This window comes from Tetrao urogallus (genome assembly GCF_951394365.1).
Source record: "Tetrao urogallus genome assembly, chromosome: 2".
Lineage (NCBI taxonomy): Eukaryota > Metazoa > Chordata > Aves > Galliformes > Phasianidae > Tetrao > Tetrao urogallus.
The window spans coordinates 43548076-44655743 of NC_136814.1; the positions used below are offsets into that span (position 1 = coordinate 43548076).

Here is a 1107668-nt window from a genome sequence, read left to right on the forward strand (position 1 = left end):
AAAACTTGGATAAAGTTGTATGCTTCTAACAAAAAAACCCTGCATTTTGAGACCTTGCAATTACGCAGAAATGCTTGAAAGTGCAACCTCATTATATTTTAAGAGTTAGAAACCAGAATAAATACAAAATGAGTTCAAAGTCTGGACATTTTGAAATGCTATGCTTTTTAGACAAGGTTCATATCACTTGAGTTGTTTTGAGCTAAATTGATAATTTTAAATTATTTTCATGAACATTGTAAAGTTTGCTTTTTTTTTTTTTTGTAGGTTTATCCCATAGAAGTGCATCTAAAGAAATAAAGCCAGTCATAAAGCTATGGTCAATTCTGTGTTGTGGCTATACAGGAAGAAAGTAAGCAAGAAGGAAATGTAGAGGATTACTGTGACAATAGTTATATTGCTTATACATGTGTATACTACAATAATAACAGGAAAGCGATGGCAACCTTGCAGTTAAAATAAATATCCAGCATCCTATGAGATAGGTTTGTATTCTGTATTTACAGAGCTGAACAATGCCAGTAGGATCTGAAATATTCTGTACACTGTATATTCTGTCTGATTTATTTAAGTTCTGGTTTTTTGTCTTTTTCATTCAAAATTGTGGCCATGCCTGATGTTTACTGAAGGAACCCAAGCTCTAAACACCTGGAAGCTTAGACCATGAGTGTGTAAGGGACATTCATTAATTTTCTGTCAGTGCTTTATAATGGGCCATATAGCTTTTCCCACTATAACGGACATATACGTTCAACAGTTTTATTGTATGTTGGTGCATATTATTTGGCACAGCTGCTACAGAGACACTGCTGAACTGGTGTTTCTCTTCCATGACAAACACCTATTAAGCAGTCAGCATAAACTCTTCTTGTTACAGCATCTGACATCACCCTCAGGGCAAGCGGACACAGAACAGCGATTGCTGAATTGCGTATGAAAATTATAGTTTTATTGTCTACACAACTGAAGGTTTAACTCTGATTCCTGCTCAAGTCAGTTCTGCCATAAAGAAGCAATTCTTTCACGGAACAAACAAGCACAGTACACCATTGTAATCAAAGGAACAGGCACTATTTATGTGTTGGAAAGACTTGTTCACAATAGTACTAACACTCTAATGCCCCAGAAGCCACTATTTTAGCAGCTGTACAGAAAAAAAGCATGACTAACAAGATGCCACACAGAGTCAGACACAGGTTTTTGGTTATTTTTAAACACAAATGAAATCATCCCATTTGATACCACTCAGTTTAATATGCACGACTGGTAAGTAGGGATCATGTACTTAATGTTTATATAAGCAGTTTCTCCACCGTAGCGCTCAAAGGCTTCCAGTGTCTCTTGAATCAGATCTCCAATATTTTCACGCTTCTGCTGGCTGTAGTCTATCCCATCGCCTGAATTAACTGATCAATAAAAGAAAAAGGGGGTGGGGGAAAAAAGATTATATTAAATTTGCTGTTACACTTTGAAATAATTACATAGACAATTTCATGTCAGTCACTATGCCTCTATTAGAAACTTTTTCTCTTTAAGGCTCTGCTCAGGCTCCCACTTTGTACGCCTTCAAAAGCTGTTTATGTATGTGTTACTTCAGTATCCAAGTGAAAATCCAAATAAACACTAAAAAAACCACATTGTATTGTAAGATATGGGTGGACTCTGTTACACAGCGAATCTCTTAAAACCATTGCTACGTTATTTCATAACATTGCTTATTTGGGACTGAATTCTACTGCCAGATGCGTAAATGCTTATCTACAGAATGTGACTTCAGCTATAATTGCTGTGCTTTGAAATCTTAAATAGGCACTGTTTTGGGACTGTTCCATGTGTACATCCTATTCACAGGCAATGCTGTTTCTGGTTGAGGGGATGTCATTTGGTCTAGAAAAGATGTTTGGAGAACAGGACAGCACTCATTCAACTTCTGCTCCCTGAAAATTGTGTAAAATTAAGTCAATGTCAAGAAGACAAATTATTGCTGCCCCTACATGCCGCACCGTTTACTGTTTTTTTTCTCTAACATGGAGTAGCAAGGGTGGCACACATTTATAGACACAGAGTGTAATTATTCAAAAAATGTGCAGTGTAAATAACTGTCAGAACACAAAATACGTAAGTAAGAAATGATGCTGAGATTTTAAAGAGGAAAATACATTCTATTTCATTTTAAAACAGTACTCTGAAAAATTCCTTAATATAGATACACTCTCAGACATAAAAACTAGTTTGTTAAGAGTAATATACACTGAGCATGAGCAGTGTGGTGGCCAGGCTGTCACACTGCTGGGGGCAGTCCACACACAGTCAGCCAGCGGTCTTGCTCCAGGTGGTGGTGGCAATGTGCCCATGACACACATTTATCATTTCATGCACCTCCACTTACTTATTACAGTCTGAGCCAGCAAAGGATGTGTTAGTCAAGACAACACAGCCAACTTTTTCTGTAATGCCCGTCTTTCACATTAGAAACATGGTGAACACAAGTGTGAGGGAAGGTTTTGCTTCCAATGCTGGTTCCACATCACAAGTCCTATGGGGTGCAGATGCACCCCACTCTTACATCCCTTCCTTAACCCAAGCTCAAGGATCCGAATGTTACATTTGTGACTCTTTACCACCATGCTCATGAAGAAAAGCCAAAGAATACTGAGATAAAAATCACCCTTTTGCTGAATTTTCATGTAAAATATTTTATTACATTCCAAGTTAATAATGTATATATCAGTTTTTTGAACATTTACACAAAAACAGATGTGACATGCAAGGACTGAGCTTTGGATTAAAAAGGCATTAAATTATTCGTGAAGGTTACTCTTAAACACACAGACATATTCTTATAATTTAACAATATATTTCATGGATGTGAAAAGCCAGAGTTGTTGTATCAACATTTACTTTAATTAATTTTAGAAATAATAGATTCTGGGAGTGATAGAAAACAAGAAATATTAAAAAAAATGGGATTAACTTATACAAAATAAAAATAAAAATAAAAGCAAACCTCCCCCCCCCCAATTAGTAAAACAACAACAACAAAAACCATTAAAATGGAGTCTAGAATGGACATGGTTTGCTCTTGCAGAAAACACCTGAGATCAATTGTACCTCCTCCTTCACTTGTGTTGCATGTGCACTGCCAGCACTCCCTAAAACACCTGGAGCTGCTTCAGGTTTCACCAGACTGGGCAAAGGAACCCCTAAATCTCGATCTAAGTCTTGGCAAATATGCAAAGGAATTACTGACTTTCCAACCACTTGTCTATTATCTGTAATTTTAAGCCTACACACATGCTCTGTTAATGAGCTTACACAGCTTTCATCATTCTTTCAAAGATGTAGTAAAAAAAATCTACTCTGGAAGTAATGGTGATACACTGCATATGGAGAACTAAGCAAGTTTGGAAGAGGACAATAAGATGCAGGGATAGTTCTGGTAGCAAAAGCATTTTCCAGAATCCCATGTTATAGTCTTTCACATTAGAGCACTGTGTATGATAAATGATGTCTTAGGTCCTTGATCAAAAGGTGCCTAAGACAATGAGGCAATGGTAAAGGAAGCAATCTGCAATGGAAGACAAGGTGCGATGTGCAGACCTTCATTATCATTTTTTCCAGCAGACCATCTGTGCTGTGTGAAGGTTTGTATCCTCAAGACAGGCATAATTCACATCAAGGTCATGACACAAGTTACGACTAACAATACCAGAAAGGTTATGTCAGCACTGAGGTCACTTGGTAAGTAGTAAAATAGCTATCCTGTGCAGTTATAGGAATTAAAAAATCTTTCAGACAGAAAGATAACAATTAACCCAACAGGACAGCATCCACCAAGTGGATGAGTCAGAATGATCAGCTCAATGCACCTAAGGGTAAATATCTAGTCATAATAATGATGACTAGCTGGAAAAAAATAGCTACTGAAGTATAGCGGTCTCAGCATGCCCTTCTCTGATTTGACTTTAATTCCAAGTTAGTTTGCATGAGGAGCCAACTTTGTCAGCCACAAAAATGTTGCATATGTAAAGTGTGAACATGGATCTGATTCAAGTTCTTTATGAAGTTGTCCTTTGTGAGGGAGAATAAATCAACATGAAAATGCTAGAAAGAACATTTGTCAGATTGATCTCAAAGTAAAATGTCTGGCAAATTCATCATGCACCAAGAGCTCTTTTCAGAGCAAATGTTATTATTGCATTTAGAAGAAACTCATTGAAGCACTAGTAACAGATCTAGAGGATTAAAATCCGGAAAACATCTCATTTTCCCTTTCTGGATCAAAAACCCAGTTCCCAGTCTCCTAAGTCATGCACAAAGGGCTTTGTGGTCCTTGAAAGCGAAGTGAAAAGCTTGGCACCTGTCAAGACCTGCGCAGGCTGACAGAACCAGCCAGCTCCGTGCCAGCTGCTGTAGCTGAGGAAACCCTGCTCAGACCCGCAGGGACCAAACTCAGCACTTGGCAGGGAGTGGAAAAGAATTTGAATTGTGCTTTAAAATGTGGTTTGCATTTGAGTCTAGACATGTTTCTATTCATGATTCAGGATATTGAAGAAAATCTAGTGTTATTCGTATTCCATTTCATTTCATTTTGAATTTTTTCTATGGTAATACTACAAATATAAAATTGTATTGCATTAAAGAAGCAAGTTTCTCTCAAATCATTAAGTGCTTCACAGGGCAGTTTTTAAATCCCGGTGTGAGCAAGAAAGGTAAACCAACCCTTGAAGCTCGGGCAGATGTTGAAGTTCATGCCTCTGGATATTTGTTAGCATCTGAAAGCGGCCTTGGTATTCTTTCAGATTATTAGACATCACATTAAGGCAGGCAAGATTTCAGATAGGGCTTTATTAAAAAAAAATCTCTGGAATACGTCACAGCACCTCCTTGTAAGTCACAGATTGAATTGAATACCTCAGATAGGTGTAGGGATAGGAATGTCATAGACTCTATTAGAATTTTCCTAGATGCTAGATGTCCAAGGAATGCTTAGTGTTAGAGGACAGAACAATACTGAAATTCAGAAATTTCTGAAGACAACATGAAGGAAGACTCACATCCACAGCTTAAACGATTTTTGTAATTCAATTGTGATTCAAAGACCATTCCTATGTTCTTTACTGGTGAACTTACAAATACATACACACACACATCGATTTCAAATTGTCTTGGAACAAGAGGATCTTAGCAGGAATTTTTGAACTAATACTAGTTACTGGTAGAGTGATGCACATTGTGTTCATTGCTTTTTTATTTATTTTCCTTCCTTCCTTCCTTTTCCTTCCTTCCTTTTCCTTCCTTCCTTCCTTCCTTCCTTTTCCTTCCTTCCTTTTCCTTCCTTCCTTCCTTCCTTCCTTCCTTCCTTCCTTCCTTCCTTCCTTCCTTCCTTCCTTCCTTCCTTCCTTCCTTCCTTCCTTCCTTCCTTCCTTCCTTCCTTCCTTCCTTCCTTCCTTCCTTCCTTCCTTCCTTCCTTCCTTCCTTCCTTCCTTCCTTCCTTCCTTCCTTCCTTCCTTCCTTCCTTCCTTCCTTCCTTCCTTCCTTCCTTCCTTCCTTCCTTCCTTCCTTCCTTCCTTCCTTCCTTCCTTCCTTCCTTCCTTCCTTCCTTCCTTCCTTCCTTCCTTCCTTCCTTCATCATGCATTTTAATTTTTACTGTACATAATTAAAGTACTACTTACGGTGAAATTTAACTATGGTAAAAACTACTTTTGAACAGCTAACATAGTTTATTCTAGTCAAACCAACAGGCCTTCTCATCAATTAAAACTATTACAATAATCCAACAAGCTAACCACTGACTGCATAGATTTTTGCTTCAAAAGAAAAAAAGAAAAACAACAATGATGGCATTGTAGTGTGCAGATGTATTAGTACGGAATCATATTTATGCAGAAAAGCTTATCTCAGAGCAGTACACAGCTAAGCTGTACAAACTGGCATTAAAATATTTTGTGTCATATTTCAGGAGTTTATCCCTCCTAGAAGTCGACAACAAAACCAAAACATGCATGAAAGCTGATGGACACGGTATACAGATTGGTATGAATGTGTATTAGGATTCACTCCTCATAACTTATTGCTTAGGAAGAGAACAGAGCTTAAGAAGTTTCTCTATGTCCCCTAAGGATTAGTTTAATTGTCTTAGAAGATGTTGGGCTCCTGACTGCAGTGGAAAGCGAAAGCCCCCAGTGAGTCAGTGCAGCAGGATACAGGAGTCCTCTGCACTGCTCCCACTGCTCTGACTCACAATACTGCTTTGAAATTGCCAGCTCCAGGAAGGATAACGTGGCTTGGTCTCTTTTTTCATTTAACTGTAAGTCTGTGAAAAGTCAGAGGGTAAGGCTCTACAACCTCCTGACCACTAAGAAATGGAGAGACACTGCTGGTTCGTTTCACTTAGGTAGAGGAAAAGCTGCAAGAAGATTATGACTCTGAGTCACTACCAACCCAGACATAACATTCTGTCTTCCACTCAAGGCTCAGAGCAACATGATCACATGAAAACATGATCAGTTTTAAATGTTTCTTAGGATGTGTCTAGATCATGTGCATACAGAAGCATAAGCTGGCCTCACACAAGCTTGTTCCAAAGCTAGAACACTGGAAAGAAGAGCTCATAGAGTAATTTAGGTTGCAACAAACCTTCAGAGTCATCTGGTCCAGATGCCTTACTCAAAGCCAGCTCCATTTTCAAAGCTGGATCACGTTGCTCAGGATCAAATACCCAAAACTGCTCAGTGCAAGTAATCCCAGAACCAGAAATGGTGCAGGGATCTTCATGATGGCAGGGCTTTTCACCAGCCATTTCAAATGTGATAAAGGGAAGTGCTCTTTAAACATTAAAACCTGCATAGATAGTGGAGGTGGATTTGCTGAAGTTAATTCCTGGGGAGATTGTCTGTTTTGATACAAAACGGAACCAAACTTCTGGCACAGTAACAAAAGCTAACATGCATATACAATGTTGGCTTCGGAAACTTAATCATGTATGAAAAAAGGGGCACGTATCTGGCTGGAAAATAAATAAAATTTTGTTAACACTTAAAACTATGAGAATATAATTTGTTGAAAAAGTGCATCTTTCAAAGCACTTAAAACATTAAAGCTGGAAGTACCAGTAAATAAGCAGATCTTACCTTTGAATATGCATAAACCTGTTTTTTGACACTATCAACATTTAGAGTTCCTAGTCTCTTGCTTTTCTTGGCTCCTCATTCTATTTTTCATCACTCCTGTTGAATATTTATCACTTTACAATTCTACGGTTTTGCAGAGATTGCAGAAGAATAATTCAATTGAAGAAGAAAGCACATATACTTGGAATTTAGAATGAATACTAATACAGATAAATTTCTGCTCATCATATGTCCAGTAAAAAAACCTTTATACTTTTGCTATGAACTTGCTAGGTATTGTTTGCCTGCAGAAGCTGTGTACAAGAGTTCTTAGATTCTCACTGAAGGCATTTTGCTCTAACATAAAGTCTAGTTTCTTTCTACTGTTATCTTCCATATGCAGCTAGCTTTTAGTTTATTTCATAAATTATCATTTCTTTTAGAATGTAAGTGTAGTTACTATAAATACTATTCAGAAAGTAAATAGTTCAGTAAGTGGAGGAAGCACAGTGATTGGAAAGGAAACATCTGACTGACTGATGATGTTTTACTAATGACGCAAGCTGCTGGAGAGAGCTGTAACTATTCGTAAATTGCTGCAGTACAAAAAAAACCAACAAAACAATCCAACAAAACAAACTAAAAAATCCCAATAACTGAAAATGAGCCAAGCCAACAGCTGCTATCACAGTTTTCCATTTCCAGGAAATGTTAGCAACATCAGATGTAATCCATTCTAAGTCCAGACATTTTTTTTTTAAAGTTGAAATGAAACGCTGTAGAAATAGAAGGCTCTGAAACAAATGGTATTAAGAAATACATTTGACCATTGAGGTTATAAAAGAAGGAAACCTTATGGTATATTTTTCCTCTATAAGCATTTAATGAATTTAGACTTTGAAGTTTCCCTGTATTTGCGCTTGTAATGAGTATTGAACAAAGCAGTGTTAAATAATCTTAGATAAACAGCATGCACAACAGGGGAGCAGAAACTGAAATCTGAGAGCTCTGTGGCCTTGGTACACCATTTACTGTTGCAAAATTAGGTCACAAATCATGCTTGAAGTGCAACAAGAATTGCATCACTTATGTGAATCTGGTGCTCTTCCAATCATTTTGGACACATGTAAATACAGCTTTTTTTTTTTTTTTCTTTTCTTTTTTTTTTCATTTAAGATGAAAAACAAGTTTTTGGGTGCAGAATTTGCATAGCTTTACTGGTCTGATGTGAAATACATTTCCTTGTCACACTTTTTCTCATTCAGATATGGCACAATTAATGCAAAAAAGAATTTAAACTACGGCAAATAAATCTGTGTATGTGTGTGTGTGTAATAAATGTAATTCACTTTTCAAAGTAATTCAAAGTGACAAAGCTGAAAGTCCCAAGATGCTTTTAGGATTGCTGTTTTCAGTATAAAATGTAATGCTACAACAGCCAATTTTCAACACTGAGTTCATTCATAATTAAAATTGCAATGCTTGACAACCTGTCCTTCTTCCTCTCTTGGAATATTTGTATTTATGTAACCAAAATGATTTAGAGGGAAAGCAGTTTCTTTTCTTTGCAAGCAAAAAACTCAGTAATTCGTTACTTTAAGGAGCTAATGAACTTTAGTGTTATTAACTGTTGATGTTTTGGACATCTGTTACGTACAAATGAAATTTATTGTGTTGAAAATCACTATTCAAAACCATTATCATTTCAGGACCTTGTCTGGTATAACTTGCCCATAAAAAAGCGCACAGACAACTAAATGATCTCAATGACAGCTTTTGTAACTTTGTAACAGTGGGTTGAAATCAACCATACAAAAAATGGGGCAATATAATAAAAATTTCACATCAGAATTCTTGGAGCAAGGAGCTAGATTTGCCTGCATTTGTCTGAAGTTTCCTAGCTCGTCTGCACCCTAATTAAATGAAATAAACAAAAACACAAAGTCAACTGAGGGTGTTTTAGCAGTGATTTGAGAAGGGACAAGGAGATGTAAGATATGAATGACCATGTGGATTTGCCAAGATTTCTTTCACTGCCATGGGACAAGGGCAGAATTTATGCAGTTTAAAGGACAGATTGCACTGGGACTGGAATGTAATGATTTATCCTGAAGCCAGATAGAGAAAACAGTATTTCACTTCCAGAAATACCTGTACTAAAATGGCTAGGACTTTCTAGTGACTCTTAAGTATTTTATTTTTTTTAAGGCAGTTTATTGCTTCTTTCTGATTTTTTCCAATTGAATCAATGATAAATAAAAATTTAATGATAAATAAAAATAATGACTTTCCCAAGGCATGAATTTGCATTTCTTTTTAAATAAGGAACAGAAGGACATAAAATAAATTCTAATGAAAAGGCAGTTGGTTGACAGCTAACCCATTTTACATTGCAACAGAAAAAGAAAATTTTTTGCTAGAACTAGGATTTTGTATAGTCCCACACCTCCAAGAATGTAAAGCTGATAGAAGAGGGAAAATCATGTCCTGTAGGTGTGATAATTCTGCAGGTTCACAGCTTTTGAACTGTGAAAGCTGAAGCATTTTGAAAGCACATGCACATTGCATGCACATGCCACATGCAGACTGATTTTTTTCTGAAAGTTTTAGGAATTTTTCATAAATCTATGTCTTTTTTTTTATTATTTTAATTTTTCCTCTATTAAGTATGAAGAAAGATAAGTATGTAACGGTGACTTTTTCACTAATGACTCTAACTGGAAAGCATTTGCCCTTCTTATATTACCATTGCACCTTTTGCTGCTCAATATGTAATTCAAAAGGATGTAAGGTATGAAGAAAACAGGAGGTCCAGCAGCATCCAGCACAAGAAGTTATAAAGGTTGGGATGTTAAGTTACGTGCCAAAAAGCAAATAGCTTAGGTCATGGGGAAGTTGCATTTAACAGCAGTTCAGCCTTCTACAGCAATGCTTGAGGAGCAACGCTTTACCTTGATACGCCAACAAAGCACTCCTGCCTGATCCCCGCAGCACTCAGTTAGGGAAGGACATACTACAGCTATCACGAGCCTCCGGCCAAACAGAAAGAAAACTCAGTGGGCAGTTGTCTCAATCTTTGCACCTTGTGGCATTTTATCTGTAAAGTAGAAATCTGAAGGAAGGCTGACTTGAGGAACAAGAGTTATGCAATCTCTCCTATACAGCTTACTGAGTACTTCAAATCTGGTTCTGAGCTAAGCTTCTTTTTAAAATTTTTAAGTATTGGCATTTAAAGGACTCTGTAGCACTTCTTGCTGATGTTAAATGACATTATTATCATCCTATGAATCAGACATTTCTCTGAACACACTTCTCCTGAGATAAATCAATGAAAGGGAGGTTGGTTGCATGTTGTGGAACTACAAAACCTATCTTGATAATTGCTAGACATCAGCTATCACCAGTACAAGTGCTTCTTTGTCTGTCTTGATTTCAGAACTGCAAGGGCTCAAAGAGCAAAGCATGCTGATACTGTGAGCTCCTGAACTGCCTGATATTTTCATTCATCTGAGAACTGCTTTGCTGAATTTGAAAAAAACTGAAAGAAACTGAACTGGAGCAGCAGTTAGGAAAAAATGCTATTGATACTATCAGTGGGTCTGTAGAAAGACAGAAGTTACTTGTACATGTTTCCTTAGTAACCTGTACCACTACTAAATCACCTTCTGAGATGTGGTGGACAGATGCACTCCTAAAACAGACCAAAACAAAAGTTTTGTTTGGCCATTTGTGCAACTTTCATAGGATTACTCCCTTCACTACCCAATGCATAATTCATTACTAAAGAGTAATTAGTAAATTACTCTTTAAAGAGTAATTAATTAAATAAAGCCATTTATATGATAGGTCTCATAGCTTCTAGACTGTGCTTTTTAAAGTCTGTTCCTAACCTGCAGTGCAAATTCATTAAAATAAAAGCATTCTTATGATGTCTGAACTAAATTGTTCACAAGAAAGAAAAAACTAACAAACAGCATGTGTGTATAAAAAACAATATGGCCAGAAATGGCTAGCAGGTTTTGTTTGTTTGCTTGTTTTGAGATAAAATTATTATTTAAATATGTCAAAATATTTTAAGCGGAAAGTATTTTTAATATGTAAATATTTCTTTTGTAAAGTTTTATTATACTTGTTCATTATTTTAAGAAACTGGGGTTGTTTCAGTAACACTTTTTAATGCAGAATCATTTTCCCCATTCTACATACTGCTTTTCTGACAAAATAAAAAGCAATCATAAGTCTTACTTACAGAAGAAAGAACTAAAAATCTAGTTTTCTGATTTACAGTGTCTATGACACAGATTTACTACTGGCATATATAGGAAAAAAAAAATGCTGCTATTTCTTACATTGCTTACACCCGAATAATTATAATCACCCATAAGCACATAATCTCTTAAGCCTATACTAGATTTTCCACATTTACTGAAATAGACCTTTGAACTTATCTATTCTGAGAATAAGCATGGAAGCAAAAATGGTTTTTCTGTGTGCAAACAGGATGCATGTCATGCTCAGCAGGGCAAGTTCCACCCCCCTTCACACTACTAATACCTTCCTCATATCTGTATGGGTGCCTTCATGTAGAAAATATCCAGCTGCTAACTGTGCAGCATTTCCAGTTCAGTTTGTGATACCTTTTAAAATACATTTGCTTCATTACTAAAGCAATAAACCTGACCAACAACAAGGCTTGATAAAGAATCTCTGTTTCTCAAGTGGATTAATATTTTGCTTTCTTCGTCCTAAACTGCTGCAAATATAATGCATCTATAAGCTGATGGAAATGTATTAGTTACGGATAGGTCATCTCCACGCAGTGGTCATTTGAGTGCTTACCCTGACACGTTGCTTTGCAAAAGCCTTTAGGCCAAGGATGAGAATATTTGTAATTTGTTATTCCCCGGATAATCCTCGCATAAAACAAACATGACCACTTACATATCCTCCAATATCTAGGTAAAGCATGCTATGCTGCCTTTTGTAATTGTAATCTTAATTTTGTTTTGCATCATTCATTCATCATTCTAACCCTAATTCATCTTCCATCCCTGGTTGCAGACAAACCTACATCTGCTGAGATTCAAAAGGAAAACACTCATATACAGACACATACAGGTCAGGACAGGGAGGAACAGACAAAAGAAAAAGTAAGCAATATGGCTGAATGCTCTTGGTCAACTCAGGCTAGCCTAGAGGTTTCTAACAGCCAAGAAAACAGATAAATAGCACTGCAGAACACAATATGTTTGAGTATTTGTCAGCTTCCATTTTCATGTATTAAAATGAAGAACAAAAGCAAATCTTGTCAAGATAAATCTTCCCTGGTTACTTGAATATGCTGTTGTGCACTTGTATGATCTTACATTATACCTAGCCTTAATGAACTAGTCATTTCTATGAAAGACAGTCATAAGGTTTCTTATTTTGTTTTAAATAAATTTGGGACACATTGAAAAGATAACCTGGAAGGCAGCATGACTAAGTGGAAGATATTTCAAGAATAATATTCTCTTGCAGTTTTCCTGCAAGGCTTATTGCTCTGTAGGTCATCCTCCAGAGAAAAGGAGAGGTAATACTCACAAAATTCCTTTATCTCCATTCTCCAGCAGGTCACAGATGGCTGTTTTACCTTTTACATTGCCTAATGCTAATGGTTGCAGTGAGTTTAAAGGTCTCTGATGCAACTCTGCAGCTGCAGTGCTGAAACAGTACCCACTAGTACAGGAGTAACAGGAACACTGCTTCACAGAAGTACTACTGCACAGTTTTGAACAAGTGCAGCTAGTGCAGAATGACTTTTGAAGGAAACTATGGGATGCTATTGTAAGGTAGAAGAATAACATATACTACTCTATAAATTCCTGTGTGCAACATCCTTGATGAGTCATGAAGAAATTTCATCACAGAATAGTGATATTTGGAATGTGATTCCTGAATTACTTGTCCTGGCACAAAGTTTATTGGGCACTTGACTGATAAGTAAAATAGACAATTCTTGTTGCAAAGATAAGAATGTGAACATAGAATATGTAAAGACTAAGAAAAACAGAGGCTGAAAAAGGAAGAAAGAAAGCCAAGATTATACATTTAGTTAGTTAATTTTCTTAGGCATGCTACATTAAGAAACCAAATTATATTAATGCATAATGGATTAGCATAGTTATTCCATAGGGCAAGTTATTCCATAGTGCTATTCACCGCATCACACTGGTTACCAATTGGTATATTATATCTGAGCCTGTTGATTTTCCACTTCCACTTTGTACTAAGACAAAGTGTACATTTACATAGGCTTATCTGCATGTCTGTAGCAGAGATCCTATGTCTTTGCTTTACAATTTTGAGTAAGAATTTCAGATGCTTACAAGTTTACTTTGAGAAAAGATTAGAAGGCCAACTTTATTAATGTAAGTAAAGGGCTTCTACAGCAATGCCTGCTAACAGCACAAGTACTGACTTTTTCAGAGTAGTCTATGAGAGAAGAGGTTCCAGAACCTCCCAGTGCTTGAGGCTTCTCTTGTCTACTGTCTTCCTTACTTTCAACTATCCGGATCAAAAACACATTCATCCAAAGGTCTCTTGCTGGTTTGGTAATATCCTCGTTACAGAGAAGCATAAGCTTTCCTCTCTGCTTAATATCAAAAACCACTGAAGAGTCAGTAAGTCATGTTAGGCGTACTGGTTGTCAGATCTAGTGCCTCAGCCATCTGCCTCAACAGCTCCCAGAACTGCTGATAGTCGTCTGGCAGCGAGACTGTAACTACTGCCTGCAAATCCTCAGGTGTCGTGGAAAAAGTCGGGCTGATATCAGTTTATTTACACATGCTTGCTTTTGTAATGTATCTGTATCTAGCAGCTCAGGCTGGCATGAGCAGGGGTTATGATTCTAGCTCTGTAGGGGAAGTGGTAAAACAAGACAAGAGCTCATTTTTACAGGAGAGGAACAGCAATAATGCTCATAGTTTTCAGCAAACAGACTGACTCGACTTCACATGCCTGTGGAAGACAACTGTAAGAACAGACGGGCAGAATTCGAGATGCAGTGCAGGAGACAACACCGTGGTATAAATCTCTTACAATCAGAATGGAAATTTCAGACTCAGGTCTTTTGTAAAACTTCCTATATGTCACAGAGGCTCTGTAGGATAATCCGTAGATCTGTGTTAGACTTACAAAGCATGGGACTGCCTAAAGCAGGCGTTGTAGTTATAAGTGTCCAAGTGAGCGAAAGGCTGAGCAGTGAGTCTCCCAGAGGCAGCCAGTGGGGAAGAGCAAGCAGAAACAGATGTATAAAATGTTGCTTTCCTCTCAAGACTCAGATTTTTGCATCCAGCCTGGAGCTACAGCCCAAAACCTTTCCTGAAAACAGATTTGATTGCCTTTCCTTCTGGGTGAGACTGACTGTTTTCTTTTGAAAACAAGTTGTGCCTCAGGACAGCGATGATACCCGTTTCCCATGGATGTGTGTTCTTTCTGTGCTACACCTCTTTAGAATCATAAGGCAAGTTTTGTTCAAGTTCTACCAGCTGAAAGATAGTATAAGCTACTATGCAGTAACTGATCTGTCCCAACCTTTCTCTCTCAGCAAAGGTGTGTATTTTGATCTCTCTCCTCTACTCAGATGCTCATTTTGTGAGAAACTGCCATTTCTCCAGTTTGACTGAAATTGAACAATTAGTTTAGAATTTATGGGAGTTAGGGGGGCAAAGACTTACAGAAAAGTACTGTGACCCTATAAGCCTTGTATCCTTAGGAAGGCAGGGAAAAAAAAAAGGTGAGAGAGGACAGTAGTGGCTGCTGTAGGTTTTATTTTATGAAAATCTAGTGGTGAAGTACCTTTCCAGGAAGCAGGAAACAAACACAGCATTGTTCAGCCTACATGGTTTCAAATCTGATCTTTCATCATCTGGGAGATTTCACATAATTATCAAAGTTATTCATGGACTGAAAGAGGATCTTCAGACCTCCTTGTACATGAGTTAGCAATGAAGAATCTGTAAGGCAGACCTTTTGTTAGATGATGAACTCACGCCAACACTTTCAAACAGAAAGTTCAGCACCTAAATCCAATTTTAGGCTGCTACCTCAGTGGGCTGATCCTGAGCTCTTACCAGCTCCCAAATGAAGGCTGCAGTGAAACAGAACATCTGGACACGTGGCTAGTTACTTATATGGCTAAAATCAGATTTACATGAATACATCCTGCAGTGCCAAATTTTAAATGTTTTGACTTGAGCTAACTTCCTAACAGATGGTTATTCTGCATCTATCTTCATTTATTTATGACTGTTTATATTTGTACAGAAGCAATAACAGATCTAAATGATACTAGCTTGTATCCTTGTCTTTTTATTAATTTATATTGCAATAACAGTTAAAGATAAGAAGATACAGTGCAATCTATAGAAAATACATAAAGATAGTCTCTTTGTATCATACTCACAAAAGGGCTTTCCAAACATTTTTAAAAAATGCTGCGATCATAAGGTAAAAACACAAATTAGCATCAGGATCAGCATCGTTTGATCCGCTGCCACAGCCCTTACTGCTGAAATGCACCATACACTGCCTCAGTGTGCTCACATCCATTATTTGGTCCGCATGAACATTCACATAGAGTGAATGAATGCAAATGGGTGCCATGCTTTTCTGTATGGAAGAATTCAATTCTACATCTTTGCTTCATATGCACTTGCATGTCAGAAAACATTTTGTCAGACTGTCCCTCTGCTGCCATCTGTTGCACAGCAACATGTAACAGAATATGGTCAGGAACATTCAATCTCTATTGCCATACCACCACCATCTGCCTCTGACGTCATGGGTGAGCATCATAAAATAGGAGGCATTACTTCTGGAGCAGCCCTCATATTATTTTTAAAAATATTTGTAACATATTACTACAACATATTTAACAAAACACCAGACAACAACAATATTTGTTTAAAAAGGAGAAAATAAATGCAGATAAATAAAATACTGAAGTGTATACACCAGAAGTTTCAGTAAGTATAATAAAAAAATCATGCAAAATTTCTCAAAAACATAAATCTCATGCCACATAATATGCAGTTCTTGGTATCACGAGCAGACATGCATCTGATTCAGGAAATCAAGTACATATACAATTATGAAATCCGGACTAAGTTGTGCTTATTTATATAAAAATATTTCCTAACTAAAAAAGCAAGCCATCAAGGCAAGCACGTACAAAGTGTGTATTCAGAGATGAAAGGCCTGATACTGCTTTAAGCTATATTCAGGCCTTGCCAGATAAATTAATGAATAAGCATAAATGTTAGTTTTTGTGTGCTTACCTCACTGATCAACTATCTTACCTTCATTATGAAAAAAAATAACTGCATTGTTATCCCACAGTTTTTTTCACAGTACCAAAAAAAACAAAAACAAACCCACATTGGTAAGAAACATCAGGAGAAAGCCTTTCAGCTCTGAAGTTACAGTTATTGATGTGTAAATTGCAATATCCAAGGAAAACAAAATTTGTGGTGATCATTTCCTTATATTACTGTAACATGCATTTTGAATGCATGGCTTTAAGGACAACCATTTGGAGAAGGTAATTACAGTTGCCAATGTTTACTAAACAGTTGTATGGGCACTGAAACACCACTGCATTTGTGTTGAGAAAACAGATCTGGAAGGAAAGACAGGGAAATTTTCCCACTAAATGATATTTCATTTCCATAAGCCAAATACATTTCTCAGGAAACCTTAACTCAAAAAATTATTGATGCGGAACAATTTTCATCACATCAGCTGCAGAAATCCACGGGGAAAAACCAGAAAGGAGAAACCCTCAGGCCACATTTTGTGTGACCTAATTCTTTCAAGGGTGTGTTTCTGCAAAATTTTAGGAAGTGACAATGCAAATGAACTACAGTTCCCATCCAGCAGAAGAAATAGATACGTTCTATAAATTTCTGGTATTCTGGGACTGAGATTTTCAATCTCCAGTTTCAATCTATATACTACTGCCAGGTAACGATCAGTCTATTACTACTTTTTGGTAAGACTGCACTCCAGTCGAGGGAAATGAAATAAAAAGATGAGGAAAAAAGGAAACTAAGGTTGTTAAAGTCTAATTGGAGCAATGGGGACAGCGCCGGACTCAGCAGTGATGAGGTCATCTTTCTATTAAATTCAAAACACTGAATTCAGTAAAAGCAAGATCAAATCCTATGATTTGATTTTCATGGGTGAAGTGTTAACGAAAGTGAGGATTAACTTTTTCCTCACAAATCTGAAATTCTTTTTTTTTTTATATTAATGTAAAGCAGAATGTATATATAGAGTGTATTTCCAAGATTTGCCCATTTACTTTCAGTAGGATTAGTGCCATGCACTTTATTTCAAGGGAAATCACATTCCCTTTAACAAAAAAAAAACCCCACAAAACTAAAATAATTGTTCTGACTTCAGCATCATCAGCACAGCACTTCATTCTAATGTCTTCCAATGTCAGACAACCATTTCTTATTTATAGGGTTTTAACTTGCGCTAGCTTGTTTCCAAATGAGTACTTGTAGCCCAAATGAATATGCAACTTAAGATTTTCATTTAACAGCTGAAGACAACATAATAATTACTCAAAAAAAAAAAAAAAAATCTGCTTTAAGAATGTCACAGGATTTTATCTTAAATAATAACTGTGCATATCCCAATACCAAACTCTGTATTTCTCCCCCAGAAAATTTAAGTATCATTATATTATACTCTTCTGACTATCATTCCTGCCCTTCACATCCCTAAAAAAATATTAATGGACATTCACAATACCTTCAGAAGCTTATATATTTTGTTTTGTTTCTGAGTTAATGACAAACAAGCTCCACTTGGTACAAAAAATGTTGATAATAAAGCATGTCTGAGTGCCCATAAATGTGTACTGTAGAGATATATTATGAATTAATCTTTTTATCACTCAACTTACAATTACTTAATGCAGTAAGATCAAAAATGCGTAACTTAAATAAGGCAGAATAGCACTTTAAATGAAAAACAATACACATTTTTGGTATAAAACAGTGTACAAAGCTTACTTGACCTATGAAATGGATGGGAACCTTGTGTGTTTATTCAGCTGGAACTTTAAGTATTTCATATGTAACGCATATGTTCCCTTAAATAGTTTAACTGATTACTACAAACAAATAGTGGAATGTTTGTGCACATTGGAAATGTTCCATAAAACAGATTAAAAATATAATCTGGATATCAATTTTTTAATGCCCCACAGTGACTATTCAAAAGTAGGAAACACTGACAAAATTTTGTATTTGATTTTGTTAAGAGAACTTGTACAATCAATAGGTGTACAAGGGTTAGGCTTAGTAACATTATTGCAATGGAAAGATAATCAAAATAAATGGAAGCGTTCACCAGGGCCGTAGGCTCACAGCCAATTCCAGAAGGAGCAACCTCCAGAAAGCAATCCTTCCTCAGTGACAGTCAGCACTTAAACAGGATCTAGGAGAGGTGGAGCCAGGCTCCACCCCTTCCAGCAGCACAGGTGAATTGCTTTCACCTGTGTTCCCTTGACTGACTCATTGCTTGCCTTGGGTGGTCAATCAGAGGTTCAGGCCGTGATCAACAGTTCCCATACAGAACTATAATACCATAATCCTCCATTCTTTAATTAGTCCATGAATACAAGGAAATATCTAAGGAATACTGTCCACGTATAGTTTTCTGTTTTCCTTTTAATTCTGCTGTGTTGAGGACTTTCTCAAAAATCATTTTGATGAACATCTTCAGTATAAACCTCCATATTGACATGAATATCTTCACAGAGGAAAAACTGATAAAGTCCATAATCACAGCTGCCAATAGCTCCCTCATGCAGTTTCTTTATCTTTAATATGTTTAACGTTCTCAACTTATACCTTTCCAAATGCTTCAGAGAAATCAGCTCTTAGGATAGAGAAGTTGTGCAGATTTATTTTTCATCAAGACAGAAAATGATGTGAGAAGAAAAGAATATTCTGTTAAATTTTGCTAAAGCTATAATCTTCCAACCTCTCTCCTTACGCTGAGGGATTCTCGTGCTAACCAGACTGTCAAAGCAATCCATTTGGATTACCTGGCATTGTAGAGAGGTTGAATAGTTTAAAATTTTGAAAAAGGCCTTTTTCCGCTTGAGCGAGTTGAAAACTGTACCCTAGTCTTCTGTATAATGATCAGGCCCTGATTCATTCATTGAAAACTGCTGGAATGAATTACTGAAATTCCTATTACTTTCATATAAATACAACAGACTTTGATTATTCGTATCCTTTAATATTACCAGGCCAAAGACATGGTCTCCATCCTAAATGCCAAAGTCCTTTAAGAAATGTTTTTTCCACATACTTTAGAGTGCATTTCTTCATGAGGAGATTGTCATCCTCGGTTGCTCTTTTTTGCATTAATCATGAATCTATCAATCTGAAAAACAAAGCTCACGGGAGCAGAATATAGGCTAATTCAATAAACAGAACAAAAGATTTTAGATTTCCTGTCAGAAGATATTAGATTGACCAAAGCTCTCTTAGCTTTCAGAACAAAGCTTAAATTTCACTTCAAATTAGTATCCTCGTAGCCACTATACAAAGCAGCTAAGAAGAAGAAAATAGGACATGGATCAGGGTGGAAAAGGTGAGGTTAAGTGTAAATTAGATTGCTGAGCTATTGTGATTCAAATTAGCTTTTGGAAAATACTCAAACACTGTGATAGGTAATATTAAAATACCCTATTTAGATGAGTACGTGAGAAATACTTCACCCTGCAGAAATATTTTAGGCTGGGAAATGTTTTAATAGGAAACAAGATAGGATTTTGTTTTTAATTTATATTTAAACAATCACATTAAGTAATAAATGTTTTGTGGTTGATACCATAATCAAAAATGATTGCTTAGTTGCAATGCTTTCTAAAACAGAAAATGGTTTAAAAGTTAAGAAGATATGCTATTTAAAATACATGTGCATAGTACCTTGTTTTGTAATAAGATATGTATCATAACTGTGCAATTGATTGACATTCAATTAAAAAGCTTGAAATTAAGTAAAGATAGCTGTGTATTGAACTATTGCATTTCAGTGCAGTTCTGGCAAATCAACACATTTCGCTTGAACTGTGACATCAAGGGTGTAGAACTGTAAGTTGAGCAGAGTCTGTAATCAACATGCTTATCTGCCCTTCAGAGCTGTTATCTTGGGTGATGCACATTTTTTTTCCCATCATTTGAACTAAACAGAATTGTGGAAAATATTAGAACAATCTTTAGAATTTTTTTTCAAGAAAGTTAAATTACAACTAGATAAGAGAACTTCTTTGGTGCAATAAGCATTTACAGGAGCTGAAAACTTGTCCTAGTCTATTTCTGTTACATATAAAGGAGGAAGAGACTTTTTCAAGAGATTGTTTATAATTTTCTGAAACAACAACAAAAATCACGTCACCATCTCAAAAGCACCTAGCAAAATGCACTCGGAACATTCAGATTTATAATACCGACCCTAAAGAATAATTTATACAGTGGCATTAAAAGTCCAGCATTCACTCAAGGTTTATTGACCTAACAGGAAAGTAACATGATTTGCATTTTAAGATTGCTCTCACATAGTGTGCAGTAATAGCAATAGAGTGAGTGAAAAAAAACCAAACTCTTTAAACCTCTCAACAAGTGATGTGGGACAGAGCCCACCATTTGATATTATGAGCCTTCAGCCTTCATTCCCTGGAGCTATTTCATCAGGACTGACTCACCACAATCCATGTGAACAAGGCAATTGCAAGACTGAAGTCTTTAAGGATGGCTATAAGAAAAAAAACAAACTTGCTTTTGTTCAGGAAGCTGAACTGAATGACTAAGGAAGAGATGCTTCCTAGTCCAGTATCTAAGGTCAAATTCGCTTCATGAATGTATGTATGTCTCCTGTTGTAATTAATGGAGGTGCAAATAGTCTGAAAACAGTATCTAAGATAAGGCTACTACTATTCTGAACAACAATAACAAGAATACAATGTTTGCAATGTTAAATATGCAGTAAGTTGACCTCAGTGACATTTACAAATTTGGATGTAAGTGAAAAATGCAGCTATTTGAACATTAAATCTCCATTATTACTCATCCTTTTGCATAATTTCAATAGCCCTATTTGCTATATGTCGTATACATTACTGATTAGAATACAACAATAATCTTTATTTTCCAAAGATACAAATACTTTCTTATCAGAGAAAAAAAACATTCTAAATTATTCTAGAGTGCACAAAATGTTGTCAACTTTGGCATGTACTTTAAATGTGAAGAATGAGATGTATTTTTTTAGTATGGTTCCTGTCGAACAATTAAATTGCTTAAATGCTTTGTCTCTGCAAATGAAACAAAAAATACACTCCCAGCATGCTTATGAAATATAATTAAATTTAGCACGTATGCTAGAAATGAAATCTTATTTCTTTTTCTAAATCTGTAGATCATAAGTTACTTTAGTTAGAGTTGGTCACACAATGGATTTTTTAAGATTACATCCCAATATCCTCTATTTCTGATTTCAGGATTGTAGCACATCCTCCAATATTTTAAACATGCTTTTTTTTTTTTATTAATACGTCTGTTAAATGTACTCTTTCAGAGCTTCCACATTTTATTAATATGAAGACTAATAAGAATATTTACTTGACCAAACGAAATGTATACCTTTTGTTGGCCCCAACCAACTAGCCATTACAAACACAGAAAAGATGAAAACCAAAACATAAACCCAGTTATAATGCACCGTGAATATCACTGAACATTGGCTGCCTACCTGACTTCTAAAATGGGCTCCAGTAAAGCCCTGGATTCATCTGGGACTCTTTCTGATGAATACATTGACTAGCATTCAAGTGTATTACTTACTTACAACTAGGACAATAATTGTAGTGTAACAATCTTTCTTTGCTACTCTCTTCCAGATGTGTAATTGAAAGTATAGTTTGACACTTTTATTTTTTTTTAAACTTTATGGCTTGCTACTTATAGTATAGTATTGGAATCCTTTTCCATATATGTAGCTACTAGCATGTACATAAGCTGTTCAGTGAGCTATACAACATGAGAAATACAGTTCAAAATATGTTTTCAAATCACAAACTAGTGATAAACATTTAATATAAGAAAAGTGGGCATGGCTACAGGACATGGTGTGAGTCATTTAGACTTTTTTTTGGCATTACTATTTGGAATCTAATCAGTTGGGCCATAAATCTTGATCATTACATGTATTAACTCTTACAGTCCTTAGTAACATTAATATCAGGCTTATAGGAATATACAATGCTTCTACGATTGTTGGGAATGGCATACACAAAAAAAAAAAATCCAAGGTGCATGAAAAGAATATCCCAACCTTCAGACAAAAAGCAAAATAAGGCACAGAATCCTCTCTAAAATCAGTCATTCCAAGAAAAGAATAATCTTTAAGCATTTTTCTCTTTCTACACAAGCTCTTGAGGTTAATGAAGCACATAAAATTGAGTCAGTAGCAAGATTGCTCAACTAACCCTGAAGTTTTCCAAAAGACACAAGATAAAGATCATCTAAGCTTGTTCTGCAACCACAGTCACCCACATGATGAAATCAGTGGCCTGTACAAAAAGTTAAATCAGCTTCTGGGTGAAGGAAGAGCATGTTTCAACAATATTGTCAGGTAACATTTAGACCTAAATTGGGATGAAGAGAAAGAGAAAGGGAGAAATATAGGGAGAATGGCAAGCTGACACATTAACTGGCTTTTCACCCTGCAATAGATGAGTAGTTGGAAGTCAAAATCAAAGTTTAACTAAAAGACGTTATCCTAGTGACATTCAGTACACAAAGTCACAATTTAATTTTCCTATATTAATTGTGATTGGCAGCTATACTCTGGATATAGTATGGAGCTATACTAGAAGACTGTAAGGTAAGAAAGCCATGAAGTCTTTGTACAAAGCTAAGGTTTCATGATACTTTTACAACTATCCTTTTCCTGCGGTAAATAGTTTTTTATTTTTTCAAGAAATGAAATCACACACAAAACAGGGAATATAAATAACAAGGACAAATGGTTTCTCCTTTCCCTCAAATAACAATAAAAAAAAGCAGAAAGAGGATTGGAAGAAAATGGGAAGAAAATGCTGTTTGACAGGTCCAGAAGTTTTCAGAATGAGAGATAATGTACATTTACGAAAAAAAAATCAGATTTAATTTAAACAACACTGATCAACATTTCAACTACTTGAGATTATTATCATAATGACATTGTTTCCTGAAATCTCTTCTTTAGCTGCTGGGCGTACCCTTATGTCACTACTAAATTCACTCCCAATTTATTTCCTGCAGGAAACCAGGAGCCCAAGTTTATGGAAACAGACTCACAGAAGTGGGCAGATACAAATTACTTTTATGATTGCTAATTTGCAGATTGCCATTGGTCTCTGACAACAATGGTTCAGTTTCCAGAGTTAATCCTGTCCATAGGAAGAATCTGAATTGTACAAGGTACTCATCCTTTTGTAGTCTAGGAAAAAAAATTCACTGCCTGAGGCTTCTTCCCAAAAAAAGGCTAAACAAAGGTAAAACAATGAAAGTAAAACAAGCCATTAATTTCCAGGGACAGTGAATTCTGTGTTTTCTCAGTGTGGTATTTCCAGGTTTTTTAGTACTTCATTCCTACTGCCTTTTTTTTCCAGTACAGAAATAATGGAGCAAACTGCAAAGACTCTGGTCAGTACAAAATGGCAAAAGAAAGGCTCCTCTGCTGATTTTTCTAACTCATTCCTGATATGCTAATCTCTCTGAAATTTTATACGATTTCCTTCCTACTTCGCAAAATTTAGGCCAATTTCTCATTCTAAAAATTCTGGTAGTATTCAGGAAATATCCAAATTAATCCAGTGTCTTGAACTTCATTTAGAGTTCACAGACTACCAGCAGTCATTCCTGTCCACATCCTTTTGCAGTCTTTCATCTAATAAAATTAAGCAGTAAGCTTCACACCAAATAGTTTCATCAGACAATAGCTAAATCAATTAAACCTGAAATAATTCTAATAAGTTGCATCGTTTTGATTTTCCTATGTGAGGACGATCAGGATGACAAGACACTGACTCATGCACTAAATATGGAACAACATAATCTTGCCCTTTTGAATTCTTGAATTCAAATGGCCTAGGAACCAAAACAGAAAACAAGGAAAATACTTGATATTTTTTAAATGGTAGGCTCCTACTTCAAGAAATCAGTTAACATGTTTAAATTAATCCCAGTTTTGGAAACATTCTTGGCTGTGTGCTTAACCATAAATCAGTCCTCATGTTCTGTTTACTTCAAATGATTATAAGCATGTGGTTTCATTCTTTACCAGAAAAAAATACCTTCTTGAATCACTGCTGCAAAATCTGCCATGAAAACCTGCTACTGTGCCTTATTTAAATTCTTTCTGAAAATAGACTGTCCATTTCTTTGTCAGACAGCAGCAGTGAGCTCCGTTATCACACACAGGTAAGGTGCCATGCTCTTCTCATATTGCAGTTTTGCATTCCTTACTGCTCTGGATTGTAATCTGATTTGCAATCTGTCTAAATCACAGTAAACATTGTTTGAAGGAGTTCAGCAGTCAAGTGATACGATCCTCGAGGAACTTTTGGGAGATATCCTGTCAGAATAATTGATAAGTATCTTCTGGATCAACTATGTCACTTATCTCCTGGCAAACAGAAACGTAAGTATTAAAGGCTACTTATCATATACTTTTCCCCCATTTTCTGTGAGATGTTTGAAACAGTCATTTATTACCTGGAAACTACAAATAACATAAAAAACCCTTGGAAACTACTGTAACCCCAAATTTTGGATTCAATCCTGATTTAAGCAAGATAAATGCAAATCTAATCAGTCCTTCCATTTTTTTGAAGCAGTTCTACCTCAGATCTGCCTGTTGCACATGCTTGGAGTCCTTATGCAGAAAAATAATTAGAAAAGATTTTTGCATTGGTAGGATTTTACATTGCTCCTTGAATTGAAAATGAATTTTACATATGATTATAAAGCCAACACTTCAGAATAAAATAGACACTTGGTGCTCCTTTCTATCTGGTACTAGAAAGTATTTTGTTTCTTGGAAGATATTCTTTTAAACAGATTTATATTTTTACTAGTAAAAAGAGGCCCAAGCCTAACTCCACAATATTTTACAAAATAAGTCATTCTACTGAGGGATACCTGATTTGTAATTAAAATTGAGAAAGTCTCCACTATTCCATTACCCCATTATCTTCCCACTTTGTGGCTTCCTTAGGCTTTGAAAAAGTTAAAAAACTACAGCTTTTTATTATTATTATTATTATTTTTTATTTCATGCCATACGGAGAATGACATTTTTTTCTAGGAAAATATTGCATTTTTGGATATTTACCTGATACAGTGAAATGGTGCTAATGCAGCATCAATGGGACTATGTCAGCTGACCTAAGAATTGGCTCCTATTAAGAGAGAATCAATTATTCAGAAATCATTAAAAAAAAAAGTTTTGACTGAAATACTCTTCTAGGCTGAACAAGGTTGTGCTAAAACACAATTAGATGGAATTTTGAGTCTTTTTTTTCATACATTAAATAAAATTGAATGGAAATTTTCAAAACATTCATTGTTCAGGCCCTTTTTTTTCAGTGCAAACTTAAACTTGAAAGCTTTCAGTTACTTATCAGAATAACAGAATTTTATTTTTATATTTCAATTAAAAAAGGAAAATTAGAAAATATTAGAAAAGTTTCCCTATGAAATAGTCAGAAGATATTTCTAAAAAAAAAAAAATGCAACTTTTAAAATTTATTTAGAACCAATGATGAGTTTTGATTTCCAAACATTTTTAGATACACAAAATTTTAAACACCGATTCCAGCTGAAAGGTAGTGAACTACTCACAAGGGTGAAGTTAAGTATTTATGTGTTTGCAGACTGGAGGAGTCATTTAGAATACAGTCATACAGTGACTATAAAGAAATACACATATTGAAAGGTTAATCTTTTAATAAAGATTGGGGCAAGAACTAGAATAGATGTGCTATAACAGATGTGCTATAAATTCTGAAGGCAGATAAATCCCACCTGAATGAAAGTTTTCTTTCTTCTGAAAAAAAAAAAGATACTGTCTCTTCCTCATGATTAGGCTGTTATAAGAAAAATAGGGAAAGCTAAATCTGAGGTGACATACTACAAACAACAAACTTCAGACCCAGGGCATAACATATTACTGCCATTTTCTCTTATTTAGAAATCAACTGTGGAAAAGGAAAAAGACTTCAGTCTTACCTTCAAATATACTTTTAACATTTTGCTTTCTTCTTTCTGAATTGTCAGAAATGCTGGCATATTTCTCTCTCTTGTCTGCTAAACTCTCTTAAAAATATGTTTGTCAAATACTAATATATAAACCCACCCTGCAATTTTTGAAGAAAGGTTGACAGAAAGTTTTTCTAGAGTCCCAGCTTTAGAATTCAGTTTTAATTTTCTTAACTTTAACTATGTGTTGAAGTTGTTTGTTCCACCACAGTTAAAAAACACATTTACAGGTTAGAGAGCTCTAAATAATAATTAAAACATACAAATAAACAAGCAACAAAAACAAGGACAGAAACTGGAAAAGTAAAATCAGATGCTTTAAGCTAGTTGGTACTGATGTTTGGAACTATGAGACTGAGATATCTACATGTACAGAGTGAATACAGAGCCTGATATTTATTTTGAGCTAGATGGACCTGTACACTCACTTTTTGAAGAAGAAAGTTTAAAAGATCTGAATGCCATTTTGAAATCTCTCAGGAGTGGCCTGGAGAGTTTTTAAAATGTGCAGAGAAAGTTTAAGTTCGAGTTTTAAATTTCTTTTCAGCTTCAGGTAGCAGTTTGTATACATGCTGCTTAGTTTCTGATTGAGTTGCAACATGCTGAATTGTTACACAAACATTATCACAGACAGAAGATGTAATATAGCACAGGGATTTACTATTTAGTAATGCAAGCAAAGCTATTGTAAGTAAATCGAATTACAGTAAGATAAAAAAAAAAAAGAAAGAAAGACAAGTTATATTAGTGATCCACATACCCTCAATGTTAGAGTAGTAAGATTTTAGGAAATTAGAATACAAAATGAAAAAAAAGTCCTCCTGATTTCAGGATATTTCAGGTCAAATCCACTCCTAGAATAAACAAATGTAATTTCAACCATTTCAGTATCAACTGCCTGAAATTGCCTCTTGCATCTTCTACTAACTGGTAACTTTTTGCCTTATTAAAAACATTTCCAGATTGTCTTCTGGAGAAATGCATGCTTGTAAGTGTGTTGGGGCTGCAGAGCAATGAATGCCAACACATTCAACTTTCTTTTACCACATATTGTTTTTCTCTATGCTTCCCTCAGGTTTCTGAATCATTTCCTGAAATCTAAATTAATCTCTTCTCGAAGCTACCAAAGCTAAATTTTACATGGAATTAGAGTGTTAATATTTTCACTCAATGGAATTTAATTTGCACATTGCTAAAGCCAGTGGAATGAAACCACAAAGACTAACATTAACCTAGGGTTGGTCCCTTAGTTTCCTCAACCTGCTTTAGAGCACATGGAGAGATCAGCTTCTTCCTGAGGTGAACCAAAATACCTAATGCTTGGCTCTTGTTTGGGACTGACTTTCTAGAGAGGCTTTTTTTTCCTCACAGATAGTAGAGAGAAATTCTATTGAATGACTCTTCTTAGCCTGATTGCTATCCTTCTGATAAACTTCAATTCATCTTCTTCATCGCCCTGTCCCTGTTAATCATCTCCTGTCTGAGGTGCATTTTAATTTCATGTCAGGTGGTTCTTTTGTAAATGCGCTACACTAAAAAATAAAAGATTTTCTTGAATTTACTTGTTCTATATCGTGAGGACCTAGATTTGGCTGAACATGTGCTGTTTTTCTTCCAGATGCACTTCCTCCTGCCACCTCTTTACTCATCTCAAATGTCTGTAGGCTGACTCAGATCACAAAGCTAGCAGAAATATCAACCATTCATTTTTGTTGCTAGATTTGTTTTCTGCCAAAATGCTAAACTGAATCATCTCTCTTAGGGGTGAGCTGAATGAAGCAGCAGGACTCCATGGCCAAGGAGGAAGGAGAGGCAGTGATCACTTTTCTGAGTTGTGGCAAAATACTGCTAGTCATTTTGTGATTATAGTCAGACGATCTACAGTCATGTGATCCATTCCAGCTGCTGTGACTTTAAGTAGTTATCGCATAAAATTACCAGATCTACAGACTCTGTTGCTCCTTCTGCCCATTCAGATTTCCTTTGATCACTCAATGTAAAAGTTTGGTAAGAGGGGCAAGAATAAAGTGCAATGAGAATAATCTGTTTGAGAGAAGCTGTTAATTTGAAATTGTATTTTTGCCTTTATGCAAGTAATATTTATTTGCAGAAAGGTGGTAGTGATTCAGATAGAACATCACAAATTCTGTGACAGACAACATCTACAGTCTACAGCATCTACATACACAAGGAGGCATTTTAAAGCAAAATAGTGTATTACAGCATATGTGAAATGACTGGTAGCCCCAGCTTTAGCCTGTCATTTCTTTCTATCTCTCCATTATCTAGATCCTGGCACTGAGGTTGCCTTCAGCCCAATAAGAACAGGCCCTGACACAGGACGAGGCTCCTTCTGTTCATACCAAAAGCTAGCACATACAATTACTGGATCTATAAAAATCCAGATGTACAAAAAAATAAGTATATCTGCAATATGGATAAAATAATCATAATCACTGCTGTGTCCTGAGGACATTTACTGGCTCACATGTATAGTAATGTCAATGGTCTTTCTTGCTTTCCCCCAGAATCTGCATTTCCATAAATAGTCTGTTAATTAAACTTATGTAAGTGAGCAATGCATAGTATTCCTAACTACATATGCTTTACAGCCTTTCTTGTTTCACGACACCAGAACAGCAGTCTGTTGCTTATGGATTGGAAGGATGGAGTAGAAAACTGCAGCAAAAAAAAAAAAAAAAAAAAGTACTTTTAATTGCTGGTAGTAAAAATTACAGTAAAATGATAACTTATAGAAGAATAAACAGGTTTGCTTCTTAATCATTCTTGTCAACCATATTCTATTCTGGGTGATTTCATCAGTCTCTTGATTAGCCTGAGTTCCCTGCACTCCTGAGTTTCTATTGAGGAAACCCATGGGTCTCTTAAAACAGAATTGATACATAAATCTCATCTATAGTCAAAGAACAAATATATATTGCACTCTCATGTCTAATTGCATTTAAAAAAAAAATTCCTCTATGATTTCCAAAATCAATTGACATTCTATTGGAAATATCTAACCACTTTCCTCCCTCAAGTATGTAGTGAGAAGAAATAGAATTTCAGATTTTACACGTTGTTGACACATAAAAAAGATACAAGTAAGTCACAGAATATAGAAGTATTTATTAAATGTAAAGACATTAAGTAATGAGGCTGTCAACTGATAGCTAAAAAATATTATAATCTTCTTCCTTACAAAGCCAACACTATGCTCCCCAGACCCTTTTAAATAATTGAATATGAGCTAGTTTAAAAGCCAGTGCATTCAAGATATGTTTTGTAATGTCAATAGGGGGTATTCTGACTTGTTCTGTTGCTGTCTAATTCACCACAACAGAGCTTTTCTTCATTAGCTTCTATTTTATTATGTAAGGTGAAGACCACACATTAAATGCTGTGATTTCAACTTCCCACAATGAGCAAAATAATGATTAGAAAACATGTCTGCAGCCTTATGGCCAGTTGGAAAGATGCCATTAATGTTTCAAAAATAATAGCCTTGGGCAATATATTATTAGGAAGGGGGTGGGGTCAGTCATTTATTCCCTGTGGTAGAAATTACACAGGGGGGTGGAAAGAAAGTGTCGTATAGCACTTATAAGTCTAACTTGTTTCATATTAACCGATTTTATTTCTCTTTCAAGAGATAAAAAGAAGCAGAAAAAAGCCAGTAATTCTTTAGCCAAAGTGAATCTTGTTTATTTAAGCAAGAAGAACCCTGGACTCTGTCCTTTTTGTGACTCCATAAAGACCGAGATTGCCATAAAAAAGAGGGTGGATATAAGACCAAAAAAAAAAAATACTCTAACACTATTTCACTATCTGTTTTAATCTGCCTTTGAAAAGAAAAACATATCTAAGAATGTGATGAATAAAATACTGCACTTGTAGTTTTATTAATATGTCCAGCTTTATATCCAATCTTTGATGCTGACGCCACTCAAAATTGTATACTATTTTCTGAAGCACTAAAGACAGTCATGAATAAAAAATGTAAGTCGCATTGTCACAAAGATAGCAATAAAAATATTAGTGTAAAAGTTCTTATTGAGATTTCCACGTGAGAAATCTGCATAAGATCTTCTTACAGAATCTTTATTAAGTGTCACATTGGAATTCTACATGTGAAAGAACAGAAAATTGTCTGAGCCACCACTTATTCAAAACATCTGAAAGAATAAGTCTGTACAGTATTTTCACTGAATAAATAGCAAATTCAGCATACAAGTTAGTATTAGTCTTGAAGTTCATATTTCTCTGCAGTAAAGAGAAGAGGAGAATGAATCTTCTTTAAACATATAGCTCAGGGCTCACATCCATAAATTAAATGTGTGAGAGATGAACCAAAATAATAATAAAAAAAAAGCAGAAGAGTAAGAAGAGGAGAGTGATATAAAACATAAATGGTTTGAGCTGCAAAATAATAAAACAAGCATATTATTTTATGAAAGTATGTGTTCACTTACAGACGAAAATGAACTGAAGTGATTAGGGATGCTTAATCACAACACCAGACAAACAACACTCCACCTCACCTTCTCCCCTGATAACTCCCTATAATCACTTTACACTCTTTTACCATAGTAAGCATACATATGCTTAACAAGAGATCATGTATGATATCTTGTTTAAGAGCATTACAAAAACTAATTAATACCAGCAGTTGCACTGGATTTGAAATGGATTTAGATTTCATTAGAAATTTGCAGGTTAATGGATTAGAGAAAGCAGCAATCACAGTAGTAGGTCATTGTTCTCGTAACTTACTACATATATTTGGAAAATAAAAAAATGCATTGCTTCTAAACATGTAAGAAAATAGATTTATTACACCGTGGGTACTTTACTATATGCTAGAAATAACCACAAGACAGGAAATTATCAGTGAAAAACCTGTGGAAGAGACAAGTGGACTGTAAAGATGAAAATAGATGCAGCGTATAAAATAAAATTTAGAAAGAGAGAAAGCAAACCCAGCAAAACCACTCCCACTGTTCCCATACATATTAACATCGCGTGGTTTCCCTCTTATTGGCTAAGAGAAATGCAACATACTAACCTCATTTTAACCTTCCATCTTCAGAACTATCCTTTCAGCTCTGGTCTCACTGACAGAAATTGTCCTTTCTTGAAACCAATTGGAAACACATCTTCCTAGCCTGGAGCTCTGATGCAATGGCATACTGTGTGAACACTTTTCTGGCTTAATGGTTTCCATTGCATCACATTCAGAATTCTGGTTCCACGCCCCTCTTTTTCTCATCTCCTCACCACTCATCAGTCTACTCTAATTTCCATACTATTTACTCTTTCAGCCTTGAACATATCTTTGTACCTAATTGAACATACCATCAACATTCTTTAATAGAAAGAACAAACCAGAGGTGACAGAGAAGGAGTACTCAAAATCCTCTGGTATGAGCTGAAGAAAATGTCTTATCAACACATGTGCCAGTTCTGGCTTCTCAGCTTTACTATAGCAGCTGCTGAACTAACTAACTGTAAAAAGTACTGATGTGCATCAGCTGTCTTTAAATATCTGAGAAAATCTGGGCCAAGGAATTTTGACAAGATAATTCAATCTGAATGAGGTAAGGTGTTCTTGCAAGGAGCAGCAGTTAAAAATGTTCAAAATGACCTAGTGGGAGATATGCATCTTTATCCCTCCCAGTTTTTCTTCATATGGGATGACTTCTTTATCCATATGAGACAGAGAAGGAATTTTCTCACTTTTATCAAACCTGGAAGCAGGAGAGCTCATGAGAACCCAGAGCTGCATAGAGGAGTCATTAAGGAGCTCACCAATTTCTTCGGAAAGCTCTGTGATCACTGAAAACCAAATTGCTGTAATTTATATTGTTCCCTTCTGTAGAGATGGCTGTAACCATATAATCTCCAATGCTGTTAATGAATGTACTGCAGGAATGCTGAAGAAAATGAGTAGAGAGCAGCACAGAAGAAGATCTCAAATCCACAGAGAAAAGAAGGGTACCCCTGTTTCCCCATTTGCAGTCACTGCTCAAAAATCTCTGTGAATAGTTCTAGAATTGCATACAAACTCTGGGAGAGTTGTGCAATGCACTGAAAATTGCTCAAGTACATGACAGTCATGGGTTTGAGCATGAAAAGCCTTATGGCTTCCCACTTCCTTTGGGACCAAATGGAAAAACTATGGAGGAAAATGTAGACAGAGAAGCAATTTCTTTTCCAACATGGGTAAATGTTAACATCCTTAGTAAATAGTCACTAAAACATAAGTCAAATGGAGAAATCAGTTTAGTTTTTTTTTCTTAGATTCAGCAGTTTTTCATGGTTTTGAAAAAAAGTATGTCAACAATACTTCAGCATTTGAGCTTTTGTTAACTATTTTAATTTCTCACACAGTTATAATATGCTCTTTTGAAAAATGACATAAATTTTAGCTGCTCGGTTTCTCCTCAAATGATTGCATCAAAAAAGGGGATTAGCTTGGGTTCAACAGGGGAGCAATACAGAGGAAATTCTATGTATGTTAGCTACATAGCTTCCAAGAGGTACAAGAGGCTATTTTAAGCTATTTAACTATTAATTCTACTTACTCATCTTTGAATCCTGGTTCTTATGGTTTAGTTTATGCTGACAATGACCTTTATAGTCAGAGAAATCATATGACAATGGTTGTTAAATATGCAAGCATTTACACAATATCTGAATCACTGAAAATATTTTCAATAAAACATCAGAAAAACTGCAAACAGGACATATTAATCATAACATTTTCATCCAAGACTCTCAAAACACTTAAAGAGTAGTTATTCTAAATGCTAATAAATATCACAGGTAATGCAAAAATTTGTTTCTTCTGAATACTCATACAGTATGTTCGCTTATTTTAAGAGATGTCCTGACAGGAAATGTGTCACCAGTTCCATTTCATGGATGAGAAACCAGAGCACAGGAAGCTTTGGTAGAGCAAAGTTAAAAATTGTTTAGGATCCTGAGCAGACCCTGACTGCACTCATCTCAAAATCCCTTACACTGAATACGCTGACAGATATTTGAGGAAATACAGTATTCATCAAGACAACTGTTGGACCAATTGAGAGAGGCAGTTATCATGTCTAAAAAGAGAACATAGAGATGTTCAACAATGTACTACAAAGAAATTGGATGCTGACACAACAAAACTTTAAAAAGAAAGCAACATTTCCGCTGCAGACAGCGGTTAAATTTCTCCCAGCAAAACAACCATAAATTCAAGAAGATTGAAAATATGCAAACCAAGTCATTTCATCGCTTTAATAGTTCCATTTTAAGGGTAGCCTTTTCCCCTGTTAGATTATCTCTTTCCCTTTCCTATGGTAAACCAGTGCAAGCTGTCAGTTAGGTTCATAAATAACCCCATCCCAGAACTTCTGCTTTTCAGTTAGGCTAATGACTTGATTGCAGGCTGCCTAAACCTCAGGTGATTGTTGCCTTCCACAATCCTGGCAAAGATTTCAGGAGTTCCTGACTACATTAAATAAAAATGTAACACACTGTTTACCAGAGATCAATGGGGTTTCAAATGCCGCAGTATATATGACAATGTAGCAGATTACTACCATGTTTTCTGTTTTTTTTATTACTTTTTTTAAAGTACCCCTATTATTACTGCAAAACCCCGAATTGTCACTGAAAGACTCCCATGAACTAGCTTTTTTAGAACAAAAAATACAATTACAGAAACAGAAACATATGTTATTATAATACTGTATTTAACACAAATGGGTTGGTAGTTTGAATGACCCACAATTGATATACAAGATGGAATAAAGATCTTATTGCAGAAGAAGAAAGCATTTTGCTACTGCTTACAAGTTTTTCATTAATACTACTGAGCAGATATGTCTTTGTTTATGCAGAGAATGAAATAAATGAATTTCACGTATACAAACACATAAAAACATAAAATAAGTCCTCTAAACAGCAGGTAAGCAAAGGGTCTTTTAGCAGGTGTATATTTTTAAATGGGGAAAAAAAAAAAATTAGCTTTCTGGCTTTCATTATTAAATGTGAAAATCATTTTTACCAAAGCCATTATGAATACAGCTCACGCACAACGTCTTAATATCATGACACCTGTTCTAGTGATGCCATGTGTTTGCTGTAAACACAAGTTTATACCAAATTTGTATTGATTTCTGCTATTGATTCAATCACTTCCCAGTAGCTTGTACATATCATAGTTAACATCTTTGCTTTAGGTGCACTTACTCTGTTCAGTATTTCTCCTTTAAGAACTCATATTTTATATTTCTTCATTTATTAAATCAGCTGGAGTGTTTGAGTGGACACAGGCAATTGCTAAACAGAGGCCACAGTAAAAACTTAATTTGTACAAACATATTTTCTCATAACGATAAATTATATATATACTTCATTATGCTCAGTATCTATCCAAAAGAGAAAACATGTTTGAGTAAACCATTAGTTATACAGGCCTCACTTCAGTTACAATTTACAAGTCATGATCAAATTCCCTTTAAATGTTAGTTTGGGTCTGAACTCATTTGAATATCAAAAGACACAGTTTTGTGTAATATCTGGACAACTCATCTTTTTTGAGGAGCAAATGAAAAAATAATTTGTAAACCTGAAAAACTTGACATCTAATGACATTTTGGCAACAGATTATGAATTTTAAAAATGCCACAGTTTATACATATTTTTGAAGGTGCACTTTGTAAAAAAAAACTTTTGAGACTGAAGTCTATTTCATCAGTAATGATAATTTTCTTTGTTTATGATTTTTAGTAGTAGGAGAATGCAGCATAAAATAATACTGCAGTATGGGAGTAATGACAAAATGCAACCTTCACTGACATCTGCTCAAGAAACATTTCATGACCAAGGAGAGTTAAATTAGAATCTGGAGGTCATGAATAAATGCCACAGTGATTGTACCTTACTATTTCCCTCATAGCATTTTCCCTAATAAACCAGAAATACTTTCACTGAGGTGTTTACTGAGTTGCTAAGCATAATTCCAATTTGTAAACATTCGCATACAGTAATTTGCATTAGTTCCACATAATGTACATCAGCATTAATTGAGTGGATAGCATCTGTACATCTGTTATCTATTAGTCTTCACTCTAATTCATTAGATCTTTATCATTTACCTGAGCAGCCCAACAAGAACAGAAAAAAGGGACATTGGCTCATGTCATTTGCACGAAAGGACAGACTGGAATATTAAACTCTCTTATGTATGTCCAGCTAACTACATGAATGACAATATCACAAATTCTGTTGCATGACTTTGAAACTATTCAGCTTTTGTGAACTAAAAAAAAGAAAAATTAGGCATGATACGTGCAAATGCTGTGAAACTATGGTAAAAGCCTCTAGAGTCAGTTTAATTAAACATGCATTTAGGATCTGTCTGATATACCCAAATAATAGAATCAGAATCATTTGAGTGGGAAGAGACTTTTAAAAGTCATCTACTCTACTCCCTAGCAATGAACAGGGACACTTAGAGTTCAGTCAGGATGCTTAGAGCTTTGTCTAGCCTGATCTTGAGCGTCTCCAAGAATGGGGCAACCATCACTTCTCTGGACAACCTGTTCCAGTCCTAGTTGTAAAAAAATTTTTCCTTACATCCAATCTAAATCTTTTATCTTTTAGTCTGAAATTTCATTCCTTCAGATTGCCTGCAAGCTCTGGCAAAAATTTATATTAGAAAGATACACGATCCAGTTGAGTATCATATTTATTTTTCTCAGATTAGAATAACGTCATAACTTTAAATTTAATTGATATGGTTCTTTCTGCTTCAACATCACCCTTTATTATGCATCCATCTTTGAGGTAATGAAATTTAGATGGGATGTTGTTTCAAAAATAGTGCAACAAATTGCCCTGCGTATTGCATACATTAATTTCAAAATAACTCTCCATACTCCAAAGTTGATGGATAACTACCCTGGCAAATAATCTCACTGCCCACATCGAAAGTGAGGGAATCGCAGATACTTAAATCTATGTCAGTATTATTTTGGGATGAATTTTACTTATCCTCATGGAAAGATTCTGAGTCTTATTGGAATCTCTGAAAGGTATTCCTTTACCATGCTCTCTCACACTGGAGAAATTTCTGGATTGTCACTTTGTATCTTATTAGAGCAGGTAGTGATTTGGGGAAGATGCTTTCAACAGAGAAAATGGATTTGATTAATGGACCAGAAAGCTAACTATTAGTCATTCTTAGGGCTTCGTATCTTAGTTTATGCCTGTACCAATAAGTTCAGCATGGAGGCAAACATCTTTGGTATATCTCTTGACTGTAGACATGAAAACAGGTCTAGATGACATATACAGTATTCCGAAATAATAAAGAAATGGCTTATACCTAAAAATTAGCAACAGTACCTAAAAATAAAGGAAGATTAACTCCAGTCTCCTGAATTTTCATCCTGACAAAAGGATATAAAAAGCAGCATTTTTTCACATAGGCAAATATCACAGAGACCTATGTGAACATGGTTCTTCCATAAAATTAATGCTATCTATGGCTTATCTTCACAGGCAGTCTTTACTCCACAGCCACACAGTGCTAAGCAGTTGGTGGTAGCTAGAAGCTGCATACAAATGAGCACTGCATTTTAATTCACGATGAGTAATTTCTTGCAGGCACAGAGGAACTTCTTCAGAACTATATGTTCTCTATAAATAGGAATATACCTCATCATTCTATCACTGGTCCGTCTGGAAAGGATATTGTAGTTTACTATGGAAACTATGAAAATTAACTGAGAGTCACTGCAATTCCACATTACGGTTACAATTAAAAAAATGGAATGAAATGTCTCCCAGTTCAGCTTTCTATATCTGTTAAGGTACATGAACAAAGCATTAATCTATGCTACAAAGTTCATATAATCATAGAACATCATAGAACTAGAAGGGACCAAAAGGATCACTGAGTCCAACTCCTGGTTCCACTCAGGACCACCCAAATTACAAACCCTATGTCTGAGAGCTCTTTTTAAACAGTCCTTGAACTCCAGCAGCTTGGGACTGTGATCACTGCCCTAGGGACCTGTTCTAGGGCCCAACCTCTGGTGGTGAAGAACCTTTCCCTAAACATTGGGTCCTCACAATGCTTGAGGTGAGGCTGCACAGCACAAAGCAGAGTGGGACAACCTCTCCCCTTTTGTCTGGTGGCAGCACTGGGCCTGATGCATCCCATGATACAGTTGGCCCTTTGGCCTGGCAGGGCACACCAGGACTGGGAAGCAATGCACTGAACTTCAGAAGTTCACACGCCAGCTCATACTTCAGTCATCTTCCCTGTAGTGCAGTCTGAATGTGTTAGGGACTAAAGGCTAGCTGACAGTAAAAATGAGACACAGTCCACTTCAGACGGACCTTGGCTGATATTATTCACTGGATACTGTACACTGGCAAAAGCCTCTGACGAGTGAGTAAGTTTCCGTGCTTCTTTTAATCTCTGCAGTGGCTTTCAAAGGAAAGTGCTAGTTGATGTTTATGCCTTGTGGCAACATCCTATTCATTCCTTCATGGCTTAGGGGTCTGATCTTTGTTCTTGAACTTCCTGTGATTCATTTTCACATTTTGTTTGTAATGTAGTATTATAACTGCACTTCCAGTTACATTCAGGTTTAGTTATGCCTCTGCTGTGTCCAGAAAATGTCTCTGTTGTGATTTCTTAACTGCAGGACTTCTGGAATCTTTTACTCTTCTGAAAAGACAATTAAATATAGGACTTCTGTGTAGGTCCAGCTGAAAAGCATAATCAAAGCTTAACAGAGGACTAGAATAAAGTCCTAGCTACAATGATTTCAGGCACAAATACACCAAGCCTTGCAACCAGTTTTAAAAAGGGAGGGTGGCATTCTGTCAGCTTTATCCCCAGTAAATCCAGACCACTTAGAAAGACAGTAAGCACACCATAGCACCCTAATAAGGCTTCATGCTACTGATGAGAAATAGAATTGCAGAAAGAGTCAAAATTTGACAAATTTATAGGAAAGACTGGAATCCATAGCAAAGTGTATGTGGGGACTACAGCCTTTATAGTATAAGCGTTTACTTAACTTCAGTTATGAATCAGGAGCTCCACCGTATAACGTACTGTTGATCATTACTATGTCAAAGACTACAGTAAATGTAATGGTGGACAGAAAGTCCAACTTTTCAACACTGATTCACATCATTTAAATATTAAATAATTTCTGACATAAGAAATTATGCTGTTTCCTATCATCGTGTTACTTTAGGTTGAATTTTTATTAATCTTGATATAGTCACTGCCTGTCTTTAAAACTTCTCATCACTAAACAATTTATCTTAGCTTTAGATCTTAATTTCATTCTCCATCACAAATTTTATTGTAAAAAATAAAGTGTAAAATAGTAAAACTAAGTTTATTCCATATTACTGGAGTACCATCAAAAGCTTTCTCAGATTCTACTGGATCATTTGTGTTTTGTTCCATTCGGTATTATTTTTAATTGTCAGCATTACTGAGAGTCAGCTGCAGTATCAAAACTCTTTGGTGCTGAGAGGTGCTAAACTCCTACTGATGTCAGCAGGACATACTTGGGATCGGCGCTGCTCACATTTCACTGTACAGTCTTTAAAGTGCTGACAAACATAGCCAAAGGCTGTGGGAAGAGAAACCCTCTGCAAATCTCAGTGGTCTTAAGTGTTACAGAAACAATAGTCTTCAGAAATTTCAGCTCTAACTTCTCTAAAGATCAAAATGAAAATCATGGTTTTGTTATAAGCTGCATGAAATTCACTGAAATTCCATGGCAGTATAACACCTAATTGCTACTACTAGCTTAAAATGTTAACAGAAATTATTGGAATAGAATAGAATGGAACAGAACAATTCAGTTGCAAGGGACCTACTTTAGGGCTAACCAATAGTTAAACCATAGAAATGAAGGAATTGTCCAAACATCTCTTGAACAGTTACAGGTATGGAGCATCAATCACTTCTCCAGGAACCCAGTTCCCTCATAGTAAATCAATTTTTCCTAACATCTAGTCTGAAGCTCCCTGGTAAACTTCATGTCATTCCCATGTGTGCTGTCACTGGTGCTTTCCTCGAGGATTTTCTGGTAACATAAACAGTTCTTAGTTAAACATTTAATCTTTCCTTTAAAACATATTTTCTTCTAAGTTCCCCACTAGAAGATTTCAGAGAAATCCCAGAAATTGTGACATCAGATCCATACATCCGGGATTATGACTTTCTTAGCTCCTCAGAGGCTTTGTCTACACAACTCAAATCAGCATTTTTGTGCTCTGCAGTGGAAACTTTTCTATTGCTCACAGTCACTCCAGTTTGCTTCCCATCGTTACTGGGTTTTAGTCTATTCCCCTCTGTCACTGCTTCCAGAAAGGCAGCTGGGTAGAAATGAAAACATTTAAAACTGCAACAACTTTCATCAATTATCAAGTCTGAAGGTGCTGAAAACTCATTAGTATAAATCTGGGACAGTGTGTGAACAGGGTACCAAAAGATAGATTCATTCAGTGCACTTCCATAGCTACTTCTATTGGTCAGTGTGTGCTTACGTCTCAACTACAATTATTGATACCTTTCCCAAGATGCATGCAGAGATGTAGCAAATATGCCAACTACTCTTTCTGTGGAATTTCACCTTTTTACCAGTGCCATGGCACAGTGAATTCAGGCAGCAAAACAAAATTTACACACTGTGTGTTGGTTGGGGTAACTTAGCCTGATATGCACTGCAAACCTTAAGTGAAACTGAGTATCCTGAATTTTATGTTGTGTAGCATTTGATATTGAATAAGTGGTGTATTCAGAGTGACTGGCTGCAAAGGACTATTTTCATTACTAATGCCTACCAACATTAAAAAAAACAAAAACAAAACAAAAAAAACCACACACACACACAAAAAACATCGGGTGATTACACTTGTGTCAGGAGCAAAACATGTAAGGAACAAAATATGGAGGCAGAAATGAGTTACAGAATCCCATACACAGAGAACTAGCTTTGCATCTCATCATCCACGTGTTCTCCAGGACCGTGTAAAATATGGTATTAAGCTGGGGACAGAAACCAAATTGGACAATGTACTGTGCTTTTTGAGACACAGACTTCCTTCCAGCAAAACATGAAGATGTTTATTAAAGCGTGATACATCTTAGAAACAGCAATATAAGATAATCAGTGATACACACACTGAAGGGGGATATTTTCAGCAATAGGAGTTATTGCCAAGAAACTGTATGAGAAGCACAAATAAAAGGTAGGAAGAGAAATCAGGGCAGTTAAAAGGAAATCTTTAAAAATATTTTCAAAATAGTTGATAGATATGGAATTTTGGAAAAATGTAGTTTCTGACTGGACTCTTAGTAATAGAATAAAACTATTTCAAAGCCAGCCATTAGACTTTAAATACTAACTGCAACTTTCAATTCCTGACATTGTAATAACTTCATTACTGAACAAACTGATGAAGGCAGGCTAGTTTCTGCTTTTGACAGTACAATTGACTTAAAAGCCATTGTTTGGTGATTTGAAAAAAGCCACTTATTCGTACTGAATCCACTAAACAGAGTCAGATGAAACTTTTTGGTACAGCATAAAAGCATGATGAAAGTGATGTCTCCTTCCTTCCAACAGCTAGGGTATCTCTTTGTACGATATAGAAGAAATCTTTTTCTCAATGAATGGTCCTGAATCATCTGTAAATTTACACTGACTGCCTTTTGAGAGTTATTTGTGTGTAGGAAAAGCTCTGAATCTAACATTTAATTTATCCGCCCAAATCTGCTACAAACCACAACAGTGAAGAGATCGTGGAATAGATTGAGAGCACCACACTCTTCAAGTAACATTTAAGGTTTAATCACCTTTCTTTTTACGTAACATGCAGGCTCACAGTGTGAAAGAGTGAACTGAACCCGTTCTCACGGCATTAAGTGGTCACTGCTAGAAAACAGATTGGTAGTGATATCAGTTCTTTGCATCCTTGTCTGGCAAGGATCCTTAGGAAAAGTTCATAATTCCATTCCATTATTCCTATATAACTTCCATTATTACCTATATAACTTTGTTTTACCTATATAACTGTGCACTGAAATGAGACATGTTGAACTACTTAAGTCAGTCATATCTAATTCATACTCAAATAATCTTTCGTCCATTTTTTCAAAGTCAAAAGTAAACTTAGTACTTGTACATTCTATTAAAGTAAGTACTGATGTAATGCTGTAGCTGTGTTGGGTCTAAGCAATCATCAGATATTTGTCAACTAGTACAAAAATTCCTAATAAAATTAAATGCTAAACTCATTAGAAATGCAGCATATCTGTGAAAGAGAACTTTAATTATACTGAATTGTTCTTCAGAACAATAGTATTTCCTCTTTGAAAATCAGAAGCGATGGATAGTAGTGGATGGTACTTGAGCAGTAATAAACTATACCAAGACAAAGCAAGACAGACTATATCTGATGGTCTTGATACTGAAAGCTCTTTTTTTTTTTTGGTAAATGAATGGATCCTATGACTTCAACTTAACCTTGTATACAGATGTTTGGAACACACTCTTAAAAAAGCCACTTTCATGAGTTATTTATGATTGTTCATATGGAAATTTATTACTAGGATAACTTATCTTTTCAACCAATTTCTTCCCAAATTATAGAAGTCCTTTTTTTTCCCAAGAGAAAAAATAAACTATTTCCTTCTGCAGAGAAAGTTCCTGGTCTAGTATAGAAAACATCTGCAAAGATAGCTCTTGCAAATACAGCTCTCCAATTCAAATGGCTTCCATTTCTTCCTATACTGAGCAAAAAAAAACTTGGGAGACTGAATGGAAAAGAGTCTTTGCAGAAATATAACACACTTATGAAAAAATGATCATTCACACAGGGTAAAACTCCTGACATTCCCCTTCAGTATATGAAAATCAAACCAAGAGAACTATTAAGAGTTATATACCAAGAGATATACCAAGAGAACTATAAGAGAACTAGCTATAATCCCAGCATTTGCTTTAACCTGACTCCTCACACAGCCCCATGAACTGGCACCGACAAAGTGGCTGGAAGAGAGAAAGGATAGCTGATGTCTGGAATGCAGGGCAGGCAGTAAGTAGTAAAGGACTTCACATTTTGGAAGCAGCCCATGTCTATCTTAGACATCAACTACTGTGATACTGCAAGTCTATTTATAAAATATACAAATCTGGCCCATAAAATCCTTCTCGAGCCAACCTGATCATTCCTGCATACAGCACAGAGTTGTTGGCTGTGTACAAGAAGAAACACATGATTCTACAGGATTACTGCAGGAAGAAACAGAATGAAAGTTTGACTCTGTGAGCCAGATAAAAGGAAAACTGTAGTACTTTACAGAGACTTTAAAACAGCAAGTGACAGGGAAAAGCAATTCAAACACAGGTTGATGTTTTTCAAAGCTTTTTGGTGCTCTAACAGAAGATGTAATATCAGGTTATCCCACATCATTGAAACTCCTGAGAATAATAGCAGAAACTGTACTTTGAGAGTTATCTGCTTTACTGATGGAATAAAAGGGAAACATATTTGAGAAAAACTGTTTTTGCTATTAAAATATATTTTAGATTTGTTTTTTTTTTTTTTTTTAAATAAAAAAAACATAATTTCCTGACAAACACAATGGAAAGATGCCTGCAGTGCTTTCACTAACCTTCTGGATAAGGAAGACCTAGGCTGATCACATTTCAAAATATGAGAAAAAAGCCTTGAGAAAATAGGACAGAAAACATAACTTGCTGTTTTGTTTTCTTTTTCCCAGAAACAGGATGCTCTATTTTTACAGTAAAGTTTTACCTGAGGAACATAAATTCAAAATAAAAAGATATTATAAGGCAGGAGCTTTCAATGTTGCAGAGCTGATTTGGTAAAACCCTTTTTGTTTATTTTTGGTCAAGTTAGCCCCACATGTAGCCATGTAAGAGTGGAAACTTTAGAAGTTGCTAACTACATCTACAGCGGAAAAAAAAAGAAAAATAAAATCACTTAGTTACGTGTAGCTCAGTGGAGATCAACCAAGAGAGTGCCAGATTAGCACCCAGCAATCCAGCTATACTCACCCTTCAATCCAAATCACTGCTTCTGCTTCTCCCTGAGTTGTACTTCTCTTCCACCTTGCCAGCTTCCAAGTAAAGCACCTCAGTGTGCCTGCAGTGCAGACTCTTGCCCATTATTTGTCAGAAGAAAACGTACAACTCTGAGGTCAGCCACTCTAATGTAAGTATTGATTATAGAGGCCATGCCTGGCAAGCACGAATCTGTAGGTGCACAAGTTACTCTGTTTTTTGCATCTTCACACACATTCCTGTACACCTTATAGAAAAAGCAACTGATAACATTCTGCTGGGATTATATGAAGACAGACATTTCTGTTGAGTTAAATGTGGAGGGTCTATTTTATTCTCAATCTTAGCAATTTGTTACTAAATTGCTGAATTTGGTCTTATAAAACCTTTAGTTGTCTTTTGTTTAACTGAATTAAGACAAGCATGTTTATTTTATTTTTACGTCATTAAGCAGAAGACTATAATAAATGGCAGAATTTTATATTTATTTATTTGATGTCTCTAGCCCATTTGTTTTTCTTATAACTGAAAATAAAGGAAAAATAATGACAAATATGTCACAGTACATCAGTTATGTTCGCTTTAACCGTTGGCTATCTTGACAGCTTAAATTTTTTGGGCTACATTTCGGAATGAATAGAAACAATTCCCTTTGAAAGCAGTGGGTATTACAAGCTCCTTATTTAGGTATAAATTTACTCTTCTTATCAAAACATTTTTGTCAATGTGGAATACACCAGGTCCTCTACATATGACAAATAAACCTCACTTAAATAAAGTCAGCTTAAGTTACATGAGAAGTATGGAATCTGACACTAATACAGGAAAAGTAACATAAAAATGAGAAAGCCAATATACTGACACTCCCATGATCAAAAGCATAATAAGATATTCTGAGTGAATGAAGTTTAAGCGGGTGATTTTTGCAAACCTGTTCTGAACATTTTGTGCCATCAGTAAACAGAAGTTTTACTGTGCGTTAAAACACACACTGAAGCTTCACATCTAGCCCAGAACTACTAAGTATTGAAACAAAAATTCTTCCCCATTTCCTTGTAAACACTTGTATTTTATTTCAGTTAGTACCAAAAAGAAAACAATTTATAATAATAAAAATCAGCTGAGGAGTATGAATTTTTCCTCCAATGACCTACAGAACCAAATGCCTTGAGAAAGCGTTATTGGAAATGTCTTGCCTGCTAAGAAGAAAATGAAGTTAGTATGGAAACAAAAAGGAGATGGCAGTGAAAGGCAGAAGCTTGCTTTAGAGACATACTGTGGATTGGCTCCTGAAAGCTTGAATTAATATTTACTAACCCTAAGCACATTCAATAGCTTCAAATTTTCTTCTTTTAGTGGGGCCACTGCTCCTTTTGTTTGAAGACAGAGTAAAGCTGTGAATAATGCCTAAGAGCAAAACTAAACCAGAAATAAATGACTTTTTTAATGTGAGACCTTCAACCTCAATTCCAGTTCCCCAGAGGCCAGCTTTGACTCCTTCTCATGTAATGCTCTCACAGATTTCAACTGGGGATAAAGATGATTCTGCAAAGAAACTGATGAAGAAATTGCTACTGAGGGAGGCGAGCTTGCAAGTCTCTTTTGATAGCGGTGAAGAGAAGTTAGGGCAATGTCACTCAGAACAGCCAATTTAAATAAATGGACAGTAGGAGGTTAACAGCAACCAGAGATAGCAAGGGCAAACAACATAGCTCTTCAGTGAGTCAATGAAGGCTACTGTTCAGCTAAAGAAGTGCTCAAAAATTAATCAGTTTTGAGTGAGTTGCTAGACCAGCTGAACTGTTCAGAATGTATTTGTTAGTGCAGCAGCTAACTGGGCCCTTTTGAAGAATTGTTCAGACAGGATAAGAACAAAAAGGAAAATATAGAATTATCCACATAAAAAAAGATTTTAAAGCAGGCCCATTTAACATGGATAAATTATGGTTCCTCTCCACACTGTTAAGGGGCAAAAAAAAAAAATCACCACCAATAGCAACAAAAAAAAAAACAACAAAGAACAACAAAACAACTAGACTTTTTATTACCTTAGCAATTGATGCAAGCAGTGCAAGTGTTAAGGTTGCGAAGAGTTCAGAAGGAATGTTCGAGGAAAGGAATGAAATTAACCACTTCTCAGATATGGATTGAGTATTAACATTTCATTCCTCTTCTAGAGTAAATTCTAGAAGATTTCCACTTCTTCTTAATGATATATATATATATATACATATATATATATATATATATATATATATATATATATAAATGAAACTTGTTCAAAATCCATTGTGGTATCTCACAGTAACACAAAAGCCTTGTAGGATATTAATTTTTCTAGTATGTGGCTTAAATTTAACATCAAACTACTTTCTCACATGCCCAAACCATCTCAAAAGTTAGAGCTCGGTGTTTCTATTTCACAGATAAATATGAATTTGAAAACGTACGTGCATTGAAATGTTATGTATTTTATTAGTTTATTATCTCAGTTTGCATCTTTGTATCTATATGGCTCTTTGTTGAAGTGTACATTCATATGCTTGAGAGAACTTGTCACCTGTGACTTCTGAAATACAGTACCTTACCGTTTCCTCTCTGACTACTAACACTAGGTGATTTTGCCCTTAGTCATGAAACAGTCAACAAGGCTGAGATAGGTTTAGTTAATGACATATGAATTCAGCAAGTAAAAAAAGAGATAAAAAATGCTACAGATATCGTGTCCTATTAGAGCAGTTACTGCTGGCTCACCTTCCATTATGAAAGATAACTGAATGGTGCTTTCATAATTTATCAAAATGCAGAGTAACTTTTTTCTCAGATTAACACAAACATGTCTTTTGCACATCATTCATTTTTCAAAGCAAAAACTATATACAAATGAAATGCAAAACATTAAAGTGCAATTAAGTGTTTAACAGAAGATTTGTATTTTACAGCATTGCAGCGATCTTACATAAAATGTGTCACTTTTCCATGAAGGTTCCTTTTCTTTTACTGTTCAAAAATTTAACATTATTAACTAGTCAGTGAAATTTATTAGCTAGAATTAAACAGAAAATTCTTATCTAAAATAGTTAGTAACTGCAAATCTCCATATCAAGTGCTCTGTTAAGTGTTTCATATTTCCTTATTTACAACTTGCATTAAATTCCTCGTGAATATTTTTATAAGTGAAAGATATCAGAAGAATGTATACAATATTTATCTCACTGCATTATCAAGTAAATGAACTTGCAAAGCACTTGTGCATGGATAAGTTAGAGCACATGCTTCTAGTAGTAGCACAAAAATGAGCTTGACTTTTACATCTTTTACTGCTCAGTCCAAAAAGAAACCCCCAAAAGAGGCCTACATGAAATAATACAGATTGTTGGTATATATGTAAACCCTCTCACAAAAAAAAATACCTCCTTAAACAGGAAATGTAATATTTTTTTAATTCTCATCGTCTTTAGCACAAAACATTTACTGAAAGATATTATGATGATTTGAAATTACCACACTCACACACACACACACACACACACACACACACACACAAATGTATATATATAAAACAAATTAATCAGGATTTATTTTCTAATATTTTTAAAAATAATAATTGAAATATTGGATTTGTTCATCAAAACTCTAAGATTAGCTGCAAAATAAAGAACACTGTTATACAGAAATCATACAAAACTTTTTGGTTTTGTATGATTTTATTCCTGTACAGATTTATCTTAGTTCAGGAAGCACCTACACAGCCCAAGATGACATTAAATATAGCATAGCATGTAGGATTTTACTATGCTATTATTATGTATTTGTCATCATATTTATTTATTTGGCATACTAATAATTTATATGAAATAAAATTCAGTAGCTTCTTGCCTTCCTTTTGTATTACAATTTTCTTTCTTCCCTAAGCTACGCTGCAGAACGGAATCCAGAAAATCTTTCACTGATCACTGTGTGTATAAAAGTCTAAATTCATAGTGAGCTTTACTTGGAAAAATACATTCTAGACTAAAATATCAACCTCATAACTACAGAATAAGTAAAAGCTATATCCAGACCTTCAGAAACCAGTTGGTTTGAGACAATGCTAATTCCAGACAAAAGTTAGATTTCTAACACAAGTAAAAACAGTTTGTCAGAAATTTCCACTACCTTTTAAATTGTGCTCATATTTAAAGACACAATATCAGGAAAAAATGCAGCAGACAAATGGAAAATTGCAGTAAGAATGTTCATTAAAAAAAAAAAAAATTACTCCCATATGTCATTGCAATGCTAACAGCTGTGTTGATGAAATCACAATTCTTTTTGGTGATATCCATATGGAATGCAGAGCTTTGACATTCCCCTTCAATAAGAGCGATGGTCTGATTTTCTGCATGTAACTGCATCAGAGAAATTGTCAATTCTACTTGCTACTTTATTCCAAAACAAAAATATTGTGGTGTGTATATTTACAGCAGCTACTCCAAAAGTAACGTCTCCTGCTTTACTGTGTTGGCCCACAAGGAGGATGTTGATGATATGGTAGTAGAGGTTGAACTTTCCTAATGATACCCTGGAACATTTTGTCACTAGTTTTTATTTCTATTGCGCTCCCCATTTGTTCGTTTTCTGAGGGGAAAAGTCATGACAACTTTGGGAGTATCTAGTTTGCTTCAACCTACTCATGGATCTTGTGGTCTCTTAAGAGAGCGGTTAAGAACTGCGCTTGGTGATTCCTCAGGCCTGGAAATGGCCCTTTTGTGTTTCACAAGAAGAAATTTGGAATTATTAAGGTGCCCATTGCAAAGAAATAAATTATGATATAGTAAGATCTTATAATCAAGGCACAAATATAAAACACCACACAAGTCATGATAGACAGCCATAATAATTGTTACCGACTTCATATATTGACTAGTATTTATTCTAAAAAAAATTAGGCTAACAAAGGCAACTGGAAGTTCCTGACAGTAACAAGAAATAAAACGGCACCAACAGTAAAGGAAATAAGATTTTTAACAGTATACTATACTTCACGTTCTCTGTTTCATGCTATTTCTAAGCCATCTCAGCAGGGTCTGAGGATACCAGGGCTAATCAGCTGCAGTTGCCCTAAGCATCCTCACCTGGGCCTCCATCCAGACCCTGCCCAGGGTGCTCAAGGATCCATTTCAGCCAGGACTGTGCTGTGCATGATCTTGTCTCTGGCTGGGACTGTTGCATAGCCCCTAGGCAGGGTTTGCTGTAGTTGCTAGCAGACCTTGTTGCCAGCTTTGTCTGCTGTGTTTGGCCTCTCTGTGGGGCTACGCTCTATTGCTGTCTTGCCCCACTTATGAAGCTGTGCTGCTCCCTGGTAGAAGATTCAAACCTGTAAATTTCACTGGCAGATACTGCCAGGCTGCAGAGAGGCAGAGTGAAGAAGCCAGTGCTGTAGGAAAATACCCAGATAGGCTGGCATTTCCTCTCTTAACTAAAGCAGTGCTGTTGTTATAGGTATCATGCAGACAGGCAATGGCAGAATACCTGGACAGTTAAGTGTTTGCTATACCCTGACTTCACCTAGCTTGACTCAAACACCTAGCAAGGTTTGAATTCCCTGATAAGAGAACATTCAATCCTTGATTACGTAGTGCTTTCATAAGATCTGCCACTCTGCCAGAACACAGAGGTGGGAAGCTCAGTGCAGGGAGGTCACAAGATGTTTTGTCATCATCTCCTCCAGCTTCTCTCTCAGAAGCTGGAGCATCGGGAATGCCAAGAGCCAGGATATGCAAGCATTCCCATCATCGCTAACATTGTTGGAGCAGTGCTGTGTGATAGTAGTGAATGTTAAGAGACTACAAATATGTCAAGAATCCACAGAGCAGACAGACTTCTGAGGCTGCCACAAGCTTTGGACAATCATTTAAATTTTATCAAGAGGTTTTGAAAATTTAAGCAACAGCTGATTTTTGTAGAAGAAACAAACTACAGCAGCCAAATTTCATTTCACTTTGTAGCTCATTTCAGAGTACTTACTGACTGAATGGCAAAATACTTTCAAAAAAGCAGAAGCATACTGTTACTGTTTCAGTGTATTCATGTAAATAGAAATTTTCTGCATTGATATTCAGGCTTCCTGCCTTGTCAATAACCCCTTCCTCTTTAGAGTACTTAGTATACATGGTAGTAACTACATAGTACCCAAAAGTCCAGTGTGAAGATACCTGAGTTCTCCAAGATGGCATGGCACTTCATCTAAGATTGCCTCACTCGAGCAGAGTGAGTTTCCTGCAACAAGCTTATTTGGCTGTACTGCTCTTGCTACCTGAAAGTTGCTCAGAAATTGCCTGTCTTGTTGCTTTGCGTAACAAATACCCTTATTATCTGTCAGCTACCAGAAAGCCATATATTTGCCAGGTGCTTTAGAAAGTACATACCTCATCTAACCATTACGTAGGATGCCTATTACATGTTAAAATAATACACGTATCTAATGTACCTGTAATGTAGGTTCTTACCCATTTCTTTGTTCACAATATAAACACAATTGCAGGTTTTTTATTTTACAACATTTTATTTCTTCTTTTTCAATATGGTGCAAATTATTCCACTGAATGGATTTCATTCAGAGAACTGAATGGATTCCCTGATGACTGTGTTTTAGAAGCCTTTATTGACTCTTTTATATAGTAAAGAAAACAATGCCCATTCCGTGTTAAATCATGGTATAAAAGCACCTATAAAATTGATTGCTGTGTGTTTCAACACATGCTTAAATCCTGATTTATTTCCATGAATGAACCGCTTCTGGAAGTCAGATGGAGACAGGTATAAAGCTACGACTGAAGTTGTTTACAGAAATTTGCATCTATACTTGCCCAAGAAAGTTCCAGTTTCAAAGCTCAAATATTACTTGTCAGTCACAAAAAACTGACAGATTTTGCCACTCTTGTTGATATCAGGACTAACACAAGGAGATACCTGCAAATTTAAAAGTTAATACATATTCCCATGTAACCCTTTCATTCATGCTATGATGAAAAAAAAGCAAAACAGAACAAAAATGCTGACAAGCAAAATGAGAAATAATAGATACTATGGTAAAGTATAGTTTACAAACATATCAGCTGAAGACTTAGTCCTGATGCTCCAAATGAATGAAAAACCTTCCATTAACACTGATGGTAGCAGTAACACACACTCTGTTAAGGTCTTGTGAAAGAATGAATTTACAAACAGAAACTCTTTTTTTTTTTTTTTTTTTTTTTTTTTTTTTTTTTTTTTTTTACCACTGCCATAATTCTTGAAGTAATTGACTTAATTCCCAGGCAGGAAATGTGTATCAAGTGGAATTAAAGCTGAGAGTATACTCCTCTAATGTAAGCATCAAAAACATTTGGGGGATGTAGCAATTGTCTTAAGTACTAAAATAGCAGAAGGATATATTTCAAGAAAACTCCAATGCTTTGAGCAATAAAATGTTTAAGGGTGCTGATTACAGTAATTTTCTTCATAGTGATGTTATGTACTAAATACAGACCTGCTATTGGGGCATTATTATCAGATAAAAATGCATGTTGTAATTCTTAAGTAATCTAGATGGTAATCACCAATACTTCATAAATAGTATGTATTTTTACTAAACCTTTGTCATCAATTATTTGTGTTTTTGTAAACAATTTCATTTCAGATAGTCAAAACTGGCTGTCACGAAATGGGATGTATACGCCATTAAGAACTTTGCTCATGTTGGCGTGTTTAATACTATGAAATCTTTGAAGATGGTTTTGACCTCTGTTTATTCTGTCAATTGTAAAATAATCTGGCTTATAGTGAAGATTGCCTGCTCAGTATAAGCCACAGACTTCTGGTCAGTCATTAGTGCCTAGCAGATATGAGGATGATCACAGTGGCTTGACTTCATAATGATTGTTTACAATCCTAGGGAAACAAGGAAAAAAGGTAAAAATGAAGAGGACAAAGAAAAAGGAGGAAAAAAGGAGTGAACATTCATACTGAGAAGATGTAGCGTGTGCATACTTCGGTTTTTATAACATAATTTCACAAAAATTAGAAGTGCATCTTGTTCTTTCTTTTTTTTTCTTCTTTTCTTTCCTTGAGAAATCTACACTGATGATTGGCTCTTGTTGCTAACCGCTGTGCTTCTCATCAGTGGATCCTGAACAATACACATGGAATGCAATTCTTTGGTACCAGATAGTGACGTGCTGTTATGAAGGCATGCATGAGTTCACAAATTCTTGACATGTGAACACAATTTAGCTTGCGGTCTTGCCATCTGTACTTCAAGGTTAATACCTTTCTACTTTGAAGCTCATAATACATAATGGAACCGAGCATTAATACTCTGCTATGACATAGTATATATGACCTTCATGAGGGAAATAATTGCAAGCTGTATGGCTTTACTTAGATAGCGATTGTCTTCAAATCTGACCAATCCAATGTCTAGAAACCAAACTTTACTGTGGAGTAGTTTCACATAAAGTTATAATATGCCTGCCTTCTTTCATGCTCTGCTCTTTTTTCTGTCCCCCATTAGACCTCTGTACTCTTCTGAACTTCTGTACTTTATCTGTATTCTATGCAGCACACTCAGACCGGATCTTGCCCAAATTTTAATCAACAAAACACTACTTGAGGCTCAAGATGTTTCTCCTGTGGTAACATCTTTTAGGCTTTCTGGTAGTAAAATAATTAAAAGGTCTTTTAATGTAGCAAAATATTTTTTTAATGTGCTAATGAATGGACAGTCCTAGTTATAAATGTGAGAAATTCTGCAAGAGACCACACTTACCATACAACATACTTTCATAATAGAAAGCAGGCTCTGAGACTGTCTATGGTAAAGACAATTGATTTAAGCTCAGAGACCAGACATACTATTTAAAGCTTTTCTTCTTCAGTGTAACCAAGAGGAGCTACTTGAAAAGATGAGCTGAGTTCTGTTCTCACCTCTCCAGAGCTATTATGGCTAAAATCTTGGTTTATGGGCAACAAGCTGTAGTAGTACAGCATTAGTTTCTTGTTCTTTTGATGTCATTATGTGAAACTTCTTGAGTTGTGAAAGTTATTCAAGGTTCTAAGCAGCAATGCCCACAGATAGATGGATTAAAAAAATAAATAAATAAAAAACGCAGCTACATTTCTTCTCCCTTTCATAAAAATGAACACAAAGCATAGAGGCATACAGTTGAGGCTATTGGCAAGCACCTAGATTATCAGTTGTTAAGAAGATTTTTACCATACGCTCACTTTCCTGACAACATACAAGCAAAATTGCTTAGGTAACAATTTTCCAAAAATTTGACAAGAGCTCTTGTAGACAAGTTCAAAAAATGACATACTGTAGCAAACAGTAATCTGACCATAATCCTACAAATGGAGTCAGCAAAAGTGAAAATTGCTGCCACAGACCAATAAAAACATATTTTTTCCCAAGGCATTAATAAACTCAGAATGTAGTCATCAACTATGCAATAAAATGCTTTACAGCTTAAGGATATACCTCAAGAAACTTAAGAAGAGCTTTATCTGATAATCAGAAAATCCATGTATTGTTTCAGTGTGCTTCTGCATTACAATACTGATAGATATTGACACAAACAATCATTGCTATGTATAATGGCCATTAAGCAGAATATCAGGAGAGGAGAACATCAAAGTTGCATTGCATTTCACCTATGTGAGCTTCACCAAATGAATCAAAATGATTTCTTCAAAGGTACACCTCCAACCGCCTGCACAGCAGTATATTTTCAGAAGGAAGGAAAAAGTGCACCAATACAAGCCAAGTAAATACATATCTACGTTTGTATTCTTATCTTGGATTTTCATACACATGCTTGACCTAGAGAATAGCTGGTAGTCTAGCAAAGGCAGTATACTGAGATCCCAGGAGCTAACAGTGTTTGAGATTCCTTCACAAAAGTTAATCCTGTGACAGCCATGAGTTTTACAAAGTTGTAGAGGACTGCACTTGTACAGAACTTGACAAAGTGTTTTAACAACAACAAAACAAGCAAACAAGCAAAAACCAGATCCTGACAACACAGAGATTCTTAATGTCCACACACACACACACACACACAAAAAAAAAAAAAAGGTAGGAAAAATCTCACATGCATATAATGTATGAAAATACATTCCAAGTAATAGAAACAATGCACAAAAAGCCAGTTTAAGGGCAGAATTTGGTTAATAAATCACAAAGAAGCTTTAATAAACAAGGCAAACCAGAAGGAGAAACAGTCTATCCCTTAGTCCCACATTTTAAACTATGCATGCTATGATTACAGCCATAAACAACAGATCCTGTGTCTCTACATAGGACTGTTCTTTTTTTAGGAACTATCTGTAGGAAGAACATACAATTTAGTCAACAAGGGAGCTGGAATAACCTATTGTATTTTCCAGTGACTGTACTTAAGTATTTAGCAGAAGGAATGCTTTTGTTTCCTTTTGTGTGCTTTTTCTCTTTTATCTACTATTCTCCCTTTTTTTTTTTTAAATAAGTATTGAATGTTTCTGTTCTTGCACATGATAGTACAAACAGTACCAAACTATTTTTTTGTGCTCTAACCTGCAGAGAATTGTTTTTCAAGCAGCTGAAATTTCTGTGTGCTCTGGCCAAGAAGGCAAGCTTTTGAGCTATGCTACTAATACCAAAAGGTGATCAGACGGTGCAAGTAACAATTTATTTACCGTCTGTAATGAAAAACTGTACAGCATTCCCATCTTGAAATTCACCCATCAACCTGCTGACTTCATCACAAGTATGAGATAGTTACTGAATTACTATGGGAACACGTATTATGTTTTTATTTCTGAAAATCTCCACCCATTAGTAGAATAGGGAAAGATAATAAATAGCTTTGGAACATTTTTGGAATGTTTGCTGGTGAATTACAGAAAAGATCTCCTTAGAATGTGTTCCATCATCATCACAAATATTTCTGCTGCTGTACAGAAGATAAACATTTTCGTAGAAAGAAAATTTGGATTGAGTATCTTTGCATCTTGGGCCTGAATGCCTTTATGTATTCTAATAACTCCTATTAAGTTTACAGTCAGGTTCAGAGGAGAAAGCAATTGCTTAGGATGAAAAGGTAGCAACAAATAAATTTTCCAAGTTAAAGACAGTACTGTCCAAAACTTTATTTAACCTGTTTGTTTTTTGTTTTTTGTTTTTTTTTTTCCAGAAATTCTGCCATTTTGGGGGGGAAATTTTGTGAAATTTCTAACATACCACAGAAAAATCACATTCTTACAACATTTGACTCCTTTCTGGAGACTCTTTCAAAGAACTTGCTCACTATCATTGTCTTAATTTTGACAGTTCACATTTAAGAGAAGAAAGATTTACTTCTCAAAGCACTTAACATTGCAGTTACCAAGCTGCCAATCTACCTATGCTTAACATCTTAAAACAGCAATTAGTGTGCAACATTTTGTACTACCAGTTGTGTTTAACACTAGAAAGAATAGAGAGTCTATCAGATACTGATGGCATAAATACTAAGATGTGAGTTAGCCCTTCCATTCTGTTCCATTTAGTGTTCTTAATACGGCAGCAATAAAACAGAGGACAGAAAACACTTCCTTGCAAAAATCTTAACATACAGTGCAGTAATCAGCAAATATGAAACCAAAAGAGAGTGATGTTCTTAAAGAGAATTAAGAACTTAACCCAACTGAGAAGAAATACTGGTGCAGCACACGGTATTACAGCACAATGAATAATCGGCTCTTAAAATACTGGAGTGAGCTACTCTTGTTCCTCTGTTTTCAATTGAATATTCTTCTTTGTTATTTGTTCCTGTTCTCTACCAGACAACCTACTTTCTACATATTAAAAAAAATGCCTACTTATGGATCTACATCATATTAAGGAAAAGGAATTAATTATCTCCTTTGTTACATGCCCCATCAAAATGAGTCTGACAGTTCATTCAGTTGGCTGCAACTATATAACACTGTAGAAAAATAGGAAAGCAACTTAATTGCTAATGTGTGTGTTCTGATTAAAGAGAGGTAACATGCTGTAATTGAATCAATCAATTTGCTTTTTTTAAAAAAAAAAATAAAAATTCTATCTTTGTGGTTTCCATTTGTGAGATGTAGAGGTATAAATCGCTCAAGTAAAGAAAACCAAAATCAACTGTAATTCAGATTTCAGATAAAATAATTGAATGCATTCAGACTGAAAAGATAGATCTGCATATGCACTTTTACGATTTATCTTATATACTGTCATCCTGTTTGCGTTATGAGACATTCTATAGTGGGAAAAAAAACAGCAAGATTTTTAGACTTCTGGCACTACAGAAAAGATGTTTCTGGAGAAAACTGCAAAAACCACCTAAAGTCATAGGATGTACTATTTTAGACTACTATGAAACAAAATTACTCTGTATTGTACCCGTTGCATGTTAGGAGAAATTAAGGGTGGTAGGTGTAATAACAACAGAATAATTCAGTGTTGGATGAGATATATTCTTGGCACTGTCAATAGGTGGGTATGTTTATCTCAGAGATTCAATTTTTCTTTATACAAATCTTGAAGTAGGTCAGTATCACCTTTTAAAACCAGTTGCAGATCATCCAGCGGATACCATAATAACATCAGAGAATTCTATTACAATCATCACAAGATCACAGTAAAAGTGATAAAACAGCTCTGAAAATCATTATTGAGAAAATACAATATAGATTACAAATAATAAGTATTAACACTGTTGTCTTCAGAACTAAACTTTGGCCAGGCATTTGGGCTGAACAGTTTTTATTATGATATTTTAGATGTATGTAGAGCTGCTATTGAGTCTCATGAGATACTGAGTATATTTAGATGCACAGAGTGCCCTCCATACTACAGGAAAGTACTGTTTTGTAAGTGATTCATCGAAGAGGCTTTTTCTCCCCTTAATGAAAACTTTTCCAGTTTCTTGGCTTTTTTGTTGATCATACAGGCTGTGGTTGCTAGCAGAGGCTGCTAGAAAGTGCCACTTTACCATAATTGTGCCATCTTTTGCCTAACTTTATCTGTTCTTCCCAGCTCTCTATGTTCCCATCATCTTTATTTTCTCGGTTCTAGCTTTATTATCTTACATAGTGTTGGGCCAGTTCAGCATATTAGCCTGATAGTTATTTACAGTATTTTGGCTGGAGTGTATTTAGTGACAGCAAAAATATGTCACTACAGGGTGAGGCAATCACAGGACCTGGCCTAAGAATGGGCAGAAACTTACAACTACTGCTTGTAGTGAAAAAGTAGAACAGTAAGGACATAGATAAGTTTCACAGTTCAGTAGAATGCAGTAGCCCAAGAAAGTCCAAGCCCAATGCCAGTCTTCTAAGATGCTGCCAAGGTAACATTAAATTGAAAGTTATTCCAAGCTATGCATCATTTACAATTGATTCCTTAAATGTGGTAAATTGTAGATTTTAATACAAAGATACAAATATAGAACTATAATAAATAACAGCTGACATACAAATTAAGCCACATTGCAGGTTTTGTTTTAATTCCAAAGAGTTTAAGAAAAACCTTATAGTTCCATATTCAAAATAATATTTTGCATTCTTACTGAAGTGCGAATATCAGATTTGAACATGCGACTGTTAAAATAGCTTACTGATATGCAGATAGGCATCATCTACTTCTACTTGATAGTCCTCCTCTTATAAACACTGTATTATCCCATTTATCTGTAACACTGCACTGAGAATTCCTATTCAGGCAGATATCTTCAATGACATTATGCTTTTCCCCGAGCTCTATCAGGCAGTAAGTGCAAAGTATGTACTTTGTTTCCAGGCTCACTACTTTGCACCTAGCTATACTAAACAAATATATTTCTCTATGATCTGTTGATTAAGGTAACTTTGACTTGCTTTATTTATTTCATACATCACTAGACATTGCGATTTGCAAAGCCTTTTAAACTTGTATCATCAATCAAAACACTAACTAACAATGGAAATGGTTCCCTGAGAGATTTTTACTGCTTGTAGCTACTGATACCTTCCACAAATCTACCCTTTGACACAATAGTGAACCAGTCCTTAATGCACCTATGATATGTCTGGTTAATTCCATGTATTGTGCTTTTAACCCAAATGCTACATATCTCCAAAACAAATAAATTGAAAGTCCCACATACTATGTCAACATGTCTTGTTTAATAGCCTGTTTGGCTACTTAATGCTGTGGATATTTAACACCCATTATCATTTTGAAATTAATTGGGAAAGCTTCCCTTTCTCAGTTATTTCATTTTATATTTGTCAAAATAATCTCCCAGTGAAATTAATCATTAGTATTGTGGATATGCTAGCTGTAAATTCATACTTATAGTTGCAGTTTAAATGCACTTAAAATGAATTCTGTTGATTCTGAATAGGTTTTATATATTCTTCTCTAACTCAAATCCATTATTATTAGATTAAATACTTGAGAATGTTTACCCTGATTCAAATGAAAGATTCAAAGGAGGGAGCTTTTACATGACTGAATAAAATAACACAGAACAAAACACCGATGAAATATGCTTCTATGGCTCTAAGCTCTGGAAATTTTACAGATGCATTATTAACAATATATGCCATCTTCAAACATGACGTAACAAAGACTGACAGGTTTACAAGTCTTATGTTTGCAGCCAAACCCATGCTTACACCCTTACTTCCACTAGCTTCACACATTTCAATCACCTTTGCTACTTCTCTGGTATTTCCCTTACCCTCAGTCTAGTCGCCAATTCTCAAAAGTGCCATATGCTAGGAGACAGAGTCTGTGATACCTGTTCATACATGCATACATGTACATGCAATCACAATAAACATTCTTTAAATTTGGATTTCTTACTTGAACTTGCACATGCAAATGTGGGACAATCATTTGTGTGCTAAATGTTAATGACAGTTAAATGAGTGAACAAACTGTAGCTCATGATACACTTCTTTTTTTTAATGTTTCCATTTAGAAATTGATATCAGCAACCTCAGATACACATTAATACATCTCCTGTAGTGGTAGCAATCATAAAAGAAACTAGAATGCAAATCCAGTCATTGATTTTGACTTTACTTAATGTTTGTTGTTAGTTTCAAAGGACGGAGAGATAATTGTATTTTCTAGTAGCTGAAGTTCAATAAAACTGTAATAAAACATAGCAAACTTTTCACAATGAAATTTCTGGTTAAGTATCATTTCGTTCATTATGTTCTAACACAGCCAAAGCAATGCAGGAGGGAATGAATCTTCCAGAACAACGAAGGATTGCAAAAATGCATAGGATTTGTTACATTTTAACTTAAGACATCATTTTCTATTTTGTACTGACTTAAGCATACACATTTGAAATATATCATACCTAAATCAATAACAAACAGCACATGATTCCCTGCACTTGTACCTTGAGCAGTTCATATGTAAAGTGTGTGTGGAATAGAAATTAAGAGAATGTGCTGTGACATATTGTGCACTTTGACGGAATTATGTTTTTATTTGATATTGCAATCTTCTTTTTTGTGCAAGATTTTGGTAAATTTTCCTGATTGGCCAGAGCTCTGCATATATATCAGCTAACACTAAGTTTTTAACCTGTAACTCAGCAGGTAGAAGTGGTTTATAAGCTATGGATGCCAAATCAAAACATCTGTTTCCATACTAGCTTTTCAAAGTAGTTTCTTTATAGTATTAGAATTTTGATGCCTAAGTCTTGTTTTCAAATTCTTTTGCCACAGAACACAGCTCTGTAAAAGGCAAGCAAGTTTAAGCTGCAAAATATGTTTACAGTACTCTGTTATTTGTCATCCTTTTCACACATATATACTCTCCTGTTGCCTGTCTTGTTAACAAGCATTAAAAATTCCATTTAGAAGACATTAAATCCATTCTCCACCCACATTTTGTTCATGTGAAAATGTGAAATGTTTTTTCATCACACTATCTGGATAAATAAATAAATAAAGACAACACAATTGCAGAAGGCCAGATCCTAACAATAGCAAATGTCAACAGTCTGTGTCAAAAAGAAGATCTGGCAAAAAGGCACATAGAAAGAAAACTGAGTTAAACAGCAAAACTCCTCCTAAAGATTTTTTACCATATATTTAAAAGTCAAGTTAATAAGCATGCATATTTTAAATTGAAATGAGACAAGCTGATTTTTTGAGGATTTTTTTGCTCTCACAAACAGTAAAAGGAAGTGAGATTTTTTATTAATTTTCAGACACTGACAAGTGTAGTTTCCCATTTATCCCATCTATCAAACTGGTATCGGTTAAAAATCTCTGCATTAAGGGAAGCCTGAAGAGGACATGCTCAGAACCTTTCAAATGAGATGACTAATATGTATGAAACCATTGGATTCAGTATCCTGAGGCATGAGCAAACTGTCACCACTGACTGGTGACTCAGAAGTGCAAATGCTTTCTTCAATCTAGAAAACATTAATGTGGGAGAAACACAGATGTTACTAAAGAATACAGGACTCCGTAAGGCTGAAGATTAATTTCTCCTCCCAAGCCTGATTGATAGTAATCAGCTTCTGATTAAGTATATTTATGTGTTTGTTACTCCAATTGTGTATGATTTGTACTGCAGTAAATAATCTCTACGTTGTTACAGAGCAAAGAGCAGAACCAACTTATTATTCGCTGGCTGTCTGGATATGGACAGTACTTACCTAGAGACAAAATCAACAGAGTTCTTTTGAAACCAGAAACAACTAAAAGTAAATATATTTTCTTGCATCTAGTTTACAATACTTTAAACTGCCTAATCTGTTATCTATCATCAGTTTTACGAGTCACATTTCTCCTATTCAACATTAACAAAGCATGTTTGATCTTCTGAGGCCCTTATTACAAGCACTAAATAAAGTAATACAAGATAATTTTGTAATGTTATTCCAGATTTAAATGCTCTTTGGCCAATATTTCTCTTCCTTTGATATATGTTTTTTTTTCTATGCACATACACAAAACTTACTGTTTATTTGTATTGTTCAAAGAAAACTGCTGACTGAGATCTACCAGGATCTTGTTATCTCGTTGCTGCTGAATTTTTCTTCCGATTGCCTTTTCCCAATTAGTATTGCATATTTTAATACTAAATGTCTGGAATATGCTCTATTTTACTGAACAGTCTGCAATCAACAAAGAACAGTAAGATAGCACTGTCACCACTTGGAATGTGGTAGGCTGATAATTCTCCTAATAGCAGGACACAGAAGGGTGCAGAAGAAACACAAATTGTTTTCCTGAAATGAGATAAGTATAAAGGTTGAAAAGGTGGCTTTGAAGGCTACTGCTAAGGGCAGACTGACTACGCAAAAAGACTCTTTACACAGAAATTGTATTGCAAGACGGCATGCACAGAAGTGTTTCCTGGGAAGAAACACAGAGTGAGAGTGAAAACTTCTCTATAACTTGAAGCCAGATGTAATTTAGCAGATAGTAAAAGAACAAATATGTTTTCAAAAATTTCATAATATACTATAATCTGAAGTGAACTTGCAATTGAGTTTGAGTATCAGAAAACATCCCCTTTCTCAAATAGTACCAACTATTTAATAAGAGATTTCTCTACAAGCAATTCATTTCACAGTTTTTTACAATTTCAATCAACTCTAATAACAAGAAAATGTCATTTTCTCAACTCATCAGCTCATTCTACCAGATGGAACTGTTCATAATGCATTTTAAAATGTTCTTGAGAAATTAGCATACATATTATACATGGTGTACGATATATGTATATCCTGAAAGTCTATCACTGAGATTAAATAAAAGAGCTACTAAGGACCTGGAACTTTTTCTAGGCAGATTTAAATAAAAAAGAAAGAAAGCCATATTTTAATTATAAATTCAATTAGAGTAGAAATGAGCAATCATCAGTGCATCCTGTTTTTTCTTCTCAGGTGACTGAGTACTTCCTAATGTCCATGATTTTCTTTCCTAAGTATTTCAGTGTTGAATATCCTCTAAGGAGGCACCGGCATTGAAAATTATCATTGATAACTAGCATTTTGGAACAGGAGATAAGAGATTAATGCCACAGCAAGAAAACAGCATTTCTTAACAACCAAAATGTATACAATTCTCCTATGCTACACCGTAGCCTTCCGACCCTTTATTATGATTCTGTGGAAATGTTTGCATCGTTACTGTGACATCATACAGCATATGTTACACAAGTAAAGCATCAAGGCTAAAACAACTGTGCTTAATAAATATAAAGCAAAATAACATCTAATTAATGAAGGAAAATTATTTTGCAATTAATAGTTGAGGAAAGAATCCCCAGCATATGAGGGGATAGTGCTCCAGCTCATGCTAGGACTCTTTACAAGTGGGATGGCAAAATCAAATTCTGCTAAGGAGACATCCTCCATCCTCTGCAGCTTTAGCTTACACTGAGGATGAGTCTTTGTGAATTAGGGAGATTCAAATTACTTCTTAACAGGTCCTGTAGCACAACTGTCAAAGCTCTGCTTGGACACAGTAGAAAATCAAGATCATTTTGATATGCAGTTTTTGTTGTTGCTGTGAAAACATTTCTTAACTGCTAGCAAGTTAGGAAAAAAATGTAGACATTGTAAATTATTCCAATTTCATTGGTAATGGTTGCACGTAACAAGCCTCAAAAACACAACAGCCTTGTTTGAGAGTGACTTGAAAGATGCAATTTACTCAACATGTGCAGACTGAAACAGTATATTCTTTGATTCCACAGATCACTTATGGAGAACTGCTATGCAATGATTATATATAACCAGAAGCTAAGACTTCTCATAGCTACTAAATATTTTACTGTAATTTTTCCTGTGAAATTACACTATTTTCCCAATCTTCTGATTTCTTATGATTTTTAAAAATCAAACATTTTAAATATATAACAACAAATCTCTTTTAGGAATACTAATATTTCACTTAAGTACTCTTAATATATGTTGCTCAGAATTTTTTGCATAAAAAATCTAATTGCTACTGTATCTACATGGAGCTTTGAAATAACATTTCGTTTACATGAAACAGTGAATGGCAGCATGAAGGACAAGCTCTGTCTCCCAATGATAGAACAGCTCTCGAGGAGTGGATGAAAGCAAATCAGGTATTGATGTCTCTCTGTTTTTTAGATAACTCCATTTAGGTGCTTCTTGCTATAAGCAAGAAGCTTATAAGCAAGAAGTGTGTAACTCAAAAAGGAATATTCCACATTGAAATGCGTTGTAAATGTAACCCCAACCAGCACAGATGGCATAAAGTGCTTAGTGTTGCTTTCAGATGACATGTCATGCTGTGGGAAGATACGGCTGGAATAAATATATTTTATTCTGTCCTCTGACATTTTTCCATATGATATAATTACTCAGAAAACAGTCTGAAAAAGACCTTCACTATGAGAGGGATCTTTTATATGCTCATACGCAAATTCAGTACTTTGTCAAAAATGTTTTAGAACATAAATTTGCATGCCATGTAAATAATATAACATTTGGTTGCCCATGGTTCAGCTTATATACATTGCCCAAAGGTACAGTAGATATTGAGTTTACTTTCCCTTCACAGATACATTCTGAATAGTTTACCTGACTATTATTATGGTAATTATTCAGATATCACTGTACAAATTCACAAAATAGCTCTTTCATTTCCAGAAAAATAAGAGATTGGTCCTAATCTCTTTTCACAATATCTTGAAATGATAAGAGAAAGAAACTAACAAAAGAGAAATGCAGCAGAAAGAAAAAAAGGACAGATTCTGTGTCAGCTCTGTGCAGATGCAGAGGAATCAAGTACAATAACCTTTTACATGCATTAGTCAAGAAATGGCACTGCACAGATAGTTGGTTTTTTTTCCCCTATTGCAGAACAAAGAGACTGAGTTCTTGCATCAGTGAATGTGAGGCATCAGCTTCCCATCAGGGACTGGCTCTTGGGGAGCCCACAGGCAAAACAATGCAAACTGTAATTAGAATACTTTTCTCTCCCATTCTGGGAATAAACAATCTTTTCAGTGTTCATGTTTACACAAATAACAAAATGTTCAGCTGTGCTGTTGCAACTGTATACGATACAGTAGCAATGTTGTTATAAATAATATATATGCCAATGTAATTTATGTTTCCTAATAAATGCAGAAATCCTTTAAACATTTTCCACCTCATGAACTACTCAAGCATGCATTTTTTGCATAGTATATGACTCAAAATTCGCAACATCTTTTCTGCTTAAATATTTCCAATCAAACACTAAGTATTATCACATTGAAAAGTATTTAACTTTTCATATTATTTTTTTCAAAGCTTATAAACTTCACTTTTTTTTATTGCTACTATACTGAGGGAGTCATATAAAAAATAGATAAATCTCTCTGTATGCCCTCAAGTACAGATTTTTTTCTCAACTTTATTTGGTCTAATAAAAAATAGCAGCAGCATTTTTTATTCCCTGCAATTATAATTACTTTACAGTCATGAAAGTCTTTCCATTTTATGCTAGAGCTTTGCCATTGTTTTTCTTCCTTTAAAAGCCCTATCTACCTCTAAACTTATTATTTACTCTAAGAAACAAAACACATGGGAAAATTTAATATCTACTATCATTGCATAGCCTCTTTATAAACGGATGTATTATTTTAGAAGTGAAAAGCAAAGCTATTAATATTTTATTGCTACACTTGATTATGCCTCTAACATACTGTAGAGAGCATACCTACACTAGCAGAGAACAGGCTAGGAGATTTAACACACTTTTTGTGATTTTTATAATTACCTTTATATTATTGTGTTTAGGGCGCATGCTATCATAATATTAAAGAGTAACAGCACAATGACTAACACTATCTAACGTTATAAGACTAAAAAAAACCCAAAACTAATGGCAATTAAGTTATATGGTCAGAACAGTGTAAGAGAAATATGAATTTACTACTTGGATTTGGAGTGGGTAAGGAAAGTAACCCTTCCATTACAAAGCAAAGGAAGACAATAAAGAGCGGGCTAACCGTGATGAGGAAAGTTTAAGGCCTAGACAGAGGGCTTTTGTGTCAGTCTAGACCAAGTGACCATGTTTTACAGGTGCCATAGGGAAAAAGAGGTGAAATTGTGCACATAGCTTGATGAGGCATACCAGAAGAGAAACAGGAAAATGGTCATCTTGTAGATACGAGTAACATAGAGGATAGTGACTTGCTCAACCTGGATATTTACAAATATAAGCACAAAAGGTCTTACTCAGAAATCTTTTGAAGTGAAAGCAAACATGCTTTTTTTTTTTTCCAATGTATTCTTTCGTAGCTATGAAATATTTGGCAAGAGGATTACAATTGATCCAAAACATGTGATGTCAAAGCAAAACTAAGAAAAATGTATTAACGAGACTTGACATTTAAAATAAAAGTCATTTTTTTGTAAGCCACAATAAATTTAGTGTGAATGTGATCCTTCTTACCCTTATGAGGTCAATTCTGGAATGGAAATTCTTGCTAATGCTTACTTTTTTATCACTGTGGTCACTTAAGGAGCCACTAACTTTCCAACAACTCATTAAGACAAGATTGTGATTTGAGTTGTTTCTATCGCCACACTTGGAATGATGTTCAATGAACTTGTAAAAACTATAACATAATCAAGAATGTAAAACAATGGTAAAAGGCAAAGATATAAAATATTTTCTTTACCTGCAGCATAGGTACTTCTACATGAGAAGCCGTCCATCGTAGAATTGCTAGCAGTTCATTTTTTAATAAAATTATTAGCTTGAATTTAGGATACACCTGTCAAACTAGCTCACATTATGAAAAGGGCACAAGATGGTGTCACACTAGAACATAATGAATGAGCTTTAAAGAATTTTTACCACTTGATACTATACATCTTTACAAATTCTAAAATAACAAGGGTAGGGGCTTGCTAGAGCTTTCTGACAATTCTGACTTTTGTCAGAATTCTTGAAACTTTTGAACACATGAATCCCTTCTTTGTCTAAGTCAAAGAACATGAAAAAATTAAGAATTGGACCTTCTCAGCTGTAATATTTTACTTATTTCATTAAAAAAAAAAATAAAAAACTTAGATGTCATGAGGTTAAACTAGGATTACAAAATTTCACAAAAAACTCTGACATTCTGGCCATAATTGCTAGCCTTCAAAAAACTAAAATCAGTACCTATAAATGGAACTAGATCATCTAAAATTTGAAGTAATGCCATAGAAATGAGAGAAACTATATTTTAATACACAACAGGGAAATCCGTACAGAAACTGAGATAAGTTACGTGACTGTATGTAAATATGTTTATCTGTGCTCTAAAATAGCCCAAAGGAAGTTGAATATAAACCTGCCTTCAGTCATTCCTGATACACTACTCAAAGTCTTGACCGCACACGACAAGCAGAGTTACATAGTTTTTAACCTGTAGATTTTTAGCATAAAAGGGAAAAGAAAGCAGATATTTTCCGTAGCCATCCATCTAATAATACGTATATGAGTAAGGCTGTGCAATATTGAAAATTAAAACAAAATTTAGATGACGTAAAACTTGAAATTGCCTTAGAGCTGCATGAAAAAATGATCCTATAATTCTCCTTCTGGCCAAAAAATTAAAAATCACTTTTTCTTAAAAAACAAAAAAGACCACATCTAGCTGTTCCTAAAAATGTCTTTGAAATAAATATGTGAAAATGACCCTTTACATCTTAGACATTTTAAGAAAATATTGAAGGGAAAAAATGGAATGAAGGCCTAAACCACAAAACTGGAAAAAGATGTTGGAAGCTTCTCTTGTAACTAGCTAGTGTAAAGAAGCACCCAGGATAATGAAACATTCAGGTGTTCACTGACATAGATAAAATGCCTAAATACAGAGCAAATTGCATGCAGTTTAACTTCTTTTTCTAGGAAAAAGAGCGGACTCAATTTTTTCACTATTGAACCTGATATTCTTTGCAGTCTGGCAAAAATGATTCATTTTCTAAGTGATTTATTGATTTGGAAAGTGATTCAGATTAAACTCTGACAAAATTAATTAAATATGCACCTGTAGGCATTCAGTTAAGAGTACCTGAACCTCCAATTGTATGCCAACTCCCTTGATTTTGATGTGATGACTAACTTGGCCACACTAGGTAATTAAAAGGCAATACAAATTCTTCATTTATGGGCTGATCCATTCCTCATTAATGTTGATAGCAATCTTTCCTTACTGAGACCTGGATCAAACTAACACTTGTTCTTCAGTTGCTGTGTTTAGAAGGATATTAAGATTTAAGATTAAGAAAATATTAATGCTCTAAGATATGGGGAGTGAAGCTACGAGAACACAGATTGAAGAAATCTAGTAAAATAAAGTACTGAAGAGTATACAGTATATAATGTAGTCATTTTCTCTGCTTGTCAATATCTGAAGTAGCCCTGTTCCGTCTCTTTCGGATCTCCAGTAAATGAAGTCCGCAAAGCCCCTAACACTGCAGTTACAATCAGTCACCACAGAAAAGAATTTTCTGGACTGCAGTGCCACCCTGAGCAGGCACCAAGTGCAGGAATGGAAAAGAGGCAATTAATCAGTTTACTGGTAACAGAAAGGTGTGTTTCAAAGAATACACTGCTTTCTTAATTCAGGTGTGGGCTCTCAAGAGTTTTTTATGCAGTTAATTTTCTGGTTTGTGGAATCTATTAGAGCTCAGGTAAAAGATGTCAGGGTAACTAGGGGAGAAAAAGGAACAGTCCAGTTATTCCAAAGAAAAATAGAGACATTTTTCTACGATAATCCATAAATGTACTTTTCTACCCATAAATGTACTTCCTTCAGTAATCTATAAAAGTAAATGTTTGCAATAAAAGCGTGGTCATTTAAAAAGTTGAAGCTCTATCTAGTTATACTTCCTAGCTTATAAATGGAATTCAGTTATCCAAATTTAGGCAATATAAAATCATTACTTCTCTTTCTGAAGGATGTGCTTTCAGAGTACATATTCCACAAGTTGTAACAATGCACCCTGATAAGGAATAAAAGTGGTGTATACACATGCAGAGTTTACTAAAGAAATCCTTATTTTTTTTCCTTAGATTTCCATGGATTAGCTAAAGTAAAGTTCTAATTGCACTTAAGAGCAGCCTCTTTCTCAGATGGAAATAAGATTTCATTTTTAATTTTTGTTAAAATAAAAAATGTTGTAAATGATCCACCAGCTCTGGTCTGCATAATTGTCAGCAGTAGCATGCTTTCATGAAGTTCATGACTGTAGATTTCCTGTTGACTGTCTCATTTAAATCTTTCCTTTGCATTCTAATCAGATGGAAACAGGGTCCAATTCCCAATTTCAAAAATAAACACATTAAAGAAAATTAGTTTAGGCATCATTATAGTGTACATACATGAGTGTCTACATTTTTTTTAATGGACACTTTCTAAACAGCGTTTAAGTACAAACCATAATTTCTCTGTGTGGCTAATTTGACCACACATATTGCAAACTGTTTTCATTTTCCTTTATTGTCCTCTAATGATCTCATCAAGAGAATATAATTAGTGTAGTAAACTAAACAACACAAGCTCTGCCCTAAAGCAGCCAAGCATAGTTCTTGACTAGCCTTCTCTCCCAATGGAACCTGATACTGGTAATGGACCATGATCAGTAGGAAGTATATAAATTACATCATGCTCTTTTAAATAGCTTGTGATCTCTGTCTTGGAGCACCATTTGTTGGGATTTACCCAGCTGTATAAACACACACATGAAAGTTGTACTGTACCTCTTTAATGAAGCTACAAAAGTCAATTAATAATGGCTTTGGATGCCTGAAAACCAATGTACGACTGATCAGATGGATTTTGTGACAATTTCTTACTATATCTAACATTTGTTATTTTAGGCAATTCTAGAACTATCTGCTAAAATCCACATCTACTTGTAGAGATGAGTTTCTAAAAATACAGTTTATCACAGTAAGAAAACAATACAGACTATAAGAAATATACTAATACAGAAATATAAATATTGTAAAACCGTCAGCTAGACTTAAATCTAGGTGGGCTACGCAGGATCTTGGACTTGAAAAGTATAATTTTTTCTTTCCAATATGTAACATATACTGTCTATGATGATAACAATTACAACAATGAAATTGTAATTCACTTATAACAATCATATTATATGAGATTTATTCTTATTTTTTATATTATTTTACTGAAGGAGATGGCTATATGAACATAAGGAATCACACATCCACTTTTGTCCTAGTATTTTCATCCCCATCAACCCCCAAAACAATACTTAAAAGCCTGCAAGGTGAGGAAAATTATCTGTAATCCAGAAACAACACTGTACTACCAACTTTTCTACACCACAGGTGGCATCAACATACTCTTTTCAAAAAAGGTATGACACAGAGTTCAAATAAACAAGTTTTACAATAGCTTTCCTCTCATAAGGATGGAGAAAAATCCTACACTAATTAGAAACTTCAAACTTCAGGACATAGCTGTATGTCCCCAGGAGTTAAAGAGCGTAAATATAGACAAAAACAATGTGAAAGTGTAGAAAACCTTGAAGTTAAACTAAATTTATATACTTCTAGGTCACACATACACTTCTGTAACAAAAAAAAATATGTTTCTAGTTGTGTTTATCAGCATTAGATCTAACCGAAGAAAAAATGAAATGCCATTCTTTATTGCTACCTATGTTTGTTCTTTTCTTGAAAGCACAGTAACTTAGAACTGTTTAAAAAAATCTGAAAAGAGAGACATGAAATGAGACTTCTACTTTTGAAAGAGTACTTCTAGAATAGTTCTGATTTTCTTCACATTCAAAACACAGTCTTACTATGGAAAATACACAGTCCAGTAAAGTACAGTAGAAAAGGTACAGTTTGTCTGTGTCCTGGTCAGAGGTAGATGTTACATAACAATATAATTAATAAAAATGAAAAGAAGGTTGTTTACTCACAACCATGTCTGAATGCGAATATAATTTTATTTAAAAGGAAGCAATAGTGTGTAAGTAGTGTTCAGATAAATCAATCTATTGTATGGTGACTGTTACTGCATACAGAAATGAGGGCTTCCGCATTTAAACGTTCCTGCTTCTGTTAGCACCAAATTCTGCTCTTGCTAACATTTTGAATGGGCCTTTCTGAAATCCCCTAGCTCCCCCAGGCAATTTGTTTCCTTGGGATCAATAACTGTAAAAAGTACTGCCTCAATGTGAATGAGGGTATGAGAAACAGACCCACGGCCTCTAAATGGCTCCTTTACATAAACAGCATACCACATGCCATTCCAAGGACACAACATAATGCAACAAAAGGGACCTTTTTCTCATAATGTTGGTGAACAATTGCATTGTACAAAACATGCTAAATATTAATCATAGAAGAGTAAGCTTGTATAGAATTCTGCTCTTGAATGATGTATCACTATGTATCTCTAATGACAGAGAAGAATTCACATGACCAGAATAAATTTCACTCTCTAAGGTAATAAGAAAAAATTATGTTTAATCAAAACAAAAAGAACAAAATATATAAAAAGAAACAGAGCAAGCTGACCATCATTTTTCTAATGAATAAAAAAAGCTAATAAAAAAACACTTGATTTCAATTGCTTGAAATGCATATTGCATGACAATATCCAGGTTCTTGACTGAAATGCTGTTGTCTTTTCTACAAAACAGATCTGAAAGATTATTTCTACTATTTTATTTCTCAAGTGGGGAAGCAAAACCTGTACATCTTAGCCAGACTTTTAATCATATTTCTAATAAATGCAAACATAAATAGAACAAATCAGTGAAGAATCATCCACGTATTCCAGCCATCTAGCAAACATTTTTAATTGCAATTGAACAGGATGACATTTAAGACCACTGCTTGTTTAAACACTGAGACTGACAGAGAATCTTAATTTATCATCCTGTACCACTGTGGGATTCGAAAATTAATAGCAAAACTACCTGGTTACTGCGTGATTATGAGTGCCAGGAATCTCTACTAGTATAAAGATGGCAGAAATAACAGTAATCTTCTGTGCCAATTTTTATGTCTACTTCCACATTCTATCCTGCCTTCTTATTAAAGCCAGGTATGCTCTGGTATAACAGACATACACAGCCGATATGCAGATTAGGGTATTTCTATCCTGCCAGCTTTGCACATAAACTAACATGAACATTTAACAACAGCCGGAATGATGTCAGAAATGTAGATTTTTAGTTGTTAATTTATTTTCACTAAAAGTAATCTAAGTTGTATTAATCTAATCTTAATGTAATTTTGTATTAAAAGTGTCAATTGACAATAGTCTTAATGAGACTTAAACAAGTAATTTGTTTAAAATTAATATATTATTGATCACTTATGAAACTCAGTGTGTGCAGAATATATGAAATGCTTATGTAAACAGATGAAGCTAAAATATGTATTTAATAATGAAAAAATACATAAGCTGGTAATAATACTTGGGACCATTTAAGAATAGATACAGCTATAGAGGATAGGTGCAAAATAAATAACCTTTAGTCAAAAACAATAAATATCTTAAACTAATTTGTTAAGCGAACACTGATAACAATTTTGTAAATGGTAAAAAATATATTTTCAGGCCTAAGACAAAAAAAATCCACAGAAATTAGAATTTGCTGGGTGCACTTATAATTCAAAATCCACCATCGAGATGTATTTATGGGCTTATGAAATAAAATTAATGTGTAAATGGTCATGATTTTTGTTAAAATCTGACCAAGAAAGATATATCTCATCCCACTACATTAAAAGGGAAATATCACACATATGTACCATATTACTCCTCAAAGCTACCTTTATCAAAACAGAGGCTTGGGTACATATTTTATGGAATTTGGGACTGCATTTCTAAGCTATTGTTTTTGATAGTTTTGTGAATTACAGTTAAAAGAAATCTTTGCTCTCCCTACTAAGTAATACAAAGCACTAAGTAGAGACAGATAAGAAATATTCTGTTTAACTTGAAAGGAATATGATTTCAAAAAATAGAAAATATCCCCTTGTATTTAGGGATGCCAACATTTTACTTTAAGAGTTTAATACTCCTGAAGTTTCCCAGTACTCAATTCTGAGTAAGGTCTCCCAAGCTTGCTGTCTGAATAGTAGATTGTAGATTAGTAGTAGATTGTAGACTATAGATTGTAGCCCTTATAGCTCCAATAGTAGATTGGAGCCCTTAGACAGTATTATTCACCTTCAGTAATGCAATGGGCCATAGATTGGAATTATATGTCAGAGCTCTCAAAAATAACATAAATTCTGAAACAAGCTTCAGAGAGCAGAATATGAAATAAAATGAGAATGTTATATCTGACTTAGAACTAAGAATATTATCATGTATCTTCCATCAGAAGAGGGGTGGCCAGCAGGGACACAGAGGTGATTGACCCCCTCCGCTCTACTCTTGTGAGGCCCCACCTGGAGTACTGTGTCCAGCTCTGGAGCCCCCAGTACATGAAAGACAGAGAGCTGTTGGAGAGGGTCCAGAGGAGAGCCACGAAGATGATCAGGGGACTGGAGCATCTCCACTACAAAGGCAGGCTGAGGGAGCTGGGCTTGTTCAGCCTGGAGAGAAGAAGGCTGCAGGGTGACCTCATTGCAGCCTTTCAATACCTAAAGGGAGCCTACAAACAGGAGGGGAATCAACTCTTTGAAAGGGTAGATAACAGCAGGACAAGGGGAAATGGTTTTAAGTTGAGGGAGGGGAGATTTAGGTTGGATGTTAGGGGGAAGTTCTTTACAGAAAGCGGTAACGTGCTGAAACAGGCTGCCCAGAAAGGTTGTAGATGTCCACCCCCTGGAGGTGTTCAAGGCCAGGTTGATTGGGCCCTGGGCAGCCTGGTCTAGTATTAAATGGGGAGATTGATGGCCCTGCTTGTGGCAGGGGGTTGGAGATTCATGATCCTCAAAGTCCCTTCCAACCCTGGCCATTCTGTGATACTGTGATTCTGTTGTTTTTTTTTTGTTGTTGTTTGTTTGCTCGTTTTCATATAACTGTTTTCCTAACATAAAAAAGTCTTTGGGAGAAAAATTGAAATACTCTTCTTATCAAACACATACTATTATGAGACATACTTAAACCTGCAATATGCCTAAATTATAAGCTCTATACATTACGTATTATTTTAAAATCTACTTTAAAAAAGATTACTTTTTTTTTTTTTTTCTTTTTCACATATCAAATGATTATTCTCCACGTAGTTGTTCCTCCACAAACTGATCTGTGTTCCTATCTTGAGTTTTATGGGTTTCTTTGGGATCCCATACAGGAAATATTGATTCTTCATTATCTACTACTTTCAGAAAGTACAAGCAATTATACTTTCTATGCAGGAGTTAAGCAGTTCTGAAGAGGAGGTACAGTACAGTTTTAGATTTAGATTCTTTGCTCCTTACCTGTCTTACCTCCATAATTCAGTTATATTTGACTAAATATGTAGATTCTGTGAAAAGTCTATGTATCAATAAGCTAGTTTTCAAGAAGATAGGAAGTAATCTTTGCAATTCTACACCAGAAGTTTGAATTGCTGAAATCACAAGAGTGATGTGATAAAGATCTTCATTATAGATCTGCCTTCAATATAAAAGAAAATAAATCTGCTTTCTGATTCTATCCTTCCACATACAATGTTGCAGATGGAAGGTTCTGCTTTTTCTGCTCATAGAAATGTATGTGCCATTCACTTTATATCATTTAAGTTCAGCTGGATACATCTCCATTTCTTGTGGTGGCCTGGTGATCAATAGTCTCCCCACCACAAATATTTGTTTCCAAAAATTCAAGGAACATTAGAAAAACTATTTTGGAACAACAAAATCTGCATTCATATCTAACTTCATTGAATTGTTTAAATTATAAGCAAATGGTTAAATAAGGTGTGGTGGAGTTCATTTTACAGGAAAAGAATACAATCAATTTGAGATCTTCCAAGAACAGATTAGGGGGCCAACAAGGATGCCTCCTGTGCCTGATTTATTTATGTGCCTTTATTTAAATCTGATTTTTATTTAAATCTGATATTTATGAGAATTTCCCTCTTATGACCACTGAACTGTTTGGCCTTGATTTACAACTGACTGATGAATGGCTATACAGGAATCTGAGACAAGTCTGCCTGTCTCTGAAATCTAGCACACTGGCAGTTTATTCAACTTTTTATTCAAAGCCAACTTTGCTCCTAGTAGGCTAATCTCTTCAGGTTCTCTCTGCATTCAGTGGACAGATGACATATTAAGCACTGTCCAAAAACTAAAGAAACTTTTGTACCTTTCCAGCCAAGGAGAAATTTTTAACGTCATGTCCTCAATGTGGCCATTTTGCCTTTGAATACTCCTCCTTCATTTGGCTAGAATACATCCATCTTTTGTGGGGAGAATCAATCTTAAATTTATTCCAAATTATTTCCCATTTATATCTTTCCTAAATATGTTTCTTAAATATATTTCCTAAATATGTTCTGACCTTACAATTTCATAAGTACTTGGCCAACAATTTCCACTAAAAAAAAGTTGTTAAACAGCAAAATTATATTTAGACATATACTGCAGAGAGTAACAGTGACATCAGCTCAATGATGAAAAAGTAAAAAGAAATTTGGGCACTAACATTTATTCCAAATTGTGTAGAATAGTACAAAATATCTGTGCTAATTAGAAACAGTAAGTACATTTGGTTAGGAACTGTATTGTAGTACATAAAACCAAGCAAGAAGAGATGAGATTGAATGTTAACCTTGGCATTTCTTTTTCTAAATGCTTAATTTAGCTTTGAAAATAAAAATAATAGGGAATCTAATTTGGTGTATAAATGGAAAGTCCTATTATAAAAACAGTTCAGTTTTGTTTTTGTTTTCGTTTTTTTTTTTTTTTTAATGTAACTTCTATCTGAAGCAGGAACTTCTGGATGAGATGCAGACACCAGTATATAAATACTCTGATCATAAATATTGGATCTAGTCCACCTAATTTGCAAACCAGAGAAGTCAAAATGTACTGTTCAGCTACTACAGCCCTGCAAAAGAAACTGAGATTGTCATATGCTAATTGCACCACCATGTTGGATGGCCATAGGATATTATAACAAGAATACATGTTTTTATTGGTACACCTGAAAAGGAGAATGATGGATGTGTAAATTTGAAAAAGGAATCAATAGTTCACTGCTATGGGCCTCAGCTTTGTTGCCTAGAGTGTTCTTCAGTATCTAAGAAAAAAGCAATGTCTGAAATGAGATGAAATGATATAATAGAATAATAACTGAAGGACCTGAAGCACTTTAATCACCTGAGTGTTGTGGTGCTTTAATCACAGCGCAATATTTATACACCTCCTTGTATCATTCCATTACATGGGGCTTTAATCTATTTTCCTTGAGGGAAAGAGAAAGATGCCACAAGGAAAACTCTCCCTCAAAAATTCCTCTCTCCCCATTACCTGCTGTTTGGTTTGACATAAAAACAGAAAGCCAGGTACAGATCCAATTTCTGTGATTTTGGTAACTTCAAACTACTTTCACAGAAATACTCAGAGTAGAAATCCTAACTGAGCACAGAAATTGAAAATATCCACAATAAATAAACACAATGTACCTAGAATTAATAATTGAGCATACATTTCAGATGTATATTTTAAAATAAAAAATGCTACTTTAATAAATGTAACAAGTTGAAATCTCTTCAAACTTAAGCACATTTGTTTGCAAACATAATGGAAAAGAGAAGAATTATACAGAAAATAAATACTTTCTCAGTGTTATTTAATATGTATCTGAAAATAGTTTTAAGTGAAGTGGATAGTGACAGTTCAACTGACAAAATCATTTGTCAGTCTCACTATATGCATTCCAACTAGGTGAAAACTGTAGAAACACATTACCAAGAAGAAGGGAATAACTCCTAAATGGAAACACAGCAGTTAGATTTTTAACATTCTAGCTTACTCGTAGGAGGCAAATACAAAGAAAGCCTTAAGATCTAGAGAACAAATACAGGTGTCTCTAGTCCACACAAACCAAATCAGGAACCTCAGAAGGGTGTCAAAGAAGTCCACAAGGGAGCTGCTTATAGTAAATCAATTGAAAATAAGAAGTGCAGACACAAATCTGAAATTCTGCTCCTCTAAAGTTTAGAGGCTATAATCAGAACTGCAATATGGATGGTGCAGTTCTAATCTACCTGGAGCAGCCGGGGAACTGAGAACCTAGAGAGCTGCAGTCCTATTACATGGGCATGTGCAGAACTAGGTGATTCTGTGAAAAAAAGTTTGTGCATAAATTGATGCCAGTCTGCATCATCCTTCATGCCGTAACTTAGTTAGATTCAACAAGGAATTCAGGACTCCTTCATAAAGAAGAAACTATAGATAAGCAAGTATAAGCCTAGCCTTTAGGTAGAGAAACAGCAGGACAGAACTGTGGGCTCTAGTTCCAGGTTGTACATTATCTTTATCATTGAAAACAAACAACAACAAAAACCTTACATTTTGCATTAAAGTAATGCAAAATAAATGAAAATGACAGTGCCCACTCTGTTTTATGTAGAGTTTAATGTTGCAGGCATGCAACGTTGCTCAGAGAAAGCCAAAGATGGGTTTCTCTGGTAACTAAAGCATCTCCTTGTCTCATTTTGAGATCAGGTATTTACCTGCTCACATTAGAATCATAGAATGAATTGAGTTGGAAGAGGTATTAAAGATGATGTAGTTCCAATGTCCCTGCCACAAGTGAGAATACCTTCTGCTAGAGGACGAGTTGAGATTGCTCAAAGCCCCATCCAACCTGGACTAATTAAGAAAGGTATAAACACACAGAAAAGGCAGATTTACAAATGCCGTTATAATTCTGTACTAATCTGGTTCTGGATGTCCCAGTCTTCCTCTAACGTCTGATTTCCAAAGATTACTATTTTCCACAGGAGCATAAATTCCACAAAAGTATTAAAGCAAAACATACTAATTCTTAACTTGGTGAAAATACTGTTTCACTGCCCTGGAACTTTAAAAAGTTCTGAAAAGAAAACGTTGATTGAGTCATACGAGATCTTTGAGGCTATATCCATTTTACAGATGCATAGATCTGTAGCATTCTCACTATTGGATTTACCCACTAATTTGCTGTCGATTCAGAAATCCTAACTCTCATACCTGTGTTTCAGTCACTAGATAACTCTCCCTTCCTTTAGAGAATATACTAAAAAAATTAAAATTGGAAAAAGGAAAAAAAATTGGAAGAAATATTAATCCATGAACATGGTGAGCTTTCCATTTTTCTTTTATCAATAATTCAAGATGATGGAATAATTAGGCTATTAAAACATTAAAAGCAAGTGCGAAGTGTTATTAACACCAGCCTAATTACTGCTGAGTCAGTTTCACTTTACACAGACTGATGCTGTATTTTTCAGCTAAGAAATTAGATAGTAATTAGAAATTACCCAGCAATTATGATCTAAGCATAATTTTCTAAGTGTATTATAAAGTACCTGATAGGGCTTTGATTATACGTGAATAGTGTACAGTATCATCAGCTTAAAAAAAAAACATGCTTCGTATTGGAAGATATTAAAGGAAAAAATGCTCTGATATAGGTGGGTGTCAGTAACTTCTAATTTCAGTACTTCAGAATTTCATTAGATTTTCTGTAACTCACTATGTAATGCTGGTGACTGAAACAAGTAGGGACTAACTAGTGTATAATGACATACACGAGCAGCTGCTGTTAACTGTTAAAGATTACTCCTCTTCTACTCCATATTTAATTACTATTCAAAAACCTTTATTTTCACATTATTTTCTCTTACAAGACTAGCTATTTGGCAAAAAAAATGCATTTTGGAAAAAAAAAAATTAAAGACCATCAGCTGATCTCTTAGAAAAAAATTGTTCTGAGTTCTTAAAAACATTGAAAGGTATTAGTTAAATAAATATTCTTAACGCTTTAATTCATAGGAAGCCTGTCAGAATAATATTATTAATTTCAAGTAGTAATGACAAACGCATTTTGCTTCTCTCCATAATAGTATTAATTTTTGGAGTGCAAGCAATTCATCTTTATGTTTAACAAAGTGATTTACTGGCACAGCAAACTCCATTTTTGGGAAAATCACAGTATTTTTCAGTAAATGTTGATGAATCAGAACGTTCTGAATCCTCTTTTGCTGAGAGTATATTGTAAAAATCTACAAACATAAAAATAATTTGTTCACTCAGCTCTGTGTTGCCATGATGGTCCTATTCTTTTGAAGTGTGTATCTTTAAAGCTATTCCAGAATCTTTGCTCTTGTACTTCTGAAATCATGACAGCTGCTTAAGAATAACCTGAAACCTCAAAGTTCAGAAGACAAATGAAGAGAATGTGGAACGATTTCTGAACATGGAGTTGATAAACTGTGAAGAATTTTAGAATAAGATTGACATTGTTTACGAAAGCACTTTGGGACCTCATAGAGGAGGACTCAGACATATGAAATGTTTCCTTAAAACATATTCAATCACATTATAAGATGATGCAAGTTTCTCACTAATAACCACAAACCACTCTGAGGACCATCAATGCCTCAAACTCACAAGCACTTTTGAGAACACTCCAAATATATGGACACCGTAGTTGCTTCCTTCTGCAATTAAACACTTCTTCTTTCTCTAGAGTCTGTGAAGCACTACTCTACTTTGTAAAAACAGTTCTCCAAAACATGGGAAGTATCTCTCAGACACGGGAATGTTTTTTCCTAAGTGAAGTTCGGGCGCTGTAAAGCAGGCATTCTAGCTCTGTTTTGTAGCTTCACACTTCAATGAATGCTGCAATTCAGTTACACTGGGTATTCTCAGTCATATCTCTAAAATTTTATTTGAGATGACTGACTGGATACATAGAGGCAGAAAAAGTTCATTCTAGCTTTAACTTACTGTTAGTGTCAGAGCACCTTTATTGCAGCCAAGTGAAACTTGGTCTTCAGTCTGATCTGCTACTGCTGTTTGCCTTATGGTGACTGAAACAAGCCATAGATGAAATCACCACGCTACAAATTCCTTCAGAGCAATGCTACCCCCTACTTCAAGCAGTGCTACTGCCTGAGGTATCCAAATAATAACAATATTTTGTTTTCATCCATTGCTTTATCTGCAATTCTCTTAAAAGCTGCTCTTTATTATTAGTGAATAATTTAATTTGATTACATGAAAAAATACTTGTGTTCATGAATTGACATAATGTAGGATTTGGCAGAGTAAAAAACAGTTGCTAAACCAAACCAATGAAATTTTCATTCACAAGTTAGGTAAACTAAGCAAGAAATCTGCTGATCATAACTGTTAAGTCTTGATAGTAAATAAGCTTGTGTTTCAGGCAGTATTACGCTATATATACAACCTAACAGCAAACTTCAGGCAAGATTCCTTTTTTTTCCTTTTATTTTCTACCTGCTGTCAGAAAAGAGCAAACTTACTCAATGTGTTCTTAAATTTTTTACCTCAGACACCACACAGATTTCAAAAAGCTGGCTTATAAAATAAGAAACCCAAAAGCAAAAGCAGTTTTTGTGGGAAAAAAAAAAAAAAAAAAAAAAAAGCATTTCCATTTGATTCTACAGATATTTTTCTTCCCTCTTAACAAGATTAAAATTAGTTTCATTAGCGTACTCATAACTAATAAATTTAAATGAAAACTGAAGTGGCATTACAGGGTACATAATAGATATAGTAAGCATTATAATGACTTTTTTTTGTTTCTCATATTACATAGTAGCATTTTTTGCATAACAGTCCAAATGCTGGAGAGCTTGCTCAGAGGGTGCTAGGCACTCTCTCTTAGTCCACAGAGATCAGGCAAATAGCTCCTCTGTTTCAGTAGTATTCACTAATCACTGGGATCAAGACACAACCCCTTCTACTTGCTCTCCTGCCGATGTTATAACTTGGGCTAAGAGCTTTTACAGAAGGCTTCAATCCTTCTTCAGAATATGCTTACTCTTGGTGATGATGCTCTCCCTTTCTCCACAAATACTCAAAACACCAGCGTCTGCATCACTACCAGGAGAATTTTTCTTTCAGTCATATTGCTCTGCAACAGATTGTTTTGGGAATCCAAATGAAGAGAAATGTCTCATGTGAGTCTAGGGCTTAAAATCTGTAGAGGGCACAAATTCAGACATACCAAGCATGTTTTACACAACAAAAAGCCTCTTGCTCACTACACAGACTCTTCAAAAGCTCACTGAGATTTCTCATTCTGGCTTTCAAAAACGTCAGGTATCTGCCTTCCGAGACTTGGATCTTTCCATGGCATTTGTAATTTAGGTTCTAGTCACTTATTGTTTTCTTTATCTTATTACTCAAACACGTGAGCATGTTTCAGCTATTTTAAATAAATAAAACATTTAATTAATTTCTCAGTAATATATAAACTTTTAATAAAAAAAAAAATATCTCAGTGCTGAAGTTACCTATACACAAGAAGTAGGAATGAATAATTAATGGAAGAATATGCCCATACTGAACCAATACACTCCTCCACTTCTATCATTCTGAACGCATGCCTGACAATCCCCTACCCATGGCCCACAGACTCTAATAATATGTATTTGCCATGCTTCGATTTTCTGATTAACAGCAATTCGATTCATACTATGTTTTCACAGTTAGACATAACATTCCAGAGAATTCAGAAAACAAAATCAAAATAGTTTTTTGATATATGAAATTACAAGAAAAACACAGAATTGTAGTGCCTGGAAGGGACCTCTAGAGATCATCAAGTCCAACACCCCTGCAAAGCAGGCCCTCTACAGCAGGCTGCATAGGTAGGTGTCCAGACAGGTCTTGAATATCTCCAGAGAAGGAGAATCCACAACCTCCCTGGGCAGCCTATTCCAGTATTCCATCACCCTTACTGTGAAGAAGATCTTTCACATATTGGTGCTGAACTTTCTAAGCTCCAGTTTATGGCCTGTTCCCCTTGTCTTGGCACCACAGGCCACTGAAAAGACAGTGGCCATGTCTCTGACTCCTACACTTAAGATCTTTATAAACATGAATAAGATTCCTTCTCAGTCTCCTTTTCACAAAGCTGAACAGATCCAAGTTAACCAGCCTTTCCTTGTAGGAGAGATGCTCCAGTCATAGGGGAGATGCTCCACACTTCACTAAAATACATTACTAAGAAGAAATCAATAAACATTTTGTGGAGTGTTGACTAAAAATATTGTGATAAAGACTTCTAGTATGGGTGCTAAAAATTTGAAATGAAATACATATATTATCAGTCATCAAGACAACATAACTATTATGAAGACATTCATTTTTAGAGACAAGCATGTTTGAGATACATAGTAAGAAAGCAAGAGATCAAAATTAGAATGAGTTAATTCACAAAAAGTACTATGTGTATAAAACAATGGCAGGATGATTTGGAAGCAGTAGAGGGAAGAAGAAAAAGTGGAAATGTCAAAAGCACAATGAAAAAGAGAAGCAATATATATAAAATTCCATGCTTCCATGAATAATCAACATTTAGTGTATACTCTAAAAGAGTACACTAAATTAGTAACTCTGTATAAAGTAACATTTGACACTGTTTAAGATACAGGTGATCAGCAGGCTGAATAAGATACCATCCTTGTACACCAAAGGCTTCAGATCCCAGAAAACAGGACTTACAGAGTTCACAGACTCCCTAGCTAATCCGGTAAACATCTGCAGTAGGAATCACAGTCAGCTGTAGCAAATGGCTGCCTACAGGGAGAGTCAACAAACCTTACTTTTATTTATCAAAGAATGCCTCAGAAGGCAATGGCAAGTAAGTAGTACTGTTGCTGACTGTGAAACTGTAGCCTCAGTGTTGGGAAACAGATGGGAAGTCGGAAAAAATTGCTTGAAGTGGGACAGGATTGACAGTTTCTCAAACTAACATTGTATTTCAAGCTCAGGTAATATCAAACTAATTTATGAGTTTCAGTGACTGAAGAGCAATGCAAGAGATAAACATCTGTCAGGCTGAACCTAAGACTGAATTTTATATTTGTTTCATTAAATACTTTTTCATGATTTAAATTTTTTTCTGTTTTGTTTATAAGTTTGTTTAATACTTTGCGATGAATACAAATCAAATGAATTTACTGGAAAAAAATTTTCTGAAGCATCTATATTTAGAACATATCTAAAGTCAATGGGACTTGCATGTTTTTCCGCAAGTCTGCTAGGTACTAGTATGAGAAGACTGTAAGGATGGATGTTTGGGATAACAGCAGTTGTCCATCTAATCCAGAAGATAAAATCAATTAACTAGTCAAAATGAGATGACTAGATAATATGAATCACAGAATTGTACTGAGATCATCGAGTCCAACCCCTGAATACAGGATGAGCATATTCATTTAATGCTGACTAGATCTTATTAACACTATTTTTTTCCATGTTCTGTTGCCTTTAAGCCTATCTAGTGTGAGAATGGTGTTTGAATTTGGGAAAGATCTCCTTCCAGAAGAGACATTGATCTAGCAAAGTGGAAATGACAAGAACACGGCCCCTTCCAATTACCTTATTTCTGGACAAATTTCCACAGCGACAGTCTTACTAGATTTCAACGCACACAACTCCTAGAAAATGCAACACATTTCCTTTAAGTTAATACAAAAAAGTACTAAGAAGAGCATCCAGTCCTTCTCTCCATCTTCCACCCATATAAACAAGCAGTGAAGAAAATAGCTTGAATCACCTCTAAAGCTTACTTGGAACTGGGAGCAAAGACTTGTACCTCAATTGTCTATTAAGCATACAGGAGATAGAAATGAGATAGAAATAATAATACAATTTCTTTAAAGAGCTTGTGAAAGATGAAAGAAATGTAAGCTTTCTGAGGGAAATGAAAATAGAGAAGAATTTTCCTTAGTCACCAGTAGGCAAATATTCAGTAAGTGGGATATTTTCATGTGATATGCCTTGCAAATATTATCCATTGCCTTGCTGGTAATACTGAACTTTCAAATATCTTATTCCTGTGAAAGTAATGATTTAATAAAAAGTATCAATTTCTAATTATTAATTTTCCCTTATTTTTGGTTTTCAGTTCATGAATGCCAAATATGAAGACTTAGTGTAGTCTGATATGCATACAAATATATAGAGAATGGATGTCATGCAGATGTGTTGAAAATACATTTTATTTTGAACACAACAAAATCAAAGCTCAGGAAAAAAATTGAAAAAAAAAATGATTTGCTGAGCATTGACAGACCTCTTTGTGATAGATATTCAAATTTGATCTGTGAAGGGGAAGTATTCTAATACATAATGAGCCTTACTGAACATACTTAATCTCAGCATACTAAGTTTATTCATAATCTTTCCTCCCACAACTTCTTTAAAACCATGGTTGACAACTAAATCGCATTGTATTTATGGAATTCTACATGTTGTTGCAAGTTTCTCACTAACTTTAGTAGTTACAGACATTTATGTATTTAGAGAGAACTAGCATCTAAATTTCATTTGATTCTTCAAGCCAGTCTTTGGATGTGCATTTTTCAATCCAAGATACTACAAGAGTGAGTTTAAGATAGTACACTCAGTGGTAATGCAACCCGGAAGCAGTCTTGCAGATAACTATAAAAATGCCACGAATTTCAAGAAAAAATTGTCAGTACTGAGAGGAATTATATTCTTTCAACTTATAGGGCTGCATGTAAACAACATAAGCATGAAGTCAATACTTTGGTAAATAATTGTACAGATAGTATGTATAGTATGTACAGAAAAATACCCAAAAGAGTAATTTGGAGAAAGCAAGATACAGCATATTGATTTTACTTGGTGTTTACAGCGTAAATGCATTCACATTACATAGTATTCATGGGGCTCTCAGTATCACAGTTTTTAAAGACTGAGACCGGCAAGAGAGTGATTGATTGAGACAAAGAAACATTCTCAACTGTAGATGCAAAATAGTTCAAAATTTCTCCAAATAAAACCTGCTAAGTGAGAAATAGTAACTTCAAACTTCACTACTACGCTAAACATCATACGACTTGAATGTTTTATATGAGGAGTGAATGTTGACTAAAAAAATATGAATTTTTATATGAGGAGTTATCTTGACCCTCAAATTAAATAGTTTGATTACTCCTTTTATTTTTATTCCTTCCTAAGTCTGCAGGTAGTTGTGAATGTTGCTTGTGAAAAGCGTAGAACTGAACAAAACAAGTGGAATGAATTGAAGTATTTAAGGGAGTGAAAAACCTTTGTAATTTATTAATTTATTCAAGACTTTTACAAAACTTTACAATTTAATTATTGGAAGATTACAGAACTGCTTCAGTGCTTCCGTACTGAGTTAAATAAACTGTACGTGCAAGGAGTAATAAATGAAATTGTTAATTTCAGTGCATCCTTAGGGAATAGTAAAGGGGGAGGGTTTACATTATTTAGAGCTCCAAATGGATTTGAGTTTATATACAGCAATAAATCTTAACTACATTGTTAATTAACCCTGTCTCAAGCCCCTTTTTACCTTAGGGGTTGAAAGACAACACAGTGTCTGTTAGGATAACTCACCATTCATGTTCTTAAAGATGTTTAGGACTGGGAGGATTTGCCGATAATAGGGCACTAAGGCTTCTCCCACCATGTCTGCTGATACCACCAGGTGCTGGAGGACTTTCAGTGTGATGCAGATGACCTGTCGGTTTCGAAGGCTCAGTGCATCTGTGATGTATAAAGAACAACAGTCACAAAGCAGAATTAATTTTTAAAATGTAGAGTGAGGGGGAGGAGTACTTTAATGGACAAATTTAATTAAATTGTGTTCTGCTGGGGATTGTAAGTGAGCCTTTATTAGCCCAGCTTTGAAAGACCCCAAAGATGGATTGCAGTCCTGATGTTATAAAACACTGCCTTGTCTGATTGTTATTTGTTCCCACAATTTGTGCTGACTCTTCAGTAACCCAAAGAATGCAGCTCATTATTCCCTCATGCTGCCTGTGTAATACTGGCATGGTCCAAACAAATAAAAAATAAATGTTCAATAAGTACCATTTGGGGCCAATGAAACTGTACAACTGCAAGACAACCTGCAAAGGTTGACAACAGATACATTCTAGTGCCACAATTAGCCTGTTTGTATTATTGTACCCATTCATTTCATGATCGTTTTATTCATTCAACTAACAATTCCTACTATTCTAAGAATCAGTACAATGAAGTAAATGTTTACAGGAAGAAAACACAAAAAAAACTTGTAGGCTTTTTATGTGAAGACAAACATTACCAAAAAAAAAAAAAAAAAAAGAGAAAAATTTTGTCTTGCCTTGTTTTTTTCTCTTAGCTTTCAGTGTAGAGATTCTAATCTTATGATACTAAGACATTTCCTACATATGTTTTGTTTCTCTTCACTTTTGAGTTTGCTAAAAACAAATATCTTTCTGGTAATGAAAAATGCCTTCTGCTTGAGAAATATGCATACACATACACATATATACATATATATGCAAAACCCCTCAAGTTATAAGACCTTGTCTGAAATCATGCAGCTGGCTATATAAGTCGAATTTGCTGTACTATTACACATAGGTCTAATTTCTTAGTTTTCTGCTCACTTACATAGACATCTTCGTCACTGTACTGGGAAAAGCTAAACCATAAAAGATAAGCTCATATTCAACAATAGATGTTTTATAAACAAACAAAAAATATATAAATATATATAATATAATATAAATATAATATATATATATAAATATATATATAAATATGTGATTCAATGCAATGTAAGTATAAACAATTGGGAAAAAAATATGGGAAAGAATGCAATCAAAACTGTACGAGCATTAACTTACTAGCAGCTTATTCAAGAACTGCCTGCTCACAATCAAGCTATGGCATTCAGTACTTCTGGCAGTAAGTGTTGTCAGCATACAAGAATGTTGTTCCATAGGGAATGAGGTAGTATCCTCACTCAAGAACAGCATCACTTTTTTCATCTGTTAAAGGAAATATACTGTGCCACACTCTCTCCTGCTCCTTATGCCTGTTGAGTGTTAAAAAATCAGAGCTAGAGCTCTGAAGCAAGGGCAAAGCAGGCTGGTTGTAAAAATTTGTTTAAAAAACTCTTGAAAATCAGCTAGTAAATAATCTATTTTCATGACTCTTTCCATGCTTATGAAGAGCATGCTAAAACTACTGTTAAGCAACCAAGTTAGGGAGCCCAAGGTATAAATGTACTGTAATGCATCATTCTATGATTCTAAGATAAAGAAGTGCCATTAAATGAAATTACAGATTGGCTCCCATAATTTCTTATTTGCTGGTTCCTAGTGGACTCATCGGGCTACACATAATGTCATGATGTTCCTGGGCATATTCACAAGTGGACAAAAAGTCCATCAATTCAGCTTGCTTCCATTAAGTCCCAGCAAGGACATCAGTTATTCCAGTTATTATGTTCTAAGGCTGCTTTAGTGAAGAGAGACTCGCAGAAAGATTCTAAAGATTCAGTCCAAATACCAGACAAGAAAACATTCCCTTACAGAGTAACAGGCATTGTATGTTTTCTTAACAAAGTGATTGAAAGAGGAAGCATATCATTTGCAGCGTATGTTTATTCATAACTTAACTGTCATACCCAGAAATGCTAGCTAAATGAACTGATAGGGAAATAATCAGTAACACATATAATTTTCAGCACAATAATTATTGTAAAACTTAACCAATGGCAGAAATTACAAATTCTTAATTCTTAATTCTTAAGCAATAAACTGCACCTAATTCCAAGAATGGTTTTTCCTGACTGTAGAAGCTGGCCCAGAGGTTAAGGGCTCTTATTTTTAGGCACATAGAGAGTATCATGTACACAGAAACGGTTACCCAAGCACTTCAAGAAAAAGCTCTTTATCTGCAGGTGTTGGCTTCCAAAAGTTTTCACAGTTTCCCATGTTCAGACTTCTGTCCTGTGTGAAGATAACCCTCATTTGAGTGGAAGCTGGCATTATGCCAGTAAAATTCCTTAATAAAGTCAAAAATATGATTTGTATCTCCTGACTAAGGAGTCCCAGCTCTTACAGCAAACCAAATGCATACTGAATTTAGAAGTCTTCACAGAACCTATTGTGAAAGTTTCCTTAACTTAGAGTTGTACTACAGGTATATCTACAAGAACTTTAAATAGTAATATTGGCACTTTTTTCACCTTCATTCCAGAACATTTGTTGGATACTTGTTCCACCTCCCTCAACACAAGGTTCTCCCGTCCATCATGTAACATGCAAAACATATACGAAGAAACAGAATTTGGGTCAAGAGTTTGAGTGCCAAAATAGAGGATATAGTAGAATCAAACGGACTGCGGAATTTGAGCCTGAAGCCCTTCAGATTGCGTAAGACTGCAGTGTGTGTGTTAGGAAAACACTTGTAAATATCAAAAGTAAGATCAAATTGACTGCAGAACTGTTATTATTATTAAATATTTGGACCATGCCAAGCATAACAGTCAACCAGCTCCTGGCTTTATTATATTAGGCACTGTATAAACATTTAATTAGAAAATGTCCCTGCCCCTACATCACTTCCAAACATATGCTTATTTTTAAAAATCTAGTAATTATTTTCTGTGTGGTGCCATCACTGCAGACCATTCTCCCACATGAGTGAAATGAATAAAATCCTAATGTAGTCTAAGAAATAAGTACAATTCAACAGTTTGAGTAATGTCAATGATATCTGAAGGTTACCAGAAAGGAATGAAAGTACTAATATCCCTGAAGAAGAATATAGCAAATCATTTTAAAACTCTTGGTTAAGGAGAGCTACCTATCACTCAAGAAGGAAAAAATAAATTGTCTCTTTGGCTCAGTAGTTTCAGCTCAGTAGTTTCAGAGTCCAGCCCCACTGCTAAAGTATATATCCTACAGTTGGTCACACAGGTAGGCATCTAGATGGGTCTTGAATATCTCCACAGAAGGAGACTCCTCAACTTCTCTGGGCAAGCTGTTCCAGTGTTCCATCACTCTTATTGTAAAGAAGTTCTTCCAAATAAATCTACTTAGAATAACTGCTATTGACAGGTTCAGCTCTACTCATCTAAATATAACACCAGCCCTCATTTGATATTAAATGTGATTATTTACATCCTTGTCCAAGACATCAACCCACATTTTACACCTGATGTTGAATATAAGAAAACAAAAATAAGTTTAATTTAGAAACGTATTAGATGTTAGAAAGGACTCTGTAGGTCATGTTGAGGGAATACTGTTCTGTACATTTCTCTGGCCCACAAAAATATGTATTTCTTAATGATCATAGAAAAAAAAACAAACAAAAAAAGGAAAAGCTTCCGTGTTCCTTAGGATAGAGATTGCTCTTTTTCAATTTAGTCAGAAGTATTTGTCAGTCAGGTCTGCTATCCGTAGAAATGATACTTCCATCTAATTTACATTTAATGTGCAAACGTGAGCTTTATTTGGCTTTTAGGCCTAGATTCAGATTACCTATGTGTCTTTTTTAAGATTCACAACTCATAAAACAAAACATTCTGACAACTGGGCAATCCAAGCTGCTTAAGTATTTACTTTCACATTATCTTCATTAGCAAAGCTATAACAACATGTTTCTACTGATCATCTCTACTTACTTATTCCAACTTCTGCACTATCGCCTATTATTCTTTCACTTTTGACAGAGCTGCTACAAACTAGGCCATTGATATCATCTGAGTTTACAAGTAACTTCCCTCTGAAAATGTTTTTTTTTATTATTTTAGGTTTGGTAGGTTTTTTTTCTTCATTCGTTTGGATCTTTTTGAATACATCAGGAAGTGAGATTCACAAACAATTGCATTAACTAAAATCGACTGAAATGAGCTGGAGTGAAGGAGATGAAACATGTCTTGGAAGCTCTTACAATCATGCTGTTAGCAAAAAATAAAAAAAAAAAAAAAAAAAGGTAAATGCTTACACTTAATGAAGAGCAATAGGTGCCTTTGAAAGGAAAGCAGGTGCTTGCTTCCATACACTGTGTTTGATGCCCCTGATGTTGCTCATAGTAACACCAGATAAAAGGGTAATAACATCCTGCCTCCTCAGTGTGTGTTTTTGCCTGTGTATCTCATGTCAAATCCGGTGAATTTTGCAGGATTCTCAAAGTTTCAAAAAACCTAACAACAGCAAGTATAAGGAATTATGGCTTTTCCAATCTCATTATGGCAAACATAATATTAAACATAAGTTGCCTCAAAAAAAAAAAGTATGAAAAGGGATTTTACACTCACATAATGACCACGAAGAATTTAGAACAGGAGCATTCAATTAGCAACCAAACAGTATAACATTCCTCTCTCACCTCCTCTCTGCTTTTTCCTGGCTATTCTTAGCTGCCTATACATAAGATCAGGCCACATGTCAGTTTTAAAATAAATCAAGGCATTACTGAAAGACATGGGGTACAGACAGACCCTTTTGTGCCCTAAAAATAAAGGAATGCTCCAGTTTCTTATAGGCAGCTCTGCTTGCTACCCCAGAGATGTATATTTGGGTTCTATTCTGCGTCCTGCCAGAGATACAGTTTGTGATTAGCAGAATTAGCCTCCTTCCTGCCCTGTCTATAGTATGACAATAACAGTATGGAGCTTCCTGGCAAGGGAGAAGATATTCTTCTCTGCATTATACATCAGAACTTTTGTAGTACCTACACTACCCCTCTATGAGCGGTACATCTCAAATTATGGATCTCAGTTTTAGTTTAAATAAAACAGTGGGTTAGCCTATGCTATGTGTGAAATGGAATTAAAAGTCTTAACACCTTGAGATATTTGCATTTTCTGATTCTGCATTTTTTAATTTTTAGTTGGATTTATTACAGGCTTGACATTCCAGGTAATTTGTTTTTCCTATTCTTCTTACATCATTCAGTGACAATACTTGTAGACAATTTTATCACAGTTTGCCACTGCAAAATAAAATATGAATTCTTATTTTGAGAAACCAGAATATATTTTGAATACTTTTTGAAAAATCAGCATCCCCAATCTGAATTTTTTTTCTTCCTCACAATTTCTCAAAACAAAACATCCGTCAAGGTGGCAAATAAAAATAAGGAATTATTTCAGTTTTTTTTCAGGAAGGAAACTGTATTGGTTAATTTCAGCTATCTCCCTTTTCTTAGTCATTGCTTGTTTGCATAACTGGATGAAAATTTGTAGAGGTGATTAGGACTAAGAGTAAACCACACATTTATTAAGTAATTTCATTTTCATCTTTAAGATACAATATTCAAAAGGTGTGAACTTTAAACAAATCATTAGTCATGGGTAGGTTGACAGATTTCTCCTTAAATCTTTTAATTATACAAAAAAATTCTAATTTAATTTAAAATGTTTTTTTTTGAGAGCAGCCTTTTGCTAATATTTCCCTTCAACACAAACGCAGGAGTGAAATCTGCTTTTAAAAGCACTTCATTTGCAGAGTTATTTTTCTGTTTTTCTTTTATCCCTTTCCTCTCCATCATATATATATATTGCCTAACGATCAATTGATTTGCTCTTAGTTGCAGTAGAAATATAGTAGTGGTCTAAAAGAAGACTGGTTAATCAGATATAACACACCCAGAGGAACACTTTAGAGACAGTAATCTACATAAAACATAGCTGAGCTTATTGGGGATGGAGCTTAGTCACAGAAATATACAGCTCTGACTACACTGTTATATTACACGTGCACAGAGAATTTCAAAAACTCTTAGAGGTATACACTTCCAGGTTCCTTGAAATGGTGTGTGTCTTTTTAGCATACTATTACTGGTTTAGTCAGGAAGAAGTATTTGTCATATTTAGATGCTATTTGGTCTCTTCACACTTCACAAATAATGCAGAAGCTTTGAAAAAAAGACAGAAAAGCAACAAAAAAACACCAGCGAACCACTGTACAGTAAAATAAAACAGAGCCAACAAATAAATTTAGCCAGCACATTCTTGAATTGGTTTCAGTACCTTAAATACTGATTCAATTTAAAAGGCTATATATCAAACCCATATAAATATCCTTACCTAGCACTCTTTTTCTAATGCTAAAAGCTGTGCAACCAATAAGGCTTCTAAGTAATTATTTTTAAGCTAGATTCTACTCTCAGCTAGACTTTTAAATCCCAAATGGAGCTGCTGTTATAAACTTGCAGTTTTTTCTGAAGACACTATTTTAGCTTTCAAAAAAAAAAAAAAAACCACTATAAATTTATTTGGATGTTGTTGAAAATAAAGATTTAAAGAAATGACACGAATCCTGTCTTAGAGAGAAAAATGAGTGATGTTGTTTTCATAACCTTTCACAAACATCGCTTACAGAGTAACCATTCTTTAAAATTATATACTCCTTTTGACATTTTCAAAATCTACAGAAAGATATAGTGACATCACTAATTGATCTTTTAAAAGGAGAACAAAGCTAATGAATAAAACAAAACAATTCTGATCTTTCCAGTATTAACACATCAGTATTATCAAAAGCCAAACTATATTCCTTTTCCCCTTTTCTAAAATTCTGCTTGACAATTCATTCTGTAACACAAAGAGAATGGCTGTTTTATTCTGCATTAGCATGTATGCTGAATCATCTACAGAAATAGGGCAAAGGACAGCAATGATATCATTACTGATCAACCATAAAATAAAAATCAAGTATATCAACATGGCTTTTTAGTGCTAAGATTATATAGTTTACACTTGGAAAAATAAATGGAAGTCAGCTGGCACAGATTAACATTAGTTTACCTATTCAACTCTCATACTCTCTCAATTAAAAAAAAAAAAAAAAAAAGAAGAAAAGAAAAGAAACGAAAAAAAGTTGTTGCATCAAAACTGCCTAGTGGTAATGCTTCTGTATCCAAGAATTTTTCAGGATAGGGCAAATTAGCATGGGCTGAAACCCCATTTCTAATAAAACAATTCTGTCATGTTCCCGCACTGAGAAGACAGCATGACACTGTCTGGTTTACTAGCATATATATAACACATAGACTTGAGAATCATATTATCAAACTAGAGAAGGATATTGGTTCAAAATATAATCTAGTGAAGGTATAGATCTAAAGAACCAGGAAGGACAAAACAGTACATGTGAAAGAACAGATGTTTCAAAAAATTAAGTTTTATTCTTAGTGGTATTCCATCTCAGATTACATAATGTTTGTTTCTACAAAAAATGTTAGAGTAGATAATTCTGTAATTTTGATCAGATGATTTCTCCTGTCATTTCAGATGAACTGCTTTATACAGCAACAGACTTACATAATAAATGCATAAAAATCAGGTAAGAAAATGTCCCTTCATATTTCCAAAGACAATGAGTCATTCTGTAATAAGAAAAAGACTCAACAGACAGGCTATTTTTCTGGAGAACTGCATCTACCATGTGATTGAAGGCATAAACCTTCTGGCCTTACACCTTATGAATTACTCAAGTTTGCAGTAATCTACATGAAATTTACGGCCTGTCATGTTTTGTTGCTTAATTAGCAACTTGTCAAAAATCTATGCCATATAAATGCAATTTTAGTTTTTTTTAACTCCCACATCTTCACCTACTTTTTATTGGGATAATGAGCTGAGGAATGACAGGAAGAATCTTGTTTTCACCATGTTCCAGCATGTCATGGATTCCTTGACGAGCAAAAAACTCATATGGAAATGTCATTTCACAAAGTCCGTCAAAAAACAAAGGCAGATAATAATGATAGTCCAGCTTCTCAATTTCTACCTGAAAATATAAAATAAATAGTCAAATACAATTTTACAAAACAAATACAATATTATCAGGTTGACAGATAATTCATGCCATCTAATAAGTACATTTAGAAAATAATAATTGATTTTATATCACTGAAGAGTATCATTGAGTATCATTGAGTATCCAGCAAGATATATCACAAGATACTGAAATACCAAAAATATTTGATGTAAGGATCAGAAAGAAAATTAGTATGCTCACATATACTTTCTGAACAGCTGCCACTCAACTCAGTTGTTTAGATGAAACTAACATTTCAAGCATCTGAAATAGCATTTGAAAGCTTCCTGATTTTTCAGTACCAGATCCTTACATTTTTGCTTATATACCTTACTCTGTAAGTCACCCACAGGAATCAATGCTGTTATTTCAAGCATAACATTCGGTTTGCTTCAGAAAAATCTGATCACTATATGCTCACTTGGACATTCAAAAGAACAAATAAGAAAAAGAATCCTGTAACCAAAAACATATCCAGCATTGTACAAGTATCAGTATTTGTATAGAATACCCAACTTCCTAGAATATTGACCTAATTTTATTTGTTACTCATTTCAGGAACAGAATTCTAAGAAAATTTCATTGAAAAATCATAGTGAAACTAAGTACCTATTTCTAATAGGAATCTCCCTCCAATACTAAACTAGAAAGTGAGGGATTTTGCACCTACCTTTTCTTTTCTCTACTCATCATTATCCTGATGTTACATACATTCATGAAATGTATGTAAGCCAGTAAGAAAAAGAATTTGTTTGCTTTCAGTTTATTAGAGCTCTGAATATAGCTAAGAGGTTCTCAACAGCAAAGTATTTCCTCTGAAAAGCTTAAGATCATCAGAGCTCCTGAGAGAACAATCCATCTCTTTAGGTAACCTCTTCTTTAAAACACTGCCTAACTGCTACACTACTTTTCCAGTGAGATGGTATTTTGGAATTTGGTAAGCACTTCTTCCTTCACATCTAACAAAATTTATCACAGAGTATGCTGAAGCTCAAAACATCCTATGAAAAAATTTCTCAAGTTAAGCAAACCAATACCCATCCCTTGATTTAGGGCCAATAACATTCTCACTTGAATCATGGAAGTCAAGCAAATACCAGACATGCATTGGCCACTGTCATTCATTTTCCACCCAGCCTGACTCTAAGCAGACCTGACCTTGCACATCATAGCTACTGACTAGACCACTTCAGTCTTTCATGTTACAACTGATCTACTTATGATAAATGAAAATCAAAATGGAAAAAGTACTTGAAAGTAAGTCCTTTATATTTGCTGTGAATATCTCACTATTGGCAGATGTAGAGCCAATTACATACTTCAATACCCTCACATATGAGAATGTTGATCTCTAATGAGTCTAAAAAGAATTACTGCATTATAACTACCTACAAACAAACAAAATCAATTTCTAGTTGTGAGCCATACAGAGGAAGGAAAAAATAAAATCCACATTTCCTAGCAGTGAATCTATAACATTGTATATGATTGTTTCTTCTTTTTTTTTTTTTTTTTGTTGTTGTTGTTTTAATTTCAAAGCAACCAAAAAAATAAAATTCAGAAGATATTTACATTATCTGTATTTATAGTTTTTGACACTCAGCATGTTATGGATCAGGCTTGTGAGCTAGTAAAATAGCTACTGCAGACTTCTGTCTACAAGCCTAATTCAGAAGCCAAATTCCTAACTACAGAGACAAGTTTTCGTCAAGTGAGAAATGGCCAGCTAGTCAAAAAAATATTGATGAAAAAGGAAGAGCAAGAAGAAGACATTTTTTCTTGTCCTCTGTCCTTCAGTGTTTTTCTTTTTAACTTCTAATTTGTATTTTACACAATTATCTGATTACAATCTCATCTCAGAAAATTTAGAACAAAATCTACAAGTACGTGTACCTGGACAAAGCTTTAGATGTGAAAGTGAGATATATGTATTTTTTAATTTTTTTTTCTTTTTTTTTTTTTTCCCAAAAGAAAACCAACTTTGTCAGAATATAATCCCATTTCATTTGTTTTCTTTTTTAAAATGCATTCCGTACATGGACTTTAGACAACTCTTTCAAAATTACAAACAATTTCCAGGGAAATACACAACCTTGTCAGGTATAAGGATCTGCAACTATTCTGATCAAAACATACAAAATAGAATCCTTCATACTTTTTCTCCTTCTCTCTCTTAACATCTCATCTTCTCTGCATGTACCAGCAATCTTTTTTTCTCAAAGATTTTCTGATAGTCTGAGCAACTTCACTCAGCTATTCTTTGCCCTTAAAATCTGACTTTTATTATCCAGACATGAAGAAAGCTTACGTGCTCAAAAGCTTCTTCAATTTGTCTTCCCAGTGATGATATCTACTCATTAAACAATGTAACCTTAGCACTGACTTACAGTACATTACATAAACATAAAAGTGATACATCAACTTTGAGGACAATACGATTTCTGGTTAAAAAATATATATATATTTTTCCATTATACAAAACTTGCTGTTGAAACAATATCTCCACAATAGACTGGTATTACAAGCACTAGATAACAAAGCACTTGTGGGTACTCTTCTCAGTTAGTTTCCAAAGCCATCAGTGGACAGCTTTGGATCAGTGGCACGTCTCTGAAAAGAACTCTGATTTCTATCTCAATTCTTGAAGTGTAAGCTGTCCAAGCATACAGCATATTTTTACTTGCGTTTTGTGCTCTATAATAACTCCCACAATATGGATCCCGGAAATATTTTGTCTTACATTCCATGGTGTGAAACCCTTTTCTTCTGTGTTTACTGTTTAGCCTTTAAAAGTGGCTATTATACAACTGTTCAGAGAAAAATGCGATTTTTCTGCTTATGCCCACAAATCCTGTTGTTCAAATCCATACACAAAAAGTGCTGATGAAAAACTAAATTCTTGGCAAAACTTGTTCACATCTAACAATAATGCTGCAAATATGAACTTTTAAGAGATCTCAAAATAATTATTAATGAACTTTCATGTAGCAGTAAGTTGTTGAACCAAGAACCTGAATTTTCAGTAATTAGGTCAAATAAAAAAATCCATAAGTTACTATAAAATATGATCAGACAAAGAAGACCACTGTGTAAGCATCAGTAAAATCTTCTGCTTTGTGGCATTTCTGAGCTACCTATGTCAAAAATAAACAATATACAGTTTATACTTCTTTTATCAATATGTATAATTCACCGAAGCACAAGATGGAAGGAAAGTATCACTTTTGGAAGGAAAGTATCACTATGGAAAGGCAGTATCACTTTTACAGAATTATTTTTTTCTGCAAGAAAGCCATTCCTATGAAGTAGCTAAAAGTGAGAGGCAAGTCTGCTGGGATAACGAGAAGCCCAAGTTTAGTCTGTAAATAGTAAAAAAAAAAAACAAAACAAACAAGTTCCCTGGCTAATCTGCCTGATAAAGGGAGAAAGCAAGATAGCTGGGAAAACTTAAGGTATAGAAGTTTGACAACTAGCATATTACTGACCTTCCTTAAACAAACAAATTTAAAGCAATCTGAGTTTTAGGAGATAGCATTTAACATATAGAAACAGTGTATTTTCCATCTTATTATTATCCACATAATACTATATGTTTTTGATACAATTATCCAAAAACTGAATTTGATCTCCCAAAAACACTGTATCAGACTGCTTATAAATTCATTCAATTCCTTTATCTAAAACATTAAGTATATAAGAAGAAACTGCAATTTTTGGTTTGATAAGGAGAAAAAGGAACTTTTGTAAGCATAGTAAAGATTTTATATGGATTCTCTGATAAAATAATTGTTTCCTTTAAGATTTTTTTTCCATTCCATACCACCTTCAGTTGAAAAATTCTAACTACTTCATCTCCATTTCCTAGCTTGGTAGAAAGAGAAAAGCAGAAATATTCTTGAATATTCTGTTTTGAAGTTCTTTCTGATTTTAGGAAAAAAAACCTTCCTTCCACTTTAGTTCAAAGTTATTTTTTTTGTCTTCAAACATTCTCTACCTGTAATCAAGACAAAGCTTGTGCATTTTACCGTTTGTGGTTTATTCCCTTTAGTATGTTTGTTCCCTTTAGTATATCTTTCCTTTTAGTATATTTGTCATACATTGGTTAACATCTGTCATGTTAATCCATAATGGGAAGTCTGTAGTCTTCTCTATAGAACATCAAATGCTTATTAATATTTTCTAGACCTGATTAGATGGTGTTTTTTGTATGGTAACTTTACCTATGGTGCTTACATTTCAAAACTCAATCCTACTGTTGCATTTAGTCCTTAAAGGTTTACCAATAAAAAGATTCAGTTTGCCGAATTTCACCTTTCAGTATATACTGCATAGGATCGTAATATAAAAATTCTCTCTTGAAAGAACTTTAGCATAAATTATTACCTATATTCTACCTATAAAAATGAGAGACCTACAGTTTACATTCTCCAATACAATAAGGTATGTATCTTGGATGGAGATCGGTGTCCTCCAGGGCTTGGTGTTGGGAACGATACTCTTTAGTAACAGAGTTGGAACGCCTCTCCTGCAAGGACAGGCTGAAAGCTGGGGCTCTTTAGCCTGAGGAGAGGAGGCTATGAGGGGACCTGATAGCAGCTTTTCGTTACTTAAAAGGGCTGGATACCTGAGCTAAGGACAATAGGATGAAGTCCACCAAGACCAAGTGTCAGGTCCTGAACTGTAGGCTTGGGGCAGAGTAGCTGGAAGACTGCATGGAAGAAATGGACCTAAGGTGTTGGTCGATGCTAGGCTGAACGCCAGCAGCACATGGTTGTACTGAGTTCTAGTGAGGGACACAAAGAATAATGCATTCAGTTTTGGGGCCCACACTACAGAAAAAATATTGAGGCCCTGGAGCATGTCCATAGAAGGGCAACAAAGCTGGTGAAGCATTTGGAACACAATTCTGATGAGGAGCAGCTGAGGGAACCAGGATTGTTTTGTCTAGAGAAAAAGAGGCCCAGAGGAGATCTATTTTCTCTCTCTTTATTGAAAGGAGACTGTGGTGAGGTGGGGGTCAGCCTCCTCTCCTGCATAACTAGTGATAGGATAAGTGGGAATGGCTTCAAGTTGGGCCAGGGGAGCTTGAGGTTGGATCTTAGAAAAAAAAATAATTCCTAAAAGTGGTCAGGCCATGGAATGTGTTGCCCAGGGAGGTGGCTGAGTCACTGTCCCTAGAGATGTTCAATAAACATTTAGATATGATAATAAAGGATATGGGTTAGTGAAGAAATATTGGCGGTAGGTGATGATGATCTTGGAGGTGTTCTCCAACATTGGCGATTCTATGGTTCTACCTGAACATACACCTCAAAAGTGAAGTAATACAACTCTATCTCCACAGACTAATTTCTTGTTTGACTTTCTCCCTCAGTTTCCTCTCAACTGAGACCGCCATCTAATTCTTTGCAAATTCTGGAGAGACACTCAAAATAAAATTTATCTACTTTGGCTCAGGTTTGATAAATATAAAAGAGGAAAATAACTGAAACAGAAGTCATCCGATCACAAACATTTGGCAATATGGCAAAAGCAGTCTATTCGTAACCTTTTATAAGCAATATAAGCTAGAACTGGATATTATGATGACCTCTGTAACATTATAGAAAATAATCAAATTTATGACATTGTAGCAGACATATTCCACAGATACTATATTCAGGACAACTGCTGCATGGAAATGGTCATTTATTTGATAACCACAATATTTTACTTTTGGTTTCCACACTAGAAGATGACAACCTAATCATACCAGTGTTAGTGAGAAGGACAACTAACAGTTAAAAAAAAAAAAAAAAGATCATATTGTTCAATAAATAAATAGAGGATCATTGAGTGGGGGAGAAATAAGGGCAAGAAGAAGGAAGACATACATCTGTATAAAGGCCTTCCCATTTAGTGAGAGAGTAAAAATAATCATCCTGCAATCTCACCTATAAATGCAAGCTAGCAATTACATTTTATTTAAGAAATGTTTTGTTAGCTACGTCAGTGAATGTGAGCTGTGCCATACAGAAGCTAATCTAAATATATATATATATTATTATATCTAAATATATTATATTATATTTAGATATATATATATATCTAAATATATATATCATATATATATATCTCAATAGACTTCTAAAGAGTGTGGGTTCTATTCTTGAATCTACTTTTTTTTTTTTTTTTTTAAATTGTTCTGCCTGGATCTAGATTTTATAAGCATACATTTAAACAAAAGAAAAGGCATGATTTACCAATATCAGAGAGGGCAGTAGTATCCATACAGACAAATCAGGATGACCAAAAATACAAGTTTACGAGATACAGGTCTTACTTTCGTCACTTTTAACACTGCATGTCATGCTATAAGGATTACTGCTACCAGTGTAGGAGTTCATCAGTATGTTATAGTAATAAAAGAAAAACTCGAGCAACCTAATTAATTATAAGCCACCAACATGATGTAGATGTGAAAAGGGCATTTACCAGATAGTTACATAATAGATGGGAAAGCATTCCTATTACTATACGAGGCACTTGTAAGATTGTGTCTGTTATTATGACCAATTTGTCCTAATATAAAACAACCAGATTTTATTCACATGTTCTGTACTGGAAGTAACAGGAACAAACAGATAATATGAACACTGCAAACTGGAAGAAACACACACACACAAAAAAACAGGGAAAATAAATGCTTTTTAAATTTTTAATCTATTGGTTCTCTAATTGCTTTAGATTATCTGAGTCAATTGGTTTCTAGAAAAGTATGCAAAATATTCTATTTTAGCACAGCAAATAGCTATAGATTATGCTCACAGGATTGCTTTCTTTTAACTAATAAGAAGCACTATGAATAGAAGATGAATGCACCCTGAGAATAGTGCTCAGTAAGCACAACAGACAGAAGTAGAAGGTACTCAATAATTTTTTGTCTGAAGCAAATTATGGGCCACAGAATAACCTCAGTGGCTGACAAAAGTATTTCCACTACTTCAGAAAGAATGCTGTTCTATTTACATTCTTTTTACTGTTCAAAGACTTGCTGAAACCTTGTTAAACACACCCAATTGTTCCATTGTTTTCCTTACACGAATTATTAACATCCCCAAGCGCAGTAAATTTGAAACTTCAGACTAAGAAAGCCCTAATCACTTTTATCTGCAATTGCATAACATAAGCATTACATGATGTGAAAAGATAATTTGCATTTACAGCTATCAAACAATATTTTTTTGTACTATGTACACCTACTTTGAGGTGAATGCCAGGGAATGACTGTTCTGAGGTCCATAGCTCCCTAAAGAGATTAAGTTGCACCCTCATCAAGGACCACTGAAATCTGCCACAGCTGCACTCAGGAACCAGCAAGGAGCAGAGGAAAGATTCTGCCCCATCACTATAGAAAGTACTATTGTGAAGAAGAAACTTTCAGTTTTGTAGGTGCTTAATTAGACAACAATGTACAGATTTCTAAAAAGGAAAGCAAGGAAGATAACACTGTATGATTACTCCATTTTCAAGGCAGAAGTTGAAGGTAGAATAAGAAAGCATAAAGAATTCTGGCTACCCTTTGGAAGCAGACATATCGATCTTCACTGATTACTTTTGCAATACATAGTTCAGTTTAAACCATACTGAAGGAACCTGCTCAACAAAACATATACAGTGCAGCATGTCAGCAACAAACTTGTTTAAACTTTTGGAAAAAATACTGAAATAATTTTTGCTACTGTTTTAATGAGATGAAAGATAACGCTATTTGTAAAGAGTGAATTATGCAGTCAAATCAGGAAAGAATGTCAACTGATTTTATTATACGTTCAGAAAGACAGTGACCAAGCAGTTGTTTTTGTACTCGTTGGTACTAATCTTCTTTTTCTACCCCAATTATTAATGAAAAGCTATCTGTTAAATTAACTTGAAATTCTTCAGCTTTAATGTAAATAATACAAAATCAGGAAAAAAATTGAGAAAAGCAGGAACACTGGGATAATGGCACAGGGAAAAATAATGTCTGTGGCCAAAATTAAAAACAAATGTCTGAAGATTTATTTTGATTTAGTGATTAAGGCATACCATAAAATATCTGGAAATCTTCAAACAATATAATGCAGAATATATTCAATTTCATAATAAGTTTCAGACAAGTACACAGAAAAAAGTCAATAGTTGTATAGCTTTAGTGAAATAGTGAATACTTTTAATATCTGTTACTATGCATTATTATTTGAATATTTATACACAGTTTATATATTTTTAAATGTAATAAAAATGTGGAAAATGAAGGGCCCAAAAGGAAATTAGAATGACAATTTTTTTAAGTTAAGAGTTTTCAGTTAGACTGTTCCCATTGCCTTTTGACTCTTGACATTTATCTCGAGATGGGAAAGTTAGCAAAAAAGTTATAATAAATAGAATAAAATAGAATACTCTGTTCATTCTCCTAATTAGAAAAAGAAGAGATATTTCCTCGAATGCTTCAAGGTTAGTCTACATTAGTATCTTACTTCGGAACAGTTGTGCAATTTCAAAGTTAATCCTGAACAGAAATGGAACATTTTGTGTGCTGGAAACGTGCTTCTGTTTATAGTTGTGATTCACCTATTTTTTATTTAAGCCTTTTCCATTTTTCCTTTATTGTAAGCACAGTAAAGGGGTTACTGAAGTCTTTCTACAGGAGGAGAAAAGCTAGCCACTTGCTCATGAACTTCAAAGACACATTGTGATGGGGGGATTTCTGAGCACTGCCAGAAAAAAACAACTATACCTATCATACATTTGTTCCAATTTTTTTTTTTTTTTTTTTTTAAAGATTTTATTATACTATTAAGTTTGGAAGAATTCTCCCCTCGCTTTTTGCTAACCTCCAGAGATGTAACTAAATTTTTTTTCAGACATCATTATCAGTAAGTATGGAAAGTTATACAGAACAGGAAGGGAGTCCTCTCAGTAAATTCATAATATTCATAGTCTATTAAATCGTTTCTTATCATGCAAACTCACTAATTTTACATGACATTTGCAAAATTCTCTTAATGAGAACAACCTATTTTTCAGTTTTCTTTCTTTTTAAGGATCAATACCTCTAACAACTATAATCAGAATCCTAAATGTACGAGCACCCAGTGACTTAACTAGTTGTCTCATAAGTTTAGCAAGAACTGAGAAGCTGTTATATGACACTAAAGGAGAGGTTTTATATGTCTCCCACTCCAATAAAACAGGCTTGCTAGACAAAGAGCAGAAATCTGTAGACTGCACTCTGGAGATTCAGCTTATTAAAAGCAATCTAAGGGATAGTTTTAAGAGTAAAAATAGTAGATAAAGGATATCTGGCTCTGTAGATATTAAATTAGGATTTCAAAAAGCTTTCAATAGAGTCATTTTCAGGAGATTATTAAGTTAACTTAGTAGCCACAGGAGGCAAAATGAAGTCCTTTCATGAATTAAAAGCTGGTTACAATAGAAGAAGCAAAAATGTTAATGGAGGAGTGTCCAGGGGATTAGTAGAAATGATGCTGCTTAGTATATTATCAAAGACTACCACAATTTTAAAATAAAAGCATTACTTAGAATGATAGGAATAATGAAACATTGCAAATAGTTGAAACTGATGAAATGATATATCAGTGTACATAGTAAAGGTGGAATACATGACAAAAAAAAATAAAAATTGTAAGTTATTTTTACAACTTACAATGCTACAGTTTCTGCTAATTGTATTTCTCAATGTGAAGGCCCTATCACGTTGGTAACTAAAAACATATTTTTCTTTTTTTTTTTTTTTTCTTCAGGGGAAAAAAAATCATTAAGTTCATGCAGAAATTAGCTTTATCTGAAAGGATAGTGAGAACAGTGAAAACAATTATCTCCCTCTAGGTCCAGAGCTCCCCTTATGTGTCTTGCTCTTTGCACGCTCTACCAGCAAAATGAATCCTATCTTGCATGTTCTCCTCTGTGAGTATTTCAAGAGGAAGGTGTTAGCCAGAGAAGGTCAGGTCATCCTCTGGTAACTCTTTCTGGTTCTATTAATGCCACATTTGCATTGGAAAGTCATGTATAAGTTCTTGACTGGAACTGAATAAAGCACGGAATCATTTAAGTTGGAAGAGATGTTTAAGGGTCACCTAGTCCAACTCCCCAACAGGAACACCTATAGATAGATCAGATTGCTCAGAGCACTGTCCAGATTGATAGTGAATGTCTCCATTCACTATCATGAATTCACTCAGCAGGTCCCAGTGCCTCACTACTTTTATCATAAAAGATATTTTTCTTATATCTACTCTTGTCTCACTCCAATTTATAGGAGGGAGAGGAGGTTCTTCTATTAGCTATATACCTGGCGTGAGATTAAGAAGCAACGGTTCAAATGTTGGTCCGACCAGTTTATTACAAATCTTAATCAGGGAAATGGGGAAGGGGAGGACGGACGCTATTATGATTAGGGTAATGGGGAAGGGAAGGAGGGTGATAGAAAAGATAGAAGAAGCAAGGAGTCTTTATAGGCAGCAAGAGGGACTTAGTCACCACCATGGATCCAGCGAGGTTCGTAGTTCTGTCTTTGATCCTCAGTAGTGGTGGGTCATCGGGCAGAGTTGTTCTATTGATGACGACAATGGCGATGATGGCCCCTTTTCAATAGTTTCAAAGTGGTCGAGTCAGCTGTCTTTGGAGTGACAGCTCAAATCCAAAGTGGTTGAGTCAGCTCTCCTTTGAGTGACAGCTCAAACCCAAGGTGGTTGAGTCAGTTCTCCTTGTGGTGGCAGCTTCTGGCTCTGGGATCTCAGCAGGAACCTCCTTTGTTCCCATCTTCCAGGCCTTGCCAGCAGATAAGAGGGAGCAGGGATGCCTATCTGCATCCTGTTTTTCACAGAACACGATGGTATCGTTCCCTACTTTTCCCACACCTATCTGGAGCTGTTTAGTCACAGGCCAAATCTTCTGCCAGTAAACACTCCTGAGCACTCTCATCCACTCTTCTACAGAGCAAGCAGCTCTGGAGGAAGGGGCTTTCAAATGTTCCCAAAGCAATATCCATTGTCACACGGTTAGCACCCATTAGTTGCCTCCTCAACAAATCACTCAGAGTCTTATCACAAGAAACACCTCAGGAAGCAAGCTTTGAGCCAAAAAACAAAGAAGGATTCTCACAACTCTAAATCTCCCCTCTTTCAGGTTGAAGCCATTTCCCCCTGTCTTATCACAATGGTCCCTATTAAAGAGCATCTCCCCTTCTTCCTTAAAGCACCTCTTTAGATACTGACAGGCTGCTATCAGGTCTCCCTGGAGCATTCTCCAGTCTGAACAGCACCAACTTTACAAGCCTGTCCTTGTAAGAAAGGTGTTCCTTCCCTTGGATCATTTTTGTAATCCTCTTCAGGGTTTGCTCCAACACATCCAAATCTTTCCTTTATGAGGACTCCATATCAGGATGCAGTATTCCATGTAAGACCTTACCAGTGCAGAGTAGAGGAGCAGGATCATCTCCCTTGAGCTGCTGGCCATACTTCTTTTGATGCAGCCCAGGCTTTCTGGACTGTAAGGGCACATTGCTGCCTACGTCCAGCTTCCTATCCATCAGTACCACGCAGATCTTTTTTAGCAGAGCTGTTCTCAATCCTTTTGTCCTCCAGAATGTAGTGGTAGTGGGAGCTCGCCTCATCCCAGGTGCAAGATCTTGCATTTGGATTTACTGAACCTCATGAGGTTCACCTGGGCCCACTGCTCAAGCCTGTCTAGATCCCTCTGCATGGCAACCCATCCCTCTGCACCTCCCTCTGAGCTGCACCCCACAGCTTGGCATCATCAGCAAACTTGCTGATGTACTTGATCCTACTGCCACTGTCCCTGATAAAGGCATTAAGTGTTGGCCCCAGCATCGATCCCTTGGAGACACCACTCAAAACCAATCTCCATCCAGACACTGAGCCACTGACCACCACTCTCTGGACTTGATCCTGCAGCCAGTTCTTCATCCACTGAACAGTCCATTTCAACTAAGTTCAAGAAGCTGTTTCAATTTTCATCAGTATATGACCCGCTATTAAAATACAATTAAAAAGGCATCATAGTAATATTTAATACTAGTTAGAACACTATATATAGTGAAATGTATTTAAATACTTTTTCGTAAGAGTGATAAATTTTCTCCAGTAACTTGAGTATCTTATGATACCTGTACCTCTACAATATCTGGAATACTTCACTCACCAGCAATAGATTACAGGCTTTATAAAACCTAATTTTCAGTAATGTGAAGAAAAGGTTAGGTAAAAAAGAACTGATCAGTCCTATGGCTGCCCTATAGACAAAAAAACTACATTCAGTTCCATGCTGTTTAACATCTCTTAAGGATGGAAACTTCAGTTAAATCTTAGACAATGTTCAAGATCAAAGACTAACAAAGACCGAGGGTTTTCCAGAGTGTGAGAAGGTTCTCTGGTATATGCTGACAAAGTAATTGCATTGCTGATTGTTTTATGCTGAGAACTCCTGAAAACCAACCTCCAGATTTCCAAGATATTTTGCAGTACATACACTTGGGAATCTGTTCCACTGGCTCAATGGGTTCAGCTTCCAGTGTATAATTATGACTATCCTCCTCATGAAAAAGCAATGCCTGGACATATCCAGATAAACATCTAGTGTCCAGAAAGAAAGATAATAAAATGTTAATAATGGAAATAATGTAAAATGTTAATAATAAAGCTGTATACCTAGACCAGAAACTGCTGCACTTTACAAGCAAAAAAGTTCACTGATTAGAACTTCCTGAAACAAGCTGAAGTAAGCAGGGTCATAGTCTATGAATCTTCACTAACATCAAGAAGAATACTAAGAAAGGAAAACCAAAGTATTCTCATTGTCTGTGTGTCTAATATGGAGCACAGGCCAAGAGAAGCATTGGAACAGAGGACTGTCTAGGAAGGGGTAAACCACCAGAAATCCTTTGTTCCACAGACTCCAAGAATCCTGGAAGATAACTCTGAATTTATTTCATGCTTTTCAGTCATGGTCTGGTGGAATGAGACAATGAGTGACACTAGAAGGTCTTCAGAGATAAGAGAGATACCTACTTGCTGTAGATAGGCGAGTCAAATACTAAATGAAGAAATTTTAGACATTGATAAAACCTTAGAAATGGAAGGGAATACTGCACCATCTGCTGGTTGATACCAAACGATGTGATGGTGTTGTCCTCTTTCAATAGTGAAAGAGTTAAACAAAATAGGCAGAAGATGGTAAATATCAAGGCTTTATTTGGGAACAAACAGATCAGGCTGCCATAGAGAAGTTTAAAGACACTTCTTGTGAAAATCAATACAATTCCAATTAAGTCATAACTCAAATAGAAGTGAATGCTCTTCAGAATTTATAATCTACAGTGTGATCAAAATGTTTCCATGGTCTAGATCAACACATATAAACAGAACAAGGCAGGAGTAATTCTCCGACAATGACAAAACTATGCCAAGACTGTGCTAACTATTCACTGAACAGTGTCCATACTCAAGCCCCGTCACTTTACTAGAATAACTGTGGAGGTAGGCATGAAGTAAACAAATTGAGGTGACATGAAAAACACAAACTAATTTTAAAAAAACATAGAAGTTTGCTTCAGAAGCTTTTAAATACTGTAATAAATCAAAAATATGTGAACAAAATTTTTGTTGCAGGTATATCACACAGGAATTTTGAGTTGATTAGACTATATTACTGTCATGAAGTTAAAAATAAACTTTGCTTTAGAAGGAGATTATGGTCACTTGTGGCATCTGCCATGAATGTCTGTGAAATGAATCACTGAACACAACTCTTACGTTGATGGTGTCACCAAAGATAGCACTTCACAGGTGGGAAGAAGTCTTCAGATGACTTTTAGTCATTATATCTTCATGACCTCTATTAGTTGTTGTTTTTTTTCCCCTCTTGAGATCATATGTTGATTTAAAATTCAAAATAAAAATACAGAAATTGTTTGCTTCTTTGTGACATTGAATTTATTATCATTTTTTTTAGTAAATACCAGAGATAACATATGTAGCTATTCTCATTAGGATTAACTATGCAAAATGATATGCAAGCCCAAACAGTTTTGTTCAGCTAATGGAAACAGTAGGAGTGTTATCATGACTGAGAACACAAGCTAATTAGATAAAGCCCTTTCCGAATTTGGTGCCCATAACAAATCCAGAAAGGTATGAAAAAAATCGCCCTTCAGAGAAGCCAATTGTTGATCAAACAAACAAGACTTGAATTTACAAACTGTCCCTCATGTAGATTTTTAATTTATTAGATCTTCATCTGCTCTTTCAAGAACATACGTTTTACAAATGGTTCATTTCAGTAAGATATAAATCATGGAACCAGACTGGAACCATGACAAAAGTATCTGGAATGACAGATTATTTTGTATAAAACTTGGATGAAATATGTTACAATGCACTGTAAAACCTAGCGTTTTATTTTGTTGTATTATAAAAGTAATACTCAAATTGCCTTTAAAGTTTTTTTTTTTAAAAAAAACAATACATTTTACATTATTCAATTGCAATTGTTTTTTAATTCAATGCTATTTTATTATGAAAATGTATACTCAGAACATGATGTATATGTTTTGAAATGCTGATACTGTATAGCTCTAAAGGTTTAATATTTTTTGTTAATAAAAGTCTAAATAAATCTGATAAGGGAAAATAAGATATGCAGCTATATAATAATGAGCATATAAGTCATGCATGTATTTAGAAAGAACAAAATAAAAGGTATTCCATTTTACATTCTTATTTTTGTGTAACTAACAAGCACATCAGAATCGCCACTATGAAACATGATACCTTTTTTATATTATCAGTGCATTCTATTTCTGTATTTTGATATTTAAAGCAACAAAGAATGCAAAATATTTACAAGAGATTCCAGAATTTTTCACGTTGAACACATCCCTTTTTCTTCCTACAGCAGCGCACAAAAGAGGAAGGCAAGTAAATAATTATATATAAAAAATTCCATTAAAATGCATATTTTTAGAAGATAGGTATTATTGCATATTGCATTTTTTTTTGCAGCAGTTGCCAATATAAAAACACACAGATATTGACAGATGATAAATTGAAGGTAATGTTGTAATGTTCTAATATATCATAATTATAATGGTATTTTGAATTTTGATAGAACCATTTAAAAATTTATCCTAATCAATTGCTTGGCAAAACCATTAGGAAAACAGTTAAGTCAAAGATTAAACATGTATTCTTGCATTCTAAGCTCAAAATTAGACTTCTGCCCACAGAAAACTGGGATCTTCTTCACTAATTTTATTTAGTATGCTACTGTTCCTTCAGTCCTGTCCTTGAATCATGCACAATACTGACTAAAGAAGTTTTTATGAGGCTAGAGGAAGCTATTGGAAAGGAAAAACTAACATGGAGGTTCAGATAAATACCATCAGTAGACTATGGCAATGATTGATCTGTCTAATTTGTTATTTTCTTTGAAAGCAATAAAGCACATGAGCCAAAGACAAATTTGTGGGAAGTAAACTAGAGCAAAACAACTAATACTAAAATAGCTGCCAGTCCTATACTTTATTATCTCAGAAATATTACACGATACAAAATATAGTACCATAGAGCATGGTAAGTCAGCTCACTTCTTTGTCTTTTATATTCAATTTATCAGTGAAATATGAAGTATATCTTCCAGCCTCTTGCAAACAGAATTTGAAGCAAATAGGTTTTTACAACTTAATTTTTACTAGATAAAATGAGATCAGGTCATTGAATTTTTGAACAGTCCTTGAAACAAATACACCAAGGAAGTCAACACGTCATGTCTCTAGCTGTAAATTATATTATTGATACACATTCTATGTATGCATCTTAATATATTTTCTTAGTACAGTTTTTCGAAGATGCTTTCGAGAGTGTAGTGTAGTCTAGATTATTTAGGAATGTTCTTTGATCTTAACACTGACCAGACAAATAAATGGTAAGAAATTTAAGAAAGTTGAGAAATCGCACTTATTCCTCTGAGTTCTTCTTCTGTTCACTTTGTTAGCTATAGCTGTGTTTGTTCAGTTCAGTAGCATAGACAAACAAGCAATATTAGTAAGTCAGATGAAGAAATTAAATGGACTAAAACCAATGTCAAGTGTAGAAGTCAGAACATAAGGTAAAAATAAAACACCTACACGGCTCCCAGATCATATGAATTAGAACTATATAGTTAGAGGAGAAAAGAAATGCAAGAAATTCCTCATGCTTTTTCAGATTTATAAGTGATCACCGCCATGTGATGTTTGCCATGCAGCACAGGTAACCCTAACAGTCTTACTAGGAATTCTGCAATCTGTTTTGGAGAAAACAAAACAAAAGCAAAAAGGATACCATGGACTGAGTTTCAAAGCAATTGCACTACACCAGGCTTTAATCCACTTAAATTAACCCAATGTCTGTTTAGCCGACTAAACTGTACTATGCAATGTAGAAAAAAAATAATTACATTTTCCTTTTTCAAACACTTTCACAAATATTTTCAATATGGATGTCATGGTTCAGTCTGGTTTCCGTGACATCATGATGTAGAATAATAACAAAAACCATGAAACCATGACAATTGGTATATTTTTCCTTCTCTAGAAGGGACTACAAATTTCGTACAGCTGTTTCAAGTTTTATATTACTGTAATGTTACTTCTGTTTAAACTCACTGTCTAGAAGAAATAAGTTGTTGTATCAGTGGTAAGATTTTTGTATAAGATTTTTTTGAATCTCTCTTTAGACTAAGCTGAGGCATTTGTGCAGAGTACATCAGCATTGAGGTAGAATATTTGTTTTGCTGTGTAACTGAAATGTTACCATGCTCCAACAGGCTTCTAAACTACATTAAATTCAGTCTAATGTAGACTTTTTTTTTTTTAATGTTAAATAAATTCAAAAAGCAAAATAAGAACGAAAATGGAATCTCATGAAGATTTTATATATATATATATATTAGTCAAATGGACTGTTTAAACTAAACTTGAAAACAGGAAAATAGATACGGTTGGAACACTATACAGAACTTATGACAATATTCTTTCTTTGGCTACCATATCATCATTCTTAAGTATCAGTTATAGTTAATAACACCTCAATAGCCACACCATTATCCATTTCTGCAGGAATCCAACAAAGCTTTAAGCAGGTAATTACTCTAAATCCTCTTAATTTTTAAGAAGAGTAACAAATGTTTAAACATTTTCATTATTTAAATAATCCAAATTATATTTGATAGACCATTCAGTGACTGCTACAGTGCTCACAGCCTTGTTCTTATAATATGAAAATCAGTAAGATCAATTAAATCTTATAACAACTTCATGTAATCACACCAGACAAGCATTCAAGATGAATATACTAATACAATAATGAACACTAAAAATAATTAAACATATTGAGATTTAAGTGATCATAATCAAATTTCAGACTTAATATTCTGTTAAGATTGATGTTTCTATTTTTATCTCCCATGGTATTACCATTAGAACAAAAGATATATTCTTGACGATACCTAGAGAGACCAAAGTAAGATTTCTAATATTTAGATATTAGGAGTATGGCTGGCATTCTCAGAACTAGTCATTAAGTTGTGTCTAAGTTTTAAATATGAAGTTTAGGTTATCTTTTTAAATTTAATTCTGAATGGTTGAAACCACATTAGTAAACACCTCTACTCATTTGCAAAGGAAGAAAAAATTCTTGAACAACTAATGCTTCTGAAGATAATGCACGAGAACACTGAGAGTGGAGCTCTTTGTATTATTCCATATTCTCATCATTTACAGCTTTATTGACTTCCTTATCTGCTCTGCATTCTCAGAACAATTTTAAGTCTTTAAAAATAGCTCTTCCAATGTCACAGCATCTTCAGTTCCAGCAGTATTACTTTATTATGCCACTTCAACACAACTATCAAAAGTATCTTAACCATTCTATTTAGAAGGAAAAAAAAAAAAAAAGAGGGAAAGAAAAAAAAAATAGTATATCTGGAAGCAAAAATAACTCACTTTTTTGTTTCACTTCAGTGAAATACAGCCCAAACAACCTCTACCAAAAGAAACATAACTAACCGCTTCATTATATTACTAGCTCCATGTATATCACAGTGTCTTTCTTACAAAATGTATTAAGCACTTTGGGAAAAAAAAAAATATTTCTTCCTGACATTCCAAATGTATTCACTGCAATCACACTAACATGTCAGCTTTGAATCAGACTTCCTGTCATCTTCAGTGTGAAAAAACATCACTGTGAAGCTCTAACACATAGTAAGGAAGATACTACCAGAAAAAAAATTACACAAAGCAAAACAGAACAACAAATAACAACAACAACAAACGACAAAAAAAAAAAAAAAAAAAAAAAAAAAACAACAATCAACAACAGAAAAAAGAAAAAGGAAAATACTTACCTGGAGGTAATATAGATTTTCTGTTACAGACAAACAAAGTCATATGTAATTCATCATTTTGCAAACAAAAAATAGTCGTATCATCTATCAATGCTGAAGTGTAACTTACAAAAAAAAAAAAAAAGCTTCTCATTAGTTGTCAACTCAAAGTAACTTCAAAAGCAATCCCTGAGCATCCAATAGTATCTTTCTGACAACTTTCATATCTCTCACAAGCTGTTGTGAGAGCTGAATCAAGCAATCATGTCATGAAAACTGCTTTCTAATAGCATAAATCAAAAGAATCAAATCTGCCTGATCAGTTAAATACTCCTTTGCAGATCATCACAATAGGTTAAGCTTGTAATGTGGAAAAATATACTGACAAACTGCCTCTACCACCAGAGTCTGTTTTATCGAATATTACAAAACAGCATGGGAATAGAGGCAATCTAAATATAGAATTCAGAAATTAAAAACCTTCTAAGTGAAGGATGATTTTACATTTCCACAATGAAACATTACATTTTGAAAGCACTGTTAGGAAATTACCATGTACTAAGCTTTCTCTTTCCAATTCTTTCACATGATATAATGCAATTGTCTATGCTCACATCTGCTTTGTAAATATATTTGCATTGACAGGTTTCTGAACAACACAAATTCAGGCTGTGAAGTCTGAAATCGCTTATGTATTTGTGGCAGAACACTTCAGAACCCAAGATAAAAAGCCAAGTTTCGTTTTAACATTTTTTTAATAGCTTTTACATTTACCTGAACACATAAAACATTTTTTTTTTTTAAAACTTCATTCATACAGAGAGAAATAATAAAGGCATGTTACTGGATAAAATCTCTATGTAAGCTAAGAGCAATGTGATTTCTGCCTAATAAGTACACTAAATTCCATACTAGATATAAAAGATGACAATTACACAATAGAGGCCATAAAAGCCCTTGTGCCTAAGTATATAATTGTTTATATACATCTCTTTTTTTTTTTTTCCCCTCTCTTCTGAAAAGTGCACAAAAGAAGAGGACAAGGAAAGGATTTTTATCAAGCTTTCAAGGCATGGTATAATAATCATCCAATCACAGCTTCCTCCTCCCTCTGCCATTTGGAGTAAAAACACAGAAACCAAGTGTTTGCTTTTAATTAGTATTAACAAAACTTGGAACACACCTCCTTATTCACAGAAGAATCAATATTTTGTATTGAGGTTTTGTGACAGATAAAAATAAAATGCATATAATATGACTCCAAAAAACAGCATTATCTCATTGGAATTGTGTAGCTTCTTTTTGGAATTTCTTATTTTTAAGCCCTTATTTTGCACTTTTCTCTTCAGAATTTTACATCATGGCCTTCTCACTGACCTTAACCTCACTCATAAAAAAGAAAGAATGTTTCTGCTTTCACTTCACATACAATTTTCCTCAGCTTGTATTATATTCAGTAGAGCTTGATTTTTTTTTTTTCCCCCTCCAAAATTCACAGTGAAGTTTAAAATGATGTAACAGGTTGGACAAAATCTTAGCAAAATTTAGTTTAAAGCTACTTCTTTCTAAAAAGTAGTATGTAAAACCGTGAACGTAAGAGCATTTCTGAGCGCTGTTTTGGGCAGAATAGTTTCACATTTGTGGAGAAAACCAACATAGAAAATTAAAAAAATCCCATAAGACATACGCTCTAGGAAAAAGATTAAAACGAGACTTTTAGCGCAGAGCAAAGACTTAAAAAGCAAGTGCACAAAAGCTTTTCTAATTGTTGACTTCCTCTATATTCAAGAAATCAAGATTTAATATTTTCTTGTAAAATATCATTTTCTTGAAACAAAATATTAAAATAGACTACATTAAAAGGTCCACTTCCTATCTATAAAAATGGACAGAACCTTTAATTTCAGTTAATCAATTTAATCAAGTCAGAGGAGACAACAAACAAGAAATGTGGCTGACTAAACGTTATGTAGAATGCAATCATCTTTCAAATACAATTCAAGAAGAATACAATAAAAATATTCATAAACAAATAGTACAGTATCTATTTTACACGACAGAACAGTGTTATGTGAATATATTTATCAAAGGATTCCAGTAAATTCAAGCTGAATAAACACAACCTTTGAGTAAAAACAGCCAAAATGCTCTTTTAGATTTTGTACCATTCCTTAGTTTGTCAGCTTTGCTCTGTACAGAAAGTTTTTTCCCAAGTAACCCAATGAAGTCTTCCATTATTACTTAATATATATATTTGTATTTCTCAGACTTGTATAATGCTATACCAGGGACCTAAAGGTTCTGACTGAAGAATGATCCTGACTTAGAACAAAGGATTCTGGGAGAGAATAACCGAATGGCTACATGACTAGAACTATGGCCTGAATGACAGTTTTAAGCTAAGTGGTATTTGCAGCTATAGCTGTTTATCTTGTCTTGTAAGGAGCTTGATAGACATTCTTGCCAGTTTATCTTGTTTTGCAAGCAGCTAGGCTTACTTGCAGGCAAGTGTTCTACTTGGATGTTGTGCCTGTGTGGCCAGTGCATTATACTAGTCCCTCCAGACCCTGAGAGATAATATAGAAGGAGGAAGGATGCTGCAGAGTTTTTGCGCCGGCACTTTCTACCAAACCCACTGCCAACACATTACATCTCCCCCTCCTGCTCCATATTTCATTCATCTCTCAAGAGTTATTAAGTCAGATTGCGCTTGCTTAGGAAGCTTTTGCTTGCTGCTTGCTAGGAATAAAGTTTGTAACTCTCAGTGCTGCCCTGAGTGCATAGTTACTTGCTTTCTCACCTAAGACATCCTGTCCCTTGGATATAAACATACCCTGGAACAAACACAAAACCTTATTCATAGCTCAAAAGAAAACATCAGCTTAAGTTCATGTGATTCACCGCAGTAACAGAATAAATAACAATCGTGAGAAATTGATAGAAACATGAAGTTTCTTCTACTTAGTATGAGTGAACAAGTCTAGTCATTCTACAGAAATGATCCCCCAACAGACCAATCTAGATCTAAGGCTAACCTTTAGTCTGTGAGGTGTTTGTTTGTTTCTTTTGTGGCAAGACAGTAACCAGAGTAAATGAGAACATACTTGGAATCTTTATATGTGAGAAAAGATCTCGACTAGAAGAGGAGCAGTGGAGGTCTGTCTGTCTTCTGAATACAGCAACTATCAGCAAAAATTCCCCAAATATAAGGACGTTAGAATAGTTTAGTGACAGTGTGTGTGCTATTTTATTATCTATTTTACATGTGCAGGAAACAACACAAAATCAAGGTTTACATGTAGTCAAAAGATCAGCACGTAACAAAAACGAATGGCTAAAGAACAGACAAACTTGGTATTTGAACATACAAAAGAGCTGAATACTGCATTAACATTTTGACAGTATAATGGGGATCACTTTGTGTTAATCACAGCTGCTAACTGCAAGAAAATTCTATGAGACATTTTAGAGGAAACAAGCCTTAAGCTGATCAGTTTACAGAGGAGATATTAATGTCTATTGTTCTTCATACAAACTACCTTGTAACAAGTTTGATGGAAAATCTCATGCCATTATGTTTTTATCAGAATACTTAGAAAAGCAGTATATTTGGTTTGTAAAGAAAATTAACGATGGGGAGCAATGAGTAATATACCAGTGTCAAAAATCTCTTATCTTTTATGTTCTAGTCTAAAAAAAAAGCTATTTTTTTTCCTTCAACTAAAATAGATTTCATATACTTTCACCAATTTCAGTAGCTTTCTCTGTACTGGATCCAGTGAGAAATAATATCTTCTGGAAAGAGACTGAGAACAGGATAGGAAATACTGCCTTGTGCAGTGTTACTAATGATTCTCTCCTCATAAAAAGACTCCGCATATCTCAGAATTGCACTAGTACATTTAAAACATGCTGACAGTTTACAGACATCAGAAAATCTTGCAACATTCTTTAGTTCCCACTATTTTCCTCATTTCTTCAGATGAAGAGACTGTTGTTTGAAGTCTGAGATCTTTCTATTCAATATCACTTCAATTTAATTGTTTGAGTTTAAGTTCTACAAGTGCTACCATTGAAAGTTAAGGTAGTAGATAATAGCATTTTAAAATGTACATAGTTTTAATGTTTTAATTTTTTTTTCTACATGTAGATATATTAATTAATCAGTAAACAAATATTAGTGGCAGTTACAGATATGTACATTTAGCTATAGTTAGAGAGAGGATCATCTCAAGGATTTACTTGTGCTGTGCGATAACCATTCCCAAATTAGCTTCAAGAAGGCAGTTGCTACTGAGTTATATAAAGGGGGTATTAATTGATCTGTTGAGACACTTCTAAAAGACTGATTACTGAAACTCAGGTATTACAACTTTCCATAAATATATCTATGCAAGTACACCTTGTTTGGAAAATATATCTCTGATCTCTTACAAAAGTGATCACTGATGATCAGTGTAAGTGTTTCACGTTTTCCTTACCACTTGACAGAGAATGCTGTCTGACAGACATACAGAGACAGAAAACAACACTGAATATATTTAGCAAGGGAAATTGCTCACATTGGAAAAATACCTTTTCTTCGTGATGCAAAATTTAAAGTTTAGCAAAGCTACAAAATCACTAAATACGATCATATCTTTTCTCTTATTTGCAGTGTACAAACATATTTCAGTGGATTGCCAAATAAACTGAATATGTACTTTCAAAGCCTGGGCTAAAGCTGCTACCAAAGAATTAGGAGATACCAAGGAGGGTGTTGCGGAATAGAAAGTACAAAGACAAAATAAAGCTATATTAGACTTTCATCCTTCTTTGCATCACGCTGTTGAAGACATACAGGAGCAAGTCTTGATACAGATATTTAATATATTTATTTTTTTTTTTTTAAACAACTTGTTTTACTTTATTCCTTAAAAAAAAAAAAAAAAAAAAAAAAAAAAAACCAACACCACTGGGAATTCAATTTTGAAAACATAAAAACAATCTTCTTCTAGAAAAATCGTTAGATTGAAATGTCAACATCTCAAAAACATATTGGATTCAAATTTTCATACAATGTCAAACTCAAATTGTCTATCTGTCTGCATAATTGTTTTTTCCACTCTATTTTTAAGTATCTGAAGCCTGACTTATTTAGTGCCAAGAAAGTAGATGAAAATGATCAGAATTGAAGTTATTCAGGCAGCTGTGAACTGGTATTCCTGACTGCAAGTCCTTATTGCTATATCTAAAATAATGCTTTCCTAACATAGCTTTCTTATATAATAACAGTAAGTCTCGTGAGATGACATTACTAGAATTAGAATTTGTATTATCCATAATTCTATACTATAGCTAGTCATAAAGTTCTTTTATTATTTACATACTTAGAATGAACAGTATAGCAAAGAATAAAATATAGTTATCAGCTACGAGATATCACTGCCATAACTGTCATTAAAAAAATAGTGGTCATTATGACTAATGGGGTATTTCTTTATTTAAAACCTTAATGATTACAATAAAAATATAATATAAACTTTTCATCTTAAGCTAAAATGTACTGAGAAACCGTTACCCTTGAAAATTTGATATCTGGAGGAAAAATATAAAAGCAGGAAATTTTTGTGGATCTTTCATTTACAGGTTATGTAGTTCTTTATTAATCTTAGCTTTCAACAGTGCCAATATATCTCTGAAGTAATAAAAATTGAAAATAAATTCAATTCTACTCAGTGCTAAAAGCAGTCTGCAGCACAGAGTAATTTTAATGAACGTGAAGAACAGAGATTTTAAATGATTACTGTGTCAATCTTCTCATTAAAGTATTTTTGGGAAGGGACATTAATTCTTATACTGAAGTCAGCATATGAAACTCTTGTCTCTTCAGCATGAAGGAACACAGCATAAGAAGCAAATGCAGTAATTTTAGTTTACGGGCACATTTCTACCTTCGATAGCCTGAGCCGGACTAAAAAGTCTAATATGTAACAGATATTCACATTTCATCAAATACTGATTGTCTTAACTGATAGAAAGATGAAAAAGTGAAGCACTGATTCAAGGTTTGAAAATAGCAGAATGAAGAAAAAAATTCAACCTCTAAACAGTTTTGTTTTGTTTTTTTAAGAAAAAGTAGATGGAGTCAAAGAGGAGGGAAAAGAGGGTGATTTTATCTTACAGGTACTGCATAACAGTAGTAGGAAGAATTAAATATTTTCCATTATTCTCATAAAGTGAATTAAATTAGTACTAGAAAATTTCCTGAGGCTTTTTTTTTTCCCCACAATACTTTTTAAAATAAAATATAGCAATACTTCTGAACATTGGCATATACAAATGAATTCAAACCCATTTGCTTTTTTTATAAAATGAAGATTACTGCCTCTCTGTATCTCCTTATCTTTCAATCTTTTAACAGCTTACCTTACTGCCTAGTGAAACATCAAAGTTTAAAATAAAAATCAATTTTATACTCTTAAATAAAGAATGCTTACATCAGTTCAGATGATTCTTTCACATGAACCATTCTACAGAAAACCTGAAACTAAGGCCTTCAACTTATCTGCCTATAAGGTTGAAAACTCAAACATTTTTGTTTTTAACCAAGTCTCGTAACAAAATAATTATAAAAGTGACAAAAGAATAAATGCTAGCAGCAAATGTTTCTGAATGAAGATATTTTTCCTATTGCTATAGAAATCTTTATAAAATTCTGAAGGTAATTTTGACCTTGAACTTCTTTTTAGATTTTTTTCACTCTTCTGAAGAAGAATTTTTTTCCCTAGTATTCAATCTGAATCTCTGCTGGTGCAACTTTGCCCTCTAGCCCTATTACTAGTTACGCAGGAGAAAAGGCCCCCACCTTGTCACAGTCTCCTTTTAATAAGTAGAGAGAAAGCAATAAGGTCTCCCCTGCACCTCTTCCAGGAGAAACAATCCCAGTCCTCTCAGCCACTCCTTTTAATAAGACCACTCACCAGCTTTGTTTGCTTCTTCTCTGAAGAAGGGCCTCCGTGTCTATCTTGATGTGAGAGACTCTAAACTGAATACAGTACTCAAGGTGCAGCCTCACCAGGGCTCAGTACAAGGGGCAACTGCTTCCCTGCTCCTGCTGGCAACACTATTTCTGATGCAAGCCAGGATGCCATTGCCCCGAGTCTGTAATGCTGCCTGGGGTTGCTACGGCCAAAGTGCAGGACCTGACAGTTGGTCTTGCTGAACTTCATCCCACTGGCCTCAGCTCATCCAGCCTGTCCCAATCCCAAAGAAATTAAACAGGACAGGCCCCAATACAGACCCCTGGGGAGCACCACTTGTGACCAGTCACTATCTGGATTTAACTCCATTCACCACCACACTCTAGGCCCACCCCTCCAGCCAGTTCTTTACCCAGCAAAGAGTGTACCCATCCAAGCCATGGGTTGACAGCTTCTCCAGGAGATACTGATGTCTCAAATCAAGTAATATATTTATTTTGTATTGAATTTTCATGTTGGGATTTTATAATAATCCTTCTTTACAGCAAAGCATATTCTGACATTCTGGTGTCTGAGCAACACTGCCTACTAATTTCTTTCCTAAATTTCTGTCAATTTTTAAATACGTGCTCAGCTTTTTTCAGTAGTCTTTATTTAATTCATTTTATTTCATGTCTTTTGTTGTTTATTACTGTAATTTGATCTCTCAAAGAAAATCTAAAATATATTGGCATTACTGGTGCTTTTTCTTTTTTTTTTTTTTTCTTTTTAAACAGATAAGGTTAAGTTTAATATTTGGTATTATGAACATAAACACTAACTCTAAACATCTTAAGCAAAACTTCTAAACACAAAGCTATCAAAACTTCAACATCCTAACAGTTTATTAGGTAGATGCATATTTGAGTATTGAATGCAGATCACATTTTTAATAAAAAGTGTACTTCAGCCTAGATTGCTTTATCTCTTTTCCAAATTCAGTCTGCAACTATAAAAAAGAAAACAATTATTTGTGATTGTGCGATCATAGATCACAAAACAATTCAATCTATTTTGACTTAAAAATATTACTGAGAATTCTTCTCTGACAAGTCTGATTTAGATAGTAAGCAATAGTCTTCATTCACTCCTTCAGAAAAAAATGTCTATCAGATATAGGTTAAAAGCTATTAAATCATTTCCATTGCTTAGTGCAGCAATTCAGAATAATGAGTTTACAGACTTGTAGTTTTACTGCTGACACGTTTCAAGTCTCAGAAACAGAAGTCCAAAATCTACAAATCCATATAAGCTGTAATGTGCTGCTTTTTTTTTTTTTCCCTATAAGAACAAAGATTCCAGACATGCCTCGATGAAACAATGAACACAAGTTGCAAGATGGGAAGTGCTATGTTAATAAAAATTGTATATACCTAACAAATAATCTTAGAGCAAAATACAACTATGAAATTTCTCCATCACTTACTATAGAGTGCATCTCTCACTTAAGTAGAGGCTAGTAGCAGCAGAACAGAACATGACACTTAAACTGATAAAACAGATAATAAAGTTAATGATTACATATGTAAGTATGATGTATTTGGAAAGGTACAAAGAAATCTCAGAAGCTACGTAGCATCTAAGCCATAAAACAGCCATCAACACAAACGATGCTTACTCTGTTTTATATCAGTACATCAGGAAAACTTCAATAAAGTCTTGTGTTCACACCTGCATAAAGTTAGTGTAATGTCTCTAGTGTCCACTACTGATAATCAAAAGAAATAAGTTTTTTTTTTTTTCTAGGAATAATTCTTGACAGGTATTATTCATTCTGATGAAAGTCTATGTTAGTGCACTAGTTTTGAGGAATAATATGCATTTGAAGGGAAGCTTATCCTCACACCATGAAGTGAACTTAGAATGCTTGAATTAGATTCTTTTTAGATAAAATTAAATCAGAAGACCTGTTCCAATTACTGACAGGTATTCCATCCACAAAATCAAACCACAGATCTCAGGATAAAAAAAAAAAAACAAAACACCTCTAGAGTCACAATCAACATTATAATGCTATAAAGAGATAGAAAGTACCATGATGCTATCAGCTTGTACCATGATGATATCAGCTTGGCAAAGTCTTTGACTACAGCAAATAAGAAATGCAGCAGATACAGAAAAAGAAAAGAGCTGCTCACCTTTGGATGGCCGTAAGTACGCAGGGATCTCCAGCAAGATGCTCTTGCCTCCACTGCCAATCCTTAAATGAGGTCTGGGAAGGGGTGGATCCACCCTTTCCAGTGGCTCACATACATTGAATGCACCTGAGATCCCCTGGATTAGCCCTGCCTTCCCACCAGGTGCTCAATCACTTCCACTAGAAGCATGAATATGAAGTTATCAGCGCTGTTTCATATACCAATTAAATTGCACCACGATATCTGGTAATGTAGTTATAACTTGAATTTGTCCTTGGGAATACTACTTTCCTCACTATCTACAGAAGGGGCCTACAAATGTTTTTTAGCTAGGTGTCTGAAACTGCAGATGTACATAGAGTGCCAGATTCACACGAGAGAGAACAAATGGGCATAAAATAGCTAGGAAAATCATTTCATAAACAAGTACCATGTTGGATGATATATATGAGGAATAGAACAAATTCAGCCTCCAAAACATGGAGACATTGCAGGTGAGATTCCAAAGAGATATGTGGTGGCACATACTGTTCAGTATATTTAAAAGTTACATAGAGAATGGTGATAACACAATATAATATTAAATTCATTACTGGTAAATGCAGATGATGGAAAACAATCAATCCTAATTTTACACATGTGACATAGGCAAAAGATCCTGGGAGACCCTGCTGACATGGCACTGAAAACGCAGGCATATTGTTTGGTGACAGTCAATAAGGTCAATAAAATGGTTGCAGGTGTTACTAAATTTTAAGTTCTGGTCTTAAAATTTTATTATAGAAGATAATAAATTCACAGTGCTTAATCACTGCAAAAATTTCTAGTCATACAACTTTAAAGCATGTGTACTTCTTTTTCAATTGGAGAGATCCAAGTAGGCCAGAATTTTTCTGTTTAGAAAAAGTGATGACTGAGCAGGACACATCAGAAACCATAAACAATATAAGCAGGGTGAATAAATAACAATACTTCAACTTTCTTCATAATAAAAGAGAAAAATAAAGCAGGCATAAACATAAAATGAAAGAAAGTGTTTCATTTTCATACAGTGCATGATGAAATTGCAAAAGTTATTGACAAAGAATATCATGGAGATCAAATTAATAAGTTAAAGAAAATTGGGACAGTCTTCCTAAATTCAAAAATATTGAATTTAACATCCAGATTAGGAGGCTGCTAAACCACTTATTTCTAGGAAATGGAAGTACACACCAGGGAAATAAAGTAGAAATACATACCTGGTTAATGGTAATTCTCCTAACTATTTCAGCCTAATAACTGCTGGAAAGGAGACAAACAGCTCTTCAAATTAGTATGATAGTATCTAGTTCTTAGAAGTAATGTGTTATTCCATAGGGTCTTATAACATTTATAGGACTCCGAATAGAAAAAAACAAATTTTGAATTTTAAATCTACTTTGAGTAACAGAACAATGAAACTACACCATCAGAATTCTCTGAATTCAAGTGAAATCTGTTTTTTTTTTCTTATTCATTTTAGAAAGAGGAATCCTAGCCCTGAATAAGAGGCTTCCTATCAACTTCAGTAACCTTATAGCAAGCCTGAAATACAGTTTGAGGTGATATGTATAATTGTCAGTCAGACATTTTAACTAAATTAAAAAAAAAAAAAAAAAAAGAATGTCCATTCAAAGGGGGCCTACAAGAAGCCTGGAGAAGGATTCTATCAGGAAATGTACTGATAGGACATGGGTAATGGCTTTAACTGAAAAAGAGGGAAGATTCAGAATAGATATTAGGAAAAAACTCTTCACTGAGGGGTTGGCAAGATCGAAGTTGCATAGAGAAGTCTTGGATGCCACATCCTGGAAGGCCACATTGCTTTGCGCAACCTGATCTAGCAGAACATATCCCTACACATTGCATGGGGCTGGAGCTTTAAGGTCCCTTCCAACTGAAGCCACCGTATAATTCTATAATATTTCTTTCTTCATGTAATTTGGTAATAGAAATAAAACAGGCAGTACCCATGCAACTAGGTAAATAACACCTATCTACATGTCAAGAGCAGTTTCAAGATATAACTGAACAAAAAGCGGATACAGAGATGGACTAGCAAGGAAATTTTTAAAGTTCTCTAACAGAATACGCAAGAATTACTTTGTTACTATGCACAAAACTAAAATATTTAATTACAGGAAGGAAAATTATTATAAACAATGGACAGAATATGGGAGAAATGTTTGTTTTCTGTATTACTTACTACCTTTTTTTTTTTTTTTTCCAATCCTAGAATCAAGGTTCCCAAAAATATTTCTGAGATTGAACTATGTTTGGCAAATATTTCAACTAGTAAGAATACTCCTACTTTAAGATAAATAGAGCCTATTTTGTAAATATAAGACAACTATTCAAACTACAGTGTGACATGGCTGAAGGGAATAATTCAGGTATGCTACTAAGATCTCTCTCAATTTATATCGAGCATGGTATTCATTATGTTTTCATCCACTGCAGTATAAAATGTCTTGTTTTGCACAGCTACATTTATCACAGATAAATGATATGCCCTTATCACAGGCATTAAGAAGCATCCCTACAATTCATATTTTCAAGAAGTGTTTTGCATTCCTACTTTATAACTTTGCAAAGGATCTAAACTGATTTGTGGATTACAAATAGCAGGCAGTTCTGACTTACCCCAACTACTTATTTTCATGGGCTTCTTAGATAATTTCTCCTGTGAGATATTTATTTGTGACTGTTTTAAATCTCATTAAAAACATTCTGGCCTCCCAGGTTTTTATTAAATAGCATACATTTTAAAGCAAGTTATATACACTTTTTTTTTTTTTTTTGCAATGTCTCTATTTAGCAATTCTCTTAGAATCCTGTTCTCAACATTACGATCATAATTATTATGCAAATACATCTTATGCTATTTATGTCTGAATAGACCATTAGGCTTGTACTATAAACTCTACTTTTTCCAAGTTGCATAAAAAGTGTTTCACATGGAAAAAACAGACAAGAATTTTTTAACAACAATCAAACAAATAAAATTATCCTAATATAGTTTTCTTCTCTTTTTCTTGCTTGTTTGTCAACTAGAATGGCTTCCATTGAAAAGTTAATTCTAACAGCAAGATTTCCTGCCTTCCATAAGCTTCAGGAAGAAATTAAGAGACATAGACAAGAATAGAGAAAAAACAAACACCCAACAATATGAAATTGAAGAACTACAACACATGATTAATTAAAACATTCTGCATAAAGTCATAGAGTTCTGGGTTTGAATGTAATGCATCACTTTAAGCCCAGAACCATACAGTAGTATTTATTACTTTTGTATTGTATTGTTCTAGCTAAAGATAAATAAAAGCTATCAATAGTTAATGAAGCACTGCCTGTGTGTTTCAACATGGCAGTATTGTTTCCAGTAACAGATTTGGATTGATTTGTCTTAATTTACATTAATCAAACAGCATTATTATAACACAATTTTAATAAAGTCCAGGGAATTAAAAATATGCCCAGAAAAAACTTTCAGTAAAAATATTTTCCTTCATACTTGTGTTTCTATAGCTTTTCTTCTAATTTCTGACACAGTCCTAAATAACACTGCCCAGAAAAACACTTGTCATAAGATATTCTTTCTGGAGCATCTGCAGGTTACCCAGAAAGCAGTTTGTGTCAATTTCTATTAACTTGGCAACAAATGCTCTGTCAAGAGCAAGAAATCAGTTATTTTTCTGTCTTTCTTCTTATATCCAGTAAATACTGGATACTTCCTCTAACTGTTGTGCATTAAAAACAAATACGTCAACAGAATGACGACTTACAATAAGACCTTCCTGCCACACTATTATTTAAATTTATCTGAAGAATTTTGCTAAAGAACTTGTAATAACTGAAAATTAAGTTGGAGTAAAGATGTTTGCCAGCTGTTTTAGAGAACAATTAGCTTGAGATGATTAAAAAATTCTCATTCTCAATAAATGTACAGAATAAAACTATAGACATTATTTTAAGTAAGTATTAAGTATCTGTCTTATTTTAGCATTGTTGGACTTCTCTGATCTAGTTTCCTATCTTGGTTTTCACATCAGTGAGGAAGACAGGCTTCTTTTTTTAAAAGAAATACTCCTTTTTACTCTTTTTCTTATTTCAAAATAAGAAATGGTGATATGAAGATACACAGACATGGGAATGAAAGAAGGTAGTCACTAGTAGGTAGACTCACAAGTGAGATTACTTTATAAGCATCACATGAAGAATTTATTATAAGAATTTCAACTTAAGTACATGGCCATATTCAAGCAAGTTCCTAATTTATATTACGTCAAGTGAAAACTGCAGCCAGGCAAATGATTACTTCTGCCATTTGTTAGATCACAGTGTGTGTGACCTAGCTATGAACTGGATTACCTAATTAATTTCAGAATGTCCAAGTGGTTGGCATACAACTCTGATGATTTTAATTCACTGAGCTACTGAAAAAAATCAAACAAGATTACACAAAGGCTTTCTATACAAATGTACAGGTATTTAAGGTACACTAGAGGCAATTGGAGGAAAATATCTTTTTAAGGACACTTTCTGAGTGTCCTTTTGGAAGGAGCCCAAGATGATAAACACAACCTAGTGGGCAGGGCAACTAAAACAATCTAGCTGCTGATATATACAGAAAAAAAACAGTCTCACTTTCTTCACTCTCTCCCTACCTCCACACGCACTCTTTCTGTCCTACTTATTCTGGCACTGTTCTCAGCTCTTGCTGATCAATGCAGGTTACCAGATCCACGGAACACGATACCCCCTGGCAGTTTAGTGAGCAAAACTGTCTCTCTGAGGCTGAGTTGAACAGCTGAGCTTAACCAAGGGAAATGTTAGTAGCCTTCTTGAAGCACCATACTCCATGGCTTATCAAGACATTTCCATAAGCCTAAGTCTTGCCGATAGCAAAGGTTCCATTAATCCTTAATAAGAGATTTGTGTATATTTGGATAATCTAACATATGACAGAATAAAGGCCATCAAGACTTGCACATGGCTGAACCACACTATGAAAATTATGTATTTTGAGAGAACAAATAAAGGAAGCAGTATTGCATCTTGGGTAATACATCACAATTACATCATTATATAATGATTATATAATACATTATAAAATGTATTATATAATACATTGTTATTGCATACATGCATATAATTTTTATTTCTGAAGAATCATGGGTAAAAGTTTTTTTACCGAAATTGAAGCTTTATTAGCAAATCTGCAAGATCACATGAAACAAGCAGCTCCAGACTAATTTGTTAGAGTTACTTCAGCACTTCAAATCTAAGCTTTATCATTTTTAACATACACTTCAAAAAAATAGTAGTGATGAAAACTGTCTCTAGTCCAGTACTGAGGTACTCATTAAAAATTTTCAACCTCTTTATGTACCTCATCAACATTCTTGGCAACAAAAGAAGTATGTGGTGTACTTTAAAAGATTAAAACATGGCCTGTGGACGAAGCTCCAACATCTTTGAATGGGAGAAACAGACCCAATAGGGATTAGTGAGAACTGACTCACACAGATATCATGGAACAAAGTAAGTGCTTTTCATTTAATGGTTGTTGGATTTTAACATGGCAGTAAAATAAAAAGAAAATTATTCTACATATTTTGAGTATATACTACCTTAATATTTCATGAATATTTATAGAGACAGATGTTTAACTTTCTCAGGAAGGAGAAATGTGCTGAAAACTTCGATATGAAAAAACTATTATTTAATAAAAAATGTGAACAATGATCATATTTAAGTGTTCAAAATTTAAAGGGCTTCTCTTAAAAGATATGTCAAAGCAAGATTTCACTGAAGTCTTTTCATGCTAACTGATCCTACAATAGTTCCTGAAGTGTCCCCTAATGTACCAAAGTCATGTTATGGGTTACTCACATATTATTTATTCTCAGTGATTCCATATAGACAATCTAATTACGAGGATTTCTCATATACTGACTCAAGTAATAGAATGGTTAAAATAAAAACTGGAATTAGTATTAACATATCAACTGAAAAGCACCCAGCTCTCTGAATTTCATTGTCAAAAGTTCAGGTTACATTTCGTATAATTTGCTGTTAATATTTCCTTATCCATAAATAAAGAAAAAAACCTTGAAAACGTAAGTATTTAGTGATTTACTTTTAATTAGCCTGAATAGAAATATCTTTTAAGGTGGATTTAAAATCTTTGGAGGCAACATCAGAACTCCCATTAAATAAGCTTTGGAAATGAGTAATGCTATGACAGCTGAATTTAACTTCATCGTTTTTTCTCAAAGAAGATAATGACACTGCTAGCAAGGCAAATAACATCACGTTTATTTTTGTAACGTTCCATCTACTGGCCTGAAAAAACAGGTTGCAACATCGTTGTCACAAAGGGAAAGTCAGAGTATTTTGAAACACTTGCATTCTATTCAGTGAAAGTATAAGCAAAAAGGAAGCATTCTTGCTCCTTAGTCTAAGTCTATCAAAAGAATGCTAAATAGAACAGAGCATGCAGATCATCTGGAGAATTCAGAACTTAAAGTGATTAATTAGACCTTATTTTGTCTCGAGCAGATTTACTAAGCTTTTTTCAACTTAGCCCCATTGTTTGTAATTACCAAAATCATACCTCCATTGGCTAGTCTTAGTTGCTTCATGCATGAACAGCAATCTGATTGAGCACTCTTGTTAGGATTTCATTCGTCATTGTAATTAGCCATAATCATAGCCTTCCTGGGTGCATGAGAATGTGCAAACGACCGATTCACAACCCCAACTTATTTGAATATGAATCTTCTCAGTAAGTAGCAATAAAATAGTGGAAACAAAGCAGTTTCTCTAGGGAATTTTGTAAAGCATCCCTGTCTCTTAACTCTCCCCCCTTAAAAATGTTCCCTTTTTAGTATCGGAATTCTGTTTGCTAAAACAAGGCTTGCTTAATGAAGACAATGGCTTATTATTTCTTTAAGTGGCACAGCAGGGACCAAGTATTACAGGCCCAGTTCTTTCAGCCTCTGCCAAGGACACAAGGAACAAAGAGGCAGGCAGTAACTGGAGGCAAATAGACCTCTCCTTACACTGCAGTTTGTGAACACTTTCCTCAGAGCAAGCAAGACCCAGGTCTCAGCTATTCTGGAACTCAAAGACAGGGTCTTTTTCTCCTTATTCCTGTAAATGACTCACACATTGCAAAAAAGCTCATAGCAGCAGAGACAGCACCAGACATGGAGCAAGGCAAAGCGGAGGAGGGGTAACACAGCTAGTTCCAACACAAATACATTCATAGTGAGCCACCTAATGGTGGCAGAATGCTTTCTCCCTTTTCTATTAAGGAGTTCCTGTGGGAGACAGCCTTGCAAATAGGCACTGGATAACGCCCAAATTGTATTCTCTGCCAAAGGACAGAATTAGATGGGAAAAGAGGAATTTTGACAACCACAGCCCCAGCACTACGATCTACTTAATTTTTAAACATGTTTAGCAGTGTTTCAAGTAAGAATAAGTCTCAGAGGCACACAATGTCAAACAAAGAATAATTATTTCAATTGCCATACTCTGTCTTTCAATTTGTCCTTTGTTATTTTATATATATTTTATAATATGACATTTTTGACCTATAGGATGTGAAGCATGGATTTGCAGATAAGGATAATTTTCTGATCTCCTGAGATTATTTTGTCTGAATGGTTCACAATTAAGGCTTGGCTGAAGAGCCTGCAAATTTACTCCTCTCTTTATAAAATTAGCAGTGACTCGAAAAAACATTTCTTGATCAGAACACTATGAAATGTCAGCTTCAGTTTCTTGAAATAATACTAGGAGCTTACCCACTATTATCTATACACTAGATTAAATATTAAAAAAATTAGAAGATAGATTCTTCACTACTTTTGATGATCTTGCTAACAGGGAGTGAGGAGATTAAAAATTTTACTGTTTCTGAGGATGTAACTATTACCAGTTCTGAGCTATGCTTTCTGGAAGACTATTTGTGATATCTACAGCCATGTCATCCTTAAGAAAATCCAGCACAGAGATGTAAATTAAATCATACTAAACGTTGTCATTCCAAGCTACTTCAGAAAATAGTTCCATAGCAACTATTTCTCCATCAACCCTTATTGTCCGCACTGAAGAATCTTTCTTAGATGCTTTTCTGGTTAAAACAGTACTGTTTTTTTTAGCAAATACTTTTTAACTATCAGTGTTCAACAAGCTGCCACATAAAATAGCAGCTAGTAACGTAGAGGCTTTTGTCCTCATAGCCTTCTTCATTATCTTATCGTAAAGCAGAAATCAAGGAAACAAATAGGACAGATTTTTAAGTTTTGTGACAGTAGCTCTTGTAATTGCTCTCTTGTTTCAGCTCTTTGGATAAAACTCGAAGTATTGCTTGACAGTGCAACTCTGCATTTTAAAAGCTTCATTAGAAGTTCAAAATTGTAAGATCACCTCTGGCCCTTTAGAAAACAACCATGCTGACTAATCCATTTACCTTAATACGCAAAACAGTTAATATTAGACACAGACCACTCAAAGAAGAATCACTATTTTCTTTGAGTTCAGTTCTGCTGAAGAAAACAAAAGTTCCTGACAGTCCTTCAATGTGCTTTTTCACTAGCATTCATAAAAAGAATAGATGAAAGAAATCCTTCTGTTCAGTAACATTTATTTCACTCGTTACTATTCAATTTACATTTATGGTATCATATTACGATATGATCCCTTCACATTCGACTTATGCTTTAGGTAATCAGTAAAGAAAGAGAAGGGTACTTTCAAGTTCTTAATACCATTACAGAAATAATCCAAGGAAAATGAACTATGTGGAAGAATTTCTTTTAGCTCATTAAATAAAATATACGCGATTAAATTACAGCAACTTACTTGAAAAAAACCAATTTGTTGTATACGCTAACTTTTCTGAAATAAAGCACAAACTCTTAAGGAAACACAACTTTATCACAAAAGATTACAGTAATCATTAGAATTATGTTGGTTCATTTATGAACCCTTTGGAAAATAGTATGTTAATTTTGCCTTGTGCAGATATTAAAGGATTCTTCTTATGCTCCAGGCTTACCTTCACTAGGAACAATGAAATAGCTGTTGCGAGTAATATTTCACACCACCTTCTGCACCTATTGAGATCTTGCTGCACTGAATACCAACTTCTTAAGAAACAGCTTCCACTGTCTATCTTCCCATGACATCTAGGACAGATTTTCTTCTGCTGAATTACAGAAAGACAATCTCTTCCCTAGCCCTGCTGATACAAGTCAGGATGCCATTGGACTCCCTGACCACCTGAGCTCATGTTTAGCCAGCTGTCAACAAGAACTCCCACATCCTTTTCCTCCATGCAGGTTTCCAGCCACTCTGCCCCAAGCCCGTAGGTCTGCACAGGATTGTTAGGGTGCAGGATCTGACACTAGATTGTTGAAGCTTGTACAATTGGTCTCAACTCATCAATCCAGACTATCAAGATCTCTCCACAGAGCCTTCCAACCCTCAAGATCAGCACTTCCTCCCAACTCAGTGCCATCTGCCAATTTACTGCAGGTGCACTCAATCCTCTTGTCCAGATCAGGAATTAAGATATTAAACAGGACCCAGGAGCTGCCACAGTACTGATCCCTGGTGCATACGGTTTCATAGGAAAATTTAAGATATATCAACTACTGTTTTTATAGGGAGACAAAAACATTATGCTGTTTCTTTCTTAAGTATAGAAGGCATTCTTTTTTCTTAATAAGGTAACATTTACTCACCTATGCAGAAATATGCCTTTCAAAATATATCTAGCAAATTCATTGTTACAAATACATGCAATGTAGTAACAGAAAATGGTTTAAACCTTAAATCTGGAATACTTCCAATGTGCATCTACAGTGGGTAGTATAGGACTGATAAATATTATTTATTTTCAGGATAAGGATAGGATAAACACAGAAAGAATGATGATGAATGATGTAGTACTAAATAGCCCTGAAGCTGAAATAATGAACTCTGTAATCTTATGAAAAACAAACATTATAGCTGCTGTGCAATCCAAAATGTAACCTTTGCATTATATAATAATGTGAAAAATTTTTATTATAGAACCAAGCTTCATCTCTTTAACAGAATGAATTTATATATAGAAGAAACATGGTGCAACGTGCCCTTATTACATTAAAATTTCCCTGTGTTCTAGATTGTCTGCTTGAGTTTTTTCAGGCACTACACTTAGGACCCCTTGATCTGATCTGCAGAAATATCAGCTAGAAAATAAACAAATAAGCATGTTTTTTTTTTTTTACTTCGTTGTGTTGCTTTGCTTTAAGGAGAAGATGTCTCAGGTGTGGCTGGAATGTACACTTTCCAAGTCATCAACTGAAACATTTGTTTCACTTGACTGACGTAGAATAAGTTAATTCTAAGTAATATTAAAAATATTTAAAATTTTGAAGAATGGTTTCTAATGTCCTTTAGTTAAAGACTTAAAACCTTCATAAAAGTTGTATCAGTCAGCAGAAGATGCATTTCAAACAGAAAAAGTAAATAAAATTAAGTAATCTGGTTAGTCAAGTCTTCAAGTAAAATGGTTCGCTTTGTATTAATCGCTGAATTGCTAAAATAATCACCAGAGTTATGCTGAAATTAGAAATTACTGACGCAACATTCCCAAGGACTACTGATTCAGTATTTTATTTTTTTAAAGCTTATGTGTGTGTAAAACGGATTTAAGACTTCTTTCATCCTTCACTCTGCTGTTCTATCCTATTCTACTGCTTCGGTTTACTGTTCTTTAATTTCCATCAGTGAAACAATCTATGTGGCTGCACTATATCCCAAGTTACTGTACCAACCTGATAAAAAATAAACAGAAAAGTAAAAATACAAAGCCAAAGACATATCTTTAACTGGTTTTAAAATCTATCAGATTAGAAAAAAAGGCCAAAATAATATCAGAATAACTCTGCCCAAATGTCATTCTCAAAGAGCAGCTGATTATATATCAGCTTCAGACTAGCCTCAGCAAAACAAACAAACAAACAAACAAAAGCAAACTGTAGCCAGAGTAAAATCAGACCAAAGAGTTTGAAAGGATACTTGGATCCTGTGTGTTAGATGTTTATTACTTGTCCCAACACCACATCTGTTAGCTTTCCAGGCATTTCTGTATTCACCTAGTTTCTAGAGTTTGTGCTTGAAAACTCATTTTCACATTATTACTTCACATAATTTACTAAATTATCAGAATAAATCAAATGTTAATAGGAAGAAAGAAAACATATTTAAGCACGATGCATATTAGTTTAAACATACTGTTCATTAGTCACATATACAAGAATGTTGAAATGTGTAAAAAATAAGTATTTAGACAAACATTGGATATAGAGATAATACTGTTTACTAAGGAAGACAAGTTCAATAAAGTATTAAGCAACTAAGAAATATTTCATGATAGGTTGTATTTCAGTCACTGGATTTTTTTTTTAAATAAGGTTTTAAAATGGTTCTTTATAAAAACCGTAGCACATATCGGAGTACAGTTTAAACATTAAGCCAGTTCAACCAGTTAAAACATTTTCCTTGTAGCAAATTTTGATGTAAATAAGAGTAAAGAGTCAACTTCTAGGCGCAGGTAGTAGAAAACATTTGGCTCAAAAAAGCCATGATTCGGCCAGGTTGCATTCCACGGAATTTTCAAACATATAACCTTATGTAACGCTATAATGGGATGGAAAGTACCACAAAAATAGTGCGGTGACAAAGTCTTTGACTACAGCAAATGAGAACGAGCCCAAACGCAGCAGCCACAGGAATAAAGGAAAAGAGCCATTTACCTTTAGAAAGCCTCAAGTAGACAGGGATCTCCAGCAAAAGACACCCTCACCTCCACTGCCAATGCTTAAATGAGGTCTCAGAAGGGGTGGAGCCAGGATCCACCCCTTCTGGTCACTAAGGCACATTGCATCACCTGAGCACCCCTAGATTAGCCCTGCCTTCCCACCAGGTGCTCAATCACTGCTTCAGGCCATGACTCAGCATTTCTGCCACACTTTACTATTTAACAATATTACTAATTATTTCAAAGTATTCTGAAATGAACACTGATCAAACAAGACTCGCTCACTATATTTTGCTCAATGGCTGTAAAGAATTCAATACAGTTGTATGATATGCCCTGGTAGGTTTTAGACAGGCCATGGTAGCTTCTACTTGGGTTAGTGAAAATTGTTTTTTAGGTAGGATGTGAAAGATCTGAATCAAATCTCTTCCATATAAGGTCACTTATTTCAGATAAATCAGATCAGACTCAGCTACCTTTTAAATCCCTCTTAAAACAAAAAGCAGTAGGTTTTATATAAATATTATTTTAGAGATTTAGCATATTATACCACCATAGAGGTGAAGAAATTTCATAGGAAAATTAGATTAACCATTCTAATTGGCTCGTATTTTGCCCTGCGGGAATAGTTTTGACTTCTTTACAGAAGAGCAGTGTAAACAGCCACCTCTTTGTGAGGAAGTATGCAGAGGTATAGAATTAATAATTAAAGCAGAGAAAACAGTTTGCTGCTAGGCAGAACTCACTTCTACATTCTCAGGTATGCCTGTTTGATAAAAGAGGAACAGCACAATTCTGGGAATCGCAGTGTGCATTTGCTACGTTTCAACGTTAATCTGACAACCCAATAACAACTAGAAACTGGCAGTGTGAATCACCTTTGGTGTATACCTAAAAATTAAACCACCTTTTGGAGGATTATTTTAATCCAGCAGACATCATATTAGGTGATATTGCTGCATTAGGTAATGATACTTCTGAAAACTAGATGAATGATCTAGGATTTTCAGGGCATCAGTGAACAAATTACTTAGCAAAAAGGTGTGGGGCTGGTGCTCCTGCTGTTAGTGATCATCATTACTTCTTACCTGAAAGTTACCAGCTGCATTTAACTAATGCATTATGTAAGTATTCCAAATCAACTTTATGCAAAGTCATTCAGATAGTTTAAATCACCTTCTGAGGTGGTAAATCCATAAAAGTTTGTCTTTCTATGCCCTTGAGAGCAAACTGATTTATTGTCCTAATTAACTGCAACTCTTTACACAAGAAGCATGAATATTACATTGTTGTCTGCAGTCAGAAATGTCTGTAGACAAGAGATCTCTGACAGACTGATGGAAAGAGCTGTTTATTAAAATGCTGTGTGAGTAGGAAGTTACATTCACTTCATTCTTTCACATTTTTTGTTACATATAGTGTAGTGACACCTATTGTAACTAGACTGATAAAATTTTATTGCCTTTGATTATCTCACAGAAACGTATCAATCCAGCTAATGATAAATAAATTGTGAATATTTTGTTATATATTTCTAGTATCATTTGTAAATTAATGATTTGAATAAGTTCAAGTTTAAAAACGATTAAAAATCCATGCTTAAATTCAATAAGGACTGAATTTTTTCCTTATCAGATAATCTTTAACTACCAAAAATAATTCTTTTGGGAGGGAGTTATGATGACTGTAAGTTGTTTATAGTTTGTCAAGAAAGAATAGGACAATTTTAGTAATGCTATCAAATGGTTTTATTCCAGCTATTTTTCTCACCTCTTCAGATGAGCATCATAACATATAATGAAACATAACTCATCAGAAACAAAAAATAAATGCAGTTGTTTTTTAAAAAAGTATATAATGTGTTTAGCTTAAACTAGAAATCTTCATCTAAATCTCAAAATTGTGAAGTAGTACTTGAGCTCAGAGTGAATCAACTACTCAGAACTGTACGCGGGTAGGAATTTTACACAGACAAGTGTATTCTAATTTTCAAAGGTGTAAAATGCTCACAATATCTGTGACAGCCTAAATTCCAAACCTTTGTACACTATGACATTTTGTACCAAATGATGGCTGTTCATGTTTCCACACAAACTGCTGCATGAGAAGGTTGGACTTTGTCACAAACATAAAATACACTGCAGTTTTTATTGTTTTCACCTGGTTAATGTTTTTTTTTTTTTTCTTTTCCCTGCAAGTATATGAACTGTGAATATATTGAGCAAAAAAATCTTGCTAAGATCAACTAAAAATGCACATTGTCTTTCACATCTCAGAAGCACGTTGTGATAGCTCAAAGGAAATTGAAATTCATCTGAAATTTAACTAAATCCAAGCTGGTATCAAAGAATGTTTTTGTCACAGTCACAGGCTTTACACTGGGTCTCCAGCCCATCAGCCTTGGAATAAGAGCAGCAAGTCTCCAGAGCTGTTATTAAAGCACAAGGCAAAGCATGGTCTTTTTAAGGGTCCAAGGGCAAGATAAGAATCATGAAGTTGGACCATCATAGGTGATACAGGTTCTTACAGGTTTATAAGTATTCATGGGTTTATAAGCATTTATGATTCATTAAGTGTACAATCACCGTCTTCTGACCCTCAGAACACTTCTTCGGACAAAAACAGAATGTCAAAAGGCAACTGTCACAAAACAAAACACAGGAAGTTCTGTCTGAACATGAGGAAAAACTTTGACTGTGATAGTGACAGAGTACAGGAACAGGCTGTCCAGAGAGACTGCAGAATCTCCTTCCCTGGAGATCTCCAAAAGCAGTTTGAATAACGAGCAATAGCAGATTCTGCCTGAGCGTGGAGGTTGGACTGGATTATCTCTAGACATCCCTTCCAGCCTCAACCACTCTGTGTGACTCTGTGATACCAGCATAGGTTAGTAATTCAGGATCCTCGGAAAACAATGGATATGGCACAGTTTTAGCACCAAAATCAATTATTTCCCTAATTTTGAACTTCTATACTTTAGAAAAGAAAAAATATTAAAAAAAAAAAAGGGCAAATCCACAAAAAAATGCCAGAATTGGTAAAATTGCAACTACATTTTGGTGAACAAATGCAATAGATCCGAGCTTAAACTATTGGTCTTAGTTTCAGCTGGGATGGTATTGAATAGAGCTCGGTAGGCACGGGCCAGGCCCCAGCACTCTGAAGTGATTAGTGCCCCTCTAAAATTGCCAGGGCAACTGATCTTCTCCAAATATTCTACTAGTTTTTCAGGATTTTGCAGTTGAACAACTGCAAAAGTGAAATTCTAAACTACTGGGGGTGCCCACCACTCTCTGCATCATCTGCCCATATGATCCCACAGTCCCTGCCTCAGAGCAGATCTCTGGGTGATATTCTTAAATGATCTTAACCTGGAACACATTTGCGACACATACCAATAGGAGAATGTTGATTTGAACATCTCCTGGTACTCAAAATTCTCAAGAGCTACTGTAACTACTCTAGGAAAAGATGTAAATGTGGAAGAGAAAGGGAGGCTGACGAACTGCTGGAAAATATCCTTCCATGACTCCTCCATAGCCTGTCTCCCAGAGGAGACAAAGCAAAGAGTATAATTGCTAATGATATCAGCAATATGGTTTTCAAAACTTAGAGATAACTGCAATGCTGAATACACACATCACATCAGTTTCTATCTATTCTATCACATCAATTTTATCATAACATGAGCCAAAGCCACCTAGTTAACAAAATATGAACCTTAATCCAGTGCCTAGCAATGACAAACACAGCAAGGAAAATAAACAGCAAGCAAGGTACTGTACGACATAGTTCAACAAGAAGACTCTCAAAAAGCTCCATAGGGAAAACATTAGCAATCATTAGAGAACTAGCAATTATCAAATAGCCACAACATTGTGTTAACACGTTCCAGACAGATCTGCTATTATCTCAACTCTTTAGGGCCCACACTGGGCATCCAAAAGACTGTTGTGGTTTATCCTGGCTGGGGCTGAGTACCCTACAGTCATTTACTCAGCCCTTCTCTTTCCCAGTGGGATTTGGGTGAGAATTGGGGAAAAAAAAAACAACAATAGAACTCATGGGTTGATAGATAGAAGGATAATATTACGTGTGTGTGTGTGTATAAGAAGTGATGGAAAAGTAATTTCTGACCATCCCCCAAGCAATGTGCATCTAGCGCCCCATGCAGCAGTAGAGAGAGAAAGAGAGGGAGAGAGAGAGACAGAAACTCCCACCCCCTTCAAAACTCCTTCCACATGATGTCATATGGTATGGAATAATCCTTTGGCCAGTTTAAGTCACATGTCCTGATTCTGTCCCCTCCCAACCCTACTTTAGTATGAGATGAGAAACCGGAATGGCCTTGGCTCTGGACAACACTGCTGAGCAATGACTTCAAACATCAGTGTGTTATCAACATTGGTTTTTTCCTAAAACCAAAATGTAGCATCATACCAGACACTGTGAAGAAAACAATTCTGTTCCAGCTGACACAAAGACACTATCACTTTTCAAATCAACTGCTATTTATATTTATAAACAGATAAGAAAGCTGGAATTCTACCTAAAACTTTGAAAGTTATGTACATGCTTTCAAAAACAAGTATTTTAGAAAAACATGAAATGTAGAGATGTCAGCAAGAAGTTAAAAATGAAAATAGCAGCTGTAAATGTTTGTCATTTGACAGCTAGAACAACACTGAAAAGGGTTAAACTGAAAGAATCTCACTCTCATTCATACAACTTGACTACATATGTATGGCATGTAGATTGGTGGCAGCTTAGACATCATAGTGACCATGAAATCTTCTAACTCATGCATTTATACAGTTGACAGTGGAGCAGGAAGATATCAGATGTATTAAATAGGAAAAAACCCAATATTTTTGTTCAAAAAATATTTAACATCTGCATTTTACATGCTTTAATTTAAATTTGTCTTTAGATAAGCATATGAAGAGGAAGAAAAATTAATTGGGAAAGGTGAAAGATATAAAAGAGTATAATCTACCTAGAAGCCAATGAAAAGCAATAAAGACAAACCCTCAATTTTTTCTTTAACATGTCCCTTTTTAGAGCCGAACTATGACACAGCCCACATTCCTAAAGGAATAGGTATTTAGACAGAAGTTTAGATTAAGCTGTAAGCAATACTCTTTGTTTTGCTTCTTTGTAGCCTGAGGAAATTTTCATTCAATATTCTTATCTCTTTAAAGATCCTTACTTGTGATCTTCTAGGTATTACTTGTCCATCTTTTTGTAATGAGTCTTTAATTAAACACACATTTTCCTGAACATGTGAACATAATATTTATTTTAAAACACAGAAAATCAGTTCCAATATGAGATATAAATTATTTATTTTTGTTTGATGTGCCAGTTGGTTTTATTTGGGTTTTTATCTCTGATGAAACTTCTAGAATATCCTGCAGCACTTAAATTGTTTCATTTTACAGAGACAATTTAGCTATTAATTCCTTTAAAATCAAATTAAAACATATTATTTGGTCTGATATTGAAGCAAGTCATAGGGAAAACAAAAAACTAGTAAAACCCACAGATTCTGTCACTTAGTACTACAGCATTTATAATTCGCCAAATTACCTGTTTCCAGAGCATTAATGTGCAAAAGCTGAAAGCCAAGGGGAACCATCTAATTTAAATATTTAAAACTATTTTGGTTGTAACCTACCTCATGTTACAGCTACTGTTACACAGACATACTGCTAATTGAAATGTACATACAGGCTCTGACTTCAAAGGTAAAAGAAATTTCCATTAAATAAAAAAAGGGCAAATCAACTGCCTCAATAGAATATTTATCAGACACATTTAAATAGGTTGTGTTCCAAAGGTATTGGCAATTTATTTCTTATAGATGCAACAACACTAGGGCAGTTTTTATGAAAGTTACATAATTATAAGAGAACAAAAAAGTGTAAATAACTTTTTCTCATCTTAGATTTAAGTACACCATCTCACTAACACTACTGCTACACATTATCAGCCAAACCATGGCTTCAGACTAGGTTGATTACAAAGTATTACCTACATGCTTAAATCTTAGAAGGAAGAGAATTTTTTTCATGCAACATTGGATAGTTACTTTATTCAACAGAGTAGTTAAGAAGTTTCAAATTAAGAGGAAGTTTAAAACATTAAAATTTAGAGCTTACTAGTTAAGGAAGTTATTTGGAATCTTAATCTGAATGATTTCTATTCAAAGACACATATATAACAATTAAAAATATATTTTATTTAAATAGAAAGCTTAAGCCAATTCCTGTAGAGCTGTCCTCATGAGTAACTTCACTTACAGACAAATAAATACAATTTACTATTTAAAGACAAGTAAATACTACTAATGAGCAGAATTAAATGTGAGGATTTAGAGCAGTTTAGATCCCAAATAAGAATTCTGCAGAGTAGTAGATGTGAACATGAATTTGATGTGAAAGGATCACAGGAGGCTACTGAAAATGACAGTGAAATAACAATTAATTAGTTTATGCTTTGGAAACAGTATAGGACAACAAAAATGATGGAGACAGATATTTACTCCATGTACACAATATAATGGACAAAAAGGAAATAATTGAAAGGTAACAAAATATGATAACATTATCACAAAACTGTTGTGTGTAGGCATCAACTATAATACAATTCTAAAATAGAGCCATTGGTAAAGTATGTATTTAAAATATATTTCAGTTAACTTTTTCCTACTAATTTGTACAAGACATGTAGTGTGAAGTTTTCTTAAATATCACACATTTTACGGTGTAGCATTTCATAAAGCCATATTATAACTACATTTAACACATATTCAACACAGTGAAATGTTTATAAATTGTATTCAATTTAAACAGTTTAATAACCCCACATTTTCATCTTTAGTCAGTCAATAGCATACACATTATATGAATTTTACTTCCATTAAGCTGGATACTGACTGAAGTGTTAGAGGTTCATTTGTACAATAGACATAATTCGTAGCAGTGGTCTCATTAATCTGTCCTTCTTTGCTTTTCTCTATTGAGTTACGTAATGTTCAAAAAGTATACTTGCCTGTGTGAGTCAGGACATTCGTACCTACATAACAACAGACAATTGCGGGTAGCTACAGAGACTTTGTTATTTTTTCTTAGGGATGCTAAAGATGTCTCAACAAGCTCATGCCTGTAATGAATGATTCTTTACTGCATCTTACATGGACTTTATATAATAAGTCTCTATGTTTTACAAGGCAAAATCTGCCCTCAAATTTTAACATTAAAAGGCTCTGAATGCTCAATTTCTATATAATCTTCCTTATATTAAATATAAGATATATTCCAATTTTTATCTGAAAAATATAAAAAACAAAAAAACAAACAAAAAAAAAAACCAGACCCAATAAGAAAAAGTACTTAATGCTATTCAGACTATGAGCCTCAAAGTAGAAAAGTCACAGTATTTCAAGAGCATAAATGAAAACATCAAAAACATATTGATTTTTATTTTGTCAATTCAATTTGTTTTGTCACTCGCCACAGAACTCTAATATTTAGGTAAAAGGAGGAAGGCTGACAATGAATGGACAAAAAAAGATATCATCCATTAATTTGGACAGGGTTCCAAATTCACCTTCAGCGTAGACATACAAAATTCATCAAAGCTGTGTTTGTGGTACTGAACAGAACTTTCTGACAAATAACAACAAGCAGTTTTTAAGACACATGTTTCTGCTTGCAGTTTAAAGTGGAACAAGTTCTGTTACTTCCACATGGAAAACTTTGTAGTTAGGAAAATATTATTCAGTCTGAAACACATCATAACAAGATTTCATGGCTATATTACCTATCTACCTTCTAAAAAGTTGTGATCTTTTAGAACACAGAGATAGCTGTTTAACTCATGGAGGAGGAACAACTTGTTTTTGTCCAATGTGCCCATCTACCAATTTTTGAAGCTTACATCACTTGTGTCCTCTTGGGTCCACAGTAATGTGAATTGTCTTTATCCAAGTGCCTAGCAAATCATTGTCACATAGAAGAAGTCGACCTTTCTTTTCAATCTATGCACTTTTCAGAAGGTATAAATCAGTTGACTTTCAAGCTCGATGAGATGGCATATGCCCTGGTTTGAAGAACAGATGGAGGCTTGGGGGAAAATTGTTTCTGCAGGCTTGCAACAAGCAGCACTGCTCCATAAAAGCAAACCATTCGCACTAATTTCTCACATAAATTATACAGGCAGGGAGCACCAGCCCATTCAGCAGAAAAATCTTTCATCTAGCTTTCAGAGGTCATTTAGCAAATTTAAATTAAAGTTATTTCTGATACATGGCTGGGTTTTCATCCCATATACTTTCAAGAGACGGCAATTTACATCAAATAAAGGGTTGGCTTTAATTGTGTATGTGGGGGAAAAGGAACAGTAAATTAACTGCCACAGTATTACTGTTTTCTAAAATTCCACTATAAGATGCAACTACTAATTAGCCACAGAGGAATTAATAATTGAAATGTGGCAGCTCTCTACTACAAGAATCAGGTGAATTGTCACTGCTTTTTGCAAGTCCTGCTTTAGATTTCGGCTGAATGCTAGCATCCAAATTCAGCATTGATGTTCTTGAAACAAAGGAAATCTGATTCATATCTAAGAGAACGTTAATATTTTTTCCTTGAAAAGATTCTTCCGTTAAACAAATGAACATCTCATTTTTCCAGTAAATATGGATTTTATTTATCTTTATCTGAATATTGAGAAAATACTTTTCAATAGATTTTTCAAATATAATTAAGAAAGGAGTGGAAAAGACTAGAAAACAGTAAAAAAAAAAAACAACAAAAAAAAACAAATAAACCTCATAGTAATAATCAGAATTCTATGATCCACAACTGTTATGAGGAAAAGAAGGCACTGAGTAGCCTTTTACTAATACAGCATTTTACAGAAAATATTATCTTAAATGTATAAACTAAAAGCAAGCAATGAGAACATTGATAAGTACTGAAATAGCTACATTCACTTTTATGAGATTTCATAAAAACTGATTTGGTGGAGTCTTTTGAAACATTATTTTGATAAGATTCATTTTGCATCACTAATACCACTTCTTTTTCACCTATTAAATATAAACAAAGTAACACTATTACATATAAACATAATCGGATACTAAGTAAAACTTCTTAGATGCAAGATAAAGATTTAAGTTGATCCTACCAAAAGTACAACCAGAACTTTTCTGCAAAGCATTCAGCAATCAGATTGCTGTTCACAAATGGATTGCTCTGAGAATCATCAAGGTTGAAAAAACTAACAGATCAGTAAGAAAAGTTTTAGTATCGTAGGGAGAAAAATGGAAAAAAGAATGGATATTATTTAGCTATGGCAATAAGGACCCCATTTTAACAGATCAGTTGGAATATGTTTTAATCCATAGAAAAGAGATAGTATTTACTCTAGTGCTCTTTTGTATAATTTCAGGGCACAGAGGGGTATAATTTATAACTTACATGATATCGCTTAAGAGATTTAAAAGAATTTTCTTTTAAAGGAGAATCAGATCACGGATATTAGGACGTGTCAATTTTAGTATCATTTAGAGTTTTTTTTTAAAAAAGGAAACCAGAAGAATAGAACTGTGATTACAGTTTTTAACAATGTCTAAGAAAAAGTTGCATGCACATCAGTAAAGAAAACAGATAGTAATCAGTTGGGCACTAATAAAACAGTCACAAAGAATTAGGAATGAGATTTGTCTAAACACACACAATCACCTCATGATTGTAGTTGCTTCAGTAAATCATAGTGAGAGAGTACAAATAATTTCAGATTCAAGATGTGATGCAACACAGTGTTGCTGCATTTTGGGTTCTAAAGGAGTAATTCTTTCTTGTAACTATGTACACCTCAGACAATCAGGTTCTATACTACTTATTTTTTCTGATTATTTTCTAAACTATTTCTTCACTTTAAAGCTATTGCATCTTCCCTCCCCCCCCCCCCCCCCCCCCCCCAGAGTGGCATTTATAGAATTTGTTTCTCCAAGACCATTTATTTATATCAACTTACATTTCTAATCTAAATTATAGAATCATAGAATCATAGAATCACCAAGGTTGGAAAAGACCTAAGAGATCATCCAGTCCAACCGTTCACCTATTCCCAATAGCTCCCACTAAACCATGTCCCTCAGCACAACATCCAGCCTTTCCTTGAACACCCCCAGGCTCGGTGACTCCACCACCTCCCTGGGCAGTCCATTCCAGTGCCTGACCACCCTTTCTGAAAAGTAATACTTCCTCATGTCCAGCCTGAATCTCCCATGCCGTAGCTTGAAGCCATTCCCTCTGGTCCTATCACTAATGACACGAGAGAAGAGGCCGACCCCCAGCTCACTACAACCTCCCTTCAGGAAGTTATAGAGAGCAATGAGGTCTCCCCTGAGCCTCCTCTTCTCCAGGCTGAACATTCCCAGCTCCTTCAGCCTCTCCTCATATGGCCTGTGTTCCAGACCCCTCACCAGCTTTGTTGCCCTCCTTTGAACACGTTCCAGGGCCTCAATATCTTTCTTGCACTGAGGGGCCCAAAACTGGACACAGTACTCGAGGTGCGGCCTCACTAGTGCTGAGTATAAGGGAACAATCACCTCTCTGCTCCTGCTTGCAACACTGTTTCTGATGCAAGCCAGGATGCCATTGGCCTTCTTGGCCACCTGGGCACACTGTCGGCTCATGTTCAGCCGAGCATCAATCAATACCCCCAGGTCCGTTTCCTCTACGCAGTCCTCCAGCCACACCGCCCCAAGCCTGTAGCGTCGCCTGGGGTTGTTGTAGCCGAAGTGCAGGACCCGGCATTTGGCCTTGTTGAAACTCATCCCATTGGCTTCAGCCCAGCTCTCCAGCCTGTCCAGATCCCTCTGTAGGGCCTCGCTACCCCCAGGCAGATCCACACTTCCAGCCAATTTGGTGTCATCTGCGAATGTACTGAGGGTGCACTCGATGCCCTCATCGAGGTCATCAATAAAGATATTGAAGAGGACAGGCCCCAGCACCGACCCCTGGCGAACACCGCTCATGACCGGTCGCCAGCTGGATTTGACTCCATTCACCACCACTCTCTGTGCCTGGCCCTCCAGCCAGCTCCTCACCCAGCCAAGAGTGTACCCATCCAAGCCTCTGACTGCCAGCTTCTGCAGGAGAATGCTGTGGGAGACAGTGTCAAAGGCTTTGCTGAAGTCTAGGTAGACCACATCAACAGCCTTTCCCTCATCCACCAGATGGGTCACTAGATCATAGAAGGAGATCAGGTTGGTCAAACAGGACCTGCCCTTCATGAACCCATGCTGGCTAGGCCTGATCCCCCGGTCATCCCGCACATGCCGCATGATCTCCCTCAAGACAATCTGCTCCATAACCTTCCCTGGCACCGAGGTCAGGCTGACAGGCCTGTAGTTCCCCGGATCCTCCTTACGACCTTTCTTGTAAATGGGAGTCACATTGGCAAGCCTCCAGTCTTCTGGGACCTCACCAGTCAACAAGGAGCGCTGACAGATGGTGGAAAGCGGCTCGGCTATCACCTCCGCCAGTTCCCTCAGCACTCTTGGGTGGATCTCATCTGGCCCCATCGACTTGTGACAGTCCAGTTGGAGCAGTAGGTCTCTGACTGTTTCTTTCAGAATCACAGGGGGGTTAGTGTGCTCCCCAGCCGAGATTACCAGGTCAGAGAAAGGAGTATCCTGAGGATAACTGGTCTGACTTTTAAAGACAGACGTAAAGAAGGCATTCAGAACCTCTGCCTTTTCCTTATCCTCAGTGGTCACATTCCCAGCCTCATCCAGCAAAGAGTGGATATTCTCCTTTGTCCTCCTCTTACTGTTAATGTATTTATAAAAGAGTTTCTTATTCCTTTTCACCCCAGCGGCTAGGTTAAATTCAAGCTGGGCTTTTGCCTTTCTGATTTCACCTCTACACATCCTAACGACTTCCTTGTATTCGTTCTGAGTGGCCTGTCCCTCTTTCCACAGGTGGTAGATTCTCTTTTTCTCCCGGAGCCTCAAGAATAGCTCCCTATTCATCCACGCATAATATTACATATTATTTCTGGATTAAGAAATTCCTGCTTTGAATTGCTCTCACTTAAATTCACACTGTAATTTTCTGTTATATCAACACAATTGTATTGGGATAGACGTAAACAAGATCACTGAAATGATTAAAAAAAAAAAAAAGAGGAGTCCTCAGAGAATAAATAGAAGTATAGAAGAAAACACTGAACTATGTCCTACAACATTCGTGAAGACATGAAATATAATAGAATACTAGCATCAATCTGTGCTGTAATTGTGGCTAATTGCAACATATGGCTGTCCTTCTTTTGTATACAATCTGCAAAAACCTTTATTCTGCGTGACAACCTTTTTGATGGATTTAAATGTTTTCTTCAATATGACATTTGTTATTAACAAGGTATTAAAGAGTTTAGCAAAGAACAGAAGGCAATATATAAATATACATTTGAAAATAAATTCAAAAGGAAAACATTTGTCATAGCCATATAGTTCTCTTATCTGAGATATCTGAAGTACCACTTCCATATTGAAAGAAAAATAGTTTTAAGATGCTTCATCTCTCTTCCATTCTTACTGATGTTTTTCTCTCCTTCATCAACACGTGGCTTTAACATTATGGACTCTTTTGTACTGAAAGTTCACAGGACTGTGAAGACATTATTAATTGAAAAAAACATACCCAATTCTTCTGTGAGTTAGTGAGAAGAATTTACTCACAGAGATTTCAGATTAGTATCAGTGCCAGTATCATGCATGGTTTAGGAACGGAGAGAAGAAGAAATGCAGAAAAACTGGACCTCTCCTTTCTGATGGGAATAAGCTACTAAATCCTCTAACTCCTGGAATCATATCTCACTTCAATAAATGACAAAAATATTAATGGGATTACTCTGTAAGGTAAATGAAAACGCTAACTTTTATTAGATTTAAATTTTGGGAAGTCTTCCTAAGGCTACTTAAAGTCTATAAATGAAACAACATACATTAAGTGTTTTTTCATGTGCATTAATTGAAAATAAACACTACAGAAATAAAAAATACTGAGGAATATTGCTTAGGAACTGTGCACCTTATCTCTTTCAAATATAGTGGTTGCTGCAGTAAACTATATTACCTCTTGTTTAAAACTTACCCCTCAATCAAAAATGATTAAACTTCACAAAAACAAAACAAACACACAAACCCCATAGCAGCTATTTTACGGGTCGCTAGAAAGGAGAAGATTTTTCTAGTCACTGGGTACAGGTGCCAGTTTAATCACAGCAACTCAGAATTTTCTAGGCTAACATACAACAGACAGATGAAACCAAATTAGGGATGCGAGGTGCTAACAAAAATTACAGTTCTGTGGCACGTTTAGATTGCTTGTGGTCCCTTTTCCCAGAAACAACCTTCAGTAGTCTGCACAAGAAAAAAATCAGATGTCTCACGCAAATACACGACATTAATGGCAAGAGAACAGTCTTCTGTCCCTGTATCTAGTTTCTATCACCAAGAAGTCATTTCGGTGTCAAAGCTTACAAAAGTCTCTGAAAAACAAACTATGTACGAAAGAGGATGAAGAAAAATTATAATGATGAAATTCACATCCTCAATGAAAATAGCTACAGCTACACTGGAAAACAAAAACAAAAACAGGAACAAAACAAAAAAACAAAACCAGAAAGGAGACAAATAATATTCATTTTGACATTTTAGCTTCATGAAGAATTTTGTAGTTTTGAAATTGATTCTCTTTGAAATAGCTAAAATTATTTGGAAGGACAGTGGCTTTTTTCTTCCACAGAGAAATATCTTTCATGATTAGCTCTATTCCCAAAACAAGTGATTTTTCAAACATTCTGATGACTTTCTCAAAGATACAGAAAGACTGCATTTCAAACACATTCTGAAAAATTCAGAAATACTTTGTTGGATTATCAACTTCCTTAGTCTAAGGTTTAATTGCATTCTGACCTTCTTTAACTCATTATATTTTAAAATGGAAGTCCTTTCCAAGGACGGAGCAGTGAGCTTTTATAATTCATAGCTCAGTATGAAATTGTGCAAAAGAATATATTACTACATTTGTTTAAAGAAAATTGTGACATATATAAGTTAAAAGAGAACTTATGGATCCTAAAGAAGTAGTCAGAAGATTTATGAGATAAACATTCCAGCACATTCTTCGTTTAAAAAAAATACTTTACACTACCATCTAATTCTAAATTAACAGCGATTTATATTCTGAACTTTTATATTTGATCCACATCAGAGACACATTTTCAAACCATGCAATTATTATCCACTCTTTGTTACTGGACAAAATCAAATGCCTCAAATTTGGAAAGAATCTTGAACATAAGTTGAGTTGTTCAACTTAAGAAGTTTGTATATAGCTCTCAAAAGTTATTGCTTTATCCAAAAGTATGAGTACTACGTATTTGCATCAATTGTAAGATACTACAGATGTATGTAATGACCACATTGGGATCATGAAATCAAATAATTTAAATTAGATGTTCAAACATTTTACTGAGTGTGTGTGAATTTAGCAAAGAAATTCACTGACTGCCAGTAGACTTCCTGAGTGAGATGAATGTCTTGATTCATTTTCTATGAATTCTTTTATTTAAATTATATTAAAAATCAGAAAATATACTGGTGAATTATGAGATGGTGAATTTTCACCAACATAATTCACAAAACATTCTTCATATTCACCTTTTGATAAAGATGAAAAGACAATTTTTCTCCATTTCTGAAAATGAAGATTAAGAACACCAAAACAGTCATGTCTTCTTATGGAAATATACTCAATTACAGCTTTTAACAACAGATCATTTAAATTCAAAATTATCAGAATGTTTAAAATTCTTTTTCTTTCTTTCTTGAGGTGATATTCCCTAAAGACAGATTTAATTTCCTGAACTTGTTATCATAATTTACTGAGATTATGTTGTAATCATATTTTATCCATTCATCTTTTTCCTTCAATTGAGTCAAAACAGGCTTATTTGGACTTGTAATAATAATAAAAGAGCTGAATGTAGAAATTATGTAGTGTAATTTGGCAACTTATCAGCCAGGATGCCAGTATGAATTTCTAAGCCTGAACACTTAGGTTGAAAAGTCACATGGAAACCAGATCTTGCTACAATAACCTTGTAACTTGAATCTAATTTGCTTTGGTTCTTATTTTAAGAAAAGGATCTTATGTAAACACTGTAATGGCAGGCAAAGTTTAATCTTGTCAAAATTTACAATTAATTTGCAGTAAAAATGCTTCTTTCTAACTTTTGTCCATTTTGGAAATAAGAATTATTATTTCAGAATCAGAGAATCAACACATGTAGGTATTCTCAAATAGTTTAGAACTTAAAATTTATATCTTGTTCTCCCGAAAAATGACTCTTCTACAGAGTTACAATATAGCAAATATTGAAGAGTTTTCAAAAATTTATGTAATGTCTGATAATTATGGCCATTTTATTTTGTTTCAGTAACTACCAAAAGCCAATAAAAAAAACCAAACCACTGCATGTAATTAAGGAAGGAAAAACATCCTGTAGTATTTTCCTTTGTCAGAATAAATCATGTTTCTGAGACCCTCTTGCATTTTTTCTCATGCACCACTGGATATCCAAGCTAACAAGAGTCAAATGAACCATGATATAAATAGCATATAAATAAATAAAGAAAAAAAAACATAACAAAAAAACAACAAAAAACCCACATCAGAATAAAACAATAATACCATGCTGTGATTTCAGGATTAAAATAACAGTTACCATTTCTTTCTTTTATCCTTTCCCTAGAACAATTTAACTTACAAATATAATTTAGACAAGATATTTTAAAGCATTGTCCTAGACATATTAGTAAAATGGTTTTTTTCTTTATGAATTTAAGCAGTATAGAGTAAAATATATTTCTAAAATGATTTAATCAATTTTACAAATAAATATGATGAACGAGAGAAAATGAGCCATTAGATGTATGTTAGCTATTTTGATTATTTTCATATCCTTAAAGCAAGTAAAAAAATACAGACATTTACTTTATCTGCATCTTAAAATAGTAACTGATGATGAACAATATTCTCAGCCCCTAGCAGAAGCATGCAGGACTTCAAAAGCTATGCAACCTAAAGTTTGAGCTAGAAAACTCTTATTTGCCTTCTACATCTTCTTAAGATGCACAATAATCAATGATGGTTGTGTGCCAAATTAAACAACAGCCTCAAGTAATTCTACTTTCTCAGTATTGTTTTCTTGAGTGCCTGCCACAAAACTCAGTCTAGATTGATCCATGAATAAATCAAGTGGATTGGAATAAGGGAAATAAGTTTGGGTCCTGCCATGTTGATAATAAAAGAATGGAACAGTGCACTACTACACTGTCTTCTTGGATGTATACTGAAGGAGTGATAATGTGTTTTGACAGAGAGGATGAACAGCAATACCAAAGGTAACTGTTTCATGACATAAGAGTCCTAGGTCTCACTAGCTACATGACAGTGTATTACTATGGTAGGTGTGTATTAGGAAGAAACTGGAGTGATAAGATGACAAATTGCAATACGAAAAAATCCTGCTGGGTTGTCCACCAGAGATTCTATATTGTGATTGTCTTAAGGTAGTAAGTATATCTTCAAACAATTCAAACTGTCAGATACAGGGAACAAACAGTTATTTTAGATGTTCAGCTTTAGTAAAAGTAGAAAGTTAGTTAGCAAGAAGTCAATTAAGTAGCCAGTAGCATCATCAAGTGGAGTGTTAATCCTTATAATGGAAGTATGTACACCAAATAGCAGTTAAAATTAGGTTAAATGTATCTCTCCATCCAATTTTGAGAAATTAGAAATTATAATGTCTCATGAAAAAAAAACCACAACTGAATTCTACAGATTATTGCATATGTTTGCAAATAATCATTGACTCTTACTGGGTGATGAAAGATTGAAATGCAAACTTAAACTGTAAACCTGTGAATTTTAATCCAGAAAAGTCTGGATTAATGATGATGATTACAGTTGTCTAAAGAATCGTTGCAATGGAATCTCATTCTGACTAGGGATTAGTTGCAAGAACTATTAATGGATCCTTGTGCTAATTTAGCATTGTTACTGCTAACAGTACTTTCTCACAGTACAAATGCCTATTCTATACTTAAATGCACAAAAAAGCTTTCTTAAATCATAGTTACTAACAAATTATACAGTGACACTTACTACAGCATAGGTCAAATCCTATTGACATCATTAGCAGCAGAATCAGTTATGAGATTGCAAAATTTCTCCCATTTTGTTGAATTAACAAAGCCATGCAGGTAAATTCTATATCATTTTCTCTACATTAAAAACTTTAAATATTCTATAAATCTGTTTTATTATTTTCATGTGTACCATGTTATTTTCCGTAACTAACATTGCTTTCAGTGAAATCTTATTCTAGTACAATAAACACCACAAAAAAGAATAATTCATGATAACAAAAATAATTAAATAGTAGGAGCAGGTTAAAGATCAGCATTCATTTTTAAAATTAAATTTAAAAGTCTGCAGTGGTTACTTAGAAGATTGGCAAGTTTTACAAATAACATCACCAAGCCTTTTAGAGAGAAACACAGCCGCATTAGAATGGAGTCATTAGGCAATACATTTATTTTGAAGCCAATTAACCTTTTGTCAGAGAAATGTCGTAGCTGTAATGGTTTCAGCAGTGGAGGTCAGCCTCTAACAGGGGCACGTATGACAGCGATTACGCTGTCTGACATATGCTGTAGACTGAGAGTACAGCTGTGGAATGAGAATCTGCCTTCGTTTGTATTCTGCTCTGCATTTTCAGGGAGCAGGCAATCTTGACCTATCCATTTAGGTAATTAAAGCTTCTATTTGGAAGTGTCCTGCAGGAAGGTGAAATTTGGGGTAGATAAATGGCTGCTGCTCAGCGAAACCAACCACTTCCATCATTTGATGGACTGCCTGAAATAGGCTGCATTGCCAGGTCCTCATAAAAAGAGAGATGAATTGGGAAGGAGGCAATTCTCTAAGGCAAAGCAACTCTGTCATCTTGCTTTTTGCAGCATATAATTTAATTGTTAGCCAAGGTAGACAGCTGAATCAAGAGCCTTTTTTTAACAGCTTCCCCACCACTTTCCATTTTCTAAGAAACTACTTTGGTTTGTTTACTTCCAAGACAACCTTTTTTTGACAATTAGAGATGTCACTTCAACAAGCTCAGGTGGCTATCAAAGGCATGTTATGACTTACCTTCCATGCTATTCTGTTCCCTTTCGTATCATGCTCAACAGCAATGGGGAAGTCTCCTCGTTCATAAAACTTGCGAAATGCTGTAGGCTTTGTTGGTCTCTCTTTAAATGCTCCTGCAAGTGGGGGCCCCCGTACCTTAAAACAGAAAGAAACAAATTCTGCTATAATTCCATGATAATGGAATGAAATATATTCAGGAAAAGCTTATATGACTGAACACAGAAAGAAATAAAAAACCTCACTGATCTCCCAAACTAGCTTGCAATTGTCTCTACAAGTTTCACTATCTGTTCCTTTTTGTTTGTTTACCAATATTTCATTCTCATATTCAGTCTCATAAAAACTTTGTATTTCTTTGTGGCCACCTCAGTTCCTGCAGCATTTTTAAGACAAAACCATCAAAAATACATTTACATAATAAAGTGCAAGTTCTTGTAAAATCAAGCATTTGTCCTTGAGAAATTTTCTTTGAATTGTTTCTTTATAGAAGTCATTTGGCTTGGTTTCTATCTAATACAGCTGTCTTGTCTTACCATTGTCTTTCTTTGACCTACTTCACTAGATCCTTTCCTCAGTTCTTCTGCATATGGCTTTCGTATGATTTCCAGCCCCTTAGTATTGGCCTTTCAGTATCTAAAGGGGAGCTACAGGAAATAGAGACAGACTCTTTATCAGGGTCTGTGGTGATAGCACAAGTGAAAATGGTTTCAAGGTCAGAGGGGAGATTTAGGTTAGATATAAGGAAAAAATCTTTTACAGTGAGGATGGTGAGGCACTGGATCAAGTTACCTAGTGTTGTGGTTGATGCCTTGTCCCTGGGGATTTCAGGGATTTGATCTATCTGTGGATATCCCTGTTCATTGCAGAGGAGCTGGACTAGGTGGCCTTCAGAGGTCATTTTCAACTCTAAGGATTCTAGGATTCTATGATCAATGGTTGAAGCCTAGAAGAAGTGGAAGAGTCTACTCCTAAATCACTCCACTCTGCCTTTGTTGCTTTAGAAGAATATCTGATTCAGCTCCACTTGGTTCCTTAGCTATGTCTAGTCAGTGTATCATGTAGCCTGAGTACCTGAATGATAGTCCAATTCTAAAATGTTCACAAAGGAACTTTTTTCTCAGCCAAACTTAGTAGCAACAGTAACTGAAAACCAGCACAAAGATAACAGAATTTCAAATACTTAGAAGAAATCTACTGTTTAAACTAATTAACAAAGCTAATCTCAAAGAAACTAAGAGAGTTAAAGTAATCTCAAATGCCCTTGACAATTACTCCCTGAGAAATTCTTGTCCGTATATTTTTTTTTAAATATATTTTATAGCAATGTCTGAGATAAAGACTGCATACAATTCTCTCCATATCTCTTTCTTCAAAAATGCCACTGTGACTTGGTGCCTTTTATAATATAAAAAGTGTCATTTTCAAAAAAAGGCAAGAGCTTCAAGGATCATAACTCATATCCAGCATATTGTATTGTTCTAATTGTCTCATTATATGTTTCTCCATCTTCAATGACCTTGATATTAGTTTCTAGCAGTACAGTCAGTGTTTCAGTGAATAGAACACAAGCATGTAACATTCTTTGCTTCACTTGCGTTATTCTGTAATTTAACTGTGGCAACCAAGATCAAAACTTGACCTTGCAATTTTTTTCTTTCAACATATTTTACCATTTTTTACTACTCAGAAGACTGACACAGTGTGATCGACCAGTGATAGGCATATACTGTACTTTAGTGCAAACTGTTTAAACTAGGGCTTCTAAACTGTGACAGACTGCTGCATAGCGCTATCACTGATAGACCATGCCTAGTGAAAATAGATTTTACATGCATACTGTAATACTGCTTAGTAAACACACCTGCAACAGTAGAGCATAACACTCTGAGAAAAGCTCTTCAAACTGATGTGAATAAATCTACTCTTGTTGTTCTGTAGAGGCACAATTTGTACTGTGCCATCAGGATAGGTGCTTTCACTTTTCTTTAGATTTTTTTAATGCTCCTTCCATGTATTTTTCAATATTGGTGTGATCTTCACATGTTCTTTAAGACGTGTTTCCATAAAGTATTAGGAGTCACCGTTCTAATTAAAATTTAACTTATGTTATTGATAAAGAACACATTGTCTTGCTTACATGAGCTACAATCTTAATTATTTTTGGCAGACTATCATCATTATAGGTAGAAAAAGCAAGCCCAAACTACATCTTCTCTGAAGACAAAAATTATTCTTCCTAATTAATTTTAGTAGTTTTGGTATGAACTTTTATCTACTGCACTTCTGCAAATTTTCTGATCCAATTTCTTCATATTGTTCGTTTGGAAACAAAGAAACTAGAGGAATAAAAAGATCTTGGTAATCAAAAATTATATATTATATATTTATATATATTTATATATAATATAAATATATCCTTTATTATTCCTCTAATATTTCTGACCTATAAAATGTGTTTAAAAAATTGTCAAGACATTTTTACTGCTGAAATGCTATCATATGTTATCCTTATTTCAATAGTTAGAAATCACATTTTAAGTAGTATGCCTACTCTGATCTGCCAACTGAAAAAAGCCAAACCAACCAAACAAAAATATGTGGTACATTTAAAAGAGTTTCAGAGAAGAACAATGACTGAAGTTACAGAATGACTTTTACATAAATATAATGTCAGGGAAATGATTACTAAGGAGAAATAAAAGCAAATCACTGCTTCACAGAGAGAATGAATAGGGACTGATTTTCCATTGTTTCCCTCACTAAAAGTACAGAACATGAAAACAAGCCATTAAGTGAAAAATTTGGAACAAAGAAAACCGATTATGTATTCATGCAGCAACTCATGGATTTATGGAACTCCTTGCACAAATTCAGTGGTGAGACTTCTTGAAGTTTCTGTGCGTTCAAGATGTAACTGGAAAAGCTGATAAAAAAGAAATATATTCAAGCTTACCAAATCCACAGCATCAGTGATGAGAAACACAGTTGGTAGTACCTTTTCACACAACACAAATAGTTTTTCTGGTAGACCTCCTAGCATTATACTTAGTCTCTCACAGTCACAATAGGCTGGCAACTCATAGTTACCCTTTGATTAACAACAGCAACCATCTTTCACTGTAGATGAGCACTATGTTAATAACATAATTTATTATCATTACTTTTAAGTGCATTACCCTGTATTTTATACTATTATATTTAATTCTGATTCTGCCACACCAGTTCTGAAAGGTTTCTACTTCCATCTTTGTGACACTCTAACCTTAATCTATTTTAATAACTACTCCAAGTATAGAATCAACTGTAGATTTCATTATATAATCCTATTTTTTTTTTTAGATCGCTTATGAAAATATTTAATTAGGTTTGCTTGAGGAAAAATAAAGGCATATAATTTACTTTTTTATAATTCCCAATTTATCTGCATTTATTTCATATATTTATTTTTATTTATAGAATCTGGAGATGAGACTTCCTTTTCTTCTCTATTTGTAGATAATCACAGTACAGACATTTTGATCATGAATTTGGATCAGTAGCTCTAAGAAGAAATAAAAGAGAAACAATTAAAATCTGGATCACAGTAAACACAGGGAGAAACATTTGCATAACCTTCAGATCAGTCAATTTCTTCAACTCTATGTCTCTTTTGCTTTTCATAGAAAAGACACATTTATTGCAATAGATTATTGTTGAAAAATATTTTCCAACATGTATCTGACAATTCCTAACATCTCTTTTCCTCATGCAGATTTAACATTTTGTTATGTGTATCTCAATTAGGACCTTCCAAGCTGCAACAATTTCCCTATAAACTTAAGGAAAAATACAGAAATCAAAGGGATACATTTCTATTGATCCTGATGACAGACAAAAATAATCTTCTTACCATGCTGCTTGCATGTATCATGCTTTTCAAAATCTTACAGAAATGTTAAGCTTTTAACTTTCAGAAGATGACTTTTACTGGCTTATGAGCAGCTGGTCAAAAAAATGGATTTCCTATGGGTTGGGTGTTGAGTATAATCTGAATTTATTTATAAAGAATCTGAATGATAGGACTAAATGCTCACTTATCAACTTTGCAGATGCCATAAGACTGGGAGAAGAACTTATGTTTGAAGAGACATAAGACTGTACACCAGAAGAAATAGTAACCACAAAGAGAGAGACCCTCAATGACAAGGAATAAGAGTTGCAGAAATATATCTTGTATGAGATACATAATCCCAAACAGCAGTGCAAGCTGATTGGGTAGGAGGTCAGTTAGAGTGTAACTTTGCTGAGAAACACCTGGGAATTCACACTGAGTTAGTTGTACTTCCAGAGCAATGAAGGCAATCTAAACCCTTTACTGCATTTGTAGCAGTACCATCAGCAGATCAAGCACTTCCACTATCCTTAAGAATTGCTTACACAGTTAGAATGCTGGCTACAGTTTTGGTCCTCTCAGTTAACGACAAAAGCGTGTGTATCTTCCAACTGACCATGAACATGATTAGAGGTCTACAGGTTGTGACAGAAGGTTCAAAAAACTGAGTGTGTTCAGCCTAGCTAGATAAGGCTTAAGGTAGGTCTAATCACAGCCTTCCAATTCCTAAAAGGCAGTTAGTGAAATGACGGTATTCTCTTACACAGGAAAAGAGGCAACAGGTGCAAGTAGCTTTAAAGGTAATTCTGAGGAAAAAAATCATTGGAGTACATTGCCCAGATGTGGTGGAATACCTCTGAAAATCTAAAGAATTAGCTTGACAAGGAGTCTTAGCATTTAACAAAAAGTTGGACAAGATGCTCTTCAGAGGACCCTTCCAAATGTGGGTTCTATGCAATTTTATGTTTCTAAGTAAAATATACAAAAACATATTGTATACTTTTCATAATTAGCTTAACCTTCCATCAGTGAGTAAAAAAGCCCTAAAACATTCTGGAAGTATTCAGTTTATTGGAAAAAGCAGTAACAAATAGTACCTTCATCAACCTAATAAAAATATTTCATTGCAACGTAGTTAGAAAGACTAAGACTAGAGTTCCAGTTAATTAAAGGCATGATGGCAAAGTATATGAAGCAATAAACAGCTGCTGAGGTTCATTAAATGCCAAAGAGAAGTTAAACAATTTGATAATTGCAAAACTAATTTATTGTAGTGCTACTGAACTATACAACAAGATAAAAACTACAAGCCATTAAACAAAAAAAGTGAAAAATATCATTTTTTTCATTGACTCTTGGGCATTTTAAGCCATTTTGGTTGCATTCTTAGACATCAGTGATGGCACACTAAGAAACTGAGATGTCTTGCTGTAAATCAAGCACTTCATTGGATGCTATCTCAATCCACTGCTTCCATTAAAAACCACAAGATTTTGCTTGAGTATTCAGAGGGCCATCTCAGAAACAAAGACGTTTTTACATTTTTCTAAATTTTCTTCTGTTAGGTTGATTTGTTAAGTATTAGTTGTTTACTGGGAAGTTATGTGAAAAATTTGGATAGCACAAGGGAAGGAGGGAGCAGCATCAAGTATGACAGAAAGAAATGGTTGACTGCTTCTTCAAGGAATGGTGCTGAATTTATACTGACCATCAAAAATTAATTGGACACAGTTTCTCATCTGTCTACGCAGATGTAAGTCGTAGTACTCCAAGCAGTAGTTGATAATTGTTAAAGAGCTGTGTGAAAAATAAAAAGATGTACTTCTCAAAAGTAGAATAGATTGAGATCTTGCTGATTTTATATAATCATTCATATATTTAAAAAAAAAAAATATCATAATCAAATTTAATAGTTAAAACACCTTTGATTAATCCAGTTTAATGCATTTAGATGACAATGGGAAGAATGAAAAAAAATAATCCAGCTCTTAGTCAGTTGACTACGGGAGCCTTATGGGAAGGCTTGAATTGAATCTGATCTTCTTGTAGTTTTTATTCACACAAAATTAATTTATAATACTTATTTTTTGAAGCTACAGGGATCAGAATTCATGTGGCCACTCAACAAATCACAGAATCTACAGAATCATGGGCGTTGGAAAGATCATCTGGAGATCATCTAATCTGATTCCCCTGATAAAGCAGGTTCCCCTAACCTGTACTGATAAAGGCAGTTATTCCTCCCCACATACAGGACTCAACACTTGTCTTTACTGAACCTCAAAAAGTCCTTCTCTCAGCTCTCCAGTCTGTCCAGGTCTTGCTGAATAGCAGCACAACCTTCTGGTATGTCAGTCACTCTTCTCAGCTTTGTATCATCAGAAGACTTGCTGAGGATGCATTCTATCCCTTCATCCAGTTCACTGATGACGTTGAACAAGACCACATCCAGCTCAAAAACCTTCGCTCATCTATATCACACTTCCTAAATTTACCTATGAGGATGTTACTGAAAAGAGTCAAATCTTAATATAAACTTCAAGTGAAATGCGTGATACATTAAGTCAAATAAATTGCACGATGTAATGAAAAAATTCTCAGGTTGGGAAGAATAAAGATCAAATAACATACCTAGCATGATACAGTGCTTTGTTGGCATGCAAAGCTTTACTAGAATCCCCAGTGGGAGGGTCCTCATCCATATAGCATGACAAAGCTTTTTAACTTGTCCAACAAGACAGCTGCACAACACTGCTTAATAACAACTCACATTCAGGGAGAAAAAACTAGGTTGAAAAGTCATGAGCTGCAGAGTTTTCTTTTTCAGAGTCAGCAAGCACAACATGTACCTTCAATAGTTTGATACTTGTATCACACACAGAAACCTGTCATATTAACCAGCATACAGTTACCTACCAACACAGCAGAAAAATGTGTTATTGCAGTTGTTTTTGTGTGTGACATATCTACATCTCTCTCTAATAAATATAATACTAATTATTATTACTAACATTAGTAATTTTGAAGACTTGGAAACAAAAAACTTGGACAAAGTTAAAAATTACAATCTGCACAGGGCAACCCCAGCAGAGCATACTAGGGCTGACAATATGCCTGTTCAGCTATGTCTTCATTTATTGATCCTAGTTTGATTAGATACTATAGGCAGACAATACGTGCTACAATCCTGTTTTGATTTTGCTATACGCATACATCCAAAATCAGATAAGAAACTTCAAATGATAGTAGAGACATAGAAAGACATCCCAGTAGATACGGTGAGTTCCATATAAATTCCTTTTATTTAATATCAATATCACAAGCACTCAATATCAAAAGAGCACAGTCTATCAGTGTGTATCAGACAAAAGCTTTATATACACAAAAAGAAACTCGGGAGAGATTTCTTCACATGTGCCACTCTTGATGTGCTTTAAATGGTGCCACATCTAATGCTAGAAATCTTGCTTCTGGGGCTACTGCACAAATCTGGACAACAGATCAAAGCACATCTCATAGCTTCAAAAGTCAAAATGTGAGAAATCAATCTCAAGACCCCCAAATGAAACTTTTGATAGAGGTCAGCAAACATTACAAATACTTCTAAAGCACCAGAACTTGAAAGGAAAAACAGACGTGATTTTGTACAAAGATATTGTATCTCATTATTGCCTTGAGACATTACTGAAAGGAAGTCAAAAGCTGCATACAGAATTACTCTATTTCATCACCTCAGGAATGTTAGTTTTGATTGGGAAAAAGATAAGCTGTTTAGATAAACCAGAATTGGTTTATGTCACAAATATCTGTACATCACTCTGTCCTCAGAAGGTCCTCAACCTCTTCTCCACCTCCATTCTGCGGTGAGTAGAGTATTTGGTATCACTATTAGAGTAGAATATTTGGATCACTATTGTTGATTGGGGGATGGTTGGACTGGGTGATCCCATGGTTTTTTTCCAACCTTGGTAATTCCATGATTTTATGATTTTGTGTCCTTACAGTTTCTCTCCTTACATTTGCCAAGCAATCTCCCTTAACATAAAGGAAGAACACAGACAGCTGACAACTACTAATGTATTTCTTCCTCTCCTGTTAGCCTGCAGATGAATATAGGTTTTGCTGCTGTTTCATTTTCTTTGTCCCACAAAACTTTCCACTTAATCTGGGAGTCATATTTTTTTCTGGGTTGTGGAGATTTTTCCATTCACATTCTAATGTTTAGAAAAATATGCAAATGTTGACACAATTAATTTATAAGTGTTTCAGGTGGTATCACAAGTGTCCTTTTGAAGTGAACCTCATGATCATCCCCAATTATGGCACTCTGGTTCACATTATGAAGTTTCTAAAAAATAAACTGGAATCCTTCCAGACAGCAGTCAATCAAAATGAAGGAAATACTGTAACATGTAAAACATCACATCCTCAGCATCACCTCTTTTCCTTCCGTTATCCCTTCCCAGTGGCCTGCACTGCTCGCTGTCATCACATTCTTTATGGCTGCATATGTATTTTCGGATGCCAACTCAACCTGCTGAAGGGTCCATGTACTACAAGTTATAAGAATGCCCTTCACTAGGAAACAAAATTTCAAGTGGATTTTATTGTTTGCTTATATAATGTAGTTACAAGTTACCTTTTCCGATTTCTGCAATCTTTAGTTCTTTATAATTGTCGTAACACTATCATAATCCTGAACTATGCACAGATGTGCTAATATTAATTACAGGACAGAAAATTATATGTAAGTTATTGGCCTATTTTGCACTTCCATTACACACATATATGAAGGCTCACGCAAGAATACACCAAGCATGCTAATCTAACATTGTGATCCTAACAGAGGATATCTAGGAAAGTGAATAAAAACAAGACCGTAGTACAGAAATCTCACTTCTCATTCCTCTAAATGGTCAAAGATCTTGCCTCCCTTCCAAACTGACCTATATCATCAGCCCATTCAGAAACACTGATTTTGATGTTTGCCTGATCCAGCACTGATCCACTTCAATGCTCTGAACTATCAGAAAAGTATTCACATTATTTTGTTTAAACTGTTTTTGCTGGAGGAAGTATTGAAAAGGTTAATTAGACTTGGAATGCCACCACTGTTGCTGAAAGTGTCGGAGACAGAATGACAACTTTATGGTAACTAGAAATTAAATAATAGCTGAGTTGATTAGATAGAGCCTATGACAGCATCTTTCAAGACAATTAAAATAACACTACCATGTTTAACACCTATTAGAACTGTGTGAACAAACTAATCTCCATGTCAAAGAAAAATTAAAAACAGAGAAATTTGTCCTTGCTCCAGATGGGAACGCTGTCTAAAAACACTTGGGTTTTTTTGAAAAAGATAACAGAGCCAAGAAATTTGCCTTGGTCATCACAGAACATTCCAGCACATCTGAAGAATACTTTGTCTTCATTCTTAATATCACGGTCAAAAGAATGCACAATTCAGTATTTGTATTCTGCCTTTCTAAACTCTGTCTCATGCTTCAGTTGCCCGCTCCTGCTAACAATTTCATAGCCTAAAGTTTTACACAGTGGTGCACCATTAAATAGTTGCTATTTCAGTAATGGGTGAAATAATTCCTGATTATAAAGGCGTTACAACACTATTATTTAACACGTGCTACAAATATTCCCACTTCAGAACAATTCAGAACAAGGGCTATTAAAGAACACGCACTGAAATGTAACATTCATAGTTAGCTATACTTTGTGGATTTTCATCTTCAGATTAACTGTTAGCAGACACCAAAGTATGTCTGGCCTAGTTGTCCTGTTTACAAAAGAGGGAAAAAAAAAAAAAAAGGAAAAAAAAATAATCACTGGATTTCATAGAAGAGAAGGGATTTGAAGAGAATTCTGGTTGCCCCTTCCCTGGAGGTGTTCAAAGCCAAGTTGGAAGGGGCCCTAGGCAGCCCTCCCACAGCAGGGGGTTGGAACTAAATGATCTTTAACATGCCTTCTAACTCAAGTCATTCAAAGATTCCATGGTCTTTGACAACTGAATGCTCTGTATTAGTTGTTGCATCCCAGTGCCTGGAATTGTAAAGATTTCAGAAGTTAAACTATTTTGCTAGCTCCTTTCCTCTGCAAAACAGGCAATCAATATAGTCAACTGCTTAATGTGAACATCATGGCATAATTATTTTGAAAGAACCACAGGCCCAGATCCACAAACCTATGAAAGTGAGAATGATGAATTCTATTTTAAACACAAAACATTTTATTGCTACAACTTCACCTCTGTAACCTATAAATTCCATGTGAATATAACTCTTAATCCACAACTTTCAGCCATTTCTTTCAGCAGCAGCAGCAAACAAAGCAGCCTATGCTTTAACTTTTATAAAGAATTCGCTCCATCTTATTTATAGCTCCATATTAGGTCAGTCTTTCCTATGCAATTTTGTGTAGGGTTTTGCAAGCAAGAAACCATTCTAACTTGGAGATACTTTAAGCCTAAATGAGACATTTTACAACAAACCTAAAGTGATTCAAGAACTGAGGCTAGGCAGAAACAAATAGTAGGAAGAATACTTACACTGACTTCATTGCTAATGGAGTGTTTATGCATCTTTTCAACAAGGCTATGTTTGACATTAAGCTATCTACAATATTACTTAAGCAGATCTGCGAAATAATACTAGAGCTATGGACACAGTCTCCATACTTCAAGTACGTAACTGATCAGTTGTAGCCTTTCCCAATGAACTGGTCATCTACTAGCAGTAAATGCACATTGGAAACACTCATAGTACCTCCTGATTTAGTTTTATTTAAAAAAAAAACAACAACCCAGTAATGAAATAGGTATTTCTTTAGATGGTTCTGCTATGTGAAAAGTAAGTGACTGCACTTCTGATGCCAACTAAAGAGTTTGATATAGGTGTGCACTGTTAACTCTGACTGCACTAGAAGAATAGGAACCTTAAAAACAAAAGCAAAGGAGGCAGGAAGAGGAAAGAGGCATTATCATTCATCATTTACTCCATACTGAGTAAAAAGCACAGTTCTGTGCTTTCCAGAGCTCGACTGCCTTACAGCTCTGTCTTACAGCTATGTTTACCTACTGAAGAACCACATTAAAGAACAGAACACACACACACACACACAAAAAAAAAACATTTAAAAAAAGATTCTGTTTTTGAGAACCTTAATATCTTAGAACCTGCACTCTAACCCACACATGTATTTTCCACGCAGGACTTCTGCCACATATTTTTTTCTGATACTTGCAGTTAACTTTGAGATTTCTATCTAGTTAATTTAAAGCCAGTCTAGCACTTCATTACTTATTCCTTTGTTATCATTAGAGACAAACACAGAAAACCTATACATATAAATCCAACCATTCTGTATGTGAATGCATATATAAATTGCCAGGTTTGAGTGTAAAGTTTCATCTGTGTGAATATTTTTCTACTTATCTAATTTATTCAGTCCTTTCAGATTCAAATCTGTTACAAATGATTGTGTAAGATATTACTGGAAAAAATAGTAGCAAGATAAATACAAAAACACATTTCCATTTAACTTTCCAGAGAACTCATTCTGAAAACTAGGATTGATTATTTGAGATAGAGTAGTATTAAGATAGACTGGAGAAATGGCCTCAAGTTGCAGCAGGGGAGGTTTAGGCTGGATATCAGGAAAAACTTCTTTACAGAAAGGGTGGCTAAGCACTGGAATAGGCTCCCCAGGGAGGTGGTTGAGTCACCATCCCTGGATGTGTTTAAAAACCATTTGGATGCGGTGCTCAGGGACATGATTTAGCAGAGGGCTGTTAGAGTTAGGGTAGCATGGTTAGGTTGTAGTTGGACTCGATGATCTTTAAGGTCTTTTCCAGCCTGAGCAATTCTATGATTCCATGATTCTAAGAAAAGACTACTGGTTAGATGATTCAATACTTCTTCCTCTGTCAAGCACTTATTTTCTTTCTTTCATTGCTGACAATCTTATATATCAACCAGCTAAGATATTTGTCCTATTACAAGAAAAGTAAATCAATGATTTGATCCGAAATTCAAATCATTCCTTCACTGGAAGATGCTTGTTAGAAAAAGGAGTAGTTATTTAATTCCAATTGTATGCTGTTGAAAAGGTTTTAATAACTGTACTTAACTGCACTGTATATATGCAAAAATAATCCCTATAGTAGAGATAAAATTTTGCTTGGTGAAAGAGCAAATTCTGTCTCATATCAGGATGCAAAATAGTAGTATGCATATAATAAGAAGATCTCACAGAATATGTCTTCACAGATACTGACAGTGGCTTAGTGACGGTTGAAGTTTAGACTTGTTTTTCATAGGCTGTAATGCTATTAGTATCACATTTTTCTTGAAATGTTTTTCATATTTTCAAATGCAGGATTAATAAACAACTTTTTCTATAGTCATCTACATTTTCCAAATGTTTTGCTCCCATTTGCATAACCACCTCAACTTACTGCTCACCTGCACCTTTTTAGAAAAATAGACAAAATAAGCAAAAAACTTCAGCCTTTCAAATCTGTGGCTTCCTATTACCATTTCTATGAATTGAACATAGCTCTTTCTGATTCTGAAACTCACACGTAGTATCTTTATTCCATAAAATGTTGTTACAGTGTGCTAAATCAATGTGCACCATATTCGAGGTAGGTCTCTGAGACAAGGATCATACAGGGGACTTTAACTTACTAATTCAGCAACTGTATGTTGATTTCTGTTAATCTTCAGCGATGTCCAAAATCATGTCCTTTGCTTTCCTTTTTCTTCATATAATTGTGCTGTGACTTAAGAAATAGTTTTTAACCTATTTAATCACTCTTTACCTTAGACGTTCTCAGAAGCCTCTTCTTAGGTGAAACCGTTAAATTTTATTTTGAAGTGTTTAAGGTTAATGAACCATGAATTCTACTTTTCGTCTTCTGGAATATAATTTGGGTAGGAGTTGATAATAACTCTTTGACATCATGATGTAATAGGCAGGTAATGAAGTAGAGCTAGATTAACTCTTCTTAACATCAAAGACCTCTCTTATTCTAAAAATCTTGATTTTGTTTTTGATTCAGTGCTACTGTGATATTGAAAAAAAAAATCCTGAATATGTATTATATTCTCAGTTACTAGATTAGTTTTAGACTGGTGAGCATTGACTTCAAGCACTGTTTGTTTCAATTCTTTTCTTTATTTTTTTCCTATTTTGAACAGAGGACTGAGAGCCATATTCTCTTTAATGTAGTCATCATTCACTTAGATATACTGACCAACTGCTTCAGTTGTAATTTCCTCGGTTTCTTCCTGTATAAGATAATAAAGACTTAAACTGCCACTTCATCAGTTTGCTCACCTTGCTGCCCTATATACTTATGTGATTTTAGATTCCGATCAATTCTTTTTTTAGTTACTGCATACCTCTTTTATTCCAATCAGACCTGAAATAACACGTAAGACTGACATACTGGAGCATTAACACTTTAACTCCCAGTGCACTACATGATGTTATGATGTGGAATACTGAAAAACAAAAATCACAAAACCATGACAATACTGTATGTCTGTGGAAATCTTAAGCTTTCAAATTACATATCACTATCTTGAACTACAGGATACATCCATAAAATAGTATTTCCTGAAGAATGTATATCTGAAATTTATCAGTGAACTAAAAAACAGACAAGACAAAACTAAGCTGGACCAAAGAAGACAATGCTCTACACTGTATATTTTTAATGATTTTTTCTTTAAAGCTACTAAAAAAATTCCCAGATGGATAATTAGCTCAAAATCGTATAGGCAAATCAAAACGAAAGGTTACTTGTGCTTTATACTGTCCAGAATTAATTGATCCTAAACCAAACAAACTATCCACACTTACAAAACAAGGCCCCAGTAGATGGCATTTCCAAGGCTAAAAGACATATACTAGCTAATAATATACTATATAATATATACTATAATAAGCTAATATTATATATATATATATATATATATATATAAAAAATATATATAATATATATATTATATACTATAATAAGCTACTAAATACAAATAAATGATAGAATAACAATATACTACAGAAAACTGAGATGTCATACTTTAGATTTCAGTCAGTAAAAGAAGCTGAAAAGATGATACGCTGTATCTTGAAAAGAAATGGGATTAACTGGAAATGCATTGCCTGCTTACACTGTAAAGAAAACATGAGTACTATAAAACACACGCACTAAATAAAAAGCAACAGTGCTACAGCATACAACATGAATAACATTGAGGGGAAAACGCAGCTACAGTTAAGATCTAAATTGTATCTTTCTGTTATTCAGGCAGAGTTCCTGTTCATTTCCACATTCAGGACACCTACAATTCTGAAATTTCTTAACCAAAATCAAAACATGCCTTTCTATAAATAGTGAAAATTCACCACTTTTGAAAAAAATCTACTGATTCAAGATTATGCATTAAATAACAGTTGTAAAGTTACCTAGATTGGTAGTAAATTCCCTTTTCCCCCTAACATAAAACAATTCTATTTTTTTTAACCAGCTCTATTTAATTAACTAACAACATACACAAGGACTTGAGGTGTTGACATAGAATCTAGCTGTAAGGTTTGTAGATGGCCTTAATATACTAATTCTTCTAATAAAATATAACTGGAAAAATCAAAACACGAGCCCTTCCTCAGCTCTGAAATAGAAACAGTAGGTACAAAGTTAAACACAAATTGAGAACAACCACTCTCAAATGAATTTCATAGATATCAATTGCGCCATCTCTGAAAGATAGTTGGGTAATTGAGAAGTAAAGAAGACATGGAAGAAAGGTGATCTGTAGCTATTATTTAGGTATGAGACCTTCTAACATATGAAGGAATTCATTTTCAGTAATACAGTACTTGACAGTTTAACTGTCAACTCACAGCAAGTAATAGCACTGATGAATGACAGAATAAAATACGCGCTGCAGCTTATCAAAACCAGAAGGAGGAAATATGACTAAGTATATTTCATAATGCACTTTCTAGTTTACTTAAAGTTCTTGTAAAAATTAACGTGTTAGAGCCATATAAACCATTTTGTATAATATATACCCGTATAAACCATGTTAGAGCCATAAGCACAGTAGGACAGAAGCAAGCAAACAGAAGGTATCAGTTTGGAAAATTTGCTGACACAAGGTAATACAAAGCATTTTGTTATTAAAGAGCTTCAATATTTAGTAGCTTATCAAGCAGGTCGTAAGTGCGTCACCAATCTCACCAAAATTCACAGCTCTTTTAAGATTGACAAGATCACAAGTAAAACTCCTATGAGCCATATGTAAATGACTAATTCATCATCAATCATTTCTTCTGCTCTCAGGCAAATGCTAACACCAGATCACATATTTGTTTTCCTTTAGAATATACAGGATTTTTATGGTAACTATGTGTCTGTATTGATATTTGAATATAGCTGAAACAATTCAAAATGAATAACCTGCTTATTAAAACGTTATGTTACTTCAGGATCATCTGATGTGACTGTAGTTATATGATAGCTTCTATCCCAGCTGAGGCATTATTTCTTGAAAAGGAAAAAAGCAAAACGCTTTGTAACTCTTATTTCGCCAAACAGATTTCCTCAGAATTAGACTTGCAGAAAGAATGAAAACTTTGATAGGAGTTTTATGTCATAATGTTTTCAATACAATGAATTACTTTAACAATAAAAAGGTGACTATTTACCTGCTGCTTTTTTTTGTTTGTTTGTTTGTTTTTAATTTTACTGATTAAAATATTTATTGAGTAGAATCACAGAGTCGCTCAGGTTGGAAAAGACCTTAAAGATCATCGAGTCCAACTACAACCTAACCATGCTACCCTAACTCTAACAGCCCTCTGCTAAATCATGTCCCTGAGCACCGCATCCAAACAGCTTTTAAACACATCCAGGGACGGTGACTCAACCACCTCCCTGGGGAGCCTATTCCAGTGTTTAACAGCCCTTTCTGTAAAGAAGTTTTTCCTGATATCCAACCTAAACTTACCCTGCTGCAACTTGAGGCCATTTCCCCAGTCTATCTTACTACTCTATCTCAAATAATCAATCCTAGTTTTCAGAATGAGTTCTCTGGAAAGTTAAATGGAAATGTATTTTTGTATTTATCAATCAACAAAACTTCCAGCTAAAAATAACAGAAGGCAGAAAGTAATTGTGATGACTGGTAAGAACATATCTTTTAAAAATCTCAGCAAATGATACTTCAGAAGATTTGGTGTTGCCCCATGTAGAAGCCTTAAAGACACACAGGAAGTAAATACAACCAGTTAGAAAAACTGATTTCCCAAATGAATCCAGATTGTAATAGACATAATAAAAACACTAGCGTCAAAAACTAGATTATACAATAGTAAAAAGACTTAAAGAGGTTTAAAGAATATTTAAGATATTATTAGCCTAATCACAATCAACGTTCACAAAAATCAAAGACCATATTGCATAACATTTGGACACATTTCTTTAGAAATATCAAGTCCTAAACTGCCTCTATTAAAAAAGCAACCCAAAAACACAAGCAAAATTTATATTCATAATAATGAACAGCATTCTGAAATCCCAGTAATTTTCATAGATGCCTGTGCAGTATGTGAACCTACAACAATCTCCAAATATTTATCTTTCACATACAGAAACAAATTTTATATACTGCTACAGTAACAGGAATATCATTCAAATAGGAAACATTGCTTAGCAGGTTATATACATGAGAACAAATTCCCTATTATTTTTTGAAGATCAAATTTTTTTAAAAAAAAGAAAAAAAAAGTAAGAAAATACTACAGGAACCAAATGTGATGCAAGATGATGTACTTCACAGCACACCTTCTACAGAACATTGACGTAAGCCCTCCAATTAGCATTTAGCAATAAGTAACATAAAATCTTATTATGTAATAACCTGTAATTATCTGGCTTATCAATTTATAAACTGAATTAGACAAAGCAAAGTGGCAAATCAACAAAATACCATAATCTTACTTAACAATAAAGACTAAACACTATTTTCATTCAGAAAAAAAAACTTCAAATGAAACGCTAATGTTGTGGTGTAACCCAGGAGCAGCTTAGCATCACAAAGCTATTCACTCATCCCACTCCCTCCACTCCCAAGTGATAGAACTGGAAATAGAACTGATAGATTGAGATAACAACTATTTTCTAAGTCAGGAAAGGAATATATGAACAAAGATGTGTATTTAAAACATGCACATAAACTGCAAAGCAATTACTCACCACCCACAAACCCCCAAGCAGTGACTAACTCGTGTCCTCCACTCCACTCACTGCTGCTGTATCACCAAGGTGTGGGTGCTTCCTTGCTAAGTGACCTCATCTGGGTATGCTTCCATCAACAGCCAAAATATTTGCATGTTATTAACACCATCTTAGCTGAAACCAGGACTGTTAGTAATATTGGGGGAAAATGATATTTTGCTGATATAAAAATGGGAAAGAGATACAAAATAAATGAAAATGATGTCCACGTAGTATTTTTTCTTACTTCTGATTAATGACACTGAGAATATTGTGTAATCATAGAATCATTAAGGTTGCAAAAGACCATTAAGATCATCTAATTATGATGCCGTCCAACCTGGCTTTGGATGCCTCCTGAGATGGGGTATCCACAACTCCTCTGGGCAGGCTGTTCCAGAGCCTCACTACCCCCTGAGTAAAGGGTTTCTTCCTAACATCTAATCCACATCTCCCCTCTTTTAGCTTAAAGCCATTCCCCCTTTGTCATATTACTGTCAGATCATGTAAATACTGTAACAGTGTAACCTAAGCTTCTAACCTTAGGCTTCTAACCTCTGTTTCTAGAATTCCCTCTCCTTACCCTTTTACTACACAAATTCAACCCAAGCAACACAGAGGTCTACTAAATGTGATCACTTCCCCTTCCTAGCTTCCTGGTTGGGCTCTCCTCAGATTACTGACATCTCTGGCCACAGGAGATACTCAACAGAAAGAAAGTGAAAAGTCACTGCCTATTTTTACTGAGCAGCTATGTTATCACTTCTACACTACTTTATAAATCATATATTGAGAGGAAATATTTACAGTGGATGCATCTTAGCAAAGAAACTGTCTCTACTTTATCGTCAGACCTTTATAGAACCAAAATCAACTGAAATACTAAAATACAGATTGGATACTGAAATATCAGACAAGCACTATTATACCTTCCCATTACCTTCCTGCTACAAATGTAGTTTTAGATTAACACGTTATGTCATAAGGATAGAAACTTTCACATAAAAGCAAGAGTTAATTAGAACTAAAAATAAATATTAATGAGCAATTTAGAATTTAAAATACCATTACAAATGTTTTACTTATTCTTCTATTGATACAATGGTAGAAAAATCAAACTAATTAAAGTTTCTCAATATTTATCTTAATTAATTAAATCTCAATTAGCACATGACTTGTAACATTTTTCTTTGTATTCGTCTTCCATATGTTTAGCCATAATTCCAAACAAATAATTCTTGTCTATTAACTAAATGTTTATTCAGAGCACGCACAACAAATGTATAAACCTCATGATATCCACTAACTACAGTAAAGTGTTGTTTGGGGGACTTGTGTATTAAAATTATGTTCACTATCATTAGAGTGTGGTAATTAAAAAGAAAAGGCTAATTACATAGGTCTGCTTCCTATTAGAGAAATTCAGGTGCAAGTACAAGGCTCTCACTTTTCAGAGATGTTCCATGTATGTTGCCAAGAAGGCAGTTGTCTTTCAAAGAAAACAATGAATCTGCAGATGTGCATTTTGTAAAAAAGCCTATATGGTAGTTGCTTCAATGCCCATACGAAGACTGATGCACTTATATATACATACATATTATAAACTGAAGAATAATCCAGTGTATACATATAGACCACATAGCTTGGCGTATTTCTAACTCTATTTCAATAATAAATGTACTTTGTTGACACAAAATAAATTAAATTGGAAAGTATTTCACTGTTTTCAAGAAACAGGGAAACACTAAGTGCTTTACAGACTATAATATCAAACAAATGCCAAATTAAAAAAAAAAAAAAGATAAGTATTTTGAGTCAGTTGGCTGAAATTACAAACCTTTTGTGCCTTTATAAATTGCTCCATATGAAGACCTCCTGTACTTTAGAAATTAAAGTAATTAAATATATTTCAACTTTGAAAACTTGATTACTGCTACTAATCGTATCTCAAGTCTCAAGACAAAAGCAACATAACACACTGATCTGTGCAGAGATTACTTTCAAAATGTTTACTAGTAAAAATGAAAGTGAAACAGAACACAGAGAAGATTTAAATCCCTTCTGGAATTTACATGCCTACCAGTTTACATAAATGCATATTATTCGCACGCAGTCAGGACAAACTCATCAAAAATTAACAAAAACATATGAACAGTATGAAACTAGTAAAGCACTTTTCCTGGGTACTTCTTAATGTTAAAAACTGTACTTTACTTCATTAATGTTACACACAGTTCTGCAGAATTAAACATATAGTAAGTCCCTATCTCTTTAGCTATTTATCAATGAAAAACAAACAAACAAAATGCAACAAGATGGGAAAAGAGGTACGATCAAATCTGGGCACAAATTAAAACAGTAGTTTTAAATATTCCCAAGTAAGATGACAGTGGAATCTACTTCAAACAGTGAAAGCTGCTTTGATATTAGCAATCCTTAATCTAATTTCTCCATCAGCCTTGGTGGATATTTCAGTAATATAACCAGTGCTTTACTTCTACTATTTTAGTATATCCATTTAAATCCATTAAAGTCATCAAGTAAAAGGTTTTAATATCCTTTCCCTTTTTGCTGCCCGTTCAGTAATGCCTTGAATTTTCTATTTTCAAGGACTGAAAATGTATTAACAGTCTACAGATCCTCTTTAAACAGGGAAATGAAGAATTTTACTGTATTTCAAATTACCAATGGAAATGCAATTTAAAAATGATGATAGGAAAAGTAAAACTTGTTGATGTTTTTTGTTTTTTTTTAATATAAATTATGTTGAAAAAGACAGATTATTTTTCTCCAAAGTGAAACATCAGTTTGCCCCAAAATACCCATGCTTCCAAGATATCCTTCAACCCTCATAAAGAGTGATATTGGATAATGTATGGTTAACACAATTCAAAAATTAATACACGAAAAGTTCAACTGACGCAAACTCAACTTTCTGGAAGCAAAAAAGACTCCGATGGGTATTAACATTCACTGTAATTTTAATCAGTAATATGCAAAAAAGGTTGTGACTCTCTGATATGAAATAGTCCTTGACTTTCATAATTCTTAAGTACTTTCTTTTATCATTTTGCTGATGTATGTTCTATTTTAAAATCAGAAGGATAATGGATGTGCTTCTTAAACAGTAAATTGGGTTTTATATCAGAGACCTGTCAGCATGGTGACAGGTTGACCTGACAGTGGTCTTTCATTTGCAGCTGTCCTTCATGACTGCTTTTCAAGGTGATAGGTCAGTCTTAAGAAAAGTGTGGAAGATTGCTTGATCCCTCAGGAAACATTTTAGAGTCGTAACATTCATTGCTTTCATGTTCTTCATAACAGATTAACAGCAGATCTACCTCTGCTGTCATGTGCATTATAATTAATCAAGGACTGTTAAGATTTGAGTAAATGATGTAAATTAAATTAAATTTGATTTTTCTACTGTTTATAGGACAAACTTCAGGAGAAATGGGTTGTCTCTCAGTGTTATTTATAAATGGAACATAAAAAATTATACCACATTTATTTTTATCCAGTGATTTCTTTGTTTACATCCATTTTTAAATGAGGAGTGTGAGAAGACAGCATCTTAACATAAAGTTTAAGACATTCCTTTCATATTGGGCATGAAGCTTCAATCGAATAATGAAAATCAGTGCTCACAAAATAAACAGCTAATGGCAACATCAGATCCTACAAAGTACTGAACCACACGGAACTTCCATCTTTGTTCAAAAGTGCTGACATACCACAGTATTTCATAGTACATGCTCAGATTTCCATCATTCATTTATTTACTAAACTGATTACTCCAAGCCTAATGGTACTATTTTAAAACAAAATTATAATGGCTTTTAAATCTACTCAAATTATAGAAAGACCATTTTGTAGGTATTATTAAATGTCATACAATTGATCACATCCTTGAAGACTAATGGCATCAACTCAGTAATATAATATAGATAAGAGAAAATTCATCTTAAAAACCAAGAGCTAACTAAAATAGCTACATTTTGGTGCATTTTTCAGACTTCCTTTTCTTTCATTTTTTTTCTTATTAAGTTTTAGTACTATTAAAAATCTGCTATATATTGAGTATATTATTTTACATTGTTTTAAGCTCTTACATGAAATAATTTTCCATAAAAACTTTGTAAGTTTCTGACAAAAATACACAGATGCAAGCATCTAAAATTAACTTTTGAGTGATTACTGTATTTATTAACTAATTCTTATGTGTGGACTGAAAGTAAGTTCTTGTGACTATATGATTATTCAATAGTGCTACACTTACCAAATTTGTACTTAGATAAAAGAAATCTAAATTCACCTCTATTGAAAATTTAGAATACAAGAATCTCAGTAAAAGGCAAAGAAGGTGAACCAGTCTGTGCCTCATTTAAGAAAGGAAATTACAATTCTTTCAGCATCATGTCTACATGTTTCTACTGAAATAACATTCTGCAAGTAACTTCCAATACATACTGGAAAATCATAAAGTAAATGACATGGCTGTAAAGAAGACATAAACTGCATTAATACAGAAAAAAAAAAGTACAAATCCATGCAAAAAAATAAAAGATAACAAGTGTAGTTCAAATTTCAGATAGATTTCCTGCTATATTTTTCATCTATGCTAGAATTCAAGGAAAAAAAACAAAAATAAAAAAAATAAAAAACAGCCTGGAAATATTTTTCAGAATTGTATGAGCAAGTACAACTCACTCTATGTTCCCTATGTTTTCCTCCAAAGCAATTCCTAGTATCTGTTTATGAATAAGATCAAATGTTTTCATATCCGTGAAGCTGAACTGAAATTCTTAATTTTCAAATGAATCATATAATCATAGAATTGCTCAGGTTGGAGAAGAACTTAAAGATCGTCGAGTCCAACCATGACATATAGTCTGGTCATAGGGTCACCTGTAGGACACAGCCATGAAAGACAGAAGTACAACCTCTGTTATATCAGGCAATGTACTTAGAGCAGAGATCTGGTGGTCTCTAGAATACCATGAATGATTCTGGTCACCCTAAAAATGACAAATGAGAACAAATGCAGTGAAGAGCCACTAGGGAAACAAAGTATCTGACGAGGGAAAGCAGCTTAGCTTCCTGAAAGAAGGCTCCCAGTGCAAGATTCTCCTCTGTAATTGCACTTAGGCCAAGAGTTAACATGAAGGGCAGACAAACTATGCAGCACGAGGACAAGAAGAAATGGGTATGGGTTGCCCATAAATTTGATTGTTAGCCTGGAAACATCCTGGTATTCTTGGTTACCTTCAGGAAGAAGCTGAAAGGCAGCACACAGAAAGCAAACAGCATTCTCAGGTTTGCCTGCATCTGACAATTTCTTTACTTCCAAGACTTTCTTCCCATCTCTGGATTTTTTTAAAAAGATGTTTGTGTTTGTAGATTTTACTTTAATCTTAGAAAAACTCAATTATTGCTGAAAATGTAGATACAAAATAATGTTTGTTATAAAAGGGAACAGTGCAAAGATAGAGGTAAATACCTTTATGTATCTAAATAAAATGCGTTTCAATATGTTTCAAAGCTGCAGCACCAGAACTGCCTTATCCTCAGCAATCTTTCCTTTTCTTGTCTCGATGAGGCTATGCTAAGTTCTTTCAGCGCAATAAGAGCAGAAAACTGAATTCACTTTTAGCAATGAGTAGGGGTTGCTTTTCTGCCATTTCAGCATGCTAAAACAGCTCCTTCCAAATGCAAAATCTTTTTATTTGGAACACTTTCCCAGTCAACATGAAATAGGAAGGGCTAAAGAGATTGAAGATATATATATACACACACACATATACATCTGAAGTGTCTTGAAACTGACCTGAATCTCTTCAGTATAAGAGAATCAAACATAGACCTTTTGTTTGACAAAATCTCTCACATTAGTTTCTTATATATTATTATATAGAAAATAATAACATTAGCGGTGACACAGGGAGAAAGTCCTGACCTCGTGTATTCAAAGAATTCTAGTAGCTGTTTATTCTCTGTAAAATACTTCAATATTTTGATTAGAAATAATGAGGGTACCTCCCTACATCTTAAAGCCAGAGACAATAAACATAAGATGGTGTGATAACATATGAAACCATATGTTTCATATTCCCTACTGAATGGACACAGCAGGCATTACTTCATAACTGAAGTTTTGTGGACTGTCTTTCTGGGGCATTTCTAATGAATGTTGTAAAATCATCAGCATACGGAAAAACAGATTCAAGACAAGGACTTAACTATTGGCACAACGCCAACCAGTTATATTTCTCATGTGGCTGGATGAGGAAAAATAAATCCCAATAACACATTATTACAATGACATTTAATATTTGAGAATAAGTCAGTTATGTCATATCAAATTAATAGCAAATGTTATAGCGAACTGTGTGAGCTATGGCAGCTTCCCAAATACTAAAACATGTAGGAATCAGAATTAATCTTTTATAGGTTTTAATAAATCTCTACCACTTTTATGCCAGTTATGTTAATTATAGAATTTGAAAACAGAATGTTTACTACAGTAGGAAAACAAGCCTTTGCTTACTTTTCTAGCTCTATGAAACTTAATAACTGTTTTGCGCTTTACAATTTTTAGAGCATATCTCAGTGTAGGATAGAAAACCATCCTAAAGCTTTCATGAATAGGTTCGTCTGCATGACTAAAATTTGAAGTAGTATGAAATAGCAAGTTGAAGTTAGAACTATAGAGTAACTTAAGTTTATGCTTTTCCACACAAAGCAAAGCAAATAACTTATAAAGATTACTACATCAAAGTACTAAAAGTAGCAGAATTCACAATGGAATAATCCTTTTTTTTTTTTGCTTCACACCTAGGAATGTCCTATCAAAGAAAAAAATCTACTTAGTCACTTAGCACCTGGAAAACAGTAATACATTCACAAACATGAAAAATATTCATTTAACAATGTTTATAGGCAGGTTTGGAGACAATATAACAGCAGGAAACTATTCCAGTTTTTTAAAATTACTTTACATAGAATCACAGAATGGCTTGGGTTGGAAGAGACCTTAAAGACCACCTTGTTCCAAACCCCAGCCATTGGCAGTGTCCATACACTAGGTCAGGCTGCCCAGGGCCCCATCTAACCTGGCCTTGACCACCTCCAGCAATGTGGCATCCACAGAGGATTTTTTAAAATTCTTTTCTAAAAAAGCAATCGTATAAATAAGGCAGTGAAACAAAATCAGAGTCAGTCATCTGTCTCAATCCTTGAATACGCACTGTTTTTATTGCCTATTTTGTTAACTTCTGTAAAATTAGAAAATAAACGCAGTAGCATGTGTTCAAAGAATGAAGTTTGCATGCTTTCATTCTCTTGGGAAAATTAGGTATAGATAATTAACTGGTAATCTTACTGTAGAAACATCATCTTGAACTTGCAAACTATTGAAGTATAAACATCTACTCAGCTGGGTTATAATATTTCAAGATGACAATTTACATGGTAAAATGTTAATTTAAAGATATGACTAAAAATTTGGAATATGTGCAGTTATATAATACAGAATTTTAAAAAGTGAGTAGAAAATGAACACTTTTTATACAAAAAAAAAAAAAAAAAAAAAAAATCTTCCAGGAACATATGATCCATTTTATTGTTTTTTTTTTCACGTTACAACTGGTCTTGAAACTTACAACTCAGATCCATTCTATACAAGGGACATCAATTTAATATTGGGGTTGTTGTGAGATTAAGTGTATGAAAAATCCTCTCTGAATGCATTTATAAATGTATAAGTCACTCTGAAAGTAATGCCTCCTATTTATTTCCGTGGAAATGAGAACAATAAAAATATTTGATACAGAAAATTATTGGCTACAAAACACTCTTTTTCAACATAGTCATCACCATTAACTATGCATTTTCACCTGCAATGAACAAGAGTATGCATGCTGTGCTTGTAAAAATCTGCATCAGCAGAAGAGACCCATTGTCTCTGCACTGCAAAAATGCACCACTCACCACCTCACTGTGCTCTCATTCAGTGCCTGATCTTCATCTACATTAAGAAAATATCAAGGAATGCCAATGGGTACAATTTTTCTCAACATGGTGGAATTCAATTCACAGTTTTGCTTCATATGCCCTTCCAATATCAGAGTCCATTCTGTCATACTGCCCTTACGCTGCCATCTGTTGCATGGTAAAAAATGTAACAGAATATTGGTGAGAAGGTTCAGCCTCTACTGCCATACCACCACCATCTGTTTCTGACATTATGGGCCAACATAACAAAATAGGAGACATTACTTTCAGAGCAACCATCGTATCTATAAAGAGAAGGCTTGAGAACGTGACATATCAGGAGAGGCTGAAAAATTCTGGTCAGCCTTAAGAAGAGAGGCTTAAAATGAATCTTATTGCTGTCTTCAGTTATCCAGAATAAGAACACAGTAGAAATGAGTCAAGCTATTTCATGAAACGCACTACAAAAAACAAGAGGAACTGGTTCCAAATGTCAGTAAGGAAAATTTTAACCAGAGAGCAGAAAGTAAAATGTTTCATAATGAATAGAGCCACTGGAACAGGTTATCCAAACTTGATGTAGAATTTCCATGCTTGGGGACAATCAGAGCCCAGCTGGACAAAACCACAAGCAGCCAAACATACTTTCAAGTAGGCCTCATTCTGAGAATATGGCTGTAAAAGAGTTGGACCAAATGATCTCCAAAGTTCATTCCAAATTCTAGTTAGCTCAAATTGCCATACATAAGAACATTTTTTAAACTAACATGTAATATATAGTATTAATGCCTAGATGGAAAAAAAAATCTTCTACATGTTCTCTACAGCAACTATGCATTATGTTCTTTTATTCTTGGAAGAAATGATCATATAAAATAACAAAAAACAACCAACCAAAGAAACAAAAGAACAGAAAACAGACCACCACTGAAAGAAAAGAGCAACAACAAAGCAATACAAAAAGCCAAAATATTCTACAGAATTTGAATTCTCTGCCAATTACATAAGTCTCTGCAGTTGGGCTTTCAGATTTTGTAACAGCCTTCAGAGAGCATTAGTCTTGCTTATGAACTATTTCCTCCCTGGCACAGCTAAGAGGAACATATCCATGCTTACCTCATTAAACCTATCAGTAGCGTTTGACACTGAAGTTCAGAATGTGCTGCTGACTTGCCTGGAAGACTGGTAGAAATGAATCAGTCACCCTGAACTGCATAGGTCAATTCTTATCAGTCTGCTTGAAGACAATACAGATGGGTGGTTTCATTCTAGCCCTGAAAGCTGTTATTTGTGTAGCGATATGAGAATTAGTTCTATCTTTGTTTAACACAAAACTTTGAACAGAAATTTCAGATTCCTTATTTTGTTTCACTCCTGCAATTACAGATGGATTGCAGTCCTGATGTCTTTGTAACAAACCTGGATATATTGTTAAAAATGTTTGGAACTGAGAGAGAAAAAAAAAAAAAAAAAAAAAAGAAAGTGTGGTACTGGGAATAAAAGACAATTAGAAGAAGGACCAAACTCTTCTAAGAGAGTTGATGTGGTGGTACATGTATATCTCCTGTGTGGCTCTGCTGGAAAGGCGATCAGAAGACCAGCACATTCTGAATGCTATAAGCAAGACAATAGAGACCATCAAAATTAAGTTACTTAGACCCTCTTGGCTCTTCACTGAGCATCAATACATAAAAAGTGGCATCAGTAATGTAATTCAGTTATTATGTGCTCGGAGATTTTTGGTTCATCTTTAAGGAATGGCCTTTGATGGAAAGAATCTTTTTTCTTGCTTGTACAGTTCACTTTTGAGATTGCAATAGTTCAATTTTATTAAGTTATTTTGTTAGCTCATTTTATTCCTAGTGAATACATTCTAACACAGCACCATAAGGAAACAAGGCTTAAATATCCAGCACTGCTTTTACACTTGCCTGTACTCATTCTTAACAAAAGTATATCCACTGGTCACTTCTAAGTGAATTTGAGAAAAAAACATGACAAGCATAATTAGTTGCCTTCATGATTTATGACAATAATGAAAAACAGAGAAGAATGCTCCAATTGAGAGGCTATTCACTTATCTTAGGAGACACCAAACACGTACTAAATGTCAGAAGGAAAAGCTTACCTTTGAGATTAAGCAAGCAGAAAACAGAACAAAACAAACAAACAAAACAAAATAACAACAGCAACCACAAGAAAAGAAGGATATCAGGATTAGTTTTGATGCTTATTGCACAAAAATACATGGATGGAATGGTTTATTTTCAATCTGTAACAGGCAATAGCATAACCTTGCTGTGGTTTGAATGCAAACACTGCATCAGTTTTGAGTTCTTTCAAAAACACAATAACTATAGCAATACTTCTGAAAGTATCCCTTATTAACACATGTTACAGAACTTTTGTTCATATTATTCTAAACGTGTGATAAAGAATCTTCCATCACAAAAAATCGTTGAACAAGCTAGTGACTGTAGCTTTCTAGCTTTCATTTAGGTCACATGATACTATATTCACACCTCTTATCAAGCAGAAAAAAAATTGTATTAACTTTTGCTATCAGGATCTTTTTTTTTTACAAAAACATGAATGCAGAGTAAATTCACTTTTTTAAATAATAATCTTGTTTTCAGACAAACAAGCACGTGAACTTGTATGCACAGTAACAAATAGCATCACAATTATATGAAGATACATGTCCGTAATATGTGTGTGTACTGCCCGCAGGCAGCTTTTATTATCTAATATTTTGTTATCTAATCAAGGTAACACCCCACTGTCAGGTAAAAAGTCTGACTGAAGTTCTATTGAAGGTCTCTTCTGACTCTAACATTACATCGCTTTATAATGAAATTCTTCTACTCACACCTCTCTGAGACAAAAATTTGCAACTGTAATAGTTATGATATTTGTAAGGTACCCACAGTCGGAGTGTAACCATTAAACAAAAGGCTTCATACAGAAGTCTTCAGCACATCGTGGCCACATGCTGGACTTTTACAACTATGTACTTAATCTAATTGAAAATGTATTTTATTTCAGAAAATCAGTTATCAGAGTGCAATAACTTTTCTAGGAAAAATGATATAGCTATGCTATCAAAATGAAAAGCTATACCAATCTGTCTACATGAATGTCAAATATACCAAAGAATCGACTGCTGCTGGGAGGAACAACTCAGTCTTCCATAACTTACTTATATGACACGGTACAGAAATTTGATCAGCCTACTAATACAGCACTGGTGGTCACTATGTTTTGAATTTGTAGTAATTGCTATTTCAAAATACTCAAGAAAACTTCACACAAAAGAAAATGAAAGAAAACAAGAAGATATGCCTCCTTCAAAACCCTCTCACGTTATTTCAGTCAAACATAGACTATGCGTATATATAAAGAAGTATTAAAGAGGAAAAACAAGAAAACCTGCATTTTCTTGACAAGGGTTCCACTCCTCAGTATCTAAAACAACATAAAATTTGTTTTCTGCTCATCTCTGGAGAAATCTGCAGAGCAAAGTCATAGCAAAAATACTGTTGTATTAGTGACCATCCAAATCTCCACTTTGGAGAATCTTACTTACTGTTTCCACTATTTAGTGTTCTTCCACTATTTTCTCAAGAGTAAATGCCATTGTGGTATTTTTCTGTCTTCTTCACTAAGTTTCCAATGTCATTTAAGATACAACACTGAAAAGAGTAGACTGAGACAAGGGACAGCATCCAGACGTTGACAGCCACAGACACTGCCTGCTGACTCAAATCCCCATAGCATTAGATGCAGCATTACATTGGCAGCAGTACATGCTGCATAGTTAGATCAGATTGTGTAAGAATTAGCTGCAGCACACAGCTGATAAACGCCTGTTGCTGCTATCAAACACTGATGCAGCTTTACAGAGTCCATTCTGCCTATGCACTGCAAGCACTTCCTTTCAGTCCATCATTGTTAAATATATCTTTTGCACTGACCTTCCCCAAAAAGAGCTTTCTCTATAGCTTCCCTGTCCCATTCTTATCCCATCCTTGTGCTTTTGTCAGTAGTTCCCTTCCTTCAAGGGGCTTCATACCAGTACAGATTTTCAAGCATAAATTTCAGATCCTCTCTCCTTGCAAACAACACATCTTGGTCTGCTGACTGTTGTGTTGCACAATCCATAGGCCATTTTTCTATTTTATAATCAACTCAATATCATTACTGAATGGCATTTCCTTCTGACATGATGTTGTACGGTGCTGCCAAATACTGTGGTCTAATTCAGAAATTATGCACAGATTTTTCATTAGAGGTATTTTTGGCACTCATGACAAAAGAGCATATAAAAATGTAATATGTAACGTCAATTCAGGTGGCATTTAATCAAGTCTGAAGACTTCCTGTGTTGAAGTGCTGATTATTTAAGACTCTGCAACAACCTAAATGCAATGGATCTTTGAGGTAGGTGAAAATGAAGACATACATACATCGAATGGTTCTAAAAAAACTTATTTTTATAACTAACTGTGATACACATAATGGCTACATACACATCTAGTTTACCAGCTTAGCATCTTAGCATAAGCCCAATCAAGATCCAGACACCAGGGTTGAAACTACCGATTTCAAACCTGTATCCTATTATATTCACAATGTCATTCCTCTTAGCAGAGCATCAACAGCATACAAAGAAACTAAGATTCCCTGAGTAAGAGAAGAGAAACAAGCCTAGGTTGCTTTATGATTGCCCAGAGAATATAGCTGGAGAGAGGATGCAGCTTCTGCTTCTGTATTAACTTCTACATTTTAAAATGAACAGCGATTCAGTAGAAAGATAGAGACTTAAGATTTCTTACTTGCAGTCTGGCCAAGTTTTCTATTCCCTCAGGTATCCTCTATACAAGGTTTTTGCCCCACAAAACAATTTCAGAAAAGAGGTGGAGGTGCCATTATTCATCCATTTCTACCAATCTTGCTTACAGTGCAGGATTAAGACATCCTGCTTAGGCAGGAGTTTCACTTCCTTCAACAAAGCAGTTTTCTACACACAAGGAATTGGTCTAACTATCTTTTCGTTCATATAGGATGTTGCCTTTTTAAAAAAAGATTTTAAATTATCAGTTTTCTAAAAGAAAGGGTACATCTGTATGTTCTATGGGAACTTCTGGAGTGTGGGTCTGAAAGGTGCATAGCAGATGCTTTCTGAGGGGTGCCCCTCATTGCTGAGTTAGAAAGTAGTGTCTCCTATTTCATTCTGTTTGCCTACAATGTCAGAAGCAGATGTTGGTGGGATGGCAGTAGAGTGCGAATATTCTCATCAATATTCTGTCACACTCTGTTGGTGTGTGACAGATGGCAGCAGAGGGGCAGTCAGACAAAATGGCATCTAATGTGGAAGTGCAGATAAAGCAAAGATGTGTCAGTGAATTCCTCCACGTGGAGAAAATTGTACCCACTGACATCCATTGATGTTTGCTGAACGTTAATGGAGACCAGACTGGCTATGAGCCCAGCGAGGAGCTGGGCGGTGCATTTCAGCATGCAAGCTGGTGTAAATTCACTGCTAATGGTGGTGACTATGTTGAAAAAGAGTGTTTTGCAGTTGAGAATTTTCTCTATCAAATATTGTTATTGTGCTCCTCATCTTTCTTGTAGTTTCCGTGGAAATAAATAAGAGGCATTACCATCAGAGCGAACTTCATAAATTTAGAAAATATTGACTTTGGATAATTGCCCAATTGCTCCAATTGACTCAACATGGTGACAGCTTAGAAACTTTTCTGTGATCGTTGCCTATTTTCTAATTTTTTTTTTCTGATACTTGGAGTCAAGCACCTGAAAACCAGGTGTTTACCAAGACTAAGACACCCACGTACTCAAATCTCGGCAGGATTTTGACTTGTACGTAAACTGTAATATTGCAAGAGTTTTTCCGTCATGTACTTTCAAGAATTTTAAGTGACATTTACTCTTCCATATTAATTTAGATTACAAAGTTTAAAACACTCTGATTTCAGGGCCAGAATTGAAAGAATTTGACAACTGTCTTTGTAATTGTCTCCAGTTAGAATATTTTATTCATTAGTTCATAAAAATATGATTAGCAGAAGATTCTTGAAACATTATTGTCATCGTGTTTTAAAATCAATTTACATTTACCTCCTCTAGCTATGAAATTTAAAACTGTGCAAGGTCTTTTTATATGTAAAATATTATGAGTCAGATGAAGCGACTTAAGAAATGTCAATCAAAAATATGGAAGGGATTCTAACTCAATCTGTTTATTATCTACTTTAAGTCAGATGACTGAATTATAAAAAAAAGATCTACCGGAGATTCAAGTGTGTTAGAGATCTTCGTAAATGAAACAGTATGACTTCTTCGTATGCTTGAGGATATTAAACAAATCTTACAATCTTATCACTGTAGATACAAAAAATATCAACCTTCCCTCACATTTGCAAAAAATTAAGGGCTGATTTTAAAGTCCTGAAGTATGAAATACCAAAAGCAGTGTGATTAAGTCACATAAATTACAGCTGGAAAACATAATGCAAAATAAAGGTTCTCAGAAGGTATTATGACCTTAAGCATTAAGTGTTTTTCATGTGTTCTGCTTTTACGTTATGCTATCATGGTCACTCCACTACATTAAAGTGCTCATTATGGTAAAAGAAATAGGATCGGAAAGCAACACAGTTATTTTCCCTTTCTGAAGGGATATAAAAACACTGTGTTGAAGCCTTTCATGTTGGGATCTAATACAACCTAATGCAACTGAATCATTGACTCAGTTGCATAGCTATGAGTAGTGTTACAGAGGAGGCAGGAATGCAGCAGAAGCAGGAAGGGGTGTAGCAGCCTCAGATTTGTTACTTTACACCATTATGAGCTGTAAATTAAGTCTGCACTACAAAAAAAAAAAAAATTGTTGCTTTTAATCTACGTTTAACTACACCCTAGCCTAGTACACTGCATGGCCATATGTGTTTATATTGCATAAAGGAAGAACAGATGACCAGGGATGAAAAATCACAACTTTCAAATGTAATGCAAGTTTATGCTGCTTTAGGTGTTTTGTGAAATTACTCTGCTAAAACTTGGTTTCACAACTGTTTTTAAGTGAATTAAGATTGAGATGTTTCAGATAAGGGCTAATGCTTATGCTTACAGCACATTCCTGTGTCCCCTCCTTCTTGCAGTATTAATTTACCAGCTGTTAAGAGTCAATCCAGCCTCCTGTGTAGTTGTAAGAAACACCAACGCAAACAGAAAAGGAGTGACAGAAGCGTGCTTTCAGGACAGGTAGGAGGGCAGGAACGAGGAGCCTTGTGGCAGTAAGGATCGTTGTTTGCCTCAGCCCTGAAGACCACACATCTACACTTAGCTTAAACAAGACGGAGTACTGTTCAGCAGAATCAGTTCCCTGATCTTGTACAAATGTCCAAGTTGCTCTACTGTACAAATGTAGGCATAATATGTGACAGTAGTAATAAGCAGCCTGAAACATGAAGAAGATAGGACTGCCTCCCAGGGTAATAAGAGTTTAAATTCCATTACGGTTCACTAAAATAGATTGTACAAAACTGCTGAACTGGAGCAGTTCGCCAAAAACATACAGACTACTGTCCAGTACACGTCTAACAAAATATGCCTTTAGGCTGACATTGCATGCTCCAGAACTTACTATCTTTTTAATAAATTAACTACTACAGTAGAAATGTAAACTTTCTTCTTGCAAATAGTGATTTTCTATAGTCATAAAATCAGATTAGACACTGTTACTGCTACAACTTAAAATAAGTAGTTTTGGTTACACAGAGTGGGTGAATATGAAAAAAATACATAATCAGAAGCTTCAGAATTTAAATGAAATCATATTATCTCTGTGGTTAAAAAGAAATTCTTGCTCTGAATTATTATCAAAGGGTGAGAAAGTCCTGTACATACAGTGTTGATAATTGTTTGAAAGAGTTTAAATTTCTAAGACTAAGGGTTCATTCCAATACGGGCTCCTAAAGGAGAAACAGAGGAATGAAAATCCAGGATTGGAATCTAAATAACTTTCTTTTTTTTACTTATAAACAATTACATTCTTTTTGGAGATGGGAGCTGTGTTTCTGCGCATAGCAGAGACTCCAGTGTTGAATAGCTATGCTTCGTATTTTTTGTAATACATGTATTTTAGTACCACCTCCCTTCTAAGCACATTTAGTAAACATCCTCACTTTAAACACAGGATAGATGTCATCCCTTATTAACAGCAGGTACTGACTGCTTTCATGGAACACACAGATGGATGCACTAGTGATGTTTTCTATATAAAACCTATTGGTTTTCACACACAGCTAGGAAGGAGAATTCAGTATTCTAGTCAAAGGAGATAAGAATGATAGTTTGCAGATGGACACTCCAACATAATTCCCACTAGTGTCACTAAAGGAGGACCGGTAGAGAAAGGATAACTGTCTTTTCTGATTAAACTGGCATTTCAGTGTAAAGAATTCAAGGTTCTTTAGAAACAGCAAAATCAAGAACATTATTTCATAGCTTTGTTGGCTCAGCATTCATGAAGAGATGTCTTACGTTCCAATTCTACTAAAAAAATATCTGATCCATTATAGTTAATGATGAACACTAAATACACCCTCTCCTTTCAAGTATTTTACCACTAGTTTATAGAAGAAAAGTGGGCATTAATACTTTATTCCCTCAACTATGTACAGTTACAGAAAATAGAAAAAATAGACAATTGTCTGCAGAGGATCAGAAGCGAATAAAGGTATCTTCCTGCTGTCCATGTTCGTGTAGAGAGATTATTATACTTGATACCTTGCATATAAGTTTTTAATTTTAATCTTAACTTTACTCATGCCGTACAGGTGAACTGTGAGCACACAGTGTGGCACTCCTGACTCTACTTGGAAGACAGAACAATTAAAATGTAAATGTCATAGTATCTAGCTTGTTAGTATAGAAGGCCTTTATTGGATTTTGCTCCTAAATTCAACCACTATACAAATTTCTAATTTTAGAAGGAAAAAAATAACATACAACACATTTTTCAATTCTGAAACAATTTTCTTGGTGAATATTTATTAAGTTAATATTTATTTCAATTAGTAAATCTAAGATGTAATATGCTAGAGATTAGAAAAGTCCTGAATATTCTACGAAAGTCACCTGATGCCTACATTTCTGTACTTATCACAAGCTGTGAAAACAGACTTCAGAAAAGTCTATCCAGCAACTTCCATGAAAAAATGGCTTAGTAAGACATTCCCAGCATAACAAACTTCAAACAACTCTGGAACCTTTACGACTATATTCACAGTCATAGGTACATAATGGTAATTCACTAACCTACGTCCTTTCCAGTGCATGTTTGCACCAGAGGTTATTAATCTGTACCTCACAGTCTGACCTGGAGATGCTGAACAAGTCATTGATGACACCATGCCCTGTCATGCTGTTAAAAAGAATTGCCATGCTTTAACTATATTAGCTTGCTGTGCTTTTAACTCACCAATCAACTCCTAAGCCTTCCATGACAACTTCATCTATGATGTCAACCTCTGACAAGTGAGTACTTAATAAATCTTAAGCTCTGTTGTTGGAAAAGAGAAAAGAAACTCTCCTTTCTACAGAGGCTGAGTGGCAGTGAGATAATCCTTACTCTATTCTGACATTTCGCACATTGACCCCAGGGAAATAATTCCTGTCTGCCTGTCCTCACTCAGAACTTTTGGAAAAAAACAGCCTTGGACTTCATCAAACAGTCTCAATGCTTCCTAGGGAGCCAGGGAGTTAGGAAAAGAACCTGTGGAATGGGTCAGAACTCAGTTAAATCTGTCTCCAACAGTACCACAGCGGCACACAGGCAGGGCAGCAACATGACAGCTTCCCAGATAGACCAGAGAACCACTACTGTTGGAGATCTCCACAGCTTAGAGAAGGGTACTCATGTGCTAGCAACAGGCCCAGTTCCAAAGGGAAGCTGTATTAGGTGATGTCCAGAGGCCCATGCAAGCAACATGAAACACAATCCAAAGGCGGTAGATTTGCCTGTTTGCTATTGCTCAGTGATAGCAACACATGATTTAATATTCTGATGTTTAGAAAGTTAGAACTTGTGACCATAAAAGTTAAAATTGTATACATTCTAAGAAAACTTGAATTCCAATTAAAGTGATAGCTAGTTATGCTCCTAAGTAAAGTCTCTTTTTAAAAACAAAATACATATATTTCTCAAACCCTGTTGAAACCACAGACTAGACTAAATCAAGCATCTCTTACACATCAAGATATAAACAAACACATATAAGTACTAATGACTTGAATTTTGTACAGAGAAGAGGAAAAGTCCTCAAAAATTAATCCCTAAGCTCAGTCTATTCCATATCTACAGAATGAAATCCAAACTAAACAACCTATAAAACATTCCTTGGATTTTTTTAGTCCTGCGTTCTTCCCACTAAGGTGAAACAAGTTTTCATTTTACTAATATGAAGGAAGTTGTTTATGTACAGAACTTCTGTTCCATTTAAACTTCAAATGGAACAGAATATGCATTTTTTTTAACTTTTCTTAAGAGGGTGTTCTTACAGATTACGAATCAGTAGACCTCAAAAAGAAGAATGCTATAGCAAAACAAGGGAAATTATGTCTCACAAAAGAAATCAGAATGATATACATAATAACGATAATGGCTTAAAAAAAAAAAAAAAGTAAAAGAGAAAAAACATAAGTTAGTTAAAACATTGAATTGTGTCTAAATAAAGGGAAATCCAGATCCAATTCAGGAGTTTTGTATCAATTTCTTCACTCACATGGAGACCATTTGCATTCTGCACTAGCTGAAGCTTTTATATTTGTTCCTTAAGTACGTTAAATGTAGACAAATAGCATAAAGCAATTTGAATGGCCTTGATCCCATTATTTTCACTCATTTACCTCTAATTTCTTTAGAAAGTGGGTTATTAATGACGATTAAGTTTGCTGAATCCATTCCTCTTAGCCTAAGAAATATCAGATGGAGAATTAGTTCCTCCACAGGCTAGCATTCTAATTCTGTGCAAATTAGTTTAGTTTAGTTTAGTTTAGAAGAGTTTAGTTTAAAAATTACTGTATTTTCCAGACCTTTGCCATCCTCTGTGACACGCACATCAAACATATCCCACGCTGTGTCACTACGTGCAAGCAACTTACACGTAAAGTGCTACTGTATCGTCTGGCAGCACTGTGCACAGCGCGAGGCGGGGAGCCCCGCACACGGCTCTGCGGGCTGACTGCTAACGCAGGGCCCGCACCGCGCAACGCAGGACCTCGCAGAAAGAAAGGTGCCTGCATTCCCACAGGCACGGGCTGTTACCTGGTGAGAACGTGAAACCTGCAAGCAGCCGTAGCAACCAGCAAACTCCAGATGCAGTTCCAGCACCCGCACCCCTGCCTGCCAGGCATCGCTCACCCGCCCAGAGGACACGGTTGAGGACCGCTGCGCTAGTCGCAAACGTACCACAGTGTTTTTCATCATGGCTTTGACAGTGAAGCCGTCAGAGACCTGCTGCTTGCTTTTCTTCACGTGTCCCAGCGGCTCCTGCTTCTGGGGCCGCCTGTTCCCCGAGGGCTTGGCGGGGCCGCAGCCCGGTTCCTCCACTACCATCTCCCCGCAGCGGGCGAGAATCGGCACGCGGACTGCAAAAGCACAAACAAGAACGGCCGGGCCCGGTCAGCTACCAGAGCACCGAGCCGTCCCGCAGCCAGCGGCACCGCCGCGTTCGCCCTCTTCCCGCTCCTTCGAGCCGCCGCCCTCGCCCCCTGGCTCGTCCCACCGTCCCCGCAGTCCCCATTTCTCCGCCGGTCGCCCCGGGCGCTCCCCCTCACCCCTGTGCCACCGGCCGGGCCGCGCACCCGTCGCTAAGCAACGCGTCAACAACCGCCGCGCTGCCGGGCGGGGAGGAACCCCAAAGGCAGCGAAACGAACGGCGCGCGGGAAACCGGCGGGACACAGCAGTTAGCAGAAATCAGTTACACGTGCTCGTGCTCGTGCTTGTGCTCGCGAGCGTGTGCGTGTGTGTGTGCGTGCGTGTGTCCACACGGGGAAAGCCGGCACGCACGTGAGGCGATGTGAAAACCCGAGAACTACGTTACCCAGAGGGCCCCGCGGCGCACGCGCAGTTCGCTGCCGGCTGCACTTCCTCCCCCGACCGCTCGCGTCGGATGGCTGCTCGGATTCGGACTGCTCGAACAGCGGGTTTAGGAGCGTGCGCGCGCCCCCTCCTCTCCTCCTCTCTCGGCCGCCATGATAGGTGAGTGAGCGCGCTCCCCTGCCCAGAGCCCGGATGCTGATCCGCCCTTTCCTGCCCGCATCGCTGCTGCTGCGGCAGCCGTGTCGGCTCCACGGGGGTGACGTGGGTTGGCTTCTTACAGACGAGTCCGCTTTGGTGGGTGGGTGCCCGCTGTGAGCGGTGTGGGAGCGGTCAGGGCACGGGGTCACGGCGTCACGGCGCGGGCAGGCGGGCAGGCAGGCAGCGCTGTCCTCGTCCAGCCCTCTGCTGAGGCGAGCCAAGTGACAGCGCGTACAGGGCCTGCAGCCACAGTCGTTTTAAATTGTTACTTCTCTCCGCTATATATGATTCACGAACCTGCCTGGCCGTGACGCGTTTTTGGCCTGACATGGTGCTTGCTGGCAGCGATGTGCAAAAGAAGCGAGTTAGTCCTCGTGCAGGCTGGGTGTTTGGCCGTTTGGTCCTTAAGGGGCTCTGCAGCTGCCTGCTGCTGCTGCTGCACTTGGCGCTGCCGCGGATCTGTCCGCGTCCGGCCGCGCGGTGCCTTGCTGCGGTCCGCTTCCTCAGGCGCCTCAGCCTCCCTGTTCGCCCTTCTTGTTGTCTGCAAAGAATGACGTGACAACATGCTTTGCTTAAGGATAGCGCAGGAGATCACGTAATCCACGGTATCAGTGTTAATGTTATCTCTGCTGATTTGTTGCCTTGGTATAGTATATAAAATCTGTGCTTACAGTACTGCAGAATTTGATTTTTCAGAACTTTGAGGTAACCCTTATGGTTACGAAGTTCACGCCTTCAGCTTCACAGCGAAAGGTTGCTGTTTGTTTAGTGTATATACAGACACTCTTTACGTGTCTGAGGAGTTGTTACTTTTGCTGTGGCAGACAAATGTTTCTGACTATTGGTCGTGAACAGTATTCCCCAGCTAGCTGCAAATTTATAAATTCTGCCGTATGTGAGTTGCTGCTTTAAGTGATTTAAGCAGCAACTTTTTGTTTTATTGAAGAATGTAAAAACACGCTTCTGACACTCCCCAAAAAGCTTTGTAAATGCAAGAACTGCTTTCAAAGTATGTGGTGTAGTGGTGTACTCCAACATCCTGCCCTCTGAAAAGTTTCCTCAACACACTTAAGAGTTAGGAATACTATGGCAAATTTGGGACTAGGAAGGAAAGGGGGAAGCACTGTAATCTGTGCCAACACTTCTTTAATCTGAATGCTTAAAGGATTACATTATGAGATATATATTTTCCATATATTTTCCAAAACGTGTTATTCTTGTAACTCTGGGAATGCTCGATGTCCACAGTGAGTTCTTGTGGCAAGACAGGACAGTTGTGCAATACATGGCAGTTAATTCCTTTAATTGATTTTAAATTTCCTATCTCTTGCTTTCATTTAATGCCACTTTGCAGTTGTGCTATGACATGGAGAACAAGCCTGATTACCATGTTAGTCTTCCTATTTTAAATGTTCTATAATATTTTTTCATATCCAGTTGTTTCTTATTTTTATTTTAACTGGTGAAACAGGTGAACATTTAAATTTCTCCTACTCTTAGTCTCTCTCTTTCCTTTCTTTTTTTCCCCCTATGAAGTTTTTTCAAGGATTTTTGTCAAGGAAGGTTTTCTTGTTTTTGTTTTTCTATAACTTATATCATTCCAGAAGAGGCTAAACCATTGACTTACATCACTGACTCTTAATAGTGTCCATATGACTTCTCCTCCTGCTTGACATTGCATTCTCTTGTCGAGGTTTGCCCAGAAAGATTTGCTTACAGATGGATTTTTAAATGCTAGTAGCATCTTACTTGTAAAACAAATTCTAATCATATATTTAAATTAAATATATAATAATATAATTAAAATGTGCTTATTTTTAGTAGGAGATTATTCCTTGGGAGAGGCCTTCAAAATAAGCATATGTATTTATTTTCATCTATGTGACACCTGCATTTGGAATATCATATCAGCAAGTTGATGATGTAGCTGTCCACTTGTGCAGAATATCCTGGGTTGAATCTATTAGGGCTGTGGCATGCATGGCACTGCATTGAGCTCATGAGTGCTTCAGGAATTTTAGTTATTCAGTACATCTTTAGAAGATGGTGAAGATAAATGCCAAAGGCAGCTCTTGCTTTTATGACTGCTTTTAGAAGATTGTTTGTTTTGTAATGTTTTACCTTTTCAGTGAGGTTGCAAGAATAATTCAACCGTCATTTCACTTCTGCGTGTGTTGCTTTATAAATTACAATCAATTTATGCTCCTTGCTGATGGGTTATGCAGTTAAAAACTTCAGGAAACTTACTGATGCGTGTTTAATATTTTTTATTAATGAAAATGATCTAATTGTATAAATGAGAAACACTGGAATAAACAGTTACTCATTTTGAATAGAGAGTATTACATGTATGTTCTCTGACTGATGGAAGATGGCAATCTCCATGTGCTACTTACTGCTGCAGAGCCAAATGTGTGTTCCCTTTCTATATTTGCAGCAGTGGTTCAAGTTACATGAGCAGAATGTCTGCTACTTGAGAGGTGTTGTGCTTTGTTGTCTTCTGTCAGCCAGTTCTTAAGCTTGCTATAAATGAAAGTGTTTCTGTGGGCAGCTTTTCTCTTACCATTTACCTTAAGCTCAAGTGATTTCAAGTCCTATTTCAAAATTAGTGTCTTTTTTGTTTTTTTCACTTTGCTTCTTCCCCATTGATTTTTTTATTTTTACTTTTTTTTTATTTTTATTTTTTTGTCCTCTGTGTGCACATTTGCTCAATGGCTCTTTATGCTTCAGTGGAAACAGTGGAAATACCAATGTGTTGAAGAATTCAACATTTTAAAGCAGTGAAGCTAAGAACATTTAGAAATCATGAGTTTAATGTTAGATTGTGTCCAATGAGAAGAAAACTTATCAGCCTAGAATCCTGATGAATGCAAGCTGGAATTGCCACCACTGCTTTCCTCTCTTTTCTGTAGTGCCAGGCTGGCTAATGCTTTGAGAGGGCATTTTCATGGTTTACAGCTGATGTGGGGATAGAGTCTGCTGGTGATTTCTTGTACTGACTTTTTTCCTGGATGGAAAAAAGTGGATGAGAACAACTTTACTGAAAGACTGATTTGCAGCTATTGGGTGCCCTAGACAGCAGTAACCATTCTGATACATAGAGATTTCTCTGCTATGTGGTGGATATTCTTTTTTCTTGTTCTTTGAATGAGTGGATAAAGAGAACAGCAGAAATAAAAAATACACCTACCTTTTAACCACCATGTCTGTCAAAATGTGGCTGGTACTGTCACTTCAAAATTGTTGCCTAAGTAATCCCATTAAGCCTAATCCCAGGAAGAAGTCTTGGAGGACAATGTAAGTCAAAATCTCCTCCACAAAAATAAGAACCAACTGCGGGGTTTTTTTTGTTTTATTTTTGTTTTTAATTGTAAAAAAATAAAAATAAAATAAAATTGTAATTTGCTGCATACCATGATATACAGTGCTCTGTCAAAATGTTGGAGAGCTTTTGTGAGGACACAAATTGGACTTTGGATATTTTAGAAATTTATTCCACAGTGAGTTTGCAGCTGGCTTGCATACAAGTTATTCTTGTCTTGGAATGGTTGTTGAAAATAATTTTAAGGAAAATAATGTTAAGTAATAATGTAGTCATGATGTGGTGTGAATGTTGTATTTAAATATATTTCTAAAACAAGGACTGTGTTGTCATAAACCAGGAACTAATGGAATTGATCATATGCTTCGTGATTAAGATCATATGAAAGAACTTAGTTGACTGAAATCATTAGTTCTTCATTGGCTAGTTCTAGGTTTCTTAATAATTTTCTTCACTGCTGAAAAGAAGTCATTTCTTCTGGAAAGGAAATATAAGAAAGAAAGAAAATATATTTATTTGCTTGAAAAGATAAAATAAAAATGGTCACTTAAATATGAGGATCCTATCAACCCTCTGGGCCACTCTAAGTAAGCATTGAAGACTATGGGATTAATCAGAAGGAAAATACACTAGTGTTATTTTTGAAGATGATGGAAGAAATTTTGTGTGGATTGATAAGAACTAAACAAAGACTTCCTGACAATGTTCTGTTTTTTAAGTGCTCACAAAATAAGCGCTTATTATATTATTACAGTATTATCACATATATACATTATTACAGTAATGTAATATCTTACACATTAAAATATTACACATTAAGACTAGTAAAGCAGTGGCTATAGATGTTCCAATGCAGTTTTCTGAGTCTTTTAGCTGAGACCCTAAAGACACAATTTCAAGTTATAGTGATCAGGATCTCTACCCTTCTCTGCATTATCTGGTTGCTAGTAATATATATGAAAATAGAATTATGAGTGGGTAGATATGAATGTGTGTTAATTTAAGTTCTGCTTCTGTGTTGTGCTAAATATTAGTTGTAGTAGAGTCACGGGACTTCTCATCTAGTCAAATTAAAGGTCATTAAAGAAATGGTTCCCATTTCTTTTTCCTTTGCTCTTCTCTCGCAGGCTCTGCTGCTATCCGTGCATCCTGCCTCACTCCTCTCACTGACATAATGGTAACTTGACTCTTGAACTAATTAAACTTATTATTGTACCAAAAAGTGTCCATTTTTGCTGAATTTCATTCTTACAGAAGTGCCTGGTGACAACCAAAGTCAGCTCAAGATAAGTGAGATGTGCAGGAGATAGCAAAAATGGGACAAAACAGTTTGATCTATGTAGTTCTTGTGTATCTTCACCCTCAAATATTGTGAAGTATGCTCAGCTTCTAGTGTTGTCAGGAACATATCCAGAGCTGACCAAGGATTTTGCAGTCCTTTGCACGAAAGACAATATAAAAGAGAGGATTATATTTAAATCCCTCTCTTACCATTTATTTTTTTTTTCTTCAAAGTGACCAAGACAAACTGAAAACAACTTCTAGTGCAGGAAGGAGAAATCGTTACATACCAAATTACGTGTAGTATTTATTGCCAATATATTTGGTTCAAGCTATCCTAGATAAAAGAAGAACTAAGAAATCCAAGTTCCATTTCTAACCACAAATAATTAGAAAAAATTTTGCCCATTGTAGCAAAATATGGAAATAATACGCTATTTTGTAATGAATAACCACAAATGCTTGTGTTTAAGATTCCCTGCCAAAGTAATGTATTTGTATCTTTCAGATGCATTGTAATCCAAAGCCCTCACCAGATTTAATTTTGAATGCGTTTCCTCAAGAGCTGGAATAACTGTCCAAGTTAGAAACACTTTTACTCCTTTTACTGCAGCAAATTCATTGCACAAGGATACTCTGTATCTTAAGACTATCAGTTGTGTAAGAGATCAGGGGACAGAGGCAAACAATACTAGCAATGGTGCAGGTTTTTCTTTTATTTAGTAGAAGCCCAAGGGAAAGTACAACTATATCTGCAAATTCTGTTGCTATTTTGTCAAAGAGGCAGAAAGATATAATTTGTTCTCTTCAATCAATGTTATTATGTATTGGTTTTTAGTGTGTGTGTGTGATACACCTTATGTAATTATTATTGTACTGAAAATCAACATGTAATACAAAATGTAACCAGTGGTGTATGAAGTTTTCTACTAAAAGAAGAAAAAATGGAAATGTTGGAAATATAGAACTATATGCTCAGAATTCCACGAGTTCCATCTTAAAGCTTGGTCTTGGCAGGTTATTAGCAGGCAGTCTTTAATTATATTGTCAATTATTGAAGAGTGTGTTCCCATCTTCTGTACTTTGGTGTTGTATTTTGCAAGTATTTGTATTTCTGAGAGCTTATTTCCTAAGTAGATACATTTTAATATGATAAAGTATTATCTTTAAAATCTGTAACAACTTTTATGTTTCCAGATATTTTACCACAAAGCTCACGTAGCTCCCTTGTATATATTTTGATCAGTACAGAAGCAGTGGAAGAGTGGAACAGAACCCTCTCATCTGTTTTATTCCTCACATTAGACAAATCGGAGAAAATCAGAACGTTGCTGTGTACTTTTGGAGGCAGCATGAAGCCTGTCTGATTGTACTAAACCATCTCTGAGCTGTAACTTATTATATTGCATCCCTTTGCTCAATAAGCATTTTCATGCCTGTATGAGCCCTGTTAATGTTTGACCAGGAAAAAATGTAGCACAAACCTTCTTGCTTTTTTGTGTTCCATGACTTCGGGATGTCTCTTATGGTCAGTTTGTCTTTTGCCTCCATGCTCTAAGCCTAAACCCTTTGACTGAGAGCGTTTGTAAACCTGATTTGAGTATATGAAGGAAAAACATTTAGAAATTGATTTGATAAATTGTTTCAAAGGTGCAGAAAGTGGTAAAAATGAATGAAGATGCCGAATTGAGGAAGGAGTTTGTCATTCCATGGCAGTTTAAATGACATCAAGGTTATCCATATATTAATATGCAGGAAATGAAAGCACAGTTTCTTAGCCATTGGAAGATACTGGTTATGCCATGTTACTTGTGTAGGTGTATGAAGAGTGTATTTGTTATTGCAAGACTCAGGCATCATTACTTTTCTGCGTGAAGTCTTTTTTAAGTTATTATAAAATTCTTTAGTTTTATTGGTGTATTACATCAAAAGAAAAGGGTTGTTACAATGCTAAGTTTGCTTGTGGTGACATAGATGAGCACTGAAACAAATTTTTATTGGAAGGAGACCTTGTTTTTTCCACAAACAAGAAGACATGGTTGGCCTTACTTATCCCTGTTTTTCTCTCAAGTGTCAGGCTATTCTTAATGATGCCATCATTCCAGAAGTTCAATTCTTTATTTTTTTTGTAATCTTCTATTATCTGTATTTTCTGCATCTTCTGTTCAGCATTTCTAAATGTTTTGCTAAGTGGTCGGTTTACCCCCTCAGTTCATTTATTTATTTGTTTATTACTGGTAAATCTAGAAAATGGAACTGTCTTGTGCCCAATCTAACATATCAGATTAAATCACTTTCAGTGTGTTGAGCTGAGGATGCTTAGTTATGAATCACAAGGAACCTGGATATCTGGGCTCTTCACAACTACTGTGTGAGCTGTTTCTCTGAGACAGTCTTTCCATCAGTGGAAACTCATGAATTTTCCCTTCAAAATTCAAAGAACAGTGTGCAGTTGCTGTTTATCTTGCTCATTTTTTGTATCATTTTTCCTTATTTTAAAATATCTTTACATTACTGGCAATATCCTTTGAAGTCATGGAAAAAATGTTTTCTATTCGCTCATCGCTGTGAAATAAAGGAATTGTGAATGATGAAAATGGTTTTTATTGAACATCACATAATGTTTCTGACATATGGTCCTCCTTTCAATTTTTTTTTTTTTTTTTTTTTTTTTTTGCTGAGCTGTAATATTTTTGGTACATTTGTGTTTGCGTTTCTTCCCTTTTCTGATAGTGTCCTCTGTGGAATAATCTCAGTGGAAACATATGTTCAAAAGTTCAAAGTAATTGCACTATTACTAAAAGCTTCATAATCAGATTACTGAAACTAAATGTTCAAAAAAAAAATTGATTTTCTTTATCCAATCATATTGATTTCATTACGGTCTGCTCTGCAGCTGATTGAAGAAACGTGGTGGCACAAAGTCAAAGACAGTTTATAAAGAGCATCTCAATCTGTTGTAAAGCCAGTTCCTCGTGAACACAAGTGAGCTTAGAGCAGTTTTTAGGCTGAGAGAGCAAGATTAGAATATATAAACATTGCCCACTGCAAGAGCAAACTTTTTGTTGTACTTAGCTCTGCTTGCCATACTGCATGATCTGGCAATCTGCTATGACTGAAGTGTGAGCCTGTCTCCTTACGCTAAATGACCCACTTTCTTATAAGCATTAGGCTTAATATGTATCTGAACTACGTGGGAGATATTTGTTTCAGCAAAGCTATTTATTGCCAGGAGCAGTTTTTGATTGAAAAACAAAACAAACTTCAACAGAAAAACCAAACTTCATTTTTCTTTAGCACAGTCAGGTCGTAATTCTTAGGTTTACAAGAGTACGTCAAGAGCAGGAGCTGTGCATGATCTCATTTTTTCTTTAAGCGTTCAAAGCTCATCTGGAAACTGTAGGACTCTTTAGAACTTGGGATGTTGATGTGAACAAAAAGGCTGTCTATTATCACCAGGCCCTCACCAGGGTACCAATCCGTTGACATGCTCTGTATTGTTTTTTTCGAGCTGCATGATCATACAGGCTCACCTTTAAGTGGAGTATTTCAACTTACTGACTTTACATAATCTGCAAGTATTTTGCTGATATTAACTGCATTTCTGTTTTGTAGTATACCTGGCTGTAGGCTTGTGTATCCTTCATGTAAACACGTGAAACTGAGAGAAATTTTAAAGCAGGCTAATGAATAATGTTTAGAACTTGTTTAATTTTTTTTTCCCTATATCCTACTCATCGTACTGATTGCCCTCATTGTACACAATAAAATAGCAGATGAAGCCGAGAAGTTTCTTTTACAGTACTTTTAACAATTTCCATTAGAATTATCATGTCGGAAGCAATTGTCCCATCTGGTTTACTCTTTAACACAGCAAAACTACTTAGTGAGCTGTGTGGCAGAGCCTGGCTGAATTCCACACAGTGCAGCTCTTGGCCCTAAGCAAGATGAGCACAATCTGTTTCCCATATTTCTAATAAAGGAAAAGAAGGGTTTCTTCATTTGCTTCTTTATTTTATTATGTTTACATTTTATGCCTTTCTTTCTTAGAATAGCTGCTTTCCTGCTGTTCTCTATTCTTTTTTTTTCCATCCAGGTAAAATGAAAATGTATTACAGCTTATAAAAGTACTGAACACTGCTCTGAAAGAACATTAAAACTCGGTGTTAAAGCATAGTGTGGGGCTTTGGCCACATCAGTTCTACTAAAATATCTGAAGTTTAGCAAAGGCACTTTGGAAGCAATTTCTTGTGCCTTAGATGCTCTGTGGGTGAATACAGGACATGAGTAATCTGTATGAAAACAAAGGTGGGGTCACACAGCTCATCCCTGCCCTGCCCTGGGAGTTCACCTGTGCTGTCTGAATTTAGTGGACTGATGCTTCAGTCTGTAACTTTCTAATCCTGTTCATAGTTGAGAATTACTGAGAGTTACATGTACTTACCATGGGTTAATATGTGTGTATGTGTGTGTTTTGTGTGCAACTCTTCCTGGATGCTATAAAAGTGCATCTCTGAATGAATCTCTGGATAAAATTAATTTTTTACTTATTAATATGATGAGAAATACAAGCACTTAAAATAAACATCATATATATAATATTGTATTAAATACCTTATAGTTAATCAAACAGTGTGTCATATCAGAAAGCAGCTGCTGTGTTAACACAGTTACCTTTTACTGAGATTTTTTGTTGTTTTTTTTTCCAGCCAGACAGCATCCTGCCCAAACAGTAACTTACGTGGCAGCGAACAAGCTGCTGTGAATTTGGCTCTGTAAAGACATATCGCAAGCATGTTTAGGATGTGATTCCTTTCTTCTTGCATGTGTAGTGCTTTACATTACAAATGCCAAGTAAGCTTCAAACAGCACTACATAACTCTCATGTGTGATATACCTTAGATTTGATACAGGCTTGAAATGTCTCCCATAGAGCACTCTACTTTTGTAGGTGTGGCATTTCCTACTTTAATCACACACTGATAGTATTTGAAAAATATTTACCATTCCTGATTTGTCAATATTAAGAAATTAGCATTTCAATATTAGAAAAACTGAAAAATGTAAGGTATTCATGTGGGTAGTAGAACAACATTTGCTATAATTCCAGTTAGGAGCTGGGAAGTCTTTGTGTGCCACTGTGTGAAATAAGTATGCAGTGTTAACTACCATTTCTTTTTAAATGTGTTTTTTAGAACTGTTCAGGTAATCAGTCTCCTGAGCTAAGAGAAAGAAGACTGCCTGCTGTAAACCAATTTAAGATGCAATCACCGCACACAAAATTCAAACAGTTGATTTTATGTGAACATGGCTTGAAATCTTACTTCATTTCTAGACATGAATATGATTAGCCCTTTGAGGACAAAGGGCTGTGTATGGCTGTGTACACAGGTGGAATCTTTATTTATTTTGCCATTTGTGCAGATGGGGGGTGGGAGAAGGAAGGAGTTCAAATACAAAATCAAGAAATGTTTGTTTTCTTTGTTCATTTGATCAAAATCGAATTATTATATGTAGCTACTTGCTGTATCTCTGTATCTAAAAGAATGACACTTCTTGGTTTTTCCAATATAATCAGAAATGATTTGTCTAAATTTTGCCTTTATAGGTATGTGGATTATGTGTTCACTAGTGCTGATAAGGACAATGAAGATAGTCTCCTTTCTCCTTGTATGTCCAAAGCATAATAGTAGAACTCCTTACTCTCATGTGCCTCGAAGGCTTTGCCCTTTTAGCATTCACCTAGTGCTGGACATTAGGAACAATTTACAGCAAGCCACTCACTAATAACATTTCTTAACTGCAGATTTTTCAATCTTGTACCTAATTCTCCAAAACATCAGACCTAGCTATCTTGAAAATTACAATGAGGAAAGGTGAAACAATTGGTCAGAACAAAGCTTATTTAAGCCTAGATGTGGGGATGAATTGAAACTGCTTGCTGGAGGTTAAAAGTATGAGGGAAGATTTTTATTATTTTAGGTACAGCTACTAAAAATGCACTGTCCCTATTCATGGTTCTGTATGGTGAAATTCTTAGGATAAGGGTAGAACTCTCCTTCCCAAATCTGGAGGTGACCTGTTTTCCTTTCTGCTGCTTTCCAGGATTCCCTTTCCTCAAAACCATTCATACTGTTTTGATGGTGATGTTTTTTTTTGTTTTTTTTTGTTTTTTTTTTTACAGAAATAAGATTGTAATAAGAATAATAGAAGAAGAACATAAGATTACAGAGTAAGATTTTCCTCCTTCTTTCTAGTTCCAGCACTGTTCCGCAGGCTGCCATTGTTACAGTTCTTTCCTTTCATGTAAATAAGGTGATGGTCTGGATGAGTTCCACGTGAAGGTTTACAAGGATCTGGCATTTTACATAAAAACAGCACTGTTGAGCACTTACAGTGCTTAGAGGTCTTTACCAGATCTTTATTTAAATGATTAAGCTACTGTGGCAGGTTAGGACTATAATTTTTTATGAAAGTAGCTTCATATGAGGATATTAATCAGTGATATTTTTTGGATAGCAGACAGGTTCTGTTTTTCCTTTGAATTTAGTATCATTGGGTGTTCTACATTTTGCTACTGACAAAGTCCAACTTTTTTCTAAATATATTTTGTTATAAAGATTTCTGGAACGCAAATGGAATACTCAGAAATACAGACTCTTGTACTGGATGAAGGATGTAAAATATTAGTGATATTTTCTTGGGACTTTTGTCCATTCCTCAAACTCTTTCAGTTAAAATTTTCTAAACAAATGTTTCTTTAATGTGTACGGCAGTATTTTAAGTAATTGGTTACCTATTTCTTTTTTCTTTAACTTAAAGGTATTCTCCTTTTTATAATTCCTTGGAGAATTAAATTGTCCAAATATGTGTTTTATACTTTTGCTGATTGACAAGCGATACTGGTTTTTCTTCTCCTCAGTCCTTCAAGCAGAACTTTCTTTTTTCTTTCCCCCCCACCCCCAGTTCCAATCTATGGGTGTGAACAAGGTAGGATTGCATTGCCCATTTGGAGTTAGTTTAAAACAGCAGATTAAATATCAATGAAGAATATTTGTATTTCTACCACCTCCCTGCAAATAAAAGCAAATACAAATGGGGATGGTAATAAAGCTGAACGTATATAAACTGTTCTTATCATGCTTAAGATTAGTTTTTGTCCTAGCCAATTGAATTCAAACATATCTGTCTTCAGTTCCTTCTTAACACCGGTGTTAAAGGTGACATAAAGCATACATTCAGTAACAATTACTGCATACAGAAGTTGAACAGAATGTTAATATACTAGAAGATTTTTTTTTTTTAAGAAGAATTATCTAGGGCTGGAAGGCTGAACATTTGTTACTACTTTTCTATAAATTCTTGCAGAACTTATTCTACTCAGCAGACCAATATTTTGAAATGGACTTGATTTCCTTTAATTCTACGGTCTTTTTTCTTTCTTTTTTCTTACTCTTGTGCTCCCTCCCCACAGTGTTGTCCTGATACATCAAAGCAAAATTTGCTCATCTGGGTAAATTACACAAACATCATTTGTCTCCAGTCCCTTCTTAAATGTGCTTATGCAGAACACAGCTTTTTCTCGCTTTTTTCTTTCCTTCTCTTTACTGTCATATGCACTGTAGTCAAACTTGTAAGAAATATGTAACAATTCTGTATGAGCCATCTAGTCAGCAACCATGAAGAAAAAAGTCACTTGTTCTGTATTTATATGTAGTAATTGATGATTTTAACTGGTCTAGTCATAGGTATTTTTTAACTATATTAAAAGGTGTTGCAATTCCAAATCATGGTATTTTGCATCATAGTTATGTTTCATGAGTTAGACTTTGCTTAAGCCATAATTGAAGCAAAATACTATTGTAAAGAGGTATTTCAGAATAATGGAAGCATGAATACATTTGCAGTATAGCTGAATGTGTAGAAATTTGCAGAGAAGCCAAATCTTAGAAGGTAGAAATAATTTTTTATTTTTTATACTGATGCATCAAACTGTTTATATTAAGTTTTTAGGAAGGGGTGTAGAATGATGAATTTAGTCTGGGAATTGCCTTAAACATTTTTGTGGTAGAGTTCTCAGTTTTCTACGGTTCGTGGTAGGCTTATTCTCATTGTGATGGTAACACTGTTTATCTGACATTCACTGTTATTTCAGTAAGAATGATGCCCTAAGAGTGATGCCCCTGTAGTGATCTACAGAAGATGCAATGAATTATTAATAACAAGCAGAGTTTAATGTGGTTTTATAGCCCCTGAAGGAGTTGGAATAGTGTACTCTGTAAAACCATTCAGTTCACCTGATCTTGACAAATTGAGAGCATCAAAAACGCACTCCTTCTTGTTAACACCAAAGAAGGGAAAAGGTGACTTGGGAATGCATCAGTATTTAGCCTTCTGTAGAATTTGAAAAGGGTAATGGTGAGCAGCATTCTATAAATAACTGTCTCCTATCTTTCTTATCCTGCTCCTTAATGCAGCAGACTAATTCTTGTCTGCAAAGTTAACCTTTGTGGCTCTGTTTTTGTTTCACTGAAAAAGAAAACGACAAGTTTGTGATATTACAGTGATTATTTATACTGTTTATATGAGTAGAAATGTGCCATGTAGCCATCTAGAGGGAACAAAACAAATAAGGTTATCTTAAGAAACTGTGTTGTCTTAGTAGATCATTCTAATTAAAATTGGTTTTAAGTGAACTAAGAATACTAGAATTGGTGGAATATACAAAATTTGTTTTTGATGTTTTAAAGATCTAATAATACTTGTCCTTAGAGTGGTTGATATGGCTGTTCACAGTTTGATTCACCACATTTTTATTAATATTTGGCAACTTGCCCATCTTTCTCAATTATGTTTATTCATATCCATTTGTTACTTACAGAGTTAATATACAAATTTAACATTCTTAAATGTCACAACTGAATTTTGTCTGTTCTCCTTTGGTTGTGACAAAACGCAACTGGAGATTTGGTGCATGCAGAACCATCTTCCTTTTAGTATACATAGCATAACTTGTAGTGGAGGTAAAACCAGGCATTTGCTATATAGCAGTACAAGTTTGTACAAATTCTGTTAATTTTCCTCCAAGCACAATGTTTCAATTCACGTGTGTTAGTCAGTGCTACTTCTAATAGCTGTTGGCTGAAAATTCTTGCAGTTTTGCTGGGAATCAAATTGTGATTTTACTACTGCAGCAAGTCTTTTGCTAAACTACTGAAATTTTGATAATCACAGAATCACAGAATTGTAGGGGTTGGAAGGGACCTCCAGAGATCATTGAGTCCAACCCCCTGCCAAAGCAGGTTCCCTACAGCAGGTCGCACAGGTAGGCATCCAGGCAGGTCTTGAACATCTCCAGAGAAGGAGACTCCACCACTTCCCTGGGCAGCCTGTTCCAGTGCTCCGTCACCTCACTGTAAAGAAGTTCTTGCGCACATTTGTGTGGAACTTCCTATGCTGCAGTTTCCGGCCATTTCCCCTTGTCCTGTCTCCACTCACCACTAAAAAGAGTCCGGCCTCCGGCCTCTTGTAGATGTAGAATACATATAATGTATATATGTATAATGTAATGTATATAATGTAAGATGGAGTAGTTTATCCATCTTTTCACGGTGAGCATTTACTTCAACTGCCTTGCTGGGGCTTCTACTCAATCTGTAGCGCAGTTTCTGCTTCTCAAGCTATATTCTTTATCTAAGGACTCTGAAGTGCGCCTCTGTTTGCAAACAGATAGAACTTTTCTGACAGACATCAATGAGCAGAACAAATGGAGGAAAAGCACCCTTTAGAAAAAAAAAAAAAAGTTGATCATTGATAGAAACGCACCTTAGTGTTTCCATCTTGGGTAATTCTTAGGTGTTTCCTTTCCTTGCACTGTACTTCTTGTTCAGTGAAGTTTTACATGCAGTGTTTTCATACAACTCCAATTTGGTGTGGTTGACGTGTGCATTTGTTCTTTTTGCAAGCTGCTTTTCACTTCGTTTGATTTAGTTGTAAGTAAGTTATAATGTAATTAGTTATTACAAGGTGCTCACTTGCAAAATAACTGTGGAGCTTAAGACTCCCTTACTGCTTCCATATCTGTCAATTTGTCTAATAGTGAATAATTACATGCTAGGTCACTTCAGTGCAAAACAAAATAGGCTTGCATTTATGTCCAGCTGGGGTTTTAGATTTGTTTTCAGGCTCTGACAGATGAGATCTAGCCAGCCTTGCTGTAGCAGTTGTGACATTGCTGCCTGCAGTGTACTTCTGCCGGAGGCTGCTGCCCTCAAGCAGAGCAGCAGAACCAGCAGCATATTGAGAAATTCTTCCCAGCTGCTTGCTCCAAGCAGCAGTTGGGTGTCACCCAAGGGATTATCACCTCGAGTTCAAGAGCTTGTCCAATGTGCAGGAATTCAAACAAATCTGATTGGGGTTAACAGGGACCTTCTGATGAAAAAGGAAGAGATCTAGAATCAGGGACAGGTGACCCTGGAGGAACCCAATCCAAGTGTCCTAATGTGCAGGGAAGGGCATAAGTAAGCAAAAGTCTAGTTTTGCCAAGGATGAGAAGGGCAAAAGGAAGGGCTGGTGCAGATTTGTCAGCTGTGAAAGAAGCTCTAGGGAAAAAGAGGGAACATTGTGGGCTGATGACTTTCAACAAAGAGAGAATAACAAAACAGCTGTAGGAAAATAGTGTCTTAATCTGTATGTTGGTTCAATAAATGCAAATCATATCTAGTAGTGAGAGCAACTAAATTTATATTGCTCTCTACCTTAGGATTGCTTTTTTCTATCTATCATCTGCCCTTTCTTCCACACGCTGTCTCTATTGAGTGTAGTACAGGTATAGCGTTGTTTTGGAAACATTTATTTTTTCTTTTAAAAATGATTTCTGTAAAAACTATGATGAAAACCTCTAATCTGACAGCTTGGTGAACTTCAGAAAGTAGTGGCACATGTTGAAGGTTAGAAAATTTAACATCTTTTTTTTATGAAGGGTTGTGTTCTGCTGTTTGCTCTGGATAAGGGAGAACAGTTTTACAGCGGCTAATTAGTGCTTAAGGGTTTTTTTTTTTTAATGTTTTGTATTCTGTGGCCTATTATGTAAACATTTTTGCAAATAAAAATGCCTCTGGAGATGAATTGTTCTGCTGTACCCAGAGAGGTCATTGATAATTATAAAACTAAATAAAGAGTTATTGCATACATCTTTTTGTGGTATGAAAGGATATTTCAGGTTAATGCGCTGTTACTTATAAGCCTGATTGCCCGAAGTGAAACTTTTTACTCCGTTTTTGTTTGGTGGGAATATCCTACTAAAGGCCATTTTGATAATTTAAGCTCCATGTAACTAAATCCCATTCAGCAACTGGCAGCTAACTGGCAACAATAGGAGTTATTTTTTGTAGCACTAGTTAGTAGATGAGAGGAGAATGAAATCCAAAGAACCTGTTACATGAGAAGAATCATTTCCCTTTTGTAACAGACTGTTGTGCCTGCTTGGTACTCTTTAATAGTCCTGTTGATTTCAGTGAGGGGAAATGCTGGGACTATTCATATAAGAAATAATGTCAAAGGTTCAAAATCTGAGAAATATTGAAATCTCTCATTTAGTTGCAATAAAATTTTGAATAAACATATACCAAACAAAAATAATGTATAAAAATTAGCTATGATTATAGATTAATATTACTTTAACTGAACAAGTTAATTAATGAGGAGTGTTTAAAGGTACATTTTAAATGTACTATTCATTTTTCAGAAAAAAAAAACATTGCTCATATCAATTAATAGGCTTCTGCTAAAAAAAAAAAACACAACACCAGAAACAACTGCATGTCTTCATAAGTTCTGTCATTGTAAAGAAGGAATTATCTGCATGGTTTGATCAATTAGGTTCACTACATAAAGTGAATTAAATTATGTATTTATCTCCTTTCTGAAATAAACTCATTGTAATCTCAGTGTATTGTTCATGAGAGCAGAAAACAAACTACTGAGGTAAGGAAGATGCTGTTCTTCAGCAAACAAAACCAGTCGTATGTAAAATTCTTAATATGTCAATAAAAAACACCCTACTTATTTGTGGAGAAAAAGAAATTCTATTAATTGAGAATTGATTGAAGCACATTCAAGAAATAAGAGTAATCAAGAAAACTAAATGGATCAACAATGTAAAATATATCCAGATATGAACTACAGAACATGTTATAACAGGTGATACTTTTTCTTAAGGTAATATGGGGCACATAGATAAATCTCCTTAATTAGATTCGTTTAATTATGTTAGTTAAGTTGCATAGTAAGACTTTGTCTCTAGCTATGAAATAAATAGATATTCACCTTTTTAGTGTAGGTTTGGATTATCTAAAAAGTTAAACGCTTTTTTGTAAGTGTTTAATCTTACTGTAAATCTTGCTTCTAATGCAGCCACTGCTTATTCTCAGCTATAAGCTGTTAAATTACATCTGTTCTGAAAGCGTCCTCAGCTTTATTGCAAAGAGGTATGTGATGAGTTTTGTTGGAGAGTACCTTTTATTTTTAAAATTATAGCACTTTCGGTAGAAAAATATTTTTTCTCTGTGAATTCTGTCTGAGAACTTACTTAAGCTTTGATAGAGCTCTGTGGTTAAACTTCTGGAGAGAAATGATTTTAAAATATGAGGAGTGATTTGTGAAGTTGTAGAGAGAAGTACTGTTTAGAAGGATGCAAACTAACATCATCAAAGCTACAGGCAGAGACTTTTGGTTTGTCAGTATGTGTCTGCTACTCTCTGAGGGACCTCAATTTGAAGTGAGACTTATTTTTGTACTATCAGCTTTCCTTATATTACCAAACTAGTTACGCGTTTATAAAAACCTAGAGAATTACTTATCCAACACTAGCTTATCTAACACTAGTTGCCTTTTTGAGGTCTAACTGCAAGCCTAGATTTGTGATAAAAAATGTCTTCCCTTGATAACTTTCTGCAATATTTTCAAACATCCTTGTTACGTAATGTTATCTAATACACCTATTGTAGGATCATGTTTAGAAGTGAGTTCATATGCCAACACTGGAAGCAAGCATACTATCCTGTGCAATCAAATTCAGTTTACCTGTAGTGCAAATTAGTGTCATCTAATTTTTTTTCCTTTAGATTGCAAATGTCAATCAGACCTAAACTGATTAGGAGTCTAGTTATCTGAGAGATGTAAAGTAAGTTAATGATATTTATTTAGATCCTAAAGAAAAATGCCCACATTAGCATCCTAGCAGTAACCTTATTGGCAGTATTGGCAAAATGGTGATTAGAATGAATCACTCTCTTAATTCTGAGTTTGTTCAGGGTAGTTATTAGTAGTTGAAGTAATTAGTAGTGATTTGGTTAGAAGGATTTGATTCATTACAAGAATAGTGAATAATCTTGTTAACTCTCATTAGTTCCATATGAAGAGTAGACATTATGCTGGGGATCACTCAGTGCGATGATGACAGAAAGTCCTGATGGAATACATAGAATGAGGATACTTACATCAACAAGGCCCTCAAATGTGGCCAAGAAGGCCAGTGGTATCTTAGGGTGCATTAAAAAGAGCATGGCCAGGAGGTTGATGGAGGTTATCCTCCCCCTCTACTGTGCTTTGGTGGGGCCACATTAAAGTACTCTGTTCAGTTCTGGCCTCCCCAGTTCATAAAAGACAGGGATCTCCTAGGAGTCCCGAGGAAGGCCACAAAAGCGATTAAAGGGCCTTGAGCATCTCCCATGTGAAGAAAGGCTGAGTAACCTGGGTCTGTTTTGCCTGAGAAAAAAAAGACTAAGAGGGGATCTGATGTCTATAAATATCTAAAGGAAGGTGGGAGTGAATGGCTGAGGCCAGGCTCTTCTCAGTGGTGCGTAGCAATTGGCCTAAAACTTGAACATACAAAATTCCATACAAACATCAATAAGAGTTTATGGTAAGGGTGTCGGAACACTGGAACAGATTGGACAGAGAGGCTGTGGAGTCTCCTACTATGGAGATATTCAAGACATATTTGAACACCTGCCTGTGCTACCTAATGGTAGGGTATCTGCTTTAGCAGGGAGATTGGACTTGATGATCTCTTGAGGTCCTTTCCAACACCTGTAATTCTGTTATTCTGTGAAATTATCCTTTTTCTCAATTTTTGAGAGTGGATAATAGTTTAATAACTAGAAATATATACCTACAGTTGTTGGGGTAGACAGGGGCCTAAAAAGGATCAGAAGACAGACAAAAATGCCATGTAATCTTTATAGAAAATTAACTAACTAGGGGACATGATTTTGGAAGCTCTATTGATAGGTTCTAATATCTTGAAAATAGAACTACAGTGGTGAATATCTCTCGCCTTATTTGAATTGTCATTCTTCTGCTTTCTTCTTAAGAAAATATTTTCTGAAATGATGAATTTGTCATGCTGAATTACAAATAAAAGCAATCTTTTCTTTTTTCCCTCTTGTTTTTATTGACTTCTGCTTCCTCACTTGTTCTTCCATTTACTGTGGTTCTAAAGCAAGGAGAGGCAGGTAAAATAAATATGGCAAAATATTAAACCAATATTGCCTCAGTCACATTTATTCCAAACATCTAATTTCCCACATTCAAATTTATGATTAGATCAGGAAATGGTTAACTAAATTATTTATTATAACAAGTCTTTTACTGGTAAAGGTAGGTGAAATGAAATGTACTCAACGAGTTTAAGGCTATTGAATAAAGAGAAACTTTCATAAGATAGTAAAACTCATACAGTGTGTGCTTCTATATTTCTGGAAGAAGAAGTAGCACTTGGATTTGGGCATACTGAATTCAGTAACGTATATTTTAAAATCACCAAATTAAATAAATATCTATATATATGATTCTTAATTACAAAGAAAAAAAAAAAAACCTTTAAAAAAATTCATTTCTCAATTCAGGGGTCCCCTTAAAATGAACATAAATATATTTATTGCACACTTTGCTATGGGTAAGATAGAAATTAGCTAACAGTTTGTAACGTGTGTTACATTCACTGTGGTAGTTAGCATAATTTTTAATTATAAAGTTTTAGTTAAAAGTGTTACACATGCATTAGCCTTTTTTTAATGATAGAAACAAATGTACTTTCATGTAGAAGTGTCAGGCAGCTGATATATTAGGATGTCTTAGCCTTCATATAAGTTACTTTGGTATGATTTAGCTACTGGAACTGACTTCCAGTGAGATCAGATGAGTACCTGGGGTCAGGTAAGTGCAAGTGAAGCAACTGCAGAGGAAAGGTACGTACTCCTGAGAGGAGTTCTGAATCTCTGCCTGCTTTGTGCCAGTATGGGCTACAGTAGGACACATTATTCAGGCCTGTAGATGAATTTTTACTCTACAGATATTTGACCTCTGAATTTTAGGTGCCTCTGGACATAAAATCATTCTCTTTGAAACCTGAACATCTCGTTGAGTTGAGCTCAGCCTCTTTCAACAATGGAATACCATTTACTGCTGGTCCCTGACAGAGTACTGTGCTTAGGAGACTTCACATCTATCCTTAATGCAGATTGAGAGAAGTAAATAAAAACCATATCCTCTGCTTCCCAGGAGGTATCTCTGAGCGCAGAACCTTAACACATTTTGGTGGCTATAGTCTGCGTTCTGTTAAACTGGGCAGCCTTGCAGATAGCTATGCAAGACTAATGGGGTATAAGAAAACAAGAACTCTCTTGCAGAATTCTTTTGATTAAAGCCTGGATTTAAAGTTGTGATTCTAGTTTTGGCACTCAAGAACTTTCAGGATGAGGCAAGAAACAACTGATTTTACTTGACCTTATTAAGCTGGCTGCCACTGAGCTGTGTTTGGAGTGACTTTTTGAAGGTAGTTTCAGACTCTTTCATCTCCTCCTTCACTTACATAAGTACTTTGAATCTCAGCAAGTTTTAAAAGCCTTATATGTTATCACATCCCTGTTAAGCCATATTAGAGTATTCCTGTTTATGTGTGAATTAACCCATCTTGTCATCTGTGTGATCTGATGATGTCTACTGAAGTTGATGGCAAAGCACCAGCTGGCTTCCTGATAGTCTGAATGAGTCATCTATTCATAGCATGGAGATATCATTTCTGGACATCACTTCGATTAATGTATAAGCATATTTGAATTCCAGATGTTTTGTAAACTTTAGCTTGAAAAAAACTTGGTTTATAAATTCTTTATGAGTTATTGACTCAAGTTCTTAACATTTTGCAAGTACAGGACTAACAGGATTAGCCAGAAACTGCAGTGCTCATCGACCTGGTGTTCACTGCTTTATATCCTCCATACCTAAAGACCTATTGAATCTCTGAGCTCTGAAGCATTCCCACAGAGCTCTGTAAGCACAATAGAACTATTCTTGAAAGTGTTAAAGCTTATCTCGCTTGTCAGAACTTTACTGGGGGATACTTCAGAGCCACAGAAGAATTTCTGGAATGATTTAAGCCTGTCTCGTACATATCTGCTTTGTGTTCCTGGTACTAAATATAGTTAGCACTGCATTCACTGATACTAAAGAAAATAAGTGATATAAAATTATTTAATTCATAAATTAAATGAAACATATTTATTGGGGAAAACAATAGTAGAAGTTAGATTTTTCTCTTTTCTGTTTTCTTGCAAGATAGTTTTATAAGGGACTAGTGACAGTCTACATAGAATTGAATATGAGAGTTCAGTGTAGGTTCTGACCAGTCAAACACCAGCAGTCTGATTTCAGATGCTTACATGCTTCTTAAATCTGCACACGATTTTTAATGACTACTTTTTTTTTTCTTTTTTTTTAAAAGTAAAATAATTGAATAATAATCTATTATTTAGGCTTTTTTTGCTCTGTGATAGGTGGTGGTTCTCAGAATAGCTGACTTCCCATTCTTTGCAGCTATCTTTTTTATCTTAAGAGGAAACCCTGTGGCTTCATTTCCAGCTTTATTTCTGCCTTATTTCCAGGCATTTCTTATCCAAATCTCCTTGTGGATTATATGAATCACATACAAAAATAAAATCTCTATAACCTTCCTTCCCTTTCATTTAGTTTATGATTGGATACAAAACTCAGTTTTTGTGTTGCTTGTATTTAATGAATGGTTATTGGGTTTTACCCCCTTTTCCACTTAATTCTAAAATAAGAAATGCATTTGTATCGTAATGTTTTAACCAAATTTCTTAGTGACAGTCATTCAGAATGCCCTCTGATTAGGCAAATAATTACCTATGTGAAAAAACAGTCTTGGTATCTCATTATTCTCAAGCAGTTGTGAACAATTCATTCAGATTTTGCTCTTAAGATTGTAGCCTAAAATCCCCTAGAATTTCCACTTTTCGTTACTACTTATCCCTTATTTTAAGAAGTATATATTATCACAATTGTAACTTTCCTGACAATGAGAATTCTTATGAGATCCATTAAACTTATAGTTTTTATAGTGCTTTTAAGTTCTAGCAATTTATCATTTTAGAGTGAGAAATTACTTCATGGAGTTGCTAAGGAATAGAGAGTAAATTTTCTTCCCTCAAACATACAGTCCCTGCTTTGTATCCAGCTTGTGCCCTGTCCTTATGCTCATTGGTACAAAATGCCAGGGAAGAAACGGCATGGGGAAGTAGGGAGACAGGAGGCAGGGAAGAGAACTAATCTGCTGCTGTACCATAGCATCTTCTAGTAAAGACAAATATGTAAAAAATAGAAATACATATGCTATTCCCTAAAAAGAGTCCACTTTACACATGTATAGAAGGTCACCTGTTGTTAATTGAATGTATCTTCATCTCTACCAGTATGAATGTCTGAAGCATCGTAAATGTGTCTGTGCTTTTATTGTGCCTCATGCTATAAACAGTTGAAGTCTAGCTGGCATATGATAGATTTGCTTAAAATCATCATCATTTGCAATCAGTGTCAAGAAATTAATTTGTCTGAACATTTGGATTATTCTGAATATTCTGACATGTTCAATATGTGATTTACTAAAGAACATGAATTTTGAAGCCCTTGTTAATCGTTTTAAAGAAGTAATTTAAGAAATGCCTTTACGCGTTGCAGATTTGAAGTTGCAACTTCATTTTCAACTTCTTTCCTGTTTGTTTTTCTCTTTTATTGTGTAGGAATTTCTAACAATTTCTAATATTTCTTATTTTTGCTCAAATAAAATCAGCTAAGGCTTGGCATCTTCTGTTTTCCTTTTCCCTTAACTCATATTGAGCACTCCAGCTGGCTGGAACATGCAAGAACTTGACCCCTTTGTGTTGCTGTCTTATGCATTTGTCCCTTATGAAAGCCAATATAGGCAGCAAAGCCAGTGCAGATAAAGAACTGTGTAAAGCTGCAGTGTAGTAGCAAGACCACTTTGTGACCATGTTCTGAAGGCAGACTGGAGGTGACAGTATTATTTACTTTTGTTGCTTGGGGTCCAAAGAGAGAATAAATTGCTATTGATTTTTGAGACATTACAGTGAAGTGTCTGAATGCCTGCAGAATAGCTGGGTGGTAGGATGCTCAGACTCTGCATGAAGACAGACTGCTTTTAAAATGAAAATTCATTTTCTTGTTCTGTTAGGTTTTTCGGGTTTTTTTTCAGACTACTTTCTACAAAAGTTTGTTGTGTGTGCCATGTTTATTATAAATGTATCTTATCTTTCAATCTTTCCAAAGAGTACATTTCAACAGCCATTTTATAACAATTTGAAATAGGTAAATAGACTTTGGTATATGTCCGTCAGTGTACGTTGCTGTTATGAAGAGAATGCTGAGTCTTTGCTTTAAATTAACCACTTCATTAAAGACACTTCTTGAAGATGTGTAACAATTTCTAAGAGGAAAATCAGCTGTATGGAAATAGAAATGATGTACAACTAATTCAGTTTCTCCTTCACCCTCTGCACAAGGCTGATTCCTGCTGATTATTCAAGTCTGGCATAATTAGAGAACAGCTGTAGGGTTCTTGTTGTTGTTGTTTATTTTTTTAGCACTTGGAGGGGAAAAAATTCTTCTTCCATATTCATTATTTTAAGATTTTATGGCAATGCTACATAGTAGTGACACCTACTGGGAGAGATCTAAATGAAACATCAGAAGTTATGGCTGCTGCCTGTCAGTTCTTTTTCTTGAGTCAACAGTGTGTGCCCAGTGTGGCAGCCTGGTATGACTCATGTTTTCTATCTCCCCTGGAGGGCATCTGCTGTCATTCCTTTCTGAGGAGTCTGACTCCCATGCCAGATTTACTGAGCCTCAGAAACTCACTAGAATGTCATTATAAATTTGGATCTCCCAGCTGGGACTTGAATTCACAGCACCAAAGAGCCTAGGTGGATGCGTAAAATAACAACGGAAGCTATTCCTAACTGTGCATAGCAGGAATTAATCTTCTTCACTAAGGAGAGAAAAAGGGGGGTATATATAATACCAAAATTTTAATTAATCCATGCTTATGTTTTTTTCCACTCTACCATGAAGCAATCTGATAATTTCATACATATTTGGCTATTTACTATGGAAAGATTTTCTTGTACGCTGAAGCTTACAAGGACAAACTTCAAATGTAAACAAACAGAAGCTGATAGGCTCTGTAGTTGAATTAGTGTGAGGAAAGCTAAAGCTTCCTTCCACCCCCAGCCCGAACTGAATAAAATTTCAAAGACTGCTACCAAGCTGTAACTTGCAGTTTTCAAATTGCGTGGACGACTGTGAAAGTGACAAGTGGTTTCTGACAAAAGTGAGAAGCAGTGGCATCATCTGCTTTTTGTTGGGCTTCCATAGATCTTGCTTGCATCTAATATAGTTATCTGCTTTGTAGTTTTGATGTCTTTGTTTTGTATTGATTTGCCTCAAAACAAGCTCAATAATTAAACTTGATAATGAACTAAAAATACGATGGTTTCTACAGTGGATATATCCTCTTTCATAATCTATGAAGAATTATGTTCCCTGGACAAAGTCAGAAGTCTTGTGTCCTTATTAATAAGCTATATAAATGTTTTTGTGGGTTGTTTTTTTTTTTTTTTTTTTTTTCCCTCTACAAATTCTCTGCAATTGTTTCTCTGTTCATTAAGAAGGTCAGAGGTGTACTGAAGGTCGGTGTACTGATGAACAGTTGGCTGCATATGAGCCAGCAGTGTGACCTCTGGCCAAGAAGGCCAGTGACGTTCTGGCTTGTATCAGGAATGGTGTAGTGAGCAGGACTAGGCAAGTCATCCTGCCCCTGTACTCAGCATTGGTGAGGCCTCATCTCGAGTACTATGTTCAGTTTTGGGCACCTCAGTACAGAAGGGACATTGAGGTGCTGGAGCAGGTCCAAAGAAGGGCAACAAGGCCTATGAAGGCCTTGGAGAATACGTCTTATGAGACTGAAGGAACTGGGGCTGTTTAGTCTGGGGAAAAGGAGGCTGAGGGGAGACTTTATTGCTCTCTTCCAATACCTGAAAGGTGCTTACAGTGAGAGCGGAGTTAGTCTCTTCTCACTGATGACAGGTGACAGGATGAGGGGAAATGACCTCAAGTTGCACTGGCGTAAGTTTAGGTTGAATATCAGGAAAAACTTCCTTACAGAGAGGGTTGTTAAGCACTGGAATAGGCTCCCCAAGGAGGTGCTTGAATCACCATCCCTGGAGGTATCTAAAAACTGTTTGGATGTGGTGCTCAGGGACATGATTTAGCAGAGGGTTGTTAGAGTTAGGGCAGTATGGTTAAGTTGTGGTTGGACTTGGTGATTTTTAAGGTCTCTTCCAACCTGAGCAATTCTATGATTCTATGATTAAGGTCCTCAGAAGTGCCATCAAAGCTCAAAGGGCTTCAAGCAGTTATCTTTATTTTTTTTTTTCTATTCTCTTCTTCTTCTGAAGACTATGTGCTGATGTTGTGCAGAGTGGTGATTCAGGGTGCAGTAGTATTTCCAGTGATGTCACTATTGCTAGAATTTTATTCCCTGGATGTAGGTATGCATACTATCTGCCCATAAGAGCTATGTGATGTTCTCTATCTTAGCACTTTAGCAAAGGTTTTCTTAATTGCCGCAGACATAGAAAATACATTTGCTGACTTCTTAGCATTACAGCCCGGGAAAAGATGAAAAACCCTAAAATTACCTCCCTTTCTCTTTCCTAAGTAAGGTGTATTTAATTTCCCAAAGTGACAGACATTAAGCTAGCAGCAGCCTCTTGGTAACAGAGAAGCTGTGCAACAATGGGTCTATGCTAGCAAAGATCAATTACTGCCACCCTCCGTTTTCCTGAGTGCTCAAAAGTGAAATTGTCGGAGCTAGGCTAGCCTGTTCTTATGTCAACATTCAGTAGTGATCCTTACATTCTTCTGTTTTGGATAATCATCTTCTGTATGTGTGTAATAATGCTTCATTTTTATGCTTGTATTTATTTACCAAATGAACGTTTTACATTCAAATATTTGACCTTTAAAACATCACAACTGACTGTATTTACCTTTCTTTAATTATCATATTAACACTGTTCAGCTGTACAACTAATGCAGTCGCTCCTTTCAGAGTAAAATTTGGCATCCAATGAGTTAATGCTGTTGGTTTGCACAGAAACAGTTTTATGAGAAAAATAAAATTACTTTGGAAAATGTGCTTTAATTGAAATCCCATTTAAAGGGCAAAATTATGTTATTGATTATGATCAAAATGTCCCAGATGCTGATGAATTCATCAATTCCTGCTTTAGATGTGTTATAAATCTTTTAGTGGAGGCAGGGGAATGTGAATGAAATGCATATTTTCAAATCATACTTGGGCTGTACATTTTGTATAGAAGTTTTTTTGTTCAATGCAGTGTACCTGCAGCCTTTTTAGAGCTGCTTTAGGAAAATAACACAAAAATGAAACCTCCATTATAAATCAAGCTGAAATCAAACTTGTTTATGCCAATGCAATTTATGTTTAAAAAATAATGACAAACTGTTTTAAAGTTAGCTGAAAAATGATTTCAATGTTTATTCTGCCAAAGGAAAAACATGCAGTGAATAAATGTAAAAGATTTAGCTTTCAAGTATACTGAGCAATTAGAGCAACATTTTTAAGTACTGTAAGTTACAAAATCTTTCATTCAAGTGTCCGGGCCAAGATTCATCATAAATAGTTATTTCCTATGTTAGTTTGAAGATTATCTATTTTTTCTCTATCATAGACCTATAGCATGGTAGACTATTTACCAAGGTGTACACCACCTTACTGTATGTGGAAAATCTTCATTCTTCTATGCAAAGGAAATGGCACAAGCAGGCTTCTTAGGCAGGGTCTGGTTGAATTCATTTTGATAGCCTCTACTTGAATCCAAAACACATCTTGTGATACAAAACTTCTACAAAGAGGCTTGGGTAAAATAGCACTGAGGGAAACTTAGCCTGTACATGTACTCTGCTTCCATAAAAATATTCCAAGCTCCTAAGCAAGCTGGGACAGCGTGACTGTCCCCAAAAGTGAAGGTGGGAGCTTTGATAGCAATAAAAGATTGGTGAGACTACAGAAAAACTTCTGTAGGTACGTGGTGTGATTTGCAGGCTGTAATCCCATTGTGTGTGCTGTGTTCTTGCTCACTAAGGGAATGGAAGACTCCTCCCTTGCTCCTCTGTGCTTAGAATATTTTACTGGAAAGAAGTTGCGACTTTGGGCTGACAGATCAGCATTCCTACTTCCATGGTTGCTCTAATCACTAAGTTATTCCATAAAAGGACTCTTTTTCTAAGTGAAGTAAAATTCAGTGTGCTGGTTGAACCTTCCCACCATTTTGTTGCTGTGTGACAGATGGCAGCAGAGGGGCAGTCTGACAAAATGGCGACTGATGTGGAAGTGCAGATGAAGCAATGTCACTGAATTCCTCCATGTAGAAAAAATGTCACCCACTGACATTCTTTTATATCTGCTCAACGTTGATGGAGACCAAACAGTGTCTGTGAGCACAGTGAGGCAGTGGGCGGTGAGTTTCAGCACAGCTGTCATAGCAGCTGTGAAACTGCAGGTCACCTCTGCTGGTGCAAATTTTTACAAGCACAGTGTGCAGGCTGTCATTCATGGGTGGTGAAAAGGATAGTTGCTGGTGGTGACTATGTTATATATAAGTTATAATATAATATATAATATACTTATAATTATAATATAATATATAATAAATATAATTATAATATAATATATAATATACTTATTATATATATATATAATATATATATGTTATGTATACAAAACTAGTGTTTTGTAGCTGACGATTTGCTCTATCAAATAGTGTTATTGTGCTCTTTGTATCTATTGTAGTTTCCAGGGAAATAAATAGGAGGCATTACTTCAGAAGCAACGTATATACGATGTCGTGGACGAACAATGAACTGAAGGGTCTGGTTAAAAGGGTTATAGTAAATGGGGTTACATCAGGCTGGCAGCCAGTTACTATCATTAAAATGGGAGAATCCTACAGCTTCTTTACATGTGGAGCAGGGGGGCAGGTGCTCATTTCTGCTCTCTGGTGACAGCACCAGGGCCCAAGAAAAACAGCAGGAACCTGCATCAGAGAAATGTCAAGTTGGATGTTAGGAAAAGGTTCTTCACTATAGGGTGTGTGGGCTCTGGAAAAGGCTCCCCAGGGCAGTGGTCATGGCACTGAGCTGCTAGAGTTCAAGAAGCATTTGGACATTGTTCTCAGACTGAGAGTTTGAATTTTGGGTGGTGCTGTGTGGAGCTAGGGTAGTCTTTGCTTGACAGTCTTTGCAGGTCCTTCCAACCTGGGATACTCTATGATTCTTTGTATTTTTCATGATTACTTCTATAGTAGAGTTTAGTGACTCATGCTATTATTATTAATGTTATTTTAGATTTTATGCTATTCTATCTAACCATTATTGATCACTGTAATGGAAGTTAAGAATAACTACATATATAGTAGTGAAAAACCAGAGTTGTTGAAAAATCTTAATTGGCTCTACTCTCCCTGGGAAGACTAAAATCCTAAACGTCTAATTTTATTGCTCTCAGAGGAAGAAATTAACAGTAAAGGAAATATCACTTTAACACATAATAATTATAGAAATAGTATATAGATAGATATGTGCTTAACAGTTTCTTAATATTAAATTAAAATCTGAATATAATTAATGTTCTATAACCAGAGAACACTTTAGAAGTACAGTTCATATGTCTTTATTTCTGCCCGTCCTGAAAAGAGGTATATGTAATTATTATATTATATACTGTATATACATATACAGTTTTGCTCATGGTAAAATTATACCAGTTACAAGTCTGGATGCAACCAACTCTGTTAAAAGTAATTTTTTTGAATGCTGTTTTATCTTTAGAGTAACATAAATATGCAGCGTCTGCTCTCGATATTGTGGAGATTAAAACTGTGCATAGTATTCAAGGTGAGGCTGCGACACTAAATATACTGGGAGAATCAGCTCTTTTGATAGTGGCTGGCTGTGCTGTGTTTAATGCATCCTAAAATGCAGTTTGCCCTTTTGGTAGCCAGGACACATTGCTGTCTCGTGTCAACCAGCACCCCCAGGTCCCATTCTGCAGAGCTTCCTTGCAGCTACTCATCTTAGCTATACTTACTGTCCAACATCCCCTCCTCTCCCCCCCACCCTCCCAGACCAGAATCCAGCATTTTCTCTCTTTTAATTTCATGCTACTGGCATTGGCCCAGTTCACAAATCTAGATCCTTTTGCACGACCTCACTTCCCTCCATAGTGTCGATTATAGAGCACCACCCAGTTTAGTAGAATCAACAAATTTACTAGGGATTCCTTTAACTCCTGCATACGGATCACTACTAAAAATATTGAACAGAACTGGCCCCAAAACTGAGCTTTGTTAATTGAATGGCTGCCAGCCAGATGTAGTATCTCTCATTACAACCCTGTTTGAGTCCTTGAGTTGATAAACTTCTGGCGAAATCAGCCAGGTTTACTTAGCTCAACTGTTAAATAATCTAACGATTATGGGAATATTTACATCCAGCACAATACTAATAGAGGAAGTTCTCATCTGTAGTCTCCATCAGCCAAAACAGTGTCAATATTTATTTTGTGATAATAGTACATAATTCATAGGAGCATGCCTTTGTAAAATTTCTTGATCTACATAGTAGGAAGTAGTTGGACAGCACTGATTAATAAAGGAATGATAACTATTCACATTTCTTCTTCTTTCAACTCATGCTGTAATTCAGTCAGAGCGACTGCTCAAGCAAAGAACAAAGTAGCAAACAGTAATGCCTGGGTTAGCTTGGATGAAATTGAAGCCAAATGTAATCACTGATCAATGAAAAACTCCACTTACTACCAGTTAATGCTTTCAAAAAAGTTGAAATACTGCCTTTTGATTTTGGGGAATTGGGTTTTTTTTGTTGTTTGTTTGGTTGTTTTTTTTCTTCAGAGAAAATCAAAGGGAATCAAAGAAAATGCTCACAGTTTTCATATTTTTGAGTATTTATGTGCTCCACAGAAAAATAAACATATAGTTTAGGAGTTTTGATAAGTAGCTTACATTTTATTTACAGATAGTCATTTTTGAAACTATGTTTTCAGAAATAACTTGGCTGTTTGGATTTCTTAACCTATTGAAAAGATGAGAAGAGTATTTTCAAAATGGATTGACTGTAGACTGTAATCCCAGATGGCATAAAGGTCACATTAGAAGTATTGGAAACTTCATTCAGCTTAGTTCTGGGATTGGCACGAAAGAAAAAAAAAGTTCTGAGGTTACAGAGAAGTAAAGGTAGAGCTTAAAATCATTTTCTTTACTAACACAACCCTAACAACTCTCAGTCATCATTGACTTGAACAGTGTTTTGTGGCAGTGACCTAAAGGTGAAAGGCTCTGCATCTCATTTCCAACCCTCTGGGACACATAGACCTCCATAATTTAATTTGATGCAAGACAATTATGAGCCAATTGATTTTCATTGATTGTGCTTTAGGACAGAAAGATTCCTGTTGCAGTAGACAAGAATTTCTTCTGGGTCAGACTTCCACCATCATCCAGAATATGCAAAAAAATGTCTAAAGCTTTCAAACCATAGCTCTGAGTGACCTTACGCATCGATAGACAATATATGTTTTGCTTTACCTTTTGTATCAACATTTTGCTTCTGACCTTTCTTAAGCAGCTCTTTTACTTTTTGTATCTCTTTTTGTTTTGCATTCTTTTGGTTTATTTTAAAGCTTTCATTTTTTTTTTTTTTTTTCTCTCATCCTGTTCCTTGAATTTTTTCTTTCTTCCTCCCACAATACCCAATATTTTTAGTTGATAACTGTTTTCAGTCTTTTTCTTAAACACATCTTTCATCTCTTCTTTATTTGATTCTGTCTTATTGTATGACACTGTATCCATGTTTTCTAGTTTTGTTCTTATGCTCTTCTGTTTTCTTTCTTGCTTCTCTGCTTACAAGCATGCTTTCATTCACAACCCTGCACATTTTCAACTGTTACATGAGTTTGACCTGTTTGATCTGTTAATATGTGAATTTATCTTCTGACCAAAATCTCTCTGTTCTTTTTCTCTAGAATTCTGTTTTATTTTCATATGTGCGTGCATTGGAATACCTGTTACTTCTCTCATCACCTTCCAACATTATTTCCCTCTTCTTTTTTTCCATCTTTGAACTCAACAGAATCTCTTATTTCTCCTTGAAATTATGGTAATAGAATTCATTCCAGATTTGCTAATTTTCCTCCAAATCTTGGTACATGATTATGCAAGATTTGTTCAGTACTGCAGAGCTGGAGGTGTTATTGTTCAGCATAGGATCACTGAATGGCAGGTTTGCAAGCCACTAGATCAAGTACTAGAGCTATCTGCTTTTTTTTTTCTTTTTTCTTCTTTGTTCCTCAAATATGATTATAAAATAATTACAATCATTAATATATTTCAAATAGTCCAGAAATATAAAGGATAGAATACAGTAATGTAAATGACAAATTGTAATACTAGGTCCATTTTTTGTTTTATTTTAGATGAAATTAGAAATCCTGAAAATGTGAAGACAGTCAAGACAGCTCTTTTCTGAAGTGCCTGTTTCATACAATCGGAATAACTCAGCTTAGAAAGCACCACAGAAGATCATCTAGTTCAAACCCTTGGTCAGAATACTGCCAGTCAATTTAAAGTAGTTAGCTCAGGGCTTTACTCAATAATCTTCAAGAATGTGGATTTCATAGCTTCTTCGGGCATCCTCTTCTGTTGTTGTGCTGTCCTTGCTTATTAAGAAGCATGTGAATAGAGAAAGGATTGGATATGAAGTCAGTAAGTTCAGTGTACATATCATCTTCCTTGTTTGACTCTCTTAAAAAAGCTAATGGATGATATTTTGAGAACATAATACCACCAAAATTTGCCAGAGTTCTGAAATATTTGATAATACCTTCAGAAATCAACAAGGACATCAAGGGCATGCTTTCCATTCTAATCTCCTTTTTTTTTTTTTTAATCTCTTGATCATTTGCAGTTAAGTTGTCGGTTTCTTGCCTGTTTATAAGAGGATATTATGTTTTCAGGACAATCTGCAGCTAGTTTTATTGTGGAATTCAGCAAGAACATCAGTTAAAGACGATGTAAGAACAGCACGGATATCCAGTTTAGGATTTTCTTAGCCAGAGTTTGAAGCTGCAACTTTGTCTACTAGACAAAGATAGAGCTTTTTCCTTGTACTTTATCTAATTGTCTTTTGAACCCGTACGTAGGTAAAGAAAGAATTGATTGACTCAGGGAGACTATAGTAATCTGAAATTGAAGGAGTGTTTAGTACAACTAGTGGCAACAGAATAGAGGTAAGGAAAGCTTGAAGTAAAAGAAAAGAAATGAAAGCAGAGGTGATGAAATTATGGAGAGAGGTTTTATTTAAGCAGAGGTATAAAAATTTAAAATGGAAATGTTAAAATCCAAAAGTAATCACATTTAACAGTTTATTCCCAAGAAACTGAACATTGAGTAGAAATGGTAAGGGAGAAAAAGATACATTCTATAGTTTCTGACTCTATGCTTGTCTCACTCCAATTTATAGAAGGGAGAGGAGGTTCTTATATATGTATATGTACATGTACATAGTATATATATGTATATATATAATACATGTATACCCAGCGTGAGATTAAAAAACAATGGTTCAAATGTTCATCTGACCAGTTTATTATAAATCCTAATCAGGGAGATGGGGAAGGGAAGGAGAGCGATAGAAAAGATAGGAAAGATGCAAGAATTGCATAAAGCGGGGAGAGTCACCACCAGGATCCAGCAGCTTCCCATTGCACGTTTGAAGGTCCGAGGCAAAAGCAGCAAGGGGGGAGCAGCAGTAGCATGGCCGGCCTTGGGCAGCAAGCAGGTAGCAGGAGGCAGTCACAGAGCCAGTCTGGGAGGGAGCAGAAGGACTCACGTAGCAGGCCCAGGAGGGTCCGTCAGCATGCAGGAATTCCGTAGTGAGGAATCTGATGGCAGACACCTTCAGCAGCATGCTGGTAGAGCGCAGAGTAAGTCCAGGAGGGAGAGAGGCAGGTCATGAGGCTTCTCATGTCAGAAACCTCTTCTGCTGCATGAGGAATCTGTTGCCAGAAAACCTAACCTCATGGTTGTAGGTCCCCTTTTTATCCTCCTTCTTCTGCCAGTGTGGCATTCCTGGGTGCTTGGGTAAGAGTTGTGTGCAGCACCTCCTGAGATTGACATCTTCCTGGAGATAAGCCCACACAAAAGACTGCTTCCTGGCCATTAATCTGCAGCTTATCTCTCTCGTTCCCCTGGCCTTGTCCATCTGTGTCCCTCAGACAAAGGATTTTGCTATCCTTGTCCAGGACTTGTCCATCAGTGTTCTCCAGACAAAGGATTTCTCAGCCCTTGCCCAGGACTTGCTCAGACTTGTCCATCTGTGTCCCCAGCAAGCTTTGAGATGATGATGTAAAAGAATAATCTCTTACAGAGCTCCATACTGAAATTATGGGAAATTAGGCCATATTACATGTATTGATGAAAGTTAATGCAGAACTACCATGATTTTATTTTTCAACAGTTTCATTTTGCTTCAGCAACACAAGCAGCGATATGAAACGGCTTTTCAGCTGTTTGAGCATAGATATTCCTAACTGTTTTACTGTGAATCATATGTAATACTGGGAAGAGTGGGAATGACTGATTTACAGCCTAACAATCAAGATGATATATGTACTTTTAGAATATTTATATACTTAAAAAGGCAAAGGTGACAGCTGTTTTGTAAATTAAATAGGGAAATAGTAGAGACAGGTGAAACTCAATAAAATAGTAATAAAATTAAGCCTATTAGAATAATTATCTTGAAGTAAATAAATAATGTCTGATGAGTGACTGCTAGCAATTAGCACTGGGGACATTTATTTTATTTGCATCAGTTCATGAAAAAAACAGTGTGTGTCACTGCAATTTTTTCCCCCCATTTTCATTTAAAATCAACTTTCAAAACTTAAGCTTTCTTACTTCTGTAGATACCGAAAGATGCATTAATCTGCAACATCTGCTCTGAACACCCAGCCAGGCTATGCCACATGAAATACTCAATATCATCAGTTCCCATTGAATGCATGACTTCTGAGAATGCCGAGGAGCTCTAAGTAAGGTATAATTCCACAACAAGCATTACTGAGATCCCATTCAGTTGTCCTGATAGCTTGTATTAGGAGTTAAAAATATATATGTACTTCATATTCATTAAAATGGGTGATTTTGCCTGCTTGGTGATTTCAACAGAGCATAAAAAAACAGGATGTAGTGTTTGCTGCCCAGCGTGTTCTTACTACTGAGCTCCTGTAAGCAAAGTGAGGAATTACAGCCCTCTTGGTTAATGCAGCACGTAGAATTTCAAAACAATCAGTTGTTGACAAAGGCTACAATTTAAAAATAAACGTTCAACACTGTCAACAGAAGAAAAGAACATGATATGGCTTAAATGTTTTGCATCATATTTTATTTTTCTAGCTTATTAGCCTTCCCTTGCTAGAGGCTTATATCTAGGGAACCTAGATATAACTTTCAGTATGTTAGATATCTTAAAATTTAGGAGTCTTAAGCAGTGGTGTGTGCAATGAAGAAACTATTAGAATGCAGGGTGAACGGCCGAATCAGTTATGTATGTAAGAGATAAATCCCCCCGTGGGGGGAAGGGAACACCAAAAGACCCAAGCAGGTCACAAAAAAATCTTTGTCCTATCAAACTAACAAAGGCCAAATTCACTGTTTGTCATTCAGAAAAATTACTTGGATGGACAGAGATGTAAGTATGAAGTGATGTTTTAGATGCCACTGGAATTCTCTTTTTACTGCCGAAGTATGTTGCAGAAGAAAACCAGAGATAACCCTAATATTAGCATGTTCTCCATTTTTATTTTGGAATGTAACAGGATACATTTAACAACCATTTACCTGAGGTACTTGGTTGGAAACTTTGTTTCTTAACTGAACAAATGGGGTTGCCACAGTGTTAAAGATACTAAATCTTTGCAGTCCTCCAACATTGTGTCTCTAGTCCTAGCTGGCATAGTGGAAGTGAATTCTACAGTACAGTAAATTCTACAGCACTCAAAATGTACCGCACGCTGAAGTATAGGCTTATCTCACCTCCAAAACCATCAGGCACATATGTTTTAAGCACAATGTTGCTGAAAACCGTGGGAAGAGAGAGTGGTTTGTTGCCCTCATTTCGAAGTGAAATGTGCCTGTAACCTGCTTGTATACCAATTTTGTTCTATTTGAGGTGATTTTAAAGATGGTCATTGGGAGTTCTGAGGCTTTTCAAAAAGATAAACTGATTTGGATTGCAACATTGTTTGAATGTTCAACTATAAATCAAATGAAAGTTGATACTACAAGATTGTTTGCTAAGGTTTCTATTTCATTTTGTCACACTCTTATTGGTTTGCATGATTCCAGCAATTTACATAAATATTTGAAAGAAATGGTTGCCTGTTGATAATTCACTTTTACTTTTCATTCCTATGCTATGTATACATTTTGGAGGAATGTGCACATAAATAATGTAATATGTTTGCATAGTATCCATTAGGAATAACTGAAAAATTAATAGAGAGAGAGTAGCGCAAAATGGTTAGTCAGGTTAACTCCATGAAAATTTAGATAATGTTAAATATATTTTCATCAGAGTGTTTTACTATATATTTATTAACCTTTACTGAATTAAAATGTATTATAAGTAGCATTTGCACGTTTGCTCTTTTATAATATATTGCCATGGGGGATCTTATGTAAATAGACAGAAACTATAATTTTCCTGAAACTTCAGTTTTGTTACTGAGTATGGAGCAGACAATGAAAATATTACTATCATTAACAATTGCTTTACTTTGATTAATTAATAATTATGGGTGAACATACTTTCCTTAAGTACAGTTATGTTTTTAGTGGTTTGCAATACATTGTATTTCTGCATAAACAATATAAGCCAAAGAAAGGGTGCATTTTGGGATTATTGTTGATGGTGACCCCCAGTTTGGCTCGTTGTTTCCAATATTTCTGTCCTATGGCTCTAAAGATTTTTAGAGTAATTGAATCTTTCCTTCTTGTGACTGAACTCCTGAGGGGCTTCTTCAATTCCCCTATTTCCTATTATCATCGTAAAATTAATTTTTTTTATCCCAGGGATTCTATGTCAGTAAAATTTCCTTAGACACAAATTAAATATAAAAGCTTCCTAACTAAGAGAGAAGAGATTAAGCTTCTCTTTACTATTTGGGTCTGATTTAAAATCAAACAAAACAAACAAACAAACAAAAAACCCAAACAAACAACAAAACAACACAAAAAAACCCCAACTTTGAATACCCAAAGTATTTCAACTTTCCAGTTTACATGTATTTGGAGTTTTGTATTTTTCTCAGACTTTTAAATTTGTGTTGCAGAAAAGTACTATGTCAAGGTTAAACCTTAAATTACATGCTGAGCACCCATCTCTCCCCAAAGCTGCATTTATCTCAATGTTTTATATTTTTTTAAATATCACAGAAAAAAAAAAAAGCAAGGTCATCACAGAATGGCCAGGGTTGGAAGGGACGTCGAGGGTAAGGAATCTCCAACCCCCTTGCCACATGCAGGGCCACCAACCTCCACATTTAATACTACACCAGGCTGCCCAGGGCCCCAACCAATCTGGCCTTGAACACCTTTAGGGACGGGAATATCAAAATGAACACAGAATATATATTATAATTAAGAGATTAGGACTGATTCAGAGAGTAACTTGCGTAGTTGTCATCTTGTTTTTGCATATATGTGCTGTCTCTAATAAAAGCAAGATGAAGAGTGCATCTTCTGAATGACCTGACTTTATGATCAGTGGACTATTAGCACTGTCCAGGTGTCTACATAGGCAGTATTCTTTAGGATGATTGCTCTCAAACAGCACTTAGCCCATTCTCTGATTCCATGAGCTCAGCTGAGAAATCTGAATGGTGTGTCTGGTCTCACCTGTGCCAGGGTGGATCCGCCCCATTAAATGAAGCTGGTGTTGGGTCCAGCAGTTCAGCCAGGCATACACCTGTCATAGCTGATAGAGCACACTAGAGTGGCATTTCAGCCCTTGAGAGGATACAAGCTACTGAGCTGTGGCAGTATGCAACCCTGCATCAAAGCCAACAGGCTCTGAAGGCAAATGTAATGTGTTTCTAGACTCTTTGTTCTGCTGTTTGCTTTTGTGACACAAAAATCACCTGTTAATCTGACAAATGCTATCAGGAACAAACAGGATCTACAGGTGAAAGTTGTATCAATGTAGCTAAATAATTTCTGAAGTGCTTTCAGTTAATTCAGTTGAAGAACCTTGCATTAGTTTCTAAATTGCTTACATGGAAAAAATATGCTTTCTGTGTGTTGGTAAGCTGGGCATGGAGGAAGCATAAGACAAAGAAGCAGATCTTGCACCTTAAAAGCTCTAGTAATCACAACCTCAAAAGCAATTGGTGCTTATAAATAGTTTTTAAATATTTACCTACGGCAGTAAAACACTTGTCTCAGAGTATTTTGTCACATGAATTGAGCTGGGCAAAGAAAAACCAGATGAGGTTTAACAAAAGCAAGTGTAGAGTCTTGCATCTGGGGAGGAATAATTCCATGCACCAGTACAGGTTGGGGGATGACCTGCTGGAGGGAAGCTCTGCAGAGAGGGACCTGGGTGTCCTGGTGGACAACAGGTTGGCAATGAGCCAGCAGTGTGCCCTTGTGGCCAAAAAGGCCAATGGCATTCTGGGGTGCATTAAAAAGAGCGTGTCCAGCAGGTCGAGGGAGGTGATCCTCCCCCTCTACTCTGCCCTGGTGAGGCCTCATCTGGAGTACTGCGTCCAGTTCTGGGCTCCCCAGTACAAAAAAGACAGGGATCTCTTGGAAAGAGTCCAGCGGAGGGCCACGAAGATGGTGAAGGGCCTGGAGCATCTCTCCAATGAGGAAAGGCTGAGTGAACTGGGTCTGTTCAGCCTTGAGAAAAGAAAACTGAGAGGGGACCTGATCCAGGTCTATAAATATCTAAGGTGTGGGGGGCAGAATGGCGAGGCCGGACTCTTTTCAGCGGTGTGTGGAGACAGGACAAGGGGAAATGGTTGGAAACTGCAGCATAGGAAGTTCCGCACAAACATGCGCAAGAACTTCTTTACAGTGAGGGTGACGGAGCACTGGAACAGGCTGCCCAGGGAGGTGGTGGAGTCTCCTTCTCTGGAGATGTTCAAGACCTGCCTGGATGCCTACCTGTGCGACCTGCTGTAGGGAACCTGCTTTGGCAGGGGGGTTGGACTCGATGATTTCTGGAGGTCCCTTCCAACCCCTACAATTCTGTGATTCTGTGAATTTCTTTGAAGTCAAAAGTCTACTCATGCTATTGAGCACCATACTCTGTAGAGAACATTTGTAGGCTTATTGTTCTGTTTTTGTTTTTAATGAATTCCGTCTACACAAATACCAATTTCATAATATAAGTATATAAACTCTCTCAGAAAGGTGATGGCTTCGAACAGTAGCCACCGTATGTGAGCTGTGTGAGGGCGAAAGTAAAAACTCAGCCTGATTATAGCCTTCCAGCAGCAGCCGTTCAAATATTGTTTATTTGATTCCATCCTTACAGAGAATTTGGTTATATATATATATATATATATATATATATATATATATATAACCATATATATATATATATAACTATATATATATATATATATATATATATATAGTGAAATGTCTTCAAAAAGTCTTTATACACATATACACCATTGCGGTGTATATGTGGCTGCTGTACATGTAGGAACCAATTAACTGCAATAGTATTACATTATTCAAATGAAGTAAAACAAGCTGCAGAATAATGAAGTTAAGGTGCAAAGAAACCCTGGAAACAGCTTTGTCTTTAAATAACAAACAAAATGAATGTTCATGAGCCTGTAAAACATTCATTGCACATGATGAGGGCAAACAGAATTTTTATCACCTTTCAGGGAAATAATGACTAAAGAGTAGTTGAGTGACTGAGAAAAAACTATTAAAGACTTAAGAAGCAAGGTGAAATATACAGGACAAAAAGCCTCTTTGGTATTATATTCTTTATCTCTTTTACAAAGAGATTACACGGATTACAAAACCGTGATGTAGAAAGCATGGGAAAAATATGGACCAAAAAATTCTATATTCCAACAAAATATTTGTAGCTTTTTTAATATGTCTCTTGCTTGTGTTTTTGGCTATTTACTTGGAAAGTACTTTGGAACCTAATAGATCTAATAGATTAGAACCTAATTGTACTTAATAGATTGGTCAAAGTTTGTGAATATTAACTTACTGTTGCATACTTATTCTTTGAAAGAAGAATAAGAAAGACTTTGTCTTTCTTCCATCTCTTTGATTATGAGCCTTTGGAGCTTATCTGCTTCTTCATTTGGCAAAGCTGTTAAGTATTTGTGCATTTCTTATAAGTAACAATGTTTTCAATTTGTATCCAAATTTTGGTATCCAAAGAGGTAATGAAAAATCTCATTTCATTTCTGACAGTTCGTTGTCTGAAAATCTTTGTAAAACCTTCTTCCATGTGGTGTTTTTTTTATTATTATTCAGAGAAGAAGGAAGGTAAGCGGACTGTACTAGCCTAACTCTTTGCCCACAGTGTCTGCTGGATACATAAATCTCAAATGAATACACAGATATAGATAAGAGTTTGAAACTTTCCTGTACCTGCTCTTTTTCTTTGAGCAATTGGCGTTACCTCTTAATTCAAAGAAACAATGTCAGGAAATTTTTTAAGTGTACATTGACATCTTGTCTTCCTTAGAGATGTTCTTGCTAAACAGAATGTACAAAGCAGTGTAATTCAGTTAGATGTTTGTGAAATGCTTGGCTGTAGTGAGAAGTGCTCTATTTCTGAGGACAACAGTTATACTAACAAATGAGTTGAAATGAACTTCTAATACTTAGATCACTGGAGTGTATTAATTGGTAATTAAATTTGGTCAGTACGGAGGTGCACTGTGCTTGTTCTTCCATCAAAATCTGAAAAAACTCACAATTTTCATGCTCCAAGAAAAAAATGCAAATGAATACACAAAGTAAATAAAATCTAAGCCTTAAATCTAGCGTCCACTTTTAGATACACTTAATGTTTCTTGCCTGTTATTTAGATACCTGTTCTACTTCACTGGTTAATTTTCACTAGAAACTGCTTTGGTTTCAGGTGGGAGTGTAGCAAGCAAATTTAGAAGTGCAAAGATGATGAGCAGAAATTACATTTAAGTTTGAAGACATAAAGTAGGACTGCTGAGGTATTACTTTTCATTGCTAAAAGAAAATCACTTCTTAAAAGTCTTCATATTTTAATTATCTCAAAGAAATCAAGAAAACAAGCAATGAAAGGAATATTTTAGACATATTTGCTCATCAATACATGATTAAATTTTGCATTGAAAACGTTCAGAAATCAGATGTATCAGAGTTACAGATCTGACTTTAAAAGAAGGCTACTGCCCAGAATATATTATGCTTTTTAAAATATGGACACAAGTGTTATCAACAGATGATATACTGTGTGCTTTATTAGATACTCTGAAAAAACATATTTGCAATCATAATATAATGGTAGCACGCCTCAGTGTTTCAATGAATGAATGAACATTGAGTATTTTTAAGCTAGCTCTCAAGCTGTTATGTGAGGCACCTTTAAATTAAAAAAAAAAAAAAAAATCATATGTATATTTTTTTTCTTATGCTGTGGGTTTCCCTGAAGTTTTACTTTTATGCTTAGGAACCATTATTGTTCATTTCATCCCTTGAAATCTGGTTATAGGGCTCCAGGGCTGTGATGCAATGACAGTGCATTTTCTAACATATTATAATAAAGGCTAACTTATATATATCTTTTCATAAAACTGTATCCCAAGACCCTTTGTAGTATGATGAATTACAAGCTATAAGACAGTCTGTGCCATAAATCATGGGAAAGACTCATGCAAATTCACTGGATGGTGAAGAAATTAAAGCGCTCATTGCATATGGACAATAGTGTTTGCTTATATTAACCAGTTATGGTATTTATTTTGGTAGCAATTAAGGCTTGCCAGGATTGTGTTGCTTTCAACAATGAAGGGTGACAGCAAATCTACTTCTATGAAATAATTAGAACACTCATCGGGCATATTAAGCAATTCCAAATTATTTTTTCTTGTGGAGGATTTTATTTTCAGTAGTACAACTGAGAATCAGCAAACTCATAAATCACAAAGACAGCAGAAAGCAATGAGTGCCAGCCACATAGGAACTGAACATTTCCACAGGAAAGTGTAGAAAACAAATAGTATTTTGTTAAGTAAAATAGAGAAACATTAATAATAAAAGAAAAGCATGATAGAAAGCTGTATTGTCAGGATGTGTTTGAGACCTAATAGAAAAATGACACTGCTGCTGGCCAAGAATTGTCCATAAACGAAAAATGTTAGTCTTGTAGCTGTGTGTATGCCTCCTTCAAGGAATGCATTTGTAATTGTATTGATGGGTTTATCCCTAGAGGGCCAATATTGCTACACTTGATTTAAGTCTTATGAAGTCTAATTTTCCTCCTTGAAGAATAAGAGAAGAAAGGATGTGGTATGAGGGGGAAAAGACACTGGAAGCTATTAATGAAGGTTTTATTATATAGTAAAACTCTATGTTATCCAAGGAAACAAATATTAGCTTCTGTTTTAAATTTAAGCTTGATTTTCTCCTCAGAATAATTTAAATGGCAAGAGACCTTCAGAGACTATCAAGTCAACTCACTCCTCAAAACAGTTAGGTTCCTCAGAGCAGTACCCAGTCAGGTTTTGAATCTCTCCAATGGTGGAAGTTGCAGGCCCCTCTTGGCAACTTTTTTTCTGGTGGTTGACCACCCTTATAATGTAAATATTTTCCGTGTATCTAATTACAGCTTTCAAGCTTCCAGGTTGTTGCCTCTTTTCCCATCCGTGGACACTGATAAGAAAAGTCTGGCTGAACTGCATTCTTCTAACTGCATTCTTCCCAAAGGAAGATGAACAGAGTTGTAACATCTTTCTCAGCCAACTCTAAAGCAGGTCACAGCCAGTGTTCCCTGCTTCAGCTTGTATGTAGTGTCTTCTACTGGGCTTGCTCTTGCACACCAAGTCTTGGAGTATCGGGAAGTCCAGAACTGGCTGTGGAACTCCAGAAGCATTCTCACAAGTGCTGAAAATTGGGGAATAGTCATCTTTCCACCTGCTGGCTAGACTGTTGCTATTGCAGTCCACTAACCCAGCAGATTTCTGGGCTTGAAGACAATATTGCTGAATTGTGTGCAATTTACTGTGCAGTAGCATCTGCAGGTCCTTTCAAGCCAGTTTGCTCAGAGTGCATAGTGTAATTGTGGATTTTTTCCATCCCAAATGTTCATGTTCATGTCAGTCCATTTCTTGAGGTCCTGCAGCCTTGCCCTGCAGCATATTGACTGCTTGCCACAATTTGATCTCAACTGTTTAGTCACTTGCTGATGGCAACCCCACATCATTAAATTCCCAGCCTCTTTTCTGAAGAACCTGTAACCCATCCAGTTCAGCATTCCAGTCATACACGCTATTCCTCCACAACTCTAATGCCAATGGAATCATAAATGTATAACTGAGTACAGATTTCTCATCCTTCTTATCATCGAATCACAGAATGGTCTGGGTTGAAAAGGACCTCAATGATCGTCTAGTTTCAACCCCTGTGCTATGTGCAGGGTCACCAACCAGCAGACCAGGCTGCCCAGAGCCACATCCAGCCTGGCCTTGAATGCCTCCAGGGATGGGGCATCCACAACTTCCTTGGGCAACCTGTTCCAGTGCATCACCACCCTCTGTGAAAAACTTCCTTCTAATGTTTAACCCAAACCTCCCCTGTCTTAGTTTAAAACCATTTCCCCTTGTCCTATCCATCCTTGTAAACACCCTTGTAAACAGGTTCTTGTGTTTTCCCCATGCAACGTATATTCATATGAAGGCACTTGAGTTGGATGCTGCTTTCAAAAGCGGAAGTGCAAAGCCTCCCTCATCATGTTGTCTCCTGGTCTATTCCTCATTGCTGCTGTATGTGGGTTGATAAGCTTTCTCCAGCATATCACAGTTTAAAGCCCTTCTCATCTGGTCACTGAGGCTATTTGTACTAATTGAGGCAGATCCTCAAATAATATAATATGACACAGGCATACTGACTTGAAGGGGCTTCTGCTGTTTTACAGTACTTTTTTTTACAGTACAAGGAAATGACATTTTCATTTCTAGGACTAGTATTCACTACTTTATTAACTTAAGGTACAATTCAGCAATTGTATTCATTTCATTTTATTACAAATCTAAAATTTAGAGCTCAAGATTAGTGATGCTTTGAATAGGAATTCCAGTAGTGTTAGCAGAGATCAGAACACAATAGCTCCTTAGTGCTGCTAATACAATTTATCTGTGCAGTATGTCTTTGACTGACTGCTCTCTCCTGAGCTACGCTAACTCTAGAGGTGAAAATTCTAAAGGAAATTGCATTAAATAGCTGAAATGAAACTGCACGTTTGGTCTTTTTTAACCCACTCGTGCCATGTTTTCAGTTTCCCAGGTGAATGATAGATCCTTCTTTGCTTGTATTTTTAAAATAGCTTTTATCACACATAATAATATTAGGAAAATATAACCAAATTCTGTATTAATATATCTCTGTCTGCAAAAGCAAAAGTATAAATGTATTTGATCTACATTTCTGTTTTTTTTTTTAATTTATATGTATATTTGTTTACATATTTCATAGAAGAAGACTAATTCAAGTTTGCAGTTAATCCCAATAAAGTGATTTTATTTCCCTCAGCACACTGCTAATTAACCTAATTTTGTTCATGCTGTGTGAAAAAGAGTAAAATAGATAGGAAAAAGATAATGCTTTCTCATTAACTGTCTCGTGTCACGGAAGGCCCTGTTTCAATGAAGTCAGACTTGATTGTTTCAAACTGGCATTTCTGAATTTTACTGAGACACTGAAACGATCAGTTAAAAAGAGACTGTCTAAGAAGAGAGCTGTTTCTTAACTTGCAGCTGGGGTACTAGGAGTAGAAATCAGAGTCAGATCTCAATTACAGAATATGATTTTGGATTACATAACGTAAAAGTTTTTACCTCTACCATACACATTTACTTATTTTGATGGATTTTCCTGCCACCTTGACAACTGGTACTGAAAGTGATGGGGAAAAAAGTGCCTAACACTTGGTACCCCATATTTTAGCAATGAAAGCTATGCAAATACTTGAAATAAGATAGATGTCAGGAAGGTCTTCTAAGTTCACAAGCAAAATTTGTCAGGTTGCTCTGAAAAAACAGATGGAACAAATTCTCCCTTTTAAGGTGAGGTGTTAAGGCACACTGGGAAAAAAGAATCTGTATCTAAACAGGGCTCACTTACTGAAGAGGCTGTAATATGGGAGCAGCTGGTTGGGTATATTCTGAGTGAATGTACTTTTGTTGGAAATCATTTAGTTAAATTTCATTTAAAAAAAAGATTGGAAAATCCTAAGCTCTGTTGGAAATCGTGGTCAAAATATGAAGAGAAATTTTAGTCCTATCCTGAAAGAACAACTAGCCTAATGTTTTTGTTGTTGTTGTTTGTTTGTTCTTTTAATCTTTTACAGACTTCAATCTTATTTTTCAAATGAATCACATCAACTGTTAGGTGGTTACTTTTGTTTCTTTCCCCCATCTCCATTTATCCACTCTGAAAATCTGGAGCAGAACATTTTTGAAATCTCAGTGTTCTGTGAGATAGAAAATTTGGCTCCTGTTCAGTTCTGTTAAACAGTGGTTACTAGAGACAGAGCATAAAAAATAAGAATAATTAAAACAAAGGTGAGATCAAGCTATGTCTCCAAGAAGATTGTTAAGTACGAGAGCTTGTTATGAAAGGTGATGTGATGGTAGGGTAAGTATTAAGGTATGTGGAGGAGATATTTGGAGAACTGTGGCATTCAATTTTTTGTTGCAGTGGCTTAGCTATTGCAGACTCACAGACCAGCTGAAGTTGGAAAGTACCTCTGGAGGACATCTGGTCCAATCCCCTGCTCAAGCAGGGTGATCTGGAGCAGGTTTTCCAGGGCCATGTCCAGGCAGCTTTTGCAGATTTCCAAGCACTGAGGCTCCTCTGCCTCTTTGGGTAACACGTGCTACCTGCACAATAAGAAATCTTTGCTAAATTCTAGTGGAACGTCCTATTTCAAGTTATGTTTGTTGCCTGTTGTCCTGTTACAGGATGCCACTGAAAAAAGTCTCTCTGTCTTCTTTATGATTTCCTTTCAGCAGTTTCAAAGCCAACATAAGATATTGGTGATAATTTATTTGTGACTTTCCAGCTAGTATACCATAAGAAAATGAGGAAAAGTTAATTTAACTGATTATATATATTTCTGGAAGCCAAATATTTTCATGATAAAGATGCATTAGTTATACAGTTACATCTTATGTATGTTACATTCTAATATATGAACATATCTAAAGTAGAAGCATGATAGATTTATCTTTGTAGACATATACATTTAGTACAAATTATGGAAATTGTCTTCTAGTTAACACTTTTGGCAAGCTAAAACTGCAAGTCCAACAGACAAACATTTTTTTAAAAGGACATCAAAGCTGTTTTTATGCTTTTTAATTCCAGCAAACAGAAAAAGGATTTTATTATTCTTTTTCTGTTTTTCTTCTCTCACTGTGGTGATGCTTACAGGGCTGCTACTAGAGGAGTATCTGAATCATTATTGATCTTGGCAAATTGATTTCTTTCTTGAACAATATAAAGATATGAAGGAGAAAAATAAAGCATGTATGTGATCTAAATAAGCCAGGCAAAGTCATTTATTCTTAGCTATTAGAATTGTAGATCGGAATTTGCATAATTAGTTGTTAATCGAAGAGTGGAACTGAAAGAATATTCCGGGCTGCAGGGTGGTTTAAAAAGGATTTTACTTATTCTTTCAGTTTTGTTTGCTTGGCAGTAATGCCTCAGCTGTGTTCTGCAAAGTGATTGTAGTTTCCATAATTGATAGTTATGTTTGTGTTCTTATATTGCAAAAGCAATAATTAAGATTTAAACTTTAGTACGTGGATGGTGAAGTATTGTTAGAAACAGATGCCCTAAATTAGACATGGCTCCTACAGAATACATCATTAAAAAATGCTAATTACTTTCTATATCAAAAATCATTATTGCATCATTTTAATGCTTGTCAGAAATTATGCCCAGGGCTATGTTGTTTTTACAAAGCACAAGAAAATCCTGGTGCAAATATAACTGTTTTCAGTAATTTCAACTTCCAGTTTTAAGTCATCATGATGTATATATAACATTTTTCAATCCTCTTTTTCTTTGAGATGGATCTTCTGTACAAAATCTGACTGTAGAAGTTATAATTTGTAATGCAGTCCATTAAGCATCAGGAATGCTAAATGCATTTTCTCTGATAAAATTGAAAAGATGTGGAACATAGAAGCAATCCTCAGGAGGAAACATATACATATGCCAGTTAATACTAACCAGCAGCAGTAATAACTGCTACAGTGATTTACAGGTAGCTAGCCAACAGGATGAAAAGACAATGCTGCCAGACATTGTGAAGTACCTTTTTTTCTGGAAAAAAAAAAAAAAAAAAAAAAAAAAAACACAAAAAAAATTACCAACTAGTTCTTTCATATAATTAAGTTTGCATTATGGTATTATTTGTGGTCTGGACAATTGGGTAATGAGGTGGACTGTGAACTGGGCTGAAGGAAAGAAGCCAGAGACTTGTGGTCAGTGGGACAGAGTCTAGTAGGAGGCTTTTATCTAGTGGATATCAACGGTCAGTGCTGGGATTAGTACTGTTGCGTATATTTGTCAACAAGTTGGATGAGGGAATAGAGTGCACTGTCAGCAAGTTTGCTGATGACACAAAATTGGAAGGAGTGGCTGACACACCAGAAGGCTGTGGCTGTCATACAGGGAGACCTCGAGAATCTGAGGGGTTGGGCGGGGAAAAATTTAATGAAATATAGCAAGGGCAAGTGTAGAGTCTCGCACTGGGGCAAGAACAACTCAAGGTAACAGTATAGGTTGTGCACTGACCTGTTGGAGAGCAGCACAGGGGAAAGGCACCTGGAGGTCCTGGTGGACAGCAGGATGATCATGAGCCAGCACTGTGCCCTTGTGGCCAAGAAGGCCAATGGCGTGCTGGGGTGTATTAGAAAAGGTGTGGTTAGTAGGTCGTGCTCTGTTCTCCTCCCCCTTTACACTGCCCTGGTGAGACCACATCTGGAATATTGTATCCAGTTCTGGGCCCCTAAGTCTGAGAAGGTCTGGGAACTGCTTGAGAGAATCCAGCACAGAGCCACAAAAATGATTAAGGGAGGGGTGCATCTCCTTTACGAGTAAAGGCTGAGGGATCTGGGAATCTTTACCTTGGAGAAGAGGAGACTGAGGGGTAACCTCATTAATGTTTATAAATATGTAGAGAGTGAGTGTCATGAGGTTGGAGCCAAGCTCTTCTCAGTGTCATCCAGTGATAGGACAAGGGGCAATGGGTGCAAGCTTGAACATAGGAGGTTCCATATAGATACTAGAAAAAATTTCTTCGAGTTGAGGGTAACAGAATGCTGGAATGAGCTGCCCAGAGAGGTTGTGGGATCTCCTTATCTGGAGACACTCAAAACCTGCCTGGACACATTCCGGTGTGACCTGATGTAGGTGTTCCTGCTCCAGCAGGGGGATTAGACTGGGTGATCTTTTGAGGTCCCTTCCAATCCCTGATATTCTGTGATTCCTTGATTGTTTATGCAGTATATTTGGTCCTAAACAGAAAGGTGAATTATAAATTAATAAGTATATCAACATACTTTAGTTAAATTTTGGCTGTGTTTTCTCATCCACGTGGAAAAGTTAGTGTAATCCAGTTCTTGTGTCTGGTTTGAGATAGCAGTATAATTTTAGGCTTTTTTTCTAGTATATGGTTATTAACTAGAGATGTAAGTCTGCATGCTACATCATTTTAGTATTTGAGTTATATAATAACCTTTTCACAGTTTTAGAATCAAATTGTAAAATTTTAGGTGATTGCAATAGAATTGGATGATCATAACTGAAAGGAAATATAGAAGTGTAATATATATGTGTGTATATATATACTTGAGATAATAAATATACAAGCAGGGATCATTATCAGATAACTACTACAATAAGGGCAATAAGGAGATAATTTAATACTAAGGAAGTTATCTTCTGCTTTGAGAATTCATACTGATGCGGTAGTACTACTATAAGGCTGATTGAAAAGGAAGAATTTAAAACTTTTGTCATGACTAATGTAAAATATTATTATCGAGTTTTATGTCCCAATGGTATCCTGGGCTGCATGAAGAGGGGTGGGCAGCAGGGACAGGGAGATGTCCACTTCTTCTCTGCCCTTTTGAGGCCTCACCTGCTGAATTGTCTTTATATCGCTTTTCTGAATATCACAAATGTATTGAAATACATCTAACAGTTATTATCGTTCTCTAGGAAAGATAACTGATTTATAAGGTCCCACGTAATAAAATATGCAAATAATAGAATATTTTATATGTAGTAAAATTATTGTAAATGAAAAAAAGCAACATGCATAAAATAGCATTTCTTGGACATCAGGAAAAGTTTGTGCTTTACTTGATAAATGCTACTGTAAGGTTACTAATAGGAAAATCAGCTTTTTCCTATGCAAGAAAAATTCCTGAAAACATACAGAGACACACACAGAAACTAAATTGCAACCATGTTAATAGTACAATCCTGCAAAATTTCTAGTGAACAAATATGGAGACACTTGATATTGGTCCTAGCTATACATTTCATTTCATTTAAAATTTTATATTCTGGACATTTTCAGTTAAACTTCTTGATTATGAAAGATGCAAGAATCACATTTGTGTGTGCAATTTGTTCTGTGTGGAATGGAATAATTTCTATGACTTTCATATTAATAGCAGAGCACAGATGAAACTGATAAGAAGATTTAAGATCTAGAAAGTTTTCTTGCATCGCAACAGCTGCATGCCTGCAGTGTTTAACATGTATACGTGTATTTCTATATGTGTTGAATGAATAATGGATTATGAAGAGTGGCAAAGACAGAATTAAAGTCCTGTCCCAATAACATAAGAGGTACTCCAACAGAAAGTTAGATGTTCTTTATAATAATTATATTTATCTATCTAATTAAATAATTATATGTAGCTGTCTACAAAAAAAAAGCGTCTTGGAAAAAAGAATTATTTTTCCTTTACCAAGCCAAAATTCTTACTGGAGAAGGGAAGGAACCAAAAGTGAGTAACACGAGCATTTGTCTGTATTATTTCTTTCAGAGAAAAAGCTCTGAGAAGAGTTTTTTAATTTTGTTCTTCATACTTAAGATGTATTTGAAGAAGAGTTGGTTGTTGCTCTGATTTGTTTTGGTAAGAGCATTTTACTCTTGTGAGCAGGCTTCATGTGCACTGTACTTGCTTGCTCTACTATTACTGCTGTTACTGCTACTCCTGCTATTAACACATTTATTTGCATTAAAGAGAACATGGGAACCAAGACTGCAGTCAGAGAGAGACAAAGAGAGAGAGGGAGTGCAGGATAGGCCTTCAGTGCTGCCTTCCCCAAACCACTGTATTTTCTTCTCCCCTGTAAGGCAGAACATTATCACAGATCTTCAGCACAAGCCCTGACAGTAGCAGCAGCCCTTTGTGACGGAGGAGGTTTTGGCTAACGTTTAGTCTGCACTTCAGATTTAATCAGAGGTAGCTGGTGGCACTTGAACTCCATGTCTGGAAAAACTGTCCACTTCCATGACAGCAAGACAAGGACACAGCCATGTCTCTCCTAAGCAATGCTTGCTATTAAGCAGCTACAAGACAGGAAGTTTAGAGAGAGGTGGTTCCATCCATCTGTTTTGTGCTATTGACTCTTTTCCCAACAAACTATGAATTAGATTGAGTTCAGAATCAGACAGCTTATTAGCAAACACCTCATAGAATTTATGATTTTATTTTCCAAATAAATTATGAAAATTCAAATGATAAATATAAAATAGTGATTACAGCCTGAGATTTAGTTTCTATTCTTAGCCTAGAAATAGAAGATGACTAAATCTACTTGAGGTCAATTAGCATTATGCTGTTATCTTTTAAGTCTTCTAATGAGGAAATACAAGTTCTTTGTGATAAGTAAACCAATTGTAATTAAAATATAGTTATGACAATAGTTTTTACCATATATGATTTTTTACACATTTTTTTCCAGTTTTTTTTACCACATATGACAGATTTTTTTTATTTCTGAAAAGACCTCTTTTTTTATACTGTACTGGGAGTAAAGAGAACATGCCATTTTTCAAAGGGAGAATATTTGTAACTCTTCTTGCTGGTAGAAGCATGCTTGGTTTTTGTGGTTTCCTTTTGGCAGACAAAAAGGTAGCAGAGATTATACAGAATAGTACACCTGTCAGTTGCTATACAAAAGAGTTTACAGCCTAAAAGGCCTAGTTGTGAAGCACGTATATGCAGGTGATAGATCTGTTATAACCTTTGGCTATAGCTAGAACTGTCTTAACCTCCTCTCTGCTTGTAGTCACTGATATGATTTTAACATTGTAATTGAAAATATGAATTAAGGAAAACTCTGGACCAACAGAAGGTTTTCATTTATGACATTCAAACGAGATACACAATTCTGAGTCGTGCAGAGCAAGTATTGTTTTTGTGTGTCTTTATCCATGCATGGATCAATTTGTTTTATTTAAAACTCTTGTTAGCATGTGTTCACATGCCTATCAACTCTGATTACAAATAAACCTAATTCATCTAGATTTGGTGTGAGAAACAGAAATATTCTGAGCTACTGGATGTAGAGGTAGATGCCAAAATATTTTCAGTATAGTTTTAATCAAACAAACTGCAGCAGATTGGCCAAATGTTATCTAAAATCTCCGAATTCTGAAGATTAAACCCAACCAAGAATGATACATCATCAACAAAGAATGCAAATTATATGCTACAATGTAATGTTGTAACAAGTTGTTATAGAAGTAAATATTCAGTTCTTCTGAAAGATGAGCTTCCCAGTCATACAGAACAAAGAATGTGGATTACATTTAATTCATATATTTTATATAGTACGTGAATATTTCTTCAAGTTTGAGTCTGATCCATAAAGGAAACATTTTGCAATGCTGTCCTAGAGTGACTAATATTAAAAAGCACTATAGATACACTTTCTAATTAGCATGCTAACCTTCAAGAGAGAAAATGCTTCAAAATCTGAAGAAAAAGAATAAAAAAGTATTACAGAATTTAGAAAGTGTGCACTGTGTCATGAGCACAATGAAAAAAGGCAAATTTAGTATTTTGATTGGCTGTTGTGTATTGATTTTAAAGAAATATTGAAGATTTCTCATGAAAAAATATAATATTTTAGGAAATATGAAAAAATGATTAAAAGGAAAACTATAAATAAACATAATCTGAAGAAAGTTATGGCACAACTGCAGAATTGTTCTTCTAGTTCTCCAGAGACACTCTCTCCCTTCATTAATTAGAGATCACAAGAAAGGGTGGTAATTAATTACAATGTTTGCTTTTCTTAGATAATTTCAAAAATTGATGTAATTGATGTTTTACACCTACAAAAGAAAGTGAGTAGTTACAGTTCACATAGCAAATGTACTTTCTTGCACTGATAAAAACTAAGAATAATTTTATGATTATCTGAATCATACTGTATAAAATAAAGCAGAACAGTATAGAAATAGTAGCATAAATAACGTTGAAATTGAGACTTCCTTCTATAAAATGGCGTTAACTACATAAATATGTGTAGATAAAAGATGTGTGACTCTGAATTCTTTCAAAAGTATTAAATTGAATACTATGAGATCCTTGCATGAAAAAAGAAAATAAAAAGCTTGAGATTTCTTTTCATACTTGAAGCTAAATGAAGATTTCTTTCAGTAAATTTTGTACAGGAAGCAATGCACAAAAGGCATTATTTTACAACACAAGGGATGTGTTTTATTGATGTGACTCAGAAGATCAATTTGATGGTTTGACTTTGTGATCTTTTCTAACCTAGCTGATTCTATGATAATGATTTCAAAGTCCATATCAAATAGATTTGATTGTATGGATTTATCAAACATCTTGTGGAATGTAAATATTATGGACAGTATTACATAAGGAATACTTCCCACAGCTTGGCAGTAGAGAGAAATCAGTCAAACATAACAGCATTATGTTAGGATATTGAGAAGCATGACATTTTCATGTCTGAAATTATTCACTTCTTTCTTTCAGTCTTCAGTATAGAACTCATATTCTTAGCCTGAGATTTTGGAATTCTGGATACAAGAAACATTTAAACAATTAAACATGTAATAAGAGCTAATGAAATCAATTATGTTGAATGAAATTTGCTAGGTTATATTTTTAGATATACTACTTTATTTGTTCTTCAAAATCTTTTCCTGCTTTTGATGCTTGCAATACTTAGTACAAAGAAAATTGACTTGGAGTTAACAGTGGAGTTAAATTCAGCTAGTGACCAGTTACAAGTGGTGTTTCCCAGGGGTTCGTGCTGGGGCTTATTCTGTTCAGTATCTTTATTGATGACCTATGAAGGAATTCAGTGGACATCTGTAATTTTGCAAATAACACCAAGTTGGGAGGAAGTGTTGATGTGCTTGGGGGTAGGATAGCCCATCAGAAGGATCTGGACAAGCTGGATTGATGGGATGAGGTCAGTGAGATCAAAATCAACAAGACCAAGTGCCGGGTCCTGTATTTTGGCCATAACAACCCCAGAGAATGCTACAGGCTTGGGGCAGAGTAGTTGGAACACTGTGAAAGAAACGGACTTGAGGGTTATATAATCAACGAATATACAGATGTATAACGGACAAGTATACAGAGAAGTTAGGCTGGTCTTTACAGAGCATATAGTTAGAAAGATTATCACATTGGAGAAGGATAATTCGAAATGAATGAAAAAGCTTACCCATGTTCTGGACTCGCAAAAAAAGACTCCAAGAGGAGCAATCTCCAAAGAGAGATTCTTTCTCAGTGGCAGTCAGCCCTCAAATGGGGTCTAGGAGAGACTGGTCACACAGGTGAATTGCCTTCACCTGTGCTCCCGTGGCTGACTCATTGCTTGCCTCGGGTGATCAATTAGAGATTCAGGCTGTGATTCAGCAGTTCTCGTACAGGGGTGTTAGTCGACACTCAACTAATCATGAGCCAGCAATGTGCCCAGGTAGCCAAGAAAGCAAATGACGTCCTACGATGTATAAGGAATAGTGTTGCTCCTAGAAGCAGGGAAGTGATCATCGCACTACACTCAGCTCTAGTGAGACCACACCTCGAGTGATGTGTTCATTGACTCATTGAGGCCCTGGAGCGTGTCCAGAGAAGAGAAACAAAGCTGGTAGAGGATCTAGAGCTTAAGATTTATGAGAAGTGGCTGAGGGAATTGGGATTCTTTAGCCTCGAGAGGAGGAGGCTCAGGGGAGATCTTATCGCTCTCTACAAGTACCTAAAAAGAGGTGGTGGTGAGGTGGGTATTGGTTTCTTCTCCTGTGTAACTAGCAATTGAACTAGAGGAATGTCCTCAAGTTTTGCCAGGGAAGATTCAGGTTGCATACTTGGAAAAATTGCTTCTCCAAACAAGTGGTCAGGCACTAGAACAGGGCTACCCAGGGAGATGATGGAGTTACTATCCCTAGAGGTGTTCAAGAAACATTTAGGTATGGTACTGAGGGACATGGTTTAGTGGGGAAATACTGGTGGTGGGTGGACAGTTGGATTGGATGATTTTGGAGATCTTTTCCAACCTTGGTGATTCTGTGATTCTATGATTTGAATGTCAGACAATGTACTTGAAATGCCAAAACAGTGAATTGGCTATCTTTAGGGTTTGAAATATTTTAAAAGTGGTGTATTCCATTATTTTGATAGTATGAAGGAGTTTTTTTGTTTGTTTCTTTTAGTACATATTTCTACTTCAAATCTAATCAATTGCTTGAATTGCTCTGAAAGGAAGTAAAAGTAGAAACATTTTCTCAGAATACAAAAATTATTAGAAATGGGAAAGCACATTCTGACTTCATTAAAACTGTGAAATGCTGTCATTGAAACCTGGAGTATTGGCAAGCAAAATTGCATGTTGCATTTACAAAGGAAATTTTGTTCAGAGACAGATTTTCTTAACACTTAGTAGGTAACTGAAATAAGTGACAAGTTGGAAATGCCGCTATTTTGTTGGTACTCCCACTTTTACAGTATTATTCTCCAATTAAAATTTAGCAGCAGTTTATAAGTTGTCTCTTTCAGTATACTGATTCTAGTTTGGCTTAAATAGGAGTACATAAAATTGCAATCCACTGAACAAATCTCCAATCTAAGGACTTCATTCTGCTCATGACACTAATAGCAAAGCATCCATGGATTAAGTGGTACAGGCCCTTAATAAGAAATTTCTGTATAAAAGTGAAAAATCTTAGCTGCCATATTGGTAAGGCCAATAGAGTAGTAAAAGAATTCAAATGAAGATACAGAGATGCTTTCAAGATATAGAAGTATCTGTACAGGCTGTAGTATACAGATGGGAACTTGCTTCAGACTCACTTCAGCTCTAGAAGAATGAGCATCTAGAATGAACTAGATGAATAATCTAGAAGATGAATGAACAAATCACGACATGCTTGTACAGCCCTGAGCTGTAAGTGATTTAAGCTTTGCTTCCGAATTTGCTACAACAAATGCATTCAGATGTACTTTTTCTCATCATCTTTTCTATCAAGACTCAACATCAGTAGATGCTGCAATTGTGAGTCACCTTTGACTAGATCTTTTTAAAATGTTAAGCATATGTATAAGTCTGTGATGCAATCAAGTGCATTTACTCTGTGCGGTGCTCCTGAGTCTTATGCTTTATCTCCTGTCATATTTTTTTCCTCAACTTACTGCTTTTTGTCTTTTCAATGCTCTCAATTGTTTGCTTTTCTAGATTTTCAGTGCAGAATCTATGTCCTATGTAAAACTATACTTTTTGAGTAGTCTGGCCTAGTCTTTACTGGCTTCTATGTGCAACACATTTTGTGGATTTTCCCCCTTAGATTGCTTCTAGAACAGAAGCAATTATGTTTGTGAGCATAGTAGTGTGAGGAAATTTGATTTAAGAGTTCTGCGTTCCCAACTGGATGGATGACAGGAAAAGATTCTTCAACCATGGAGATGTGGATTTTCTTACGTGCTGGGTTTATAAACATACCCATGCTTAAAAGTGACACCAAGTTGTCTGGCAAGCATTCACTAAGTTAGGTCCTGAGTCAGGTTATATCACGGATGCTTGAGTGGCTTTAATTGAAGTTATGTTGATTGACTGCTTTTGAATGATGCGTTTAGTGACTGAAGATCGAGAAAGGAGTTGCACAGGAAAATGGTAATTATGCTTCTTGGAATGGATGGATGAAAGCAAGAGTAGTAATCCCTGTCATTTCTAAGTCAGTCCAGTCAGGCAATGGCCTGAAGTTTCATCCAAAAGTACTTGACATTTATTGTATCTGAGTAAAGCAGCTACTTTTAGGATTTCTGAACTAAAACAAACAAAGAAATAAAAAATCCCATCCTTTATAGTTAAAACTGTCAAATTGCATTATCTTGATGGCAGTCTGAATAGAAAGTAAAGAGACGTAAAGAAGGATGCAGTGTGAACTACTGTCACACTGAGTGAGCTGTTCTTCAGAACAGTGTCTGGCAGAAGTCTGTACTGCCAATTTTGAATCTGTTCAGAGACATTGAAGAGTCTCTTGATTTTTTAAATTTGATGTCTTCCCCATCCAAGTATAAGAAAGAAAAAACATAAACAACAACAAAAACAGCAAAAAGATAATCAGTAGATGATGTTTATTTTTACTTAGAAGACCATGGCCACAAAGATATTCTGACTACTATGGTTCAGGGAGCAACATATTATTATTTTCACAGCAAATTATGTTCCTCTCCAAAAAAGTAAAAATACTTCTGAATGACTTGAGACAACAGAGGAAGTATATAGAACAGCAACAACAACAGAAATAAAACACAGTTACTCTATCTATATATGATAGCATGGAGTGCTTTCTATCTTAGGCTGTTTTCCTTGTCGAGTTGTGATTCAGAATTCACAATTTACTCATTTTTATGACACATCTTTCTGAAAGTCTTAATACGAGGCAGATATAATCATCACTGCATTACTGTTTGCAGTTTGAAAGGTTGTTTGATATTAAAGTATCATAAGGACATGAGACATTTCAGTCATGAATGTATGCTTTGAAGTATGCTCCCAGTGACCATGCTGAAAATTAGTTTTATATGTATACTGAAAATGGTTAGTAATAAAATAATATTCATCACAATCCATTGTGATCAACTGATTTTTCAGACCTGTCCTTTCATTTTTATAGCAAATTTGATTTCACACTGTTTCCTTTGAGAGTAGATTGTCTAGCAAAAGAATGACCTTTCTTTTTTTTACTAATGAATGCTAACATTCATTCTATTTCAGATGATGGAATCATTTCATATTCCCTTATATTCTGGATACTTGGCTCATGTCAATATTTTTGTGAATTTATGGTAACAGCGTGAATCTTCAGTGATACTGTTTTTGTTTTAATTCAACTCATGGTTTCAAAATCATGCAATCACATTTTATGTATATACTTTAAAAGTAAGAGAATTTTTATCCTTCCCAAAAAGGAATCTTTAAAAAATTTTCATTTTATGAGGCCACTAACAGGTGTGCTAGCTGGTTTGCTCAGTGAAATGACAGTCTGCTAATGTCACACCATGCTTCTTCCACTTTTTTTAAGGAGAGAAGTTTGCTGTTCTTATTACTCTTCTTGTAAGCTCCGTCCTTCTTCCTACAAATAGAATCCATATTCTGTATCTCTCTTTGTTGCTGTATATTTCTATTCAGAACATTGCAATATTCCAGAATATTTCATCTTCATTCAGGTGGTAGAACAGAAAACCTGTTTATTTTATTTATAGTGTGCCTAACAGTTACTCGCAGAACAAGAGGTCTCTTGTTCTGCAAGTAAGACAGCTTTGATTATACTATAGATCAGTAAAAGATATCAAGAGCTATACTGTAATGAAAACAAATTCAGGTGTTTTTATCTTGCTCCATGTTGTGATTGTGTTGAGTCTGGTAAATGAAGGGCACCATCCAGATTTTGTGGTGAAACAGTGCTATGAAAATTTAACCAAACGTTTATTGAGTGCCAAAAAAAATGAAGTGGAACAGTAAAATGCTAAAAATGAAATAAAGTGGCACAGTAGCACTACACAGAGATTTAAAATTGCTACCACAATCTAAAAGCAGGCATATTCTGGATCTGTTTAGTTTTTTCTTCTCCTTTGTGGCCAAACCATGCATGGCTTATACTAAAAGCCATTGATGTAAGTTGGTCTGAGACCATGGTGCCAGTGAAAGTGATGGTATGGTATGCTTCTCTCTTTGTTGTTCATTAGTGATAGTCCTCACATTACTTCAGGGAGAATCAGGTGAGGTCATAGACTCCACTAAAACCTGACCTTGCAAAAGTGGCAAAAAGGGACTTTATTGTTCTGGATCAACTTATGCTACCTATTAAACCCATAGGAAACTTGAACTCTTTAGACTTCAGTGAAGCCACTTTTCTTTTAAAGTTAATAGCTTTAAATGTGAATTTAGAAAAGCTTTCATATTACTTTTTTATTATTATTATTATTATTCCACATTTACACTGCATGTAAGTTCTCTTGTTTAAATACAGCCGCAATCAGACTGTCTTGTTTACTATTGTTTGTGTCCTGAATCATAGTTAAAAGAAACTCAGCAGCTCTCTCTTTCCATTTATTTCTCTTATATTGTTTAAGTGTTAAATCACTTATCATTTTCAGTAATGTATCTAAAATTGTCACTGTCTTGGATATTCTTTGCATTTAGCAAAATAAAAAAATTGAGTAAGCAAAGCTGCCAGGTCATGTAAATAATTTTTATGGCTCTGAAATGCTTAGAATTAGCATTGCTGTTTAGGATTTAATACTAGCCAGTAGATTAACAGAAGGGAGCTGAGCAGAAAATAGTGTGTGTTTTATGATTAACTTGATCTATTAGGGAGGAAAGCACACATGGGTATGTCAGATTGTAGTCCTGATGAACACACTATAAGTAATAAATTACTGTAGCCTTTTAAAATAATAATAAAACAGCCCTTATTTCATTCTAATATGCTATATTTCTTTTAAGCCTGCCTTAACATTCATAATTTTACAAACTCAAAGAGAAATCTTATTTGTGGTCAAAAAGTTTCAGAGTATATGTTTTGTAAGGTCTATTACTGTGATGGCCCTGTTGCTAATACTAGCATTCATCATTATAGCTTTTAAGACATCAGAAGTACATTCTGGAAGAAAATAAATGAACCTCTACATAAACATAAAAGGAAGGGATTTCTTTGTGTGTGTGTTTTTGTGAACATTATGCATAAAAGATGTTTTTGTTATGCCTGTATAAGATTTTAAATGCTGAGAGGATTAATAACACTTTACTGATGAAGGAGATATCTTGACCAGAAACAGATGCTTCTCCACTGGTATGCATCAGGCAGTTTGTTGACTTTGGGAGAACTCTGGCATGTGACATCACCAAAGAGATTTTAGAAATTTTGTTTTATTCCCGAGTCTATATAGGTTTTCTTAAGTCAAGGGAAAAATAATAGCATTTTTCATGTCCTGCATATTCCGGATCTAGAAAAATTTCCATATATTTCTGTCCCTTTTAGAAGGATACGTTTGTTTGTCACCACCGGGGTGTCAGTGAGGCATGACAAAAGCATGACTCTTCAGGTGACTCCTCAAATTTCAAGTAGGCAAACCAGCAGTGGAGAAATCAAGTCAGTCTGTAAGGATGTGTTTCTAACATTGTTGGAGCTTTTCAAAAGTCCCAGTGGTGTATTTTGCACCTATGGACTTTCATCTGCTCTTGTCCCCATACCTGACGTGAGTTGTCACATGGCCGGTTTAACATCTGGTTAACAGAGTATCCAGAAGGTAGCGGTAAGAAAGTGGCACTAGATCAGCATATTGCAGTATTTGCATTTGTGTACAGACCTGCACGTCTTTGAACTTGAACTATGTTCTTGCCAGAATTCAGTATTCATTCAATACAGAATGTGCAGACTGTAATTATTTCACAGACCATGTATGTTCTTATTTATAAAATTCAGTGTCACGGGACTTTTCAGACTGACAGTATTCCTTCTTCTGCTGGAATTCTTTAGCTGAGATCAGGAGGGATTAGGACCTCAGGTCACATACTGTACCATGGCAAGCAACATTTTTCCTGAACTACTTTACTTGCTATCCAGATCTGAAATTCCTCACATCAACTACCTGTTATGTGTGCTGGTAAGCTTATCTGACTAATCAGCAAACACACATTTACAGGTCTTCTAAGCTTGTGCTATATTACATTCTAGACCAATAAAATAAACCCATTTCCTAAAAACAGTCTGTCTTAATCCTATTTTGGGTTCAACAATTGTGGAGATATTATGATTCTTTTGTTTCAAGTGAACATTGGATGTTCATAATTCTGTGGTTCTTTGCATTTTATAATATAGTAGTCAGATCATAAAAAACAAGGTATGTATCTTACTGATATGGAAGTAATTATTTTTTCTTTTTAAAATTATTTTAATTTTTTTTTAATTATATTTTCTTTGAAGGGTGAATAAGGTAAAGAGCAATAAAATGTGTATTTTAAGGAAATATGTATGTTTTAAACACTGGCAGGCAAACATTGTAGCCTTGCTTCTGTTACGCCAAAGATATGTTCATCAACACTTTCGTTAGAAAACTAAGGGGTATATAAATCTACTATAAAAATTATTTCAGAAATGACTTTTTTATTTAGTCTCCTAGCTCTAGGGGAACATCTATATAACACAGGAGAAAAAAAATATTTCCTTTTTCTTAAAATATTTCACATTTGTGTAGCACCTTTTAATTATCATCACTTATACAATTTTCAGTATGTGAACACAACTGTAGGAGTGTAATTTTGACTTGGCCACTGGATCCTTTTTAAATTTAGAGGATATGAATATCCAGTGTTTCTGTACAATAGTTGCTTCCCACTTTCCAAGACATTTTGAACATATTGACTGTGAAGGCTCCTGTTAAGTTTTGGGGAGAACTTCTTGTTACAGTACTGGATTGGCAAAACAGGGGTGCTGCCTAGTTGGATCCTACTGTTGACAAGATAAAAAAGAATGTAGTGACCATGAAAGAGAGTTCAAGATCCTGAGGGGAGCGTGAAAGGAGAGTAGCAGAGTGCAGATCCTGTCACACAGGCAAGCAGACGTCACCATCACAGAATCACAGAGTCACAGAATCACATTATGGTCAGGGTTGGAGGGGACCTCAAGGATCATCAAGCTCCAACCCCCTGCCACATGCAGGGCCACCAACCTCCCCATTTAATACTAGACCAGGCTGCCAGGGCCCCATCCAACCTGGCCTTGGACACCTCCAGGGACGGGGTATCCACAACCTCTCTGGGCAGCCTGTTCCAGCACCATTCTCATAGTAAAGAACTTCCCCCTGACATCCAACCTAAATCTTCCCTCCCTCAACTTAAAACCATTTCCTCATGACTCCTTGTTATCTACCCTTTCAAAGAGTTGATTCCCCTCCTGTTTGTAGGCTCCCTTTAGGTATTGAAAGTCTGCAGTGAGGTCACCCCGCAGCATTCTTTTCTCCAGGCTGAACAAGCCCAGCTCCCTCAGCCTGTCTTCATAGAGAAGACCATATAACCATGTTATGTAAACTGCAAATGGGGTGTCATGGGAAGTAACTTTGAAGAGAAATGTACTCAGGAAACTGGCAGGGCAGAATCCTTCAGGTATAAGAATGGAACTTTGGTGATATCCTTCAAGCTTCATATCTTTAGAAGCTGTCAGTGTACTCACTGGTTTCAGAACATACTTTGAAACTTCTGATATGCCTGTTACCAAGAAAAAAATATGCAAAATTTGAATTTCAGCATTACGTTTGTTATAGTGCTTCCTCTAAATGCTAGACATTATGAAGCGCAGATCAATAAAATATGTAACAATGCACCGTAAATGATAGCAAAACAACATCTGTAAATAGTTCTAAAATTAAGATTATCAGTATTTTAATGTGAAGAAGATGTGTATTCTAGATAATTTAAAGCTATATAATTGAACTTTGAAGATTTTATAGCTAGCCACAAATAAAGTATTAAATTAGTACATTAAATATTGCTGGTGTTGTCTTGAGTCCATTCTAATATTTTGCAACAACTGCACATTTTTGGTTTTTAATCACCTCATTAAGACATAATGATCCTTTTGCACCGTCATACCAGATAGCCTGTTAATGGGCTGGAATACAACAAAAAGCCATTAGGGACATATCTTAGGATTGATCAAGCACTGTGTTGCTTCATTTTGCTCTAGTGTTCCTCCACTGAAATCAGTTGAAAGACACTAACAGGTCTCTTAATACTGTGCTGAGCTGAATCTCTTAATTGTGTTTCACTTACAAAGAAGTGTCTGCACTATGGAAAGTGCCTCAGTGTGGTGGATTATATCTGTTCTGAGAATTTTCTATGTGGTTAACACTGTATCTGAAAAGACGTGATTTGAGAAATAAACAAGCTTAATAGAATTTCTTTCTCATTTGGTCTGTTTGACTCTCACAGATGAAATGCCTGTCATACATTGAACATTTAGGCTTTGAACATATGTGGATATTCTTTTTTTTTTAAAGTAAGCTGTGTAAGGGAGTGTTTCCAAAAGAGATGTATGAAAAGATGGAGGTCTTATTTAAAGAGCAGCAAAAAACATCAGGAGAATCAGAAAAAAAAAATCAGACAAAATATGATGGAGGTCTTCCTCCATCTTTCATTCAGCTTGTTCTTTACATCATGGAAATACTCTAAAGAAAAGCAATATCATGAAAGAAAATGAGTAGATTAAATACATACATATATGAAAGAGGAGATTGCACAGATGAGAGATTGTATGGGGTGATAATTCCAGAAAGCATATTTTCATCATGATGAGGACTGAATGTATATTCACTTGTTAAACACAGATACATTTACTGATTTTTTTTCTTTCTGATTCTTCTGATGGTAATGAAATCTCAGAATATGGGAGTCTGAGGGAAGGAGTAGTATTCAAGGCAAGATTTTTGTTTCCTAAGAACTGGAGTGGAATTAGTGGCTCTAAACACAGAAAGAGAAGGAGATTTTGCTATGAAAAGTGTATCACAGGGAAGTAAAGGAAGCTGGGATGAGGCTGAAAATCACCTGCTGTCAAAATCTTGTTTTCCTCCCTTCCCTCCCCCTTCCCCCTTTCCCATTTCTTCTTTTCTTTCTTCTTCTCTTTCTCAGTTCCTGCCTACCTGCCTACCTGCCTGCCTGCCTGCACTTTGCAGGACTATTCAGTTCAGGGGAACTGATATGCTGATACATCTTCTTTTGGTTTCAAGGCTGAATCATTATTTGGTACCTCTTGTGTTTATGTAGCACTGTGTCATTCAAGAACAACGTGATTGGGTGCTTTAGCATTAAACACAATGAGATTCTATGTCACCACATTTAGTGGGATCATGAATTGAAGTATTCGTGGAGAAGTGAAAGAAAATGAACAGGGAGAGACTAAACTTCCTCAGAAATCATGAAACAGAGCTGTGCTTAGATGTAGGATCCTGATACCCTAAAGGAAATCCAGGGTCTTGATCAGTAGATTGCATCATAATTTGAACATGTATCTGCCTGTAGGTTCAGATATAGCAAGTCTGTATGAACACTGAAAACAACTTTTTAGTTAACACGTAAGTTAGAAAGACTCAGTTTCATCCTTCAGCAATTCCTTAAAAACCTGAGGAAGGAATTCACCACTAATTCAAAATAAGCTATAAAGTTAAGAAGACACAGTGGGTTTCTGCTGATTACTTAACTGACCCATTTTCCTTGGCTAATGTGATTTGATTAAACATGATATGTAGCTGTAAGATCACATATATCTGTTTAATGTTTCTTTATATCTGTATTAGAAATTAGTAGAAAGACCAATGAGTCAAGAATTATAGTGGGAAATAATTGCCTAATGTGATAAAAAGTAACCAACAGTAGCCTATTATGTCCAAAGAAAAAAGCTAGCACACTAGTCAAAACTGTATAAATCAGCAGACCCATTTCCTCAGAGGTTTTATAATACTATATAATAGTATTAATACAATTTTATCCAATGCTTCCCCACTAATCAGGGCATTTCAGCAATACCTCTTTGCTGATATGATTTAGACAGAGTAAGACAGTTAAATGCAGTTTCTAAAGCAAACCCAACTGTACAAAATACAGATAATCTACATTTAACAGAAAAAGTAGTGCATCTTTAATGGTTTGATGAAATGATGTAAGCTACTTTCTAGATCATTATCTCAAAAATAAAATGCCAGAGTGTTTATTATGAATTTCCAATCACTTTTCATCTATGTATAATAAGACTTTATTATAAGACTAGTTTATTTCCTATTAGTTATAGATCAGATGTATAATTTTTCACTTCTACTAGGAAAAAATGTATATTATTTTGTTTTCATTGATATAAGTGAATTTATTTAAATTCTAAAAACATTTCTATTTCATTTCTCTTTGAAAAAGACAAAGTAATTCATGAGAAACACAAAATGTTATTAAGAATTTTGGTGTATATTGATCATGCTTAAAAACAAGTGCTTGTGCATTCAACACATATCATAAGAAATGGTGATCTTCTGTCGTGCTGAGTACTTTGCTGTTCTAAATATAAGTAAATGCTCCAGGCTGCATGTGCTGCACATGTCTCGAGTAGAAGAGAATTTTTTGAACAGTATGGCTCACATTTTGCTTCTGTTTTGAAATTAATAGTTAAAATTAAAAGCTTAAAGGGTCATTAATGTTTTTCCAAGTTTAATTTTCTGCATGCTTTGTTTTGGAGTTTAGAGTAACTTCAGTTGAAAAATAAAAATAAAAAAAAGTAAATAGAAGGTAGAATAAAAGAAAAATGGCATAATGTCAAGTAATTTATGGGGTTGGCTACTAGTAGGAAACTCCATCATGGGTATGCTCTTGAAGTGATTTGATTACTGAATAGCCCAAAATTTATGTTACGCAGTAGGTTTGCTGTTGTACCAAGCTCAGTATCAAAGTACATGCACATAGCTTATTTGTTTCTCTCATTAAATTTCTTCTAGAAATGCCAATAATTGATTTGGTTAAATGTGCCATTTTTTGTAGAAGAGGTACACTGTTTTTAACCAAAAAAAAAAAAAAAAAAAAGTGCAGAGGTGATATAAGCCACATGGTTCATCTCTAGCATTCTGTGCAGTCCTCCTTTAGAGGTACATCTTTAAAGTTATGTTTTCCAACTGGATTTAAGTTTAAGCAAGAAGATACGAGATTAAATATTCCAGGATAGTTTATGGAAGCCTTTTTTATCAAGGTACATCTATAATAATCTGCAGTGCTGTGTGAAAATAACAATTATTCTCTCAGCAAACAAAATCAAACTGTCTTTCTGTAGCAGGATTTCAGGTCTTGTTCTAAAACCTTGAAGGAGCTTGGCACTGATCTATTGATGCGTGCAATTCTTATAGGAGGAGGTGTGCTTCTCAACAAAACTGATGTCTGTTTCACTAAATTTTAGCCATATTCAAAAACCATTAAATATATTGGAAAAAAAAATCTTTCCATGTAAAAATTTTCAATTTTAAAGTGTCTTAACATGAATAATAATGCAAAGTTATTTTGAAATCTGTGCTGTGTGCCTGAAAAGGATTGATAAGCATAGAAAAAAGTGTGGGATTCTAAGACTAAAATGCAGGAGTGCCTGAGTTTTGGAGCCCTCTGAGACACACTTTATAACTTGAGTAAAACAATGAAACATTTTTATATCATTTCACTTGTAAAATTAATATTTAATTACTTCAATATTTTAAGGATTAGGAGTTATATTGAAATGAGTTTAACGATTAATTCTCTCACAAAAAAAATGCATATATTATATCTTGGATGATCATAATTTTATATTAGTTTATTTTCATTACTTCAACAAACTACTGAGGCAGGTCACAGATCTCAGAACAGAATTAGATACTAGCTTCCTAGAAAGCCCTCCTAAGTCTTTGCAGTAGATATTGGACTAGCCATCAGAAGTTGAGTCACACGAATTTAGTATCCATTTTAAACATAGCATAAATTACTTAATCTTGTTTCCTTTTCTTAAATCTTGCTGTAACCATTTTCAGCTTGCAGTTCTAGTGAAATTCAAAATGTTCAAATTCTATCTTTGAGGACTTCCCAGAGCTGATAAAACACAAATAGCTGTTCTCCTGCAATAAAAGAAGTGAGGAAAAAGCCAGTTGCCTAATTTAACTACTCATTATCATCTTTGTATTAACCAAATTAATTTCTGTTGACATTACTTTAGATTTCCCTACACTTTTTGTGCATTTGTTTTGCAAATTAATTGTAAGTTACACTATAGCCTTTATAACTGAATTAAATTAGGCTTTACCGGAAGCTCTGTGCTGTACTTTCAGGTCTGCATTTTAATACAAGTGAAGTCATGTCATAACAAGTCAACAGTGTTATTATAGTCTCAAATAAATAAAGGCCTAATATAGTTCCTTCAATAAGTGAAGACTTCCATTAACTTTCACCATTCATCAGGCTGTCCCTCATTATTCAATGTAAAGTTTGTTAATCACAGAATCAGGACAGAGTTTAACTGATTTGACCTTGTGTACCTAAATGACTGTTGTATTCTGCCTGGATAGTGTAGTGTAGTGTACTTCTCACGGTATTGTGTTATTTAAATAAGGAGGCCTTTTCTTAGCCTTTTTTTTTTTTTTTTTTTTTTTTTTTAATCCCCTTTAAGTTACTTTCAAGGAAAAACACCCTTAAGCATGGCTATAAATGAGATAATTAATAGATGTTTTTCGTATCACTGTGTCATAGATGAGATTCAGAAATGTCAAATGGCACTGTAAGGCTATAGTCTCAGTACCAACATCCATTCAGCAGTGGTGTAAAAATTAATTATGCTGTTGTGTTCTCACTCTACTTGTTTTTCAAGAGAACTTGATAATGCAATTAATTGCATTGTCTCTCTGATATTAATAGTCTGCATACACAAGGAATAGAACAACCATGTATTAATGGAGGCTGTAGTATTGTGATTTTCCAACAGCAGAATAAGAATGGATTTGGAGGAGAGTAAATATTTCCTGACTCCTAGTACTTTAGCTGCAGGCTGATAAATAGTGTGGTTTGGAATCAATTTCAGCATTGATCTGAAAGATAATCCTCTTCACAACAACCACGTCCTGAGGTTTTTACTGTCAGGTGTGAAAATGAATGGCAGGTTCCAAATAAATAAAAAAGAAGGAAACACAAAACAGAGTGCGGCCTACAGGGAGAAGGGTAGTTATTTGTCTGTCACACATGAGCTAATATGCTGCAGACATTTACTTAGAAAAAAAGCAAGCTATACGCAGAAAGGATATTTATTTTCCTAATTGCCAAAACGATGCTCTGAAATTGAAGAATCAATCATGTTTATTGTTATATGTGGAAAATTAAAAATATACAGTATACAGTAATTTAACTTGCAGTGCAAGGAATCTATAGCACACTTCTAATCGATATTCTGTACTTCATGCTAGCTTGGTCATGTAGGGCACCAGGAGGGGAAGGGAAAGCTATGGATGTACACTCAGCTGTTCAACTTGGAAAGCTTTTATTCTGTAAGTGTTCTGCAATAAATAAGAATTACGAGGGATGCCTGAGAGAATACATGTTAGCATTTGGAGATGGGACGTGTTTAATGTGGTGTTTAAGAACTGATGTGAATCAAAAAAAGAATAAGTTTAGATTTCCAACTAAAATGTGCAAGAGGAAGGAAAGAAAAATGAATAATTTACTGTCCTGTCAAAAGATGAGATGCCCTATCCTATAGGTTGTAGCTAACTGGAGTTAAGTCACTCCCTTCTGTCAAAGGCCCTATTGTCGTTAATTTGTCACATCAGCATCATCAGCATACTTGATTGAAATACAACAAGATTTTCTGGTATTGTTTTTTGTGAGTGAGACCCAAATGAATTACACTTCCAACAAGATGAAGAAATTTTGTCGTGTTTTACAGAGTGTGCCCACAGAGCAGCCTTCATCTTCTGCTTGAATGTCTGTTTATCAACATGTGTAGTTGAGGCGAGAAATTAGGAACATGTGACATGTTATTGAAGTTTCATTCCCTTTATCTACAGTTTCCCAAGTTTTTGAAATATTATTTTTCTTCATACAGACAATTTCATTTCTTTTTAACACAGCAGATATCATTAAAATATATCTGCTCAAGACAGATCAATCATTGCAATTGTATTTCATTATTGTGTATTATGACATCTTTTCTTTCATCATTTAAAGCAATGAAAAGGGAACAGTGCTGATATTTAAAATGTTTAAAAGTCACCTGTGTTTGTCCGTCACGTAAACAAATGTGGTTTCATGTCTGGGGTACTGGGGTATTGCATCAGCATTCTGCCAATATAGGTAGCCAGCATCATGGTGGTTCACACTGCTTTCTTTTTTCCCCACAGAGTTTTTGGAGTGGACCGTGCTTGTTTCTATGTTCTTTTCTTATCTCAGGTTTTCAGGAGCTTCTCAGGCATTCTTTTCTTATATTCTTTTCTCATGTTCCATTTTCTAAAACAATTATTTCTACATGATCCAGCAGTTCTCCAGTGCAGCAGAACCTTTCCCAGTGGGCAGAAACATGGCCTCAGTGAAATGAGTGAGAATTTTGCCATAGACAAAGGAAAGGCCATGAATACATCACTTTTCAAACATTGAGTGAGAATCCATTATAGCAGGGAGATAGGACAAAAGAACAGAAAACTGTCTGATCTCAGGGATTTATTCCAATTTTGAAGAGACAACAAAGGTCACAGCAGTTGAAGAAATTGAAACTGCTGTAATTCCTGAGAAACATTTCAGTAAAGCCAAGCATGGTGATTAAAAGCTGGCTAATAGCATATCGTTTTTTAGCCTGAAAAATATTTCTGGTCAATCATGCAAGAATTGTAAGACTGTTGTGAAATTAAAAAATAAAGGATCGAGTTTGTGAAAACACAGTCTAACAATGAACTTGGGTTTTTTGGAAGTAAAATTCAAATACAGTCATATTTTAAACTGCAGAATATGACAAATAAATAATCTAACCAAAACTGCTGAGGAATTTACAAGTAATAAGAGGAAGATGTCCTTACAAGCCATTATGAATTCTTCTGTGATCTGTAGTCCTCAGGACCTAATTTTCAGAATCTCCAGTGACAGCATAATTACTTTGGGAATATTAGCTTTAAGAAGTATCCAAATAATTTTGCTATTGCTTAACCTTAGAGCCTATGTGAGATCTGTTTGATACAAAAGATGTATCTGCTGTTGTGCAATTGTTGCATTTGTCTATATACAAGAAATATTCTTCAACTACATTCCATATATATCGAATGGGATAAAAAGTTGCTGCTTAATAGTGGCATCTGAAGCAAGCAGTTGCATTCTGTAAGCATGCATAATTACTGTTTATTAATTCTTACTTTTCATCCCTGTTGGAAAGTGCTGACTTTCATTGATGAATGGTGTAGTTCATAATTGCCAGATTTTACTAAACCTCACAAACTTCTCTGCAAATATCACTAAAACAAGATGTACATTGGCATAAATAAAATAATCTCACTTTCAAGGTGAATTGTATTGAAAACTATTTTATTGTTACAAATATTAATTGTTTGGAAGCTGTTGTGCATTTGATTTCAGTTTGCTTGACTATGAAAATGAAAAAGCACACAGAAGGAAAGTGGATGGAATGAATGGAATTGTAGTTCAGATAGTCTGCAGTAATACTGGCAAAATCATTTCATTGACTTCTTGACTTCAGTCTGGGTTTTGATGGTGACTTTGGCTTTTAGATACTGGTGCAAGTCTGAATATTTCTGTTTTTATTGATTTAATTAGTCACGTGAACTTGATTCCATTTTTGATTCCATTAATGTTTTTTATTGGCTCAATCAATACAGATTACATTTGTGCTTCAAAAAATGAATATCGTTTCTGGTAAGCTTTATATTAGCAATTGAATTTTAGGAATTAGGTAGAGGAAATTATTTGCACTTCACATTTTTAGAAACTTTGCTATGCTTCTGTGAAGAAAATTATTTCATTATACAATAATTCCTTTCTATAAAGGGAATAATTTCAGAGTGAAATACTCTCAGGCTAATATTTCAAATTAAAAAAAAAATCTAATTTTTTGGAAGAAGGAAGGGGAATTCATCTAATTAAGTTTGCATTTGCCATTTGCATTTTAATAATGTTTAGAAGTGCAAAAAAAAACCCAAAAAAAAAAAGAGTTCAGGAATGAAAATGAAAACATAAGTGAATAAAGAACAGATGCTTGTTACTTAATATATTTTCATGGACAATAATATTGCATTTTTGATCCATTTGGGTCTTTGCTGGTTGCTTGATAAAGATATGAGTGAGTGATTCTGAACTATGGAGGTAAAATTAAAACCAAATCTAAACATAAATATTTTATAAAGACATACTAATGTAAGGCTAGAAGAGTTCTAAAGAAGGCTAATGTATAATGAGCACAGCAAAGTTACTCTCCTAAGTAAAAGTTCCCAAACACCTTTGTGCTTTATTCAGTGTTCACAAGTTTGTTCATCATGCCCAGTTAGTTTGCGACAGGAATATGAGCACACTCTCCAGCACTTCCTCCTCTTTGCCATGAGGCTTTAATAAAACGTATTGGAGGCAGAATTGCTAAATAGAGTTTGCCTGTTTTATATAGTACTTGTGCACTTATTCATTGTATTTGTAATAGGTATAATTGTAATGCAAACCAAATGGGACTGTGTATTCTCTACTGCATAGGTATCCTATTATAAAGGTGATTTTAAATAGTAAATTTCTTGGGGTTAATTAAAATGATAAGGGTTCTTCCTCTTTGGTCCGTGAGCTGAGTGAATATTTTTAAGAGAGTTCCTTTTGCTGCAGTACTGAACACCTGTGAGACAATCAGTCTTTGACTCTCATTCTTTCTTTAGTAGTTTTCTTTGTTGTTGTTGTTGTTGTTTCAGAGTCTTGGGCAGAGCTGTGTTGTGCAACAATGAGAATTGCATGAATCTAATCCCAAGTGAAGCCTCATTTTGTAGGAATGTAAATATAAACTGAGAGACCAATCTAGTCAGCTGATAAAATTATTTCTTCTGAGTCAGCTCTGAAATCATTCCTTTGTTAGTTTTGCTTGTAGAAAATGTAATGTTTGGTAGTATTGCCTCAAAGGAGAGAAACAAAATCCAAACCACTAACCAATGTTAGCCATTAAATAACTCCTTACATTTCTTAACTGAAGTGAAGTGAAAGCTTTTAACTCTGGGATTTGAAATTCAAGCTGTATCTGTATTAGTTAAGAACTTTTATATTCAAGGATAAATTGTGACTCTGTTTACACAGGTCAGTAAAGTCTGTATGAACTTTTCTCTGTTGCGTATGTCAGTTTTTCTCTGAAGAGTGGCTTCAAGTCCATGGGTCTTTGTAGCTTATGGGAGGACGTAGCTGCATTCCCTCTAACATATCCTAACAGCCCCTAAGTAGCAGAGGGAGGTTATAATACATCCTGAGAAGGCTGTTTACATTAGGTCAGACTGGATGACTTCCAAGGCCTCTTCCAATCTTATTTATTTTATGGTTAAATTAATTGAGCTGTCATGGCAAGTCATTATGGTAATTTTAGCAGATGTATATCATCTTATGAGTACGGTAATAACTATGATTATCACAGCCTTGTCTCACAGTGATAACTCATTGTGGTTAAAAAGACAGTTTCTCAATTATAAAATTTTGAGAGGGAAGAGGAAACAAGTGGCTTAAATCTTAAAAACAAAAGAAAACAAGCAAATCCCCAGCAAACAATCAAACAAATCCCAAGAAGCTATTCTATTAGCTATACTTCAGTTTCTTAAGTCAGCAGAGTCCAAATGAGAGCTTGCTGGAACCAACTCACGGAGTTGTTACCTATCCTTACCTATGCCTTTGGTTCAGAGGAGATGCAAAATAATTACTTGGAAGTTCTGAAATAGCTGACCAGCTCATTCTATATGTTGTTGAATGAGAGTTGTAGCTGCAGCCATAACGTAAGTACAGCTGCTGCTGCTGCCCTGACCTGTGGGGACTTTGCACATTTAGACCCAGTCCACATGGCTGTCGGGTTAAAATGACTTGTAGGTTACTGTATTGTAACTTTTAGTTATATTGGAAAAAAATGTATACAGTAAGCATGGAAGATTTTTAAGATGCTTTCAATATATTGAGTAGATAATTACAGGATTCAAGATTGCTTTGGATTTACACATGAAAACTCTGGCTTCACAGTTTATAATTACTGTCAACTTCCCAGCTATCCTTGGTCTTGTTATTATAGCAATACATTCCGTAAAAGAGAAGCAAAAAAGCAACGTGCACTTGATACTACTTGGAAATATCACTGATTTTTCCCATATTGGCAGCTGGCCTCCTGGACAGGATTCACAGCTTATGAATATGCCAAGATTGATTTCACACTTCATATGGCTTACTATTTTGTTACAGCAGAGCAAATAACCTTAGATATTTCCGTACAAAATTAAAATGTTCCCCATAACTGATAAAACTGTTCAGTATCAACAGGTGGGAATGGGTTTTCCTTTAGACTTAATACACTTGAACACATTTTTGCAAGATCTAGCAACATATTGTACAACTTACAGTTTTGCCTCCTCCTGTTCCAGAACATCAAATTCATTTTTTAAAAAAATGCCCTTGACGTTGCTCTTATTCTTGCTGTTACATATAATATTTTTTTTAAAGTAGCCGTTTATGCAAAATAGGAGGCAGTAGGTGGAAAGAATAATTTTCATCTGATATGTATGAGAAGTTTTAATGGATTTTAATGCATCTTTAACAGTGATACTATCAATGTTCTAAAATCAGTTCCTTCTGAGTAACTACCATGGAATATTCAATAAATAAAGAATTTTATTTTTGGTCATAGAATTGACTCCAAAAGTGTGCTCCAAGTTAGTTTGGAGAAAGCTTTGTGGCTGGGTGACTTGTATATCCTATATGCTGCTTTTAGTTTCTCTGCTGTTTGTTTCAACAAGTATGCACTCTTAATTAATTGAACAGTGGCCTCGTTGTTGTATTTGTCAATTTGTCTGCCTATCAGTTTTTTTGTTTGTTTGTTTTGGTTTTTTTTTTGTGACTCTATTTTATTTTTTTTATCTACACAAATTATTTACCATCTGGGGCAAGAATTGCATACCTTGGTTGTTTGCTTTTGCTGCACCTAACACAATAGAGCTGGAACCACTAAGTAAGCATAAGGCACCACTGTAGTTTTAATAGCAATTGTTTTGTTAAAAGCAGCAATAAGTATTATTTACACTACAGTTGCTGAGCAGTGCTTGTGAAAAGCTGATTGTTCTTTGTCTGCATTTAGATGGTTCATTTCTTACCTGAACCCAGAAACTTGGTGCTTGTTTTCCTTGCTGCCAGAAGTGAAAGTGGTCACTGACAACAGAAATGCACAATTGAAGGACAAAACAGAATGAGGGCTGGAGTATCCAAGACACCCTATGAAGTAAATCCTTTCATCCTCTTTCTCTCTCTTACTTGAAATAGATTTTCCTTGTTTCCATGGCTGCACCAATAATGAGGTCATATCCATCTCCTGGTCTGATGGTACAGGTCAGCCTTGCATCTGACCTTAGATATCTGAAGGCTTATAAAAGTGATCTGACAGCGAAAATTCTATCTTCATTCAAGCTCAGGTGTTCATAGGGTTTGACCACTGTAATTGTAGAATCCAATTCCTATTTACCCACTTGAAGTATCTCATCCAATTAGCATTTGCAAGAGTTAGACATGAAAAGCTAGAACTGAGAGTAAGAAACAATTAGCAGAATTGCCAAGTTTATATCCCCTTGCCAGCTCAGTTTTTGTTATGGTCTGAATGTCAAAGCCTTTTTTCATTTACAGAGACATTTGTCAGAAATATAGTCTGAAACACCAACTAGATATTTTCAATAAGGCAGTCATCCCCTTTTGTCAGTTCTGATGAATGAACCTGAGCTTCTTCATTTCTGCAATTGCATTAAATGCAAAGGAGGAAGATAGCTTGTTTCCTCAAACTGACACCTTTAATTTTAGTGACTATAAATAGTAGCAAAGAATGTCGTATTCGTTTTTTTAAGTACTCTGATCTCATCGCAGGACCTTAATGTTTTCAGCATTTACGCCATACTGGGTAGCTTCTCTAAAAATTAATCACAGAATATAAATTTTGATTCACATTTATTTTCCTACCTATCGGGCTTTGAAAGGATAGAGTGTAGCAAAACAGAGAACACTGGGTAAACAGCTCTTAGAAATTATTTCTCACTGACAGAAAATTCTGATGTGTATTTGTAAGCAAGAACCATGTTATTCCTTTGACTTACGTAAGCATTTGCCTTACAGCTTGAAATGCCGAAAGGTTCATGACTACGTTATAACTTATCCATAGTGACCAACAAATATTTCATGGCACAGCTGAGGTATAACATCAGTTATTGTCATAGAAAGTCTGGTTTTCAAGGCTTTACTGACATTGCCTTATACTGTCTTGAGATTTCATGTTTTATTTTTCCATTTCTTTTTTTTTTTTTTTTTTTTTTTTGTGAACTTTCAAGATATTAGGTCATCTTAGTGCAAACCTGTAATTTTAATCTGTTTTCCAGAAGCATGGCATCTTTGCTTTATCCCAGTCAATTCAACTCCATGCTTATTTGCAAAAGATGTCAGAAACACATCTTTTCCCACATAGGGGATCTTACTAAGAAATCACGTAGCAATTTTTCGAGCTTTCTCCTTTCATGCAATTCTTATCTATTCCTTCCGTTCTCCAAATAGACTGTACACCAAGAGAAAGCTCTGTAGCGTGCTGGTTTCCTATACTCAAGGCTCTGTCCTTTAAAGCTGTTTATCTTCATTGGATCTCCTGGTCAAAACAGGGAGCTCATGAGACTGTAACTGCCTTTCACTATCCAGACAAGTCTACTCTGAACATAAAAGAAAATGAAAAAGCAGCATGTATTAGTATTATAGTCAGTATATCTACTCTGATTCTCAGATCAAAGGCACAAAGCTTTTCTTCTTACATTGTATGTGTTTTGTAATATCATGACAGTAAAGATAAAAAAAGTTCTATTCTCCCCAAGAGAAAATAAATCATGCCCCAGGATCTTCTCAAGTGAAAAATGCTAACTTGAGGAAAGATTAGGAAGGGAAAAATGGTATCGATTTTACTTTTTTAAAATCTAGTATTTAGAGTTTTGGAATCATGAAAGTCTAGTGATACACACATCAATCACTTTTTATTATTCATTTTTTTTCCTAAATTTATTTATTTATTTATTTATTACATTCAGTTTCTGGTTGTATGGAGTTATACTACCCAGGAATTTTTTTGTGGCGTTTGTTTATTGTCTTATTATTATTTTTTACTGAGAAGGCAGATTTTGGCCTGCTGTATTTTTCTTTCTTGGCTGCAATGCTCTCATGTACACAGCAGTGATCAGGCATTTGTAATGGCAACCTAGGAAAGCCAACACACGGATGTTTGAAAACTGAAATGGTCGAGATGAAATGAATTAGCAGCACTAACCAAAACCACATAGACACACATAAAGAAAACAAACAAACAAACTCTACACAGGAGAAAAGAATATTGTTACTATAAAAAATGAGGAATACTTTTCTGTCAACACACTCTTACCTGAAATTTTTCAGGAAGAGTGTCAGTCGAGATAGAAGTTAGTTCTAAATTGAAGGAAATGTTGGATCTTCTTTCCCAGTATTTGAGATAATGTTACTGAGCATGAGACAATTGCATTATTTCTATTTTTCATTATTTTAAGCATTTAGAAACAGGTAGATTTAAATATAAAACTTTTAAATGATAGAATTCTGTAATAAGTCATTAAGAACTCTGTCATAACTTACTATGAGCATACTTTTGAGTTTTGTGGACATTGTGAGTCAACTTTTTGTGTGTCTGGATTCTTTTCCATGACCAATAATTTCAGAAAACAATTAGAGGATATCTCCTGCTATACTGCATTTTCTGTCCTTTGGGTGTACCATTTTGTTCGGATTTTGTTTTATTTTATGTACTTCTGCGTTCTCTGAATATCAGTAGTTAGGTGATCTACAGAATATAAATTCAGAATATAAAACAGGACCTCATTAAACTAGCCTGGTTTAATTTGCTTAACTCAAATATGAGATTATTTTTTAAGAATACTTAGCATTACATATAGTTCCATATGTATTCAAAGTTTCTATTGAATTCAGTTGCACCTATTCATGTTTCTAAGCTTTTTACCCCCGTAAATCAGATTCTGTGCTTTAATTCAAGCACCAACAAATGAGGAAAACAGAACTGGAAATTACTTCATAAAGTGTTGTTGAAGTAGATTGCCAAGATATCCAGAACTCCAGAACAAATCACTTTTAAGCACGTATAAGAGATTTAATATGTACTCCTACATAATTTAAAAGTTTAGCAAAGACTTCGGGAGAGAATCAGGACAGTAGAAAAGAAAGTATTGAGCACCCCCTAGGTAACCAATTCTAGGGCTGATTTAACAGCTGAAGTTTGAATTCCCAACAGTCCCCACTGCACCCCTCTCATTCACTGTGACACCAGCATTTCCCATGTTATGTCAAACTTCCTACAGTTCAGTAAATTTGAAAGACTCAGGGTCATAGGTTCATTAATTGTGGTTTTCTCTTTGGAACCCACAGTGCAATTACAAGTCTATTTAATGTAATAGTAACTGTTAAAGTCAAGCCACTTGATCACTTCACTCTTGTTATAGAAGTGTTACAATTCTAAACTATGCATGCAGAACACTCAAAATTCCTATTAATTTAATTTAATCAAAGTTGAATTTATACTTGCAATGATTTCTAGAGCCTGAAAGCTAAAAGCACAGCTTATATTTAAAATAATTTGAAAGTAGAAGTGTTTCATTTTCATATTAGATAAAATAACCAATTATGTCTCATAAAATATGGTAATATTTTTAGGTAAGTTAGGAAATAGAAGAATGAAGGAGCAAAAATCATTTTTAAATGTTTATTTTTGAAGCAATAGTGAGAAGTATTTAAACACGATGTGCAAGCTTTGTGACCTTCTCTTGGAGAGGATGCTGACATTTTACTTTGTTTAATTTCCTTAATTCTCAGTTGATTTGCTTGTTTTTTAAAGACTTGCTTTGGTGTTGTTTTTTTTTTTTTATTATTATTTTTTTTTCTTCTTGAAATTGAAGGGATTTAATTTACTTCATTAACACAGTTTTATCTTTGCATTAAAAAAGATTATCTTTTACCTTGATACGTTCCATTGAGCTTTGAGATGACATTGCAAAGAACAGCCAGTATTCTGAAATCTTACGTTTCCATTGCCTTGCATTTCCATTTCAGTTTGAATAATCCTACAATTTACAAAGTTATAAAGTTATAGATAACTTTATAAGGTTATTTGATCTGCAAATCAAGCAATTGGTAAGTCTTGAGTTAAGGAGATTTCATTAAAAAATGTTCTGTACTTGCAAGGGAACTGGCAAAAAGAGTTTTGCATGAGATGACACTAATATTTAAAAAAAAAACCAACTCATTTTCTTTCTGGCAATGATTGTAATATAGAAGTCTTAAAATTACTATTGAAGAAAATCAATGTCTGATATAAAAGGCCATATTCCTTGTCATTTTTGGTGTTCAAAAATCTCTCAGTACCTTTTGAAAAAGAAATAGGCCTTGCTGGTGCTGCCATTATTTCAGTTATATCCATTTAACATTCTTTTGGAGTTTGGAAAGCAATAAGCTGCCTAAAAAGTGATACTTTAGATGATATTGACAGACATCTCAATTAAAATATATTGACTTTCCTGTATGGACTTCCCCAGTGCAAATTAATTTAAGCAGACTTTCTAGAAATTGGGTAGGAAAGTCTCTGCTTGACCTAAAATATTGTGTGGTGATGTTCCTTTTCGCTATTTAAGTGCTGTCTTTTTTTCTTTAAAGACAAAATTGGTACATTTCAGAATGAACAATAGAGTGGTTTTCATTCTGATTAACAAGGTGCAGTTCTTTCACCTAGGAAGAAATTTCATTATTACAAAACAGAGCATAAAAGACGAAGAGGAACGTAGGAACTCAGAAGGAGATATAAAACAGATAACAAACTGCGTATTAATTTCATTATATTGATTCTGTGGTATCTGCACTTACAAAGAAGAAAAGAAAATCAAAGGAGGCACCAAGGAAACAAAATTTATATAAGCTTTTTCAAGGAAGATACATGTGGGACCAGAAAAGATACATTAAAATAATCTAGCAGAGAGTAGAGCATATAAAGATCTAAAAAGATAATTATTCATTTTCTAAAGTCAAGCAGTAGCCTGGAGCTAAGCAATGATAGTTTAGGTAAGTTATTAAGAGTAGGGACTTAATGTCAGAGCAGTAGAATAGTCTACTGAGAGGAACACCTCTGCTATATAAATGCAGACATTTAATAACAAGCTAGGAAAAAATATCAAGTGACAGTGCTGATCCAGAACCTGATCCAGTGCTTACTGCAGTCATCATCTCTTCTGATGCTTTAAATCAGGTTCAATCAGTAGTCATCCATAATGTACATTGTTCCAGAGCACATAAGTATATCTTTCTACTGTGGGTAAATAATATATATATCAGATGATTATGATTTTATTTTTTTAATCTTCTTCAGATGTAAAGTAGAGATTCAGACAAATATTGGTCAGGTTGTCAAAGGCCTGAACTTAAATGCTTAATTTAGGTCTTATTTTTTCCCATTTTAAAATTCCATCAGTACAACGGTCTCTTCTAACTGTGAATCGTGAATGTGTGTATTATATCAATTGTATGGAAATATTTAGCCTACAGCATATATATATATATATTTAATATTTTGAAGGGATACCTAAAAAAAAAAAAAAAAGGATTCCTCTTAGTGTTAAGTGTTATCCAGAGACTATTTGGTATAAATGATACAAATCCATTGATGGTAGTGGAATTTCACTTGCCATGTTTAATATTTTGGAGTATTTGAACTGAACATAATGTTTCCGTATATTATAGCAGCCAAACACAGCTTTACAGACATGACAGAAGACAATGAAGACAATTCTCAATACCATTCACATTTAACTTTGTTAGAGAAGTTTTTTAGTTGTTTTTTTTTTTCTTTTTTTTTTTTCTCCTTCAAATCATCATTCTTTTTAAAGAAGGTAAATATTGTTTTGTATTCTGAGTGATAGCAAGAATATTAATTTTGGCACTAGTATAACTGAGTTAAATATCACGAGCTGGAATCGTGCACATAGTGTGCACTCATTATACCTGCAATAAGTTTTTCCCTGTATCTCCCTGAGGGCTTGTTGGTATAGGAATATTACTTCAGAAACTTTAATGCATTTAACTTGCATTACCTGGCAACCACTCACATTTTTTTAAAAAAGAGAGTTATTTTGTGTCTTAGTAAGTGATCTTTGGAAGAGCATGCCTCCTACAGTGAGTTTGTGTCCTTGTGTCTGCTGGTAGTCCCCCAGGTATCTTGCTTTGCACCAAGACTGGCATGTCTGCATATGTGTGTGTAGATATGTGAAGGTGTGTTTAATAGATATGTGTATTGAGTACAGCTTAACCAGACTTCATTCAAGTACCAGTATTCATATCAGCATTCATTTTTCAGTAATAGTGAATTCATATTCCTCTTATAAGAACTGGGCCTTCAGTGAAATCAACGGGTACATTTTGCCTCAAAAGGAATCATTAGAATGTGAACATACAGAATACAACCAAACACTCAAGGAAGAACAGCTGCTCCTAGAACTAGAATAAATCTTAACTCAAAGTGAAGTAATGCCATTACAAAGAATGCTGATTGATTTGTTCATTGGCTAGGGAATGAGCCTGGTGATGTTTTCCTGTAGATCTTCCAGGTGATGTGGTTAAGCATCCAGACCTGTAAAAATTTATACTACTCCAGTTCACTTTCTTTGGATGTCGAGCTCAACAGACTGGCTGTGTGACCAAGCAACATGTAACCTATGAAACTTCTCAAACATTGGTTTTGACGGAAAAGAGTAATGAAACACCCAGTCAGCAGTTGGCAGGGAGATCAGAGAGAGCAGCTGAGACATCCCCTCTAACAGGTGCAACCACAGAACTCCTGGGATGGATAGAGAAAAAACATTTCTTCAGTACATTCAGAAAAAGGAATAATCTCCTCTTCTGAGTCACACTATACCACGTGACAGCATAGAAACCAGTTATGTTATGTTAATGATAGAGGGGGAAAAAATGTAGTGTGAGTTTTACGGAACTGGAATATGTTTCTCACAGTGGCTCTGCAGTCTCCCTCCTTAGAGATTTTCAGAACCTAACTGGAAAAAGCCCTGAACAACTTGCTCTGACTTTGAAGTGGGATCTGCTTTGAGATGGGGGGTTTGCCACATGACCTCCAGAGCTCACTCCCAAATTAAATTATTCAGTGAGTCAGTGATTCTGTATTGCTTGGGTCAGTTAGTAAGTATCTAGAAGAAGACAAGTTTACTTCATGTAACTGATTGGAAGGCAAACTAAAGCAACACCAAGATTGAGTGGCCAAGGCTGGGAGTATTGGATTCTAGTTCATAGGTTAGCAATGGACAAGTAGAACACTGTTACTGAAGAGGAAATCTCTTCATGATACATTCTACTGACCTTAGTTCTCTCTAACCTCCTGAAGACTGAGCAGTCTCATACAGATGAGTAGACATTTGTGATTGTATAATTCATGGGACTTTTTTATTATGATAGTAAACCAACTAATTTTTCTGTATGTGGCATTCAGAGGAAGCTTCTTAGAGAAGCTACTGACTTCTCCTACACCCATTGAGTGTTGCGGCTAGACCCTGTGGTATTTTGATCTAAGATTTTTATATAGTTGTAGGGAATGTGAGACTTATCAAGGAAGGCGTTAATCTTTTTAATGTGGAAACATGGAGAAAAATATGCATATAGGTGAGAGTATGCCACTTTGTCCCGTATTTCAGTACAAATCAGGTTTGAAAAGACATTTGCAGAAATATGTATTTTTGGCTCTAAGAAAAGATTTGATTAGTTGGTATACTGCATTTTCCTTCATTTTTCTTAGTTACTTTTCTGACTATTGAAAAATGCCTCTTAATTCTAGCAAGGAACAACTCTGAGAGATAGAACTTGTCTGCATTATACAAAAGTAATGGGTAAAAATGCATTTTGCGGGAAGGAAAAAAAAAAGATCCTAGCAAATCAGTGCCTTAGTAGTCATTTGTACTTGGCAATTACATTAATTCTGTTGCAGTTAGACAGAAATCTTGCTGCTATTCACAGCAATATTTTTTTCGGGTATTGATATGGTGCCACATTACAACAGTTAAAGGCTAACCGACCGACTGAAGTGAGGCAGTAAGCAACTTAATGCTTACAGATTACATGGTGAAAAAACCTGAAGTAGCATTTTAGTAGGTGTCTGGGTATTTGAATTGCCAGATTAAGTACAAATCTAATTCTTGCATTAAAAAACATACTATTGCTCTAAGAATTTCTATTTAAACTGGAAGGTGGAACTGTTCACCACAGTGTATGAGAGATCTGATAAAATTTAATGAAAATTCAGTTCCTCATAAACTAAATTTCAGGATCTTAGGGAAGGAACATAAGAGTCATCATGAGTTGTTCAACTGGTATACAAACTACATTGTGATCAAAAGTAAAGATATTGAAGGGCTTGTCTAACCTTAGTTGACAGAGTTGAAAACATGTATGTGGCCTCAGTTACAGCATTTTCTGTGTGAATGTTTTATAATGTATCCTTGTATTGTGGGGACACCTGGCTTGTAGGTTCAGAAAGGGCTCTGCTGCCTTGGTTACCCACTGGGATCTGTGTGGTGGCTTGGAACCTGAGCGCTCACCAGATGGTTGAGCTGGAGTCAGAACCAGGAGGTCAGATCAGTAATATAGGAACTGCAGGCAGCTCCCTTAATTTTGCTTAGAAACCTGCTTTTCACAATCAAACTTCATTCTGCAGATGTCCATGAAGCAATTGCAGACAGATTTTGTGATTGTGTTTAGAGCCAGGTAAATCACCCCTGTGCTGAGAATAAAAAGTGGATGTTGCTCAGTGGAAGAGCACTTCTGACCAATACGGGCAGCAGCTGTGGGCCTTCTTAGGTGCTTCAGATGGATGCTCATTCTGTATAAAGCAGGTGGCTATCCTCAGTGTATGCACATGTATGTTCTACTGCTGGTTTGTCTTCTCTAAGCAGAAGTGGTTTTGGAAGTTGTTCTGGTAATCTGACTTAATTATTGGATCCGTATAAGTTGCATGCTACCAAAAAATAAATCTTACATTTTTTCGTGACAAAAGAAAGCTAAATTCTTGTAAATAAAAGAAATTGGTGATAACTGACAGTGATAAGGTAACCTTAAAAGAAGAGCCATCACTCTGAATCTTGAGAGGAATTAGAAAGAACAAGTGGTAATGTGGAGAACCATTTGAAAATGTGTGGTCTTAATACCAGTAAAGGACAGTCATCAGGTTTGACCTACAGAGCAGAGGGCAAAGAAAGCTGGTTTCTAGTTTCTACTTTATGCCCAGACCTTCAGTTTGGGCTGCAGCATATTGTTGAGAAAGTTGTGTTATCATAATTTAAGGGTTTGAAATAATGGAGTATTCTTTCTGTGCATGGGTGAATTATTTCAGTGGTTAGTTGTCCCCAGCAGGAAAAAACATACATGTTTATATGCCTTAATTCTGGTCTCCACGTATTGGCAGTTAAGTCAATTGCAACCTCTTTATGGATTACATAAATAGATTGCAGTTTGGTTCTCTAATTTTAATGTAGGTTATTTCTAATTTTTAATCATTCACACAGCTCTTTCTCTCCATCTTTTTCCAGTATCTCCTCTAAATCAATGACAGTAGAAATGATTACAGCATGCCAGCATTGATCTTTCTTATTTTATATACTGCCATTATAAAGTGAGAACAGGGGGAGTTATATACCCCTGCATATATGTTCAAGGTAGAAATATTAATTCTGCACATTGACAGGCTGGCTTGAAACTGAATGATTACTCTGAGCTATGGTTAGCTGCATGCCAGTTTCTTACGTAATATTAAATGGCCAGGGTATGCTGATTCCTGATTCTCAGTTATCAGTTAACCGGTTTTATATATATTACATAAAATCATAATTTTTTTTGGAATACTTTGTATTGTTAAGATAGATTTATGTAGGATAAATACATTTTCATAATGGGGCATTAAAAAATGGAAAATTGAGTACTGACTGATGCTCAGAATTAGAATCTCCTGTGCTTACTTTCAGACTTTTATAGCAATATTTGTCATTTTAAGTCTCTGTTCTTTTTTAGATGAACCATTCACCCTAATAAATCAAAAATGTTAAAGCTTCCACACTGTTATCTCTTCTTGTTGGATTTTTTTTTTTTTTTAATGAATCTTCTTTAAAGTCTATCAAAGGGTATCTTTAAAAGCCGATATATTGGGCATCCTCCTGTAATGTAGCAGGCTACAAAATAATGGATGTAATTTTACTTTTGCTCCAGTGCTAATTTCTTGAATTGTATGGTTTCCTATTTCTGTACATCTCTGGATTTTAGTTAATTGCAAAGTTTTGCAAAATAGAAATTTAAAACAGTTTAATGGTATAATCAGTATTGTGTAATTATTGCAGGATGAGAACCTGTATATTTCTTCTGTGCTTATTACTACTGAATTGTATCACTTTCTAAATTGTATGGGAACTGCTGAGTCACGGCCTGAACCTCTGATTGATCACCTGAGGCGAGCCATGAGTCAGCCAGGGGAGCACAGGTGAAGGCAATTCACCTGTGCTGCCGGAAGGGGTGGAGCCTGGCTCCATCTCTCCTAGACTTATTTAAGAGCTGGCTACCAGTGGGGAAGGATCTCGTCTGGAGATCCCTCTTTCTGGTGCTTTCTGTAGGTGAGCCTAGCATGCGGGTAAGCCTTCCATTTATTCTCCTTATTATCTTAGTTTACTTTGCCTAACTCTCTTGTTCTTTTGTTATTCTAACATAGAATCATAGAATCATAGAATCACTAAGGTTGGAAAAGACCTAAAAGATCACCCAGTCCAACCGTTCACCTATTCCCAATAGCTCCTACTAAACCATGTCCCTCAACGCAATATCCAGTCTTTCCTTGAACACCCCCAGGGTCGGTGATTCCACCACCTCCCTGGGCAGTCCATTCCAGTGCCTGACCACCCTTTCTGAAAAGTAATACTTCCTCATGTCCAGCCTGAATTTCCCCTGGCGTAGCTTGAAACCATTCCCCCTGGTCCTATCACTAATGACACGAGAGAAGAGGCCGACCCCCAGCTCACTACAACCTCCCTTCAGGAAGTTATAGAGAGCAATAAGGTCTCCCCTGAGCCTCCTCTTCTCCAGGCTGAACATTCCCAGCTCCTTCAGCCTCTCCTCATATGGCCTGTGCTCCAGACCCCTCACCAGCTTCGTTGCCCTTCTTTGAACACGCTCCAGGGCCTCAATATCTTTCTTGCAGTGAGGGGCCCAAAACTGGACACAGTACTCGAGGTGCGGCCTGACGAGTGCTGAATATAGGGGAACAATCACCTCTCTGCTCCTGCTTGCAACACTGTTTCTGATGCAAGCCAGGATGCCATTGGCCTTCTTGGCCACCTGGGCACGCTGTCGGCTCATGTTCAGCCGAGCATCAATCAATACCCCCAGGTCCGTTTCCTCTACGCAGTCCTCCAGCCACACCGCCCCAAGCCTGTAGCGTCGCCTGGGGTTGTTGTGGCCGAAGTGCAGGACCCGGCATTTGGCCTTGTTGAAACTCATCCCATTGGCTTCAGCCCAGCTCTCCAGCCTGTCCAGATCCCTCTGTAGGGCGTCGCTACCCCCAGGCAGATCCACGCTTCCAGCCAATTTGGTGTCATCTGCGAATGTACTGAGGGTGCACTCGATGCCCTCATCGAGGTCATCTATAAAGATATTGAAGAGGACAGGCCCCAGCACCGACCCCTGCGGAACACCACTCACGACCGGTCGCCAGCTGGATTTGACTCCATTCACCACCACTCTCTGCGCCCGGCCCTCCAGCCAGCTCCTTACCCAGCCAAGAGTGTACCCATCCAAGCCTCTGACTGCCAGCTTCTGCAGGAGAATGCTGTGGGAGACAGTGTCAAAGGCTTTGCTGAAGTCTAGGTAGACCACATCAACAGCCTTTCCTTCATCCACCAGATGGGTCACTAGATCATAGAAGGAGATCAGGTTGGTCAAACAGGACCTGCCCTTCATGAACCCATGCTGGCTAGGCCTGATCCCCCGGTCACCCTGCACATGCCGCATGATCTCCCTCAAGACGATCTGCTCCATAACCTTCCCTGGCACCGAGGTCCGGCTGACAGGCCTGTAGTTCCCCGGATCCTCCTTACGACCTTTCTTATAAATGGGAGTCACATTGGCAAGCCTCCAGTCATCTGGGACCTCACCAGTCAACAAGGAGTGCTGACAGATGATGGAAAGCGGCTCGGCTATCACCTCCGCCAGTTCCCTCAGCACTCTTGGGTGGATCTCATCTGGCCCCATCGACTTGTGACAGTCCAGCTGGAGCAGTAGGTCTCTGACTGTTTCTTTCAGAATCGCAGGGGGGTTAGTGTGCTCCCCGGCCGAGATTACCAGGTCAGAGAAAGGAGTATCCTGAGGATAACTGGTCTGACTTTTAAAGACAGACGTAAAGAAGGCATTCAGAACCTCCGCCTTTTCCTTATCCTCAGTGGTCACATTCCCAGCCTCATCCAGCAAAGAGTGGATATTCTCCTTTGTCCTCCTCTTACTGTTAATGTATTTATAAAAGAGTTTCTTATTCCTTTTCACACCAGCAGCTAGGTTAAATTCAAGCTGGGCTTTTGCCTTTCTGATTTCACCTCTACACATCCTAACAACTTCCCTGTATTCATTTTGAGTGGCCTGTCCCTCTTTCCACAGGCGGTAGATTCTCTTTTTCTCCCGGAGCCTCAGGAATAGCTCCCTATTCATCCACGCCGGTCTTCTTCCCCGCCGGCTCATTTTGCAGCTCAGGGGGACTGCCTGCTCCTGCGCCCTTAAGACTTCCTTTTTGAAGAGCAACCAGCTCTCTTGGACCCCTTTGCTTGCTAGGACTGAATGCCAGGGGACTCCCCCTATTAGTCCCCTGAACAATTCAAAGTCCGCCCTCCTGAAGTCCAAGGTAGCAGTATTACTATTCCCCCTCCAGGCTCCACCATGAATCACGAAGTCTATCATTTCATGATCACTCTGTCCAAGACAGCCTCCAACCTCCACATCTCCCACCAAACCTTCCCTGTTTGTGAACAGCAGGTCTAGTGGGGCAGTTCCTCTCGTGGGCTCTCTGACCAGCTGTATCAGGAAGTTGTCCTCTACGCATTCCAGAAACCTCCTAGACTGCTTCCTTTGTGCTGTGCTGTACTCCCAGCATACGTCAGGGAAGTTAAAGTCCCCCATGAGGACAAGGGCAGGCGACTGTGCAGCTTGTGCCAGCTGCTTATAGAATACCTCGTCTGTTTCTCTTAATATCTCCTGATTATACACTAAATGCTCAATTTTGATTTGGGGGATACTATATACACTGGTAAGGTCTGTAGTGTCCTAGGTATTTGTCCTATTCCAAACAGTGCCATTTTGTTTTTTGAAATAATGATTAAACAGTAATTTAGCATCACTTCTGCAGTATCACTCTTAATAACTTTTATCAGAATCTGCTTTCAGACTCCATTTGCTTAGTGATCAGATCATGCTATCCAATGCTGATGAATATACCCTCCAGGATACTAAGCTCCTGGTCTCCTTCATTGAAACTCATGTATACCAAGGGCTTCTAGTAACCTGTAATAGAGACCTGCAATTCAGAGGATTAAATCCCATTAGAAGATGAATTCAGAGGATGAATTCCCATTATTAACAAAAACCATAGCATGAGAACGCTTATAGAACACATTTATGTTTTTTCTTGTGTGTATGAGGTTTTTTTTTTTTTTCTTCCCCCTCTTTTTTTTTCCCCTTTCATTTCATGTTATATTACAAGAGTTATAACTGTAAACCTGTTTTAAGTGGCTTTAACCTACCAACTCCACTGCTATCCATTTTACTTCAGGACTTGGAAAAGTAGATTATCCGTAAAATAATGAGCACTAGGGAGGAAGCATAGCTATGAAGGGCAAGCTGGTTTTTTTTTGTTTTGTTTTGTTTTTTTTTTTTAATCTCTTTAAGAATTGCAGGTCAAAGAAGAAAAGTAGCAGTATATTATTGCGATAGTATCTGAAATTTTATTGCATGTCTTCTTGGTGTGTTCTCCTTTGTTATTCTTAGACACTTGCTGTAAAGTTGACATTCAGAAATATACATCTCAAAGGCATCAACATAAAGGTTATATCAGTGGAACTGCTGTGTTTTTAATTTGCACCTGATTTGTACAAATGCATGTTGATTTCCCTTTTTATATGCAATGTGGGAGGAAACCATATAAATGAAAACTGCACTTTAGGCCAAAGATACACTTTTAAGTAATTGGATGTTGCATTAAAATGTCCCCGGGTTTCTATTTTACTGATGCTTCTGTGTAGAATTGAGCCAATCTGTCTTCATATTTCCTCTTCTGTAGCATTATAATTGATCTGGCAGTTTGCCACACTTAGACCCAGACAGAAATCGCTTGGCATAGAGGATATTCTGCCTCTCTAATTTCACTGACAGAATAAATCCTGTTTTTAAATTGCTGTCATGTGGTTTTTATCAGTAAATAACACACATCTTACTATGGCACATGTACATTGAGATAGACAACTATTTCTTTTTAATGTGCCTACTGTGGAGCAAAGGAGGAGTATAAAAAAAAAAAAAATCAAGTTTTCATCTGATCTACTGTAAGGGTGCTAACCTTGAAAGTGAATCTTTGGGAAGAAAAACAAACAAAACAGACCTAAAATTTGAATATGTCTGTTTGTTCTCTTTTAGATACAGTCCATTGTGTGCTATGCAGACAAGCAAAGGAAAATGGGTATTACATATAAAGGATATTTTCCTTATAAAACCTCACAGGTTTTTTTAAAAATACATATTCTACACTGTAATGCGAAATTGCTGAAAATATTTTTGAGAAATATGTGCATATTTAAATAATTTATCTGATAGTAGTGGTAAAACCAATCAAAATATTGTGCTCTATTGAAGTTGCACTCAGTTGCAAGTTCACTTGGGAAGACCAACTATTTGAATGGCATGTGTACTGTTTTCAATTATATTCAAAAAGATAATGCATTTGACAGTGAATAAGCTACTGCCTATAAACAACGAAGTCCCCACTGCCAGCAACATCATGCAAAGTGTAATCTCTGTATGCAAAGATCTAGAAGCTCAGACTGAAACTCCTCAATACTGTTTGTGAATTAGTACTTCAAAAACTCAAAGGAAGAGAAAGCAGTTGTTACATCATTTCAGATGAAACCATCTCATCCGCGTCAATATTGCATAAAACAAACAAAAATAAGTCATCACAGTAGAAGAAAGAAAAAATGTTCTGGAAAACAGCAGATTACTGAGATGCATACATTTTCATTCAATATGAAATATTTGGGTTTGCCAAGAGTAAAACATGAAATCAATTCCATCCTTCAGGACATTTAAAGAGAGCCTTCGGAGCTTAATGTAGTCACAGGGAGCTACTGAATTTAAGGAATATCTTTTGATGTGCTTTACAGGTAGTCTTTACTCAGAGCTATGGTTTTTAACCTAGATGCCATGTTATTATTATGTTTTAAATTTGTAGTACATGTATCAGTGGAGACGGGCCCTAAATATCATTATGAATGTTTTCTTTATGTTGCGAACTTGCAGATTCATCGCTGTTTTGATTCTATCTCCTGTACACAAAAGTGAGCTTGTTGATACAGAGCATATGGTTCTGTTGAATGTGTCTGCCATGAGTCGTGACCCTAGTCAAAAGTATTTTAGACACCCAAGCAGATCACCATAGATATTCTGAATATCTGAGATGATATGCTATTTCTCTGTTGAACAAAGATCAGATATAGAAAGCTAGACTGTGGGGAATAAGAGGGGAAGGAAACGGGACAAATTCACAGTGATTACAGTGCGAAGTTTGAATCAGTTCGTATGAATTGGATTTTCTAGGAAGCATAGTGTTGTTATTGTCTTTTTTTTTTTCCTAATGAAAAGAGCAAAAATGGCAGTATCTGAGCTGGGAAATTATGAGCATTTGGACACTGTAAGCTGATTTGTGGGTGACAAGTGAGAAGGAGCACTTAAAGACTGATTGCAATGAAAAATGAATGCTTTTGATACTGGGTTTTCTGGGAAGAAGTCCTTTAATCTGAGGCAGGATGGATTTCAGCCTGGAAGGCAGCAGTAGCGTTCCAGAGGTTGATGCTTATAGTAGCTGGTGGAATATTACAAAGAAGAACATTATCTGAATTCTGGTAAATACTGATGACTAGATTTGCTGTCCTATGTGTTAATCTTACCTTCACTTAGTAATATTATGGGATGAAGCTGTAGAGAGAGGTTCTTGGGTTTTGAGACTTTCTAGAAAATCAGGCCATGTAGTTTTTACCATTTTTCCCAATAGCTTAATATAATTATTGAATAATATCCTATTGCTCTGATATTGGTCTGTGACACTGCAGAAGCCATGGTGCATGTTATTGGACTCATCCATGCATCTTGCTATCTGAAAATCTTTCTGAAATTATCTTTGAATAAAAGATGATTAAAAACAGGATTTCTGGTATGAGGTAGGGATCCTCTTCCTTAAGTCCCTAATAGGATTGTCATTTCAATAATCAAAAGCTATCAAACTGTTGAGCAAATATCATGCTTCCTTTTCCAGAGAAGAACAATAAACCACTGAATAGTTTTATTTGAAAGTTACACTACTTAGTCTGTGTACTAGTGGTGAGCATCTATATAATGCTTGCTTATAGTATAGTACATAGTAAGCAGACATGGATGAAATAATTTACTCAAAGAGAGAAGCTGTTAAATTATTATCTCAGTATGGAGAGATCAAACTAAAACTTTAGAAGTTATTTCTGTCTCCTGTTGAATAAGAGTATTTGTGTCTATTCCTCAGTTTTATGTAATTTTCTTTTAAGGCAAGTAACAGTGAGTAAGAGAAATTAATTTATTAATCAGTTAAAGGTTTGTTATCATTTATCAAATCTTTAATATTCAATCTGAAAAACTTTATTACTCTGAGAAAATAGCATTTTGAAAGTTTCAAGGTTAACTTTTCAGATATTCAGCTCAGATAATAACAGAGAGCATCATAATGTGAGATTTTTCCTGAATGCCTTCTGTGTAGATGATTGTATTTACTATCCTATGGAAAAATGATCGGATGTTACACACTATTGTGTGTCTTTCTATGCCTTGAAGAGACACATAATTTATAGCAAAAATTACAAAAAGATTTCAGAAGCTTTCTGGCTAGAGATATTCCTTTTGTATTACATCTAATGTGTTTTCTGCTGTGAATTATTGTAGCATGTCATATTTCCACTTTCCTTTTGCATTTGTGCTTAATATAAATAATGTATAAAGAAAGCTGCAAGAGATGTCTATGCATATAAGCATTTTAAAAACAGAGCAATTCATGGGAATTTTTTTTACCATCTCCAAGGTGATTTCCACAAATAATATTACCTTGATCAGAATAATCCCTAATTTTAAAAGCTGGATTTAAAACAAACAAACAAAAAAGTCTATTTTGTTTAATAGCGGTTTCCTCACATATTTTAGTTTCTTATATTGAGGTACAATTAGAACATAAAGATAGCTGATAGTCCTTTGGTATTGATAATAGAGCTACTTAGGACACAAAACATAAAGCACATTGACTTAAGCATATTAAATAATGATCTACTGCTGTTATACAGCAGTATATTTAGTAGCACTGAATGAGTAATATCTTAACATAAGAATATCTGAACCTGAGGGTGTTCCTGAATCTCCTTCATATTGTATTTTAGAAGAACGTCAATATTTCTGATGAATACCTTTTACTAGAAAATGTTATTTAGCTTCTGAAGGTTTGGGAACTGATATTTATAGTACAATATTTTTGCTATTGCCTTGTTTTGAGTAAGGTGAAAAGATAACCATACCTATATAAAGTACAGCATGCTGAAAATTGCTTTATCTTTTCACTCATGCCAGAAAGAAAATTTCATTTTCCAGCGAACTGTCCTAAATACCACAAACCAATTTATTCCTTAAAATCTAATTTTTGAAAGGGCTAATAATAACCTCCAAAAAGAATACATAATAATTTTTTACTTTAAAGTCATAGTTTTGTCATTATTGTTATATCCGTTAGGTATTAAACCCTAAATCACATTGTGACTAGAGGTGAATATGTTGGTTTTTTAGGAACTGCATATTCCTGAAAACATATGTGAGTATATTTTAAACTACTTTGTATTTAAAAATAACCACTCCCTGGATTGTGTCTATGACAGTGGGTTTTTAACTTAAACTTGAGCTGTCAGAAGTACATGTAACTGTATCACTTCTTCTATCTGTCCACTAATTGCTTTGTAGATGGATTAAGTGTAGACAAAACCTTGTGAGTGTCTGGAGATGCGTGAGTAGTCACTAGTACACGAGTACATGAGTCCTTACATCAGATAATGCCCTCCTCAGAGGGTGCAGTATGCTTTCCGCAATATCGGCTAGGCCTTCCCATTTTCACTTGAATTTCCCTGTATGTTCAAAGTTGCTGAGCTGGTAGTTTCTCAGTTTGGAGTAGTCAGCTTATGAAGCCATTGACACCAGAGAAGCAGATGGTTGGACTTCTGTCACAAAAGTTGGGTCAGTAATCCTAGCTGATTGTGCCATCTGGACAGTGGAGAGGGGAGGTTCAAGCAACTATTGATGCTGAATGTGTACTCCGTGCCATTAACAAAAAGTTCCAGTTTTAAAAAGGCTGGAGAACTTACTAGGAAAACCCCCATAGATAAGCTAATAAAATAAAAATATTTCAAAAATTGCTATGATGGTGCTAAGAAGACAGTTTGGACTGGGAAAGGCAGTGTCTACACAGGCATGGTCACAACAGAACTGAGGCAAAGCCAGGCCTAGCAATACTGCTCCCAGGCCAGTGGTCTCTGAAGGTAGGCAGGCAGTGGCCCCAGTGGACCTCTCGCGCTGCTCTCTCTTGCTGCTCTTAGCCTGGCAGTTTGTGTTCTGTGCTAACCTGGAGTTCCAGGTTTCCTTTCACTGATGCCTGCATCACGCAGAGCTGTACGCTACACATCTGCAATGTTGTTGGTGCGGTATGCCAGCAGATCTCACACTGCTGCTTTCTTTAGGGTGTGCTGCTGCGTTTGTACATGCTGCCACATACCCACTGGTACTACAGTGTGAATAAAGGTCTTTTGGGACACTAAGATTCACGGTATTCCTAGGATTCAAGTTTCCTTCTTTTCTCGTAGATGAAGAACTACCTGCAATTATTTACAGGTTATTATTTATGACTGTTTACAATTATTTATTTATTTGGGCTACTATAGTGCTGTGCTGTTAACCCACTGTTGATATTGATAGGAAATTTATCTTCAGCACCTACAATGTGTCTCACATGTCACTTCCCAAACATTTGAAGAACATTACTGGCCCTTTTACTGTGAAGTACTGACAGGATCCACGAGCTAGCTTGCTAAATTATTTTCTTTGGGAATATTGCATGGGCTTGAGATGGTTGGAGCACAGTAACTTCAACTGTACAGAATGATGCAGACTATGTCTGAGAGAGAAGATAAAAATATTAAGCTGTATTTGAAACAAAAAAGAAAGAAGAAAAAAATTCCAGACAGAGAATAACCCCCATTGCAGATCAAGGTATGATATGCCTTTTTAAGTAAAGCAGGTTACACATATTTCTGTTAAACCTTTTGGTGATGGTGGTGTTTTTCCTTATTTTTTAAACTCTGTTAACAGTTAAACAATAGTTTGCTTTTCATGTTATGTAAGTTCCCAAAGGAAGGAAATGCAGTTTCCAAGCCCTGGAAACTTGCATGCAGACTAACCCTTCAATCTGACTGTGTGATTCAGGAGGTGGGGCATGAATTACAAACAGCAGAAGGCTGACAACAGAAGATTGTCAACCCAAGAGCCAAGATATTGCTAGCAATGAATGGCAAGAAGTGCTAGCTATAACCAAGGCTTATGCATCCTTGCCTGCTTGGTAGCTCACTATGGACAGATAGCTTAAAAACTGAAAAATATTTGCCATCTTCTGCTTTGGCAATCATCAGTGTCAATAATCTAACACCTGATCATAAAGCTCATTTCTTTAAGCCTCAATGAGTTAATTTCATTCAGTTATCTGATAATCTTTAAAAGAACAATCAAATATAGATATCTGTATGCTATCTTTCACTACAATTTTAATGTACTCCAAGGCAGAAAGTGATAGTGTAGCTGATTGTTGCACACCATACCCTACAATGGAGTTCAGTGTCTGATGGAGTCAGTAAAATTAATGCAGTTTTCTTGACTGTCTGGGTATATAATGTCTGGGTATAAAATGAAGAAAAGCTTCAAATGCGCTCTATTTGATTTGTCTATTTTCTTATAACTTTATGCCAAGATTTCACATTTTGATTTAAAACTTGATTATTCTGTTTGTAGCATCTCTATTTGTTTATGCACTTTATGCATACCTTTGGTTTTAAAAAGGTAAAATAAGAAAATAGTGTGTTAATCTACTTTGGACAGCTCAAACTGTTTAGTAATTTCACTTGTTAAACATAATTGTTGACTGTTCAGAACAAATAGAATATGCTTTCATTTCACTGCATCATATGCTTGCATAAAACATCAGTCAATCTAGATTTTCAGGGAATGCAGATGGCCAAAAAAGGGGCTTAGGTACATTTGTCAGTAGTGGGTGCTTTTATATTCTTTTTATTGCTATGACAACATCTGAAAATGTAATTTTCTGTGAGTTTATCTCTTGGAGGGGAGTTTAATCCTTCCATCCAGTCTTTAGATCTGGTTTGATTGCTGACAAGTTTCTCTTAGTACCAGTAAGGGACTATAAAACTTTCCTCCTGGATATCATTATTTATTCTCACAGAGAACATGTGTTTCTGTGACATATTAATATTTTTATTAATATTCAGACATCCATCTGCATACTTGGATGCAATATCAACAAATTTCAATTCCCAGACCCTCTTTCTTTCCCCTGGATAGAATGATCCTTCATTACCTAACCTGCTCTAAAATAAGGATCATAAGATCATGAATCATAAAAAACAGGGATGAAAAAGACTTCAGCATGTAATTTCTTTCCCTTGCCTTTTGCTCTGTTTCTCTTCAGTTAACTCTACAAATGTGTTTCTTCACTGATGTTTCATTAATCTCCCTGTGGAGATTCTGTAATCACCTGAGATTATCTATTCCAGTGCTTTTCTACTCTATGTCTGCTAGTTTTCCTTACTGTTTAACCTGAATCTTTTGCACCTTTTCTTATACTCCATTTCACTTACTGCCAAAACCTGTACTGTGCTGTCTGATGAACAGAGGTCAAGAGTAGTCCTCTCTTCTGTTCATTTTCTTCTGTGAAGCAGATGTTTCCCGAGAGACAAAGATTTCTCAGAGGCAGGAGCATACTGTCTGGTTTACTGGTACAGAGGTATAATCCATTTCCTGCTGAAGAAGGAATAGCCTGTTGTTACTTTATTTTTCCAGTTTTACAGGTCAAGAGTTTATTGTTTCAGTGGGGGAGGCGTGCTGCGCCCTCTTAAAAGTTGTTTGGGGAAGTCTCTGCTGAAACTTCTGGCTCTTTCTTGAGGAGCTCCAAGGCAGCAGAGGCTTATCAAACTGCTCTCACTGATCAGACATCTGGCCTTGAGCATAGGGCTACACTTGGTGTTCGCAAGGATGGAAATTGGGTTTTAAAATCCTAATTTCTTCCTTCTTTCATAGAAGAATGACTTAACAGGTGTGAATGAAACTCTAGCTTGTCAAAGAGCATCCATATGTATCTGAGTTCAAATTCAAAATGACTTATTTACATCTGTGTGTAATGCTTTTGTGGAAAGTGTAGGACATAGTCTGAAGTAATAATAAGGAACTCTGTTATGTGACTATCCAATCTTTACTGAGTTGCCCTCACTTAGTTTTGTTCTCTGAGAGTGTAAATATTCATGCTGATCTACCACAGCTCAAATCACAACTGTAGCTGTGACAGTGAGCTTTGATAATGGTGTTGCATAGTGCTAAACAGCTCAAGGCTGATGATGTGAATGTGGTACTCAAATCCTGAAACTTTTTTTTTTTTAATATGGATCGGTGCATGACCTCTGGAAGTAGTGTTTCAGGGTATGAATCTGTCCTGAAGATTCTTATGTGAATCATAGAATCATAGAATGTCTTGGGTTGGAAGGGACCCCAAGGATCATCAAGCTCTAATCCCCCTGCTGCAGGCAGGGCTACCAACCTCTGTATCTGGTACTAGCCCAGGTTGCCCATGGCCCCATCCAACCTTGAACACCTCCAGGAATGGGGCATCCACAGCAAAACTGTGGCATGAAAGCCCTTTGTGGCTTTACAAATTGTGACCCATTAGCTACATTAATCACAGTACAATTGGCAAAAGTTCTAATGATATTAGTGATACACAAATATACTAAAAAGAACGTAGGGAATTAGAGATTGAAAGTGTATAACCATAATATTCAATTCTATCTGATTTATGCACAATGAATACACACTTTGCATCCTCTATTTATATGTAATCAATACCTATCTTAAACAACAGTCCAATGTGAGGAACTGTAATGCAGAGAATAAAGAAGCTTGAGATGAGGAAAGCATATTCAAACTTGGGTAAGTTTCTCCATAATGCTCTCTTTATGAATAACATCTTTGAGAATTGATACAAGGCAAGTGAACAGCATGCCCCAGATACAATTTTCCTAACCACCACCTGTGCAGCTAAGCAAAACTGGCAGTGACCCTGGCATTGTTACGTGGGCAGTATTTTCTGCAGGATGCATTGTTACTGGGCACAGACAGTGATTTATTCCTAACCTCAGGCATACAAGCTATAGAGGATTTTTTTTTTTTCACCTTCAGAAAACATCCTGCAGTACCTGACCCAGCTTCTCACTGATGTGCTGGGTAGATGGTGACGCATTACGCCATCTGGTCATGGTGCTTGTGTCCATTTCAGAAGGGAGTTTCATTTCAGAAGGAAGGGCTTGTGCTCAGCTTCCTTAGAACAGATTGTGCCTGCTTTCACAGTAATTATAGCAAAATGGAAAAACCTTTTTTTTTTTTTTTTCTTCTTTTCTTTCTTTTTTCCTTGAAACAACTGCTTATTACATGGCTTAAACAGAGTCAGGATTGAAGAGGTTTATAGATTTGTTAACAACATGTAATTAACTGGCACTCAGTAAACTGGATCAATGTCATCAATATAACAGATAAACCACCATCTGAGACTCTTTTGGGACTTAAGATACATTCTTACAAGTGATCTCACACACAAACTCTTCACACAGCAGGATGCCAGCACTCTGCTGGCCCAGACCTTACTGGTACAGACACCTGCTTTCTGTGAGTGCCAGTTCTGTGCACTTAGGCTGCTCCATACATGTACCACTCTGCACGCTGGTGAGGAACCAGCCCAGAAGGTCAGGCCCCCCATAGCCAAGGTGCAAGCAGCTGGCTATTACAGCCCCTGCTGTCAGTCTGCCTCCAGGTCGCATCTGACAGGGACGATGCTCATCATGTTTAGATGGATGTTGCAATGCCAGTGGAGCAGCTTCTGGGAATATCGATCTGTGTTTATGCTGATGATACCAAGGTCTTCCCTCAGTCATAAGTGTTTGTGCTTTCTTTCATGCTTCATTTCAAACTCATTTTCTCAAATGTCTCTTGCTAAATCTTGGCTTGTGCGCAATCCAGCTGATAGTCATCTTAAACCAAACTCCAGTGTTAATTTCTTTTTAGCATCACCAGTATAAGCATCCTGTCAGCACAAGCAGCTTTGGAAAATCTATTCACACACTGTGAATATAAAGAGCAGTGTTGAAATTTCTCCTTAGGCTTCCTTCATAGTATCAACTTAATTGAAATTACAAAGGACATTTAGAGCTTTTACTGGACTGTAACTAACTCATCATGGTAATGAACATAATTACCATAGTGGCTGTTGGGTTGTTGTTACTTTTCTTTAACCTGCAGCAAGCTGTGATCATTGAGCTTTGTCTCCTGTTATTCATCTGTATTAGTAGCATGTACAGTACTACATCTGCAAGACAGGAGAAAGAAAAATGTGCTTTTTTCAAATCCAGATGTAAGGACCTTTTGGATATTTAGTATCATTTTTTTGCATCATTTCTTAAATTTACAAGTAGTGTATTATGGTTTGATGCTATAGACTTTATTTTACTTAGAAAAATAATTTTGCTTTCTTCTAAATGTGACCTGGTGGCACGCACAGACTCTCTGGATTCCTCAGTTTTCCTATTTTATGTTCTGTTGAGTTTAGATTATGAACACTTTATAGCACAGACTGTCATTATTTCCTTCTATGTTTATACCGTGCTCCGTGTACTGGAAATCCAGTCCTAATTAGAGGCATCTCAGGAAGTACCATTCTTGAAGTGATATGTAATTTATGACATGCCTTTTTCCTGTCTTACAACAGTATGGTTTGAAATAAGCAGACTTAATACAACCTGCTTAATAAAGGAAAGATAATTTCATTTTGAAGGATATCTTACCTCACAACTTTGGATTTGAAAAACGAATAATAGATGTAATATAGGACCTTTTTATTGCCTACCTAATGCCTCTAACATAAAAATGTAATTGAGCATAAAAATATAAATTCTCATAGCACAAAACATTTCTTATTAAGATAAACCTGTCAGTATTATATACAGGTAATAACTTTGGATTACAAAATGTAAGCTAGAAATCTTTATAAGTAATCTCACAGAAGTCCTCTCTTATTGACTAACATTTTAAGAATCAATTGCTTCAGATTTTCATTGGGTTGAGAAAATGGTTGATGATGCCAGAATAAAATGTATATAAAATATTGGTATCCATATTTCTCCTTTTTCAGCACTCTAATTATTTACTCTTAGCACAGTTATGAGAACTGTGATTTGTTCTTTTTTTTTTTTTTTCCCCCTTCATAACATTAATGAGCATTCAAGCACACGTGAAATGAAACAGAAAATGGAGCTCAGCCAAATTGCAGGTTTATGTCTGAAATGCTATGCTTTTAAATAGAGTGTTCTTTTTTGGTCCCTTCACTGCTAGTTTATAATTCAGGATATTAACAATACACATTTAAAATGAAGTATCTCATGCCATCAACATTTATTTTTCTAGATGAAACCAGAATGTATTTATTATTTTTATATACTTTTTTTTTTTTTACAGAAGAACAAGGGGAATAATGTAACAGAAGTTCTATGTAAGAACATTCTTACATAACACAAGAGTAGATGCCCTCTGTTAGTTGTCCCATACTTTTGTGATGCTGTTACCAACACTTGTTGTGCACTGTTTACAAAGTAAAAATAGAAATGACTTTTTGCAAAATTATGAGAACTCCAGTAGTTACATCATGAAAACTGCAAAGAAATACTTGGAAGTTTTAAATTCTTACTGAACCATTATAATTAATCGCTGATTTCATGAAAGTTCAATTTTTAAGTACCTAAAAGTATAGCTTGATTTGATTTTGTCCCCGAGTAAAACGTTAAGTCATTAGTCAAAGTATGTAAGGCAATTAACATCAAAGAATGTTTGCTACAATTTTAATTGGAAAGATTAAATTTGTGTTATAGACAGTTTATGGATTTTTTTGTCATTTTTGTCGTGAGTTTGGTTGATTGAAAATATTTTAGCATGTATGTATATAATTAATGTAATCTAAAAGACAAAAAATACAAATTCAGATCAGTCAGACAATTCTACATTTCCTTTTGACTTAGAATATATACATACAGGTATTTTGGTGTAAATTCATATGTCTTTTTAATTGAAAGCATATTCTCTAAAGTTCAGTCATGTTGAGCCCTCTCTCTTCTGATATTTTTGACAGCAAATAAGATTCCTCAAGGATGTCTCTCAAACGAACTTCATCCTTGTTCTAACTTCCACCTCTCAACCTATGGAATTCTTCATTTCTCTGTAGTCTAATTTTTCACTAATACTGTATAGATCTGTTAGTATCAAAGTAAAAATATACAAGCTCTACTCTGAAAGCAATGCTTTCTATTTTATCATATTGGCTCATGACATCAGAAGTGGATCTTGGTGGTATGGCAGTAGAGGTTGAACCTTCCCACCAGTATTCCATTACATGTTGTTGCTGTGTGGCAGAGGGTAGCAGAGGGGCAGTTTGGCACAATGGAGTCTGATATGGAAGTACAGATGAAGTGAAGGTGTGGAATTGAAACAGTGACACCTATTGACATTTGTTGACACTTGCTGAATGTTTAGGGAGACCGACCAGTGGATGTGAGCACAGTGAGGTGGTGGGTGGTGCACTTCAGCAGAGGCAATTGCGACAGTGGTCACCTCTGGCACAGCTTGAAGACTCTTGTTCATCACTGGCAAAAATGCATAGTGGTGGTGACTACATTGAAAAATAGTGTTTTGGAGCTGGTAACTTGTTCTGTCAAATGAGTGTCATTGTGCTCTTCATGTCATTTGTATTTTCCATGGAAATAAGTAGGAGGCATTACTTCCAAAGCAACATGTATAGATGCTTGTTAAAAGTGCAATGTCATTTTGCGTATGTTGTCTCTTACATAGAGACAACACAAAGTAGTAGTACTCCATTTTATTAACTGAGATTCCACTGCAAGTAACAGAACTGTATGAAATTACATGCTCATTTTCCTTCTCTGCGTAAAACAGAAATACTTTAATAGCTGTGCATATATCTGCTTATACTCAGAATTGTACACACATTACATTTCCAAATGTAGTTATTTCGGTTTTGTACTGAAAACACATGGCACATTTAATTAAAAAATTAAAAACAACAGCAACAATTCAAAAAAAAAAATCTAAAAATAATAATGATTTTGCCTATGCAAGAAGTTTGAATTTCCCTCTTGTGTAAAAAAAAAAAAAAAAAAAAAAAAAAAAAATCAGTAAATAGAAAAGTATATTGCATACATACTTTTCAACAAAGTAAAGTGTAGAGCAAATAAATATGAAAACATCCTTCTTTTTTTTTTGTTTTGTTTAACCTGGCAGTGGCTGTGAGCAAATAAGCAATGTAAGAACTCTGCAATTCAGTTACAAAAGAATCATCATCATGTGGTGAGACTCTGAAACAAAGCAGAAGTGCATTATGGTACATCATATTCCACATGGCATTTTTCTTCCTAATAGGTGATAGTTTCTGTGTGACCTTGCCCCAAGGCAGTTACCTCTACTTTTTAATCTCTGAGTTCTCTGACTTTCAGTTATGTAGCCATGGCCATTATGTTCCAGTTCAGCTTTTACTGCTAGTCTCAATATATTGAATTTATACATACACAGTTAATTAGCATGAGGGTCCAATACTTTAATTCCCCATCCAGCAAGTCAGTGCTAGTAGCAGTTTAAATCTAGGAAAGAAAAAATTCTGTTAGTTTGTAGGGAAAGACTTGCAGTAGCTAAGTAATGGGTAATTTAATTGCAGATTTTTCTGGATAGCAACTGTTCCCTATATTTGTGTTTGTTAAGTGTAAAAGACAACTATGAAACAGGTCGCTAAAAATGGATGGAGTTCAACTAAAATGTCTGTGTATATGAAAGTGGGTGGTCATTTCCCAGCTGATGGCAGTTATGACAAGAATAAATTTACACTTGTATGGCACGAGCCACTAGTGCTATGAAAATTATATTAAAAATCTTCATTGTTTTCTTTAAAAAAATATATAGCTGAAAAGGGAACAAACAACCAAACTGAAGATGGAAGAAATTCTGACAGGAGAGGCAGTTATAAAGATGATCTTAACAAAGTTTCTCACAGTCTTAAGGCATAGAATCATTCAAATCACAGGATGGTTTGAATGGGAAGGAACCTCTACAATTTAGTTCCAAGCTCCCCTATCACAGGGTGCACAAAACCTTTCATTAGATCAGGCTGCCCAGGCCTTCTCCAGCCTGGCCTCAAACATCTCCAGAGATGGAGCATCTGTAGCTTCTCTGGGCAGCCTGTGCCAGTACATCACCACCCTCACAGTGAAGAATTTCTTCTGAATGTCTAATCTAAATCTACCCTCTTGCATTTCAAAACCTTTATCCAATTCCACTGTAAAAATTCTATCCCCAGTTTTTTTGTAGGCCCCCTTTACTGGAAGGCAGCTATAAGATCTCCCCAGAGTCTTCTCTTCTACAGGCTAAATCCAGCTTTCTCAACCTGTCTTTATAGGAGAGGTACTCCAGCCCTCTCCTTGTGTCCTTCTCTGGATCCACTCCAACAGGTCCTTGTGCTGGGCCCCCATAGCTGAATGCAGTACTATGAGGGGGCCCCAAAAGGGCAAATTAGAGAATGACAGACAGGTTGAGGGAAGTGATTGTCTAAGTCTTTTGATGCAGCTCAGGATACAGTTGGCTTTCTTGTGTGCAAGCACACATTGGCAACTCAAGCCAATGAGCTTTTCATCCAATGGTACCCTCAAGTCCGTCTCTGTAGGCCTGCTCTTAGTCCATTTCCTCCAGTCTGTACAGAAGTTTGGGATTGCCCTGACCCAGGTTTAGGACCTTGCACTTGACTTCATGCAGTCCATGTGTCTGGGTGGACATATGGACACTCCTGAGGGGACCCATTTGTCACTGATTTCCACCTGGATACTGAGTTGATGACAACAAATATGCAGCCATTCCAAATAAGCAGGTAATTCCTTATTAGCTAAATAGTGCACCCGTCAAGTCTCTCTCTCTCTAACTTAGAGGCATCACTGCTCGCATCCTTCTCCAACGAAAACGGCCTGTCCAAAACCAGTTAAGATTTGCCCTACATTTTTCTACCAGTGTGGCATTGAGTGTCTACATTCTAAAATGAAAATAGTTTGATAAGTAGTTGGAATTTAAGAGCAATTTAGATTAAACATTTTAATGCTCATTTGTGCAATGCCTCTGGTATTTTTGCAGTATAAAAAGATTTTCTTGGCTTCAAACCATTGGATCAGGGTGATTTTGACATCCTTAATCTCTCTTTAAGAGCATTATATTTTTTTTTACTTAAAAATCTGTGCAGTAAAAGGTAGAAAGAAGTAATTTTCTAGAAATAGTGCTTTTAAAAAGTTATGTCAGCAAACACCAGGGTTAAAAGAAATGATTGAATTTTAAAGTAAAGGTGCCAAAGATAGTACAGAAATACAGAGTTTGCAAGGTCTAAGTGTATGATTTTGAATAAAATGCATAGCCTTGTGCTAATTATTGTACATGTCTGCATAAATGCTAGGAACTCAGTCCCTAGCAAGAATCCTCATTTCAGGGAAAAGCAATTCCAGGAGCAGAAACAGTCTTTGGAAGTCAGCAGCATCTTAGCTCACAATTAAAAATGATCCACTCAGAAGTATTGCCTGTTCCTGGTGCACGAACAGTGTGAAAATTGTTCTTCGTATCTGTGGTGCTTTACACCAGTGACTTATATATTAGTGAGTTAGTTATTAGTATCTATGCCATTGAATAATAAATGAATGATGATTTGGGAGTTAAAGGTGCTCTCGGTTCTACCATAAAACTACTGTTAGGACTCAGAAGCTCACGAGTAGAGATTATGAGAGATAAAATCCCAATTTATAACACCTTTAAACACTGACATTGTTAAGGGGAAACAATACTAGTTACATGGCTAGTAGATCAGTTCTATAATGTGATCTGGGCTTCACATTAAAAGTCTCATCTGACCAGGATCTTTTTAAACAAAAATTAATTCAAGATCAGATCTAAACAAAGCAAATGACGTGGCACTTATACAGGGTGGTCATTTTAAAAACAGTAAAAGGACTTAGCATCATAAAAGAGAGTATAGAAATGATTTGGTAAAATTGTCTTATGTTACACAAAAGAAAACAAATTACTAATAACACACAAATAATAGCTCCATACCTTAAATATGTAAGTAAAATACTGACAGTGTGGAACACTGAGGCCAGGATTTTACCTATGAATCACTGAGTAAAAATTTTTGTGATAACCTAAGGGAAAATTAGACACTCTCCAAGAGTTTATTGGTCCTGCAACTGAAGATGCTTCATGAATATACCACAGAATCACAGAATGGCCAGGGTTGGAAGGCACCTCAAGGATCATGAATCTCCAGCCCCCCCTATGTAGGGCCACCAACCTCCCCATTTAATACTAGACCAGGCTGCCCAGGGCCCCATCCAATCTGGCCTGGAACACCTCTAAGGGCGGGACATCCACAACCTCTCTGGGCAGCCTGTTCCAGCACCTCACCGCTCTCTCTGTAAAGAACTTCCCCCGACATCCAAACTAAATCTCCCCTCCCTCAACTTAAAACCATTTTCCCTTGTCCTGCTGTTATCAATCCCTTCAAAGAGTTGATTCTTTCTGTTTGTAGGCTCTCTTTAGGTAGTGAAAGGCTGCACTGAGGTCATCCTGCAGCCTTCTTTTCTCCAGGCTGAACAAGCCCAGCTTCTTAGCCTGTCCTCGTATGGGAGGTGCTCCAGTCCCCTGATCATCTTTGTGGCTCTCCTCTGGACTCTCTCCAACAGCTCTCTGTCTTTCTTGTACTGGGGGCTCCAGACCTGGACACAGTACTCTAGATGGGGCCTCACAGGAGCAGAGTAGAGGGGGACAATCACCTCCCTGTCCCTGCTGGTCACCCCTCTTCTGATGGAACATATGTAACAATACATGAAGCATCCAAAGTAATACTGAATAGTTCATTGGATACATTATAGGATCATTTTGCCTTTCTGTGATTAATTGTTGCATGAATTTATGCAATACCTGAACAATAAGCCACCAGTTTATAGCAGAATCTTGTGGGTTTTATCTTGTTTTTGTTTTTATCTTGTCATACAGCTCCTCTTTAATCTTGTGTTGTACTGATGATGCCTCCCAACTTTGAAAAGTAAAATTTAACAGATTTCATTATCTATTAAGCCAAAAGTCAAAGAATCTAACAGTTATTAATTCCAGAGTCAATTCTTATGGAACTCTAAAAGTAAAATTATTCTAGCATAGCTCATTGTTTTCTCCCCTTTAATTTTTAATGTCTTACATTAGAGAGAGTAATACAAGTTTTGAACTTTTCATTGCCATGTGTCAGCTTCATTAAACTTCAGAACAATTAAATCTTAATTTTCCAGTCTTATAAGAAAACAACCAACAATAACAACAACAAAGAGTTTTCATAGAAAGAGACATATTTAGCTTAGCACAGGGCTTTACAACTTTGTAAGCTTATACAGCCTTTTATCTCATTTCTCATTTAAGAGTTTAATTATACATCTCTTCAACGTTTCTTTTGTAGCCTTTCAGCTATTAAGGTAAAATTAATGAGCCTGTAATTATCAAATCTCTTTTCTTGCTGTTATGTGCTGTTTTCCAATTTTTCTTAGATTTCTTAGCAATACTTGCTCTTAGGTTTATGTTTCGATGTTCTAATTTTCCAGAAAGTGGAAATAGTCCAGTCATACTGGGATACTAATTTTTTTTTTTTAATAGTTTCAAGCTGATGCATTTTTATTCTTCATATTTATTCCTGTTATATTTCTGCATTTGCTTGCATGTCTTCAGTAAGTATTTTTACTGATGTATCAGATAATACAATCTAGAATACCGAAAGAAATCTTGTCATTGTAATGATTGTTATGAGTATTGATAAATACTCATCTGGGATATAGACATACTTTTCATTCTTTTCCAAGAAAGGTTAATGGAAAATAATTCAAGAAATAAAAACATGTTTAGCATTTCTGGGCTGCTAACTCTAAGGAAAAGATTGAGGCAGATCCTGTTCAGCTTTCTGGTAATTTTGGGAAGATTCAAACACCTGAATTAAGATGTGTATATTTAAAATGCCTGCAGAAGTGCTTGCTGTCTGCCTCTCATTTCTATCAACATATATCCAGTCTTTCCAGACAGTACAGTAGCAAGGGGTGAGAGGTGCAAAGAGAAGAGAGTGACTTTTACCCTGAACATGAGCATTTAGGATGTGATTCAGTTTCCTGCACACAGGCATGTTGTGCTATTGAAGATCCTCTCCTGTTTTTTACCCAGCCTCCAGGTGCTACCACAAAAGTGAATGCTCTTCCATACATTTTGTGTTCCATCTGTTAGCTCAGTGTGCATGTTATATCTGTTGTAGCGCATATCAAATAACACAGGGATCCTACTGATCAGGCAGCTAAATGCTGTCCAGCTAAACTCTCTGGGCTCCACTGACTTCTACTGGGAATGTCTCTGATAGGTAACGGTGGAACCTGGCAGAACAGCAGAATTCTCAGTGTAGAACCCTACACTCACACATCTTAATATCAAACTACCTCCTGCCCTGATTCTCGTTAGGCTATAAGATTGACTGATCAGGAGAATGAAGAGATCTTCCTAGAGAAGGCATTTGAAATATGTCCTTACAGTTCTTTGGAAAATGTTACAGGGATTTGTGAATTAGTTCTGACATTAAAAGCCGTCATTTCAGCAGAGTCCTGTGACATAGCACAGTAGTTCTAGCAAAGATTCACTGGCATGGATCCAAGGTCCCACTTGTAGGTATACTGTTTTCAGATCAAAGTTAAAATCTCCACACATTTTTGTGATATCTGATGTTTTGAGATATCTGCATATTGTATAGTCAAGGTTGAGAGTTTTTCTGCAATTCTCTTGAGTGCCAGAAGAGAGAGATTCTATAGCAGGCTGTTTTTCTTTTCAGTCTAGTGAAAGTGTAGAATGTGATGGCTTACTAAATATATCAGAGATATAAATATGAGGAAAGAAAAGTTATTTAAGGTAATATATGAGAAGCAATACATGACAGATGTATTTCTGTCTCTGGCAGATATTACTAGTGGCTCAGATTTCATAATCTATGATAGCCCACAGATCTATCTAGTTGTGCCACTGATTATTCATAAGTGTAGGGATCTTTCATAATGTATGATCTGCATCAGTCTGTATGATCTGCAAAAATACATTTTTATGAGGTGATATTAAGAGATGTCTGTCTCTAACCTGGCTGCAGACTACAGACTTTACGACATGGGCATTTCCATTCTTCAAAATCTCCAAAAGTAATATATAGGTATTGAAATCAACTGTACATTTGCACAGCAGGTTAGGGCAGTTCTTAAGCTTCCCTAGCTGTTGTTGAGAACTGAATGTCTACTGTAGATATAACTAAGCTGTCTACAAAGCTTCATGCTAAGCTGTCTACAAAACAAAAATAATGGAAGGTCAGAGTTAAATTTTTGTTATGTTCGAAGTGAGTGTGAAAGGGAAGACCAGGCTAATATTTTCGGCATGCTTTTTTCAGCAGCTATATTCTTTATGTATTGGACACATTAATTAATTCTCACTACTTTTGTTTTCCCAATAATTCATTAATTCCATATGTACATATTGACATAAGTGGTTCACGCTATTACTGATCATCTATGTTATCGATTCATGTTAGTTTATTTTTCTCCATATTTACTTCATACAGTACTTGATTCTTCATATAATTGATTCTCAGCTTAATTGAATCTTTGCACTACTGAGCAATTCCACAGTAATTGCTTTCAAGTAATTGATTACTTGTCAATGTGACCAGTTATGTCTCACCTGTCATTCTTTTCAGTCCACTTTGTATTTATTCTTTCATCTGAAAACTGTCTTTTTGTCCTCTTTTTTCTGTGGTTCCCATTAATTCTGTATGTATGCCCTCCTCTTTACAGTACTCACGAATCAGTTCTCCATCTCTTTCCCATTTGATTGCTCATCTCCTTGAACATGTGCTTGATTTTGTATCTTGCCACTCCAGCTGTTGCCTTCAGTCTGATATTAGCTCTTTCCAGATCACCAATCATTGTATAATGGTAGAAAAAGGAATTGTCTTGGTCATTTCTCAGGGTTTCAACGATATTCTCCTTAACCTGCATCTGCTTTTGATTTTGTTGATTGTATTAGCCTGGTGGAAAGTGTTATCCTGCATTAACTTTAAGACATTTCTAACCACTTATTTGCTAGGTTGCTGTGTGTTCCTATTTCCATCTATCACCCATACAGAGTTCCCTCATTACCTCTTTCTTTCATTTAAAGTAGCCCAAATCAAAACTCTTCCAAGTGATAAGCTACAAGGCTGATGTTAAAAACATCAGCACTGATTATAGTGGATCTGTGGTCACTCTACACCAGAATCTTATTTCCAGTGGTAGCTTGAAGTAAATAATAAGGAAAAGAATATAAGGACTGTGCAGAACAATGTTTTTGCTGCATATGGGATTGCCCTGGCTTATCATAGCATTCCTTTGTTTACAGACTTGTAGGAGATGAAGGGTAGCCCCACATTACTGATACTGCATGATGAATGTTCCCTTGGCCAATTGCCTTTTGATTTTTTTTTTTTTATGATACAGTTTCTCTTATACCCAGAATTACAACTTGTTTATCTGAAAGAAATATTTTCTTTTAATATGGTGTTTGGATCTTTTTTTTTTCTTTTTTTTTTTCCCCCTTTCCTCATTTTTGCGTTATGATACATATCAAGCTTAATTTTTTCATTGTTTCTCTATTAAGGAGTGTTGTGAAAACTTTTGCTTATCCAGATTTTTGACTAGATTATTATTCCTCATTGTTATCTTTCTGCCAGAAAAGTATATCCTTGCAATTCTTTCTCCTTCCTAAGCTATTTAGACTCATTTATTGTAAGAGGAGACTATTATTCTGTTCCCTCGTTTTCTGCCACTGATAGAAATTAATGAACCAATTTCCTGCGTGTCCAGCAGGTTGAGGGAGGTGATCCTCCCCCTCTACTCTGCCCTGGTGAGGCCTCATCTGGAGTACTGCGTCCAGTTCTGGGTTCCCCAGTACAAAAAAGACAGGGATCTCTTGGAAAGAGTCCAGTGGAGGGCCACGAAGATGGTGAAGGGCCTGGAGCATCTCTCCTATGAGGAAAGGCTGAGTGAACTGGGTCTGTTCAGCCTTGGGAAGAGAAGACTGAGAGGGGACCTGATCCAGGTCTATAAATATCTAAGGTGTGGGGGGCAGAATGGCGAGGCCAGACTGTTTTCAGTGGTGAGTGGAGACAGGACAAGGGGAAACGGCTGGAAACTGCAGCATAGGAAGTTCCGCACAAACATGCGCGAGAGCTCCTTTACAGTGAGGGTGACGGAGCACTGGAACAGGCTGCCCAGGAAGGTGGTGGAGTCTCCTTCTCTGGAGATGTTCAAGACCTGCCTGGATGCCTACCTGTGCGACCTGGTGTAGGGAACCTGCTTTGGCAGGGGGGTTGGACTCGATGACCTCTGGAGGTCCCTTCCAACCCCTACAATTCTGTGATTCTGTAATTTGACATGAGCCTGACTTAAGTTTTGACTTCAATCTGGTTGTTGATAAGCAATTATATATTCAAGTTTCTTCAGAAGTTTTGGATGAGTGTTGTCAATTATGGGCATGTCTTAGTTAACATTTCTGACCATCTAAACTGTGATTAAAGTTTCTGTGAGAGCTTGTATGCATTTACTCTGACTTGTAATCCAGTCTTTAAACACTCCTCTGAGGATAGTGCTTCATTCTTTTAGCTACTCTGCAAACTTCATTTGAAAATAACTTCAATATCTTCAATATCTTCATTTTCCTATGGTCTTCAGGATTTTTTATGTTTAGTATTTCATAGTAAAAGGTTCTGGTTTGTGGGGTTTTGTTCTTGTTGTTGATGTTTATTTGTTTTAGTGCATTACTATCAGAGCTTACATTTTGAACCAGGATGAGTCCTGTGCAGTCAAGATTAGTCATGGTCACTAACGATCTCTAAAAATTTAGGCATTACAATCCTCCCTGATATGATACTATGTTGTCCAATAGAGAATTTTCCCATTAATGTGTGTTTTCTGTTCTTGCATACTGATGAGTGTTGTTGCAAATTCAGTCACCCTTGCTTTGTTAGATGACCAGTTGAGTAGGCCTCAAATTATATTCTTCCTTTCTTAGCCAAATTGTGTTGTGGATGTGCATCCAATTAACTTTATTAGTCTTCAGAAATTCTTGAGCATTCAGTAATGATTCTTCGTAGGTGCTTTTTGCAGTCAGATTTAATATAACTCATTTGGAGACATTACAAGATGCCTGCTGACTACCTTCTTTCAACTGTGCCAGACTTGTCTATTCAGTTAATACTGTCATTTAGAGCCAAGTAGTCCATTTTAGTTCTTTATCTTCTTGGTGCCTGAACAGAAACACGCTTATGTTTGATCTTGGTCTGCTCAGCTGCTCTGCTTGATTTAACCTATCTTGGATCAATAAATACATTTACATATCTATTAATTTGAAATGCTTTAGATTAAAGTTGGCCCTTTATAAAATTCATTGTTCTTCTAGTATTTGTTTAAAGATGGAAGAATGAGTAATGAGTACAGAAAGACAGAGTGTACAGCTGAGGAGTATACTTTAGTTGTGAATTGGGATGCTTTGCTTTTTCCCAGTTTAAAATTTTCTAATTTTTCTTCAGCAAACACCATAAAATAAATCTTCAAAGGATTTAATAAATTTACCAAGGGATGGAACTATCTGTATACAATTAAAACAAAGAAACAAATATTTCAGTTAGCATTGAATTTTAGGTACACATAAATGAAGTCTAAAACTAAACAAATAAAAAAAGTAATTTAAAAACATGATTTATGCACTGAAAGTCTTTGAGTTGAGCATTGAATTCTTTGAAAAATGTGCCAGAGAAAATCTTTATTTCCAAATTGAGTTGGTTTGGTGTATTTAACATCAATGTTGGAGAAGCCCCATAGCCCACTTTTTGAAGAAGACGATGTCCATTTTATATGCTGGGGTTGAATTTCTGTGCTCTGTTCTCCAGAAGCCAGTTTTGCACTCACACGAAGTCAAGCTGATATAGCACAGTAACTCTGAGGCTAAACAAGGTACTCACCTTCAAAGTAGCATCATCCTCAAAGTAACAGTTCAGGTTCATGGCTGAGTATGTGACAAACTTTAATTGGAAAAGTTATCTGATTTTATCACATTGTCACCATAAACACATATGTAGGATTTTTTTCTTCTTTGTAAAGATAATGATGGTCTAGTCACTGAAGCTGAAGTGAATTGGGACCCAGAAGTTGTGTGTTCAAAGGCAGGATTCCCAAAGGACCATTTATAACTCATTAACTTTGTTCCATGCCTCAGTTCTGTCTCTATAACATCAAGCTGGCATTTATTCTGTGAAAAAAATCATTATGGTTTGGGACATGCATACATTTGGTGTGAATAAAGATTACTGATACCTAAGAACTATGTTTAAAACAAAGGGTATGCTGGAATGAACAAATCAAAGAAGGGTATTATAAGGAAAAATATAACCATGCACATTTTTGTTGTTGTTTGAATACCATCTAGTTCATTCCATCTTTTGTTAAACATTTGTGTTAAGATGATTTCATGAGAAATGATGATCATTTTATGAACATCATGTAATGAGAAAATCTCTTGGAATTTCAACAAGTATCTTCCAATTATTTATTTACATGGTGATAAATGAGGCTTATTAGAGGATTATGTATATACTGAATGATAATTTATAAATATATTGTACATTGTGGTGAATTATACAAAAAAGTAGTATCAAATTCATTTTGACATTTTGTTTATTACAATCAGCTTTTAGACTGAGGACAGTATTACTCTAGGTAGACTAGAGAGTTTATATGAAGTCGATTCCAGCCTGTATCAGTTAGCATGTACATACACTGCACTCACTGAAGTGCCATGAACCTTTGCACTGTAGTTTATTCATTGAGGTATTAAAATGTACAAGACTATGTTCTTAAAGATAATTGCTGGAATGTGTCACACGATCTGAAGATGCTTTGGTTAGTAATTCCTATCCTCCAAATATTCCTTTTGTGTATGGAGGGAGTAAAAGATATTTCTGGTCAAGTGTAATGTGTTAATTGCCATTAATCAGATTGCAGAGCAGGTATATGATATTTCAGGACATGTTAACAAGGGCAGGATTCATCTAAAACCAGTTTTTTCAAGTTTCAAATTAAGTTACATTGAAAGTCATTATTTGACTACTAATGTAGCCTAGGTGAAAAGTGCTTTTGTGAAAGTAAAAGTTTAAATGAATCATACACTCTGATGAACAACTGTTTAAAGTTTTGTTTGGCTAAAGCTAACTGCATAGAACCTCATCAACTGTCCTTGTATCTATAACATTTCCACCGTATATACAATTTGCTGTAACATGCACCTATTTCTTTTAAGTAAGTGATCCAAGGTCATAAAAATAAGGTCATATTTATCAAGTTAAAGTTCAATGTAACTTTGAAGAATGATGGTTTTTTTCAGACCTGAGGAAGAGCTTTTGTGTCTGAAAGCTTGCCTCGTCCTTGCCTATCTTTAGCAGTCTATAGGCATACTGTCTCCCTCAAATACTGTGACAGTATTGTATCTTTAGACAGGATTTTTGTCTAGGTTCCTTCTGTAGCAAGGGGAACTGATGCGGTGCAGTAACTAAGCTCTCTGTTGATCTGAGAGAAAACCTAGAGAAATAATTTAAATTAGATGTTTCACTTTTGGATAGATAAAGTAAGTAAGAAATATAGTTTCAAAGTAATGTTTATTTAGTACTAAACTTTCTTTCTACACTATTCAAGGTTAGTAGTTTTCAAGACAGCGTGAGCATGCTTTTTGATTTTAGAGCACTCAAAAAATGTTTTGAGTTTTAAAATAGGAAACTCATCTCACTTTAATTGTGATGTAGCTCCACTCATTCAAACTCATAATATATGCAGTGTTTACCTGTAAGAGACATTTCACATTAAAAAAATTAAAGCTACAACCTTTATGTACACACTAGTCATCTCCAAGTACATATTATTTCTCTAGACAGATATTCCATTCTGGATATTTTTTTTTTTTTTTTTTTTTTTAAATATGCATTATTTATAAGGAAAAAAAAAAGGAGCATGTCAATTAGGCAAATTTATATTGCCACATGCATGATAATTTTTAAATCCTACATGATCTACTGAAGTCTACTAGACTTCTGCACTGAATAAACAAATCTTGGGACAGTCAACAATTTTGCAAGTGCATGTTGTTTACATAATACTTTACAGAGAAGTATGCACAATATTTTCAAGATCTGTTTGTGAATAGATTAATTAGAAAAGCAATTTATCTTCTAATTGACTGTAAGTTTATTATCTTATCCACTGTTTTTTCTTTGTTCAGAGATTGTGGCTGAAGAGAATTTTGGAAATATCTCTTTAGTCAACGTAGACATAGTATTAGAAGTCCATGCACGTTGTTGTCTAAGGGACTAAATCATGTTTTCCCCACATTAAAGGTCTATATTTATATTACTTTGAATATCAAAGTAATTTTTATTTGCTTATGTTGTGACTATTTTTGGAAGCAATACTCCTCCATTCTCACTATTTTTCTCTGAGTTATCTCAGTGATCATTGTGAATTAAAACTCATACCTCTGGAAAAGTTTAATCTTGAGTTATAGCTCCCAACATGCAGATTTATGTACTTGAAATACTGGTTAATGATAATTGTGACTATAGTCAGGTTCTTTGATGTTATGATTCAGATGAAATTCAACAATTGGCTTTATTTGGGTTTTATTTTTACTTCTTCACGAGGCATACTTTGTCCTGCTTCGCACCATGGTAATTAAATTCTACATAAATTAATCTACATAAATTACTTGAAAAACTACTTATTGTCCTTATTTAATGTAAAGAGCACACAGTCTATTTTAAAAGTTGGATATGTTTTATCTTCTACTGAGAAGAAAGAAATGAGAAGGATCGCATTAGCTCATGCCCCTCTTTCTGGATCTGGTTTCAGAAGGAGTAACTTGCTTTTGAGGTTCTAACTTTGCCTTGCTTTTGGAATGGCAGTTAGGCACACTCCCTAGACTCTGTAGATAATGAAAAGGGAAGCCTGGAAATGTGCATTTATGCAGATTGCCTAAGGAAAAATACGTAATGATTACTATCACCCTGTTATTGGAGAGAAAGATCATTCTGACATACACAATTGCTACCCCAAGATTTCTGTTAACATAAGGATTGATTTTGCCCTTAGGCATGATTTTGAGGTCTCAGTTGTACTTCTGAAGCTTTTTGTTTTCCTTATATATAATTGTTTTGCTTCTTTCATGCTTGGCATTACTAAATATGTTTCAAAAACATAGGAATTAAAACTGAAGAAAAAAGATGCTGCAAGAAGCTGTATTTCTTTGCATTTACCTCAACTGACATCATCTTTGTGGTCCTCCTCTGGACTCTCTCCAGAAGTTCTCTGTCTTTCTGGAACTGAGGAGCTCAGAACTGTACACAGTTCTGGCCTCACCAGGGCCGTGAATAGACAGTGAGGATCACCTTCCTCAACCTGCTGGCCACGTTCTTTTTAATGTACTCCAGGATACCACTGGCCTTTTGGCCACAAGGGCACAAACCTATTGTCAACCTATTGTCCACTGGGACACCCAGGTCTTTCTCTGCAGAGCTCCTTTCCAGCAGGTCATCTCCTAACTCATACTGATGCATGTAGATATTCCTCCCCAAGTGTAGGATTCTGCATTTGCCCTTGCTGAACCTCACCAGCTTCCTCCCTGCCCAGCTCTCCAGTCTGTCCAGGCAGCACAGCCTTCTGGTGTGTTCTTCTCTCAGTTTTAGATCATAAGGAAATTTGTCAAGTGTGCGCTCTATCCCTTCATCCAGATCATTAATGAAAATGTTGAACAAGACTAGGCCCAGTATCAGTCACTGGGGATCACTGCTAGGTACCAGGCCTCCAACTAGATCACTGTGGTGATCACAACCCTCCATGCTTTGCCAGTCAGCCAGTTCTCAATCTACCTCACTGTCCACTCATCTACCCCACACTTACTAAGTTTACCTACAAGGGTGTTATAGGAGAGGGTGTCGAAATATTTTTACATCTTTGTAGGTTATTATTAGTGTGATGACATGTATTTTTAGTTGGGAAGATTCTAGAACAGGATTATTTGACTACTTGGCTTGTATTTCATTATGTCATAAAGCTTCAATTTTATTTTCCTACGATACGCATTTGTCCTTAGAAATCAGATAGCTTGGAATGATTTGGTGTGATAGCTGAAGAAAACATCTGTAATCTCTTCTGATAATCTAAGTTATTTATTTTTGAAGTTAATTTGATATTTCTGATGATAATCAACTGCATAAATTCCTAGCACAAAACATATCTACTTTTGAAGAATTCTGTAGTAGCTTATTATGCATAATATGTAACTCCAGAGTAGGGGTTTATGTTTTCTTTAAAGAAGCTGGATATTAGTGCCATAGGTCAGCAGATAATGAGATAACTTACTCCACATCTCATAGGGACAATTAGAAATATTAATTTTCCAGGTGTCCAATATGCTGTGTATGCAGATAAAATTAACAAAAAGATAGCTGCATGTCACTTCCCCACAGTTAGTTTGGTATTGCTATGATTTATTTCTGCAAACAATAGTTGCCTGGAAACATCACAGTTACTCCCTCAGTTATGACAAGGATTGAGAGCTGGCTGATCATTCGCCTGCTTGAATAAGCCTGTTTTGTCACAGAATGCATGCTTTCATTATCTAGAAACAAAATGTAAAATTTTTTCAAGCAGGAAATTAAAATTTACTTCTTTGTGATTAGGATTCCCGACAAGCCATCATTTTAATGTATGCTTTGCCTTAGGAGAAAAAACTGACAGGACTTCAACTTACCCTGTTTTGTGATGTCTTGAACAAGGCAACACTACTTGGACAACAAGACCTGTTCCAATTACAACCACAGTAACCACAACTTGATCAATTCTTACGCTGATAATAATTCACTGAAAATGATTCATCCTATCATCACTTATTCAGTGACAGACAAGAGAATGAAATAAGTCTCCTGATACAACTAACGAACCAAAGGTCGCATTTCAATATTGAGCTTGTTTTCACTTCTGTTCTCTGTAGTTTATGAACTTGTGACTTTGTTATTTAGCATGTGTGATATATTGATGAGTAAAGTTGTTTGTTTGTTTGTTTGTTTAATTTATAGCACTGGAAAAGCAAGCAAGGCTAGAAACAAGCATTTCTTATATCTTATTTGCTGTGTTAGAAAACAATTATTTAGATACAATTTATCATTTGTCTTTCCCAGAAAGGAAGACTTCTAAACGTTCAACTTTATTAAGTATGGGTAAATAAATGAGCATTTTCCTTCAAGCACAGAAAGCTGTTCCTTGTTTGAATCCTGACCGGATTCTTTTTGATATTCCAGAAGTTGAAGGTTTAATATTTAATACCAAATTTATTTATTTAAAGTTTTAAGACATTATGTGGGTTCTGTGTTAGCAGAGCAATAAAACAATGCACTTAAATAAAAATACTTGGGGAAATTACACTTTGCAGAGTATGGTATTTTCAATATTTCAGCTGCATCACAACATGATTGTGATTCTCAGTACCTACTGGTATAATACACTCACTGTCATGACACTCGGCATCCCCCTGTAACCAGGAAGATACACATGCATTGAGAGTCAGCTGAAGACTACTGCTACCTTTGAAGCACTGTTCATTTACTGTATCATTTTTTTATTCTGTGTAGGTGCATGTCTACCCCTACCCATACTGGTATGGCACATACAGGAAGAGGTTTGCACTATTTCAATTTAGTCAGGGACGAATAGTAGCTAGCTGATCCACTCTGTCGAAAAACCATTTGATTCACTGAATTGGTGCTCCTGGCTTACCTACTGACCTGATAGAGCAATTCATATAGGCCAAATACTACCCTCTGGTCCTCTGTATTGAGCTAAGTTCAGCCTTCTTTGAGCTGTCGTTAGTCACTCCCAACATCCTTCCCTGAGCTTCAGGAGCACATTATCCTTAGCCACCTCCCCTGAGTGTTCATCCATCATAGGTATTCACTGATTCATCACAGTTGCTTTAAAGTTAATATCTATCTATCATTACCATTTTATGAAGGTCTTTGCAGGAAATCTTTCCTTCGACAAATCAAGCTGTAATCTTAGAGCAGTCAATTGAGTGCACACATGAACACAACAGGGTGTAACTGCAATGGATTGCAGTGATTGTTCACTACCTTACAAACTCCCTAGAGAAGCTGGTCCTAATTACCAGGGTGATTCAGTTTGAACACTGATGTGAGATGCATTGCAAATCGGACTAAAAATATATTGTGAATTGTTCTGAGTAAATATTATATTCAAGGATTATATATAATATATATATAATAAACAATATTATATAAAACAGATAAATAACATAATAATTGAATACAAAGTCACACTGTCATTCAGAAGCCATTCTTGAATTCACATTAGTCTGCCAAAGTGTTTTGTCAGAAGGTTTTACTTCATGATTCGTGAAATTGGGCAAAGAAGTTCTCATCTTCCTTTTATCTAAAAGCACAGGAAACGTAAGATACAGAATTGTCTTTCACACAGAGGACTCAAATACAGAAGTATATTTTGACTAAAAACATCTGTGTGAAGTAATGTGGGTTAATCTAGGTTTTCATCTTAATTTCATCATACTTCTGCTTGATAGTTAGGAAGTACCATTTCAGACTTTTTTTTATAGCATACTTGCATATATTTTGGAGTATAATTTGGAAAAGATTTTTTTTTTTATATCCCAAGTAAATGATAGTAGCATACAGACAACATTTGAACATGAATGTTCAACGACTGCCAATATTCACCAGTAAGATAAAATGTATCCCTTCCAGACTACTCAACAGAATGATGATGAATAGATATTCTTTATTCTTAATAGTCTATATCTTACATATATCTTATCTATCTGTATCTTTTCTTACCTATATCCAGGTCTATATCTTCTCATATCCCTGATATCTTACCTCAGCATTGACAAGCATGCTACTTCCTCTTTTTTTTTTTTTTAATAGTACCTAAATCTTTCATTTTACTCACATTCCTTTGCTTTTGTAAGTAGCAACAGGATTACATTACAACTGTATTACATTTCTTATGTAATACAAGATTGTATGTCTGTATCATATCTGTTCAGGAAATGTGTTCTCCAATCTGAGAATTTAAAAAAATACAATGCAGGTGGAAGGAATGAATCCTGAATTGGGATGAAGAGCCAATTTTTGAGTTCTTGTTTTAAATTTTGAAAGTCAAATTTACTTTGAAAGAAGAATAGAAAGTTATTGGGGAAAAAAAGAAAAGAGAATGTTACATATAGTGTTCCTCAAGTAGAATTCTTAATGCATGGAAGTTTTCTAAAATATGGGAAAATCCATCAGTTTATCAAAGTGCCAATTCATTTGGCAGTCCCATAACATGCTTTCACTTGTTATATTAATATATTATTCTATTACTATAATATAAAATATTATTCTAATACTTGGATCAAGTATTTATTATATTCCATTGGATATTCATGACTGAACCTGTAATATTCTAGTTCTTTATCAAGTACCCATTGATAGACACTTTAAAAAATATTTTTTTATCTAAGCCACAGACTAATACCAGATATTTTAATATGCTGAAAATCTCATAAATCCATATGAACCTCTCACAGACTTAAGAAAAATACAAGAAAATTATATTAAAAGTTCCTATAAGTGATTATTTTTAATATCTGAATGAACTAACAATGCTTTCTGAAAAAAAGTTATGATTTCATGTTTATAATTATTTATAATCCGTGAGCCAAATATTTATATGATATATTCTAAAACATCCAAAGTTCTGTACTCTCTACCAGATGGTAACAGTATAGCAAAATAATTTTATATTTTTAATCCTACATTAGTGGTATAATGTTAGTTAAATAAATTTTTATACTGAAGTCAAATATCTTCTGTTCTACTAACTAAGCTCTGATCCTTTTTTGGTTGATTAAGTATGAATAAGTACTCTTTTATTCCTTAAAAAAATAGGAATCATTTACAGCTTTGGACAGTTTGTGATCCGGTGAGAATTGAAGAGGCTGTCCATAACTATCTAGGGATCCATTTACACATCCTACTCTGTCCTTCAGTAGAGATGTGGGGATCACTGCCTCTGTAATGTCCTGCTTCTGGATGGTAGCGTCCATGGAGCAGCCACTGTATCAGTCCCCCCAGCATATGTGGAATGAACCTTGTGGCTCTTGATCATCAGGTATTTCTGCAGTGTGGTTCATGAGGTCAGGATATTTCATACTATATAAACAGTATTGCTTCTGGTTCCAGCTTTAAAATAATGATTTCTTGCATAATTATTCTCTGATGCTCTAGTTTTTAATTGTGTGCTTAAATAGAAAAAAAAAAAATTGATGGAAATCTCAAAATTATCAGAAGACTTTTCTTTTTATATTATTTTGTGACAAAGTACTTTTAGTACCATTCATTTAGTGAACTGAATATGGAGCTAGACTGATCTACTTCCTTTGCATACCACTCAAAAATATTCAGCCTCTATTATTTTGGAAGTTAGCATTGTGTTTTTCACCTTGCACTTCTTTTAGTGTAAGTGCTTATGTTTCTCACAAGAGCGCAAAGTGGTGCAGCATTCCTCCAACAATTAGGGCTAGCCTTTATGAGTAAGACCAAGTGATATTGAGTGTTAGTGCTTAGGCCTGCATCAGTACCATTAGTGTAGAATAGGAAGCTAATGCCCCTCCTTGGTTTGATGAGCTTTCCAGCTGAGTTGTACGCAGAAAGCTTTCTAAATCCAGAAAGATCTGTTTCAGTGTTTAACCTTTCTCATAATACAGACTCCTGAGATTTTCCTGTTCAGGCAAAACTCTTCCTCCAAAGCTGCAACATAAATAGTAACATATTACATTGGACCTACCTTCTTTTAATGGCATCTCCAAAGTAGTAAGGTGGAGAGCAATGTTATTGTCTGTTGAAGTATTATGCAAGCATTATTATTATTGTTATTATTATCATCATTAGCCATTAAATCAGTTGAACTCTAGGTTCATGGTTTGTTTAGGCAGTAAAAAGACCCAGAATTTCTTTACTATATTTTTCATGTTATCTTTTACGTGTTAGTCAGCAGTTATCTTGTGAGTGTTTTCTGGATGCAGGCCTCAGGCTTCTGAAGTCTCCTGGACCTTCTTGCTTTTTCAAGCAAAGATTTGCCACTTTGCTAAATCAGTATGTTTGCTCTTTTTTTTTACAAGGCATACATTCCTACTTGAGTCCTAACTATTTTTTAGATGAAAGGGTTTAACATTATTTCATGGATAAGCCAGAGCACCACTACTGAAGATTTAAGATATCCCAAATCCACCAGTTTCCTAGATTTAGCTCCAGGCTCCTATAACTTCCTGTGAAAATCAGAAACCTTTATAATTTTATAAATTCTTCCTACCTCTCAATAAGAACTGAGGCTTAGGAGTGAGAAGCACATAAAAATGCTAGCTTCAGAAAGGTAAAGTTCCCTTTTTAATCTGATTTAATACACTTTAGGTTCCTCTGCTTGTTGTAAGTAATATCCTCAGAGAAGTAATTTATCATGGCAATGAAACTGCTTCACTAACATAGTATAACTGTTTAATTGCTGCTGCTGTTTCAATTACATTAATCACAGGAAAGAAAAAAAAAAAGCCAGATAACTCTATTTTGGCAAATTTAAAGAAGTAACCCTCCTATTAAAGTGACTTATGTCAATTACCTAGAAATCATGAGACGTGCTGGGTCTTCTGGATTTTTTTTTTTTCAAGAAAGGAAATAAGGCTTTCATCTACTTGACAATAAATATTTGCAATTTTGCAATTACCACCATATGTGGTACCATAAACAAACAATGGCTCGAAGTATTTTGCATGTAATTTTGTTGCAAATGAAAATTCTTTTCTCCACTATGAGAAATATTATTTCTCATTTACAAAAATTCCAAAAGCTAAATAGTGTGGTTTGACATTTGACATTATTTTCTTTTTTACAACTCATTTTGGTTTCCCTTTTCTATCTGCTCCTCTCTCGCTCTGATTTCACTTTCCTAAAAACTGATTACTTAATTACAAATCTCGTGTAAATAATCATGGAATCATAAAAAGGTTTGGTTTGAAAGATAATTCAGTTCCAGTTACTTACTGTGGACAGAGTTGCCACCCACTAGTTCACGTTGCCCAAAGCCACATCCAGCCTGGCCTTTACCAGGGATGGGGCATGTCCAGCTTCTTTGGACAACTTGTTCCAATGCCTCGCACTGTATGTATATGTATCCAACACTCTCATTGTATGTTCCAACAGGTCCATGTCTAAATAGAGTGGAAGGGAACAGATCAGAACTTTGCTAATTTCCACTATATCTGAAAACACCACAGAGTTTGTAATGTCAATACACAGCAAAGGAACACTATATGTTAAAATCCTTCAATTTTATTTCTAGAAACTTCATTTACTATCTAGTAGATTCAGTATTTCTGATCTGCTGGTGTCATATTTCCACCATCTGCTTTTATGAAATTATGAAAGTATCACTGGCTGCCACTGAGTGGCCCTTTGCTGTGCAGTCAATCACAGACCAGAATAAAATTGCATAATAGACCGTAATTTCCTGCCTGATCATAAGCTGAGCCTTATGTGCTAGGAGATTTCCTTAGAGCTAATTGACAAATGCACAAGAATTTCTGGCACAAGAAGTGATTGGTTGCAGCTGTGAGCCTGTTTGTATCAGAAAGAAAGGAAATCTTGAGAAGTGTTGAGTTGTTTATGAAATTGAAATGGATCTTCTTATAGGAATATTCATAGTTAGAATGAAAAAACTGCTTTCAGCAAAAAGGGCTGCCTGTTATTTTAGACCTCAAAATGGGTTTATAAATGAGCAAATCCCATAGAAGACTAAACGAGCTCTTTCAGCATAATTTCTTCTGACAAAAGGAACAGTCCAAAAGCATAACTTAATATTGACTTACAATCTTTTCTTTTAGAGAGCTAAAAGACTTGATCAGTACCAAGTGAATCATAACACTTGGTCTATTTTTACAATTAAGATATATTCTCTTATTTTAAATTGCATTTTCTTCGGATACCTCAGTAATGATGGTGAATTTGTGTCTTCCACTTATGGAAATAAGGCGTACAAAACAAGATTTTTGCAAAAGAACATGCAGTACTGTGGTACACAGATATATCTTAGTAGCACTGTTACCTGTTGTCAAAGGTTAGATGATGCTGCACCTACTGCCTCCCACTGCTTTTCCAGTGTAAGGCAGAATATGCAACATCTACAGAAAATCACATGTAATCAAATGTAGATTTATTTTTTCCCTTGTTCAAAAATTTTAACTTCATATATTATTAATGAAAACTGTGAGTTTCCATTTATTTGGGGAAAATTTTATCTAAGAAAAAAGAAAGTGATAACTTAAAAATTGTTTTAAATAAGCTTTCACTTCAGTAAAGAAAAAGTGATTCATACCATCTTTGTAACTCAGCTGGTTTTTTGCATTTAATTTATGCAGATGTCAAAAGTATTTTAGATCATTTTCTTTAATGCTCATGAAATGAAACACACTTACAAAACTTTTGGCTTCAGTGCATTACATTTGCTAATGTAAATGTGCTTTTCCTGGAAAGTTACGGCTTAAACTAGGTTTAGTGGTTTAATGATCCTTGTATGGCAGAGAACATACCTTTAAGTTGTGTTACAACGTAGCTCTACATGATCTTCACTATTTGGTGTGCACATCTGTAATATATATGCACAGAAAATAGACTTTAGCTGTGCTTAGAGTTGAATTAAAAACAAACAAACAAACAAACTACGGAAACCCCACAACCAACCATGAAGCAAAGTCTTGTGCAGTATCTGCAATGTTTTTTATTCCGCTGTACTCAGCTGATGTTCTATACACATCACAATTTATTACTCTGAGGACTCCTACTGTATTTAGACATTTCTTATGATTTGGAGTTTTTCTTATTTGTAACAGTATGTGATTCCTGTGGCCAGTAAGCATTTGTTTGTTCACTGACTACTGGAATTCCAATTTACATCCTACTCAGCAAGTTCATATCTGCTTCTCAGTGAAGGATTTTACTCTGTACAAAAATTATAAAATTCAGAAATGGAGATTCTATACACACGTATATATATTAAATGTACATATGTATCTCTGCACACACCAGTTTGATACATTTAATATTATGAAGTGATTATGAATTACAGTACAGAGTGTATTTTGAATAGGTACAATAAAGGTCTTTGTTCAGCTAATATGCTGAGTTCATACAATTTTGATGCAACACTGGGGTATTTGAAATGTGTTTCTTTTTTCTAGCAAACCAGCAGTTTTACAGTAGGAATGACAGACTATTTTTGGCAGTCAATTCAGGTCATATGTTTATGCCTGACAATAGTGGTTGCCGTGTATTTTCTTGTGGCAGGGACTTAGAAGTATTTAATGTAAGATTATTTACTTGTGAGGTAGATAGCAAAAGTAGGTGTTAAAAAAGAGAGGAAGAGCTCTGAAAAACTCAGAAAGAAGAAAATTATCTTTGCAATGTGGCAAATCCTCAAGCTTAGCTATAGGAGCCATTTTGGTTTTTTTTTCTTCCTCTGTAAGTCAGAAGAAAAATGGGATGTGCATTTCTATCATATAATTGGAAGTTTCTTAGAAAACCCATTGATTTATACATCTCAACATAAAGGGTTAATTCTAATTGTCATAACAGCAAATATCTAAGACAGTTTTGCTAAAGCTAGAGTACTTGCTTGGGATTTTTATCTGACAATTAGGGGTATATTTTTGAGAATTAGAGAATTTGACTTAAACCTGTCAGACTAAAAGGACCATTAGGGTGAATTTCAAGCTATTAAAAGTGATGTACATTTTGGAATAAAACACGTTTTTCAAATGCTAAAAGGCAGGGACATATTAAAATGACTTAAAAGCCATCATTGCATTCAGCATTCTGCCAACTATGAAGTCTCAGCAAACTGCAGGGAGCTTTGAATTTAAGCTGCAGCCATTGTGCTCCATTCATACCAAGGAGGCAGGCAGTAGCATGAGAAGGTAAGAAGCCAAGTGCTGTAGAGGCACACAACAATGCAGTGTCCATACCCAGCACTTGGGCTTTGTAAGAGCTCTGGTGCTTGGCTGTACAGCAGAATGGTAGCTAAGGGCTGCTAGCCACAGTCAGTCCTGCTTCACAGAAGCACTGTCAGCCCAGGAGACAGCCTAGCATTTTCAGGTGGATCTTTAGCTGAGCAGATACCATTTTGCTGAGCTGTCTGCCAAATCCCCTGCATTCCACCCTCTTCCCAATAGTTCACATGCCAAGAGTTTTGGAAATGACACAAAAAAAATTTCAGATGAGAACAGAAGCTGACAACAAAGCCAGGCTGAATGTAACAGCTGCAGCCTTAGCAATCAAAAGGTACCTTTCTTTGTACCAAGGCCTTAGATTGCTCAGCTGTGCCAGGAGTAGCAAGGGTAGCTCCTTGTGCAAGCGTAGCCCTGCCCACATCCAGCTGGTCCCAATTACATCTTGATCAAGAAACACCTCCCACCTGTATCTCTTGCACCTTGGTTTAGAACTTGAGGCACCTCCCCTGGATCTGCTATGACTTAAGAGTTTTTGTCTTTCTTTTATTATTTTGTGGCTTATCCTAGGAGTAGCCAGAGTGGGGCTGCTCCATGGGGGTAATGCAGTGGAGAGCTTCAGGTGGAGGTGAGTGAGGCTGAGCATGTTGTGAGTGGCAGCCTAGGGATCCACGAGGGCAGGGTACCAGGTCAGGTCCTGTCTGTCTGTCTGTCTGAAAGCTGAGGTGGAATTAGCAATGACTTGGTCTGAGCAAGGACACTGCTACTGTTTCTGGGGTACAGGCTGACAGCTCAAGGGGGTGGGAGTGGGGGTTTGAACACGGTCAGCATAAGGAAGGGAGAAGTTGGGGTTAGCTGTGCACCCAGGGCCCAGATAAGTATTTCCTTGAGCTGTTTTGTAGAGTAATCGTGCTTGCAGGTCTGTTATTGCTGTTGTAGCAATTTTGAAGTCGGGAATATTGGTTTGGGGAAAATAAATAGAAAGGGGAGCAGGAATATGCCTATGGTTTGAAAGCAAAGAAGAAGTAGATTAGGTCACCACTTAAAGGTGAGGCTCTGTTAAAGAGTGGAGCATATTTATCTGCTGTAAAGGTGACTATTTTTCTTTGAAACAGGTTATTTGGGTAGGTGCTTGAGGAAGACAGACTACAGAATGCACTCTTGAAATGGAATGCTTTGTGATTGATCTATGATGTAATTTGGGCCTCTTCTAAAACAAATTTTAAAGTGATTGTGATGGTACTGGAATACGAAAAGAAAAGGAGTAAAATCCAAGAAAACTAAATATAAAAAACCCTAAGAAATTCCAATGCTAGACCTGTAAAAACTGCAGGGATTAACCCTCTTTAGCAGAGTACTAGAGGGAATGGCCTGAAGTTGTGCTATGGAGGTTCAGATTGGGTATTAAGAGAAACTTACTCTCTTTGAAATAGTGATCAGGCTCTGAAATGTGGTTCTCAGGGAGGTGGTGGAGTTACCATTCCTGGACGTGTTCAAGAAATTTTTAGTTGTTGTACGTGGTTTAACGTTGACATGGTTTAATGGGAAAATATTGGTGGAAGAAGAGAAGCCAAATTAAATGATCTTGGAGGTCTTTTCCAACACTGGTGATTCTGTAATTCTCTTATTTTTTCCTTTCTCTGGTGAAGCTGGCTTCGTTCCCTTTTTTACAGTAGTACAGGTGGCAGTATCACATATAATTGGGTTAACTGTGGCTGGTGCTGTGACAACTTTTATTTCCTTGAGGTTTTTGCCTGGTTTTATTTGTAGTAGCTCTTGGAAGTCTGTATTTTTGTTTAATTTTTACATGTAGCTGGATACGTATGCTTTCTTCTGGATTTCTGGTCGTCTTTTATATGTGGAACTAATCGTTTCTATCAGTTCCAATTGTAATATGGATAAAAATTTTACAGATATGTACAACAGCTGCAATTTAAATGTTGGTAATCCTCTGTCCTCTACTGGAAAAAAAAACAAAAAACATCCCAAAACTATGCTTAGAAAACTTCTTTCTTAGTCAAGTATAACAGCTGCCACATTTAGCATGTGCTCCTGTTAGTGACTCTTTAGCTGTCAGGTTCTGCTTCTAGTATCTAACAGAATGTAGAGGCATTAAGAAAAATGTGTTAAATTTCTTGGGGAGCTCAAATGAGAATAAATATCAAGAATGGAATCTCACTTTTGTGTTCCCCACCTTGCAGTCCCTCTTACAGTCTTAAAATGATTGCAGAAGTTTTATAAGCCCTACTTAGGTTTCTCTGACCCCCTTGCAAATGCCATTGAACTCCCTGCTTTGCAAAAACATAGGCCTATTCTTCCACAGGGTAGGCAATTTAAAAGCAGCAGGAGTATATGCTACGTTTTTTAACGTAATACTTTTACTGGAGCAGAAAGCTGTAACATAAGAAAGCTGTAGCTGGAAATATGTAGAGTTTGAATACTCTTACACATTCACAAGCACATTAAAGAACAGTGTGTGTGTATTTAAAATGAAACACGAATGTGGCTCAGTTCTGTATCAAGGAAGTTCATGGATGCTTTGTGCTGACACAAGCAGCCACTGAATCAGGACAAAAATAGCTAGGCAAATAGTGTTTTTGAGAGACTTTTAAAGGAAGTGCCAGCATAATTGCAGTGCTCGGTTAGTTAGCTATGCATTCCTTGAACTTAAAAAGAGTTTGGATGTAGTAGAACTGAGTGAATCATTCACAGGAAATAATTTACTGGACAAATTTAGCTTGTCTTTTGGATTAGGAGGCATGCTTCATAGAACAAAATTAGGTTACTGTGAGAATTGCTGAATTTAAACTTTTACACTGTGAAATACAGGGAAGTAACTACATGTGCACAAGTAGTTCTGGCAAAAAGAAGTGTGGTAGGTGGGTTCCTGTTTGGGTTTGGATTACTTGGTAGTGGGAAAGAGGTAGAGAATAGAGAAGACTTAATCTGTTTGCTTCCTAGATTTCACTCAGTACTGCTTTCTGTGAGCATTGTGTCTGTAAATGCAAATCCGTGACACCTACAGGAGAGTTGTCATACTATTTCAGAGTCTTTTTAATACAACATATTATTGTCTGCAACAGTGACCATAACCAGAAGCCTCAAAAAAGAGGATGCAGAAAGCTGATATTCTCACATCTCACGAATATTCCCCTAAAAGTGGGGAAGGGAGGCTTTTTCTGGTATCTGTTTATTTTACTGGCCTTGCAGTGGTACATTCCTCTTTGGCTTAGCATGTAACTTGAAGATGTAGGCCTCTAAGCTGAAAACCTATGTGCAAACTATTTTGTACTAGCATACGTTACGCTCTTCAGTAAAGAATTTCCTGAGCTGCCTATGCCATGTACCAATTTCTCCCATTGAGTCTAAGCTATGCATTTTGCATTTACCACTTCTCTGGCATGAGATGAGGAAATATCTTGTTTTGTCTGATTTGAATCTAGCTCCTACCAGCTCAGCTTTATGTCCTCTAAATCTTACAGCAGAAGTGAATGCCCAGTCCCCATTCATCCCTTCCATGCTATTCGTGATTTTGTACAAAACTGATAGCAGGTACAAATACAGTAATTATGAATACTCCCATATGGCTCTGTCATAAATGGCTGTCTGAATAAAGGCCAATCATGATTTTTATCTAAAGTGGATATGAAACAAATCAAATATAAAAATTTGAGTTACTAATCAAGGAACACTTTTAAACTCTTTATCATATTCATTTAGTGCTAACTAGAATTAAAGATGCTTCTGTGAGACACTTTATCCTTTGCTAAGGAGAGAAATAACCTCACTAAGGATGAGGTTTTATAGACGCTGTTTATGTTTGATTACTGTGTTGCTATCTGTGTGTGACTACATCATAAAATCATTTGTAAGGTGAAGGTAATTTACAAATTATCAGAGGCAACCAAAATAGCCTAGCTAAATGAGTTGCTCCTTACTACTTGTTCATGCTCTTTTTGCTGTGAAGCTGGCTTACATTGCTTTTACTTTACAATTGCAATGATAAAGGAGTCCTAATGCAGCCAGGTATCATGGTTCAGCAATGACTTAATTCACGAAGTCATGGTTAACTTTGTTGTATGTACATCTGTCAGTCTGCAACTGCTAGACCTGGTGCAAAACATACAGCAGAGCATTTTGCTGGGAAAATATGCTTGTATTAGAATTGTGAGATGAATGCTCTGCTTTCTTGTATGTGTTGGAAGGGGGGGAGACTGTTCCTCTTAGTGATGAATGAAGACATGCATGGGGAAAGGGTTTGGGTTGTGATCTGGCAATTCTGCTGCAGCATGCAATAAGTGTGTTGAATGTATCTGTCCTTGGAAAGAGAGTAGTACTTTAAAACTCATTTAAATTCTCCATCGCTTTTTTGCTACTTTATCATGTCCTTCCCTCTTACCAGCATGTTTCATTTGCAGAGCTAAGACATTGATTTTCATAAGACTAAGAAAAAGAGCATTATTTGCTAGATAGGACTAATTCCTTGGAAGTGCACGTAGATGCTAGGTGTGCATGTGAGTGTATCTGTTTATATATGTATATATATGTGCATGTGGATAGTCCCATCTTAGCAGATAAATGAATTATGTTCCCAATTGTTTTAACTACATATTTTGCTGTCAATATAATGTTACTCATAGTTGAGCATTTTGAGCGTTCCAGGGAATGTGGGAAGTGTTCAACAGTTGGAACTACATTTGTCTTCTATTTTGCCCTTTACTTTTCAAACTGCAATCAAAATAAAATTCAAAATCCACTCACTTTTCTGAAAAATCCAAATATAATTGTGCATTTCAGTTATTTCCAGAATGTCTTTATATAGAAATCAAGCCCAGTAACAAGATGTACTGCAAGAGACTGTGTAACACATTGCAGGGCATATGTACTGCACTCCTCCTTACACAGCATTATGCAATCCTATCCTGTATTTTAGTAAATTTAGAGAATACTTTCAAGTGCAAAACTCAAAATGTTGAGTAAAATATATATATATTGGTATATGCCCTTAATGGTTATCCAGAAACAGAAAAATCTATATTAAAGATGTGAAATTGCAAGTATTTACCACGTTCATTGCTCAGCAAAAAAATTGGCATCATTCTCAACTACATTCACATGCTCTTAGAGCATTTGCCTCCTTTACAGTAGTCAGGTAGACTTTGTGTTTGGACAATCACTGATCCTGTTGTCAGTTTAAAAATAGTTTTCCTCAAACTGTATGAGCACTTTTGAATTCATGCTTCTGTCAGTCATAAAAAATTCAAAGGAGTACATCTTCAGTTAAAACATTGCAGTGTGAATGGAAAATCTTTAACAGGGATGGTTATTGCAGTCAATACCTAAGCAGTTCGGATGTCAGGTATCCAGTGACAAATTGATACAAATGATTTTTATTGTTTTATATTACTTTTTCCTAATCCCTCTGCTTTCTGCCAGTGAAGCTATTTATTGGCTGAATCAGCCCACTGGGGTTGAGTGTACTGTTCATGCAGCTTCAGTGACTGTATGGAGGTGTCAAGCTTTTCCTGTTGCGTAGTTCTTGTAGTCGTTCCCCTGGTCATGGGCTCAATGAGCACATTCAGCACCCTTGTGAAAAACAACTCTGCCAGCTGAATGGCTGTAAGCTCATGAGTTTATTTGCCAGGTTTCTCAGGATATATAAACCACTCTCTGCAGCTCTAAAAATGATATGGCGAGTGTGGTAGTGATTTCCTGCACTGAAGGAACATGTCGGCAGGAATTATGTACTGCAGATGTTTTAGCGAACTCTGAAAAGACCACAGTGTAATACAAGACTTCCAAACATTTCTGCTAGCGTGTGATTTTTCTCTCCATCATTATCTTCCGTAGAATTATATCTGTGGGGAACCAATTCATGTGACCGTGATCTACTGTGTAGCAGTGAATTGTTTTTCCTAGTATTATTTAATATATCTTAGCTTTAAAACTCAATTTTCTGTATCTATTTGTTACATGCAGCAGGGAAGAGCACAAAGGGCACAGAAAGTGTATGTGCCCTGTGTCTGCTAAGGTTAGTTGTGGATCAAAAATCTGTTCCACAAATTATTGATTGCTTGGACTGCTGCCTGGATGTGGGTCCCTTTTGGTTCTGATCATTCTCTTCAATCTATAGCATTGCTGGGGGAAGCACATGGCTTTTGTTTATTGGTCACTAACTATTCTGTGATGGGAAATCCCATACGGTTCCTCTTTTCCAAATGATACACAGCAGTATTAGTAGCTTTTCTCTTAAAATAGTCAGTGCTCTCTGAAATTGACAAATAAGCCTCTCGTAGTCACTCTAGTACAGATAGGCAGTGAGAAATGTTTGCTTTAAAAGGTGTCTTCTCTTTTTCAGTGTTTGTCAGGTTCAACTCCAGCCATGGCTTCCCAGTGGAGCTTGGGTTGGATGCCAGCATCCTCCAGCTGAAGGAGGCAGTTGCGCAGCGACAGGGAGTTCCAGCTGACCAGCTGCGGGTGATTTTTGCAGGGAGAGAGCTCAGCAACGACTTAACGCTGCAGGTAAGCCTCTGTGGTAGCTTTGCTCCTGGACTGCTGCCAGCTCTGCTGCTTCTGCCTCTAATGCTGCCAATCTGACATTCATTCCTGAGATCTAATAGAATAAATAGTGCCTGGGGATTCCTTGAACTTTACTCCACACTGCTTCATTAATTCTGACCTTCTTAATTATGCATTAAAACAGCAAGCAGGAAGGATAGGGAAAGAGAGAGAATCTGAGAGAGAGAGTATGAGAGAGAGCTGTGCCTAGTGAATAAATGTTTACTGACTATAGAAGCAAGCCATGCACAATTTCTGTATCTGTTCAATTTTTATTATACTTATTCCATTTGAATCTTAATGAAGAAAGATGTGAATAAATTGCTTGAGATCAGGTTGCACGGTCAGCACATTCTGTAGAATTTGTAACCCAATTGTGACCCCTGGAGGATAGCTACAGGGCTGCTGCTGCTGTTGTGAATGCTGCCGCATGCCACACGCAAGTGAACGCAGTGCTGAAGTGATGGTTCTTGTTCTAAAAAGCCCACGGGAGTGTGCTCCAAACCACCAAGCCCATAAATGTGTGAAGCTAAGAGCAACAAGGAATGTGGAAGAATGGCTATAAGTGGGTATCTGAATTTCAGCTCCTCAAGGTTAGGTAGCTGTTCAGTTCAATAGGTGCAGAATTGTTCATCTGTGATGAGCTGTAGTAAGCATGGAAATTTGGGTTCAATTTTCTCTTCCTTGTTCTCTTTGCTACTCTTCTCAGCACTGCCACAGTTGCTTTATCAATGTTTTTTTATTTATTCTGTGAGTGGTGAATGTGAATTTCAGACTACATTCAGTAAGGAGTTAGCATAAGATCACACATCTAAGACATTTAGGAACATAGGGAAACCTAAAGGCCTTTGAATAGAGTGGACTTGAATTTACTGACTTAATGAAACTGCTATCCTTCTGCAGTTGTATCAAAAATAACAGACGATCTTTACTACTGCAGGTGATTATATAAAAGGTTCCTCACAGGCAAAATTAATTCATATTAATTGGCAGTCATGTTTCAGAAGTATTTCTGCAATTAAAATGGATGCTAAGTCTGGGTACAGAAGGTCACTACTGTGTTAATGACCCGTCCTGTTTCTCTGTGGTTAAGATACTTACTATTTTGCAAAAGGTGTTAGGGTATTTGGGGGGGGGGGGGGGGGGGAAGAAATATGAATTGTTGTCAGTCTGCAATGCATAACCTGTAGATAGTGTTCATGCATATATTCGTAGTGTAAACTGCAGTATGTTTCACTTATATTTTTGTTTATTTTTTCACCTATAAGAATAAAAAACAAATTGTAGAAGTTGTCAAATGCCAGTTCCTAGATCTAAGTGTCTGTGTTATTTTGTCCTAAGTTTCTGAACCACCTAGTGTTTCCTGAGCAGCTGTAGATATTGGTGCTACTGCTTTTTTATGTCACAGACATAAAAATCAAGTTTTTCACTTTTAAACAAATTTTCTGTCATTTCCAACATACGATGCTTTGCCATGCAAATTAAAACGTGCTTTCTGGATAGATGAGCCTGCTGACTATTTGCTTAATTTATTTAATAGGAATACCAGAATCATCAAGTGTTGCCAAGACTTATTTATAAACCGGATCTATGTTCATTGCTGTGACTTTCTGTTTCTAAAGCAGGATGTAAAATAGTGGTTTCAGGTGACATAATCCATACTTGTGTATTTAGGTGCCTTACATAATCCAGTGATTAATATCAACATCAGCACATCAAGATTTTTATTCTTGGTATTTAATTATTTTAGTTGTTTTTATCTATTCATTGTAGATATTGTCAACACAAGAAGAATGGTAGATGGTTTGATATATCTGAGTTTTCCTGCAGAAGGCAATTTGGGGCTTTTTGCAGAAGCAGCTAAGTGCTAGTAAAACTTGTGTGCTAGTGAAATACTAACTGCTGGTATTCATGTTGGAGCTGTAATTTCAGAGTTAACATCACGTATCAGAAAATTAATAGCAGTTGTTTTCTAGACCTAATGATTTGCAAGCAGGTTAAGAAAACTCAACATACACTTGTACACAGCTAAATCTTTTATTTTATGGTAGCTTAGAATTTCTAATTAGACCATTTTTTCCTTTCATGTTTTATAAATTACTTTTGCGCTTACTTACCCAGGATACTATGGGAGAATTTAGAGGTTTGGCATGAGAACTACTACTAGATGATAAGATCATAGAGGACAAGAGAAAAGCTGGGATAATCATAGGAGTGTGGGGCAGGGATATAAGAAATATTCCAGGGTAACAAAGTTTACTGGTTTCACAGCTTGCAGAACTGCTAGATTTGGCTTGACAGCTACTGTGGGATCTCAGGCAGGTGATACAGAACACAACTGAAAATGTGAAAGCTACATTTGTTTTCCTGTTTGGAGAGAGTGGAAAAATCTTTCATGGTAGCTGAATGCTGTAGAAGAGAAATGAAGGCTGACTGGACAAATATTAGAGAGAAATAAGTATAAGGAAGAAAATGCCAACTTAAGATCTTGATATAAATGAAAAATTTGATAACAACAATAGTACAAAATATCTAGGAATGATAGAAGTGAAATGTGTGAAGACATTTAATTTGGTAGCACAGATTGGTGTTTTGTCCTTGAAAAAAGAGAAAGATTAGACAATGATTCAACTGTACACAAGGGAGATCAGTATCTTTGCTAGTGACAAAGGGGCAAGTAGTGAAATTAGAGCTGTGCTAAGAAAAGATTGGTAATGACTGGGTGAAGAATGAGACTTGCGAAATTTGGATCTCATAAGAAGGAATTAGAGCAATAAGCTGCTTCATAAAAGCACAGCAAATGGTGTCACTTTAAGAGTGCTAAATATTCTGAAGAATGATGAAGAGCTCCCTGCTGATTACAGTTCACTTTGGAATGAATAGAAGTAATTAATTAATATATACTCAAAGTAGGAATTGTTTCAGAAGGCTATTATGGGTATACGAGAACACTGGTAAGAGTTTTTATGTCAATCATAAGGGCAAAAGAAGAACTCAATCACAGCTAATTCACCAAAGGAATAAACAGAAGATGGCTGGGTATCAGGGACTGAAATATTTTAATGAGAAATGACTGCTGCTTACTGAAATACTGCTGTTGCCTCCCAGAATAGCAAATCAATTGAGCTTTCTGGAAGCAATATATATATATATTGATGCTCAATATTACTCAGTGCACTTATTTGAAATTTACTAATGTTAATAATAGAAGTGGCATTACATTAATGTAGGATTGTGTTTTCTGGGAGAAATCAAAATCCACTTGTGTAGAAAAACTTTGCAAATGGCAAGTGAGAGAGGTTCCTTGCGTGGCATAATTTATACACAAATAGCTTGAGGAGAATTCATAGCTTGTTCAAATTCAGTAAAGTAGGGATAGAATTTAGTCTTCTGTTTCCCAATCTGGAGCCATTTCTTTTGAATGGTTTTTCTTCTGTCAGGTAAATATGGAAAATACATTTCTCTGAGACAGCGAAGGCTGAGGATATGATAGACTAGTTGGCTTTAGCACGTGCTTTACTGCGGAAGCTTCCAAGTCAGAGAGGACTTATATTTGGCAGGAGCATAGTCTCAAGCCATGGGTCATATGTTTCTTGTGAATTTGTCTTGAACTACAAACATTAGGAAAGCATCTGCATGGATGTTATTTATACATGTGTTCAAAACGAAAAATTTTGATGACTAGAAGTATTAATAACTTTTGGTGTGCAAGTTGGTGAGCATAACTGAAAATGAGTAAAAGGGAATGAAACATGGATGATAACCTCTACAGAAGATAGAAAAAGAGAAATGTTGGGGGGAAATACCCAGGCTATTCTATGATTCTATGGAAATGGCGCTATAAATAATTGTAGTGTGCTGAATTTTGACAGTGGTTTGGAAAGGATATGCTTTGTTGTAGAACAGCTTCTGAATGGTAGGCAGTAGAGGTCAATACAGAGAGCACCTGGCTCTACTGAAAGCCCTATCTAGTGCTGTTGTGTGAAAAGCTTGAAGCCAGGCAGAGCTCCTTGTGACAGTGGATATCAGTAGATATCCTTCAAAACAATTTGCTTAGCAGAGACGGGTATGTGAAAAATGGAGTGCTGCATATTTTGGAAAGGCCTTATGCAACTAGGCGTATGGCAACTTTCTTGCTGCAAAGCTCAACTCAGTGTAATAGAGCTTCCAGTACTTTTTAGATTTCTTGACTTCAGTTTACTGAAAGTATAAAGCAGAAACTTGGTGACATAAGTGCAAAATATGTCCCTAACCAACAAAAAACCTTGTGCTTGATGTTAGTTATAAACCCATGAACATTAGGAATTTAACTCACATCTTGAAATACAGAAGTAGCTGTGCACTTTTTTGCACCCTGCAGTTCTGTGTGTATAAGATGCCAAATCATTCAAAGAACATCCTCTATATTAGGCAGGTTGGAGGCTTATAGAATACAATGAAGCCAACATTTGTATATGTAAATGCTGGTTGGAGAGATTTGCTCTCAGCATTCTCCCTGAGTTAATCATCCTATCCTATCATCCACATTCCTATGTGGAATTCAGAGGAAATGATTTTGTGTGTGTGTATCTTCAGTCAATCTGATCAGCCTGCGGATCTTCTCTTGTAAAGCTGAAAGAGAGAACTTGTGCTACTTCAAACCAGAAAATGTAGTAGTAAAGGAAATCTTGACGTGCCATCCATGTTTCAGGATAATATGGACTTTGCTAAATGAGTAGATAACAGTACTGATCACTCCTGCATTCTTTTGACAGCTGCAGACCGTGACTTTTTGTGAGAACAGAGTCCAAAATTTGTGGTGGATCACACTGTTATTTATATGCCTTACTCTTGTCCATCAGGAATGTGGAAAATACCAATAGCCATCTGTGTTTTGAAATTGTCAGGTCCAGCTCAGATGTACAAATTTTCCATGCCTTTTCAAGAGGATACATGGCTTTTTAATTGTTTCAACAAAGCAACCTCTGAGTACATTAAAATTGACCTTTTAGCCTTGTAATGTATTTCCATTCTGCATTTAAATGCACTGCTTTTCTATTCTTTTGACAGGAAGCTTTTCCTGAAAATAGGGCAATATGGGATATATTCAGACTTACAGCCAAATAAGAGAGAAAATAATTTCAAATAGTTAGGTTAACTGTGGAAGGTAAATGGAACACATTTGAAAGACTCAAGGCATCTAGGATGGACTTGCTGGTATCTTCTGGAGTCTTCTGACACTGCTTTGGTTGTTCTGCTGATTATAGAGAAGGAAGTATGACATGTTTTTGAATGCATAGTATCACACAAAAGTGCTCTCTTCAGGAGCTTGTATTTAATGTCTAGAAGTATTAAGATTTGAATAACTAGATTAATTCTGTCTTGTTCATTAAATATGGTTCGTGGTTTGTGGAATAGCATTGCTGGTGACATTGTTTCGGTCAGTTTGAAATCTATGGGATTAATTTTCATAGTGTCCAGCCAGCCATCCTTGTTACTATTTTCATGTGAGAAAGATTGCAGATGGGAGGCTATTTTTTTTTTTTTTCAATTTTTCTTCATTTCTCTCAAGCAGTTAAAACTGGCTACATGAGGGTCATTACATGAATTTTATGAAATGTGTATCTGAAAGAGCAGTTGATTTTCGTGAGACTTAGACAAACTGCAATAGTAGTTGCCCTAAATACAATGTGTTGATAGGAAACTCCTCTGATAAACTACTGAAGCTTTTCAGAAGATATAGTTTTTAAGAATGAAATTATCTTAAAAGGATACTTTAATTATGATAATTTTGTTTTCTACCTTGATACTTGCATTAGTTGTGCAGTTTTAGAATCTTTCTATCTTGCTATGGGTATAATCTAATTCTTATGGTTACATTACTGTACACTTTCCATTCTGAACCTGCTGTGATTACTGGAGTGGAAATCTTTAAGAAATAAAACTTCAAAAAGCTGGAGTTATTGTGGTGGTGGCAGTGGGTAATAATTTGATTTTGTAAATCGTGACAGGAGAAGAAAGGTCAGCTCACTTAATTTCGTCACCATTCTAGATTACTTTCTTGAAAAAGTATTTAGTTTATTACACGTCATTACTAAAAACTACAGTTCAATTAGCAGAAGTTCAAGAGTAAGAAGGACGTGTCCTTTCTTCCTCTGTTTTCCTCAAAAGTGCCATTAATTATGCTGATAGACTACATTAACAGAAAAGATTCAAAGTAGCTCCATACTTCTTAATTCCTAACTAAAGTATGAAAAAGAATTGACAACTATTTTAATTCTCCTTAAAACAAAATGAAAATGGAATGTTTTGCTCTGAGGTTGCTCTGAAAGTAATGAAAGTAATGACTTGTATTTATTTCTATGGCAACTGCATGAAGAACCCGATAACAGCATTTGATAAGAGTAAGTTCTCAACTACAGAACGCTATTTTTTAACACAGTCACTACCATTAAGTACTATATGCTTTTAACAGTGTTGAACAAAAGCTTGCATGCTGCTTTCATAGAAATCTACATGGCAGTCTGGAACATGGCTTGTTTTACACATTGCTGTTTCCACTGCGAGGAAGAGAAGTAACTTTAATGTTGTAAATAATGTTGGTAAATAGCAGATAACATACCAATGGAAATATATTTCCTCAGTAGAAATAGGGGTTGTAGTCCCTTGCTCTTATATTATCTTTTCTTTAGTCTTAATCATCTGTAATACATTCATATTTCTAATTGTCAGGGTCACATAAATATTTAGAAAATGATACTGATTTCCTTCTATTTCTGTTTTTCAAGCTTTCTCATTTGTTAATTGAAAATGTAAAAGGGAAATTTGTGTCATAGCTGATTAGAGTTTTCATCATAAATTAATCTCTTTCTGCAAGGAGCTTTGATTTTTAAAAATAATTTATTTTAAAATGGCGAAAAAGTGTTGCTGCATAATGACTTCAAATGCCCTGTTAAAGGAAATAACATTGGTCATAACTGGAAAAAATAATGCTAAGACAGGTTTAAAGAGGAAAAATAGAGATTACTGTAGAAGTTACTGAAGTGAAGTTAGGTATGTAATTTTATACATATATATATATATTTCATTAGCATAACCCTGCATAAATTTACTCTTATGAACTATAAAAGCACGATGAAGAAATGAATTTGAACTGTTAGATAATAAATAGAAATCAGTAATGAGCAGACCAATAGAGCAATTTTCTCTCCTTATTTAGATTAAGTAAATGGAGTACCTATCCCAGAAATGAAATAATTACCATTTTCTTCATATCCAGAGCAGTTTTTTCTTTGTGTAAAACATTGGCTCTATTGGTTTGGTGAATGTTTTACTGTCTATTTTCCTGGAGCCTGCACATGGCTCTTTCCTTCTCCCCAACCAAAATACTTACTGTACAAGGAAGCTTCCTAGTTAGTAGTATTCCTGAATGAACTGATCAGTGTTTTCCTTGCTTCTATTTATTTTGTTAGTATTGGTTTCCCACAGTTCATGTTATTTTTCCTGCTTCTGTTTCTGTCATTCCCAATCAATTCCAGCTCTTTAAAACCTTGTTTCCATCCAATATTCTTTAAACCCACTTACAAAACTAATTGTTCTTTTTAATCTTTGTTTCCTGGTGCATGCAGTAAAAGAAGAAAAGTTGTCTTGTAGATCAGCTCCATCTGCTAATGAGCTGACATTTCTGAATTGTGACTCATATTGGATGACATGTTTCTGTACTAACTGTTGACCTCCTTGTTTTCTGATCTCGTATCTAAACAAGAAACTGCAAGAGCAAGAGGCTATAGAACTCCAAGGTTTCTGCAGATAGTGGGAGGGTCTTTTGGGATCATCTCATTTCAGACAGCTCTGTTCATGGCAGGAAAATAGCCAGGTAATCTTCTGACATACTGGACTTCATGCTGTCACAGAGTTGACTAAATCAATCTATGTCCATGACAGGGGCAACAGGCCCCCGCCCTCCCCACCCACCCCAGTCCCACAAAAATGGGAAGGAAGGAAGGGAGGAAAAGAACAGCGGCAACAATCTAAGGAGGAAAACTTATTTTACTATAATATTGGAATACAAGATAACAAAATATAATACAATTTAATTGAAATTGAGATTAATAAATCAGAGAGAGAGAGAAAGAGAGAGAGTGTGTTCCCGGGACCGAGTCAAACCTGAAAAGCTTGGAACGGCTAGGAAAGCACCCTCCAGCACCCACTGCCAGGCAGTGGGAGATGTGAGATAAATAAGTGATACCAATAATAAACATCTTTAAGCTTCAAAAAAATTTCTAACACAGTTTTCCCATATTAACTATTTGACATAAAACAGCATGATGGAAGCATATAAAAGTTTTATTGTTGTATATTAGGTATGCTTGATATACCAAAGCTCTGACTTTTGGATTTGTTTCTTATACAGCTCATTCCATATTATCCAATAAACATATTTTTACTGCATTACTTTTGCATATTTAACTTTGCAGTCTGTTTGTTTGTATCTTTCACAGTATGTAGCATATTGTCAGTACAAAACAGATAATTGTATGCAAGTATGTTTAAGTACAGGAAAAAATAACTACTTTATTTTTTAACCAACATTGTATAACTTTACTCCTGCATTATTTTCATTTCCTTAGACAGTGATTTTGGGTCTTTGTTTATCACTTATGTTATAGCAGTGTGCTTATTACTACAGCCTAAGCATGTGTTGTGTTTGAGCCCCGAGAGAGAAAAAATCAACCATTTTAAAAACATCCTAATGTTTCTATTATAAGAATTATATAATCTTAAACTTAATACAATACTTTATAATCTAAACTTAATACAGTAAAAATCTCTCAACGAGAATAAGGACAACTCGTAACCAATTGGCTGTTTTAATTTATTTGTTATTGGAAATCTTATTCTTTTTTAAAGTGTTCTGTTTTTCTTCATTAACGGTGAAAACTATGGTGCCTTTCTTCTGAATGTATTGAGGTTCTTGTGTTTTTAATAATGGAATTTTAATGTAATATTTCTGTAATTCTTGTTTCTGGGCAGGAAATAGTAATGCAAACTTTTTTTAGTTTTCTCAGTATAAATTTTTCATGTATTTAGAATACTGAACATTTGCTGGGAATATTAGGTATGAAAAAGAATGAGAAGAATTGATGCAACGAAGCAACAGAATAATGAAGAATGATGAAGAAACAATACATGTAAAAATGTATGCTGTGCTGATGTAAGCATTCCAGACTGAGTTTCAGAAGGGTAGAAAAGAACGGAATTTTAGATAAACAGTGTTTAGGTAGACCTGAAAGGTTTGACAGAGAGGGTTATGTTTTACTTTGATGGCATTCATTAACTGAGTGAGATTAGGTGATCAACTAAAGAAATTCTGATACAGCAGGATTCAGGATGCATCTGAGATCCTCCTACTGGGAAAGAAAGCCAGAGCAATGCAAATGTAAAGGAGAATGGAGGAGAATGTAAAGAATTATGTTCAAGGCATGGCACCTAAAATAAGAGCATGTGTTATTGCCTTCAAAAGTAGTACGATGGAAATCTATGTGTAGAAATCTACCTTTAATGAAAGACCTACTGAGTTATCTATGTGATTATTAATCATCGCATTGAATGAGAGTAAAGAATTATCATGTGCAAAATGAAGATCTCTTCAAAAAATTCAAAAGGCTAGTCCTTCATTTAGCACACTTTTTAAAGTATAGGGGGGAAAAAAAAAAACAAAAAACAAAAAAAAAAAAACCGAACAGCTCAAAATACTCAATGTTACCATTTACAATAAAGGCAGCTAATGGTAATTACTGTTTTATAATCCATCATGGCAACTGAAGAATTACAGAATGCACAATTGAATGTACTTTTCAACACCTTATAGAAGGCAAAATTTGAGGAAGTTGAACCAGCAAATGTTAATTGTTGGGAAAGATTAACAGCCAGAAGTGTAGGCTTTATAAGCCAGGTAAGCACTTATACTTATTAGGAATTAGAATTAAGAGTGCTAATTTGGATCTCAGGAGAGTGGAGAAGCTGGATGCAGTAACACATTACTGTATTAATACCTATACTATGTGCCTGCAATGATTTGTGAACTTCCTTTTCAGAGGACAATTCCGTAAATGCCACCCTTTATCACTGCAGAGGTAATAAAAACAGCATCCCCAGAAGTGTTTGTTTCTGATGGAATTCATTGCTGATCTCATCTATTTAAGTGAATGCAAATGGAAGTTCACTCTCCTGTTTCTCTGAAGGATTGATGCATTGCTGACTTTTAGCACTGCATGATGGGTTCATACCTCAAGTAGCCACAGGATTTAATCTCCATGTGTCTTTTAGTATATGTATGCCAGTTGTAAAGTAGTCTATGAATTACTTATCTCCTGACATAATTCAAATCTCTCAGAAAAGCTATTTTCCTATTAAAATGAAGTATTGACTTTGTAGATTCTTGTGGGCTATTAAAAAAAAAAAAAGAGAGAGAAAAAATTGCTACTGATAAATAAATGGAATATAGAACTTGAGAGAACTTTCGGATGGAATATAAAACTTAGTTCTCATTTATGGAAACTGTCATGTGTTCTATTGTTTCCATGCATTGGTAGATATGCTACCCCTACTGTAAGGTAGTTTATTGTGCTATATTGTGTTGTGTATTTATAGTTAAAGCTAATCTTTCTAGCAGCAGAAAGCAGTAACAGCCCTGCAGGATATACACTAGCTCACAGTAAGGCCAGAATCCACAGCTTTAAAGTTGTACTTTCCCGCATAACCTGCGGTAGGGAACCTGCTGCATCAAGGGTTCACACCTGATGATCCCCAGAGGTCTCTTCCAGCCTCTATGATCTGCAATTCTGTGATGCTGTATCAGGTACTATCAGTCAACACTAGGATATCTACATGAGAGAAGGCACACTGAGTTTAGAAAAGAGAGGATATGAGAGAGAGATAAACTTTCCTAGAATGAGAAGGCATACTACTTAGGTTTGTTAGTGTCACTGGACACTTTGTGGTAGCTTAACTCAGTTCTTTTTTTAAAAATGGCATTGGCATGCTGGCATTTCAAATGATGCTGTATGGTAACTCTTCAGTCACTGCCTGAACCACTGATTGAGCACCTGAGCAAAGGCCCCCGGTCAGCCCTGGGAGCACAGGTGAAGGCAATTCAGCTGTGTGACTGGAGGGGTGGAGCCTGGCTGCGCCTCTCTTAGACCTCATTTAAGGGCTGACTGCCACTGGGGAAGGATCTCTTTCTGGAGATCCCTCGTTGGTGAAGCTTACCCCTGCAAACCTGGAATCTTCTGATATGGGTGAGCAATCTTCTTCCCTTCCTTGATAACTCCTTTTATTGTGCTGGTCCTTCTGTCGTCACACCTTTGTTGTAATGATCTTACCATCATATTGATCTGTTCAATTGCTGCAGATGCCTAGTAAGAACAATGTATGAGGCCTTTGGGCTGAAGGATTGTCGCGTCCTGTCTTCAGTACATTATAGAGAAGTGGCTGAAGTGTGTATTTTGATGTACCTGTGACTCATTAATCCTCACTGGACTGTAACTTTGTTATTTTGAAGAAAACAACTTCTTTTTTATTGACTAAAGCATAGCTTAAAGGAATTATCTTTTTGGCTGTGCCAAGCTGATAAGTAGTCTGTGATATGTAGTTACATTTTGGTAGAAGTTTTTTATAGTAATTATGAACTCTTCACTGACATATTTACATTCATGTGATTTGATTTGAATACACTGTGTATTAATTCACTTCCAGCTTTTCATCCTGCTGCGTATGAGCTGCAAGAAACACTGCAAACTGCTATTATGAGTCTGCCAGTGAAGCTGCTTTCTTATGCTTGTCTGTTATTACGCCTTTATTACTATTGTCATTAAACTGGACTTATAGTAGTATTATTGTGTGGGTTCTTTATTGTGTAGTCAAGAAGTATTGATTGCATTAGAAAAAATGTACTCTTTCTGGTCACACTACTTATTTACTCCCTGTTTAGACATTTTATTTATTTATTTATTTTAGGTCAATCCTGAAAGTGTTTGCTGTCAGGATTCCACTCAGTACTGAGCTTAGGCTGGTGGTCTGAAGTCTCAGTGGCCAGCCTTTCAGGAACACCCAATCTGAGGTTGAGTTAATGTGAATGAATCTTGCATTCTTTTTTTGTCAAGCTTCTGTTTAGAACTGTGGGCTATAATATTTTGCTTTGTTCTATACTTTAACTCTTCTGCAATTAATTACACAATAATAAGGAGAAAAATAAGTGCTGCATGTATGCTTATATTTTAAACAGAATGTCCTGTGGAAGGAGTGCTGTGCTCTTCTCTCTTTTATCTAGTAGTTTTCATTTATGGTTGAGTGGGGAAAGTTGTATTTTACCATGCATTATCTTGGGGAGATAGTGACTAAAGCTTAATCTCAGTTTATTTTCAAGAATTTGTTTTGAGGAAAAAATAAAACAGGAAAGCAAATGCGTGTATTAGTGATGATGATATGCATTATGATGCTTATTTTAGACGGTAATATTGGTCAGATAATACGGCCAGAAGTTGACTCTTTCTATGGCCTTTACTTTCATACTTCTGTCAGAGGTAAGTGCCAGAGTCCTCCTATAACTCAGTTTTGATTCATTTGTATGACTAGGATGTTTTGAAGGTTGAAAATAAAGAAATTGCAAGGTTAATGGAATTTCATGAAGAATCATAGAATTGCAGGTGTTGGAAGGGACTTCAATAGATCAAATCCAACCCCTTGCTAAAGTAGATTTCTGGACTAGTTTGCACAAGTAGACACCCAGACAGATCTTGAATGTCTCCAGAGGAGACTTCACATTCTCTCTGGGCATCCTGTTCTAGTGTTCTGTCACCCTAAGTGTGTGGAAGTTCTTCCACATACATGTGTGGAACTTCTTATGTTTCAGGTTTTGGCCATTGCTTCTTATCCTATTACTATACACCATTGAAAAGAGTCTGGACTAATCCAATTGCCTCTTGCACTTTAGATATTTATAAACATTGAACAGATCCCTTCCCTGTCCTCTCCATACTGAACAGACACAGGTCTCTCAGCCTTACCTCATAAGTGAGATGCTCCTGGTGCTTTCTCTTTGTCACTCCCACTTCCTAAGCATCATTGCAAGGATCTGGGAGACAGTGCCAAATGCCTTGTTGAAATCAAGATACACAGCATCCACTGCTCTCCCTATGATCTACCCAGCCAGTGATGACATTGTGGAAGGCTACTTTACTCATTTTGGTGTAGATGTATCAGTTGCCAGACAAATGTTTTCATTTCTATCTCTAACATCATGCAGTAGAACCTGCTGATTTCATTCTGCAACTCAGGGCTGTCCTACTGATGCTGACTGTGGTATCTCAGGGTAGTTGTGTAAGAGAATATAGAGCTGATTTTTGCTCTGAATTTGCAAAATTTAACAATCCCCTAGATTAGCAGACGATATAAACCAGATACAAAGTGAGAGTGAATATAGAAATAAGGTTTCTTCTGAGTATCCAGCTGAAGACAGGTATGTAGGCCAGGACACAATAGGCAGATTGTTCTTGACAGTAGTATTTTAACCTGAATAAGGAATGCACTCATCTTCATTCACTGTGCTGTGCAGAGTTAGAATGCATGAAAATAGATTTCCTTTTTCGTTTGAAAAAGGAGATGCACCCTAACTGCTTGCTAGCACTGCGTCTATAGAATCTGACTGAGGCTAGTCAGAAAACCTTTCTAAAGTGCTGATTTTTATGGATGCTGTATTCCTCACAATCAGTAGTTTTGCTGTGTAGACTTGCTTGTGCTAGGCAGTGTTCTTTGCTGGCACAGACATAACCATTCCTTAGTGAAAACGGCTTTTGTGAAGAGGGACTGCTTTGTTTACCATCTTCAAAACTGTTTTTCTCAAAAATTTCCAGGCAAGTTCAAAGACAGATGATATTAATACAACATATTCTTACAGTAGAAGATACTCTTCAAGACAAGTTTGGCTCTTTGTAATTTTTTTCTGAAGTTTGTTCTTTCACTTGCTCATATGCATTCTTGAATCAACATTACTCAACTTCTAAAGAAATGAAACAATGTACTTATAGTAACATTAATCCATACTTATATTTTTTTTATTCCTCATATTGTAACTTGTTTGTGGTATGTGTTAAATTCTATTGATACTTCAGGAATTTAATATCCACTCTTTCCCCCAGATATTAAACTGTTGTGTTCTCAGCTCCCTCCAAATTGGTAATTTAGCCATTAATAAAGGGGATAGGTGTTTTTGTTTGATTACAGGATTTGTTTCAATGTCTTCTCACTCTTCTACCAGGAACATGTGAAGTAAATGATTTGTAAACAGTTTGATTTTTTCAATGGATATTCTGCGAACTTCATATCAGAAAATGAGGGGTGAAAAGAGGTCTAGAAAACATGTAAAGCTTAGTCTGATGTTACAGATAATGTTTATGATGAGGTGTGGTTATATCTCTGACTAAACGTTGAGTTGTTGGTTTTAGAAAGGATATCCCTAAATAAAATTTTTATCAACTACACGTGAAAGGATGCTAAAATTTAAGTGTGTGAGTTCAGAATGGCAGCTTATACTCTTAGCATTTGTTAAACCTAGCATAATTATGGAAGCTGAAATATCTAGAAATCTGTCCCTTAAAAAAGCCCAAGCATTTTTTCTTAAATTCATCCTTATTTGTGTTATGATTCAATGTTACATTTGGACTGACATATTCTATGGCCCGTTCTACTTAATTCAGTATTTCCAGTCTGCCCTAAGTCATGAGTAGCAGAAGTTTGCACTGAAGATTAACTGTTGGTCAGTTTCTTGTACAATAGTAAGGAAATACAGAAAGCATGTCATTGTAAAGTGTTGCAGAAAAAATATATTGACATATAATTGTACAATTGATTTATTTGCAGCTGCAGATGTGATTGTTTCAATTTCACATAATTATTATATTATAGGTGCCATTCTTTCAAAAAGATTTGTGTTTCCTGGACATTATATAGGAAATAATTTTCTGAGCATAGTAGTGTGTAGTTCATTTGGTTTTAAGTTTCAAGGCAATTTAATAAGCTGCATTGCCACGAGTATTTTCTACATACTGTAAAGCCTGTTGGTTGTGTAGTACTTAAAATATTGTCTAGTTTTTTCTATTTTCTCATAGAACATTAGCCCCAAAGAAACTGTTTTATTTGCCCTGTGGAAGGTATTTGGAAGATTTGAGCAGGGATCTTTGCAAGCTACTAATGTTTACTGGGGGTTATTATTTGCAGTGTTTATCTTAAGTACATCTCTTACATTTTTTTTCCAAATTTTGAACAATTTTGGAATCTGTATGAAGATTGTCAAAATGTTTTCCAAGATACTTGAATACGTTCTTATATTTTTGCTAGGGAGCTCCTGTAGAAGTGGAAGATAAGATGTAGTCTATTGGGAGGCAGCTGCATGATCTGTTAAACAGTTGGAATCCCAGTAACTATAGAAAAAGAAAAGGAACAAGTGAGAAATAAGTGAAATAGGCTTGATGCATACAATAATGACACAATGATAATGAGTATGTTTAAGCAAAAATATAAGAGTTTAATACTTAATTTTATTAGCAAGTGTGATATACAAGGCCCCTTTGCAAAATCTAGAAGGTATGAATTAGGAAAACTTTTTAGTCAGCGTTCTTTAGGGTAACTGTTCTTGTGTGGTTTTTATAGAAGTATTACCATAAGGAAAAAAAAAGTAGGGCATTTCATATTGTTATTCATAAAATGTACTGGTTTTGTTCTAATGCTTCCTGTTTAGCACGTCCAAATAAAATGAATGTTACTTGTTTCAATTTGGATTCTTTTCATGTTTCAGAAACTAATGGTGTTCAAATTCTTTGTGAACAGGACAAACAAAGCTTTTATGTAGGAGTTGCATTGTTTGAAATTGGAAGCAATCATTTCCTCTTCCTTCTCTTTTATGCTGATTTTCAATTACTAATGGTTTTCAGGAGATGATGATATGTAATCAAACTTCAGAATGTAATACCTTGTCTTATTCTAGGCTTTGTCAGATAGCAAAGGACGATGAAAAAAAAAAATCAGTATTCTCTAGATCTAGCTAATGTGAAATTATCTGTGAACAGTATTTTCCCAAATAGTTATTTGAAATGCATCTATAAGAAAACACGATTGTTCAGAATAAGTGTCCAGAATAATTTAGAAACATCTGGAATTCCACATTCTAAGTCAGGTATTTTATGATTTTGTGACAGTGGAACAGCAGCAGAAAGCTAGCATTGCACGGTAGTGTCCCAGTCCCATACCCTTTGAAGACTGAGAAGCTTTAAAAGTGGTACCTTCTGGAGTTGATTATTGCTAGGTGTGCACAGAGGGGGGGAGGAAAAAAACAACCAAAATCATGCTATGATTTTTCCCATTGTTGATGATAGAATGCATTGCCTTTGCAATGTGAAATGTGTAGTAGCTGATAATACATTTTGACTTCTAACTGCAAGCATAAAATTCAAAGTAAATTTTTATTTAATTAACTTTAAATAGCTTTAAATAGAATCAGGCAAAACTGTATATGTGTTTTGCTTGAAAGGTCATTTTTTTCCAAATAATACTGTATACATATGTACATATATGTGTATATATGTCTTTTAGCCTGTTTTAGAGTCCAACAGGCTGAAAATATTTTAGTGTTTTGCTGCGAATTTTTAATTCATAGGAATACAGGCTTAGTAAATGCTAGGAATAAAGACTAGGTTAGAAAATAGTGAAATTTCTGAATGTGAGATCTGTATGTTTCTGTTAGAAATGAACAAGATATTTGTTGCTGCATTTGCTGAGTCTTTCCTTTAATAGATGTCAGCTAAATTGCTTGCTCTGTAATCCAATTGCCCTCCACCTCAAGAAACTCTTAAACTGTTCTATATGCTATTTCCTGTCTTCATTTTCAGTGTGTGATATAATGGTTTTTCACTTAGTTACTAACAAGTTACATGAATTAAGCAACTATACTGTTTTACTATTCTTGAGTTGTTGTGTTCGGGTATTTTTTTTTTACCTCAATTCATTGACAAGCAAATATGAGGAGACTTCAGGAAGCTTTAAAGAACCTATAAAATTGTCTGATTAACTGAGAGCTATTTTTCAATATTGTGTTTTGATAATAAGTCTTAAAATATGCTCTTTGCTAATTACAAGCATCTAAAAGTATTTTATGTTGATATTCATTTACAGAACACATTATTACCTTTCTCTGACATATTAAAATCTTCTTACGTAACTTTGGTTCTTCTTCCCTTTTCAATCAATAGAAGAAGCAACAATTGAAGAGGAACAAAGTAATTTTTCTTGCCCTAAACACTGTAGGTGATTGCAAAGCAAACGTGGGCACTCAGGTTGTGCAAGGCAAAGTGTGAGTTAGGAATTTTTAGAAAGCTAACATCTACTTGTGTTCTTTTAAGTAAATAACTGAACGTAAGAGCTAAAAACCAATGAAGATGATTTTACTGAGGCTATCTGAGAGGCACTTTGGTCCAGTTTAGGGAAAGTAGCTCTTAAAAATTGCCCTGCTAATCTCCAGAGATGTATGTTCCCAAGGCATGTCTCCAGTGATGTTGATGTTGTCTCATGTTCCCCTTTTCCCTTTAGCTGGGCCAATCCTAAAACATTTACTTGTTTTCTTAGGCTCTCACTGTTTTCTTTGAACCTACAATGTGTGGATTTTTGGTACATATTTTGTCAGTTTGTCACAAGTGTGTTTATCTTCAGTAATTATGAAATTACATACTACTTAATTCAGCATAAGCTAGCTCTCGTTAGACAGTGATTGGAAAGTACACAGGAAAAAAAAATGCAGTTTTACTAAGTGCTAAATGTCTTTCTCTAATAATGTAGGTTGTTGTCTGTGTGGCATAATGCTTTTATTTATTCTATCGCTTCTGATAGGTAGGCATTAACACCGATTAGTATCAATTACTTAGTTATTCTTAGTTCTTTGCAAATGTCAGGGAATAGAAATTCTGTGGTGTTCCTCAGTACAGCAAATACAAAATGCAAAAATACTGTTACACAAAGATTTCTAATATCCAAATATATTTAAAGCAAAACTGTTTTGACAGTGTATCTGCTTATTTTCATAACGACTTTCCCTTTTCATTCAGTACTGTGGCATTACATACCAAATTCTACAGTTAGCAGACACTCAGTATCTGGTTGGACAGCACGCTCTTGTGTATCTTGCTGATTTTAAGGACTAGATTCCTTTTTTACAGTGTGACTCTGATTTGCAATATATTCTCCTGGCATCTTCACATTTTGAGAACAGAGCCACAGAATACTTCTTCCAGATCTGTTAGGACCACCTCAGCAGATAAAGCGCTAAGTGGACCTCTACAACAACCAGCTTGAGCGTTCGTTGTTAGGTGAGAGAATAAAGACAAACACGTCCCTACCCTAAGTACTGCTACATCTATGATCTGTGGAAAGGCTGCCAATCAATGAAACTGCAGTTTTAGAAACAGGAGATGAAGAAGCAACCCCTGGAAAATTGCAACAGTCTACTTTTCAGATTGTTGTAACTTAGCAGTCCTTCTTTGTTCTGTCTCTCTTACAGTACATATATTCTATCTAGAGTCTGCCTCTTTTTTTTTTCCTTGAAACGCAGTAAGTTGCACATGATCAAACATCTGAGTTGGAGAAGTTCCCACTGGGTATTAAGTGCAGGCATTATTAATATAGGCTTCTGTTTCTTCTTCCCCTATTATGTCACATGAATTTAAACTTGAAAAGGAAAATTCATTGCTTGCAAAACCTTCCTAAACCAATCCATTTTTTTTTGTGAATAATTATTTTAGGATGATACTTAGCCACTTCCCAAGCCACCTGTTTAACAGTATTATCTTAGTTGAATAAATTTCTCCTCAACTCCAAAATATTACATCATTTCTTTTGAAAGTATTATTTCCCTATTTTAGGATATTATTGTATGGTTTTATGAATAATGGAGGTGGTATTTTCTTTTGCTTCACTGAGAGCTTAAGTTCCCAATAGTTCACTTTTTCTGTTCTTTCATTAAGATAATCATACCGGTTTTAATATGCTTCTGAGCTGCTCTAGCACACAGCACAACTTCCAATTTTCTGTTATAGTATTAAAAATGTACTGTATTTTGATAGGCCTGTGATTACAGCTTTTTATTATTACAAAGGGGGCACAAATTTAATTCTCATTCTTGTCTTGTTCCCTGAAGTAGCAATTTTCAGGAGCCCTGCACAATTAGTTACCTCAACACTGGTGAGAAGAATAACAGAGAAACCCTTTTCCACATTCTCCATTGATTCTGTAGCCTCTCAGGAAGCAGTGTTAACTAATTCTTAAATACTGTTCAGTAGTCGTTTTACTGGAAGAAAGTTTACTTGGGATGTAGATTAATAGAAAAACTCTAAATGAAATATTCCTTCTTAATCCAGACCTTCCATATGAAAGTGTTTTATATGGCTAAACACTGCAGAGTGGTGGCAAGTTCCCTGGGACTGTAGTCCTCCTTTATTAATAAGGTCTCTCTTTATAGCCTATACAGCTATTCTTTTCTTTGCATATTAGCTGGACCCATCATCTGTGACACTTCAGACATACACTGACCTTGAAACTCTCTCATCACTAGCATTTTTGATGAAAATTGTACGCAGAACGCAAGCCTGGAAGCTGTTGTTAAAGGAGAAGTTCTGTAGAGTAAAAAAGCATGCATTCCAAATTTAAATACAAATATATGCAACACAAGTGAGGAAAAACAATTTTTCTTTATTCTTTTTCTGAGTTCAGGCATAGGTTCAAAGCCTAGAGTTCTTCACCATAACCCTAACCTACATCTTTTCTTGTTTGAAAGTCACATTAAGGTAGTTTTTATCTTTCTTTAATTTTGATGGATTTCTTTAGGAGAAGGAAACTGGAAGTTATGTGGTCTGTCACTCTCAAGGAGCAATTTTCAAATCAAATGAATGGTATCAAAATTTTTCTTATTCTGAGTGTTGTTTGTATTATTACAGCCTAAGTAGTTTCAGCATTTAAAGTGAATCAACTGTGATTTCCAAGGGAAGAGTAAATGGATTCAAAAGGACTCTAAACTAGAAAAAAAAAATAAGTCTCAACAGAATTTGAGCAGTTTCAGAAGAAATCAGTCTCCATCAGAAATTTAAAAAAAAAAAAAAAGATTCAGTACACCTTAGAGAGTTTAGAATAGATTTTTTTTGCAGAAAAAAGTGGAAATTTTTTTCTTAAGTGCAAATTTGCACAGCTGTAAACTGAGTGATGCTAAATGTAGTTGTTCAGGAAAAAAGTACTCAATTATGCAGTAATCTTATTTTCAGTCATAGTGTATTTTGTTAGGCATCTTGCCTCAATGAAAGCTGCTCAGTTGAGAAGTTGTTTTCAGTTGTGAAAATAAAATCATTTCTTCTGTTTGTAGTTGCATAATGCATACACACTGTGAGAAGAAAATTCAGCAATGCTTGCTTGCTCTTTTGTATCTGAATTGTATACATTCAATCCTTGATTTCACTTCAGATTAGTTTAGAAACATCTTCATAGTGTCAGTTGTAAATTTTGTTGTTTTAATTGGATTATTGAGTATTATTAGAGTAAGTTTTAGCAATACTGTGAGGTAGAAAACTTAAGATACTTAGGAGAACAGAAACAAATAGATTTGTCTGCTTTGAAATGATGTGTTACTGAATAACAGTAATTTGTATGTTAGTTTCTGTTCCAGTGCCCCATCACCCTCATAGAATTTCTTCCTTATCTATATCTACCATCTTCATTTTAAAACTTCTACACCTTGTACTATTTGTTACCCTGGTAAAGAGTTTCTCTTGAGCTTGTTTATATGCCCCTATATAGTATTTGAAGTATTTGCTGTGAGGTTACTTGACAGCATTCTCTTCTCTAGGCTTAATGAGCACAGATCTTTCAGTCCATTTTCATAGGAAAGGTGCTGTAGCCCTCTGGTTGTTTTCGTGGTCTCCTCTGGATCCACACCACTCCATATCTTTCTTGTGCTGTGTCCCTTACCTAGAGACAGTACTCCAGGCAGAGCAAAAGGGGACAATCACATCCCTTGCTCTGCTGGCATTGTTTCTTTTGATGCAGTCCAGGATGTGTTTGACTTACCTTGGTGTGTCTAAAGCAGTGTTTGAGTCATGTATCCTGTAAGGCTAAGGGAGATCTTGTATTGTGGATTCTTCATGGTCATCTGAAGTTGTTTTGATTTAAGTTTCAGACTGCTTTTAGAGGACTTCCATCTGAAAATAGTAAATTCCTGTAAATCAAATAGTGACTAAGAGAAAAATGAGTTATAATCTGGTCTTAGGAAGAATGTTTAGGAGTTGCTTTTCAATTCATACATGCATTTTTAGAGTTATATGTAAGACACAATTTTTTCTTATCTTTGATATTGCTAACATTTTATATTGGATGTTGGCTGAAAGTAATGCCTCCTATTTCATTGCATTGGCCCCTAATATCAGAGGTATGGCAGTAAAGACTGAACTTTACCAACAATATTCCATTATATTTTGTTGCCATGTGACAGATGGCAGCAGAGGGACAGTCTGACAGAATGAATGGCATATGAATACAATGAGATGGTGGGTGTTGTGTTTCAGCAGTATGAAAGTCAAGCCATGTTCTGGACAGACATGCAGTTGTTTATGAGCATATCATACAAGCTCTTGTTTGTTACTGGCAACAATGTGTAGCTGATATTCGTGATTTTATTGAAAAATAGTATTTTGTAGCAGAGAATTTGGTCTATCAAATGGTGTTATTATGCTTTTTGCATCTGTTGTTTCATGGAAATAAATAGGTTTCAACATAAATAACGCCTCTATGTAGCAATTTGTCTGTGGCCTGAAGGGCAGGGAGGTATTTTGTGGTCTAGATCTGTGGAAAAAGCTGAGGAGTCTGACAAATAGTTATTCTTGCTTTTCTGTGCTAAAAGCAGGTTCAGTCCATAACTGAAATGCTGACGGTAAGCAATATAATTTATTAAATGAACACTACCTGATTCCTCTTATAAAAAGGTTCCTTTAACTATGGATGCAATATGGCAGAGGTTCCTTGCTATTTCTGTGCTCTTTTTGGTCTCTACCTGCATTAGCAGTAGCACTTTGTTCTGTACTTCACCAGTGTTTTACATTTCTGAGGCTTGGTGAAAATTGTCATTCAGCTGGAGGTAGGTCCCACTCAGAAGGCCTGCACTGTTGCCCAATGGGGCATTGGCCACCTCTGCCTCACTGAAGTAGACCCATTAAATCAAATGGAAAACACTCTACACGTTTATTTTGAGATGTTAACGTATAGCCACCGTCAGCTGAAGCATCTGCTATAATGAACTTGACATTTGCACTAATGACAGCATCAGTTTACTTAATGTCCTGCTTTAAATTTGCTTCCCCAAAATGGTGTACTTCTTAAAAGCAGAGGATGAATTTGCTGTTTGCATTTTTGGTAACTAGAGAAGAACCAGGTTTTTGTACATGTTCTGACTGATAGCTGGTAGAGGGGCTGAATGTGCAGTTTGGAACAGGAAGCAGGAGGATTGGCTAAGGGCAAATGTTCTGGGTGTGGTGCTGACATGGGAAAACTTGTGAGTTCATGGAGAAGCAGTGTGTGGAAGTAATCAATGAAGGCCAAATGCAGCCTTCAGTGCTTGGACAGTGCTGCTATGAAACTTAAAAGATGGGGCAATTTATTAGGGGGAAAAAAAAAAGTAAAAACAAGAAGAATGGAAGTATTAGTGTGATGTAAGGCTTTTTGTATTATTTATTTTAGTTGAAAAGAAACTAAGAAACATCCCAAACCTATCTAATTTATTTAGAAATTACTTCTGGCTTTCTACGGAATGTATGAACTTCTTTCAGTATTGAGAGGTTACAGTTTTATGAGAGAAACAATGTAATTTTTATTTCATATGTTTAGTTAACTATTTGATTAACATTTACTCTTGATCAGTTTCATTTTTCTATATAATAGAATAAGAGAATAAAAGTGTCCTGGCAAGCAATTACAAAAAATACCATGATTACTGAAATTTGTTCTGTATCTGAAGGGAAATGTTTGGAGTGGAATTCAGCACAGTGTATTTAAAAACAAACAAACACAATAATAGTGAGAATTTGTTTCCAAATTAGAGCTTTTTCATTTACGTTTCCACAATGTTTTTTTGTACAACTATCACAGCATAATGCATCATAGCAAGAAGTGATATAACAAAAAGGTCTAAGCCTTTGGTGTGACATCAGTTTTATGGCTTCATACTTAGAAGAGATCTGTACAGTGGAATAAACATTAGACTCACTTTAGTTCATAAACAAGCAAATTCCATTTTAGGAACACACTTAACTTGAAATAACAGTTTTAGCCATAGTTGATTATTTTTTTTTCCTAATAAAAACATGTAAATGTAAACTAAATATAGCCTCAATTTTCTGGATGACTGAATGTGCTGCAGGGTTGGAGCTTTTGACATTACTGCCTTCCTGATGCCAGTTTCTGGTTCCACTTCAGTTAAATATTTTCCTAGCAGTTTACCCCTTGGCATCTTCAAAAGATATCCACTCTCCTGTTACAAAAGGATGGTTATTTTTTTCCTTTCAGAATATGCTAACTTTGAAGAATAAACAATAAATGTATTTTGGTGCTTCTCCAGTTTTCTTTTTTGGTCTTCATTATCTTTGTTATAATGCAGTTTCTTGGAAGGGCTAAAGTCGCAAGTAATAATGTTATGGGTTTGTGAAATGCTTTCAAATATCTTAATTATGATGATGACTTTGTGTTTGCAAAACACATTCAACCTTGTTGAACACCTCTTATTAATTGCATTGATGTCAGCCATATATAAATAATTCATCTCCCTTGTGCTCCATTATTCCCTCAAATCTATGTATGTTTATATAATTCAAATTTTATTCAGATTTGTGCCAAAAGAATGTAACTTTGGCTGCAAAGTCGAGCACTTTCAAATCAAAAATGGCATTTTTATAGCTGTCAGTACATTGATTCAGCCTCCTCCTGCATTCATCTGGTGGGCTGCATGATGTGCTAGGAAAAATAGTGTCCATTGGGGTAATTAAATTTTATATCACAATGCATAAATGTGAATGCAGTGAATGAGAATTAAATTTACAGGCAACTGGGTGAGTCTGGCATTTCCCAACTTGCAAGTGCTTGACTTTGCAACTGCTGTGTGCTTACAAAATAGGCTATTGCAAAGAAATCTTAAGTTCTTTCAAGAAACAAAAGAAGAAAAGCTGTGGTAGAGTATTCTACCGGAAGCTGCTTATCTCACAGCATCTTTAGTGATGTTGGAAATGTGAATTCTTTAGCTGGCCAGCTATCCTCCAAGCTACTATTCTCTCTGTATATTAGTTGCTGTTAATCCCAAAGGGCGTGAGAGTGTATTGTTACAGATTTCTCATTGACTAATCAGACTGCAGTCCTGTGTCCAGGGGTATAGATTTTGGCTGTGTTGGAAGTCTGGGCTGCTGGAGTTAAGCGCTGAGTTATAATCAAGTGGGAAAAAAAATGGGATCATCTGACTGGCAGGCTTAATTAGGTTGTATTTCCTCTTAGACAATACGTGGTAGGAATATTTTTAATGCAGAATGGCACTTCTCCAGCAAAAGAGAGGAAAAAAAAAAAAACAAAAAAAAAACAAACCAGAATCCACAACAGAGAAATGAGAGTCTGTCTTTCAGTATAAAAGGAGCTAAAAAGTAGTTTAAGACACAAAATGAAGAAATTCACTTTATCCAAGTGAAGTGAAAAAGGAGGATATTAAGAATGCATAGTGATGCTGGTGTTTGGATGTATATATATATATCAGCGCTTCCCAAAGTTCACGTGGAGCTTCATGTTTCCTTTAAATCTTGGCTCATCATTTGAAAAAGTCATTCACTTCTTGCATACTTTGAATTTTATGATACTTTCTCTTTTTATCAGCTTTGCTGTATGTAGAAGGGTTAGTTGCTGGCTGATGGGTAAGAGAAAGTAGGGAAGCACAGAAAGTTTCATCTGCTGAATAAGCAATATATATGCTACTGTTGCATGATGAGGTTATTTGTGGTTACTATTTTTTTTCTGAAAATAACAAAGAAAGTTGAAGCTATCAGGTTTTGTTTGTGCTTTTTTTTTTTCTGAGGGAAAGTTTGAGTTCTGTATCAGTGGCAACTGTTGGTACATTTATATTCACAGAGAAAATGGAAATATTTATTTCATTCTTAGAGAGAAAGAGAAGGTTGTATAATTCATGTAGGCCAGGAAGACATCTTGAAGTGGTGAGTGATGTGGATGTCTAATAAGGCTGATTGGCAGTGGTTTGAAAATCTTTTGCAATAGCTATCTCTGTTGTCATTTTCCCTTGCACATCTGCATACCACATTCGCTTGGCCTAGTATTTTCTTCTGATTTTTTTTTTTCTTCTTTTCCATTTTGTGTGCTTTTGAGACGTAAATAGTAAGCAGAATAGTTGTCCAATACACATGGAGGCTTACTCTGCATTTACAGAGTTGCAGGGCTATCTGTCAATTAAGATGTTGATAAGAGTATAAGAGAACAGGTGATGCAGTTGTGCTGATAAAGTCCTGATGCAGACAGAGGTCTTGTGGCTAAAGAATTAATCATTCTTTCACTGATCATCCATGCAAGGAGTTCTGCAATTGCTATATAGTCTGGAAATTTTTAAACAGCGTAAGACACTTAAAGGTATTTGCTTGAACTCTGTAATTACCTAAAATATTAACAAACACAAATTTGTCTCTTCCGTTCACTGGAGGTCCAAGCAATGAACTTTTGAGATAAAATTGGGACTTTTAGGAGCAACCATGTAAATTGAACTATTTCCATATTCAACATCCAGTTTTAATCTGAGTCATTTGCAGATTAGAAAGTAAGTGTATTGAGAGAGATTCAGAGTTTGTCAACATATGTTTAATGACTGTTCTTAAGCTTTAGATTACCAAAATTAAAAGGGACGTAGATATGGTGGCATAGTTGCATCACAAAACAGCATTGGACATTTGTCATGGCAGACAATGATTATAGGACCTGAGGATCAGGAAGAAAGGGAGGAGAATAGAGGATGACCAACCTGCCACTCCTTTTGTCCGTCCCACTACAGGAAATCCATGCTCAGTTATCCTCATTTTATATATGGGGAACAGGTAAAGAGAGATTTTTTTCTACTTCTGCATATGCTTACATTGTCACTCTATTGTTCCTCACACCCCATCTAGTGCCTGTGTCTATGTATTTTGCTGCTTTGTTTTTCTTCTTATTTTTCTTCACAGCCCACTGGTGGTGTCCCTCTGTATGTTTTCTGATTTGTCATCAGATAGAATCCAAGACCAAGGACTGGAAAAAAATAAAACATCAGTGTTTTCCATCTACACACACACACCCATAGCAATGAACACTTTTTCTTCCAACTTGTATGTGCTAATTCTACTTAGGGCTTCTCCAGATATAGTTTTATTTGAAAATTGCTGGAGTGTTTTCTTGTTTCCTCCTTCTTTTGGTAATTCAATTTAGGATAGATTTTCTTGGTATACTTAAATGGCAAAGGCACATCTTTGTAGCTGTCTGACCTGACACCTGATCTGCAGAAACCACCTCTAACTTTTAGGTTAAAACATCTAGTGCAGGGTGCCCAAGAGCAGCAGGGAACAGGTAGCTGCATACTGTGTACAGGCTCAGTTTCTGGCCATGAAGTACTGGGCCTACTGTGGCTCCTAATGTGGTCTGGGAATAGAACTCACTATGCTAGAAATTTCAGTCTTTACCAGGAAAAAACCTTTTCCTGAAAATAGTTAATTGAAACTAGTATATTTTTATAGTTTTAATTTTAATAATTTGATATCCTTTAATAAAAAACACAGCTGAAAAATGTCTGGGAAGCCCTGTGTAGAACCCTGTCTTTCTATTTTCACTGTCAGAAGTTACTTTGTATTATGTTCAGGTTTTGAAACTGCAAGTGGCTTACTCTATTGCTGAAAAATAAGCTGAATCTTACTATTAAAAGCTGGTTTACATATATTAAGAAAAGACAATAACATTTTATTCTATCTTTTAATAAATTAGTGATATATTTTTTTTTTTTTACATTAACATCAGAAGTCACAATGACTGTGAACACTGACATTTAAAACTGAGACTAAAAATATGCATACTTTGTTTACTGGTTGTTTTTTTTTTTTTTTTTTTTTTTTTGCAAATTTTCTTCCAGTGGTTTTCAGGGACTTTTTATTAGAGCGTGTAGCCTCAGGATGAGGAGAAATGCTTTTAAATTAGAAGAGGGTAGATTCAGACTAGATACTAGGAAGAAATTCTTTGCTGTGATTGTGGTAAGACACTGGAACAGGCTGCTCAGTGAGGCTGTGGATGCCCCCCTACCTGGAAATATTCAAGTCCAGACTGGATGGGGTTGTGAGCAACCTGGTCTAGTTGGAGGTGTCCCTGCCTATAGCAAGGGGGATGGAACTAGATCATCTTAAAGTGCCTTTCCAATCCAAGCCATTCTGTGATTATAGATGAATTTGTTGGTTTTTTTTAAGAGCTCGTTTGAAATTTAATTTTGCCAGCTGTCAAGTATTAGACAATTGATTAGCTTAAATGGAGGATTCTAGAAAAAAGCTTCACAAACAATTTTCAGCTTCAAATAAGATGTAATATAACAAAATAGATGTTAGATATCTCTTGTGCTGCATGGTGTTACCACATCACAAAAAAATACTTCCAATATATCTCCCCCTGAAATTACTATCCAGAACAATGTCTTACAAAATTCTGTTCTTCTTTCATCATTCACCAGTGCCAAATTTTATGTCCATAAGGATGTAAGCTTAACTAACCCAAATTTAAAACCATAGCGCATGTTGGATCTGTTACAAATATGGTAAATACAGCTACATGTAAGGCCAGGAAACGCAGTACATGGCTGCCTATAGGTAGCGCTGAAAGTTCTTCTAGGCAGAAGAACACTGAAGAGTGGAATATGAAAGCTCATCTTACCTCAAACCCTCCCAAAATCATCTGTTTTCAGAGGAGGAAAATGGCTTGGATTTTTATTGTTTTTTTTTGGACCATTTCCCAGTGAATCTAGTATCCTAGTGGGTTTAGAAACATGTTTCACCAATCAGAGACAGCTACACCAACATGCTGAACTAGGACAGGATGCTTTGGGTACATGTTGAGTCCATAGAGAAACTGCTGTCTGGCCAGGGCTCCTGAGACCGACTGTCTTCACTATTTTGGTAATGTCTGTTGAAAGCAAGACTGTCAAAATACAATTCTGGCTACAGTATGTGTTTTGAGGCATGATGAACTGGTAACAACTCAGGTAGATTTATTTTTGGGGAGGTAATTTCTCTGGAGTAAAATGGTAATATGGATCCATTCCTTGAAAGGTCCTTGTGTCGATGAAGGTCTGATATGTCTCCCTTCTCATACTCAAGTTCTACTGATATCCTGTCAGTAGAAAATCCATAGATTGTTAGCATGGTTATAAACATGTCTATTTGTTCAGCTACTCTGCTGGAAGGTATAAAGCAAGTTTCCTGTGGCTGCAGTTCTGAAGGGTGCACAGGTACTGTGATCATTTTGGAGATACCTTTGGATCTGTGTACTGTCAGCACTTTTTCCTTTTGGAATCTGTCCTCTAGGGCTTCTTCTCAAGCACTGACCACTGCAAAGGAGAATTAAAGCCTTGTGTATTCACTCCTTTTCACAAGTACAGCTAAATATCCTATAGGATCATGATTTTACAATAAACATACATGATACTATTTGTGGTTTAGGACTTTTTTTTTTAACTTTCAATTCAAGATGCACATTAATAGCTATATGAAAGAGCACATGCACACCTCAGTAGCTCCTTGCTGAATTTTGTAAGTGAATGTATTTAGTTGAATTATATCCTGCAGAAAAACAAAAGGGCAAAGCTGCAAATCTGCTACTTTGCTGGCTTTCCTATTAAACCTTGAAGGCGTGTTCTTGCTACACAGTGGTACTTTTACAGCAAGGTCCCAAGAGTTAGCTGCCTCTGGCACTTGTCACTGATGAGCAGAGCCATAGAAAGCTGGCTGTGTCAGCAACACGAAACATTGGCCAGAAGCCTACTAGTGTGACCCTTTGACTGGCTGAGAGAAATACTTGCACTGGAAGGATTTACTGATTGCTCACTTTAATTGGTTTGCAAAAAGACAGCAGTGGCAACATGCAAACAGGAGGCAGAAGTGAGCAGTTTCCCTTTGCTTGCTTGCTTTGAAACTCATACAGCTTTCTAACTCAGTGTAGGCTCCTGACAAAACTAGGCTTTTTAGATTGCATAACTTAATCAGCTAGAAGTAAAGCCTATTCCAGTAGAGTCACCTGTTTAAAAAAAAAAAAAAAAAGCCATTAGCAGTACATTCTGTATAGATATCTTATACATTATGTATAGATATCTTAAAGTTTTTTAATGAAAATTTCATTTGGATTTTCTACAAATATTTTTTATGACAGGTGAACCACAGTATTGAGTTTGTTTGTTTCTTGTTCTTCCCTGGGTCTTCCCAGGCACACTTTTTTCTAGGTTTTTTCTATCTGTCTTTTAATAAGATAATTTCAAGGTTAAAAAAAAAAAAAAAAAAAAAAGTTTCATTAACAAACATGAATATACTGCAAAGGTGATACCTTAATTTTACTCTGAAGCTGCAGAGCACAGGTGTAGTATAACAGGTTTTTTTTCAACAGTTTTATACAAGTTTTAGATAAAAGGGACATTTAGAAAGTAATTATTAAGCATGGCATTTTACTTTTTTTTTAAATGCAAATAGATATGGAGCATCTATTGATTGACATCTGTATGTAATCCTACTTATCGGATTTAACTAAATCTCTCTTTGAAGTGTTGTCAGATTGAACCCGAATGCTTTCATGAAATTTCACATTAGATAATAACGGATTTTTCTAGTTTGTCATTTATTGAATAAAATGTATAAACTTAAACTCTTTAACATGTAAATAGAAATGGCAAAAATCCCATTTTCGGAAACCTACTTTGTGATTAGATCATTCTGTGAATGTCTTGAGAGTTATTTCTTCATTTTAGTTCCTTGTAGTGTATACTTTCTAAAGGGCAGTGCATCAGAAGATTCTTGTGAGCAAATATTGACGAAATTAGAGTTTAATCAGTGTACTGGGTTGGGTTTATAGATTTTCGTCAGACTTTCTATCTCTTTTTTTGCTTGTGTTAACATTTTTTCCCATTTCATAGTGTTTTCCAGCATTGTGTGTTATTTTTTACTTTACTTTCTATTGATTAGTACATGAATAACTCGGTTGGCACCATTTTTCCAGTATTTTTAACCCGTGATCTGTTTATTTATCCTCTTTTGCATAAAATTTTGCCATCAGAGTGTTTGCATATTATCTATAACTGTAAATATGGATTTCAGTTGATAAGGCATTCAGTCATAATCACTGAATGTGCATTCTGTGTCACTTGAATTAATATCTGAAATCATCATTTAATCTAGCATAGTTGGCTTTTAGTTTTGTGCATTTATTTTGCTCACCTTTGATTCATTGTCATTTTTAGCCCTGCAGTTTTTAATCACCTAGTTGATAATTTAGTCAACAATAAGACTACAACTGCTGGATTATAAATGTGCTCAAAAGTACCTCCAAACTTTATAGATTTATTTCTCCCTTTTTGAAACATTTAATTGATCTGGCATTTAAAATTAGACATGTCAGCTTCTTCTACTGGCATGCTATTTGGATTATATATTGAGTTGGGACTGCAATACGTAAGCTAACTGCTTTATTATGGTAGGTTTTTTGAAGCTCCAGAATAAAGAAATAATGGGTATGTTCATACACTATTCAGTTTGTTTTCCTGATAGCATCTGAAGAGTTACTTTGCATCTGGTTAAAGTGGGTGATAGCTGCAACATCAATTTTACGTGGGCAAAGGCTGTTGAAGAACCTTGCATGAGCAACACACAGACTGCACTTAATTATGTATCTATTAATTTTTGTTGTGGTTGTTAACTGAGGTTAGTACAATTAAAATCAAAGGTATGCAAACGTGCATTACGCTTTTTTGACCATAAATCGAAAATTCCCAAAGGCACTGAAGTAGGTGAAGACTGAATACTATCAAATAGCTGGAGAAACAGAACCAAGAACTAAGCATCTTCAAAAAATGGGGTTGCTCACTTGGCAGAAGACTTTAAGAAGGGTTTAGACGTGGAAAACAGAACCTTCAAGAATGTGCTAAAGAGCATAGTGGGCATTGACAGAGCATATGTAATTGTACAAGAGGATAATGAGATGGCATGTATTGTTTCAGCAGCAGAGCAAACAGAGATGGCTTTTGTCCTTTGTGCTACATAAAGAACACCTAGCTGAGAAACAGTAAGAGCTAGGAGAAAAAAGGTAATGAAAATAAGATGCAAGGAACTAAAATGCAGTGAATCCTAAGAACAATGTATGGAGTAAAGACTGGGGCAGTAAAAGAATTGGAATGAACAAAGTCTCCTGACAATTACTTCAAATCAATTAAAATAACTTTTTTTTTTTTTTTGAAAAAAAAAAAAAAATTAAAATGAGAGGAAAATAAGCTCAGTGATTAAATGTGGAGAGGACTGGGGCTGGTGCCTGCTTCAGTTTGCTACCCGAGGGTCCCATCTCCCAGGAAGGGCAGGGGGAGACTTTGTTTTAAATGCTCTTTTATACAATTATCCTGCCTTCCTGTTTTTTTTCAGCAGAAGCAGATTCTTCATATGGTGATCTCCTTTATGAAGCAAAGGGAATACTTTCTTATTATTTCTAGTTAGTTATATTGGTACGGGTAGTTCCTAACAGTTACAGATCTGTCTCCCTTTTCCCACCTGTAAAGCTGAAGGCTAAACTGACTAAGTGTGAGTTTTTATCTTGGTGCTACTTGACCTGGCTTCAGTTATGAGACATCAGAGGCATCAGAAGGCAGGAACATCTTAGTTTTCCCAGGCTGGAAACTCACAGTCATAACCACAGTGCTCTGTGCCTGCTACCCATATCTGCATTCTGCTTGAACCACCATCTGCCTTATTGGTTCATTTAAAAGCACTGCAAATCTTGTCCAGTTTATAAATTTCAGTATTTCTAATCTGTGGAGGCTTTGGCCTGAGACTTCACAGGATGACTTTTGTACCTCTGATAGGAAAAGTTTAGCCTCTATTATATGAGGCTTGATTAATTCATTCTCTAAAGCTGTATGTCGATATCTTCTGTAACGTGTTTTTATTAGGTAGTTAATGCATGGCAGCTAACATGCCGATGAATTACGACCCAGTGCTGCAAGGTGGGCAGCATGCCAGGGCCAGGCATGGCAAGAGCCAGAGCCAGCGATGCTGGGCCTGTCCTGGTGGCAGGGCAGGTCAGGATGAAAGTGGAAAAGCAAATTGGGTCCCAGAGACACATAGCTGGGCATGGACAGGACCACAACCCTCAGGCATGCACCGAAGATGGGGCTACAGGACATTGCCTTCTTGGGGGCCTTTGCACTACTGGGGGATGTTCCAGCTGTGAGAAGCTATGGTTACTGTCCCAGGAAGAAGTTTGTTAGCAGGAGGGGATATACAATTCACTGTATCAGCTGTAATGGTTGAAGAGGCTGAGATGCTTTTGCTCCCCTTCCCCATGTGTGACTGTGCCGTCTCCACATCTTCAAGCTCTTATTGTTATAGACGAGTTGCAATATTTTCTGATCCTCGCTGCAAATTGGCCCTGAAGTGCCATGACATCCCAGGAGCTTTATTTATATCTCATTGGTCAAAAATAAATAAGCCTGATACATCTAGCTATTTTGAACGGAGATGAAATGCTGTAAATAAATGTCACCCTTGATGCTAGTAGAAGTAATGCAAGAGAATTTTATAGACATCTACTGTATATTCTGAAATGCTACCTAAATTTAAAATAGATGAAAATGCAAAATACCACGTAGGGATTTTTATGCTTAGCATGAGTGAAATAACTCCAAGAAGGAGAATATAAAATGTTGTATTGTTCAAGTGCTATTGCTGCTTGACTAACAATGTGCAGTATATCCTTGCTTACGAGTTTTTTGTATTAGGTTTGATTTAAGCCCAGATTCAGGAATATGTGTTTTCCTTCATCTTCTGTGTCTGTTATCTGCCTTAAGAATAATTGAGTAGTATATGAAGGGATTGGTAGGTCAAGCATTTTGTGCTGATGAACCACTATCCATAGTATGTCCAGGTCAGGAATTTTACTTTGGGCGGAATTTTGGTGGTCCATGTACCGAAGCAGGCTACTCCTTTTTTATATAGTTCAAAGCTTTCAGAGACTACTAATGGGCCTGTGAGGATTGAAGTGCGTTTTGAATACCAGGCTTATATTTTTCTTCACAAAGAAGCCAGCTAGCATGCAACAAAGCTGCCCTGAAAACTTGACCAGTGTGCTATAGGAGAGAGCAGTGAGATGATTCCTTTCAAAACTGCATTAGTACTCAGAATCAAAATGCTAATGAAACTACAGCTTGTGTGTTTTAAATGTTTGAAAACTAATAACACTTACCTTCTATAACATAATATGACCTGTGATTAATGACATCACTGCATCAGTGGTAGAAACTGTGAGACTGCTTTCAAATAACGTGTTATCCAAATGCAAGTCTAATTTTGTTCCTCAGGATATAATTGATGCATGTTTTAATGTTTATTTTTAGTTCTGTGCTCAGTATCCAGGAGGGACTGGAAGCAACTGGGCTAGCTGCTTGCTTTAATTAAAAGACATTAGAAGAAAAAGAAATTGTCTGGTTAGCATTATTCATACTTCTTCTCCTTCTTTTTTATTATTTTTTTTAAAGGAATTAATTATTTTGATTTTATGGCATTGCAGGTAGCTGTTCTGTGTTTGGAATGTGTGGCAATGTTGAATATAGTATCCCAGGACATGGTGATGAAACAGCAAAAAAGCAGAAATAAGAGGAGAAAGTGGGCTTTGGAAGTTGTCAACAGAAGTTGACACTGGGAGGGGGATAATGCATCTTTAATGTCCTTAAATAGAAGGTGTTTTTTCTTTTTCCCTTAATTCTCTAGAACAGTTCAAAATTTCCACAGCTGTTGAGGATTCAGTAAGAATGGTAATATATAAATGGTTGATACTAGATGTTTGCAGCATAAGAAATGTTTTAGTTTTGTAAAGATGCAGAGAAACTGGCCGACAGATCTACACAGTATTCCCCACCTGTGCTTGATAAATGGAAGATGACAGCAGTTACTGCTTTTAAATCTTATCTTTAAAATCTTTGCCTTTTTCTTTAAAATTATTTTTGTTGCCAGACAGGATATTTTGGGGAGGGAAATGAAAGAAGGTATTTGTAAGAATCTGCCTGTTTAAATTGGTAATGTGACCAAATTAATAGGAAAAAAATAAAATAGAGGCTGAAAGCTGCATTTTCTCCTGCTCCGGTTGATAGAAGAAGAGTGTTATGTTACATCCTGCACATTGTCTGTCTTTTATCATAGTTCTGGACTTTTAAAGTTAAATGGCTTTAAATCAGAGCTTCAGCTTATGCAGGGAAACATTTAAGCCTTTTTCTTCTCTCCCTCTTCTTTTTCCAACATAAATGTTACTCATGCAGCCATCTTCTATTACAAATTTGAGAACACTTCAGAGAGGGTCTGATTTCTCTCAGTGTTAAGGTAATCCTGTAAAGGTCACCGTCTAACCAATGTGAGCTTCCAAGATAAGGTACTGAGTATTTTTTATTATATGATCAGATATTTTAGAGCTTACTTTGAAGTTTGAAATTTCTTTGCCTGCTGGTCCCCCCTTCGCCAAAGCTGACTTGATAACATGTAGCTGGTAACTTATCGACATGTGCTAATTACAGAAGCACTGGAACAAACCTGCTTAGATTGCTGACTCTTGGTCAGACCTTAGTCTAAAATTTGAGAGGAAAGTTAATTGCTTTGAATGTTTGAGACCCAGCAGTTTGTCTGACAAGTGGGCTGCTATTCTTTATGTTTTCTAACAGGCCAGTGGAGTTGCACGGCTTTGTTGGGATTTACATTCTCCCATAGCACTTAAGACTGTAAGCCAATAATGGTGTGGATTTGGTTTTGTTACATTACTTTCATGAAATGAGTCAGGATAAAGGAAATGAATTATGTTGATTTCTCATTTTGTAAGTGGAAAAACAAGCTCCCCGTTGCTGCTTTTTACTTAAATTGCCACGGAGACTGTTAACTGCTCAAAGGTAGTTTGTTACCTTTAACTGACAGTATTAAGGGACAATTTTGACTTATTCAGCTGCAAGCAGTGTTGCCAAGATTTGTATTGCTTTATATTTCACAATATGCATTTTTTAATTTCTACAAATTTTATTCTGAATTAGCTTAAAAAAAAAAAAAAAAGAAAGGAAAAAAAAAGAAAAAACACTACTCTGATTACCCTTCGGAATGAACTGTTCTTTAAATTAAAAGCATTTGGAATATCCTTGGAGAAGGATCTCCAAGTTATCTGTATGCCTTTTTTGTTGCCTTTATCTGTTTGTTCTTAGGACATCTTCCAGAGGCAGGAAACCAACTTGATGTCACTGGTAGGCTGGCTGATAGGCTAATTTGAAGCACAAGGAACAGTTTCCATGAGAGCTAAGTGGACAGATGTGCTTTTTTTTCCTAGCTCCTCCCAATTAGATTACACACAAAGTACTCAGTAATACAGGATGGTAGTAACAGATGTTAGTCACTATCTGTACACTGTACTATGGGCTTCTGTCTGTCAGAAATACTCTTAAAGTTCTGACTCCCTGAGCTACCTCCCTCTCTCTCCTTCTCTCCCGCTAGAGCTCATCTCTTTGTAAGTCATGAAGAAAATCTTACGCCTTCTTTCTTCACTGCTAATAAGTAGTTCTGCAATAGAAGAGAAACTTCATTAAATCTGTAAGAGTTTGAGGAAGGAAATAGCAAAGAGCAATTAAGGAATTTCATAGAAATTCAGCATTACTATCATAGACTCCTAGAATGAAGGAAAGTAGGACTACTTAATGTGCCTGTTCCCCATGTGAAAATTAGTTTCAGTTTCCATTTGGAAATATCAAGCATTAAAAAGTTTTTCTCCAGGATTGTTGATAAATTCTTGTCTGGCCACCAGTGCTGTATTATTTATCTGTTTCAAAAAGAACTTTTTCAGACAGATAGGCCTACAAACAAAACTAAGTGAAACATACCATCTAACACCTTAACAGCAAACATATTACGTCGCCACTCCAAACTGTTTTTTATAGTTAAAGACTTCATACACATGGAAAGCGCTAATCAGAGTAAGATCCACCACCATTGTGCACAGCGGTAGGCAATTTTCCAGAGCCACACAGAGCTCAAAAAAGGAGGAAGAGAGTCCAATGATTTTATCAGCTGACAACAAAACCCTTCAGGCTCAGTGTCTGTGCACAGCTGCATTAACCTATGGCGGAACTTAACTGATTCCTTTTGTTTACCTGTAACTTATTTGAACAGATGGCATATTTTGTTGCTTTGTTTTCAATTTATGTACATAGGAGATTTAGAAGGAAAGGACTTTTAATGTTTTTAAGTGTATTTCTTCATGTTTCTTTTCCAATTTTAATTAATAGGCAAATGGCACTGTATCTGTTGATCCTTGAGAATGGCATTTTCTTAACTTTTTAATTAACACAATGTGCTTGAGAATGGCACATTGCTCTAGGTATTCTGCATGAGATCTCTTCCCATGTATTCTAGCTATTGCTTAATAGTGGAAGAAAGAAAAACTTTGCTTATCAAATTGATTTTGACATCAATTCCCTGGTCAAAAACCAGTCCAGAATAACTTTGAAGAGCTGTGGACAGCAAATCAACTGCCATAGAAACAGCAAAAAATGCTTTAGACAAGTCCACAACTCTGTGCATATATTTTGAAGGTGAATGGAATGATCTTTGTCTACCATTTCTATTGTATCCTGCAATCACTAAATACATATTCAAATATATATTTTTTTCCAATGGGTGTATGCAAAACTTTTTTTCTGTCTTTCAAAGCACCTGACACTGTAAATGTTCATGTAAAACTGATTGTTGGAATGTTTCTCATTGGCTCTGCTGCTGTCTCTGCTGAATATTATTTAAAAAAAAAAAAAAAAAAGGTTGTTAATGAAATTTCCCTTCCTGCATATTTTCTTGATCTGAGTGAGCAATTTTATTTACTGTTTTTTTGCTTAGTCAGAGGTCCAGGGAAAAGAAATAGAAACAAATAGGTAAATATTTGAGCTTCCAAAAATTTATAAATCAAGGCATTTCCTTTGAATTGAACTGATTCCAAGTTATTGAAAGGTCCCATTTACCATTAGTTTTGGTAACTTCATTAGTGTTGAAGTCCCTTACTAATAAATTCTGTTTTGCTAATTATAAATAGTTTAATTGGTACTGAACTAAAATTCATCCAGGTGATGCATCACAATCTTCTTCTAAGAAATTCATAAAAATGCAGAATGAAAACAGGTTTTCAGTGTAGTTTTAAAATGATTATAAAATATTGAAATAATATAAAATTTTTTTTGAACAGTTTTAAAAGATTGCTTGTGAAAATACAGGAGGCATTTGCTAGTAATGATAGTCTCATTCAGCAAACCATGCAGCTACTGATCGCTATTTAAGGCATAAAGTGGCAGGTGAGTATTTTAAGAAATAATAAATTATCTACAAAAGCTAATACATTAAAAATTACATTAAAATAAGTTTTTAATAATCTCCTCTGGAACACCATATGCTTTATTTTTAAAATTTTGTTTCAAGATATAATTTTTGTGGAATGCTGTAATATTAACTCTGATTGTGAACTCATAAATTCTATTAGTTTTCTGGATAAGAAGGTATTTCAGCTCTCATTTTGATGGGAATTCTCATTTTAACTCCTTTTTATGTGCTTAAATTCATTTTGCCTTAAAAGTGTGACTTTGATATTTAACTTCATCTACCAACTCACATAGATGTGAGCTACAGAAAAGTAGTTTTTTGGTGTAATAGCCTTGATCTATGTACATTCTGTCCTAGATGTAATGAGAGACGTTTGATTGATTACTTCTGAAACATTCTGTCTGTATTTGTCATCACTTCATCACAGCTTGCTGAAGGGTTATCTCTGGAATTAAAAAATGTTCTTTAATGTCTATAAACAAGCATACTTTTTTTATCTTAGATGTATATGTAGAAAGCCAACGTATATACTAAAAATGCAGATATTTCAAATTGACTGATGTTTATTAGCAATAGTTTCACTGCTATTTGAAGGGCATTCCTACTCAGCTAGTAAGATGAATTGTCTTGTTATACAGCCAACCTCAAAGGTACTGGGTGAGATGCCAAAGTTTGTGAGGAAAATATTTTGGTTCTGATGAAAGGCTCTTTTAAAATGTTGGTCTTCCTTTTCTCACTAAAGCTCAAAGCTGTCAACATATTTCATTCTAAAAGCCAGCATTTATCAACTTTCTCATGAACACCAACTTCCATTCATGAGAAAAAGTTTTTTGTTTTTGTTTTTTTTTTTTTTTAAATCAATGTGAGTAGGAAGAGGAAGGATGAAGGAACTATTAATGATTGGAGTTGGGGTATCTCTCCTACTGAGCTCATTTTCTAATTTGAGAGTTACATTTGACTATTCATTAGCAAAGGTTAAAAAGATGAAGTTGTACAGCAAAAAGGAAAAAGTTTCAGATTTCCATGGCTTTATTTATTTATTTCTTACATTGTGTTTGACTCTCGTGCATTCTGGGCTCACATGTAATTTTCGTGAAATCACAGCTTTCTCACTGATCTAAATGGATGTTGACATTTTGAAGTTTGTTGATTTTCAAAATGTCAGACAATTATGGGGGAAAATGAATTACATTCTTCTTTCCCCATATGTGTGTTCCTATCATGTAATAACCTGGGATTATGAAAAAATTAGCTATAACTAACGTAAAACAGTGTTTCTCTGTGCTCCTGTAAGTCTTTTAGAAAAAAGCTACAGTTTGATGTATTTTTCCTTTTGCTGTTGATATATAAGTATCAGCTCCTGGTTTTTTTTTTTTTTTTTTTTTTTTTTAGGAAACTTTCTCATAATGCCTCAGAATACTTAGCCTTGGAAAAGCTTATGGTACTCTTTCTAAAGAGCATTTATTAAATTCTAGGAAAATTAATGTGGTTGTGATGAATGACTTAAAATTATACAGAAGTGGAAGATAACGCTTTTGTCATCTTCTGTTTACGTGAATACTAAATATACTACTGCTAATAGCGACTTCTTCATTTTCAGATGTCATGAAACATTTTTTCTTGATGTACTTGGAATTGGGATGACAGGAAACTTTATTTTTTGAGCAGAAACTTTATTTTTTGAGCAAATTAAGGCAATTTAGCCTATGACATAGGAACTTTGTACAAAAGGACTGTGTAGCATCCACACTGCTCCCTCTGAAATGTTGATGAGTTACTACATTCTGATAGCAAACAGCAAAGTCAGTTAAAAATGCATTTCAGAAGGAAAAGCTCTAATTTTTTGTTTTCTCTTTTTTTTTTTTTTTATTAAGTATCAGAAAAGAGGTGCCACTTTTGATTATTGGTGTGTTGTTTTTTGGTTTTTTTGGGGAGAGGGGGAAGGGGTGGTGCCTAAAACACTATCTTTTGAAGCATCATTTCCAAAAGCTTTACCCTTTTTCAGAGAATGAAACTCAGAAGATGAATCTTTTGAAATGTGTGTTCATTTCTCTAGGCTGTCCTGGTAGGAAACATGCAGTGGCATAGCAATGAAGTGGCTTTTGACTAAAAAGAATTATATACTGTATTACTTGGTCAAGCAAAACCACAAGGTTTTTGTTCATCTAATTCTGGGGAATTTTGTGAAATGCTAAATGACAGCAGTATCTGAGTGTTTCATTATTGAATATGTTTACAGAACAGAACATTACCAAATAATCCGCTGATAGATGGAAGTACTGAGTGCTTTGGGAAAGCTTTGTTTCAGTCATGATTTCGTTCATTTACTGTATGCTATGTTAGTAATCACTCCTTAAAAACTTTAAAAAATACTTGAGTGATAAAATGTTGACCTGAAATTTATTTTCCATTTGTATGTAAGAACAGACTGGAAAAATAAAAACTTAAAAAGAAAAAAAATAAAAATTTAGAACACATTCAGAAAGTGTAAGTGTTTAAAAGTGGCAGCCAAACTGTGTTTTCTATATACCTGCCCAGAAATTGAGAAATATAAGATAAAATGAAGCATAAACAATCCTTTAAGAGCAATTTTGAAATACCATTTTTTTCATTTCATATAAATATATAGATTTAAGGCAAATTATTAATTAATTATTTTGTTGTAGTTGTTTATATGTAATGTAACTTGTTGATTAAAAAATACTACTCAGTAGATATCTTTGGCAATTATTCTATTGGCTCATTTAGCATTTAAAACAGATCATTACGCTACTGTATGCACAGATATATCTTTTTCTTCATATTTGTATTCCTTTCTGTATAAGATTTTTCATACTAGTTCATTGTGTTTGTTTACTACTTTGAAAAACTTTAGTGGAATTCTGTAGTATACTTGAAAAGACAGTGTTCCTCTTCATAGAGGACAGTGAAAAACGTGGAGAAATGAACCAGATAAAATATGATGCACCGTAATCATTAAATAAAACTTGTACATAGGAAGTTCCATACTAACATGCCAAAGACCTCCTTTACAGTAAGGGTGACAGAGCACTGGAACAGGGTGTCTAGAGAGGTTGTGGAGTCTCCTTCTATGGAGACATTTAAGACATGTCTGTATGCCTACCCGTGTGACCTACTGTGGGGAGCCTGCTTTAGCAGGGGGGTTGGACTCAATGATGTATTGATGTCCCTTCCAACCTCTGCTATTCTGTGATTCTGTGAAATACAAGAAAAATTGCAAAATAATTCAAAATGATTGTATCAAAGTGTATTATATGCTTTTTTGATGCTTCACCCAGAGATACTTCCCAAATTCTTCTGGTATTTGTTTTCATGCTGAAATTTGTACTAACAACAAAATAAAGTAAGAAAATTCTTTTCATGATTGAAATTCGTTTTCAATTCTCTTCATCAGAAGAAAATTCTGATTAAACTATTAAATTCCATTTCTGAGATTTGTTTCTTGTGTGTTTGTCTGTCTTTTCCTCTCCTATTATAACCAGGTATACAACTAGTTATTCTTCTAGTCCATTTGATATTGCTGAAGTAGTTGCTATTAGCATAGAGAGCTCGGAGGGCTTGTCCCTCAAAATTAGAGTGTTTGAAGATCTACGTTTTAGCTGGATGTATAAAAGAACAGTCTATAATTGAGCAGGAGAAGTGCATTGAGTGTTATAACTTTCCTAGAATAGCAAGCACATTCGATGTTGAATACAGAATTAAGTTTACTTTCAGTGCATGCGAGAAGGAACTGGTGATCTTTAAGGTTTTGGGTTTTTTTTTTATTTCTACAATAGGCAATTTCTAATCAGAGCATTTTGATGTCAACTCAATGTCTTCTGAATTAGATTTACTGTCATTTTGTAAAGTGTAGCATTTTTAATCAGGAAAAAATAATAGAATTTAATGCAAGGAGCAGTCTTCTGGGGTGATGACTTCAAGCCAATACACAGAGCTGTACCCTTCTTTTCTATGAAATCTAAGGTAAAGCTACACAGCAATCTGGCAGCAGTAAAATGACAGCGCGCTCATTCTATACTGGAGGAAAAGGAGTAAAATATCAAATGATTCTTGATGGCTTTCACTGTTACATTTACTGCAAGTAGCTCTGATAATTACAGTGAAGGGTTTGATTTTTTACTTTATGAACTCTAAATAAAACATCATGGTTTTCATGCTACTTTGTTTCCTTTTTCAGTTCTTATGGAAAAATGTGTAGAGGGAATGTGAGATATAAATACCAGAAATAAGTCTTTTTTTGCATTCTGTAGCCTTGGTAATTTGTTGTTGTTGTTATGAATTTAGTGATTGGCGTCATAGGCTATTCAAATACAATTCTAAGTCTTATTTTTGATACTGATTTTTTTCAGATTTGTCAAGTGATTCAATTTTCCTAGATTCAAATTCAGTAACTGTTTAACCCACTTATCTTTCTGATTTTAGAACAGTTTTTGAATCATTTCATGTTCTTGCAGTATGAGTCATAAAAAGAAAATGTCTTGTATTAGGATGGTATGGCTTATTAAATGGCTTGTGCAGAGAGGCTGGTTTTCTTACGTGTTAGAAACTATCTTTAGTAGAATTTGCACTTAATGGTACTTTTTAATGCTATTTTGATGTTTACAATCTTCCAATTCCAATCTAATGAAGTCAGATTTCTTATTCAAGTTTTAGTAACATCTCTTTTGGTAAATAATAGTACCCATTTTGCACCCAAAACTCTTAGGTCACATCGTGGTAAAGATTGTCCTGTACCTCACAGACCTGAGACAACAGGTCAAATGTTTTTGCTGTGAAGTGCTTTTGCTACTTTTTTTGTTTTGTCTGTCTAGACTTTTTCCATATCGGAGTAAAGATTAATTCAGCACTGACTGATGTGTATGGAGTGGGATTTTTTTCCCATAGGTATAAAAATGGAATTATATTTCTGCTCTTTTCTTCTCCAGGACAGTGCTGGAATATATATACTCACTGAAGAGAAAGTTTTCAGAAATGTTCAAACTATTTGCCTGCTTCCATTGCAGTTCAGAATAAAAGTTAGTAAGAACAATATTTAACTAAAAGCAGCAGTTCTAATAATTTAATGTATGGCCTAAACATTCATATTGTAGAAGATGATGTTAAGTTGCAGATTGCCAGCTCAATTGTTTTTAGCTACTTAATTAAGAGTCAGATTAGGACTATGTATTGTCAGGTTATCTTCAAGTTACCCTTCTCTAAACTGTGCTCACTATTTATGAAAGATTGAAAATAGCACAGCTTTTTATTGGACTTGTGAAATTTTAGAGAAGAAATCTTTTATTTAAAGAAAGCCCTTATTTAAATAAATAACTGCATTAATACTATTAATAATGTAGTTCAGTATTATGCTGGGAATTCAAATTCTTCTGAATGACAGAGTTCCTGGAAGAACTTCTGTCTTTTCCACTTAACATAATCAGCAGTATTCTACACATTTCTATGACAAGAAATCAATTAGTTAAGAGAATTGGACAATATAAAAATTAGAGTCACTTGAAAATAAACCCTGGCACATTTTCAATTCTGGCTTCACTCAGTCTGCATGCCTATACTGTAGATGATGCCTCTAGTTGGAGAGCTGTTTTCTGAAATTATTATTTTTTTTAAACTGTGGGAACAAATAGCCCAAAGACATTATTGAAAATATAAGTTCTAAATGACAATGACTTAATAATAGGTTAGAACTGAAATGTGGTCAGAAGTATTGTCATAAAATCCTTGTTAACTGCCTGTTAAGTCTGCACCTAATAGTAATTATCATGCTCACAGACAAGTTGATATTTGAAGAATGAAACCGAGGAGGATTATTTCATTTTCATTTTATTTAACTATTTTGCTACTCGCAAGTCTTAAAGATCAGTGACTTCTGAGTAGGTTAACACTGTGAGCTTTTGCCTTAATCTTTCAATGGCAATAACTGCCTGAAGTTACTAAATACATTCCTGGTTAAAAATTACATGTTCTTTTTGCTAAGAGATCACGCTGGAAAGAGTAAGGCAAGTAAACAGGCAAGAAGTTATGATATATTATATATAATGTGCACCTGAAAAGGGTGCACATTATGTGCTCAGTATCCATTAAAATTTTACTAGTTTTTTCCATCACTTTCATTCTTTTATTTTCATGCAAAGCTCCTGTTAAAATTATGCTTAACCATTTAAGAATTCCCACTGGCTTGTGATAAAAAACGGAGAAACATGAACAATAGATTACTCAAACAAAAGCCAAGAATATTAGTCACTACAGAACATTTCCAAAAGAAAAATGTAATAGAGCTTTGAATAAAAGTACTGAACATGGCAGAATTTTTCCTGATAGTAAAAGCGTTTTATTACTGTAACAGACTGAAATCAAACTGTTGCACCACCTATTGAAGAGGATACATGTATAGAAGTGATGAAAATAAATAGAGGAAATGATTCAAATTTTGATGTAACACATTCTACCATGTGATTTGAAACTTGGGATTTCAGTTGAGTAAGCTCACGTTGTTGAACATCCCTTCCAAATGAGATTATTTCAAAGAATTTCCACTGTTTAGTGAACAGAAGGATCATAAATTTTAACAGCTCTGGTTGCATCAGTGATGTAACTGAGACAAGCAGGACAGAACTATCTTTATGCAGCTGTGTCACTGTTTGAAGAAGGAAAAGTTCATCACTACAAAGCAGTCACCAGTGCTAGCAGCATGTACAGGAATCATGAAGCCTAGAAAACATTTAGAACATCAATCTCAACTATCTGTAGTAAAATCCTGGATTCTCTATGAAATCCTGGATTCTTCTATCGCCTGTGCTTCCATTATTTTTAATTTTTTTTCCTACTTGCCTGGGTACTCTTGTCAAGTTTGATCTTGCATCACTATTTCAGCTGAGTTCTAAAGACACTGAATGTCACAAATGTAATGTAAGAGAAACCCAGGCTAAAGTACTTTATACCGCATTTGGAAAACTGGATAGTGGAACTTGTGTTTTTTTTTTTTTTTTTTTTTTTTGCCAGCTCCTTGAATTATGTGGATTGATGGCAAGCTTAGGTGCACATCTTAAAGCAATGCATCTTCTCAGTCTATCTTTGTGACCTAATATCTACTGAGTCTTCACAGTCTTCCTAAGTTGTCTTCCTGAAAGCATAAAGGACTAAAAAAAAAAGTCTCTCTTTTTTTTAAAAAAGAGATGGGGCTATAGAAATATTCTTTTATTATATTTTATGTCTTTTATTATATTTTATAATGTTATATTATTAATGCATTTAGTTAGGAATGTTTCTCAAAGTTTGCATTCTTTTATAGAAGTTGCTCTTGGAACTTTACATACTTAGCTCTGAAGCTGTTGGATGAAAGTGATTTCTGTGATAGGAAGCTGCTGTATCGGTAAATTAAGGCTGTATAAGGAGCATAATGTGTTTAAATTGTACGCATCTAAAAGTGGTACCCATCTCAGTTATCTAACCCAAATTAATTGTATAAGTTCTCTTTCTATCAATGGAGAGTGCTAGATACCTCTAAAACAAAATCTAAATTGTCCATCTTAGAAGATTGTCTTGGTAGTTTTTCTTGCTCTTTACTACAGCAGAGTCTGGATTTTTAACATAGGAGGTTACTCTGACTTGGTGCTGCAAAGGCAACCACATTACGGTGTGTGAAGGATGGAGCAGAAAATGCTCACGTGCACGCACACAAGAACAGCTTTTTGCAATTTTGTGTATGTAACCAGTTATCTATTCCACCAGTTATCTGTTCTATAATAACAGTTTGGTGACAGATGAAGAAGCAAAGGACTTTTTCTATCAAAGGTGCAGAGAAGGAATTTACTTTGTTTCTATTTAAATGCCAACAGGAAAGAAACAATGTAGCAATTCTTCTCTTCCAATACTTTGTCGTTTTTGTTGAGGCTGTGACTGTCTTATATCACTTATGCCTTTTGTGACAAAATAAATATATTCTTTTTAACAAGATCTGAGGGGAAGGGTTTGTCTGACTCAAGAGGATACTGCTCAGACACTTATTTTGTGCAACTTGCTTTGTTCCAGTCTCCTTTCTTTATGCATTTTTCTTTTTCTTTTTTATTCACAAAAAGTTCCTCCCCTCTTCCCCCTCCCCTGCCCCGCCCCAGCTGGGTAGTCATTAATCTGTGCAGGGCAAGTACACTGCTTTGCATTGCCATCTCCCCTGAAAGACTGATCATTTTTTAAATGTATTTTGTAACATTTTGTTACCTAAGTGGGCAATATCTAATACTGGGAGGAGGATTTACACTAGATCAGATCCTTCATATGATAAAGTGTAAACCAAGAAAAACGTCTTTTCAAAATGAATCCTTTACGTCGCATGTTTGTAGGTTTAATACAAGGCATAAACAATTTTGCACTTATCGCTTCTGCCCTACCTTGAATTTGAACTCATAACCTAGAAATAAAGAACTGCTCAATGCCTTGGTGTGAAATTTAGTATGAATATGGTGCATATAAAACATTTATGTAGCACTTCACATCTTTTCACATATGCCCTGAGGAGTGTAAGAATAATCAACGGGTAATTACTTTTGCCTTAAACTACCAATAATAACAAAAACACAGTTATAATAGAAATTTTAATAATAACTTATAACTGTGATACTTAAAACTAAAATGACCAAAATCTCACTATAAAAAATATATTAAATTCAGAATATTTTAAAATATCTACTGCAATGCCAAGTGGTTAAAAAGAATATGCTATAGAATGTTCTCTCTTTTGCTACTCCTTAATGCCAAGGATTACGTATAAGAAAACCACGCAAATGCAATCCTGTATCACATCTGCACCTGCGTGTATCCTATTTTATGCTACTTTACTGACATTGGTTTAAGTACAGGAATTTGGCTTCATTCTTATTTTGACACTAAGATGTGTCACGTTGTGGAAGTGAGAAATATTTGGATGAGATTAATGAATTTGTCACTATTGTGAAACAGATTAAGATGAAATGGGAACATACTATAATGAGAATGGTGTCACTAGCTTCATTTGATCTCAGGTAGTTAAATTACAACATGCCTTTCTTTATGAGACAGTTTTACCAAGACAAATACTGTGAGTTTAGAATGAATTGCGCAGAAATTTAAATACATCCATCTTTATTTTGAAATGAAATTACTGCTGCTGGTAACAACAAAATAAGGTATGTCATGCTTTCTTGTTAAAAACAAAGTAGAGAGTAGGAGAACAATGCTAAAGGAAATTAATCATGTCTGGTGAGTAACTTTCCTTTGGAAAATGCCAATTTTATAAAATAGAAATTTTTCTTAAATATTTATCTTGCAGTTCAATCAAAATTGTCAATGAAAATCATGCAGTTAATAGTAATAACAGGAAAAGAGAAATTAAATTTTGCAAAAATTATGGATATCTGGGCATCGAATTCCATTCTACATCAATATATACTGATAGTATTCATATATTTTTGTGAATAAATAGCACAGTATTTGAGAGACGGGTTTGTATCTTTTCAGCACTTGATGTGGGGCCGGAAACAGTCTGACATATACTTAATTTGTGTTTAGTTAAAGACTCTTGGCTCATTTCAGTTGAAGAAAGTCAGGCTTACTCAGCATGCTTTTCCATCTTTTTCTATGATTTTGGAGAATTCAATTTGTATATATATATATATATATATACGTATATATAAACATTATTAGAGGACAATGTATATATTGTCCTCTAGTAACTGTTGAACTCAATATGTATGGTAAAAAACATTTAGGTTGATTGTCATGTTGTGATGATTACCAAAATGATCATATTCATTTCCCTGATACACTGCTTCTTGGTCTCGCCGTCGCCTATGCCAAGATTCAACATTTTCTCTCTTCTCTATAATGGACTGCAGGAATGCACTGAAATTTCAGTCTCTAGCTTGATATTCTGATCTAGTTCTTATTTAAAAAAAAAATAATAATAATTTCAGAAAAAGTTTTCTCTCTTACGCTTTTCTTATCCAAGGCAAAATTTTACTTTTTACACATGCACACTATAATAGCCACTACTCTGTCATAAGGAAAAATGTTCCCTCATATCTGACCCAAGGAAGAATTTCCAAGTAAAAGCACTTTTTATATTTTTTCCATTCTTCTTGAAAATCTCATCACATAAATATGATAACTTTTCTGAAAATTTCCTGGTTCTATCTGTTATTAACAAGTTTTGTTACCAGAAACCGTATCACAGAATCACAGAACTGTAGGGGTTGGAAGGGACCTCTAGAGATCATTGAGACCAACCCACTTGCCAAATGATTCAGTAATTATCACTATCCGTGTTGTGACTATGAGAATTACTGCTGTCTGGCTCTGTTCCAATTTATAAAATTTTTCTATATAGGAAATAAAATTGTTAGAGGTAGATGTGATAAATTTTGCTGGATAATGGGTTACATTGTATAAACCAAACTATGATTGTTTTTTGGTAGTTGTTAAGATGTTCTATAAGCTTGTCCCTAGTATAAAACTTAATTAATACTGAAATTGTCCATTCTTAATAAAAAAAAAAATCTTTTTTTTTTTCTTTTTTGATAGTGTACTGGAATTTTGGTGAACATACTCTAAAAATAATAACAGTATATGATAATATGAACTTATTTTAATGTTAATAATGTGGGATACTTTTCTGAAAGCATAGCTATGCTGAAAAGCTTGTTCATTTTAAGTGCCACAGAAAGGCTTTTCTTCTAAGAGTTTAGAATAAGCATTTTCTTATTCTAAGGAATGGTTATGGGAAATCTGTTTAATATAATTTCTTTTAAAGTGTTCATATTATCCATATTTATTGCTATATTTCTTCTTGGCATGTTTTGTTAGTTTCTTAGAAGGAATGTACTTCCTCTTTTGTCAGATGGTACTTGGAGGTCTTTGAGTAACAGTCATCAAATAATGCATTATCTCTAGATTTTTTCATCTATATCTTAAATTTCTTTCAAAGCTATTCATAGGGGTTTTTTTTGTCCTATTTTATAGCACTGTGATCTTAGTAGGTGAATAATGTGAATGTATTATATATAAGAGTACTAGAGGGGAGTAGCTGAAACTTAAGGCTCCTTCTGGCTTCTAGTGATGGGTATTAGATGAGTTCATGGGGTGAGAGTATGAATGCATATATAAAACATGTTCAGGTGTGGTCAGTTTTTGTCATAGAAACATTCATAGAAACCATATGAGTGGCAACATATGGAGCATGATGAGCTGCCAAAAACTTTCTGTGAGACATTTAATGTAGTTGCCTTGTTTAGGTCTTCTCACTTCTGAGCGCTGCCAAGGTAGTCTCTTCAGATACCCACTAATACAGTGGTACCAAAGCAGTGCTGGTGGCATCTTGGTAGATGTTCTGTTTATTCTGCAGGTGATGGCAATGCAGACGTTCTGTAGATGATAGCTCACATTATACAAAACCAGCATTTTAAAATCAGTTACAGAACAGACACTCCCAGATAAACATGGCTTCTATGCAGGTTTGGAGAACTCTGCACAGGTTGTTTTTTTCACTTGTTAGGAATTTTTATGCATCATTAAAACTATGTAAAAAGATCCTTTTTAATAATGTACAACTGAGACTGTCTCACTGATGTTTCAGGGACCTCAGCTTGGTTTCCCATCAGGACTTTCAGAACAAACTTCAGTTATACATTTTTCTTTACGTTGCAATTACCTTGAGAATGACAGAAGCTGTGATAAGACTCACATTCTCAGTTGCAAGCACTAATTATGTGGTCTCAGACTCGAGTGGCACAATAATCATCATCAAGCCCAGTAACTAATGATAATAGATGAAAACCTGCTGATCTTCCAGCTGCCAGTGAGGATGAGAGAGATTATGAAGGCAGAGTAGCAATCTCTTTGTTTAGGAGTGCATTGGACTATGAATATTATCATAATAGTTTTCTTCAGCTTTCATTATGAATAATAATAAAAGCAGTCTTATCTGAATTTAATTTAGGTACCCCAAATGCATGCTTTAAATATACATTATGAAAGTTGTTTAACTAGAAACTCCATTACCTTGAGAAATGTTCACATAATGTAAAATCAGAAAGCATTTAGAAAATTGTACTGTATTGTTTTGTGATTTTTCTATCTTTACTCAGTTTATATTTGACAACGTAAGCCCCCTTTTATTTGCTGTCATATTTAAGAAAAATGAGTTAGTTACTTAGTCATGTAAATTATGAAATTTGATGCTGAGACTCAATTAATTCCAGCAGAATTCAGTACCATTGTAGAATTTTAGTGACTTGTAAACTTGAAGTAGAAATTGGAGTTTTTGTGAGCAGAACTGCAGATCCTTGCTCAGGAGAGTTTTAGTAACATTTCTAGTCTGCACTTCAGAATTTTGAAAGTGCGTATTTAGTAATATGTCATCTCTTGAATTACATTAAGAAATAGTACTGATACTTAATGAAACCTTCTACTTTGGAATACTGACCTTGTGTCATTCTAAAATTGAATAGCGATATAAACAAATTTTTATCTCGAAATAAGCTGTTATTTTGAAAATTTACTGTTTTCCCATTCATAGTTGCACAATAGCAGAACCACCAATTTACTTAAACAGAAGCAGAAATTGCAGCATTACAAAGAGATGTGGAACTTTGAAAAATATATACATGTGAATGCATCTTCACAGAGTTGAACTGTGACTGCACTGATGAAGGTCCATCTAACCAACTACTAATTCTTGATGTTTGTAGTGTAGACTTTTTTTCTCCTCCCTTCTGTAATGGAATTCCTCACTACACTGTCAATTTGAGCAACTAAAAGAACTGAGGCTGTGTAGTCTGGGGAAGAGGAGGCTGAGGGGGAGACCTTATCAATATCTGAAAGGTGCTTACAGCGAGAGTGGGGTTGGTCTCTTGTCACTGGTGACAGGTGACAGAACAAGGGAAAATGGCCTCAAGTTGCACCACGGTAAGTTTAGGTTGGATGTCAGGAAAAACTTCTTTTCAGGAAGGGTGATTAAACTCTGGAATAGGCTCTCCAGGGAAGTGGCTGAGTTAACATCCCTGAATGTTTTTAAAAACCATTTGGATGTGGTGCTCAGGGAGATGATTTAGTGGAGGGTTGTTTGAGTTAGGGTAGTATGGTTAAGTTGAGGTTGGACTTGATGATCTTTAAGGTTCTTCACCAGTCTGAACAGTTCTATGATTCTGTGATTTTACTAGTTTCTATTCTGAGAGTTAAATTTTAATTATGCAATGAAAATTTTAGCATGAACAGGAGTATTTAAAAAACAAGCAAACAATTTCTTTCAATTTTCAACTTTCAAAACAATTTCACATTTTCTTAATAAAAAAGAGAAAAAAATATCATGTATAACTTGTACCAAATGGCAAATATATATATACACATTTTAAATGGACAAGAGGAGAGAACAATAACAGCAACAAATCTACCTTCTCAGGGCTTTCCAGGATGCTTAATGTCTTCTGAATGTGTTTTGGTCGAAGAGACTCGGTGTGCCTACAGGATGAACTGTAATACTGCAGGTCATTAAACACAGTTTTAATTAATAATAACTTACACTTGTGAAGAATTGTTTAAAACTGACAATCTCAAAACACATTACCAAGAGAATTTCTTCATTGCACGAAAACTTAGCTTTCTAGGCTCATTGTTAAATTACTGTTATACACTCACACACAGAGTGTTGTGCTGGGTTGACCAACCAGAGTACTCAGTTAAAAAAAAAAAGGACAGTAAGTAGAAGTGAGTAGTAGAATGGCTTGAGGCAGGGCTCCATCCACCCTGTCCCTGAATGCCTCCAGGGATGGGACATGCAGAGGTTCTCTGGGCATCTTCTTACAGTGTCTCACCACCCGAAGAATTTTGTTGTAACATCTAATCCAAATGTCCCCTCTTTTAGTTTATAATTGTTCCCCTTGTCCCATTAGCATCAGATGATGTAAAAAGTCATTCTGCCTCCTGTTCATAAGCTCCTTTTAAGGACTGGAAGGCCTCAGTGATGTCTCCCCAGGGCCATCTTTTCTATGAGCTGGAGAAGCCCGGTTCCCTTAACCTTTCCTTACAGGAGAGGTGTTCCAGCCCTCTGATCATCTTAGTGGCCCTCCTCTGGACCCGTTCCAGCATCTCTCCCTGTTTTTTGTTCTAGGGGCCCTCACAGTACTTCATGTGGGATCTTATGAGGGAGTAAGTGAAGTTTAAATATTCCTTTTAATTATTTTAGTGAATAAGGTAGGAGAAGAAACTGATGTGCTCAGGCTCACCAGGGACTGGGAGCAGTGAGGGCTGCCATGGGCTTTCTCCAGGCATGGCCTGTAGCCCATCCTGTCCTCCCACCCCACCAGGAGCAGTACACTGAAGGCACCAGAACAGACTCAATCCTGGCACCAGAAATCTCTCTGTGGATGGGGGTGAGCTGAGGCCAGGCTGAGAGGTGGGCCTGTGGTGTGGCAGGGCTGTGAGGAGATGGAGCCTAGCCCTGCTGTTGCCTCGCTGGGGCTGGGACTAGAAGACCCAGCAGACATGGGGACCTGAGCTGCAGGGAGCCCAGGAGTAGTGGCCAGGGACAGACAGAGCTAGCAGTGCCTCCAGGAATCAAGAGGAATATTTAGAGGATTAATTAATGAATTTAAAACTCTCATAAAGGCTCCTAAAATGTCTCTTAATTAATATCATAAGATTCTCTTCTTGAGATTCAAATAAGTATTTTTCCCTTTGCATTTGGTTGAACTTGCTACTAGTAATGCAGGAGTATATTATTTTTAATGCTGTCCAGATGTTATTTTGGAGAGCAGTCTTTGAAGGAGAGCCTGATTTGACTTTGTGGAACTACTCTTAAAACGAGTGGCAAAGCTGTTGTAGCTGCCAAATTCCTCACTCATTTTCAGAAAATGTTGGCTTGGCATAATTTGAATAATTGGAGTTAAGAGTAGGAGATGATATTTAGTAGGCACACATCAATCATTTGCACGTTTTAATAGACTCCATATTCATACTACTGTTCTCATGCAAAACATGAAGAAAATTAGCATTTGGTCATGAGCCTCTATCAGTTCAATGCTTAACAGTTGGCATTGAATTATGTGCCAGATGGGTGGTTTTAACTTTTAGTAAAGGAATGGCTATCTGGATAAACTGCCCTGCATTTCATAAATGTACCACTGAAACATCAAAGGACCTTTTCTGAGGAAGGGTTGAAATAGAGCAGGATAATAATACATTGAAAAATTGAAAACCACCAAAACCTTAGCTGAATGTTTGAGACTTTTTTACATGTGAAGACCATCCCTACAGCAGCAGTAGATTCTTCTAATTCCAAAGGTCTTTATAAAAGGAGAGATCATAAATTTCTTTCAAATGGAATTTCAGAATGGCCAATCTTTTTAGGTAGGTATTTTTTCTTTTTTTCTCCATATTTATATCTTTTGATCTTAGAGGTGTCTAAGCCACAAATGGCAAAATGCCTTTTGGGCTTAGTAAAACGGTAGTTTTGCTTACTCACACAGAGCTTTTAGAACATAATGAATACACCTACAAGGTAGAGTCTAAAGTAAAGTACTATAAAACCTTGATCTGAAGGCACAGCTGTTTATCTTGGAAAAATTTATGTATAGCCATCTTATTTTTATCTATTACTGCATGGCATAGAGGTTGCTTTATGTTGATTTTCAAATTTTATTATCTAGATATTTGTTATTAATGTAATAGCAAATGAAATTATAATTATAAACTCTTCATTCAATACAGTTGGAAGAGGGTTTTTTTGTGTGTGCACAATTGCTCAAATATTGAAAATCCACAAAGGAGAAACAGAATATGAAGGTTGCTCTGAAAGTAATGCTTCCTATTTATTTCCACAGAAACTACAACAGATACAAAGGGCACAATAACACTATTTGATAGAGCAAATGCTTGACTACAAAACTCTATTTTTCAGCAAAGTCACCAATATTAACTATGCATTGTTGCCAGTGATGAACAAGCATGTAAAAATGATGAGCACGTAAAAATTTGCGCTGCCTCACTGTGCTAACATCTACTGTTTAGTCTTCCTAAAATTCAGCAAGCATCAATGAATGTCAGTGGGTGCCATTTTTTTCTGTAGGAATCCTGTGACACCCCTTTGCTTCATACGCACTTCCATGTCAGATGCCATTTTGTCAGACTGCCCCTCTGCTTCCATGTGTCACACAGCAACAACATGTAACAGAATATTGGTGGGAAGGTTCATCCTGTACTGCTGTACCACCAATAACCGCTTCTCATATCATGCATCAACTTAATAAAATAGGAAGCACTGTTTTCAGAGCAGTCCTCATACTATCTCACAAATAATTACAGGGAGGATTTTTAAAAACAGTGACATCTAGAAAGCAGAGTTGTGTAGGCAAAGAAGAGAAGCTGTTTCATGATTAAACTTGAAGAACAAGTGGAAAAGCTGGTGTGATAGGATAGGTGCAGTTCTAAGATGAAAGATTGAATCATTAGATGTGCAGCTACAGCTGGTGAATTTATTGATACTCCTTAGAGGTAACTAGACAAAATATGAATCAGTGTTAATTGTGGTATTTTACTTTAATCATATTTAAATAATAATCTTTTTTTTTTTTTTTTTTTCTGGTTTAACTGCAGAGAATTTGAAAAAATATTTGTCATTTTTATGTGATGAATCTTTTGGCAGTTTTGCACTTTTTAAAGTGTAGGAGGATTATCCACAGCTGGAGATGGGATTCTGTTCAAGGGAGCCACAGGGGTTCTCTGAAACCTCGTGAGGAAGTGTTGTTTGTTTGGTGTATCTTGCTTAGGCACTTAAATACATGACTAAGATAAAGAAGGAATTTTCATCCATATTACCTTAGAATAGATTGAAGAAATTTTCTGTTCTTTGTTTCATAGTTTAGTTCTTATCATTGAATCACTCAGATTTCTCTGTCTAATAAGTTCTCTTCCAATGCACGTGTAGAACATATATTTTTTTCCATTATTTATTGGCACAGTTTTTCACAGAATCACCAAGGTTGGAAAAGACCTTCAAGATCATGCAGTCCAACCATCCACCTACCACCAATAATACTCACTAAACCGTTTTCCTAGTATATCCTTCTGGATAAATAAGTATTAAATGGTATTCTGTTATGGAGAAGGGTTGGATTTAATAATCAGGTAGTGCCAAATAGCAGAACTGAACTCAATAGGAAATCTTAAATCTCTTGAAACAATTTAGTTAGTGTAATCTAAGTGACACTGAATATATTGAAGTACTTCACCAATTTTGTTGATATATTTTTCAGTAGAGTGTTAACCACGCCTGAAGGAGTCTGGTAAAATATATTGAAATTACACAGCATAATCACATCTGTGAAATTCTTGACAAAATAAAACTTTCCAGAGAGCAGTTGTCAGCCATTTGCTATCCTCTGGCATATTTTGAAAAAGGCTTCAACCCGATAAATAATATTCACAGTACAAGTTGTACTTCTCTGCAACTTGTGAGCTTGTCATATTTGATTCTCATAAAAATGTGTTGGTTCTCCACTGAAAATATTCTCGCCGTCTTTTTCTGGTCACTGCTCACATAACAGTCCATAGTTTAAATTCCGTGGAGATGATGAGACTCATACGTGTAAAGCTCCTGGGAAAACTCTTCTGATTATTTTTTGTCATATCTAGTATTTCCACCCATCAACTTTAATATTTTTTTTCAGCAAAATTATATGTAAATGTGTTTTAGTAATGTGATCAATCGTCTCCATTCAGAAACTGTAACAGCATAACCTGTGGCAGTGTAAATTTTTTTCTTCCCTGTTACTTGAAGATCAAACAATAGGGTTTTTATTGTGATCCAACTAATTCTTCTCTTCTTGTAGAGAGTATGTATACTAGCTGTTAACAGAATTCTGAACAGAGTGGGAATACAGGGAGGAATTAGTGTATTTCTGGGATGTATTTTTTATTAGGGCATTATCCAAGTTATTAGTAAACTGGATCTATATTTAAAATGCTTCTTGTATGTATTGCATCCAGTATATTGTTGATATCTGAAGTATATGAGCCATATATAGATTATATGATCCATTATAATAAGTGTGTAGAAGAGGATAATTTTACATGCTGAATTTTTCAAATAAATAGTTATTTTTCCTTGAAATACTCAATAACCTGTGCTAAAGTATCCTAAAATAGTTATTCTCATGAAGGAGATAAGCAAATATAAATGAGCAATAGAAAAACTCAGCAACACAAGGAAGAGCTGTATAACTTCCCTGATTCCTTCTTAGCCTCCACAGGCCTCCAAATCACAGTCAAGTAATCAGAGATTGAGAAATTTATATAACATGTATTTGTATAATAGATAAAATTATGTATACAATATTTTCAACATTTTCTAAAATTTTCTAAAAATACTGTAGCTTATAGGGAAAACTATTGAATATGTCAAAATAAAATCATAGAAGAATCTACATATACAAAGCAAATCTGGAAAAAATATGCCACCCACCAAAAAAATACGCTTTTTTGCTGCATTTAAGCAATTTCATGAAATATTTTGAACTTTCTTTAGAGAAGCCTACTTACTTTCTTGAATGTAATTTGTGTCATATTGACTGATAGAATGGAAAATAGAATCACAGAATCACAGAATCGTAGGGGTTGGAAAGGACCTCCAGAGATCATTGAGTCCAAACCCCCTGCCAAAGCAGGTTCCCTGTGCAAGTAGGTGTCCAGGCAGGTCTTGAATATCTCCAGAGAAGGAGACTCCACCACCTCCCTGGGCAGCCTGTTCCAGTGCTCCGTCACCTCACCATAAAGAAGTTCTTGCGCACATTTGTGCAGAACTTCCTATATAGAATAGGTAATTCAGAATAGAATGTCTATAACGTGAATTTGGACATAAATCCTCTCAGTGCAGCTGTTTGAATTTACTCGTGTTGATAATGCCATTAATTTCATTCACTTCTTGATTAAACATATAGTCATCCAATGACAGTATTTCTACCACATGCAGCACTTTGTTATTGTTTGGTGCTTTTGAAAAGATGACTGATGAAAAGTAAGACTAAATGAATGGCCAATTATAATTTATAATTTATAATTATAAATAGGCGACAAGTATAATTCATAAATTCATAATTCTGTTACATTCTTTGAACAATTAGCAGAAATAAATTGGGTATGACTTTTTATGGCAATGGAAAGAATATGGGCAAAATGCAAACTGCAATTGTAGAGATTTTGGGTTTTGTTCAAAAAAGTATACGTAAAAGTAAATTCAGTAAAAACAATTAATTTGTTATAAAATGGAAACCCACTATGGGGCAAGCAGTTTTTCAGATTAATGAAGTCAATGATACTGTATCACAAAATGTTCTTTGTTCATCATTTTGACAAGTTCGTTTAGTTTTAATTATATTTACTTAACTGAATCACTGTAAATGCTCTCTTGGGTATCTTCAAGATACTGTACAGATTATTTAAGTATACTGATTTCCATGCTGGAATCTTTAAGAGCAGGAGTTGTTCCTAGTATTCTGATCGCACATAGAATTTCTACGTACTGCTTTGCAAATATTACTGTGTTTATTGCTGAAAAATGTGATGACTCCCCAGGCTGGCTAAAAGATGATTAAAATGGATTTACCTTCATCTCTTTCTGCAGTGAAGTGTCTGAAGAAGAAAATTTTTCAAACCCAATAACCCTCACCCATTTACCACTCGCTCAACACTCCAGGTTTATATTAGGTTATAATTCAGATTAATATTTTAAATTTAACATTAGGGAAAAAAGGAATAGAAATAAAAGCAGTTTTTAAACGTCTGTGCTCTTTTCACACTGTATCCTTCTATATGGATTATTGTTTTTGTTAGCTGTTAGCCAACTTAGTTGTTTTCTGAGTGGCAAGAGAGTTTTACTCCATCACCTCCAAAGCCTGGTGAATCCTTTTCTTTTTAGCAGTCTCTTTCCTTTGCTTGATGCTTCTTGTGTTTCTCTTAATTTTTCTTGTCCTTGACACATTTTAGATTGTACTCTCTTTAAACTTTCCTTGCTGAGCATATACCTAGCTCTTCTCAAAGCAGGAGCACTCTTCCTCTGTGTTTAATGGGTCTGACCAATCCCAGCCTAAGCTAAACTAAGTAGATACTTGAATGGATTAGAGTCTGTCATCTTGAGCTGTAGCATATATAGTTTCTGTAAGATGTGTTTGAGTAGTTTTGCTAACCTTCTGCTTAGCTGTACAATTGCTTCTGAAGCCATTTTGTGAATAGTATTAGCAGTATGATTGAAGTTTGTCATAATGCATGTTTTAATCTGGACCATATCAGTAATTCTGTCACAGTGGAGGTGCTGAGCAAACTGCCCGGCTATGACTGGGTGGCTACGTGCATGAGTGACAGAATGTCTGCTAAAAATGGTGATATACCCAAAACATAGAGACTGTTTAGAATAGTGGGCTTGGAAGACACTCAGCTGACTAAAAAAGCTTTAGGCCATAAACAGTTAATTTACTAGAAGAGCCTGAACAGAGAAGTACTTATTAGCCAACACCTTCAACCACTAGGCAGAGCTGCAAGAGCCGACTAATTTTCCTGCCTACAGATTAGTTTATAACAGATTTAAGCAAGAACATCTCCCATCAGCACCACGTGCTGTTTTGCAGGTTGTATGTGTAGAGAAATACATGCTACTTCACTCTCACTGCCTTGCCTGATTCAGTGAATATCTCTGTCTGCTGATCTTGGTTTCTTCCTCAGTGAGTTCAGACTCATTTCTTTATTGAGTTGTTTAACCTCTGAAGATGTTATTTCTGTAGTGTGAAATCCCACATGAGATCACAATTTCCTGAACTACTTCTCCTGTACTAACTCTCCTATCATATAATGACTGCTTGTGTCTTCTGACCCCACATGGGTTAGAAAATAATCAGCATATAGGCACGTTCCAGTAGAACATGAATTATTCCTGGCTATTTTTAATAAGATCTCCAGCATTTTTAATCCATTTATGACAAACATTTATTTATTTTTCAGTTCACCCTGAGCTGATCTGCATATGTTGTAAAACAGAATTTATGGTAAACAGAGTGTTCTTTTGGGGAAAAATACTGCAGGAATCATACTGTTTTCTCGAAGTTGCATTTACAGAATATCCTTCATTTTATGGTTTGACTTTTGGGTGGCCCTGGATGGAACCAGGAGTTGGACTCACTGATCCTTATGGGTCCCTTCCAACTCAGGATATTCTGTGATTTTCTGTTTTTATTTGCTGCATCTTTGGAGGAAATAATGTTTATTGAAAACTCACTTTGCTCAACCTCTCAACCACCTTTCCAAATAAGACTTTTCCTAGGCTTAATCTCTGTAGTAGCTAAAGGAAACTTCTTCCTATTTCATAATGGACTGCCAAAGTGTGAAGGATGTACTCATATGTTCTGTGTTATTCTGGACACAATTTGTGTAGTAAGGATAGTAAGGATCATAGACCAATCAGAAATAGCTGCTTAAAATAATTTGGCCTTTACTGTCTTTTTTTTTTCTTTTTTTTTTTTCTTTCTTTTTTTTTTTTTTTTTTTGTGAATTAGAGTGCTTTCTTTTCTATCTCTACAGACACGCTCATGTTTGCGCAAATCTGTCCTCACCTGACAAACTCTTATGCTTCAGCACAGCTCTACTGCCCCACAGTTTCTAAATCTAGTGTCACATTGTCACTGATGTCTGAAATTAGGACACTTTTTAAACAGAGGAACATCATTATTTTGCAAGTTCCTTATTGGCCCTTTTCCTTTAAATAGAGGCTGAGGAGGTTTTGTATCAATGAAGTTTTATAGTTGTAGAGCTATTTTAAATCTCTTGAAGTCTGAGTATTAGGGACCTCAGGCAAGAACAATTCTCACTGGTTAAGTAGGAGATTAGAGCCGAGGTCTAAGATTTGCATAATGTGAAAGTGTATACCTTTGTAAGTATCATTAATATTTTTGAGTCCTTAGGCAAATTATAAAAGGACAACTTTACATTTAGCCTTTGGGTAATATTTTTAACATGGCAATATATCAAAATATTATTTGCTTAATTATATTTGACTTATATTCCCTAATTGCATTAGTTTTTTTTTCTGTTTCTTGAATGAAATTATCTTAACATCTAAATAGATTTTAGTGGCAAGGCTGATGCTTCCATAAAGGACTTATTACAGTCCTAATACTTTTAATCTTCGATATCAAGAGTCACGTAATACTGTAAATCTTTATTGTTCTCTTGTGAAGTATATCATATCTAAAGCAACAGATTATTTCTAGCACTTGGCTGTGACCCTCAGTGTGACATTTAGTGTGACTCTTGGTGATAGGAATCCCTTATCTTTTTACATCTCAGGGAGCTCCAAATGGTGATTGCCTTGCGTCTTGCAGACCACAGTCCCCTACTTGTATTCAATGCTGTTTTAAATATAAAGAAACCTCGAGCTTCTTCATGCAAATAATGGATCAGTGGCTGTGACGTCACAGAAGATATGTAAATCTGTGCAAGTATTTGCCCAGGAAAATGTGAATTAATTTGCTTGGGTTTTTTTTTTTAGGGAAGGTAAGAGTGAAGTGGGATAACAAGGATGGAGCTGAGGGGTTAGTGAAGTGTTATTTCATCTACATCAGTTACTATAAGTCTCATGGTCTGCTGAGTCACTTTCATGCATAAACTGGAGTCTTTTTCAGGAGCATGATTGAAATCTTAAAGCATTATCACTGTCAAATTAAACAGATTTCTGAAGCATTCCTGCACTGCATAGATACAGTGTGAAATAATCTAATGTGTGTGGAATATGACATATTAAAGTCATAATATTTCATGCTGGTGCTAAGGAAATACAGTATTATGGAAAACAAGCCCAGTAATTTAAGGAACACTTCTGTACGTCCTAGAAATGAGAAGCTGAACATCTTCATTGCTATTCCATGTCTTGAGCAAAGATTGGACTGAACTTCTGACCCATTGGAAAGAGGGAGAGATTTACTTAACTGTAATGTACATATATTATTGTTTTTATTTATGTAGTTGTGTCTTTATTTATATAGTTGCCTTCAATCAACATCACCTTTTGATTCAAACTATTGTCACCTTTAGAGCAGACATAAAATGGGTGACCTGAAAATTACTATTTTTTAATGCTATTTTTTAGAATATGTTGCATTTATTCTGATCGGTCATGCCATTATGCCACAGGTATCCTGAAGTTCTCTGTGATTCTAGCTGGATTAGTTTATATCCTTTTTGTCCTGAACTGCCAAGTCTCTTACACTACTTGCCCAGACTGTGGCCTAAGTGTTACAGTATTATGGTGGTATAAGGAAGTGCTTTGTATATACGTATGTTTATATACATCTTTAGCTATCCAGGTGAATCTCCCTGTGAGAATATACAGACATATATGTATGTTTCTTATCAGTTTATGTCCCAGAATTGTGGTCTTTGAGTCCAAAGGATAGGACAGACAGACAAAGCAGTTCCTCTCAGACTGCTCTTTGGCTTTTTTCTTCTGTGCGATCTACTCTAAATTCATGGAGATGAACAGTTCTACAGTGTTTTCAGTATGTCAATAGCCATCTGTCTGTTAATGCATATGTATGTGTTACTAATAGGCACTGTTGAGGGTCCTGTTGTGATACATACACAGCAGCCTAGAAAAATATACGTAAGTCATTTTCCAACAGAATGTTTTTGAAAGGGAGAATAAAGGGTGTAGTTGAGTTTTAAAACCTGGGATGAGCTCATTTGTATGCCACCAGTGTTCTTTCAGATGTTACTTTCTCAGCTATCTTCAACCCTGCATAACTTGTGAGGAACTATATCAACCAAGTTGTAGCTCCTTGAAACTATACTGAACTCACAAACGAGAGGATTCTGCCATTCTAGAGAATGAGTGAAAAAGCATGGATTCCTAATAAAATTGTGTCCACAAGTATGGGCAGTTGGGGCAGTTTCACCAGAATGTACCTCAGCTAAGTCCAGGCTCTTTCAGACTAATTTATTTTGCTTCCAGGTCCATCAGTAAGAACTTGCACTGTAAATAAAACTATGATGTACAGTAAGAAACTTCTACTCTTTTCTAGGAGCTGCAGCTACAGAAAGCCCTTGAGATCATTTTCTCTTACAGTGTTAAATTGCTATGTGTTAATATAATTATGTACATGGGAAGCAAATTGAGGATAGATGTTGTCTCATGCTGCTGAATCACACTGAGTGCAAATGTCAAGGGATTATGCCAGGAACGTGGAAATTTTTACATGTACAAAGATATATTTATATGTTGCTCTTGCACAAAATATACAACTATTTTCATACCAAAAAGCAGTTAAAAACATTGGGGCAGAAAGATAGGTAATTCTAAATGATTCAAGAAGTAGGGAATAAGGGTATGGATGCATATGATCAGTTCGTTTTTTTTATATGGGGCACTGTGTGGGAACTGCTGAGTCATGGCCTGAGCCACTGATTGAGCCACCTGGAAGAAGAGACCTGGTCAGCCCTGGGAGGCAGCTGGAGGTAATTCACCTCTTGATCTTAGATCTCACTTAAGGGTTGCCTGCCGCTGGGGAAGGATCTCTTGCTGGAGATTCTCTCTTTGTGGAGTCTTTCTGTGAGCCTAGATCTTCAGAGATGGGTGAGCATTCTTTTTTTTTGTAACAATTTCCCATTGCAATTGTCCTGCTGCTGTTACAGGCAAAAATATTGCAATGATTTCTAATATAGGGAGTCAAATTACAAAAGTATCTTAGGTTGCAGAATTAATTCTTCTTTCTTTATTTTGATACCAACCACATGTTTTCCTTGTAACTTAATGTTGCCTGCAATCTGTAATCAGACTCTAGTTTATATCTTCAATTTAAGAATATTGCACATCATAGAATATTTAAAAATAAAGCATTTTTATTTCTGTGTTAGTCTTTTTGATTTATTTGATTTAGCTATAGAAAAGAAAAAAGAAAAAGCCTTCAAACACGCATACAGAAAACACTAGTTTCTGTCCTATTTCTTCTGTCTGTGAGTAATGGACAATATATGCAAGTCTAAAGAGGTTAGACAAACAGTAGTGTAACTACTGTTAAAGTTGTTCGCGTGTGTTTTATCTTCAGCTGGGACAGAATCCTCTACTTAAAAGGATCTGGTATGATGCTATGTTTTGGTTCTAGGAGAAAAACAATGTTGGTAACACACCGATGCTTATAGTTTCTGGTAAGCAGGGTTGTACAGAGCAGAGGCCGTTCTCTAGGGCTCAAGGGGCTGGGAGGGAACATGATTAGGATAGCTGGCTTAAACTGGCTAAAGGGATATTGCATACCATATGACATCGTGCAGAAGGCTTTTTGAAGGGAGTTGGAGTTCATCTCTCCCTCTTTCACTGCTTGGGGGGCTAGCTGGCCATGAGTCAGAGAAGGTAAGCAATTGCTTCTGCATCACTTCTTTTTATTTATGTATATATCATGATTATTATTCTTTTCTTTTTTTTCTATCTTAGTAAATAGTTTTATTTCAGTGCACAAGTTCTACTTTTTTTTTTCTTTTTTTCTTTTCCCCGATTCTCTCCGCCATCTCAATGGGAAGTGGGGGACTGTGAGCAAAAGACTGTGTGACTTTGTGCTGCTCAGCCACCTGATGGGTTAAACCACGACAGTCTGTTTGCTGCCCAAAGTGGGGCTCAAATGGTTGAGGTAAATAACAGCAGATGTGACCAGACTCTGTTAACACAGGGTATTGTGGTAGCTTAATTGCTGGTCACAATGTTAATTTTTTTTTGGCCAATATATGGACCTCTTTGAGAGTTTTCTCATGGAACTATGTTATGTAGCAACTTGCTTCCTACTTATTTTCATTTCTGTGTTGTTTGTCATCTCTGTGGGTTGGATTAAGGTTTTTATTTTGCTATGCTTTGTGACCTTGATTTATTAATATAAAAATAAAAATTGGCAGCAGAGAAACTGTTGTTTTGTGTGTATTCAGCATTACAGTTATCTTTAGGCCATGAAAACCATATTGTTGAAAGTATTAGTAATTTCGCCCTTTGCTTTGTATCTTTGGGAAAATGGGGGGGGGATGCTTTCCAGCAATCCCTCAGCCTCCCTTTCACTTTTCCTTCTTTTTGTGGAACTCAAGTGCTAATTACAGTAGCTCAAGAATTTTGAATATTCATGGAATGTTCAAACCATCATGCTGAGTGGCAGGGAGCGTGCGATGCTATGGGCAGGTGCCTAGACAAGAGGGCACCCCTAGTGATTTGTAACTTCACATCTGAACAGCTGCAGAATCCTGAAAAACTGGTAGAATACTTGGAGAAGGTCTGCTGTCACCCTGGCAGTCCTCAGGAGGCATAAATCAGTGCAGCAGTGCTGGGGCCTACCCTATGCCTACCGAACCCTGTTCAGCATCCTCAGAGGGAGGAGAATACTTCTGGATCTGATGACAACACAGTGATCCCTCTCACTATGGGTCCTGTTGTTGCTCCAACTCCTGTGACTTAATCATAACAGTTCGATTGAGAGATATGGACTGATGCAACTCTAGTTCTGTGCTAGGAATTGACAAGTGTTATCAAACGTTTTTCTGAATGTTACAAAGCTGTAACTCTAGTTAAAGGATATGCACATCCTAAGCACCATTATTTGGTTTAATGACTGAGCAGTCTTTTGATGATGACAGTGAAAGATTCCTCTGATGTGACCAGGCAAACAGAGCTGCCATGGCTAGAAGCTAAGCCAGATGGACCAAAGTGCTGTCTGCTCATGAACTTAAGAGTGGTTTCTTGGTAGATTACATGAGTAAGTGAAAGCAAAGAGCAAGCTGAGTATCATATCAGTAAGAAACTTAGTTGAGTGTCCTGGCTCTTTCAGTGTTGTAGCTTGTTTTGTCCATCTATGAGCTAGCCAGTACTTTTCATGCTATTTTCCTGCTGCTTTTCCTGCTCCTAGTCATGTGCTCACCTCTTGAGCAGGTGGAGCTCTTCTGTGACTTGGTGCAACACACAAATCCAGTGAAAATAGTTTCCATCAGGTTTGGTTTTGCCTGATTCCTTCATTAGGTGGCCAAAGAGGACTGTAACAGTGCAAAGGAAGTAGGGATGTTTGTTGTTAAGTGTTTTTCCTGCAGTGAGATTGGGCTGACTGCTCACAAGAGCAAGACTATGTCTCATGAGGTTTTTGTTTGTTAGTGTTACCAAAGTGAGTTGCGACACTTCGGTCATATTGAGAGATCATAAGAACGGTAACTGATGTCAGTCAGGAAGTTAGAAAAGCACAGATGTGCAGCACTGACTAAAGAGAAGTTAAAACCAACACTTTTATTGAGGTGTGCATCTATTTAATATTTTTCTGTAGTAAGTGCCAGCATTAGGGGGAATTACAAAACATCCTTGGACTTGCTAAGAGGGATATGTAATATTGAAAAAAGTTACGGATGCTTTTATTGCTCGTGTATTGTAACAGATGCCCTTAGATTGCTTCTAAATACGTAATATTTCTTTTAAAAGAAGTCCACACGCATACATTATATAGAAAAAAAAAATTATTCTTAGTTGTATTTTATCCTCTGCTAATTGTACCACCTTAATGGATCTGTTTAGCCTTGCCTCATAGCTTTGCATTAGGATTGCTGATGTTCATTGAGACCTTCAAATTCTCTCCAGAACCACTGTTGGATTGGGTTGAACTGAAGCGTGTTTAATCTGTGAGCCTTGACTGCCATGCAGTTGTGCTTATTCTATTAGGGTACCTTGCCTCTTGTAGTTAACCGTTCTTTTCACCTTTATGTCACATGGGCATGTCATCTGATGAGAGTGGGTATTTATTAACATACTGTTGATTAAAAGTAGCAAGGCATCAGTCCTAGTATTAGTGACTGTGGAAAGATTCTTTTTTTCTTTCTTTTTTGATGCTGTGAGTTAATTAGTTAAATGGAGGCTTTAGTGGCAATTTTAAGTCATAGGAATGTGCCTTTTCACCTTCTGTCTCACGTTCCCAGTTTTGTCCTGCAGCTGCATGCCTTCCGGTAAGGTTTATCTGACTGTTATTGAATCAGAGAAGGAACTGTGCAAGGGTTTAAAAACAAGATAAAGGTGTTGTTTCTGATTAGATTTCTCATTGTGATCCAAGGGCAGCTCTACAGGATGTGCTGGAACAGCTGCTGGAATGATGCACTGAAACATGCAGAGGAAGGAGGGGCAGCTCCTTAAGTTGGCATTGTTGGCGAAGGTGTTACTTTTCTCAGTCAAACTGTTCATTCCATGCTAAAAAAGAAATGTTTTGTTTAGCAAAACCTACTTTTCAATAAAGTCTTGTTGACCTACGTGAATAGTATGTCTGTTTTTAAGTCTTTAAATTAAACTACATTCTTTGTGATTGTTTGAATTTCTTTTTCTCTGGATTGATAACCGGTGACTTGTCTTATAATGGAGTAAGCAAATTATCTCGTGAGCTCATTTTCAGCATCACAGAATCTAAAGCTATTTTTCTCATGGTTTTGCACAAATTAGCATAAGGAAGTCAGAGATTTTTACTGTCTGTTTCATTAGAATCCTTGAAAATAGATTGTCCAAGGCTTTTGATATTTTAAACTGTTACAGATGTTTCAGCATCCTCCTTAGATGTTAATATGATGCAAATTGCTTCCTCATCCTTATATGATATAGTAACTTCTTCATTCTTCTCCATTTCAAATAGAGAAAAACGTGCATTTTTTTGCATCAAGATTTTCTTTTTCTGTCTTTGTAAGTGAGCTTATGCCACTTATTGAATTTCTTTAACGTTCCAAAATACTTGTAGAAGCCCTACCTATGGAATAAATTTCATTTTTATACATTTAGCATCATGTGCATGAATTATTTCATCAAATTCCATGACTTGTTTTATTATGGGCTAGAAAACACACAAACAGAAATTGTTTCCTCATTTCTTCCATCCTCTTTTTGATTAACTCAGATTTAGATTCTACTCCTGATGTATTTACCAATCCAATTTTTAATAAGACTTTATTAAAGAGAAATACATTCTGATCTAGTATCTTCATGTTGTATTCAGTTTTTTCTAGTCTGGTTGTAAATAAAAGCAATAATATATTAAAATTAAAAATACAGTACGTCACCCGTGTATTCCTGTAACAGCTGAGATATTCCTGTTAATTAGACCAGGAATTGAGAATTTCTCTGGTACTGTTGTAAATTTACTTGGTGTTTCTTCAGTGGTCATTTGAACATTTGATGTCTGTTTTACATTGATCATTTGAAAAGGTCTAGAGTATAGCCTATACCTCTACATACAATTATATGAAAAAGATAAGTATTTCATCTATTAATCCTATTAACTTGCATCGCCAATGCTGCAGTGATATTTGATAGATGGAAAGTTGCCATGACTTTCCAAAGTAGTGATTTTATAACACAATGCCTATGGACTTTCTAGGTTTAGTTGTTGCTTTTTGTCTCATCTACTCATTTTCTCATTTGGACTATGGCTCCTGAAAAGCCCTTCCTTGGATATTACTCTGGCTTTGTCCCTTTTTCTTCCTCTTGTATATCATATTATTTCTGAAAGCTGCTAATGCAATATTTGGATTGATGAAGATTATTTTTTTTTACTTCTGAAAGAATTAGCCACATCTTGAGCTAATAGCCCAGTATTACATTTTTAAATGTAAAAAAAAAATACTACTGAATTTGTTCTGAAAATAGGAGACAATAACTCTTGTCAAATGAGGTATGGGGAGGAAGAAATAAATATGACTAACTGCAAGAGTATAAATCAAGGTATGGAAAAATCAGATAAGTTCCCTTATATTGAAGTGCCTTGATTCTAGTTTTAAGTATTTCCAGCATTGAACAAGTAATAGGAAAAAAAAAGCTTGTATAGAAGAGGACTGGAACAGAAGGAAAGAGTGCTCACATACTTGAGTGAAACAGACCCAAAGTTCATGTCCGCAGATTGGATAATGCTACCAAGATGGTGATCAGAAGATACTGAGCAATATCTGTGCATATGGATAGTGTACATACGCTGGCTAAATCTGATCTGCTGCTTTGCCTTGATTCACTTTCCTGTATGGCGTAGAATCAGGACGCCCTAGGAAGTGCTCAGGTTTTGTTCTGAGACCACTTCAGACTCAGGAGATGCATGTGTGTAAGAAAGAACAACAAAGTCATCTGATGTTAGCATAAAAACAAGTGTAATTTATGGTGCTGTGCATCTGTGCAGTGACTGCTATTGCCCTTAGGTTGCCTTAGGATGTGTACATAGGCACACAGAATGCATCAGCTTACCCCTGGGCTAAAGCCACGTGTCCTCAACACAAGAATGTGGGAATGAGTTTGTTTGGGCTAAAAGAAGGACTTGTGCTCAGGTATGACATTCAGAGCAGTCTCTTACAGCTTCTGTGAGTGAAAGAATTAAAGCTGATGTTCCTATAGCAGAAATTCATAGTATTCTGTATGCTCTTTCCTATATCCCTTCTCCTTGCAGTCCCCTTCTCCACTGCACATGGCATTTGCATAAATCCCTTAAGCATAAAGCAGTGTCTAGTAGCTGAAGTGTTTATCAGACTTGGTTCTGCATTTTCTGAACTGCATATATTATGCCTGAGAACAAAGACTGATTGTTACCGTTTAAAATCCGGAAGCCTAACGTGCTTTAATCTTCTGTCTTGTTTGTTTACTATTCATTAACTGATTGTGGATTATCCCACAAGATGTCGTCTCAGCTGTGGGGAAAGTCACAGGGAGCATTGCAAAATGCAATTATATATTGTATGATATGAAAAATATGTAAGAGCATCATATTGTGGAACGTGACAAAATTAAAGAACTAACAAACACTTGACATAACAAATTAACACATCCACGTGTTAGAACACAAAGTGCAGTCAGTGAGAAAAACATAGCAGACCCTCTTTTTTTTCTCTAGCTACTGTGGAAGATATATTATGGATATATAGTCATAAAGGTAGCATCAATGGGTTGTGAAACCAAAATTTGTAGAAAATCAGCCGTGGTTCATTCTTCTCTCCATGTTTTCCTTGTATTTAGTGTATTGGAGAGGGAAGAAAAGGTTGAGTGGTTCTTCCATAACTAAAGTTCTTAAAAACATTTTGGACTCCAAAATAATAATTGACATATTAAGTGTTTAAGATATAGTTCACAACCATATACTGTTCTTCTAATATTAATAAAGGTTCACATAATAGATTGTGTTTAGCCCACTGAGTATTGTCTCATGTTTACTCTGAATATATTGGGTATGACCCTCTTTGCTGCTCATAAATGTGATGTACATCCTTTTCAATTTACGTGTGAGCAGCAAAAGACAAACAGTTTTTTCTTATATCTGACAAAGTATTTAAAATGATCTTTTTTTCTTTTCCTCAAGTCTTTTCAATATCCCGAGTAAAACAGATACGCTTGCAATTATTGCTGTTTCCATTGGTTTCCAGTGCAAACAGGAAACTCCATCAGAGTGCTTCCCTTGAATAACCTATTTCTTGCTCTTTCACAGAAGAACTAAGAACACTCTAGCCTTTGTTCTCAGTAAGGGACAGACAAGTACTACAGAAGGAAAAAGCAAAATTTCTGTCAAGCTGCGTTTGTCTTGAAGTAAAATAGGAACAGAACAGTGTGCTATAACCTGGAAAGAATGTGTTAATTATGTTGTTGATGTTGTTATGGTTGATTTATGAAATAGCGTTTAGTAACACAGCCATGCTGATGTCTTCTGCAAAATAGTGGTGATGGTGGCAGAGGGTTTGGGGATGGGAGATGTTTATGGTGGCTTTTCAGCCTTTTTTCAACTTGCTACAACAATGATTTTATTTCCAGAACTTGTTTATTTCATAGTATTTAAATCTCAAGGTAAACATACAGAAAATTTGGAATGACCAGGTAAGGAACACCTCTAAAAAAATTAAGCAACCAGCTTAGCATAGCACATATCTTTTTAAGGCAGCATTCTTTTTTAAGGCAGCATTCATTTGCCTTCCTGTTATGAGTGCTTAGGGAGTTTAAACCTAGTAGCTACGCTTTTAATTTGAGAAAGCTTTGTATGTTCTTGGTCCAGCCTCCTGTTAAAAATTTTTTCCTGTTTTCGTCAGGGTTAAATGGAACATGTATAGCTTGAGTGATTAAATTTGACATAGTTAAGTCTGTTCTACAAAGAAAAAATGATTGTTTTCTTCCTATATATTACGAACACCTCACCTAAGAAAAAGTCCTCATCAAATTTGCTGAGCTATCCTGTAGACATCCTGTCAGATATGTATGAAAAGTGTTTTAAAAACATGAGGGATAAATATAGATGATAGCATAACAGGAAAGAGTGATCGTATGGGGCTGTTTTTGAGAGAGAACTGTTCTACTTCCCTGTCTGCTGCTGACCCTCTAACCTCCCTTACCCCTACTTTAACCTACATACGCCTTGTGCAAAGCAGCTAAAAACTATGAAATATAAAATTTCTTATGAAAAATGTACAGCCTGTATAATCTCTTATACCTGGCATGTGCTTGCTTTTTCTGTTAACAGTGAATACTCATTTCTTCATCACTTTCTTTGTGCTTTTTGTTACTGCCTGTCTCTCTCTTCCTGTAATCCTTTGCCCTAGAACCAACCCCAAGAAACCATCATCCTTTCTCCATTGTTCTCCTGGTAAACACAAGTCTGCTGCCTTTGTGCTCAATAGGGCCAAATCAAAATATTCTTCGGTAGTGAGAAGTGTGGAGTTCTGAAATCTTCTCTCTACCCTGGAGAGGGCACACATCCATATACCAGCTTGCTCTTTAGGAGCTCCATTGCTGTGTGTTGTCATCAGCATACTGTGAATTTTGTGTTCCATGAGAAGGGCAGAAAAGTTTGGCAGGAAACAAATCCTTGTTTCATTCCAACTTGTTCTCAGATACCAGAGGGATTGGGGGTAGCTGAGTGATGGGCAATTCAACACTAGAAGTCCAGTTGCATTCAATACGTGAATATTGTGATCATGGATTCACAAATAGTGCACTGTCCAGTTCATCTCTCATGACTACTCTTAACAAATTTAGCTATGCCCATTGAGAACTCTAATGGCTAGACTAGTGAATAGTGCAGCTAGATAGAGCAACAGATTAAAGATTCTTTTGGATTACTGCTGATAGATGCACTGTCTGTAAAATGTGAGGTCAACCAAGAATGTGAAAAAGATGGCCAATGATACATGCATTAAATTATGGAGTAACTTTATAGAGATTTAAGTGTTACCTAGGGAAGCACTCAGTATAGCCAACTGTGTGAATCTTATCCAATAGGTGTTGCTGGGGGTGGGGGAAGAGGCTCAGCTTATTGACTGATCCCTGCTTTTCTGTGATGGCATCCTTCCACCTCAGAATTCCTTCTCTCTTAAGCCATTTTTATACCATTTTCTTATTTTCAAGTGGAACTTGAGTGACTCTAGTCACACATACATTTGTCTTGCAAAGTTTACCCAAAGACATGTTTTTGGCGAAAAGGTGGAGATTCCTATAGTATAATCAAATCTCCATCCTGCTGGATGATCACAGGGCTAGACCACAGGACTTCCACCCTGCTCCACAATCTGTGTTTTTTTCTTCTTAGAGTCAGCATACCAGGCTCCCTTGGTGTTTGTTCCAGCTAAGGTCACAGATCACACTGCTTAAGGATCTGGAATTAATTGTCCATTCCATCCTGGAGTTTTGCCTTCTCTCAGAAGGTGGACTTTTCAAGAAGTAACTTCCAGTAAATTTTCCATATTTTTGAATGGCATTTATTTGTACAAATTAAAGATATTATGCAGAAATTTTGAGACCCTGGTTGGTGTCCAGGTTTATCATGAGAGAGCATATGGTGTTTGCACAAAGCGTTTTCTTCCCTACAGTCTTAGATGAAATATGAAATGAGTTTTCAGACAGAATAGTGATCAACCCATTTCCCAAAAGAAGTCAAGTGAGTCTTGCAGGCGAAACAATCTGGATTCAGGGAATTTTTACTGAGTTCAGTTTATTAGTTAATATTTAATTATTTTTAAAAATTAATATTTATTGGTCACGTATATAATAATTTTTGCTTGACTTGCTGTTTGCTTGCTGCTTTTCCTTTGCCTCTTAATCACTCTTGGTGTCCTTGCCCTGGCAAGGGTTGCCTGTGGTTGGCAATTCTCAGAGCTGTCGATGGCCTGGCATGAGGTGCCTCTGGGCTGCTGAACCTCAGGAGTCTCTCTGCCCTGGCTTGGCTCAGAGTGGGCTGTAGTCCTTTATGCTATGAATAGCCTATCTTAGCATGGTGATTTTACATTGAAGAGTGCCTTTGGCCATCACAAGAGCACCTTCAGCCACGCAACTCCAGCTATCTCCTCAGTCATGTATCTCTAGCCATCTGTCTCCAGGAGCATCTTCCCCACACCAGTGACTGCAAGCTTTTGGTAAATATGTTGGAGCCATATTTGCTCTGGAGCTGCTGGAGTAATACAGCCAGTTTTGCCTGGCTGCAGTTCTGACATGCCATATGTTTCTGTCATCTGATCCATGGCTGGCTGGGTCCAGCTGTGACTGACACAGGAGAGCTTGTGGCTGCTTCTTGGATGGTTCCCCACCACAGGTTCCACTGTGGAAACTCTGCCAGGCATGCCTCACAAAAGAGAGGCTAAAAGCCCAAGCCATGTGTTCTGTTGATGTTTTGATAATGTGTATTGTCTTTCAAGGCTGACAGACATATCAGAAAGGTATGTAGAAAGAAGTCCCTTGTTAAATCTTCATTTTCTCTTCTAATAAATATTTGGCAATGAAAAAAGAGATGTGAACATGGTCACGTGAACATGGTCACATGCTTTCCTCCTTTTTAGCTATCATGTACAGAAGATTCATTACATATCTGCCTGTTATTTGGAGCACTGCAGGGTCATAATACATCCTTCAGATTTGTTTATTTCCCAACTGATGGAGATGCAGCCACATTCAAGTGTAAAATAATATTCATGTACCTTCTGTCAAGAAAGGAAAAAAAGAACAACAAAGGAGAGAGGGAAGCTTTTCTGATAAGATTGAAATCAGAACAAGATTGCTTCTGATAAAAGATTGATGAAGAGGCTTTCACTGCTTACATGAGAAAACATTTGTGAAAACAATTGATATTGAAAGGGTTTGATAAGACGTGTGGAAAAAAATCATTAATATTTATTACTTGTTGCAAAATTGATAGACAGCTTCTGGGTAATGAGGTCATGAAATATGAGATTGGTTCAGGCAAATTCTTTACTTCTGTATTCTTTCTGTTTTGATATTAGTCTGCCTCTCTCAAACTTAATATAATGTGTAAGAAGTGACAAAAACATTAGAATACTTGGGTTCCCATCTGGTATGAAAGTAGGCACTAAAAAAACTCGGAGTGAAGAGGGCGTAAGTTAACACACAGAGTCAGTATTTGTAAACCACGTTGGAGGTAAGCTCAGTAAGATCAATCCTCTTCTATGGATTTGTGTTAAATTACATTGATTGGTGCTGGGGCAATCTGTCCTATTTGAGTGGTATTTTAATCCATGAAATAGACCCCCAAAGGTTCAAATCAATAAAAGAAATTACTTATGTAGGTGTTTCTGCAATATTCTTGTAGAATTCTTGTGTCGTGGGATTTTATTATGTATCTAATTTAAAGAAGTGGGAAAATAAATACAAAATGCAAGTGTAGGGGAAGAAGTGGATTCTATGAAGCAGAGTTACGTCCTTTAATGTTACAACACATTGTGTATGCTTTCACACCTCTTTGCTGCTTTTTTGACTTTTCCTGATATTTATATGGGTATTACAGTAACAAGGTGCTTGAGGTCAGACTGGAGTATTGTCTGTAGTGGGAACTGATAGCCAAAAATGATCATTGGTGCCAGAGAAAGCTTTTCTGTAAGAGAAAAGACTTGAAGACTGTTTCTCTCTGTAAGAGAGAACATCAGGAAAGGGACATGATAAACATATGTGGAAAAATAGCTGTGAAGTAAATGTGTATAAGAAATTTTCATTCTGCTGTTCTGTGTGCATGATGTGGTGGGATTTCATAGTGTGAGTGTTGCAGTTTGAGGACAATTATAGCTACCATACTGACAGGCCCAGGGCAGTAGGATTCCTGGAGGCTTCCATTTGTATTATAAAAGTATGCATCTGTTTAAGAAGAGTGAAAATACTTGGAAATAGTGGGTAATGAAATATCCATGCAGTAATACTACAAGGGTAAGGGGGAATAGGTCTTTCATGGCCAAATTTTGCTGTAACTGCAGTAAGCAGACTTTATTTTCCCTTGAAATCTTTGACAGTGAGCTAGATAAACTTCTACGGGTCATCCATGGTGGCTGCACATCTCCTCATCAAGTTACTATTGCAGAACACACCAGTGCTTTTTTTGACTTTTGCACCGTAATCCTCCAATTCCTTACTGATCCAAAATTATTCCAGCCAAAGTATAATATTTTAGTCGTCTTCTTTAATTACAAAAACTACAATAAGCAGTAAGATAAAAACTAGAACTGACTTTTTCTTACAGTTAAAAGCATTGTACAGTGAAAATTGTTGCAGTTCATTTGGTAGGAAAAGTGTTGGAATATTACATTTTGCAGCTCTGAGGAAAAAGACATCTTGTAGGATGTTCGGCATTTATGAAAGTAATTAACAATGTTTCACTGAATACTAGATTAAATATTAGGGTGGAAAGCTATGTAAATGTCTTGAGTTCAAGGAGGGACTGCTCCTGGGCTTCCATCATTTGCATGTGTTCATTTAAAGAAACCTTCTAGTGTGACAAATATGTGTAACTTTGTTTATATCTCTATCACCATAGATTTCTGTAATTTGTAGAGATGGATTGAAATTAGCTTTTTTCTTTTTTAGTCTTGTGAGTCAGTTTTTAATACTGAATGACATTCTTTTGTCTTTGTGAGTATAGCAACACTTTTCGTGTAGCTGGTGCATCAGTGTTTGTACTGAGCCAAGCTACGCTGAGTCTATTTGATATGTATTTTAGTTCTGCATATATCCTAGGTGAGAGTGGATTCCTAATCCCAGCGTGTCTCTGTTGTGCCACAGCTCTTGAAGTGTTGATAGATTAAGACTAACACAAACATTGAACAGCAATTTTTTTAAGGATTTAGAACATAATTTCCAAAACAAAAAGCAAACAAACAAAAAAAAAACAACAAAAAAAAAAACAGCTTTGTTCATTTATCCTTTACTTTTTTTTTTTATTTTATTACCATATCCTCTTGTTTGTTTCTTTTTTTCTTGGTTACAGTGCAGGAATTGTCACTGGTCATTGCCATCAGAAAATGACAGCAGAGTTTTACAAATGTAATCGTCTCATCTTTAATAATATTGATACCCAGGAATGGAATTTGTACGATCTTTCAGGATTGATGGCAAATTTTTTAAATACAAAGATTTATGGAGCAAAATTGTGCAATTTTTATGAGTGCCCTCTGGCTGTATCCTTAAATGTGAACAATAACAACAGTTTTGTATTGAGGAAAGTCCCAACAGGAACATAAACAATTACTAATTAATAAAGAAAAGAAAGTGATGTACACTTTCTTTTGAAAGTGTGGTTGAACCTAATTAATACCTAGAATTTGCCACATAAGTTGTCATAATTTTGCAGTAAATTTTACAGAGCGTGGTAGTAATGTAAATGTATTGCATGTATGCTCAGATGATCAGAGATGTTGAATTTCCAAGGTCATGATGACAATTAGGTTTTGTTCACATCCCTTGTGAACACATCTTTGCTAACTGGCACTTGCCAGCTTCACTCTCTGTGATAATTTATGGCAGAGATGTCCCAGCTCTCAACTGGGTGCATAATTTTGTGTGGAGGGAAGCACATGCTGGCAGACTTGCTGCCTTCTGATTAGGTGCACAGTTGTGATCAAGTTGCAGTGAAAGGACTGCTGATGACATGAGAGGATCAGCAGCTTCTGTTCCTGAACTCCAGAATATGACTTGGCAAGGCAAGCAAGTGGAAGTGCATCTAGTATGGTGAAAAAGGACTCATCTGGTGGCTTCCTTGCCCCCAGAATAATTCAGGCTTTCTACTGACAATTGAGAGGCACTTGAAAAAAGAAGGGCGATGAGTCTGAATTTATCCTGCAGATACCCTGGAGCTTTGGCAGCTCCACCAATTGCAATCATAACCTATTACTGCTGAGGTTCTTTCTGCCAGAAGTAAGGGGAATCATAATAATGGTTTCTCTAACTGTTTTAAGCTTGCAAAATCAATTTGTTGTTGTATAGTGCAAAAGTTATTCCATTTCTAATAGTAAGCTACCTTATTTTGTCTCTGAAAATGAATGTTGGGTTTTGTTCACCACACGACAGCAAAGGCCTTTTATATTTCTCAAAGTCAAAAGAATTGGTATTCATGCTTATTCCCATTAGGTTGCTAATATGGTTTGAACTTCATTTCCATTGTTCATATCTGGGAATGACCGTGGTTTACCTTATGTCAATTAAATGCAGTTCTCTGTATTAAGATGGACCAAAATAAGAAAACAAACAAAAACAAACTAACAAAAAAAAACCAAACAAAAACAGTTAAGACTTTGGTTTGAAACTTTATATCATATCTGTCTTTATATCATATGTTATTACATAATAGCAATCTGACTACATGCTGTACTGTTTTGCTCATTTTTGCAGAGAAGCAATTCAGTATTCCTTCTGAGGGGACTCAAGAATTATGCCAGAATCATAGGCTTATGTTTCTCACTGCCTTCTGTGTCGTCATCTGCAAAAATCTGAGGTTATAAACATCCCAAGCCACCTCAAAACAGAATCTCACTTTAAATTCTTACCTGTGCAGTAGAACCCTTGTCAGCCAGTCAGTGGAGGAACTTGTCGTGATAGGGGGATATAGTAACAGCCTAGATGCAGGTGCTTTCTTGAGTTAGCATCTCCATTCAAGCAACAGGACCTCTTACCTGAGAAAACAAATTACAGTCTCAAGGATTCTTATGCTAAAAGCTCTATCATCATCTTCCAGTTTTCTAAATCTTTTCACTGTATGGCAGATGAAGTCAGCTTCTACAGTGGTTGAGCTGTTTTTCAGATGACCTGTACCTTGAGCCCTCTAGATCCTCTTATATCCATTATTAATGTCTACATACATGGCTTTAACTTGTTTCAGAATGTTCAAATGCCCAAAAGCAGCTTGCCTGCACAGGTCAAGCTTGCGCATCTTGTTAGAAGTTGAATGCACACATTGAGTGCTGTCTTTCCAGCAATACAGGACTAGAACAAAACCAGAGCCCTGGAACTCCACTACAGTGCTAAGTAGATCTAAGAAGAGATGAAACCACAGCCCAACAAAGGGCTTTCCAAAGAAGGAAAAGGGTGGTGAAGCACTGGAATAGATTGCATAGGTTTCTTCACTGAAATAATGGATGCCCCATCCCTGGAGACGTTTAACATTGGGCTGGACAGGGCTCTGAGCAACCTTATCTAGCTCTGGATGTCCTTATTAATTTCAGGGGTGTTGGACAAGATTACCTTTAAACATTCCTTCCAACTCAAATGATTCTGTTATTCTATGGTTCTTGTCTCTATTTTTTCTGTTTTTCCTGCATGTGATTTAATAATCTGGTTAGAATATTTAAGGTTTTTTTTTTTTTAGATGTTCAAAGTAAGAATTAAAACTCATTTGTGACATATCTATAAAAAGAATATGATATGTTGCAAACTGCATGTATACAGAAGAGAAACGGCCATGATATGGAATGTCTTCTGCTTAGTTTTCAAAATCCTTATTTCACAGAATCACAGAATCGTAGGGGTTGGAAGGGACCTCCAGAGATCATTGAGTCCAAACCTCCTGCCAAAGCAGGTTGCACAAGTAGGTATCCAGGTGGGTCTTGAATATCTCCAGAGAAGGAGACTCTACAACCTCCCTGGGCAGCCTGTTCCAGTGCTCCGTCACCCTCTCCATAAAGAAGTTCTTGCGCACATTTGTGCAGGACTTCCTATGCTGCAGTTTCTGGCCATTTCCCCTTGTCCTGTCTCCACACACTGCTGAAAAGAGTCTGGCCTCGCCATTCTCCCCCCACTCTTTAGATATTTATAGACCTGGATCAGGTCCCCTCTCAGTCTTCTTTTCCCAAGGCTAAACAGACCCAGTTCACTCAGCCTTTTTCTTTATAGGGGAGATGCTTCAGGCCCTTCCCCATCTTCGTGGCCCTCCGCTGGACTCTTTCCAAGAGATCCTTGTCTTTTTTGTACTGGGGAGCCCAGAACTGGACGCAGTACTCCAGATGAGGCCTCACCAGGGCAGAGTAGAGGGGGAGGATCACCTCCCTCGACCTGCTGGCCACGCTCTTTTTAATGCACCTCAGGATGCCATTGGCCTTTTTGGCCACAAGGGCACACTGCTGGCTCATGGCCAACCTGTCATCCACCAGGACGCCCAGGTCCCTCTCCGCAGAGCTCCTCTCCAGCAGCTCGTCCCCAACCTGTACTGGTGCATGAAATTATTTCTCCCTAGTTGCAGGACTCTACACTTGCTTTTGTTAAACCGCATCTGGTTTCTTACTGCCCAGCTCTCCAGCCTATCCAAGTCTCACTGAATGGCAGCACAGCCTTCAGGTGTCTTATTTGTCTTAATAATCTGAGTATTACACTTCCCTATGATAGTGGATGCTATTTCACTGAAGATTTCTATCTTAAAATTGAGTGGCTTCAAGGGGAAATAGAAGATTTTGTCAAGGTAAGGATAAAAGCACTCGCTTAAGGCAGGTGTCCTTTATCTTTTTCATGGGTCATTATTCTCTTGTTCTGATGTTCAAAAACGTCTTTCATCTATGACTCAACAAGGCTTTCCTAGCTCTCTGGTTATTTAGGAGAATGAGTCTGTATTTGTATGCGTTTCATATTTTCCATTTATGCTAGCCATTTCTTTGAAAAACTGAACCTTACTTAAAAGATATCTCTTTTGTTGCAATTTTTATTTCTTTTTATCTTATTAGTATTAATCTATGTTCCCTGTTGTTGTTTTGTCAGTGCTTTCTTTTTTTGACGTAGGGCATTCCATATGTGAGTGGAGAAAGAGTTGTCAGACTATGCCTGTGTGCTCTGGGTAGAGGGATCTTCTTGTTATATACAAGCGTTCTCCGATATGGCATGTTTCGTACAGCTGGGGATTGTGAAGACTCCATAAGATTACAATTTTTTAACATTAGATATCTAATTACTCCTCTATTCCCAGCCTCTTCTACACTAGAGTAAAATCCATTTAGCTATCTGGCTGTACTGCTGGACTTTTTGTGTAGCTTGTCCAGCAGTGCTCAGCAAGTTTGTTTATTATAGGCAGAGTATCTGCCAGAAATAAACTCTAGGACCGTTTTCACATGTGCTAGTAAGGCTAAAAGCAAGCCTTCAGGAAAAAAACAGGGAACGCTCAAGAAAATATTTGCTTCTTTTGTGCATGGTTTGACAAGCAGGTTACCAGATTACAAAGTCAATTTACGCAGGCTGTCCACTGGACTGCTCCCATCCCTACTGCTCAAATATGCATACACTGGGGTCAGTAGAAGACTGAAGCACTTTTTAGTTAGGATGCAAATCAGATACCGATCACAAAAATGATTGTGAGTGAATAGTTGAAGTAGCTGAAATACATTCGTTTTAGCTTTTAAACTTTGAATGGACTAGCCTTTAGGCTAGGCTTTAACGACAGTTTATGTTCCACAGTGCAGTCTTAACCATGTATGTGAACACTTCCAGCACTCTGTGGAGAAGGAATTTCCCAAACTCTTCTCTGTAGCCAGACAGCTGCTACCATAGTCCTCCCAGTTCAGCATAAGGGATAACTGAGCTTTGTGGGATATTTTCAGAGTTCTTCCTAAATGACTCCCTTTTTCAGAGACAGTTTATGCCTCATTTTTGTTCTAGATAATTTGGCCTCCCTCGATTAGGTTTTAGTGTGAGGCCACTTTGATGTCCCACGTATGCTGGTTGATACTTTCCTTGTTCACGAGCCAAATGGATACAGGGAGGCATAGCTAGATTGGCAACTACTGCCTTGAGAAAAATTCAGGGTTTTTCAAGGGAACAGGACAGAATTAAAAGAAAGAATTAAATTTTATATTGTTCAAACAGCATATATAGTTCACGGTCCTGAGTCCATTCAATATGCTGCAATTCACTACTGAAGACAGTGTCTAATAGTACATAACAAGGTGCAATTAAGGGCATTTATGAGGATAGCAAAGTCACAAAAATTAAGGGTATTCATTTTTAATTTAGTATCAAACTTGTCATTGGTGAGTTACTTTCTATATAGGTACTAGAACAAAATACATTTTTAGATGATCATTCTGTGAGGAGAAAAATTTTAGTTGAATTTTGTTTATTTTCATGGAATCATTGAAGTTGAAAGGGACCTTTAAAGGTCATCTGGTCTACCTCCTCTGCTACTGTGTATGGGATCACGTACTGCTCCATCAGGTTGCTCAGAGCAGGACTCTGTCAGAGTGTTTCTTCAAGAAAGCCATTTATGGGTGCTCTTGTAGAGGCCACAGCTCCCGCAGCAAATGGACACTCTTGGGGAGTCTGAATAGTCAGTGCCCCACTGGCAATGGGAGTCTCTTCAAGTGTCTGTGCAGTCTGCGTGGAATGCCGTTTCCCCAGATGGGATTTTTATGCTGGAGAAAGTGTGCCAGAGAAATTCCAGCTTTCTACAGAGTAATGTCTTCTCCATGTCCAGCATGCTCAGCTCTGTGGCAAGTATGGCATCAGTCCTCTTGTAGCCACCACAGGCTGAATTCCTGTGTGTGGGCCTGGAAATATGTCCTGTGCTGGCTTACGCAGGAGGATGGTGAGGAGGTGTGTGACAGATGTCTTTGAGGCATGTGTGGCAAAGCTGGTGCCTTCCAGGTTACAGATGTGGAGCTGCAGATGTTTGATGTGGAAACTCTTGTGCCAGATATGCTTCAAAGGATTGCGTCTCTGCTACAGCGTATCTCCATGGCCACCTCGTGCTGTTCCTAACAACAGGAGGGTAATCAACTCCTTGAAAGGGTAGATAATGGCAGGACAAGGGAAATGGTTTTAAGTTGAGGGAGGGGAGATTTAGGTTGCATGTCAGAGGGAAGTTCTTTACAGAGAGAGTGGTGAAGTGCTGGAGCAGGCTGCCCAGAGAGGTTGTGGATGCGCCATCCGTGGTGGTGTTCAAGGCCAGATTGGATGGGGCCCTGGGCAGCCTGGTCTAGTATTAAATGGGGAGGTTGGTGGCCCTGCATGTGGCAGGAGGTTGGAGATTCATGATCCTTGAGGTCCCTTCCAACCTGGGCCATTCTATGATTCTGAGAGGCCTGACCACTGCACAGCTGAAGTGCAGGGTCACCTCCCTCACCCTACTGGCCATGCTTCTTTTGATGTGGCCTGCTGGGCTGCGGGAGCACTGTGTTTGTTTTCTATTTTGTATCTATGTTATATGTTTTGAACATTGCTGTTGAGATACTCATAGCTTTCTAAACATAACATCAAAAATGTTTTCCACCTCCAACATCTTTTGCAGGTGATTATGGGGAATTTTAAATGAAGTAAAATTTGTAATGTTGCAAGTCATCTGAGTTGCTGCCCATAAAAAACTTAGTGTAAGGGTTCTTTTTTCTGTGCTATAAGGTCTGTGCTTGGGAAAAGTTAGAGCATTAATAAGGCCTTGGTATTTGTAATGCCCATTGGAAACGTCTACAGCATGGATAAGGTTCGTTGTTGTATATAAATTATAGTAATCCTGTAAAGTTGCTAACTAAGAGTTATGTCTTTGTTGTTTCCTTTGAGCTACAAAATGAACAGTGATGTTCTTTGAGAAAAATATAAATGAATTGTAAACTGATTCTTATGTCAAAGGAGAGAGGGAGTTTGGCTTTAGTCTAAATTTATTTTGAGGGAATTTAAAACCTATTAATTGAATATTTCTGGCAGGTGATAAGCTTGTTAAGGAACTAGTCAGTATAAAGTTATAAGTCCTGCACTTCATTCAGAGCAGAACCTTTGGAATATGTGACCTACTGCGTTATGCAGTCAAACAGACAATTGTATTTATCGTGAAATCTAATTAAGAGGGTCAGTTATCTGGAGGAGACCTGTTCAGTCAAACAACATATTCCTTTTTATTCTCTGGTCTCCAACTTCCATTGCTGTGTTTGCTGAAGAATAATGGAACTTATTTTGAACATGTGTGGGTTAACAATTTTCGTATAGCATTAGGTAGAAAAGTACCTGAGAGAAGCTAAGGAGCAGGCATTTCTAGAAGAGGGTATGTCTTTTATGATATCAGAATTCAAAACACTGTGAGTTATGATTGTAGCTTATTGTCTCAGGACATAGCAACAACCTCTCTCTTATAAAGTCTATGTGGAGTTCATTCTGTTCACCTGGCACTTTCACATGTGAGAAACAGTGTCTTTACTGTGGTTTGTAGGAAGTTCAGTCTCAAAGGAAGATAAAACTTGTACCAATATGTAGCAGTATTGTTCTTAATCATGATTACTTAGCACCAATTCTGAACTTCTATTTGGCAAGCACAATTAGGACTGTGAAAACTTTTCAGGAAGTGAATTTTTATTTAGGAGTGTTTATAGAATTACCATGATTTCTTATATAGGAGCGTTTTCCTGAATTTTACTAAACTTCATTTGGCTTTGTAAAAATAATTATTTTTCCTTCATCATGTATTTCCTTTCCTCTTAAGGAAAGCCATTTAATATATTCTGTATCATCTTTATATTCCAGTTGCCTGCCTCCAATCTACTGGTGTTTCCTTCTGTATGCATTTAAAAATGCAATGATTCTTTCATTTTCACCTTCCAGTGTCACTGTTAGCCTCTCAACCTAAAACACCCAGTGCCCCCCTTCCTTAATTTGTGGTAATGGCCTGTTTTTGGATCTCTGCTACTAGTCCTTAGAGTGGTACCAGGTTTTGGATTTAGAAAGCATTACATCCTTTTTCAGAGTATTATTTTCTATATGATATCTTTTATTGTTTTTCTTTGCTTTGTCAGTATTTAAATTAATCCAAGAATTGTATAGGAGGAGCTTATAAAAAATTAGGGTAAAAATGTTCTGCCAAGTGAAGAGTTTTCTGCCCTTTCATTACACTTATTTCATTATTTATTGCTTTCAGTACTTCGAGTCAACAATCTTTTTAATACTAAACAAGTAAAGTGTAACTCAAAACATTTCAAACATGAACTCAAGTCACTGAGTCAGAAACTCAATAGATTCATTCCATAGCATCATAAAATAGCAAGTAGTCTGAGTGCTGGAATTTGAATGCTAAGTGTTCCGTGTGATTTAGATCCTCAGTGTGCTAACTTTTTTCACTTGCCAGTGTGGTGCAAAACTTTGTTAATGCCACTTAGTAGAAAGACTTCACACAAATGGATGGCAATATCAGATTAGGGTGCTGATACGTTTCATTATTTTTATGAAGCGATTATTTTTCTCTTTCTATTTCCCCTTGACGTGATCTGCTGAGGAATCTGAAGACGAAAAGTTTATTTGATTTTATTTTTTTTTTTTTCCCTTCGAGTAGTTAACTGTGCCAAATCTTTTTTGAAAACCTTGTTTTTTCATGAATACTACGTCTATATTTTTTTATTTACTCTTTATTTTGAAGTTAATGAACTTTTCATCTTTTCTTCCCAAGTAATAAGCGTGCATTTTTATTTTCTGTTGCTTTCTTCTTATTTGAGTCTTGAGATTTGAGACTGAAGAATGAAAATAACACTGTAGTTCTTCCAATTGGTTTACTTTCTGCATCTGTTGCTTTGAAGACTTGGTGTCTGTCCTGGGTAGTGAGAGTTTTACAACTATACAACAGTGATGTTTGTTTGGGGTACTACTTCTGGGAATTTCATATGCATTTTTTCGTGTGTTTGTCTGGAAGGAAATCTTAAATGTCTCCTTACACTATCCATGGCAAAAGATTTTCCTATAAAGTTGGTTCATGCACTTTTACAGTAATCTACCGCTTTGAAGAGGTATGTTGTGCTATTGGCATTTTGCAGATCTTTTTCTATTATTATTTTATTAATTCTGCAGAAGAATGAGCATTTTATTCTTACCTGACTCTTACTCATTCTGAGGGTGCTAATTAAACTTTGTGAAATTCAACTTGAGAAGTCAGAATATGAAAGCAAAATGGTTTAGATGAAAAAAGTTTGTTTCATCTGTTGTGAATTCATTTCTCCAAGTTGGACAAAGACTGTGTTCTGTAAGGAAATAGTCCTCAGTACTGGGTTTCATCACTCTTGGATTTTCTCAGCTCCTCTTGCTCTCGCGAATGTAGAAGCTTCATAATCAGCTATATATATGCTTATAGTATTTCCCTTTGAAATATGGGTTGTAGGCATTAATTTGGATCAACAGATAAGGCAATATGTGTGTAATCATTAATAATAGGTGTTCTCAGAAGAAATGTTTCCTGAGGCATAAAACTAATAAGTGAAGAAAATGAAAGTGACATTGACATAAACAATTTTATCTTATGTTTTTGTTGCATTAGTAACTGAGAACAGAATCTAAAAATATAGAGAAATACTTGAATTCTACTGTTACGTTTTTTTTGTTCTCCCCCACCCCCCAGTGCTGTGGACCTAGTCCATCTGATGTCCATGCAACATAGTCTGCTATAAAGCATGAATAATCCTAAATGTGCAAACTGGTGATTTTCTTATCTAGGTTGCTTCAAAATTAAGATATCATCTCTTTTCTTGTAGTGTCTTCTTACTTGCAAAGGTTGAGAAATGTTTTCTTCCTGTAAACTCTAGCCAAATCAATTCAAATATAGTCAAAAACAACTTTACAAAACTGATGATTTGGGATTTCTGTGTTTGTTACTGCTTGGTTGCTTTCATATTAAGCATACTCGCTGTGCAAATCAAAGGATGTTGTTTGTCATTTCTAGCTGCTACCTTTGAAAACTTATCCTGGGATCTGCTAATTAAGCCTTCCTCTGTCTATAGCCTATGCTATTATCACAGTAGGAATGCTCAGTGTTCCAAAGTTTGCTCTTATTTTTTTCCAAAGAGCTGCCAGAATGTTGAAGTGCAACATGTTCACCTTATTTGTTCTTCACTGAACAAACAAACTTTTAAAATATAAAACTTCATTAAATGAAAGCCAGGAATAAGTTGTTGCCATGATCATAGAATCATCATAGAATCATAGAATGGCATGGGCTGAAAAGGACCTCAAAGATCATCCAGTTGCAACCCCCCTGCAATGTGCAGGGTCGCCAGCTAGCAGACCAGGCTGCCCAGAGCCACATCCAGCCTGGCCTTGAATGCCTCCAGGGATGGGGCATCCACAACTTCCTTGGGCAACCTGTTCCACTGTGTCACCACCCTCTGTGTGGAAAAAATTCCTCCCAGTATCCAACCTAAACCTCCCCTTTCTCAGTTTAAAACCATTCTGCCTTGTCCTATCACTATCCATCCTCGTTAACAGCTGCTTCTGTTGTAGAACAATAGTTCCCCCTCCTGTTTATATGCTCCCATCAAGTACTGGAAGGCCATAATGAGGTCTCCCCACAGCCTTCTCTTCTGAAAGCTAAACAAGCCCAGTTCACTAAGCCTTTCTTCACAGGAGAGGTGTTCCAGCCCTCTGATCATCTTAGTAGCCCTCTTCTGGGCTCGTTCCAAGAGCTCCATATCTTTCTTGTGCTGCGCCTGGAGGCAGTACTGCAGATGGGGCCTCACAAGAGCTGAGTACAGGGGGACAATCGCCTCCCGCTCCCTGCTGGCCACCCCTTTTTTAATGCAGCCCAGACACAGTTGGTCTTCTGTGCTGCAAGCGCACACTGCTGGCTCATGTCCAGTCTCTCATCCACCAGGACCTGCAAGTCCTTCTCCATAGGGCTGCTCTTTAGGAGTTCTTCTCCCAGTAGCAGTATATATCATGTGCATGTGTAACTAACCAAAATGCAATTTTTACATCTTTTTTGAACTATGTGATGCTAAACATTATAGGAGAGAGTAGTAGATAAGATAGACCTTTATTTTGTCAGTCCTTACTTAATTTCTAAACTAACCATGTATTGCCCAGACTTCAAGAACTGGAACAGAACCTATACTTTTTAGAGATCAATTGATTTTAAACCATGCATCTAGTATGGACAACAGTGAATACCACATGATTGATTGAAAAATATTGTGGTTTTGTTTTGTGGGGGTTTTTCCATTGATTTGAAGAGCCCCTGCCATCTCTCTCATTCTCACTGTTCCATCCCCACTTGAACTGTAGCACAGTGTCAAGCTTTGAAATGAATCAGGGAAACTTTAAAAAAAGAAACACTGAAAAGGGCAGTTAACAGTGAGGAAAAACTAGAGAAAGGCAGGACAAGAACTACTTAAGCAAGCTAAACTCCCAGAAGAGATGCTCATTAAAATATGATTTAACTGATTGTCCATTGATTAAAGGTTTTCAGTGTTGCAAGATTATATATATATATGTGTGTGTGTATATATATATATATATTTTGCATTGCAATTCTAGCTGTAACTGAGCAAATCACTTTGGAGCTCCTCATTCTCTTAGGTTATTAATTTAATTATTAATTTCTCATAGGTTATTAATTTCTTTAATATTCAAGATACTGACAAATTTCACAGTGACAATTGTGTTTGGGGTTTTCTGTTGATGAATAAAATTATTTTTCTATCTAAATGGATATTATTAAAATGTTATGGCCAACGAGGTGAACAGAAAGAGGATCTTTAATATTAAATGATGTTTTAAAGTTAAAAAGCTAATGACTGCTTTTTTTGAATATTAAGTCTACAGTCCTTGCTCTGAAAAAATCTTTAATTTCATTTTTTAAAAGAACAGTGATGACAGATTGAAACTGCATCTAAACCCAGATTTAGATTTAAAGTTACATTAGAAGAAATAGGTATCAGTGTTCTTCAGTACCACCATCATCCCTGTTTTGTTTTTTTAAAATAAAAAAATAAAAAAAACACTGAATGCAGTTTGGTTATGAGCTTTCCATGATTGTCAGTTTGACCCCAAACTGGTGTTAAAGAGGGTGTGTGAGCATTATCTGTACAAATGTATTTTATATTGAATATTCCTAGTACTTGATTTAATAATGCTCTCTCTGGAGTTCTTTCTTTGCGTCAATGAACCAGACTTATTTAGAGCTGTTTGCTCAGGTCCACCATTTCCTTGTTAAATGTTCCAAATTTGTAAGTGTTGTGACTCTTTTGCCAACGCAAGTAATCCTAATTCTAACAATGCACCCTTGTCAGTTTCCTTTAAACTCCATTACTGCCCTCTGAAATTCTACACAAAATGGTTTGGAGACCATTTAACAAATAACAAATTGGAGATAGAGGGATTTTGTCCCTTATGCCACAATTAATTATTTACTGGAATCTTGGTTTTTGTGTTGCAGAATTGTGACCTGGTACAGCAAAGCATCGTTCATATTGTTCAGAATCCACAGAAAAATAGTGATAAGGAAGAGACAGAAGACCGTGCTGGAGGCATTCTAAAAACATTGGGAAAAGTACCTGAAAGTCTAACTCGCATAGATCTCAGTTCCAGCATCCTTCCGTCACTGTCTGCAGGGTTGGCTGTTATTCTGGATACTGAAGAACCCAGCATTTCTCCTCCCTCTGAAAAATCAGGTAAATCAGTTGTTCGGTATGCAGAATCATAGAATCATTTGAATAGAAAGGGACTCTTAAAGGTCATCTAGTCGAACTCCCCTGCAATGGACAAGGACATATACAGCTAGATCAAGATGCTTAGAGCCTGGTCCAGTCTGAATTTGAGTGTCTCCAGAGGCAGGGCATTTCAATACTCAAACCAAAGATTTGTTTCTTTATTAGGGTGAGCAATTCTATACCACAGAGGAAAAGCACAATATATGGTTTCTTTCAGTTTTCAAACAAAAAATGCAGCTATATTAAGAGACGATAAATAGCTGACGCATCTTCTAGCAAAATAATTTTACTTAGTGGATGAAGTTGATGATTTCTTTTGTTATTCCTATCTCTAAGAAGTCATCATCAATGATAAAAGTACCAAAAATACACAAAAATCAGGAGTTTATTGGCAAGCAAAAAATAGTCCCTCTGTAATTTCCATAATTGAAGCTTCCTTTACTAGAATGTTTGGAAGCTTTTGCACTGAAGATGCGTTTAATTCTCAATCTGTTTTAATGTTTTCATGCCCATGCATTTTATTAAAAATATTTCTATACAATGGACTTCTTATTTATAGAAACATAGTTGGCAGAAAACATAATGATGATTCATCTGTGGATTTGAGTAGTTCTTCACCCACCAAATTATTGCAGGGGATACTTTTTTCTTCATCATGAGAAATTGTCTGAGGCACATATTACATCACTGTCAAGTGGATTGTGCTGTAATAATTAAAATGGTTCTGGAGAGATGTTTACAAAAGTCAGAAAGAAATACGAGAATGTTTTAGATACTACTTCTCAGAATAACCCTCTCTACAGACACAGTCTGGCTAATCCTCATTGAATGCTGTGTTTGTATCCATTGGAAAAAAAAAAATCATTTTGTGGAATACTGGACTCTAAGTGGTGATTTGTGGTAACATTCTAACCAAGATGTATTTTTAGAACGATTGGTATGGATGATAATAGCAAACACAGAGGTCCAGGGTACAGAAGGGAGTTTGTAAATGTGACAGGGATGCCTCTGTAACTAACTTGACCACAAAAATAATCATGCTTAACTGAACAGCTACTAAACTGTTAGAAGAACTTTATAGAAAATTTCTTAAGTAACTCATGCCAAAAAGAAATGGAAGGGTCAGAGAAGTGTTCCACAACTGACTTGATCAACCTCTCGCTGCCAGCTGATGATGGATGAGTGCAGTTTAGGAACAAATTAGTGCCCAGCTTAATGATCCACATCTCTCATTCTCCATGAATAATGAGATAAGTGGGGTGCATGCCAATTTGAATCTGTTAAGGTAGGGACAGAGTTTCAGGCTGGGCCTTCAGTCTAAGTCAAAGCAGTGGTGTTAGCTCCTTAATGCTTTTTCATGACTGTACATGATATTTACATGAAATTAATAGTAGTGTTTGACTTTACAGATTAGTTTATAATGTGTAAGGCATTTTAAAATGTGTTATGCAGTGCATTTTTCCATAGTCTGCAAATTCTGTGAAGCTATGTACAAACGGATAGGTATGTTCTGTTGCAGCAAATATTTCCACAGCAGAAGGACAACTGAGAAAAAAGATACTGAGAGTATGCGTGGTCTAGTTTTATCTGAGATTATGTTAAACAGATTTTTTTGTTGTTGTTGTAAGGAAAAAAACAGCTTCCTGTAATGACTGACAGTTCTGCCTGGAAGGATATTAGTAAGGTTTTTTTTAAAGGCCTTTTGTCCTCTCTTTTGCTTGTTATGACTCTCACAATGGATAATTGACCTTGCCTCTGCTCAGCTCTACTACTTCTGTTCAATATGGAAGATTTTTGTCTTTGTTATTACTGGAACTTGAGGTGGGTTAATTTGTAGTCCCACTGTTCATTGAGATGAGTATTAGTCTGGGTTAAAAATGATCCAGCAGGAACAACAACAACAAAAAAAGATTAACCCAGAGATCTTTTTTTTTTCAGTCAGGTCTACTGTATAGTAACATTTGCCTTGACACAGTTGCGATGAGTAACAATAGTGGGAACCAGTGGCTGAGGGTCACATATGCAACTGCTTCTGCTTTAGATACTTTTAAAGCTATTCTGTTAGAAGGTGGATGGTTTCCAAAAAAAGATTAACCAAAAAGAGAAACCTATCCAGTAAAACCAAGCATTATTATTTTCTGTTTGTGAGATCACACACAATAAACAGAGGGCAATTCCCTGTACCTCTTAACCAGCTTTTGCTTTATTTTGTCCACCTTTGAATTATAAAGAGAAGGGTTTGTGACTAACTTTTGCATGGCAAAAGATTCTCTTAGAAACTTCTCTTAGAAGCTTTTGCATCATTTGAATGGAAGAACGTTATTTTCAAAGTACTAAAGTGGAGATCAAGCTGTAAAATTTTACCACAAAATCCAGTTGAGAAAACTTGTTATTTTGTATTGTTATTATGTATGTACGCTTATGCAGCATGCCTTTATAGTATGAACTGGTGCATTTGATTAGACAGTTGCCTTTATGGCCTGGCATCCTGTCTCAACTAAGTGTCATTGTTTGCTCATTGCAGAAGAGCACAACAGGGCATCTTCTTCCCAGCTCAACCCCTTCCTTAGTGACAAGTAATGAAAGCAACTTTTAAGAACCATCTTACAAAAACTGTGTTTAGAATGTACAAACGTTTGTCCATGAGAAATTCAAAAGTTTGACAGTCATTAACAGGCTGAAAAAAAAGGGGAAAATAGATGTAAGTTATCCGTGCATCAAGAATTTCCATGCTTCCTCTCTTTTCAAACAAAGGTAATAGCAATGCGTTTTTCTGTCTGCTCAGTAACACCTTGTATGACTTTTAATGAATGTGAAACAAAAATCTGGCTTAGCTGGGCCAAGCTGTAAAGGGTAGCAGAAAAAATAACTGATTCTCTTCCACTTGCTTAGGAAGCTTTTTACCAAAACTTAACACCAGTTGAAACCTGCTGTCCTTGCATCCGAGAGAAATACAAGTTATGAGAGGGGTAAACTAGTCATTAGCAATATCTCCGTGCTGTCAGTGCTTAAAAGTAGGAGGCGATAATTATTTTGAACTTTAAATCAGAGTCTTTTTTGTGAAAGATTCAGGCGGAAACTTTTAGAAGAAAAATCCAGAATTTAGACTTTAGGTAGTAAAAACTGTGCATACTTCTAAGAAAAGCTCTGAAGAATAACAGAAGAATTTATCTAGGAATACTGTGAACAGTATATGAATACATCTTGAATAATATTTTATTAATTGTATGTTGAAATTTCTGTAATTTCCTCTGTAATTGATATTACATTTTATTAGAGTTCTTTTAATTAAAATGAGGATGTGATTTTTCGATCAGGTTTGTTTGAAATAAATGAGCAGTGTAAGCTCCAGGTGTACTTTAAAATTAGTGAAGTTTTCTAAAACTTATGCTTTCAAATTAGTTCTAGACCAGGGAACAGCGCGATGTATGTCTCCACTTCCCTGTTTTCATATGGCATTCAGTATCCCTAGACTGAAAAGTACATCTGCAGCTTTTTCTTACCTTCTTTTAGAGAGTGCCATCAAAATGTATGCATTGATCCATCCAAAATGGCCTCCAGCAATACAAGAGCATCTGTATTGATACTCTGGGACATGAAGCTTTGTAAGCATTTAGCAATTGAACCAGACAATACTCAGGCAAGTGCAACAATGAACACAAGACAAAATATCTAAGAATTCACTATTCCCTTAGAAAAGAAAGGGTTCCTTTCCTTTTTTTTTTTTTTTTTTTTGTCTGCTGGCATTTAGTTCTATTTTTAAATGAGAAATTAATCAGTGTAAAGAATTTTCCCATGGTATCATTGTAGCAATCATTTGTTGATTAATTATAAAAACAATTTAATGAATTAAATGTACCTTAGGTCTATGGTATTGTAAATCAGTAGTTGGAGGGTAGGAAATCAATATTCTCTTTAATTCACATTATTTAATTAGGGTCTTTTTTTTTTTTTTTTTTTTTTTTTTTTTTTTTTTTTCTCAAGGCTATCAAAATCTTGTTCTAAAAACAAATGTTCAGAGAACTTGCACTGACTTTTTTGAGATGTTAAACTACCATTTAATGGTGATGGTGATATGGTTCTTATGGTAGTTCTTTAGACAGACATACATTTGAATGAGATTCATAACTGCTGTTCAAGAAAAAATAATATTTTACATTATGGTGACCGATGTGTTGTTTCAGTAGAAACATTTAAGTAACTATTTAGATTACTGTGGTATTTTCAGATTTGGTGCACTGATAATTTACCTTTGTATGAGAATTAAAATGCTTTATGCCGTTGTGATTTATTCTACATTTGATTCAGAGTTTCTAAAATACACGGTTTTACAAACTTTTAAATATAAAATGGAAAATCAGTGTGAAGATCAATCTACATCCAGAAGAGGGAAGGAACTAATTTACTTATTTTAGAAAAGCAGAACAAAGTATCAATTCAGCAGTAATATAATAGCTCTGATTTTGACAAATACTTTCTGAGAAGTATGGGTGCATTTGTCTTCATTACACACTGGATGAGTACTCTATACGTGCAATTCAGTTGCAACTGAACAGAGCTCACTGTGATCGAGTATGTAGAGGCCTGATAAATAAGGCCAATTTCAAACTTTATAAGAAAACTTTACAAAATTCCTACATTAACAACTCACTTTCTGCTAATGGTTAGCTTTGGAACATTGTTAATCATTAGCACTATGCATTCATTACATACACCAAACTTTTCATAACATATATCTTGAATTTTCTGTCAGCGTACAATATTATGGAGCCAATGCCTATGTGCCTTGTAATCACACAAGTCAAAGTGAATGAGGCCTGAGAACTCTACCAAGAGAAATTAGGATAACAGCAGACTTTTGTTCCTTCTTCTCCAGATGTTCTCCACACGTTTGGTGTTTATGTATTACTTGCTCCCTTTCCAAAGACAATATGAACTGCACCTGTTACTGCTTATCCTTCCTGGGTGCTCCGTACCTCCAAGGTGTACTTCCCATTTTCAGGTTCTATGCTTATGTGTTTTGTTTGTCAACCTTTTGCCACTTGGATGCTTCCCGTGATCAACTATATACATCTTTGTCCCTCTGATGATCACACTGGTCGCATATACAATGTGAAATATTCAAACATTGCTCCTGTGTCATCACAGTGTTACAATATGTTTTTGAAAGGTAGCCATGCTTCATGTTCATCTAAAGTAGGAAAACCCAGGTGTGTAATAAGAGAAGAATATGACCATAATGTTTTTATATGGTGCAGTGAGATTACATTTAATTTTAAATCAATATCACAGAATATTTCTTGCATCAAATTAGAGTTTCTATGAAGTTTTAAATGTTTCCAGACTGGAAGATGTTGCATTGCAGAAGTTCTCAAACTGTAATTCATATTTGAAGCTCTGATATCCAGAAGGGTATTTATTGGTAATCCCCTGAAACAACAGTCACGGTGATCGAGCTTCATTTACTCATTTTCACCTGCTAAAGTGTATACTAACAAATTTTACACCTCTTGAATATTTGCTGGGTTATTATTGATGGATGCTGTATTGCTATGCTCGGAGATAATAAAGAACAAGTTTATAAGGAAGGCCTTTCAGTTAAAAGTAATTCACAGTATGGTGATTTTTCTGAAACAGTGCTCTATTTTTTGATGCATGGCATACGGAAGTTTTGTGGACACAAGTCACATCTCAGTCAGGAAAGAGCTATTATACAAGATCAAACCAATTGTTTGTCTAAACCTAGTGATCTTTCCCTTTTAATCCTTACCTGTCTTGTATCCAATTCATCAAAAGAAAGCAAGTGTTCCTATTATTTAATATTTAGAGAAGGAGCATTCCTTTTCGTAAGTAATCAAACTATCTAATTGTCTTTCAAGTTTACTCTCTGAGTAAGTTGATGTAAACGGTAATGGTGTTCTTTAATTTGACCTTCCTTGAAACAGCACTTCCTAAACAACCTCCAATGCCTGTTCATGGGTGAATTGCAGAACAGTGGGAGAGTTTTCAGCCAACTAAGTAACTGCTGCTGTTTATCATAGAATCATAGAATCTTTAGAGTTGGAAGGGACTATTAAAGATCACCTAGTTCAAATTCCCTGCAATGAACAGGAACACCTGAGCTAGAATCAGGTTGCCCAGGGCCTTATTCAGTCTTGCCTTGAAAGTCTGCATGGATAGGGCATCAACCACAACAGTAGGTAACTTGATCCGGTGCCTTATCACCCTCCCTGTGAAAGATTGTTTCCTTATATCTAACCTAAATCTATCCTCGTTGAGCTTTAAACCATTTCCTCTTGTTCCATCACCACAGACCCTGATAAGGAGTCTGTCTGTTTCCTGTAGCTCCTCTTTAGATACTGAAAGGCTTTATTAGATCACCTTGCAGCCTTCCCTTCTCCAGGCTGAACAGCCCCAGCTCTCTGGATCATCCCTCTGGATGACATCACATCCCTCTGGTGTGTGTAGATTGCACCCCCACAGCTTGCAGTCATCAGCAAACTTGCTGAGAGTGCACTCGACCCCACTGTCGATGTCATTGATGAAGATATTAAAAAGTGCCAGCCCCAGCACTGACCCCTGGGGGTGATCACTTGTCACTGATCTCCATCCTCTCTTTGGACCTAATCCTGCAGCCAGTTCTTTGTCCATCAAAAAGTCCACCTGTGAAATCCGTGTCTTCCCAATTTGGAGAGATTCTGTCGTATCTTTTTATTTTTAATAGCTAACTAAGCTTTAGAGAAATATTCTGGTTATTCTGTTTCCGGTAAGGTTATAAAAATTTGCCATTACAAAGTCCTTGGGAATTTGTTCTTATGTGTATTGCATCTTCTGTTAGTGTTATTAACCCTTGACAACTTACTGCTGCAATACTTCCAAGTTCTCTATATAAAAATTGATATTCCCTCTTCACCTTCCAGCAACAGCAAAAAGTGATTTTATGAGACATTAGCATAATGGAACCTTTTCAATAAAATGATAAATTGAGCCCATTTCAGAAAACAGAACACACACTTGATAATTTATTGCGGTCGGTGCCATGCTGGAGACCTCATTTGTATCATATGCTTTTAACACTGATGAGTATGGTGCCATTTTCCCACACCTTGCATGTCCATGAAATTCATTTGAGAGATGTTCTTTTTTACTGGAGCCAAAAGCTCTTCTGGGAATGCTCATCCTTACATGACATAATTATCTCCCTTGAATGTGTCTAATTACTTTATTGTTTTTAAAGGCCCTTTCATGTTAATTGAAGCCAGTAACATTTGCTAACTCCCCTGTGTCAGGGGGTAGGGTCAGAACACTGCTGTGTCCTTGGAATGTATTTTATCTGTTTATAGGTGACAGCATAGGTGGGCTTACTTCTGCAAATGCAGAACTTGCATCTTTATGCCACCGGCTGGAGGTGGCATTTGTAGATGGAAATGTTCTGTGTTTATTAAAAAGAAGTATGCATGTTATTTTTTTCCAAAATAATTGTTGACAGGAATTAGCTAGAGATACTACAGGGGGAAATAGGGGAAAATACAGGGAAAATAACACTTAAAAAGCACCTTTTGCGTGCGGAAAAACAACAGAGGCACAAATGGGAAGAATGCTTTGTTTAAATAACAGTGGTTGATTAAATAACAGTAGTTGTTGCTACCGTGAGGCTTCATGCTTGTGCTATGTATTTGTATGGCATGGTATCTTACTGCTCAAAAACATTTGAGGGACATATTCTCTGAAATCACGTCCGAGTTTTGTTAATGCTGTTTAGAGTTCTGTGTACACAGCAAGGGAACAGGGAGAGCAGCCCTATAGGAAGGACTTGATCTTCAACAAGTAATTGCATGCAACAGATAGTTTAACAAGTTCTGTTGATTCCAGAAGATTAAAAAATAAAATAGTCATGTGCTAAACATATGCTCTCTATATGAAGAAAAATTACTTCAGTGAGGCTTCTTTTATAAATAAAATAATACTAATGGCAGGAAACTGGGCAGTTAATTTAAAAGGTTTAATTCTTACTCACAGAAGAGCAGAATTCAAAAGTCAGCGAAGAGCCCTTGCACTGCTCTGCCAAAAAGCCTTTGCAGTCTTGCCATCAGCTTTGTTCAGTGAAGGTTTCACATTTCCACTGCTGTGACTATTTGGCTGGGTAACTATTATTAGCAATGCCAAGATAATGGACTGTGTGCCCATGCAGGCTTCTCTTCAGAGACTGCCAACAAGGATTTCAGCTATTTTCTTCATCTTTTGTTTTGTTGGATTTTTCTTTTTTTTTCTTTATTTCTTTGTCTTCCCCCCCAACCCCCCACCATTTATTTTGGAGAATAGCTGAGCATAAAACCTGAGATACTGTCAATTTTATGTGTATTTCCATGAATACCTCAGAGCAGATTTTCCTTACTCTGAGCAATTTTAAACTCTATGATTAACTTTGCTTGTGCTTATTCATTTTTCTTTATACTCACCAATTAAGATTATTACTCCCTTGAAAGAGTGTGATGATGCATCCTTGCAAACAACCATTTCCATATGTAGTTATTAAATATTTTGCAGAATCTACTGGGTGTTGATATTCTATGGGACTTTACTATCCTTGGGGAGACTTTCATTTTCAGAGAAAACTGGATTGAGGTGGCATTATAGAATTCATGATCAAGTTATCAAAATGACAGAAAATTAGTTATTAAAGAAAACATTGTCCTTCTTGATTTATCTTTCAGTTATTAGGCATAATGATACAGTAGATTGCAAGTGGAACTGCCTGGGATATTTCTGAGCTGGATTCTTTGTTCTGTGAGATCATTTCTTTGAGAATTACTACATAGGAATCATATTTTCTTTAGTGAGGTATCTGGGGTCTAGAATTCTCCATTTAATGGTTATCCTTAAAATTCAAAACTAGAATTTCTGAATACTATTAAAAAACAACAGCATGCATTTTTGTATACATTGATAGATCTTAAACTCTCTACGTTATAAGCTTGTATGTGCTGCTGGCATCTTCATGGGTATTCAGTCTGAAATCTTTGACCTTGAAAACATGTCAGGTTTTGATTTAGGAGTTATATCATACTGCTGCTGTATCTGGTGTTTGCAGCTGAACACTTTGGATTTAGCGTTGGCAGTCTCCCTAGCTGCAAACTGCTTTTTGCATTTCTGGAGTAGAATATCCATATCTAAACTTCCAGGTAACAATACAAGCCCATCTAGTTCACAAATTTCTCTATGTAAAATCACTCCAAAAGTAATGCCTATCCTAGTTTCCATGAAAACTGGGATAAAAAGCACAATAACACCATTTGGTAGGAACAGAACACTATTTTTCAACAATCGTCAGCTTTAGTTATAATTTTTTTTTTTTTTCTGTTGATGAATGTAATCCTGCATACTGTGCTTGTAAAAATCTGAACCAGTGTAGGTGACTCACTGTTTCACAACTGCTATGACAGTATATTACCCATGCAGTTCATCTTTCACTGACACAGACGGAAGTCAGAAGGTGCCAAATCTGGACAAGGGGAAAAGATCTCAAGTTGTGCCAGAGGAAAGTTAGGTTATATATCAAGAAAAACTTCTTTACAGAGAGGGTGGTTAAGCCCTGGAATAGGCTTCCCAGGGAGGGGGTTAAGTCACCATCCTTGGATGTGTTTAAAAACTGTTTGGATGTGGTGCTCAGGGACGTGAGTTAGCGGTAGTATGGTTAGGTTGTGGTTGGACTTGATAATCTTGAAGGTCTTTTCCAAAGCAATTCTGTGATTCCAAGACTGTATGATGGATGTGGTAGCACAGTCTGGCCCAGGATGGCAATGTTTTCCACAGTTTTCAAAATGGTATGGGGTCTGGTGTTAATGTGTTGCAGGAGAAAGGTTGTCTTCTTCTCTGGCCTGACTCTGGAAGTTTGAGCCTTAGGCTTATTCAGCGTCGTGATGTAGTGGTCAGAGTTGATGCTTTGTCAAAGTTCAGGAAAATCCAGACAGATTTCCTATCATAGAAAGCAGTGCATATCACTTTATCTGCTGAGGGCTGCATTGGACTTTCTCTTCAGTGGAGAATTCTTGTATCAGTACTTCTTGGACAGCCATTTTGACATTTCTGGATTGTAGTAGTGACACCACATCTCATCACCAGTAATGATGCGATTCAGGATAGTATATTTTATATGTTAATGGATAGCCAAAGTTGTAACAAAGATCAGATGTTTGCTTTATCACCAAAGGTACCTGGGGCTCTGATCCTCTTTTACTTCACCAGTGTTCTCTTTAGCCTCACCACACAATAAATACTCAGTACATATTACTGGAAGAAACCTTCAGCTGGCAACAATCAGTTGGCAACTGAATTTTTATCTATTGCAACTATTATCAGTCTTCACGAATTACTTTTGAAGTATCTGAAACATTGATAGTGTTTTCAATAAAATCTGAACTGCAGGTATGGGCAGGTGAAGACCCCGATTAACTTTTTCAGGACTTCCTAAGCATAATTTAGTTTTTTGAATAGAATGTTATGTTTATGCTAGAAGTTATGCAATGAATAGAAGAAATCTCCACTGTCTTCAGCTGTGCGAAAGCAAGACCTGAATTCAAGATTTCAGATTAATGACTATGGATATTGTACTTTTACTCTTTAAGTTACACTGTTTGCTGTAAATTACTGTATTTCTTATCCTGGCTTCTAAACCTCACTGTTAAATTGCTCACAGTGATTTTTGACTTGATAGGAACATAAAACTTCGTCCACGGCTGAGCTAATCCCTGGTACATATCAATATCACATGTATCAATAGCAATATCTTCTTTGTAACATCAACCTTTGTGAAATATTTGAGGTGGAGATGCAAAGGGTTTTTTCAAACAAAAGTTTTACCTGTCTTACACATAGTGTTTCTTAAACCTAGATAGGTTTAGATAGGAACTTCTCCAGTGGAGTTAATGTAGCACTATGAATGTGAGCAAATACATTTTACTTTTGTCATCCAGGCATAAAGCAGTTGAGTACCATTTGAGCAGGCAGCAGGAAGGTGATTATTTATCTCCCCATCTCTGTGTGTTTGACTATAAACTGTAGATGCATAAGATATCTTCATCAAGTACTGCCATCTGTACCAGTAGCTGTCATGCTGCCATTCTCCTTGATTTCTTCCTGTATTTCATTCTACTATCCCTATTCTCCACCAATCCCCTACAGTCTGAGTACTGAAATATCCTTTTTTTTTAGATGTGAATGTCTTTCTAGTTATTCTTGGAAAAATTTTCATTCACACTTTTTTGTTTCGAATATAGAAGAATTAGAATATATAAGATGATGACATCAAGAATGTATCTTCTTTCCAGAAAAGAAAATCTCAGCTGATGATGTGATTAGAATTTTTGAAACAGAATTACTTCTATTTCTGAGATGTTTATTGGTCTGATATGAGTCAGTTCGCTAGTATACAGGACGCTTCTCATCTGTTATGATATAACTGTTATAGAGGTGGTGGAACTACAGTGTTACTAGATCCTGTATGGGTAGATAGTACTTGAAAAATCTGAGTTATGGACTGGAGAAGTAGAGATAATAGCCTGACTGTTTCCCAGAGTGTTTGTGTCCTTCACAGAATAGCACAAGAGAATCCAATAGAAGTCAAATGGTTGTTGATGAAGGAAGTGAGGAGTTATCCAGATTAAATATTCTCTCTTCAGAGACTGCAGGAATGTTTTTTATATTATGGTGCAACTTGAGAAACTTTGGAATTCAGCACTAGAGAGGAGAGCCCCAGCACATACATTTGTGCAATTGTCAAATGGACAAAATGGAAAGAAAAAAAAGCTGTCATACGTTCTTGTGAGATGAGAGAAAGGGAACAGACTTTTGTAGAGATTAAGAGATATAAAGTACATCTCAAGCTGAATGTACAAAATAATCTTTAAGCATTTCTGTTTAACTTCAACAAAACCATTCTCCAAAATCAATTGGCTTAATTGATTGGTGTGGTGCTGCCAGAACAACTGAGAGCTAAGCTGGCAGCTGTTTCAGTGACATACTGATCAGGAGGGTAACAACTGCTTGGTAGAGCACTGTTTTATATGTATGTTGTGAGAAGTTTAGTCTCCAAAGTTCCTGGAGCAGAGGGTTTCCGAAACCGACAGGTTGAAGACAGATAATAGGAATTGGTTTAAATTAATCTTCTGGAGAAGAGAATTGCTGTGTATTTTAGTATCTAAAATGCAATGAATAATTAAAACTAATGTGAATATACTACAAATATAGTATCAAAAATATCTAACAACTGATGAACCGGAGAACAAGATACGGATGAATGAATGATATAGTAGATAGATAAATCCTGCAGGACCAATATATTACTGCTGTCTCATTTGGTCATATCTTTACACTTAGGGATTACTTGAGTAATTAAGAAGTTATAGTGTCAGTTACCTAGTTATATTCTTATAAACTTCTTATGAACTTCATGTGGAATTGCTTCAAATATTCAATCATTAGTTTTTATTTTTTCTGATAGAGAAGCATTGTTCCTTCTGAATAATAAGTTGTGTTTTTCTTACTGTTCATATGACCCAGTCAATGGGTATTCTGGTTGGAGACTTCCCAAAGTGTCTTCTTAAAGTGAGGTGAGGAACACTTAAAAGCTGAAGCTCAAAGCTATCATAGGCAGAATTGCATATATTGACAAAGCAGTAGAGCTCACTATACTGTAGATGCCATTACCTCACCGGGGGGATTTTCAGATGTGTTGAGCAATCCTGAGAGTTATAGGAATAGGATGGTCTGTATCATTCATTCAAAGACTGATAAAATAATTTCTGTGCTTTCTATGCTTCTATTCTTCAGTAGGAGGAAGTTGGCTTTAGTTATGTGAAACCTGCATATTATTTTAAATAGCTACACTTACTGTTTAAATATGTAGGCCTGGTTTTAATTACCTGAAAAGCCTAAATGGCTTCTTCCCAGCCCCTGTTGCTGAATGATTTAAAGAAATAAAGGAACCTTTGGAAGAGTTTGTTTTCAAAACTATTTTCTAAAAGCCAAAGAATGTTTTCACATATCCAGAATTTCTGTTTAGAGCATACATGAGCACACTTTATAAAATTCTGAATTGACTTTTGTTCCTAAAATCTGTTCCTACTTTTTATAGTGTTGTCCTGGTCCTGCATTATGTGTAAGTCATGCACTGATCACTCCATGATATTGTCACAGTACAGCAACAATACATGTGTAAACACACTGCCTTTAATCATTTTACATATCTTATTCCTGTGTTTTCTCAGTCTCTGAAGGAAGAGGCTGGTAAAGTAAAAAAAACAGAAGTTTTCTGAATTCTAGAATTTCTGAACTCTAGCTTGTTCTACAACCTCTAAACATACATAGAATTAATTCATTTCTTTTTACAGAAATGTTCATTTTATCTGTTTTATCAGTCATTATTACCCCGAATCCAGCCACTAATTTTTTGCTTGCAATTTTCATTGTACAGCTCTGCATTTGTAAATTCCACATACATACCATATACATTTTTTTTTCCATGAAAACCATCACATTCTTTACAAAGAACCTTGTCTGACCAACTTGTTTTCTTGCAAAATGTGAAGGTTGGGAGTTTGGATTATTTTTAGAATTTCAAGTTTAGAACAGGCAGCAAAAATGCTTTACACATGCTGAGGTATTAAAGTATAAGGGCGTTGGTGAGAAGTAATTTGGGATGAAGTTGATTTCTATTATCTTTACTGTAAACTTGAAGTACCTTGTTCCCAACATGAATTTACAGTAGGGCCTCTCCTGAGTAAGGCTCTTTAATTATGCTGAGATGTTCTAGGGCTTGGTACTGTGTATAATCTTGCTTTATCTTGTTTCCCTTATGGTAAAAACTTAATTTATATTTTGTGAAAGTAAGGTGATTGTGTTCAGACTTGGAGTTCCTTGGCAGTTCTGCAATTCAAACTCACATGCTTCTTATCTTTTCAACACTTTGTTACAAATAAAGTGTATCATCAGTCTCACTAAATATATTTGCACCTATGACTGTGATTGATGATAAAGATGAAGGTATTTCTTCCCCAGAGCACAAGTACCTTCAATTAATTCTTAGCTCATCAAAGGCAGGTAAATTGGTAAGATATTATTTATATTGATCTCTCTGGTCAAATCCTCATGTACTGACATCAAGTATATAACTGCCCTTATGAAATGAAAAACTTTCTTACTCTATTTAACCCCTATGGTGTGGCATTCTTGCTGAAAATTGCCAAGACTTCTGTTCTCTGTACATTCTGCTGGTCCAACTCTTCTGTTTTCATAGCTCATCTCTGATATAATACAGCAAATTAGCTTTACATATTCTGACAGGAAGGATATTTTTCCCCTTATATTTCATCCTTTATTGTGTGCCTTTTTTCAGAATTTAAATGTGATTTCTTAATTGCTAATTGTCTGTACTATTTTTATATCTCTTTGATCAAATCCTTGGCTCTCATCTCCAACACTCAACTTTACTGTATATGCAAAATGTCTCTTTGATACTATGTCTGTTACCCTATCATCTTGTTCAATACCAACAAAACACAGTGCTGCTGTCTGACTCTTCCTATATATTAGGCAAGGGTCTGTTTTGACTAGCAGTTTCCCATGCTTATAGTACTCCTACTACTACTTCCCAGAATATTTCAGACATTACATCTATGGCATTTTCTGCCCTTTGTTTTTCCTGTCAGTATCTTTTCACGTGGATTACTTCAGTACTTTTATAGAAGAGCTATAGGTTGTGTGTGTCAGAACTAAAGGTCGCAAGTATCCATAGTTCAGATAGATAAAACCAAGTACATAAATATATATACTTATTTTAAAAAGTTAATGATTTGAAAGTAATTTGGCAAAGATTGATTTGTCAGGGTTTATTCCTGAGCAGGAACACAAAATGCCTCCAGCAAAGCATGATCTGGGTTGCACAGAAAGTATCATCATTCTGATCAGGACTGTCCTAGGAGTTTCCTGTTGCAGCTGGTCGGTCAAAATTAGTTGGACAAATGAAACTAGCTACAGACCCAAGCTGCAGTCCTTCTGAAGGGACAGTGAAATACAGTAATAGATTATTTCCATCTCTTTCTCACAGGAAAGGTGACAACAACTATACTAGCTCAGATAAAAGACTCATTTAACATTGTGTTTTATTGGTAGTCCATAGATACTGCCGATAAGAAAATACCAGACTGGTGATATCTTCTAGGATGCTGTACCAGTTTAGGTAACCTTCTTATGATTTTGTATGCTGGTTTAACACTCTGCTCTAATTATCTCTTTTCTGGGTGGCCAGAAAGTCATAGTCTACTTACGTGTTTCTAGTATGGATACTATCAATTATTCATTCCTTCTTTTTTGTATCTTTTCAGTTCTGCCGTATTCTACTCTGAAATGGAAAGAGAAGGCTTTTAGAAATTGAACACTCAGTGGAATTTGTAATGGCATTTGTACAGCACTATATTCTACTTTTTCTCTATTCTTTTCCTAGCATTCAATTTACTTTTTTTGATTGCTACTGAACACTGAGCTGAAATTTTCTTAGAATTTTCTTATTATAACTTCAAGATCTTGTTTCTATGTGGTAATAACCCGTCAAGCCCATGACTATCTGTGTGAAATTATTTTTCCCATGCACATTACCTTACATTTACCTACAATGAATTTCATTTTTCATTTCATTACTAGTCACTCAGCATCCCACATTCTTCAATGTCTTTTTTTTCCCCGCTGGCCTTCATTTTTACTATCCTATGTAAATCCTATCAGCATGAAAGTTCATCATTTCATTGTTTGTTTCTCTTGTTTTTCTGATGATGATGACTCTACCACAATTTCCTTTGTGCTACTCTGAGAAAACCAACCATTTAATTCTGAGCTTTGTTTTCTGTGTTCTAACCGGTTATACAGACACAAGAGAGCATTGCTTTTTGATCAGTAACAGTGAAATTTAAATTTAAAAATTGCTAATGAAGCTGTTCTAGTGTTTTCATTCCTTGAATAACTGGAAACTTTGCCATGTCGCTATTTGTTCCTCGGGTGCTCTCTGACACATGAATATTTCCAAAATGTTTTGTAATACAGTAACTGACTCTATAATTCTTGTCTGCTTATTGTCACAGGGATTTCATAGTTACTGGTAATTTCTATTGATAAATTAGTTTTCCTATATGCTATCTCAGCAACATTAGTTGAGTAGATAAGGGTGGGGATTTTTTTGGGTTTTTTTTTGTTTGTTTGTTTTGTTTTTTGTTTTTTTGGAAACTGCAAATAAGTAGGGAACACAGAAGAACCCCACTGGCAATAGCCATTATTTTGATGGAGGGTATTCTGCTATTGGAATTTTTAGTCAAATGACACAAATCTAATTAGCTAGTGTTATTGCACAGTCTTATTTTTATAAATAAAGTGGTTTTCTAAATTGCATATGATCTCTTATGGAGATGTGCCTTTGTGAAATGTCTTATATTTGAAACTATAAATAAGCTGCTACAATCTTATCTTTGATTTGCAAACGTATGCATCCATTCTGTAATTTTAAATATTGATTCTCTTAATTCTTTTCTTAAGGTCTGCAGCGATTCTCAGTTAAGAAGCTGATAACATCTTGATATTTTATTCTTTCCACAGTCTTTCAGTACTTTGTTACTTGTTGGACATGACATAGCTATTTTCTATATATCATATGCTTGATGTGAAGGCCCTGCACGCACCAACAGGCTATGCAGATTTTCTTTCGCTTTTGTTTTCCTTATGTTTCAACCTCCCCTTCCCTTCCTTAGGAGTTTAACTGGCTATGACCAGCTCTAACATGGAGCAGCTGTGTAATCTTGGATCAGACCACTGTGAGAAGAGCTACGTGAGGAAGAGCAGCAAGAAGTGTTGCCATATGTTTCTGCTTTGTGCATCCTCAGCAAGGCTGTAGGCTGCATTTATCCTGCTGGCCTGTTCCAGTAACTTCCCCATATTAAATCCATCCTATGCCTTTGTCCTCTTCTTATGAATATACTTGTTGGAAAGTTGTGGTGGGTTGTTCCCCACTGGCAGCCATACTCTCACCCAGCCACTCCCTCATATTCTTACCTAGGGGACTGGGAAGAAAATAGGAAGAACGCAAGTGAGAAAGGCAGTGGGGTGACATGAAGACAGCAACACCCCTTGCCAATCACCATTGCAGGTCAAGTGGACACAGCTTGGGGAAATTAACTTTTACATACATTTATACATATATATATATATTATTCATTTTTATATATATATACATATATATATATATAATTACTTGTTCTGGTATTGGGGAAATGAGGAGAAACAGATGAGTCTTTTATGATAAAGATTGAAAAAGAAAGTCTAATGATTTTTGTCCCTACCCCATCCTGAATTACAGAAATTTGAAATAGGGTATTTTTCTTTGTATTTTTTTCATTTTTTAATTAATTGAGGGATCCTATTTTTTTATTCACACAAACTTTTGTTTGGGAGGGAGGGAGCTTAGAAGATAAATGCCACACCTCTCCCCCGTTTTGTCTTTGTTAAGTACTTTCAATATTTCATTTCTTACAGAGACATAGCATTAACACTTCTCAGCCAAATTCCAAATCTTATTTTCCTTTGTGGTCCTTGTTATAATAACAGATCCATTTCATATTTTCTTCTAAGCAGTTGTGTCTTACATATAGTTATCCAACAAAGACACACACATTCTTAAATTGCATTTGAATCTCAATAAAAGGACTATATTCAAAGTTCAGTCTATTTAATATTGTTATCTTTACAGCAAAAATACTGTAGCTATTTGTCACATTTGTGGCAAAAAAAAAAAAAAAGAAAAAGTGAAAAAAAGAAAAAGTTAAAGAAAAAAAAAAAGAAAAAGAAAAAAAAAAAGAAAAAGAAAAAGTTAAAGAAAAAAAAAAAGAAAAAGAAAAAAAAAAAGAAAAAGAAAAAGTTAAAGAAAAAAAAAGAAAAAGAAAAAGTGTTCTTGTGTATACAACATCACCAAGGGGGTTTCATCTGGGGAGGAATAATTCCATGCACCGGTACAGGTTGGGGGATGAGCTGCTGGAGGGGAGCTCTGCGGAAAGGGACCTGGGTGTCCTGGTGGATGACAGGTTGGCCATGAGCCAGCAGTGTGCCCTTGTAGCCAAAAAGGCCAATGGCTTACTGGGATGCATTAAAAAGAGCGTGGCCAGCAGGTCGAGGGAGGTGATCCTCCCCCTCTACTCTGCCCTGGTGAGGCCTCATCTGGAGTACTGCGTCCAGTTCTGGGCTCCCCAGTACAAAAAAGACAAGGATCTCTTGGAAAGAGTCCAGCGGAGGGCCACAAAGATGGTGAAGGGCCTGGAGCATCTCTCCTATGAGGAAAGGCTGAGTGAACTGGGTCTGTTCAGCCTTGAGAAGAGAAGACTGAGAGGGGACCTGATCCAGGTCTATAAATATCTAAGGTGTGGGGGGCAGAATGGCGAGGCCAGACTGTTTTCAGTGGTGAGTGGAGACAGGACAAGGGGAAACGGCTGGAAACTGCAGCATAGGAAGTTCCGCACAAACATGCGCAAGAACTTCTTTACAGTGAGGTGACGGAGCACTGGAACAGGCTGCCCAGGGAGGTGGTGGAGTCTCCTTCTGTGGAGATGTTCAAGACCTGCCTGGATGCCTACCTGTGCGACCTGCTGTAGGGAACCTGCTTTGGCAGGGGGGTTGGACTCGATGATCTCTGGAGGTCCCTTCCAACCCCTACAATTCTGTGATTCTGTGATTCTGTGTGATAATTTTAGAGGTTGACAATGTAGATACCTGTAACAGACCTAGGAGTCCTAAACCTCTACAGCAGAGAGAAGTAGATCTTTTAGGCACAATTTATCTGATATATTTATATCTTTTTTTATATCTATTTTAGGATGAATTGAATTGAACCATAAAAGTGCCTGTTTTTCTCAGTAGAATAGAATATGGCTAGCTTATATGAATCTAACTGTCAAATAAAAGCTATTTTCATGGTCTGAATTAGACAAGCATCATAAAGAATAAATATCATTATCAACAGGTAGAAATGTTTTATAAATGTATATGTCTGCTTATATGTGTCTTGGGGGGAAGTCCTGTTCTGTGAAATCTTTGCAGGTAAAGATGAACAGTTAAAAAGTAAAAGATTAAAGGTAGAACATGTAAGTTCTATTTTTGGAAAACAAATGGAAAATTCAAAGTAATTTCTTGTGTTTGTTTATTTATTTGATTTTTTATTCAGAAGTCCAACCTCCACACTTTGTTTGAATTTGGGTGTTTATGGATACTTTAATTATGAGACTATTAGATGGTGTACTGAAGATGTTATTCTCCCTATTGCGTTGAATTGAGCAAAGTCCTTAAAAGACTGTTGAAAAAAATACTTTTTTCACTTCTAACTCTTTTTCTTTATGTGGTACAAATTGCAAAAATGGACTGAGAGGTCTCTGACAACCAATCTGCATTTCACAAATTGCAGCTAGTCTAAATGTAAATATAATGGAATTGAAAATAATATTATGCAGTTTTAAATCTTTTGAGAAACTTTACTATAGCCATGTCCTCTTTTAAATAACTTTTATGGGAAAGAATCAGTAATCATCATCTACATGAAAATGCAGTTCAAAGGAAAACAGTAGATCAGCTTGTAATATCCCTGTTCAGATTTTATTCACTTTAACAGTAATATGGATGATAATGAGTGTTTTGACTTATTAGAGATTTCAGAATCAGATCTGTAGTCATTTTGAGTAATGTTTTCTGATTAACTAGTCAGGCATATCAAAATAATTGGTCTATGCTATCACTAACTTGTATAAAGCTCCCACAGCATGTTCATCATTAACTATAGAAAAAAGGAAAAAAAAAAAAAAAAAAGAGGTAATTCTGGTCCTAAAGAGCTTAAAAATCTAAATGGGCAGCCAGTACAAAACACTGGATACACACCAGAGAACGCTACTTTCTCTTTTGTATAAAAATAGTAAAGAGAGAGAACACAATTCTTTCTGTGAAGAATATTTTGTGAGAAAATTAGCTTTGAAGAGGTAAAAAAGACAGAGGGTATCTTACTGGGACAAAAAAACATGTCCATGCATGGATCATAAATGAGTAGTCTTTTGCATTCATATAATAGTAATTTTTTATTTTTATTTCTACCAGGAGCTTCATAAGTAAATTAACATCACAGAGAAAACAATCAAGAATTGTACAAAGACTGTAGCCTTTAATAAAGGGCTTCATCAGCTGGTATTCTGCTGTTATTAAGCAAAATCTATAAAATAGAGCTCTCTCAGCCTGTCCTCATAGTGCAGGTACTCCAGTGATCAGGTGCTCCAGGTGATCATCTTCATGGCCCTCCTCTGGACCTTCACCAATAGCTTAATGTCCTTTGTGTTGGGGGCTCCAGAACAGGACTCAGTACTCCAGGTGGGGTCTCACGAGAACAGAGTAGAGGGACAGAATAATCTTTCTTGATCTGCTGGTCACTCTTCCCCTGAAGAAACCTAGGATACTGTTGGCCTTCTGGGCTGCAAGCACGTGTTGTCAGCTCATGTTGAATCGTTCATCAAATGCCACTCCCATATCCTTCTCAGGGCTGCTCTCAAACCATTCTCCTCTCAACCTGTATCTGTGTGAGAGATTACTCCTACCCAGATGCAGGACCTTGCATTTGGCCTTACTGAACTTTGTGAGGTTGGTGTGGTCTCAACTCTCAAGCCTGTTGAGGTCACTTTGTTTAGCATCCCTTCCCTCTAGCTTGTCAAGTGCACTACCCAGCTTGGTGTTGTCTGCACACATTCTGAGGGTGCGCTCAACTGTCCCATGTCATTTAAAAAGATTAAATAACACCAGTCCTAGCACTGATCCCTGGGGCATGCCACTTGTCACCGGTCTGCATTTGGACATTGAGCTGTTGACTGCAACTCTGAGTACAACCATACAGCCAATTCCTTATCCAGTGATGATCCATCTGTCAAATCTATTTTTTTCCTGTTTGAAGACCAGGATGTCATGTTGGACAGTGTCAAACACTTTGCACAAGTCCAGGTAGATGACGTCAGTTGTTCTTCCTTTATCCACCGACACTATAACCATCATAAAAGGCCACAAAGTTTGTCAGGCATGACTTGCCTTTGATGAAGCCATGATGTTACCACCAATCACCTTATCTTTATTTTCCATGTGCCTTAGTAGGCCCTTCAGGAGGATCTGTTCCATGCCAGGCACAGAGATGACTACTCTGTAGTTCCTGGCCTGTAGTTCCCTGGATCTTCATTTTTTCCCGTCTTGAAAATACGGGTTATGTTTCCTCTTTTTCCAATCAGTGGGAACTTCAGCAGACTACCATGACCTTTCAGATATGATTGATATCCTCATTTTTGCCCAGGTGGAACACAATGGACTCCATTTTTCTGGCATTTTTCGCTGCCTGTCTTTTCTAAGGAGTTTATATCTACCCTGCTACTCTTCATTGGTTGTTCCCCAGACAACTCTGGTTTAAAGTCCTCCTCATTGAATTGGAAAGCTTGTTGCAAAAAATGATCTGCCCCTTCTCTGAGAGATGAATCCTGTCCTCCCCCAGAAAACCAGATTTCTCAAAACTAGTTCCATGACTTAAATACCCAAAGCCCTGTTCATGACACCACTCCCTTAACCAATTATGGATTTCTTTATTCTATTGTTGCACCATTTTTGAGGATAAGCACAATATATTATTAGAGATGCAGAGTAATTGATATCTCACACTCATACTGGTGTGAGAAAGCTGGAAATTGTATTCAGTCCAATGAGAGAATCATTGATGGTCAAAAGATATTTTAGGGACACTTGGATACAGATATTTGGAATATGGAAATAAAAATTGAAATTGCTGTCAGAAAAGAATAAGAGCAGATCCAACACATTCAATTGTCCTTCATCCATCGATGTACGTAAATGCAAATAGATCAGTAGTTAAAATTTGAATTTTGTTTATTTATTGTTAATGCACACCTTACATAGTAGAATTAGCACTTAATGGACTATCCATTTTTTTATACTTGTAATTTGCTGTGTTTGAACATTCTTGCTGAGTAACAGTGTTATAAAATATTAATGGAAAGCTTTATGAAAGCCTATAGACCATGATTGAATGAGGAAAAATGAGGTTGTAAGGTTGGTGCTGCAGCCATTTCAGTGATTACTGGCATGGTGCCATAATTGCAATTCCTATTACTACAGCTACATCAGAGCTGATTCCTTTTCTTTGCAGATTCCTTTGTCCTTTCTTTCAGTTCCCCTCTGAAAAACTGTTCAAGGGATACAGTCTCAGTGAAGGGCCTTGGTAAAATTCACAATGATAACAACAAGTCAGTAAAGACTTTAATTCTTGTCATCAGTATTGTGTACTATGACATCATTTAGCCTTTGTATATTTATTTCAGTCTTCCCTTCTCCTGGTGATGCTTCTTAGGACATTCACTTAATAAAGTAACTGCCCTTGGTGGTAATGAGATCAGCATGTCAGCATAGAATGCTGACTGGCTTGCTGAAAATATTCATTTCCTCCTTTCTCCCCAAATCACAACATTCCTCCTGCAGTGTTCAGCCTATCCAGCAACCATGCTGTAGGAGATGTTTCATAAGTTATTCTGGGTGTCTATGTTGCTTAACTGCTCAAGTTCATTATATTATAAATTTGTTTCTTGTTGTATTTCAAATTTCTGCATGAGTGATGTGTACAGGGAGCACTTTTTATGTTCATGAAAAAGCAAAATAATAAAAAAAAAACCCTAAGTAAAAGAAATATTGAGTTAATATTTTGCAGGGAGTAAATATCAAGCTAATACTCAGGATTTATCCTCTGCAGTAAATCATCACTGTGTCTCATTTTAGGCCTTTTCCATGACTGCTGTGTTTTACTGCAGTATTCAGTCATGATGACTTATGCTGTACTACGTCCTGAATATTTTGCAGAATATTATCAATAAGATAATTTTATCTTTGGGTGTAGATGGAATGAGCTTACAACACAACTAGACATAAAGCAGTCAAATTAGATTTCAAAGCCCATGCAGAACAGTAGAAGAGCAGCGGTGATACCAAAATCAGTAACAGGATCTGATCTCACTGTCTCTAGCTGAAATTGAATTGTGACCTCACCTCAAGGACTGTCTGCAGGTTTGTGCCCCACAATATCAGAAGGATGTAAAACAATAAGAGAGCATCCAGAGGAGGGTTACAAAGATGGTGAAGGTTCTAGAGGGCTATGAAAGTCCCTTCAGTTTCTGCATGATAGCAATAATCATCCTAAAATAGAGTTTGCTCGGAACAGTTATCAGGATTGCAGTTGAAATCAAAATAATTAGTACCACCTAAGGCTTACACAATTCTCTACGTATTCTGCAGTTACACAGAACAGAATGTACTTCAGTTTATTTTTTTGTAAAACTATACAAGGACTGGTCCCAAAATAATGCCTCCTATTTTATTTTATCAGCCCTCAACATCAGAAGTGAACGTTGGTAGTAAGGCAGTAGAGGTTGAACCTTCCCACCAGTATCCTGTTACATTCTGTTGCCTTGTGACAGATGATAGCAGAGGGGCAGTCTGACAGAATAGCATCTGATATGGATGTGCAGATGTAGCAAAGGGGTGTCATTAAATTCCGTCTTGTGGAAAAAATTGCACCCATTGACATTCATCAATGTTCATTGAGTGCTGATGGAGACCAAACAGTGGCTATGAGCACAATAAAGCAGTGGGTGCTGCGTTTCAGCAGTGGTGACAGTGAAATTGGCTCACCTGTACTGTTGCAGATTTTTATGAGTGCAGCATGCAGGCTCTCATTCATTTCTGGCTAAAGTGCACGACTAATGGTGGTGACCACGTTACAAAGTACTGCTCTGTAGCTGAGTATTGGTTCTATTAAATAGTGTTATTGTGTCCTTCTGTATCTGTTGTGACTTCCATGGAAATAATTAGGAGGCAATACTTTTGGAACAACCTGCATACTTGGCAGCAGTTTACAAACTTTGCTAGGTTATATTACTACTAGCAAGAATAAAGAAATTGTTTCCAGTCTTCCACAAATAAAACTAGATTTGCTAAGCTAAATATTTTTCTCATAACAACAAAATGAATCTTTTAAACTTCAATCAAGGGAATTTTCGTGCAATTTAAACTCACTAAACTTGCATCTAGACAAATTTAGATTAGAAGTAAAATGGAAATTATGGAGAGCCAGAGTAATTAATCTCATACATCATTTGCCAAAGATTACAGTCAGTTTTCATCAGTCATAAGCTCAAGCTCAAGATAGGATGCACTTTCAAGGAGTTGTAGTGAGTTCACCTTTACGTGTTGGTAAAGTAGCAGGAGTTACTGGAACAAAAACATTTAGTACATTACACCATGCTGTCTTCAGGCCTTAAAATCAATATTAAAAAAAATTAAAAAAAAAAAAAAATTATCACATACAAATGGAAACCTTTATTTTTGCTCAAATGGAGACCTTTCCTTAAACGCTGTTACTGATGCTCAGTATAAATGGTTTTGTTTGTTTGTTTTCCTTCCTGACAGGTGCAGCCAGTTACAACAGTTTTTATGTTTTTTGCAAAAATTTCTGCCAAGCTGTGAAACCTGGGAAACTGAGGGTCCGATGCAATGAATGTAAACAAGGAACACTCACTTTGGCAAGGGTAAGTATTTCAACTTTTCAGAGCATATAGAAATTATTTACATTGTTCTGTCTTAGCCATTTGCATATATGTGGTTATATAAATAGGCATTTTTACTTAAATCTTTCCTGCAGTTTATGCTTGAAAAGATTAATTCAAAGCTTTATGAAGATTTCATTCACTTATCTCCATTATTTATAGAACTCAGTAGTAAAACATTGCAGACTGTAACTGCAATCCTGTAAAGATTCTTAGCTTTATATTTTAAATCCTAATGGTTAACCTGGAAGTATTCATAATACATACAACTAAGGATGTGATTAAGGGTTGATACTACATGCGCTTATACAAAGCTGGGAATTGTGTTTAAGGCCACAGAAAGACCTGAATTCAGTGCTGCTGATTGTGAACGTTATGGAATGAGACAGGGGGGGATTAAGTGGCTGTGCAGCTGAGAATATTAATCTCTCCAGCTCAGTCACTGTATGTAAGGTCAGGGAAACATTATTATGCCAGTATAGAGAGTTAGTGGGAGAACTGTCAGGCTTGGTTTTCATTCTAAAACAGGACAGTGTTGTTTGACTTGAATTTACTGTAGTATGAAGTTTTAGAGATATGTTTGCTGAAAGTTCTGCTGAATTTCACTGGTTGTGCTACTTAGGAAAGAGTGTCTTTCCTCACTAATAAATCACAGTGTTTGTCAGTCAGCTTTGTTATGTGAGATGTTTCAGATTTTGCAGAAGAGTGAGCTTTACCATGCTATATATTTTGGGGAGCTTTCTGTGACATTTGATGCATTTAGATGTATTTTAAGGGGGTTAACTTCACTTATCACGTTCTTGATGTAGCCCAGTAATTCTGTGTCATTACACAAAATGTCATATTGAAACTCTTTAAAAACCCAACTCCTGTAATCTCATTGAAATAATAAATTGTATTAGTGCTTACACACATGTAAATCAAAACTCCACAACAAACCCCCATGTGCTATTTTGAACTGAGTATACCTCGGCTCACAAGTGCTGTATTTTGTGGTGTTTCAAGTGAACATGTGAAATGGCATTTGTTTTCTGCAAAATGTCATATTTAAATATTGGTGATTAGCATAGACTTAAATTACATTAAATCAAGATACAGGAGAAGTGGTCTTTAATGTACATTTCCAACAGTATAATATTCAGAATGAATATAAACACAGATAACAGTTTGTTCTGATCTGTGCTGCTGAAAGACATTATCAGTAGCTGGGCTTAGACTCAGTATTGCAAGAACAGCACAGAATGTGCATCCTTTCCTAGGCTCAATAGCTTCCCCAGGCATGCCTGCTGATGTGATCTTCCTATCTGTGTTAGGTTTGGAATGATTATGTGTCTTGTATTAAATATACTTAGTACACTTAGAAACTTTCACATTCTTACTGGAATGCCTGAATAGTATTTTTCATTTTCATTCTCCAAAGAATTTCTCATGACTCTGCTATAAAAATCCTACTATAAAAGCTACAGGATGACAAATTTCTAAATACATTTTTAATATCTGACTGTTTAGAATGTATGTGCGCCTACATTCTTTCAGCAAAGCTACACAGACAGAAAAATTAGCACTTCTGGTTCTTCTTACTTTCTCCCCCAAATAAAGAGTACCTGTTATTATTCTTTTGCTCTCAAGTTTCAGTGAAATGAAGTAGCTGACAACAGTTAGCATGCTTTTCCTATAATTTCAGTGGCAGTTTTCAATGCTTTCATAAATGAAATATTTGCAATAAGAGAACATTTACTGTAGTAAACGTACTAAGCAACAGTGAGTTTGTTTTATAAATACAAGTAATCTATTTCAATCCTTTAGTTATGAAGATTAGGTGCTGATTTAGTACGTGCCTCGTCCTTGCATCCTCTCTTCTTTTCACTTCCTGTTCGGTAATTGAAAATAATTCCAACTAGGAAACTTGAAATACGTACCAGGCGCCATCTATTTTTCTATACTATGCAGAAACGTCTCAGCACTAATACCAGGTGAAGATGTAATCTTGGAGATGGTGCTTTGTATTGGCCATGCTTTCTCCATTGCATCTCAGTCCATAGTAAGCAAGTTACGTAAGGCTGAAAATGTTGACCCGACTTAACTTGACTTTGTGAACATTAAAAAAAATTATCAAGTTAAATCATGTAAGTTAGAAATTAGTGTATTACCACAGACCATCCATTTTGCTAATCCAATTCCCCTGGTCTATGTCAGTTATTGCCAGTAGATCACAATAATAACCAAATATTATTTCCCTTTTGTAGAGAAATTAGTCAAGATAAAGTGGACTTAGAAAAGCTGGAAGTTTTCCTCAGTTCCAGCCTTGACTTATACCAGGCAATGCGTTGCAGTTTCTTAAGAGGCTCTCTTGAACCACAAGCAGCAAAGCACCACCTAAGCCTGCATTTCTTACAGTAATTCTTTTACTGAGATGAAAGTGAATACCTGTTTAAAACCCACACAAAGCTTTGGGCAGCTTTAGCTTACTATACATGCTAATTCCTTTCTCTATCTAAGCCACACATGACCAAGCTAATTAAATTGAGCTTTCTTTTTTCATAGTGTGTTCACTGACTGACATTTTAAAATATTACTTATTCATTTAAACAGTCTTATTCTAAAACCTTATTTAACTGTCATGCCTGTTAGCGTAGCATTATTTTAATATATGATGCTCAGAGTAAATTTATGGTACTATTTTTCTATGAAATTAAAGAGCCCACTATTTTTATTTTTACTGAAGACATCTATCTAAATATTACATTTGTAATTTTCCAGATGACACTTGGGGTGGCATTTTATGAATGTTTCATGACCTAATGCTTTATGGGAAATATATACCAGACTGATTTAATTATAAGAAAACATCAATCACTGCAAAAGTATCACTTCTCTCTAGTTTCACTAATTAGTCAAACACAAAAGCACACTGGAGTGCAGGAGTCTTATGTAGACCACCTGCTATCCAGCCAGCAGCTTTTTCCAAATGTCTTGAATTTTTTTTTTTTTCATTAGTTTCACATCGGTTCATATCTTTTGACACTTTCACACTTTACATTTATTTATTTAATTTATTTTCCATAAAGTGCTGCAGTTTGTATCAGTAGCCATCATTCAGATACTTAGGGTATCCCTTTTTTAGGGAAAAAAAGAAACCAAAAATAACCTGCTCAGGTTTATACTAGTCACAATTAGACTTATTTTTTCGAGCCACAGTGATGTCAACATTCATTATGTTAACTCTATAATGGAAAGGAAAATGCATATCTGCAAATAGGAGGCTCAGTTCAGCAAAGTGCTGTACACCAAGCTGTCCTTAAAGCGTACTTTTAAAATGTAACTGGCTGTGTCACACTCCTGGTATACAGGATGTTGGACTGTCTTTGTCACAATACAGAACTTATCCAGAGTAAGAATTGAGGCTGACATGGGTAATGGGCTTTGGGTCTTCATACTTTGCTGCTGGCTCCATAGTGAAGATATTTTCATTGCAGAGATGTGTAACTCATCACTATTTGGTAATTTTTCACTCTTTTTGTTTAATACTGTTTGAGTTTTCATTGACAGCTTTAGATATTGTCTTAGTAGTGGAAAATGTAGTATATTGAATTTGATACTTCTATATTTCTTAGGAAGATACAGGTCTTTAATGTAGTAATTTCCTTCAAGCTCTTACCTCCATCTGCTAATTGATTTCTAGTATTTATGTAAGTAGTTTGTTTTCTTTTTAATGAATAGAAACTTAGAAGAGATTTTCAGTTAACTTAAAGTAAAAAGGCAGTAACTTCATGTTCTTTTACATATCCCCATATTTGCCTTTCCAGAGTAATTTATAGGACAGTTCTGGCAAGAGTTTATTGCTTCTGCATATTACTTACTTTAAATCTCTTGCTCTCTTTTTTTAAATTATTTTTAATTTTTTAATATGTCATTGTAAAAATCCATTCCACAGTGGACTGCCTCCCGTCACTGCTTATTACAGATCACATACTTTTCCTGGAATTGGATGCGTGTCTTTCTGCATTGGACTGCGGCGGGCTGAAATGCAGATATGCATAGCAGTTCTGTATCTAACCAGGGCCTCTGCCTATTCACCGTGGCTGGGGTAGCTCTGCAAATAGCCTGCAGAGGAATTAACACTCCTTTCCTTATTAGTTATTCTCTTTCAAGACCGGTGCACATAGAACTAGAGATGTCTATTTTGCAAGTTTTTGTTGGAGAACTGCCAGTCATGGAGGGTCTTTAGCGTTAATAATCCATTTTCACTCATTTTCTTTTTGTTATGGAGTGACAGGTAATGGCCAAGCTCAGAAATAAAAATAAAACAAAATAAAAAAAATTCGGCCTTTGAACCTAAACTGCAAAATAAGCTCCACCCTGTGGAGTACAATGTGACAAAATATGATCTCATTCACAGATACTAAAATTGTGATTAAATTCCTAAGACTGAAAGAAGTATGCATTTGTCTCTTCAAAAAGGCATGCTTGAGGATAACAATGTTATTGATATTTCTTAGCTGTGTGGTAAATACAGTGCATTAATATACTTCTATTGAAATTCTGTGCATAGGAAAAGTTGTTATTGTGGTTTGTGCACTCCTTTGTCAAACTAATAAACATGAAGCAACTGTTTATTATTGAGTTCCTGCTAATAAACTTGTGATTATAAAGAAGCTTCATTTCCCCTGCATTTGGCCAAAAAAAAAGTCACTCACAGGAAATTATATATAATCCATATATGTATTTCTATCTAAATAATATAAATAGTGAACATAATAATTACAAATAAATACTGAATTTGTGAATAAGTAATAAAAAAATAATGAAAAGTGGGTATTTTTTCATTATAGCAAAATGGAATCTAGAATAAGTTGACCTGGCCTAGGATACCAATATTTTTAGTATTTTTGACTTGAAGGGACGTGAATGAATTCTGTGTCATCCATCATCCACTGTTCCTTATTGCTGACCTATTACTTTTGGTGACTTGGAGCTGGACATCTGCATTAAATAAATTTAAGTGCTGAGCTGAGGCAGTATGTAGGACTTCTGGTGGAAGCTTCCCAAGAATGAACACATGAGATCAGCAAGCCTGATTCAGTCATTGCTTTTAGTAATATAAATATCAGGAAAAAAAAGTAATTCTACCTGAAAAAAAATTGTGTTTTCTTTGTAATCTCTTTGAAAAAAGATGTTGTGATAGAGCTAGTGATACTGTATCACACTGGTCATATTAATTTGCATAAGGGACAGTGGAGGAAGCAGTTGTATTGCACCAATATTCAATATTCAGGGATTCTGCTTATGGTCCTGTTTTGGAATTGCTTTAATAAACAATGTGCTCAGTGCCTTAACCTATTCAGTAAGATTTTTCTTCTGGTTTAGCACAACCATTTGGTCCTTCAAAATTTTCACATTTTCCTTTGAAGTATTGTTGCAAATTTTGTCCTTGCGGTTGACTGGCTCTTTTTTCTTAAAGAAAATCATAAATAATACTATTACTATGTCCTGGTTTCAGTTGGAATACAGTTACTTTACTTTCTAGTAGTTGGTATGGTGATGTAGTTGTGCTGTAGATTTAGGATGAGAACTGTGTGGATAACACAGTGATGTCTTAATTGCTGTAGAGCAATTCTTACACTAAGTCAAGGACATTCCAGCTTCTCATAATGCACTGGCACCAAGGGGTGCCCACAGAACTGGAAGGGGACAGAACCAGCACAGCTGACCTAACCTGGCCAAAAGGATGTCTCCTAATATATGGCATCATGCTGAGCAATGGAACTGGGGGAGTTGGTTGGTGGGCAGCAGCTGCTTGGGGACTGACAGGGCATTGGTCAGTGCGTGGTGAGAAATTTCACCATGCATCACTTCTTTCAATTATTATTATTATTATTATTCCTTCCTTTTCTGTTCTCTTACATCTCAGCTCATGAGGAAATAACCACACTGATTATAGAAATAGGAAAGTTCAGCATTGGATGATTAAAAAATAACTTTAAAATGTTTTTATTTCTTTATTCTCTGTTTCTTCCTTTGGTTCCGACTCTCACTGCGCATAGAACACCTGGGAGAACAGCCTTGGACTTACACCTGCCTTAGCCAGTGACACTTCCATTAAGTTGGGCCTCCAAAGTGCTGAGCTCTGTGTGAAGAGAATAGTTGGTCTAGTCAGAAAGCTTGATACAGTTTTATTCAGGCTTTTGGCTACATCTTTCATTCACTTTCCCAATATCCTCCAAAACTGATTTCACTGGATTAGACATAAATTGTTTGATTTATATATACACAGTAAAAAAAAAAAAAGCAAAAGCATACTTAATTTATGAAGAAAATTATTCAATTCATTACAAAAGACAAGAACAACAACTCTTTGATGCAAAATAAATTTTGCAAAGGAAACAGTATTGCTTCTATTTAGGAAAAATAGCACATAGATTGTTCATTTTAATGGGATAAGAAAGAATGTTTTAACTTCTAATTCTGTTAAAGCAATGAGATATCTGTGCAGGATTTATAGTATGTTCCAACTTATTGTGGTATATCTTTTGGTGAGATTGCACGTTATAAAATGTCTTAAAAGATGGAAAAAATATACCAATTATAGGGAAGAGGGAAAATGACTTCAGTGTTACGTACCACCACTTTAAGCCTTTCTGTGAAATAAAACTGCCCTTTAATGTGAAGTCAAAAATGGGTTTCTCTGGCTCGGGTGATGACAGTCATAAATGAAAAAAAGAAAAAAAACCAAACAAAAAAAAACCAAAGAAAACAGTTATAAATTTACTTTCAGATTACATTTTTTTCCGTGAGTCTGAATCAAATATCTGTCTAATGTAGCCTGTGGAAGATACATGTGTGCCTAGAAATAGGCGGTGATCAGTTCAGTCTCTCTATCACATACTGGCAGTTCTCACAGAGCCACAGACTGGATGAGGCTGGCAGCAACCTCTTGGTCCACCTGCTCCAGCCCCTGCTCAAGCAGGTACACCCAGAGCACGGTAACCCCTGCCCATGTCCAGGCTGCTTTTGAAGATCTCCAAGGAGGAGACTCCCCCAGCCTCCTCAGACAACCTGTGCTCTGTCTTCTCCAAGGTTTTGCCAAGGCAGCATTTCCCGTGTTTCAGCTTGTACCCATTGTCTCTTGTCCCATCACTGGATTCCTCTGAATAGAGCCTCTCTGTGTCCTCTTCATACCCTGTCTTCAGATATGTATTTCAGTATGTCTCAAAAAACCTGTGATTAGAGCAAAACACCAGCCTTGGAGTAACATTTCTTCAGTCCAAAGTAATTGTTGTATTTGAATTTCTTGTGGGTAAAATTGTCCATTCTTATATTTGTAATTAGGAATCTTTTGATAATTTGATCTATATTTCGTAATCCCTACTGAAATCCTTAGAAAATCATCATACTTGCCAGGTGGCACACAATCACATGTACATGCAGATCCCTTTCGTTTTTGTATACACTTTGTGTTATTTCTGTATTTTCTTTATTTGTATGTTTTTGTTTAGATATATAGCTTTGGGGGAAAAAAGAAAAGAAAAAGGTATGTGGGCACTATCCAGAAACATAAGTAAGCCTCATTTGGCCTGTTCTTAGGGGCAGAAATGTAACTGGGAGAGGGACTGGTCTTTCCCTCTCCAGGCCTTTGTGCAGCCAATATGACCCCCTAATTCTTGCCCCTAATTCTATCTTGGCATATTGATTGGTAGCAGCTCTTCCATCATTCTCTTAGCAACTTGTAAAGACTATCTTCCTTCCACGCTGTAGTTCCTCCCTAACAAAGAGTTTCTCTCAAGTTTCTTCGCCTTTTATGTTGAAGGCGAAGCTGGTGAGCTGGTGGGTATATCTCAGATTTTCAAAATTTAAATCTATATCTGCTGACAACTTAAGCTATGAGTGTAGGTGAATCCGTCCTGGCTTTCCCCTAGTTCCCTTCTACTCAGTAAGATCATAAGGCACTGTGAAAGGTTTGCTGGAATTTATTATACTACAAAAGAACAGTACTTGGACAATGATGGTTGCATTTTGTGGTTGTTGGTATTTGTTTTATTTTTTTAATATGGCAGCTGCCACTGAGATTTAAATGTCCCAGAGCATAACTCATAATTTGCTTTCTTCATTAAAGTATAGCCAAACTTCTTTCTTCACACTATTATTCCTTAGTAGATATATGCACACAGAGGGTGTGCTTACGCTATAGATTATTTCAACATCTTTCTTAATTTAAAATATTAAACAAGTCTAAAGGGTCAGTGATACTATGATTCTGTGATTTTAATTTATCCTAATTTTTAAGATGATAGAACATCTGAATCACCAACTGGCTCACAAAGTAAAATAACTATATTTTCCTAAGAAACTGGAGTAACTGAAGTAGCAAATGCCAAAATGTTTTCTTAAATGTGTGCCTTCATCGCCTTTAAAAGCTGCTGTAATTTCTAAATTATGATGATTAATTATATTTGATATTAATTATTAATAATTAGGATGATTAATTAAGAACACATTAAAGTAATAGTTTACCTCTAAATGAACTATAAAAAAATCTCTATTCAACCTCAGTGTGGGAAAAAAAAACTTCAGAATGTTTATGTTTCTGCCTCATGTCAGAAGGTTTTTGTTTGTTTAGCTGTATTTTGAACTGAATTAGTTAATAAAAAAGTTTTAGGTTACTTGAATATACTAAGTAAAAACTTAGACTTGTGCAACTAATAAATAGCTAATTTGAAGTTGCAGTAATTATACTTGCTTGGATAGGGTCATGATTTTAAGTTACTCAACTTGTTAAGCCTTTCCTCAGAGCATTATTATTGTAAAACATCTTTAACAACTTTCAACCACGACTGTTAAAGTTATTTTGATTAAACTGTACTGACACGCAGTATAATTTTCCCCTTCTTTTCATGGAGATTTTCCTAACGTGTAAATGAATTCATAGGGACGTATGGTGTTGACCAGCCAGTAATCCACAGTCAAATTGTTAGAATTCATTTACATTTTTCCACTGTAACCATCTGGGCAAAACAGGACATGCCATATGCCTAAAGCTTGCTTTGTCACTGGGGGGGGGGAGTAGAGAAGGGGGGAAGTAAGGCCTTTTGAATTTTCTTTCTGTTTTTAACTAAACCTAAGATAATCTGTAACTTCTGGATTTTATTTAGAGAACCTGATCTCTCTTTCTGAACATGGGTTTATTGTTCCCTACATTTTAATGGCTTGATTGCTTTTGTTGAAAGCAGGAGGCCAAAACGTGTATTATGGAAATTGCTTGCAAAGAAATATTCTAGCACTCTAATGATACAATACTCTCGATTTAAATGAAATAGCATGCTTTTGTCATGGTACATCTAGACATTTCAGACAAGTCAAAATATCTCAGCTGAGAAGAAGGATTTTTGCCTTTTCACAGGCAAAGTGATATACTATCCAGAGTGCATGCAGCTACCTCCTGATTGTTCAAAATTTATCAGTTAAGCAAGAGAATTATCTGTCCTGGAATAAGCAATCTTTTTTCTTATGTAATAGGACTGCTGTTCTCAACATAGAACAAATTTTGTACATAGATACGAAGAGTGAATTCATGAAAATGTTTCAGGCAAAAAGTAGTGGACAGTATTGTTATTGACAGTAACCCCATGCAGCGTTACAGGCTTGGGAATGAGTGGTTGGATGACTGTGAAGAGGAAAGGGACCTGGGGGTGTTGGTTGATGCTCGGCTGAACATGAGCCGACAGTGTGCCCAGGTGGCCAAGAGGGCCAACGGCATCCTGGCCTGCATTAGAAATAGTGTGGCCAGCAGGAGCAGGGAGGTGATCATCCCCCTCTACTCAGCACTGGTGAGGCCGCACCTCGAGTACTGTGTCCGGTTTTGGGCCCCTCACTACAAGAAAGACATTGAGGACCTGGAACGTGTCCAGAGAAGGGCAACAAAACTGGTGAGGGGTCTGGAGCACAAATGTTATGAGGAGCGGCTGAGGGAGCTGGGGTTGTTCAGTCTGGAGAAGAGGAGGCTCAGGGGAGACCTCATTGCACTCTACAACTTCCTGAAGGGAGGTTGTGGTGCAAAAGGGTCTGGCCTCTTCTTCCAGGCAAATAGTAGGACCCAAGGAAACGGCCAGAAGTTGTACCAGAGGAGGTTTAGGTTGGATATTAGGAGAAAATTTTTCTCTCAAAGGGTGGTCAGGCACTGGAATGACCTGCCTAGGGAGGTGGTGGAGTCGCCGTCCCTGGTAGTGTTCAAGAGGCGCCTGGATGAGGAGCTACGAGAGATGGTTTAGTAGCTTGTGGCACTGATAGGAATGGGAGGGTGGTTGGACTAGATGATCTTGCAGGTCGTTTCCAACCTTGTGATTCTATGATTCTATGATTCTATTGAATTTGATAACAGATCTGATAGCATTCGTTTTGGGAAAAATAAGAAATGTGTATGTGGAAACACTTTCATTTAACTAAAATTTCAGGTTACATATAGTAAGATAATCAGAAAACTGTACTTTTTTTCTTTTTTTTTACACTGAAATCTATTTATCCAAGAGTGCTAAATAGCTGAATCTTAGCCTGATGTTGTTTGTATTCACTGACATTTAAACTAACTGCTTTGGGATGAAGATAAAGATGCTGACAGTCGGTGTGCTTTGCATGTCCATGTTTCCATGGACCTTGTGTTGTAAAAAAAAAAAGTCAGCTCAGCTTAACAGAAGTTATTTGCTTCAGAATAAGGCACTACATTTTCACTGATGCCTCACTTTCTTGTGAAGAGCATAAAGAGATTTTTGCAAGCTTTCTTCTATCTAACAGTGCATGTAGCCTGCCAGCTGAAAACACAACTCTGTGCAGGAGTGTTTCTGAGAGTTAGGTCCACAGTTTTGAAAATGAAAAATATACTAAGAAAAGGCAGTGTTATTTGTCTGTTACCAATATAGATGCCACAGACGTTAAGGTATGTTCCTGGAATTTCAAAAAATGCTTTCCTGAAGAATGTCATATTTCTGACAGTGAAGTATGTTGGTTTCTCTCTTGGACTGCAGTTTGGCTATCTGCTCCCATGCTACCACATGTGCAGCTACGAGGATGTGCAGTTTTGCCATGACTTCTGAAGAACACATTCATCCTAGGTGTTAATATTCTGTCTGTATATTTTTACTTGCATAGTTATAAAAGTTTAGTTTCAGTTGGAAGAAATTAATTCCCCTGAAGTTAGGCTTTTAATTTCAGTCATGTCTAATTGCTTGCTTTCTTTTCAACTAACAAATAGAAAAGAGTTTTTTTAACCCAAGCTTTGCCTGATGCTTTTAAATATAAAGTGCTAAGCAGTGGAAGAATAATTATATTTGAACATTCAGTCCTTTCTATATTTATACAAATATTTACTATAGATTGGATCAAAAACTTCCAAGCTCTTTCTAAATGCGATCAGAAAACCTTTTGTCATGGTTCTATGTTTTTTTTGTTTTTGTTTTTTGTTTTTGGGTTTCAGTATTCCACATCAAAACATCATGTAGTGTACGGGGCATTAAAGTGTCACTGCCCCAGTTCCAAGTACCTATCCCTGTCCATTACAGCAGTCACGGGATCTGGCCCTTCCGGGTGGGGGGGGCGCTCTCTTGCTGCCTTGCAGTGGGTGCTGGAGGGTGCTTTCCTAGCCGTTCCAAGCTTTTTCAGGTTTGAATCGGTCCCGGGAACTCTCTCTCTCTTATCTTGTCTGATTTATTAATCTCAATTTCAATTAAATTGTATATAGTGTGTTATTTTGTATTCCGATATTATAGTAAAATAAGTTTTCCTCCATAGATTGTTGCCGCTGTTCTTTTCCTCCCTTCCTTCCTTCCCATTTTTTGTGGGACTGGGGTGGGGGGGGGGAGGGCAGAGGCCTGTCGCCCCTGTCACGGACATAGATTGATCTGGTCAACTCCGTGACAGATTTTTGGCGCCCAACGTGGGGCACTGTTTTTTAGCTTTTTGAACGAATCTCTTTTTCTCTCTGCTCTTAGAGAGCTTCGTTAGGGAGCATTATCAGTAGTTCAGGTTTCTGTGCTGGAAAACCTGACCTTGAAAGATTAGGCGTACTGCCAGTGTTCTGGGATATTTGTAAACTTTGAGCACTACTTAGTCTGAGTAGTGCCTTTTTTCTTTTTTTTTTCCCTCATCTTGTTAGCTTCAATTCATTAACCCTTTTTTAGCAAGCACCAGCGATGAACCCACTCGTTATCGTGGGGGTGCTGGGTAAAGGATTAAAAGCAATGGTGTTAGTCACAACCTACTGGCCAATAATCCATCTCACACTTGTGTGTTTTGGAATTGCATCCGTATATAACTATCTAAGGGCACTGATGGAGACACCTATGTTTTACCTATTTGCAATGTGGTATGATTTGAACTTTGACATCTACATCCCAGAAGGAATGGCTAATTTCACAAACAACTACATCCCAAATGGAGTAGCTAATTTCACAAACAGCTACATCCCAAATGGAATAGCTAATTTTACAAACAACACGATGTTCAGACCAGTGTCCGGGTTTTCTTTTCGGTTTGTCAAACGCTTTTCGAATCTTGAATTAATACTCATGTTGGTGAGTGTGTCATCAATACTCATGTTGGTGTGCATGTCGTTAATGTTCCTGAATGTACTCCAACGCATCCGTAATAAGGAGTCTCCTCCAAAACTAGAGAAGGATGACTGGCAGGGAATATGGAGAGGTTTAGGAAAGGTCTTAGAAGCATGGGGACCTGCAGTGTCATGGGATTTTACTCTTGAACACCTGTGGGATCCTGAGAAACTAAGCCAGTATTTGAGTCAGGGACTATGCGGCTTGCATAAATCTAAGGAGGTACAACTTATTTGGGGTTTGGCTTGTGCTTACCGTGCCCTATATAATACCATTCTGGAGAGAGAGAGTTTCCGAGCTGAGGTTCAAGCCAAAGGGGAAAATCCCCAAGTCAAATCTAATCAATCACAGGAGACACCAGTAACAATACCAGTTGCTCCTGTGGAGGGCAAGAAATGGAAACGAGTGTCTTCGCGTCTTGAACGAAAAAGAGAAGAAGAGGAGGAGGAGGAGGAAGATCCAGGCGAGGGGCCCTCCTCAGAACCACCACCATCGCGAAAGGCAAAAGGGAAAACTAAGAGACATGCAGAAGAGAGTGATGAAGAGGAAGTCTCTATTACTACTCGCCGGCCTCTAAAGATGACTGAAATCCAAGGTTCAAGAAAGGAGTTTACACGGCGCCCGAATGAAACTCTTGTTTCCTGGTTGGTTCGCTGTTGGGACAGTGGGGCCCATAGCTTGTCTCTGGATGGTAATGAAGCTCGCCAACTAGGTGCCATTGCCAGAGATCCAGCTATTGATAGAGGAATTAGTCGATGTTCGGATGAGGCTGCCTCCCTCTGGGAACGAGTGTTAACAGCCGTGAAGGAAAAGTATCCCTTCAAAAATGGCTTGAAGATTGCGATGAAGAAATGGGATACAGTTGAAAAGGGTATCCAGTATTTGAGGGAAATAGGCGTGGTGGAAATGCTGTATGACCCTAACTTTGTTCCTAACCACCCACAACAAAACCGCGACCCTGAAAAAGTGAGGACAACGCCTGAGATATGGCAGAAAATCGTGACAACAGCACCGGACAAATATGCCGCTACACTAACATCAGCATGTGACAGATACCAAGAACAACAGAGAACGCCCTTAGTTTATGAATTAATTGTTACGCTCCAAAACTACGAACAATTGCTGTCCCCAATTCATGCTGCCGTTGCTGCTATATCAAAAATGACAGAGCAAGTGTCTCAACTGATTAACCGTGACAAACCTGTAGCAGTATCAGAGACGCTTGATGAAGATCAGGATAATCAAATGAGTCTAGCGAAGGAGGTGAAGGAGATGATGAAATTTTGGCGAGCCCACCTAACTAAAGACGATGAACCTTCCTTCTTACGTGCACCATCAAAAATCTCAGCTGTTAGAGGCAAACGCTCTCCGGCTCAAGTAAGGGATAATACACCACGAATTGCCTTATGGTATTACCTACGTGACCATGGAGAAGACATGAGGAAGTGGCACGGTCAACCTACTCCTGTACTACGAGCCCGGGTGAAAGAATTACAAGGCAGATCAACCACCAGTGCAGTTGCTCCAGTTACCACAGGTAATGAATAGGGGGGCCCTGCCCTCAGTCAGGGGGGGGAAAGGGATAATAGAGTATATTGGACTGTGTGGATTCGATGGCCTGGCACATCAGAACCACTGAAATATAAGGCCCTGGTGGACACTGGTGCACAGTGCACTCTGATGCCCTCAAGTCATGAAGGGACAGAATCAATCCATATTTCTGGAGTGACCGGGGGCTCTCAAGAATTGACTGTGTTGGAGGCTGAGATAAGCCTCACTGGTAAGGACTGGCAAAAACATCCTATTGTGACGGGCCCAGGGGCTCCATGTATACTAGGTATAGATTATCTCAGAAGGGGGCATTTCAAGGATCCTAAGGGGTATCGATGGGCCTTTGGAATAGCTGCTGTGGACACAGACAACATTAAGCAGCTGTCTGTTTTGCCTGGCCTGTCAGAAGATCCGTCTGTTGTGGGGCTGCTGCGAGTAAAAGAGCAACAGGTACCGATTGCCACAAAAACGGTGCACAGGTGGCAGTACCGCACCAACAGGGATTCTTTGCTCCCCATTCATAAGTTAATTCGTCAACTAGAGAGCCAGGGAGTGATCAGCAAAACTCACTCGCCTTTTAACAGCCCCATATGGCCAGTGCGTAAAGCCAGTGGAGAATGGAGGCTGACGGTGGACTACCGTGGCCTGAATGAAGTCACACCCCCACTGAGTGCTGCTGTGCCGGACATGTTAGAACTCCAGTATGAACTGGAGTCAAAAGCGGCCAAATGGTATGCCACCATTGACATTGCTAATGCCTTCTTTTCCATCCCTTTGGCCAAAGAATGTAAGCCACAGTTTGCTTTCACATGGAGGGGCGTTCAGTATACCTGGAACCGTTTGCCCCAGGGGTGGAAACACAGCCCGACCATTTGCCATGGGTTGATCCGAACTGTATTGGAACAGGGCAGTGCTCCTGAGCACCTGCAGTACATTGATGACATCATTGTGTGGGGCGATACAGCAGAAGAAGTCTTCACGAAAGGAGAGCAAATAATCCAAATTCTTCTGAGTGCTGGTTTTGCTATTAAGCGAAGCAAAGTGAAAGGACCTGCCCAGGAGATTCAATTCCTAGGTATAAAGTGGCAAGATGGCCGTCGTCACATCCCGACAGATGTGATCGACAAAATCACTGCTATGTCTCCACCCACTAGCAAAAGAGAGACACAATCTTTTCTGGGTGCAGTGGGCTTTTGGAGAATGCATGTTCCAAACTACAGCTTCATTGTAAGTCCCCTTTATTATGTGACGCGAATGAGAAATGAGTTTACATGGGGCCCTGAGCAGCAGCAGGCTTTTGAACAGATTAAACAGGAGATAGCCCGTGCCGTGGCCCTAGGGCCAGTACGGACGGGACAGGGTATAAAGAACATCCTCTATACCGCTGCTGGAGAGAACGGTCCCACTTGGAGTTTGTGGCAAAGAGCCTCAGGAGAGACCCGAGGCCGACCCCTGGGATTCTGGAGTCGAGCCTACAGGGGGTCGGAAGAGGGCTACACTCCAACTGAAAAGGAGATCTTAGCCGCGTATGAGGGGGTTCGGGCTGCTTCTGAAGTAGTCGGTACTGACACACAGCTCCTTCTGGCACCTCGACTGCCAGTGCTGAACTGGATGTTTAAAGGAAAGGTTCCCTCCACCCATCATGCTACTGATGCCACTTGGAGCAAGTGGATTGCACTGATTACACAACGAGCACGGATGGGGAACCTCAGCCGTCCAGGAATCCTAGAGGTCATCATGGACTGGCCTGAAGGTAAAAAGTTTGGAACACCACCAGGAGAAGAAGTAGCTCGTGCTAAAGAGGCCCCACCATACAATGAACTACCAGAGAACGAAAAGAAATATGCCCTGTTCACAGATGGATCGTGTCGTATTGTGGGAAAGCATCGCAGATGGAAATCTGCTGTGTGGAGCCCCACCCGACAAGTTGCAGAGGCCACTGAAGGGAAAGGCGAATCAAGCCAATTTGCAGAGGTAAAGGCTGTCCAACTGGCCTTAGATGTCGCTGAACGGGAGAGGTGGCCAATGCTCTATCTCTACACTGACTCATGGATGGTAGCAAATGCCTTATGGGGGTGGTTACAGCAGTGGGAGCAAAATAACTGGCAAAGAAGGGGTAAACCTATTTGGGCTGCTGAACTGTGGAAAGACATTGCTGCCCGAACAAAGACTATAGTTGTAAAGGTGCGCCATGTAGATGCTCATGTGCCCAAGAGTCGGGCTACTGAAGAACAGCAAAACAACCATCAGGTAGACCGAGCTGCCAGAATTGAGGTGGCTCAAATAGACCTGGACTGGCAGAACAAGGGTGAATTATTTCTAGCTCGATGGGCCCATGAGACCTCAGGTCATCAAGGGAGAGATGCAACATACAAATGGGCTAGAGACCGAGGGGTGGACTTAACTATGGATGCCATTGCACAGGTTATTCATAACTGTGAAACATGTGCCATCATCAAACAAGCCAAGAGGATGAAACCTCTCTGGGAGGAAGGGCGATGGCAAAAGTATAAATATGGGGAGGCATGGCAGGTTGATTATATCACCTTGCCACGATCTCGCAATGGTAAGCATTATGTGCTTACTATGGTGGAGGCAACCACTGGGTGGCTCGAAACATATGCAGTACCCCATGCTACCGCCCGAAACACCATACTGGGTCTCGAGAAACAAGTCCTGTGGCGACATGGCACCCCGGAAAGAATTGAGTCAGATAATGGGACTCATTTCAAAAATTCTCTTGTAAATACTTGGGCCAAAGATCATGGCATTGAGTGGATTTACCATATTCCCTACCATGCACCAGCCTCTGGTAAAATTGAACGATACAATGGATTGTTAAAAACTATGCTAAAAGCACTGGGTGGCGGAACATTTAAGCACTGGGAGAAGCATTTGGCAGAAGCTACCTGGTTAGTCAATACCAGAGGATCTATCAATCGTGATGGTCCTAACCAATCCAGTTCCCTACATACCGTAGAGGGAGATAAAGTCCCTGTTGTACATGTAAAAAACATGTTAGGAAAGGCAGTTTGGGTTCTTCCAGCTTCTGGAAAGGGCAAACCTCTCCGTGGTACAGTTTTTGCCCAGGGACCAGGATCCACTTGGTGGATAATGCAGAAGAATGGGGATGTCCAATGTGTACCACAAGGAAACTTGATGCCGGGGGAGTGCAGTCAGTAATTCTATGTGTATATATATATATATATAGCCATGTGTGACTAATGCATTTTAATCATTTTTTTGTTTGTTTGTATATATGTATATATATTTTAAGCATGATGTAACGATGTAGAATAAGGGGTGGAATGTCATGGTTCTATGTTTTTTTTGTTTTTGTTTTTTGTTTTTGGGTTTCAGTATTCCACATCAAAACATCATGTAGTGTACGGGGCATTAAAGTGTCACTGCCCCAGTTCCAAGTACCTATCCCTGTCCATTACAGCAGTCACGGGATCTGGCCCTTCCGAGTGGGGGGGGCGCTCTCTTGCTGCCTTGCAGTGGGTGCTGGAGGGTGCTTTCCTAGCCGTTCCAAGCTTTTTCAGGTTTGAATCGGTCCCGGGAACTCTCTCTCTCTTATCTTGTCTGATTTATTAATCTCAATTTCAATTAAATTGTATATAGTGTGTTATTTTGTATTCCGATATTATAGTAAAATAAGTTTTCCTCCATAGATTGTTGCCGCTGTTCTTTTCCTCCCTTCCTTCCTTCCCATTTTTTGTGGGACTGGGGTGGGGGGGGGGAGGGCAGAGGCCTGTCGCCCCTGTCACGGACATAGATTGATCTGGTCAACTCCGTGACACCTTTCATACAATCAGTGAGAAAATAAATATCAGTTCGTGATGGTGATTGCAGAGGATCATACAGTGAAGATGGCTTCAAAAATTAAGCAAAGGTTGCCTTGCTCATAGGCTGTTGCAATAGTGCCAAAAACACATTTTTCTATTTTTCTCTCAATTTGCCTGCAGATCTTGATCTCATGAGAACGATTCCCTAACATGAATTTGTAAATATTCAGCTGATGCTATAGTAAGTTAGACCTGTTCTCACCCTGTCCTTGTGGGTGGCTAACCTCATTATGAGGAAGGCAGGACCATGATTTTCAAATCCTAAGCTGTGATCAGAAAGAGGCCAACAGGTTGCATGCTTAGTTCTGCTGTCAGAATTTTTGCTAATGAAAAGCCGTGTCTTAAAATTCAGGCCCAGTGATGAAAGCTGAGATTGCTGACATTGACATTTTGGGAAAATAGTCTATGAAAAAGGAAATAAGAAATTTTAGCCTTTTTTTTTTTTTACTTAGAGTAGAATTAAACAGCTGGACTAAGGTTTCCTTACTACTTACTTGTTGTTTTTTTTTAAGTCTGCAAATTGTGAAATTTTATGTAAAATATTTTTAACCTGCTGAAACACTTTTCCTTCAGTTTAACACTCAGGTTTCTATTCTGCTTTTATTTCCTTCTAACATATTTCAATTTCTAAATTACTCTAGAAAGAATTGATATTTTTAATATCCTTCTTTGAAATGCATCTGTTATTTTTGTATCCCATAGTTTGTGTGGTGAGCAGAATCTTTCTGCAGACTTTAGAGATGTCGTGTAGTTAGTTATCTACCCCCTGTTTTTCCTGTATACTCTGGAAAAATGAAGTAAGGAGCCTGGGAGCATTTATCTGTCTTACATGAGAAGGGGAGGCAGAATAGGAAAGAGTAAAAAAGAAATTATTTAGTTTTTGCTAGTACATGTACTCATTTTGTGCTGGCTGCCTATGTTTCTGCATGAGCAATAATACATCACAAGAAAATGAAGGTAAAATATTGGGTATGGGTCCTGTGATGTTCTGATAAAATCATGACTGTTCTTTGCTAATGCTGAATTTGTTGAATGCCAGCTAGTCTATCACTATAATAAAACCAGCTAATGCTTAAATGAATTCTGGCAATTTTAAATAAAATTTTAGAACTTGATATGGCAGAACAGAATGCTAAGAGGTAACCAAGTGTGTAAACAGTAAATGAAGGATTATCCTTTTTTGTGAAAAACTCATTCCAGCGAGAAATTGAACTGGGGGCTTCTCTCTCTTTCAAAAAAAAAAAAGAGAGGGTTACTGAAACTAGTGAGCTAAATCAGTGCCTGTTTTTATTCCCTTTATAGTAATAAGTTTATTTGAAACCTATAAACAATTAACAAGTGAGTATAAATGTAACTGAGAACTGTATGCATCCTCCTTTTTAAAGATGCTCTTTCAAATAATAAATAACTGATTGCAGCAAACTTTTAAAACCAGCTGTGATTAGGCATATTAGGAGTGGCCCAATTCATTTGTTAGAGCATACTGTATGAATGTCCTCCTCTCGTTTGATATTTTCACTTCAAAGAAAGGATATTCTGCACAAAATCCATAGTTTTATAAACCATAAAGCAACTAACACCTAGGAAGAGGAAGGTAGAGCCTGTGCTTAATTAGTATATCAACTGAACAAAGGAGATTTTATCAATTAGTGAAACAGCAGCTCCTGGACCGGGTCTTTTTAGGATTTTAAGTGATGTAAGGGCAGAAATAAAGAGGAAAAAAACACAAATCTCCATGCTGAATTGTCATGGAGTTCAGCAGTGTGTAGCAATCAATTTCAGAAGCTAGTCCTTTAAAGAACTAGACTGGAATGATCTTGGCACTTGTTTACTGTAAATTCATGCATCTGCCTTACGAAGAACAATTTGTATTAGACCAACCCATCTCCATGTAGTTTGATCATACATAAATGTTCTCTAGTTATACTGTGTTCATGAAGTCAAAAGCTGCTGGCAAAGGTTAAAGCAGTAGATTAACTTCTGGGACAGGATCTTTTTAATAAGTAGAGTCTGAGCTTTTTGCCAGGAATTTCAACTGTCTCTGTATACAAAGTGCTCTTCCAAATGCTGTCTCTTACACAAAAAAGTCAAGCGTTACATCAACTGGTATATGGAAAAAAAAAAAAAAAAAAAAAAAAAAGGAGAAAAACATATGGATCTACTCCTTTTCTCCTTTTCAGATGCAGATTGTTGAGGCTGGAAGTCTATCACTTAGTCACTGTGTTCTCTGTTTGACCATATGGCTGCAAAATCTAGTGAAATTATATTTAAAAAAAAAAACAAACAAAAAACCTAGCTATCCTCAAAATATAATAGAATAACAGGCAAAAGAAAGGCATTTATTTCATTCGATCTTGTTATGTGATTTTTTTTATATGTGTTATTCTGAAAGGCTTTGGTGTTTTATTGAATTCGATCTCTGTTAGTATTTTGCTACTGTCTTTTGCATGGAAATAACTGGAATGAGCTCTTTTTCTCATACTGAAGTATGCCTCCAAAATTTAAGATGAAATTATAGGCATTTTTCTACCTAATTCCAGTTCCCTCATACCTATACACAGCTAAAACTGTGTGTAGAGGGCAACACTTACTAACAAGAAATCACTTATTTGTACCAAAAAAGAAGTGTAAAAATAAATTACTTGGTGGTCCACTAAAATTTTATGTAAACATTAGATATGCCACTAAAATGTTGATGCGTTTACTGGTAATAGGTCTTTGCATGAGAAGAAGATGTTCATGAATGCCAGTAGAAATGCTTCTGCACTAACTTCACAAACAAGACTTGAGAAGAGACGGACAGTGCAGGCACAGCTGCTTTTTTTCTGTGTATGTGTCAAGAAGGGAGTTTAATGTGCAAGTAAAATCCCATTTTTGTGCACGTCATGTCAAGATCTCTTGATCTTTATCACCAAGACCACCACATCTTAATCACAGTAAAATTTCAGCTTTGGTGTATTTGGAGAGACTCATTTCAGGGTGGTCTCTTTTGAACACATAGCATCAGATAAGCAAATCTGATTTAAGTGAGCACTACAGTTGAGTCTAAGTAAATCACAGAGGATTTTACAGTCACAGTCTGATTTTACTGAGATGCAAAATGATATAAACAACAAGATGCATACAGTATGACTTGAATCTGCAGGAAGTCCCTGTAACCAAGGGTCTTCCTCAGACATCAGTATCATTGTGTGATGCTGGGGAAAATAGATATGGAGAGAATCACAATCTGTTTAGAGGAATGCCGTTTAATAGACAAGAACATTGGTTTCTGTTTTTTATCAGATTATTTTATCTCAACTTGTAGCTTGAAAATCATAGTGTTTCTGTACACAGATTTTTTTCATGTACACACAAATATGCAGTATTCTGTCATAGTTAATTAACTATGTACTATAAAAATAGTACAGTAGTAGATTCACTCTATCCTTCAGTAATATTTTACAGTCCTTTCAGACCTGTAATAGTTAACTCAAGTGAAATTATATCTTATCCTCATCCATAAAACTGAAAGGAAAATTATTCCTCTGTGAAAAATTAATCTTCAGAAATTTTATTCTCATCACCTTCAGAAACTGTTCTGGATGAAGGAACTCTCCTATCATTGTGTTGTGGTAGAAACGTTTAACCATGATTATATATCTTTGTTTTAGGGTTTAAAAAATAGCACTATTTGCTGCAGCACTCACTCAGCACCAAACCAAAGCCACAAACTACGGCATACTACTTCTGTGACTGCTGTAGATGGAACTCTTATGTGGAACAGACGCTCTTGGTTAAATTGACCTGTTTGTTACACAAGTGTTTCCAGTTCAGAGGCCAGTAACAAGGATGGAGTTGAAAATTTCTCTTACAAGAAAAATAAATCTGGCATTAACTATGCCAAGAGATTTATGAAAATGGTAATTTAGCTTCCTAGATTTAGAGTTACCACCTGTCCATACTTGGACTTGGGAATTCATTTTAATTTTCTAGCCTGTTGTTTGCCAGTAAAATGTTCCTTGTGGATTAGAGAACACTGAGCTTCCTAACCTTGGTAACTCATGCCAGCATTGTCCTCACCCTTGGTGCTGAACAGTCAGCTGTAGAACACTTTATAAAGACATTATAAATCCCACTGCAATATATATCTGTTGAGGATATTGTAATTGTCATCTATCTTCCTACCCCTCCAGGACCAAGCATATCACTTTCAGAACATATGGTTTCCCTCAACAGATAAGTTACCAATTTAATGGCAGAGAGAAATGGAAAAAAATGTAAAACTCATGGTTGAGATTAAGGGCAGAAAAGGAAGGAAATAAGTAATATTAATACTAATTAAAACAAAACAAATCAAACAAAAAAAAAAAAAGACCAAGTGATGCATTATACAATTGCTCACTACCTGCTGACCAATGCTTAGCTCCTTCCTGAGCTGCAGCAGCCCCCTGGGTTAGTTCCCCAAGTTTTATTGTTTTTATTATTTATTTTATTATTTATTTTTTATTTTTTATGAAGAGCAGAATAGGATCTTCAGCATCTCATTACATGTGATGAGCAGACATTTATTTCCTCTTTAAAGTCTCATCCAAAAGTTAACAATTAATTGAAACACTTCATTGAATTTAGTTACATTGTCTCTGAGATGGAGACCGAGGAGAATTCTGATGTATAGAAAGTAGAGTTACAGAGAACGGTTCAGGCCTTTAAGCTTAGAATCTTCACCCATATCCTTCAATGAAAAGGCAAGGAACAGGTCCTTGGTTTCTCAGTGATACAACCTGTTTTCCTCCTGTGTTAGGCACTGAGGAATTGATCCCAGAACTGCAGTTTCTGTATTTAATGTCTTTACTTGTTGGCAAGGTATATAAGCAAGGAGACAATAGGCAATTGGTAATTGCAAGAAGTAAAGCGCTAGCTACTGATAGGACTAACCAAAAATGAAATTTCCTCTGTTCTTCTCTCTTTTTTCCCATTTTCTTATTAAAAATAATACTGTGGCTTCTGATGTCTCACATGCTTTTTCCTATTCAGTTCTCTATCAGCTGCCTGCATCTTATTTATGGGTAAAGTGAACCATCTCAAATTACTTGTTCTGATTTTGCTTTTGCTTTGTTGTCAGGTTATCACCTGGCAAACCTTGTCTGTGCACATACAAATACATAATTTATCCACACTTTAATGCTGGTCTCTGATGCTAATGGATATATGATAACTCTCAAAGAAGTTAATAATTTAAAGAGAACAGCCAAAATAATTATGTTTCATCACAAACAAACTGGTGATTAAGTCAGTAATCTGCTTTCAAAACCCTTATTTTTGTCAAAAATCAGCTCTCACATAGCCAGGTTTCTAAAAAAAAAAAAAAGTCAGAATATCTTAGCTATGACTCATTGTACAGGAGAGCAACAAGAGAGATTTATTTTCTGGGTTATACTAAAATTTTCTCTCTCCAATCTTTATATTGTCTTTGGTTTTAATGTGTAGTGGCAATCAGGGAGGAAAGGAGAAAAACTTGAGTGCATTGAGCACAGAAGGAAAGAAATAGAAGAAAACACTTCTCAAGTGATCTTATTGCTTTTTAATTAGTGCCTGTGGGAAGATACTTTGCTATATCACTGCCATTTATACTAGTACTATCTTGAAACAGTGGTGTGCAAAATCTCTCCCCATCTTCTGTAGCCCCAGAGCAGACATACATAAATATGTAATGGAAAAGATAGAAAACAGATTAAATCTTGCCTGTTGTGCTGATGCCTGATTAAGATAGAGAAAAATAAAAGTTGGGAAGTAGCAGTACAGAGGAAGATGAAGAGTATGTGCTAGATAAATTCATGCTAACAGCTGTTGTATGAAGCTCTGGGATTTGCTGTCCCATATAGCATATAATGAAAGCAAAATTTGCCGAAGTATATTTCTTTGTGTAATGAGGGAGGCAGTCAAGCAGTTAAATCATTTGCTTTCCATGGGACACTCTGCTGAGTTCTTTGCCATTGCATTTAACTACTCTCAGGTACTAGGGTGTCATTCTCACCTTCTTTATTATAATTTTTCTCCTTGTATTTTCCAGCAATTGGGAAATTTTACAGTGGAACAGCTGTTGGTAAAACTGTTGACCTAAAATGAAGCATTTACTAACTTATGAACAGTTGGTTGAAGTTGCTTAAATCTTCCGTTTGCAAGAAAACAGAAGCAGAAAACTATTTGCTCAGGAACTGTTTGGGAAATTATTAGGTTTGTGACTGACTACTGCCAATTTAATTTTCCTATTCAGCAAAATGGGTTTCCAAAGATAACTGTAACTATTTTATTGAAAACCAAGTAGAACGTTAAGAAAATAGAACATGCTTTTTGAATTAAAAGGCTTATATAAATAAAAATATACTTAAAATAGAGAGACTTGGAGTCTGATGGCCGAAATATGGAAACATGTAGTGTGAAATAACTGCACTGTGGGATATCAGAGCGCAATGAGATAATGCCAGTGCATCAAGCTGAGTGTGTAGACTAAGGTCTTTTAAAAAGTTTTAGGTGCAGTGTCACATTTGGTTTCTGAAACTACAAGATTCTAACAATATTTCTTTAACTGTAACCTTTGGCAATTAAATTTAGTTTCTGAGAACCTGAAGCCCCAAATAATCTATATTCTGTTGTGGTGGCTTGGACACAGCACTGCCAGCATTTTTTTTTCCACAAATTTTTTCAAGGAGAGGTGCTACACTGAGTTATTAAAATGTGCAGGTTAAAAAATCTGGCTGCTGTTGTGGTCCTCTTGACAGCAAGTGAGTTGATTTGATGTTTTCAGAGGTATTTAATGCAGAATGCAAGAAATAAGGTTATCCCGTCAGAAAATTTATAAATAATTATTTACTTAAAAGGCCATAGAATTGTTTGAGTTGACGACCACTCTCTGGGTACAATCTTGTAACCAGTTCCTCGTCCTTTGAACAGTCCATCCATCAAATCCATATCTTTCCAATTTGGAGAGAAGAGTGTTATGGGGGACTGTGTCAAATGCCTTACTGAAGTCCTGATAGATGACATCGGTGACTCTTCCCTTGTCCACTGACGCAGTTACACCATCATAAAAAGCAACAAAGCTGGTCAGGCAGGAGCTGCCTTCAGTGAAGCTGTGCTGGTTATCCCATATCACCTCCCTCTCTTCCATGTGCTTCAGCACAACTTCCAGGAGGATGTGCTCCATGATCTTCCCCAGCACTGATATAAGCTGACAAGTCACAGAATCACAGAATTGCAGAGGTTGAAGGGGACCTCAAGAGATCATCGAGGCCAACCCCCTTGCTAACTCAGGTTCCCTACAATATGTCACACAAATAGGTGTTCAGATGATCTTAAATATCTCTGTAGAAGGGAGGTCTAAGACCACTCTAGCAACCTGTTCCAGTGCTTTGTCATTCTTACTGTAAAGTTCTTTCACATGCTTGCATGGAACTTCCTATGTTCAAGTTTTAGGCCACTGCACCTTGTCCTATCCCTGATTAGTATTTCCCTGGGTCATCCTTTCTACCCTTCTTAAAAATGTGGGTGATACTGCCTTTTTTTCCAGTCAACAGGGACTTCACTTGACCACCGCGACTTTTTAAATATTATCAAGAGTGGTTTGGTAACTTTTTCAGCCAGTTCCCTCTGGACTCTGGGATGGATCTCATTGGAACCTATAGATTTATGGATGTTCAGGTTCCTCAGGCAGTCATGAACCTGATCTTCACTTACAGCAGGAGGGTCATCACTCCCCCAGTCCCCACCTTCTGAACCATCTGCTCAAAGGCAGTGTGTAGAGCAGTTGCTAGTGAAGACTGAGTCAGAAAAATTGTTGAGCTGATGAGTCTTCTCCTTGTCTGAAGTTACTAGCCTGCCTTTGTTGCTCACTAGGGGGGTACACCCTCCTGGACTTTCTTTTTTTCCTGTTGATATACCCATCGAAGACTTTCTTATCCTTCTTTGTGCCCCTTGCCAAGTCCAGTTCTGGTTAGGCCTTGGCCTTCATGACTTCGTTCCTAGACAGCAATCATCATTTCTGTAAATATGTACCTACAGAGCTTTATACATATATTAAAAATATCTATGGACCAAATCTGGCATGTTTTATCTCTTTTCCAATGTAAATTTTTTTTATGTTGATGCCAGTATGACTTTTGGATAATCATCACAGTTTTTGATTATTTGAATTGCTATAAGCATCTTGATTTCTGATCGTGTATTTTAGAAAATACATCTTTTCCCCAGGGTTTTTATTTTGCTATTGGATTCTTACAACTTTCAGTCAGCCAAAGAGCCTAAGGACGCTTTTAAAACTTGAAGTCAAGACTAAGGCATATTCATCAGCTAGCTGGGAGAAATGGTCTTAGACTTTGAAGTATTGCTGTACCATGTTTTTTATATATATTAAATGTTTTTAAATTCCCTTTCCTGTTTATTCTGGATGAAATATTTCCTCAAAGGAGAATAAAAAGGCATTTGTGACTTTAAAGGATCTTTAATTGCTATGAAGTATCTAGGTTTTTCTCTCTAAAGGCAGATGATTTAATAAAATTTTGACATCTGAGATGAGATGTCTAAGGCTCAGGAAAAGTGTGTTTTATATCACTGCTGAAAATACTGGTTTATAATGGAAATTCTGATTGATTAATAACTATAGTGTCCTTTTGGTATAGTACTGAGGGAGGTGAAATGATAGTGTTCATATTAGTTCCATGTTGCCAATCTATTAGTGGCTGAAATCCTTTTGCTGCTTTACTGTGATTCTATAAGCTTCTCAAATAGTGCTTCAGTATTTTAGGAAAACTGCCTGAGGAAAATGTATGAATCCTCTGGAATATATTTTGATTACTCTCATCAGCTCCTTAGGGTTTCTAAGCCATGACAGAATTTACTACACATCAAAAAAGATAAGAGAGTTAACTTTTTAGTGGCTCATCCACCCCAGTATACTTATATACACTTACCTTTTTTGAACAACCAAGCTTTCCATAGTTCAGATAAGTTATAATGAGCCATCTTTAGCACTCAAATGTTATTCAGTGGTTTCTCAAGAAAGATTTGCATGAGCTTTCTTTGAGGTCTCTATACAAATGGCTTGTCAAAGTGAGATAGCTAATATCTCATTCACAGAAGCACAGAATGGTTTTGATTTGAAGAGACCTCTGGAGGTCCAGTCCCCTGTTCAACAAGGGCCATGTACAACAGATTGCTTTAAACCATGCCTTTGAAGATCTATGGAGTCTCTCTTCTTGGAGAGTCTCTGAGCAACCTGTGCCTGTGCTCAGTCAGCTGCAAAGTTAAGTGATTCCTGGTGTTTAGATGGAATCTGTTGTTTTCTAGTTTCTGTTCTTTGCCTCTTGTTGTGTTGCTAGAGGTAACTGAAAAGAGTCTGGATGCATCCTCTTTGCACCATCCCTGCATCTATTTATAGATATCGACAAAATCTTCTGGATCCTTCTCTCTGGGCTGAGCAATCCCAGTTCTTTCAGTCTTTCCTCATAGGAGAGGTGCTTCATTATCTGCCTGGCTTTTTACTGGGCTCTCACAAGTATGCCTCAGTAGGCTCACTGGGAAACCTAGTACTCCAGATGTGACCTCACCAATGCTGCATTGAGGGGAAGGATCACCATCCTTGTCCTGCTGGTAATATTTTGCATAATTCAGCATGTTAATCTTCTTTGCAGCTGAGGAACATTCTTAGTGAACGTTGTACATTTTTGAGTAATACTAAAGAGTCTTTGCTTGCTGCCTGATGTTTGAGAACAGCTGAAAAAGTGTGAATGTCATCAGAAGAAAACATTGCCAAGTGTTTATACCAAAACACATGGAATGTGACCTTTTCATTGTAGATATGCACACAAAACTGAAACTCATGAAATGAGCATTTTGTAAATATAGTATGTTGTCAAAGAAGTAACAGACAAACTAGCTTCTTTCATGATTCAGTAGAACCAAAATACAAAATGCGTATGATATCGTTCAATAATGGGAAACTGAAAAATTTGTATTTATTTCATTATGTCAGCATCAAAATATTTGTACCACTTCTAGCCACTTAAGTTGGGAGGGGTTCCGTGAGTCATTTCCCCACTGCTGTATCTGAAGTCTCTTGTCTTCTCAGGTAGATGAACAAAGTTTGTGCACTGTGGAGGTCCTTCCAACAGGAAGAGCTCCACTCCAAATCCATTGAACAGATTCTTAATTTATTATTTAGCATTAAATACCCAAGAATGAAAGAAAATTAATGTTCTTGTGCTGTCTTGATCTACTCAGTGTACAAGAGACTGCTTGTATACTTAAGACCATTCGGAGCAGAAAATGATGCCATTCAGATTTCCAGCTGGGAAACGTGCTTATAAGAAGATACTAGATGAGCCTTCTTCTAGCAACTTCATAAAAATTGCACAAATCTGTCGCTGATTTGAAAGCCTTGCATTTTCTAACCACTCCTCAGAATCATCTCCTATATCTTGAATGCCAGATTTCTATGCAAAGCACTGAATATTAGAGTAGATATGAACAATTATCCAATTGAAGAAACACCTGCAGAGTAACACAGCTTTTCAATTTGTCTGGAGTGTGTACACATTGGGTCACAGTCCAAAGAGGACTGTGAAATGGAACTTGCTGTCCCTAGAAATTATTCAGAGCAAAGTCAGAAAATGAATGCATAAACCATAAAATATCTACTGTTTTAGTCCAAACTGAAATTAGACATGCCATCAGCACAGGCTCTTTCTGTGCAGTGTGTCATTGCAAATATGTTTTTGCCCTTTGACTGACGATTTCCTTTGTGCTTGTGCATTTCTGTTCACTTATGTGTGTTGTCTGCTTGTTTTATACACAATTAGCTTTGCAAGCATTTAAGCATGTGCCTGTGCGAATAATTAGAGAAATGCATTTGCTTTTAAGATTTTAGTAAGATTTATTCAGAATAGTAAGATCCACAGCTCACTGTGGGTAACAATTAGAAGTAGAAGCTACGTTGTTAAGTGATCTCTATCTCTCATTCACAAAGAGCTCAATGGTGACAGCCCTATAGGACTAAATGTGTTCTTTGGAAGCGTCACACTGTTTTATGCAGCTACTTAGGACTACAAGATATGCCATGTTCATTTTCTGGATTGTTGACTGGTTTTAAACCATTAACATTTTTCCTAGTCTATTTATGTAGTCAGCTGAAGCATAGTTTTAGGATTTTATCAGTCTTCAACTGCAAAAGCTACCTGTTTCCACCTCATTTCTATCAGCCTGGAGCTGTGTCATTTAAGTTGTGTGCCTATCTGCTAGTGATGATGGATTATAAGACAGTTATTTAGGGTATAGGAAAAAACGTGGGATTTATTTTCTCTAAAAGTGATAGGCATTAGGAAAATGCTCTAGGGACTGGTAGCAGTTTTAAATACTGAATTTGATCAATGAGAAAAACAGAGCAGGTTTTCAGCAATCTTTTTCTTTCTCTAAAGACAAAGGAAATATTTTTTAAAATTTGCAAGCATTCAAATAACTTTCATAGTTAAACATACCTAAACACAGGTTTCTTCACTATGTGTGTTTCTGTCCATGTACATTTCCTAGTTATCTCTCTGTGCCACTCTTGCTGCTCTTAATAGCTTTTTGGATCTTTACCTTTCTGTTCTCTTCCTACTAGCATGCAAGGTACGATTTTCTTCACTATCATTACCCACTAAACACAGCTTAACATTTGGGCCTCCTGGAGGTGGGAAATTACAGCTGCAGTTCACCCAGCTATGGAGCCACAGGCCTCTTTGAACACATCAAGAAGGTACTCTGCTTTTTTACATTTACTTTTCTCTGGATATACAGTCCTGTTTGAAGTCTCTAGTAGTACTAGTCTGAAGTCTCTAATAGCTAATTAAGGAATCTTTATCTAAGAAATTGTTGTGATTCCACTTTCATAACAAGAATGAGGTCTCGTATGTGTAAACATACCACACATATCTTGAGTTCAGTATTCGAAAATGCTTGAAATTTGCATGGTGAATCTCATGGCATAGTTTATTATGCCAACTCTTACACAGCAGCTTGTTTTCAGTTCACAATAATTCTGAATCTGTTTACCACATGCAGTCCTTTACCAGGCCTGGTACGTTTATCATTCCTTCCTCTCTGAAGAAACATGAGTGATCAGTTGTACTCTATTTAGTTTCCTAGAAATGTAGAAATTACTTTTCTGATGACTTTTTTAACTTTAAATAAAATGCTCCACTTATTTTACTATATTTAAGAGAACATTGGTGACTCACAGACATTTCACAGGATGCTACACTTCCAGTTAACACTTTCAGAAGTTTATTAGCGATTCCCTTGTTTTGTTTAGTCACCACGTGAGAAATTTTTGCATCCAGTGTCTTGTGGATGACCAAAATCCTGCTGTTTGTTTGAAGGATTCTATGTGCATATGACTGATAAGGTTTTGGAAGGATGAGGCTCAACTTTGATTTGCTACATTGGTTGAAAATATTTATTGATGAAGTTGAAAATAGGCAAGTCAAAAAACAAAAAGGAATGAAGCCATAGTCTTTATATTGGGCTCAACAAAGCAGTTTTGATGGAAGTGCTTTTGATTCACAAGACCACAGACATTACTTCAGCCTTGAGTGCTGATATCTTTTCCCTTTAGCAGTTCTTGGTGTGCCAGTGTTTTGTGTTTTATGAAGAATCTTTGCTCTGAAAAGATCAGAGATTGGCTCTCAAGTCCAAGTATTAAGTGATCAAAAGACTTATTTGTATGGATACAAAGTATGGCGCATCCCCTTTTAAAAACTCAATGTTTTTAAGATTTATAAACACAAATTTCTTAAATCAACTCTTCCAGTAAATTGCTTTCCATTTCTTTTTCTCACACTAATTCAAATGACTCTAGAAACTAAATGAACCATTTTCTCCTAATGCATGGAAAGAAGCAAGGGAAAGACAGCAAATAGAGACATTTGTGAAGAATTCAGTACAACAGAAATGGGGATTGAATAGTTAGGAAATAGTCAATTTGTTTTCCAACTAAAAAACTTCAGCAAAGTTGCAATGATTGATTTTTCATTGTACATTCAGCCGTCAGCAAAGAAGAATAAAAAATTATTTATAATTTCAATCTGAAACACAATTTAGATTTTAAGGAGGGAAATTCTGGCTCAGTATTAAGTATTCTTAACTAAAGATTATACCAATATCTTTTGGAAAATAAAGTGTTGATATGGATCCTTTGTTTTCACTAAAACAAAAGATTGAAAAGGAAACTCTGTAAAATAGGGAGTTAATTTCTCATTAGGATGTTCTAATTTCTAAAATGGTCTTAAAAAGAACTATTATATGTAACATCTCTAGCAATATGAATGTGATTTTTTCCTACTTTTATTAAAGTAGGTTCACTGAAAGTATTGTATTCGTTTATGTGACCAACCAGCCTAGTTTAATAGGCCTGTAACTAGCGGTGTTCCTCAGGGGTCTGTGCTGGGTCCGGTCTTGTTCAACATCTTCATCAATGACCTTGATGAGGGGATAATGGCCACCCTCAGCAAGTTTGCTGATGATATGAAGTTGGGAGGATCGGCTGACACGCCTGAAGGCTGTGTTGCCATTCAGCAAGACCTGGACAGGCTGGAGAGCTGGGCAGAAAAAAACCGGATGAGGTTTAACAAAAGCAAGTGTAGAGTCTTGCATCTGGGGAGGAATAATTGCATGCACCAGTACAGGTTGGGGGATGAGCTGCTGGAGGGGAGCTCTGCGGAAAGGGACCTGGGTGTCCTGGTGGATGACAGGTTGGCCATGAGCCAGCAGTGTGCCCTTGTAGCCAAAAGGGCCAATGGCTTACTGGGATGCATTAAAAAGAGCGTGTCCAGCAGGTCGAGGGAGGTGATCCTCCCCCTCTACTCTGCCCTGGTGAGGCCTCATCTGGAGTACTGCGTCCAGTTCTGGGCTCCCCAGTACAAAAAAGACAAGGATCTCTTGGAAAGAGTCCAGCGGAGGGCCACGAAGATGGTGAAGGGCCTGGAGCATCTCTGCTATGAGGAAAGGCTGAGTGAACTGGGTCTGTTCAGCCTTGGGAAGAGAAGACTGAGAGGGGACCTGATCCAGGTCTATAAATATCTAAGGTGTGGGGGGCAGAATGGCGAGGCCAGACTGTTTTCAGTGGTGAGTGGAGACAGGACAAGGGGAAACGGCTGGAAACTGCAGCACAGGAAGTTCCGCACAAACACGCGCAAGAACTTCTTTACAGTGAGGTGACGGAGCACTGGAACAGGCTGCCCAGGGAGGTGGTGGAGTCTCCTTCTGTGGAGATGTTCAAGACCTGCCTGGATGCCTACCTGTGCGACCTGGTGTAGGGAACCTGCTTTGGCAGGGGGGTTGGACTCGATGATCTCTGGAGGTCCCTTCCAACCCCTACAATTCTGTGATTCTGTGATTCTGTGAAAATAAAGAATACAAATGAGGAAAAAAATGATAAATTATATTTTGAATGCATTCTTTATAGATAACCAGGATTTCACAGTGCCTATTTAGAAATTGCAGAATAAAGGTTAGACTCAATGATCTCTACAGGTCTCTTCCAACTCCTACATTTCTGTGACTCTGAATAAATTTACACAACTTTCTTCCTGGGAGTAATTAAGCTAACCAACAGTGCAGAGTAAGCAGGAGCATGCTAGGCAGACTAAGGATCAGTCTACTTAAAGTATTTTCTGTGTCTTGTTACTCAGCAGTAAGGGACTGTCTGTTATTAGGGGGGAGACATCATCAAATCCTTTCCAAAGTGGCAAAGGACTTCCCAAGGAACCCAAAAGTGCAGCCATAAGAGAAAAGAACAATCACAAACATCATTAGAAAGTCCTTCATTTGGGGAACACTGTGGATTTAATTGAGTTTCTCTGTGAGGTTGAGTTTTAGCTTTAATACTCTTTTAACAATTTATTTTATTTTATATTAACAGTAACAGGAAATAAAACTGCTTTTAGTGTGGCTGCTATAGATTTAAATTTAGAAAGACTCAGAGCAGAACTACCCAAACAAATATACCTTTTAAAGAATTCCTTTAGAGGTCATTTGTTACATTTGCAGAAATAGTGGACTACCAAAATAGCCCATTATAATGCATTAAATGCACATTCACAAAATGCAAAATTCACTGAATTTTTCACTTTTCCCGCACCAGTCATTTACTTCAATGTGCTGAAGTCTTACAAGATCCCAGTCATACTAAAAAACAGTTTAAAGCAACAGAAGTGCTTTTGCTTTTATGAATGCATTAGCTCCGGGTCTCATATTTGTTTTTGTTGAGGCCTTCAGTTCCTTATTGTCTGTCTGTACACCCTCTTCCAGAGTATTCTGTTTTTCTGTTAACTCTTCATCAAACAAAACTTTCCTCCTTTATCTAGTATGCATTTTATGTGACTGCAATATTCCATTCTTCTACTGTGGTGCCACACTGCATACCTGAGAGAGACCAAATGCTGGGTAGGCCATAGATTGGAAATGCAATCCAGTATATTCTGGTAAAATCAAAGTTTCATGCTGCTCCACTAGAAACAATTCCTAAGAAAAGAATCTTATCACTAGCTTTATTTACTTCTGGTTGAACTGTTATGTAATTTTCCTGCATAACAGAAGAGACCTTTTGGGTGGAAGAAACAAAAAGAAAAGACAGTTGTGACCATTTGAATCCATCCTAAAGGACCTGAACATCAAACATCACATTATTTAACTCTTCTCTGTGCCACGATGTGAAAAAAGGAAACTGCTAATAATTATGATTGCATTGAAAATTAGATAATTATTACTTTTTAATTCATTTTTTCATGATCATGAATCAGTTTTTCCTAGCACAGCAATATGCTATGCATATTCCTCCACTGAACAGTATCTGGCAGGTGCTTGCTAAGATGCAGATAATTGTGGCAGATAGATTATTGTGCGTTAAGATTTCAGCATTCTTCTCTCATGTCCATTTCATATGCCAGAAAACAAATAAACAAAAAGAATCTCTGGATTCAGAGATTAGGGAAAAGTAGGTTCTCTAAGTCTTTCTTTCCACTTAAAAATAATGGCATTAACTACACTCTACTGGAATATACTGATTAGACTTACAGTGTTAAAGCTTAGATGGACACTTTGGCTTCTTTACCTGGTGATTGAGTTTGGCCTACCAATTCAGGTCATTCTTCTTTTCTGTTTATGAAGTTTACAAGTACAGGAATATAGCATAGGAAAAATAATTGTTTCACTACAGAGGTGAACCAAATCTGCAATGTGTCAGCTTACATCTGGAAGAGATAAAGTTTTGTTCACCTTTTACCTTAATTTACAAAAACTCCAGTGGTACAGTGAATTCATGCTCATGTTTCAGTGATTATATATTAGCACTTCCCAGAGACAGCCTGAAGGGACTAGCCTGGGTGTGCAGCCAAGGAGTACCTCCATGAATTGCTAGGGTTTTGCATTATAATCTAAAGTAAACTGCAACAGGGATTTTTTTTAATGAGGCGACTGAAAGGATGAAGGTGGTAGTTAGGCTGTATGACGCTGCCAGAATATTTCTAAGCTTTAGAGTGGAATAATTGCAATTGGCAACATCCTCATTAATCATAGCTAATGTTAATGATAGCTCCCCATTGTGTCTCATGAAGAGGTGATGGCCTTAATGAAAGCTGCCTTTAAGGCTAACAGATGGTGGTTGAATTCTGGTATTTTAAATATACAATTGTTCCATTCTTTTGAATATTTTTTTCTTTTTCTTTCTTCCCTTCTCTCTTTCTCTCTTACTTTCTTTCTACAGAATAATAATATGGAACACACTTTACTCATTTACTCAACACTAAGCGTGTTTTTTGATTTGCTGAGTACATAATAGGAAGGAACAAAAGGAAAACATTACATGCATTGTATATTCAGAGCCACGTATGCAGATCAAATTATGTTTTCTGATCTATTCTAAATACTATAGATATCATTGTGAATTCACTGAATAACAGAATAATGTTTACTGTAATATATTGTAAGAAATATTGGATCAGATGGGAGAAAAAGCATATTAGTCTGTAGCTTCATCATGCCGCTAATGCTTGATAGCTCAATATTTGGTGGTTATCAGTGTTGCTAATCTAGTTTTATTTATGAACACATTTGGCTTTTGCTGCCTTTTTTTTTTTTTTTTTTTTTGGTCCCTCTTAGGTAAGGCATCAGGATAGAACCTAAGACAGCTTCAAATTTTGTATATTCTGATATTTTACTATTGAGCCTGAGTATTCAGAGGCTCTAGTTTAAATCTCGAAGATATTTGTAGTTCTGTTTAAAAACTAGGATTAGTCAAGTGCCTGAAGTTATGCATATGCCTAACTGCTTTGCTGAATTGGAAGCTGATATCAATGTTCTGTTCTTCTAACAGAAAAGGAAAAACAATGCATCCCTATTTCACTGGGATATTTGAAAATTAGTAGATGACTGCTTGTTAAATGTGCAGATTTTATAATAACAAGAATTTTCAGAGAAATATTTCTTACATTTTGTGTTTTTCTTGCTTGTTAATGTTGTGCTTCCTTTTTCATATGTTATTCATTTATTCTTTCTCTTTCAAGATATGGGCTTAACATGTGTAAATATTTGTTACCTTGATGTGTATTTGCTAATAACAGTCCAGAAATGAGTTTCCTACAACTAAACAAAGGGGCAATCATGCAAGATCTACATAGGAAACTTTGTTTTTCCAGTTTGCCAGTAATGTAATATTTCTTATGCTTTTAGGTAAAATGCATATTGACTCTTCTCACTCCCATTGTGAGCTTGTTTGTGGTTATTACATGCTCATTCTCATTATCTGCTTGTTGTCCACTGCCATCAAATGTCTTTCAGCAATGGCTAACTTACAGATTTATCTTTTTGAAAGGCTGGGTCTCAGAATGTGTTCCCTAGAATTATCATTTTACCTTTACTTAAGATTCAAGTTTCATCATTTTAGTGTTTTGTTCCCAGATTTCTTTGTGTATTACTGTCTTTTTGAGTATTATCAAGTCCTTCTAGTTTAGTATGTACAGGTATTCCAATGTTAGAACACTTCAAATAGACCCCTAAAGAGGAATTCTCTGCTTTACCATGGCGATAGCTTATGCTTTGTAGAGCTAAGGCCTGCTTTAAGGTGGTTTACATTTTGTATGTACTGGCACCTTCTTAATGTACTTCTAAATTTTACTTGCTATCATCTCTAATTGTGATCTGACAACCATTTTCTAAACATGACAGTTAGAAACGGTGATACATATATATGTTTAACTGTTCATAACTTTTGTTATTTAGTGTCCTGCTAATTAAGAAATATTGAACAGAGTTCCTCAAACCTCTGAGCATTACCACCTTTGTTGAGTATTTGCATACTCTTTATGCTATTTATGCAATGAAGAATATGTTAAAATACTGTAAAGTAGCATTTGGCTATATTTTATATCCTTTACTTTTTTGTGCAATTACGCTATTAAGTTTCTTTTCCAGGCTACAATATTTTGGTGAAAGGACAAGGTATACTGTATACTGTATTCTAAGTTAATTCAGAGGAAAAACTGCAGGTTTTTTTTTCTTATGATGTGAGCAATCTTCATGGCAAGCTTTATCTGTTGCTGTATGGTTCTCTTGTGGACTGCCTCCTGATTTTCCTTCACATCAGGCTTTTAGGAAAGTAGAATACATTTCATTGTTCTATTCTGAGGGTTTTTAATATGAGAAAGAATCAGACATCTCAAACAGCTAGGGAGGCAGGGAGATGCAGAGAGGTCACTATTTTTTCCTCCAGACTAATTTTTTATTATTATTATCAGCTCTTGTGAGCACACTGATATGTGAAGTAAAAAAAAATCTGACCTTTCTCTATAGGCAGATACAGGAAAGTGGTTTAGGGGACAGGATGTCAAATATCGGAGGAGATGCAGAAAGTTGGTTTCCCTGGGGGAAAAATATATATATATATATATATATATTTGTGGAGGAAATACTAGCTGAACTGATGAGACAGAAAACTAGATTCATGATTTGAAAATAGAAAAGTAAAGAGCATCCATCATTCAGACAGATAGCAGCCTTAATTATATTCTCTTTTAATTTGAGTTGTTCAATAATGCATCATGTTAGTCATCTGAGTTGCACCTCTTTGTGTTACACTGTGTTGCAAGTAAGGAAGTAAGTTTATTACAACCAATCAAACAATTACAACACAATTCTAAAGCAGGCAGTTGATGAAGGATTGAAACAATGAATTATAACTTCCAAGAAGAAATTCCTGGCAAAGAAAGCCAAATGCAAAGAGAGGCTGTTGGCTAAAATTAGACCAGGCAGGATTCATTCAGAGAATCATATGTAGCATAACTTCTTCCACTGTGATATCTAAAAATTGTCATTCATGCCATAAGAGCTGTCAAGATACATGTTTTCAATTATATGAAGAACTGAGAAAAAATGGTCCACTTTAGAAATAATGTGGAATTATTTTGTTTCTCCCAAATTAACTAAATATTTGTGCTACTTTGTATCTTCACAACAGTACTTTCATATTGTAGAAAGACAACACGCTCGTGCCATGCAAGTAGGGAAGTGGGAATCAGAAGTTAAGTTACATGTTCAGCCCAGAGCAGAGAAGGCTGAAAGGACCTCATAGCAGCTTACAGCTTCTCACAAGGGGAGCAGAGGGGCAGTGCTGATCTCTCTCTGATGATCAGTGATATAATCTGAAGGAATAGCATGAAGTTGTGACAGAAGAGGGGCAGGTTAGATATCAGGAAAAGGTTATTCACCAAGAAGGTCAACAGGTACTGGAACAAGCTCCCCTGGGAAGTCGTCACAGCACTGAGCTCATGGGCATTTGAGAAGTGTCTGGACAGTGCTCTCAGTCAGATGGTCTGTTTTTTGGGTGGTCCTATGTAGAGCCAGGAGTTGAACTTGATGATCTTTATAAGTCCCTTCCAACTGGGGATGCTCTATGATTCTGCGCAAGAAATCAGATCACTCAGCATTTGGATAGCTTATGTGGCTGAAGTATGCTTTCTGTTGCACAGCAATGCCAGTTTTCCTGATATGCATGGAATGGTATTATGGGCTGATAGGATGTTGTAGGAGTCATGACATCAGGCACCTACTAGTTCCACACACAGAGTTCTCTTTAAGGAAATAGGCATTTGTTTCACTTGTGTAGTTATTGAACAAGTCACAGTTTTTATGTTAAACAGAAGGAAAATATACATGTATACATAGAAAGCTAAATACAAGAGGAATTGAATTTAAAACATTGTTTTAGTCTCATCACGTTGACTCAGGCTGCTTGGACAAACTGGAAATCCTAACTTAGGATGTCATATTTTTTTTTGAAGCATTCTGATTTTAAGGGTTTTGTATCACTGACTTTGTTAAGATCAGTAACATTTTCCAGTTCATTTTCCCTTGTAAATGCTGCGCAAAATAACAACATCAACAATAAAGGAAGGAACAGCTAAAGCTAATTTTGTCAAATCATCCCAAATAAAAACAAACAATCAAAACCAATGAGCCTTCTTAGACAAAGCGTCCATGAAATTAAAGGGAAATACAAATCATATGTTGCTTATTATGTGTGACTGCCACAGTTTGATGTCTGTCTGATGGTAAAAATCAGTAATCTATATTTCTACTCTGGCTTGTTCTTCCCTTTCCTCTCCCCTCTCAACACATTCATCTTCCTTATAGCATAGGGCTATGAACACTTCTTAGATATTCAGAACACCCAGGTATTATTCTTTCTTCTCTCCTTCTAGTCTAGTAGAGGAAGAGATTTTTACTTCTAAACAAAACAAAAATTGGATAATCATTTGTAGTTTTAGTCCTGTTGGAGACAGTTACGTTATTCTATGTTTTCAAAAAGAGTTGTTCCATGAAAAATGATTAAGAGTCTGTCAAAATACATTTTAATGATTTATTTTACTCTTTGATATGAATTGCCCTAAATATGATTTATACACAGATCTTACCTGTGACATAATTAAACTATATTAAGAATCTTAGCAGGCAACCATGTTTTGTTGTCATTAGAAAGATAATCTGTCACTTGAATTTATGCATTTATTTTTTTCTACACATTATTTGCTTTCTTATTTGCTCTCTAATTAAAAAGCCAACCAAAATAGGTTGGCAGTGTATTAATCTTCTGTTATTCTGCATGCACTTCCTATGGACTCAGTCTCCTATTGAGTCATGAGAGATTCCAAATTCCCCTGTAAACACAATTAATGAGGAATGTCAGAAGTGCATTGATGGCTTACTCTTCTAGGGAGAAAGCTATTTGGTAAGCACAGTTGAACCATGTTTTTTGCAACTAGGGTAAATATCCTACAAAAGCATTATGATTTTATTGGTGGACTGACTAGGGCTTGCTTTGGTTAGATGTTGCCATTGTAAAACATAAGATGCATTGCAGTGGCTGTTGTTGTATTTTCTAAAACCTTTAATTCTCAGTTTGCATTTTAACAAACAGCCACAGGACTTCCTTTGGCCTGTGACTAACTTAGTCTGCAGCTGTGAATCCAAAAGTTTCTACATGCTCGTAACCTCATAGCAAATAATCTGAAAAGTTACAAACAACTTTACAGTGTCTTTTTAAAGTCAAATATGTATATCAGTGTCATAGTTTTATGATTTTTTGCTATTGGTGTTCCACATCACAACATCATGTCTTGCACTGGGAGTTAAAGAGTTAATGCTCCAGATCCAGGTACCAGTCCCAGAAGAGAAGAGCTACGTATCCCAAAGGACTTTGTGTTATTTGTCTTTCCGTTTTTTGCTCAGAGGGAAAAAATAAAAACCATCCATAGATCACATCCCCTCCCCTTTTTCAACCTTCCAGCTTGTCTCTGCTCCTAGCCGTCTCACCTGCCTTAGCAATAGAGTAAAGCATTCAATTCTCAGAAACTCTCTCTCATTTTATTTGCTTTATTAGCTTCCATTCTAATTATATTGTATTATTGTATTATAGTGTGTTATCTTGCGTTCTGATATCTTATCTAGTAAATCAGTTTGTTTCTCCTCATCATTGCCGCTGTTGTGTTTTTAGGCCCATCTCTCTACCCTTTTCCCTTTTTCCCCCTTTTCCCTTTCCCAGGGCATGGGTCTATGGGTCCCCTCACCCTGCTAATCACAGAACTGTACCAAACCAGCCCATAACAGAGCCATTGCAACAGAGTTTATACACTTGAGTTATAACTCAGATGAGTAATTCCTTTTCTAACATTCTTGGGTTATTTTCTTAATATCCATTTTTCCATGTTCAATAATTTATACCTTACGTATTGGGAAGACTTCAGCTCATCAACTCAAGAATAGTGTCTGCAGTGTATTTCCTGGTCCACTCGTATCTTCCTTTTCTTGCTGACCCTTGCAAGCTAATTAATTGAACAGGCAGCTGAGCATGGATAAGGCTCTGTTTGAGGCTCTGCATCCATGGTGGCCTCCTGGAGCTCAGTCAGAACAACCATGGTGCTCTGTACTGTTTATAGAATTGATATGTCTGAGGCAAATGATCTATTGCTCAGAAACAGACTTTTTGAGCCACTTCATGTATCCAGCACTACCAGGGAGCTGCAGGATGCGTGCTTACTGTTTCAGAACAAAGTTTACATATTCTTCTGTAGATGAAAGAGGAAGTCAGCTGAATGAAGGTGGAAACTGCTTCCTTTAAACATAGATGCTGCTGGATTGCTCTTGGTCCTTGCAGATCCTTATAGGCAGGAAGTCCAATCAGAGATGCAAATTTGGTTGCAAGGTGTAGATTTTTCAAGATTGCTTCCTATTCCCTCAAGCACCTTGAGTTATATTAATAAACTTACTTTAATGGGAGAAAATTATTTTCATGGCAATTTTTCAACATAAATGGAAACAAATGTTCAGATTAACATATGAGTAAATGGAATATTGAATGAAAATATGTAGTTATTAAAAATAAAATTTCTAGTAAGATTTACAAATTAAGGTCTTTCATTATGTACATCTCATAAAATCTTCTGGAACATAAATTCACATTCAGATGTACCACTGAAAAGGCTGGATTTAAGCACAAACTAAAATACACTTTGTGCATGTACTTGAATATTAGTTATAGAAGTAGGGCTCCTGAATAAATGTCTAATTTTCCTTTTTTGTCATTAATACAAAATGAAAACATTGTCTGGCTTTTTTGGGGAGTTTTAGGAAATGTTTTTTGTATCTGCTTATAAAAGGAAATGAAGACAACACTTGTAATTATAGAGGGAAGTTGTAATGATGATGTAGTATTCCACACAAAGTTAACTTCTCTCCACCATGGTTCTTGTGTGAAGTTTGTGTTTTCCAAATGTAGCTTTTCTCAAGATATTTGTAGTATAGCTGTTCAGTGTCAAAAAAAGCCTAACTTCCTGTAAAAATAAATTTCTACTGACATAATTCATCTGCGTGTACTGGAATAAATTGCTTTCTTTTTGTGGGTAGTTTCAGGGGATTCTTTTGGAAATGCTGGAGGTTGTTTGGCACCTTTCTTATATGCAATAGTTCTCACTTTTCTTCCACCGGCGGAACTAAGTTGTGTTAAAATAGGAAAGCTAACATAACACTCTGTTTTTTCTTTCAAAGTAAAGCCCCCCCAAACTGAGTAGCTTTAGCATTTTCAGCTCCCCACACCCACACTGTGCATTATTTTTCGGTTGTCATGATTGTTTTTCTTTTCTGTGTGGCGCAGAGCACCTATGAAGCCAAGCACAATTTATATTGCCAAAACAGATGTTATAAAATGAAGCTGAATATGGCAGATGTTGAAAGAGCTGTATGCTTGCAAATGATTGCCTGTCATGATTAGTTTTTCTGTTGTTTTTTTTTTAATTTATTTTTTATTTTCTTTGGTTATTGCTTTCTGAAACACTGGACTGGGAGAGCAAAGTGACTTGGTCTTTCTGTGCTGGATTTTATGTCAAAAAAGGAAAAAGTTCATCTACTTTCACTTAGGATAGATGAAATATTTGAGGTAATCTAATTCAAAATAACATGTTGATGACAAATAGTTTGAAAAATATTTCACAGTGTCGAGTAAAGACTGTTTTCTGTTGCATTCTCCAAGAACTAAGTCTAACAAGCGGTGGATAGGGTTACTTTGAGTTTTGTATTAGTATGAAGCATTTAAAACTTCATTGAAAATAATTTGTAGGAAAAGGATTTGATTGAAATTGTTCAGCGATCCATTTTGTAGTTCCAATGAGTTATTTTCTTTTGAAATACCACGAGCAATTAAATGCTGAGGAACCTGTGCTTCACTGCATCTGATACTGTCTTGATGTCAAGTTCTTGATGGTGGAAAAAATATTATAACACCACCAGTCAACCTTAAACTCCACTTTTACTTTATTGTCAGATGATTCTCCTAAGAAGTAAGCCTTGTAGATGCTGGATTTTTGTAAAATCTGTGCAACTTCCAGGCCCTCCCTGTCAGTAAGGCATTTCTCCTGTCCAAACTTTTTCTGTGTTCTGGAAGTCACTGTCTCCTTGGTACAGGTGGATGCAATTTGCATCTGACTTTGCCAAATGTTGTGCAGGAAAGAAGCTGGAAAATCAATGTTATTACTGCAGGCTGCATTCTATTCACTATAACAAGGAATGTTTTTATATTCTCTATGAAATTGACGTAACACAAAATTAGATGAGAAATTTAATATTGCAGAAAGCCAAGAAACACTAGCATTAAGATAGCAATAGCAATATTGTGATTTTTTTTTGTTTGTTTGTTTGTTTTTCTTTTTCAGTATTCTTGGGTGTGATTTACAATACTATCATCAGGATATTGAACAACAAGATTTTATATACGGAGAAAACATCAAGGAATAATTTTGAAAAATACTTTATTTTTGGGGATTCCCTGTGGTGGCACATTTTATCTGCAAGGAAAATAAAATGCATTCAGTCATCCTAAATGTCTCTAAATCCAGCTGGCCTTTTGTAGTCTATGCTATTTGGGCTGATAACTGGTGTCTTTTCATAGCTGGCTAGTCACTGGAGCTTACTTAAATTCTCACTATGTTGTGCTGGGAGAAGATGAATGTATTGGTATGGAACATCACTTGAATTGCAGAGATTAAAATTAACCAAGAGGTAAATTTGAAGAAGAAACAGGTACCATTCAGCAGGAATAATAGTGCCAAGAATGGAAGGGATTTACATCAGGAAGGGATTAAAGGATAAACATGGGAAGAATAACAACTGAGGTTAAAGAAAAAAGAAGAAAAAAAAATAAAAAAAGCAGAGAACATAGAACAAAAATAAAGAAAAAGTGAAGTTCTGAGTAGTAATCAGAATATATTTCTAATTTGGCTTTCTAATAGTAGGAGAATGGATATGTTATAATACATGTATAAATGGTCTTGGTGTTACATCTTATAAATAAGAGTCACATAAAATATTTCTATTGTGTCCTTACAACATATTGCACAAAGATGGATTTGAACATGAAAGTAATAATACAGCCATTGCAGAATCACCAGCTTTTGTTTTTTTACCCTTCCTTGCCAAAACAGCCACTTTACAATCCAAATGCCCTTGTCTTGCTATGAAGCTCATCAAACACGATTTCTATCATCCCATTTCCTTTCATTTTCCAATCTTATTAGTTAAAATAATATCCATAATTCTTACTGCATCCTAACATTGGTGCAAAAGAACAGATATTTCAGAAATAGATCCATATTGAAATCTTATTATTTTAGAATCTTCTCTTGTATTTGTTATACTTAATAGTTTTAGAAATTATGAAACAAATTACTCCTCTATGTCATGCTATGTATAGTGAGAGGTAAGAAACATATAAAGAAACTTTGCAAAGCTGAGTTTATAATTGTGGGTGTGGTACACTGAGACAAGGAGTCTCCACACATAAATTATTTCCTTAAGAAAATAATGGTTTAGTGAAACAAACAAACAAACAAAGTAACCTTTTTTAATAGCTGATTTTAATTATTGAACCTGTCATGGGGCAGTCCCATACTGGCAGAAGCAGCTCCCTAAATTGCCTAGTCACCAGCCTTCCTACAGCTTCTGGGGGACCAGCTGTGGCCTTGAGACTGATGTATTGCCTACAGTTAGTGAAAAGTCTGGGAGATGTAGAGGTCAGGGCAGGTAGCCCCTAAGTGACTCACTGTTCTGTTTCCATTTTGCTCAGGACATTTAGGAACAGGTGGGTCTGCTCAAAGAAGAAGGGTTCTCAGTTTTTGTGTAACTGTTATGAGCACTACAGATTATGCCATTTAATACTCATGCTTTCTATGCAGTATAATCATGGTATATAGGACTTGTGAGGTCTGCAGATTATTATTTACCAATAGGACTTCAATTTTCAGAATTCTGCTTCATTTCTTTCATCTTGCTATTTGGTTTCTTTTATAATTTTTGCAAATGTTCAGGTCAGGTAATAGCTTTTCTTATTTTTCATGAAATGTAGAAATGTAGTATTAGTTCATTTAAAAGAAAGTGGCTGTATTTCAGATCAAAGGTAAAATAGCAGCTTTTCACTGAACAGGTATTCTTAACAACATGTAATGATACTCTTGAATTTGATAGTCCCTGCCCCAGCTTTTATGACTGCTGCACTAGTATACTGGGCCTTATTACAGCTGTAGTTGTCAAGAAATCTTTCCAGAATCAGTTATTTCTGCAGTTGCTTTTTGGAAAAGATGGATGTTGTGTCCCAAAACAGCTTACTGGAAACAAACTGTTGGTTAATTCAATAGCAGAAACAAGATATAACAAGAGAAGTTGATGTTAATACAAATAAGCATCTTTATTTGTCAGTGTTATTACAAATAATTTTCAAGTCAGCTTCCACTCAGTATCTGACCCTTTTTGTATGGGACAGATTTTTCTCGTCATTCTAAGATCACGAGCTTCTCTGGTTTGATTTTCACCCCCTGTAGTTTCCTACTAGGCTTCTCCCTGCCTCCCTGCATCTTGCACAACTGTGATATGGCCATGATCTGCATTGTTACTTCAGGTGAGGGAATGGGGCTTTCCAAAGTGTTTACTTACTTTCTCGTCTGCTAGGATTTAGTTCATGTTGGAATTAACTCCTTGCATTTGTGTATAAAATAATACCATGATAATCAAAGAAATGAGTGGATCATATAATATTAGTAAAGCATAGGCAAGTTCCAAATATTTCAGAATTGACTTACCAAACATGTTATCAGAAAGGTGGAAGTGAAAAGAATTGCATGTTTAATTATTTATCAAAGAAATGGTTGGTGATGCATTACTTAGTCTAAATGAAAAGGCAAAAAAAGAAAGGGCAAAGATCTCTCAGCCTTAGTCATCCATTAGGCTAGCATTCTTGGAGTTAACTATTTTACATAACTGATTACAAAAAAAATGCTGTTTTCATTTAGCATTGTATCTGCACACAGGTGACTTTCCATTCTAAATGTACAGGATCATGCTTACACCCAGCAGATTTCAGCGAAAGTCTGAAAGAAGCTCAGGGGCTGTGGTGAGAAACCTCATCTGCTCCACCAGCATGCTTTGTAACTGGCTCAGCAATGTTAAATTTGACTTGTCCGTAAAGTTCAGCTTGTCATAGATGTCACATTTCTTCAACATACGTTTAGTCTTACTTATGAGGTATGCTATGAACTACCCTATCAGTCTTAGCTGCCACTAAACACTTTTTTTACTCTGGTGTACAAATTTACCTATGTTTCTGTTAGCACTCATGGTAACAAAATCACACAGTGGCCTAGGTTAGAAGGCATCACTGGACATCATTGGATCCCGACCTCCTACTCAAACAGGGCTCCTTAGAGCCTTGTGTTACATAGTATAGAAACAAGTTATTGACAAGAGATAACTGTATGGTTAAAAAGATACAAATGGCAAATCAGTGATGGAGAACCACTTTGTGGCTTACCCTGACTTTTTAATGTTGTCAGGTATAGCAAGCTGTAATATTGGAATCTTCTATAGTCATAGCGCTTCATATTTTTAAGCAACGAAGATAACCCTTTGAAACATCAATTTCAAACTCTAAATGAGAAAGCTACTGATGTAGATCAGTAGAAACTGCCTTTTACTCTGTAGCAATGCAGAAGAGAGGAATAAGGTGAAACTGATGCCTGATGTCATAGTGAACTGAATGCACTTAAAAAGTTATTTGGATAAAGTTGCCAGGATCAGAGAGGAGCTGACTTAGCTGTGCTACAAAAAAAAAAAAAAAAAAAAAAGAGTGGGAGAATTAGTAAGTCTCCACTTCATTGACATTCCTTACTGTTCTCATTCACTGTCCTTTTTTCACATTTTTGACACCGAAAATCCCTTAAGAGAGGTAGATAATTTATTGTGTTGATTTGTTTGTTTTTGTAATTCACACTAGAATGTTTGCCATGTTATTTTTATTTAACTTTGAGAATGTGGCATTTCTAAGAGTATTTTTTCATGTATAAATATGGCTTGAGCAACTGGACATAACTGTATAGTATTTGACTTCCATCAAATATGTTTATGTTGCATTTCTAGAAAGAAGAAATTTCTGACAGGTACTTAAAGGCTGAGGATGAAACGTGTCCCTGTACTGTATCCCAGGGCTGAGAGAGATTCTGCAGGCAGAAGGTCCATGAATGCATGCCACAGCATCTGGAATTATGCCTGCAGTCCTTTGGCTGCAGTCTAAGAGAAATAAGAGATCATTTCTATTAGTTTCCTCATTGCTGCAGCATCTTTAAGGAGAAACAAGGGAGTATTTAGGGCCTGATCCATAGTCCATTAAAGGCAGTGGGAATATTTGCTGGAAAGCTGCATGGCAAGCATGATTGATTCACATACACCTGGTATGGACCCTAAGGCGTATATTCAGTACTGCTTATATATTCAGTGTGCATACTGTACTTCAATGTGGACAGTTCAGGTAATATCTGTGAGGAGAAGCTTCTGTTCAGAAGCACTGCAAGTTATACTTACGTGTGGGTAATGCAAGGGGGGAAGCTTTTTTGTCAGAGTAGCTGCTGAGGCACTTTCCTCCCTCCAGTGTCCCCAGGTGGAATATGCTTTTCTCCAGTGAAAGTTCTCTGCGTGAGCAGGTTTCTGAATATCTGTTTTGAGGGATTGCCGGTTTTTATGAGTGTGTAATATAAAGATGGGTTATGTGTGCAATATTACAGTGTTTCCCTTGCCTGAGAACTGGAGAAAGTAATCAAACTGAAGTCATTTCTTGGATATACTTTGCCCTCTCCTAACAAGAATACCAACAGATAAAGTAGAAAGATGTGAATTTTGATATATTAGGAGGAACTATTTCCACCAACTTTTGTTATTCCCATAAAGTTCTCAATGTCTGACTGTTTTGTTGACCCTGCTCATTAGAAAACTAAGAAAAGAGCCATGTAATTATCTCTGAAGGAAATCTTATTGCCAGGTCTACTTTAAAGTTGCCATTGGCATCACAGAAATGTTGGCTGGGAGGATCTCTGTGGGTTTAGTAGGTTGTCTCTCAAAATAGGATCATTAGATAATATCTGCTAAGGCTTTCTTGAGGTTTGTCTAAATATTACTGTAATGTTGGGTATATTAAACTTGTGCTTGTTTGCAGTGAAATCCACACTGCATTTTGTCCATTGGTCATTCCTTTAAAAACAAACAAACAAACAAACAAACAAAAAAAAACAAAATAAGAAGACTCTTCCAAAAGTATCTCCTCCTATTTCATTCTCTTGGCTCATGACATCAGAGGTGAATGTTGATGATATGGCAGTAGAGGTTGAACCTTCCCAATATTCCGTTACATGTTGTTTCTGTGTGACAGATGGCAGCAGAGGGGCAGTCTGACATGGAAGTGCATATGAAGCAAAAGGGTGTTGTTGAATTCCTCCATGTGGAAAAAATGGTACTAAATGATATTCTTGGATGCTTGCTGAGCATTTATGGAAACTAAGCAGTGGGTCTGAGCACAGTAAGGCAGTGGGGTCACCTCCACTGGTGCAGATTTTTGAGTGCTGCATGCAGGCTCTTGGTCACCACTGGCAAAAATGCATAGATACTGGTGATGACTATGTTGAAAACCAGTGTTTTGTAGCTGAGAATTTGCTCTATCAGATAGTGTTGTTGTGCTCTTTGTATCTGTTGTAGGTTCTATGGAAATCAATAGGAGGCATTTACTTCCAGAGGGTCTTACATAAGTTTATGTATCCTCTGAAAAATAGGGTTTCAGAGACACCTGAAGTTTAAAAAGAACATTGTGCAAAGGATCAAGATTTCAATTAATAACTCCTAATTAGTCTGAGTGGTCTATTACTTGAACTGACTTGAGATAATTACTTCTCACTTATTTAGATTAGCAGTTGTGGAGGATAGCATTGTTTGACAAAATTAGTTGTTGGCTGCAGGTGCACAGTTGATTCTTGATGACATCTCAACTACATGCCAAAGTCAGGCTATTTTAAAGACCAGATATTTGGAAAGAATTAATTTTAACCCATATATTCAGAAGCATTCTGTCTCATTTTTTTCTTCAAAGCCTTCTTTTATTACAACTTGATCAGCCTTTCTTTTCCTGTTACCAAGTGGTAAATCAGAATTCTTTGGTCACCAGGGAATTAATCTGGGGTGGAGTTGTGAGGCCTGTGGGGTAGAGTGTTTTAACAAGATTGAAAAGAAGATGGATAGCACAATTTTTAATCATGCTCAAATTCCAGTGGGATTTTTAATGAAACATTTAGTAATGATGAGCCATTGTACTTTATTAAATTGTTTATTAATGAATTCAGGAAATCATGTATTGTTTAAACAGTTCAGAATCCATTGAAAGAGCCTGTATTCTAAGAATATATGCAAAACTGAACAACAGATCTCACTTGAAAACACATCACTTTGGTACAAAAGAGACTATGAATTACAGTGTTAAATGAATCAGAATATTTTGTGAAAATGTTTTTATTTCCCGTCTGTTATTATTCAAGAATACTGCAGTATTGAAGTTGTTTAGGAAGTTGTTTTATCTTACTTTATCATGTCTAAACTGAGACTCTCCTTCTACAATATGCAAGTGAAAAACAGGATCTTGAAAAGTTCCTTAAAGATTCAGAGTAAACTCTTTCAAAGAAAATATGGTGTGTTCTCACACATTGACAACTTTTTAAAATAAACTATTAAACCATATTTTAGCTATTTGAGATTTTTAACTCACTAACTGAGCTTTTAACTGTATATTAAAAAATAATGTGTTTTGAAAATACTCATACAGAAATGATCGTGCTTTAAAACTAGCTCCTCTCCAAGAGAATTTATTGCAGATTTACGTAGTTAAAGGATGGTTCTTTGCTATGCAAAAGATACCATCAGAAGTATATTTTGAATCTGTGGACTAAAATGAGAACAGAAACACTGGAGTTACTCTTTTGCTCTCTTTATATTTGAAGCTATGTTGACCAGAAGTGAATGCAGAAATTGAATGTGATTTTTGACATACATATATTCTTCTTTCGTACATTTTACACTTTCTGGTGACATTTCTTTTGTATTTTTTACACCCTCTGGTGGCATTTACAAGTTTCTTTCAAATACGCCAAATAGCTTTCCAGATATGAAGATTTTTTTCTTTAATCATTTCTCAGTACTTAACTCAAATTGTGTACTCGTGTGATCATGCTGTGAAATAGAAATTGTTATCCTGTACTTTTTGCAGATGATTAAACTAAGCTTTAGAGAAATAAAGAGCCCTTGCTGTAGAGAACTGTCAGGTATGTCTTTTTCCATCATAGAGACGGCCTGATTCGTAGGTCACAAAGCTGCAAGCAGACAGAGAAATGATGCATGAAACTCATTTCTGCAGTAGAGACAGAAGAAGAATTATGCTGAAAAACTGACGCAACTACATCTTACTGCCTTCTTTTAGAAGTGTTAATTATAAAACTTAAGGCATGCTGAATGCTCCTAAGTGTCACGTTACTGAAACTCTTTATGAATCATAGAATCATAGAATCGCAAGGTTGGAAATGACCTGCAAGATCATCTAGTCCAACCACCCTCCCATTCCCAGTACCACAAGCTACTAAACCATCTCTCGTAGCTCCTCATCCAGGCGCCTCTTGAACATACAGGCATGAGGTAATAATAATGGATGTGCAAATTGTGCAGTGTTGTCTTGGTGTGTGCACTAACACAAAACTGGACTAGCTCATCTTTTTCAATGGTGCTGAGCAAGTACAATTCCTTTTAAGTCTATAAGAATTTCTGGTGCTTTGTGTTCTTGATCATTACTAGCTTCTAATATTTTATTTAAAGGTGCTTTCTGTAGCAAATTGCATAGAACACACTTTACCTTAAATGGTATTTAAGTAATGTAACGGGCTGAGATATTCCTGATGAAGTTTCAAGTATTAAAAAATGAATATGTGGTAAGGAATTTTTGATGTAAAGTGTTTCTAAGGAAGAAGTATTTGTAGCATTTTTCTGTTTAAAATGTTTTCCCTTGACTTTTTGTAGTATATACAGACAAACAAATCTGAGATCAAAAAGCTTGTCATTATGTAGTTTAAGAAATTATTTATAGGATTATTGCATCTTTTTGTTTCTGTAATTCTTATTATTTAGCTATGTTTTGTAATGGCTTCCCAAAAGGTTGTGTAGTCCTCTACCTGAGTCTTCTGGCTCTCCTTAAGCCTCTCCGTTCAGAACTCCTTAGGAAGCCCTAAGTCTAGATAAAAGCAGCTTTTGTGGTATGTAAAAAGAGCTACTCCTTGCATCAGACTATTTCTTCTCTTTAACTGAAGAAGCAGTAAAAAATATCTCTAGAAATGATCTAAATCCTGTTCCACAGTCTCCACCACATCTTCTGATAAAATGCAGAAAGGGAACTGAAAAACAGCCAAGCTCTTTGCAGTGTAATTAGCCAGACATTCACAGTGTTCTACTGGTACAATCAAGGAGCCCTGCAGACCCCTCACTGCTCACCTGCCAATAAACCTGTGTGTCCTCTTTTGAGGGGGAAGTCCTGTGTTTCTGTGGGAGGCGTATGTGATTATTTTATAGAGCTGTGTTCTCTAATCCTGAAATTAATTCTGAATTGTGACAGAGCTCATTATCACAGAATGGTGTCTGACATGGAGTTTCTGCTGCTGTTCTGTTCTCTGCCTGAAAGAGGCTGATGAGAGCTTGTGGAGCTGTGGAAAATTATAGTATCTGCTGAGGGGAGAAAAAAACAAAACAGTTAGTAAAATTTGGAAGGAGAGTATTGGCTCTCCCGGAAACTGATGCAGAAGAGGCAACTGAACTTGAGAGAGAATGTGAAGGTGATGAAGCCACAGAGACAGAGAATGATGTGGGGACCATGTGAGGCACAGACAGCAAAAGCAATGAGAGCTGGTGGGAGAAACTGACAGACTGAGGCATAAAAGCTGTAGTGTAGAGCAAGGAGGAGAATAGCCGGCAGTGAGGCTGCAGCCAGACATCATGGGGAAATGCAAATAATAAACAGAAAAGGAAGGCATTGTAAAAATTATGGCAAGGGAGTAAAATAATAGTTAGAAAAAAAAAACAAACACAAACATGTAAGAACAAAGATGAATATGAAAGTACTATAATAACAATCACAGTAGCTTTAGTATTTAGTATACATGCAATGCTTGTGGTAGGATTTCTTATTTAGGAAATACTTGCCTTTTTCTGTCATCTGAATTACATGTAAATTTTGTCCTATATCTCTGCCTTCTGAACAAGAGGTTTTATCATTCCTTCTGCCTTCAGAGTCTGTTGGTTTGTATCATGCCGGTCTATTTTTACACTGCTTTTACAGATCCATGAAAAGTTGTTTCAGGCTGCCAGAACCTGCCATGGTTAGAGAGAGTCACACAACAAAATCATATTCAGACAGAAGTGTATTTAATGCGGTTGTAAATTTAAGACTGATATCATGTGATTCCATGATTTATTTTTTAAAGTGGTTTAGGCAGTTCAAGCCTGTCAGCATATCCACAAAAGAAATCAGAAATAATTTTCAAAACAGTGTAAAGGGTTTGTGTAAAGGGGTGGGGGTGGGCTGCAGGGTTGGCTTCTGTCCTCCCTGTCAAATAGACACAGTTCCAGCCAGCCCGAAAAGGACTCACCAGTGGCAAAAGCAGAAGAATCCATCATCAGCACCGGTGGTGCCCTGTGCTAACACATCTACTAAAAGGTAAAAAGTGCTCTCAAGCAGCTGTGAGAGTGAAAAAATATGTGAGAGAAACAGCCCTGTGGGTCCCAAGGTCAGTGCAGCAGGAGGACAGGAGGTGCTCCAGGCACAGAGCAGCAGCTCAGAAGTACCCACGGTGGAGCAGCCTATGGGCACCATGCAGAGCAGATCTCCACATGCAGCCACAGAGGAGCCCGCAGTGCAGCAGTAGATAAGGCCTAAAGGAACTGCAGCCCATGGAGAGCCCCAGGTTGGAGCTTGGAAAGCTGTGCCTGTGGGAAGCTCACAGGGCCTGTTCAATAAAATGGTGTCCCACGCTGAAGAAGCACTCAAAGATGGAGGGATGAGGAGCTAGAATAATGAATTTGAGCCTGGAAAGAAGAAGTGACTGGGAAGAAGATGTCTGCAGTTTTGTCTCTGTTTCTCCCTGTCCTACTCCCTGTTTTGGTTGGCCATTAATTACATCAATTTCCCACAAGTTGAGTCTGTTTTGCCCATGATGGTAATTGGTAAGCAATCTTTCTGTCTTGATCAATTATAGATCTTTTTTTCCCAAGGAATGTGAAGTTAGACTACAGCAGGTACAGGCATAGTGCTATGATAGAAATAGATTATCTGTATTATGATGACTATTGAAAGCTCTTATCTTATTTAGTCTAAGCAAATGAAGGTTCCTATGAAGACTTTTATTAATACATTAATTGCATGCATATAAATACACATGCACTAGAATACTGAGTTAAAAAAAAGATCTTTTAAAAGATAATAGCAACACACAACTAGATAGTTCTAAATTAATCAGGAATAACTTTGTTAATGAAAAGAGAATTTCTAAACATCCCATCAATTCAGTTTGGAAAACATTCTAAGCAACATAGGTTAGAGCAATACAAGAAACCCAAGTTATCTTAGATAGAATTTAGTAATTCCAAATGGTTAATTGTATAGATGACCTGTATAGATATATTTCAGGAAAAGATCACAATAACAGACCTTGGATAGCTGCTATGTAATAGCAAAAGCATTGCCAGCAAGTCCTGGTAGGTGATCCTTCCCCTCTAGTCAGCACTGATGAGACAAGCCTGGAGTGCTGAATCCAGTTTTGGCATTCCAAGTTTAAGAAAAGTATGGAAGAAGATACTTTGGTCGCTAGGAACGTAATTTGGCTTGAGTTGTTGACGACGATTTTTTTCCTCTTCCGTAGCAGCAACAAAAAAGCCACAACAAAATGCAAAATATTGTAATAAAATCTCTCTCTTTGCCTCTGTCATTTGTCATGCTTGTTTGCTGGGGTTTTACCAGCCTTTGAGCGGTGGTATTGGAGCTTCTAAGTTTTTTCAGTTATTTTTCACTGTCCATCTGAAGTTGTTCTTGTGACATAAAAGATGTTTTGTTGTTGTGGTCTGATAGTGGGTAAAGTAGGTATTTTATAGACACTTCTGAATTTGACATCTTTTGTGTGGCCATCTGTAGTTAGAAACTATATGATTCATTTGGTATACCTGGTCTTACGATTTTATTTCAACAAGAAGATAATTCAGGGGAAGGTAGTAAAGAATCCTTGTGATTAGTGAGGACACAAGACAAATGCATGATCACATACAGACATACATTTGGAAACATTTCATCTGTGTAATAAGCAAATAACACAAAGTGGTGATATATCTCCTGTGGATTTCAAACTGTCTCTATTAAAATGTGTTTCTTACCCTCAGACCTCAGCAACGTTGATTACCAACATTGCCATTTTAATTAGTTGCTTAGTTTAAGACCTTCTTTGTTTTATTTTTGACATTGCTTACCACCGCATCTGAGAAGCTGCACAAATATTTTCACTAAAAACAGTGTTTAGATGGAAGTCCCTATGTTATAGAATACTTCAGTCTTAGTTTAATTACTCTCGCAGCCAAGTGGAAAGTTATTACAATGCAATTCAGATAAAACAAACATAAAACTGGAATTAATTTTGGATTAGCTTCTGCTATGATTCTTAGTTATTATCCTTCAAAAATATAAATATTAAAGGATTAATGAAAGTTTTCCTAACGATTTGTTATAAATAAAAGCAGTAGTATGTACTAGGAGAGGAAAATAGAAACAGTAAACCATATGGATGCAGAATGAATTTGTTGGAACAGATTTTGATCTGTGACAAAATATTCCAGCTTATTGCAGGGACAGAATTTGTTCATGTTGACACTGCTTTATAATGCATCATTTAGTATTGTTCTAATCCGTATCCTTTTTTCTTTGTTAAATATATCAGAAATTCATCTCGCAGTTATGCTACAAGCACTTCTCTTTACCTTTAGTGAGCTAGCATTCCTCATAGGTTCAAAAAAAAAAGCTTGAAAGATCAATGCTTTAAATGTTAGGATCCACAACATGGCTTACAGTGCATATTTCCTGATATTTGAAAGTTAACCTGGTGCTCGAGTGACTTAGTGAAGGCTTTTAAGAATACATTGCTTATAAAAAGAATAACTCATATTAGCTTTAGTATATTGGTTGGTAGAACAAAAGACTGTCAGTGATTTACGATTCATTCTGTGGTGTTACATATCTAAAATTAACTACCCTCTTGAAAAAAGAGGAAGAAATATGTGTTTGTTTTTGACACAATACCCTATAGCTCTGATTAAATAGCTCAGTAATATTAAGGATGATGTCTTTATGTTTCTACTCACTGTAGAATCTCCTGGATATGTCTTGATAAAAAAGGAGAGTTCCATATTCAGTGCTTGCAAAATCTTTCTTTATAACTGTTTACAAGTTGTTAACTAAGAACAGAGTTCTAGTCACACCTGTGCCTCTATACACTGTAATATTGCTAAACTCATTGCATTTAAAACATTAAGAGTAGTCCTTACTATAAGTAATAGATCCTTTTTCTTGAAGAGCAGACTGTCAGGAGTGCCCTGGGTGGGCTGTCAATACCTTTTGACCTATACATTTCCTGTGTCAGTGGTGAGAGATTGTGTGAAAAGCTGTGGGTATTTAAATGATTCTACATGAGTTTCATAGGTGTTGGATGGGACCCTGGACAGCCTGGTCTAGTATTAAATGTGAAGGTTGGTGGCCCTGCCTGTGGCGAGAGGGTTGGAGATTCACGATCCTTGAGGTGCGTTCCAACTCAGGTTATTTCTGTTATTCTGTGATTCTATTCTACTGTTTTGGTTTTACTTCCTAAAAAATTAAAATTATTATTATTATTGGGAATATTTTAAATATTAGAATTGCTCCTGCACCAAAACAGCAGCTTCTTTTAAAGAAAAGAAGGTTGGCAACACAGGAGAGGGAAGACTGAGTGGTTGTAATAAAAACTCAAGACTACACTTCATTTTTTTAATCTAACATGTTTGCTTCTTTCTTTATCTAATTACTTTCTCATTAGAGAAACTAGATAGATGCAGTTTTAACAGGTGAATTTTTGAAATGCATTGCTAAAAGCCTAATTGAATAATTGACATTTCAATCCAATGAAACATGAATTTATTAAATATTGTTTGCTTATTTCCAAAAACTACAATTCTGTACTACTTTTTTTTCATGTTAGACTTTTAGTCAGAAGTTAAACTAGAAGAAGTATGGGGAAAGAGCCACAAACTTTTTTTTTATTTACTTAAAACTGTTTAATAATATATTCAGTTTTCAGCAAACAATTGCCCCAGTCATTTGGGGCTCTATGTAGATCTTAAGTGTTCAGTTGCCTTACTGCAGCAGGGCCCTTTTCAGGACACAGGACTATGAAATGGCTTTATTACATCTCACAAGAGAGTTCTACTAGCAAAAATTCTTTGTAGGTAGAGTGTTTTTCTTCTTCTCAGGTACTTTAGAACTTTAGGGAAACTTGAACTAATAAAGTCCTTCCTACCTCTTGGCAATACCTAATAATATTTGCAGTCTCAAAGAATTTTAAGAGGGAAGCTGAAAACTGGCAGATTGCAACTGTGTTTCCAGGTACATAAGTAAGTGGAAAACTAGAATGGCTTTACAATCTACTCATCTGCTCATTAACCTTATGCATGTTTTGCCTCACAATCCTGTCCATCATTCTATAAAAGAACCAGCAAAATCCAGAAATATTCCATACGGGATTTTTACTACATTTATCTCACATTCTCCTCTATTATGATAATGTTTGACATAAATGTTTTTAGATCTGATTTGCTACTGTCATGCTTCCCTTCAGCCCCCAAACAATGTCAAAACTATCTACAGAAGGTCTTGAAATACTTTATTTTGCAATTTATAACCTATAGTTTGCTATCTCAAATGAGATTATTTGTGGAAATGACTTAATTGCACTTCTAAAAGTATATAGTTTAGATTTATGATACTCTTGAAGTAAATAATTAAGATCTATTTATATTACAACTTAAAGCTACCCCAAAATCATTTCATTCACTTACATTAATTTCATTCTCTAACACTACCTTCCTTTCTTGAAGGGCTTTTTAGTTTGAGAATTGTACACTAGTGATTCATCCACAATACTGTGCTCTCTACTGTTAACACTGGTATACCAGAGGGGGGGAAAAAAAAAAAAGGATTTTTTTTTTTAATTTTTTTTTTTTAAAGTTAATTAATTAATTACTTTTGTTTTGCTCTTTTAAATATCTTTCAAGCCAAAGCACACTCCCATTTGAATGCCCTGGGAAACATATTACTATCTGGTTGTCTGCTCCTAAATTGACAGAAAATGGCTGAGTACATTACCTGATTCCTTTTCATCTGAACAGAGGCATAAATGTGTAAAACCTAACATCCAGCCATCTTTAAGTGCCAAAACTCAGATCCAGAAGCTCATTGTGAGCTTAAGACTGCTTCTGGCACCAGATAGTGTAATGCCTGAGTACTGAAGCAAGAAGTAGTTGATAATTTGAGAATAGAGTTTTGCAGATGAGTTTCTAGGGGTATCAGCATGGAAGGGTTTTGGCTGTAGGCATGTATGGAGGAGAGAGTTACTGCAGAAAAGATAATATAATTTGTGTGATTATTTCCTACAAGGCAAACTTAAGCATTGCTTCCCCCCTTACTTAGCATATGCCCTTTTCTGGCTATGTATCAAAAGCTGTTAAAGACTGTTGATTCTCAAAAGAGTCTTTGAAGTGGCTATCTTCTAAAGAGCAGGCAAGGATGTTTTTCCATAACCTTTATGAAGCAAATGGGGATGTTGATCATGCATAGAGTGAAAAACATCGCTGCAAATTGGCAGAAAGCAATACTTAAGTTATAATTAATTGTATTTATTTTATGATAATCTTACCTTGACAAAGCAGCCTAGTACCAAATATTTTAGGTATTCTGGGAAACAGCTCTTCCAGTTAAATTTGTGATTGAGAGCTTGGAAGTAGCTGAGGGATGGACATTCTTTAACATTACCACTTTAATGTTAGACTGTATGCAGATACAAAAGGTACAAATAAAATCATCTGTCCTCCTGTTTAGTTTAATAGAAGGAGCTCCAATAAATAACAGTGTAGATCATAATGTTGACTTTACAGAAAAGAAGACATTACATTCTAATGAAAAACCTGCCATGAATCATTCATAATTTGCTCAACAGTAATTTACACATGGCTGCACTTTATTGTGTTGAACAAAATGTAATCAGGCTTGATGACCTTTAAGTCCTCTTTTAAGCCAGGTATCTAAAAATGTGATCTGCTCTCAGCAAGGTCTCTGAATTCTCCTTTGTACTGTGCTTTGAAATAAAAAGCACTGCAGAGATACAATTCATATCCAATCTGTGGACTGACAGTACATTTTAACATTTATTCTCAGCTTTGGTCGTAACTGATTTTTATTTAGTTCATGTTGAATTGTGATGTATTGTATTAGTGATTAAGGAAATGGTGCAGCCTGGAGCCAAAAAAGACAGAATATAAAAGGCATTTTCATGAAAAAAAAATATAATAATAATAATATAAAAATAATAGGAGGTGCATAAACCATATATGAGCTTTATCTTAGAATACACTAGCAATGTACTAGCTTCATTTCTGGAAAAGGGATACTTAGTGATAAAATATGATCTGCTGGTGAGAACCGTGTACTCTTTAGAAAGTGTAAAGCTATGTTCTTGTCTGTGCTGGCAAAGAGTGCAGAGGTCCTGGTAGGTAATTTTAAACAGCCAAGGATTCATAGTAAGCCATAAGAAAGGAGCGGAATTAAACTCACTGCACTTCTTTGAGGAGAACACAAACTTTGTGTAGTTAGAATCACTGTCAGCTTCAATAAAAGCAAAAAGCAGAAAATATCTCAAAATGTGTTTTTCTCGTTAAAAGCTTTCTCTTGGGGTGCATTAATTGTTCTGTTTCTCTACTCCCTCATTGACATAAAGTATAATGGGGCTGAAACAAAATTTCCACTCTGAAAGTTTAATTCTTTCCTTGCCATGTTACAGCATGGCATACCAGACTGGTTCTGTAGCTGGAATGTGGTGCTAATCCTGTGTGACACGTTACAGGAGTTCTCAAGCAGCTTCAGTTCTAAATCCTAATCTAAATCTAAAATCTAAGTTCTAATAATACTAAATTCATACACCTGCTCAAATAAATAGGTGTATTCACTGCATTCCAAATTATATTCAAGAAAAATAGTATGTGTACTTGTTTTGTTCATAGGAATTGTTTTTTAAAAATTTGACCATGGTCTCCAACTTTCTCCCATGAGGATCCATGCAGAAAGAAAAAAAAACTTTGCTCTGTACCATTCTTGTTTGTGAAGGCACAGTAGGCTCTTCTTGCTGCTTACTTCAATATGTTTTATGTGCGTTACACTAGTAACTAATGCAAGCATATTGGCCGTCTTCATAGACAATTATACTAACTTCGAATTTGGGGAGTTCATCAAGTGTTTTAAAATACATTTACATGCAAGAAGGCCCAAACGTTTCATGTCTTTTTCACAGAATCACAGAATCACAGAATGGCCAGGGTTGGAAGGGACCTCAAGGATCATGAATCTCCAACCCTCCTGCCACATGCAGGGCCACCAACCTCCACGTTTAATGCTAAACCAGGCTGCCCAGGGCCCCATCCAACCTGGCCTTGAACACCTCCAAGGACGGGGCATCCACAACCTCTCTGGGCAGCCTGTTCCAGTACCTTTTACTTTTAATTTTTAATTTAGTACTTTTTAATTTAGTTCAAACAGTTGTTGAGAGTTAAAAGGCTGGAGTTTTGTCAACTTTAATTAAATTAAAAGTGTCATCATTAAATACAAATATAAACTAGCTAACAAAGTAAAAAAGGAAGTCACTCATAGATAATAACAATTTCAGGGTTCTTCTTGAGATACATCTGAGGTGGTATGTTAATCCAGTTGTATTAATGTGATAAATCTGATTTCAGATTAGTATAATCACTATTTCCAGAAGGGAAAAAAAGCAGGAAAAAAACTTCTTAGCTTGCAGTTTTTCATATTCATCCTTGAGTTAAAAAAAAATAATAATACTAATTACTCTTTATTTTTTTCAAGCTGAACACTGGTTTACATGTTAACATTTATTTCTGAGCCACACAAATGTATTATTTCTTCAGTTTCAAAATGCATTGTATTTGGGGATTTCTTGCTTGATCCTATTTAAGTCTGCCATCATGCTAATCATTGTGAACCTAGACTGACCTCTCTGCTTTGCATAGTGGCCTGGGGAATTTGTACTATCTATGAACAGTAACTCTGCCATTCAGTCATGCATGTTGGCATTATCCTTGTGTGCCCACTATTCTTTTCATTATAACTCACCTGAAATGCCGTTATTATGATTCAAGTACTTACTCTGTGACTCATTGTCTCAAGACAATTATTTGCCAGCTTTAATGTAGGAAAAAAGCATTGCTTGGCTTACTACTTAAAAATTGGTGAACTTCAAAAGGGTAAATATGCAAAATACATAAATTGTGCTTTATTTGTATTTATCCAAAATGTTGGAACTAAAAAGTTGGCAGTTTGTATAAGTATTGAAGTCCAATAAACATGCATTCTTAGCTGAGCTAATGCACATCATTTACCTTGTTCAGACATTCAGAGCTTGCTTCAAGGAAAACAAAATGCATGGGATGCTATGGATGCAGAGAGTTTTCTTTTGATATACATCACATAAATTATAATATACAGGCTGCATCACTCTGAAGATTGCCACAGTATTCTTTGTTTTAGTATATGGTCACAATCTGACAACCAGTAAATTAATTGAGCTATGTTGGCTTCATGTCTTTTATTCAGATTAAAACCAAGTATGAGTCACCTGCCTCATTAACAGAGTCATTTCCCTTTTGCTGACTATCTCCACTGGTCTTCATTATGATTGCATTGGCACAATGACTTTTTCTACTTACAGGTCCCTAAATGAGCCATAAACAAAGTTTTGCCTTCCATGACTTTTTTAACTACTAACAGACAGTGCTTCCTCAGGCAACCACCTTAGCCAGTTTAGGTGGGAGTAACCTGGGGGTGGTTGAGAGCATAGAGTTGTCTGAACATGTTACATGAAGAAAACTTGCCTATGAATCATCTTAGCAATAGTGTTCTCCAGCATCTACATACGCAATATAAATACAACAGTATATTGCCTATGTTTCCTATTCTCTATCAGAAAGGATGTTACCTAAATACGGAAATTGGTATTTGAGGTGATTGGAAGCTCTGTTCACAACTCTGTATTGCATTAGTCTTTTTACAAGACTAGACTAGACTATCTACTATGCCCAGATTTTCCTACTCCATTCTGCTCAGCTCAGCGGCACCCTTTTACCACAGTTTGCAAGTCAGACCAGGTGCTGTTTCAGCAGTAGTGCCAACATAATGCCTGCAGCTGTGCTTTGACTTGGCCCTCAGCTGGAAGCCACTGCATGCCTTGGAACTGACCAAGTGCCCCCAGCTGCCAGTCATCCCACTGATTTGGGATTTCAGCTGCACATGTGCAATACAAACCTTTAGTGAGGTGTTGTATCTCTGCTTATGTGACATTCTCATGCCTTATTTACCCCAGTCTTGAAGGAAATCTTGTAATAGAAGCACTGAAGGAGGACTCTTAGCTTTGTGCAAGAAAAAGCATTGAAAGTAGAGATTCGCTGCTTCCAGAGGCTTTTAGAAAATAAACTGTTTCTTCTACTGGAAAGAAGAGGTCTGTTTTTTTTATTTCTGGTAGGTGTTTTTCTTTGTCTTACCTAAGGTGTACTAGATGGATAGAACTCTAGCAGGCTGGAATTATAAAATACTTATATGTTTTATGTGTAGATATATATGCCTATGTATTACTTGAAACTTTATAAATATGATGGAAAGGATTTCTTTTTAGTGCTGAAGATTGTGGGTACTCCTTCTGCTTGTTGGTGCTTTTTCTTCTTCCTTTCATCTTACTTCCTTATGAACTTTTCCCTTCTCTGTGATTTAAAAGGGGGAGGTGGGGAATCCTAAAAATATCTCTTTGTTTGATAGTCATTATATTTAAAAGTACTTCCCAACACAGCGCTGTATATTTGTTGGTTTGGACTTCAGTATGGACAGGAATTTCTCATAATTAGTCTACAGCATCTTGAGGGCATATTTCCTTTTCCTTCCACTTGTTCTCAAGGCTTATTTGGGAATTTAGTTCCTTAAACTACTTGCGTCCTGAAGAGTAGAATTGAGATACTCTCTTTCAGCCAACTTTTGCTTTCATCCAGATGAAGCTGTTTAACATGAAACATGCTGCGGAATTACCTGACTTGGGAGAGTTTAAGTACAGCTGGTGTCAAATATGCGTCTACTCTTCTCAGTATTTCTGTATTTATTTATATCTGTTTGCATTTTACCATAAGTAACAGCACTCAGGTTGATAGAGTATGATGGAGACCAGCTCAAGATGCCTGGGACAGAAGGGCTTAGGCTCTGGTGGCGCAAGAAGCAAAATTTATTGTTGTTACAGGGTTTTTATATCTTTTAGCTACAGGAGTATACAATACTTAAATCAGATAACATTCATGCAGCTGACAGCAATACGTCATTACTTAATTAGCTCTTTCGTATTATGATCAGTACAGTGATCAAAAGGCGTTCTCTTCACAGAACATGTTCTGCTCTTGGTCACGGAACGAAGAAGCTGTAGCTTATGCTTGCCAGTTTCACATGGCAGTCCTTCCCTTTCAGGAGGGACCGCATGTTCCCTGTTTGACCCTTTCGGGCCAGCCAGGTCTGTTTTGCTTAACAGTCTTCCTCAAGAGTACAACTATCCAGTAGCTGATTAGTGCAGTATTTAAAGAGAAAGTTCAGCTAGTAAATATCTGATGTTCTCAGCAGGAATCAGACAACTGAAATCACTGCTAGGAGTTAAGGGAAAAAGTGCAGTTAATAATTTGTAGATATTTACACCTTTGCTGGTTTCTTTCATGGTACAAAAGCATTAGTGAAAGTGACAGAAACGAGTTATGAGCCATTTACTTGGGCTATCTGGGGGGATTTAATCTCACTTGGGTCATGAAGTTGAATTCTCTGGGAATTGGTGTTACTGTGATAGGCTCTATCTGAAGGCCTGGAGCGCAGAGATAAGACTTTAAGTCCAGCTGAAATTAGAAGCAATAGAATTAACTGGATTGTAATGCTGTAAACCTTTTGGTTCAGATCCTGAAATGCCTCTGGATAGTAGTTCAAATCTCTCCCAGACTGAAGTTTAGCTTTGGGACCTATATGCAAGACAAACATTAGCAATGTCAAGGACTTCTCTGGAGCATGCACAGTGAAATAAACCTTACCTGATTCAGCACGCTTTTCACTGTTATGCAGTCTTATGTTTCTCTTAACACAGAGTGGAGGATGAACTGCTTGCTTCAAAAGGCTAATTTTCCATTTTGCTGGCACTTCAGTGTGATTATTTCTTTTAAAGGAAGACTAGGAAAGTTGTTTGAAAGGTCATTGCTTTTATAACAAATGAGGCAAGACTGAATGTGGCTGTCATATGCATATCAATTAAAGATAACAGGCATTGTTATCATGAAAAACATTAAACAGCTATAGATAAGCTGTTAAGGATTTAAGTGTGTTTTTGTTGTTGTTTTGCTTTGGTTTGCATTTTCTTCCCTTGCTCAGCTTGAACCCAATTCGTTTTTTTTAAGGCAATGTTTTACGAGACCATATCAGTGACAACCTACTGACACACGTATATTTTCCATTAAATGGAGGATTTTTCCCGTGATCGTACCATACCATTAGACAAAAGTGACAGTACATGAGTTGATAGATCATTTCTACCATTACATGAAAGCTGGGAAGTTAATTGCAAACTACAATTGTAAAAGACAAAAATTTGTTTCTTTGTGCTTAAAATCAAGTGATTTCCTCTAGAGTAATAGGAAATACAATCTTTAAGTATGCTAAGTAGAAATAAAATGTGGGTTTTGCTTGAAGTATGGAACTGGTGTGTTTTTTATGCTGTTTGTAGGATAGACAGTACTGGTTCAGAGATCTTGATTTTTTTTTTTTTTTTTTTTTTTAATTTATTTATTTTTTTTAATTATGATTATGTTTGTATTTTAAAATCTGAGTAGAGAAGAAAGCCTTGTTCTGATTTCAATGGAAAGCACACTTATAAAAGAAGCCAGTAGGACAACTTCAGTTTGTCACTTCTGTAAATATTTTGTGCTATTGTTAATAATATTTCTTATCTTGTATAAAATTGTAGAGTGTGCTAAATCTAAAAGTACATACGTCTTATCAGCTCTTAAGAAATAAGAAGGAAACAGATGTATTGTGGATTCAGAAACTGGACAAAAAAAGTATAATTCCCAAAGCTGCCCAGTAGGCAGGTGAGAGCTCTGAACAGAAGCCTGTTGTTTTGTTTTGTTTTTTCTTCATTATGTTTTGTTTTACTTTCCTGTGTTTTTGTTGTTGTTGTTGTTTAATTTGATTTTTCAAATCCCTGTCCAGATCGACTCCTGTTAGAATCTGATTGCAGTAAATTGATTACTACTAACTTGCCACTTTCTCTTTGATAATGGAATTGTGCTCAGGGCTCATGTGACTCTATCTCAAAGCGATGACACCCAGTAGGAATTTGATGTAGTATGTAGGCTTTTGCTCTAGATAATTAAACACATCATTATTGTGCTTAAGTATATATCTATAGTCTTTATAGTGGTAGAAACAAAGTTCTAGAGTATGTGACACCTCTCATAAGTTGAGAGAAGGTGAAGAAATTTATGAAGATGATTAATTGATTTCCTTATAATAAATGAAAGATTCAATGTAGTTGAACCTTGATTTTCATCAGGCACGCTCACTGTATAGCATCTATTATACATTTTCAGAAGGAGATACTTCCTTTCCCTGCCTGCTGTGTGCACTCAGTAGTGGTGAAGAGATTACACATGCTTTTTCTTTGCAGAGACAAGCCATCACCTCAGATTATAATCATCTTGTTTGCAGAGTTGCAGTTTTGAGCTATTGATTGCTCTGCAGGTGTAATATCTGTTCAGACCAGAAGAGACTGAATTGTGAAATAAAGACCATAAAATAACAGTGAAAAACAACTTATGCAGAACAACCTAATACAGAAACTGAAGATTAAAGAAATGTTTAAGAACTGGACTAGTGGAACACAACTATAAACAGCAGCAGAACAGAATTGAATATATTGCTGGCACTTGTGTTTGAGGAACTCCTGCAGTTTTAGTAATACATAATGTGCTGCACATCTATGTTCTGACTAAAATTAAAATAGTACTAGTTCTAGATCTGTTTCATTACTGCGTCTTAATATCTTATAGATAAGTCTGGTAATGGTGAATGAAAAGTAATTATTAAACTAGTTCATATGCACTAAAATGTGAATTAGTCATAATACTAGTTGTAGTGAATCACCTCAATTTCATTTGTTTTACATTTGGTTTACACTGAGTTGCAGGCAAGGAAAACAATATCGTAATGATAGATACTGACAATCTTGCATAATAAAATGCTAACATAATTTAGTAATTTGTTCCCTTTGTAACAAAAGGCAAAGATACTAGAAGAGATTGCAATAAGAGAAACTGTCTTCAGAATAAAATGTAATAAAGACTGTGGAAATGCAGACGAGTTTGCAATGCAAGGCAGAAATACTGAAGATTAAATTTGTTTCTGAGGGCTTGCTCATTTAAAAAAAACAAGGAGATAATTAGAATACTTAGTATATAAGCTGAATGCAAGTCCTAACCAGCATAGATAGAATATAGCTGTCATTTCTTCAAAAGTAAAATGTTTCTCACTTATATTGTTGAGAATTCAGTGAAAATCTCAAGTTTAACCTGAAATTAAATGATATCTTATGTGGTTTCTAGGTTATCTATCCTGAATTATGTATTTTCAGAATATCTTGGTAGCAGTTACATACTATTTACCTTCATTTTTTTATTATTATTATGTAATATTTACCTTCACATAAGGTAAACGTTGGCTGGAATGACTGGAATATTACTCATTTTATATTTAAGAATCTTAGAATAAGATTTGCAAGAAAACCAGAAATTAAATCTGGAAAAGCACAGATGAGCCTGAAACATGATGCCTTACTCATTTGCCTTTTAAAACTCACAGGTGTCTCTCTCCTCACAACACTGGAATGTGGGAGTCTGATAGTTATCACTGAGTCCTATTCAAGCAGGTCAGCTCCTAGAAATATATGAAGAATTCATACTGGATACAAAGAAATTAGACATTTCTTCAATTTAATGTTTTTCACAGAGACATTCACAGAGATCTCTTATGTACAAACAAGATTGAGTTCTTGCAAAATTCAAGGGTAGAGGCCCCCCTTTCATACTGAGGCCTCTTCAAGAGCTTCTTTTATCAGAGCAAAAGTTGGCTTCAAATGCTTCTTTAGCTTGAGTTTGTTCACCTCATCTGTGATTTAAGCGAACACACAGGGATGGACCTGAACACCTCCAGGGATGGGGCTAATGCCTCAAGGCCAGTCTTGATGGGTTCCTGGGCAGTTTGAACTAGTGGGTAGCAACCCTGCCCACAGCAGGGAAGTTGTAACAAGATGATCTTTGAGGGCCCTTCCAACTCAAGCCATTCTGTGATTTTTTTTTTTTTTTTTTTTTTTTTTTTTTTTTTCCCATCTGTTCTGGTTAAGCTGTGTCAGCATGTAGAATATAATTCAAGAAGAATTCCAGGATGGAAGAGAAGGAAAAAAGACTGCAGTCTTTAAAGCGTTAGCTTTAGGAGTAGCAGTTATCTGTTAATCTGATAACAGGTTACAGGAATGTACCTCAGCATTAGCTGGTGGTGTTATTCAGTGGCTATTTTGCATCAAATTGAAACCTCCCTGTATATTCAATACCGCGATATCAGTGACAGTGTCCTGAACTTCACTTGTGTGTTGGATTTCTAGAGGTTATGCATCTTAATTTGGTGGAGTTAGCAAAAGACGACTTAATGCCTGTTGGCTTCAAAGAGTTTAGCATAGCAGACCAGATACTGATAAAATGAAGGGAGAGTAATCTGAATTAGATTGTTAGATTTTGAATTTTCTGCTGTGAGAGGAGATCTTGTACAAGATCTCTTGTGACAGAATAATGGAACAGTTATACAGCAGTTTTACTGTAAAGAGGTGAATGTTTGTTTGCCTCTTTCTAATTCCTGCTTTTTGTTTTTGTTGTTTACTAGTTGGTCCTTTTGCTTGTTTTTTCTTTATTTCTTCTTAGACTGTTACACCTGTTGCTCACATGGGTGTAGGCTAAGACATCTGCCTGCCAGGTGAGGTTTATGTCTTAAAAGTGGAATCTTCAATGAAGTTTTTACTTTAATTCTTCAACACAAGTTAAGTGCACAAGCAGAGTGGTTAAATAAGCATGTTATTTTTTTGTGTGTTAGGATCATGCTTTTTTTGTTATTATTATTAAACAGTAACATTTTTGCACTGTAACCATAAATGAATCCTGAATAAAACTGAATAATCCATCAGATATAGGGTTTTCTGTATTTCTGAACACTGAAAGATACATTTGCTTGTAAATAGCTTAGTGGGTAGATGAAGTTTACAACTTTGTCATCAAGAAAAAACATAGCAAAGTTGGCAATATCAGGCTTTAACATAATCTGCATTTTGATTTTTTTAAATTTTTTTTTTATTTTAATGTTGATAACCTATCATCTTTATCAACATACTTGTTGGTAACAAATGTTGATAACTTATCATCCAAAGTGTGTGCAAGGATTTAGAAATACTGTTGTTGAAATTGGTACAGTTGTGTCTTTCAGAGTTTCTTATGATGTGTAAAATCAAAAATAGGCTGTATAGCAATCTATTTTCTAGAGGTACTGTAGTGTGTAATCTTGATTTTACAGTTTCATATAACTATAGTAACTGAAAAATTTGCTTGAGCATCTTAAGGAAGTTGTCTTGCTTGTGGCCCCTCTGTGTTAGACTTGTGTTGATTAATTGAGAAATTTATTCTTAGAATTCATTAGCATTTTTCTGTCTTTTTTCTTTCATGAAATTATCTGGCATACTTACTGCGTTGGCACTCCCACATGGAATGAGTGAATGGATGAGCTAAGGACTCCATTGGATGTTGTCTGTAGTGGGAATGCTCTAGCTTAGCTCTTTACTAAGAGGCTTTAAAATCCTTCTTGAGGAAAAATGTTTGAACTCAAATGATGTGACGTGCAATTATCAAATTTGAGTCAAATTAATATTGCAGTGTATTAATTAATCTCAGTTTTTTATTTATCTCTATGGTTTATTACTTTTGTTTAACTACAAATCAAGTTAATTTGTGTTGCAAGATGTCTAACCAGCTCTTGGTTTTTGTATGAACTTACTTCAGACTTACTGGGTATTTTTATTTTTCCTTGTGTTTTTGTGTACTAGTTTACTGAGTTTACGCATTTCCTATGTGAGCAGAGGTTATGGATCTTTGGATTGCAGTGCTGTCCATATAATCCTAAGTAAAACATATGAAGTTATTTAAATATTTCTGTAGAGTGATACATAAATTTGTGAGTTGAAATTGTATCATTCGATACAGAATTTTAGTTGTAACTCAAAAACGAAAAACTTTGACTAAGAAAATACATCTTCTGTCTACCCTGTTCTGAAATACTCTTGTGGTTTACACAGTCACCAATGCTTTTTCATACTGAATTTCAAATATCTTCTAGAGTTGCTAATGCATGAGTATCCAGCCTTTTGGACTGAATGAAGAGGAATTGTTGTCTGCATATTTATGTAGGTTGCACCAAAAGTGATGTCTATGATTTCCATGGAAACTACAAGTGAGCACAATGACGCCAATTAATAGAGCAGGTTCTCAGCTATAAAATTTTTATATATATTATATATATATATATATATAATATTATATATATATATAATATTTTATATATATATATATATAAACATTATATATTTATTTTCTGTAGTTTTAGCACTGTCACCACCATTAGCTATGTTTTATTGCCAGTGATGAAATATAGTCTGCATGCCAGACTTGTAAACATTTACACCAATGCAGGTAACTCACTGTCACTACTGCTGAAATGCACTGCCCACTTCCTCTCTGTGCTCACATCCACTGTTTGATCTCCATGTACATTCAGCAAGCATTGATCAGTGTCAGCAGGTGCCATTTTCTATGCGTGGAGGAATTCATTGACACCCCTTTGCTTCGTAGGCACTTGTCTGTCAGACTCCATTTTGTCAGACTGCCCCTCTGCTGCTGTGTCGCACCATAACAACATGTAAGAGAATATTAGTGGGAAGGTTTAGGTTCTACTGCCATACCACCAACATCTGCCTCTGGCATTGTGGATCAAATAGGAGGCACTATTTTCAGAGCAGGCCTCTTAAAATATGTATAGTTAATATATAACAATTACTTATTTTAATCTTTAGAGTTTGTATTAAAAAAAAAAAAAAAAAGACAGAAAACCATGAAACCAGTGGAATATTTGTTCCTGTTTTTGTGAAACTAACATGTCTTGTTCAGTGGCAGAGTTTGCAGTTCTTTAGAGAGCTCTCAGGGTGTTTGTCAGGTTTTTGATGAAATTTTGCTTCTGTACTTCATCCTTGAAAACAGTTCACAAATGTACATACTGCCTAAAAGCAGTGACATGAGTAAGGTGTGACTGTGAAGTGATGGCTATTTCTCTCTGCTAAGAAAGGGCTTATAAAGGTCTGGAGAAGACGTGATCAGATTTTTCGGCTGAGTATATTAATGGGTTTAAACCTTAACCACACAGTTTTGAAGAGGCAGAAAGACTTGGGACTACGAGACCCCAGATATGCTTTGCCTCCAATGGCTGACATTCCCTCAGAGCTCTGTGGCTCCTTGAGGCTATTCGAAGCCAGCTGAAGTGCTTCAGCTAGCAACTTGTGGGCAGGCTGCTGAGGTAACATGGGCTGAGATGGCACTGCCCACCCTTGACCTCGATTAGGATTCCAGCTTATAAGCAGTCTCAGCGAAGGCGGAAGCAAGCTTCTAAGTGACTGAAAGGAACTGGGGCTGTTTAGTCTGGGAAAGAGGAGGCTGAAGGGAGACCTTATTGCTCTCTTCCAATATCTGAAAGCTTACAGCAAGAGCGTCTTGTGTCTTACAACAAGAGAGTCTTGCTCCAATTTATAGGAGGGAGAGGAGGTTCTTTGATATGTGTTTACCCAGCGTGAGATTAAGAACCTGGTTGGTCTGACCAGTTTATTACAAATCCTAATCAGGGAGATAGGGAAGGGGAGGATGGACACTATTACCAATTAGGGTGATGAGGAAGGAAAGACAGGCAGTAGAAAATATAGGAAAGAAGCAAGAATTGCATAAAGCGGGGAGAGTCACCACCAGGATCCAGCAGTGGTCCCGTTGCACACCTTCCAACGGTCCGAGGCAAAAGCGCAGGGGGAGAGCAGCGGCAGCATGGCTGATCTTAGGCAGCTAGAAGGAACAGCGACAGAGTAGGACCAGGAAGAAGCCGCAGAATAACTCTGGGAGGAAGCAGCAGGAATCAGGTAGCAGGCCCAGGAGAGACTGTCAGCATGCAGACATCAGCTCGTGAGGCTTCTGATGTCAGACACCTCTTCTTCTTCATGAGGAATCTGTTGTCAGAAACCTTTCTGGGGAGAGCAGCAGCAGCATGGCTGGCCTTAGGCGGCAGGCAGGTAGAGCACAGAACAAGTCCAGGAGGGAGAGAGACAGGATGTGAGGCTTGTCATGTCTGAAATCTTAATGTCATTGTTGTATGTCCCCTTTTTATCCTCCTTCTTCTGCTAGCTTGGCATTCCTGGGTACTTGGGTAAGAGTCTGTGAGTGTGCACTACTCCTTGAGATGGCCATCTTCCCTGGGATAATAATACAATTCATGTCCTAGAACAAACTATGAAACAATAAAAAACAGAACTTTAAAAAAAAAATTCTTAATGGGATTTTTTTCAAGCAATGATACCTATAATTAGAAAGGGAAAGTAATGATCTATAAAATAATGATATAAATTATTTCACTGCAGTTACCTGCATTTTCACATAGGTATTTTATTCTGTGATCTTTGATTTGAAATGACTAGCATACAGGGAGTCTTCCTAATTACACATCTTCATGTGGCTCAGCAAATTGTCAGCTACATCATTTCCAGTGATTTATGACTATTGACATAAAACTGTCAATTGCTAAGTAAGTTGAGCACTCTGCAAGGAAAATTTCATCATTAAGATGACAGTATAAATCAAACTAGTAGATTCAATCTTGTGAGGACTTGAAATGTGATTAACTGTACTTTAGTATTATTTTTTCATATGAGTAAAGCTATGCATGTGCTTTATTGTTCTAATGACCAAAACCAATAATAAAACAGTATGGTTCTCAGCTGCTATGTCTGGAGGCCAGAATTTCCCCTCCTACTGGAACTGAAAGCAGTTAACAGCAGGGATATCTGTGCCAAGTTATGACTGTGGAATGACAAAAGCATTGTTTGTTTGTTTGTTTTTGTTTTTTTTTTTTCCAAGTAATCCTTGCATTTTGAGGAATCTTCTCATTTCCTCAAGCTGCTAAAGGAAGCTGAGAGGAGGGTCCATGCAAATGTTAACTCTTCATATGCTCTCATTTAGACAGGTTAATAGCCAGTATTTTGCAGTTGTGCTTGCATGCCTTACATTAGATTCAGCCCTTTTTTAGTGGCTACGCTGACTTTAAACCCTCTCAAGTACATAGAATTATTTCTTACATTGCTTTAAAAATCTTTTTGCATTAATGCTTGCTCCTTGGTTGGATCGTTTGCTCAACATTTTCATGATTTATATTTCTCATGTAGGTATTAGCAGGTACAAAGATGTGTTTTAATGATATTCTTCTGCATATTGTTCACTAGGGGAGAATATAAAGCAGGAAAAACACAAAGCATGAAGTACATGGATAGCTTTCAGTCTTTTAAATGATTCAAAGCCTTTGATGCATTACTGGATTCCATTGCTGACCTTTGTTTCTGACCTTTCCCCGACTTCACAGGTCGACAATTCTGTCAGCAACTTCACGTTGAATAATTTGTCATGTGAGATCTCTAAAAGTACTTCTGTTTGCAGAGATTTTCTTGTTTTTAAGTGTTTGGCTGAAATCCAAATGATTCTACAATAAGAAGTTAGTTACTGGCTATGGGATGGCAGGTATACTGGGATTACAGTGTACTGTCTGTTTTGCAGTCCACCAATAGTGTGTGGCAGAAAGCATATACGTTTCCAGTATTTCCCTCACACATGGAAAAAATACCTCCATCATCCCTATCCTTCTTATACTACGTAGGAGATTCAGTTCAAATCTGATGTGCCATTTGCTGATTTTTAATTTTTTTTCCCATGTCTTGCCACTCAAAAAAGTAAAGAACAGCTGCCATATTCCTGGAGTATGAAAGTTCCTGTGCCAATTTGTATGGGAAATATTCAACTGCATTTGACATCAGCTTTTCTAAATTCAGTGATATACTGGTGTTCTTCCTATAGATCTTTATCGTGTTGATTTCTTATGTTGTACACCAGAAAATGTCTGCTCTGGTATATTCTTGCATAGCTTTTCTTTGTGATTATGCTCAAGAGGGGCAGTCAGTTTAATCTTGCAATCAGAAGGCTTTGTCCTTCTCACAGCATGTTCTTGATTAATGTAAACTAATAATTACATGCACTAGAGCATGCAGAATTGTAACAACACAAGTGATTGACTGGCCTGCAGTTTGACAGACTTTTCTAAGACTTGAGAAAGAGCAACAAAAAAAATTGCATTTCAAAATGCTTACCTTACCAAAATTCCTAATTTTATTTTGGCTCAATTATAGCAATGAAGCTTAGTAGTGCTGTCATTGAAGAAATATTAAAGCTCATAGTTCAGTGTATTTCAAGGACACGTCTTTTTTTCTGGTTTCTGAAAGTGGAAAATTTGAAGTCTAATGACTGAATATTGTGTGAATCCTATTCTGATTTCTGTAACGATATTTTCTTGATTATATTTTGCAAATCAGCTGCTGCACTTGCAAATAGTAGGAGTCTGTGGCATAATCGCTTCTTAGTTTGTTGTTGTTGTTTTTTTTGTTTGTTTGTTTGTTTGTTTTTTCTGATTATTGACCTGGTCCTGCAAACTATTGAATACTTGGGAACCTTTCTATTGCAATTATTCTAGTGAAGTTAAAGGACTAAAAAAATGTAAAAAAAAAAAAAAATTGGGCTTGAAATAGTTTTTACTTATGGAATCAGCATAATCAGTGCCACAGCCAATAAAATTTGCAGAACTGCTTTTACTCATGAAACTCTTAAATTACCTTACTGTGTAGCAATTGTGGGAGTCTGATGTGTGTACTGGCATAACACTGCTGACTTCGGAAGTCTTAATATCATGCAGGTAAAAGCAGAAGTTATGATTAATAAGGGATGATGTAACAGGAAGGTTTACTATTGATATTACTAACAGGACTAGAAAATTGTGGGTGTTAGGATGTTTGTTTAAAAAATAATAATAATAATAATTATAAAGCACTTTTTCTTTTTACTACTTGCCCTTCTTTCATAGCACCCATCCAGAACATAAATTACATGAGGATTATCCAAAGATATGAAATGTAAATACTTGAATCATATTTTTCCAGTTTAGAGGAATTAATAAATGCATGCAAACAGATGGGAGAAGGAAGAAAGGTAGATTTTAAGGAATGTTACCTTGTTAGTCTTGCTTGTGTTTGACAAGTCCACAAGTAGCGCAGCATCTTTATGGAATAAAATTATGTCCTTGAAAAGGAAAAATATAAGACTCCCATTAGCAGCCACTTGACCAGATGATGGTAGTGGGTCTAACATGCTCGGTAAACCAAAAGCTTAGACACGTATGAAAAAAATGATAATGGAATGTTTAAATTGCTGCAATGTAAATTAGGTAAGCATCGAGTCAGTCTGTGATCCGAACATTAAGCTTTTAGGTGCTGTCAGAGTGTTTTACAGAAAAGGGGTTGAAATAACCTGCAAGGGAAGATCATACAGCATACCTCATTTGTAGTATTAAGAGCATGTGTCCTTTCACAATGATCATGATATATTTATGTTTGGCATCATTCAGCTGTATGAGAAAGCCATGTATATTGTGCTTAATTTCAAAAAAGAAAAGTGGCAGATAATTAAGGGTACTTCCTTAGGAAAAAGTCAGCTGAAAAGAGTTAAATTTTCCAGGAGATGTGGAAATTATAATAGATTCAAAAATGACGTGAACAGAAATTTAAGGAGGACTGAAAGGAAGCTACAAGGACTAAACTGTGGGGAGAGAGAAAGAAAAAGGAAGGAAGGTTATTAGAATCAAGGGACTATTTCTCAGAAAAGTATTAGAAATAATTGGGTTAAAAGAAGTCGTTCAGGTGATTTAAATATTTTTGTGCAGTTATGCAAGTAAATAAAAAGGCTATAACTGGAAAACAGCAGAAAAACTGTCAAGTTCTTTTAATGTATAACAAAAAGCAGATTTAGTTTGTTCATCTATTTATGGGAATATACAAGAGTGTATGCAATGGAGGAAGTATCCATTAGAAACCCCTCTGTGGGTTTGGCACAGGAGCTGTTGTTGGAAGGACAGTTACTGGGGCAAATGAAAGGAACAAACATAGTCAGGGTTAGACAGTGCTCAAAAGTTCCAAAAGACTCAATATGAAGTAGCAAAACTTGGAACAGAGTTTAAAGTCTCTTTCACAAAATCCTTCTGGTGTCGTAAGATCACTAAGTGCAGGATGTAGCTGATGCTTAAAAGAATGGAGAAAAGTTTTGGGACAAGTCCAGGAAGTTGGGCTAGTAAGTCTGAAACATGGATTGAATGACACAGAAGAAAATATTCTAATGTGGAGAATCTGTGAATATGTAAATGTGTGGCGTCAAGAATAACTTGGACCTTTTTTTAAGGTTTGGTCATGACTCTACAGCATTCCTCTTAAGAGTTCTCTGGGAGAGAACAACTGTGTGAATGAGACATAACAGTTACTACAAGATACTTGGATTTCCAAGATATTGATATAATTTCCTAATTAGTGGCTTTAAGGAGACTAAATTGTCATAGGAGACTTTTGCATGGACAGGCAATTTACTGAATGAAAAAAATGGAGGAGAGCGTCTTCGTAGGGGAGTTAGATGAATAATGGCATTCCTCAATACAAACAAATACACCTTTTCGTGCAAACCACACCATGAATCGTATAGAACAGTGATGAAGCTTTTCCACAATAAATACTTCAGTAGAATAAAAAATGATGTCTGATTGAAGGAATGAAGAATGAAGATCTTAGGATACTCAGTTACTAGTCGGTAAAGTAGCAGATAGTATTAAATGCTTGTTAATATTAAGTGATATGCACTGCTAAAATAAACACAGATTGTATATATACATGATGGATTTTGAGAACTTAAAAATCAGGAGTGATATCTAGGAGGTATGACAATTCCATCTAACTGCTACCTGAGTGCTTAGTACAGGCCAGCAAAGTCAATCACATTTTAGTAATTTTTAGGAAAGAAATAAAGAATGCATTCAGAAACTCCATCTTTCCGTTTGCCACTGGAGGACATAAGTAGATTTTGAATACTGCATAGCGTTTTGGTCCCAAACGCTCTTGAGATTAAAGAGTATTAAATATTTTATTGATATTTTATTAGTTGTTCTTTTCCATATGTGTAGGTATATTTATGCTTCATATCTACTTGCCTGGCTAATTTTTATTGTCTACAGATTAAATGTTAACTGATGTGAGATTTAATATTAAAATAAATGCTGTTAGTGTTAATTTTGGAAATCTCTTATATGCTGGTATTTTTATGAATGCCTCTATACATGTCTTTGTATATGCATTCCTATTTGATGTATCTGCATGTTAGCTGTAATATTTTGCGATGCTAATAGTAATCTTTAATTCTTTTTTTTTTTATTATTATTTTCTAGTGTACTTAGCAATAACAGTTACTTAAACAGGAAAATAGACAAAAGCTACTTAACCTGTTTTTTGTTATGCTCTGGTATTTCTAGCTGTGCTTTCCATATCCAACCTTTGTGTCCTTTTTTGCTTTCAGTAAACTATGGGCCAACCAGAAATCTTTGTAGCTTTTAAATAATGATTCGTTCACAGTTTTAAGCTGAGAAGGCACCTCCTGCTTTGACTCTGACCTTTGACTCCTGCTCGCAGTGTTGAATGCAGAATGGCGGGGCTGTGTATGATAATGGCTGAACTTTACTCATGAATATTGTCGCCTGATTGTATTATTCCAACATTAAATTAATAAAACTCTCTCTCTCTCAAAAAAAAACCCCCCAAAAAACAAAAACAAAACAAAACTCTTAAAAGGAATGGGGTCAGGGAAAGAGGCAACAAAACCAGTTTTTATATGTTTACTTATTAAGTGTATAAAAACCCTCATATGTTTTGTTTTTCTCTGAAGGGCCCATCTTGCTGGGATGATGTGCTGATTCCAAACAGAATAACAGGTGTTTGCCAGTCCCCAAAGTGCAATGGAACCATAGCGGTAAGATAGTCACGTTTTCCCCAACTACTTTGGCACTTATGAGAATGATAATTTGTAGTAGTTCTACGTTTATTAGAATTGTGGAAGTTAATGTAAATTGACATGTAGGGTGTGCTTTAGATGAGGTGTAGCATTGGATAACATCTTCAATTTTTAGCAAGAGGATGAACTTCATCAGTTGCTGCTTGGTATGAAGGAGGAAGTTGTTTTATGTGTTTATTGCTTTTGTGGGAGCTCTTAAATACTCCAAGTATGCTTACCTTAAATGCAGAATTTATTGCTCTTAAAGTATTTATGCTGATGCTTACTTCATTATTTTGGGAATATGTTATTGTTCTCAAAGCTTCTAGTTGGTGTCATCATATAAATCAGATTTTTCATATTAGAGATTTTTTAGTTTTAGCAGAAGTTGATTCTTCAAGCTACCTTTTCTGCCAGATCTTCATCTTTGCTTATTCAATTTGTTTCTTGGAGTGGCATCAATGAAAAGCCTGAGTAAGAAAGAGTGTAGGCATCTCAGATGCTTAAAATAGAAAAGGGGAAATAAAGTTTCCCTTTAATTACATATATTTGGATATTTTTGATTTTTAGATATGGTTCAACAGTATTTAATACCAAAGAGCTCTTAGAAGCACTTTGTTTTCAGGAAGAAACTTCACTTGATGTACAATTTCTGGATGCTGCTTTCAAAGACAAACACAACTTTGTACTTTTGAAAGGATTCTGTTCTTTGAAGCTTTTCCAGACTAGGAATCATGAATGCATCTCTCTGGAGGCACTCACTGTTTGTGATGTAGTCTTCTCTTTGTCTTCCCTTTCTCAAACCAGTAAATACATGAATGCTTTACTGATATGTGAGAGTTGAAATTTGTTAGCAAAAACCACTTATGAAGAAATTACATCATTTGAGCCCCGAGGTCATTCTTTTGCTGAACCTGAGAGTTATCAGGAAACTCGTTGGAAAATGGTGAAATCTTGTTTTGTAGGTGAACAGCCATTTTTTTCTGTCACACAGGAATGTAATTCTACCTTTTGGTGTCACAAAATGCTGTAAAGCTCTATTGGTGAAACCTGTATTGGTTTCACATGTCATTAGGGTCTTTTTTCTGAGCTGAGAAGCAGGGTCACCTCCCTCACCCTATTGGCCATGCTTCTTTTGATGTGGCCTGCTGGGCTGCAGGGGCACTGTGTTTCTTTTCTATTTTGTATCAGCATTATACATTTTGAACATTACTGTTTAGATTCTCATAGCCTTCTAAACATTTTGTTCACCTTCAACATCTGCATGTGATTATGGAGAATTTTAAAGGGAGTGAAATTCGTAATGTTGCAAACAGTCTGAGTTGCTGCCAGTAAAATATTTAGTGTAAGGGTTCCTTTTTTCTTTCTGGAATTTGTGCTAGAAAGACTGTGTCTGGGAAAGGTTAGAGCATTAATAAAGCCATAGTATTTTAATGCACGTGAGAAACATCTGTACAGCATGGGTGAGGTCTGGTGTTGTGTACCAATTACAATAATCTTGTAAAGTTGCTAAGTAGGAGTTACATCTTTGTTGGTAGGGCTGGCTGGGCTCATTGAGAGAGCTTTAAACTAGTTACGAAGGTGAATGTGGTTAAAACCAGCCCACTGGACTTGAGCCCAGAGGAATGATGACAAGAGTGGGGGTGACACCAGGGGCTTAGGTGTAGTGCATCTTCACCAATGCATGCCACACACATGATGTGCCACAATGAGTAGGAGCCAGAAGTGATGGTGTGGCAGGCAAACTGTGACTTAGTTGCCATTGTGGAAACACAGTGGGATTGCTCCCATAACTGGAGTGCTGCAGTGGATGGCTATAAGCTCTTCAGAAGGGATAATCTAGAAAAGAGGGATAGTGGCATGTCTTCTATGTTAGTGGTTTGATGTTGTTAAGCTCGGGGCTGGGAATGTTAAGGTTAAATCTCTGTGGATAAGGATCAGGGAAAGGACCAGAAAGGTGGACATCCTTGTGGAAGTATTTTATAGACCGCCTAAACCAGAAAGAAGAGACAGATGAGGCATTATATGAGCAGCTAGCAGAAGCTGCATGATCGCCAGTCCTTGTTCTTATCAGCTTTACTGATATATGCTGGAAATACAGTGCAGAAGAACGAGTCTAAGGGATTTCTGTAGCGTGTGGAAGATCACTTCCATTGAGGCAGTGATGCATAATGTCATTCATATATCATCAGTGCTAGCTAAGGAAGTGATACATTGTGCTTGGTTGTGTTGATACCTGTGAATTTATTAAAAGATTCAACAAGAATGTTTCCTGTACGTCTTCTGTTCCTCTAATTATTCTTTGAAAGCATCAGTCCTTTCTAATTTCTGCCACTCTGTACAGAATCCTGTAAGTATGGCTCTGGTTTCTTCTTGCTGTATGTATAGCTCTTGTTTCTTAAGCTGCAACTGTATTTTCGCCTGTTCTAAAAATGCATGTTATGTGATCTTTACTGAGCAAGCTTTTGGTGTAGGTTCTTCAGTGACTTGATCATTTTGTTATTTTTCTCTTCCCCAGGCTTTTTGCCTTCTTTAGAGATTATGAGCAATTACTTTTTATTCCAGAAAATTAATAACTACTTTGCATATCAAAGGGCTAAGTGATGATCACTGCAATACCAGTTTGGGAAGTACAATTTGATTAATCAGTGTGGAAAATAATATTTTGAAACATATCAGTTAAATCCATCTAACATCAATTTTAGTGTGTTAGTCTCTTAATCAAAATGTCAAATCTATATAAAATGTCACAGAGAAACCTGTGTAGATAATTTATTTCATTAAACTTGTAATCATGTAAAAATATCAGGTTATTCTGATGGTATGTAGTTACCATAAGTCATTTTTGGTTGACATTAATTGCACATTCTTCCTTTATTTATCAAGTACCATATATATCTAGGGCTGATGTCAAGCTTACATGCCTATAATTACCTCGTTTGTCTCATATAGTACTGCCCTAGATTATGACTTTATATGCTTTTCTAAAATTGTCTTGATAAAACAATCTCTAAAGGTTGTTCTGTTTTATTTCACCACCATTGCGTTTTGTAAGGCAGTGTGTGCATGAGGAGGAGGGGGAAGAGTTACAACAAAGAAAATAGCACAGACTTCAGAGTAATCTACTGAAGTATTGTAATTAAGTTACAGTATTTTTTTCTATGCATGTGAGTCCTAACAGCAATTGAAAGTGAAAGTACTCATTTTGGACAAGTGAATGGTGAAGAAACAAGACATTTGACGTTTTTATTTGAAGGTCCGTTATGTATTTTGGAGTTCTTTGCATTGTAGTTGCAAATTATTTTAAGTCTTTTTTTCTTAACTTTCCTGTTTCATATTTGGAAAACTATAATTAGACCGTTGTTTCATACATATTCTCAGAGTAACCTTATTCTGGAGTCAGTTGATTTTTGCTTATTAAAAGAAAAAAATCCATTACTTCACTTCTTACAGCAGAAAAATCAATGATTGTAAAAGGAAAAAAGTGAATTATAAGGTTCTATACCAAGACAGAAAAACTGAATTATTTATCTTGGAGAGAAAGCTTACGGTGATTTTTTACTATTAAGATCTATCCTTGTTGTTTTTGTTTTGGTTCTTCTTTTTTTTTTTTTTATAATAATATGCACTCTTTTCCAGTGTACAAATATAACATTTTCACAGTATATTTGGACATGTTTTATGGCCAAAAGCAAGTGTCAAAGCCCACCATTAGTAAATACACCAAACGTGGTTTAGATCACGTAGTTACATATTGCACAGGTTACTTTTTTGATAAAGTATTTTTTAAGATATATTTTTTGACCAATGCATAATTTTTGAGACTTTAAAAAATGTCAAACAAATCAAGCAGAGTCCTTGGATCTATTCTTCAGTTTTCTCATATCGCCAAGACAGTAATAAGAGTTCCTGATCATTTTTGTCAGTTGAAATTACATAGACATTTTGGAAAACACAGAGGAACTTGTACAGTTATATTCTCCATTGGATGGTTTTGGGAAGTTTACATCTCCTGCATTGCCACCACCACTTCTATTTACATGCAAGGAAACGTTACAGTTTTGTAAAAGATCAAATAAAATATTTTGAAGATTACAATGCCTTCTTCAAACAAATTCTCTGCCCTTTGATGTTCTTCTTAAGTGGTTAACGCTGCTTCTGAAAGAAAAAAGAAATCCTTTGTTGCTCATTATTTTTTGCATCTGTCTTTCAATTCCAGAAAGCCTGGTTTGAAAACATGGACATTAATCATGCTTTCAGAGCTCTTTTTTTTTTTTTTTTTTTTTTTTTTTTTTTTTCCTGGTGTCTTACTTTGTCTTCTGTGAACAATTACTTTGCATCATTCCCAACTACTAGGTTTTGCTTTGAAATTGCATTTACAAAGTAAGCAGTTCTTTTGAGCACAACTTCACAATTCCTTCAATGGTAGTTCTTCAGAACTTTTCAGATAGTGTCAGTGCCTCAGCATTTGAGGGGCATTTTCAGTTGAGCTGATGATCTGTCCTGTTAGAGGAATTATTAAAAGTTTTTTTATAAGACTCAGAGCTCTGATTAACAAGTTTTCAGCTTTTCTTTTGTGACGCTCCTAGATTTTGTGAAAGAGCACTTAAATGATCTTTTGTAAGATACTTATATATTCTGCAAGGTAGTCAATGTCCCAGGTGCAACATTAAGGAATATGAGCAGATCATGGTTAGTTTTGATGCAACAAAATCCTGTATCACTCACAGTCCATCTAGTTTCCTTGACTACTCTGAAAGAGATTGATGGTATCAGCAAGCCAAAGGAAAATGAAAGTTCACCTTTAAAGTTTCTGAGATTCTATTTCTTTTAGGACATCTGAGGAGCATGTTGATGATGCTTTGCAGTGAGGAACAACTTTGTATCCATTCTGTATTAGCTGTCATAAAGACTTAACAACATTGCACTGCTGTGCCAGGTTTATAATGTTCTGTACTTTGGTCTGATAAGGTTGTCTTCCAGTTGTTCTGATGTTCAGAACAACCAATACTGCACAGTTAGACTGTGGAACTCTATCACAATGCATTGTGTGTGCATTAAAAGTGTTTAAAAAGCGGGGAATTAATGGCTGAGAAATTCGTTGCTTACTAATAAATACAAAGATACCATTTCCATTATAGGAAGTCCGAGCTGCAAGTTGGAGGTTGGAACATATTCTAGGCAAATACTGTGTTAGGTTTGTCCTGTGCGTGTATTTATTTATTTATTTGGGGGGGGAGCGGGAGGTTATTTGGGAGCTGTTATATTTTGTTTACTGGTGAGTGTTTTCGTTTTTAACTTATGCACAGATTCTAGACACCTACTGCTAACTTGCTATTAGAGTCAAGACATGGGGTTAAATGGACTGGTGTATGATCTATATTCTTATACCTGAGAGGAATGTGGGAGGATATGTGACTCCCACTAGCACATGTTATTGCCATAACACAGTCCTGAGCCTGGTTGTGAGAACAGTGCTATTGTCATTCTATTTATGTTGTATGTTGCTCTACAAGTCATTTCTACAGATTACATGGAGGTGATTTTACTGTTCAAGTCTTTGGTCTATTACATTTTAGAAAACTTGCAAGCATTCAGGGACCCAAATGAATAGAAGAACAGTAATTGAAACTATGAATTAAGTGCTGTTAATTTGAAACTGGCAAACTCAAGAAGGTACAGCAAAAACGATTCCAAATCTTAGCATTGCACTTGTTCTGTTTCAGAAGATAAATCCAAATTTTAATTCAAATACGGAATGTTTGATACATATTTTTGCATGGGCACTATGACAGCATTTCTAGTGTGTTCAAGGATGGTCTTTTGCAATTCAGTAATGCTCACACAATGGTTTTTTTTTTTTGCTTGATCCACAAGACGTGAACAGTAGCATACTGTCTGCAGCGGTTGTGAATTCATTACTGATGACTGAAACCTTGGACTTCCACTCAAGCATGTGAGCTGTTCTTCCAGTCATCTATGAGTAAACTGGACGAAAGTGATTTTGTTAGGGCGCAGTACAGGCATCTAGGAGTCTCTCTCCTCAGAAACGTCAGACAGCGCTTATATGGAGGAGCGCACTCTTCATTCACATCTAGCGAGCACTGTGACTGAGTGGTTAATAACTGTCATTTTGCAGGTTAGCGTATTATGTGATACACTCTGTTAGATCTAAAACCTGCTGTGAGACTTACTTTGGCATGAAATCTGTTTCCCACCTATGGTTTGCATGCTCAGTGTTCTGGTCTGAGATTCTAAAATTTGAATGTAGTGGGTTTTGATTAACAATATCTACTTTTCTTTTAGTCTCCAAGGGACCGTGCCTGTAACTGGTTGAGGAACAGTTTGTGTGTTCTTTCATTTGCCTTCTGCTTCTATCCATACAGCTTATGAAATAAGCTCATTTTTACAAATCAGAATGAAATAGAAAATGAGCACACTCTGTTAGAATCCATAGTTGTGTGGAAATAACATAGCAGCATCATCTGACGGTTTTTCTCACTGGGGTAATTCATGCTGGGAACACTGCTATGAATTATGATCACTGTGTCTCATGGTTCACACCTGTGTGGATGCTTCTTGAATAACTACTGTCAGAAGTGCCTGATTTCTCAATGTTACATCTATACAGGACATGTCAAATATGGTTGTTTGCAGTATACAATGTGTATTTCTAGCTTAGAAAAGATGTGTGTAAACAGAATTTCTTTTGTTCCGAGCCTGCAAGCTTAAATTGTCATGACAGATGTCTTTCTGACTCTGTTTTCTGCCTTAATGGTTCAGCACAGGAAAATACTGAAACTTTACACTCAGCTTTAAATACACAATGCTGTAGTTAATACTGTTGTGTGTTTTAAGCAGCTTCCCCAATGGGATGTCAATTTGAATATTTATCAATTAACTGCATAAATACATTAAAATAGCTTACTGAAGTTCTTACAGTGATGTAAGAAATACTTAATGCTTCAACTGGATTGCTGCAAGGATGCTTGGAGTTCAAGTACTCCCTTTGCTTCAGCACAGTTAATGATTTAAAACATGTCCTAAGTTTGTCAAGAGTGCATTATCTGCTGGCTATGGTACCATGCAAGAAAACAGTTCTTGCAAGTCTTTTTGAGATCTTATGTGTCTGAGAAATATTTCTGCTGATCAGTTACACTGTACATCGTAGTAGCTCTTTAGGAGTCAGTAAATGTATTTTGAAATTGGGTATTTTGGTTTCTCCACTGTAATACTTGAAAGCATAGAAGCAAAGTAACTGCAGGTAGTGCTTGTTCTGAGAAGCCACACGTGCTTGCTCTGCTGCCAGGAAATGAGGGAAACCAGGTTTCAGTCTTTTGATGTGCAAAGCTCTGTCTCGCTGTGATGCTGCCTCACCATTGCAACATCACAATCAACACGGGAATATTCAAGTTGTATTGGTTGGTTTTGTTTTCCTTTTCTTTAAAGAGGAGCCACTCGCTTCTGCTGCCAGCATGATAACTACTAGGAAGCAACTGCTCACTAAGCACCACTGTTAGGATGCCTTACAAGGTGTAATTGTGTCAATCTGTTTGTGAACAAAAATATCAGCCCCCTGTAAATTTGCAGTTGCGAAGTTGAAGGAAAACAACAATAGTGACTGAATCAGATTGATTTCTGGAGGCTTTATCTTAAACACCACTAGACAATTGTGCCTTGCTTGCGGGATCACTAACCTGTCGATAAGGATTTGCTGTGATGGCTTAATTCTTGGTAAATCAGTTTTTGCTGTGGTGGAATTCTGTGAGAATTTCCTTTAACTGCTTTTTCTAGCTTAGAGAAATCTGACCTACCAGACCTGTACAGCTTAATTAAACTTTATATTCAAAATAATAGTAGAAGTCTCAATTATTCTTTGAGAATGTGTAGATTATATAAAAAGTATGTGAACCAAGAGATGAACCATACTGAAAAAGTCCATGTTAATAACAAAAATGCAACCAACAATCTAAAGTCAAAACTAAGCAGCAATGGTTAGAAGAACCTTAAACCCCACATATGCTAGCATAATATTCACTGCTACATTTAAAGTAAAGCTGTTTTCCATCATTCTATGCATTTTCTTTTTACTTTAAAGACTGTAGAGTGCTATGTGTTAGATACTGAATTCATTCTGGGTATATTTAACTAGTCTCAGAACATGCTGTTCAAGGGCCCAGTTCTCACTTTCATACTTATGGAGCTTCTCTAACTGGGAGAGGCTTAAAATAAAAATAAAATAAATAGGGTTTACTATACTATAAGAAAAAAGATTTTCTCAGAAAAAAATGCTCACTCTTCAGTCAAGTGACATCTCAAATTGCATTCCTGTCCTGGTTTCAGCCAACACATAAGTGATGAAATGCTCGGGGCCTCTCACTGGGAAAGAGCTGTTGCAATGGTGGTGTGGAACAGGGGGTGGGAATCTGAACCCATGTAGTTTAGAGGGACTATCTGCTTACCAGTAGTTACGTCCCATGGAGAACTGTCTTCTGCAACAAAGACAGTAGATGTTGCTTGTTTCCTCCAGTGTGTGGAGGACAGGGACTTGGCCTGCTTTTACTAAAGAAGGGCACTGCTGCCTCTCCTGGGCAGGACAGGTGGCAGGTTTGGCTTCTATGCTATTGTGGGTTACATTCACTGGTAAAGCCAGTCTGAGCAATACATAGAGGACCTTAGTTTGAGGAAGTGTGTGTGAATTGTGATGTGCTGCTTCTGTTTGTTTTGCACATGGCAATCTCAAGCATCATAAATAGTGTCTCTAAGCTGAATTTTTTGGGTCCAGGAATTTAGTCTGCCTTACACACCAATTCAGTATTTTGCATGACCGGCAAGATAAAACATGAAGCATGTCTACGCATAAGAATAGAGATGAGTCCCAAATGACTGTTAATCTGAGCCCAGACAACTCCCCAAGAGACAAGTAAGCCACATGAAGGAACCAGATATCCCTTTCCATAATTTGACTGCTGTCTCAGCCCTTCCTGGAAGAGCCCAGAACAATGCTTGCTCCTTTCATTTGACTGGTGTCCAGTGTTCCAACCTATCCTGGAATTGGAGCCAACTACAACTTTAAATAGGGGATGGTTCCTCCAGCTTTCTGCTTTTCTTGGTTACTATAAATAGGTGATGGGGGGGCCTGGCCTTTGTCATTATTCTACTTTATTCTATACCATACAGAACACCACCATTCATAGGCTGATCTTGCATCCAGGACTGGTGATCTCTTTCTCTTGAAGTGTTAAATAATGCAAGACTTGAATTTCCTATAAAACCACAGGGCTTTGCTGGATACAATTGTTGGAGGGCCAACACATAAAACACAACTGTTTTATAGAAATCTCCTGTTAAAGTTGATGTTTCTTCCCCTTACGTATGGACCTTTAGTGTCATTTCACCTTAATGTAACTGTGAGGAGATTTGCAAATCTGGTTGTTCCTCTCACTCTGCAATCAGAATGCGACAGCTATATACCCACTCTCCTAGGGGCTGAACTAGAAGCTTGCTCTGTGTGCTCAAGAATAACTCAAACTCAGGTTCTCTACTTTAGATATAAATGTGTTTTTTTTTTTTTCAGCGTGCTGCTCAGGAAAGTCCTATTATGATTCTGGAAAAAAGTAACTAGGAAGGTTATTGTACTATTAATTGCAGGATCCTTCACTCTCATAGACAGCATTTTGTAAGTGATGGATTTAGTTTCCTCTGGAGCAGGTCAACTCACTATAATAGGAGTTAAATGAGAAGTTCACACTGTAAATGTGTGAAAGGGGAAAAACAAAGCACAGCCACATCAGATAGTAAGGTGCAATTTCCATGTGAAATTTAAGGTTGCATCTTTATAGTGATACAGACCTGCACCTTTTGACGGTGTATGTTTTATGGACAAGTATATTTTCTGTTTTTACTCATTATCCTGAAGGAACTGTTTTATACAGTGTATTATCCAATGTCTACTATGCATACTGTTGTATGCAGAACATACAAACATAAGCTATAAGTTGGAAAATTAGTTTGTGAGTTGTATGAACTTTCCTAAGTTGTGTGAGCATTCCTGCTGTTCATCGAGGCAATGCCTGTGCTGAGAACAGAGCAATGGAAAAGAAGTGCATGGACAATAGTAACTGCACAGCAGCTTTTAGCAAGCACTTGGTTTTTAGTTACTTATGCTATCTATAGAGAATTATAAGGTCTGAAAAAAGACTTGTCATAACAAGTATGTTATTGCATTTAATGTTTGTGTAAATACAACACAATTGTGTATGAAGTCAAATTCATCTTGGTTGGCTCTGTTACCTCTGCAAGCTTTACATCCTGCACTGGGAACTCAATCCAAATAGAACAGCATTTCTGCATTTGGCTCTGTCTGCTCAAATCTTTGGTTACAAGTCAAACACAGGTTTAATGTCAATCAGTCATCCTGTTGATGCCAACTTCCCTGTTGGTGTGAATTGGAGCATCTTCCTGCAAAATGTGGCAAACCACTGTGGTGCATTCCATGTCACCCACCTGTTTATGGGATGTTCTTAGGACTTAGCACACTGTATCTGAATCTTTATGATGAAGACAGCGCATCTAGACAATCTATCTGATGTTGATGGTAACCTCTTGCCTTTCTTGCCTTTATAAGACACTGATTTTGGTCACTCACCTTTGTGAGGTGATAGTTTAGAAAATATACTTTTAAAATAGTTTAGAAATATATTTTTAATTTTTTCAGAAGTAAATTTTTGAGGTAATTTACAAGATAAATCTTTGACAGTTTAAAATTATTTATAAAATAGATCTTACAAAAATAACTTTTGAAGTGTCAAATGGAGAACTTAGTAATGTATGTTGTTTGTGAAAACATTTAATAGTGTTCATATTATTAGATTCATCTGTTATCTAAGTCCATTCTTAGTCACATTTTCAAAGACAAAATATGTTCTGATCCCACTGAGGAAATCAGTTGCTGTTTACTCAAGTTGGTTTTTTTTTTTTTAGCTAAATTAAGAATGAATGTTGTATGATGTTTCTACAGATAAAAGCCTACTTATCAGAAATGATTTTGCAGAGAAGTGCAGAAGAGTCCCGCCCATAGTCACCTACTTGGTCAGAAAAGCAGAGGAAACCAGATGAGGCAGTGGTGCCATTTGGGAAGAAAGTCTGCTTCCAGAAGCTGAGGGAGATGTATAATGTGCTGCACTCAATGTTAATGAGAGAACCACAAGCTTAAATGTTGTTGGTAAAATTCTTTACTCCCAAAGGCCAGATGGCATAGCATATCTGCAGCTACCACATTTCCTCAGTCTCTAAGGAACAAGGAGGGATGCAAAATCCCTGTTGGGAACTGTGCCCATGTGCACCTACACATATGCTGGGATTGGGGCTAGTGATGGGCACCTGTGGATACAGGTCAGATTTGCAACTGTATATATGTGCTCAATAACGTAGAAATACTCTTGGATAATGTATAATAGCCAGCTGTTTGCTGGTGGGACTATAGCCGTATTGTGCTCAGATACAGTTACTATTACTTTAAGTTAGGGATTTGTTCTTGTTTTTGCAATGAAGGCAGTCTAAATACATAGCTTTTGTTTTTCCCCTGTCCTGCCTCATTAGGATGAGATGAAAGTATCAGAAGTTCCAATTCTCTTGTTATGGTCACAGGTCACTCTGTTACCTGGTGACAACTGCTTGCTGTTGACTGCTGTCAGACGCTTAGTTTTATTCCATTCACTGCCTTAGTGAGTAGTGAGGGCCAACGAGAACCAAGTTTCCAGAGCAAAACAGTGAGAGCTGAGGATCCTTTCTCAATGCATTTTAAGGTGGATTTCCTTCGGTTGGCTGGAATCTGTCTCTCTGAACTGATTGCTTACCACTGGGAGAAATGAAAGGCCTTGTTCCTGAGCCATATAATTCATAAAACTGTTGCCAATTCCAGGAGTGCCAAACATTTGCTAGTACTCTTGAGTGAAGAGCCAAAGGCGAGCATATTTCTTACAGTGACAGAAAACATTTGTTCTACTTCTTTCCTTTCTTTTTCTCACCATTCCTGTTATAATCAATGTCTTGACTGTTGTGTCCACATTCCTGTCCTGATCCATAGATCAGGCATTAGGCATTGGAAAGATGGCAGAACAAAACATTCCATCTTTCAAAGCTGAAGTACTGAGATGAGGCAGAGAGCCACTCCTGTAGGGTTACAGCATAATTCTGTCTGCATGGTGTCCTTACAATAAACACTGGTGCTATCCCTGAGGCAGCCCTAGTGCTAAATGGAAAGTGTCTTAGGACTGCATTTTGTCTATATTACGATCATCTGTATGGTTAATGGATGGATGTGAGACTCTAGGACACCAGTGATACTAGCTGAAGGCTAAAAACCTAAAACCAAAAATAACATTTTGTTTGTTTTTCCTGTGGTTGTTGGGGTAACAATGCCTTTTAGTTAGGGATTTTTCAAAGCTTTTCATCAGCTTTGAACCTGACTAGCTCTTTGATATCCAGGGGTGGATGAAACTAAAATATTTTGGTTATAATTGGGATCAGAGGGATGGGAATCTGATGTATATACAGCAAAGCCATGACAATATTTGCAGACTGGACCATGAAACTGGCTGTGTTGTTTGCAGTACTGATGGAAAGTAACTAGTTACAAAAATTATTCATTTCCTTAGATATTTATGAGTTGTTACCTCTGCTGACATCTCTGAATCTCAAGATGAGATTTTTGGGGGTGATAGCACAACCTAATGTCACTTGTGAATTATTTACAATTCAAGCATGGGAGTTTTGTTTCTTATACATTTTAGATTTATGCTGTAATCTTCTAAAATTCATCACTGTCTTTTCCACAAGAGCTCGTTGGCATGGTTGAAAAAGAAAGAAATCGCTCGAAGCTGTAATTGCAGACAACTTTTTGTGCTGTAAGAAGCACAGGCTGAGGATCTGATGTCATGCAGTATTTGAGATTTCTCCCTCCTTGAGCCCTTTTTGTGGCTGGCGTTTCCATATAAAAAATCAAATCTGATTGCTGAGGAAATTAAGCTCAGAGTAAAGTGTTGATTCTCTACAGGAAACACTTAGTAAGAAATTTGAACAGTTGGATTCTACTTTAAAAGAGATTTAAGGGGAAGTTTAAATCCTAGAAATCAGTACTGATGTTCAGGATATGCTGATTATAATACATGCTAAACAGCTACTCTGAAACTGATACTCATGCTTCTTTTACTTTTTTATGCTGCTTTTGTCAATTGCCAAATTAAATATAAGTATATGCTTTTAACAGACATTAAAATTTAGTATCTCAACACTTAATTGTTCTTCTTTTCAAAAAATATTACAGTTTAGTTTTGAGGTCTGCGCGATTATGAGCTCTATTTTAACAAGGGGCCCTATACAATGCTGGATCTCTCCTAAGTGATGTTTTCTCACTGAGTTCCTTAAAGGCATTTATTTCAAACCTCACACTTCTGACAGCATCCATGAGCTGTTGTTCATCCATCTACTGTGTGTTCTATGTCAGAGATTCTGAGCATTTGCAGGTCTAAGGCTTGAGACTTTTCCTTTCATTCTTGCTGATTATTCTGATTCTATTTTGAATTATGTAAGTCTGAGATCAGGTACTGAGTTTTTTATGTGGTCTTTATTTTCAAATTGAAAAGCTGAACGTATGTTCTGTTTTTAGGGCAAACAAATGTTACCTGGATGCAGAGATCACTTCTTTTGAAAGAGTAGTATTGGGATGTGAATAGCTAATGTGACCAGCATCTGCAATCTTTGCATCACTGTATTTCTAAAATCTATTAATGATCATACACGTCTAAATCCACTGCCACTTAACCTCCATTATTGTTCTACTTAATCTTAATAGACAATGAATGCATACGTTATTCTACTTTTTATAGTGTTCAGACGGCACTTAAACAGTTATGTGCTGCAGCTTGAATGCTGTTTGAGTACTATGGATGAATCCTTTCCCTTGAAAGAAGTTTTGCTTTTACATAACTAAGGATGTCATCCATGTAAACCTTTTTATGAATGTATTTATCATTGATTGGCCTAGAAGGTGACCCAGCTAGCCATGCTGGAAAGTCAGCTAGCCAGCCAGGAAAGTCAGCTGAAAGTCTTTACACCTCTGATATTGTGAACAATCATTGAGGTTGTGAATTACAGAAAATCCATAGAAGGAAAGTTTGATTCTTACTGGAACTTTGAGTAAAAATAAATAAATAAATAAATAAAAATAAAATAAAATAAAAAAATAGTATTGAATGATTGAATGGAGATTACCTTAAAAAAGCTGGTGATAGTAGCAGTTAATTTATTAGCCACAGAAGTTGCAAGAGCAGTTCCAGATGAACTCTGGATATAACTGAAACAAATCTCAGATGAGATTTAGGTAAATATAGTAATGCTTATGTATTTCTTTATGTATCTTTTGATTCTAGATCTAACTATATTGCTAAAACTTGGATTATGGTTAATATATTTTTTTAATCTTAAAGTCTTTTCTTAGTAAAACTAAACCATGCAGAGTTGTAATCTATAAATAAATCCATAAGTCTGTGTACTACATGATGCGCACAATGCTCAGTAACTGGTTTGAGGCTCTTATCTCTGAAGCTGCATGAAGAAATGAGGAAACAGGTAATGAAGCCACTGTTTTGTGCAGGATGTCTCCCAGTAACAAAATCTTGTCAAAATTCTGTTGGCTCATAGAAGGAAGTGAAGCAGTCTAACATACACAACACCATCTTGAGTCAATAACAGATTAATGAAAGAACCGACTGCAGTAATCTCTAAGAATTGTCCTTTGGCTGCACAGCCTTTCTCATTATTTAAACAATGGAACTCAAACAGCTCTTCTGTCTGACACGTTTCTTTTTTGTTTAACTTTGAAAACTGCAGCTGGTCCATATATAGGTAATGTGTGACGTTTTCTGAATTTTTCACTAGAGTGAGATTCCTGTGCTCAGGAAAGCTACTGCCTCCAGTTCTGCTGGGATGTGGAACCTTAAAATGTTCTTCCCCAAACATCTCTGAAAACATGCTGGATTTGAAGGCTGTTCTGAAGTGGGTTTCTCCCAGTTTGTCATAAGATACATTGAATACTTGCTTAAGCTGTTAGTTGGAAAAGGCAGCAAAGCCTTTTCCAAAAAAACAACAACATAGAACACCACCATCTTAAAGCCTTATCTCAGACCATAATTTGTTAAGAAAAGGGAACAAGGAATTCAGTGTGAGCTTCCTTAGAATTTTGAAGCAGTTATCACAGCAGCGAGTTAAAAGTGTGTGTAGAAACTACTTCATGTGTCTAACTTGCACATCAGTTGAAATGGGGTTTAAATGCAGGCTATCTTGATACTTGTTAGCAAAGAGCAGTACTGTTTCAGACAGTACATTTTACTGGGGTGTGGAATGGCCATTGAAAGAATACTATTTGTCTGGAACTGTCTTGCATTATTCGCTGGCAGGTGTTAATTTCACTGTGAAGGTTTAAGCATCTCTTCGGTCACTTTAATTACTGTGTTAGCATGATCATCTGGAAGACAGTTCGCTTGTTGTCAGAAATTAGGGATATGCAAACTTCTCCTTTACCTGGCAAGATAGAATTTAGAGAGATGGGTTTTTGAGGTGGGTGGGTTGTTTTTCCTTCCCCTCCCTTCGAGATATAAGTAAGGTGTTTGTTTTTGAGAAATTGGAGTATATTTTCCTCATAGGGAAGAGTTTCTTGGAAAGCTGCATACAGTTGCCGTGCATTTTTGAACCTTTTCTTTTCTCCTCGCAATTTTTACAGTGTTGTGTGACACAAAAAATGGTAACAGGAATGAAGAAAATGACAAAGTATGTAACAGCAGTGCCTGCTCCTTTCTCTGAATAACAATCTATCTGATGCACTGCCAAGAGGATGACATTTGTAATGTTTAATAGAATGTTCACAATTTCATGGGAACTGTGCCTTTAGGCAAGAAAATGATCTAAAGGTATTCACTGCAATATAAGGTGATCATAAAAGTACTCACTTACAAAACTTAGAAATTTTTTCTAAGCTTTCTCAGCAATTCCTTCACATCCTTATTCACTGCAGATCAGGAATACTTAAGGAAAACAAACAAAAAAAAATCATTCATTAAATTTTCGTTTATTTATTCATTACTAACTGAGAAAAAATGTTGAATGGTGGTATAATGCAATTTTATTATTTTTAAGTATTTTAGAGGTGGTCAGATAGTAAAGCAGACTGCATAAAATTTTACCTATTGCTCTTATGTTGTACTGTGAACTTTGCTTATTGTGAGGTTAAAATTGTGAAAATAGTGTCTTGCACAGCAGCAGCATAAATTAAGTATGGAAAGATATGTTGGTGTTAATCTATGGAAGTGTAACTAGAGCTTATATAATATGAGTGTGCCAGTTGTTCAGATCTGGCAAAGCTGGTAGATAAATCTGGTAGATAGCTGCTGCCTGAATCTTCCAGGAACAGCAGAGATCCAGCCCAGGGAGCTCTCTGGGCCAACACACCGTAACCAGTGAAGAAGTTTACTAAAACTGAAGCTTCAGGCAGTGTGTATGTTTAGAATATGATCTTGTAAACATATACTATGTAACAAATATTTATGAATTATTCACACAATGCATAAACCCAAGCCTCTTAAGTTTTTAATTGCAACTGCAAACTAATCAAATTCATGCCTTTTAAAATCCCTTAAATAACTGGAATATGTATTAGGATGATTAAAAATAAATGTGGAAATGCCAGAACTGCCAGGTGCTCACACTGCATTTTCAGGGCCTGAACCTGCTATGTTTCAGAGCTCCCAGTGCAGTGCTGGTGTTTCAGGCCTGCAGAAGCACTGTCCTGCTGAGCTTTGTGCAGCTGGGCACTCTGCAGGCCAACATCATTTACAAGGGTTCACATTTCATACATGAATTATTTTTATTGCATTGTGAGTCTCAGTGCACTCGTAATGACTTTTTATAGTCTTTAATCTTGAAAATTTAGTTTACAAACTATTCAACATGGAATCTAAATTTCTTTCCTCTAGTTTTAACTAGCCCTCTATTCTTCTGGCATTTAATATTGAGATTTATTATTTTTTTAAATTGTAGTTTGCTCAAGCAGGCAATTTCTCAGCATGTAGTTTCTGAGGATGACAGTAATTTCTTTTGTTATCTCAAATAATATTTTTGCATTCTGTAATGTTCCCTGTTTCAGAAACACCAAAGTATTTTATAAATCTAATTAGCACAGGAATTTTCTTAAAGCAGTTTTAAGGCTGGTAAACAGAAGTAATTTTCCCAGGGTTGCTGAGAGAGCCATTTGGGAATGTAGTCTTTTTTGTTGTTGTTGTTGTTCTTGCTTTGGCTTTTTTCACATGAAAGTCTACAAGTATTAAATCTTCTAAAAAAATAATAATAATAATTAAAAAAAAAAAAAATACCAAAAACAAATGTTCATGTCTGAGGCTTTTTCACCTGGTTTAGGCTTAGTTCCTTTTTTTTTTGCTCAATTTTTCTTTTTTGCTTGTGAGCCAAAGAAAGTTTTATTAAAGGAGGTAAGGGGTTTATAAAATATATATATCTTTTCATTGTGTACTTCCTTGACCATAGTTTTATCTGTTCAAGAGTAGTGGATCTTCAGTGTTCTCTTAGTTTTATGTTCTGTGTGGAATATGTACTGAAGGAAGAAGGTATTTTCACGTCTTCTACTGCATTATAATAAATCCGTCTTACCATTTCATGCCTTAAGAAGGGGAGAAAGAAAGTAGAACTGCAGAGCAAAAAAACCCTAAGCTTCAAAACTATATGAAATGAAGATTATGGGTTTGTTTTTAAAAGCTGAAAATAAATTAGTTCCACATTGTTTAATGTTTAGTGTACTCCAGTTGAATATGTACTTCCATTGCTTCATACATGATTGCTGAACTTGAACTTAATTGCCCAACTTGAACTTACATGCTGTGTTAAATTGAGTCCTGAACAAGATGAGAAAAAAATATGGAAAAAGTCTGGTCTATTCTATTAGGATGACTTCAAACATATTTTCTTACCTGGGGCTGGCTTGCAGTGTTTTGAAACAGTACAGAAGGATGACTTGGTTGTTTAAAAAAAAAATATCTGAGTTTATGTAAAATAAGTAGAGATGATTATATTGAAAGTAGAATTATCTTTAAACTATCTTCTTACCCTTTAGCTGTCTTAATAAAATGCTGCTAGTACATCCTTAAGAAGTGAGTCCTTAACGTATGGCGGAATTTGATTATGTTATTGGTGTTCAGTCTCTTGCATATCAGTGTTTCTCAGAGATGAGGAATTTATCATCTTAGAAGGAAGGCTGTAATGGTACTGTTGATATTTTTTTATATCCTTCTTTTCTCTTTTTTTTTTTTTTTTTTTTCCTTTGTATGGATGTCTGAAGAGTCATATGTGATCTTGATGCCATCAGCACCTCTCATTCTTTCTTGACTTCTCACCGCTTCTTTTTTTGATCCTTTTGCATCTATACTTCCAAATGCACATTTCAGTTGCATCAGTCTTACTGTTTTCATTACAAACTTTCATATTTTATACTGGAAAAAAGGTCTTTGAGGGGAAGAAAAAAGCCAACAAGGTCTTCCCTGGGGAGAAAAGAAAAAGATTAAAAAAAAAAAAAAAAAAAAAAAAAAGAAAAAAAAAAAAAAAAGCACAGTTATGTGAAAAGTATTACGCTGAGAACAGCATTGTAAGTGGCTATGCAGAGCTGTATGAACTAAGGCAAGTTAATTCAAATGTGGTGTGATGTATACTGATCCAGGCTGAGTGGAGCTTTGAGCAACATGGTCTAGTGGGAGGTGTCCCTGTCTATAGCAAGGGTGTTGGAGCTAGATCGTCTTAAAGGCCCTTTCAATCCAAACCATTTTGTGATTCTATAATTGCAAATTTAACACGTGTCTTAAGAGAACTTTCTTTTAATATCACAGTAAAATCATATTCTGTAGATTTCCAACATCATAAAAACAGGGCCAGGCTTTACTAATTTAAAGCCAAGATTTTGTCCTCTGAAGTTCACAAAATGGTAACATCTGTGACAAAAACAACAAAAATTGGAAATATGTACAATTATAGTTCGTAATACTCTGCCTTTGATGCTTAGATGAAGTCAAGGGGTAGTCACTTCTATAAATTCAAAAATTCTAATAGTTTTTAACGCTGACATCAAATCAGTTCACAAGGAAATATCTTTTTCTGTGAAATGACTGAACAAATCATGCACCTAGACTGTTACTTTTTGCAAGGGATTCCTCCTAAACCTTTCCTAATGATTGTCCTCCTTTTCTGTTGGCAGTGGTGATTTGTCTGTTGTCTCAAATGTCAGTTAGCCTAAGATAAAGGGAAGACACGAGCTGCAGTTACATAATCTTTTCTTTATCTCTCCTTTCAATACTTCAGGAGTTTTACTTTAAATGTGGAGCACACCCAACAACTGACAGTGAAACATCTGTGGCTTTGAACCTCGTTACTACAAACAGTCGCGGTATCACATGTATAACATGCACAGATATTAGGTGAGTACAATGAACAGTGTCAGAGATTCACAGTCTCAGTGCTTCAGCGTACTTATCACTTTCAAAGAGCTTTTTTCTTTTTTTTTTCTGTGCACACTTACCTTTTAAAATGTGTGGGGTTTTTCTTTTTCTTTCTTTTTTTTTTCTTCTCCAGTATTGTGGTAGAAAAAGGGCCACTTTCGGATGTATTCATTGCCTTGCCAATATGAATACAGTTTGGTACCTTAGTTAAGTTACAGGTGGAAATCTGATTGCTTATGTTCTAGCGCCAGTCTTGAGTGCTTAAGGCGGTCATGTAGGTGTATAGATCTTTGCCTCTAGTTTGTGTTTGAGATACAGTGAATGAAATCGTGATTTTGAGGTTGACAAAATATTCCTTCAAGACAAAATATTCCAACAGGAACCTTTTGGTGTTTGTTTTATAAATCAAAGCAAAATTACTGATGGTTCATCTGTTCTCATATTCTTGTTTACTGCAGTTTTAAATACTGTAATCCATCTTACTGTATGGCAATTCAGCACATATGTTCAAGAATAACATTGCTCACAAATGCGTGATTAAAAATTAATTTCCAAGAAAGACATCTACCACTATTGTGAAGAATTATCTGAAACACATTCATCTGCTGATAGGAAATTTGAGGTGGATCCTCAAAACCAATAACAAAAATGTTATTCATTTTAAATATATTTTAAGTATTTCTGCTGATTCATCTGTATTATGAAAAAGGATAAACTATTTAGAAAAAAATACCTGTAATCTTATAAGATAGCAAGAAGTCTGGATAAATTTGTTAGGGGTATCTTGGGAAAATAAACTGTATTCCTGGACAAAATGTTCCTATTAGAAATATTAGGTTGTTATTTTGATTTTATTCCAGACCTTGTGTAATTATGTTGTTCTTATGTGCTACTGAATTGATAGTAGCTGTTTTGTTGCTGACAATATTTGGTTGACGAATGTGTCTCTTAGTTATAGACTAAACTGTATACTGAAAAGAAGAGCACAGTATCCATCTCATTACATATACATAGGCTTTGTGGAGCTGCTCTGCATCTCTTTAAGAGTCTTGCAAGCACAGTGTGCATTACTTTGTTTATCCTAATGGTTTGGTATGCACCAGTATTAACCTCTCAGTAATTAAAGGCAATATGGAGTTTCCATTCTGAGCCCAGCTTTCTTTTTTTCCAAAGGATCAGAGTGAAGAATTTCAGTCATAAATGTGTTTACTTAGGCTTGAGAGCTGGTTACAATTATTTCAATCAAATTTGAAATGGATATGTTGACATTCCTCTGAGTTGATGTATTCAGTACAGAACTATTCACTCATAATCATGAATTCGTAATTTCTTTCCCTGTTTTGTGACAAAACCCCAAAGGAAACTAAGAGTTTAGACTTAATTGTCTCAGTTTTCTTGGCTGAATTATTCCAAGGACTGTTTGGCTTCCTAAACTTTACTTGTTTATGTATTTATGTATTAGTTTATTTATTCAAAGCATGTTAATTCTCATTTATTTAAATAAAGGCATCAAATAACTATAGAAACCTCAGTTTCAGGATAGAATTCTAGCTCAGCACAAAATTATGGAGCATTCATTTACAGATAAGCTTGTGGGATTTATACACCAAACAGGGAAGGAAGAAGTTTTTCTATTGGTCTCATGCTGTGTTGTAAGGAAGAGATGGCAGATAGTGTAGGATACTACTAGTCTGTAGGATGCTTCTCATCAGTCTCCAAAAATTAACAGGAATGTGCTTCCATCCTAGTATATCTTGTAGGACATGGAATGAATTGTTGGCAGGTGACACTGAAATCTGTAATCCCAGGAATGAAGGAATGAGCAGAAGAGTCCTTCAACAGCCTTTTTTTTTTTTTTTTTTTTTTTTTCAGTTGTGAAGGTATTAATAAATTTATGTAAGCAGAATTCAACTCCTCACTTCCTGGAGCAGTAGGCATAGATTTCCTCTTTCATTTGTCAAGAGATGTAGTGAAATAATAATGAGGCTATTCTGTCTTCTTATATACTTAACAAGATTTTAAGGGCGTTCTCCTGCACACCTCCTCATCTCCTCTTGACTGCAAGCAGGTCTGTTGTACTGGCCAGTGGAACTGGAAAAAATGAAATCAACAGGCATTAGAGAATATTATTTCAGATCCTCCTCTCTTTTTTGGTTAATTGACTTGGTTGTACCTTGACTGCCTCAGTGCAGATAGCACCCTTACTTACAAGAGAATGTATACTGATGAAAACTGTAAAATGATGGCCAAAATAGAGAATTGATGGAAGGAACAGTTGAACTCTGTAGTGATTCATATGGTGTGTCTTCTGGAAAGAGTTATTCTGAACGCATCCTCTGTGGTGTATGTTGGTCACTAAAAAAGTACTATTTGATAGAACAAATTCTCATTTACCAAATACTATTTTTCAACATAGTCACCACCATTAGCTATGCATTTTCAACAGTGTTGAACATAAGCCTGCATGCCTTGCTCATAGAAAATCTGCATAACTGTCCAGAATGTGGCTCATTTTTCATGTCACTGTCACCACTGCTGAAATGAACCACCCACTGCTTCACTGTGGTCACATCCGCTGTTTGTTCTCCATAAATCTTCAGTAAATGTCAGTGAATGTTAATGGGTGTCATTTTTCTGCATGGAGGAATTCAGTGACACACTTTTGCTTCCTACACACTTCCATCTCAGATGCCATTTTGTTAGGCTACCCTTCTGCTGCCATCAGTCACACAGCAACAACATGTAACAGAATACTGTTGGGAAGGTTCAGCCTCTACCACCACCATCTCCCTCTGACATTGTAGGCCAATATAATAGCATAGGAGGCATTACTTTCAGAGCAGCCCCCTTAGTTACAGAACTGTCTCCAAACAGCAATTTGTCTTGAATTGCTAACTCAAAATTTCACTGCAAAGGTGCAAAATAACCTACTTAAAAGCAGTAATTTCACATGTCCATTTGAACAGTTCCCTTATTGCAAGCCAGAGCCCAAGTATGACTAATGCTAAACAAAAGAGAGCCTGATCCCAAGGCAAATGATTTTGAGATTTCCTATACGGTAATCTGATAAATGTCTTTGTCACAGGCACGTTGACAAAATCTTGATGCTGAAATCTGAGGTCTCATTGCTAAAACTAGATCATAGTATCATAGAATCACAGAGTGGCCTGGGTTGAAAAGGACCATAATGATCATCTAGTTTCAACCCCCCTGTTATGTGCAAGGTCACCAACCACTAGTTCAGGCACTAGATCTGCAATTAAAGTATACTTTTTATCGCAGTGGCAAGTCGGCATGGAAAAGGGTTATTCATGTCCGAGTATTCCCTATGTAGGGTTCAGGAAGCATCAAAAGACGTTACTGAACTTGTGAAAGTTTTATACTAAAACTTAAGCTTCACAGGGTAATTCCCATTGGGAATTCATTCCCATTGCCCCCATTGCATCCCATGGTGTTGTGACAGGGACACGTTCCCCATGGTCCCTATTGATCCCGTAGTGTTGGGATGGAGGCACATTCCCATTGCCCCCATTGCATCCCATGGTGTTGGGAGGTGGGATGGGGACTCATTCCTATTTCCAGGACTTGTGTGGTGGAGTGCTGTGCAAAGGTCATTCTGTGTGCTTGGGCTATGTATGAAATCTCTGCTCAGATTTTTTGAATTTCTAATTCTTTTCTCTAATCTTATGTTCTTCAGACACGTATGTAACTCAAAGATATATAAATACATATATCTTTTTCACTTTATGTAAGCGTATAGGTCTCTGTATTCTTGATGTTGATCTCTATAAAATACTTCTATGCAGCTGAAAAATGCCAACGCTGCTATACTAGTAAAATATACTTTCATCATTTTATAGCATTGAGCTGGAACATTAACAATTACTTTTTATTAGCTCTGCTACACACTCACAAAAAAAGGATTTTGTGGCTATTCTTCATAATACATTTTTCTTCCTTTTTCTGAAAAAAAAGTTGAAACAAGAAAAGATGATAACCATGTGTTATTTTTGTATTTCTTAAATATTACTGTTTCTAGCAAGATATTTCAAATATTGTGTTCAGTTTTGGGTCCTTCACAAGAAGGAGGATTTTGAGTTACTCAAGCATTTACAATGAAGAGCAGCACGGCTGATGAAAACTAGATTTATGAGGAATGACCAGTGGAATTAGAGTTATTTAGTCTGCAGAAGAGGAGGCTGATGGGAGACCTCATCACTGTCTATAAGTACTTCAAAGGAGGTTGCAGGAAGTTATTCTTTTCTCAGATGACAAGTGATAAGATATGAATATGCGGTTTCAAGTTGTGCCACAGGAGGTTTTGATTGGGTATTAGGAAGAGTTTCTTCATGAACAGGATGGTCATGCATTGGAATGGGCTGTCCATGGAAGTGGTGGAGTCCCACCCTTGGAGAGATGTGAACGTTGCACTGAGGAGAACAGTTTAGTGGTGGATTGCATGGCTCAGGTTGATGGTTGAATTTGATGATCTTGAAGGTCTTTTCCAAACTAGATGATTCTACAGTTCTCACTTTTTCTCTGGTGGCTTACATACGTTTATCATGGACATTCTACCACACATGGAACAGTTAAGCTCCAAGATGCTCAGTGCAGTATGTCTGATTGTAGTGAGGTCTGCAGAGCTCGTAAAAATCTTATTTAAGGAAGTACGGTATGGTATATAGAAAAATATACAGTTCAAAGTAATATTTAAGCCTATTACCAATTTTTACTCTCCAGCTTACATTAGGCACACACTGTGTTTGGCCTGGCTTTATATTTGTTATGAATATTTTCATGTAGCTCTGATGAACAGACTGAAATATTTCAGAGCCAAACACGTTTGTAGGTTTCTATTAAATCTGTAGACCATATAGTGTATTCCATATACTGTAATGTTTTCCAATGCTTTCTGCTTGTCTCCAACAGAGTTAGCATGAACTGGCAACATTTATGCGTTTCTTTCTACAGCATTCAAGGTGATACGTTGCTATTTTATTCTTTGAAGAAGCTCCTAATAAATTGAGCAAATGGCTGGAAGTTGAAACAAATGCTAAAACTGTTCAATACTCAAAGGGGGATTTGCTTTTCTCAACTGTTTCTAGAAGTAACATCAAAAGGGGTTAGGAGTACCCCCTGGGTACCCATAAATCAGGTTCAGGAATAACAGTGTTAAGCAGTGTAAAAATAAAACGTGCAGTACAGAAGTGCCTCACGTCATCTTTCACAAACTAGATACAGAATAATTCCTAAAGGCATCATTATTTTTAGCTTTCAAGAGATATAGATAAATATAAAAGATATGTAGGGCTTGCTGTCCTTTAGTAGCTAGAATCCTCCAGAAGGAAAAGTATTTGCTTTTGGGTTGATCAAAAGATTTTATCCAGTAAATTCCTGCTGTATAATCTCCAGAAGAAAAAAAAAAAAAAAAAAAGTTATTTTTATTTAGACAATAGAATCTTGTAATTTGTTTTTCTGCTATTCAGACTTAATGCTGCAGTTGAAGGAGGACCTTGATTTTGCCAATGGTAAGAATTAGAAGTGTATGTTCAAAATGTTATTTAAAGGTAACTGCAATTTAAGAGCTTTGTCATAATTATTTTCAGCCAAGTCAGTTCAGTCTCTGATAACACTAAACTCCATGGCAGGAGACTACTGGAGAAGGTCAGTATTTGGGGGGGAAACCTCAAAGGGGAAGTGCTACAGGAAGGGATGTTAGGAATTCAGTAGACTATTGGCTTTGTCTTGAGTCAGTAAAGAATGAATGACTCTCCATGTCTTTAGGGATAACTGTTAATCTTGTTCTGTTGGGACTGCTTTCATCCTTCAAAGCCTTTAACTAGCTCCTAATCAGCAATCTTTTTTTCTTTTTGATTATAATCTGTGGGTTTTTGTTTTGTTTTGTTTTTGTTTGTTTTTTAATGAATAAAAAATACAACTAAGGGGCTTTTTGTTTGTTTGTTTGTTTTTGTTTTTCCTCCCCTATCCTGCAGTTGATTAAGGGACTGGAATGCATCTCCAATAAGGAAAGAACGAATGAGCATCTTAGCTTAGTGATGTAAGGAATCAGGGATTTTGTCAATGTACATAAATGCCTGAAGGGAGTATACAATGAAGACATAGCCAGGCTCTTTTTAGTGGTGTCCAGTGATGGGACAAGAGGCAGTGGATATAAACTGGAACACAAGATGTTTCATCCTAACATCACAAAGCACTTTTTTACTGTGCAGGTGACCAAGTACCAGAACACATTGCCCAAAGAGGCTGTGGAGTCTCCTTAGAGATCTTCAAAAGCAGCCTGGACACTGTCCTGTAGAACTTGTGCTAGGTGAGCCAGCTCGAGGAGAGGGTTAGACCAGTTGGCCTTTGGAGGTCCTTTTCCTACCTCAGTCTATGGTTCTATGATGTAGAAAGTGTACCTAGTTAGCTATTAGCCATGACATTCTTTCCCATTTTGCCTAATAATGCTGTATGTTGCTTTGAGGTCAAACATTTCTTCTACTGCAGTTTAAACATTTTTTTAGAAACTCATGAAATTATTTGCCTTACCTTTCTTTCATTCTGGATGCCATCTAGATTTCAAAAGGAAAAAAAAAAAAGAGACTACTAGAAGAGAAATGTACTAGTGAATGTGACAGAAAAACAACGTGTAACTCAATATCCAAAAGCTTTAATATATAAATAATCCTACAAACCTTACTGTCAGGATTGAATCAGAAGTTGCAGTTGAAGAGCTTTGTTGGGGGTCAATTCTGATGCAATTTGAACAGATTTTTACAAGGGCCCTTCTGTTCCCCTTCAAGACTGCAGGCTGCGTCCATTAAAAGATATTTTCAATGAGATATTTTTTAGTAAACTAAATAACACCTTATTCTGGTCTTTCAGTTACTATTTTCTCTTTGTTTCTGGGGGATTGGAACCTAGAATTATCATTTAGCTATTATAATCCATGCAAGTTATTACGTCTCATTAAGTCTATATTTAGCTCATCCTTTTAAAAGTATGTTGTTTCTCTCTGTGACCTGTTTTGATAATGCAATCCCCCTCCAAATCTCTGCCTGCTATGTTCTGTTGTCATTATGTATTTTGAGTTGTTCCAAGAGAAGTGAGAAAAGATTATGTTAAGAATTAAATCTACTTTGTCTAAGTATTATGACCATCAGGGACAATGTCTACTGATTTCTCTTCTAAGAAATTAATGGGATTTCTAAAGAATCACTTAAAGTAAGTAATTAATCAAATAGCAAACTAAGAACTGTTACTAATTGGTTTAGGGCTTTTTTTTTTTTTTTTTTTTTCCCCAACAAAGCAGCCTGTAGAACACCAATTTTTACAGTTGTAATTTTTGAGTTCTGGCATAAGCAATGCCATGCAGAGAAAACATTTCACTGCCAGTTTTGTTGGTATTTTGAAACGTGAACAAAGTCTGTAAATGGCAGTAAGTAACCTTCATTTCACATACTGCAGGTTTTAGACTCAAACATTTGTATCATGGGCTTCTGGAACATGGACATTTTGCATGAAATTGAGCTGCCTTAACCCCTCTGTAGAATTGTAGCCACTATTACATAGCTACCCCTTATGGCACTGGCAGGACAGCTTACTGTTTTGCCTCCGGATCTGTTGTGATCTTCACTGCAACTTCATCTCAGTGAGACAGCTTCTAGCTTCTAAGGATTTCTGAAGTTGAGAATAGATTGGCAAAGCTATTGTACAGTTATATTATACTCATCCTTTACTGGCAGCAGATAAGTTAGTAGGATGTTATTCAACCTCTCATCTTTATCAAATAGCAAGCGTGTCCTTTTTTTCTGTCCATCCATGAGAACAAATGCTGCCTACTTTCTCCTATTTTTGGTGCAAAAGAACAGTGCAGTTTACAGGAAGGAGAGGAAGGGAGTTTCTTGACTAGTAGCTGATTTTTTACACTTATTCATCTATTTGTTAATAAAGATATATCCGACCTGTGGCATGCTTACATGATTTTAAGCAACTACTAAGAGTTGCTAAGAATTTTTGAGGTAGTTTGTAGTAGGAGGCAATGCAACAGTAGTTACAGGTGTATTTATTTCTAATGTAAATTGATTTCAGCAATGTGCATCTTTGTGTTTATATTAGATGCAATACATCTCATCGATTTTTAGTTTTCATTTTAAGTTTCACCTGGAACCTGCAGAATGTAGAATGAGTAGACTCTTGTATTGTTGCATCTTCTCTGCCATTCTTAGTTATGGCATGAATAATGCAGTGAGCTTTCTCTTCTGCTGATTTTTTTGTATTTGAATGCATTTTGCAGGACAGGCTTAATAGCTAAATTAAACTCAATAATTTTGATTAATTTGAGTTAATTTCCTTAATTGAAAGTGGCACATGTCAAGTATCCAGTTTCTCCACATGCAAAATTTGGTGGACCTTCCAAAATACTATGAGAAAGCAGGACTACTTAACATATTTCATTTATTGATCACGTCTAAGATGATGTCTATAATTTTTGTGCAAGAGCTGCATGTTTAAATATGAATGTTAGATTTTATTTGAAATATATAAGAAAAACATAGTAGCAGATTTTTGTAAAATGTTGTTTGAAGAGACATTTTGAGATTTGCAAGCCCACAGTGTATCTTTCCTCTCATAAACGTTAGCAAGTTCAGGTGTTTGTGAATTTCTTTTCCTTCTATTTAAAAACAATTCCTACACACAGAAAATAATTTTTTATTTTATTTTATTTGGCTCTGGTATGTTCTGCTCCGGGGCTGGGCTTTTGTGACAGCTGAGTATTATCACTGCCTGATAGCTGTACTATGGGAAACGTCATTGGAGGTCACAGTCCAGTTGCGTTTGGCCAGATATCCATATTTCAAAAGCTCACCATCACAGGGGATAATAATCTTGGCAGAAACCTGAGGGTCTGTATGAACAAGGTGAATAAATTGCAGAGGGTTCGTTCCCTTCAGGTTGGAACTTAAGAATTCTGGAAAGGCTTTGTGGAGTAAACTTAACTATTGTTGTCTCATGAGTGGCCCTTCCATTTGGCTAGTCTGAGAGCTGTTGAGACATCACCTTTTAATGATTCTGACTTTATTTTATGATATTTTTAAAATAAGCAACAATAAGGAATTAAATGTGAATATGTGACAGCTGAAGAAAATTGTACAAAATAAAGTGTAACAGTAAGAAATCTACCCTTTAAAAAAAAGTCACTGCTTTAATGTTTTTAATTAATTGACATTTAGTATCTAACATGGGATGTATCATTAATGAATCATTGATAGAAGATGGGGGATGTAATTTGGAAACAGTTAAATACGGAGAAGTGGAGAACTGACATGACTGCTGCATAAAAATTGTTTAAATCCACGTATACTGTGAGTGTGTATGTATATATATGTATATATATATGTACAAGTACATATATATATGCACCATTAATATGAATGGAACATTAAATCAGGCCTTTTATACTTGCATATATTAATTAATTTTAAAAACAAAACAACTTCATGAAGAATTTTGCTCTGCTTTCCCTTCTATTTACAAGTATATGTTGTCCACAATATATTGGGATAATATATATATATATATATATATATAAACATCTATAAAATATAAGATATGTAACCTCCTGTTAGATCCCTGAGAGACAGTCCACAGTATCAGGTGAGGAGTGTCTTTATTGATACATCTTTCCAACTTTTCCAGCTATGATGCTTTCTCAGGCAATCGTCACCTATTTGATAGTGGAATTACTCTGTACTGATTGACTCCACAGCAGCAAAAGAAGCAAAAGCAGAAAATTGCATTCATTTTCTGCTTAACTTAAATAATTTATCATGGATAAGAAAGAATTGTGGAATGAATGTCTTGAATACCAGCTGATTTTTTACACTTACGCATAAATTTGTATGTACAAGTCTATGTGACTAGTAAGTGCCTTCCATTAGGACAAATGAAGAGGAGATACTGACAGCTTGGTGAACTGAAAAAGAGGTGGTGTTTTGTAGACTGTTACTGAAGGAGAAGTAAATATATATATATATATATATATATATATATATATATATATACACACACACACACATATATATATATGCAAATTTCTTAGCAGTTCTACAAAGGTTATTTAAACATTATGAATGCTTAGTCTTTTGAAGTCTAGTGTTTAGAAGATGATTTTGACAATTATTTAACGTGGAAGAAACAGCTATAAATATAATTACGATAAATTCAAAAAGAGTTAAAAATTTGTTAGTGATTAGGCTGATAATTGAAAAAGCCTTTTAGGCTGTCTGCCTTGGATAAAATCTACAAGCATTAGATATATGCAATAATAAATATTCTGCTTATTCAGCTTTGTAGTGCTCTGTATAGGGGAAAAAAAAAAAGGTAACATGAACTTTTGCTATCTGATATAGTTCATTTTTATTTGGTTGTTTTTTTGTCATACAATTATAGGGAAATTACTGATTATTATTATAAATTGCAGTATTGTCAAAAACTTGTTATTGTAATGTGGCAAAAACCGGGCAAGAAGTGCTTGCAGAAGACATGGACAGCATTTAGAGATATGAGAAATAGAGAAATACGTGAAACCCAACAGCAAAAAATGAAATATTTACATGGCAGAGTAATTTGCAGAAATTTGCAGAAAGCAAAAAATGGAAGTAGCATTATCAAGCAAAAGTACCAGGATATAATTTATCTAATGAAAGACTGAAGGACTATTTATTAGGTAGAGGACTTGTTTTACTATGTAGTGAACTTTATTAAATGTCTTTTGACATCTCATAGATTCCCTTAATGATTTAGTATTGAACAGTAACTATTGTCCTAAGTAATGTCTTTAATATTCATTCAGTTCCGTAGTGTAAGAGCTCAGTAGATTGTTACCAGGTTCCATAAAAGCCTAGTTTGAATAAACATTACAGGATAAGTACATTGCATGAAAGTTGGTGGCAAGTGAATATATAATGCTTTCCAGACCTGTCTGGATTAACAAAATTTTGTCTGGGAGAACAAGGAGGGACTGAGAAATGTGTTGTGAAAAAAATATGTTCACTTATTTATATATAACAAGTGAGCAAACTTCTTGTTTTATTTCGCTATAAACATGCTGCCGTGTCAGACTGCCCCTCTGCTGCCATCTGCCACACAGCGACGACATGTAACAGAATGCTGGTGGGAAGGTTCAGCCTCTTCTGCTGTACCACCAGCATCTGCCTCTGACATCGTAGGCCAACATAATAAACTAATATAGGAGGCATTACTTTCAGAGCAGCCTTCATATTTCAGGCACATTACATTTTAAAACTTATACACTTTTTTTTCTGCTTATTATGCTATTCTTATTTCCCTTGGCAGAAGACAGATTTGGTACATATGGAAAAAAAAAGAATAGGAACTGGAGAGTATTCTCTTGGCATGAGAATACCATTTTTCCAAATTCAAATTACATTTCTTTTTCTTCTTGTTGTGATGATAGCAGCAATAAAACGAACAGTCTAACCTCTTCCCATAAAGTACATTCTCTGTGATCACATTAAACATTAGTCAACATTATACAACCAGCCAGCAAACCAAGGGCCAGCCTCTTCGGGTATAGTGTACAGAAAAGCTGACTGCACCTAGAGATGTTACCTCTGTGAATCTGGGCAGCTTGCTCTTGCAAACGTACAACAGTGATGCCGACATTGAGCTGTACTCTTCAGCAAATCAGTGCCTTTGCTCCAAAAAGAGCATCCAAAATCGCTGCATTGTATTTTCTAACAAAATAAGTTACTTATTTACTTTTGGTATATATTCCTCACAAGAAATCAAACTATGTCCTGATCAGAAAGCACATGGTGTTGAGAATGCTGAGTGTGATTCAGACTGGTTATGTTAAGGTAAAACTGCTTCAGAAAGTAATTAATTCAGTCCAATGCATTCTAATTTAATCTTGTGTTTAAAGTAAAATACCAGTGAAAGGGAACAGAAAAAATTTTTCAAAGACTTCACCAAGGTTTCAAAAAATGTTTTTGTCTTGCATTTCAAAAATATCCATGCATTTAGCTAAAATAGTTGTTATAGTTTTGTGTGGGTGTGTTTGTGCATGTATTCATTTTATCTCTTTCATCTCTTTTTAATGTATTTAAAATAATCATGTTTAAAAAGACTCATTTTAAAAATAATTAAAACCACTTCAGTAGGTATTAAATGATTTTTCTTAAAAACTTGTATTTCTTTACCGGCTTTGAAGCTGTAAATGTAATGTTGCCTAGGAACAGAAGAATTTTGTACTTCTGTGCATGCAGTCTAACTCCACATATTCATGGTCTAGAAGGGCTGTTACAGAATAGTCAGGATATTGCTGTTGGATGAACAGGTACCTGGCAGATTCTACAGGTGTGAGGATTGAAATTTTCAAGCTGCTGCTTAGGAAAACAGGTTATCTTCTTCTTATTATTATTATCTATATGATCTCAGTCATTCTAGCAGTCTTCTTGCATTGGGACCATGCATCTCTTTTTTTTTTTTTTTTTTTTTTTTTTTTCTCTGCTGAAACTTTTGGACTCCCTCCTCTGAAAATTCAATAATCAGTATTAGGAATTACAAATAAGGATGGTATTAACAGTCATTTAAAGCTCCATTCCAGCAGTGAAACTTACTTATTTGAGTCATTCTTGGGAGAGATCTGGTCCTTAAATAATATAAAACTATAATATAAATAATAAATAATTATATATAATGATAATATGTATAATAATAATAAAAATATAAAACTATGTATCTCTTCTATTCTTTCTTTAACTTTGTGATCTATTTTTATTTTCACTGTTTGCATTATTGTATTTATTTGTGAGGCATATCTCTTTAGGAAAAAGAAAGCCAGGAAAGCAGTTCCTTCATAATTTTTTTCTTGAATGGGATATTTTGTCCCCTCTTTTTATTAAGAGTATAAATATTCCATGGTTTTTCTAAAACCTTTCTTCTCTCATCAAAACTTTGCTTTTGAAAATTGAATTCAGTACTGTTTACCCGCATTCTGATTCCTCATAGTTCACTAAGGTTCACTTAAAGTGTAATTTCTTGGTCACCGGGATTCTAATGGGAAAAACTATTCCCAAGATAGGTGCACTTTCTCTTATCTCTTCAGCATTTTCTCCTTTCATGTAGAGACAGTGATGGGGGTTGTTTGCGCCTTAGGTACCTCTCCTTTGAGCCTCTAGACACATTCTGTAAACAGTTTTGTGAGCATCTTTTCGTGACGTCAATAGGATAAATGTTTGCAGGTTTGGATTTCTGTAATAGAGTTCAGCTTATTGTTTTCACATTAACAGAATTATTTGTCTTTCCAGAAGTAAATATCTTCTACATCTGCACAGTCTCTGTTGCTTTCAGCTGTGACCTTGAGAACTGATTAACAAGATTGTACTGTAAAGGACACAAGGCTTCACATAAAGCAGTGAAGCATATACAGGCCCTTGAGGGGTACTTAGAGTATCTCATAGACTCTAATGGTCATTCCTTTCTCTTTAATGCTATTAGGTGATTCTGGCTTATAGCAATCTGTAGCACTTTTCTCTTTATTTAATTTCTATGCTGGAGATTTTATGAATTATCCTATTACAGCTCATCTTCTATTTTTAAAGACAAAGTGCTCTACATGTCTGGTATGCTTAGCATCTTCTCCAGCACTTCAGATATTTGGGTATGTTTTATAGCTTTTATAATGTCATAAACTTTGACATAGTTAGAAGACGAAAGTTAAGGGGAGTTATTAAGAACTAAGCTTGGAAACTGATTAGTGCTTGTGAAAAGCATACAGAATGATCTAGGTACAGGATGCTAATGGCAGAGAAAGCACATATACATTGGCATATCTTCCATTGTGATGCAATAATTTTTAGATGCAGAATCTAATACTCATTGTTTTCCCCGTGACCAATCAAATCTCAGTAAGTATTTTTGGCATCATTTGCAGAGCTTTTGATGAAAATTAGAAAATTCCAAAGCCTGTTTTTTCACAAGTGCCAAAGAGAATTAAATTAAGTCTCTGGTGTGCTTGCTTGGTAATACAGGCACAGGGATTGTCTCTCAGTCCATGTGCTGCATACACATAAGTTGGGCAGTGCTTCAGTAGGCTTCCATTCAGTATGAGATGTTCAGATTGGATACATAAGCAACAGAAAAATGTGACCTGATGCTATCTGAAAGGCCTCAAAGAGTTCCTTAGTCAGAGGCAGAAAAATGCATTTGAGATTGGCAGGGATTGCTGGAGCTATCTGGCCAAGCCCCTGCTCAAGCAAGGCCACTCAGAGCAGGGCACCCAGACTCAAGTGCAGGCAGCTTTTGAAGAAGAAGGGACATTGCTACAGCCTCTTTAGGAAATCTTTGCCAGTGCTCCATCACCAGTGTAACAACACAACTGCGCACTACTGGCTAACATTCAACTTGTTGTACCCCAGGACCCCATGTCCTTTTCTGCAAAGCCATTTTCCAGCTGGGAAATTCCTCAGCACATACTGATTGGTGCCTTGGGTTATTCATTCTCAGGGGCAGGAATTCTCTGTGCTTGGGTTTCATGAGGTCCCTGTCAGCCCATTTCTCTAGACTGTCCCGGTCACTCTGAGTGGCAGCGTGATCCACTGGTATATATTATGTTCAAATATAAATACTTATTTAAAAATATATTGAGGTACAAGTTCAAAGTTATGCAAGAGCTTGATAATATCTAGTTAGCTGTATTCAGTTAGCTTTATTATCAGAAGAGTAGCTGTTTTAATGCTATTCCTTACTTTGGCTTTAGGATCTTGTTTCTTTCTCAAATTGAAGAGTACTGTTTTAAAATAATTTGCTACGTGCATAAAGTGGTACATTTACTGTTATTTATTGGCATTGGCAAGCTGTGAAAATCTTGTTCCAAAATTAACTTTCGTTATTTAGTGGCTTGTAAATTATTCTGCTTTGGACTTTCTAATTTTCTGCATTTGTGTTTGAATTATGTTTTGCTTAATGGAGCACCACCTCCTAGAAATCTGAGCAATTTAAAGTAATGATTTAAAGCATTCTACACATCCCTCTAAGTCTTGCTGTCAATTTTTTGTACTTGAACTCCTATTATGGAAGTAGGTAAGTAAGGAAGTAAGCTTTTTTTTTAGTTTAAGAAATTGGTAGAATTCTAAAAGACTATTGAAAAAGTAGTAAATAGGGCATAGGAAGTGTTATATGCTGGCTTCTTTCCCCACGCATCCATTTTGTACTCCTTGCAGTTAAGAAATCAGATATTTCTATAGATTTTCTGACTTAAGGTATTTAAATGTTGCTGGAGCTAGAAAGAATATGAGGAAAATACAGAAATGAGCTCAGTGTGTTAGAAGCGTTCTGCAACTATCAGAGATGTTTGCCTCATGTGCCACTGTGGCAATGTAGCCACTCCTCTATGTCTGCTCTGGTTGTAGTATGTTTTCCTGTCCTAGGAAAAAGAACAGAAATTGAATCCACTGAGAAATCATTTTTGTTTCTCTGGTTAACTAATGTGAGTGTTGATTGTAAGAGCAAAGAATATAAAGTTTCCTGGTAGAGTTGATGTTTTGCTGGCAGTGGCTTCTATGGTTGTTTGATGTCCCTCGGAACATCCAGGCATATGCTGTTGTAAATCATATCCGGTGTTTGATAAGGAGTTGAAACTGCTTTTAACGTACTGTATCTGAATAATCCCATTGAATCAATCAGATTTAAGTGTAGATATGTATGTTTTGCTCAATTAGCCTGAATTCATTCCATCTAATCTTTCTGCTTTTCCTGAATTCTGTTGTTATATCCAAAAAGCAGTAATGTAATGTCTTCCCACTAATTTGTTTGAGGTGAGATTTAGTTTTTTTAATCCCAGGAAGTAGAGTCAATAATGAATATTCAGATTTATTTATTTGTGTGTGAGAATAAGACTGAAAAGCTTTGAAGTCATGAGAACCAGAATATTGCTAAAAAGGGCTCTTTCCTTTACCACTTGCCATTTTTTTTTTTCATAGTCTGCTACTCTGCATACATACATTCTTCATTTGACCATTCATAAATGCTTTCTAACTTCATTTTCGGGGAGGTACTCACACTTTTTGTTTGTGCCTCATCAGTGCTGCTTAATTTCCAGAAAATGTATTATAAACTTTTGCAGTTCAAATGGTGTTTATCTAATTATTGAAGCATTGACATTAGCATGTGTTAAGAATATTTCTGATGAAACAATCTTTTCTCACAGCATGGTTGACCAATCAAAAGAGCCTACAAAATGTGTCACAGGGAAGTGAGCATTCCTCCCAGAAGTGACATACTGATACTGTGTTCACATTCCTTCCCTTTTAGTTGATTTGTTCTCTTCTAAATATAAAGAAGTTATTTCCTCCTGTTCTGCAAAGTTGATGAGATTTTATTAACCTCGTGGAGAAGCCAGAAGGGTATGTGGCAACCCTTTGAAGTCACTTCTTTCCCCATTCCTTTTCTCTTCCCAGCTGTGTCTGCCAGATTCTACAAAGAATTTTAAACCTATTTTTTAGACTGAAAAACCAAAGAAGAGGGAAAGAAAAATAGAGAGAAGGCTAAACATTTGATCAGTCAAGAATGTGCCAGACATTTTTAATGCCAGCAAGAATTTTTATTTCATTTTTCATTTTAAAACAAAAAAAAAAATCTTTGATTAGAAGAACTGAAGTAATGAATCATGTAGTGAAGATTTTCTTTTTTATTCCAGCATTATGTGGATTGGTCATTACTATATTGTTCAAAATTTTAAATTACCAGTGTTGAATTGATATTTGTCCTTTGGGCAAAGTATGCCATGAAAATTGTGATCTCAAAACAAAATTTTCCTCTTAGGATTTACTGACATCTGTCTTGTTGTTTCCCAATGTGCGAAAGTGAAAAGTATCACATAGTAAATATGACCTGTCATCAGTTATTTTTTTTAAGTTGCAGTTTTAATATTACATTTCACAGTTCCTTTAGCTGCTGGCTTTGGCTTTTTTTACCATACACATAATGAGATGTTGATGAAAGAGCGATTATGCAAAGCTCAGAGTATTCACTTTTAAACATGTTAATAGTGGCAAAATACTTCACCAGAAGAACAATTCACAGTGGGGTATTTTTCAGTTCTCCATTACTAATTGAAATTTTCAGCAATATTGGAGAACCCAGGTATGCCTGGAGATCTGCAGCTGCTTGCAATTTCTTTAGGGACTTTTCTGACTTCTCTTGTGACCTCCAAGTGACTCAGTCTTAACATAGTGCTGAATGATGCTGGATGCAGTCAGGAGTTTGAGCATTTTGTATGGGTTGCCAGACACTTTAATATCACACTCTAAATACCCTGATTGATGTTTTCATTTCTTCCTGTTTTTTTTTTTTTTTTTAATTGAGAAATGTGATGATCTTCAGTTTGGTTTACTGAAGCCAGATAATCCCTCCATGTGCTGAGAGAAATACAGGAAAGTTTGCTTGCTTGCCTTCTAGCAGTGGGACTTGCAATGAGAAAACTGAAACAGCCTGCCTGTTCTTAAATACAGGGCCTTGAAAATTGTTAATTTTCCATGTGCAAAGCTGGTTGGTGCTTTTAGAGAGCTTTGTAGGTGTAAGTGCAACTAGAGAAGTTGTATGGATGGTTGCAGTACCTTTACTATTTGTTTGTATTTTATTGAAACATCCTTGCTGTTTTGTTCAGTAGCATAAAATTGGCATGACTGCCCTGAATCAGCTAACAGAACTAGATTACTGCCTGCAGTTTGTTGGGAGCAGTAAGCAAACAGCAAGCAGCGCAGACAATGATATGGTGCTTACTCAAATTCTGAAAAAGTTGTGGCATTTTCATGTAGCAGTTGTCACAATTACTATTACTTCTCTGAGGACAGAAATCTTCAGTCACAAGTTATTAAATAAAGCATCTGTGGACCAGGGTGCAAATAAATGTGTTTTTCTTTCTGTCCTTAAAAGACCCAAGGATATTTTTCCCCAGTGCGACTGGGTATTAAACACCAATTTTTCAGGTGAGGATGTTAACTACTTCCCATATGTACAGTTTTGATTCTGGGGCTGAGATCTAATGCTGAGTTTTTCATTTTGTTCTTTCTGTAAAAAGAAATTGATCTAGTTGGCATTTTTATATATTTTACAGGGAATTAATTAGAAAATATTCGTCTTAGAAACTTGCAATGTTTGGTCAAAATCAATTGCAGTTCAGGGAAGCAGACAGAAGTTAAGCTGGTCCAGCATCCTTGTGTATGCCAAGACAAAGGATTTTAAAGCCAGTGGAAAGATTACATTTTCATATTTTATTTTTTATACACAATTTACAGTTCATGGATCCAGTGCTGAACAACCTGAAGAAAAATAAATCTGTTGTTCAGTTATTAAATTGTTTCTGAACATACATCAATAGTCAAAATCTATTATCTCTGGTAACAGAATGTTACAATGACAGTATCTAATGAATAAATTTATTTGATTTGTTGAGCAAATTTAAAAAAAAAAGATTGATTTTTTAATAAATAATTCATTTTTAGTTACTTTATAATGCAAAAGGGCAACTGTATTATGTGACCTCATTCTTTAGAGTGACACAGCTAATCCCGATGAGATGTTTGAAGCGGTGATTCATTTCTATATAAATGTGTGTCCATTTTGCCTCTGCAGATCTGTAAGATGTGCTACTGTACATGTGTTGTGGGTATGGAGTTAATGTGCTAGAGACTCAGCACAGGCTTCTACAGGTAGAACATTCTACCTGTAGCTTCTGTATCAATATTTTAGTGTGGGAAATGGAAAATCTGATTCCTAGTTCAAGACTCATTTAGATTTCATATTGCCTTTGAGTCTTAGAACTACAGCATTGCCTTCAAGTCAGTAGTGTCAAAGTATTTTATTAGGCTGTTATATTAATGCCACCTTTGAAAATGTGTTTAGTGACTGAAATTATTGCTGATAATCTGACAGCTGCTATTTGAACAGCATTAATTCCCACCTCTTCTCTGTTGTAGGAAATTTACAGTGGCTTCTGGATAGCAATGGTACAATTTTTACCCAAACTTTCTGATTTCTTTTTTTACTTTGACCAGTTATACAAGGTGGCAGACAAAATGTTTTTATCTTTTGCTGACCGCTGTTGTTCTCATGTGCTGTTTGATGGGGAGGCGGTCCTCCTTGTCACACCAGCAGATTTACTCAGGTCAGTCTGCCTCACTCAGCTGATGCAGAAACAAAGAGTTTAGCGTGGGCTGAGGTCTGTAGCACTTTCAGTAAGCCTGTTTGAGATTTTTATTGATTTAGAATCAAACCTTTATACTTTTTCCTGTGTATAAGCAACTATATATTCTGACCTTGGCCTTCAGTTTTGGAATCCGTGCAACATGCAAAAAACTGAATCATATCTATAAAACTGCCTTTGACACAGCAACTTCTAAAACAAGTCATGCCACCAGCTGCATTTTCTAAGACTCCTCTATAGAAGGGCTGGCAGAGACCACTCAGATCGGAATAAAATCGTAACTGAATGACTGCATTTCTCTTTTTAACTCATATATTTCCCCTGTTTCTACTGAATTATGTTAGAATGTACTCTTTCAGTGCTAAATTTCAGATCTCCATAACAGCTTTTATTCTAGACATGCTGTTTTCCTTAACTTGTTTCGCTCTTTTGAGATTTTTGGTGCTTTGTTCCATATGCCTGTTCGCTCTCTCTGTGCTATGTTCTCTCCAGCTCATTCTACCTTGAAACTCCTGACTTAATTTCTTTTGGGATTTGCATTTCTTTTTGTTTTGTTTTCCAGCGCCCCAGAGCTGCAGCATATTTGTTTTTGATTGGCAACTTTCAGTTTTGTTTGTTTGATTTAAATAATGCAATTAGAAAGAGTTGTGGAGTGAAATATTTTATGTGCTGATTTTATGAGCATAGCTTTATTACTGCCATGATTTTGAATGGCAACGACATGAATTTTCTGTGCTGGGTGAGTTATTAAAAACTTCTCAACTTTCATCTCCAGAATGATTTTTTTTTTTTTCTTATTCTATTTTACTAAATGTCTTTTATTGATGCCTTCTAGGTAAAGAGATAATTTCATGGGAGCTTCTGAAAAAACATTTTTGTGGCTGAAGCTTTGCTTACTTTGCGACCTACATATATATTTTGACAATCAAGAATGCTTCATGACTATTGAAATGCTTTTGCCTTTCAGGAGAATAAAATAAATAATTCACAAAGCATTCTTTAACCAAATACCAAGAGAAAGAGATATTGAAAATGGAGGGAATCAAATATAAAGCTGATATTCTCATAGCTCTTGGGTACTGCTTAGTAGAGTGGGTGATGCTTGACAAGGTATCACCAAAAGTAAAACTGAAGTAGATTGATCCTCCTGACCATAATTACAGCCAGATTGGTGCAAGTGACAGAATTGCACCTCTTAATATGTGGCCATTTTTATATCTCAAATTTGACCTTTCCATAATGCCACACACCCTAAGCTTAATTATATATTTCTCAGAAAATGAAGAGAACGGAACGGTTTAGGTTAACCAGGTTATGTTTTCACTGTGAGATTGCTTTGTGAGAAACCCTGTGAGATTTGTCTCGGTTAAATGATGTTTGTGAGCAGGGCTTGTAGAAAGTCCCATTGAAGATTAATTATATTCTATGTCTTTGTAGGTTTCATCTCTGAGGATTTTTTCCTTGTTTATTCAATATGTGAATGTATTCCATTTTACCTAATTATTTCTTAGTTATATGCTCTTTGAGCGTGTTGAATAATTTATTTTTTGTATGCTTTAAAACTCCGGTAATTTAAAAACACTGTTTTTTTTCTGCTCAATACTTAATGTTGAACCATCTTAGAATGTAGGGAACCAACGTTAAGCAGATTACTGAGTAAGGTATTTTCTAAAAGATGGGGTTTTTTTTCTACAATCAAACTGTTGGAAAAAGTGTTTGATGTTGGACTTCAGAGTGTTTTACAGCCTGTGTCTATCTGAAGTAGAAAATACTTTGTCTGAGAGAAGCAAAACAGTGTGTAATTTAAACATCTCCCAACATAATTTGCCTGGTGATAGTTGGTGATTCTCAGTGCCATTTTCTGAACAGTAGACATGTTTCCTTTTTAAACTAATGGTTTTCATCTTTTCCATCTCTCATTTAACTCTCTTTCTCTGGACTGGATTGACATATTTTTATTTATTATCATCCTAGACTTGTTTTCTCCATATATTTGACTCACTTGTTTCTCTCTATTTTGGGTAAAACTTAAATTGCTTGCAGTGATTGGAACTCTGAGAAGCAGAATGCTTTGACACTAGAATTAACCCCAGTTATGTTTTTTTTGCTGTATCCACCTCTGTTTACTGTGAGTGTGTGTAAATTATGTCCGCATGAATCGGCATCATTTAGAAACTCTACAGAAGCTAAAATCTGACTTCAAGGCTGCAGGGAAAATAAATTGACAAAAAAAGAATTGTTCGTGTTTCTTTTTTGAGGTCCACAGGAATGTTTTATTTCTCTCCAATACCTTCTAGGAAACTGTGGGCAATCTGGCTTCTATTCACTTTTTTTTTTTTTTTTTTTTTTTTTTAATGGATCTTTTTCTACCCAGTTTTCATTTGAAATTCATCGCAGAGACTGAGCATTCATTTGAAAAAAATTAATTTACTACCAAAATTAAAATCACCATGTGTTCTTTCCTGAACTGTGTTCTGTTCTTTACTGCTTCCAAGTTACTGCACTGTTTCTCTAAGTATTTCATAGTTGATACTTGTAAGTGCTAGATAATGACTCTGAAAGCTCAGTTCTGTGTTAATTTTACATGAGACATGCAACCAAAAGCTTTAGCTTTATGCTGAAGTAATGAATACCAAGAGCTTTAATCTATCTGTGAGTCTGTGGGAAAGTACTATGTGCAATGAGAGAAAGTAGGAAATAGAAAATGGAGGTTGAATCATGATGAATATAATTGAATTATCGGTGTCCTTTGGGAATGGGGTAGTTGCTTTGGATAGATTATCTGTCACATGGGAACATTCAAAGGAAAAGCAAATACAATAGCTTTGCTGTGGCCTGAACAAACCTTTTTTTCCGAGGTTATCCAATACATACAATGAACAAACAAAATAGATCTTTTTCAGTCTGTTTAGTTGTAGTGTTCCAAAATAAAAAGAAGTTGCAATTTTTAAGGTGTTTGAGCTGAATGTGTGTACTTTTATTTTAGTAGACAGCAGAGGTTTGAATGGACATGGAAACAAAGATATGTTATATCTCTCTATTTGTTTTTTTGTGTTTTTTTTCTTTTTTCATTTTTTTAATTACATGTCACAGCAATGCCTAATCCTTGCCCTTTCTACAAACCAGACACCTGGATTGTTCGTTGTGTTTTTTTTTTTAATACTTGATGTATATTTAGATATCAGCAGATTAATTCCAGTCTTACTCAAAGTCTTAGCATAAGAAATAGTATTATCCCACAGAAGTGTTACCTATCACCTGCATTTTAGAACTTTGTGCCCTTTGTGCCTTACTTCAGTTATTGGTTTCTTGCTAATGTATTGTGAGCCTTAAAAAAAAATAAAATTCATAGCTTATGATATCACTATATTTTTTTGTCCTTACTGCTCAAAAATACTGTCAGACAAGGGGGAGGTCGTGCTTGACCAACCTGGTAGCCTTCTATGATGTTGTCTCTGGCTGGGTGGACAGGGGGAGAGCAGTGAATGTAGTCTACCTTGATTTCAGCAAGGCATTTGATACTGTCCCCCACGACATCCTTATAACAAAGCTGAGGAAGTGTGGGATAGATGAGTGGACAGTGAGGTGGGTTGAGAACTGGCTGACTGGCAGAGCGCAGAGGGTTGTTGTTGGTGGTGCAGAGTCCGGTTGGAGGCCTGTAACCAGCGGTGTTCCTCAGGGGTCTGTGCTGGGTCCGGTCTTGTTCAACATCTTCATCAATGACCTTGATGAGGGGATAATGGCCACCCTCAGCAAGTTTGCTGATGATACGAAGTTGGGAGGATTGGCTGGCACACCTGAAGGCTGTGTTGCCATTCAGCAAGACCTGGATAGGCTGGAGAGCTGGGCAGAAAAAAACCGGATGAGGTTTAACAAAAGCAAGTGTAGAGTCTTGCATCTGGGGAGGAATAATTCCATGCACCAGTACAGGCTGGGGGATGACCTGCTGGAGGGGAGCTCTGTGGAAAGGGACCTGGCTGTCCTGGTGGATGACAGGTTGGCCATGAGCCAGCAGTGTGCCCTTGTAGCCAAAAAGGCCAATGGCTTACTGGGGTGCATTAAAAAGAGCGTGTCCAGCAGGTCAAGGGAGGTGATCCTCCCCCTCTACTCTGCCCTGGTGAGGCCTCATCTGGAGTACTGTGTCCAGTTCTGGGCTCCCCAGTACAAAAAAGACAAGGATCTCTTGGAAAGAGTCCAGCGGAGGGCCACGAAGATGGTGAAGGGCCTGGAGCATCTCTCCTATGAGGAAAGGCTGAGTGAAGTGGGTCTGTTCAGCCTTGAGAAGAGAAGACTGAGAGGGGACCTGATCCAGGTCTATAAATATCTAAGGTGTGGGGGGCAGAATGGCGAGGCCAGACTGTTTTCAGTGGTGAGTGGAGACAGGACAAGGGGAAACGGCTGGAAACTGCAGCATAGGAAGTTCCGCACAAACATGCACCAAGAACTTCTTTACAGTGAGGGTGACGGAGCACTGGAACAGGCTGCCCAGGGAGGTGGTGGAGTCTCCTTCTCTGGAGATGTTCAAGACCTGCCTGGATGCCTACCTGTGCGACCTGGTGTAGGGAACGTGCTTTGGCAGGGGGGTTGGACTCGATGATCTCTGGAGGTCCCTTCCAACCCCTACAATTCTGTGATTCTGTGATATGTGTTCTTCTGGATACTCACAGTCATACTGCAGTTCATGATCATTCTGTGATGTTATGTTCCCCTCCATAAGCATATTCTTTGTGCAGTGAGACAAGGTCACTGACTAAGGAACATTACTGATATCAACAGTGCCTGCATAATAAATAATAAACATCATTTCTGTGTTACTCTCTGGTGCCTTTGGGCATGGCATCCCATGCCCAAAGTTGTTGGGCATGGGCATCCCATTAACACAGCAATAAATGTAAGCATTTACCTTTCCTATATCAAGGAAAAATGTTTGAACTTTTTCTTAGGGAGCCTGATTTGGCTATGAAGAGAGATTCTCTGTACGCTATCCAGTATTCTTCAGTCCCTTCCTGTCAATATCTGCTCAGTCCTCAAATCCTGAATCCCTATAAATTGTGACTGGCATCATCCACGGCAAGAAGGAACACCCTATTTTGCAGAAACATTTCCAGACTTGTGTTAGAGTCCTGCTTGTTGCAATAGAATGGATCCATGCTGAAATTCTCAAAAAGGAAAAGTAAAATGGGGAGGCAGAAAGCCCTATCTACATGATGAAAAAAGAAATAGGAAAAGCACTAAATTGATTTAATTTAAAAGCTGATTAAATTCTTTTTCTCTGAGTCTATGCTTGCGTCTATTCAAAAGCCTGTAAGATGCTTCACCATGCTTAGTTTAAACTCTCTTTATTGCTTTTCGTGACAGGTAGGTTTGCTGACCAATGTAGAACGCCCCTGGGATGGAACAGATGTGTATCTTGTACATTTGGTTACACTTCCTCTGCCCCTTTCTTAAGCAATCATTTACTGTTATTTATGATGGAATAATATAATGTAATAACGCATTAACAAAACATAAGTAACTCAGATTAATCAGCTGCTTTGCAGTCAGACACTTCCTTCATTCCCTGGGGTTTCTATCAGCAAATTGTAGTAATGATGCTGATTTGCGCAGTGCTATTGTTTCAGCTGTAAATACCTGAATTGATTACCCAGGAGCCCCAGTCTCAGTGTAGCATTGTTTTGCTTTGTTCTGTATTATGTTAGGTATCCTGCGTAGCAGGGGGCCTGTAACCACAGCCAAGTCACCTTGGGACTTCGAGCATGGTAATCTAAATGAATTCTTTGTTGCTGTAAATTACAAACAGAACAACAGGAGCCTGCTTCCACTTCCATAAATATGTATACTTTCCCTGCCAATGAAATTATGGTGAGCGATAGATCAAAGTGAATTAGTACCTGTCAAACAAATTTGATAGGTCATTTTGTACTTTAATTTTATTCCTTTTTCTCAGTATTGTGACACAATAACAAAATCAACCGTTCTGCTCTCCTTATAGCAAAGTCTGTGGTCCACACTGAATTTTGCTTTCATAAAGTGATGTATTGACAAATGAAAGATGCCTCTACAAGGATCAGCCTGATATACCGCATCTGGTTTGGGTGGAAAGTGAGCCCAGCAGTGAAATGCACTGGTACATGTTGATGTATGAACTCTGGCTTCTGATGTGCATCTGTAACAGTTTCACCTGCATAACAGAAAGTGTCTGATCTCTGCTAGCCCTTGAGATAGGACTGCAGCTTTATTAATATTTTTTTTTCCATTTTTGCTTCCTGTCATACAAATTGTTAGATCTTCTGTGCCTGTACTCACTGTCACAATCATATTTTCTCAATATTTCCCTAAGCATACCCACACCCAGTGCATATACACATACGCACACATTCTCTAACCCCTCCTTTCTTCTGCCAGATCCGCAGATAGTTTCTAGGAGCTGCGTTAGTAATGGAGAACTCCTTCCACGGCAAGCAATGCCAGATAGTCAGACTGGAGAATTCAGAGGAGCTGGGGCAAAATAGCAGGAGTTTTCTGTCTCTTTTCTTCTTTTTCTTAGCATCTTTTGAGACTAGAAGTCGTTTATCTTTAAATAAAAGGAAAGCAAAAGGGAATATTTTTATTATTCCTTATTGCTGGTATGGCTTTGCAAAAGCATTTAAATAGTTCTATATATAATTCCTAAAAACAGCATTTCCTTGAAATTAATTTTAATAAAACATGAATGGCTCTATGATGGGTACATTACTCAACCCTGCAGCAATAAATTAAGAACATACACCCCAACGGGAAGTCCTGCCCAAGATAATCATATTCCCACAGAGTAGAAGCCTAAGATTGTGGAACAATGACGCTTTGATGCTTTTGTGTAGGAAATTAGATCCTGATTCTACAAGCATATGTTAGTGACACTCATGCAAGTAGTCCCCAGTGGCTTTAACTGGCAACTGCTTACTTCTACCATAGCTAGGGGCACAGTTGTGTCCTCTGCAGCTATTTACCAGTTCCAGTGTCTGATGTATTGTAGTTTGTTAAGAATAGCTGAACAGTCTTCCATCAGTGCCCCTCGTTTTCTGTGTGCTAAGGTGTGCTTATTTTTACCTACATGTAAAATATTGACAGTAGTTAATATTTAGTTATGTTTTGTTCAGCTTTATTAATTTTGTTTTTCTGATGCTTAGCAATAATTGATACAAAGCCAAGTTACCATGTTAGCTGGTATATTATGTGGCCATTTATCAGTAAGGTATCGTGAAATAGAGGAGACAGAAGCAACACATCCAAACCTATGGGCTTGTAAGAAAACACTTAAGTACTTAACAGCTTGTGTCTGTTAACATGCGGGTTAACAGAGTGGTCCTCAGGTACTCGAGTCCAAGACTAGAGTCTAGAAAACTGACACAGTGAATTGTACAATGTAGACAAAAGTCTCCTCCGCATGGCAGCTTCTGCTGGCAGCAGGATCCGGGACTGTTATGTCCAACAGTGCAGCGAGTGGCTTCCTGTGGTTTATGTGGTTCTTCAGCTTCTCAAGAGAAAAATTGTCTCTACCTCTGCGTTTGATTTTATCTACAATTGTGTACTTCCCTGTCTGAAGTATCTGGTTGCTGCAATACCATGAATAACCAAGAATATGAGACAGAACGTGTGGTGTGGTTGTTGTTCATATGCCACTTGTATCTGAACAAGGAGGAACATGAATTTTAGGAAAACAATATCCAAGACTGTTCAGTCCATCTGGATTTGCAGCTCTGTCTACAGCTAAATATCAAGCAATGGGAATGGAAAAGAAAAGTGCAACTGAAAATAACTGAAAATGAAGGTTTGCCTACTTCAGATATGCTTTCTGTTACTGAATCATCCTTTTTAATTGTTGATCCACATGAATCATAGGGACGCATTCTTCAGCTCCTTGCATTCCAGTATACTTGCATATGAATGGTGATGCTGTTTTCATAATTTTTACGGTCTTGTATGTAATCGAACTGGGAGTAGAGAAAGATTTTTGGTATTTAAGCTGAAGAGCAAAATATGCTAGATGACCATATTTGGGCATCTTCCTGTTAATGTATTTTAGACAAAAATGCTTAGTTCACATTCTTCCCTTGTGTAATTTTGCCAAGCTTCAGTGACCAGGCAAGATCTTAACTTGGCCCATTGAGTCTCTAAGAGCCTGAAGTCAGTTTTGTGACGAAAGAGAAGTTGTGCCACTTGAGAGGTTCTTTACTTTTAAATGGGAAAAGGGATTTCAATATGTTTTTAATTATGTATTTATTAATGATGATGATAAGACAGTTGTGTCTTTAAAAGCTTATATTTTTAAATGTTTTTTGTTTATTTTCTTTGAAAGAGTTGCACATCATTCTGAAATGAAGGTTACAGAGTTCACAATCCTAGCGAGAAAACAAACAGAATTATGAAGAGAAGTCTTGTTACAGCAGTTCATGGTCTGATTCATCAGTTAATGTGCTGCGTTAGGCTTGGTTGCCTACTATGTTATTATGGTTGTTCTTGTCTCTGCTGCTTCAGTGGAGCTGGGTTTTCTGATAGTACTCAGCTGAGGAGTAAACAGCAACACAAGGACAAGGAGAGTTCTCTTAGAGATGTTCATTTTCTGATTACTGTCAGGAAATACTCCAAACAATCAAATTTGCAGATGGACAATATTCCAATAATCAGTATATGTGAGATTCAGACAAGTCTTCTGGATATAATAAAGGTAACAGATAGCAAGTGAAGCAATTAGCATCTTAATCATTGTGAAGTCAAAAGCTCATTTGCTGAGGTGTGCAAGTTTGAGATACCTCGTAGCATGATGATGATGTATTTCTGTAGGAGCTGGAGTGGAGAATCTGATTGTGAGGCTTTATGCTGATGAGATTTTGCATGCTATAGAGGTTGTATACAATATTCTGCTGAGCTGGAGCTGCTATGCTTGGCATACAACATCCCCTACAGGTATAGGCTAATGTGTACCATGGCAGAATGGTACAAAAAGCCAATCATGTCTCATTTTATGATGGCTTTCGTCTTAATTGATTCTAGAGGTTTATATACCATAATTGCTTTTCATTCATGAACCACCAGAATTATTTTAACTCCACTTTCCAGTTTTGTACCTTATTAAGACAGGCTTTTTCGTAGTTCCTATTTTGCATATGTGAGAAACTTAGGGAGAAAGAGAAGCAATCTCACCTATATAAAAATCTTTGCAATAATGCTTAATAATGTACTCAGTGGGTGTTGAGATAACTGCATTTTCCTGACATTACAGGGGGAAGAAATCTGCTGTGATAGCAGATGTCAGGTTAAAATAGGGGAGAGAGACATTATTAGGATTAAAAAGATGCTAATTTTTTTCTCCTAGCATTTAATACAAAACACTACATAGGTTTATCTTCTGAGATTCCAAGGTGTATATTATTATTTTATACTTAAGTTTCTCAGGTTCAGTACTGTTTGATCTTACACATACCCATAACCATATCTGTGCTTTTATACTGAGTAGCTGAAAACTTTGTCTAAATTAGCAATTCTAGACCTTGAACAGTACTGTTTGATTCTTGGTTAATGAGGTTAATCTCTTCAGCTACCAATCTAAGCAGATGCTGAAGTGCCACTTTTGCCTTATTTCCAACACGCTAGTTCTTGAATCCTCACAAATAACTTCAAACTTCAATGTGAAAGTTGCATCTAAGTCTTGGCGGTTTTAATACTTTTGAGAAAAAGGACCACGTACTGAATTTATAAAATGTAAATTCTGTTTGTTTGATTCACACTTCCACTGGAAATTTTAAATAAAAAGCAAACATTTGTGTTTATTCAAAACTTATGCTTTCTCCAGCAAAACACAAAGAAACATGAAATGAAATTTTACGCTAACTTTGCTGCAATCCAAATATATGGACTACCTTACGCTGGAATTAATATGCTTGGCTAAGTACAATACTTCTTTACTTCAGTATTCTTTCCTTTGTGTATATCTCTGAAAATCTGAGATTTAGGAGAACAGAATTGGAATTATCCTACTGAGAAAAGCCACCTACATGACTGCTTCTAATATCATACCCTATACTGGTAAAATTCTTCAAATGTGTAGAGAAATCTTTGTGGTTCCAGATTTTCTTTAAAACAAAGCAGCAGGAAAGATCTATTGCAGTACTTAACTGAATGAAGCATAAATGTGTTCTACATCCAAAAACCTGAAACATTTGAGAATTTCAAGGCATATCTAATTTAAATATTTTACCATATTTTTCTTGTGTTAACTGCAAAGTCAGACATTTTTATTTCTATATGTTAAGACCATTTTTCTAGAACTTCTTAACAGATTCTTTGTTTCTCTCTCTATTTTTGCAGTTCAGTTCTGACTATTACATTTGCTCTAATATGATCCTCTAGTAAAGAAGAAATATAAGGTTAATGTTAGTGTTTTTGTTGAATTTTTCGATTGAAAATACAATCACAGTATTTGTATATGCCAACAAGTGTATAGGAATTTGCACATCTTTGGAGATGCCTGTATGCATAGATATGTATACAAACATACATTTTGGAAATTCTGTAACTGGGAGCTATTAATTTAAACTGGCTAGATTTGTTCATTTTTGCTTTTGTTTCTAAATACACACCAGAGGTAGTTGACCTGCAGATTCTTTTCAAACTTGGAATTAAATGGAATGTTAGATTCTTTGTTTTCTAATGCTGATCACAGTGACTTTGCCCTTTCCAACAAGAAGGTTAAGGTAATGTAAAAGAATACAACAAATATGATACATGATATAAGGTTACAGCAGCCAAGAGTAGATGAGGTGGCCATAGAACACTAAAAGATTAAAAGAGGGTAAAAGGCCAAGAAAGACCAGCTGGCTCAGTAACATATTGCTGTTCAGAGTGCATTGCTGCTAAATTGAAAAAGGGGCTCAGACTGCAGGTTTTCAGGTTGCTGTGGAGTGGAATGCATACGGAATGTGTTGATTTCATCCCCAGTTAAGTGTAAAGGGACATGAACTACTGAATGTTACTGGCACTGTTAGCAGCTGCTTACTCTTTCTCTAGGGCATAGGTTAAGGACAGGGACAAAGCACACACACTCAAAAAGAAAGGAAGTGGATAAAACCAAGTAGACTTTGGAGACATTTTAATCCCTTATTGATTGCAGAGTAGAAATGATTTATGTCTTTTTTATTTCCCCATTTATTTATTTTCTATGCCTCATACAAAAATTAATCTTCATGTCATTTACAGATTTTTTAAACATTTACTGAGAAAAAAATCATTTCATGCGGGATTAGAGATCTGTAACTTCAGCCCCTCTCTCCATCTCAAATCTCTGTGTAACGTAGAACCCACCTGTGACTTGCTGTGTCAGGTGTTATAAATGATGCCAGCAGGGAGAGGTAGGAACAAGATGGTGCCTAAATCACCAACCTAAATCTAGGAAAAACTGTATTTGTGTTCACTTTATGATACAGATTTTCTCTGTGACCTTCAAAAAGTTGCTTAGTCTCATCTGAGGCTGAGCCTCCTGTATGTAAAATGAACAGGATAGTCATTTCCATCTGTGAAAGTGTTGTGAAGGTGGAGATGCCCCACTGATTTTGAGAAAACACTTCTCAGATGTTAGGGCTGGGTAAGCAGGTGTTATCAATTTAGGAATTGGGAAAAAAAAAAAAAAAAAAAAAAAAGTGCTTAAAGGTCTGCTTCACAGCTGTAAAACGTTTGATAGAGGTTCAAACTAGAAGAAGCAAGAGATCATTCTTGAGAGGATTTTATCTTCAAATTGGCTGTTATATTTTTTTAATGAAGTCAAAATGGTAGACAAGGACCTGCAATAAAGAAAGTGGACTCAGAGGAAGATGTAAGCTTGTATCCTATTTTTTTTTTTTTTTTTAATGTTCACTGAGGAAATGTACTGCTTCTGGAGCAAGTGTAGCATTCTTTACTATGCATTGTTCTTTTTCGTCTTATGCTTTATTGCAAATTGGTTCTCAACTCTACTTGTAGTTAGATTAGGCTTTGCTGTAAAACTATTTTTATATGCTCTATAGCAGGTTTGAAGCCAGTTTCCCAAAAAGTATCTTTTGTTGAATCTGTACTTTGCATGCTTTGAGTTCCAGCAAGATACCTCTTCAAGTTCTTCAGCAGCAGTGTGTTAGCTAATTGAGTTCAATTATTTGCACCTTGTATCAAGTAGGTTCAGTTAGAAGTTTCTTTGTTTTGTTTCTAATAAAGATTCCAATTGTGTAGCTTAAGGAAAGTTTATATCACTTTGTTTGTATTGACCTGTTTATGTAGTGTGGTAATCCTTAGAAGCTTTTTCCCCAAAATGTTATCTAATTGTTAAAATGTTTTACGTGCAGGAAAATTTTAGAGCCTCTAATTGTAAAGAAATGTGGCATGTTTGTGATCAAGAGTATTACTTTGGGAGAAATATTGAAAGACAGTTTTATTAAAAACAGACCTTACGGCTGTGATAGTGTGTGGCAGAACATAAAATTACTGTACCTTTACTTCTGCATAGTGTAATGATTTGTAAGGCTGTTATGTAGTTTTCTAAAGCTAAATTTTTTAAAAAATAAGACTGCTGAGGGAGAAAAAGTATCTTCTCCCTCTTCCTTAAAAAAGTATCTTCTATCTCTTCCTTAGTATTAAAAATCAGATTTCAATGTAATGTTAATGTCTTAAGTGACTTCCAAAATAGGTATGGGAGACTCGAAGAAGAAAAATAATCTTGAAACATAAATTTCAAGAAGACAAAACCTTTTAAAATTAAACATAACATTTTATAATGGCCCTGTAATAATGGCTATTAAATAATAATTTAAGAGTTTTTAAAAATTGGATTATTGGTACTATCTATCAAGCCAAAAATTGTTCCATGTTGTTGATGCCAGTCCTGTGAATCCTTTAAAACTGAAGAGAAGTTGTAGCAGTCACTAATGAAATCTTAACAGTTCACAGAAATAATATGATATTAGGGTAAATAAACTGACACGAATGAGAAGTCATTATTGCGACCTAAATTAAAGAATAAAGACCTGGACTGTAGAATTTTTCTTCAAAAATATTATCATTTAAGCACTAGGAAACTCTATTTTTATATTAGTCTATATTGCAAAATGTGTATTTTTCTTCTCGTAGTTCTTATGATGATTGCATCACAGAACAGTCTGACACAGATCACGGATCTCTATTGTGGTTTTGTGATTTTTGTTGTTGGTATTCCACATCGTAGTGTCATGTAAAGCACTGGGTGTTAAAGAGTTAATGCTCCGGTTCCATGGACCGCCGTTTCTGGGAGCTTTGCTCCCTGAGGAGGGGCTGCACCCTGGAGGGGACTTTGTGTTCCTGAGGGAGAAGGTGCAGCTCCTCGCAGGTCAGGAGCCGCTGTCTTTGTACACTGCCGAGGAGCACGTGCTCCCCTGCGCTTTTGCCTGCAGGCTATAGAGTAAGGCCTCAGTTTTGGACGCTCTCATTTTCTTTGATTTGTTGGTTGCAATTCCAATTGTATGGCGTAATCTTGCATTCTGATACCATGTTTTGTAAATTAATGTTTATCCTCAGATTGTTGCCACTGCTCTGTTTTTAGACCTATCTACTATCTCCCTACCCCTTTTCCAGGGTGTAGTCTGTGAGTTCCCTGCCTCATTAGTAACAGGCTGGGCTGACCTGTAAACCATTGACATTCTTTTCCTCTCTCCTCTCTTCTTTTCTGGGCTGGTAGGTCTGTGGGCCTTCTATCCCCCTGTCATGAACACAGATAGATCTAGAGATAACTCTGTGACAGGCTTACATTTGAATGTACATGAAACTGTTCATTGCTGGCAGAAGATAAGGTTAGGATGCAAACAAAAAAGGGCCAGCTGAGACTTTCTGGACCTTTCTTTTACCGAGACTCTTCAGCATCTATTCCAGTCTGTGAGAAAAAAGTCTTTTCTGTCATGATGTCTGATCTTGTCCTTGCCACTTCTAAGATTGTCTTTATGGCTGTTTTTCAGACTGTATGCACTGAACGATGGGAGATAGGTGAGAGTTAAGAGTGTCTGGCAATGCACACTGATCCCTTTGAGCCTAGCTCTTTTAACACAAACAAAGTGTCTTGAAGTAAAATATATATTTAAAAAAGAAAGAAAGAAAAGAGTGACTTCTGTATTTTTCCTTTGAGCAGCTGAAGCAGCTCCTAGTAATCCCTTAGGGCTTCCTAAGGACTACAGTTGTGATGTTCTCAACAAAGGAAAAATGGCATAGCAAGGTGAATGCACTACTCTTGCTCAGCTGTGCCTGGATTGATGCACTGGAACAGCAGCTGCTGCCTTTTTCCAGCAGTTCTGTTTCTGAATGTGGGGTGGCCATGCAACTCCTCTATGATCCCTTAAAAGAGTAGCATTTAAAAAGAAACCTCTGGAGCTTTATTTGTTATTAGTATTAGACTAAAAGCTCTCCAGCACCCAAGTGAGTTTGGGTTGGGATGTACAGAGACTTCTCATCCAGAAAATGATTTCTGTTTCATTTCCAGGCACATGGAAATGAAACAAGATGACCTGCTGCTTGATATCTTGGCCAAGCCTTGCCGTAAAGTAATGAGGGGACTTAAGGCAGAAAGGTGTGGCAACAGAGAAGTAAGAGAGTAGTTTAAGTTGGGAGTAGAATGCATATTCAGATAATCAATTTTCCATATGCTGTGGGCTTCAGGAAAACAAAAGGATGGTTACAATAAAATTGGAAAAATATAAAAAGATATACAAAACTAGAGGATCTGAGTAGTTCTTCTCTTGAGTTCTTTGTATATACTCCTAGTGTAAAGTAGACCCCTGTGATCTTCACTGGCTGCAACTCTTCTTGAGCTTGGACAGAAGACTGTATTTTGTTGTGGCCTCTGTGATCGGCCCAGGGCATATTATAGTAGCACAGTCTTCCTGTGGGGTGGATTAGCCATGACTAATAGCTGAACATCCATCTGGGTGCTTGCTCATTTTCCTCCTTCAGGAAGAGAGGAAAAAAAATAGGAAGGGAAGAGGGCTAGAAAACTCTTGGGTCAGATAAAGAAAGGAAGATTCCTTACCAATTACTGTCATGGACAAAACAGATTTAACTCTGGGGGAAGCTGACTTGGTGTACTGCCAAATAAAATAGGTATTGATTGATTCAGATAGAGGGGAAAACCTGCTGCAGATACTTTTTCTTTGTTATGTAGCAAACGGTATAACTAAGTTCTGGTTCACCATACAGGGCAAATTTTCAGAAACAGTGTTTGGATTTGCATGAAGAATTAAAAATGTGCCTATGTACATTCAAAATTGAGGATGAATGGGCTGAAGCTGTTTCAAAAAACAAGGATGGGGAGAGGTGTTTTGTTAGTGTAGGCTGCAGAGGTTCAACATTACTTTCAGCGTGTCATTGATTTTATTTGTTGCCGAGTATGCCCATGCTTCTGAATAGTTTTTGCTTTCTCTGAGCTGTGCCAATGCAATGTGCTGCCCATTAGCTCCATTAGTTTCCCAGATTTGAGCCCAGCTGTAGAAGCTACCGTAGGCATTCTGGGTGACTGCTTTTGTAGGCAGAGATGCTTTTGTTGCTTGCTAATCTCTTCGTATTGTTGTGTGAGTACTGACCTTAGCAATTATTGTAATCTTCCAAATCTCTTACCTGCTGTGGATCTTGGAAACAGACTCATCTCAAATACCACTTCATCAGCTGCAGATTTCTGGATGTCTCAGTAATGATCAGCAGATTTTACTGTTAAAAGCAAAAGTTACTGTTAAATTCCACAAATTCTATAAGACAATGAATGCAAGCAGTAAGCATAAAGTCCTACCCAATAGCCCAATTAGGTATATAAATATTATGACAAATAATTAAGAAAGTGGATTGCTTGTTCATGTTAGTGTAAAAACTGCTATAATGCATGAAGAATATCGTGAGAGACCCAACATCTTTTAGAAAGTGTTGTGTAGACAGTATAATTTTGTTGTTGTCAAAATGCTATGAAGGTATTAAAGACAAACAGACCAAGACTGGGAAGCATTAAAACTTGGTAAGCTTTTTGTTTTTCTTCCTAAGTTTCTTTTATCACACCACTTTTTCAAAAGTAATTTCAGTTTTCAAAAAATTTAAGGTAACTTGTTATCTGTACATTTCTTATTCACATTAAACATCAATGATACAGAATATTTTTGTCTGATGAAAATAATACAAATTAAGAATTGCTGATATATTGCTCTATAGGAGAAGAAGCTTTTTGTAACAACTCCAATGTTCTCTAATGATGTAGACGTGTCTTTGACACCCGTTTCCTGTCATACTGTGATCTATCAGTACTATTTTGATGCCAATTATTTTCTGGAAAATAACAGTTGTGTATACTGTGTTAGTATTACGGTATGATCAAGCAGATGTCTTTGGCATATTTGTTCTGTATGAAAGTATTGGGCTTTACTTGTGTTTAATGGACACCAGGGCATCTCTTAAAACTCTGCTTTAAGTAGCTTTTTTGTTATTTCTGTTGTTTTACTTCTACAGGAGAGATCAGTGAAATTTTGCTAGGGTATGTCCTGAGCATAAGACCCACTACTGCTAATATCAGTATTAAGATTGGGAGTGTCTCTTTCTGAAGTAGTAAAAGCAAATGTGTTTATATTCTGAGTTGCATTTGCCTTATTTAAAAAAAATAATAGTTATTCAAGGAAAAAAAGAAAAAAAATGTTGTCCCCAAGAAAGGAACAATAAATAAACCTCTGTCCTGTGGGAACCCTTGCAATGGCAATGTGGTACTCCAGAAATCTAAATGATGTGGGAATAAAAATGTAATGGCTGTTTAGCTGATCTACGCAGTAGTGCTTTACTTTTGTTTTGATTGTTTGCTAACAGATGTGGAGTTATTACTGCAAGCTGGACACATTGTGCCTACCTTTGCAATTTGTAGTCTGAAGTTCAGACTGTAAAAAATGGAAATTGAAAATAAGTTGTATCTAAGAAAATTAGTTTCACAGAATCACAGAATTGTAGGGGTTGATGCCAGTCACAATTTATAGGGATTCAGGATTTGAGGACTGAGCAGATATTGACAGGAAGGGACTGAAGAATACTGGATAGCGTACAGAGAATCTCTCTTCATAGCCAAATCAGGCTCCCTAAGAAAAAGTTCAAACATTTTTCCTTGATATAGGAAAGGTAAATGCTTACATTTATTGCTGTGTTAATGGGATGCCCATGCCCAACAACTTTGGGCATGGGATGCCATGCCCAAAGGCACCAGAGAGTAACACAGAAATGATGTTTATTATTTATTATGCAGGCACTGTTGATATCAGTAATGTTCCTTAGTCAGTGACCTTGTCTCACTGCACAAAGAATATGCTTATGGAGGGGAACATAACATCACAGAATGATCATGAACTGCAGTATGACTGTGAGTATCCAGAAGAACACATATCACAGAATCACAGAATTGTAGGGGTTGGAAGGGACCTCCAGAGATCATCGAGTCCAACCCCCCTGCCAAAGCACGTTCCCTACACCAGGTCGCACAGGTAGGCATCCAGGCAGGTCTTGAACATCTCCAGAGAAGGAGACTCCACCACCTCCCTGGGCAGCCTGTTCCAGTGCTCCGTCACCCTCACTGTAAAGAAGTTCTTGGTGCATGTTTGTGCGGAACTTCCTATGCTGCAGTTTCCAGCCGTTTCCCCTTGTCCTGTCTCCACTCACCACTGAAAACAGTCTGGCCTCGCCATTCTGCCCCCCACACCTTAGATATTTATAGACCTGGATCAGGTCCCCTCTCAGTCTTCTCTTCTCAAGGCTGAACAGACCCACTTCACTCAGCCTTTCCTCATAGGAGAGATGCTCCAGGCCCTTCACCATCTTGTAAGAGTTTGTAAGATGAAGATTCACCTTGAAATCACGCACAAATACAATGTTAAAGTACAGAACAAAAACTTTTAGAGAGGCTTCCCTAGTTTTTTGCATACTTAATTTCAAATGCTTTAAAATATCTTCAAAGATTTTCCTTAATCTGAATTTAGTTTACTGACAGCAAGTTATCTGAGACAAGTACGCAATTTTTATCTATTCTCTTAATGTAATTATCTTGTACAAATTCATGGAGTAGTTTTTCTCAACAACAGTTGTACAGTACTTTAGTCAAGGGTATCATTCTTTTTAACAGTTTCCTAACCCTACTCAACTTTTACCTGTTCAATATATCTCACATCACCAAATCTTCCATCTGATTGATTTCTTCAATGTTAGGTTTATCAGATATAGCTTTCCATTGTGATTACTGCCTGCACTATGTTTTATTTTGAATGGTGTTCACCTAAAATCTGCCTTCTTGCAATAGATCTGTGTTAACCATCCACGTCCTCCCAGAATCCCTGTCTCAAAATCTAATCTTAACACCTACCAACACCAATTTCACTGTTGTTAATAAACGCCTTAACTATATGTCAGATATGGATGAAGTCTGTTTTATTTCAAAATAAGAAAAGCCAGTCATATTCTCATGTCCTTTGTAATAGATCATTTAACAGACAAATTAAAAGCCTGTAAGTACTGTCAGATTTGATTCAAACCCTTCTGGTCAATCACGAGCAATGCATACTTTGCATTGTAAAAATATCTTAAAATTCTCGAAGATGGAGATAGATTTGATAGAGTCCTAGAATCTTTAGAGTTGGAAGGGGCCTTTAGACATCATCCAGTCCAAACCCCCTGCAATGAAGAGGGACATGTACAGCTAGATCAGGTTGCCCAGGGCCTGATCCAGCCTCACCTTGAAAGTCTCCAGGAATGGGGTGTCAGCCACATCTGTAGGCAGCCTGTTCCAGTGCCTCACCACCCTCTCTGTAAAAGACTTTTCCTTATATCCAACATGTATCTACCCTCTCTAAGCTTGAAGCCATTTCCCTTTGTTCTGTCACAGACCCAGGGTGAGTCTGGGAATTTAATGTTGATGTAATGGTACCAACCATGCAAATTTAAAGTACATTTCTTATTTAAATTTACATGAAACATCACAATATATGCATCATTTCAAATATGTGTTTCTGATATTAGAATTGTATCTCAGTATTGGAAGTGAAGTACCTGTTGAGTTGTATTTCTTGTCATATCTTTTGGTCTTGTCTTTGTGTCTGATAGATACACAAACATTTTCTGAATTTAGTAATTGGTTTCTTTTTCATAATTGAATATGCTATTTTTTCTAGAGATTTCAGAGCATGTTATAAATGAGTAATGTCTAAAACTAATTGCATTCTTGCAGCCCTTGTGGTGACACTGTTACATGTGTCAGTGATCTGGTCTCCATAGTGAGCAAGGTGATTGAGAATGAATAAGTATAAATATCACCACCACTAAAACTATGATTTTTTGAATATACCTACATAAAAAGATACTGTTTCTCTTTAAGGTTGGAGACCTTGCAGCTGTCTTATTACTTTACTATAAATCCTAAAATACAATTAAACCCTCAATAATCAACAATCTAAAAAACAGCTTTCATGTAGGGTATACGACATCCCTAATGTGCTGGACCAGCATGTGTTAGAATATCTATATGTGTATCTATACGTATATGTATATATACATATTATTCTGGACAGAGATTGTAAGTTAAGATCAGGATACAAGAAAAGAAATAGTTTTTCCTTCTAAGCTCTCTAAAATGTCTACTCCAGCAACTTATAGTCTCTTTAACAAATGCCTTTAGCATTTTTCTCAGGTAACAGTGTAGAAGTGTGTTGAATCACTGTAAAGTATGCTGTTATGCTGTTCTGGAATTCTGAACTTTTTTTTTTTTTTTTTTACTTAATATGCATCTTATTAAATTTGAGAATCACTGAACAAGTTTTGACTTTCTGCTTTCAGTAAGGTAATGATTTCTAGTTATATAAATAGGAGAAATATATTATTACGGTATGTTGGTAGATGACATGTTTTTAAGGGACATATCTGTGAAAGGAAAATGAGAAATATCTGTGATGGTGGCTGGGCTGCAAAATCAGTCACTGTCTGATATAGTTCAGTAGATTTTCTTCCATTGATTGAAAAGAACAATTAATGGTAAAACATGGAATAAAATAGCCGGGTATTGAAAATAGAGATTAAAAGGTATCATTGACTTGTGTGATCAGATCCTGGATTGTGGAAAATGAGAGTTAATGATGAACAATTTGCCTTAATAGAGTATCTTATGAAAGCAGAATGTTCTTGAGGTAAAACTGACAAATTTGATCTTTAAGAGCTATTTTCAACCTTTATTCTTCTTGTGATTGCATGGCTTTCTTTACAAACAGCACATATGGGTAGCCAAGTGTAACAGAAATGCTAAGTCATGGCTTGAAGTAGTGATTGAGCAGCTGGTGGGAAGGCAGAGCTCAGGTGCATGCAATATACCTGAGTGACCAGAAAGGTTGGAGCCAGGATCCACCCCTTCCTAGACCTCATTTAAGGGTTGGCAGTGAAGGCAAGGACATCTTGCTGGAGGTCCCTGTGTACCTGAGGCTTTCTGAAGGTAAGCAGCTTCTTTATTTCTGCATCCGCAGCTGCTTCATTTGAACATATTCTCACCTGCTGTGGCCTAGGGCTTTGCTACTGTGCTGTTATTGCTATACTTTCCATTGCATTACACTGTTACATCCAGAGTTGTAATGTTTGTCAGGCTTTGTCCATTTAAAAATTCTACTTTTACATTTTAGTATTTTTTCACAGCAATATCAATAGTGTAGTTCAGTGATTTCTGGTCCTGACATTTTTGAATGAAACAGCCATTTTTTAGGAGTAGGCTGTGTTTGGGAATAATGCAGTAGTCAGTTTTATTCTTCCTTGTGAGTTTGTGGGAAGACAAAGATGATTATTTCATGTTCTTTCAGCAGCTTTGTTGCTTAATACTGTGCTGGAAGATTTCTGGTAATTTTTATTTTAAAGCAGTGATACTATCTATTCTTCATTGTGCTTTGAACTTAGAAAGAAATTGTAATTGACTCTGAAAATGTAGTAATGCGTTGACACACTATTTTATTCATCAAGTAATATGGATATGGAAATGATCTAGCATGTTCTGAACACCAAGGCAGAAATGTACATGAGAGTTCAGCCTAGTTTTTTTTTTCTAATTTTGAGGTGCTTGTTTACCTGATATTAGCTGAATCTAAAAGCAGGTAGGAAAAAACACCATCAAACAGTATGTTTCATAGTAAATGTGAAGTCTTGTGTTTCATCTGTGTGTTTGTGGGGGTTTTTTGTGTTTTTGTGGTTTTTTTTTTTTTTTTTTTTTTTTTTTTATGAAGTAATGGAAGATATTTGAAAGGAAGTTGTAAAAACCCAGAAGGTGCTTGGATGTGTAATATTGTACCATAGGGAAACATTCCTTTCTCGCTTGTAATTTTCATCCTCTTGAATATAACTGCAGATACTGCTTTTATTCATCTAAAGTGTCATAGCAGTGCCTCTTAGGAACAAGTATCGTACTATACAAACATTCACCTAAGAATACACTATTTAATGACTATTTCCTCAAAGACTAAAGACTAGGAGAAGTAGGCATCACCTCTTTGCCTAGAGCAGCAAGTAACCCTACATCTAGTGCTGATGAGTCCCACTGTAGATGAGGATTAGTACCAGTATATTATTTTTCCTGTGTATAACAGTTGTAAGTAATCTCCCCCTAAAAACTGGCTGAGAGCTAACAAAAGTAAAACTAAAACATCTGTATCAGCTAAGCACAGCAGTCTGCCTCTGTGAATATATCCACAGAGCATTCAGTATGATAGTTGCTCATCATTGTGTCCTGCTTAAGGTAATATAAATTAATAAGAGTCAACAGCACAATCAAAAATTGGAGAATCAATTACTGTTTTATTACATCCTTATTGTTACCAGAGATTTGTCTAGCTCTTGCAGCTTTCCATACTTTATTCATAACATAGTATTTTAAAGCAACTTTAGCAGTAAGCAAAACAGCAAAAGTGTCTGATGAGAGCAAGTTTGCTTGCTGGGAAGGCCCTTCTATCGCTCCTCTTTCAGTTTGTTACATTAATCAGAAATTACTTCTGCTGTCTCCTGTTCCGGCAAGCAGCTGAGTATGTTTAATAAGAGCACTGAGTATTTTCATTTTCTGTTGTCTTGCACTGTTTTCTGTCTACATCCAGGCACTCAGTGATCCCTTAATTAGGTGTAAACCTGGTCTGGGACACCTGATGTGAACTTGCACCAGATTTTAAATCCCAAGCTTGAATGGTTTACATTTGCTACTTTATCACCGTTTTTGAAGTGATGTTGAAATTCCCTTCACAAGTTCCTAGGGGACTTAGTGAGGATATTAAGTCCTAATATACCTGGAGTCATCATTACATCTGTGGACCAGTACAAGTCAGAAGTATTGGCATCATAATATAGTTTGAACAGGTGTCTCATTTTATATCCCTTTTTAAATTTCATTTTAAAGTCTTGATAACAGCATTTTTCCAGCTCAGATGCACATACGATATGTGCACATATCTTATGTGCATCTAACATTTCTCATTTTCTGATAGTATTAAGTAATGCCCAGTTAATATCCAGATAAATTCTTCACATTAATCCTTTCAACAGTCATGTTAATGTAGGATAACTATCATTTGTGCTACCCTTTGAACTACATTTGTGGCGGATTCTGATTGATGATGAAGGGGGGGGGAAGCACATTTTAACTTGGGACAGTCCTAGGAGTTGCTTTTATAGGCAGTGGTCTCTTCAATGTCCTTATTAGACCTTGTTACAAACACAAATAGAGTATTGTCCTTGTTAATAAATCCTTCCGTTAACCTGAGGTAGAAACTTCATAACTGTCCTACTGCATGTATTCGTGTGGGCTCTTAGATTACATATGTGCCCTTTTCAAATAATTTATGTCAGAACTGATCTTCACAATTTACCCTAGAGGTTGAAGCTTGGTTACTAGTGAGAGAATGGTTTGTTTTTACAGTAGGAGTTGGATTTTGACTGCCTTCTAAAGTGTTCCTGACTCTATAGAAAGCCTAGATGAATAAACTAGTTGCTCTTCAGAGTGGCCATGTGACTACAAGTTAGCTTTGCATTGATAAATCTCATTTTCACCACTTGGTTCATGCTTTTCTGAACAATGTGAGGTATTGATAAGTCCATGAACTTACAGTTCCAAAAGAAGAGTCCCTTGGTTTCTGCTGCGGTGAGAAGTGAACCTCCTGCTGCTTCTCCAACACAGATGAACTCAACCAAGAGTTTGTATAGCATCTGACAGTGAGGACAGCAGTAAAATATTTAGACTTCAGTATGCACAAGCACAATTCCAAAAGTACTTAAAGCATCAGTTTTCTAAAATCAACCCATTATGCTTCAGTTACTCCTTAAACTGATATTTATCAGACAGCTAGATGCACAGACCCACTGCAACTCAGTGTGGATGGACTGTGTTAAGACAGAGCACCACACCTCTTGAGAGACTGCAGAGAATAACTGCCTTCTAATTTTTTTAGGGTGGGTATTAGAGCATACTTTTAGTAGAAATGAATATGAAAGGGAGAAGAAAGGAGGAGTTCTTTGAGATTAGGAAAATATAAAGTAATGGTATAATAAAGATGGGCTGTAAATAAGGAGCATGTGAGTTGTGCTGCCCATTGTAACAAACTTGGAGAAGTTTTTACAGGAATCATACTGTCAAACTTGCTTATAGTTTTGGCTATATAATGGCACTTCTCAGTTCATAAGGATCATCAGTTCATAGAATGCATCTCTTTAATAATTCATATGAGTAACTGAGTTTAATGAAGTTGAATGTTTTTAGAGCCAATATAGCTGGGGAATGGAGTTTTGAGTCAGTTGTTTGAATGTGTCTGTACTCCTGTTAAAACTTAAAAATATTTAAAAATAATTTGAAATTATTTGACTGTTTAGTGTAATATGCATTTTTTTTGATGCTTATAACATTGAGCGGCATGTTTATTAATATTAATTTTGCTTTAGTATGCAGTATCATTTTTTAGTCCCCTGTGGATGTTAATATTTTTTTTATATTTTAAATCCTTGTCTCGTCTCCATTTTTATTATAAAATTGTCCCAAGCACAGATTTTTGTGTTGTAACAAACTGTTGACAATTTGCCGAAGCCTGAGCAAACAAAATCAAAATATCTTTGCAAACTTAATCTAAGCCAAAGCTATAGCTGAAAAAATAGAATGACTTCTGCTGCTAGCATTTCTCTTCAATTTTATTCCTCATGCATTTGCTTTGGTTTTAATTGTAAATGTTGTCACTATCTAATTTAATAAGAGGTACAAGGTACGCATGTGCTTTGTTTCAGGGAGACCAATTCTGATTCATAACAATTATCTGCTGCTGTATTTTTGATGTGTCTGCCAAGCACTGTGCATTAGTGAAATACATTTCATGTTCTTAATTATTGAGAGTGGAGCAAAAGATTGAGATTGATTTCGAAAAAGTAATTTTAATGCTTGTTGAAGTTTCCACTTCCAGTTGATGTTCTGCGCTGTTTATGGTACAGTATAGATTGTGATCATATAGTGAATACGTCTGAATGGCAGAAGAACAAAAGGAAGATGATAATGGAAGATTTTATATGAAGTACAGCTAGAACAATATCTCTGATATATGTAGAGCTTTTACCTCAATTTCTATTTAGTTAGTTTTCTATTGTTTACCTTCAAATTGCATCGATATTAATGGTTTTGCAAGTCCATGTGAAAAATTGGGTATGTTTCATGAAGTGAATGAAATAATATTCTACGTAATTAAGTAGCTGTAAGAAGGATTTCTTCACAGGTGACTTTATCTAATTTTTATTTTAAAAGTCTAATTTTTCAGGAGTTAGAATTTCAAGTTTTTGGAACATCAAGGTCAAATGGCATAAACTTGTTTCACCTTTGTTTTTCATCTTTCTTTTTGGTGAGTTACCATTTCACACTTATTAAGAGATGTCATTTGTGTATTCTGTGGGTTCATTTCTCATTTCCCATCAACTGTAGTATTTACTTCTTTATTCAGAGTGAATTAGTTTAATGCTCAAATTTCCTGAGAATACTGGAGATGCTTACCTTGTGTCATAAGCATGCAGTTGAAGTAAGCCTGGGAGCTTCTTCAGGTGTCATGTTAGAAAGAGGAATTCTCATTGGGTGTATTCTTGTGCAGGGTTATAAAGAGGAACCGAAAAACTTAAGATATCATTTAATTAAAAAATGTTGGAATGAAGGCTGTCATAGAAGTGTAGTAGAAGAAATACCTCATAAGACTACTTTATGAAACCTTTTACTTGTGGCAGATAAAATATGCTGGAGTTTGTCTATAGTGGTATCTGTCTAGCTTGCTCCTAAAAACCTCTTGTGGTGGAGATTCTATACTCTCTGTGTGGTGTGTTCCACGGAACATCCGTTCTTTATTCGGGGAAAGAATGTCCTATGTTTTTTTGCTCTGCTACACAAGCTTATTTTTTAAAATTCTTTAATTCTACATGGTTATTGAGAACAGAGGGTCTCTCTGTTCTGTATGTGTGTTTGGCTGTTTGAAGCCCTTTGTGATACTTATCTCTCGTACCACTTTTCTAATACAAACAAACCAGATTTCTTCAGTGCTTCTGTATAGCTGACACTGTGTTGATTTCCTTTGAAATAAATTATGTTTAGTTGTATTTTGCTTTAATTGTGGTGCTGGGCAGGGTATTACACCTGAGTATTCTTCAGCAGCAAACAGAGCGGAATAATTACCCTGCATGTATTATGTAAGTCATATGCATGCCCTGTTGAAGTATGCCTCAATATGATTATATTGGTTCTCTATATAACTCATGGTTAACTTGCATTTATTTAAGGACAGACCACATATTTTTCTATTGCACTTTTGTCCTGCCTAGGAACTTATTGTCCATTTTTTAGTCTCCATTTGATTTTTTTCAAGTTTCTCTTTTTCTTTTGTCTGCTCGATATTTGGGGGCCAGCTCTTAGTTCAGATCCTCTTTGAAATTTATAATTTTTCTGAGGCTACTGTTAGAATTGAAAAGTATGCCCTGTTCGGTAATACGGTACTGAAAGTTCTGGATAGATGAGGAATGAAGGGCTGATACAGGTAATTTCTCTGGGCACAGGAGTTAACTGATGTAAGCTCTATATGATATAAATTTTCTGTAGTTTGTATGTTTTCCCAGCATGCTTGTCGTACCTTTGTACAAGACAGTATCAAGAGAAGGCATTGTTTCTAAGCTACTCAGGGTAGACTGTGAATCCAACTGGAAAGATTTTCTGATGTTGCACAACTTCCATGAATTTTAAAAATCTATGGTCAATGCTAAAAGGCTACTGTGGTTAAGTCACATAGCAAGATGTGACTCTTGGGCTGGAAAAAAAAAAAAAAAAAAGCCCAAACAACTATGCAGTTTATACAAAAAGAAAATACATTGAAAATAAATTGTGGGTATAAGAGTTGAAAGAATGAATGTTGAGAGTCCATCATAGATGAGACAAAGAAAAAACTTAACTGTGTTGTTCAGATATCATCTTGATTGCTCCTGATCCCAACTGTGTCTTAGTATTCCTTATATAATGTGTCCTTGGAGATTCATATTTTAAACAAACCCACAGAGGATTCTAAGCTTCTTATGTAGTCTGACTGCTAAAGAAAAATATAAAGCAGAAGTAGTAAGCTTGTTTTCTTACTTAATGATGACATGTTAATTGTATATACTGAAAGATTCTGAGCTTTCTTATAAAATAATGTGTTCTTTTTTTAAACCAAATTCATTAAATACACACAGGGCTTTCTTTGACTTGTTCCTTGGGGTTTTGGCTTGTTCTTCATTTTTTTTCTTTAAAGAAGTTCTCATGTTAGGCTGATCGCAGTTGCTGTCAGCCATTAGACAGAACCTTGGCATTTTCTTCATGTAAATTGAGCCTGGCCTATCTGAGGACAAAGTACTAAAGGCTAATCCAGAACATCAGACTCTTATTCAGTAAGGTTCATTCGATGAATGTAACAGATCTGTGCTTAGAATTTTAGATACTTTAACATCAAAAACACTGTGCTCTGAGATTTTTGGTTCCTTTCTGTGATAGTGAGGAGCAAGCTCCATGCAACTGAATATTTTTTTCATTCTGTAATATGATGCTAGTGCTGGATAATTTATATCCTACTTTTATTCTCCATACTCCAATAGTTTCAAATTTTTTGTATCATAATCATATTCCACTAAGTATTGATGGAATACAAGATTTGTTCTTAAATACAGATTCTGTATGTTTTCAGTGAAGAATCACACTGCATCAATTACATTTCAGTCCCTGCTTATAAGATTTAGGGTAGTGTTTGTAAGTGGCTTATGCAAAATTAATCTTATACTGGAAGCTGCATGAGGGGAATTGTTCATGACGATGCAGCGTGAACCAGTGGGTAATGCATTGGTTTACAAGGCAAGAGAATGTGATGTAGAAAATTGCTTCTTGCCATTCCTCAGCTGGATGCTATTGTACAACCATGCACTGTGTTCCTAAGTTGCTCATTGTTATGACCATCACTTACTTTACATGTGTTTTGGAGTAGGTATTATGTCATAGAGTGTTTTTCTTCACTGCTTTGGAAAACTGAGCCTTGATTTTAGTGTAAACTGTTAGGTACAACTGTAATGCGAACAATAAGTCATAATTGCCATCCAATGTTCAGTAATGGAAGTTGTGTATCATTATTTGACACCTTAGATGCAGCTAACGCAAGTGTAATGTTTTTAGCTAAAGCACTATATAAAATTCAGAAGATGGGATAGCTCACTGGAAACAAAACAGAATTTAATGCAAATAAATAGAAGCAACAGGATGCAGTAATAGGAATATGTTAAAAAAGTGCTATATATTGGAGCAAAATCACCCAAAGAACTTCTAAAAGTTCCCAAAAGAGCAAAAGAACCCAAAGTACTTCTAAAATTCTATAAATGAGATTTGCCAAGGATCTCCTGTGTTTTTCTTCTGTACAAGGCAAGGTTACCATTTTTCTACTTTTTCTCCGTCTACTTATGTGTTAAGGTCACTAACATCTATTAATATGCAGAAGCAAGCAAAAAAGAGAATTTTTCTCTTTTTTGTTTCTCCTCAGTGAATAAAGGTGAATTTCCAGATACATACTTTCAGAAACGTTCAAATAGCACACCTTTTGTTTAGAACATTTGTTGTATGTCATGTGCCTTCATGTTATTGCAGGACAGAGTCTTAGATTCCTTTGGTAAGAAGTTCATGAGTTGCACAGAGGATACTACACTAGCAGATAAACTTTCTTTTCATACTACTGTATAAGCCTGTTTTGTATTTTTTCCTCTCTGGATTATTTTCAGTTTGCATCTTGTGCTGCATTCATTATTTTATAGCATTTTATTCTGAGGTGACACTGATAGCAGATTATTGTAGGAAGTACTGCAGCTGATGGAAATGGTTGCAGTCTTCCAGTCACGCAGCAGTGAAAAATCCTGTTTAAATCCATAGCAGTTTGTGCCCTTAATAGGAGCAGGAGATAGAGTATTCCCAAATTGAAAATTTGAGTAATAAGCAGGCGCAGGCGCAGGAAAAAAAAAAAAAAAAAAAAAAAAAAGCCATGTGTAATCTTAACATAAACTCTGATAGTTTCTGCCACTGTGTGGATATTGCATCCATTTTCCTGAGAATGAGTTTTACCAGTGAGTCTTTAGTTATATTATTGAGTCTTGATCAGATGCTTTGTAACCTATTTAGCAGCATTTTCTGGGTTAGATGGAACAAAAGGCTATGCAGCTGCTTTCCAGCAGCATGCAGCAAGCACAAGCTTTGCATCCTCCTTTGAGCTTTCAGCAGCCCAAATGTTCATTGATATCTATCAATAGTGAGGAAAAAGAAGAAACCTTATAACAATTCTGATCATAATGTTCTAAGAAGTGACTGATAGGTCTTTTAGGCAGTATAGAGTACACAAAGATCAGCTTCTTTTAGAGCAGCCCTACTTTACTCCCAGCATGCTGTTTACACTTAAAAATATTGGGGCTGAGGAAGAGGTTCTGTAATTAAGGGGTCTAAAGTGAGCATTTTCAGAATATACTAGAAACTCATCCTGTGCAAGAAATACCGTAAATTCAGCCTGAAAATCCATGGAAGGGATTTGTTTAGCTCCTGCAAATACTGAGGCATTCAAAAATCATGAACCGCTTTCTGAAAAAACTACTTGTTCATGATTGGCAGCAGTGAATACTGCAGATGGACTCTGTGTTAACACAGCCATCAATCTTCATCTGTAATATCTTCTCCTTGTCTAAAATACTGCAGAAGTGTTAAAGTAATCAGCATAACATGCAGCATTCATTAACTGCCAGTTCATTTCTTTACAATTCTTGGTATCACTGGGTGGGAGAAGACTGAGTCCAATTTCTTCTTATATAAAATTCATTTTCCCTCCTTAAAGACTCATCTACAAAGCATTACAGCATGGGTAACTTCTTTTATCGAATGTGATTAAAATCCTTCATGGGTGCCCATGTTTGTGCTGTTAGCTTTGGGCTGAAATAACTGAATTATGAAGATTATCTATTATCTGTTTCGCCAGAAATGAAATACACATATTTTGGTGAGCAAACTGGATGATTACATCCTCAGAATTGTGACAGTTACCTCATCTGCATATGCAGTTATACATTCTTAGTGAATGAATATGCACACATTGGACAAAACAATTTAAACAGTAATGTGAATGCTTGCCCATATTCATAAGAAAGATGAACAAACATTTTCAGGGATATGTCTCTAAGGTAAGAATAGATACAGAAATATTTTTGAATTTTTAGTGCAAGGAATTTTGTGGACTGCAAAAGAAAAGACCTGCACACTTAAGTAATAAAAGCTGAAGATAAATTAATTCTTAATACATTCCCCTTTCTTCCACTGGTAAATTGGTTTCTGGACTTTTTGTTTGCTCTTACTCAGGTTACTAATAGCTACAAGATTTATTTCAAATACCAGTGCCTTAGTCCTTCTGCTGTTTGATCATTCAGTAGGAGAGGTAACCAGGGAAATAAAGATTCGGTAGGTGTCATCTCTATCACAGAATTATTTTCTGTATTTTTAGTGTGTGTTTCCATTGCAAGAGAATTCCATATTCTCTGTATTATATTTCTGCTGTGAAAATTGAGTATCCTTTTGGGATACATGTGTCAACAGAAAGGCACATCACAAAAATAAATGGAATAATTGCAAGCAAACAATTTTCAGCTTGTGTTCTCAGGACTCTTTTATTTTGATTGATATTTCACTCACTCTGGGAATCCTTCCTGATAATGTGATCTTGAAAACAGTTCAGTTGTTCTCTGACCTTTGTGTTCAGAAACATTTGTTGAAGTTGTTTTGCATACAGGCTCTTGCAGAAAAGTCTGGTCAGGGACAGTTTCATTTAAGTGTAAAATGGCTCCACATGAGATTGTAAGCTTAAAGGAGGCAAACAGTCATAGTTCCTCTCTCATTTTCCATACAAATGCTTCAGTTCTGTCATTCCTGCACTTTTCATTTGTCTCCCTAGTAAATTAAGAAATCAAACAGCAATGAGGATGCATTGTCATCCAAGAAAGATCTGCATTGTTTCTCCTTCCAGTGTGGGGCCTGACTGAGCTGCCTTGCTGCCATATCTTTCCTGTTTGGCTCAGTGCATTTGTGCTCCAGACTTTCAAGCCCCGATTGTATTAAATCACAAGAAAATGTGTTTACTCATAAAAGTCACAAGGTGAGCTCTATGCTCTATAGAAATAGGTAGTAACAAACTCTGTTTGATGCCTCTGGATCCCTCAGGGGCCCCAGGAAGCTGTCTGCATGACTCTGGTTTGGTGATTTCTTTGCTCTGGCTGCAAACTGGGTCTGTAGCAGCTGGACACTGAGTGGAGCTGGGCTGTCCAGCTTGCAGCTCCACGGCACTTCAGGAACTGTGTCAACTATGTTTTGGTTTTTTTTTCCTCTTACCCTTGCTTTTCTGACAACCTGGTCTGAGCTATTTGCTAGCAATGCCAGCCTCAGGTATAAATCAACACTATCTGTTTCAGATCACTTCATCTGAAATGCCAAACACCAAAAAGAAGGGGGTATTGAGACTGATTGTAGCACTGATATATAAATAGGAAATCTTCATGTCAAGGTGACCCTGAGCTTTTCCCTCTATTCAAAAATATATAATAATTTTGTGACAGTTGCAGTGATTCCTCTCATAACATGAAGCATACTTTAATTAGAATTAGAATTTAATTAGAAAAAAGAAGCTATTCTAACAGATAAAACAAAAAGAGTGAGTTAACACTTTGGCTAGTAATCTTTAGCAAATGTTTCACTATATCCCACTTTGAGAGCAAACTGTCATATGTAAAAGGTTAAAAATCTACTAATAAGGATAATCAAGCTTTTTAATGACAGTCTTTGCAGAGTCACTGTGCAAAATCATGATTATGATTAATTTCCTTAGGGGATGCTTGACTGACAGCAAGTGAAGCTGACTATCACAGAGCTATAAATGGAGATTTGGTTGTGTTATTTGCCTACTGGGGCAAGAAGTACAGGCTTGTCGAACTGCGTAGGACATAATATGTTTGTAAAGGATCTTGTGTTGTAAAGCTCAACTGACTGGACAGGATTAAATCTTCAGTACTTTCGCCCCAAACTCTTTCTGACCTTTTGCTGTGCTCTCCAATGCATTTGACATTCTAGAGGAGGAAACAAGGCAGCATAGCAAATACATTTACAAGGGTTTCTATGAGGAAAATTATACAAGCTATTCTGAAGTTATGTTCCACCAACTGAATGCATTGTCTCAGTAACACATGACAATCAGCCAAGTGGGGTTCTGTTAGACTTTTCAGTTTCTTCTCTCATGTAAGGGCAATTAAGAGCTAACAATCTCTTTCAGCCTCCTTTTCCTAAGCTACAGCTGGAGCTATGGCCAGAGCACATGTGAAATTCCCAGCTGTCTTCTGAAGCACTCAACTTGCTGGTGTTATTCTGAAAAGCATTTAGGTTTCTTTAATCTATGCATATTTCAATAAATGTGGAAAATCCTGCATGTTTTCTTCACAGTTTTATTTCCTGTTATGTCTCGGGGTGGGATATCAAGCACTGGAATAGGCTCCCCAGGGAGGTGGGTGAGTCACCATGCCTGGATGTGTTTAAAAACCATTTGATGTGGGTTTCAGGGACATGATTTAGCAGAGGGCTGTTAGAGTTAGGGTAGTATGGTTAGGTTGTGGTTGGACTTGATGATCTTCAAGGTCTTTTCCAACCTGAGCAATTCTGTGATTCTATTCTAGAGAAGTATGTCCATTGTCAGATGTAATTCAAGTTTTCTGGATTTTGGAAGTAATTTCTAAGTCTTCATGTGAGTCCTGCTGAATAACAGCTATTCTTTTCACTGTTCAGTCTGCAACAAGGAGCCAAGTTGCCTGAAATAAAGACTTATTTTTGAAAAGGGTGGAAGAAATGAAAAATAGGAACTGGCATTTCATAGCTGCAAAATTTACTTCATCCTTTACTGTGCTCATCCTTAAGTTCATTATAAGCTAGAATAAGGATTATAGTGGTTTATTATTGTTGTTTATTGTAGACTTGCTTTGTGTTTAAAAGAATACACTTATGGAACCCAAGCTTCGTTTGATTTCAATTCATCTGTGATCATAAATCATTCAGGCCTTCTTGAAAATCCCATCCTTAGTCCTTGTGCCTGTATACTGTTGCTGCTAGTCCTCAGTTTGGTCATCACAACTTCAGGTGCCTTCCTGCAGAGGAAGCAGCCTGCTTGACCAAGAGGTGTCAAATCACGGCAGGATAGCTGGCTTGTTGTGGAATAGCAGCTGTCAGAAGAAGCGAAAAAGACTTTGAGTCTTTCTTTTCCTTATCGCAGGTGACAGCTGAGGGAAATAGAGATTTTAATGCTGGAAGCAGAATTTATTTTAGAAACCTGATTTTATTTATGCTAGAATATTAGGATATGCTGTGCCAAAAATATTGAAATTACTTTTTTTTTTCTTTCCAGAAGCCTTTTTGTTCCAGTGAGCTTACAACAACAAATATTACTGTAAAGCCTGGTGTGCTCACTGCTGATGTTTTTGTCTGGATTAAAATTCCTTCCTTCTAGGATGTAAATCCAGTAGGAAAAAGCGTTATACTGAAGTGGAATACTGTCCAGATATTTAACTGGTCTTGACCCAGGACAAGCAGAAAAAATGAAAAAGCTTCCTTCAATGAAGGGAAGTTGCATAAGTCTTCAATGTTGTTTCTTTGGTATATGCCGATTAGTATTTCTAGTTAGGAAAGTGGTTTCTTTGTAAGTAAAAAAGCTGGTGATTCTCAGATTTTAATCCTTTTTGCCTAAGTAAGGGTCATTATCAGTAGTAGCTTTCTATTCATACAGTAAAGTGAGGGCTGCTTGTGAGATTTCTCCCAGAAGTGAAACATTCAAACTGACTTGCATAGCTAATCGAGACAAAAAAACAAGCTTAAGCTTAGTTAACTGAAAGGCACAACTAAGCAATTACTCACGCCATATAATACCATATCCGTGCAGCCACCCACATGCTACTGATCCCAGAGACAATCACAGTGCTGTTCTGTCTCCTTTAGAAAGGAAAAAGGGAAGGAGTTTTAAAAGTAAGACTGCATGGTACCCACTCTATCAGGAAAAGATGTGTTGCTCAAGAAAACCTTATGTCAGGATCCTTGACCTATGAAACACATCTGAATCATGACAGGAAGGGATAATTATGTCTTATGTAGTAGGCAGAAGCCTTGAAGGAAACTCCTGTGGTTACTTCTAATTCTTTTCAGTCATTAAACATTCAGCTGATAGGCAGAAAATGGTCATTTTCAAAAGTGCTTTTTAATTCTTGTCACAGTTTAAGTGCCTTTATTCAGTAAGTGGTGTAGCTGTCTTTAATACTGGACTGTAGCTCTGCTGATACTTTCCTGTGTTAATGTGTTATTGGAGGTAAATTGAGACAGGGATTTTGTCTGGCCTTAGGAACAGATGAGAGGGAGAAAACTGCCTGACTTGGGAGCTTCCAGAAACCTGGTGGGTTGAGATGCCATTTAAAGAAATATTGTAAAGTCAGGAATTGCAGCACGAAGTAAAAGTACCAGCATTGTCATACTACTATTTGTTTTCCAGGGATCCAGGGTTTGAGGTACATTTAGCAGCAGTTCAGATCATCGTCCTAAGTTTAAACAAAATATTGGGAGAGGCATCTTGTTGCCCATTGGTTTAATGGGTGAGATGCAGCCCTGTTTATGTAATCAGACGGTGAAGATACCAGAAAGTTCAGAAGTCTAAGTTACTGTAACTTAAAATTAGCCATTTGTTGCACCCTGACTGTAAAGCTGCACATTGAAAACATTGAGAAAGTGCTCTTGCCTGTTGCTGTTATTTTCATTTAGATGGTAATGTTGACTAATTAATAAAACTTGTCAAAGCAGAATATATCTTCATATCAGTGAGAATAACAACTCTCCAGCCCAATGTAATGGTTATAATCTGTTTTTGAGATGCTGGAAGATGCATCATAGGTAGTAGGCAGTCAGCTTCTAAGTATACCTTCATAAATCTTACTGTGGCAATTTTAAAGAAATATAACCAGAGTGATTGAAATGTTTTTTGGTTTTTTTTCTTCCTTGTTCTGCAGTTCCAAAAGAAATATAAGTATAGCCGTCGTGACTTTGTTGAGCCTCCTCTAGTAATCCTCTGAGTTCTCAAGGCAAACAGTGCCTGCTTTAAATACCAGCCCAGACTGTGGGCTTATTTGATGTTAGATGGCCCAGTCTGCATGATATTGATAAGTGAAATCTTACCTTGCAGTGTCCGGTTTCTTGGTCTCAAGGTATATACATTGAAATACACTGGGATACCTCTCCTATAAAGAAAGGTTGAGGAAGCTGGGCTGCTTCAGCCTGGAGAAGGCTTTGGGGAGACCTTACTGTGGCCTTTCAGTAGTCGAGGGGAGCTTATAAACAGGAGGGAGCCTACTTTTTACATGATCAGATAGTGATAAACTTTTAAACAAAAAGAAGGGAATTTTAGAAGTTTTTTCTCATGTTCAGTGCCAGGTTGGAGGGGCCCTGAGCAGCCCAATCTGGTGGGTGGCTTCCCTACCTGTGGGAGCGAGTTGAAACTAGTTTGTCTTTAAGGTCCATTTCAACCTGACGCATTCTATAATTCTCTGAATTATTATTTAATACAGTCCAATGCACATGTTTGTTTTGTGAGTTTGAACAATTTGGGAGGAGTTGGCCACGATTCTGAAAATCTGATTCTGCTTAATTTTACAGAATTACAGAAAAACAAAATATAGAAACTAATGAAAGAAGTGAGAAGTTATATAAAGATCAACTGTTTGTAAATGAAACTGAAAAAAGCATTAGTGATTTGGTGGAAATGTTACCATTATAAAATGAGTCTGTAAAATGTTGCTTTTAACTGTAGGCAGCCCACCTGGACTTGGGAAAATTTACTAAAACTTGTGCCCTTCCAAGGACTGTGTCATGGTTCTACCTGCAAAGAATGCTGGGATCTCAGGGTAAATGGACTTTTATCCCAAGGAGAGTGATTTACAGTCTTGACAGAAGTCAGCAGGATGTGTATTAACCTAAATATCTGTTAATGACCTTCCTGTCTTGAAAAGGCCTGTTTTTAAGAGCTTCTTTAACTCTCAGTGGTTTTGCAGTACTGGATAGAATGATGGAAATTAGCACAACTGCCAGCAGATGTTAATCATGTAGTTTAATGCACTGCTGGAGGGCTTTTGCGTTATGGTAGTGAGCATAGCATAAGTACCTGTACAGAGCTGATTAGACCATGTTGTCCTGTGTGTTTTCAACAGATGCCACACTCTCCACACCAGAGAACTTGCTCTCAATGAAGCCATTAACTGCTTTTTTTCTCTGGCTTAGTGTCAATGTTTTAGTCTGGCCTACCTGCATGGAAACTTTTTGCTCACTTGTTGTTCTAGGCTGTTTCCCTTTCCTTTCCCTCTTCCTCTGCACTTTCATCCTCAGGCTGTCATGAGAGTCCTCTCATAGCTCTGCTGCCAGTCTACAGTTCCTTTATTGACTGTTTTTAAAGATTGTCCTATATAACCCTCTCTTTTATTTTCTTTAACTGTGTTTTAAGGTTTTGGTCTTGGTTGGTTTTTTTCCTTGTTTTATGTTTCAGTTATAGGGAGCTTTGCTAATGACTTCCAAGCCTACTTTAGTTATTGCGAATCTGTCTCCTATGGGAGTTTTGCTGACAATGTTTTGACTCCATCAGCTTGTGCCTGAGCTGTGGGATTTGCCCAAAGCTGAAGTTAAAATCAAAACTGTATGAAGTTTCACGAAGGAAACAGTTCAGAGAAGAATAATAGGATCATAAAATGGCTTGGGTTGGAAGAGACCCCAATGATCATTAGACTCCAACCCCCGTTCCACATGCAGGGCCACCAACCTTCAGAGGTTCACAATGGTCCTTTCACAAACAAAAAAAAACAACAAGCTAATTACTATGGAAAATGAAGCATGAAGCTTTTTCATAGGTGGCTGTATTTTTAAAAACAGTTTTGAGAAAACAGTCTCTCTGAATGTTGTCTACTTGGCTTCCGGTGCTCATGAAATACAGCCAGCTTTCTGTAAACCCAAATCTGCATTTCTTACAAGCACATTTTTTTTTTTTCATTCTATTGAAGATGAAATTTTTAATTTTGGTGGTATTTTGATTGGTTTTCGTTAAAAATGTGTAACTTATCATTGTTAAAACAAAATGTCTGTGCCACAGTAATCTAGATTCAGTTATGTCACTCATTCTTCCTCATCAGTGAAATCATCTGCCAGTTTCTTTCTGTGTTGCTGTCTAAATCTAAGAGACATGCTGAAAATATATCCAATGATAGAAACTGTAACCTCCTTCTTTTTGACTTTCTCGATTTTTAGTTTGTAGCAAATACTTCTAAAGTATTGCTCATGTGAATAGTCTTTCTCTCCTATGGTTCTGCTGTGCAGTGTGTTTAGGGTGTCAAACCAAAACCTGGGCTGTACAGCTGTCATAGGATCTGAAGTATTTTACAGCAACATATTGTTTGGGGATTAATGGAAATAGTTCATTCAGTTTCAGTTCACTGAATTTTCATTTCAGTTTTCCATATATTGACATAATTATGGGAATTGATTTTAGATGCTGCAGACTTGCCTTGCCCATATGTTTACAGACTCAAAGTATGGTAAGGGCAAATCTTAACGATTTTTCCCCCCACTTATACACTTTCCGTTTATACTTATTATGAATGTTCTTTCTGTAGTTTAAAGCACAACTGATTGTTTGGGTTGAGTCCTTCATGCTTGTAAATTACAGCCACTGAAAAGCAGCCATAGTTCCAGTGGACTACAAACCAGTCAACTTTATATCTAGAAGTTTCATAATTCAGATTCTATTTTCTTCCCAGCTGGTGCACCTTAGAATATCAGTAGAGGTGATGAGAGCAAGCAGGTATCTCTTTTCACTATTTAAATAAAATAAAACACATCTGTACCTACTATTTAATATTATTAAAGCACTGAAATATACTAGCATTATATTTTTTCTAGTGTCAGATTGAGTCTCAGGTGAATTGTTCCAGACTTTTTGCTAGGTATAGTGTGTCCATGCTCAAACTCCTTCCAAAACATCATGCATTCAGCTGTTATGGTGTCGAGAATCATGTGGCCAGATGAGAAATTTCTCATTTGCTTGGACTGGAAACATGTACAGTTTCTATCCAAGATGGTAACTAAATCACTCTGGGTCTTGCAGTTCTGTGGTGAGCTCCTTCATGTGTAGAGAGGCACAAGGGGAGTTCACTGTGCTGAAGCACTAAGAATGAGGTGCTATGTGTCTCCTCTAAGGACATGGTGGTGGAGGATTTCTCCATCCTATAAATACAGAGGGAACAGTTACTTGTGCAGGACTGTCATTTTAGCTCCTCATACCTGATCTGGGCAATTCTGGAGAGTCAGGATAGCTGTGCTGTGAAATCTGTCCTAAAACCTAACAAAGTTACTACTAAAATTTCTTCTGACAGCTATTTAATGCCTACCAAATGTTGATGCTATAAAAATGCATTTTGCAGCAGCATTTGGATAATAAATACTGCAAACAGTTTTAAGTTGTTGCTTCTCTTAACTGCTGTAACAGTGAAGTTTTTAAGTTAACCTTAAGCCAGTTCTTCTTGGATTTAAATACTTCCTGGTGTGATAGAGTGTATTTTGAAAAGCAACAGTAACAAAAACATCATACAGATATTCTGCAAATAATCAAGAGAAGATAGGTAAGATTAATTAGTTCTCTAGTTTGTAAAGAGTTTTTTTGGGGGGAGAAGAGAATTTGAACTCTACCTGAGTACTTTTTGCTATTAATGCAGTTATCAGCCTTCCCTTTCAGTTTTTTTTCAGTTCTATGTGAAAATGAATGTGTTGAAAAATTATAATTAATAATATATTTATGTTACAGAGGAATTAATTTGAACTTTTATTTCAAATGCAAACAAACAAAACCAATTCCATAAATAATAAAAGAGGGGGGGAAAAAAGAGAAAACTCTGTTCATTTGCCTTTTTAAATTGGCAGCTTATAATTCTTGGCTACCTGAACTGCAGCCACACATTACAGTTATAACTGTTGAAGTGGAATTTAATGCCATTTATAAAGTATTGAATTTAGAAAAGCAGTGGATAGGAGTGGAGGAATGTAAGAGGAAAGATGAAAGAAAGTAGGCAAATTTATATAATCTATTTCTTGTGGCTTAAATTAAAATTTTATAATATTGAAAAATAATTTGTTAGAAGTTTGTGTCTTATCTGGCACTCTTTCCTCTGCCGCCCTCCTGTCAGATTTGTGATGGAGCTGACAGTGCTGCTGGGTTGTTTATTGCTGCTATGGATATCACAGCCCCAGAAGTTTCTGTCTCTGAGCATAAAGCCATATTCAGTACAATGTTCTCTGATGAAGGATGCCAGTGCAAACAGAAAGACATCTTTGTCCTAATAAAAGAGTTTTTGACAAAGGAAGTTGTGAGGACATTCTTCTAGAGTTCATAATTACCTTTGTTTCACTACAGTAAACTAGGTTGGTGAATAATATTGTTTCCACCCTCCTTGGAGTACCTTTTAAAATACTGCACTGATACAGTGAAGTGTGCCTTATTTTGTGCAGTTCTAAGTAGTGCTTTATTTTTAGCAAATGAAGAACTTTTTTGTTGTTTTACCTTTCCATTGGCTCTAAGTAAACAGTATAAGTTATGCTTAAGACACATTTTACTTTGCTACTGATTTTATTACTCTAAATTCTATTGGATTAATTACTGCTAGAGTTAAAGCATTTATGAGTGGGGATTTTTCATTCTTTAATGTGTTCAGCCTTCATTGTGAGGTAGGAAAATATGGTTTATTATGTGGATAAGTGATGTTAAAAATTTGCTTGCAATAAGGGATTTCAATAGAAAAGCTGTTCTTTTAATAACTGTTGCATTATGCATCTTCTTGTATGTCTCAACAAGAACATATTCTGGAACAAGATGTCTATGCAGTAGAGTCGCTTCACTTACAATAGTCTTATCTCTATAGTTATTGTGGGTTAATTGTTCTTGAATACCTACTCCAGTTTGCTGCCTATGTAGAAAAGTCTTCTATCCATATGTGCTCAGTAATCCATGATAGAGGAAGTTCAGTACCCATCTTCTAAGCCTTGAGCAGTTGCCTAAGCACTGGAATATCCAATCTTCTGTAGAAACCCTTAGTACAAACTCTTCAGTTCTTACAGCTCTTTAATTTTTTTAAAAAAAGTTTTATATAACTTGTGTATAATCAATAAATATACAGATGTTATGATTATGAAATAAACAAGAGAGTTTGGCTAAGCAGGTTATTATACCAGAAAGAGGATAGAGTGCTTATCCTTGTCTTGGGCTTGCTGTAAAACTCCAAAGAGGGATCTCTAGAAGAGATCCTTTCCCACTGGTAGTCTGCTCTCAAATAGGTCTAGAAGAGGTGGAGCCAGGCTCCACCCCTTCCAGCAGCACAGGTGAATTGCTTTCAGCTGTGCTCCCATGGCTGACTCATTGCTTGCCTCAGGTGATCAATCAGAGGTTCAGGCTGTGATTCAGCAGTTCCCATACAAACTTGTAATTTGGTAACTATAGCATAGGTACCTTTAATTATTATACTGATAAATATATTAACTTTTCTATCTGAGGGACATGTAATAGCTATGAGGGTGCAAGTTACTACACTTGGTAGATAACTGTTGTGGTAGTTGTGCAAGCATCGTGGCTACTTATTTTTTGTTACTAGTGTTAACGTCGAAGACAGCGATGCTTGGATTTTTGAGTTCCCAAATGGCTTGAAGAACAAGACATTTAATAACATCTTCTCTTTGGCAGGTGATATGAACGTATTTGATAGGTAGTCATTAGAAAATAAAGCAAGGATTTAGCAATCTCATTTTATGGGCTCACTCTTCTATAGCATTATGCTCACAAAAATCCTAATGACATAATATGGGTATGTTGAAAATGAGTGACTGTGAGCCTAAAGAGAGAGAGAGCAGTTGCGGAATTCAGAAGTTGTCATCCACGTTCTGATAGGCTTTTTTTTCCTGTTCAGCTTCCCATCTATTAAAATCTATGTCTTCATTAGAAGGGGGTAGGGGCAAAACATAAGTCCTCTCATGAAAAGGAACTGTATTTTTTCACTCCAGGTCATAAGGGAGTAGGTGACACATTAATAAACTATTTCCATTAATACCCTAAGCTATGAGTATGAAAATACTCAAACATTTAAAAATCAATGATGCTGAACACTACAGCTTCAGTTCATTTTTTTTTTTTAACGTCTGCTAATAGTTGATTTTTTAAAAACATTGCTTTTTTAAATTTAACAGATAATAAATCTGTTTGTCTATTTACTGCATGGTACTTTTCTTACCGAGAGACTGGTACTCATTCTTTTATCATTTCTGAATTCAGTTTCCCTCTGGTCTGTGATATTCTACCCTTCTATTGCTGGTGCCAGGAACTGTTTAAAGGAAGCTGCTATGGGACTGCTTTACTCTAGCCACCATCACTACTGTGTATATGTAGGTGTATCTCCACAGATAAAGGCAGCTGCCTAATTACCTTTCCTTTTGCTTATCTTCCCAAGAAATGAGGAAAATTTTCATAGTTTGAATTTCACTGAGAAAGTAAGAAGGACTTTCCATTTCCTGAACCTGTAACTGAGGCAATCATAGTAATTGTAGGTTATGGGTTATTTCTTGTTTGAGTTAAATGCCTTGATTTAGATTGTTCATAAAGGATACTTATTCTGCTCCCACTATGATTCTGAAGCACAGACATTAGAAATTCATCCTGAGCGTGTTGCTTTTTTCTCTCCTGTACATTTGCTTAAGAAAAGCGTATATAGCTCTGGTCGAGTAACTTTATTTACTTTTTTTTTTTTTTTTTGAGTTTTCTGTTGTGACTGAAATGTAAATAACAGTAAACACCTTAATCTTTGAGCATCTTGTAAATCAGTGGTATTTTCATGAGCTGAGACTTCAGGAAAGCATCGTGAACATCTTCTGTTGCAATCAGAGTTTGATCTCTCTTACTTTAATGCTTAGCATTTGTACATTTAGGACTGAAGTATCCTGCAGTCTTGGGCCTCATACACTATCTTTGTTTGTGGTTCCTCAGTGGCCTTAACTCTGAAGAGACATTTCTGAAAATATCTTCCTCTGAAGACAGCCAACATATTAATTTACCGTACTTAACCAGAGAATATGATATGGTTCCATATACTCTTTCATGATTGTGGCAATTTATTGCTGATTCAATCCAAGTGAAAATACCCTGTATGAGGATAACTTTTCTCCTTTTTCCTCTTTGCAATTTGTTGTTTCTCTTGTATAGGACATTTCAAAAATTTGCATTAAAGTTGCAAAAGAGACATTAAGCAGAAAACATAAGAAAGAAAATAGGGAAAGGTGATCCTGACAAGATATAAATGGTGTATGGTGACTGTTGAGTCATGGTCTGAACCACTGATTGATCACCTGAGGAAAGGATCTGGTCAGCCATGGGAGCACAGGTGAAGGCAATTCAGCTGTGTGACTGAAAGGGGTGGAGCCTGGCTGCACCTCCTTAGACCTCGTTTAAGGGCTCATTGCCACTGCAGAGGGATCTCTTTCTGAAGATCTTTTCTTGGTGAAGCTTTCCCTTGTGAACCTGGAATCTTCTGATATGGGTGAGCAATCTTCCTTTAGAGCATCTCTATTGTGCCAGTCCATCGTCATACCTTTGTTTTGTTGCCTTTCTCACTGTATTGATCTGCTGCATTGCTACAAATGGTAATTCTAAGAATGCATTCTTTGAGTTCTTGGGCTTTCATGGAGGTTGTGTTTGTGTTGGGTTTGTTTGGTTTGGTTTTGCTTTTTTTTTTTTTTTTTTTAAAGAACTGAATTTAATTCCCCAAAAGTCTTTTACCCTGCTGATAAGAGTAGTACTATAATGGCATGTCACGTCCATGTAAGGGAGAAAAGGGACAAGGAACAACGTGAAGGAGAGCATATAATAATTTGGGATCCAAACTCCATTAAAATCCTATCCTGTCAAATGGGGCATTTCATTTCTAGGGAAAGTATGAAAGATATTCTGATGCTTGCAAACAACATTTTATTATATTTCCTCTATACACTTCCTTAAAACTTTCATAATTTACTTCAGTAGTCTAGATGTTTCTCAAAGAAATTTCCATGTACAGGCTGAATGGGAGCTCTGGAACTGAATACAGGGGACTTGGCAAGCTTTACATTTTCCAGTTCTTTTTATGCCTTCATCTGACGTGCAGTGTTTCAGAGTTAGTCCAAGAAACACTGAAACCTCTCCCAAGAAGTTTACCTAATCTAGCTGGAAACAAATAATACTCGGTACTCCCTTATTTTCCAAATTTCCCATGTGAAATTTATATTTTAATTAATTAAGGTTTATGTATGTCATGTGCACTTATATTTTGATGGAAAAAATACCTCTGGCTGTTTTCTGATTTAATTTACAAGCATTGTAGGCTATGTTCTACTCTTGATTTGGATTTTCTTGTTTTCTTATTTTTCTCTGCCACATAACTAAACATTATAGGGCAAAGGACAACACCTTGCCAATTGCAGTACACAGTATGCACAGTACTGCATGTGCATATCCTATCCAGTGTAATTTACCACAGTAAACACCTACCTGTACTTTTGTTCATGATGATCTTTCAAGATCTTTTTGTAGTTCTTTCTTTTCTTTTAATGTAAATGTGGACAAGCTGAAATAGATACTAAATAAGAAAGCAAGAACCAAAGAAGGCACTATGAATTATTCATAAATTGCCTTCTTTTCTCATGTATTTTATATTTTCTTTCTTCCTAAAGGATAAAAGGTGTTAGCAATAGGTATGTGTACCAAGTGTTAAGGTACATCAAGCCTGGTGTCGTGCGTTATTACAACAGGAAATCCTTCAGTGAGGGTAGAATGTGTGCACACAGATAAAGGCATTTTATATCACAGCAGCAGAGAAAGCCACTGGATCTTCTTACTGTCTTTTTGAAATCCTTTAATATTTTTTTCATGACATGGTGATATAAGAACCCTGGGGGTTGGTGGAACCATATTTATTTTCTTTTCAGAAAAAGTAACTAATAACACAATCAACTAATAACTTGGAGTGGTGGGAAGGCTCTGCAATTTACAAATGTGTTCTATAGTGGTTACAGTGGGACTTTTTACATGAAACAAGGAGTAGTGAAATAACTTCTAATGCAAGCAGTAAAAATCCATATTTAAAGAGATGGTTTGCAGTATCTTTTTTTTACCTTGTTGATATCTCTGTGGTTGATGTTTTGGTTAGTTTTGTTAGGATTTTAATGTGCAGATATGTTGAGATCCCAGGAAACCTGGCAAGTCATTTGAGGAGTATGAATGGCAAAACCGAAGAACAGACATTGAAGCAAAATCTAATTCTGGAGGTGAAACTGTGGAGTTTGTCTCTGATACCATATCTGCAGGAACTCTATGGTGTAACCTTGATTTTAAATTGAAAGAAAGAAGGTATATTATCGTTTAGTAAAATAATATATATTTTCACAAAATTGCTGTTTTAGAGTAAAGTTAGGGATTACCTTGGGATTGGTTTACAAAGGGTCTCTTACACATTTTACTTGATGGAAATATCAGTTCTTCCATCCATGAAGCACATTTCCTAAGGGCTGCATATCAGCAATGGGACTTTATTATACTGAAGATGATGTATTTTTATTTGAGGAGATAACTGACAAGATATCAAGCTTATTTTGGCAGACAATTTAACATTCGACTTGAGCACTTGCAATTGCAGGATAAGTTCTCAGATTCCAATAGTGAAAAGGAGAATAAAATTAAATCTTATTGTACACTCTTGGTTGTTAGTGTTATTTTTAGTAAAATAAATTTACACAGAGGGAGATGAGTGTAAGAAGCAGGTTGATTTTTCATCTGAACAGAGATGTAGAAACTTTAATGTCAATATATGGTGGTAGTAATTAATGCTTAAATGATACATTTTCTAAATGCCCAAGCTGTAGGCCAAAGAAACTGGGCTAAGACCTCTCTTCTAACAAATGACTGATAGATAGGGCTGTGGTAACTGCTTTTGAGCATGTCCTTGCTGTTATTAAGAAAAATAGATCCCTAAACCTGCCATACCAGTAAGCATCCAGACATTTTTCTTGGATTTGGCTGCTTCGTGTAGCCTGCTCCCCAGATAATCAGATAGACATGCTTCAGCTGCTGGTTTCCAGTTGTTGCAATAATGTGCTAACATGCTGGTCCCCTGAAACAGCCTGCTTATTAAGTGTGATGCCCAAAATGCCATCTGGAGTGTTATTCAGACATCTATAATTATTCTGTCTACTTCTATTTGACTGTCTGCTTTGTTCCACTATGTGTTCTTTATTCCTTTTTATTTTATACTTTCAATTTTTTGAACTGAGCATGGAATCATTTCATCTTTTCAGCAAGCATTGACAGCATCTATACAGTTCTTTTACGTGAAGGCAAACTTTCTAGAAGTAGCTCAGTGGAACAAGTGGCATCTCTCTGGTTCCAAGTTAGAGTGAAAAGAAATGGCGTTGTAGTCAGCTTGGTAGAGAGTACTAATCATAGAAAACTGAATTATTTGCTTCCTGTCTTTATCCATTTGTACATAGTGATAGAAAGTATTTCCAGCTCATGTGACAGTGAATTGCAGTCTCAGTGCAGGTGGGAATGTTGTTAAGAGATGAAGGGCACAATAGGAGAGGTTCCCAAAGCAAACCAGAGGAAAAGATCTGGAAATAGGGAGGGTTTTTTTATCTGTTTATATCATTAGTGTTGCTTCTACTGTGTGAGATCATACTAGACATCTTGCTAAAACTGCAAAGAATTAAGTATTTGGGTATTAAGTAGATTCTGTAGGGAATTGCTTTGGCTCTTCGTTATAGTGGTTGTTGGTTGCAACCAGTTAAGAAGAATGTGAAACTGGAAACAGGAAATGAAAACCAGTATAGCAATGAACCTGAAAGATATTTACATAAAGTATGAGTAGCCAGAAAAGTCATCCTTGATGTGTTTTTCATGTGGCTATATCTGGTTGAAGTAACTCAGTATAGGACCTCATGACAGAATTGTCCACTTGCTCGCTGATGCTCACCTAGCAAGAGCCATGGTTTACTCTGAGCAGCGTTCAGCTCATCCTATTTCTAACCACTTGTATGTGATTTGACAGTAGCTCGTATTGCTGAGTAGGAAAAGGATGAGAAAGAGTTAAAGGTTTAGATAATATCCCTGACATGTGCCAGCCAAATCCAGAGAAGTGTGCATGAAGGATGAGGGGAGTTAATAAATGGGCTGGATTTAATAAATAGTTAGTATTTAATTTCAGCTTCTGGCCCTCACAGAGCTGAATTCGTGTATTGATGCAGCGACTTGCGGACGGTGTCCCCATCTAGGGGCAGATCTGAGCATCTCGGCTGGCTGGAGCTCGCCTGGAGGGGGAAGGGAGGCTGTGGGAAATACCGAGATCCGACCTGAGATGCAGCCTGAGGCCTGAAACAAGAACGTGCAAAGAACGATGCCTTCCTTGGTAAAATGTGTGGAGGAAAAGAAGCTTCTGGTAAATGATACATTTCAAAAATCAAGATGAATTCTAGACTGGGTTAATCTTGTGATGCCGTAGTTCTCAGCACAGCCAGAAGTGATGAGCAACAGCTGAGTGCTGCCTTGCTGGCATCCAGCTCATGGTCTGCAGGAGAAGGGAAAGCAAGCAGCTCGCTCTTTGGGCTGTCAGCAAGGCAGGAGCAAGAAAGCAGACTAGCGTGTTTGCAGAAAGCCTATGGTGTCTCTGCAAAAGGCATGCAGGCATTTGCTGCTTTCTGAGACTGTTTCTTAGCATTAACTTTAAATTGTGTGGCTGTTATGCTTCAGCTGAGCTCAGATGGGGAGAGGCAGGGCTGCAGTTCTCACTCAGCACACATAACTCTGCTCCTCTTGGGGGAGGGTGTTGGTACAGATGTGGGCTGATGTTGCTGTGAGGATGGAGTGGGAAATTGAAATTCTATGCTGGGGTCATGCAAATTGTGCCTGACTTCATGAGCTGCCTTATTCATGGTTATGGGGTTTTTTCTGTTGGTGGTGGCTTTTCTTGCCTCTTCATATAAAAAAGCCTTATGTGCAAATGCATCACTGAACTTGAATATGTATAAATAATAAGGCATTCAGAAGAAAAGAAAATGTTATTGAAGCGACCTTGCTGCCTTCCTTTTCACTCTATTTTTTTTTTCTGAAATAAAATTATATCAACAAGACAACCTCTCTGCATCCTTATAGAAAATGTGACTGTCTTAGCCAGTTGCCCTTAGCAAGGGCAAGGAAATTTCCTCTAAGCCCAATAAGGCTTAGAGGAAATTAAAAGGAAAAATACCTGCACATAAGCCTAGACTTCAGCCATTCCAGCTGATGAATTTAGCAGGATTTATGTACAGCATTTTTCCCCATCCTCATTCTGATCTATTGATTCTAAGTAAAAGGAGTAACCAGATTATGGCTTCAGTGTGACTCTTTGCAACTGAGCTTGTACTGGAACAAGCAGCCTTTACCAGTAAAGCTCCAGAGACCCTAAATGAAAAACCAGAGGGAGAAAGAGACAGAGGGATGAATACTGTATTCAAACACAAGATATTGGGACAAATATTTGCACAGTTGTGTCACTGTGGGATACTTATGGTAAAACAATCCTGTTGAACTCTCAGCTTAATAACTATGCAAGTTATGGTGAAGCAAACACTTGGCTGATTATTACGATTTTTTAAAGATGCTATCTTGATACAGCACAAAATTATTACGCTGATTTGAAATAAGCATATTTGCCAGGTGATTGCTAAACAAAATGTAGACTTGCATAGCAAAGCCCAAGTCCGAGCAAGGCTTCTTTCACCCAAAGTGTATTGGCAATAAAACTTCTGAGCTTTGTTTCTTTCTGATGTGTGCTGTGCAGCAGCCCATTTATGCATTTTCTGCTGTGCTGGGGCTTACATCACTGTCGTATTAGTCTAAGCAGAACAGAGCAGATTGTTTATTTTGGTTTAGCTCTGCTTCAGGCTGTAACATCAGATGTAACTCCTAGAGTGACAAATTCCAATTGCAGTGTCACAGATTAAACAAGGGTACAGAGGAGCCCTGCAAGCAGTTTTGTTTCTCACGGGAAGGAAAGGATGTTTTGCTGGCTGGAGTTTATTTTTATATATATATATATATATATATATATATATATATATGTATATGTATATATATGTGTATATATATAATATATATGATAATAAATATATGGAGTTTATATATATATATATATATATATATATATATATAAAAATATGATGAACATACAATGAACAACAATAAAATTATCCTTTCCCATAACTTCTTTCTGTTTTAAAAGTACATTGCCCAGAACCTCTCACACATGTTTTTCAGTCAGTGGTTGCAATTTGCATTTAGTTAATGAGAGTCACCTTTTATAGACTGAATGATGCAGTTCTGAATTACGTTTATGAAATATGTTATTTTTTAGCTCTACTTGCTGGTTTGCATGTTCTCCTAAAGGCTAATATCTTACAGAGCCACAGTTGGCTGAGATTGGAGGGGACCTTTGGAGGTCATCTAGTCCAACCTACTCAAGCAGGGACATGCCTAGGCAGCTTCTGAATGGCTCCACAGAGCAGACACCACAGCCTCTCTGGGCAGTGTGTTCCAGTACTCTGTCACCTGCATAGTAAAAGAGTTTCTCTGTATGTTCAGAAGGAAGCTCCTGTGCTTCCTGTTGTGTCCATTATCCCCTTGTACTGTCACTGCTCGTCACTGAAGAAAGACTGTCTCAGTTTTTACACCACTTTTTTTTTTTTTTTTTAAAAGTATTTGATGATCTCTCCTAAGCCTTCTCTTCTCCAGGCTGAACAGTCTCAGCTTTCTCTTTTTCTATTTGTCATGGAAAAGTTACTTCAGTTCCTTTGCCTTGTTCCTTATATTTATATATATATATAAAAATATGATCTTGGCTTTCTTAAAAGTGTTAAATTAATATTCTTTGCATTATAATTTAGACACTTTCGCTGTGGTTATCTGGTTGTTCTTTGTGACTTCTCTGGGCATTGTGACCCATTGTTTGAGAAACATTTGCAAAAGAGTTTTGAGTATTGGTTTGCCTCAATGTATCGATCTCCTACCCATTCTACAGTTGACCAGTTTTACTGTTGTCAGTGTAGCCAGTTCTGATTAATACAGAACTAAGCAAGATTAAAATGAGGCCCATCCTCTGAGTACTGATAAGAATCTTGACAAGGTTGCTGAAGCTCCTCACCTTTCAAGGTATGTAACAAATGTCTTCCATGCAATTCGCTGCATGTGCAGTGTGTTGAAGGTCACGTGGCAGCATACAAGGCTTTTAACAAGCTACAGCCTTTTTTTTTAAACTCACTTGAGAATATATATTTCAGCTGTGACTAGCCCCATCATCTAATTATTAGATAAACTGAAGGCCTTATTTCATCATATAACTTTTCAAATATTAAATATTAAAAGGTCAAAAGTTTATTGGTAGTTAATTGAACATAAAATTAAGATATGAGTGAAGTGAAGGAGAAAGCTGTTGGCAGCATGCAGTTGTGTTATTTTTAGCACAGATGAATCTTTACCAATTTCCCCTGTGTTTCTAGAAACCACAGTCCATAAATACAGAATCCAGAATCAGAATAATAGGAAAAATGTAATGTAGCATTGGTTTCATGGGAGAATCATCTGGTCCACAGGAACTCAGAATGATCAAGCTGGTCTTAATTTGGCAGTGACATGCGAGGGCAGAGAGAGAGAGATGCTGAAGGAAGAATCTTAAGGACAGAGTCCCTAATGTAGTAGGGAATTAATTTTGGAGGAAAAAGTATTGCTGCAGGGAGTGCTCTATTTATTTAAATGATGGAAGAACTATCTGCTCGAAGCATTGTATCTGTCAAAGGAAGATGCAGGAAAATATCTTTCAAAAGAAAATAACCAAAAATACATGAAATAAACAACTAGCTAGCCTTATTTTTAGATCTCTGTGGGATGCCTCTATGAAATAGAATAGGTAGTTGTTATACTGATACAAGAGGAAAGAAGACTGGAAGTGCGTCTGGGGTCATGCAAACACTGTTCTTCAGGCTTTCTCTCTATATATTTAGTTGTGCAGTTCATGATTATGTATTTTTTTTTCCTTGTCTGTGTTACGAATAGTTGATGTTAGGAAAATCAGAACATCTCAGCAGAGGTCAGGGATTTTTTTTTTGCTATTGTCAGCTGACATGTCAAGGTGGTTTTTTTGAGCTGTTATGTTCACAGAGTGCAGGACACAGATATTTCTGCACTTCTGTCACTTCATGTTTAACTTTAAAAGGAATATGTGAAGCAGAATTGGAAGATATGTAAGCAGCTGACATGTCATGTGCACTTGGAAATGTGTCCTGAATACTAACAGTGCTGCTTCTAATCCGATAAACTTCATCCCTTCTAACAAGGCTGTCTGTAGTGAGGCCAGCCCTCAAATAAAAGGTCCTTTGCTCAAGTACACTGAAGCACTGTGTAGACACTATTTATAAAGCCTGCACTGCTTCAGTGCACAGAAAATCATGTATAGTCTGGTGATTAGGAGCAGTAGTAGGCTGCAGAGTTTCTGATGCCATGAGACAAGGAAATGTCATTGTTTTATCACACTTTAATAACACAGACTAGGTTCAAGGGCTGTCCTCTTCCATAGCTCTGTTTAGAAAGAGAAGGCAAACCTGATGAATCACACATGACTGAACAGATCACTTAGACTAGCTAATACAGGAGAGAATGGGAAATAAACTGGTGCATTTTATAATTAGGAACCAGTTTTGATAAGCGTTGGCCTGAACCACCTTCTGGGGATCAGTCATGCTCACAGTGCTTGACAGTTTCTGGAAGAGTTTAAATTCTTCATACTTGGGTTGCTTAGTGTTGCTGTTTTTCCTAGTAGCTGTCATTTCCAGGGTTGTAATTGCTTTGTTTTCTTTTTCCATTTTCTTTTCCTGTTTGCCAGGGGATTGTGAAGTTGCTGCAAAGGAGGAATGAGGCAAACTCAGCTTCAGTAGATGTGCAGCTGAAGGTGTAGCTGCTGGGAAGCTTGACAGAGTTTAGTAGCATAGCATCTTAAAAACAGCACTATGTTGCACATTCAGCATTAACTTTGCTGATGAACTTTTCCTCTCTGTGAATCTGTATTTTACATCAGGTCAGATGGAGCACAGCATGGAGATTCACTGGCCTTACAGTTCCTAAAACTCTTGAATTACTCCTCCTTACTCTTCATTTTTTTTCCAGTTAGTTAAACTGTAATCTAAACCCTTGCTTATATGCAGCTAGTATTGTATATTGAAGAATCTGTCAAAAGGAAATAAAGGACAGAGAAAAACTTAACTGCCTGTTAAAATTTCAGAATATTTTAAAATTAGTTTTAATCAAGATCGCTGATTACCTGTGTCAATGGGATACAGGTCAAGTTTTTACCTACAACCTATCTGCTATTTTGAGGCCAGGTTAATTCCTTTTACAGACATAGAGAGTACAACAGAAGAGTGAATATGAATAACCTCAGTGGGAAAGATCTATGTGTGCTGGGAAAGCTGCAGATAAATAGAAGAAGTCAAAACTGTTCATTAGTGTTGACAATTATAGCTATTATATCCCCACAGAGTAAACTGCAGACTCTGTTTGCTGCATCCTTTTCTTTGAGAAAATGCTTTGATAAGCACAAAGAAGGGGTAAAGCCAGAAATCTTTGTTTCTTTTCCTATATATCCATCCACATAGCTAGGTAAGTGTAAAGGGGGGGGAGGGGTGGTGAACAAGAAGAGAAAGATGAGCAAAGCTGAAGTACTAATGACTGTTCCTGAGGTATATCCTTCCATGGACACTCATTTTCCTTTAGAATCTCGAAATCATTAAGACTGGAAAAGATCTCTAAGATCATCTAGTCCAACTGTCTGCCTACCACCAGCATTGCCCACTAAACTGTGTCCTATGTGTTCCCTTTCCTTAAACACTTTCAGGGAGGGTCACTCCACCATCTCCCTAGGCAGTCTGTTCCAATGCCTGACTACTCTTTCAAAGATGAAGTTTTTTTGCAATATCCAACCTGAACCACTCTGCAACTTCAGGCCACTTCCTCTAGTCTTACTGCTGTTACCGAGGAGAAGGCACTGATCCCCACCTCACCACAACCTCTTTTCAGGTAGTTGTAGAGAGTGATAAGGTTTTCCTTGAGTCTCCTCTCCTTTAGGCTAAGCAATCCCAGCTCCCTCAGCTGTTCCTCATAAGACTTATGCTACAGGTCCCTCACCGGCTTCATTGCCCTTCTCTTAATGCACTCCAGGGCCTTGATGTCTTTCCTATAGTGAGAGACCCAAAACTGAACACACTTCAGGTGTGGCTTGAGCACAGAGGTATGAATGCTTCCCTGCTCCTGACGGCAACACTATTTTTGATACAAGCCAGGATACTGTTGGCCTTTCGGGTCGTCTGGGCACATCGCTGGCTCATGTTCAAGTGGGTGTTGACTAACACCCCCAGATTCTTTTCCCCCATACATCCTTCCAGCCACTCTGCTCCACCACATCTTATTTTCTTTCGGTATGTTTTCTTTTCTGAAGGTCATCTGTGCTAGCATCAGAAACAGCTCTTAAAGAATTTTCAGAGATGGTATTCTAAAACAGTTTTGTGAATACCCTTTTTTCCATTTCTGCAGTACTAGTAAATTTAGCAGAGGGATGCATCTCACTCTTGCCAATATTTTATTACCCTTGACTATTTACTGTGCGTCATTTGGGTATCGAGATCTAGAACTGAATTGTCAAATCACAGATGGTTTGGGTTGGAAAGGACCTTAAAGATAAGCTAGTTCTAACCCTATACTGTGCTCAAGAACACCTTTTACTAAATGAGGTTGTTGAGGGTCCCGTCCAACCTGGCCTTGAACTGCAACACAGACTGGTCAATTCCAGCTTCTCTAAGCAACAACCTGTTCCAGTGCTTCATAATCCTCTGAATAAAAGGTAGAAGAGGAGAAATGCATCTCTTGAACTCCATGCTTCCTTTGATGTAGCCCAGGATACGCTTGGTTCTGTAGAATGATAAGTCATTATATGGGATTATGTCTGTCTAAGTGTTACACAGACTATTGGATCCAATGGACGAATGGGAGAAGCTTATTCCTTAATTTTCAGGCACAAAAACCGGTAGGTTACCCAAGTCTTATTATATGCTGTAATTCCATTAAAAAAAAAAAAAAAAAAAAAAAGCAAGAGATCTAGCCAGCTTCCAAATCAGAATTATTAAATTAATGGAATTGTATTTGAGTTATTTGAAGAAATGCCACAATCCTCAATGGGGTAGGTTTAATCTCTGTAAATCTGCAAAATGTCCATGTACGTTGGCTCAGTTACCAGTGGAGAACTGATACCTTCCAAACTTCTAATAAGTTCCCTAGTTTTTACTGTATTTCTGTGTTTTTTGTTGTTGGTTGTTTTGGTGTGGTTTTTTTTGTGCATGTTTTTTCGTTCTTTATGTTGACTAGTTGAAGTTGACATGTAGGGAAATGATAGATATACAACTCTATTGAAATTCTAATGCAGAGCTGAGAAAATGAGAGAATGATATAAACAAGTCATTCTAACTGCTGGTACCATATTGTGATTGAGATTGCAAACTGTTTCCATCATATTTTTAACAGAAATTAACTGTTTTGCACCCTTACAATCTATCAAATCAAAGTGCATTCAGTGAGATTTCCTAGCCGAAGGCTCAGTTTCCTTCCCTCTAAATAGAAGTGCTGATGCAGGTAACTGCACCTTGATGCTTATGCAAAAGTATTTGCCTTGAGGAGGAAATGGTGAAATATCTGTAAATTATAATGACAGTAAGGAGTTGAAGAAAATAACTTTCTATGAAGGAATCACTTCATTATAGCAATAACTTCAGGGTGTTTTTGTTTATAAGATAATAATCATGTCTCTGGTTGAGACTGAAGGCTCATTTAATGGGAAGCACCCTCAAGTTATTGTTTAGATGAACATTTAAATTGAATATTCATATTTGAAAAGAAAGATGAGAAAAAGCATAAAACATTATGTTGAGGTGGTGAAAGACAATTCTCTAGGAGCAAACGCACTTAATTTAGATCCATCTCCTGCTTCCTTTCTCCCTTCTCTACCTTACTTTGCTTTCCACTTGTCTTCCATACATGCTAATGGGGTATAAAGTCAGAGCCAGCACACCACGGTTTATTTTCAAAGTTAACTGAAAAGGAACAGCTGAAGGATTCACAGTAGGCACATGCTGTATGCAACAGACTTATTCACTCTTGGAGTCACAGGGAATTAAAATGATTATGTGTGTGACAGCATATTTTTTTTTCCTCCTGTGTCTTTCCAGGGATTTCAGCATCCACAAGATGAGAAAATGTGGTTGCAATTCTGTCTTGTTTTGCCTTTTGGGAAAGTTTAATTCTATCTGATGTGTTTACAGAAAACATAATCTTCAAAGGTCATCTCCAAAGATTTGTTTTGGAAAATAGAGTTATGGGTCTTCAAATAAGAAAACAGAATAATTCAGTAAATTCTGGTGCTTAGAGTAGAGATCTAGAATAAACTTCTGCCAAAATTCTCTAGTATTAAACTCTTCACAAATTGCTGTTTCCTACTGGAGGCAGTACATACTAACTCTTGAAATATACCCAGAAACTTTTAAAGACATTGGTGTTTTGCAAGCCTAAAGCTGTGCCAGGCCCCCTTCTAAAAATTTAACATCACAGAAAATTGCCTTCCAGTGGCATAAGAGAAGTTGTTGACATTGTTTGTTGTACAGATATAGATAAAGAAGCTAAAACTAAATTAATTTAAATCATTGGAAGAAATCAATGGAATTCTCAAAAACTAGGCAGAGAAATAAGAGAGCATTAGTTAATTTATTCAACTTTAATCGGTGAAGGATTTTGAGGTGTTACTTGTGCAGACAGAGTTAAACCTTCTTCCTCTTATTGTGATATCCCAACCTCAAACCCTCTGTTTATTTCTTTGATTGCTTATTCTTCTGAAAACCAAACTAGGCTGATTTCTGACCATGTCTCTAGTTTGTCAGAGCTGGATATTTCAAGTCACAAAGTTGAAAGAGTGTGAAAGGGAGTCTGAGAAAAAGGGAGTGTGTACTGGCATGGATTGCCTGTTGTTCTGCCTATGCTGCTGGGTGCTGAGGGGCTGCCTCTGGGTTGAGGGAAAGTCTGCTGTGAGCCAGCTGAAATCCGGGGAGGGTATGTGCAGCATTTGCCTCCCTTTGACAGTTAGTGGTGAGTCTACATAGCGTGTAGGAGGTCAGTGGTGCAAAAGTGACTGTGGCAGAATCAGTTCAGTCAGTTCAAACTGCAGACCTTTTGAGTTAATGTTTACTGATGTTTACTTCTCTGCCATTCCTAATGTGTTCTTTTGGTTGTTTTTTTTTTTTCTTTCTGGTTTTCTACTGAGTGCAATTGCATACATGTGTACTACTGATCTCCTTTCAAAGCATGACTGATTTTCCACTGTGCACAGAGTGCTATAGACAACTAGTCTGACAGATTACAGGAAAAGTTTCTTCTCCATCCTAATCATTCTGTTCCTTTACACAGTACGACTCAGCTGTTAGTGGCTTGTATACTTGTATCTCAACACAGAGTTCAGACAAGGGTGTCTGAGCAAATGTAGTTCCATCGCAGGGCACCAACATACGAATGTAACCGCATGTAATAGTTCCCTTGCCTGTCCGTTATGGGGTGGATGCTGTTCCCAGCCACAGCAGTTACAGATTTTGCAGGCCACAATGTGTATCACAGCCACAGCGTGAGAAGAATTACGACAACAGGTTAACAGGAGCTCTGCTGAAAGGAGCACTTGCCATCATGTGCTCCAATTTGTAGAGAGCCTGTCCTCTCTTGTGTTCTAGTTTATTGCTATCAGTCTGTTCCTGTGTTCAGACTTTTCAGCTGCTTTCCAACAGAAATGAGCAACATGAAAGTACGTTTTGCAGAAAAATATATAGCATAAGAAAAGAGGCAGTAGGTCAGATTTCTTCTGCCAGTGCCCCCTTAAAGTTAACAGCTGTGGATCAGAATACATTTTTATAAAGCACAGCCAGAAAATCTGACCACATGCAGTGATGTCTCACGCTGTTCGTAACCTACACTGTATGACCTCTGTGTTGTGGCGAGCTATCGAAGACACAAAACCAGTATGTAACCAGTATGTTTTTGCTGTTTTAATGGATTTTATATATATATATATATATATATTTATATATATATATATAATACTATTCTTATATGTACTGTTTTATTTAATAGACATAGTCTATATTTAAAAAAAAAAACACCATTTTTACATCGATGAGGAAAGGAAAAGCAGGACTGTATTTTAGTGGTTCTAAGAAATCTATGGAAGATGGGTTTTTCTCTGCAGTGCTCTTTATTATTGTCTCTTTTCTCTTATAAGATCTTGATACCTGTTTCAAATGCCTTGTACTTGTCACAATATTTAGGGGTTGCATTGTTACTTGCAAGTTTGGTCTGCAGTTGCTGTGTCACTTCTTGTATTCACATATAATAGCATATTTCTCATTAAAAGGCAGAACTAGTTGCTGTTCTTTCTGCCAAACCACCTCAGTTTTAAAACAGAAATCACTGCACTAATTTTCTATTTTCCTGTATTTATACTTCTATATAAATAGTAGCGTGTTTCTAATGGGATTTAATGATCTACTCTAACTGGAAGTGCTTGAAAGTATTTTTCATAGTGGGAAAACCACACACAAAAAGCATGATAAACAGGAAGCGATTCTTTCAATAGTTTTGAATAGGACCGTGAACTGTGTGCAATAGAAGGGAAAACCAGATGTTCTACTAGCTTTGTATGATTTGGAGAACTGTACCCTTTCTACACATGTGATGGATGAATGAAGCAGCTTATTTAGGCATTGTAATTTTGTTCTGTTGAGTGCTACTCAAGGGTAGTATTTGTGTTTAATTATTTTGATTGTTTATGGAGTATGAGAGTGCCTGTAGTGTCTATGTAGTTTAAGTTTGCATTTCCCATATTTCCCCTTTTTACACATTTTATTCAGTGATTAATTTTTTTTTTTTTTTTAATGGTGCTTATTGATCTGACCTGTAAGTTAACAAAGATTCATTTTGGAATAGCACAGAGATCCATTTATAAATGAAAATGGTACTTATATAGAAAGCTTTCTGAAGTACAGGAAGATTGCCAACACAGAAAAATGTATTAGAAATGCGCGAGTGTGTTATGATAAATATAGCACTCAGAGGTGGGGTTAAAGGCTGAGATATAACAGTGTGCATTCAGATTTATTTACTGCACAGAAATGAATCCTATTTTTGTTTCATTCACTGTAATCCCACCAAGGCAGCCTTATAGACATCTCTAAGGTTTTTGATTATTTTTTGGTTAAGATTTTGAGATTGAGGTGAGAAAAATCCAGCTGTCACCTAGAAATGACCTCAAGGGGGTTTCACAGATTTGTCCAAAATGCATTTCACAGATTTATACAGACTGAAATATATTCCTCACTTCAGAGTGCTTCAGACCACAGCTACTCATATTTTCTAAAAAATAATAGACTGATGTATGTGGTACACTGTTTAACCTTCACCCAGCCACGCTTTTTTCAAAATCTGAAGGATAAAGACCAAGTGAGGGACAGATGCCTACCAGGTTGTTCTTAAATAGGCATTGAAGGATGCATCAATTAATGCACTGCTATACCTGCAAGCCATTCCTGATGGTAAGTAGTCCCTCATGTTTGTAGTCACCAGACTCATGCTCAGTACATTAACAACAGCTGTGAGATTTTGGGATATACCAGTGCAATTGATTTCCCAGTGGGATTCTTATCTAAACAAGATCAAGTCTTCATATCTTTATTTAGCCAGAGCACTGTTGTAGTGTATCTGAGAATTATCTGTGCCTTGCTGCTTCTCACTTAGGGGAAGGAGGAAAGAGCGTACAGACCAGACAGGGCTTCCGACTGTGCCGTAGTTGTGCCACAGTTATGTGACAGTAATAGCATGAAGCAGAAACATTTAGGTTCTCTCCTCTTTTTGATTTAAGCAAATTCATGCTGATAAAATTCTAATGAAAAGGTATCAGAGCACAGAGGAGTGAGTGACATATTATGGAGGATTTCTGTGATTCATTGTAATGGTGGATTTTCAATTTTTAAAAGTGGTTACTTTCCTAATTGGTGAACAAAAAGGGCCAATTTATCCCTTGCTGTGAGAAGCATTTTTCTTTTATATTACTCTCTAATAATATATGATAAGAACTCTCATTTAGCCCAACACATTATGTAAATGGAAGCTATGAAACATGTTTTAAAACATACATCAGAGGTACATTACTAGACTGTTATGTTAGATTGAGCAAAAGCTCTTGTTACACTGTATGGCAAATTTTTTTACTTTTACCATATTCCTTTCTAAGATAAACTGCGTTTAGTTCAAGTAAGGCTTCTATTAATAACTCTTGAGGCTATTCTAAGTGAGTATTTACTAGCTTTGCTCGGGTATTATGAATATAATCTCTACACTTAGTATTTACTGACCTCAAAACTTCTATATCTGTTTTAAACTAGACTTGCTTTCTTTTGGTACAAAATCTTCAAATGTTGTAGTGCAGTGACTCTTCTAATGCCAGACTAATTTGGATAAATCTACACAGCATGCAGATTTCTGAAAGTCTCATGACACAGATACCAAAAGCTGCAAAATTAACAGTCTTAGTTGTGCAAGCAAAGTTTTATGTTTCAGGATACGTGTAGCGCTCAGATTTGTATATAATTTCTATGCATTGTTTGTAAATCTGGCAGTGTTAAAAGATAGCACATTTAAACATTGGAGTTCTCCCTTAGGAGCTCAGCTCCTTGTGGAGAGTATTGTTTGATTTCAAACAATTGCAATTCATTAAGAAGCAAAATTGATATCACAAATTAATTATGTTAATTATGTTAGTAACTGATGGTAGTGGCTTATTTGCATAATGGAGTCCTATTAGTCTTGGTTTCCTACAAGTTTAGGTGAAAATATAAAAAACACCAGGTTCATTCCTGATCTGGCTTTTAATGATACTTAACTGTTGGTGAATTGCTCCTCACAAGAAAATTATTGTCTTCTGTCCTAAAAGAAAGGTCAGAGAGTAGCAACCTTAGATCCAGGGAGCTTCACATAAGTGTAAACAGATACTGCAGTAATAAAATTGAGAAATGAACCCTGAAAAAGAGAGAGCGTCTTTACAGCTGTAGGCAACTTGGACTGGTTCTGGAAGAAAGCTCTGAGGTGTTTTTCTTAAGATTACATTGACTGGTGAGCCATGGGGACTTTTGCACGGTAAGGATAAGATAACTGCTCCTCCAGTTCTCTCTTTAATGATTTTGGGACCATTCAGAGCTAAAATTATACAGATCAGCTTCTCATTTTGCCTTACAGCTGTCTTATTAAAATTGTTATTTGTTACATTCAGAACAGCAAGTGGGCAACTAATAAGGATTAGTGATGGGTAGGTTTTATTTAATTCCACTTCTAAGCTGCTTTATTCAACAAAATCCTTAGAACACAGGTTATATTTTTAGATACACCAACACACACTGCCATGAATTCTATACTCTAAAGCATGGATGAATAAATGTTTATATACAGTATCTAAAATTATTATTGATTATGCTTTCCTGTTGTATTCCCACATTGAGGGCTTGATTGTTTCCGGTTTCAATGGGTTTCCAAAGCATCATATAGCAGGATTTACAGAAGTTATACTAGTACTGTTAACAGCATCATATAGCAGGATTTACAGAAGTTATACTAGTACTGTTAACTCTTATAATTTTATCGTAAGTTCTGCTGTATTGATGCATTTTAATGACTTCCTCATGGAGTAAAGTGAATATGTGAGAAATCCTCACTCATTTCTGAGCAAACTCTTTAACATTTAACCTATTTTTATTCATTTTTGCCCACAGGCAAATAAAAGTAGTATAATATTTCATCATTTATGTGGGAATCTCACTGTACTTTTCATCTTAATGCATCTCTTATTCTGTTTTTTGATCATTGATGCTTGGGGTTGATAATTTTCTCAAGGAAGAGATAAGCAGTATTATACAATACTTACAGAACACATGACTTTATCAGAGGGGTCATAGTCATTACTTTGGGATTGACAGTTAAAGTGTGTCTATCAGAAGTTAATTGAGCTTAACTTATAGCAAACTGTGCCTGCAGTGGTGAAGCATTTCATGTGCATGTGATATTACTATCTTCTCTTTTTTTTTTTTTTTTCCCCACCTTCTATGGAAGTGGTTCTGAAAAAAATTTTTAGAGAGCTGTGGCCACTGCTGGGGTGTCGTAGCATACACTCAAGCTCACAAGTTAAGTTGTTTGTCCTCACTGTTCCCATGTGTTCGTCCTCTGCAGTCCCACAAGCACTATCCTGTCAAGCTTGAGATATGCATATTTAGGTATCTCTGCGTAGGTGTCTGCATGTGTGGAGGGTGTTGGAGCTCCTATCACTGTCAGTGGATTTTTCATCCATACGGACTGTGTGGCCCAGCAGTTGATTCAGCTTACCAGCTTACTTCAGAGACAGCTGAAGACTGACTCCAGGCATCACTGAGTATGTTCATTATAGTGGGAATTTCTTACTTAGCCTGCAGATAGTTGCTTGTATGTTGCACTGAAGTTTGAAAATGTTGTTCCCAGTTGAATCAAATCTCCCGAAGCTGAATGATTTTGCTTATTCTTGCTGCAGGAATTATCTCCCTGTAGAGTTCTAGTCTCTGATTTGAGAGACTGAAGAGGCATCGTGGTTATCATAAAGTTCTTTATGCCTTCCTTAGCTGGTCACATTTCTCTTGTAACAATTTCTATTGAGTTTTACCTTCCAAAGTTTGACATTTTACCGTATGTGATCTTACCTCACCTCATACAAAGGTTTTCAGTTTCTAAGGCACTTTCCTTGTTTCAGATTCCAGTTTTTGGTGAAGCTGCAAGTTTCTATAAAAATTTATCCTGTACTATATACCTCCTTCATGTTAGAAGCAATCTCTTTATAAAAATGTTGTAATGTGCCAAGCTAAATTCTGGATTTATGTCCTTGTTTGTCTTGTGTACCACTGCTGAAAAATTATTTTATATGTTAGAAATTTATTATGAAGCTTTTTGTGGATTTTGATCCATGTTATTTATATTTTAGAGTACTTGTTTATCATTTTTATTGTTCTGTTTTTAACAGGAGTCCTGTGCTTGTGTTCCAGTGCATGCATCGCCATGTCATTTGCCTAGATTGTTTCCATTTGTACTGTGTGACAATGTTGAATGATCGTCAGTTCATCTATGACCCAGATCTTGGTTACTCCCTCCCATGTGTAGGTAAGTTACAGTGGATTTTCTTTTTTTAAAGTAGTTTTTATTTCATGTTTCATTTCATATGATTTTGAGTATACTTACAGAAATTATATTGTTTAGGAGTTGTTTCATGTCATGGAGAAAGTATTTGAATATTGAAGTGGTTCTTGCTGGGCACATGAACTGGAGGATTAAATAGATTTTTTGTGTGTGTGTGTCAGTATTTTATAACCATAAAGTGCTAATTGAGGTTCAGCATTATTCTTCTAGTTAAAAATTTAAAAAAAAAATCCTTGACCTCCACATTTCCACTTTTGAATGAAATAAGTTGTTAAGTTTCTTTGCCTGTCTTCAAGAGCTGATAAAAAAAGGACTGCAGTAGGAATTTTAAGTAGCCTTCCTGTTGGTGAAGTCATTGCTGCTAATTGTTGCTACGCTGAATGAAATGTAGATCACCCTGAGAAAGTGGTAGATTTTCTGTTTTACCTGCATAGGAAACAAAAGTTGACATAAGTAGGAGACAAAGGCACTAAGTCTGGAAAATGTTTGGCTAATTGATTCCATTACACTGACTTGTGAACTTAAAAATTCTCAAAAAATTTGCTTTTAAGAAGAATACTTTTTTTTCATGTTGCTGTATCTGCGTATGTGCATATTTATTTGAAGTGCTGTGTAGTGGTATGAGAATCATTTTCCACTAATAATAATAAAGCTGAAAAGCCAGCTTTATTATTTCCACTAATAGAAACTGGCTTTACCTGGTTGCTTGATTCTTGTTGACAAGAAAGAGTCAAACTACTACTTCAAAGAAAAATGGTCAGCATTTCTGAAAAGTAGTGTTTGCTCACAGACGAGACATGCCTTAAGGACATTGGCAATGTAGTAATAAGAACCATTAAAATTATTTGTTATTAAGTACTTTGGATGCAGTCTTGCAGTGAGCATTGAATCGCATTTCACTAGAATTACTTTTACGAGCTGTTCACCTGACTTGTCTCACTGTACTTCTCCCTCATATGCTCCTTGCTCTGCTACTGTAATTACATATAAAATTATTAATGTTGTATAAAGAAGAACAAGAGAACTTAGCATTCTTTCCTTTACCATTACTGTAGTAAAGTGTAGTTAGTGTGTACTCTTAATCTCTTGTGCCTGCTTCTCCAAAACTTCATCAATTTTCTACACAAATTAACTATCTACCTCATTGCTTTAGTTGAATTGAATCCATCCTTTTTCCCCCATAACTCATCAGTTCTCTGTTCTTCAGTTCTCCTTAGATTAATCTCTCAATTGTGCAGCCCACAACCTATCTTTTTCCTCTCCTGTAGGCTTCTTTGCAACCACAGGTAGTGCCATTTCCTCCAGTTTGCATTTGCACCTGTTACTTTAAATTAATGGTCCTTCCCACCTCTTCTGTCCATAATCCATTTTTTTTAGTCATACTGCATAATAATTATAGTAGGAATTTTGCATGTATCATTCAACTCCAGTTGTTCAATTTGATTGTTTCGTCTGTCATTTTTCTTAGAGTGAAGACAAATTAGCAGAGATTTTTACCTTTTCTGCGCCTTACCTGTATTGAAATTGGGAACTATGGGAAATGAGCAGTAGATACAAAGTATGGGTTGAGTGGACAATGCAAAAAGAGAGTTGAAATGCTCAGGGATGTCATTTCAATATTAGTGGGATGAAGAAGGCATGGAAATGGACTATGAAAGGGAGACTCTAAAGAATGTACAGACTACTTCTGTTTGAGTGAGATAGGGCTCAGCTGTATATCTAGTCTCACATTTCTTATGCTTTGTATTAAAACAGCTGAAAATGGGAATACTGAAGTACTGCTAATCTTCGTGTTTCTGAACTTCTCAAGTCAAAATGCTGTTTTCCAAATACAATAAAGTAGTAGTACTAGTTCTAGTAGTAGCAGCTGTGATAGTAGGAATAAGAACAACAGAAATGCCATACGTTTTGTCTCTTTTCACATCTATAAAAATGTTTCTTTGAAAACTGCCTGCTCATGTATTTTGACCCTGCCCTGGGTCAATCAAGTGCATATCTTAGACGCCCCTGAGTGCAGCACAGTATGAAAATTGAGTCATATCAATTGTGATACTGAAGGAAAAGCAGTGTAGTTGTGTCAGTACAGCATGTTGGACAACATTTTTGACATTGCTGATAGGCTGATGTGGACTGACAAAGCAAATACTACTTCATGACCCTTGCTAGTGTTTCTGCATAGTGTTTTTGATACTGTCCAGGTGTGCCTCCTTGCTCTGAGTCAGCCTGATGATCTGTAAGAAGTACTGTTATTATATTGTGCTGACATGCTTTGTGTTGCAAAGGTTCTCAGTCACAATCTCTGAGCATTCCACAGTTTCAAATTATACATCATCTAAGCCAAAAATTCATTGTTACCTCTGTCAGTTCTCTTCAATGCATTATCAATTCTGTATTTAACAAAAACATTTCTAAGCATTATCTTTCCGACTGCACGGCAGGCTGAAGAGTCTGATTGGTGCTGTTATAACTCTACTGCTGTGTTTCTGCAGCCACCTTTAACCTGACTTTCTGGTATGCGAGATACTTAGTTGTTTCTAGAATTAGGTGGTAGTTGAGTTAAGAACTGATGACTAAGTTACCTTTTGTCATTCAAGAAAAACAAGGCTGAGCTGTATCACACCTGTGAAGAACAATTCACTGTTTAGCAATCCTTTTGCTCTTAACTGTTTGGTATAAAGAAGTTTAGCCTCCTCCATAGCTCTGCATTCAGCAGCTTTCATCAGCAGTGAATTCAATTAAAAAACATTTAGTACAGTATCCTGTGATTTTTCTTTTCTACTTACTGTAGCACTCATACTGAATAGTAGAAGATTGCATTTTTGCAATCTAGAGTTCACAATCTTCATTTTTGCAACTGCAATTTGCAGTTTATATTTACACATGAGGAAAATAAAGCAGTGTTTGACACAGCTTATTCTAATTACCTCAGTGGAGCCTAAAATTCATTCTTCTTGACAGGAATGAATACCATGGGGCATGCCAAGAAATGACTTATTTCTAGCAGTGGCAGTGTTGATTTAATACGTGTTACTTCTAACAGTGCTTAAAACAAAAAATATATTTTATCTGAGCTTTATTGAAAGGTTAGATGTTGATTTGAGCCTGCATATAAATACGAAACAAAGTCGTACTTACTATAGCAAAGCTTGAGTTGCAATTGGTGACCAGGTTGCACAGATGGATCAAAAGCTCTGTCTCTATTAATTTGTGTATTTTATATATTACAAGCTAGTGGTGGAGTGGTATTTATAGTGTCTTGAGCAGGAAATAATGGTACTTTAAATTTATGCTTTGTAAAAATGATTTCAGTTTTCATGTAAGAACTGATTTATTTTAAATTTAGCCCATTTCTGCAAGGCATATAGAACTGTAGAGGAGGTTTTGTAATTAAGTCTAAATCTTTTGCACTTCCAATTAGTTGTGTTTATTCTAGTATTTTTGAAATAGAGAGATAACATAATGAACATAGCCTGCAGTTTCCATTAACATTTGACTCACTGTTTTGATTTTTATCAAAGGAATGTATTATCAAAGTGAGATTTTTATATTCTGTTCATTCTGATCCATCTTCTGTTGGATCAATCTGGAGTCAAAAATGCTGCACGCACAACAGAATAAAAATAAATAGCAGCAACTATAATGGAGGGTCACTGTGACAGACAAGATCAGTGTTATGACGTGTATGGTAACTTGAACTGGTAAGGATCTAGGGAGTTCAGATAAATACTGCTTCTCAAGTAGGTTTAGTATCTTGCTTCCTGTCACATATAAGCCAGAAGGTGCATTTTGGCATTGTGTTCATTTATTTTGTCTGATTGCACCCTTCCTTTTATTTGTTTTCTCTTATTCTGCTTAATTAAGCAGACGGTAGTATGTGCTCAAAAGAAGGCTATCTCATCTGATGAGCTATGATTTATCAAACTTGATAATGCCATAGTTGTATGTCATTCCTGTACAAAACGTGTCATTGCTGAGACTTTTGGGAAGAACAAAATTAATTCCTTAGTGCTTAGCTGCTAATCTAGTGCCAGGCAGCACTCCTCCAGCTGAGAACAGCCAGCATGGAGGGTTGCAGCTCTGAGCACAGTAGCTCTGGTGCATTGATAGGATTAGCTGCTCAGAAAATTGTAGCAGCAACCCCATGGTTCAAGCTCAATGTATCTGCTCAGAGAAAGGACTTAGGGATACGAGCTGGCTGTATTTCATTGGTCATTAAAATAAAAAAGTAAACGTTACAGATAATACTCTCTCTGCCCTTGTTAAGTGGCAACAGAAATCTATCCCATCTCTCTGTGTGGTGTCTTGTATTAATGAGGCTTCATGCATAGAAATTATTCCATGAGTGGTGACCTCCAAGTATCTTTGAAATAATTAATAAGGTGCTTAGAGGGACAGATTTGCATATGCATGGAAGATCATTTGTGGTTATTTAGTTACTGTGCAGGGCAAAGAGTCTCAAAGCAGGAATTGTATACAAGCATACAGTGTGTCACCATATTTAAACATATAATTCTTATGATCACCATTTCAGTTTTAAAATAGCATTACGGCATTATGGGTCTTGGTCTTCACAGATCTTTGGCAGAAGAAAAGTTGGTGAGGCCAAGGAAAGGCAAGGCTTAATACTGCTGTAGGCACTTTGCAAAAATATCTCCCTTTATTTCTTATGAGTAATCATATGCATGATGTATTTTAAATGAATCTGGATAAAAGATTCAGATCTCTAGATGCCTGTAAAACGCTGTTGTATCTGGAAGAAATCTTGTTTTACCACATATATATAAATATATAAATTAAATTGCTATCTGCTAATAAAAATGACTAAAGCTTTAAAGCATAACAAACTGCTTAAGGAGCCATATTCCACTGAAATACAGTTGCTGGCAAATGTTTAAGGAGACATGTCTTAGGATTAAATTTTTTATCTCCATTGAATTCTATTTGTATAGTAATAGGATGTTTTTATTCCTGCGGAGGATGTGAAAGCAGTGGTGTATCTCTAGATCATATTTTAAAACCCTAGCAACCAAAATGAACAGGCAAGAATAAACAGGTAGCCTAAACAAAATTTGCAAGTAAAAGGAAAGAGGGGTAACTCATTTTGATTTGATCACTCCAATAGTGTTTGAGTCTTTTTTTATTAATAACAAAATCTCTAATGTGTTTAGGAAGTTTTATGTATGCATGGGGTTTTAAAGCGAAGGTCAGTGGTCTCTGAGAAGAGCCTTCTCAAGGATGTGCTGAGGAAGCAGACAGTGGTGCCTGAATGAGTGCAGCAGTTAGTGCAAGAAGCAAGGTGTACCTGGTATGGAGGCCTCAATATGTGAATCACTTCTGAAATATCTGTTCTCCAGTAATCCTGCTTAAAAGTATTTAAAGCAATGTAGGAAATGACAATTTATTATTATTACTATAGGAATGAAATACAAAGGATTGAAAGCAGACACATTTGCAGCTCTTGGAAATTCTTAAAACTGCTCCTTAAATTTAATTAAATTAAATCCCTTACAGCTTTGTAATTTCTTGTTTGTGTGAAATATCTGAGCATACAGAAGCAGGTGTAGGAGACCAGAGAAATGTATTTTTGTTTGTTTTTTTTTACAGTACATCTTGGGAGAGGTTTTCTTTCACTCCTAGAAATTAATAAACTAGCAGTTTTCAGTGCATTTGTGTAACAGCTCTAATTGTGTTTTTTCCAGCACTGTTCATGACAAGGAAAGTGCAGATATGCAATTGTGTGCTGTGTTTGTGCTCTTAAGGGGTTATACCCAAGCATGTCCTTTGGCAGGACATTTGGCAATAACTGACCTAGTTGGTTTTTTAACCTATTTTCTGGATGCTTTCTGTCATTAATTTCCCGTGGATTTGACTGAGCTCCACTTTCTAGTCTAAGGAGGGTATGCGTGCGCACTGTCCTTTTTGCATCCTCCTAAGGGGAAAGTTGCTTATTCCTTCTGTAGGGGAATAATTCTGAAGGTGAAAGGGAATCATCATAGAGGGGCTTTTCACAGAAGTGGTATTGCCTGGAAGTGATGTGCTGTTGCTTTAATCTAAGACAAATTCCTGAAATGACTCCATTGCACTTTTACAGAGAGGTTTCCCTTCTTCCGTTGGTATAATTTCAGTCACGTTATTGTTTGTGTTATGATAGTTTGAACATACTGCATTGACTTAAATGTTAGTCATATTTCTTAGTAAGAGGCAATGTCTGTCCCTTTGGGCTTACCACCTGTGTGACAAAAGGGGAAGAGAAGCAAGGGTGATGCAGCAGCTACAAAGTACACAAGAGATCATTTACTGAGTTTAAATTGGAACTGTGAGTTTTGTTACAGAGGTTTTCCTAGGAATGTATCGTTTTTCTTTCACCTCTAGTATGTAAATTCCTCTCGTTTCCTTTCTTTTAAGTCTCTCCAAACTCTTTCTTGAAGATGTTAGAATGAGAAATGATTTTTTTTCTCTAACGTTATGCGCAGAAAAAATGGCATAGATCTGTGCAGTACCCTGGTGGAGAGAGCCTTGCAAAGACAAGATCATTCACCTCCATGTATTATTGTATTATTTCTTAAAATTGCCAAAGTTTATAGGATGATACAGCTAGATTGCTTTCTACCCAGGTCTAGCGGGTAGAACTAACCTAGCCATATTCCAGTGCAAAGTTAGTTAGAGAAGGGAATAAAGAACTGTGGATAAACCAGATTTTTATTCTCAGATGGCAATTGAATTTGCAGTGGCTTCCTGAAGATCTTTTAATGGTCATCTGCATTAGCCTCTTGCCATGAGCATAAAAAGCCATGAACCTATAGTGTACCAAGCACTTTTTGGTGATTCTTTACTAGCAGAAGCATGAGAGCTACTATGTCTTTTGAGCTCAGAAAGTCACAGCAGCTCCTTCATTTCTATTTTCAGTACTGACTGAAGTTCAAGCAGCAATATTTGAGGTTTGTCCTCTTAAGTATTTGCCATGTTTCCATAGCTGCAGATTGCCAGCTCTGTATCAAAACAGTCTCAAAATTTTTAGAATGAGTGACGCTTAATATAGTTGATGCTAACATTAAATTCTTCTCTGGGAATAACTATAATGAAATCATACCACGTGATCCTTAGAAAATGTGAGTTGTTATAATTAAATTCAGTGTGAGATATCTTACTATCGGTGTTTTTCTCCCTTATCTCTTTACTATTTTTTGTTGTGATTTATTTAATTTTTAAATTACATGGAGATGACAGGGCATATGTCTGCTCTGATTAGTATGTCTTAAAAGCAAAACATAATTAAAAGAAGTCTTGCTTAGAAATTAATTGACTCTAAGGGCAACTGAGAATGATCTTTCAAAGCAGACTTTTTGTCCTGTAGAAAACTACATCCATTGTCGAAGTAAAATAGACAGTACTGAAACAGTGGCAGAATGTGTGTGTGTGTGGGGGGGGGGAAGTGATTACATGTCCAGCTGAAGTCTAAGTTCTTTTTTGCGTAAGCTGGAGTCCATGAGAGCTTTGACTTTGGAAACGAAGAATGCTTGTTCTGACTGGAAGTGCTTCTGCCTGTAGTGGTTGGCAAGTTACTTTTAAGCTTTCATCAAATTGAGGAAAAATTACCATCTATCAAGGGATAGTAGTATGTTGCTAGTCATCAACTTTACAACCTACTCCTTGAATTGGTTTTTAATTCAAACTGTTTTTTAATGCGTCTTCTGTAAATGCTGATTGGGATTTTAGAAAGTAAATGATTTTGACTGCATATTCTTGAAATCTATTTTCTGTGGAAAAACAATATTAGAAAAGAAGGATCGGCTTTTGAACAAAAACTTACTTCATGGCTGGGTCAAATTGAAGTCCTAAACGGCCTAGCAGTAGTGCTAACATTTGAGTCCACGGGCATTAATGCCACTGAGGAAGATACTCTGTGAAAAATGTGGGTAATGTGAGTAGAAAAAAGGGATGATATACAGGGAACAGCAAAAAGTGGAGTCTAAAGGGACGGAACTGAAAGACATTAAAAAAAGTGTTGTTAGCCATTCAAGGAATGAAAGAGTAGAGCTTTAAAGAGGGAGGATAAGTAATAATGCCTCCATCTTCTCTCACATTTTGGTATGGATGGGAATTTAGCTGTTAATCGCAGTACTTTAGTGGTTTTCATGTGGACTGTTCTTCCACAGACTGGAAACATCTTTTTTGCTCTAAAAATGTCCAACAGACTGTAGAAGTTGCTAATTTTTATAGCTGGAATATGATCGAGGATTTTAGCTTATGCTTTTAGAATAGCATGGGGAGAGTCTGACCTGTCATGCCTGGATAACTGCAGATTTCCTGAGAGATTGGTTTCTGTGTGAGCAGAGGACTTCTTTCAGTGTAGCACCATCTCTGAAGTGGACTCTGAAAGCAGCTGCATTTGTAAGGAATCATTGATGTCTTCTACATAATATACTCCATAAATAAGCTGCTGGGACTAACTGTAGCACATTCAGCATGTGTTTAGTCTCTGAAGCCTTGTGATTAATATTCCCCTAGTCACTTTGGTCTCCCACATGGCAGCATGTAGAGCTGCTGCCACATCACAGAACCAGCTAAGAACATTCCCCTTCAACAAGGAGTTGGCTTTAATTAAATTTCTGTGTCTGGAAAGTGAAAATCTAATTTTCTTTTTGACATTTTCTATATTACTACTTAGACAAAATTATGAAAATAATTAATCCCTCTGAAGCAGACATCAGCATTATAAGGGTACAAAAAAATATTGCATATAAATAATACCACTAATCACCAATCTGTTATAATTTATTGATGTAAGTCCTTATTAAAACTCTTAATCAGATTTGTTCTTGATAAAGCAGATGTGCCAAATGATTGCACAATGTAGGTGCAAGTGAGGGTTATAAAAAGTAACATGGTTCAAACTGCCTTTCAATATATTTTCTCTCTCCAGAGATATATTATAAGAAAAGAAAGAAATAGGGGGAAAGAGAATAAGGTTTATCATTTAGAGAGGAGGTTTTCATTCTATATTGAGTTCAACTACAGTCCACCATAGTGTTGGCTAAAACTGCTGACAGTTAAATGATCTTTATGCAATAACTTAGTGTTCTCATTCTGGTCCTTGGAGAATCTCTGTTCATGTTCCAAAAGCCATTATTTCAGCTGTTGTCAATGGGTAGTCTTGTTTCCTTCCCTAAGAAAGTGGAAAAGGATTGAGTAAGCACGGAGAGCAAGCCTCTTCCTCATAGCTGAAGTACTTTGTGTAAATTGGAATAGGATGGAACCACATAGTGTCACTTGCACTGATGAAATGCCACTGAGATGCAATCTGAAATGCTTTTATCACGCCCCTTCATACTAGCTAAAAAATAAAAAGTTAACGAAATCTGAGCACCTGCACATTTCACTGTGTCATTCTCCAAGCTGATATGATGTAACAAGCTGGGTATTGGGTATACAATAGTTCAGTAGCATCACTTAGAACCTTGTGCCGCAGGCCTATTTTAAGAACCGGTCTTCGCATATTGTAATTGCAATCCATCTGCTGGCCATTTGCTGTGGTTGGGTTTTTAGCTGGATGGTTTAGAGCTGCCATTATACAGAGTAGGTAAACAAAGCACTCGTGCTGAGCACAAGTAGTTTAGAGAAGACCGCAGAAACAGTGATCCAAATAAGTTTGGGTTGTAGATTCACAGGCTATTACAATAAGATACTAAATTATCAAGCTGTTGCTTATTCATATTTGCCAACTGTATGATGAGTCATGTATTTGAAAATAAGAATTTTTAAGACAAAAATGTATTTAAACAGGTAGTGAGTTTTAATAATGTATTTTATTATAAGGAATTATCCTGAGGCTTACAGGTAGCTTTTATTCCTTTGATACCTGTTAAGTTTGGTCTAGTTTAGGAACATTTATATTTCTATTCTAATTCTAAAAACAAAGTAGCCTCACTTTTTCAATAAAAGTAACAGAACAATAGCTTCTGCCAGAACATTTTAATACTGCTGAATTTACTGCAGTGCTGTATGATTTGCCCTTTTAGTAAGTGTAAGGACACCATTGCCATTTGCAGAGCTTAAGTGGATAGCGAGCTAGAGAGAATAAATGACACCTACTAAGGAACTTCTGTAGTATTTAATTCAATCCAATTCATAGAAAAGGTAAGTTATCAAAGGCAAAGATACATAGTTTGTTAAGAATCATAGTAGAATTTATATTTTATTTATATATTCTTTAAATGGCTTGAAAATGAAGGTGGAAGATGTTCTCATCACTTTGTTGTTACTGAAATGTTCAAGGAAATGAAACTTGCCAGGCCCTTACTAGTTGCCTCCTTCACTAACCGTTTTAGTTCAAACAGTGTTCAAACATTACCTGTCAGTTGCTTTTTCACACACAGTTTATTGCAAATGTTCATAGATAAATTTCAACACTAAATGATGAGCTCTAATACAGGGACATTCTTAAGGTTACATAATACGTGAACTATTATTGCGGTGCGTGCCATCAACATGTCTAAACTGAAACAACAAGGTGCAATCTATTTGTAATAGAAGTCAGATTGTTATGGGAGCAATGCTCTTTGAAGCTGAGAGAATCTAGTGGTATTCTGGTTCTGGTGTACTATCAAAATTGCCCCATCTGCATGTTTTTTTTCTCTGCCTCTCTTTGCCCTAGATATCTTTTTCTAATCCTCAGGGAAAAAAAAATAAAAAAATGGGGTGCTTTCTATAAAAGCAATGATCTGGCAAAGTGTGCACTTGTTGTTATTTGGTGCGCATCTCAGCTACTCCACCTTCAGCTTTGTGGCTCACAGTGCATGAAACACTTGACAGTGCTTCAGGAATACTTTTCATGTTACAATTTTTATTGGAATGGCCAAAGTACTTGTAGCAGAATTTTATTCTCCTACCATGAAGTTAGAATTCTGAAGAAATTATCACACTCACTGAGAGTTTTTGACTTGTGACTATGTGTTCATCTTACGTGTGACAAATACAAAACATTAGCTAAAGGTGTTAAAAACCTGGGTTTAGAAATGCATAAAACATCTTACTGGGAAAAAGGTATGCACAACAAATGTGCACTGCTTAGTTATTCCAATTTCCTTCCTTCCTCCCCTGATTGCTTCCTTACTTCCTTGCTTTTGTTCTTTCTCCTTTTTAATTCAAGAATAAGCCTATCATGACTCTACGTTATTTCTGTTAATATAATTTCTTTTTCCTTTTTTCCTTCTTTTTAGAGAATCAATCTTTTTTCTGTTCTTGCTCTGCCAATTCCCTTTTTGTCTGCCTGTCTTTGCCTCATTTGGTGATCACCAAATGCTGCTGTCTCACTCTCTAATTCTTTTCCATCTCTTTTTTTCTTGCTGCTCTTTTCTCCTTTTGTCTTTTTTTTTTTTTCTTTCTCACCTTGTCATGCCTTTCTGTATCCTCCTGCCCTCTTTTCTCTAATTGAAATTCCACTCACTCTTGATCTGTTCTGTAAGGACCACAAAGCAGTGAGGACTCTGGGCAGATAAAAAAGCATGGGAAATTGACTCTGGAGGTGGAGTAATGTAAAGAGGTCACTTTTGAGGATCAGTTTTACTGTCTGTGATCACTAAGAGAAGGGCAGTTGGGACATAGGTGAGACACTTAGGTCTATTGGCTGACCTTCTTTTTTTCCATGTCTCTCTGTGTTCTATGTAGAACAGTGAGTTGTGAGCAGGAATATTCTCGGTCACTTGTTGCATCTCTGCTGTGGACTGCATATCCAGTGGCCAGAGAGGTCATTGCGGCAGTTGCAGATTAAACTCAGTCCTCTGTGATGCTTTGGCCCAATGGAACTGCCTGGACAAAAAAATCCCGTGTCAGAAGGGATGTTTGGTTTTTTGGCATCTTTCATTATCTTCACCTGATATCTATTACAGATTTTTTTTATTCTTTTCTCCCATATCCATGCATGCACATAAACGCTCATAAGCACAGACTTCAGCAGGATTTCTGGCCAGCTAAAATAGAAACTGAAGTACCAGAAAGTTGAAAAGTTCTTTTGTTTTCTTCGTACTCCATTTGAAAGTTGAAAAAGTGCAATGCCAGGTACAAACAAAGCTCAGCTTGTCAGTTAAACAGGCAGCCTGGCACAGTCAGATTTTGTTTTTCATGATCCATTGCCCCAGGTAATATCCTCTGTTTATATCATTGCTGGAGGAAGGCTGAAATTATGGAGGCGTTTTTAGTAATAACTGCTAGCAGGGAGACAGTATTTACCAGAGAGTCTGCAGTGAGACTCTCAGGTAAATAATAAGCATTTTAGAAAAACTATCTAATTATGTATTTAATCGCTTGGAGCCGTTCCAGTCACTTGGGAAAATGATGAGCGTTTTGTAAATCTGCCTAATTATTTATTTTTGAAGGAAGTTGTTCTAGCCTCTGGGGTAAGTAGTGTGAATTTCATGACTTTCCATACAGAACTGTTTTGCTTGAGAATGTCAGAGGTTTTAAAAAATAATAATAATAATAATCAAGAGAATGGTAAAATATTAGCAAATTCAGAGTTTTGTCTACTTTGGTCTCTGGTGCTCCTGTATTTCTCTTAAGGGTTCAGTCTTGATTGTGCTTTAAAATAGCCATCTTTTTTCTCAATGCAAAGAAAATCAGGAAGTTCAAGCAGCCATATTTGTAGATACACTCTGAATGTGGAGTTTGGAGGCCACAAATAAATCAGAGTAGCTGTATTCAGTAGTTATTAAAAACCATATCACAGTTTAGGTTAGAGACTGCCTGGTGTCCTTGCAATGGACGTGACAGTTTTCTCTTTCAGTTGTATGAATAATTAATCACTTTCACCATAATTAGTTACTAGCAAGAGAACTGAATGTCTGATATATATCTGTCAGAATTAAAATTAGTTATTGTTTAATAGTGTATCTGTCAGTCCACAGGAGTTATTTTTTTTACTAGTGTATGTTCCTACCTCCATCAGTTTGTGCTCTTCCTTTTTTTTTCTCTCTCAATTTATTCAGGAATCTATAGAGTAATTTCCATCAACTATCATGAAAGCTAATCTGAATTTACTTGGTATGACTGTATTCACTATTTTTCTTAAGTGTTACACATGTTCCTCAATAAATAGTTTTTTTAGAAAGCTAAACTTAATTTTCATGAGAAAATAGTTCAGGAGTTTTTACAAATAGTTTGTTTTCCCTTTTTAAAGAGAAGTGGAATTATTTTCGTAATAAATGTAGTAAAAAAGAATTATGAAAAGAATCAATTTCTCAACATTGTGTATTTATCCACAAGGCAAATTAAGATTACTTCTGAACATACAAAACATTGCTAGCACTTTGAGTGCTTTCTTTATTAAAACAGATGTAGAATATTGCTTGAGAAAAAATCTCAACAGATTTATCTGGAGAAGTATCCACAACCACCTTACCACCTCCTGACTTACATAATTAACAGCACATGTTTAACCCAGTTGCTTATTACTCAAGTGCTTGTACTTACATTTGGACTTGCATCAATTGTCTAGATAGCATCAATGTCATCAAGCTGGACTAATTCACTAAACTGCTTTATTATATCTAAGTAAACCAATTTTCTCTGCATTTTTACAGCATGATTGGAAATACGTCCTATCCTGAAAAGCATGTCACTTCTGGTATTCAGAAGGAATCCCTCACAAACTGTATGGCTATCTAAATGTACAGAAAGCATAATAGTAGGATTATGTGTACTGGATGAAGCTCATGAAAGCATTTTCCCACCTTGTTTCATTCCTTTTAATTCTATGTCCCAGTTTAGCAGCATTCTGTAGTAGACTGCTGTTTAAATGCTGGATGTATAAATCCAGGTTGCTAATGATATTTGGAAAAAAAAAAAAAAAAAAAAGAGTCCTATTTCATTTGTATTATTCTAATTTTGCTTGCATAACAGTAGGCATTCACAGCGTGTGTAGATATGAAAGATTATATGATACCAGATAGATTTCATGCTCTGGAACTATGTACAAGACAGTGTGGTTTAGTTCAAATAGGAAGTTCCAAGTTTAAAATAAACCTCAAATGCTTTAACCTCTGCTTTCATTTTAGCTGTACTGATGAAGCATAGATGTTAAGTAAAATCTGTTGTGGGAACGGATTTTTTTTCTAGTATGGACAGGCTGTGTGCTGATTTTATTCCCCAGATGCTTTACGAAGTGTGGGTCTGTTCAACAGAATATGACCGTGAAATTCAGGACAGCCATTGCTCATCTTGCACCAGGAGAATTTCCTAAGTCTACCATGATCCTCCTATAGCTGCAGTGTGTGTGTGTGTGTGTGTGTGTTAAAGTCACTTTCTCTGCATCTCTCAAAGTTGCCATAAGGTGTTGATAAATACTTTGTGCAGACAGGAAAAGTAGGGTAACTCTAGTGATACTATATGCTACATAAGAAATCTTGTACTCATAATTTCATTACTCTAGAAAACAAGACTGACGTGTAACCAAGTTGTTTTCTCAAAGATGATTACTGCTTCAATTACGGTAATTAAAAGTATCATATAATCCATATAATCTCATAGGTTAAATATTTGAAAGCAACTGAAAGTCTCAACTTCTTTTTAGAGGAAATCCTTATAATACTTAGTGTCTCAATGTTCTAAAGCAATATTTATCATTCTACAATTAATAAAGTTACATATATTTAAAATGTGAAATTAGCTACCCTTCTCCTAGTGAAAATAATGGGAGCAGTTGACGGATGGATCTTGGTATTTGAGATTTTAAGATAAATTATTCAAAGTTTAAAATTCTTCTCCCCAAGCATTAGAAGATTAGGTACGCATTTGAATTTTGGAGTTGAAAAGCAACTGGAATGGAGAGAATGGTTTTAATCTTAACACTGGAATTCATTATAATGAACTCAGCCCAGTAACACAGTACTCCAGACTTTGAAAACTTGGGCTTTGGTGGACCCATGTGTATGTGAGGAGCTTCTTGACTAATTAAATAGAGACCAGGAAAGCAAAGACTTTTTCTTTAATAAATTGTCTCATCTTAAATCCACATGTTCCAATAGCATCTATGCCAGCAATAAAGAAAAAAATGAGATAAAATCTGATTCTTAGAATTGAGAAGCATGGAAGAGTCTTATGAATGACAATTCATTATTTTGAGAATGTTGTAAGCATAAAATGTTCTTTCGACCATATGTTGTGATATATCCAAGAAACCTGAAAATATGGTCTGCTATCTTCTCTAGTTTCTCACAGTTCTCATGGTATGAGATTCTTTTTTAGTTCACTCTTTGCTCTATTTTGGGAGGCAGTTTTACATCTGAAATTAAGGCATAGTACATACAATGTGACATATACAGTATGGTATTGTTTGCAGCCAGAAAGTGTATGCTAACGTACTGGAAAAATCTGAAAGAGGTAATACTGAAATCTTGGCTCATTTCAGCCACCTACTTGCAAACTGCTGATCTGACAGCCTGTAGGCAGAGACTTAAACCCAGAAATTTTGGGCAAACCCAAGCAGTATGTAATGATTTACACCTGCAAAAAGTAGTCCTGATTCAACTTGTTTTGCTGGCATGAGTATTTACAAAATGAACTGAATGTACTGAGATTATTCAAGATTGATGTTTCTGATCTGTGGCTGTCATGATTCATGTGTGTATGAATATCTGCATTTCCCTTTTACTTTACATCATTTAACTTTATCATGGAAAAATTTTATTATGGCAAACTAATGCAATTCAAGTGCACAAGTATATGTTAAGAAAATATTTAACTTAATGAGGTAAATTTAACATCATCTAAATTTTGCGCTGGCAATTGTTAAGATACAAATCAATTAAACTTTCATGAGTTTTTCAATCTGTTAGTAATGTCTTCTCACTGTAGTTTTAATCCAGTCACCCAACTGTGTATGTATATATAATGATGAAGTTGTTATAGCTGAAGTCAGGAAATGAATACAACCACAGTAATCGTTTTTAAGAATGGTATATTATTTATTTTTGTTTAAACACGTATTCTTGAGAGACAATTCTCTCAATCAGATTTTTTGCACTCTTTAATTGTGATTAGGATCTTCCCATACTTAGATTCCCCTCTCTCTTCCTTCCAAGTTGTGAGAGAAAAGTAGCTTTGCAATGCAAAAATATTGCTTTGCATATTGACCACAGAGGAGTTTTCATCTTGTCCTTGGGAGATGTAAGATCTTTCAGACTTCTTGAGAAAACAATCCTTTGCTATCTTGCTTTTCTTACAGCCTTATCTCACTTTGTTGAAACCAGAGTTGAAAGTTTTACTACCAGAACATTTGTTCTATTTCCGTGTGGATAAACAGAAACTTTAAACTTATGTTCATATAGAATTAAAGTTAACTATAATACATATTGTTAGCCTATAGATAAAAACTTTCATGTGTGACTTCTCCCAAATACCACCATTTGCAGGTTCATTTCTGCTCCTGCTCAGTTGGTTTGAATTCTTGAAAAAGGCAAATCAAATTGTGTGGTGCCACATGGATTAGATATTCAGATGTTCACTTGTAAACTGTATGGCTACTTGCTGCTGTAGCAACTTTGTCCAGTTCTCCTGTCTTTGTCCCACCACGATTTAACAGGAGCTCCCTTAGAATTCCTAACCTCTGGGCAGTATCAAATTGCACTCTTCAGTACAGATGGCAGGAGAAACATTTTTGCTTGCTCATATTAGGTCTTTCAGGAAATGCAGAAGCACTGCTAAAATTAAATTCTTTGTAGAGTTGGCCTGGGCAGTGTTCAGTGCTAGGGCTCTGCAGATTAGAGATATCTTGCAAATCTAAGGAATGAAAATGGAAATATACTCTTAGGCAGTAGTCCTTGATTTCCATTGGCACATAGTTTTAGCTCACAGCAGACTTTTAGATCATAACAGTTTTTATATGCTGGAAATCTGCTTTGCATAATTTGAGAGGTTTTTGAAAAAATTATCCTGTTCCTCTCCCTCAGGGCTCTCTACAATTTGAATCTCAGTACTAGGGGAGCGTGCCTTTACAAGCAGATGGATGTGAAAAATAATCCGAATAAAATCTGTAAAACTCTTTTTAACATTTTATAGAAATATATTTGTAATATATAGAATACAGGGTGAATGATGGGATTTTACTGCTTCTTCAATTTAGAAATTGAACTGAAATTCTTCAATTTAGGATGACTTTCATAGATTCCTCTTAGTTTTGCTGCTGTTTACTTTATCCATTACAATCTCCTGTTATGCTTTTTATGTAAACATAAATATTGGTGTATATGATGACTAATATGCATATACAAACAAATGTAACACATGTCTTTATATTCACACGGACATATAGGTGTATAGATAGGTATAACTTTAGGGTTTGAAATTTTAAAAATGCCTGAAAGAGCCATAATATTTTGGCTCTGTGTGACTTCAAATGAAGTGATTGAATATGATTTTTATGTTACATTATAAGAAATGAACCACTGGCTAGTAAGACACTAAAAGAATTTAACATCAAACATAAAGCATGCATACGCTGCCAGTGGATTGGTTACTGCAGGAATTTCTGCCTCTTTATTTCATGATTTCTTTAAATTGCATTTTTGTAGTTTTTTTTACTGTGGAAGCTAATGTTCTGGGGGAAAAAAAAATGTTTTTTATTGTAATGTAATGTAAAACTCATAGAGATAAGAAGATGAATAAAGGTAACGTTAGAGATTAAAAAAAAAGAAAGAAATTCTAAAGGAAATATGTACAGGGGACTCCAGACAATAGAAGAACCTGTAGCAGAAGTTGAGTCTCAGCTGAAGGAGAAAGGCATGAAGTTGGTGCTGTCTCCTTTTTTCATACTCCTTTTCCCATAACTGTGTGGAAGTGATGGTTTCCCCATTTTTGGGTAAGCTACCACATAGGTGATACCCGCTGTCCCTCCACTTTTAAACTCCAACTTAAGGTTAAAGCTACGGAGTTCTCTCAGGCCTCACTGTTCCCTCCTCCATAGCTCCTCTGCAGCTGCCCATTCAGTTATCTTGCTTAGACTTAAGTGTTCATTCACTTTTTCTTCTACCTTATTTGGCCATTCATTTTTGTTCCTTATTTTTATCGTATTTCTTCTTAATGACACTTTTCCGTGCTAACCTCATGTCTCATTATTTCTTTTCGTGCTTCCTGTACTTAAGAGCTATCTGGTTTACTTAAAGCAGGGATTTGTTTGCTAGCCTAGCTCAAAGATGGGTTTATTTGTCTTTACTGTAGTAAGCTTGAATCCTTACAAGAAGTGAAAAGGATAGTTAAAAAAATCAAGGCAGGAACCACAAAAAGATGCATTGTAGAAGGCTCTAAGAAAGATTTTAAAAGCCAGAAGTTCAGCAAATAAGATACAGGAAAAAAAAAAGTGTGAGGAGATGACTTAAGCAGTGCATAAGATTGCAAGACTTAGAAGATTTTCTTGATGTCTCATTAAATATAGCCGAAGAACAGAAGCAGAACTGCAATGCCATTAGGTAGTGTGAGAATTAGATTTGAGATAAATACAAGCACAAGGAAAAGCTGGTAGAAAATTATTTTGTCATCTAATTTTGCTGGCTAGTGAGAATCTATATGGCTATTAAACTCTGATGGTTAGCATCCTGGAAACCCTGCTGAAGGACACAAAGAGGTAACAGTTATTAGAAGTGAAATGGGACACAATAGCTCTATTAGAACCCTGTTTCTAATAGTCCTCTGCTCTGTGAAGCGGTCAGCACGGCATCTGTCTGTTTCTTCACTGTAAATGGCTGAGTATTCTCTGCAAATAGTGCAATCAGCTACATTACTGATAATGTTCATAAAATCCTTGGTGTCTGGGAAAGGTCTTTTGTTACTTCAGATGTCTGTTCTAAGAGCATATACTGTACAGTTGTAACAGATTCTGCCGCATGAGGCAGTGCAGTTTGACAAAGCAGGATGTCAACTGTTAATGTCATGACTATGAAGCTGAATTTCAAATGCAGTAAAACTGTTAGGAATCTGAATGTCTGAGTTATTCATAAGTGTTCTATTTTGTATTTTTACTTTGAAAAAGAATGCTAATGACAAATGGAAACATCAGTGAAATATGTGATCCTAATAGAATTAACTGCTGGGAATTCTTTTGATTTTTTTATTTTTTTTTTTTTAAAAAAAGGTGTTAAAAGTGGTTTCTGAGCATTTTGGTTTTGTGTGCCTGTATATGCAGAACATTATTCAAATGTATTTCAGGTTTCTTAGGAAATTGCTTCAAAACTTGCATTGTTGTTTGTGGGATCAGACCTTCAGACTGCTCTGAGCATAAACTGGAAATAGAACTATTTCTGTTACTTTACCACTCTTTTTTCCCTGAGAAATTGTATTGTGTCTGGTCACTGTACTGAATTTATGGAGGATTTTATATTGGCTTTTTAAATACTATTTTTTATTCAGAGGTTCTTAGTGGATATATAGTACCAAAACTTAAGTTTCTGGATTAAGCATACCATACAGGTTTGCAGAACTGGAAGTCTGAAGTGATGGCAACTTGCAGATAAAACTACAAAGCAGCAAACAGCTTAGTGCTCCAGAAGCAGTGATACTGCTGGTCACTGGACAAATGCACCTTGATCAAAAGTTACTACAACTCATAAGAGAGAATCTGCCTGCAGGACAAAAAAATAAGGTTAATAAAGCCATTCAGTCTCAAAGGAGTCTGTGCTGGTACATCTTGCTCTGACTAGAGTGTCATGTCAGCGTACACACACTGTGAAGTCCTTTGGTCTTGCTTCTTGGCATCAGTTTGTGTACTGAGATCTGGCCTGTTCAGCTTGCTGTCCCTATTGCAGCATTTCCTTGCAGGCTTATTGGAGTACTTGCTGGCAAATTTGGTTTCAATTATTTGGTTTTAAATTCTCATTTCTTCTCTGTTACCTCTTTCATACTTTAATGTGGTTTATCTTTTCACCCTTAGTCTGTTGAGATCTCCTGATATTGTCTGTGTAACGACACAGTCTTACCACTGTTTCCCTCTCATGTAATTGTCTTTATTTGTACTCTGCTTCTTTCATTTTCCCTGGACCCATCCTCCTTTCTTCCATTTGCCACTCATTTTATGGGGCTATTTCCCTTGCATTCCTGATTGAACCTCACCAGTTTTCTTTTCCAGACACTCGCTTACTCTTAGCAGTAAGAGGTATCTAATTTGCTTTCTGTCCTTAAAAAAAAATCTGTTGTCCAGTTTTACCTTTCATTCTGTTCCTGGGCCTTGTTATGCCCCTTCCTTGCTTTTACCACCTGTACTCTAGTTACGCACATTGCATAGGATTTTGGCAGTTGGCAGTCAGCCTTGTCTTTTGAATGATATCCTTTGAATGAGTCAGAACCCCCAGAGTGAATGAAACACAGCTCCGTTTGGTCAGGCTGTCTCAACAGTTGCTGATCACAACAACCTCATGCAAATTCTACAGACTTGGGACAGAATGTCTGGAAAGCTGCATGAAGGAAAATGATCTGTGGGGTTTTGGTCAGTGCTTGACTGAACATGAACCAGCAGTGTGCCCAGGTGGACAAGTGACCTGTGTCAGAAATAGTGTTGCCAGCGGAAGCAGAAAAGTGATCATCCTCCTATACTCTCTATTCCCTCTCTACAAGAAAGACATTGAGGCAGTGGAGCATGTCCTGAAGGGTAACAAAGCTTGTGAAAGGAAATGTTATAGTTCTCTGCAGTGCTCTGAAAGGAGGCTGTGGCAAGGTGGGAGTCAGTCTCTTCTCCCAGGTAACAGCAATAGGACTAGAGAGAATGGCTTCATGTTGCACTAGGGGAGGTTCAGGTTAGATATTGGGAAAAGCTTCTCTGAAAGAGTGGTCTGGTGCTGGAATGAGCCTCCCAGGGAGTTGGTGGAGTCACTGTCTCTGGTTATAGACATTTTACTAAGGGATGTGGTTGAATGAGGAAATACGGTAGGTGGATGGTTGGACTAGATGATCTTAGAGTCTTTTTCCAACTTTAATCATTCTGTAATTCTAGTGTTCTCTTATTTAGGAGAGTATAAGTCCCAGTCATAGAATTCCATTTCCAGTGGATAAACATGGCCCCGACACTGCTCCTTGGTAAAGGCGTTGCCATCTGTGTGTTTTCCTGGGTTTGGGGTGGCAACTTTGCAGGAGAATTGGGTGTTTTATCTCCTTTCTCTTTCCCCTCTCCAAAATTCATTATTCTCTTTCTGACGTCTATTATTTAATGTTACCTTCCCTTAATCATTGTTGCCACCTTTCCACTTGCTTGGTATGTGCCTGTTGTCAGAATGGGGCTTGGGGAATCCATCTGGGAACCCAGGCTGTTTTTTTGAGAGTACAGACAGTAAGCATGCCAGCACTAGCAAAAATCTCTGTCCTGTGTATATCTAAACTTGTCCAATGATAAACTGTTTTACAAGGCAAACTTTTGCAGATGGTTTCTGTTCTTGTAGCTATGGAAGGCGGCGGTCAGGTGTGGCACTTCTTCAGTTTTTACCATTAACTGTGAGAAACCACGAGGAGATTTCCCTTGGGTTTGTGATTCCTGGCCTATCAACTGGTATCTAAGAGTTAACCACTGCCTAAAATGTTTCTCACAACTGAGAGTTTAAGGGCTGCCCTTGGTGAGGATTCTTTACAATACATGAGAAGCTCTTGCATCCATCTTTCTCTTCAACAGAGTCCCTTGCTTGCGATAATTTAATTTGTACTCAGAAAAATCAGGTGGTATGTTAAGAAACTGGGTGGATAAGTGCTATATGAAAGTAAGTGAAGAGAATGTAGTAAGATCATTTTTAGAATGTCCCACTCCTAAGGCATAATGTCACTTGTGTCCTAAATGTCTTAGCTGTAGTTCAGCTTTTTCGTTTCTATACTGCCATTCTGCTGATGCAGGAAAAAGCAATTGCATTACCTTTCCCAGTGACTTACTGTGGTAGTAATTACATATGTGATATTATTAGATTCTAGATGTCCTGCGTTATGACAGTTATGATTGACTTATCGATGAATTCATTAATTCAGTCCAAGGACAGAAATTTAAATATTGACTTCTTTTTAAGTTTTTCACATACAGACTTGACCAGCTGAAAAGTGTCTTAATGCCTAATTTACAGGTTTTTTTTTTAATTCACTGGCTTTTCCAGACTTATTAGTTTCAACGATTATTAGGAAATAAAAGTCAATTAGCACTTCCAGTATACACAAAGAAAAGATATTTTCCCAAGGTGTAAAGGTGTTACTTGGTAAAATTGCTAGCCAGTCACATCCTGTCAGTATCTAGGATGTGAAAGATTTGAATACAGCTCTTGTCTGAAAAATAATGAGGAAATCAGTTCACACTTGACATACTGCTGTACATCAATAAGCAGAACTTCCCAGTATCCTCTGGAAAGCACTGAGATGTGCTGGGCTCAGTTTTGTGTTGTGACTTCATATGTTAGAGGCACACATACTTTCAGCCTGGTTCCTGCTTTTGTGCAATTTCATAATTGATTCTGGCTGTTTCCTCCTCTTGTCTGTGTCCCCTTCTTTTGTCCTTAGACATTATTTTTGTATCAACGGAGAAGAGAGAAGCTTTTCAGGATAAGTCCTTTGGCAAGGGAATACAACATGGCAGCTTCTGTCTTTGCTTGTAACTCAGTTTTATTGTTTGGAAAGATGTTTGCTTTTCTGAAAGGGAACTGTCATTCCAGGTGGATTTCCTCTTCTCTCTCTCCCTCTTTCTGGACTAGCTTTCCTTACTCCATTGAAAAATAGACACACAGTGATTTTCGTATCTTGGCAGCTTTTACTTCTGCATCAATCCCTATTCATGCTGGCTTCATTAGAGAAGACCTGCAGAAGGTAACTAGCTCTTAATTAATGTTGAGTTAAAAATTGGAAAGAAAAAAAAATAAACCAAACCCTTGCCTTAATTGGGCCAGGATCGTAAGAGCCAGCATTTAACTTCCACAGAAATGAGTCACCATCATGAACTAATGCAAATAGCAACTGTTATCTTGTCACAAATGAAAAGATATACAGAGGCAGACAAGATGATATGTTATAAGGTCATGCATTCAGAATGAGAATTAAAAAAAAAAAAAAAAAAAAAAATTTGCTGTGATTAAAAGGAGGAGCTGAAAAATATCAGGGAAAGTTTTAAATAGAGCACTCTTTTATGTTTTGTTTTGATTTTTTTTAATGAATTCATATGCATGTGTGCTAAAAGAAACTTATGATATTTTTACATCTCAGTGGTTATTTGCCTAAGTATAACAATAGCTATAAAATATACTTTTAAAACACATATACAAAGACTATTAGGGATCTGCTTTTTAAAATTAAAGACTTAGTTTTTCTGAGTTCTTCAGAATTATTATAAACTGCCTATCATTCAACCAAACACGCAAAGCTGAAGATGTGTTTTATTGACAAAAGGATAAGAAAGATAAGACGTTATTATTATCACTCTAATAATGAAGGAGCTCTAACCTTGTCACATGCTTAGCTATGAAAGGAGATTTTCACCTTGATATAGTCCTGTGGAAGACTCTTCCTATAGCATTGCCAAAGACTGTTTTTTCAGACTGAATGTTAGTCATTATGTACAGCTGAGTTTTATTAGCTGTAATGTAGAATGTAAAGAAGACATTAAGAGGTGGACTCTCCACTTTTGAACTTATCAAGTAATTTACATCTGTAGTGTTTTATATCCACTTCAGAGTTATAATGGGTTGCAGATTTAAAAAAAAACTGGAGCCTTGCATCAAGTCCTTCTACTCTCTTCCTTTCCCAGTGGAGGTACATCTGAATGGCTTGGCAATTGCAAAATCATGTTCAGTCCCAGCTGTGTGGAAGAGAAACACTAGGGACTGCATTTTGTTTTCCTGTTCATCAGTGTCAATTTGCAATAGTGCTACTTGATTCAATTTGAGATACTCAAAATTCACCCTTTATTTTGATGTAATTAAATAGCAATCTGCCCATGTATTCTGTGCCTACGTTTAGGTGAAGTTAAGAAAACAGTAATACTGAATTGCTACTACTGCATGCAATGTTGCAAAAAAATAATTCAGTGTCTTGCTGGAGAGTCGGAGGTACAAGCTGGAACCTTGTCCTGAGCTTTTCTTCTAATGCCACCCCTTAACTGGGAACCTTGCTATTTGAGCAAGGAGACTAAAGGCTTCGGGATGCAGCATGAAACATGTCACATTACTGTGTGTCGTTGGCTACAGGGATGGACCTAATTTTTGCTACCTCTCAGGCCAGTAGTCTAATCGACTTTTTGTTCCTATGGAACATTTTATTCAATAATTAAAAAGCATTTTAATTGAAATATTTGATAAAAAATTTTTAAAAGTCTACACAAATCTTAACACATTGACTGTTTTGTTCATGCAAAGATCACAGGTTTCCCCCAACTACTGAGTCTGTATTAAGATATTTCCTCTCCTTCTAACTACATTTGTCATTGGAGATTTCCACCAAATTCCATTAAATTCTGGTACTCTGCACAGTAAATAGCCATGAAAACACCATGCTTCTTAGCACAAATCCTCAATCCCCTGCTAACACCTTATATTACAACCGTCTAATTACCGTGTTCTGCAGTAACCTTGTGGGACTTCCATAGGTAATTAGAACTCCAGAGCGTTTCTGCAATAATCCGGTAAGGACCTCTTAACTAGAAAGGATTATGTGATGCTAATATTTTTGTACCCACGTGTTCTTCACATTTAATTGTTTCAATTAATATTTGGCAGCAATGAAGAAATTCATAAAGGCTCGTAAACACACAATTCTCAGGAAACTTTTGAAACAAGTGAGTTGTAGTTGTGGTTGTTTAAAGATACAGGGCTCTTCAGAAAAATAGAAATGTCCAGTATGTCAAGCTATAACAAAAGTAGTCTTTTATATTGCTTCTAGAGACATGCTTTAGCTGATCCATCCCTTCAGTAAGAATGTAGTATTTGGGTAAATTCTCATTCCTTTTTTTCCAAGTTTTATCAAATAGCTGCAGATGAAGAATACTAGAAGAATAAAAAGCATAGTGCGTGTGCTCTGATACTGCTTTACAGATAAGTCTTTGATGACAGAAAATAGTAGGTTAAGCTTTCAAGATGATTCCTTGATTCTGGGTGGCTTTTTCACTTTAACCTTACCTTTCCTCTTCTTTCCCTTTGAGCACTAAGGACTCCACATATTACACATTTGTACAGACCTTGCAGATTCTGTATATATTGCAGACACTGGCAATTATACAGATTTTTCAAACCTGTAATTTTCAAACTGGTGTAATTTACAAAATGCTTTCTGTTTTCAATATTAATCTTGATTCTTCACCCCATTACGGTCTCTGTCAGGGCAATGTCTTTCTCTGTAGAGTTGTAAGATGTGAAATCTGTGCAAGAAATAATTATTCTGTTATTTCTGAAGTAGATAGGGATGTACAAAGCAGCTGTGATTCCAGAGGGAAGTGTTCCTCCTCATTGTTTCTTTCTCCCTCAGCCTTTAGGCTGCTCTTATACTCCTTCCTCCCCTATGGAACCTCCCTATGTTGGAGCAACCGCAGATTCCTACTTGGTCCGAAACATGCATAGCAGCCACCCCAGGAAGTCTTAACGGAGAGAGTGGGCATACAAAGGGCATGGCAGGATTGGGCACATTTCTCCCCATTCAGCCTTGAGCCCAGGGCTGTTTTCCATTTCAAACTGTTCTTTCCACATTTTCAGGTGTATAATCTGTGTTGAACTGAAAGTCTTAACACTATTTAAGTATGTCTGTTTTATCATAGGTAATAATCTGTTGTGTTTCTTAGCTATTGGATGAGTATAGACTATATTTTATTATTTAGCCGTCAGTAAGGTAATGACTACATTTCATGGTTATCCAGTCACAGCCTTTTAGTCTTAAAATGCCTCCAATTTTTGTTCATCATTGTTTTCTGAAAATCTTTATTGCTTGGTTGCAATTATTGTTTAATTGTAGTATCCTATAAAATAGGAAGAGGTCTGGAAGGACCCACTGGATAGGTAGATTAGGAATCTGTTTCTTTTCCTTGTATTAAAAGGACATAACAAATGCCATACCAATTCATCATTATGCGAGATCTTTGATTAAACTTTTTTTTTTTTATTATATCAGTCTGAGTGGCTTTTGGCTTCAGGGTAGATTATTGAAATTAAGAACTTCAGCAAAAAATAAAGAGTCATTTGTTTAGATGATTATTCAATTAAAAAATCCAATCTGGAAGTCACATTAATTAAATGTAAAATAGTCTTCTGAACCTCTGTGCATTTTTAAATCAGTGCATGATACTTCCCTAAAATATCATAAATTGCCCCTATTCTGCCAGTTCTGCTTTTTTTTTTTTGCCAAGATTATATGTTAAACTTGATTAAAATAGCGTTCTGTCTAAATGTGAGGCATGAACACAAGTCAATACAGCCTTTCCTTAATGGCCTTCTATCTAATACCAGGTTATGAATTTCATTTAATTTATGTCGCAGAGCTTCCAGGGAGAATACATAAGTCTTAAAACCGTAACAATAATGGATTTATGCCTATGCTGCATCTCATTCTTCCTACAGCTTTGAGAATTTAGTGTATTTTACCTCTGATGTATCTTAGAGGGTAAAACAGCAAGTACAAGTGACTAACTGTGTATACAAAGATAACAACATGTAATTTTGCCATTAGAATGGGCAGCTACCACGTAAATTCCCAGTGCAGTCACGGGAAGATGGTACAAAATGTTCTCAGAGAGAAAATATATAACTAAAAGAATCCCTCTATGTGAGTATCCATACAAATCACTATTCTTAGTGAATGGCCTGTGGCTTCTGTTTCTTACTGAATAAAAGACAATTTACTGGCTGTTGTACAATGTTGTAAGAATCAGATATAGTGGTACCAGCAGCAAAGTCCAAAGAATTCACATTTCCACAAGATAGTGTTTTGACACAGCTTTTAATAACTGAAAGCAAGGACACAGTCATTGTCACTATAATGCTAAATAATTCTTCCGCATCAGGTAGTATTTTCATTTTTCTTCATTCGTTTTTCAGTTTGTTACTGCCTCTGTTATTATCTGCTTCAGTACGAAAATATGAAATTTTGTTTTTAGGTGTACATGTGATCTAAGAATTCTCTAAACCTGCAGCAAGACTTAGCTGCAGATCCATGTTATTTTTCTCTATGTGTAGGTTTATTCTCCGTTGACAGGGAATTTAAATCTCCACCACAAATAGCAAAGCTGAGCTTCTTGGCATGGCAAAAAGGAAATTGTGCAATATGCTCACAAAAGACTTTTGCCTTATTGTGTTTTCTCACTTCTCCAGCATTTAGCTTTTAAGTCTTCATTTCCTCTTTAAGTCAGAGCTCTTTTAGCAGAAAACAGAGGCTATGGGCACATCATTTCTTAAAATTGGTGGGAAGAGAGGGAAGTACTGGTGAATTGACAAACTCTAACAAACCCTTTAATGAATCCATACTAATTACAAGAGGCCAAAGCACTCCATGCGTATATCACATGCCAGCTTGGTCACAAGCCTAAACCACAGTCTTCATAAGACCATAAAATGTGTAGACAAATGCTTGTTTCTTCCCAGGAAAGGCAAACCTCACTGAATGAATTGACACTGTGCTCTGAAAAAGTCTGTAGAATCTCCATGTTGGAGGCAATCCAATGTTTTTGCAGTGGCTAAATGAATTACTCTTTAGACCCAGCTTTGTACAATTTGCTGAGCACAATGAACACTTTTCTTTTCTCCTTCCCTCTGCATACTTCTTTGTTACTTTTAACAATATCTAGTAGAAAAATGGGCATTTACTCAATGAAATCACTGTTAAGCATACACCGAAAGGAAGATTTTTTTGTGAATCTGTACTTCCAAGGGGATGTCATAGTTTTCAAATGAGATGGCGAGACTCTGAGTTAATGCTTTCTGAATAGCTTGAATAAAAGGCTGTCCCTGAGTCTATAAAACAGAGGCAGTGAGGCACAGAACCTCCTGGAGTTCCCTTTGGGCAGTTTGTCTTTGCATTGCCCTTGGTTTGGGTCTTCGTCAGCTGGGCACAATCTTGTGGAAAGTAGTTCTCAATACAGCTTAGAAATATAAATGGAGTGGAAGATCCAACTGATTTATTCTCCTTTCATTTCCTTTGCCTATATCAAAACAAAGTTGGCTCATTATTTCTTTGCTCTATCGTTACTTTTCTTCAAGGATTATTCACTTATGCCTTAGGAGGAAAATGTCACATTTACCTCCTTTTTCCTTTGCTATTACTGCTGTACATCACTACTGCTTGTAGCATTTTATTTCTGTTGTGATTGTATGTGGCCACCAGAACAAACCTGCTTGTTGGCTGCAATTTGAAAGAAAGCCTATACTAAGCATAATTAATGGAGTGAAGTAAAGTGAGCCACATGTGACATTTTTTTCTTCCAAAGATTAAATGAACATTGTAGAGAATCCAATGGGGATGTAAGAGAAAAAGGAAAGGGGAAAAAAAAAGTAAGTTTTTGCCAGTTTTTTGTGCTTAAAATGGAGCTATTCCACAATATACAGCAAGACCTTTGCCTTTATTCACATTTCCATGACCACACCCCTCTCTGTAAATTATGAATGGGTATATTTTGTTCTCTGGAATTAATAAAGAGCATGATGTCCAGTCATTATGTTTTCCATTAATTACAGAAACGTTTTTAGATAGAAATTCCACAGTTACCATGATATCAATTTTGTTACATCATTTATGTTGTAAATAAATTCATAATTCGGAAACCAAGCTGATGTTAACAAGAAGATATTTGTAGGGCACTGTTAATTTATAGATGATGCTGGTGATCCTTTTTTAGCAGAGCATTGACCATCAGAGATGAATTTAGGTTGACTTCTCAATCCATTTTAACTCCTGATATTGTGGAGTCAAAATATGACTTTTCCTAGATGGTGCTTTTTACAAGCTCACTTCGTTACTAATAAAAGCTAGGAACTGAAAAGAGTTTGCAGTAACAAGTGATTGTATCAGTGTACAACCTGGGGACGTTGTACCTGTTCCATAATAGAGAGATAACACTATTGGAAAAATAATTACAATTTTGCTTAAATGATGCTTTGCTTTATTAAGATCCTCAAAAGTATTGCTTTTTTTTTTTTTTTTTTTAATGGAGTTGCTATAACAACGAGATGGAGAGATTGAAGTATTTAAAAAAATACATTAGAAAGTTATTACCCAAACTGTTGTTGAAATTAACAGTCATACTTTCAAGATAAAATGATAATCTCTGCAGTTTTTGGAAGGAGTGAGGATCATTATGTTTTGTTACAATTAATCAAAAATAATGAATGCCAAAAGCAGGGAGTTGCTCTCAATGGTTTCCAAGTGACTAGGTTGTAATATCACTGAGGATATCAACATGCAACTAACTAGCCACGTTTTGCACATTAAAGCAGGTGGTCTGCAAGTGTAATGGGTATTGAAATGCCTTGAAGTATTCACTGTAAAGAGTTCAACATTGAAACATGGAGATCTCCACCTGAGCTCTTGCAGCTTTGTAAGTCATCCATTAAGTCTACTGGAAACAGGTGTCTATGATTAATCCTTAAGGATATAAGATCTAATGGCTTGGAACAGGTCTCAAGTTGCACCCGCAGGGATCAGCTTTTGTGGGTGAAGGGTAGATGCTTATTTCTGGTAAAAATGGGTCGGTACAGCCTATGTCTCCTTCCTCTTGCGACATAATCCCTAAATAAACTGTAGGATTTTAAAGTATTTCCTGACCAATGGCTATCGAAGAGTGGCCAATTTCAGCACATGAGAAATACCTGATGCTTTTGTTTTGTGTGATTTCATATATAAAAATTCGCACAGGGATCTGTATGCAATTGTATGCACACAAATTTGCATGTGTTGTCAACCATCTCTGTTGCGTCCACATATCTTTGTGTATCAGCTATGTGTAAGTTATAAAGAGTACTGTGACCTGCCGTCCTGGATACTGCAACACGTGGTATTTTTGGCACCTCTAGTTACAAATTAAGTTTTCCTTTGTTCTTGTGCAATATCTAAGGCTATGCATCATCCCTGTCTTTGAACAGTGACTTATTCTTGTTTGATAATAACGTTGTGATCCAACTTTATGTATATCCAATATTTCTGCAGGAAATGAAATCATAAGTCATAAATGAACTTCAAAGAAAATTAATGGTTAGACCACATCAGTTTTGTTAATCTGTATATCAACAATGAATTGGCTAATGTATTGTGTTGCATTTGAAAAGAGTAATGCTAATCGCTCTTGATACCAAATTATCACATGGGTATTTCATCAAATTGACTCAGGGAAGTAATAGGAGTTTATATCTTCTACACATTGTTATCTTTGAGGGGTTTTTAGTAACAGTAGAGAGCAAGTTTCTAGTGAATTTCTCCTTAACTCAAGTAACTCTGATTTTTTTTATCTAAAATATTTCTCCCCAGCTGAAAAATTATATTCCCAGGTTTTATCCTGGAGCTGCATTTTGTATTGCAAATGGCAAACTATTTATAAAAAAAAAAAAAGTCAGCAGAGATTTAGCAAAGTGCAAGGGAGCCTTGCATTATTCTATCACAAATTTATGATTTAATAATATTGGAAATCTCTGCTTTTGGAACTGAAGAGATTCTAGGCATCATGTGACTTCTTCACATTATCACCAATAGCTGTACAATGTCTGAAGTATCAATATTGTCCTGTTTGACTGAGTGCAAGATAATTGTTTTCGCTCTTACAACCAAAGGGAAATAATGAGGGTTTTTTTAATGTAAATGTAAACTTTTAATGAACGGATTAGCAGGCCAGCAGAACTCTGTAAAAGGAGAAAGATGATGAAAAATTTCATCAGCATTTAAAAATATAGAATATGAAAGCAACCAATGTTTGGCAAATTCGAAGTTCAGTGTGGATAGACATTCAATAAAATAGCGTAGTGAGCAGATCTGCCCTGGAGAAGGGATTTCAAAATTCTTTTTTATTGTCATTGTTGAATTGTGCTCACGTTTACTTGCTAAATTCTTGATTTTCCACTTCAGCTTAAGAGTAGGAAATCAAAGGAAGTTTGAAAGGAAAAATGAATAAATAATTTGCATTTGTTTTGTTTTCACTGGATGAGAATCTCAGTCATTCTTTAATTACTGCACAATTTGTTACTGGAAAACACATTTGTGCCTAAACATCTACCTTTTTTCTGGGGAGTAAATTCTCAGTAATAGCATGTTTAAGTGCTTCTTTCAAAATAAAAACTTTACTCTTTGGATGGTAAATGCAATTTTACAGATTAGGGGATAAAATCCAGTGTAATTTTGCTTATCTTATGAAGAGCCTGGCCTTACTAGAATGCAAGGCAGAAACATGCCTTGGCATGCACAGTTCTAAATCTGTACCATCATAACTCACAAATGCTGTCATTCAGGGCTTCCTGGCAGCAAGCTGTAATGAAAAATGTCTAAGAACTTACAGTGGAAGAGCTTCTTCCCAAAACTCTGCAGGAGGCTATAATGGATCATTTCCAAGAGAATTTAAGATTAATATGACTTCTCCTTTTACTTTTACACTGATGAGATGTCTCATTATGCTCAGTCTTTTCTAATACATGGGCCATACTACAAGATTTAATTTATTTATTCTGTAGGTGATTTCCACTTCCTTTCATTTAGCCCTCAGGCTTCGTAGCCTGCTACATAGCAGCCCCTGCTGTTTGAAAGAGGCATGAAGGGGGATGTCTGAAACAGTTTACTTGGAGTAAGAAACTGAGTCACTCAGTGAAGCTGCATCGTGACTTTCTGTGAGAGAAGGATGTGGCGATAAAATATTACTGTGTTTAAATAGGATTCATTTCACTGCTATTTTGAAGTAGTTCTTCTTTATCAGAATAAGATTTTGTGGGTGTTTTAGTACACCAGCTAAGGGAGAAGAGAATTGGAATTTCTACATTTGTATACTGTATCAAATATATTACATTTTAAGTATATTTTTAGCTATTATGCAATTAGAAAAAAGCATTTAAGGGTTGTGTAATTTGAGTAGAGTAGATTTCTTTATAAATGTAAGTTTTTCTTCATTAAAATATAAGAAAATATTTTAAGGGAAAAATAACTTTCACAAAAGTAATTTTATGTCTAATATTTGAAAAGAGACTCTTTTTGCTGAATCCTTTAAGAATCCTAATATCTTTCAGAAAATAGTCAGCGCTGTGTTTGCCGTATGTGTTACTATGGTCAAACTAAAACGCGCTTCAACAGGATGTTTTCTGAGAATGAAACAGTCCTAGGACATATATAGAACAAATCTTGTTGCATCAGGTTAGATTATACTGTGGGGTTTTATATTTAATTTGGGGGGATTGGGCACTGCCCCAGACAAGTCTAGTACAGCAGGTCTAATTCACTGTTTTTATATTCAAATTGCTTTTTAAATCCCTAGATAAACACTGAAATACTTTCTTTTTACTAAGCTCCTTGAAATTACTGTTTTATTCAAAAGAAACAACGTCAATAAGCTCCCTCAAGTTTCATTTATTTGTTATGATTTTTTGTCTGTGATTTATTCAACTCCTAATTCTATAGGTTAATGTCTGGAAGTGTCCAACATGCATGTATTGGTAGGCATGGTTACATGTTTTCCTAACATCATTTTCCACACTGTGGAGTCTAAGGGTTCAGTATATTATGCTTATTCACATTAGTTATTTGTTACTTCTTTGTAGTGCTCATGGTGATACTGATTCTTACGGGGAGTAGAGTACTGCTAAACACAGGCCTACTCATTTTTTTCCCATTCCTTTCTAAAGTTACTGAACTTTAAAATGCCTCAGTGCAATGTACTGACTTCAGAATATGAATGACTGTTTAATTAACTTGGAAAAACTTAGTAGCCTTTAACATCTTCCATTCCACTGATGCAATGTAATCATGTTGCAAATGTATCAAACTCTGCTCATTTTACACTGTACCTCTGTATGTGTTAGTCAAAACAGAAAGGAAGCAGCTCAATTTCTTTTTAATTCATTCATACACCATTTTGGTCTATGTCCATTATGGAACTTCTGTTCTCTGTTTATGGAAATTTCTCAAAGACTCTGTAAGCTTCTGCCTTGTCTAGTATAAAAAAGGATACTTTCCTTTGACAAAAATACATAATTATACATTGCCTAGGTTCATTATCTCTTTTAATGTTTCATTATGTTAGTAGCTTTCTTTTCCCTAGTGGCACGTTTGCCTCCTGATGATGCTAGTTATTCTGTATATAATTAACAAAGAGTTGTTCATCTAGTAAAAAAAAAAATAAATAAAAAAATAAAAAAAATATGCTATTCATATTCTCCTTAGTAAACTGCCCTAAATAATTAATGCAAATAGACTTCCAGGGCTCTGAATTTTGATGAGAAGATACTCTCAAAGATGAATTATTTGTTTTAGGATATTTTCCTTGCTAATCCACAGGTTTTTGTGTTGATTCATGTAAATCTGCTTTTGTCTTAGCTCATGGAATGGCGGGGATCAAGAAATTTAAGTTTTTAAGCAAATGAGGAATGAGTGCCATTGAAGCGGAAAAAAAAAAAAAGGAAAGCTAGTCTACATTAAAACTCCACTGAAAAGCTATATATTTTGGACAGAGTTTGCGTGTATAACAGCCCATAGAGTTGCAGCAAAGTTCTCCCAGCAAAAGCAGTTGATTTATGTTACTGCGTAGGTCATGCTGGAAGTAGTGCCTCTTATTTATTTCCATGGAAACTACAACTTATACAAAGAGCACAATAACAGTATTTAGTATTTCAGCCTCACCTCTGTCCCTGGAAAGGTGATGGAACAGCTTGTACTGGATGTCATCTCCAGACAACTGGAAGAAGAGGAGGTTATCAGGAGTAGTCAGCACGGGTTCACAAGGGGGAGGTCGTGCTTGACCAACCTGGTAGCCTTCTATGATGTTGTCTCTGGCTGGGTGGATGGGGGGAGAGCAGTGGATGTAGTCTACCTTGATTTCAGCAAGGCATTTGATACTGTCCCCCACGACATCCTTATAACAAAGCTGAGGAAGTGTGAGATAGATGAGTGGACAGTGAGGTGGGTTGAGAACTGGCTGACTGGCAGAGCGCAGAGGGTCATTGTTGGTGGTGCAGAGTCCGGTTGGAGGCCTGTAACCAGCGGTGTTCCTCAGGGGTCTGCGCTGGGTCCGGTCTTGTTCAACATCTTCATCAATGACCTTGATGAGGGGATAATGGCCACCCTCAGCAAGTTTGCTGATGATACGAAGTTGGGAGGATTGGCTGACACGCCTGAAGGCTGTGTTGCCATTCAGCAAGACCTGGATAGGCTGGAGAGCTGGGCAGAAAAAAACCGGATGAGGTTTAACAAAAGCAAGTGTAGAGTCTTGCATCTGGGGAGGAATAATTCCATGCACCAGTACAGGCTGGGGGATGACCTGCTGGAGGGGAGCTCTGCGGAAAGGGACCTGGGTGTCCTGGTGGAGGACAGGTTGGCCATGAGCCAGCAGTGTGCCCTTGTAGCCAAAAAGGCCAATGGCTTACTGGGGTGCATTAAAAAGAGCGTGTCCAGCAGGTCGAGGGAGGTGATCCTCCCCCTCTACTCTGCCCTGGTGAGGCCTCATCTGGAGTACTGCGTCCAGTTCTGGGCTCCCCAGTACAAAAAAGACAAGGATCTCTTGGAAAGAGTCCAGCGGAGGGCCACGAAGATGGTGAAGGGCCTGGAGCATCTCTCCTATGAGAAAAGGCTGAGTGAACTGGGTCTGTTCAGCCTTGAGAAAAGAAGACTGAGAGGGGACCTGATCCAGGTCTATAAATATCTGAGGTGTGGGGGGCAGAATGGCGAGGCCAGACTGTTTTCAGTGGTGAGTAGAGACAGGACAAGGGGAAACGGCTGGAAACTGCAGCATAGGAAGTTCCGCACAAACATGCGCAAGAACTTCTTTACAGTGAGGTGACGGAGCACTGGAACAGGCTGCCCAGGGAGGTGGTGGAGTCTCCTTCTGTGGAGATGTTCAAGACCTGCCTGGATGCCTACCTGTGCGACCTGGTGTAGGGAACCTGCTTTGGCAGGGGGGTTGGTCTCGATGATCTCTGGAGGTCCCTTCCAACCCCTACAATTCTACAATTCTGTGATTTGGTAGATGAATTTCTCAGCTACGAAACACTAGTTTTCAGCAGCCACTACTATTAGCTGTGCATTTTCTCCAGCCTTCATGGCACAATTGTAAAAATTGTATTGCAGGAGAAAGCCCTCGTCTGCATGGCTGTAATGGTCACAGTTGATAGTTTTCCAGGTTCCAGGAAATCTAGAAGTACCACCTTTTTCCTTTCCCATAAAACACAGTACATCACTTTGCCCGCTGAGGACTGTGTCTTCACAGAATCAGTCTTGAACTTTCTTCAGTGGGGAATTTGCATGTCGCCACTCCGTGGACTGCCATTTTGACTCCAGCTCCTAGTGGTGACACCATGTCACATCACTGGTAACTGCAATCCAGGAAACTTGTCTTTAGCCTCATATTTTTTAGTAACTCCTGACAAACTTGCATGTAGTGTTCTTTCTGTTCCTGAGCTTGCATCCACGGTTTAGTCTCCATAGTCATCCATTCAGCATGTGCTAATGAATATCAGTGGCTGCATGGTGTTTTGATTTTTTTGTTTTTTTGGTTTTTTTTCCTGCATGAAGGTATTAGATTACAGTCCTTTGTTTCATCTTCGCTTCCACATCAGATGCCATTCTGTCAGACTGCCCCTCTGCTTCCATCTGTCACAGGGATGTTGGTGGTAAGGTTCAGCCTCTGCTGCCATGTCACCAGCATCAGCCTCTGATGTGGGCCAGCATTATAAAACAAGAGGCATTGCTTTTGGAGCAGCCCTCATACAATGTTTGATTTCAAACATTGTTCTACTAATGAAACTCAGTGAAAACACACACACACACAAAATAAGACTCAGACAAAGGACGTAACATTTTTCTACTAGCAAGCAATATTTTGGGAGGAGAGGAATTAAAAAAGAGTGCATTTTTGTAGGATGATGAATTACATCTTTTCATATAGTTCATGGAAGTATTCCAACTTCCCTAGCATTGCACAAAAGCAGACAATAATACGCTTGTGTTGCTCTGGGGTTCAGAGAAGAAAAGGAGCCCTGCTAATGCCAACAGTCTATCAAGCAACGTATCCTGCAAGCTCAACATTACACATTCACTTCATTTCCTTCCTGGGCATTCAGGCATGAGTGAACTCAAAACAAATGCCATCAGTAGACTCCAAAGTGTTCTAAAAGGCTTAATATAAATTCCTTGCTTCTGATGCTGTGGTTCAATTGCAATCTCAAAAATTATATGCATAACTACTGCCATTTTATTTTTTTTTCTTAACCTGGAGATGAGGGCATGGGGTTATTTTCTATTATCTGTTCTTTCAGTCATCATCTCTTTTGTTGCTTGCAGGCAGGGATTTTCAGAGGAAGGTTATTTTTTGTGCTTTGAGTTTTCTTTTTAGTAAGCCAGCACACATCTCTTGTTGTCTTGTAATATCAGAGGCAGTGCTGGCAGAGTAGCTGATTTTACAAGACACCTGCCCTCGTATCTGAGGGCAGGATCAAGCCCTTCATTGATGACTGAGGACAGAAACTTGCTGCTTATTCATGATGTTGTGTCTTACTGTGAACCAGAGCTGGAAGTTCACTCTCTTTTATGCCACAGAGTATGTACTAAATGCTAATCCCATTCTGTCAAACTCCTTGAATCCATTTTTGAGTAAATTGATAATTATTGTTTTCAAAGTTCATTCTCAGATCTAATATTTACAAGTTACACATGCAAACACACAGGCGGTATCTTTTATCTAATGCAGTCTTGCTCTATAGGCCAGCTGTTTCTTGTGTCAGAGAAACTTGTGCCTTGGCCATGTAGGTTTCTGTGTGGTCAAAACAATAATTACGTAAACGTCTTTCCATAAGAAGGCTGAAGATATGTAGTGAAGAAAGGCTTTGCCTTGGGCAGGCTTTGCTTCTTAGTGTACGTGTGTTCTATCACTAACCATGTTAAGGGTAACTAAACTCATCTATAAATCAGTATGAATATCTCTCGCTCATTCAGTGTCCCCTACTGGTTTGTACAGGAACAGCTCAGAGAAGGAAGATTTGGATCAACATGCATTTTTCTAGCATAAATTAAGAAGTGGGAGCTAATAGCACATATTTGAAATTTTCACCTATTTGTGAGATAATTCCATGTAGTAAATTGTCATCCCAAAGGAAAATAGCAGTTTCTGGAAACCCTGGCTTGGAAGAAAAATTCCATGTGGTGAAATGCAAAAATACTTTAAACAGAGCCTACACACATCCTCTGTCACAAGGAGTCAATGCCTGCATATTTTCTTCCTTTTTACCCCCACCTCCTTTGAGAAATGTCATCTCCTAAAACAAAAGACAGTCAATTTTTTAGTTAGTGCTGTTATTTGAGATGCAAGAAATTCTGTTTTAGGACAGGAGTAAGTAAAAATAACTATATTTCATAACTTAAATAAGTGGTTAATAGCTATAATAAGAAAAGTCATAGAAAAACTCTTCCGTTAAAGAAAATGTGAATATTTGCCTTTCCTCACTCCATGTTGTAGAGTGTGAGCAAGGAAAGTTTTCAGACATGGGGGGAAGTTAGCAATTGCTTCAATTGTAGCATTGTGAACAGATTTGCGTAAGAATTGCAGGGACTATGTTTTGTTGGTGACTTCTTTGATAAGTAAATAAATAGAACTTCTTTCATTGACAGAAATGTTTAATATACTGACCATTATAACCACAGGAATGTAGTCTGTGTTGTTGTAGCTATGCAAGCGTTGCAAGTAATCAAAGCTCCCATACTGAAAATCCTTTATCATATCATGTTTACAGTACTACCGGCAGTGGTTTTGCCTGCTAGGAAATAGTAACTTTACAAACTGCTTTTAAGTCTTTAGACATGCAGAAAACGTGAGTTGTTCTTCATTTGTCTGTAAGCAAGTTCTGTGTCTTTTTTGGGCCAAACACCTCTTCATTTGGACACTTTCCCCACCTGTGACACCCATCCCCAGCCAGCCAGCACAGTGCGCAACAGGATAGGAGCAGTAGCTCCATACCTGTCATCAGCACTCCCTCTTCTGTCCTCCAAATGAGAGTGCAGACTTTGATGGAAGGGTGAGGGGTATACACATTGCCTTGGCAAGGACCAGGCAGCAAGGATGCGGGGCTTTTTTCTTTGCTCTCCCTCCCACTCCTTTCTTTGAGATGGGAAAAATAGGCCACCGAGTTAGTGAGAGCTGAAGCTGGCCAGGCAATGCTGTCAGCTTTGTGTATGCTGTGGCTGTATGCCATTTCCCAGACCATCAGCAGCCCTCCCTCACTGTTCTCCCTGGCTGCATAAAGAGAACATTGTGTCTCTTGGAAGTTCTGGCTCTCACCCTGCCCTCTGTGTGAGAAAGGGAAATGTTCCCTCTGTTCATGACTTAGCAATGGTTGGCATAAATGATGTCATATCCATGGTAGCAGCAAGACAAAAAGACGGAGAGAAATGGCTTTTTCAGAAGGATTTTACGCATTGCATTGCTCTGTGGAGAACTGAACAAAGACAAGGCATTGTGAAGCTTCATTTGGAGCAGAATACCAGGGTATTTCTTCATGTTGGAAAGAAATGGGTATTATTTACTACTTTGCTTAAGAGTCCCACTTAGTAATGCTATTGTATATGGGATTGTTTCTCTCTAATTTTCTATCACCATATTGTTTGCTACTGCCTTCTATTCCATGGTTGCGTGCTCCCCTTAATTCTCTATCGCTACTAAGTATATAATAATATCAAGTAAAATTATATTAGGAATTGTGCGTGAAACTATCCCACAACTACATTTTGTTTTTATGATCCCTCATTCTGTGACCACAGTGTGATCATAGCGTACTGTGGTATTGCTGAAGTATTTACATCGACTTCGATAAATTGAGGGTCAGTATGTGAGCTGTTCAGATACTAATATTAATGCTCCTGTATAATTCATGGTTTTTGGAATAAGTCTGTTCAGGAAGCGTGTGTCTCCACGTCTGTATATGTGTTTAAGACACTGAAGGATAAAGAGAAAGGGAAGCTGGAAATTTGATATTTCCTATTATTAAGTCAATGACTCTAACCTCCATAGAGTTAGTTGAGCAAACGCTAAAGCTGTTGTGAATCAAGTTAAGGCCCCTCCCCAGTTTTACTGCTGGTAATGCTGTAGGATCTAGCAGGCTAAATGACAAATCTTTGACAGATTTATAATGAAATCAAACATGTTTTATCTCCCACTCCACCTTCACTCTATAGGCCTTTCCTTGGAGAGCAACAGGTAATCTTTCTTGCTTATCAGCAAAATTTGGAAACTCATAAAAAGGCAAGTCCCTGGATATATGAAGTGCACTCATGCTGAGCATCCTTCGCTGACTTGAAATGCTAGGCGCCTTTTAGTGTAGACTGCATCCAGAGTGTGAACTAATGATCCCTCTATAAATCTCTGGAACTAAAAACTTTTTTTCCTTTCAAATAGCATCTGTTGGGTTCTACTGCTTTCTTTGCTGTGGTTTTTGCTGTGCTTGTTCTCTGTTTTTTTGTTCTCTATAACTTGTTAATATCGCTGTCACTGGGGTCTTACAACATTCCCAGATACAAATCATCCGGACTACTCAAGGATGACATAAGCTGTGGTTATTACTGTTGTGGTCACTACTTCCTTCATGACTTTGTCCAAAAATGAGGAATGCTGCAGTTGTTTTCTAGAGTCATGCTTTTGGGAATTGAACAAAATAGGATGCATAGCTTTAAAATCAAGTGAAAAGGCTTGCAATGGGCTTCTTTGAAGAATGTAACAGTGAGCTACGCTAACTATTCACCCAGTCTGATTTTCCCTTTTGCAGCAAGGTATGGCTTTTTCATGTGGGTGAATCAAATATTTCTACAGGCATCTTATTTCAGGTAGCAAAAAATTCTGTTGTATTCTGAAGTAGTGCCAGCCAATCTGGTATAGAGCTTCCTGGCTTCACAAGCTCCTATAGCATTTTGTTTATTCTTTCTGCAAAACTGCATAAACTCCTCGAGAATAGACATTTCTGGTCCTTCTAAAACGAGATTCAATATAATTTTTGCCACTGCTGCAAACTGATTCAGCTCCAAATTTTATTTCTATTTTCTGCCAAATTTTGGTGTCATTAATCTCTACTGACTGGAAGCACCATTTCAAGTAACAGGTCTGATAGGTGGAGGTAGGTGACCTCCCAAGTACACAAAGCACTAGGAATGGTTTCTGGAAACCTTCAGGCATCAGCTACAGATTAAGTAACACTACTTTTGTATTTGCTCTGCTTAAAAAGTACTTATCAATTTTTGGTTTGGAATGAGTTTAAACTGTAGCCTCTGTAGCAATCCTAATAGCATAGTTACTTCTGAAATATCAGAGAGAAATTGTGCAGCTACATCCACAGTAAGCATTTGAAACTTGGTAGGGGGTTGTACATGATTGTTATAGCTGTTTTAAGAATATTTTGCTTTTATGAACGGAAACACTTTTGTCTGGAAGTGGTGACTTCTTGGTATTTTTCCATTTTAAGTCAAATTGCTGCTGTCTTCATTAAAATTCTAATGTGGGTTTTTTTATGAATTTATGGTAGGAGCACAGATACATCAAGTTAAAATAAACAAAGGTTCTCAAAGTGCGTTCAGTTTATTAATTTGCTGTGTCAACAGCAGATGGACTTTTCTTGCTGTCCGCATGTCCTTAGGAACTGCAAAGGACTCCTTCATCTAGCTACAGATTTACTATCAGCCAGAAACCAAAGAAAGTACCCTGCTATTACAACATGAATCTTTTCTGAAGGATTCTCTGATGACAAAAGATGAGGTTATTTCTCTTAGCTGCCAGACAGACCTTGCGTGTTTGAGTAAGAAGCATGAGCTTTTTGCCTGTGTGTTTTCAACACACAGAAGTGTGGTATCCGCAGACATTCTGCATCAGATATTGCAAAAATGGGAATTTTTTAGTTTGAATTAAAGAAGCCTAGAAAAAAAAAAGGGGGGGCAATTGTAACATTTAAATACAAATGAATTGGCTGTTTTATATAGAGAGATTAACCTGTTTTTAAAACTGCAGAAAGGTACAGACTTCTAATTAATCTAACTTACAGAAAGAGTATGTTGTTCTCTTGAAGATTTAATTTGAAAAGTATTAGACAAATGCAACAAATAAATATAGTGGAGGTTGACCTGGATAGGGTCTTGGACATCCTACTTCTCCTAATGATCAGAGGTTAACTTTCTTGTGGAGGCCTCAAAGAGTGAATTGAAAAAAGGAGCACTTCTCATCTTATAGCATTCCCATTCTCATCTAATAGCATGAATTATTCCCTTACATAGACTGTGTTTGTGTGTCTGTCTTTTGTACATGAGCCTTTTAAGTTAAGCAACATCTATCTTCTCTACTGAAAGCTTGCTGCTATTTCTTTGAATCCAACCTCATGTGGAAAGACATTATCTGTTTTCCTCAACAAAACTGGGTCATGGAACTATTCTGGCCACAATGCCCTATATTTGCATCTGGGCCATGTGAATCAGCTGTTACAAGCAGGCCTTATTCTATCATCTGTAACTTCAGTGGACCTAGGTGCAATGACCCAATCTGCGTTGTGGCACAGTGTATTTATTCATTGATTTATTTATCCCCAAGGTTCTGCCTGTCCTAGACACCACACAATAATGAAAAAAAAAAAAAATCTGTAGTAAAAGAAATAAGTTTTTCATCAGATGAATATCATTAAAAAAGTAAGATACCCTCATATTTGGTAAAAGTGACCTTTACGCAACTGTTACTGCATACAGTGCTCCTATGTCCACAGGGCAGGATGTCTGAGCCAGCAAATACTCTATAAGGCAATTAAGATACGTTCACTGCCAGCATTGTTGCTTATTTTGACTCTACATAGCACAGGATAGTACCATTTAGATTTTACCTACATATGTGTAGGTGCAGTGAATCAATATCAGTCTGATGTCAATATGCTATTGTCCTGAGATATTTGATAGTGCTGTCTGACCTGTATAAGACTCCATAAGTCCATGCTCACTACAGCTGCATTCTCGATTTCTGCTTCATGTGAACTTTTGTGTCCTCTCACACAGACCTTAGTTTTTTTAATCTCTGTCTGTGTATAGCCCCCTACCTTCCTTTTTATGTTTACACTCCTCCCCATGGAATTCAACACCACATTTCATGCTTACTGTCTCACTCCTTCTGATCTTCTCTGCTATGATGCTCATTCCTTTTCTGATGCTGTAATAAATCCCTTCCTTATTAACATTCAAATGCTATGCTATGATACTTCAAAAATATTTGTTAGTAATCTGATGTGCTGGAGTCTGTGAGGGTACGTTGTGTATTTACTGAGGACATCGATGGTTTTTGCATTTCGCATTTGTTGCAGAAGTTCTCCACAGTGTAACAAAATACTAAGCTGCTAGCATGAATGTCAACAATTTGTACTTGGCTTGCTTTTCTTTATAGCTCTCACATAAGTCTTCTGAGCAACACTGCCAGTAGTTAACCAGCCATCTTACTTGGCAGGCATGTTGTTACCTTCACTAGAGGAGCCAAGAAAGACAATGTTAAGGAGAGTACACCACGTATGACTTGTGGTGGTTCCTAGAGTTTTAAATTCAAGATAAAGAAAGCCAAACAGTTTCATAGGGTTTTGTACTTACCTTGAGTAGGATCTTGCATTCAATGCTAGGTTAATTTTTTAAAAGGAGATCTCTGGCATTCTTCATGTTTATCTATCGTATCAATTATTGCTTCGCTGTTTAGTTTGGCTTCATAGTTGCTTAGCTTTAAATGCCTTTGGTAATTTTGTTTGTGTGACGAACAAAATTCATTATCAAGCTTTATCAAGTTGCCATCACGTATAGCTATGAGTTTAGTTAAAGTTGGTATTGAGTAATCTGTTCGCTTGTCATTTGCTTGCTGTGTACAAGACCTTCCAGTTGTTTTTCAGAAAGCTCACAAAATCAGCAGAATTCCTGCCTTTGCAGAGCAGGCTGTCACCCAATGCTTAATGCTTTCAAAGTCAGTATTGTTTGAAGTATTTATTTAAAACAATGTATTACCAACAGTTTTGGATTGCCCCGATAGCCATCCCCAAATCAAGCTAGCATTTCGGAAGAGAACTTGCCAGCATCTTTGGCATTCTGTTAGGCTGGCACTTGATGTCTATACCTCTAAGCACTTGATACCTTGGCTGCACTTTCAGTATCTATCAAATGTCTGTACCATGGCATCAAAGCAAATTAATGTTTTTTGGCAGTGACTTCAGGAAAAGCAAGAGTACCATTTCGTGAAATCACCAAATTACAAATATTGTTAAAATATTTGTGGTTCCTGCTGTTGGAATCAGGTACAGGACCTAGGTATAGCACAAAGACTCTCATAATTTATGAGAAATCATGTAAGCTTAAGTAAAAACCCATAAAACGTCTAATTTTTTGTGTGTGTGTTAGCCATCAATATACTATGACATTAAAATGAACAGATGTATAACTGCTTACAGGAGCTATATGCATTCCTGCCTTAATTCAGCTATTAGGTGGTTTCACATAGAAAAAGAAATTGCTCTGGGAGACAAAGGTTGCTATTTTTAAGAAGTAAACATTTCAGCCTCAATATTTAGTGACTCAGCTCTGTGGGAAGCAAATTCTGTAAATTTAATATTTGAAATAAGAGAAAAGCTCTAGTAGTGTTGCCAGGTGTGTTCAGCTGCCATGGCTCTGAAGTCCTTGAGTGAATTCAATACCAATGAGCACATGCTCTGTTGTTCCGCATCCAGAAATGAAAAACTATTGCAAGCATTGCCTAGATTACTGCTGAGTGCATCCAGCACCAGACAGCTGTCATTCTGGTTTTGTACCTATTAGCATTCTGTCCAAGTTATTCTGGAATAAGTAGTTAAAGTGTTAATATATATTTGTGTTGTTATAAGATGCATTTTAAGTGAAGTTCTTCCTGAGTGTTAAACTGGTGCTATTTAGTTTCAGTAAGAAAGATCTGTCTGAGCAAAATCATTTTAAATAAGGGTGAAAAGTCTGTTTTCTTGAACAGGTGGATTTGTTACACTTCAGGATCTATTTATTGGCTGCAATATTATTGCTGCTTCCATTTACACAGTTTAGAGGATCATTATTTGTTTCTCATCACAATTCCTTTGTGCTCATCATAGTTTTTCTGTCTTCACTTTACAAGTTACTGGTGAAGTTTATGCATACATATCATTTACCTTTGTGTTTGTACTCTTCATGAGTAGAGAAAGTAGCACTTGGCAGCAGTATGACTGCTGTTCAGCAGTGCACTGTACTGTTATCAATTTTAACATGTGTTGGTTTATATTGGATATTCTTGGTTGGGGTGAGTAGGGCAAAGAGTTCCTGCAGTTAATGTGAATACTTGCATGCACATCATCTGTATACTTTCAACAAACTGGAGTCATGCTTACATTAAGGATATGGGGTTACCTTTTTTGTCCTAGAAAGTTTTGATCCTTCTAATTTTCCTCCAGGGTTTCTTAATGTATTCTGTTATCTCTCTACTGCAATTTATGCAGAATTGCACATTTGAACATGCTTCTTGTGGCTCAGTTTGTTGGAGAAGAGCAAAAAGGATATTTTCATGGAATGAAAATGTTTGACTGCAAAAAGAGACTTTGCATTGTCTAATTTCAAGACATTATTTCTGTTTCTTAAAGCAATTCTGTCTGTAGGGCATGACAAATAAAAATATTCTTATTAAGAAGGTGTTGCTGTAGCTTTATATATAATCATAGAATCATTTGAATTGGAAGGGGTTCTTAAAGATCATCTAGTCCAAATCATCTGAAACGAACAGGGGCATAGTCAGTGGGTAACACTCGATTTACAAAGTGAAATAAGAGTAGGATTATGAAGTAGAGACTGAAAATATCTGGTGTTGTTTTGCTTTTGTTATTTGTGGTGGTTTTTTTTTTTTTTTTTTTTCTGTCAAAAAGCAAAGGATTGGAGAAACGAATGGATCAGAGCAGCAACTCCATATTTTTTTTTGTTAAATGTTTATATCACTCTCTGTTAGTAAACGTGTGCATGCAAAAGAGATTAGAAGCACATTGGCTGTCTTAGGTTCTTCACTTTATTTATGTGCTTATGAATAGCTGGGATTTGAAAAAGATGTAATTGTTACTGTTTTATTATGCTGCATAAGCTCAGTTGTTCAAACAAGTTAAGTCAAAAGCTAAACTCTCAGCTCCATTGCCATAATGATTTTAAAGCAATATTTTTAAAGGGTTTATTGATTTTGTTTGTTGTTGTTGTTATTTGTTTTGTTCTGTGTTAATTCTGTCTCTCCACATTGCAATCAGATAGAATTCTGCCCCAAATGTCAGATTTGGTGCAATTCATATTTGCATTGTGGCCAAACACAAATTGATGCTTTTTTTTTTTTTTTCTTAGCCACAGTTGCTGCATTCTGAAGTAGCAGTAGAGAAAATATCTACTTACTTGCCTCAAACTTTACTGAATCGTTGAATGTCTTGGGTTGGAAGGGACCCAAAGGATCATCAAGTTCCACCGCCGCCCCCCCCCCCCCCCCCCCCCCCCCGCCATAGGCAAGGCCACAGAAATAAAGATCTGTATTCCCTTATCCCACATAAATACTTGAATAGCAAGTAAGCTATTCAGGTGAGAAAAGTAAGCCACAGGTGCTGACTTATTTCTGCCTTTTAATAGCTAATAGGAAATATCTTTTCCAGGTGTAATTTTCCATCTGTGTATTTGTACGACTTTTCTATCACTACTCTCAAAATACACTTACAAAGAAGAGAATTATTAATAATCCTGCTTTACTGATGGGAAACTAAATGCTATGTCTTCGGTTTGTCCAAGGTGACGTAGCAAGCCTATGACTGGGGTGCTGTCACAGGGAGTATTTATGTAATTCCCAAATCTTGAAATCGTTCTTTTACGGTTCCTGAATTATTCATTTCCCATTGGAAATAATTACCACATCTAACTTATGCATTTCCAAGGATGTTGTTAGGTAGAATACAAACATATCATAGAAGAGTTTGTATCAGGCTTATATGTGTCTTTCTTCAAAACTGGCTAATCCTATTATATGTGTTAGATTTATGTGCACCTTATGAAATGGGCTTTTTTATTGCCATGTATTGAAGTACACGCATACGAAAAAGAAATAATACATATATCTCATCAAAAGGAAATAAAGCATAGGCTGATTAAAAAAAAAAAAAACCAAAAAAAACAGACTCAGTGGGAAATTATAATTTTTCAGCAAAAGTAGTCTAAATGAACAGAATTCCAAGATAAATTTATCCTATTTCTCTAACACTAACATTGCAAACTATTTTCATAAGTGTTTTCATAGTAACAGATGCAAATGTATCTCTGTTACTGAGTAAGCAACTGCTTGATCGCACAAACTGCTAGGGAATGGTTCTCTGATAAAGCGGGTTACAATGAGTGTGAAATATATGTGTCCCAAGTGTTCTGTTCTATTGATTTTTTTATTTTTTTTCTTGTAATTTACAGTACATTCCATGTGATTTTTAGGAAGTGTTTAAGGGTAGCAAAATTACTTACTAAGTGTAACACGTTCAGTGTCCTCTATTTCTGTCTCCTAATGAAAGTACGAGTGGGGAAGTCCTACATGGATAGCTTTTTATGTACATTTGGTGAGCTGTAAAGCAAGGATGTGTTGCATATCTGCACAACACAGAGTGCGACAAGAATAAAAGGAGAGTGTATTAATGATAGTGGAACCAAATATCTAAATTTCAGGATTGAAAATTGATGCCATAGCAAAGATAGTATCCAGAAGAGAATGTATGGACTTGCATTTATGAAAATCAGAAGATGGTTAAAAGATTAGTGGACAAAAATCTCTCTAGAAAGACAAAGCAAAGGTATGTCGTAGGTTTTTCTGGCCTTTGCTACTAAGGCTTCAGGAATGTTATATTGAACAATGAATTTGTTACGTTAATTAGATTATAATTATTCAAAGTGTGACATTTAGAAACACCTTGTTAATCTATTTGTTACAGAGAGTGTGTGAAAATAACTATTCTGATCTAGAGCATTTTTTAGCCTCCCATATGTCCATATGCCTCAATGAGATTGTAAATTTAGGAAAGTATGTAGCTCTGTTCCGACCTGTAGAAAAAGAGTGTCATGAACTCCTAGGGGATCACTTTATCTTCATATCACAGAATGGTAATACAAGTGCTGGCTTTTGTTTCAGTGTGCTATTCTGTACTTGTGGTTGTAACAGCAGCAAGCCATTCAAACCAGTTGTGATTGTGTGCCTGCTGACTGCTCTGGCTTCCTGAACTCTTAGTGTATTTAGATGAACAGTTGATGCTAAAGCTAGACAGTGGTGGCTGGTTGTTTCATTGGACATTTTTTCTGTGTGGCATAATTCAGTGGAAGTTAGCAATGGAGATAAAACATGGTATTATTGGCCAAAAAGGCCAATGGTGTTCTGGGGTGCATTAAAAAGAGTGTGGCCAGCAGGTCGAGGGAGGTGATCCTCCCCCTCTACTCTTCCCTGGTAAGGCTTCATCTGGAGTACTGTTTCCAGTTCTGGGCTCCCCAGTACAAAAAAAGACAGGGATCTCTTGGAAAGAGTCCAGCAGAGGGCCACAAAAATGGTAAAGGGCCTGGAGTATCTCCCCTATGAAGAAAGGCTGAGTGAATTGGTTCTGTTCAGCCTTGAGAAAAGAAGACTGAGGGGGGATCTAATCTAGGTTTATAAATATCTGAGGTGTGGGGGCCATAGTGGTGAGGCCAGTCTCTTTTCAGTGGTACATGGAGACAGGACAAGGGGAAACGGACATAAGCTGCAGCATAGGAAGTTCCGCACAAATGTGTGCAAGAACTTCTTTACTGTGAGGGTGACGGAGCAGTGGAACAGGCTGCCCAGGGAGGTTGTGGAGTCTCTTTCTCTGGAGATGTTCAAGATCTGCCTGGATGCCTACCTGTGTGACCTGGTGTAGGGAACCTGCTTTGGCAGGGGGGTTGGTCTCGATGATCTCTGGAGGTCCCTTCCAACCCTTATGATTCTGTGATTATTAAATAAATTTAATTTCTTTTATATATAATTTATTTAATAAATTATTAAATAATTATTAAATAAGAATTTCAGGCTTACGTTATGTTCTGTGAGTTGCAGTGCGTCACTTGAACTAAGATAAGTGCCCTTCATGTGCTCCTAGTCCAGAAGAAGACACTCGGCTTAATTTTGCTTAACATTTTTGAATGAGTGCTGAGATTGGGTGAGCGGGCAGTTACCACAGCTCAGGTGTCACAGATGACAGTAGTGTATCTAGATGTACTAATTTCATGATATGTTTGAAGCCTTGGACTGACTTCATTTCCTAAGATCTACTGTGCCCTAGAAGTCTAATTTTATACTTGGAAATTTAAACATTTTCAGTTGCTATATAGACAAATACACTCGTTTTCTTACATAAGTGTTCAAATGAGAAAAAAATATTCTGAAATCACTGCTTTAATACAACTATGCTATTTTATATTGTGGAGAATCAAACTGTTACATATATTTAGTTCATACTATAAAGTGACTAAATCAAAATTCTGCTTTCATTTACACTCATGTAACACCACTGAATTAGTAACTAAATAAGGTAATATTCAGAGTGATGCTCGAGGACCTTGTTGCATAAATTCCATTAACGTTAATTCATAAGCATAGTCCTGAAAATGTACCTTTAAGTGTGTGGAAGACCAGTGATTCTTATAAAAACTTATAAGGCAATTTCATTTTTAAGTAGAGGTCTATCAGTGCAAATATAAAGTTATTAAATATTAATGCTTTAAGAAATCAGTCTCATGATTTTCATTTATAAAATAATTGCTGCAAATACATCTTTCACTTTTTGCAACACTTACTACCTTCTGTGTTGGAGTGTGTCTTGTATCTATTATTTTATACCTACCCAAGCTGATCTTTTCTGGTGATTTAACATGTCTGTTATACTGCTTACTTCAGAATAGTTTTTCTCACTTCACAACTTTTGAAGATGTACAGAAAATATCTACAGAAATGCCACCTCTGATTTATTTGTACATCTTAAGCTGTATTAGTTAAACATATTTTTGAAAAGTGGACGGTGCTCAGAATTTAACCTTTTTTTTTTTTTTTTTGCTATCTTAGTGAAGCTGTAATTATTTACTGTACAACAGAACATGGTAACCCAACAGATATGTAGCAGTAAGATGATGCGAAGCTCAGCTAAGATGACCTGATAATTACTGTAGTCATTGTACTGAGCAACAAAGAGAAGTTCTAAATTCAGCCTGCAGCTGCAGGAGCATAATTAGGCTGATGTTAAGAAATAGCAGGTAAAAATATTTTTAAAAGAGAAACAGAATTGTAGGTTTTGTTCTGACAAGGTGAATATAGTGTTGCAGCTTATCCTAAATGAGCCTTTTCGTTACTAAGTCTGATTCAGCCCTAGCATGTGCCTCCTTAAAGAGGGAAAAATTCTGTTCGGTTGTGTCCAAAATTCAGTGAGCACTTTTGCACTATTTGGGAAACTAGGAATTTAGCAGTAGTTGAAATAATCTGCAACTGCTGGGTAGGATGGCTAGCTGCTGGCCTAAATCCCAACACACCCCAAGGGAGGCTGGTGGCCCCACAACAGGCCTCAGGCAGCTCCAGGGGGAGCTGCCACCCGCCTGCCCCATGGTATCCCTGCAGCACCTTCAGCGGTGCTCCCCTCCTGCTGCTGGGGAGAGCTTCATTGCAGAGGTGTGTTTTGAGAGGGTAGCTACTGCCTTCTCTTCTTCCCTGCCTTCAGCCAGTGCAATTTACATATTCAAGAAAAGCATGAGGGAAAGGAGGAAGATTTTCTCCATACCACTCTGTATCTTGAGGCTGACACAGCAACAGAAGTAGCTTGACAAGCCTGTAAATAAAAGATTTCCTGCCCATCTGGGTCTCCTGCCAATACTTCCCATCCAAGCATGTTGGATCTGTTTTTGAAGAGAGAGATTCCCAAGAAAATTAGCCAGATTGTGTCAGAGAGCTACTGTATGTATTTCTGCTACTGCTCTGCTTTATTTTCTAAAGCAAATTTATTTTACAGATCTTCTGATGTCCTCCATTTATTAAAACAGCATAAATGTTTTTCATTTTCTGTTTGGGATGTTGCAAAGGAATGATTTCAGCCTGAGCCTCTGGCTGCACACGTTTGCTTGAAAGGAGCTAGCTGGGAAGTTTTGCAGACTGTTGATGCTGACATATGCCAGTTCTTAGAAAACAATTTTGAAGAGATAGAAGGGAGCTAATGTGCTAAAATGATTCAGAAAGAAGACAGGAAAGTCAAGTAGCTGAAGGCCTGTTATTTTGCTCTCAGACTCAGATAATAAGTAGATAGCATTAAAAGCTTCTGAAAGTGAATTATGGAAAGTGTGTCTTCAAACTAGTCTTTATAATTGTTACAGTTTGGTTGGAAAAAAAAAAAGAATAATATTGAAATAGCAGGCTTCTAAAAGCCTTTTATCACTGTTTGGTAAGGCAAGACATCTTAATGTACTAGAAGAACACAAAATACATGTCATGACTTTTGGTTACGTAAAACTTGGATGCCATTGTAAATGAGCCGTCATGGTTAAACTGATAATAATAGAAACATGAAGTGTAGGAGAAATGCATTATTGACTGTATTTAACTTTATGAAGCAAACAGTTACAGAAAAAAATAAAGACTGAGTAAATGCAAATAATACAAAAAAAGCAACACCTCAGTAATAAAGAGCAATCTGACTAAGTTAATAAACTGAGTAAAAATAAGAAGTGAGCATTTAATTAGGTCAATATGTGTGAAAAAAGGAACATGAATCATATTTACTGAACAAAGTTTTGTGCGCTGAAAGCATGTAGTCTATAAAAGGCTCATGGAAAATAACTGTGGTAAATAACATGGTAAATAATCAATCCAACATTTGCCTCAGTGCAACAGCTATGGCGTATGGTACTAAAGTGATTGTGTCTGATCAGGTGAACATCATGTAATGAAAAAAAATGCCAGTACTCTCATTTTTGGCAGTGTTGTGAGAGTTTCTGCAGTTCTGAATTCCACGTTTAAAAGAGCTGAATATTTTAAAGAGTTAGCTAAAGAGTCCCATAAATCACAACAGAGGAGAAAATAGATGTCACAGGAAAATAGTTCCTTGGTGTACAATGAAATAAGTAACCAAGTCTTCTCAGTTTTACAATGAAGATCTTAAAGCATGACTTAATCAGAACTGTTGCGTCTCTGGGAGACAAGTTTGATAACAGTGGTTTTTCACTTTATCAGACTCAAATGTTAAAGACAAATAAATGCATTATTTTTAACAGCAAAGGTGGTTAAATATTGGATCAGGTTATCGAGGATTGTGAGGGGTTCTTCATCACAGGCATCTTTAAACTTAAAGCTGAATGCTTTGCTAAAAGAACAAAATTGTTTTTGGCTTGTAAAAGAGCTAGTTCAGGGAAGTTTTCTAGATGCATGACAAGTCATATGAGTATAGAGGTTCCTTCTTACTTTCAAACATAATCATCAACATAATAATCTCTGATTTAATTATTGCATATCATACACATAATGAGATATTTCATAGGCTTTCTCCAAGAAGTATATATATACTTGCCACATACAAATATTCAAAGTTTGGTGTTTATTAAAAATAGTAGGTGTTGTGTTTTTTTCTTTTTTTATCTCCTGCATGTTTTGTCTTCTGGAATATCCTAAGTTATCAGTAATAAAACAGTTACTGTCCATCAGAAAAAAAAAAAAATATCTTCCTGTGATCCACTAAAAAGCTCTTCTTAGCCTTTAGGTCTGAAACAAACTGTCCCTACTACTCTTTGTGGACATATTCTTGAATACTGCATATTGTGAGCAAAGTAGAATCTTCATTGTCGTTTGTTAAAATAGAATCATTCTCCAGACAATTTGTTACATGAGGCAGATGCCATGATATTGAAAGATTATACACAATGTTCTGAAATGCTTTTTCTGTTTATTATTATTATTTGGAGGGAAAAAAAAAAGTATACTTTTTTCTTACTTGCCAGTATAACACAGAGAGGTGAAATTACATGTCCCATACAGTAAAGCTTCCCTCATTCCTAGGACAGTTTCCTATCCACATGTCCCAGAACTGTGTCTTCAAAGGAAAAATATACATATTTATACAAGATACTTCAAGAAAGGTGTGTAATTGATGGATACTGGAGAAAGAAATGTTTCTGAATTTGTCAAGCATTCATCCCTTCATGCTTTCGAATTGTATATTGGTTTAACTCATGGGAATAAATCTTCTGTGTACGAGGAACATCACATGTTCATTGTATCTTATTTTAGCAATGCTATTAGACACAGTCACATTTATTTCTTGTTTGGTGAATTCTGCTCCTGTCCCTGTACTAGCAACTTCAGTTTCTTCATGTCATTTCCAAAATACTAGTCATAGACAAGACTGCTCATATAATTCTCCATCTTTCCATCTAGAACTGTTAGAAGATGCTAGCAATCCTTCTGTAAAGTAAACTGTACAACTTGTGGAAATGGTATTTACATGCCATGAACTCCCACTCAGTGCTTGCTACCTTTGACACAAGTTGTAATCATGCAAACTGAAATAGCATTTCTGAGGCACTTCCTCACTTTTTACAGCACCCTAAGTACTACTTGCACAAAAGCAATAACATAGCCTATTAATCTTTTTGCCTCTTAAGATATTTATCACTTGACAGGCATACATTTATCAAGATATCTCTGAACTTTCTTGGTTTCATTGAAATAGTAATTTAGTCTATCCAGATGCTAATTTATGAATAGTTTTGTTCTAAAGTGGGATTTAGATGTAGCCAACTTTGGTTACTAACGTCTCCGAAAAACTTAGAAACATTCCAAGGCAATAACATATTTATAGAAATTGGGAAGAAAAGCAAGCGGACTTTATTTTCTTGGACAGAAACACTGTATCATACTGTAGAACAGCTACCCTGTTACATTTTCACTGGACGCTTTGAATGAGGTATCTGGCAAAACAAAAAGCTGTTATTTTTTTTGAGAAACTCTTTGATTCATCTTTATTTATATATGAAATAGTGTGTGATAAAGGATTGAGGAAAATAATTAAAACAAAGCATTCTATAATCTTTAGCACCTGACGTCTGTGTTATAGTCTCAAGCTACTGCCAAAATTTAGCCTTTTTGATTGAACATTACTTTCCAAAACTGTTGTTCATAGAATTTTTCCCTTTTTGTAACCATGTCAAAGCTTAGGCCATGCTTGTGTTGTTACTGAAGTTCACCTTTCTTCATGTTTTTCCTTACCATTTCTCCTTTATATCACTGTAACTAGGACATGAGCACTATCCCTTCTCCAGTTCATATCTTTCAAATACAGCACACATTTTTTTCCACTGCGGATCCATTCGGCTCATTCCTCCATTTTCTGTCCTGAGAAATGTACTGTTTTCAAAGGAATGTTATGAACTGAATGGATATTGTAGCCCTTCCTAATTTGTCCATGAAAGTAAGTTTTAATGTTGAAGGCTCTGCTTGTTTACTCACCTCAGTGTGAAGCCTAGCAGTCATTTCTGGGAAAGGCATACTGTCCTGCTGATTACTGAACAGTTAGGAAAGATACTTAGCTGCTAAAGAAAACTGATATGATAAACTACAATGCAAGGCTTGTTCCAGACTGCATGAATTTACACTCCATAGTAAATTTAGTTTATATTTTTAAATACAGTTTTTATTTCTATATATTAAGCTGTGCGAGTCTAAGCGAAACAACCTTCATACTGATGAGAATGAGGTTCTAGTATGCTTGACTCCTAAACTTACTGTTTGGGGTATGAGACTGTCATGATGGTGCTGGCAATGGAACTATGTTTCTAACCAACGTGTTTTAGTGGATCCTGTTGGAGCTTTTGTAGTTATACATATCCTTGTAAATAACATTTTGCTTTAAACAATAACAAAATATTTTTGAAAGGAAAAAATATAAAACCAGAAGAGAAGAAACTTTGCAAGCACATAGCCCCTACAGTAGAAAACTGTTTTTCAGTTTGAAAATGATACAGTTATTATCTCTAGCTGATATTTAATTAAAATGCATACACAATTTAGTTTAAAATGGCTGCTCAATTTGAAGGTCATAGCAAATTGAGGGTTTTATAGATAATGGAGTACTGAAATGTGTTGTTTTTTTTTTAAGTAACTGTTACTGGTGTGACTCAGATTAGAGATAAAAATATGCATGCTGAATATACCATTCAGATACAAGTTTGGACCCCTTTATAGATTTCTTAGGGACATGGAATATAGGGATGCCTTAGAATGAATAGTGCCACATGTCACAAATGAATCTATTTCTGTAAAAAATAATGTTGGCATGTGGGCACCTAAAATTGTTCAGCAAACCCAAGTGAACTTTTAAAGCAAGCTTAAGGCCATTAGATTGCACAGCATAAGACCTCTGCTTTTCAGTGTTCTTGATAGCACAGTGTAAGTTCCTTGATATCCCTGTAGCTTGCTTGCACAAAAGCAACTATTTTTACTGAAATTGCAAATTCTACTCAAGTTTCTCTTCATAAGAGAAATGAGGCCTGCCGTCTATGGGGGGGATATTGTACACAGCAGAATGGTATTCTCTCTCTACTCATCGTATTTCCCATTCTTCACTGGAGAGTCAGGCCATGCTGCCTACTAGGTGAAACATTATCAGTGGAGTTGAGACTAATTATGAAGTTCTTCATACTCTGGTTTCTGAGAGATCCTTGCTTGCTTCCATTCTACCTTGTCAGGGAGGAAATGTCAAGCCTTTCTACAGGTATAAGATCTGTGGCTACGACTGACTCTTAGTAGGAATTGCATATCTGGGACTTAAAGACACTTTGTAAACTGATTCTCTAGATTGTTCTCAGCAGAGGCTTCTACCATCCCTCTGAGAACTAATGCAAATTTAAGTGTCTTCAGGAGGGAGGCTGAGAATTCTAGACCTAATTCAAATGGATTTTTAGTTCTGTAGTACTGATCATAGAATCATAGTTCTGTAATACCTAGCTAGTAGTGGAAAGGCGCAAAAAAGCTGGGAAAGAAATGAAAAATCAGGCTTATAGCTAGCTGCTTAAAATTATAAGAGCAAGTTAAAACTGTCAGTTGGTGGTTTCACGGACACGACTGCTTATCAAGGCTGGAGGCCAATGACAAGGGAGTATACTATGAAAATTTAGTTAATATAGTTACCTAAGTTTGATCTAAGACAAAACCCCTGTAATAAGTCTTCATAGAACTGCTTCTCAGTGCATTTGAAGTTGGATTTATAAGATATGTTCCAAAGGTAACTCAGAAATAGCTGCACTGAATATCAGTAAAAAATGTGTTGAAATTTGTGCACATTCTGCCTAAGACCTGAAGAGGTGATTCTAATTTTATTTTACGCACATTCAGACACACCTAATTCCCAAATATTTTTGTTAGTTTTACTTCTGTTCTAAAAGAGAATAATAAAATACACATGCTGTTCAGTCAAATATGGACATGTTGATTATTTTTCTGTTTCTGTGATTTTATATTTTATTTTTGAGCTGCAAATGTGTGTGTATATATATATTATTTTCTGCATTTTCTTTGAAAACTCATTAAATGGCCAAAGTTCTGTTGAAAAGTTTGCAAACAAGTTTACAAGACATATCATTGAACTTGATATCAGGTGTAAAGGATAAAATGCAGTGAAATTCTCTTTGCATTGAGGTTGCCTTGGCAACATTTCTTTAGTATTTTAGTACAGTGCATTTTCACAGATTTCTGTAGAGAAACAGAGATACTTAAGTCTTCGTCTAGAATTTCAAGTTTTCATTGCAGAAGCAGTGAAATTGATAGACTAGACTATAAGATGAAAAGAGGCTGAGTTTCGGTTTGTCAGGTTAGAAGAAAAATAAATGTTGAGTCCTGGAGGTTCAACTATGATCCCGAGAGCCAGTGAAAAAGAGAAAGGTGTGTGACATTTTTATTTTAGCTGAGTGCTGAAGAGGAACAATAGTTTTCAGAATTTAGTGAGAAGGTTTATAATGCAGCTGAAATTTCTTGGTTTCTTTGCACTGGCAGGTGTAGTGGAGTCTTTCAAAGGTCCTTTTCTATGCTAGGTGATATCCCAGATGTAGTCTTCAGAAAAGCAAATTGCTCCTTGTGCTTCTGCTTTCAGAAGCAAAAGGAATTTTAATATGTGCATTCTATGATGCTGCTGGCTCTCCATCTGCATAAGGAGCTGGAGAAGGCAGCTAACACAGCTATTAGTTCATCACTACATAATGAGGTATGCTTGCAAACCAAAAGCTGCCAGATCTCTCAGTATGCAGCTTGTGTGCTGTGCCAGGTGCATAATTACTGATAATGTTGCTTCATTCCAAAGTTTGTGTTACGATTCATTCATGTGGAGACATTAAGGAGTTTGTAGCCCATATGATACTGAACTATGCACCAAAAATTTGGAGTTTATGCTGCATCCCATGTACTATTATTGGACTATTATATGAAAAATAAATGAAACAGAGGCACTGCAGTACCACATTTGTTGTGTTTATGAGTATTACTCTGTATACTTTGTCTGCAGTTAAAAATAACATTTTCTTCATCAACAGTGAGTATTCAGTAGATAGCATAGAAAATAAAAACAAAGGTTCTCCAGATTCTCCTTGCTTATTGTTGCTTCCTTGCTTATAGATTTCTGAAGAGTCATTGGGGTCCAACCCTGCTTTCCTAGCCTGTCACAAGCCAGAAACTTTCTCCAGCCAATGCAAGGCATAGCAATGTAAGCTTTTCTCAAACATTTGTTTCTCCTACCCCTTAGCTTGGCCCAAGTGGCTTCAGCTAAAGCTTTAAAGCACATTCGATAAATGTAGGTAGATGTTTGAGAACCAGGAATTGTTGAAGTATCACTGGGTTAAGGTTTGAAAAATCTTTATGGCACTGGATACCTTGTTGTTTAACAGATTATGTAGTCATTAAAAAAGACATAAGGATTAAAGTAAAAACTAGAAAATAAAGATTTTTAATACTGGAATAAAATCTTGGAAAATTGCTGCAACAAAATCAAATAATTGCAGTTAGTATCAGTAGTGAAGAACTCTTCATCATCTTTACAATTTCAAGTCATTTCCTTTCTTCTTAAATCAAAAATTTGTCTCCTTGTCATAAATAAAGATTTATGCTGCATTTTTTCTATAATATAAACTCTGGCTTTTTCCCTAGTTCTCCAGGAGGAATGATGATTGGCAGAGTGCAAAGCAGAATTTCAGCCATTTTTTTCCATGTTGCCCAAGGGTTAAATAATTGCCTTGATGGTTTGTTTTTTTTTTTAAAGGCTGCTGTTCATTTTTTTTTTTTTTTCATTTTTGGCTAATGATCCCATTTACTTCCTTCACCTTTCTTAAGATTTCTATTGTAGAGTTTTCTGTGCTTAATCTTTCTGCGTATGAAAGTGTTCTGTCACAACATTTACACATCATACTGCAAGAGAAATTAAATTCTTAGTCTTCTAGGATTTATATGGTGTTTTTTCAATTTGGGGTTTGTGTGTAGGTGTTTTTCCTTTTTCTTTTTTTTTTTTTTTTTCTCATTACTGTTGTTTGAATACTAAATAGATATGAGGTGCAAACGTTGAATTACTGAGACTGGGAAAGAGGTGTTTATATTCAGTAGTATCTCCTACTTCTGCATTATATTTCTCTGGATTTGCAGAGATTTTTCTTTAAGATCTGTTCTTTTGACAGAAGTTGAGGCTGAGGCTGCCCAGAGAGGTTGTAGAGTTTCCTTCTTTGGAGATCTCCAAAACCTCCCTGGATGCTTTCCTATAGGATGTACTGTAGGGAACCTGTTTTATCAGGTGTTAGGACTAAATGATCTCCAGAGATCCCTTCCAACCCCTATGATTCTGTGATTCTGTTTTAATTACAGTTATGTTATTCTCTACAAAATTCTTTGCTTTTATGAGTGACCAACACACCTGTAGAGCTGTAGCAAGGTTTAATTCTGTATTTCTGGGGACAAAAAATGAAAGTAAGGTGGTTCAATCATCCCCTGACTGTGCTTCAGTAATGAGTTAAGAGCTAAAATCTAAAAGAATAGTAGGATCTGTATGAATTGGTTGTGGAACAATGTGAGTTTTGTTTGTAGTTACTTTTAGACTACAGAATTATACTTGGGAGGTTTTTTAAATCTCTTTAAATGCATCTTAGAATGGTGAATTCAATTTAATAAACACCTGGTAAAACTAGATTATTTGAATGCATAAACTGAATTTATGCAGTTTTATGGACAGAAGGAACTATTGCAATTAAAACAATGTGAGGTTTGCATGAGCAATTAGCTGTTAATTTCAGACATGCATTTGCTTTTGCAATGTATTTGAGAACCAACAGATGAGATCCTTTTGTACGTGTTAAATTGAGCATTCAAATATTTTTTCTTTTACAGAACAGTAACAAACAAATAGCACACTTACTCACGTAATGATAATTAGTTATGTTAACCACATTCATGAATGCACATTTTATCTTTGCTGCAAGTTTCTATAATTCCGTATAGTACTATAAAAATGTATCATACCTCGTCCTAGACAAATGATCTTATTGCTCTGCCTTACAATACAACAACAAGTAATCTTTGGACAAGTTTTAAAAATAACATCACAGTTCCAGAACTCCAAGTCTGGCATCTAATTTTTTTTTTTTTTTCCCAAAAGAATTCAGCATGCAGCCATTCTCATTGAATACAGTGAGACCTGATGAGTAATGAGCATTTTTGAAACACTATACACTTGTTCATATCAACTGAATTTACACTACGTTTGCCAAAAAAATTCTGTGGTTTATGTAATACACCTTCTCCTTGAGATGTAGTCTACCAAGCATTAGAGTTGCAGAACTGCTTTATTCTTTCTTGTTAGAAGAGGTAAGAAGGGTAAGTGATGGTGGGAAGAGAAGGTGAAGTAACTATTACGTACCTAGTCTGGAAAATGGAAGAAAACTGGAAAACAGTTTCAATTGAAGATGCTTCTTGTCCTTTTCTTTTGCGGAAGTATACTTGGTTTGTTCTTAAATTAAATTTTAACTGTGCAAATGTCCTTTATTCTGAGTCATTCTAATTCCTTTTTCTTTTTTTCGTTTTTTTTTTTTTTCCTCTCTTTTTTTAATAGATATACATAGTTTAGCCCAATCCATGTACGTCTGTTGCTTTGTAAAGCCTTGCAATTAATATCTGGGTTAGAAAGCTTAGATATTTTTTATGCAAATCTTGCATTAGAGGTTAGAAAATCTTCAGAATGAAGACATTCATCTGTTAACAGAAAAAAAAAAAAAAAGTAATGATCAAGGTTTTCCCAATAATTTCCCACACCATTCTGTAACTGCGTTTTCGCTCAGAACAAGAGGAACTGTCTTCTTCAGTAAAGAAATTAGATTATTCACAGTCAGTAGCTATTTCCTTCACTGAGTTGGCAACCATTGGCTTTGGAGGCAGTTTTTTGGCTAATGAAAGATGAGGAATGCCTTCAGAACACATAGTAAATTCAGTGCTCATAATGTAGCAGTGTATTCAGACTTAAAATGTCCTTCCATTTTACTTGGAAGTATGAAGAGAATACTCTGCCCAGAAGATTGTGGAGTCTACTTCTACAAAGATATTGACCTGCCTGGGCACTTTTCTGTGTGACCTGCTGTAGGAAACCTGCTTTAGCAGGTCCCTTCCAAATCCTACATTTCTGTAATTCTGAGAGTAGAAATTGGCAAAAACTGGAAGATCGGCATTTGTTGATTTTGTTTTCAACAAAATTACCAGAACTCCAATTTTGAGCTGAACCACCTTATTCTTTTCAAGACTGAGCTATAATAATGTGAAGAGCCTTTCTGACAATTATTATTTGTCTTGTGTCTTGCTGGGTTTAGCCTGGAAGCAAATGCATTGAGAAAGCTCTGAAAAAAATGCTAAAGAAAAGAAAGAAGTATCCTGAATTACTGACGGTGCCAGCAATTCCATTGTATGTGAAAGAAGAAAAAAAATTATGAAATAATTTATGAGCTTAAATTAAAAGATACACAGCTCTATACTTACATTGTGTAACTACCTTTCAAAAGTTACAAAATCTTTCTTTTCAAAACCACAATTGAGCTTATTTTATTTGACTCTCTTGCACTGTGTTTTCAAATAATTTCTCATTGTTGTTAATACTTTTCAATACAACCTATTTCCTATTGAAAAATTAGTATTGAATTTGTTGAGAGTTATTTCAGTCTCTGTAGAAAGTGCACTTTTCTTTATGAATAATTTTAACTGCAGTCAAAAATACAATTTCTTTTCAAGAAACTGGACATTGAGTAATTTGTAAAGTTTAATAGCTCTCCGTTTATCCACAGAAGGAAAGCAAACAGTGTGTCTGGATGTTTTATTTTAAATGAATTCATATCTTAGTGTTTTATGTGTTGATGGTCAGATGTGTGCCATACAACTAGGAAACACCAATTGGAGAGCCAAAATGAAGTGTTCAGAATGCTAAATTTTGTGGGACATAAAACATTTTGAATGCTCTAGTAGAAATAACAGTGACATGCATTCTAGCAATAGGACTAAGATTATTTTGAGAGATTCTAAGTTCTCTATTTTTTGTTTCCGTGTGTAAGAAAGTATTCAGCTGTGATAAATGGCAGGAGGAAGAACAATAACAAATTTAAATAGAAAAATAAAGTCTACAATTTGGAAAGTTTATATTCAACCTATGTGATATGTCTAAGCAATCAACTCCTATTCAGTACAGGAAATAAGAGTTTCATCAGTTGACCAAAACTAACTAAAGATTTAAAGATGCTTATTTACATGTGATATATTTGACAAGTGAAACTTAACCTCTTTGTAGTGAAAAGTGTTGTATAATTTTCTGCAAATTAATCCCTACATCACTGACTTCAGACCCTCAGAACACAAATTTTTGTGATTTTGTGTTTGTTTTTCAACTTAATTAGATGATAAAGAAAAAATAAAACAGCTAAAACAGCTCATTTTGAATATAGCATTACAGTTTCTGTAACATACAGACATTTTTCAACCTGCTTCTAAGTTTTCAGATTGAAAAGCACTAAAGTCTTTGATTGCTTTTATTAAAAGTTATTTTAATAAGATTTGCAATTGTATCTGATGCGTTCATTGTGTATCATGCAAAGTATGACCCCTAACTGCAGTGTAAACATTAGTGAATGAGATTTGTTTATTAACAGCCCACTCCAGAGTCACTAACTGGCATTTAGACTAAAAAATTCAGTAAACTAAAGGGATGAGAAGCTCTTTGTATACCCTACTGATTTTTCTGTTTAGAAAGGAGCATTTTGTGTCTCATGAAGCAAATATTCTGACATGGTTCTAATCCTAAGTACCTGGTTTTATAGGAGGCTCAAGGTAATGGAGCTTGTTTCTTCTTTTCTCCCTCTCTGTTGAAGATGTCCTTCACAAAATGCAAGGACTTTTAAAGTGGTTTCGAGGCTTTCAATCCTCCTTTATCAGCAGCTTAGTGCCTCAAGCTAATCTAACTATAATATATGGTAAATATTTTCTCTTGCAGGAAAAGTGCTTAAAGCTATTTCTATGCATTGATTGAGCACATTAGGCTAATATTTATCCATTTGAAACCTGGAAGTTTAGCAATACATCACTTAATAGCTATGTACCGATTATAAGAAGTAATTATACATATGAATATCAAAGAATATTAAGTCCCTTGTGGAGGAACCATAATAAACGGTTTAATGGTGTTTAAATCTGGAAAGCTGGAGTAGTTTGGAACACTTATTAATTTTAGGAGATGCATGGCTTTCTGAGTATTACAAATAAATAGGACTACAAACACTCATACATTTAATGGCATTTTGAGTTGTAGGAATATGGCCTTCAGGTTACTTGCTACAAAAGGCAGTATATGTTTGTTGCAGAGGCTACTTTCTCTATTAGATTCAGCATTTTTCAGAACCGTATCAGTGTGTCGTAGTTTTATATAGAGCAATTAAATGTATCCTTTTTTTTTTCTGCTTGATAGCGTTTCAGCCAGGACTTATGTGATTTTCTTTGAGTTCTTGAGACTCCTTCCTTTTCTTCTCACTGTTGTTAGCTCGAAACAATACCACTGTCTTGTATCTCCACTGTTACTGTGCCCTGTTTTCTCTCCTTTTTTTGTGTGAAAAAGAATTTTCTCTGCCTTTTTTCATACTAAAGACCTTTTACATAGCTAGTTTACGCCATTGCAATTTCTTCTCACCCAAGAAAAAAGAAAAAAAAAGTGAACAAACTGAGAAAGAAAGGAGCCCTGAGCTCTGCAGATTTCAGAGGAACGATCAGCCATATCAGCATGATGTCTGAATTACCTTTATTAAATGGGCATATGTTTATTACACATTCCGTTTTTGAAACTGTTTTCATGTTCTAAGTTCAACTTCAGTTGTTCTCTATGGAATCACTTTTTTTTAATTGTGAATCTTACTCAACTGTGGAAGACAGGTAATTTGGTTTCCCATATTAAAAAAATAAAATTAAAAAACCTTTTCATTCGCGAACTCAATTTTAGTTACTGTCATGGCATGTTGTGGAAGTGCCTAACAAAAACGTGCATTTTTTTTTTTGTTGAAATATTGTTAGGCTTTTGTTTTAGCTGGAGTTAGTACAACTTCCCTGGAAACAGTATTAAAACTATAAGCACTGTGGGAAGATGAAGATATAATGTAATCCCATTGAATTTTGATGTCTGCTTGCTAACTGACCTGTTTTCTTTGCCCTGTTTAACCAGATGACCCCTTGTGTAATTCTATAGCATTACATTAGAGATAAAATTGGCATGTGTATAATAAATGTATGCCCTTTTAATTCCCTTATAAAATGGAGGACACATTATTTATAATGTACAGTGATGTCAGACAATAACTTAATTTTTGCAATTTTATCTTGTTAGCCTTAGAAGTAGATGGAATGCTAACTTGCAATTACGGTCTTGGGACAGTGTATGATACAGTGATCTGTACTTCCACAGTTAATTTGAATACTCTTTCTGCTCTAGACCCTTTTTATGTTATTGTTTAAAATGCAGCTCAGTTTTCTAAAGCAAGTCTGTATAAACATTGATATGGAATACCAGGCTCTCCAAGAACCAGGGTTCTCAGATTCTTCAGGACAGAATTAAGAAAAAAATGAGTCATCACCATATAACTGTTTGCACTTCAGAAAAGGCATAGTGTTAGACCTTCCTGAGCTCAAATATCCTTTGGAAAAAGTATCTAATCTGTTTTAATCCTGTTTGTTCTCATCTTCCTTTTACAGTCTTAGGTACTGAATCCCAAACTGCTCTGGTAGTTTCTACCAATATTGGTAGAAACAGTTCTAACTTATGATTCACACTGGGGAAGATATAATCTCAAAATCTTGAGATATTTAATTGCATGTAGACAAAGAATTTACAAAACAAGGAAGCCAGTGGCCTAAACCATTTCCTAAATTAGAACTGTATAAATAACTTTAGTAGGTCAATAAAACAGAAATTAGTAAAAACAAAAAAATATATAGAGGTAGAATCATTACATGAGCAGTTCTATACAGAAAAGAGAGTTTGTCAGAGAACAAAGTATATGTTCATGATATACATGTGTAATCAAAGTTATTCAGTGTTAAAATCCCATAGTGCTGGTTTGTTTAGTTACAGAATATAATTTGCGAAACATTTGGAATTGATGTTGCTGCATGGAATTGACACTGGGAGCCTTGCACAGTTTTGGGTAAAAGAATGCTGGATGTGAAAATATGTAAGATCATTTATGTTGTCTTGTGTAATACTGTGTTTCTCTTGCAGAAATACTGAAAATATTTCCTGCATATTTGTTACTGGGAGAGGATTGAAGGATCTGACATTTTTCCTAGAAATACATTTTTTGCACTTAGGTGAAGTCATCTCAGTAGAAAGTCACTTCCAAAGGTTCTGACAGTTGTCAGTTAATATTAATAGGGAAGTTTAGAGACGGGGGCCACTTTTCTTTCAGATTGAACTCTGGACTGATTATCTTTCCTTTTCTAACCTGAAGTAATGACAAATCAAGACCTCCCTTCCTCAAACAGTAACTTAGGTACTTTTTTGGTATACCTCCACGTTCCTTGGCTACATAGCTTCTGTCTTACTGTCTGGTAAAAAGCAGTTCTAAAGCATCAAGTTTCTTAAAAGGTGTTAAACAGTACAGTAGACTGAGCAATATATTCATGATACACAATGGATTCAATGTGTGCATCTGTAGTTTTGTGTCATATTTTCTGGCATTATTGCCATCCATTAAGCTTGGATCCAGATATGAAATTTTTTAATCATTGGATTATTTAGTGCTAGAGGTCTGTTTCAGGTTATTTATGATTTTCTTAATGATATTAAGAATGATATTTGATAAGAATGATATAATGATATTTTTAAGTGCATAGTTTTTTGCACTCTGGTAACAGGGTAACTGCTTTTTTTTCCACTGCCTTGACTAATAATCACACTTTGTTAATTAATTAATTAATTTTACCTTTTTTTTTTCTTTTGGCATGTCTTCATATTTACCATTATTTAATACATTATTTAATCCCAGTGCAACTTCACTTTTTCTGCATTTTTTCGTTGAAGAAGTAGAAATACAGTTACTTGGAGGTACTTCCAACAATGCTTGTTCATTTCAGTCTAAAAAGTTTAAGCCAGTTATAGCAAAAGTTATTATTTTTGCTCCATCCTGAAGTCTGAAGATTCATAAAATAAAATGCAAAGTCTGTCTGAAACCAATGTTTTAATTACACTTGTCGTCTCACAACAAGAAAGCTGTCACCAGCTACAGGCTTGAAGAGGATATAATCTGACACTGGCAGGTAGTGATCCTACTGTAAGATCATATTGTAAAATTTCTAACCTCTACAATACTGATGTAGTGATCAGAAGAAAAGATTAATCTTTAAGCAATATGATAAACACGTAAAGAAAAGATTTTTTTTTCCAATGATTCATAAACAAATACTAAATCAGGATGGACACTTGTTGAAATAGCTCATCTCTTGCAGCTGTGTAGCTATTGCCACAGATGATATTACTTTTCAGGCAGATGGATGCCATCAAAAGGTGACTTAGAAATCCCTGTAGTAATTACTTGTATTTTCAAATACTTTTCTCAGTTTATTCATATTATAAATGATGTTTTAGATTTTACAACTTCTATTTTATAGTAACTGTTGTCTGTTTTTTCTTAATGAGTGAAACCAATGCTTACAGCTGTTAATTACAGAAAATGCAAGAACATATAAACATTTGTCATGCTAAAGTATAATCATCCTCCCATAGTATTATAAATTCATTAGTCTTAACTCTACGTTCAATGAAAATTAGAGCAAAAGTGAGTTCTTAGTCCATTGATCTATTTGAAAATATGTCTGTGCACACTATTTTCCTTGGCTTTTCTCTCAGGCTTCACTGAACCTGTGGCATCTCCTATGTATCTATTAGATAGAATGCTGTTCTTTTTGTAGTCTGACATTTTTGTACAATTGCAACAGTTACAATCACAGGAGAAACTGCCTTGCTTTGAGAGAGACAATTTCTGTATCCATTGCAGTTTTAGAGAAAACAAGTTTTGTTTTCACCAGACCACCTGATCATCTTTTCTCCTTTCCTCTTGAGGCAGAAATGGAGGCAAGAACCACTATTCTTATAAAGCAGGTACCAGAAGCAGTATGAACTACTGCTTCTTAGCTGACTAGGCAATACATGCTGTTTCTACAGCCAGGCAGTTGTTCCAAGGTCTGTGCTACTCTGAGTTTAGGGAACAGTGAATAATTCTAATCTTTAATTATACAAAAAAAACAAAAAGAAAGAATACCCAAATATATTCCAAGTCTGTGGATGAAAATGAAATTGAAACACCAGACAGTAAAAAAATATGTGCTGTATATACCCATGCCAGTCTCAAGTTGTTCATATTCCAACTCTGAGTTTATCATTTTTCTTCTCATTAAACCATTAACAGGATGCTATGATGTTTTCAGCAAGCAGTGTGAGACAGAGTAAGAATCTAAATTATGTACCATACTCAAGTAGAATGTGGCATAATATATGTATCAGAAAGTTGCATCAATAGGTAAATAATTTGTTAAAAATATTGGCATAGATACTTAGAACTAACTTATGTCCCCAAGTTGTGCCAGAGGAGATTTGGATTAGAAATAAGGAAAAAATTTTTCTCTCAGAGTGGTGAAGCACTGGAATGGCTGCCCAGGGAGCTGGTGGAGTCGCCATCCCTGACAGTGTTCAAGAGTTGCCTGGATGAGAAGCTGAGAGATATGGTTTAGTTCTTGTGGTCATAATTGTAATGGGAGAATGATTGGACTAGATGATCTTGTAGGTCCTTTCCAAACTTGTGATTCTGTGATTCTAACATCGTTATGCCTAATACTTAGCAAATATGCTAGTTTTTTCAACAAGAAAATGCACCAAATGCACGAAAACGCTAAGAAAAAATAAATTAAAATAAAAGTATTTATTTAGGAACCTGTTTTACAAATAACAGCAACTAATTGTGAATCTCTAAATCCAAATATTGTTCAGATTTGACATCTGCCCATCATTTAAAGTGCCTGAAAATTGATTGTATGTCTGGCAAATCGCAAAGTTTCAGAGTTTGGGAAACTGCTGTTCAAGTTAGGTTGTTTTTCTTTTTTATGTTTCCAGAATATCTATTGATTTAATTTGTAACTAGGGATGCTAAGAACACAGAATAAATCATGTCAAAGGATTTGTGTTTATCTGTTTTGATATCTGAGTTAATGACCATGTATCTTTAAATACACTTCCCTATGCTAAATTCTAGTGTGCACATTGACTGTCTGGGTTTTCCGGGAACTATGAGTTCTTTAAGTGCTTCCATTCCTATTCCAGACTGTTTGTTTCAGTACTTAGTAGCAGCAGATGTTTCTCTGGACTTCTGGAGAATTAGATTATTACTTGTAGATCCTATTTTCAGTAGCATTTATGAAATTATTTGACTTTTTTTTTTTCATTCATTATTTCCCCACAGTCAACAGAGTAAATAAATACATATAGATAAGTAAACATTTTCTAAATAAAAGAAGCAAAAATATGATGTTGATCCTTAGCACATAAGAGATTGATCTTGAATGTTTGTTGCACAAGGTCTTATATGGGAAAATTATTCTGTTGTATGAGTGAGCATAGAATAACCCCCCATGTCTACTAATCCTTCTGTTTTTCTTTTAAATAACTTGAGTTGTACATGGCTATTTAATACTGCTGTGTGGAATATTCATCATAATTCTTAAGCAAAAAGCAGAAGAAAAAAGGCTATAAACAAAATGTTCAATTTCTGATACCTAATATGTTTAGTTCCAGTTTAATTTTTCTGTTTGCCAGAAAATCAAGGTTTTCCCCCCACAGCTTTTGTTGTTTTGTCTGGTTTCCAAAGCTTCTGAGATTTAGTGTGTACGGGTACCACATGGGGATAGTTTTCTTTTTTTTTTTTTTTTTTTTTTTCCAGTGAGAAAGAAAGTACCATCCTTTAAATAAGCCTTGTAATGCTTGTCTCTGTTAGTTCTGCAAATCATAGTAATCCAGTCGTGATTTAACCCAGCAGGCAGCTCAGCACCACACAGTCATTTGCTGACTCCCCACCAGTGGGATGGGGAAGAGAATCAGAAAAAGAAAAGTAGAACTTGTGGGTTGAGATAATAACAGCTTAATGGGGCAGAAAATGAACGGAAAATAATAATAATAAATAGTACGCAAAGAAAGTGATGTACAATGCAATTGTTCACCGCTCACCAAGCAATGCCCAGCCAGTCCCCAAGCAGCGGCAACCCCCCTCCCCCGACCCCCCCCAGCCAGCTCCCCCAGTTTTATTGCTCTGCATGACATCATATAGTATGGAATGTCCCTTTGGCCAGCTTAAGTCATCTGTTCTGTTTCTGTCTCCTTTCAGCTCTTTTTGCAACCCCAGCTCCTCCACACTGGCATGGCAGCACAATAAGCAGAACAGTCCTTGATTCAGTATAAGCACAGCTCTGCAACCCCTAAAACATTAGTCTGTTGTCAACTCTGGTTTTCTCCTGAATCCAAAACACAACATCATACAGACACTATGAATAAAATTACCCCAGCCAAAGCCAGGTCATCCAGTTCATTGTAAACCTAAATATGTGTATTAAGCTATGACTTCTCTTTTTCTTCCCAAGGTGGAGTTCCCTTCAGAGAGGCAAAGCAGTTCACCTTTGTGTTCATGTCTGGTGATATCTGAGATTCTAAATTAGTGTTTGCCATTTTAGTACTCACCAGTGTATTCTGCAGCATATTCACTGTATTAATCATAATATTGCCTTATCTCTGAGCAAATGGGGTATACCGTCCCTTTGATGGGGCCAGAACATCCACATGGCAAAATTTATCAGCAATCTCAATGCTATACAACCATCTATTTATCCAGCATTTTCAGAAACTGGAGTAGTATTTTGGTGAGTTAATAGAGATCTGTCTGTTTATTAAGGTTTGCTAACATTTCCTTTAACTTGAAAATGGAAAAGGAGATCTATGTAGTGTTGCTTTCCAGTTTTCTGTAAATGATCACAAGTTGTAGTCCTTAGAATAAAACAGGAAGGCTGTATTCTACATCCTTAAAATAACCATGCAGTCATTCCGATGTTTTGGCAAGTCAGCAGATTACAAATAATTTCTACTATCTTCCCAGACACATGGTTAGAAAAGTATTTTTATGTCCCTGTGATTTCATTCCTTTTCTGGCTTTGGAAGATAGCTCGTGTCTCATAGGACAGAATAGAAGACAGCGAAGAGGGTACAAAATGAGGCAAGTGAAATTTAGGAGGGCATTTATGAATACAAGCATAGACAGCTTGGTTGAAAAGTATATAAAACCAATTAAATAATTAGTACTGTGCCCTAATGCTGTTACTCTTTGAGATTGCCAACTGTTCTACCATGAAATTCAGTAATAGGCATTGTACCTCTGGTGCTTTCAAGTTGCTACCTAACTCCAGAAGGCAAATAGTAACAAATATAATCTGAACAGCAGCTGATGAAGCATCACTGGTTCTAACCCTTTTCTTTTTGATGATTATGTCACCCTTCCTGTTGCTTGCTTACACAACTTCCTTAGTCTTCCTTCCTAAATGCCCATAATAACTATTCCCCAGTGATAGAGTTAATGTGATTATGACATTTTTCTTACATAGGACCACCTACACATAACTTCATTCTGCATTCATTCTGAATCTAAATCTGGCTTTGACATCATAAAAAAATAAAATAAAGCTATTACAGACATCTTTCAATTTGCATTCACTGTGTTTAGAAGCAGCTTAGGATTTTTTCAGTTCTGAAAGCACTTATTTTAAAATGAGGCTGTTTTTATATACATTAAAGTTGAGGACATAACATTGTCATATTGAGATATAAATAAATTCCTTTTATAATATTCCCTTAGACATGCTTATAGATTACTGACAATACTTTATTTATGAGAAGCTATTCAAATTATCTAATTTACAGGATTTAGACTGAATCATGCAACTTTTCAGTAATAGCTCTGTGTGTTCTTAAACCCTGATTTTTTCAGACGCTATTTTTCTCTCTACTGTTGGTGTAAGAAATCTCTTTTATATGTCCTCAGCAACTACTAATGACATTATTACAACAACAACAAAAAAAAAAAGTAGTTTATATTCTAGTATTCTGACAAAACATATAACGCCCAGCAGTTGGAATTTAATTGGTTTTCTTGAACCTCTGTTCTTTTTATGCATGTGAACCATTAGACAAAAGGAAAAGAGCAGAGGAGGTCTGGGGTCGAATTCATTCTGAATTTGCTTACTTCCTACAGAGAGATTTTAAGCTGCTTGATATCAAATGACTGTATGCTCATTATCAAGAGAAAAAAAAAAAAAAATCAACCACTTTAAACCACAGCACTTCTATGAAACAACTTAGAATAGAAAATATGTGGCAATGGAGTAGAAATGGCAGATGAAATCTAGACAGGCAGAATGTGAAAGCCTGTTAAATTTAGCTCCAAGATTTCTCTTTAATAAGCCCCTGTGTTTGACAGAATCTCTATGTATGACAAATCTGTATCACAACACTTCCAATTCATGATGTATCTCAAACGGAATAGAATTCTTAATACCTTTCATATTTTTATGAATTTACAGATCTATCTCTGCAGGTTTATTTTCATGCATGCTTCTCTAAGTTCTGCTTCATCCTTCCTCTTTTAAATGGACAGATGATGAGAAGGTCATCATCATAACCTATCAATGGAAAGGGAGAGAATTTACAGGGAAATATAAATGGGTCACACAAAAAGAAAAGAGAGGAATTAAAAGAGAAAAAAAAAAAAAACAACCCTAGAAAACACACAAAAAAAGAAGTATTTCAACGAGGATCCCAACTGCCAGATAAAAAACCAATACTTAATAGTTGGTAACACTGCCATAAACTACTCCTTTACCTATATCCACACGCTCACTGTCCTTCACATCTTCACATTTTTGTGCTCAGTTGTGCTGTTGTTTTCCAATGCAATCTCATGATATGCCATTTTACGAAACAACTGAAAAGCACCTAGATATCATTGAATCCCACATGGAATAATGTGGGGAACGTGCGCTATAGATAAATATTTAGTATTCCTTAGTAGTTAAAAACACATAATTAATTCTGATGTCCTTACTCTGAAATTTTGAAGTTTTATTTCTTGAATTCCCTTAGAACTTACACATTGCTGAAAAGGTGGCAATAGCAAAAAAGAGGAACTGTCATGCTGAACTAAAGTAAATCTGTAATCAAGGATCTGAGCTCCTGATCTGTCTTTATTCACTGGAGAAGAAGCCTCAGAAGATTTCATTCTGTACCTAAACTCACCTTTATAAATACTTTTTAAATTTGTATTTAATAATACGACACAGGTCAACTGATCTGCTAAGGCTATTTAATGCTACCTTATATCTGTGGCATTAATATTCATTCAATAAACTTTAAAAGCTGCTTTAGTTGGTTGCAAACAAAGATTCAGCTATTTACTGAGACTTGTGTTTTTAAATGGCATTGGAAATCTCTCTACAAAAAGCATTTGAGAAAAACCCATTAATTCTGCAGTTTGTAGGAGCATTTCTTACACGAAGAATGTTTAGCAACATTTGCAAACCTCAGTAAGGCTTCAGTTCCAAAAATGGAGAGGGGGTGGATCATAAATTTTTGTAAAAATGATGGAATAGAGGTTTTACTGTGTAAAAGATCTCATGGTAAGGCAGGACAAAAGAATGCTTTTATCTTATTTTTCAGACTTTTTTGCATGGCCACTCATAAATCAGAATGTTTTTCAAAAGATGCTTCCTTTCCAATGCATTCTGTATTAGTCCCCCAAAATTCATTTTGTTTCTCATCCTTTGATTTTTTTTTTTTTCTCTTAATTATAAAAATATTTTCTCGCAGAGATACCATGGGTCACTACCAAGGATAGTCTTGTTTTGTGAAGTCTGTGTATCTTCCTATATAATTAAAGATTGCAAGCCCTCCAGCAAGGATACAGAGCCCCCAAATCAGGCTTCTGCTTTGAGCTGTCCTCTGGAGGAGCCCCTCTCTCAACACTGTTCACAGAGAAAGACTAAAAAGGCTCATCTACCATATCTAAAGTTATGAATAGAGTAAATTAGAAAAGTATTTGTTAGCACTCTCACATTCAGTTAGTAAAAAAAGTGATCGTGAGGTTAACTTTAGAATCTATCTAGAATGATAGACAGGATCAGTTGGAGAAATCACAATGTTTCCGTCCGCATAACTGCAAGGGATACTTTTAGGCACTTGAATAATATCTCTCTTACTAGAGTTCTTACTCTGTCTAAATTAGTACCTTATTGGATATTAGAATTTCTTCACAGAGCAGATGGTCAGACACTGTTAATGCATTGTCTGTGGAAGTGGTTGAGTTCCCACCCTTGGAGGTAATTAAGAGTCATGGTTTGGTTGGATTTAGCTCAGACTGATGATTGGGTTTAATGATCTTGCAGTTCATTTTCAAGCTAGATGCTTCTACAATTCTACGTAGGTCACTCCAAAAGTAATGGGTCCTATTTATTCTCATGGAAATTAAAACAGACAAAAGGAGCACGATAACACTATTTGATAGAGCAAATTCTCAGCTATAAAACACTATTTTTCAGTATACACAGCACCATTAACTATGCATTTCTGCCAGCAGTGAGCAAGTCTGTGTGCTATGCTTGTAAAAAAAAATCTGCACCAGAGGAGGTGACCCACTGTAACCATTGCTGAAACTCACCACCTACCATCTCACTGTGCTCACAACTGCTGCTTGGTCTACATCACTGTTCAACTAGCACAGATGAATGTCAGTGTGTGCAATTATTTCTCCATGGAGGAATTCAATGACTTGTGATTTCCTTCATACGCTTTTCCACATCAGATGCCATTTGACAGCAATGTCCACCTCTGACATCGTAGGCTGACATAATAAAATAGGTGGCATTACTTTCAGAGCAGCTCTCATATATGTGACAGCAAACATATATTTTCATGTTGTAATTACAAGGAAGAATATCTTTTGATTGCAGTAAAAACTGCCAGAAACTGAAACTCATTTCTACTTGCCATCTCTCCTTAAATCTCTATGTAGTCTGAAGTAGATTTTTCATTAGAAATTGATTGATTTCTGCTAGGCTATCTGCCAGATAGTAATGCTTGGGGTTTGGCAGCTTCATTCTTCAGCTGTTTCTTGAGGTGCAGCACTTGTAGTTTAGTAACTTTAAATTTCCTAATAGCATTTTTATAAAGGGGAATGTAAATATCATGATTTTTTTGGAGGTTGTTCCCAAGGTCTTTAGACATACGTTGCCAAGCAAACTAGCAATGGTTGACACAAAATTTCATGATCAGCATCTGAGACAAAAGGTATCATGCATCCTCTATTGTCTGTTGAAAAATTACAGGTGTTTTGAAATGGGAAATAATGTTTCATTTAGTCTATGTTCCTCTTTATTATGATAATAGCTGTGCAGGGAAATGCAACATTAGAAGTTTTTACATTGTTTAACTCTGTGAGCCATTTCTATGGAGCAGTCCTTATACTTTATAAATAGGCATACAAAATATTTATGCTTGTTATGAAATGGGAGCAAAAGTAAATCACATGTTCATATAAGGCTATACAATGCGATGCAGAAAAATTATCTAAGTAAAATGACTTTGTGCTCTACCTTTGTAATTTGGTTTAGGATATTTTACTCCAAGTGTAACTGGTAGGTACGAGAATTTTTTTCCTCTAATAATTAAAAGATGATATTAGTTTTTTTCAGTCTATTTGTTGCCACCTTACATCCACTCTTTTTACAAGAAATTTTTTTTTTTTAAATATACAAACACCAGTCATTTCTGCTTAACAGTTAGGTGACCTGACTGGTTTTGTTAGGTGGAGTCTTAACATACTTCTTGTTACAAATACTTATTTCCAAAATTCATACACAAGTTATGTTATAGAATATTGTTTTCTTCAGAAACAGAAAGAGATTTCACCTTTAGAGGATGCTTGAAGTAACTTTTGCAATTCTGTTGAGGTACTTTAATGGTTTAGTACAGAAAGCAGGCCATGAAATTAATTTAAAAAAAATTAATAGAATGGCATACCTGATAACTATAATGCAGTATGAAAGGAGAAAGACAGAAAAGCATAATGCACAGCATAAGATCGTATAATTGAGTGCCCAGCAGATGAAGAAGATTCGGGGTTCCTGCTCTGCAGCATTGTCTGTAAACCTTGTTCACCAGCACAGTGCAACAAGTTTCAGTGATTTTATAAGACAATTTTTATTTTGATGTGAAGGCTGATGTTGAAGTAGATTCTTACTTTGTTTCCTTGGTGATAGTGCATGCTGTCTGATCGCATCATGAAACGCAGACTTGCAAGATGAGCAACTTCAGTGTAATATGTGAAACTCTTTATTATAAATGATCTGCTGATAAAGAGGAAGCAGTGATTTTGATAAATCCTAATTATAGGGACAGACTTTTCTAATTAACTCTGTGTTAGTTTGGAAACTTGTTAGGGATACAGATTACCAATTTGTGTTGAAAAAGTGCACAGAATGCCTTGTTTGATAAGACTATTGATAATCAGTTATTTGGGAATTTTCAAGGGAAGAATTACAAATCAAATCATATTAGGGCTCTTCATCTTAAGTCTCTTTCATTAGCAAGCAGATAAGAAGCATGCATTGTGATAACAAGGTGTATTAGTTCCATAACCCGATTAATCTCCGGTGATTATTTGGAAATGAATCCATAAACTGTTCTGATTATATCATCTCAGAGTTGTTTACATTTTATTTTTAATCTGTTTTGCTTATTTTATATTGTTAACATCTTTATTATGGTAAGATGAGTTGCTTTTTTTATTGTTTTCTTTTCGAGTAGAATGCCATATTGTCAAAGTAATGGATTTTTCTCTACCTCCTTCTATTTGCCCAACAACAGAGTGTAAAATGAGTCTTTCAGTTCTTAACAATCATGTAAAATTGCCTTTTTCTTACCAGACTCACACAGTGTCTGTGAACCACAAAGGAAACAAAAATGAAATCTTCCACATGATGTAAATTAGAAATGCTGATTGTTATTGAGAAAGTTTTGTGACATACATTTAGCAGGACGGGGAAGCATCTTCTACTGCAGTGGAATGTGTACTGGAAAATTGTGAATGTGAATTAAAGACAATAAACTGAATTTGATTTTGATTTAATTTGATGCCAGGAAAGTGCTAGTTATTTGAGGAAATGTGTAGCTGTCTAAACAAAAAATGTCCAAGTAGTAAAAATTGTGTTTCTTTGTTTAGTGATATCACCCTTTGCTTTACAGTGTCTCCACTTTTATTGTAGCTAGAGTTGCGGAGGAAAATGTTATCTTTTTATAGTGTAATATCAAAATTTTAATGCCTAATATATTTTGTGAAAGACTGTAGTATGTTTTACTACTTTGATCTTTTCAGTGTTCAGTATTTTGATTGGCCAGGCATTCTATTTCTTCCCCACGGGTTTTTCAGACTATAAACAGGGGAAAAATTAGAGTAGCCAGTCAGTCAAATTAGAGAATATTGAAAAGATCAAAGCCATACAGAGCTGTACTTATAGAATATATGAAACATTAACATTCTGATAGCTCATTCTTATGCTATGGGTTGCAACAAGAGCAAGAAATACTGCAGTATCGATTTGTACCTATGATTGTAACTGTAATGAAAATGGGAAATGGCACAAACATAGCTCGCTGTCACCATGACAGTCTTTAAAGTTTTAGCACAAAGACCTTTTTAAAACGTGTTCTGCTTGTAGATCTAGAAATATACTTGTATGTTTATTGGAACTGAGGTCTCATACAGGCCCAATCTAGCAGTCTTCATTATCATGCCCAAATTGAAAATAACTGTAAAAACAAAGTGACAGAACAAAAGGGTCAAACTGATATCTGTCATTCTGTAGAGCTTCTAAGAAACACACAAAATTGTGATCATGGTTATATAAATGAAATTCAGGAAAAAAAATGTCCAGTTCTAGTAATTTAATATAGTATCTTAGCAAAATTTTGTCTTCCCAGGGAAGATAAATTGTATCCACATTTTTGCAATGCAGATGTTTACCAAACACATGGCAAGGGAGATGCATGTTTATCTCTTAAGGGAGAACCACTTTATTTAAGAGTTAATTGTAAAATTTTATTTCAATTGTTTCTGAACCAAAAGAAAATGTTTTCCTATGTGAAATCTAACTAGACTCTCTTAAATTCCATCTTTACTACTATTCTTCTAATTCTTTTTTAAGTGTGGATAGTATGGTTCTCTAGCGTCTCCGTCTGTGCCTGAGTTGCAAGATGACGAGGCAAAGTTTTTTACCAAGCATGTTAGGCATTTTAAAAATACTTTTTTGACTTGCAAATTCAAGTGCCAGTGTAGGCAGATCAAGTACAATACTTCATAAAATCCTGATGCAATTAGATTATAATTTGCTTCCCAGTTATTAATTATACTGTCCTAAGCATTGTCCTAAGTGGATTTTACATCTTTATTCTCTCTTAAGAAATTGAAGTAATGTGGGAAAAGTAGAAAGGGATGAGAAATACAAGAAGTAAGGAAAAGGAGAAAGTATAAGGGGATTTCTAGCCATGTAAGTTATTATTTTCTACCAGTTCTTCTTGTGTTTAGATTTACTTTCTTGCATGGTAGCAAAAGCTAATGTTTCAACTTCGTAGTGATGTTTTTTATGGGGGGGTTAAGGGGGAGGAAGGGGAAGGATGTCGAAGTTTGGAGTTTGTTGTTGTTACAGCACAAATACTTCTGGAGTAAAGAGATTAATGATATATATATATATATTATTTTAATATTGTAATGTTACTTGGTGGATTGTGTAAGGATTGAACAGAAATAATTGATGTGTTCTGGTTCAGGTCTATTAAGTTGCAGACACTTCAAATTTTGCATGCCATTTTTCCACATTATTTTCTTCCCTACCCATTTCAATTATGCCCCTGACTGAGGTCTTTATATAAAGTGGTGGCATTAATGTTGGCTGACTAAATCTGTGCAATGTGGGAGTGTCAGGGACAGTATCTTTTGTTCATTAGAACTTTCAACACCTGATATAGCCATGGGTTGGAAAAAGACATGTCAACAGGCACTGTATATACGATGGTCTTTTGCATGGCCTGTCTTTTTATTAGAGATACACAGCAACATTATCTCAAATTAGGAAATAGGGTATATAGAAATATTTTCCTAGTGTCTGCCCACTTCAGCTGATAATTGATGTCTCTTCAGTAAAATATGAGAGTGTTGATGTCATATCATCATGTACTTGTTCTGTGAAAATACAAATTTGGGAGAATGGGCTTTTTTTTTTTTTTTTTTTAATTTCCATATGGTGCTTGTGAAAACCTACTTTCTCATGATGACTTTCCGAATCTGTCTGGTTGTGTTTCAATTTTAGTAATCTCTTTAAGCATTACCTCACTAAAGGAATATTCATAACAGTCTTCCCTTCCATTCTCTGTCTTCCCTCTCCCTTGTAGAATTAATGTAATTGTTTCAACTGTATTGTTCATACAGATCTAGCAAAATGGATCTTGCTCTTAGCTGACTGAAGGGCCCTTTATACATTATTGAAAACTCTTACCTTCCTTTTCTTCAGTCTTTTCATGTCTAGAAAGCAAAATCAAGCACAAACCAGATAAACGTGTAACCATTTGTTTTTGCGTCCACACTCATCATTTGTCTCTTACACTGCATTAGGCTAAACATGACATAGTTAGTTTGGGTCCATTTTAGCCAGGCCGGGTAGACTGGACAGAAGTTTTTTTCATGCTCTGAGCATGACAGTTCTCTTCACATAAACTTATTGCTTGTTGACTTTTTCAGCATGGCATCAGGTGTTGTAGAATTTGTCTTTGCAAATGCAGTGTTTGCAACTCCACAACTAAAATCAGCAAGCAGTGCATATACTCAAATATTCTGAATACTGGTTAATTTTATTTAAATTCTCAAGTGATGTAGAAAAAAATCATGCCGAAGAAGATGATAAGGCACTCAATAGACTGTTGGTAGAGATGTGGGATTAGCTGGAATGAAGGCAGATGAAATTCACAATGCCAAATGCAGGTTATGCTTACTGAAAGTAGTCTGAATCATACATGCAGCATGGTTCCAGATAGGATGTTTGTGCTTAATGTTGTTATAAACGTGCAGCAAGTATAGACATTTTAAGCCTAGGTATATCTGTGTCAGAAAAAATAATGTAGATAAACTTGTTTGCTAACCAGTAGTTCTTTTAGCTTTATAAGTTTCCTTCCCTGTTCAGTCTCTCAGAAAGATCAAATTCATTCGGTTTGGTATTTTAACTCAAATTTTAAATATAAAGGTATTTTCAGCAGCGTGCTAGGAACCACAGATAAAGATGTAATTTAATATTTTTCCTTCTCTGTAATATAGTGTTATGACAAATACCATTTTACTGAACTTAAATATTATTCTCAAGTGAAAGAGCAAGTTTTACAGTAGAGACATGATGACTGGATGTGTTGAGCTGATGGGTTATCTACACTGAAAGTATAAAAATATATAATATATGCCAGAGACATCCAAGGGTTTGAATTCTCTATAATTCTTCTTACAGCAGCAGACAAGCAATTTTCAGCAGTGGAAAAAAGTAGAAGCTTGCTGTCTTTAAAATTATGTGTGTCAGAGGGGAAAATGCAGTAGAAACTAACCAGTACTGTGAGAATTAGTAGTATTCAGACAAAGAACCTGAGAAGTCAAAAAACACTGGTAGTGTTCAAAAGCTACAATGTATTTCCAAATGATCCAAATGAAAGTATTTGGGGAAAAAAAAAGACATAAAGCAACTTATCTCTGAGATACTAATTACAGCGAGTTTCTATCTGTGGAACAAAAATGTTCACTAATCCAATATGAGTGTTGAAATCTAATACCTCTTTCCTCATACATTCCCAATTTTCTAATACTAAAATGAAATGCATAATTTACTAGCATATATCAGTGGTGGTGTTTGTAGAAGGTGGTCACATGTTGTTCAAATGTTAAAATAGTATATTCCCTCATTTCTTGAATGTGAAGCTACTGTTTTGGAAATCAAAAATTTAAATGAAGACAGACCTGCAGAAACTTAGAGAAAAATCTGCATTATGGAAATTTTAGAGAAGCCGAGTCTATTCCTGACAAAGTGTTTTGCCATTGCTGGAAAGTTGTATACAGGAACAAGTAAAACCTGTGGTCCTTCTGGGCCATTTTACTGTCCTATAAATGTGATTGGAGTAACTGAGAGATATAGTAAAACAGTGGAAGGAAACTGTTTGTCGCTGTAGTAGTTCAGCTTCAGTTGTAAAAGAGATGTTGAGTTCAAAAGTTCTGTTCCTGTGCACTGGTTTTGGCTGGACTATAGTTAATTTTCTTCATAATAATTCATACGATGCTATGTTTTGAACTTATGAGGAAAACAGTTTTGATAAAACCATGTAGTTGTTGCTGGGCAGTGCTTACACAGAGCCAAAGACTCTTGTTTCTTGTGCTACCCTGCCAATGAGGAGCTGGGGTGTACAAAAAAGCCTAGGAGGGGACACAGCCAAGTCTGGTGACCCAGGCTGACCAGAGAGATATCCCATGCTCAGCAGTAGAACTGAGGTAAAGGAGGAGAAAGAGGGATGTTTGGAGTGAAAGCATTTGTCTTCCCAAGCAGATGCTATAGGTGACGAGTCCTACTTTCCTAGGAGTGGTTGAACATCTGGCTGCTGATGGATAGTAGCAAATGAATGCCTTGTTTTGCTTTGCTCATGTGAACAGTTTTTGCTTTATCTAACAAACTATCTAAACCTTCACATTTTCTCACTTTTACCTTTCTGATTCTTTTCTCCATCCCACTAGGGAGGAATGAATAAGTGGCTGTGTGTGGATTGGCCACCTGCTGGATTAAACCACAATAGTCTGACTGCTCAGAATTATTAAAAAACACTTTTCAGTCAGGTGGCATGGTTATTAAAACCTAGGGTGTTGCTTTATTTCTTAAGCAATGGGTCCTGTAAACTGACACATTGAAAATACCATGCACGGAAGTTTTCTCTTGGTATTGCTGTGCATACAGATTGTGTTCTATGTGAGAAAAGACTTGTAAGATTATCCTCATTAGCCAGCACACTTCTGTTCTGAGCTGGAAAAAAAGCGGTTCCTACAATCTTGTAATCCCTTGCCTCCCTCTGGCACTGATGGAGATAACATGTGAGATACTTTGCAGGTAGAATTTTACCTGGTCTCATTTAATTTAGACTGAAAGCTCATCTGTATCCTGTAAATAAAGACTGTATTCAGACAAGTTTCAAGAGAAGGCTGTGGAGAGACCTCACTGTGGCCTTCCAATATTTGAAAGGAGCATATAAACAGGAAGGAGAATGACTGTTTAGAAGGATGGATAGTGATAGGACAAGCGGGAGTGGTTTTAAACTGAGACAGGGGAGGTTTTGGTTGGATATTAGGAGGAAGTTTTTCACTCAGAGGGTGATGACCCACTGGAACATGTTGCCCAAGGAGGTTGTGGATGCCCCATCCCTGAAGACATTCAAGGCCAGGCTGGATGTGGCTCTGGGCAGCCTGGTCTGGTGGTTGGCAACCCTGCACATAGCAGGGGGGTTGAAACTAGATGATCGTTGTGGTCCTTTTCAACCCAGGCCATTCTCTGATTCTATAATAAGTTACAGGGTAATAAAATGTATGAAACTGTCTCATCACTTAACCTTGAACCATCAAGTCTTTGTCAAAGCTGATTCTTTGTGTTTACGTATACTGGGGAAAACTTGCAGTAAGCATTTGTCTTTCGAGTAGATTTGGTATTTCTGAACCATTTTAGTATTTGTTTTAATCAAATATAGACCTGTGGTGGATAACCTTATGTAGACATCAGAAAGAACTGAGTAAATCTCGATGAGAACTGGAAGTGTTGTCCCCCTGTTCTCCATGCTGGTGAGACAGCCATCTCAAATACTGTTCAGTTTGGGGTCCTTCACTACAAGAACATTGAGTTGTGGAAAAGGGTCTAGAAAATATGGTATGTGCGGAGCGGCTGAGGGAACTAAAGCTGTTTAGTCTGGAGAAAAGGAGGCTGATGGGAAATGTTGTCATTGTCTACAAGTACTTGAAAGGAGGTTGCAGTGAGGTGGATGTCAGTCTTGTTTATCAGATGACAAATGATAGTGCACAAGGAAAGGGTCTCAATTTGCACTAAGGGAACTTCAGACTGGATACCTGGAAGAATTTCTTCATGATAGGGTTGGTTAGGCATTGGAACGGGCTGCCCAAGCGGGTGGTAGAGCCACCATCCCAGGTGATATTTCAGAGACGTGGACGGGCACTAAAAGGTGTAATTTAGTGATGGACTTGATGATCTTAAGGGTATTTTCCAACCTAAATAATTTGATGATTCTGTTTTCTTTTTGTCTGTCTACTTTGATTGCTGTTGGATGCACATTCACAAAAAGCTACATGAACAGGAATTGAAAGGAAGTTAACTAAAATGGTAGTAAATATGGTTTTAGTTATTGGATGTGGTTTCAAGACTGTATGTGAATTTTTCACTTGCTTTCTTCTGACATGAAGCCCTCAAAAAAGAGGTGGCTGTGGAAAGCAGTTATTTCGGGGATTCAACTTCTGCATAACCAGTTTTTCTGCTTCCCAACTTGTTATAGTTCAGTCACAAGAAGCTTCTTCTGTATTGAAAAGAAAGAACCGTGTGCCACTGCTTTCTACATTACTCCTTTTTGTTGTTTTGTTGAGGAGGGTGAGGTGAGGGAAGCAAAGGGAAAGGAACTAAATTGACAATGCAAAAGACAAATCTTTCCTCCTATGAACTCGAAAGCAATGAGATGTAAGTGATCATATGACAGCTGGAAAGGAAAGGCATTACCTTTTGGACATTCATGTAAAATACTTTTATGCATCAGACAAACTGTTCTTAAGCCATTTTACTAATAGTTGCCAGAATGCAATCCCTTAAGTCTCCAATTTGAGGAAAAGTCTTTCTGATGTTTTTTGTTTGTCTATCATCAACAAACTTTATTTTCTTTTCCAATTTAAAAAGCACAGCATTCATTTTTTATTTTGCTGATTGCTGTGCTTTATCCACTTAATCTTTTTATTATCACCAGGGGGCAGTTTCTCTGCTGCACGCTGCAACATTCATTAGGAACACTTTACTCCCAGAGGTACTTGACTTCTATAAGACACTGACTGCCCTCCAGCTGCTTCTTTCGAAGTTCTGCCTGTGTGATAGAAGATTGTAAAGCTTTAAATTTCATTCTCACAGTTGACACTAAGAGCACTCTGACTAAGTGATTAGTCTTTGAGGTATGTATTGCATGTCAGCTGGGTCACCTGATCCAATTTTAGTACCAAATATAAAAAATGTAGTAAGCTTAGAGGTCCAGAAGAACAAATAAAACAAACAAAATAGTTAATTATAATAAGTGGAATTTGTGATTTGTACACATTTACAACCACTATAATAAAAAATGTGACCTTTATCTAAATTCTTCTACATTGATGCTTAGAATTTCCTCTAAAGTGCAAGTTATCTGGCTGTTATTGCTATTAGGCGTAAGTGTACACAATTAATTTTGAAAGTATAATTTCTGTTTTATAATACTAACTTGGTCTCCCCACTGGAAGTCAATTGGTTGGAATTTGTGGTACTTGTACTTGAAGCAAAGATTTATAAAAAGCAAAACTGAAAGAGGTACAAAGGTGTAACGTAATATACAGTTACTGGCTGAAATTCCCAGTGAATATAATGGCCATCATTTTTATGTTTTTTAGTTAATTTCTTATTATAGCAGGGAGGATTATGTAAGAAATATAACTTTTACTGTCTGATATGTCTAAGCTCTGGATATACTTTTTTTTTCCTAGCAGAATGAATAAATCATTCTAAAAGGATAAAGAAACATTGCTGTATGATTCTATTTAAAATCAGATATGTGACCAATTAGAACATTTCTTAGGGCAGAAGTGAGTGTCGTGTCCCACCCGTGAAGGGAAGGCGGTGAGATTCACAAGTCTGAACTGGTTAGATTATACTAACTTGGCTAAGCTCGTATCTGTGGAAACTGAAGTCTAATTTATCTATTGTACAGACGTGTTAGTATTATAAGACAGAAATTATACTGACACTCAATGTCCAAATGAAGTCATCAGTTTTAATGAGAGTCTGTGTACTACAATTATGTTCAAAGAATTGGGACACTTACAGTAATATCTATCTAATATATGCAGCTAAACTATGTGACTTTGTAAGAAATTGAAATAAGCCTTAAGTTACTTATAAAAAGGTAAAGAGAGAGAGAGAGATGGAGGGGGACAGAAAGAAATGTATATAGACATCACCAGTCCAGGTTCCAGCACTGAAGTCCTTTTAGTCTGTGAGAGTGCTCGTCCAGAAGTATCAAAGTACCCCCACTCTTCTCTCAGGCATCCTTTTATTCCTGCTAGACTTCAACAAGTTCATCCAAAATTTTGCCATCAACAAGTTTGTTCATCAGAAAGTTAGTCAACAAACAAGGAAAGGCCAGCTATAGGGTTCCGTCCTTCAACCGCATCTTCAACCTTTAACCTGTTGTCATGGTGATGGTCTTTTATTGCAAGTGTTTGAGACAATTCCAGGCATACCTCAGATGAAGTGTTTTTCCTTGATCTGCTACAAGTAGTTCTGAAACTTTCTGCAGTGTTTGAGGTATTTCTCCTTGCTTAAATGTTTAGGTTGTTGGGGCTGTATGTCTTTAAACTCTTGTTACAATGGCTACTTAAAATTTTGGCCTTTAACCAGATATTCATGATGAAACATAGAAAATCTAATAGGATTAACTGTAATCAGAGACATTTATAGTTAACTTTATATTTAACTTTCATTTTTTCCATCTTATTAAACTTTTTATAAGTGAATGTAGTATTTACTACCAAGGCTAAGCTCATATTTGAGGAAACTGAAGTCTAATTTATCTATCATATAGATACGTTGCTGTTATCAATATACTTGTATCTGGAATGGTCATCTTCTAAAAGCTACTCAGCAAGCATCCGCTAATCTGTCCTTTAGGTCTGAAATGATGATTAGTTCACTTGGATTTGTCTAAATTTTGTTTCTGCAGATAAGAAATCCACCTTGTGCCAGTCACTGGTAGCATTTTCCAGATGATGTGATTATTTTTGGCAAAGAGCTCTAGAAAGACATCATAAATACATTTAACGTAGGATTTTCTGAAAATAACGTGAGAGGTAATCACATGAAACTATGGATTAATGTAAAAATGTAGAATATTTGGATCCTGGAACAAATATTAAAAATAATGTTAAATAGGAAAAAAAAATGTACTTACTGGAATCAATTGACTCTTGGAATTTGAGCCATAGTTTACTCTATCATTAATTCTTTCAGTTTTGTATTTTTTAGTGCTTGTACGTAAGTAGTAAACTACTGTATAATACCTACATATATTTACTATTGTTCTTCCAATAAGGTCAAATATTCTTCAACTGAAAAAAAAAAAAAAAAGAAACTATGACTCTGTAACTGCTCTCTCCTGAAGAAGCCAATGTCATAGGTTATCAGCATTATCCATTTCTCTTTTGTCGTGACCTTGAAGAAGAAACTGCACATCAATACAGTTTGACTCTAATTGCTCCAAATAGTCCACAGCTGCATCCAGAACAAAATTTGATACAGAAGAATTGTTTAGCTGATATTGCACTGCACATGATTAACCTGAATAGACCTGAACTTCGACTACTTGAATGAACAAAAAGCAAGTCCCTTTTTTCTGGGCATTAAAATACAAATGTTCACCTGTATTTCAAGACTGAATTATATTAACCTGTGTGTTGACATTTTAGTTGGGTCTAGAACTATTTTGCAGATGAGTTTAATTCCACTTTTATCTTGAGTAGTTTAACAAGGACAACAAGAGTGAAGGGAAATTCTAGGACACTTATCTAATGCAACCTTTCTACAGAGCCCCAGCTGATGAAGGATCATTTATATGAATATCAAAATGAACTGTAGTAATACTGAATATCTTCATTCTTACATTCTTATAAATATTCTTCATTCTTACATCGCCCATGGAACCAGCAAAAATTTATACCTGAAAAAATATTGCCCTGTAGAAAAACAAAAACAATGTATGAAGAAATAGATACATATTAGTTGAAAGGAAATGTTACAGTTCAGTGACCTTCTGTAAAGCCATTATTTTGTATTAATATATTTCTAGAAACACCAGTTAGCAGTAATTTATTAAATTGAGATTAAATAGGGGGTGAACTTAACCATTGTGAATTAAGCCAGAGCTCAGGGCCATGGAGTCTTGACAAAGAGAAGAAAGGGATGATGGATGCAGGCAGATACTATCTATTTTTAAATGGCTATTTCTCTGGTTTTGAGTTGTGAGCAGTTTTGTTCCTCAAGAGATCTGCGGAGAGCAGAATGATTTTTTTTTCCTTCAGTGCACCTTTCTCATTTGGAAGTATTGCTAACTATATTTGTCAATTCATTGTGCAGTAACAAAGATCTTAAAATAATTTCTTTAAGAAAGAAGTATTTGCTTTTGTTTTTGTTTTTAAATAAGTTTGCAGGCCCCATAGGATGCAGACATTTAAATAAAGTGTTCTGTTATTTGTTTTACTCTAGATAGTCAAAAGATTACATGTTGAACTCAACAGAGAAGGACTACTTAGGGTAATAGCTTGAAGGAAAATGAAAAGTTTATCAAACAAGTATGTTGATACAGGACTTACATCTTCTTCTCCATGCATGCATATGTCAGAATGTCATTCTGATGCCATTGCACTACAGAGTAGAAAAAGTCAGGGTTGCAAGAGCTTTCTGGGATGGACTCAGCAACCAGAGCACAGCAGAGGCACTTCTTCTGGCTTATAAACAGACTGGAGCACATTAAGTTTTCATGAGGAATTTCCTTTATATTTTGTTTTGTTATAGATATCTGCAGAGCGTTTCAGACACAGAATAAAAGGCATCACATAGTCACTTAGTTCACACTCAGGTGTGATGTCTCAGAAATGTCACAGAGAGGCAAGTTCAACAATTTCTGTGTAGGAAGGATCATTTGGGGGACTAAGAAGGAGAAGTTCATTATTCCTGCTATATGCATGTCCTTGTGCAACCTATTAATTTTTTGTGTATGTTAGTGATCAAACTTTGGCCTCTAGATTAACTTCCATATTAATGAGATCTGAAGATGTCAGTTGTATTTTTTCTGATAGGTTATAGAATTCAGTTCCTTCTTGAAGTTATGCAAATTCTCTCATGAACTCCCCTTTTTAATAAATGCATACAAATAAATACAGAAGGTTCCTCAGTATGACTCAATATAAGGTCCTTTTTACATGCAGCAAATAATACAGTGTACTTTATATTGTTCTTGCAATATAAAAGACTTCAGTATTTTTTGATGTAGAATCCTTAACAAGTTACGTGAAATAATGGCAAATGGGTTAGTTTTCTGAGCAGACAGAAATGAAAAGTAAAAGAGGGCAATTGTATCAACCATTACAAAAAAAAAATTGGCATTGAAGATGGCACTGGAGAAGGAACTTCTAGTGCTGTTTGGCTAGTCTATGTAAGTGTTTTATAAATAAGATAAGGTTATTGTCTGTCATGCTAACTAAGTTGTCTTGCTGACACTGTTTATTTCCTTGTTCTTTTATCATTGTTCATTTTTCTTCATTTTGTTGGGTTTGATTTTTTTTTTGCTTGAGTTTTTTTTTTTTTTCTGTGTGTTTTGTTTATTTTTGTTTTGTTTTTAAATAAGATTGCAGGCCCTACTTGATGAAGATTGCTGTTTTATTTGGTGCATGTAAAGTATGAGCTCCTAAATTTGTAGCTAGATATTAAGCTGATTGTAGAAGTAATAACCCAATAGCAGTAACACCATAAGAAATCGTTAATAATGATCAGTCATATTTTAGCACAGAAAGCAACTATTCAGGTTTTGTATTTTAAGGCATTAGTATGTGTTGTGGTTTAACTCCTTATCCCATGCTATTTACATCACACATAAGTCTCATAATTCACATTACGTGTAGGGGGGATCCTCACTTTGAATGCCCATCCCAGCACAGGCATTCAAAGTGCCAAGAGGGAGGTATACTTCAGTACCAACCACTTCCAGAGCAGCTCGAACCCCTTCATACGCTGTCAGTATATTTTTCAGTTGGAATGTAGTTTTTAACAATCTTGTTTTAACACATTTTGGTCAGGTCTGTCATTATCTCAACCATTTGAGTCCCACATTGACTGCAACAGGGACTGTTGTCATTTAACCTGGCAAGCAGCCAAACGTGTTATCAGCATTGTTTTTCTCCTAATGCTAAAACATAGAGTCATACCAGGATCTCTGGAGAAAAACTCTGTTCCAGCTGTAACCAGTGTGTATAGATTTTAAAGAGCCTTATAATTTCTGATTCCATCGATTTGCAATTAAGGATTTGGAATCCAAAGAAGTTAAAATCAAAGGTCATGCAACAAGTCAGAGCTTGGATGAGGAACAGTGCCTTTACTGTGAGATCTTTTGCCCCATATCTTACTGTAATTGCAAGGAGCCTGGCAGTTGCCTCATTATTCTATTCTAAGGAACTCAGCAGTGCAAGTAATACATTATTATACAGGAATAGGAAACATTTGTCCGTCTTGTCTCTTTAGATGATACCTTCACAAGGACTCATCACAAATGCACAAAAGTTTAAGCTTCATGTATATACTCATGTCAGATAAGATTTTGATTAGCAAAATATATACCAGATGACGTCTTAGTGTTCAACTTCTTACATATTTGCCTTTGTGCTGATGTAAAATCTAACAGTAAGTGAACTGAACATATGATATACTTCTTATGTCATATGCTCAGATAATGTATTCATTTGTCTTGAAATTTTATACCTCAGTTTATATTTATGTTCCACCCACCTTCATGTGTTACTGTTCAGGTTTTTGGAAGAAAAAATATGTATAGAAGTGCAGACACTCCCTGATTTCCAGTCAACTTTAAAGTATGGCATATGAGAGTGTTACCATAAATAATACTAGGAAATTTCAGCCTTTCTTGTTTGCCTATTTACCAGTGGCAAGACATGGCTCTCTCTGTTTCATGGCCAAGGTTGATCCTGGCCAGCAGCTAAGCACTCAATCAGCTGTTTAGTTGCTCCCTCAACTCCAGGAGCTCAAGAGAGAAAATAGGGAAGGGAAAAGTAAGAAAACTCAGAGGTTGAGATAAAGACAGATCAGCCAATAAAAATTCACTACTTCCTTTTGGCAGGCAGATGGTCAGCCACTTCCCAGAAAGCAGGAACTTGTTAACTGTTGTGGCTGATTTTCTTGATGAGCTGTATATTGTATGGCAGCTTTGATTTTTGTTTCAGGACATAATGTTGCACTGCAAACTGTGCTAAAAATGTCTGTGGCAGAGATTTGAAATTAAATATAAAGGATTATGGTTTGTAGCTAATGTAAACATCTTAATCAAGGCTAGATATGTAAATTATACCTTTCCAGACACAGATGTGCCAGACCAGTGTTTATTTATTTGTGTAGGCATTTAATATCTGTTTATGAAAATTTTCTTATCCATTGTTTCCCTGAAGATCTATTGGAAATATTGAGTCTTAGTACTTTTAAATACTGATTCAAAACCAGACTGCACAGGTTTTGAACCCCTTGTTCAAATCCTACTGAGTCTGAAGATTCATTGCTGACATGTTGGCACATTGGAGCCGTCATACACAGTTTGGCACAGTTGGAAGTCAACATGAGGGTAAAAAATTGAATGAACATGAAACCTGACTGGCCATTTTGCTTTAGAAGAGATAGCATCATCTGGTCAGATGTGAAGTGCATCTGCACCAGTGAAATAACTGTGTATTGTTTCCATTTGAACAATTCCTAGCTCGTGTGTATGTAGACAACACAAGCTTCTGTCCTGTCAGTTCTTCACCCATCATGAGCACCACACTGGTAATAAAAGCTTAAGTAAGCAACGAGAGGGAAAAAGCAAAACCTTATTGAATTGATTTTATTTCAGTGAGCTGCAGTGCCTATTAAATTTCTTGTATGCATGAAAATATTAGGATCTTTATTGCTCAATTAAATCATGATTATTCATGCTAACTGTGCTTTAAAAAAAAAAAAAAATTTGCAAGTGACATTTCCAAGAAAAAATGTTTAACACTCAAGTAAATAAACAAAAAGATTTGTTTGCTGAGGTTAAAAGATTAAAAGCATTAAACAGTTCTCTAATCTAAACGTGAATATCTGTTCCTGAAAACAAAATGCCAGCATCAACGTTTTCAACATTTAAAATCCTCCAGTATTTATACCGACCTAAAGAAAATACTATTTGCTATTGGTATTTGTTTTATCATCCCACTTACTATTCCTCCCACACCCATAATCAACATTATAAGCTGAAGTGATCAGTTCTTGGGGGAGGAGGGGAATTTAGTTGATTGTATTGTCTTGGCTCTCAGTGGCATCTCTGTTCAATTCCTTTTTCTTCCAAATACTCATTGATTTTGTTCACTGCTAACAGATGATTGGTAAAATTGTCAGGACTAATACAACAATGTTTATGATAACAAATAGAAAATGACAGCAGCTATTACTTACCTATCATTAACTGATTCGTGACCGTTAGTTATTTCTATTTTCACTCTACTTACAAACATTTTTCCTTTTACAAGGGTTTAGTGTTTGCAGTATTTGATGCTGCCATACTTAAGCATTGTTTTGTACTTTTCTGAGAATACTTTAATTCATTATTTAGTTGTGTCTCTGTATCTGCAACATTTCCACTAACAGTAGAATGTATTGTAGGACTTCAAGTTTTGAATGAATTTTGAACTTTTAATGCATGGAAGAAAGGCATTTACCAGCTGGGGTGTTAAAACACTGCAAATTTATTCATTTATCTGTTTGTTTATTTATTTATTTTTAATCAAAGTAACAAAATAATTAGCAAGGATAAGCTCTCCTCTCTACTTTGAATTGTGTTCTTAACTTCTTATTTCCAGGTAAAAATCCTATTCATTTCTTGACCTCTCTAAGGTGGTGCTTGAATCATGTTCCAGATTTCACGTGAACTCATGTTACACCACTTTCAGCTTTTGAACAAGGAGTGTATAGGTTATGTTATATATGTTATGATTAAGATTGTTTTAATGTGCATTGTTTGTCCAAATAATACAGATTTATTTGTGAAGAAGCATTTGCTATTTGCACACGGAATGCTATGGTGAAATGCTTTGCTTTTGTTTTGGCAAGCCATGTCTGCTTTCAATATACTCTCAGGCAGTAAAGGAAAATATCAAGTTCTGTGCTTTTCAGATGATGAATCTTAATAGGCTGCTTCAAGCTTATTTACATGCACTTAGTGGCTTTAGAAACACTGGTGGAAATACTCTTTTCAGACAAAGAAAGAATGCTATAGAATTTTTATGTTTTTCCATATGCATATTCACAATGCAGAGAGCAGGTGTGCAAGTGCTGTTAGCCATTATTGTTAGGATCTTCCTCTAATGTCCTTGCCTCTGCTTATTCTTCTGTAGTTCTAAGAGGAGTGAAGCATGCTGTTTCTGTTTCTTTCAGTATTCTGTTGAGTGGAAATAGTCCTTCTGTGTTTACCTAATACGGAGTGCCATCCACTTTTCGTTACTGTTGAAGACCTCTTACTGCTTCCTTGAGGACCTCACAATCATTAAAGTGGTCCGTCTTTGACAGTACCACAGACAAAGTTCTAAATTTACCTTTTTACTGTTTACTGTGGCCTCATTTTATTATCCTGTGGATTTTCATCCTGACAAAAGTCCATTTCTGTCACACTACAGCTCACTATGTGCCATTGCACCACCTCTCAGTGAAGCAATAAAAAAAAAAGGAATTGACTACTATATTGTAAGTGTTCACAAAGACCTCAGACTACTTTTTGTTTTTTTTTTTTTTTTTTTCCCCAAGAAAGCCTAATTAAATTACCAATAGAATGAGCACAAATTTGCATAGCGGCACATGATGCCTGTTAGTTGTTCTTGGAGCTTTTAAATATATCGACTTCATCTTTGACTATTCCACCAGAGTAGTCCTGTGAATAACATATGGTCTTGAGTCTCCATCATCACTTAGCTTCTAAATTTTTCTTGTCTGCTAGTGCAAGCCATTTGGATCAGTGTGATTAGTTTGATGTAATGCACTTTGGGAAGAAGGGGGAGAGGACTCAAGGTGAGTGCAATCCTTGATGAGATTTGCTGTAACTGCAACTCTCTGGGAACTTCCATACCTGCTGAGAACAAGAAACTTCAGACTTCAAATATTGATTCCTTTGTGGGGGAAAAAAAAAGAGTTTTCTGCAGCTCAGCTGCAGTTTCGAACTGCATGTCGTAAGGGGTTCTGAGGCTGTTATTCCATACAATTCTTGTTCACATACTGTCTTTTGGATTTAGTTTCCACTGTATTTAGGAATTCAGGAAAGTATTAGAATATTTTCCTTACAGACAGTCAGCTTGGAATTGCAGGTCCTTAAATATAATACCAAAGAAATTTTTTGCTTATATGTTGAGGCTTATGATCCTCCATTCACCTGGAGGACCATAGGCTATTTACCACTGAAAAGGGAAAAAATAAATATTGATATTCTGTTGTTTCAGATCCCAATATTCTGCCGTGTCTTCTTTCTTGCTGTTGAGGCACTGAGGGGCTGCAGAATCTGCAGGTTGTTTTAGATGTTGATGTTTTCTCTGAATGGATACAGCAGTTCTGCAGCCCTTTGAGATACACTTCTTGAACATGTGTGAAATAGAAGTGAAGTCCTCTTCTCTTCATCGATTCCCATGTAACTGAAAACTAATCTCTGGGAAGCAGGCTGACATATTTTTTAACTAAATTAGTTTATCTGTCACATGAAACAAATGTTCTTGGCAATTTCAGTACTGAAATTACAGATTGTTTGACTCTGCCACCTTCTAAACCTTCATTTCCTTCAGTGTCAGTTAGTCATAATTGAATCTCCAGTGTATTAGAACTGGTGTTAATTCATTTCTCAGAAAAGAAAACTCCACACAAAGTACTGATGGTTGCAGAAAGTAATGGGGGATGGAGGGTAGCACTAGGTATCAAAAATTTAAGTGCTTTAACTAGAAAACTCACAACCAGAAAGTGACCTCAGCAACAGTTATACAGTTGCTCAAGAAGAGAGATGGAATTACATCATTTGACCTGCAAGATACTATCAACTTGTTATTTTGGAGTATGTCTAATACTGGAAACAGTGGGATTATCAAATAAGAGTCCTTTCTCTAGATCTTTTCATGCCAGCCAGAATCTTCACAAAGACTTTGGCTATTATAGAACATTACGATTACTCTCTGTGCCTGACTCATGAAGTATGGCTCTTTTCATCATCTGATGAACACTGTCAACCTCGCTGTAGATGTTGTGGATTTACAGAATGTAGTTACTGTGAATATTATTCATTTGGTTCTCTCTCAGTACTCAGCATCTACAAGAGCAAAACTGACTTGAAATTAGCCTCTCTTTAGTAATTAGATCTTCTTTAGTAGAAGAAGCATTGTTACACTGTTTTTGCTCTTTATTAAATCTTTTCATATGATTGTACAAATGCCACTCTGTATATCTGACTTTCAATATGATGTTTTTAAGCATCATATTTTTTCGTAATTCATCCCTGAATGAATAAGCAGCATCAGTCAGACCACTGCTCACTTGATGCATACCACATATAACTACTGCAATTTGTATTCACAGTTCCACACATTGCTGAAAGATTCTATAGTATGTCTGCAGAAGCATAACTTTCGGTTCTCTCACTTTTTGCAAGATGATGACTAAAACCACTTGCCTTTGTTACTGAAGAGCCCATTTAACTGGACTGAGAGCTCAGGAACTATAAACTGAGCATGCTCATGGCAGTGTGATTGAAGATATTTTGGGGAGGATTTTTTATTGTGTATTACAGAATTGTAAATCCATAAAGTGATAGGCAGTACTGCTGTTATTCTGCTTCAACTAATTAGATCCCTTTAACTATGCATTAACTATGAATTTTGTCTCTGGAGGCCATCAAATTCATTTTTTAGTGTTTGACTATGCAAAGGTAAAAACTGCTGGGAAGAATTTAAATTTTTTGATGATGCTAGGTTATGTATAAAATGTGAAAATGATGGATTAGATTATTTTATTTTTATTAACAGCATTATTTTAGAGTTGGATCTGTTCTGAGGCTACTCTCTTTTTTTGCCTCAGGGATCATTAGAAAGACAAGAAAATTCTGAGCTAGAGCTATACTGTTTCTTGGTTGTCCAGGAGTTATTCTTAGTTTCATTGAAGGGAGAGATGGTGTACGTTTCCTTCAGTTCCCTTCCATTCCAAATTAGTTCTCATGGCAACACAAGAACAACAAACAAGAACAGATTACCAAATTATAAATGGCTCAACCTACAAGCCCAGAAAGTAACAGTTTTGAGACAGTTTGTGGCCCTTGATGCATTGACATAAAACCCTCAGTCTGTCAACAGATTTTTCCTTTAAGCCAATTTTCGGCAACTTAAACTCACCTCCACCTGAAAAGCTGAGCAGATGCTTTTCAGTACTGAAAAATCTCCTATTGGAAACATCCTTCTTAACATCAGGAAGTTTTCTAGAAAGTGTACCATGCAACTAGATGATACTTTCCTGTACTGAAAGCATTTCTAGAAATTCTTGCTTATTCGCTGGAGCTAAATAACTTTTATCTTTTACTGCTTTCCTTGAATTTAATTTAGGTTCCACATCTGCATCCTGAGATAAAACCCATACCCATTCATTTTTCTACTGGTACCTTTTAAGGTATTTTTTCAGTCTGATTTTACCTATCAGATCTATGTTATTCAATGAGATCTTGATCTTGAATTGTTTATTCTAACTAAACAGTCAGTTGATCTACTGATTATGTGCTCTTGTAGGGTGAGTCTTGGTTATGAGCACACTGGTGGCCAGAATGTCTGCCCTGTGCATGGACGCGTGTCCTCTGTATTTTTTCTTAAAATATTTTAATTAGGGATAAAGTAACTTTCACAATTCAATTTTTTTTGTGTTGGCTTTTTTTTTTTTTCCTTCAGGTGCTCTCAGAGATTTTTGTTTTGTTTTGTTTTGTTTTTTAAGGGGGTAATAAATTTTATATTGCTTTTTCAATCAAATGCCTTCACTGCTGTTTCAACTTTGTTTACGATGGTTATTAGATATAACCTTTAATGTCTAGCAGAGGATTTCTTATCTTCATAAACGTTTTTTTTCTTGCATCTGTGTTTTTGTCTATGGTCAGATACTATCAATTGCATATTGTCAGTCTTTTTGTTTCAGTTGGCCTGTTTGGTCACAGAGACTTCCTAGCAGGTAAACGATTGTTTAAAGATGTAACACAAGATACAAATTAATTCTCACAAAATTATCTACAGAAGTTGATGATTATTTATTTCAATCATCCCGGGAGTAGTAGTGTTTCTTGAAATCTCCAGTTATATATTTCTTTACGTTGACAAGGTTGATAAAGTACATGTTTCCATGATCCCTTTCCTCCTGTTTCTCTCCTGGGTGGTATTAACGAAGGACATTGTAAGGGCGAGTCCATTAAATGTGGAGGGTGAGCACTGAGATCTTTTACAGATGTATGGATCAGCTAATTGTAGTAGCTATTCAGCAAACAGGCTTTTCCTTTGAGTCCAATAATTGTGTTAATTTTCGTAGGTTGTCCACAACTCATTTTCACCTTTCAACTGAATCTTGTGACCGCCCTCTTTAAATCATTATAAAAAGGTTTGAGTTTTGTCTCACAACCAGGAAAGCTTTTTGAGCGGCAGTGATGTAAATGCCATGTTATGCTTAACATGAAGTATGATTTTGTCATCTGGAATCAGATCCTAAGTGGGCTGAATTCTCAATTCCTGCACCAAAACATAACAGATTTGCTAGGAATATCTCCAAAGGGAAAGATACTGTTCTCCATGAAATTTTGTCATGTATTTCTCAGCCTTGATGCTGTGCCTGACACATTTAGGAAGTCTCTCAGCTGTCAGAACTTTTAGCATAGGTTTCATATTGAACAGTTTTTATTGTTTGGAAGAGTCATGTCCAAAACAGGACAAGTATATTGTGTATGAGCTTCACAATTACATGCCTGTCTTGATGGCCGTAATGTTCTTATGGATGTGTCCCTCTAAAATAAATTTTACTTGAGCTCCTTAAATATTCTTCATAGTTAAACAGAATAGAAAAGAATACAAGAATCCGTATTATTTTATATGTTAAAAAAATAGACATATATTTGAAGAAAATATAGTCATGTACATAAGAAAGAAATTTGTGTCTAAAACACAATAACTTCCATAACTTCAGCTAACAGCAACGCTGTATGCGGCTTTACTTTGCTGTACACAATATCATATTCCAAAATCAAGAGTTTATGTATTGTTAATCATAAAGTACAGCTATCACTTTACACTGAATATTTGGCATGTCCTTTTATCCCCTCAGTACAGTGAGGGATCAGGAATCTGTATAATTTTAACAGCTGTTAAATCTATCCCAGGAAAGCTGCGCTATTGCTAAAAGGTCAGGTTTTCTAATAAGATTTAAAATGAGGGTCCTCAGAAGTACTCTTGTACATTCAATCTTAATTCATGTAGTTGTTTAAATCTGTAGTTTTTATTCAGCCACTGAAGAAGTGATGTCATTAACAAAGGCAGCACTCACTCTTTCATTTCAAACTAATACAGTCTAATTGGCTCTAATAATCACATCTGTTTTTTCAGCATTGCTGAGTATAAAATGACTGCTGCATCATTTGTTTTTGTCTCTATGGCCGTTCCAATATATTTTTTAGTGGTAATATGCAATTAGAATGCACCATAAAGTTCTCCAGACTTTTATCTCAATTTTTTCAATATATATATATTTTAATGGGGCTAAGGTTTAAATGCATTTTGTTCGAAGTACGTGTGTTTCTCTTACTGTCCTAGTTAACTGAGCAAGTAAAGTGTTCCACATGTTGAGTGTACGGAATGAGAAGCTTCAGAGTGCAGTAGAGAGATCTATGTATCTGTTCAGAGAGTTGAGGAAAGTCCTGTAGGATTTTCAAGCTCAGATTCAATGCCACACAGCGTGGCTATTAACTGTGGTGCCATAACTTCAGCTAACAGCAAATTCCCGCCCTGCTACTCACTCTCCTCCTGGTGGAAGAGAAAAAGAAAATAGGATGAGAAAGCTCATGGGTCAAAATATGGAGATATTGCTTATCAGTTATCATTGTAAAACAGACTCGACTAGAGGAAAATTAGACTGATTTGCAGCCAATTAAAATAGATGGTGATAGTGAGAAAGAAATACTGAAATACCTTTCCTCTCCCCTTATTAGTGCTCAACTTCACTCCTTCACTTTTGACCCTTTCACTCTCACCCTAACATTCAGGAGCAGCACAGGGAGTACTGAGGTGGTTACAATCATAGGAATAGTCACACTCATAAAGGTTGTTCAAAACTGAGTTAATGAGATAAACCAAGAGATGCCTAAGCCATAGTTTTCTCTCAATTGAAAGAAATTTGTTTTCTTTTCTCTTACATTATGCATTTAACTGTTCACTTACATCCTTTTTTTAAAGTATGATAACTGTGCTGTACTGTTACAGTGATTTTAGGCATTTCAGCTATCTACAGTAGGGCTGGAAGCTTTCTTTCCCCTTTCTTGTCCAATATTGTAGCCTAACATAGTAAGGACTTTGTTTTTCACTGCTGTTTGTTGTGTTGTGGAGGTTGCTGCTGGATACAGATACTGGGTTAGCAAGGTGATTGATTGTCTTCTATGTAGTCAGTTTTCTTTGCCACAGTTAAAAACTTGGAGTGCCCTACCTTGTACACAGTTGCAGGCAGAGGTGCCTGTGAACATCAGGGACTGAGCTCAACCTGCATAGTAAAACAGGAAGCAAAATAAAGACTGGAAACACAAACTGAGGAATGACCTAGAAGGCAAATCTGAAAGATCAGTACAGCCATATCATACTGTGCTAACTCAGAAGTAATTCAGTGCATGTATTAGCCTATTAACTAACACAAATCTACCTTCAGTTGTATTGATGTGCTTTAAACTTGGCCCAAATCAAAGTTTGTGCAAGAGTTGTAGACAGTGAATCTAACCTTTTGAAATTAGACAAAGGCACCTAAGTAATTAACTCAAGAAAATTAAGAAATTTCATGATCAGGGAGCTGCATAGCTGGGGCAGGAAGCATACCTGATCACAGACAGTACAACTGTAAAAACAGCCATTGGTGGTTTCTTCTTTAACAAATTAATCACTGTCTTTGGCAGGCTGCCTTGGGGCTGGGACACAGATGGGAGCTGCCACTCCTGTCATTCAGCAAACACATATTTTTCCACAGTATGGCATTGTACCTGAGCTGTCATTACTGTTCAAAGTGCTTTTTTTTTTTTTTTTTTTTTTTTCTTCGCAAAACAACGTGATTCAAGAGTTAGATCAGAGATGGTATTTGGGAAATAACCTCAATTAACTGCATTTATTGACTTAATGTAAATGTACTTTGCCAATTTTGATTATGAGAACAGGTGAGTTGGAGAGAGTTCCAGTTTGAAGGGCTTCATCTCCTTTAGTTAACCCTAAACTGTTATTTCCAATCCATTTACTTTTGACATTCTGTCAGTCCACTCCATCTTATACATAATGCATGACAAGAATATTTAAAGTATACTTGTGTTTTGACACTAATGACCAGTACTCATAATACTTGTATTTTCCACACAAGAATGAATAATGTTTGGGAATATATATACATACATGAACTGTATAAAAATATCTCATTCACAATTGTTAAATTGCTGCTAGAAATCATGTCTCTGAATTTCTATGCTGAATTTCAAAATGAATATTACCACTTAATCACATTCATATGCAGTTCTTTATGTAATACATGTAAAAGCACGCACCATGAAGGTGACTGCTTGAAATAATTTATTTTTTAATATTGTTCATTGCTATACCTGGTCATAAGAATGCAAAGGAAAATTGTCTTTTGTTTGAGACCTCAACCGATAACACCTCTCATTGACAATTGAGCATCTCACCTCAAACTCCATTATAGTCAAAAGTGAAATACAGATGTTTCTAGAGGACTCCCAGATTCTGGTGTAGGAATGATTTATAAACACCATTCCTGGAAGTACTTTCTCCACTTTCTCTATTTCCAGTGAATGAATTCTTTGAGTACACATAGTATGAAGATGTTGGTGTTTTGTGGATTTTAGTTGGGATACACTGGAAAATGAATACATGTATGTCTTTTTCTTAAACTGAGAGCAGAAAAAAAGTGGAAGGAAAAGGTTTGAAGATAGCACAGAGTGTTTCAAGTTGTGAGCACTAAGTATACCAGCCATTCAGATTTTTTTTTCCACAACTAGAATTATTTAGTCACTAATAATGGAGACAGTGAGGTCATCTTTTTGTCTCTGGAGTTTATCGATTCACTTTGATTTTATGCAAAGATCTCTCTTAAAATATTCACTTTTTCTTCACTCTTTTCCTCCCTTTCTTACTATAACAGGAATAAAATAAAGATTCACTCTTCCTGCATGTTCTTGTCCTTGACAGTTTAATCAGAGAAAATATATTTTAGCCATTTGACATTTATTTATGGTAATGAAATTGATTCAGACTTGTAACCTCCCAAAGCTCTTCAAGGTAATGTGCTTTCTGCTTTTATATATAGTAAATTTAAGTGAGTGAGTAGGGGGAGTAATATCAGCAAGATAAAAAGAATGTCTTGGATCCAGTTTACAAAAGTATAATCACAGTGTAGAAATGATCAACCAGCAAAACATGTCACAAAGTTGCAAGTTACTAAAACTCTTTCTTCTCTTTAAAAAGTTCAGTTTATTCAGAAATCCCATTTCAAATCTTGTTCTTGGTCATGCTCTATTAACTTCGAGGAGAAGCTGCATACTGAACCAGTTGCTGCTTGCTTCAGATGTTTGTGTGAGATGACATGGCACATTCAGTAAAGAGTGTTAATTCTGTATGCAATCTAATCTAAACATAGACATTTGTACTTTTAGCATACTGCATAAGTGTCTGTACGCTTTGCAGTTTTTCCTGTTTGCAGAGTTTTGCTTGAACATGTTGAATGTTACCTCTACAGAAAAAAATACTGTGGTGCGTTTCAGATTTTCAGAATCTGCAGTAGCTGTCAGGTACCACTGTGAGTTATAACATCACTAATGACAGCCTGACAGTCCAGTGTCAGGATTGCTTTCTACCATTCAAATGCATAAATACTTGATGCAGAGGTGCAATAGTTCTGTTGTATTTTGAACCTTATCCTCCTGACCTGATACATTCGGTTTTTCTGCTTTATATACTTTCCTGCTAAATATCAGAGGACATTTTGGACGAAACCTTGTTTGTGAAATGGCTGCCAGGAACTGTGATAGCTCTGACTTTCAAAAAATCCTTTCAACAGCCCTTCAGCAAAATATTCTCTCTTCTTTTTAAGCTTATCTGGACTTGAGTGCTCATGCAGCCCTTAGCCATGACTATCCAGTGCGCTCAGTGAGGGGTTAGCATTTATTTGTGTTGTGTAGAGTTCTAATCTCTAAAGTATTTTTATGGAAAGAAAACTCACCTTCCTTCCACCATTGTCATAAGCCATGTTTACTGCAATACCATGCAATAGCCAGTAAAAACTGGAATCAGCCACGGTAGTCTCTGTGCAAGAGTAACAAACAAATAGGCTCTTTGTGCTCTGATCAAAAAAAAAAAAAACACTCAACATGAGGGAGGAAAGAGGTGGGACCAAACTGTAGGCAGACAAAACTGTAGGTAGGTAGGTAGAGGATATCTCATATGTTAGAACTGCTTTTGGATGAAGATCGGTGAAGAAAGGAAACAAAAGCTAAATGAGAAACCTGGAAGGAGAAGGGATGATGGGAGAAGAATTGGGAGATGGGAGAACTTCCACTCAAGAAGAGTGGAAGTTACAATAGCAATTAAGGAGATAAGCATGTAACAAACAGTACATGGGATATAATGCATAACTTAGTGTAGTGAGAGATTAGGGTTTAAGAAATACGATATTGTAAGTATCTGGTCTTCCCTATAACACAACGGCATGGAACCTCCTTCAGTAGTTTTGTCCTCTGAAGAGAAATAGCAATGCAAACAGAAATATAATCTAGAGGGAAGATCATTGAACACATAACATTCAGTCTTCATTCAGCTTCATTCTTTTTTTTTCTTTTTTGCTCTTGTTGTTTCTTTGTTTTTATTTTATTTGAATCAGAAAACATTTTTAAAAGAAATTATCTTTGTGTCTCCTAGTTTTTATCTTTGATTTTCCTCATTGTGAAAAGAGCCAAAAATGAATGGAACTGCATGTGTGAGGTAAGAGAGCTAGAGGGGTACCTTCCTCATGGTACTTCTACCAATTATTAACGTGCAAGAACTGGAAATGTCTCAAGATCTTGCTTCAGTGTTTCAAATTTGGCATATATTTGCAGACAAAGGGGAATTTTGAATGCTTGATGACATTTTGAAATTTCTGGTTGCTGTTTGTCTGCTATCACTATTATCTACAAGCTTTGTCGCTTGAGAATTTGCACTACAAAGCAGTCATAGAGTGTAATTGTAACTTATTGATTTTTTTATTTTAAATCAAGAATGAATGTGTCAGGTAAATATTCACTACATCTGGATTTAATTAACATTGCCCTGCTGTTTTGTTCCATTGACTGAATACAGAAGCACATTACAGTATTATAGGATCAGTACAGCACTTAGTCATTATGGATGTCTGGGAACAGCATGTCTCAGTCATTTATCATTATGCAATTATGCGACATCCTCATTGACAGAGGAAGGTGCAGGAAGGGAGGAAATGCTGTTATTTTGACAGTTACTTTATTCAAAGCATATCTCATTTGATGGAATAGGACATTCCTGTGTCAGTTTATAAGCACATGGCAACTCTATGACCCTAAATGTGCTTTGCACTTGGAAGCCTGTCTGCTGCATACTCTGTGCTCCTGTACAGATATGCCTGTTACTTTAATGTGTGGTATTATAATCAGCTCTTCTCAGTCTCTGTTAAAAGTCCATAATGCTAATTTGTTTGATTAATTTCAAAAGAGTCCAGCCAGATTATTCCATTAAGTTATTAAGTTAATGCTACTGATTTTTAACAGATGTTTAAAATAGAAAATGCTAATAAGGGGAGTATTGCAGGAATTGTAATAGAACTTCAAAAGTCAAATTTTAGTTACACTAATCTAAATGATTGTAAAGCTTCATTATATAGGTGTTCTAGTGAAGAGCTAGTGAACTGTGGGCTTAGCTAAAATGATAACAGTTTGTCTTTAAATAATGTCTCATTTGTTTTGCAGTGTGAGTTAGATAAGCTTCTAAGCACCTTCAAATGAAGGTCTAAAAGACGTAGATCACTTACTGAATGTTTCAGCCTTGCAATGAGTGAGAATTCCAAAAAAACTCCAAATGGAAACTTTCCAAGGGCTGCCATGTGGGAAACCACTGGCACGTTCTGGAGAGGAAAGTGTGGGAATAGCATCAGAATTAGCAGATCACTTGGATAGATATTACTGTAAATGTTTCCTAAAAAGCAAAGTATTAAAATCATTCATGTTTAGTAGCATCACAATTCTAATTAGAGTGTAATGTAAAGATTAAATCTACCCAGAATTTGTATACATGCAGAATAAGAGTAATGTCTAAAAGGGACATCACAGTTTGAAAAGAAGCTAGTAAAATTAACCAGAGAAGGAAATTTGCACCACAGTAGTTATGGTAGTCAAATATAGACTGAATAGGATTTAGAGGAGCATGGGAGAGTTGGGTAAAACTGCATTATTTTGAGTAATTTGAGGACAGAAAGCAATACACTTTATGCGTAGAGGGTTTTCAAAGCTAATTTTTCTCTTCAAGGACTTTATTAAGATGAAAATATGTTTTACAGAGCCAGCTTTGAGTCAAGTCAGTTCTGTAAAGAAGAAAAATATCATACTTGCATATCTGTATGGAAGGAGGACCACACTGTAGTTGGGTGGTACTTTGTCATTTTTTGGAGCACAGTAAAGGAAAACAGCACTGAGATTAAGTCAGGTGCTTCAGATAACATGATAAGTCAACAAAAGGCCAGAAGTACAATATTGCAAACTTGTCCCCTAGGCGTTTCTGTCATGAAGTGGACTCTAAAACACATTTTAGTAAAATACATGTACACAAGCTCCTTCCGTTTTCATTTTGAAAAAGCAAGATAGAGCAAAGTTTGTGGTTTTCTTTACCATTAAGCTGAAATAGTAGTAGTTCAAGTGCAACAGTTGATAAGTGAAGGAGCTTTTCTCGCAGTCTGAGAATTCAGTTGTAACAGAAAATCTGTTCACTCAGGCAGCATACAAGGGCTGTGGCAGACACAGAAAAGTGATCATTATATATAACAACTCTTCTGATTATATAGACGTGTGTTTTTTGTAGTTCTCCATTTTTTTAATGACAAGGTTATTTACATGAAAATGATACTTTGCACTTTAAGTGTCAATATATTTTTTGGCAAATACAAGTTATAAAAACAATTGTTGTGGAAATATGTATGATGTCATAAGAGTATTGTTGCAATTCAAGTATTTACAAACAAGAGCAGTAGGAGAACTATCCCATTCACATGTGAGTATTCTTCAAAAAGCTATTGCAGTAATAGTAGAGAAAGAACATATACATTGTGTGTCTAGCATCAAAATAGTTATCTGTAAAAAGAATTTTGTTTTAAATATTTCAATTTTTACTAGTTTGTTAACTGTCAGACCTCTGCATGAAGAATGAAAAGTTCAGGCCAATTAATGAGCAGTGCTTCTAATCCAAACTTTAAAAATGTTAGCTTTAGCCTCGTATGAGAGGTTTGACTTACTCTATTAGAACAATAGTATGTTTGGCTAATTTAAGTTTTAGCACTAGGATTGAGGAAGAAAATTGGAAGATCCTTGGAGAAAATTGCAGAGGACATTCTGTCTTGCTAAAGCTCACGTCTGCCCCTACCCACGCCTCCAAAAAAAAAAGAAGTCCTGTGAAGGTTTGGATTAACCAGCTAACAAACTGTTCTGATAATTAGCAGCAGAGGGATTTTACATGACAAGACCTTACAGAATTTGGAAGTGCTCATATGAAAGTTAAAGAGCTGTTTTTATTTCTTCTAAAATGAAGTCTTTTCCAGGAGATATTGCCCAGACACAATTAAGTTTTACTTCTTCCACAGCTTTCATAACCTTAGGTCTCATCTATATTAATGAAAAGAGTGTGTTAAGGTGGAGAAAGGTTTTTAAACTGGATCTGTTGTGGGTTTTTCTGCTTGTATTCTTTTTCTTTTAGTAGTCTCTTCTCACTGTCAGCTTGTGAGTTTTGGGTTGTGGAGGTGCATATATTGGTTTTAATTGGTAAAGCAGTTCTCATGATTCTGTATACAGAACAAATACGGTCTGTTTTATTTCCACATTCATCAAATGTTTATGCCAGCAGCCTGTTGAGAATATTTTTCTTTCGAAAGGAAAAGATAAATATAAATACGAGATGAGCTGTTGGTTACAAGAACTGCCAGAATGTTACCTGAGAGTCTGGGTGTAGCTGAGGTAAACTGCTTGGAGTAGAGGTTGTCACTGCTACTTTGAATTCTGCTAGAAGTATGAGTTAATCCATACTCATAGAGCTCTGTAAAACAGAAATGAAAAACTTGTAACAGGAAAAAATAATATGAGTTTAATGATGCAAACTTAAACTTGTAAAGACCAGGAAACCTGATGTATGCCCTCCTCACTGTGTCATCCAAACTCTGTTGTCATATCTCCATGTTTCTTAATTATTACCAGATTAACTGGTGCAGACTGGTGTAAAGTTATAGCTCTCATGCAGTAAGTGGTGTATGTACCTCTTGAAGGACAAAGTATATCTAATTTCAGTGCTAAATCTAGGTATTGTTTCAGAACTGCTGAACAGATGGGATTTATCAGCAGTATGATGGCAAACATGACTGTCACTTATGGGCCCTTGTGAGGGATAAGTGAAGGTTGTGTCTTGAAATGAATTCTTAGGGCAAAGGGAAGCCAAATGATAGCTGCTACAGTGACTTTCTCATCTCCCCTTGTGATGAGATGAGATGATTTTCCTTTGCATTGGATTGGAAAATATTCATCACATTCACCATGCATTCAAATCCTTGTTTACTTATAAGAAAATATTAACTCTTTCTAATGTGAAAAACTAGATCATTTTTCCATTTGTAACAACCCAAATGCTTTATTTTATTTTAACTAGCATCCTTAACTTGAACTTAGGTGTCCTTTTAAGGAAGGGCAATATCAGCATGATGGATTTTTGTAAATTTCTTAATTAAACTCTTTATTATTGGGAATTTCTCAAACAACCTAGAAAGCAGTATTCTTGCTTACAAAAAAAAAAGTGAAGTTAGTGCTTTGCATCCTTGAATGTGCTCACTAGTCATCTTTATTAGAGAAGTGCAGATCATTTACCCATCAGTTCTCTTCCCTTTCAAGTGATTAGATGCATTAAATAGAGCATATTTAAGGAACAAAGATCTGGTTTTATAAGAATTTATAAGAATGGCAAACAGACATAGTATTAGATAGTGTCATGCACAATGTGTAACGATGCATAAATCATCTAAGAGAAAATAACAAATATCATATCATTAAATTTATGATTAAGAGAAAGTTCCAATGTACGCAGTTTAAGTTATCTATAAAATGGTGATCTGTATCCAGTGCCAGATTTGAAGCATGGCCAACCATTTGACTTTATGCTGCAGTGTAAACTTCCCAATACTAATATATGGACAAAATAATTTAGCAGTTGTACCTTAACCTTTGTGTAGCACAACAGTTTTGTTAGCAAGTAGTGAGATTCCACCATTTATAATAGCAAATGTTACACATGTATGCTGGGAAGGTCATGAGACGTCCTTTTTTCTTTAAACTGTAATGGTAAAAGAGCAAGGAAGACTAACACACCAAAAGCCTTTCATCTTTTCTCTAGTCCTATTCTTGATTGTCATCAAAGTTTCTTTTAGTTGCTTTGATTTCTGTCCTTATGACACCACCTGCTTCCAAATTTGGTAAAATATCCTGTTATTCTCTTCATCATGCATAATAATAGTCAGTCTTCCTCTCTCCACATCTCTTCCTCAACAGTTTCAATTTGTTTTAAAGCAGAAAAGTATCTGTTCTGTTTCTTGCTATTCCACACTAGAAGTAAGCGTGCAAAGCCAAGTAGATTTTGAAAAGCACACGTCAGTTGTGGAAAAGGAAGAGTAGATTAGATGTCTTGTGTTCTATCCCAAACTTGGGCCTGGAGTCTGCAGCACGAAAGGTGTCAAATAATATTTAGTGTCCTCTTCACTTTACCTCTATTATTTAATGCTATCATCTTCAATAGTAACAAAGCAACATCTGTGTCAATCTTTGAGCTGAAGAATTTATTTACTTAAATAAGCTCCAGCTTAAATTAGCTTGGCCTATTACACCCTGAGAGGCAGCAAATTTAGCTGAGTCAAGATTTTCAGACTTTTAGACAGATAGCAGCTCCCTTCAACTGCAGTAGTCAGTACTTTTTTGTAGTTCTGCTGAGATTCAGTTCTTTAAAACTGTGCAATGGCTTCTCGGTCCACTTAAATGGCACCATGTTTTGGTGACAGAAAGCTCAAAGAAAAGATTTCTACATTCTCCCAACCTGTATAGTGAAAACTATCAATTTACTGTGGTCTTTCTCTTTTCTTTTTTTTCTGTTTTTTCTTGAAGCGTACTGAGTCAAACCGCAACTCCTTTCCCTGATGATGTTCTATTACATTGAAGTGGCATAATTTTCAATCAGTGGACAGTCAGAGAAAGAACACGACAAAAGCATATTAGACTGTAAAAGGAATTCTGTAGCAGTCCTTTCTTCTGTGCAGCTTCCCCGTCGTAGCTGGGGCATGGCTTTCCAGCTATCTGCAGTATGGTACAGTTCCCTGATTAGAGAACCTGCTTTCACTTCATCTCACTACCACCCTTGTTATATCTAGCAAAATTAATTTCAAAATGCTCTGAATACCAGAGCTGGGTTTGTGGGCATGTCTGTGTTTGGTTTTGTTGCTGTTGTTTTGTTTATTTTATTTTCTAATCTTTCGTAAGGTGAATCATAGAATCATAGAATCACCAAGGTTGGAAAAGACCTAAGAGATCATCCAGTCCAACCGTTCACCTATTCCCAATAGCTCCCACTAAACCATGTCCCTCAACACAACATCCAGCATTAATCCATAAGTCAGCTACTGTGGAAGCTAGTCCCTGGCAATCTGAATATGAGCGTACATATGTAAATCCTCTTTAAGCATTATATCTGTGATCCAAATTTAATTGAGTCGAGATTTTCAGAGGGGGACTTTTAGACAAATAGCAGCTGATGTGGTATCATCATGTAGTACTTGATTAAAGCTGTAGACTATTTCATATTATTGACGACATTTGTGTTTCATTTGTTATTTTTTTCCACAGCAACTACTTTCATCATGAAACTGTGAGTTTTCTCTTGAAATATTTTTGACTTGAATATGTTTGAAATAAACTTAAAAGTTAGTGAATTCCCCCTTTTTCTTTGTCTGTGTCTTGCCATTATTGTGTAAAGGACAAATATCTCTATTTGAAGGGCAGAGCTGTAAATGATGAGATGTCTGAAGCTGGCAAACCTCACTCACTGTGATATGTGTTAAGGAATACTGTTTTTCTCTTAAGTGGTGTTGTCTTGTTCACAGCTTGCTCTTGGAGGAATTTCTATTCCTCTCCAAGCAACGAACTGACTCAAAGAGACAGTTTTGTACTGTGAAAGGAATAGAGAAGATGGGTATCAATTGTGACATCTCTTCAGTTTCTTCTTGGGTCATCAAAAGTTGAAAAGCTCATTATATGAGTCTTATTCATGTGGGTTCTCAGTGCTTCATTTACTACGTAGATGTAGGTCAATTTCCTGAGTCCTATTGGAAAATCTGTAATTATATTGCATGAAGAATATTCTGGATTTATGAAATTTTATAAATATTCATGGAAATGAAGAACTAAATGTACATATATACATGCATATTTATGTACCTGGGCTAGCATTTAAGACTATGTACTGTATAATTTTATATAATTTCCATTTTTATATACGTGTGTTCATTCATACAGAATTTTGTACTAATTTTATATAGACATCTGTGTTCATAGCTACTGTGCTACCACAGAGTAACAATTATTCTTGAACACCCATGGGTTCATAGTTCTGCTATTATGACTGAACTGTGCAAAAGTTTAGGTATTGCACAGGAATTGCACATTGCAACAGATTATAGAAATGCAAGAATTGAATACTGGGACAAAGTAGGACTCTGCCCTGTGTTCTGTCACTTTCAACTCTCTGCACCAGGTAATTTACAGAGGAGTGGATTTCTCCCCTGCTCTCCAAAAGTAAAATAGCCTGCACTGCATGGTGGGTGATAGTACATTTCTCTGAAAAATTTTGTTCTACACAAAATCAACTAGTGCTTTCTGCCAGACAAAATTCCTATGAAAGTTCCACCAAACCACACACAGCCTAAATTGTCTCCTACTGTCACATCTAAACATTCCCTTTTCCAGATTAAATTTAACCCCCAGCCCAAACTGTAGTACATGATAAAAAGTTCCATCTTGTAATTATGCAATCTAAAAAAGGGTTTTTTTTTCGTGTTTTATATCTGTCCTCTCAATTCAAAAGAGTGTTTTCTTTTTTCATTTTATCTATCACCTTCTGCTTTACGATACCATGTATGATTTTGGGGGCTCTATTATTGTGGATGCTATTAGCCAGCTTTTAAAATAAACATTCCTGATCTTAAAATCTCTGTTCATATCATAAGCTGCTCATGACCTTAATTATCTCTTTCCATGGGCAGAATTCACTTTTATGAGTTCAGTTGCCTTAACAGACATGGATCAGACAAAATTATAAGCTTGAATTAAAAAGTCTGTATTTTGTCATTGCAGTAATATCTTCAAACCAGTCCATAGCCAAATGAATGGGAATATCATATTCTGAAGAACAGAGAAATCAATCTTGTCACTAGTTTGTGTAGCCAGGAGCTAGGATTAGAATATAGATCAGGTTTATGTTTTCACCGAGGTTGGTTATTGTACCATAAAATACTATGGGAAATTATAGTCACTAGCTATACTGCATTTATTTTCCACATACAGGTAACCCAAGGTGTCTTTCCCCATAGGAAAATTAGGTCATTACCTTTACTCTAAGGTAAGAGCAAACAGGGTAGGTAATTACCTTCCTGACAGCTATTAGCCTATCCTTTCCTTGCCAGCTTTTGTTGTGGAAACTTGTTGGCTCTTACTCTAAATTCCATTTGCTACGGTGATTTTCAAATGGAGTAAACTATGGTGGCCAAAATAGACAAAGAGTGTTTACAGATCTGGTGCGGTTTCATGTCACAGCTTTCTGAACTGTATCTTCTTTGTGTAGATAAGACCTGAGACATTTTTAACTTTCTAACAACTAAGGTGAGAGAGAGAAATTTTTCTGCCTGTTATGGAGGCAAATACCTCTACCAGTGCCAGCTTCCTGTTATACCTAATTTTGATTTTATACTGCAGGTTCCATTCCCGTACAGCAATAAAATGATGCTGTTCTTTATTTTCCATAGGAAAGTAAATTCTACAGTGTACCCATCCACAGCCAGGAAGAAAAAAGACTAAGTGGCAAATTTGTGCAGTGAATGGTTTTGCTAATGGGCTTGGTTCCATTGGCTAAACACAATGTGTCATTGGAATGCTTTCTGTAACCCTTAGTGTCTTGAATCAATTCCAGATAATGTGTGAAATGCAAAGCCATGTATCTTATCACTAATGATAGGTATCTGATGTCCCTGAGTCCATTTTCCAGTCATCTCTCATGCTACCATTGCATGATATCTACTGGAAACAGTGTAGTATATTTCTTACCAGAGTCTAACAAATAGTTCAGCTTATAACACACTTTTATAAATCACATTTCTGCTTTAAATTGCTAAAACTCCCGATCTGTGGGCTGTCCTTCCCACCTCCTCTTAAATCTTCTTTCCTCATAATGATCTGCAGGGTCGATTTTTCTCATTGACTTCTTGAACATTGTTGAGGTTCGCTAGGAAGCTACGTCATTCAAAGTACCCAATTTCAGCAAAATTCAAAGATATTATGATGTTCAGAATCATGGCATATTAAGGTACAATACTATATGGGGAGACCAAATTTGAAAAAAAAAAAATGGTTCAAAAATCATGCAAATCAGCATGGAATGGCTTTTTTAGGATATGTCAATGGCTGTTCTGCCACTGAAAGGAAAAAAGATCTTGTAGCTGGATACAGACTCAGAATTTTTTTTCAGAACTATAGGAAAGTCCCATTTCAATATTTCTCAATTGGTTTATATGACATATTTAATTCATGTGAACAAAAATACATATTTCGAGTAAATAAATGTATGAAACCAAGGAGAATAAATTGAATTTGTGCATTGATCTACTTGTATATATTGTTAAATGTTTGAAAATGAAAAGTACTAGCTCAAGTATTGGATTAAGAATGTTGTTTCAGTTACTGTTAAGATCACTTTAAGTTTTCCTTTCTTTGTAGACATTTTAAAATTCCTTTTTATAAATTGCCTTTAGCCCTTTTTATTAGCTTTGGTTATAGCCATTGACTCTATTAATGGATTTTATTTGTTTCTGCTTGTGTTCCAAAACCAAATTACTGTAACTAATGTACCACTGTAACTTTTCGTAACTGTTTGCTGTTGAAAGCATAAAGCAAATTCATCAAGTCAAAATATAATGCCTTTATATCCTATTAAATATCAAGTCAAAGAAAATTGTGCTAGTGTCTATAGGACTCAGCATTAAACCTACAATATTTAATGTACTGTAGCAGATTGAGATTTGATGCAATTTCCAGCTGTGGAAATTGTCCTCACTATTAAAACACTTATACTAAGCAGCAGAGCTAGGACCAAGTACAAGAGAGATAAGCCCCCTTTGGAAAGGTGTATTACCCCCAGCAGATCAAGAAGTCTACTAACCAGTGTTTAAAATAATCTGGATTGTGCCTGGATAACTTTGAGGCTGTCTGTCTGGGTACAGTCATGGTGGCATTTCTTCAAATTTCATTTCTTCAAACCCTCTTCTGTATTTTTTTGCTCTTGAAGCTTTTTGGCTTTCTACATGAATAAACTCATTGAAGTATTAAGGAAATGATGGATGGATATACTATCCTTGTTGAGGGTGTATGCAGGTATTATCGTAATTGATGGGGAGAGAAAATGGCTTTCCAGCTCATGCAGCAGTGGCATAATGTAGGGTAATACACAGGAGCCTTGTAGAAATTAAACATAGGAAACGTTTGATTTAAATGTGATTTTCTCAAACTAAATTCATTATGCCCTATGACTGCTTTGTTTGGGTTTTTTTTGTTTTGTTTTGTTTTTCTCTTAGCAACTATTTCTCCAGCTCTGATTATGTTAGACAATAGCATTGAGAATAACTAGCCTGAAGGTATCTAGGATGAGCTAAAAACGTATTTCTCTGGTACCTTGTTTTTGAAACCACCTTGAGAAGTAATATTCTTGTAGGCTTGGCAGTATAAACTTGGTTCCCATCAGTTTCCCATTAATTTTTAACAAACCTTTTTAGAAACACATTGTTATTTATCACTGTAGTACAGACTGAAACATGTAAGAAGTCAGAAGGTTGGCATTTACCATAGGATACAAACAAGGGAGAAATTGCTGCAGATTTGAAGACAGTAAGAAGTAAACACATTCCCTGAATAACCAAGAGTGATATTGCTTATGCATGAAGGCTACTGTGGCTATTTCAAGCAAACTTGCAAGCAAGTATTTTTGATTAGAAACAGTTGTTTTGCATCTTTTCGTGCATTTTATCTTTCATTTGCATACTGACATTCACACTACAGCAAATATGGCCAGAAACAGTGCCTCTGTACAGGGTCCATTTTCTTTATTACAAACTCACTAAGAAGAAGAAATCCCAAATTTGACTGAAAAAGAGGTAAGGGGGCATTAAAAATTAGCTTAAAGTTTGAATTGGTTAAAAGAAAAAAAAAAATCAGTCCTTAATAAGCCAGACTAAAGCTGTCCCTTTGCAGTGTTTCAGAATATCTATATAAACAGTTTTGCACCATATTTTGTAGTTTAAACTCTAATTTTAAGCTTATGAATATGTCATTTTTCAATTTTGTCTGTTGTCTGTTAGTTGTCATACATACCTGCACATATGCACGTGTTTTATTTATATGTCAAATTTAAGAAATGCTCTGTGAGCAGTAGTGACAGGATTTTCCATATAGGCAGACGTGTTAGTATTCAGGAACATCACTGATTGTAAAGCTGATTTTCATACAGTTTGGATATTTGCAGAATAGACTGCTGACCATCAGATTGTCCCAAGAATGGTAGAATTTAATTCACACTTGGCACTTTGGTAAGGTTCAGCCTCTTGTAGGGATTTAACACAGAAAGTCACAAGCAAACTCAAAGAGGAAATTAGCAATTAGAGCTAACACTCTGTTTATAAAGCCAAGGAATCATTTTTATGAAGTTAGATCTTGCTAGTAATTTGTTAGCCGTTTCATGCTCACATCTTTTTGGCCTGGCAGAAGAAGGAGGCCAATAGCTGTTAAAAATAGAATTTTGCTAAGAGCTCGAGGGGGCTATTTTTTAAACATGCCCTTTCACAAACAGAACTGTCTAAATGAGAAATGTTTCAAAATACCTTTTGGGTGCTTTATTCTTTTGTTTAAAGAGCAACATATTTAAATTTTCTTCCCTTCTGTATCTGTACATCATTTAGTTCACAGTGACCTATTTAATTCAATATTTTATTGAAATCCTCTGTGATTACTTTAACTGTGCTTACATCTTATCAAAAATCTTTGGTGTAAGATCAGTCTAACCTCCAAATAGGTTGTTACAATATTTCTGCCACAATTTCAGAACCACTTCAGATGACTTTCAAACCAACAGATGAGCACATATGAGGGCACTACATTTTATCATTTTTAGCCAATTAAATATGCTTTCTGTTATGTGAAATGCAAACCTTTCCTATTTCTGTCACTCTAGACAACAAGATTTGCAGTCAGTAAGGTATGTCATCTTAGTATTCTTCTTAGACTGTAGTACAAAACCCACTCATTTACAATAGCAACATTCAATCAGTAGCTACCAGAGCAATCTAAGTGTAGAAGTATTTTTTTTTCCCCTTAGTTTTAAGGCTAAAAGATTCATGTTACTCAGCCTTATTCCTTACTGTCATCAAAAGTGAAAATGTCTTTGTTGCATTAACAAGTTTTGATACCCCAATTTTTGGCTGTAGCAATATCCTCCGTTCTGAGGCTGTAGATGCTGGAAGAATTGGCAAACCTTGATCAAGTTAGTAGCTCTTAATTGTTAAACTGGCAAGCAGTAGCCCAACTGGGTTATGGTCCTCAGGTGATCCACAGTGCTACGTTACATGCTTAACTGAAAGCAAAGTGTTAATTTTGCAGTTTTAAATATGAATGAATTTTGCAGTTTTAAATAAAATTGGTTCTGCTGGTCAACAAGAAGTTTGGACAATTGGTTAGTCTGTGGTCTAGGAAGTTTAGGAAGGACTGATTTTTAAGTTATTAAACTATAGAGTGTAGATTGAATAATTATGTTCCATAAAAACATTATGTTCCATCTAGTATTAATCTCATAACAGTACCTTTCCCAGTGTGATGAAGTAACTGTTATCAGCTCTAAGCAGTAAAAGCAGATCATCAGGTTCTTCTTGTCATAATTCTTTCTTTGGATAGGTATTTGGCCCTTCTTTCAACAACTGTATTTATGTGTTCTTTACTTTTGGCTTCCATTTCAAAAGTTCAGCAGATTATATTCTTCTCATTTAGATCCTCTGTCTGCCTCCCTGTTCTGTTTGATATCACTCATTTAAAATATAAATATTGAAGTAGATTTTAGGAACAGCAAAACAGCAAAGGAGGAAAATGTTCACTATTCACGTGAGTCTACCCTAAGGATTAATGGGGCCTTCAAGCACTTAATATTATCCATAACTTCTCAAAGTTTGTGAAGATACGTCATAGAGTACTTTCAGAAATGCCAGTTGAATGTTCACCTTGTTCCTTAGAGCAGTCTTTCGTGGACTCCTTGTATCATTTTGCCCTTTTATATAGCTGAGTCACAATGGTTTTACTGCCAGGAAATGTGATTTCCCCATGGGAGGTGAATAGAAGATAAATCTGCTTTTGAATCAAAATGTTGTTTGAACTGTAGCCACAAAGATCAGTAGATTTTTAAGTTCAAGGTGCATGATTAAATATAGTCTGCTCTCCGGTATGTCACAGAGCACTGTATTTTACGTAGTTGTATGCGTATTGTTCCTGAAACTGGCAAAGCAAAAGTATTTGGCAAAAGCACGCCCTTCAGAAAGGCATTGGATTTGTATTGGAAAGTCACAGTGGAAGTGCTTGTTTTCTTTCCAGTCGGCTCTATAAGGTTGTCAGACACCTTTTAAAAACAAATTGGGCTTTGCTGCTTCATCCTTGATTTGATTTCCCTGTCCTTATCTTCTACCAATAGTTATGTCATATTTCTCCAGTAGATTAAAGTATCATGTACTATCCAGTATTTTGGGTTTTTTTGTTGTTTCTTTTCTTCTTCTTATGAAGATACTTTGTAAGCAAGTCAGCTTTCAGTCTTCTTCTCAGTAAGTACAGCAGATCAAACTCTTCAGGCCATCACTGTAAGACATTCTCTCCACAAGAATTCATGTGTCAGCCATTCTTGTGAATCTTTACTTCACCCTCTCTAGCTTCTCAGCATCTCTGTAAGACCAGGTACACTTCATAGACATAGATTTTCAGTGTTAGTTTTGTAGCTGCTGTATACAAAACAAATCCCTACCCTCGCGCCTGTGAAATGAAATACCTAGAAAACCCCATATTGCTACAGCTTGTGTTTACATGGCTTTCCCTATCATATGGCTTTAGACGCAGATGATTGTTCAATGCTGAAATAAAAGTAAAAGCGATCTTCTTGTGATAGTTATCATTATATCACAGGACCGTAGGAGTTGGAAGGGAACTCCAGAGACCATCAAGTCTAACACTCCTGCTAAAGTGGGTCCCCTACAACAGGTTGCACAGGCAGGTATCCAGGCAAGTTTTGAATATCTCTAGAGAAGGAGACTCCACAACTTCTCTGAGCAGCGTATTCCAGTGCTCTGTCAATCTGACAGTAAAGTTCTTCTTTGCATTACTAAGAAACTTCCTGTGTTCCATGTGGCCCATGGAATTTATTATGATTCACGGAGGAGCCTCATAAGCAACAGGGGATCCATACAGCTATACCTTTGATTTTTTCCACTATGTTTAGATCAATGAGGTAATAGTCAAAACTCATAGTAAATAAAGAATCTTTAGGGGTTTCATGGTAATGCCAAATGAATGTAAGGCAGAATCTGGAGTAATCTTTGTAGTGGACAAGAAGGGATCGTCAAGTTCTGAATCCAAGCCAGCTATCAAACTCTTTATTGTCTTAACTTGAAAAGCCAGCAGAATTAAATAGCTGTTAATATTCAGCAGCAACTGAGACCATCTTCTGAAAATCTTTTATTTCATATGCTTTCTATTGGACTAGTGGTACAAATGAATGTTCACTTTTTATCAGCAGAAAACATGCAGATATTTTATTCATCTATTCATCTATGTATTTCACTGGTGCCTTTTGTTCTTTGTTTGTTTTACAATCACAATTTAATATGAAACATGTCCACACTTGTTTGAACTGGCAAAAGACTATACTTGTGTATGTATTTACATTTAGATTTTTAAACTTTAAACACTATTTAATCTGTTCTGAAATTTGGGGAGGGTCGTCTTTATTTGTGCAGTTATCAATCAATAGATTAAAAAAGTGAGAATCTGAAGAATTTTAATTAGTTTAATAGAAGTTGGAGAATAAGAACAGGGAGGAGACATTTTAAATGTCATTCTAATCCAGGCTAAAATTAACGATGTCAATAGCATTTCAACATCACATTAAAGTACATAAATAAATGCCTTTGTAATTCTCACATGCGCTTTTGTCCTTTTGATTTCAGAAAGATTTGGGCATATATTTAAAATTCAGAGCAAGTTCTTTGGGGGTGAAAAAGATGATTTCTTGGATGAGGGCCACAGCACTTTGTATCTTGGCATTCTTCCTGGAGTTATCATAGCCATTCCTGAAGATAATTATAATTTTTTGCACTGTTTATTATTGAAAAATTGATTCCTCTCTCCCTTTGAGTTCTAATACAAGTGGAATTAAATTTCCATCCTTTCATTTTTCTGTGTTTCTGAGACTTGTATTATGCAAGATGCTTCCTTACGTTTGTAAGAACTCCAAATTAGAGAGCCCAAAATGAAAGCTAGTAAATTGGAGTGCATTTCACATATATTCATGAAAAACTGCCTATATTGAACAAGTATTATCAGGTCGCCAGTTCTTATCCTTGATGTTGTCCCCTTTCACCAGTTAAGAGGACTGGCATGATGGGAGAGGCTCTAAAAACCGTTGTTACTCTGAGGAAGCCCATACATAAATTCTCTCCCAGGCAGTTTATGAAAATTCACAGGATCCTTCAGAGGGGTGCCAGGTTGAAGCAGTAGGCTCTTCCATTCCACATCCCACTTGATTGTGAGCCACTTTGACTTTTGCCCTTTTATCCCGTACTTTTCAGTATTTGTTTGTTTTTTTTTTTTTTTTTAATCTGCTCTTGTTTCTTGCTGATACAGTCTGTCTCATTCATTGTTTCAGCACTTTCCATCGTCGGTCACTGTTGTGTAGAGTGAATATAAACACTGCCTAATCACAATGCAACTGCTACAGTCATCAAAATGATTGTGCAGGTTGCAGGGCCATGAATATTCAGTACTTCTGCCTCCTTTATTGAAATAGGGACTTCTGCTGTTCCATAGTCCCTTTTCCACATTACCTTCATGTGTATAATAAATATGCCTTGCTCAGGAGGCGAGGGCAGAGTGGAGGAGAGAGAACAACAGAGAGCATATTGAATGAAACAATTTCTTCTAATATCTGTACTTAATAATTTAGGTTGACAGTGATATCAAGCTCTTTTTTGCATTACAATCATTCCTTCAAAACTAAATTTTTAAGTATCTTTAATTACACTTAGTGAAGGTAAGACATGAGTACTGGTTTAATCTTCTAGATGGCCTTGTGGATTAAAATTAGATTTATAGATTTGCATAGTAAAAGTAATGTTGTGAAAGAAAGCTGTTTGAGTATGTGAGAGATAATTGCATTAGTATGAGTTGCCTTGGGGCAGCCCTTATTGGATTGAGCTCAGCACCAGCCATTATATCACTGGAGCATTTTGCATTTTTATGTAGCAGTGCAATAGAATTTAAATTTTATGCACAATTAGTCTTGTATTGATGTACAGTTTGCAGGTAGGCTTAAGCAATAAGCTGCAAGTAAGTCTCTAATGTAGTTTTTTGTTTGATGAAGGGGAAGAGGGCAGAAAAAAAGTTTGTGAAGACAGTGAAAATTCTGAGTCCAGCAATATTAATGTATTTCTATTGGTTTCTGCGCAGTAGCCTGAATTACAGACCTTCTTCAGTGTCTTCACTGGTAAAGTATTTCATACAGAAGAATTTCAGTGTAAATATTGACAAATGTGGTGACAGCTTTAATGGCATCTCTTAAATTTGAATTTCTCCTATACCATTTGCCTTTATACACTTTGATATTTGTGCAAAGAGCTGAAGCTGAGGTATTTACTCATTCAGTTCATAAAATAAAATGCTGTTGCAGCACACTGTGTTCCAGTAAGCAAACAGTATTTAGCAGTTTGCTCAAATATGGACAACAATATTAGCAGTATTAATTTCAGAAATGATTATTAATAGATTTCCACTCAGCAAAGCAGAACACACAGATACAATGGTAGAAACAGAATGTTTTCTTTGCAACACTGATCTCTCTTTGTATTTTGCAATACCTATTCAAAGATGACCTGAGAACAAAATAACCTGATTATGTGTGACACAGTATTTTACACAGCATTCAGATTTGAAGGGAATTTTTGTTTCTTTCTTTGTTCTGATGGTCTTCAAGTAAACCACATACCTACTAAAGCATATATATTTACAGCAGCATGGGAATTCATAATGCGCTGAGACTTGAAAATACATTTTTTAGTCTATGCAGAAAAAGTGAGAAGGCTGATATATCTTCTACAAATTATGGTTTGTTCTTTATAATTTGTACTCATGACTCCAAAAGTCTTGTCTTTGTCAACTGCCCTGTTGATGTAACACCCATCAAATTGTTGGAGGATTCTAATGATGAGCTAAGAAACGACAGGCAGACAGAAGTCTCTCACGTGTGTCTGATCTTATGCTATTATGTTTTCTAAATTATCCTGTTGAAGCTAGTGCTGTTATTCTTCTGGACTTACTATCTCTGACATGCTTCATTGTCCTCTGCCCAGAGCAGAATATCTTCTCTAGAAATATTCAAGACCCACATGGACACTTTCTGTTGCCTTACTGTAGGGAACCTGCAGGGAGTTGAACTAGATGATCACAGAATCACAGAATCACCAAGGTTGGAAAAGATGTACAAGATAATCTAGTCCAACCATCCACCTATCACCAATAGTTCTCACTAAATCACTTCCCTCAACACAAAATCCAAACATTCCTTGAACACCTCCAGTGTCGGTGTTCTCGGGGAGGACTCCACCACCTCCCTGGGCAGCCCATTCCACTGCCTGACCACTCTTTCAGAGAAGTAGTAGTGATCTCCCAAGGTCCCTTCTAATTCCCACAGTTCTGTAAGATGCTAAGTCTTTTCACTTTTTTTTGCTCATCACCTCTTCCTTAAACTTAAATTTTAGCAATATGTGCAGAGCTTCTAAGGAATAATCTGTGATTAAATTTTGAATGCATGTGAAAACTCTTTTGGAGGATCAAGGGTGAAAGTAACATTTGTGGGAGGAAAAGTTGGTTTCCCTATCAGGGAAAAGTCATCTTTTCTAGATTTTGTGTATTGCCTGGCATAGTTTAAATGAAACACCTGTCACTCGCCTGCTCTCCTGCTGCGTTTATTTGCCCATAACTGTTACAAAGACCCTTCACTTAAGGCCATTGACTTCAAATTTGATGTCTTTTGTGTCCCCCATAGCGTAAGGGTGTACTTAGATGAAGTGACATTCAGTAGCGAAAACATCTTAAGGAATTCACATGCGTGCCCCTCCCTTCACATCAGCCACTTTTTACTCCTGCAGCTGTCTCTTGTGTTGATACAATTCCATTCGAGCCCAAGAATTAAACAAAATCACTGTTTTATTTAAAAATAAAAATAATAACTAAAAAAAAGATCTGAAAGCATTGCCATTTTCATGTATGCTTGTACTACCCGTCTCAGGATATCAATTCCCAGCTCCTTGCCATATCTGTCACTGGGCCAGTGCAGTGCTTTTGGGGCTGACCTAAGATGTTAATCAGTGAAAGTGGTTGAGCTAAAATCAATGTGGTTGTGATGAGAAGTTTGCAGTATTACTTTTAATATGCACAAGTCCATCATGTAGTTCCCAGTGTGGACTCAAAACAATTGTTCTTGCATGGCTTTGGGGCAGCAAGAGTGCTTAACCTGGCATTCAGAGATGGAACCCCACAAGTCTGTTTTGCCAATTAAAAGATGTTATTCAGTACAGGTTTTTTTCAGTCTTCCTCGTTTTCTATTCTATGCCCAAACCTTCACAGAGAAGAAAAAAGGAAAATTTTTCCAGTGACACGTTCTTTTGTAGCTGTCTTTTGTTTGGGTGGGAGACCTCTACTGGGTCATTTGCCCCTTCAGAAATTAATGTTAATTTTTATTGTGCTTCTCTTATTTTCTTCATAGTAGGAATAGCATAAAAAGGAGAAAGGGAGAAAGAATGGATCTCTTCTAGATCATTATAGACATGATAGAACCTAGTTGTCTTCCAAATTTTGGATGATCTTTAAAAATCTTCCTTTTGGAGAAATGCCCAGAGGGAAGGAAATTTAATTTCATTTTATTATGTATTTTGACAAGATAACAGCTAACTTAATGGTACCCCATCTTAATTTGGTTCTCCAAATCCTTACTGCATTATAAATTCATTATTATCTCCATTAAACTGAAATTTTCCAATGGCCAATTCAAAGAATACAGGTTATTGTAATGTTAACATTTAAAATAATGAGAGAAAGCATAGATTATTTTAAATGATGGTTGAAAATTTAATTTTTCTATTGAAATCATCTTTGAGAGTAAAACCAATTCAGTGTTGCATGCTTCCCCAAGCAAGCTTTATTCAGTTCTATACTTAAATAACAGGTTTGGAACTCTTTTGGAACTAATAGCAAAAATGTTTCCATTTTATGATATGAATTCTTTGTTTATGGGGTTGCAATATCATTCAGTATTTTATAAAATGAAAATTTAATGTACAAAGCATCATGGTTGCATATCCTATCCCACCAATAGGGTGGAGTAGATAAAGAGGGAGAATGGCTTTGGGGAAAATGTCAGCATCTTCAAAGTCTCACTCTGGGTTTTAATCTCAGGAGTTAACATATGGAGATTAAAACAAGGAATGTTTTTTTTGTTTTGGATATCTAAGAGAGAATTCAAGATCACAATTTTTGATGAGAACTTTCCTTTTAAAAATAACGTGCAAGTAGAGTCAAACGCTATCTTGAAATAATTGTCAAAATTTGGGAAAAATTTGGAACTATTTTTGAGGCATTCCAGCATTTGATGAACAGAACAGAAATGAGAATTGAATGTTCTTTGAAAACAGGTGTTGAAATATGTGGGTAGTTTTAGTGTAGTGCAGGGTTTTTTCTTATGTGAGCATCTTTATTAATACTTAGGAAAAAAAGTAAGTTAGTGAGGATTTTTAGCTTATTAAATATAGCTTTTCTCTGTGGTACTCTAAGAATAGGAATTCCATTTTCAATATCCTGGGTTTTGAGATTTTTTTTTTTTTAAATTTTACTGTTATGGTCAACGTATTTAACTTCTAATGCTGATTACGCAGTCACACATCCAGTGACATTTCTGAACTATCACAGCACAATAGTTGTTAGAGAACCAGCTATGATTTTATTAAAACTGCCCTTAAGACACAGCATAATCTGTTGCTTTTCTACTCTAGGCTAAGCTTCATCTTCTGAATTTAGATCTGTTCTTACTAACTGTGTTTTAGATTTCCCATTCCGCATGTATGAATTGTTTGCAAACTACAAAGACTCTGCTTTTTTAATTTTGGAGCATCTACTTTAAATAACTAATTCTTTGTATGGTTTATGATCAGTAGTAGGGAAATATTCATTACTACAAGTTTGAATTGTTTTGTTTGTTTGCAAAAAAATATGTTTTACTTAATTATATGTGTCTTTACAGTAGAATTTTGAATAGAGTTTCTTACTGGTGCAATTTCAAAACACACTTCTCGCTGTGTATCTGAAATTACTTTTTCACCACATCTAGTAAGCACACTTTCCAAAAAAGCTGTAAAATATTTGTCAACAATTGTTCACCAAATTTTGTGTTTCAGTAGAGTTCACAGTAAGATTACCATCATCATTTCATAGTAACCTGAATTATGGAAATCTTATGGTTTATTTAAAAATCAGGCACTGTAAACTGTAAGTTTGTATTTGGAGTAAAACATGATAAATACAGCTGAGGCATCTAGAAGCAACTTTTACACAGTAGCCATTCCATTCATAATTTTCAGATCATCTTTGAGAAAGTGCAGCTCTGGCTATGTACTAAAGAAATACATTACATATTCTAATCACCTTCCCCCACCCAACCCCCCCTCTCCATTCCCCCCCCCCCCCCCCCCAGAAAATCATACTTGAGTCCAGACTGTAAAAGGCAGTGTTAGTCTGGAAAGGTTGTCTCATTGTAAAAGCATGTAAACAGAATTTGTTAAAATACCAAAGTAGTATACTCAAAAAATCACCTACTCAAAAGCTTGCATCTCCAAGAAGCTGGCTTAAAACAGTGTTTTAAAAATATGCATTTTAAACAGTTTCATATACAGCCCCTTGACCTCTTGCTTTTCTGGGAAGGTAAGTAAGATCACCTGCTGGAAAAAATTGATATTTCACGTACATGTTGCTTGTTCTGTTAGCAAAGCAGCCAGATCTGCTGCCTTGCTTACAAATGCATCAGCATAAGCATCCGCAATGCTTACCTAACACTGAACAGTTCTGCAGTACCCTTTGCTAGTAGCACCTTCCTGCTTTCCAGTTATGTGTGTTGTCCTTTTCTTCACTTTAGTTCTCTGTGTTATTATTTATTTTTTTGAATCTTTTTTTCTTCTTCTTAGAAGAGCAACAGTAATGAATGCACTTCAGTGTATATAAAATTAATCTTTTTTAGTCGAGGGAGAGTTATTGGACTTTGTATTGGAGCTTCTACAGCCCTCAATTTCTCAAGTACTGGAGAAGTAGGCAAGTATAGAAGTATATATATATATAAGTATATATATATATACACACTTTTTTTTTTTTTTTAACATGCTACATTTCAATAAAACATACATTTAAGCTACTTTAGGAAATTAGCAGACATTTAAATGGTTTATATGGCTTGATTCTGCTGTGTATTTGCTGTACAGTGGAAATGAAGCCCTTACTAAGTCTAAACTAGTAAATTTCTCCTCTTTAATAAAAGCCTTGCTGTATAGACAACTTAATGTTAACAATTTGTAAGAGAAGATTTTAAGTCCTAACTGATTGTAAGTAATGATTTCCAAAGTATAGCTATACATCTACCACAGTTGAAGTTTATAAGGTCTCAAAGGAAAAGGAACTTATGGCCATTGAAATGAATAATCTGTAAACTGACAGTAATTCATACAGTTATTAAGACTAGTAATTTCTTTGATAGGAGTCTTTGAGCTAGAATATTAAAACAATTGAATGATAAGCTAATACAGCACCTCATACACATGAAGCTCTATTATATGAAATGATTTGTGTTCCTTCTTTTTCCTGCAGCCCTAGCAATTATTGTAAATCTTAGGTAGTACTTTAATCCTCGGGACATAATATAAATTAAAACCTGGATTTCAGAGACTCACAGCCAGCAAGTGAGTTTATATAGGATCTCGCCAATAGGTGTATACAGATAACAAATTCTATTCCCACTCTTAACTGAGGCTGAAATTTTCTTTGAAAGAAATTTACCATTTGCCAAAAGCACCATATCTATATTGATTTTTCTAAACCACTTCACTCTGGCCTAATTCTGCTTCCATTTTAAGACAAAGAGACCTTTGCTTACACTGAATTAAATTGCAAGTTAACTCTGATTTCAATTGAGAGAGGGAATAATTGATATTTTTTAGTCCAGGTTTTTAACCATGTTACAACACTACTGGTGAATAAAGGAGTAGATCTTTCAGGAGATTTTCATATGTATTGCTGTGCAGAAGCAGGAATATTTTGCTACAGATATGGTATTTAGAGAAGTGAAATAAAAGTGAAAACATAGGTACTGAAGCGCATAAAGGTTTTTTGATGTTAAAACAGCCTTTGTCTATGCTAGGGAATTCTAGACTCCAAACCAGGGCATGTGTATTCAGAAAGCCTTTGGGAAATGGCGCCTGAAATGTTACTGCTCTGAAAACATGCCCAGATATTTCTGAGGACACCAGAAGCCATTAACTCCACAAATGATTGCTGAATTTATCTGTGAGCATGGAAGGGGCCACTGAATTTGCTGTAGGAGGTCTTGAGCCAATTTCAAGCTGAAAAGCAGTTCGTATTTCTTAATCTCCTGGAATGTGACCTAAGTGTACTGATTCTGTACTGGTTTGTGGGTGGGTTTTTGAGATGTTGTTTTTTTTTTGGCTTAGCAAAAATATATGTATTAGTAGGCCTGATAATATTCCTTTAGCATAAACAGATTGCTCCAGCTCCCTTAGGTAGGCTTGTCCTTTGTCCAGTTGTAATGTTCAAGAAAAGCAAGGAAAATGTTGTGTCCTATTTCTTGCTCTCCCTGTATTCAAGCTTAGGTTCTGGCTAGGTATTTGACAGTATTTTGTAATATGAAGCCCAAATGAAATAGATTCTCTGTCTGCTCACAACAGTGCCTCTCTTCCATGGAGGCTGTTTCACCCTGTTTTATGTTACCTGCTGTCTTGGAAAGGCAGAGGTTGTCCAATGGCTTTTCAAGCACTTTTCAAGCACTTTCCAGCTGTATCAGCTCATTGCAGCCCTGCTCAGCACTGCAATGCATATCATAGATTTCATGCAGTAGGTAATCCTCACAGGATTACAGCAACTGTTTCCTCTGTTTTTGATCTTTCAGGATTTCAGTAAGGATCTGAGTAGGTTGGTGGATCTTCTCTTTAGTGTTTGATGTTGTGTTGTTTATTTCCTCTTGGTTTTACCATCGTCACTTACAGCAGGTACAATATAGACTGTGTGGTGAGTTCAGAAGACATTTGCGTGTAAAACAATGAAGTTACTCTGAAGCCCTAGCCAGAATTTGTCCCTAAAATGATTTCCAGCTTCCACTGAATCCCCCCATTTCACCTAAGAACTTCTGGAGATATTCTTCTATCTGGAAAAGGCAGAAAATCTGATCAGAAGGAGTTGACTTGCCATCTTACATCATCCTCTGTTATCTTGTAAATTCAGAAAGGTGCAGATGGAAATAATGTTTCTGATCTAGTTTTTAGGTGAAAGTATGGTTCCAATGACAGCTTTGTAGTCTGCTAAAGCTTTTTAAAAATTTCTCTGTTTATCCTGAACTTATCCAAGTTTGGGTTTGGAGGAATTTGTGGAGCAGTTTCCGCAATGTCCTAAAATAAAGAAAGTAGTTATGTTCAAGGGTGAGGTTTCCAGTCTCATGTCTTTCTGCTCATCTACATATCAGTACATAGGAAATTGTTCCAGTGCTCTTCATAGATATATTGTCAATAAGATAATAAAACAGTATTAAAATACTTTACACTTTCCTTCATATATGTCTTGTTTACAAATTATTCTTCCGGGTATTGTTGACAAGGTATCAAACGAAGGGTGAACTTTCAAAATTGTTTTGACTGCCTTCCTCAGAACTTTGCAGAAACACAGCATCCCTATAGAAATTCTAAATCTCCTCTGAGGATTGTGTCAGTATTCTGCCATACTCAGTCAATAATCTTGCCTCATCACTTTCAAGGCCTTTGTGCCCAGCTCAGCAAGGCCTTGATGTTACAAGGTCCTTTGAATTTCACCTAAGGGGAACTAAAGCCCTTTCACACTCCAGTCCTACTTTTTGTTTCATTTGACATTACTCAATAGCTTCTGCTGTGTCTAAATTAGAACAGTGTCTAATAGTTGTCTCATTGCATTCATCATTGCTACAGCCTGACAGGTCTGCAGCATGAAGGTCATATCAAATCCCAGTTCACATAAGGCAAAGTTCTGATTTATTTTCATCAAGAATTCTTGTGAGACAACCACAGCTACCAGAAATTCTTTATAAATATACACAGTGTATTATTACTCAGAATCAGACTTCAGAATAGAAGAGTTCAGGTTTATTTAGTCAAAAGCTTGGGATGCTCACTCTGCTACACATCAACAGTTGTCTTTATTACTTTGGGGAATTCATCTTCAATTTAATTTCTGCAGTATATTTTTTCATACCATAAATTTATTTTAAACCTGATTGATCTCTAAGTCAGTGATTTTCCCTTCCAAGAATCTTCTTTTTAGATGTTTATTAATTTGTCACCTTACACTGATACAAATGTAATTCTATTATCAATTATTTTTGCAAGGAAAGGTTTATTTGAGAATGACAGCATTGGCACAGGTTGCCCAGAGAGGTTCTGAAATCTCCTTCCCTGGAAATACTCAAAATTTGCCTGGACACTGTCCTATGTAATGTGATCTAGGGGACCCTGCTATTGCAGGAGGTTGAGCTGGATGATCTCCAGAGGTCCTTTCCAACCTCAAGCATCCTGTATGGCTGTGATTATACAGAGAAAAGCCTCTTGCAATTTTATTTCAACACACTACCTCTATATCTTCAATATGGCACTAAATAAGTTGTTCTTCCCACTCTATCTTGTTTGTCACACACATTTGGAAAAATTATTTTGAGTGTCTAAAAATTCCTAAGCTTCTTCCTATTCTGATGCATGGAGGACTGTCTCACTGCAGTGAAGTCATCTATGAAACACAGCAAAGAGAATTCAGACCTGCAAAATAATAAAGACTGTAGAGGAGGATTCCTCAGTGATGGGTAAACTCATATGCTTTGTATAGATAAGAAGTGGATACTATGTTACTCAGGTTTGTAGTAAGCAGCCTCCATTACCCTTGTCTATAATGACAGTGTTCTTTTCTTTTTAAATGTTGCTACACTGTCATGGAGCGTATCCATTGGTTCATCATGTTGAAAAGTTGAGGTGATAACAAATAGTCAACTGAAATTTCCTTTCCTGACTGCTGGCACAGAGCTGTGGTACTGCCATTAGGAACCAGAACCTACTGTAGGGAACCTACTTCAGCATTGTGTGATTGTGTAATTTAGATTGTGTGACTCTAGAGAAGTATAAGCAGAAAAGGTTTATCAGTTAAAGGCATTCTTAGAAATCTCGATGTCAAAACATGTTCAAAATACTGCAGTTGGCAAAAATTAAAATACTCCTTAGGCTGCTATGAATCATGTCATAAGCTGAATTACGTTCTGGCTTTAGAAGTAAAGGATGGACAGGGAAAAGGCTATACTTAAAACTTATTCCATGCTATGTCTATTTCCATTGAGGTTCCTCCTGAGTTATTATGGACCAAGTGATGCACAAATTTTAATAGATGACAATGTTGGAAAAAAATGTGTGTGAACTATGGAGAAATTGAAAACATTGAACAGAGACTGTGCAGCTATCACCATTAGCTGGATTTCACAGTGCATTGTGTGTGATAGATGGGCCAAAAATTCTTCTTAGGGGCAAGGATCTTGTCAACATTGAGCATATTCTCAATCCAGCTGTTATTATTTCATATAAGTCAAGGACTTGAAAACATTTTTCTCTGGTTTCATCAAGATGAACCTGTCCTCCCAGTGTTCTCAAAGGAATCTGTCAGAAGTTCTGAGTTTGCTTCACCCACTTCTTTAATTAACATAAGGTAAAGTTTGGGAAGTTGCGTTCATAGAACACCATTGCGTGGCTGAGAAAACTAATGATCTTTTTCATCAGTGCCTGTGCATCCATGTACTTACCTCTGGACCATAATCTGTCTTCACCTGACCTTTCACTCTCTCCCTTGAAGGGCAGAACCCTAGAAATCCTCTCTCCACAACTGCTCACAGAATCTCCAGCACCTTTTGATCTTTCCAAGATCATTTTTCAGATTAGCTGATGTCAACAGATGGGCAAGGATAGAGCATGCTTCTATGAGTCACAGGAATTTTTCATTCATGGTGTGTCTTCTTGCTTCTGAGAAGCAACAGATCACCTAGTGTGTTTAGCATATTTGGCAGGAGGAGTTTTCACTCTCAGGTTTGTCAGTGATTTTCGGCTCATTTTTAATTTGTTACTAGTTTCTTCAGTGCGTAAGTTCCTGCTAGGGAGTATAAGTCTCCACATACAGTGACCTGCCAAATTCTTCCCTGCAGAGAGGCAGTTTTTTTCCTGGGAGAAACTTTGTCTCAGTGAGGTCTCTCTTACCACAGATGTGTCTCAGCCCAGTTACCTCATCCTGCACCTCTCCTTGTGTTACTGAGATTATCTTGCCTTGTAGCTCCCTCAAGTGCTTTTCCTTGTGCTGGGAAAACTTGCAAATGTAGTTCAGTTGGGTTGACGCACCGTGGTCAGTGCACTAATGGGTTTGGCCCTGAGCTTTCAGATTAAAGATCTGACATGAAAAATAGTTTTGCTGGTGATGAGTGCCCTCAGTGTTCCATGCTTCTAAGCACCACTGTCCGTATCTCCTGCTGTACCCCACCTTCAGATTTCCTAGTGAAATTATCTCCACTGTGTCTTCTCTCTTTGCTAGCTATAGATGATTATTTAGGCAACTGTTTTCTTAGTCTGTTGTCCTGCCCACCTAATTCTTTCTTGCAAGACAGAGAGACTTTTTTTCTGAGCTCTGAACTCAGACTGGTTGAACTATCACTGAGAAAGGCGTAATAAGCTGCAGATTGCATCCTGACAATTAAACATTTTAGTAATAATATTTACTTAAAAGATAGAGCTACTGCAGGCCATAAAGATGGTTTATAAAATACTTGGGTTGCTATAGCATAAGAATCATAGAATCATGGAATCACCACAATTAGAAAAGATCTCCAAGGTCATCCAGTCCAACTGCCACCTACCACCATTTTTCACTAAACCATGTGCCTTAGTACAACATCTAAATGTTTCTCAAGCAATTTCAGGGTTGGTGACTCCACCACCTTTCTGTGCAGCCTGTCCAGCACCGGACTACTCTTGCAGAGAAGATTTCTAATGGCCAACCTGAATCTCCCCTCGTGCAATTTGAGGCCATTTTGTCTAGTCTAGGACCAAACACTTCTGGTCCTTTGAGCCGATAAGGAGCTTGTATTTTTTAAGAAGCAATACTAATTTTCAGTCTTGCTGAAGATCACTATATGTAGAAGGTTGAAATGGCTGTGAGGAGAAGACTTCAGCCTCTTGAATAAAAATTATATTAATACATAGGTAGCTCTGAAAGGAGTGCTCCTATTTTTTTTCTGTGGGAACTACAACAAAGTGTAAAATAACAATTTGATAGAGCAGATTCTCAACTACAAAGCAGTATTTTTCAACATAGTCACCAACATTATTATGCATTTTTGCAAGCAATGACTAGCCTGCATACTACACTAATAAACATCTTCACTACAGGAGTTGATTTGTTGTCACCAACGCTGAAGCACACCACCCACTGCCTCACTGTGCTCTTATCCACTGATGGGTCTCCATAAACATTCAGCAAGCATCAATGAATGTCACTGGGTGCCACGTTTCCGCATGGAGGAATTCATTTACGCACCTTTGCTTCATCCTCATTTCCATTTCAAATGCTATTCTATCAGACTACCCCTCTGTTGCCATCTGTCCCACACCAAAAAAATGTACTGGAATATTGATGGGAAGGGTCAGCCTCTTCTGCCATACCATCAATGTCCATCTCTGACATTGTGGGCAAATGTTATAAAATGAGAGGCGTTACTTTCTGAGCAGCCCTTGTATATATTCCATAAATATGTGGGATATGCATTTTTTAATCTTCATAATACGTGCATTAGTGTGCAGTGAGCCATATTTGAATACTGTTAAAATTTTGACAGGAAACGTAGAAAAGTCAGAAAATATGAAACTGACATTTTGTCATGCAGTTATAATTTTCTTTCTCCTCAAAGTCATAAACTGAGGTTTCAGAGACAGATGTTGTAACTTTCAATTGCCATTGCCTTTGGTAGAGATTCCCAAGGTAATTGCATGGCAGCGTTGCCTTGTCATTGTCAAACAAAGATTTGAGTCTGCTGTAGATTGTTGGTTTATATTCTGTAAATTCAAGACATGGGATTTATCATTTTCTGTTTGTGAAGTGTAGCTGAAGGATTACCTTTGGCAATGTAATATTTTTATATGTAAACTCACAAAGTGAGGCCATGCCCACAGCTGATGATGCTGAAAGACAACATTAAAATACCAGTTTGCTTAGGTTATTACATCCATTGCACAGAAGAATTCTCAGTTTTCAGCCCTCTCTCTTTTGGCATCTGCCAACAACTCTGTACCACCCTTTGCACATGACAGCCTCTGGTAAACTTACAGATGACCATAACATCTGTTCCATTTCATGCCCACTCTTAGACACGATGGGGCTAGGAGCACAGAGGAAGCTTTCAGCTCAGTGCTGATACGAATAAAAACAAAAATTGCCTTTGCACTTCTATATGCAGCATACTTTACGTAACCAGGATTTTCAATCACAAAAGAGCTTATCCTGACCGCTCCTAGAAATGAAAAAGAATACTTGGTAAATAAAAAATAAAAAATAAACAACAAACTGTGGCTAGATCTGCAAATGAAAGATTAAGCTACAAATGGAGATTTCATTTTCCATTTACTGTGGGTCAAATGGAATATAGGTTTGAGGTCCTACTATCACCTTCCACTGTCAGGACTCATAGGGTACCAGACAAATAGTCTCATCCTCAGGAGCTTTCTGCCTGAGTTCAGTCAATTCTACATAAGCAGCAAGTGCTCCGCAATGCAGGGTGCACTGGTCAGGCTGTGAGGAGCTTCTCTGTGAAACTCAGACAGAACTCATCACATTTTGAATTTTGAGAAATCTTTCTTCATAGTTTTTAGATTCAGATCTCTGAGGCAGATATGCAGCAGTATTTTCTTCTTCTATTTCTCTTAGCTTCGATGAACTGAAAAGAAGCTGAGAATATCTTACTCAATACATAGCAGAATGCAGTGCCTTTGCAAATATTGTGCAGGTAATAGTTACTTACACTAAACTTTTCCCACGTTACTCAACATGCTTTGGAGAAAGTTGGGAAGTTCAACTAAATATCAGTCATTGTCCAGCATAGAATTTTCTATTTTATGCCATTTCATCTGTCAGAAAATAAAATGTTTGTTCTTGTTAGTGCATGATCTTTGTAATGAAAATTGCAAAGCTGCTTATTACAGAGTAAATACAGTGCTCTTCAAGAAGTATTTATCTTTCAGAAGTTGAAAAGGAGGGGGATGATAGTGCTTTACTTTTTTCTCTCTATTTGTTTGCTATCCTGATCTTTTTTTCTTCTGTTTCGAATTTCAGATAAAAGCTTTTAGTTGTTCATTTTCATGTGTTAATTCCCAATTATAGGGTTTTTGACTATTTTGTTTTCTTCTCTCATATCTCACACAACACCTTAAGGAGTCTATAGCTCCTTGGTGATCCTTTAGGTGATTTTGCAGTGCAGTACAGTGACTGCTTACTGGCAGGATGTGTGAAGCACACTGCCCCTGGGGCAGCAATGGGGCTGACTGAGCCATGCCAGGATCAGAAGGGTAACCAGGGTCCCGTAGGGTCAGCAGTCACATTGTAATCACTGGGCAAGTCTCAGCACAAGGGCAAGTTGTGCTGGAGTCAGGAAAGTTAGATAGACCCTGGGAGTCCAAGTTGATGGAATGTACATCCATGGCCCGGACTTGGCTGCAGTGCTGCAGTGTAGCTTGAGTGCAAGAACAGAGTTAACAAACTGTTTCAGTGTACAGACCTGTCAGCATGATACTGCTAGCACTTTCCAGTAAGGCTTCTTAGGAAGGAGGGATGTCATAATCTGGAATATACCAGAGACAAAGCAAGCCAGGTGGTACTGGTCTCATCCGCTGCTTTTCATCTAGTTGTACTGCCTGAATAGTTTTCTGGAAATACTGTACCATCTGAGCACTTAGTGGAAGTCATAAACACAATTAAGACCTTAGGAACTATGAGGAAGAGCTAATGACAAAATGTTATTTCTCTGTGATAAAGCAAGAGCTCATCCTCCTTTGTACTGACCAAGTACAGTTTTAGTTATTGCTCCTCAGAACAAAAGTACTAGCCATTACTTAAAGCATAGAGCAACAAAGAAGACAAAAGGTATGGAATGGTTTCTGTACAACAAGGTACTTATTTTTTGTTCTGACAGGGGACATCTGAATGGAGAAGTGGTAGAGTTTTCTAAAATCATTAGGAGAATGGAGTAGATCAACAGAGATTTATTTGTTCTGGTTATGTAAGAACTAGAAATACCTACAAAATAAGGCAGCAGATATAAAACAAGCTAAAGAAACTCATCTGCTGCAAGTTAATATTATGGAATCTATTGCTTGAGGATACTGTAGATATTGAAAGTATTCAGGGTTCCCAAAGTGATTAAATAAATTAATGGAGGAGTCCGAAGTTGTATAGGTAAGATGATTTGGTGATATCCCGTATCTCAAGATGTCCATAAACTGCAGTCTGTAGATTAGTATAGCATACAGAGACATTTAATTCTTTTTCTGTTTCTCATATCTTCTCATGGTTTCACTTAACTTTTCTCATAGCTTCTGCTACTGGCCTGCACCAAACCCAGGATCCTGTAAGAGATAGATTTTTTGTAAAGTTCAGTGCATTTGTTTAGCTATAGTACTTAGTGCTTGCTCCAGTTTCTCCCAGACTAAAGATATCACTTCTTTCCCAGAATCAGTAAGAACTGGAAGAAAGAGGAGAAGGAAGCAGGGTGATTTCTACCTTTCATTCATTGTAGATCTCGGTGTTGTATCTGTGTCACAAATATGTATTATGTCCAGCCTGTATTGTGAAGGGCACAATTCAATCCAATCTTTTTTTGCTCTTGCTGACCTCTCAAAGATTGTTTTACAAGCATTTTCTAGCAAACAGTAGTGCTAAGGGCAACTGTTCTACAATATTGTCAAGCCTATTATTTTTGTGGCCAACACAGATGGATTACTGAGACCTAAGTTTGAACACAGTTAACTTTTCAACTATTTAGATGGAGGATTGGCTCAGCTGGAGAGAAAAATGCAGGCAATTATTTCTAACACTAGGTTTCTTCTTTATCTAATGTTCAATTTTCTCAAATACCGCTGTGTCTTTTATCAAGAAATAGAGGCTAACTGGCTTGGAAAATCTAAGATAAGGAGTCTTTGATGCAGGAATAATTGGTTGTGGTAGATTGGGCCAAATTAGAATGGTGCTCAGCAGAATTGTCTACTGTACTGTGTGCATATTACTTATTTCAGCCACTTCCATCATATTTTCCTTTGTCTCTACTTATTTATTTAACTATTTAATATTGATATAGTTGTTGACATTAGCTTACTTTCCTACATGAGACTCTCCTGAATAACAAAGACACAGAGTATTAGCCTGAAACATAAAAATGTCACGTCCTCTAAGATTATGCATAGGCTGTCTTTAAATGTTAGCATTATCCTTCAGTTCAGTGGTATCTGCAGACAGAAGATTGAAAAAAATGCAGACTGACACTGTGGTGTATTTTTTTTTCACTGTAAATATTTACGTTTGTCTTCAGATCATATTTTCCAGGTGCAGAAAGAAGTTAGGCAACTATTATTTGAGTTGCTGGAAATTCAGTTGATTAAGCACCTGTCATCGATTCAGTTTTATAACACAAATTTCTAATTCCATGGTGATAGTACAGAAAAAAATATTCTATTTTTCAGATGTTTGGTTAGTTGGTCTGTTATCATCCTAGTGAAGGCAGAGATGGTCCTAATGATCTCATGTGTGTTGTATTCCCACAACCCACTCTCTATCAAATTCCAAAAGTAACAAAAAATAAAACTAGATAATGCTCCATAACCTTCAAAAGGGAACAACAAATATATAGAATGAAAGGGGGAGAGAGAGAGAAAGAAGATGTGCACGCATACTAAAGAATTTGCTGTAACAAAGTTAACTTTCGCTCTGGATGATGCAGTCTGCTTGATGGCAACCACGCTATTGTCTCTTCTCTAACAACTGCTACAAGGGGGGAGAAGAATTAGAATGAGTAAAATGGACGAAAAACCTTGTTGAATGAATGTAGCATCATGTCACATGCTAGGTAAGGCATACTACTTGTAACCAGTAAAGCAGGGAAGAGCTCTCTAAATGGAAAGTCTCAGGTAGCTGTGGAAGTAAAGCTAGCAAAGTGATCGGTGATGGCAATCTGTACCCAAACATCAAAAATCCTGCTTTGCTCTTTTTTCTATCCTCCCCTGTTTCCCTCAATAGACATCCATCAAACTTCAGTAGGATTTCTGCTGGCCAGTTTGTGTCTTGTAAATTGACATGAGGCAGGAGAATCGCTTTGCTTGGAATCCCTGCTAAATTACAAGAAAACAGGATTTATGCTGCATGTAAACTGTGTAAATCCAGTCAGCTTTTAAGTGGAAACCAATTTTGTAGTGTGTAAGTATCATTGATTTGTTAATCTGACAGTTTTTTAAAACAAGCTGGTGCGGATTAGCCAGTTCTGATTATTTGTCTCCTGCAAGTCATTTTGGTGCTGGATAGCTCAGTGACAAAAGCACTAGAAATTAACCTTTGAGGCCTGCCTATAAATAAATTATTGATCCTTAAAAAAGGATCAGATAATCTTATTAAATATAGTTTTCTGTAGCTTGAGTCTAAATCCTGCCATAGAGTATCGTTTATCATAAGTGACAATCTTTCTTGCTGAAGCAGACAGGAGCTGAGCTACAATAGAAAGTAAATCCTACAGGAATTGTTACAGTATGAAGAATTTCCAGATGATTTAACAGTTAAGGGATGTTTTGTTTCCCCTCCAAATAATTCTAAGGGCTTTTAGCTTTTATGCATATTTTTATAGCTGTATGCCCAATCATTCTCAGTCAGAAAAAATGTCTCTCTCTAAAATTTCATGCATGATGGTATTCTGGAGCCCAGCATCTTTGAGAAGGAATGAATTTCTGATCCATGACATAACAGACACAAGTAGAAAATACATAGCAAGCAATATAATGTTGAAAGGCAGAAGTGATACAGAGTTCAGTACTTAACATATAAATGACTGCTCAGAAGTACTCTACAGAAAAAGTAGTTAACACAATGTCAAAAGGTAAGTATACAAGTGATGAGACCTAGCGTTGTTATTTTTTATAACTGCAGCTCAATGATATACTGAAATGCAGCAAAGTCAAGTGAGCATTTTAATGATCAGAGAAAAAAGTCTGAACCTTATGGGTAGTTTCAATAACCTGATTTTTCTGATTTGCAAAAGTGGAGTAAAACAGGATATTCACACCTGTGTCTTTCTGCTGCTAGTGGATGGGGAGGCAAGAGAAAAGGGGGATTCCTGGGGAGATCCAAGTTCTGACTTGATTCATCAGCCTGCTTCAGTGTCAGCGTCAAGGTCAGAGATGTCCCAGTGCTGATTTCTGGTGTCTATATCTGCATTCATAGCACCAAGCTATGTGACTCTAGAATCACACTAAATATATATTTCCAAAATAATTTGGTTCCTAATTAGGAATGAATGGTACGGTCTTACCTTTACTCAAGGGGAAGAAGAAGACATCCCCCAAAAAACAGTCTGCAGTTGCATTTCATATCTGCAATTGATGAAACTGGAAATCCTCCATTTGTCTATTCTGATTTTATGTTTATGGCTTAGAGATGCTGTGCCGTTGAAAGAATACAGGAGAAAAAAAAAAGATGTAGCAGAGGGAAAAAATGTGCATGCTCTAGATATGGGCTGAGTAATTCGTAGATTAGAAGAAATAGTACCTAATAGAGTGTCTAATTCAATAAGGATATATTGGACTTTTGTGATAAGGGAACTGTTGCAAGTTTAAGAAAAAGTCAGACAAGACCACCTAATTACAAGGCATAACATATCTCTCTCCGCTTAAGGTGGTAAAGATGAAAGATGTGTGCTGTTGCTCTGGATTAACTCAGAAGTTATTTGTGGCCATGTAAGTAAAGACTAGGAGTATCCTTCAGTGTGGAGCAGCAGCTGTTCTGTACTAAATTGCTAGCTTAATCTCATGAAATTGCTTGCGCTAATTCACTTCAGCGTACCAATGAGTCTGTGATGGCATAATGCTGAGCTATGGGGGTTTTCTGCTTCCCTGTGCACAGCACAGTGTCTGTCCTCCTCTGTGTTCCAAGCCCAGTGCCACTCTTGAGCTGGAGATGAATTTTAACAGCCTTGGGGACTAATGGCCATAGTGCAAGAGCAGCAGCCTTCCCTGAGCTGTTGCAAGATCATGAGGTGACCTAGCCATCATGGCAGCATCCAGGTGGCAGAAAGCACATAGCAAGGATTGTGTTTCCTCCTAACGAGAGGGATAAGATGAAGTCAATCCATACATCAGCACAATGACTAGGCAGAAGAGCATATTTCTCATTATTTTGCAGAAATTTGTGGATATTTAAAAATACAAGTTCTTCTACCAGGTGGAAATTGTTCTGTATTCCTTCACTGGTATTAGTGTACCAGTTTTATCCTTTTTATTAAAACATTTATCCCTCTTGATAAAGGAAGGGCACGGTTGACTGGACTTTTAGCTGTACAGTAAAAATGATTAGGATTTGTTTTGTTATTCTCAGTGTTATTTTTGAAGTGTTACAGAAAGAGTGCCGGGTGTTGAAGTGTTATGTTTATTTTCACCCTAATAAAGCGGTCCCAACAGCCGAGGTTGTGCTGCTTAATTTGTTTCCACGGGATGATACTGTAATTCTGACGTACTGAAAAATTGCCTTGCAGAGACTCATACAGCATTTGTAGCTGAGTGCATCTTTGATATAACATTTGTTATTGTAGTGCTTGGGGTGTCTTCAGAGGAGTAATATACTAAATGAACCTGGCTGAATTATCCCTTTAATGTAAAATAGAATTTTGCATTAAATTTTCAGCTTATTTCAAATGTGTTTTGCCAGCTATTGGTCTGTCCAGGAATAGAGCCAGTATATCAATATAAAATCAGGAAAAAACCTTAGCTCTGTATCTTTGGGGAAGCTCTCAGGTCGTTCCGATTCTTTTTTGTTAGACGAGCAGACAGCATGAACTCCTGTATTTATGCCTGCCTGTCAGGTTTTTTATAGCAGAAACACGAATGACTGTTTGTAATGCAGGATTAGCCTGTCTCACAAAATGTTATTGGAATTAGACCTGACTAGAGAATGACTTTTTTTCTGTATTTAACTTTAGATTGTATCCCACATCAGCTTTTGCACTCACAGGATCACTTTTCCTCTTATGTTAGAGTAAATATTGAAAAGTGTATGAATTTTTCTGTGTCTGCAGAGATAAAATGAGAGCTGTATACACCCGCCTGCCAGCAAAATGTTAAAAGATTGTACTATGATGTCCTATTAGACCTCAAGACTAGAAGGACAGTTTGTCTTGAACACAGGCATTTTTCATAATTATGTTGCCTGCAGGGTTACCACCTGCCCTAATTTGATCTGATTAAGGTAAATGCAAAACTGTCCTCATTTCAGAAGTGGAACTTTGCCATGTTCCATCACAGAGAACGATAGTGCATGCATATATTGCTAGTGCAAGGGAGAAAGAAAAATATTAGAATTAGGTAGCAATTAAAATTTCAGTTCCATTACTAGACTGCAGGTTACTCTTTGGCAATTAGCTCATTCTTAAATATTTTTGAAATGATTTTCTGTCATGAAAACACAATGAAAGAGAGAAAATCCTAGCCATTTGTCCAGAGATGTCTGTTCTATTCTGTGAGACATAATATATTCCGTGGCTGTTTTTAAATTATTTTTTGGTTGGATGGATTTATTGTCCATGAACATTTATTTTTAGAGTAGCCTAGGCTTGCCATGTAGTCTGAGTCATTTATGTAGCAATTTAAATAATTCTCTAAGCTCTCAGTGAAACAGTCTTACAAATGTTGCACAGACCAAAGGTATAGTATTTTTAATGTACTTTTTGTACAGAATGACATCATATCCCTGGAGAAAAAAAAAAAAGGATTCCAGAAGTAGCAAGAAAAAGCATTGTTTATGGGTCACTGAATATTGTTTTCCATTCTCTTTTCTCCGGTAGTAATTTTCTGCATGCTTATGCATGTATAGGAGTAAGAGAATGAGACCTGCACGTGTACATCTTTTTATTTTTTTCAGATATATTTTATACTTGGCATATTGATTTTCCTTTACTGTGGATGAAAAATGACCTTTAAAAAAATGCATTTTAGTATAATTTAGCACTATTTTGCAATTAAGGAGTGTGTTTGTTTTCTGGCATCTGACCACGTCTTTTTTGATTGTACAATGGGTATTCTGCATTACATAGCCTGCATAGTAACTCACTTGGTATTACATGAGTGAGAGAGAAATGTACTGCAGTGTGAATTGCTGATGCTGTTCTATTTCTGAATATCAAAATTAGAGGAAAAGAGTTTTCTTAATTCAAGTTTTAAGGGAGAAAAGAAAAAATATTATCTAAATTTGATTCTCAGCACTAGGGCTTTACAATATACTTCAATTTCAAGCTGTCATCTGCAAAATGCCAGTGTGAACTTTGGTTTAATTTCAACGTAGAAATCTTCTAGTGATTTCTACATTGCACCTTTTTAATTCTAGCATTCAGAAATAAGTCTCTTCAGAACTTGCCCATCAGTAGCTGATAAATGAAATTCTTCTACAGGTTGTGGGTTTAGGGTTTTTCTTGCCTCGTGTTGACTTTTAATCGGGAAAAGTTGGGTTTTCCCTGAGAAGACAATCTCCTCTTATGTAGTCTCTAACACATGCTGAAAGCTCCTGACCTCTCACTTGCCTTCTCAAAAGGACTGATCATCATCAAAGGCCAGTGCTAGTATGAAGGTGGGAATTTGAGAGAACAGAGTTTGCTTTGGAGATTTAAACTACTTTTTGAATAAAAGATGAGAAAGCCTTTCATGAATTGAGCTGATTGAGCTCAATTCAAAGAACGTACTATACTGAGAGTGAAGACTTCCTCTCAGCCCAGATCCCTGCAATAAGATTTCCATGACCAAGTTTCACATGGCAGAAGGTAATATGCCTTTCAGAGGAAGTTTAGAGCAAGTCTGCTGTATCTCAACTGAAAAAAATACCACCAGGGTTGTCTTAGAAGTCTCAGACTTGGTGATTTTCTGACTCTTTGATGTTATAGTAATTGTAGGATTAACTTTTGCTAATTAAGGAGCTTTAAAAAAAGAAATTATATTTCTGTAAAAGCTACTTAAATTTGACATGTCAGTATTTGTGCTGAAAGAAGGAAGTCTCCTTATTTCTGCTCTTCAAGCTGCTGCATTTGAGCAGTAACTGTCCTTGTTCAGTTCTCATTACTGGTAGACAGTATAGCATGGATTTCATTTTGTTGCAGTAGTTCAGTATTCACTGTCTTCACTGACAACTGCATGGGTGAATTTACACCTATAATTTAAATTGGAGTATTGAACAACCAGATGGTAGACTATTAGTCAAATAAGTTTGCACTATGGCATGGTTGCCATGAAGTCTTTGACTATTGGGCAACACTGAATTTCATTTTAGAAAATCCCCTTCCTGAGACAGATTCTTTTAACAGTTCATCTTATAGTGGTGCAGCATATAGAAAACTGGCAAAAATAACAGTGCTGGCATGCTGGCATTGTGCAGCTCTTTACAATTCAGGTTTGGAATGCTGTTATGAGCAAGCATGGCTTCTTCATGTATCATCTTATGCAAAAAGCAAGCAAGTAAACAAGTTCTAAACTGAAATGGCAGGTCAATATTCCTACTGATATTTTCTGTTGTAAAGATTTAAGGAAAGACTCTAGGAGGAAATTGCTAACATGGTTCATTACTTTGGATCATTTGGCTTTAAAGCGTCATTAAAAACCAGTAGATTCACAATGAAGGCCAGAGCTGTGTGCAATGTGAGACAGCCAGGCCAACAGATTTTTCTCTAAAGCATCTGAGATGCTCTATTTGCCACCAGTAGTCAAATTTATGTGATCCTGTCCCATCTCTGTTGCAGTCCTTTTGCAGATTTTTTGCACTAGTGCTTCAAAAGAGCAAAAATACTTTTTGTGTCGCTAGAGGATTTTGAAGTTAAGACACAGATAAAACAAACATGTTCAGCTGGGGAACTAAAATCTCTGGTAACTGTCAGAAATTCTGCCCTGGAAATCAAGCTTTTATGAAACTTTTCCTAATATTAGCTTTAGTAGCCTTTTTGGTGGCAAAATAATGTATAGGCTGTTTTTTGTTTGTTTGTTTGTTTGTTTTTGCTGAATTCAGCTATTGGAAGTCTGTCAAGACAAAAGAAAATGATAATACTGTTTGGCAGACCTATTAATAAGGGCAAAAGGCTATATAATTCTGAATTTTAACAGCACCTACATAAAGAAGCAAGCAGACTTCTTATTGTAGATTATGCTATGCAAAAAGGGCACTTGATCTTTATTGTGTCTTTATTGGCATACAGTCTTTTAAACAAAATATTACATTTCATATATAAACCCATCTTCTTGGTAGAGTGAACACATGCAAGCAACATTTACTTATTTGTACCTAAGCTAGTTTGCTTGAACTGAAGAACTCTGTATCTAGAGACTTCAGAAGAGCTATAGGAAAGACCTGAACCATGTTGACCTGTGGAGATGTAAGCCAGATGCCAGAATTTCATTTTTTTGATTGTTTTGCCCTCTGTTTTAACATCAAAAAGTGGCAGAGCTGAGCTTTGCAGACTATAATCATACCTGTTGACTTCGGAAGGACCAAAGTCCATACTCATTACTTCTGAAAATGTCTCCTTTTATATCTTCTTTTTTTTTTTTCCTTTAAGAATCTTTATTATTTAAACACTAATTCATTTCAGATTCACATTTCTTTTACTTTACTTTCTGCTTATCTGGAAAAGTATCATCTGGTAACAGATGTTGTCAAATGACTTGTACAATCAAAGAACCCAATGTGACTTTTTAGTTTCCAATTTTACTGAATATGTTATTTCCTACACCAACTGGTGGATAGTATCAGATATGTAGGTACCAAAAGGTTGTCTCCAGATTAAACTCTGTAGTCAGTACCATATTTACAAAAATAAAACAAACAAACAAAAAAATAATAATCAGGTGTTCTAGTATGCCCAACAGGCAAAATGCTTGCAAGAATCATAGAATTGCTCAGGTTGTAAAAGACCTTAAAGATCACCAGGTCTCTTTGACACATATCTATAGCTAAAGCAGATTCCTGAGAAAAGTTCTGTTACCTATAGATAAGTAGGAAACAACCCATGCATCCATTGAACTAAACATCATTTCCTTTTCTTTCTTGGTGAAATATTCTGCCTGAACTTCTCTCAATCATAATAGACCATCAAAATAGATATTGGAAGAAATGTGAGTTAACGGGTCTGAGAATTTAGTTTACTCAAACACATAATCACCACTGAGAATTCGGAAAGTAAACAAATAAGATATTTTATTAATAAATGAAATCAGTAAGTAAACCTAGTGTTTGCAAGCTGATTTCATGAGAGAGTTCTGAGTCAGACTTGCAGTTTTACCATTAATGGTGGTTAGCACCAATTCATCTTACAGATAAAGTTGTGTGCCCGCATGAAATTTGTGCATTTTAAGATCTGCATTTTTAAGGCTTGGGGCTTGACATGTAAAATTATTCACAGAACGGTTCTGTCACTTTTATTTCTTTAAAAATTAAACCTTTCTTATACAAAACATGGTACAAGGAAACTGTAAGTCTAGAAAGTAATGAAGCTTTAAGCTTGGTTACATTCAAAAATTATCTGGGTAACACTTCAAAGAGAAATAAAGTCAGTAACTTACTATTTACAAAGATATTGTTCATTAAGATTGTGAAGAAAATTTGGAAAAAATTTGAAAATAATGGTACAAATTTGAAGAATCAGTGGGAACACATTTCCATACTTTTCACAGTACATAAGTACAAACAATATTCCAAACATAAGGCTTATGTACTTATGTTCCGTAAACTACGTAATTGATATTCTGCACAATTTTCAGTAAAAAAAATTGTGCATTCCAGACAATCTCTTTGGCTTTGTGTTTCTTCATGTTCACATAACTTCAAAGATGAGAAAAGGTCACCTGCAACATCCAAACATTTAATTAATAAAAATGCAGTGAACAGACATCTTGCTTTGAAATTGTTGTCTGTTCCCATGAGAGTGACAGTACTGTCACCAGCATGGGATTGCTTTTCTCTGGAACAGACTCTGACAGTATAAAGGCTTATTTTTTACACCAATATTCCAATTAGTTGAACAGGTTGGAAGAAACTGAGAAAATGACAGATCAAACAAATGCATGCTAATTGTGGGATTTCAAACCTGCTGAGTCTTGTTCTGAGTTTAAGTCTCCTCTGACTCCCTCTTTGTGTTACTCAGTTACCATTCCTGTTACTATCACACAAAATGGGGAGCTGGGCTCTTTTTGTTGTTCTGCTGCCCTCTTATTGAGCAGAACTGGCTGTGCTGTACTGTGCCTAGCAGTGAAGTTTGTTTGCGGGCTCACATAGGAGCTGGCTGTGCCCTGGAAAGGGACCCTTTGTAACAGGCACCTCAGAGCTGCATACTTCCTTTGCTACTTTCCTACACACATAGTCAACTACAGGACTCATCACTACTATGGTGCAAGCACTGCCCTTCAAGTGCTGTTTTGCTGAATATTTAGAATGTATACTTTTTTGAATGTGAAATATTGTTCTTATTTGTGATCATCAAATATGATTCAGTGCAATCAGAAAAAAAAAAAAGGCACACATCCTTTAATTTTCTAAGCACATGGTTATTCTCATGTATTTGAAGCATTTTTCAGTTGCAAGCTTGGTTTAGCAATTAGTGCTGTGGAAAGACATCCTTCAAAGGACACTGATAGATGTGCTTACACAGTTACATTCAGAACTGAAAAAAGGCTATGCACTTTTCAGAATTAACAACTTTTGGCACAGATATAAAATTTAAATAGGAAGAATTGAGTTATGCTGTGTTCATAATACAAGTGCTCAGCTTAGTGCAGGGAGCTAACTATTGCGGAAAACTTACATGCCCAGTGCATGTGCAGAAATTATTTCGTTAGGGACTGTTGTGCAGAACCAACCCATCCAACCACAGAAATCCAAAAGTTAGTTGTATGAAACCTAATCATCTTAAGACTCCACAATCAATGGGGGGAAATGGACACCTCCATTGTGTCTATCTCATACAGAGAGAGTTACCCTTTGAAAGCGTATGCTTCCTTTTATTGAGTATAAAGGAAGTGTGCAATGAATAAATGGACCTTGGATAACTAGTATTTAAATGTTTAAATTCCAAGAATTGAATCTCACCCAACTGTGTGGTTTCAGGAAAGATGAAACTTCACAAGCAAAGAGGGAAATAGCGCTACAGATCTATGATTGAGGTTAAGACGTAGGGTGCAGTTGTAAAAGAGGAGTGTATCTGCCTGTGATCAACAGATACTGAAGACATTGGGTCTGAGGAGAATGTTCACCCCTAGAGATGAAAAGCAGTACATTTATCATCAACATTCTCTTCAGTTTTATGAAGATCACCTGTTTCTTTTCTTGGGAGTTTATAGTTTAGAACCTCTTGCTTCAAAGGCCAGTGAAGTGCTGAAGCTGTCCAGCAGTCCATCAGAGCAGGGCCAGCAGCTCATCCCCTACCCCCATCCTACTAGGGGCAGGGCACTAGGCATCCCACTGAGGCCAACACCTCGTCTCTTGGGGAACTGTAGCATTGCTCTGCTGTGGCCTCATGGGGGGGTTGGAGCTGGTGGCCCTGGGCTGACATGGGGACCTGGGCCTGGGGGTGGGTGGGACAAACAGGGCTGGTGGTATCCTGTGCCACTGGTGCATACGTTGGCTCTCCCAACTGTATATGAAACTGCTGTCATTTTATTGTTTTTATATTGCTAGTATATGACAGAATCATAGAATGGCTTGGGTTGGAAGGGACCCTAAGGATCATCAAGTTCCAACCCCACTGCCACAATCAGGGCTACCAACCTCCAGATCTGATACTAGACCAGGTTGCCCAGGGCCTCATCCAACCTGGTTTGAACACCTCCAGGGACAGAGCATCCACAGCCTCTCTGGGCAGCCTGTTCCAGCACCTTACCATTCTCTCTGTAAAGAACACTGATTTAAGTTTTCCGTTGCCTTCTCGACGGAGAACATAAACCATACAAAGTGATAATTTTAAGTAAAAACAAAGCCAGAAGCTAGTTCTGAGAGAAAATATATATATATATGTGAAGAATTGGGTAATTAAATTGGTGGTAGTTGGAATCACAGTTTAATTACAATTTGAAAATGTATGTTCAGAGCTATTCAAATCAAGGGATTTGTGCTGTTAGGAGGCATTAAACTGGCCTTCTTAAATTCTGCTTTTTTTTTTTTTTGTTTTACTTTTCTCACAAATGTACATTCCCTTATAGGAATGGATTAAAAATGTCTTTGTGTCCTTATGAAGAGAATACCACGATGTAAACTGTAAATGTACAGTTGTAAGCACCATTTGGAGTGAAATAATAATGCAGTGTGGGATTCAAGCAACAATAAAATGGTTAAAACAAATAATCTGGTATCTGATAGAACACTTAGAAAAAGTAATAATCTTTAAGCAATGAATAAAAGCTTAAATAAAAGGAAAGAATTTGCTTGCAATGGGTTTATAAAGCTACTAGGGCTTTGAACTGGGTATCACTTTTGTGACTTAGTTTCCTGCTTAGATTCAGGCTCATCCTTAAACCATAACATTAACATAATGAGCCTTATCCCTTTGAGGTCAGTTATGTCACAGGAAAAAGTGGTTATAAATAAAACCTAAAGATCTGCATCAGTATTATATTTCTTGTATCTTGTTCTGCCTCTGTAGCAGGCAAAAGCCTGTAACAGCCCTTGTAGCCAAGAACATATGAAACATAGAGGCTTGAATGTCACTTGAAAGAGGGAATTAATAAGCCCTTTAGCTGTCATTTTATCAGTCAGCAGATGTCCTCAATCCTGAGTTTTGGCTTCTGATTAAAGGCAATTGTTCATGCCTATGGATCATTTGCTTTTAACGCTCGTGTTTAATTGTTGCTGGTTTTTTTCTGTATTTTCTTCTTTCTGTTTTTGTCTATATTTTTGCTTGTATGTGTAGAGATTTCCTGTATATCTGTGTGTTTTTCAAGTAATAATTGGGAGAAGGGAAATGAAAGTTTTTGATTAATTGTTTAGAATATTGAATGTAAGGGTTTCTATCCTATGGAAGATGTATAATTTAATACTCAAAGCATCCTATACAAAACAGCAGAAACCTTTGAAGTACAGATTGTTTATTTCACATAGCAAGTACAGGTTACAAATCAGAAAGAGAAAATGCATTTTTCTTGTAAGCCTTCAAATGCAATTTGCCAGTGAGCCCAGTGGGTACGATGCTTAACTTGTAATAATTTTGAAGTTCCCATGTATGTTTGCATCTACATGTAAAAATCAACAAAGGTATGGTTGTTTCTGTGGGTGTGATGAAAAGTATTTCCTAATGGTCTTCATTAAAATAGGTATTTTTTAAATTCTTTTAATTTATGGAATGGTTATTTTCCTGTAGCCTTTCTCTCTAGTGCAGGAACTTAACATAACTCAAGACTTCTTCAAATCTCCCAGATCTTTGATGAAAATGGGTTATTTTACAAAGGTCTGCCTACAGAACAGAAAAAAGCTTAAGTAGAATCACCAAGATTGGAAAAGAAAAGATTACCCAGTCCAACCATCTGCCTATCACCAGTAGTTCTTAATAAACCATGTCCCTCAACACAGTGTTCTTGAACTCCTCCACAGTCGGTGACTCTACCACCTCTCTGGGCAGCCCATTCCAGCGTCTGACCACTCTTTCAGAAAAGTAATGTTTCCATGTATTTCCTAATGTCAAGCCTGAACTTCTCCTGGCACAACTTGGGGCCATTCCATCTACTCCTTTCACTAGTTACACGAGAGAAGAGGCTGACCCCCCAGCTCACCACAAACTCACTTCAGGTAGTTATAGAGAGCAGTAAGGTCTCCCCTGTGCCTTTTTTTCTCCAGACTGAACAATCCCAGTTCCCTCAGCCACTCCTTATAAGACCTGTCAGACCCCTCACCAGCTTCGCTGCCCTTCTCTGAACATGCTTCAGGACCTTGATGTCTTGCAGGGAGGGAGCCAAAACTGAACACAGTACTCGAGGTATGGCCTCACCAGTGCTGAGTACAGAGGGACAATTGCTTCCCCACTCCTGCTAGCAACACTGTTTCTGGTACAAACCAGGATGCCATTTGCCTTCTGGGCCACCTAGGCAAGAAATAGGAAATATCAGAAATATATCCAGAAATATCCAAAAGGAAAGATGTTTTTATCTTATTTCTTCTATTATTTTCCATGCGTCTTCATTATTTCCATTTTTTCCTCAAATTATTTTTTCTTCCAATTACTTCTGCAATGTGAGTTTCTAAAAAGACAGCAAACTTTTAATGTCTTTCAGTATAATTCAGCATCACACACATTTTGCATTTCTGAACTGATTGCTGCTGAAGTCCATCTTGCCAACTGTGACATGATTTTTAAGTCATTTCCCTTCTTTGCTAGTGACTTATGTAATCATCTTATGAGATCCAGTAGAAGTCTGGACTAAGAAAAGATTGGAAACTGGATTGGACAAATCTGAAAATTAGGCTATGGAAAGTATTCTGTTGGGAAGAGAATGTGTCAGTAGCCAACCAGTAACAATAATAAACATATGTATAGATGCTCACATACATTAACAATTTTTTTGTAAATGTCATTAGTTCCAAGTGTTTATAAGAGAGATAAATGGAGAAAAAGAGGATACAGGTAAACAGTTCATCTGTAGGCAGCTATATAAATCATGCATGAAGAGAGCAAAATGGAATGGACTTCTCGGAGAAGCAGGCATTTGCGAAATATGATTTCAAGGAGTAGATAAAAAATCTTTGCTAGGCAAGAAAAGGGGAACTTACCCATCTTAAGGGTGGGATTACAAATTGGGAAGGATAAGAGTGGAAGAAGATTTGTAGAAGAATCTGAGAAGGCTGAAAGAAGCAGAGACAACTATAAAGCAGTTCAGCTGTTGGAAGAAAGTTATCATCTGAAAAAGGTTATCATGCGGCATTATATAAAATCAGTTGTCTGCAACAGTTAGAAATTCCTATAGAAGTGTACAATCAATGCAGATATTTTCAGAAAAAAATATATATGAAAAAAAAAAAGCAATAATTACATAGGATCTTGAGGGTGAGAAAGAGGAACTTTATTTTAGGCAGTGATTTTTTGATCTGACCACACAGGGACTGTGGTCATAGAAAATGAGAATAAAAACCTACTAATAACAAATCACTCTGAGCTAAACTTGCACATTCAAATATATGCATATCCTTCTGTGAGGGGATGGAAATGGGTGGAAAGGATAAGGATATCTTGGGTTTCATTAAATGGGAAGAAAGTAATATTTAGTGAGAGATAAGCAAGTAACAGGAAATTCTTACAATATGCTTAACTCTTGACTGCCTTTTAAAGGGTTCAGTGGTGGAGTTATGTTGATGTTGCATTTTCCGTATGTGCCTTCTCTGAATGAAAGTAGAACCATTTCCAGCAAGAAGTGTTTAGAATATCATTTAAATCAGCTCCCTATGTAGAAGAAGTTAAACCACTGAAATACTCACACTGTTACAAATGTGTCCAAAATAGGGTTTTTGCTTTTTTTAATTATGCGCTTGCAAGTATAAAGGCAATACCCTTTGTATTCCTAGCACAGCCATGCCAGCAGGAATTGTGAGTGAAGGCCATGCCTCATTGCCTTTGAGTGAAGCCATGGTGCTGATGGAGATTTCCTGACAACTGTCTCCAAATTCATTTACATCTTTTTAATAGCAGTCATTAAGTGTGAGAGGTAGCTGTTCGCACTTGCATCAGCAGAAAAACAGGTTGATAAAAATTTTAGTTCCTCCCATATTCTGCTTTTAATTCCTTTTAAGGAATTTTCTCTGTTCACAAGCAGATGCTTCAATTTATAGTAAGCAGAATAAAGCCCAGATTGCTTTCACAGTCTGCATTTTTATCCCTTACCAAACTAGTAGTGCACAAGAGTGTTAAGCATACTTGAGTTTCATCACCAGGCAGGTAATGACGGTCTGAACAGATCAGTAAGGTGCATGTCATGCAGCAAGATGTATTGTTTCTTACTGGCTGATACAGATGTAAAAAATGTTTAAACTGATTACAGAATTCTGGCAAATCTCTCTCCTGCCTGTGTAGTTGATTTGCGTATCACACTTGTGGGTGACAAGTACATATATGCGTTCGTGTCTGGAACAGCCAAAACTGAAGTGATCTGTGGTACCTGCAGAGACTATCCTTCAGGGAATCAGGGAAAGCCTTTATAACACTCAGAGCTGAGTCCAAACATGGTACATGAATCAGAATGCAGCTTTGGGCATCAGTAAGAGCTGCTTTTAACCAACCTCTTGGGTTACACTAAGAGGCTGGTAGTATCTGGCAGATGGTGCTGCCCTTTTCATCTTGCTTTTTGTTTCTTGTCCTTTGGGGAAAGGGCTAAAATATACAGAATATAACCTTTCTACGTGTTCTTGGTAGCATGCTCTGAAATGTGGAGGGATTATTCAATAGACGGTTTTCAGCATTCTGTTGCCCACAGAACCATGGCTTATCTTTCTAATCTTCTAAATCCAACATAATCTGTATATTCTATCCTCTCTGTGTGTATGTATCTTATTGCTGAAACTGCACTGGCAGGGAGTTCTTAAGTGGCTGTATTTGTTTCTTTCTGACAGCTGGCTGTCCAGGCTCCTTGATTAAAGAGGTTCATCACTTCAGGATTCTGGGAGAAGAACAGGTGAGTAAGAATCTCAAAGTTAACATCTTAATGTCATGAAAGATAGACACTAATGAGACAGTTTTGCCTCTTTCCAGAGAAGCAGAGTGTGTCTCCTGACCCCCGAATGACCTGAAATATGGGGGAAAATCCACACAGGAGATATATGTGCAATTTTTTTTTTAATTCTGTCCATCAGCCTTGACAGGTTATTAATTGGTACATCTGCTATATGCCACAGCTTTTCAGCTTTAGACTACAGCAGTAAACAGGCTCTCTAAAACAGCAGATAGACAAACAATCTGACTAAGGGCCTGAGATTTACAACTGTTTTGTATTATCCATCTCTTATTTTTAGCCTACGGAGTCTTTTAGGAGAATGTTTCTTATTCATAATTATAGCTGCGTTTTGCACTGACAAAGCTGTTTCTATACGGAGACCTTACAAAAGCATGGGAGGTATGCTTTACCACAGTCACAAGATGGTCACAGTTAATGTTTTGTTAGCAATGAAATCGATGTATGGAGATATTGAGAAAATAGCCTTAAACATTGAGAGGCAAGTTGAATTGTCAGATAACTCAGTGCTTCTGAAATTCAAGTTGTCAGTGTCTCAAGTATCTTTCCTACTGTACTGTTATGAAGCCCAACTGCCTACCATAGAGTTGCTATATGTACTTAGGGACCAGTTGCCTGAAAGCTCAGCATTGGTGTGTTGTACCTCAGAATGTCTGCTTCCATTAAGGAACATAGCCCCAAGAGTTTTACAGGAGGTTATATGAAGTCTATGACAAAGGCAGAAACATGTCCCGAAATGTTAATTCAAAGTCTGATAACTTAGCTGTTAGATCAGACTATATTGACTAGAACACCCTGTTCTTTCACCTTTCCTTTTCACTATCCTACAGGCATATTTTTCTTACAGTTAGGACTGCTGGTACATTTTCCAGACTTTCAATTTTCTTCCACCAGTCCCTCACTTCAGATGTTATAGAAAATCAAGCATGTAAGTCCTCAGGGACTAAGTTTCTTCTTAGCAAGAAGAAAGCAGTAAGAGCAGTGTGCCAGGATTTGTCTAGCAAAAATGGAAAAAAAGACAGAAAACAGGGTAGGCCAGAAGAGAGACTAGAAACAAAAGTCTAGTGAGACTGAAAGTTCAGAAAGAAGAAATAGAAGAAATAAAGACTGGGATTGATGGGGCTGAGAGACTGCTGAGAACCAGCTGACAAATGGAGAGCAGAGCAAGATGAAGCTTGAGGTTACTGGAGGGATGTGGAGCTGGCTAGTCAAGAGTGGCAGGGATTAGGATCTGACAAGGAACTGGGACCAAGAACTGGAAGGGACCAAGTACAGAAACTTGCTGGAAGAGACTAGTAAGTGAAGGAAGTATATAAATCTGTATGTAATGAGCTGTCAAGTGATGAAAATAAGTGGGCTAGGAAGAAAGATAGAGATATGAATGCAAAGTAGGAAACAGCTAAATGAAAAGACTGTGAGTAGGAGTGAGAGGTCTCAAGCCAGACACAGATAGATAATTCCACTGGTAGTGGTCTGAGTAGTACATCCCAGCCTTGGTAGCAACCACTGACAGAGCAATAGAATTTAGTTGATGAACTTTCTGTTGTGGGTTTGTTGGGGTTTTTTTCCTGTTTGCTTTTTAGAAGCAGAAGTGGTAGGCATCAAGATGAAGGCTTAAAGAGTTAAGACTGTAAATCTGATGTTAGGAGATGTCAGACTGAAGACTTACCAATGTAGTCTTTCTTTCTTTATTCCACTCTCCTACCTTTACATCTTTTCAGTATTGAACTAGATGATGTTATACATGACTGTCAGAAGTGAGATGTTATGTAAACCATGAGGAACCTTAAAAGAAAATTATTTTTTACCAATGATAAGAAAATGCTTGAAGAGAGTGGTGAATTTTAATGAGTAAAGTTTTGCTAATCAAGCAAATACTATATTTTTGCCACTCAGAATATTTGAGGTATTTTTACTGATTTTCATAATGAAATTGCTCTTATTTTAGTGACTACACTTGATTGGATGAAAAACTGTTGTTAGCAAGCATTAGGAGTGTAAAAATACGCAGCTAGAAAGATCCATTACAAAATGGATCAGACCTGTGAAGATTTGTCTTTCTTTTAAACTGGCTGCACTAACAGGTTATTCAGGTACAATGATTATCGTTACAGTCTTAATAAGTGCTTTGTGAAGTAGTGAACATTGCTGTGCTACTTGAAATATTCCCTGAACCCACAAAGGCGTGAAGAATATTGCAATTATGTTGTGTATCTATAAAAGCTTTGTTGTCTTGAATCTAGTGATGACCACAGCAGCTCGTTTGAAATCAGCATGCTCTTTGATAGTTAAGGAAAAGTAGGTGCAAAAACAATGTTTAAAAAAAAAAAAAAAAAAAAAAAAAAAAGCCTAAAATGCATCTAAATGAAGAGAGGAAGAGAGGAAGGAATTTCAGGAGAAAAAGAAAATTCTAATGACCTCTCATATTTTTGTTTTGTATTTACTTTTTTAAAGGAGTTTTTTTTTTTCTGTTTTCATGCATACTAGATAGAAAATTCATAATTAATTATAACACTGTTTTACTTAGACTAATTAGAATTTCAGCATTATCAATCAACAAATCTTCAAATCCAAGCAACAGTCAAGGAATAACAGAGGCAGGTTACTGCTACATGTCGAAACATGATTTATTTTTAAAATGCTTATGTATTTAAGGCCAGATTATAAAAGCAGAATGGACTATTGTGATAATCTTTTCTGATCTCCTTTAGAATCCACATTACATGAATTTCTTGGATTAATTCTTGTTTAAATGGGAGTACATTGCTGAGAAAAACATCCATTATTTGTTTACAAATCTCTTAAAAACATTAAATCCTATTATACCTTTCAGCAATGGAAGATAAAAATTGCCAGTCTCTTTTCTCTCCACTACTCTACCAGCACCAGCACCTTTCCTACTTTGTGTAACTGCCATTTCTCAGTGTCCAAATATTTTATATTTTCAGTTCACTTTTTTCTATCAAAAGGCAATAAGTGATCATACAAAAAAAAAACAAAAAAACAAAAAAACACTCAAATGTATGAATGTGACTCAGAAAGAGTTATCATACCCCTAAAACAGATCTCAACAATTTGCTATCACAGCAAAAGGCAGCCAGACTGACAAATATTTCAGACAGAATGATGGAACTTTTTAGTTTTACACAGGCATTTCCAGTGTAGCTACTTGCTGGTTCCAGTTAAAGTAGTGGCTGCCCAATAAGGAACATAATTTCCCTTCTAGAGATTTCTAGAATGTGAGATTGTGCCCTATGCTGGTTCTCCATAGAAAAATAGCTGAAAAGCTGTTTGATTAAACTTACCTGACCAACAGCTCTGACAGCCCTGTAGCATGGATTCACTTGTTCATTACTCCTCTTCTGAAATTATTGCAAACTTTTTCACTGTGTTCTGTATTCCTTGGTTTTCTTCCAAGTCATTGATAAAAATTTTAGATGACATAAGTCCAGGAATCAATACCTTCAGAATCTTTTTGGAAATATATCTGCCTAATGATGATTACCTATTTACAATTATATTTCAGACCTGCCAGATAGCTAAATTTTAATCCTCTTAATATATGGCATATTAATTTTGCATTACTCTAGATACTTAATCAAAATGCCATGCAGCACTAGAACAAATGTCTTAGAGAAGCCTGCTTCATCAAGTCTCTTACTTTTATCAACAAAATTTCAGTCAAAATCAATAATCTGTTTCTAACAGAAAGCAATGATCTCTAACATTTCTTCACTGCATATTTTTTCCAGCAAATAGTGAGTTTATATATATTTTTATTCATGTCGGTGAGGGGTAAAGTTGTTGAGCCACTTTAATGATCAGTCCACTAGGAAATGTGCCTACCTACCCATCTGTCTATCCAAATAAACTGTTTCTTTATCTAAACATAAGCACTGAATGAAAATGCTCAGAAATAAATACTTTATATTTTACTTGAAGTGTGAGGAGTTACTGATAAATATTTGCTAAAAGTTCTATAATAATAAAATTATTTTCCAAATAGTCTAAATTCTCATTAGTCTCTTTGACATGTAAATCTCCCACATCTCCTGTTCCCTCAAGAAAATGTGTGGTATAGGAAATTCATTCTTGCTAGAAACTCTGTCTTTTAACATTTAATTGGAGACATCAAGGTCTCCAGTTTAAACTTCCAAACAGGGAATTGTTCATAGATTTTATGAAAAGAGTCTATATGGTGAAATAGAAGAGTATAATCTCCTCTGGTACATCATATGCATTGTGGATATCTAATTTACCAGATATAACTGGCTTCCAGAGTAATTGATTTAAAATGCAACATAAATACATTTAGCAACAAATTGCTACCCCATTCAGTAATGGACACTTTGAGAAGGTGCCAGAGACTATGACCTAGAAACGTCTCCAAAGATAAGCCTCTTCTAGACTGGGGAAAATAAAAAGGCTTATTCATGTTTTGGATCATTATTCTTTTTGTGGTTGCTGGTTTCCTGATACATTACATGAATGGAAGAGATGCAGGAAAAAGGTTCAGAAAGCAGCTTTGATTGAGTTGTTTTGGATCTCCTTTTCACAGACAGTCCCAGTGCACAAAAGCTCGCACAAGGCACAGAGAGTCTCCTGGATGTGCAGTCCCATGAAGGGTAAAACCTGAAGCCACCTAACTGGCCTTAGTTCTGTTGAGCATTTTCTTGCAGTTCAGTGTCGCTATCTGTAATCCATCATTTTCCCCTAGCATAGTGGATGCAGTCCAACCTGCTGTCTAACCGCTTCATTTCATAGGTACCTTGAGAGATATTCGGGAATGGGATGAAAGATTTATTAACTGGTGAGCTATTGAGAAAGAGCACAATATAAGAAAGTTACAGTTTCCTGCAGCAACCATTTGCCCTGTCAGGCTGGCTGTCTCCAAGTAAACATAAATGATTCTACAAGTCATGATCATACAAGCTGCTTGCAAATACATGTTAAAGATGCAGTAAATATGGGCTGTGTCCAAATACAGTGTATGGCCCTGGTAATTCAAAAAGCCAGTGCCAGAAACAGCAGAGAACACTTTAATTCATGCCTCAACACTATGATATACAAACATAGCAAGATGACTTGCAGTGAACGTTAGAGAGTCTCCCTAACGACTCTCTGAGAAATTTCCCTCTTCTCCCCAAAGTGATACAAAAATCTTGTTTAATTGTTTAAATGGAATATTGTGATTCATGAATAAAATAGCAGCTACATCTGAAGGCTGGAAGGGAAAACAAATAAGAGCAGTCTGCTGCTGTACCTGAGTGCCCCCAACAGGTCACAGAACAGATGAAGCCGATCACATCCTAGTGGCAGGAAAAGAAGCTGCAAAGTAATGTATAGCTACATTTCTCTACTATATCATCTGCTCTGACAACTTTGCAGAATGTATTGGCCAGTTTCTTGATATTTTGACAGGGGAATGATCAATTTTAACAGATCTCTTCTATCAGCTACTACTGCAGCTTGTAGCACTGCTCACTTTTTCTTTACAAATGTCGTGGGTGTTTATATCCCTGAAATCAGACACAGCCTGAATGGAGACACTCATTCCTTATGAGCTGGGGGAAGCTTTTGCAAAGAGTACTCTGTTTTGAAAATCAGCAGGTGCACATTCCCATGCTTTTCAAAGGTGATGTGGGGTTGTGCTCTTCTTCATATGAGATGTAACTTTAGAAGACATGGAAATCTAGTGTGAAAAGAGTACAATATGAACAGAAATCGTATAACATGAACTTGGATTTTGTAAGGATTGTGAAATACATATGTGTGGCAATGATTTTTTTTTTTTTTTTTTTTTTTTTTTGCTTGCAATATTTACTAGAGTTTGGGTTTTTTTAATATGTTACAGGACATTTGTATTTTTTTTGTCTTTTTGCATGTCTCCTAACACTCTTCTTCCTGAAGTAACTGACATCCATGTGAGTTCCTCAACTTTGTTGCTTCTGGATTAAAGAACTTTGTACTCTTTGTGTTCTTGTCACAGACAGAGCATTCCTTTCTTACTCTTTTTCTCCTAGTTGCCTGTGCACTAGAGTAGTGAGAGAAATAAAAAATGAGGGAGAAAGAAGGGAGAAAAGTACTTGTGATCAAAACTGTTATTTTCTTGTCTTATCAAAATCAAACAAAATTGTCATTTTGCATAGGAACCAAATTTCCATTGTTTATTGCTGTATAGAGCCTATCAATGAAAAAAATCCTTCTAAAAAAAAAAATTCTCTTCCACCCAAGCTTTTATTGAATGCAGAGGAAATATTTGAACTACAGTGTTCAGGGTCTCAGGCAGGTGTAACAAGTTAGAATTCTTATATCCCTTAGGTGAACTAGATCTACTCTCATGGAATATGCATACAGTGACTCTTGCAGCCTGAGAAGTGCAGTTCCTTTGAGCCATTCTCTACTTCAGTGAATCTCAGTTACGCAATTTATAAAAGCATAAGTTATGAGCCTTGAGGTTTGCCATTTGTAGGGAACAAAGGAATGCTGACAAGGGTCTGGAGGAATCAAATGTTGATTTCCAGCGTTCAGTCTATTCACACTGATTCCATAAATACCTGCTGTAAAATAATATAACTTTCACTAGTTTGTTAATATGGTGTCAAACCATACAATGTGCTTAGTCAGCTTTCTTCCCTGTATCGTATTGCGTCTCGTGTGTTCAGTTTGACTTCCAATACATGCTTCTCCAATGTTCTCTCTTCATAGTATTTTTTCTTAATTATTATTTTCATACTCCTCACCTTGTGCTCTTGTGCTTTCTCCCATCCTGTGCCCTCCAGTCTTTCAGAAATTTATTTCCCCTTTCTCTGTCCTAGTTTTATTTTGTACGTAAACTGTGTTGTATTGGTCTAGTCATGGGTTGGTTATGAAGTATTTTCTTGAGACTGTCTTACGCACTTTCCCAAAGTCATTCAAACTGCAGCCCTGTGTAAGATGATTCTCTTTCTGTTCTCCTCTATGGTGCTCAGTGATCCCGAGGGAGTAAAAAGCTGATGCTTTGAACTTGATCTTCCCATTCTATCCAGGCAGTGGAGCACAGTAACTCAGGAAAAATAAACTAAAGGTAGTCCAATGAGCCACAGAATGATGGACAACAATCACAATCAACCTTTTTAAATCTATTTTAAAGTCATTTATATGCTGCCTTTTTTATAAGTGCTTTTGCTGTTCCAATGTGTGGTAAGGGTTTTATACTTTAAGTTACATAATTGCATTATGTAACTAATTTTATTTTATTTTTGTATGTGTATAATACATATAAATAAAATGCTTAGTCTACATTATGGACTAATAGGCCCTACAATCTAATTTTGAAACACACAGATGGTTATTTGATTTATATGAGCAGTAAAAAGAAATTGACTCCAGAAAGTAGATTTTCTTTCCTCTGAGACCATTGCACGCAGATAAAAAAAAAGCAAGTAATTAAATTATCTTGTAGAGATTAGAAATTTTGGCTTTATATCTACCTGTTTAACTTTTGTCCTGAGTTCTCTGTGAAGCTGCTACTGAGAAGATCCTTTTAGGCTTAAGGGAGGAAAAAAAAAAAAAAAAAAAAAAAGGAAAATAAAGAGAAATTTTAAAAGTGAGTTAAAATACATAGCAAAAGGCATATTAAAGCATAGCTGGCAAGTTACATAACATAGCAAGAAAGCACTATATTCACAAAGTTTATTTCACAAGGGTTTTGTGCATCCAGGTGCATTGCAAGTTTGTCTTAATATCTAAATCTCAGTGAACCTTAAAGTAGAGCAATGTATAGTTGACCCTGTTTCATTCTTCTATCAGGCCAGTGATTTCAATTATATTATCACTGATTTACAATATTAAGTGATTGAATTTCCTCTGGTTGAAAACCTGGTGCTATTCAAACTCTCCAGGGATATCATCCCAATCTGCAAAGTGGGGAGCAGGGAATAAATGGTTACTGTTATCCAATTTCTGTGTCCATGTCATAATATAATTTATAATCATTTATGAAAATCATTTCTAAAGGTCCTGGCAACTCTTTTTGAGCAAAACGTGCGTGAAAGATCTTTATGATGTGGTTAAAATACCAGAAGTAGAGCTGGGAATTTTTTCTACTCAAAATTTTATTCAGTGGAAGGTATAGATTTGGGTTGGCTGGGACAATTAGCAAACCAAGGGGAAAGTCCATGGCAGAATGTTGTTTTCACAGAAAAATAAATAAATAAATAAGAAATTTAAATATATATATACATATATATATAATTATCTTATTTAAGTACCTTGTTTATGTACCTTTATCTGTCTTAGCACTAAATGTTTGGAGTAAATCATATTTTATAAACTTATTTTTCCAACTACATATTAAAATACATGATTCTGTGGTAAATCTGGCAATTATATACTTACCTATATTTTTAAGGCATATTTCTAATGCCTTGCATGCTTTGCTCAAAAGCTGATTTCTAGCAGCAGTAGACAACTGCTGATTTCTGTGTAATGCTATGCCTCTTATTACCATAGTATTTGATGTCCTCATAACTATTAATGGATTTTGCCTCTCAACACTACAGTGAAATCAGCAAGTATCACTCTACCTCCTTACAAATGGGGAACCAATGAGAAGCATAGATTAAGTGACTTACGTGAAAACCACAGGAAGGCTGTGCTGCTGACAGGAATTGAAATCAGGTGCTATGAATGGCAGTTCAGTCAAATTTTCCATATATTACATTTTTTCAGAAGTTTGTCCTAAAAATAATTTGCAATATTTTTCATACTTTTAATATGCAGAACACTTTTCACTTGGTGAGTGCATCACTAAGTAGGGTGCACACTCTAATAACTGAGTAATAGATAATGTGAAATATTTTGAATGAACAGAGGAATTAATCTTCCGGTGACAGCTCTGTAAGTGCTAGGTATCTAGCTTAAGTTAGTATTCTGAGCTTCAGCTAAAACATTTATTCAGGGTGATTTATCCCACCTATCTTAGACATCACACTTAAGTCAGGATAAATTCCCTTACTGGGATAATGGTCTCTTCACATTCTGTATATTTGGAGCCAATATGATTTGCTTAGGTTGAATGTTTAATTTTTGAAGAAAGAATGTTGTGTAGGTAATTCACATTCTAACTTATTTGGATATTTAATCCTTGAATTCAAAAACAGCTTGGCCCAGTGACTTAGGATCAGAATTACAGCTTCTGAAGCACCTATTATGGGAGTTACATAATGTCAGGTGTCAGAATCTGGCAAATTATTTGATTTCTCTTTATTGTTAATACAACAGGGTGCTCTAAGACTTGGTTCTTCTCATACTGAGGTATATATCTAAAAGAGAAAAGACAAATTGCATCCTCTCTCTCCCTGTCAAATGAGTTAAAGCAACTCATACAACCGTAGGTATCATCACTGTAGAAATTGAAATTAAATTAAGTGAATACTACTTTAAATCTCCAGACAAGTGATGAAAAACATAATCACATATTCCAAAGTCATTTACATGCTTTTGCAACTTTTTTTAAAACTTTTTTAAGCATATTGATTGTGTCAGGGCTGTGTGATATGTATGGCTGTGTTGTATCAAGAGGAAATATCTCTGATAGATGTAATCTGTCACTATATTAAAGTTGCTAATTAATAATTTACTAATGGTGTTTTGGTTCTTTACAAACCTTTTGTAAATGCTCCTTTACAAACCTTTTGTAAATGCTCCTTAATGTAAAGTGAGACATTTTATTTCAGATCACAGAATACAGGATATAAATCAGCAAATTATGTACAGTAGAAAATGTTTATATTCTGCTATTACATGTTTTAGTCAATTGCTGAGTTTAACTGAGCTACTATGCAAGCACAAGGAATAAGGAAAATGGCTTCTTATGACAGATCATTGGAACAGGTTGCCCAGAGAGGTTGTGGATGCCCCCTCCCTGGAGATGTTCAAGGCCAGGCTGGATGGAGCTTTGAGCAGCCTGGTCTAGAGAGAGTTATCCCTGCATATAGCAGAGGGATTGGAACTACATCATCTTAAATGTCTCTTCCAACCCAAACCGTTCTATGACTCTGTGATCTTGTAAATGTATCTGAGCTTTGAAAGTAGGAAACTGGCTGATAACTAGATATCAAGATGTGCAAATGCACTCTGTGTGGTCTTTCCAGCCATTGTATTGATCCACTCGTTTGGCTTTTATTGTGTGAAAATCACTGATAAGAGTGCTATAATTATGCAAGAATTCTGTGCTGATATCCTATAAAATATCAAACTTTTCAGGCAGAATAGAACTTCTTTGTCCATCTTGCCAAGAGGACCATTTCCTACCTGCGGCTTAAGAAGACTGATTGATTCCAATCTTACCTATCCTGTCGTTTTGTGAATCAAAAGAAAGGGAGAGGTGACCAGAGCAGTCTCTTCATGACCTCTATTTTAAGTTAGAAAATAGAAAGAATATATTTTTTTTTTCAGCTGAGAATTTATTATGGGAATGCTGACAAAATCGCAACCAGGTTTTTGTTTGTTATCCAAGAAAAAGGGAACAAGTGGATTTTCATGAGCGGTTATAAGAGAAAAAATTTATGAAGCACTAAATACTGTTGTGAGCACTGTAACATAAAGTTTGTTTTGTTCCTTCAGCTCACCATAAAGTCATTCTGCTCTAAAAGAAAATTCATGCTACTCCCTTTTTCTTTGGCCTTTTAGATTTTCCTGTTTTCATGGGTCTGTTTAAATGAAATTCTTTCATTTATTTCACTCTACAGTAGACCAGATTTATAGGTGAATCTGTAGCAGTGGTTTTATAGCCACTACGATGGAACTGAGCCAGCACAGAGCCCTAGAGTGGATGTGATTTACATGTTCGCAGCATGATTTGGACTTGTTCAGTTTATCTCAGTTTGAAAACACGATAAGTTAGACCAAGGAAAGTTACTGCTATGTCATCAGTCATCTTAGAGTGGGCGTTTTTTGTCTCAGAGGATAGAATGGGTGTGTTATTCAATATTCCTGTATGTCAGTGTGTCTACCATCAAATTGGAGACATTTCCAAAGCCCATACCAAGTTATTGGTATGGGACTAGATGAAAACTGCAGAAACTAAGAGAATTTCCTGGATAACCCTGGAAGTAAAACCACTTGCATCTGATATTAAATTAAGTGGATGTGAGACAACTATTTTATCAATGAGTATCATGAAATGTTTTTTGAAATGGAAATCGACTGACCGAATTTTTGCAACCGTTTGGCTCAAAAACATTATTCTGGGTCTTTCTGTGGATTCTTTTCAGTGTGTACACAGCATTTATCAGTGTTTGTTGGTGAACTACATTTATGATGTTTACAATCGTGTTTTTGGTATATCAATATAAGAGTTCTCAGCATTATCCACAGGAACAGTCTGCTAGTTTCTTGATTTTGGTGTCCCATACATTTTTCTAGTTGTTTAAAAGATAACTGAATGATGCATGCAAAATGAATTGGAGCAAAATGAGCAGTCTGGGCAGTCTGATCTAGTGGGTGGCAACCCTGCCAATGGCAGAGGAGTTGAAACTGGATGATCTTTGATGTACCTGCCAATCTAAGCTATTCCATTACTCTATGATTCTATGACACCTCTTTTAGTGATCTACACAGTTTGAACCGTTTGTCAAATAAGCTGAACTTAGCACATAAGCCCTTCGGACAGCTGACTCTATATGTGGGATAGATGCAAACTCTAAGCTTGTGGGGTTGTTTTTTTTCTTTGCAGTTGGAAGTTTAACATCTGTCTGTTGTGTTGCAGTACAACCGCTACCAGCGCTATGGTGCGGAGGAGTGCGTGCTGCAGATGGGCGGCCTGCTGTGTCCAAGCCCCAGCTGTGGGGCGGGTCTGCTACCCGAACCAGGAGTGAGGAAAATTGTATGTGAGCCAGGCAATGGAATAGGCTGTGGAGTAAGTACATACATTTTTCTATCAGCTCTGTGAAAAACAAATGCTTTTTTAGGATGTTAGAAAAATTGGAAAAAAGGGCTTTTTGTTTTTCCACTGGTGACTCTGAATCATCCTTTATAAAAGAATGGGATGCTGTATCTCTATAAACTATTGAAATACAGCACAGTGGCTTAAGAATGACTACTTCATTGTGCAGACCATGTCCATTCCAGAATGTGTTGCTTTAATTGGTTTTAGAAGCTGCTGAATATTTAAAGTAAGAAAATGAGTTGTACAAATAACAGTCCAAACACACTTTGGTTTTTTCTCCTTATACTCAGCAAAAATGAGCAGAATCTTGACTAAATCATTCATTATTATATTAACACCACCTTTCTTCATTCATAAATGAGAAAAAGAAGACAAAAAGAATAACCAGTTGGTGATACTTCAGTAGCATTTATTACATACTTTAAGATACACAATGAAAATAAACACACTTTTAAGTAGAGACTGTACACAGTTAATGGTGAAATTTTGGAAAACGGAAGCCAACAACACTTGGAAGTGTTTTTGCTAATAAGTCATATCATACAGGTCAGTGATTTTTTGACAGTAGAATTAACAGTAGTTTTCGAGAATTGGTCTGCAGCAAAAACAGAAATATGCAGAGAGAAATCTATATATAAAAGAAGCTGTTAAACATTATGTCAGTGTGACTGATATTTTATTAAGTGACTGTTTCTCTGTTCATGTTACTGAATTCCATGCAGGATGAGAGAAGAGAAAATATCTGTATTTATAAAATATTATCATGCTCCTGCTGTTGTCTTTCTTGTGGAAAATGTACTTTTTATTGCAGTTTTGATGTTGCTTAAACTGATAGCATGGAAGAATAATTGTTTGCCGAAGTAGAAAGTTGCAGTAACTTGTCTTCTCTGAGTGGGTTAGCATCTGTCGACCTTGGTAAAACTTTCTATATGTCCATGCAGTGGTGCATGTAGAAGAGAGGCTCCCCAGCCTCACTGAGCAGATATAGGGCAATAAAATAAAGCAGAAGGTGGGAGAGTAATAAGAAACAAGACTGAGTAAATGAGAAGAAATGCATCTAGATTAACCATTAGGGATTGTTTAAGAAAGATAAAATCACAAGTAATTTTTACTCTACTTTCTGCCATGAAATGATGGAAATCAAACTGTGTTTTGCAGCTTCATTCATCATCATTTTGAATCTGCAAAAGCCCTGTGAATAAATTTCACAAAGCATAAAGGATCGGTGTATTGCTTAGCTTAGCTAAGTGTTCTGTTTCCTTCAGTGGAATCTGTGTTGTATTTGCTAGTGACCAGATCTACAGTCTGGAGTTTAACCTCACCCTTTGTTTGGACAATGAGCTACATTTCACTGGGAAATGAGAAGCAAAAGCTTGGTCTGTAAGCAATTGTTATAAATATTAAGGCCCTTCCTCAGAATCTGTAATGGAATGTGGTGAAAAAAAACATGTCATTGAGTCTTTCGTTGCCCCCTGACAAATGATAACCTGAAAGAAGACTCGTGACAGAATATTGCCTGTTGTGAGAGTCTAAGTACTACATATATTATGTCCTGCTTCGTGGAACTCACGTTTGTCTGCATGCTATCCAACTAGAACTTGTGCACAGATTAGGCTTTTTTCTTCTTCTTCTTTTTTTTTTTTTTTAATGTTCTTTACAGTGTCTAATGCATAGAGTTGTGGTGAACAGGAACTGTTCTTAGAATTACAAGCAACTAGTTCTCCTTCATGAGAGAGATGAAGGGGATTGCTGCTTCTCTCAGGTGTTTCTGAGCTTGCTCGGGGTGACAGAGTCTCACTCACTGCCTTCCCAGAGGCTACAAGCCCAGAGCTGGGAATGGCAGCACATAGACAAAAGCAAGGGAGAAAAAGGAATGCCATGGCATCGGAGAGTGATGGCCAAGTCAGCTGCTGGTGAGAAACTCATTGTGCTGGTAAAAGGTAAGAATTTGCCTACAAGGACACCAAGACAATTAGGAAAGCTCTTTATTTCTACTCCATCTTCTGGAGTCTCTTTGGTTATTTCTACTCCATCTTCTGGAGTCTCTTTGGGTGTTTTTTATTTAGAAATTTAAGCTGTGATGATGCTTTTTTTCCAGACAAAGCCTGGTCATTTTATTGTGAAGGCCTTCCAGTCTTTGTGGAATAAGTGTCATAGAAATCCAGGCTCAGACACATCAGAGCTCTGGGTTCTTTCACAAGGAAACATAGTTCTTTACAGGCTCAAAGAAGGAACATCCTTTTTGTTCATCCAAATAAATTCAGCAAAAGATGTCTTGCAATATTTACCTCTGCAGCTAGGTTAGAGATAAGTTGCTTGTTGAAGCAGCTAAGGAAAGAAATAAGGCAACATGAATCTGGAGATCCTTTGTGAGTACGTGTGTCATCCTGTAAAGTACACTTTAGATGCATAGAGTCTCTTCTGGAGTATATGAATTTCTGCCTATTGGTAAAGTTCAAATAAGTGATGACATAGACTTAGCAGAAGAAAATAGACCTTACATGAGTCGTCACTCCTTCACCCCAAAGCTACCTTAGATAAATATGTGTCTGCTACACAGAACAAACAGATTTCTTTTGACATAGAAAATAACATGCTGAAATATTTTTAATGATCGTGAACAGTCATCAGCCATATCCATGTTGTGATACTATGGACTGACTTCACTCTTGCCTAGTTTTTTTGCATTTTTTATTATTAGCCATTAACATATTAACTGATTTATCAGAATGTTATCATTTTATACTGTTAAATTTGCCTTCATTAATATGCATCAGACCTACATTACTAACTTTTATTGCCAAGATATAAAAGTTTGACATATTTAATACAAGAAAGCAGCAACAAAACATAGAAGAAAGTACATATTGTGCCAGTTGGCCTTAGTACAGGAAAAGCTGTAGTAATCAAGGCATGCAAGAGCTCTATGAATAAAACATTTTTGAATTGTTTTATTTTATACTGTGATGTTATTTCCTACATATTTTATACCAAAAAAAAAAAGGAGTTAAAAATAGGTTAGAGTGGAGCTTCAAGGAGGACTTTACTGCTTGCTTATTAAAAAGTTTGCTTTGAGATATACATATGTATAGCTCATCTGTCCTAGGAAACTTTCACTGCTAATATCTTTCAGTGGGATGATAACTAAGTAATGTGTGATTGCATCCCAACCCTTTCTTCACAATAGCAAAAACATTTTGCAGCATGCGATATCAGTTAACTGATCCAAGCAGAGACTTCTGCTATAAATACAAGCTGGGAGATGGGAGGCTAGAGGACTTGGAGGTACTGGTGGATGGGAAGCTGGACATGAGCCAGCAGTGTGCCCTCGCAGTGTTGAAAGCCAACCATATCCTGGGTTGCATCTAAAGAAGAGTGGTCAAGAAGTTGAGGGAGGTGTTTGTGCCCCTCTACTCTGCAGCCTTTCAATACCAAAAGGAGGGCATTAAGAAAGAAAAGGTCAGACACTTTAGCGGGGTCTATTGTGATAGGACAAGGGGAAACGGTTTCAAACAGAAAAAGGGGACATTTAGGTTGGACATGAAGTTTTTTGCAAAAGGGTTGTTAGGCGCTGAAACATGATGCCTGGAGAAGTGGTGGATGTCCTCATCCTTGGAGACACTCAAGTTCAGGCGGGATTGGGTAACCTGATCAAGCTACAGATGTCACTGTTCATTTCAGGGGAGTTGGACTAGATGACTTTTAAAGGTCCCTTCCAACTTAAGCTATTCCATGATTCTATGATTCCCTTGAAATGGGAGAACTGAGATTATGGAGATAGAGCCTCTGACAGTCTTTCCCCTTTCAGTTTATTCATTCCTAGCTAGCATAGTGTATATAAACAAGAAGAATAATTTAGTTCCAGTTCCTCTGTGTTTTGTTGATCCTTTGTTCAGGGATCTGACTGCTAACATTACAGCTAAGTGATATAGTTCATGGAAGTCCTGAGACCACTCCAAATTATGCTAAGAACAAGCTATTATCACTGATTTTTGTGGTCTTTCATTTGACTTCCCTCAGCTGAAGCTCCAGTCCACAAGTGAGAAAATAACTGTAGTGGATTGCATTATACAGTGATAATGGAAGTTTTGTAACCTTGCAAAGGCAGCAAAAATATTGGGGTTACTTCAGCTCTTCTATACCGTACTTACTACATAATTTACACTATATGTGTAAAGATGGTGCCATTGAAAAATATGAAGATTTCACAAAAAAAATGTATTGTGTTCCAGAATGGGTGAAATTTTAAGGCTGCGGACTGCAAGAGTTCCTTGAAAAATCAATAGATGTAGATACCCTGTCTTCCTTATATATAGTGTTCCTAGGCCATTTTACCACATAGAACAAAATCTCAAAGGCAATTTCACTTTCCCAGCAATTTTTTCCTCTTGATTTCTTCTTGCATTCTTCTTTCATAGCTAAGAAATCATATGTTAATGCAATCAATTGCAGTATATTTGTGGATGATTGTCTGTCCTTTCAGAAAGCTTAACAAAATAGAAGACACTCTAAAGTAGTTGCAGGAGAAGTGCAGTGCACATTCCTATGGATTGCAAAGTTTTTTATTTTGGTTCATTATCTCTTGTTCATACATTTCTTAGCATACATACTTCATATCTGTGTTAAGCATAATAATATTTACATGGACAGACACTACCTAATTGGGAAGAATATTTTGTTCTGATGAAACAAACCCGAATTATAAAAATTCCAAGCAAAAAGTTCTCAGTCTTTAAATTTTGATAACCCAAATGAGTATTTTGTTAGTTTGGGGTGTTTTATCTTTCCAAGGCAGTGTTGTTTACCTTACAAGTTTATATCTTGCTTGGAGTAATGTGTGAAAATGCTTAAACTCTGAGGCATGAACTAGCTTGGAAATATTGTTTCAGAGCTAATTCATACATATGAGAGCATATAATAGTTTGTAAAATTCCTCGATCTTGAAGAGAAAATTTGTTTCAACATCTGGCAGTTTTAAGTCTGTTGTTGAAAAGCTTACCTCTAATGCAATATATTTTCATGATCAGCATGTACCTTCTTTGTGCAAATTCTCACTCTTGCATCTGTTTTTTGGCAAAAGATTCTATATATACTGCCTGATCAAAACATTTGAAAGTCTCACTAACCTAAAAGAGTTAATTTCTAAATAGAAGTGCAGATAGAAATGTTTGATTCTTCATTAGCAGCAGTGGGAAAATCTTGAATGTATGCAAAAAGAAAATAGATACCTCAAGATTTAAAGATAGCAAGATGAGTATTGGTAATTCAAGACAGTCTTTGAAGATATTTGGATTGAAAAAGTTTTACTTCTCTAATCAGATTAATAAAATGTTCTGAGTGAAGAAAGGCTGTCTGAAAAGCAATCTGAATTCTTGTCTCAGTTTTACGATTGGAGTGGCAATGAAGGCAGTAGCATAAATAGGAGATTCTGTAGTTTTGAAAAACAGAGTAATAACTCGAAAAAAGAGAAGACCTGAAGGCCGTTATGTCATTTGCAATATGCTAAAATGGAAATAGGAGATAGCCACTATCTAGTACTATCTGTAGTTAAATTGCTGGGTTACTCTTTGTTATTACATTTCAGGTATCTGTCCTGGTTCCATATGTCATTAAATTTTTGCTTCTAAGAAAATTCACTGGAACAGTATTACCATGGATAAGGTAATAGCTGAAAGTATTGCTGAGATTAAGAAACTAACTCACAGTAGGAATGTTTCATAATATACTAGAGGGAGCTTTTTCAAGGGGAATGAAAATGAGACAGACATTTTCTATTATGGCTAAATGCTGAGCTGCTAGCACTGCGCCACCGACTCTAGCCAATCATCATGTATTACTTTCTTCTATTGAGTGGGCACTCTGTAGTCTTCAGAAAGTGGAATTCCATCTTGTTGATGTGCTGTGTTTCAGTAGCTAAGCAAGTTGTTTCATTGCTAAAATATGACAGGCTTTCTCAGACTGAACAAAAATTCTTTTTGGATTTTCGATTTTTTCTTTCTGTTAATGTTTTATGTGATTTAAAATGAAGTCTAAGCGTGGAACTTTAAAAAATGCCAATGTTTTAATAAAAGCTTTTAACTAGAACAACACTGGGCAATTAACAAATTGTATGTATTGCTGTCAAGGTCCATTATTTCTATTGCCCATATCTTGCAGTGCTGCAATTCATTGATCTTGTGACTGATGGGAAGCTCAGCTGCCAATGACTGGATAAAAAACCCAGAGAATGGTTCCATTATTGGTATAATAGATCATGTTCATTCATATAACTAGCAAAAACAAAACAAATACTATCCATGAGTAGAATAAATCAATTACTTGTGCTTGGTTCAATAGTTGAAAGAATAAGTGCTGGGTTTTTTTTACCTCCCAAATCAGAGAACTAGCTCATAAAAACAGTGTTAGAAAACAACATGTGACTCTTCAACTCTAACTGAGCTGGACTCGAAACACCATCAGCTTTGTTTGCTAGATGTCTAGGACAATGTAAGATGTGCCATATTAGGTGATCACATTCTGTATCCCTTCATGTACGTAAGGTATAGCTTTTTCCGTATTTCTGCATCATGCAGACAACTGGAAAATGGCTATTCTACATGAACACTGAACATTTTGTATTAAATGTGCTATGTCTTCAATGCATGGACTTGATTTGTCATTTAGTGGCTTACCTAGTACTTCACTATTTAAAATCCGCCAGGTGGGGTCTGAGGAAGAAGGACCAAGGAGTTAGAGACACAAGGTAGTTACCTGATGAGGGAATGGAGGCTGCTGGCCTCTGTAATCTACCATGAGAACACAGTTAGCAGAAGTGCGTTACTTTTGAGTGAGGGAAATTGTATGAGAGAAAACTAGGATAAAATCACATTATCGCTTATAAAGCAGAGTCAAACCTGGACACACAGACCTATGACAAAAGGGGATAAACTTGATCTGTGTGAACCTAAACTGGGTCAAACTGTGATTTGTAGACCAATGTTTTGCTGAAAAAGAAATGGTCCTTGTTTTAGTGATTTAGCTGAAACTGCAAGTGTGTCAGACCTGTTTTAAACTGAAGGCCGAGATAAAATAAGAGTAAGATTTAAAACCACATTGTTGCTTTTATGATTTATCAACTGAATCATAGTTCCTTGTAAACTGTTGAATGGAAAAGTCACCTAGAAGGGTGTGGGAACTTCAGTTTTAGTGATGCCAATCAGTCAGCTTTGTCCCTTGCTCTGTGTTTAGATTCCAGAGCTGAAGCTGCCTTCAAATTTCTTCATCTTCAGAAAGGGTAAAATGGCATCTACAAGAAGAAACATGAGCATTTGCATGGCTTAGAATATTCACTGTTTGCTGTAATTGATATCAGCACACTGAGTTGGAGGAACAGCTTCACGAAAGTGCATTGTTAAGTGGACTGTGATTCCAGTCTTTTGATGATTGAAGTGCTCTTGTCTAATTAAAATAATTGGGCTCCATGTAGCAGTATCTGGGTGATAATTGATTGTTCGTGATGCTCAGATTATATGAGATGAACTCACAATTCCGTCACGTCTTATATATAGTGGAAATTTGTGACTTGGAACTATTTTTTTCTCATTATACGTGTCTTGTTCAACAGAGTGCCTGGAAATATCTCTGGCAGTCTGGGAACAATGCTTTATCATGTGGCCCATCAGAAAATACAAGGAGTGTAACATATGAAGTAAAGGAGAAATAAACTGATTACAGAAATATCCATTAAATTCTACACTTATGGGAAAGTAACTTTTGTCTTCTGGGTTCGTATTCCATTTATATATAGAGTAAGATTATTTTTGCTTTTATGACACAGGGGAAATGCTGATGGAGAAGTACAACCATCTTAAACTGACCTGTATTTCCTTCAGCTAATGGATTAAAACTCCTGGTTGTAACAGGCATGCTTATACAGTTTATGTACTGACTGCAGCTGTGTAATAGGTCAGATGAATACAAATAACTTGCAAATTAGCAGAACTAGGGGTTAATGGAAAATTTGGTATGGAGAAAAAAAAAACCCCAGCAGATCTATCACTGAGACACTGGAGAGGGAACAATAATGCAATCAGCAAAGACTGTACTTTTTGAGAGAGGCAGCAACCGAAAGCGGGATCCTCATTGTGTGAGAGGCTCATTTGAGCAATCTTCTTAAAACTTTCTGAATTTGAAGAGGAAGGAGAAACACAGGCTGAATGCAGAAAATTGCTTATAAATGAAAAGGAAAATAAATGTGAATCAAGGTAGGATTATTTATTGCCTTTCATATAAAGACCTCCTGAGGCACTTTGGATTCTATTACTGCATTAGTGTAAAATGCAAGAGCTACTTAATCAATGGGAAATGATAGAGTAAAAAAGATAGGAGCTAAACAGTAGGCTCTTAGATTAGAATGAACCTACTGACTGGTAATTGTAGCTTAACCATGGAAAAAAGTTCAAAGTTCTGAATGCTAAAGGAAAGATGTACTCTTTGGGTGGCACAATACACAGCTTTTGTAGCACCTGTAGCCTTTGTTTCATTGAATATCAGACTGAAAATCTGCACTAGAGCATTCGAGATGTAAGTCCATTCTGCATAAATTCTGGATGTGGCTCAGGGCAGCCTGGTCTAGTGCTCGGCAACCCTGCCTGCAGCAGGGGGTTGAAACTAGATGATCTTTAAGGTCCTTTTCAACTCAGGCCATTCTACGAATCTGATGTACAAATATGGAAACTAGCTGTGTTAGCATGGCACTCATGAGTAATTCCACTTCTTTTTTTTTAATAAACATTTACTAAAAGGAGTATCCCAATAAAAAATGTTAGCTTTATATATATATTTCTCCATTATCTGATTAAAGAAATGTCCGAAGGATTTCTTTCCGAGCCTTGCCTTGACTTTCTGAAATGGGTAAGTTCCCTATTGGTCAGCCAGGCTCTTGGCTCATTCTTCCAAGATAACAACAGCATTTTTCAAGTAATAGGGCATGAAATTATTATGTATTGAGACTGTGAGACTCTGTGATGAAAGGGTATTGCATAAAATCCACACTACAAGCAACCATGGAGAAGAGTCGTAGAAAAGGTGAGGGTAGTGTGCATTAACACTTCCTAGCTCAAAATCCTTTCTGTTGAAAGCATACAAGAACTTGTCTGCACCTTACCATTGCTTACCTTTGCTTAAGCTTGGGTTTACAGCTCTGTAGGATTTTGTGCTATATCTGCAGACAACATTTTGTAATTATAACAGTATGTCCATGGAATAAAGAGTGACTGTTTCTTCTTTTCACCAGTCTAAGAAAAATATTTACATTATTTCCAGATACTGTATTGAACCCAGATTGACTGGGCACTCTGTAACATATTTAGTTGCATACAATCCATAAAGAGTAAGGGAAAAAAGACAATAAAAGATTTAGAGATAAATAATTTGATTTATTTATAAAATATAAGTAAGCATAATTTCCTTATAGAAAATAAATAACCTTTACAATTTTTAGTTAGTGCTGTTATTTTGTGATCAACTTCCCTCACCACCACTGCTTCAGAGTTTTTTAATAATGAAGTCACGTATATAACTTTATTATTTCCAAACAATTTCAAAGAGCTAGCAAAGCCACCATTCCACAATCAAAGTTGATTTTGAAGTGCTGAAACAAAGCTGATTTTCAATTATCAGAGTCCAAAAAATAGCATCTGAAAGCTGTCTTGACTGCTGCAGAACTGCTGTCTTTTCATGTTGGCTAAATCAAAACAAATAGATGATGCTTACGAAGCTTCAAACAAAAAGCCACTTCTAACAAAGCATAAGTGTAAAAAAAAATTCAGTCTGAGAGAGATTATCTGGGGAAAGTTTTAAGCTTGTGCAAGTGAGTTTGAAATAGAAGTTGCATTTCAACTTTAACAATGATGTTAAGGTCACTAAGCTGTAATGGAATAAAGAGAACATTGTGAAGTCAAAGGCAAATTATGAAAATAAAGTGAAATGACCAAAAATAAATTGCCAAATTAAATAGAAGATATCCTTATGCTGTAAAGTAATAATATCCTTACTGAAAAGAAAACATATAGATTTGGAGAACAATGACTAACTGTAATTCAGTGGGAAATCGTAGAAAAACCAGATTCAGTATGTGCTTATAAAACTGGAAAAGGCAGAAGAAAAGGGAAAATTCTGAAAAGCTTCCATTCTGTGACTAAAGGCCTTGACTAAGGTCAGAAAATCGTGGGTGAATAACCAAGTCTCAGCTACCTCCACTTTATCCTTACAGTTCTCAAAAATTAGAATATTGGTACCGTTCTTTTTTTTTTTTCCAAAAGCTTTTATGTTAAATTGGGTGATAATCACTACCATGATAAAGTCTATTCTTCAGGCATTTGCAAGACATAAATGAAGAGATTAAGAGTAAGATTTTATGTACTGGTGGTTCACTTGTTCAGGCTGAGTCACCAGTAAAATAGACTGGTTAAGCTTGCAGCTGTTTCCATATCAAATAGTGATAGGATGTTTTGTATTTAATCTCTGTCATTTTCTATTTAATACTAGTGGAAATGCTCACATTCGTAATACCAAGTAACAACAGTGATAAGTCCCTTCTGCACACTTGGAATGGCTATATTAAAAAAAAAAAAAAAAAAAGATTGATTTTTAAGTCACTACTTTAAAGCCAATGGCTAACATTACATATGCTGTACAAAGAAAAAGTAGTAACGGATTGTCTTCTACAATAGTACCATAAGTAAAGAAACCTGACAAGACTTAGTTTTCTCCTTACTTTTCCTTTCCAACTAAACTGAATGTAAGTTTTATTGTCCTATTTTGTTTAAGAAACTTCGTGGCTGTTAAATATTCGCTTTGAAATTTCTTAGTCTTTATCATGAGGATGCTTATGTTGAAAGCTTATTAAACAGAGCTATTCTTTAAAAGTTTTAATTAGTTGAATATGCCTGTTGATAACATAGTCTTTCAGTGACATTTGACCTAAACAAAAAAGCCAAAATCTAAAAAAAAACAATAAAAGGCAGAAGATCAAAGCTGAAATCCTCAAGATCTCCTTTGGAAATAGAGAAGGAGTAAAAAAGGAAAATGAGAGCAATAAGGAAGCAGTCTCAGGGTGAGGGCTCAGAAGACCTCGCAGGATCTTAATGAGCATTGAAAATTCTCAGAGTAACACCAATATCTCCACTCTCTCCCTTGACCTGTAGAGTGAGAAATATCTCCTGCATTTTGTGAGAATAGCTGGGAGGTAGAGAGAAGGAGCTTTAACTTGCTTTCTCTGTTGGAACTCGTGACTCTGCATGAGGCACTACGACACCTCTGAATGCCTGCACTGTGCTCAGTGACCAAGCAGAGGTGGAGCCCAGGCAGAAGTAGGAATTTCTCTACAGATCCTTGACAAGGTCTGAAATTCTATATTTTATTGGAAAACGTTTAACTTATTAAATCCTTTGATAGGCAAGCCTGGTATAAATGAATAAAAGTGTTGGTTAAAATATGTGCCTTGGCTGTGTGTATTCAGCGCACATTGAGAAACTGCCTCCTAAATCTGTGTAGATACAAAGACAGAATTGGGATGGTTATATCATAAACTGTAACTAGGTGGAATGCTGTAGGGGTGTGAGAGGAGCAGTGGGAGTAGAGGGAGAGGACTATTAAGTGGATGAAAGCTTTAAATGTGCAAGAGCTGGATGTACAAGGAGCAGACCAACCACATGACCGTGCTGTTTTACATGCGCTCCTGTTTACCGCAGTGGATTTATGTAAACACAAATTGATTACAACCTTTCAGATGTTATGTTTTCAAGCATCTACAGATATCATATTGTAAAATTATTTACAGTGACAGGAGGTTTATCTAAGCATGAAGTACTTCCATAAAGTTATGTTGGAAAGCATGCCACATTGGGAGATGGGAAAAAAAATACAGCTTCCAACAAGTTGCTTTGCTCTAAGGAAGCATCTTATCAGATCCTTAAGTTTTATGAACAGAGTGAAAGCAACTGGTGGTTGGTGAGTTAAATAAATCAGACATCAAATAAAGCTAGCAGTAATTGTACAATACAATATTGGCTTTTATATGTTGCTGTGGTTCTCACCAGTGGTATTTTCATAATATGCATCGTAAGCTTTCACTGTTTGGGAAATACATTAGTGTTTTTGAATTGTTTTTGTTATAAACCATGCAAATAATTTTTCTCCCTGTGGGAGATTACATTAATTATTAGCAGAAGATCTGTTACATGATTTCAGTCAACAAAGAATGAACAGTTCAATCGCTATTTTCAAAATATGACATATAACTACTCAAAACTGTATAAAAAACATTTAACCCATGCTGAGTATTACTGCTGAAGAGATAACGCATGGCAGAAACAAATTGCCCTAATAACATTTGAAAATGTTTCATAGTCACAAAGAATTTTATCTGTATAATGCAAACATGCTCCCCTTCATTATTTTTCAGAAAAATTAAAAAATATTAAAATAATTTCATATGGATGACTAGTGGTCAACTCTTGAAATGAAGTTTGAATTTTTAATTTTCAGAATATGTCTCCTAGACAAATACAAAAAAAAAAAATAAATAAAAAATAAAAAAAAATCAAAACATAGTTCTGAAAATGATGCAAGAAGAAAACTAGACCTTCGAGAAATTTTAAAAATACAAATCCAAATATTTGAAAGGAAATGAGTGTAACCAGAAGGAAGTGAAGAGTTCAGTAAGTAAATTGCATTAAGGGCACTATGGTGAATTGTCTTAATGTAAAGGACTAGAAACAGTCAGGGAAGACCTACTTAGCTGAACAAAACCCTTTTTTATAATGTGAAATTAAGAAAGAATTGCATAAAAAAATTCAGCAGCTGTGATTAGATAGAACAATAAATAATACGTGGTAGAAAATCTCAGGAAATGTGGGACATGAAACAGAATACTTCTAATGCAATATGGAATCTATGAAAGAATATTAAGAAAGCTTTCCAAAAAGAAATAATATAAACTGTAGCATGCAAGATCAAGGAAGTTGTTAGCAGACTCCTAATGGAGGAGGAAAATGTTATCATCAAACAGTTCCAAGAAGGCAAAAGCGTTTCCTTGTTTTCTTTCAACCTTCATTCAAAATCTCAAACCTGCTCAGGTTAGCAGATCTATAAATAGTAAAATAGGTTAGCAGATCTATGAACAGTAAAACACAAATACAAGCTATAGTGGGAATAAGAGGCGCTAGAGACATACTTTCAAGTTAGTTGAGGCTGAGGAAGTTTGTCTGAGTGGAATGGCTGAATAAAAACAAGAACATGAATGGTCACTTCTAAGAATATGGGTAAGGAAGTTTTGGAAAAAAGATGAAAACATGATGTTTTAATTATTGGGACAAAAAACAGCTTCAGAAAATATGATTTTAACAAGACTTATCACATCAATCTAACCCTGCTATGTCAACTAACCCTGCTATGTCAATATAGTCTATAATTCTATTCTGTAACATGTGGGTAGGATGATATCATTCCCATATATTGATGCCAGTAAAAGTTGTGATATCGTTTCATATGAAATTCCTTCAGCCAGACATGGAAAATACAAAATTAGGTGATTATTTCATTAGGTATGTGTGATGAGTTGGAAAACTGTATAAACAATTTATCAGCATTTTGCAATTGAAGTGGAGGGATGCTTCAAATCATGTTCTGCAAGTGTCTGTCCTAAGGTTGGCAGTCTTTAATATTTTCTCTGATGCCTTGATGAATGATTACAGAGTAAGATTATTGCATTTGCATATAATATATAGCTAGGGGGCAGGAAACAATTTGAAACTTGTTAGCAATTCAGTCAGGACAAACATAAAGTTTCTTTACTTTACAAGTACAAATGACAACAGAGAGAACTGAGCAAATTTTTACAGAAAGACATTGCAGAAGATAATCTGAGAACCTGGAAATTGCAGTGAATTGCAGTCTGAACTCAAGTCAAGAATAGTGCTAAAAAGGAAAATGCTGAGACAAGTTTTATAAATCATATTAATTGTGTTCCCTACTTCAAAACTGCAAATTAAATATGCATCGAAGAAACCTGAACTACTGATTAATGAAAGAACAGCCATGCTTTTCTGTCTGATGTTATGATTCAGTTACAAAGGAAAGATGACCATTGCATTAATGCTTCTTGTCCAAGGAAAGTTTCCTTTTTTTTTCTTTTTTTTTTCTCAGTCCACTTGGTTCTGAAGAAAATAAAGTAATGACATGGACCAACGTATCTATTTCTCCATATCTGTTCAACTCTGTGGTAATTCTAATCTCTAGCAGGCTTTGCTTTAGAAATGGAGTCCCAAGAAAAGCCAGCTGAAATTGATTAAATCAATTAAGTGCAGTATTGCTGAATGCGTATATGCTTTGGCAAATAACATACATAAACCTAAAAAGGGTATATATCCCTAGAGACTTTATAAATACTGCTTTAAAGAAAGCCAGTCCTACCTCAGAATGCCATTACATCTTTTTTGTCTCTTGTGAGTTCCAACAGCCGGAATTGGATTAAAAAATTTTTTCCTTAGAATAGCCATCTGCTTATGAAATGACATTGTTGATTACTTCATGATAACACCAAATAAATCAGTCTCTGTGTCACAGAATCACTGCAGACATTTTATGAGGAAAGAAACATGCAATTTAACCTTAAAAAAAAGAAAACTCAGTCCCATAGTCCCCAGTTTCAGAGTTTCCAAACATAGAATCATAGAATCACAAGGTTGGAAACAACCTATAAGATCATCTAGTCCAACCGTCTCCTCATCACCATTGCCACCACCAGCACTAAACCGTATAACGCAGCACATCATTCAGACGGCTCTTGAACAATGCCAGGGACGGTGACTCCACCACCTCCCTGGGCAGCCTGACCACTCTGAGAGAAAAAGTTCTTCTTTACGTCTAATCTAAACCTCCTCTGATACAACATGTGGCCGTTACCCTGTGTCCTGCTGGTTGCCTGGGACAAGAGGCCAAATCAATCTTCACCACAGCCTCCCTTCAGGAAGTTGTAGAGTGCAATGGTGTCTCCTCTGAGCCTCCTCTTCTCCAGACTGAACAATCCCAGCTCCCTCAGCCGCTCCTCATAAGCCCTGTGCTCCAGACCCCAAGATATTCTGATAAAAAATATCTGAGCTATCACTCAGCTATTTGGTTTGGATATATATATAGGAAAGACAAAACTGTAATTAGGTTCATTCTACAACTTACTTGCTTCAAAATTTTCATTGAAATTTTACATAAATTAGAAAAGGATAAAAGGAAGGAAACCGTCTGGCTACCTCCATATGCAGCATTAATATTAGAACAAGTAAGTGAAAGTCAGGGAAAGTTTCAGTAACTAAATCCTTTTTCTTCTAATTCACATTTTCTGCCCCATAAATCTCCCAAATATTTTGTTGAATTTTCCCTTGAATGGGAAGGTAAGTCACCAGTTCGTTCATTCTCCTTCCTTCGTTTTTTACGGCAAATTTTTTTTCCTCAGTAGTGATTCATAGTATGTGGTTGTGTGTGTGCAGGTGTATCTTCATGTGTATATTTTTTCTATAACTAGTGGGATGAATTTACTATTTTCCACAGCTTCTTCAGTCCTCTCACCTCTTCCTTAGCAAGCTCTATGAAAACCACACTTGTGGTAAAGCCTCCATCAAGCTGTTGTCAAGCAACAGAAATATTTTTGTCTTATTTTTTTATCAGGCATTTTCAGATATTTTGTATTGATTGTAATAAGTTCAGTTTAGAGTTCAATTCACTCACTCTCCTTCTTATTTTATTTGTATTACATTGGTGATTGTTCCTTTCTACTCTACCCTTCCCCCATGAGGCCCCATCTGGAGTATAGGAAAGATGTGGAGCTCTAGGAATGGGTCCACTAAGATGATCAGAGGGCTGGAGCACCTCTCCTATGAAGAAATGTTGAGGGAACTGGGTTTGTTTAGGTTAGGTTAGAGAAGAGAAGGCTCTGGGGAGACCTCATTGTAACCTTCCAGTAATTCCTTTAAGAAGAAAAGAGAGTGATTTTTACACAAACTGATTGTGATAGGAGAAGGAGGGATGGTTTTAAACTAAAATAAGGGAGATTTAGGTTAGATGTTAGTAAGAAATTTTTCCCTTACAACCTTAGGTCCCTTACAACCTAAGCCATTGTGTGGTTCTATAATTCTATGATTATTTCTAGATAACTTAGCTATTCACTTACTATTTGAATTTTGTGTGTGCATATTTTTTTTATCTTTCTTTGTAAATAGATTATTTTCTCCGCATGTACTTCCCTCTTAACTGCAGCACTGATCTGGAGTATTATTATTACTGTTTTGAAATAGCACTGTTCCTGCTGCAAGAATTTACTGAAGATATTTTTCAGTTTCCCTATTTTATCTCTTTATAGAGGCTTTCCTGTCATTTTACATGGAGAACAATCTATGCATTTACACAATGCAGTAAATGATGGCTTTTAGAGCATTTGTAGACAGCACAGAAGTTGTGTTCATTGAAAAGGACTTTTTTAATACAACTGTGTTTTCTATTTCATTTTACTTTGTCATATTGTTATTTCATGAATAGTATAACATCCTTTTCACAGTCCTTCATTTTGTTTTAGCATTCATTACACAGTTTAAATGAGACTTTGTCATTACTTTTTCATGTATTCCTACTTTTCAGACTTCTGCAGCCAAACCTTTCCATTTGAATAAGCTGAGTAAGGAAAAGTATTAGGTTTCTAAGAGTAGAAATATGTTAAAAAAAGTCACCCAAAACATTGATTGGGAGACAAAAACTTCTTATTCTACAATAAGTTAAGATGTTCTTGCCTTGCTATGCATATACCGTACATATGAACAACTGATTTAAGTGACACAGAATATTAGAAACAACAAAAACCCTCTAAACTTACTTATATCAGTAATTAATCACATGTTACAAGCAAAAATTATACTTACGAATTGATTTAAAGCCTTAGTTTTTTTTATGGATGCATTTAATTATGTCTAAAAATGCGTACCAAATATGTATTTTTCTAAATAATCTGAAAATATTTTATTTTATGTTCCAAAGAAGAGTTGCAAATGGTATTCCTAGAAATATAAACCTAACTTCTGAGAAGTATGGTTTTAATATTTAACAAATATTGTGTCACATTATTTCTGATCGCGTTGTTGTGACTGGTATTTTAAGCCTTGGTCATCAGAAAGAAGGAAAAACATAATGGGAATCTTAATTGGAAATTTCCTTTTGCTGTAACATCACTTTTGGCATTGGCTACTCACTCATTTGGTAATCTGCTTTGATTGTCTGATATTCTAAGCAATTCACCGTGACACCAACAATGAATAAGATGAAGATCTTTATCGTGACAGAACCTCCTTGCGTGCTGTGCTAACTAGGCAGTAAAATCTTTTTCTAGAGAATTATTAGCTGCTCATATTTGGCCTTTATTAGATCTAATCTCTAGTGACCAGTTGTGGAAAACCTTTTTTCTTTGTTCTTTTTTTAACTTTAAAACATGGTATAATGAACAAAAATTAAAATAGACAATTTCTGGCTTGTGTTTTTGATTTAAAGCTTATAATTTTTTGAATGAAACCAAAGATACTCTTTCTGATCATGATAGGTACAATGAGATCAAGCAGGTACATTATCTGGCTCGGTATTATCTTCAAGTAGTACACTTTAACTGCAGCTGCCATGTCATTGGAACTTGTTCTGCATTGTTTAGTACTTGATTATGGATCAAGGAATTGAAAATAGCAACCAATAAAACAAGCTGTTTTATAAGATTAAAGAAAAAGGATGGAATAACTTTATATGCTAACAGTCTGTTTTGTGCACACAAGAGAGTTCTGTAAATAGCTGCAGAGATAAGTGCATGGGATCATTCCAGTAAAAGATTATCACTGAAATTTACTGTTCCTAATTTCCATTATTAGAAATATTTGAAAATGTTTCTGTTTGTATGCTTTCAAGCTGGGTTTGTCAGCAAAGAAATTTTTTTAAAATTGTTCTAAAGTATTTAGAATTAAAGTATTTAGGAATTAAAGTATTTAGGAATTAAAGTATTCCTGTACCACATAGCTAGAGTTTGTGAGTTGAGTACCACTTTGATTTGTTTTCTCAGATAGCCATTTCTGTGTATTTTGAAATATGACAAAAAAAGCCTGGTAATATCACCAGCATACTGATCTGTATCTTGCTTCCTGTAATGTAGTAGTTTCATTTGGAATATTCAGATCAGTTGAGATTGAGGAAAGTGTTGATTGCTGCCCATCCTAAAATGTTCTAAAAGGCAACTGATTCATTTTCTTACAAGGAAAGACGATTTCAAGAAGGGCTAAACAGAGTTTGGAGAAGATTAAGGAATCACCTGATGTCTAGACATTTCTTCCTCAAGAAGACTAATTGTTAAGAAAGTTCAATTTGAATTTATATAAGATTGAAGAGACTATCTGACTTCTCTCAAATATAAAGACTAATGCGTTTAACACACTGGAGACCAGAAACAGCAATAAGCAACAGAGCTTCTAGTAAAGTCAATTTTGTCATCACAGTCAAGAATTACCTACATCTTCTTTCTTCTCAGTCTGCCACATCTCCCTTGTACCATCAATTGGCTGTGCAATGGACTTGCAAAGAATTACACTGCCAGAGTATTTGACCTTCTATTTCCATGACATTTTGAATGAAAAAATAAAGGACAACAAAGAAATGCAGTCAAAAGTGCTCCCTCTGCTTAAATTCCTGAATACAGTCTATATCTCCAACTCCTACTCTACTTTGTCAGTCTTAATAATTACCCAGACATCATGAGATTGTTTCCTAGAGTGGCCACTTGTCAATCAGTCAATGCTGTTGTTTCTGTTCATACAATGTTTAGATGGTGTGCAGATGAGCTAGTCAGAGGAGGAACCTTTTGCAGGCCCCCTGAAGACAGAGGACTAGATACACTCTCAGCACTTCTGTGAAACAACACTAGCCTTGAAAATGTAAAATAGTGTATAAAGTGTTAGGAAGCATATTTCCCTGTAACAAAATGTCTTGTTGATACCAATTGCACATCTGGACACACGTTGTTGGGCCTGCTCTAATAATGGGAATATTTTCAGTAACAGTGTACTAGAACCATGCTTGGATCTGGATCTAGTAAGCTGGAGTTTGCCTCATATATGATCAGGAAATACTTTCCCTAAACTATCCTTGATCAAAATATCACAATAAGCAGTCATGGTTTTGATTTATTTTCTAGGTGGATCTTATCTTTGTGTACAGTGTTGAAGAAACACCTCTTTTCTGGTAGAGAGGTAGAGACCTTTGTTTACTCACTGCCTTTCTCTCGTATCCAAACCTGTGTGCCCTTTAATGTAAGTTTTCAACTTCTTTCTGAAACTGCCTTCCAAGTCAAATGATCTACAATGCCGCTTAATCCAGAAGCATCTTCCTCAGACTTGACAGATAAAGGAGGTTTTCTTCCCAAAAAGACAGATGCAAGAAGACTTGTAATTCCCTTTACCACATGATTTCACCATTCATCCATCTCCTCCCTTACCTCTTACAATCTTCAAATCCTTACCTTGCCAAGCTAGTTAAAACTTGCAGGAATGCAGATGGTGATACCTCAAGAAATCCCATCTTTTCTTTCCATATGGTCATGGAGACTTTGCCCTTCTACACCACTCAATGGGTTTAGAATAGACATCTACTTTATTTTCCTGTTTAAACTTAACTGGAGATTGCATATGTGACTAATAAAGAGTGGATTTGTGCAAAAACAAAAACACAGTTCCTGAAAACAACTAAAAATTTTAAAAGCATTCACCTCATTCACTATCAGAAAGGAAATATTGTTTCTGTGTTTTTCTGTTACTTAAAACTGTTATGCTACAAAGCTGCCTAAATTGGCTTTTTCTTTTGAAATTCACCTCCACCTGAAGATGAATTGCCTGCCACCTAGTGTTATTCCTACTCCTCAAGGCTTTTTGTCTTTTCTTTCCCTGCAAACTTTGCTGCAGTTCTCTACGGAAATGAAAGGCCTTCAAATTGAAACTGATGCTCCTAGACAGTACAATGCTGTTGTCATCTATGCATTTAGATTTTCCATTCTCCTTGGCTTGGCTATTTACTAGAAATACCAGCTTTCTATAGCCTTAAGACAGAAAGAATGTCTTACACTATGTACTTCCAGAAGCTGTTGCAGTGCCCTGTAGGGCATCCTAACTGTTGTCCTAAATTGAGATGACAGTGTTGCTCATATTAAATTGCCTTCTTGCTTGGCTTGGCATGCTGGGATCCATATCTATTAATGCAGGAGTGTCCAAATGTCCTGCTAGGAAAGCAATTTGTTCCTCAGTAGGGTGTCAGGGAAGCAGCTGGTCTAAGAAACTATCAGAGGTGATGTTAGGGGCAAGTTGTGTTTTTCTTGATTTAATGGAAATTTTTACTGATCCATCTCTTTGATTGTCCCCACCACTTGTCAACAGAGCAGCACATATCCATCTTCAGCCATTTCCTTTCCCTCCTGACAGGCCTGTCATATCTCTCTTGTGGAGAGACAGGCTTTCACACAGTCTGAGTCTCATAATAGACATTTCAACAGCGGCAAACACGTTATCAATGGATTTTTTTTAATGCCCTACAGAGACAGCACTTCAGAACATTTTTGCTAAGTATCAGTTTTTAAACCTCCACTTGGAGAGAGACTTTCAGAAGCTGAAGCTTATTTTTGTCCCTCTTCTCCCCTTTTGCATATTTACTGTGCAGTACTTTTAACTCTTTGATTAACTTCTATCAATTTGGTTGTTTTCCTTGTACATTCTAAATTTGCTTTTAAGTTATCTAAAGAAAGAGAAAGGTGGGTGTTCGGGAGTCAGTAATACATTAATATATGTTAGCCACTCTGAGAGAATTATTGTGGAAGAGCCTGCATTTATGAGGTTAGAATATGGCTATGGTGAAATCATTTTCTAGTGATCTTAAGAACAAGTAGTGTACAAGTAGGGTGTGACAGTCTTTATAGCCAGTATGACTGTCATTGTATCACAATAAAGATACAGACAGCATAAAGCTGTATAAGAAAACTTGCTAGCAGATAAGGAACATGCATATTAGAATATGCCTCTTAATTAGGTCTACTTGAAAATCTCTGAAGGTTCCACGTTTTTAATAATATTCTCTATGTAGGTTAAATTATCAAACTACTTTACTTAGAGACAGTAATGTTTACATCACAGGATGAATCAATGTGAAGTCCTGCCAATAAATTCTGGATTGAGGAGTATGCATGCTTTCACTTAGGACTGGACTCAATGTAAATTCACTAAAGGAATCAGCACTAACCTTAGCTTACTCAGTTGTTCCTCAGCATTTCCAGGTTGCTCTTAGAGCTTCAGACTCCATTTTTCCAAAAGAAGTTACTGAGAAATCATTTTTTAATTTAAAATCAATTGTCAGATTTTAATCTTTTCCTGATTTTAGTGACAAAGATTTGTTTGTTTTTACATCAACTGTAGCTGTATCTTAGTTTGGAAGTGTTGTAAGCCTTATGGTATTGTACAGCATGAGATGGGAAGGACCTTTATTTTGGCATGGAAAAATGGGAAGTGAAGCTTACAGTTTGTTCCAATTAGATGGATAAATGCTCTTTTAAAAGCATCACATGATCTCCTTTGTCCTCTAAGTACTCTATAATCATGTATTTTGGTCATTGGAATGGATTCATTGCATATGAAAAATGCCAAATGTTGCCAACCATAATATTTCATCTGCAAATAGCTTTTTTTTCTTTTTTCCAAATTACTTTGTTTGTGAGATTTGTCGGTACAAATATTAGGACATTGAAGTTTTGCCAGCATGAAATAGATTTACCTGTCGCCTCTTGAGGGACTTCTAGTATCTTTATGGTCTGGATCTAGGATTAATATCTTGGCAGGAATTGATTTTAGATTTGGCTGAGTTATGGATATCTAGAAATTATTATTTACACAAATGTTGTTGAAGGTTTTCTTCCAAAATCTGAAAGGCTGTGGGCTTTTTTCCCTTGTTTCTCCCTATGGAAATTGCAATGCAAAACTGTTAAATACATCATTTATTTCACAATGTCACAGTTTTCATCTGTACTCTCTGATCAGGACTTTTCTGTGTGTTCTTTATTCATAGAATACTTAGAAAAGCATGGTTTCTAATCCACAGAGTAGTCCTTAGTGAACTAAGAATTATACATATACATGAAAGTATAATTGAGTGCACATAACTATATAAATCATCTCTGCATGTATGATTTTCCAGTAGATCTGCTAATGGAAAAACAAACTGTACAGAAAACAACCATAAAAACAGTCGATTTAATCAAGGAATTTTGATCCTTCAGCTACCAGGGCAAGGATGCTCTTACTTATAATCCCAAGAAATGAAAATAACACACAGAAAGTAGTTTGGTGTAAATATTATGAGGATTTTTTTTTCCTTTGGTGAACCAAGATGTACACTGAATTGAAGATATATGTGCATATTTTTATATTATATATATTATTATATTATTATATTATAGCCACAAGTGAAGAAAAAAAAAAAAAGACTTCTCCTGCAGGTTTCTAGTTCCATTCCAGATGACTTTTACTGTATTACATTATTGATGTTACTGCGCAAACACTATATTTACATTCATTTTTATATTTTGCTTTGAAGATTACTCAGGAACTTAACGTGGAATCCTTTCTCCATTATTCAGATCTTGAATCTTATTGGAATATATCAGAAATGATTGGCTTGTGTGTCAAGAAATCCATGAGCCATAATTTCAAATATACTTTCTACTGTTTGCCTTTTGTCCTTTGTGAAATACATGGCTTTATAGATTTTCCATTAATACTGGAGAATGGCTTAGAACTGAAACTGTTGTGGAGAAACTCAATGAGATTGATGTAAAGGTTTCAAAGTGAGGAGATAACAGCTTGAGGAAATGGTGGGATGTCCAAGGTTGTAGATATTTACTATATACATGTATGCATATGCTTTTTTTTTTTTTTTTTTTTTTTTTTTATTTAGAAAAAATGTTAGATGTTGTATAAATATAAATAATCACTTTAAAAAGGAGCTGAACTCAGACACTGCATATGAATACTTTGAGTACTTTCATTGCTTTTAATGGAAATTACTCCTAACTTAATTTTATATTTGCATGTACAAATTAATGGAATATGAGAATCTGAAATATATGAAATTTACCAGGCCATCTTCTTAATGTGTCTGCTGAACTTTTTTTATTAATCCATCCATGTGCAGCAATAAAGATGAATTAATAGCGCTAAAGAAAGTAAATTTAAGATACAGTAGTCACACTGAAACTTTGGCATGTCTGAGATTGGCCTGAAGGTGACTGAGTCATGATTTGATGGAACATTAAGTTATCTTTTTCCCTCATCCTCATTTATATCTGCCCTGTTGTGGAAATTGATAAGAGTGAAAACAAATGTTTTCTGCTAAATTGCTTCTCCAATGGAGGTTGCTCTTCTCTTCTTTGGAAATCCTTAAAATGAATGCAATATGAAGCTGACCTCTACCTGTTAATTAATGTTGGCAGGAAAAGCTTTAAGTCACGTTGAAGGTGTTTTGTTTGTTTCTGAAGGGCAGTGAAGCAGGTGAGGAGTCTGGGCACAGGCCTTATGAGGAGCGGCTGAGAGAACTGGGATTGTTCAGTCTGGAGAATAGGAGGCTCATTGGAGACCTTATTGCTCTCTGCAACAACCTGAAGGAAGGTTGTGGTGAGGTGGAAGTCAATGTCTTCTCGCATGTAACAAGCAATAAGACTAGAGGGAATGCCTTCAAGTTGCACCAGGGGAGGTTCAGGTTGGACATCAGGAAATACTTCTCTGCAAGAATTGGGTGCTAGAATGGGCTTCCCGGGGAGGTGGTGGAGTCACCGACCTAAAGGTGCTCAAGAAACATTTAGATGTTGTACTGAAGGACACAGTTTAGTGGGAAATATTGGTGATAGGTGAATAGTGGGAGTGGATGATCTTAGAGGTCTTTTCCAACCCTGGTGCTTCTATAATTGTATGAAGTAATTAAAAAGTGAATAATGAGAGTAGGAAATCTTGTCTTATCTGAGTGCAACTGAGTTTCTGAACCAAAACTCTTTAAAAATGTACATGAGAAGGAAAAGTAGCGTACAGACATTTGTCATATGATTCTAATTTTGGAGTCTGAAAGTTAAAAAATAGATAAATAATTGAGGAATTCATCTGAATTGTGATAAATGGTCTGCACTTACGCTTGTGTGCAAAAAGCTGCCCTTCCACATACATATTTCTGGATATCACATTTTCAGTAGATCTGCTGATGGTGATAATTCTGCTAATTCTTACATTTTATTTTGTTCTTTTTTAAGGTGTTTCAATTTAGTCATTGATTTTTCAGAGTTTAAATGTTGCTCTTTTACAAACTGCCCATTCAGTATGAACATATTGTATGATATTAATACTCTCAGTGTTCTCAGATAAATCTCCCCCTCCTTCTTTCTTAGGCCTTCCTTACTGTTCTCTTCTTCCCAGTTTCCTATGTAGCAGTGAGTAGTGCAGGCCATGTCTAAACCACACGCCTGACATAAAGAGCTGTACAGCACAAGGTATTTCAGTTTCTGAGATGTGTGACACTTCCTTATGTAAGCCAATATTATTGCAAGCTAAAAATAATTTCCACAAGAAATGTAACAATGCATGTAAATTTTGTCCTTATTTATTCAATGATTTGTAAATTCTTGTTGAAATAATAGCACAATACTGTCTTGAAATTTTTGATTTGTAAAGAGTGAATTTCATTGCTGGCCAAACTTCTGACACTGCAGTTGTCCAAATCAGCAAAAGGTACCTGTGTGTTAAACCTTATTTGAGAGAGACCGTGAGTTGAAGCTTTGGTAACTGAAGATTGAATAAATTGAGCATATGTGAGCAAATTAATATTAATGTGGGATTTAATTTAGTTAATTATTGTGGTGACACTGAAGATGTGGGTTTGTGCATGAAAAAGAGTGAGGGAATGAAAAAAATTATTCTTCTATCTCGTCATAAAAATGAATGCCACTGCAGGAGCTGTCTCCACAAAACTGAGATATTGTTTTCTCACTCTAACATTTCTCCTGCCAGTTGGCAGATTTTTTTTTTTTCCGGAAAGCTGCCCATCTGCTACTTGAACCAGACAGTAACTGCAGCGCACTGCTTGCACTGTTGTTTCTCATCTTGACCTGTGATCACAAGATATTTGTGATTCAATGATGTCTCAACTAAGCAATCAAATCAGAGTATTTTAAGCAAACACCATCCAGGGAGTAATTGTATGTGTGTTTTTGGAGCAGGATGTATGACAACTGATGATGCTAGTAAACATCAGAGCTTACAGTGGCTCCAAGAAATTATTTTTCCCCCCAAAGTGTTAACACAGCTTGTCCTTTGTTCCTCTCTAAATGCAACTCTCAGAGCATTTCTGTGAGCTTTCTGGGAACAGTGACCAAAAAGGTTAATTAATTTTCCTTGAAAATTGGGAAAATGAAACTGAATAAAATGAAATAAGTGAGATTATTTTTGAGATTATTTCCATTTTTCTGGTAATATTTCTTATTGCGACACATGTAGCAGTGGATCATTTTTACTGTCCTTGTTGGAGAATTTATTTCATTGGTGTAAAGAAAAATTTGACCTCTTTACTTTAGACTTTGTTACAAACTGATGTACTTAAAAACTATACTGACATCATTCTGTTCCCTATAGACTATTGCTTTCTTTATCATTCAGAAAAAAATTGATGCTGTCTCCTTCAGACTGAGGCGTTCTCCTTACATGAGAGAAATTGGATCAATGGAACTTGATACTGGTACTACAGTGTCAGGGTTCACTTATCTTTATAAAGAGCGGTCAGCATCTGGATTAAATTGTTAAAGTGCTTCTCTCCTGCTGATCAGTAAAGGGACTGCAACATTGGCAAATCTTTTGGTTCAGCCATCTAATAAAAAAGAGACTTTGAGCCACCAAAGGGAAACAATATAGTATCATACAACAATGTTACATTTGGCCTTGGACAGTATGTTTCATCACTGTATCAAGAAACATTTATGTTATAAACACAGCTACAGAAATGCTAGGCTAAATTTAGTCTAAGAAGAGGAACTCCATCTTCCCTTCAGTAGATGGGAAACACTTGTCCAACACTGTTCATCTGATGGTCTTCAAAGTGCTTTTCAGGAGGTTTCTCTAAACATACAACAGTGCTTAGGGCATTCTGGGATAGATAGAGTTTATGGCTTTTCAAGAAGAAGAGAGAAACGTGTATTTTTTCCTTGCCCCCTTCAGTGCTTTCTTGATTTTGTGAGTATAGGTTGTAAAATTCTCCAAGCCTGACTAGCCCATGCCAAATCCAAAAATGGTATTAGCAGGGCTAAATCATATTTTCTAGTCGTCAAGGAGTTAACTAGTTCAATCTATGCCAGTGACAGGGGGGCAGTAGGCCCCTGCCCCTGTCCCCGGCCCCACAAAATGGGAAGGAAGGAAGGAAAAAGAAACAGTGGTAACGATCTATGGAGGAAAACTTATTTTGAATGCAAGATAAAACAGTACGATACAACCTAATTGAAATTGAGACTAATAAATAAGATAGGAGAGAGAGTTCCTGAGACCGAGTCAAACCTGAAAAGCTTGGAATGGCTAGGAAAGCACCCTCCAGCACCCACTGCAAGGCAGTAAGAGACCACCTCACCCAGAAGGGCCAGATCCCATGACTTCTGTGATGTACAGGGATAGGTACCTGGGATTGGAGCATTAACACTTTATCTCCCAGTGCACTACATGATGTTATGATGCAGAATACTGAAAACGAAAAAACATAAAACCATGACACTAGTAAATCAAAATCATACCTCATGTATTTTCTTCCCATTTGATGTGTAGAAAAGGATTTTGGCTTTTGTTATGTCATACAGTATAATTGAAAGGCAGAATTATTTCTTCCATAGTTCCAGCAGGCAGCAAAACAAACAAAACTTTCTGACAGCGGTGTCTGTCTAGTAAATATCCCAGAGGTGTCTAAGAAACATAAAAGAGGAGCAAATGAGAGAGACCGTGCTGAATTTTTTAAATACAGACAGATGGCATGAACGGGAAAATAGCTTATTCTCTCCCTCTACTATAATGTTCTCAGCAAGTGACTCTGTTGAAAGGATAAAGCATGAGAAGAGATAACAGGATCTTAAGAAAACTAGGAACATATCAACAAAGCCAGTCTGGTACAGAGTTATAAAGAAAAACTGTCTTGGTATTGTTTGATGGCCCTCTGCATACTATCCTGCTTTCTTGTCTGGAAAAGCTATTCCTCAGATTACTGGATAGAATCAGTCAGGAAATATAGCCTGTTTGATTCACACTAGGTTCTTGGATGGGATCTGTTCTAATATATTTGTGAGAAATTTTGAATGAGTGTTAAACACCCACTTTCGTGAAGAAAATAGCACTGCTAAATAGTTTATCTAACTGTTTTTTAAGAGATTGTTGGGTCAAAGAAATGATGTAATCAGTCTTTTTTTTTTTTTTTTTTTTAAATTCTAAATTCATTGAAAAACTACTGGAAGGAAAACAGAATCTCATGCAGAATACAGCAGCAGACCATTTAAAACTGTATCCCCTTAGGAAAGATTAAGTGGCACTTAGACATGAGGGACAGAGAAATCTAGTCATCTTTTAATCTATCTAGAAAATCATTAATTTTTTCTGAATCCCCCAAAAATGCAGGAAATTTCCGTGACACTCAATTAATAAGAAGGAAATGTTAAAAGTTTATATGATTTAATAAATCTATTGAATGAAATAAAATCAATATATAAATGAGTTAATAAAAATAATCTTAAAAGTAAATCCTAGGTTATGAGTATTTCTGAGCTGCTGGAGATCAGTTCAACAGAGTTGCACAAATAGTCTGAGGCACACAACTACAGGGACATGATTTAGTGGAGGGTTGTTAGAGTTAGGGTAGGATGATTAGGTCACGACTGGACTTGATGATTGTGAGGGTCTTTTCAACTGAGCAATTCTGTGATTCCAAGGATGTTGGCAGTTATCATAGGTGGTCTGCAGTCACCGCAAATGCCGTCTGAATTCTTGCTGCTAGAAGTTGAATCTGCTCTCCTGGAAAGTATCAAAGCTTCAATGATAAAAAAAAAAATAATCATGTCTGCGTTTTTAATCCATTGTTATAACTATTTAATTAGGAATTGGTATTGGTTAAGAAGTGGATGAGTACTCAAATGTTTTAGTAATAAAACATTTTTCTCATTAATAATTCCGAATGGTGAAGGTAACAGAATCTCACCATATCTAATGTTGTATGTACAACATTAAGACAGTTAACCTCAGTGCAGTGTAAAACAAGTGTTCGGCAATCTAGATGCATAAGGTTGTCTCTATGAGACATGAGCCATGAGGTTGTCCATATCTTTACAGGCAACAAATCAAACTCTGTGCATTTGGGAAAAAGAAAAAAAAAAAGAAAAAAAAAAAATTCGGGAATAAATTTCATAATATCCTGAGGTATTACTCGTATGGAATAACCTGTTGCTGAGTTAATACATCAGAGCCTTACGTTTTGTATCTGGTGGTCAAGGAAACAAAACCTATTGTGAGAGCTAAATAGTTAAGTATGTTTTTCTGAAGCCTATCTTTCTTCAGAAAGAGAAAAGGTATACTGCTATCACTTGTTAAGTCTCCCATATCATGGAACATTGCCTGTCTAATCAATCACCTGGCAATTTTACTTGTTATTTGAAGAATGTGTGTACTATCTCTTTGGGCAGTTTGTGCCAAACTGTTAACTGCTCGTGCTCCCTCTTCTTGCTCATTCTTTTTCTTACTCCAATCACTCCACTGCATTTGAAGAGAGGTCTGCATCAAACCTAGAAACAGCAGCACAGCTAGCAAAATTATACCGGAGCCATTACTTGCATCAACTATTCCCAGGTTATTTCCTTAGTATCTCATAAGAAGCGTTTTAACCATTTGAAACTGTAGGTTTACATTTGTTCACTTCAACTTCTAATTGATCTCACTTAGAAGTAGCTTCATTCACACTGTATGGTGAAAATTCAGAATGATGAAGGACACATTAGGCTCCATTGGGCTAATTTGTTGCTCAGTGAATGTTCACATCTAAGTAGAGATCTCGTATCAGAAGGAGCATAAGAGTGTCTGCTTTCATTTAAAAAAAAAAATCTAACATCAGTCAAAATATTTAAGAAAAAAAAGATAAAAAGCACAAGAGTTGAGGCGATAAATTATTGCTGAAGAGTTTACTATCTAATTTGGCCAACATTTACATGAGTACAAATGTATGTTTCACTGGTGAAATTTCACTTGCACTGTACATAAGTGAGCTGAGTTTATGGGTTGAAAATGTAGTGTGAATATATTTGAAGAGTATCAGGCCTCTGTCACTGGTCATAGCCAGGCCATAAACACACTGCAAAACTCTATACCTCCTTCATTGAGGTTGTCTTTATTTTAACTGCTGCCTCTACAATATTGTAGAATATTATATAATAGTGTATACTATTATGTTACTGTGTACTTTTTTATACTACATATGTAGCATAGTACTACATAAATGTACTGTATTTAAGTGGATAATAGTATGTCATGTGATAAATTACTACATTATATAATATTATAATCCTTGCCTTTGAGTTGAAACTTTGCCAGTGACATAATGAAAGGAACTGATGAATAGAAGAGAGGGAGTAAAGGGAGGAGAAAGAGAGCTTTTAAGTGATGCTGTACTCAATCCTTTTTTTCCCCAACTTGTACTGGTAGTGGGGGTTGCTGCTAACCTAGGTGCAAGACCTCGTGAGGTTGTCCTGGGCCCACTGCTCTAGCCTGTCTAGGTCTCTCTGGATGGCATCCCTTCCTTCAGGTGTGTTGACTGCAACCCAGTTTGATGTCATCCACAAACTTAACCAAGGGTGCACTTGGTTCCACTGTCAATGTAATTGATGTTAAAGAGCACTGCTCCCAGTACTGACCCCTGAGGGAAACCATATGTCACCAATCTCCACCTGCACTTTGAGCCACTGACCATCACTCCCTCTGAACAATCTCAGAACCAGTATCACATCCATTGAACGATCCAAACATCAAATCCATATCTTTCCAATTTAGAAAGAAGGCTGTTGTGGGAGATCATATCAAAGTCCTCTCTGTAGTCAGGTAGATGACATCAGTATCTCTTACCTTATCCATGGATGCAGTTGTGCTGTCATAGAAGGCCACTTCATTGGCCAGGTCATACTGGTTTTAATATCACCTCCTTCTCTTTCATGTGCCTTAGCACATGTTACACAATCTTCCTCAGCACAGAGGTGAGGCTGACAGGTTGGTAGTTCCTTGGAATGCCCTTTCTGCTCTTCTTAAAAATGAGTGTGACATTGGCTTTTTTTCCAGTCAGCAGGGACCTCACCTGACTGCCATGACTTTACAGGTATCATTGAGAGTGACTTGGCGACAACATCAGCAGATTCCCTCAGGAGTCACATTTTTTAATAGCTAAGACCCAGATCCTCAACTTTTCTCTGCTTTGCAGTATTTTGCAGTAAAGCAACTGGGAAATTTCCCAAGGAAGACCTCTGACATGCTTTTACATTTTGGTTGATTCTTGCTTATATAATGGTCACTAATAGATTATTATGGTTTAAGCCAAATCAACCCTGTTTATCATCTGAAGATACTCAGAAGATTCAGGACAGTGGTTTGCAAGTGTTTTCTTTATTCCAATATAGGAAATTAAATTAAAAGACCAACAAATGATTCACAGAAGCTGCTTTAATGAATAATTGGAGTGGAGAAGCAAGGACTCAAAGAGAGGAAAAGTAGCTGTCTTTATCTATCTATAAAGATAGATGCTATCTGTCCCCAAAGATAATAACTGATGCTATCTATAGAAAGCATCATCATCTGTAACCATCTTTCTCTCAAAATTTAATTTGGTGCTCATAATTGAATCTGCAGTTTACAGTACAAAATATACAGACCTGACAGTCTGAATGAACTAACAATGCTGTTGGATCCTTAGTTGGGAATTTCACAGATTTTGCTGTTTTAAGCATGCAAGCTTAACGCTGCATCACTGTGTTTGCAGCATATTTGTGCATGTGACAAAACCTGCTACATACTGAAAACTTTGCAATGTCACAGCTGCTGGTTTGTCAGAAGAAAAAAAAAAAAAGAAAATTTGCAGCAATATCAAGTCTCTGAGTATAAAAGAGAGAACATGAGCAATACAATATTAATAATTAGATAATACAGAAAAATGTCCATACTGCTGGTTCTCTCTTTCATTGGAGGGATAAAAATTTGGTGTAATATATGTTAGCTTTAATGTAGCATCATTCAGAAACAAATACAACTGTAAGGAATGGCTGTCACAGCCAGAATACTTTAAACCATGGTAAAATAGAAAATTGCTAATGTTACTCTATTCCCTGTGAGTTTCCTGTGGTTTCTAAGGTAAAAGGATCAATGAAACTCCAAATGTTAATGGCTAGGAGTAGGTATTTGACCTTAATGCGATCTGAGACAATGAGTAGCTTGGAGTGAGTATCCTCAGACTATTTTTCCTTTGTTAGATGACTTGTCTTTGTGTCCTAATAAGGCATTAGTCTTTCAGGCTGGCAACCTGCTACAGGAGTGCAGAGAACAACTGGTTTTAAGAAACCCTTTGTAAGTCTTTCATCGTAAGGGAAAAGCTTCTTAAATGTATGAACAACATGCAATGTCACAGATATTCTGGGCAGTGCGGTAGGTTATGAAATAGCCTACAGAATCCTCTATAATTTAGAAAGGTCCATATTTACATGTTAAATGCCCACTGCATGTGTTTTGTAGTTTGTCTTTAGAAAGGCATCTTTCTGCTGGGTCATATTGTATAACGAATAGCTAAACATATATCAAGATAATTACGTCACTAACTCACTGTAAACTTGCTTGGATTTGCCTGAATATTTGGTTCTTCGACTGTCATCCTCTTTAAGATAGGGGAAAAGTCAGTTATCAGCATGGGCACATAATAGCACACTGACAATAGTGTCCATAGAGCAGGGGAGCCACAGATGCCCAACCTGGATCTTCACAACCCTGTTCTATTTTTGCTATGAAGGAGATATTCTCTGCTCCTAAAAGAATAAATGAAAGGAAACTCCAGTGATGAGAAACTGTACTTCATGATGTTTTAATTATATATACCAGAAGAAAGTCTTTCACAAAGGTATCTTTCGAAGATATTTGTTTTGTTTTAAAAACTTAACCAGATTCTCATTTTCTGTAGTCAAGAAGGGAACAGGTTTATTGAATGCCCTTTAAGAAAGTAGAAGTTTTTTGGCTTATGGAAGGTCATCCAAGTAATTAACCTCAATCAACAAAAAAGTGCCAGAAGTCCAGGGGAAATTTTGTGGTAATTGTCTAAGGAGCTTCTAAAGATAACTGAAAGAACTTCTTGCCTGTTGAAAAAAACAGCTTTGTTATTCTGGATCTGACCTAAGACAGTGCTCAGTAGTTAATTTACTTTTAATTAGGAAGTTAGTGTTATGCTGATGTATAGTCTAAAAGAATATTGTCCACTTTGATGATGGCTTTTGATTAATGAGGCATCAGGTACCATTATTAACACCCTGATCTTTAAAGCATTAGCTTACATTGAAATCGTGTTTTCAAGCTTTTTAAAGAAATATTTCAGTCAAAACTAATCAGCCAGCCCCTGATGCTAGAGCCTAATGTTTAGAAAAACATTACTCTTTCTAGATTCCCAATTAATCACACATTTGTCAACCCTGAATAAACTCAGAGAAATTATTCAGATTGTGAAGCACCACCCCTTTTCAAATTTAAAAGTAAAACCCAAGTAGAACATTTTCTGCTTGTTACAAACACACTAGGCCTTATTCTGTTTTCTGCTGGAGATTTCCCCTTAAAAAACTGTCTGGGTTCATTTAAGCCTTATACTTGTGACTTAGTCAGTACTCTTTGAACATGGAGGGTTAATTACTTTGAGTGATCTTTTGTCTGCATCATGATTTTCACGCTTGTATGTAGCAAGTATGCATAGTGTCCTGCTCTTTTAAAAGGTTACTAAAAGTAATTAATTACTAAAAGTAATTAAAGTTAATACCAAAAGGTTATTAAAAGTAATACTGAAGTGTCTTGCAGTTTCTAGATACAATTTGAAACAGTTTGCTAAAGTGGCAGTGAGGGAGACCATGTTTGGCAGCACACTAATATTTTGGAAGTAAAGAAATGCCTTTACATTTCACATCTGAGAATGTTGCCTTGGAGGACACAACCCTGACTGCCCCCTGTAACTGCTCCTCCTACTGCCATACAATGGTATTCATTCAGGGAGCAAACACCTTGAACTGATGAATCTGTGTGCGTTGCTAACTCAACCTGGGTTCAGACATCCATGTGAATATCCTGCTCTTGGGCCATTTCTTTTCATTGGAAAGAGCAGGCAAAACATTTCCTCAAATGTAATTTATTGTAGTGAAGTGAGTGAACTATTTTATTTATGATGCACCAGGAAAAATTGAATTTATAGCTCTGATCTCTTGTAGTAGCCATTATTACCATTAGCTGTGTTGTCTCCTAAAATTCTGACAGCATTAAGCAATAGTTTTTTGTTGGTTTGTTGGTTTTTTTTCCACTGAAAGTAGATGACATCAGTAAATATCCACAGGGAATGATTCAGTTGAATGACTGTCTCAAAAAGTCAGTTTAAATAGTACAAGCAGAGGGTTAGAGTTATAGAATTTATTCATCCAGTCTACAAACCTGTAACATGTAGCATAATAGACAAAATATGTATAATCAAAGAGAATTATACGGAGAACCACTGCTGCAAGTTAGCACGGTATGCCACAATGAAATATTAAGAAGCTGACAGGAGTGAGTTTTACTTATTGGAGTTTTTATTATGTATTAAAATAGTAAAATTTAAAACCAATTGGATTAAATCTTAACTTGGAACAAAAAGGAGCAACTCTTCTTCTCCCCTCTTATGCCCAAGTCCAAGTCTACAGCAGACATCTTTCTGATGAACCTTGTGTTAAAACATAGAGAATCAAAAGTAAGTTGCCTAGGGAGTATTATTAATGGCATTTTAGATCCCACACTTTCAAAGAGTAAAGGTTAGTTAGATAGTTTTTTATTAGCAGTACAGAGAAGCTTTAAAAGCCCTTCTGTATTAAATGACTGTTAATTTCCTGGCACTCCCAATGAAAAATGCTTTGTCAGATGTTCACTTTTATATCCATGTTTCCCTGGTGGTTCTTTTTTGTTAGTACAATTACAGTAATTTTGTGAGTTGCTTATACTTTGTGTGTTTCTATGGGTGGAGGAATATTTATTTATATTCTTTTCTGGAAAATGTGTAGAGGTCTGGCACACACTAACTAGCAGAAGCTGATGCTAAAAATAAGTTCTGCCAGCTCAACCAACAAAGAAATGCAGAAGTATGCATATATATTAATTTGTTGAAAGTCTTGCTCCACAAGTACGTTCTATGGAAAGAATATCGAGATATGTTTAGGAAGAATTTCAAAGTTATGTGTCTGTGTGTGTGGAGATTAATACCATTATCAACATTAGCATATGAAAGAAAAGTTAGGTGAATAATAAAGAAATTGTATTTCATCAAATTTGTCTTTGTGTACAAAACAGAGAATCTGATCTTTGGTCTTTGAGCCCTAAAGAGAAGGACTGCTTCTTTTTATGGCTAAAAATAAGAAACTGCTCTTCTGTTAAAGGTAAACTAAAAAAAGGAAGAACAAATTCATTATTCTTATGATAATGATGCATCAAAAACAACAAAGTCATGGTAAAGCAATAAGTACAGATTTCAAGTGGCTTCTAAATATTCAGAAGAGAGCAAGTCAACAAGATAAAAAATAAAAAAAATGTAAAATATACATTAAAGAGTAAAATTGTAATTATTCTGTAGGAAGAAAACAGTAGTAGCTTCTAATTCTTGAAACAAGTATCCTTTATGTAACGCAGTTTTCTCACTGGAAGAGTGTAAGTAGATAATACCTATTGGTTTTCACTACCCTACCACTAAAGAGAAATGCTAAATTAAATCTTGTTCTAGAGAGAAATTTAGAGCATAACCGTTTCAATTAATAAATGTAATGAAACTGACTTTTACTCCTAAGATAAATATATACTCTTGACATCTATGATATTTACATTAGTCTTCTACATAATGGAAAGCAATATTCAGACTTTCTTATTATGAAATGATCTACTGATAGATTCTGTGATTTCAGTAGAGGAAATAATGAGGAGAAAAATAAAAGCTTCGAGTTACTCTGAGTTCCTCATCGCTAAGGTTTTAATTAGAAAATAGTATGCTTTGCTTTTCATGATGGTGCAGATGTTGATGAACAAAAGCAGTTCCTAGCATCTGGTCTATTTTGTGAACTTACATAAGTTATATAATAAATAACAGTCAATACACAGTACAATTTGAATCAAATTTGCTTTGTTCAGTAATGACATTTTTAATTGTTCTTCACTGTAGAACTATAATGACTCATCATTTGGACTTGTGTATCTTTAAAAAAAAAAAAAAAAAAAAAAAAAAAAGTTCCAAGTGGATCGTAGTTCCCTTTTAAATATCTTGTTTAAAGGTAATAATTTATTTTTTCTTAAATTTTGTTTCTGCCTAATAAGCTATTATGAATACTGTCAAATGACAGCTATGGAAAGCAGAAGTCATGCACAAAATCAGCTGCCCCAAAAGTCTAGCTTAGTCACAAAGTTCTTTTTTTCTCTTTCTAACCTCCAGGGATGAGGCAGCCTGTTCCAGCACCTCACCACTCTCTCTGTAAAGAACTTCCCGCTGATATTCAACCTAAGTCTTCCCTCCCTCAACGTAAAACCATTTCCCCTTGTCCTGCTGTTATCTACCCTGTAAAGAGTTGACTCCCTTCCTGTTTGTAGGCTCCCTTTAGGTTCTGGAAGTCTGCAATGAGTTCGCCCCACAGCTTTCTCTTCTCCAGGCTGAACAAGCCTAGCTCCGTCAGTAAGGTTGTAGTCTTGGGTTGTGCACACTGTAAAGCAGGTAGACTGTAATGGCAGTGGTGGGACTAAGCTTGAAGGAATGAAAGTTGAAGATCCGTGAGTGCAAAGTACACTTTTTTAACCTGAAAAGTTAGTCGCTCTAGTTAAAGCAGTAGATTTTAGCAGTCATACACAGTTAACAATTTCAAGACGATGGACTGAACTTGAGATGTTTCTTGGGTCTGTCAAGTAAACATAGTTCCTTCAGATTTGACATTCAAGTCATCCCATTCTGTTTACATTTAACAGTCACACACTTATTCAAGCTTCCGTTCTATTTCTGTGCTTTAATTTCCTTAAGAACCTACCCTTGTGCCCCAGAGGTTTTATGTAGTCTGACATTTTCTTCTATGCATGTACATCAATCTACAGAAAAATGCATTTTATCATTGTTTATCATGTAGTGGTTCAGGGGCAACAGGCAGTAATTTATTTTATTGGGTCTTTAAAGAACCAAAAAGATTCCTTGTTAGTCTTATTTTACTGGATGATTTATAAAGAGAGAGAGTTCAGTAATTTATTCAGGATATCTTCAAAGATTTGCTTTTGGTCCTCAGTCTATTCAATTTCATTTTAAAGTGTTTCTTTGTTTAAAAGGGTAGGGTTTGAACTTTCTGTTTTCAAAATAAGTGTTGAAAGCCATACTAATGAGAAAAAAGCTCCTGTCTTTGCACATATTCATATTTTATCTGCTTTGTTAATATTGTCTTTGTTCAGTGATTATTATTAATCACAGTCACGTGCACATGGCTAAATGTCAAAGACATGCTACAGGTGGCAAGATCACCTGAAAAAATGGTGACAAGCATGACCATGGCCCTGCTTCACCTTTCCCAAGAGCAGCAGAGCACAGTGCTGGCTCTGGGACAGGTTGCACTCTCACAGAGGGAGGTGGAACATCTACATCCTTCCAGCTTTGCTACTGCTTCTTCCCACAGTACTTTATAGTATGGGTTTTATAGTTTCCCTGATGTGTATAGATGTATCTGCATTGAACAGAATCCTCAGGAAACAATCAAGAGAGCGGGAGTTAACTTGCAGACTTGAAAAGAATTTTTCACATCTCACTAATTTTGCTTATGGTGAGTTTGCAAATCAGGAAAGAAAAGCCCCTATTTTTATTTCTGTTTTTTTATTTTAACATCATTTAGTTTTACTTACCATATAATTATGGGAAGGTCACTGTAATTTTTGACCTTATACAGGTACTAAACATTTCTTATTTTTTGTTCTCCTTCCTCCCTCACTTCCTTCCTCCCTCCTTTCCTTCCTCTCTTCTTCCCTCTCTTTCTCTCTTTTCTTTTTAGTGTGTGTGTCTGTGTGTATATGAGTATTTCTTAGCGCATCTTTCCCTGTTGCTGAAAGGATGGGAAAAGTCAGAGAAGGAGGAAAGGTGGTCAGATGTATAGGAGTTTTGTGGACAGAGGTAGGACAATAAGAAGGTACATTTCAGAGATTTTCCATCCAGACTGATTTTTTCTTCAGCATCAACAGTTTTATACCAGGGGAGACATTTATTTTCTTTCTACAGCTTTTCTCTGTAAATTCAGAGCAGTTTTCTATAACACCATTAGAGAGGCTATACTGTCCAGGGATCAGAGCTCCATATTATCATGAATTTATGTTTTAGGGCATCTTTGTGAAGTATTGGAATGCTGTTATCCCTGTCTTACAGGTACAGAAGTGTTGTGCAGGGTGTTTTGAGAAAAATAACTTGCTGCATATTTTGGTGCTCAGACATCTTTAAAAATTTGTTCTTAACTGATCTGTTCAGTGAAATATAGAAAATCTTCATCAGGGCAGTGTGAAGTTAGTGGTAATCTGCCTTCCTTCTGTCTGTCAATGCTATAAGCTATTTCGTCATCACATCCGGTAGCTCAGTACTTGATTAGGAATATGGCATGGATTATTTGTTTGGTATTTCTTTTTAAAACACTAAATTAAAAAATCAAACAAGAAATTGAACTATTTGTACTATGTCAGAGAAGTCATAATAGTTGAATAGCAGTTTCATAGAAATCCTGGTTTTATCATCAGTTAGATATTGGCAAGCTGAGAAACCCAGGAGTATGTGCACACCCCTGCAAATAATTGAGGACATTGCCTTATATCAGTAGAAGGTAGAGCTTGAAAGAAATATTACATTATTTTCTGTTCAATTTGCTCTCATACTAGTATCCAGCAGTATGGCAGTACTCCAGGGAGGATATTGCAAACAGTATTCAACTGAAGTGTACAGTAAGTTATTGCAGTTAAACAAAGATGAACTCTGCTTGATTTCAAGGATTTCTCCATTTTCTTTATATCCAACTTAATGTAGACTTCTCAGCATTATTATCATAAAAGTACTCTAAAGGGACTAGGAATGAAGCCTGGCAGATAGACTTAAAATGAAAGGAGACCCTTGATAGGATTTTGTGACTACAAAAGAATTTAATAAATAGTGAAATGATGATTCACTGATGTAGTGGAAGTTATTGAATTATAAAATTCACAAGAGTTCCTGGAGAAAGGCAGCAGCTTCTACTGATAGAATGATTGCCTGCTGTTATTTCCTCTCCCATTTCCCTGCTTAATTTGCACCTGAACAGAAAGCTTTTATTTTTTTCATTCCTTTTAAAAATTTGAGTCCTGGATTTTTTAAAACACTTGAGGTTTCAAAATATCTCCTATCCAGTCATCTATCTTCCTTAGGGCCTGGAGAATCTCCTCTACGAGGAAAGGCTAAGCAAATTGGGTCTGTTCAGCCTTGAGAAAAGAAGACTCAGAGGGGATCTGATTAATGTTTATAAGTATCTTAAGTGTGGGAGTCAAAGAGTCGTGGCCAACCTCTTCTCAACAGTCTGTGGGGACAGGACAAGGGGAAATGGCCATACATTGGAGCTTAGGAAGTTCCACACCAATAAGCAAAGCGTCTTTTTCTTGGTGAGGGTGACGGAGCACTGGAACAGGCTGCCCAGGTAGGTTGTGGAGTCTCCTTCTCTGGAGACGATCAAGATCTGTCTGGACGCCTATCTGTACAGGCTGGTGTAGGGAGCCTGCTTTGCAAGGAGGGTTGGACTCAATGATCTCTGGAGGTCCCTTCTAGCCACTACAATTCTGTGATTCTGTGATTCTGTGATCTTCAGGTTTGCTAAGAAGCCAGCAAAAGTTTATGAGTTATGGAGATACAGAGTTTCAACTTCTTCAAGCTCTGTGGGGTAATTGATTGAGAGGGTAATTTAGGCAATCTTCATACATCCAGTAGTAAGAAGGAGTTATTTGTCAAGTGTTTCAGGAACTGAAAAATAATTAAGCGCTTCATGATAGTGGCAATTTTATGTCATGGCTTTGACCCACACAATCTAAGAACAAATTAGACTTAAATCAGTCACTTTGGCAAGGTCCCCAGTTCTGACTGGAAATGTGTTGGCAACTTCAATACAGAAAAGAAAAAAAAAAAGGATTGAATATAAATGCTAAACTAAAGAATGTGGAAAACAACACACTAGCACATGGAGTTCCCTTTGGTGTTTAACACAAAAATCAGTAAATGTGTTTCATGGCAGTGGGGATTTTCCAGCGTGCTGAAGGTTTCAGTGCTGGCACACGGTAGGTATCAGTCAGCTTTGCTGTAGAATTTAACTCAGTATTGTTGTACAGTGCTCTACCTCCTTACCAATAGAAGGTTACTGCATTTACCATACAGCTTCTCCTGGCTCTGGAAGGTAAACACAAGTCTTCTACTCCTGTGATGTTGTCAGAAAAAAATATGCAGGAAATTATTTTCTATGCCAGAGGAAACAAGCTGTGATTACCACTCCAGAAGAAGAGCCAGTACAAATACCCAGCTCCTTGACAATAACTACTGAGCTAATGGGTTTCTTTAATGGATCAATCTTTTCACCTTTGTGATGCTTTGCATCTTAGGTTTCACTTTGTTTATGGTGCCTAAGTAGAAATCTGTCTCAGGGATATCAGACAGCGCTATGGTGTGGTAAAGCTAAAATGTGAAAGAGTCAAAAGCCAACACAGTGTGCCACATAATATATGAGGTGGGTTTTTTTGCCAAGGTGTAGGAGATAATGTGTGAGATCAAATATGTGAGTTGAGCATATCAAGAAACATCTGATGTGAGTTAAGAGACTTGTGAAAGCATTTCTCAATGGTGCCACCCAGCTATGACTCAGCATGAATATATGTAATGCTTAAGAGGCAAACATGAAATACACGTCCCTCAAAATTTTAAGAACAATTAGATCAAAATGGTAGAACTTGAAAGTAATAGCAAGATCAAATGTAAATTAATGTACTATTTTTATACCACAAAAACAGTACTTAGTTCAACCTACATTCTTAATATGTTGCATATTTGAATTACAGAAGGGCATCTGTGGTAGGCATTGTAAGCGCAAGCGTTGGTAAGAAACCTCATTTCTTTTCTTGGCTCAAGCATCAGACACCTGTCCCACAGTAGGAGGCAGCAAGCAGTCTCATTAATGTCTATTTGTTGCAGTACAGGAAAGTATTACCCCCAGTTTTTACAGATGGAAAGACTGGAATTACAAAATTAAGAAACTTGTTCACAGCTTCAGGGGTTCCATACTCCCATTTCTGATTTTGAGCACTTAAATTACAGGCTCTGCTTTGGAAAAAAGGAAGTACATCTGTCACGTAGAGATGAAGGGTATGATATTTCTTTCATGTACTCTGTTGTAATCCACAGATCATTCCATTCCAGTGAGTGGGATTGACTAGGTAACTCTGAGAGAATTAAACCAAAACGTCAGGAGATTTTTTGAAGTGTGTAAGAGCACAAATCCTTCTGAGCCTTATGTCTTACGTTCATAACTGAATTTGGTGCTTCAGAGCCTATCACTTCGTATTGCATTCTTGTATTTCTTTCTAGGTGAACAATTTTTCATTATGGTGATTATTATTTAGTTCCAATCAAAACAGACAGAGCCCAGACAGAATCAGAATGGTTTCTCTACTCACTTCTAAATTTTCCTTCCCAAAAATGATAATGAAAATATATAGTATTGACGTGATGAGCTAAAGATGTGTTCTCATCTTGGGAACTGATTGTACCATGCCTATTTCAAAGAGCAGTTTTTTCATACATACATAATATATTTCTGTGTGTTTGCGTGTATGTGCAGCTAAGGTATTTTTTCATTATTCACTTCTAAAAATCATGCTGTTCTGCTGCTCATTTTAGCAGAAATAAGCAGCTACCGCTCTGCTTATCATTCCTCCACACAGTCTCTGACCTTGTTTTCTCTGTCACATGTATGAATCTCTGTTAAGATAAACAGCAAAATGAAAATCTCTTCTGGAACAAGACCATATACTCTGTTCCCTGTGGGGATTCTGTATGAAAATAAATATGTACAAAACATTAGCTGCACTGTTCCTTCAACTTCTGAGAGGTACTCCAAATCTGTGGTGATTAGCACTATATAAAAACATGGCAAAATGGAAGGGAATTGCTTGAAACTGTATTGTTTTGCACTGAAAACATTATCTGTAATTGCAGTAATATTTAAATTCTGCAAATTAGAAGAATTTAAGGGTAGGTAATAACACCTGATGATCAGTCCTTTAATTGCCATTGTGTGTCTGTATGTAAGTAATGCTTTTTAAATCAGAAAGTATGATTTAAAATCTTCCCAAAGACAGAAATGCTTTTTTTCTTATTTTTTCCCTGTAGCTAAAAATTGTGCATGATGCTGTCTTCAAATAGAAAAATAGTACTTCTATCTGAAAATTAACTGCATTGGAATATTAAGTGCTTTTGTCTTGTGTGTGACAAACTGAAATACATAAATAGAAAGTGAGTACATTTTGTTGCTATTAGGGTACCTCCCAATAAGAGTCAGGAGGAAGCATACTGAAGTTACAGTAATTCTAGTTTGTCTCCAGCACTCTTAAAATGAATTACTGTGTGATGCCAATAGCATGGGTCTGTAAGTCATCAGCTCTTTCCTTCAGTACTGAAAACTGGGAAGGATTTTGCGTTAGCTAGTTCATTTTTTAAACACAAACATTGATTTAAAGTCACAGAGCTTTTCTGTTTTCCTGTTCTCCAACAGTTCTCCATTTCTAAGAAAAAGAAAAAATTCTCTTTTTTGGGAGGTTTATTTTACATTGTTTTTCATTGATGCAGACTTCTCTTCCTGAGGAAGTCCCTTTGAATTTCAGCTAGTTGATTGGTAATTATGGAATTTTTCTTCCAGATCCAAGAAGAACTAACTCAGAGGCGCCATTTTATTTACAACTTATTTGAGTGAGTTTGTAAACTGTCCAAAGGTGGATGTATCTGTGTCTTTGATGGGAAGGTAAACAATTTCTAGCAGCACAGATCTTTTCTGTATTGTAAGATTAGGCACTCCTTTGACAGCAATGATTATAATGTTTAACCTATTCCTATATCACACACACTTAGGTGCAAGTAACTTCCTGCATCTACATCTGCATCTACATACAGACCTGTCAGATACAAAATAGGTGACTAAGTGATAGGAACCACAGTAATTAACTTTTCTGAGTTCTCACTGAATGCTAGGAAATGGTATTTGGTTGCCTTCCACTGAGTGACTTAATAAGTTAATCACTTTGTAAAGGAAAAAAAAAAACCAACAATAATAATCCCAGAAATGTGCATAAATAATTTGGCCAAAATTTCTTCCTATCTGTAGTCAAACATTTTCTGAATCATTGACAATGTTGTATCTCTTCTGGGCACTTCTTCTACCAATGAAGCGTAATCTGGGCTGTCCAAGTTTTACCAGGAAATAAGCACAGGTGGACAGCATGAAAGTTGTGGCTAGCTAAATGCTCTGTTGATATCATACTACAGTGTTTTGAAAAAACTGCTTATCTTAATTGGACTTGTCACAATGAGGTCAGAAGTACTGCAAGAGTCTTGTTGATTGTACTGAGTTCCTAGAGACCTTTTTCTTTTGAAGAGACCTACTTATTTCTAATAATAATAATAATAATATATTATTATATTAATAATATTAATATTATTAATAATATTAATAATAATTAATATATTATTATTATTATATTAATATAATAATAATAATAATATCTAAGTAGAAGTTTAGTGTTTTTTAATTTAGTTGGTGTATGAGGACCTGTCTTGCCTCACACCATTTGACTGGTCGTTTATTGCTTTGAGGATCTGGCTGGGGGAAAGAGGGTTTCTGTAGACACCATCAGGTGCATTCAATGTTGGATTGCAAGTAAAGTCATTTTTTTAGCATTGTCAGAGAGGATAGGATTTTTTACAGAAGAGCCAGCATTTACGATATTATGTATGCTGCCTGTCTAAACCTGCAGTCGCTTGGCACTGAACCTCTGATGGTACTGGCCAAGTAATTTAGATGGCACATGTGTTCAGATGGCACAGCTCCACCTAGGTTCAGAGTCAGCCAAGAGATCATCCATCCAGGAGAATCAAGTAATGCTGCAAAAACTAGGATTTCAAGCCAAAAAATGCTTCTAAACAGCTGCCTGGCCTTATATCATATACCTACCTATAGCTGAGATGGTATGTGATTGATAATCTAGTCATTGCTGATTATTCTTCAAAGTATAGCTCTCTATAGTTGTAGATACCTTAACCCTGCAGTGCAGAGCTGATACTGGGTGGTTAAGGAGAATCAATTATAGTCCCTGCTGATTTCATATTTTTAGATAGCTAAGGAAGTAAAATAATTCCTGTACCTTTTCTAGAAAAAAAGACAGAGTATTTCTGCTTAAGACTTCCCCATTGCTATCTGTTAGAAGAAACTTGGAAGACTGTGAAACTTTTAAAGTAGTTTAGGGGTTTGAACAAAGCTTTTTGCAAGCCTTGAAAATCCAAAGGTGTTTCAGTCATCTCTGGTAAACAGTGAGGGGTCAGTATAGCAGCAGCAGTCATGCCCATGAGATCAACACTCATCCTTGAGAAATAAAAGTTGCTAAATACATCCCTTGAGAGCTGCCTTTGCTGTGCAACCCAAAGTTCCAGCTTTTTGTCTCGAATTCAAGGACTTAAGTGCTTGATTTTGAGAAGGTCAAAATCAGCGGAGCTGCATGGACTTCAGCAAAATTGTATAGTCCAGGCAACACCCTGATGCCTTAACAGTGAGAGACAAAAGAAAGTGATGAGTGAACAGATACATATGAAGAGATATTCACAAGCCCCTTTGAATAATTCATCTGCCCCTGTAACCAAAAGGATTGAACATTCTCTATAAAGAAAAATGCTAGCATCAGGAAAGTTCTCTCTGTGGTTACTTTCAAAAATTTCTAGAAAGATTAATTGATGGTATCAGAGGCCCAAGCACAAAATATACCAGGCAGAACATCAACTGGCCACAACCACAGAGAAGTGAATTATGGGAAGTTTCTTCTTTCTTCTGAAGCAAGTGACATGGCCCATTGCTGGACACCTCTGCAGAGTGCAATGTGCAAGCCATTTCACACAAGGTCTGCATATGTGTTCCGTTACAGCCTTCTCCTTTTAGCAGAGCACTAGAAATACCAGTTTCCCATATAAAAACTGTATATAAAAACAGAAAGTCAACAATGAATTGATTGCAACTGATAGGAATTAAGCTAAAGGCCCTAATCCTTAAATCTAGGTGAAATCAATGAACATAGACTTAGAAGTTAGCTCTACATTCCGAAGCTTTAAACATAGGAGCTGGGTACAATTTAGGTAGTTAGGTGATCATGCTTTGAATCTCATCAGACTATGGCATTTGGTGCCTGTTTTATCAGTGATCACCATGCAATAAGGGGAACATATGTTTGTGAATGTGTTCATTTACTAAATTTGAGCTGGTTTCTGTAGTACCAGATAGCCCTTCATAACTGTCCAGGTGTTCTGGGCAGCACTGAGTGGACCAAAGACAAGCTGAATCATGCCACCATAATTTAGATCCCTTAGCTCATGTAGATGAAGGGCTATTTGAAAACTCAGAACCATGAATCAGAAAGTACCAATTAAGATATTTTCCTTTCATATTTCAGGATGCTCCAGGCAAACATAGTTTTTCCATTTCTTTATCTGTTCGTTTTTTTTTTTCATATCAGAAAGATTTTAAAAATTAAATGTTTAAAATACCTCACTGGTATAAAAATATACCTTTTCTTTCATTTAGTTAAATGGTTGGCCAATTCAAAACTTTTTGCAAAGTAGCAGCGTGCTAAGAGTGTGAAGGAATAGAAGGAAGATAATTCTTATTTGCATTAAATAATTACAACCTTCAGATTGGAAATGAAGTTGTTAAATATTCACAATATCACAGAATACCAGAATGTGTGTTGGCCTTTGAGTTTTCATCTCAGAAGAGCCCTTTTGAAGCAAATTTCTCAATTATTTCAGCTCACTGCACTTGGATTCACATTGTAGCATGATCTCAGGGCACATCAACTGGCCTTTTTTCCTCAAGAAATTAAACTGAACAGCGAGGTCCAAGAGTTCATATAATGCATTTCTGCTTCCAGTGAGTATTCAGTCCAAAGACAGACTAAAACTGGTCTTAAATAATCCCTTTGGAACATGACTGTTGTGGATGTTGTACCTCTTGAACCAATGCTGGACTTTTCTAATCTTTTTATATCACATTGCACTACCAAAGAATGCTTCTCCAGAGGAGAAAAATTGAAGGGAAATATAGTTATGAGCTTTTTCTGTTGAACAAGAATGTTGGAGGGGTTTTTTGGTACTTTTGTTTCTTTGTTTGTTTCGAGGTTGTTGTGCTTGCTTGTTGTGATGGGTTTTTTTTTGTTTATTTTGTTTTGTGGGAGGTTTGTTTTAGTTCTACAGAAAATATTACTATCTTTTCTTTTGTATATTTTTACTGCAAGCGTCACAACAGCAGTACTTAAGAGTGTAGTTCAGATTTCAGGATGTTTTTAATGTTTGCAACAAGGTAAAAGAGGATTTCCCACCTCCTTGTCAGAATTTTATAGAAAAGTAATTTATTAGATGAAAACTTTGGGGTAGCAGTTGGATAGACTGCTAATGTAAAACCAGACAACCATTTGGCTAAGATGTTTTTCTTTCCACTGAGAGACACTTTAATGACTGGTCAAATGTACTAACCATCCAGTCCTTGCCTTAGGCCTTCAGACTAATTTAGAAAGTCATTAGCCATTCAGTAATAGGAAAGCATATGCTACATTATCCAATGCATGCAAAGCAGATAAGAATTTTTACTCTATGATGAGGACTAGAAAATAAATAAATGTCTAAATCAGCTCACAGTCTTAAAATAAGTCTGTGTTTGGTTAATGTGTAGCTGCAGCATCTGTGATAAAGTAAAAAATGCATGTATCTCCCATTTGGTTCATATATGTAATTAATTGTGAGAGAAGTTCAGCCTTGCTTATGATTTTATTAATTCAGCAAGAATGCACTTTTCACAGTACTTTACACATTGCCATCTCACAGAGATTGCCCCTTTTTTTTCTTTCAATTCTGTGAATTAAGAGATGTGTACTTTTGCATCTTGTTCCTGATTTTAAAACCAGTATTCCCATTCTTCTAGAGACAGCAAACCTGTTCAGGTCTGGTGCTCTGCATTTTATTTGTACTTACCAGGCAGCTTGGGTTTTCCCGTGAACTGAATGAGAAAGTGGTATCACGTGGTCATTCTATTGAATTGCATAAAGCAGCACTCACCCTGACCTTGCCGTGTCTCATGGAAAATGTCAGCAACCATACAATCCATACAATAGAGAAGTACACATGAGCAGAAAGAGAACAAATTATATTAAAAAGTATCTGCCATTTAAAGCTTTAATTTCCTCTCCTAGATCCTGTTTATCAGAGCATCTTAAAATGATTTTTCGAAGAGACTTAGCAAATACTAATTAAGATGTTTATTCAAGGAGAAATATGTTTTGTTTCAAACCAGTTGTATATTAAGTGTAGAACTGAAAACAGTTTTCCTCCACAGATGAAGCATTAATAAATGTTTCAGTTATTAATTATCTAGAGAAACTACTTACTGAATGAATATCATTATATATTAATTATGTATCAAAGATCCAAAAATGCTTTACCAGCTGTATTTACAATTCCCAGTGGATGTAAATTGGCTTTGCTTCTTGAAAAAAAAACATCTATATCAGTTTACACCAGCTCACTCACATCTTACAAATATCTTACAAGATCTCTATAAGTGGAGGTTGATGTTGAAATCTCAGACCTGCTAAGCAACATGCAACTTTCCATATTAAAATATCTGAAATATTTATCATTTTTCCAGAAACGCCAGAAGGAACTTGGGTTTCTTTAAAAAGCTCAAAAGCAATGTCCTTTTAAGAAGTCCATACCAGCTGAACACTGAACCATTCAGATATCTGAACAGGAGAGGAGAGTGTTTACAGTGAAGCCTGCCCTGTGCTGCAGTGTCCCAAACTCTTCCTTGCTCTCAGCATTTTCCTTTCACTCCCTGAAAAGCAACCTACTGTTTCCTGAAGAAGGAAGTGATACATTAGGTTACCTAAATTTAAACTGATAGCAGTTTGTGAAAATGAGAATCAGAAGTGGTTAGCCAACTCCAGCATGGATACCACTCTCTTATCCTTTTTATTTTTTTTTTTTAACATCTTATTATTACAAGTAAAAGGTCTACCAAAATAGGAAGTTCTTTAAGACCCTAAATTTGTAAGTTTGTCTGTGACTCATCACTTATGTAATTTAGCTTTCTTCACAGAAAGAGGCTGGCATTCTACCTTCTCAGTAGCTTCTGCCCTAGAGGTAAAAGAGAAAGCTGGACTGTAAATAATTTTCGAAAGGTTATGTGATGTAAACAAATAAGGTGTAGTCTTATACCACAAAAAAGAAAAAAGAGTTTGCAGAACTCTAACAGGTCTGATGTCTTGTTCTTCCCCCTTTCTATTTCTGGTATTTGTTCAGTCTTTGTGGCTCCAAAACATGGGGCAGTACTGAAATGGCAGTATGGCTTGTCACAGTGCTTTGTGAGAACAACTCACTGAGAAACTGCAACTTGAATTAGAAAGGGGCAAAGCCCTCACTTAAACCAAAACAGTCCTATTCTATATGTTTCCTGTCATAAAATCTTGTCTACATGATTTAAGTCAAATACAGGAGAAGAATACATGGTAACATTCCAGGATCTGAAATGCAATAGGAAGTGTGACTAGGTAATATCTCACTAACTAGTGCTTTAGTACTGAAAAGTTGTTTTCCATCTCTTTTTACTTATTTATTAATGTTTCAGCCTTCCTTTCTCAAAAAGATGATGAAAATGAAAGGGCATTTCGAAATTCTAAAGATACTGTTAGAAGTTCCTTACAGTCAGTCTGCCTCACAGGACTCCCTGGGGATGGGTGATGGTGTTTATCACCTGGGCATTGCAGTGTCTGGCTCACCGTGGAGCTAAGTGCTGCATTTACTAGTACAATGATACTGCACATACAAAAATTTTTTGAAAGCTTAGAATAAGGAAAAAGTGTTTCTCATTCTTCTATAAAGCTTTCCAAGCAGTAAAGGTAATACTGAAGGTAGTCATTTTCCATATGATAGTTCTCCCTGTGTCAGATAATGATTTTGCAGTCTTTGAAATCCTGTCTCAAAATTGCTCTATATGTTTTTATTATTATTATTTTTTCTAGAAAGCTTTACTAAGGAAACGCAACATGAGCACACAGCTTTTATTGTGTGGGCGTGTGGTTGCCTCTGTATAATAGACTCCCTAATGTTCTTGGTTATAATGTGTAGCACTGACAATGTAGAGATGTGGATTTCCAAACTCCACTTTCCGTCTCCATAACAGCCTTTCATTCGGCCAAAGGATTTAGACCTAATTATAGAGCTGTGTGCTTTCTGTTCTGTTGTTTGATCAGAAAGTATCCTAGGCATCTTGTCACTGTCATTTTGGGCAAAGAACCAGAGTATGTCAATGTGCTTTGGAAAGCTTTTGATTTTTCTAAGTATACAGCTATAGATTTTAAACAGTGATTCCTATAGGCTTCCTAATGATAGTGACAGGCAATTGCCAAGGCAGTACTGCTGGAATAAATCCCTATTGAATAGCTGCTAATATTCACTTTCTATCTTCAGCAGGATGGGGAAGAGAGTGGTATGTTTTGGTTGGTTTGTTGGGTTTTTTATTTATGCTTTTTAATAGTTCAATATTTCTGGAACAGTTACAGTTTTAAGTTATTTTGAAATTAGTTTTAAATGTGAAACAGCAATAGTACAAATATAAGTACATATACGAGTTTGAAACTGTTAACTTCATTAATCTATTTCTGCTCTCCCTCTGATCATATGTACACCAACTGTACAACCAACCTGTATTCAGACACATCAGTTGTTTTCTGCCGTCCAATTCATATGTGTTAGCCAAAGAACAAATGCCACTTCAAGAATGAGAAAGATTGTAACAAAGCAAAAGAAATAAAAAGAATAAGACACAAGACAACAGCTTGAGAAGAAGTATGGATAGATGGGAAAAGCTATGAGAGGACAAGAAGAACGAGTCTCAGTAGATGAGTGTCCTAATTATTCTCAACTATTTTCGCTAAGCAGACACTAAAGAAAGCTGATGCTTTACTGTCAATGATTTGAAACTGGAGAAAGAAATTCCTTGTGGCTATTTATAGGGAGCTTTTGTGAGCTGGAAGGGCACTAAGATAGAAAGCAATAAGATGATTGGATAATTGAGGCTGACATTATCACAAAGCACAGGTTGGAATCAGAAACAGAGATCTGCATTGGTGAAGGACAACTGGTATGTAAAGAAAGAATAGTCTGTGAAAGGTTTTGAAGGAGATGACAAGAAGCTTTTGCTGAGTAAAAAATAAAGAGGTAAAGGAGGATGCAGAGGCAGAGTGACACACTTAAAGGTGCTGGTTAGGTGAATGATCGCTGAAGCAGCAATCTGAATAGAATCAAGGGGAAAAAAAGGATATTTTAATTTATAAGAATACATGCCAACACAGCTCTCCTCAAACATCTCCAAATATGTATATGGATAAGAAAAGCACTTCAAAGCATCATGTAGAAATGAAAGATGTAAAAATGAATGGTATCAAGTTACGCATCTCAGGATGGTTCTCTTGCCCACATTAGTGAAAAGATACGGTAAGACAAAAATAACATGTTCTAATTTAAATATACATTGTATTTAATTTATATTTAATAAATATAATAATTTAATAAAAATTATATTTAATGACAAGACTACAAATCTATAAGCAAACATCAGAATTGTATCAGAAGTGTAGTATGGTTGGCAGAGACAGGTATGCAGCAGAGAAGATCTATGAATTAACACACTAAATATATGTCTATAGATTTGATCACTGAAAAAACGTATTATAAAAAAGAAAATGGGGTTAAAGAGAAAGTCCTTACAACTATTACCAAAAAAGTTTAAAAAGGTGAGGAGGTTTGCTCCAGAGATTGCACGGGCTAAAGGTGTAAGTGGAGATTTTCCAGAGAGCAAAGGAAGGACTTGAGGAGAAGAGTCAGCAAAATCTGAGGTCCCAGCAGGAAAAGGGAGCCAGAAGTGGAAATTCAGTTTTCAACACAAGCTATAAAAAGAGACAAGAAGGAGGTTCTGGAGGAAAATGGGAAACATGGCAGCAGGAAGGAGAAAGATTATGATAAGGATTTAATGAAGGCTCAGAAGAAGGCAAGCTGAGAAATAGCTGGGGGAAAAGATTTGTATGATGGTGAAAGTGAGGGGAAGTTTATATTACATTTTGTACAATGCAAGAACATTGAGTGAATGCCTTTTCTATGGGAGAGAATCTTAAATAAGCAGTATGGTATTAACACTGAGTGCAATCCACCAAATGTGGAATAATTAGAATAGAAGCACTAATAAGTCAGAACATATTGCACCACAAAGAAAGCAGGGTTAAGATCTGATTTTCTTGTGATTATATAAAGAGATACAGTGCATTAATTTTCTTTATTACTTAGGATAATAAAACAGTGTCATGCTTTATACACTGCCATGCCAAAATGAATGCCAACCACAGATGTCAATATATTCAGGTCTAGTTTTACATACATCTGTAATAGTTACTTCATTTTATGTTATTAATGGTTGTCTAAGAGAATTAAAGAAAAAAAAAACTGTTTAATTCAGGAATCATCAAAATAAGGCAGTTCAATATGCAATAGTGGTGGTAATATTAGTATGAATCAAGTACCAGTAGAAATAGGAAAAATATCTAATATAGAAAAAAGATGAATAGGAATATTTAGTTGCCATATTAAGCCATAAATGATTATTAAGGGGCTGATCAATAAAAAGATTTTGCTTTCATGTGTTCTGTCTCTCAAAAGAAATGATTCAGAGCAGTCAATTGGCTTCTGTGCACAATAGTTGGCTTGGGAGGGGTGATGTGGGGTATAAGTGATGTATATTAACCTGGAAAGTGGATCAAGAGTCTGTGCCACGGAAAAGTGAAAGGTTATAAAAGTGTGAAGATAGTTCTACATCTCTAGCCATTTTCCTCTCTGGAAATAGAAATTGTTTGCTTTGGGACTTACTGAGGCTGGGGGAGTCCTGACAATTCCATCAAAACTTTTAAAGAGGATGCAACAGTAAGCATCATTACACAAGAAGTGTTTATTCCAATCAAGTATCTGTAGGGTTTTTTTTCCATTTCATGTATTCTATAAAAAGTAACTGAGTCGAAACCTTCTATGTAGTTTCTGTTCATTTGATACAGAGATACACATTTGGTACAGAGTTGTAAACCAGGATCCTCAATCTTTAATACGATACTGAGGAGTTTGCACTGTAGGTATGGACGTGTGCATCTGAACACAGGAGCAGAACAATTGAGACAGCAAGCCAAGGCCATGCTGATCCCTGCACAGCAGCTCAGTAATTTCCATTGAAGGAAGCTGCACCCAGCCTTTGTTTAAGTACACAAAGATTAAGTCCATTTATGCTTACGCTACGCTATTGTGATTGATAAAGAAATACGTTTCAGATTATCTGTTTCTCTCTTCCAAACTAAAGAATTGCTTTCTCATGGTTTTGCTAGGATGTTCGTTCAGTTCACTCTGAACAGTGAATTGGCATGAAGATTTCAGTAAGACTTAAATGGTAGCATAGATACAGCAGACTTCTATCTTTTTTTTTTCTTTGTTTTTAATTTGTTTTGTTTCATGATAAACTTTTTTGCCTTGCTTGGCAAATTGGTTTGCCCCTAAAATTATGCTACTTCCCATGTAGATAAAGTTGAACCAGCCAAACTAAGGAAGGAATTAGATTTTGCTTTAACATGCCCAGACAAATGAGAATGCTGCCAAGATGTATCTGGATGGGAAAAGTTTAATACTCCAATGCTAAGGCTTACCAATAGCCAGCACCCTCTTTCAGGTTTAAACAGTACACACATTGTCACTCTTTGATGTGATAGACCTCAGTGTTTTCTGAGCACACACTGCTGTGTGACCTTGCTGTTTCAAGAACACTTTTCTCTGGGGCTTCTGGGAATCTGTTTTCTTTTTCACTGCCGACCTCTAGTAATAGATGTATCGGAGCTTACGTGACAAGTATTTTCAAGTCTTGCATAAGTTTGTAAACTGTTTTTGCTGGGTTTTCTATTACTTCCTTTCCAGATCAAAAAAAAATGAGTTTAGTATAAATAGGTAGTTTTTTGTGGTAGCATTTCTTTGATACTTATTACCATACGTAATTTCTTTTTCATTTTGCAGTTAGAGCTGCCTGGGGATAATATGAATATAGTTATATATTTTTGTCCATTTTGACAACTTCACCAAAAGAAGAATAAAATTGCATACCTATCATATTCTTTCCGAATACATGAATACCAATCTGTACTATCTAACGTATTGTTTGTTTTTTGTTATTACTGTAATTGAATAATTTATTATTTTAAAATCAGGAACGCATATTTATCCTTCTCTTCTGTGTTTCTGTAAATTTGCAAATCTTGAACTTGTAGCTTGAGAGTAATAGTATTGAAAAGTAAATGTAGAGCTAAGGCCTGGTGTAAAGGTTGTGGACTGTGCTATTACAGTCAATGTATAAACATGACAAACATCTAAGTGACATATTTTCATTTGAGTATCTAAAACAGTCACTAAAATCCAAATGTTGACATGAAAAATAATAGACTATTATTCACTGTTATGATAAGTAGATAGTTCTCGGTAGCTTCTTGGTAGCATTTGTTACCTTGGCATAGAGAAACATTCCTCACAATAATACCATTGTGAGACAAAGTCTGTGAGAAAAATAGAAACAAAAAGCAGATGTTCAGTGTTCTGAACAGACTTGATTGCAGGAACATCCTCTCCTAGATAATACTAATTCACATAGCCCTGAAATACAAATGTGGAGACCAATGTTCATTAGTTTCAGGTGCTCCTATTTAAAAATCAAGTCTTAGATATCCTGTGCCTCATTTAATCTGTCTTAAAGTGGAGATTAAAATGTATGTAAAGCCCACTGAGTTTGTGAAGGTTCTTTTTCTTTTATCTTTATATATTTCTCTTTTAATTGCATGTACAAGGGCTGCTCAATCAGTGCCTCCTGTTTTATTCTGTTGGCCTACAACATCAGAGATGGACGTTGGTGGTATGGCAGTAGAGGTTGAATCTTCCTGCCACTATTCCATTATATGTTGTTGCTGTGTGACAGATGGTAACAGAGGGGCAGTCTGACAAAATGGATCTGATGTGGGAGTGTGGATGAAGCAAAGGTGTGGCACCGAATTCCTCAGTGCAGAAAAAATGGCACCCATAGATGCCTGCTGAATGTTTATGGAGACCAAATAGTGGATGTGAGCACAGGGAGGCACTGGGTGATGCATTTCAGCAGTGGCAACAGTGGGTCACCTCCACTGGTGCAGATTTTTATGCGTGTGACGTGCAGGCTGTTGTTCATCACTGGTAAAAATGCATAGCTATAGGTAGTGAATGTATTGAAAAATGCCATTTAGTAACTGAGGATTTGCTTTGTCCAATAGTGTTACTGTGCTCTTTGTATCTGTTGTAGTTTCCATGGAAATAAGCAGGAGACATAACTTTTGGAGCAAACTACACAGAAGACAGAAACTGTTGCTGCTGTTATTAACTCAGATGGGAATGCTGGAGTTGTCATTGCTGTCTGCGAGTGTGCAGTCAAGATCAGGCAGCCCCTCAGCATGGGTCAGGGTTGTCAGTGTGAGAAAGGACACACTCTCTGGTTGGTCCCTGCAGGCTTAAGTGTTTGCCTTTCACTCCTAGAGCATCTTCTCCCACATTTCATATTCAGACTTTGGTTTGGTTTTATTTTGTTTCTGATTATCTTGCTTGCATTTACTTGAAACCTTAATTCCTGAATGCTTGGGATTTTTCCTGCAACTGTGAATTTATCCTTAGATCTGAAAATATAAAGCTCTCTCAGTCTATTTTGCAAGCCAGCCCTAGTGAAACAAAAGAGAAAAGTATACATACTTCAGACTATTTACAAAATCCAACAGGTAATATTTTGAAATACATGTTTTAATATGTATTTAAAACTAAGAACTAGGAAAAAAAATGAAGCAGACATGATTCTGGTTTCCCAGAATTTCCTCCCTTTCTGTGCCTCCCTTCTTATGCTTTTCTGGAAACACAGCTTGGCCAAGAGTTCCTTTCCAAGTCCTAGTGTTTTTTAATGTATGGGTTTTTCAAGGAACAGGTTAGATGAGGGTTAAACCATGTAGCCATCTTTAACACAACTCAGCACCTTTTCAAAATTACTATTTGAGCTGATCACAATATGGGTTTTCAAAGAAAATTATATGCTAGAAGCCAAACTTAGTTAAAAAAGAAACTGCTTTCCCTGAAGGAGTTGATTGCACAGTAAAGAAAAAGGACAGTTAGAGAGATGACATATATCAGAAAAATACAAAACTGCAGTCTTTGCTGCCCATTAATTATTAGCACACAAAATAAATGTTGCCTTGTTGCTTGTTATCCACAAAACACTCTCACAGTGAAATAATGTTTCTTTTTCCTTTCTATAACTTTATCAGGATTACACCACTTTATCTCTGTAATAGGCTGTTGTACAATACAATGTTTTATTTCTATCTGTAATACCTAGACAACCTAGATCACATCTGTTTAGATTCCAGCAGGAGAAAAAGTTTAATTTCTCAGTTGTAATGCGGTGGGCACAATAGGTTATTCTAGATAGGATAACATTGTTCCTATCAAAAAGGTAGGATTGTATCTAGAGGAGGCATTAGCTGGAAATAACAATTGAGTCCCTGCTACCCCCACCAAGTACTTCTTTTGCTAAGCTATATAGACATGTCATAATTTTTTCAAGATGTTGTTGTGATAAAGAGACAAAGAAAACAGCTTCCTACTTAGGCATTCTGAACAACTCAGGAGACACTGAGAGTGTTTTATGTTGAGCTTGCAGTGCCACAGAGAGGTTAGATTAAAAAATGGAATGTAAATAAAATAGCTCCCTGACTCAAATATACTTTGAAAAAAGTTTTGTACAATTATATATATATATATATATCTTAAGTAGGTACATTTAATTAGGTCAAATTAAGCTTAAAGTGCCTTTTTAACAACCTTACTGTATAATTGAACTCCATTAATTCTCAGTTAATCCATCAACAATGCCAGTGACTGATCTCCCAAACACATTTCGAAGCCCATAGAGTTTTCCTGTGGACTTCACCAATAAAGAAGCCCTAAAAAGGGAGCTGCAGAAACTGAGATGTCTTCTTGTTTAGGAAATTCTTTCTTCTCCTTACAGATTTCAGCTCTGTATATGTATGACTTAAAGATACATTTCTGAAACTCTATAGGCTCTATTCTGAAGTGAGGGAAGTTGTCTCTTCAGGGTAAACTGCAAATTCTGCTAGTAGCAGTTGCAGCAATTAAATGTCTATTCAATACTTAATAAGAAAAAACAGATGATGATTTAATGAGTAGGTCTTTTAACATACAAGGGTTTTTGTGAAACCCTTTCCATCAACTTTTCTAGGAGAAAAGTTTATGTATTGGATGAAATCTGTCTTACCACTTTGAAAGAGAAGATGGTAGGAATAGTAATGTCCTTGTGCCACCAGCTGCACCTCAGAAAAAGAATACAGTCAGGAGGGTTGACTCTGGTGGGAAGAAATGAGAAGCTCAGTTTATTGTCCTGCTGATGGCTTATTTTAACAACCACTTCAAAGCTATTCTGCATAATGTTTGTGAAGACCAAGAAGGAAAATATTTTTAGCATGAAGTGAGTAGTCCGGGATTGCTGAGGCTCTCAAAAGCATGAAAAAGAGCTGGGATATACTCAGCAACTATAAAGAGAACGGTGCTCAGGGAGGAGTTTGAGCCGAAGAATGTATTCATCTCTAGCTGGTGCCCTTCAGATCAACAGATACCTACAACCCTGCAATCATCACTTTATATTCCGAGGGGGAACAAGAGCATAATATCTTTAAGGGATATATGAAGAATGCCAGAACCACAGAATGACTCCCTTCTGTTTTTCACCTTTTGAGGGCACTAGTTGTGGTAGAAGGCTTTGATGACTAAATGTAGCATGAGAGGTTATTTCATAGTGTTTTTCAGTTTTTGAAAGAGAAGTATGTGTTGAGGTGGATCTTCAGAGTATTATTATTATTATTATTATTATTATTATTATTATTATCATTATCATTATTATCATTATTATTATTATTATTATTATTATTTTGGCACGTTTTGAGCTTCTGGCTAGAAAAGCAGCTGTTAGAAATGAAAAGACAGCCCTTCAGAACTGCAAAAGTATATGTATACAAGCAAAGGCATCAATAGTTGAACACACTTAAAAACTCACAGTAACTTAAAGGCCTTCAAGACTGCAGTAAGAAGCAGGCTCTTTCAGAACCATTGCTGAACATCAGAAGCATCTAGTGATATGGAGCCCCATCTGTTAGATCAGCTAGTGTCACGCTGGGTCTGTCTGCTCCACCCAACATCTTCATTTAGTTGTCAGCAATTTTTCCAAGCTAATCTTAATAGTCTCCCAGATCCTCTATCTTAGTTGATTGTCCTGTCTTCCTCACGTTTATCTTACAGAAAAAAATAATCAAAATCAGGTCTTCACTGATAGGTGCCATTGTATTAGTGAGTCCTAAGGTGTGGACTTAGTAGGAAGAAAATCACTTGGTAAAAGCTTTCCCTGTAGCCATATCTATTAAATTCCCTCTTTCTAGTTTTTAAAATAAATTTGTTTTCTAATCTCTAAAAAAAAAATATTGTTACTATGCTGAAAATTCTGGAAATTGGATCTTCCTCTCATTAAACAATTACACAGTGATATCAGTAGTAGTGTAAGGTCACCTTGCTAAAACATCTTACATCTGAAAAAAACAAACCTCCGGATTGAAACACCTGTCTGTTTTAGCCCGTTTGCCACTAGGATAATGTTTGTAACAGTGATGTTCTTATTCATTTCCACTAATCAATATTAGGCAAGCTAGATAACTAGTTCATGTGGCCCAACATCCTGGAGGTGTCAGGTTTGCATAGCTATGAGCACTGGCCATATGTAGTTAAACTTTTTCAAAGAATATAATATAGCAATCTGGTAGGTATAAACATTGTGTAAAATGTAAACGTAAGTAATTCAAGAGTTTAGCCTTCATTTCTTTACTCCAGCATTACCAGACAAGTGCTCCTACCATACTCTACATAGTTATAGTTTTGTATGTACCTCATAAGAAAGGGCCCACTATGTAAGTTATAAATAAATCACTTTAAACTGTGTTCCAAATGGAAAGAGGTCTTTATTAAATCATGGTCCAGCCAAGAGAAAAATGTGGCATCAGTGTTGAATTCATTCTTGTCTACCCATACACACTTTTGAACTGGTTTAAGAGGATGAGGAAAATTTTACTTTTCAAGCAATGAAAGCCAACATAAAGGCAGGAAGAGATCTCAAACTAGGGTACAATTTTTTTTTGTAAAGAAAGTAGCCTGAAGTGACTCTGGAAACTGAGGAAACTGCATAAAAAACAACTTTTATATCTCTTGCATTAAGAAAGAAACATGAGATTGAAGATTAAACTGAGGAAAAGCATATCTTTTAGGCAACTTGAAAGGCATTCTTGTCATGTCACTCAGATTTAGAGCACTGTAATTATTTTAAGAATACCAAAAATTAAATATTAATTTTCAGTGCCATATCTCTTCCCGAAGTTGCTTTTAAGGCTATGTACATCTGCAGCAATAGATCAACTTTAAAGAATACATCTTGAACTTAACTTGGATTTCTGTGAAGCAGAAATTTGTACATTCTTCTTGATGGAAACATAGCCCTACCTTTACTGCATGAATAAGCAGAAGCTTTCATAGCATATGATATCAATTTATCATGGACATTTTAGTACATAGGACAGCACAGCAGACTATGGTAATACTCTTAGACAACTGTTCAGTTGTCTTAAGAAAATCTGAGCTTGACACTGAATTCAGAAAACTGATTTTAATGGAACAAGACTGCAATTTTGTGGGCATCTTTTCTCAGCTGAGGGCATTAAAACCACATGAAACCTATGAAGGTGACTCTAAATTAAAGGTTTTCATCAAGAGCAAGGACATTAGGGCTGTCAACCCTTTTCTTCTTATGCCACTATTTCTGATGTATCAAGGAGAGCTGTCTTTGTCTATTGGAGACTTAATTTAATAAGATACTAAATTTAGATGGCATCATATGCAAAAATCCAGTGGTTTAAGCAACTAGGGGAGCATTAATCCGTTTTATACCTTTCAAAATTTGATTTCTACCTAGAGAACAAACTGATAGTGCACAAAAGTCTAGTCACATTCATGTGGTGACCTAATGCTTATGCATTGGATAATGGCTGTGTAAGAAAGTTTCTTATCAAGGGATGTAGTCAAAACCTGTAAGTGCCTGCTTTGTTTTCTCTAATGCAGTGACAAAAGTGAGTGTTCATTTTAACTGGGAATATGATCCCGGCCAAACAAGCCTGAAATCTGGGAATTTTGAAACTTGGATACTAGACATGAGAATAGTTCCCCAGTAATTCTTATTTGGAGGAGCCTTCCAAGTAGCTCAAAGTTGTTCAAAACTAAAACAACGTGCAAAAACTTCTAATTTTGGTATTCTTTGTTTTGCTTTTAAATTTTTTACAATTTTTGATATTGGTCAGATTTCATTGGTTTCAGATGTATTTTCCAGCCTTCAGGCAGATCAATTGCTAAGAGCTCATATACTGCTACTTAAATATCAAAAGGATAACACTGAAAATAAAAATGTTTGGCCTGAAAAATCTGCTCCTCTGCTTGGGAGATACGGGGAATTGTTAAGAAGACTGTAATTATAAAACATAGGCAAACTGAGAGAGCACATTTTATGCAGGCAATTTCAGTTGCAGCTGTTTTAACCTTTAGTTCTTTTCAAACTGAAGGAAGATTCTTTCTTCATCTTGCTTGAATATAACGGTGGGTAATTATAATTCTTGAAATTTAGTTGATAAGTGCATATATTTTTTTATCCTTCAGAAAGCTTTAATTTCCTCTAAACTAAGTGTGTAGAAGGATTACTGTCCGTCCTGCATGTCTGTGCAATTGATTAAAAGCAAAACAAGCTGCCCTGCTTAATTCTCACTGCTTGCTGTGTAGACCTTACATAGCAACAGGGGAAGGAAATTCAAGTTTGTGGATCACTTTCAGTTTTGTTTTTAAAGCAGCATTTCTAGAGAGCAACATAAATTAGCATGGATTGTAGAAAGTAATCAGTGGCAGGGCTTAGTTCAGTCTGGATTAAGATGTGGGACAGGTTAATGAAGTGCAGCGACACAGTCTCAGACTCGCTATCTTCTCTCATGCATGAGACTATATTAGAACTATGCCAAGTGCTCTTTGTTCTAATTATTGAAGTGCATTTTATAGCATGCTGTCCCATTCCAGACTCATAACAGTTTTGGCACTTCATTAAAGCAGGCTGTCATGAGCTGCTCTTACTCTATACCTTAAGCAGCAAAAATGTTCTGAAGCTACTTTGGATCTGAGATGCATGGCTAATGATCATGGGTAAATATGACTGTAAACCTTGTACATCAAAATGCCTTACAAAATCAGGAAAAATGTTTCATCTTTATGAGTAGTGGTGATGAGGCATTAGCACAGGCTGCCTAGGGCAGCTGTGGCTGCCCCATCCATTGAGGTGTTCTGGGTCCACTTGAATTGGGCCATGGGCAGCCTGCCCATGAGGGAGGTTCAAAGTGGTCGGGCTTTAAGGTTCCTTTCAATCTAAGCCGTTCTATGATCCTATGATGTGTAGGCACTCACATTGATTCTCACAATCACTGCCTGTATTAGCCACTGATATGCAGACTTCAGAGCTTCTGAAGTATAAGAGCTGGGAAATGCTACCCAGTTCACTTCTCTACCAGCACACATTTCATGCACACTCATTTTAAATTTCTTTGAAGGCTGCTCTTGCAGTTACGTTATTTTGTAGTTCTCTGTGGTCTGTCCATGGAGGTTCTCAAAAAAATGTCTACGGGCGCTTGTGAGAATTTTGGTTGAGTTGCAGTCCTATTGCTGATTTCTGTGTGGTTGTGGACAGCTTGGAAAGACAAATACTTCCAAGGACCATTCATCTCCAGAAATGGATAATGCTTGAATATGTAGCTCTACTCACCCACAAGCTTCAGAGCAGTATTTTACCAGAATTCATATTTGGTAGCTGTATGGTAACTGCTGAGTCATGGCCTGAACCACTGATTGAGCACCTGGGGAAAGGACCTGGTCAGCTCTGGGAGCACAGGTGAAGGCAATTCAGGTGGAGTCTGGCTGCACCTCTCTTGGATCTATTTAAGGGCTGACTGCCACTAGGAAGGATCTTTACTTGGAGATCCTTACCTTGTGGTGTTTTCCCTGTGAGCCTTGATCTACAGAGATGGGTGAGCACTTTTCTTTTTCCTTTGTAACACCTTTTTCATTTGTGTAAGTCCCTTTGTCATTACATCTGCATTGCTATTCCACTGCTTTGATCTTTCTGATTGCTACAGTAGCCATGTAAACATATGTAATAATCAGTTATATGTAGAAGGAAATACACAGTTCCACTCATCCACTTCACTAGAATGCTTAACACAAGGTGTTGTGACTGCTGCATTTTCCCATACAGATGCTTCAAGCTCAGTTTGGAGGTACCAAATTGTATACATATATGCAGCTGTAATTTTATTTAATCTCAGGAAGCCCAACATCAATGTTACTGTTTTCTTGGTTCAAACCCAGTTGTTGGTCCTTCTCAAATCCTGACCAGCTCCGTATCTCACTGCCAAATCTGTGCAAATTTTGCTATGCCCATGAATTTGTCTTTAGGTTCGTGGAAAACAAATTCTTTCTCTACTATAATCAATTTTCCATCATTGTTTTTAAAAAAAAAAAAAAAAAAAAAAAAAAAAAAAAAAAAAAAAAAAAAATTAAGAGAGAGAAAAGTCCCAATGAGACTAATAAGAAGAAATGGCAATATGAAAAGCAATGCTACCATCTTCAGGTGATGATGTAGATAAGGAAAATGCTAATTGATTCCTTCTGAGATTTTGCGAGATGTACCCAAAGTATTTACCCTTATTGTCAACATAGACATATCTTAAGAAAGGAGGAAAAAGAGCTGGGACTTTGAACAAAGTCCATTGAGAAATTAAATAGAAGAAAGAGCGATAGAGGTATAAATGAAGGAAAAAAAAGTTAAAAAATTGTGGTTTCGGAGGAAAAAAAGCAGGAGGCAAGGATGAACTGATGAACTTTTTTTTCCCTTCTCTACAACTCAAGTAGTAAGTAAGATCAGGCAATAAGAGTCTCTGAAAGAACTGGGTGGTCAAAGGTTAGTGAGGGCTTTTACTCTGATTTTAATTAAGTGAATGTTGAGTTTAAACATAATCAAGAAGAGAAATAGCTCATGATGGTGGCAACTAGAAGCCACAGAAAACTAATCAAACCCATTAAAATGCTGTATTTTTATATACTGTCTGAGAAAACTTCGTTATCATTCACAAAGAAACAATGTAGTTAAATTTCTTTATAAATAATTTTGTCTCTATGCCCTGCATTTATATTAATTTTTAATGAACTAGTTTCATTTTTAATGAAATACTATTGTTAATTGGGAATAAGGTATTAACTAGATTTCTCAACCTGTCATCCTGACAATAACCAGTGTAGTTAAATTCTTCATGGAACTTACAACAAGGCTGAATTAGGAAGACACAAAAGAAAACCATTTTAATTAAATTGTAAAAGACTTTAGTAAGGAAGCTGGCTTACGAACAGCTTGAAAATTATAGTAGGCACTTATAATTAACGATAAGGAAATGCACATGCCTACACGGGCCAAAATCACAAGGGTTGTCCCTGTTTTCCTAGATATTATTCTGCAGGGTTTTGTAAGTATGATTGCTTATGTAAACGTGAAATGATACAAAATGTACCATGTGTTCGTTTGAGCACAATGGAAAAGGGATATCTTTACAAAATAAAGTAGCTAAATTTACGATGCTGTTGTTATATGTTTGGAAATATAAATATTACATAAATACTGTTCTTGGAATGAAAAATAAATCCTTGAGAGGTGGGTTAATGGTACTTGTGATTGTTCAGGAAACATAATTCATTATTGACCATAGGAGATTCTGTGTAGAAGAGAGCTTTGTATAGTTCATCTGCAGAGATTTAAAAAAAAACAAAACAAAAAAAAAAAAAAAAAAAAAAAACAGAATGAAGCAATAGGACAAAGGAAAAATAGATAGTAATTAATATCAATTAGAAGTTGTCAAATACAGAAAATCAATAAAAGGAATTAAAGATTGAGGTAAATAAAAAATTCATGGCTTTTAGAGACATTAAAAATGGAAGAGAATAACAGATTAGTATGTCTGCTATTAAAGAAATCCCAAGTTTAGTGCAATCTCATCTTAAGATCCAGTCAGCAAAGTTATTGATAGTGCATGAAATGGTAGAAAATGTTCTAAAATTGTTCTGGGTCTATATTTGGAAGTTTAAAGCTTTTTTTTTTTTTTTTTTTTTTCACAAGGAGAATTTATAGGCTTTAAATAACTTGAAAAGACTGCAGAACTCTGTATTTGGCGTAAATATTTTAGAGTAAGTAGATTCGGTAACATGTATTCAGAAGTCCTGAAAGAGACAGATAAGGATATATATATATATAGTGTATTGATGCTCTTTCTAATAAATCTCAGAACAGAGGAAATTCTGGTAAAATGGAGTAACAGCAATGATGAAGTAGTAGTTGTTGTTACAGTACTTAGTATATTCTCTCTATTAAAAATGTTAAGCAGGATGTTTCAGATGACTATGTACTGGTTACCCTGACATCTGTCCCTGACAAAAATGAGAATGCCAATGACATTAAATTAATAGTAACCTTGTTCTTTAAGGGCAAGAAGATAATCAATTTCAAAAAGCACAACTTTTTTATAAAGAGACCATGTCAACACATTTGATTTAAATCTCAGATCTAATGACACGTCTCATTGATGAAATATAACAGGATAGAAATGATGTGCTATGATGTATTGTAGGGATTTGACTTAGTAACTTAAAACAATCTAATGTACTGAAGAGATGTCAAAAAGCTTCTGCCAATGAGGAATTATCATGGATGGGGTGATTTCATCTGATTTTAGCAGGCGTTGATACAAAGCCACATCTTAGCCAGTGTTATGGAAGTGAATGGAAATGACCTATGACAGAACTTACAGATGATGCAAAAACTGATGGGAACTGTAAACAAAGATGCAGTCATCTTGAGCAATTGAGATCACAAACAAAAGGCACTTATTATGTAGATACCTGCACAGTTATGCAGCTGCCTTCCAAATGAAGGAAGAGGTCTACATTTAACAAAGTGGCAACCTTGACAAAGATTTGCAGGTCATTGCGGTTGCACAACTACCCATGCATTCACAGTATAATGCAACAGGAAAAGGTGATCCTAAAGTGAGAACAGGGATGTCATGACCAAGAACATTTGAAAATTTGAGAGGAGTCAGATAAGAGCCAAAGAATTTATTCTAGAACTGGAGGAATTTTCTTAAAATGTGAGGCAGCTCATTTCCGTTACGTTAACAGAAAGGAGACTGAGGGGTGATAGATCATTCTGGGGAATGGATATTATAATCCATCAGAGAACTGCAAAACCTGGAAATGTAAGAATTTAACAAGAAAAAATGTCTGAAATTTGAAGCTGGACAAAACTAAATTGGACTAAGACTGGAAGTACTTGTGCAGCATATAGATTTTTTTGAAACCACAGTAGCTATATTTTCATAGTTACTGAGTCAAATATTCCCACCAATGGTAATACCAATACTGTAGTCAGACAATATACTGAGGTTGGAAAGCAGTGAATTTTACAATGTTATTGCTTGTCCCTTCTACATTATTCTCTGTGAATTAATGCTGACTTACATAAGAACATTAAAAATATTGCCGTACTACCCAGCTGAGTTCTCAAATTATTGCCCAGTTTGAAAAGAGGACTTTCATGGTAGGGATGGTATTTCATATTGGAACTACAGTACCATTGAAAGCTTTTTCCTCAAGAAATGACTCAGTTTTAAAGTGAATATGGCTTGATCTTAAATGCATTTTGGGCTTGCTCACTTTCCCATTCAAAACGCATAGTGCTGTCAAGTTTTATTTGTGCTGATGTTCACAAAAACAAATTCTGTAATATTTCACATAAAAACTTGCAGGAAACATTAAAATCTTCAGCAGTAAAGATTTTCAAATAGCAGTTTCCATTCCATTCTGAATGGAAGTGACCTCTAGTACAAAGTCAGAATTTAGAGATTTGTCTTTAGTTTACTTCTGGAGAACATTTTTGCTGAGATGCAACAACTAAATGTTTGCTTTCTCTCTCTTCCACTGTTTGGAAGAACCAAACAACTCTACTAGTAAAGGCTATAACTGAGTTCAGTCTTTATGACTGAACAGCACTGTAATTTTTAATGCCTAATTACAAATGGAAACAAGTGATGTCTTACTTGGCAAAGGTAGTGTACAGAAAAATGACATTGTGGCCATGAAAAAAGATCTATGAAAAGAAAGCCCAGATAAGTCAAATTATATGAAAAAAAAAAAAAAAAAAGGGGGAAAAGTACATTTTGCTTGTCAAAACGATTGCGGTTTTCATCTATAAAAAGATGCTTCTGGGTGGTGACTCAAAACCTCTACATTTGCTATTTCAGATGTAATTTCCCTCATTCTGTTCTCCTCTGGTGTCAAGAACATAAAAAGAGACACGGATTGCACGCTGCCTCAGCAGGCATTCTGAGAGCAAACAACCTTTTCAGAACTACTTTCTTTACTTTCTTTACTTTCATTGTATTTTGGGTTGGCATGAGCACAGGATTGTTGTGTTTATAAAGGTAAAGATGTGCTACTGAGTAGGGAAGGACATCCCTCTTGGCCCTTCCTAAGGCAATTCCTGCCAGCCTAAGCTACATAAACTTGGGTTTGGGTAGAGGTAGGTTGGTGCTGCTAGCCAGCTGGGGAAGTCCCCTTCCCCTTCTTTTTTTTTTTTTTTTTTCAATCCCTTGGCACAGGGAGGATGTTTTTTATTTTTCTGGTGTCACTGGTAATTCAAAGGCCTTCCCTCTGGGTCCAGAGTTCCTCCAGGGTAAACTGAAGTGCTTCTGTTTCAGATTTGTGATCTAGGTGTATGCTCAGCTACTTGTCTGTTTCCTAGCTGTGCCCAGGGCTGTGGTCATCTTCTGGGAAGATCATTCTTAAGCTCTGCCTTTCTATGAGGACTTTCTAGCAGCTGGTACCCTTGTAAATTCAAAAGCTGCCCTGGGCATGGAAATGCTTGAGGCAAAAAGACAAATTCTTGTTATCTGCTTTCACACTTATTAAATGTCTTCATAGGAGCTTGACCAGATCTTGTAGGGAAGACAGCAAATGCCTCACTGCTGCCCTACAGCCTTGTCTAGACAAAGTCACCTTGCTCTGTCTGCTAGGCATGGCATGTATAGGAAGGGCTGCAGAGTCAGTCCAGCATGTGGGCAAATGCATCTCTCAGAATGGAGACAAAAACTGATAAGTAGAAATAAAAATGTGTCATGAAGGAGAGACTTTTCTTCTTCAGATAAGCTGCTTATATGTATGTATTTTTTTCCAGTTTGTGGTTAGCATGTTCTGAAATTTAAGAAATGAGAATGGTTTCCCTATGAACATTGACCCTACTTTAAAGCAATGGACAGTGAGGACTGTAAATAAGTCAGATTTTGCTTCTAACTTGCATGCAGTTTGAAGTATCCCTTATAACATTGAATTTTACAAAGCAAAAAAGGAAGTTTCTACTTTATTAATTAAGATACTTCTTTCCTATATGGGTGCCTAGCAGCAGTGTTTTCTTTTGAGAAGGAAAATGATCTCAGTCCATATCAGGAATGGGCATTTTGAGAGTGATTGTATTTATACTGTATTTCTTTAAAGCCTTTGGTCAAACTATAAGTGAATAACAAAGGTAGCCAGTGTATGGCTTTGACATTTGAATAAAGCCTCACATATGCTGTGGTCTGTAGCATAAAATCTGTGAGTCAGGTCCGCAATCGCAGACAGCTTGATAAACTAAACAATACAGTTGTATGCTTTGATTGTACAAAGAAATCTTTTCAAAGATTATTCCTTCATGTTATCTTATCTGTAGTCATAGACACTTACAGCTAAGCTCTCTTAATACTGTACAGCCTCAGTGGAGTAAGAAATCATAATTAAGACTGTTAAATTATCCCTGAAATGACAATTCTGCTATAGAAAAATAAGGTCCTTTTAAAAAGTCTGTTACAAAAATATTATGGATGAAGAGCTAGGAAGTCAAAAGTTAAGAAAATGTCATATTAGCATACCCAGCCTTGACTCAAATGCACAGACATAGCTAATATGTACTCGTTTTACTCACAGCCATCGGCAATGTATCATAAGTGAACAGGAAACAAGCTTTTGCGTATGCGGATGTTGTTTCCATTAAAGGTCAGTCCAACCATATGGCTTTATTAGTTGTGTGAACAATACATTAGAAATCTTCAGGTGACATGGCTGCTGTTGTTTCACAGTCTTTCTGAGGAATGACAGACTGTCAGATAATTTTAGAAAGAAAGTGAATACTCAGTATTTCTCCTTTTTGGAATCCGTTCAATTTTCTGTGAATGGGAAGAGTGTCTGTATTTAGAAGCAAGATCCATTAATTTACAGCCCATGTACAATGTAGTCTTTGACAACTAAAGAATTTTACCACAGTTCTCTGATATTCCAATCTGCAGAGGCCATCCTCTGTTGGGTGAGAGAATGATTTGCCTTTCATACATAATCAGCCTTGAGCATTGTTTGAAGAAAAATTACCTTGATGCTACATACAGATGCATGTATGTGTATATGTACAATTGAATAATCCTTATTCAAATAACTCCCTTTTCTCTTGTATTAGAGTAAGAATGCTGTTTAAGGAAATACTCTTTAACAACTCTTTTTGCACGGTGTCTGATCTCTGTTTTCCTACCACAGTACTAAAAGTTCAACATCTACTGTAATTCAGTGCACTGTGTATCGCAGAGCTGACATTTCCAACAATATTCAGCACTGAGATGGGGCTTGGGAGCAAATTTCCCCATGTATTAGATTACTAAGTATTACAACCTAGGAGCTCTTGTTATAAGCCTACAGCAGAAGTTCAAATCCGGATCCAAACTTTGTTACAATTTCTATTGTTTTGCTTACAATCTTTGAGAAGTCTTTGCTTCATTCGATTGTAGGAAATCTTTGATATCTGGTTTTATGTTCGAAGATATAACTCCAAGTTCTTGTTTCTTATATTTCAGATAAATGTGAACGTGGTTAGGACGCTAATATTTTTCCACTTCAGGGTGAAGGAAAAAAAAGACTGAGAAAAGTATGAGAGGAATATCTTTTCAAATGAAAATAGAGATTCTGGTACTCTACTGTATTATTTTGTGATAGACAATCATAGGATCTGTTCCTGGTGGTTGAATTGAAGAAATAATCACATTCATGAGTATCTTACTTCAAAAGTGACACCATTGAAGGCAAAGAGAATATTTGCAGTCAAGGGTGTTGTTCTGGATAAGTGAAATTGCCTGAACTGTGTTTGCAAAAGACAGAGACAAAAGAAAGTTTTGCTGATAGGAAATGTCTTAGTTGAATAAAGATTAGCTGAGAGTGAAGGATGTATGTGGCTAAAGGGTATTTAAAGTCAGAATTATTTGATGACACTGAAGCAGGTTTCTTGATCTTCAGCTTTGGGTCTTAAAGATATTGGGTAATGCTTTCTAATTTTTTAATGTTTCTGTTCAGGTTAATAAGCTTTCTCTGATGAGTAAATTTGGGTGCCTCTCACACCCAGAAATCTGTAGAGGGTGAGGAGAGTAGGGTTAACAGTGAACATACTGATGCTTTGAAATTCAGAATTGCTTTTCATAAAAATAAAACCAGACATCAGCAAAAAAAGGCCACCGTATCCCTCTCAGAGTAAGGAAATCTATTTAAATACATCCAAACTATGTACACTTTCTTTGCATGCAGTCTGCACATACCATTCTTTCTTTTACAGCTCTTCTGTTCAGTGTGTTCTTTGTGGGTCGGGGGCTTTTTCTAAGGTTTTGTTTCATGTGTAGCTTGTAATACCATTTTTGAATAAGTGCTAGTGAACTTCACTGGGAAGTTGAAAATGTGCCATTTAGAACAGAACTGAATTCCATGTTTCCATTGGAACCCCACTCCCAGAATATACTGGAGCCCCAGATTTCTGCTCTACAAAGAGTACTTCCTGTCCACTGAGCAGCCATAGGCTAAACCACTGCTTGTGTTTTTTATTCCATTTAAAAGTGCATTAGTGAGAAGGCACAGGTTTTCATAGTCTGAAGCGGAATTTCTAGATGTTGATGTCTATTGCAGATGTAACTTTCACCATGGTTGTGTTCACTTACTCTGTGGTTATTTCACAGTGGTTTCCTTGGTTACAGTTGGCTTCATTTTGTTGCCAGTTATAGCATTCTTTGAAAAGCTGAAAAGTAATCACATCCTCAGCATCACCTCAGCAAGGAGGTGTCTTTTTGTGTGTCCATTTCCTGTATGCCTTAGAGAGCCCCAATGCAGCCAAGCTGTGAAATGTGAAGGAAGGTTCTGCTCTATCCATTCTCAGCAGGGTGCAGATGTTCATTTACACATCCCAAAATCTGCACTACGGAGCTCCATCTCACAGGTGTTAGGAAGTACTTAGATACACGGATCCCTTGCTGGAATTCTGAAGTTTTGATGGGCAGAGCAGTAGAAATGATTGGAACAAGGGGCATGAGTGCCATTTCCATAGGCAGAATTGAAAGGGATCCATGTTCTGACCAGACATGGGGATTTCAGTTTGCAAGTTTAGGAATTTTCTGAATTACTTCCCACAAAAACACGTTCAGTAATCAGGGATATGGTTCAGAAGTTTCAAATTGCTGACAATTCCACAGTGAGTCAGAGGCAGAATCAGAAGTTGCTTCAGTCTCCTCTTCTTCAATCGCGAAGATGTGTGTTTGGGACTACTGTTGGCTACCTTGGAGATTATTTTCAATACACTATGTCACCAAATAATGTTAGAGCATAATTTTGTTAGCAGAGCCTATGATAATCAACGGCTGCAGCCATGGATGTGTTACTTCTGTAAGCAAACCCTTACCTCCAAGATGGACAAAACAGTCATAATGGCTTCCCCGCAAATAGGGAGCCTTAATAGTAAGCTAGCTTTACTAGCAGATCTGACTGCTTCAATGTCTTGTGGAAAACTCCTCTGTTGTCAGTGGAAAGATAACCTGTTTCATTTTTAATGCTCCTAAAGAAAGGAATATTGTGAATTTTTTTTTTCTCATCATTTATTTACAATCAATTTACATTCAAGATGTAAATTATCCTGTATTTCTAGTTAACTGTTATATTCATCTTGCCTTTGTCTGTATTTCTTGTTAATTATGTACATGACTTTATGTCCATGCTTTTTGTTTAAATTGTCATTGTATAAACATGATAAAGATCCTTCAGAAGCCTTAGAAACATGCAGGAGCATTCAGGTTTGTTGATGTTGTATTCAAGTTGCTGGTGTTGTAAAATTGATTTTAAGACATGGTCAGTGAAAAGTTTGTTTTCTTTAATTTCCATGGTAGTCCTTTCAGCACAGAATGAACAGCTATCTACTGCTATGTTGGTATAAAAGATCTTGAATACAACAATTAAAATTTATGGAGAAAAGCAGATTCAGGTACCCTCTTTAATTATCCATGCTCTTTCTAAAAGTAAACATTTTTAACCATTGCGAAATGTAGAAACAGTGTCAGTTTTGTAGACTAAAAGGCTTTAATTTTTTAATAGATTAAGAAATGTGGGTATCTTTTTACCTGGTCAATTCGCATTACAGAACCTCCAGAGCTGTGAAAAAGCAATGTAAGAAAGGAGTGTGGGGGGAAATAGTAAATAATTTTAATCTCAGGAATTTCAAGGGGGAAAAAAATGTGCCAAGGTATGTAACATTTATTTTGGGGTTTTGTTCATGGTATAACTAAGAGGGAATTTGATCTCCCATTTCAAATATCCATTAAAAATACTATTTGATTCAGCTTTTTAGCAGAAAAGAAAAATAGGGTCAACTTTATGAGAATGGATGTGCTACTCAGATTTATAAAGATACAAAGGAGCATTATTGATCTGGAGCAGCTGCCAGAGCTCCAGTAATGAAAAAAGAGGCTAACTGATGTCAAGAACTGCTGTTTCTTTAAGATGATACTGAAGGCTGTGTAATTTGCAACAGACTGGGGAGGAAAGTTGTTTTTGAAGCCCTTGGTTAAATTTTGGTTTTAAATTCTTGTTCCATATGTAGTTTGTTATTGCTTAATGTTATGCCAGGTCTGTTTTCACTTTGTCAGCATCTTGTATATAAAAAGTGAGTTTCAGTGCTGCCTTTCCAGCATGGGCATCCCAGAAGATGCAGTTGAGTGCAAATGAAGCTGCAGACTAGTGAGCAGAGCTTTCCACTTTAGGTTGTTTCTGGCATAATGACATGGCATAGCTTCAAAAGCCATGGGACAGATGAGCTCCTGTTAACTCCATGCAGTCAGCAAACAGAGCTGACATGTGCTTAGACCTCATTGTTGTCTCTGCTGCCTGATGAGTTCCCACTGCCGGGGTTTGCGGGCAGTCCTGATGGCTGGTACCAGCATTGTGATAACTTCTGACACTGACATAAAGCAAGTATTGCTGTGTTTCTGCCTGCTTCACCCTGGACAGCAATCATGTGGCCTCACCATGCCATGTCTGTCCCTGCTGTGCCCCCAGCCCTTGGCCCAGGATGAGGACCAGAACACTCCTGCACCCTGCACTGAAGCAGAGGTGGGACAGGCTCCTCAGAGGGCGAGGGCCATGCTGTGCCAGGCCTGGGGCCTTCCAAACCCACCTGCTATCACCAAGCAGTCACACACAAGAGTTCAGGAGAAAGTTGGATCAGAGCAGTAGATTCTTTTATTCCTGACTCCAGTTTTTCACTGAAGAAGTTCCCTGAGGTGTATGTACTTGTAATTGTTAGCTTTCTTTTCCATGTATGCAACCAGTTTGTGTTGAGATGTAGATTTTTTTTTTTAGCATGCTTGACATCCATTGGCAATCAAATTCACAACGTATTGCCCCCAGCATTGAGGACTGCTTACTTCTTAGTCAACTGCCTTGAGCTGCATTCCTACTGTCTTCATTTGATGGCTCCTAGATCTTGTATTAGATGAAGGTGAAAAGCCACGATATACACGGAATATAACTTTCCATTTTATCATCTGATCATGAAGTTTTGTATGGCTCTTCAGTTCTTCATGGTCACCTTTTGTCCTCACCTCTCTGAACAGCGCAGTGTCATTTACAAATTTTCTCATCCTGTTGCAGATTTCCATCTAGGATGATGAGTGGTGGCTCCCTGTATGCATATCAGTGGAATTCCATTCATGCCTTACCTGCACTGCAAAAAAGAGAAGGAAAAAAAAAAAAAGCTGTTCACTCTGTTTTATGTCTACCTCTGAAATTCCACCAATTCACTTCAGTGGAGGTCTAAGCTCCAGTTAGTCTACCTGGTAGACCTCTCTGGGCTCTTTATAGGCCCTGACAGCTAACAACACCTCTCTCTGTCAGCAGCTCTGTGCTGCTCTGAAACACCTAAATCAAATTGCTGTGGATGCACAAGATCCTAAACTTCATTCCAGAACATTAAGTACTATACTATTTAACTTTTGTGCGCATAGATCCTTTATTGGATCTAGCATAAAGTACACACCAGCACCATGTTCTTTTCTACAGAAACAGAAGGACAGAAGAGCATTTAAAGGTACTTCCTTTTCCCAGTCCTTTGCTTGTCTGGGAAATCCAGATACGTTTCTGAAAGAGTGACAAACATTGGGCTAAAGATGTCAGCACAGTAAGGAGGCTGAAGTCTTTTTTTCCAGCTTTTCTCTCGTGTATTTTTCATCAGTAAATCTTCAGATCTGTGAAGATGGCTATCACTGAAATGAGGAGGGTTATGTGGGAGGCAGAATTAAGACACTATTTAGAACTGAGATGGTGCCTATCTGCAGGCATCTGGTGCTTGAGGTTTTGTAGGTGGGTCTTGGCTGTGCCCACTGCACTTGAAGCTTCAGGATCCAGCTCATGGGGCCCCTTCCCAAAAACACACCAGAGGTGTGTCCTCTGCATAGATGCATAGTCCTGAATGTTGTGTTTTAATAAATGATTCCTCTTTATGCCAAGGATGTGATACATCTCTTCAGTAATTAGATTTGGTTCCAATACATTTCATTTATTTACTTAAATATGGTTCTCATAAGAATGGTGGAAGACAAACACTGTGGAGATTAGTTATTTCAAAATGGTAATTACAAAAAAAAATCCCGAAAATCCCAATTGACAAAGTCTTTTGAACTCAACAGGCATTTTTCCTAACCATATAGCGATGCACTCTTACTGTACGTTATGGTTGGACCTATAGAAGCCACAGAGCTAAACTGCCCCACTTTTTCTTGCAAATAAGCATCATGCTTATTTATTATAGAACAGGAAAGTGTTTTCCATCTGTATAGGTATATTTCTATCCTTACATATTTATTACGCATTTTTAATGCGTGGTAAATGAACTGTTTGCCTTTCTACTGTATATATTTTCCAATGCCCTCATCTGCATTCAGTGTTGTACTATATCAAATCATAGCCTGATCAATAAATAAACCATAAAATGTATATTTTTAAAATGTTAATGTTTTGTCATCTCTTGCTGACACTCTTCATATGTTAAAACACAGACACAGCTGATTCATGGCTTACCACTGTTAATGGCATGAATAAAAGCTTTTTTTTTTTTTTGTTTTGATTTTTATAACCACGTATTTCTTGACAGCTTGTGTCTGCAAGCTCACTTTTTTTTTTTTTTTGGGACATCAAAATTCTCTTGGAAACAGCTGTGGTGTTGTGAACACTTTGTTGTTGTCTTTCCACAAGTGTATCAGCAGGGAGATTGAAAGGAAACAGCAAAGGAAGCAACATTCAGTTACCTTGTAAGTAAGCACTCACCAAAAAATAAATAAATAAAATTAAAAAAAAAAAATCCAGTACAGAATGGTGATTATACAAGTATGCATAAAAGCAGGGAGAAATTTGGGAGTATTTTTATAGAAAAGTCCCTACAGCTAAAATACAGCTGCAGTGCTGAAAGCAAATCAGATGCTAGATTATTTTGTGAGGGTAAACAACGTGAAGCAAAGCCTGAGAGGAGATGTTGCTATTACATAAGCCACCAGTTCAACTGTATAAAAGTGTTGTAACCCCTGTCCTGTGCCTTGGGGTATAATTACTCTTGAAAAAAGAAGCAAGGCAGAACAACCAAAATGATAACAAGTTTCCAATATTTAAGGGCTAAAATGTTGAAAAGTACAGCTTTCTTTCCATGAAAGAAAGAAAACCGTCTTTATAGTACTCAATTGAAAGTGTTTGGGATTACAATACAAGAAGCTAACCTAGGTGTAGGTGAATCTTTCTTCATGTTCAGAGAGAAAGAAAAAAAAAAAAGAAACTAAGTAATGTGAAAATCAAAGGATGAAAGCATAATGAAGAACTTTTAAGAATAATATGGAGGCTAATGATCTCGTAAAATAGGTTACCAAAAACCTATTGAGGGACTTTAAGAGATATCTCTCTGCCTTTCAGAACATACAGCAGAAAAAGGATAGAGAGTTACAGGAGCATGAAAGAAAGTGATATAGAGAGTACAGAATGGAGCAGATTTAACAATGGGAGATGTTGCTCCGTTTTTTATTATGTAAGTCCTTACCCTGTGCTCATCACTGAACACCTGCTCCACCTTCATGTTCCCTTTATCAGCAGACTCACTCTGTCAGAAAGCATGAAGCAAGCTCACTTTTTTTTTAATCCTGATTCTGCATGGAAACAAGTAAGCCTAATGCAGTAGTGCAATTGACATGGGTCTTTGTTGATCTTTCATACCCAGTTAGTAACTTTTGAACATACAGGCCAATTTTAACTGTAAATTACCGCATTTCCAATTTTGTGAACAGGTAGAATCACAGAACCATAGAATATCCCATGTTGGAAGATGCCCATACAGTTCACTGAACCCAACAGCTGAGTAGTGGGTTAGAAATAACAGAAAGGTCTTTCAAAATTCCTAAGCTCTATTATGAGCTCAAGCCTGATTAAACCCCACAAAATCCATATGATCTCTCAAACTCATTATACAAATATCTGCAAAGCTATCTTCTCCATTGCTAATGCTTGTAGAAAAGCTTTCCCGATTTCTTTCAATCCTGGGAATGTTTTGTTGTTGGATGGAACTGAGGAATGTTTATAACACGAGACTCTGTGTGGTATTCCAACTGTATTGACCAGCCCAGTAAAACATATTACCAGTCTGCAGAGATCTTGGCCCTTGAGCAAAGTACTGGTTTTCACCAAATTTACTATTCAGTAAGTTATATGACATGAAATAACAAGATAAATATTAGGGATGGGTTTATCCCTACAGCTAAAGGAAGATTATAAGGGACTGTACAGTCCGTCTGTTGCGCACTTTTTATGTTGAGGTATTTGTTCATTCGTGTGCCCTTGTATCAAAGCTGTATTTTCATCATCTTGCTTATGAATTTTAAAAGACAGTTACTCAACTGAATTGCAAGAGGAAGTCTATCTTGAATGTGAAGTGTATTGCAAATATGGAGGTTACTGCTTCACGAAAACATTAAGACAAGAAGTCTGGCAAGACACTTTCAAAAGTGGAGTTGCAATCCATTCTTTCATAATGGTGGCAACAAACATTTTATTTTAATCGATTGCCCATCCAAATAATGAAAGCTTTTTTTTTTTTTTTCCTGAGAAAACTTGTTGACTGTATTTTTGAAAGATTGATGCAAGAGAGACCTTACTCTGGAACTTACTATCTTAATATACCTTAATATCTATATCCAAAATAGCTGAACAGGTTGCATGGTTTGGTTGATATTTAACACAAATACAAAAGGCAAAACCCCATAAATTGTCCCTTGTACTTGCTGAAAATTATGCTGGACTGCGGTATTTCAGGGCAAAGTGGTAAATTGCTTATCATTGTTTAAAAAGTAGGCTTGTTGAAAATAATGTTGAGTGTTGGGATGTTATTTAGAAAAGGATTCTATGCTAGAAAGTGCGAACCCACTAAATTTTGTATGATGTAAGTATTATTGGAAATACTGGATTATTTTAGTTATAGATATCTACAGAAATAAACTTAAAGGCTGCAAAATTTGATTCTAGATGGAGCTCTAGCATGGTCCAGTAAAGTAACTGTGGCATTCCAAATGCCAATCAGAACGATAGAAGTATGTGTTGGGAAATATTAACGTACTTGAAAAATATTTCCAAAATATCTCTTCCATTATTTCATGTTGTGTTTTAATGAAGAACCTTTTGGGGAAATTGCTATGCTTGAATAGCATGAAGAATGTACATGACATTTTATTTCATTCACCTGTGACCTTGCCTATTATTCTCCTCAGCAGTTCAGAAATGAAACATTTCATAAGCTATTTGCTCTTTACTGGCCAATTAATTATTATGTACCTCATTTCTTTTGTTTAGAGGTTAAATTAAAATAACATATTTAGTTTTCTGTGAGTTTGGGGCTACTCTATAATTTTCTAGGCTATTCCAAGGTGTGCATGTTAGTGTAAGATAACGCTGGCAGGTCACTAAAAGCATTTGCTTCTGCCTCTTACTTCACAACACCCCCAAGGCATGCGTTATCTCGCAGTACCACACATCTTGTTAAGCCTTATATTTTCTGCAGTTGATGGACAAGCTTACTGTCAGGGTCTTAGCAGAAATGCTACTTTTATATGTTTATAGCTTTCCCATTGTCTACAGTTCAGTGCTACGACGCACATCCATTGTATATCGAATGTGTATAATAGAAAGGCACTTAGACCGAAGTCAAGAAAAGGATCAGGTTAGTAATAGTTTTCTTTGAAAAACCATACAATTGCAGATAGATTTTAAGTGCAGAACTGCTAGTGCTGTGATGGCCCAAAAGCAACACCAAGACCACCACCAATATTTCAAATTATTTTCTCACTTAAGAAATAATTTCAGTATAGAAGACACAAGTAAAACACAATTTACAAAGACTTGGCTGTAGGTTGACTTCTCAATTATCATGTGCAGAAATACCCCAACTATTGGGAAGGCCTCACAGAAGAAACCAGGTGTTTCAATTAATTGGCATTTTATATTTCTAATATAAGATCTTAGATAAGTTGAATTAAATAAAAAGATCTTTTCAGTGTGGTTATCCAAATGGCTTAACTGAAGGTCATTCTTAACATGGTGATTCTGTGATTCTGTAACATGGACCTAATGCCTGACTTGTTGCTCTGAGGCGTTAGATACTGCTCTCCAAGAATTATACATCTTAAATCTCTATATGCTGCTATGTGTACACATCCTTAGCCATCATTATGTAAGAATAAAACCTTTAAGTGGATCCCATAGAAACAATTATATCAAAAATCAGGGAAACACATTTTCTTTAAATGAAGGTTTCTCAAAAAATACCAAACGTGTGCATTCATTCCTTCATTACATCTGTTGTAATAACACTAGTCCAGGTGGTCTGTATTATAAATACATAAAATCATGTTTTTGTATTATGTAATATTATTTCCTTTTGGAAGGTTGTCTGTTTTCATCAGGAAAAGGTGTTGTGTAATTCTTCTGGTATGTGTGTATTGAGCAGATGGCTAGATAGTTAATTCAAGAATCCAGGATGCTGGACAAGCTAGTGGAAATAGTTGTTAATTTTGACTTTCTGATCTTACCTTAAGAAGGAACAGGCACAAACAATATTCATGGAACTAGACACTGACTCCTTGAGTGCCAGAATCCCTGAGCAGTGGCTCTATAAAATGAGGTAAACATAAGCATGGATTTAGTTTCTAAATTGTTCCTGAAGCATGAGATTAAACAAAATGTTGCTGGTTGAACTATAGCTTTGAAGTTCTGGACCATTTTGAATTTGAAAAAAAATAACATTTTGTTAATGGAAAATACAGATAATTTGAATTGCAAATCAGTTTCCTTTTCCTTTAATATCTATCAAGTTTTCATGAAATACAATTTTCTCATATTGCAGCTGAGAATCATGATGTGCACTTGATTCTCCAGTGAAATCCTCCAGCACTTTACAACATACGGAAACACATTAAAGTCTTTCTCCATTTGGCAAACATGATTTTTCCACTTTAGTACAAGCAATCAAGCACTACTTCTTTTTATTTTGCTGCTTATAGAAAAATTCTGACCTTTTGTGTATCCAGTAATCTGATGGAAGTCAGAAGGAGCTTGTGGAGCATTGTTGTGGCACATAGCTGCAGTAAACATACTCCATAAATGTAGCACAACATAAGAATCAAAACGAGGTTTACTAATGATCCTTATTTAATAAAAAGCTACAGTAATAGCCCCCAAATACTGCAGTAAGACAATCGGGAGCTGTAGTGGTTTGGGGCCATCCATTATTGTTGAGTGCTTTTAATACAGTTTGCAATAGTAACCTTTCTTTGTTTTCTGTGTGAGCTGGCAGGTTGCCTTTGAAGCAGAAGAACAAAAGTACAGTGGAGTCATACACTAACAGTGCCTATTTCCATTTTTCTTTCTGCATTAAATTCCCAGAAGCAAAGAAAGTCAAATTTTTAGAGGAAAGGAGAAAAAAAAAAAGACATTTTACACCAGATTATAATTATTTCAAGGTAAATGGTATATTGCTATTTAACTGTAATCCATTGGTATATTTTTTCTTTGGTTTATTGAAAAACTCAAAAGGCCAAAATATCATAATTAATGACAGAATTGAACCACAGGCACGTGTGTTCAAGTAGAGGAAATAGACACAGACTAATAATTTCCTCAGGCTGAGTTTTATATAGAAAAAAAGCAAAGATTCTCTCTCTCTCCCTTCCCCCTCCCCTCAATTAATTATCTTCTTTTTAGGATGCTACTATCTGATTTGCATATAAGTGCCTTCAGGATACCTCCTGAGGTGGAAAAGGTGAATGTCTTCAAACACATACATTTTTGTTCCTACCCCATGAGCACTCCGAAGTCATGTGATTTCATAGCTGGAAGGCTTCCAGGTGTGAATGCTTTAGAGCTCTTTGAGATTAGGGAAGCAGATCAGAGGAAGAAATGGGACACCATGTATTAGACAGTATTATTATTCTTGTCAATGTTGGTATAATAACATTGTTATTGTTGTTACAAGCATATTATTACATTCATGAAGTGATTATGAGGTTGTTTTTATGGTCAGGAGCAATGTGAGAGGCTGCTTTCTGGTACGAATAAAAGGAAAGTGAAGATATTTGGAGAAAGGGAGCAAAAATGAAGAGAAATTTCAATAACTCGCTTTGTGACAGTGAGGCTTTAAAGGCATGGAAGAAAAGATTTAAAAAAAAAAAAAAAAAAAAAGAGAAGAGAAGAGAAGAAAAAGAGAAAAGCTTGAATTTTGTTTCCAGAGTGCTGTGAAGAGAGTCAAGATGTAATTGTAGCCAGAGAAATGAGGGAAAAAGAATATAGATGGAATGCATTCGAAAAGTAATGAAAGAGGGTGGCCCAGAAGGAGGTGAATTACTGCAGTGGAATGTCTCAAATGAAAAATACTGAGATGTGCGCTCTGCTTGTCTAGTGACACTTGATGACATAGAGCTGTATGAATTCACATAGTAGATGTCAGAAACCTGCAGGTAGGCCCTGATTCTGAGCAGCTGTAAATTAATATATCTCTGCTGGAGAAAATGGAGCCATACCCCTTTCCATGATCTGGCCATGTTAGCAAGCAATTTCACATATAATCAGATTATCAGAATGCAACATAACTATTACAGAAGATGAATTTTTCAATTTACTTGTTAAAAGCAAACAATAAGCCCAATAAGATCTGTTTCTTAGAATAGTAAATAAATGCTGTGCATGTTTATTCTAAAGAAATACATCATTTGCACTGCAGTCATTAATTCCGTCATTAAACTATGCCAGTTCAGAGTTCTTAAAAGCAGACATGTCAGAAGGCTTCAGGTAGTGGTACCTGGAGGGACTGAGTCAAGCTATCCTGACATGTCAAGAAACCTTGCTCCTTCCAACAGTCGTACTCAGACACACTGTGATTTGTCTTCTTGCAGAGGTTCTTTTGAGTCAAGACTGAGTTATGGATGTGTTGTAATCAAGCATAAAATATTTTTGTGCTGAGGTTTGTTCTACTTCCATGTTGTGCAAGAGTTACAGCTTGGAGTGGTCCTTCTGAACTAGAGCATGTGCAGATTTTTTTTTTTTCCCTGGGTCCTAAGTCTTACATCTGTTTTGCTGACTGTGCCAAGAAAAAGGGTGAACAGCAAGGGCTTCAGCTTAGTGCCGTCTGGTGTTTTGCTCAAGTTGTAGTCTTCTATTATGTATCTATTAGCAGTGGGGTTTACGACAGTTTTGTGTCCTAGGAGCGCACTGTACATCTATACCTGTCTGTGTCAAGACTTCTGTACAACTATCCAAGATTTTATGGTCTTTACTGGTAAATCATGTAGATGTTCAGAGAGCAAAAAGCTGGAGAACCTTGCATCTATACTGAAAGTAACATGCATTTCATGGTGCCTTGTTACATGATTTCATGCTTGTTTAAACCAGACAGAAGATGATTCATATGTATAGAACCTATACTCCATATTCTGAATATGGAATTTCTGTTGCTAAAGTGTTTATTGTGTAGTTCATCAGAATGATGCAGAGGTGGGTGCCAAACTAGGTTTGTTTCCCTATAAACCAGCTAACATCCTGAGCTCACATTTCAAGGGTCGTTTTTGGTAGTTTGGATAATCAATCAAAAAAAGTCTGTGATCAACAAACCAGAAAAGGATCCGTTTGAAAGGTCAGGCAAGAAGTCACAGTATCGACTAGATGTATACTCCATGAACACCATTAGCACAAACTGTGTAGCTATTAAAAAACTTTCTTTTTTTCAGAAGAAAAGAACTTGAAACCACATAGCTAGCCTTTGCACTAAAAACAAGGCATATAAATTGAAGGATCCTTAACGGGTGCTCTGGGTTGTAACAAGGGACTCGTGGCATGAACCAGCCCAGCTATCATTGATTTTTGATCAGCAAGCCATGTTTCTTGAGAAGCTATCTGCTTTTCTTCCTTGACAGGTGAAGCGTGATGTTTTCATCATTATTCCAATGCTTTCTTCAGCAGTGTTTACAGAACATTTTGCACAGATGATGCCCCATTCAGGAGAACCAGAACTGAAGGTTTTCAATATTTGCTTCAATTTCTTTCTTGCTTCTTTTCTGAACAATTTTTTAATTTTAATTTATACATTTTTCAGACAACTCTGCATTGCAAAGCTGGATTCTAAACCTATCCTTCAGGGCTTGGAGATGATGATGGTGTAATTTTGCTACATCTAACATTAGGCTGAGGCTTATCACCAGGTTTTCACTTGGTTTTGCAGTTTGCGCAAAGTTTCTCTGTATCATTTGGTGTCATTATTCCAGCTTAGAAATATCTCTAATTAGAATAATCTAATGCAGATTTTTATTATTATTATTATTATTTTATTTTTGTAGCCTTCATGTTCTGTATTTGAACAGCAGTGTGCAATCCATGGTCAGTTCTTGAACTCAGTCCTGAAAGGAGCATGGGTTGAATTTGCTGACTGCAGTTTCAGTTACTCTCAGATTTTTTCGCTGGAAGCAGGACAGACATTTAAGGTCACTCTCCTTCCTCCCCTCCACCCACCCCCTAAAACAATAATTTCTCTCAGAGACAGATCCTCATACTATGCTTAATCCAGTTACGATGAGGAAACGCACTCTCACTGGCGCCTTGTGCAGAAGCGAGGCGTTCCCTTACAAGATAGATTTATTCATTATTTTCTGTTCTGCCTGGCACGTATGCTGTGTGACTACATACAGTTGTAAAAAGGAACTGATATACATAGGAGATAATGTGAAGCCAATAAAATGCTTAAAGCAACACCGTAGTTGTCTGAGATATATTATTTATGCTATTTTACTTCCTAGATTGTCGTATTTATGTTCTTTTTATGGAGCTTCAGCTGTTGCCAAATTCAAGAGAAATAAGGTGCAATGTCCTTGAAGCAAAGAATGCCCCTTGCTCCTTTTTATGAGTTTCAGTGCAGCTGAATACCATTTCTTCTTTATGAGACTGTCATGTCAGGACTAGTTTTGCATGTATCAGCTGTTACTAACCTGGACTGGATCTTAGCTGTTGACTGATATTTTCAGAATCTTTTTCAATCTCATAAGCTTAGCAAAGTGTCTGCATTGATTCCTGTTTCACTGCTGCCATCTTCTGGAAAATTTTTAGTATTGTTAGGTGATTTTTTTTTTAATTATTTTTCTATTTTATTGTTATTACTATTTAGATTAAACCTGACAATCAGGAGGCGAACGAATACATGCTTCTTCTGGGTGGCTTCTGGAACACAGTAGCATGGAGTAAAGTTCATGTATGTAGTGCTGAAGTTATACAAAGATTTTAAAAAAGAATACAGGGAAAGGTGGGGCCTAATTTCTGTTGTAATTTGGTGTGAATTAGGCACTAAGTAATTGCTTAACTCTCATCAGCTTCCCAACCTTCATGTTCAGTAGTTCATTCCAAGAGCCATGTTAATGAATCCATCAGAATTCCAGGTCTTTCTGCGTATATCAGTGTGCAGATGGATGCTCAAATTTGCAGGGCATGTATGCATAGCAGCAATATTATCAAAGGGAAATAGGTTTGTCTTACTGTGTGAGGGTGTATTAATTGAGCTCCAAAGCTTCAACAGGCAGAGCTAAAGCCACAAGCAATAAAATTCCTTCTTTGTGACATTTGTTATGAACGGATACATGCATTCAGCAATAACATCTTTTCCAGACTTGAAATTATTTTAATGTGGTTTCCAACCACCTTTTTTTTTTTCCAAAAAAGTCAATTTTTGACATCATGCATGTAGTGTGCTACATCTTCTGTAGTATAAAAATATTTTGAAAAGATGTGCTGTTCTACACATTATAGAATGCTTTGTCTCACACTTTATAAAAGCTTCTCAGAATAAGTATAATTTTCCCCATTGTTGTCCCTGTGGTATGACAAACTGGAAGCCCAGTTCTCTCTTCAGCTCTTCAGAGCTCTCACACAGGTGAGGTGAATATTAGGGACAGGAGCATCTTGCTGTGTTTATCAGCCTGCTGCTGCAGCCATCTGCCAGCTTTTAAATTTATTTGGCTTCCTTTTTTAAAGGTAGCTTGGTCAGCATCAGTCTGGGCTTCTCTTCCCAGTGCTCCAGGGGGCAGGATTGTTCTCCTCATAGTAAAAGCTGTGCATTTCTTCTGAGGGAAGTACCTGGGCTTCTCTCAGCTTCCTACTTCTGTTCTGTCCTTTGCAGCCCACAGAGCACAGGGCATTTCAAGCAGGAGCTGGATGAAGGTTGCCAATCCACATAAATCAGCAAACAGGAAATCCAGGGAGGTCTGAGAGGGGTTGTCTGCCTGTTTCACCAGATTATCCCTAGGTTAATGCAGCCTGATGCAAGGCAAGCTCCAGGAAGCTCTGTCTGTCTACAGACACCAACTCACCATCACTCACTGCAGAGGCTCTGCGTGTGCCTGCTGCCATTTAGACCTGAGGCAGTGAGCCCGTGGGTTGTTTTGGAGAAGTCAGGAGAGGGGCTTTCACTTTTATATTCAAAAGAAAGGTATTGAAATCTCAAAGACATTTTGATGCAGACCTACTCTTAAAGCTTTTAATGTTTATAGAAAATTGCTTCTTATAATATTGATGGTAAATTGCTTTTAGATTGCAAAAGCTACACAAAATCTGCAGCTACGTGTCTGATACCATGTTTTGACAGATTGTCATGCACCTCACAAAGGTTTAATTTTAGATGAAATATGAATAGTAAGAGAATGTACTTCATTGTAAGGAAAAAGACCAAAATTACTCTGTGAGCACTACCGTGCTTTTCAGTTGCATTATATCTGTTAAAACAGGTGTCATTAAAAATGGATGCTTTTTCTACTGTGGCATTTATCTTCATTGTTGTATTTGCTGGTTTTCTGTAACTGACAGTTGGCAAAGCCACAAATCCTAAGTGCATGTAGCTGCTGCAGATGGTAAATATTCCGATTTAAAAGGTTATTGCTTGTAAGCACAAAACATATGAAAAGATAGGGCACGTGGCTGGTGGTCACACTCTCAGTGCTGGATAGAGAAGTGCCAGAGGCAAAGTCAGCCCAGTATTTAAAATGTGTGGTTCACAGCGGTGGCACAGCAAGGAGTGTGACATTTGGTTGTGTGGTTTTTGTTCAGTTGGTGTTTGTAGTTGTTTTTTAAGGATTGACTGACTTTAGATGAAAATAAGTAATAAAGTACACTGTTTCAAAGTAAAAAATGCTTTGTAGTTGTTTCTGGAGATTTGAACTCCAGCCAAGAGTCAGATTGCTTACTTACTCAAAATGAGAGTATATACAAGGCTGCTCTGAAAGTAACACCTCCTATTTTATTATGTTGGCCTGCAACATCAGAGGCAGATGTTTGTGGTATGACAGTAGAGGTAGAATCTTCCCACCGATACGCCACTACATGTTGTTGCTGTGTGAGAGACAGCAGCAGAGGGGCAGTCTGACAAAATGGCATCTGACACAGAGGTGCAGATGAAGCAAAGGTGTGAAGCTGAATTTCTCCATGTGGAAAAAATGGCGCTTACTGACATTAATCAACACTTGTTGAATGTTGATGGAAACCAACCAGTGGATGTGAGCAGTGGGTGGTGCATTTCAGCAGTGGCGAAAGCGACAGCAGATCACCTCCTCTGGTGCAGATTTTTGCAAGTGTGGAATGCAGGCTCTTGTTCATTGCTGGTGAAATGTATAGCTAATGGTGGTGACTGTGTTGAAAAGTGTTTTGTAGCTGAGAATTTGCTCTATCAAATGGTGTTGTTGTGCCTTTTTGTATCTCTTTGTAGTTTCCATGGAAATAAACAGGAGGCATTTCCTTTGGAGCAACCCATGTATGTGTGGTAAAACCTTTTCCAGTCAAACATGATGTCAGGATTGTTTTTTTTTTTACAGAATCACAGAACCACAGGCTGACAGGAAACTGTGGGTCCACCTCCTCCAACCCCAGCTCAAGCAGGGACACCTGGAGGAGGGTGCCCAAGCCTGTGTCCAGGCTGCTTTTGAAGATCTCTGAGGAGGAGACACCTCAGCCTCTGGGCAGCATGTTCCAGCACTGAGTTACCTGCACAGTATGGAAGTGTTTCCCAGTGTTCAGAATATCTTGTGTTTCAATTTGTGCCATTGCCTCTTGTCCTGGCATTAGGCACCACTGACAAGAGCCTGGCTCCATCCTCTTTGTCCATAAATACCTTCAGGAATTTGTAGATATTTATGAGATCTCCTGAAGCCTACTCAGTCCCAGCTCTCTCAGCCTTTCCTCAGAGCAGAAATGCTCTGTCACCTTCACTGGGCCTTCACTGGACTTTTTCCAGTAGCTCCACATCTCTTGTTTTGGAGATCCCAGAACTGGACTCACCGGCCCTTGGTAGAGAAGGTCACCTCCCTCACCCTACCAGAAATACTTGCTTAAGGCAGCCTGGGATACCGTTAGTCTTAATTGCAGCTAGGGCATGCTTTTTCACCAGGAAGAATTCTTCTCTAGCTATGTATCACTTAGTATTGGGATTATAACTCATCCTTTGTAAAGTGTAATTGAAAGCTATATTTTTTTTAAACAGAAATACACTATAAAGAGAGATGACATCGAGTATTATTGGCAGAGCCAATCTATATTGAGACTTTTTTATAGCTTTGATTTCCTTTAAAGCATACTCATATTTTTTTCTATGAATCATTTCTCCAATCAGCAGCCTATAGTTTGACTGCAGAAGTTTATTTAGAATTGAACCTTGTGCCTTGTATGCTTCTACATTTTTAAAGGCTTTTTTTGGCCAGTTGATCATGTTGTCTGGTGAAAAAAAAAAGGAATTCATTGCCGTTTCATTGTTTTATTTCTGTTACTATTCAATAAATCATTCTCAAGGCAAAATATACATATATTTGCAGTATGCATATATACAGTTTAAAAAAAAAAAAAAAACTGCTACTATGATGTGAAAAAATAAACAGCCATACATTTGCTCTGTACAATTTTAGAAATTGCTAGCTGGAACTTGCAGGAGCTTCTGAGTTGTCAGTGTCTACTTATTTGCTCTCCCCTGTATTATTTTCATTTACTAAAAAAACAAATCATGGACATACTTTACTTCTACTAGGCTGAGTTTTGACTGTATGAAACAGGGTGTGGTTCTTTTGAGTAGTGATCTGAGATTACTTGCAGGGTGTCCAATGTTTAAACGTCGGAAATTTTCTCCCTTACAGTGCTGCTTTGTGATCTCAAACTGGTCTTTTTGAAATCTGTCCTCAATGACATTCAGGTTTTCACATCAGTTTAATTGACATCATTGTATTTTAAGGTTTTGTGACTGAGGGGTATTATGAATTAGGCTCCAGTCAATAAGGTAGAAATAGTAGAGCTTTGTTGCTTCATGGGAGTAGGGTAAGGTTCACTTGCAGTTCCAACGTGCTCCAATGCCCTGAAGTTCAAAGCTTTACAAGTATCATAGAATGAGGAAATTTTTTGTTTTGGTGTATAATATATAACCAAAAATGTGCTAAAATACATAAAAATGAGTCTACTTAGTTCCATGTATGTCTTAGTTTATGCATTGCTTGCTGTGTATTCCTTTTTAAATTACTTCAGAGTTCTATTACAGTAGCATTGCACATGCATTTTCTGACAGCTCTTTAAATAATGAAGTTAGCTGCTGTCACCTGTGGTTTATTTCACCTTTAGGTTGAATTGTGGTTGTAACGTAGTGCTCCTCTGTTTTGTTTAGAGGTCTGGGGGGACTTGATTTTAGAGAAAGGAGTGGGTGGGGGTTTTGAAGATTGATTTCCTGAAATACATGTTTTCCTGGAAAAGCAAAATAAAAGTAGTAATCCCTGCATTTTAAATGTAAGGTGATGGATCTGTAATTTTTCTTTGTTCATACGGTCATAGTTTTGAGAGACCTTTGCCTCTCTTGCCTTCTAGTTTTATGCTACGGTCAGGGTGTTGATCCTGCCTTCGTTCAGTAGCTTTAATTTTCCTGATTGTCATCTGTAGTGATTGGCCGAGACAGCCAGCACTGAATGAGTAAAGGAAGATCAAGAAAAAATGCAGAACAGAGAAGCAAAAACAATTTTGATAAGGCTGGTTGTCAGTATATTTGCTATGACAATAGGTCATATCAGATTTCATTCTATGACGAGATTACAAGTTTGATTAAAAGAAAAATTAATTACACAAAAACTTCAAACTACAGAATGTTCTGATAAGGAAATCACCACCATAATATATCCATAAATATATCCACGGGGGGACTGATTTGTAGCTGAAATGTTTAGGATGTGTGCAGCAGCATTGTCTCATTGCTGTCAGCTGGCAGAGTATGCATGCATCACTGGGCAGTGGTCCTGAGGTTTAAAAACTGTCAGATCACAGAAAGTAGTCCATGATCAGCAGAGTATTGCTAGCAGAATTCAATAAGGACTGATAGGAAACCTGTCACAATTCAACACTTGACAGTGACCCAGAATAAATACAAAGACTCCACTGATACAGCACTGCAACAATACAAAGATTAGCCAAATATAATTAATGACAAAAGCCACTCCCCAGAAAAGTGCCATGAATATTATTTGGGGATGGGGAGAGAGAAGGGGAAACTCAGAGTTTCTCTGCTCTGTTGAAGAAAATTATATATATAATGATTATAATACGTAAGTACTTTCACAAGAAGAATATAGGAAATACTGAAAGACTGTTTTACTCAAGAAATGTGGGCAGAAAGTAGTAGTTGGAAGCTGAATGCATAAAGAGTCAAAGTAGAAATTAGATGCAATTCTTAAAAGTGATTTTGAAGGGCCATTAGAACACTGTACAAGAAGTATTAGTCGGTCTTCCCTGGATTTGAATGTTTGTTTTGGCCAAACTGTATGTCACACACAGTCTGTACTCTGTCTAGCTAATAGCAGTGGATGTCGGAGGGAAAACTGAGCATCCCAAAGGTAAATATAGACTGCACAAGTCCGGTAAGAAATCTGGGGTGCATACCTGAGTTCAGTACACTGAAGCCCCTAACAGTGCACCCATAGTGCTGCAGCTTAAACCTCAGCTATGACTATGTCAGTAAATTTGCCTTTGTTTTGTAGACTCAAGAGGAGGTGAAAGTGTGAAAGAAAAGGAGCCTTCAGTTGAGGAGTAACCTAAAAGTAACAGTAGGGAGCCAAAACTTGAAGCTTTGTGTAGGGATAAGAATGGAAGTATTGAATTGAAGTTGGAAGAAATCTTATTTTAGCAGGAATACTTCACAAGCGTTATAGGGAGATATTATCAGTGCTAGAAAAGAAAAATGAGACATATGCAGTAGGCAAGAAAATGAGAGTTATGGTGTGTAATACAAAAGAAAGCAAATCTTTGAAAAAGAAAAAGACAAAATCCTGTTTCCAAAAAAACAAACAAAACAACAACAACAACAACAAAACAATGAACAGCTCAGCATATCAATGACAAACTCCTTTTCCTCTAAAATAAGAGCTACAGTCTGCTCTCTCTTCCAGACTTGAAACTTTATAAAAGGCTTGATCAGGAATAACTCTGTCTATAGCTCAGCTTCATCATCCAGTGTTTCTTTCAGCACCAGTTGTGGCACTTTGCACAGGTCACGTCTGGAGTGCAAATTCCCTTCAACTGAACAGAGTTTGGACTGATTTTACCTTTTGTTTGAGTGATCATAGAGATGGGAGAATTTTAAAAGCAGGATCTGGATCCCTGTTGAGATTTTTAAAACCTCCTGTTTTGAGGTCATTTGGATTCAGGGTTTCTGCTTGGACCTATCCATACATTTTTGCAGATATTCCAAAGCCTGTAATAGCATGCACACAGGTTATATTAATTTCCAGTGTCCAAATCCCTTAAGTGCTGCAGGAATTTTCCTGCTAATCCTCATTTTAATGCATAAACCTAAAGGGTAGGTTTAGGACCTTTGGGATTTATTCTTTGTGCTAGCTGTTTTACAACTGAAGAATCTTTCAAGGGTAACAATAGTAAGTGCTAAATACACTGTTCTTGAACAGTTTGTGTTATCATAGTAATCTGCCAGTTTTTCAGTAAATAAAGGAAAAGAAAGTGTGACTGTTGTTAGTAATTGCACTACTTACAGTAATTTTTAAACACATTGTAATATTAAACATATGCAAAAGTGTTAATCCTGGGTGAACAACTTAGATCTTTTTATTTCCAAGGGCAAAATAACAGAGTTAGTGTTAATCAGCCACAAAATACAAGTTAAATGACAGCATTTTTGTGGTTGCTGTATTTCATTACTGAAAGTTTATTATATTTTTCATGTTTGAATGTAAAAACTGAATGGAGCTACCACAAACTGCTCTTTGTTGTAAATGATGTGCATTTTCTTTATGATGCATGCTTTGCCATATAAAAGGCAGTGCTTAATGTGTTTCTGTTGGGAGATGCCTATTTATTCTGACAAACCGATCAGCCTCCAGGGTGTTCTTTTGCCACAGAACTGATTTTACATCTCATCCATTATCTAATCAGATGTGAAAAAAGTATCCTGGCTCAACAAAAAAAATCAAGCTTTGTCTCATCACAAGCATGTGACAGGGTCACTCATGGGCTTACTTGCAAGATACAGAGTGGTTAGTGGAGAGTTCAGTTTACACACTTATGCACACTTGCACTAGAGCAGGCCTCTGAGGAAAATGCTAGTAAACACATTGATCCTGCTCGTGAAGGGTTTTTGTTTAAATGTAAGAATAGAAAGTGGCCTCTTTAGTGAGAAAATGCATTTCACATCCTTAAATAACGCAGAATGAGATTATGGATTTTATTGTTGTAATAAATAGCAACACTTTCTAAACTACATTGTGAAGCAGCTGAAATATCTTTGCAATATGTATGTCCTGGTTTGGTTTGGTTTTTTTTTCAATCTTTCTTCAATACATCCTCCTTTTTAATATTTATGAAATGTTTAAAACTGCAATTTTAGGAGATTGGAGAGAATAAAGGAAGTGAGGCATTCTGTGATCATGCAGTGATACTGCGACTGTATACAAAGCCCTTTCAGACAAATGTTTTCAGTCTGACGTATTCATAAGAAATAAATTCTGGAAGGAAAAAGAGAATAGGACTTATCCAAAGAGGTACAGTTAAGCCAGCCATAGCTTCAGTTGCTACAAGATAACAAATCTTGGAGATATTAGATATTCAGAGAGAGTACATCTCTACATGCTTGAACAATGTTCAACAAAAAAGAAAAACTTTTAAGTGCAAATAGTTGTAATTGCATGATACTGGATTATAATAGTGCAACCTTCATATAGCATACCTCGCAGAAGTGTCTTCCTTGTTACTGTTTGCTAAGAAGCACATAGGAATTAAGAGATCAATGTCAGCTGGAGTAAAGGAAAACATTTTAAATCACTGACAAAATAGTGAGAGAAGTGGCAGGAGAGCAAGTGATTTGATTCGATACTTTTGGAAGGTAGAGCATTCACTCCATTTCTTCACTCCTAATTTCCCTGGCTTTTTGAATAATAGACTCAACCCTTTTGGAATTGCACAATGCTGCTTTTTGTAAAAGCATCATTTCGTTAGCATGACAATGAAATACAACTTTCAGTCGTTCTTAGAAAAGTGACAATAAGGCTTGAAAGACTTCAAAATGAAATTGGAAAAGATGGAATTTTTGTCAGACAAATGTCTCAGTGTCATGTTCTCCTGATATCCTTTATTCATTACAAGCGAATGCAGCTCTGTATCTAAAAATCAAAGCTGTTTTATCAGTCTTGCTTATAATACAGGTCAGAACAGCTTACTGCTGAGAGATCTTTCAGAGTCTAGACTGGCATCAAGACAGCGTGGCTTTAAAACAGCAAAAGAGAGACTCATTTTACATTATTGACTTTCCCTCTTACCTGCAAGGACACAGAATTTAATGCAGCAGTGATGAGTCAAAGATTTTGACACATGTCAAGACAGATATCTTCATTTCAGAGTTTAAAAAAAGGCATTGAATGTGATATGTATGAAGCAGTTTGGATAGGAGAGGCAGCTCAAACTGGTAGAGGAACAATTGTTTTATGCATCTGCAAAAGAATGAACTCTTATGTAAAAAAAAATGTTACTGAAGGTAGATGAAATCAAAACAGTTGCTAGAAATCTAACAAGGGTCTCATGGGAGTCCCTTAAAACCCACGCTAAGTAACCTATCATTGCACTCTGACTGTGGACTTCTTAAACCAATTTATAGAAGTCCATATCAAGGGTATAATTCTCTAGAAATCAGTGCTTTTATATAACTTCTATAAAGTGATGATCTCCTAGTAAATTCAGTAATGGTTTTCCATAGAGAATGCATTTGACTCAGAAGTACCAATAGGCTGCTTCCTTTAGCAAACACTATAAAGCAGAGCTGCCTGTTTTAGCCACCACCCTTCTTGTATAGATTTTGTTACAGCAGAAACACACGGAGAGGTATGAGTATGATTTTGTCCTGAAACTGCCGGTGTAGCAAAATCTCATTTTTAATAATGGCATTTATTTTATTTCACTGAAGAAGTGTATGATAATAACTGCAAAATTGCCATGTTAATGATCAGATTGTATAAAGAGACGCACAATTTGGAGGATTATGGGAAATTAATGGGATGAGGAGGCCAAGAGATCGTCTGCTGTATAACTCTTCACGGCTGTAATCTGCTGTCTGCATCCCTAATGTGTTTTTATCACTTCTGTGTTTTGGCTTGTTTTCCAGTTTGTGTTCTGCCGTGAATGTAAAGAAGAATACCATGAAGAGGAATGCAGCTCTTTCCTCAGCACACAGGGAGCTGTGACCCAGAAGGTAGAGATACCCACAACTCATTGCATCTTGATCATTCTCCTTTGCCCAGCAAGAGTGACATTTGTTAAGTTGATCCTAATTATAATCCTAAGCCAAAACAATTTTGTTCATGATGAATTATTCTGGCCATTGGGGTTGATTTTGTGGTAGATTTCAATTGCTTTGATTGACAGAGTTGTCAGGAGCACACAGAGGTCTGCCATCAGTTGATAAGGAGAAGCTCTTCCCAATGGGCTTCTGGGGCTGTCTCTATTTAATGTGAACACCTCTGAAAGGCTTTCTTTAGTCTTGCTGCCTCGCAGCTTATATTCAGTGCACCAGCCAGGAAATCACGTGGGTTTGGACTGAATAACAAGGTTTTTGTAGAGCCTGTGGGAGAAAGTGCTGTTGATAATTTATGTTTTAGCTTAGAGAAATAAAAAATGGATTGCCTAGGCTAGAAGCTGTTAGCTGATAATTACTCTAGGCAGTTCTGTAATGTTGTGACTATTGTAGCTGTAGCCCTGGACAGGAAATTGTTTTTCTTTCCTGGCATTTCTGTTTGAGATTGAAGTGACTGAAGTTTCCCTGCTCTCCATGACTAATCAATCACAGTCAATTAAAACAAAACAAACAACTACAACAGCAACAAGAAACAGGAGAGGTTCCCCCTAAGTATCTAAATATCTCACAGCTTGATGGCCAGGCTGATCTTCTAGGAAATAAAACACTATAATTCAGATGTCTGGAATGCTTGATGTTAAGAGGTAAAGCTAACCCAGGCCCCAGGCAGTTCAACACAGTAGATGCAGGATTGTAAGCAGGTGCTGACAGGGTGTGCAGCCAGCTCTCAGCTATGCATGCACAGCTCCTGTCAGCACCTACTGGCAGGCTCTGTCTTAAGCTGGCATTTGGGCCTCACTCTTTGAATGCAGAGACTGAGATGGAGCTAGGAACCTGAAGGGAACCTTTCCCATCAGTTACTATGAGGTGGTTCTTTTACTATACTTTGGAGACAACGCAGGAGGCTGCGACCGATGTAGAGATGTTTCTCTTTAACTTTTCTTAGTGAAGCTCCTCTACTTTATAAAAAAGAACCAATGCTCATCAAGACAGAATTAAACAGATGGTATCCTAACACGCAGGACATCTGTCTCCAGTGCCCTGCAAGTGGTGTATAGTAGGAGGCTCAAAATCCATCTAGCCCAGAGCCCTGTCTCTGACAGCTCTCAGTTACTGATGTCTAGAGAAAAGTGCATGACTGTAATCATGCTTCATTCTCTGAATGTTTTCCCAGCTTCTCGAGACTTATGATTCAGGTATAGAATTTTGTATTTAGCAGCGAACAGCGAATTTTTATTCCTTAAATTTGTGCAACCTCCTTTTGAAGCCATATGTATACTTCTGTCATTCACATTACTTTGTGATAGGGAGCAGCTTGCCTGTCCTCTGTGAAGAATAAGCTTGCTTGTTTGCAGCAACCTTAGAAAAGTGTTCCAGCTCCCATTCACATCTATGTAAAAACAAACAGCTTCAACAAAGACATTGGAAGATTCTTAAGTTAAAGTATCCAATAACTTGGTGAAGTAAATCTCAAAATCTTACCCAAATTATACAGAGCTAGAAATTGAACATGAATAGTGTACCTCTTATCCACCAAGCTATTTATGTCACTGTACAAAGTACTTCAACAATTTTGAGTCATTGAAAATTAGAGCGTGTATAATTTCATGCTGCATAAAGTTAGAAGACCATAGGAAAAAGTGGTTTATTTTAAAGACTTGCATATTGCTCTAGCTTCTCCTAATATTAGTTTGAGTGCTACATCCATCTAATCCCAAGTCTCGCCCAGTTAGATCTGTTAGCTTAGGGAAGTTGATTACTATTGATGTTCCAGTGTAAAGTGAACATTTTAGCTGCTCATGAAAAACTTCCATTTTCACTGGTCTTGAAAAAGCTGTTCCAAGAATAGTTAAATGGTGTCAGGATATCTCTTTTAGCTGTGCAAGTCTGTTCCCCAGTACACAGAAGATTAGAGACTACTCAAAATTCATTCCGACGCTAACTTGTGTGGAACACAATTGACTTACATCAGCCTTCTTGTTCTTAGAAATGCACTGATCAAATTCCTCCACAAGATGGTGATGTGCTACTAGAGAAATGTTTTTACTCGCTTCTAGCAAACACTTGAGCAAACTGGGATCTAGCTAAAGCAGTACCAGCCGAAGTGCTGGTGAGATGCTCTTTTCATCTGAATTGCACCAGTAAAAAATTGTCTTGCATACATCACAAGTGTATAATGCATACAAAACATTCACAAAGCTTATGTGGAAAGAGGTGCATGTGGGACTGTTTCATCTGTTTCACTGACATTGATTTAAATATTTATCCACCTGTATTTTCTGCTTTTGTCCTTTTTGTCCTCTTTCTGTGTGTGAGAGCTTTTGAGAATTTGCTATTATTGTACTATTTTTCAGACTATTATAACTTTGACCATGTCTGTCTAGTTAGGAATAATACATTTCCAGGGTTGCCTTTTAGGGCTTAAGTTCCTCCAGTTTGACTCTTACCTTTTCCCCTAGTCAGGATCCTTTCCATTTCATTTATGTTACAAACAGATCTTACTGCCACAATAGCTAGTAGTCAGATTTAAGAGTCAACCACACATGCAGTCACCAAACCATTCTGCTCCAGAACTGATGGATCACAAGATCACAGGATGTGTAGTTTTGGGAAAATATCTTCTATCAGAAAAATACAGTTTTTATTTTATCTCCTGGCAGCTATAATAGTAAAAGGAATCTTCCCTTTCCTTAGTGTTTCTACACTCACTTGTATGTCTTGACATTTCAAGTGTAAGAGGAAACACTGTGGATAGGTTTAGGCCTAAGTCAGTATGGTGGCTATGAATGTAGGGGATCATGAGGAGTGGAAAAGAACTTGAAGCAAAGCCAAAAAGTGCTATTGTGGAAAAAAATGGATGGGCAAGGATTGATGGCGACATTGAGAGTGAGAAGAGCTATGCTGCTACCAAAGCATGCTCTTGTGGTCCCGATATCAGAGCACCAAGAGAGCCATCTGCTGCCTAGGCACTGCCCATGCCATTCCCCTGCTTCACCAGGAACAGGGAAGCATGAGACCTGGCACTGCACACCTCCCTCCTTGCTGTTTAGGTTAGAAAAAGAGAAATCCAGCAATGGGAATGCAGAGAATAAGCTAGCATTAAATACTGGCATATTAAGCTCTTACATATTTGTGTGCAGATATTGTGTGGTCTATTGGGATGGATAAAATGTCCTCTTTTCTACAAACGTTTCCATTTTTAGCCCTGATCTCCTGTTGAAAACTCATCCTAAGAATGTACTGATTATTTCTCATCTTAATGCATAGGTTACATAATTCTAGGGGAAAAAATATATATCTGAGCCAACTTCGATTGACAAGCTTTCTTTTAAGAACATTGCAGTTTCTTAGGGCTATTTGAAGATTAGAATGTGAGAAGTAATCATGTTTGATGGATTAAAAGGCACAGTGTGTATGATGGAATCAGTGATACAATAAAGTGACTCCAGCCAGATTTAGATTTAGAAATAACTGCTTAGCACCTGCTACCTACACCACAAAACCTGGATCCTTTTAACCTCGCTCATAAATAGACGGAATCCAGCTGTAAACCAGCTTCCTCTCTTAATCCACAATTTAAAATTAGACTAGCTAAACTGGCACAAAACCGTTCTGAACAGTTTGGTTTTTAGCACTAACACTAGCACAACAACTGCTGTAAACCTAAGCCTGCATGCAACATCCTTGGTGGCTAATGTCTTAAAACTTGCCAAGTTGTCCCTTCTGCTCCAAGCTTAGCTATTAAAATGGTATCAAGTCATATGTACTCTTAGTCCCAGCCTGAATTGCTGCTTTGCTAGTTCTAGCAGCCCCAGCCCTGCAAAGTGTGTGATTCAGGAAAATCTAGCACTAAACATGAAAGTTTAGGTGTTGGTGCAGCTACAAATTAACAGTTTCCATTACATAAGTTACAGAATAGGTTGTGTGAATGTCTGCCATTTTCTTAAACTGAAAAAATCTTGCTCCCCACTGAAGGTGCTCATTTTAGACTAGGTTCACTATGTGTGCAAAGTCAAGATTTTATTGTCTGTCTTATCAAAATATTAACAAGCAAATCAAAGAACTATTTTTAGTCCATTTACAATAACAGCAGGACTTACCATTCAAATTTAGTCTACCTGGACTTATGCAAGGGTTTTGACATGGTCTCCTACAACATCCTTATCTCTAAATTAGAGAGATATGGATTTGAAGGCTAGGCTATTATGTGGATAAAGAATCAGTTGGATGATCTTAGCCAGAGGGTTGTAGTCAACAATTCTGTCACAAGTATCCACCAAGGGTCCATCACTATGGCCTTCCAATACTTAAAGGAAGATTATGAACAGGAGGGAAATCAACTTTTTACACATGTAAACAGTGATAGTACAAGGGGGAATGGTTTTAAACTAAAAAGGAGGAAATCTAGGTTAGACATTAAGAAGAAATTTTTTTCTCAGAGGATAGTGAGATGCTGGAATAGGTTGCCCCGAGAGGTTGTGGATGCCCCATCACTGGAGGCATTCAGGGCCATATTGGGAGGGGCCCTGGACAGCCTGATCTGGTGGGTGGCAGCCCTGCCTGCAATAGAGGGGCTGGAAATGGATAATCTTTATGGTCACCTTCAACACAAGCCATTCTATGATTCTATGATAGTTAAAATTATGGATATGCAAAGTTTCTGATGTTTTTCTGGCATTATGTAGGACTTATTCAACAACTTTTTTTGCCTCATTCTTCACTGACAACTGCTCTTCATAGCAGCTTTCCTTAAGCACATGGGTCGGAAGGTGAGGACTAGGGAAGCAATGTCCATCCCACTGTAAGCAAAGATCAAGTTCATCTACAGAACCTGAACATTCATAAGTGTATGGGTCTGGATGACAATCTTTCCAGACTGCTGAGCAGATTAGCTGATGTAGTCACCAGTCCACTCTCAATGATATTTAAAAAGTCATGGCAGTTGGATGAGGTCCCTGGTGACTGGAAAAAAGGTAACGGAGCACCTGTTTTTAAGAAGGGTAGAAAGAACAACCCAGATTCTGACCTGTCAGCCTCACCTCCATGCAGGAAAAGATCATGGAGCTATGCTAAGGTACATAGAAGGGAGATGGATGATACAAGCCAACCAGCATGGCTTCACCAAGAGTAGGTCCTGCCTGACCGACCTACTAGCCTTCTAGTCCCCAAACCTGCCCTTTTCAAATCAAACCTCAGTTGCTTGTTGCTTGGGTCCCAGTTTTTACTATGCCCCAATAGTTGTTGCAGGATCCAGTTGTCAACTGTTTTTTTTCTACTGGCAGTATATGACTTACCTAGAGCTCCTGCCAGCCCAGGAGTCTCTCAGGACAAACCGCAATTAGTCCAGCTCTTCAACTGAGATGCAGCAAAGCCTGGAAGTACATTTTTTTCCAGATCTGATTCAGTTCATCAGTACATGCTGCCTGGATCCTGACTACAGATGCAGGATTCAGACCTTAGTCATACACCTTCAAGCAAGTGATAAGCTCTGAAGCAGAGCCATCTGATAACTTCTCAGAAGTGCTCTTAGAGGCTCTGTGCTTGCAGAGGTGTAACATGAAAACATACCCAGGCACATTAACATCCAGGAAAGCCTGTAACATCATCTGGCACTTTGCTGAAGTCTTTTATGTTGTTGTTCCTGGAAAGGCTCCCATCTTACCTGGGTTGGAAGTGAACCATCCTTTATTTCCTCCCATTGCCTCATGTATGCAGATCTTTAAATTGCCAGTAGGTGGTATAAAATACTCAGCTGTGTCTTGCTAGATTTCCCTTCCCAATCACTGAACATCTGTCTCATCTCTTATGAACTTTTTGCTGTAGATTTCCAGCAAGCACAAAGAATTGTGAAGGCTGGTCTCTGTATAGGTGGCAGCTTTCTGTAGTTATGCAGGAAAACATATTGGCTCACTGTGAACAGGAGCTATTTCAGAATTTAATTCTAATGTGGAATTCCCAAACAAAGGCACTCACATAAAATTCTTAGCTGAATTACTGAAATGGTAAAATCCTAAATATTAAGCTAATGCTTCACGAAAATCAGGTTTGATGCAATGTATTTCTTACAGCATTGTAAGTGGATGTGAGCATAGTGAGGCAATGCATGGTGCATTTCAGTAGTGACAGTAGTGACAGTAGCTACAGTGGGTCACTTGTGCATTGAGTATGGCATTCTGGCTCTTGTTCATTGCTGGTGAAAAAATGCATAGTTAACAGTGACTATGTTGAAGAGTAGTTTTTGTAGCTGAGAATTTGCTCTAGCAAATAGAGTTGATGTGCTTTTTGTATCTGTTGTAATTTTGATGGAAATAAATAGGAGGCATTACTTGCATAGCAACCTGCATATTATTTTAAAGAAGTAGTAAAATTTTTTCTTTGAAAATTCAGCGAATGGTGAATTAGTAGGGAAAAACATATGTATCACATTGGTCTCCACTGGTATCTGAATCAGCTCTTGGTTATGGATATTTTGTGTTTATGCTGTAGAATACTACAATTATCACTTACACAATTGTTTATTCACTATTGCAACAAACCTTCCATAGTGCTTTTAGAATAGTGGAAGACAAAAGATGTGGTATTTGAAATGGTATGTGATGACCAAGAGTTAAAATGAAAAGCATGCAGTATCATAGAATCCTAGAATGGCTTGGGTTGGAAGGGACCTCGAAACATCATCAGGTTCCAAACCCCCTGTCATGGGCAGGGCTGTCAATTGCTAGATTAAGTACTAGATCAGAGCACCAACCAACCTGACCAAGAACACCTCCTGGGATGGGGCATCCACAACCTTTGTGGGCAGCTTGTTCTAGTGCCTCACCGCCTACTTAGTGAAAAACTTCCCTAACATTTAATCATCTGATCTAAATCTCCTTTCCTTTAGTTTAAAATCATTCCCACTTTTCCTATCACTATTTACTTGTGTAAAAAGTTGATTTCCCTCCTGTTTATAATTTCTCATTAAATATTGGATGAGTCTTCTCAAAGCTAAACAATCCCTACTCCCTCAACCTTTCATTGTAGAAGAAGTGCTCCAGCTCTCTGATTATCTTCATGGCCCTCCTCTGAACCCACTCCAACAGTTCCACATCCTTCCTGTGCAGAGGTGGGGGCAGGCCTGGACACAGTACTCCAGCTGGGACCTCTGGGGCAGAGCAGAGGGGGACAGTCACCTCCCTCTCCCGGCTTGCCACCCATCTGCTGATGCCCAGGATACTGTTGGCCTTCTGGGCTGCAAAAGCACACTGATGGCTCAGCAGATTTTTCCAGCAGGGCTACTGTCAAGGAGTTCTTCTCCCAGCCTGTACACAAACCTGAGATTTCCTTGACACAAGTGCAAAACCTTGTTGTTAGCTTTGTTGAATCTCATTAGGTTCACATGGGCCCATCTGTGTAGGCTCTTTTTTCTACTGGAAAAAAAGGGGAAAGTTAATTGCAATGCTAAATGGTAAATACCGACCTCAAAAATATGAATTATTTCACTGCATTTTAGTGAAAGAAAAGGCTACTCAAGAAGTGCTTCGTACAAAATATCTTTCAACGAGTCTCGAGTCACAGTATGAAATCTGGAACATCTATTATTAGACTATTGATTTTTTTTCCCATCAGATAAATTTAAAAAGTTAAATAAAACATGGCTGTACAAAAATGGTACATGTAGCTCAATTTCTTAAGTATCTTACACAATGGAAAAAGAAACTGAGGCTTGGATTCAGTAAGTGGTGTATTCCCAGTGTCAGGCACAGGACTCTTCAACTCACAGATGACTAATTAAAGGAACAAGAAAAATAACTATAACCTGGAAATGCCCTGTAAAATGAATCCTTATGTTAAAAATAAAGGTGCACTGGAAGAAATCTGAGAGTAGGTCTTGACTTCCTGTCTAGTGAGGAATAGATGGGAACTATACAGACAGAATTTAGCTTTCATATTTTGGGCCAGAGTAAAATAAAAAGATGTGACACTCTGCTTTTGTTTAAGAGGTTAAACTGACCGTCCGTTGCAGCTGTGTTGTCACTTACAGGAAAAAGCATATTCTTCCTTCCATTGGTCCAAAACAGTTACATGGAAATGACCTGTAAAGCAGACTAGATGTCTGCTTTAGAATGGTAATCATTCAGTATCTACTAGCTGCTTGAGTTTTGTATTAAACAAATCTTCTGATATGAACGGGACGTTCACACACAGGATGCAGAGTGAGAATCTTGATGTGCATTGTCACCAAACTGGAACTCTCTAGTTTTATTTAGTAAAAATTTTTTTTATATCAGATACAATACCCCATGTATAACATGGAACTTGGATTTTAGCTACTTGCTGCCATCACAGACCAGCTCTTTTTTGCAGTAGAGTTCCCTAGGCACATCAGGCCAGTTGACTCACATAAAGCTGCTTGGTGTGAGTGTAGCTGGACCTGAGTGGTACTGATACTATTTTTCCTGTGAGTGAAACATAATTGCATTGATGGATATCTTTCCAGTTACCATTTTAGTGTTTTGATTAGTTGAAGTCTTTCTCTAGATAAGAGCACTAGTCCCATAGATGAGTACACCTCTCTTTACAAGATTTTTGTCTCTTAATTTACTCAATTTTTTTTCAAAGCTCCTCTAGCCTATCTGATATCCTCTGTGCATGCTATTTTACCCCAGAACTTAAATAAAAAACATCAGTAAACATGACAGGAGATTACTCATGCAAAGATGTTCATAAGACAGCCCAGTAGAAGCTGAGAAAACAAAAGAAATTGAAGTTAGGCTGTCACCGACCCCTGCAGATCAGATTTCAAAAGATGAATCTGCTTTTGCTTGGTGCTCTAACCCAAAATAGTTATAGGCAGTGTTAATATAAATATTATGGAAGGAACAGAAGGAACAGTATTTCTAATGAAAAGGAAACTGCTTTGGACACATTTTTAAAATACTGCAAGACCAGCTCTTTTGCTTATCAGAGTCGAAATAAACAGCAACAACAAACAAGCAGGAGTCCAGCTACTACATTTACCGAAGCTGAGCACAACATGGTGTTTACAGCTTCATATTTATTTTGAACCACAGGCTTTCAGTTTTCAGATGTTGTTTATGCTATGCGAATTAAGTATGGTTGTAAAAGAGGAGTGCTTATATGAGACAATTTAATATGATGGCATCTGAATTTAACGTTATGTATCTAAAGCTTCTGATGCTTTTGAACAAGTTGTTCCATACATGTTTTTACTCTGGATGGTACTATTCAATTGCTGACTGAACACATACTTCAATTCCTTTACATAATTCTACTGACAAGGTGGCATGTGCCCCATTACCTGTATGAGCTGCTACATTAAAACAGGATGCTTTGCTTCTGTTTGAGCATGCTTTCTGTTTGATGTTTGATCATCATGCTTGATGTTGGTTAACTGTATGAAGAACTTTACCTGTACATGTTTTGTTGTAATGTTGTGTGGAGCTCAGCAGTCTCTGTGGTCTTTTTATCCCTCTTAGTTTTTCCAAAAGACTCAGTGTAGGAACAGAACAGAAGTAAATCTTCATCCTTCAGTGTGACCCAGAGATAGCAAGGTGAATTCTCTCACCGTCTCACTAAAAGGTATTGAAGAAGGGAGGCTGAAAAATGCTTGCAACAGCTCATCTGGAGCTTCCTGTTATTTATGAGTATTCTCTCCTTGTCATCATATGCGGAACGATTTGTAATCGAAAAAAAATCGTGAAGTGGAATGGATGGAATCTAGTAGCTTTTCAGTAATTATTTGACAAATACCCTATAATAACTGGGGAACTGGAGCATACTGCATCACAAGTGTAGCAAAGTCTGCCATCCATGTGGTGCATACCTGGAGTACTGGCAAAGCTTCCAATCCAAGCCCAGGCATATGCAAACCACCTCTGGCTGAAAGCTGTGGACTATTACCTATCCCATTGTCAAGGAGAGGTCTGCTAGCTTAGGGTGAACGAAGGTGATACAAGTAGACATTGCTAACGGAGAACTGCCATATAATTTTTCCTTTATTATTTGAGGAGAAAATGAAGATAAGTACATGTGCTTGCAGTCACTGTATGTGGAGCACTATATAGAGCACATGAACACTACAGTCTCGTAAATCTGGGAGGTATGATTTTTTTAATGAATTAGAGAGACTCTTATCAGTGTACCATTTTTCTGCATTTGCTTCCTGCAGCAGGAAGTTTTTAAACTCAGCATTCAGCAATACTAGGCATAAGAGGGATGTTTCAGCTCTAATGGGCTGGAAATAACATGCTGCTGAATCTATTTCATTCCAGAGGTTTTGCAAAGGAAAACATTAGTACAATAATTCACTCTGCTGTTGTCATTAATTTGTTCTTTCTCAGTGAATTGTGTATATGCAGTTTGCACTTGTTTATTTTAATTATTTCTGAGTGTTCCAAAGTTTGTCTTTGCTTTTAGAACTAAGGTCAAATGTCTTTATACAAATCCAATTAGCAATTTGGTGCGTGAAATTTTGCCTCAATGTCATCTGCTATTATGGCACAATAAAGTCATTTTCCACAATAAAGATGTGGAAAAAATACATCTCCAAGTCCTGAATCACATCATTTGGATTTTGACTATTTGGGAAAAAAATGGAGCCACTGTGGAGCTCTTCTGAGTTGAATACAAAAATTAAAATTGCATCTGGTCTTCTCTTATAGCCATTGTTTTGAAAATAATAGCAACATTTTTTTGCTGCGATAGCAATTTTCATCTTGTATTTATGGATGCTAAATAATTAATCGCTGTTGCAACAGAAGACATTAATATCCTCTTCCTTCTGTCACTGTGCAAACCGAAGTCCCACTGCTGTTCCTACCTTCCACATCTTCTGTTCAGGCCCCTCTGTGCTAGCTCAGATCTCTTGCTAAAATCACCCTTCTTTAAAGATCAAGGTGCTGTGAGATCAGTATAGATTATATTCTTTGCTATTAGCCTGAGTAGCATTTTCTATTTCCCAGAAGTTCCTAATGCACCATTCAATGAATGTCACCATTTGCTATGCTGCTCAATAACCCAGCAGTGTGCAGAACCTAACTCCACACTCAGAAGCAGAGAGGTAAAAGTAAAGATCACTTTTAGGATAGAGCTGAGACAAATTTGTTCATTTTCATTGCCTCTGCATCAGAAATACTGGCAAATGGGAGAAAAGTGAAGATCAGTAGAAGTATTTAAAGGCTCAGGTGACTGATACAATTAATAAAATAAAGGAAATGAGAGCGTAAAAGCATTTTCAAGGTTTTCTGATTAGAAGAGGCTGATTGTTTTAGATGCATGATGGAGCGACCACTAGATGAGTGTTCTTGAGATGTTGCTCTTTGTTACTCAATCTGAACTTGGGTGACTCCAGCCAAGAAGTAACCAACTGCATGTTGCTCACTGACACTGGAAAAAGTCATGTGTTTTATCCATAGCAGCTCAGTAGAAATCAGAGTTAAACTCATATCACATATTTCAAAGTTGGACCAACTTCTTTTTCCTGACTTGTTATAAATAAATATCTTAGAAATTCACCTAAGTGGGTACAAGTTGATTCACAGAGTGATCTGTAGTTATCCAGAAGGCAGAAACACAAAGAAACTGTAACAATTTTTACAAAGGATATAATTTAGTGTAAGGTCATTGTTTTTCCACATACTTGAAAAGCAAGAAACACAGTATGAGCAGATAGAGCAGCTTTTCAAGGCTGGAACCAAAACACAATGTTTACTTTGAACATCATTTCCAATCCTCTATGATAGAAATTACCCAGGGCACTGCCATCTCTTTTGTCCTTGTATTATCGTTCTAGGTAGGAGATTGCCAAGTAGGACACTTGTGTAGATTATGTAATTTTGTCCCACTCATAAATAGGACAAACACAGGAGTCCGTTTTACAGCCCTATTCATGATGACTTTTGCTGTCTGTGTTGTTCTAGCTGGGAAGATGCTTGCTTTCATTATTCACTAGGACTTTGTTACTTTTCCTCCAAAACCTTTGTGTTTCTTCTCTGTAGTTTATGAAGCCTTACACATGTGCACAAGATTATATTTGAATGAAATCTCTATCACAGAAACAAAGGAATATGCTTTCATCATTTTTTGTGATGAAAAAAACAGCTTTCTTCTAGGAACCTTGCTTGGAGGTATTGCATTGCCTCCAATTTGTTTTGCATTTCTTGCAACAAGAGATTTAACCCCTGAAGCAAATATCTCAAACCTGTATAAAATGTCAGTTCTCAACGGGATTCGTCTGATTCCAAGCTTCGCCTTTTGCTTTACTTGCCTGGGCGCCTCCGCAGCACGTCCCAGTGCCCACTGTGCCCTCCTGTGGGACTGCTTGGGCAGGGATTTGGAGGATGCCATTGATCTCTACCTGGCTGCAGAATCTCCGTCAGGTGGCACACACTCCTGCAGCCTGAGCAGGGAGGGCAGCCTGTGCCACAACCCAATGCATGTGCTGTGCCCACCACAGGTAAACAATCTGTGAGAGCTGCATAATTTTTGCTTCAAAATACAAAATGCAGCTTGCACTCATGTGTAAATTTTTTCTCTTTGCAGGGATATATAGTTGATGAAAATGCAGCCCTGCAAGCCCGATGGGAAGAGGCATCTAAAGAAACAATCAAGAAAACAACCAAGCCATGCCCCAATTGCCATATTCCAGTGGAGAAAAATGGTAAATTTATTAAACAACTGGTACTTAACTGTCATGTAGAATTAATGTTACAACATGTATATATGTATGAATGAGCATGTGCGCGTATGCATGCTATTAGGACAAGAGAGGAAAGGAACAAAGCTTGAATGTTCCCTTTGCCACTTTATCTAGGTTACCTTGAAAGCAGTCACTTAGTTCTGAAGCCACTGACTAAGTCTCACAAAACACTCGTGTATGTGATAGACAAGGAAAATGCTGCACTGGCTGTAGCATTAATATGTCTGAATGCCCAGCTAGTTGTATACATTTTGGAATGGAAAAAAATAGACATTTACAGGGCAAAACTCATCTCACACTGAAGCAAAGCACGAGTCTGATGAGGTCCAGAAGATTCACATCTGAAAGTGGAATTTAGGAGAATTACATGTGGTCTAGATGTCTAGATAGTATACAGCTGAGTTGAAATGAAATGAATCTCGACCTATTGAAATGCCCGCAGTAGAAGATCGAGTCTGAGGACGAAATGTGAGTGCTGACAAACTGCTTACACTGATCAGTGTCTTCCCTGTAGGGTGAAAAGTAATCTATTAGTAGTGGATTGGTTAAAGCAGGGAACAGGAACAGCAAATAGGCTACACTTTTTAGAATGTGCTGTTCTGAGATTTAGTTGTTTTAAAGTGAATTAATCCAAATACCTTAAAATCAAAATACCTAAGTATTGTATGAATACTGAGTATAGAGATTTCTTCTCCATTTTCCAGCATCAGTTATACAAATGAGACTTTGAAAATGCTAAGTGAGATACTGCAAACAGTAAGGAATGTTTGAAGCAGTGATACTGTGGAAATATTACTGAGGAAGAAATAGGACAAAATCCTGAGATCTGGGGTATGAGGAAAGAAAAGAAGGTAGCTGGCAGATGGAAAGTGGGAGATTTCAAGCACAAGGAGCAGAAGGATTGAAAGCATGAATTCAGGAGTGGGAAGGGGAGATAAGATTTGGCAAAGTATAGTGAGCAAGGTAGGCAGCAAAAGAGAGAGAACAGAGGAGTAGGTCAGAAAAGTTATTTACAGGCTTATAAAATGAGCTGGAAAGCCAGAAGGTTGAACTGGGTTACAAATAGACAGAAATTGTGGCTGCTCATACTTATGGCATGTGAATGCACAAATAAAAAATCTTCTGGTTAGGCTGGAAGCAGTGCTAGGAGCTTTACTTTCTCCTACACTGTGTAACTTCATTGTTAATTTGTAGGCAGTTGTTGTAACACATCATAAATAGAATATCCCTATTTGACACTATGATATAATTTATATCATTCCAACTAGGGAAATTGCTTATAAAAACTACCAGTGTATCAAAAAATAAAAAATAAAGGCCATTATATTTTTTTTCCCCTGGAAGAAAATAATTATTTAAAACATTGTAAGAAGGAACAGACCTTTCCTTGACAGACCCATGACAGAACAGTGCCTCATAATGCAAAATGCCGAAGACACAGAAGCAAGGTAGGAATATTTCAGTGTACTGGAACCAGTTGGTAATGCTGCCATTCAGAAGGACCTTGACAGGCTGGGAAATGTGCTGAGTAGAACCCCATGAATTTCAACAAAGGTAACTGCAAAGGTCCTGAGCCTGGGGAGAAATAACTCCATACACCAGTACAAGCTGGGGACCAACTGGCTGGAAAGCTTTACAGAAAAGGACCTGAATGTCCTGGTATACAAGCTGAGCATGAGCCAGCAGTACCCTTGCAGCAAAGAAAGTCAGCCATCTCCTGGACTACATGAGGAGGAGCATAGCCACCAAGTCACGGGAGGTGATCCTTCTACTCTATGCAACTCTGATGAGACATGTCTGGAGTAGCAGGTCCAGTTCTGAGCTCCCCATTTAACAAGTGGATATAGCAGAGCAAGGCCAGTGAAGGGGCTACAGAGGCAATTAATTTAGAGGAAGGAGCATCTCATGAGCAGCTGTGAGAGTTGGCTCTGTTCATCCTGAAGGCTGAGGGGAATTTTACCAGTGTGCATAAGTACCTGATGAGAGTGGTAAAGAACACAGTCAGATTCCTCTCAGTAGTGTGGAGTGGAAGGACAAGAGGCAATGAGCCCAAATCCAAATGCAGTGATAAAATGTATATGAAAACACTTTTCACTGTGACGATGGTTGAAGACTAGGACAGGCTACCCAGACTGGTTGTGGTCTCCATTCTAAGAAACATTCAAAGCCTGACTGGACATAAACCTGAGCAGCCTGCTTTAGTTGACCCTTCTGTGAGCAGAAGGAGGTTGAGTTGGATCATTTCCCAAGGTCTTTTCCCACCCCAGTGATTCTTTGAATTAAGGCATGAAGGTTGAAAGATGCAGTGCTTGTTGTCTTCTCTGATAATGGGTACTGCGTGTTCCAGCTTCCAGACTGACATTTGTAAACTGCTGGCAGCCCATTGTTTCCCATGTAACAATACTGTGGTGATGGTATTGATGTGTTTCATTGAGTCAGAAGATTAAAAGGCACCTAATGACTTCTAAAAAAATGCCTTTGTTAATTGCATTCTCTCAAAATATATACCAATTTTAAATAACAGATTTTCAAAACAGAACGGTATCTTAGCATTTAATTTAGTTGTACTCCCCAAAAAGTTGTAGTCATGCACAAATGACAGATTTTCAAACCACCACTTACAAACCAAACTTGTGCCTGCTTGTTAGTGAAAACTAACTTGTTAACAACTGTGAACAAAAATGATTAATGTCCTTGAGAAGACAAACTGACAAGACTTCCTGGGAACTGCAGTAATTTCCTTGCTTCTCTGAACAGAACAGAAAGCCAGGAGGTCCTCAGTGGGCCTGGCTGCTGTGAGGCCATGGTTCCATTGGCAGTCTAGAACTGGTTGGGAAAGGTGTACAAGTGTTCTGGTAAAATCATGCTTGCAGAAGGCATTCTGCAACAGAGGATTGGCTCTAAACTTTAAGTAAAATGTATTGTGGAGGCTGGCCACCAGTACACTTACGTTTAAATAATATAGAAAAGTCCAGTGAATTGCATCTTTTACATAAATACAAAATGTTTGATGTGTTGAATAGACCTTGCCATCACAGCTAGTTTTCTCCCTCTGACAAGTGAAGCCGAATGGCCTATTTTAACAGATCAGTTCTGGTGTCTGTTTTTACCTTCTGGAGTGGCATTTATGGGAAAAGTTTTGTAAGGGTAGCAGGTCGTACAGTAGGAAACACACACTGCTTGTACATCCTATCACCATCTGGAGTCAAACTGAGATGACATTTCAGCATTTCTTACTGCATGGTTTTTGTTCTGTTTGAATTATACAAGAGATTTCTTTGTGTGGTGAGCAACACAGTTTCCATTTGAAGTACATTTTTTTTAATGACCTTTGACAATGTTAATGTTTTATATATTACAAACTAAACATATCATCAAGGCTGTGAGCAGAGAGATTAAAGCTGCTCTCACAGTATGGGCAAGTTAGAAACCTAACACAAAGGAAACATTGATATGATCAAAAGACTGCTTCAAATATTAAGAAGGTCAAGTCGACTTAAATTACTAATGCCATTTTTGTATAATCGGCAGTCAGTCACTAAAATCTGTCTTCTGATTTACTCTTTGCAAATGCCTCCAACGTTGAATCGAAATTTTAAAAAATATAAACTTTAGTTCAACTTCTAGCTCATGATTCCACTAGCATACATTACTCTGAAGCAGACACCTCCATGAGTGTTTTTTTAGAGCCTGCCGTTCTGTCCTGTGTCCCTTCCACAGTCTCTCCAAATGTCAGACAGTACTACAGTTCCTACTTCTGCAGTCCCTCAAACATCACCAGCATGTTGCATCCTAATAGGACAGGGAGTAATGGGATTTAGAAAGCTGAGGAGAAGCAGTCTTCAGATTTTCATTTCTCTCTTACTAAGTGTTTTCCTTGGTTAGCAATTGAATGCCAACAAAAGTTGATTCTAAAACTGTTAATAGCTGATTAATATCAGTAAGTGTTTTCCAAGTACCAAAGCCATTATTTTGCTGTTTTGCAGGTGGCTGCATGCACATGAAGTGTCCTCGACCTCAGTGCAGGTTTGAGTGGTGCTGGAACTGTGGCGTGGAATGGAACAGAACCTGCATGGGCAATCACTGGTTTGACTGATAGCACAGTGGCCCAGGGGCTAGCTGGTATTGCTGCTGCAACTGGCTGTCATCAGGGTCACATTCTGAATTCCTTGCTTAAACAAAACTCCCAGTGGTTTCAGAGATGTTCAGAAGTTAGCTCAGTTTGTTGTTTTTTTTTTTTCTTGCTTGCCTATGAAATCATACTAAACTTATATTGAAGGTATGCCAAGGGTTTTAAATCCACTAAAAGAAAAATTGTTTTAATGGACAGGCTTGGTCACTGTGGTAAAAGGGGAATAACTTTCACCTTTCTGAATATCTGCAGCCTGTCAGCACAGAGAGAGACAGGTTTACCATGAGGCGCTCACTTGATATTTCTAGTCATAAATCCCTAACTCCTGCAAGAGAGCAGCAGGTGCTTGTGTGTATCAGGGGCTATGGTGGAGAGTCTCAGAACCAACTCCTTTGGTCAGTTGGTACAATTTTTGATTTTAAGACTGAATTTCTTAACAGCTTAATAGCTTCTTAGCAAATGAAAGACACTGGCTGTTCAGTGTTTACTCAGGGTTCTTCTGAACTTACTGTGGGGTTCTTGCTGTCAAACCAAATTCTCATAGAAATAGTGAGCTTTATGCCAGTTTTGTGCTTGTGTATTTGTAACACACAGCATGAAATCTGCCTATATCACACAGACTATATTACCTCTCATAGATTAGTTGAGGATGTATGCAGTTTGAGCTCTAACCACGAGTGCTGCAGTGATGATTGGGTATGATTAAGTGGTGCAGAATCTAGACTAGGTTTCATTTTTCTTGTGCTTACAGCTATACTTTGGATGTAGCAAGGGGAAGCAGGAGGAGCCTTCTCGGGGATTCCCTTCATTATCAATCTAAATTGATTCAGAATATGGTTATACTTCTGAAAATGTATTCACAGCTCAAACAATGAGAAACTTCTTTCATTTTACAATGTTTACACAATAAGTAAAGCCTTATAGCATTTCCAAACCTGAACAATCTCACTGTTTCATGTTCTTTACATTGCTGTCCTAATCTAAAATGAAATTGGGTACTGCTCATTTCAACATGTCAGGTAAGGATTTCTTACAATACATTTGAGAAAAAGCACACAGTAAATAAAAGTGTCAAAATTGACTTAATTTCTCATGTATTTATTTATTTTTATACAATGTGAGTACAAAGATGCTGGGTGTAATGGATAATGCATTTTCTTGACAGATTAAACTCAGCTGATTCCCAGCTGGGAGACTAGCCCTTTGATTAAAGCATACTCTTAGAAGAAAATGAATTCCAGGGCCATGAACTTTTTGTGTCAAGTCTGAATTAACAATTTGTGTGGTGAGACTGTAGACTTCTGAAAATATGGGTGTGCCTTGTATTAGTCAGTGCAGAGCAAAAATCTTGAGGTACAAAGAAATCCCAGACTCTACAAGAATGCCCAACTGCTAAAAGCAGTGGACTGCTCATCTGTCTCAGCTGGAAATCACCTTAAAAGTCTGAGGAGGAAAAAATAACGGTGAAGGGGTAAGGTACCAAAAATGAGACTGAAATGATGGAATTAAGAAAATGCTGTGAGAGAGAGAAAGAAAGTGGCAAAGAGAGCACAGTGGCCACCTGGTAAAAGCCATTTTCCTTTTTAGTACCAGTGAACTAAAATGTGTGCAGAAATGGTTTCATTAGAGCACAGGAGTGCAATAGAATGATGTGATGTAGTTCATTTAAGTACATTATCTTAATGAGGATATTTTACTGTTAGCTCTGATGATTTCCTTATTTGATTTCCTTCACCTGGGTCTATTTTATCATTTTATGGCTTTTTACCAACCGGCTTGGGAAAAATCTCCATGAATAATTTTACTTTTATACTAAGTTACATGGGAGAAGTCTGGATCTCTTTCCCATTTTTGCTTAGTGCCTTTCTTACAGAGAAAGAAAAACTTGTCTACTGGAAGACATTTTCACTGAGACAGAGCTATCCATAACAAGTTAATATTTTAATGTAGATACCTATAACACAAGCTCCTGGATCAAGGTCCATTGAAGTCAAGGGACCATATAGATCAGCTCCTGTATTTCTGGTCTGAGCAGGGCACAACTGAGCATGAGTCATAAGGCTACAACAGAAAGATCTCTTTCTTGGGAAGAATTCATCAGAAGATGGGAGTATGAACATTTATCAAAGCCATAAGCAAGGGCAAGAAAGAAGAATAAAGGAGTTCAGAATAAAGGCACTGACTCAGTATTATTCACTTTTAGAGTGTGACTTTATAGCCCCTTGCCACGTAAGACTTCTTCACACAGTCCAGATTCTCAGTTTGCAACCATATGACACCCACTTGCCAAAAAAAAAGTGTGGCTTCTGCAGATTTTGGTAGAACACATCCTGATCTTCTCTGTATTAATATATATATCTGTATCTGTATACACACAGTTTGAGATGGTACAGCCATCTGTACCTCACTTCTGTTTACAGTAAGATTAATTTTTATGGTTTTTACAAGGTAGAGGGCATGAAAAAATAAGATTAATGCTCTGCTGACACAGTAAGAATGCTAGGATGCCTACAGAAATGTGTGAAGGGGACCTAAAATTTCCTATGCTGCTTTTTTCTTTTTTATTCTGCATGGAAAAATACCTTTAAAGAATGTAAAATGTTTGATTTAAAACTTACTGAAACTGTGATTTAAACCAAAGTGAAACAGAACAAACCAAGTCTTGGGTGTCTCTGCAGTCTGTTACTCTAATTTCAGCGTTGGGCAGAAAGGGTGGGATTACTCCCCCCCAGCTTTAGCTGTCAGTTGGTTTGATAGCCTCAGAGGTTTAGATATAGACCTGCTGTGCATGTGGATGGGAACATAGTAAGTTTCAAGCACATTTGGTCATGGCAGAAGTCTGATGGAAAAGTTCCTGCCAAGGACTGGGTGCAGCTCCAGATGTATAAACAGGACTGTGGGTATCCTCCTTGTTCTGTCATTATTACAGAGGAGTGGGGAGGTGGAGGGGCCCTTTTCTTAAAACTTACAAACTCTTTTTTTTTTTTGCCAGCATTCATTTGCCTGGTAAATGCTCCCTTTGACTGGGTATTCATGCCTCTGGAAGTACTCCTGTCAGCCGCAGGGTGAAGAAGGGAAACAGGACTCAAGCACAAAGCAAGAGGCAGACTGAGGGCATAAGCAGATGCAGAAGTTTCAAGAGCTTGTAGGTTTGTGTTCACTACTGGCAATGCACTCTGGAAATACTAAAACTTAATGTTGAAAGAACATGATTCATTACAGTGATATAAAGCAAAAAAAAAAAGTCTGCATCTTTTTATGTTTAAGTTTGCCATTGCTAATTGAAGTTGCTTCACCTCGAACTTTCTTCATCTTTTGGATTAATACAATTAGAGACTTGCTCCTGATTCTGCAACCTGAGCTCCATTTAATGTGTGTTAAATGGATTAAGTACGGAATATATGCTGAAATATTCAATTATAATTATCTCTAATAATTCAGCTCTATAACAATACAGAAAATGTCTAGTATTCAGTTCCAGCTGGCAGTGAAATCTGAAGACTGAGTAGATTAAGAAGAAAATATGTAACATCTTGGCTCCCTAAGGACAAAGCATATCTCAAAGCTTAGCATTAATAATATTTTAGGAGCCGTGATGACTAAAATATGTTTTGTATGTCTGCCCTTACCTTTTTGCCAACTACAATCCAACTAATTTCGTTTTAAAATGTAAACTTTAAAAAGAAATCAGTAAGTGGCACTTCGGAAGAAAAATTATACCACTATTGTAAAAGTCACACTTTCAAAGGACAGTTAAGAATTGAGTTTTGCCTTTTGCATATGAATAACCTACAAAGCAATGGAGAGCTGTGGTCTGATTCTTTAAAACGAGATTTTGCTCCCAAGCAGCAACATTCACATGCTTCTTTCAGTTCCTCCTCAAGCAACAGCAAAGCCTGAAAAAGAAAGCTCTGGACCAAGGCAGCCAACAGAAGGAAGCCTTGTGTCTGCTTATCCTGGCAGTACTTCAGCAATTTCACCCATTTTTAAATTGCTCCCATTTTTAAGAAGAATAGAAACAATGACCCAGGGAACTACCAACCTGTCATTCTCAACTCTGTGCTGGGGAAGGTCATGGAACTGATCCTTCTGGAAGCCGTGCTAAGGCACATGAAAAAGTGGGAGGTGATACTTGGCAACCAACATGGCTTCACCATGGGCAAGTCCTTCCTGGAAAACCTAGTGGATCTTAACACCCTGGCAGTATATTGTTTTGATGGGTGCACTGTTCAGTAGATGAAGAACTGGTTGCAAGATTGTACCCAGAGAGTGATGGTCAATGGCTCAGTGTCCAGATGAAGATGGTGACAAGTAGTGACCCTCAAGGGTCAGTACTAGTCTTGTGCTCTTTAATATCTTCACCAATGAGATTGACACTCTGGTCAGGTGCACCCTTGGCAAGTTTGCAGATGACATCAAACTGTGATGTGCTTGACTCACCTGAAGGATGGGATGCCATCCTGAGAGACCTAGACAGGCTTGAGCAGTGGGCAATCTTGAAACCCCTAGCTGTAGGGTGTGCTCATCACTCCCAATGGACATCATCCAAAGAGACCTAGGCAAACTGAGCATTGGGTGCAGGAGAACGTCATGAGATTCAACAAATCGAAGTGCAAGGTCTAGTGCCTGGTTCAAGGCAACTCCCACTGTCAGCACAAGCTGGGGGATGAAAGAATTGAGCACAGCTCTTCCAGAAAGGACTTGGGAGGTATGGGTGGATGGGAAATTGGACATGAGCCAGCAATGTGCCATCACAGCCCTGAAAGCCAACCAGATTCTAGGCTGTGTCAAAAGAAGTGTGACTAGCAGAGTGAGGAAGGTGATCCTCTACTCTGCGCTGGTGATGCCTCACCTGGAGTAATGCATCCAGATGTGGAGACCTCAGTACAGGAGAGGTGTGGACCTGCTGGAGCATGTCTAGAGGAGTGCCACAAAAATCACCCAAGGGATGGAACATCTCTGCTACAAGGACAGGTTGAAAAAGCTGGGGCTGTTCAGCCTGGAGATGAGAAGGCTCCATGGGGGTACCTAATAGTGGCCTTTCAGTATCTAAAGAAGGGCTGTAAGAAAGAACGGGAGAGACTTTTCAGCAGGGTCTGTGGTGATAGGACAAGGGGAAATGGTTCCAAACTTTAAGAGAATAGCTTTAGGCTGGATAGAAGGAAGAAGGCTTTTAGAGTGAGGGTAGTGAGGCACTGGGACAGGTTGCCCAAAGAAGTGGTGAAAGCCCTTTCCCTGGAGACACTCAAGGTCAGGCTGGACCACACTCTGAGCAACCTGATCGAGCTGTGCATGTCCCTGTTCATTGCAGGGGAGTTGGATTAGATGATCTGTAAAGTCCCTTCCAACTCTAAGGATTCTATGATTCTATTTTCAAATTCTTTTATCAAACAGAAAACACAGCTGCATATTCTTTGCTGTTCAGAGCCCTGTGTTTAGGCAGTGTGTCAAAATGCATACAGTTATGTGCCATCACTTGAGCCAGCACTGCACTGCACTGTACTGCCTTCCCCATGCCCTGCTTTCAGTCGACACAGAGTTAATAGCGCACTGACAGTTTGCCTATTGCTGAGCAATGACACCACGTTTACAGCTCAGGGTGTTATTGCCAGCCAGGCCAGGCTGCATGTGGGCCACAGGCCACAGGTTGGATATGCCTGGTCTAGGAGTTACAAAAGTACATGCAATGAGTAGCCCCCTCTCATATTTTGGGCAATTGCACCAGAAAAATGTTAATGGCTTTAAGCAAGCTGTGAGAAGCTTGTTTATTATATGGAGGATCAAATTTAACGTAGTGGCCTTTGTATGTGCAGGAATTACTTTGCAGAACTCAGGTCATACACCATTTTATTTTTCTTCCTTATTATTAATAGGGCTTTTTTCTTTGCTTTTAATTCATTTTTTTTCTTATCTGTGTCATCTTTTTCTGAATAATGGAACAGTGGTTCTATGCCAGTAGATAAAATATGAAGCAAGACGTCACATGTTACATTACTTGTTTGGCTTTTATCCCTTGAAAGCTTGAGGAATCCACAAAATCCATGTCAGCAGGGAAGTGCCATTATTTGCATTTTACAGTCAGGGAGTTCAGCTCAGACATAACAACCAGACCACATGTAGACAAGAGGCCAGGCATGTGCCAGTCCTCTCCCCATGGCTGCATTCCCACACAGGGGAAAGCTGTGGCCACACCACAGTGGGTGGCAACCTTATGCCAACATAACGATGATGTTAGCCCAGGGAAGCAAGAAGCACACAAAGAAAGTAAAATAAAATTTTAAAAGGTTAGGTTTTTCAATGGCCTAAACTGTGACCTAAAATGACATCCTGTGTAACCACTGGGATTTTCAACTACTGGCTTCACTGGGAGAAGGGTAATTTAGAGGCTTTGAAAGCACAATTTAGTTTGACTCTTTAGCAGCACATAAGAGATCTCTGGGAGAACTTAATGTCCCAGCTTTCTCCTTGTTCATTTAATATTTCATCTTTAAAACATATTTGTGCCCCCACTCTCCACCTCGCTTTAGTGCTAACTAAAATCCATTAAGTACCGATGTCAGAGTTCTTTTAAAAAGCTTTAGTTAAGTACAGCTGAAGCAATACACTGTATACTCATTCTTAGTTGGTTCATGACTGTATTGTCTGCCTCATAAACAATAATCTCTGTAGTCTGACAACTTTATTTTCTGTACACCAGCCTTGAAACTAATTGGATGAGGATTTCAAGCAATGATTAAAAGGCACTGCTAAAATAGAAAGCAGCAATCAAAAAAACGAAATAGTATTCAGACACTACATCTACTGGGGCCAATGTAATGTGGGTATTTTTTTCTTGTAATGAACTGTAAATGCTCCTGGATAAGATTAGACAGCTGAGTTTGTTTATCCCTGGAAGTTAATACTGGAAAACTCTGCACTGCTCTTTTCCAAAGTACAGAGATCACAATATGGTAAAAAAATTTACATTTTTTTTAATTAGTAGCCTAAGTCTGTGTGTTCCAGAGGTAATGGAGTTAAAACAGAAAAAACCAAACCACGTCAGTAAGCCACATTGACATTTCAAACACTCACTGCTGCAATAAATGGCAGGTTTGCTTGTCTTTTTTTTTTTTTTTTAATTTGCTTCTCGAAGGCAAAAATGGCTGTGATATTTAAATTAAAATTAGTTAATGAAGCTTAAATCAAATCTGATTCAAGATCATGAGTTTTAGCAGTGATGTAACTGATTATAAGGCCATACCAAAATATTATTCAGGCTGTGCTTAGTGAATATTAAAGTACTTCTTGGCTAACCTGCAATCATTCAGGTATTTAGTTTATTTCAGAAGTACAACAACATAGGATATTTTTATTGACACAGTTTGTTAGATTTTAAAGAAAGCAAACATAGGCTTCTAAACAGCATTAGCAGCAAGGTAGCATGGTAGGATGTCTCCTCCTGACATTAATGGTCTCTTTTCATGCAACACTTGCTATGTACAAGTTAAAAACAATCAGTGGCATTTCATTTTTAGTCCTCCTTTTTGTATAGCTTTGGGCAGGATTGAATAAATAAAAATACAAAGCAAACTGAAACTTTTTTCTGATTCCTGATGCTGAGCTTTCTGAAAAAATGTGGTCTGAGAAACTTGAAATCAGTGTTGGCTTCTTCAGAAAACACAAAATATCCATAATTTAGAGCCTGCTCTAATGAATACATCCAGTGTCTCTTGTTACATTTCCAGCAAGCAGTACATACATCACATTATTATTTTGCCATTTGTAAATATTATTTACTTACTTATTTACACTGAATTATAAAAGGTCTTAGCAGAGCTTTACCAAGTCTCAAATAAGTTATTTCTATTTACTGTTATGCATCACTGCTTCATCTGAAGAAAAATAGGTTTTGCTGTTGCCTCACTCCACTATGGAAAAGAGCATGAAGAGACACATGGGTCTTGATGTTCCAGGGGCATCTTATGAGGTCCCTCCATATATGTTCTCCCAACTTTGTTCTCCAGGCTTTACTTGGCCTACTCTCAAATGAAGTTTCAAACTTTGAGGACTGTATGATCAATTATTTAACTGCTTGCAGAGAGAAATCCCGAAGTCTTTCTTATTAATGCAGCCATTGTCTCTGATTCAACAACTCCTCCAGTTTGTCAGCTATCTACACTTTCTGACTATTATTTCTCTCTCTCTCTTTTTTTTTTTTTTTTTTTTTTTTTGCATTTATACAGTGCTAGTTATTTACTGCTGTGTGTCACAGGATACAGGCAAGTTACTGCAAATTGAGCAAATATAGGTAATCATCCTTTTGGTAATCATCCTTGAATGTGTTTGTGAGTGTTGTAAATGTTTTCTTCAAGTGCTACAAAAGCTTTTTTTTTTTTTTTAAACTACTTTGCAGTACTGTAAAGCTTCTATTTTCAGTGAATTTGATAGCTTGATGGGCTTGAATAACTCCAGATTGATGACTTATTTGTTTACTAAACTTGTTTCAGTCCTTGAGGTTTGCCTATAGTGCTACTGTAGATGTAGATCTCATGTAGATGTAGATGAATACAGTGGATTGATTCTGGGCAGCAACTAAGTACCTACCTCAGTGATCACACCCACTCCCACACTGAGTGGGATAGGGAAGAAAATAGGAAGAGCAAAAGCAAGTAAAAAAATACACGTGGTCTGAGGTAAAGATAGTTTAGTAACTGAAGAAAAGCAATCAGCACTAGAAACGATCAAACTGATGCCCAGTCAGTCTCCAAACAACAGTTACTTTAAAAAGAAAGCCACCCAGTTTTTGTTGCTGCAAATGACATTATTCACCATGGAGTAACCCTTTGGTCAGTTCAGGTCTGTACCTTCCAAACCCCTTGCCTGTCCCTGGCCCACTCACCAGGGTACAGAGAAGCAGAGAGCGCTTCAGTGCATCAGCAACAGCCAAAGTACTTGTGTGTTAGCAACACTGATTAAATCACAAATGCAAAACAAATCACCATACAGGCTGCTGTGGAGGAAATTAACTCCCTCCCAGCACACTCCATACAACAAACTTGGTCTGAACTAGGTGGCTCAGATACTGCTGAACATGTGATGATGGCAGCATAAATTACCTTATCCCTTGGCCTGCACAAGTGCTCCAAGGGCTAAGAAGGGTTGTACTCATGGTGAAGAATTTTCCTCAACAGGCATACTAGCAGTTTTTCTGCTTGACTAGCAGTCTGTTTTTATAGATGCAGTATCTTCTGGATCTTTTTGCCTTGGCCAAACTTTGTTGAAATTGGCTAACATTGAAAAGCTTCTGTAGGAGGGTTGATAGACAGCTCCACAGACAAACAGGGTCAGACAGATAAGAAACTAGGAATAAACAAATAAACACATATATGTACATTAAATTCTCACCATGCTATCGGGGAGTAGAGCGAAGTCAGAGAGGTGAAGCTAAGGAAGCTGAACAGCCTAATTTTATCATTAAATCATGTCTACATGAATCATTGAGCATCCAATCTTTGATTTTAATTCCCACATTGAATTGAAACCACAAGTTCTCTATTAACCTAAGGGAAGAGTTGCATACATAGTTGGATAGACAGTAATAAATTGATTCATTTCTGTGCATTCTCTTTTTGAATGTTGGAAAGGAGCTACAAGATCATCTAGTCCAACCGTTGGGCTATATAGGAAGCATGAAGTTTGTTAGATTTCAAGGCAAAACCTGGGCCTTATCCTGTAGTGTTAACAGATGTTGTTTCTACCAAGTTGTGGGGAAAAGGAAGCTGGCATTAATTAAAATATTAGTCACATCAGTGATGAAAATTGCAGAAATCATCTAATTCATTTTCACCAAATGTTCCCTGTGTGTCTCTTGACTTCTGATGAAGTTTGGAGCAATCCAACTCTTATCTCAGGTATCTCAGTTAAATATCTTGCACTGATGGGATTACACCAGCTGTAGACATCTTGCCTTTTGCTATGATTTAAAGATCACTCAAGCATAGGCAACCCAACTCCCTCATCACTAGGGAGGACATTTGTCACAGGTGATTGCAGTCAAACTTATTTCTGTTGCAGCAGCTTGGTTATAAATGGATCATTGGACCAGCCTTCTTACCTGGTGCAGCTTCTGAGCATGTCATGCTCCAGGGGGGAAAGATGAGAGGAGGAAAGACACAAAGGGAATTTCAATAGTCTTGATTTTTGCTCTGCTAGATTCCAGCTCAGACCCTATTTATTGTTAAGAGAAGAATAGAGAGAGTTTTTCCAGAGGGGGTTCTAATGGCTGTTTATCAGTAGGTGACAGTGTTTGAAAGAATGCAACACATTTATAATCACAACCTTACATTTTCCTATTTAGTTTATCTCGTGGGGATTCTTAAACCTTTTTTCTAATTGAGGTTATATACTATGATGTCTGATAGAATATAAGCTGTATTGCTAAATAATAATTTTAATATATATAAATGAGGCACATTTTAAAAGAACTATTTTCACTCTCTACTGCAGGATCTAAAAATGCTGAAGTTTAAATAAGATGTTGTCTTCTTTGCCATTTATGCATTTTCTAACTTTTTTTTCCCAGTGTTACCACCTAGCAGCAACTAAATAAATAGCATTCTAGAAAAATTGAGTAGAATATTAAGAAGGTATTTCGCATTTAGGAGATAAAAGACATACGTGCCATATACTTCTTGGAACACATACTAATCTGTAACATTTATAGAGTTTTCATTTCTGTCTGTAGGAATAATAATAATAAAAAAATCTCTCCAACTCTTTAACAGTTGTTTTTTTTTTTAGTAAGGAAACAAAAATGAAATTCTTTGTGGTTGTAGTGGTTCTAATAATAAAGCCTATGTAATGTGGGTTTCAAAAACACACGTAACATTTTAGCAAACTGCTTAATGGAAAACCCAGCAGCAAATGTTAGCACCACCAAGTAAGTGCCCTTAGGGCATCCTTTGTGTAAAAAGCAGTGCCTTGTCAGACACCATTTCTCCAAAATATGTTTTAATGTTTCTGGAAACCCTAAGAATTTTGTGTTTGCTGAGAAAACATAATAATATTAAATCTTCCCATATAGCTATAAAGCCTTTGCAGTTCACTCATGTCCTACCCCAGTAAGAAGGGGAAGAAGCATTTTGGTTTTATTTTGAATGTAAAGCTTTATGCCATCTTCACTTCTTAATTACAGACATTGTGAATTTTTGTTTCGCAGCTGCTCAAGGTAACAGTAGTACCATAAAAGCCTACTGATCTACCACTAACATTCTGATCAGGACTCATTCAGAAGTAGTCTTTGCATCGATAAAAGGTAGGAAAATTAAATTTGAAAGCTAAAAGTTCATATGCAATTGAAAGAGTTTTGCTGTGAAGGGAATTGCTAGGGATGCTTTTCCCTTTAGGGGTTACTCTCTCGTACATGTTGACTCTACAGCTTTTGTTAACAGTGATCGTAGCTATTACATCTAATTGACAGTTGTCACCCTGTACACAAACAGCTGCATTATCAAATGTCCTGCTCTGTAGCACAGAGGAAGTTGTTAAGCAGGATAAAATCACAATTTCATCCTCCTCCTTCTGTCCATTTTTAGGTTACTTCTGCACAGGTTATTCTCTGACAGCAAAGAGTGCCACACGTTATCACTGAGAGAGGCGATGTATGAGGATATATGGGACTAAAAGTTGTACATAAGGTAATGGCAGAACTACATATCCAAAATCTGGATTTAATGAGACATCCTTCTCTAGCTGACAATCCAGATTCCTTGGTTTGAATTTCTTACTAAGTTCAATTACATTTCTGTGATGAGAATCTACCTCACCTCAGATGAGGAACGTCACTCTTCCAAATACCTTTTTGGTGCGAGGATAGCATTTAAAGGAAGCACAAACAGAACAACCATAAAAGGGCCCTGATTTTTCTTCCCTTTTTTGGAAGTGCAACGCCAGTAATTATGAAGGAATCTGCTTACTGACTTCAGCAAGGATGACAGAATCAGACTCATTCTCCTAACCTCACTTTGCAGGTAAGTTGTGAAAATAAACTTGGACACTAGAAGAGTCAGTACCATTAAAAATGCACATGAGGGTTTAAACATGCAGTTGGTGTTAAAAAAAAAGCCAGTTTTGAATAACTTCTCAGTAAGTGAGGCCTGCTTCTTCTGTGCTTTGAAAAAGGGAAGGGGCAAGCCATAGAAACTAAAACCAATGGAACACACAGGTAACATGTGAGTAACCTGAGTAACATATGAGAAAGCAATCAGTTTGCACAGGCTTCTTTCATTCTGTCATTTTCACCTTTGACCTTGTAGCATACTTTTTGCTGTTAGTATGTGTAGCATACAAATGCAAACGGAAGCAGTGCATCAAAGCACTTGCCAGCTCTGGGAAGTGCGTCATCTCATGCTGTATCAACAGTTCGCTACTCAGAATCATTTCAAGATCTGTCACATGCCTCTGTACTGCCACCTCCTTAGGAGGGCTAAGTGTTGCGAGGAAAAGCAGTCACAGTGCCTCTATTACCTCTCTGCACAGATCTGGTTGCAGTGAAGACCTTGGAAAACATCCTCTAAAGAACTTTGCTGATGTGGCTGAAGACATAGCCATGGCTGTCCTTGTGCCTTGCCCTTCTTCTGTGACTTGCCTCATCCCCACAGGCAGTAAGCAGTGAACAGTTAGCCTTTGGAAGTGTCTTTGTTGAAAGTTTGGGCTGGGCCTTGGCACAGGTAAGACATAGGCATATATTGCTCCTGCCTCTCCTATAGGAACCATAACCCCAAGAAGACAGAAGGGACAGCCAGGAGAGACCAATAATACCTGAAAATGCCCCTGCAAGATTTGCTGGAGTCTGACTGATAAGAAGTCCCTTAATTATCTTGGTATACATTTGAAGGGCCACAGTCTCCTGTAGTGTAAATCAGTACCCAGTGCTGTGGAAATCTATGAATCTATGCCAGGTTTACATCAATTAACTCACTCCAAAATTGTTCATAGTTTATCCCCTGGTGAATATTTAGAGAGCAGAAGGCAAGGTTCCCCATACTCTGCACTGACCAGATGCACTTTAGGACAGGGTGTATATTTCCCTCTATGGAGCTGCAGGTCCACCCCTGCCTGCCCTCACATTACCTCCAAAAAGAGCACCCACAACCTTCTCCAGTGTGACTTGCAGTCCCTCAGTGGGCTGAACGCAATGTTAGGGGAATTCAACTCTTGCCTAATTAAGATGATGCAATCAACTGGTCCACAAACACTTAACGATCTTCTTAATAACTCTATTTTTATCAGCTTGAGTGCCAGACACTGTAGCATGAGGTGATCATTAATGCAGATATTTGAAGTGTCAGGGAAGTTTTTCTGTTGCTGTATTTTCTTCCCTTGTGAGTATTTGCTCTGTTAACCCACTCTGCCTTTAGTGTGCCAGCTCCCATTTGCTGCTAACATCCAATATAAAGTAATTTGCTCTAAATTACTTTAAAAGTATAGATGGCCATGCTTCCAAAAATACATTCTAAATAGGCAGGTGTGATTTTAAGAAAAATGAAAGAAAAAAAAATTAGGACTGCTTTAAGTGGAAAAAAAAAAAGGAAAGAAGTTTCTTAGGAGATAATTTTTTATTTTTTTTTTTTTTTGTGGGAAAATGTATCTGTTTGCTTTCGTTTCTTAATTCATATGTCTTTTAGATTCCTAAACACACCTATAATAAAATAATGCTTACAAAATTAAACAGCTTCGGTTACCCAAGCCTATCAATGGTTGCCTCTTTTTAGCTGTGGAGTATTATTAGTAATATTTTAGCAGGTCCTACAAAGTCTCATTGTGCTTCACATCAGTCAGAGTTATGAAAAAGAATACTGTTCATGCCCAGTGCCTCAACACAGATGGTTGGCCTTTCCTTCCTTTGCTCCCTGTAGTGTAGTGAGAGCAATAGTCTGGAGCAAGTTGCTCTTGTTGATGTATCAGATTCTATGAGGTTCTGTTCCACCAAGAGAACTGGAACTCAATGGCAAAATGCTATGAAGGACATCGAACTCCTCCAGCTCAGATATACAGTGATTCAGTGCATAGCCTAGAATCTTGTTTGGCTGCTGGATAAGCATTCCACTCAAGGCAGAAGCCTTACAGAGGGTTTGTGCAAACCTTACTTGTATTCCCATGTGATGGAGGGCCCTGCAAAAGCAAGTTACTGCTATTTGAAACTCAGTATATCTTGGCAAATGGAGCTAGCTATAAGTTGTCTTCATAGAAGCTGTATGGGAACTGCTGAATCATGGCCTGAACCTCTGATTGATCACCTGAGGCGAGCAATGAGTCAGCCAGAGGAGCACAGGTGAAGGCAATTCACTTGTGCTGCCGGAAGGGGTGGAGCCTGGCTCCATCTCTCCTAAGACCCATGTAAGAGCTGGCTACCAGTGGGGAAGGATCTCGTCTGAAGATCTCTCCTCTGGAGTTTCATAGTGAGTCCCGGATATGGGTAAGCATTCTATCTGTTTTCTTTTGGTATAATAACTGCTTAGCCAAACTCTCTGGTATGTTTCATAATTATTACACCTGTACATTCATTGATTATACAGAAACTTTCTTAATTTCAAGTGGACTTTAGAAAGGTGCCTTTGGCACAACTCGTTGCAGGAGGCAGGGTTCAGCTGGGGTTGTTTAATCAGTGACAATGTAGGTTTATTTTCTGAGTTCATTTCTTTGCCTACAAATGGTATTTGAATTAAGATGGGGGTAAAAAAAAGTTTTTTTTTTTTTAAAAAAAAAAAAAGCAGTTTCTACCTAGAACATAAAATGATTTTCCTCCAAAATGGGCTTTTAAAATCATTTTTTGTTATGGTAACACAGTAGGTCATTTAATGGTGCTTCTGTAAGATGTAGATTTTTCAGCCTTGAATTTTGGAACTCCTTTATATGTCCTGAAATGAAGGCTTTTTTTTTTTTTTTTTTTTTTTTTCTTGATATTCCCCTCATTAAGAAAAAGAGATGGCAAAAGAAGGTTAGAGGACATAAGAGGACACTTTCAGTGTATAAACAAGCTCAGACTACTCTGTCACTGTTGTCTTAAATGCTTCAACCCATTGTGGGTGGCAAGAGAAAGCAAAGGCTTTGGAGTCAGCTGCGGCCATCTGTCTCGAAGGAGCAGCTGGTGGTGAGATGCTGATGTTAATGAATTGGGATTGCTCAGTGCTGTTGATTTACTGCAGTTAGTGTAGCTAATTCTGACTCATGCTACCATTATGGCTACCATGCCTTGAAGGCAGCAGGCGGTGCTCATAGTGACTTTTGATAGTGATGATAAGACTTATGACACCAGCGGTTCAAAAAAGGTGTGAAAAGCAGTGAAGTCAGTGTGTTTATGTCGACTGTTTTGTGCTTGAATTGCCAAGTGACAGACCCCAGAGCTCAGACTCGTGATTCTTAGTCATCCAGTTGTTGGTGAGCAGGAAATGACATTAGCTGTTACTCAGATTGGGAAAAAAAAAAATGACACAGTGGGGTTTCTAGGATTAATAACATTGCTAGCATGAAATTGAGAATATGAATAAGCCTGTGTCAAATTGCTCTGAAAACTGCTGTGTTAAACCTGTTGCTGTGTCAAAGGGCTAGGATTGAGCTGGCACTTCTAGGGTGTAGGTTTATCAGGCTGTATGTGTACGAGACTTTTGCTAACATTTGGTGCCATGAGCTCACAAATACCTGAACTTGTATGATAAATGACACTGACAGTAGGACTACATTGAAGATTCTCTGCAGAGCAAGAGGTGTCTTTTAGTAACAGTTGAATTCCTTTAGCCCAATCAATTTTGAATACATGAAGCAGAAAAATACCCGACGTACTCAGCTTTGGTACTTCTGTATTTCCTTCTGCATTTCTATAAAAACTTCACTGTTGATGTTTCTAATGACATTTTTATGTCTTCTGACATAAGCTTGTGTCTTGTCAATGTAATTCTGATTCTGGGTTATTCTGGGTCAGTATTTCCCAGAAAACAATCCATTCTGTGTACCATATATAGTAGTTTCCAGGAGGGATTATCTAAGCTTGCGATCGTGACATCTATCTGACATAAGGCCCTGGGTACTTGAGTCCCATCTGTGAAGCAGACAGTCTTATCATGAGATGTGGCTTTGCAACTGTTCGAAGGTACAGCCTTAGTACTGGTGTTTAGGTGGTAATCTTCAGGACACTCACCCGTCTAAGGCTGACTGGGAGAATTTTCCAGCTTCTGACTGAGCCTTTCAGGCATTTAGCCATCGGGTCACTTAGCATAGTTTCCTACTGGACAGGTATTTGGAGCCAGGCCTTTGTCTCAGGCCTGAGGAATGTATCAAATGGTGAGAGGGAGCCAGCTGCCTCAGGCAATGCAGTGCTCTGAAAATGTGAGGATTGGTTTCAGGACAGCCCGCCAATAGTTTTTAAGAGATTGCTAATTACTACCAATTGCAGTATTTTTCCAGAGGAAGTGGATTGCAATTTCAAATTCACAATTGCAATTTCATGTAAGCCACAAAGGAATCATCAGAATAAGCAGTCATTAATTCATCACTCTCCTGTGCTGGATTCAGCCTGCTGACCAGCTCCAGTTGTCGTACCCCAAGCCTTTCAAAGGATCACAGAACAGAGGGGATGAGGATCCAGCACAGCAGCTTGTGCTGTGAAGCAAAGGCAGAACGCATGTGGAGGATAGTGGCCCTTATCCCGTAGCACTGTGGAGCTGTTGCTGTGGTTTGTGCTGAAGGCTGTGCTGAGCACTAAGAGACAAAAATTCAGCAGCTGGAAGCCAAAGCAAGCTCTTGTGCAAATAACCTGACCTTCTATGTCCTGCAGTGGTTGTGGCTGTGCCACTGCACCTTGACTGGTGGTGTTTTGGACAAGGTATGCAATTGTTGCTTGGTCTGCACCTACGCAAAGACATCCCTGCACTACATGGCCTTCATACATCCCTAGCAAGTCGTTTTCAGCTTTGCCCTGTACACAGGCTGCAGGCCAGCAGAATATAGTATGGAGTTGAAACCAAATGCATAAAATTTTACAGTTAAGTGCTCAAAGGTAAATTGTAGATGCCAGCAAAACAATCAGAATCTTCCAGATCAAGCCAATTACACTTCAGGAAGTATAACATCACACTTCCAACAATGTTTCCTTTACAGCCTCTCTTAAGAGCATTGAGGAGTCTTAAATACTCCTACTGCTTCAAGGCTGGTGCTCCTGGAAACTACTCTGTCATTTTTCTTGCATGTGTTCAGCCTGATTGTCCTTTCAGGATCTTATTTAGTCACAGTACCTTGCTCCCTCTTGCCAATAAATGACCTGACGTCTTACTATGATTTCCAGTTATGTAAAACCATTCCTTTTTCAAATAAGGTTTCCGTTCTCACCCGAGTGTTTTATATTCAGGAGCTATTTCCCCTTTTCTCTATAACTCAGCATTTTTCTGGATACAGCATTCTTATGCAAAAGGCAGGAGCTGTGTCCACGTTCACTGAAATCAATGAAATGCCACCAAGAGCAAGATAAGGACAGATCATGAAAAAACAAAGGACTGAGGGTGTCTAGGCAGGAGACCTGTCTCCTGCTGTGACAGTGCAAATGTATAGGTTCCCCAGACTGCGGTTTTAGAGGAGTAGAATGATTAGCTGGGGGAAAATAGAGGAAAAGTAATGCCCCGTATGTTTTCCGTACAGAACGCACAGATTCTCTGTATTTGGGAGAATAAGGCTGTCTAATTATATAGTGTACTGTATTTTATTCAAAGATACCACAGGCAGACTGAAGCAAAATCAATACATAACCTTCTCTGAATCTTTCATCCCCTTTTCTCTGACCCTGGGCTTCTAATGCTGTTTGTCTCTGCATTCCTTGTTACTACTTCTTATACAATCTGCTTCTGCAGTTTGGTATCAAAGATCTTGTCCCCACTTTATTTAATTCCTTAATGTGCATAGTAGACACTAACAAGAACTGTAAGCTTTCACCCAATTAGCTTTTAGCTAATGCCTTTTTTAATATAAAAAAAAATTATATTTTCCTTAACCACTGCCTCAATTTTAGAAAGTGATCAACAATACTGAATGTCAGTCCATTTTTGAGGAGTCAACTTCTCTCTCACTGAGTACCTTGCTTTATAAGGTGCACCACTGAAATGTAACCCTGAAGCCCTCAATAACCATACTTCCCAGAATCCTAAAGCATGAGGGTTTTGTGAATAATTATTGAGTTTCATTGAAATATACAGAATAAAATCTGACAGATCAATTCTTCAAATACATCAGACTGCACAAAAGTACATTATATCTACTCCCAATAAATTATATCCATGTCTTCACTGTGTGAAGTGTTGCACAGTGGATATTTCCTGCCACCTAGCCAGGGTTTAACCCACTGTTTTCTTTGGGAAGCAGACAACTTCTTGATGGCCCTTAAGATTTGGCAATCTTTACAGAAGAAGCACATAAGGGAACACTGGATAGAGACTGCAACAGCTGAGGCAAGGGTTGTATCCTGCCTTCTATCTCCAGCGCAGAAAATGTGGTGCATAATTGGTGAGAGGTGCATGTGGGCAACACATAAGGATGAGTGTTTTGCCTGCCACTTGTTAAAAGATTGTTTTTTAATGACCTCTCAACTTCTGTGTAGTTGAATGACAATGAGATAATCAAATGCTAGCTTCAGTGTAAATTTGGCAAGGGATCTAGAGTTGCTCCCTGGCAGAATAAAGATGAATGCTTTAAGCATGGCTTACAGCTGTTGTCTTTTATGGGCAGAGTGAGCATGAAGCCATCCACAGGAGAGGATGCTTCTACAGAATTCATTACAAAACAGATCAGGCAGTATATGCTTATTGCAGCGATTGTCCTTTCTAGTAAGTTTGCAAAAGTTCCAAGTAGCAGGCTTACCAAGCCCATCTCTACTCACTACTAAAACATAAAGCAGCCTTGCCCCTGAAATAATACTGAAATTTCATTTTCTAGCTGAGGAAATGTACAAGCCAAAAAAGGATGGCTGCGTGGATTTGTTCCTGACTGCTAAAGTCTGCATAGCTATATATTCAGATCAGGTACTGCCCTTGAAAACCTGGAGAGCAGCCAGCATATCTCTTCCCTGGTAAACTCAATGTAAACAGAGTTGGGCATAAGCAGCATTTGTTTCTACAGAGTCAGAGCTTCTCTGACTTCCAAGTTGTTCAGACAAAATTTTTTTTTTTTCTATGCTGTTTCTTCTCTGTGCTTCTGGAAGAGCAATGTTTTCCCAAGTACCGGCTAAACAGCACTTAATTTGCAGCTGCAAAGTGATCTTTCCTCTACGGTCTTTGAGGAATTTCACCCCCAGACACATACCCATGACCATGACAGATATTGGCATCTTTCTGTTTTCAAGGTCCCATTGAGTCCTCACATTTTTGGTTGCTTAGCCTCTCCTGTGCATGTAGTTTTGTAGACCATGTCTGAATAATGGCAGCACAGCCACCTGCACATGCAGATACTCTAAAGCTAGTCACCTGAGCCAACAACTGTGGGCCCAAGGTGGTATGCAATGATGTCTTCATTGCTTTCAGGAAAGAGTGAAAATAATCTGTGATACACCGTATTACATTTGTGTTTAGAAGGAAACAACCCCTCCTTTCCTTATAGGTAGGTTCATACTGAACTTTTAAAACAGACATGGAAATTCTTGCACTTGTGTAAGGAATGCTTATTTTGTGGATGTCGGTAGTTGGGGAAAAAATTGAGTCCAGTTCTGCAAAGAGTAATTTTTTAAACTTTTTAATGATACAATCCTTGGAATTTCTTAGAGGGATGGTATTCAAAATAAATGATTGAGTCCTTTTTTTCCCCACAACTTTGCATGGCGTTAATTTCTATATGTACTAGACTTTGTAAAGGGTTGGGTTAGGCAGTCAGGAGCTGAAATGCCTCTACTGCACTTCACACAGCTTTCTTTCTTGCTAATGCATATTCAATTACAGAATGAATCTTTTAAAACTAACTGTGGACTCAAGGCTTAGTTTTAACAGGATATTTCCATTTATGGGTACTGTATAGTTTCTCTATAAGGAAGTGGTTATTTTTTTCTGTGAAGAAGGTGGAATCGCTACATAACTGAGGTAGAAAAACTTACCCAGTAAAGCTAGTTCCTTGGGCCAAAAAAGAGTGTTTTTGTTTTTGTTTTTTTTTTTTTTTTTTTTTTTTTTTTCCCACTGCCATTCCAGACTAGCATATTTAAATTGATACACCTGCATGTATGTTAGCTTTCATTTTTGTTCTCCAACAGTTAACATTTATTGGCTGGTGTAAACTTATTTTCATCTGGTTTCACAAGTTTTTAAAAAAAAAAAAAAAAAAAAAACTGTGCTGTATTTATTAATCATCACCAAGACACTTGTACATGTTTGTTGATTTTAATGAAGCCCCAAAAAAGAAGCTGAGATCTCAGATACAATTACTTTCCCACAGATTTCATAAAGACACATAAGTCAAGTACAGGAAAGACTTCTTGTTATTGCCCACACAGAGGGATAGCTGGCAGTAGTCTTTATTACATTTAGCCTACACAGAAGAGGAACATTATGAATGCTTTAAATGAGGAAAATGTGTTGTTTATAATATCTTATTAGACATCAGAGAATCTAACCATAAGACACACAGCAGTAGCAAACTGGGCTTCCTGAGCCTAGCTGCTCACAGCAGTGCATCATCATATATTCCTATACAGTATATACTCCATCAATCTAGCAGCATCAATGCTACGTGTGCTGCTTCTATCACTAGGCTGCCATAGCTGGAACTGCAGAGCTTCCAAGAATAGATAAGCACTTCACTAAATCAAATTTCTGAAATCAGATTCTTAAAGCACTTAAAAGTGTCAGTAGGACTGGGGTCTGTCTGTTAGAACAAGCAAGCAATTTCACTTCTATCATGTGAGATACCTGGATCCCTTCTTGATCTGAGTGCACATGTAGCTCAGCGGAAGGTTTTGGTTTTTAATTTGCATGTTTGCTTGCTGTTTCTTGCAGAAAGATTCACTGAAAGTTACCCATTTTAAGCAGTGAGAAATGGTCCTGGCATTGCAGCAGTCATCACCTGGTATGAGTTCCTGACTCAACTCCTGAGTCTTGCCCAATGCAAATAAGCTATTTATGTGCCCACAAGCAAGAAGGAAAAAAAACTGCATTGAAAGTGCAAATTCAAGCACTCAAAAGGAAATGCCAGAACTGAGACCTGAAGATACTCAATTTAGCTGTCCTTGTCTGTATGGGGGGATTTCTTAACTGTACATATCTTAATCCACTCTATTCTCTGTTCTGGAGGTTAGAGCTTAAGGAAAGTTCATCTGATTCGTTTCTATCATCAGTGTTGATAGCACTTTAAAAAAAAAAAAATACACAGTGAGGACCTGACAAACCTTGCTCTTAATTATAGAAGCACTGCTTGCTATAGGCTTTTCAGTTTCAGTCATTACCATGGAATCTAACAGCTTTCTAAGATTGGCATACTTTTCTTCAATTACAAAATATATACAAAAAAAACAAAACTTCAATTTAAATAAAAGGGTTACATTATTCCCATTTTCCTGGTTAGATTTTTTTTTTTTTAAAAGGCACATTCTGTCAAATTGAGGATTTCTTTCCCCACTGTAGATTTTTCTTAAGTGTAAAGCATTCACGAATTGTTAAGCTGCAGCTTAATAATAATGAAAACAAGAAGCCAGATTTTTATTATAATTTCTCAGAAAAGGAGGAATGTAAAAATAGTCAGCTGCAGAGATTTTGTTCTCAAAGCCAGATCAGAAAAGATATATGGGCACAACAACATTTAGTATGAGATGCCTGATTTCTGAATACTTGGCTCATTAAAAACAAAATACCTAGATCCTGAAGGAGATGCCTTCAACTGAAACCCAGAAAAATCTGTATGTGTAGCACACAAAACTGCTTAAAATAGCTAATAGGGGAAGCTTAGCTGAATTACACACTACCTCACTTTGGGATTACAATCTCATCTCCCTACCTAGAAGTGCCCCGTCCTAGGATGTGTACACAGTATCAGCCTTTCACAGCCTTTGTGGATGTGCAAATACCCTTTACTAATCCTCAGTAGTTAGACCACTACTAGCCTGAGTATGTTAGTGAGCTGGATTCAACGCTTCCATGTCTGAATGGTGCAAGCGTGCTAAATCTTGGCCTCCTTCAAGAGTACATGTATTCACCAAGAAGAATCTTACAAAGCCCTCAGGTCACTGTCAGGTCTTAACAGCCCAGACCAGCCTCATGTGAGACCTCCACTCACATGCTCTGCCCTCAGAAATTGGGCCCATTTAAGTTCAGGTCTGGACATTAAGCTTCTGCATGAGCTACGTAGGAGGTGGATGCACTGTCAGTTCCGTCTCTGGCCTTGTTTCCTGACTGAACCCATGTTGCAACCTTGACCCTCTGACCTCATCTCCTAGTTAGACTGCCTGAACAAACTGCACCACTTATTGCTTCTTCAGGAGGTCATCAGCAGAACCTGCTCCCTGCACTGTGCTCTGGCTGACAAAGTTACTGCTAGTGCTGTGGTCAGCTCTCTGATCTGGACTTGTCCTCCTTTGTGCAGCTGCCTTGCCCTTTCTGCTCTCTGATAGATACAGCATCTTGCCCTTCCCATGTGTAGCCTTCTTAGATGGGATGCTTCCCTGTAACTTGGTACTCAGTGTGCTCCTGGAACAAGCTAGAAGTCTTGCTTATATCCTTCTTTTGCCTCTCCATAAACAACTTTGAATCACAGAATCCTTAGAGTTGGAAGGGACCCTTAAAGGCCACCTTGTCCAAAACCCTGCTGTGAACAGGGATGCCTACAGCTAGATCAGATTGCTCAGAGCCCTGTCCAGCCTGACATTGGATGTCTTCAGGTATCCTCCACCTCTCCAGGCTGCAGCGTCTGATGCATGGACTCAGATGTGAATGATCCAAATCATTTATTACAAGTTCTCACATAACTTATATTCCTTCACAAGTTTTCTAGCTTTCCAATCCACCTTTACATGTCAACAGAGCATTCTACAAAACATTCTTCAACTGCTCATGCAGGCACTTGTCCAATCAGAGCCATGAGATGTTCTTTCTTCTTCTAGAGATGTCCTTGGTTCTCATGCTGTTTATCTTGCTCCACAGCTGTTGCTCTGAGCAGTTTTTCCTGTATTCCCACACCAGGCAGCCTGTCCCAGTGCCTCACCACCCCTATTGTAAAAAAAAAAAAAGAACTTCTTATCTCCAGTCTAAACTTCTGTGCTTTAGCAATGGCTTGAAGTATTTAAAAAATACTTTTCTACATTCAGGATGAATAGGGATGCTGTATGGTTGCTATGGACCAGGATGTCATAGATCATGACGGAGCACTCCAGCCCCAGCGTAAATGCACGACCTGCGGAGCTGACAACGCCACCCGAGATGACGCGTCATCCCCAGCATGATTGATCGCCTTCTGATACTCTGGGTATTTAACAGACGCGGTTCTTGCTGCTCCCTATTCAGGAAGCCACTTGCGACTCCACAGCCAAAGCCGAGCAGCAAACGTTTGTGCTCCCACAGGCGGCGATCACAGCGCGTCAGGATACCCGCTGCTCGTTTGCATGGCTACCACCTGCATCTCATGGTGTCCAGGCGGATCAGCCGCTATTCTATTCCCCAATTTCTCTCTCAAGCGGTAGATGCACACAGGTGCCCTTCATTTCGCAGCCCGTCCCCAGACGGCCCGCATGCCGCCACAGCCCAGCCCGCCCCATCTCTGCCCCATTGCCAAGGCTCAGCCCGGCGTTCCGTCTCAGAGCCATCCCAAAGCAGACAACCCGAGGCGGGGGGAGAAGTCTCCCCCCGGGTCGGGGAGGAAGTGACATGGCGGCGGAGAGGGAAGGCGAGGGGGCCAGGGAGCCGCCCGGCGGGTGGAGCCAGGCAGCCCCGCCCGAGCCCGCCGCCTCCCGGCGCGTGCAAACTAGTGGCAGTTGGCGAGCCGCGGCTCGGCGCGGTGCCGCCCGCTCCCGGCGCCTCAGCGCGCGCCCATGCCCAGGCTCGGCGGCGCCAGGTACGTGCTCTTTCCCTGGCGGCCGGAGGGCTCCTCAGGTGCGGGGCTGCGCCTCTCGAGCCGGCTGGCGCCCGGTTTGGAAACAAACAACAAAGAGCCGTCTTCCCCAACCCATCAGCGCCGGCGGCCGGGCGGGGTGTGGGAGTGTGTGCGCGGGGCGAGCCGCGGCGGGAAGCGGGCTGCGGCCACGAGTTCCTCGGTTCATCCCCCATCCGCTGCCGCCGCCGGCCGCGCCGTGTCTGCCGCCCAGAATCTTCCGGCGCCTCGCGCCGCCCCGGGGTTTCCGTGGAAACGGGAGGAGAGCGGCGGCCTCACCCCGGCGGGACGCTGCAGCCCGGCCGGGTGGGGGGTTGGGGGAGCGTCCTCTTTCCTCCATCCGTCCTGTCGTCCCGTGTCGGCGTGGCGGGGTTGTTAGGGAAACGGGCGGGGGTGGTGGTGGTAGTGGGCGCACAGCCCGGCTCGGCCGCAGGCACAGGTAGCGGGGCTGGTTGATGTGAGCTGAGGCGTGGCGAGCGCCGGGGGACGGAGGACGTGAGCCCCTGCCTGGCAGCGCGCTCGCCTGTAGAGCTCTGCTGCCTTCCTGAGGAGGCTTCGGTTGAGGGAAACAATGGCTACGACCGAACCGAGTGTTGTGGCTAATAGCAGGCGTGGGGGGAGCTCCGAGGAAAGGTTGTGAAGCTAAGGTGCAAGCCCCTGTACAATTTTCTCACTAAGTGTGTGCGTTTAGGGCTGAAAAGAGGACAGAATAAAGAGTCTGCTTAAACGATGTCATGTAGAAGGTTTGGGTCATTATCATACGTTCCTAAGTTATAACTATTTCAGTGCTACGTATAGAGCTCTAGGAGCGATGTGCCTTACGCAGGTGTTTGTGTGGGACAGCGTAACCTTGTTGCTGCATGGAAACCGAAATTCTTTGCAAATGGGAGGATACAAGAAGGTCCTTCTCATCCCCACCCTCTCCCAAAAAATCCCATGAGTGCTTCAGTACAAACAGCCGTGCACCCAGCCCGGGGAGCTGTATGGACACTCATAGCCTCAGCTGCTGATAACCACTTCTCCCTGAGAGTGAGTTGCAAGGAACTAAAAGCTGGCGCAGTGGGGAAGCGGTAGGTGTGCGGAGCAATGTAAGCTCAAGGCTACAGCCTTCTTTCTTCACTAACTTCTCACATGGATATTAACAGCACTTTAAACACACACTAATTGGCTTGTAAGATGCTAGGGCTGCCTTTGCATAAATGCTGACTGCAGTGAGTTGATGTGCTGTAAATGTTTGCTGTCATTTACTGCCCAGCAACTTTCTCTAGCCGTTTGTGACAGATACAATGCTGCGTTTTTCCAAATACATTCTGCTGTACTATGGATTTATGTTCATTTTAGGAATTTTTTATAAATTTATGCATAGCTTTGCTTTTTCCTTTTAATGTTCTACATAACAATGCCTGAATAAGCTGTATCTAAAAATGAAATGGTAGCAGTGTGTTATAGAAGAAAGAGGGCCAGAATTCACGTGAAAAAATATATCTGAAAATATGCCTGCAACGAACAGAGGAGGCATTGTAAGCTGTTGGTGGGTAAAAGTTGCTCTTAAGCAAAGTTTGGTTGTATTGTTGGTAAGCATTTAAATAACAGATATTAGTACGTCCTTCCCAAGAAGCTGTAAGCATTGTATTTTCTGACTGGAGAAACTGCACAGAGGGGACAGTGCTGGCCCGGAGGCACAGAACAGGGGATAGGTCCAGGAGCAGCACCTCGTCATGCAGTTCTTGAGACCCAGTAAGTGTTGGTTTGGGGGACAAACCTTGCTCTGTGCAGCCAAAATTGGGAGGCAGTGAAACTGAGTTCAGCTTCTCAGGAAGGAGCCGTGCTTTCTTGAGGTGATGGTTGTGCATCATTTACAGCTTAACATAAATATTGCAACATAAAGAAGAAAGGCTGCCTTGGGAATCCAATGGCTGTACTCTGTCCTGCTGAAAAGACGTGGTTTATTGTCTTGCTTTGTAAACCTTGATTTTGTATATTGCTGAAAGGTGAAGGCTGGGAAGAGTGCCCTGGAAATCTCCTCAACCTAGGCAGTTACTGTTATGACTCTGCTAGGGCTAGCAAATGTCATTCTCGCACGTGTGTCTGCAGCCCTTAGGACTTGTATTAGTAATGTTGGTCTTTAAGAAGTCAAATGTGTGCTGCTTGATGTAGACGAATACTTCCCTAACCAGCTGCATCACTACTGTGTTTGCTTGTATATTCTGAGAAGGGTGAAGAGGAACAAGAGAGCAGCAATGCATTTTAGTGCGCTGTGCATATCCTTTAGTCAGGGAAAGCTTTTGCAGCTGTGGATCTCCTTAATTGGAGAGAACTTTATGCAGGGCAGCTGTCTCCCCAGGTGTGTTTCTTTAGCTCGGTGGGATGCATTGGGTTTGTCTGTAAGAAAGGAATGTGACTGAAGAGCAGTACCTGTATGCTCACTTGGTTTCAGCACTGGTGCTGGGCAGCTGATAGTGTCTTTTTCTTGACTGCTTCTGGTGAGGGCTGGCTTTCTGTAGCTATTCGGTTTCAGGGGTTTGGGGAAGTGTTTCCAGCAGTCTGTTGTTCAGTCGCCATTCACATCTCGCTGTTGCTATTACCCTTATCACCTCTGACTAATGCTCCTGTGCTTCCCAGAAACTGCTGAATCATTTCATTTTCTTGCCTTTTTTTTTTTTTTTTTTTTCTTTTTATTCCCCTTTCCTCCTCCAGTGCCTCAGAGTGGAGATGTGGTAGGGTCAAGGTGAGGTCAGAAAAAGAGGAAATGGAAATGAGTGAGAATAACTGTGTTCTGGTGCAAGGACAATGATGCTGTAAAGTCTGCTCTTAGATAATGCCAGGAAAAGATAATGGCCGTAGTGGTTTTCCTGAAAGGGAGCACGGGGAGTATTAGGGGCTGGATGGGGAGGGCCAACAGCTGTAGTGAACCCACACTGGGAGATGTTGGGTTGTGCCCTGATAACAGTTGTCTGCTCTTTGTTTTGAACTTAATCTTCTTATTTCTACAACTCCGCTTTCGCCTTCAGCTCTTTTGTGTGCTTTGTTAAGCTCATAGTGGCACGGTGTAACACAGAAGTCATTTTCTGTTGCTTGCAAATGAGCTGACCTGGCTTGGGGTTTTTGCTGTAGCATAGATAACAGGAACAGGGAAAGGCAATTAACTAGTTCTAGGCTGGAAGGAAGTCAGAGATCACCGAGAGAAGGTTTACTTGCCAGAAGTTCAAGAGCTGCAGGCAGAGACTCGCGTTGTGCTCTCATGTACATGTGTGATTCTTTACTGTATCTCCAAATTTTTGGATAAATATGTCAGAATATGACATTAATTGCTTTTTTTTCTGATCAACAAAACCAAATTTCAGTTGTATATCTCCAGCAGGGTCTAGGTGAATGGGAAGGCTTGCCTGTACAGATTCAGTTGGCAGACCGTGCAATCTTTTTTGTCTCTCAGAGAACAGAGGGACACCTAACTGAAAGCTCGTTTTTAGAGGCAGGAAAAAAAAAATCTTTGGGGGAAATCCATACATAGAAATTGCATGTGATTACACAAAAGGACTACTGTGTGAAAGTCAATCATGTCCCACTTCTGCTTCTTTCTCTGGGCTCTTTCTTCATGTATCATTGTTTTTCTCAAAGTGCTGAAAAGCATGGTAATACTGTTATTGCAGATGCTACTTTGCACTTCTGGAAGCTCTCTGTGTAGCAGCTGACTCTTGAAATAAAATTGAGATTTTCCCACTTTGCCACGGGTGGTTTGTCAAGGGTTAACAGTGCTTTAGTTGATTTTATGGTTCTGTGGATATGTTTAGACAGTGCTGAAGCTTGCACAGAAATTTAGTTTCTTTTCTTTGATCTAATACTAGTGAAAACTACATTGAAAACAATTCAGTAACATCAGTGTCACCAAATCAACAGGCACTAGGCAGCAGGGATACCACTGTCTTCCCACAACCAGCAAATGTAAAACAAGCATCTAGAGGAGAAAAGTAATTGAAAGAGACTGTCCTGTCTTGTCACCTAATGGTGGCAGGCACAATAAGGTTATAAATAAGCAGAAGGATAACGAGGAGTGTATGGATCCCAAATTCATTGAGCCTTTGTAGTGTTGCTGCTTAGTTTTCACATGGATATGCATAATCCTCTGAGTGCGTGCATAAGTACTGCATTTCTTCTGACCTGTGACAAAAGAGCTTCATTCCGAAATGAAGCCTTGTGAAACTGTCCTATGTTCATTTGAAATTACCAGGACAAAGACTCAAAGCCAGGCATTTAAAAGGGTTTAGGCACCTGAAGTTGTGCAGAGAAAATCCAGGTTAGCTGTTGATGTACTTTATTTCCTTCCTAGAAAGTTTGTAAAAATGCTACTGGATTCTTACCAGAACGTTTAGGAACTGTAACATCTTGGCACACCTGCAAGTCAGTGCAGGTCAAGTAAATGCACCATTGCCAAATAAATCATTTTGTTGGAAGTCTACGGTGGCTTTGACTAGCTGTAACTTTAAGTGCTGAGAATACATTGATTAATTATATGACACTTGGCAGTTTCTGGGGGATAATGTTTTCCAAATAACAAGAACGAGCAAAGCTTGTCGAGAGATTTCTTTTGGCTTCAGCAGGATTTGAATGAGGACCAAAATGAAACTTCCCTTTATTATTGGACTCGATAAAGCCCATGTCTGTGATAAAGGCTTTTATTCTCTGAAGTTCTCTGATTATATCAGTCTTCTAGGGGACTGATGACAGGGGGAGGATGAGGAGTCTGGTTAAGTTCTGAGTTCACTGTGTAGCAAAACAGTTATGAAGCATATGTCTTTGAGGCAGAGATAAGTGAAAATTGATGTAGAGCATGACCACTGAAGCATGCATAAAAAGCAGTCACCATTATTTATTTGTTGTTTTGTTGTGTTGGTCTTTTTTTTTTTTTAATCTGGGATCTGAATGTCTGATTGCTTGGTGTGTAGGTGCAGCTGAGCCTTTTGCTGATGCTAGAATATTTTTTTCTTGGGAGGGGAACATGCAAAAAAAAAAAAAAAGAAAATCTCAGCTGTAAGACCCAAGTGTTTCTAAGTATTGGGTGTTACCTCTGTGAGGTAGAAGTTGCTTTTCTTGGAACAGTGCATCTGGATGCTTCCCTGCTGCATGCATGGAAAATACAATAAAGAAGTATTTTCCTGTGCTTGCTATGGGTTACATCTTGTGCATGCATTGCCATTTCAGTTGTAGTATGTGATTTTCATAAAGGAGAAATTCATATTCTTCAGTGTCATGTGCTAGCATACAGCCACATTTAATTAATACTTGGAGGTGAACAAAGATAAGTCCTCTTAAACAGAAGATTTCCTTTTTTTTTTTTAGCGTTTCTTCAGTATTCAAAGAGCATATTAATGAATACTTTCTCATATTAATTAAAAACATGCAAATGGATTAGTTGAAAGATCCAGTTCTTCAAAATCACTATCAGAAAAAGAAAAAAATCCAGCCAACCTAACAGCTCACTGAAGTTGTAATCAGGTGGATGGCACTTTCCATTTCCAGCACTCCTAATTGCATCTTGTGATTTGTCCTGGATGTTTTTGGATCCCCTCACAAAAGAGGTCTGAGCTATTCCCTCATAGCCCTGCGAGGAGGAAGCACAGTGGGTGCTGCGAGAGGGGGAGAAGGTGGTGCTCTCTTGTTTTAATTTCTTCTTGGATACAAACAGTGACAGAGATTTGTGTTTGTTGTGTGCATATGTGCACAATGCTATCAATTTGGTATGAAAGATGTACCTTCTAGTTTATGGTACAGCTCCATCTAAATTGCTATATACTTGATTCCTATTTCTTGAGGAACAGAAAAATGGAGGGAAAATAGAGGCCATTAGGTGAGTACACACATCCTAGTTTGAGCAGTCTGCATTTATACTTTTTACAGTACCTTTTGCTCTGAAGATGCCAGGCATGTTGGGTGCATTCTTTTCCTCTCTGTCATGCATACCTGGCCTGCCAGAAACTGTTGAAGGGAAGCTGGAGCTCGGGCAAGAAGGCAATTAAAGGAGGATGGACCCTGGAAACCTGGCAGGTCATGGTTCTGAAGTTGGTTCTGCGATGTGACTGTCAGGCTTTGCAATAGCCTTGTAAGCTCCCAGTATCTAAGATGAGAGTAGCAAGGTAGATCTTGTCAGGCCTGCTGAATAACTGGAATTATTCCTGGACCCATCCGCTCCTTCCACCTGAAATGAGTAACAAAAATCTGCAGTATTTTCTAATCCTATTAGTAAGGAATTTGATCTTCAGTATGTACAAATGGAGTTGCTCCAAGTCCATTGTGAGTGGACGCAGAACTTCTCTGCCTGCATAAAACAGTGTGTTAGTGGTGTCTGCTGCTGACCTGAAGTTAAAGGTAATAATTTTGTATAATAATTCTTAATTACCTAACTAGGGGTAAGAACTGGAATATTAAAGCTTTAAACTAATGGTGTGAACTGTGTTTCATTGGTGCCTTGCACCTAAAGCTGGTTTGGATGCAGGGCAAGGATTTCGTCTCTCAAGAGCATAGGCAGTTCCTGTACCTCGCACTAGCCCTTGTGGTGTTGTGAATGTGATTTACAGTCTTTTGAAAAGACAGCAGTGATCAGTGTTAGGCAAGGAAAAAAATGGTGAGTCTTCATAGAAGAGGTTTCCCATGAAGAGTGGTCCCAGCACTTTTTTTTTAAGTTAACCCTGGTTTAATGCAAGCTACTGAATGCGCCTTTGTCTGTTGTCTCCAGCCCCCACCATCCCACTTCTTCTAGCTCTTTTAAAAAACTTTTTTATAATAAGCATTGTAGAACTTGCTAGCTACTCTTGTGCTGGATCTATTCCTGAAACACAGAGCTTGTGAAGTGTGCCCTTGATGCTGGGTAAGTGCCACGATGCAAGTGGCAACATTCTGTTCTCCTGGCTCTCCCATTTTCTTAATTTTTAATTTGTTAGTTTTCTATGCATGTAAGCAGTGTTATGGGTCTGACCACTGAGATATTTCCCACAGGCTGTGTGCTGTCCCTCAGATAGGGAATTGCTTCATGTGCCTCATACAGCACCTTGAGTGTTCTGTGCAAGTTCATTAATTAGGGCAAAAGTATATGTACATGCATATTTATATATATAAAATATATTAATAGATACACTATGTCTATATACATAGAATCACACAGAATCACAGAATTGTAGGGGTTGGAAGGGACCTCCAGAGATCATCGAGTCCAACCCCCCTGCCAAAGCAGGTTCCCTACAGCAGGTCGCACAGGTAGGCATCCAGGCAGGTCTTGAACATCTCCAGAGAAGGAGACTCCACCACCTCCCTGGGCAGCCTGTTCCAGTGCTCCGTCACCCTCACTGTAAAGAAGTTCTTGCGCATGTTTGTGCGGAACTTCCTATGCTGCAGTTTCCAGCCGTTTCCCCTTGTCCTGTCTCCACTCACCACTGAAAACAGTCTGGCCTCGCCATTCTGCCCCCCACACCTTAGATATTTATAGACCTGGATCAGGTCCCCTCTCAGTCTTCTCTTCCCAAGGCTGAACAGACCCAGTTCACTCAGCCTTTCCTCACAGGAGAGAATAGTATATATGAGAGAAGGATGGGTTTGCTGCAGACATTCAGATCCTCTTGTTTGAGCCTCTGGTACTTTGGCAGGAAGCTGATCACTCACCAAAGTGTGTTAGTAGAAGTGTGTTTTGAGGGTTTTGCATATTTATTTGTTTTTGCAGGAGGAGAGTGCCAGATAACAGTAATACACGGTCCTAGTTACCTTTGACTAAGCACTTAATGTTGCCTATGGTGACTCACGATTGAGTATGGTGTTGGCCGCAAGCACATGATACAGATACTTGTTCTGGACTCTGTGTGTTGTTCACCTCAGTTACATCTGAAGAACTGTCCAGGTCACTTACATCTGTCACACAGTCTAGTTCACCCCCTGCCTAGATTCTTACGTATTTTCTTGTAAGATTGTGTTTATTGTTTAGTTCTGCTCTCTTGCTCAATTCCTAAATTTGGCCAGTGTTTACATTGCCTTGTTGTCGGGACACGTAACTTGTTGGATTGGTGGATGTAGAGAAAGTAAGAGGAATCAGGGGAACTCTGTGGTATACAGAACTGAACTCTGATAGAGTCCTTCAGCTCTTAAGTATCTTCATGCAGCTCTTTCTTTTAGTTTTTCCCGAGGAAACAGCAGATAGTTGTGATTTTGAGAAATATGTATTTTGTAAAGTATTAAAATCCAGGAGCTTGGGTGGGAAACTGCTGAAGAGCAACTCTTGGCATACAGGAAAGGAAGCAGCTTGCCTTCTACTGCCGTTTTTGTGGATGTCCTATCCTGCACCCCAGATGACTGCTGTGCTTCACCCAGCCACATTTTTTTGAGAATTTCTTTAGAGGCTTGGAGAAGAAGTGCTTAACTTCAAGGAGTTTACCCTTATCAAATAAATGCTTCCCTCAACATCAAGCTCTGCTGACCCTACGTTCCCTAATCTCAGCACCCCCAGGAGTTCTAGATTGCCTAACTTTAGATTTAAGCCCAGGTCCCTTTGGTGCCCTCTTTCAGCTTCCTCCTCCCTGAATATTTAATTCTCCTGGAAGAAGAAGCAGGATTGAGCTGCTGTTCACCTAAACTTGGCAGTAGCTCTCTGTCTTGCCCTCCCTTTTCTGCACTGTGCATGCCTCTCCCAAATAGCCAGCGTCCCCTTGTATGATTCCTTTCCATGCAGTAAGGGGGCAAGCCCTGAGGCTGTCAAGGCAAACTGCAGTGTTTTACAAGCAGACAATATGCAAGCAGGGATAAAGAACTCATATTCTGGCAGGCTTGAAGGGCTGGCATGGCTGTCTTGCCCTGACATTAGTTGACAGCAGGAAGAAAATAGAAAGGGGGGAAAAGCCTGGGTTACTTTTGTTTCTTTAGTTTGGACTCTGTTATGCTAATTGTCTCTGTGCTTAATAGAAGATAAATTAAAAATTCAGTTTTATAGTATGTTGACTTCACAGTGATGGCTAAAGTCCACCACACTGCTCATTCACTCCCCCTTCTCAAAGCAGTGAGGGAGAAAATAGGATGCAAAGAGGTTCAAGGGTTAAGATGAGGGCAAGGAGATCATTCAGCTGTTACTGTCATGGAGTAAACAGACTCAGTATAGGGTGATTAATATAATTTATTACCTAAGTGACTAGAGCAGTGTGAACTGAAAGTGAATTAAAGACTTCTCCCTCCCTGCCCTCCATCTGTCTCCCCCCATTCACCCTCTTCTACCTCTTCCCTCTGAGCAGTACAGGGGAACAGGGATTGGGGGCTGTGGTCAATCAGTAAAGTTCTGTCTCTGCCACTCCCACAGGCTGTAGCTTTCCAAGCGCAGCCTCAACGCAGCTCTATACCGCAGGGCATATCCTTCAGGACTGCAGTGGTCTCCACGGGCTTCAACCTGGGGCTCTCCGTGGGCTGCAGTTCCTTTAGGCCTTATCTACTGCTGCACTGTGGGCTCCTCTGTGGCTGCATGTGGAGATCTGCTCTGCATGGTGACCATAGGCTGCTCCACCGTGGGTACTTCTGGGCTCTGCTCACAGAGGCCTCCCCACCACTGCCAAAATCTTGCTGCATGAAGCCAATACATATGTCAAATCTCTAAGCTGGAAATTCTGAAACTTGCTGGTAGATAATATTCATTCTTCAGCCTTTAAAACAGCTAAATGGAGTGATTTCTCCTTTGCAGCTGTGCAGGTTACAAAACAAGCAGTTTAGGAACATGTGACCTCTAAGGAAAGCTGAAAAGCTTTCTGGAGTTCCTGTAAGTGTAGGGAAAAGGTGTTAGATATGCTGAAATGTTTCCCCACTCTGAGACTTTTGGAAGAGGTGATACTTTGGTAGTTGCCTTTGGGGGAGAGGGAGAAGCGATTCAAACCTTGATTAAGCATGAGGCACATAGGTAACTCTTCAGACTTTTTTTTTGCCATGGCATGTATAGATGCATACCCTTTGAACGCAAATACACCTGTGGACACAGCCTTGCTGTTTGCTGACTTTTGATGCTCACTGACAGGAGGAGCACAAGGGCTTCCTGTGGCTGCCTTGCCTATACTTTCCATATACAGAAACAGTGTTTAGATGAACTCTGATATGAAATACAATGCCACTATCTCTGCTGTTCTGATGGCAATTGAAAGGCACTTAGAGGCCGTTCAGAAACTGCTGTAATTTGACCTGTGCTTACTCTTCTCTATCCGAGAATCTGATTTAGACAAGAAAATACAAGAATAGGCGTCATCATTGTATGCTTGTTTTTCCTTAACTTGCAGCAGAGCATTAAGTTTTAAGTGTTAGCACTTTATCAAACAGTAGACATGGGCAAAAACCTTTGTGTGGGCTTGAAATATGCTTTTCTGAAAAGAACCATTTCCAATGCTGTCCTGCCGATAGTTGTAAGTATATACAGTATTAGCTTAGCCCAGATGCCAGTGTGAATAAATTTTGAACAAGGTGGGTGATAGTTCTCAGCTTGTTCTCATGCTTTCTGTGAAAGTGCAAACAGTTTCGTTCTTTAAGATGAGCCCTAGTTGTAGTCTGAAATCTCTTGCAGACTTTGAAGCACTACGCGGTGTTCTTAATTGGCAGCAGCCTCTGCCAGAAGAGAGATGTTCACCTTGTTTATCACTAGTGTAATGTTTTTGTCTTTTCTGTTTCCTTCTGACCATTTTTTTTCCAAGCCAAAGGGAATGGAGAGACTAGTTGAAGTAGAAAACATAGTGGACCTTGCTGAAGAATGGAACTAGGGGAAGAATTGGAGAGAATGAGTGATCATGGAATCTTCTTTTAAACCTAATTTATGACCTTTTAATCACATGAATAGATGCTTGTTGACTTGTTCCCAAGACAGACATTTGAGGTTTGAGTCTTTTGTTTTGTATCCAACTGAAAACTGTTGTTAAAGAACATTCCTATCTGTTTTTGATGCACTGGCTGGCCATTTTCTTCTAACTTATTTTAAGGGGTGTCTGATAGAAGAGAGCTTCTTGGCAGCAATCTGATCTTAATAGCTTCTGAGAAAATGCATCAATTGCCCCTTTTGTTTTATAGAAGATTGATGTAATTTTCAGCTATTATCTATAAGGAAATCAGTGTAGTTCATTAAGCTAGCATCATGGATTAAGAATTAAAGAGCTCATCCTTTTATCACTTAGACCAGCGTGACACTGATGTTACCCATGAGGAACTTGAGTAAGGCTGAGCACATGGGAACTCTGTGAACTCTTTCTCTGAACTCTTAGAAAGCAAGCTTTTAGATCTCTGTCAAGATCAGGCTTGATTCTTGAAAATTAATTTTCAGCTACTATATAGCCTGTGCAAAGAATGAGCTGCTTTTCTTGGAGTATGAGTAATGGAAATAGTCCTGTCATATTGAAACAAATCTTATAAAGAATAAGTTTATGTGAGCAAATAAAACACTGAGCTAGCGCTAGGTAGGAAAAATAAATTTCATTTAATCAGAGGAGAAAACTAATCTCTAGTCACATTTGCTTCTCAGAAAACTAAAATACCAGCAATGTCTCTAGTGTCGTCTTCTTTTCTGGCAAGTTAGATTACGTTCATTTCAGTGGTGCTGCTTAAGTAGTTTTAGTTTGCTAAAACATTTCATGGAAGCTTTACAGAATTGAAATGTCATGTCTGAAGTATGAAAATGAGGAAGAAATGAGTTTTAAATATTCCACCGTGGCTTCATCAAACAATAAGGCAGAAAATACATTTTATCACAGTCAGCTCATCAATGTCTCTTTTAATTCTGTGAAGCTTTCTTTATAGACTTAACATGAAGTAAATGATGCACATAAAATATAAGATTTTAATGTAGTTTAACCACTGTTGCAGGGATAAAAGCAAACTGATGTACTAGCGTTCTGGTGAGTTCTTCCTCCTCACTGACTCTGTCAGTCAACTGCTTTTCCTCTTCTAAATACTGTCAATCAACTGCTTACTACTGAAGAATTTTGTTGATCTTATCAAATAGTGAGTTTCCAGGTCTCCACTGTAAGTAGGCCATGCTTTCATGGGTGGTTCTTTGGATACATTCTCTTCTGATCTTTGTGAATTAAACAGGCTAACTAGCACAAAAAGCTTTTGATCAGTTTTAACCAAGGACAGTAGGGTAAAACAAATCATTGTAGTTTCAGGCATTTTGCAGTCTTTTAAACCATTCATTTGTAAGCCACTGTTTTCTTTAAATCTAACAGTTTTATTTAAATGATCTAATCCTGATACTCAATAAAGTAATATAGTCTGAACTAGAGATTTTTTTAAATTTATTTTTCACTGTATACTTATTCAAAACATTGTTCTACTACTGTTAATTTTTTCCCTCTATTAGGTATTTGATTCTATCCTGATAGTGTGAGACAAAGGGCTCCAGGATGAATCATTAGAATGATTCCTACTAGACAACGTTTCTCATTCTATTTAACTTTCAGCAAAAGCAAGGTGTTCAGGCAAAGCCATGCTAATAAATTGCCTGCCATCCGAAGAAGCATATCTGTAGCACACAGTTGATCAAAGCTTGAAAAGTTTTTTACAAGTATAATGACAGTGCTTACTACTACAATGAACACAGGCCTGCTCTGCAGTTCTGAGCTACAGATGGTGTCTGCTTTGATATTGAATAGTATGGCAAGATAAAGGGAACGGTGTCTGTAATACACAAAGGACACATTTTAACTACTAATAATAGGCTTGGGACTGCCATAAACACTTCATATAAATTGTCCTACAGCACAGATTCTCTTTCTTAATTTTTGCTTCATCTTCCTTGCGGTTGAAAACCTGGCTGAATATCTTCCTGTTGCTTTGTAGCAGTTCTTGTGTGTAAGCATATTCTTGTAGTAAGCATAGTCAGCAAGGACAGTAAAACAAATGTTTCAGGACACTGATTTAGACTCACTGCTTCACATAATGCAGTCTTCTATAAACTAGAAGGATGGGCATTAAGATTTTTTTATCAGTTAATTCCCTGGGCTGCTGACAGCTGCTGTTTTGTTATTGCCTGTGATTGGCATATTCGGAAATACTGTCTCAGGGCTTCCTTCCTGAGCAAACTCCCCTGTGCCTCACAAGGAGAAATGGTTTAGGAAGGGAGCAGCGTGGCAGCACCTCCTCCTTAACCACATTCGAAAGACTAGGGTATTGATTACTGAGAGATCATGTCTTAGTGTTTTTTCTCCTAGCAAGCGAGCCAAGAGTTGGTGGTAGCGATGGCTGCAGAGGTTCAGTACAGTTTTTGACAGGCTGGTATGCTTGGAAAGAAGACATTTCCTCTGGATTCTCAGCTGCTAAGGTTGGATCGTTCATTTCCAAAATTGTACAGACCTTTTGAAATAACCTAAGAGCCGGTTTTCTGGAAACACTGCTGGGTCAGGGGTTAGTGCTGCTGTTGATGTTTCCTTTCTGGGTTTATGGAGAACAACTGTTAGAATTACAGTGTCAAGGAATAATTGAACAAACTGTATATATTGTGCATAGTCAAGCTTTTGTTCTTCTGCCAAAATCAACTGGTATTTGGATGGAACGAGGGAACAAGCTAGTAAAGCCGGAAACTGCTGCTACCTCTTGGTTTGGGAGCATGGTTGGAACAGCACAGAAGAAAGCAAAAATTCTAACATAAAGCTGCCAACCTTGTATTTATTTTCAATAGACAAGAATGAAGTGGGTGTGCACAGAAGCTTTTGTTTGTTTGTAACAACTTTATGTGAATGAAATGAGTCATTCTCTTCTGCCGTGGGGCAGAAAACTTCTGGATTTTTATCCTCTTCTGATAACACTAGAGTCTTAGGCTGTGTGCATACTGAGGAATACTGCTCCAAATCAATAGAGTTACTCCTGTGCCTATCATTAGTGTACGTCTCTGTTTTCTGGAGTGGAAACACACACACAGTGGTGTATGTGTGTGTGCATTTAAAGACCCTTTCTTTATTATGCATGGGATATAACTAAGAAAAGCGACACCATGAAGTATATTTCAATTTTTATTTATATATGTTTAGTTTAAAACCGTGCATGTGATAAAGAATTACTCTGGGTTGCGCTGAAGTCATGGGACCTCTGATACATTGGATGTTTTTCCTAAATCAAGTAAAAGAAGAAAACTTTGTTCTTCCCCCTGCTAGTACTGTACACTTGTAGTTAAGCTTCCTGGTTTGCTAGTTTCCTTTAAATAAGGTTGGACAGAAATCTCACAGTATCAATCATTAGACAAACGTGGCTTAAAAAAATAAAAGCCAGCAGTGTTTTGGACTTCCGTATGTATACACAAGTGAAGCAAACCTTTCATTAAAGTTATCTGAAAGTAAATAGTCCCAAATAGAGTGAAAGTTGGAAACACCTTTTTAGAGTGTTGCATTGAATAGCCATGTGAGGTTACCTAGACTCACACACACACAAAATCGTTTATAAAAACGCGGAAGGTAATGTGGGCCCCCCTTGTTTGTGTGAAATGTATGGAATAGTTCTGAAAGGGAAGTAAATTTCATGTTAAAAAAATAGCAAATGTTGAAGAGAGGCCATGGGTCCATAATAAAGAAGTATCCTGTGGGTGTGATAAAAGTCCCAGCAGTTCTTTGGGTAAAGTATCATTAACACTAGCAAGCTTTTGTTGAAACGGCACGCTTTGAGACTTGCAAATTTTGGAGCTGCTCTTAAATATAGCAGAGGCCACAGCATGTGTCTTATAAAGTACTGGCAATTCAAAATGTAAGTGGATGTTTTGCTCATTTTTTAGCAGTGAAGGCCTGAAAGTGGAGCATTACACTGCATGGAATAGAGGCGCATGCTTTGTGTCTTGTAGAATTAGAATTGAAATGTGAAAATTTGTTTCCAAAGCCAAATGTAAATTGATACAGTAATATGATGTTCTCTTTCCATGCTTACTCTTGGAAGTATTTTAATCAGGCCTTATTCTAAATAAAGACATTAAGTTTCATTCAGATATTTAAATGTACAGTATGACATCTGTATTAATCTGTTTGTGGAAACAAATGCACTCTGTAACTGCTGATACTATTTGATTTTGCAGGTTGTCTTCTGAATTTTGGGTCTGAAGGTACCCTCTTGCTTTCTCAGCAAATCATGGACATCGTTGGCTTTCTGAAGTCTCAGTTCATTTGCCACCTGCTGATCTGCTACATATTTATAGTGTCAGGACTGATCATTAACTTCATTCAACTCTTTACACTTATACTTTGGCCAATCAACAAGCAACTGTTCAGGAGGATCAACTGCAGGCTGGCTTACTGCATTTCAAGCCGTAAGATTTTGTTTTTGTTTTGTTTTAAGCTATTTTCATATTTTGTCTTGAGGGAATTGTTTAAAAAAAAAATCTGAAATGGTTGTCAAAGTAACATATATAAAGATCATTACTGCTTCCTACAGCGCTTGCGTTTGTGTGGAGAGGTGTTTGCATTGTTGGAATGTACTGTTCTGCTGAAATGTTTTGTTCTTTGATATTGGGATACTTGCTTGACTCAGGATAATGAAGAAACACTGCCTCTCATTTGACTATCCATCATGTTGCATTAAGCCAAATGAGAAATATTGAGCAAATAAGAGCATAACTCAGCAACATGTACTGTTTGTAGGTTTGCATTGCTAACAAGTCATTTCCGATAGCACTTTCAATCTCTTTATATTTTGTTTTTGATCTTTGTAAAACTTACATATGTGAATGCTATTCAGAAATAGGAAATAATTTAAAAAAAAAAACAGTGATTCAATGTTGATTTCTTAAGCCACTTGTAAACTGTTTGCTTGAATGAGCGTTTCAGGCCTTAAGCTGCATCTCAGTGTACTCAGTATAAGCATGTAGTTCACAACGTATGGTACAACAGGTAGCCTCTAAGTTTTGAAAGAAATGGGAGTCTCTAGAGGAGTAGATAGTATATGCTCAGGATATAAACTGAGAGTCGTGACAACTCACTGACTGTTGACTAATCGTTCCAGTACAAAGACTGAGATCTATATCCTTTTATATTCTCTTCTTATATTAACTTCTCTGTTAAGAAGTGGGTAGAATCTCCACCCATCAGCAGTGGATTATCAGAGCATCTCAGTGATATCACTAAGCTTATAGACTTGTTTCTGAAAAGCTATGGCTCCAGCAATGATTTATTGCAACGTCTGTCTTCAACATAATAACTATCAACTTACAGCAGAGTGCAATCTCACCAGAAGCTGTTAACAAATACAGAAGTGTCCCTTGTCTAGTAGTTATGTATGCTGTTAAATGTGTCCGTGTTCCAGAGTAACTGATCCAGGCCTTTCTGAAACTTGAAAGTGGATTCTAAAACAAACTGTTAAAAATTGCATGCTTTATGAGGCTCCCTAAAGATGATCTGAATATAATGTTACTGTCAATGGGAGTAAGTTATGGGTGGTTTCATATGAAGAAAACAGCTATCCAAGACAACGATTAAGAGCTGTGTTGCAGGAGTATAGCAAAATGGTTTCCTCCACGCTACTTAGTCACTACTTGGAACCTGAGAAGGAGGAAGCATTGTTAATGATCGTAATTAACCACTTAAGGGAGAAATCTGCCACATATCTCGAGCTGGAGGCTGTTGGAGATTGTTTGTCTCTCATCAGTGAGTCTGCCATGAAACTCATCAAGGCATTACTTTTCAAACAGACTTTTGATTCAGATTTCAAAGCTGCATCAGGACCTATGAGCCCAAATAAATTGCAGGTACTGTTTTAGTATTTCTATGATAAAGAGACAATTGTCATAAAGGAATTTCACATTTGTTGTCCATGTGTGTGTCCCTGAAGTAGTGAGTTTGCAAGTAGTATTTGTTCTGATGTATAAACAGTGCCATGAATGTGGCCAAATTTTTACTTTTTTTCTGGTGGCACAGAATATGTTTGAAGCCATGGAATATAGGAAACAGCATGTGTAAATTTTCCTTTAGGGCAAAGGCAGGTTTTTGTATCTATATTATTTTTAATGCAATACCTTCTGCCCCATTCAGCCATTTGGCTACCTGATGGAGAGACATCAGACTTGCGAGTCTTCAGGCTGAAGCCTTTAGCTGCCCTCAGCATAGTCTCATCTGTATCTGAGGCCGGTCACTATGTAAATACGAGCATGTAATACTGCATGCTTGCCCTTGTTTGGGAGGATGGCTTTTTATTCAGGGTTGTTAATCTAGTCTTCAGTCTCCACTGAAACAGGTTGTGTTGTGAGATTTTTGCCTCATCATGCTCAGAATAGACTAGCTTAAGGATAAAGACAGCTATTTGAGCTGTACAGAACAGCTTTGCAAACTGGCAAATGATTCACCTTTATCTGAGTGATGTTTGAAAAGGGGAATGTGACACATCATTAAAATAGGTATTTGAAAGAGCTGCAGTAGATCAGTTAGTCAAAACTGATGTGTTTTTGTAGTAGTCTATGTGTAATATAATGACTTTTGTGGGGCATTGGTGTGCTGATGAACACGTAACATAAGCGAAAAGTATTTGAGATTCTGAAACTTAGCCATGGAGAGCATACAGACTCCTATGCATTGCACTGGGGGTATGCATCACATTGCCTTCAGTGGCTGTTAAATCCTGAATCAGTAAGTTAACCCAACTGTTGGAGCTGGAAGAGAGCATTTCACCCTTGACACCATGCCCTTGGGAAAGTATTCTTGTATTTTGAACAGTGGCGAAGTTTTCTTCTATCCCTTTTCTTCCTTTCTCATTTCTACTATGGGAATGTAGTAAACTCATTTGTGCAAGTGCAATGTCTGCTCTCATACTGTATACAGGAAATTAGTCTATTCTTCTGGTGAATGCCTTTTCCTCACTACGGTAGTTCAGCCTGAGTTGGAGATGCTTGCATATCTGCTTATCTGAATTAAGTCAGACTAGCTCAAATAAATGTATTCATGCTGTAAGAAGGCCACATGGAATAACTGTGGTTTGATAGTTGGAGACATAGCTGTGTGAGCGGCTGCTTCTCCACTGTGAATATGACCATATCATACTGACTGACAACCCAGCAGGCTAATGTGATATAGTATAAACTACTGCTTATTGATTAAAGTTAGAAAAGAAGTAAAAACTTGGTATCCAGTTTGAATTTATAGTATTTATTACTTGGTAATTTATTACTTGGTATCCAGTTTGAATTTATTGTATGTATAGAAAGGATTTACTAGAGCAGCAACTTGGTTTTAATGGAAGGGAACAGAACTGCACACAGTTGACTCCATTACTGAAGGTGTCTTCAAAACAATTGTGAATTGTGACTTGGTCAGACAAGGAGAGTTTAGCTTCTGTTCTGACCTAATTTATTATGTTTTAGAGATGGGGATACTTTCTGACACCATTATTATTGGCATCAATATACTGAAAAATAATGGTTCTGTTAAATAGGCTGTGGTTTTTTGGTGGGGTTGGTTGGTTTGTTTTGAAGTGGCATTTTATGAAATTGGAACTGGTGAAAAGTTCTTAATTGCACATTGGAAGCTTTGTTCGGTCTTCTTGCTCTTCAGATAGTGACTGTTCATCAGACTGTAATTTAGGTTGCTTTTAGAAGTCCAAGTTACTTTATGTGTTTTACTGCAAATAAACTCTCTTTTTTTATCCATTAACTCCTTTGACAGCTATCTGCAAGGGAGTGGTTAGCTGTAGTTTTCTTTACCCTGTATGCCTCAGTGCATACAGGGGAATGTTAGTTGTGGAGAGTAGATAAATTCAGCTAGCCAAGAGGAAAACTTATTTATTTTTTTGTCAGTGTTGCACTTGAGAAGTGCCAAGAGTTGCACAACTTCTGTTATATTTCAAATGTTAGAAAAAAGAAGACCTTTAGGCTTAGAACTTTCAGTCAGTGTTTTCTAGCTCCCAGTGTGTATTCACTGACTGATTCAATTATCTGTTAACCCGCTTTTGTAAAGTGTCAGCCCTGATAACTTCTTCCTGATACTGAACTCTGCAAAGTGCAGCGCTAGTGGGGAAATTGAACACTGCAAACCTGTGCAAGATGGTAATAAGTTTTAAAAATAAGTGCATTTGGAAAATGGTGTTGGAATGCAGGTTAGGCAAGCAATCAGTATTATTTTCTGTTTTTAAATAATTTAGGGGCACTTTGTCCTCAGTCTCTTCTTCCAAAAAATGGAGAGCTAAGGACTATGCTGAGGAAGAAAGTGCGGAACGCATCACAGTTCTTGCTGATGCTTGTACTTAAATTGGAAGAGATGAGAATACTTTTGCCTCCTTGTTATCTGGGGAAAGCAAACCATGCACAGCTCTTCTGCACTAGCAGAAGAGAACTGTGAAGTTGGCCAAGCCTGTTGAGAGAGCAGGTTATCTTGGCTATAGTGCTACGTGTGCACATGGCTGTGTGGCTTGTGGAGGCAGTGGGAGAATGACTTGTATATCCAGTACTAGTTTGTGTTTCGTAGGCTGATGCAGTGCTACTGCCAGGTGAGCAGAGTATGCTGGGCACCTGTTGGCTGCATGGGACATAACTGCTGAGTGCTGAGACTGAGACATACACATTGGATGAATGGCTTCTTTAATGGTGTTGGATGTGCTTATTCAGGAACGTATTTGGCTATGAGTGAAGCAGCGGTTGATAACTTGTCCTCTTGCTGCCTCTGTCTTGGTGGAAAATTAGCTTCTCCTTCTATTGAGAAGCAGCCTGTGCTCCTCACTTGAGTGGCTAACTGGCCTTCCACTGACTCTCAGCCCAAGACGAACTTTGCACTGCATAAACAGAAGATCTGCCAATGAGAGTATGACTGTGTGGAAGGATGCATAAGGGTTTTAAAAACAATTGTCTTTGCTTCTAATTTGCCTTTATAAATTAATTATAGTAGTACTAATAGCTTTCTTGTGCTTTGAAAGGGATGTTATTACACCTCTGGGTAAAGTTACAGTGTGTTGGCTGCAGTTTGTAAATCCCTCTGAGGGGAAGGCCCTTCTTTGCATGCAAATGGGCACCCCCTGATGCCTGCTTACAGACTGCAGAGAAAACGAGATGGAAATTGATTCTTCTTATAACTGAGCTTTCTAGAAACAAAATCAGGTGAAACCAAGAACTGCTTCAGGCTCATCATCTTAGCTGATTGTTATGAAACAGTGAAATTAATTCCTCCCACATACAGCTGTAAGCATCACAGTACAAGAAATGGGCATCCAGATGAGCATGTGTGATAGTACTGAGGCCATGTTAATCCTCAATTTTTTATTTGATGGCATGCGTTCCCAGTGCCCACATAAAGTCCTGGATGCAGTACTCCAGATGGGGCCTCACAAGAGCGGAGTAGAGGGGGACAATCACCTCCCTCTCCTTGCTGGCCACCCCTTTTTTAATCCAGAGCACAGATGGCTTTCCGGGCTACAAGCACACACTGCTGGCTCATGTCCAGCTTCTCGTTTACCAGGACCCCCAAGTCCTTCTCTGCAGGGATGCTCTCAAGAAGAACTTCCCCCAGTTTGTATAAACACCTGGGATTGCCCTGACCCAAGTGTAGCACCCTGCACTTGGCCTTATTGAACCTCATTAGGAGGATGGGTGGGCTGGATGATCTTAGAGGTCTATTCCAACCTTCGTAGTTCTATGATCCAAGTCACAGCACAGAATGAGGCATTAATGTTTACAAGTTGCTTGAGTTGTTGCCTTACTAAGGGTGAATATTACACATGTGTTGTCTTGGGGTTTGCTGTCAGTTGGCTGCATCTCTTACTTTTCTGCTCCCTTTTGAGCAGTGTGCAGCACTAGAAGCACATACCACGGTGTTTCTCCCTCTCTCAAAAGCATTAAAATCACATAGGAACATATTTCGGAGTAGATTTTTAGGCTCTTTGTACATCAAGGATTTCAGCAGCTGGTGCAGTGATGTCTTACTCATTTTGTGCAGGAATCTTTTGAAACTAGTGGGAAGCAATATTTCCTTTCAGCAGTTGTTTGAGGTCTTTCATTATGATTCTTGAGTGGAAAGAGCTTCTGATTGCACATGCTTGGTGCTCCTCCATGACAAGATAGTTTGTGACTTGTTTGCAAACATGTTAAATCTTCTTACTTGTGGATTATGTTGTTTTCTCGCTTCGGAGACTGTTGTTAAGGTAGCAAGGTCTTGTTGGGCATTATAAATGTGTGTTGCTGTGTTGCTAAATATCCTACATCCATCTTGTAGAAATTTTTTCTTAAACATGTTTTTTTCAACATAATATTCAGAATTCTGAACATTTTAATGCTGGATAAAGAGGGAAATGAAAGTGTATGCAAGACAGTTCTTTAGTCTGCTTGGGCTTGGGAGAGGCAGTTATTATTTTGCCAGACCCATTTTGGTCCTTGCTGAAACAATGTTCAAAGCAAAATGAGAAACCACAAAGAGAGAGATAATAAAGATTACTGTCTAATTGTTTGTGGGTAGGTTGTTTTATTCTTCTGTTAGCCCACTTTTATTGATACTCTTAAGTTGTATGCTCTTTCTGTACTCAGACTACATTAGGGTGCCAAAAGCAAACATTTGTGTTATCTCATGGTGTTGAAGGGGAAATTGCACTTCAGTATGATTATTCTTCAGTTCTTTTATTTGAAATTTGATTTAGAAATGCTATATTGCACCTATGAGTGTAGAGTTTTCACTGAAGGTTAAAACACAGGTGAGTATTCTAATACGTGAGTTTTTTTCCCCATTCTACACAGATTTCTCACTACTTATTGGTACTTATGACCAAAAATCCAGGAATCAGTATGTACTTCTAATGAACAATTTGGATGAATGAATCTGCCGCTTGAGATAGGTAAGATAATAGAGTGATTGTATGGGCTTAATTTTTGCCTGTCACTTCTAAAACAACTTACCCTGGTTTTTTGGAAAATGTGGGAGATCTGCAGCTGTGAGGCTTTTGACAGTAGCTCTTCTTGATATTGCTTTGCTACTTTATAGTAGCACCTTTCCTGTACCATCCTTAAATGCTGTGGAAAATCTCTTATTGGATTTTTTTTTCTTAAAGCAAACAAACTCATAGTGTTCTCTGACATTTTCCAGACCTTTTCCCTAGCTCAAATAGGGTCTTAACCAAAGATGTGCAAGGTACTAATGCTGTACAGTTTGCTGGAGGTTCTATATAGGCAATCTAGCTATAGAAAACAAAACCCTTCAAATTTGAGCCATTTTAATGGGGTTCATCTGACCTTGCTTTTTTGCAGTGCTGTTTTTCATATGAATGACAGGATATATTAACCCTTCAGTATTCAGAGTTCTTTTACTGATTGAATTTGGTTATTTTTCCAGAAACTGAATGCAAACTGATTTTCTCTGTTGAATTTTTATGAAGAAGTTTTCCTAACCACAAAAATATATCAGTGTTTTATTAATTGTACACGTATTGCCTTTTTGTTCTTATAAAGAAGGAAGGAGTTACACAGGCAAAATAACTGTGATATTTCTTTAGTTTTCATATGTTCCTTGCTTAACTAAAGTTTAAAATTGAGACCATGGTACATTTTTCTTTTATTAGGAGACTACTTGTTCAATATATTTCTAAATGCTAAGAGTTCGGAATTTTTCTGGATGAATTTAAGCTTTCTATGGAGTTTGTCTTCCTTGTGTATTCGTAGGCTCTGACTCAGTGTTAGAATCTCCATTAATTCATGCCTAAAATTTATGGTTTCCTAATTGGTGATTTCCTTGCAAGTGATGTCTTGGGAGTGTCCCAAACCTTGTGGGTAATACTGTAGGACTTAGTGACTTAGACCTAATGTTTGGTGCTACGGGATGTGAAAGCCATATAAAGAAGTAACTGAAAAGTTCTTTGTTGGAAAGATGTAAATTGAATCTTCTTTAAGAGTAGTGGTATGCTAGGTTCTTCCGTTTTGTAGGATATTGGAGTGCCATGATAATCTTTAGAGCTGTTTTTCAAATGTTGCTCCTCTGAACACTGTGAGAAGGCTGAAAGTACTGTTGAATATTTTGACATAGATTGAATAGAATGTAATGTCATTGCTGACCTTCATAAATCATTAAAAGTCAGGATACATGACTCTGTGCTTTGTTTCTAGCTCATGTCCTTGACTTGTTGATATGGGAAAGTCCAGTAGTCATAATCCCATTTTTAAATGAAGAAGTCTAAAAGGGGGATAGGAAGCTTGTCTGCCATCATATATGCACAGTCTATTGTACACGGATGCTTTTGGTGTAGGACAGCTTTCTTGAAATATGAAAAGTAAACTTCAGTAGGAAAAAAAAATAGAATGGGATCAGCTTGGACAGTTTGCTGAACTGCAGTGCTGCAATTGGAAGGTCATTCCTACTTCCCTCTTTGATGCCTTATTAAGTTAACAGCAAGGAATTGCATGCCGGCCATTGGGGGCAGCTCTGGTGATTGTCTGCTTGATTGTTATCTGCGCTGACTGGTCCTGTTGCCACGAGGAACTGCTGGTTTGTTGAAACATAGGAGTACTGCTAAATTCCTCGGGGAGGAAGGATAAGAGGAGTCCTCAAATGTGAGACAAATCTCTTTGACACGTGGCTGTTAAATAATTAATTTCCCCAGAGGGTTTGAAAAGAGCATTTCAAAGCAGTGACTACTGAAGTTCTGCCTATGTGTTAGAGCCATTGTACTTGCCAGGCTGGCTTTGTTCCACACGCACAGAACTTGGAGAGAAGAAGCTGTTTTGTGGGCAGCTTGTCTGGGGATAAAAGATAGGAAAAAGCTGTGAAATGAGATGTGTGAAGTGTGCAGCTGTTTTTTCCGTAGGAGAGGATTGTTTTTAACTTTCAACATGGAGATGGTTTAAAAGGAATAGTTACTAAAGAAGTTGTTGCTGCATTAGTTTCTGTATTTCTCCATCTCTCTAGCTCTGGGTTATGCTAGAACAGGCAGCACAAGTTGAAACCTCCTGTTTCAAGAACCCATATGCAGACTTAATGTTTCTTCTTCATGTGAAGGAAAAATGTAGTTTATGTTTTGTGGGCCAGAGAAGAGAATCCATTTGATCAAACCTGAATGATGCACATTTTGAATGGGAGGGAAATACAGGAGTGAGAGATGGGGAAGCTGGCGTGAAGTAGTGATGAGTCAGCACACAGTGGTTTGGGCCAGGGGTCAGGACGGGGTCTGGGCCAGGGCTGGCTTGTGGCCGCAGCAGAGCTGTTAGCTCAAGTACGAGAGGTGTGCCTTGAGGTACAAAGGTTCTGTCCTCTTAATCACTAAGTTCTCACTGCCTGTTGTATGCAGTACCCCTGTGAAGATCTGAAATACTCTGTAACTTCCAGGATTCTTTGAAAGCTTGTGCACTTAAGGCCTTTCATTAAATGTGGTTCTGATTTGGGTTCCCAAAGCAATTATAGCCTGGCTGCATTTCAGCAGTGCAGGTGTGGCCGTAATAAATCATCTGTAGATTTGGACCTAGTTCAGTATGTTTCATCTGAGAAAATGTTGATGCTCCTACAAAGAGCATGAAACACTTTTATCAATAAAATGCTTCTCTTCATTCTGTAAGAACATGAAATGCATCACATTCAGGGAGCTGAGGCAAAGAAAGCACCAGAACTGCAGTTTGTAATGTCTACCATCAAAATTTCAGCCAGGATGTTTCAGTGATGTCAAGTATTTTTCACTTATTACGTTAGCCAATTCCTGCATATGTATGTGTAGTAGGTTTTAATTCAGTGACTAATCAAGCATTGAGATCAAATTGCCAAGAAGAACAAACCACAGATAAAGCTCTAGCTTTGTAATAAGTGCAAAGAGCCTTTCCCTTATTTAGGGTTACTCAATTTGCTGTAGCAGTGACTAAACCAAAGTTGAAGATTATTTTTATACCAATTTAAGAAAGTGTCGTTGTATATTAAATTAAAAAAAAAAAAAAAAGTGGGGGAGGAGAGTGTATCATCAGTCTTGAGGAAAAAGTATTTAGTTAAGACTAATGCAAAATTCACATTTGGGCTTACATTGCACTTGTAATTTGTGAACTACAAATTACAAAACTAGATGTGGGTAGGATTGGGTTTATTTATTTTTCAATTTGATTTTTAACTTCACATCTAATGCATCATCCTGTCTCCAAATCTATAATCTTAATCTTAAAAGTTAGATTGGCAAATTACTGAGCGTGTTGGCAGAAGGGGGGTCGTTATTGTTTTAAACTGGTGGTTTGGTTTGTACATGTTCCAAAATATGCATTTATGAACTGTTCCTTTTAGTGTATTACTCTTTGCCAGTCACTGGCTATCTCAGCACAGAGCAGGCCTTTGAGCAGCTATCGTTGTGCTCTGCTTACAGCAGCCTGTGTGTGAAATACCTTCCCACCTGCTCTCCTGAAGACTCCTTCTTTGCAGCACATACAGTGTGCTGCCTTTGCTCTATTCCCTCCTGTGTATCTTCCTGTGAGAGAAGGTGTATGTCTTGCATAAAGTTCATAAAAGTAGTCTTCATTTAAGAACTTCAAGATCTGTTTTTGTTTTATTTATGCACTGTGTCAAGGAGTGATTTGATGTGCTGCAAAACCTGGATTTTCAGAATTTTAGGATGACTTCATTCTTGTGGAAACTTCCAAGTGGGCATCATCTAACAGGACCAAGCTTCTGGAGGAGGCTTTGTATGCTATCTGACTCGAGTGTTGTATTCTGTCCCTGTTCTGTGTTTTCACAAGCTTCCTGGGCACACCCTTAGCAGTCAGAAAGAAATAAGGAATGATAATCACAGCAACTCAACTTATGAGTGATTTCTGTCCTTCAAATGAACTTGCTGAGGTTGCTTCTTCCAGTGCTATCAGCCTATGCTGCAACTGGAAAAGGATCTGAACCGGTGAAAGTTGCAGTTTTCAAAAAGCAGGCCCGTAATGAGAGAGGACTGGAGCACCCCTACGTGCTTCCTCTCCTTGATTCTGTTGTGGTGCAAGCTATTTTAAGTACATTGAAGAAGCGGTGTAGGTACCAGTCTTATTTGCCGAAGCTTTCAAATAAGATCATTAAATTCATATGGTAAACAGTGTTTATTTGCACTGACTTTCCAGCTTTGTAGAAGCTTCAATAGTATTTTGCAGACTTTAGAGAAGGTCTAAATGGCTTGTATGGAACCTTGGAGACCTCAGGCGCAGTGCCAGCTTGCAACCTAACATCTGCAGCCTGCCATTTGTGGATCCGATGCAGCAGCCAACTGCTACTACTAGGGGGCTTCTACTATGTCTCTTGTAGCTTCAAGTGGCTTACCACCTGTGAGAATCTAAAGGTATTTTATATTGTTTCTTTGATCTTGTTTTGCTAGAAATAATTGTGATAAAGTCTAAGAGAAATGCTGCAGGGTGTGCGCATCCAATTTGATGATACTCCTCTGCTCCCAACATGTGCACACCATGTTTGCATGATAGGTCTTAATTTTACTACTTCTGTGAAAAGTGAGACCTTCCTCCTGTATCTACTTGAAATTGCATGTCTGGCTGCTACTTTTCATTTGCAAAGCATTTAGTAAGAAAATGCCTTGGTTGCCAGAGAGGAACAACTCTGCTTTTTGTAACTGATGAAGCCTATTTTTCTGGTAATGGAATAGAAGAGCATGAGCCTTGAGCCTATTGATTATGTTGACCACATCAGCTAAATCATGTGTTGCAAGGAATGCTATTCTGTGCAAATAATTCCAAGAATATGGCAGTAGTCATTCAAAAGAAAGAAGCTAGTGTGCTTAGAAATAGCACATCTGTGTGTCACAATTGTACTAGTTGGACTATAGAGCAGAAAGCTAGTAAAGCTTCTTTTGCAGGCACCCTTTCAATTTGAGCAGATGACAAATTGGTGGAACCTTCACATCCTCTCCTGCTGGAGCAAATAAGCTGCCAGCTTTCTGAGCAGGCCTGAATGCACGTAGATTCTTCTAACTTTCTTCCTGCACTTAAGCTTGAGGAGATGTTAGAGTAAGCACAATCAAACTGTGAATGTTATCTGAGAGGCACAGGTGATCCTTACCTATGGTGTTATATTACTGAGTTTTTGGGAGCACATCTGTCTTAACTGAATGTAGTATTTCTGATATGTACTGCATTATTTCTTTCTTTGTTTTAAGAAGTATTTCTTATGTATTTATCTCTTTGGATAACTTCAGCTTGAAGAGTTAAACTCTACGCTCCATGCAAGTGTCACAGCTTTATGAGTATTTGATGGGTATATTTGATCTGTTGTGCTTTATTTTTAATTCATGAAAGCCATTTGTTTGACTTGTAGTTTGTGACCTTATTGTCCCTTTGAGGCACACTTGGTGAAAGTCACTGTTAAGAATTCAGAAACTAAAATAAGCATCAGGAGACATAGCTCTTTTCTCTCAACACGTGATGAGATGCTGCAAGATTACAGGCAGAGACAGGGAATTCAGGGAATGCAAGTGAAAAATGAGTAATGGTTTTGTTCTGAACAATGTTCTCAAAGTGATAGAGGTTCAGTGGCTATTTGCCATTAAATTAATGCTGAAGTAACTGCAGTGGTACAATATAGGTACTAAGTCAACTTGTTTCCAGTTCTGAAATTCAGACAGATTTGTTTTTCATAGGAAGACTTATGTACAAGTTATCTGCCTTAACTCCTAAAAATATGTTGTTTTAGCATATTACTTCTGGTAATAAGTGGCTATTTCTTCAGAAGCACACTCATTATCTGAAATCAAAAGTAAGTGGAAATATGAATGGAACCTTGGCTGTCATTACCATGGTTTTCTTGTTCTGCTGTTTTGTGCAGACTTTAATTCTTTCAGTTCTTACAGCTCTAGGAAATGTAGCTATTCCTAACTAGAGGGTTTAAATTACTTTTTGCTCAGTTTCCTAATTGAATTCTCTGATTCTCCTAATTTGTGCTAAAGATTACTTTCTATTGCAACTGATAGTGTCTTTTATCATCAATCATTCTTCTCAGAGATTAATTCCCATCCCTTTTTATCAGGAGCTGGAAGTGAAGGTTAAACATGTTGAAGATGCGAATCTAGAGTAATGAGAGCAATAGGATTTTCTCTCTTGATGTGCTTTCTTGTTCTGAACTAAGTTTTTATTTGATTTGAAACTTGGTCTGTGTAGAAATGAAGACTTTTGTTACAACAGATGCTAGAAGGAGAGATTTGTGAAAATAGCTTCCACTCCTACATGCATTAAACACACAAAATTCACTTGAGTCACATAAGTTTTCTAATTGTTATATGATTTAATTAGTACTTCCAAACAATGCATATAGCAAAAAAAAAAAAAAAAAGTCACAGGAATGTGTGAGCTGTTCTGGGTCCTAAGAATGAACACTGATCATAGCCCTCTAATTAAGGAAATGCTAATGATTCATTATGTCAAAGAATTCAGCTGTGATTGAGTAAATAATAGGGAAGATTAAGACATCCACTAAATAATTCATGTTTACTTTTTTTGCATGCTCAGATTTTGAGATCTTTATCCTGGAAGGTGATTCTTGACTGAGAACTCTCTTAGGCTGACACCTCCCTCCTTAAGCCAGAAGGCTTTGCCTGAGAGATGCTGGCTTCCTCCTCATCTGTGGTGGCATAGCTTTGCAGTGATGGAAGACAGGAGGTATTGGTGTATAGTGCAGTCTGTTTGGAAAATACTGCACTTCTTTTCTACTGTTAGGAAATAGGAATATCAGTTAAAGGAACTAGAGTAAGCTTGAGAATATACATATATCTGTGCTTCCAGTCATTTTACACAGCTGTTCTTGTGACAGTGGTATTTAGCTTAAATTTCTTTCTTTCCCCACTGCTAGCCTCCCAACATCCTTAAGTGATATTTGTGAGGGCTACCCAATCCTCTTCCTGCATGTTTTTTGATAGCTTAAGTGAGCCAAGCTGTTCTGGTTTCCTGTCATCGTGGTAGCCCTGGTCTACATCTGCTTTGTTTCAAGTTTTATTTCCTGAGCATGAATGTCTGTTACTGATGTGCGGGCCCAGAGATGATCTGACTATTGCAAGGAGCCATTCCTTTTCTCTCCAGGAAAGAACATCATAATGACATCTTTTTTTTCCTTCTTAGAGCTGCATAATAAGAGTAGACCAGAACATAAGCTAATGTTCCCAGACCCTTCTGTCTTGCATCATTTCTGTTTTATTAGTTCTGCAAGGCTTGTTCTATCAAAATTAATGCAGTTTCTGTTACCTTGCCTCTCAAAGTTATCTGATTTGTAAAGTGTGTTCTGATTTTATGTCACTGATAAAACTTATTAATTTGTATTGAATACTTTAGTATCCCATGTCAGAAATGTTTCATGGAGATCCTTCTTTACCTAGGTTGAGTAAAAGGCAACAACAGATAGTTCACAGAATCACCAAGATTGGAAAAGACCTTCAAGATCATCCTGTCCAACCATCCACCTATCACCAATAATACTCACTAAACCATGCTCCTCAACACAAAATCCAAATGTTCCTTGAACACCTCCAGAGTCGGTGACTCCACCACCTCCCTGGGCAGCCCATTCCATTGCCTGACCACACTTTCAGAGAAGAAATATTTCCTAACATCCAGCCTGAATCTCCCCTGGCGCAGCTTGAAGCTGTTCCCTCTAGTTCTACTGCTAGTTACACGAGAGAAGAGGCTGACCCCCAGCTCACTACAGCCTCCCTTCAGGTAGTTATAGAGAGTAATAAGGTCTCCCCTGAGCCTCCTCTTCTCCAGACTGAACAATCCCAGCTCCTTCAGCCACTCCTCGTAAGGTCTGTGCTCAAGACTTCTCACCAGCTTTGTTGCCCTTCTTTGTACCTGCTCCAGGTCCTCAATACCTTGCTTGCAGTGAGGGGAAACTCACAGGGGATTTGCACGTTTTGGCATGGTTCTCCTTTACAGCATTGTACTAATCTTCAACATCTCTTTGATTTTATGGCAGTTTCTTTTACCATACCATATGAATGGCTCAGTGTAGCCTGGATGTGTTGGGCTCGGTGTATCTCTTTTGTTTGTAGAACGAGAATTATCAGGTAATGTCATATAAACCTGCTTCTGATTATGGTGAGTGGTCAAAGCAAGTCCTGGGGATTTGATGATCAGAAGGCTGGAGCACCTCTCCTATGAAGAAAAGTTGAGGGAACTGGGCTTATTTAGCTTAGAGAAGGCTCTGGGGGAACCTCGTTGTGGCCTTACAATACTTGAAGGGAGTGTATAAACAGGAGAGGGAACAGCTGTTTACAAGGGTGGATAGTAATAGGACAAAGGGGAATGGTTTTAAACTGAGACAGGGGAGTTTTAGGTTAGATATTAGGAGGAAGTTTTTCACTCAGAGGATGGTGATGCACTGAAACAGGTAGCCCAAGGAGGTTGTGGATGCCCCATTCCTGGAGGCATTCAAGGCCAAGCTGGATGTGGCTCCGGGTGACCCTGTCCATGGAAGGGGGGTTGAAAGTAGATGGTCTTTATAGTTCTTTTCAACCCAGGCCGTTTTATGATTCTATGATTTAGCACAATGAAATTTTGAAGTCTTGCTCCCTTATGTAGGAGTTGTTAGCCCTACAGAGAACCTAAGGAAATGATCTGAGGAAGAGGAGATGCTTTGACATCTTATGTTGTCTTTGCATGGTTAACAGTAGGCCAGACTTCTTCCCAATGAACTGCTTGGGGTTACTTGTGAGCTAGATTTAGTAGCCTTTGGGCTGTCACCTCCCTCCTGGTGTTAACTAATTCCAGTGAAGAGCTGAGCAGTGACGTAATTGTTTTAAATGTGATGGTCATGTTGTACAAGTCTTAACAGTGAAAATATTTACTAAAAACAGCTAAGTGGAAACGTGTAGCTTAAATTTAAGATACGCTGGCTTAAAGATTGTAAGGCCTAGGAAAAAGAAAAAAAATATATTTTCAATGTGTTTATTCAAACAGGAAGTCGCTTTAAAGAAAATGTTGAAATAAGGCTGGTGTTCATTTTGCACAGAAACTTGCAGTGAGTGGCTTGCTACCATTTCTGATTTACTAAGCAGTTCTCCTACGGTGGTGTTCCTATATGCAATATTAGAGAGGCAGTGGTGTTTTGGACAATAGGAAACCATATCCATAAGAGATGCGACTGCCTGGTTTCATGTCTATACAAAGCATATGTTGGTGTCATGGAAACTTGCCAAGCTGCATGTTGTTTTTCACTGTTGGTTGGTACTAACTCCTTTGATCATCACATACTTTGTTGACCTCAGTTACTTGTGGCAAAAAAAAAAAAAGCACAGTCTTTGCTGAAATATAAGATTGGTGAAGAAAACTGCATTAAAGGAACTTCCTGCAAGCAAATGCTGAAATAAATGAGTCTCTCTGCTTGAATATATGAAAGGACTGGACTGCATTTATCTTTTGCCTTGAAAGCACATCCAGTAATTTACTGTGGTGGGTGGGGAATTAAATCATCATTTCTGGATTCCTCTGTTGGTGATTTCTAGCCCTAAAAGCACAGCCATGCAAGTCTTTGAAATGTTATTCAAGGGAGTTGCTGACAGGATCTCCCACAGGGAGTGGGGCAGAAATCTTCAAGAGCGGACCTGCAGCCAATAGAGAAAGGGTTTTTTGTTGTTGTTGTTGCTTTAAATTTGTGTGCATGATTCTCTGCCATCTCATTCCATCCTTTTGCTAAAAACAAGTCCAAGGGTAAAAATGATTACATCACCTGATAGGCTAATTGGGGGAGGGCAAGGGGCTCAGGCAAGAGAAGTGTGAATTTTGCTTTCCTCTTCTATTTAAATGTTCTTAAACATTTTTGTACTGATTGAAAACCAGAACCTCTGTCTTGGAGTGGTCCAGATTTCTCCATTGTATATCACTGTTGCTCCCATACTCACCTGAAGAGAATGAGAATCTGCTTGGAGCAGAATGGGGAAGGCAATGCTAGACAGAAAATGTGTGTATGCTTTTTATAATACATCATCTCCTGGACATTCAGTAATGTTCCAGCTCTGAGCTCCAGTTATTCCTGTACCTAATCGTTGCAAGCTTATAGCAGAATGCTGAACTTCAATTCTTTCTTTATAATTACTTGCTGCAGGAAATGAAGTAGACAACCAGAATAAATGAGTAGTGAGGCTAGATGATGTAGTGAAGCACTGGAATAGCCTGTGCCAGGAGCTGTGGAGTTGTCAGTACTTGAAGTTTTTTGAAAACCTCCTAGGTGTCTTTGCAGTTGAGATGGTAGGTAATAACATCCAAGGTTTCAAACCTCAAGTCCAGCTAAAGAAATTTACTAATGAAAGTCATACGAGGTTAGAAGAATAGTGATAGCTGTTTTAATGACTCATTCTCTCAAAACTTTGACATGGAAAATAACGTCTGGGTAAATTCTTTGTGTGTTTCCCTTAAATGTTTTTCGAGTAACCAGTTAGCATCCATGATGGTCTCTTGTCAGTTGTTTGTTCTTTAAGTGCAGGTAGTGAGGCAAATCAGATTATGGTACTGATGGGGCAGGAAGCAGTCTAACCTCACAAAGGGTAGATGCCAGTTATCTGTAGCAGGGTGTAGTTGTTTTTTTGTTTTTTGTTTTTTTCTTTCGGAGTAGAAAACCTAGACATTCTCAGGGAAACAAAGAATCAGTAATAGAGATTTGAAAGCATGTTTTCTCCCTCGTCAGCCCCTCCTGAAGCTGGTTGTAGCTTACTGCAGGAATGTTCCCTTCCAAGCAGACTGAGAGATTTCAATTTTTTTTTTTTTTCTTTTCCCCTATGCATGAATTGTGTGGAAGTGTCAGTGGAAGAGTTGTTTGTAAGCTGAGAACTCCCATGATGTGGGTGAATGTGAATTGACCAGTCTAGTTGTGAAATTCAGCCTCTCAAACTTCTTCAAAAAGGGGTAGGAAAAAGACTTACTCTAGAAATTTTGGACCAGCCCTGGTTGGGAGCAAGAATTGTATTTTAAGTTTTTTCCTATGTAAACTGATGTTTAGTTACGTAGCCTGGCTGGTGTACAATGAAGAGGTGGCTTTCACTGGCTGTCTGCTCTGTGGAGTTGGCAGGAGTGCATATATGAGTGAGCTTGTGCTGTTGAGCTACCACAGGGAGTTTCTGGGTAATAAATTTCTGTGTCAGATTCTGGGTGTACGCTGGTAGCATAATGCAAGGGTACTGTAAAGAGACATTACTAGTCACTGCTGAGAGCCATGAAGAGAAGGGATGTGGCGAGAAGGGAAAAGAAAGAGCAGAAAGATTAAAGAAAAGCAAGTGTTAAAAACTGAGAGGCTGTAAGATGTTATTTACAAAAGCATTCAGTTTCTGCTTCGTGTCCCTGCAGCAACTGCAGGATTGCACCAGCGAGAAATAGGCATGTGAGGTGAGGAGTAGGGACATACTTCTGCAGTACTTAATTCAAACACAGATCCTGGTCACGTGAAGCCTGCAGAATCAGAAGTATGTACAGAATTATTTTTGTCTGTGCTTCTTTGAAATGTACTTGAGACTAAAAATATGAAGAGCTCTATGCATGTGGCATACCTGTATAGTGAGATGCCTGATACATTATTCATTTTGTTCAAATTGTTGGGAAAAACTAAAAAAATAGACACTTGAAAGGGAATGACTTTGAGGATATATTTTTCCCCCTCAGGTAAAGTTGGCTTTTTCTTCAAGAGCCTCATAGCCATCATCTCTGTATTTATTTATTTATTTGTTTGTTTGTTTGTTTGTTTGTTTGTTTATTTTAGGCAATAGAATTAATGGCAGTAAAGATGAAAGAAGAGAAAATCCTGTCTGGGAGTCACTTGTTCTTTCATTAGCTAATGTTGTTAGCAAAGTAACAGACAAATAAGAGGTTGTTTCGAAGTTCCTTCTCAGTGTTCTGTCCTAAAATGTGATTGTAAATTCTGTAAATGTTTGCAAATGTTTTTTTTTAATTACTCAGTTTCCCTGTGTTTGGGGAAGTTCTGGGCAACTGGTGAAGGATTTCTCTGGCTATGAAGCATCCTAGGTCCAAGAGATGCTCTCCTGTTAGTCAGGCTCTTACACAACTCCAGAGTGGCTCCACTCTGTGTCCATCCCTTCTGGTCACAGGGAGGGTGCAGGTGCAAACAGTGTGCGTGTGCTCCTTAGGCTAGCCACATCCCTCACCAGATGCTGAGTTACCAGTTCAAGCCATGACCACATAGTTCCCTTATACCTGCTCTGATCAGAAATAAACAGGGGGCTGATGAGTCAGTCACTTGTCTGTACCTTGAATGTGTTTATATTGTGTTAAGGTAATGTTATTTGAATAGAGATTGTCTGTTAGCCTGTTTTAACACTGTTAGATAAAATTCATTCATGTCACTAGTGTTCTTCAGTGTACAGCAAAATGTCATATAAAAGCTTTTTAATTGAGCTAATAATGACTGAACATGTAGAAAACTTGTTCCTGACTGTTCTCTGTTTTCATTCACTAGTTGAAGCCAGTGGGGAATCTAAACAGAAAGGATTTCAGAAGTTGTTCAAAGACTGGCCTGCTTTTGATCTTCTCTGAGGTGAATGAGGATGTGTGGTGCCCTGGGATTTACCTGAAGCCAGGAGAGCACCTCAGATGTCTCACCCTTCCAGCAGAGACATATGCTCTGAGAAAAGGTTGCTTTTCTCTGAGCATAGAGCAGTGCCTCACATGAGACCTTTGTTTGGTGGAGAAGTATTATGATAGCTTTGACAGAAAGCAAACATGTCTTTTATCACCCTTTAGATCTTCCAACGACATGGGTTCCTCAAGGACAGCCACTGCTTTTTTATTTCCCTCGCTATTGAGATAAAGCTTCTTGCCCGAAACAAGAGAAATTTTCTTAAATAAAGGTTAAATTCACAAGTCCAGTAGTCAGGCTTGTAGTTACAAGCAAAACAAATATGAAGGCTGTGCTTGGTGATAGGATAAGCAAATAGGAAGGCAAAACCTGTGTGATTGTCACTAGGAGATTGCTGAGGAATGACTCTCCAGCTGTTAAGTACAACTTTTTTTTAAAATGCTCTTACTGTCTTATCTCTCCTAGTATTTGTTTCTTAAAGTTTTAGGAATAAATCTGAATGCTAATCCAGAGCAGTTTTGAGGCATTTAACACTGATTTTCTTGGTGCAGGCTTTTTCCACACCTCTATCCACTCCCTTTGCTTAACTATTTTATCAGGGAAAGTTGTACAGATGTATTTCATATTAATAATTCCCCTTGGCTGTGCGCATTTTGCCAGCCAACCCCTTATCTTTGCCCTAGGGATGGTAGTTCTGTATCCTGTCTGAGCTATTGACTTTGCTATGAATGATTGATACACTCGTGCCAAACGCAGAGCACATCTGCTGTAGCGGAACATACAACCGCTACTTCTGACAAGTTAAAAGGATGATGCATAAGGTGTACATGCAGCAGACCTCATTGCAGATGTCCAAGCTACTTTCTAGTCTATAATTGTACTGTCTTCAGAAGTTCTTCTGTTTATGGTTTCTTACAATCGATTCACAATTGCTTCTTTTTCACCTGCTTGCCACTTAATTCATGATTTTAGGTACCGCTTCTTTTTATTATTTGTTTGACAAACACCATAGTGAGTGGCAGCGTAATTCTCAACAGAAAATCAAGAGTTTTGCCATATGATATATAATTCGATCTCTGTTTAATGATGGGACATTGACAGTGTAGTATAGAATTAGGAGAATGTTCATGTCAGAAGTTCTTCTGCTGGACAACCCCAGCTGGCAGAAGCATGTCTATAAAGAAGACGTGAATAGAATTAAAGAAATACAGTAAAACAAAATTTTAAATTGATCCTCTCAACATGCAACTTTTGAACACTGCTCCAGTTCTCTGGCTTGTTCCTCAAAGCCTGTTTCTGGGCTTGGGAGAGAACTTCTCTAAATGCTGAAGGGCCATTTTCAAAGTGTCTTGGGTACTTAAATGTGACTGAACAATGGTGACATTTGGACACCAGTCTCACTTTAGGCCAAATCAAAATTGTATTACACAGAATACGTAAAAAGCAGAAGGATGAAGCAGTCTGGAGGGGTACTCATGTTACACTTACATGAACAAAGTTAAATGACTTTTGAAGGTTAAGTGGAAGTGAGAAGATTGACCCTGTGCCTCACTGCCTGCTGGAGGCTGGTGTTCTGGGTTCTGCTGGCTGGCTTTGGGCAGCCCAGCCCATCACAGGCTTTATGTTGGGACAGACATTTGTATGGCAGAGGAGACTGGGGGGCAAAGTGCGCTAGCTTCAGTGTGAACGTTAACCTGTATCTGTTCCTAGAGCTGACTCTGGGTGGCTTTAGGAAGGCTCTGATGTGTCTGGGCTGCTTCTTTTGCCAGAGTTTGTTAACGCCAGTTTCATGTAAGCTCTGGGCATTTTAAAGAGACTTGAAAAGTATTAGAGCAGAGGAGGGAAAACAAAATAGAAACACCATCAGCTGAATAAAATAAAGCAGTGACATATCAAAACCTTACAACCAGGAAATCCCACTGAACTAGGTGCTTACAGGTACCATTCATGGATTCATGTCCATGTTGTCGATTCCAGCTGTCAAATTAAAATGTAGCCTTTCAATTTACTGTGGCCACATTTGAATCCACGCCCTAATTCATGTCACCTTGAACAATACAGACGTTTTCAGGATGGAGGATTTAGTCCTGACACAGTGTAGCAAAAGCTGATATCAATGTTTTCTCCCAGTTGTCTGGGATGGGCACACTGCTTTGGAAGGAACTTTCCCAGGCTGTAGCTCTTCTGTTGCGTAGGTGCTGAAGTCTGCTATGGGCGCAGGGCACCTCAGACACCAGTCCCCTTTGGAATGGATGAGTTTTTCTGGGTGAATTTGAGGACCAGTACCTTCTCTGGGTATGCCTTGAAGGGGAGAATGCTGTAGGTTTGCCAACTCTGGCTCTTTGCTTGGAACTGTCATTGAGCTACCAGCATGAGCAGTCAGACTGAATACAAAATGCAGTCACTGGCTGTACTATCACCTATGCTACAAGTAAGACTTTCTGAAAGCACTGCAGTTTGAGCCTACCTTGCCTGAAGCCAATTGAATCTGACATGGTTTGGGGTCCTGTTTGCTGTCAGTGCTTTACAGAAGTTTTGTGTGCAGAACTCCTAGGAGTACAGGAACCTGTGTACAGGGGAAATAGGCCTGTTTATTCCTCCTGCAAGCTTGTTTTGATCTTCATGTGATTTTTTTGTAGTACTGTAAACCATAAATGCTAATTTTACACGTATTTTGATGATACCACTGTATTACCACTTTAATATTAAATTTGTAATTTTCAAATGAAACTCCTTTTCTCAGAGTCGCTGTGGAAAATTCCTTCTCCTGCCGTGCTACCTCCTTATTTCCTTTTTCTCTCCTGCTCCCTGCTGTATCCTCTCCTCCCCCCCTTTTTTTTTTAACCGTGTGTTGTTGAGGCAACTGGTGTTTTTTCAGTACATTACTAATCTGTGACTTTGCATATAGTTTGTAATTTCATTTATTTTTTGTTCTTTATTTTAGAGATGGTAATGCTACTGGAATGGTGGTCAGGCACCGATTGCACCCTCTACACTGATCCGGAGAGTTACCACAAGTATGGGAAGGAGAATGCCATTGTAATTCTAAATCACAACTTTGAAATTGACTTTCTCTGTGGCTGGAATTTCTGTGAAAGATTTGGAGTCCTGGGGGTAAGTTTTGATTAGCATTTTAAATAAGCTTCCTCTTCTTGGATGTGGGAAAAAAACACACAAGTAAAATGTTTGGTTTGTTTGTAATTGTTGTGGCTTAACCCCAGCAGGCAATGCAGTACCACACAGCTGCTCACTCACCTCGCACACTGGGACGGGGTGAGAATTGGAAAGATAAAATTGCAAGAACTCGTGGGTGGAGGTGAATACAAATTACTAGGTAAAGCAGAAGATATATACACAAGTAAAGCAAACGAAGGGATTTATTCACTACTTTCTGTTAGCAGGTGGATGTTCAGCTGCTTCCATGAAAACAGGTCTTATTACATGTAATAGTTTATTGGGAAGATAACCGCCATTCCTCTGAATCACTACATGTTCCCACTCTCCTTTTTATTTCATCCAGCTTATATTGCTGAACACAGCACCTTCTGATCACTTTTGGTCAGTCCTAATTGTCCACTCCGAGCTTCTTTTGCATACCTAGGCTCCTCACTGGCAGGGCAGCATGAGGAGCTGGAAAGCCCTTGACACAGTGTAAGCACTGCTCTGCAAGAATTGAAACATCTTAAATCCAAAGCACAGCACCATACCAGCTGCAATGAAGAAAACTAATTTTATCCCAGCCCAAACTGGGACAAGAAGGTAATATATCTGTTCAAATGTCATTCAGTTCTTGTGCACACTAACCAAGATGAACTTAAATCAGTGCAGCAGGAGTACGTGAAGACCAAGATTTCTTGAATGTTCATAGAAATTTTTATAAGTATTGCAGTTAAAACTGATGAAGATTTTTAACCTGTGGAGGTTTTACTTTTGTTTCTTTCTGTGCACTTGCTAGGTACCTATTGGTTGATGGTGTTGCAGAAAGGTGAGCTGCTCTGTGATTCTTTCCCAGTGAACTGTAGAATTTATTTCCCTTTAGAATCATCTTGCAAATCTAGCAAACATGCAACTAGACTCATGCACACTCTTTTGTCTCTAGAATGAAAGAGATCTGGTGTGAAAGCAGTAACCAAGTGATAACTAATAAAGAGTGGATGAATTAATTATCAACAACTGAATATACTATTATGTAAGGCTAGGACTACGTGTGCCTTTGTTTTCAGTTTTTCTTGTTTCACCTGTCAGGTCATGGAGATGATTCTAGCACCTCTCTTTAGTTAGTTTAACTTAATTCTGTGATGGTAATGATAATCTGGATTCAGAAAACTGTTTTACTCTCCTAAGAAAGCAGACTAATGCCTCCTTTTGGCAGTCTTCTATAGCATCTTCTTCCAATTTTGCTACTGGCTGTTGTCAAAACTCCTGAACTTGGTTTGTTTGAATATGACTTCTTTGAGCTGTTCTTCTCTGAGCTTTTCCTTTTAGCACTTTGCTTTTTCTGTATGTTTAGTCACCACTTTGGCCCCTTTAAATTATAATCATGAGGTCTGCCTTAAAGCAAACAAACCAAAAACATAAAAAAAACCCACCACAGAACACACACATTTTAAGGTCTTGCTTATTGCTGAGGTGGCTGTTGACTTCAGGTTACTGTGGAACAATTCTACCTACTATCATGTCTGGGGCCAAGCTCAGAGCCTGAGAATATCATCAAAGGTAGCAGTAAATGTAGGGAGATCTGTTCACGGCAGACGTGTATGCTAAAAGCGTTCTCCCACATTATTCAGTAGTGCTTGTTATACAGTGGTGCTTTAGACCTACAAAATTAAACAGGCAACCCCAGTGACTGCAATTTTGTAGATAAAGCAATTTTGTAAATGGTTAGGACCTTCTTCACAAAGTGCCATTGTAGGAAATTAAAGGATTGTTTCTGTACAAACCAGCAAAGGCCTGCAAGGTCAAAGTTCTTTTGTTTTATGTTGGTGCTGTCTGGTTGGATTGAATTTCATTAATTTTAATGATATTTTTAAGTAATTTTCCCAAGGTAATCAGGATTATGTTTTAATTCTGTGTATTGCTGCCTACACATAGGAAAACCACCACATAAACTATTGTACAATTACTATACTGTATTAACTGAAAATAGTTCTTCCTGTCTTTAAATGTTGAGTTATTATTCAATTTGTATCTTTGCTAATCTTAGAATTTCTTTTAGGAATTGATATATCTTTATTATAATTATTTTTAAAACTATTTCAGTCTTGATTAATATACCGTGGTTTTACTTCCCAGAAAATGTTCTAGGAAGAAATTATTCCCATGTGCTCTTACTTGCGTAGATGTCTTGACACAGGAAAGCAGTACATTTCCCTGTAGGGGTAACCAGTCAAGGTTCATCACAAGCTAGGTTCACACCAAACAGATGCTAAAAACCAGCACCTCCCAACCCCAGTTTTCATCCTAGGTTAGTTTCCTAACTGGATTTACTGCATTGGTTTCCCAGTACTTGGTTTGGTGCAGCACAGGAGTGGGTGGATGCTTAGGGATGAGGGGCATATCTTGGTGTGACTTCATGCTGCCTTACACCAGCTTGCAGGGTACAAAACTGCAGGATTTGTTGTGGCAGCACAATTAAGGATGTAAGAGCCATTATGCTGAGGGCTAGTCTTGCCCTGTCTTCTAACAGAAGCAAGGAGCAGATGTGTGGGAAAGAGTTGCAAGAACAACGGGAGCATAGAGAGAGATTTCTAAGGGTTGTCCTAGCCTTTAGCAACATGTGGCTCAGGGGCTTTGTGAGTCAGTGAGGCTTTCTATTTAACGTGGTTTATCTTTATACTCTGCAAAGTGTCTGTGCAGACTCTAGGTGTCTACCAACATCTCACTAAGCCAATGTTGTGTCCCCTGCTGCTGAAAGTTTGTGCATTGCACCTCCAGTATCAGTTTCGGTACTTGTCTGCCTGGTACATCATAAGGAGAGATGGCTGGGGAGGATGAAGAGGAAGAAGATGAAGACCAAAGGAGTGGAACTGTTTGTACTTAGCTCCAGAAAGCAGAGAGAATGGTGGTATTGTAGTGCACTGCTGTATGTTGTTACATCTGCGGTACACAGTGACCGTGCTGTTACCAATATTGCAAGTGTGCGTTTAAATTCTGTTTTATGCCTTGAACTTGTGTTAAATGAAACCAATCAATTCTCATTGTTTTTTGTTTTTTGTTGTTGTTGTTGTTTGGGTTTTCTTTGTGTTAGTGGTGGTTTTGCTCACATCAAAAGAAAATTAAACTCCTTAAAACTTTCTAGTCTTTCCTGACACACAAAAAATATTTACCTTTTCTTGTACTTATTTATTTATTTAAATGGAATATGACAGCTATCCCTGCTGGTATTTTTTGCAACAGACGTTCAATTTGCTCATTGGTCTTCTCCTTTCATCTCTCTTCTTCATACTGGCTTTCTCTTCTGTCTTTATGTTCCCTGCTGTCTTTATGGCTAAATTGATACAGTCCCAACAGGTTTATAATATTCAGTTACTGTGATTTTGATTGTTTGGGTTTTTTTTTCCACTTTTTCAGGGAGATGGGGAGAGGGGAAATTTTTGATGGAGGGAGCTTAGTCTATGTATACCGGTGTCAGGTTTGTGATACAGTGTCTTGTCATTATTTGATCCTTATGCCTAGATGGCACAAGGTTCTCTACTTTCTTGAAAATTTCTTTGTCTACAGAAGAAAACTTGGCAAAAAGACCCAAAGGAGTTGCTAAGAACACATGTACATATGTATGTTTGGGATGGGATGGAACAGGGTAAAAAAAAAAAAAAAAAAAAAAAAAGAAACAAAAATCATTTATTTTACTTTTTAATTACTTTCTTTAATATGATACTCTTGAAGTTCCCATTCAAAGTGCTAGGAGATACTGGCTTGACAGTGCTGAGTGAGAGCCAGAAACCTATTCATTTAGAATGGTGAAGGCAAAAACCACATCAAGAAGCATCTCTGTGCTTGCTTTTTCTCTTGCAAGTTAATTTTAAGCCACAGATTATCTTGCTGCTTACAGTTAGGCTCTGTGCTGCTGAATCTACTAGCACGTGTTAGTAGCACCAAACTGTGGAAGACTTGTGGTGGTTGTGAGAAATTAGGAGGAGAACACAAACTTCATAAAGCCTAGAGGTAATTAAGACAAAGTCACGTTCTGTGTAAGATGTTATTCAGGACTTGCACTGAAAACATACTGGTATACTCCCTGCCAGGGTACGCCGGGCTCCTCTGATTCATTGCTTGATATAAACAAGCAGCGACAAATTACCTTTTTAGTCATTTTAGTCGTTATCATCTCTTTTCCTGAGATGATATTTATACCAGCAAAAATTACCTTCAGTTTAAAGCTAACTTTGTTTTATTTTCCTCTGAACACAGGTATTGCTCAGCCTGTGTCATCATTTCTAACCCTAGTTATCTGTTCCATATGCCAGGAAAACCAAATTTTAAATAAAAGCTATTTATATTGAAGCTTGCTGTTGGAGAAACTGAGCATGACTGATAGGTGTTTTTCCCTAGGTTGCTGTAAGGGAATGATAGATGTGTGAATATTGATTACTTTTTAGCACTCATTTGTTTGTACATTTCAATATATTAATAGAAGTTACATGATTGATCATGCAGTTAGACAAGAACACATTGTTTGCATTTAATACAGCATCTTAGCATATACTTGGGCTTAGATCCACTAGAATATTGCTGTTACCTTTCTTACATGGAAAAAGTGTGGGTCTTCCCTTCCCCCTAGAGAAATATATCTTCCCATCTTACTGACCTAATACTGTAATTTGAAAGAGTGCTGTATTTCAAAAATAGAGCAAACAATTATCAAAAGTATGTCAGCAGTGAGGGCAGCCGATAGAGAAAATAATTTACGACATAAATTGCCTGCTGCTACTGGCTTGCAGCTACAATAAATTTGTTTTGAAATTGCAGAACAAATTTTGTTAGACATTCTCAGCTTGCAAGTAGATTTCAGACTGCTTGTTGCACTCTGTGATGAAAAGATGCTGAATAACTGAGGCTGGAAACATAAATCAGCAAAGCTGTATGAACGTATTTAAAATGACCTTTTAAAATTAAATTTTGTATGTGGCACTGGCACACAAGGAGAATTTCACGGCTTTCCAAAGTAACTTGGTAAAAGAAATTTATCTGTGTTAAAATGCTGTGACCATAGATAAGCTGTCCCTGTCCAGCAGTGATTTCATAAGATGTCTGTTGGAATTACACTGCTCCGAGCAGTGGAAATGTTTAAATTCCTTCAGGAAGGCCATGTACTTTTCATAAAAAGTGAAGATTTGCTCTATTTATTCTGTTTAGTGAGCTGAATTTAAGGGTTAGAGGTGACTGTCACATATTTTCCAAAGCTCTTTGGAAAATTGGTAGCAGAAGTGAGCCACATCCATGTTCTTCCTGTTGTATTTACATGGGAGCTGTGTACACGTAGACAGCTGAAACATAGCAGACTGTAGCTGTCGTTGTTGTAAGAGAGACGAGAGCTCCTGAGGGCCAGGCCTAATATGTTCCTCCCACTACCAGTGTAGTGGCTGCAGAGCTTCCTTTTGCCAAATACTTCTGTGCCATCAGCCTAAATTTTATTTCTGGGGTAGGTGAGGTGCACGAAGAAGCATTAGGTGATGTAATTCCTTTTTATGTGCATATAAGGAGATGTGCATTCGCATTTGTCTAAAGTGCACTTCTAGACTTCAGAAATGCTTTGGCACAGAAAATGCAGAGGAGTGTGACCTGTGGAAGAATTCAAACATCTGCTCTGCTGTTGTGGTCATGCTGCACCCTGTGGCACTGCAGCTCACATCAGGCCTGTCTCTGTTTCACTTTGTTTTTGAGGGTGAATTAGGTGTCACTGCTGCTTTTTGCCTGATGAACTGGATTCTGCCAGGATTCCAGTTGAGCTGCTGGCTAATGGCTGACCTGGTTGTGACTGGGGTGTGGGAACACTTGGCATCTTTTGGGCTTTTAACAGGGCAAAGCTTTGGCTCAGATATCTTCCTCAGTCTTGCACAGGAGAGGGGAATGTAGGAGTTTCTGTACTGGTGTGTGTATTTTCATTGGGTGTTCTACATGATGGCCTATAACAAAAACTGCTCCATGGAGATTTTTAAAAGTGTATACTGAAACTGTTTAGCTTTATTCTGGAAATAAGAGGATGACTCATATTAGAAGTAACTGAGAGAAGAAAAAGCAGTACTGTGGCAAAAAAAGTTTGAGAGCTAAGGAAGGTGGTGGGAGGAGAGCCTTTCCCTGTGGCTGGTCTGGGGAGCTGGAAGAGGAGGCTGGGCTCAGTGTTGCTGCTGCTGTGCAGCGTGGATTAACGTCCAGGAAAAACTGAAATTGCAGAAAGGCTGCCTCAGCTTCAGCTACTGAGTCTTCCAGCTGCTCCTTGTGGGAGAGCAGGCCTTAGGGATACAGTCTGGGCCCATCACTCAGTCTCCAAATGACTGAGAGAGATAATTTTATTATAAAGTATTCAATTATTTGAAGTGTAAGTTCTTGCATTCTTAGGAATTGAATTCTCATGTCTTTTTTTCCACTTCTTCTGTGTAACAGTCGCTTGGAAGCTATTTATGTGCATTTGCCTTCCACTCTTATAAGCCTTTAGATAGCTTAATTATTTAAGGTATTTTCCTTCCTCAAGGAAAGAGAGTAGATGAAAGAAGTGAACTGAGATAAAGAATTAGGTCAAATCTCTTCTCCTAGTAACCAAATGAACAACAGCAACTAAAAAAGGAAATAAAAGCAAATAGTAGTTGCTCATAATTTCTACCAGTAAATAACATCTTCTAGTCAGATGCCATGTCCTGGAACCCATCTGCCGAGAGCAAGCATGGTACTGCTTATAATGATATCACAGATAGAAACTGGATTGTGTAATTGCTCCTGCTGTCCTCTAGGAAAATACAACTATCTCAGGGATTGCTGAAATAATTTTTGTGTACACACGCACTCACAGTGGCATACTTTTTTGTTCACTGAATGGGAAAGTGAGACAGCTCACCAGTGCAGAGTGACTTGAAAAGTAGAAAATGAGCAATTGGAGTCAAATGTGCCTAAAGCAGAATTGTTCTGAGGTAATCACAGGACTGAAATCTAGAGTAGGATTTGAGATTTGAAATGAGTTGAACCCTTGATAAGCAATAGACTTGTTATGCATTGTGTGGATAAATCACTTCAGTGTCAAACCTGTGAGGCAGGAATGGTGCTTATTTTATTCCAGAAGAATGCTCTGAAGAGAAATTCGCTAGTGTAAGTATTTCTGCCTTTCCATTAAAACAAATCTGAACACGCAGGAAGTATTTGTATTACTGCTGATATTTCTAGTACTTAAGATTTCCTACATTGGGAAAGCATTTGCGATAGAGATGTATGCCTCAATATGCTACTGTACTATGCAGGCTTTATGAGTGTTTAGTAGATTTGGCTGTTGTGTCATGCAAGGAAAATTCTTCTTTGTTTTGTTTTCATACTGATTTTGAAGCTGGAACAGATCCATATATGATTCCATATTACTATCTAGCTATGCATGTGCCACGTCCCAACAGAACTCAGTAAATGGTGTGATTCTGTCTTACTTCCTTTCATTCTATCTTGCAGAGTTCCAAAGTGCTGGCAAAGAAGGAGCTCTCCTACATGCCTATCATTGGCTGGATGTGGTATTTCCTGGAGATAGTCTTCTGCAAGCGTAAGTGGGAGGAAGATCGGAAAACAGTTATGCAGAAGTTGCTGAATCTCCGGGACTACCCTGAAAACTTTTGGGTGAGTGATGACTAATGGGAGGAGTGGGAGGTGCTGCAATGCCTGGAAGAATGGAAGCGTAGGTAGTGTCTATTGGTAACCACGTTGCTTCTGAGAACTTTGATTTGTGAACTTCCTAGCAGTATCCAGAGAATACTATGAGAGAGCTGAATTCTGTTTTGAATTTCTGGTACGATAGTCTAACCTGTCTGTTTTCTACCTCTATGGAGCCCTACAGGTGTTATTTGAAAAATGTCCCCGCTGTGATCAATAATAATCTTTCACAGTATCACAGAATTGTAGGGCTTAGAAGGGATCTCTAGAGATCATCAAGTCCAACCCCTCTTCTCAGGCAGATTCCAGTTCTCTAAATATAGGAGCTGGAGGAGGGGTGTGTATGCTCTTTCACTTGCAAAAGGTGTTGAATGCATTTTTGCAGAAGTAGGCAGTTCAATGCTAATTGGTAAACTCAAATTACCACCATCTTTTATATGCTGCTGTGAAAGGATTTCTAAGAGGAGGCTATGCCTGTAATAGAAAATATTTAGTTGCTGTTGTACAGTTGGATTTATTCTGGTGTGGAATGATATAATGTCAAAAGGCATAGTGGTAGCACCTTGTACATAGGAAGGCAGAGTGTGCTAGATGTGTTAGAAGCGTTTTCTCAGCAGTTTCTGTATGTTTCATCTGACTATTTAACATGATGCACATTATAAGTGAGTAAAAGTGCTCCTAGATAGGCTGGATCTAAAGTTGGAAACTTGGACAGGTTTCTTCAGGTTTCTGTGTCTAGTGGGCTAAATTTTTGCTGTGGGTTACTGAAACTTTACTGATGCAATATGCACTGCTCTCTGATGCATTAATTTGGATTCAGGCTTGGCAGAAAGCACATGAGCATGTGCTAAATCTCTGAATATCCCTATGGTCTCCCTTTCCTGACACCGAAAAAAATTGTAATTCATATCTGAGCAGTTAAACTGTGTGGTTCACAAGGGATTGAGACTTAGAGTTCTCTTGCATCTACTGCCCTACCTATGTTATCAGCACCATCCTTGTCATCAAAGCTAGTATCTGCTGTTGCTTATGCTCCATGTGCTCTAGTGCAAGCAAGTGGGCTAATGAGGCATTTCCTAGAATTGCATTTGGTTCAAACACTTCACGAGTTTTAGATACTGGAGCACCTCTGCATCACTAGGAGACGTGCAATAGAAAATGCATTTTGACTGCTTCCTAACATCTCTTTAGAGAAGGAGCGACCCATTAGAGAAATCAAGTCATTTAGTCATGAGCAGCAAAGCAGATGTTAAAAACCACAGGGTGGTAAGTTACATGGGTGGAGGCAATTAAGAGAGTTTTTGGTTTTTTTTTTTAGTAGTTCCAGGGCAATTACGTTGTAGTGTATTTGTCTACGTGTGTCCCTGCTAGCAGTGTTTGTTTGGGCCATATTGGTGGGAATCAGTGAGGGCTCTGGTCAAGCATGTGTAGAAAACCTGAGCTGTTTTCTGACTGCTGTTCTTTCTTGCTTTTTAGTTCCTGATTCATTGTGAGGGCACAAGGTTCACAGAACAGAAGCACCAGGCTAGCATGCAGGTCGCTGAAGCCAAAGGCTTGCCCAAGCTCAAATATCACCTACTGCCACGAACAAAAGGATTTGCTGTCACCGTGCAGTGTTTGAGAAATGTAGGTAAGGAAAGTCACAAGGAACATGCTAAATGGTTATTTCATGTACCTGCTCTCACTTTGCTGTGCTCTTCTTTTCCCCATAGTGCATGTTTTATCAGAAGAATGCTGGAATCTTTTCTGAGCTTTCTTCCACTAGTCTGTGAAAATTAGAATCAGGTTTGACTAGCAAAAGCTGGGGGCAGCTTCATTAGTTTCTTGTTTTTGCTTTCTGCTCTGTCATTGTATTGAGGAATCCTCAGCTCTGGATTTTCTATATATTCACAAAGGATAATGATTCTTAGTTTTTGCTATACTATTAAGAATTCCTATTCCAAATGAAGCCAATAAGTCAGGGAATCTAAGAATGCATCCTAAATGTTTTCTTATGGCAAATATAAGTATCATTTTTTATCAACAGAATGTTACACTTTAAAATGTCTGCCTAAATATACTCCGGGGAGTTTTGGTAACCTTTGTGGAGCAGAGATGTGGGAAGTCAACCTTTTCTGAAGATATGTGTAGGAGAAGTTTAGAAACAAATTACAAAGTATGAATAAATATTTCATTGTTAATGTTGTTTGATACCCCCTACTTCCCTCCTTCTGGTTACCTGAATTTACCAATTTAGAGTGCCATCAGTAAGAATACGGCACAAATGCCTTTGAAGTGATCTTGTTTGACTAAGAAAATCCAGCTAAGTCTTCCGCTGTGTACTTCAAGGACAAGGGAAAAATAGTGCTAAATTGCACCCATTGCTAAATTGGGCTTTGGTGGATTTATGTGCTGTTAGAAGGCTGATATGTAAGGAAGACAAAGTAGTTGGTGGTTTAGAAGAAAATGTTCTGGCATGACTGAAGTTAATGTCAAAGCTTCTTTTGTCTTTGAAGACGTGTTTTCATCTGGCATATCTGGGATAGCTGATGTAAAGAAAAAAAAACAACACAACAACTTTGCAGTCAGCTGTCTTGCTGTCTGTCATGTCTCTTCTTCATATCCTCTCTCAAGTCAGGTAGATTATATCACTGTTGTAGCTTGTCAGGCATCAGTGATTTCCCACCCCCAAAATGGATGGCATTGCTTGGATCTTTTCTGATACATGAAGTAGATGGAGGTAATGTGCAACTTCCTGAAGGGCACAGTTTAACCTTCCCTTTTAAGTAGACTGTTTTGCTGAGGAGGAGGGGAGAAAGACGTGAGGCACTGAAGAAGATCTGAGTCAGAACTCTCTGACCTCCAGTATCTTGAGCTGGGGAGTCAAGGGCAGGTGATTTTAGTGGTGATTTGTTTTTCTTGTCGCTATTCAGTATGAAGAAAACAAAACGTAGCGTGGCTGTGGACAAGCAGCTGATTTATGGGAAAATATTCCAAAAGGAGATAATTTCAGGGTACTCGGGTTATAGGTTTATAGGAAGTTTGAGGTATTCATGAGATAAGCCACGGTAGTACTTCTAGAATCCTAAATATTCGATATACTTTCAGGACAACAAAGACTTATACTGTTCCCTAAATAAGTATTCTAGGGAATCTGTTACTACCTCAATCCTTGCTGGATTTATCAGGGTAAAGGCTGAGGAGGTAAGATTTCCTTTGTGAGGGTTCATAGGTAGTTGAAACTATGTAACTTATAAACAGCCAACAAACAGAGGAAAAAGCCTGATGATCCCTGATAAGTGTTGCAGTTCTGGTGGGTATGTTGCCTTACTTGCACTGTCACTTTCTGGAGTGAGAGAGAGGTAATTAGATCTGGGTTACTATTTGTTTCTCTGTTACAGAGTCAAGGGGTACATTTGACCGTCATTTTAAAGGCCATGTAGGCCGTGTCTCCCTTGCTATAAACAAGGACACCTGCAGCTAGATCAGGTTGCTCAGAGCCTGACCTTGAATGTTGCCAGGCACGGCGCACATACCATGTTACAAGTGGTGGGGTGCACCCATGTTATAAGGAAAAAAAGTGTTGCTGTAGGTGTCAACATATGCAGAGGATTTATGATGTAGTAATTTGGACATTTTTTCTTTTGAATATTTACATTAGTTAGTAGTATTTCTTCGCTTGTTAACTTGTTCACTGTTCCTTATGTGGCACAGTAACTGACTGTATCCCTCATATTGCAACCAGATTACTTGTTCCAAAGAGCATTGTTGTGGCCACTGTACTGATGCTTCTGTGTGAAAAAGCCCATTTTGGGATCTGCCACTTAGGCTAGTGCACTTTCTGCTCTTCCAGAAGGGGTGGTGGGCCTAGCTGGAGTATTTTGCTAAGGGAGTTAACTGCAGCTTGTTATAGCAATGAAGGAAAACTAAATGCCTGTTCCAAGCTGGCTGTGACCAAGGTCAGCTTTTCATTTTCCTCTTTTCTTAGCTCCTCTTTCTGAAAATTATAAGATTCCAGCTCTCTGAAGCTGAAATACTGTAGGATGAGTGGAAGGTGGTTGCTGTGGTAGTAGAAATATAATTCAGACACAAAAGCAGCGATCACAGGTTGATGCATTCCAAAACTTTGTTTCAACCTCTGATGCTACTTTCTGCGGTAGTTTTTTGTCTGTTGGAAACAGATGCAGATGAAATCAGTCTAGTAAAGTCATGTTTTGAAAAATTTAGCCTCAGATGGGGTTTATTGTGTATTATTGGTATTTCATGTGTATGTATGAGAAATTGTCTCTGCACCAGTAGACACCACATCTGTCAATATAAGCAGATACATAGTTTGGCAAAAATATCTTTCACACAGATAACAAAGAAACTTATCTCCTAATTAATTTATTCCCCCTCCTCCCACTAAAAATTAAATAGAGATAACTTTATACGCCTGTGTGAGTGAATGCATTTGTATTGTCAGAACCTCTGGTGTAGAGGTTTGTTTTCCATCTCTAAGGAATCACAGTGACCTTTTTTATAACAGGAAGAGTATCTTTGCCCATGGTGCCTCTGTAGAATACCATAACTTCAAGAGGTTGATACTACTGTAATGGCTGCAAATGTCATTCAGAAAGTCTTATTCTAAAATGGTCATTTAATGAAATAATCCCCTCCTAAAATATTTCACATATAATATAACATAAAATAACCAGGATTATTTAGTCTCTTTCCTTCATAAGAAATAATGGAATTCACTTCCCTTTAGTGACTTTCACAAGTTCAGGTGTCCTTAAATAAGGCTTGCTTCCAGTATTTTCAAATTAGTTCTGATATTTTAATGAGTGATTGTCTCTACCAGCTCACAAGTAACAGACAAAGTTACCAGCTGTGTCATTTCTAGAGGTTGTGTGGTGTCCTAATAAATTGTTGTTAGATTATAATGTAGAATTTGCTGCCTGTACAGCTCAGCTGGAAGCAAATGAAAACACGGATCTGTTTCTAAAGTACCTAGTCATTACTCACAGTAAAGATAAATGTCATAAATACTGTAAAATATGTATTTAATGGTTATTTGTGTTGTCTTGTCTATACATCAGGTAGTTCGTTACAGCTGTTCATGTTTAGGTAAGGCTACCTCATAAATGTACCTCAAGATGGATTGCAGATAATTCCAAGTTGTCAACTTATTACTGTTGTGCATGCTGGAAACTGCTGTCCTAGAGGCAGTGCACAAGAACAAATTCCACAGTGATGTTCTCATGGAGTTCATTATGGCAATGCTGACGAATTTCCATGAGCAGCTCTTCAGTCCTGGAATTCTTCAGTGCTTAGATCTGAGCAAGTTAGCAAGTTTGAGCAGGTAGATTATTTTAAGTAAGATAACCAGAGCTATTAAATGCTAACGGATTGTGCCAAAATGTACAGTGAATTCCACCTTCTTTTCCCCACTCTGCTCTGTAATCTTCACTTCAGATTGTTATTTGCTAGAATGAGGTTATGTTGCAGGCAGGTTGATTTGTTGGACATTCATTCAGCCATAGTTCTCAATGTCCACAAAATAATGTGTGAAATCCAAGAGGCCAATTAAAAAAAATTCTTTTTTAAAGTGTATGAGAAGAAAAGTAAAAAAAATTCTCTAAATACACAATTCAAAGATTTCTTAAACCCCAGGTCATTATTAATCCTAATTCCTTAATTATATAGTTCTTTGTCAGAATTCTGTATAGAGAACCAAAGTAGATTTAGATTAGAAAACAAAAATGAGATTTACATCTTTATCTAATGTCAGAAAATAGCAACTGAAATGGGGGAAAATGTTGTTCTCTCAAGAGGCTCCACAGTAATGAGTTATCTTTCTTTGTTAATGAAAAAAAATGTTTTAAGGTAATTTCTTTGAGAGATATATCATTTCATAGTTAAAGCAAAGCTTGTGAAGAACTGGTCTGAGACTGAGACAGATGGAATATTTTGAAGGTGCTGTGAAAGGTATTTTTTACTTGATTTAAAACATGAAATTTCTTAAGCTTTTGGATGTGAAAGTCATGAGATTTCCAGTTCTACTATATACAAAAATGTGTATAATTGTATATGTGTTTATATATATATATAAATACATATGGAATAATACATGCAAAGTACTTGTTTAGTGGAAAACAATTTCAGTATGTCATAAAGTGTACTAGTATGCTGCTTTGGCAAATGCTTTCTGGCAAATTTTAATCCTATGAAATCTTTTTCTTTGACGCCTCCACAATACGTCTTTTCCTGCACTTTCATAATGGAAAAGCTTAGCTCTTCAGTTACTTTATATCCAGATATAATAGGGGCCTATTTACTCCTGCATATGTTGTTGTTATATTGGATTTGATACTGCTTTGCCAGCAAAAGATTTCTGCATGATATGAAAAAGAGCTGGAAAGAATATCATAATACAGGCTGGATGCATCATGCTTTCCTTTATTGTTTTCAATTTGTTGTTTTTCTTCAGTAGTTTGAGATTATTCTAAACTAATGAGTCTACCTTGTACAAACCAGATTAAGGTTTTTTATTTTCAGTTACACTGGATTAGTAAATTAGAGTGGATTAGTAAAATCTTCTGCACTTCAGAGATTTAAAGTGGAGGTAGATTACTTTTTCTTTTCTTTTCAAAATAATTGCCTATTTTTATTGTACATTGAAAATAGTGTACTTGAAGCAGATTTTGGCTTACAATTTGTAGTTTTGAGCTGAAGCCAAAAACCCAACTGTAGTACAAAAAATAGACTTAAGTCTGAGGGATACAGTCTTCATGCAGTGACAAAGTTTAAGTCTCTATTTCCAGGATTCCCTTGCAGCACTAAATTGGATTCTGTTCCAGGATATGAATTTTGCTTTGTGGGGGAATTTCTGCTGGACTGAATGTTATGACTAAGCCGTAACTGTCTCGCATAAATAAATTTCAAAAATAAACCCAAATCTATTCTATGTAACAGAACACTTCCTTAGGAGGGGTCAACACCTTTCACAACAAAAGTCCACCATAGTGTTCCTTACTGCAAAACTCTAGAGCAGAAGATATTAAACAAAGCACATGTTAGTCAGTTTGGTTTTTATTGATGCAATTGATCTTGGAATTCCTAAAGTGATGCACAACCAGTTTCAGTTGTTTTCTGACATATTAAAAAAAAAAAAGTTTAGGATATTTAGGGATATTTTAGAATCATAGAATGGTTTGAGTGGGAAGGGACTTTAAAAATCATCCAGTTCCAACTAACTCCCTTGCCTTAGGCATGTTGGTACCATGAATTCGTCAAAAGTTTTTGTCTCCTGTGTTCAAAGAATCTCTTCTGAAACGCTTTTTCTGAGTTAAAACAGAAAACTCTTTCTCTGTAGAAACTATTTTTTGGCACTGTCTTAGTTCAGCTAAGAAAAAACCTCACTTGCCAAGTGCTTTTACTGTTTCTATGCAGTCCTGAAATGCAGAAAGCGTTCTCTTTGGGCTACAAGCTTCATTGCAGTTCAGTTCTTTGGAACTCAGATACTATATTCATCATATCTGCAGCCTTAGCAGTAGTCCAGCTCTCATAGGTCAAGTTCTGTTAATCTGTCCCTGCCTGTGCCCTTTAGCAAATGCCATTGTTATCCATGAATGGATGTGAAAGGGAGATTGTTTTGAACCCTAAGCAGGAGTTGTATCCAGCCCTCTGGCTGCAGGATTTATCTCAGGTGAACTTTACCCATTCTTAGACAAACTGTATATATTGTTCACTGTTTGTGTGTTTTTCTGCCTGGTTATTTGCCCTGTTTCCTGTAGGAGAATGGGGAGAGGAGTGTCTAATCCAGAGAGAGTTAAGAAGGCTGATAGTTTTCCAACCACAGGGCTTCTAGGATGCCCTGTGATGTATAAACAGTCGTTATGTTCCCCACACTGTGTTTGATGTCTGCTGGGGGAAGGAGACAAGCATGGAGACCAAACTCATCCGTTCTACTGGTATAATTCCCGAGAGGTTTACTGGATATTTGGCTTCTGATAACTTGCAGGTTGAATATTCAATCGTTAACTTTACTTTGGTGGTAGCTCAAACTATTGTGCTCATGACTTTGTGTGTAAGTATTCTCTTTGTCTGAGAGTGGATGACTGATTTTTCCATTCTGTTACTTCTCTGGTCACATAACCTGTTTTTCTTCTTGTAGTTTCAGCCGTCTATGATTCTACCCTCAATTTTAGAAATAATGAGAATCCAACATTGCTGGGCGTTCTAAATGGAAAGAAGTACCATGCAGATTTATATGTAAGGCAAGTAATCTACATTTCAATTCTTTTATTTTTTTGGCGTGTGAGAGCGTATACTTGCACAAATAAGGAAATATTTTCAAGCAGGTAATGGATGTAGCAAATCTCTACCAACCTGGTGTCAGAGTGCTCCAGATAGAAAAACTCATATGGATTCACTCAGGGTTTTGTGTAATGTTCTGCAACTGTAAGGACATGAGGACCCTTTTGGAGCTGTACAGGATTTTATTATTATTTTTTTTAATTGAGGCCTGCACCAGAGGCAGGAGTCAAGAAACCTCGTCTGCACACTTCCCTTCTGGCACAGTGGTTTGTTTCTAGATGGAAGCCAAGCTCAGAACTGTTCTCTTATCTGGTGTAGCTGTTTACCAACAACTGACTGCCTCTGCCTCCCTGCCTAGGACAAGCTGTGTAATGATTATTACACAGTATTCTCTCTTTTGCTAAAAGAAGTTAATTCAATGTTGTTCTCAACTGAGATGAATTAAAGTATATATAATACTGAAAAATATAAAATCTATTAAACATTGTTATTGGCATTTCTAAGTGGAGATGACAAAGGGATTTTTTTCTATCACAGAATTGTTGACCAAAGTTCACATAATTTGTTGAATTATTTTTTTCTAAGTGGGATTTTTCTGTGAAAGAAGCCATTTTGCTAGAAATTATCTAAAGCTGCATGCACATTAGAAAAATTTTAATGAATCAGGAAAGTTACCTGAAAAATATTAGATCTGCTTTACTCTAGTTATGAGAACAGTGTGTTCTCTCTGGTGCCTAGCTTGTTAAACACAGCCTTGAGCTACTTAAGTGAGATGGGAAATCAACTCATTCAGTACCTTTCTTTAGAAACAGAAAATTGCAAACCTTTGGCTAGAAGGTGAGCTCAGATGGAATGCATTACTATTTCAGAAATCAATATTTGAGTTTCAGATACATATGAGAATTCAAGGTAGCTCTAGAAGCAAAACTATGCTTTTCTGATCTGGAGCTGTTACCACAAATTATTTAATAAATGAAATAGTGGTGGGATGAGTATAGTGAGTCCCCTGTCAGGTGAGTGATCTCCCTCTGCAGTGTATGTGCTATTTGTCACAGCAGAACTATTTAATATTCTTCAATTTCTCTTGTTTACTATTGGCAGGAGGATTCCATTAGAAGAAATCCCAGAAGATGAGCAGGAGTGTTCTAATTGGCTCCACAGACTATATCAAGAAAAGGTTGGTGTTTTGTCCAGAGGGTGGCTCATGAGCCACTGGTGCTCGGTTCTTTATAGTGTTAGTAGATGTTTACAGTGTTCATATGTAGTGGTTGTGCTCTGGGGGTTTGTGGGTTTGTTGTTTGTTTTTCACAGACAAGTGTTCTGCTTCTTCAGATGCAAAGAGGTCTTGCACTGCTAAGTTGCCTTCTTTTTTTTTCTTTTTTTTCTTAAGAGCAAGAGGAAGGAAACTTATGCAAACCTCAGTGAAGGAGCAGTTTTAAGGCTCTATTATAGAGGAAGTATACAGAATAGTGACTGCCTCCTCTTCTACAGAAGAGGCACCTCCTTAATCAAGAAGAAATTAGTGGGCTAAATGATGTATATTTTGCTTTAGTGTATTAAAATGTTCGTCCCTTTTTGTAGCCTATCTCTTTTACAGGGCAAATATCCAACATTAACCAGGCAAGTTGATAAATTGCTCTCTTATTTGCACATAGCAATGGGAGCGTGCATTTCAGATTCTTAATCATAGGACAGTTGCAGAATAATAATGACTGTGTGCTTGTAGATGCCCGTTGGTTTTTTCTAATGCTTTTGTATCCATCCTTCAGATTTTCAGAATCTGTTTGTCGTGGGTTTTGTTTTTATGAGCATAAGAAATAATGGTTGGGTACGCGCTCTTTGAATACACACAGCGCTCCCGTTTCAGTCAGTGGGAATCATAGGTACACAAAGCACAATATGGTCTCAGTCATCTAGACTGGAATACAGGAATGCTTAGGATTTAGAAATTTTAAACTGTAGCTAAGTTCTGTTTTCCACTCATTGCCATGCAGCTGGTTGTACTCAACCCAGAACACCACGCTAGCATTTCTATATTGACTATGCCATAGTCTTTCTCCACTTCAAATCATGACTACTCCTACTTTAATCAGTGTTACCTCCAAGCAGCTTGTATACAGGAATATGCAAAGTAAATGTGTATTGAATTTCCAGTTATAGACCTAACTGCTTCTGGTGCTCCCTTTCTGTAAGTTGTGCCTTCCACAGCTGATTCAGTCACTGCCTCTTAATGCATTTCTGCAGAATGGCAGCATGTTACCTATGGGCCTGTGTGCTCTCTCTACAGGAATATTAATGAAAAAGGTCATTTTGTTGGACATTGCAAAAGTCAGTTTCCTGTTACTACACCTTTATTTCTAACCATGTTTCACGTTGCTAAGATAATATTGAGAGATTTGCAGGAAGGAACATAAATTAAATGGGAATGTGGGAATTGTTTTCTTGAATTCTCTATGACATCCTTTGCAGTAATTCACTTTGTTGTATTCTGTTATTCTCTCTTTGGCATTTATTTCTAGTGCAAACAGAGTGTACATCTATCCTATTTTTTTCCTAACAGCTTGGTTTGCTGGTTGGTTGAATCCATAGTTTCCCATCGAAGCATAGGAGGAATGAGCTTATGTTCAGTTTTTCTTTTCCTGAGAAGCTTTTAGTTAGTGTGGATGTCTTGGGATTTGTTTTGTTATTTTTGTTGGTTGGTTGGCTCTGGATTGGAAGATGGCATTGTTCCTCTTCAGCTGTTTTTTGTTATTTCATTGCAATCATTCATCTCTGTGAAATCAGTCTGTTCAGGATACAGAGCAGGGATAACTTGTTAAAGAGTTCTGAGATAATGAAGGCCATTGTGCAGAGTCTGCTTCACCTTTCTGCCATATTTCTTTTAGACAACGTTTGGCTCTTAAGTGAGATGATATGTGGCATTCATACAGAGTGTTGCTTCCAAAACTGTGTTAGGCTTATATCTCAAGATAAATATTAATATATATATAAATATATCAATAGTAAATATTAATTATAAAAATTAATGAAATTTTGTTCAAAGGACACTAATTTATCGCAAGATATGCACTCACCAGCTGCTTTGTCTATTTTGGTTGTAGCACTCCACTTACTGTTTTAAAATAAGACAAGGTATGCACACTACTGAAAATCAGATTCCCCGTTTTATCTTGCATTCCAGTTGCATGTGCTGTTGCTTGTTCTCAGTGACATTTGTAATTTTGCAATACTCCCTCAAGCCTTATGGGGGGAAAAGAGCATGCAGCACGGTTGGTTCACGGCAATCTGAGCTTTTTCTGCACTGTGCACTGGCTGCCAGCTCTGGCACACCTTCACAGATGAATTATGTGCTCTTTGCAGAGTTGCCCCACAATGTGCCTCTCGTTATGCAGGTGCACTCAGAGGCATTAATCAGCTGTGAAGCTCCAAGAGCTACCAAAAATTGCTGCCCTGTCTTTTTTGCAAGGCCATGGTAATAAAAGGGGTGAGCAGAAGCAGGGTCATTCTGCAAGCTGTGATTCAAACTGCTCTAGCTTATATGTGAAAAAATCACTCCTGAAGAGTCCTGCTCTCCCCAAAGCATGGAAAGATACATTTTGCTTCTAGTATCTGAGTGTGGGATTAAGTTAATGGTAAGCTCCTCTATCCTTCCCTTCCCTACTGACCAGAGCTGGACTGTACTCTAGTAGTGTACACTACTCTAATAGTGTAGTGTAGCAGCTGTGGCATGGAGTAACGGGCACTTGTTATCATCAAGGACACAAAGCTGTTTGAATGAGGGAAGACATATGATGTTAGTGGGCATCAAGGGACATGACCCTTTTTAATCATTAATAAAGGAGCTGGTCTTTGAGAAAAGCTTGTATTTTTTACCTCGCTGCCTGGTCTCAGTTACACGCTCCTCAATCAGAGATACTGCTCTCTGGGAATCTGCCTTATGTTCTTTCTGCTTCAGACTCCTGTTTGCTGATGTAGCCATGCTGCAAATGTGCCAAACAGGTCCTCTACGGATGAACAGTGGCACCCCCTATTACAAACCAAGCGCTGTTCTCCTTCCTATGCTTCCAGGCATACACAGATGCCATGCCCTTGTGCTTCTTCCTCTGCTGAGGGTGATTTTTGTCCTTCCACAGACAGGCAGCACTGTTTCAGCTAATGCTGGCTCATGACAAAGGTGCGACTTGGGATTGCAAATTGGCTTTTTCTCTTTTTTTTTATTTTTCTTTTATTAAACTGTTCCCACTAGAAAGGCTCCCTTTGACTTTAATAAGAAATAGATTGAGCATGTTAATGCATGTTAGTGCCCAGTCTGAAGAGGTATTGTATAATTGTCACAGCTCTGCTAGCCCTGCTAGCCTTTGCATGTTTTGTTTCTTTGTACCTCTTTACAGCTTCAGCTCCTGAAATAAAGTTCTGCTTGAGAATCTTAATTTCCATTAAAAAGAAAGTGAGTTTTTGATTCTTCTCATTTGTAAGAGAAAACAGGGCATGAAAATATATGCCAAAATGCCTCAGGGAATTAGTAAAGGGTAAGCGAAGAGGGAAGGAGTACAGAACTCAAGTGTTTGGGAACTAAGGGTGTATTTTTGGATACTTGTTCTTTGAGGATTTCTTTGTGGAAGAGCAGTGGCATCGTTTTGTAGCTAGACCTCCCTGGTGGGAGCAGGGAGCAAAAATCCAGTTAGATTCTTGCAAGATGATGGATTTTCCCTGCCTTTTTTGCTACTGCATTATTCACCTTGGTGTCTGAAGAAACTCAAGTTTGGTGGAATCATTAGGATCAGCATTCTTCCACATCTGAAAATGATTCTTGAGTGGGTGGAACTTATTACAAATGGAAAACAATCTCTGCATGCAGGTGAATGAGAGGAGATGATTGTGGGGGAGATGGTTGTGGGGATTATTGGTGTGTATAATGGATTTAAATACTGTCCTGAGCTGTACGTGGGTACCATGGGCACCCTCTAAGTCTCAGAAAACAGATCAACACATGAATCTGTTCTGTGAGGAACAGGAATGTTTTTAAGGGCAAGGAATCCTAACTGAATTAAGGAGCTGATCTGCACAGTGGTGTGTAATATGTTAGTGTAGGTGAAGACAGTGACATCCATTTGTCCATTATGTATTTCTTATATCTCTCTCAAACATCTGGGTGAGATAGGGTCAGTGGTTTTGCTGACTCCAATGCTGTGCAGAGCCAACAAGGGGGAAAATATGCTGCTGCTTTTCAGTGTCTGTATTGCAGTCTGTAGTAATAGGCCCTCTAATGGTGTTACCAATAACAGTCAGAAATTGTTCATATTTTTGTAGGTAATGCTGATATTTAGAAGGCCCAGTGTATATAGTAGAATTCAATTTGCCAATGATAAATAACTGTGTTAAACCAGTCATAAGCTGAAATCCTCAAAGCACTGTAAAGAAGACTTCATACATTGTATAATTTATTGAAGGCAACTAATTAATTGGTCATAATGATCCTAGTACAATCTAGTTCACTTGAGCAAAGCAATCATAATTTTTCTAATCTCAGTAAAGAGAGAGCAATGCTTTAATTACTGTGTAATCTCTTAGAAGCTAAATGCTCCCTTTGAATTAGAGAAAATGGTAGCAGCCTGTAATTGCTCAGATTGCCGTTAAATAATTAAAGAATTGTCCATGTCAGCTGGAGCATAAGTAAATGTAAAATCATAGCATAGTAGACGATAGGACGATATTGGCTTTGCCAGCATTTTTTGAAACCATCATGAAGCATTCCTTTCTTTGAAGAAATTTGGCTCTTCGTTCTGACTTAATTGGGGTTCCTTATGTTAGTCTAATTCTGTCTCAATTAACTAGTCTTGTGTTAATCAGGTTAATAATCTTTGCTTTGTAACCAGAAGGAAGATGTTTGTTTTTTTCCCACCAGCTTTGATACGTTATAGTGATCACACTTGTTGAAGGCAATGCTGTTCACCCACGTTAGAGAAAAGTACTGAATTCTAAACCTTCTATGCTTCAAAAAACAAAGCAAAGCACAACAGCACATGTGCCCCAAAACCACAGAACAAACCAAACCCTACCCTACTATCTCTCTGTTAAACAAGACCATCAAAAACAGTGAAAGACACTTTAAACTATTTGTATGCTCAACTGTCTATAGACAGACCTTTCTTCCATTGACTGTATGGGAACAAGATAAGTAAGACTATCTCCATGGGACAGAGTGATCAGGAGTGGGAGGTGTCTTTGCCGGATGATACAAGATGGTGTCTGCTCATCTTTTCTGACTGGGCTGTTTTAGAGCAGTGGATGGAAGAACATTAGGGAGCAGAGCTGCTGCAGATGTAGCCCAAATACTTCTATGGTTTACCTCTACTATTTATCCAGTGGCTGCAGCTCTTGCAAGAAGTGCAAAACAGTAGCTGCAAGAGTGTTCATCTCCTCACCCATTTTTCCTTACTGGATTTGTTGTACTCTCTAGGCATGCTATTTTTCAGGCTTCTGTGTGTAAGAGAAAGGGAGGATGCATATGCATCCTTGTAAGCTCTTTTTTTCTGATTATATGCTCATGACTTCAAAGTGCATGTTTTCCAACCATGACTTGGTCTTTGATCTCTCCCCATGGTTACAAATGCAGACAAAATATCAAAGTCAGGAATGTATAGTTTTGTTGGCAGATAGGGATTTAATTGTTGCCCTCCTTTGTTCTACCAGGATGCATTCCAGGAAGAGTACTACCGAACAGGAACCTACCCAGCAGTCCCTATAGTACCACCCCGACGACCGTGGACGCTTTTGAATTGGCTTTTCTGGGCCTCATTGCTGCTATATCCCTTATTCAAGCTGCTCGTCAATATGATCAACAGTGGATCATCACTAACATTGGCTAGTTTTGGATTTGTCATTGTAATGGGTGAGTTTTCTCAAGCAAGAAGTTTTTTTTACAGAATAATTGGCTTGACTTACTGGTCCTTACTAAAGCTTTGTGACTAAACATATGACTAGTGAATTTAACAGACCATGTGAAACTATACCCACTTTTGCCAGAGCAGGTTAGGTAGATCCTTGTCTTATCTGTCTTTGTACAGTTGTATTTTGCTATGGGTTTTTTTTTGAGAGCTACATACAGATTTTTCTATTTCTGTAGAAATCAGTGTGTTTCCAGTGGGTTGCCTATGAGAGGCTTTCTTCCTCTCTGTAGTGTGGTGCTGGATTTCACTTTGAATGTCTACAAGTACTGAAAGCTTATTTACTCTGAGAATTCTCTAGTGTGACTGTAGTCTGTTACATAATCCATTTTAGGTCCATAAACTTGTGATTTAGGGCAGGGGTAACCTGTTGTGGCCATCTAGTCTGATTTATGCAGCATAAGGCATAGTCTGCCATAGGTGATTCCTACAGTACCTGTGGCAGTTCTGGGCTGTCTTGGTTTGCGGTTATGGTGACTGTGTTACCTAAAAAGAGGAAGGGAAACAACACAAGGAGCTGACCCACAGAAAAGGAGGGAAATCTTTCATGATGTTCTTCGTGGAAGGAGGAACCAGACCAGTTGGGCAGACAAAATTGCATTTGTGTGTCTGTACTTTTTGAGGTATTGAGTACGTGTTGGATGAACAAGTTCCTATCCAGAAAGAGACATAGATTTATAAAGCAGGTATCTCAGATGGCTGCTGTCCCATGTACTTTTGGCTTCCTCACCTTAACATCTGAGCATATTACAAATATGCTTTAAAAAAGAAACAGAATTTCAGAACAGTGAATGGGACGAGGTATGACACCACTGCAAGTGCTACTTCTCTGGCAATAGCACTTGATATTCTGCCTTTGGAGGAAATGCTGGAGTAATCTGTTTGGTTCTGGGCAGTGGAACTGTGGTGTAATGAAGCACTGAAGTTCAGCTACTAAATTTGTTTAATTGCTCATCATTTTTTCAGCATTCTCCTCTTAATTCAGCTTCTCCACTCCGGCGGGATTGTCATTCCACTGCAATTCCAAGGTGCCTTATGCCCTGTAGACCCTCTACAGGGAGCCTCACTGCATAATTCAGGGGGTTGGATTTCAACTTCAAGGCCAAATGCTTTAATGTGTTGTCATATGTGATGTTTCCAGATTTAGCCCTTAATAACAGCATCCAGCCTGCCACCAACAAATCTAGCACCATCTTAACCATTTAGTGTCTCTTGATAGTAAATGTAGGTTGTCCTTACAGTCTAATCACATCTGCTTCTTTATCAGGAAGGGAGGGATAGACCCTATAAAAAGAAGGTATAGCGCTACTAAGAAAAAGCAGGAAAACAAACTTTTTTGGGGGGATATCTTATGCCCCACTTACCTCATTCTTCTGCTTCTGGCCACAAGGCAAGATTAATAAATAGACTGCTGTGAGTTCTCTGAATCCAAAAGACTTTTTCACATTGTTTGTGATGCTGGAGCTAAGAGTGAACTATAGCAGGATTTGGCTTCCAAATTAATTGCATTAGCATCCAGACTGCAAAAGCACAGCTGAAGAGCACATTAGGAATGCTGAGATTAACAGTCCACTGTATGATTTGCATTGATGCACCATACATTATCAGCAACATTTGTGGGATGCTGCAGGTTGCAGTTCCTCTATAGGGATTTGAAAGACCCCTGTGCTTAGCAACAGCTCTGTTTTCTCTCTGAATACATGGTGTGATCATAATCAAAGTGCCTGTAATTGGCCAGGATTTGCAGCGTGGCAGAAGGCACTGAATTGCCTGTAGCAGAGGGCATCATTTGATTAGATTCAGCCAGCCACCTCTTGCTGATGAGCTGGCAAAACAGAAAGGTGATGTCACTTATTAGCTGATCGTCTCGGAAAAACTGTGGAGGGCAAACAGTCTGTGGGAGAGGAAGAAAGCTCAGCCTTCAATAAAAATAAAGAGCAGAGCTGGTAACCCTGTACACTTGAACATGGATGTGCCATTACTCACTAAAAGGACAGTAGTTCCCTTCGTACATTAGTCTCTTTTTTTTTTTTTTTTTTTTTTTAACTTATACCCCTTTGAAAACATCAGCTTTGCCAGTTGGAAATTTTTGGTCTCATTCTGTGGAAGCATCAGAACTTCAGTCCAAGGAGTTACACTGCCTTTTGTAGCCAATAGCTGAGTCTTTGCAGCCGGGCCGTTCTCCCCAAACCGTGCTTTTTATCTTCAGGGCTCTGTCTGTCACAAAGGTTGTGGATGTGATGCAGCCATGCTGTCTGTGCTAGTCTGACAGCTCACCTGCATCAGGAAGCTTACTGTGGTTCCTCATTGCCCATTATAGATAGACTTCACTGTTTCAAAGGGCAGGCTTCAATACGTGATAACATTACCTTTATTACTGTGCTGTCTGTTCCTATGCTGAGTATTCTGCGATAGGAAAGGGAGGAGGGACTGGGAGGTTCTACAACCTGATCCTCTACTTTTCGGTTTTCGGAGTACTGTTTGTCTTTCCAGCAGCCCCTGCAAATTGTGTTCTCCAGTAAAATGCCTACTGGCTTGTTAGTGGCTGTTCAGGTCAAACAATCTGTAAGAGAAATGCCCCATGGCAGTCAAGCTGGAGTGGAAACACAGTAGTACCTCAGAACTTAACTTTCAGGTCTGAGAAATGAATAACCATGGTATATATAGCTCTGCTGGTTCAGCTCAAACCCTTTCAGCCCTAAATAAAATGTCTCCTCTTTATACTGAGAATGCTGAGCCATCCTCTCTTGCCTTGCTTTGCAGCAGTTTGGCTATTTATACTCATAATAATCATTGCATTGTGCTAATTTCTAACTACTGGTCTAGGACCAGGAGTCCTTTGTGATGCTACTTGAACTGACACAAGGCAGTCCCTGCTCCAGAGGATAAATGCTCAAGCAGCTCAAAAGACAGAAGTCTCTTTTGATTCATAGCATCACAGAATGGCTTGGGTGGGAATGGGTGCTAAAGATCACCTTGTTCCAAGCCCCTGCAATAGGCAGGGCTGCCACTCACCAGATCAGGCTGCCCAGAGCCCATCCAGCCTGGCCCAGAACACCTCCAGGAATGAGGAATCCACAGCTTCCCTGGGTGGTTTGTTCCAGTGCCTCACCTTCCACTGAGTAAATAATTTCTTCCTAGCATCTACTCTAAATCTTCCATCTTTTAGTTTAAATCTTATCCCCCCGTCCTATCAGATGGTGTATAAAATCAGTCTCCCTCTTGTTTATAAGATCCCTTTAAGTATTGGAGGGCCATGATGAGGTCTCCCCAGAAGTCAAGTGTTTGTATTTGTATCTGACAGTAGCTCTTACATGTCTAATGCTAAAAGCATAATGACATCTGAGCTTATGGCATGGCTCCAGCAGTTAAGTATCAGTTGTAGACAGCAGTATTTCATTTGAAACAAACATAAGTAGTAGTGAGCCAGCTTTGATTCTGCAGGAGCTGTTGTGTATCTGCTACACAGTGCGTGGACAGTGCTATCAGAAAACCTGCTTCCATAGATCACAAACAGGGATGAGTCTTGATCTGACAGTGATGTGACAGGGTCCAAATGCAAAAAGCAGACCAAGGGGTCAGAGGACGATGTGATCTGGGCGGCAAGGCTGAGATGAGTGGATAGTGAGTAGAAGGTGAGCCAGCAGTGTTGCAGGAGGCTTTACAACACCAGGAGGATGCAAACTGTGTGCAGGTTTCTGCCTGTTGGTGGAGCTGCCAGACAGTCTGGCCTTTGAGCCTGGTGCCTAAAGCTGCAGGGTTTGATGTTTGTTGTTGTCTGTACTTCTTTCTTTTCTGTTATAGAAAATAAGATAGACACTAAATAAAAAAATTCTTCAGTTATTATAAGCTTTAATTGTACAGATTCATTTCAGTGTATGGCCTATACAACACATCTGTACAGCAGACTATATATGGGACATTTCTGTACCCCTCCTGCAGTTGCTGTGTGGTGCAAAACACAGGAAGCAGATAAAAGCAGTTTTGAGATGTGACAGAAAAGGAGAAGTCTCTGTTCTGAGCGAAGGTTTAAGATGAGCGATGTGGCACTGTGATGTGGGTGCATGGTGGTTTTCTTGGAGCTAAAAAATGTTCAAGAAACAGATTCCATGTTCAGAGCTATGTTGATCTGTGTTAACTCAGCCCTTGTTCAGCCCCTGGTGTTCTGGCAGGCAGAGCAGGTCTGTAGTAACATCTGTGACAGTTGATGAGGTAGGCAGTGATGGGCAGAAAGATGGCAGGAGCTCTGCTACCTCCTGCAGCTTGCCACGGAGCATCATGGGGATGACCCAGCTGACAGCTTCTTCCTCCTGCTGTTCAGGTGGGGGCTTGTAAGTCTCATAGCTGATGGTTAGCAACAATTTCTCTTTGGTTTCTTTGTCTTCTTCCCCATAACATATTCAATGGAAGAGAAGTCCTTAAACATGACGGTGTTACTGGGGCATACGATAAGGTAAGAATTGTTTCTAGGCCTGAGGTACTGTACTGACATACTATTTGGCAGCTTCCCTTTAGCACCCTGCAACAGTAAAGAAGAAATCTGTAGCTTTCCCTCTTAATAAACCAAATAGAAAGTGATTCCCTTTTATCCTTTTCCTTCATTTGCAGTTCTGATTTGGCTGACCGAGGCCTGTTTGCTTCAGGAAGTTGTCTTCATATATGCTGCAGCAACATTCCGTAAGGGGAATGTAGTTAGTCTGTCAGTTGCCATGCTGCAGAAGAGGTTTTGCCCTAAATCTGTGGTCTTTTTTCTTTTTTTTGTTTTGAGTTCTGCTATGTGGTACTCTTTGTAGTCACAAAACCACTTTGGGACTATAGTATCTAGAAAAGTTTGGTAGATGTTGATGAGAGCATTCTATCTGCGAGTAGTAATGTGATCATCCTGTGATGTTTGATGAGGTTTTTGAAAACAGTGTAGAAAAGCTTTTGTTTCCAAAGTTGGACTTCTATTTAGTGTGGAATGCCAAGGCTTTGTCTAGTGCAGCGCTAGAACTGAACTTTGTGTATTGAAGAGACCCCCAGCACAGCTATCCCACACCTGAAGAGCAGTTCCTGTGCTGTTTCTCTCATCCCCAGTGGCTCAGTGATGCTCACCTTTATTATCTAATGCTTGGAATTGGGTATTCCTCAGCCATAATTGTGTTTTCATCCTCTTTTTAAAGTGTAGCCCTCTCACCCGGCTTTGAGCCCATCAATTTTCTTCTCACCTTCCCCATCATCAGGTGAGCAGCACCCTACCATGATGGGGATATATTTTTGGGGAAGAACATTGAAATGCTGCCCAGCAGCTGCTGGGGTTAAGGAGAGTATGGGGGGAGTTCAGCTGTTAGAAAGGAGAAGAGGCAAGTCAGCATGCATGGATAAGCACCTGCAGCACCCTAGCACTTGTCCCTGCTGTGCTGCCACAGGCTTGGCAAATATGAGCAGTCTTTTCTTGCACCCAGCCTTCCCCAGGGTGCCAAGGACGGTGGGGTGAATTAAGATTGAAGGGCAGTGGCAGTTTCCATCAGACAGCAGAGAAGGAAAAAATCTCAATTGCTGACTTCAGTATTTTTTGGTGTCCAGGCAGCAGCATTCCTGGAACTTTATGAAATCCCCACTGTGCTGTGTGGTTGCTATAACAGTCACTCTTATTTACACTCCATGTCACTCTCTAGATGTGGTTTTTACCCCTCTGGTAAAACTTTAGTCTTAATGATTTCATGCTTACTGTTACATTACCATACCAAACTGCAGGCTCTGTGTTAGATCCTGCCCTGTCTTCTAGCTCATGTCAAATGTCAAAGACTTCTTTTTTTCTGTTTTTGTGAGTGAAATCTTTCACTTGTTGCAGTTGTTTGTTTCAATTCATGGACTAACAGTGAGCAACAGTGAACTTGCTCAAAGCCATCTCTCTTTCTGCATTGTGTGCTGTACGATGCCTCCAGACAGTCTTGGTGCACAGGCTTATTCCAGTCAAGGTATTTCTCTTTGAACTTCTGGATTATCCACTCAATCTCTTTCTCCAGCCTGCTGAGGTCCCTCTGACTGGCAGGGCAGCCATCTGGCCTAAGTCAAGACATAGACCAGAAAAACAAATGTAGGTTTTTCCAAAATGAATTAACTGTGGGTAAGTTATCTGACAAATAGGGGTATGGGTGTAGTACTTCAGTGGTGTTAATGCTGTAACCCTGTACTACACGGTGCTTTACAGCCACGCTGTAGAGCAGAGAGTACTGATTGTCTCTTTAAAATGCTGTGTATGTGCAGACTTTCAGTCTCTGCCTCCAGGAAGGCTTTTAACTTTATCCTCTTTCTATTTTGCAGCTTCCGTTGGTGTCAGATGGATGATAGGTGTTACAGAAATTAACAAAGGCTCCACCTATGGCAACAATGACAACAAGCAGAAACAGAATTAATATCTTCAGAGACTGCTTCAGCCCAAAGGGAACAAATGCAACCTCTGAAAACTCTTAAGTGCATATCATGGTCCTTCAAGTGAAGTCAAAGGAAGGGTAGGATGAGCAATTGCCATGCATATCTGAATTTGCACTCCTGTTATTTTTCTTGTGGGGTTTGGGCTGGATTACGCTCTTGAACGAGGCACTCCTTCGTACACTCTTCGCAACAGGTTTGCATTTGTTTGGTTGGTTTGTTTTCGTATAAAGTGTCTTAAGATTTGAAGAGAAAAAATTCAGTGTGCTGGTATGATGCGACTCTACTCGGAAACTAATTGATGGTTGCTGAGGTACGGGCTTTATCTTGACTTGCTCTAAGGAAGGGATTAATGTCAGAAAACTGTTACAAGATGATTAAAACTGATAGCTGTCTAGCTCACGTTAGCAGTTTAAAAAACAGTAATTTGCCAGTGTTCAAATACAGTCCGATGCGCTGCTTGGTGATACCACTATTGCAACTCTACTAAACTGACAGGAGTGCAGTAGAATTTTTTTTTACATCTAGAATTTATCCTCACAGTGAGCACCACATCAGCCCCGGTCAGACTGGCTAGGGGCCCATTTTGTTGGCTCAGAGCCTTGCAGTGGCATAACCTGGAGAAGAACTTGGGCCTGTGGCCTGAGCAGAGAGCTAAGCTACCCACTGTCACAGCCTAGGCAATACTTAGTGGTAGAGCTGAAACATCTTATCCTTCTGAGAATAAATGCCATTCATAGTTTGGAAAATGAAAAATAGATAACAAATTACTTTCAGCTTTAAACACAAATTCAAATTCTAGGCCTTTCTAACAGCGATGGAAACAGAAAACAGCTGGGTGTGCTGTAACAAAGTAATACAAAGCGTGCATTAAAAGTTATTGCCCTGCACCCATACTGTTGTGAACCTAATTAATCTGTTGTCTGTCTTTTTTGAAAATTACTTTATGTAGTGCCTCTTAACAGTGTCTGAGGTAATATTTAAATTACCTTCTGCTTTTCTTTTGGGAAAAAAAGAAGGGAGTGGGAGAGGGACCTAGGACAGACGTATGGTGTGCAGTTTTTTATGCCTGGGTGGAGTTTATTGACACCCTTCTGAATTTAATAAAAGTAGGATCAAGTCCCCTGGGAAAACCATGTTTCTCTCACATCCCCCTTGTACTGATTGCTATAGACGTCCTCCTCTTGGTTTGTTCTTGTTTTGCTCTTTAAAGTAAGAGAGGAGCCTTCCAACTGCCCTCAGTTAAGGGAACAAAACAACATCTAAATTTAAACCCCAAAGTTACTGATACGGAGCAGTGGGAAGTATTCTTGGCATGTTCAGTGACGTTACGTTTTCTTCAAGTTATATGTCTAGCAGCTCATAAAAACCATTTATCTTTTGTTACAATAAAAATGAAGCCAGAAGCAACAAAGGCTAATACAAAAGCGTATGAATCATTCAATGAAATATGCATTTGCTGTTCTGTACCATCAGATCATCTAGAAAGTAATCCTTTAAATGTGCAGTACCTAAAGAGCAGCTATGGTGCATTTAGCATGCGGCAGCAATAGTTGTTGAGAGTGAATGCAGTTAGTAAGAAGTACGATATGAAGGAAGAAATAGGCCTTGCATCTTTGTGAGGGTCTGGTTTTGTAGGCTTTTGTCTCTTGTGCACATGCATTCCCTGTGCTCTGAAGCATACTGGAGTAAGTTGTGTAATGTGTCATAAGAATAATCATGGGCTTCGGTTTATTTCTTTAACACACAAAATATAGCCAGAGCCCAGAGGATACTGTCATGCATATAAAGCAAAGCTGTCTCTTAATAAAGCATGTGCCCTTCTGTGCTGAAATGCAACCACGCACCTGGATTGGCTAAAACTATCTTAGCAATGGACAGCACCATTATAGAGTGTGTACATCTGAGAGACTACAGTATTGCATTAGGAGTGGAAGCTAGCCAGCCCTGAAGACACTGTATACAGTTCTTTGCAAATGGGTGGGAAAGGAAGATGGAAAACATCTCTTCCAGCTAGCATTTCGTTATGGTAGAATGAACCCATAAATAGGTAGAAGTTCTGAGCAGCAAATACATACTCATGTGATAAAAAACAGCTCTTTTTTTCCCCCTCTGTAAAGAACAGTTGACTTAATGTGCTACTAGAGACCTCTAAGATCCCTTACCAATCTTAGTCCATTTTTCTGTTATTGCACACAGTACTACTTCTCCAAGAGGAAAATACCAAACACAGTATCTCAACAAACTATCTCAACATTTAGGATATTTCACACAGGTTTCTCTTGGAGCAGCCCTTGTAACAGGGCCAAAGATGCCAGTCCTGGATCTAAGTCCCAGCAGACAAGGGCTGCAACCCAATACCCTTCCAGTGTTCACTGGCCAACAGAGAAGGTTTAATGGTACTTGCCAAAGGTAAACTAGCCCTGGTCACTGTATTAAAAGAATGACCTATGTCTGTAGGAATCAGTGATTGCCCTTCTTCACCACAAACAACTGTATGGTCTACAACTGCCTTAACAAAAGTAGTCTTACATTTGTTTATACAAAAAAATAAAAATATAAAAAGCTGAAGTGCATTGAATGAGTTTTCTTTTGGTCTGCAGTAACAGCCTCCTCACAGTTGTCATTTTTCTCCTGACTCCTGAAAACCGTTCTCGATTCCTGTTTGTGTTCAAGGACACCTGAGACAAAGGAGGAGACAAACTACCAAAAAGCGAAGAGCACAGCAGGCCAGGGCTGCACCTCAACCTCAGGTATGTTCCTACTCAATTGCCTAGGACGATGATGGCAATTCTGCTCCTGCCATAAATGAAGGTAGAGAAGACAGGAATAGTTCTTTGCTTAAATTGAACTGTATTTTTTGAAAGCCTACATATCCAGCACTGGTGACCCACACAGAAGAGGATGGTGCATCTCTGGATTTAAATTTTCTTTCTCAGCAGCTCATCCAGCTGTGTCTCACCTATAATAAACCAGGGATTTCTACAGTAAGAGGAGAGAGACAGAATATCAAAAGGGAGTTCCATGCTTAACAACTTACCCAAGCATGCACTAGAACAAGTAACAGCTGTAACTATTTGAAACAGCAAGCCAAACAAAATAATCATACCATCATCTCTTCTAACTGCCAACCTCTTTTACTGTCTCCATTTTTTGAGATTGAGGACTATTAAAAAAAAAAAAAATACAGGGAAATTGAAGTCTAGGATCAGAAATTGATTTTTAAAATTCTTAAAAGCAAGTTCTTGTTTTAGCCAAATGCTATACAGGAATAATCTTCACCGATTCTCCTTTTAGTCAGCACGACACACTGTGGCCACTTTCTGTAGTTCAGGTGTCCAAGAAGAAAATGAATGTAGCCCTGGCATCTATCCCTAACATAACAGGTAACATAAGGAAGTGCACATCATCTTATTTCCTCAGGAGAGAGTGAAGGGAGACCCTTAATTCTATTATCCCTTGTGCAGTGCGGAATGCTTCCTACATTTGTCAAGGTACTGACTACACCAATGAAAGAGATGCTGATTCCTGGCAGCTCTGCAGCCTTAGGAGTTGAAAATTCAACTTGACAGTTCCCCCCCATCTATTGTTCCACAGTCACTTTCAGAACAAAAACCCATCACCACCAACTCCTAAAATAAACCATTTATTGAGAAAAAAACTTTTTTTTTTTTTTAAATTTCATTAATCAGCCTTGTGCATAACAAATCCGAAGCTTGCCAAAAACAAATAAACAAAAAAACCAGTAAAAGTTCACAGTCAGTGCACTCAACAAACATTTAAAAAACAAGGTCCATAGCGCCTGATAACACTACAGCATTGTTCTGAACCTAAAGAGTTCAAAAATACTACATATTAACATTACGGTTCTCAATCAAATGAGAAACAGGAGAAAGAACAAAAAAAGGTATGGTCCATATACAGTAGTAATGGCACTTTCACTGAAACATGCAGCTTCTTTCAACTTGCAGACACCGTCACGTGAGCAACATGTGCCAAGTAAAACATACAGGAGCAGCAGAGAAAAGTGACGCTTGTCACTTGTGCAGTCTTCTTGAGTCAACTTTTATACTGTTTCTCAGCACAGTCTTTATGTAAATATTACATACAGTAGTGTTCAAAAGGTATTTTTTGCCAGAATAAAAAAGGCCATCGATTGAATAACTTCATTCTTCATCTGTGCAAACCTGTGAAGGGGACATGAGGCAATGAATTCGGTTGTGTCTGTACTGCAGCAAGAACATAGCAGTGGTTCAATCTCTTCAGCAACTTCCACTGAACAGAAGGAATAAGCAAGTTTTATTTCTCCTTTGTTATAGTGATATAATGCATTACAACTGTTCCTCTCTGACAACTGTTTCCACTGTCACCACAACAATTCATTCTGCCTCTGTTGCAGATGGGGTTTAGCTACAATTACTACTACACCCAAATGCATTGCTTAAGAATAGGCAAAAAACATTCTCAGCTAAAAATCAAACCAAATCATGCAATGACTGCAGCTTGTTAAAGTAGTGCCAATTGCCAGGAAAATGGTCAGTAACAGTGTGAAATTAAAGGCTGACCCTTTTACTGAAGGAAAGCAGCTGTCCCAAGCATTTCTCATTCTACTTTTTATGAGAGGGACTCACTTCATTTCATATGTCTCTGCATGCATACTTACTGAAGCTCTAGACACATATGTAGCCCTCCAAATCCAATTAACTGCCATGAAGTTTGACAAGTCTTTAACATAAGGGCTATGCACCTCAGGAGCAGCAAAGCATACTGCATGGTGCCAGGTTCTTGTAGCTAGATGTCTGTGAGCAACAACACAGGTGCCACCTCAGTTTTCCACACCTTGCTTTCTTTCTGTTGGGCATTAACTTAGTATCAGCCTCCTGCCATGATACAAAGCCCTGTGGCATAGCTGCACATTACACAGCCAACTAAAGGTGGTCTGATTCCCATCTGCAGTCTTTGCAGCCAAAGCTGTGAGACAAACCTTGACAAAAGGATGGTCGAGGAGCTGGCTGGCTGTCCACCTCATCTTTGGGTCACTTTCCAGGCAGTGGCAAAGGAAGTCTTTCCCTTCTGGACTCACTTTGTCAGGAATAGGAGGTTTATGACCCATCCCCACTCTATACATGATCTGGAAGTTGTGCTCATATTCATGCCAAGGCCTCTGCAACAGGGAACAGAATGTGCGAAGTTTAGTGAGTAACTCAGTATGGAACAAAGGATATACTTCTGTGCCCTGGGAAATTAAAAACCAACCTGATACTTGCGGACTCACAGCTGGGAATGAAGTCAGATTTTAGAGAAACTGCTAAGGACATTTTGTGTTATGTCAGTAGATGACACACCTACCTTGCCAGTGACCATCTCTATGACAACGCAGCCCAGGCTCCAGATGTCCGCTGCACGCCCATGCCCTTCTCCTTTTGCTCTGGTAATTACTTCTGGAGCCATGTATGCTTTGAAACAAGACACACCGTGTCATCATTTTATACAGCAGAAGGAACTGAAGTGATTAAGTACGTAAACAAATGCTTTTCAATACATCTGAAATGAATTACCAGTTGTTAGCTTTTCTTGATAAGTTTTGTCATGTGCTGGCTTTACCTTCTTGTTGTTTGACACATTAGTAGCATAACTGTCTTTCAATGTGAAAAGCAATAGTGAAAGTACTGGTATAGTTATCTGTTATTTTTGTTTTTTAAAACACAGAGATTAAGCAGCTGTCCCCTAAGAACACTACTGTTTCAGAAAGGCCGTAGAGAAAGACAAAATCCCAGAAAACAGATCTTCAGAACCTTTATAGTTAACCAGACAAATAACATTTTATCTTTCCAGTTACATTTACCGACTTTTTTTGGCTAAAGCACATTAAAGCACATCTAACTAGCAAAGCTTAAACCAATTTTCCCTGAGCCATACTGTTTTATTTTTGACAGAGGTATTATCTTCTTTTATGGTAACTAGCCAAGTTTCTGCCTCACACATGCTTCCTTACCTGCAGTACCCAATGTACTGTTCACTTCTCCAGGCATTGTCTGAGTGTTGTTCTTCAGTTTTACTGAGCAGCCAAAGTCACCCAGTTTAATCAGTCCAGATGAGGTAAGAAAGATGTTGGCTCCTAGGAAACACAAAGAGAAACAGTGACAATTGTTAAAACAGCACTGAACTGAGGCAGGAGGACTTCCCAACATGATGTACTACTGGAAGAAGTTACACTGTAGACAATAGCTGAATTCACGCTTTGAGAATTGTACCAGTGGATTAAGTGTGGAATTTGATAGCATTAGAGATGTTCCCCAAAGCGTATCCTACATCAGTCAGGTGGCTGGATTTCCAGTGAGTTTCAGTTAAAACTAAACATCCTGGAAGCTGACAACAAGAAATGTTCAAAGTACAAAACTACAGCACACTCCCCTCACGTATGTTTCATTATGAGAAAACACTCCTCCAGAAATTCATGAATGTCAGTGCTTATCCTTGTGAGTGTTGCATCACAAAAAAACAGCTCAGTGGCAGAGACCATTGATGCATTCCTCCCAGTGTCCAACTTTTCAGTTCTGCTGAGTCAAGACCGATGATACATCTGTGTCATCATGACAAATGTACAAATATTGAGCTCATAGCGTTTATTCCACGTAGCACCAAATGCCCGCTCCTTTTTCACTCTGTTTACAGACTGATTTCTGGAGGAGGGCTACCATTACAATCTCTGGCTACAATCCTAGCTTACACAACAAAATTTCCCCTAGCATAGTTGAAATTCTCTAAGAGAAACCTGCAGTTGGCTTGAGGTCACTTGCTCTACATGACACTGCAAAAATAAGCCGAGCGCTTTTAAGGAACAGGTTTTTCTTTCATCCAACATCCTGCCAAAACACATGCTGACAGGCAAGAGAAAACAGAGCTGAAGGAGCTCCCTGTACAGGTCAGGCCAATCCTGCAAGTATCACAATGAAAGCACAAGTAGGTTGCAAGTCACCTGGCAGAAGTGCAGCTCAAGCTGCGAGTTCTCTTCAGGAAAGATTAATGGTATGCACAGAACACAACTGCCCGCGGGGCTTCGTTACACAGAGCCTTTTCCCATGTCACACAGAAGATTCTTTTAAAAAGGGCTCTTCTGAATATAATCGCTCAAAAGAAGTTTCTCACTTCTGTTCCACCTTGAGCAAGGGTCAGTGCAGGAATTGTGGGTTGCTCCTCCTTTTTATTATGTGCGTTCTCTTAGTTATTGACTTACTGAATGCCCAGCTAGTATGACTGTGCACCTCCAAGATCTGAATGGAAAATAAAGAGTCCTTACACAGCTCAAGTGAAAAAAAGGCAGAGTAGATCTATGATGCCCCAACCTCCCCATTTCCCAAAGGATTCTCCTTACAGTTCTGAGAATGCTCGATAACTAAAGCAAAATGTATTCAGTCCAAGAGGCGTTAGGCATTACAAGGAGGAGAAACAACAGAATTTGCTAACAGAAATAAATCCTAACCTTTGATTACCGTAAGAGAATTAACTTTCAGTAAGTACTACTTTTCCAGTCCCAGCATTCAGGTGCCTGCACATAGTCAAGATCAGAATTCTTTCTGCTGGCAAACTGCAAAACTCAGCCAGGCACCCACAAGGGTCCCTCCCAACCCAACCCATTCTATGATTCTATGTCACTGTGGGCCCTGCAGTCAGGAACACACACAAAACACAGAGCAGCCATCAGCTCCTTGAATAAAACAGGAACCTACAACAGCATTACAAGAAGGCGGCTCAATAGGACTCTAAGTATAAGCACTGCAACAGGTGAGTGACCATTAGGAGTACCAGCAGGTTTTTCCCTCAAACAACTGCCCACTGCTTTTCAAATGATTTGTCACATAGGCAGTGGGTACAGTAAGCCCACACAGAGCACAGGAATATTGGCCACTAGCAAATACTTTACAAAAACATTTTTGAAACAACACTGGTTCCTCAAGAAAGTAGAATGCAAATAGCACAAAAGGCTACAAAGAAGGTTCTGAAGCTACTCAAGTGGGTGCAAAGGGCCTGAGCTGAAGTCCAACATCTCCCTTCTGACTGGATATGAAGTTATTGTGATAACTTGCGTTAATGCAGTCTAGAAACTACAAATAAAAGTCTTTCAGAACCTTGAAAAAACAAGAAAAATGGCACTTTTCTAGCATAAATGTTACTGCAAAAGCTCCTATCAGCTGTCCTGAAAACATCCAGAACTGTCAAATGCAACAAACCTAAATTTCAAAATTTCACCAGGAAGAAAGAGGGAGAACTTGAAGACTCGCATTGCTGACATTTTCTGGGTGCGAATGAGTCCTGCACTGATGCACTGTGTCCTGGAGCCTCAAAGTTCTGGTCTGTGCTTTGAAGAACAAGACAAAGCTCTAGGGGTTTTAAAAAAGGATCTCATTAGAGAGCAGACACATGCACAGAACCCAGCAGGGCCTGGGTAAGAGAGCAGGGGATGGAAGAGCAGTATTTTGAGGATGAATGATCCTTTTTAACCTTTACAGTCAATGTGATTGGAAATGTAACAAAATTCCATATCTGTGCAGTTAATGAGCAAAGTAAATTAAAACCAGAGACCCTGGCTAAAACAATACAAAGGGTCAAGACTCCTACCGTTCCCTCTCTCCTACATATGTACTATCAAAAAGTAGCTCCATTGTACTTAGTGAAGGGAAGGAAGCAGCACAGCTCTGCAAAATACCACTGCCATTTACACCACAAGACCTGCCTGGCAAACTGCAAGCAGAGCAAACACCAAAAGTGGTACTTTTGCTAGTGCAAACAGCTGTGACCCAAAGCATTTAAACTCAAGGTTAGAGGATCAGTCCCAGATTAAGCACAGTGAAAACTGACACTAGTGTGATATTCCAGAGGTGCTGGTCTCATACTGAGAGCCCAAACAGCGGCACTGAAATCCCCATGACTAATGTGGCATAATTTCACCAACAGGGCAGCTCATAGCCACTCCTCACAGTACTTTAGCAGCAAAACAGTCACATTCATTTAAGAAACAACTTGCTTCAGGCCAAATGCTACCCTTTGATGAGAAAATCAGCTTTATCATCCTCTTTTTCACACACAGAAAGCATGAAATGCTCACAGTCTCTTGTTGAATAACCTTCTGCCTCTTGTTGAATGACCTTCCTTCCCTCTGCTCATCACAAAGAGATGAAGGCAGGGATAACAGAAATTCTGAGAGAGCTAACAGAAGTAACTAACAAGAGTACAATAACACTTTGATGAAGACTTCATGGCCTGGAGCATCTCATTCACAAGTTTCTGATTTACTGAAGTATCAAATACAATGCCTTCATTTTCTGTATTCAGGTCTAAATGCAATCTGAGCACTCTAAGTAATATGCCCTGGTCTCCCAAAGTTGAGGGCACCAGGCATGACCTTACAATTAACTTTTCTCAATTCAGTACTTGGGAGACCACACTTGGAGTTCTGCGGCTGCTCAATATAAGGCAGATGTCAACAGACTGCATCAAGCCCAGCCCAGGGTCATCAAGATGGTCAGAGGGCTGCTACACATGATGAGGAAAGGCTGAGAGATGGGTTTGTTTAGCGTGAGGAAAAGAAGGCTGGGGAGTGCGTAGAGAGAGGGAAATTATTGCTGTTTTCAACTTCAGCAGCATCAGAATGTTACAACAATAATAAAATTTTCCTCCCTCAAGGACACAGAGTGGAATGGTACAGGGCAACGGACACCAACAAAGCATCTGCAAATTCCAGGGAGGTATTAGGAAATGGTGTTTTAGAATGGGGATGGTCGGTCACTGGGATGGGACCCAGGAAAGAGGGAGTCCCCATCCCTGGAGATACTCATCACTTAATGAGATCAGATTGCTCAGGACCCTGTCTAACTTGCTATTGGATCTGATACTGAGGCAGGCCCTGCTTTGAGCAGAAGGCTCAGCCCGAGATGTCCAGAGATTCTCTTCAGCATTAAACATTCCATTATAATCATGCTGAGGCACAGCTTCGTCACAAAAAGAGAAGTAATTATAACTGAGGAAATCTGGACTTAGCCAAAGAGTTTAAAATCTGGTAGGCAGGATAAAGTATAAGCATCCAAAAAGACCAACTCACCTACCACATACAGGCACCAGCTACTTTGTGCATAGATGCAGACTAACAAAAAGCAGCGGCCAGTCTGCAACCAATGCTAACCTCAGCATCTCTCACAACCACAGTTTGAAAAAGAATTCGCCATAGCTGTGTCTTGCTGCATCTTTTACACTCACAGAATCGGATGCCATAACAACATCTGAAGGGCAGTGGTGGCACCAATGGACACTACTAAGCTAATGAATGAATTTCTGAGCACCAGGCGCTTGCCAATGCCAACTGCAGGATGTGATGAAACAGTTTTTAAGAGTAATTATTTATCTGATGCTGAAAGAAACAGATCCACAGTGATATTTGACAAACTGGCCATGAGAGATCTACTGTGACCTGTCAGCGAGATTCCCATAGAAAAGCAGTTTTAACACAGACTGAATAACAAATCATTCTTCCCTACAAGAAAAATAAGAGTAATGAACTGTAAGTAAGTGTAAATTTTCTGGCATTATGCTAAAAATAAAAACAGAGTTTTCTTTACTGCTGTTGTCTGAGAACTTGAGGATGTAATTTTAGCATAAAAAGAGATGGAGCAAGAGGTTTGCAATGCAACCATAAGGCAGCCTTTATAGAAAAACCCTCTCTGCAGTCTGCCTTCAAATTCTGCCACTAAGATTAGAGAAAGTCTGTACACAGTTCTACAGAGGGTCACTTCTGACAGCTGTTACTGTTCTCAAGGAATACCCCAAGGTTTGCTATGAGGAACCTGTTGCAACAGTAACGCCTTGGATAATGTAGCCTTACAGTTCTGTTAAACAGCTCTTCTCTCTTCAGTGTGTTTCTCTGATGAGAGGAAGACCTAATTGAAAACATATCCAGAAATCAGCAACAACACAGAGGAGCACAAAAGAAATCCCTATCAGTTAGCCTTGAATTTGGATCGCAAGCTTCCAGGAGAGTGCGATCCAGCTAAGAATAACACGGATATGGGACGGTCAAGTAAAGGATAAGGAAGGCACTGTGAAAAGCACAGAGGGAAATTCACAATTGCAGATAAATCTTTGGTCAGGAAGGAAAAGGCAAGACTGCTGGGGAATGGGTGTGAAGGAAAGTTCTTTTCTAGGGGAAAAAAGCCGAAACTGACTCAAGAGTGGCCTACCTGGATGGGAGGCCTCTGGATCGTAGATAGTTCTTTTCCCAAATGAGAAGCACGAGGCCAAAGGACCAAGAGCAACTGGGAACCTCCTACACTGCTGCGATGGTTCAAAACCCTGTGAGCAAGAGGGACATAGAAACCCAGCATCGTTGGGTTGCACTGCCTTGTCATAAAAATGAACATTCACGGGGCACATTGTGTGCACTGTTCCCCTAATTTCTGTTAAGTTGCTGCCAGAGGTGAGCAAAATATGTCAAGCTAACAAAAACAAGAGAACTAAACACATGAAGGATGTTCTCAGAAGGTTCAGGAAAAGAAAAACAAATGTGAAATGCAGACTGACACCGGTACCTTAAGCAAATACCAAAACCATCTCCCCTTCAAGTTACTGTAGTTCCATTCTGCTTACTTTGTAAGCAAAACCTGAGAGCCAGGCATGAGTACATACATGTATGGAAAAAAAAAAAGAAAAAAGCCATGATACATAGTTTTACCATATCCATTAAACTTCTTTTAACAAAGCTTTCAGTATTGTGCTTAATCAACCATTTGTCTGAAAGACTAAAACTCTTCTGCAGTATGACAATTGCTAGGAAAAGTTCTGCTGGACCACTTTAGCATAGTACATTACTTGTCAGCTCCCAGAAAATGCCACAGTTTCTTACACAGCTGAGAAGAAAAATAGCATTACATAACTCAGTAATGATAGAAATACAAGGACCAGAACTTGAGTTTGGAAGAATCCTCAACAATCCTCACCACCTCTACAAAAACAAAACAGATGATGGGCAGAAGTTATGAGTTCACAATGCCATTGGTGAATGCTTGTTGTTTTTTTGTTTTTTTAATGCTCTGTGCTTAAAAAGGAACATTTAACTAGACAATTTGTAAACTGAAAACCACATGAAAGACTTTTTACTCAACTCTTGTATAGATTAATGTGTGCTATATCTGAAAAAGGCCTTGTCCCATCCTCCTCTCCCCCCACTTTCTTCTACAACACCAAAACAACATTACCTTTTTGGTTCACATTACCTTTAATGTCTCGATGAACAATACCATGTTCATGTAGCACATTGATAGCAATCGTGATCTGCTTTGTGTAGAGCCTAATGACATGCTCCTGAAGGCCCAGTTTTGACACCTCCTCCAGAGTGCCCTCATCACAGTACTCCATGAAGATGTACATCTCTTCCTGTGGTGGGAATCAAACCAAATGTCATTGATTTTAATTTTCTTTAACTGCTGAATTAGAACTAAGTTTTTCTTCTGTCTTTAACTGCCTACCAAAGGGCAAGTCTTAGTAGAAGTACCTCTGACCACAGAATATCTAACAAATCATCTCTTCAAAACTCTATTTTCTTGGGCATGCTTCATCCTAACATTCATTTGCACAGCTCTGGAAAATCTCTTTCCATATCTATCTGTGTCGTTTGTATGCAACTGATGCTATGTGGTGGTATGACATGGACATCTTGCAGTGGAAATCTTGCAGGCACATTAAGCAGAAATACAAAAAGGCCCCCTGCATATTTAGCAAGAAGTTAGAGATACTTATTCCCCAGTTCTGCACTAGCACGTGTTCATGTCTGAGAAAGGCAAGGTTTTTGTTGCTCTTTCTTCTTCAAATAAGCACGCCAATTCAAACTCACTTTAAAGAAAATTTTGGTACTTGCTCCCTTTGTCTCTCTCTCCAAGCCCATTTTGGAACCTTCAGCCAAACGCAGCCAGATTTAAAACAAAAAGATGGCAAAGATGCTGAACTCTTAGTACTTGCCTGAGAAACTAACGACCCAGTGGCACAGACACCCAAAGTTGTGTCCCAAAGTAAAGAAATGCAACGAGAAAGCAGCCTTTGCCCCTTTCCAAAACAGCAAAGAGCAGGCAATCAATACATCTATTTTGATCAAGCTTGTCAAACACGCAGTTTTCCAGCTTGACACTCAGTATCCTGCTCCCTAGCAGGGAACAGGTGGAGATACAGGAAAGGCATACAGAAATCAGAGAGTAAGAAAAAGTCAGGTATCTGAACACGCAGCTGTGGGCTGCAACTCTTTAGGACAACCAGATTTTCGCTGCTCAGATAAGAAAACATTGCTGCTAACAGTGACAAGTTTTAGACTGAATCTCTAGTCTTAACCCACAAAAGTTACCAAAAAGTACATAACACAGTTTGCACTTAGAGCAGTCACACAGAGCTGCAGCATCACTCACTCTACTCACTGTGAATTCTCTGTTTACGTATCAGTTTCAGCACATTTCTGCAAACTACTATTTTACTACTACTATTATTAACTAAACTACTATTATTACTACACTACTGCAAACCACTATTTTAGAGAGATCTTAATATTCATGGGCAGATAGACACTGCAACGCAATCCACAGAGGCATCCAGACAATTAAGTTAAACAAGAATGATCTGAAGTAAAACCTCCAATGAACCAAAGCTTTTTAAAATTTTCTCAGCCCTATATGCAACCCTCCTCCTCTCTCCCAACATAATTGATATTTTCTTACCCTGTGGAGCTCCACACCAAAATACCGAACAAGATTAGGATGTTTGATGCCTTCAAAAATCTTCAGTTCATCAGCTGTTTCTTTGATGGTTTTGTGATCATTAGGTTGAAATCTTATCTGCAACAAACATTTTTCATTATTTCACTGCTATTAAGTTTCAAACTGTTAAAGAACAAGAGAAAATATAAAAATCAAGAAAGCTGCTAAAAGTTGGATTTTTTTCTCCAACACAGTACAATCACAGAAGTTCCAGAATTCCATCTCCATTTACAAGTAAAAAAGCTGAAACTTAAACGTCACACATGTATGCACATGTGTGTATGTCTGCAGAGCTCGCCTTCTAATGTAAATGTGGTGGTACAAGAGGATCAGAGAAAAGCAGTGACAGCTATCTTTCAAGAAAGAATAACTGCCAGGTATTTCATCAAGAGTGATTTAGGGATTTGCTTTGAGGTTTCTTTACTGAGAATGAAGCAGCTGCAAAGAAAAGGTGGGACATGAAACAAAAACAATTAGGAAGCTTTGATTAAAGGCACAGTTTTCATTAGTTCTCCTACAATGTGCTGAGATGCACATTCTTGGAGGGAAAAAATAAAATAAAATCAGCAACCATCTGCAACTAATTTAAGGCTCCCATCCACACATAAATAAGCAAAATCCTCAGGAAGTTATGGGAAATGCTATTTTTACTGTTCTGGTAGAACGCAGAAATTTCATTAATTGTGTACAAGACAATATATATATATTTTTTTAAACAAGGACATTACAACTGTTTTGTTCTCTACAACAATTCCTATTACAGTTTGTGGAAATGGCATTCAAGTATTTCATGTACTCCAACTCTCCAAAGTCACAATGCTGTGCATTTGCAATAAACCTTTTTCATTATTATTTTTGTAGAGATGTTATCTCTGTAGAGATGTTGATGATTCTGTGGCTAAAACAACTGTATGCTGTATTTCAAGAAGAAGCGGAGCACTACTATCTGATAGCAGGAAATGTCACTTCAAATCTTTAAAGCTGGTCATTGTGTGACTACAGCACAAAAGTAGTCAAGCACAAGCCCACCTTTTCTTTTCCATGCTTTTGTGAGCTCAAATACATATCATATGTGGAAGAACTGGCACATTAAAATGTAACTGCACCAAACGGCTGCCATGGTAACCGCTGTGAACACTTGATGGTTGTCACTGTACAAGGATATGGAAATGCAGTAAAACCAAACAGTATACATACTTTTAAAAACAAAATGTTGGAGGGGAGAAGGATCTCTACACCTACACAGCTTTACTTGCTTCTGTAATGAAAATCAGGTTTTCTGTAACTAACAGGTTAATCAACAGCTTTGTGGCTCACCCTAGCTCACCTAATATACAGGAGAAGCTGAAAAACATCTGAAGTGATACTTCCTATCTTTTTATCTACGAAATGAAGAAAGAGTAAATCAAATGTCAAATACTGTAAAGTAAGAAAAATTTCTTTCAAAAATAATATAAGATCTCTTCATGAAGGTTCACACATATTAAGGAAGTACTCATTCAATATTCATTCTGGAATTATCCATATTCTTTAATTTAAGTTCATTTAAGTTCAAACTTGTACACTGAAAGAAAAGACTTATGGAACATAAGCAAAAACAAGCAACAAAAAGCAATTGTGGCCACATGAAGAAACAATTTGTCTTCCAATCTTTTTTGAGCTAGCTAACAACGATGTTCAGAAGACCTTACTGCCCTACAACACGTGTATATTTGGTTTGGAAAAAAGGCAAGAGCAGCAGCGATTCTCACATACTGAATACTCACTTCTTTCATAGCCATCAGCTCTCCAGTGTCAACACTAATACAGGTGTATACCTTCCCATACTGGCCTTCACCTGCAGTTAAAATAAGACAAATGAATTACACTACAGTGAATAATACATCAACTGATCTCACCTTGCCAAAGTCATTCAGCTGTATTTTCATTTAAAATTTCAAGTAGCTTTTAACCTGTAGCACCTAATCAAATACCCATAGTCCTGAATTCAATGCAGTGATAAGAAGTGAAAGCAACTGAACAGGCTGATCTGAAAGAAAACCACTCAAGTGTGAGGATTTTCCTACAAATCCTGAACCAAAGAGGAAATAATAGTCATACGTGGGAAGAAACAACAATGTTGGTGAATGAAACAAACCCTAAAGATTGTGGTAATTTCTACTCATTTTTGTGTTTCTTCCAAAAGCAGAACTCAACAAATCAAAGTAGATTTGAACATGTGCAGGAACTGAAGGATCATATATAAGTAATCATCCTGACCAAATCCTTTTACTCCTTTGCTTCTTATTTGGGCAGGGAAAACTTCACTGAACTTCCACAAAGTTCAGCTGCAACTGTATTTTGTATTTCAAGATCCTGATTTCAGTGATGCTGGTATTACCTACGCAAAGATGAAATATCTCAGAAGACAGTCTCAGACTGCCTTCAAAAAATTTACGTTTTCTTTCCCAGTCTGACAAATGAACAAACAAATTTAACAAACTTACCAATTTTGTTTCCTCTTTGCCACTTGAAAGTCACTTTTCTCAAACCTACATGCATGACATTATCATAAGATTTTGGTGTGTCACAAACTTGGCCAATGATATTCTTCCTCCTCATCTCTCTGTATCTCCTTTCTTCAAACAACTGAACAGACTTTTGAACAGCTTCAATTGGTGCTTGTTTGGAAACAGTGTCTAAAAGGAAGAGTGATGAACAATTTATATGACTAAAAATGCTCTCTGTTCTTATATTTTATTTTGTTACCTTTGGATATCTGTACAATCAATGAATGTACAGATGTTATAGTTATAAGATATACCAGAGAGCTTGGCTACGCAGTTATTACACCAAGACAGAATAGATAGGATGCCTACCCGTGTATCCTGGGCTCGCTATGAAAATCCAATTGAGGGAATCTCCAGATGAGATCCTTCCCCACTGGTAGCCAGCTCTTAAATAGGTCTAGGAGAGATGGAGCCAGGCTCCACCCCTTCCAGCAGCACAAGTGAATTGCCTTCACCTGTGCTCCCATGGCTGACTCATGGCTCACCTCAGGTGATCAATCAGAGGTTCAGGCCGTGATTCAGCAGTTCCCATAGAGATATCATACCAAGGGACTTGACCTACAGGATAACTTTTGTGCACCAAATTTCAGAAGTAGCAAAAGGATAAAGCATTTTAGAAATCACGTATGAATCAAATATGAAACTAAAGGAAAAATAATTTATTGTAATAAGTTTTTTTCTACTCATCTTTTAATTGATTAAAGGAAGTTAAATGTTTGAAATGCAAAGATCTATTTTTTTGGGGTTTTTTATTTGTTATATCTCCCCTGTAATTAACCACAGGTAGATAATGGAAATGTGTTAGGGTTATTAAGGACAGAATGGCAGTTAAGTTTTTTACTCTACTGAATTGTAAGAGAGTTCTGTTATTACAGATACTTTGAGGTATTATGTAACTCCAGATTTGAAGTCTCATCATGAAACTGAATCCTAGCCAGTGAAGCTAAAAAAACATTTCAATAAAGCAGTCATTTATACACTCCTTGTTAAGAAGAAAAATTACACGTCTGTCTAGTTTAACCTTTTTCAAACAGCTTCCAAAAGATGGAGATACTGAAATATCCCCGTATTCTTCTGCCTATGATTACTACCAGTTTTTAATCCTTTTGTTATCTACAGTAGATAGTAAGAACAGTTCCGTTGCAGCATTCTTTTAGAAACTTTGTTTGCTCCTCACTCTTCTTTTCCTTCCAGGTTAAACCAATTCCATTTATTCACTGTTTATGTTCCAAATGAAAAAAAAGCCTTCTAGATTTCTGGGAAAAAAAAAAAAAAATCCCCTTTCCAGGAACAAAACTGTGAAAACCTTTTCAAATGAGCATTAAAATTGAGCATTAAAACATAGCAATAGCTTAGGATGTGCCACACTACGGGTGACTCCTAGACTCCTACCTTTGGTCTGGTTGATTAAGGTTCTGAGCTCCCAGCTCCGCCGGGATGAGCAACTTGAATCTCCTTTTGGATATGATGGTTCTAGAGAAATAATACTGTCAGCATAAAAGTGGCTTTATCTCATATTAAGGATTATGCAGTCATATGCAGCAGAAACTGAGATCTTACATATCAATACCCTACAAGTATATAAAGCAGTGTAAGCTCCCAAATTAAAAAATGATTTGTTTTTAAAAAACAAGTTATGAGAGACACGGTTTAGCACAAACAATACTGGTGGTATGTGGGTGGTTGGATTAGATTATATCTTAGAGGTCTTCTCCAATCTTAATCTTAATGAATCTGTGATTCTATGACAGCTATTCTGAAATGAGATATAATTTACATAGGAAAAGAGCTCTCCTTCAGCAACTGAGGTAGCATTTCAAATCAGGAGAATCATATGTGGGATATAACTCAGCAGGAAAGCAAACTTTAAACTTCCTCAGAAAAAAAGACTAGCTTCTTTCCAATATAAGTCAATCTTCCATTCAAACATATATATTGAAAAGAGAATAAGCCTGTAATAAACAATAATTTCACTGTCTTCTTAAAGCAAAATAAAACACACCACTTGGGATAAATTTCCACTATATTTGTTTTGCTTCGCTTTGCAAAACGACCGCAATACCAGCTCTGCTTTGTTTGTGATTTCATACTTCATTCCCATTTGCACAGAACACATCACCTTACAAGAGGAGGCTTAGGGGGAGATCTTCATTAACATGTAGGAATATCTGAAAGGAGGATGCAAAAAAGACACAGCCAGGCTCCTTTCAGTTGTGCCCAGTGCCAGGACAAGAAGCAGTGGGCATAAATTGGAACAACAGATGTTCCATCTGATCACCAGGAAGAGCTTCTACCTGCTGTGCAGGTAGCTGAGCACTGGCACAAGTTGTGGAGTCTCCTCCTTGGAGATCTTGAGAACTCACCTGGACATGGGCTGAGGCATCCTGCTCTGAGTGCCTCTACTGGAGCTAGGCTGCAGCAGTGGACCCAGAGGGCTCTTATAAACTCAGCCACACTGTGATTCTGCTTTTATTACCAAAAAATACCACACAAGTGGGGGCCGGGTACACCTAGAGGAACCCTGATTGAGACAAAGTCACCCACACTGTTTTGCATTCAAGTAACAGCAAGTGTCTGTAACATGAATGCTGCAGTGGTAGTTAAAGAATTTGACTGGAAGCTCTTCACTGCCCCAGTGGGTCCAGTTTATTTTATGTTTACTTAGTTAACAGCACTTAGAAATTCACTATCTGATGGGGTATAATTCAGCAACCATGGTACTCAGTTCATTTAGCATAATGTAACTTCGTGAGACACCAAGAAATTCTTTTAGGTATAATTCGGAAACAATATGGAAAGCAAGAGAACAGTTATATCTGAAAACAGAAGAACTTAAAGTATAACCCTGGAAGTTAAAAATGTAAGTCTGAATGGGAAAGGTGAAAAAAAAAAATTGAGAGGGTTAAGGACTGGGAACTGATAAAAATATGTTAATGGCATAAATCATCAGCACATTCAGGTCACAACCTAATATTGTGACAATCACCTTCTCGCTCCTCAGTGGGACTGGAGTGACGGCTAAGGGATCTGAACTGCAACTCGGCCGCTATTGAAGCCAGTCGATCATTTTCAGGGACACTGGAACCCCTGTTAAATAGAGCCATCGTACCAATTAACATTGCACTAAATAGCTACTAGTGACAATTTAACTGCAGTTTAGAAGAGAAAAAAAAAGCTATGAAGCCTAGGATATGAACCACGAAAGAAAAACTGATGCTGAGATGCAAATGGAAAAACTCTCAGTTATTTTTTCCCCAAAATGAAGACTTTTTATATAATTTTCACTATGCCACTATCTATGATAAAAACCTCCAGCTTTTAAATCATTAACTATGTGAAACCGTTGTTGGTCATAACAGACTCTTCTACTGATACGTAACACACTAACAAAGCAGTTGCTGCAGGACATGGCTGGTGCCAGGTATGGATATGCAGTCAGAAGTGATTCAGCTTGGTGATAACCTGAGCCACATTATCAGATGAAGAACAGTGACTTAATTCATATGCTTCCAGAGCACGACAAGTACAAAGTCAAGGCCCATAACCGCTAAATAAGAACCAGCAGGTAGAAGCACAATTCAGCAGACAAGACACAAAGTGTTAAATTATCCGTAGTCCAGGCCCTACCTCCTTCAAAAAGCAGAGTGCAATTAGATACCTCAGAATAAGACCCAAATGAATAAGCATGTTGAACAGAAAAAGAAACAGTACTGAGAGAAATGAGTTTTAAGACCTTAAGTCTTCAGACACCTTTTTCCAGCTACCAAGATATTGACGAAATCACCCAGGTTTTACACTAAAAACTGCAAAATTTTCTATGGTAGATCTCTTTTGCACAAGGTTCTCCTCTCATTTTTTAAGAGGTGGAAGAGCTGTGATTGATACTTCCTAATATTTTAGAGTATGGGCTAAACGTTACTGAAAATGAGGAACACTATTAAACCCTTCACTGACAGTTGATACAAGAGCTGTATGAGAAGTCCTTCCTATCCTACCATATGTTTTCCTAATTAAATATTTTTTTAAAAAAAAAGCAGCACACACAACCTTGAAAAAAGAAGCCGAAGACCAGGACACTCTTTCCCATATGATGTTTTCAGTATGTTTGTTCTATAGTGCCTGCAACTTCAAAAAGCCTGTTGAAATTTGAGGAGTAACTGAGCAAGTGAAAATCCTCAATGCTCTTTGGGAAGTTGAGCTTTTAACCAGTAATACTAAGGAGATAAAGAACAGGATTTCTAATAGTACAGAGCTCAAAAACTCCTGATGTCACTAAAATACAGCAGTAACCAAATAGAAAAGTCTAAGTATCGTAACTTTGAACGCGAATGTTTAAAATCCACATTGGTCCTATCCTATCCACCCAAATTCCTTATTGCCTGTGACCATAAAGACTGCCTGCATGTTCTCAGGCACAGAAATAAAGTAAATGAGAGGTACTTGCTAAATTTTTTCCCTGATCCTGGATAAATATAAAATGAGGATTAATATCATCAGCTAGCTCAGAAATTAAACATTTATATACGTCATTAGCACAAATGCAGGACAAATTTATACCTATCATTAAGCTCAATGTGAATAACTAAATATTACTACTCCAGATTTCATTTTCCAGCTATACTGAACAGCTGTTATTTGTGTTTTTTTTTTTAAAGCAAAACTTCAACAGAACTACGGCAGCATTTACGCACTATGCACTGCCCAATTCAATTGATGTATCTAGTTTCTACATTCAGCCCTTTATGGTTATGTAATGCTTATAATCATGCCATAAATGTCCAATGAGATTCTGGAAAGTGCACAAAGTTTGTGCACTTAAGTTAGTGCTTCTGCACTATTTCAGCATCTGGACCTCACACCCCTTGCATACAGAGCCAAATGCCACTTACTTGACCCAACAGATTCCACTTTTCTACTGAAGCACAAATAAACAAAATCTGTACTTAAGACTGCAACGTATTACAAGTTCTTCCGACTACATTAACAGCAGAAACTTGCTTTAAATGTATTACATTGTAATATTTGGCCATCCTTTTAACAAAACCAACTGAATAACAATCAGCAGATACCCTGTGTAATAAAAAAAAAAACAATCAAACAAGTTCTGCATTTGATTTTCAAAATCATAAAAACAAATTAATCTTTACCCTGTATGCATATAAAGGTGCCAGAATCTCCCAGAGTGAAAAGCTCTAGAATTTTACTTACTTGAAAGGGGCTTTTCAAGTGCATAGCACTGCAGATTACTGCCTGCTTTGTCTTTTTTTCAAGAGTGGGCTTAAAATGGAAGCATGAAGGATAAAAGCAGATAGTATGAATGACAAAAATTCAGGCCTTTTGTCAACAAAAAAGACTTGCAGGAAGGATACTGTATACAAAGCTGCAATTTAATACCCTCTTAAGACCTTAGTATGTGCTTTTGTTGTCCAGTTGGTATGGGTAGCAAATGAAAATCATTTTTATTGAATGAAACATTTTACTTGTCTAATCTTGTTTGCCACCATCTAATGTTTCAAAATAATGATGGCAGATAATCACAATGCCAAAATTGTTATCTAACAAAACAAAAACAAGGATAAAAACAAAACAAACAAATATCACACCTTGGGTTGATTTGTATTAAGAATCAACTTAGTGCCAAGTGTTAGTTATCAATACAACTTAGTAAAGTTATACCAAACTGACTAGATTGTGTTAATCTCATGGAAGTTTTCAACTAAATGAGTTTGTTATCTACTGACTCCAAATGTCAGAAGCACATGCTTAAACTACAAATTTGGTTGAGAGATTTTAATTCTGAGAAGGGGTTTATCATCAGTATCTACAATATAAGATCCTACTCAAGTCAAACAGGAATGAAGAAGTCAGTGGAACATACGATGGGGTGGAAAAGCACGGTGCAAATGATCTACTGGAATGCAAGTAGGTGGAAACAGTTATATGGATGATGTAAGTAGAATGAGACTGCTACGTCATGGAGCTGGGCTACCTGGTATCATTTGTACTGCTGACAGATTTGGGTTGAGCTGAGTCGCTACCGATGGGAGCGGGGCGACTGACAGTAACGTTGCAAGGGTTCCGTGCATCACAAGGGACATTCCGTGTGCTGTGGCAAGAAGAAAAACTTCAGGAAAGAGTTCAAAAAAATAATAAAGATGGAGCTGAAAGTTTACTTGAAAAAATGAAATTCTGAAGCGTGCACATTGAGGCATGACTTTAAATGTCATCCAAATACCTACAGACTTTCCTGTGAAGCAATCTTGGGTCTGAGAAGCCTCAGGAAATGTCAGTATGTGCAAGAAAAATCATCCTTAAAGTAATGACCTCCAAGTCTTTAGATTAATGCCAGCATCAGCCAGCAGCTAAGCAATTCTGAAAAAAGACAAGTGTGTAATTTGACTGTGCTGCTGTCCTTGAAAAATAAGACCTTCTGTATAAAAAGATGCATGATGAGGTCTATATGAAAACTTTCACGTCAACTCTTTCAAAGGGAAGCAAACTCATTCGTTGTTTTTAGGTTGTCAAAGATTGATAATGACGCAAAAATTCCACCAAATTCCAGAATACTACATTTTTTTTAAATCTTACCTAAAGCTAAACTACAGAAACCACTGTCACAGTCATGTAGACAGAGATTCTAAGTAGGGAAAGAAAAAAAAAAGGAAGTCTTGCTATCAAATAGTTTTCACTGAACTGAAACTTATTCCACTTCTACAGGGTTTTCAGGAAAGACAAAAAGGATGAGTGACTTCACAGTGGGGAAGCATGCACCAATAAAAACTGCAAAATAAAGGGGCAGAAGGAGAGGAAAAGAAAGTAGTTTTATTGTCTTTAAAAGCACTTCTATAGAAATTGAGATCACTAACACACCAGTTCTGTCCAACAGTTTTGTCTTCAAGAAGAAAGATATGATGTTCCACTCATTGTGTTTCAAGAGTCAGCACAGCCACAAGATGATTGAACAGTTTAGAAACATAAACTAATGCTAAATACCTGAAGCCTTCAGGAGTGGGGATGATAAGATGAGGATTTGGTGGATCACTATGGCATCGAGGTACTTTCACAGGACGGGGACTGTTTCGATGAATAGCTGCAAACATCAAAAAAACAAAAGTTAAGATCTTAACTCAAATGGCAGAAAAATTCTGTTATGAACATTTCAAGACACAAAAGTAACATTAACTGCAATTTCACAGAATTATGTGCAAACCAGCACGTATTTTCTTATCCTTTAAGAAAATATCCTAATCACTCAGATTTTAAATAAAGCCATTATAAAGCTATGAATAATAAACATTATTCACACTATATCGTGTAACACTTCATTAGAAAATAATTAAAATTCCCAAGAAAATGAAAAACCAGCAATTTGAAGATGTATACTTACTCGAATAAAAGTAAATCCTCATTATTTCAATTTCATAGTTGAAAGAATGTTTTATTATCTTACTTCAAAGTAAATACTAGCGAATTGAATAATAATTAAAAAGCAAACAACACTACTATGTCCATTTTGCATAAAAATTAGCTTTCTCAGACAACAGGAAGCAAAATGAACTAGGGAAAAAACACATGCGACAGTTTTACCAATGCTAATGCTCTTCCCTTGGCAGTCTGCAAATAAATGGTGAACAGGGAAAGGGTCACACCTAAATCAGCCACACTGACCTTCATTCATCATCATCAGCTCTTTCAGTGCCCAGAAAAGTAGTTAACAGTGTTTCCCCATTCCCCAATATCTCCCTAAGTAGTCAGACAATTATGGTGACACAAGATAGCTGATTGCTCATCAAAACCTAGACAGTTCCCTTTCTGCAAGGCCGGATTAATCATGGCAAGTTTGTTTTCTGCCTTATTTGCACTACCATGCTTGTCAGGACCAGTGCTGGTTTTCCTGCTATAATTTGCGAGGACAGTAGCAGAAGGTAGAATCCAGTCCACAAAGGTGGATACATGCTGCTTCACAAAGGAAAAAGACAAGATGAAACACCAGGAGACTCCCTGTTGTGTATCTATAGGCAACAGCATGAATGCAACTGAATTCTAAGCTTTAGGAAAGAGGGCAAAGATCACAGTGGGTTTAAGTCACTCCATACCGAATACAAACAGAACTAGGAATTCTTATTTTCTTCCTGATCACGAGACAGAAAGGAGTATCTTCAATAACTGCAGCTAGGATATAGTTTACATTCAGTTATGTTTATTTACAACACAGTGTAAAAAGTGAAAGTGCAGGTTTTGCATCACAGTACAGAATTTGACTAATATATATTTTAGGCAATACTCCTATCCAAGGAATTCTGCTGACTTAGATTGTGAAAGGTTTCTCAGTTACAAGAATTCTTCATAAAAAGTAAAACTTTCCTAAAATAACTGAAAAACTTCCTCTTGGCCAAATTACCTTCCCTTCATGCTACTGACCATCAACCCTATCCAGGAAGTGGGCATCAGGAGAAAGACAGGAAGATGTGGTATTTTGAAAGTTAAACCACTCAGTGGACTTGGGAAGAAGAAGAAAGAAACAGTGCTGAGAGAGAGGCGTGTAAAAGAGAAACACAGCTGAGGAAACATCCTTCTTCTCATGATAAACAATAAAATATCTTGATCTTTTTCTTATGCCAAACAAAGGTATTTTTTAAGCCATGACAAACTTTGATTTTGGAGAACTGATTCCCACAGCTCTATCTCATGCCTCTAAATGTAACTACTCTATACTTCAACACTTATATAAAAGTCTGTCAGAAGTGTGAACACCTGCAGCACCACAAAGAAAATTTGGGAGAGGGAGCTGTGAATGTCTGTCTGAAGTGAAAACTGCTTCTTTAACCAACCTTTAGAAAACACAATCCTCCAGAAGATCTGCAAAACTTCACAGGGATCCAAGGGCAAAATCAGACAAAAGCATCTGTAAAGCTTCTAAATTTCTTGAGTAAAACCACCATTTATCTACATTTCCCTCAGACAATCACGATTTCCCATCAAGGATCACAAAAGCTTTGAAATAAAATCTTTATTTCTCTTTCTAGCTTTTAAAAACTAATTTACAATCAAAATTATATAGCAATAGCAGCAAAACTGAAGAACCAACACCAGTAACTTCTGCCTTACCAAGGTACAGACCTGTAACAGGACTGTGAGGCTTTCCAATAACATGGCCAATGCACTCATTCATCAGAGCTTGTAAACTCTAGAAATGCAAACAGAAAATGTTGTGATATCTTACATTTCTAGAGAGTTCATAACAATACGGTAAATCTTATAGTAATAAAATTATACTGATTAAATATGTAATATCTCAAAAACTACACACTTCATTCTCCAGTCTACCAACGATATTAAACTTTAGGATGCATATAAGGTTTTGACTGTTTTTTTGGTTTTGGTTTTTTTTTTTTACATAGAAAGTCTTAATTTTGCTGTCTGCTGACCTTGGCAAAACTCAGTAACCATGAGAACTGAACAATGATTCACCATAAAAAATATTTCACAATATAAAGCCAGTGAAACTTACAATTATCCATCACTAATAAAAATGTACAATCAAGCATGCTGGAACAAAGAGAATGTTGCAACAACCTCTGCTACCTTCCCTCCATACCCTGACCCCACTCCTCAACAAGAAACAGTGAAAGAATATGGGTGAGAGTATGACAGCCTGAATCATAAGATGAAAGTCTGTAAAACAATGAATATGATGCACTGCACAGTAAAAGACATCCACCTTCCTAACCTTCCCAAGAAGTAAGTAAAACTTTTGGGAAAGAATGTTTATTAGTCAAATCATTGAACTTAGGCTCAGGCAATCTGAGCTTGATTATGAGTTGTACTCATAATTGTCCATGTAAGCTCACACAAACTATTAAATCTGACTCTGATTCAATTTACTTGTCAGAACACCAGGGATAAAATTTATCTTTGCAATAATGGAATAAAATCATGTTCTTTGGTACAGTTGCTATGAAAGCCACTTCTAACTACCAGCCACTCACACTGGTCAACATTTCTTCTAGAAATTAAAAAATGTACTGAAGACTGGAACTTGAAGCCAGATGCTACACTAACTGAAAGAACAGTGATTACATTTTAAAAAAAGTGTTTAGTCTCTGATTGGCTTATCAACTTAGACTGAGCTTAAATCTATCTCAAACTTAAATCTAGAGCTTCAAATCCAGACCTCTTTTTAACGCCATCAGGTATATATATCAGGTATATATACATATATATATATATGTATGTATGTATGTATATCTATTATATATATATGTATATATATATATATATATGTATGTATATCTATTATATATATATATATGTATTATATATATATGTATGTATGTATTATATATCAATATATGTAAATATATAGATATATATATGTATACATACATATATATACACATACATATATATATGTAAGTATATACATATATAAAATAATAATAACAATATAAATTACATATATATACAAAATAATTTCAGTAAGAGATTAAGATTGACATAGGCATTTCTAGGTAAAATTCTGTAAATTGGTGTTATACAGCAGTCAAACTAAATTATCATAAGGAGCTTCAAGCACTGCTCTCCAAAACTGAAATCCAGCTCTAACAAAGCAAAACTTCAGAAACGCAGTGAAGGTTTTGTTTTTTTTCCTCTTTCTCTCGTACTTGTTCCATGTCCAAACTTAATCTATATTACATAATATTGGCTTTGAATTTTTTTTGTATATGTGAAACATCTGTCATAAAAACCCGTTTGAGGAAATGTCAAGGTATATTAGATAATTACCAGTCAACAAACTAACTCATGCATGATTGCTTGTTAGCACAAGCATGGTCACAAGAAAGTATCAGTTCCACTTACAGACAAAATTACCAGTTTTTAATGTCATGGGCCACATTATTTCCTCCTTAGAAGCTTCCTCATAAATAACAACCTCTAGCAAGATAGTAATACCAAAATACACACACATTACTCTTCAGAATAGCAGGTACCTCTGAAACTGCATCAAATCAGATAAGTAAAGCTGAGGGGCTACTTACTAAAACTACAGTATTACTGTATTACCATCGTAAGCTTAACCTTCTCATTCAGGCAGACAACTCTTTTACGGCAACATAGACACAGAAGAACAAAAACATACCTTAGTTGAGAGCTGTTGGCAAAAATATAAGTAGAAACTATAAACTACATAGTTTCTGTATTAAGCAAGACTAAAGTGGCTAGCATAACAGATCTTGAAACTAAAAATAAAAAATAAAAAAATCAGAGAGACTTTGTGGCAACTGTACTTTTACTTCTGTGTAGTACTGTATCAAGATCAGAAATAAATCCTCAGGATTTTATTTCCACAGAAGAAAAGGGAAGGCAAAGCAATGAAAAAAAAACCAACAGTATTGGTTGCAGTCCAGTTAGTTACATAATAGTTACAGTCTATTGGTATTTTCACAGTAAAAACAAAAGAGACATTCCTTAAAATCAATTTGATATCATCATAATTTGAAGAAATACACTTAAGCGATTGTGCTTTTGTATTCATAAGGTCAGTGAACTTCGGGTGCTAAGACTCAGAAGCTTGTATTCAGAAATGTATTAGGATATTCACTTTTTTTTTTATTAACTCTGCAGTAAAGGCCCTATCAAATTCTCCCTCCCCTCCAGAGACAGGCCTCCCAGGACAGCACAGGCAAACCGTCAGCAATTTGAAAATATTAATGCCAGTGGTCATAACCATACACTGTTCATAACTTTATGAACTAAAGAGATGTCATCATCATCATCATCAGTTATACACAACAGCAATTTCCAGAGCATCTGTAGTCAGATACAGCTTCATAAAAAACCACCCCTGATAACAGACAGTGATTGAAACACTTCCCAAATGCTTAGAAATAAATAACAATCAGAATAACTTATTCCATACCAAGAAATCATCTTCTGGGAGAGCCGAAATAAATGCTGGTTCAATGGCTTGAAGAAAATCAAAACCTTGAGTTGCCCACCTATCTCAGAGATAGACAACAGGAATTAGACAACATGAAAGCCATCACAAGAGTTTCAACAACATCAAAGAAAAGCAAATGGTAGCTATACAGATTTTTTTTCATACTTTTAAGAGGAAAAATAAGAAAACAATTTAATATATTAAAGGTAACATATTTAACTCATACTAATATTTGCTGAGTTACATGCAGATAAAGCCTGATTTTAACAAGGACACTGTCAAATAAAGCAAGCAGATGGCTGAATATTGATAAATGTACTATATCAACCCATTGAATGCTCATATATGTACTATCTTCAGGTATGGTACAATCAATTCACTCACAATGTTTTAGAGTAACAAGCCAAACCACAATGTCCCCATCCTAAATTATCATTTTGAAACAAGATAAAAAGACTACCAATGATTTTTTAAGAACCTGATCAGTACGAATTGGGCATCACTGGTTTCAGAGCCAGAGATTGGTAACAAATAATTAACTTGGCTTGAGTGACTTGTGCCTTTAGCTATTCCCTGATACTGCTAGCTAAAACTGGCAGCTGCAATCCACGAGGTACAAGTAAATTATAGCAGCTACCTAACTAGGCTATTCAGACATGCTTCAGACTATTCAATCTTTCTTCCTCTTCTGCCTGCAAGTAAAACAGACCACCTCTAGGAAAGACTGATCAGCCCTATTCTTCAACAGAAAAATAAAAATAAAAAATAAATAAAATAAATTTAAAAATAAAAACATTGGCAAGCACAGATCAATATAAAGCATCTACTATAAAGCAACAGAATTCTACAAAATTCTGATCTGTCAGCTGCAAAACACTGCAAAACCACGTAAATAAATCAAGCTACAGTATCATTCTTGTTCAGTCATCCCAGCCTCTAGTTTACATCCTCAAGATAATGAAGATAACGCAGATCCTCTTTTTCTTCTTTTTTTTTCTTTTTTTTTCTTTTTTTTTTTCTTATGTTAGCATCCTGCAATAGAGTTTCACAGTACTAACTCTAACTCTAAGCAGAGTTTGAGAGATCACTAGGCCCAACAGTACTCTCAACAGACTGAGGAAACATGCATTCTGATATCTGTAATGTAGTTCTAGATATAGTCAGTTTAACTATTGCTTCATATAAATCTGAAGAATTTTCACCAGTGTGGAAACACTTCTTCCTCATCTGTGGGCCATACATTCAGAAAAGACTGACAGAAAGGACTTGTACAGGAGGCAAAAGCTCTTACGTGGACATCATTTCTGCAACCACACAAAACAACAGTTCTTTCTCTGTACAATACTCTGAGAACAACTGTTGCATACACAGCAGTCTTTATAGACGCCTGGTCGCATACTACTTTCGTCCAGAGCTAATAGCCCACACCCAGTTTCTGAACTGTTTGAGTCCAATGATCTCCACTTTTTCTTCCTATCAACTAATAGGAGGCAAGATGTTCAGCAGAAGACTATGCGAAGCAACTGAGGGCTTCATTTGGCTTTATGTATTTACAGTTCAATTTACTTTCAAAACTCAAGTACCAGAAGCATTAATACTTCAAAAGAATTGCTTCTAAACAATTAATCAGTGTTCACAGCATGAAGAATCCTCCATATTATTTAAAAGTAACACAAATTACTGTGACATTAACAAGTTTGCTGTTACCTGGGTCGAGTGCCTCGGCCACTCTCACATTTTGTTAGCACGTAGTTCATCCATTTTCTGGCAAAGCTGATATACTTGTCTCCAATTTTCTGCCTGAATTCTCCAGACATCAGACGAACAACTTCTTTATGGTACTGTAAGAAATCAAAGATTATTTTTCAAATAATAATAGTAATATCAGAAGTATTATTTGCAATATTCACCAGAGTATTTTCAGGCTAAGAAAACTTTGTGCAGGGTAACAATCACATCCTATTATCAGACAAAATGATTTCATGCAAGCAGTTGCATAATTATAGAAAGAAATGTAAACGTATATGACACAAAATGTATTATAGTGAGGGGCAGCACTTAAGCCATAATGTATTATTGTGTACATATGGGCATATGCTGATGTTTAGTAGTGTACACATTTAAGTAATATCCTACGTATATGCACAGATCCATAATCAGAGACTGAACTTCAAAGTAATGTTTATTTCCAGTAGCATTGCAGATAATCCAGAGAAAAAAAATGAGTTGTATATAAACATTAAAAAAAAATCAGAAGTACCACATGTTTTTTAGAAGACTATCCTTAGAAGTATGTCAGCATAAAAAAATATATATATATCTAGAAACTTAAAAGGTCACAGGAATCAAATAAGGAAACATTATACACTGTATAAACATGACATTTTCTCATCAGCACTGTAGGGAAAACACTCAAAAGCCATATTCAGTACATCAAAGAACCACCATAAACTTCGAAAGGAAGCTCTAATGTCTTTTTATGCTACTCCTGGTTGAAAAACAGTGAGAAGCCAAGTTACACAATGACACTCAATACCAAAGATTTCTGATTTCATCTAGAACATAACTAGGTAGCAGAGCTTGCAAGACTACATTTGAATTTAGCAAGTTCTTAACACTTTTTAAGTTTCAGACATTACTAATTGGAGTCTGTAATATCTCTCTGTTCTTTTTCAATCTTTTTCATTCATAGTTTTTAAGTGTTCTGATAGTTTCACATCAATTATGCAAATCATATTATTATTCTTGTCATTAACTCTTTGTTTTCCTTACCTCAAACCCAAAATTGTAAGCCTGAATCATGGCTTCCCGGTAGTACTGCTGCAAAGTCACAGATTCAGATTCATCAACTTCAGCATCGAACTCAGATGTGAACATATGATCAACTCTGTCAATGGCACTGCTTATCTTATTGCATAGCTGCAATGCATCATTCTAAACAACAACAACAAAACAGGATCACATTATTTATATTTGACTGCTGAGTAGTTTATGGCAAGCACAAATCTGATGATTACATTATTTTAAATGCAGATGTACTTTAACGTCACCACAGTTCATTCAGATTCACAATAACGAGTACTAGTCAGAATTTGCACTAAGCAAGTCTTATAATTAAATGCGGTATTGCAAATTCATTTTGTTTGCTTGTATGAGATCAACTTTAAAAACAAAGAAAGCAAAGGAAGAAAGAAAGAAAATAAGCTTTACTATCTACAATATGACCGAGTCATTGGTGATACTTTAGCAATGTTGTGTACATAGCTTCTACTGAATTCAAGAGGAAATACAGGGCCCTGATACTGAAAATTCAACACAGAAATATCTTGGTATTTCTGGATCTTTAAAAAAAAAAAAAGAAAAAAAGAAAAAAAGAAAAAAACAAAATAAAAATCAAATACTTTCCTTCCATTCACAAATCCTCTCAAACACAGACATTATTTTTTCTGTTACTATATTTCTACTGCGTTACAGACTTGTTACCCACATAGCTAATATAACAATGATTATACTAACATTGCTCAAAATTACATTCACACATCCTTAGCAAAAACAGAATGAAAACTGTAATGAAAATAAATTCCAATGGTCTTGTACAAATTACAGCTGCAGAACGTCATTAGCCTTGCAGTCAACTCTCCTTACACATCTCTACTTACCAGTGATCAAAGTAAAATCATTTTTACTGAGATAATCTGGAATACTGCTTACCTTTAGTTGCTGCAGAGCTTTGGCAATGACTGGTTGGCTCGATGTCTGTTCCTGGTGGAGAGATATGAGCCCTTCTATAGATTGTTGGAAAGCTTTTCGCTGACTCACAAGGTGGGCAGACTGAATGACTACGAGAAGGAGGTTGTCAACCTAGGAATATGAGATACCACTAGTCCTTATCAACAAAACCTTCCCTCTACAAGCACGTCCTGCATTGGCAAATTCCAACTGGAAATTTTTGGAATTTTAACATATTATATGGTTTCTCTCTTTGCTACTCATCAGAATTCTTAATTCACACTGAAAAGCTTGATGCTGGCAATAGAGCTTGATAAACACTCATCTTTCAAGCACAGGTCTATAAGGTTAAATGCCACAAGAAGTTTTCAAGGGGAATATACTACTATTCGTTTCTGGAAAGATGATTAACTTGTTGAAAATTGGGAAACATCATGTTAAAAAATTATCTTAAAAATATTTATACAACGGCAATATCTAAGTGTAAAAATTATACTTCCTCCAAGCAGACAGAGGTAACAATCAACATAAACAAATTTTATCCAAGTGAGGCAATATATTTGAGAGGAACTGCAAAAAACATTGACTTAACCCACAGTGTTTGCTCAGATTTTGAAAATTACTAAAATATAAGAGTATGTTTGGAAAATCAGAGCTCTGATATTACAGGCTTTTATAAAAGTACATAGAATAGCAAGTGGTGCTATCTTTGCTGTGCCGCTGTCAATTTCAAAATACAGAAAAGGGAGTTGAAAAATGTTACAAAACAATATGTATTTCATCTGCATTTTTTAAATCTCCCCAGTAAACAATATTTTCAAACTCAAATTTCTTTAAATTTTGATGGCACTCTTCTACTTTAAAAAAAAAAAACCACCTTTTCTCAAGTTTAAATATTTTCTCTAGCTTGCAATTAAAGCAGTGTGCAATTCAGAAGAGATTATTAAATGTTACGTAGACACAAACATAAATGCATCCATATTATATTATCTAAGTCAGATGTGATGCCATTTGCAAACTGAATTCTATCTTCTGCTGTTTTCATTTACTGAATGAAATGTTACCTTCACTATAAGTCCAATGAAATTCTAAAAACTTAATTAAAAGCCTTTTTGTTTGTTTTTTACTGTTTAGTCTTGCCTACAGATAAACAGTGTTACATACAGAAGTGGTATTTTCTATTTTCAACTGCCTGTAGCTGCTGGAGGCCCTCAGAACATCTGACGCCACACCCAGTGATACGGAAAGTCAGTCTGTCAGTAGACAGGAGAGCCCATTTATGGTAGGGATCCAAGGAACTGCATGACATACTAAAAGGAAAATTCACTTAGCTTACCATAAGGGCATGCAAACAGGATGGGCAGGGAGTTGCAGTTGGCTCAGATACTATAGCACAGCAGAACTACTGGCAGGAACCCCCAGTGGCTTGGAATGAAGGGAAGTATGACTGGAAATATTTCTTCCTGAAGAGCCACTGAACATCCAGTAACTCCACAGATATTTTACTTCAAATGTCACAATTCTCTCAAGACTGAAACTAATTTGTTTCAGTGTGTGGAAAACATGCAACTGACCTACGTTACTGAAGATTGGTGAGTTCTTAATAAAACATGAAAGTCAACCCATCTGAACACCAAATAAGACTTTAAAACGTCTTACTACAAAAATCTATCCCTGAAAAACGTACACGGTAGAGATTAATACTTTCAAGGAACATAAAAATTCAGTGGAGTCTACTAACACAGCTAAGAATCAATCTTGTGCTCTAATTTAAAGCACTACACGTAAAATGAAACATGCCTCAATTAAATCATTTTGGAAGGGGAAGACTTCAAAAAAGGGTGGAGATCACACAAACAGGCAAAACCAAAAGAAGCAACCCACCTGCATGCTTCGTAGCGTATCAACAGTTTCCACTTGTGGCACTACTTTGACGGGTTGGCCCTCCCATGCACTCCACATGTCACCCACATCATGGTCTTTGTCACTGTGTTTGGTCATTATTAAATAGGCCTCATACGCAACCTCATCTGAATCTTTTGAGCAATCTTTTCCAGCAGCCGCATTTAGGAGCTGCAATATCACAGACTTTTCACCTGCAATACTATTTGGAACAAATACTTGTAAATTCTCGAGTCCAGAGATTTGTACCTGTAGAAGGAAATAAAATGAGATTGAATGAATGAACTTCAGTTTCTCTGAGATAAATAAAATAGGGACATGTCATCTAATTTAAACAACTTATCTCAAGTAGCTGTACAATATGCATGCTAAAGCAATATTTTTAACCAAATCAGGAGTCAGAATCGGACTCTGAAAACAGCAAAACAGTTGATTTCTGTGATCCATCATAAGGTAACTGATGTAGAGCTTAAGTTTAGTTCTTTCTTTTAGAGTTGGATACCATCAAGCTAAGACAAAACACTGCACTCAACATTTTTAACATAAGGCAGGTACATTTCTCAATTAAAATCACTATTATCCATAGGTCAAAATGAAAACTGCTAACATTGTTAATGAAATCTAAAACAGTTTCCCAAAACACTACTGTGCATCTGACTGAATAGGTTTTTAAAAATTTCAACTCCCTACACAGTGATAGAAGGCAGCATATGAAGTGTTCATCACCAAAATATGTCTTACTGAGAAACTTAAAAAAGGGGAGAGTTAACACATAAAAGCAGATAAATCTTAAAGACTTCACAATGGATTATTTAACCCACATGCTCAAACAAACTTTTCAAAGTCAAGATCCAACCTTTTCTTCAACAATGTGCAAAGGAACAATGATACTGCCTTTAACAAAATTCAAAACTATGTCTTAGAGCAGCAGTGTAAGAAACAGTACTTTTTAAAATTAAACATAAATTGAAAATTTCCCGACTACTCTCTCTTTTAAACAGTTCACAGACTAGTGTCCTGCTAAACCAGATGTTTTGGATTTTTTTTTTTATTTTTTTTTTCCTTTTTCTTTTCTTTTTTTTTTTTTTTTTTTAAACAGATTATAGCTTAGGCTGGAAAGGAGTTATAAAGATCATTTGATCCCTAATGGTTTTATCCATATATTTAACAACACCTGATGTGCTTCTCTCTTACGAATTTGTCTGTCTTCCCTTGAACCAATGTCCTCTTTTAGCAATCACTCATTCAAATACAACAGGAAATTTCTCACGTAAAACTCAGTCAATTGTTACCCAATTGGAAATTATGTACTTTAAACACATATAAGGAAAAAAAAATAGTGCAGCAGATCCAAATAAATATAACTCACGGAAACAGTTGATTTATTTAAATTTGAATTAGAATAAAGACTAGACCAAGGAATAAAGCATGAAACCATTTGTGTGGGAGTTTTATAATGCAGTCAGTATTGGGCACCTGTGCCAAATGGAATTAATTTAATTTTGCTATTAAACTGTGCAACAGTTTTCTAGAAATAGTTAATAGAATCATAGAATCATTAAGGTTGGAAAGGATCACTAGTGTCATCTATTCCAACCACCAACCCATCACCATATGCCCATTCCTTACTAAGTGTTATTGTTCCTCTCTCACAAGATGGGGAAACACTACTGCAGCATTGTTGCACTTCCTAAACATAAATATATAACATATAACATAAATATGCTTCGGTGCTTTGCTTAGCATCCCCACACTAATTTCATGCATTTGAACTCAATTTACCTTCACATACTCTTTTGTTTTCAGAGCATTCAGAAGATCTCCAACAGGGGCTGACAATGCAAACTCTGCTGCTATTTCAAGGTCCTAAAAGCAACATCAAAACATCAAAAAAAAAAAAAAAAAAATCAAAAGAATATACTTTCAAACTAAATTTATTTAAAGCATATAAATAATAGTGAACATCAGTAAATCACGTGAAACTCTACTGTGAACTTACCTTCCTTAGCATTTTAGCAAATCCAAGAGCCTTAGAGGCCCTTTCTCTAGCTTCATGAAACAGTTCTTTGAGTGCTCGGCTGGTCTCTATGACAGACCTCCTGAAACATTGGTAGGAATGAAGTGACAGTGTTTTAATAAAGCATGTTAACATTTAAACAGCTATTAGAAGATTTTTTAATTTGTCTATCAATAGAAAGATCGTAGAAAAAAATATTTACAAGCAGATGATTAATATCAATTGAATTTGTCCAAGCACGTTTTTGTTAAGGATATAAAAACAGAATTTAAAGATCATTAGATAACAATTTCTGACATCCTGAATTAAAAGAAGGTTATTAGGTTTTAAAAGAATGATTCAATATTACTACATGCAGAAACATCAACAAAAAAGTCTATGGAATGTCACATTCACTAAGTTTTCATTCTAAGAATTAAAATGTAGTATGTACCTGTCAGGGGTAAAGAAACACAAGTGTGCTTATTATTATTAAGCCAAAGGGCTTAATACCTTATTTCATCTGATGCAGTACTGTCATCGGCACTGGCCCAAAATTCATCACAACTGTCTTGTAGTCCAGAATCTAAAAATATTCCTGTAGATTTCAGCAGCATTCCTGCAATATCACTGTAGCAACAGAAATGGTGGAATTTCAGTCTTATTCAGTGTAGCACGGCACCTTAAACTTCTTCCAACTCTATCCAACGCAAGAGAGCTATGTTGCCAAGTTCAACTGAAGAAGCAAGCAGCATCTTGGGCGACCTCTGTTGTTCTACATGTGCAGGCTAGCAGGAACAGGGACCTTCCATTTTAGTAGTCATTCCAGTTATAGCTAGAGTAAGCGCACTCTGCACTTACTGGATCCTGTAGCTACACTTATTGCAACAATCTAATAGCTCACAGAAAGACTATTATCTGCTTACTGAAGCCTCAATAAGTCCAGTCTGGGAACCCTGAACAAGTACTAACTTGCATAAAAACCTGGTACAAATTGGCGTCATAAACAGACTAATTAAAACCTACCAGAATAGTTTTCCAGCTTGAGCTTCTCCTCCTCTTATATAAGGAGTTATTTCTTTGGTGAAATTCCATTCTTCCTCTAGGAGATTTTTTAAACTATGAGATGCTTGAGGTAACTGCTGTAGCATTTGGATCCAGCTTCGCATGTAATCAAAGTAAACCTGCACGTGGAAAGAGATCATTTAAGCAGAAATTGTTACACAGCCTGAAACTAAGGACTACAACTTCCCAAATCAACAAGCAAACCTAGTATTATACAATTTGTAGAAAATATTTCTACATGTTTTGTTTGCTAGGAATTAAAATGAGTTATGTTTTTCCACAAAGATGGTGAAACTTATGACTCAGGAAATAAAAAAGTGGAGCTGAAATACACTCTCTACAATACTTTTCTGAAAATACTTGTAGAGTCATCACCTTACTTGCTGTGCTGCTGTCCACCCCCATACTGCTGAATACATACTGTAGTTAGAGCTAGTTAAAGCAAAACTACTGAAAAAAAAAAAAAATAAATAAATAAAAAACATTCCTAAATCTTTTATTAACTGGATTATTCAAAAATATTTGGATCCATACTCCTGGATATGGATAAGCGCAGAGAACAAGCCTCTCAGATTCTGTTATACCTTATATCCCTTTATGCCAACCCTTACTGCTCTTTTTTTTTTTTCATTACTACAGTTTTAATCTAACCAAAAAATCCAGGTAAGTACAGTTCTTCAAACACTGCCCTTAACCATATGTTTTGTTGGATCATCCATAAAATCAACAAATGGCCCTCATTAGAAATGGATAAAATTTCCTATCGTTTTCAGGTATTTTCAGATCATGATGTTGTAATACCAAGTTATGGAAAATCTTAAAACTCTACTTGACGGTGGGCAGACACTGTGGTGCTTTTCTAAATTCGGATAAGACTATTTCAGCTTGCACAGTCCTGTCACCATCCCTTTCATGACTTACAAAATGCAAGGTCCTCATACAATTGAAACTGCTGTCAAAGTTTGAGCTCTTGCCTCACAGCACAAAACATGAGAGCTACGTAACAAAATAAGTAAGGAATTTCAGAACAGACAAGATGAATCATTTTCCTTTCACCTAGACAGGTCACTTCTGCTGGAAGTTTCTTGAAATCTCAGATGGCAATAAAAGCAGACATTCTGCATAAGAAAATTCAGGTGTAACAGCATATTTTCCCCATTACAGGCAACAAAAAGCTGGTAACAAGAAAAAACTATGTATCCTCAACAACTGATAGTACCAGCAGCTCTGCTGATAAAACACTATTTAAGGAACTGAAGTAGACCTTATTGTTCTTGCTTTTATTTGTTTTCTTTGTTTGTTTTGTTTTTTTTTTCCCAGAACTGCCAAGACTAAACTCATACAACTCAAAAATAATAAAAAATAAGTCACATCCAAAGGAACAGCAATTTAATTTACTTGATTTAAATATTACTTTTAGGATTATTCAGAAATAAAGCACTTACCTTTAAGATACTTTTGTGCTTCGCTTATTACAACAATGAACAGATTAAAATTAAGGCAACTTTCATGGATGAACATAAGGTATTAAAGTATTAAGACACAATGTTGATCAAACAATTATATTTTTTTATTCACTACTAAAAGATCATTAAACATTTTAAAAAGTGTATGCAATTGACAGGTCTATTTACGAAGCATTTTCTTTTAAGTACCTGCTATTTACAGATCTACTGTTCCACAGTCCAGTAAACAAGAATTAGTATTATCTTTAAGAGTCCTTTAGAAGAATAACACTACGTTAATGCAGCAGAATAACAACAGGTTAGCAATATCTATACCTAATAGGAACAAAACACATCTGTGAGTATTATTCAGATCAGTACTCTTAGTAGATCTCCAAATGCCTTCCCTGGTTTTGAAGCTTACCATTAACATTTTATGCAGGTCCTCTTCAAAAGCATCAATGTTGCAATCAATCTTTTGCAGGTCATCTAACACCTCACGCAACATAAATTGGTAATATTGCTTCATTAACAGGCCACCCTTTAGAACCTCCTTACACTCTCTCACTAGCTGCAAAAGAAAAACCCAAAAACCAGAGTCAGTCAAGACACTACTCGGAAATTGTCTCCAAGATATGAAAACTTAATTTTGTCAGATGTTTGTCTTAGTTTATCACTGAGCAATTTCTAAACGCTTTTAGAAATGCATGCAGGTCATTCTGTATGTCTCCAGGAGAGATCTGTGCTAGTTTGCCCGGATTACCTAACTGCCATCGCATCATTTGCCACATCACTGTAAACGCAGATTGGAGCTGACATTTCATATTCTGTTTTCCACCCAGGGCCACAGTAAGCACCTCACTGGATAAATATTTGGAAGTGGGCAAGAGGTCTCATGATAACCAAAAACAACTTTAAACAGAAGCAAGTCATGAATAATATGCAGCGTATTTGACAGACACTTGGAGACTTAGAAGAAACATGTTACTACACAGATTTGATTTTCAATCTATTGGTCAGGTGTCCACAACTCCAAAATCTGTACCTGAAAAGCAGTTGATACTCATTCTGCTGTTTCACTGGAAATGGCTAATCTTAGGCAAAAGATCTTCTGACCATTACACATGTTTGGTTTTGGTCAAACAGTGGTCATTCTTAACCTGAAAGCTTACAACTTTTGTCTAAAGAAACATGCACAAGCACAAACACAGGAGTATATAACACAATAGATTTCAAGAGTCCACTAGCAAACGTCTCTCTCAAAATCTCTTCCAGAGCAAAGTGTGTATCTTTTTGAAATTATCATCAGTCTCCAGGTCTGGCATCCCGACCTTTTTTGAGCACCAAATTCATTAAATTAAGAGTCTGAGATCAAAAGAGGAAAGAGAAGGGTACATTTGGGTGGTCAGAGGGGATGGAGTTGTTGGTTGGTTAATCTTTTTGAATTCCTTTGTAATGGCTGTCCTGGCAAAAGAAAATATCACTTTCTCAATATATGAAAAAGTACAATGGCATGAAAGCAAAACACCCACAGCCACAATATGGCAAGAATACTTCTGAATCTTTTACAGCCCAGAACACAATACACAATGTCCTCTCAGCATGCAGGAGAAAAAACAATGGTAGCTTTCTAAACTCAAGTCTTAGATCTGTTAGCAGTTAAAGGAAAAAAAGGGGAAAAAAAAACCCACAGTAATTTACTATAATGTGGAAATCTAAAAATCAGACATTTATATCCCTAGTGTCTTATTTAAAAATGAAAGTGTCCCACTCTCCACTCATTCACATACACTGTACACAATGCTAATCTATCAATATTTCATTTTGCCACTGGACCCACAAAGGAAAGCATCATTTGTTCTAAGAACTTAAAATTGGTATCTAATAATCAATCTGTTATTCATAGAGACAGGTGGGACTCAGCACTATCACTTGTCCCTAACACTTTACTTTGTATTACAGTACACTTCACAGATACTTGAAATGTATTTCTAATCTTCACAGAGCATCCCTTGTCTATTCCAAGATGAAATACTATTAAAACACCATTAAAAAAAAAATTCTTATTTAAATAGTACTGCCCATACAGTAAGGTACAGTGTTATTCAATAACAGAGCATAGGATTTACAAAAAGAGCAAACTACAAATACATAATGCTAATTTTAAATGCCAGCTTTAGGAATAGAAACTTACAAGGCAGTAAACAAATCAAAAACCTTGTCTATAAACTGAAAATATTATCACAATTATTGGTTTGTTTGACAAGCCATTTTTTTGTTTATGGTGCTTGCAGAAGAATTTCTTTTCTGCAGAGGAGGTGGGATGGGTCAGAACCTCTGGAGTAACGTAGTTTAGAGCAAGCTATTTTATAAGATTTTTCTTTTCCCCTAATGAATTTGTAGGTCAAGGAAATACTTATCTGTTCCCAAACATTTAAATTTATCCACTACGAATTTTCAAAACTTACATCAACGTCTACTCCAAATGACCTATAATTATACATAACACAAAATCCAATCAAGCAGAACCAGTCAACTAGTCAGTACATTGTGCCTCCTCTCCAGACAGAATCAGTCACTTAGCAGACAAACAGGTAGCTGCAACGTTTTCTTTTCCAGCCAGGTCAGGCTACCTACAAGTAATGTGTACTACATGACAGCTAACAGTCAATACCTAAAATGTTGTCAGCTAACTTCGAGGGACTGCTGACCCAAAAATTTCAAGAAGCAACATGCTGGCACAGGCTGCCCAGAGAGGCTATGGATGCTCCATCCCTGAAGGTGTTCAAGGCCAGGCTGGATGGAGCCCTGGGGAGCTTGGTCTAGTATTAAATATGGAGGTTGGTGGCCCTTCATGCAGCAGGAGAGGTAGGAGCTTCATGATCCTTGAGGTCCCTTCTAACCCAAGCCATTCTATGATTCTATGTGCTGTTAAGGCTATCCAGAGAGAGTGCTGATAGATGCTGTTTTTACACCTAAACACAAATCCTTTGACTGCTTTCTTCTTCAATTTTTAACATGTATTCAAACACTGCCTGGTTAATAAGTGTGTGGATAACAGAATTCCTAAGAAATAAGCACCTGCATCAACTTACAGTATGCTTTAGTGCTTCTGGTTACAGATCTAAGGGATCTCGAAGAAGAAGGTGTGTAAATTGCACTCTTCTAATACAATATCCTATAATCTGGAAATAAAAGTCTTCAGGTGTACTGATCTAATTTCTCCGCTGAATTTCATAAGGAAAAAGCTTTTATGACAGTAAATCCACTCTCAGGACAAACTCAAGACAGGTAAGAACCATCTTGAACTACTGAATATTGTGTGGGATAGTAAGCATTTACTCAGTTAAATTCATTTTTTTAATGTAATTAGTGAGACAGTAAATACAATCAAAACAGTTTGTAACAAATATTTTGTTTTCCAGGAAGAAATAGGCATTTTTGCACAACTCAAGTTTCATAAATATAACATCAGGGCAAAAAAATATAATGTCGCTGGGAAAGAAGGATGTTGCACTTTATAACACAGTATACTATTCTATAAATATGACTATTAAGATTGAAATTGTAAGTCCCTCGCTAAAAGAGTTGCCAGAAATTTATGTGGCTGGGACGATAAGGTGCCCTGGCAATTGATTTTTGAGTTCTGAATAACTAGAATGTGAAATCATACTGTCAGAAAGTGTATTTAAATGTTTACCCTGAAAGACCACCTGACAAAGCCAAATTCTGGTTATATTCACCGGGGAGCAGGGACATGAGTTTAGATCAACATTTCTCAAAGCCCAGTCCAAGATATACTGATACTATCTGAACAGCCTTTCTCGTATGAGGTAACTATCAGAAGAGAAATCCTCATGGAAAATTCTCAACCTGTGACAGGACTCACAATCTGGGGTAAGTACACTTAAAAAGATCAGATACTTACATAAAAAATATTGCACAGTAAGAGCATTTTTTCCCCATTTAGTTTTTGTTTTTAGTCAGCTTACACTGTGAATCCATACAATATTGGTAGAAGTCTTTCATGCACAAGGAAAAAAGGATCAAATGAAATGTATAACAAATATACAAAGCCTTACATCTGTTCCCATAAAGCTGGTTACTCTGCCTAGATTGTAGCATATATTATTTGTAACATACAAATAAGTGTGCTGAACAAGATTACATAGCTTGTAATGCAAATGGAACAAACACTATTTACCTTCGCTGGCTGATAATTCTTTAATCACCAATTTTGATTCCTGGATGTCTAGATCAGAGAGGTATACATAACCAGTTGTTTACCATGCAAAAACCACATCTCCACACGAAATAAAGACAATTTACAGAAATTATTACATAATTATGTACTCTCATTTCTTAAACAAATCCTCTTTAAATAGATGAAAGAAACAAAGTAATTTCAAATAGAAAAAAATTAAAAACACTTGAAGCAAACCTGTTTAATACTCAAAAGAGATGGTTCCCCAGCAGGCCTTTGTTCCAACCTTAGCTTGAGACATTCATGGATAACATTGAGCAGGACTCGGCAAAGGACCAAGAATGCAGGTTCAAAAGACGGCAAATCCATGGATTTCAGCTCTTCCCATGATACAGTGCTGCATTTTTGCTCACAGCAAGGTGGGGAATTTAATAACTGCACATAATCTGAACACAACATGGGATCTGGACATTCTGAAAACTGTAACAAGAAATAGGTATCATAAAAAGGATCCCCAAACTCTTTAAGATTTAGGGTCTAATCAAAGCAGCATACAAAAAAGACTATTTTAAAAAGGTAAGGTTCTACTACAGCTGCCTATTAATTAATTGGCAAATCAACCACTGAAATTTCAATTCTATTTTCGTTTTTTGTTTAGGTGGTTTTTTTGTCATCTTGTTATTTTTACAGCTAACACTATTTTTTATTTTGTTTAATTTGAGGATCACCATACTGAGGTTAACACTAATGTACCCTTGGGAGTGAACAACACAATTTTTTACTTTATGTTATTGATTGAAAATAATTAAATCACTGATTAAACATCCAAAATCACTACAGAGGAGGAAACTGATATTTGAGGTTATCACAAACACAGCAATTAAGCCTAATATAATATAGGAATATATATACTTAAATCCTCATAAGGTACAGTACTTGAAATTTTCACAATACATTAAAAATAATAAGAAATAAAAAGGCTTTACACTAATGACTACAAATTAGGAAATAAGTTTGCATTTGTTTAGGTCAGGCAAGTAACATCGTTCCTTTTCAAATACACAGAACATCTACAATTTTTATTTTCCAACTGTCTTATCTAAAACTACACATTATAAAGTAATGCAGTTTTCATAGAACAGTCACTAGCTAAGCTGAACAAAACTTATAAAATAATATGCTCTGAATTTTGGTAGAGATAAGAAATTGAAAATGAAATTTAAAGAGGAAAGTAAAAAAAGAGATCAAGCTGTTTTTTCCCATTATTAAGCTTACTTTTCATTTAAATGAAATGACATTTCTTATTAGTGATAATAATTGAAAAAATCTGAACTGTACACTCTAGATATCTAAACTACAGGTCTTTTGATAATACTCTATGAAAAACTGCACATGTAGTCACAGTGGGTTTTAATCTAGGAAGAAAATCCATATCTCAACACGTATGCAGATCTTACTAATAACAACACATAGTACACAATATAAGATTTGTATAAGATTGAGTCCATTTTATTCCAATTCTTATTTCATAGCTTCTATGTATCAATATCTTTTATTGGTATATTAAATATAATTAGCATTTTCTATGGTTTTTTTCAATGTTAAATTGAACATCACTTCAAAGGAAAGGAAAACACGGGAAATAAGATTGGAATCTTACAATGAGGCCTACAAGGATTAAAAAAATTTAATTCATTTCTAAGCCCCTTATCTAGGAGAAATTTTTTTTTTAAGTTTCTTATTTTATGTTCCCACATTTTTTACATTTATGCCTGCATAAGCTCTGCTTTCTCGGAAGAGCCACACAGCATTACAGGCACAGTCTGTTTTTTAGTGTATTTATTTTTTCAATTTAATTTAGTCTCTCAATTGGCAAAGGGATGGGATAGCATATTCATTACAGTCTAATGTTAGAACAAAATGTTATGAGCTGCAGATTCTCATGTGGTTTATAAACCACTAGCTCATTATGCAGACAGCAAACGTGCATGAGTGGGATTTCCTCTACATCTAGCTTAGCTGAAGTCTAATCGCTAGTTGATCAGCTGCTTAAGAGGTATATTAATGTCTTTTTGGTATTAAAGATCTTTTGCATAAATCCAGCTTCTGCAGAATAGCACAAGTGCTAAAGGCCTTTATACAAGAGGCTTTCATTAATAATAAATTATGAAGATGCTTCACCTCTACAGAATTATAAAATATTTCAGAAATACAATCCTCATAGCGATGCAAGCGTAGTGTTGAAAAAATCTAGCTTTTATGAAAATATTAAAGAACTAAGATATGAATAAAAGTAATGAAACAAAACTGAATAAATGTGCTATTTCATTTGCTAGCATTAGGACACCAGCACATGACATTAGGACATTTAACCTTCTGTTGTTAAGCTTAATCTAATCTTAATCTTCAACAGGTCCAATATCAGCTTCTCTCAAGAGTCTACACTTCTTTAAAACAAACAAAAAAGAGAAAACAAAAAACCCAAGCCATTTATTAAGATCCTGCACAAAATTAGAAACCAAAAAAGTTCAAAGTGTAACTATGATGAAAGAAACTTGTACCTTAAAACTTCTAAAAACATCCATCTGTGTTATGGGTGTTATAAATATGGGTTATAAATAAGCATTTGTGTATATTTAAGATGAAATTACCATTAAGCTACTCATTTCTACTTTCAAAATACTGCCAGTTGCAAAGACCAATTCAAAACTACGAGAAACCACTCTTCTACTTCAGTGTGGCATCACCTTTTGTGACAGTAGGTACCACACTTCTGACAAGCACCATTTTCTGTTTTTCACTGCCTTCATTTAACTTTGGAGCAGGAAAGTTTATGACTTAGTAATGTTCAACTTCAGTCACAATATCATTCCTTAAATGAGGACAATACTCCAAAGAAAATGGAATAATTACAGAAAATGAATGCTCAAAGTCATTAAAATAGAAAAGGAGAGGAAAAAAAGATCATCCTTACATCTTACATAAATCAACCATTGTTAAATTACTAAGTGGTTTATTTCTGTGACTCTTCAATAAAGACTCCAGTTACTGGTGTTTCATTAACTTGCTTTAAGAACACTCCAGTCAAGATATTTAAGATATTTAGCAATTTCAAAAATATGCTCAAAATAATTCTCAATCCCTCCAAATTATATTTTATTCCCTGTCTTTTTTAAAGATAGTTCAGCCTACACATTAAGCTAAACTTTCCATCTAAGTATTACAAGGGTTTTATTTTGGTTACTGTAGCAGGCACCTTCAAGTTCTGCTTATGGACATTAACTCTCCAAAGGTGCCAATCTGTTTTAATGCAAAACTTCCTAAAGTGCTCATAGAGTTGAAACCCATTAGAGAACAAAAATTGAATAGCTCTGTTTTTTACTGTAATCAGCAAAAGCATAAATAAAAACATTTTCAAAATCCAGTCAATTTATATTTATAAATTCAGTTATCCTCAAAAATAACTTCCAAGAAAGTTAAGGATCCCTGTTTCTTTTGCAAATGTGACAGTCACACTTAGAGATCAGTGATGTGTTTCACACCACATACAATATCCGTATTAGAATGGGAATGTTAACTAAGAAAACCTTAATCCAGAATCCCTTGTTAGACCCCAGACTTTTCCACATCACCAAGGAGGGCAAATAATCCGAATTACTAGTTGTTCCTAACACAGAATTGCCCAGAAGTTAGATAACAGTTTAAGAAACTGCATTTTGCCACAAGTTACCACATTAAACCTAGGCTATTAACTTTCATTTACTGCTTATCTCATAATTTTATTAACTCTCAATTATTCTTTATTAAGAATGTAGCATCATACAAAGAAAAAAAAATAAAAAAATCAAAGAGGTAGTTGAAAAAGGCAGTATGCTAACATGACTTGCTTTGGTAAATTTGAAGAGTCCATTTACTTATCCAGTATGGCCTTACGCATAATGCACCACCACAGTGTTTCATTCATTTAGGTAATTAAAAAAAAAAACCAAAACAGTAATTATGTTTTGATAAAGGATGTCTCGCGGAGAGACAGTCGAGACTGAAGAGAAGTAAAAAGTATCACTTCCATAGCTACCTTGTTCTGACTCGCAGCTTTGGCTGTTAGGAAATTTTATGAGCTTCACACATTCTAATTCAGGTCAAATAACAGATTTGTTTCAACAGAAGTAGAATAGGGCTTTTAATCATAATATACATTATCTTCTAAAACCAGAAAAGCAATCAATACTTCTGTATGGCTCTAATTCCTCCAGTTTCAGTTCAAAACAAAACTGTAGATGGAGGCCCCCATTTACACAATAACAACCTACCTCCAGTGGGCAATCACTCCTTACCAATGCCATACGAGCCCTTTGCAATGACCCATGCATTAGCTTGTGCAGTCTTAAAATTAGCTTCCTCAACCCCATTTGCTTCAGTGCTTTGTCTACAAACGGCCTGTAAATAGAAGTCAAACAGTGTTTGCTGCAGCCTGCCTCAGCACTGCATTCTGGAATAATCCAAGAGGCAGAGTCATCCCCAGATTGAAGCCTATCAAGCTTCCTTGAAAAATGGTCCTGAAAGTCAAAATTTGGCTGATTAGTAAAACTGTTCTGGATGGCTTGTCTAAGTTCCTCAACATTCTCCTCAGAGATTTGTTCTTCGCCATCACTCTCCTCTGAGCATGTTCCTGAGGATTCCTTTACGTCAGTTTCCCTATCTTCATCCTCTGGATCATCGTCCTTAGACGGTCGAGGAGAAGGAATTTCAAACACTGGCCAGCCAATGTCAGAGAGATTTTTAATACCCAAAACAGTACCCATAATCCTTAGTTTTTGATTTAAGTCTTTCGTAATGTTCAACCACAGACAGAGTGCCTGCACCCTGTCTTGGAAGTCCTTTGCAGCATATTTTTCATAGTCCTTTTGAAGAGCCTGCAGAGATGGATAAAGTGCTTCTATATACTCTAGCAGCTCCATTATTCGCTTTACTTGCTCAAACGAGATCCGCTGGCGATGGAGGTGTTCGTGGTAACTTGAGTAACCCAAAGCACTAGTTCCATGTGTAGCTTTGCAAACTCCTTCTCCTGGCGTACCATTGAGACTGGCTCCATTTTTTACATAGGAGAAGCTTCCATAGTTCACTTTGAACGTAAGGATTTCATTGATAATATCAGGGATAGCTTGACGGGCTGCATAGAGATAGAGGTCTTGGTCATTAATGCTCCGGCCAGCATGCCAAGCTTGCAGCTCCAGCCAGATCAGTTCATTGGATCGGTTCAGCCAGACGGAAGAGGTGCTTTCCTGTCCTCTTTGCTCCCTGTCCTTTTTTTTTGAGACTGAGGTAAGTTTTAACAAAAGCCGCAAGGTTTCAAAGAATTTTAAGCGGTCTGCTGGGCAATCAGTCCTAGAAGTCTGGCGTGCAGTTCTGGAGATTGGCATGGGCACAGAGACTGGAAGCTTAGCATTGCTACAGCCAAGGCTGAGGTAAGGCTTATTGAGATCAACATCTGGAATTGTTTTTTTTGGCAGGGACCCACCAACAGAGTCTAACATAAATGAGCACTGCACATTTTTCTTGTGATCTCGTTCTGTTGTCCTTAGGGCGTCACGAATTTTTTTCCCTTGTTTATAGCTGTGCTCCTCCACATTCTCAACAGTTTTCCCATTGTCTTTATGCACAGATTGAGGTGGTATACTCATCTTTTCTGTAATAAAAGAAAAAAGACAGAAAGAATCTGACTCAACCAACACGAAAATGCATCATTCAATCAGCTTCCAACCATATTTCTTGGGCGTGCACATAACATTTCCTAATACCAGTGAAACAAAAAAGGCAGGGGTAGAAGTAAAATGAAGTCTTCTAAATTACTACTAGTATAGCAGAATCAATAGTAACACCAAAGGTTTTTTTCCCCTCTTATTTTACCTCTTACGTGGAAAGGACCTCAAGAGAATTTTCATCATCCTGAGTACGTCATCTATAGAGAACTGAGTACAATCAAGAAGGAAAGAATGTTTCCAAAATTAAAAATAAGTCTGGATCATCATTCCTCTAACCAAGATATACTGGAAGAAGCATACCACACAGCTGATGACTAACAGCATGAGTCTCTAGGTTCAGCATCTGGACTACAGGACAGGTGGTGGGGGAAAAAAAAAAAATGCCTCTAGCCACCTGCAATTTAGAATTTTGCTTTAAGCATTATTTAATCTTTCTAATTTAGTCTGCAATCTGAGTTTAAAAACCAGAAAGCAATCCTTGCTGAAAAAGCTTTCAAGTTCAACTCTAACATCGGAGGCTCGGAGGACATGGGTAAGGCAAACAAGTACACAGACACTCCCATGAAGTGTGCATTTTCCTCCTCTCTTTCAAGTTTTCTGGGAACCCCTGAAAAGTATGCCCTCTCAGTTTCCAAGCAAAGCATGTCTGGAAGCTCTGGTTGGAGGAGGAGTTCTCATCAGGCAGTACAGAAAACCCTTCAAGCAAGTGCAGGAAAATCCATGCAGAACAAATTCTGACATTTGTTAACATCTTTCTTTGGAGACTTACAGAGATCTGCCAACAAAATCCACATTTGAGCACAGGTTAAAGGAAAAACCCTAAATAAAACAGACATTCTGCCAAAGGATCACATTCAAGATAAGGTTTGCTGCTGAAGACAGTAACTTCTATTAATGCAACAGGTAATTTGGAAACTCAGACAAGTTTGTGGATTACTAACCATTTCTGAGGTCTAAAATAAAAGAAAGAATCTTCAAATAAATTTGAAAATAAATCATTACAGACTTCTTCCAAGATGCCGTCTATTTCATTCTTCTCATCTCTCAGCTATTACAGTAACCCCATTAGGCAACTCATTGACAAAAACAAGGGATTACTAAAAATAGAGCATTAAAAACACAACAGATCACTCCTTATCTGATCTTCTGTTCAGTTATCTTCCCCTCCAGATTCCATTCTCCATCTTCCTAATCCCCAACCAACTCCTGCTCTACCTATCCACCTGTTTCTTCCACACCTCAACCTATTCAAACTCCTTTCACTGGCAATTAACCTTTCATCCCATTCTGCAGGATCCTTGTACATACTTTTCACTGTTCTGGCTCATGTGCCTCTTACACGTTGACAGCTTCATTCTCTAAATCCCCTACACCCAACAGTTAAGAGCACACAAAAGTTTCTCGATTTCCTAGTCCAGGACATGAACAAAGCCCAGAATGTTGCAGAGATGATGTTCAAATTTCTGGAAAGTTTCTGCTTGAAGATCAAAGCTTGCTTAGGTCTGCCAAACTCCTATGGCACACATGAATGGATTTTTTAATTTGTATTTTAATCACACACTCACGGGAGTTAATATATATTACAACTAACCTATTGCTTAGAAATAGCATTTCACTAGACCTTTTCCTTCGAAGAATTAGTTCAGAAAGGTATCTTGATAAGGAATATTGCCAAACCTTAATCTTACAATCTTAAAATCATTACAAACCACATTTTCAGCTGTTAATGAGCTGTAAGTAAGTTAATAATGGTGCGACTTGCCACATTGTTTCCTTCCACTCTTCATATAAAAAAAAAAAAAAAAAAAAAAAAATAAATTAATCCTTGCCAGAGATGTACCATACCCCCCACAGGATTGTGGTAGGCCACAATGTGTATAACAGCACTTCATTTTGAAAAACAGTATCTTCTGAAGGATGTAAGAAAGAAAGGGAAAACAAAGAAGAGGACAGCTGAAGAGCCTGGTTCTCACTGAAAGACTGAATAAGAAAAATAGCTAGAGAGCAGAATAGACAACAGGGCTGTTACTTGTACCTTAAAACCACCATCTGTATTGTGATAAAAACTGAAAGTTTGGCACGGAAAAAGTAGGGACTTGCAAAAGGAAAAAAAGAATTTCAAGGTTATGGCAAATGGTTGCCATTCTAGAAAACTGAATCATACTTCTAATTCCAGACAAATACTTTTCTCAAGAATGCAAACCAAATCAAGCTTTTCAAACAAATACTCACTTTAAAAAAAAAAAAAAAACGCTGCTCAGTTTCAGGTCTCAGTACTCGGATGCAGTAATTATACTGAGAATTGTAACAAAAGTAATGTGGAACTCTACTTTCAAAACAGACATTTCTATTAAATAACTCTACTGCCAGGGAGTGTGGAGCATGCAACATGTCAGATTAACCACACAAAAGCTGAAGCAAGAATAATTCTGCGGATAATTTATTTCCATATGCAAAATACTTACGAGAAACATAACAGTCTATGAGACTATAGGTATTTCACTTAGATACCATCTGATTTGTTTATAAATTTGGAATCTGGAATGTTATAAGAGGTCTATGAGGGCAAATAGAAACAATGTGATCAGTAAAGCAGTTTTAAAGCATTCAACTGCACCCTGCACCTGTAAATATTTTTTTATCTTAAAATGCTGTAAGTTCTCTATCTGTCTTATAACACATGCTGGAACTGAGAAACTTTCTAGTAGTACGTATATGTCATCATAAATCCACAATCAAACACAATTCAAGATTTTTAGCACAGAAACTTCTCTTTCAAATACCAAGTTTACTAAGAATGTTTACAGTACTTTCATTTCAGGCCTTTGTGTGCCTTTCTCTCAATAGGTACCAAGTACAGCAGCTGACAACACACAAAGAATACAAGCACGGTTATGCTCCTGAAAATGGAAAGCTATCAGCTATGAAATTCACTGTCATTGATTCTACATTTATCTACTCAAACACTCTGTGTTGGACAGCAGCACCAAATTCTTACTGGTTGCTAACTACTCATATTAGCCAGCACCAGTCTGACTGAAAGCGCTGCTGAGCGTTATTAGCTTGCATTCCACGCCACAACTGGTGCTGCTGCAAAGAGACAATAGCCCAAAAAGCTAAGACAAAGCAGCAAGAACACATGCTCTGCATTTGCAGGAAAGGAGGATGATTAAGGAAATTAGCAGAGATGAAACACACACGACCAAACCTCCCAAACTCAACAGATTAGAAATAGATTGACTTAACAGCACTTTGATATTAAAGATGTTGGTAACCAAGTAAAACAAATTAAATCACTCACTGAACTTACATTCTAGTTACCACAGGTTCAAAATCACTTTGTTTTTTTTTTTAACATGTTATTCTCCTTTTATACTCATCTTCAGTTTCCCATCTCAACAGAACAGAAAAATAAAAATAAGTTAATGTGATTATGAGACAACTAAAGTGTCTTAATATTTGAATATTCATCAATCCTAACAAAGCCCTCGCACAATAAACCACAAATGATTTCAAAGTACTCTCAGGTTTCTGCATAAACAAATGCTAATGACTTGAATATATCTGACAATTCTGCAATAAATGTTAAAGTCAATGATACAACTGAATGAGTTTCTACTGGAAATTTTATTGTAGTTCTATATCATAGGTATGACATAACTTGTAAAGCAAGTTAGGCTATACTAACAGTTTTTTAGCTGCCATTATCTGTAACGCTGGATGAGGCAAGGGAGGCTTTATGACCAAGTAACAACTAACCTAAGGGGAATGGAGAGGCTCATTAGAGTCTGGGATCTTAAAGACCTCACTCAAAAAATGAAAATAAAATAAAATTTAAAAAAATCAACTGATCAAAAGTCAAAAGACTCCCTTAAGTCAGTCTGAAATGCAATAAAGTAGTAAGATGCAAAAGGAACAGTACACTTATGTGCACACTCTTGCTAGCACCTTATTTAACATATAGCACTAATTTTTATACCCCTTATTAAGAGAGACAATACAAGCTGCATCCAGGAACACATCCTAATATATAAATAAGCAGCAACTTGAATTAAAAAATGACACACGGCCAAAATTCTTTTGAGTACTGAGTACATTCCCATTGTATGAATCACAGTCATAACAGAAATCACGTAGGTGGCCGCAGTCAGCCTCTGCCTCTTCCCCTGAGCCTCCACAGGCTCTCTACTGTTGAGAAGTCCTTCCAAAACAAAAGGGGGATAAGAACTGACAGCTTCCCTACAAAACAAAATTATGAGTTCAGCTGAATCAATGCAGACTGAGGTGTAGTTGTAGAGAAAAGACAAGGAAATTGTGTTTGGGACCCTATCAGCTAAACCAGCTGACAACTGGAAGTTCATGTGTGCATAGGAACAGGATCTGAGTCAGAAAAAAAAACAAAATAAACAAGAGTAACCAGCACTCAAAAGCAATTATTGCCCATCCAAAGTGACAGATCCTTGTTCTCTACTTAGCTTCTGATTATAGCATTCATTCTCTGCCAAAGAGTATACTCTGTCATGGTTCCAGAATCTCGTGTGCTATCAAGCACAAAATGAGGCCATTCAAAGATGTGCAACTGCATAATTCCCTCAAAATGTTATTTGCTTATGTAACCTCAACTTCAAATACTCTTACTTATAATTCCCATAACTTTAATAATCCTTCCTTTTCCTTTCACAGACAACTTCTGCTCTTAGTTCTGTGCCACCATAGTTTTCACATAATTTCCTATCACTTGTGCCACGTGAGACAGATTTCTTGCATATCTCAAATTCATGAATTCTCCAGTTCAAGCTAGAACACAAACATTTGCCCTACCCTTGATCCTTGACTATGATTGAATATCTGTGACTAGTTTCAGCACGTAACTTGCTTTGTTACTGTGAGATGATTGCTATAAGTGACTTGGAAATTAAGGTATGGCACTGTTCACCAGAGTACAAAAGCAGATTGCAGCTGGTCTGGATGGCATCCATTCCATAGAAGTTCCCTAGGCAACCTTAGGTGTTGGCAATATCAGGGAGCCCAATGTGCTGACTCTAAGAGGAATGTAATGGAGGGTGGAGCAGAGTGAAGACGCCATGGCCAGGTTCTGTGACAGACAAAAACTTGATGGTACTACAGAACTGTTAAAATGCATATTTGCTCCCTCAGGCTAACAGTTTGCCATCTCTGCCATCTCTTGACAAAGTGCCATCCTTTGGTGAACTATGCTCACTACATGTTCACTGTAATACCAGAACACATTTCTACCCCAAACACTACCTGTCTTCAAGGAGTGACCACTCCTCACTGAGCCTGTGCTCTTTACTTTTTAGCCTATTTCTTTAAAAGAGAGGTGAGATAATTACACACCAACCATAAACAAAGGTATATATGATAGAGTCACTCAAGTTCCACCCGAAAAATAAGAAATAGTATACAAATGGCTTAGGAGAGGGGGGATGTCAGGGAAAATACCATTGGATGTCAGACAAGGAGCATCTTTGATTTCTGGGATCAGTAAACAGGCTGAGCCTCTTTTCCCCCCCCATAGGGATGCCTACTGGGTAAATTCACATATTTGCTTATAATGAGTGCTTCCCAAGGAAACGTAGAAATTTCTGAGCGGTTTATAACTTAATGCATTTGTAGTCAGACATATTATTCATGTTCTTCATTAAGCTCATATGCTTTGCGCACAGTGTATTTATCACCAGCAATTCAAAAGAACCAGTAATCTGTTGCTTTAATAAACTGCACTATTCATTAATCCAGCCATGAGCACTCTTAGCCTGGGCACAGCTCGAACTCTTTAAGAGTGGTCATGGGAGCCCATAGAGATGTTGCTAGATGAATTGGGCAGCAAGCTATTTGTGAATCCGTAATCGTGGTATTTCTTTAATAAACTGAACTATTCACTAATCTAGCCACGAGCGTTCTTAGTCTGGGTGTGGCCCAAACTCTTTTAAGAGTGGCTGTGGGAGCCCATTTGGATGCCGCTAGATTAACTGGGTAGTGCCCTCATATACTGAACATCCCCAGACTTACAGGGCTGGATTGGACATTACTCAGAATCTAAGCTCAGCCACTCCCAGCCCTTCTGATATCTGAGGACAAGTTTGGAATGCAAGGGGGTTTGATTTCTTCCAAATTATGTTGTTCTTTATTGCGACATTTATTCTGAAACACTAGAGGATGGTAGTTTAGTGAGATGCTTTACCACTGCGTCCAGTTTTCCATGAAGATAAATCAGTGAAGTGCCTTCCAATCAAGGTAACTCTACTTAGATAAATAACAAAAACTTCCATTTCATTTCTTTTCCTGGAAAGAAAATAACCTCTCCGATAATTATGTGCTTTATCATTTTTTTTCCTTAAGAGCACAGAACTTTGAAATACACAGAGACGTTCTCGGCCTTAGTTAGCTTTAAAAACTCTTCCTTAATTTTTGGCTTTTATAAACCTTGGCACTTTATAGCACATATATCCTATCCGTTTTACTGTTTCTATGCAGTGATAAATTTTCAACTAACTGGAGGACAGAAAAGCATTTAAAAGATACAAACAGACAAAGTTGCAAAAGAACAGAAAATCCCATTCTGACATTAAAACATATGGATCTCATGTGTTTAGGAGTCAAATGACTTCTTTTTTTCCTCCCAACAGTAACAGAAAGGACGTGGAGAAAGCCCATGATTTAAAGTATTAACATTCAAATGTCTTTGTCAAGATTCAATTCCAACTTGCTGGATTTTCATAGCTAAAGATAAATAATATTTGCCCGGATAAAGGCTAAGATTGTCTACTGTTGTTGTAGAATGTTTTTTATATACAAGATTTCTGACTCTCCGGAAATGCCCGACTCAGATTCAAAGAGAACTCTATAATATTACAACTTGTGAAGCACCTGAGAAATAAAAGATTGAAAATGCACAATGTATAATACCTGTAATGCCTGGAATTTGGAACTCTCATTACCTAGACAACAGGTGTCGGGGAAGAACAGATTCATAAGATCTCACATTTACTTATCAGATTTTACTATCAGCTTCTAGTTTCCAAGTTTTCTCCTAATAAACAGGAGCACCTACTTAAGTTTCCTTATATTTCAAGAACCACTGCCCAGTAAGAGAGTTGCACCCCCAGCCAAGCTCCATCTCAGCTCCATCCAAGAAAGCACTCTCTGGTTCACCTCCAGTGACCTTGGAAATAAGAGTTCAATAAATATGTACAACAGGTATGAGATTCATTTATAAGAAATAGATTATATTCTATTCAGCGCTGATTTCATCTCTGACAACTAACAAGGATATTTTTTAGAACTGGCCACCATCCCATAAGCTGCATGAGAATGCTGCAGTTACAGAGGAGAACAATGTATCCACTAAAATGACTCCAAAAATTATCAGTTCAGTGCAGCTTTTCTTCAAGACTTCTCTACCAAATCCTCATCCATTACATCAGAGGTGCTATTTTTTTTCTGTGTTCAGAGAACATGAAAAAAAATAACTACAACCAGGGACAGTTCAGGAATTTTAAGGAACCTAAACATTCATGTTAGGCATTTCCAAAGGGCTTTGCCAGGACAATAATTACAACTTTTGACAAAAAATATTTACACACTGTGTGATCCAAGTGGTGTTTACCACTTTCTGTTTGTGGGTGTTCTGTACCTCCTGCTTCTATAGTGTTTGATTTATCCTTATTCAGTGCTTCAAATTCTCACTTAAGGTGAGAAAGAAGAACAGGAAAAAAAAAGAAAAAGAAGCATTAAGGTGTCCTCAAAGGAAAGGGTGGAGGTGCAAAATACCACCTGATGTTCATGTTTTCTTAGGAGTACCAAAAGACAAGTATCTTTCACCTGGTTTGATTTTCCATTTTCAATTAACAGTCCTGGTATTTAGTGAGTCACAGAGCTTTCTAGTATCCTCCATCTATAAGAAAGACCAAGTCTTCTGTTACAGAGGACTAATGTAAAGATTGCTAGACTCCTTACCATGCATTCAATTAACTAGAAGGCTTTCAGAGTTTCCTGCTCTGTGAAAAAGAACTCACCCTAAATAAAATTCTTCGTGAAAAGGCACTGAGATCCTAAAAAAATAAACTGAAATCTAAGCCTCTTCTTTTGACTGAAAAATGACTTAATAGCTTGAGATAAACTAAGAAAAAGCTTCCCTTTGTAGGCTCCAATATTTCTCTAGTCTTCAGCACATTGGATAGCCCTTAATTTTATAAGGAAGGAGAGCTTCAGGAAGTAGGGGTGGAGTGGACAGAGGTTTCGGTTTAAGCATTATGTTGCGTTAAGTTTCACACATTTCCAATGCACTAAAAAGGGAGAAAGACATCCTGTTCTTTACATAGTCCAAGTTTAACACTTCAGAAAAAAGGAAAGCATCACTGAATTGACATTTTATAACATCTGAGTCAAAGAAACAGGTAAAAGATATGGCTGCATCTTTTGAAAATCTCTGAAATGCATTCATTAGCTTAAAAACTTGAATCAGTGTCATTTTGTTTTGCACCTCAGAGTCCCACTCCATATTCTGTATGTTTCCTTTTTTTATGAAACAGAAGGCTGCTACTATGACATCTTATAGCCAAAAATGGAAAAAAAAAAAAAAAAAACCAAAAAAAAACCACCTACCTTTCAAAGTAGATCGGCTAGCAGGTCTCCCAACATTGTTTTTCTGATGCTTTGTTGACATACGTTTCATCTGGCGGGGTGTACTAGGAGGAGAAGTTCCATAGAAGGTGTCAGCACTTGCTTCATCTGATAATTCCTCGGGTTCGGATTCAGAGATCTTGCAAGTAGCATCTTCTGATTTGCACTCTTTCCTGAAAAGATCAAGTTAAACCAAGGCACTAAAGATTCTGTATTTTTTTACTTGTAGTATCTGTTTAGAAAGCTAATCCATCAATACATCTCAAGCATTCTGTGAACCAGCGTGAATCTTCCATGATTTCCTGCAACGACAGTCATGTGAATTTTCTCCACCTCTCTTCAGACTCATTCAGGCAACATTCCAACCATCCAACTCCTACCCTTTTGTAGGCAACATGCAGTAAAGAGGATATAGTCAAAGAGTGTCACTAGGAGAATACAAAGTAAAGAAAACCTTAAATACAATTTATTTGTTCCTCAGAAAACTTGTGGCAGCTCTAAATCAAGAGGTATATTAAACAAAGATTGCAAAATTCAACAATTCAAATACAATACAGGAAAATCAGTCTACTTAGTGGCAGAAATGACAGCAAAGGACTTCCCTTCCACCCTCCGTGCCTCTAAACTGCAGACACCATACAGATAACTCCCAATTTTCTGAAAACACTCTCTACCATTCACAAAACCAACATCTAGCCGTGAGACCTGGATGCATTTGATGTATTTTCCACTGATCTTTAATATGAAGTAATCCCAAAGCTTTTTTTTCTGTAACAAGAAGACAACAGGTTCTTCACAGTAACTTTTTAATTAGCCTCAATGACTTGGACCCTTAGGAAAGATGCAGATTTATATACTTTAAAAGAACTCAGAGGTTATGCAAACATGAAGTTAAGATAATGTATAAAAGTTTTTCAAACCTGAAGTTAAAGATGGTTAGCTTAACAACTGGATGCTGAATCACTGAGTTCAAAACAAAGCACGTATCTTTGCAAAGTCAGCACAGAATCAAGCACAAGAGCTTTTCAGCCCCAAGTGGTAACTTCCACTGCCATTTACATTTTATAGAATCACCGAGCCACAGAGTTGTATGTGTTGGAAGGGACCTTAAGGATCAGCCAGATCCAACCCGCTGCTGTGAGCAGTGCTGCCAAACACCAGCTCAGGCTGCCCAGGTCCCATCCAGCTTAGCCTTGAGCACTCTAGAGACAGAGCATCCACAGCTCTCCAGCAATCTGTTCCAGTGCCTCAGCACTCTCTGAATAAGTAATTTCCTCCTAACACCTAATCTAAATTTCTCCTCTTTTAGTTTAAAGCCACTCCCTCTTATCCCGTTACTATCTAACTGTATAAAAAGTCTGTCTCCTGTTTACAAGACCCCTTTAAGTACTGGAAGAACACCATGAAGTCTGCTTAGAGACATTTAGGCAAGCATTGTAGAGTAGTCTTATGTAAAGTATCACAAGACAATCTTTTTAAAAATGTTGACTTATCTTTTAAAATGCCCCAAATTCTAATATACTTTGAATCCTTCAATGATAAAACTACAGTTTTCTCCTTCAGCAAGGAACAGGCATATTCCAGAAACCCCTGCCTGGTATCACACAGCTCTATTGTAGAATGATCCAACCGAACTCTGTTTTATAGTGATTTTGGTCTTCCCTTCTCCCCTTCAAAAACTCCCAGCCTCTCCTTCGAATCACTTCTGACATAAGCCCATGCCAGGAGTTGGTCTGCCCCTAAGCTAATATGGCAAAAATAAACAAACCAAAACAAACCAACAAAAGAAAAGAAACCACCACACACATCACTTTTCATATGTAAACTCCAGGCTAGATTCATACTAAACTTCCAGTGCGAGTTTCGGAGAAGAGGTCAGAAGTAAAACAAGCATGATGGGGCAGGCATGCACCCTCAAATAAGGGTTTGCTTTAAAAATAAAGCATGACAAAGACAACAAACGACTAGCAATGTTAGATAGTCTTTCACTCCTCCTGGGGAACACTTGCTCTGTCCCACCATACGATTACATCAGCAGAGTGGCAGTTGGGCACAGTAACATTACCAACTCCATCTCCGCTGAGCAATCAAGTGATGTACCACAACAACACTATTCTCAGAGGACAACACTAACAATTAACTGAACTTCAGTACATTTTCTGTTCCACACTAACTGTGTGGAACAGTTAGTTATTAGGAGATTTATAAAGCAAATTCACGCGTTAGAAACAAAGACGGTCTGTTAACCGTCTCACTGCCACACCAGTAACATATCATTTGAATTGTTCGCAACCTGAAAAAGTACCACTAATAATAAAATATTTTGGACAACTGAAGCTTCAGGGGAACGTAAATGTAAATGGCAGGACAGGGTATTTACCTTTTTGCTATTCCTTTCTAGCCATCTGGTGTTTACCTACACAGGGTAAGAAGAGAGAAGGAAAGAGGAGAGGACCCCAAGGCCAGAACAAGCCTGTGATGGACTGAATGCCACAGATGGGCTGCAGCTCAAAGCACAGCAGTTTCTTCCCTTCTCTCCTTCTCCCAGGAAACCAAGATCCCCACACTCCTCTTATCACCACCAATCCTTGCTGATGACACATCTGCAGATAGTTTGCTTTAACATACAGCTGGCAAAGCATGCATCCCTTTAACTTGGAATGAGGGGAAAAAATGCATGCTGTCCCCAACCCCTCACACATTTTATTTCTGAAGCAGGCATGCAAGCAACACCATCTTGACTCTGAGGAAAGGCATGAAGGCAAAGAAATGCTTGGCCTACATCAGACAGAATAACTAGCATCAGCACCTGATCACTTCCATGACAATTCCACCTGAAATACAAGGAGCATTTTCCTTGTTATTTTTGAGGCAGACAAGGAACATTACTCATGCTCTGGCAGAGTGAGTCTGAGTGACTGCACGAAGAATATGTCAGAATAGTGCCAGCCTGTAACACAGCAGCAAGATTAAGAAAAATCAGATACTGAATCATTTCTCTGCCTTAGGCTACAACCAGAAATAAATATCCTAACGCGCAGAACAGCCTTGCTCTCCCCAAAGACGTGGATCCATTTAGTGTGTGAAATTACTCTTCTCACATTACAGCTTCAAGAAGAAGGCAGTCAAGGTTGCTAATTTCTGCAAATAAACTTCAGAGGTTACCAAAGAAAAACTGAGGTGGTACCGTAGCACCATCTGTAGCTTAAGGAGACCCTACAGTGAATTTGGCCATAATGATAACCACACAAAAACCAGCAACACTTCTAACTGGTTCCCTACCCCTGAGAAATCACACTGTTTGTGTGTCTTCTAACAATGCTATTTGAGTAAGCACCGTTGGTCAAATACAACAAGGAAGCCTTTTTGGATATAATTTACTCTGACAAACCTTGTAAATGCTGAGCTGGGAAAGCAGAACGCAAGTTTACATCTTTTTGGACACCAAAAGGATTTTGTTCCCAAGAGTTCTTGCAAACAACGCTACTGCAGAAAAAACTTCAGGCAGAGCACACCCCTCTGAGTTTGCCAAAGAGAGATCAACCACAAGAGACCAGACCACATGAAACAAGAAGTCATTACTTCCAATGCTTATGGAACTATTTATTTGTCCAGTGATCTCACTGGCTGTTCAAGGCAGAGGGTGGGGTGCTGATGCTCTGTGGGGCCTGGCGCTTGTATGAGGGCTCAGTGCCAGAACAGTTTTAAACAAGGACAGCTTACCTTGCTGTAAAAGACCAGTGAGGACACTGTTTCCCTTTTGTTTTTAAATGAGTAAGCTCTTCTAAGAGCATAATGACTACACCTCTTCGCCAAGCTGGCTGAACTGATCTTTAAGGCCCATTAGCCAATTCCTTCCTTAGAAGCCAATGGCTCGTCTTTCCTGCTATGCCTGATGAGAGGGCATGAAGGCCAAATGTATTCAAAAAGCCCTTCAACCTCACACCTGAATTATATGCATATGTATACAGTGGGACTCGGTAGGCCTTACTTACAATTCAGACACATTTTTCTGGGTAAGCAGTTCTTTAATTTATAAAAAACACTGGCAGATTTATCACAAGATATACAGAACCAGAAGTCACATTGTCAAATAGCAACCACGCCCAACCACAATGTTAGCAGTTGACAAGATGGGCTGATCTTTTCAGAGGGAGGAGAACATTGGCTGCAACTCAAGTGCAAAAATCCAGCATGCACAGATTAAGGTTTGTGTGCTTGAGAAGTACATAAATAAAGCCAGAGCTCCAATCAATGCCAGGGAACACAAGGACTCAGTTTCATCAATGAAAGCCTCATTGTACAGCACTGCACTCAATACATAGGTTCTGAACTAAAGGAAGTACACAGGTAGGACTAAACTGATGTAAGGATTTTTCACCCACACAAAATCAAATAGCTTGGAGACACACATGAACACCAGTAGCAACCCTCTGGCATTAAGAACAGTTGTCGCTTTAACAATAGATTTAGATGTGTTAGATTACTAGCGTAGCATTTGTAATGCTAGTGCACTGCTTCCTTTCACGAATCAAAGATTAGTTAAATCCATGCACCTTTAAAATGCACTACTGGCAAGCCTAAATCAAATGACAGTGTTGGTTATTACACAGCATTGTTGCTTCCTAGGTACTGTTTTAACTGAGTTTGGCAATACTAGAAAAGCAGATTTCTTGTCTGCTCCCAAGAACTAGACCAGGCTGGATGTGGCTCTGGGCAGCATGGTCTAGTGACTGGTGACCCTGCACATAGCAGGGGGGTTGAAACTAGATGATCATTATCATCCTTTTCAACCCAGGCCATTCTATGATTCTATGAACTCAGGTCTTCTCCCCCTACAGCCACTGAAAACCATCTTAATTGCAATTAAGGGTACGCACGAAAAGCAAAATCTAGATCGATGTTAACTGAAGTTACTCATTTTCAAATGTACTTAGGACAGATAAAGCCCAATGCTTAGGAGGAAAATTGGAAGTGCACAGTCTTCACAGTAGACTATTTGCAAGCTGCTTCCATCCTCAATTTTAATGAGCAAAATGCTTCTCAGCAGGTTTATTCTTGGAATACAGAAGAGACCGTGGCCAAGAAACATAAATCAGGAATATTAGGAAAGTTGCAAGAGCAGTGTGGTTAAAAAAATAAACACATGCATACATAAATAAACCCAACAGCTTTGAAATAACTAAAAATAAATAACCAAGAAGATTCCAACAAGTAACTACTGTGTGTTACATCACCATGCACTTCAACCAGTATCTGGGGGGAAAAAAAAAAAAAAGATAATTTCTTCAGCTTCTTGCATGTGTCTGACACCAGATATTTTATTTTTAAACTAAATAAAAGTGTTGGCAATATATCTAATATTTCAGCTCAATCAGGAAAATTGAGTTATATCTTCCAGATTTTCAGAGGTCTGCAAACAAAACCAGGAGAGGGAAGAACCGGGGTACGAAGTTTGAAGCAGCATGATGGGCAGCACAAGGTCTGGGAGCTTGCTTCAGCAGTAGGAAACCAGCAGTCACACAGCACCTCATCTCCACTGCTTTATGGGCATGTGCAGTCACCCCGTATCCTCTACATTTTAAGAGCAAGCAAAAGTCAAGCTAAAAGGAGATGCCACTCATTTCAGAGTTTAAAAATAAATTAGAAAAATTATTAAGAATAAATTAACAAATGAAAAGACTGAAGACCACATTGGAACAAGTTAGAACTGAGTAGGCTAAAGACACGCCAAAAAGATGTCACACCAAAGAAACAATGACCAAAGAAAACAACGGCATGTTAAGAACTGCGAGAGCAATACAGAGATAAACTTCCTTTTTCTCCAGCTGCCCTTGATCCTCATCAGCAGGAGTCCAAATACACTAGGCGCTTACATGTATCAGGTAAGCCACCACTTACCATCCCACACCCAGCTTAAAACTTCTGGGAATCTAAGCAGCAGATGTCACCTGAACTCTCAGCATTCAGCAGTAACACAAGGCAGCAGTCAGAACAAGGCCACTACAGGAGTTCCCCAGCCAGGCCTTTCCCCAGGCTGCTGCAAACAGCTCCTGAAGAGCTTACGTCTTTCATATACCCAGGGGGATTCTCGGTACTTCCCAGGGCACGCTGCCATTCCCATGCACTGCATTTCAAGGTCTGTACAAAGTCCACCACCAAACCACCAAGTTCTTGACACTCAATATCTTTGTTTTTAAGGTAAAGAGTTAATTTCTCATACATACACTCTTTAACCAGAATACAGTCCGGTAATTAAAATATGTAGGAAGAAAAAAGTTCATTAGCCTGCTCTTTGTTTTGCACATTTTCAATTAGCTAAGGGGATAGAAACACAGTCACCAGACACAGCCAAGAGAACCTTCTTTAAACTAACATAGCTACCCCTAAATCCAGTTGCAAACGTTTTATTTCCAAGATAACCACCATACTGACAAGCACAGAATTGCAAATCGTGATGGTGCTGCAGCTGCCAGCAATGCAAACGCGTGCTTTTAGGGAGCCATCTGTTGAAAGTGAACAACAAAGGAGTCTGCAGTCAGAGCTGCTAAACACAGCACAGCTCCATCAGCAGCAGCTCTAATTTCTTGGTTCTGAAAAGTTTCTGATGAATGCAGAAAACACTATAAAACCATTCTTGCATACAATTTTCTCTTACTGATCTACATGTGCAAATATTAGATGCAAGTGATTGCAGATGGTGCATTTTAAGCATATATTACAAACAGATCAATGGCAACAAAAGAAATATAAAAGACATTGGTAAAAAGGCAAGAAAAAAAAAAAGGTGTGTTTTTTTGTTGCTGTTGTATGGTTGGTATTTTGTTTTTTTTACAGAACAGCAGGAATTTGTTCGCAGTTGAGACAAATAAAATTTTTTGCTAAATAAATCCTGTGCAAATTTGGCTAAGTGCTAATGAGGAAAAAAAATAGTCTGGTCAGCAGGACATGAAAATTCTGTAACTAGCACAGAGATTGGAATGGCATACATCATAATTCTATTGTGACTACATCTAAACACAGCTAAAAAAAAAATTAGATTCACACTAAAGCATAATAGTGACAGACAGTAATGAAGATGTTTGCTTGCTTTTGTATTCAGATTTGAAATTTATATGCCTCAGCTCAGCATTTCTGAGCAGTCAGCACTGAACCTTAGTCACCAATAACTCATGACTGCTGTCCACATGATACTAAGGTTTATTGTTCCAAACTTGGAATTATATTATATGAGATTTTAACAGTATAATTAAATTGTACTTGAAACTAAGGACATGTCTGGCTTTTCAATCTGTTATCCTTAAGATAATTTGGGTAAGCATCAAGCTTTTTGATTCCTTTTCCTGAATGGGAATCACTACCACCAAGATAAACAGCAGATAAATTCAACTTGAAGGTTCTAATGCAATAATTTTGTAAGAACAGAAAAGTCTTCAAAGTACAAAGGGCAAAAATAATTAGATTTCCACCAAGCACCATCTCTCTGTTAGGCCTTGTTTAGGGGAAAAAAGAAAAGAAAAAAGGAAAACTTCACTGCATGTGGAAAATATTGCTTCTTGGCAAATACCTATGTTTTTGTGTAAAGAACTGGAACGGGCATCTGTTACCTTCTGCCTTCACACATGTCACAGAAAATAAGAGCACACAGACACCTGTGCTTCATCTCAGCACTACAACAAAAAGCACTGAAAGCAAAATCAATCTAGTGGAAAAAGCAGCAAGAACTTTGTTTCCAGGTCGTAAATCTTGTAGTCATTGCTTTACTCCAGAAAAGAGGCATCTGGATAACTAAACTTGATAGTAAAGCTTGGCAGAAGAGCTTCTGTTAGAAGACCTAACAGAAACTTTACAGTGGAAAAAAGGGAACTTCAGCTTATTGCTTCTACTGGCATGAAAACGATATGAAAAAGCACAAAGAAAAAAGCACTGTTCTCTAAAACACTGTTTGCCCTTGCAGCTCTTCTTCCAGTTGGTAAGTATAAAGCAAGACTGCCAATTCCTTCCATTTCTCAGGACCTTTTTCAAGCATGTTTCTCTAGCCCTATTTTTGTATATCCCTACTACCACCTTTCCACCTGCAGCATTCTTCCTTTCTAGAGGAAGTGGCTAACCCTTGTCTTGCTAAAAGCATCAATTCCCCCCTTTTTCAGAAAGCAAAGAAGTAAATATTTACTTTGTCACATTGAACCTTTCATCACTTTCTCATAAAAACAGATATTATGTAAAGCACATCAAATTCAAGGCTAATACAAATCGGTAAAAAACGATCCTGAAACTTTTGTTAAAGCTAGAAGAAAGTTTGAAAAAGAGATAGCACTGACAAAGATAATGCCAATAAGTTATTTGAGGGAAGGGGAAAATATTTCACTGTGTTGCCACCTTAAAACATCTTAAGGCAGAAATACAGCGCATTTCTATATTTTTTTTCAAATTGCTAAGCACCTCCAAAAGACATTTTAAAGAAGAAATAATACCACATAGTAATTCAAACTGAGCTGTATATCATTCTGGTTTTTTTCCTTTCAGAGGAAAAGAGAAAGGCTTAGTATGCGCACAGAAGCCAGCAATCATAAGCTCAGCAGTTGACTCGATGGGGATCATGTTAACTTTTTGGTACATCGGCACATCAGTTACCCATTGGATCAAGATGCTCAAGTGAAAACTATACAGCCACATTAGTGCTAGATCCAGAAAGAATTTAGGGAAATCATAGAATGGCTTAGGTTGGAAAGGACCTTGAAGATCACCTAACACCCCTGCCATGGACAAGGCTGCCACCCACCAAATCAGGCTGCCCAGAGGCCCATTCAACCTGGCCCTGAATGCCTCCGGAGATGAGGCAGCCATAAGCTCTCTAGGCAATCCATTTCAGCACCTCACCACCCTCTGAGCAAAGAATTTCTTTCTAACATCTAACCTAAATCTCCCCTCGTATAGCTTAAAGCCATTTCCCCTTGCCCTATCTTTGTCTACCCATGTAAAAAGTCAGACCCCCTCCTGCTTGCAAGCTTTCTTCAAGTACTAGAAGGCTGCAATGAGGTATCCCTAGAGCTTTCTCTTCCCCAAGCTAAACAAACTCAACTCCCTCAACCTTTCTTCATAGGAGAGGTGCTCCAGCCCTCTGATGATCTTTGTAGCCCTCCTCTGGATCCACTTCAACACTTTCACATCCCTTGTGTACTGGGGGCCACGGGCCTGGACACAGTACTCCAAATGGGACCTCGTGAGGGCAGAGTAAAGGGATATGATCACCTGCCCGTCCCTGTTGGCCACCCCCCTGTTAATGCAGCCCCGGATACTGTTGGCCTTCTGGGCTGCAGGAGCACACTACTGGCTCATGTCCAGGTTTTTGTCTATCAGGACCCAAACAAAGTCCCTCTGCAGAACAAGTTTGTCTTTGTCTCATGAAGAGACCAAGGGAAAGAAAAGGCAACTGCTGATCAAACACACTGAGCATGATGTGAAATCGTTCCCTCAGTCACACTCTTCTGGCTGCACATGAAGCAAACTGGAATATGTCTGTTCCTGCTGGTTTCCAGTGACACTTTGCCAGAGGTCACCAGCACCCAAGATACGCAGGTGTAATGGAACATACCAACCCTGGTTCTTCACTTCTTCTGTCAAAACAATTCAGCTTAGCTAGAATGCCTTTGTCAGCAGAATTTTTCCAACTTCAATCACTTTGAATTCATTTGGGCAACAAAATACACATAATACTGTGCTAGCAAATTTCATTACGGCAGAAATCCCTAGTTTGGGAGAGTGAGAGAAGACAGGGCTGTTGGGAGATGAGAAATGGAACTTCCAGTCTGGGTCATCTTTGGAACTAATGTGATTCTATATCCACAGCAATGACAAATGCAGAAGATGGTTAAGGTAATCAGTCCAAGAACTGGTTGAATTACACCATGCCAATAGCTTATGTATAAACCTATGAACCAGTGCACTGTGGCACAGAAAATAAATGCAGAAAGAATGTGACTGCATTAGTAAGTAGCCAGAATACGTTAGCAGCACTGTAATAACATCTTCTGCTCATTATTTATACCTTATTTCCACTCAAAAATTAACCTATTGCATGGCTGCACAAACACACACTTGAAGCTGCTATGAAGGCTATGGGCTTATACTGCAAGAGCCACACTAACAGTTAAGCACCAAGGACAACAAATTCCAGATCAGCTACAGCCTAAGAGAAGCACAAAACAAGTATTTTTGCTGCAAGATCAACAGCAGTTTGTAGCAAGACTTCAATGCAATAAAACAAAACAGTATTTCCACATAAGTTAAGAAGGAAGAAAAAAAATTACTGTGGGGAAAAAAAAAAAAAAAAAACACAACCAACCTAATTCAAAGCTTAGAGCCAACCAGTTCATCTCTGACTGATTTCCACTGACATCTTTTCCCCCTTGGCAAATCTCAGTTTGAGCCATTTAATAAGAACAGAATGGCACAGCAAGCAAGAACATCCTTCATTTCTAGTGCAGACCTCAAGCCCATTTGCCTGCAGCCAGCTCTCCCTCACACAAAGATCTTCAGAGCACTGTACTTGAATGAAGTCACTGCAGAACGAAGCCACCAGAAATCGGTATCAAGACCAGCTACATTTATTTGAAAAGAGAAACTCAAACTTAATATTCTGCTTCTGAGGACACAGAAACTCCTGCAGCTGGTTTGGTAAATTGATAATACTTTGACACTTTTCCCAAAATTATTAAGCAGACGCTTCCAAGCATTTGGTTTTTGTATGTACAGCAGAAAGATGTACAGTCACAAGAAAAGGCAACAAGAGTTACAGAAACAGCAGAGAGGCACCAGGTACTGACAGCCAAATCTGATAAATTTGAAAAAGACAAACTGACAAACTGAGTTAAAAATAAATTAATCAAAAAGCAAACTACTTTTCACCATATCTTTCTATTACAAGCAGAAATAATAGTTTTTGGGACCTATTTAAATGAATTCAGAAAGTGATTTTTTTTTCCCCTGTACATTACACCAACTAGAAATAAGCATAAAAATAAACAAAATGAAGCTCATAACATTTTTGGCAGTTCTTCATGTTCTCATCTCAGAAAAAGAAATAATTATAATCAGGACTTCTTGTTCTTTTTTACTAGTAAATTTGGAAACGAAAAAAGGTTAACTGATTTTTCCATCTTGGACTATTTAAAGTTTTCATGAAAATCTGGATGATAACCTAACAGCATTCACAGCATATGCATGTACATCGTGATCTGAGCTTCCTCCCAGTGCTCTTCCCATACACAAAGGTATTACTTGATTAAAACCATGCCAAAAGTTATTTTAACAAAAAGGAGAAACCATTTAATTCTGGCATCACTCTGCAAAGCATGAAAAAAACAACCACAACTGTGAAAATGCTGATGGCTTTGTTAGATTTCCACATTCACTTTTAAGCCTAGGAAGAGAGGCAGCAAAAGAATCAAAGGTCAGAAGTGCAGAAACAGGAGAGAAAGTAAAGAGAGCTTCATCCAGCCTATCCAGTATACGGTTTCCTTATCTTCAATGTCTCAGAACAACTGAAGTCAAATATTAATTGGTTTCAGTAACTGTGTTTCTTTCATTCTTCAGCAATTAGGCTTGTGCTACTTTCTCAACCCCAAATATACCCTAACTCATCTCTGGGAAAAGAACAGCACTTCACCTTTTTATTTCTTTAAATGAGAAGTTCTGAAGTGTGATTTCATCACCAAATTAAAGATGTCTGAGCAAAAGACATCACAGTACAAATCCAAAGGATACATGCTGCAGTTAAGTACTTGGCATCAGAGATCCCAAACCAGTTCCTAAGGACTGCTCATAAAAAAAGTAACAGTGATAAATTGGGAAGGCACAGAGCCACACTAAAAGATAATCAGAACTGTAACAGCCACTGATTTTCATCAGTCATTTCTCTTCTTCCCCAACACTTTCTGTCAGAATAGTGAAGTTTGTAAGCAGGAATGTTCTACTCCTAGAAGAGAAAAGCTATCACCTAGTTTGGGTCCCAAAATTTCAGTTCATCTTTTTGATGAAGTGCAAGTCTGCAAGAAACTCAAAAGTGAAGCACTGAAAGTTAAGTACATTTTTAGTGGAAGTTGGTACCTAAGCACTTTCTAATTCTGGGTGCTGGATGGTCAATCCACAGCCTTTGGAAAATGCAGGCAATGCACTGAAGCTACAGTATGCCATACACAATTTGGAGCACTTCACATCCACAGGCAGCTCCACCATGCAGCTGAGAAGTAACAGAGACATCTCTAACTGTGACCTTGTTACTACTTCCCTGATGGATGTTTCAGAACTAAAATGGTAAAAAGCTTTATAAATACTGCTCTAAGAGAAACCATCAGCAAGTAAACTAGCAACATGCTAAGCCAAGGGCATAGCAAACCAGACACCGGATACCACATCAGAAAGCAATACAAACATTCAGCACAGCTAAGTGGTAGCTGGATGCAGGAGCAGAACAAATCTCCTCCTCCAACTCGTGACAGCATCACACATTCATCTTGGCAATGAAGCTACATCCCACTTGTCTGAATCCAAAATAAAGGTGAAGGTTCATGGCAAGCTGCTGTGCTCCTGCACACAGAGTTGCTGGGCTGCATGTGAACCAACATCAGACAAGTCAGTAACATACAAATTGGGATGGTAAGAGCAAACATTTCAATTTGGTTTTATGCTTGCAGCTGGTCAAGGAGAAGTACAGAACAATTTTCACCTTTTTAAAGGAATAAACTATCATTAATAGATTACAAGCAAAACATAGCATTAACATAGTTAATACTGAAAAGCAGAAGAAACCTTAAGGAGAGCAACAGCCCTGCAAACATAAATGGCACACACACAACGGTAAATCCAACCACACAGCTGAAGAACTAAAGCTGACAGACTTGTACCCCCCTGTGCTGACACAGGTCAATGTGCTATTTAACAAGCAGTGGGTAGTATAAAAACCTGTCCTCTGTTAAACTGTATCTAAAATACATTTAAAATGGTCTACGATATGTGGCTGTCACAGAAACCAAACCTTTAAAAGATTCCAAAACTCCCAACTCACTCCCTAGAATAAGCATTGCTGCACACCCCTCAACCTTTCCATTAAATTTAGTGGGTTTGTTCTTCTCAGCAGTTTGCATTCCACAAGGGCCAATACCTCTTGCTTACATAATAGTAAAACCAACCTTGACACAGGCAGCACTAATTAGCAGACAGAAAACCAACTCCAGTAGCCACACAACACAGAGTAATCCTTGCTCCTGTAAATACCATGGATATCTCAGCAAGCTCTTCATGTATTTGCATGCAGGTGGAGCAATCATTCATCCCAATCTTTCACATGTAAACAAGAAAATTCAATACATTAAAAATGGAGATTACATCTTACCTCATTTAAATGTAAAAGGGGAAGAAAAAAAAAAAATCAAGAAGAGGATAGTGGTAAATGTTCCAGTGGAAGCTATCATCCTAAGTTAATAAAATAATTTTAACTTTTTTCACTGCTGATATGCAATCAATCATACAGATACAGACTGGTAGCCAGAAAAGTATGTTAAGCACAATCCATGTCATGACCTCGAGTTTCCCCCAAACAGATGCTGAAGACTAACAGCCCAATTCACTGTCACCATACAGCCACAACAAATCTGAGAGACAGAGCACTGAAAAACATCCCAGTGCAGAGGAAGCCTCCACCATCATTCCCCATTCTGTCCTGCTCTATATTCACAGCCATGCTCCCTTGTCCACCCCTTGCGTTGGATTTATGCCAGGACAAAAGAGGTCTTACAAGCAACCAAGGACAAGTCAGAGTAGCTCTATGGCTCTTCACACCTTTACAGTGTGCCCAAAAAAATGGCATGCTGACAAAGCAATTGCTTAAGGCCTCACTTATTGCCACAATGAATTTTGTGCCATAAAGCTCTCGTGAATGCCTAAGTTTGAGGTGAGAAGATTTAAAGCCTATAAGCCACGAACAAGGAGTACCAAAGAAACACCTGTTTTATTTAGTGTTCTACACAACCCGAGGGGAAATCTTGAAAACTTTCTGTTTGCTTGGTAACAAGAATCAATACCTAAATGTGAATACTTCACAAAACTTTCTAGGAGCATTATTTCCCTTATCCATAATCACAGCAGCCTTATGCAAGTGCAATCCTGTCTCAAATTCAGCACCTACTCTCTGGCTTCAAGCGCACCTTCTTTGGTTTGGAGCTGCCTCCCCTCTCTCCTGACCCCAAAGCATATGTTCCAGAAAAAAAAGGAAGCCCTGGGGGAAAAAAAGTTTACTTTCAGAGAGGAGTTTGCAATTAAATGCTTTGGAACATCTTAGAACAACTGTATCATTCAAATAAAGCCACGAATGTATTGCACGCTTACTTTATGTATACAAAAGGTACCACTGCATTTCTGTTCCGACAAGACAGAATCCTCACACAAAGATCAAAAGATTTCTGACACAAAAGGCTGTCTCACAACAATAAAGCAATCAACTTTCTTTTTAAGCAAATGTAGCTGCATTGCAAATGAGAATGGCTGAGGACTTGCCCAACAAAATTACATTTAACTTTAAAAGAATGCATTATACTGACGCAGTGCTAGCCAAAGAAGCATAAAAACACATTCGTATGCCGCAAGCAGGCCTGAAAACAATCAGCCTATCCAATGCCACCAAATGAATTTCATACTGTCAGCCTGGTGCATCACAGCGATTTCAACAAGATTCTGACCTCACAAGCAAGAATGACATACTTAATGACAGCTCCAAAATCTAAAGAAACTTTGACTATGTTGAAAAAGGCCTCCAACGCTTTTTCTTAAAAGTAATGCAGAAATAAAGTATTGCACAAAGTCAGAGAAGCAATTCCAAAGCAGCTGTGCAGTCAGTACACCAACTGCACACAGAAGTGAATCACAGCAAAGTGCATGCGTTGCCCCACACCAATTAAGACTACCTAATTGTTTTGCGACGTTTCCTTCCCACCCACCAGCTCACTCCGAAATAACTAATTCTGTTTTCATTCTCCGGGTGAAGTTGCCACCACACCATCCACACCCACATCCGACTCACATAAACTGTCTGTTAAAAAGCAGAATCCAGCAGAGGTCAGAAATGGCCCCAGACAGGAAATGCCTGGGTGTATTCCAGCGAGGCGCTGCACTGCTTCTCTACACGGAGGCAGCCCAGGTCCCAGGGTCACGCTGCTGTGCAAACTTCACTTGAAAGCGTTTTCCTCCTAACTTGCACTATCGTTCCTCGAAGTTACTGTAAGAGGGGACCTTGACACTCACTCACATCTACTCGCCCTGCTGGCATTCGTAATCAGATATCGCAAAAGTATTTTGAAATAACTTTTTCCACGCCTTCTGCCATGCAAACTGCGAGCATCCCCACGTCCTTTCTGGTCCCTCCGGAGCAGAACAGCAGCTCAAGAAGGCGCGGAGCTCACGGCAGCAAGCCGCCCGCCTCCAGCCCTGCAGAACTAATCGATCACCCGAGAGCTTCCAAACGCTTCCTGAATGCCTCCTAGCGAGGAGCAAAGCGCATCAACGGGATGTTATTTCAAAAAGAAAAATAAGTGCCAGCGAACTAACAACTCGGACTTACGCAACGCTTCTGCAGCCGGTTAGAAACGCTAAGCCGAGAAGTAGCCTGCACCCCCAGCTCTCAGCCGGGCACAGCCACGCGGGGTCAGCCAGCTCCGAGGCGGCGGCGGCACAGAGCTGGAGGAGCGCGCACAACGCAGCCGCTGTGCGGGAGCCTTTCCCGGAGCCGCACCTCCCGACCAGGATGCCGCCAGCAGCGATGCGATGCGATGCTCCGACCCCTCCGCCCGCCCGCCCGCCCACAGCCGCCGCTCGCAGCGCTCTCCTCCCTCCTCCACAGCCCACAGTCCCCGCTCCGGCAAAAGTTCTCTCTAGAGCCGTCCCGCAGAGCACCTCACAACGCCGGTCCGCTCCGCCGCCCGACAGGGGGGAGGAGGCGATACACTGCTAATTGCCGAGCGCCCACAAAGCACTACCTTACCCACCCGCGGCCGCTAGAGATTTCTTATCGGTGCGCTTGCCGGTTCGGTGGTCGCGAGGAGAAAGCGCTGAGGCTGCAGAGCCGGAGCCCCGTGCACGACGCGCACCCGCCGCCTTGCAGCAGGGCTCGGCCCCCGCCCGCCGCCCAGCCACAATCTGGCAGCTGCCGACCCGCGCTCCCCGTACGCAGCTCCCTATTTGGCAGCTCCCGGCACTGACCTCCCCGGCGGCGGCGGCTCCTCCATGGCGGCGGCGGCGGCAGGGAGCGGTGCGGCGACGTCTCTCATGCATGCACCAAGGCCGCCATGGCGGTGGATCGCAGTGCGCGGCCCGATCCGGCCCGCTGCGGCGCCGGAGGTGCAGCGGCGGAGGAGGGGACGGGGGTGGGAGCTCTACCCGGCTGCAGGGACCCGGCCGCCAAGAGCCGCCCGCGCGGCCGCCATCTTAGAATCAGCCTCACGGGGCAGCGAAGCCGGGAGCATCGCTACGGCGCGCGAGGAGGGACTCGCCGAGCCACAGGCGCTCTGTGCGCCGTGGTCGGACGGGTGCGGAGGGGGCAGTGCTTCCCGCCCGGGACGCGCGGTGCTCTCCGTCCCGCTGCCGCCCGCCCTCTGGCCGGAGGCGGGTGGAGGGAACAGGGTGCGCCTCGGGAGCGGGGCGTTCTCGTCTGCGAGATCAGGGGACGGCGGAGGGGGAACTGCCGGGGACGGGAGGACCCGATTTCTGCGCCAGCTGATGAGAGAGCCGGTTTATGCGGGTTGTTTTGGGCGCCGGGGGATGCAGGGAGCTGCCGTCCCGGCGCTTGTTGGCCTCCCGGCGGGATGAGTAGCTCCAGGTTGTCCCACGGCAGCCTGCCGTGAGGCGGCTCTCACCAAGAAAAGAGAGGGACGCATCCCTGCCTCACGCTGCAGTATTATGCGTGTTGTTTCTTCGGTTTTTTGAGGAAATCACGTTGATCAGCGTGCTCGCTTGTTCCCTGTTGGTTATCCCAGAGCTACTGTCCTTCAGGTGGTTTACGGAACTGTTCCTGACATCTGCAATTCACAGTGAGTGAGCAGCACGGACGTTAGTATCCAGGGACAGAGAGAAAGTCAAAGTTAGTGATAACTGCGAGGAAGGCTGCAGGGTTTACCTGAATATTTACCATCTCTGGGTGCTTGGGCGATGACCTACACATGCAGAGGTTGGAGCCACCCAAATAGTTCAAAGGCATCTGAAAGTCTGGAGGCCCTGCAGTGACTTCCACTCTCACCAAAGAACAATCAGGAGAGAGCAGTTATACACACAGGGGGAGGGGTTTGGGGGAAAGCAGGCTTCATGCCCCTGGAACAGCTTGTTTCATTTTACAAACATTCTGAAGCCTACAGCAGTGCTGTTTATCAGCTTAAAACAAAGACCTGAAGCCACATGATCCATTTGGAAATATAGGGAGGAAAAATGTAATTTCCTGAACTACATCTATAACTTGGCTGGAATACGGGCTAACGCCCTTGAAGTGCAGAGAAATGCAACGGGTTGGTTAAATATTCCAGTTGGTGAGAACCTCATCTTTTGTATTTTATAGGACTGGATGAAGAGCAGCAAACCCTGGCACTGGTAATACAAGTTCAAATATTATGTTATTTCTGAAGAGTGACATTTGAACTCAGAAAGGACTGGAATCGGTGCTCACTTCTGCTTTGTGCTTAATTCCTCAATTAAATTAATTATACAGTAAATTTACACTGATTTCTTTCATTGCATGGCAGTGGCTTTTAGCATTATTTTCAGCTATATTATGGGTCATCATCTGACACCAGTCACTGTAATCTTGTGTTAGAAAAATGTTTTCCTTAGCTAGCAAAAAAAAATGTATACATCTGATGTCTTATGCCATACGGGTGATGATGTGATAGTATAGATGTGTTGACACTCCAGGGACACATGACAGAGGTGGAAATGGGGACTTCCCACCACTGCTTTCTATGAACATGTAGATAATTTACTGAAGTAAATCAGGGTTCACTGCAGCCTCTCAAATGGGGAGAGCCAGAAAAAAAAATTTCAGCATGCCTCTTTTCTTTTCCTGATACTGCAACCCAGCATCACATTTCTGTGGTGCACCAATGGAGAATATGCTAAAACTACAAATAATGACAAGCAAGGCAAGCCTGTAACTTTGATGTGACAGCACTTCCTTGCATACAGTAGGCCATAGCGAGCAACAAAGCTGCTGGCATCAAAAGGAGAGTGTGTAAATCTCTCTCCTTATCTCCTTGACAGAGAAGATTCATGAAAGGCCTGCAGAGAACACAGATGGACAGGAAAAAAGATTCAGGAGTGTATGTAGCTGATACATAAGACTGTCAGAGCTTATCTGTAGATGATATTTAGACATGCAAAAATGAAAGAAATTGCAGAGATCTTTCAAAAATTGGTATATATGAAGTTCTTTTAGTGATTTTCTCTTCACTTAGGGAATGTTCTTTTATATCAAAGGCTCAATGACTGCCATTTTGTGAGTCTAAGTATACCAGGTGCATGAAAATTGATAAAGTTGTTCAGTTCGATTCTACTGCTAAAACATAGAAAGGTACAAAAAGAGTAGAGACATCACAATAAATGTACCCAAAAAATGAGTTAAAAACATTAGAAATTTTAATGGATTTCAATTCCTGAGGTGGCAATTAATCACAACCCTGGAATTATAATATCAGTCCAGACTTTGCATGCAAGTGTACACTTGTAATCTGTGAGTTCTACAGCTATATAAAAAAAAAAAAAAAAAAAAAAAAAAGAATAAGGAAAAGAAAAATACAGCCTGTGTAAATATTTAAATCTGTTATAAAAATAACTTTCAAGTTGTTGCAGTAACTGTCATAGGCTCAGACTTTCATTTTTTTTTTTTTTTTTCAAGCAGAGTTAATGAATTATGAATTTACTATGAATTCGCAATGAATTTACATGCAAAAATAATATCCTGGTCAATAACAGTATTGTAGATTTAGGTTTTCTTTCCAAGAAATTATTTGATTTCCATGAACAGCTATTTAAAAGCAAAGGGAAGTTAATTAAATGTAGTCCCACCCTCAGCAGCAGACACTGGAAAGCAGCCTATTAGATACAATTAGTCCAGCTCTAGTTAAATCTGCTGAAGATAGAATTGTCATTTTTTCTTGGTCACAGGTTAGAAATGCTCTTCTGCAGATCTATGAAAAATAAAGCATGAACCATACCTGCATTTGATATGTGGCAGACCACGTGACAACATTTCTTTCTTATGTAGATATTGCAGCTATTCACCCCAGAGCCAAAATAAAATACCGAGATGCATTTCTACCTGGAAATAAGCAGATTTGTCCATCTACAGTTTTGTTGCTTTCACAGAAGATCAGGATGTTTGGTGTAGGTTTTTTTGAAAGAAAGAGGACTGTGTTTTCAGTGTCATATAGCTTGAGATTTGCTCCAATTGATTTGAAGTGTGAACCTCTGAAAGAAATTAAGGAATCACACTGTATGGCTCTGTTCAATCATCTGTTAACCACTGTGATTCATTCACTTCAGAAGCTTGCATAATAACTGCCAAAGCTTGTTCAGCAGCATGATTTAACAGCCATGCTATAATAGGAGCCAGCAAGCTTGATGGAGGTAGAGTATTTCTGTCCAAACACTGTCATCTCACATGCTGCATGTCAGATCACACAAGGCCTGATATCATTGACTCATCACTATTAAAAGAGTATTTGTAAGTAGCAGTGGCATGAGGTCAGAAACGTTCCTGGGATTACTGTTTTATCACTTCAACTCTGTTTTTTTTTGTTGGTTGCCTTTTTTTTTTTTTTTTTGGTACTTCCTGTCCTAAAAAGCAACTGTGTGCAGCTATTATTAAAACAAAATGACCCATGAGAGGAAGATGAGCCTGAGTTGTGCTTAAAGCAGTATGATTTTGGTGTGTAGAGCTGGCCTGGGGCTTAGTGCCTGTACTGCTGGGCAGAGCTACAGTCACGGACAGATACTCAAAGTTACCTAGAGACTGAGCATGGGAATGACCATCTTTAGATATAGATAGACTCAAAAAAATTTCCGTGGGTACAGTAGCTCATATCTTCCCAATATCTTACTTTAGACCCGTCAATAAAACCTGAGCTGAATTTAGTACAGCTTGAACGTATCAGTGTGAGTTCATTTAAAGCTAACTTGTTTCCTGTTAATCACAGTATAATTCTTTCCCCAACTGTATTATAGACATACTCAGTAACCAACCATGGGATATTCTTAAAGAACAACCAAGATCATGGCAGTGCTTTGCCTGTGTTTGAGTTTGATATAGTATAATAACATATCCAAAGAAACTCCACTGAAGAATCCTCTGAAGCCACATTTTCTAGACCTAGAGCATACCCAGTTGCTTTCTATGTATGTCTGGCAGTGCAATTTAGTGCTTCATTGCATGTAACACTTGGTATTTTCGTGGATTTTGTGTGTCTGAACATTTGCTTATATTAAAAGTTCTAGAGATGCTATTTGTTTTGGGTTTTTTTTTTTGTCAGCTCAGAAAACAATTTAAAAGTTCCATACTCTGTCTTTTAAAATAACTAGTTGTGCATCTGAGATTCTTCCTATATCTGCCTTACAGCAGCTGCAAAACAGCTGTGAGATCTATATCAAGCTTTCCTGCCTAGCAGTATCTTCTACAGCTCTGGTCCACTGCTCCTCCATCCAACAGCTTTGTGTAAAGTGAGAGTAGTCACAGGAAAGCAGTATAGCTGGTATATTCCTTCATCTCAGTAGGTCATGGCTTTTTCATCAGCTCTATGATGTTATAAGCAACTATGAGAAAATTTTAATCTTCATTTAATGTTAATCTCTGCAAACATTTACATACGTATCAATTCATTTATATAATAGGCATATTGAAATCAGTGGGACAGCCCCAAGAGAATAGTTACTCATATATACAGCAATGTTTAGAGGATCTGTTTCCACCTTCTGCTCTGAATCATCTGGAATAATTTAACACCCGTGATTTCACAAGGTGAATTAATCTGTCATGATTTTATCCTGTTGATAGTTCAGGCACTAATGTATTCTCCCTTTGTCACAATGCACCCCTGTCTGGGGGATGTCAAGTTTGTATCTCATTCTACAACTCCCACTGTCTCAAATTCCTCTGTGTTTCTTTCTTACCTTACACTTACATCTATCCACTTCATTAGTTAAAAAACAAAACTGTTACCTCATTATGAACATTACTATTTCCATGCTTCTAAATAATTGTACACTGATCCTTCACTATAAACCACTAAAGAGATATTCACCTGCCATTTTATGTTATTTCAATGCATTCCAAGTTTTTTTTCTCATTTGTGTCTTGTTGTTCCCTATCATTATTTTTATAATTGTTTTGAGTCTTCTCATCTTCACAGGTACTGATGATTATTTTAAGACACGTCCTCGGTAAGAAACATAGCACATAGCACTTGAAATAAGTGTTGAATGATGGGAGCTAATCTGCTTTCCTGGCAACAGGAACCTCTCCAGCTACAGCCAGTTGAGGAATCCAGTTTGTGACCCTTGTACCATGGAGCTAAGGTCTCTGTGACACACTCTGCTGAGCAGCTGCAGAAGATACAGCATCTGGGCATTTAGCACCTTTATGAGCCAGTTTGGAAAGAGACCTGGAAGTTAGTTATGAATGCTACTTCTGAAACTTTCCTAGATTAAAATAACAGAAAACTATAAAGGAAAAATTTGGAAGATCTATGAAAAACTTGTTGTCAAAGCTTAACAGCTCTTTCATCATTTTTTCTTTACTTTCCCTCCTGACTTTCAACTAAACAAAACTCATATCCTATACAATTTTAAAGAGTCTATTTTCCCTATCCACTATGTATTTTGGAGTTCACACATCCTTCTTTAAAGAATCAGACATACAGCATTTGTTTGACCTACTTAGCACCTTTAACTGAGATGAGAGATCCCTAGGATCTCCGTGTATGTTATAAATCCATACTAGTTGTTATCCAGGCGATGAATTGTAAAGCAGTTTTAGGCCTGTTTGCTTGACTGGCAGTTATATGCCTTTTCCAAGACAGATTCCTGAATCCTGAAACTCAAAACAGCTTTGAGAAGCTCTTATTTCTCAAAAGCATGAATCTTACCCCATTTACACCTTTTTTCTGTCATCCTCCTTCCTGTCCCCCATGTGCCTGAATAACGTATATGCATCCATCACAGTTGCAGAGGCTGCACACAAGTGGAATTGCCTTTGTACATAGTTTGAAAAACTGTCTTTTGGCAATGGACCCCCTGTGAATTTCTCTTTCCTATGTAATCCTGTTATCTCACAGATGACATAAGAGTTCATTCTTTCTCATTAGTTGACAAGAAAATGTGTTACAGATAAAGGAAATATAATCTACTTCCACTGTGTTGACTACCATGTGATTTAGAGCTACCTACGTAACCTCGATTTGGAAAGAGGAAAATTAATTTTTGCAAAATTTGAAAACTATTTGGTTTTGTTTTAATGTAACTCTCTTCTATAACCATAGCAACAGTCTTATTGAAAGTGTTCTGTTCATAATTATTGAAAGGGTGCATCATTTTGCTTTTTTTCCTAGGTTTATAATTGTCTAAAAATCTTCAAAATAATAGTTTCCAGATTCAGGCCTTCTCCAAGAAAAAGAGGTGACCTAATTTCTACAAAGTGCATCTAGCAATTTCAAATCTAATTAATGTCCTCTCATTCCCAAGGAAAAAAAAAGATGGATTGTTTTTCCTCTTTTTTTTTTTCCTTAAAAAAAAAAGAAAAAAAAAAAGAAAAAGAAAAAGAAAAAAAAGAGAAGGGAAAAGAGAAAAGCACACAAAGTGATTTGGAATTAGTTTGGATGAATAATACGTGAGAAAAACCATCATTCACTGAGATAAACACGCATGCATCTGTAACTCAGTTGAAGGGCTGTGCAGTCACTGCTTCACAGTCGGTTCCATACTGAAGCTAAGGGAAGAGCAGACTGCCAGGGCAATATTTATTTCTAATGCATCTGCCACAGGATTGTTCAGTAACATAATCTGAAGCAACAGTGTTAATTAACAAGCATTATATGTTTATATTGGTTTTGTTTAAAACACAAAGATAAAGTTCCTATTACCTTTATGGATGTAGTGTTAGTCTTACAATGCTGTCACTGATATATCATGACTGTATTCTCCATGAGACCAAAAAGAAACCCAAAAAGTCAAAGAGAAAGCTTTTTAAGCGATGTCACCAATTTTAACCAATTTTTATTTTAGGATGTTATGTATCCCAAACATAACTTGTAACTGTAATGTTTTTCTTAGCACTGCAAATGCCTTTGCAATTGTCATTTGTTTTGTTTTGTTTCTTTAATATGATTGATATTGTCACCTTTGTGTGGATCTCACTGTGACTGTGAGGATAAAACAGACTTTGTTTTTTAAGAGCAGCTGCACTTTAAACATATTCAGATCCATAGCTGTTGCTTGCTACTATAGTGATAATCAGAAAGAAAAACAAAGATGACAAAATTTTCTTAGTTCTTGTTTTTAACCAAGAAAAATAGAATTATATAGTGTATTGATGGAGAATGGTGTGACTGTTGAAGCTGAGGATCTGTCATTGCTTCATTCTTGCTCTCTTACTGGCTGAGTGTTGTTACATGTTTTTAACCCTATTTCTGACATTTTCCATATTTTGAAGTCTAGATTTCTTCCTTCTTAATCTAAGCAGAGACAGCAGTCAATTAGCCCTGCTACTTAGGCTGAGCATTAAGATACTAACACAAAGCATCCTGAACTCAGTTGAAAGACTCCAGCTTCCTAATGGTTCGTGGAGGTTTTGCAAAGCTAGGAAAAACTGCTTATCTGGAGATATTCAGCAAGTAGATTTAAACTGGGTGAGCACATATTATTCTTTTGGTAGTTCTGGAGAGGGACTGCTGATGAGCTTGCTTGTTCACCTGTTGGAAGCATTCAGTCTGGGTCAGTTACAAAACTTTATCACACATTGCATAACTGCAACCTGCTTGCATGAGATCATAGAATTATTTATCTTCTAACTAGCTCTTCAGATGGACCTTTGAGTCATAGCCCATCTGGAGTGGATCCATCAGTGATCCATCAAGAACATTAGCAGTGTGGAGCATCTGAGAAGAAGCTGAGAGACATGTAATGTTCAGCTTTCAGGAGGACAGAAGGCTCAGGAAGTATCTTACCAAAGGGAATAAATACTTGATATCTGGGAGTGGTGTCCAGTGAAAGGACAAGAGGCAATGGGCACAGACTGGAACACGGGAAATTCTGTTCAAACATGAGAAAAACTTCCCTTGCCACTAGGTTGGCTGAGCAACAGCACAGGTTGCTTAGACAGGTTATGGAGTTTTCATCCTTGGAGATATACAAAACTCCACTAATGGTGGCCCTAAACAACATGCTCTAGCTGACCCCTGCTAAATTATTCCTTATCATTCACAATACTGTTAAGCAGCCACTTCTTCTGCATATTAAATAGTAACTTCCTGTCAGAAGAAGTTGTGTAAAGACTGTTAATATAAGATATAAGGACAGCTTTGTTGAAAATCTTTTTTTTCCTCCTTTATAAAGCTGTGTAGCTTCCTACTGGTAAAGGTTTGCAGTCAGGCTGACATCCTGCCTTTTCTGAATTTTATGCCTGAGCTGTTAGTAAGGTGTTTTAAGAAACACTTACAGAAAAATTAACATCAATAATGTATTTTGCTTTCATACTTCAATTAATGAAAAAATCTTGATATTAAAATTCCATAAATAATAAACCTTTGCATTTTACATGTCAAATAAATCAAGTCTGTCTGATGTATTTTAATTATCATAGTCTGCATTCAAATAATAATCTGCAAGCGTGTTTAGTGTGGAAAGTACCTAAAATTTATTTATGCTACTAAAATTATCTGGTTACCTTTCATGCTACATTTATTATAGCTCTTCCAAATGTCTGTGCCATACTCAAAACAGCCTGCCAACAAGAGTGCTGAATAAGAGGATTTCACTATGAATGGATCCCTCTCCTGGAGCCACTAGCTCAGAAAGGGAAGTTCTGTGTGTGTAATCATTTGTCTAAAGAGGGTAAGGGCAGAGCTATCAAAATTACTCTCTGATGCAATGCAGTAAGTATGAGTCTCCTAGAAAGCTGCAAGTTGTAGGTGTCACAGTCACAGCCAGTAGGATTACCATGACAGAGTCTCAGTTCCTCTAAACTGTAAGGTCAGATGATCTTTCTATTAATTTTAAGTATTTCTGCCCGAGGAAGCAGTAACGAGCAAGCAGCCTTTTAAATGTGAAAACAAAGGTCTTTCCTATTTGAGCATTAACACTTTCGTCCACAGTTCACGGAATGCTACTAGCAATTTTTACTACAAACCACAAGTGGATTACTAGCTTAACAACCACAGAGCCTTATAACCATGTATCAGTCCAAGGATTCAGCATGAAACTGTATTGGTTTAGAAAGGTTTAGAAGATAGGTTTAGAAGCTGATTATGAAAATGTGTCCTTCCGCATATAAAAATAATCTGAAAGACACTGTCTAAAAATGTACAGTATCTGTACTGAAAACCACATAAAGAATCAGCCAGCTTACCTACATGATGTTACAAAGTAGATCTGTTAGTCTTTCTACCTGGTTCTCTTCAATATGATTCATTCTTTGCCTTTATTTTAAAATTTAATTTAGAAAGATACTGTATAATATGGAGGGGTTAAATTAAGAAATATCCTTAGATAAGTATAATTACAACCAAAATATGTCCCATCCAGATGTAATATTAAATGGTAGGTCCTGTTAGCAATAGCAGGTATATAAAGCAGAAACAGAAAGTGCAGAAGAGAAGAAAAAAAGAGGAGAGTGAAGATGCTGCTTTTCTAGTGTAAACAGCATTATACTAACCTGGTTGAAGTATTTGTTTAACAATAGCTGACTGGACTAAACTTAGCAGCTACCTTTCAAAGCAAGAAGCCTGCCTTGAAAATAACTAATTGTGAACTAATTTATGTCATTTATTACAACATGTATATGAACTATACTTCTCACTTCTGTATACTGCTTGATTTTTCTGCTCCACATGCTTGAATTACTTGACACTTTGTTCAGTAGCATTCTTACTTAGAGTGCTCTATTTCTTATGATCTGCAAAGCTGAAAAAGGCTTTCTTAGTGTATTTATATTGGGTATAAACAAGCAGAACAATAGATACAGCTCCAGTAGCACTTGTGAGCGCAACTGAATCTCTTCCTATTGCAGTATGAAACTAATAAGGTGCATTTTCTACCAGAGTAGCTAAATCAATAATTGAGCTGATGCTGTCGTACGTTATAGACACCTATCATTAGCTTACTGTGAAATATGCATTTATTGTGCATGCAAATAGGGAAAACGTGCATTCTTATCAATAGACTAAGACCCAGTTTCAGTGTCAGTAAGCCACATGTTCTTTCACCAAGAGCAAAGAACTCAGCTGCCTGGGTTGCCCAGCCTAATTGTCAATACTTAGCCAGCATGCTCCCCATCTGCCAACCACATTATCAGAGCAGAACCTGGACTCACTGGTTATAAACAGAAGTCTGCATGTTCTCCTTAGCACCACCAACAACCCTAATATTCAAGGTTCTTTTTTCTTTAAATAGCTAGATAGGGAAATAAATCTTTCTAAACCCTTAGACTACACCTAGAAAAGTTAATTAATATAAACATTTTTCAGTCTGGCTCAAAATCATTAAGCCAAGAGAGCCTGTTTTGCATGAAGAGCAAAGATACAGAGAGAATTGTTAGGCCCACTATCTCTGAACATATTTGCAAATGTATGTAGATATGCATTTAATCTGCATTTAGTAGGGCTAAGCGTCAAATAAAACATAGCAAAATCCAAGACCTGCAAATTCAGCAGTGATCTGGCAAGAAATCCCTGTGGCTTTTCAGGAGGATGAGGTCACTGCAGATGGTCAGACACATCCCAGACCAGCTCATTTTTGCTGCAGGCCTCTTTGCTCCTGTTCTGTAGAGTCCTGACTTGCCATGAATCTGAGAGTGAACTGCACTGCAAGGCTTCTGCTTGCTTCTCTCTTGTTCAAGAGCTCCATCTCCTCACCTCCATGTGTAGCAGCAGCATAGCCCACACTGACTTGACTTTCAGGTTATTGTGATGTGAGTCATAAGCATGCTACATGCTGCATTATATCTGCAAGGGTAAGGGAAAGGACAATGTGACTTTTGCTCTTGGTTGGACTTCAACAAAGCCACAGGAAGAAAACTCCAGAGTAAATTGTTTACGGACTCTGGTTCTCTCTGCCTAGCTCCCTAGTATAGTTGCAGGACAATTCAAGTTACACTTGTTTATGGAAGGTGTAACCTCTGACTTGGGCTGCCTAGCTGGCTCAACAAGCAGGAACGGGTCAGGGTGATGCAAGCCCTGCCCATGCCCTTCCCTGCCAGACTATTTGTTCCCTCATAGGTATCAAGTAGACTGCCACTTTCAAGTGTGGGAGTAAAAGAGGCGCACAACCTTCTTTGAGAGCTACTGACAAAAATAGCTTGGCATTATTACAGTATTTTTAGTACATTTACTAATTTTATTTAGGTGAAAGGAGGCAAAATAAGGAATTCAGGAGAGCAAGCAGAAAATAGAACAGCTGTTTGGTAAATGACTGCTGAACCAATAATTGACTATTATGGTGCTAGAACAATTTAATTGCCAGCAAAGACCAGTTGAGAGCCTTACAGTAGTAAAGGATACTAGAAGGAAGAAGGGAAGCTTGCTAATCTGTACTGGTGAAAACGCCAATGTATTCGCTGTGTATGGAATTTATTTTTGAGGTGTTTCCAGGAAAAGTATAATAGTGAATAAAGTGTGCTTCATCCACAAAAATATAATTTCAAGTGCTTGTAGAAATGGAACAGTCACCAGCTCTTATGACACTGATTGCCTAAAAATGGATCCTTTCAAGAGAAGGAGGACAATAAACCATTCTTGCAGGAAAACTCAGTTGCTAACAACATTAGCCAAGCTTAAAATTTGTTAGAGAGTGGGAGGTAAGGATGTACAAAATCATACTGGGCTTAAGGTTACAACTGGACAAGTAATGTATTATTTTCCTTTCACTGAACAAAGTCAAATCCTTGTCCTGTTTATGAGCTGCCTATTAACAGCTTTTAAAATTGCAAAACAAAAACCCTTCCAAATGCGTCACAAATTGAAATTACTTGTACAAAACATTCATCAAACAAGTTTAAGCTAATGCCTGTTGCAAATATTCCTTGGAGTATTTGACATTTGTGCTATGATATTTGTGTTCTGAGTGACATTCATTATACATTTATGCTGCATGAGCAAGTGCTTCTTCACTCAGAATACTGCTGCTTTTCTACACTCGGTTGACTAATGTACAGGGAGCCATTGTGTTCCCCTTCTGCCAAAGCTCAGAAAACAAGGGAAGGTGGGAGATGAATGGTGCACTGATCAGTCTTGTGCTGGTCTGTTTGGTCAGTGGTGATATTTCCCTTTTTGATTAAAGAAATTTCAGCTACCAGAATGGCATACACTTTAGCAGATAAGCAAAGAAAATCTTTTGACAGTTGTTAAAGAGCTAATAGGAGATAAGAATGCAAGGATTTTGTTTTACACTGCTTCCAAGGTTTCCATTTGTACCAAAGCATAAGGAAGAATTCTTTAAGTCCTGGCTCTAAGAGCCTGCAAATATAAACTCAGATTAAACTTCTATTTTCAGTTTTGAACTAAAAAGCCTGAAGACATGATCCAGAGACATTCTAAATTTTCAGTAGGCAAAACAGATAGCAAGCAAAAAAGGATCTACGTACTAAGGCCAGCCTCCTCATTCTGGGGACCTGAATCATGACTTCTGAATGCTTGAGTTAGCAATTCTGTATTTAGCAGTGAACAAAATGTTCAAAAATAGCTTCTCACTATTTGTACAGCTATATTTATGCTTGCTAAAAGCCATGCTAAGCTGTTAAAAAAGGAAACCCAAACCTTGGCAGTTAGCAGAGCGTGCCCACAGAGATCAATGCGCAACAGTGTCTCTTGAAACTGAAGTTCTCAACTCTTTCTTCTCTGCAGTGAATGGGACTGATGGGCTGCTCTGATGAACTCCTCCTCTTCTACTACTTTTCCTTTAAGCCTGAAAGCAAGAGCATAGAAATTGAACTTCCAACAAAGCAGGCTCACCAGGCAAAACAAATATGTCCTTTTTAAAGTGAAAACCTGTGATCTCAGAACTTACGTAATTGGAAAACTGCAAAGTGTTCCTGATTGAATGCAGACAAGTTTTAACCAATTACCTGCATTTCCTACTCATCTGCTCCAGTCTGATTTATCTCTTGATCTTATCACATCTAATCTTTCAGACAGCTGGTTGTTTGGAGCAGAGACCATCTCTTTCGTTATTCTGTTACAATAACAGAAAATAACCAGACAGAACTTTTTTCACTCTGCTGTATTGTAAACATTAAATAAATAACAATTTTGGTCAATTTGTATTCTCAGTATTGTGACTAAAGCCACGATGGAGTACGCAAAGTGCTGAAATCAATTTGTTCGGGCCTCTCGCTGGGAAAGTTCCTCATTCCAGAACACAGGCTTTAAAAGCTTACAAGAGTAATGCAAATAAGTTTTCTTCTCTAGCATGTGTTTTCTTTTATACATATGTATTTTAGATGCAAATTGAAACTATTATGTTAAAACAATGTCCCATGTGTTCTATGTTGTCATCCTCAGTGCTATAGAAACTCTACAGCTACTCCACTCCAAATCCTTGATATAAACACTTCACCTGATGTCCAGAATCAGAGCCTAGCCAACACCACCTCAAAGCAGGCACCAGCCCATTCTTACCCCAACCTGCTTAAGCAAGTGTCAATCAACCACAGCTGCACCTCCTTTAGGGCACCAGCTGTTCTAAATGCGCTGGTCTGGGGGAGCAGAAAAGGAGTGCAGGGTATGTCTGTCATTGTACTTAATAGCACACACAAATAAACAAAAAACCCTAAAATTCTTAAAACAAATGCCACAAATAAACCCACAAATTAGCAAAAGTCTGTAAAAAGAGAATGTATACCTCTCCAACAGTGGTCTCCTGTATTTCTCAAACTGAAACGTGGCAATACTGCAATCCACTAACCTGTATGTGGGCCCATGCCTGCATATGGAGGATGGAAAATCCTCCATGTCTCATTTTAATTTTCAAGTGACTTATTTGCCCAGAATTCCTGTATGTCCTCCCTCTCTAGAACTTGTTACATCTCTGTGTTGTAAAGTCACATTGCATTATTTGAGTTATTTACTGCTCTATGTAATTTTCTTATCTGTACATGATTACACGAATATGTTGCACATATTTTAATGAGACAAACTTATAAAATATGATGGCATGTGCAACTCTGGTAATGAATCTAAAGATTAACAGATTTTAAACTATGCAAAGGTGTTCTGAATGACTGCATGCTTTGACAAATGTAGCTAGTTGTATAATGATGTTTTGATAGCTTCTGCAAGGCAGATTCTTGCACATTATTCAGTAGAGCATAACTTAACATTTCATTAAATATGTAAAAGAAGGACATGGAAATAACTAATCTCCATTAGTGGCCTACGTCCTAGCATTCTCTCACTGATACATCATTGATCTGTATAATCCAGAAAAAAAGGCACCTGGGCAGTGAGATAATATAAGGACACATTGCCAAGTAATTTTTAAAGTTAGTTTCAAAAATGACACTTCTGTGTAAGAAGTAGAATACATGCTGGGTGAACTATGTGAGTAACTATGCAGTGTGATCTGCCCCTGCGCTGGCTCTGTATCAGTTCCTCCTGTCATGTAGGAAGGGCATTCACTTTCTCCCCAACTGCTACCTTCCCTCCTGGGCAACAAGCTGTCACAGCAACAAGACACCAAAAAGAGAACAGTCCCATGAGAAACAAGAGTTTTTCTGCTTTTCTACAAATTCTAGCTCTGCAGAGGTGAAATCTGCTCTTCAGTGAACATTCAGACCATCTACCTGAGGAACTGCCCTTTCAGGACTACCAACAAAAATGATAGTGATAGTTTTTTCAGTTGAGCTCTTTCAGCTTTTTGCAGAAATCAGTATGTTTGTTCCTAGCCTGATCTGATACTGATTCTTCCTTTTCCCAAAATACTTGGTTCTTTTAATATAAATTTGCCCATGCTCTCGTTCTGTTACTTTATAAAAAAGACAAAAACTTTTCATTAATAGGAGCTGCTATTATGCTACTCATTTTCCATATAAAATGCTTTAGAGTGAAATGCAAAACCCACATGCTCTTCCAGAAGATCTAAAAAATGTGATTATAATAACACAGTCTGTTTGTCAGTCCAGCTTCCAACCCTGTACTCAGCAGGAAAAGTCACAGCAAACGTAAGCACGGAAAAAAATATGTAAAAGGTCCTTGCTAAATATTACATTTGTGTATCTGTAGGGATAAGGATGACAGCTAGCCAAGTGCCCTGAGCATTCAATTTCTCCATTGAGAGAAACTGTGTTCACAGTATTTTCTCTACAAAGACGTCTCTTAGCTTGGATTCTTTCCTACAGTGCTGAATGCCAGCTTGTTCTGGAAAGAAAAGGAAGGGATTTAAAAAGGCATGAAACCAAAGGGACTTCTGGTTAGATGAGCAATTATAACAAAAGAAAGTTTGTATTTTTTAGGCAGGCAGAACTTGCTTCTTTACAGTAGACACACGAGATAATTTTATTTCTGTTAAATAACTTCCTTTGCTTGTAATGCCCTTCTTGTGTACTAGGTAACTCTTCTACCTGTGAAATTAAGTAACTATTAGAATGGCAGGAGAAGCCCTCATAAAAATTGTATGACTCAGCTCTTTTTTTCTGCACTGACACCAAATGTCCGAGAAAGACTGGCTGAAAGTAGAGAAGCCTTTTCTGCAGTTCTTGTATTTAGGGAAGTGTTGGCACTGTTTATTTTATGGACCCCATTTGACCTCTTGATTCCCTGCCCTTCTGCTCTTTGCTGCTCATCCCTGCAGAGGGATGTTCTGAGCCAGAAACTGTACACAGGATCATAGGTTGGCTTAGCTGAGTGGGACCATAAAAGCCTCCCAGTTCCAACCCCCTGCCATGGGCAAGGTTCCTACCCACCAGATCAAGCTGCCCAGGGCCCCATCCAACCTGGCCTTGACCACCTTCAGAGATGGGGTATCCAGAACTACTCTGGGCAATCTGGTGAAAGACTTTTCTTACCAGTAGGTGGTCAGATGGGCCCACTAATCCCACTGAACTTCCCCTGTCTGTCCTGACTGTTCCTTCAGTCCCTGGCTGACTAGGGCAGGCTGGCAGGCTCTAAGTCCTGCAGCTCTGCATTTGGACCCAGAACAGCTGCACCTTTTTCTGTTTCTTTCTAAACCCACTGCATGACAAGCCAAGCTACTTCCTCAGACCCTGAGCCAAATAACTGCCAGGCTTGCTGAACATTTGCTCCTTACACAAGTGGAATGATTTACTGCTTTGTGGGCAGCAGACCACCCAAGTGGAGAGCACCCCAACAAGATGGATGCCTCCTCGGTGTCAGGGCCTGGTCCTCACAAGACATGCAGGGCAAGGACAACCAGCAGCAGGGATCTATGAAAAGGAAACTGCTTCTTCCCACACTGGTCTGTACCAGGAGGTAACTTGAGGGTGGCCTGCAACTACTTCATGGAGGAAGCCCACATCAGACAGTATCTGCTCCCCTGACCAGAGATATTACAGGTACCAGCTGAGTAGAATAAATGATGTGGGGTATTTCTCAGCATTTGAGGGAGCTCTGCAGTACAATTTGAGTTTGAAGTTATTTCACCTCCATTGCCCTTTGGAACAAGCCACCCTGTCACCTGATAGAGACCACATCTGGCAGCAGGTCTCTATGGTTAAGCCATATGCGCACAAGTCAAGGACTCGAGAACACTCAGATCAGTCACGGTGCCACTGGTATGCAGCAAGAGGTGTGGGAATGAGCATGAGCATGCAAGAGAACGAATACACAGGAGAGGTGTGGGAAGGAGTCACACCTGGGGCTTTTAGCAGATGGCTTCATCCATCCCTATCAACCTGAGTCATGCAGCCAGGCGCTGTGGCCAGGAACTGCCACTTTAGTCACCTCTGTTACCACAGCAGGCCACATCACTCGATCTCTTCTGCTGCCTATTCATTTCAACCTGCTTTGTAAAGAGAAGTCAGATGAACTATTATGATGAGCTGGATTAAAAGGTTATCATCCCAACTATTTGCTATGGCTTGACCGCTCAAGTTCAGCTACTTTGTTCTGTGAAATCATGCAAGCATCAAAGCAAACCAACCTGCTAATGATAGCATATGGAGGAGTGGGTTAATAGAGTGAAAGTTTTGAGGAAATAGTCTGATTTCAGGGACAGCTGAAACTTTATCTGCTTGTGATGTAAGTAAAGTTATAGATATGTCTTACATGGAAATAGCAGTTATTTCAGTCCAAGCACATGGGAGCTTTTATGCTGAGGCCACAGATTGGTATGCTCAGATGATGTGCCCTTTTCAAAAGGTGATCACTCTGAGCAGATAGCTGAAAAACAGTGGTTGGTTACAGGCAAAAATATTAAACCAGCAAAGGTGCTTGTACTCTGAATATTAAACTATCCTATCTGTTACTATAAATTCCAGATCATCTGAAATGTCTATGCCCTTGTAAAAGGAGTATTTTAATAGTCAGTCAAACTAGATTAATAAAAGCCAAATATATTGTGAGTACAGTTTCTCTGCATTGAAGAGGGTAGTCTGAAATTTTCAGATGATCCCATCTGATTGCTTGTTCTCATCCATGGCATAAAAAATATACTGCCCAAACATCAGGAAAATGAAAGTAAGAGAGGATCACAGTTAAAGTCTGTCTTCCCTGAAGAAACAGCTCCTAGTTCATCCTAGCCTAAAGCCCCTCTGGAAATGCACCAAACCATCAAGGCTTCATGGAAATATTTGTCAAGTGAAAAATGAGAGCTCACTTTTTACTGGAAATACAGAGATTCTTTTCCTTGTAAGTTAGACTCAGTCATACAGTGATCTAGGCAATGTCAGACATGCTAGGTACTTGAAATACCAGCCCTCTAGCCCTCTGGGTATTCAGGTCTCAAGGCAAGATTTCTGCAAAACCAGGAAAATCACTCAGCTCCATGTGCATCACTATGTACCAAACTACAATGCTTTGGCTGAAATAAGGACTTTCACAGTTTTCCAAATGTCTTTCAGTAGCTTGCAGTAGGAACATGCCTCAAAACTAACAAGTACCTTACATAACTGCAACTCTTGGAAGGTAGGCGATGCTTTTCATTTTTAAAGTTGTCAGCAAGCTCACACTCACTTCTCAGACATGGAGGAAGAAGATGGGCATATGTTGTCACTGTCATTTTAATCACAGGGAGTGTGAGCACTGCCTTAGCCTAGGTGCGTCAGATGATAGGATTAAGACACCAGGATTCAGCATGGTACCCACCAGCCCATGGAGAACATCTCGCACAGTGCCCAGTCCAGGGACATACAGTGGGCAACAGCTGCCCTATTACACCCCGGATTCTTTCATCCAAGAGGGGAAGGGAGAATGCACCCAGAGTCCAGAAATGCTCTCTGAGAAAACTGGACACAGCCCACCAATGAGAAGTGATTAGGGTTTCTGGTCTTGCCACACTTTTCTTCCCATCTTTGAACAAATTGTTTTTATTCTTTGTACCTCTGTTTCACCTCTAAGGAACTTTCTCCTGGTTGGTCTGCTCAGCTGTATGGCTCTGAGCCCTGGGTCCCAATCTCCGACAGGAGGACTCACAGTAGTATGTAATACAGTAATAATGGTAATAGCAGTGATCAATAAGTGATGATTCTTTTAAATGTGACATCTCATAGAACAAAGTAACTACAAAAAAGAACTACAAAATAATCACCTTCCCCCCCCCAAAAACAAACCCAACAAACAAACAAAAGAGGCAAGACTGAAACCCAAAGAAAACGAAGCACAGAAGTTGAAAGGAAGTTTCTCTACTTACTCCCAGTATAACAGACTCTTCCAGAACTGTGCTGTGCTGAACATGGCCCAGTGGCTTTGGTGAAGCAGCAGTGGGTAAGAAATACAGTGCAGAAGTAGCAGGGACAGATTTAAAGGTCACCACGCTCATTCACTTCAGAAAACAACTGCACACTGCGATACTGTGAGCAATGCTGTGCCTACTGTTATTACATCACACCCCATGACTGTTACGCTACTCCTTTTTCACTGTCATTACAATATTTTTCTCAATAGAGAACTATGAAACATCAGATATCAGAGGAAAAAATGCAGAGTAGCAAAGGAAATAATGTGCGTACGTGCCCACAACAGAATTGAGATTTGCAGGTACTCATATTTCACAAGATCATGACTTGCTGCTGGCTGCGTTTAACAAGTCAGTCCAAGAATGTGTGACGAGTTGGGTATTGAAAAGATTTTTCCTACCCTAACAAAACTATTGTTAAAATGGAAGCTGTGTGTCTAATTTTCCATTTTCATGTTTAAAAATACTGTCATTTCATTTGATTCATTCTCTAGCCTTATTTTCAGTCGAGGATTTGTAGCTCACTTCTAAGGCATACGCACCTGACAACAAAAAGCTTAGCAGAAAGTCTTTGGAGGCTGGTGGAAGTAGGACATTGCCATAGTTTTTGGGTGTTTAGTCTTTGGAAAAGACCTGCAAGTGTTGTACAGAAGCTGCCTATAGCCAAAATACTACGGTTAGTTTCTTAACTGCTCTCTTAAGTATGCTTCAAAGTGTTGTCGTTGTGTGTTAAAAGGCTTACCCCTACAGACCCAACAAAGTACAGAAGCACAGTATCAAAAGGGGGAACACTGAATAACTTAGTAATGGAAAGGGAATCTCTAATTGGATGAACAGTGAGCTGCAGAAGCTGTGTCTGGCTAGTGGGTTGGCAACCCCTAAGAAAGAGCATGTGCATATGTGTTTGAAGTCAGCAAAACAAGGCCAAACTATATTTCCTATTGATAAATTATTCTGAATCTTTGTCTTTCTCTGTTATATGTCTCATCATAAGCTTTACATTTTCAATTTGCTGCTTTTATTGGGATCTTTACAGAATTAAATTTTGTTTGCACATTGAATAAAATGTTAATGCACCTTGGCTAGTTAATGGAAACTTGGCCTTGGTAATGTTATCTTCTGGTTCAAATTGTCACGAAAGCTGTATTTTTGGTCTACTGTTTTCATAACATTTCCTATTTTCTTATCTATGTTATTGAAGCAGGAACATTCCAAAACATTTACTAAGGTCAAACTTTTTCAATCTCAACAGTAGGATGAATTCAGGGAAGAGCAATTCTGAACATTTATCATTTTGATTATAAATTACTAGGGACATAAAACAAGTGTGAATTACTTAGTCATATGCTCCATAGCTGCACTAAGACCTTGAACTTTCTTATCTTTGGTGATACCTGTTGTTTACTCCATTTATTGTTGCAAAGGGGTTCAAGTTACCAAGGCACAACTACTGTTATGGGAGTGATCCAGCTCTGGATAAATTTAGATCAGTGGAATGGGTGAGGAAATAGTGAAGGAGTTGAGAATTAGCTCAGTGTGCATATGAGTAACAGTGTGGTTACTAATACCATTATAATGCTGTACTTTGTGCTGTTATACCCTTCTTTTTTTCCAAATAAAACGTCATAAGCAGCACACTTCCAGACATTCACAGAATACCATAACTTTAAAAGGAAATTCATACAGAAATGTAATAAGTTCCAAGGATGAATTGGATCAATGAAAATTCAGTTTCCATGCATAGCTTACTTTGACTTCAATCCTTCTGACTGATCTGAAGACCAAAGGAGATTCAGCAGCAAGAAAGTTCCTGTACTATATTCTGCCAAAATTGAAGTATGATCTCAGATCACGTCTATACTTATACCTTAGGACTTTTTTGCTGCCTGAAGACAAAAGACTCCTACATGTGTTATATAATGCTGAGATAATTGCAACCACAGTAAAATATTTTGTAAATTGTAGGCAGATCAATTTGAAGGTACATGCATTTTACTCCTATTTTTCCTTTCCTTTCATGATAATTAAAATTATTTGTGAAGAAGGAAGAGTTTTTCATTACTGTTATACATTCTTGAGCTGTGATCTTCATTATCTCAGTCTTCAGTAGTAAACAACAGATTGAGCACAATAAGTAAGAGAATTTATTGGGTTTTTTTTATAAATAAAAATGAAAGAATTTCAACAAAATTTAGTGGTATTTGTGTTAATCTTAGTGTGCAGCCTGAAATTAAGAGATCTCTTGCTTCCTTGAAAGAAGCTTGCTTACACCTTCCACAAGGTGCCTGCTACAGAAAAGACAAGAAAACATGTACAAGAAAAGACAAGAAAACTTGTGCATGTTTCCACTGGAAAATGTGTGTATTAGTTTAGACATGGATGCCATACTTTCAGTAGCAGATTTTTTCTAAAGAAAGTAGTCTTATTGCTAGCTGATACATAATAATGATTTCTTAAATGTAAAAAAGGAAGTTATATTGCTATATTGATGTAGCACTGCGATTACACCAAGTTTTATTCAGTTACTTTTTTTTTACATCAGTACATTTTGAAGTCTGCTCAGCTGTCTTTACCTCACTGTTGAGGATATTTTAGCTCCACTGAAGTCAGTGACAACTCCTCATGATTAGAGTACCATTTGGTAATTTCATTAGTGATAGGACTGGTAGGCCAAATGTATGGTTGAACTTGGTGATCTTGAAAGCCTTTTCCAATATAAAAGATTTTATGATTCTCTGACTCTGTACATTTTGAATGAAATAAAGTTTATTTAGCATTTTTAGTTTGATTTGTGCATAAGAAATGAATTATAATATGGAACATATAGGAATATAATGAATGTTAATATAAGGAATGTTATTAATATGATAACAACTACTAAATGAGAAAAAGAACAAAGTGATCCACTGTAAATATAAAAACTGAGTAGATCAAAACAGTAACTGTTTTCATGATATGAATGTATCAGTAATATGAAAAATGGGTAAAGTGTATATGAATGCCACTTGCATGGAAAATCATGTGAATTGCCGAAAGGTTCATTGTTTTTCCCATCCTATTAGTGGTGAGTATGTCAACATGGAAGGAACGCTTGTTAAGCATATTCTTAAGAACAAATGGAAGTGAAGCAAGCTCTGTTTCAATTGGACCATATACATTGTAGGTGGATTTATCTGATTAAACGCAAAGATCTACAGTGTAGATGTCTCCTGCTAAGTTCATCTCACTAAATTTGTGTCGTAATAAATGAGAAAAATAAAAATTCCTAGTGTGTGGCTCATCCCAAAGTAGTCTTGTATGTTTAGTCAGACAAACTATTTCCAAATGTTTATCTCTCAGTTGGAAAGTGAATCTGATGGGTGAGTAGTTATAGACTAGTTAGAAATGAGTGTTTACCTAGTAACTTAACTTTATCTCAGTTCTGTTCTGCACATTTCTTTTCTAGTAGGAACAGGACACAAGAAAATGTTCCTGTATATTCCTCACAAATTATGCTGCCACTTGACCTCACTGCATGCTGTAGGGGACACGTACTGAGTTTCAGATAATCCATCATCCACTGAAGTATTCCTCCTACTGCAGGGAGCAGTTTCTACTCAGCCAAAAGCATCTGAACATTTTTGAGGTGAAGTTCAAAATTCATGCTGTTGAAAGCTTTTAGGAACTTTCTGTATATTGTTAAAAAAAACTTTTAAATTCCAAATTCATCCTCTCTATCGGTTCAAAAACACAATTAAAATACTTGCCTCTGGAATACTTTCCTACACTTTTTATAAAATTTATCTGCATACTTACTGGTTCATTACTTTAACTTGAATTTGTCTTGCAGTTTACAGGAAATAAAATTCCTATCCCTACCCTTAAAAAGCTTCAAAATTCTCTGCATTCTGCCCTACTTCAGAATACACATAGCAAGCCAGCAACATCCTCTTCATTTCATATTGTTTATCCCATTTTAATCCCAGTCTTTGCTATTTGAACTTGGTGACTGTGGTTAAAAAAAAAAGAAGCCATTTTGACTGTCCATTTCAAAGCTTAAATTCAGAGGTACACCTTATTTATTTCTGCTAATTTAATTTCCCTTGTATCCTATAATGCCAGTAATACTTTAACATTTAAATATTTAAGAGCACTTGCTGTAAGTGCAGAGAAGGTGAAACATCAAAATGGCAAAATGAACTTGTAGAATAAGAAATTAGTGTTATCAGAGAGTTTTAAAACATAGAGCTGGGCTTCTTGAAAGCTATTCAAAAAGATCTGAACTTTTTTCCAAAGGCGCAAACTTTGGAGTTTGAGCTTCAAACCAGAATGGGAAAATGGAAAAGTGGGCAGAGACAGAAAGACATCTGCTTTGGAACTAGCAGTGGAAGTTGACACACCCTTGTTCCAAGTGCTACATGACAGATCATCATGGACTGTTGAAAGTAAAAAGAGCGGAGGTCCACAACTATAGAAAGTTTCAGAGAAAAACAGAATTATCTGTTCTACCCTTCTGTCCTTCGACTTATTCCATATCAGCATTATCAAATGTTGTCTAACCAGCCCTTAAGAGACCTTTTCAGATATTCTACTCCAAGACTTTCTTGTTCTGAATTAGCAGGTTGCTTTTCACATTTATCCTGAGTCCTTCAAACTTTAAGTTTATCCATCATGAGCACAGACACTTTTATCTTCTGAAGGTTTCTATGAAGCCTACCAAAGAATTGCAAATTTTCCCTTGACTACAAAAAAATCTACCTCTTTCAGCTTGCCTCACAGATAGTATTTCAAGGTATTTGAGCATTCTTGATACCCTCTTTCAAACTGGAAGTTCTATGCCAAAACTGTACAGTTTTGATCCCAAGCAGGACCATGAACACTGAGTATTGGTAAGTCTTGTTGGTAAAGAAATGGGACCTCTGAAGTCAAATGCCAGTACCACTGTATATTTTTCAGTGTCTTCACTTCTTCCTTCTTGAAAATGGCAGCATGCAAAGTATTGTCTAGCCTAAGGACAACTGGACTGCTTTTTCTCTCTCTGCTCAGGATTTTTTTCCCCCATCTGTGATGGCTATAACCATTTATGCCTTTCAGCTGTCAGCTACCTCCCTAGACTACAGCCTTTCTTTTTTTTTGTCTGTGGAGCTAAGTACTTCCACAGCAGAAATTCTGGTTTTCATCTGCTGCCGGGACTCCAGGCAGAGTCTGCCTTAAGGAGACTGTGTAGTTCTAGGCTTTACCAGGTGCTTTCAAATAGTTTTCATGGCAAACAAACTTCTGTAAGGAGATCTTTGACTAGAAGCAATTCACTCTAAATCCTATGAGATTTCACAGTTTTGCTAATGACAGTTCATCCACTCCTTCCCCATCTACATCACTTCTCGCTTTCATGGGTTTTCCAGAGTTGCAAGGGTTAAGAACAGCCTTCCTGGTGGAATAGTGCATAGGAGATAAGCTTTCAACATACACAGTTTTACACTGGACTTTGATAATTTTGCACATGTGATAGCAAGGTACAATTCTCCAACTACAGGGAAGTAGACTGAAGGTCCTTTTCAGATCTTCATTCCTTGTCTTCTTAGTAACCCTTCCGTAACACAGACAGTGGGGGCTGAACATGCAGAATCTGAGGTTCTACCTAGAGACATCACCCTTAATTTCCAACAATGTTATCTACATCTTCAATTAGATAAAAACAAGGCATAAAAATTTCAGAGTAACAGCATGTTAAGTAAGATGAGAGTGCCTTTACTTTTCCCATTAGTCAATACAAACACGTAAATATTATTCTGTAAGTTCTTGGTTCCAAGGTAATGTCTGGAAATTAAAAAAATATGTAGATTGAAACTAAGAAAATGATTAACTTCATTTACCACATTTGTTTGTAGATGCATAATTCCAGTGGGAATCAGTAAAGTACAGTACTGTGCTCTGACACAAAAGCTTTCAGCCTCAGCCAGCTGCGCCAAAATGGAAATTAGCAAAGGCAGAGTTCTTTCTCTTGCATGTCTATGCTCTGGTAAAATTTTTATGAGTTACATTCAAATTAGCAAAATCAGGTCACGATTTTCAGATTTGCTGATCTGCTGCAATAGGTGCTGTAGGAGCATCAGACCCATGATAGCTCAGGATCGCCAGAAGTGAAGGATGTTCATTAAGGTGCCTGACTGGCACTGGCAACATGTATATTTAAATCACAACTATTAGTAAATTTGTTCCACATTAAAGATCTTTAGCGAATTAAGAGAATCTGTAGCTCTCGTCTCATATTTGAGAAAAATCTTTTGTAGGGACTGGTGCAAGCGTGCCAACAAGTGAATGCCCTGTAATCCACGGTAACTTTGTAGTTACTATCTTATCGCCTACAAGAAGTAGGAGCAAATTAGATGTCACAGATTAAAATGTTGTTTTCAATTGCCTAGGTGCTAGAGGATTTGTTTTGCAAAGGAACATATGTGGATTTATAAAATTCTAAGCAATGTGGAAATACATCTTTTTAAATGTATGCTACTTTTTTAGGGCCTCTCTAAAAGTTTTGGGTATTTAAACTGAACATTTCAGTGAACACAATGCATGATCAGATCTCATGTAACACCAAATATGATAATGTGGTCATGTCTTTTAAATCTGCAGTTGCGTTTTTAAGGTATGTTAACAAGCACATCAGTATATTTTGTACAGTTTTGTAATGTATCTCTAAGACAGGCTGGTTTATTTTTCCTGCACCATTCCTCTTCTTATAAAGGAACGGTCTTCAAACCAGAATGATACATATCAATTACGTCTTAAAAAATCAGTATTTTTGTTTGTTTGTTTTGAAGTCCTTGTCAGACAGTTAAGCCACATTTCCTTTTCTTGCTGCTGCTTAGAGATTCAACCTGAGTCTCTCTCCCACCTGAGTACGTATGCCACTGAAACTCTCTTCCATTCAGCTTAAACAAGTTAGAATGCACGTCTTTATGAGCAAAAATGTATGAGCAGCTGAATTGAGATTGTTTTGAAAATCATAAGGAATTTGGATGAGAATTGAGAGAATTACAGGTGGCTCTAATTCATTGCTTTACACGTAGATTGCTCTGAAAATAATGCTTCCTAGTTATTTCTGTAGAAAATACAACAGATAAGACGAGCACAATAACAGCATTTGGTACAGCAAATTCTCAGCTACAAAACACTATTTTTCAGCATAGTCAACACCATCAGCTATGCATTTTCACCAGCCATGAAACACAAGCCTGTGTGCTGCTCTCTTAAAAATCTGCACTAGTGGAGGACCCGCTGTCACTGTCACCACTGCTGAAAGACACCACCCACTCCTCACTGAGCATTAATCTCTCAAATCAAACTCATGGAAAAAATACAGTTTATGAGTTTTTAGATCTGCATGTGAAACTTTCCTTTCCCTAATGAAAAACAGATTTGGTGTGCAAAAGTGAAGCTTAAATGCAAATGTTCCTGCCAGATGCCATCTGGTACATGAAGTCTTTCCAAATACCCTTGCAAACGCCTTCTGATCTTTATTCTCAAGTATTCCTGCAACTGCTTACTAATCTGTCTGAATTTTGTAACTTTTACCTATTTCCAGAAGGTATTACTTGTTTATTTGTTTGTTTTAATTTATAAAGTTAGACACACTAAAATTAAGTAACTCACTTCAGTTGCCCATTACAGATGCAGATATGCCAATGCAGTCTCCCAGTGCTATTGAGAGAGATACCACAATGGGACACCTCCTTTAATTACCATTGAAAAAAACAAGCCAAACCTGGAGCTTACTGATGATGTATCATCACTGTAGAACAGCAAGGAATTCCCCAAAGGGATATGAGGTGGTTTTTTTGTTTTGTTTTTTTTTGTTTGTTTTTTGCTTTTTTTGTTTTGTTTTTTTTTGCATTTATATGTTGTGTTAGCCTGTTGTTCTACCCTTTCCCCATAGCTGCCTTCCAATACTTGAAAGTAGAAGAGGATGTGTGTCTTAGTTTCAGCTGGGATGGAATTCTTTTCTTCAGTGTCTGGTATGATGCTATGTTTTTGGTTCTAGGAGAAAAACAATGTTGATAGCACACCAATGTTTATCATTTCTGCTAAGCAGTGTTACACAGGGCCAAGGACATTCTCAGCAAAGGGTCCAAGGAGCTGGGAGAGAACAAAATTAGGATAGCTGACTTACACTGTCCAAATGTATATTCCATACCATATGACATTACGTGGAAGGAGAGTTTTGAAGGGGGTGGGTGTTCACCTTGCTCTCTTCCACTGCTCAGGAGCTAGCTGGGCATTGTTTGAGGGATGGTGAGCAAATGCTGGAGCATCGCTTGTTATCGCCCCCCACATTCATATAAATATAAGTAGCTATAACTATTTTATTTTCCCTTTTCTCTATCACATTAAATAGTTTTATTTTATTTCAACCCAAGAATTCTACTTTGTTTTATTTTCCTGATTCTCCCCTCTATGCCACTGAGAAGAATGAACAACTGAGTGGTGCTGAGCCACCTGCTGGGTTAAGCCACAACAGTGTGTTTGATTTAAAAAAAATAATAATAAAAAAAATAAAAAAAAATCCAAACTTTTAAAATGTCTTTTTTTCCCCCCACAAAACTCAAATTGCAGATTAAGTATAAATGAAGAAGGTCCCTTTAAATCACCTTTGAAAATTTAAAAGTTGTCATTATTCTTTTGAATTCATTGAGAATTGAATTCATTATTCATTGAGAACATGCTCAAGAAGAGTCATTCATGAATATGGTAAAATAGCTTTCTGCTGTCCAAAAGTATCTCTTCGTAAACATCAAGTATCTGTAATAGTCATTAAAGTGCTTCAGAGAGTAATAGATGGAAGAATTAAGCAGCTTAAATATTTACCAGTGGTCAAGAAGGTGTTTTACATGACAAAGAAATCACAATGGCTATCAGGTCTACCCTTAGTTGTAAACTGCAATGGAAATGATGAAACCAATACAACTAAAGTGAGTTCTGCCTTTTACAATTCCCTCATCTCTCATTTTTTCTTCAAATCCATTACTGCTTCCCACATTAATCCTTGTTCAATCCTAGTAGGAGCTCATCTCCTATTTTCTCTTCTATCCCAAATTACACATTTTTGATCAACAGATTTAGTTTTCTTTTTTATCGTGAAAGCTTTCTAGCTATGAAGATGATGTACATTTCATCACTGTTCTGAACTAAGGCGGAGAAAATAACTGAGTCTGGTCTCATTTCTTTTCATTTGGTAAAGATCTATGTTCCGTGATATATAGTAAAGAAACAAATTCGTACTATTTATGTGCTTTACACATCATCTGTTCTGTGAAATGTTCCCACACGTGTTTGCAGGGCTTCATGAGCCAAGGTGCATCATACTTACTTTTCTGGGGTTTTGAGAAAGAATTATTGCTGAGATCCAGGTAGTGATATAGTCCGATGTTGATACATATGGTAAAGTGTTGCAATGGCCAGTCATGTTCTGAAAATAAAAAGGTAAAACAAGATTAAATCATAGTGCTGCAAGATACCAACTACCCTTTGCAAAGCTTTGCAGGAGCCATTTTTGAGCTTATAATACACCTACAAATGTGCACACACCCAGATCCCTGCCTCTTATAATATTGAGAGCTATCTGATTCTAAACTTCGGTCGCGAACTTTAACTTCATCCTCAACAGCACAATGGAGCCTTCTAAATATTCTTGTAGTATATGTGATGATTGATAGCAGCACCTACAAATCAACATAGTCTTTGAACTGGTATTTTTAACAAAGCAATATTTTCTCAGAATATCATCAGAGCAATTTTTTCTCAGAATATCATCAAAAAAACTTCATGTAAGCAGGAGAGAATAAAATACTTCCATCTGCTTAATTCCACCTATCTTGGAATTTAGCCCAGAAAGTTCCTCAACAATTCTGTTTCTTCTTCTAGCACACTTGAACATGCCTTATTCCAAGCAGAGTCTGCAATTGATCTGCTGTTTCATTTTCAATCTTCTGCTTGATTTGTGCTGTTGTGTGATTAATTTCCCCTATGATCACACAGTTTTGGACTGCCTCAAATTCTAAAGGAACTGGTAGAATGTGGATTTGACTGGAATACGGGTAAATAGAAAGACAATGCACTAACATCAATCTAGGAAAGATATCTTGATTCAATTTACAACAGATACAGTGAACTGTACTCCAGACTTTTGCAAGTATTTCTAATCTATTAATGTTAATATTAATATTTTACATATTAGGATACAATATTAGCCTGATATTTCTAGCCTTCCAAACGTAAACATTTGCTACATTTCTCTCTCAATGAAACTGTTTTTTAGCTCTGTAGTTTGAACCTGTTCATCCCAACATACTACGTTTATCCACAAAACCAATAAAATAGTTTTAAATAATCCACAATAACTAGAAATCTTCTCACTCCCTTCAGATCTAGTAGAGGAGACAAGCAGAACACCTAGAGGACTTTGCACTTTACCTGGACACTACTATTTAAAGCACTGATGAGATATGAAGTGGGTGTGCCATCCATGCAAATGAAAATTTAATGGTCCTCAGCCTTTCAAAATATGAGTTACATTGCATATATCAGATCAATAACTTTTTCAGCTTTTCTAGTACTACAAAAACTGGACTAAGTGTTCTTAGATCTGGTCTAAGGAATTCTCAGCATTGACCTAGTTGAATTCCATTGAATTGACAGGCATCAAGACAGGGCCAACAATAAGGAAAATCCCAATCTCTGTCTTGTTCTCTTAGGAACACTTAAAATCCTGCATCTTCTGCCTCTTCTCCTATGTTTATTAAGTTTTCTTACGAATTAATGGTTCGGAGATAAATAGAGCACATAATAAATAAATAAAGTTCAGAAGATGAATTGCTCATAAAAGAGAATGTAAAAAAAACCTGTGCAAAAGTTAGATTTTATATTAATGGTAGAAATTAGGAAACCATGAAGCTGAGGTTTTGTGTTCTTCATTCAGTAATTTTAAGAGTACTGTAGAAATCCTGATGAAGATGTTAATGGCCCTTGGTGTTTCCTAACAGACTTTCAGAAAACTTGGGAATACAATGAAATCTTCAAGTGTGGTAGTTATGTCAGTACCATAGATTATATATAACTCCTGGTATCTGGACCACTAAAAACAGGTCCAATCAGGAGCGACTTTGCTTCACCAAGGCCCAAAAAACAAAAAGTATGGGTAATCCACAGTTTCCAAGGGATTTCACTTCCATGCCACAGCACCCTTCTCATTAACTTTTTTCCTCATCTGCAAATCAAACTATTAAAGCAAATGTGTGACCATTTCAACTTGTTATCTCGTTAGGTACTACCAAGAAGAGTTTGTCCGAGTTATCTTTGCTGCTCTCCTTCAAGTAGTTGTAGGTCATTACAGAATGTTCTATTACTCTCCCATTTGGAAGGATGAGCAAGCCCAACTCTCTCAGTCTCTCCTCTAAGGTCATGTACTGTGTGCCCTAACCCTATTGGTTGGCTCATCTGGATTCTCCTCACATTCTCAGACTCCTTCCTGAATTGATGACTCACAGTCAGACACAGGATTTCAGATACAGCACCATCAGCTCTGGATAGAAAGGGACAAAACCTCCCTTGTTCTGCTTCTTAATTCTTTTTAAGGCACTGCAATATGCAATGTGCCCTATTCCTACAGAGAGTACACTATTGTCTCATATTCATCCCATATTCTCCGCAACTCACATGCTCTTTTTGTGACATCCTCCTCAACAAGCTTCCCAGCACAAAGGCTTCTTGTATCTCGGTGCAGATACGGGATCAGCACTCCCCTACTTCAATGTCATCCTCAAATTTGATGATAGAGTCGGTTACATCATTTGTTTCACTAGTGAAGATACTGACCATATAAATAATAATTTTGACCCTTGGGGACCTCAGCTTATTGTGGCCAAGGTAGATACCAAGTCACTAATGATTTTGAGCCATACAGTCCTCCCAGCAAGTCACAGAACGGCCAGGGTTGGAAGGCACATCAAAGATCATGAATCTCCAACCCCCCTGCCACATGCAGGGCCACCAACCTCCCCATTTAATACTAGACCAGGCTGCCCAGGCCCCCATCCAATCTGCCCTTGAATACCTCCAGGGACGGGGCATCCACAGCCTCTCTGGGCAGCCTGTTCCAGCACCTCACTACTCTCTCTGTAAAGAATCTCCCCCTGACATCCAACCTAAATCTTCCCTCCCCCAACTTAAAACCATTTCCCCTTGTCGTGCAGTTATCAACCCTTTCAAAGAGTTGATTCCCCTCAGTTTGTAGGCTCCCTTTAGGTATTGAAAGGTTGGAATGAGGTAACCCTGCAGCCTTCTTTTCTCCAGGCTCAGATTTTGCAGTTGTGCAGTAGCTTCATTTTCAAATAAAAGCACAAAAGACAGGGAGCTTCAGGCATAAGTAAAAACATGATGTGCACAGTTGTGTGCTATCTCATTTTGTGCCATTGTGTCTGACAGTACACCATTTCCCAAATTCCTTACCTCTTTTGCTCACAGTTTGGCTACAAACTGGAAACACTACCCTCTTCTAAGTGGCTATTTACAGCATTCACCAAAAGAGAAGAAACAGGTATTAAGTCAAATTTGCTCTTGCAAGGTTGTGTGATATTTTAGTGAAGATTCTGCCCCATTAGCAAAAAAACATTGAGAATTAAAGCCCCATCTATGAACAGTTGGCATTTAGCAAAAAGCTCAGTTCAATATCCAAATTTTCTAGCTGGAAACTCACTGTACAAAGAATTGAATGATTTGAATGATTGAATTCAAAATCAGAACCATTCTTTCCTCAGTCTTTGATCCAGATTTCATACTGAGCCCACATAAGACGTTTCTCCAGGATGAGAATTTGTCTTATTTTTTGTAGTGATATGGAGTGATATTTCTATAAGCTTGCAACAACCACTCTAGCAACCGGAAGACCACTGTGGTATCACTACTTTCCTTCTGATTTGGGTAGATTTTTCCAAGCTTAAGTTTAATAACTTAAGCTTTGAAAATACATGTTAATTTCCTTCACCATGCCACTTCCAAATAAAATGTTTTCTGATATCCTTTAATAAATTATTTACAAAGATTCCATCTCAAAGCCTGTGAAGATGCCTATTAGGGCACAAAGTGCAAACAGGTCTCACTGATTCAAATAAAGAAGGGGAGATAAAGTTAGAGAACAAGAGCTCCTCTCAGCACAGAACTTTTGATAATCCCCTATTTTGTATTTTAAGGTGTGGGCTTTCGGGAGTTGGTTGGTTGTGGCGTTTTTGTTTAATTGTTTATTTAAGATGATACAGGTGCAGATTCACAGATTGCAATGTCCTAAAACAGACATAATCACTGTCACTGTAATTGAAAATAAGGTATGCAGTAGCTCTGAATTTTTGGATGAAGCTATTAGAAACTTTAATTTCTGTGCTGAGACTATTGTTACACAGATACCTGTCAGGTAAGAGAAGCTTGGGATCATGTAATCAATCATTTTCTATTTTTATGCAAGCCTACCAAAGGGAGATTGCTCTTAGAAATTTACTTTCCTTGTTCTTTGGTCCTCTCAGTATATTCACTGCTTCAAAGAACTTTGCTTGGAGAATAGAAAGAAGGCAACAAAGTTGCTGCATATCCTATTGTGACATTTGTTTTGCTACTAACCCATTAAGAAGACGTACATAGAAAGGGATTTGTCCAAAAACTAATTAGCCATCAATCCTCAAAAGTAACCCAGAGATACGATGAGAATTCAGCAGTATCAGCAACCCTTGTCCCTCATGTTATACACCAGTAAGTCTGACCAGGATGCTTGGACGGGTAGGTCTTGCTACTTGTATGCATGCGGCCATAAAACTGTGAGTAAATAACATCTATGACAAAATAAGTGTGAACGAGTAAAATCAACACCTTTAGACTTTTTTTTTTTTTTTTTTTAAACTATCACCTTCTCCATGCTGAGTTTTTCTCCCCCCCCCCACCGATTCCTGCTGTGTAGATTACAATGCAGTACAGCATATTGTGAATAGGCCAATTTAAGTACCTGAATAGCTGCTATTGAACAACGCACTGATGCTGCTACACCACATAGGATCCACTGATCCACCACTGGATAGGATCCAGTCTCCCCTCTAGATTTCAATAACCCTGGAATGTATGACATGAACATGGTATCTCAGACAAGCTTAGAAGCTGAGCCAGATGCTTTTAAGGTAAACTATAGCAGATGCAATTTCTTGTCAATATGACTGCTCTGCTTCTACAGCAGAACAGAGTTCAAGGCTCTTTTGGATGAGTCACATCCATGGCAGAGACAGGTTGAGAAAGGACAGGGAGGATTTCAAGAGAAGAAATGTAAGCGAAGTGACTCACTGCATTATGTTTTTGCAGAAATAGCCCCTCACATCATTCCATAAAAATATAAAGCATAAATTGAAATGAATTGAAAAATGAAATAAGAGGTCAGTCTTAACTCTGCCTCCAGAGCTCTTCATAGCATACCAATTTATATTTTCACAATAGATAGGGAGAAGTCTTCCCCTGTGAAAGTTCAGGTTGTGCTGTTTACTTACACTTGTGCAGCAGTGGTGATATATTCACTTCTGTGCCCCCTTTCTGCACATTACTGATTACCAATGTGATGTCACTAACATTTACATTCTTCCTTCTTTCAGAATACAGAAGCAAACTGATGGTTTTTCTTTTCCAAGACAGATTTTTCCAATATGGAATACATTTGGGGGCCTTGATTGTTCTCCATCTAAGATATTTTCTCTTTTTATTGGAATTCTTGGTTACACTTCTTGGATTCACAACACAATGGGAGCCAGCTGGTCTTGGGAATGGACTGCCCTCTCCTGGAAAGCTATATGCATATTTGAAGCATGAGATCTTAAGTACTTTGTTGAATTTATATTCTAAAAATTAAAAAGAAGTGTAATCTACTATAAATTACTGTAAATGAATACTGAGAAGTCATCAAACTGACAGCTTGCTACATCTGGTATGCTCAGTTTTTCAGTGAATCCTATAATACATGGGAAGAATCCATTCAAAACATCTTGCTCTGTGTGTAGCTGAACATCACACAAAAATAGTTTTCATGGAAACCTACAGAAAGGTTGCATTGTTCTAGGTCTTTTGCATTCTCAATATTTTCACTGACATCCTGCATTATCATTAATGGCTACACTTCAAGATCTCTCCCAGTGGCTGCCAGAGATCATAAAGGCATGAAGGCTAGATGCTAAATTTCTTCATAGTTGTGAAAGCCTCTTTCAGTCAGCAGGACATAGCACTGGCAGTTTACATGCTTTGGAACCTACCTGACAGCCATCACAGGGACTGCTAAGAAGGAGAATTATTGCCTTTCCCAGATGCTGTGCATATGCAAGTAAGTTTACTGCTTACTGATAATTGCAGACATGCAACAGAAGAAAATAAAAAGAAAACAAATCTGCGATGCATTTTAGAACAACTTACTCTTTGCCATGCTTTATAATATTAAACTAGAAAACCATCAGATCTCTGGCTAATTTAATGTTTCATTTTGCACTTCTATATTCATTCTTCAGTAGCTCATTCTACAATGGTCATCTCACACAGCATGATTTCTCCCAGTATGTGTCAAAAAAAAAAAAAAAAAAAATTAGTTCTCTGTCTCTGTGAGCTGCAATCATCAAGACAAAGACTGTCAGCCTGTCAAGAAGTGTCAATAGATCCAAAAGATTATCTGCCATTCATAGCCCAAGGAATAGTTTTCACCCAGTGAGCAAATAACAATTACCTTGGACTAGACTCAAACATTCATTGCACAAGATTTTCACCACTCTGCTCTTCTCCCTGGAGAGCAGAAAATAGACTGAAATCTGTTTTTAAGGACTTCAGGCTATTTGAGCTGTGAATTTTGGAGCCTGTGATTTGGTCACATTAACTCTTTAAAAAAAAATTAAATGCTTGCTTTATGTCTTTGTAGTCAGTATAGATTTCAAAGGCCAATGCAACTTTCATCTCTTTTCTTCAGCATCAATTTTCCAAATTTCAATTAAAAAATTGCTAGCAAGGACATGCATGACAGAGCACTCTTTCATCCCTGTCCTAAAGGCACTTTGCCTGTATATTATCAGTTAAAATGTTCCTGTGTCTTTTACCCCATATCCCCAGTTACTACTTTTGCTCTCTCTGAAGACCTGAGAAAGCTTTGGAGCAAATAACCCAAGTTATTTCCCACACTGGATATTCTGTGCAAATGAAGAAGGTTAGTTGTAGATTTGCTCCCTAAAAAACTGTGTTGAAGTTACTAGATTTATTATAATAAATCTACACATACACAGTAGAAAGAGAATAATGACATGAGAATTATTAGTATTGAGTAAGTTTTCTTACAGAGTATAATCCTAACAATTAATATCATGCCCACTATTTTGGCAAGAGCTAAGTAGATGATATATGTCAGAGAGAACTGCACAGAGTGAACAGTTTCTTCTTCTTCTGAACAGTTTTTATCATTAAGATGTGAACTTCACATATACATTTAAAAGTAATATCAATTAGAAGATATGTGCAGTAGACTTTAGCTGGTTTTTTAATTAATACTATATATATATATGTATCAACTCATTGGAAGAATAAGAATAGTCTGACGTCTGACATGAATTTTACAAGTGTTTTGACTTACACTTCATGAAAACGAGACTAATGCATCTCTATTACTTTACTTAGAAAGCTTTCAAACCCAATTAAGATAAACAACACCCATTCTAAATCTATTAATACATTATAAATGCAGTTGCCAATATTGCTCCCCTAAAAAAAAAAAAAAACAAAAAAACAAACAAACAAAAAACTCACTTTCATTTCATCTCAATCATTATTCACTTGTGTCTATGGTTTCATCTCTGCTGTACTTAGTAATCCTATAGATACGTCATAGTAACTGATAACGTTTTTATCTAGGTCTTTCAAAAATCAAATTTATTTCTGTGTTGATTCCCTCTGCCGTTTTTGCTAGAAGATTTAATCTAAATAGGAAGTATGCTACCCACGTCTAGTTACTGCATTAAACACAGTACATCTAGCCAGTTAAAAGAAGTGATTCTCCGACTCTATTTAGCATTGTGATGGTCTCACCTTGAATATCATGTGCAGTTCTGGTCTCCACAATATAGGAATAATGTCAAGATCCTTGAAAGCATTCAGGGGATGCACTAAAGCTGGTAACAGGGCTAGAAAGCATACCCTGTGAGGAGAGGTGAGAGCACAGGGGTCGTCCAGTCTGGAGAAGAAGAAGCTGAGAAATGACCTTATTGCTCTCAGCAGCTCCACGAGGAGGGGAAGCGCAGAGGGAAGCGCCAATAAGAGACCATGAGGGAACAAAGCTGTTCCAGAGGAGGTTCAGACTAGATGTCAGGAGGCCTTGAGGATGGTCAAACACTGGAACAGGCCTCCTAACAAGAGGATTGATGCCTGACACCCAGTATTCAAGAGACATTTGGACAATACCCTCATTAGTGTGCTTTAACTTTTGGTTAGCCCTGAACTGGTCGGGCAGTTGGACTAGGTAACTTTTACAGGTCCTTTCCAACTGAACTATTCTCTCATATCCCATTCCATTCCATTAGTAACAATCAGAAGGGTCAGTGTGGAGGAAGGGCAGGAGTACAGGAGTGCAGTAGCAAAGGGACTAGTACAAATTGAATGGTGTTACAAAGGAAAGGTACTTACCCATCTCCAAAGATCTAGGCTCACAGTGAAAACTCCACAAGAGAGGGATCTCCAACCAAATATCGTTCCCCAGTGGCAGTCAGCCCTTAAATGAGGTGAATTGCCTTCGCCTGTGTTCTCAGGGCTGACGGGTCCTTTGCCCAGGTGCTCAATCAGTGGTTCAGGCCCTGACTCAACAGTTCCCATACACCATTCCATCCTACTCTTTATAGCAGCCATTGAACTTTACAGAGTTGTTCAAAATATCGATTTGCTTTTAAAAATAAATTTTGCAGCATTATTCTCTGTCAGATGCTTTTTTATCAGCCCAATTGACACAGCTAGAAATCTGTTTGATTTCCTAAAAAGAGGCCTGTGGCTGGATACAGAGCTGATTACTCACTTTTACTGGGGAGAATGAAGAGATATGGGTAAGAAATGCTTTCCTCAAATAAGAAAGAATAAGATTTCCCTTAAAGGGAGGTCCTTCTTAGGGCAAAAAAAAAAAAAAATTTCAACACAGTACCTAAGACAGACTTGTACAGGGGAGACAAAGAAAATGTAAGGCTAAATAGTGCAGTCACCGTGCATGTAAGATACTGGCCAGTATGAAGCTCGTTGTGACCTTACATACAATTTTGACATTTACATTCAGGCCAGTAAAACTTGTACTAAGAAATGTCATAGCAGATTATTATCTCCTTAGTTAACAAAATGTCTAAGAGGAATGAGTAAGTTTGTCCCAAAGTTTCCGAGAGGCGATTGCAACAACATTCCCTGTGCCAACCCAGCTCCCAGTCCTGCACCATGCAGGAAGGGACATGACGAATGTAAGCATGGAAAAAAATCATGGAAAAGGTCCTTATGAGTGTTATATTTGTACATTTGCAGGCATAGAGATAGCAGGCAGCCAGGTGTTCTGAATACTCAGCTTCTCCATTGAAAGAAACTGCTTTCACTGACTTTTTCTCTCCAATGCCTCTAGCCTTGGATTCTTCCCTGCAATGAGTGCTAAATGCCAGCTTGGCCTGGGGAGAATAGGAAGGTGCTTAAAGGATGTGAAGCTAAACAGACATCTTCTGCACAGAAGGTATCTATAACAAAAGAAACTGCACTGTTTGCAGAAAAGGGATTTTTTAGTTATGACAAGGTGCAAGATAAGGGGAAAGCTCCTGTTGTCCCAGTCCCTTAACCTGTGGTTATCAGCATTTCAGAGGCACCACCAATCTTGCCCATCCCTGTCCACCCCCAGGCCCAGTTCCCACATCAACCCAGGGTCACAAGCCCCAGTGAGGCCACAGCAGGGCCATGCTCCAGCTACCCAAAACCCTGCCCCACTGCAGGCTTGTGGCATGGCACTGGTCTGTACCCAACCTCAGGGAGGTGCTCAGTGCCCCCAGTGCCACGCTCCTGGTGGAATGAAGGGGGAGGACAGGCTGCTCACCCTATCCCCAGTTCCTTAAGAAGCAAAATGGTTTTCTTATTGTCCTTGCCATCAGGAAAGCGTTTGCAGCTGTCTCCACAAAGCAATTCCTGTGGTGGACAATATTTTGAGTCCGGGCCACAGAATGTGCAAGAAGTGGCTGTCAGTAATAGTAGGGTAAGGCAGCACAACTCATTCCAGGCTTCTGCAACTCACTCCAAGCAGAACTGCTTCACAGCCTTCAATAATTGTTTATCTTCATTCACCCCTGTAGAACTCACGCTGCTTCCAGCCCTGCCAGAGTTTGTTTCACAGCTGGAGCTGATTAGAACCCCTCCATGCAGAGTTGACTTAAGTCAAGTTTTTCTTGTAGCCAAGGATCTGGAAGGATGCACTTAGCCTAAGGCTTCCCATCTGTCTAGTGTGTTTATCACCTGAGGTGTCAGAGCAGGTGCAGATACAGCAGGTCTAGTTTTGGCTTCAGCTATATTGAAGACACTCTAAGACAACTTACAGGAGAAAAATAAACATGAACAACATGGGAAACAGAGATCTGTTCTTCCCTTTCTTGCACTGCCCACATGCATACTTTGCTCAGATAAGGAACAGCTAACTCGTACAACTGGACCAGAAATGGAGGAGTAGATTCTGGGCACAGGGGTGGCCATAAGACAGTGAACCAGCAGAGGCCTATGAGGCATAGCATAAGTAAGGTCAGCTCAGATATTTGCTCTCAAAAATCTGTTTAAGACATTACTGCTATAGACATACATGCTTTAGCAATACTGAAATGTATCATTAATTTCTTATGAATACATATGAGCCAAACGTGTTTTGCTTGAGGTATTCTGCCTGTTCAAATCTACTATTGTATCAAGTTGAATGATTCCTTTTCAAAAAAAAAGCCTGCCATCGCATTTGTTGTGCAAACAATCCATTCACACCAAGGAACTTGTAGAAACTACTGGGTTTTTAATGTCCTGGGTTATTTTTACAATTCTGCTATTTTACTTGATGCTTTTTAAATTTTTCCATGTACCGTAAGAGAGGAAAGGACTACAGTACAGCAAAAGCTCTAGATTAGATATCTGTAACAACCTAACTGCAAGGATAACTGTTAGCTGTTTTCCTGAGAAGGGTGTAGAGACACCAAGCTGGGAGATCTTCAACTGGTGACTGTTCAGCAAGAGAATCAACGTTTTCTGGCTGACTATTAATAGGGACATAACTCTGACTATGCTCCATTTGAATGATCTGTACTTCGAGTGGTCCATAATCACATACAAAAATGATTGGAGCTCATGCAAGCTAAAACAAGGCCATTTAGGTCTAGACAATTTTCTAAAGTGTTTTATTATCTGATAATTCCTTATCTGGCTATTCCAGGTAAAGAGTTTTCAGCAGGAGCAATGCTGGGAGCCTGGGAAGGAGAGCAGAGCTGGATGAGAACCAGAGCTCCACCAGCTGCAGAGACCAGGGCAACACGCCTAAACAAGTCTGACTTGCATGTATTTCTCCTCATAGCTGGGGGGCACTCCTGCTAAAAACAATTGATGTATCAAGGTGAGGCAACACCAGCAGTCACGAATTGTGAAAAGCAGGGGCAAACCAAGAGCTCTCAGTACGCCCCAGGGCAGAGGGAGCTGTCAGTGGAATGAAGTGATGCTTGTAGGCTCAAACTGGAAACGCTTTGAGAAAGATTTCTGTATGTTTCCAGGGCAGTTTGGAAAAGAGGAAATCTTTCTTTAAAAAGAGTTATTCTGCTCAGGAAGTCTTCCTCCGAGTAGGATTCTGTGTCTTGTTCTCTTTCCACAGGAAACCAAAATGCTGAACCAGATGAGCTGCAGCACTGCAGCCTGCCAACTGCGCATAGCATGTGGGAAAAGCGAGGGTGGTTAGCAGGGATGGTGGCAGCAAGATCTTGAATTTGTAAAGCTGGAAATTGCTGTGGAATCCTGCAGTTACAGTTCCTCTTTTTATGTCTACAAGTTGTGAGGAGACGCTAGTGGAGGAGAGGCAGAGGGCAAGTGCAAAAGCTTTGAAGAAACGGACAGCAAAAAGGGTTACCTTGTTCAACCACAGCATGCTAGGAACATTCTAATTTGGAACATCTGGTGGCTATTTATCAAACCTGTTCTTGAAACTTCCAGTCGTGGAAATCCCACAAATTCCTCAGGCACAATTCCAGTGCTTTGTTTTTTCTTCAGTGTCAAACAGATTTTTTTCTAACCACGATCTTAAAATTTCTCTTGTATCTTTAAATCCATACTGACTGCCTTATCCTCCATATTTATGATGAACTGACTATCTAATATTTCTTTGTGATAATCACTATGTAAAATATACATATGTTATAATAGACATATATTCATATGCCTGTATTTGAAGGTTCTTAATCTGTATTGCTTTAACATTATCTCTACACAAATCAACCCACACTTTTTTGTAATCCTTCTTTTGTTTTCTGCAGCCTACCCCACATGGCTTCCCAGCAAGTTTTATTTGATTTGCAGAGCTGTTTAACTTAGAATGAACAAGGTGTTGCTGTAACAAACAATCTGAAGTCATTTTTCAGGTGTCTGAATCAGGCCTCAAGTGTCATTTATATGATCTAAATAAATACCTATCAATTTTGACCCTTATGTGACTTACAGCCTGGTAAAATGATTAGGCTTAGCACTTAGTGTTTTCTTTATGTCACAAAAGAGGAACAGTGAAGCACGCTGTCTCTGTTTTATAAAAAAGAAACTTGCTATAATATTTTGTTCAGGAGACATCATAAATGGGGCAGGTGTTAACACGTAGCTGTGTCAGAAATAGTCCTGAGCTCCAGGTGCACATGAAGCAGACTCATTTCCCCAGGCAGGGAAGTCAAGCTGCTTACCTTCTCACCTCCATTCTCACAACTACTTACAAATGCAAGCAACAGGCTGTTTAGTGTGATGCCCTACACCCATCAGTTAGCCCAGTAAGCAGAGCGTATGAATCTCTGACCATGCTACTGCCTCGTCCATGACATTTCATTTCTTCACCTCTTGCTTGCCTCCTTATGGAGTACACTCTTCAGGGCTGAGACTTTAATGTTTTGCCCCTGGTTTCAGGAGGCTCTAATGTTAATAATAGTCATCATCACAAGCATCCTCTATGAAAAAAATAAATAGATAAATAGATAAATAGATAAATAAATAAGGAAGTATCAACTAGAACAAGTAAATTATAACCTTACCAAAATAAAGGTAGCAAAACTAATAAAAATGCTTTTCACATGTACTGGAGGAATGGAGCGAGGTCCTGCTCTGAGCTTAGCATATCTAAACAGTGCACTAACAGTCTCCTTGATTAATTTTTGTGTACTGACACATTAGGGCAGAAGCAAAAAACCATTAATGAAATTTAGAGGACACTGCATTCACTCCCCTTGGAAATCAGCCTGAAACTGAGAATGTTGTGGCCAGACCCAGAAAATACAGAGTATAACACTGAAAAACAAAACAAACCAAAATTGGCCACTAAACATTTAGCTGTACTGACCACTCATTACATACTCTGTGGCTTCTTGTAGTTGAGTTCTCACTTGTTGCTCCTATCAACGTGTCTTTACCAGGAAAGAATAACTAGGGGTTAGAAAAGTACTTACAAATATTATGAAGTACTTTAGGAACTGGTTCTTTGAAAGGAATTTGCATCTGATGGGAAAATGACAACTTATCCATGCTTCATAAAGGTTGTGACAGGCAAGTATAAAGAGCCAGGTCTCAGATAAATTCTTCCATTGTTCCTCACAGAAGGGCCTCTCCTTGACAAGAAACATTTGATTTCTCACTCACTTGTTGGGAAATGAAGTCATTTTCTTTTCTGTTCCTAAACTTCCTACACAAGGAATCAATTTAGAGAATACACATAGCCTTTCTAAGAGCCCTCTGCAACCAGAAGAAATATTTCTATGCCACTTATATACTTCACTGAACTGGTAGTTTGAAGCACCTCTTTGATTAATGGTCTTCTGTTCATCAAAAGAAAAATACACACTCCAAGCCAGTGCAGCAGAGCTGCACAATTTTCCCAGTGAAGATTTAGAACAAACAAGCGTGAGCCAATCTGTTTCTTTCTCCAAGCTCAAAGCCTGATTAAAGTATTCTGCAATTAGGCATTAAAAACCATGTTTGTGGGTGGTTTTTTTTTTTTTTTTTTTTTTTTTTTCCAGTTGTTGAACAATTCTATAGCTCTGTTTTCCTAAATTGATTTAAAAACAAAGTTAGGGCTCATGACACACTAGTTTATTTTACCCATATTTATTTTTAAGGGAATTTTTCTTCTCATTCTAAGTTTTCTAGGGTAGTTGAAATCTGTGCTGTGATGTCACAAATTTTGTTGTTATTCCCAAAAAGTGCTTTTACTTTCCACTACATCTTAATCTTTATGTTTTTCAGTGATAATATTATGCTTGCCTTTTTTCCTACTATCCTTTCTAATCCTATTTTTACCTCTGTTCTTAATGTTTTCATGGTGTCTTTTGTAGGCAGAATGCAGCTTTGAGAAAATGAAGTTTTTTTGAACCTATTTAGTAAGTTAAAAATCAATCAACTTTAAGTCTCTTTTATTTCAACAATCTTCAATCTTTTATTTCAACCTTCTTTAGAAATACAATAATTTCAATAATACAATATAATAATCATTCAATAATTACAAGAATACAATAACTTCTTTAGAAGTGCAATAATTAAAATTACTGTAGTATTTGGGAGGCTATTTAAGATCATCTTATCAATGCCCTGTTATCCATCATTTTGTTGACTGCCAGGCTAGTGCTGAAGGCTTAGAAGTCTCAGTCTCCTCAGAGGGATGCAGCTATGGAGGTAAAGGTTAAAAAAAATAAAATAAAAAGTCAGTGCAGAGTTTGTGATACAGTGGTGCTGGAAGCAATCATGTTTGCAAGTCACTCCCTAGGTTGCACTGTTAAATCTTATTACACATTTTTCTGCTCTTCTTCCATCAGCAACTGAAATTTCAGTCTTGAATCATCCTCTTCTACTGTTTTCATTGTCTATTGATATACTGTGGTGGGAGGAGTAGAGGAAGAAGTTGAGAAAGCAAATAAGAAGTTATTTGCATCAGACAAATTTCCTTAAGAGTGCTGTAAGACAAGGAAGGAAATAATAAATCCCTTGGGAATTTGTTCCTCAATGAACGCTTGACATTTCTCAGCCTGTACTGGTTTAGACTCACCTACCTTGTCAAAAAAAGAATCATCTACTGCACCCTTCTGGACATTACCAGAACAACACATTCTATAGAAAATGCCAAACAAAACCAAGCAGGACTAGAGCACAGCTTTCATGAGCAATGACGTAACTTTTCTTACTTTTAAAAGAAAATAGGCACAAAAGTCTCATTTAAGTCTTAGATTGATCAAAGCTAGAGAGATTCAAGAGAGAAAGCTTTTCCATTATGCTTGCTTACAGATCTAGAGCAGCTTCAGAATTCTGCATTCTGTAGCAATTACTATTTGATAGAAAATCAAGTAGTGGTGTTGGTAGCAAAACAAGCAAAGTTCAGCTTTTGTTTGTATCCCTGTTCATCATGCCCTCACACATCTCTTGGTTAACTCACCTCTCACATATATCAAACTTGTAAATCTTCAGGTCCTCCATAACTACTTCACTGAGGAATGATTCCCTAATCCCGTTTCTTCCCATCCCCACATGGCTGTTACACATACCATTTCCCAAAACATCATTCTTCTAACACAAGTAGAAATAGCTTCATTAAAATAAACAAATAAAAATAAATAAATAAATAAAACCTCACAACCCCAATTTCATCTAACTTTGCCTTGCTAGCCCCAGCTAAAGGCTTTATCAACTTGGTAAACCAGCTGAAAGTCATAAGGCACTGATTGCCTGATTTGCCTCAGCTGAGCCCCATATGGGGTAGACATGTTGCTGAAATGTTTGGGGCATCTTGCAAATCCTTTGAGGTCTATGTAGTCCTGAGATTTCTAGAGATTTCAGGAGCTTTACATGGTTAATATATGGACATTATACATTGTACCATAGTGAACCATACTTCCCAATTCATGAAGAACAAAGAAGCACAAATCAGAAATGGGAAACAACTGCAGGAAGGAAGCTTATTCCCTTCAAGAAGGAAATGAGATGGTTAGCATTATCTGGATCTGATATGGGGATGTATTTTGCAAAGCACTGTAAATCCTAAGTAGTTCTAAGACCATGCAAGTCTGAGGCTGAAGATACTGTTGCAGCCTAAGGAAGAATACACTGCATTGTGTAGAATAAAATTGTGTCTAGAGGTAGTTCATATACTTTCCACCACTGCGATCTCCACTTTTGCTTTGGTAAAATGAGGCCAAGCAAACTAAGAACAAAAACATGCCCCACAAAATCAGAGGGTGCTTTCACATTTCCCAGCATCCAATACAAATGACTGAATCTGATTTGGTAATATCCAATTCAAGGTTGTTTGAACATGAACTGTATGGCAAAGAGGGATCACAGTATGGGAGAATCATTAACTTAATCTACCTGCACTGTTTGTTTGATGCCTCCACAATCCAGTACAAGTCAATAAAACTTTGTGCACTGACAGACACAACTTCCAGCACCCACCAGCTGGCCAAAATGGGATTTACTAAAGCCAATTTGCTCCTTCTTCTCTTGCTCAGCTCAGGTAAGAGTCTTTTTTCTTCTGCTTGTGTGGGTGAGATAGGGGCCAAACACTTGAAAGCTTCATGTTGTGCAAGTGGGTCACCAAATCCATGAGTCCTCACTTGTATGGATGATGGTTGATTTGGGGTTTTCTGGACAGCAAGAGCTGCTGGTGAACAAAGTCAGAGCTGTGGTCTATCTGGTGCTTATTGGAGGTACCAAAAGAGCAACTAGCTTGGTTTCTGCACAGGAAACAAATGGCCAGCATTTGCCAACATGCCAGAAATGGAGACACCTTCCGTAAGTAGTCCAAAAGCCTCTGAGAAAATCCACAGCAGTCAGTGAGGCTGTACCTCTAATTCAGCAAGCTGTGGATCAAATTCTGGAGCTTTTTTATACTGCCAGGCATTGCCAAGCATGGTGATCCTGATTTTCATCTATTATGGCAGGAGTTTTAAAGTTTTTTTTAAAGTAATATTTAAAACAAAAATAAAAGAGAATGAAGAAAATCTCCTTGATATTCCATGGACATCACACTTTCTCTTGTCAAATTCTTAGCATAAACTGCCCTTGGGGGCAGTAGGTAAAAATTTAATCTTCAACAAACTAGTTTTTCCAGAAGTAAACCTAGAATTCTTTTTTTAGCAACTTCTTAAGAAGCTAGGAGTTCCACTAAAGACAACATACGAATTTCAAGAGCATCTGCAAGTTGTGTGAACTATCCAAGTATAAATGATGCTGGGGCTAAGAGAAAGCAGTTTTGACTTTACCATGCCTGACAACAATAACCTACCTTGAAAAATGAAATAACTAAGCCACATCACTTCTGTAAATCTGTAACCTAATACTAGGTATGGAAACAAACTGTTCTTAACATTAGGAATGGAACATGGAAACTTTGTGGTTATGAAAAAACTTAATTAGGTGACAAATTCCTTTATGATTAAAAATATTTGAGAGCAAATTGCGAAATATATGAGCAAATACATCATTTACATCTGATGCACATGTGTCTTTCAGATATAATCACACTAATTGATTCACTAATTTATAATGGAATATTCTGTTGCACCAGAGACGTAGCCTGACAAATTCATTATTAAGCCTGCATAAGCTATTACAACAAACTTAGTGGTGGTCACTGTGAAGGATTACACTGTCTTTTTATTGATTGAGATTTCTTATTCCAGGGCAAGATATATGGGGGACGAATTGTTCAGTAACCAATGAAACTGTGGTGATTGTGGTTTCCCCATAGGCTCATAATCTCACAGTCTCCCAGTTTGCAGTTCTCCAAAATTTTAGTGTTGATACTACTTCCCATCATTCTCTGACTGACATACTCTGACTCTGGCTTTTTGACAGCTTTAGATAAATGGTGACTTCACCTGCCAACACTGTGTGAAAAGTGGGACACAAAGTCACAGATCTTCGTAACTGCAGAATTCCAATTTTTAATGCCTGATTCCTTTTCTTCTCTTGTAGTGAAAGGAGACATACTGGATGATTATTTAAGAACAGATGGTGTTTGGATACTTACTAGAAATAAGGAGTTTTACAGTACAAATAATGAAAAAGAATGTGCAGAGAAATGTGATGCTGAAATAAATTTTAATTGCAGGTAATTTCTGTTGAATCTTAATCTGCTGTTGCTTAGAAGTAAGTTTACATCCTCAAATTTGGACAGAGAGCAAACAAATAAATAAACCTCTGCAGTATGTAGCTGGAAAAAAAAAGAAAGTATGAAAGAGACAAACAAGTAATGCTTTTGTTTGTTTGTTTTGTCATTTCAACACATTAGTGAAGTGGTGCGCATTTTCCACAAGAAACGTTGTAATAAAATAATACTGAGTTTTCTTCAACCCTTTTGCTCTACACATCCTCTTCAGAAATGTGCTACTCAGAAATCAGGGTGGGAGCTTTAGCATGAGATGTACATGAACACATTTGTGTAAAGCAAGTCCATAGCCCTTAGGGAACACAAGGGACTGTCATTCAGGTGCCAGCTCCTGCGAAGTCCCTCCTGGGAGGACCCCCTGTTCTTCAGAGGTCAGAGCTGGTGGCTATGCAGACAATAGGGGCTGTCTGAGGAGCTGAAGGCACAATCTGCACCTGTAGGTAAGCCAGGATGGGGTTAGGAGCCAGGTGCTACAGCTGTTCCCTCTACAGCTTTTCCCACACCAGCATCCTCATGCTCCTGCAGCTCTGCTTACTACAGCATCATCTATGCCCTTGCCTTGTGGCTTATCTCCACCCATAAATTAGCAAAAGGTCAATTAAAGGGTGAATCTGCAATGCATCTGTCTTTCTCTACAAAAGCCCAAGTTCCTACTCTTATACAATGCTTCCTGAAGGGCTGTTTGCATTTGTTTAGCCTGATGTTGCCTTGTTTCACAAAAGAGGAGTGAGATGTTTTTAATGCGTTGTAGGGAAAGGTACTAACTTAAGCAGCTAGAATGCCATTGGCAGTGTTTTGCCAATGCTGCAGCTAGCTTCTCACACAGTAACTTACTGACATACTCTCACATCTTGAAAATGCCAGCTACTTCAAAGCAGTAGAAAATGTCTGCGTCTCAAGTATTGAGAACAGCCTCTGAAAGAGCCAGATGGATATCAGAAGTGCTAATAAAATAATAATTTATAGAAAATTAATGAAAATATGAAAATTTGAACTGAATTAAAGGTTGTTTGCTATGTTCTTCTCAACAGGGCCTTCCTATTCACCAAGAAAAAGCTACAGTGTTTGACATTGGCTGAAAATACCAAAACAACAGTTGTATTCCACAGCGAAGATGCAGTTCTCTATGAAAAGAAAAGTATGTATATAGTATGACACTACACATTTATACATTAAGTCTATTTTTACTGCATCCCCTGCTGCAGTGCTGGAGAAAATGGTTGAAGGTGGTAACAGTTTCAGCGAGGTGAGCTTGAACCCATTATGAGCTTATTTGGAACTGCCAGAGAATTCCCCGTTTAGCACCAAGGATTCTTATATATGACTTGGACTGGAATCAGTCAGATCTCCTGTAGTTGTGTGTTACTATGATCAGGCATAATAAACATACTACAAAGCAAAAATCATGCTTTTTTCTTCCCACTCAGTATTTATTGTGTTTACTTAGAAGAAATCAGTAGAAATGAAGACTGTAGCCAGTGCCTCAACATTTTAAATCTGATACCTTTTACAAAAGTAAAAATTGACCTGTTGTCTTTTAAATTAGAAATGGATAAAAGAGGAGTTTCTGCTGTACAATTCTTCAACATATATATTGAAACCAAATATACATATGCATAAGTAATTAGATATTAAATTGAAATTAACTCTTCTAAATTAATAAATAATATTTGACCCAAATTATATTCTGTAACAGGGAGCAAGAAAGTAACGCTGGCATAAACTAGCATAAATCAAGACACATCCCTAACTTCTTCTGTTCTTTACACCACTTGCCATTGTCCAAGCTCTTCTAAACTTCTGAAACATCTGAAGAGATATACTTGGTCCTCATGTTTTTACCAGAGGATGTGATTTTTGTATCCAGGAGCCTTCATCTCTTCATAAAAAGAGGAAACATCAATTTATTTTTTATATTTTATTTTTTGATGTCTCCAATCCCAAATTTTATCCCACTGACCTTCCTGAACTCAGATATTCTATGTTTCTATGACTCTATAATTTGTAGTCCCTTGAAGGAATAGTTGCATGACACTTAAGCCATGAATGTGCTTATGAAAAATACATTTCAAGGAATCTCCAGAGGTCAGTGAAAGACCTTGTTTTATATCCCAGTATTATGATAATGTAATATGCAATTCGTAGTTGTAACTTTTTACATCTTCTTTTCTAATTTGATTTTATTAGCTTCATAAAATGCTTCAAGAATTTTCTTCTCTAGTTACTTATTCACTTCTAACTAATGCATTTTTAAATACCTTACAGAATCACATCTCTGTGTTCACATGTGTGAGAGGTTCAAAACATATCTAAATTGATTAACTTCAAAGTTACATCTGCATACTCTGAGTTTTAAGAGATGTAATGTTGTAGCATTACTGAATTAAAAAAAAATCAACAAAAAACAATTCAATTTCAGTTTACCTTCTACAATGTAAAAGAGGGATTGGGGAGGACTACAGAGGAACAGAAGCCAAAACTTGGAGAGGTATTCCATGCCAGAAATGGGCAGAAAAATCACCCCACAATCCAAAGTAAGACCTTATTTATATTTGTTTTCATATTGTTCTGAATCATTTCCAAGCTTTCCCAACTTTACGTGCATAAACAACTTCATATTGCAAGTTATTAAAGTGACATTTTAAGACAATTTTCAGCTCTTGTATTAGTTTTGATTCAGAGAACTGTAATGGTCTAGATAAGAAAAGGCTGCATTGTCAGCTGGAGAAGTTTTGTCCACTCACTGTGCATCTTAAGAAGGTGAAATGCTTCTTCCACCAAAACTGAATGAATGTTTTATTACCGGTGACACAGAGGCCAGAATTTCTTTCTTCTGTTGGAGATGTGAAAACAATGAGCAGTGGTGTCTTTCCAGGTCTCTGACTCCCCTGCCAGCCCATGTTCTAATGAAAATTGGAACCACTTACTTAGATTTGTAGTTTAAAAATCTTTTAGTCTTCCCAGGAGGACTGCTATTGGAAAATTCATCAGAAGACTTCCTTCAGTCTCTGCAAGTTTGGATCCAGTTGCACTAGCTTGCTAGCCTCCAGAAATACTACACTTTTCAAGTAGGTGTCTTAGGAAAAATAGATCACAGACCCCAGGTTGCAATGAGTTGATTAGATAGCTGGATTCATGTAGTAGAGATGATAATATTTCTTTGAGATTTGCAGAGTTCTTATAAGCTGTATGCTTACTCATCATTGGCAATTGGGGTCTATGAAGAGATTACTTGAAGAGATTACTACTGATGATAGTTTAGAAAATGATCTTCAGATTTCATTTATGGAGTAGAATTTGGAATATGTTTCTCTCATTTCTACTATGAATGAATAGAGCCCAAAAGGAGCTGAGTATGTTTGACATATCCCTTCTGCTCTACTGAGAGAATTGTATTAAAATATAATTTTAATACTATTACAGCTTTACACCTGAAACACACCCCAGAGCAGAGTTGGAGGAAAACTACTGTAGAAATCCTGATGGGGATATAAGAGGACCCTGGTGTTATACAACAGATCCTGCTACCAGATTTGATTACTGTAACATTCCAGAATGTGAGGGGCAGGTCATGCAGACTGGAGAAGGTATATTTATTTTTCTGGGAATGGGTTTTCAGCAAGGACATAATATTATTCCTGCTGTTTTTTCTTATTTTATTATTGCAGGTTGGTTTCAAACATGATTTTAGGTCAAGCTGAAATTTTAGAAGATACAGAGGATTATTATTATTATTTTTTTTAGTGATTTGATGGTATTGTTTTGCTCTTACCCCTACTGATTTATTTAATTTTAACAAGAGTAAAGATTAACCCAATTTCTGTGTTGTATATAAAGACTCCAGTGCAATCAGCACATGCAAATACATGACAAAGCACTCTCAGCAAATGATATCTATCTCTAAAGCTTGATTCGTCTGACTAGGCTATCATTCCGAGTCTTCTGGATTCCTTTAATCATTCTTTAGGGCAAAACCTTCTAGAAGAACAAAAAATTTCTATTATTTCTGTTTTCCTGTCAGTGTAATCTTTCATGAGGATCAGAGTTCAAGGGCTGGTGTGAACCTTGCTTTGTTTTCATTCTACATAGATCCTACAGTCGAGTGCATGGAGTGTAATGGTGAAGATTATCATGGAAATGTTTCCAGAACAGAGTCTGGACTTGAGTGTCAGCGCTGGGATGCTCAAGAACCTCATATGCATGGATATACCCTGAAACAGTGAGTCATTCTCAGTGCTGTGTTGCCCCTCTCATTCCCACAGTGCTTGGGGGACCCTGCCTGCAATCATACTGCCACAGCTATCCACAAAGAACTCATAAGCTCATCTTTCATTTTCAATGTGCAGCTTTCCAGGGAAGGACTTGAAGATGAATTACTGCCGTAATCCAGATGGTGAACTTCGGCCCTGGTGTTTCACCATGAGCCCCACTAAGCGCTGGGAATATTGCAACATTCCTCGTTGCAGTGAGTCTGACTCCTTGAGATCGCTCCATAGGGTAGCTCTTGCAATTAAAATAATGCAGAGAGAGGAAAGACAAGAGGTGACAGTTGTGAATATCCTAAGGATGTCCTTGTGAATATGAGAAAGTGTACAGAAATGAGCAGAATCATTCACTATGCTACTATTGCATAAAATCATATATAAGGTGATTGAGAGTGCAGGTGCACAATGCCAGAGGTGTTATGGAAACTGATTTTCTTAAACAACCATACTTTCCAATTCACCTGAAAGGCAGGGCATTCTCTCTTCAATCACTTTGCTTTTCCAGTTACCTGAGAAGGCAGAGTCATGAGAAATACATTAGCCTCCATGGCTGTATTGCGATATTTTATCTGAGTCTGACCCACAGAGGTAGAACTGCCTCTTTCCAAGAGAGGGATAAGTCCTGAGAAACAAGTTCAGGCCTCAGGAGAAAACTTAATTCAATTGTTAGCTAACTTGACCATGAAGAAGAACACACTAGTTCTGGACATTTCCAAGGTACTAAATAATGATATTAGCACTGCCATTATTAGAAGTAGACTGCACTTTGAGAAAATACTTTGTGTTTGTATAAGTAGAGCTTGCTTTCTTAGCATCTGCTCTTGCCAGTGCTGTAAGCAGCAGCATTTGTTTCATAGTTCATTTCAGCAATCACAATTACAGGTATGATGAAGTTGTGAAAGATACCATAGCCTCTCCATTTTGTGCTTAAAACTTTGAGTTTAAAGAACAGACCCATCATTTGAGTCCCATTTTTTCTGCTCTGGGAATTACCTATACAATGGATATGTAATATAAATATGTTTCCTTTTCTTTTACCCTCTTCAGGTTCTGTGGTTCTATTCACTGCTTTTATTTTGATGTTCCTCATATGCCAAGCCAATTCATTTTCTCCCACTCTTTCTTCTGTCTCACAATCCCAATCCACTGACTCCAGAGCTGTACCTCTGAAGTAACCTCATTAGTGACTGTTGTAAAGGGGCAGACACAGGGCAACCATTAGGCAGCCTGACTGCTAGTGAAAGTGCGTGCTTTTGATTTACCATGGCTTTTCACCAGCGTAATCTCTGCTGAAAGAAAAATTTGCATGTTACCATAGTAGAAAGCATAGATTTTTTTTTTTTTTTAATATAGTTGAAAGCATTGTCTAGCTGCAATTTTTCTGTTCTTCACTTTTGTTTTTTTTAAATCCTGTTACAGCTGTGCATCCACCAACCTCTGGCCTGGGCTCCCAGTGTATTTCAGGGAACGGAGATGACTACCGAGGCAGGATAGCCATCACTGCATCAGGAAACACCTGCCAGCATTGGAACACACAGTTTCCTCACAAACATGGCTGGATTCCTGATAGATACCCCTGCAAGTATGCTGAGCCTCCTCATTCTAGCAAATACGCAAGAGCGTGGTTTTCCCTTAAGCTGTTTTCTCTCTTTTTATCACCTCTCACTACTGCTATTCAGGCCTTGCCCTTCATTTTTTTTTTTTCTGCACTCCTTTTTTTTTAACCAACTTAATTCTCATGTACTTATGTCACCTATACTTGCATTCCTTCTCATCCCACTGCAGTTGTAAGTATTTACTGGTTTTACATTAACAAAACCCCTGGTTGTGTTCTTTGACACACTTTTGATGTGCTACGCTTCTGAAAAGCAATGCTCCAAGGCTCAAGATGCTCTAATACTTCCCTGTACTCTGAGGTCAGTGAAGCTGGGTCTGAAGAGCATTATCAATGGGCTCAGGTAGCTGGAACCAGCCAGGCTTTTAGCTGTCTTCCTCTTTGGGACCAGTAGGTTGTGAAATGGATCCTGTGAGATTTTCTGGGCATGCAAAACCCTGTCCATCGTCACTGCAGATGGCTGTTGAGAGCAAAGAGCTCCTTGCACCATGTGACATCCAGCCTTGCCTTGTTCTTGCAGTAGGGAGTCAGGTGCACTAATGGCTTGCATTTTAAAGTCAGCTATTACTGCCCTTTCCTGGTCTCAAGAAAAGAGGAGAAAGTGTAAGCATCATAGAAACTCTTCATAGGACATCATCATTTAGACTATAAATTCAATGGCTGTTGACTAGCTAGGAATAGTGGTGAATGAGGTAATGTACCTGTAAAAAGAATGAATATAATCACTGACTTCTGCATGCACCAATTGTGAACAGTCTTGTACATAACTGTTTTTTACTCCAGTGAGTTATTTAAAGTGAATGTTTCTGTTTCAGGGGTTTAGAGGAAAACTACTGTAGAAACCCTAATGGAGAGAAGAGGCCTTGGTGCTACACCATCAACAGCAGTGTCCGGTGGGAATACTGTGCAGTTCCCCAGTGTGATGGGATAGAACAAAGTGCTGGTATGAGTAGTGGAGTGCACTTAAGGACATCAAAGCAGAGACACACTCCTTGCTTCTCATTGCGGAAAAAAAAAAAAAATAGTAAAAGAGGGGACAGTGGCTTCCAAGGTCCAATTGTAACAAAATCTCCTGTGAGGTACCCATTGATTTAAGCAGAGAAAACAACAAGGAAATTGTTCAATTAAAAGGATAAGAGGAGGTCAGAAATTTAACATAATCTGTATTCTAGAAATAGAGACAAAATCACTAAGATCTCTCACCTTTGAGGAGTTTTCATTTTCAACTCAATCATTTCCACAAATGCCAAAATGAAACAGAGGAATGCACCCTCCACTGGTCAGCATCTGATGTATGAGGATAATCTATGAAAGTTCTAAATAACTTTGGAAATGCCCTTCTGTTTTTCACACTGGCTAACGTGCTCTCGTAGGAAGTCCACTGCAAAAATGAGTCCATCCTTTTTCTTCTCTTACAAATTCAATGTTTTCTTGTGCCTACTCAATACAATCATAAAATCATGACGCAAGAGATCTGTTTCTGTTTTCTGCTGCAGATGTGTCTACACAGGTAGTCTTGCCAGAGGAGTGCTATCAAGGCAAAGGCCTGAATTATCGTGGCACAACTTCCATCACTGTATCAGGACGGAAATGCCAAGCCTGGAGCTCCAAGTCTCCACATGACCATGGAAAGACCCCAGAAAAATTCCCAAATGCGTATGTTTATCTCACTTTTTTTCTCTATCCGACAGTGACCAGTGCTGAAAATGAGACCGATTTTGTTATCTCAGAACATCTATGCTTTAAAACACTGATAGGGACTGTATCTATAAAAGATAGTTTCTTTCACTGTAATTTTACCAAGATTCAGAAAATATTTCCTATTAGCCTCATGTTTCTAAACCTGTTATTTTCCTGTTATTTAAATTCTTATTAAAATAAAGTTGTGTTCTTTTATTCATAAATCTGAACTGGTGTAACCAAATCTGAGAGGCTTGTATCCAGAGTTTAGGCATCTGCTGAAATATGCATTTTATTTAAGAATTTGAGAGCTCTGCAGTACTTGTTTTCTACTTGTTTTACCTGGGGAGAACAGAGCATGTATGTTGCAAAACACACGGACAAGAACATCGTGGTTAGAGATACTATTTGAAACTTTCTTTGTGGTTGGAACTGGACATCCCTAATTGAATTCCCTGAATTTTCTCACTTGACTTGTTTACTTTCTTCTCCAGAATAGAAATACTGGATTAGCAACAGCTTAGAGAACTAACCATAATTACTAATGTGCCGGTTATATAAGCACGCAAAAACAAGAGAATTGCTATGATACCCATAATTGCTTGATGGATCACGAGTATAGATGGGAGCCAAATGTCTGGGGCCAGGCTCCTTTTGGTGGTGCCCAATTGACAGAACAAGGGGCAATGGGCACAAGCCCAATCATAGGAAGTTCCATACAAACACGAAGAAAAACAAGGACTGAAACACTATGACCAGAGAGGCTGTGGAGTCTTCTTCTATGGAGATATTCAAAACCTTCATAGATGCTTTCTTATGTAGCCTGCTTTAGCAGGGGTCTGGACCTGATGATCTCCAGAAGTCCTTTCCAACTCCTATGATTCTATGATGGGCAGGAAGGTTACTACTTTTAAAAAATTTCTTCCTTCTTTTTTTTTTTTTTTTTTTTTTTTTTTTTTTTTTTTGTGATGCCATTCTACTTTTTTCAGCCATATTTTTTTGTCATCGAAAGTACTTACATAGTGAAACTGAAACATCCTCAGAGGAGACACTGTTTTTCACAGACATTTTAAATAATTGAAAAGCAGCTGTGAAAATGTGGAATCAGTGTGTTCTGGAATTTATTTTTTTTTTAAGTATTTCAGTTTTTTGGGGATGGGAAAATATTGCAACTCTGCAACTTGCCGGAGAGAAGAATTCCAGTTTCATTCACCCCAGCAAATACTGTGCACTCCCTGAATTACCATGTGTTTGTTTATTATTAAACAAAGTTAATAATAATAGTAATAATTTGCATGAGTATTCAATTTCTATTCTTCTTCATTTGAGAAAGAACCCTTTGACATTAAAAAAAGAAAAATCTTCCAGCATATTTATAGCTAATTTGCACATTCACATGATCATGTATGCTCATATATATGTACTTTGAAATAAATTCATTGTCATAGCTGCCATTTATTTAGCTACTCAGCATATAAACATATTGCAGCCAGAATTTAACTCCAATTTTATCTCAGTCATAGATGTTTTTGGTGGTAACAATATATCTGGCAATAAGTAAAAGAATTTAAAAATGTGTTAATCTCTGTGTAGTAGATAGCTTTTTGGAAAGGCGTTCCTGTGATTAATTTCAGTCTTATGCAGCATGAATATTTGTACTTATTTTTGCAGGGATTTGAGGGAGAACTACTGTAGAAATCCAGATGGTGATAGCCGCCCATGGTGTTTCACCACAGACCCCAGCGTTCCATGGGAGTACTGCAGTCTCGAGAGATGTGATGATCAAACTGAGGAAGCCACGCCAAACGACCCCCCTGCAACAATGGCACAAACTGTTGGCCTGAATATCCCCCCCATGACATCTGGTAACAGCTGGCATTAGCTGTCACCTCCTCTACAGTCTATGGATCAAACAAACGGCAATCTAACACAATTATTCTTGAGTAGTGCTACAACAAAACAGGCACATCTGTCCTCCAACAGTCACAACTGTGTTGCTGAATTTTGCAGCAAATTCTCCTTAACCAGAGTATATCTTGCAACCTGTATCATTTTACAGTGCATTCTAGGAGATATCATCTTTGTTTAGGAGAATGAATGAAAATAGACAACATTTCTAGTGTTTCTGTAGCTGTGTGCTATTGAAATACAACGATAATAAATTTTCAGGGAATTTTGTTTGTGCCTCGCTTTATTGTTTTTAGGAGGTTGTTCTAATCCTCTTGTATTGGTCATAGGCAACTGTGTTTGTGTTTGTGTTTTTCAAAATGTGTACACCAACAGAAGTAGGCTTCTGCTCTATCCTTCCTTATTGCTTCCTTAATTAATAGCCTATGTTGGTCATTCACTTTTCTGAATGCTTCTGAGAGCTCCACTGAATAATTGTGTTGCAAAGGAAGGTGACAGGGCTGGATAAAAGATTCATTTCTAAAAGGCACTGTGTACTCTTACACACAGAAGAAGGAACTATCTGAAGCAACTTTCTTGGAGACAACAATTGCTTTCTCAGTGTAATGGGCTGCTAACTCTTAAAGATGATTTTCTCATCAAAGGTGCTTCCTAATTTTAGTTTAACCGGGATCTTACAGTCTTCAGATATTACAATATGCTTCAGAAAAATGTCAGCCTGCAGTTCCTTGAATATATTGTTTTGCAGTTCATTTACTCTATGTGTCCAAGAGAACATCTTGACAGGCAAGAGATCACAACCCTTTCTGCTAAAGACAGTAGAGAATGAGGAAGTCCTAAAAGTACTTAATCTGGCTTAGTTCTGCTTTCCGCAGCACCAGCACATATACATTCAGTAGATAACAATCATCTCCTTTTCCCTTTTTTCACAGACTGCATTAACGGCAATGGTAAAGACTACCGTGGCACAGTAGCAAAAACTGGAAATGGCAGAACTTGTCAAGAGTGGAGTTCTCAGAGCCCTCATAGCCACAAATATTTCACTCCTCTGACTCATCCAAGAGCAGGCCTGGATAAAAATGTAAACATCTTCTACTGCTACTGGAATTGTTGAACATTGACTCCCTTCTCCATGACTCCTCAGCAAACATTTCACGTTGAGCCTAAGTGTACTTGCAAATCATTATGCTGATAACCCATGCCCATAGCAGTGGTGAAGAGGGAAAGATGCATGTTATAGTACTTAAGATGTTGGTATTTCAAGCGTAGATGTACAACATAGAGCTGATAAGGACTTCCCTTATTTTTGCAAGCACCAGAGCAAAGATTTTTGTTGTCTGTCACCAGCTGAGCAGGCTTGTGGCAAACTCTCAGGACTAACCTAATTTGCTCTCACTAATTTCAGTGGAAGAAGTATTAGGGCAATAGTAAACGCCTTATTTCAAAACACTTAGTCATCCTATGTCAAACTTAATTTAAAAAGCACTAGAGTTAGGCTGACTCCTGATGGATTCAGAAAACGATAGCTGCGTTATCATATTTGTCTAATTTTACAGTTGGTTTTGATATACAGAAAATAATGAATTTTGTTGAGAGGGTGGATTTGTTTAGAGGAATTTTGTTTACAAAGTGTTTAACATGCAGTGAGGAAGTGATTGGGGAACATAGTTCAAAGTTTCAGGTTAATATCTTTAGAAAACATGCACTTATAGACTTCTTCATAAAGTGGCTAACATTTGCAGTCTTCATTCTTTGTTTTTGTAATTGTTACAGTACTGCAGGAATCCTGATGGAGATATAAATGGTCTTTGGTGCTTCACAACAGATCCAGAAAAAATATGGGAGTACTGTGAAATCCCGCGCTGCTGTAATTATCCTTAAAGACTTCTCTGTTCATGGCAATTACAAAAAGTTTTAAATTTAGCTACAAACAGCTGGAGTAGGTAGTAACTTTAGATTTCAATGTAGGGCAGTTAGACCAAACCAGATGTCTCTAATATTCAGCCGTTTAGATAACCTGGTGTTGAGAATCCTCAATAAGATTTCATAGATTCATAGATTCATGCGTTCTTTATTATCAGAGAAGCTGAGCACTTAGGGCTGCTACATGAATTTTAAATACCTAATGAAGCTGTGAAAAGATGTCTTTTTTCCCAGGAGTCCTCAAACAAAGGTGAGGATTTCCTTGATATGCATGCTAGTTTTACCACGCACTTTGTGGCAAGACTAGTGCCTTGAGAAATGGCTAATAACATTTCTGTTAGTTTGGAGAACCAGAGATTAAACAAAAATCATTTTCATAATCCGCTGACATAAATTTTCTTCTGACCTGGATGTAAAAATAATTTGTCCCTACACAGATTGCTTTTCTTTTGGGGTAGGGAGTGAATTTGGTCCAAGATATTTTATGCAGATTTCCTTAATTCAGTCTTTCTATTTATTACACTGAGCAGCTGTAGTGTCTGCAGAAAATTCAGCAGCAAAAGATGTCTTAATTTTTGTGGTGCCCTAGGAATTGATGTCAGTAATAGCTCTGGTGTACTGATAATGCTACTTAGGTCACAAAGGCAACTCACTTGCTTCGCTCTTCCCATCTTTGCCTGAATTTTGACAGATGTTTGTGTATCTATATACCTATATACACATATATATGTACACACCCATACATGTGTATATATGTAATGAATCCATACATATGTATAAATATAAAGATAAATACGTATGCATAAGTGTTTGTGTGTGTGTATATATATATATATATATATATATATATATATATATGTTGGGGATATGGAAAGTCTATTTCTTCTTCATCTCATGTATTATTTGTACTACTGTAACTCTAGAGGCCAGGACTCTACTCTGACTGTGTAGCAATGCATAATAGTGAAGACTGATCACTCCATTACAAGTATGTAATATTTGTCAAGCTGGCCATCTAGTGTATTCATCTAAGCAGTGATAAGTTACAATTATGCACATCAATTTTGCCAACCAGACCTAAGAGCTGCACAGATAAAAGATTACAAAATGTTACACAAACAATAGGTACCACATCTTATAAACAAACTGCTCCCTGGAATTGCTGTGATGGAACTTCACTTCTGAAATCCGATTTCTTATCAAAAGAACTGTGGGATACTAGATTTTTAAATTAAAATGTCAGTCTTACAGTCTGTTGCCTTTGATTACTAATTGTCTCATAACATTTCACATCCATATAAGCATGTAGCTCAGGAAGGCGTTACTTGGCTCCTTAAGGAGAATCCAAGCTCAATCTATTGGATTAACAGGAAACAGAATTAGAAGTGTGAGAGCAAAATCGGAAAATTTTGTGACAAGGGGACAGAGAGTGAATTTCTTTTATAATTCAGTGATTGGTTTGAACCCAGTCAGAGTGTAGCCTGTAAAGTTTAGAAGAATTTAGGAATTCTTATTGTATTGAATTAACCTGGCCAATAAACTTACTTCATTTAGCTCTCTCTTCCCTTCAACTTCCTACTAAAATTTTTCTATTTAGGTAGGACTCATTGTAGTTTTACTTATGTTATCTGACCATACCTAAATCTTTGATGCAGCTGATAATTTTTGTCAGGGAACTTGATTTCTTGTCAGGTCAAATATCATGTATTAGCACCATGTTGAAATGTTCCAGATAATGCAATCCAAACCAACATAAACAGTGAAAATCCAAAGAAGATATAAGAAGCCTGATCTCTTTCTCTTTCCATCAGATTACACTGTGATTGGCATTACAGAAGTAAACCAAAATTCTTCATTGTAGCTTTTTTTTTTTTTTTTTTTTTTTAACATTGTAGCTTCTTCTGAGCATGACTGTGGAAAATTCTCAATGAGAAGTGAGCGGACCTGTGAGCAACACAGCATGTGTGACGCATCTCCAGGGTCTTGGCCTTGGCATGTCAGTCTCAGGACAAGGTAATGATACTCCAGACTGTATCACCATCCATGAACACCAGGGTTTCACAAGGAATAGCATTAGAAAGGGATTGGTACAAAATAATGTATATGATTCTGGAGACTAGGTTTGGTTTCTATATAAAATACCTTAACATATAAAATTAACTTTTTTCTTTCTTTTTTGGGGGGGCATAATGTTCACAGAAAGTTTCTGTTGGGTCTTTGGCACAAAAATTCCCACTTTCTTCTGAATATCTAGAGAGCAAACTTGAACTACAGATACACTTACATTTACTGAAATGGAGAAGGACTAAGTCTCATAGAAGGTAATGACAGTTAATTGCATTCTGCAATGAGGGGAGTTAAGCCCAGAAATATTCAAATCTAAATTTCTATTGTGTTAGAAGTCATGTGAAGATTATCACCGCTCTGTACAAAAATAAATGTAGTATGACATTTCCACCACCACAGAGTGGTAGAACAGGAGATGAAGAAGTGCTTACAGAAAGGCTAGTGAAAGTTTCTACACAATTGTTGACAATCATTATTATAAATAATATCCCAAGAAAAGTTAAAAGTCTATAGCAAGATCCATGCAATGATCTAGTCCAAGGTAATCCTACAAATAAATAGGATGTAGCATTTTCTTAATTGCTTCTCAGGATAAACCCAGCACGTCACATGTGAAATTGTTAAGAAATGCTAATTACTTTTAATAAATTCCTGAAAGCAAGAGTGGCCTGTCAAAAGAAACATTCTCTTGCAGTTCACATAAGGCAATCTCTGAACAGTAAAATATTTGAATGTGGGGCATATTGTTTGTTTGCTAGTTTTTCCCACTGCACACAGCACAGGTGGTATCAAATTGACTGTGCGGTCTTAGATTAATAAGGTTATTGTATTCTCTGTTCTAGTACCAACATGCATCATTGTGCTGGCACTCTGATACATCCACAGTGGGTCCTTACTGCAGCTCAATGCTTGCAAGAGTAAGTATCAACTAGAATGAGGGATAGGTATTTCTTGCAGCTGGATGAGAAAATCAATCAGAGGCACAAAATGTAACTGATTGGGCACTTGTTGATCTTGAGGGATGGTTGCTTGGCCTGTGCTGCATCTGCACTATAGCTCCAAGTTAAAGCAAGCAAGCAGTATCTCTAACGTCTGAAGTAAGCAACTGTGTGTCTTGGGGAATCACTTTCTAAGTTAAAGCTTTTATAACATTGATGACTGATGGCTGAGAAAGATGAAGTGGCTCTTCCTAAATTCTTCTTCTGAGATGTAAGGATTTTCTGACGGTGCAGTTAATGTCATTGCATTGACATAATTGCATGTCATTCTTGTTTTCACACTCCAGTATGGAGGGATCCAGTTCTTTTTTTCTTTGTGTTTACTACTTTTAGAAGGTGTGATTTAACTGCTTCATCACCTTCCTCTCACCATCATTCTTTGGTAGTTTAAGGAGAAATGAATCTCTTTGAGGCTGGATAGAGTAGAAAGAGGACTTCCTTAAGAAATTTCCTGCTGTTTGCTATATCATCCCAAGCAACACCTTACTTCTTGTCTTTTATTGCCAGCAAGTAGACTTTTCTGCCACTTACATTAAAAAAACATGGAGAGCAAAACAGAGGCTACTTCCTCCATCTGCCCTTTCCAAAGTACACTGAAAAACATCTGTGATGGTATCATCCAGAGAGACCGGCACAGGCTTGATCAGTGTGCCTGGAAGAACTTCATGAGGTTCAACAAAGCAAAGTGCAAGTTCTTGTACCTGGGCCACAGCAACCCCCACTACTAATAGTCAGCCATCTTGTAAATTGCAATTCTCTGAAGAAATCAGGAAATTTTATGAGTGACATTCCTGAATACATGTATAGATGTGTAACATTGCCACTGTCATTTCTTCCAGGTCAGTAGAGCCCTCTTCCTACAGGATCTTTCTTGGAATACAGAACCTAAATGCAGAAGAGCCATCCCTGCAAATCCGAAGCGTTCACAAATCACTGAAGGAACCCAGTGGAGCAGACATTGCTCTGCTAAAGCTGAACAGGTACTGTTTCAAGCAAAGCTTTCCATTCTCTCCTTTATTCTGAAGTCATGAATTATTTTAGCCCGGATTTGTGTGAGAGTATATTATCTTAGGGATCTGCTCAATGGCAAATGCTAGCATCTCTCCTGCTGAAAGACCTCACTGGCAGAACATGTGTGAGCTCCCTACACAGCTTAGCAAAGAATCTCAGGAAAGGAGGGATTTCCACTTAGCACCATGGGGAGTTCCACTTAGCACCTGCTGACTGGAGCTCCACTGAAACAGAAAGTATAGAAATAAATCCAAGTAGAATTCTGCCTGGAGGATCTTCTGCTTGGAGGATTTTCCTTCTGAGCTTTGAGAACCAGTTGAAGTTTTGGCTAAGAGGCACCAGGACTTCTTCAGGGAGCAAGTGGAAATGTCCAATTTCCCTGCCAGTGCTGTAGGCCAGGCCACATGCATGTTTCATAAGCATCATAAGCTTGATATACAGGAAAAATTCACGTGCATAATTGTCAATTCCTGAAGTCCACATTTGTGTCTTTCTTAGACATCTGAGCAGTCTGCTCTGAAATCCGTGCATTTATTTCAATTTTATTTTTTCCTTTAGGAATGATCCCATACATTTTCTTCTTACTCATCAGTTTTCCTCTTGATCTTCTGCTCACCACTTAAGTTGAAGAGCATGAAAACTTTGTGTTTGACCTGAGAGGACTTTTCTTTTTAAAACATCCACCATAATATTTTCAGTTTTAATGAACGTAGAACAGTTACTTTCACTTAAATTTCAACTCAGACTCTCTGTTTCTCAGTTAATGACAATCCCACTAATTTCAATTGAGTATAAAGATCTTGTGCTTCATCAGTTTTTTAATTTGCTATTGCTTGTGACTAATTTGTCCATTCCTTCTTTGATTGCATGCTCTGTGCACTTATGCATGCTATAGCACTATCATCAGTTTTGCATCGATAATCATCACCTGAACACTTCCTGCATGCCATAAATAACAAATGTGTCTGGATAGTGATCCATCATTTTCTATCTTCAGACGACTTTGTCTGAGAGTTGCTGAGGGACTGAACAGCCTAAAGCAAAGACCTCCATATACAATGTCTTCATTCCCTGAATAACTTTCCCAGGTCCCTGTCCATTCCTTGTCAAGCTTTATTCCAATGTTGAAGCTTTGAGGCACTATGCTATGATAAGGAAGAGTTTTATTTTCGTATTTATTTTTTGAAGGAAGTAGGGTGTTTGACAGTGTGTGAGATCCAAAGTTGCATCAGCCATGTAACCAGAAAAAAGATTTTTCTGTAACTTTATCTATGTCTCCTTATTTAATCCCTTATCGTTCATTCCACTTCTTACGAAGTCCCTGGAAATGTTCACAGCCTCTGAGTTAAAGAGGATCTGAGAAATCAGGATCACTGCACCTGCAAGAACTGTCACTGTTGGGCTTAAGATTGTGCATGTTCTTTTAACTCTGACTGAGTAACTTGCGATCAGCTCTCTAGCACTGTGCTGCAAATACGCTCACATTGTGTCCTTGCCCACAGATGTATCTCAGAGACTTTCAATTGCTGGTAGGTAACTTTTTTTTCAGGAGCTGATCAGACACCATTTTATAATCGTCTGTATAGTTTCAAAGTATCATCATCTTCTTTACCTTTCCCCATCTCTCCACTTTCTTGCAGAGCTTACTGAGTTTGAAGACTGGATGATCATTTGTCTAAGTATCTGTTTTTTGTTGGTTTGTTTTCCAGTCCTATAACAATTACTGACCGTGTAAAACCAGTTTGTCTGCCTGAAACAAGTCTGATGATGGAAAGAAACTCTGTATGCTTTCTAACTGCCTTTGCAAAAACAAAAGGTAAAGCATATTCAGTGGGACTGAAAATCAAAGGGGATTCTCAAATCTTTTCCTAAAATACATATACTTTTGTGATCTGAAAAAAAAAAAAAAAAAAAAAGAAAAAAGAAAAAAAAATTTTTGCAGAAGGCTTAACTAAGTCAGAAATTACCAGGCAACGTTATTCTATTTCTTTCTCACCACGTACACACATTTTGCCTCTCTGAACATGTGAGGAATGCCTTTCCCACCTCATGTGCCAGGCAGCACCTTAGCAATACTTCACCTGTAAAATTAAAAAACAGAAGTTTCTTAGTGCATGCGTTCATAAAATTAAAAGAGAAAAAAATCTCAGCAGAACAGGTTTCTGTGTTTCACCATAATAATCTTTCACACAGGTTGCAATGCTTCTTTCTCCTTCTTGTGTCACTTAGCTCTAAAGCTGCTATGAAAATAGTGCCTAGCAATAATCACTCTATCGGTGGCGTGGTTCATCAGCATTACCAATAACACTTTTCTTCAGTGCAGACAGGGTTTTCTTGTTTATCGTGCCACACGGTGGCAGCAGCTTCTTACGTTCATTTTATTGATCACTGCCACAAGAGAAGGGTACAGTCTAGTTTTCAACAGGCCATTGTAACATTTAAGCTATAGCAGAAAGAGGGTCCTGCCATATCATGAAACTAGTTATTGAAAAGAGGAACAGAGCCAGAGCCCCATACCTAAATACAGCGTATTCTAGGAAAATTCAACTGTTTCTCCAATCTGGTAAACACTACATTAAAATAATTTGAATTCTTTCAAGCCTCAGAGTAAATCCAAGCTGTTTCCCTTGACATAAGCCATAGCTACCACACCATAATGAAAGCCTAAAATAAATGTGATTGTTCTGCATACTAAGCATCTGTCTTTATTTTGTAACACTTTACAAGCTGGTTGTTGAGAGGAATGAACTAATTACTAAAAATGTAAAACCTTTAGCGAGTCTCCAGCATCCTGAAGTACCTACGACCAAGCTTGGGACTGATCCTAGCTCTTTCATTGCTCAGGCCTCACTGCACTGTCACAGTGCCTAGGTTGCTATTCATAACTGTTCTATTTTCTTGGTCATTCTCAAAGGTACTGATACAGGCAAAAGATTAAAAGACATTGAATTCCCCATACTTGAGAACAGAATGTGCTATCGTCCTGGATTTTTCAATGGAAGCATAGATAACCTTGAATTTTGTGGTGGATTCACTTTTGTAAGAGTACATCACTGCGAGGTAAGAATAATTTAGCTCTGAGTGTGAGCAGGTCGAATGTAAATTTTTGTTTTCAATGCTCAGAAGTAGCTTCATCTGTTCAAGGTCTCTGCATGAAATGTGAGGACTGAGGCATACGTAGCATCTTTCTTCCCTTACTCTGTCAAACAGAACAACTGCAAAATTGTGTAGGGTAATTTCTTCTTCCTCCACAAAGCGTATCCTGATGTATCCCGTACGTACTAGTAGCCCAGCATTGTGAATATTCCATACCAGCAGAAAGTAACCCTGGGATATGCCATTTGGACTTTCCTTTGTTTGTAGAGGCAGAGGGAAACCAGTGAATGTTTCTGGTTCCCACTTGACATTCATTTTTATCATATCACTTCTTTATTTTATTCCCTGATCTAATGTTCAAAGTGTTCCCAGTTTTCAGATTTTCACAAGCTTAATATAAGACTTCAAATGTGATTTTCTTTATGGAGGATATTGTATTGGGTATTTTTCAAAACAAAGCTGATGATTATTTGGAGGCAGTCAGCAGTCAAACGCTGATCTGTCTGAGCAGGTAGTCAGTGCCACTACAAATGCTACATTCAAGAGTTTGGATGGTGAATTCATTGATATATACACAAATCACTAAGCATACGTATTCGTATGCTGCCTTGCCTGGGTTTTAAGAAACATAACCATTATATTCATTTTGTCTGAAATCAAGTAGGCTAGAGAACGGAGAAAACTAAGTACTTCCTTTTGCTGCATAGCCAGTCTCATGCTGATCTGGGGATATTCCTACACCCATGATTTGTACTTGGATCTCTCTTCTTCAAGCAAATGACTGTGTGCTTGGAAAAAAAAAAAAAAATCCTCTTCAAATTTTTGTTAAAAAAAGGAGAAGAAAACTCTTTCTACAGCCCTCACCTCAGTTATATTCTGAGGCCTTCAAGAGTTACCACAGTGTTATTCCTGACAGTATTTTGTTGTTTGCATGTCAAGTGCCTTTACTAGAGGAGTTACCTTATTCTCTTTTCTCATCCCTAGGCTGAAGTTGGAGGACCTCTAGTCTGCCAAAGAAAAGATAGATTTGTCCAATATGGAGTCACTTCTTGGGGACTGGACTGTACCCAGCCATCAAAGCCCACTGGTTTTGTCCAAATTCCTAGCTTTCTGTCTTGGATCAAGAATGTAATGGTTACCCACTGAATCTGGACAGCATTCCAAGCATGGTTTTAGAATAGAAATAATTCGTAAGAATCTTAAATAAATATCATTTTTTGCTGAGAATAAGTAGTTACTGCAAAGCAATAACCACGTTGACCAATTATGACTATTTTAGTACTGCGCATGGATCAGTCGGGCACATTGAATGTGGTAGTGGCTGTCAGGTTCCTTCTTCAGACATCTCTTATGAGACACAAAGTTCTTTCTGTTCAGACATCCATCGTTCTCCTTTGCACACGCAAGTAATTAGCCTATTTCTAGGTTCAAGGTCATCCAAAAACCAGTGCAAGAAACTCTCACCCAGACAGGCCTGGTCCCATACCTATCACTGGCATCTTTCTCCCCTTCTGCTGCTCTGGAAGCAGGAAGCTAACATCCAAACCCAGCCCCTGTCTTGAGTGAGAAAAATCCAGTCTATGCTATGTCCATGCTGCCAGGAGATGGATGAAGACCTTGTGGGCTTGCTTCTCCCTCAGGCTAATTCCCTGCACTCTCACCAGCCAAGATAAGCTTTGAATTACACTGTTACAACCATTTCAATTTCCTAGGCTATATGTACACATGGAAAAAAATGACTATCACTAAACAACTTTGTGTTGAACCAAAACTTGAAGTATGCCACAGAAAGAGTTCAGTTTGCTGTCATCCAATGCAACACACTCTCTAGTTGCAGATGTTTTATATATAACTATAGTTCTTAGCACTTCCCTACATAGCTCTCCTCTTGTAATAGTCCCTACAGTGTTTTTTGAGGTGTATGTTTAAAATGGGCTCAGTAAACTTGTCTACTTTCAGAACCTGCTGAGTGCAGTGCTTCCTTGAGCGCATGAAAGGTTTGCTACTGTCTGGCATATTTTGTCAATTTCCTATGCATTGTTTTTCTGCCAGTAGTGCTAGTCCTTCAAAGAACATTGGCACAAATCCTTGGTAATAACTTCCCAGATGTATGAATTGTTCCTGTTTCTCTTGGTGCCTGTAAGCCACTCCTCAGTGCCAGTAGGCATTGCCTAATGAACATCTGAGGTATTTTATACCTGTATTGGTATATGCTGAGCCTCCTGATGGTCTGCCTCCCTAAGCAATACAATTGCTTACAGAGGTTTTGTACCACCTGCCTGTAATTTGCAGATCACTGCAGCACAGATATGTACATAATCCATTTGAACCCAACAACACTACTGTTTTGAATAAACCAAAGGTTACTGTCCTTGATTTCAAGACCATTTTGCCTGGAAGCTCTCATCAGATTACTTCTTAATACTATTTGGATAGATTTAGGTTGATGTCAGGGTAGTTCTTCCTAAACACCCTACAAATACGACAATTTTAATGAAACTAGGCATTACATTTGGAAATAGGGTTTCTTTCCAGAAATCCAAGCAAGTGATTAGTAAATACCTCTACAGGATGTTTTCACACTTTCTTTGCAAAAAAAGATAATGGGATATTGTAACAATCAGAAAGACCAGTGTGATGGAATGGTAGTACAGGAGGTATAATGACAAAGGGACTGGCATGACAGAAAGGTGTTATAAAACAATAAGTGCTCACCCATCTCCAAAGATCTAGTCTTGCAGGAAAAACTCCACATGGGAAGGATCTCCGACCAGAGATCCTTCCCCCAATGCAGTCAGCCCTTAAATGAGGTCTAAGAGGTGCAGACAGGCTCCAGCCCTTCTGGTCACACAGCTGAATTGCCTTCACCTGTTCTCCCAGGACTGACCAAGTGCTTTCCCCAGGTGCTCAATCAGTGGTTCAGGCTCCGACTCAGCAGTTTCCATACAGATACGCTGCAGTCTCTTGGACATATGGCATGTGTAAGTGGCATATCTTTCAGAAATTCGAGTTAAAACATAATAGGAAATGATAAAGCTGATCAGCACATTTTCCATGCTTTCTAGTGCAAAACTCCCTGATCTTAGTTGAGGAGTCTGGGGAAAAATATAAAAAAAAAATTTAATGTTACTTCCAGCAAATGCATGCATACTACAAAATCTTTTTTAATTGTTTTGGTCTCTTTTATATGATAGAAGTATACAAAATCCTTTATCATTTGCACAATGTATATTAAAATGGAACCATAACAGACTATTTATAAAGAGATATTATTGCTAGTTTTAGGCACTGGAATGTAGCTGTGGTTTAGCAGAACATCAGGTATTGCTAGATAATACATCTAAACTTCAGTAAGTGACTTCAGATCTTCACAGGTACAGAGTATAAGATTCTTATGAAGCAAGTAGTTATAAATGCTCATCCTGTTTCAATGACATTTCTAAACAGCTAATTTTATCACTGGTTCTCAGACATTGAAACCATCAGTAAACGACACACTACTTCAGGAACCAGTGTATAATATAATGACACAATATAAATGTGTAAGTCCATAGAGAAATACCAAAAGTAAACTTTACAAACGGTAGATATTTGCAGGGGTATTTGGAGGAGCTTGAGCAATTGTTGGGTTAAGTGCAAAATCTGTTTCTTCACATTACCAAATTTTCCCAATTATACTCATGGTTTTTCCTTCTTTTTCTCTTACACATTTCATTTTCAATCAGTCCTAACCCTCATCCAAGGACTCCCAGTAACAGCAAACAAAGCTTAAGCAGAAGTGATGGAGATGAGCTCATCCACAATGGATTCTGCACTCTGTGTTTGTGTGTATGTCTAGAGCAAGGATGGAATTTGCTTTTAATGTGGCTGCCTCCTTCTTTCCTGAAGAACTTCTCTTCCTGCTCCTGGCAGTTTCTGCCTTTAGAAACCATCTATGTCATCCTCTGAGTTTGTTGCACAAAATGCTCTTTGGCTCTGTTACTCAGGGCAATGCCTCTGATAATCTCTCAATTATGTTATATAATAATCTCTCAATTATGTTCTGCTTTCCTATGAAAACAAAGAATATCTTCCTCTATGTCCCAACTGGCCATGTGTCTATGACACACTATTACTCTCCGGAGCTCAAATAAGAGCTTTAGCTCACCCTCACCCTAGTCTAACAGATGTTTCCTTCCTTACAGTTGCCTTTTGAGAATTTCCCTTCAAAAAATTGAATCTTCCCTTTGATCCTTCCTCAAGCAATTGACATCTAAATGGCTGTTTTCTGTCTCTTCCTTATTCTGATATTTAGGAACACTAGGTCCATCTGAATTTAATACATTGTAACCCATGTTCTGACAGTGTTTGCAAATTCATTTCTAGGGGATTTTCTGAGCTTACAGTAAACCCAATTTCAAGGGTCAACTTCTATTTAAAAAGCCTTCTACCATTGTTTACATTTTAACCACTATGCTAACAAAAGTACCCTGACTCTGAAATGAGATCTGATAAACTTCCACACAAGGCCCACCTCTGTGGGCCTCACAGAGGTCAAATAAGCGAGAACAAACACTACAGAATCAAAACTGGGAAAAGATTTAGAGGACGTATGGATCTTATGAGAAAAAGAGAGAAAAAGGGGGAAGACAGAAGTAGACAGATGAATCAACAGTTCACAAGAGCGCATTTTAAACGCAATGCCATGAGAGGTCATAGCGTTGTTACAAAACAGCAGCGAGGAGCATCATTCTGGGAGATGAAACACTTCTCCCATTTTGACATTTTCATGTTGAGAACTCACTCTTATACCAGAATTGACTGCTGGCAGTAGCTCCGCGATCAATTTTCCATGATCAAATCTGTTGAGAGAGATTATATTTCCACAAACTTGGATTATCGTATTTGAAAGGAATGTAAATCCAAGTTTTATTTTCTCAGGAGCAGCTGCAGTGAACTAGATGTGTTTTAAGCAGATTTATGACAATGAGACTGAGAGGAGAACTGTACCTTAGAGTCCTTTTTTACTTCTTCACTCGAGCCTTATCCCAAGACCTCAGTACAATGCAGTTTTGACTTAGATTAGGTGAGACAAGGTCATAGATAGCCTAACTGGTTTTTAGACGGAGCTCATAATTCTATGAACTTTTTGCCTTCAGTTGCAGAAGTCTGAACTTCATGACCCAGGACGGTCCATTCAAGCCTGTTTTCCTCATCCAGCATTCAACTCCTCCCTGCCTCAGGCAAGTCACTAGCATATTTGATTTAAGCTGTTTTGAAGCTCCACCAGTGACCTGACATGCACGAGAAACCATGAAATGGTGCTGCAGT

At 36.8% G+C, this 1107668-nt stretch overlaps 5 protein-coding genes across 5 annotated transcripts; 3 read left to right on the forward strand and 2 right to left on the reverse strand.

Moving 5' to 3' along the window:
* Positions 1 to 1245: 1245 nt before the first annotated feature.
* Positions 1246 to 186916, reverse strand: PACRG (parkin coregulated; the record flags this gene model as incomplete). The annotated part of the gene is made up of 5 exons (XM_079549973.1): positions 1246 to 1406; positions 84185 to 84334; positions 92199 to 92370; positions 150110 to 150244; positions 186770 to 186916. The coding sequence occupies 5 exons, from the start codon at positions 186914 to 186916 to the stop codon at positions 1246 to 1248; spliced, it is 765 nt and encodes a 254-aa protein (XP_079406099.1).
* A 124054-nt stretch (positions 186917 to 310970) lies between these two features.
* Positions 310971 to 873158, forward strand: PRKN (parkin RBR E3 ubiquitin protein ligase; the record flags this gene model as incomplete). The annotated part of the gene is given in 14 exon segments (XM_079550324.1): positions 310971 to 310995; positions 316726 to 316889; positions 404092 to 404326; positions 428933 to 429051; positions 505118 to 505201; positions 524636 to 524751; positions 549703 to 549712; positions 549716 to 549762; positions 604943 to 605079; positions 752457 to 752518; positions 764328 to 764477; positions 856174 to 856260; positions 868906 to 869023; positions 873049 to 873158. Coding segments are annotated over 14 exon segments (1464 nt in total).
* Positions 873159 to 912362: 39204 nt separating this feature from the next.
* On the forward strand, positions 912363 to 964163 carry AGPAT4 (1-acylglycerol-3-phosphate O-acyltransferase 4; the record flags this gene model as incomplete). The annotated part of the gene is made up of 8 exons (XM_079550326.1): positions 912363 to 912540; positions 934641 to 934810; positions 942344 to 942505; positions 944015 to 944168; positions 950676 to 950778; positions 951920 to 951995; positions 957512 to 957710; positions 964072 to 964163. 8 exons carry the CDS (start codon positions 912363 to 912365, stop codon positions 964161 to 964163), a joined length of 1134 nt encoding a protein of 377 aa, XP_079406452.1.
* A 75-nt stretch (positions 964164 to 964238) lies between these two features.
* Positions 964239 to 1037524, reverse strand: MAP3K4 (mitogen-activated protein kinase kinase kinase 4; the record flags this gene model as incomplete). Its single annotated transcript, XM_079550327.1, has 27 exons — positions 964239 to 964516; positions 969109 to 969343; positions 969529 to 969635; positions 970175 to 970297; positions 976443 to 976602; positions 977928 to 978044; positions 979733 to 979803; positions 980453 to 980644; positions 981908 to 981988; positions 983502 to 983602; positions 986505 to 986621; positions 987509 to 987605; positions 989624 to 989702; positions 992436 to 992514; positions 994164 to 994297; positions 995229 to 995390; positions 996168 to 996317; positions 998070 to 998336; positions 999870 to 999953; positions 1000087 to 1000186; positions 1000597 to 1000713; positions 1001110 to 1001267; positions 1003018 to 1003164; positions 1007035 to 1007277; positions 1011108 to 1012483; positions 1021188 to 1021378; positions 1037457 to 1037524. 27 exons carry the CDS (start codon positions 1037522 to 1037524, stop codon positions 964239 to 964241), a joined length of 5034 nt encoding a protein of 1677 aa, XP_079406453.1.
* A 44566-nt stretch (positions 1037525 to 1082090) lies between these two features.
* Positions 1082091 to 1103504, forward strand: LOC306958539 (plasminogen-like; the record flags this gene model as incomplete). The annotated part of the gene is made up of 19 exons (XM_079550082.1): positions 1082091 to 1082139; positions 1083603 to 1083738; positions 1084827 to 1084933; positions 1086215 to 1086329; positions 1087219 to 1087382; positions 1087885 to 1088014; positions 1088142 to 1088260; positions 1089480 to 1089642; positions 1090491 to 1090618; positions 1091172 to 1091331; positions 1093027 to 1093220; positions 1094196 to 1094344; positions 1095037 to 1095130; positions 1097082 to 1097199; positions 1098096 to 1098170; positions 1099091 to 1099231; positions 1100972 to 1101078; positions 1102177 to 1102322; positions 1103343 to 1103504. 19 exons carry the CDS (start codon positions 1082091 to 1082093, stop codon positions 1103502 to 1103504), a joined length of 2457 nt encoding a protein of 818 aa, XP_079406208.1.
* Positions 1103505 to 1107668: the final 4164 nt, after the last annotated feature.